The 1,096,211-nt window shown below is 44.7% G+C and overlaps 3 protein-coding genes, 2 long non-coding RNA genes and 3 pseudogenes across 21 annotated transcripts; 3 read left to right on the top strand and 5 right to left on the bottom strand.

Annotated features, from left to right (window-relative positions):
* Nucleotides 1–37,444: 37,444 nt before the first annotated feature.
* Nucleotides 37,445–295,949, top strand: DPF3 (double PHD fingers 3). Of its 5 annotated transcripts, none has more exons than XM_047862552.1 (11): nucleotides 37,445–37,477; nucleotides 148,525–148,685; nucleotides 168,809–168,916; nucleotides 186,510–186,637; nucleotides 193,853–193,948; nucleotides 202,282–202,360; nucleotides 222,689–222,826; nucleotides 240,365–240,493; nucleotides 284,756–284,868; nucleotides 294,987–295,068; nucleotides 295,596–295,949. In XM_047862552.1, the coding sequence occupies exons 1-11, from the start codon at nucleotides 37,446–37,448 to the stop codon at nucleotides 295,664–295,666; spliced, it is 1,137 nt and encodes a 378-aa protein (XP_047718508.1). In that variant the 5' UTR covers nucleotide 37,445; the 3' UTR covers nucleotides 295,667–295,949. The 5 variants fall into 5 exon arrangements, with proteins under 5 accessions (XP_047718508.1, XP_047718509.1, XP_047718512.1 ...); XM_047862556.1 differs by lacking the exon at nucleotides 37,445–37,477 and adding an exon at nucleotides 119,993–120,241; XM_047862554.1 differs by lacking the exon at nucleotides 37,445–37,477 and adding an exon at nucleotides 123,978–124,038.
* LOC125167817 (uncharacterized) lies at nucleotides 43,909–48,339 on the top strand. Its single transcript, XR_007152959.1, has 3 exons — nucleotides 43,909–44,029; nucleotides 45,212–45,303; nucleotides 48,221–48,339. It is a non-coding gene; the product is annotated as an uncharacterized LOC125167817 (long non-coding RNA).
* LOC125167818 (uncharacterized) lies at nucleotides 70,945–89,191 on the bottom strand. Its single transcript, XR_007152960.1, has 2 exons — nucleotides 89,047–89,191; nucleotides 70,945–71,280 (listed from the first exon to the last, which is right to left on the bottom strand). It is a non-coding gene; the product is annotated as an uncharacterized LOC125167818 (long non-coding RNA).
* Nucleotides 75,434–76,113, bottom strand: LOC125167816 (high mobility group protein B3-like; annotated as a pseudogene).
* Nucleotides 92,683–93,438, bottom strand: LOC125167815 (RNA-binding protein PNO1-like; annotated as a pseudogene).
* Nucleotides 295,950–319,638: 23,689 nt separating the features above from the next.
* Nucleotides 319,639–948,717, bottom strand: RGS6 (regulator of G protein signaling 6). 13 transcript variants are annotated; one of them, XM_047862129.1, is made up of 20 exons: nucleotides 948,526–948,711; nucleotides 946,272–946,543; nucleotides 894,173–894,276; nucleotides 532,143–532,242; nucleotides 451,594–451,644; nucleotides 448,162–448,268; nucleotides 446,903–446,954; nucleotides 441,430–441,494; nucleotides 436,742–436,818; nucleotides 434,265–434,346; nucleotides 432,662–432,727; nucleotides 430,875–430,973; nucleotides 429,685–429,746; nucleotides 414,369–414,479; nucleotides 401,820–401,945; nucleotides 393,914–394,100; nucleotides 378,510–378,599; nucleotides 374,671–374,724; nucleotides 362,553–362,619; nucleotides 349,953–353,495 (listed from the first exon to the last, which is right to left on the bottom strand). In XM_047862129.1, the coding sequence occupies exons 3-20, from the start codon at nucleotides 894,254–894,256 to the stop codon at nucleotides 353,329–353,331; spliced, it is 1,647 nt and encodes a 548-aa protein (XP_047718085.1). In that variant the 5' UTR covers nucleotides 894,257–894,276; nucleotides 946,272–946,543; nucleotides 948,526–948,711; the 3' UTR covers nucleotides 349,953–353,328. The 13 variants fall into 13 exon arrangements, with proteins under 13 accessions (XP_047718082.1, XP_047718080.1, XP_047718084.1 ...); XM_047862126.1 differs by lacking the exons at nucleotides 349,953–353,495; nucleotides 362,553–362,619 and adding an exon at nucleotides 319,639–319,743 and having other exon boundaries at nucleotides 432,653–432,727; XM_047862124.1 differs by lacking the exons at nucleotides 349,953–353,495; nucleotides 362,553–362,619 and adding an exon at nucleotides 340,446–340,542 and having other exon boundaries at nucleotides 432,653–432,727.
* On the top strand, nucleotides 863,458–863,940 carry LOC125167673 (60S ribosomal protein L21-like; annotated as a pseudogene).
* A 30,632-nt stretch (nucleotides 948,718–979,349) lies between the features above and the next one.
* On the bottom strand, nucleotides 979,350–980,333 carry LOC125167887 (glyceraldehyde-3-phosphate dehydrogenase-like). Its single transcript, XM_047862745.1, is given in 1 exon segment — nucleotides 979,350–980,333. A coding segment is annotated over 1 exon segment (984 nt).
* Nucleotides 980,334–1,096,211: the final 115,878 nt, after the last annotated feature.

The raw sequence follows: 1,096,211 nt of genomic DNA, 5'->3' as shown, positions 1-1,096,211 counted from the left end.
GAAGTTCCGAGGCGGCATCCTCGGAATAGGTGGGTACCTAACCCAGCCACGGGTACCTTGTCTCCCAGAAGCCGATGGGTCCAGCCCGGAGAAATCCTCTCGCCGCTCGGGACTACTACCTTCAAAGCTGAGACTTGGGGGGAGGAAAGATTTTGTTGAGGGAAGGGGAAAGGAGTCTCAGATGAGGGAGAAAAAGGAACGGGTGGTGACTTCTTGGGCAGTGACCTCAGGTGGCTGAGGCTGCTGTTCCTAGATGGCTCCAAGGTGCGGAGGAGCGTGGCCTGAACTGCCATTAGGAAGCTCGCTTCTAGTTCTAGTTCTGTTTTCCCGCTTTGCTGTGTGACCTAGGACGAGTCTTTTACCTTTTTGTGCCTGCATGAAACAATGAAGTTGATCTGCTGTTCCGATGTTCTCTCCAGCGCAAAGTTTGTTCATACCAATATTTCTAGAATGTTCTGTGTATGCTGTTTCTGTACCAGGTATCAACTGACAGCTATCAGAACTTCTAGAAACCTGTGATGGGCACTTGGCCAGAAAGGACGGTTCTGTGAGAAGATCTGGGTTCAAATAGGCCAGGCTTGAAAAAAGAAAAAGAAATTAAACAAATAGGTCAGGCTTGGTCGTTTTCCCTAGTAGGCCTGGCACACCGTGTGCCTTTTTAACCCAGGCCCCTATGTGTGGCTGGACCAATTAGGAAATGGGTTGTGTGGTTTATCAGTTGTATCTCTATGTGAAAGCATTTCAATCCATAATAAGGTAGAATTTCTGCTCTCAAGGAGTTTACAAACAAATGCAGGGTGTGGAGCAGGGGAGAGGTGGCGAGGGGAATGAGAAGTGAGTACAGTCACAATAAAGGACAGCTTTGTGAAGCTTGAGCGGCCCACAAGAGAAGGCAGAGAGAGAAATTCTAAACTGAACAAACAACCTGACTGGAAGCCTGTTCACGGAACAGGAATTCGTTTGGCTGCATGGGAGGGGAGTCTGGGAAGCAAAACCAGCCGGGTAGGTTGGGCCAAATGTTAGGGAACGGACCGGGCAGAGGGGTCCGAAGGTTTGAGAATGGGGCAGGTCAGGACAGATGCTGGGCTTCGGAGAGATCAGGGCAGCACAGCAGAAGAGACCGGAGAGGAAAAGATTGTGGACGTCGGTGGGGAGGCTCTTGAGGAGCTTTATTGCAGCAACAGTTCCTGCGAAAGGTAGTCAGGGCTGAGCCAGAGTGGTGGCAGCTGGGATGGAAAAGAGGGTAGATGGGAGACACATTTCCCAGTAGGAAGCATCTGCGAGGCCTGATGAATTCTGTGGGAGGAGTCAAGTGGGATTTCAAGCCCGAAGAGCTAGGGTTGCTGGAGGATGGCAGGAAGGAGTTGGCTTTGGGGCCGGAGCTGAGTGAATGGCAGCCAGCCGGCCAGAGGGCTGGTTCTGCCTTGGGGATCCGCTACAGGCGCACCACGGAAAGATCAAAGAACATTTGCAAATCAAGGCCAAGATCAAAGAACATTTGCAAATCAAGGCCGAAAGGGAGCTTGGTCTTGGGCAAGTCATTTGGCTGTCTGTGAACCTCAGTTACCTCACAAAGTGACGATGATCCCTTACTGAAGAGGGTTATTATGAGGAGTAGATGTGGTGACTGCTTGGCCTACGTGCCCATGGATTGAGCACCCTCGGTTCTGAGGAAGGCTGGGTATCTGGATGGTGCATATTTACCATCAAAAGTAAAAACAATTCCTTTTTTTTTCTTTTTCCATTTTATCTCCAGTATTTGAAGCCAAGGCAGGCACAAGTTTTTCTCTGAAATGGCATCTAAAAGGAATAGCATTTGGGGCGCCTGGGTGGCTTGGTCAGTTAAGCGTCCGACTTCGGCTCAGGTCATGATCTCACGGTCCGTGAGTTCGAGCCCCACATCGGGCTCTGTGCTGACAGCTCAGAGCCTGGAGCCTGCTTCGGATTCTGTGTCTCCCTCGCTCTCTGCCCCTCCCCCACTCATGCCGTGTCTCTCAGAAATAAATAAATGTTAAAAAAATTAAAAAAAAAATAACATTAAATTTGACATTAAAAGAAGAAACATACTTATATAGTCCTTGTCATGCCACATATTTTCTAAGCCCTTTCCATAGATTCATTCTTTTCATTACAACAACCCTGTGGGGTAGGTACGATTAATATCACTAGTTCACTGATCAACTGAGTCATAGAGAGGTTAAGTAACTTGCTCAAGGTCACACAGTAAGTGGCAGAGCCAGGATTTAAACTCAGGCAGTCTGGTTTCAGAGTTAGTGCTCTGGAACTATTTCAAAACTATTGAAAGTTACAGCACTCCAGTTTGATGTAAAATACGTATAATTCCTATTACAGAGAAGTGATTTTCTTAATAAAGTACTACAAATAAACTCAATGGAAAAAATGAGCAGTGGGGTGCCTGGGTGGCTGAGCTGGTTAAGTATCCAACTCTTGATTTCAGCTTAGGTCATGATCTTACGGTTTGGGAGATTGAGCCCCAAGTCGGCTCTTCAGTGGAGCCTGCTTAATATTCTCTCTCTCTCCCTCTCTCTCTGTCTCTCTCTGTCTCTCTCTCTCTGCCCCTCCCCTGATTGGTCTCTCTCTCTCTGCCCCTCTCCTGACTGCTCTCCCTCTCTCTGTCCCTCCCCTGTTGCTCTCTCTCTTTCCCTACCTCTCTGTCAAAATAAATAGATAAGTTAAAAAAAAAAAAAAAGAACAGTGGCCATATACAGAAAAGGAAGAAAACATGAAAGGATCCTCAGTGTCACTCAATATAAGGAAAATGTAGTTTAAAACTCCTCTGACATAACCTTTTCATAACCAGATTGGCAAAATCCAGAAGTTAATGCTCAGTGAGGCTCTCCTACAACCTCTAAGGGAGACAATTTGGCAACATATCAGTATTCTCAAAATAAAAAATGCATATACCTTTGACCCAGCAATTGCACTGCTGAGAATTGATCCAAAGAATATATTTGCTTATGTGCAAAATGACTTAGGTACATGGAATATTGTGTAATAGCAAAAGTTTGGAAGGCATCTTAATGTCTTTTAGTAGGAGACTAGTTAAATAAATGATGGTGCATTCATAGTGGAATACTATGCACTAAAAAAATAAAAAGAAAGGTTCTTTTATATACTGACATAAAATTACCCCCAGGGTAGGGACGCCTGAGTGGCTTAGTCGGTTCAGTGTCTGAGTCTTGATTTCTGCTCAGGTCATGATCTCACAGTTCGTGGGTCGAAGCCCCTGCCCACTGTCAATGCAGAGTCTGCTTGGGATTCTGTCTCTCTGTGCCTGCCTTGCTTGTTCTGTCTCACAAAATAAATAAATAGGGGCGCCTGGGTGGCGCAGTCGGTTAAGCGTCCGACTTCAGCCAGGTCACGATCTCGCAGTCCGTGAGTTCGAGCCTCGCGTCAGGCTCTGGGCTGATGGCTCAGAGCCTGGAGCCTGTTTCCGATTCTGTGTCTCCCTCCTCTCTGCCCCTCCCCCGTTCATGCTCTGTCTCTCTCTGTCCCAAAAATAAATAAACGTTGAAAAAATTTTTTTAAAAGAAATAAAGAAATAAAGAAATAAAGAAATAAACTTAAAAAAAAAATACCCCCAAGATAGATACTTGGTGAAAAAAGCAAGGTGAAGAACAGTATGTAAAGTATTATATACAGTTAAAAATGTGTATGTGTGTATGCATGTATATCTCCCTGGAATGATAGATAGGAAACTGATACCACTTACCTCTAGGGAGGGGACCTGGATGGTTAGGAGACAGGGATGACCAAAAGTCTCATTGTGCCTTTTGAATTTTGATCATATGAATATAGTGCCTATTAAAATATAAAATTTATGGGGCACTTGGGTGACTGAGTCAGTTAAGCATCTGCCTCTTGATTTCGACTCAGGTCATGATCCCACGGTTGGTGAAATCGAGCCACATGTCAGGCTCTGTGCTGACAGTACAGAGCCTGCTTGGGATTCTCTTTCTCCCTCTCCCTCTGCCCCTCCCCAGCTCACACACGTGTGCTTCTTCTCTCTCTCAAAATTAATAAATAAACATTTAAAAAATATATAAAATTTAAGTGTTAAATGAACATTACGTACAGCAACCAACTGCCAAAGTTACTAATTTTAAGAAGTGATATGTAGGGGCGCCTGGGTGGCTGAGCGACCTGTCATGATCTCAGGGTCATGGGATTGAGCCCTGGGTCGGGCTTTGCACTGAGCATGGGATTCCCCCACCCTTCTCTCTTTGCTCCTCTCCCCTGCTTGCTCTCTTAAAAAAAATGTAAATGCCTTGCTTAAAGGAACTAGCATACCCGTCAAATCCCATCATGGACACACTAATGGAAAATATAATCAATACAGGAGAAACAGAAATTAACACATCAATCAAGTGATAGCAGTCCACCACAAGCACAGAAAAAGTATCCTTGTAGTCAGAATTTGTCAATATTTATTCAGTAGTTTATATTTATTCAGTGTTTATTCACTGGAAATCTGCATCCAGAGTAACTCTCCAGTCCTTTCCCTAATGTGAATTACATTTTCTACAAGACTCTCCAACCCTCTTTGTACCATTATATTCACCAAACTGCTGATGACTGCTTCTACTACCCAGGAAACATGATTCTAGAAGGGAGGGAGCTTTGGGTAATGGGCAAGAATATTCTAGATACGAGGAAGTTACATATCCCAGTAATAATAAAAAATTGGTATTCTATGTGCTTGGATGGACTGAAGCAGTTTCTAAGGATCTGGTCCAAGTAACTGATAATATCAAACGTTGGAACCCCCAAACTCAAGGACAAGACTCGTGGTGCTTCTAAAATGTCATTCTTAGCTAGTGAACAGCTTGACCAATTCAACAATAATACACACTTGATGAAAAAATTTAAGAAACAGAAAAGCACAAAGTTTAAAAAAAAAAAAAAAGCCCCAAATGACCTATGATAAATCCATTCCTTGAAAAAAAACGACGGTTAATATTTTGATATCTTTATTTCTAAGCATGCGTTTGTTGAAGTTGTTTAATAGTTCATTAATTTGTTCAAATATTTATTGAGTACTGGGAATGCTATGCCTGTTCTAGGTAATGGGGATGTAGTTGTATTTTTTTAATAATTAAAAACTTCTTTTTGAAACAGTCATGAACTAATAGAAAATTCCAACTATAATACAGAGAAATTTCCCACTGGAATATTCTTAGTTTGTATGTTCTATAGTATAACCAATATGTATATATTAAAATATGTATATATTGGTTATACTGTAACCACAATTTAACCATCAAAATCAGGGAATTAATATTTTTATACTGCTACCATCCAATTCTTGGCCCCACTCAAGAATCACCCATTGTCCCAATAATTTTCTTTATGGCAAAAGGATCCAGTTCAGAATCACATGCTGTATTTAGTTATGTCTCAAATCTCCTTTGGTCTAGAACAATTCCCCAATCTTTAATTTTCATGACCTTGATGCTTTTGATGATTGCAGACCAGTTAATTTGTAGAATGTCCCTCAATTTGGGCCCTCATTTTGGGTGTGTCTTATGTTTTCCAGGCTTAGATTCAGACTGTATCTTCAACAAGGAAAGCATAGAGGTGACACTGTATTCTCATTGCATCCTGTAAGGTGGGACATAATTTTGATTTGTCCCATTATGGATGATGTTAACTTTCACTTCTTGATTAAAGTAATGTCAGACAGGCTTCTCTAATGTAAAGTTAATCTCTTTTTGAAATTAAAATTTATTTTAGGGACACCTAAAGTCAGTTCAATGTCCTACTTTGGCTTAGGTCATGATCTCCGCGGTCCATGAGTTCAAGCCTCACGTCAGGCTCTATGGTGACAGCTCAGAGCCTGGAGCCTGCTTCGGATTTTGTGTTTCCCTCTCTCTCTGCCCCTTCCCTGCTCACACTCCGTCTCTCTCTCTCTCTCTCAAAAATAAATAAACATTAAAAAAAAATTAGGGGCACCTGGGTTGCTCAGTTGGTTAAGCATCCAACTTTGGCTTAGGTCATGATCTCCCGGTCCGTGAGTTCGAGTCCCACATCAGGCATTGTGCTGACAGCTTGAGAGCCTGGAGCTTGCCTCAAATTCTGTGTCTCCCTCTCTCTCTGCCCCTTGCCCTGCTTGTACTCTGTATCTGTCTCTGTCAACAATTAATAAACATTAAAAAAATAAAATTAAAGGTTATTTTAAATTTTGAAATAATTATAGACTCACAGGAAGTTGCAAAAATAATATAAAGAAGTCCCTGTACCCTTCATATAATTTCCCCAATGGTAACATCTTACTGACATAACCATAGTACAAGGTTACTTTTTTTTTTTTTTTGTAATTTGGTATTTGTGAGTCTATGTAAATGTCCTATTCTTTATCAAGCATTCAATTAATTAATCTATTTTAATTAATGGACTCAGAGTTTCCTAACATTACTTCGTGGGTTAAATCCATTCTCATCATTACTTATTTTTATGCTAAAATAGTCCCAGTTTGGTAGTAGAAGCTATTCAAACTGACCTCTGTGTCCTTTTGACATGTCCTCATTATTCTTTGGTCACTCTTTTCTGGCAAAAGATGTTGCAGGCTCGTCTGATACTTTTCCCTGCCCCAGGCCTAAAATGAGTTATTTCTCTAAGAAGTCCTAGGACCATTTAGTGGACAGTGTTATTTAGAAGCCAAGATCTGAGTGCTATGCATACTTGTTGTTATAAGGGTGTCCCTGTTGTAGGGCCCACTCAGGGTCACAGTTGGGAATATACACCCACGCACTTCCACACACAATGCACACACAAACACACACACATTTGTGTCTGTATTTACTTGCATATCTATGTATCTATCTATCTATCTATCTATCTATCTGTCTATCTATCTACCTATGTCGAAAACCATGAACTAACATGAGTACCTCCAACTCCAGTCCGTCATCGCAGGGCTCATACAAGTTTTCTCCCTTTCCATATTTGTATCTTCTTCTCTAACAGTGAATTATCTTTAACTTACTTACTTATTTGATCAATTCTTCTGGATATAGCCACACATACAGGATTCTGTGCCACCATTCCTTTCCCAGTGCCGATGCCCTCCTAACCCCACACAGGCTCTGAGAACCCGTGCTGGGCCTTACTCTCCACCCCCCACCAAGGAGGATGCCTTCCTCACTCTTGGGCTCCAACATTCCATGTGGGGATATAGTTTTGGACAGACAAAAATCCTTGCTTTCAAGGAGCTTACATTCTAATGGTGGGGCAGGAGGAACAAAGACATAAAGATAAAACAGGTAATGGTAAGTGCAATGAAAGAATAAAACAGGATAAAGTGATAAGAAGGGACTGGGGCGCTACTGTGGATTGGTGATGTGTGGGTTATTCTCTTTATGTACCATTCTCCAGCGTTATTTGCCCTGCTCCATGCATACCTACACAATGCATTAATTTGGCTTCTCTACTGCCTGCTTTCTGATGGAGTTCAACCAGTAGGAGATAGGTGGGTGAAGGAGAGAGAAATCTCCCTGCTTTGGGATGTATTTTCCAGCAGTGGCCCCTCCTTGGGCTTCAGCTCTCACTAGGCTCCAGAAATTGCATATCTTCTTCTTGTCCTTTCAAGCCCTCTGGTAGTAATAGCTTCTCACTGTTGCTAGTGGGTGGGTGCCCCAATGGTCTTGTTTCTCTTTACCCTGCTTCCACGTTTGTTAATATTTCCATCATTCAAGTCTCTTGAACCCTCTGAGCTAGATGGTATTTCAGGAAAGGGCTCTTTAAGAAAATGACGCTTTTTGTTTAAACAATTTTTGTGAGCTATTTTTTTTCAGGTCAGTGTATATTCTTACACAATATGATTTTCAAAAACTCACTCTGATCACTTAAAAAAGGAAAACGTTAACCAGGCTTGTCTTTCTGGAATTGAGTGCAGAATGGATTCATTTCTTGTCCTGCCCCAGACCTGAGGGCTAAGTAGCTTGTGCTGTGTTTTAAAGGGGGTGGCATTGATGGGGCGTCTGGGTGGCTCAGTCGTTTGAGCGTCCAACTTCAGCTCAGGTCATGATCTCACCGTCTTGTGAGTTTGGGCCCCGTGTTGGGCTCTGTGCTGACAGCTCAGAGCCTGGAGTCTGTTTCGGATTCTGTGTCTCCCTCTCTCTCGGACCCTCCCCAGCTCACGCTCTGTCTTTCTGTCTCTGAAAAATGAATAAACCTTAAAAAAAATTTTAAAAAAAGGGGTGGCATTGAGGAGGACACTTGTTGAGATGAGCACTGGGTATTGTATGTAAGTGATGAATCATGGGAATCTACTCCCGAAGCCAAGAGCACACTGTGTCCATTGTATGTTAGCTAATTTGACAATAAATTATATTTTAAAAATAATAAAAATAAAACCTTCAAAAAAAAAATAAAGTGGGTGGTCTGCATACTGTCGTGACTCTACCCCCCACCTCCCCAGGCATCCAGTTTATCCAAGTAATTCCATTTTGGGCTTTTTTCCCATACGGACTGTATTTCCTTCATGAAGCTTCATCCTCAGCTGTGCATTTCTCTACTCTCCTCCCCCCAGGGAGGGATCTCAGTCATTAGGAGTCGATGGAGCCCTTTTTTGGAAACACAAGCCGTTGCTTACTTTTTCCACCTTCTTTTATTACCCTGTCTACTTGTGCCAAGAATTGTGCTTCCATCTAGAGGATTCTTCAAATAGTTTCTAAAACTCCTCTCCCGCCCTGCTAAGCATTTGCAAGCCTGGGGTCTTCCCAGGGTGGCCTGGGTTGGAGAATGAGAAGGGACCTTCGGGAAGAGTATTCTGTGCCATAGCTTCTATCAGCATCGCTCATTTCCTCGGCAAGCTGGAAGGATATTAAAAGGATGCACGTTGTTTCCCATGACTGGCTTTATCAGTGACAACAGCTTTGTAGACATAAGAAAATATAGACTGAGAGAAGGGAAAAAAGATCCTGCAGAGTAAGAGCAAGAAAAAAAAAATCGAGGCATGCCTTTGTTCCAAACTGCATTCCTGGTTTCTTCTGCACTTGAATTTGTGTTTAACACTGATGGAGGGATTGCCTTCAGGGGATGTGAGGAAGGGAGTAGGGGAGAACTGGCTTCAGTGTAGCCTTAGGAGACTATAGGAAGACTCAAAGCAGCAGAACCGGTTTCATCAAGAAACCTGTGCATGCATGTGCCTGGAGTGGCTTTTAAAAAATCAGATGGTCATGTTGTTCCCATCCTCAGGAGAAGACATAAGGGACTGGATTAGCTTTTGTTTGTTTTCCGGGATCATGCATGTAGAAAATCAGATAACCCAAGAGGGCTAAAGTAAGGGACCTCTTCAGCCTCCATTTCTCAGATGAATCCATACCGAAAGCCACAGGCTTTCGCAAAATTAAGTTCTTCTTTGTTCTGTGCCTTACTTGACTGCCTAGACCCCACCTTTCCAGATTAGAAAAGTATTACACTATGGATAAGTGTGACAACATACTTGAAGGTGTTTTGTGTATTGGAAGGAAGATGCTTTATGAATGCTGCCTATTATTATTAGCCATCACTTGAAATACAGCCTAGAGGTTAAGACTGTGTGCTATGGAACCAGCTGGCTTGCGTCCAAATTCCTGTTCCATTAACAATTTAGCTGTGGGACCCTAGGCATGTCTCTCTGAGCCTCAGCTTCCCCAACTGAAAAAGGAGGATATCAAAGATATCTACTTCAGTGTGAGGATTAAATGCACTTGTATCATACAAAGCACTTAGAACAGCGCCTGACCCACAATGAGCACTTGAGAGCTCAGTGAAACGTAATGCAAACCCTACCCTCACCCCCCCAACCAAAAAACTCTTCTACACAGTGGGGATCTCAGCAGCTTAGCTGGATCTCCTTGAGAAAAAGGCGGGAAGGCAAAGGAGAATTGCTGAGGGAGATTGTCCAGGGATCTGTCTTCCCAGTCTGAGGCATGGGTGTGATTTCCTACCCGCTCCCCCTTCCAGAGGCGCAGCTCCTGCCTCCAAGGCTCAGTGTCAGCCACGGTGGGCTTCTGCTGCAACAGCTTCAACCACTTCATCTTGCAAAATAAGCTTCTCTTTCTATAAATTGCTTCTTCTCACCTCGCCTCCGTGGGCATTGTCTAATGGTGGGGTTGGCTCATTTTCTGGAACCGAATAAACATTTGTTCCCTCCAGCCCTACGGTGATAGTGCCACTATTAATGAGCTTGCAACGTTGCCCATTGCTTCAGGAGCCATTAGGGAAGCCCTAATAGAGTTCTGTTTATTGCCAGGGGAAGGGTGAGCGGCAGAGAAAGCACAGCTGGGGCTTCCAGCCCCCAGCAGGTCGTGCGGTGCAGGCAGCCAGAGCAATCACTCTTAGACTTGTGAAGTCAGGACATAAATTCCAAGAGGAATAAAAATGAGTGAGATAAGGGAACTGGGGTCTGCGATTTAGAGTCATTTTTCAGGTTTCCGAAATTTTGAGTAAGTTAAGGTAATATGGTAGCACAAATGAAAGCGCACTGCCTAAAGGAGTAGCAACCTGAGCGATGCCCTATTAAGGGACAAGCTCTGAGTTGGTTTCCTTGTCTGAGACTGCACTCTCCGGTGCTCCATAAATATGCATTGTAGGCGCTGTGGATTGGCTGAGCCGTCGGAGAGATCTTCAGAATGAATAGGGCCCTTCACGGTGCAGTCTACACAGAATATATGTTGTGACAAAAATCCATTGGTTCCCTCACTAAACCAGCCTCTACAAACACGGAGATTGTGCACGGCTAGTTGGTTGGCAGAGAATGCTGGATTTATATGAGCAAGAGATTGCTACAGAAATAGGCGCTTCTCAGAATTCACTTAAGGCAGGCTGGACCCTCCAGCACAAAGCATTTGTAGGTGCTGGTTTTACATGGGGATGTCTTTGGCTGGATGGGCTGAGATTTGCAGATAAATGAAAGTCCTAGACCTGCTTCTTTGTGCAAAGCCCCGGAGTCCCAATCAGGCTAGCACAAGCCAAAGTAGGTGTTGGTGGAAGAATTCTGGGGGTGGGTCGTGGTATCTATGGGAAGGAGGCACTGGAATTAGAAACTGGAATGTCGGGAACCCAGGTGACTTTCTCTCTACCTCTTGAGAGCTCTGTCATCTCTCAGCTCTGCTACTCTCTGCAATCTCATTGTTCTTGACACAAATCTCTGCAGGCTCATGCCCATTCTGATGAGCTGTAAAATAAAATATAAAAGGTCTAATAAGGTTTTAGAAATGGGTAGATGTAACTTAAAATCATAGGAAAAGAGGCCTCAAAAAAAAAAAAAAAAGCAGACCCCCAGAGTTTAAGCTTCTCTTTCTATAAAAGTTTAAGGAAAATGAAGAAAGATTTGATCTCCTCACTGTCACCTGGCATCATCAGCACCCAAGAGAGAGGAAACGTCCAGGTCCCCGGATTATAATAACACCACAGTGGAGGGAACCAGGACTGTCAGACCACCCTGAGGGAGGTGCCAGGTAGGAACCTGGGTAGCGTCAGGAGCGGGACCAGAAGGAAGAGAGGCTTTTATACTGTATAACTATCAAGCCAGGTCTGTGTGCTTGAGGCCTTTTTGATTTCTGCAGGTCTGTCCTGCTGACTCAGGTCTAGGCAACATATATAATAAATTGGACACATCCTTGCAGCCTCATCCAGCCTCATCTGTTCTTCTAGTTGACATTGATGCCCAGAGAAAGCTGGCCTGGAAAAGGTAAAAATATCTTGCAAGAATAAAGGCGAGATTTAGTCCAAAAGTCAGTGGGTTAGACTAAGCAAGGTAAACATCCACATGATGAGGACGTCAGTGGCCTCAGGTGGCAAAGCCTGAGTGGAGCGAGGAGGGCACCAGTACGGGGGAGAGGGTACAGCAGAGGCTGGGATGGTCCATCATGGGGAACCAGCCTAGGTAGGGTGAGGTGGGCCATATACATGGGGGAGCCATGTTAGTGATGTTAGTGGCAGCAGGGTCAGCCCAGTATGGGGTGTTGGAGCCTGAGTGGGGTAGGGAGGATAGCTTCTTGGCTGAGGGGTGGGCTGGGAGTATGTGAGGGGCAGTGATAGGAGACTGATTACATATTGGGTGGAAGAGGGCGGGAGGAAGGGCAATTGATTTGCATTAGTTTGCTATGGCTGCCATAACAAAATGCTACAGACAGGGTAGCTTTAAACAACAGAAATTTATTTCTCACAGTTCTAGGGTCTAGAAGTCCAAGATTAAAGCGTTGGCAGGGTTAGTTTCTCCTGAGGCTTCTCTCCTTAGCTTGCAGATGGCTACCCTCTCACTGTGTCCTCATACGGTCTTTCCTCTGGGCACATTCTTGGTGTTTCTCTGTGTGTCCAAATTTCCTCTTTTTAATTTTTAAAATTTTTTTTGAGAGAGAGAGGGAAAGAGAGGCAGAGGGAGAGGGAGAGAATCTTAAGCAAGCTCGGTGCCCAGCGAGGAGCCTGACATGGGGGCTCAATCCCACGACCGTGAGATCATGGCCTGAGCTGAAATCAAGAATTGGATGCTTAACCGACTGAGCCACCCAGGTGCCCTCAAATTTCCTCTTATAGGGACCCCAGTCAGGTTGGATTAGGGGCCACTCTAATGGCCTCATTTTCACTTAATCACCTCATTAAAGGCTCTCTATCCCTAAATACAGTCACATTCTACTGAGCTACTGGAGGGGTCAGGACTTTAACATATGGATTTTGGGGAGACAGTTCAGCCCATAACTTTATCAAAAAAAGAAAGAAAGAAAGAAAGAAAGAAAGAAAGAAAGAAAAATAGGAGACAGCATTCTCACTGTCAAGGAAGGAAGCTAGCAATACAGAAAGATAGAAAACTAGATTGGAATTGAGGTATTAAAGTGAATCATGATTTTCAATAGAAAGAAAAACCAATACATATGTAAATGCGTGTGTGTGTGTGTGTGTGTGTGTGTGTGTGTGTGTGTGTATTCCCTAGCTTTGACTACTGACAGTGCCCAGGAGCAGCAACAACTTAATAACAATAAGCATACCTGAAGTTCAGATCTTGGCTCTTAAATACTATTTTCTAGTAAAAGGGACCAATTTTTTTTTTTTAATTTAATTTTTTAGAAATGGCTGACTCCAGGGTTAGGGCAGAGAACGTCTGAGATGAGTCTAGAATATTCAATTCGAAGGGGCTCCTCTTGGCCAAATCTGGGACTAACTTGGATGCCCAAATAAATGATGGTATTAATGGATTCTAAACCCACTGAGTAAGTAGGAATCATTGGGTCCATACTGATATAACTAACTAAGTGAATAAGCAAATGAAGAGAGAAGAAAAGTTTTTCTTACAGGACAGTGCCAATGAGTAGAGATGATGGAGTCAGAAAATCACGATTTGGCAACCGTCATCATCGTAATTAATTCAGCAAAGAAATATTAATGGATGATGGAAACAAAGGGCAAATGTTTGATGAGGTGAGGACAAATATACAATATTAAGATGGTTCCTAAAAATACTTATTAATGACCAGGAGAGAAAGAGTAATTATACAGTAGAGAAATCTGGCAGGTACCACCTTAATCAAGTAACCAGAGTTAATATCACCAGTAATGACACACATCTCGATTGGGTACCATCTGATAGGCAACAAGAAGAAAATAGCATCACTTTTGTGGTACTCCTGCCAAAAACACGGAATCTGAATCTAACCATGAGGGAATATCAGGCAAACCCATATCGAGGGACAGTCTACATTTTACAAAATAATTGTCCTGTAATCTTCAAAAAGTTCAGGGTCCTGGAAGACAAGGGGAGTCTGAGGAGCTATTCCAGATTGCAGAAGACTAAAGAGACTGACAATTTAATGCAACATGTCATCTGATTTGCATCTTCTAGTTTTCCAGAGGATATTATTGGAACAATTGGCAAAACTTGAGTGGTTCTCTAGATTAGATGGTGGTAATGGAGAATGTTAATTTCTTGATTTTCATGTTTGTATTTTGATTATGTAGGAGAATGTCCTTGTTGGTAAGGATTATGCATTAAAGTGTTTAAGTGTGAATAGGGCATCATGTCGGCCACTTATTTCCAAATGGTTCAAGAAAACAAGAGTTTTTTCATTCTAGTTTTGTAAACTTATCTATGTTTACAGTTCTTTCTTTTTTTAAGTTTATTTATTTATTTTGAGAGAGAGAGAGAGAGAGAGAGAGAGAGCGCACAAGCTGGGGAGGGGCAGGGAGAGAGGGAGAGAGAGAGAATCAGGTTCTACACTAACAGTGAAGGGCCTAGGACCAGTCGTGGGCTTTGAACCCATGACCTGGGAGATCATGCCCGGAGCCAAAACCAAGAGTTGACTGCTTAAGCAACTGAGCCACCCAGGCACCCCTATTTACAATAATTTCTAACTTACAAAATATCTGGACAAGAAAATGGGGATAAAATTAAAACAAATCTCTTCTCTCTCTTTCTTTCTTTTTTGATAAACAAAAACTGAGAGAGTTTATTATCCATGGACTCACTAAGGGAAATTCTAAAGCACGTTTTATTTTTTTAGACAAAATGAAAATGATCTCATGTGAAAGGTTTGAAATAAAGGAAGGAATAAAGAAAAGGGCGAATAAATGGGTAATCTAGAAAAACATGAACTGTAGAGTTTTAATGTCGTTTTCTTAAAATTTATTTTTGAGAGAGAGTGCATGTGCGTGCATGTGAGCAGGGAAGGGGAAGACAGAGACAGGAAGACAGAGGATCCCAAGCAGGCTCTGCCCTTACGGCAGAACACCTGATGTGGGGCTTACACCCAGGAACTGTAAGATCATGACCTGAGCCGAAGTTGGATGCTTAACTGACTGAGCCACCCAGGTGCCCGAGTTTTAAAATAAAACACAGTTTGGAGCACCTGGGTGGCTTAGTCGATAAAGCATGCTACTCTTGATCTTGGGGTTGTGAGTTCAAGACGTACGTTGGGTGTGGAGATTACTTAAAAATAAAAAGTTAAAAAAACCCACATGTCAATAATAACATATAAGTTGGGTGAAATATTGAATTTTCTGGGAAAAATATAGATATAATGATTATATTAGATTTTGACAAGTCAAGATGCATATTGTAATTTAATTCTAATACTGATTATATTAGATTTTGACAAGTCAAGATGCATATTGTAATTTTTAATGTGTAGCACGCTAAAAGTAAAAGAATAGAAAAATAATATATAACCTTAAAGAAAAATAATATATAACCTTAAAGAATAGAAAAATAATATATACCTTAAATAATAGTATATAACCTGCTCCTTACACTCTTAAAGAGTGTAAGAAAATTAAATGATAAGAAATGCTCAGTCAGTCCAGAAGAAGGAAAAAAAGAAAAAAGAACACACACACACACACACACACACATATATGGAACATATAATTTCACTCAGATGTGGAATTTGAGAAACAAAACAAATGAGAGACAAAAACCGAAAGAAAAAAAAGACAAATAAAAAAACCAGAGTCTTAACTATAGAGAACAAACTAATGGTTACTAGAGGGGATGTGGGTAGAGGATGGGTGAAATCAGTGATGGGGATTAAGAGTACTCTTATCGTGGGGCCCCTGAGTGGCTCAGTTAAGTGTCTGACTTCAGCTCAGGTCTTGATCTCGCGGTTCTTGAATTCAAGTCCTGCATCAGGCTCTGTGCTAACAGCTCAGAGCCTGGGACCTGCTTCAAATTCTGTGTCTCCCTCTCTCTCTGTCCCTTCCCCGCTTGCACACACACTCTATCTCTCTTTCTCTCAAAAATAAAAAAATTTGAAAAAAGAGTGCTCTTATCGTAATGAGCACTGCCTAATGTATAGAATTGTCAAATCATTATATTGTACACCTGAAATTAATATAACCCTGTATGTTAATTATACTGGAGTTAAATAAAAAAAGAAGAAAGTACATAACAGTAATATAATAAATAGATGTTAATCCAAATATATCAGAATTTACATTAACTGTATATGGACTAAGTGCTTAGGTTAAAAGACAATGATTAGTGGACCAGATAAAAAAAAAAACAAAATGAAACCCAACTATCTGCTACTTATAAGAGACACATCTAAAACATAAGGATACAAAAGGTTTGAGAGTTGGAGGAGAGTAAAAACCCCATGTGAGCTAGTAGAGATACTTGTGTGGGTGTGTTTATATAGAAAAAAATGGATTTTAAGACAAAAACCGTAACTAGAAATAAAATACTTTGTAATGATTACCAGAGTTATGTGATTCGATTTACCAGAGTAATTGATGAATCTACCTTTGAATCACCTGATAATTAAGGCGTAGAATGTATAAAACAAAAATGGAGAGAACTACAAAGAGAAATGGGCAAAACCAAAATAATTGGCTACTTTATTTTTAAAAAATGTTTATTTATTTTGAGAGAGAAAGACAGAGGGAGTGTGTGGGAGGGCCAGAGAGAGAGAGAGAGAGAGAGAGAGAATCCCAAGAAGGCTCTGTGCTATCAGCACAGAGCTCAATACGGGGCTCCATCCCATGAACTTCAAGACCATGACCTGAGCCAATATCAAGAGTTGTCGCTCAACTGACTGAGCCACCCAGGCGCCCCAATAATTGGCCATTTTAATATATGGATCTCAATAACTCATAGGATAAGCAGACAAACTTTGGCCAGCACGTGGAAAATTTGAACAACATGATGAGCAAATGTAATTTACTGGGCATATTAGTAAATAAACCACTACATCCAATGACTGCAGAATACATATTCTTTTCATATTCATATTCTTTACTATTTATAAAACTTGGGTATATATTTGGCTATAAAGCAGTTCTTGACAAACTTCAAATGGTTGGAAAAATAGAGGCAATTACACCAGAAATCAATAACAAAAGATCACTAGAAAATAAATCTCCTTGCGTATGTAATTGCATTCGTTACCTTTAGTTGGGGTATCCTGTAAATAAACAACCTCAGACTCTGCTTGCCCTACAACAATTTATTTCTCATTCATGTTAATGTTGTCCCTGTTACAGCTCTGCTCCAAGCCTTAGGTTTGCTTCGTGTCTCTTTTCTGTATCTTTTTATTCTAGTAACAGGAAGGAAGGACAACCTCCCTGTGTGACTTGACTTTCTTGTGGCTGAAGTCACTAGCCAAGCCACACAATCAAACTCTGCTGTAATGTAGCATATACATCTCCCTAGGCTTACGGTGAGGGTATGTCCCAACAAACCCATTGTAAGTTGAAAACTCATTTAACCTACTGAACATCAGAGCTCAGCCTAGCCTACCTTACATGTGCTCAGAATACTTCGTTAGCGCACAATTGGGCAAAATCATCCAACACAAAGCCAACTTCATAATGAAGTGTTAAATATCTCATGTAATTTATTGAATGTGGTACTGGAAGTGGCGAACAGAATGGTCATATGGGTTCAGAATGGTTGTTGGCATATCAGTTGTTTACCCTCGTGACCATGGTTGTCTGGAAGCTGAGGCTGGTTGCCGTTGCCCAGCACCATGAGAGAGCATCCTACACATATTGCTAACTTGGGAAAAGATAAAAATTCAAAATTTGAAGTATAGTTTCTAGTGAATGTGTGTGACTTTTGCACTACTGTAAAGTAAAAAAAATGTAAGTCTAACCATCGTAAGTCAGGAATGGTCTGTACGTCTGCTCAGATGTACAGTAGATGTACATCTGTTGGCCCAAGAAAGCCACATGCTCAAGTCTAAAGTCACTGGGCAAGTATTATCCTACTACAGGTTAGGAAAGAGTAAGTAATTGAGAAAAAGAATGTATCTATAACTTAAATGAAAAGTACGTTTTAAAATATGGGTTAGGAAGAAATTACAGTGGACATTAGATTCAAAAATTGAATTAATAATGTAAAAAACAAACACATTAAAATCCCAGGATGCAGCTAAAGCAGCTTTTAGAGGAAAATTTATACTTAAGTGTTAAAAATGAAGAAAGATGGAAAATTAGTAGGATAAGCATTCATCTCAAGAAGTGAGAAAAAGAGCCACCCTACAGTGGTTGTGTCTTAGGAGGGCTGCTGAATGGCCAGAGGACAAGACCAGGAAGAATTACTTTCTACTGGAATTTTTTTTTTTTTTTACCTTTTAAGTTTCATATCATATGCAGTTATTTATCTTTAGAAAAATGTAGTGTTGAATGTGGTTTATAATGATGTATCCATTTCTTGTATACATTTGGTTTGAGGGGCTTGAAAAGGGGGAAAAAAAAAGAAAGCAAAAATAGACTAGTTTAGAAATGAGAGGGAAAACATGATCATAGTACCAAACAGAAAAAGATTAAGGACTTTTGATAGACTGCAACATATAACTCTATGGCAGCAAATTGGAAGTCCCAGAGAAAATGGGTGATATCTTACTAAACTACTATCAAATTTGACCCAAGAAGAAATGAAAAAGCAGAACAGATGACTTACCATAGAAGAAATCAGAAAGATGATTCAAAATCTACCATTAAAAAAGAGGACCAGGTAGACTCAAAGCTGATTTTTATCTCACCTTTAGAGAATGGATGATTCTAAAGTTATTTAATATATTCCAAGCTGCAGGAAAAAATCAAAACCCTTCAAATTGTTTTACAACCAGCATCATTTTACAACCCAAACCTAATAAAGGTAGTACAAAAGAAAATTACAGACCAATCTCACTAATGAATGTATATTTGCAGGGACTCTAAATAAGAAATCAGCAAGTAGAATCTAGCAAAAAGAACCTAGTTTATCAAGGATACGCACACATACATAAACAAACAAAACAACAACAAGACAATGAAAGTACCAACCCCTGATATACCAGGACCAGGAAGGCTTTCTTGAGGTGATTCAGTATCAGGACTTTTCAATAAAATTCATGATTTAGATAATAGGAAAAACTATGTAATCCTATAATAGATGCTAAAAATGCATTTGATAAAATTGATTTCATTCCTAATAAAAACCCTAAGAAAATAGTAAGAGTGAAACAAATATGTCAAAGGCTATGTACCAAAAACTAAAAGCAAATAATGTCCTATATGGTGAAATGTGGAAATAATTTCCATTAAAATCACTATTATAATTTGACTGACAAATTGGACAACAGCAGAAAAACTATCGTTGTTTTCCTGATGATATGATTACATACCTAGAAAAACTGACAGCCTCTATTAAAAAAAAAGGTACAAGAATTAATAAGATAATTTGGTAACGGGAATGGAATTTAAGTAAGTTTAAAGATCAGGGTGCTTGGCTGGCTCAGTTGGTAGAGCAAGTGACTCTTAATCTCAGGGTTTGTGAGTTAGAACCCTATGTTGTGGGTAGAGATTACTTAAAAGTAAAATCTTAAGGGGTGCCTGGGTGGCTCAGTCGGTTAAGCGTCCGACTTCGGCTCAGGTCACGATCTCGCGGTCCGTGGGTTCGAGCCCCGCGTCGGGCTCTGGGCTGATGGCTCAGAGCCTGGAGCCTGCTTCCGATTCTGTGTCTCCCTCTCTCTCTGCCCCTCCCCCGTTCATGCTCTGTCTCTCTCTGTCTCAAAAATAAATAAACTTAAAAAAAAATTAAAAAAAAATAAAATCTTAAAAAAAAGTGGAACTGGAAAAAGAGTATTGCATTTGTAACAATGATAAAAATAATGAAATACTTAGATATAAATTTAACAAGACACGGAACTTATATAAAGAAAACTACAAAATATTATAAAAACACAAATGAAGATCTGAATAAATGCAAAGTCCTGTCATGTTCTTGGATATGGAGGTAATATTTAAAATTTCAATTCTCCACAAAATAATACGTACATTTAATACAATTCCACTTAGGATGCTCATAGGTTTTTTTCTGAATGAGATAAAATAATCTTCAACTTTATACAAAGAATAACTGACATACCATGGGAGAAAAGAATATCAGGTATAAGAACTTATTGGTGTAGGCATTGATATTGGTCTAGGAATCATTAGAAGAGTGGAAGAAAATTGAGATTCCAGAACTGGACCATATGAGAGATTAATATATAATAAAGGAAGTATTTGAATTCAGTAGAGAGAGGATGAAACACTTTTTTTTTTAAAGTAGGCTCCACACCCACCATGGAACTCAATGCCAGACTCGAACTCATGACCCTGAGGTCAAGGCCTGAGGTGAGATCAACACCTGAGCTGAGATTAAGAGTCGGACGCTTGACAGACTGAGCCACCCAGATGCCCCAGAGGTTGAAATACTTGTAATTTATTTATTTATTTTAAGTGTATTTATTTATTTTGAGAGAGAGAGTGAGCATGAGTGGGGTGAGGGGCAGAGAGAGAGGGAGAGAATCCCAAGCAGGCTCCGTGCTATCAGCGCAGAGCCCGACGTGGGGCTGGAGCCCAAGAACCGTGAGATCATGACCTGAGCCTAAAATAAGAGTCTGTTGTTTAACCAACTGAGCCACCCAGGAACCCCGGATGAAATACTTTTTAAAATGATGTGGGTTTGGGGCACCTGAGTGGCTCAGTCTGTGGAGTATGTGCCTCTTCATCTCCTGTACCCTGTCCAAGCCCCATGCTTGGCATACGGTTTACTTAAGAAAAAAAAAATCTTATAAATAAATAAAATGATGTGAGTTCAATTGGTTATTTGCTGGAAGAAAGTAAATTTGGATTCCTATCTTACTTCATATGCATAAGTCAATTACCGACGGAAGAAAAGATAATTGTAAAAAATAAAATATATATGTTACAAGATAATTTAGAAGACTACATGTGTTTTCTAAGGGTGGAAGAGGTCTTTTTAAATAAGACTGGAAGCCCAGAGGTTATAAAGGAAAAGATAAATATATCTGATTTGAAGATGGAAGAAATCAGGGCCACCTTCAGCTCAGGTCACGATCTCCCAGTGCGAGAGTTTGAGCCCAGCATTGGGCTCACTGCTGTCAGTGCAGAGTCTGCTTTGGATCTTCTGTACCCGTTCTCTCTGCCCTCCCCCATGCGCACTCTCTCTCTCAAAAATAAGTAAATATTAAAAAAAATTAAAAGGAAATAAAAAGAGGAAAAAAAATTTCATATCCTAAATGGTGCTGTAAGTAAAGTTAAGGGACAAATAAGGGAAATGGTTAGTCAAAGAATTAATTTCTATAAAATTATCCTTACAAATTTCAAGAAAAATATTAAATAATGCCATAGAAAAATGGGCAATTGGTTATAAAGAGAAAATTCACAGAAGAGCAAGTCCAAATATCCTGCCGTACAACTGCCACACAGAAAGATCCTCCAGTTTCTTGAGGTCAGGACAGGGCCGTTGGCAGCACCTTCCTATAAACTAGAAAAGGTCCTTCCTCTGCACTGAACGCAGCCAGGATGCTTGGTTTTGCAAGCCATTTGAGGGCTGGATCTCAGCCCCAACGAACTATGCACATATTGCACAATGCATGCCATAGTTCAGATTCGGAGAAATGCAAGTTCATGACGAAATATTGCTTTATACGCATCACACTGGCAAAAACTTAAAAAGAGCCGTAATACCTGTTGCCAACAGGGTTGTGGGGGGAAGTGTGCTCTCACATATTGGAGTTGTAAAGCGTTTCAGCCTTTTTGGAAGGCAATCTGGCACTATCTATTAAAATTAAAAATACATATTCCCCTTGACCCTAGAATCCTACTCCTAGGAATCTATTCCATAAAAATAAAAGTGCTCATTTGTAAGGACATGTGTGCAAGAATGTTTATTGCAGGACTGTTTGTAGCTGCCAAGAACTGGAAACATGGTGTATGGCCATTAATCAGGGAATGGCTGAAAAATTAAAATATATTACTCCATAGAATATTACATGGCTATTAAATGAAATGAATTATAGCCTTACCAGATGTCTGAGAGAGATTTCCATGAGATATTGGTGAGTCAGAAAAGCAAGATGCAAAATGAGTGTCATATGATTCCGTTATGGTAAAAAGCAGAACAAAAAGCCTCCCTATATATGTGGGTGTCTATGAATATGTATATGTATATGCATATGTGTATGTATATGTGTATGATAACAAAGGGAAATCTACATGGACACACTCTAGTTAATGTTAGGGGGAGAGAGGAAAAGAAGAGAAGAGTTGCCCATGATAAAAACAGCAGGTGTGATATAATCCCATTCATGTAAGATTGTGGAAATATCTGTGCCTAAGTGTGTGTGACTATGTGTGTACATAGTGTTACCGGTTAGGATGGTGAGATTTCAGGAGACTTTCATTTTCACGACTGTTTCTTTGTGTACTGTTCTGATTCTTTAAAATGGACATGTATTATTTTTATATCCAGGAAGAAGATGAACTCATTTTCATTTTGAAAATGAAATAACAGCAAAAACCAAATAAACCCCAAACTCCTAATACTAATATGCCTCAGTAATACACACATTCTTATTTATAGCTGGCTCGAGGGGACTCAACTTGAAAAAGCGATGCAAAAGAATGAACCAAGTGATTGTCTGTTGGTCTGAAGTATTACCCTCATCACAAATTACGGGGCAGTTGGGAAAACGCTTAAAGTCGCACATATATATGTTACGGCACATCTCTTTGATGGTTTCACTGTGTCAGCAGAATTATTTGCTGCCTTTTGTAAACTTTTACAAACTTTTAGTAGACGTTTGGTATTTTGGTGTTTGGTTTTTCTCTATAGGAGGACATGGTGTGGATGGGAGGGCCACGGGAGGGGAAAGAGCAGTTTAAATAAGAGGTGGGCAGGCCTCTCCAGCAGCTGGGGGCACTGGCTTAGTGTTGCCCGCTGCCTCGAAGGGTATGGTTTTAGCCATTTGAGAAGGAGGTCTCCTCCTTCCTTTTCAGATGGCTAATGAAAATAGCATTATGTGATATTATAAACCCAGCTTTTGGGGGTGAAATTCATTTTTGCATTTTGGACTTGAGAGGAGACTTATTTGCACTGGAGTTTAGAGAATAGGAAATGGGTGTTGACCTAGTTTTAAGTCGAGTCTGCTAGTTAGTATGGGTTCGCTTCTACCCAATCGTTCCTTTACAAACCGAGAAAGTGAGGGCAATCTTTCCTGCCTGTAAAATGGGGGTGCTGAGAGTACGTTTAAATGGGCTAAGATGGAGAAAATGCTTTAGAACGGTGCCTGCTCTTGGGAAGTGCTATCTAAGTGTTGCTTTTATTATTATTATCACTATTACTGTCATTAATCTTTTCTCATCGGTTGGGCTCGACTGCTTACATAGAAAGCACTTGTTTTGTTTTGGGAATGGCTTATAATATAAGGCATTGATGTGGTGTAAGATTCTGACATGCTGTGTGAATTACTTTGTGTATGATACTTCACCCAACACTGTGAACCTGAGGGCACTGTATTCTATTTTGACGGTAGAATTAAATCAACAGTCACTTATAGTCACCTTCTAATGACACTTAGTGATTTAATAGGATATTAACAATACTTCTGATTTAAAAAAAATTTTTTTTTAACGTTTATTTATTTTTGAGACAGAGAGAGACAGAGCATGAATGGTGGAAGGGCAGGGAAAGAGGGAGACACAGAATCGGGAGCAGGCTCCAGGCTCTGAGCCATCAGCCCAGAGCCTGATGCGGGGCTCGAACTCACGGACCGCGAGATCGTGACCCGGGTGAAGTCGGACGCTTAACCGACTGAGCCACCCAGGCGCGCCAACAATACTTTTGATTTTTAAAAACAAACATGTTTTTCTATAAAATCAGGTGTTGCTCATTCTCGGCTTGGGACAGGACACAGAGAAAGTACAGCTTTATTGGGATATCCAGCAGTTTTCGCCAAGGATGTCTTTTCCTAATAATTAAAAAAAGAACCCTTTAAAGCATCATGTGATGAGGATGAGTTAAGGAGTTTTGCTTTTGGGGTTGGTGTTTCGTTTCATCTTGTTAAAATGTCCCACCACCTATATGACCTCTATAGCTCTGACGGCAGAGTCTTCGAATGCCATACTCTTTCTATCTCCTTCGCCCTCCCTGAGTTCTGGATAAGCTATTTTGACCCACCCACTGGGAGAGCACTCCTGGTGTGGGAAGGTCAGGAGCCCTGAAAAGAAGGTTGGAGAAGAGAAGGCCTCATTCCTCTGCATTAGCTGTGAGCCAGAAAAAGAACCCCCCTGCAGGGCTCCCACATTTGAAAAGCACCCTGGTGCCTAATGACAATTGTATGAGTGCAGAGCGGATGCTGGAGGACTCTGCCCCTCTCTGACCTCGTTCCTTGTAGTCCTTACTTAAAATAGTAACCAGTTAAATGTGGTGGCCAGTGGTAGCCTGAATTTTTACTCCCAATGCTCACCTGTCTGCCTCACTTTTGGAAATGTCGAGTAAGTGCCAGCCTCTTTGGCACCCTCTCCTAAGGGATTTTATCTGGGGAACAGGTATTTATACCCCCTTCCCGGGACACCGTGTGCCCTTGAGGCACTTAAGGCATCTGGTCTCCCTTTATCCTCTTGGTCCTGGAAAGCACATTGGGGATGATCATTTGAGTTTTCGTAGCCTGTGCTCTGGGCACCTCTCACCAGAGTGTCTGAGGCATAAATCTGTCTGTGACTTCTAGGCCAAATATTCATCGGAAGCATCAATGGTCATTAGGTAGGGCTTTTGGGGATTTTCCAAAAGGCAGGGCAGGCTTGGTCTGTAAAACAGCATCTCAGGCAGTTCTGCGTGGATGTTCCATTTCAAGTAATCGACCATTCAGGGGACATAAATACAGGCTGTAGATACAATATGTAGGTATAATAGGCTGCCATTCGCCTAGGAAGAAACAGAAGGTGTTGCAGATTTTGTAAGCGAAGAAAATAGCATGGTGCCATATCATCCATTTGCATTGGAATTGTACAGGGCATGTCTTTCCAAGTAGGGAGAATGCAGGTCCCAATAACATTGCTGCCTTTCCCAGAAATCCAGGCACTTTGATCAAAGTGGATCGTTGCATGCTAGGGCCTTTTTTTTTTTTTTTAAACCTCTCTTAAGACTTGCAATCCTTTTGGGCTACATTGGCATAGCCTGGGAAATAGTTGCTGCACATTATGTCGAATATACTGAATATAACTAACTGCATAACAATAACAAAAGAAACTGGACTGGCAAGCAACTTGAGGTAAGTCTGGGTGGTTAATTTTTTCTTCTCCTCTCAGTGTAATAACAGATCTGATGCCAAAACAGCTTTGGCTATAGAACTGAGCATGTTTTTTCCACCTGACTCAGCATGGGTGATAAATAAATCAAGTACGTTTTACTGCTCTAACAGTATGTGGGATCATGGGTAATCTTTTCTCAGAGGCAAACCATGTTCCCCACTCTGCAGATGGACTCACCAGAGCTTAGAGAGGAAAGGACGACTTGTTTTTATGACAAGCGCATTTTGGTTGACCCAGTGGAGCAGTTTCCTTAATTTCAACCAGGTGACCCAGCTGTACTTCTTACTCAACTGTATCACTCAGAAAGTATCCTAAAATCAAACAGTCAAGTTTTCCATTGCTGCATCAGTTAGACAGGTGGTGTATTCATTACATGTGAATGCCCTGGTGTGGCATTAATCCAGGACTCTTTGCCATGGACCTAATGCCATTCACTCATTCAGCAAAATCTTGTGAATTCTACTATGTTCCAGAACATCACGAAAAAAGGACTCAATTGTGTCATACTGTTGCGTTTTCATTTTTTTTTTTCTTTGCCTTCGAGGTATCCATGTGAACATTGCTGTGTTTGGCAGTTTCTTCCAGAGCTGGAACCCTGCAGGGTTTCCCTGTTTTATGGCTTTCGAAGGTGCCTTCTCCGCTGGCTGACGCTAGAGGGCGGCCAATTGCCAGTAACAAATTTGGGTACTTAGATTTTGCGCACTATTTCAAGACTTTGGTTTTACTCTTTTCAGTAAAGAACCGTTGCATGACGCCATTCTCCTCCTAATGGGATGTCAAATGAAGGAGAGATTCTAACGTGGACTAGACGTTCGTTTCCTTAAAATCCGGACTTTGGGAATATCCCTGTTAACAGTGAATAATTTGTTAGTAACGGCACACCCTGAATATGACATTTAATCACATCCTGTTGCTGTCTACCATACCCCACGTCTAGTTCCATGATATTCCAAAAAGAAATTCTTGAAGGGATGGACTCCTGTATAAATTCAAAGAATTTACCGACGGGCCAATTCGGCTCTCATTTTGCTATTTCATCCAATGCCCTTTCCCCTTGGGTACAGGCAAGGGGCCTCCCATTTTGGCCCAGGATTTTCTGGCTTCAGCTGATTTAACGGAGCACATTCTCCTAACTCCGGACTCCACCTAACTCCTCCATTCCAGATCTTCTGTTCTTTCCTTTTTTGTACCTCTTAAGCACCAACCAGTACTCAGTCTTCCATCCTCTATCTCGGGAGAAGGGAGGAGTATTTCTCAAGTGCTCACTATGTGTCAGTTGCTTTTCCTTTATGTCACTTGCACTGTCACATCTATTCCTCACAACAACCCTTAAAAGCTGGTACCAATCTCCCCGTTTTGCAGATGAATAAACTGAGGATCAGGATTAATGGGGGGGGATGGTGTACTTTGTAAATAGTCAGGCCAGGATCCAGTTCTGAGATTTTCTGATTTGCTTTGTTCTGTACTGCCCTTCTTACTCAGACCTTCATCCTCTTTGGTATTGTCATCAGTTTCCGCTTGTATCGTTCCTTGTCCTTGTCATGCCCTTGTCCTTGTCATGCTCCTTGGGTTTACCATGGGAAAGTGTAACCAAAATTCACAATGCATGATAAAAACTAGCTAACGGCAATATAAACATGAAAATGGACCTCAATTTGGATGATATTGCCTCTCCTACCCCCATTATATTTCAGAATTAAAAAGAAGCCAAAGTTGAGATAAGAGTCGCTTTGGTCCTTAGGTAAAGCAGTTTCTCTGTTCAGCCCTTTTATTATGAGAGTTCACTTTAGGAATCACCCCAGAGTGGCGAATATGCAAGATTAAAACACTTAGCTTTGACTTTATCGAAAGACTTCCTAGAAACCCGAAGGCTTTCAGAATCTCTGTCAATGAGCTCATTTGTTTGGTCATAGTTACAGCTTTCACATTTTGAGTTTTTCAGGGCAAGGAATTTCTGTGTTACTTGGTATGAAACAAGAGGCTAACATGAATATAGAATCACCAAGTTGGAAATTGAATTTCCTCCTGTAGTCTAGGATTTCAACCTGTCTCCTGCAGTCCTCAAGGAGAAAATGACCGTAGAAATGTCTGGATTAGCAAGTTAGCTTGGCATTTATTATGAGTGGAGATATTTCAAAAACAGCTTTATTAAGATATAGTTTACATACCATACAATTCACCCATTCAAGGTGTATGACTGAGCGGGTTTTAGTACATTGACAGCTTATGTGCAGTCATCCCCACAGTCAGTTCTGGAATACATTCTGGTCCAGAAGAATTCCTGGACCTTTTAGCTGTCACCTCCTTTCTCCCTATACCTACCCTCACATCCAGCCCTAAGTAGCCACTAATCTACTTTCTGTCTCTATGGATTTCCCTATTCTGGATTTTATTAAGCTTTATTAAGATATAGTTTACATACCATACAATTCACCCATTCAAGGTGTATGACTGAGCGGGTTTTAGTACATTGACAGCTTATGTGCAGTCATCCCCACAGTCAGTTCTGGAATACATTCTGGTCCAGAAGAATTCCTGGACCTTTTAGCTGTCACCTCCTTTCTCCCTATACCTACCCTCACATCCAGCCCTAAGTAGCCACTAATCTACTTTCTGTCTCTATGGATTTCCCTATTCTGGATTTTCACAGGAATAGAATAATATAGTAGGTGGCCTTTTGTGTCTGGCTTTTTTTGTTGTTGTTGCTTAATGTGGTATTTTCAGGATTCATGTACGTTGTGGCACCTATCTGTCCTTCGTCCTTTTTTATGGCCGAATAATAGTCTATGGTCTGCATATACCACATTTGCCTATTTGTCCATTCATCTGTTGATGGATATTTAAGTGTTTCCACTTTTGGCTATTAGGAATAAGGCCACTGTGAACATTCACGTACAAATTTCTGTGTGGACATATGTTTTTACTTTTCTTAGATATATACCTGGGAGTGGAATTGCTGGGTCATGTCGTAACTTAGGCTTAATTGTTTGCAGAATTGCCAGATTATTTTCCAAAGCAGTTGGACTATTTTATAATCCCACCGGCACTGGGTGAAGGTTCTGATTTCTCCACATCCTCGTCAACACTTGGTGTCACTTGCCTTTTTGATTCTAGTCATCCTAGTGAGTGTGAAGTAGAGGGTTTTTTTTTAAAATCACTATGTAGTTATTTATGTTTTTATTTATTCTTTCACCTACCACTTATTAACCATCTGCTAGGCCCTGGGCCAGGCTGAGGAGATTTAAAGTTACCACACCTGCCTTCCACATTTCGTGGGATAGGGAGATGGACAATGAGAGACACTAAAATATAAGTATTTCTCCCTCTCTTATCTATTTTACTCATCATCTCAGCCACTTCTCCTTTGGCAACCACCAGTTTATTCTCCATATGTATTAGTCTATGTCCGTTCATTTGTTTTGTTTTTTAGATTCCGCGTATGAGTGAAATCATAGAGTATTTGTCTTTATCTGTCTGGCTTATTTCTCTTAGCATAATACCCTCCAGGTCCATCCATGTTGTTGCAAATAGCAAGATCTTGTTCTTTTTTTTTTTATGGCTCAGTAATATTCCATGGCGTATATGTGTGTGTGTGTGTGTGTGTGTGTGTGTGTGTGTACCACATCTTCCTTATCCATTCATCTATTGATGGGCACTTGGGCTGCTTCCATATCCTGGCTATTGTAAACAGTGCTGCAGTAAACATAGGGGTGGCGTGTATCTTTTTCAAATTAGTGTTTTCATTTTCTTTGGGTAAATACCAGTAATGGAATTACTAGATCATATGGTATTACTATTTTTAATTTTTTGAGGAACGAAGTATTTTAATATAGCTGTGGATAAAACTCTGCGAAAGCCAAAAGTAGTAAGTGACTAATTTGAGATCCATTTAATCTGCATAGGTTCACATTCAAGCTATGGAATAGATGAGGTTAAAATATTTAATATCAGCTTTATGAAAAGCCATTCTAGAAACATGATGGCTTTCAGAGTCATCGTTATTGAGCCCACTCGTGTCTAGAAAATAGCCCTGTTTTTCAGAATTGTCACTGAGTTCCAACTATTACAATATGGCGATGATACAAATTTTTGCCTGTTGAACAGGGATAAAATAAGTTGATTGGTGAGAACAGAGGACGAGAACATATGGTGACTTTGGGAATCCAGGTACCAAAATAAATTTCATTTCTTGCCTAGACCTTAATAATCCCGTTTCATTGGATTTGTACTTTACTTCTTTTACCAGAACCAACTGCATCCATTTCGTCTCCTCTCCTCGACTCCTCCAGAAGTCTGCCTCACTCATTTCCTTGCTCGGTTCCTCTATCACTGTTTTCTTTGAGGTCTTAGACCCTCCTGGGCTGTGCCTCTGTCTCAGAATCCAAAGCTGCATTGGAGAAGTTGTCATCAGGGTGCCTGCCCCGGTAGGCTTAGGTGTATTTAAATTGCTCGGGGCCCTCTGTGGACCTCAGGAACATTTTCTCACCACCTCCCTCTGCCCTCTTGAGTAGAACAAACACAGAGTTGTCCTTTTGCAGCTAGGCAGACCAGAGTTCACCACCTAGAGTTGTCAGAGAATAGAAAACACCTGCTGCATGCAATTCAGCAGGACTCAGTCCCCCTCTTTGCCAGAATGTGGGACATTTTAGGTCCCGTGGCTTCTGTCCATCTGTCCTGCTTGTGGACACCTATTTTTATATGGTGGTGTAAATATCTGAACAACCAGACTTAACGCGTTCTCCTGCACTTGGCTTTCAGACTTCGCCTGGATGAGCCCTGCCTAATGACAGAGTAGAAGCCTGAGGTCACATACATGTTGTGAGTGAGAGAGACAGGTGCCTTGGAAGTGTCACCATACTTAAAGAAATACCCTACAGACAGGGCTTTTGGGGGGCTCATGGGGCAGCCACTTTTGCAGATGAAAAGAAGTTTCTTTTCCCAGGATACGCCTAAGGGGGTTACTTTATTTCTTTACACGTGGACTCAGTCTTAAGAGAAATTGGTTCATGTATGTCTTGGTCCAAACGTGGTTCCAGTCCCTCCCCATGGTGGTGGAAATTTTTTCCCCCTTTGCTCCATGCTGTCCTTCTCTGTGGGAGGACCTTGCCTGTTGCTTTGATTTAAGAGGCAGTAGCTGCCAGGCAATGAAGCAGCTATGAAGGCAGCCCTGCCCTTCCTGTCTGGTTGGCGCCAGAATTTCAGATCCGGTGTCCATGTAGGTGGGACATGGGGGGACTTGGATTGGCAGGTAGAGGAGGGTATAAGAGAGAGGAGTTAGCTATCATAGAAAAATAGACACGTCAAGAGCTCTATAACCAGTGGCTCTACCAGGAAGAAGAACCGAGGCGCACTTACAATTGTCTAGCATTAGCGAGGGAGAAAAGGGAGCTGGGCTGGTGCTCAGAGTAGACTGTGATTACTCTGTGTGATCTGAGTGGAGAAAGCTTCTGTATCAAAATATCTCATTCGCTGTCTTTCCTGGTGCATGAGATTCTAATCAAGTCATTGCTTCTGTGTGCCTGTGCGTGTGTGTGTGTGTGTGTATGTGTGCGCATGCACGTGTGTGTATACCATGTGTCTCATGACGTCTTGATCCCCTCCTTGTGAAGGTTTCGGGGTGTCCTAGAGTCCCCTATTAAGATGCAACTACCCGGGAGGGAGAGTCCTTTAAGCCGATTCAGAGCATGCCCTGAAAGAAAGGGGGGGATTAGGAGGAAGGGATTTGGAAGAGGCCCTTGATACAAGGTGGAATCCATTCAGCTCAAGGAAAGAGCCAGAGGAGGGGGGCTTGAGAGAATCCCAGCCTAGGTCACTGTTCTGCCAGGGGAAGAGATTTATATCAATTTCAGGGGGCAATTAGGGGATGGGGGACTAAGGTATTCTAGTAAGGCAAGCCCCCCTCCCACAATGGAACGTCTCAATGCTTCATTGGCCTCCAGTCTTCGGGCCTTGGCTTTGACTTCATGTTTCTCTGGGCAACTGGAGCTGACTGGTGTCCTTTCCCAGAAGCCAGAAACCTGGCATTATCCTGGGCCCTCCACCTCCCTCAAGCCCACAGCGTGCCTGCCACCAAGTCCTGCACTTTCTACTTCCTTAGAAATCCCTGATCCTGCCCCTCATCTTCACCCCCATGCCACAGCTGCTTAACAGGTTCCCAGGCCTCCAGCTCAGCTTCCCTCCAATTTATGGTCACACTGCTGAAGAAAAGCGCTTTCTAAAAAGGCAGCCTCTTCATTTCCACCTCTAGCTTAAGATCTTTCAGTGTTGCCTGATTGCCTTCCAGATCAAACTCTGCACGTCTTAGCATTGGCACCCACTGCTTGTCTCTCCAGCTTTTTCTGTCTCACCCATACCCCTGCAACTACCTGCCTACCAAAGGGATCCCCTGAAATCATGATGCTCTCTCTCACTTCCCCGAGGGCTTTTATACACGCTGCCGCTTCCGTGGGGACATCTTTCCTCCTACAGGGCATTCAGGACTCAGCTCAGGCATCACCTCTATGAAGACAACCCTGACCTTCCTGTCTGGTCAGTGTGCGTCATCCAATCCCACAGTGCCCCCTGTTCCTCTGCTTCATGGCTCTGCATTCTCCCTCCCTCACCTTTAAAGGTGGGAACTGTCTTCGGTCTCTCTGTATCCCAAGGTCCAGCATAGAGGAGGCAGGGTGGCACAGGGCAGGGAACTTGCAGATATTTGCTGTATGAATTAGTTGTCCTTAGGTTATGGTTTGGGTCTGAAAAGCCTTTCATTCCTTGGCTCATTTCTAACGTCTACCCAACCAAGGCCCAAATTAAATGTGACCATCTCCACGAAGCCTTTCCCTCCCCTGCAATGTTGGAGGTACTCTCTCCCTCCACTAAGGTTCTTTGATATATATCACTTCTCCCCTGTTTTAGACCAATTTGTGAAAATCTCGATACCACGAGACCTTGAAAACCCAAAGAAGTGAATACACTCAATAAACACCCAAGGATGCATCCACTGGGATTATGGGCACCGTGCCAGGAAAAGGAGAGCCTGGTTGGGCAGGCTGCTTTTCCCTTTTAAGTCACATCAAGTAATTACTCTGCTTGCTTGTAGGGTTGGGCCTACTATCTTTATTCTGTCTCCAGATGGATGGGAATTGCTTTTTGCGGGTTTTTTCCCTGTCTGGTTTATTTTTATTTCGCCACCTGTGCCTAGCACAATGCCTCCCTCAAAGAGAGCCTCCAATGGATGAGTGAATGAATGAACTGAATTAGTGGGAAGCAGCAAGCATTGGTTTCTACTTTGGCTTTACTCTGAAACAAGAGCTTTCAGAGGTCTGGCCCTAGGAGCATCTCACACACCCAGAACTTGACTTTTTTCCTTCTGTGCTTTGAGATGTTGTGAAGGGAGTAAGACCTTCCCACCCACATTCCCAAGCGGAGAGAAAACCAGATGATAGTTCTGATACCCCCTTTTCAGCTTGGTGTCTAGAACATACCAGAGCTAGCTCTGGATCTCAGGGAACCGGCATGGCCCATCGACCGCCAAGGCCATGACTGATTGTTCTGCAGATGAATGAATAGAGGGATTGATGGTGAGTTTATTCTTATTTTTTAAGCTCTCACAGGACTTTAAACTCCTCAGCTCCTGGAGACTGTTAGGTACTGCATTTATTTTGGATAGCTTTTGTGGCACACTTCCTCTTTCAAACGAACTCTTTGGCTCTTGGTGATTTCTGCATCTTCTTCCCTTCTCTCTCTTATTTTGATGTGCTTAAAAAAAGTCAGCTGCAAAGGCCAAGACTTGTTACAGAAATGCCATTCTTCCCTGCTTCTGCATGGGCATCTCCTCACAGTTTTGGCTCGTTGTCTGCTGAAACAGCCCTCAAACTTTTTAAGAGAAAATGGATTTGGGTGCCCCTTGCGGTTTGGGTCCTTGGGTCCTTGGCCACACCCCCAAATATTCCTTTGGATGGTGGCGCTGAACACATACTTGAGCTGGGCCAAGGAGTTTTGCTAACTGATGTTAAGGCTGAATTTGAGAACAGGCTCCACAAGATGGATTGACATGATTGAGAAAGCCTTCCTCCTCCTTTCCCTGGTCACACACACTGTCTAGAGCAATGCTATACAATAGAAATACAACACCAGCCACGTAAGTAATTTTAGATTTCCTAATAGCCACATTTAAAAAGTAAAAAGAAACAGGTGAGATTAGCTTTAATAACATTTTTTACTTAACCTAGTAAATCCAAAAAAATGTCATTTTAATGTATAATCAATACGAAAATCATTAATGAGCTATTTTACATTCTTTTTTTTTTTTGTACTATTTAATCTGGTATGTACTTAACAGTTACCACCCATCTCCATTTGGACTAGCCACATTTCAAGTGCTTTGTAGCTACATGCGACTCATGGCTCCCATGTTGGATAGCATAGCTCTTGACTCTCCAGGTGGGGTGGAGATTGGTTATTCCAGGCCCACTCTGACCTCCAAATTAAGCTACCCAACCAGCTAAATCGAGATGAAAGAGGTGGGCAACTATACTAAAAAAAGAACAAAAGAAAAAAAGAAAAAAAGAAAAAAAGAAAAAAAAGAAATTAGAAAGAAAGAAATAGAAAGGGATGGGGGAAGATGGAGTGTATTTAAATCTATATGGATAGAGAATATCTATATCTATATTTCTATAGAATATCTATAGCGCTTTAGAGATGGGATTTTCAAGGTGTCTTGATAGCACCATCAGCAAGAAGACATTTTGGGGGCTTCCGTAGTTATATGACTCCTAACTGAAGTAGTCCTATTATTTTGTTATGAAAGTTGTTCTTTGCTTATTTTTCTTGAGTTAGTGAATTTAAAATTTTTTTTTTCAACGTTTATTTATTTTTGGGACAGAGAGAGACAGAGCATGAACAGGGGAGGGGCAGAGAGAGAGGGAGACACAGAATCGGAAACAGGCTCCAGGCTCCGAGCCGTCGGCCCGGAGCCCGATGCGGGGCTCGAACTCACGGACCGCGAGATCGTGACCTGGCTGAAGTCGGACGCTTAACCGACTGCGCCACCCAGGCGCCCCGAGTTAGTGAATTTAAAAAACTAAACTTGATAGACATTTTACCTTTTGTTGTGTCTTTTTATTCAGACTCCCTACATTCCATATGCCATCAGGAAATAATTAAACATCTCTATAAAAAATAATAATCAGCATGAATTGAGAGCTTGCTATGTGCCAGGCACTTGACATATGTCCTGAAAAAGAGCCGTGTGAAGTAGGTTCCATTATTATTGACATTTTTCAGATGAGGAAACTGAAACATTCAAGTTGCTAAGTAAACTTGCCCAAGATGACCCAGCTACAAGTGGATTCCAAGGCCCACACTTCTTTGCAAAATTAATGTAAAACTTAACATTCTCCAAAATTGTTCAAGATTCCAGTCTCCTTTAAACATGCCCGTTTTAAGGGGCATCTGGGTAGCTCAGTCGGTTAAGCGTCCGACTTCGGCTCAGGTCATGGTCCCCCAGTTCATGGGTTCGAGCCCCACATCAGGCTCTCTGCTGACCACTCAGAGCCTGGAGCCTGCTTCGGATTCTGTGTCTTCCTCTCTCTCTGCCTCTCTCCTGCTCACATTCTGTCTGTCTCTGTCTCAAAAATAAATGAACACTAAAAAAAATAAATAAATAAAAACAAACATGTCCACTTTAAGCTTCCTTGCTTTTGAGCATTCTGCCTTTTTGTGGGATGGAATCAGTACATTTTAAGACCTATTTGGAAAATCTGGCCTCACTGAATGATCAGGCCATTTGCAAAGTGATAGAACCCACTTTATTGTAGAAAATAATCTTGATCTATAATATAAAAACCAAAGTTAAAATAATAACTCTTATATGTCTTAGAATTATAAAAGGTGAATTCACAACAATTCTGTTTATTCAAAAGTTACTCCACTGATAGACTTAAAAAGACATTCCATTAGATTATAAAAAGCAAGGCTATCCTACTTTAAAAATATCTTGTTTTGGGGTGCCTTTGTGGCTCAGTCGGTTGAGCATTGGACTTCGGCTCAGGTCATGATCTCCCGGTTCATGGGTTCAAGCCCCATGTGGGGCTCTGTGCTGACAGTTCAGAGCCTGGAGCCTACTTCGGATTCTGTGTCTCCCTCTCTCTTTTTCCCCCTCCCCCGTTCATGCTTTGTCTCTCTTTCTCTCTCTCTCTCTCTCTCTCAAAAATACATCAACATTAAACACAAAATTAAAAAAAATCCTGTCTTTATTTTTTTGCAATTTAATCATTATAAAATGCAACTTAAGTGTTTAAGTTCTGAGTTAAAATTTCTCAAAGTGAAGACAGATCTGACCTGCCATTTTCAGCTGTGCCAGGTAGTTAGGAATTATGCTGGTTTCTGCACCTGGGCCTTAACACAGTAAATGATTATACATGCTGAGAGTCTATATATTTTTTTAATTTGTAATATAAATTTGTTTTCCCTCTCTTATAAAATTGTAAGCCTCATGCACGGCAGGTTCTACATTTCCTGCTTCCTTTATCATATATTAAGTATATGATATTAATATGATAATATATTAATATATTAATAAATATATTAAATATATATATTAAAATACGCTGTTGTCTTCCAATCTGAATTGCTGCGGATTTGATATCTCAAAGAGGATGGTGGGAGTTCTGGCTGATACTTCAAACTCATCATAGTTCTTGGGGCAGGTTGAATACAGTGTTTGCTTTTTAAGGTTGTCAAACCCCATTCCAGGCCAACAACTAGCTTTTGAACGAGTCCCTTGACAAATCAGTAAGAAAGGGATTTTTCAAACTTTAATTTTAGAAAAATGGGTAACTTTTTTCAAATGGCAAGATGCTATGCAAAGGAGTTACAAAGCAATCTATAGGACTTGACTATGCTATTAAGTAGGCAGAAAAAAGGAGTTAAAAATTTCAAGCCTTACAAACATACCCAGTCAGCCCTGTTCTGTTTTTCTGTAACTCTAATAGTGTATGGAATTGAACTCTGAAAGTTCTGGAACTTTATCTATCTATCTATCTATCTATCTATCTATTTATTTATTGCCACTGAGAAAGGAAGTGAGAGGGCACAGCCCTGAAGAACTGGCAGTTTGGCATCTCCTCTCCCCCTTTTACCCCTCCTCCTCTATTTTAGGTATTTGACCTGATTAAACAACTTTGGGATGTTAGCCAGATTTCTGTATGCTAACGAGGCCCCTATTCATGATTTAGCGGGTTTTCATCCACCGGGAGCTTCCCGGATGCCCAGTGGAAGCCTGGCTTCACAGAAGTCTCCCAATTTTGTCGGGGGTTCGCCAGTGAGAAGTTCACAATGACCTGGGGGCAGACACGACTCTGAACGCCTCGGGTCATACCGGATTTTTCATTGGCAATTTTTTTCCACTTTGTATCTAAGGAGTGAAAGGTGACGCCAGAATCGCGTGTGCTACTCCCCGAAAGAGTCTCTGGCAACACCTTCTGTCTAGTTACTCTTTCCTAGTAGCAGGAAGCGTTTCCAAAAGTTTCCTTAAACCTCCTCTATTCCTAAGCCTAAAGGTCAGAGCGCCAGCTCCCACTTGGCTCCCCAGCCGTCCGAAATCTGATCGTTTCAGAAGTTTCTGATGTTTGTAGATTAAAAGAGGTGGTAGTGGGGAACCGCGCAGAGTGACCACCGCGCATTACGTAACGGAAGCCCTGGCTGTAGGAGGGAGCGAGCCTGACATTGAGACATTCCAGGAGGAGGGGAGTTGCTGTCCTGGAGTCGCCAGGAACGGCGGCAGCAGTTCCAAGAAACCAAGAGAGAAAGGTGGCCGAGATAAAGAAAACACTACGGGAATGAGAATGTTAACAAGCCTTAGGACCCAGAGCATTAGCAGACGGCTGGGCACGTGTAGTAATTTGTTAGACGAAACGGCAGCCTTCCAACTTTTGCAGGGGAACAAGGAGATTTGCCCTTTGGGGGATTAAAAACGTTACAGCAAAGCCAAAAGCTAATGAATGGGGTTCAGTGGTTTGTTGGCAGTACTTAAATATTTCTGTCCAGGAGCGCAAACTCTCTGCAATTCTTTAGAAAGTAGGGACTCAAACCAAACTAGAACACTCTCCGGTGCTTCTCCACTTTCCCAAATCCAAACAGGAGCTGCTCGAGCGGTACTGCCCCTTTAAGACCTGCTTGCTCTCGGGCTCTACAAAAGGGAGTGACCTCTGGGCTTTGACAGCTCCCCTAATAACTACCAACGTGCAGGCCCCGCCCACCTGGCAACCAGCAGCGCCAATTGGCCAGCGGGCCGGTATCCCGTGCTCTGATTGGCTCGCCGCTTCCCCTGAGCGAACCTTTAGAACTCTGAGACAGACAATATTCTGTTACATTGTAGCAAAATGGCGACTGTCATTCACAACCCCCTGAAAGCGTAAGTAAGACTAAAAAATGTACATATTCCGCCTGGTTTCAATATGAAAAAAAAGGCGCCTTCCGCGTGCTGAGCGCTGCCAATGCACTGCGCTTGCAGGCGCCTGCAGCCGCGGCGGGGCTTCTCTTTTCTTTCAGCTCTTACTTCTTCATCTTCTTTTTTTTTCCCCCAACGCGCAGAAATGTCAAGAGATGCAATTAACAAGAAGAAAATTGTTACATTTGTGTTCTGCTTAATTGGAGGACTGGCCGAGAGGGGTTAGCGGCAGAGGAGCCAGGCGCTCGAGTGCTGTACAGGGGGGTCGTGGGCAGCTCGGGGACAGCACAGTCCCCCGAGTGCCCGGCCTCGCGGGGCGGCGAGCGCGGCGCGGGGGGCGGCCGAGCTGGGGGCGAGCGCCGGGCAGGGGCCGCCTGGGTGCACTTGGCTGAGCCCCGCGGCTCCTGAGTCCGCAGCCCCTGCCCGGCTGCTTGGTCCGCCGGGGCGAGCGGACCGTGGCAGCTCTGGAGTTTGCAGGGCGCTCTACGCCTTCCGATCGCTTGCGGGGAGTTTGTGCAAACCTTCCGGAGTTGGGAGGACCGCAGGGGGAGCAGTGGGTCCCGGGAGCCCTGGGGCCCAGGTGGTTGCCCGGGGCTTTCCTGCTGGGGCAGCCCCCGGAGCGTGACGGCGCTCCGGGCGGTCACCGGTGTGTCTGTGTGTGTTTGTGGGCGAACTGGCTGTAGTAAATTAAGGACTCGGGTTAACTTGGGGTTGATTTGGAGGCAGGGAAGCTGCAGGTCTTATGAATGGTGTTCTCGCCTCCGCTGGGTGAAAAGCCGAGGCGGGTATAGAGGCAGCTTGGGGCTCCCCGCCTGAGCCGGCGGCTTCTGCTCCCGGCCAGAGCGAGGGGCAGGTGCCTCTGGCCGCCGCCGGGAGACTTTGAGCGGACGCCCAGATCCCGGACGCAGGGGGGCGGGCTGGGCGAGGACATGCGGGGACCAGTCCCTGGGTCCGACAGCCAATTCCTGCCTGCCTTCCTTCCCCCTCCTTTTCATCCTGGCTTCCTTCCTTCCTTCCCTCCTTCCTTCCAGTCGGTGGAACTGTTAAGCCGCCAAGTCCGATCGCGATCGCGGAGTCGGGGGAGGCTTCGGAAAACTAGCGTCGCTCTAAAAGGGGTGCTATTGGCGATGATGTTGGCAGAGGAGATCTCCCTCCCGATCGCTGCGCGACGTGGGTCGGGGTCCGCGCCGCTGGGACCCGGACTTCCCAGCTGGGCTGGTAGCCGCGGGCGAAGGGAGTGGGGGGGGGGGGGAAGGCGCGAGTGGGGGGCGTTTCATGCAGAATTCTCCCGGGTGTGTGGCCGATGCCAGTCCAGGTTCTTTCAACTCAGCGCACCGCGTTGGCACCCCAGGCTCCTCCTGGAGTTGAAAAGCAGATTCGCACTGGTGGTGGTGGGGGGCGTAGGGGGGTTCCCTACGCGAAGGAACGCGGGACGAGAATCGGAAGTGTTTGCACCAGCTTATCTCCCCTCACTAACAGGGAAAAAGGTAGTAATGTCCTCCGTATCGGAGTTTTAAATATACATATATATATTAAAGCTGCAGTTAAGAGGGTACTGGAAGCTGATGTTGATCACAGAGCAGCTCCCGGCTTTAGTTCTCGCTCGCAAGCTCGGATACACTGCACTTGAACGCCACGGCGTTTCGTCCAAGAAAGAAAATGTTTTATGGCAGAATAAATGGGCGTAACTTCGCCGCATCCTCGCTCCCGGTGGCTCGCGAAGGCACACCGCTGATGCTGTGAGTTTCTACTGAACCCACAGCTGATTTGCAGTTTCCCCATTTCCCCCCGAAATCACACAGGCGGGCTGATGCCACCTGGTAAACTCAAGTGAGAGGAATCTATTTCACATGTGCGCCAGGTTTATTTCCTGCTGGGAAAGCGGTACCCTCGTTACCCTGGAGCCCGCTCACGCGCGGGCAGGCGCAGTATCTCTACGCTCCAGGGTTTCCCGGCTCGCTCCAGCTTTTTTGTTTGTTTGTTTTTTGAACTGCAGAAGGGTGCCTTTTTGGCAAGGTTGTCTGGGGTGGGGTGGGGTTAGAGGTGGAGGAAGGGACAGAGAAGCGGGCTGGTTAGTGGAATTAGTTCTTAATTATTATACTTGTACTTTGTGTAGAGACAGTTGCAATGAGATGTTTTGTAATTCTGTGTCACCACACACACACACACACACACACACACACACACACACACACATACACACACACGCACGCTCGCGCTAGCGTGCACACAACACCCCTGCCTGCTTTTTCTAGGTGGAAGTTGAGTGGTCATTTTTAATTAGCCCCTCCTTTTTGTATCTCGACCCCTTTCCCTGGAGGTAAGGAGGTGTAAACAATACCCCCCCCCCCCCCCCCCCCCCGCCCCCAGCCGAGCTTTCTGCACTCCGGACGGTTTTTGAACTCCTATGGCAGGAGCACACACGTTGTTATTGGGAGACCCACACCATCTGTCTTTATTTTTAAAAACAACTTGTTTAATAAAACATCTTTTATATTTCATTTGTTTTTAAAAGTTGCTGATCGGGAAACAATACACACGTAAATAAATTATGCATGGGATAAATTAGAACAAAGCGCAGAAACACATCCAGCTAAAGGGATGGTTGGTGGCGTTGGGAGGAGGGGAGTAGGGAGAATGGTTTGGAGAGCTAGGTTTTTATCCTCTTGTGTCCCTCCTCACAATGAAACGGAGCTGAACGACATTAGCATTTTCTCTGTGTGCGTCCCAGGCTCTCTCTCTTTCCTAAAAAAAAAAAAAAAAAGAAAAAAAAAGAAGAAGGAAAAAAAAAAAGCCAACAACACCGACGCCTTCTACAGAAACTGGTCACACAAAGGTTTCCTCTAGGATTGGGGAATAAAGTGGTGGTAGGTTAATGTGCTGGGGAGAAACAAGCTTAGGTTTCATGCAACACCTCTGTAGGGCTCTGTCTACCCTGAGTATGGACCATTCTTCATTATACTGGCTTTTTCCATGTGGGACATTCAATAATTCAATAGCTTGGGTAACTGGATGGCACAATTTGAATCTCATTGCTTTGGGGTCTTCCTTAGGGTCCCTAGCTCCTAGAGCCACATCTCCTCTCTTAGCAGTTTGGCTTTTTTCCTCCCTCTTTGATCTTCCCTCAACTCCCTTTCTTATTCCTCCTCCTTGTACCCTTCACCCCCTTCCTCTCTGAAGCTGACAGCCTGGCTTCTCTCTGTTGGCGCCTTTAACATCTTATTACTGCCCAACAGGGTGTTAGAGGCAGAAACAGGAGCCGCCTGGACTGATCAGATCACAAAGAGGACACGGCAGGTGGCCCCACAACCAAGCGGTCACATCTGGACAAATAGAATTTAAAAGCACTGATAGATTTGTATGATGTGTAAATGGGTAGTACATGTTATTTAATTTAGCAGCTACATTGTCTGAGCCTAGATGTGCGAGTAACCCTCATTTCTTACATGTACAAGCAAGATAAGGGCCATGTAGTCAAGTAAACCCACGCAGGTAACATAACTATGAATTTGATAAAGGTCTGTGTGTAAGTCGGTCACATAATATATCCTGGTTGATTTCTGCATATCTGGGAAACAATGCTTTTCATATAAATTCTAATCTTACTTCATATTCTAGTTCAGGTAAGCCACCCTCCCCCAAATCTGCTATCAACACTTTAAACAACTTACTCTTTTATTAAGTTATCAAAACCCTGGTTTGTATGCACTTAACTGGGAATGTCTGCCACCTTCTGCCAGACTTGATTATGCACATATGTATCTATTATTATAACTGCCTGCTTAGAAAAGAATAACTGTTATTATTATTTAATTATTCTGTCTAAACCAATAGGGCTTTTCCTCAACTATTTGTTTAAAAAGAATGAGACCAGTAAACTGTTTTTGTCATGCTTATAACTGTGAACATACAGATAGATAATTGTATTGAAACTTTCTTTTGTAAGGAGTTCCCCTTGCTTGGAGGTGTGTGTTTATATTTCTGTTTTTTTATTAAGGACACAATTCTGAGAGAAGTAAATACATACTTACTTAGCCAAGGTCAAACAGCAGGTCATGTGTGTAGACGGACTTCAAATCTTCATCTCTTTATACAGCCTGTGATCTGGATACACTGTATTCTAATCTAAAGTGGTTTCAGTGCCTGTGAAAGTTGTGTAATTGTGGCCACTTATAAGCCAGACCTCACTCTTGCTGTGGCACTCAGTTTAGATATCAGAGAAGAGAGGGTGGGGGGAGTTGCATTCCTGGTTCTAATCTCCTCTTAGCTCTTTCTGTTGGAGTGGGGCAACGTGGGTGGGTAGGTACTAAGTGGGGAATATGGAGGTTGGGACTTTGTGAACTTGTAGCCTTTTATGGACATTATTTTAGCCCCTTATGAAAAAGGACCCTCAGATATTTTAAGCCAACAAATATCTAAGAACCACCTTCTCCATCTGCTTCTGGTTGCCCATCAAAAAAAAAAAAAAAAAAAGCCCTGAATTCCCCAAACTTTATTAGCACATTATTTTTCATCAGGAAGAATGTCTGGTTTTGATGAGATACCCATAAAGGATATTAATTTCTGCAAGAACCCATGTAGAGGCATTGTCACAGGGTAAACCTTTGAAAATTATCTGGCTTGCAGACTACCTTGGGGACATCCAGAGATGGCTGGGAGGTTGGGAGCTGCTTAGATCCTTAGGTGGGCTGGGATTCAGAGGCCACTTAATTGGAGACTTCTCTGCTTCCTCTGTCTTTTTGCAATCATGCAGGTAGCTGGAATTTGGATGCATCTGAGAAAGACCATAATGTCTAAAGCTGTTTCAGAGCCATCTGCTCAGATCAATGCAAAACATAAAATGCTACGGTCAGCATGCTTTGTTTTGCACCAACAACAGAAAGGAAACTGAGGCTGATGTTTCTGTTTTCAAAGAGAGGCCATGCTGATTATAGTGGTGGTGGGGGCTGGGTCATAAAAAGGCACCAGAATCCAGGTCTGTTTATTGTCCCACCCTCAGCAAAGTAACTTTTGTGGTTTTTGAGTGTTCTGAAAGTCAGTAGAAGACAGAAACGTAGCCAAATGTGGCAAGCCCCTGGCCAAGAAATGCCACAACCACTGACATAGTTTTTGTGAAGCCACCGTTTTCCAGCTGGGGCCTTTGTAAGCATGACCCTCGCTTTAGATAATCTTCAAATATGCAGGTATGTAACAAGGAAAGATAAAGCGGCCTGGGGGTGGGGTGGGGTGGGGTGGGGTGGGGTGGGCTGGGGTGGCAGGAAGGGAAAGGAGTAGGTGAGTGGATAAAACTGCTGTGTGGTCTGAACTCTGAAAAGATTATTGTTTAACAGTGAGAGAGGCTGATATGATGATCTGTTGCCAGTTCCAAAGTTTTCTTTAGTTGTCTGAGTGACTGGGGAGAGATGAGGTGTTGTGGTGTTTTTGTAATTTGTTTTTCTTATTGGTCCGGTTACTAGTGTTTCACAGTCTGTCAAACCATATGGATGAATGGAGCTAGCATCGTAAAACTGTCACCCAAGGAAGGTTTTTGAAGCCTGTGATTTGCATCAGAGTTTTAAAAGCAGTGGTTAGAAGAAGGTGTTGGGTGGGGGTGGGTGGGAAAAGAGGGGCAGACCGTGTTGGGAATTTCTAGGTCGTGTTTGTGAATAGGAGTAGAGTGGGGGGTGGCGAGGGAAGAGGGAAGCCTGGAGAGGGCTGAGAGGGGCCGTGTTTGGAAGCAGGGAGGGGCGAGGGGATTAGACTCAGAGTGCCTAATAATGGGGTTCAAATAGCCCACAGTGAGTCCTCCCTCCCCGCCCCTGCCTTGGTTGTGAGCCTGAGAAACAATGATGACACATGTCTAATCCCCCGTTTGCACCCTCTTCTCCCCTCTCTGAATCCGGAGACTGGTCATCTCAGGTTGCTGTGAAATGAGCACGTTTCTGTTATTCACTTCGAAAACCTGCTGTTCGTATTCATTGTGAGCCGACGGCCCACCAGAAGAGGTTTTGCAGTTGCCTTCCACCTGTTCTCAGTGGGGCCGCGTCTCAAACTCTGTTCCTTTTCCACGTTCATTTCTCACCACTGGCTGGTCTTTGTAGCTGTGGGGACTTCAGGGCAGTGGAAGAGAAACAGCTCTGAGAGAGGAATCCAGCGCCTGGAGCTCTGCTCTCAGTTTACCACCAACTTGCTACTCAGTCTTGGACACAGAACTTCTCTGAGCTGCAAATCCCTTGTCATTAAGATGAGGGCGATGCACCTTGATTGCCCAAATTCCTTTCAGTTAAAAGCTTGGTGGCTCTCACTATGGTCAGTTAGGACAGGGAGAACAGTTAGGGGCCAGAGTTCCAATTCTTCCTTGTTTTCAAAGTGCATTTCTAAAGGGGATTTGTTAAGACTGGGAGACTCTTCATTAGTTTCATCTTCTCGGGTCCAGTCCTGCCACATGGAGCTACCCCTTGGGATTCTAACCAGGATGGCACTCCTCTCCCTTCTCAGGGCCTAAAGCTGAGGACCAGGTGATGGGCCATTTAGAAGGTGGGCTTTTCTTCTGATTCTCCCCTCCTTAGCACCCTGACCAGAGGATGGAGAAAGGGGAGAGAAGGGGGAAGACTAGTTGGCTTATTTTGCTGTTCATTAAGTACTCAGATCAAGTTTTTGGTGGTGGAAAAGACTGGAATTGCTGAGAACATCAATCTTTTTTCTCCTTTCTTTTCTTTAAATGTGTGGAGGGAGAGGGGGAAACCAAACAAAAGATTTTTCTCCTCTGGATTTCATTTATCCACAATCTCTCTGGACCTGTCCTCTCCTCCCCTATGACACCCATCCCAATTAACATGGAAATAAAGTGCTTACTTCATTTCCATTTGGGCAGCTGCAGATACCAGTCGGATTAGAGAGTTGAAGAAGTGGACCTGTACTGATGTCTCACTGAGCTTCCTCTAGCATACCCCGTGTCACTGCTGAGGGAATGGAGGTGATTAGCAGATATACACAGGCCTGCTGTACCCAAGTGGGTATTAGCAGCGTCTAAATTAGAATTCACTGCCTCTCCTTCAGTGACATGCCTCCAGAATATCCCAGATTCCTCTGAGGGTGTTATTATCAGGCTTTCCTTTGATTGGAAACTCCCTTGGCAATTATTTTCTCCAAGCCTAAATGAGGAAGAGGGGGTTGCAAAACCCATCAGAGAATTCATAGAAGCCAAAATTGCGATTCTTAGGCAAAATGAAAGAAAAACCAAAATGGTCACCCTGACCTCCAGCAGACAGAGGCAGCCCCTTAATTTTTTTCTAATTGTGGTCAAATATACATAACATGTATATTTAACATTCGTAACTCGTAAATGTGCCATTCTAGCCGTTTTAAAGTGTGCAATTCAGTGGCATTAAGTAAATTCATAATGTTGTGCAACCATTGATACTAACCATCTCCAGAATTTTTCATCATCCCAAGCAGAAGCTGTGTACCTATTAAACAATAACTCCCATCTCCTCCCCCCCCCCCCCCCCCCCCGCCCCAGTCCCTGGTAACAACGATTCTGCTTTCTGTCTCTATGAATTTCCCTATTCTGAGCACCTCATGTAAGTGGAATCATACAATATTTGTCCTTTTGTGACTGGTTTATTTCACTTAACATAATGTCCTCAGGGTTCATCTATGTTGTAGCCTGTGCCAGAATTTCCTTCCTTTTAATGGCTGAATAATATTCCATTGTAGGTACATACCACATTTTGTTTATCTACTCATCCAGTGAGGGACCCTCAGGCTATGTGCATCTTTAAGCCATCATGAGTAATGCTGATATGAAGGTGGGTGTATAGGTAGCTGTCTGAATCCCTGCTTTCAATTCTCTTGGGGATACGCCTAGGCCCCTTCATTTTTAGACTCTTTAAAATTCAGGGACTACATTTTTAAATGGTAAACCCCCGCCTTATAAACTTAGGGAAAAATGCTAATAGTATCGTGAAGTTCAACCTCCTTATCCTCGCCCCCCCTGTAGGAATAGCATTATTTTTGGGGGGGGGGTGCTTAAATCCTCTGAGAACCCAAAGACTCACTTCTTTCATCCCCAGCCACAAGGATCACCGTCCCCTTGTCTCCACCCCCCCTTGGGGGCATGTGGGGCGTCAGGCAGGGTTTGGGTTTGTGGGAGCAAAGAGCTGTAGTTCCCTGGTGAGTCTTGGACTGAAGGTTTGGTTTGTTTCCTGGGCAGGATGGAGGTTTCATCCTGGCAACAGGGGGCCAAGGGGGATGGGACAGCTTAAAAGGCAAAAGTTAGTAAATCAGACCTATCATTTCCTTCAGTGAGAAAACCCTGTGGCTCCTTTCTCCTCCTTTCCCCTGCGCCCAGCTCTGCTTAGCCCCCAAGGTGCCTGAATGAAATAATGGATGTGAAAACATTTCCAAAGGCGTAAAGTGCAAATGGGAGGTGTTACTGGGAGAACACAGTTTCCATTAGCTGACTGAGGCCTTCTCAGAGTCAACAATACCTCACATATTGAACATTATTTTAATATATTAAAGCTAAAATAAATGAAATGAGTATGGCATTACACATCAAGCCTAATCATTGCTTCTCAGGAAATGCAAAGCCTCACTCATCCAGCTGTGTGTAAATAGCCCTAGGATCTCATTGGGATTTTTCCCATTGTCTGGGTTTGAAATAGGTGAGAATATGAGCTCAGGGGAAGCCCTCATTTCATTTCCCCGTTGTCAGCCCTGAACTGAGTCCACCTGCAAAATCAGAGGAAACAGAAGCTCAGAGGACAGAGGAGAGTGCTTTCCTGGAACTTTGGCATTGGTCATCTTGCCATCTCTGATTCCCCCTTCTATTAAGACGACTCTGGGAAGAGAGGAGCAGTGGTGGAGGGGCTGGAGCTTCTATCTGCTGGTCATCGAGGAGGTTGTGCTGTTGACACAGGAGATCAGTTGCCCGAATTGATTCTGTAGACTATGGAGCGCATCGTGGCGGGGCTCAAAACTCAAGAGACTTCCATCTTGATTGCCAGCCTTCAGATACAAGCTTGCTGCAACCCTACAACATTCCTTTACTTTATAAAAGCAAATTAAGTGAAAAACGTCATCTGGACTTCCATTATCCTCAAATAACAACTCTTTACTTGTCTTTGTTTGCTGCCAGTTGAGCTCAGTGAGAACTGTCTCACCCTCTTTGGGGCTTTCTTCATCCTGTGCTGGCCAGCACTGATTGCCAGGCTGTCCCTCAGAACTAACTAAGCAGCAGATAGCCCCCCTCCCTGCATCTAGGAGCCTTCACTCCAAGGAAGGCCTCCAGTCTGTTTCTCCTTCCAGGCTGTGGTTCTTTGGCAGGACAAAGTAAGTGCCTGTGAGCCAGGAGGCTGACTGCTCCCCTAGGCTTCTCCTAGGGAAACCACTGTCCATTGGGGGGGTGGGGCGGGGAGGCAATGTGGTGCTGGGATGGGGGAGGGCAGGGTGGATGGGGTAGTGGGAGTGGAGAGAATATATTCTCTCCTGCTAATTATTTTCCCTGAGGACTTAGCCAATGCAGAACCATCTATTATCGTGGGAGCGCTCTATGGTGGTTCTGCCTGTGATGAATGCTAAGTGGAAACAAGCAAGAAAAATTAACAGGCGGCTGCTTCTGTCCACCTAATTAAAATGCATATCCAAATGCATAATTCCTTATGTTTCCCCATGCACACACTCCCCTTCCAATCCCAATTCTATGGAGGAGAAAAAACACTTTTCCCCAATCATTTCTCTTGATTATATTTCCATCAAGGAAGAGCTGGAGGGTTCCCTTAGAATAGAGAAGGGCAGTTCTTGTAACACTTTGAAAATTGCTGGTTTTTTACTTAGATTGAGCCCAAAAATTCTGAGCTGTTTTTGGTTTTAAATGAAGAACAAAAACTTTATCGGGCTGCAGAAAAAAGGGGGAAGGAAGGAAGTAGAGAAAGAAAGGGGTGGGGGGGAAGAAAGCAAGCAAGAAAAAAGAAAGTTCTCACCATTTTTGTTGACATTTTAGTTTTGTGCTAAGAGTCTTTTTTTCTCCTCCTCCTCCTCCTCCTTTTCTTCTTCTTTTTTGGTACTAAAAGTCAGCAAGGTCTTTTCTATCTCTCCTCTCTCTATTCCTTTCTCTGACTTTGCACCACCTCCCTCAGCCCCCCTAAACAAACAGGGTTTTTGTAGAGAGATTTGAGAAGACGCATCTACCTGTGCAGATCAGGTAGAGAACAAAAAGCAAAAGCCTCTGCATTTGGGGCAAGATCAGAGATGCTGACATCACAGTTCCAAGTAGGTTTTGAATCAAACAAGCAATACCTCTTCATCCCTATCTTCCTCCCTCTTGGTTCACTGATCGTATTCTCCCCATCGAAGAACAAGTTTATTCAGTGGCCATAAAATATTTAATAGACAGGAAACTTAAGTTGCTGTGTTCAATTTGACGTCACTGCTGTTTCTGCAGCAGTCCCCCTCCCGGGTAGCCCCCCACCCCCCAAGCCCCTTGACTGCCCTCCACAGCAGCCCCAGCTGTTGATTTATCAGGGCCGGCTGGCTCAGCAGTGCATGGAGATTGCTTTTAATTAACTCTCTTCATTTTTCCCAATCTTCAGGGAGCAGCAGCCCTTTAATGATTTTAATATTTTATCTGGATTTATATCCGCTTTATTTGTTGTTGTTTGACTTCCGCATTTGTTCTTCCCGAATCTCTTCCAGACTGATGGATTTATTTGCCCCTTCCCACAGCCCCCAAGACCTTTCTGGAGGAGAGACGACGACGGGTTCTGAAGAAGGCCCCGTCTTCCCGAGCTTTCTACACCTGCGCGGGGGAGAGGTGCGGGCGTTGTTGGCCTGTGTGATGGTTTGGGTGAGAACCTTTGTCTTAGGAATCCCAGGCTCACCTGAATCCGCTGCAGGAATTTCTGAGCTTCCCAATAAAAAGAAAACAAATCCGAATTTGAGAAAGTAAGATCTCCTTGGCTCTCTCGTGCTTGCTATCTCTGTAAGGGAGGGAGCCGCCTTGGAGAGTTGGGTAAAAACTGCTTCCTGGGGTCCCCAGTTAGCTGTAGTTGGAGGCCTGGTGATGACTTTAGGGCAGTGCTGGATATAGGTGCGAGTCAGATCTTGTGCCATTTTCTGTGTCTGTAGATACGGCCGGGAAGAGGGAAGAATAGGTCTGGTCTGAAAGAGGACGTTCAGGGGCGCCAATTGCCTTCTCAGGCCGCCTTCTCCCTCACCCCTCAGTTCCGTGTTCTTGTGCCCACTTCCCAATGTGGGAAAACACACCGCCCGTTTGCGCACCTTCCCCGCTCTGCCTTCCAGCCTCCTTTTGGCTGCAAGGTCTACACCTTCCCCCAGCAGTCCCGGAGAGACCGGGCGGAGAGACTTGCATGGGGGCTCTTTTTCAGAACCAGCTTGTCCGCAAAAATGCCTTTTTGGCATCTCGGTTTGGCGATGTGTCTTCAGGGTCACCTGTTGCTAGGCAACTACCAACTAAAGTTTGAGCCTGATCTGGGGATTGCAGTAAATTGCCCTGGGTGACTTGTATTCTCATTTAGGGACCTGGCTTTGTAATCCTGGCTTCAGGAATAGGAGGTTGAGAAGACATATTTCCACATGTCTTTACGGAAAGAGGCATTGGCTTTTAAAATCTAGCCAGTGCCTGGCACACAGTCAGTACACAGATATTTGTTTTGGTGATGAAAATTGTGATTTCTTCCTATCTCCTTGCCCTCATCCTTTTAGCTCTGCTCGTTCTGAAAACCATGACGTCAGATTACTAAACTATATGTGGGATGCAGACACAGCAAACAATGGCTTCTACACCACGGTGTGGTGTTCAGGCTTCTCAGTGTGCTTCTTCACCTTTCCTTGGTGACTAAAGACCCTTCTGAATCCTATGAAAGTTGTGGATTGTCTTCCCAGAAAAAAACGCACGTAGGTGTGAACATCTGCAAGTCGGGTCCACAGATTTTGAGGAGCCCGTCAGTGGATGCCCCAGACGCCCATGGGCTCCAGGTTAGGGACCTCAGAATGTGGAGTGAGGGTGAACTTGTGAGTTCTGATGTGGGTTCTGTATCCCCCTCAGAGAGATGGCGCCCCTCAGACTCCCCTACAGTCTCACCGAACTGCTGTGGCTCCTCCAGCCCCACCTTGCCCCATGTGCACTCCATGAACACCTGCCTGCTGAACCCCTGGGTACTTCGGAGGCCCCCCCCTCTCTCCAGTGAAGTTCTTGCGGACCCTCAGGTAGAATTGACCACACCTGCCTCAGCCCCATCGTCCCAAGCACACTCTTCTTTCATGGCCGTGGAAATTCTTGACTCTCGTTAGTTGGAATAAGGCCCTGGAAGGCTGGGATGGTGGTTGCTTGTACCTTTCTCATCCCAGGATCTAGCAGAGCAGGCATTTAATAAATATGTGTGGAATAACGAAGTAAATGAAACCTGCAAGCAGACAGTGCTCTTCCTCCCTAATTCGCTTCCGGCCCTTCAGAGTTGACGTGTTTCTCATTCTCTCCCTTGACTGCAGGCATTTGGAGAAGGCAGCAGAATTCCTTTCCCCAAATTCTTCAGTTTCAGGAGTTGGGAAACAGGCACAAGCTTGGCCTCGCTTGAGTGTGGAATGTACGGCCATGACAAATGTCAGTGTCATTTATTCTAGCCTCTTGTTTCTTTACCACTTCATTTTTGTGGCTCTAAGACCCTCTTTGGTCTTGGGAAGTAAAGACAAGTCTTTTTACTTCGCTCTCTCTCCTTCAGGGACTAAGTAACCCAGGGCTGGTGAATAGCCACTGATAACTCAGCCACATTTTTCTTGGGTGTCTACTATGTGTTCAGCGATGTATGGGATTTCCTTTAGCCTTATTTATACCTGAGGACTTTTCGTGAGTTTTTAAGATAGAGAGCAGAAGGCGAGAGTGCTATAATGATTTAACCCAACACCGGGACATGTCCTATTGAGTTCTGGAGATAGCTATGGCTCAGTCACTGTTTTCAGATATATATCCTTTGAGACAATGCCTTTTGTGTACGTTCATAGTACCAACCACGACATAGATATGACTTTCCCTATGACTCATTGTCCCAACTGTGTTCAATGCAGATAGATTCGCTTGACAGTGAGACAAAAAAAAATGATGTCCTGGGGATCATGCGGGGGCCTTCATTTTTCATACTGAGAGAGAGAAAAATATCACTGTAACTTTTATATACCCTCTTACTGCTTCAAATCATTATATCCTCCACGCTTCAAATCATTCATTGTTGGGGCCATTTGGAAGAAAGTACCACCCGGGAGAGGGCTGGTTCTGGGTCAGGAGTAAGGTGAAGACCAGAGGTGGTGATGGGCTACTCGAGTCACGTTTTAATTCCGATTCTGATCCATTAGACATCCCTCAATGCGGAGAGCAGGAGAAAATGCTGATGGTGCACAAAATATAGGTTGCAGGAGCAGAGTTGTACAAAAGTGTTTGTCAACTCGGAAAGGTCATACTGCACTAGCACTTACTCTCAAAGTAACTGTCCCTCGGTCCCTGTGTGCGGCCCCACAGTACAGAGGGCACACCCGGGGCCGTCAGGTTGCGGGTGCTCATTTCCTTTCTGGGCAGCCATCCCAGTATAACAGATACTTATACATATTCTGTCCTCATTTTATCTAATTACACACATCTCTGGGGGATGGGGAACAGGTTTGGATCATTCAGTTTTAGGTCAGTTATGCACAGGGTAGCTGAGATGAACACTAATCTATAGAGTTCTGTGAAATCGGGAAAGTTCCCATAGTTCCCTGGTCCAAAGCACACCAGGGGGCATTGTTTGCCATCTCAGGGCCCTAGATCCCAGTCAGCATCAGAGGAGGGATGGAGCCTGGCTGGGTCGTGGGGCTGAACCTTCCGAGACCCAGCTAGCTCTTGCTACCCTTTGAGCAGTAGGGATTCTTGCTCTATTATTTGGTGACCTGCCAAACGGAGGGGACCCAACAGTGTGGGTCCTTCTTCTGGCAATCATTTGCCACCCGGTACCCAATACCTGCCTGGAATGGGTTCAGTTTCCTGAGAAATACAGAACAAAAGGTGCTCTGACTGATGCAACAATCTTTATTATTGCCCAGTGTTGCCTGGAGTTTCTGTCTCCTTTTCAACCCAGATGAACTGGTCTGGACAATATAAAAGCCCTGAAATGTCCCCACCTTTCTCCAAGACCCAGATCGGGCAGACTCGGGCCACTTCCTGGCATCTCTCCTCCAGGCTGTATTGTAGCTTTTGAAATCCCCAGGAAAGAAAAGCCCACTGGTTACCCTTTTATTTTCCTTTGGCTTTCTACTTCTTATTTCATTTCTTGACTCAGACCTCATCCTCCCCAGCGTTCTCTGAGCCCCAAAGAGAGGAATAATCCACGCAACGCCTAATATCAAGGTTTGCATCTCCAGCCCAGGCTTCCTTCTGACCTCTTGTCTCCCTCGTCCTTGCCCTGTTGACATCTTTTCCCTCGCCTTCTGCATTGCACCTTGATCAAAAAGCACTGAAGGGGCATAAAAAGAAGGGAAGAGTTTTTGCTCTGTCACCAGGAGGGCACACTCAGTCTCGTGAATGTGGGAGCGGGCAGGGGGAAGGAGGAAAAGGTCAAAGCTTGCACACAGCAAACCGGGTGAGAAGAAACACGGGGTGTGAGGTTACTCTGCACTAAATGAGCGGTCCAGCCCCTGAGGGGTCTGTGAAATCAGAAAAGAGAAAGAGCGTCCTGTGGTTGGGGTGTCAGAGAAGGTTTCAGGGAGGAGGTGGCTTTGAGCTGAGTATGGAAGGACAGTGGATCTGGTCAGGCTCAGAGGAGCAGTGGAGGGTGAGGTGGAGAAAGACAGGCACGAAAGGAAAGTGAACGGAGATCCGGGAAGTGTTTGAGTAATTCCTTAGAGAATCCCCTTCCTCTCTCCGGGAAGAAAGGCCAGGTGGGCAGGCATGTGTGGAAGGGAGCAAGTGGGTCTGTTTGGCTGGTTGGGAGTGGGAAGGTGGTCCCTGAACTCGCCCGGGGCCACGTTGTTCTGAGTGGAGTCCCATTTTGGCAGCCAATTCTTGGGAAGTACTTGGAAACTTTGGAGGCCAAGGGGGCCTCCAGGGGGAGGCTGGGTTGTCCTCCTGAGTCCCTCAGCAGGAAGCATCGCCCACCTCCAGGGGCCCCCTGGCTAAAGTTGAACTGAATCCTCCTTCTTGGTTTCCTTGGTAATACGATCTGGGTCCTTTTCAGGGTACTTCCCCGAGGGGTGGGGTGCCGAGGGCACACTGGGGGGCCTTCACTGGTGTGAGCCCCCTATTTTGTCAGGCATAGGACTGCCCTGGCCCACTCGTGGGCAGATTTGCTTAGTAGGGCAGGATTGTAGGGGGAAGCCTGTCCAAGTGGTAGATCTGAAACTCTCTCCCCCTTTGCATCCTTCAATCACCATGCCCTTTCTTTCAAAACAACAATGATAACCCATAAATGGCATAAATACAATATACAAATCCAGTCGAGGGAGGAAAACATAAATGCTGACCCTCGTAGCGCAGTCAAAGCCCCGTGCCTCGAGGATTAGTTTCGTGGTTCAAATCGGGGGAGGGAGACTGCAGGTCTCTAAGACAGTGTTTCCTTCTGGGAGGACTGAGGGAGTTTGTTCTGCAGATGGTGCTTCCCCATGGCCACCCAGGCACACGGGCACCCCTGTTACCCATTCAAGTGCCCACCTACATGTTGCCTACTCCCCCCTGCAGGAAGGCCTGGGGCCCAGGGAGCTAGCTTTCAGGGGGAGGCGGGGCGTCAAGCCCAGTCGTCGAGGTTCCTTAGAGCCTTGGGCTCTGACAGCTCACACACTCTGTCCCAGGGAGAAGCAGTGTGGCAAGCAGGGGCTATGTGGCCTATACCTTGAATGCAGGCTCTGGAGCTAGAGAGTCGGGGTTCAAATCCAAGGCCTGCAGGCAGGATTCCTAACCCCTCTGTGCCTCGGTTTCCTCATCTGTGAAGTAGGAATGATAGTTTCTGTCTTCAGAACGTTGTTGGAAGAATTGAATAGGTTAATATATGTCAAGGGCTTAGGAGAGTTGGCACGGGGCGCCTGGGTGGCTCAGTCAGTTAAGTGTCCGACTTCGGCTCAGGTCATGATCTCATGGTCCGTGGGTTCAAGCCCCATGTCGGGCTCTGTGCTGACAGCTTGGAGCCTGGAGCCTGCTTCAGATTCTGTCTCACTCTCTCTCTGCCCCTCTCCTGCTCACACTCTATTTCTCTCTCTCTCAAAAGTAAATAAATAAACATTAAAAAAAAAAGAAGGAGAAGAGTTGGCACACATTTACCTTCTAACTGGATGTTCACAGGGACCCTGTTTTTCTTTAAAATTTTTTTAAAAAAATGTTTATTTATTTTTGAGAGAGAGAGAGACAGAGCGTGATCAGAGAGAGGGAGACAGAGAATCCGAAGCAGGCTCCAGGCTCTGAGCTGTCAGCACAGAGCCCGACACAGGGCTCAAACCCATGAGCTGTGAGATCGTGACCTGAGCCGAAGTCAGACGCTTAACCGATTCAGCCACCCAGGCGTCCCTGCAGGGACCCTGTTTTCCTATCCATAAAATGGAAAGATGTACTAGCTGATTTTTTCTCCCCACATTGACATCTTAAGGAAAATGAGATAATAAGTAAGAGAGCCTCTGATTTCCTTAGAACAAAGAAGTTCTAGAACTCTATGGCATTATGATTATTATTTTTTACTATTAGAAGAAATGTGCTAGGAGACTTGGAGACAGGTTTATCTATAGGATGTCTTGCCCAGGAGTTCGGATTATTGCATGCTACTTACTCGGTGCTGCTATTGGGTCCTTCTGAGAAAGAAAAAGAATGTCCCAGATGCTGCAGAACAACACACAGGGGTGAACTGACTCTGACGTGACTGGTGACTGAACTCCTGGTTTCCAGCCTCTGCTGCCTCCTCCAAGGGGGAGGAAGGTGCTTCCTTCCTGGGTGAGCTCCGCCCCTTCCACAGCTGGAAGAGGGCTTGAAAGTCCTTCGGACCAAAGTGGGTGGCGTTAAGAGTTGGTCTGTGCACTCTTGCCGGGGTGGGCACCTTTCACTTCTGTGGCCCTTCCGTCCCGGTGGGTGCGTGTATGCATGTTCCTAGCACACGCTTTTGGTAGGCAGCACTCTGTACTTGACAAGCTGGCATTCCACACTCCAGATCTTCCAAACACCAGACCCCTATGTTATTTTTAACTGTCCAAAGTTTTTTCCACGTGGTGTAATTGATGGGACTCAGTGGCCTAGTGAGAACCTAAACTTCAGCTCATTTTGCAGCCCTTGAATGGGCTGGGTCTGATGACCCAGCAGAAAACCACCCTGTTTTCTGAATTGACTGTTCTAAATCTTCCCGCCTGCCCTACCTACCCCCCCCCCCCCCCCCACCTTCGTCTCTGGGGAAAAGAAGCGTGCACAAAGATAACCTGAGCTCGCCTGTTTCTGTGGCTCCAGATAGGAGGGAGGAAGATCGTTTCTGTCTGTGACCTTCTCCTCCCTGCTCTGAGTCCTGCTACTGAGGGACAAAGATACATTTGCAGGGAGATGACAGGAAGGGCACTGAGAAGGTTGGTCCTCAGTCATTTCTGGCCTCTTTTCCAGCCCCCACGTTCCCTGAGGGGTAAGTCACATTCTCATCATCCTCTGGGGACAGTCCTGGACAGATGCTTTTTTTTTTTTTTTTTTTTTTAAGAGAGCCTGAGATCTTGTGTCTGGTGACCGCTGTTCTTGTGATAATGGAGAAGATTCTCAGTCACCCACGTCCAGGAGAAAGTGCACCATTTCACTCTGGCCTGTCATTTACGTCACGAAGTCTCCAGCTTGTGTCTTTTTTTTTTTTTTTTTTAATGTTTTTTATTTATTTTGAGAGAGAGGGAGAGAGAATCCCAGTCAGGCTCTGTGCTGTCTTGTGCAGAGCCAGATGGAAGGATTGATCTCACAAACCGTAAGATCATGACCTGAACTGAAATCAAGTTGGTTGCCTAACTGACTGAGCCACCCAGGCACCCCTCCAGCTTATACCTTGTTTCTCTGTGTTATTCACAAGTCTCTCCAGACCACAGTGCACTTGGCATTTTTCTTACAGTAGTAGAACAAGTATAATGTACCACTTATTATGGCACTGGATATACAATGACATGCATATCCGATATGGACCCTATCTTTACAAAGCTTATAGTCCAGTTGGGGAGATGGGCACTAATCATATACATATATAAATAAAATTTGGATCTATGTTTTGTTGTAAAGCCGGGAGAACGGAGGAGAGTATGGAAGGGAACACTGTTCTGGTCTAGTGTATTGAGGGAAAGTTTCCTTGAAGAGGCAACATTTTATCCCAGGCAGAGAAATGGCACACGCAAAGGTCCTGTGGCACATTAGAAGGAGCAGGGAAGGCTGTTGTGCCTGGAGAGCCAGAGAAGGAGAGAAAATAGAGCTCATGGTATGGTAAGAATTCAGGAGGGGCCAGAACACAAAGGACTTGATGGGAATTTTAGAGATGTGTATTTTTCCCTATGAGCAGTGCAGTTACAGAAGTTTTAAGTTGGGAAGTGGCTTAATCCAGTTCACGTTCTAAAAATTTCCCCCTGGAAATACAGGGAGGTTTAGCATGATGCCCTGGGAAGGACGGGACAGGTGAGTTCTGAGGAGACTTTTCTGGGCAAAATTTAGAAAATAAAAATAAGATATGAGCATGTACATGAAGGACAGGGCATGAGCCGGAAAAGGCTGGGACAATGGAGTTTCCCCTTTAACTGCTTTCCTCCTTCGTATCATTCCCAGTCCCATTTGGTAGTTTAAAGACACTGACACCCCATCCCCTACCCTGGACGTTTTTGATTCTCTGGAGAGATTGATTTTCTTCCCAAGTAGCATCTGCAGCACTTTGGTCCCCTCTGCTGTCCCTGCTGCTTCTTCCAGACTGTTCCTTTGGGCCTCTCAAGGTGTGGACTATCTACACGAGGCACACCTGTGTGACTGATGAGGTGGCAGACTTCTGGGCCTCCTCTTAGACCCACCAAACCAGAATCTCGGTGGTAAGGCTGTGCACTCTCTTATGCCTCCTAAAGCTTGAGAACCACTGTTCTTGTAGCCCTGCACCTGCAACAACAAACGTAATGATGCTTTAACTGTGTGTGTGTGGGGTTACATGTGGACCAAGTGCTTTGGAGGCACAGATGGTCTTCTTTAGGCCTGGCAACAATGCACTCCAGCAGACAAGGATCTGGTAGCCGTCCTTTCCTAGCTGATGCGGTTACACAGTGACGGAGCTGGTGCCTGCAGGAGGCTCAGCGCTGCACGGCTGCCCCCAAACATCGCACTGTGCCTTTGTTTCTTCACGCCTCTGTTTTGTTTTGTTGTGTTTGTTTTTTGAGAGACAGAGAGAGTGGGTGCAAGTGAGCAAGGGGCAGAGAGAGAGAGAGGGGGATAGAGAGAGAGAGAGAGAGAGAGAGAGAGAGAGAGAGAGAGAGAGAATCCCTGGAGGGAAAGAGAGAGATGGGGGAGAGAGAGAGGGAGAGAGAGAGAAAAGGGGGCTAACCCGAAGTGGGGCTTATGCACACCCAGAGCAGGGCTTGAACTCACAGACCATGAGATCATGACCTGGGCCGAAGTCAGATGCTTAGCAACTGAGCCACCCAGGCCCTCATGCCTCTGTTTACAAGGTGAGGTGAATCCTTGTAATTTCCAGATGTAGTTCCTTTAAAAAAAAAGATTCAGTACCTTTTTGGGGGGAGGAGGTGGTTCATGAGATCCATCTAGAAAGTGAGTATCTAGTTAGTACATGAAAGGGTGGAATTAGGTGGGTTTAAATTATTTTAGCTTTTTAGTATGGAAGATAGCAAACCTACATGAAAGTAAACAGAATAGTATAAAGAACATAAATCCGTCACCCAAGTTCAACAGTCGTAACGGGGACAGGGAGTGGGCATCTTTTCAATGGTTCAGTCAGGCTTTGCCCTGTGACGTTCTCATTTTTATGTCCATTGAATGAAATGCCTGGTGGAGCCTGGGTGGCTCAGTCAGTTGAGTGTTGACTTTGGCTCAGGTCACGATCTCACAGTTCATGAGTTCGAGGCCCGCATCGGGTTCTGTGCTGACAGCTCAGAGCCTGGAGCCTGCTTCAGAGTCTGTGTTTCCCCCCTCTCTCTCTGCCCCTCTCCTGCTCTGCTCTCTCCCTCTCTCTCTCTCTCTCTCTCTCTCAAAAAATAAACATTGAATGAAATGCCTGATAAGAGAATGGGCAGAAGGATCAGACAAGATTGTAAAGTACCCCTACCAGCTAATGACCAGAGAGGGAGAAAGCTCTTTTGACTCAATTTGTCCCTTAACAGTACAGCTCATAGGCAAGGCTAGAGCTTGGAACTGCAGACCTAGGAAATACCTTGGAGATCACTGGTGGTCTCCCTTACTGTCGAGACATGGTGGCAGAGGCCTGGCAAGGTCTGGGATAGTGGTCAGGCCTCACACAGCTAGGAAAAGCACAGAACTGGGCTTGAAACCCAGGTCCTCCAGCCCTTCCTCCCTTATACCTGCCTCCCTTAAAATAAGTTTTTTTGGGGCGCCTGGGTGGCTTGGTCGGTTAAGCGTCCAACTTTGGCTCAGGTCATGATCTCACGGCCCGTGAGTTTGAGCCCCATGTCAGGCTCTGTGCTGACCGCTCAGAGCCTGGAGCCTGTTTCAGATTCTGTGTCTCCCTCTGTCTCTGCGCCTCCCCTGTTCATGCTCTGTCTCTCTCTGTCTCAAAAATAAATAAACGTTGAAAAAAAAAATTAAAAAAAAATAAGTTTTTTTTCCTCATTTATTAAAAAATTTTTTTTCAAATTTAGATATATTTAGCCTATAATGTATTAATTTCAATATATTAATTAATATATAATTAATTATGTATATAATAATTTCATTATAACATAGTGATTCGATATTTATATGTATTGCAAAATGATCACCGAAATAAGTCTGACATCACCACACATACTTAAAAGATTTTTTTTCTTGTGATGAGAGCTTTTAAAATCTCTCTTAGTAACTTGCAAATACACCATTATTAACTATAGTCACCATGCTATACCTTCTATCACCAGGACTTATTTATAACTAGAAGTTTGTACCTTTTGGACACCTTCACCTATTACCCTCCACTACCCTCTGCCTCTGGCAACCACCAATCTGTTCTCTCATTCCACGTATAAGTGAGATCACACAGTATTTGTCTTTCTCAGTCTGACTTACTTCATTTAGCATAATGCCCTTGAGGTCCATCCATGTGGCAAATGGCAGGATTTCCTTCTTTTTTATGGAGGAGTAATACTCCTTTGTGTGTGTATGTACAGACCACATTTTTGTTATCCATTCATCCATTGATAAACACTTATGTTGTTTCCATGTTTTGGCTATTGTAAATAATGCTGCAGTGGATGGGAGCGTGCAGTTAGTATTTTCATTTGCTTTGGATAAATACCCAGATGTGGCATTGCTGGACCATAGACTAGTTCTATTTTTTCATATATATATTATATATATAAAAATATATAAGTATATATAAATCTATATAAATATATAAATATATACATATATAAATATATATAAATATACATATATTTAATATATAAATATATAAAAATATATAAAATATACATATTTATTTATTTTATTTATAAATATATAAAAATATATAATATATAAATATATATTTAATATATATGTTATATATAAAATATATAATTATATATATATACACACATATATATGTGTGTGTGTGTGTGTGTGTATATATATATATATATATATATATATATATTTAATTTTATTTATTTATTTTGAGAGAGAGAGAGAGAGAGGGCGAGAGAGAGAATCCCAAGCAGGCTCCACACGGCCCAGAGCCCAATGCAGGGCTCCGTCCCACAAACTGTGAGATCATGACCTGAGCCGAAATCAAGAGTGGGACCACTCAACCAACTGAGCCACCCAGGCACCCCTAGGGTAGTTCTATTTAAAATTTTCTCAGAAACCTCTACTCTGTTTTCCACAGTGGCTGCACCAGTTTACATTCCCCCAACAGTGCACACGGGTTCCCTTTTCTCCACCTCCTCACCAACACTTATTTTGATACCTAGCCATTCTAACAGGCCTGAGGTGGTAGCTCATTGTACTCTAGTGTTTGTTTTTGTTTTCGCCCTGATGTTTTCCGGCATGAAGCCACGGGAGACAGAACCCCTATGAAAAGCTGTCCAGAGTCCTGATGGTTGAAATACCAGTATTTGGCTACCTCAAACCTTGGCTTCCTCCTTGTGAAAAAGACCCTTAGTGTAGCCTGGAGTTCTCCTGGTCTAGCTAGAAAATAATATATCTGTAAAATGAGTACTGGAGGAAGTGAGGGGACTGCGTGTGCATTCTCCCTTGGCTTTGCCTTCGCTAGAAGTCTAGAAGCTCTAAGGCAAAGTATGACAAGATAGTGGGAACCACGGGGAAGGAAGGTAGAAGAGAAGGAAGAAATCCGTTTCACCGGGCAGCTTCATGGAGGAGGCGAGGCTGAAGGAGGCCTTGATGGGTGGGGGGAATCTAGGGAGCTGAGGAGAGAGAAGCCTTCCCTTTAAGAGGGGAATCAACCTCTTAGCATGGCACATCAACCAAGAAGTATTTAGCACCTCCCGAAGTGGAAGGCTCTGTGCTTCACGCTGAAGAGGATATTGAAAAGCAGAACAATTTCTGTTCTTCAGGAACTTCCTGTCTAGCTGAGGGACGAGACCTATGTTGAATATTAATATAAGTTGAAGACTCTAAGACTCTGAGATGCAAGTTAACTTTTAAGGTAAGCCTAAAGAAGAGCGCACCGGAAACCGAGAGACGAGGTCCAAAGGAGAACACGGTAACCATGCCAAGGGCCGCGGACCCAGTGTCTTCTGTGTATGTGGCCGTGAGCTAGCTGCTACAATAACCGCATCATTACAAAGCAGCCTTTTTTTTTTTTTTAATTCTTTTTTTTTTTTTTTTTTTTTTATTTTGGGGACAGAGACAGAGCATGAATGGGGGAGGGGCAGAGAGAGAGGGAGACACAGAATCGGAAACAGGCTCCAGGCTCTGAGCCATCAGCCCAGAGCCCAACACGGGGCTCGAACTCACGGACCGCGAGATTGTGACCCGAGCTGAAGTTGGACGCCCAACCGACTGAGCCACCTAGGCGCCCCCACAAAGCAGCCTTTTAAAGTAATAATTACACTAGTTCTAGCTTCCATCTTGAACACCTACACTCTGCTCAGCAGTCTTGTGCTGTGTGGTGCACACACATTAATTCATTTAATCCTCCCGGGAAGCAGATAATGTTAGTTTATAGAGGAGAAAACTCTAAAGACTTTAAGCAACTTGCCTAAGACTCCGAGGCACAAACCTGGGTCTGTCCATGCAAAGCAGGTAGGGGTTCAAAAAGGCACAGTGTACGTGGCTGGGTAGCTGGGAGAGAGAAGGCTGGACAGGCAGTGAAGCACCTGGTATAAATATCAGTGTGAAAACTTTGGCGCTGATCCTGTAGGTGCTGGGGAGTTACTTAAGGTATGGCAGGATGGACGTTGAGGGTGATTAATTTGCAGGGTGGCTTGAGTGAGAGGCCGTGGCAGGAACACAGACCAAAGCAACTGGGGTCTGTGGTGGTGGGGGTGGGGGGTGGTGGCGGTGGGAATGTGCCTGGTCAAAGCACGTAATGAAAACCCTCACAGCCCATCAAACTTAATTAAAGTCAAATAAACACTTCGGCAAACCCATCTCACCCCAAGTAGGGATAGAGATTCCAGATCACTCCTAGGGCCTTAATGCTGGTTTCAATATAGCTGCAGGGACATAAAGCTTCATCGATATATAATATTTGTAAAATATGCGTACGCTCTGCATCGATAGGCTCCCTTACACATTTACGGTTTCAGCCCTCAGCTAGGTCCTCGGTTTCCCATGATAACCTCTTTTCTGAGCCTTTTTCATTTCTTCTCTTCGACACTTGTTCCAGTGTTTTCCATTTACCTGAAAACCCACTCCATCCTCTCGCTCTGAACAGATGATTTCACCACTGACTTCTTTAAGAAAATCGAAGCCATGAAGCAAGGAACTTCCTTGTCATTCCTGCCCCCTGCCTCCTTGTGGCAAAAGCCGCTTCTTCAGAGGGGCCTCCTCTGAGCACTGCACTTGATGCTGTCCCTGCAATAGTTGCCCTGGTGTATTACCCTGGTATATGTTTTTCATAGTGCATGCAACCATCAGAAATTATCTTTACGTATTTGTTTGTTCACCTGTCTTTAGTGTGCCCTTCCCCTTGGAATGTAAGTTCTGTGAGAGCACAGGCCTTGCCTGTCTTGGCCACTGTAATATCCACGGTGCCTAGTATATAGTAAGTGCGTGGGACATGGAAGATGCTTAAAATAGAAAGAATGAGCAAATTCCCATGGCTTCAGCCAGTGCTCACAATTCAATCTTCTTTCCTCCTGACTATCCTATTGCCTACTCCATTTCTCCTGGGTATTCTCTTTCAAACTTATATCCTAAGTGAATTCTTCTTCTTTCCCCAAAGCTGCTTATTCTCCTCAGGGTTCACTATTATTTGAGTAAAAATCTCAGAGTCATCTTTGGCTCCTGTCTCTCTTCACCCCTACTTTGTCCCTGAGTCCTGTTAACTTGACCTTGGCAGTGTCTCTGGACTCTGTCTCCTCCTCCATTTACCTAGGCAATATTAGTGCTCATAAGGACACAGGCAGGAGCTTCCCAATTGACTTTCCAGCTGCAGTCTGTCCCCATGTCAGGCTATCCTTGCCCACAGGGAGGGCTCTGCATAGTTCGGTTCCTTTATACCACTAGTGGCTCCTAATGATTATAGGATCCATCCATGTACCCATCCATCCATCCACCCATCTACCCACCCACCCTCCCATCCATCTGTTCATCCACCTATCCACCCACCCACCCTCCCATCCATTTGTCCATCCATCCACCCACCCATCCATCCATCCACCCATCCACCCATCTGTCCATCTGTATGTTCATCCACCTATCCACCCATTCATCCATCCATTCATCCATCCATCCATCAGTTATTTACTGAGTACCAACTCTATGCAGCTCTGTGAGAGGTGCTAGGATAGAGAATGGAGAAGACAATGCTTGCTTTCATATAAGTTTTCAGTCTTACAGGTGGGGACAGATAAAAATAGTCAAAAATCATTCAAGTGTTACAGGTGCTTTTTATTCATTCATCAAATATTTATTGAACTCCCACCATGTGCCACACACTGTAGGTGTTGGGGACACAGCAGTCAACAAAACAAAGTCCTTACCCTTGTGGGACTCACATTCTAGTGGACAAACGCACAGGTATAAATGCTATGGTGAGAATGAAGTGAGGTAAAGGGTATACCTGTGTGAGTTTGCCCCCTTGCACGCTTGTTCAGAGATGACTTCAGTCAAGGTGACAATTGAGCAGAAACCTGCAGGACTGAAGGGAGTGGCACTTGCAGGTGTCTGGGGGAAAAGAAAAGCATTCTAAGCAGAGGGAACAGCCAACACCCTGTGCTGATGCCCTGGGCTGGGGATGTGCTTTGAGGAGTGTGTACACAAAGCAGGGAAGGAATCCATTCTGCCTGGAGGGACTGGGGACACTCCTTGGAGGAGGCTGCCAAACTACCTAGCCTGACGTTCACAATTCAGCTCATTCTGACATTGATCCGTGGACTCGGCTTGAATCATGCCAGAACGGGGACTTCCAACCTCCTGGCCTTTGCTTCTGTGACATTCTCTGCCAGGACTTCCCCTCTGACCCCCACACCTCTGCCTGATGACCCTCTCTAGTTTCCACTTGCCCTTCAAGGTCTGCGCCTCCTTCAGGCAGAACCACTGCCTGTGGCTCCCATAGTGCTTTGTTTATGCTTGCAGAGCCCATACATAGCAAGGGCACTTCTGGTGAGCTGTGTCTATGCCAGTCACCTCCACCTGCTTAGAGCTCCTCACTGCCTCCAGCACTTTGGTCTCCAGCACTCTGCACTGTGTGAGGCACACAGTAGGTGGTCTAATGCATATCCAAATTTCACTGGAAAGGAACCCATTTTATTACCAGACCACTCTATATAGACATGTAGGCAGACATACATAAACTTTTTCTACATATCAGCTGCTTTTTTCCCCCTGCAGTACCTAATGAAAGCAACAGGGTCATGAAATTAATTTGTCACTCTGGTGCCAGCTTCACTCAGCTGACTCATGGCCTGGGATGGGATTTTAAACATGTGTTTCTCATCTACGTGCTAATTTCTCTTTTCCTTGTCGGTCATTTCTCTTACCCTCCAATTTGTGGGTAGTAACTGCCTTCGGGTCTGTGACACCTGAACTTCCTCCTACATCCTCTGAATGGATGCTTTCCAGCTTTGGGCTGAGAAGGAGGCAGGTGGACCCTGACTTAGGAAGGGCGAGAGGGAGTAAAAATGAAATGAGATTTCCTTCCCTGTCGAAATGCATTAGAGCATATTTGTTTGAGAAAGGCCTGAAGTCTATCTATATTTTGTTATGAATTGAATCATACGTCTTTCAGAGGATTCTGTGATCTTCCCTCCGTAATGGAGAGATAAGAATATTTCCATGTATCCTGAGATTGTTAATGCAAATATTTATTGAGCACTCAGTACTATTTTGGGTGATGGACATAAAGCAATGAGCAAAATGGGTGAAATCCTTGCCTTCCTAGAGCTTACATTCTAGTGGGGCATACAGATGGTGGCCTAAGTAAGTAAATAAATGAGGTGGTGGCTGGGCGCCTGAGTGGCTCAGTTGGTTGAGTGTCCAACTCTTGATTTTGGCTCAGGTCATGATCTCATGGTTCGTGAGTTCGAGCCCCACATCATGCTCTGCACTGACAGTGTAGAGACTGCTAGAGATTCTCCCCCTCTCTTTCTTTCTCTGCCTCTCCCCACTCTTTCTCTCTCTCTCTCAAAAATAATTAAACATTAAAAAAAATGAGATGGTGGTAAATGAAGGCAACCAAAGCAGGGAGTTGGGACAGGGGATGTTGGGGGAAGACCAGTTTAAAATAAGGTGGCCACTGAAAAGTGTCATTTGAGGGTCATCTGGGAGAAGCAGATTCAAGGCAGAGGGAGTAGCAAGTGCGAATCATGGGTGATGTTTTGAAGGGTGGCAAGAAGGCCAGTGTGGCTGGAGCAGGGCAAGACAGAGGGAGAGTCATATGAGGACTTTGGCTTCTCTTTGGTATTGGGAACCCACTGGAGGATGTTTATAGTGTCACCCTGGCTACTGAGTTGAGAGTAAATGGAGAAAAGCAGGGGCCAAATAGGGGACAAGTAAGGAGGCAGTGGGTGGGAGCAGGGTGGTAATTGTAAAGGTTGTGGGAAGTGACTGGATTTTGAATACATTTCATAGATAAGGATGACAGCATTTGCAAAGAAATTGGAAGTAGGGTCTGACAACAAGAGGCATCATGGGTGACTCTAAGGTTTTTGGCTCGAACATGTAGAAGAATGGGATTGTTAAGATGGTGAGAGAGTGGAGGCGGGTGTGTGTGGGCTCAGTTTTGCCCTTGGTTGGCTTGAGATGCTGATTTGACATCCAGGTAGAAATGTCCGATAGGCCGGGGCATTGTTGGGCCTGCGCCTGTTGGACCTCCATCCAGGTAGGAGATTAGGAAACTGTCTAGAGGGTCTTGTTGGGACCTGGATGGCAAACTGGTTGATCCATAGGCACAGGGAACTATCTCTGGGCTGTGCCATTGAGTTTAAAATAATAAAAAAAAAATCATTTAAAAAAGCATGTTTGGATTCAATTCAAGAAATATTTACTAGCATCAACTATATGCCAGGCAACATGGTAGGTGCTGGTTGTAATACAAGAGTCGGACTGAGATGGTTTTTGCCCTTTGGAGCTTAGAGTCAATGGAGAAAACTGTGTAAAGCACGCATTTTTATTAGAACAATGGTAAATCCACAACTAATATGAGAATAGATCCTATATCTTGATGAATAAATTAAAACACTTACTCATGACACTCTATTTCCATTGTCATGATAAAGCAAGAAAATTGGAAAATGTAGTTTTCCAAATGGAACTTTTTTTGCTTAGAAATTTGATTTGGAAGTCCTTGTGACCAAGTGCAGGTATAAGTGACCGCTGAACAATGCTAAACATTTTCCCATGACCAAGCACTTACATAGGAGGCCCGTGGTTATATAGATTATATAAGTCATCCCTGGCAGGGAAGTTTTGTTTTTAAAAACTGCTACACTCATGCATGCTATTCAAGTTTTACTTATTTTAACCTCAAAAGTGGATGAGAAACTTTTGCCAAAGTGGCAGCAAAGGTTACAAAAATTCTGATACGAATATGACACCGGTGGGCCTGGAACATTGTGGCCTGGTTGCCCTATTGTCTGACATCATTTACTCACCTGGTAGTCTTTACCATTTTGTGTCCCATGAACTGGGAAATTGGATTGGGGTAGGGAGTTGGGTGGTTTTCTCTGTCTTGGCATCAGATCATGTCTTTCCTTATTTTGGACAATATCCCAGGTGATTCAGGGATGTCTTGGAAAATGTACTCCTGACCCTAAGTCTTGGAGGGTTGGGAAGGATACATCTAAAGTGGCTCCTTGTCTAGCATGAAAACTCTGTGAAGGTGTCAATTTTGTCTTGTTTACCACTCATTCTCCAGCACCTGACTCAATGCCTGGCACAAAGTGGGTGATTGACAAGTATTTGTTGAATGAATAAATGAAAGGTGCCTCCCACCCCACCGGTCAAGCTGTTCTGTCTCTAGAGCGAACAGAATCTGATAGTAGTTGACTTTGAACAGTGGTGTGTGGGAGTATTTCTCAGGCCCATACCTTCTGTCCTCTGGCAAGGGTAAGGTCAGATAGAATGGCCTGGGCACCTGAATATACCAACAGACTTGATGGGTGATTCTAGAAGGTTTTGGGGAATGGTGTGGGGGTGGAAGGAAGCCACAGAGGACAAACGAAGTTAGACTATGATAGTCAAAGGGAAGAGTTAGCCAAAGATGGGGAAATGCTCAGGCAAAAAGGTTGCCAGCTGGGGGCTTATCTTAGCTTTTGGGAAATATCCCTACCCTTCCACACCAGGATTTATTTATTTTGAAATAAATCCCAGACATCATTTATTTTATCTGTAAAAATTTCAGTATGTACCTGTAAAAATAAAGATTCTTTTAGAAAATACAGTTACAATCTCATCCGAGTTAAAAAAATTTTTTTTAATGTTTATTTATTTTTGAGAGAAAGAGAGACAGAGCCTGAGCAGGGGAGGGGCAGAGAAAGAAGGAGACACAGAATCTGAAGCAGGCTCCAGGCTCTGAGCTGTCAGCACGGAGCCCAATGCGGGGCTTGAACCCAGGAACCCGAGATCATGACCTGAGCTGAAGTTGGACGCTTAACTGACTGAGCCACCCAGGCACCCCAACAATTTATTAATATTATAAAATATCCAGTTAGTGATGAAATACATTTCTTTCTTTATACACACACACACACACACACACACACACACACACTTATATATTATTGTTTTAGCAGTATTTAAAAAATGACTTCATTGGTTTAATGGAAATGTATATTTGTTACTAAAAATTCAAGCAACACAAAAAAATAACAAGGTGAGAGCAAAAATGGACCAAATCCATTAGATGAACTTCATTTCAGATACCTTTCCATGCGTATGTTCACACAGAACAAAGAGAAGATGGGTATAAATGCTGTCACAAATACTTCTTTATATTAAAAGAATTGCTAAGTGTTATTTTAGAGCTGAAAGGGCACCTAAGACTTTTACATAGCAGATCCCTGGAGGGCAGGGCCATTCCTCAGTTGTGTTTATACACCCACCTCCCCATCTTTGTGCCCCAGGTGGTCCATAACTATGGTTTGAATGGAAGGGGTCCTTAAGAAATCACTCAGCTGTCTTGTGGAATAGGATGGCCCATGAGTTGAAATCACTTGCTGAGGTCCGACAGCTAGTGAGGGCACATGTTGGGCTGGGCATCCTGTTTCCTTGCTCTTTCTCCAGCCTGGGATTGAGCTGTGGAGCAAAGTGGGGCCATGCACCAGCTTGGAGTCAGACGCCCCTGGGCTTGGTTCCGCTCTGGATCTTTTCCCATGACTTAGTTGCGGTGTGATGTCTCTTACCCACGCAGCTTTCCTACCTCAGAGGGCTGTTACGAAGAGTCAGTGAGATAATGCTTAAAAAGCTTATGGCATAGTTCCTGGCGTGTACCAGGTGCCAAACAAACATTAACTGTGGTTGTTATCATTATTCGTGTCGTAACGGCAGCAGCAGTACTAATAGCATGATTCTTTTCTTATTCTGCTGGAAATGTCAACTGGAACTCAAAGGAAGCCCAACCCTCCCCCTCTTCCCTTCCCCCTCCGCTCAGGTTCAGATGGAACCCAGTTTATAACTTTGACTTTCGCTTCATTCCTGCCATTGGGAAGGAGAGATTATTACATGTGGGAATCCTTTTCCTGTATTGCGCCAGTTTCTGGTTGGCGGATTATGTTTAGTGGTCAAGGTTCATGTGTCTTCTGCCTATACGTAGTTCAGCGGTGCTGCCTTAACAAGAGCTTTGCAAATAATTATTCTAAGCTCTTCAAATAGAAACCTCGGGCAAAGGGCTGGGTGCAAGACGTCTGGCCTTCGGTCTGCTGAGTTAGCAGCTCTTTCAGGGCCCTCCTCCAGGCCCTGGGTCTGTCAGGTCACTAATGGAATCTGCTGGAAGCAAATTAACTCACGAAAAAAGGGCTAACAAATCACTCCAGCTGTTGGTGTCTGCCCCAGGATGGCTGGCACTCTCCTGTCCACACGTAAGTCCTCACCCCACATTTCATGGCTCTCTTGGGGAGCCCCACTTTCTCTTACATGGTTAGTGAGGAGCATAAAGGCTGCCCCGGAATCTCAGCCCCCCACAGCATAGCTATGGCCTGTGCACGTGAGAAGGCCATCTGTGCAGCCCGACATGCCCTCCTGTGTGGGCGGCTTGCGAGCTGGCTCCATGTATTATTCACACTTCTGGGTTCGGGTTGGCTTAACCATTTGCTCCAAGTCGAGGCTGGGAAAAGGGGGGCAGGTGGGGAGAAAACAGATATGCTCTTAAGCCTGGGCTTAGTCTCTTCTTCCCTGGTCAAACGTGTGCTCTTTCGAAAACATTATCTCCTATGGGGTGGGATCCAGGCTCCACATGGGTCTGCCCGGTCCCCCTGCATTCCTCAACTGTAGCTTCCCTCCCCAGCGTCCCTCAAAGCTTGGGGGCCTTCACAAAGCAGACTGGAAGTGGCCAGTCTACCACCGTGAGCCTCCTTCTTCCCCTCCTTCCTCACCCCTCTTGGCTCCCCCAAAGTTGCCTCATGGATCCCTGAGTAAATTGAGGATGTTCTGGGAAGTGTGTGTGTGTGTGTGTGTGTGTGTGTGTGTGTGTGTGTGTCCATCCTGCTGGCTGTAACAGGAGTGATAAGAGAAGATGGAAAGATGCTCTCCTGCCCCAGAGAGGGGGAGTCCGGGGAGAGGGTTTCGTGGAGCTGGAGAACCACCAGCAGCATCCTGTGATACCTGCAGAAGAGAATTGGAGTAATGGAACTGGGCTGTGGTGGTAACTGGGGATGTATCTGGGATGGAAGGAGCCCTAGACATCCTCTCCCTGTGCCATAGGTGGAGAAAGTTAAGAGGAGTCATGCCGTGCCCGAGGCCGTCACATTGAGATGAGCTATGTGAAGCCCCAAAGAACAGGCCAGGCCATAAAAGCCACTCATTACTATCTTCTGTCTTTCCTTCCAATTCACTCTGCTCTTTAGTAGCAGTGGGTGATCTAGACTCTAGAACGTAAGACTCCTGACATTGCCTAAGAATAGAATTTACACCTGGGTGCTGGTGATTTGGGGCTCCTGCTAATAGTTCATGCCTTAAACCATTAAAAGTTCCTGAGGTAGGACCCCCCCCCCCCCCCCCTCCCCGGCCCAGCAGCTGTTGGTGTCTTGGTTCACTCCTTGGTGCTATCTTTTCTCCTCGCCTAGGGACCAAGGGTTGTGGGTGTTTGCTCTGGACCACAGTTACACATGGGTTATATAGAGTCCATTGCCTCCCCTGCCCACCCCCTACTGTGCCTTGCCCAGCAGGACTCTGAGAATGTCTTAGTTAAAAGTCTCCCTGCAAACTGTAGAAACCTGTAGAAGCAGGGTGAGCCTAAGGAGAAGGTTCGTGGCTGTTATGGAGGAGGCCTGAGTGTTGTGTCTCCCAGGTGGCCAAGTCTTGTAGGCACAACCTAGAGAGGTCTTCACAGACCAGAATCACTGGAATGCATTTCAGTGTGTTGAACAGGGCAATGCTCCTTCTACAAACCATGCTGCCCTGGTCAGGTCACCAGTCTGTGCCTCAGTTGCTTTTTCTATAAAATGGGGCTAATAATAATAATAGTGACCCATTATCTCACCAGGGGTAATGATGAGATGCCGCATGTGAAATCTCTTGAGAAAGAAGGCAGAGGGTGGGCTCAGTTCCTACTTCCCTCATTTGTATTATTATTATTATTATTATTATTAGGTCACGGCAAATAAACCATTTGAAATTTATCTCATTCATCTCAGATAAAAAGGTAGAGAGGTAAGTATCTATCATCTTTGCTTAATAAATCAGAGCCATCGTCACTGGGGAAGTCAGAGCTGGAGCTGGCAGAAGCTGGGCCTTGGGCCTCCCAGTTTGGTCCGCCTGCCTCTCCTGCCCATTACTTTTTTATATTCCATATCAAAGTCTCCATCGTTCTTTCAAGTCCTGTGTAGCCTGGGCTCTGATCATCCGGGGACTGCACAATTCTTACTAATATCAAAGGGGAGGGTTTTCTTAGCCTGCTTCCCTTCGTTTCTACGTCAGTGTCAGGATGGAGAGGGCAATAGTGGCATTGGAAGGACATCTGTGCCCCAAAAGAAATGCATCTTGGTCCATTGCAAATTGGGGTTCCCCCTGGTGACTTTAAAGACAGTGAGGAGTGAAGTGTGACTGGTAACTGATTCGCTACAGAACTTCTGTGACTGGGAGCTTTCATTTCCGGGTCAGGATGGAATATGGACAATTAGACCCCGCTGCCTGTCTCTGCCAAATACCCAGAGTCCAAAAGACCCAGAACGTGTATTTTCCTGCATTTCGGATCCCCGATCACTGATTTGCTGAGAGCAACTGTATCTAATTTTATTCATGCAAAAAGCAGGTGTCGGTGAAAAATCCTGTAAACGAATCGGATATTCCTATTGGCCTCATCACTCCAACGCTGTTTTTCCCCCCCCCCCCACTTCTTTGCTAATTACTTTGCAACTGGTGGGGGCTCTTTGAGTAACCTCAAATTCTCTGTTTCTCAAGCTTCCAACTGAAATATTCTCTAGATAAACACTTCAATGATGGAAGCGGTTGGTGTCACTGGAAAAGCCCATTCTTTAAGAGAAGAAGATGATCTTAATAATTGGAGGGACTCCAGCCTATTGGCTGGTTCTGTGAATTCATGTGTGCTGGCCAGTGATAGGGACGGTGGAGTGGGAACGGGAGCCGGGTCGCACTAGTGCAGAACGGCAGCCTTTCAGCAGCGTTTCTCAGGCTTTGCTTAAGCCAGTCAGGTCAAGAAGCCTGAATCATTCTCCTGGTCTTGAAGCTCTGTTTCTGACTTAGTTTTGCCTGATGCGGCTTCAGACTCCTCTGCGAAGTAGGTTGCAAGGAATTGTCCTTTCTCAGCGTGGTGCGTTCTGGATGAAATGACCTGAGTGTTAACAGTATTACGATGAGAGTTTGTCATTTTTCGCTAAAAGACAACAAGATGTTTCCAAAATCTACCGGCTTACTTTGCATAGGCATCGGGACAAAATGCCACACTTGGGGAAAAATAAAGGATCTGAAGGTAACTTTTTCATTTTATAATTTTAAACATTTAAAAAGTCACATGCTGGGGGCGCCTGGGTGGCGCAGTCGGTTGAGCGTCCGACTTCAGCCAGGTCACGATCTCGCGGTCCGTGAGTTCCAGCCCCGCGTCAGGCTCTGGGCTGATGGCTCAGAGCCTGGAGCCTGTTTCCGATTCTGTGTCTCCTTCTCTCTCTGCCCCTCCCCCGTTCATGCTCTGTCTCTCTCTGTCCCAAAAAATAAATAAACGTTGAAAAAAAAAAATTAAAAAAAAAAAAAGAAAAAAAAAGTCACATGCTGGTTGTAAAAAAAATGCATAGAAGAAGTGCATAAAACAAGACAAAAAAGAACAACAAAAAAAGACTTCTTCTCTGATTGCCCATTTTGCTCCCTACTGTTAAGGACATGGTTGTTTTTGTTTTGTTTTGTTCTTTGTTTTGTTTTTTGGTTTTTTTGGCATATCCTTCCAGATATTTTCCTTTTTTAAAATTTTTCTTTCTTTCTTTATTAAAATTAAAAAAATTTTTAAAATTTATTTTTGAGAAAGAGAGAGAGAGAGAGAGAGAGCATGAGCAGGGGAGGAGCAGAGAGAGAGAGGGAGACACAGAATCCAAAGCAGGCTCCAGGCTCTGGGCTGTCAACACAGAGCCCGATATGGGGCTTGAAATCATGGACCGCAAGATCGTGACCTGAGCCGAAGTCAGATGCTTAACCGACTGAGCCACCCAGGTGCCCCTAGTTTTATTTAAATCCAAGTTAGTTAACATATAGTGTAATAATGGTTTCAGGAGTAGAATTTAGTGAGTAATCACTTCCAGATATTTTCTATGGTTTTGAAGGCATATGTATATGTATATATATATATATATATATATATATATATATATATATATATGCGTGGCTATGCTAGAGTGGGTGTTAGGTAATTGAATTAAGAAAGAAAAATTCAGTCGTAGGGTAATTTCCTTTATTTCTTTGACTAAATGATAAATTGAGAGAAAACTCATTCAGACCCTTTAGGAAAATCCTTCCTACAAACATTTAAATATCTCTAATCAGCCTATAATTTGCACATAGCCTGGGCTTTCTTTAGGCAAACAGTGTGTAGTGTGTGGCAAAGAAAGTTAATCTAAATTTTTAACAAAGTGCCAGCCGACCATGGGAATCAGCGTGTAAGGTAGTAACACTGACTGCATGTGGAGAAGAGATTGTGGGGTGTTTTTTTTAATAACGTCTGATCAGTGGCATACAATTTCTCCAGGTATCTCAGAGCAACAGGTTAAAGGTCGAATAAATGTGTAACGTGAGAATGTGTGACGTTTATTGCCAGGCACAGCGACTGGCGGTGATCCTTAAGAGTGTGAGGTGCAGGAAGCTCTGCATGGGTTCTCTTGAGATGGAAAGACCAGCCAGGCAGGGCATCCCCTGTGTTTATACATACTCCCCTCCCCTGTCAAGAAGGGGGGAGGGTGGGGTTACCGAAACAGGCTCACTATGGCAAATTGGATTCCGATTTCGGTTTTTCCTCCTCCCACAGACTTAGTGGTCATTAGGCTGAAGAAGGTCCCATAATCTGAACTCGTTCTCTGGTTCCCCGGACTGGTGCGCACATAGGACTCTGGCTGTGTTTCACTTTGCAGCCTGTTCTGGGATGAAGCAGCAGGAGCCTTGAGGGGCACCCTCCAAAGCAGCTTCTCTGTCGCCTCCTTTGCCCCAGTTCTGTGGGTCCATTCTTCTCCCGCAACTTGACTCTCTCTGGAGAACCGGATCTGGGGCTCGGAGCCCAGTGCTCTGTTTTCTCCTCTGCCCTCCCTTCAACTACCTGCGGCATCTCTTAGCTTCCACATCCTCAAAAGGGATAATGTTCTCCTTGAAAGCGTCTTTTGAGGATTAATTGATGTTTGCTCTATGCTTTGAAGAGAGAATCCTATCAAGTCTCTGCTGTCCTCAAAGCTGGTCCCAGTTCCAGCCGGTGCCAGGCCTGGCCAATCCGGACGCAGCACGAGCAGGCCTCTCATTGGCCGCCTTTCTGGGGCATACCCTTGGGCTGCTCATCTCCCTCAGTAGAAGGGCGACTGCCCACATAGGAGGCACAGACCCTCACGTGGACGTTTTGTACGTTGCGTGTTTTTTGCTTGGAGAAAGGGTATTTGCATCCCTTGGGAAGTTAGTTTGTGGCTGTCTGTGACATTTTCTCATTTGGAAATTGTTCTTTTCTCTTTCTCTCTTTTTAATTTTTATTTATTTTATTAAAACAATTTTTTTTTAACGTTTATTTATTTTTGAGACAGAGAGAGACAGAGCATGAACGGGGGAGGGTCAGAGAGAGGGAGACACAGAATCTGAAACAGGCTCCAGGCTCTGAGCTGTCAACACAGAGCCCGACGCGGGGCTCGAACTCACGGACCGCGAGATCATGACCTGAGCCGGAGATCATGACCTGAGCCGAAGTCGGCCGCTTAACCGACTGAGCCACCCAGGCACCCCTCTCTCTCTTTTTTAAAGCTTTGTAAGTGTAAGAGTAGTTAGAGTCTGCCACCTCTCAAGGAAGTCCCTTTGCCAGGCCATTTATATGGTAATTGTGTGTGATTTGGGGAGGAAAAGGATGTTACCTGCTTCATGATAAGCACTTTCATGTCTGTGAATTCTTTTTTTTTTTTTTTAAATGTAATACTGTTTATTTAACTTCAAAAACATTTCGGCATTCTAAATTTTTTTTTTTTTTCAACGTTTATTTATTTTCGGGACAGAGAGAGACAGAGCATGAACGGGGGAGGGGCAGAGAGAGAGGGAGACACAGAATCGGAAACAGGCTCCAGGCTCTGAGCCATCAGCCCAGAGCCCGACGCGGGGCTCGAACTCCCGGACCGCGAGATCGTGACCTGGCTGAAGTCGGACGCTTAACCGACTGCGCCACCCAGGCACCCCAACGGCATTCTAAACATACAGAAAAATAACAGAACGTTGCAAATTGTGTTTAGTATAGAAGGTTCTTTGAACTTTCATCGATGCAGTGGCTCTTTGCTTTGCTGACCGTGAAGAGCTCTACAGTTTGTTTCAAAGCAAACAGGTTAAAGCTACCGCACTTAACTAAAAAAGATGCAAACACTTCTCATGCCAGCTGACTGTCTTCCCCCACCGCTGCCCCTTTTCCACAGCTAAGAACGGCAGCAGAATGCTAGGTCACTATATGCAGAAACAAGACAAGCTGAAGCTAAACAGATGCCCACTGCAGTGTCCACAGGCCCAGCCTCACAGTGCACGCCCTGAGCTACAGCCCCTCCAAAAGGCATATTCCCCCACAGCCTCAAGCCAAGCAAGGAGCATGAAGACTGTGTCTCAGTGGTTTTGTCCTTTTTTTTTTTTTTTTTTTACAAACTGTAGATATGTACAGTTGAGAACTCAGGATTTCTAGCCCATAACCATAGAGTTGACACCACCTTACAAATTCAAAGGGGAAAATGCCAGAAACATCTCTAAAAGCCTTGTCACACCAACAGCAAAGTGCACAGAGTGCGGAGAACACGGGAGCCTTCTCATTTTAAAAATGTTTGGAGAGGGGCACCTGGGTGGCTCAGTCGGTTAAGCGGCCGACTTCGGCTCAGGTCATGATCTCGCGGTCCGTGAGTTCGAGCCCCGCGTCGGGCTCTGTGCTGACAGCTCGGAGCCTGGAGCCTGTTTCCGATTCTGTGTCTCCCTCTCTGCCCCTCCCCCGTTCATGCTGTCTCTCTCTGTCTCAAAAATAAATAAATGTTAAAAAAAAATTATAAAAAAAATAAAATAAAAATGTTTGGACATACGTACAACTCTGATACGTTTCAGGGTGCTCCGGACCCCCATGGCCGCTTCATGTAAACCACTGACAATTTCTAGAGCACTTTGAAGAGACTACAATATGACCGTGACCCAGCTGTGTAATTAAACTTAACGAGGGCAACAGACCCGCCTCGAATAAGAGAGGTGTCAATGACAGTGCTCCCTACTCTAAGGAGACAGATAAACAGGTTTTTTTTTTTTTATTCCTCCTCTTCCTCCTCCTCCTCCTCCTCCCCTTCCTCCTCATTTTCTTCATCTTCCTCTTCCACCTTTTTCCGGGCAACTTTTGCAGGACGCTTTTGCGCCATCAAACTTTCCTTTAGACTTACACTCAACGACATCCTTCTCGTGCTTCTCCTTTAGCTCCACCGCCTTGTTGTCGTAAGGCTGCTTTTCACTGTCACTTAAGTTATCCCACATCTCATCCAGCTTCGTTGCCACATCTCCAACGGAGATACCAGGGTTTGTAGATTTGATCTTGGGGCGGAATTCTGAACAGGGCAGGAAGAATCCAGACGGTGGCCTTTTGGGGGCGGTAGGGTCCTTCTTCATCTTGCCTCCCTTAGCTGGTCCATAATCCTTCATTTCCCGATCATAGCGCACTTTGTCTGCCTTTGCCATTTCATCAAATTTAGATTTCTCTTTCTCAGACATTGTCTTCCACCTCTCAGAGCACTTCTGGGAAAATTCTGCAAAATTGACAGGGACCTCTGGGTTTTTCTTCTTATGTTCCTCTCTGCACGTCTACACAAAGACGGCATAAGCAGACATCTTGCCCTGTGGTTTCTTGGGATCACCTTTAGCCATCCTGACCGTATTGTTCGCTAGTCTGGGCAGTGCAAGGCATGATGCACGGCTCTGCGTTCTCCAGCCTCGCCTTAGCTGCCTTCACGAGAGCCGCCTTATCCGCGAATTCTTTATTAAAATTGTTTAATCAAAGAAATGGGAAGCTGCAACCTCCTTATTGGAAGGATCTAGAAATGCAGTGTGAGTTAAGAACCTGAGGGTTCTAGGGAGAAGGTGGTTGAGAAAAAGGAAGAAGGAAGGTTTTTTTTTTTTTTTTTAATTTTTTTAACATTTTATTTATTTTTGAGACAGAGAGAGACAGAGCATGAATGGGGGAGGGGCAGAGAGAGAGGGAGACACAGAATCGGAAGCAGGCTCCAGGCTCTGAGCCATCAGCCCAGAGCCTGACGCGGGGCTCGAACTCACGGACCGCGAGATCGTGACCTGAGCTGAAGTCGGCCACTTAACCGATTGAGCCACCCAGGCGCCCCAGGAAGGTTTGTTTTAAGCCCAGAACAAACAGGGAATTCAAACAACGTAAGTCAAAGACACCTTAGTTGTCTTATCATCAAGGAGGACGAGGCTGGAGGGCAAAGCCAGCCAAGCACACTTGGGTCCTCTTCTGTGTCCTCAGATGGGCGTCAGGACATGGCAGGGGATTGAGGACCTGCTGCTGACTCTTCCAATGGGGCATTTCAAGGGGAGCCTTCATTTCCTGTCATTCCCCTCTAGCACCTGATCCCCATAAAGTGTCTCAGGCTCTTAGGGGCTTGTTTTAAGCACTGGTCTTTTTAATAGAAACCACTGCTTGCCTGTTTTAAATAATATTTCTGGCTTCTTGCAAAATCGAAGATCTGGCAACCCTGACCCTTCACCCCATCAAGGCAAGCACCAGCCGCTGCTGTCCCCTTTGATGGGGCAGTGGAACAGAACAGACGCTGTCTGGTTCACCGACTGGGGCACATGCTGACTTCTGACCTGTCTGGGAAATTAGTGAGGGGATGGAGTGTTAGTCCAGAAGCATACGCTGAGCACAGACATGTACACACCTATGCACACACTCATCACCAGGATTCAGGCCCAGAGGGGATTACTCAAAGAAAGGTCACCTCTTGGCAGGTTCAGGGTGTATAATCCGCATGACAGATTTGAGAGAAGTTAGTCTTCGTGAGAGGAGAAGAATCAGATGATCATGGCACACAGTGCAAGAGATGCTTGTGTGTGTGGAAAAAAGAAAGGGCTGGGGTGCCTGGGTGGCTCAGTTAAGTGTCTGACTCTTGGTTTTGGCTCAGGTCATGATCTCATAGTTTGTGAGATTGAGCCCTGCGTTGGAGTCTGTGCTGACAACGTGGAGCCTGTTTGAAATTCTCTCTCTCTCTCTCTCTCTCTCTCTCTCTCTCTCTCTCCCTCCCTCCCCCCCCTCTGTGTCCCCTGATCGTATGCTGTCTTTCAAAATAAATAAAACTTAAAAAAAATTGAGAAAAAAGAAAGTGCCTTTCTCTGGCATACCTATGTGTTTGGAGCAGCAGTGTGGAAGAGTGTGGTGACTAGGCAAAAGCAGGGACAACACCTGCTTGAACACCTGTGATGCTCTGGACAGGGCCTGGGGCACCCAGGAGCTTGGTTGGTATGGTCTGATGAGAGCCAGCCATAGATTTGTGGGTGCACTCAACCTGGAAGGACAATTTCAAGACCTGGAAGAATAATTTCTCTTCTCCCTTTCTCAGTGTGCTCATCAGCCGAATGGAGACACTACAACAGGCACTGCCAAATCAAGTGCCTATAGGGGCCAGGCCTGCTGTGTCAGTGAGTGAAGGGATGTCTGGATGGGAAACGTAGAATAAGGAGTGAAGAAGATGGTGGTGAGCTAGAAGTTCATGCCCATCCAGCGGATGTCCAAATTCAGCCCCAGCTATTTGTCACATGGGAAGGTGATTCCAGTGTCGCCAAGACTCCTCACTTTTTTTTTTAAATTTTTTTTCAACATTTTTATTTATTTTTGGGACAGAGAGAGACAGAGCATGAACGGGGGAGGGGCAGAGAGAGAGGGAGACACAGAATCGGAAACAGGCTCCAGGCTCCGAGCCATCAGCCCAGAGCCCGACGCGGGGCTCGAACTCCCGGACCGCGAGATCGTGACCTGAGCTGAAGTCGGACGCTTAACCGACTGCGCCACCCAGGCGCCCCAAGACTCCTCACTTTTTAAGAGAGGCTCTAAATCTGAATTTTTTATGTGAACCCTAACAACTTTTGATGTAATGAATTCAATTTTCAAAAAGCAGAGTGCAGCCAAACAAAGCATACTTGGGGGCCATATTTGGCCTGTAGGTCCTAGGTTTGCAACCTCTGGGATGAAGCCTGCTCGGTGTCTCCCTACTTGACTACTGACTCTACTTTGCCGAGCTTGTGGTATGAGGAGGAGGGAACTGTTGTAGGTGAAGAATGAAAGTGAGGACAGAGTTGGGGTGGAGGTGAGAAGTGAAGCTTGGACCACACCATTACCAGGCTGGGTAGGCAGATCTGCACCTGCTGGCTTCAGTGAGGACTGTTGCAAGGCCAGGCAAGAATTGTGCATGGAAGCAGGTGGGAGGGCCAATCCAGGTGAGGTGGCTGAGGGAAAGGGCATAAGCTGTGGGTGGCAGTGGTAGGGGCGGCAGGGTGTGGAGGTCAAGAGGCAGTGAGGACAGCCCAGGAGAGAGCAAGAAGGAGCTCGGTGGACCAGGGGGCTCAGACTGTTTGCCTTCTGCTCTGTGCTGGCGTGGGGTGGGGGGTGGGGGTGGTGTGTGCAGCTCCTCACCAGCCACGCCCAGGGGAAAAGTGTCACAGCCACACTGGGCGCTCTGTGCATTGCGCATCTATTCAGAAAAGCACGATCCTCGGTCCAGCCTTCCAAACTTGGAACCATAGCTGGGAATATAAGCCTGTCATACATGAAGAGGCAGAGTAGCATGATGGGTGAGAAGAGAATAAGTTTAGGTCTCCTACAACTTGAGTTTGAAGTTGACCTTTGTCATTTGTTAGCCACGTGGCCCGGGCAAGTTAGTGAACTTCTTTTTGAGCCCGGTTTCCTCATTTGGGAACAATAATAGTTCCTGCCTTGTCGGGTTGTCAGGAGGATTAAATGCAAACAAATGCCTTAATGTGTGTGAAGTGCTTAGCATGGGACCTGGCACAAAGTAAGTGCTCAAATTGAGCTTATTATTATTATGAGACAAGCAGTGACCCCAGCTAACTTGTGGTTAAGCACAAAATCCTTCATCTCAGCAGAGAGTCGACAACAGATGCAGTAAAAGTTCACTCCTCCCCTACTGCAAATGCTTCCCTACACACAGACTCTCTGGCCTGAGCTCCTACTTGCCAGAAAAGCAGGAGATATCGTACCTACCTGGATAAGGGTCATCTACAGAGCTTAGCTAAGTCTGTCTGGGCCCAGTATCACCTGGTTTACATAACGGTGTTTTCACTCATGTAACAAATATTTGTTGAGTAACCACTATGTTCCTAGTGCTAAGAAAGGGTTTTGGGGGTGTTGAGTAGAATAAGATGAGTTGGGCCTTAAGGTACTGAATCTAACATAGAGAGTATGCTGCCGTAACACAGATCTCCAAAGAGAATGGCTAAATAAGACAGAGGTTTATTTCTGTCTTATGTAAACCCTAGGGCAAGCACACCAAACGGGCAAAGTAGGTACATGAAATCATTCACGGACCCTGGTTATTTACTGTTTCGCATCTCTAAGTCTGTGTTTCAGGATGTGGGTAGGTAGGAGGTGATGAAATCCAAGGCCAGCAGCTTGCACTTAAGGAGCTTCCACTCACAACCCATTGGTCGGAGCTTGGTCATGTGGCTGCAAGGGATGCTGGGAAATGTAGTCTGGAGCAGACGGCCATGTGCTTAGGCAAAACTTGGGACTGGAGGTTATTATAAGAAGGCAGAAGGGAGAATGAATACTGGAGGGAAGTTAGCAATGTATGATTCAGGGAGATAGGGAGACAAATGAACGCTCCTAACAGTTAAGTGAATGCTCCTCTCATTAGCATCAGCTGTAATCCTTGAGTCGAAAACTATGTTGTGGCTCTCATTGGAGTTTGGGATTTGAACTCACACTTCTGGTTTAAAATCCCAGTTCTATCAGTTACCACAGCATTGCGCAGCATTGGTGGTATAGTGGTGAGCATAGCTGCCTTCCATGTACCCCAGGGTTGGTATAAGAATGAAATAAGTCAACCCATGTGATGCTTTTAGGATATGGTCTGAGCCAGAGTCAATGCTCAGGAAGTGTTAAGCTATTACTGCCAGGGAGTGAGAATGTGTCAAGAAGGTCAGTGACTCAAGGATAGCTCGTGGACTGGCTATATCTCTCAGTTTTATAGCTTCCTATAGGCCTCCAGATGCAACCTTGGGCCTTGAACCCTGGCCCTTCTCGTCACTGAGAATGTTAATGAAGACAGACAAGGCTATCTGAATGGGCTGGTGTTTTGAAAAAATAGAATCAGTTTGTGTTGGCCTGGGCTGGACCTAAGAGATGACCTTAGATAGGGTATTTCAAGGTCAGCTTTCTATAGCTTGAGTAAGAGCAGGTGAATTTAGTACATGGTCTACAGACCTCTGTGGGAAGAGTAAGACCCCTTCTTGTTGGGTGTGTCTCCAGGTAAAAAGCTGTAGAAATTATAAATAAATTATAGATAAATAAACAGTGTGCAGTGAGGCCTCACAGGGGCTGGAGAGTCCTTTGCCCTTGAAGAGGACCCTGGTGGCCTGTCTAGAGAAAAGTGGAAAAGCCACCCCCGCCTGGGTTCTGCACTGGCAGGAGTTGGGGTGTCCTCTTACTGGGAGCTGGTGTTCTATGATATGCAGAGGGTATTGTTTTCCATCTCCTGCAGGTGTCATGTGGAGAGAGAACCTTCCTAGCTTCAGAACAAGAGACGTAACTTGCCTTGGCAACTCACACGGTGGGTAGATTTTAGCAGAAAAATAAAGATATTGGACAATGGGTTTCCACCGGTTTTCGGCACTGTCTCATTTTCAGAGGTCCGAGGAGCTTTCATGCTCTTTTCATCCCCAGCTTTTGGAATCAGACCACACACTACTCTGGTAGAAAGTAGCATCTCACAATGGGCACCATTTTTGACTCCCTAAAAGCATCTAATTGACTCCCAGGAAATGGGGTGGACCTAGAGAAGGGAGTACATGTTGGAAGACTCCTAAGTGCTTAGGACCCCACCTGTGCTTGTGGAGAAGCTGGCAGAGGTGGGCCAGCACTGTGAGTGGGGCATCTAAGGTCCTGGGTAGGAGCTAGCCTCACGGGTAAGGAGGCAGGTGGTCATATTCCTCCTGCCTGGCTCTCGTAACCTTAGCTGACCTCTTGGTCTTGACTTCTTGGTGTCATGGAGATCCTACAGCTGGCTAGCCTGGCTCTGTAGGTGGCCATGTCCTGGGGTTTTCACTCACATTTTCTCCAGCTCTGTGAACCTCGTGTCTTCTCTCTCATCAGTTCCCAACTGGGCCTTCACTCTTCACCACTGGGATCGATCTTTTATTCTTCTTTCCTTAAGGAAAGCTTGTTAATAAGGTGGGGACGATAGTGAGAGCTGATTAAACCAGGGTCTCTAGTTCTGGAGGCCTCAGCTGAAACTGTGATGTCATCTCTGCATGAGATTATATACGTAATCACCAGGATGTACATCACAAGGGATCACATGTATCTTCTGTGCCTAGATCATACCATCCGTGGCATCCGGGCACTACGAATTTATATTAAGAGTAGTAAATCCTGTAATTCTTTTGAGATCATAGTAATTTTACATCATATTTGGGTTTGTGTGTGCATGTGCGGGAAAAGTGTGAATTTGTGAAGTGTGCGTGTTTAAAATGTGCCATACATGGGGCGCCTGGGTGGCTCAGTCGGTTAAGTGTCCGACTTCAGCTCAGGTCACGATCTCGCGGTCCATGAGTTTGAGCCCTGCGTCGGGCTCTGGGCTGATGGCTCAGAGCCTGGAGCCTGCTTCCGATTCTGTGTCTCCCTCTCTCTCTGTCCCTCCCCCATTCATGCTCTGTCTCTCTCTCTGTCTCAAAAATAAATAAACGTTAAAATGTGCCATACATGTTGTAGTCCTGCCTTGAATTTCTTATTTATTTATTTATTTATTTATTTATTTATTTATGTTTTTTTAAAATTAATTTATTTTTGAGACAGAGAGAGACAGAGCATGAGCAGTGGAGGGGCAGAGAGAGAGAGGGAGACACAGAATCCGAAGCAGGCTCCAGGCTCTGAGCGGTCAGCACAGAACCCGACGCAGGGCTCCAACTCATGAACCACGAGATTGTGACCTGACCGAAGTTGGACGGTTAACTGACTGAGCCACCCAGGCACCCCTCCTCATTTTTTTTTTTAATGTTTATTTATTTTTGAGTTTTGAGAGGGACAGAGAGACAGAGCACGATCAGAGAGGGGGCAGAGAGAGAGACACACACAGAATCTGAAGCAGGCTCCAGGCTCTGAGCTGTCAGCACAGAGCCCGACGTGGGGCTGGAACCCACGAACCGTGAGATCATGACCCGAGCCGAAGTTGGACGCCCAACCAACTGAGCCACCGAGGCGCCCCGAATTTCTTCATTTTTTAATCACCTGGGTACCTGGCGGGGGGAGTCTCTCTTCCTCTGAGAGGCCCTGTATGTATGCCTGCTAGATCAGGGGTGAACAACCCTTTTTACACAAGAGGGCAGTTCAGGAAAAATAAACAAATGTGCTTACAGGTCTTCTTTGCCTTTTAATCAACTTGATGAAAGCTTTATTGAGTCTCAGGACTCAGGGGTGGGTGGGGCATCAAGGAATGTGTATTCTTACAACTTACTCTAATGGGTAGCATAGTATCAGTGAGAAAAAGGACACTGCTTTGGGAGTCCTTGAAAACTAAATATCCAGGTGTTTGGAGACAGTTTTCCAACTTTTCATTGTGAAATTAAATGGCTAGATGCCTGTGTGATCCTTGTCACTGCCTGGACTAACTCCATAACCCTCGGACTAGTGTTTTCTGTATCTCAGTATCTCTCCTGCTCGGCACAGTGCACAGTAGGGGCTTAATAAGTGCTTATTAGGAAGCAATAGGGTATGATGGTTAAGAACACCGACTTTCGATAGACTGCCTACTTCTGTCACTTACTAGCTGTGTGACTTTTGGCAAGTTTCTTAACCTCTCCGGGCCTCAGTCTCAGTCTGTAAGTTGGGAATACATAAACCCCTACCTCACAGATGGGGACTGAATGAATTAATACATGTGAGCACTTCTAGCAATGCCTAGCCTATATAAACCCGCTTAAGTGTTAGCCATTGTTACAAATATTGTTATTGAGCTGAGAAGAGACCCAAGTTTGCCTGTGGTGCTAGAGCTTTATAGAGCATCTCTTTCCATCTCTAGCTTCCGCTTCCTTCCCATTGATGGGATTTTCACTCTAGTCTCTGTGAAAATAGATTCGATTTCCATATAAAATAACTAGGCCTTTTCCCTCATTCCAAACTTTTTTTTGTTTTTTTTAAGGGCAGAAAAGCGAAAACCAAAACCCTGAGTATTTTTGAAGCAAATGTGGGTCCATCTGTAACAGCGCATTGGATTAATAACCTGAGTGGAGGCTGCACGTCTAGATTTGGTGAAACTGCTCTTTTCCAAAGAAAGTGCCAGGTTCTCTGTTCGCCTTTCATCTCCTCTCACAGAATGCCCGTCTTGCACACTCAGCTAATCTGTCTGGTTTTCGCATCGACAGGAGAGCTCCCGGGAACGATACACGCCAGATACGATCTGGCTCCAGGAGCCTTGTCTGCCTGATTACTTTATTCATAATCACCTTTAAGTTTTGCTCATTGACTGATTTTTTTTAAAGTTTTAAATATTGAAGTGTAGCGTATGCAGAGGAAGGTGCACGGTGTATTCAGCCGAATACATTTCAACAAGTTGAATTTCTTTGTGTCCTCAACACCCAGATTAAGAAACAACAGGACAGAAACCCAGCTGTGCCCCTTCCAGTTACAACCTCACCCCTTACCCAGCCCCGCCAAGGGTAACTATCCCAGCTCTAACCCCATTGGATGGAATCTTCTACTATGTCCGCTTCTGCGTCTGGATTTCCCCCTTCAACACTGTGAGATTCGTCCATAGTGTTGACTGTAGTATTAGGCTGTTTGTTCTTAGTGCTGTGTAGTCCTTCAGGTAAATAGACCATTTCTTTGCCTCTTCTACCCTTTTTTAAAACATTTTTTAAACGTTTATTTATTTTTGAGAGACAGAGTGTGAGCGGGGGAGGGGCAGAGAGAGAAGGATACACAGCATCTGAAGCAGGCTCCAGGCTCTGAGCTGTGACGTGGGGCTTGAACCCGTGAACCGTGATCGCGAGCTCATGACCTGAGTCGAAGTCGGACACATAGCCGACTGAGCCACCCAGGCGCCCCATGCCTGTTCTACTCTTGAGGGACACATGGCAGTCCCTAGTTGGAGACTTCTATGAATTTCACAGTGAGGAATATGCTGGCACATGTCTTTTGGGGGCCTGAAGTGCACACACCTGCCGGTGGGACCTCCAGGTCAGAGGGTGGGTGTGTATTCAGGAAATGCTGCCACACGCTCTTCCGGGGAAGGGGTGCCAATCCTCTGCTTGATTTTGATGAAGAAAATGATTCCATATTCACATCTGATTTGGGTTTTAAGGCAGAATAACACTGTACTCATTCTGTCATTTTGCCATTCCTGTATTTCTCCCTTCTCATGCGTGTGGACTGTGTGGTCACTGGGCAAATTCACTTGAGTTGCTGGAACCGCCTCTTTTGGGGAGCCTCTTGAAATGCTACCGGAGTAGTGCTACCTGAAATGGAAGGTTTAGGACTCCTCCCCCACCCCCCAAAACGTCTGCTTTATTTTCAAGAACAGCAAATACTAATTGCCACATCCTTTGCAAAAAAGAATCATCTCCTACCCTCCCAATACTCCTCACACCCTTTATTGAATGAGATGTAGAGTTTAGGGAAGTTTTGAGTGAATATCAAACATCAGTGAGATTACTGATTTCCCAAAATTTGCTCGCTGGGTCGTTCCTCCCATAACTTCAATTACAGTTGCCCTTCTTTGGAATTCGACAAAGCTGGGCAAATAGAGAGTCAAAAGTCCCTTGGTCTAGCTCTGACTTCTGTTTGTAAACAGCCACGGTGCAAGGTGCTTCAGCAATGCAGAGGGACAGGAGGCCTTCCCGTCCAGCCCCCGAAACCTTATAAATAGGGACCTCTGAATCTTAGTGGGAATTCAAAAATTTTTAAAAATGTTTATATTTATTTTTGAGACAGAGAGAGACAGAGCATGAGCAGGGGAGGGGCAGAGAGAGAGAAGGAGACACAGAATCCGAAGCAGGATCCAGGCTCTGAGCTGTCAGCACAGAGCCTGACGTAGGGCTCGAACCCATAAACGGTGAGATCATGACCTGAGCCGAAGTCGGATGCTCAACCAACTGAGCCACCCAGGCACCCCTGAATCTTAGAGGGAATTTAATCAAATCTGTTCGTTTTGGCTTGCCCTCCCTTCTGTGACCCCCAAACAACAAGCTAGAAACAACATCCCATAGAATAACACCAAAAATATTACTTCACACACCGCTTCCTCATAAAAATCACTCACAAAAGTGCTCTCAGATCCTGTAGCACCAGGCTGTTATTATTTTATTTTACAGATGGGAAAATTAAAATCTGCAGAGTTGACTTGACACTGTAGAATCCTGGAAGAACTGGTGGTTGGAGGCCAGTTCCTTGCCTGGGATATGCCCTTCTAGAAGCAGGGGGTCTTTGCGAAGAGGAGTTTTAAGGATGAGTGGCTACATTGGGAGCTCATCATGAGGTCCTTTTGATGGGTGACTTTCACATCCTGGAGCTTGTCTGGTTAGAAAGTGGTCTTCGAGGGGCACCTGAGTGGCTCAGTGGGTTAAGCATCTGATTTTGTTTTTTTGTCATGATCTCACGGTTCATGAGTTTGAGCCCCACGTCAAGCTCTGTGGTGACAGCTTGGAGTCTGGAGCCTGCTTTGGATTCTGTGTCTCCCTCTCTCTCTAGCCCTCACCGCTCACACTCTGTTTCTATCTCTCTCTCTCAAAAATAAATAAACATGAACAAACAATTTAAAAAAAGAAAGTGGTTTTTGGTGAGGATGGATGTACAAGGAATCCATTACTGGCTTGTTAGTAGCAGCCAAGAATTGAAACTCAATGAGTGCCTATGTCAGTAGGGAAATGGCCCAGTAGCTATGGTACCTTCACACCTTGGATCATTACAGAACCATTAAAAGATTTTGGGAAAGTATGGCAGAATAGATAAAGGGGAGAAGAATGTATATGATCTATAATTCTATTTTTTTAAACAAACAATAACCACCCCCCCTCAACCCACTATGAGTGTGTGTGTGTGTGTGTGTGTGTGTGTGTGTGTGTGTGTGTGTCTGAAGTTACATGAGTCTGGGGAAAAATGCAGAAGGACACACTAAAATGTTACCATGGGCTACCCGGGGAAAGCGGGCTGAGGATGGGGGGGTGCTGATGTGGGAGAACAACGTATAGCAAAATGACATGTGATAAAATGCCATTTGAATACATTATAGATGCATGTATATGTATACAAATGCATAAAAGGTACATGCAAAAATTTACAAGTCAAACAAAAGAGTTGCTCTAGTAAGAACAGGGCTGTGAACCCTATATGGGTCAGTTAGCTTGGCAAGGGCCGGAGCTCCGTTCTGTGGCTGAAGGCTTTACCCCCAGGCCAGTTGTGTTGAAAGTGAAGGACCTTGGTCAGAAGAGGATCCAAGAACACGTGTGGGAGTCTGAGCACAGACACACTGCTGCCTTTGGTAAATCGGTAATCATAGCTACCGTCTTGATGTGCTTAGAATGTACTGGCATTTTCATACTTTCTTGAAGTTAGGTATTTTCATCCCCATTTCAAGATGAGGACACCTGAGGGGCAGGCAGCTGAAGGCCGCATCGTGAGTGGGTGTTGCTGAGGTTTAAGCCCAGCTCTGATTCCAGAACTTCTGCTTTTCAGATTCCCTTGCAGCTTGGGGTTTAGTGGGGGTGATCAGGCTGGCTTGCTTTTTTTTTTTTTAAATTTTTTTTTCAACGTTTATTTATTTTTGGGACAGAGAGAGACAGAGCATGAACGGGCGAGGGGCAGAGAGAGAGGGAGACACAGAATCGGAAACAGGCTCCAGGCTCTGAGCCATCAGCCCAGAGCCAGACGCGGGGCTCGAACTCACGGACCGCGAGATCGTGACCTGGCTGAAGTCGGACGCTTAACCGACTGCGCCACCCAGGCGCCCCCAGGCTGGCCTGCTTTGATCCACTCTGAGATTTCTGTGAGGTCCTCTCTCGCAGGGGTGGGTCCTAAAATGTAGCTTTTGCTGTTAAAACCAACCAAGCCACGGTCTAGTGAATGTTTCCTGTGCGTTCTCGTTGGCCTGGTTTTGGATGGCAAGGCTTCATAACCTGGGTGAGGGAGAGTAGCCTGTTCGGGCCTCTGTTCCCAAGGGAGCAGGGCTGCATGGAAAAGTAGGGCATGTGGACACCTACCTCAGGACAGGTGAAAGGCAGACTGACTTGTTAAAAAGGAGGATAGTTTCACCACTTCTGACATCTGGCCCCTGAACAGTCTCGGCGGCCAGTTTGGGAGCAAAGATTCGGGCTTTCGTGGGGAATCTCTCTCCCGCCTCTCCTTGCCATCCCCCCCCCCCCCCCCCCCGGCCCCACTAAACACACAAAAAACTAACAGTTGTGGCTGGTTTGGCGGCCTGGTAGTGTGACTTCCACCCAAAGCGCCGAGGGCTTGTGCTGTTGCCAAGGTGCCCCCAAATGAGTATTTAAGATAAAAATCTCATCTCTGCCAATGGATGTCACCTGTGACTCCCTTCTCTTTTCTTGGCCTTGGTTTCCTCATTCACAAAATGGGGATCGGATTTTTCTCTTGCTTCTGATTAAATGAATAGGTGCTTCTGGTTAAACGATCAGAAGCACGTTGTGTATTTAGAAAGACAACACCAGTTCTGTGTGTTGGGTTTTGGCTGCAGACCACGGCGCTGCTGATACCAATAGTCATTGCTATTTTTATGGAACAAGTCTGGATATTTCTAGTGCAGCAGGACCGCTGTTTTCTACAGGGTGCTGTGTCTTCACAGTGACGTCTGTGACTTCCAGGAGCAGGGCCATGGCATAAAGGTGAACTTGGCCGCAGAGGGTGAGCAGGCCGCAGGGAAGGCCTTCCCTGGGCCCTCCTGCCCACGGTCTGAGGCAGGTGGCTGCCATTCCTCTGGTGAGGTTGCAGCAGCTGGAACTGGAGACACCGCCCTCTGCCTTCCTTCCCTGTCTGCGGTAGCCCCGCAGGGCCTGGGAGGGGAAGACAGAATGAGGAGGAAGCAGGCGGCAGGCTGTTGCCTTCACCTGAGGATTTGGGGCAAGGCCTGCCCATGCCCGCACTTTCACTCTCTGCCCACAGGTTGTAGACTGAGCCTCATGGCCAAGGACAAATAGTCTGGTCTTTCAGAGCCACAGTTTTCCTCTATTTAGTGGAGCAAAATCCTTTTGAATGAGCCTGTGTAGATGTCGTGATTGTGAACAGTGATCTTGTTACTATTTCTTAAAGGCTGGGACTGGGCCTCCAGTACCCAGCACGGAGCCTGGTGCACAGTCGGAACCCAGAGGAATGCTTTCCGTTGACATAGAGCTCCTGGAGATACATGGCTGGACGGTGCGAGATGTTACTATTGAGGAAATAATTTTCTCCCTTCCTTTGCTTTCCTCTGTGCATGATACAGTGTGGGATTTGTGCACCTTTTCCTCTATCCTTATTCTTCTTTGCATTTATTTTACTTAAGAAGTGATTTTCTTCTGACAAATTAAATACAGCTGATAGGACCTAACCATATGTCCCTCTCCTGTTTGCAGTTTTGAGTGAAGAAGGTAAAATACTGTGCCCTCCTTACTTCTGCTTAAAGTATAGGGATAGACTAACCTGCATCCTGGAAGCTGCTCCCAGCGTTTTTTTTCCCCATCAGGACTATGTGGTGTTGCCTGAGGTCCCCAGACAGAGTGGTTTCCCTGGGTCTAGATAGCATGAGGACTGGAGTTGGGCTCCCAGTGGGCTCCCAGGCACTGGAGAGTAGGGTATCCTTTGGAGAAAAGGGGGAAAAAATCCACGCAAATGGAATGATAAAGGAATGACATCACGGTAGGCATAGCAACGGCAGGGTAATCATAATCTCCACACAAGGTGGTCAGAACCCCAAGGGAAAGCCTAGTTTCATTGTGTTCCTTTTCCCATCGGAGAGGCAGGAGCAGGGAGGCGTGGAGGAGGGGTTGCTTATCCAATGGCTAGAGCAGTCCCAAGGTTTTGCTGTTCACTCCAGATCTGCCTCCCCGCTCTGACAGTCTCTCTGGAGTAGGGGTGTGCCCCCTTGAAGCATTTGCATTCTGTTACCTTGTTATCTACGGTGGCCCTTGGAATTTGGCTGGAGAAGGGGAACAAAAAGAGAGGGATGCGTGTCAGTGGAGAAAGGAGAGAGATGAAATTATCCTCAGGAAAATTTTATGGAACCCTGGAGCTTCCTCCTCGGGTTCTCCTGCCCACAGGCGTGGAGCTAGTCTGATAAACGCACACACGGTCCATCTCCTGTCCTTTACTTGCTTCTTCAGGCCTTGACTTCTGCCGCAGATGGTGTTGAGCTGGGTGTAAACCATATAAATTGTGATAATTTCAAAGTCACTTGTGTCCAAAGCCCAAAGCGATTTAGAGTAACCTCCTGAGGCACCGTGTGGATAAAGCAGCTACCTACATGGTGAGCGCTGACACCCTGGGACAGCTTGGGATGTTGTCTCGGGAGGTCATCTTGAACACAGTGCAAGGGTTGTAGGTGTCAAAGAGTTGAATAAGGGGCATGAGCTGGGAGACTGCTGTTCTGGGGCTTTGGGGTACTCTGGGTCCAGAAATCATTTCTCCTTTCCTGTCATTGTTGGATAACTATAACAGGTCATGCCTGGTTGTGGTTTCTCTGTAGGTCAAATCATGGTTGCCTGGTTGTGTCCCTGTCACCCTGACATTTAGAAATCTTAAAAGTGGGTGAGGCAACCCTACCGAGGCATGGATGGCTATCATGAGCTAAATGAACCATCTCTGCTCTTCAGCAGAACAACTCATCCCCAACCTATGGATATTATACACACACACACACACACACACACACACACACACACACACACACATATAATTTAAATTGGACTTTTAAAGATATTTAAGAGTCTCTTGGGAAGCACGCCCTTTGGCTTCTTTGGTTAGAATATCTGGAATTTTCTTTTCTTTGTGTAGAATATCTGGGCAAGCTGGAGAAATTGCTTACCCAGCTGTTCTTGGCTATGGGTAATTTTGTAAAGTGAACTTACTTAATTTTTTTTATTGAGATAAGATTCATGTAACATAAAGTTCACCATTTCAACTGTGTACAATTCACTGATTTTTAGTTTTAGAGCACACGAGTCAATGGTTTTAGTAAACCTGCAGTGTGGTGCAATCATCACTACTACCTAATTCCAGAACGTTTTCGGCACCCCAGAAAGAGATTTTGCACTCATTACGTAGCCACTTCTCATTCCTTTCCCCCCTCTCCCCAGCCTCCGGCATCCACAAGTCTTCCTTCAATCTCTATGGATTTCCCTATTTTGATTATGTCCTATAAATGAAATTAGACAATATATGTGGACTTTTGTGTCTGGATTCTTCAACTTACCATGTTTTCAGTGTCCAACCACATAGTAGCATATATCAAGACTGCATTTTTTTTTAAGTGGCAGAATCCTATTCCATTAGGTGGTATACTACATTTTATTTATCTACCCATCAGTTGATAGACATTTGGGTTATTTCCACTTTTTCGCTATTACGAGTAATGCTAACATGCACATTCAAATACAAGTCTTTGTGTGAACATATGTTTTCAGTTTTTTTGACCATACACCTAGGATTGAAACTGCTGGGTCATATGACAACTGTATCTTTAATTTTTGGAGGAACTACCACTGTTTTCCACAGCGGCTGCACATTTTACATTCTTACCAGCATCGTGCGCGGGGCCAGTTTCTCCACTTCTTTGCTGACACTTGTGATTATCTGTTTTTCTGATTCTAGCCATGCTGGTGGGTGTGATGTGGTATCTCACGGTGGTTTCGATTTGCATTTCTCTAATGGCTAATAACGCTGAGCATCTTTTCATGTGTTTTTTGACCACTTGTGTATTTTGTTTGGAGAAATGTCTACTCACATCCTTTGCCTGTGTTTTAATTGAGTTGTTTGTCTTTTTTGTTTTTAAGAAGAGAGTTTGTTTTAATATGTTATTGTTACTTCCTCTACGCTAGCTGGTCGTTGTTGTTACTTCCTCTACGCTAGCATGGTGTGACCAGCCTGTGGAGATGGAGGGGTAGAATGGATCACTTAAAAGCAGGCTGGGGTCTCTGCCTTTTAGGCCACTCCTCAGTGTTCTTGGGGAGGACTCCTCTTCCTTACCTGCCCTTAGCAGCTTTCTCCCCCAGAGTTTCTGTTCTTGAACCAATTCTTACTTGTTGTCAATTTCTTCCCAGTTGACCTCATCCACACCCATGGCGTCCACCACCGTATATGTGATGATTACTCTCAAATGCGTATATCCAGTTTGGACTTCTCTCTGGAGCTCCACACCTGCCTATCTAGGTGGAACTTCAGCGTGTTCAAAACCTACTACATTTCTCTTCTCCTGGGTTCCCCGTCTGGATGACTGGCAGCATCATTTACCAGGTCAAAAAAGCTGGAGGTGTCTTGGAATGCTTCTTCTCTATCTAGGGCACATCCGCCCTCTTCCTGTCAAGTTCTGTGCATTGGCTGTCTTTAGCAGCTCTCTCTAACTTGTCCTCCATTCTTCATTCCATACTGACTGCCTTAGGTCAGGTCTTTGTCATTCCAACTAGACTCCCTAGTTTTGAATTACTTCCATCTATCCATCCTCTGCTGGAATGATCCAGTTATATTCCTCCCATCTCAAAGTGGTTCCTTATTGCCTGAAGGATAAACTTCCTCCTCTTTTGTCGAGTGTTCAGACCCTCTTGGGTCTGATCTCTACTTGTCTTCCCAACTTCATATTCCCCTGCTCATTCTCCCGTCATTTCTTATTTTATTTTAATTAATTAATTATTTTATCTATTTATTTATTTTTGTGGGGTGATTCCTTTAATTATACTCCATAGACAAGAAATGTTTATAAATTTATAAGAAGTTACAAATTTATAAATAAGTTGATAAATTCATACAGGACTGTTTCAACCAGAAGTTTCCCTCCCATAAGAGTTATAAACTATGCAAATCTTTTATTTAAAATGAAGTGATAAATTACAGTTAATGTGTAAGTATAGTGTGCCACATTCAGATGTGGAAATTATCCTCAAAGTCGCTGTGTGTGACTTTTACCAAACCTTTCCTCTCTGTTTATGCTTCTGGCTGAGAACAGAAGTGATGGAGCCTTAAAGTGACTGGAATACTTTTCACATGGTTTCTTGTGACCACAGGTTGGGAGGGAAGGCTTTTTCTCTAGAGTCCAAAGACAAGATAAAAAAGTCTCTTGATTTGAAATCAGAAACGATCTGCTTCTCTGCTAGCCACAGCTCGGATATTGCCATAAACCTTTGAGGGAGGATTTCCCAGGATGACGTTGCAAATGGCGGTTCTTGCCATCTTCATGTTTTGGAAAGAGCCAAGGATGTGAACTTACAGCCAAAACCATCCATGTCCGTGTCACATTCTCTATGGTGAATTTGGTTTTTCCTCCTTTACCAGCAATTCTTCCTATCCCTCTTGACAGGTGGTCTCCCTAGAGCCCCCTTTAGGGGCTTCACATCTGTGATTTCAAAGGACTCTAGGAAGAGGTCATCCAACCTAATGAGGGCAAGGGCATCCTCTACCTGAAACCCAAGAATAAAGGCTTTCACAAAACCAGCTGCTTTTGTCAGAGCACTAACATCTTTGGTTTCTTTACAAGTCCTGATCTCTACATTCCTCGATTTTAAGTTAAAGCGCATCTGGAGTGCCAAACATTCTACAATAGGAGTAAATATCTTCATCCAGTTTTCTTTTAATAGCATGTATCTGTTAGCTGGGACTGGAATTTTCCTTGTTTTCTTCTTTTCCACTCAGGAATCCGTCCCTGGCGAGGGGTGGGAAAATGGGCCTCTTTGTGGGGCGGGCCTCCTCTGTGTCCCTGTGGGCCATGTCCCTGCCCTCCCCCCACTCGGACAGCTGCTCAGCCTGGTTTCTTTATCCGCCAGCCACCTCATGGGTGACTTGGGTGAAGCCGTTCTTGGCCCCTGCACTCTGGGCCTCCATCTCCGTTTCTATCCCCAGGAATCTCCCCTCATCTCTTATTTTAGCCATAGGAATTCTTTCAGGTTTCTTGAATGGTCTGTGTTACCTCAAATCTCCAAGCTTTGACTGCCATGCTACTGGCATGACATTTTTTTTAATGTTTATTTATTTATTTATTTATTAAAAAAATTTTTTTTTCAACGTTTATTTATTTTTGGGACAGAGAGAGACAGAGCATGAACGGGGGTGGGGCAGAGAGAGAGGGAGACACAGAATCGGAAACTGGCTCCAGGCTCCGAGCCATCAGCCCAGAGCCCGTCGCGGGGCTCGAACTCACAGACTGCGAGATCGTGACCTGGCTGAAGTCGGACGCTTAACCCACTGCGCCACCCAGGCGCCCCGATTTATTTATTTTTGAGAGAGAGAGAGAGAGAGAGAGAGAGAGCGAGCGCATGAGTAGCAGGGGGAGGAGGGGCAGAGAGAGAGGAGAGAGAGAATCCCAAGCAGACTCTGTGCTACCAGCCAGTCAGGAGCCCGACGTGGGGCTTTATCTCACGAACTGTAAGATCATGACCTGAGCAGAAATCAGGAGTCGGATGCTTAACCAACTGAGCCACCCAGGCGTCCCACTGGCATGAATTTTATCTGTGTGGCCAAGGATAGATTTTCAGGGCTAGATTATGGATCCAATATGGCGCCAATTAAATACTACTGTAGATAGAGAACATGGCAGACTGTGGTTTGGATGTGGATTTTGATTCAATAACTTATTTATATGAAAGGATTTCCAAACTGAATGGAAATTAAACTGCATTTAATTGATTTTGTGAGCCACCTGTACTGCAAAGGTGATGGATTTTTGGGGAAAGATTCTGACATTTGTCCCATCCATAGCCTGTTGTTACTTTTGTTACTTTCTGAATCAAGAACACCAGGATACATGATGTGACAAGTATATGTGTATTTTGGGAGCTAATGGGACAAAATATTTGAAATCAGATTGGATTCCAAGGTTGCCATAGCTACTGGCTACTATGAACACCAGCATCACATATTTGTTTGGAACCCTACATCTCTAACTTCTGCAATGTCTTTTTTTTTTTTTTTTTTTTTTTCCTGAGGGTGTTAGTCCTCAGATAAAGAAACTGAGTGAAACTGAAGGAATGATTCCTTCTGAATCCCTTTCTGGTCCCTTCTGGTTCCTTTCCGAATTTTTAACAACAATTTAATTTAGTTTAGATTATTCTTTAGTGCTTTCTCACTCTCCCTCAAATTTTTACTTAGAAAAATTTCAAGTCTTCCGAAACGTTGCAAGAATGGTACAATGAACACCCCTGTAGTCTTTACTCAGAGCCACCATTTGCACATTTCCCCCAAATGGTCTTTACGATCCTCTTTGTATTTTGGTTATAGTATCAGATAGTCTGAAGAAGACCAATGATGCTTGCCGGGGTAGAGAAGTTAGTTGCTGGATCCTCCTGTGGAACTAATTTATTCTCTCTCAGTTTCCAAATGGATGGAGAAGCCATAGATCAATGGCCCCTTCTGAGAACTTGTTAATCCTCTCCTCATGTGAAGCTGTGAATGTGATCATTTATTTTTTCAGGAAGAGTGAGATTTGGTTCATAATACACCATCCTCTTCTGGGGATGTTTCTGAGCTTCTGGCAAAGCTCAGTGCTACAACTGAAGCCTTGAACTCTTGGCTCAGCGCTGCCACTGAGTGGGGCCCCCGTGGATGGTCTTGAGCAAGTTCCTTTCTCACTGTGAGCCTCAGTTTCCCCATCTATAGAATGAGAGCTTGGATCACCTGCTTTTTTAAGTCCCCGCCCTGCCCCATGCTCACGTCCTATGCCCCTGTGATGGTCAGAAAAATTCAGTCCTTCGGGAAATTGCCAAAGATACTTACTGTGCTTGTGAGATGAACTCCAGAATTTATTGCTGGCTGGGCTTCAGCCAGGAGCATGTCTGGTTTATAATGAGGAGTGTTTCTCCCCTTGTAAGAGCCACCAGTGCTCTGTCTGCCTGCTGAGGTGGGAGGTGGGCTTGGTGGGGATGCAGGAAGCAGCAGGAACTCTGACCCTTTTGTTGGAGCCTCTCCACCTCCTTTCCTTTGAGGTTGTCTGTTTGTTTAATTTGTCATTTGCCTTGCTTCCCACGCCCTTTTATAGCTACTTTTGTTCAAGGATATGGCCATCTCCTTTTTCTGTCCTTGGCCTACCTCCAGGTTAAATATCTAGGGAGGATAGCAGCCACCTGAAGATGTGATGACATGGGTGGTGTTAGTGGTGGGCCTCAACAAGGCTGTGCTCTCATTGGTGGGGTAAGAGCTGTTCCAAGTGCAGGTAGTTGGGTGGTGGATTGATATTGCTCTTGCTAGAGAATTCCACAAAGTCCCCCCCGCCCCAATTCCTCCCACACTTCCCCCCCCCCCCCCCCCCCCACCGCCATAGAGCCCCAGGCAGAGGTCCTGGACTGGCCAGACTTTCTTTTATGTATTTAATCCCCATGGGTACGATTTGGGAAAGTTCTGGTAAAGGAGAAAAGGACTTAGATGTGGCAGGGTTGAAGACAGGAGCTGGTGGGAACAGGGTGATTTAGGGTTCATTTATTCATTCATTCAATAAATGTTTATTGAAGACCTACTGTGTTATGTGTGGGTCCATTTATCCAGACAGTCTTAAATCTGGGTAGCCATTGTTAATGTGTTATGTGTTTAGAAGTGTTAGAAATAATATTATTAATGGTCATTCTTCCTCTCCCGGCCATCATGTGCCAGGCATGTTGCTAAGTGGGTTGTATCTATTCCATCCAATCCTGCCAACCACTCTGACGAGGAAGATGCTGCAGGAGAGGAAAGGGAGGTTTAGAGCAATCAGTTGGTCAAGGTCAGGCGACAACGACAACAGGAAGGAGGAATAATTGGGATTTGAATTCAAGTGTGATTTCAAATCCCACCCTCTTAGCCTCTGTGCCTTTGGTTTATGGATGGATGCCTGTCTGTGCTAAAGTTTTCACTGGTTTAAAAGGTAAGGACAATAGAACTACATTTTTAGTAAGGCTTTATTTAATTCAGTGGTTCTCAACTGAGATGATTTTGCCCCTGGGGGTGTTTGGCAATGCCTGGAGACATTGTTTGGTTGTCACAACTTGGGAGGGGCTACTGGTATGTTATGAATAGCAGCCAGAGATGCTGCTAAATGCCCCAAGGTGCACAGGACAGCCCCCCCATTCTTCTCCCTTCATCCCCATAGCAAAGATTTATTGGCCTAAAGTGTCCATGGTGCTAAGGTTGAGGAACTCTGATTTAATTTGAAGGATTAGCCTTAATCTTATATTATTCTGACTTTTTGGATACGTATGAAATGTTTTTTAAGAAACAAAGTAGTAGATGGCAGTTAATAGATGGCAGTTGGGTTTTAGATTGTCCTTATTTGGCAAAATAAAAAAAAAATTGGCAAGACCGTGTTGATACCTCTAATTTTTGTTGTAACAAATTTCCTGGACTGTGAAATCCAGACATCTAGGAATTATTTGATCTAGGAATTGTGTTTTAAAAATACTTTGTTTGTTAAGAATTGATGAAAGAAAGTGTCTTGTGTCACAAGTAAGACAATGCTTAAGGTGCCCTTGGGCTCCTGGGATGTGATTTAATAACAAACATTCATTGACCACTTAGTGCCTAGTATGTGCCAGGCCCTATGAGAGGTCAAAAGACATTTTGACCTGTTGAGTTTATGGTCTTCCTAGGACAAAAAGTGTACACGCGTGAAAAAGCAGGGAACAAAAAGTGAGACTGGCAAATGATGGCCAAGTTTAATCACAGGTTGATACTAACATGGCAAACCAAGGGGTTTCTACTGGAAAGAATTTTAGGTTCCTGGCTTCAATCCACTATCCAGTAATTTATGTGACCTTAGACAAGGCCCTTAATTTCTCTGCCTCTTGCTTTCTTATTGGTTTCCTGTCTTGGATGTGGGCCCCTCAAGCCCGAAGGTTGACACCTCCTTTCCTTCCTACCTTCAATGGGGAACCCAGTCCTGTTGATTCTGTTTAGGGACTGTCTCTAGAGTCTGCCCAGTCTCTTCCTATTCCAGTGTATTCTTCACCCAGAAGCTGGAATAATCTTGCCAAAACATAAATCTGATCATGTCACCTGCCTCTGCTTGAAACCTTCAGTGGTTTCCTCATTGCCCACGGGATAAAGTCCAAACTCCTTGGCAAGGCTTTCTTGGCTCCATGGTCTGGGCCCAGCCAACCTCTTCAGTCTCCTTTCTCATCCTTTGCCCTTCACCACCCCTCACCCCTTCCGTGGTCTGGAAATGCCAGACAGCTCATTCTTCTCTGAGCACAAATTGCTGACCCATCCCTCTCTTTTCCACCTGGCAAAAATCACAGTAGTCTTTTTTTTTTTTTAAGTTTATTTATTTATTTTGAGAGAGAGAGAGAGGGAGAGAGTGTGAGCAGGAGAGGGGCAGAGAGAGAAGAAGAGAGAGAGAAAGAATCCCAAGTAGGCTCTGCACTATCAGCGTGGAAGCCCCATGCAGGGCTTGATCTCATGAACTGTGAAATCAAGAGGTGGACACTTAACCGACTGAGCCACCCAGGTGCCTCTCACAGTAGTCTTTTAAGGTTTGTCTCCATCATTTCCTCTGGAAGCTGCTCCAGATCCTGGAGGCGGAGTGCATTTCCCTGTCTCTCTCCCTCACTGGACTGTGACCCATTTGAAGGCAATGCTTGCATTTGTCTTGTTCTGGCTAGAAAACGTGATACCCAGCATGGTCATGGCACATGGTAGGTGTTCAACGATTCTTTTTAAAAATTTTTTAATGTTTATTCATTTCTAAGGAGGGGGGAGGGGCAGAGAGAGAGGGAGACACAGAATCCGAAGCAGGCTCCAGGCTGTGAGCTGTTAGCACAGAGCCCGATGTGGGGCTCGAACTCATGAACCATGAGATCATGACCTGAGCCGAAGCTGGATGCTCAACTGACTGAGCCACCAGGGTGCCCCTCAACCATTCTTGAGTAGGAAACAAATGGATAAAGGCGGAGTATTTAACATGGAGATGATAGTGTTTTGCCTTTGTTTACCAACCAAGGTTGCTGGTGGCATGAACATAAAAGTAATGTTTATTGAAGAGCTGAAAAATGAGAGGCTACATGCATGCAAAACATGTATTTGTCACTGTTTTCGAAAGGAGAGAATGTTAGCTTTTAAAGCACAGGTGAAAAAGCCTTAGAATTTCCTTCATTCGATCACCAATCACCGTTAGCATGCATGCATGTGTGTTTATGCACGTATATGCGGTATTGCTAAGCGTAAAGGGTTACATGGTTGTCAGGTACCGGGAATTGGTATATCAAATAGAAAACTCCAGATGGCTAGAATTTTGTGCAATTCAGCAAAAATGTGCCTTGTTGATACAGGAGCATACGTGCCTTGAATTGTGACTCAGTGGCCTGGACCTGCCTGGGGACTTCTAGTGACAACTTGTCCTTTGCTTTCCCAGAACTAGGGCTGAGCTTGGAGCAGGGGCAGGAAGGAGGGGCTTGGTTTCCTTTTTCTTTTCTGTCCCATTTTCTTTCTCCTCTTTCTGATCCCCCTGTTGTTTTCAATAAGGTCTGCCCCAGTCACCCACATTGAACGTGATACGTCAAAGCCAGAAGCAAAACCATGAACGGAAAGGTCTGGGCTTGTGTAACTCTTTGCACATACTATCCTACTAACTTTTATTGTCCATATCTGTGGATATGCCTTATTCCCGGCACCACTTCCCAGACTGTAATTCCACTGAGGGCAGGTATTTGGAATCTCTGTATACTTTTGGACCTGTACAGGTGCCTTGCCCTATAGGAGTGCGTGAATGTTTGCCGAATGAATGAATGAGCTCACCACATAAGAACAGAGTTTACCTCTTGTGCCAGTTCCTTAGTATACCATGTCTCTTGTTTTCGTTTGTTTGTTTGTTTTTGTATTTTCCAAGAGGAGTCTTCTTCCTTCTACCCAGATCAGGATAGAGGCAATTTTCTTTGACCTTCCTTTGGGAACCATCACTGTCACCCACAGGGTTGATTCTCTTTCACAAACCACCTCAGCTCTCAGAGGCTTTGCGTTTCAGGGCTGGATCCCTCCATTTCCCAGACTCTTGAAGGTGGCCCTGCCTCAGAGCAGGGGGAGCTGGGAGTCGTCAGGGTGCAGGGAGGAAGCCTAAAGGATTAATTGGTTCAACTTTATTACAAAGGCTGGTCCTATTGTTTACAGGCCATTAAAAACCGTGATCATCTTCCCAGGCTGGGGCAGACAGCAGCTAGCTGCTTTGATGCATGTCGGAGAGAGATAAGGAACATTTATCCCTTGTTTTGACTTCAGGATTTCTTTTTGGTTTATTATTTGACTCACTATTCAACTTTCTCTCCAAATGTCCCTGGTCTCAGACAACTTTTTCAAGTTGTTGGCAGGGAGGGTTCAGATTAGGATCCTATAATTTTGGAGTTGAAAGAGACCGGGATAAATGGCTATCCCTAACCTACCCCCGCCCTCTCCCCACACCCCTGGTTCCCTATCAACCCCCTCCCCCCCTTCCTGGACACACCAGCTTCTCAAGTAATTTGCACTTACTGATCCCTGAGCAGGGCAGACTTTTCTCATGACCTTCAGCGGATCCTCCCCCTTCCAGGATGGCATCTGCTCTGCCGAGATGACTTTTTGAGCTCTCCCCAACCCCAAATTCCCAGCTCCCCCACACTGAGCATTCCCAGAGTATTGTGTACATAGACAATTGGGTTGACTTACCATCCTCTGTGATAGGTGTATCTAGGCTTTTCCCGGATGGGCTGGGCAGAACCCTTGAGGGCCCTCACCCACATCCTAGACAATCTGTGTCCCCCAGGGACCTTCTTGAGGGCCTGACTTTCCATCTGGACAGGTACAGGCATTGGGATGTAGGCTGCAGCCCCCCTGCCGTGGTCAGGTTTTTCCGTAGCGATCCTGTGGGATTTTCTATGTCCTGGACCTGCAAAGAAGCCTCATACTGAAGCCTAGATACCGACACTTACTTTTTAGCTGCTTGATTGAAGGGTTCCAGTGTGCTCTGCAAGAGAGTCACCAACCAGCTTGGCAGACACTGGGCACGCACACGTTTGTTGAACAAATGAATGAATGGATGTAGGGAAGAGAAATGCCGGCCGCTGCCAGTCACTCCTTAGGGGTCTGTGTATGCAATAAATATCTATTGAGTGGCTGCTCTGGAGAAGTGGGTGCTAGGGGTCAAAAAGATGTGTAAGACCCAGTTCTTGGCATTTGAGAGCATACACCTAGAGGGGTGTGAGACTAATTATAAGACAAGACGGGCAAGTAAACCTGGAAATAGAGAGATGAGTTCTTGTTGAAGGAGCATAAAAGACAGTGGGTTACTTTGGAACGAGGGGATCAGGGGAGCGGGGGAAGGAGATGGCTTTTAAGGATTTCAGTGAACAGGGAAGAGAGAGGAAGGGAGATTCAGATTGGTGAACAGCAAGGACAAAAGTTTTGAGACCTGAAATTGTCCTCAGCTCACCACAGACCAGTCCTGGCAGCCCCGGATCCAAAGCCACATCTCTCGGCGGCCGGGGTGGCTCCAAATCCATCTTAGACAACACCAAATAATCCCAGGAATTTTTTCCAGGCGTCTGACCCTGGGGCAAAACTCGGGGCAGACATTCCTTTCCTCCAGACTTTGCTGGGGCCCTGTGTTGCTGGATTTTGCTCTTTGGAGGGTGCATAGGAGAACATTCAGAGATATCCTAGCGTTGGTGACGGTGGATAAGCATCTAGGACCAGATCCCTCAGTTTCCATAAGACTTTTCTTTGTCCCTCCCCCAGCTGTCCTCCTCAGAGCCACCCCTTCTGAGGGTTTGCTCATGCTGTTCCCTTTCCTCCGAGGCCTTCCTCCCATATCTGTTTGTCCACGTGTGTCTGCCCTTCCCCAAAGGCCCAGCCTCCTCCTGGAAGGAAACACACCTTTTCTGAGCTCCCAAAGCAAATCCCTGGGCTGAGGGCAGGGCCGGAGATCGGCCCCTCCCTGTCTCTCAAATGCTGGCAGTCCCAGAGATAAAGGAAAGAAAGGAGCTTCCTACTCCCGGTTTTATTGCAAACAAGTATCCAGGGTCAACGTGATTTTCACACATTAAAGACTCCTACCAACCCCCCCCAGTTTTTCATGTTCTCAAGCTGCTTAGTTATGTTCCAGGGAGAGGGAGGCAGCCAAAAAGGAGAATTCTTAATCTTGGGGAGAGGACCGAGTGCAGAAATGTCTTGGAAATGGAAGAGTCCCTTGGCTCCTTGCTCCGGCAGCACTACAGCCCATATATAACCGTGGGTGAGCTCCCCCTCTCCGTGCAGCTTATCTCTGCCTCACATTCACAGACTCACCAGCCTGGAGTCTCTCTGGATGTTGGCCAAGCCAGTTGGGAATGCATAATAGCTGAGATACGGGATGGGGCGAGCCCGCCATGTCCTTGCACGCTGCCGTGAAGGTCTTCCTTCTCCCCTTCTTTCCCCCCTTCTAGCCTCCTCTGTCATTGGGAGGTAATCTTTGTGGTCCCACTTCCCTAGTATTTGAAAGAAGGGAGATCCAGATTCCATGTTTGCAGGTGGCTGTGCTGGTAACTATGGACACCCTGGGGAATGGGAGGGAGGTTTGGGTGAGCAGATTTAGACCAAATGGAGTTTAGCTAGCTGCCATTTTGAAACCTCAGCTGAAGGGTCTTGTGAGCTGAAAACCTTCCCTGTAAGCCCTCCCTCCACCCCAATCCCCTGAGCTCATTTGGGTTTTATGACCAAGATTTTGTCCTTCTGTTTTGCTTTGTGGTAGAAATAGGGATGAGGACAAGAAAGACCTCTGGAAAGGATTCTAGCCTGATGGGGGCAAGAACTCCTGGGAACTTTGGTGAGGTGTTGGTAGGGATCTGGGCCCTGCCCTGGAGGTGTGGTGGGTGCAGGATTCTCCTGTTAGTGCACCTGCTCTGGGAGAGCCTCTGTTTTGGGTGCACAGCTAGGTGCCCCTGGAATCCCTGAGTGGGCACAGTTGCGAAAGCTATCGCTTCCTTTCTAAAGATGTCTTGGGTACTGACAGAATGGATACTTTCCGTTCCATAGACAAACTAGAATTACCAGGGTTTTTTTCTGGTATATTCTTTTCTTTCAGTGCCTTTAATTCATTCAACATTATTCTGGGCAAGTGTCTGTTTCCCCTAGGTGAGTGGTGCAGGATTGATGCATGGGATTGTAATAAAGTCAGATGCTTCTGTTGTTTTATATTTATAAATTAAGTTGTGTTTGTGTGCGTGCATGTGTGTGTGTGTGTGTGTGTGAGAGAGAGAGAGAGAGAGAGAGAGAGAGAGAGAGGCATTTACTCCAGAGCTAAAGGATGGGAGTGGGGTTAGGTGATACCTTGGTTATGGGAGAAGATGCTGATGATGTTTGTTTCTAGGATGGTTGGGTTGATCTTTATGAACCTTGCCACTTTTTGTTTGATTTCATGTTGATATTCATCCCTGTATTAGTCTGCTCAGGTTGCTGTGATACAGGATTGAGTGTCTTAAGCAACAGAAACTTATTGCCTCACAGGCTGAAGGCCAGAAGTCCAAGACCAAGGTGTTGGCAGGATTCGTTCTTTCTGAGAGCCCTGAGGGAGAGGGCTCTTAGCTTCTGGTGGTTTGCTGGCAGTCTTTGGTGTCCCTTGGCTTTTAGAAGCATCACCTCCATCTCTGCCTTCATCTTCACATGGTGTTCTCTCTGTGTGCACGCCTCTGTGTCCAAATTTCCTCTTTTTATGAGAACACTAGACATGCTGGATTAGAGCCCATCCTAATTACCTCATCTTAACTAATTACATCTGCAGTGACCCTATTTCCAACTAAGATCACATTGTGAGATATGAGATCCTGGGGCTTAGGGCTTCAACATATGCATTTTAGGGGAAGCAATTCAACCCATAACGCTCCCCTTCCTTCTTTTAAATAAAGTGTGTGTGTGGTTTTTTTCTTTTCTTTCTTTCTTTTTTTATGTTTATTTTTGAAGGAGAGAGAGAGACAGAGCATGAACTGGGGAGGGGCAGAGAGAGAGGGAGACACAGAATCCGAAGTGGGCTCCAGACACTGAGCTGTTAGCACAGAGCCTGACACGGAGCTCGAACTCACAAGCTGCGAGATCATGACCTGAGCCGAAGTTGGACGCCTAACCAACTGAGCCACCTAGGCATCTTTCCTTTTTCTTTCTTTTTTTTGAAAAAGACCTCAATAGATGGGAATGCAAGTTGGTGCAGCCACTCTGGAAAACAGTATGGAGATCCCTCAAAAAACTAAAAATAGAACTACCCTATGACCCAGCAATTGCACTAGTAGGCATTTATCCACGGGACACAGGTGTGCTGTTTCAAAGGGACACATGCACCCCCATGTTTATAGCAGCACTATCAACAATGGCCAAAGTTTGGAAAGAGCCCAAATGTCCATCGATGGATGAATGGATAAAGAAGATGTGGTGTATATATATACAATGGAGTATTACTTGGCAATCAAAAAGAATGAAATCTTGCCATTTGGAACTACGTGGATGGAACTGGAGGGTATTATGCTAAGTGAAATTAGTCAGACAAAGACAAAAATCATATGACTTCATTCATATGAGGACTTTAAGAGACAAAACAGATGAACATAAGGGAAGGGAAAAAAAATAATCTAAAAACAGGGAGGGGGACAAAACAGAAGAGACTCATAAATATGGAGAACAAACTGAGGGTTGCTGGAGGGGTTGTGGGAGGGGGAATGGGCTAAATGGGTAAGGGGCACTAAGGAATCTACTCCTGAAATCATTGTTGCACTATATGCTAATTTGGATGTAAATTTTAAAAAATAAAAAATAAAATTGAAAAAAAAGTTAAAAAAAAAAAGACCTCGATATAATAAAAAATTCAAAAATTACAGCAGAGTACACCAGGAAAGTAGATCTAAGCCTCGTTCCTATTCCTATTCCCCATCCTTAGACCGTAGTTCTCTAGTACAGAGCCAACCGCTGTTGTCATTTTGTTTTTTCCCTCTATCTTTCTGGAGATGTCTATGAGCATAAATTTATATCTATCCTCCCCCATGTCATTTCAAATAATTTTTTTTGTGAGATAAATAGCATTTCAAATAGCATTTCAAATAGTTGTATTCCAAATGCCCTGTTCTATAACTTGCCTCTTAAATTTAATGGTCCATCTTGAGATTATTCCATAGCAATAGCTGTATGTCTGTCTTATTTGTTTTTTAACAGATGCATAGTATTTCATTGTGTGGATTTACCATGATACATTTAACTTTACCTCTTCTGATGGACATTTAGCTCATTTCTGATCTTTGCTGAATGAAAAAAAATTTATATATGTTTCTCTAGCCATCAGTGTAAGTCATCTATACATCTCACTCCTTAAAGTTCTTATATAGTATAGAAATTGAGTACATTTAAAAAGTTTATTTGTTTATTTTGAGAGAGAGTGAGCAGAGTGGGAGAGGGGCAGAGAGAGGGAGAAAGAATCCCAAGCAGGCTTTGCGCCGTCAGCATGGAGCCTGATGCGGGGCTCAAACTCACGAACCACAAGATCATGACCTGAGCCAAAAATCAAAAGTCAGATGCTTAACCAGCTGAGCCACACAGGTACCCCTAAATTGAGTACATTTAAGAAATATTTGTTAAGTTCCTATCGTCAACAAATATTTGATATTTTGTTACATTGATGTATCCATATTTACTCAGCCCAATGACTTGCTCTAAGTCATGAATGAAAATTCTTGCATGTAGCTCTCTAATTTTTTAAAAAAGTGTTTATTTTGAGAGAGAGAGAGAAGAGAGAGTGTGCACATACGCATGAATGGGGGGGGGGGCAAAGAGAGGGGGAGAGAGAATCCCAAGCAGGCTCCATGCTGTCAGTGCAGAGCCTGACATGGGGCTCGATCCCATGAACCGTGAGATGGCGACCTGAGCCAAAATCGAGAGCTGGATGCTTAACTGACTGAGCCACCTAGGTGTCCCTGTAGATGTCTGATTTTGATTGCTCATCTTTGATTATTCTTTAGGCTAGGTTTCTAAAAGTGTGTCTAGTAACCTGGAAATTGTTAAGGCTCTGGATCTTTTTTGCCAAATTGTGTTCCAGAAACGTACCAATTTATATCTTTGCCAGCAGAGTGACCATCTTGCCCTACTAGCATTATTACTAAAACAAACAAAAGACTGCTAATTTGGTAGGTGGACTATGGTAATTCATCGGTTTAATTTTTTTATTTGCTTATTAGCTATTCTTATTTCCTCTTTTGTGGCTTGTTTGTGTCCTTTGGCCTTTAATCTATTAACGTCTTAACACTTTTTCTATCAGTTTGTATGTTGTCTTTATGTATTAAGGATATTGATTTGTCATAGTTGTCATATATTTGGCAAACCTGATTCTCACAGTTTGTGGTTTGACTTTTAAAAAGTTCTTTTTAAACCAACTTAATTGTGGTGTAATTTACATACAATCAAGTGCACTCCTTTTAAAGTATATACGTCTATGAATGTTGACAAATGTATATATCCATGTAACTGTAACCACAATAGAATATTTCTGTTATTCCCCAAAAGTTCCCTTGTGTCTCTCTGGAGCTCACCCCATTTTTGGTCCCAGGTTTTTGCCACTATAGATTAGTTTTGCTGGCTCTAAAATTTCATATGAATAGAATCATATGATATGACCTTAAAAAAAAAAAGATGTATCCGTAGTATTGTATATAGTAGTAGTTTGTTCCTTTTTATTGCTAAGAATATTGCATTATATGGATATACCACAATTTTTATCCATTTACCAATTGATGGACAATTGGGTTGCTTTTATTTTATTTTATTTTTTATTATTAAAAAAATTCTTTTTAATGTTTATTAATTTTTGAGACAGAGAGAGACAGAGCATGAACGGGGGAGGGTCAGAGAGAGGGAGACACAGAATCTGAAGCAGGCTCCAGGCTCTGAGCTGTCAGCACAGAGCCCGACGTGGGGCTCGAACTCACAGACCGCGAGATCATGACCTGAGCTGAAGTTGGACGCTTAACCGACTGAGCCACCCAGGCACCCCACTGGGTTGCTTTTAGTTTGGGGCTATAATGAGTGAAGCTGCTATGAGCATCTGTGTATAAGTCTTTTGTGGACCTATTTTCTCCTCATTTCTCTTGGGTGGATGTTTAGAAATGAAACTGCTCAGTCATATGTCAAGTCCATGTTCTTTTATAAGCAACTGTCATACTCTTTCCGAAAATGGTTGTACCATTTTACTTTTCCATCAACTTTGTATGGACAATTTGGTTGCTATGTATCTTCACCAGCATTTGATATTATTAATTTTTAAATTTTAGCCATTTTAGTGGGTGTGAGTAGTAACTCATTGTAGTTTTGCATTTTCCTGATGACTAATGATATTGAACATACTTTCATGTACTTATCAACTTCTGTGTTTGTGAAGAGTCGGTTCAAATCTTTGCCCAATTGGGAAAAGGGTTGTCTTCTTATTCCTGAGTTGCTAAGGTTCTTTATAGATCCTGGATATAGGTCTTTTGTCACATATATGTGGTATGAACACTTTCAGTTGTGACTTGCCTATTCATCTTCTTAACAGTGTTTTTGTTTTTATTTTTTATTTTTTTAAATAGATTTTTTATTTTATTTATTTATTTTTTTAGAGAGACAGTGTGTGCACGCAGGGGAGGGGCAGAGGGAAAAGGAGAGAGAGAGAGAATCTCAAGTGGCCTCTGGGCTGAGCACGGGGCTCATTCCCACCACCGTGAGATTATGACCTAAACCGAAATCAAGAGTCGGAAGCTTGATCGACTGAGCCATCCAGGCACCCCTTGTTTTTGTTTTTAAGTTGTGATAAAATATATATAAAAGTTGCTTTTTTTTTTTGAGAGTGAGCGTGAGTGGGGGAGAGGGGCAAAGGGAGAGAATCCTAAGCAGGGTCCATCCTCAGCATGAGAGAAAGAGAGAGGGCGACAGGGGATCTGAAGCGGGCTCTGCACTGTCAGCACAGAGCCTGTTGTGGGGCTTGAACCCGCCAACCGGGAGATCATGACCTGAGCTGAAATCAAGAGTCGGACGCTCAACCAACTGAGCTACCCTGGCGCCCCATCTGGGGAAGATTTTGATTTTGGCCTTGCCTCACTTGCTGTGTGAAGGTGGTCAGTCTGTGCCCACCTCCAGGACCTCAACTTTCTTCTCTGCTGAATGGGCCTGGTAATATCTGTACCCTTAGCCTCACACAACAGGGAAGGCCAAATAAAATAAGCTAAGTCAAGGAGCGCTGGCAAATATAAAGCAGGACGCAAATATCAATCTTATGAAGGTTATAATTTCATCAAACTGGGGGTGGGAATCTGCTGGCCCAGGGCGGGGCAGTGGGGATGGTCATGCAAACTCCACAGGCTGAGCTGCTGAAGAGAAGAGAGGCTGTCGCTGGTGGAGTGGGGTGGGAGTTCAGGGCCTCTGAGCAACATGGCAGAGATGCCCATCCAACCTCCAGGGCTGGAGGCCTTCAAGGTCAAAGTGGGAAAGTCCAAGGGCCCACATGCACTGGGAAAAAGTCTGTGTTTAGATTCAGAGGCGTTGGGTTTGAATGTGACTTTCGCCACGTCCAAAACCTGGGGTGAGACACTTAATCTCTTTGAATCTTGGTCTCCTTATCTTTGCAATGTCACGTTATACACCCTGGAAATATGGAACTCCTTAGAAGTTCAAACTTGCTATGTCTCTGTGCCTTTGGTCAAACTCCTCCTTCAAGCAGGGCTGGCTTTGAGGAAGGGACAAGAGCCAAGGAATGCAGGGGGGCTCTGGAAGCTGAAAAAGATAAGGAAACAGGTTTTCCCCTCAGAGCTTCCAGAAGGAGCAAGTCCTGCTGGTGACAGCTTAACATTAGCCCTAGTGAAACTGATTTTGGGCTTCTGATCTCCAGAACCACAAGATACATTTGTGATGTCTTCAGCCACTAAGTGTGTGGTAATTTGTTAACAGCAGCAATAGGAAACTAACGCAACTCACTTAAGATTCACTCATGTTGTTGCATGTATGGCTGCATATATCACAACTTGCTTACCCATTTCCCAGTTGGTGAACATTTGGGTTGTTTCCAGGTTTTGGCCGTAACGAGTAAAGGATTATGATCTGAACGTTCATGGATATAGGTCTTCGTGTGGACATATGTTTTCATTTCTCTTGGGCCAGTGCCTAGGAGTAGGATTGCTAGGTCACAAATGTATATTTAACTTTGTAAGAAACTGCCAAACTGCTTTCCAAAGTGGGTGTACCCTTTAGCATTTCCATCAGTGGTGCCTGAGAGTTCCAGTTTATTCTATATCCTTGCCAGTGCTTGGCATTGTCATTCTTTTTAATTTTAGCCATCATAATAGATGTTTAGTGGTATCTCATTGTGATTTTAATTGCATTTTCCTGATGACTAATGATGTTGAACCTTTTTTTCACAGGCGTTTTGGCCCATCTGTATTACTTCTTTTGTGAAATGTCTGTTCAGTGCTTTTAGCCATGAAAAAAAATGGGGTCATTTGTCTTCTCATTATTGAGTTTTAAGAGTTCTTTATATATTCTGACTACATGTCCTTTATCAGATATATGTTTTGCCAATATTTTCCCCCAGTCTGTGGCTCATGTTTCTATTTTCATGTTAGTGCCTTTCAAAGAACAGATATTTTAAATTTTGATCCAGTCCAATATATGAATCAATTTTTTGCTTTTATGGTTTGAGCTCTCTGTGGCGTAAGTAACCTTTGCTTAACCCAAGTTCATAAAGATTTTCTTCCAATTGTTATCGAAGTCTTACAGTTTTAGCTCTTACATTTAACTGCATGATCCATTTTGAGTTAATTTTTTGATAGGGTGTGAGGTAAGGGTTAAGGTTTTTAAAATTAAAAAAAAAATTTTTTTTTAAATGTCTTTGGCTGTTTTTGGTATCAGGGTAATGCTGGCCTCACAACATGAATTAGCCTCGTGCTAGGTACTGCAGGGAATATAAAGGTAAGATCCAACCCTGGCTGGAATCACACACAAGCCCAGTGGGATAAAGGCAGAGTTTGACAAGCTCCCTAAGAGTAAAGACGAACGGCTGTTGGCATCCAGAGAAAGAAAGAGTCACGGGCAGCCTTAGAAGAGGTTTCCTGAGGGCAAGGACACTAAAGAAGGGCTTTAGTAGGGCTGCAACATTGCCCAGCTCTGGGGGCACCATTCACATGCTGGTCTGTTGAATGCGGCTCCCTTCAGGGCGTAGGGAATGGAACGCAGATGGCACCCACCTGGAGTTGTACAACATAGTGACCCTGTTCAAATAAGTCTAGAGCTCAGAGACTATCAGCTGGTGGAGGTGGGGGAAGGTGGGAGGGGCAGGGAACGATGTTCTAGGTTGGAGGGGGTTCTATTAAACTCATGACTTGTTTTATATAAGCATGCCTTTGTCTCCCCAACTTAAAAAATGTTTTTTAATGTTTATTTATTTTTGAGAGAGAGAGAGAGAGAGAGAGAGAGAGAGAGAGAGAGCGCACAAGCAGGGGATGGGCAGATAGAGAGGGAGACACAGAATCTGAAGCAGGCTCCAGGCTCCAAGCTGTCAACACAGAGCCTGAAGCGGGGCTCGAACTCACCAACTGTGAAATCATGACCTGAGCTGAAGTCGGACCCTTAACTGCCTGAGCCACCCAGGCACCCCAGTCTCCCCAACTTTTAAACTCCCACTAATCTGCATCCTCCTTGCATTGGATGTGGTGCTGGAGGGCCCAGAGAGGAAGGTGGGAAGGAAGAGGGCCAGCCCTCAGGGAGTGCCCCCCTGACCCCCCACCCCGTGCTTGGCACCCTGTATACATGATGTCAATAATCGTCCCACCGACTCTACAACCTTGGCTTCCTTCTCGCCACTTATGCAGATTGAAAAATGAGACTCATAAAGGTGAAATGCCTTGTCCAGGGGCAGCTTCCTGGAGCATCGGAGCTGAGGTTGCTGCTGGCCCCCTGGGGCCTCAGCAGCTTTCTCCCCTCTGCTCCAGGAAAACTTAATTTCTGAGGAAGGCGGCACCTAGAAAGAATGGGTGCCGGGGTCGGGGTGGAGGGAGGTCAGGACTAGATATTTGTGAGGGCATTAGTTCTGATTTAGCGGACACGCTCTCAGCACTGTGGGCCGGGCTGTGGCTGACCGGCTGCGTGGTCAGGGTTTGCAAAGCTTCCAAAGATCCTTTTGCTAGAAGGGCTTTAAAAGCTGCAAGCTCTCAGCAGTTTCTATCAGCTGGGATTTTTTTTTTCCCCTCCAGACTGAATCCTGTCAGGGTTTTACTGGCTTATATGTTCCCAGAACGACCCTACATCTCCCTCACCTGAGCAGCACTGCTCTGTCACCCACACCATTTCCTGTCACCACATGGCTCCGGAAAGAATTCTTCCCTAGGCCCATCTTTTGGCCCCCAACCTCCCCTCTTCACTCTTTCAACCCCGCCCCCCTGGTTTCTCCAGGAAGTGCAAAGTGGAGCCCATCCCGGACGAAGGAATACCATTTTGATCCCAGATGTGGGGGTTTGTTCTCATTCCTGGTCTCCTATTTTGAACCATTTTCAAAGCTCCTGAAAAACAAGGATACTATGGAGAGGCTCATGCTGTGTCTGGGAAATGGGAGGCACCGTGTAGAAAGTTCCTGATGTCCCGCCAGCCTGTTGATTCCCATCCCCTGGACCACTCCGAGTGCCCTTGTCCTCAGACCCCTCTCAGGGAGGCCTGCCTTTGGTGTCTTGTCCTGTTTGGTCACTAGGGGCCCTGCCCCTGCCAACTCAGAGGCAAACAGAGATAGGGCCATGCCCTGGCCGCCCAGCCTCGTGGACAGCATTATACGCTGCTCTGCGTCAGCAGAAAAAGTATCCACCATAACTTGCATTCTAGAGGGCCCTCTCCCCCATCGCCCCGGGGGTTCCTGTCCCCAGCCTGCAAGGCCTCTGTGCCTGGCCAGCCTCGCCCACCAGGCCAGCAGCACTCCAGGAATCCTGACAAGTGCCGCGGGGGTGGCTCTCGGTGACTTCATGGGCGCTGTTCTGGGCTGCTTCTCCTTGCCTCCACCTCCTTCGGGGACTCACTTTCTGAGGATGACGCCCGCGAGCCTCTCCCAGCTACCAAAATACCAGCCCTGCCTCCTGGCCCTGCCAGAAAATGCTTAGCACATTAGCAGGTTTAGCGGCCACAGTTGTAGTCATTTAGGAGGCCACAGAGGCACATGGATCTCATTCTGGGGTTCTTTCCAGCTGCTCGCTATTTTGACAACACTGGGTGGCACCGTTACCAGGAACCTGGACTGCCTGTGAGAATGAGGGCATTCGGGGCGTGGGGGTGGAGGTGAGGAGAAGCCCAGGAAGGTGGTAGGGACAGCAGCAGTGGTGAGTCAGGGGCTGGGAGAAAGGAGGGTGGAGGGTGCCAGTCTCTGCTTTCCCTGGCCGGCCTCCCTTCTTGCCTTCTGGAGCTTTCTTGGGCCAGATTTTGGATACTTGCAGCCGATTTCCAGTTGTCTCAGTGCAGGGGCTTTTGCTTGCAGAAGAGGCAAGAGGCTCCAAACTGCCAGAGAGGCAGTAAGACAGAGATCACAGAGCCACCCACCCAGCAAACATCTTCCCACACTCAGAAGCGCTTGCTGCAGCCGCTTGCCTGCCACTTGGCGGCTGAGGGCTCTGGGCCCAGTCACCGCCTCTCCCTCTGCAGAATGGGAATCACAGGACCCAGCCCCACCTCAGCCTGAGGTTAGACGATGCACGGGAAAGTGTTTTGTAAAATGTAAAGTGATAGACATTTGCCTACCTGTGTGCAGGAGGACTGTGTTTTGTTGATTTTTGAATTCTTCCACGATGTGTGGTTTGTTGGATAGAAAAGTAAATATGAGGGGCGCCTGGGTGGCTTAGTGTGTTAAGCGTCCGACCCTTGATTTTGGCTCAGGTCATGACCTCTTGTTCATGAGATCGAGCCCCGCATCTGGCTCTGCACTGGGTGTGGAGCCTGCTTGGGATTCTCTCTCTCCCTCCCGCTCTCCCTCTCCCCTGCTAGTGTGCGCTCACTCTTAAAAAAAAAAAAAAAAAGTAAATATGGTGACTTTCTGGAAGTTTCTGATTTTCTCATTGGTGATCAATGTGGTGAAGACAAGTAAGGCTGTGGGCGTATTGGATTGTTAGGGCTGCTGTAATAAAGTACAGACTGGGTGGTTTATTTTTATTTTTATTTATTTTATTTTTCTTTAAAAAGCTTTTTAAATTTTTTTTTTTTTTTTTTTTTTTTTTTTAGAGAGAAAGAGAGACAGAGCATGAGCAGGGGAGGGGCAGAGAGGGAGGGAGACACAGAATCTGAAGCAGGCTCCAGGCCTCTGAGCTGTCAGCACAGAGCCCGATGCGGGGCTCAAACTCACGAACAGTGAGATCATGACCTGAGCCGAAGCTGGATGCTTAACTGACTGAGCCACTCAGGTGGCCCTGGGTGGTTTAAGTAACAGAAATTCACTGTTTCAGTTCCGGAGGCTGGAAGTCAGGATCAAGGTGTTCGCAGGGTTCTTTCTTTCTGAGGGCTGTGAGGGAGAATTTGTGCTGGACCTCTTCTTAGCTTCTGGTGGTTTGCTGGCAGTTTTTGGTGTTCCTGGGCTTTTAGAAGCATCGTCCCAAGCTTCTTCATCTTCAAATGGTATTCTCCTTGTGTGCGTGCCTCTGTGTCCGATCATCCCCTTTTTATAAGCACACCAGTCATATTTGATTAGGGCCTTCCCCACGATCTCACTATAACTAATTATGTGTGCAACGGCCCTATTTTCATATATGGTGGGGAGGGGTCTTCTGAGCCTAGGGGCCAGCTCTAGGATAGGGAAGGCCACGGCGGTATGCCAGACCTGGCTGGGAAGCGAGAGTTCTTTTGATGCAGATGAGGACCCTATTTCTACTACCATTCCTGGATTTCGGGGAGAGATCTTTGTTCCTAGAGTTAAGTCTGTTTTTTTCCCTTCTGAGTAGCTTCTGTTTTGTTGTTATTGTTTATTTATTTTGAGAGAGAGATAGAGTGTGAGCAGGGGAGGGGCAGAGAGAGAGAGAGAGACAGAAAGAGAGAGAAAATCCCAAACAGGCTCCATGCCGACCTGCGGCTTGATCCCGTGACCATGAGATCATGACCTGAGCCGAGATCAAGAGTCAGATGCTCAACCTACTGAGCCACCCAGGCGCCCCTGAGTAGCTCCTGTGAAGCAGAGTCACTCCATGTGTGTTTTAGACCCCAATGCAGTACCCATTCTTTAAAAAAAAAAAAATTTTTTTTTAACATTTATTTATTTTTGAGAAGAGAGAGACAGAGCATGAGCGGGGGAAGAGAGAGAAAGAGGGAGACACAGAATCCGAAGTAGGCTCCAGGCTCTGAGCTGTCAGCACAGAGCCCGACGCGGGGCTCGAACTCCCAGACGGGAGATCGTGACCTGAGCCAAAGTCGGACGCTTAACCGACTGAGCCACCCAGGCGCCCCTGCAGCACCCATTCTTACTCTTCGTACCGTCTTCCACGCGTGACCTGCCTCCTTTATAACTCTGAAGCTTGGAGACACTGTTGCCAATGCACGAGGCCACTGGGGTAAATATGTTTCACCTTCTCCTGTTCTTCCCTGCTCCTTTGCCATCCTTTTTGTCCGGCATCCTCATCTCCTTCCAGACCATATCTCTGATGGGAGGACCACCCCATGCTATGTGTGCCCCTCTCTGCCCTGAGTTCTTTTTTTATTTTTTAATGTTTATTTATTTTTGAGAGAGAGAGAGAGAGAGAGCGAGCGAGAGAGACAGAGCATGAGTAGGGAGACAGAGAGAGAGGGAGACACAGAACCCGAAGCAGGATCGAGGCTCTGGGCCATCAGCACAGAGCCCGATTGGGGGGGGGGGGCATGAGATCATGAGTTGAGCTGAAATCGGACACTCGGTGGCCTGAGCCCCCCAGGCGCCCCTCTGCCCTGAGTTCTTGCACAACAGCTAGCGTGTTCTGAGTTGGCCAGATCCAGACCGAGTGTGTTCCTGGACCACAGTGTTGGTGCTGGTCATGGGGGGGGGGGGGGGGGCGCAAGGAGACCTTGGTAACCCCGCCTTCTGTATTAGAGGCTTCCCTGCCGCCCACTGGCATCATTCACATCCTCCCCACCATGTGCTCCAGTCCAGGAAGGGGCTGATGTGGAAGAACCCACTTATAGAAGTCACCCCCTGGATAATAAGCAGCAGTCTGCCGAATTCTTACCGCGCAGCGGGATTGATGCTTTTCTCACTTGCTCCTCCCACTAATCCTGAGAAGCAGGTACTCATTTGCATCATCCTCATTTTGTGGATGGACAGTTGAGGTTTTGAAAGGAAATGAAGGACAGCAAATGCTCTAAGTCACTTAGCTGGTGAGGCTCCACCTCTGGAAGCTCAAATCCCTTTCTCTCCTCACTGGGCGCCTTCGAGGGAGGGTGGTAGCCTGCTTGCATCAGAATTACCAGCTGCTGAGTGGAAAGTCAGACTCCTGGTCTCCACCCTGATCTACTGAACCAGGAGAGAGTGGGGTGGAGCCGGGGATCTACATTCCAAAGGAGCGCCCCGGTGACGGTGACTCTCGCACACAACCCCCCTTCCCCAGTGCTTATTCCCTGGTTCCCAGGCAGGCTGAGAACCTGCCCTTCTCCCAGATGGGTTTCTGAAATGTGGGGGAACCCACCCTTACAAAGCCTCCCCATGCCCTCCTCTTCTCCCTGGCCTAGAGTGGCCCCAAAAGCTCTGGGGGAGGCAGCAAATGGGCTGCACGTGGGTGGGGAGAGGGTGGCTTGTGTGGACCACATTGACCTGTGGCTTCTTATCCTTTCTGTGGTTCCTGTGTCCTTCCCACTCCTCCCCTAATGTGCCTCTGCCCAGGGTCCTTGCAGGAGGAACCAGGACTGGTGTCATCAGTCAATGGCCAGTGCTGGGCGGGACTGAGCCCTGTTTGGTGACGATGTTAAGTTTCCCCGTGACTGAAAGGGAGTCGGTATTGCCAGGTGAAATCTTAGCATGAGCCCCGCAGAATATGGGGCCTCTGTTTAGAACCACGCATCCTTTCCCTGCCTTGTCTTCCTCTGCACTCACTCTGCCTACCTCATGTTCTTCACTCTCCTGTCCATTCCGGCAACTTAAAGTAAACAATCCAAAGGAAGAAGTTCTGTTGTCCTATTTACTGATCGGCGACAATGGCTTGCCCACCCCTCACCTTAAGTCAGTTCGTATGGAGCCCCCGTCACGTCTCTTTTCCTGACATACGCAAGCATATCATGCAGGGTGTGGTCCTCACAGCCTCTTAGGAGTCATAGGATATTGGGGCTAGAGTGTCAGCCTCACGAAGGCAGGAACCTGCTGTATACCCACTGTCTAGAAGGGTGTTGGCATGTAGTAGGTGCTCAGTGAACATTTCTTGACTGAATGAACATTAGAGCTGAAAGGCACTGCTAAGTTAAGCTTGCCCAGAAGGACAAGGGGAGCAAACAGAGGCTCAGAGAGGTGAAATCGCCTGGCTGAGTTTGCACTGCAAGTAGATGGTGTGGTTGGGGTTAGAACCTACATCAACAGGATTATTCCTGAACTCCCAAGAATGTTAAAGTCTAAGTCATGGCTTTTGAAATGTCCATCTTATAAGCCCAGAGACCTCTGGCTGGTTTCTTGGTGGGAGAAGGTGTTTGGACCCCTCTCTTTTTCTTCGTCCAGGATCTCAGGGATCCCGACAGAACCAACAGGTTGTTCCCTCCCCCCCACCTCAGCAGCCCCGAAAATGCTAGCTTTGGTTTTTCAGGCTGACAGTCTAAACGCTACCTCATCCTAAAAGTAAATGGTGAACTATTTTCATACAGTCTTAAAATTTTAATTTGGAAAACTCCTGTCCTTAGAATGCAAAATTCACCAGGCATTTTATATCCCATAGGCTGAGCGACCTACTAGAAGCTTCTTGCCAGTCCCTCTTGTGAGCACCCCTTGTGGAAAAGGACTAGGGGATTTGACCAGCATCGCGACTTACTCTTTGAGTCAAAATGTCTTGTGGCCTAAAAATGTTCACTCGGGGGCACCTGGTTGGGTTAGTTGGTTAAGGGTCCAACTTCCACTCAGGTCATGATCTCGCGTTTCATGAGTTGGAGCCCTGTGTCGGGCCCTGTGCTAACAGCTCAGAACCTGAAGCCTGCTTCAGATTCTGTGTCTCCCTCCCTCTCTCTGCCCCTCCCCCACTCACGCTCTGGCTCTCTCTCTCTCTCTCTCTCTCTCTCTCTCAAAAATAAATATTAAAAAAAATACAATGTTCACTCAGTTCAGGGTTCTTTTTCTCTCCCTCCTCCCCCCTTACCCCCTTCACAAAGTGGGGCATTTTGATGCTATAGTGGTGGGTGGGGATGAAAACTTAAAATAATTAATGTGAGCCTCAGTCAGCCCTCAATTTCACCTCACTTGTGCACCATCCAATGTTGACCTCTACTCCATTTCTGACCTCCCTGCTTTAAGACCCTTCATCCAACTTCGGTCCTCTGTTCCTGGACGTTACCCCATGCCTAACTCTCACGGCATCCCTAACCCCATCTCTGAGCTTGTCCTCTCCCATCCCTGAGGTTAGGGTTGGGTGACCGCAGGGAGAGAGGGAGAAATACCTGTTTCTCACATGACGTTGTATTTAAAAAAAGTTTTTTTAGGGGTACCTGGGTGGCTCAGTCGGTTAAGCGTCCGACTTTGGCTCAGGTCATGATCTCACGGTCCGTGAGTTTGAGCCCCGCGTCGGGCTCTGTGCTGACCACTCAGAGCCTGGAGCCTGTTTCAGATTCTGTGTCTCCCTCTCTCTCTGACCCTCCCCCGTTCATGCTCTGTCTCTCTCTGTCTCAAAAATAAATAAATGTTAAAAAAAAAATTAAAAAAAATTTTTTTTAAGTTTATTTACTTATTTTTGAGAGAGAGACAGAGAAAGCAAGAGGGGGAGGGGCCGAGAGAGAATCCCAAGCAGGCTGTGCACTGTCAGCATGGAACCTGATATGGGGCTTGAACTCACAAACTGTGAGATCACGACCTGAGACGAAACCAAGAATCGGATGCTTAACCAACTGAGCCGCCCAGGTGCCCCGACCTCATATATTTTAAAAGCTGAAAGTTCATTTATTTTCAATGTTTATTTATTTATTTTGGGGGGGGGCAGGCAGAGAGAGAGGGAGAGAGAATCCCAAATAGGCTCCGTGCCTTCCGTGCAGTGCCCTGTACCCTGCTCGATCTCACAGAACGTGAGGTCATGACCCGAGCCGAAATCAAGAGTCAGATGCTTGGCTGACTGAGCCACTCACGTGCCCCTAAAAGCTGACAGTTTCGTGGTTTGTTGCTGAGGCATTGTCAAAGGGCAGTTCCATCAAAAGCAGCCAATTCATGGGGCGCCTGGGTGGCGCAGTCGGTTGAGCGTCCGACTTCAGCCAGGTCACGATCTCGTGGTCCGTGAGTTCGAGCCCCGCGTCAGGCTCTGGGCTGATGGCTCAGAGCCTGGAGCCTGTTTCCAATTCTGTGTCTCCCTCTCTCTCTGCCCCTCCCCCGTTTATGCTCTCTCTCTCTCTGTCCCAAAAATAAATAAACGTTGAAAAAAAAAATTAAAAAAAAAAAGCAGCCAATTCAAAAGGGCTGTATCAAAGTCGTGTGGGAGTCAATATCATGCACCCTTTCTAACCTGTGAGTGACAATCATCATGATAAAGAAGGATATATGGACGCTCTGCTAACATATTAAGCACAGCGCTAGGCACTTCCCCTAGTGGCTGTTTGTCAAATCTTAACAGCAGTCCTAGGAGACACGTACTTTAATCTTTATTTTATTGATGAGAAAGCAGGGACAAATATCTTAAGGAGCTTGCCCCAGGGCCGGCAGTAAGGAAGGAAGGCAATTACAGAATTACTAAGTGGCATAGACCCATTAAATTTGTATCCTGAATAGGTGAAGTGTTTGCTTTGGGGTCCTGCCTGGATGTTTCAGTGTGGTGTCATGGTGGCCTCTGAAGTGCCCAAGGTCAGAGAACACTCAGTGTCTTGACCCTCCCACAGGCCATGCCCTCCCACAGGCCATGCCAGAAATAAACCTGAAGAGTTTTCCAAAGGTGCCATCCTGAGGAATGGTGTCGAGATGAGATCTGATGCCGGATTTCTCCTGCTCTTGCTGCCTTTCAACAAACATTTAAGCCTTTGGCAGTTATGGGGACGGAAAAGAGACCAGTCTATTCCACGCCCTCCCGGAGCTCCCAGCATAGAGGCAGGTGCAGTTATCTCTGTGATAAGGTGCACAGCAAAACACTGAGGGAGAGGGGGCAGTGAGCAGAGGACTCTGGGGAGGAATGACTCACAAAATCATGTCACAGTTCAGGAGTCATTTGGTGGTACTTCCGTCCCTGGTTTTCCACACTTCCAGAAGAGTGGCGGTTGCAAGAATAGGCTGTCTTCTTCTCCAGGGGGAGAATTAGTACAATGTAAGATGTTTTTCCAAAGTTTGCAGGACTGGGCTGTGTGGCTGCAGGAGGTAACGAGTGTGGACACACTTTGAGTCCTTTAAAGCCCTTTGGCTGATGCAGCGCAAGCCATCGTTAGTAGCTGTGCAGAGATGAGTGGAAGGCGAGGAGCAGCTCCTGTTACTGTCCTCCCCGCCCCCCACCCCCACCACTGGGCACCGGGATGGGGGGGACACTCGCTGAGGGAGCCAAAGGAATGAGGGAAATCAAGGTTCTGGGAGTTTCAAAGAATATGTGGCTTCTATCATCAAATGGTGGTCGAGCAGCACGATGCCCAAGAAGTGGCTTTTGGATTTGGCAAGAAAAGGAGGAAATGAGTCCCTAAGAACCAGTGGCTTCTGAGGAAGGACGGTTAATGGTTTCTAAATGGAATGGACAGACGAACATACGCTATATGGGAGGAGCTTTTCAGTAAACGTAAGGAAGGAGGTCGGATCATTGCTAGAAGGGTCCTTTGACGATTGACGGCCTTCTCATGCCATCCCTGCGTTAGTGTGGGGAGAAGGTGAAAGAAGGGAAGGCCTGAGGTGAAAAAAAGAAAGGAGGGTTGACTGGGTCCAGAAGAGGCAGAGCACATGGGGCTGTGGTTCAGGAGGAAGGCTCCCCCTGAAAGAGAAGAGAGACCTTTGCGTCGAAACTAGGGATGTGTTTGAAAAACAAACCATCAGTTTTCCACCCCTTTGCTTTCGCCAGGACACACGAAGATGACCCTGTGTGCCCCATGCCGGCAGCTTCTGCTCCTTTGGCTCAGAGAGTTCTGGCTCCACCTCTGTTTCAGGAGTGGCAGGTCCTCTCCCTCTTCAGTGATGGCCTGTGGAGATGGCCTTCGTCAGTGCGGCCCCACGCCAGTCTGGGGCTGCACCTTGAATTTGGAAGCATGAGTGTGTGTGTGTGTGTGTGTGTGTGTGTGGGTGTGCATCTCCAGGGCTGGCCGGCACTCTCAGGAAACCGAGGCTCTGAGCAGAAAGTGACCGTCTTTGTTAATTTTCCTCAGTTGCTGGCTTGATGGCTCCTCGCACGCGGCAGAGATGGGGCACGCAGTTCTTGAATAAACCACAGAAGCATCTAGTTATGGTAGAGAGAGGGGGATCTCAGATATTCTCGTTATATTTTTGGTCCCTGTCTTTTCCAGGACACCACCCGGGACTCTGTGTGTCTTACACCCACGTCCCTGGATACTCGTTTTGTTGCCGTGGTGGAAAGGAATCTCTGTTAATGGAAGACTCACTGGGTGGACTCAGACCCAGGTACCTCTGAGGGCGGCCTGTGGGTCACAGCCTATAGCCTTGGCACCTGCTCCCGCCCTTCACTTCCTTTACTCTCTGCCTCCTTTTGAAAAAAAAAAAAAAACCAACCAAAAACACAACAAAAAACCTCCCAACCCCTGCCCCCAGTACTCTACCAATTCCAGTGAAAGAAGGCCTTGTGCTTAAATAATCACGTGGAAAGAAAAAAAAAAAAATCCCACCCTCATATAAATGTGAAAGGGTACTGGCTCCGGACGGCTTTCAGTCTTTATTTAAATTAGGGATTTTGGTGGATTGTTGTTGTTTTGTTGTTGTTTTTGTGGGATGGTATCCAGTATCCCAATGTTCATGTAATGCCTTGACTTCACTATCGCTTCTCCTAGGATAATTATAGGTTGGCATAATGTGCCTATTGTTCTGTTCCACAAAGCAGCACTGTCATCCAATGATGGGATGGGGGTGGGGGGGGTGGGAAGGGGGTGCAGTGTGGATCTGGAAGGAGGATCTTTGTGTTTGTGTGAGTGTGTATGTCCTGGACAGCCATGCTGCATCTTCAAGTATTTCTCTTGTTCCTTCTTTGGATCCGTCCCCACCTAGGCGCTTTTGCCCTAGTTTTTTGTCCCTCGTGTTCCTGGTTTTGGCTTCTCGGCACACTTCCCTCCTGGGGTTATCACCCGGTGCTGGGCACAGGCTGAGGACTTCAACCTGGGCTAAGGTGTTGAAGAAAGCGTTTGAAATTCTTGCAGGGAAGTTACTTGCCCGAATAGGACAGGCTCAAGGGCCTCTGGTATTGCAGATGACCCCAGATGTCATTCAGGCCAGCCCTCTTCACGGGACATGTTTGTGTTTTTCTCATTTGAGTTGTTCAGGACCTTTTGCACTACAAACTCATGATGCTTTTTGGGATATATCGGATAACGTAGACAGTCATTCATGCATCGAACAAAAGCTCATCGAGTGCTCGCCATGAGTCTGGGTCCCGGACTGGATGGTGGGTATATGGTGACGAGAGAAAAAGGGCACCAGCCCAGCCCTCATGGCACTTCCACTCCAGGTGCCCAGGGAGGCAGGTAAAAGAACGGCAGGTGTTGTTAAGGAACCCAGAGCTGGAGGATATGCTGGGCTTCTCTCTTATATAGCCAGGATTTAGAACTAGAAGTTCATGACCCATGTGGCAGCCTTTGCCAGGTGATACCTTTTTTTTTTTTTTTAAATGAGATGTCTCAGACTGAGGTCTCCCCTAGAGACTTATACGGCAGTACCTATTACATTTCTCTCCTTCTCTCCCCATTCCCCCTCTTGCCAGACCTTCTGCTCTGGAGCCAGTAGCTCTGTGTAGAAATGTTTTTGACTCCAGCCATAAGCAGTTCTTTGACCAAGCACCGTTGGCATCCAATTGGGAACTGCCTATGTTACCATGAGCCTTGGAAGCCATGGCCTTCATCGCTCACCCTGAAAGAGGCAAAGGCAGACATTTTTGAGGCCAGGGGACACAAGGGCCACTGGGCTGAGGTTCTGTGACCACAAGCTTAGAAGGAGAGCATTTTTCTATTCTCGGAAGGGAATTGCTCAGTTTCGCTACCTGGAAAGGCAAATGTTTTATACTAAAAATGAAAAGAAAAATTTTTTAACCGTTTCTTTTTGAGAGAGGCAGAGTGTGAGCAGAAGAGCAGCAGAGAGAGAGGAGAAGACACAGAATCTGAAGCAGGCTCCAGGCTCTGAGCTGTCAGCACAGAGCCGGACGCGGGGCTTGAACTCATGAACTGTGAGATCATGACCTGAGTTGAAGTCGGCCGCTTAACTGACTGAGCCACCCACGTGCCTCTAAAAATGGATATTCTTGATCTAGCACTCAAATTATTTTATCCTTATTTTATCTGGTGGCTTTACTGCATGGGGTGGGTGGAAAGGTGGGCAGTGGGCAGGGACCCTGAACCTCCACGGGGCTGATGATGGCAGGATGTGGACGTGGGAGCACCGAGGTCCTGAAGGATAATGCGACAGCTGTCCCTGACCACGGTATCAAACTGAGACAGGTCAGGAGATGAGAAATGGAAGATCTGGCCATTTGTGGTCTTTGGAGAAATCACCTCGGAGGAATAGCACTCCCATGAGCCCAGAGAAAAGGAGGGTTTGTAACCTTGCTCCTCACCAGTTATATCCGAAAATACATTCTTCAAAATAAACAAATGCATCCCCTTTGTATATATTTTAACAGAATCCAAATTCTTTCCTCCTGGTAAGATAAAAAATAAACACCCAGGGCTGAAGATACATGTATTCGGGGACAATCAGAAATGTGGAGGCATCTGGGTGGTTCAGTTGGTTAGGCGTCCGACTCTCGATTTCAGCTCAGGGCATGGTCTCGTGGTTTCGTGAGATCGAGCCCCACCTAGGGCTCTATGCTGACAGCGCGGAGCCTGCTTCTGATTCTCTTTCTCCGACCCTCCCCCACTTATGCGCTCTCTCTCCTTCCCTCCCTCCCTCTCTCAAAATAAATAAACTTTAAAAATTTTGAAAAAAAGTGGGTCTCAGCCTTTGCGCTGCTTGGGGGCATGTGACCTGACATGTGGAACCTCAGCAGAGGTTCAGGGCTCAGCATCTTCACTTCCGCTCCCAGGAGCTGATTCTGAACGTGAATATCTACGTGCCTCTCCCAAAGCGTGGTGTCGAAACGCTGGGCAGCCCCTTGATGATTGGCTAATCCGGCAACCCAGAGCTCACACAACCTTTGAGCTGTGAGGGGGTCTCACTTTGCAGATGAGGAAACTGAAGCCCAGAAAATCAGTGGTGGGCTTCAAGGCCAAAGCTGCAGAGCCGGACGAGAACCCAGGACTCTCGACTCCAGGTTGTATACAGTTTCCTATGTCTGTCCCCTCACGGGTCTTGTTGCCTCTCTCAAATATAAGCATGTTGAGGGGAGAGACCCTGTGTCAGTCTTCTGCAGTATCGTGTCTTTTGTGGTGTTCCAGGGGCTGATGGAACCCCTGGAGAGACCCCATCAGAGGGAACCCCAGCGAGAGACCATTTGCTCGCTGGTTCTCACGTTTGTTGGTGCCTTCTTTTTAAAAAGAATTTTTTTTTAATGTTTATTTTTGAGGGAGAAGGAGACAGAATGTGAGCAGGGGAGAGGCAGGGAGAGAAAGAGGGAGATAGAGAATCCAAAGCAGACTCCAGGCTCTGAGCTGTCAGCACAGAGCCCGACACGGGGCTTGAACTCATGAACCGCGAGATCATGACCCGAGCTGAAGGCGGACGCTTAGCCAGCTGAGCCACCCAGGCACCCCTGTTGGTGCCTGCTTTGCTCCTCGGTGGGAGTCTGTTTTTCCATGGCTCGTCCCACGCTTGTGTTTCCTCAGTTCTGGGACTGAGTCACCTGGAAAGTGGATGCCAGGCAGGAAGGGTATCCACCATGAAGGATTATTCCTGAGGAAGCTAGTACTTCTTACCCCCTCAGCAGCTACCCTTCTTTTATGGCCTTGGAGTATTTGTGCGTGCCGCTCTGTTTTCTCCCACTGTTCTATGCATTCATTTCCTGGCAGTACGGATAGATGAGATGCAGAACCCTCACATCATGTGTTTCGTGCCTCACGCTTGGGGTGACATACCCAGCATGAACAGGCCTGGTCCAGGTGCCACTCAGCACGAGTGCTGCTTTCCTGGTCTGACCCAGGAAAAGAGGGATTCTTACGCTTGGAACTCTGTGATGACTTCACAAAGACAATGAAAGGGGAATACGGTTCACAGTGGAGCGAACGAACACTGTCTAGTTTCTGAAGCAAGCAGTTGCCTGAACCGTGAGCACACCCCCCCCCCCCCACAGTGACTAGTTCACAGCGTGGTTCTATGTGAATCACCAACTACCTCCCCAAAGTCGTGCCGACGCCTCCAGCCCGGTGGCTGAGGCTCTGAGCTCCACTGTTGCTGTCTTCCTATTGTTTTCTCAGTTCTTTGAGCCACCTGGTGGCCCTCCTTGGTCACCCTAGACCCCTCACATCCTTGTTTCAAGGCAAGAGCCTCGTGGATACATCTGTGGACACTGCCGATCATTACCCCAAGTCCAGGCACCAAAACACTGCCTGCATTCTTTGTAGTTGTTTCTGTTTCTGTGGCTGGTGTCCAGATCCAGGTAGATGCTGGGGACTGAAGGGGAGGGAGGCTACTTCCTCAGGCCAGGTTTTCTTCTGAGGCAGCTGCCTGTGAATGCAGGAATGGCTTCTCCTTGTGCTGCACTGTTGGTGGGAGTGCGGGAACCATCTTGGCTTGGGAGGGAGGAGGGCAACTATGGGATGAATGCTACCCAGAGAGTCATCCCCCGTTATTCCAGAGACGAAAGCCACACGGAAGTAAGTCTGTGGCTATTTGCTTTCCTGTGTTATCAAATGGTCCCCGACTGCATTTCATTGTTTGTGTTGTGCCTATGTGTGTGCAGGCTCGACGTGCAAATACATAACCACTTGGTGCCCGCCCATCCACTCATCCATCTACAGGTTTATGCATTGAATGATCAAACGGTCCATTTATCCATCCATCCATCCTTTCAGCCATCCATTTATAAGGGATGATAAATTGATATACTTAAAGGGACCAGGCAGGTAAAGTAAATGAGGAAAATGCACTTGATGGGAGGCAATAGGGAATGGTGGGGACTATGGTAAGCCACAGGGTGCAGTTCGCTGAGATGCCATCTCCAATATTCCCTGACTGACCCCCACTCAGGTTGGATATGCGGCACCTGATGACCACGAACCCATATTTATCTCAAAAGCATCCGGGTAGCATTTGAGAAACCCAGAGGTGTGTGTGTGTGCGGGGGGGGGCGGGGGGCAGCTCTTCTTCAGCCTTGTGGAGGATTTGTTGGTAAAATCAAACTCTGGAATGTGCATCAGTCAGGGCTTTTTCAGGTTGCAAATGGCAAGAAACCCAACCCACGCTGCTGGAGCACAGAGAGGAATGTATGGGCTCGTGTAGCTTCAAGTTCAGGAGTGCATCTGCTTCACCTGGGACTGGGTCTGGGGGCTCAACAAGGTCATTTGAACTCCCTCCGTCTCCCCCTTCCTCTCAGTTCTGCTCCCCTCTACACTGGCCTCCTTTGCAGACAGGCCTGCTGCCTGGGTGTCTCCCAACAGCTTTCAGGTAAACATTTTTATCAGCTTTGCCACACTGGGAGAAAGAGAGCACCTCTTGGCCACAGAAACTCTAGGATTGACCTGAATTGGCCTCACTCAGGCCTGGGGAGGTGGTTTTCTCCCGCGGCACAAGCCTGTCTCTAAAGTTGCAGGATGGAGTGGGACTGATTTTACTCAACTGGTGGTGGGGGAGAGGGGGCGGGGGAGAGGAAAATGGAGGTATTGTCACCGTAGTGACAGCTCGGCAGGCAGACAAACCTGTGACCTCCACAGGGGGATGGGCTGGTGTTCACAATCGCACTGGAAAGCAAGACCCAGGCCACTGAGCGTGACCAGGGCTGCCCCCCTGCCTTTCTGCCCTACCTCCCAGTTTGAGTAGCCGCGGCCCCTGACGTCTGACCAGCTTCCACCGTGCCCAGGATGAGGGGAGCACCGTGCTGGGTGGGCAGAGAGAGCCTTGCACTGCCTCCTACATACTCCTGAGATGCTTGGGGAGAAAGAAGTCTCATGCTCAGTCCAGAACGGAGACGTTCAAAGATTTTGCTGTTTGGGGAGAGGACAGTAACCCAAGAGGGTTCTGAAGTGCCCAGAGCCCTGCGTGAACTTCCCGCCAGGTTGTGCTGCTGTAGGAGGAGGGGCCCAGATAAAGGGTTCCCTTTCAGCTTTGCCGACTTGGACTCAGAGCTCAGCTGCACGGATCCCATGACTTGGCCCAAGGCGGGAACTGAGGCCCCGGAAGAGCCATACTTCCAGTTTGGAGCCTCTGACTTCCCACCCTGAAGGAGAGAAGCACTGGGCTTTATTGCTTGCAGCCGGCAGCCCCCTGGTGTGGCCTAGTGGGGACCCAGAGTTCTCCATTGGAACTTTGGTCCCAGAGAGTAAATCAGGCAGATCAGGTCTGACCTCAGTCACGTGTATTCCTTAGTGCCAGAAATACCAGCTCTCTTAGGATTGAGCAACCGTTTTTTCCTCACCATCAAGGATGATTTTTAACTGTTTCCTCCCTTGGATTTTTGTTGTTGTTGAAAATATCTACCAGAGAGCAGAACGTTAAAAGGAAGATAGAAAAAGGGGCAAATGAAGGGCGTAAAAGGATGTATTTATAAAACCACTAGAAGCTGTCTGTAAGTACAGCTCATTTCCCTATAGGGAACGTAGAATCCCTGATGGCGGAGAGCATCCAAGAACCTTCACCCCCTATCTCATTTGCTAGAACAACCCAGTGAGGTTGACAGGGAAGGGCCATTTTCTTTTCATGTATGTCTCCCAGATGTAGACACGGTCTTTGAGAGCGATTTTTCTGCCTCCTATCCATGTGCCATGCTTAGTCCTATCTCCTGCATGCCTTCCTTGTCACTCCTCCACCTCACCGTACCCCCATGGGAAGATCTGCCCTCTCTGCTCCCTCCCTCTCTCTAATTCTCCTTACCTTCCAGATTCCACCTTTCTAAAACCTTCCAGAGTGATTCCCGACGCCACTGGCCTCTCAATTCTTTTTATCAGCAACAGTGCTTGTAGATTGCATTTATTACAGCGTACTTGAGTTAGGGCAGAAGACGCAAAAAACAGCCCTGCCCTCCAGAGGCCTACATTCTAGGAAAATGGGAAGGAGAAGACCCGGCTCACAGAGTTGTTGTCATGATTAAATGGATTATTATACATGCAATGCTTAGCATAGTGCCTGAGACACAGAGTGCCCCATAAATCCAACATGCTCAGGGTTGTATGTGATATTTAATCCATGCAACTGTTGTGAGAGGCTGATTTTCCTGTGTCCTTTTGCAGATAAAGAAGGGGATGTTCAGATATGTTATGCAATTTTCCCACAGTCACATAGCTAATTAGCAGGAGATCTGAGATCCAAATTCTAAAACTCTCTCTCTTTTTTTAACCTCACCTGAGATACTTCGGTGATAAAAGCAAATGACGCACAATGTTGTCCTAAGATAAAAATCCTTGTTCCTTTGGTGACTGCCTCAGTTCGCCCATCTACTAAATGGGAAAGTAGAAAGGCTCGTGTTGGGAATTGTTGACTATAGCCCGTAGCCCAGAGTGATCACAATTCAGTTAAAAATAACCCATGGTTTGCAGGAGAAGCCAGGTAGGCGAATGGAGCCTGGGTTTGTGGAAGATTGCTTGGGTCTCATACCTGTCTTCTTTCTGCAGAAAGTAAACTGAGATCCCCATCTCTGGACCATGTCTGGCCTAGGAAATTCTGATCATAAATCCAGATCTTTGGGTATCTCTGTGGGGGCCGCTCAGGCCTCGGCACGAGAAGGTCGGTCTGCATTGGGCTGAGGTGGCCCCTCTGATTTCTGGGGCCTGGCAGGAATTTGCTAGTATTTGCTGACTGACAAGTAGTTCATATCAAGCTGGTTTATTTAGTCACAGGGCTACCAGAACTCGTGGACAGCTCGTTGGTGGCCATGTGCGAAGCATTGATGGTGTGCCTGGCGTGGAGTGAAGGATTCTGGGTGAATTTTTTTCTTTATTCCTCATGACACAAGGACACTGCAAAGGTAGTATTTCAGTTGGGGAAATAGAAGTTCACCCAGACATGTCTCTTAGGCACCATACACTTTGTACTTAAATTAGATTTTTGCTGCCAAGTAGGATGTTTTTGGTATTCTTGAGCTCAGGGCAGAACCTTATTTCCTCCAATCCCTCACCGTTGCTGTAACAATTCTCGAGTGCATTTTTCAGCAGAACCCACCTTAGGAACCCCTCTAAGATGTCTGTGTCCTAATCCCTGGAGTCTGTGAAAACATTACCTTACAAGGAAAGGGACTTCGCAGATATGATTGAATCAAGGACTTGGAGGTGGGGAGATTATCTTGGAGTATATGGGTGGGCCCAATATAGTCACAGGGGGCCTTATACGAGGGAGTCTGGAAGGTCAGAGTCAGAGGCAGCCATACGACAATGGACGCAGAAGTCTAAGTGACACAGTGGAGGTGAGGGAATTCCACAAAGCAAGGAATGTATGCAGCCTCCAGAAGCTGGAAAAGAAGAAAAACCCATTCTCCCCCAGAGCTTCCGGAAGGAAAGCATCCCCGCCAACACCTTGATTTTAACCCTCTGCAACTCATTTTGGGCTTCTGACCTCCAGAACTATAAGATGGTAAGTTTGTGTTGTTTTAAACCATCAGGTTTGTGGTAATTTGTTAACAGCAGCAATACGAGACCAACACAACCGCCTTTCCACATGTCCTGTTGGAATATTCTAAAGTTCCAGCTAAGACTCCTCTTCCTTCGTGACCCGGTGCCCTTTAAACAAAGGGGGCAGGTGCCCTCTACCCACTCTCGGGCAGATCTCTGCTGGAGTTAGGTTTCTGCGGGTGGGGGTGGTTTTGTACTGAATCATCAACACACTCATGATTGTGCTTCTGACCACTGACCCTGCTGGCTAGACAGCTGACTGGTGGTGGTGGTGGGGCAATCTGAGCCGATGGCATTGAGCCGTTTTAGTTTTTGATACACTCTGCTCTGTCTCTGTGGACAGAGAAGCCCGTGGAACAGACGATACTATCTGGGAGTTAACTCGGGAGCCGTGTTTTCCCACCACTGATGGTAGCAGCCAGTGGAAGGTGGGAGCCCATGTCAGAGTAACAACAGCTACTGTTGACTGATCACTCACAGTGAGGTTATATCATCAGTTCTCAGTGATCCGAGGAGGAGGGTCCTATAATCACCCCCGCTTTGCAGATGAGGGAAGTGAACCTCAGAGAGGTCCACAGATGGCACAGCAAGTGAACGAGGGGCCAGGATTCAAACCCAGCACCCTTGCCGCTCCCTTAAATGGTGTGCTGCCTCTCACGTGTGCGCTACGGCCCGGATGAGGTGCTTTTTAAACGTCTGCTGGCTAAGTGAACGAATGACTGTCGCTCAGGCCAGGAGCACCTTTATGCACCCCACCCAGAGGCAGCAGGGTAGACAGAGGGGCTACCAGAAAACCCAGCTGGACAGCAAGGAATTTACTCCTGCAGGTACAAAGATAGCGTGGAGCTGGCTATCTCACTTAGCATCTCCCATCTGGACTTGTGGGGAGGCCCAGCTAAATTCTTGTTGAATTTGGCGGTGCCTTCTATCCAGCGGAGCCCCAGGCGCCGAGCAGGAGGTAGGGATGGTGATCTCTGGAGATCTCCCTTTCCCCTGGGGCTTCCCACCCCCCCACCTTTGGATGCTCCACATGGCCCAGCTGGTGATCCAGCGTGGGCGATGGGTGCAGGCTTGATAATTTCCTTTCTTCCCTCCCTGAACACGGATGAGAGAGAAGGGGAGGAGGGGCGTGGTGATAGACATACACTTAGTGTGAAGCGGCAGGGGTCCCCTATGGCCTTTGCCTGTCTAGAAATTACCAGTGTCCCTAATATATGGCAGCTTGTGCAGATGCTTCTTCCCTTTTGCTTTCTTTTGTGTCTTGCTTTTGTGAGAGAGGCGAGAATTTACCACTGATGAGCCTCATGCTATGTAATGAATAGAAGGCTAGTGACCCCAGCTGTCTCCCCCTCCCACCATCCCCAGGAACGTCTTGTCAGCCTTGGCGGTCTTTGCCTGGCCGGTTCCTACGGGCTGCTGCAGCTTTGTTAAATTGCCCCACGGCTCTTGTCTGACACTTTTGGTTTCCTTCTTCTTCAGATCCCTCTCAAGTTATTACTTCATTTGTAGCGGTGGTCAGAGCAAGGAAATTCTATTGATTTTCCTTCTTTTGTTCTCAGTTTCTCCATATATTAATTGGGTCTAATCATGTTCGCCAACCTCCTATCTTTAGGGGAGATTCAGTTTTTGGTGTTTAAGGGGAGGGATAGACAGTGTTTTTGCCTGGAGCGAGAGTACTCAGATTCCAGGACTGCACAGATTTTAGGACGGAACTCAGTTTTGTATTTCAGCAGTATTTTGTTTTCGTCTTTGTTTTATTTTAAAGGTCACTGTCTGTTCTGGGTGTTTCCCGGTCCATGCAACGCCGTAAGAAGCCATTCACCTAGAGGTGTCACATCAGTGATTTAAGATTTGGAGGGGCTGGGGGGAGAGGAGGTTCAGGACAGCTCTGGAGATTTGGGCCCCATCTCATGCTGGGGCACTGGAAGCGGCCTCTGCTAATTGGACCTTGTCCTGTCAGGACACATCAGACAGGGCCACGGCGACACCCGAGCTTGGTGGGGGTGGGATGGTCTGCAGTAGCAGGTGTCACTGCTGCCGGGTCCTGGGAGTGCTTTGTTACTCTGGGGAGCGCGAGCCGGCCAGCAGTCACGTGGGCCGAGGTCAGGGGGCTGTGCAGAGCCGGGTTCTCCAGGAGCCCAGGAGGGCCAGTACTGAAGTGAAGGCTGTTTGGGGCTGGGTGGTGCCAGAGCTGGTGTGTGTGTGTGTGTGTGTGTGTGTGTGTGTGTGTGTCCCTACGAGTGACGATGTTTGCCTTCAAGAATACTCCTAACACTAAAGAAAAAAAAAACAAAAAAAACACAAAAAACTCTTAACACGAGAAATTTGTTTTTTTTTTTTCTTTCTTTTTCTATCGCCTTCCAACAAAAGACAAAACAAAACCCCTGAGTCCTTGAATTGTGTTAAGGGGATCATAAATTTTGGCTGTAGGGAGCACTCGAGGAAGCGCAGCTCAGCTCCAGGTCCTGAAGCAGGAAGCCTTCCTCCCTTTTTGTCGCTGCCTGGTCCCTCTGCCCTGCCCTTCAGAGTTTCCTTGTGACTGTACCGGGCTAGGGCCTGCGGGCGTGTTTTGTTGACATGCTGGTGTGCGCCCAAGGACAGGCGCATGGCTCCCTGCTGGCTGTGCAGGAAGGAGCAGTGGGGGCATGTTCCAGGCCCCTGGGCCTGGCGGTGACTGCTGTGGCCAAGTGACGCCGTGTGCCCCTGGGACGGAGTGACTGTAGGCGGCACGGGGCCCTCCACACTCTTTTTCCTACCCCACACCCCATCCGCATGACCCTCTTCCGGTCACGGCTGGCCTGTGTCTCTGAGCTGCCTGCCTAGGTTTGAGCACGTGGCCCTCCTACAGAAGGAAGGGATTGGCCCTCGGGCAGTGTGGACCGGTGGGAGAAGAAGTCTGTGGATTTGGGCCGAGCTGTGCTCTAATCCCAGCTCTGCCGCTGAGCAGCTCTGTGGCGTTGGTTAAACTCCCTGTCCTCTCTGAGCCTTAGTTTCCTCATCTGTTAATGTAAACCGCGAGTACGGTACCCGCCACAGGGCAGTTGCTTGACAAATTGTACGACGATTATCGAAGCCGCGAGGTCGGCTTTGTTTGCGCTAACAGCACACCGCCTGTGAAGTCCTCCCAACACCCCTGCACAGGACAAGCCTGATCCTAGCAAAGGGGGCCCCCGCCTTGGACCTGATGACCTCTGCTGTCATTCTAGTCACGGGTGGACAGCTTCTTGTGTACTTGTAGGGCTTCCCTGGTGCTCCCTTCTTTCCCCGGCTAGCAAAGGGGCTAGTGGAGCCCAGGGAAATGGTGCAGGCTGCCAGGGCAGTCCTTCAAGCCAGCAAATCAACATTTATTTATAGGTCTTGGAGGGAGACAACAGTGCAGGCAGTGGAGAAGGGCCTGACCGAGGCAGCTGCAGGGGGCAGGGGGCAGGGGGCAATGACAGTGGTGGGGGGGCCGGAGGAGGCAGAGAGGCCAGGTGGCATTTGTGTGGTGGAGAGCCAGAGTTCCGGCAGAAAGTGGAAGATTCCAACAGAGTAAACTGAGGTGTGTGTAATAAGATGGCTATTTATGAAAGTGTGGGCAGGGGAATGTACGAGGTGAGATAGCGCAGTACCCTGGGGGCTAGGTCAAGGGGAGAGGGGAGCCGTTATGGAGAGGGCTTCCTGACGGGAGCTGTGACCTTCAGTAGACCCGGCGAGGGAAGCGGCTGGGGGAGTAAATGCCCCATCTTGTTCTCTTCCCTCCCTCTGACCTGCTGCTGGCATTCACCGTTGACCCGGGCTGCAGAAGCAGAGGGAAGATGGCAAGCGGCTGACCCTGTGGGACATGCTCCTGGGGGCACAGAGCTGGGAGAAGGGTGGTGCAGAGAGAGAGCCTGGAAGGGCCAGCGGAAAGAGAATTGGCACAGAGAAGCAAGGGCTAGGGGAGAAGGAAGGCGGGGGATATTTAGGGGTACATGGGTGAAGAGAGTTGAGTTACCCAGGGGACCCAGCCAGAGGCTCTGTGGCAGAATGATTAATATCACGGCCTTGAGGAGGCAGACAGAATGGGGACTGATTTTACCCCACTTCTGTGTGGTCTTGGGCCGGCTGTTTCACCTCTCTAGGCCTGTTTCCTCATTTGTTTCACCTCTCTAGGCCTGTTTCCTCATCTGTGACGTGGGGATGATAAAGATACTATTTTCTACCTTGTAGTGGGGTGCCACGAAATACTAAAATACGCTGCAGGATGCCTGGGACACTGGAACTGGGTAAGTGGAGATAGGGCAGATAGAGGGCTTTGACAGAGGTCCAGCTGAGCAGGCCACGAGTATTGTGTAAGGCCCAGTGGGGGATATTGTGTATCCGACGACTGTATGTCAGGTACCCCTAGTCACTGGGAATGCAGAGGTGAACAAACTAGACCAGTCTGTCTCCCAGGGAGCTTCTGTATCTAGTGTGGAGAGACAGATAGTAAGTAAAGATTAATAAAATGAGTTTTGGGGTTGGCAAAGTGCTAAAAAGACCAGAAACCAGGGGGGTGGGGGGGTAGGTAAAGAAAGAGCAAAACTGTACAGAAGGGGTTTGGGGAAGACCTCAAGGAGGCAAGGGAGTGCAGAGCTCACAGAGAAGAAGCAGTGCTCTGTAGAGATGAGGGGAATGTTCCTGGACAGGGCCCTGCGGGTGCCAAGGCCCTGAGGCTGGTGTTTCTGGGGCAGAGAGGTGGCTTGGGATAATAGCAGCTGCCCCTACGTGGACATGAGGACTAAGTGGAAAGTTCTTAGCCCGTGACTGGCCCCTAGCTATGCATGCTCAGGGACCCCGAGTTGTTGGCTGGTATTATTATTACTTTAACAAAAATTATTCTTTTAGGGGCAGCTGGGTGGCTCAGTCGGTTAAGCGTCCGACTTTGGCTCAGGTCACGATCTTGCGGTTCGTGGGTTCGAGCCCCGCGACGGGCTCTGTGCTGATACCTCAGAGCCTGGAACCTACTTCGGATTCTGTGTCTCCCTCTCTCTGCCCCTCCCCTGCTCACGTTCTGTCTCTTTCCCTCTCTCTCAAAAGTAAATAGACATTCAAAAAAATTCTTCTTTTAGAACAGCGTGGCATAAATAAGTGGGTAGGTGTGGTATAAGATGTTCCAGGGGATCAGCAGACATTTACTGCCAAGGTGGTGCCGACTGTAGTGTTGAAGAGTCCAGGCTCTGAGATGAGAACGCCTGGTTCAACTCCTGACTTGACTGCTCCCCACGTGGCCCTGGGCCTCCGACTGGAGCTGAGTGTCCTCCTCTCTGTCAGGGGGGAACAGTAACAGCGTCTCTCTCATGGGGTTGCTGCAAAGATGAAGTGCATTATTCTTTCTAAGGCACTTAAAAGGGAGCCTGGCCCACAGCAGAGGCTAGCTGGTCGTACTGTCATTGCTGAGGCTCAGGGGTAGCCCCGCTGCCGGAACCGGCAGCCAAGGGCTCTGTCTGCAAGGAGCTCACGGTTGGGTCCGAGACATGTGTTCAAAGAGATCCCGACCACCGAGGGCGGCATATGATGGTTATTGAGTAAGCGGCCCGACCGTTATTGGCCCTCCTCAAGGGCTGGAGGAGGGAAGGGAAGGCTCTGAGGAGGGCTGTGGAGACAAGAAAATGAAATTAATGCTAACTAGATCTGATAGCATCAGGTGAAGACGAAAGCGATCATATCGGTGCTTCTGCCCTTCCCACGTAGCCTTTTACAGCCATGTGCACATCCCCAGGCCGGGCCCCCTTACTTCTCATATCTGTCAGTTAGGGAGAGCCCCCCAAGTCCCTCTGTCAGCTCCTAGGGGCCCTTAAATCTACTGCAAGTGGTTGGCACTCTTCTACCCTCGGCTTCTTCTAGGCCAGAGAGAAAAGGAGAGGTTAGAGGTCAGAGCACAGGAGCTGGGGAGCTGGGAGGACGAGGTGGATGGCAGGGTGGATGGAATTAACCAGAACCCTGTGTGTCTGGCAACTGGCAGATTCTTGTGGTAAGATAAGTGGAACCCTCTGCAAGGTAATTATTAGAGAGCATAAATTCCCCAGATAACCTGTCCTCAGAAGAGATATTGATGGCTGTGGGGCATGTGCTGGAGGCTGCCCTCCCTCCACTGATATTGACTCCTGTCCCCCACCTCTTCCTTCCCCCTCCTTTTCCTTCTTTGTTGCCTTTCCTCTGATCAGCTGCCCGTCCGGCCTTCCTCCCCTGCAGGCCTTGGCCTACAGCTCAAGTTGGCTCTTCTGGACCCTTCTTTTCACTCACTTCTTGGCTCTCTAAGTGATGGAGGTCCCAGAGCATAGCACGCCCCCCTGCACCCTTACAGTTCAGCAGGATTGGTGGGAGAGGCACAGAGGTGCAGCCCCTGTGGGGAAGAGTTTCAAAGAACGGGAGGAAGCCCCCAGCTTCTCCTGGGTCCAGGTCCTCAGAATGAGCGCTTACTGAGTGCTGTTGGGTCAGCGTCAGGCTCCGTGAAGGGCCAGGCCCGTACCTGGTCCCAGAGATGAAGAGGAGGAAGGTCAAGTGCTCAGCACAGCAGGCAGGTAGTAGGCACCTGTTGGCACCTCTCCCGCTCACCGCCCTTTCCAAAGCCCCCTCTTTGCCCCAAGCCTGTGGGCCTCCCAGGGAGCTCGCACTTTGGCTGACATTCTCTAAGTATTTGTTTAACAACCATAAAAAGAGGCAGAAGGCCTGATGGGGCACAGCTAGAGAAGGAGGGCAGGTCTCTCCTGTGTTGACCTGAGTTACTCAGTTCTGGCCCCAGACCTGTGCCCTAACTCTTGACCCAACTGGATGTGGCTTCTTAGAAGCCCATTTACTGCGTTCGCTGACCATGTTTGGGGGGGCGGGGCTCTTACCTCTCTCTGACCCCCAACAGCTTATCAGTAGAGTGACCTTATCATTTATCAGCCAAGCAAGGGCATTTTTGAGAGGCAAAGCAGGAGTTATTAATAATGATGCCTGCACCTTGATGTGAACTGGGACTGTTCCATGCAAAACGGGTGCTATTTATCAAAGTTCTCTGCCTGAGATAATGCTGATAAATATAAGCTTCTCTAGCTTCCATAATTCTGATGATGGTTTAATCCTGGTGATATTGGATCCTTGGGTGCTGTGTGGCTGCCTTGCCTCACCCGTTAATATGACTCTGTGCATATTTCCATCATTTGGAACATGTGAAGATAATTCTCTAGAGACATTTGACAGGTGGAGCCTGGGGCCCAGAGGGGTGGAGAGACCTGCTGAAGATCCACAGTGACCAAGTTCCGACTTCGACCTGGCACTGAGGTCTATCCTTGATTCCCACATGGGTCTCTCAGGGGCCAAGCCCCATCTCTCCACTCCAGGACACGGTAGCATGTCCTTACCCAAACAGCAAGGGCTGGGATGCATCTGTGAGCCTTATGCTGCCTCTTGGGTACATTCTGGAGGGGAGAGAGAGGATGAGGGAGGCAGGGGGGCAAAAGTCTGAACAAGACCCTCTCCTGTGCCTCGTGGTTCCTCATAATGTTACTTGGAATGAGAGGCCAAGGAGGGTTTAGGCACCATCCTGTTTGACAGGGAGCACCCCAGGGAGGGGACAGTGCTCTCAATGTCCCCATTTTCACTCAACAGGAGGCAATGAGGCCTCTGCAACTGTAGGAAGCACGTTTCGCCCATTGGCCAACAGCGTTTTCTAATAAAAAAGGGCTTTCGAGAGAGGCTAGAAAAAGAAGTAATTTCCAGTGATGAGTTTTGCATGCTGTAGTTAACAATAATTATTAAATAGGTAGGGTGAGCTAGTGCTTGTTTTCCTTATTGTTAACTGTATTTATGGGTTTTTATTAAGTTGTACCAAGCTGGGATAATTGGGAAATGCTCCACTTGAGCTGTGGGACTCTCGGCCTCCCGTTCTATTTTCTTTCCTTCCAAGGGCGGAGTCTTTTCATCATTTGAGACTTAGGTTGTAAACCAGGAGTTGGCAAACTTTTTTTTCTGTAAAGGTCCAGAAGGCTTCGCAGGCCACGCAGTCACTGTTGGAACTCCTCAGTGCTACCACTGCGGTGCGAAAGCAGCCCAGACCACACGTGAATGAATGCGCATGGCTGTCTTCCAGTGAAACTTTATTTATAGGAATTTGTGGGGGCTACATTTGGCCCAGGGGCTGTCATTTGCAAGCCCCTGCTGTAAACAGTGGAGAATTCCTGGAACTCGGAGCCTGGACAGTGAGGATCTAATCTCAGCCCTGCCCCGGTGTGACTGGAGGAAATTACTTCACCTCTCTGGTTATTGGTTTTCCTTGCAGTACAACAAACGCATCACATTAGACAATCTTGAGCACTCCGGGATTCTTATGGTAATCTGGCATTTTCCTTTGTGTCCCTTCAGTCAATGTTCAGAGAGCCACAGGGCCTCTCAAAGCCCATTACCCCTTGTTCACCTTCGGGATGGATTTGGTTTCTAAACCACAAAATAACGTTTTGTATTTCTCTGATGGTATCTTTTCAGGCAGCTCCATAACCAACCTACTTCTTGAGTTACTAAGAGGTGGCTCTGTGACAGGCTCTGTGACTAACAGTGCTTCTGGGACTGTTTGGCAGTTTGGGAAACCGAGGCACAAAAAAAGAAAAATGGCTAAGGCTGCCTAGCAAATTTGGTGATGCTCTTAGAGAAACCTGGTGCCTCCAAAAAAGTAAGGGTTGTTTAGGCTATTCCAGTTCTGGAGGCTCAATCTTGGTGAAGGGGCAGCAGTTACCATGAGAGGCTGCTGGGGTCGTGGCCAAGAACAGGGTTCTGGACTGAAATTGCCTGGGCTTAGGTCTTCGCAGCAGCCCCGAACACCCTAGGCAAATCACTGAAAACTCTCTGTGCCTCAGTTTCCTAATCTGTGAAATCAGGGGGAATAATCAGAGGGGGTTGTGTGGGGACGAAACGAGATCATCTGTCAGGTGCTTAGAACAGTACCTGGCACACATAGTAAATGCTCAATAAATGGCAGCCAGGCCACTGTTATTTTTGTTATCACCATCTTGTCACCCTTCTATAAATATGTCGAGGATGTTTCTTCCTCATTTTGATATTCGACTCTTCTTCAACTTTTGGATTGGAGATGTGGGCTGATCTGTATGTCAAGTGACTCTCGGTGAGGTGGAAGGATTGGGGGAAGAAGACAGGGAAGGGGGGAAGGTGCGGGGAGGGAGGGAGGGAACTTGGAAATAGCTCCACGAGGAAAGGAGGGTCAGATTTTAAATACAGTCACATCCCCTTATATTGTTGGGCCGGGAAGAAAAATAGACTTCCCTTCAGCAGCACGGAGGTTCTGGTATCTTTCGTTCTTATCCCAGGACGTAGAGGTTATGAGGGCAGCTTTAGGTATTTCTAGGGTGACTTACCTTTTGGTTTTGGCTTTGTTAGTTTCCCAGAATATTTCAGTCTTCCCTACCAGGGGACTTAAATTTGGCAACATGACCAGCCTCTTGGTCAACCTGGCTTTGTTCTGTCCTTGTTAAAAGGTTTACAAGCGTGTGGCTCAAAAACCAGCAGGCCTGAGGCAGTTTTCTCAGAGGGCCACCAGGAGAAATTGGGGTGACTCTCAACCTTGTGGCAGGTTAAATGAGACTCAGTGCTTCTTTGTTTGGCTTGATGTCCCTTAGAAGGGCGGCCTGGAGATCATTTGGTCTGCAGGGCGTTTGCTTCTGCCGGCTGATTTTAACCAACTCTGACAGGAGGGCAGAGGCCCCCAAGCAAGGTCAGGACCACAAATCCCATCCCAGCAGGTGCATGATGGGGAGACAGCGCCCTCCGGATGACCTTCAAGTTCCCATTGATTTCCCGTCAAGCAATGCTTCCCCACCCCCCATCCTGCTCCTGTCCCTGCCTCTACCCGTAGGCTCGGGGCTCTGGAAAGAGACATGGATCAGTTCTCTGGGAAAGAACATGCAGAGGAGGTTAATTTAGAGACACGTCCTTTCAGGAAACTGGAGTAGGTACTTTGGGGACCATCTTCTGGCACTGCTAGTTTACAGTGCCGGCATGAGGCCTGGAATGTTCTTTTTGGGCATGGACAAGAAGGACTGATGTCATGAAGGGCATCATTTAGCCTCTTGGCCACACTTCTCTCCGGGTTTGATAGCGTGCAGGTGGCATTGTTGGGTCATGAGCAGGATTCAAGCACGGACAGCAGAATGGGCTCCTAAGCCACTGATGACTGTGTTGGGCAGGGAGGATCAGAAGTGAGAAGGTCGTGGGTGGTGTTGCTCTCATTCCCTGTGCTGGGGGCCTCCCCCTAGGACTGACCTTCTTGTCTTCTGGAAGGCCTGTCTTCCATACCATTCAAGTTGTCTGTTGTAGGTAGCCTGGATCTTTCACTTACTTTGTGTGGTGTTATATGTTGAGCGATTCCCTATGTGCCAGACCCTGTGTTAGGTTCAGAGAGTGGTAGACAAGAGAAATAACGACGCTGCTCTCATGGAATTCATAATGTAGAGACAATCAGCAGGCAAAGAAAAAACAGAAAAAGTTTGATAGCGGTATGATGGAAAAAAAACCAAAACTAAACCAAAATAGAATGAGACATAGCAAGGACTGGGGCAGGAGTGGAGTAAGGTCGGCTGCCTTAGGGTCGGTCAAAGAAGACTCTTCTGGGGAGAAGCCAGCCATGAGAAGACCTGGGGGAACTGTATACCAGAAAGAGGGAATAGCATATGCAAAGGTCCTGAGGTGAGATGATTCTGGCATATTAGAGGGACATAGAGAAGTGTAGTGAGGATGAAGTTGAGTAGGTAAGGGGGGCAGGAGACAGGGGAAGTAGGAAAGGTGGGCATAGCCAGACAGTCTGGGGGCCTATAGCTACGGGAAGGAGTTTGGATTTTATTTTGAGTGCGGTGAAAGCCATTGGGGGGATTTAAGGAGGAGAATGTCAGGATCTGATTTCCATTTTAAAAAGATCACTTGGACTGCTGCGTTGAGAATTGACTACAGAGGATGTGTTCTTTGTGGCTGTGTTTTAAATGCCAGGCCAATATTCTTTTTATCAGGGAGGGCAATCTTGAGGCCCTTGTATTCCAGCAGCGAAGATGGGGTTGAGGATGTGTTTGTCCAAGAATTGTCTCTAATCAATGGTCTGCTTCTACCGGCAGGCACACCCAGGGGACAACATATTGGTGCCCAGCTCATAGCTGGGGTTTCAGAGAGGACTCAGTCTGTGAACCAGGGAAACTAAAAATCCGTTCTCAATCAGTGAAGTTTCTGTGATGTGTGTGTGTTTTCTTTCTAGGTGTGCTTCACCCTAAGATAAAGCAGTCTCTCTCTTTTTTTTTTTTTCCCCCACTTTTGAAAGTTGGTTGCATTCTACACGTACACATTTATTTTGTCATGTCTGGCTGCCATTTGAAAGGCAAACCTTGGATACAAGAAAAGCTACAGTCTTCTTCCTCCCCGGAGCATCCTCCTTTCCTGACCAACCCCCCCGCCGCCCCCACACCCCCATTATTTACTGGAAGGAATCATCCTTTTTCCCTCCTGTCTCCAGTCTCTTGTCCTTGGCGGCCCCTTGACTTCGACCCTGAGTTGTGTATGTCATCAGAACACCCAGTGGCAGCTCGGAAATCATGGCCAGGTTCAATATAAATTCCGTCTTGCTTAGGCAGCTTTGCATAATAAGTCCCTGAAAAGTCTTCACCGGAGTAGATGCCGGAAAAGGGATTTATTGGGTCTAGCAGGCCTGAACATCAGACTGCATGGCATTTAAGTCATGAGAGGAGTTTCAGGGTTCAAATTCTTCATCTGACTCGGCTTTCGTGAAGCAATACCCTGGCCCCCAAGGTGCCTTTCCGGCGATGTGTTGAAGGTCAGAGTTATTGCTAGAGTGACCACTCAGAGAATGTCAGGATCTTCTCCATACATTTGCCTTAAAGCAGGCCTCGTGGTTGTTTTGTTAGGGATGAGGGCTTCTGTGGGACTAGCCTGCAACAGGGCAGTGCTGCTAGGTTGATCCACGCCAGCTGCCAGAGAAAAAATTTCAGGAGCAAACCCAGCTGAGTTAAAGTCGGTTAACTGGGCTCTCCTGCTCTGCCCTTAGAACATGGCCAAAGAACATCACAAGGCTCTCTTGTCCAAAGCAAGGCTCCCTTGCTTTGGAGGTTGGTGAGCCATCCTTAGGCCAGTGAGTCTCATATTTCTCAGAATCACCGGAAAGGGGGGGGGGGTGTCTGTCAAAAATACGGATGTCTGGATCACATGCCAGACCTCCAGAATCAGGATTTCACAGCCTCCCCCACCCCCACTAGTTCTGACACAAACCAAAGTTTGAAAGCCACTCCCTAGAAGATTCTTCTGGAGAGTGAGGTGATGGCATTCTTGATAAGCACCAAAGGCTCATTTCCTGCACCAGCCGAGGAAGAGTTCATCCTCTTGGGGTGGTCTGTTGACAGCCCAGTGTTCAGGGAGCTTGTGAAGTTCAGAGAAGGGGGAGAGGAGTTCTTTGTCTTGCAGAGAGTCATGAATATCATAGATGGAGAAATGAAAATCTTGAGAGCTGAGGTGATTTTTTCTTTTTATGGGATGACTGGGAAACTTCAGTAAGATTTGAACCTGTAGGATATCTGTTTTCAGTTGCCTAAGCCTGGACTCTGGAGAAGCCAGATAACTTCAGGCTCACCTCATTTGCATATGGAGAAAGAATGTCCCAAGTATCTCTCAGCTGTGAAGCTTCCATTAGGATGGCCTGACGTTTCTTTTTTTTTTTTAATCTTATTTTTTATTTTTTTTAAATGTACATCCAAATTAGTTAGCATATAGTGCAACAATGATTTCAGGAGTAGATTCCTTAGTGCCCCTGACCCATTTAGCCCATCCCCCCTCCCACAACCCCTCTAGTAACCCTCAGTTTGTTCTCCATATTTATGAGTCTCCTCTGTTTTGTCCCCCTCCCTGTTTTTATATTATTTTTGTTTCCCTTCCCCTATGTTCATCTGTTTTGGCACTTAAAGTCCTCATATGAGTGAAGTCATATGATTTTTGTCTTTGTCTGACTAATTTCACTTAGCATAATACCCTCCAGTTCCATCCACGTAGTTGCAAATGGCAAGATTTCATTCTTTTTGATTGCCGAGTAATATTCCATTGTGTGTGTGGAATATATATATTTTTCCATACTTTGCATACTTTCCATACTTTGGCTATCGTTGATAGTGCTGCTATAAACATGGGGGTGCATGTGTCCCTTCAAAACAGCACACCTGTATCCCTTGGATAAATGTCTAGTAGTGCAATTGCTGGGTCATAGGGAGGCTGCACCAGCTTGCATTCCCAAGGATGGCCTGACATTTCAGTCAAGGCTTATCACACGCTTCTGCAGTCCCAGCACTGTGCTTGGTTGGGTAGCATGGAAATATATAACTCTTAGTTCCTGTCTTCAAGAGTCTTATGATCTAGTTGGGTGGAGAGACATAAGGGGGATGGTACGGACTGGCCAAACATGGCTGAGACTCAGGGAGTCCTGAGAAGGCAGAGAGCAAACACTGTTGGCAGGGGTCACTGGAGAGGCTTCCTGGAAGAGGCAGGCTTTCAGCCAGCCCTTGAACAGATTAAGATTAGCCAGGCTAGGGGCAAGAGACAAGAATTATAGGTGGGAGGAAAGACCTGAGTAAAGTATTTTGTTGGGGTCCAGGGGTAGAGCTGTCTGATTCATATATACAGGAAGGTCAGATGAGGATTCATTCATTCATTCATTCATCATTCAACCCAACATGGCAAGCTCTGTGTTGGGCTTGGGGATAGAGCAGCAAATGAGCCAGGCGCTGTTTCTGTTCTTGGGGTAGGCTTTGGACTGCTGGGGTCATCATGCAATGGCTACTCAGCTCTCCTGGTTGCCTGAGGTTTTGGGACAGAGGCTTGGGTTGGCACTTGCCAGCCTCAAAGACACTGCAGCAGTGAGTGTGGCGTGCGTATGTCGTGTGGAGGGCATCAGCCAGCTGAAGAAGATGGTGTGTCACACAGGGGCAGAAGATGCTGCTCTTTGGGGGAAGGAGAAGGGAACCACCATTGACGAAAGGCATTTCCCTCCATGCGTCAGACGTTTTCTGTCATTTAGTTCTCTCACAGACCTGAGGTTGGCGTTGTGGTTAAGTAGAGCTGAGGCTTGGGGAGGGTAACTGACTTGGTCTGAGGTTGTAGCCAGTCAGCCATGGAGCTGGATTCAGATCTGCCTGATTCCAAGTCTCTGTTCTTTCTGTTGCACCCCAATCCCTCGGCTCTCCAAGGGCCCTGTCGTCCTCCAGAGGAGTTTGGGCACCAGTGGGAGCCATCTTGGCTTCCATCCTGAGGAATGAAAGACAAAAAACTGAGCTCCAGGGATATTCCTTTTTGTCAGGATGGGTGGGAGAAGAGCTGCAGTAACTATAGTCGGGGGCTGCTGCAATGACCCAGGAGCCCAGGGACAATGACTCAATGGGAGTGGTTGCAGACATTCTCTCAACATTTTTTGGAAGTTGTGAGTAGACAGCCATGCAATCGAAATCACCAACGTATGCGTGCAACAAACTCTGAAGACTGTCCTAATATAAACATCTACCATAGGTATATGAGTTGTTGTTGAAAGCAATTCATCTGTGTGCTGGGCTCTGTGCTGGACACTGGGGATAAGTCAGGAAAACAGTGGGCTTGCAGGGTTACCGGGTTACACTGCCCCAGGGGGTGCCGTTCACATTGAAGTTTACATGAATGGTGCCCCTGGGCAGGTGGCTACGTGCAGCGGCCCCGCAGATGGTCTCTGCCCTCAGAGAGTTCACAGTCTTGTAAAGAAGACAAATATTAAACATTGAATGGAATTGAAACTAACGTTATGAATGGTATTATTATTGCCATCTTTGTTGGGAGAGGGCAGAATGAGGGAAGAAGAGGACTGGAATGTTGCTCTCACCATTCTCTGCAGGCCTTTCCTATTTTATTTTATTAGTTGGTTTTTTTTTTTTTAACGTCTATTCATTTTTGAGAGACAGAGACAGAGCGCAAGTGGGGGAGGGGCAGAGAGAGAGGGCGACACAGAATCTGAAGCAGGCTCCAGGTTCTGAGCTGTCTGCACAGAACCTGACCTGGGGCTCAAACTCATGAACCGCGGGATCAATGACCTGAGCCGAAGTCGGACGCTTAACTGACTGAGCCACCCAGGGGTTCCAGGCCTTTCCTCTTTTAAATATCAGAAACACTGCCTTAGCTTGGGCTGCTAGAGCAGGATGCCATAGACTGAGTGGCTTAAACAACAGATACTTATTTTCCACAGTTCTGGAGGCCGGGAAGTCTGAGATAAGGGTGTATTCTTGCTGTGTGCTCACATGGCAGAGAGAGAAAGAGGAAGAGAGAGGTCTTTCTCCTGTCCCTTCTTATATAGGGGCACTAATCCTATCATGAGGACGCTGTCCTCATGACCTAATTACCTCCCCAAGGCCCTGTATCCAGATACTAGAACATTGTGTATGTGTGTGTGTGTGTGTGTGTGTGTGTGTGTGTGTGTGTGTGGAGGGGGGGTGGGTGTTAGGGCTTCAACACATGGATTTCAGGGGAAACAGTTCAGTCCGCAGTAAACCCTAACCCTGGCTTTCTTTGAAGGGCAGCTTTAGGAAGAGTGTAACTCTGAGGAAAATGAAAAGGTTCCTCCACCTTGCCAAATATTGCCCCCTGCTTGCTAGTTATAAAATGCTATGTAAATGGGAACCGGCTTTCTGCGGTGCAGTTAGAGTTAAATATATTTAAATGCAAACGGGAGGAAGTTAGCATATCGGTGTAGATGCGTCTTAATGTGTATTTGTGGGTGGTGGTGGCAGTGTGGGCAGCTGGGTGAGACAGCAGGAAATCCAGGTGCCCACAGAGAACAGGAGGGGCCGATGGGGGGAAGGAGGGGCCAGAAATCCTGCCACAGGCTAGGGCTTCTTGTTGTCTCTGCTTATCTCTGTTTATGTGCACAAATAGCAATGATGGGCCAAGGTCCTGTTTTTACTGTCAAAGGGGACTGGTGGACGGCATCAGGGATGGAAAGAGGGTGACACCCTGAGAAATGCAAGAACCCAGTGCCAGATGGGATGAAGGAAAGGGGAAGACCAAGGACACCTTGCTAGGGAGGGAAGAGCAGTGTTCTCTCACTGTCGTCTCCCCACACACCCTCCCAACCCAGAAGAATGGCGACTCTGGGGAGGGAGCAGGCTTCTGGTAGGAGATGAGGAATGTGCTTTTGGACACGTGTTTGGGGTATGACAGGACACCTGTTCTTGGGTCAGAACACAGGAGCAGAGGGACAGTGAAGAGGGAGGGGCCCCAGGTATCTGCGTTGGACGGTTGGACTTAGGAGTCAGCTCAGGGCAGTGGACACGGAATCTAAGAGAATGGGCACGGTCTTGAGAGAGAGAGAAAGACAAAGGTGGAGGCATGAGGGAGAAAAGGAGCAGAGGGTCTGTGATGGGCTCTGAAAATCACATTTGGAGCCTGGTTGACAGTTATTTTGGAGAAGTCTTATTTTGACCCCTCTGAATCCTGATTGGTTCCCTGGAATCCAGTTTTCCACAGATATGCTCAAGGAGGGTCACTGGAAAGCTCTGAGGGCTGAAGCTCCCTCACTCCAGATGTGATCGCTAAGGGATCTCCCCCCTCCCAGCGGCCCCCGGAACTGGGCAGTCAGCACTCCCTCAAGCCATAGGCCATGGGGGGCTCCTGCTCTGGCGGAGAGCCTAGCAATTTGTTCCTCTTGCCTTTCCTGCTTCTGATTGCAGCCTTGGGTAGCCCGAAGTAGGCTGTTGATGAGAACATCATTCTATTCTGCCTTGTGCCAGCTTCTTCCAGCCCAAGACATCTATCATCCCGTGGCAATCCGGCCCCCTTGGTTTGATGCAGACAGGTGATGGCTGAGGCTGGGCTGTGCCTGACCCAGCCTGGGGCACGCTCCACAAAATGAGTCATTCCCTGCCAGCCTTTCCCTGCTCCCTCTGCCCCTCACAACTTGAATGCAAATGTCACCCCTGGGATCCTATCATCGAGGGATTTTTTTTTTTTAAAGAAATCCCATATTGAAAAGGACATTTGTCCTCTCTCCTGTTTAAATTGCTTTCCACGGGTTAGGGAGACCTGGCCATCGATTTTCTTCTAGAGAGCAGAACGAGCCCTGTGAAGATTTTGGCTAATTAACTTTTGGAGAGGCGCTGCTTGAATTTATCAAAAAGGTTGAAGTCTCTTTTCTCCTCCCACATCTTGAAAAAGGCTTTAAACTTTTGTTTCCAAATCTCTGCCAATGCCTGGACTGTTTAAAAGTGAGTTCCCTGGAGACAGTGGCAGAGAGGGTGTTAGATGTCACATTTTTGCAGGTCCAGCCTGTAATACAGTTGTTCCAGTCCGAAGAAGGTTTTTTTTTCTGTTTACATAAGAGAGGTATCGTTCACACCAAGATTACGTTTAAAAATACACATTCCCCCCCCCCCCCCCCCCCCCAGCATGCCTGTTACTAATAGCATTGCATGTTACGGAAAGTGGAAAATATTTAAGATGAAATTAATTTTCACCCAGCGCACCACTTTGTTTGACTTTCTCGTTCCATTTGGTGTGGGGCACGGACTTGGCCAAACTCACTTTCCCTTCCAGCAACTTCATTTTCTTGTTCCTCTCTTTGGGATTGGAGTTGTTGGAAGCCAGTAATGAGCATATCGGGAAAAGTCTAATTTGAGATCCCTCTGTAGTTTCCTTTTCTATTGGCTTCCAGAGTTTGTTTTGAAAACGGAAACCTTCCTGTCGCCAGCTGATGAGTTGTAGTGTGCCATCTTCTTTTTTCTTATGGCTTCTCCTACAGCAGAATTTTTGGAGTTGGAATAGTTAACATCTATTTTGGCCATCTGTCAAAAGATCGTGGGAAACCAGATGACTGTTTCTCACATCGGACACCTCTCTGTTATGTGTTCTTGTCAGTTCTCATCAACTGATTGCTGTTGCTCATCAACTGGTTGGTTGGTTGCTGTTTCATGAAGAAGCTGGAGCATCTAGGACACTCTGGACAGGCTGTGTGTCATCTTACCTGGGCTGAGCTGCCTGTGAAAGTTCTGGCACACTGGACTATGTCGCCTTAGCAGTGGAGGCATTTAAGCTGGTGGGACACAGATGTGAACGCTTTGTAGGAAATGGTTCTTTATTTTTGATCAATCTCATGATCCTTGTTACCATCTTTGATTACATCAGCTCAAGTTCTGTTTTATAGCATTTTAATGGGCTTCCACCCCCCCCAATTCATTTCCAGCTGTGTGGCTATTATAATTTGATTACAGTTTGGTTTTGCAACTGCTAGGATACTTTCTGAGCACATTATGCCTTCCTTGTGAAACTGAAGATGTTCAGAAGGGGAAAAGGAGCAAGGGGACTTTTTTTTAAGGAGTTATGTCAATAAGTAATTTCCAAGAGATGCCTCAGAAGCTTCAATGGTTGTATCTTCCCAGAATAAGAAATTTGCTTTAAACTCTTGGTGGACCCTGACCCACTGACTTTTTTAAAAAGCACTATAGAAAAATCCCTCTAAAATTTTGCTTTCTTTAGTTCTCTAAATATTTTTGTTAAGAAATATACTATTCTCAACTTAGAGACTTTCTCACCCCGATTTTGGCCTCTTCAAGTCTATGTAGAACCAAAACAAAGGGACATTCATAATGTTTCTTCAAAATGAGCTACCTGGTTCTCCCTTCTGGCCCTGTAATCCCTCAGGCTCCCCCCTTCCTGCCTTTCCCTCCCCTCCCCACAAAGAAGTACAAGTCTACCTGGCAAGGTTATGTTATTACATTTGTATTTCCTTGAGCCATTTATTAACCTCCCACATGTGCCTGTCTTTGATTTGGTAGGTATTTGATCTCACTGATTTTTTTTTTTTTTTAATATTTGATCAGTTTTACCAATGTTATATTTTTGGTCTTTGAAAAGGGTATTATCTTAAAATTAGCAGCATCACCACGTGTCCAAGGATACTAAAGATTCAGTAACATAAAATTTGCTGGGCTTAGATCACCACTCCAACAAACCAGAAAGGTCTTTCTCTTTGTGTTTTAGATTTCAGGGATTGAATTATCTTGACTTCAAAATGCAACTATTATACATCCTTCCTTTACTTTCAGTTAGGAAGTTATTTTTTCTTTATTTTTCTATTTTTATTTTCTTTATTTTTTATTTTCTTTATTATTTATTAAAAAAAATTTTTTTATGTTTATTTATTTTTAAGAATGAGAGAGACAGAGAGTGAGCATGGGAGGGGAAGAGAGAGAGGGAGACACAGAATCTGAAGGAGGCTTCAGGCTCCAAGCTGTCAGCACAGAGCCTGTTGCGGGGCTCGAACTTACGGAACATGAGATCATGACCTGAGCTGAAGTCGGACGTCTATCCGACTGAACCACCCAGGCGCCCCAGAAGTTATTTTTTAAGTGTGTGGTTTTAAAAGACTGGTTCGTGCCCCTTTTCGCCTCCTTTCCCCATGATAGCTTTACTTTTATGGGATATTTCCTCTGTCCTGCTAGTCTGTGTTTATGTGGGGTGTTTCTCTCTGATTGCAATGGAAATCTGTGCATCCATGCTTTGGGGTTTGGGTTCACTCTAGAGTGCCTTTGCTGGCAATTACTGAGAACAAAGTGTGGTTAATGTAGGATCTTAATAAGGGGGCTCTAGAAGCCTGAGGTCCTGGTAGATCTCATGTAGAAGATTGTTCTAGAACCACCTCTAGAGGTGGGACCTCATGCTTCCTGGAGTGGGAACTTGTTACTTTTACTAGTGGTTTATCTAGGGGCCCTAGGCTCTTGGTTACAGGGGATTCTAAATTCCCTGGTGATTTTGGCATGGGAAATAGAACCTGGTTGAGACCTGACACCAAGTTGGATTCCTCCCCTCCCTTGGTACTCATTCATTGCCTTGGTCTCCAGATACGCAAAATCTTCCCAGGGAGGTAGGTGGGTACCATCACTTATCCTCTGGGTGTGTTTCTGTTTTCCCTGGCCTCATTCCTCCTCTGTCTCTCTCCCCTGCTGATAGACTCGGGGACCAGTTCTACAAGGAGGCCATCGAGCACTGCCGAAGCTATAACTCGAGGCTGTGCGCAGAGCGCAGCGTGCGTCTCCCTTTCCTGGACTCGCAGACCGGTGTGGCCCAGAACAACTGCTACATCTGGATGGAGAAGAGGCACCGTGGCCCAGGTAAGCCACGCCACCCTGGACATGTTCTGGCTTCCAGTCTGGAGGGAGGGAGGACCAGCCATTGGGAATCTCCTCAGTGATGCTGGGGAAAGGCAAGCTGTACAGCAGGCTGGGAAACTCTCATGAAACTCCACTGATTTATAGCTCTCGGCACATGTCCCAAGGATGATGGAGGGGAGGGGCAATGGAGCCTTGTTGGCAGGGGTGGGGAGGGGAGGGGGACAGAGTGAAAGAACTCAGGATTTAGCCCCCAAAAGGGAAGGTTGAGGGCATGGCATCCACCTCATCCTTTGCCCTTTCTGTAGTTCAGTGGTTATTAGCTGGAAATCTATAGTCAGATCTGGGTTGGAGGCTTGGCTTTATCATCAAACCAAGATCTCTCCCTCAGGTTCCTCACCTGCGAAATGGGAGTAATAATAGTTTTCACTTTAGAATTTTGTCAGGATTGCATGGAAATATTCAGAAAAAATGTATGAGTCAGCACCTAGTAACTATGTGCTCCCAAAATGCTGGCTATTATCGTTGATATTCCTACTATTATTATCATGACACTAGTCTTCTAGGCTCCAGAGAACACCGTAAAGACCAATAGGTGGAGATTAGGGACGCAACCAATGGAATGCAGTTTTCTGGCTCTCTATGGGTCTATTTTAGAAAGTTTTTATGATGAAAAATTTCAAACCCGTACAAAAGTGGAGAGAATAGTAAAATGAATGTCCATGTATTTATCACCCAGTGTCAACAATGATCAACTCATGGCCAGTCTTGTTTCATTTATACTCACCTCCCACTTTCCTCCTTGACCCTAGGTTATTTGGAAGCAAATCCAAGGCAACATGTTATTTCATCTGTAAATTTTTCAGTATGTATCTCTAAATGGTAAGGACATAAGCAGACATGCCCACGATGGCTATCAAAGCTTCAAGGTAGCAATTAGACCTTAACAGAATCACATATTGGTTCAACATTTATTTCCCCCTGGTAGTTGAAATCAGAATCCAAAGAGGAATCCTATGTTGCAATTGGCTGAGGTATTTCTTAAGTCTCTTTAAATCTGTAGGTCTTGGCGTGTGTTTGTCTGTCTGTCTCTCTTTCTCTCCCCCTTGGATGTTGTTTATGGAAGAAACTGAGTTGTTTGCGCTGTAGGGTTTCCAGAGTCCAGATTTTCTGATTGCATCCCCATGGTGTTATTCTTGGGAATTGGTTGTTAAGACTAGAGACCTGAGCAGATTCAGGTTCAGCTTTTTGGGGCAAGAACAACTCCTAAGTGGTGGTGTGTTATTTCCATCAGGAGGCTCATGGTATCTGGTTATCTCTCTTCTATTAAAAATTTTTTTTTAAATGTTTATTTCTTTTTGAGAGAGAGAGAGAGAGAGAGAGAGAGAGAGAGAGAGAGAGATCGATCAGGGAAGGGGCAGAGAGAAAGGGAGATACAGAATCCGAAGCAGGCTCCAGGCTCTGAGCTGTCAGCACAGAGCCTGACGCAGGGCTTGAACTCACGAACTGTGAGATCATGACCTGAGCTGAAGTCCGATGCCTGAGCAACTGAGTCACCCAGGCACCCCAAGTTACCTCTCTTTTATTGATGTTAACAGCCCTTGATGGTAGTTGCCTAGATCCTTTATTCTGTTAAGGGCTGCAAAAAACGTGACATTTAATTCAAGGCTGTCACTAATTCTTCATTTATTAGCTCTGTAACCTCTATAAAGTGAAATATCTCCTCATTAAAATTTTGGTTATTGTGAGGTATAGTTCACATATGACAGGCAGGATAAATAATTTTGCCCCTTTATTTATCAGTTTATTTTATTTTATTTTTCATCAGTATAAGTATACTCTAATCTCCATCCCTTGTTTCACCCCTCTCCCTTCCACCCAACCTCCCCTTTGCTAACCATCAGTTTGTGCTCTATAGTTGAGACTCTGTTTTTTGGTTTCTCTCTCTCTTTCTCTCTTTTTCTTTGTTTGTTTGCTTTGTTTCTTAAATTTCACATGGGTGAGATCATATGATATTTGTCTTTCTCTGACTAACTTATTTTGCTTGGCGTTATACTCTCCAGCTCTATCCATGTTGTTGCAAATGGGAAGATTTCATTCTTTTTTATGGCCGAATAATATTCCATTGTGTATATATACCACAACATCTGTACTCATTCACCTACTGATGGACCCTTGGGCTGCTTCCGTAATTTGACTATTGTAAATAATGTGTTCACCAGTTTTCAAAATAAAGAGTAGGTTCCCTAGTATTTACCAAAAGTGATTAATAAAGTTACTATTTTGTTGAGTGCCATCATGATTTCACAGATTTAAACACCATGGATACATTTTAACCCATTGGAGCTATTATTCTTATTGATGCTTAAATTGTCCCATTTTTGGCCCATAGGGGTTTGGGCCAGTGCTGGTGTTCTGAAAGAACCCCAGTAGTTTGTGATGGCTTCCTTGGTATCCTAATATTAAGACAAATGTTTTAGGCTTATTTGTACATTTCCTGCCCAGACCTGGAATTAGCTATTTCTATAAGAAATCCTGTTGCCTTTTTGTAGGAAATGTTATTTGAAGACCAAAATCTGATGGTACTTATTGTTCCTGGGTTGATTGTTGTTTCTAGAACTTTTCAGTGAGTGGATCTAAGAAATATGATTTCTTTTTTTTTTTAAGAGAAAATACATTATGAACTTCTATTTCCCATTCAATTCAATTTTACACAGTTTTTCTGAACTGTCTTAATTGTCTCTCCTTTCTCCAACTCTAAAAAAATCCTGGCTCTTAATGATGCTGACATAATTATTTATTTGCTTCCCCCTGCCCCCCACATACATATGAGTATCAAATAAAATTAGACTTCCAAAGATACAATTACTGAACATATTTAAGGTTTTTCTTCTTCTTCTTTTATTTTTTTGCAATTCTTTTTGTCCTTAGGGCATTGTCTATTAAGGATGTAGAGTGAAATTACTGTGCTTTAAGGTCACTTGAAATACTTCCTCTGAGTGGTTGTGCCACTAACTGAATACACAGTTGGATTTGTTTCATTTTGCTTTCACTTATTAGGTATTATTTTTTTCAAATTTCATATAATTTGTTTGTATTTTTAAAATTAGTTTTTATTTTGAAATAATTACAGATCCACAGGAAGTTGCACACATAGTACAGAGGAATCCCCCAAATCCTCCACCCAATTTCTCCCAGTGGATACATCTTATGTAATCAGAGCACAATCTGGAAACCAGAAAGTTGACATTGGTAAAATGTGTGTGTGTAGTTCTATGCCATTTTATCACATATAGATTTGTGGAACCAGCACTATAATCAAGATATAAAACTATTCCATCACCACAAAGATCTCCCTCATACTATCCCCTTATAATCATACTCACCAGCCCCTCTCATTATTTCAATACCTTTACCCTCCGCCATGTATAACACAATGTCTTAAACATTTCCTCTGCACACATTGGAAAACCATCTCAGACAGTATTATAATTTTTGCTTCACTCCTGAAATGAATATTATACTACAGGTTAACTAACTAGAATTAAAAAAAAAAACCTGAAATAAAAAAAATTTTTTTGCTTCAACTATCAAACTATTAACTTAGAGAACTGAAGTGTCTATTATATTTACTCATATTTTTACTCTTTAATTGTTCCTTTTTCCCTCTTGATGTTCCAAGATGCCTTCTTTTATAATTTCTTTCTGATTAAGTATTTCTTTAGCCATTCTTTTAAAGTAGGTCTACTGGTAATAACTTCTCATAAGTTTTCTTTCTTCTGGGAATGCCTAGATTTTTTCCTTCGTTCCTAAAGGATATTTTTGCTGGATATAAAGTTCTGGGTTGATAAATCCTTTTATTTTAGCAATTGAAAAATGTTTTGCATCTCTTTTTGGTGTGTGATGAGGTTTGTGAGGAGACATTTGCTGTCATTCTTTTCTTTTATAAGTGAGGTGTTGGGGAACCTGAGTGGTTCAATTGGTTGAGCATCTGACTTTGGTTCAGGTCATGATCTTGTGATTCATGAGTTTGAGTCCCACATCAGGCTTACTGTTGTCAGCACAGAGCCTGCTTCAGATCCTCCGTCTTACTGTCTCTCTGCCCCTTCCTTGCTTGCTGTCTCTCTCTCAAAAATAAACATTCGTAAGTGAGGTGTCATTTCTGTCTCACTACTTTCAAGACTTTTTTTTGTCTTTAGTTTTCAAAAATCTGATTTTGATATGTTTTGCTGTGGATTTGTTTGGGTTTACCTGTTTTGGAATTCACTCAGCTTCTGGAATCTGTAGGTTTATATCTTTTGCCAAATTTAGGAAAATTTCAGCTATTATTTTTTTGAATACATGTTCAGCCCCACTCTCTTTCCCTTATCCTTCTGGGACTCTGCTAACACAAATTTTAGATTTTTTGCTATAGCCCATAAGTCCCTCAGGCTCTGGGTCTTTCTGTTTGTTTGTTTTTGTTTTTTTCTCTCTGTTGCTCAGATTGGGTTATTTTTATTTTTCTCTCTTCCAGTTCACTACTTCTTTCTTCTATTCTCTGCATTTGTTGTGTTGTTTTATTGTGTTTTTAACTTTTACAATTTCTGTTTGGTTCTTCTTTATATCTTCCATTGCCTTGCTGAGACTTTGTATTTTTTCATTTTTTTTTAATTAAAAAAAATTTTTTTTTCAACGTTTATTTATTTCTGGGACAGAGAGAGACAAAGCATGAACGGGGGAGGGGCAGAGAGAGAGGGAGACACAGAATCGGAAACAGGCTCCAGGCTCTGAGCCATCAGCCCAGAGCCCGACGCGGGGCTTGAACTCCCAGACCGCGAGATCGTGACCTGGCTGAAGTCGGACGCTTAACCGACTGCGCCACCCAGGCGCCCCTGTATTTTTTCATTTTTCCAAGTATTTGTGATTATTTGTTGAAACATGTTTATGATGCCTCCTTCAAAATCCTTGTCAGATAATTCTAATATTTGCATTGATATCTATTGTCTTTTTTACTCATTCAAATTGAGATTTTCCTGGTTCTTCATATGAATGATTTTGATTGACTAGGGGAATTGTTTTTGTATTGTTAAATTTTGATAGTCCTTTATATATTCTAGATTCAAGATGTTTATTTGATATATACTTTGCAAATATTTTCTCCCAGTTTTTGTCTTATATTTTCATTATCTTTTTTTTTTTAAGTTTATTTATTTTGAGAGAGAGTGACAGAGAGCAAGAGTTGGGGAGGGATAGAGAGGGAGAGACAATACAAAGCAGGCTCCATGCTGTCAGTGCAGAGCCCAATGAGGGGCTTGAACTCACAAACCATGAGATCATGACCTGAGCTGAAATCGAGAGTCTGACACTTAACTGACTGAGCCACCCTGGTGCCCCTATTTCATTATCTTAATAGTGTCTTTCAAAGAGCAGACATTTTATATTTTGATTAAGTCCAATTTATCAATTTGTTATTTAATGAATTGAGATTTTGTTGTTCTGTGTAAGAAATTGTTGCTTAATCCAATGTCAAGTAATGTATTTTTTTTTCCTAGAAGTTTAATAATTATAGGTTTTATACTTAGGTCTATGATCCATTTTGAATTAATTTTAAAATATGGTTTGAGGTACAGATTAAAGTTTATATTTTTGCAGATAGAAATCCAATTGTTCCAGCATAATTTGTTGAAAAGATTAGCCTTTCTCAACTGAATTGCTTTTGTACCTTTGTCAAAAATTAAATGTTCACATGTATGTAGTTCTATTTCTGGATGTTCAATTTTGTTTCATGGGTTTATCTGTTTTCACACTAATATCATACTGTCTTGATTCTTGTATTTTTGCAGTGCATTTTGAAATCAAGTAGTGTTAGTCCTCTAATCTGTTTTTCTTTTTCTAAGTTATTTTGGCTATTTTAGTCCTTTGCATTTCCATATGAATTTTATAGTCTGTCGAGTTTTACAAAAACTCTGCTGGGATTTTGATTGGGATTATGTGGAATCTATGGATCAATTTTGTGGAAAATTAACAACTCTCAATACTGAGTCTTCCAATCCCTGAATATAATATCTCTCCATTTGTTATCTTTAATTTTTCCCATTGATGATTTTTAGTTTTTGTGTACAGATATTTCATACTTTTTTCAGATTTATCTCTAAGTACTTAACATTTTTGATACTATTGTAAATGGACTTTTTAAAAATTTAGTTTCTGATTATTCGTCATTAGTTTACAGAAATACAGAAATATGTATCTTCATTCTGTATCCTCAAACTTTGTTTTACTCATTTATTCTAATAGCTTTCTGTAGATGCTACAGCATTTCAGCATTTTCTACAGTTGATTGTTGTTAGTGAAAAAGAAAACTTTTCTTTCCTTTTTTTTTTTTAAGTTTATTTATTTATTTTGAGAGAGAAGGGGAGAGAGAGAGAGAGCGGGAGAGGGTCAGAGAGAGAGGGAGAGAGACTCCTAAGCAGGCTTTACGCTGTTAGTGCAGAGCCCAATACAGGGCTCAACCTCACAAACAGTGAGATAATGACCTGGGCCACAGCCAAGAGTTGGGTGCTTAACTGACTAAGCCACCCAGGTGTCCCAACTTTTCTTGTCAGTATGGATGACTTTTATTTATTTTCCTCATCTGTTGCACTGAGTAGAATGGCCACTGAAATATTAAGAAAAAGTGGTTAGAGTGGACATCCTTATGATATTCCTGATCTTAAGGAAAAAACATTCATTTTTTTCATTTTTAAATATGATGTTAGCTGTGGGCATTTTGTAGTTGATTTTTATTAGCAACTTCCTTCTAGTTTGAGAATTTTAAATCAGGAACTGATGTTGGATTTTATTAGCTGATTTTTCTGAGTCTATTGAGATGATCATGTGATTTTTCTTTTGTGGTTTGTTAACATGAGGAGTTACATTGATATTTGAATGTTAAGCTAACATTGCATTCTGAGGATAAATCCCACTTTGTCATGATATATTATCCTTTTTATATATCATCAGATTCACTTTGCTAAAGTTTTATTAGAGGTTTTACATCCATGTTTATGAGCAATATTTGTCTATAGTTTTCTTTCCTTGTGTTTGTGTCTGGTTTGGTCTCAGGGTGAGGTTGGCCTCTTATAATGAGTTGGGAAGTATTCCTTCCTTTTCAGTTTTCTGGAAGAGTTTATGCAGAATTGGTATTTTTTTCCTTAAATGTTTTGTAACATTTACTAGTGAATTTCTCTGGGCCTGGCAATTTCTTTGTAGGAACATTTTTAACTACAAATTTGATTTCTTTAATAGATACTCAGGTTATTCATTTCATATTGAGTGAATCTTGGTAGTTTGTAACTTCAAGGAATTTTTCCATTTCAGATAAGTTGGTCAAAATTGGTTGCACAAAGTTGTTTATAACATTGGTTCATTATCCTTTTAATATCTGTAGAATCTTGTGACATATTCTCTTCTATTTTTTTAATTGGCAATTTGAATTTTCTTTTTCACCTGATCAGTCTACCTGGAGGCTTATAAATTTTATTGATATCAAAGAAATACCTTGTGATATAATATTTTTTCCTTTTTTTCCCTATTTTATGGTTTCTGTGTTGATATTTATTTTTCCTTTCTTTTTCTTACTTTGGATTTAATTTACTCTTCTATTTCTTCTATTATTTCTTAAGGTAGAAATTGAGGTCATTGATTTGAGATTTCTCTTCTTTTTCTCCTATAGGTGTTTTCTAATGTAGTTTATCCCCAAATATAAGTACTGTTTTAGCCTCATTTCACCAATGTTTGTATTGTATTTTCATTGTCATTCAAATACAAGTATTTTCTAATTTGTCTTTTGAGTTCTTCTTTTACCTATGGATTATTTAAGAGTGTGTTATTTCCAAACATTTGGAGGATTTTCCAAATGTATGCCTGTTACTTGTTTCTAATTCTATATAGGCAGAAATACTTTGTATGACTTGAATCCTTTAAAATTTACTGAGACTTATATGGTTCAGAATATGGCCCATCTTGGATAAATTTTCTCTTTGGCCTGGAAAAGAATGTGTATTTTCTTGTTGGTGGTTGGAATGTTCTAGAAATATCAATTAAGTCAAGTTGGTTGATAGTATTGCTCAAATCTTCATCATTACTAATTTTTCCATTTATTTTTTCTATGAATTATCGAGAGAGAATTGAAATTTCTGACTATAATTGTGAATTTGTCTATCTTTACAATTTTATTAGGTCTTGCTTCATATGTTTTGAAGCTGTGTTATTAAGGGCATACACATTTAAGATTGTTATGTCCTCTTGGTAAATTGATCCATTATCATTATGTAATAACTTTATCTCTACTAATATTCTTTACTATGAAATCTGCTTCCTGTGACATTAATGTAACCACTCCAGCTTTCTTTTGATTAATGTTATCATTGTGTATCTTTCTCCATTCCTTTACTTTTACATATTTGGATTTGATGTTAAAAGTAGGTATTTTTTGTAGGCACATATAGTTGTGTCTTGCTTTTTAAATGCAATCGGACTGGGGCGCCTGGGTGGCGCAGTCGGTTAAGCGTCCGACTTCAGCCAGGTCACGATCTCGCGGTCCGGGAGTTTGAGCCCCGCGTCGGGCTCTGGGCTGATGGCTCGGAGCCTGGAGCCTGTTTCCGATTCTGTGTCTCCCTCTCTCTCTGCCCCTCCCCCGTTCATGCTCTGTCTCTCTCTGTCCCAAAAATAAATAAAAAAACGTTGAAAAAAATTAAAAAAAAATAAATAAATGCAATCGGACAGTGTGTTTTTAAAATTGAGGTATTTAGACTATTTACATTTAATGTGATTATTATTATAATTAGGTTTAAACCCATCATTTTGCTATGTGTTTCCTATTTATCCATCTGTTTGTTCCCTTTTCCCTCATTTTCTTCCTTTTGGGGGTTAAATTTTTTATGATTCCATTTTATTTCCTTTGTTGGCTTAATAACTCTTTGTTTTGTTATTTTGGTGATTGCTTAATGTTTGTAGTCTGCATCTTTAATTACAGTTTGCTTTCAGGTGATATTTTACTACTTCATGAATAGTATAAAAACTCTACAACAGTATCCAGTAAACAGAATAATGCCATACAAAGACATCCAGACCTGGAACCATAGAAATGCTACCTGACATGGCAAAAGGAATTTTGGTGATGTGATTAAGTTAAGGACTTTTAGATGGGGAGATTATTATTATTTGGATGGTCTCAATGTAATCATAAGGTCTTTATAAAGGGAAGGAAGCAGGTCAGAGTCAGAGCAGGAGGTGTGACAACAGAGGTCAAAGTGATGCCATTGAGGAAGAAGCCATAAATGAGCCAAAGGATGTGGGTGGCCTCTAGAAGCCAGAGAAGGCAAAAAAGTAGATTCTCCTCCAGAATCTCCAAAAGAAATGAAACCTTGCTGAAGCCTTGGTTTTAGCTAAGTGAGACTGAGTTTAGACTTCTGACCTCTAGAATTGTGAGGCAGCAAATTCATGTTGTGTTAAACCTCTGAGTTTGTGGCACTTCATTATAGCAGCAATAGGAAACTGATACAAGTATACTTGCATCTTTCCCCAATTTACCTTTGTGCAATTGGTGTCATATATTTTATTTTTACATATGGTATAAACCTTTTACTACATTGTCATTATCTTTGTTTAGTTAATCATCTTACAAAATTTTTTTAAATGTTTATTTATTTTTGAGAGAGAGAGAGAGAGAGAGAGAGAGAGAGAGAGGGCAGGGGAGGGGCAGAAAGAGAGGGAGACACAGAATCCGAAGCAGGCTTCAGGCTCTGAGCTGTCAGCACAGAGCCTGATGAGGTGCTTGAACTCACAGACTGTGAGATCATGACATGAGTCGAAGTTGGATGCTTAACTGACTGAGCCAGACAGGCACCCTTAGTTAATCATCTTTTAAAGAGTTTTCAAGAATAAGAAAAAAACATCTTACATAATTACTCATGTACTAAACCATTCCTGATGCTTTTCATTTGATAGTATATATCCATATTTAGATCTGGTATCACTTTCCTTCTGCCTAAAGGACTTCCTTTAATATTTCTTGTAGTGTGGGTCTGCTGATGATTAATTCTTTCAACTTCTGTATGTATTGGAATATCTTTAGTTTGCTTTAGTTTTTTGAGAGAGATTTTTGCAGAATATAGAATTTAGGTCGACAAGTTTTTTTTCCCTTTCAGTCCTGTAATGATATTGAACCACTGTTTTTTTTGTTTGTTTGTTTGTTTTTGTTTTTGCATTGTTTCTGATGAGAAATCACTCTTATCTTTGGTCCTCTCTATATAATATGGCTCCCTTCTCTGGCTACGTTTAATATTTTACCTTTATCACTTTTTTTCCTTCTGAGTGGCTACAAAGACTTTATGAAATTATTAAAAATTTTGACATTTAAATATTCACATGTGTGTATTAAATGGCTATATAGAATATCACTCTTTTTGGGCAGTTTTGATTATGATGTGCTTTGTTACAGTTTTATTCATGTTTCTTGTGCTTAGTTTTATTGAGCTTCTTGGATCTGCATGTTTGTGGTTTCCATCAAATTTTGAAAATTTCTGGCCATTATTTCTACAAATATTTTTTCTTCCCCTTCTCCTCTTTGGGGACTCCAAGTACACATATTATTAGGTTGCTTGAAGTTTTCCCACAGCTCATTATGCTGTTCTTCTAAAAATTTCTTTTTCCCAGGGGTTTCATTTGGGGTAGTTTCTGTTGTTGCATTTTCAAGTGGACTAATTTTTTCTTCTGCAGTATCTAATCTGACATTAATCCCATTCAGTATTTTTTATCTCACACATTGTACTTTTCATTTCTAGATGTTAAATTTGAATCTTTAGAAGAATCGATTTTTTTGCTTCACTTTTGAACATATGGAATACAAATGATAACTTAATGTCTTAATGTTCTTGCTGCTAATTATAATGTCAGTTTCAATTCTGGGTTGGTTTTAATTGGTTGGTTCCCCTGCCCCCCTCATAATAGGTCATATATTTCTGCTTCTTTATATATGCCTTGTAATTTTGGATTGGATGCCAGACATCATGAATTTTACCTTGTAGGTGCTGTATATATTACTTATTCCTATAACTATTCTAGAGCTTTATTTTGGGACGGTTAAGTTACTTGGAAACAGTGTGTGATCTTTAGGTGATACTGGAGCAGTGCTTAGTCTAGGGCTAATAATTTCCTGTCAGAGAGGTAAGACCCTTTTCTGTACTCTACCCAGTACTCCATGAATCATGAGGCTTTCCTAACATGCTGGTGGGGACAGACTGTTCCCAGCCCCTTTGCACACCAGGCACTCATATCTGTTCCTACTGGCTGGTTCTTTCCTCAACATTGAAAAGTTTCTTCATAAGCACTGATTAATACGGAGCTGAATACTCTAAGGGGGTCTCTGTGGACCTCCGAAGCGCTTTTTCTGTGTAACGCTCTTCTTTTACAATTCTGTTTCTTGAATTCTAGTCACCTTGGTCTCCTCAGACTCTCATCTCTTTCTTTTCACTCAGTCTCAGAAAGTCTGTGGGTTTCCACCCATGTTTCTCTTCCCTGTGCTGCAATCTGGAAGCTCTCTTGAGGTAGTAAGCTGGGGCAGTCCTAGGGCTTATCTTGTTCATGTCCAGACAGTTGGGCACGTTCAAGGTGGTATGGCTGTAGACTTACCTTGTTCATTTCCAGTGCTTCAGGCATCACTGTCCTCCATTTCTTGATGTCCTGTGTCTTGAGAACTTTTATTTCATATTTTATCTGTCTTTTGGTTTCTTGTAAAAGAGTAAATATGATCCTTGATACTCCCATCTAGCCAGAAGCAGATGTTTGCTTTTTTAATTTAACCATATGAAATATTCACATGGTTCTAAAGTCATATCTATAAAGCATGGTATAGTCAGAGAATGTCTTGTTCTGTCTCTGTCCCTTTCCTGTTTCTATAGGCAACTTTCTCCTCTTCTCCTTGTTACTAATACTTTGTTTTTGCTCTCTGTAAGTTTCTACCAAGCCTTTGGTTTATCTTTCCACTAAAAGAAAAACCATATGTGAACACACAACATATATATTTATGTACATATGTATATGGGTGTATCCCCATTTGTTGGATAAATTATAGTATATGATACACACTATTCTCCACCTTGTTTTTTTCACTTAATAGTGTACTCCATTATAGTGTGTACTTCCCTCCCTCTATGTGTCAATTGCTTCATAATAGTCCATTGTGTGCATATGTTATGGTTTATTCAATCAGTTTCCTATGATGGACATTGGATTATTTCCAGGCTTTTTCTAGTATTAAAAATGCTACAACGGGGGCGCCTGGGTGGCGCAGTCGGTTAAGCATCCGACTTCAGCCAGGTCACGATCTCGCGGTCCGTGAGTTCGAGCCCCGCGTCTGGCTCTGGGCTGATGGCTGAGAGCCTGGAGCCTGTTTCCGATTCTGTGTCTCCCTCTCTCTCTGCCCCTCCCCCGTTCATGCTCTGTCTCTCTCTGTCCCAAAAATAAAATAAACGTTGAAAAAAAAATTTAAAAAAATGCTACAACGAATACATATTTTTATATTTTTGCATATTAATCTGTGATGCAGATTCCTAGAAGTGGAATTGCTGGGTCAAAGGGCAAATACATATGCACTTTTGCTAGATATGCCAAATTTCCCTCCATAGGGTTGAACTATTTTGCATTCTTATCAGTGGTGGATGAGATTGGTAGGCATATTTCTAACAACACAAAATTTCAATAGCACCATAGACTGCTTCATGGAAGGGTGAGGACTAGAATTATTGAAACAAAGGCCATGGTGGAGGCTCTTGTCAGGGATATTGGGGACGCAATTCTTGTATCAGGTAAGAGTTAGACCCAATAACATGTAAGCTCACATTATAATGTGATTATTCTTGAAAAATTTTTTTCTGATGAATTTAGAAAGTATGTAGTGGTTGTTTTTCTGATTTTCCACACGTTTTATGTGCCTCTCAATGATACTTTTATATTATTAGGATGCATTTCTCCATGAGCAATTTTACTTGGTGATATGGAAGTAGAGGGAAAATAAATTCCACAAGAAATGTCTTGATGGGGGTGGGTGGGAGGGCTGGGGGATATTTTCCTGATAGTTTTAGTGTGGGGAGCTTCTTTCTCAAGGGAAGGACTTTGGATTTCAACCCTACTGTGTGTGGATCAGTAATGGGATGGCTTGGTGGGGTTAGGTTAGTGGAGAGGTCTTGAATGTGGGCTGTGGACTAGATTACCCTTTGAATTGTGTGACCCTATGCCAGTTACTTAAACACTGTTAGCCTCACTGTCCTTGTCCTTTAAATGTCTCATAGGGTAGTTGTTATTGTAAGTAACAGTGAGTGTGAGATACTAGTCTAGGACAGAGTAAGAGCTCAGTAAATGTTAGCTTTGTTACTGTGTCGGTTTTTGAGTGTGATGGGACCAGTGAGGGGCTTGGGAACTCCTGAGCCAGAAGGGGCTGGCAGCATCCTGGATTTGAGGCTTACCTCACCAGTCTTGGCCCATGGGACATTAGAATTGAATAGTAGAGAGGGAGAGAAGCTCATGGAGAAGAAGGGGCAGGGTTCTGGGAGAGGATGGTTGGGGAGCTGGATAGAGAGCTGTGCTGAGTGCTAGGGTATGGTGCCTAGTGCCCAGGACTCCAGGCTATCGGGGAGAAGAAAAGACACTGTGGCCTGGGATGGTTCAAGGGGCTTCACTGAACAGGTGGTCCACAAAGTCAGGACAGCTTTTAAATAAGCCAAGGACCAGGAAATATTATGGGTCTAAGTGCTTACGAAATACATCTTGTCTACTCCTCAAGCCCTACCTAGGGACTTATTACTCATCCCTCCAGTTCTGTAGAGGTGGTCCAATTGGTGTTTTCAATCACAAACATTAGTGGAACACCTGTTATGTCCTGGGCCCTGGGAATATAAATATGAGTAAGAGTTGATCTAGTACAAATTTCCTTATGTAGGAGTTTTTCGAACTGCAATTGCCTTGGTGTATTTCTGATATTCTGGTTTAGTAGGATTGGACCAGAGCCCAGGCACCAGCCCTTTTCAATAAATACTTATACAGTTCTGATGCCCAGTTTTGATGAAGAACCCCTGACTTGTGTCATTATCTCTTTATAAATATGGAGGCTGTTGGTGACCCATTGTGGAGGCACCTGTGGGAGCAGCATGCGGAGGAGCTCTTTAATGGCAGTGATGGTCTGAAGAGCAGCCTGCTGTTCCATCCCTTTCCTGTCCAGTAGGGGGTAGGCAAGGGGGAGATGAAAAAGGGAAGCAGTGTTTGGATTCTTACTTTGGAGCCTTAAATCCTGTTACCCCAATCTGAGTGGGTGTGACCACTGCCTCTTTTCTCTAACTCCCATGCCCTCTAGTTCCTTGGCCTCTCAGTTGGCTGTCCTTCAAACCCAAGTGGGTGGATGGGATGGATGGCTTGGATACAGGTGACACCTGTCCACTCTGGGGACAGAGGGTGAACAAGTTGGCATAAATATAGGAAGTCTTTGATTCAAAATAAGGGTGAGGCAAAACTGTTTATCACAGTAAGAGTTGATCAACCACAGGAAGTCTGTCTTGTGAAGGAGTGAGGTTTCCATTGCAGGGAGGGTTCAATGGTGGCTGCTGATCCCCCTCTCTGAGAGGCTTCAGGGAGAGCCCTTCTCTGGGTGAACTGCCACTGCTCAACTCTGGTTGGGGGACGAAGGCATTACTCCAGTTCTTTTCTTCTTTTCAAACCCTGTTTCTATCCCCTGTCACCTTTACTTCCTTTCTATCTCATTTCATCTTCTGAATTCTTTTAAAAAGTTAAAAAATTTTTTTAATGTTTATTTTTGAGAGAGAGAGAGCGAGAGCGCAAGCCTAAGCATAAGTGGGGGAGGGGCAGAGAGAGAGGGAGACACAGAACCTGAAGCAGGCTCCAGGCTCTGAGCTGTCAGCACAGAGCCTGACTCAAGGCTTGAACCCATGAACCACGAGATCATGACTTGAGCTGAAGTGGGATGCTTAACTGATTGAGCCACCCAGGCGCCCTTCTTTTAAAAATTAAAAAAAAAAGTTTATTATTTATTTTGAAAGAGAGAAAGAGCATGGGAGAGGGGCAGGGGGGGAGGAGAGAATCCTAAGCAGGCTGTGCACTGCCAGCACAGATCCTGATGCGGGGCTCAATCCCATGTATCGTTGAGATCACCACTTCAGCCAAAACCAAGAGTTAGATGCTCAACCAACTGAGCCACCCAGGCGCCCCCATCTGGGTTCTTAATAGCTCATGCCATGTCTGTCAGGGATAATGATACTTAGGGTCCACCTGCTGACTTGATCGATGCTGGTAACAAGTGACTTGTCTGGAATCTGCTGGCCATACAGGCATCAAACCCATCCTGCTGATTTTTTTCTATGGAGACAGTTCTCCCTCCAGCAAGTGTGTGAGTTTGTGAGTGTGTGTGTGTGTGTGTGTGTGTGTGTGTGTGTGTGTGTGTGAGAGAGAGAGAGAGAGAGAGAGAGAGAGAGAGAGAGAGAGATACTTGTGCTTGTACATGAGTATGAGTGTTGTAACTGGAGTTGCAGCTCAAAGGAAAAGAAAAGCAGTTTGCTCAGTGGGGTATGTGAATGGAGGGGTAGCTGTGGCCTTGGTTACCAGGGAAGACTAGTCGGCCCTCTTGTCTCCTGCCTCCTTTCCCCCCTCCTCCATATTCCCCGTAGCCCCAGGCTCACTCCTTCAGGTTAATTTCCCTGGCTGCAGCTGTGACTCCCTCCTCCTCCTCCCCTTTCCCTCCCCTCTCCGTCTACCACACACACAGGCTTTGAGTTATGTGCCTCCTGTTCTAATGAGATAAACAACATAACTCTCACGGGGCTGTGCTCGTCCCTCTATAAGTGGAACTCCAGGGCTGAATGCATTGGCCCTATAAAGGCACCCTGGTGCTTGTCAGCCTAGGGAGGAGGGCAAGGAAGGGGGGCTAGAGCCTCGAGAGAGTTCTTGGGGTCATTTGCTTGTTGAGATGAGGTGGAGTCAAAGCAGACATCAAAGAGAGGCCTATTTCTACCCTCATGGCTAGAGGAGCAAAGAGCAGCATGGGCACGTGGGGTGGGGGCCTTGTCATGCCACATGGCCATAGAGTCCAGATTCGTCTATGTCCGCTAACTCATGATAATTAATAACTGACGTTTGCACAAGGCTTCATGGTTATAAAGAGCTTCTTCTTGAATATAAGCGAATGCCTACAACAGCCCCTGTAAGGTAGGTACTATTAACACTCTTGTCTAATGGGCAAGGAGACAGGGTCAGAAATGTGTGGTAATATTTCCAAGGTTACAGGATTGGTGGTAGGAGGACTCATGCTCTTCCTCTGCATCACAGGGCTTCTGTAATCCATCAGAGAAAGTTAAAGAATGAAATAAAAATAGTCCCATCTTCTGGCCATTCGGACTACTTAATCCCAGGAGAGTGAGTGGGTCTGCAGCTATAAATGGAGGGGCCCGAGGCTGCCTTGGTGTTGCTGACCAACACGTGCAGTGACCACAGTCTCAGGGAGGGCATAGGCCCTTGGGCAAGTGTTGACAATTTTGACCTCTTGTCATTTAGATCTTTTGAGAGTGCTGGTCTGGACCAGTCCCTTCTTACTCACCTGCTTTTGGTCAGGTTGGAAATACTTTGAAGCAGCCTGTGGGGCAAGAAGGAGCCTAAGGCATAGAGACTGCCATCTTGGGGTGGATTCTGTGCTCACTTCTGAGCCTGCCTCTGGGGTCCCTCTTGGATGGTTTGAATGTGGGTGGATGAGTCTCCTGGAACCAGGGATAGTAGGTCATTCACTTTCTGCATTTCTGAATCTGATTCAGTTCTGGTTAAATTTATTGGTAAGTACTTCTTGAGGTGCCTACCGGGTACTGTGCTAAGTACTGGGGATACCAGAGATGGGCACGGTTCCTGTCATTCTGGATTTTATAAAACGAGTAGGGGAGACATTCTAGTAAGCAGGCAATTAATGACAACGCCTTGGGGGAAACACTGGGAACCTTGAGACACTTTAGAGAAGGCCATTTAACCAGTTTTGGTATATCAGAGAGAACATCTAGGCAGTAACTAGATGATGCTTAGACATCCAGAGGTCCTTGGTCAGACACTGGAACAATCTATAAGGTTCTTGAAAAAATAGTTGGCCCAATTCCCCCACCCACTTAAATTCAGATTGGGTAGGTCTGGCATGAATTTTTGGTCTTGAGGTTATTAAGAAGTTCTCCAGGTAAGGGCACCTGGGTGGCTCAGTTGGTTAAGCATCCAGCTGTTGGTTTTCACTTAGGTCACGATCTCGCGGTTTCATGGGTGTGTTTGAGCCCCATGTCGGGCTCTGTGCTGGCAGCATGGATCCTGCTTGGGATCCTCTCTCTCCCTCTCTCTCTGCCCCTCCCCCATCGCACTATTTCTCAAAATAAATACATAAACTTAAGGAAAATTAAAAAAAAGAAGTTCTCCTTGTAATTTTTGGGTTCAATCTGGATTAAGAATCACTAACCCAATGTTATATTTAAGTGATGGATCACTAAATTCTATTCCTGAAATCATTACTACACTTTGTTAACTAACTTGGATTTAGATAAAAAAATAAATTAATTTAAAAAATATACTAAGAACAGAATCTCAATACATTTAATTTGTGCTTAATACTTATATTATGTAGATATAATACTGAACATAACTGAATAATAAGCTGCTATAATTATAATTGATTTCTGTGTTCTTTTTTATTATTATTTTATTGAGGTATAACTGATAAATAGAATTGTAAGATAGTTAAAGTGTAAAAAAAAAAAAAAGAATCACTAACCCAAGATGAGTAGGGATTGGTGGGACCTGTTTATGGGATGCAGAGTACTGGGTCAGCCTTTGTACTTGGCCTTTGTTGGGATCATGGGGAATACCAGGCCTTAGAGGTGGCTCAAACTTTGGGAAGACATCAGAATCAATGCAGCCATACAGCAGTTCTAGGGTCAGAAGTGATAGGATCATGGAGTGAATCACATCAAAAACATTGAACTATTCCCAGTGATGCCTTCCCTCAAAGAGAGGTCAAAACTGGACATTCCATGGGAGGGAGAGCAGCCTTACTGTGATTCATTTAATCTTCTCTAAATCAACCACAAGTCTAGTCCTCAGAGAACGGGGAGCTCAGAGCTTCTGGATCCTCCCACTGTGCAGAAGCTATGAAGCTATCAACAAAATTAAGTATTGGGATGACTCTTGGACACCACAAGTCCTTAGCTCATGACACCAGAGATTTTTCTGGAGCCTCTAGGCTCTATGACCCTTGATGGTTTCTGAGAACCAAAATGGGGAGGGGTAGGGACCTTCAGCTGCTTCACAGACTTACAACCTGTGGGAACAGCTGTGCAATTAAAAATGAAACTTAGCACACAAAGAGAATTTGAAAATTTTGGTTCCTTTAGTACTGGAATAGTTGTCTCTGCTTTGGAACCCAAACAAATGAATGGGTAGAGATGACTAGTAAAAATGAGAAATGAATAAATGGATATATAGCAATGAAAGTTTTGTAGATTTTCTCTACAAATGGTCCCCAAATGGCAGACAGCAGATGGAAATAGGGTCCTGCTATCTTCTAAGCCCCATGGTCCTAGGTCTAGGAAATGACCTCCTCACATAGGTCTGACAGTTGTCACAGGCCACATTTATCTACAGAAGACTGAGTTGTGACTAATTAAATGAAGCTGGAATGTATTCATTCACTCACTCATTCATTCATTCAGCGAATATTTAGTTTGATTCTTCTATGTGTCAGGCACAGGTCTAGTTCTGGGGATTCTGATGAAAATAAGACAAAGTCCCTGTTGTCACCAGGCTTTTTACTCTAGCAGGAGTGGACTTCTTGACTTGCTGGTTTCTTTTGGGTGTATCAGGCAGTTTTTTAAGTCTGCACATTGCCTAACTAGTCTTTTTTAAAATTTTTTTTTTTTTTCAATGTTTACTTATTTTTGGGACAGAGAGAGACAGAGCATGAACGGGGGAGGGGCAGAGAGAGAGGGAGACACAGAATCGGAAACAGGCTCCAGGCTCTGAGCCATCAGCCCAGAGCCCGACGCGGGGCTCGAACTCACGGACTGCGAGATCGTGACCTGGCTGAAGTCGGACGCTTAACCGACTGCGCCACCCAGGCGCCCCTGCCTAACTAGTCTTAAGCCCTCCTCCCCCTCCTCCCAACCTCCACCCCCTGTCTTTTTTTTTTTTTTTTTGGAATAGACCGTTGTCTACTGTGGAAAGTCCACATTCCTCCAACGCCTCTGGCTACCACACTATGTGCCACAGGAGCCATAAGACTGTGGTCTGATAAGCAGGGAGGATCCTCATGGGGTGGTTGGTATGACAGATGATGCTGGTGTGGAACTTCGTTGCCAGAGTTCAAATCTAAATGGAGACTCTTGAGAGACAGTATGGTTAGTATATAAGCCCAGCCACTGGACTCTTGTCCATTTCTTCCTGTAAGGCCCAGGCAAGTGGGCAGGGTTGCACATGTATCCGGGCTCTGCAGGAATGAGTCCAGAGCATGGTCACCAGAGTAGGCTTATATTCTGATGGGGGTTGCTTAGGGCTCCCATTGGCTTTAGCAAGCTGCCAGCAGCTAACAGTGGGTGGAGAAAGCCAGTAGGTAGGAAATCTGGCTCCTTGATCCTGTTTCCTTGAAATGCTTCTCAATCCAGGCTGTCGATAGGTAGGCAGATTGACTTCTGCTGCTTTGCCTTGAAGGGAACCTCCTTAACTTGGACCTGGAGAGAGGAGCAGTTGATGGGTAATACCGAGGGGTCCACTGCCTTGGAAACACTGCAGTGCAGTTAAATCTGGAAAGGTCCCTCTGATCTCCCAGACCAGGAGATCTGAACTGTCTTAGTCATGGTGATGGCGTAGGCTTACTGAGACAGCATGGTGGAGTAGACAGAGCAAGGGTCCTGGGGTCAGATGACTTAATACTGCTTGTGCTCTACCATCAACCAGCTGTGTGACCTTAAGTCACTTTACCTTTCTGGGCTTCAGTTTCCTTTCACTGTGAGGGAGAGGGTCAGACAAGGAATTTTCCAAGGCCCCTTCTAGCCTGGAGCCCTTAACCTTTATGCTGTCTCTATCCACAGGCCTCGCTCCGGGCCAGCTATACACATACCCTGCTCGTTGCTGGCGTAAGAAGAGACGATTGCACCCACCTGAGGATCCAAAGCTTCGGCTGCTGGAAATAAAACCTGGTCAGTGCCCTCTGAAGCTTGGTTGGGCCCATGGTGGGAGAGGTGGGAGAAGGCTGGGCTGGCCCAGGACAAGTTTGCTTTGCTCCTTTGTCTATAGAACTGGGTTCTCTGGGAGACTGAACCTGCCCCGTGGTGCCCAAAGGTGTTCCTCTGTGCCTTCTCTCATGTGTAAACATGTGTATGTGTTCACCTGAGTGTCTCTTTCCTGTGGTGTCTTGTGCCTTCTCTTTCCTCTTGTCTCCCTCTTGTCGCTCCTTGGAGTAAAGCAAGCCGGCAAGGGTGGGAACAGACCCACGAGGAATGCCTTTCCAGACTAGAGCCGAAGGAGCTATAGCTCCTTTGGGTTGTGTGACACTTCTTGTGGCCTCAAGTGAAGAAACCTTGTTCTAGCTTCTGTGTTTCTAAGGAGGGCATACCCCCCGCCCCCTTAATGTGAATGAACTTCAGGAGCTTCTTACCCAAGAAGGGCCACTTGCTGAAAATAGAACCCATCTTGGGCATGGAAATGGAAGAGTCTGAGTTCAAAATTTGCCTCTCGGTGATTGCTTGTGGCCACGCAGAAGGAATTGGTTAGTTTTCTTGACTACTGATCTGTTATAACCCTTCTGACTAGACGGCCATCTTCAAAAAAAATTTTTTTTAATGTTTATTTGTTTTTGAGAGAAAGAGAGAGAGACAGAGACAGAGTGTGAGCAGGGAAGGGGCAGAGACAGAGGGAGACACAGAATCTGAAGCAGGCTCCAGGCTCTGAGTTGTCAGCACAGAGCCCAATGCGGGGCTTGAACCCGCGGACCGCAAGATCATGACATGAGCTGAAGTTGGATGCTTAAGCGACTGAGCCACCCAGGCGCCCCTAGATGGCCATCTTCAGACCTGGGTCTGAGTTGCAGAAAGGCCAAGTGATTGCCTTGGGTCTTCAGCCTTAAAGGAACCTCTGGTTTTGGAGGTGCAAGGGCTGCAAAGTGTCTCAGGCTGGTGTGAACAATGCTGTTCAGTGGAACAAAGGCACAGCTGGCATTTCCCCTCACCAAATAATACAGACCTGGCTGCCTTAGGTTACTAGGCTGCCCAAGGTTACTTCACTCCTGCCTTTCCACACTGACGTCTGAGGCTGTGTTTTCTCTGCAAAATCTCTATTTACAGTTGCTTGGGATGCTTTCGCTCCCGGTTCTATGGTTAAGCCTGTATTGATTGTTTATTTTAACCCAGATTTCATTCTTGGAGAAGTTTTATTTGTTAGAGATGGGGGTGGGGTGGGGACTAGGGTTTTCAGTGAGCTCCATCCAAGATTTCAGTGGCCCTGCAGAATTTACAGACCCTTGCAGACACTTCAGGGTGATGACTGAGGTCGTTCCAAACTTCCCGAGGTGCAGGTTGTAGGAGAGCCAAGTCTCCCCCAGCGGTATAATCTAATGGAAAGATAACGCAAGCCACATGTATCATTGTATACTTTCTAGTAGCCACACTGAACAAAGGAGAGAGAAACAGGTGAAGTTAATTTTAAGTATGGATTATATTCAACCTAAGATGGCCATAATATTATCATTTTAGCATGTAATCAATGTAGAAATTATGAGTCAAGACATTTTACATTTTTTTCTTGTTTTTTTTTTTTTTTAACTCCAGTGTTATATTTTACATGTTTAGCGCATCGCGTTGCAGACTAGCCACATTTCAAGCGCTCGGTTATCACACGTGGCTGGTTGTGCCCATATTGGTTGGAGTGGTTCTAGAACTACACTCACAGTGCGCTCTTGATCGGCAGCACAGCATCCCCAGGGAGGTTGGGACAGATGTCGAATCTTGGGCCTCACCCCAGACCTGCTAAATCAGAATCTGCATTTTACCACCTCCCCAGGACTGCATTCCCACAAGGCACACTGAAGTTTGGGTAACAGTGGTTTTAAAGTGCTTTAAAGGTGGCCAGACCACAGGTTGGCATGGCATGACTTCACATCGTCCGTGTTTCTTTATTAAACCTGAATAATTGTTGATATGAGCAATTTATTGTGGAGGTGGGGACGTCCTCCTTCTTTGTTCCAGAATCATCCATCCTGTTCTTCTGGAAGTGCCATGGATGAGTGAGGTGATAATCCCTGACTCGGTCCTTGCCTGGACCAATTGAATTCTACCCCACTCAGAGCTTTGCAGTAGGTGCTGCAGCCAGCGGCTGAGTACGTGCTGGGTTGGCTGTGCAGATTTTGAAGGGAGGGTGTTATTTAGGTGTCCTGTCACCAGCTGGATGTGTCTCCATGTTGGAGTATGTGGACCCTCTGGGTATATTTCCCCATCAGTTAATCAGAGGTACCAGGTTTTTGAGATTCTTTAAGAGATTTTCTATGCACGCACCAAGAAGTACATCCATATGACCTTTTCCTCGTCTTTTGACCCAGCACGGCCACCTTGCATTTTGCCCATTCCATTTAAAAATGTGCCTCAGGCATTGGCCATATCAACATATAAGGAATTTCCTCATTCCATTTTTACAGTTACACAATATTCCATTGTATGAATATACCACAGCTATTTTAACCAGGCCCTCTCAGTTTTTGTTTCTAATTTTCCCAATTTAATCGGAGATGTGGTGAGCATTTTCATGTTCATATATGAATTCATATTAAATTTCGTATGTGAGGCTATCTCCTGTGTAATTTGTTAGTTTAAAAGATTTTATTACAAATACTTGACATTAATTTTTAATTGTTAGTCTTTACTCTTAACATTTGTATAGAAAGTCTTTCTTAAGACCACTTTGTGTTAGACTAATTGGATTGTCTTTTATGGGACCAAAGATATTTTGTGCTATAAAATAACTCAGACAGCACTAACTCCAATTGCCTATTTTGAGAGGTCCAGGCAGGTTAGGAGATGTACTCAAAGTCACACAGCAATTCCTGTGGGAATATGCATAGAATCCACATTGGTTGATTTCTCTGTTCAGTGCTTTTTTTCTGCTTCTTCATGCCCTCAGAGGTATACTAACTTAAAATTCCCTTAAAAATTTTATTTTATGATTATGAAACTAACATATAAGTGATTAAAATGTATCAGAGATAGTTGGAATTCTCCTTTAGTAATTAATGTCAGATGCACAAATCAAACTAGCCTAGGGAAAAAAATAGGGAAGTTGGTTCATATAACGGTAAATCTCAGAGTTGGGCTGGTTTCAGGCATAGCTGTATCCAGGGGCTCAAACATTGAAGCGAGGGCTCTGTGTCTCTTTCCACCTCTAACTCTCGTCTCCTTGTGGGGGAGACAAGGTGGCCATCAGCAGCCCCAGGCCCAGCACTCATTACACTCAGCAGAAAGCAGTCCCCTTCGAGAGCTGTGGCAGAGAAGTGGCGGGAAGGACTGATTAGCTGGCTGAGTTTATGTCTGCCCTACCAATCACTGCCACCCAGGGGATGGAGAACCCTGATTGAATCATCATCGTCATTATCATAACCAGTGTCTGAACAGCACACTGTAATTTACAAAGCCCTTTACAAAGCATTTTCATTTATAGCATTTCCTTTGGTCCCTACCAGAGCCCTGGGAGATGGAGAAGGAAGGAAGGGATAAAAGTGGAATAAGCCTACTTTATATGTTAGGGAAATCAGGCTGTGGGCAGAGCCAAGGAAGGTTTACTGTGCTGCTCACATATCTGGGAACTGACAGTCTCATTGTTGGTGAGACTGAGTAAGAAGTTATTTTATGAGTGTCTGGCCCTTTTGTCTACAGACATTTACTTTGAGCACACTGGCCTCCCAGTGGCTGACTGTGGAGCAGCTGGCATCACAGCTGGCTTTGGACTTGTCCCATCCTTGGGCCTGCCATGACCTGTAGGGGGTGGGAAAAGGAAGAATCCTAGGGCTGGTGGTTTGCTGGGGCCAAGTACCCACCAGTGCCTCATGTCCTCATGTCTGTCTACGATTATTTGTAAGATTTCCTTGGGCTCTGCCCTCATGCTTGGGGCAGCGGCTGAGGTGGCTGTTCCAGATCTCAGGGTGGTGAAGGCCCAGAGCCCAAGTCAGCTAGGGTCCGATGGGAGGGCCCTCTCTGGAAAAAGTGAGCACCAGCTTGTTGAGGATGTGCCCTCGGAGGCGTAACCATATCCCGATGTGGCAAAAGATCCTAAGTAAGTTGGGCTCACCCAGGGCAGGCTCATTCTCCCGTGCCAGAATCCAGGCTGGCAGTAAACATCCAGGCCTGGAATAAATAACTTTTCGAATGACAGAGCTCTTTCTCAGATGAACTGGTTTCTCCTCTTTGGGGGATCAGATCTACTGCTAAGCCAGCTAAAAACAAAAACCCCAATGCCTTGGGCCAAAAGTGTGTCATTTCCATATACTGTTCTGAGTCCCGACTCCTGGGGCCCGGCTTTCAGGCTGTACCACCACACCAGCCTGCCACCACAGGTTGTGAATGAAGATGCCAGGAGAGTGCCTGAGAGTAGGTGATAAGGAACCTAAGCCTCGGACCTCAAAGCATCAGGGTCCATCTAGAGAATGCTAAGCAGCGTGTATCATTCTCTTCCTAGAGGCGGCTCCCATTTGAAATGGAATTTTTCACACAAGCCAAAATGTCAGAAAAGGGCCTTCATCCAGGGCCTCAGCTAGCCTGGATGGCATCTTTGTGCAGCAGTAGAAGACGCCCCCTCTGGGCGGACATTTATAAAAAATGATGTCCCTTTTGGTGGGTTAGTAGAGCTCAAGCTGGATCTCAGCCACTCTCTGTCTGTCCCCTTGGCAGGTCCCCACCTTTCAGCGGCTCTGCCTCATCGTTTATAAAATGCAGTTTCCAGCTGAGAGGACTCTTTCCCTTTTATTTGGATATCATGTCTTCCCCAGCACCGGGTCAACTTGGACAATATTTTAAAATGACTGTCTCTTATTTTTACTCCTTTTGATTTGGGTTCAAAGAGAATGAGGTGTTTGGGCAGGTAGTTTTGAAGGTGGCTCAGAGTAGAGTCATGGTCAGAGTCCCCGGACCATTTGCCGCAAATTCCTAGAAGGTGAGGACAGTCAGGTGGGGTGAACGAAGGCCCACCTTCCCAGAGACAGAGGAGAAGCTGAAGGAAACAGAGATGGGGAGAAAGGCTAGGGATTGCCTCTCTTCGACACACTGTAGTGGAATTAGGTATAACCTTGTTGAAGGTCAATGCTTAGTACCTATCAGTATTTAAAACGCCCATGCCCTTTGACCTAGAAATTCTGCTGCTAGGAATTCATCCTATAAATAAATAGATACTCCCAGTGTGTAAGGTCACCCATTGTGACATTGTTCATAACAGCAACAACAATGACCACAAAGAATGGGAACAACCAGAAGGTCCATTGATAGTGGACTAGTTAAATATATGGTACATTCATAAAATGCAATACTATTTTGCCTTTTAAAGAAAGGAGTAGGAAAAAAATGGAAGGATGTCGAAGATATACTACTAAGTGGAAAAAGAAAAGCAAATTGCACAACATTATGTGTAATCCTTTTTGGGCAAACCTTGCTGAAAATCGATAATCAATTTGTCCAACCTGAGCTGAATCTCTTTAAATTTATGGAAACTAGAAGACTAAGTTTATGTTGAAAGAAAACCAATGAATGAACCAATCAATCCTTGGCACCCCTCCACCACCCAGCCCCCGTGATGCCATCCTCTCGTCTCTCTTCCCTCCCAATCTCCTGCTGTGAGTCTCCTGAGGTCCCCTTGACAAGCTCCAGGAACGTGGTTATGTCTGTGACACTTGGAGCCTCCCTTGGGCTCCACCGTCAGCACCCTCATTTCCTTGGGGGAGAGGGAGAGGAGTTCCCCTGATTTGTCAGAGATGGGGGCACTGGCCCGGAGCAGAATTGTCTCAAGGCACGAGTTTTCCTTCCATGTCAGTCCCCCCTATGGATAATGAGGAGATGCCACAAGCAATTTATCATGCCAACACCCAGCTTGTACCTCTTGTCTTCCTTTGTGTCTCTGCCTGAATCCTGCCAGCGGTGGGCAGCTTTCAGTAACAGAGGCCATCAGGTAAGAGTTGTCCTTGACCTCAGGTCTGCAGAGCTGAGAGCTCTGTCAGGAAACCAGGTCGGGGCAAGGGGGGAGGGTATAGATCCCAGAATCTTGAGGGCCCCTGGAGAAGGTCTGAGGACAGGGCTATAGAACCACCTACCTGTGGTTCAGCAACCCCCCCCCCCCCCCCCCCCCCCCGCCAAAGCACAGAGCTCATCTGGGCTGAGGCCACATCTCAGGACAGGGAGTGGGGAGGTGATCATGGCTGCCGCTCAGTCACTGTTCAGAGTGAAGTTACACACTGTTGGGCACACTCATCCTGCTGCTCTCATCCCATCTCCCACGGTGTGAATATGCCATCCTGCCTGTGTTTCTTTACTACTTGCTGAAAATAAAAATGTGTCTGTGTGCGGGTGGGATGGGGCTGAGAGTGGGGGAGAGCTCTCTGGGACTTGAAAACATTCTGTGTCCCTGGACCTATGTGTTTCTCACGCCTAACATCACCCCTCCAATCTGTCTTGAATAAATATCTTGCAACCTCCTACTTGCCTGGGCGTCTGAAGGACAACACATACAACATTATTTCTCTCCGCTGACTGACAATGGAGTTCAGTGTTCCCTGCAGCTTGCACTTGGCTGCAGAGGCGAATGCAAGGTGTTTCAAGGCGCAGCCATCACAATTCGTGCAACATGAGGACTGGAGCAGAGGCCTGGTGCCAGAGAGGGGCCTCCCCTGGACCATTTCCCCAAGAATGGAGCTCTGTCCTTGCGAAGGGGGAGCCGAGCTGGCAGGAGAGAAAGGTGGATAGTAAATATCCACCAGAAGGCCCTGAAGCAGGGCAGATGTTGGGCAAAAGCCAGCTGATTAAAAAAGAGGCCTTTAACTCCATTTTGTGTGTGTGTGTGTGTGTGTGTGTGTGTGTGTGTGTGTGTGTTTGAATGAAGAAAAGAAAAAGGCTGGGAACAAACTTTTACTTGTGTTTCTCTGGATTAAATGCTTGGATGGTCTGCTTAGATCAATTTAGCATCTTCCAACCCCAGACCTCTTGGTCCCCCTGGTCTAGGGCAGATTTTACCTTCGTTTCAGAGGTTGGGGAACTGTGGCACTGAATCAGGAAGTTAATTTCCCAGGGGGTATCAGCGGTGAAGCCAGGGAGAGAACCCTAAGGGGGAGCCTGTTGGAACTGGTGCCATGTCGCTCCAGGACCCAGCACACACATTCATGGCGGTGTCCTCAGACCAAGAGTTCTTTTCCGCCAGATGTTCATTCTGCTCCCGGAATGTACCTGAGGCCTTGTAAATCCCTTCTGCTTCAGGATACTTGGGGAACAACACGGCTCTCTGCCACCCTTGCCAAATTCCAAGGGTGATGGGAGGGAAGGCAGCCAGGAATAATAGGGTGTTCTGGTTATTTCTCCTGTGTGCGTGTGTGTGTGTGTGTGTGTGTGTGTGTGTGCGTGTGTGTGTGTGTGTTTTGCCTTTGGCAGCCACTCAATGACTGGGGATGAATGACCAGGATAGTCATCACCACACGTTGTTGGGGGAACATGAGCGGAAGGGCAGGAACCCTGGGGGGATGGTAGCCCCGGGTGCCTCAAAGAAGAGGGTGTCCTAGCAGACCAACAAGCAAGTCACAGAGATCCTCAGGAAGGTGCTCCCAAGTGGGGGCCGTCCAGGCAACGGGGCTTGAGTCCCGCCTTCTTGGGCAGGGGTTGGGGGGGGGGGGCTTCGCCTGCCTAGGGTGCTGTCCCTGCCACACTGAACCGCCAGAACTCTCCAGATGGGAGCAGGCTGCGGCCAACTTCCCCAGCTTTTGCAAATCCTGCATCTTAATTAGTTTCCTACTGCTTCTGTACATGGCCCACATTTTAATAGTCTCCAGGCTTCTTCCACCATTTGCTCTCTGATGTTCGGTGTGATTTCTCTTCTCCTCGAGACAGTCCCCCTGATTCCTCCAGCACCCTCCCGGTCCGGGAACAACTTAAGGAGCGCCGATGTGCCAAGCATGTAGCCCGAGATTGATGAGCCTGTCAGCTGGCTCCCTCTGCCCCTCGCCCTCCCTCCTTCCCGGGTGCTCCTCACGGGGATGAGCCAGGCAGGGGTGGGCGAGATGGGAGGCGAAGGAAGGGACCCGTGGAGCCCCCGGCCAGGTGTGAGCCAGTGGACACCGTGACCTTCTCCTGGCCCGCAGAGGAGTCTGGCTGTGTCCTTCCAAGGGAGAAGGACGCTCCGGCTCCCACCCACATCTGTCAGTGCTTATCTGGCTCCGCACGGGGGGTGCCTGAGCTTGGTACAGCTGGGAGAATGGATGCCTTCAAGTGCATCAGGGGGAAATGACCAGTCATTTATCTCCTTCCTGCGGTGTCAGAGCCCGCAGCCATCCATCCTGGAGGCTTGCAACGGCAGCTTCTTCAGCCTGCGTTGGCCTCAGGAGCAGGAGAGCCGGGGAGAGGTGGGCAGGCCGCTGCGGACCCCATACTCCTGTTGCCTTCCTGGCCGTCTGGGGGACCAAGCCTGGGCCATCTCAGCACTGCTTGCCTTCTGCAGGGCTGTGGGAGCTGGGTCCGGCAGCGGACATGGGTGGCAGCTGGGAGTGGGCTGGATGGTGTGCAGAGCTGCTGTTGACTTTCCACGGTCACCTTTGCCATCCCGCCCCGCAGAACCGTGTTCAGAGCATGGGTCATAGGGCCGAGGAGCCGCCCTGTGTCGCATTGCCCATTCACTGGGGTCTCTCCCCGCCAGAAGGTACACGCTTTGAGGGCAGGCACCCACCCGTTTCTTCATCTGCGTTCCTAGCGCCCAGCACCAGGCTTGGCACATAGCAGGTGGACGGGAAAGATTTATTCAAGGGATAGAAGAAAGAAAGGTGCCCAATGTTTGATCTTGATCTCGGAGAACATGGTTTATCTCTTGGCACCCCCATTTCACAGATGAGGAACACCGACCAGACAGAACCCCGTGGCAGCTGACCTGGGCTTCCCTTCCAGATCCTGGCCTGGCACGTGGGGCTTTTGCCATCTTGCCTCCCTTTGATTTTAGGCCGTAGGGGCCTTCGCTATGCCCTACAGCTGTGCTCTGCAGGATAAAAGACACCAAACAGAGATCCCAAGGCCTGGGTTCAAGTCCAGACCCCTCTAACTACTGGCTGTGTGATTTGGGGCAGTTACCTAAGGACTCTGGCCTTCGTTCTTCGTCTGTGAAATGCACACCATGGTGGCTGTTCAGCTCACGTCACAGCACTGTTCTGAGAGTCACGAGGGAGGGTGGGCCTGGAAGGCTTCCACTGCAATGCCATCTGGGCTGCATTGCTGGGTGGGCCGAGGGGGTGCTCCGCTAACACTGTGTCTGTCTCTAGCCTGTTGCGGGAGTCACTGCCCAGCTCAAAGAGTGTGTGCTGTCTGGCCTGGAATGGGACTGCATTCTGCCTTTGAGCCTTTTAAAAAGCCCCAAGTCTGGTACCTTCTACACTGAGGTACCCAAGCTTGCAAAACTTGCCTCTTATGTCCCAGAACTCTGGCATCCGTTGCCCAGGGCACAGAGGTCAACTTGGAAGGCTTCCTCCCTGCTTTTACTGACACCTGTCATCCCATGGTGTGCTAGGCCAGGCCTGTCTGACTGGCTCTTTTCTCTCCTGTCCATGGCCTAGGCTGGTCTACCTTCTTCTGGAAAGCCATTCCTCTGTGAATTTGCCCTGGTGTGGGTGGCACCATACTTTGGCCGCTCAGAACTGGCCACCTGGCCTCTGCACCTGCACTCTATCCTGGTTCACTGTGTGAGGATGCTCCCTACTCAGGGGTCAGGGGACTGCTCCCAAAATGTCCTGCCCCCTGGATGTATCTAGAAACCGGGATGTAAGTGCCATGAAGACAGGGCTCGTTTGTGCCATTCTCCTGAGCACCAGGATCATTGGCGAGGACCCACGCATATTGCAGTAACTCCCAACTGGTGTCCACACTCTGCCTTTCCTCCTTCAGTTATTTTCAAAGTGATCATCTTAAGATACAGGCATCATCATGGTGCTCTTTGCTCAAAACTTCCAATGGCTTCTGATCACACTCAGAGTGGAAGCCAGCCTCCTCTCAGTGGCCTGCATGGCCCTTCAAGGCCCCTGTAACTCTGAACTGGTCTCCTACTCTGCCTCCTGGCTCACCGTCCTCCAGGCAGATGGGCCCCAGCCTCAGGGCCATTGCACTGATGGCTCGTGTGCCTGGAACATGCTTTCTTAGATATTGGTGTGCCCCCTTTCCCCTCCTCAGGTTTGTGTTTTCCTAGCCACATTTCAGGGTGTAATCACCCTCCTACTTCCTCGGGTACTCCAATGTCCCCTCCTTTACTCTGTTTTTCTCCAAAGCACTGGTCACCATCTGTTGTGCTATAGGCCTCACTCATTTATTTTGGGTAATTGCTCTCTGCACCCTCCCCCCACAACTAGAATATAGTTTCTATGAGGGCAGGACTTTCCCTCTCTTGTTCACAGCTGTGTCCTCAGCCCTTAGAATAGAACCTGGTACACAGTAAGTGTTTAGGAATGATTCGTCCAACAAATGAATAGGGCAGGGCATTTTCCATGTGGTTCTGCTGCGATTTCCAAATCTGCAGGACAGTGCCTGCCCTGGAACTGAAGCAAGGCTGGCATCTCGTCTTTGAGCTCTGTCTCATCTCAACCTCCTCTGTCCTCAGCACTGCTCTGGACTTGGCCTCTTTGCTTCTTTCTCCCTAGGCCCATGCCCAGGCTGGGGGAAACGCTGCCACACCGCCTCCAATGGTCTGAGAGTGTCAGAGAGTGAGGGGTGTGCCGGCAGGTGCCGCCACCCTGGAGGTGAAAGGAAGGCACTCACATTGGTTAGCATCATGCCCCTTGGGCAGACGCCCTGCGTCCCTTGCCTCCTTTGGCCCCAGAGCAACACCGGGAAGTGGGCTTTGATCCCCTAGTTTTACAGATAAGGAGATCAAAGCCCAGTGCGTGGTTTAGGGTCCTAGAGCTGAGATTTCACTCCTGAGCAGCCTCTTGCGCTCTCTGGTTGTCTGTATGCCCTTGTACTGTCTCAGCGCTCCCTGTGCCTGCCACCATCCTTCCCCCCTGCCCCCTCAGGCATTGACCTGGTCTGCCAGCCACTGGTGAGCTTCCTTTGGCAGTGTGGGCGTTCTTCTGTGTCTCAGGGGTGGGGAAATGCTCATCTGAGGTACTCACCCCTGAGTGGTGTGTACGAGGGCCCATCCTTGCCATGTTGGCTTGGGGGTGAGTGGGTAGGCACACCAGAGAGGGGAGACAGAGGCCATATGGGGAGGCCAGCAGCCTTCCTGTTGTATGGATATCCTGGGATTCTAAAACAGGTGGTAGTGAGGGCCTGCAGGGTGCAGCCTGGGTGATGGGTCCTCAACGTGAACCTCACCCATTTTGAGCTTTATGAATCACAACACGGGGAGTCAAATGCAGCCAAGAAAATGGCGCCCCTGAGGAGTGAGCAGATGGATTCCCGGGAAATCAGGGCTTCGGTGTGCCCCCCACCCCAATCTCTTCTCCTGTGTGGTGAGAGATAACACTATCCACCCCCCCCTTCTTTCTCCCCATGAGTCAGAGATTCTGATGGGGATGAATGAGATAATGATTCTTAAGCTCCTTGCTTCTCGGTGTAAGTTGATGTATAAATCCAAGGAAATATGATGAGCTTAACTCCTTAAAATAATAAGCACTCAGAAGAGAAAACTGCACATTTGTATGTTTAAAGAAAAACTAGAGGCAGGTAACAAAAAAAAAAAAAAATCTGAGCCCTCCTGATGTAGCCGAGGATTGTGTGCCGTTGTCTGTGGGGGTTTCTCCCTCCCTTTCGCACCATTACTCTGTCTCCAGGCCCCTGCGTCAGAGAGAGCCCGTGATGGATGGACGGATGGATGTGCCTTGTCGGGGTGTTTCACCACTATTTCCCTTGGGGCAGTCTGTCTGTTGGCAGAGCACAGCCTCCCGGAAGATGGTATCTCGTGCAAACTCGACAGCTAACAGACAGCTCCTCTCTTTGTGTATTTCCCCAAAGAAGAACTGTCTTAATCTGTTTTTTATATGGCATATTTTATTATAATCCATATATGACTTGCAGGTTCCCAGTCCTCCACCCTGAGCCAAAAAATGCATGAGGAGTCAGAGACTCTGTGAGCCTGTGACATCCAGGCGTTTGCATTTTTAAATGGCCTGGGATTTAATTACTCACTGTGCTCCCATGTTGCACTTTCGGGTTCATCTCGCCCGCATCCTGTTAATGAGCTCGGTGGCTCCAACAACCCAGTGGAAGCTTTGCTCTCAGTGTGTTGGGTGGCAGGCTTGGGGCACCTGTGTCAAAAGCCTGTGGCTTTGATTTCCACCCGAGAGGATGGCTGCCCTGTCCACAGCCCTGGATAGAAGCCACTTCTCTGGCAATTTTTTTTTTTTTTTTGCTTTTATTTGTGCATTTTTCTTTCTTTTCTTTTTTCTTCCTTCTTTTCTTTTTCTTTTCTTTTCTTTTCTTTTCTTTTCTTTTCTTTTCTTTTCTTTTCTTAAAGACTTCCTGTGCTTCAATCCTTGTTTGTCTAAGAGGTTTTTTTCTTATTTGGAAACCGATTTGCTTCGGTTTGCACAGAAGCTGTCTCTGGTGTGATGGATCGTGCTGGAAGTCACCCAAGGAGTATCTCTGTTCCCAATTAGAAGTGGAGGCAGCGCTGCTTACGGGGGCCCAGGGAGGCGGCTGGCTTGGGTGACAGCTGCTGCCGCTCTGGAGAGAGTAACGATCCGTGGGTTTATATCCTTGTGTATAAAATCAGGCTAATTTAAAGATGAATTATGTGTGGGTTTTGGACCGTTTCTTTACGTGTTACATGTGTGATGGCTCTCGTCAGGTTATGTGATCCCCAAATTTGTGCGAGGTCAAAATGAATATGCTCATAAAGAATTACTAAGTCCTATCTCTAGATGGAGTGTATTAGAATAAAACAATCAATGAAATCCCTGAGGGCTCAATAGGGAGCATGTCTAGGATGTACGTTGTGCAAGAGCTTGGACCTGTTACCTTGTTTTTCCCTTCACTCTGGGACCTCCTGTGGTCAGGAGCCAGGGAATGTACCCTCTGCCAGTTTGTTGGGAGGGCACTGGTTGGCCTGTCATTCTGACCTTGCAAGCCTTACCCAGAGTGCTTTGAAACCGGGGTTTGCCAGTGGTCAGCTAGAACGCTGGCCTGGAATGGTGCTCAGCTGGGTATGAAGAAGGCCGCATTAAGAGCCATACTTAATGTCCTTCCATGTTTTTGGGAAACGAAATCATAGCCCATGTTCCTTTTAATGCTATAAACTGTCAACCTGCACGAATATGGTAGCCACTAACCACACGTAGCTACGAAACCCTTGAAATATGGCTAATCTGAATTGAGATGTGCTGTTAGGTATAATATTAACACCAGACTTTGAAGACTCAACACAAATCAAAGAGTGCGGAAGATTGAATTACTATTTTTTTTTTTATATTTGTTACACACTGAAATGATAATGTTTTGGATGTAGTGGGTTAGAGAAAATATATTGAAATTAGTTGCACCTGTTGCTTTTTGCTTTCTAAACTGTGGCTGCTGGAAAGCCTAAAATTTTGTAAGTAGCTTGCATTTTGCTTCGGTTGGACATTAAAATCAGGATTATTCTAACTTTGATGACAGTTACTTGGAGCATTTACAGGGCCCTTGGACCATCCCACGTTCTTTACATATACAATCGAATTTGGAATGATAAGTTTTGAATAGAAAAACCAAAATCAAAACAAGAATTGATAAGCCTCATTTTCCACTCTGTTTCCACGCTGGGTTTTTTGTGGCTCTTTCAGAGTTTCCTTAGGCAGTGTATTACCTTGTTTAATTTTCACACCAACCCTATGAAGTACTGTGATCATCCTTATTTAACACATAAGGAAACAGAGACTCGGAGGTCTGAGTCATTAGCCTGTGGTCCCTCAGCTAATACAAGGCAGGGCGGGAGCTTGACGACAGGGCCATCTGAATGCAGAACTTCTGTGTGCCAATCAAATATTTGGTAATTAGGCAAGGATGATGCCACTAGGTTTCTCCGTGACCCTGGGAAGGGCTCTTTATATTTCTGTGCTACGCTTTCCTCCCGAGGGATTGGCTGCTAAAGGCTATTGGAAGTCCCTTCTGGCTCTTTGCATTTAGGGAGCCCATTTCACTGTTCCCAATTTGGTTCTCTTTTTGCTCTTGGTTCTTTTACCGTGCCCATCTGGTAAATGACCAGAGGACCAAGAGAGTAGACTGAACTATGGAAAAATAGGATGGAGGAGTATTTAGCAGGGGAGGAAGAGGGAGAAGGAGAAGGAGGAAGAGAAGGAAGTTCACAATGGATGGAAAGTTCCGTGTGGGGTCAGTATTGTTGCAGAAGGGGTGAATACCACATGGGAATGTTCATATAGAGCAGAGCCCAGAATCATGACACAGACCTGCCCTCAGCTTCAGCAATGATCTGCCTTTTATTTCGAAATATGAAAACTATGGAGAGAGTTTAGAGATGTAGTGGAAATGCACAAAGGTTTGGAAAAGGGCTCTTCGAGGAAGAACCAAAGAGAGACAAGGTGACGTCTGTACAAGCTAGAGAGTATGTGAATGGATTCTGGAGGCAGATTGGGGTCCAGGCTGGGCTTTGCCCCTTAATAACTATGTGACACTAAACAGGTTCTGTACCTCCCTAAGCTGCAGCGTCCTCATCTGTGAAATGGGATAGTAATTGTGCTCACCTCTTGGGTGGGGGTGGGGGTTAAACAATACATAGCAATAACAGTTGCCACAGTTTGAATGTTTACTATGCACCAAGCACTCTGCATGTACACAAACATATCAACGCCCACTGAGGCTCATCCTGGGCCTGCAGAATGCTAAATAGGATACATACAGTGGGGCTCTCTTCATGATCTCCGTGGCCTCTAGGAAGGATCCTTCGGCTGCATTCGTATTCTGCTGTGTGGCTTTCTGTGAAGTTACTTAACTTCTCTGAGCCTCAGGTCACTTGTTTATAAAATGAGATGATTAAAGCAGATGATCTGTAAGGCTTTTTTTTCAGCTCTAAAATGCTGTGCAATTCTGGAAATAGGATTTGTTTGGTGCTGAGGAGGCTAAGGGGGATACTAAAATAGGAACTTCAAATATATATATATGATTATGATAAATTCGAAGGATGGTGACCAGCTGTTCTCTTTTCAGCGAGGACAGGACATGGGGCAACATGCTTTCATTGTTTTGTATCAGACGTTTGGAAACCTTTTTTTGACTTGGGAGGAAGAGTAGGCTCTGGAGTTTCACGCCCTGAACTCATTAAAGCAGACAGTGGACTGTTTCTCTGACGTTCAACTTTACCATAACTTCCTCACGTAGGCCTTCCCTGACCCCCTGATCGAAAGTAAACCCCGCCCCCCCCCCCAGTGTTCTTCCTTCACATTTCCCTCTGTTGTTTCCCCCTATTGCACTTATGACAATTTGTAATTGCGTATTTATTTTGCATGCCGTGTTTAGTGTCTCCTTAGATTGTGAACCACCCAAAAGCCAGGGCCGTGTGCATTTGGTAAACCTCCCGCGGGCCTAGTGGTAACACCGTGGTTCTTTGTAAATATTTGTTGAATGAATAGGGATATGGATGACTTTCAGAGGTGGTTGATTTGGTGGTAGTACTTCTTGATGGAGGTGGACCCTTTGCTTGCCTTTTTTGGTAAGAAAAATCCCAAAGATCTTATCTCTCCAGGAACTCTAGATGCTGTTTCTCCTTCCCACCATTTTCTCCCGGGGGGTTGGTTTTTTCAGTTTTGCTGGGATACCGTAGTGCCTCTTTCTCGTGGACTGGTCAGCCTACATCTGGTTCTGAGGAGATGGAAGGGGGTGGGTAGAGTTCCATCTGAGTCAGAATAAAGCCCAGCAGAGGAGGACTTGATTGTGCTGTTATTTCCATTTTCTCCCCCCGATCCACTCTTCATCCTGGGGCACTGACCTTTAGCCTCCTTTATCCTGGGAAACTGACCTTGGTATGCCGCATCACTGAGGCTCCCTTGCCTTCTGGCGTCTAGTTGAGGTTGGCCAATGGGAGGGCAGAGGAGGAAGACAAGGATGAAAGAGAGAGGTTGGACTTGGTTCTTTTGCCCATGAGCTCACTGAGGCTGCGAGTCACAGATCTGTCGAGATTCTTGCAAAGGCTCTCCCTCTGTCCCTCCATGAATAGCAGCGGTAATGGCTCCCCACTGGGATGCTTCACCCTTCCATGTTGTTCCCTTGCTCCTGCCCACACCTCTGTCAATAGTTCCTACACTAAACTCTCAATTCCCCCTACACCTAGGCCATTTGTTCCCCCTGACTATTTTCTCGGGCACCCATCCCTCATATTCCTGTATTCATCTTACCTGATAACAGGAGAGGAGCCAAGCCTCTAATTGCCATGGGGGTATGAGATACAGAATTAGAGGAGATTGGATGAATGTTTTGTAGCAAATCAAAATATGATCACCTATACCTGAGGTTTCGGTTTTTAATTTAACAAAAACAAAACCAAAAATCTTCCTTTGGGTTAAGAGTTTGGGGGACATCTTGAGAAAGGAATTCAGCTTCTTTCTCTTGGTCTCTTCCACACGTAGGGCTGACTCTGGCTGCCACTGCTCAGCGGGCCCTATGACCTCAAGCCCTAGGTAGCCAATCAAACTGTGACATCTTCAGAAAAAGTGCCCTGGTGTGCAGGCACTGCGGCCTCCAGCCATTGATCTGGGGTCTGTTAGGTATCTGTGCTCCCTCTTCTCTTCCCTTGGCTTTAGTGGTCTTTGTATCCCTTGATGAGAACAGCCTCTCTGAGGTTGAAACAGCTTCTTTTTTAAAATTAAAAAAAATATTTTAAAATTTTATTTCAGAGAGAGCACATGTGGGGGAGAGAAGTGGAGGGAGGGAGAAAGAGAGAGAGAGAGAGAGAGAGAGAGAGAGAATCTTAAGCAGGTTCTACACTAAGTCAGTGTGGTGTCTGACTCAGAGCTCAATCCCATGACCCTGGGATCATGACCTGAGCCGAAATCAAGAGTCAGATGCTCAACTGACTGAGCCACCCAGGCGTCCCAGAGTAGCTTCTCGTGGAGCAACCTGGAGCTGGGCAGGCAAGGTGGCTGAGGGGAGGTCATGGAGTTGCCAGACAAGACTTGGGGTAGAGGGAGAGAACGGTAAGACTTGAGGCTAATGTTGGTGTATTGCTGTAGAGTTTTCAAAGCACTTCAAGGTAAAGCAACATATTTATGTCCCACAAAACAGCCCTGTGGGGTACTGGGCATTGTTACCCTCACTCTCTAGATGCACCTTGCCCATAGTCACTGTCCATCTGGAACCGTTTCTGTGCTGCCTCTGCTGTCTGTGAGGGTATCGGCAGGGTTGGAATCTGTCTCTGGGACTGTGAACAGGAGATGAAAAAGCCGGACCCAACTCCGGTGTTCCTGTTCCACCCAGAGGAGAGAGCGCAGGCTGTCTCTAGCCCTACCCAGAGCTTCTGGTTCCTGCGTGCCCTCAGGGCCACCCGCTGTCCCTCCTGTCCCTCCTGCTTCTAATGACCTGACCCTGCTTCTCTGTCCTTACTTTTCAGAAGTGGAGCTGCCCCTGAAAAAGGATGGCTTCACCTCAGAAAGCACCACACTGGAAGCCTTGCTCCGTGGTGAGGGTGTTGAGAAGAAGGTGGATGCCAGAGAGGAGGAGAGCATTCAGGAAATACAGGTATTTCGGTGCCCGCTGTGGAGAGTGTGTCCAGAGCGTCACCATCGTGCTTCCAGAACTCTGGCACCGGCTGGGGGTCCTCCTCCCAAACTGCCCCATGGCATTGCTGCTGGGAGACTCGCAAATTCTTTTCTAAAAAGTTTTTTTTTAACATTTTATTTATTTTTGAGACAGAGAGAGACAGAGCATGAATGGGGGAGGGGCAGAGAGAGAGGGAGACACAGAATCGGAAGCAGGCTCCAGGCTCTGAGCCATCAGCCCAGAGCCCAACGCAGGGCTCGAACTCACGGACTGCGAGATCATGACCTGAGCTGAAGTCGGCCGCTTAACTGACTGAGCCACCCAGGCGCCCCTCGCAAATTCTTTTCTAATTTAACCTGTCCCTCATCCCCCAGAAGAAGTCATTATTCCTCTCCCTTCGTGTCTACTCAAAATATATTTTTTGCTTGCTGTGTGCCAGGCGCCGTGCTGGGTCCTGGGGACACGATGGTGAACCAGATAGAGGGAGTCCTCGCCCCTGGGGAGCAAACAGTCCATAGTTCAGTCTTGAAACCTCAGGGGTTGTCTACACCAGCTTGTCTTGAGTGAGCCCTTGCCCTCCGCTGCCACTTGCTCACACCCTGTACTCAGCTCTAGTCCACAGCACCCTCTCCTCCTTCAAGGCCAGTGTAGGAGTCACCCTTCAGGCAGGGCTGGTGGGTCCTCTCCCTCCCTGTTTGTTTAGCACCCTCTGTTCCCAGCACTATGGGGCTCTTCCTACTCAAGATTATAATGGTACACTCTCACCATTTCTCATTTATCTGCCTTGAATCTCTGGTCTTGAATACAATGGTTGGCACAGAATATTTTAGTAATATTAATTAATATAAATATTAAACAATAGCATTAATCATGAAATATAATTCAATTATTAAAATCAAATGACATTTATATTAAATGTATATTTTATTATACTTTATATTTTATGTGACACATATTATATATCATACTACATATTTATTAATTGTATATCTAATTTAATGTTTAGTATTTGCATAGTCATTCATTGAAGTTATAATTAAAGCATTAACAGTTAAAGTTTTGGTTTGCTCCCTAAGTACCAGCAAGTCAGGGCGTTCCACTGAGTCAGGGACCATGCTGTTGTGTTCACCGTTGTCCCGTTGGGGACTTGCACGTGCCCGGCAGTCAAATCTCAATAAAGATGTAGAACGAAGCAGTGAATTGGCCTCCTTCTCTGCCATCCCATGTTCAGATGAATGGTCAGGTCTTCTCCATGTCACAACGTGGCTTCTATTGGCTGCCTCCTCTCCTCCTGAGAGTTACAGCCCTAGTAAAAATCCTTAATAGCCGTAACCTCCATGCATCTAATGCCCCTTGGAGTCGTCCGTCACACCCAACGGTCAGTTCATTGGGAATCCTGTGAGCTGTGCCCACAACCCAAATCCAGAGCACAGACTCTTCTTAACAGGTCCCTTTGCTACTGCCCTGGTTCCGGCTGCTGTCATCTCTGGTCTGAAAGGCTCCAATTATTTTCTATTAAAAAAATATCTTTTTAATGTTTGTTTATTTTTGAGAGAGTGACAAAGTGTGAGCAGGGAGGGGCAGAGAGAGAGAGAGAGAGAGAGGGAGACACAGAATCTGAAGCAGGCTCCAGGCTCTGAGCTGTCAGCGCAGAGCCCGATGCGGGGCTTGAACTCATGACCCGTGAGGTCATGACCTGAACCCAAGTTGGACGCTCAACCAACCGAGCCACCCGGGTGCCCCTGCAGTTGCTTTCTAAGTGACGCCCTTGCTAGTGGCTGAGGGGAAACCCTTTAATACCTAAGCTGGATCCTGTTGTTACTGGGCCTGCAAACTTGCACAGGCTCCTGTTGTCCCAGAATAAAAAGTCAAGGCCCCTTACCTCTCCGACTCGGTTGCTTCGCCTTTTCCTTGCTCACTCTGCTGCAGGCACACTGGTGTCTTTTTGCTCCTTCTAGAACACACCAGGCACTCTCTTGCCTCGGGGTTTTTGGTCGGCCCATTTCCTCTGCCTGCAGAGTCCTCTCCCCAGACCTCAGCTGGGCCCTCACCCTCCCCTTCTTCACTTTGTGCTCCTGTCTCTTCTCTATGAAGTTTACCCCAATCACTGTGTGTGCTACCACATCCTGTGTCCTCCCTGCCCCCCAGCGCCCCCGATTCCCTTACTCTGCTTTCTTTTGCTTCTTCTTTTTTTCTTCCCATAGCTTTGATCGCTATCTAACATACTTCGTAATTTGCTGATTTGTTATGTATTGTTTATTTTCTGTTTTCTTCCAATAGAATGTAAACTCAAGGGTGGGATTCTTTGTGTGTCTTGTTCACTAATATATCTGAAGCATGCAAACGGTGCCTAGCACGTAGTAGGTACACAATAAGTAATCTCTTGAACGGATGTGCAAGTGAACAGATTCCTGGGAGTCACCCCATCCCCCGTCCTTCCCCTCTCTAACATGTCCTACTTTGCTAGCTGATCTTTCATGCCGAAAGAAAGCTCAGCTTGTGCCAAGCCCTTGTTTAAAAAACTTAGCTGAAACACTTGTTTCCTACTAGGTCAGTCCAAAATGATGCGTCTGATCTTCTTGGGGCTCCTCTCTCTGCTCCTAACCTAGTTTTCAGGCTTATTTCCCCTCACTCCTGAGCTCCTCTCTTCTTCAGTCTTCTTCCCTCTGTGCCTGTGGTCATGCTGTATCCTTTATGTGGTGAATTTTTTCTTCTACTCTATGTGTACAAATTCCACCCATCAGTTAGGCTCAGCCCCAATACCACCTACCTCATGAAGCCTTTCTTGATCGCCCCACAGCCAGAGGGATCTCTTCTTGTCACTGACATTTAGGGTGCCTAGTCCTTTCTTGTTTGTTTTTTTTCCCTATTCATGTATTCCCCTCTTTCCCCCAGATTTTGGACTTTCAGGTCTTTGAAGTTAAGGTCTGTCACATCTGTATTGTGCAGTTAGCGTTAATTTCACAGACTCAGTGGAAGGGACAGAGCCATTGCCCAGAAGCCCTGATGCTCTAGTGATAGGTAGTCTCACCCTTTCAAGCTGGTTCGGGTTCTTCTCAGACAGCCTTGGGCCAGTATATGGGTCATCACTGTGGAATTATCATCATCACTAACATCTCCTACGTAAATGGAATGTCTGATATGTGCAGAGGTGGGCTGCCATTTACTGTGCTAGAAGCCAAAACCAGGACCATGAGCCAAATGAGTTTACACGTTCTTATTGGCTTTGGTTAGTAAAATAAGGCACATATGTAGTATATAGACTGTATTTGTTCCATTTTTTAAATTCATTCATTCCACCAAAGTTTATCGAGTGCCTCCTCTAAGCAGGCACTGTGCTAGGTTCTGGGGAGACAGAGAAGCCAAGAGAGACCAGTCCCATCTGTTCACCTTTATATTCTAGTATGATATATAGACAGAAAACACATAAACAAAGGCAATAATTGCGTTTCAGGATAAATGACCATGAAAAGAACAGAGTCTGAAGATTCAATATGAGAGGAGGGACAGACTCTAGGTAGTGTCCTCTGGGAGATAAGAGACTTAACCTCAGTCCTAAGGGATGGCAAGGAGCAAGTGAAGTGAGGCTGTGGGGAGGAGCTTTCTGGGTAGAGGAACGGTGTGTGTGAAGGCCTCGAGATGGGTCTGAGCTTGTAGTTTTGAAAGGACAGACAGAAGATGCAGAACTCATAGAACCCAACAACAACAACAACAACAAAACCCCCAAACAATTCAATTACAAAATGGTCAGAGGACCTGAACAGATATTTTGCCAAAGAAGACATAGAGATGGCCAACTGAATGGATAAAGAAGATGTGGTATATATACACAATGGAATACTACTCCGCTCTGAAAAAGAATGGAATCTTACCATTTGTGACAACACGGATGGAGCTTGAGGACATTATGCTAAGTGAAATAAATCAGAGAAAGACAAATACCACACGATTTCCCTTATATGTGGAATCTAAAAGACAGAACAAACAAAACCGAACCAGACTTATAGATACAGAGAATAGATTTGTGGTTGCCAGAGAATGTCAGATCATGATGTTGTTCACCTGAAACTGATGTAATATTGTAGGTCAAGAAATAAAAAGAAAAACGGGAAAAAAAATTTCGACAGAAGGCCTGTGTGGCTTAGAGGACCGTGCCGGTGGGGGGAAGGGCCTAGAATGGAGTAGGGGGGGCCGGCAGGGTCAAACCACTCTGGCTTCTCAGGACATGATTTCATGGGAGTGAAAAAGGAAGCCATTTTAACCAGGGGAGCGAATATGTGTTTCTTCAAGATCCCTCTGGCTACTGCCTGGAAAGGAGACTGGACACGGGGCCGGTTGGGGGGGGGGGGAGAGAAATCAGTTAGGAGGCTTTGCAGTGTTCCAGGCCAGAGATAATGGAGTCTTTAAAAGGCATTCCTTCTTCTTTTTTAAACACAACCACAAACCATTGTTATCATCACCGTAAAGACTGTTTAGAGTAACAGGGAGAAAAGTTATTTTAAAATGTGTTTATTTTCCAGATAATGTCCTTGGACAGAGAATGCAAGTATGTTAGTGGGGGATCAGCTGCATCTAAGTTGGATCCTGGCCCTCGACTCCTCTGCACAGGACGCCCCCTCTGCTTCCTGAGACCTGAATGCGAGCTTTGTTTGTTAGGGACTCCTGGCTCCTCCCTAGTTATGCAGAGAGGCTTCTGGGTGTCAGGGCCACATTGCAGGAAATGCAAACACACTGGGGTGGCTGCTGTCACATCTGAAGCCTGGGGCACAGCATAGGGGTTCTCAAGACACGGAGAGACCAATGGGAAGAGGGAGGGAGAAGTCATTTTACTTCCGGACATCGAGGCCAGGCGGCACTCCTGGAGACTAACTCAGCAGCCTTCAACCAGTGTTTTATCTTCCAACCCTGAGTCCATATTGCAGGTCATAAATCCCTTCATAATAAAAAATGAGAGTGGAGTCATATTGTACAAGATGCCAGAGGCAATGACCTTTAAATATGAGGCACTCGGAACTCACCATGATTAAATGACTTCAAGACCCGGAAGTTGGCAGGACAGCTGTTTGAACAGCAACAACAGTCATAACAACAACACCTGATATTTACACTGCATCTTTTCACCAAAGTCTGCAGAGCATTTGACTTGTCATTGTCTTGCTTGACTTTCACTTGTGTTCCCACTGATGGTTCAGGGAGCCAAGATGCAGAGAGCCTAGGAGGCTTGCTGGGAGCTGGGCTGATGTTTTCTAGTTATGGGCCACAGGGCGTGTCTAGCAGACAGAGCTGCTTCTCTGTTGGATGGCTGTGGTTGGCCTTGAGAACCCCCATGTGCTGTCAGCTGATGGCTTCCCAAGTAAGCCCAGTAGAGAAGCCGGAGAATTTACTAGATCTGTTTTGATCTAGTAAATGGAGGTATATTATGTAGACCTTATGTGAACCCCTGTGGTTGGGAGAGAACTCCAACATGAAGGCAGTGGGAGAAGGTACCTGGAAACTCACTCCTGGGCTTCCTGCTTGGAAGACAGGCCAGAGGTGTTGTCCAGGAGGCTACCTGAACAGTGATGGTGAGACCACATGTTAGTGCAGTGTGTGCTGCTTGTAAGCCTTTTCATAGCTTGTGTGATTATCATGCCATCACAAGCATGGATGGATGCTGTTATCATGTATAATATGGTACCTGCCTTTTTTCTAGCTTCATCTCATACGAGTCTCTCTCTGAGTCACTGAGCTCTAGTCACACTTGCCTCTTTCTGCAACGTGGACAAGCCAAATTCCTCTTCCTCCCTCAGGGAGTTTGCTCATGATGTTCCCTCTGCCCAGAATACTTTCCCTCCCACCCTGCCCTCCATCCCCATTCCCCAGTCTAGTCTTTGCTCATCCTTTACATCTCAACTCTCTTAGGTCACTTCCTCAGGAAAGCCTCTCCTGACCCTCAGATTAGGTAAAATTCCCTCTAACAGCCTCTCCTAGCAGCTTGCACCTGCCCATCACTGCATTTATGGCAGTAGTAACTATATGGTTGTGGTTTTTATTTAAATCTGTTTTCCCTTCACTGTACTGTGGAATCTTTTTAGGGCCAGGCCTGACTGTAGTCATTCTGTGGCTTGTCTAGCATGTAGTACAGCCATGTAGTCAGCACTAGACACATGTTTGTTGATTGAATGAATAAATGAATTCCTATTTTATAATTGGGGAAACTGAGGCACGAAGACATGATGACTCACCCAAAGTCACACAGTGAGTCCATAAAGAAGCTCCTAGGGCCCCAGACATGGAGTCCAGTGAGCTCCGTCCCCCTTTCACTTTGGGGAGCTGGGTCCTCTGCCACAGTCTTTCATTTCTCCCCCAAATCTAGAAGTACACACCTTACCTGTCCTCCCCACTCCCAAAGGGAATGAAGTGTTCATGTCCCTGCAGGAAGGGTCTACATAATATACCTCAATCTTCAGGCATAGGGCTGAGAAATGAACAGAAAACTCTGGGCTGATGAACCTGACTTGACTTTGGTCTTGGATTCACTGTACGACTTTGGGCAATCAAAACTGCTTTTAGCCTCAGTTTATTCACCTGTAAAATGGGAATTGGATTCTCTGCTGCTATGTGACTCACAGGGCTATTGGAGAGTGATAATTAAATTCATGATCTTTAAGCTTTCGTTACAAGTAATGTGCTGTAATGAAAACCCATTTTTCTTAAAAAAAAAAACAATGGACGATTAAGAACAACACATTAATGTCAAATTCTGGTCAGATGAACAGGAAGTTACTTGTTTTCATCAAACAGGGCAGGGTTCCAGAATGGCAGAGAAAGAAGGAACATATTTTCATATTTAGGAACAAAGGAAAATTACATTAAAAAAGTTAAGTTTTGAAAAACATCTTGGGTCCACATAGAGAAGTGCCTCTACCAGAGTATTCTCTTTTTAGAAAATGTTTCTTGGGTAAAAATAGTTGAAAAAAGTCAGTGTTCTGGGAGGATTGGGCTGGAAGGGGCCCAAGGGTTTGAGAGAGTTGTTACCGCCAAGAGCTCAGACTCTGGGCAGCATCTCGGAGGCCCTGCTTCCCAAGCAATGGCAGCGTCTTGTTTTGTTAAAACATAACAACAAAACAGACCCCCCCCCCAAATCACCCCCGGATGGCTTTCTCCTTTGCATTTTATTTCTCAACTCTTTTGTTTATTTTCTTGTCTTTTCAGAGGGTTTTGGAAAATGATGAAAATGTAGAAGAAGGAAATGAAGAAGAAGATTTAGAAGAGGATATTCCCAAGCGAAAGAATAGGACCAGAGGACGGGTAAGCTGGAGACGCCATGATGGAGGGAAGAGATAAGGGAGACTGAGGGTGGAAGCACAACTGGTCCCCAGACCCAAAGTCCCACTTCAAGCAGACAAAGCTCATGTACACAGCCTCCCTTGATGAATACTCAGAGAAGAAAATGCCAGAAGAGCTCTGACCCCTGGTGATAGCCTGTAAGAGTTCATCCCTTACAGGAGGGAGAGGAAGTGGGAGAAGGTAACCTGAGGGGACAGTGAGGGTCCTGGGAGGGTTGGGGTGGGGTCTAGAGGATGAGGAGAAAGTGACTTTTGGACCCATTACTTGGTCTTAAAAGAAGGCTGAATTTTCCTATCCCTGGGACTGCCCCAGAGTGACAAGGTCAGGACACCTGCTTTGGGGTATATTTCACTAGGTGGAGAGTAGAATCATGCTGGGAAAGCGTGGGGGCCATGAATGGTTTCCAAATGGGTGGGGCATGGGCTTTTGGTGTGGGCCTGGGATGTGGCAAGAGGAGGCCAGGAGCCTGGGAAATGGGCAGATGAAAAATCCAAGGTGGAAGGTATAAACCTATGGGAGTGGTCCTTGAGGGGAGGGACCCAAGCCTGAATGGTGCTCTCAGACATAAAGGTTGCTTCTCCAGAGTGCTCGTATCCAAGCCCAGTAAGCTTTTGGTAGTCATCCTCAGGGGTCTGCAAGGGCATCTGAAAATAACCAGGTGACAAGGGACCTCCAAGGATAAGCTTTCTTTCCATCTAGAGAATTGGTCTTTAGTCTTCTGGCTCCTTCAGTCTCTGGACAGGATCCTTACCCCTCCCATGGATAAGAGGCTAGTCCTGGGTGCCCTGTGGGTTTGGGTCCCATGATAATTATGGCAAGCCTCTCTATTCCCGTGCTTCTTGTGCTTTAGTATACATCAAGATCACCAGGGGCGCCTATTGCAATGCACATTCCCAGGACCCTACTCCCAGAAGTTCTGATTTAGGACGTCTAGGGCAGGGCCTGGAAAGCTGTATTATAAGCAAGTTCCTAGGTGAATGGTGCAAGCAGTCCAGTTTTGCCCACGTTGAGCTCAGATGCTCTGACTTGCTGATGGGGCTGGAATTTCTCAGGCTGGGCAGGGCAACCCTGTCATGCGTCACGCCTTTTATAGTCGCCAGCCAGCTTCAGTAATGAACTTGTTTTATTTGTTCTTTACTCCCATTTGTTGTTGGTTTATATATTTATTTAATTTTTGGAAGAATATGTGAAAGGAAGTCATAGGCATTTTGTCATTTAACCTGCACATACCTCAGAGTATAACTCTAACAAATATCATTATTATACCCAGTACAAATAACAACTACTCTAATATCTACTATCTAGTCCCTGATGATTTCCTCAAAAGTGCCTTTTTACAGTTGGTTTGTTTGAAACATAAGCCTCTTTTGTTCCATACCTCTTCCTTGCTCTACCCCACCACACACATACATATTTTTTTCTTCTCCACATCATTTATTTGTTGAAAAACTTGGGTGGTTCGTCTTGTAGAATTTCCCACATTCTAGGTTTGGCAGATTGGTGGTATTTAATGTATCCTCTTTATTTTCTGAAAACTGGTGGTTTGATTAGAGACCTGATTAGATTCAAGGTGTTTGTGTATGTGTAAGGTTTTTTTTGGTGGGGCAAGAATCTTCCCTGTGCTTCTTACTGCATTACATGAGGAGGTACATGTTGTCCAGCTGTTCTGCCCTTGGGGGAAAATGGATCAGTGGATTTGGGTATTGTCAGCCTGATCTCTCCTTAAAAGGTTCCCCATCAGGTTTCCATCTGGTTGCTTCAGCAGCCATGGGTAAACTTGCCTAGACCCATGACTTCACTGGGGGCTACAAAATAGTGAATACCCAATTCCGTCATTGGAGGAGGCTTTAGGATTTCTGGGCCTTTTGCAAACTCCAAGAGTTGTGTGCCTCCAGGCTTGCTTCTATCCCTTCCCTCACCCCAAACCAAAGTTCCTTGAGTAGATTGTAGAGAGTGGTCCTCTTCATGTTTTCTCTATTCCCAAGCTAAATCTAGATGATTGAACTCAAAAGTGCATGGATATGAGCTGGGTGTCTCGTCTGTAAGAACACAGCAGTGACAGCAGCAGTCACTGTGTACTCACCGTGTACTTTCTGGACACTGGGCCATGTGATGAGGCTCTTTACAATGAAAACTTAGAATACTGCCAGTTCCAAGTAAAATGTGCTGTAAATGTCAAATATGCCCCAGATTTTGAACATTTAGTAGGAAAGAATGCAAAGCATCTCATGAATATTTTTCTATTAATATGATAATAGTTTGGATATCGTGGATTAAATAAAATATGTTAGTAACATTAATTGTACCTGTTTTTCTTTTTACTCTTTTTGAAAAATGTGGTTACTAGAAAATTTGAAATGACGTGTGTGGCTCATGTTATATTTCTATTGGCCAACACTTCTTTCGTTCCCATAAATTGGTATTATTACTCTCAGAGAGATTAAGTAACTTGCTCAAGGTCGTCTAATCTAGTAAAAAAGAAGTCAGGAGGTGCCTGGGTGGCTCGGTTGGTTGAGCGTCTTGACTCTTGATTTCAGTTCAGGTCATGGTCCTAGGGTTGTGGGATCAAGCCCTGCATTGGGCTCCTCACTGAGCATGGAGCCTGCTTGAGATTCTCTCTCTGTCTCTCTGTCTCTCCCTCTCTCCCTCCCTCTACCCCTCTCCCCTGCTTGCGCACACTCTCTCTCTAAAAAAAAAAATAATAATAAGATTTAAAAAAATGAATTTAAAAAAAGTCAGGATTCGAACACAGGTCTGTGCTTTTGCCACTGAGTCATGCCTGGCCCCGTGCCCATAATATGGCCAAAGACCAGCATGTTGAATGAATGACTGAATGATGAGAAAGAAAGAAAAGCTATATTTCAACTTTGTGGGAGTTGAGAGAAGGCTTGAACACAGTAAGGGAGCTGGATGGGGCCTGGACTAACTCCAGGCCTACTTGATGCTAGCCACGGGGCCGCTGAAGGGCTCTATGTTGTGCAGTGACACTGTGCACCTGTCACCCATGGTGGAAGCCATGCGATGACCCAGAAGAGTGTGGGTGAACCTGCCTATGCTGGAATAAAAGTGTGAAGCTGCCTCACCCACAGCCTCAGTTAAACTACCCTTTTAAGTGGCATATTCAAGCTGCTGCTGGTTCCTAGAGAGCATTTCTGTTGTGAGGACTGACAGGCAGCAAGGCCATACACACACTCAATGTGTGGCTCCTGGACTGCAGCCTCAGGATCACCTGGGAGCTTGTCAAACATGCCAGACCCTGGACTCCACCCTAGATGGACCAAATTAGAGCCTGCACTTTGACAAGATCCCCAGGTGCTCTGTGTGCCCACTGAGGAAGCCAAGGGTAAGGTAGTGATTATAAGGACAGCCTCTGCCTTGTTTGAACCAGGAGTTCAAATCCCAGCTCCACCATTTATTTACTAGACATTGGGTGAAGTAATGTTAACCTCATCATCTTGATAAAATTATGTAAGCACTCTGGGCCTCAGTTTTTCATAATTAAAATGTGAGTAATAATACACAGCCGATTCTGAGTGCTTAATAAAGGCTAGACATTGTTCAGAGGGTGTAAAGGAACAACTCTTGGAGCTTTGACAATGGAGATACCCTGAGGGGTGAGGGAAATTCAGGCCCAACAATTAATGACTGTGTCTATGGTAACTTTAGCCCAAGAAATCCAGGCTCTTTAAAATTCATGAAATTGCTGGAAGGCATCCATGTGAGTATTATCAATCAGTCAATCAATCAATCAGTAACCATGTATTGATGCACAGTGGTGCAGTCCAATGTTTCTCAAACTGTAATGTGCATACGAAGCACATGGTGATCTTGTTAAAGTGCAAATTCTAACACAGTGGGTCTGGGGGGTCGGGGGGGAGAGCTGAGATTTTGAGATTTTGCCTGGTTAACAAGCTCCCAGGTGATGCCAGCTCTGCTGGTCTGAGGGCCACACTTTAAACAGCAAGGATGTGGAGCTGTGGTTCTCAGAGTTTTTGGTTTTGTTTTGTTTTGTTTTTGCAGGGGCGTTTCTCAGGAATTCTTTACTGAAAAATTACTGAGAGCCCCCCAAAGCTATTGTTCTGGTGGTTTATAACCAGTGATACTTACCATACTAGAAATTAAGGCAGAAAAAAATGTTAACCTTCAGAATACACCAGCACACGGAGTGATGACATTATCATGTCAGGTAGCCTCAGGAAAACTCTCACCGTGCACTTCTGAGAGAATTGAGAGTGTAAAGTTTCAAGTAACATTCCAGTGCTATTTGGTACTGTTACGAAAATAGTTTTGATAGCAGAAAGGGTCTCAAAGATCCCAGGGAACCCTGGACCATCACTTGAGAACAACTCTTACAGAGGAACTAGCTCTCTGAGCGTGTGCTAGTCGAGGGTCTTTTAATTGCAAGAAACGCAACAGCTTGGGCAAAAATGTGGAGTATTTGAAAAGCTGCTGGGTCATTGCCGCAAATATGAGCAATCTTTGAAGATGCAACCCTTAGGAAGGGCAAGAAAATGGCAGGGACTTAGGACTGGGAAAGAATAAGGAACCCAGGCAGTGGGTGGCCTCTGCTTCTTTATTTTTCTACCAAAAGACGATTTCCTGCTTCTCTGTGTGCATGGCTTCCTAGCTCCTGAATAGATGGGTTGCCAGTTCAAGTGTGTGTGCTCACCGCTGGAGTCATTTTCCCAGCTCCAAATCCTTTATAGGTAGAATCTGATTGGCCCAGCTTAGGTCATGTGACTCCTGAGCCAGCCAATCAACTGTGGCCAGTGGGGCTGGGCTATGTGGTAAATCATGGCTGTCGTGGCTTACCAGTATCTGAATGATGAGGAGTGGAATGGGGTGGACAGATCTCAGAGAGGGAGGACTGGTTTCTTTTGGACAGTCAGCTTTAAAAGTTTAGAGAATAGAGTCTGGAAGCCTAGGTCCTGCTCCTTCTACTGACCCTGTGACTGTGGACGAATCATAAACCCTTTTAGAGATGGTTTCATCGAGTGCCAAATGGGAATAATGTTACCCTCTGTAACTCACGGTGTATTGTAGGAATGAATTGAACTTAATACATGTGCAAGAGCTTTGGATGCTGTGTCCCCAGCATAGATCTAAGTGTTGGGGGCTCATAATAACGTATGAAATGCCGTCTTTGCTTTTAAGGACCTCGGGATTAAATTGAGGAGAAAATACTAATAGCCATGATACAATTAGAAAACAGCAGGCTTCTGCCTGTGCACTAACGAAATGCAATAAAAGTTCGGAGGAGAGAGAAGAGATCAGCTTGGGCAAGAAGGGGAAATAATTTATCGAGCACTTCCTGTGGACGGGGCGCTATCCCCTGTGGTTTCACACGCTCTTGGCGCAAACGCTCTCAGCAACTCTGCAGTAAAGGTGTTTCTGTGCCCATTTTACAGTTGAGAAAGTTAAAATTTAGAGAAGTAACTTGTCTAAAGACACATGGCTGGTGTTTAAACCTATGCCTGTCTGACTTTAAACGCTGATGCTCTTTTTACTCCTCAATTTGGCAGGAGGAAGGTTCTTGGAGGAGTGGATGTTAGTGGGGCTAAAGCATGGACCAGTGTGGGTGGCAGAGCAGAGGCTGGTCCCTGACAGGGATCAATAAAAACAAAGACAAGGACATAGCATGAGCATGAGGTGAACCTGATGGATTTAGCACCAGGTTGCTGTTGGATGTGTCAGTGGTCTTTAGATGGCAATGAATGAATGAATAAATGACTATGGGCTCTGTCATTTACTCCTTTTGTCTAACTGGTCTGGGGGTCATGCATTTGGATTGGGAAGGGCAGTGCAGAGGTAGGACCCCAGCTGGTGGGTTCTTGGAGCAGTTCAGGGGTCCGTTGATGAGCTCCTGGATTAAAATGTGGAATAGAAGGGAAATGCAAAGCCCAAGATGGCCTTGGAGGGAAGAAACCGTAGCACTTGGGTAGAAAGAATGAAGGAGAAGGACTGAAGATGATTGACTCGCTGACTGACTGATTGATTCAGCAAAGGTTTATTAAGTGCGCCTTAAGTGGCTGGCCCTGTGCCAGGTTCTGAGTATAGCGTGGCCCACATAGATGTGTTTTCTATATTCTTGTTGGGGAGACGGAATAATATAATGTCAGACGGTGCTAAGTGCTGAGACCAAACAAAGCAGGGCAGGGAGAGGAGAACTATGGAGTAGGGTGTGAGTGGATATAGGTTGGTCAGGGAGGGCTTCTCTGAGGACGTGACCCCTGAAAAAGACCAGCAGGATTCTGAGTTTCCAAGTTTGGGCCATTCCAGGAGACTCTAGGAGTAACGCTGCCACAGGAAGAGTTCCCTGCACGTGCCCATTTTGCAGTTGAGGAAACCAAGGTACAAGGACAGTGTGGAAGTGACCTCGCTGGTCAGCCTTGCAGAGTGAAACCCGACCCTGGCTTTCAGTGGGCCCCCTCCCCCTCCTGCTGGCCGTCCCCCAGGAGTGCGCACTGTCCTATCTCCTCCTCTTCTCCCAGGCGGTATTTTTAGTCTCTCAGAGCCCCTTCCCCGCGTCTGCTGCTGGCTTGTCATTCTGCTTCACTTGCTTTCACCTGCTCCAGGCGGCTGTGACAGGGCTGCGGGCTGCACACGTCAAGCTGTCCCTGGCTTCACCGTGGGGGCATGGGGGGGGGGTGGCGGTGAGGGCAGCTGAGGGTGACCAGCCTCCGTGTCGTCGTCCTGGGCAGGCAGGGAGGCCTGTCAGTGCCTGGGGGTGACCGCAGCACCTCACAGCTCCCTCTTCAGGTCAACTCTGAGTGATGAGGGCCAGGGGAGGGGGGCTGCTGGCTGTCGCCCGGCCTTGTGCCCGGATGGGGGGTGGGGAGGCAGAGAGGCAAAGCGGTGGGAGGGAGGGAAGGAGGGGGGTGGAATTCTGTAATTTGTTTTGGAGAGAGACAAGCTGAGGCGATGGTGGAGGTGGTAGCTTAGCAGGTGGTGTTGACTGTGAAGTGTGTGTGTTTTTTGAGAGTGTGTGAACATCACAGGCCTGGGGTACAGGCCTTTCCGTTGTGAAATCCCCAGTGAGTGAGAGAGTGTGCGTGCCTGTGTGTGTGTGTGTGTGTGTGTGTGTGTGTGTGTGTGTGTGTCAGCCACAGGCCTTTTGACCCTGAAATCTCCAGGGCCACTTGTCCAGGCCCAGCCCAGGGGACTGCCCCGTTTCCCCCCCCCCCCGCCCCGACCCCAGGTGGCTGCCATGTTTTATTTCTCATCTGCTGCGTCTCCTTCTCTGTCCCCAAAGACCCCAGCAGGCCCTTTCCCTGGTTGGGCGTTTACTGCTACTCATTACCAGAGAATGACCCGGAGGAGGCCAGGGTGCTACCCACGTGACCATGTGGGACTTATAAAGGTTTAAAAATAAACCTTGCCGCGTTCTGTAGCCACCGTCCTGGGGCTGCAGAGTTGCCAGCACCCTCTTGGCTGCTCTCCTCTATCTTTGGAGGTAGAGCTCAGCCCAGCCCCACCCCTGGGTACGCCGACCCTTTCTGGAGGTACACGCAGGGTGGTGGTATCGGGAGTCCAGCCCCAGGAGACTGTGAGGCGTCAAGGTCTCTGTCACTGGCTGGACCGAGGCAGACCACACAGGGAGGCCTCAGCTGAAGCTCACCCCCACAGGGTAGGCCGAGCAGGCCAGAGGGAGCTCTGCGCCATGCCCGGGCTCACGCCCTAGGCCCAGATGCCAGGGCTGGCTGGCTCTTAAGAGACTTGCAGGGGACAGCGTGCGCCTGGGGTGATGACTGCGGGCACACGGCCTCTGCTCCCGATCTGCCGTCATCCGGTCAGCTGAGGGGAGCGGCGTGGGCATCTCCATGTGGGGTCGACGAAGCTAGAAAGCTAAGCGGTTGGAGGAGGGGGTCCTTGTGGCAACAGTAGAGTAGGGGGATCGGGCAGATGTAGGCTTTGCAGTCAGACTGTCGTTTCCGGCCTGGCTCCACACTTGGTAGCTGAGTGACCCTGGGCAAGCTACTTAACGGGCTGCTGCCTCGGCCTCCCGATCTGTAAGACGGAGGTCACAGTAGGACCTCTCTTGGAGTTGTGAACATTTAATGAGATGATACGCGTGACTAGCTGAGTGTTCTGGGGCAAGTTACCTGGGCCTCTCTGGGCCTCAAGTTTCCTGGCCTGTAAAATGGGGTCGGTATTGGTTCAAATGTTGTGAGGAAGATTGAATGAGGAGATGTAGGTGCGATGCCCAGGGCCTCACAGAGTGTGTGCTCAGGAGCTGTTGTAACCATTACGATAACAAGCCTCCTGGTTCCGCCCCCCCCCCCTTGTCTCCCCAGGCCCGTGGCTCTACAGGTGGCAGGAGGAGGCACGACGCCGCCTCTCAGGAAGACCATGACAAACCTTACGTCTGTGACAGTAAGTATGGCAGATGCCGCCTTCCTGCCCCTGCCCCCAGCACCCCCTTCCCTGTGCTTCCCTGGCTGTCCGCCCCCAGCCTCGGCCTCACTGGCTCCTCCTCTTGGGCCTGCACCCCAGCTCGCATGCCTGCCCTGTCAGCAAAGTCACCACCTCCCGCTGCTGCCACCCGCCCGCCCAGGTGTTTGTGCATGAGGGACAAGCAAGTCAGGGAGGCCTCCTGCCTTTGATGCTGGCCCCCTTTCTCTGGCAGTGCCTCCTTGGTGGCTTTCTTCTGGCGCTCTCTCTCTCTCTCTCTCTCTCTCTCTCTCTCTCTCTCTCAGTCTCTTGGTCTCCTGAAGATTCATCCTCTTTCTTTCTCTGTTTCAGAGACTTACAAACAAAAGCATAACTCAAAGCCCTCCACCAAGGTACTTGGCTCCTCTGGCTTTTCATGTTTCCCTTTAATTTCCTTCTCCCTCTCCCGTCCTAGGTAGGGCGAGTTATGAATCTTTCTCTGACGACGACTTAGCTTAATAAATGGCCCTCGATCCATCTCCAGCCTTTCTTGCTTGCTTCAGAGGTGTCTCTTGGACAAGGACGGCCCAGCTCCTGGGTTTAGGGGGCGCAGACAGGGCTGGATTGGGGCTGAGGGAGAGCGGGAGCAGGGGCGGCGGGTGTGCCTCCAGAAACCTTCAGCCTTCGGAGGGATGGCCGTCAGCTCGAGAGCCGTTCTCTTTCTCACCCACCAGCGCGCTGGGGGGTGGGTTTAAGATCCTTGCCCTACTTTTCTTCTCACCGGATGGGGTCCCATCCCTCCTTCCACAACAAGGACAGCCCTCGAAGCCACACTCTCTGACCATCTTCCCCTCCTGTCTTCTCCCCTCCGAGGATGCAGAGCGGTGCCACAGGGGAAGGGCTGCGAGGTGGCTCAGGCAGGGCCCTGGCACGGTGGGTCTTCCAAGGCCGTCCTGCAGTGTCCGCCGTCTCCGTGGAAGCAGAGGGCGAACGGGGGCGAGGGGGCTCAGGGAGCACCTCGGGGGTGGTGTCCTTTTCCTCCCTCTTCACTGGCCTCTTTTGATTTCAAAAAGTTGTTCTGTGCCCGGTGGGGTGACAGCTGGTTGGAGAACATTTTGCTAGAAGAACTCAAACTCCATGACCCCCATTTGGCTGCTTAATACACCGTGCAGATGGCATTCCTGAGACAACTCCTGCAGGTAACATGTCCCTCCCAAAGTGGTTTCTGGTCCAGGATGAGGAGGGAGCAGGGCATGGGGTCTGATGTCTCATGACAGTATCAGGAGGTGCCTGCTTTGGCCTGGGTCTTGCCTCCCAGAAGGGGCTCTGTTTTGTTCTGCTGCATAAAAGCCCGAGCAGGTGAGCCCTGTGGGAAGGGTCCTTCCGACCCTCGTGGAGCAGGCTTCCCAGCTGTGTCTGGCTGGAGCAGCCCAGCTCTCAAGAATGCCAGCAGCTGCTCTGGGATTGGGGCATTGCCATTTGATTCCTCTCTTCCAAAGCTTTATTTTTGTCATGTGATTGTCTGCTCCCGTAGATGGCGGGGTTACTTTTTGCTTTATCTCTTTCGGCTTTCATTGGATTCTCAGCCAGTAGTCCCCTGTATTCGCAGACACACCCCGTGTGCCCTTCCTCACCCACCTCTCGGTTTCTCTCTTCACTCTTTGTCTGCCGCCTGCCTCCTGACAGGTCACCTCCGCAGAGCTACCTTGTGGGTGTCCCTCTCGTGCCTGGCTCCCCTCTTTCTGGGTGAGGTGCTTGCATCCTGCCCGTCCCCCCCCATCCCCACCCCCCACCCCCCCAGCTCCTGTGGCTGTGATTAGGGACTCTCTTGTCATTCGCTGTTTCTCCTGTTCCCATCTCCACAGTCTCTTCCTCCTTCTGCTTACCCTGTGATGCTTGGGAGGTCTAAACGGAGGCCTGACGTTGGCTTTCTGGAAGTCTCAGCAGCTGATTCCTTGGCTCTGCCCACACAGGTGCTGCCTCCCTTTTCCTCCCTCAACGGACCAACGTCCACTGTAGATTGCCCTTCTCTCTTCTGGCCCTCTTAGGAAATTGTGTGGCAGCTTGGTGATTAATAGACTTTATTTTTATCTGGTGCCCTTCAGACAAGTGATCCTTTGGGATAGGAATGACCTTTAGAGAGGTCACGAGGCCCACCCTCTACCCCCGAACTGAGCAAGGAATGCTTTTAATAATCTCTAATGCATCCTAAGTAGAGAGGTGTCTGGTCACCTCCTTGAGTGTCCCCAGGGATGGTGTTACGATAAGCTACCCTTTCTTCCATGATTCCAACTGTGCTCTGAATGATTGTTTTTCCTTAATAGGAGCTAAATTTTTTTTACTCCTATAGGCTCCCTTATCTTTTGTGCATCTTTTCCCAACAAAGGGGCACACTGAGCATTTTGTCTATTCTGGAGGCTCTTTTAACATCCCCTTGTCTTTTTGGTTTATCTGGGGTCACATCCCATAACCTCTGTGATGGCCTGCTTTAAATTCCTTCCCAGATTTACATTTAAGCTCAGGGTTCCCACTGGAAGTAACACCAAGGCCAAGCGGCTCAGAGAGTAACAGACACATTTCCTTGTTTATTTTACACACCGGCTCTTAATACAGTTCTCTTAATGTGTAGAGAACAGAAGTACTCGGCTGCCCCATTGCCACACGACTTCCCATGCAGTGTCTGTCCTGACCCCTGTGCTAATGCCTCTCCAGGTGCGTGCTCTTTTCTACTTAATGCATCCGATTAGTCCTTCTTCCATAAATCACTCTACATTTAGCCCTATTGGGTCTCAATAAAGAGATACAATAATATGTGACTTCATTACACAAGATTTGATAAAGGCAAATTTAAAGACATTGCCCCGTGGTTGAATTCCATTCTTCACAGATTCGCCATCCCTGCCACTTTTGTGTTGTCTGTGGGGATTTGCGTGAGCTGGCCTCCATCTTTCGAATTATTTATGAAGATATTAGGCCACCTTGTACCCCACCACCTCTTTCTGGGTTTATGTGGGGGTAGTAGGAGCTATCTTTCAGATGTGATTACCTTTAACCTTGAATGGTTTATATTCCTAAACGTAGTCGTCCTGTTATGTTCCTGGTCCAAGTATCCCTTTCCCGACGCGTGGTTGAAATGTTATCTGAGCTGCTAACTTCAGGTGATAGATAGTTTGCCTGTTCCTTTCATTCAGCCATTGAATTTATTCCATCTCAGAGAAATACTCAATCATCTGAACATAATTTATTTTTTACCCAATCCGTGGCATGTGTGTATGTGAATACTTCATTTTCTAGCAAGTAACCAATCCCTATTAATTATCCTGAAAGTTTACCAAGCTTAAGGATTGTAGTTCTGTTTCTTCCCTTTCAGTGTCTTGCCAAAGAAAAGTGTTCATTACTCACAAACAGAGCAACTGAATATGACTTTGTGGGGAAGGCTGTCAGTGTTTGTCAAAGCATGGACCTGGGCCATTTGCACAGAGAGAACCTAGACACTTATTAAAATGTGATTCCCGGGCCTCATACCAGACCCCCTCCATCAGAACCATGGGGAGCAGACCCTAGAACCTGCATTTTTTTGACAGCTTCTCAGGGGATATTTCTGAATATTGACTTTTGACAGTGACTGGTCTACTTCATTCAAATTCAAATTTGGCCTCTGTTCAGCTCTTTTATTATTCCCTGCTTTTTGCATCTGAAAGTTCTAGAGTCTTCAGGAATTCTCCAGGTCAAGTGCCATAGGCTCACTTCACTGTTGTAGTTGGTCTCTTTAGAATCTTTCCTTTCCTGTTTTTATTCCGCGCCCCCCCCCCCCCCCCGCATTGATCTAAAACTCAGCAGTCCCATATAAAGCTCAGCAATCCAGCACTTGGCTTTAATTTACTTAATAGCTTTAAATCCTAACAGTATCATTAGCCCCCTTTTAGAGGTGCAATGATGACTGGAGACAGACATATGAAAGCAATCCTTGGGTCGGGCTACCGGGATGTTCTAAATGTTTATCTCTTCTCTCCCCAACTGCTCCCTACCCTGAATTTTCTGTTAGCATCACTGGAGCTGACTCCAGATGAGACCCACTTTTCCATTGTCTATGTTCAAGAAACCTCATAGGAGAGAAGATGGTGGCAATGGGACGATATTCAGGGGGAGAGAGGGAGACCATTTGTCTCTAAGCATCAGCCATTTAGGGAGGAGCAAAGCACCCATTTACCCCTTTGCTGGGCACAGTGGAAGCAAGCTGTGAAGTTTTTTTTTCCCCCAGTTTTTAAAATATTTTTTTAAAAAATTAACTTTATTTTACTGCGGTAAGAATACTTAACATCTATCCTCTTAATAAATTATTAAGTGTACAATATATATTGCTGAGTCTAGGTATAATGTTGTACAGCGGATCTGAAAGGCTTATTCATCATGCTTGACTGAAACTTCATGCCCATTGGTTAGCAATTCCCTAACTCCCCTTCTGCACCAGCCCCTGGCAACCATCATTCCACTCTTTGATGCTATGAATTGGACTGTTTTGGATACCTCGTGTAAGTGGAATCAGGCAGTATTTGTCTTGCTGTGACTGGCTTATTTCCCTTAGCATAATGTCCTCAAGATGCATTCATGTTATGGCATATTGAGGGATTTCCTCTTTTTTCAAGATGAATACTATTCCATTGTGTGTATCTACCAAATTTTCTTTATCAGTTCATCTGTTAATGGACATTTAGGTTATTTTCACATCTTGGCCATTGTGAATGGTGCTGCAGTCAACATAGGGGTGCTAATATTTGAGATCCTGATTTCAGTTCTTTTGGATGAATACCCAGAAGTGGGGTTGCTGGATCCTGTGGTAATTCTGTTTTTGCTCTTTTTGAGGAACCTTAATACTTATTTTCCAGAGCAGCTGCACCATTTTGCATTCCCACCAGCCGTATACAAGGGTTCCAGTTTCTCCACATCCTTGCCAACACCTACTTTTGTCCCCAGTTTTTCTGATCACCGTGTTAACTCCTGCTAATGGTGCTTACAGTGTGTAGGGCATTGTGCTAAGCTCGTTACATATGTTGTCTCTAGAAATCCTCACAGTAACCTTGAGAGGGAGGGACAGTTGACCTTGATCTGCTCTGAAGAAGCTGGGGCTCAGAGAGGTGAAGGGACTTGTCCAAGGTCGCCCAGCTGGTTCATGCTGAAGCTGGTTCGTGAATCCTGGCTTCTTCAGCTCCGGAGCTGACATACCCCAGGACACCCCCACACAAAGTGCTGGTGAAATATGCTCTCCTGACCCTGGAGTTTGGCTCTCCTGAGAGTTGAGGAGAAAACCTGTTTTAAAAGTGAATTAATGATCACACACATTTATGAGGTCAAGCCATGTCCACTGTTAACAGATGGCTTCTAGGTGTCAGTCTGGCAAGCTGGAATCAGGTAGTCATGATAATTGATGTAGAATGGAATAGATTATATACTTTTAAGCCTTTTACATTTGAATCTATTAAAATACCCCCCCCACACACACACACAAACTGGGGACTTAGGGTGGATTAGTGACAAAAAGCAAATAGACATGATCAAAGCCCTCGTGGGAGCCTGACTCACCTCTGAGTCACATCAGGTATTCACACCTCAGGAATGGGTGCTCTCAACTCAGCCTCCCTATCAGTAAAGACTTTGTTCTCTACCACCCTCACCCCACAGACATGTATTTTTGATTGTGCAGCCCATGACCGAAAACATGGCCACTCCACAGTGTTGCCTCCCTTCTAGAAAGTCAGCGGGGGATGTCCAGTTGGGGCAGTGTCAGCATAGGGTTCGGGTCCCTTCCTCCTCTTCTTGATGGTGGAATAGTGGAGGGGGAAGGGTATGGAGCTAAAAGCAAAGAGTCTGGGGATCTGGTCCTGGTGTCAGCCTTCAGCAGCTAGGACATCACTTTCCTGATCCGTCAACGCGGGGGCCCCTTTCTTGAGTCTCCAGACTTGCCCACACAGTGGGCTCCTTCCTTCCCAGGCAGTGACCTCACAAGGAGGCTCTTCGTCCTGGAGACGATGTTGGACTGCCATGCACAGGCTGAGGGGGTGTGTGGGACGGGTGGACTGGTGTCTGAGGCAGACACAGCTTGTGCCCAAGGTAGTCCCAGAAAATCTGCTTGACCTCAGCCTTCTAAAATTACTCTGGATTCCCCCATACCTGAGTGTACACTGAGAACCAGATGACTCTTGCAGTCTTATTAAAAAAAAATTTTTTTTTGAGGGCATTAAGGCCCTACATTCTCTAAGGCTCATGTGCTTTTAGCTTGGAGCTGCAGTGGAAAAGCCAATAACGCGGCCTTCAGGCTGGCTGCCCTTGTCACTGAAGGGAAGCCGGGCTCATCACTCAGTTGTCCGCACTATTATCTTGCAGGTCTTTGCATGGGGTGCGGCAGGGGAGGGTGGGAAGGGCTCTGTGCCCCAGAAACTTGATTTGTGGAGCAGGGCCTGTGGCATGGGATTGATCCCTGGAGACTGAGTGCATTCGTTACGGCAAAGCTGGGCCTGTTTAAATATTTAAATGCCATCGTGTCGCGGACACAGGTTGCAGAGAGTCCCAGCAGAGCAGGCCACAGGCAGGGCTGAAGAGAAGCTGCAGTTTCTCTCTGCCCCCTTCACACCTGCATTTCTCTTCTTCCTTTGCTCCCACTGCCTGCCCTCCCCTCCCCAGGCCGCACCTCTGGAGCTTTCAACCATTTGGTTTGCCTTTTTGGGGGTGTAACCCACACCCTCTGGAATTATTTTCTCCTCCAGCCAGAGCTGGTTCTCAGCTAGCTGTTGCTTAATGAAAACTTTGTGGCAAACAGTTCCTCCCAAGATGTGGCTGACCAACAACAGGATAGAAATTAACGTTTGTAGAAGTTTTTTTTTTTTTAATATTTTTTTTTCCTACGGAAATAGAATATATACTCATTGCAGAAAAATCAGAAATTGCAGATAATCATAAAGGAAAAATAAACATCACTCATAGTCTTACTCCTGAGAGATAGCTTACATTCTAGTTTTGTATACTATTTGAGGATTGTGTCTCTGTCTCTGTTCCTCTCCCTCTACACACACACACACACACACACACACACACACACACAAATGTGCACACACACACTCATGTGCACACACTAAATGAGACATACCATTTTAACCCATCCCCCCACTCAACAATACATGAAAAGCATCATTCCAGGTCAATAAAGACATTTTTATGACATTTTAGGGCTATATGGTGTTCCATTACGTGGACATGCCCCAGTTTGCTCAATCAGTGTTCCACTTGTTGGACATTTAGACAGTTTAAAGTTTGTTCGCTATCGAAAACAATATTGCAGCTATATCTTCACATACGCTTTCATTATTTCGTAGAAGTAGAATTGTGAGGTCAGAGGGCCTGGTGCAAAGCCTTTGATTTCTCTTACTTCAAGTCATGGTGGGGGGTAAGGAAAGTAGGCAGCAAGGTCAGGGCCGTCCAGGTTAGAGAGAGCTGGGTGAGGAGGAACGTGCACTGACTTTGGAGTGAGAAAAAGCCGAGGTCAAATTGTGGTTCTGCTGCTTGTTAGCTTGTTATCTGGGACTTTCTGAGAAAAATTCATTTTGCTGCTGGGAGCCTCCGTGTCCTCAGCTGTGGAGTGGGGATAATACTGGTTGGGAAAGGTATATGTGATACTGTGCATAAAAATGCACATGATATGTTCTGAAGGAAGGTTTCTTCCTCCTTTGCCTGTTCCTTATTTCCTCTATCTCCAATAGAGTTGGAAAGATAAGGCTGATATCATAGAGATAACCCCCCATCAGGAAAATTTCATTGAGTAGGTTGAGAGCACTGTCAGAATTCAGGGGAGGGAGTGGCCAGGGGGTGGGAGCTGGTATGTCAGAGGGTGTCTCCCTAGGATGCCCAGCAGATCTGTAGTGAATGAGTATTGACTTGATTTTGTTCTCTAGGGATGGAGGGGTATGTGTGGGAGTTGGTAGGTGGGTGGGCTGGGGGAGGTAATCAGTAAGAGCAGAAGTTTGTTGACTTATGTTATGGGCCTGGAATGTTCTATGGGTTTTATCTATATTAATTCTTTAACCCTCAAAAAAGTGCCGTGAGACAGATAGTATGATCATCTCCATCCTACAGATAAGGAAACTGGGGAGAAGAGAGGTTAATTAAGTTTCCTGAGGTCACATAGCAAATAAATGGCAGAGCCAGGATTTGATCTCAGTCAGCAATGCCTCCCTCCCTCCCCTGCAATGTCTCCTCACCTCCTGCATCACTCACTTGTTCTTAGAATCTACCTTACCGTGTACATACCTTTGTGTAGGCCACCTGTCCCGTTGGATGATAGCAATCTTTCTGTCTGTCTGTCTGTTCTTCAGGCTGGAAAGGGAGCCTTCAGAGGGCAGGAACTATGCTACATTCATCCTCCATCCCAGCCCCAGCACAGTGGTTGCTCCCAAAATGTTGATGAACGTGGGAGGCATGTAGCACGACAAGAGGGAGACCAGCTTGGCCAGAGCCGAGCATTTGGGTAGGGAGATTGGGGGGCACAGTGTTGGACAAGGGTACTGGGAATGCCAGACTGATTTGCTTAGAGGTTGGCCTGAATAGTCAGTGGTGAACATGATGATCCAGACACATCTCTGGAAAGGTTAATCTGGAGAAGTAGGTGTTCAGGGGAGAGAGCCTAAATGAAGCTTGACGGCTGAGAAGGAGATAGGAGAAGACATGAAGTCTGGGTGATGATGACCGCAGGAGCAAAGTAGGCAGGGCAAACGAGCAGGGCTTTATGGATGAAAAACCTACAGAACCTGGCAGAGGACAGATAAGATGTGGGGCACAGGGGAGAGGGAGGCGGCAACGATGACTCTTGAAGTCTTGAGCTTGGGTCGTATAGGCATGAGGGAGGCTTAACTAGAATGTGCCAGAGGAGGAGGTAATTTTGGAGAGTGATGGAACTTTGACATCGGAGATTGTAGAAATAGGACATGTGGGCAGAAATGTTTAACACATGCTAATGGACATTTGTTTCCCTGAAAGAAGTGGGGCACTTACACCAAGATTGTAGGTGGAAGGGTGCCTACCTCAGGTAAGGGTCAGTGAGACATACTGGATGGGTCGGGACTCAGAAATAAAGACTGCTCTGGGGTGCCTGGGTGGCTCAGTCAGTTAAGCATCTGACTTCGGCTCAGGTCACGATCTCGCGGTCCGTGAGTTCGAGCCCCGCGTCGGGCTCTGTGCTGACAGCTCGGAGCCTGGAGCCCGCTTCGGATTCTGTGTCTCCCTCTCTCTCTGCCCCTCCCCCTGTTCATGCTCTGTCTCTCTCTGTCTCAAAAATAAATAAACATTAAAAAAATTGAAAAAAAAAAAAAAGAAATAAAGCCCGCTCTGAATCCGAGGTGGCATTTATGTCAGAGATTCACCCAGAGATCCCGAGGGAGAGCACACTAGCCAGATTCCCAAATGTTGGGGGGATGCCATGCTTTATGGTAATATGTCTATAATTTTTTTTAACCTTTCTTTATTTTCCCCAGAAATGTTGACAATTATATTTATTACTTAAACGTTTACTGTATGATTAAAAGAAGACTTATATTTTGCCCTTTAAGTACATTAAGGATATGCTAGTGTAGGACTCACTAGAATAAGAAATGAAGATACGGCCTCTACAAGGGGCACCAGAAGATGGTTCTTGAATCAGAAGTCTAGGACTTGAACCTGTGGCCTCGGGCAGATCCCAAAACCTCTCTGAGCTTTACTTTCTTCTCCTGTCAAGTGAGGACAATGAGATTCACCTTAGAGGGTTTCCAAGAGGGTTAAATGAGACTACGCATAAAAACAATTAGCTCACTGTCGGTTTCATACTTGTGCTCAATACTTACCTTCTTTATGCCAAGCCAAGAAAGGGTACTTATCTCACACCGAACTTGGGTCCCCAGTTCTGGTCTGTGCACCGGCTGTCAGAGTTGGCAGGGACCAGAGAAGCCAGGGAGCATAGCTAATGGTGGATATTGGTTTATGTGCCAGTCACTTTATATAGGGATGAGCTCATTCAGTTCTCAGAGCACCCATCTGAGATGCGAACTCTTATCATCCCCATTTTCCAGACAAGCAGACTGAGGTTTGCAGAGATGAAGTACCCTGCCCAAGGTCACACAGACAATGAGCTGACCCAGGAAGGCAGGCCCCACACTTTCCCAGAACTCTGTTACCCTGCTTCTCAGCAGGGCAGGAAAGAGTCCCACTAACACATTTAATGCATTGATTTTGGGAGTCTCTGCATTCTCTGCTGGGGATCCGAAATCAGGTTATATAGTATTTAGAGATGAAAGGCTTGTTGCTTTATCTCTGTTCTTCCTGTTTTTTAAAAGCCGGAGTCACATTCATATACCGCAAATTCCTAAAATAAGCAGAATGCCCTCCGTCCGTGGAGACACAGGACTTGCGAATCACTGGCATTTGGTAGATCCTGGCTCTGGGCTCCTTCCTAATACATGGGTCAGTGCCAGGCCCCAAGGAATGTGGCTTTGAAAAATCAGGATGCTACATCCCACCCCTATCCCATCCCCCTGTGTTTCTATCCGGAAGAATTCAGTTTAAAATAAGCACCAAGTGTGGCCTCGAAGAAGAAATGAAGCCACAGGAAGGCAGCTGCTGACCTGGCTTGGTAGGGGAAGGAGAGGGGTGGAGGCAGCCCTGGGTGGATCCTTAGGCTGCAGCCTATGCTGGTTTTGTATCGGAGTTGAGGGACTCATTGCTTCAGGAGGCCTACAGGCCTCAGAGAGCCCAGAGCAAACAGAATCATGAAGTGCTAGAATCAAAAGACTTCCAGATCATCTGATTCAACTGTCCTGTGTTACAGATGGGGAAACAAAGGCCCAGAAAAGTATGGAATTTGTCCAAGGGTGCACAGGGGGTTAGTAGGAGAGCCAGGGCCTGACCCCAGGCCTGCCGAGGGCCACCCACACTGCTGGCCTCAGGTCTTCTGGGAGAGGAGGAGTGGCCCCCCTGGACCTGCCCAAGAGGAGCTTCTTGGTGCCTACACGTTGCAGGACCTGGACTATTCCTACCATTTGAGCTCAGTGGAGCCATCACTGGCTCTTAGAGTAAGGCCTAGGCATTTAACATAGAGGAGGGGCACCTGGGTGGCTCAGTTGTTTAAGTGTCCAACTTCGGCTCAGGTCATGATCTCACAGGTGATGGGTTGGAGCCCTGCGTCAGGCTCTGTGCTGATGCCTCGGAGCCTGGAGCCCGCTTCCGATGCTGTGTCTCCCTCTTTCTCTGCTCCTCCCCTGCTCGTGCTCTATCTCTCAAAAATGAATAAACATTAAAAAAAAAAAAACCCTCATGCAGTGTTAGAGTAAATTAAACGTGTACTTAAAAAAAAAAAAAGTCACAGGGTCATCGACTTGCATGAGTATGCAAGTCTGATGTGGTGGCTTTTTGAAGTATCCCTGAGTTTTGTCCCAAGCCAAGGCATGGCAGGGCTTTTCCCACTTGGAGCTTCTCCCCACCCTGGGAATTGGTTGTAGGTGTTCCTCCATCCCCCAGATGGTTCTGCAGAGGGAAGTCAGGAAGGTGCAGGGAGCCCCAAACATCTATGGACCAGTCTGGTAGGGTAGGAATCTCCTGTCAAAATGGCCTCCTTTTTGTATGTGTCCTGGGCCCAATGGGACATAGGATTCTACTCAGAAGGACCGAATGGAAGAGAACTGGACGGCGGAATGATTAAGGAGGTGTGGGCAGGATAGAAGTGCTGACAAAGGGGAGGCGGAGCCCTTCTATCTGGGGTGCCAAGGAGCAGGGGGAGGACACGCGGTGCCCAAGAGAGGGGGGAGTACCTGTGCCAGCACGCTGCCCAGGCAGGGACGGCAGGGCACAAACCCCCATCTTCCTTCTTCTCACCCTCTGTCCTCTTGCCAGTGCCTCCCGCTGGCCAAATGCCACGAGAAGCAGAGGGCAAGAGGCCATAGAAGTCAGCCCCAGGCACTGGGAGGGGCGTCGAATGGAGAATCACTAGTGCACCTTTCAGTCATGTGCTTCAAAGTCAGGCAGACCTGAGTTCAAATCCTGGCTCTGCCATTTAGGGAGTTGCTTCGATGCCCTAAGACCCCGTTTCCTCATCTGTAAAGTGGGGATGACAGTCCTTATCCTGTGAGCTGCTATGAGATTCAATGTAGGGCTGTGTGCCTACCTCGCGGTCTGGAAGTGTGATGCTTTGGAGGCATGGGCGGAAGACGGGCACTGCTGGGTCGATTTTACAGATGAGGGAGTCGGGCTGCAGCGAGAGGGAAGTAGCATGCTCGCGTTGTTTGAAAGTGCCACTGGGCAGAACTGGGAATGAGATGCGGCCCGGTGACTCCCAAGGCCCAGGCTTTGTCTCTTGGACGCTCATCCCGTAATTGCTTTCAGTCGCTGCTTTCAGTCTCTCGGAAACCACTGGCTCAGATACCCACTGCGTGCTCCAAGTTGGGCTGATGAAAATGTGCCAGAGTCATTAAGTTATCAGTGGGGAAGGCGGCTGCTTCTCCCCTGCAGGAAGGCTTCTGCTGTCTGCTGCAGCCGGCTTTGTTCACACAAACTGCCCCTGATTCTTACCCCCCCCACCCCCCGCCTCCTCCTCTGCCTCCTTGCCCCACCCTACTCCCCCAGATAAGGAGTGAGTGGGGTAGGATTGGGGGGGGGGTGTGCTGCAAATATTTCAGGGCAACACTGAAGGTATTCATAACTCCAGACAGGAGGTCCTACCTGGAGACTCCAGCTCTGGATCGGGAAGTGGGCACACGCTATTTCTGCAGCTTGACAGATGGATCCGCCCCAGGGGAAGGAGAGGGAGGAAGGCAAGCTGGACCTTCCTTATTGTCACAGCCGGTCCTCTCCACGAGCGCCGTGCCAGGAACACAAATCCAGGTGCATGCTTGCCAAGGTGAAAAGAAGGGCCTCAGGTTGTGCCCATGCAGGGTTGGCTGGTCCCTGGGGCGAGGGATTCAGAGGCGCGTGACGCAAAGGAGAGGGCCCTGGGGAAGGAGACTGGGGCGGGGGTGGGGGGGGGGATGGGGGCACAGCCCTCCCTGAATGCTTCAGCAGTCTTAGGGCTCGCTCTGATTCCGCACGGCAGAGAATTCCAGAGTGAGATTGCCGAGGAGGTAAAGGAGAGCAGATGGTTCTAAGACTTTATTTTCAGAGGGTATTTTCCCCACCCTCTTTTTCTTGCAACTCCATCACCCCTGACTTCAGAGGAGAAATGACTAGATACTCCCCCCCCCCCTCCCCTTTTGGGTTTCTTCCCTCTGCCGATCCGCTTTGATGGCAGTAGTGATAACAGCCGACAATGGCTGACACTTGCTATGAGCCAGGCACGGTTTTAAATGTATTCTTTCATGAAACCTCACAATGTGAAGCAGATGTGCTGTTGCGATCATCCCCATTTTCCACAGAGGGTGCTGAGGCAGAGAGGTTTGGCATCTCACCCCAGATCACACAGGCGGTTGGTAGCAGACGAGGCAGGGATTTGAATCCAGGCAGTTCAGATCCAGGGTGTCCTCTCACCCACCACAGAGAAACCATCTCTCTGAAGGCAGGCCCGGCCCAGAAGTAGGGCCAGAGGAGTGGGTGGCACAGAAATGACCGTGGCTGCGTGGTTAACTTCTCTGGCCAGACTTCCTGTGTTACCCCAGAGGGGCCTTTTACTGCCACTGCAGGGCTGCTAGGGTCCTGTGTTCCACCCCACAGCTCCTGTCCTATCAGGGCTGTTGGGTTGGTTGTTTGGAGCAACTTAGTCCCTGATCTCTGGAGGCCAGCCCTAGGTTTCCAGGACCAGGTACGCAACTTATGGGGCCCAGTGCAAGATGAAAAGGAGGGGCCCTTTGTTCCATGCCTATTTACAATTTCAAGATGGTGACAGCAAAGGATTAGCCCAAGTGTGGGGCCCTTCTGAGCACGGACCCTGTCTGAACGCACAGGTCACACGCCCATGAAGCCGGTCCATCAGTGTTTGGAGCAGCAGGGACATAGAATAGAATAGGGCTGGGTTTTCCTTTTCTTCTAATCCAGTCAAAGTAGGATTTCCAAGGCATTTCTTTCCATCAAAACGTAGCAGTTTGATCCAGATACAATTCCACCAAAATAAATCTCAGAACTCTTTTGTCCCTAGGATGAAGTCATTCAGTGGCCTGGCACTTGGGTTAGAAGCTTCGTTTTGGGGTCAGGCATCTTGCTGTATTATCTCCAATCCCTCCTAACCCTGCCTTTTAGACTCCCCCTCACTCCTGCCCCCTTCCCGTTGGCCTGCGAGGCTGTTCTGGGATCTGCCCTGGTAGAGAACAAGCCCCAGTCAGCCTCCCTGACCCACAGTCCCATCCGCCCCCCAGCCTCACTGGTGGAGCCACGCCGGAAGGAATGGTCTATCAGCCCTGTCACCCCACCCCGTTCCTCAGGAGCATCCTAGGCCTCTGCAGTCTTGTCTTGTCCTCCATGAAGCTGAGGATTCCCTTCTCAGGAGGCTGAGGTGGCCTCCTGGCTCTCAAATCCAGTGGTCTCTTTTCAGTCCCCATCTTTCTTGACCCTTCTTAGGCGCTTGACTTTATCCTGGCTCTGCCTCTGTGCCCAAGGCCACTCATCTGTAAAATGGGGACTTGGGTTGCCGTGAGCAAATTTGCCTGAAGCACGAGAGCAAGCCTGGCCCATGGCACACAGTCAGTGGCTGTGAGCCGTGGCTGTGACTGGTGGTATCAGTGGTCCTGTCATCTGGAAAGCCTACCTCTTTAAAAAAAATTCTGGCATAATTTACATACGGCGTTACAATTAGTTTCAGGTGTACAATATAGTGATTCAACAATTCTGTATATTACCCAGTGCTAATCCTGATAAGTGAAGTCTTGATGCCCGTCATCTATTTCACCCATCCCCCCACCCACCTGCCCTCTGATAACCATCACTTTGTTCTCTATAGTTGAGTCTATTTTTTAATTTGTTCCTTCTGTTTTGTTTCTTAAATTCCACACTTGAGTGAAATCATATGGTAGTTGTCTTTCTCCGACTGACATTTCATTTATTGTACCCTCTAAATTAATCCATGTTGCTGTAAATGACAAGATTTCATTCTTTTTTTATGGCTGAGTAATATTCCATTGTATCTATATATGCCACATCTTTCTTATCCAGTTATCTATTGATGGATACTCGGAAACCCTACCTCTTTGGCTTGTGTTGCTCCTTCAGGGCTGAATCTTTCTTAAAAAAAAAGTTTTGGGGCGCCTGGGTGGCTTGGTCGGTTAAGCGTCCGACTTCGGCTCAGGTCACGATCTCGCGGTCGGTGGGTTCGAGCCCCGCGTCGGGCTCTGAGCTGACAGCTCAGAGCCTGGAGCCTGTTTCAGATTCTGTGTCTCCCTCTCTCTGTGACCCTCCCCCGTTCATGCTCTGTCTCTCTCTGTCTCAAAAATAAATAAACGTTAAAAAAAAAAAAAAAGAATGGAAGATCTCCATTCTTTAAAAAAAAAAAAAAAAGTTTCTCCTTCTCCACCAGATCCTTAAGATGCTGGTGTTTTCTGAGTTCTTTCCTCTGTCCACACCTTTCTTCTCTCTCTGCACGATCTCTCCTCCTCTCCATATCCCTCACTTCCACCCTGACACCTCCCCCATCCACATCTCTTTTCCCAGTTCAGGGTGTTCAGGGCAACCCCAGACTGAACTCATCCTCTTCCTTCTTTAAATCTTGTTTTCCTCCTCATCCTTCCATCCAGTTGCCCAGTAGAAACCTGGGTGTTTTTGTTGCTTCCCTAACTGGCACCAAGTGCCAGCCGTGAGTTGCCCCGTGCTGGTCACTGGGGATGCGGCAGTGTGCAAACACGGGAGGGCCCGCTATGCTTGCTGCTGGTGGGAGACACACATACCGATCCATGATTCGTCCTAGGAAGGTAACAAACTGGGATCCTAATTTTGATTGGAAAGACTTCCCTGGGGAAGGACATTTCAACTGAGATCTGAAGAATGATGAAGCATCATTAGGCAGATCGGGGCTGGGGAGCATTGTAGGCAAAGTGAAGAGCTTGTCCAAGGGCTTTCTGGTGAAAAGAAAAACGTTTAAGGAGTAGAAAGGCAATGGGAAGAAGGGCAGAGAAGGTGGTGGAACGTTGTGCCGGGTGAGGCTGGGGAGCCAGACGGGGGCTGGATGGTGCATGGCCAGGAAGGTGGGGGGTTACTATCAGTCTTTCTAGGCTCCCCCTTGCAGCTTATACCCACCCCTTTTCACCAGATTCCTTCTCTTTAACCCCTCTCCCATCCTGAAATCCTCATCGTTCACACGTAGGAAATTAAAATAGCCTCTTGCCACCTTCAAATCCATCTTCTGTACTGTAGTCTTAAGTGGGATTTCCAAAATGTAAATCTGAGTAAGTCGGTCCTCAGGCTACAATCCTCCCCTGGCTCCCTATTTTCAGGACCAAGTCCTGCCCCGCTTTCTGGCTTGTTAGCTCCCTCACGCCACCCCTCCCTCCACCTTCCTGCGGGCTGTTCCCAAGGTTCGGCAGCCTGCGCTTGGGTGCCTGAGTGCCCTTGCCTCCTTTGTCTGTATGGTGATACTCTGCTACCTTGCAGGCCACAGCTCACCCACCGCCTCCAGGAAGCCAACCCTCCACTCCGAGGCCGCTGTGCTGGCCCCGCCTCCTGCCCGCGCGCATGCGCACACTACATTTGTTCCACCTCCCTCTTTGCATGTGGATGTGTACATCTTCTCTGCCAGACTTTGAACTCCTGGAGGGTGGGGACTGTGGCTCCTTTACCTTTGTCCTTCTCATGCCACAGGGCTGGACACATATTGGATGCTAAATACACGTTGTCTTGAAGACCTGGTGATGAAGGAATACCATGGTATAAGCAGGTGGTGAAAAATGACACTCCATCAGGAGAGCCCTGTGTATAGGGACGAGGGTTAGGAGGCCAGGTTTCCATGATCTCCACGTACTGTCTGGTTCTGTTTCTTCTAATGACCAAGCGCAAGTCTCACTGTCCCCGCCTGCCACTTCTATCCATTCCAAAGGGCAGGTGCACCAGGGTGGGCAGAGTCAAGCCTAAATATAGTCAATCTTCTAGCAGAGTGGATCTTAGACTATAGAGTGTACCAGAATCACCCGGAGCGCTTGTTGAAGCAGAGATTTCTGGCTGCACCCCCAGAGTTTCTGATTCAGTAGGTCTGGGGTGGAGCCCAAGAATATGCATCTCTAACAACTTCCCAGGTGATGCTGATGGTGCTGGTCTGGGGACTACTCCTTGAGAATTTCTTTTCTAGCAAAAGGATTTGCTATAAAAATAATTACTCTCTATGGTGCTGGGAAAGGAGATACAGGAAGCTTTTTGCTTGGGTTTGGTTCTATAGGTTTAAAGACCTATTAGTATGAGATTAATGTGGATAGGTGGATCAGATTCTACACGCTTCCCTCCTCCCCCATCTCCTGGCTTTCCCACAAAGTGTTTCCGTGTTCATTCATCAGCTATTCAACGAATATGTTTTGAAGGTGTAATACATGCACGGCAACATACGAGGCGGAGTTGTTGCTATTAAGATGAAATTAGTATGAAACCGTCCTGAAGAGAAGTCCTCTGGTATAGACGTAACTATAATTCAAGAGACCAAAGAAGAAATGCCCACTCAGATGGGTAGTTCTTTGCCCAATCAGCGGAATTGTCCCAGGCATCTAGTTTTAGTGGGAATAAAACAATTTTATAGTGAGACCACATGACTGTGAAGATCCTGAAATTCTGGGGGCACCTGAGTGGTTCAGTCGGTTAAGCGTCTGACTTCAGCTCAGGTCATGATCTCATATGGGCTTGAGCCCCATGTCGGGCTCTGTACTGACAACTCAGAGCCTCTGGAGCCTGCTTCAGGTTTTGCGTCTCCCTTTCTCTCTGTCCCTCCTGGGCTCGTGCTCTGTCTCTCTCTCTCAAACATAAATTAACGTTAAAAAAAAAAAAAAGATCCTGAAATTCTGTGATTAAGGAAGACAGTGATAATTGACACAACATGGCACAAATGCTGTGGAATTTGTAGCAAGGAGTCCCCAGAGTCAGCTGAGGCCTCCTCATGTAAATACTGATACTATTGTCCTTGTTTTTAATAAACATTTATTCTTCACCAACAGTGCTTGGTTACTTAGTGGATTTCTATCCGATGACCCCATAATTTGCTGTTTATTGACCTCAGATCATTGAAAAGGTTAAATACAAAAAGCCACAAGCAGGCCCAGAGTGCGCCTCGGGGCCTCTTTAGGTCCCATTGCCTGTGTCAAATGGAATTGAGATGTGTGGTGCCATTTTATTTTATTTTTTTTTGAAATATTTACGAGATGGGGCGCCTGGGTGGCGCAGTCGGTTAAGCGTCCGACTTCAGCCAGGTCACGATCTCGCGGTCCGGGAGTTCGAGCCCCGCGTCAGGCTCTGGGCTGATGGCTCAGAGCCTGGAGCCTGTTTCCGATTCTGTGTCTCCCTCTCTCTCTGCCCCTCCCCCATTCATGCTCTGTCTCTCTCTGTCCCAAAAATAAATAAACGTTGAAAAAAAAAAATTAAAAAAAAAAAAAAAGAAATATTTACGAGAGACAGAGAGGTGGGGGGGAGGGAGAGGGAGAATGTAACTAGCCAGTTGTAGCACTTGAATTTATAGTTAGGTCACCATATAATACAGGTCACCAACTTGAATTTCAGACTCTCACCTTTTTAAGAAAGTCCAACCAATTGCTGAATTCCATTGTATGAGGTTAAGGGTCAAAGTCCCTCTTTTAGGAGGGTCGAGCACTTAAGATGTGGCAGACCAAGCCGAAGCCCCTAGCCCCTCACTACCATTTACTGAGCATCTGTTATGTGCTGGATACTGAGTGAGATACTTTACATACATTATTTATAATCCTTCAAGGTAAGTAGTACTATTATCATTTTCAGATAAGAAAAAAGGCACAGAGAGATTATGTATCTTGTCCAATTTCACACAGCAAAAAACCTCAATTCATTTTTGGAAGTCAGCATAACCATAAAATTGAAACACGGTAGAAGATAGGTCAAAAATTATAGATCTCATCTCGTCTGAGTATAGATCAAAAATGCAAGATTAGAAAATAGAACGCAGCGGTATATCAAATAGATAATACACTCTCATTCTAGGAATACAAGAATGGTTCAATAATAGGAAACATTAGGAAATCAACATAATTCACCATATCAACAAACTGAAGGAGAGTCGTATACTAGTAGATGCTGAAAGGGTGGCTGATCAAATTCTCCTGTAATAAAACTCTAAAACAGGAATAAGAGGAACTACCTAAATTTGATAAAGACTAAAAATTGGCCACATGTATCATTGTAAACAGTGAACCACTAAATCCAACTTTGTTAAAAGTGGCGGTGGTCTATTCTTAAGTTATTTAGCTGGACTTCTGCTTCTCAAGTGTTGGGCAGCCAACCAATGGAAGTGCACCTCTCTTCTTCTGGGCCCCACGATGCCGTATTTATGTTGCGTGGTGCCTTTGTCTCAGACTGTCCATGTGAGAGGTAGTGCTTGCGAGGACGCATTCCTAGATTTTGGGGCCCAGAGACTTCCTGGGGCTTCAAGAGCACAAGCTCTCAGATGCCACCTCTACCAATGATGCCTTGGCCTTGTGGTTTTCATGGCGGAAGTGGAATGTGGTTTTCGGGCACAAAATCACTGCACGACACATCAAAAATATCCATATAAAGCTTTTGTACTTTACAGAGTTTGCCACAGCGTAGTGGAAGGAACACTGCATGGGAATCCAGGAGACCTGGGTTTCTAGTGGCTCTGCCGCAACCAGTTATACGTTCCCAGCCAAATCATTTAGTCTTGCTGGGCTCACTTGACTCATCTGTGCCATGGGATGCTGGACTGGATGGACTACCAGTGCTCTTTGACCTCAAAGTTATAATAATCATAACCCTTACCATGTGCCTGGCACTGTTGTAAGTGTTCTGCATAGAGGTTAACTCATCACAGCAACTCTATGAGTTCAGTACCGTTATGATTCCCATTTTGCCTCGGAAGAAACTGAGGCACAGAGAACGTAAATGACTTGACCAGGGTCTCACAGATAGGAAATGATGGAGCTCTTAAATAGTTCAACTTCCATCCTTTACTTTTCTGGTTTTTCTTTACCTGGGCCCATGTTGTTCATTGTGGTGTTTGTTTTGTCCAGCGGAGTTAAGGTTGTTGAGGGTGGGAGACGCTTTTTAAGGGAAACCCAGCTCTGGGGTAGATGGATGGGAGTCACTGCCTGGGAGAATGATGGCGATGGCTGCAGAGGTTGCTAATATTTGCCCTTTTCCCTCTTCTCCTCTTTTCCTGTCTAGTCTGTGGCAAGCGCTACAAGAACCGGCCAGGACTCAGCTACCACTACGCTCACACTCACCTGGCCAGTGAGGAGGGGGACGAGGCTCAAGACCAGGAGACCCGGTCCCCGCCTAACCACAGAAATGAGAACCACAGACGTGAGTTCCCAGTTGTTGCCTGGGGTAGTGATGAAGTGGGGTGGGGCAGTGATGAATTGGGTGGGCAGGGCTGTAGAGTGTTCTCTTCACCTCTGGTATCTTTGGTGGCACCCACTGATTGGTTTCAGTGTCCTGTGGTGACTTGGCTGTTTTAGCCCAGCCCCAGCTACCCCATGGGTCATCTAAGCCCCAGGTTTAGAGTAAGCTGGGCCGGATGACGCACCCAGTTCTGTTCCCAGAGGAAGGAGATGAGCGTTAAGGTACAAGGGAAACATCCTCACCTGGCCATTGTCAAATGCCAGACCTATCCCTCTTTTCCCTCAGCTCCAGAAGTTTCGCTCACAGATACCACCCTGACTTGGGCATAGCCCTTGGGTATGTCAATTCAGATGGACATTCTAAACGTCTCCTTGGCCACCAAGAGATGTGGGATAGTCTTGATTTATTGCCTTGGCTGTTATAAGGGTCACAATTTTGGTTCAGGGCTCTCCTGTCTTAGAAAAATAGGACCCTTGAGTCTGTATGCCTTCCTTGAGCACTCCATTAGGACGCATAATCTGGGGACACTTGTCAAAAACTCAAAATGGGGTGGCATGATGGAATCTTTAGGACTTGCTTCAAGTTATGGGTCATTCTAAGATCATTAGGTGAAGAATAATTGTGGACATGCCATGTATTTTGTATTTTGTTCACAAGATTTTGTGGTAGGTGGTCTTAAAGTGAACAATTCAATGTAATTAAAGGGATCAGACCTTTAAAAATATTCAGACTCTAGGATCTGAGGGTGACTCCTGTGCATTTTAGTCAATCAACTTAGTCAACAGATGTCCATCAGCTGCCTTCACCAAATATTTGAAATAATTAACATACTTTGGCCAAGACCTTTCTTTGGATTCATGTTGGTTTTGCCTAACCCTCACCCTCCTTTCTTCCTGTAACATGGCCTTCTGTATTAGTTTGCTCAGGCTGCCATAACAAAATACCACAGACTGGGTGGCTTAAGGAACAGAAATTAATTTTCTCGCTCTTCTGGAGGCTGCAAGTCCCAGATCAACGTGTCATCAGGACTGAGTGAGATACTTTACATACATAGGCCTCTCTCCTTGGCTTGCAAGTGTCTGCCCTCTCGCCCCCTCTTCACGTGGTGGCCCCTCTGTGTTCCTGTACCCCTGCTGTCTCTTTGTGTGCCCAAATTTCTTCTTGTAAGGATACCAGTCAGATTGAATTAGGGCCCACCCTAACTTGATCACCTCTTTAAAGGCCCTCTCCTTGAATATAGTCCTATTCTGAGGCATGAGGAGGTGGGAGTTAGGGCTTCAACAGATGCATTTTGGGGGACCCAATTCAGCCCGTATGCCTTCTTTAATTCTTACTCATTTGCAAGATTCAAGTCTTTCATGCATGTGACCGACCTTTATTTTCTTACCTGCTGTTGTCATCTGGATAGAACCTGGAAAACCCAGCATGAGTGTCTGACAGAGCGTCTCCCTTTGCCAGCTTCTGAGTAATGCTTAGCTCTCTCTCTCTCTCTCTCTGTCTCTCTCTCGCTCTCTCCTCCCCAGGGAGAGGTTCCCTTGGTCCAGTCACACTCATCTTTCAGAAAGGAACATGCACAGGGCAGCTGGCATTTGCGTCTCCCCGTCTCTCCTCTTATCCCTTCTCTGATCTAAGTGGCCCAGGAGTACCTATTGTCTCCTACCGCAAGGAGGCCAAGAATGAGCTCTTTCGATTTGGGTCACTATCTGGAAAGTATTTATTAGCCACAGTTGCTCTCTCTGAAGTATTTGTTAACTTGGTATTATTTCCCACTCCCCCCAGCGCTGGCTTATCTTCTTGACATCCCTTCTCAAATGTCAAGCCATTTTGTCCTTGTGTTGTGGTTTTTTACTCACGCTCTAGGGTTCGGAATGCTTCTCTTTCGTCTGTGTCCCTTTTGTGTGTGTGTGTGCATGGTGATGGCAACAGCGGAGGAAGGTTCCTCTTGGTCCCCCCAGGTACGCTGCAGGCCCTGAGTGGATCAAGGAAATCTCTTCCTTAGCCGTCCCTGCCATCTCCCCAATGCCCCCACTTGCTCGCTGTTGACTTCCAAGATGGGCACTGCCATAGTTTCCTCTGTCCACCAGGATCTCCTCGTGTACTCTTGTGAGTCAGTGTCTTCTGTCTCCTCCTGTCCTCTCTGAGAGGCCAGATGGCCATGCTTGGTCAGGAAGCTGAGTCTTTCCTCCTCCTAGATGGAGATGTGTCCACAATCTGGCTGTGTGTTCTCTCTGTGGGCTTGTCAGTGAGCCTCTTGGCTCTAACTCCCATCTGCCCTTCTCCTTGACACCTGCAGGTGACAAACTGAGTCCTTCAAAAAGAGTCATCTGACTACCCAAGGATTTTAAGCTGCATAAAAAAGAGTAGCTGTCCCTAGGCTCATCTGGGGCCTCCTTACACGAGGAAGGTTCCAGAACCTTCACAAACACCTTTTCAACAACATCTCTTCACAATGCCTCTGAGAATTCTGTGATTAAATCCAGTTTTGCTAGCGAGGAGGAGGAGGGTGTGGTGGGAAGGCCCCTACTGTCCACAGAAGCCACCCCTTCCCTCTTCCCCAATTTCTCTGAAGAAATCTAAGAGGCAGCAGCTCTTCCCAGGTTCTTTGCACCACGCACGCCACCAATCTGTTTGCTGCTCCGAGTGTCTGCTCTGTTCCCTCCCACATTCCCCTGGTGAGCAGCCCCCCAACCACTTTCCCGTGAGCACTAATTGCCAGCATCGTTAATACCCAGTCATTAGCTGCTCCCACTGTTTGGGGGTGGGGGTGGGCTCCCATCCATCCTGCCCCTAAATGCCACCGGGGCTGTGTGGTGAATTGAACGTGACAGCGTCTGAGGTCTCAGCTTTGTGATCCTCCCTTGGCGAGGCTTTTGGGGTGGGGGAGGGAGGCAGGAGAGTTTAATCCAAGAGGCTAATCTCCAGATCCCCCAGGAAAAGTTCTGGATGCCAGCGAAGTGGGAATGCTGACTTTTCCCTCTTTAGCAGAACTGCAGGGTGGCCCAGCTGCTTGTGAGCACACACAGGCCTGTGGGGAAAACAGCCCTACAGACTCCGGAGTTTTCTGTGGCATGGGCATCTGCGTTTGTACCACCTGCAGCGGTGGAGACCTTTTGACTTTGGTCCACCTGCCGTCCCTTGCCGTACCCCCTGACTGTGTCTCCAGCCAAGCCATTGCTCATGCCTGTGCCTGCCGCTGCTGAAAGGGCAGAGCAGAGTGCTGGAGCCAGCACTGACATCCTCTCACCCCCCCAGCCCCCAGCTGCCCTGTGCTGCCAGCTCAGCAATTGACTGCCCCCCCCCCCCCCCCGGCTGATGTTCTCTCGCCTTTGTTCCTCTCCTAGCCGCTCATTTTCTCCTGAGTATACACTTCTTGTCTCTTCTCTAGGTTTGTCCCCTTTCCTTCATGCCTTTGCCTCTCTGCCCCAACTATAGGTAGCCCTGAGATGCTTGGAGCTCCAACATTCACCTTGGCACGTAGTGCTTTTCTTTTCTTTTTTTTTTTTTTTAAATTTTTTTTTTCAACGTTTATTTATTTTTGGGACAGAGAGAGACAGACCATGAACGGGGGAGGGGCAGAGAGAGAGGGAGACACAGAATCGGAAGCAGGCTCCAGGCTCTGAGCCATCAGCCCAGAGCCCGACGCGGGGCTCGAACTCACGGACCGCAAGATCGTGACCTGGCTGAAGTCGGACGCTTAACCGACTGCGCCACCCAGGCGCCCCACGTAGTACTTTTCTGTTGGGGTCTTCCCCGCCTAAGCGGCCCCCCTTCCCCTCCCCATGTGAGGCTGGATTCTTCTTTCTTCTTGCATTTCTTTGATCACCCCCGTCTGCTTTCTAAAACCGAGATCACTGTGTGTATGTATGTGTGTGTGCACATATGTGCATGTACACACACACACACACAGACTACATGTATATGAGTACAAGGAGGGAGTGCTTGAGCAGGTTGGGATTCCACGTGGTGCCACTCAGAAGCGTTCTTTTGTGGGGGCGCCTGGGTGGCTCAGTGAGTTAAGTGTCCGACTCTTGATTTTGGCTCAGGTCATGATCTCGCAGTTTGTGAGTTCAAGCCCCATATCGGGCTCTGTGCTGACAGCATGGAGCCCACTTGGGATTCTCTTTCTCCTTCTCTCTCTGCCCTCCCCCACTCATGCTCTCTTTCTCTCAAAATAAATAAATAAACTTAAAAAAAAAAAGAGAGAAGCATTCTCTTTTGACTTGTGAAAGGTACCTGGGTCAACAGCCCCAATGGGGCCAGGGTAGCAGAGAGCACTGGATTAGAATTCAAAACTCTTTTGACCCATGCTCACAATATCAAAACTCTTCTTGACTCTCCTTTTATCTTCTATGCAGAGTGAGAATCTACTAAAGATGATGTTTTCAAGGTACTTTTCTGTGAGGTGGGGTGGGGGTGGGCATTTATGAGGCTCTGGATTCGAATGGAAACGCCGTAAATAACTACATTCCGTCTAATACATTCTTCTGTCTGTCCATCCATCCATCCATCCATCTATCCATCTATTCATTGGTTTAGTATCGCTGTGCTAAATACTGTCTTAATCCTTGTCCTCGAGAGCTCACAGTCTTGTGCAGGAGTGTGTAATGGAGTACATATAGAATTGTGAAGGGCAGAGGGTCAAGGGCACAGTACACTTTCTACCCCTTACGCCAGTGGTGCTCCAGGTGTGGCATCAGCATCACCTGGGAACTTGTTGGAAATTCAGATTCTTGACTCCAGGAGACCTGAAATAGAGACTCTGAGGGTGGGGCTCATGATCTGTGTTTTGGAGAGCCCTCCAGGGCATTCTGGTGCCCACAAAAGCTTGAGAACCACTGCATTAGGGGCTTTGCAAAGGCTTGGCTGAGAAGGTCACATTCAAGTTAGCTCTGGAAGAATGAAGAGGAATTTCCCGGGCTGGGGAGAGGGCTTCCCAGGTAGAGGCAAAGGCAGGGGGGCATGAAATAGCATGATGCCTCAGACAAGGGGTAGTAGTCTGCTCTGACAGTGGCATTGGAAGAACGGTGGGAAAGTGAGCGGGAGCCACCGTTGGACGTGACTTCTATGCCACGCTGTGTAGCTGTCATCCTGTATGAAAAGGAGAGCCACAGTAGCAATTACTAGAAGGCAAGGACAAATGATTTATAAAAAAATTTTGTTTGGCATATTATTAATTGTCACATGGAACATCTCTTTTACCTAATAGTGTAAATGAGTATAAAATGTTCTCTATGCCATACTTGGAGCTCCTAAGAGGAAAGTGCTTTTTAAAATATGGATCTATAAAATTTATTTCAAGCCTGTTTCTCAGGTCCGCGGAATGGAAGTTGGGTTGTCCTGGGTCCTTGGAGGTCTCAGTCTTCTGCATAATGATGGTGTGCCTGGCACATAGCTGGGCTTTCAGTATCCGTCAAGAACAGAAAAAGCCCCACCCTAGCGCGCCTTTGGAGGGCATGTTGTACCGTGCAGAACTGGAAGAGGAGAGCTGAGTTGATTAAGGGTAATGTCGGCTGATTAGATAATCTGAAAATTAGTCTGATAATGTGCAAATTACCTAAAAGAAGCATATGATGTCATTGCTACACTGATGGGAAAGATCTAACAGATGTTAGTCTCCTGACATTTCTGTCCTCTAGCATATGGCCCGAGGGCAACGAGTAGAGCTTTAAGAGAGAGAGGGAAAATTACCTTCGACACAAGCGTGAGGATTTTGGATCACTCTGAAGGTGCCTGCAAAACCACGAAGCACACACAACCCACCACATACCCAACCTTGATGCAGGAAATTCAGCCTTTGTTACAGGGGAGAGAGAGGAAAGATCAGAAACAGGGCTCTGTCGGGAAGAGGGAGCCACTTTTCACTTCCTGAAGAGCAAATTTGGAAACTAACAACAGGTGTTCTGTAGGTGAATTATTATTTGACGGAACAGTTCGTAGATTATGAAGTGAAAAGAAACCTGAGGGGTTGCTCTGGCCTTGAGGGTATACTTGGAGTTAAGTTTTCAGACCTGCAGTCTGGGAGAATGGAAATGGGATTGGCCAGGCTAGGGGGTGTGAGTCATGGCCCTGCCCCTCTGCCATCTTGTGTGTGTGTGACTGTGGCTCAGTTCCTCACACTTCTTTGCTCCTTTGTTGCCTCCTCTGTGAGATGGAGAGAATAACCAAAGTGACCTCATGGGGTTGCGTGAGTCTGCAGTGCGATGATGTGGGTGTTGGGCACCATATGCCTGCACATTGTGAATGCTTCTATCCCATCTCTGTGCCGTTCGGACCGACAGAACACATCCATGACCACAGATGGCTAATCTGAGTCGGGGCCTGTCTGTGGCTGTGTGATGCCAGGACGCTAACTGCCTGTAGGGTTCTCGGTGGCATTGGCGGAGCTATCAGAGCCCGGCCGGGCCCTGGCGCCCCCTCCCCGGCCCCTGCCCCTTGCTAAACCTTAGCTGTAGGACACCAGTCCTTCAGCACAGGCTAAACGTGAGCATTTATTGAGTGCTTACTGAGCCTGTGACCACTTGTGGGGCTACGTTGAATCAGGCCTCTAAAAAAGCGAAAACATGCCGTCTTCGCCCTAGGACAATTTCTGGTTTAATTGGGGAAATAAGATGGATGCAAGAAACCCAGCGGGAGGAAGCTGTGGAACGAAATCTGGCCAAGTGTAGCATCCCTGTGTTTGCCGTCCCATTTCCCCAGGACAGGGTCTCTACCCACCAACTTGCCTTTCTGTGAGCCTCTTTCATTTCTCTCACACTTTGGGCCTACTTACCTAGAACGTTCAGGTAAGGAGTTGAAGGAGTCCCCTGTCCTGAGTCATGACAATGACAATAATACTTGCTGACATCCCTTGAATGTGTCAGACACCGTGCTAGGCGTGCCACGTTCGTCTCAGTCATTCCTCACAGCAACCTGTGAGGTAGCTGCTGTGTGTCCCCTAGAGGACACCAAGGCACAGACTCCACCTGATGTGCTCAGGGACTCGGAGCGTGAATGCGAATTCTCCGGTCACGTGTCACCTCTTGGGAAAGTTTACTGATGTAGGCCTTTGATTTTTTTCCCCTTCCTTTATCAGAAGCTAAATTATTTCACATAGGAGAAGAAAGAGGGGGAAGAAATGACAGAATACCTAATAGGTGCCAGGTCCTTCACGCGCATTGTCTCGTGTAAAGTTCGTAGTCCGTGAGGCACATTCTATTACTCTCATTTTGCACAGGAGGAAACTGAGGCTCAGCAAGGATGAGTATCTTGCCCCGGGTCACACGGTGAGCAAGATGGAAAGCTGAGATGTGAGTGTGCTTGAGTTGGACACCTTTCAATTAAGTCAAGACATTGGAACCCCAAGTGACGGATCCTAATCCCAAAGATGAGATCTTTGTCACAGTTCTAGCAACGTCCCTCAATTTTCACCTGTAGGCCAATCGTGAAGTGCATCATATCCAACAGTGGCTTTTCAAAAGAAACAGATGTATTAATGGGTACTCATCTTAGACTGCCTAACAAAATACCATAGGTGGCTTCAACAATAGGGATTTACTTCTCATAGTCTTGAAGACTGGAAATCCAATATAAAAGTGCTGGCAGTGTCAGTGTTGGGTGAGGACTCTCCTCTTGGGTTGGAGATGGACATCTTCTTACTGTGTCCTTTCATGGCTTTTCCTTGATACATGTCAGGAGAGAGAAGCAAGCTCTCTAGTATCTCTTCTTATAAGGCCGCTAATCCCACTATCCTCATGACCTCATCTAAACCTAATCACCTCCCCAAGGCCCAACCTCCAAATACCATCATGTTGAGGTTAGGGTTTCAACATATGCATTTGGGGGGAGACACAATTCAGTCCCTAATAGGCACATTTAATCTTTAACACTAACTTTAGCTGTTTGTGGTATTATAGGAACCCCCCCATTACAAATTCTGCTTGCGATTTTAATTCGTAAATGAGTCTTACTCTAGAAAAAAAAATCATACATCACTTAGTTCAGTAATTTTCTTGCATCTTTCTCTCATTTGTGTCTCATGCTCTTTTCTAGCTCTTCTATCTATCTATCTATCTATCTATCTATCTATCTATCTCTTTCTGATGTCGTTCTTTAAAAAAACTAATGCTGTGCCTAAGGTAGAAATCCTAGGATTCATCCTTGGCTTTGTTTTCCTTCACAACTGTATCAGCTTCCCCTCCAAAAGGTATTCCACATCTGTCTTCCTTTCTCCATCTCCTGGCCTCCACCAGCTCCCTCTTGGATCACTGCACCTTCTTTATTGGCCTCTCAGTCTGTTTTTACCTCTTATAGTCTATTCTCTATGGAGTGGCCAAAGTGATCTTTTTTTTTTTAATGTTTATTTATTTTTAAGGGAGAGAGAGAGAGAGACAGAGTGCAAGTGGGGGGAGGGGCAGGGAGAGAGAGGGACACAGAATCGGAAGCAGACTCCGGGCTCTGAGCTGCCAGCACAGAGCCTGACGCGGGGCTCAAACCCATGAACCATGAGATCATGACCTGAGACGAAGTTGGACGCTTAACTGACTGAGCCACTCAGGCACCCCAAAAGTGATCTTTTAAAAAAATTTTTTTAAGTTTATTTTTGAGAGAGAGATAGACAGACAGACTGCAACCAAGGGAGGGACAGAGAGAGAGGGAGACACAGAATCTGAAGCAGTTCCAGGCTCTGAGCTGTCAGCCCAGAGCCCGACGTGGGGCTCAAACCCACAGACTGTGAGATTATGACCTGAGCAGAAGTCGGACACTCAACCAACTGAGCCACCCGGGTGCCCCAAAGTGATCTTTTTAAAGCATAAAATAGACTATGCCATATTCCACTCTCAAAACTTAAATCACACTTGAATATGATCCAGATCGCACCTTGAGGGCCTGCATTTTTGCTTCTCACAGTGCAATCAGCAGCTTCAACATCAGCTAGGACTCAGGTGACCAACTCATCCAGGTTTGCCCAGGACATTTCCACTTTTAGACTGAAAGTCTGTGCCCTGGGAACCCCTCCGTGCCAGGCAAACCTAGACTGTAGGCTACCTTGTGGGGGAGCTGGTAAGAAATATGGAATCTTAGGCTCCAAGCCAGACCTATGAATCCTAATCTGCATTTTACCGAGATTCCCTAAATGGTTTGTTTGCATGGCACTCAAATTTGAGAATCCTTGCCCTCCAGGGCCTGCCAACCTCTGGGCCTTGGGCCTGCCAAGCTCTGACATGACTTCCCACGGGGGTATGGTTTTTGAGCCCATCGTAGATCAGTAGCAGGCGGGCTTGAGCCGCACTGCCCGGGTACAGAGCCAGTGGGGCCACTTACTAACACATGACCTTAGGCCACGTAGCTTCCTTGTGCCCCAAGTATCATGATGTAAAATGAAACATTAATGCATCTACCTCTTAGGGCCATGCGAAGATTAAATAAGACAATTCGTATGAAGTGCAGTATTAACAGAAAATGTATGTGACACACGTGTGGTGTTAGAGCAGTGGTTCTCAAGCTTGAGCACGTCAGAATCACCTGTTCCTTAAAAAAGAGACTGCTGGATCCTACCGCACAATTTCGGAACCAGTGGGTCTGACGTAGGGGCCTAGAATTTGCATTTTTAACAAGTTCCCAGATGAACCGCTGCCTTAGAGAAATCCACTTTTTGGAGACTGATGTTCAGTCTATTTTATCTTGTCGATTCACTCAGATGACTAGCCAGGAACCAGGTTGCACTATTAAATCCACGGGATAAACTTGGTTTTCACTCTTTTCCTAAGGCTCCGGCCTACCCATGGCAAACATGTCTGTGGCTCCCAGCACCTGCTTCCTGGCCTGCTTTCTGGGTGTGTCCCCCTTCGGGGCCCTCATCCCTGGGCTGGGCTGCTCTTTGGCTCTGTAGTCTCTTGACTCGGTTGTAATCCTCAGGTCTTACGCTTGAGACGCATCCTTTTCCTTTCCCTGAGTACTGTGTTTCAGTCTCGAGAACCTAGAAAATGCTGGTCGACTGTGGGCAGCTGGGGTTGACATGTACCTGCGCCCCCTGGAGGTGGTGCGGAAGAGGTGTGGAGAGAGGCAAGGCTGGAGCAAGAGAGGAAGGGGGCTGGCTGAATTCTAATATCACAATAATAATATCCTGACAACTTAAACGGACGAGGCTTATCCTGCTCTAAAGCACCGAGATGTCCTGCAATTCTCTGAGGGGAAGGACACCACTTCATTCAGAGCCCTGTTGACATAGTTAACTCCCAGATTAAACGTTTTTCCCTTCAACTGACTCATTTGGTGGCAATAACAAGTTGCTACGCCAGGGCATGAGCTGACCCATATGACCTTCCACTGAAAAATTGAAATATCTCCTTGTGCTTTCCCTAATCAGCACCGAGAAAAGTAATCAGCTTTGCTTGGTCTTTTCCTCGCTTTTCCGAAGCATCAGTGACAGACTCAAAGTTGCCAGCCTGAGGCTGCAGCACAAAGGACGTTACTGATGGGTCATGTGACCATCTGGCCCCAGAATGGGTGATGTGGTATCCAAATTCCTGGCGAACTGCAACTCTAAGCAAATACGTCTGTCAGGATGGAGACATAGATGTGAGCAGACATGTTTTCTGTTTTTACGGCACAGTGTTTAGGGGTAAATATTATCAAGGTGTGTGTCTAATGGTCTGAGTTTTGCACTCCATAAAGATGGAGGAAAAGAAGGTAGACGCAAGGAAAGGTGAGGTGACTGACACCACACTTAAAACTTTGATCAAGATCCTGCAGCCATCCAATCGCAGAGTAAGATGGCCTATTTTCTCTCTAGCTGCCGCAGGGCCCCTGGTGAGAGACCAAACATGGGGCTCAAGGGGCTGTGGGACCAACGGAGTCTGGGAGTTCTTAAGTCCTTCCTTCCTGGTTTTCCAAGAAATGCCTCAAGGAAAGGGTTCCCGAGGGAGGGCGGGTCCAGTGGCTTTCTCCATCACAGCTTTATACTCTCTGATGGGCCTGCCTGTTACTTCTACTGCTCCCTCTTTCTGTCCCCGTTATGAACAGGACTGACACTGGCAGTGCCTTAGAATGGTCACTTGGTCCTCAGGGGACACTTGACATCCACTCCACTCCTCGTCTTTGCCTCCCCTCTGCCTGAGTTTTTTCTATGTCCAAAAAGCCTCTGTGAAGATCGTCTATCCCTTTCGTTAAGTATTTGTTGCCAGTGCTGGGTCAGTCGCTGTGCTGGGTGCTGGGGATTCCGCGATTAAAGACCCCGCTCAGGGAGCTCACGATGAACAGGGAGAGAGACATGGCCACAAGCAGAGCACATGAGGAGATGCTGAGCTCCCCTGGTTTGGAACACCTCACTTTTCTGATCCTTCCTTCACTCTCTCATGATCATCAAATCATAGGCCGAAAAGGGGCCTTACAATGCCAGCTAGTATATTCTCTTGCCTCTAGAAGGGCATGCACTCAACCCCTGGCCCAGGGAAATCTTCCCGCGGGCGGAGGCCTCTACTGCGCCTTTGTTCAACTGGCTTCGCTTCCAGCTTTCTTGCGGCACGCACTGCCATTTCAGCTCATTCTTCCTCGTGTTGCCCTGAACAACATGGACTGTGGCGATTGAGGCCCGTCCATAAACGTGGAGACTCACTGAATCAGCCCTTGGCCTTCGTTTCTCCCGGCGGACTAATCTCAGTGCCTGGAATCACTCTGCATTAGCAGCACTGTCTCCTTAATCCTTACCATACATTCACTTTGTCCTCGGTGCTAGGTGGCAAAATGGCCTGTGAGGGAGAGCGAGTTCTCTGCGGTTGAGGACTCTCGTGGCCTAACGGGCGTGTGGGGGAGTGGACCCCGGAGTCCGTTTCGCTGCCAGGCTCCCCAGGCCCCTTGCCTTTCCACGTTCAGGGAGGAAGGCGTCGTTCGTCTTCCTTCTGGAGCCCTGGGGTGGGGCCCGAGTTGCTGTTTGTAGCCAAGAAGAACCGGCCTGAATGGAATCCCAACATTTTTATTCCTTGGATCTGTAGGATTTATTTTTTCATCAGTTCTCGGGAAGCAGTGAAAAAAGGTGTCAGGCCTTGGGGATAATTTATATGAGTAAACACGTAAGGAGTAGGGTGAGCAAGAGCATGAGAATTAAGGCCATTTATCCAGGCTTTGAGACTCTGTTTGCCCTCTGGTCCAGCCTTCCCCACAGTCTTTATCTTGCTACTTTAACCCTCTCCTTGCTCTGCTCTGTGTGGGCCCGCGCAGATCTCTGTGCAGCTGCCCCAGCGGCCACCCGCTCCCTGCCCCTCCCACGGCCCTCATTAAAGGCTGGGTACAAGGTAGCAGGATGTGGCAGTGGCCTCCAGCTGAGGCCTGCTCGCTGATTCTGAAGGGAAGGCACGTTGGCTTACACCCTCCCTCCTCGCCTTCCCTTCCTCCCCTAGCCCGGCCTGTCCCGTGTGTCCTGTGTGGCCAGCCTGGGGCTGCCTTTCTGCTCTCCCTCTTTCCTCTCCCCTTTTCTTTACTCCGTCCTCTGAAGATGCGCTCTGCACAGCCAAGTGGCACCGGCTAGGATGCTTTACACTTGAGAGATGAAGTAATAACAGGTGGCAAGACCAGAGGCTGCCAGAGCCCAGGATTCTGGTTGCCATGGAAACAGGTCAGCCCTGCGGAGGGATGGGAACTGTCAGCCGTGGAGGGCGGTGGGGGAGCAAGTGAGAGGGGCGAGGCACAGCTCCTCCTGGAGGGCTCTTCTCACTGCCCCTCAGGCTCCCCAAGGGCCACACACCCAACTAGCAGGCCCTGGAAGACATGGTCCCTGGGCTGCCGCTGGGTCGTGGGCACAGAGCACGGCCGCGTGCGTGTGCACACCAGGCCCTGGCAGGCCGGCTGAGCTTCTGCTCAGGATGTGAAGTCACGCTTTTGTGGATGTGCCACAGAGGAGCCTCAACTCCTGGCTTGCTTCCTATTTCCCTAGGACATTTGGGACACAGCTTTGGTCTTGGTAGAACCAGCTGAGGGGATGTTGCTGGTGGCCAGGCCGTCCCCGCCACTCTTTCTTTTCATGAGGGGCAGGCACGTCAGAGCAGCAATCAGACCGAAAGGGGTGAAGACAGCCCCGTGTGGGTGGGAGTTTTAGGGAAGATCCGGGGCCTTGTTTGCCATAGACACGTGGCCTGATCAGAGTGAAAAAGAAATCCCGTAGTGTACACTGAGACCTTTCCAGAATGACTGCTCACCCTTTACCAGGCGTGGCGGGGAGACTATTTGGGGCTTGGCTTTTCCTTTCTTTTGGTTTGATTGGAATGCTCCCTCCCATCTTCTGTTGTTTGTGTGTGTGTGTATTTTCGTGAACTTTGTTCTTGATTTCCATTTTTTTCCCCCTTTGAGATTTTTAGAGTTATCTCCCCCAGGTAAATTCCTAAACTCTTCGGGCTCACTTTATTTTCTTGGCAGCTCCCTCGTATCTCTTATATGATCTCAGCCCGTGAACATTAATCAATGAAAAACCAAATCCATCTTTACGGACGTTGCCATTGAGATACCACTTGGGTCTTTGCCCTCCTGTTGTCTTATTCTATAAAGTGGGACTCGATTTCCCAGAGGCAGAAGCAGAATCTCTATTTAAATCCCTCTCACCAGGTCTGGGTGAGCTTCCTATTATTTATAGTAAAATCCTTTTTATAATGATCTCATACACGGTACCAGGAAATTGCTCATGGCTGGGTCAGGCCATAGGCCAGTACAGCTGTGGTGTAAGCTTTACTTGAAAAAATTCCTTCCAGAGCTTCTGGAATTCTCTGGAGAAGTGTTTTCACAGAGTATGTGACAATAAACAGGATCACCCAGCGTGGATTACCGTGGTAGGGACATCAAATTTAAGTTCAAAGGGAATTTCTGCTTTTATCAGGCCGATCTCAATAATTTTTGTCCCTTTGGGCTTCCTAATTGACATATGGGTGAATCAAGTTGACTCGAAAGAGATTTATGAAATATTTTATATGCGAGGTATGGCCAGGAAGTGTTTGCCTCTGGACTTTCCAGGAGGCAGAGAGTCTCTGGGGACATAGACAGCTCAGGGGTGAATCTCCCCTCCTGCACTTTGGAACGGGCCTGAAGCCAGCCCCTTAATCTCTCTGAGTCCCAGTTACCTCATCTGTCAAATAATCTCCACTTCACAAAGTTTTTGTGAGAATCAATGAAACAATGTATGTAAAGCATCCAGCATAAGATCTGTCACAGTTTTGAAGCGTAGTACATGTCTGCTTCTTTTTCTTTTCAAGAAGCCATTGAACAAGAGGGAGCCTGAGTGGGTAGCAACCGGGTGTCCCCTTCTCAAGAGACAATGAATCACAGTCTTCTACTTTTTTTGTATGTTTGTGAACAGGATGCTGTTTCTCCTACCATAGTAGGGCTACAGTGTTATTCTTCCAGCAGCCCAGGGCCCTCAGCCACCCACTCTGGTTTACTCCGGGAGCTAGACCTGATGCCAGGCCAGATGACTGACCAATCCATCTAGACATGGACCAGCACTTCTCTCTGAGGATTTGGGAAATAAACCATGTAGTGAATGATATTCTGAGCGACAGATAACTCTGCCACAGGGCGAGCAAACACAGTGCTCTGTCCCCACTAGGAGGATGTCCCAGGGGTGTCACTGGGCTGTCTACTCACATCTCTGCCATCCTTTTCTAAGCCATTCATCCTACACATTGTGGTTAACCATTTCCTGCACGCAGGCCATGTAGGTGTTCCGGTGATGAGTTAGACATGGTGCCCGACCTGGAGGAGTAGATCGTTTAGTACAGGTCGATGAGGCCGGAGTACATGTGTATAAACAAGAGAAGGGTCATAAAAGTGATGTCAACAGAGTGCCCTCCCAAGGCCTGACTGGCCATTTTGGCTGGGGAGTTGGGAGAACTTTATGGGAAAAATCACCCTGAAACCAATTCTAAATACCAAAAACTATAAGAGGACCAGAGGCAAAAGCTATTGATTAGTTTATCCCACACCATTATACCAAGATGAAAGGAAGTTCTGAATTCACTATTATGAGAAGAGAGTAGGATTTTGCCGAAAATGAAGTCTTATATTCACTGTCACTTTGTATACTGGGTCAATGCTAGACTAAAATGATACCTTTCCCCTCCCCCCCAGCCCTGACATGTCATAGCTACACACAGCGGGGCCTACAACGGGGGTCTTAGCACCTTCTTCACCCCCTTGACCAGGCACTCTGTATGGCCAGCAACCAACACAAATATATGTGGGGATCCTGCTCTGATCCAGTCTTCTCAGAAACTCCTCTTCATTAGATAAATGCTGTTCCTTTGGCTTTTTTACACAGGACCAATTTCTCTATCACTATCTGCTTTGCTCTACTAGATCATTTCTGAATTTTTAATTCTTGCAGTATTAGAGTTCCTGATTCGATGAGGGCATCCAATGGTCTGTTGGTGATGAAGATTGTAAAGAATTACCTGGGAGTTCTTATAGTCTATATTCTACTTCATCCTCATAAATCGCAAGGCATACAGTGTGTTGGAGAAAACCAGATTCTTTGGTTGCTTTAAGATTTTGTGAAAAGAGAGAAAATCTGACACAATAGAAAGTCCTTAAGAGTACAGGAGAGACAGATGGTGAGGATGTGGTTCCTGAGACTTTTAGTGGGATGATCTACGTGGAATTCTTTGATCGCTTTTCATGCGGGAAGCTACCTGAGTTATGACTGGCATGGTCACATTTTGTGTCTAGTTCATATCAATGACGAAAGTTAGCTTTGGTTTACACTCAGCCCCTTAATTTCATATACCCCACTTCTTCCTGTTCACTTTTGGATTGATTTTTAGGATAGTCTATAATGGGAAAACCCTGAGTTTATTTGCTTCATAGACATGCTTGGATTTTCTTAAGGGAGTTCTAAACATGGTGAAGGTGGCAAAGAAGAGAGAAAGAAGAAAGGAGCTTCTTTCTGGACTTGGACAATGAAAATTGTAGAGTAACATTTTTGCGAGATTTTTGGAGATTATTTGCAAAACCGTTCTGTGTGACATGTCATGTCTTTAAGACACAGTCCTTGATGAAGACACTCAACAGGCCACGGGGGTGGCCAACTCCTCTGCCTGTCCCCAACAGCCAACACGTTTTTGCAGAGAATTGGCTGCCTCCCTAAAGATGAAAATCAATGACTTAGAAACTGATTAAACAATCCAAATAGCAACTGATAAATGGATTAACTCTCTATAATGTAATTCTGCAAGCTTTTGTCTTTCTGCCTTCCCAGGTAAGTTTTTCTATTCCTGGAGGCAAAGCAGAGGCATGGAGGAAGCGAAGGCCAGAGGGAATCATATTAAAGTGGGTGAATCCGTTTATCACTTACTGTCTGGATGGTATTTCTGCTCACATATCTGCTTCCTTTTACAGATTTGTACCCTACGGGACCCTGATTAATGTTAGCCAGTAAATAATGAAAGATAGCAGCAGACATTGGGTATAGTGAGGAAGAAGATACCCCTGTGGTTTAGGCTGATCCCATAAACAGACAGACTTTTCTTCTTAGTTGCAAACAGGGAGTGTTAACGTGACAAAAAAAAATCTCCACAACGAGGATCGAAAACCAGGAGAATGGAGGCATTTCTCTCCATGCAAAGAAACCTGTCCAAGCCTTTTCAGCCATCTCCTAGGAACTGAGAATGATTTCAGTGCTTGACAATAGGTGCCGTTCTCGCAAGCTTTGTTTTTAAGATCATGTCCTAAGATTTTTCTTTGCCTTTGAATGAGGACCTTCAGCAAGGGCGGCTTATGAAGATCTTAAGCCTCAAGACGCGCTCACTAACTCACCATTCAACCTATCTTTGGCATGAGGCGAGGCTAAGTGTCCGGTTCTATTTCTAGGTGCTTGAAGTCTGCCGATGAACTAGTCCTGAGTTTTCTCCATGACAATGAGTCTGGACTTTAGGGAGATGAGGCCGAGTAAGAGTGGACCCTTGTGTACCTGCCAAGATGTTCATCAGAGTGCCCAGAAGCATCCTCAGTGTCCTTCCTGGAAGGAGATTTCCTTCTTTGTTTTTTTCTTTTCAGGGACAGAAGGAATATCTCCTGAATAAGAGCATCTTTCCCAAGGGCAAGGCCTAGGCATTGGCCATTCTCTCCCTCTCATCCCACCAATGTTTATGGTTGCTACCTGCTGTTTGAGCCTAAGCCCTGAGGGCTGATTGTTCAGTGATGAGAGAAGTTTACTTGACTAGTAGGCCTTCTAGATGCTTTGCTCATCCAGGGAATGCCATCAGAGGAGCAAGGGTAGTTTCTGTAAAAACACAGAGATGGGTTTTGCAAATATTGCAAAAATCAAACTAAACCCTGGATGGCTTGCAAGGTATTAGAACTGTTGAACTGAAGAGGATCAAAAAGAAAACTTTGCCCAATTTAATCGCTTCGTTGTAACAAGGCCTCATATCCTAGACTTGATATTCTTTCCGGAGCAGATTCTGTCACGCCATGGGAGAAGAGGGGCCAGTAGAAGCTCATGGCAGTCAAAAATCGGATTTTTTTTTTTTAATGTTTCTATAGCCCAGAAAGGACCGGATGGGACAGTCATTCCCAACAACTACTGTGACTTCTGCTTGGGGGGCTCTAACATGAACAAGAAGAGCGGGCGGCCTGAGGAGCTGGTATCCTGTGCGGACTGTGGACGCTCTGGTGAGTGTGGCCCCTACCTGCATCTGTGCCCATAGACCAGGACCACTTGCACCCCTCTGCTGTCTTGTGTGGGAGTTGAAGGCTCGCGTGGAGAAGTGACGGTGGTGATTTTGAGTGGAGAGGAGTTTTCAGGTCATTTTCATATTTTTCTTCTTTGAGTTTTAAGAACCAAAATGATGCCCTGAGATGGAGCAAAGAGGGAAAGGAGTCTTTGGCTTGTGTCTGGCCTTTCCACGAGGTGGCTGTTTCTTTGTGTGTGTTGTGGACAGCAGGGAGGTAGTGTCCGGGAAAGACACAGAGGCACGGGGCCACATGCCTCCTTGTGTCGGATGATGCGCACATAACGAGAAGATGCATTTGTTCTGTGGAAATGCCGGGGGCGAACTGGAAGAGCGTGGAAGCATGACCATAGGGAGAGCAGCCACATCTTGAATTGCGGGAGTCTGAGACCCCTGGGCTCATGGGCAGCTGCGTAAATACCACCTCCATTGGCCACTCATCCCATTTTCTCATATAAAATAGACAAAAGAGACCCTGATAGATCAAGGGAGCAAAAGGACAGGTATTCTCAGGGCTAATCTGGAATCGATTTGGCGTGTTTTGAAATTTTCATCTTTAACCTCTCCAAAGACTAAAATGACCAAAAAGGACAATGGTCTTACCCTTTCATTCTCAACATGAGTTCAGGTCTTCAAGTTTTGTTCGAGTTGTTGTGTTTTTCAATTCTAACCAAACCATTATTTTTGGCTGGTCATGATTGGTTGGTGCTACCTATTTTTCATATTGTTTTGTGTCCCAGCTGAGCCAAAGCACAAGGCAGGGTGGAGAAAAGATCTCAGATTCATCTTTAGTCTGATCCATTGCTGACTAGTAGGCGAAATACAGTTCAGTTGGGTGGTTCGTGCTAGCAGTGAGAAGTCATTGCTCCTTTCCATATTCCTCCCCAGGGTCTTTCCTGCTCCGAGTCCCAAGGGAAGTACTGAGAAGACCACACCTGGGTTTACTGCAACAACTCAGTTCTTCCCTTGCTTGCTTGCAAACCTTTTATATTTGGGTTTTGGGTTGTTTAGGGATCCAGACTGACTTGAGTAGCAAATCAGTAATTGAAAAAGGACCATGGTTTCCATTGCACATACCCTCATGGAACTCTTAAGGACCCGACAGGGTGGCCTGTCTGTGTTCTTTTGTTTTCCAAACCTAATACCTAATGTTGAACTTTTTACTCTACCGTTGCCAGCTTAGAAGAGAGGGCTGTTATGACACTGGACTCTGGGTTTTAAATACTCAAAAGAAAACGAATAGTTTTAGAAATACTTAAAGAAAACGCAACAAGCGAAATGCAGTTCAGTGTTTTTTAAAAGCAAATGATCAGACAGACTCTCTATTGCCAGGAGCAAAGTCACCTGGCAGAGTGATAGGCAGAATGTGACGGACTGTTACGCGTCTGGGGTGCATTAGAGAGGGAGGCTTCAGAATTCTCACTGCAAACTACTATAATTTTCCCCGTTCCTTTCCTACAAAAGATGGGGTACTTGAATCTGATCCGTGGGGGACCAAAAGTGGGCAGCCGGTATTGTCTGTCCAAAGCCTCTCTCCTCACAGCCTTTATTCAGTTTTTTCTTCCCAGGATCTGTCTGCTATGTGACTCAGGGGGCCATTTGGTACCAGCCTAGGTGTTCTCATTGCATTTGCCAATTTTGGTGGATGATTTAGTCAAGGTCTGACTCTGATGTTCCTGAAATAGTCAATACCTTGGGAGTAAACAGGTGGCGTTAGCCCATGAGATACGCTTGTTAAGGCAGGTGGGCGAATACTTCTCTAGGGCCTCCTTGGAGTCCTTCCAAGGAAGACTGTGAAGCTCAGAAAAACTCTTCCCCTTCCCATCTACTCCACTACCTCTGTTTCCTGGGGAGAAAGTGAGATTCCTGAAATTGACACCATCAGTGAAACATCGTGACCTCATTTGGGGGCAGTCCTGGGGCCCATTTACAAGGGGAATAAGTTTAAACCTGAGTTTTATAGATTTCAGGATACTGTATTTTATTAGGCTTTACAAACCTCTATTTCCTGCTTTTTTAGTGCTCTGAGGCAGATTTGACAACTCTGGACTTTCTGGAGTAACTAAGACCTGGGCATGTTTAGCGGCTGGAGTATGTGTGTTTACCCGCACGCGTGCACGTGTGGGCACACAGCTGTATATGTGCATGCTCACGGATGCAGGTGCAGATCACAGAAATTTCCTCCAGTCGTTAAGGAAAATGAGAGACTTTCTTACTACCTACCACTTATCAGACTTTCCAACTTCTTCGTGCTTTCAGGGCAAATGAACTACATGGTGTAAGGGCAGAATTGAAAGGGTGCGGAAACAATGGGATTAGAAGCGGGTAAAAATAAAAATAAAATAAAAATAAAAATAAAAATAACCACCTCGAATGGGTTATCTGACAGTAATACCTTTGTAAAGCTGACTGTCAAAGTGAAGGACACACAATGTTCAAAGAGAAACACCAACCGAAAACACCAAAGAAATACCAACCAGGCTTAAACACCACCAAGGAAACTCATTGTCTGGGGCGGGGTTGAGCGAGCGTGCATGCATATGTGTGCATACAGAAGAGGAGAAAGAAAGACCACGGTTGAATCTGTCGCTGTCAGAGCTGTGGACGTATATATTCTGGTAGAGATGATGCTTTTCTGGGAGGGGGAGGAATCCTTTTCCCTGGAAACGCTGGCTTTGTCCCGTTACCCTAAATCCCTATCACCAGGTGATACACCCAGCTAATCCCTCCTGGTGTGAAATGGTTTATGATCTTGCTATTAAGAGTAACATTGTAAGAATGTAATAAGAGTATTAATGATGCTGTCTGTTGCTTAACCCATGTGCTGATATATTCATCATACATGTCAGCTCATTTGGGAGGAGAAGGCAGGAAGGAGGAGGCAGCGGCCGCAGCACGCACCACGGAGGACTTATTCGGTTCCACATCAGAAAGTGACACGTCAACTTTCCACGGCTTTGATGAGGACGATTTGGAAGAGCCTCGCTCCTGCCGAGGACGCCGCAGTGGCCGGGGTTCACCCACAGCAGATAAAAAGGGCAGTTGCTAAACCCACGGACCAGACTCTCTGGGCGACTAGCCGCCACCCTCTGACTTTGGTCGTTATGCTGGGTCTGATATATATTTTTTTTCAATGAAAGTCAACTTTAGGTTTTCCCTCCATCCTTGCTTTCTCCTGTCTCCTTCCTCGCATCCTTTCCCCCTTCCCCTCTGTTCTGGGTATGTACAACCGAAGCACAAACTACTGAAACAAAGCAGAACAAAAGAGCAGGATAACAGTCCTTCAGAGAGATGGCATCATGAAGTACTGTTTATTTTCCATAGAAATGGGAAGTTAGGTGGATTGTCTCTCTTTGGGGGGGAGGGGATCTTTCTGACACGAGCAGAGTCGATTTCCTCAGTTTTCCCATTTATTGGCAAAATGAAGAGAGGAGGAACATTGGGTTTGGAAACAAAGAACGAATAACATTAAAAATTATTATTTATGTATTCTAGCTATTATTAGAAATGGACCTTTTTTTGAGAGAGAGAGAGAGAGAGAGAGAGAGAGAGAGCGAAGGGAAATCAAAGCAATTGAAGTGATATCCTGCTTGGGAGAGAGCCGCTGGGGGAGGGGTTGATTCAAGGACACCTAGTCAGGAGGATTTCCTCGCCTGCAGATGATGGCACTTTCTGTACCCCACGGAGTGTGTGGCTCCCTACGGCAGACCCCCTCCCCATTTCTGCTCCCTGACCTTTCCATCTTCCTCCCTGCTTGCGAGAAAATGTCAGCAGCTCCTGGGAAGTCTGGGCCTCCGCGTGTGGCCTCCCTCCAGCGCCTCCTGGGCTCCTCCCCTCCACCAGCATAGCCGCTGTGGTGTTGTTGCTGGGTTTTTCCTCACTTTCCTCCTGGCGAAGAGCAATTTCCAAATGCAGGAATGGAATATAAACAGAAAGTCATGGACTCAGCGGTGACAAAGCAACCCGAGGCCGCGCTCATGGAAGAAAGAATGATACCTCACAGTATATTTCCCTCTCCCCTTGGCCCCTGTTTACAAACATAAATTCCCGTTGGATGATCAAGTCTCCCGTGTCTCTTCTTCTATTTTTTTTTTATAGTGCCCTCCAGGCACTTTGTTTTATGTTTCCAATAGCACCTCCTGAAATAAACCAAAGCAACACTTGCTCAAGGTCCCTGGGGCGATGGAGAAGACCATCCACCTTGTCGGCAGTCCCAAGAACGAACAGCTGTGCAGTCCTAGTCAAAAGGTATGTCTTAGCCGGCCTGTCTTACAGTGAGGGCAAAACCATCATAGTTGGTTTTTTTTTGTTTGTTTTTTGTTTGATCGTTTTTTTTTTTTTTTCCCCTTCTTTCTTTCCTTTTCCTCCCCCCGGCTTGTCTTTTGTTTTTCTGGGTTCCCATCGCCATGTTAGCGTGGGTGTGGCTACCGGCGTGTCCTCCGCCTGGCCCTCTGCTTTCTGTGTGTGCATGCTTACCCACGTGGGCCCGGGCCTCTTGTGGGAACTGAGGCTTGCTTGGACGATGGGATGGGCCCTGTACGGAGAATGGTGGGCTCCTGGCTTCTGGCTTCAACCATCAGAGAAAATGGCTGGGGGAAGTGCTTGGCTAAGTCTGCCTCCTTTGGCTGCACCTGGCAGGTGGAGTCCAGGGATCGGAGGTCGGAGCTGGCTGCTGTACTCGGGTGGAATGAAGCGAGTACGGCCATACGGGGTCTGCATGTCCAGGGTGCTATTCCTTGCTCCACTTTCCCATTTTACAGCCAAGGGGATGAGTCCAAATTAAAGAGGATCTCTGATTAGGAAAATACTCAGCTGAGCTGATCTGAAGATTCTGAACTTCTTCGGATCAGTGTGGTCAGGGTCTCCAGCCTCCATGGGAGCACAGGTCCAGAGACATGGGCACTGCCATTTGGCTTGGGTTGGGAGATCCAAGTAGCTGCCCAGGCAACAGGCTGCTTGCAAGGGTTTGGGAAGATCTGCTCTGACAATCCGGGCTTTGCAAATCTTTCTGAATTAGACCTCTCATTAAAATAACAAACCAACCGAACAAAAGCAAAGACTAAGCAAAGAAACCCACAAATGGACTCTTTGTGCTTCCCTGGTAGCCTGAGACGGAAGGGATTCCTACTTTTCTCCTGCTTGAAATGTGTAAGAGCTGACCTGGGCATTTGCTCTCAGTTGTGAGAGGACAGAACAACCTCACCCACTTTGGGGGTGTTCTGCCTCATCTGCGTGTGGCCCTGTTCCTAGCAAATACGGAAGAAACCTCCTGTGCTGTAATATTCCTGCATGCTCACGTGTGTGAAAAAGCCCAGGTAGTTGGTTCCAGTTGGTTTCTGCTGAGGATGCAGCCTGCTCTTCCTGTCATTCTCCTCCTTGTCATCTGTTCTGTGACTTTGACTTAGCTGTTGGATTCATAGCATTGTAACTTGCTCTCATTGATGAAGTGTGAGCTTCCAAGTTAATAAAAATATGTCCAACCGATCTATACTATCATCTGAAATCCGTATAGTTGTTTGTAGTCCTAAAATTTTCAATGACAGCTTGCCTTTGAACTGGAAGTTAAAAAAAAAAAAATCGACTAAATTTAAATTACAAAAAGCCACCTAGTTTCGGAGTTCTAGCTTGGGGCTCGGAAGGAGAACCAAAATGAACTGTCTACACAAGGCAAACTCCCATGGAAAGATTTATCCAAGGATGGCTATTGCTTATCTATTTTAATTTTACTAGCAGAGCTTGGGCTTCAGTTTCTCCTTTTGGGGGTAGTAGATGTCCTCATCTTTCTCGTTTGGTGTGGCCAGCCAAGCGTAGTAATGTGTCGTAGCATTGCCTGAGCTTCTTGTCTCACCTTGCTTATAGTATCTTCCAACAGACTCAGTCAGAATTTACATCCTTTAAAAAAACAAAAAGGAACTGGAGGGCACTTTGAAGATGACCCAGTTCAAGTTTTCCACTTTTCAGTTGAGAAAGATCAATCCAGAGAGGTTGAGTGAGGTTTGAGAGAGTGGCATGAACGTGGCTTTGAAGACAAATGTCTTAAGGTGAAGGAAGGAAACTCAGAGGAGGCACAGGAGGCGGGGAGCTGGCTGTCATGGGTTTCCAAATGCCTTGATGGTTGATGTTATACTCTCTCCCCTTTTCTCTACATAATGATGGCCAATATTTATGTATCAGGCATTTTCTGAGTGTTTTCTTTAGGATAGTTCATTTAATCCTCATGATTACCCCAGGAAGTAGGTGCTTGTCTTAGCCCCAGTTTACAGATACGGAAACTGAGGCTTAGTAATAAGGTTAAGAAATGTACCTAAGCCCTCACAGATAATAAGGAGCCAGATTTCGATCCCTGGCAACCTGACTCCAGGACCTGTATTCCTTTACCCTTGTTCTGTGCTGCCACTTGCACATTCCTATGTATGGAATATAGGAATATAGATAGGTTAATATTTTTTTATTTATAATTTTTGAAGTTTGAATATCGTTATTTTATTTTTTTATTAAAAATTTTTTTAAATGTTTTACTTATTCTTGGGAGAGAGAGAGAGACAGAGCATGAGCGAGGGAGGGGCCGAGAGAGAGAGGGACACAGAATCCGAAGCAGACTCCAGGCTCTGAGCTGTCAGCACAGAGCCTGACGTGGGGCTCGAACTCACGAGCCGCGAGATCATGACCTGAGCTGAAGTCAGACGCTCAACCGACTGAGCCACCGAGGCGCCCTCATTAGTTTATTTTAAAATGGAGACACGGACATCATGAAAGCTTTCAGAACTTCAGTGGAATGGGCAGCTTCACGTGATGCCATTTAAGTAGTTATTTATTTCAATCTGCATACTTTCCAACAATGTCATCCACTGTCTCTAAATAAAAAATAATCCTTCTCATCTAGAGCTACTCTGGTGCTTCTGTATTCTGGGAGAAGAAGTTTATTTCCAACTTTTATGCTAACTGGGTGAATCTCTCAACCCTTTCCTTTAGAGCCTGATCCAATAGCTCCTACAGTTGCTTGTAATCCTTTTCCTTGAGCTTTTTCTGGAACTATAATGCCTCCTTTGATTATGGTTTAATTGGCTCTTCTTTCAACTAATACTCCTTTTCCAACGAATACTTCCTCAAAGAGGGGAAGATATAGATAGATGGATGGCTGATGGATAGATAGATAGATAGATAGATAGATAGATAGATAGATAGATATCCCTCACTTTTTCTCAGGTCCAACCAAAGAAAGGGATGTTTGTAATGAATACAGTTTTAAAAGATAACCTTATTAAAAGCAATTTCAAGCCTGAAGAGTAGACAATTAGACCACCCAAAGTACAATTCCAGTTAAAATTCTGTGCAGAATGTCACAGAGAACTCATCTTCAAAACCATCATTTCTAGACATTCCCTCTTGATGCCTATTAGGAATGAAGTCCCCCGTGTGTGTGTGTGTGTGTGTGTGTGTGTGTGTGTGTGTGTGACCTCAGGAGTTGCAAGAGCTGTGTGAGCAGTGAACACATCTATTGTTTTGTTGTTGCTTTTGTTAAATGTGTAGCACTGCTCAAGTTCCATATAAAAAAAAAAATAGTCATCAAGATGAAAACGATCTGACTAGTTTCCTTTGTCCTCAGCTCAGGAAAGCACCACCCAGAATGCTTCAGAAGTGTCACCTAATTTTTTTAGTCTTAACCCAAAGATAGGAGAACCAAAGATATAGAGCTTTCTAAATTTCTTACAACCTTCAAATCCCCTGGGGAGAACTGTTGATGTAAAAGTGAGGACTCTTGCTGTCTGTCTGATGTTTTTTCCCGCCTAGAACAATCTAATCCTTTATTTCTGTTACTGAGACTGTAGAAATCGGGTTCTGTATTCTGTAACCCAGGGAGTGAGAAATATGCATTTAATTTTTTAAAGGTACTTTAAAGTCAGTAATGCAACTTGCTACTGGTATTTTAGAGAGAAGGATTTAATAAAAATATGATGTTCACATCAATTGTACCCCTTTAAACCTTCCTGCTTACTGTGCATCCCTCTCTGCACCTAATGGGCTGCAGCCTGCGATTGCCTTTATATAGCACTTGAGGGAACACAAGATCATTACTCGGGGAGAGAACTAAAAGCTGTTTGGAGGTACTCACTTCATGGTGGAATAAAATTAATTAATATTATCCCAATATGCCTCCTGTTACATCTGATGAATATGATCTTGAACTTGTACTTAAAAGTTTGAACAGGCTCATATATTAGGAATTTTTCCACAGGAGATGTGGTTTAGCCTTCGGAAGTGAAGTTAATTGTGTTGTATACTTTTGGAGGGAGGCATTTTTGATCTAGTGAGTAGAAACCTAGAGTAGAAATAAAAAGTTCTGGGTTCTGGACTCAGTCCCTGTGTGAGTTTGTTGCCATGAATCTCTGCATCAATTTCTCTATCCTAAGCACATGGATTTTTTTTTTTTACCCTATCATAATATATAACCAATATTATCTCATGATGATTCTTAAAGCAATCCTGTGGGGTAGGATAGATGTCATTCATTCTCATTTTACTGATGCGGAAACAGACTGATCACGTTAGGTGACTGTCTGAAGTTCCAGGCTCAGGAAACGGTGTTTGAGTCTCCTAATAATCTTTCCACAGTCTACACTGACTTCTCCGTTGGTCATAGTTTGAAGATTTCTTGAGTAAAAGGAGTCAAGGGCTTTTGAGGTCTTTTCATTCAAGACCTTATTGGGTTGAAAGGAGGTATTCGATGCTGTAAAAATAAAATAAAACAAAACCCAACCTATGATCACATCAGAACCCTGCTGAAAAGTAGCAGTATTGAAGTCTTTATGAACTTTCCCAAGGAACTAAGGTTGAGTTTCGTACGTGGTCAATGTTTTGATGGTGACACCAGGGTGGGGGTGAGGGTGGAAGTGATGAGGTGGAGGGAATGAACACTTCACATGCCTGAGTGCCTCTAACACTAAAGAATTGAATTATATGGTACTGTGGTGCTTAATAAAAGTGATTTCTGACCATTTTCTCAAAATAACAGTACAGGAAAAACCATTCTGCTTGATTGATTTACAAAACAGCTGAGAATGATGGAAGGTCCCCTTCAGAACTGAGTTATTAGCTAAAAGCTTTGGCAGTTAGGTTTACAAAGTATCTCAATACTGACCCTCAACCAATGAGTAAGACTTAAACATTTTTAAATTTTGAAATAATCTCAGATTTTACAGAGAAACTCACACAAATGATACAAAGAATTTCTATGTACTCTGTACTTAGATTCTTCAGATAATCTCAGTACCATGATCACGATCAGGAAATTAACGTTGATGCAATGCCTCACAATCTACAGGCCTTATACAGATTCTTCCAGTAGTCACACCGATGTCTTCTTTCTAGTCCAGGATTCATCTAGGATCACATGTCGTATTTAGTTGTCTTGTCCTCTTAACGCCCTTTAATCTGTAGTCATTAGTTCCATAGTCTTTCCTTATCTTTCATACCTTGATGCTTTTTGAAGACTACTGGGTAATCAATTTATAGAAGCCCTTCACTTCAAGTTTGTGTACTGTTTTCTAAGAGTTACAGTCAGGTTATGAATTCGGGTGAGAGTGCCACAGAAATGATGTTGCATCCTTCTCAGGGCCTCCTATCAGGGGGTATATGATTGATGTCTCCCACTATTGGTGATTCAGACCTTTGTCCTTTCAGCTCAGGTTCAGAATACCATGTTTATGCACTTGGGATGCGAATACTTTCTTTCATATATACCTTTGTTTATTTAACAACTAGAGACTGAATAGCATCAGTACGTGTACAACTGTTCAGCCCTGTGAAGGATAGGATGAAATTAAACATGGGGCCAATAGAATTGGTGTCCACTGGATTTTTGGCAATCTAGTTGGGCAGACTAGATATTTGCAAGTAGTTAAAAATGTATAAGAGCATCATGGGGTGATATGTAATTATTTTTGCTGGGGACCACCGTGGTCAGGGAGATTTTCTTGGACAAAGTCATCCAGATCAATTAAGAGCTCCAGATTGGCTAGTGCTATTTACTGTGTTGGCAAGAATGTCTGTTGTCAGAGAGAATGGAGATGGAGCCGAATAAAAGGCAAAGCTGGGGTCCCCACCCAAACCATGTAAGATGGTGAAAATCATAATGCGAACATATGCTTCGGTATCGTTCTGTAGTATTTTGTTCATGCTACTAGTTTAGCGCTTATTATAACATGACTGTTTGTAGTCTTTCTCATCAAACAGATGATGTGTTCCTTGAGGGCAAAGATGATGTCATTCGTGTCCCTCAGACAGTGCCTGACACCATTGTGCCATAATTATTTGTTGAAATAAACTGAACACTGAGCAATGCTTCTGAGCTGATTAGTGGAAGGATTTAGTGTCTCATTCCATACATAGGGGATGCTCAATAAATACTGTGGACAGAAATGTTAGAGAGGTCCTATCTGGACACAGCATCCATTGGTCAAGTCAGAGGGGGTAGAAGAGATCCAGGAGCCAGTAAAGGAGCGGTGGGGGGTTAGGAGGAAGAATGAGGGTGTGAGGACCAGAGTCGGGGGGGGGGGGAGGAAGTTGAGGACATGTGGAGGGATGGAAAAGTAGCCTCCTTGATGGGGATTGAGGTGCAGCGGGACATTTTCAACGGCCTGCAGTTGGCCCAGCCAGAGGAAATGAAGGAGAAAATGGATGTTAGGAGCACAAAGTTGGGAACCAACCAGCTATTTTCCATAATAGCTATTTTGTTCCTTAAATGGAACAAAAGAAGAAAAGTGTGTGTGTGTGTGTGTGTGTGTGTGTTGGGGGGCCAAGGATGAAAATTTGAGGAAACTGGAGGGTCATGAAGGTATGATTATGAGACAGACTCAGTAGAAGAGTGGTAGGTGATATCTGACTGGAGGGGTCGGGGGCACTGGGAGAGGGACAGAAACACTCCTGGCAGGGAGTGAAAATTTGGGTGCCCAACAAGAGTACACTTGGCAGGCATCTGTGGGGGCTCCGAAGGCCAACTAATTTTATCAGAGGAGCGAAGGGGCTAGAGGCAGGTGGGACAGCGAAGAGATGAGCACTAGTGATGAGGACTGGGTCTGGGAAAGGACACCAAGAAAGCACATCTGAGAGGTGAGACAGTGGAAGGGCATGGGATGGGATGGAGGGGAAGGAAATAGGAGAAGAGGTCAGGGGAGGGCTTGGTGGTGGGTAGAAATGAGGCTCTTCTCAGCCACCCCTTGAAAACATAAGTATACAGATAGAGTCTCAGTTTTGGAAGTGCTTCTATACCAGTCCTGTGCCCCTGACCAGTGAGTAAGGCCTTAGGTACTACAAAGAAAGATGGGGGATGGAGGGGTTCAGCCTGGAGGAGGCTGAGCCACTCATTTGGTTTTGAGGTTTGTTCCCTGCTGCCTTGGCCGTTTTCCAGTTGGGCCCCTCCTTCCTTTCCTCTCTCCCTTGCCACCCAGCCCAACGTGACACGGGCACTGTTTAGGGGCACGCATCTCTGCCTTCAAGGACTGCTTCTGGGGTGAAATGTGATAATACTTGGTTTTATTGCTTCCTCCTTTGTGCAGACTACTCCATTCCAAAGCCTAAAATAACTTAGCAGATTTCATTTCAGCTAGAAGCCAAATCCATTCCTGGTTGGTACTCATCCTGGCTAAAGGACCCACCAGGATTGAACTGCCACCAGGTTCCAAGGCTGACAGTTGGGATCACTGGGCTAGTTGAGGACTGGAATGGATCTTTTGGCTTGGTTCTCTCCCTGAGTAATTCTGACACCCTGGAATCACTTGGGGTTGGAGGTGAGGGTGTGTGCGTGAAGCAGTGTCCTTTGGGCCTGAGGCCAAATGGGGCATCGGTTGGGGTTTTTGTAATTGCCACTCGTCCTACACCATAGAACAACTCATTTCCACTTAGGTGACAGGCAGACAGATTGCATCGTAACGGTCCTTCTGGGGCATTTTAACAGTGAAAAGATTCAGCTTCCAAGTAGAGGAGAAAAAAATGATAGATTTTGCCAGCATCCGGTTTTGTCTACTACACCACCTAGGATTTGAAAATCCAGCTGTGTCCCCTCTGTTTCTTGTGTCAGTTGGTTGCCCAAGTGCAGCTGACTTGCCCTATTTCTGGCTGATCTCGTGCTGCTGATGCTCAGGGCACAGGAGACACGAGCCAGATTCTCCTTGCACATAGCCATGGTCTCATTAGCATGGCCGTAGGTAGTATGTTCTCTTTCTTTCTTCTTTTGTTTTTCTTTTCAGTTCATTTCATTTCCACCACCCCCTTCATTTTAATCTTTCCTTTTTTTAGGTAGTTGTCCTGTGCTGTTGTTTTTTGTTTTATCTTTCGTTGCCTTTCCCTCTGCAGTCAACTCTATGACCTGGGGACTCCGGCATCCTTCAAGCAAGCCATTTCTGAAGAAGGTGAAAAGGAGCCACGTTGATTTGCGCCTCCTCCTCCTTGTCCTCCTCCTCCTCTTCCTCTTCCCTTGCCCGGCCCCCTCCTGCGCGTGTGTTTCAGCCAACACAGGAGCCTGGATTGTGGAAAAGCCTCCAGCGCAACTCAGCTCAGCTCAGCTCAGAGAAGTCTTGGGAATGGCCTAAGTGTGTGCAATAAGAAGATATATTTTTTTTTCCTTTTTAAAATCCTTCATTACATTTTCTTTAAGTGTCTCTGAGAAAGTACCCAGGTCAGACTGGAAGTGCTCTACCATAGAAATAACTGAACATGAACAAACTGACGGAAAAAAAAAAGAGTTAACTATTTTATTTATTTCAATATTTAAAAGAAAAAAGTGCTGGCGTGGCACAGTATTTTTGTTTAAAGTACCTTCTACTTCAAAAGTTAAAAGCAATTTTGTGAAGACACGAAATCAAAAGAGTTACTTAATGTTAAATAAAGACTTCATATTAACGCTAAGGAAAAAGACCCCACATTTTTAATGAGAAAATAAAGATCAACTCTGCTCTCTCGGGCTTTTAAAAAAAGCCATTCATGTATGTGCTTTAGGTATTTTTATTTCTGCCAGTTGGATGTGGTAAGTGAGGAGTGATTGGTTTTTTTCTTCTTCAAAATTCTGTTGGAGGCATTGGTGATGTTACATGGTTATGTGTTAAGACGTGACAGAAATAAATTAGCCACAAAGGCTATCAGCAGTCTCTCCCTACTCCCCAGAAAACTCCCTCCCCCCCCCCAATAGGCAAACCCCATTCATCTGGATGTCAAGAAACAGCTCGACTCCTGGTTGTCATGTCTGACGAGGCCTAGTTCAGAAAAGAATTCCATCTAGTGACTAACTGTATCTCTGCGAGTTCAACATTTTCAAACACAGACAGCTTTGTTTAAAATAATGCAGCGAAGAAAGAGGAAAAAAAAAGACAACAAAATAAGCATCAGCTGAGATGATACTAATTTGGTCACCTAACAACTTCCAGAGGAGACTTCTACTGAGCAGGCTTTGGGGTGGCCTAAGGTTCTAGAGTGTCCCCAAGGGCAAGGAAGGCCAACGTGAATGAAGGAAACCTCAAATTCAGCTGCTGGTGGGGGTAAAGGAGAAAGACACGTGTTCTAACATGTCCTTTTATGGTCGTGTGGGTAGAAGTGAACGTGCTGGCCTATGTAATTCAACACGGTGTCTGTGGCCTGGCGAAGGAGCTCGGTTGATCGGCAGGGCCACTCGATTCTATTCCAGCTCTTCTCCGTGTCCATGCTCTTGAGTGTCCCCCACTTGTAAGTGGAGTCCCAATAATGAATGCATAGTCTAACGCTGGATGTTCTCATCAGCAGCAGTCCTTGAGTGCCAGTGTTACCGAAATGGTTCTTAGCCTGAGAATCTCTCTTTTGCCTTTGAAAGGGGAGACTGGATGGGCACAGACCTCCTGCTAGCCCTTTCAGCTTTCTCATTCAAGGCCAGTCCTGGGGTGGAGGGCGGGAGATCACCAAGAGTGTCTTTGTATCATTTTGTAGCCCTTTTCTGTGACGTTTTCTGATAGAAAAGGTCCCTTTTCAAAATGCTAATAATTATAATAATAACCCACTCTCCAACCAACTCCCACAAGTTACAATGTGTAGAATTGTGATAAAGCTTTGCATAATGTAGGGTTTGTATCAAATTTGTGTAAGTTTCTGTTAAATAAAAGTCTGTTTCCAATGCTCCCATAGCATCTCTGTAAATTTTCCTTTACCAACCTCATCCTACTTGAGTTTGACTTTCATGCCGTCTTGAAAGGATTCTGCCCACTTGCACGTTCAAGGTGTGTTGGACCTTTTCTGTTTTATTTAGCGAACAGTGCCCAGCGTTGGTGCCGGTATCTGCTCTGAGTCCATAGTTGCTGTCGCCCACCCACCATCACTGCAGCCATTGTCACCCTCTCCATGGAGAGCCTGTTTATGTGTATAGACTTGATATACCTGTCCAATGTTGCCATTATCTCTATGCCAAGAGTAGTTTGGCATAAGAATGTGAGACTTAGTGTGTGTTTGGAAAAATCTGGGGGTTAATATTTCCATTGTGTGAAAGGTGCTCTTAGTATAGCGTCCCCAAGCGGCCAGTTGGTACGGCTATAAACCAGACCCTATGATAGGTTTCTTCTTGTGTATGGAAGTGATTACTGTTCTCATATGGGTGCTCTAGGTCAGGTGGAACCAGACTGGCCTTTCAGGCCATGTCTTGCCCTCTGAGCATTGTCACACCGTGATATTTATTATGGACTTATAAGTTTCCCTAACAGTAAAAAGCAACTGCCCCCCCCACCCCCCGCCAATATACCCTCCTTAAGCTTTTGTTTTCTTTTTGTTGTGGTAAAATATGCATTACATAAAATTTACCATTTTAGCGGGCAGTGGCATTGAGTGCATTCACACTGTTGCACAGCCCACCTCCATCCGCTCCAGAACTTTTTCATCTCCTGTTGAAACTCTGTTGCCATTAAACAGAACTCCTCACCTCCTCCTCTTAGCCCCGGGCAACCACTATTCTACTTTGTCTTTATGAATTTGGCTACTGGCGATACCTCAGATGAGTGGAATCGTATAGTGTTTGTCCTTTTGTGACTGCCTTATTTCTCTTTGCATACTGTCTTCAAGGTGTGTCTATATTGTAGCAGGTGTCAGAATTTCATTCCTTTTGAAGGCTGAGTGATATTCCCTGGTGTGCACATACCACATTTTGTTTATCCATGCATCTGTTGATAGACACTTGGTGTAAATAGAAGTTTTGCACATTTATTAAGTATCACCCACTTCCTGAAGTGACTTAAATTTGAGACACTAGATCCAATTCAGAGGTCACCAAGGGGATTAAATATCTTCTCAGGAGGGAAATGATTGCACCCAAAATCTCCCTTCTGATTTACGCCCTCCAAAAGGGTGCCTTGATTCTGATGGGCAAACATTCTCTCCGTAAGCTGTGTCTTACCTTATGACATACCTACCTCTTTGTAGGTATTGTCTTTTGGCTGCTTGTAGGGATAAGTTGTCTAGCATACGGATGTAGTATCAGTGTAAATTAACTAAGGGATGGAGGAGACCCAGCAGAATCAAATGTCTTTACTGGTAGCTCATGAGGGAAGGGACTGCCTTTTTCAAATGACGGTGAATTGTTGGCAAAGCATGCATGTGCTTGATGTCTGTAGATGGTCACTGATCAAGAGGGAGGGGAAAAATATACATGTGAACTAAAGAATGACAAAGAGAAAAGTCACTTTCCTCATCCGTTTGGAAACATATCAGTTCATATAAAAGGTTAGCTCTGGCGTCAAACTTGAGATGCCTACGGAGCAGGTATCTTTAATGAGTGACGATTAACAGTGCCAGGGGGAGGAGGCAGCCCTTGATGCTCAGCCTTGGGACACAGGGAGACACCAGGGAGTCGTAGGGAGTGTATAGAGCCAGACAACATCTGTGCTCTGAGTGGGACAGCCACTACCAGCTCAGGCGGTGCTGCTTGAGGGCTTAGGGTTCTCAGGTGCCCACGTTTTTCAAGACGGACCAAAACTTCAAAAATTTTGGTGAGATCTCCCCAAAATGTTGGTCATAAATTGAAAACACTGAAAATCAATTTTGTGTGGACGAAACTAAATGTGAGTGTGTGCCAGATGCCCTTTGACGACTTTGGGACAGCCTTCCCTGAGGGCTCCAGTCTGGGTAAGGTTGAAGGATGAAATGCCTTGACCAAATTCCTTCACTTCCTCTATGGATGTGTCTAATGGTAATCTGACTTAGAATTGTTATGTGCTGGGGATGGGTCCCTGGGTTGGTCTCTGGATGGAGCTAGGTCGTTATTGAGCACATTAGGGATACAGGATGCAGTTTAGTACAAGACGTTCCCCCATCCAGTCCCCTTCCCTCTGCACGTAAATGAAAGAGCATCTCTCTAAAACCCTGGGCGGGGCTATACAGTTTAAAGCTATGGTTTTTTTGTTCTCTATTTTTCTTGTACTTTGTTCTTATTGCTGACCAGTCATCTATTATATCACATTCCTTTTACCCGTCTTGTCTTTTCTAAGATTTCTAAATTATTCCATGTGACAAGAACTCAATTCAAGTTTTATTGTCTTCCCCAAAGAGCAAATTTAGAAATTCCTTTAATTAAAAAAAGTATATATGTATGTATATTTAAAAAGTATATAAATAAATATATATTTTACAAAGTGTTCTCTGAAATGAGATGCACAGAAGATTAGAAGATGTAAAATACTTAAAATAAATCTAAATAAAAATTCTGGAGGGATATGCATATTTATATTATATTTTATATATAAAATTTTATATTTTATATGAAGATATATATGTCACTCCAGAATCTTTGTTATTTAAATTTGTCTTAAGTATTTCACATCTTAGATGCATCTGCACAGAATTCATGCAAAGTACATGTAAAAGGTAGTCTTTTGGGTCAGGGTTGTTTTCTTGCTTTATTTTCTTTGGTTCAGGTGAGGAGAAGGCTATTCTGAATAAGCAATTTGTTTTCCTTCCGTCTTATAATGGGGACTCTGTAAACTTTTCCTGTAAAGGTCCAGATAGTAAATATTTCAGGCTTTGCAGGCCAGACATCCGTTGCGACTATTCAGCTCTGGGGTTGTAGCATGAAAGTAGCCACAGACAATATATAAATGAGTGGGCATGATCGTATTCCCATAAAACTTTATTTACAGAAATAGGCAGCTAGCTGGCCAGATTTGGCCCAGGGGCCAGAGTTTGCTGATCCTGAATTAGAAATACAGAGTATTATACTGTTACAGTGGGGAGTGCTGGTAGTGATATTTAAGACCTTTATAAGTGGCAGGACTAAGAGAAGAATTTCACATCACCAGGTGAAGGGCCAGAGGTACATTTCATGGTTAGTAATGAAAGCCATATTGAGGCCTATATGGATAAGTGTTTTGATCCAAAAAATTCCACCACAAGGTGTTAGAAAGCTATTAGGTTTTCTCGTTTGGGTGCCGAGTCCAAACTACAATAGTACGGTGCTTACCGAAAGTACCTATAAATAATCCAGCCAGTCGACATGCTAGCCATACATAATGGTGACTCTTGGAGGCATAATGACTAACATCATTCATCTCTACCAACTTAAGTATGAAAAAAGACCAACTTTAAAATAGTTGAGTTCATGCAAATGGCTCCTGTGGGCTAAGTGAACATCGACTATAGTTTCTGTGGGAGATAAATGCTAAAGGACATTTAGCAGAGCCCAACTTGGGAGGTGTGGGGTTGTTGCAGTTAAAGAAATGGTCTCTTTCTGATTCCCCAATAGCTGTGGCTCCCTGAAATTGTTAGTTATGAGGTATTGAGGATGTTGCTGAGGTGCATTTCATCCTGAGAGCCCAGTTGTTTGTGGTCATATTCAGAATTAGAACACGGAGTCTCCAACTCAGTATCTCACATCCTAAAAGAACTGACAAATGATTGTCTTCCTTAGATGGTAATGAAGATTCCTGATACCAGACCTACTGCTGAATTAAAATCCTCTTACAAGTTGAGTATGGGATGAACCTGACAGGTAGCCCGTGAGCTGGTCATGCTAGGTGGCAGCTGCCTTGCCAAACTCATCAAAGAGATGCTCTTTAGCCGTTGTGAGAGGCCACTGCATTGCTTTGAGAGAATGAGTAACTTTTCAGATCTCAGGGTGTGTTTTACTGGTGCCTATTGCTAAGTTCCCTGAGTTACTTCCTAGTTTTCTTAACAGGGTGAGGGGGTGAGATCAATATGTTGTATGTCGGCTCTGTTTGCTCCAAGCTCCACCCCGTGATCGTAACTGAAGTCACCCAGTTGTCAGCTTTTCGGCATTGACTAGAAGGAGAAAGATTCTAGTTAGAAAACCCTATGTTTTGTATTCTACATGAATATGGTGTTAGAAGCACAATCCCTCGGTTACCTGGTCTTTCCTTACACCAGAATAGGAAATGCTTTGGTGTGAGGTGGTTAACAGTGGGGATCAATGGTTTTGTACCCACCTGACTGATATAATTATGGTGACTGTGCTATCAGTGATCACCTGGCAAGACACAATCATAGCTGAGATGGATCTGGAAGCCGTAGTGGAACACTAGCTGAAGGAGCAGCGTGCTGTTTATTTTTAAGTTAGCACGATGCCAAGCTGGGTTATATTGGGTATAACGTGCAAGGCCTGGAAAGCATTTCTTCACCTCTATTTAATATTTGACACCACTGTGTTTGAAATAGCTGAAAATAACTGGAAAACCCAAAAAGTACAGAGAAGAATATTAGCAATAATTAAAAGGATGAACAATAATAAGCCCTATAAGAAAGGGCAAAGGATTTGGGATTAACTTGGGCAAGAGAATTGGGGTCACTTAATAACTGTCATATGCATCATTGAGAAAAAGACACTGATCTTTTTGGCTTCTCGAGAGGACGGGAGAAGTTGGGGCTTGGAACAGACTGACAAATAGTTCTTTTGACAGCAAGAATTTTTGACTATTGACGCTGATGTGACCTCACTGATAGCCAAATACTTCTGCGCAGAGTTAGGGGCGTGGGCTAGATGACCTCTCAGGGTCTCGTCAAGCTTGGCAATGCTTTGAATTGTAGCTGGGTAACCTGAAAGAGTTAGTGCCTAACTCACCACCAGGGAGTGGGGAGGCGTGGCGAGAATTGGTCTTATGGATGCGTGTTGTGATCATTAACCAAAATTACATTTCTAGGCTTGTTCCTATGCATACTGAAGCAATGCCCCAAGGCCTTATGGGGACTTCCATTGTTTGGGTAATGTGAGACGCCAGCTGGAAAGTGAATGCAAGAGACATTTTCCTCCAGAGAATTGTCAAAAATGTGAAAGACGAACAGTGAGAAGCAACTGGAAAGGACAGTAAGGCCAAAAGGCCACGAGGGAAAATGGTTCTGCTGAAAACTCCAAGTTCCTTTATGGTTCTCATCTCCTTGGATTTCACCATGTCCAACATCATCCTTGGTGCATGGATTTCGTACTTGCTCCCAGGACCCGGATATTATTCTCAACTTGATTTTGGTTGAACGGCCTCACTAATATTCATGGTTGTCTACTCCCCTCTCCCCAACTCAGTAGGTAGGGGAAGGAAGGTTTTATTAAAAGACAAAGTTAATTTTATATTTATATGTATAAAACAAAAATTCTGCTTGGGAAAACCTGTGGTCAGGATTCTTTCCACGTAACTTAGAAAAAAAACTCCTATAGTTTTGCTCTGTGTTTGATTTAAAGAAGTAGGAAGGATTGTACTGTATTTGTAGTATGTGAAATCAACTTTCTGAGGACCTGAAATGTAAAAGAGGTTGGGAATGGAGAGAGCTTGCATAAGAAGGGGTGAAGGAATGGTGTGATGAGTTGCTAGCGTGAACGCTTATGCTAAAATTTCTCCTTGACTTGAGTTATGGGTTCAAAGAGACTGGCAGTTTGTAATTCTGAAAAGTTTTTTAGTTAAAATAGATTGTTTTCCCTCTGTAGACATCAACCTTTTGTCCGTAATTGAAAAAATAGATCAATATGTTTTGACCACATACTGGTGTTTTGTATAATGACCCTCCAGTTATTGGTTTGCTTTATGCTTCTGATCAATTAATCAAACATTTATTGAATGTCTTCCATGTTGCAGTACTGTGTTAGGTTTTGCAGGGCATAAAAGACAAACAAAGGGGAATTGAAACAAACTTTTGGGGACACTTTCTTTTCTTTTTTTATCACGTTTATTTTTGAAGAAGAGAGAGAGAGTGTGCATAAGCGGGCGAGGGGCATAGAGAGGGGGACAGAGCATCCACAGCGGGCTCTGTGCTGACAGCAGCGAGCCTGATGTGGGGCTTGAACTTGCGAACTGTGAGATTGTGACCTGAGTTGAACTTGGATGCTCAACCAGTTGAGCCACCCAGGTGCCCCTTGGGGATACTTTCTATGTGCTAGTCACTGATAGGCTTCTTATAGATGTTAGCTTGTGAAGGCTGTATACCCACCTTCTCAGGTTCAGATTACTATTCCTGTTTCACAGACATGGAAATTGAGGCTCAGGGAGATTGAGTTGACAGTGGTAGTAGTCATAGCTGGTAATGTCTGAGTTTTCCAATCGAAGATTGTTTTGCTCAGACCCTCTCCACTGTGGAAATTCTCTTTTCTGTTCATAAAGAAGGGAGACAGGTGGCTAGCATATTATTCAAGACAAGTGCCAAGTTGGTACAAAATGTGGGTGCCACCCGGGCTGAGCGAAGGGAGTTTCCAGCTCAGGTTGGAATAGCGAGGGGGGTCTGCACTGAATGGAGAGCGCAGTTGGGCTGCAGTTGGGGTGAGCAAAGAGAAGACAGGCCACCGAGAGTGGGAAATACCTGAACAAAAGCTCTGAGGTGTGAGCAGCACAGTGGGGCTGCAGGCAGTGTGAGATGAACCTGAATGGAGTGGGGGAAGATCCCAGGCTGTGGCGAGAAGTCAGAGGATGCAAACAGCATTCACCATCATGGTGGGGCCTGATCAACAATGCAGGAAATAGGAACAGGAGGAAGCCAGCGCATCTTGGGCCCTTGAGCAGGATGAATATAATGTTTAGGACGGCTGTGTGAGGGCAGCCCAGCTATGCACGTGAAGAAGTTTGGGTTTATATACTCTTCCCTACCAGGCCGCCTCGGCCTGTGTCATGACTGTGGGATCCTAGCCCCTGTGAGGGAAAAAAAGTGGTCAGGATTCCTTCTGAAGGACTTGTGACAGAACCCCGGTGTATCCTGTCTTCTGTGTGATGCGTGTCCAACTGATGAAATGTTCACCTCGCTAAGTGTCACGTGATTCGGTGGGTCTGTCCCACCAAGGATTATTCTGAAACCAGAGAAAGTGCTCTTCTACCCCTTCCTGGTTTGTAACACCGTTGGGGAGGAGTATGGGATATCCTGAGAGGCCGGTTGGCCCCAGAGAGCTTTGTATCTAAGAGATCGATTGAAAGAAACTTGGGATCAAATCTCTGATTGTCCTTTTAGTCGAGTTGGAGAGAGACTTTATTTGAAAAAGTGTCCTTTAGATCTATAGGTCACTGAACGTGGTTGAGGAGAGTTGAGGAAAGAAGGCTCCGGTTCTGGCCGTTGCCTTGGTTTGGGTGCGGAAGCACCTTCTGGCACCATTGCCTGGCTGCCCTTAGCCGCTTTACCTGTGGAGGAATCGAGAAGTCCTAAGATCGCAATTCCTGGGACCTCGCTTTCCCTTCTACCTCCTGTGCTCATGTCTCCCCACTTCATCTTGTCCGTGGGTTCTTTGCTGGCCCTCGGGACTGAAAGACGTGCAGCCGTGTGTGAGGAACATGGATTGTGAGTCCAAGGAGTGGGGCCGTCTCTGGGTGGCCAAGAATGGTTGGCGCTTCCTGATGTGCTAAATAACAGCCACATTTTCAAGGTAATCTTCCCAGCAGCCTTGTCAGGGGCTACTGTCCCACTTAGCAGATGAGCGGGCCAAAACTCAGAAGGGTTGGGACTTGGTCAAAGCTACACGGAAGTGGCGGGACCGGGACTAGACTCTGGATCTTTAGTGTGTTTGCCTTTGCTTATTATTTGCCTGTAATGCTCAGTGGCACTTGTCTTGGCTTAGGCGTGCCCCGACGTGGCAGAGCCCTGGACTGAAAAGGTCATCTGACAGCACAGAATTGAAACCCACAATAGAGTAATATCCATCTTCCCTCTGAGAAAAGCAAAGGCAATAGGAAGCCAGCTTCTAGATCCACCCCTCTTTCCCCCTGCTACCTCCCTACTCCACCCCCGCTGACATTTATGCAGCACCTGGGCCTCATACAGCACTGTCTCACCAAACCCTTTCAAAATCTCTCTTTCCTTCATCTGCCTTTACACCGTAATGTTGATGCAAATCTGGTTCAGCCAACGCGCTGGGGCCGAGTGTTAAATGCTTCCCTCGCAATGTTCTGTGTCTGGTTCATGCATCCACCTAGATCACCTACATGCTAGCTTGAAATTTAACTGTGTGCCCTGCAGAAAGCACCCCAGGCCTGCCTCTAACGGCACATTAGGTCTATCACAGGCAGCCCTCAGAGTTGATTTTGCCCTACAGAGGTTGAGAAGGTTGGCTTCAAAAAAGAAGTCCCTGCCTGGTGATTGGCGCAGAGCGAGATCTTCTGAGACAGCAACTTGCCCTTCCTGCTCCCTCTCCATTAATTCCAGGAAACTCTGCAGCTCACTCTCCCCTGCCCCCATCCTCTGGTCTCTCTGCTGTGCTAATCACAGCTCATTTCTGCTGCATGCCTCATTTGGGGGAAGAGCACTCTAGGGCTCCCGAAATGTGAAGAGGGAAATTAAGGACGGTTGGTCAAATGAGTCAGTCCATTGCCAATGGGACAGCCATCCTCCTCCCCGGGAGGGCCCTGTGCCTCTTTCCAGGGCTTACGGGGAGGGTGTTTACTCTTGGGCTTTTCCTGTGGACCAGATGGGGTTTTGTATTCTAAGGGAGAGAAGGAGAATGAGGTTCATTGAGGAGCTACACGCCGTCATGGGTCCTCTGATCTCATCACCTCCTCTAACAATCCTGGGATGTTGGGCCCATTTTGGAGCTGGGGGAATGAGGAGGACAGATGTCGGGTAGTGACCTGCCCGAAACCAGGCAGATGTACATGTCTACTTGACTTCAACGGCCGGTGCACGTTCGTTCCTTTCTAACCATTGTCCAGGGAAGACGGCCCTTCTGAATTCTCCCTCTCATTTCTCAAACCAAGGGCTCTGGGCTTCTCCTCCTTCTTGTTTCCTCTCCCCCAACCTCCTCTGTGACACTTTACTTTTTCTGTAGTAGCAAGCGTCCTGCCGGGCAAGGACAGGGGATTCTCTGGGGAGAATCCATCCTGGCCATGAGTCCTGTTACCCACTGGCTGGTCAGCACTGTGGATTTAGCCAGTATGCTAATGAATCTAGGTTTCCCAGAAAGGGCTGACTGGGTCATTGCAAAGAGCCAGCTGTCCTGGCCAGGCTCCCCCATGCCAGGAAGCTCTGAAGGACCACTTAGGTGGCTGTGGGCCTGTCAGGAGGAAAGCAAAGAGCTCCGTCTCAATCCCAGGCAGGGGACTAGTCCTTTCTCTGTACTTCTTTCCTTCCCATTACCTCATTTTAAGGCCTCAGGCGTCATTTGGTTGATCTGCTTCAAAAGAGATTCATTCTCCATCTTTGTAAAAAAGGGATTCAACTTGATATTAGTCGGATGAACTCCAAAGTTCCAGGATGCCATGTTGGTGAGAATGCAACATTAAAAACCAAACCTGTTTTCCCCCTGTTTTCTTGCCTTATTCCTATTGTCCAGAGGAATGTTTCTTAGAAGGGTCCTTTTTCTGTGAAAGCCTTTAGAGCTCTCCCTTCTGGAAACTTCTCCTTCCCAGGAGGCTGTGGAAAAGGGAGCTGGATGCGGAATGGACAGTACCCAGGAATACTTTGGCCCCAGGGTTTTGATGTGCATTCATCCTTCCGGAAGGCAGGGTCAGGGAGGAGTCAGCTGGCGAGGCCCCAGGGGTTTTGCTGTGGTAGCTGAACAGGAGCAAGGGCAGCTCAGGAGCAGGACGCCATGATTCCAGACCACCTGAGTTACACTCCCAGGAGCCAGTCCATGCCGTGGAAGGACTTAGGAGACGTGGGGCAACATTCTAGCCTTGCTGCCACCTTGCCCTGTGGCCCTGGGCCAGTCACTTCACCTTTGGAGGGCTCAGTTTCCTCAGGTGTTTAAAGAAGGGGTTGGACCAGGTATTCCAAGCCTCACTCTGGTGCTGACAGAAGCTCTGAGTAGACCGAGTGAGGAACCCGTGATCGAGTTAACTTGTCTGAGAAAGTGCTCTGCATTTTAACTGCGGCTTTTTGGAAGTCAAGTTTTTAAGCCACGAGGGTCACTTCAGTGGTGGAAGTTTCAGGCACCGTTCCAGGGGTTTGTGGAAGGGAGATGGCAGTTTATATCTTACCCTGCCCCCCATCACTGGTCATGTCATGAAGCAGAGGCCACTTCTGTCCACTCTGCCCACCCATGCCTGCGAATCCCTGCCTCATCCACCTCTTCCCCTGCTTGCAGAGACAGGTGGAGAAAGCTGGGTTGGGGCGAGACTGGGCATCTTCTGTGTGGTTCCGGGGCACTTGTGGGGTGCATGCTTGCAGAGAGGCGTTGATGTCGCCCAGCTCTGGCCTTCCAGAGGTCAGGCTCTGTCCCACAGGAGACTGTGTTGGGCCTGAGTGCCACCCTGTCCTCGGCTATTGAGTGCAGAGAAGAGGCCTCAGAGTGGATCCAATAGAGGAGGAAACAGACACCCAAGAGTCATTGCCAAGATTTCAGTGCTCCCTAGGGGCCGTGCAGGCCTGAGGCTCTGGACTTCCACTCGAGTGCTCTCTTCTTCGGGCCTCCTCCTGTAACTACACTGCCTCTGCCCAGGCTCTGTTCTTCCCCTTTTAGTTTTAGGGAGATAATTAACTTCTTTGCCTCTAAGCTCTTCCAGTTGCTCACCTTTAACTCTGTGAGGCCGGGGTTTGGAGGTGGCCTTGACCCGATTTTGCCCTGGGGTAATTCAGGAATGCTTTTAATCCAGGACCCTGGATTAGCTGTGGGGGCTGGGATGACAGGTTCCCCCAAATGCTCAGATTCACCTGGAGTGTGGACAGGGGACAGGGGTCGTGGAGAGGAAGCAGGACCTTAAGCGCAGGAGGGCAGCCCTCTGACTTGGGAAGCGACTGGATGGTCAGAGGTCCAGTGCTCCGTGAGAGTGGCCCACCAGCCCCTCAGTCTCCTTGGGACAGGAGAAGGGTCCTTCTCCAGGTCTGTCTCCTGAGGCTGAGTGGTGTGGTATTTGCCTGCATGGGTGTTGGGATAAGATATGCCTGTGCGTCTTTCCTCTGCCAACCCTTTGCTAGGACGTCTTGAGTCGATGACTTCCCTACTCTGAAAATGGGGACAGTGACACCTGGGTCACAGGTTCTTTCAAGCATTGAATGAGGACATGTGTTCAAAGCGTCTAGCACTCAGGAAGCACCTTGATAAGTGGGAACTGTTATTAGTAATAGTGCTAAATACTCTTTAGGGCGGACTCAGAGAATTGAGTTTCTACATCTTGTTAAGAATTCATCCAGAATTCTGGCTGTGTCTCCTGAATAAGGAAGAACCCAAATCTTTTTTCTGCGTTCTTATTTTCATTCTCTTACCCATTCCTTCCTTTGTCTTCTGCGTCTTTCTTTGTCTCCCCCACTCCTCCCACCCTGTGTCCTTCCCCCCAGATTTACCAATTCTTCCTCTTCTCGCGTTATCTCTCCTCTCTGTTCTCATGATTCTGGAACTTGTGAGGATCTCTTTTCTTTACTTATTTGTGATCCAAAATGCATCCCAGGAGTTCTGAAAGTTGGTGCTTTCTGCTTTTCTGCTTGCTATGAGTTGAACCTCCCAGCTCCATGCAGATACTACATCTCCTCCAACTGCAGGCTCCCCTGCTGGCTTCAGGGTCCCCACCACCCCTCGAGATAGGGATTCACTATCTTGGATCTTTTTTTACTTTTAGTCTTTGAGTTCCCAACCACCATGGCAGGTGAATGTATGGGTCTGGAACTCAGGGGACGGGTCTGTGCTGGAGGGATCAGTTTGGGAGTGTCAAGTGTGTGGATGACATGTGGGGGAAGTGAGTCTAACCAGATAGAAAGAGGAGTCTGGAATCAGAGAGAAGTGAAGATTCCAGCAAAGGAGACTGAGAAGGGACAGCTGGGCATGTGGGAGGAAGACAGGAGACTACAGAAAGGGGATGGAGGGCAATGCCCTTTCAAGGAGTTGGGCTGAAAAGAGGAGCAGAAATTGGGTCATTGATGGAGGAGATAATCAAGAAGGGTCTCTTTGAAAAATGGGAGCTCTTACAGTGTATTTGTATGCCAGCAGAACTGTTGACCAGAGAGAGAAATTGATGCCAGAGGAATTAATAGCAGGAACAGAGTTCTCAGGGAAGTGTGAGAGGTTTGGGATCTGGGTACAAGTAGGGGATTGGCCTTGGGTAGGAGCCGGGAGAGTTTGTTTCCAGTATAGGAGGGTGACAAGCATAGGGGCGCAGGTGCAGAGGGCTGGGGGGATTTGCATGGAGAAAATGAAATAGTTTTATTCTGACCACTAATGTGTGTTCTTAACTAAATAAGGAGAGTGGGAGGAGGTGAATAAGCTATGGGGGATTGGAGAAAATGGAGAGGTGTGGGAGAGGGGTTTGATCAGCAAAATATAGGGTACTACCAAGATTTGTGGTCACCATTTCAATGGAGGCTGATCAGCACAGTGGCTTTGGGTACAGGCACAGACTAGGAGAGGGTTGGGCTTAACTGGAGTTGAGGTGAGTAGGACAGAGAGGAAGGGGTCAGCAGATAATATGCAGAGGTGTGATTCTAAGAATGGATGTGGAGTCTATGGATATGGGTGCGTGAGAGGTAACACAGAAAGAGTGGTATGTGTTAAGGAGTAGCGGTTGGAGCTTCCAATGAGATTAAAGAATTACTGGTGGACCCAGTAAGTCAGAGCCAACCTGGCTATGACTAACTGCCCCCTTTGGATTTGGGCTCAGATGTTTTCCTCTTAAAATAGTTAAAAGACACAAAAACAGAAAATGGTGGAAAGCGATGCTTATTCTGGGGCTAATTCATTCATCATTGAAAGAGTGCACTTTAATTAGGCTTCAAAGATATTCAGTGGCTCATAACAACACAATGGAAATGATGCCTTAACTCTTTCCTGCCCCCGCCAGATCAGTCCCACTAACGCTGGGGTGGGCATTTGTGTTTGTTCTTATTGATACAAGGGAAATATTCTAAGTGCTTTGTTGTCCAAAAAGGCCTTATCTTGGAAAGAGAGCATATGTTGCCTGTCTGAGGCCCCTGAGAGGAAGTGAGGGCCTCCTGTTTATGCATGGGACCCACAGGTCTCTGGCAAACAGAACCGCTATCAGGAAGATGTAGCTTATGTCTGGACACTGGCCAATATGAATTGATGTCTTTTGCATCCAACAATCACAGGACTGTCTGAAACACTTAAGAGTATGTCGACAGTAGGCTGAGGTTGAGAGGAATATGGAATTTCTGGGAATGAGAATAGAGGCTGTTGGTTGGTGCCAAAACAAAGCAGAAGAGTGGCAAAACCTTGCTTTTTCCTTTCTTTGAAAAAGTGTTTTCCAGTTTAACAAAGCAGTAACACACACCCTGTCAGCAGGATCCTCACAATAGAAGGATGAGGTGGGCAGGAAATGTTCTGGAGTCTCATTTGACCAAGGCAGACTCAGAGCAGCTGGTGGACTTGCCCGTGGTCTCGAATGCCTACATGGTGGCATAGCTTGCTGATATGCAGGAGCCTTGAGGAGAGTCTAGGAGGCAGGGGGTCCCCAAGTGTGGCTCAAGGATCCCTGCCCCTGTCAGGATCTGCATCACCCCTGGCGCTCCTAATGGGCTCTAAAGTTCAGGATCACCAGAATGGCATTGCTGTGGAGTGGAGAAATGGGAAGACCAGAGCCTGATATTTCCTCTCTGAGCTCCTTGTTCTCCAAAGGAAAAGGAGAGCCTCCCTCTCGAGGCAAGGAGAGTGAGAAAGGTGGCTGTTTGGGAAGTGCGGTGAAGGGAGAGAACAGAGAAGGGGTTGGGAGATTAGGTAGAGTATGCGGCAGTAGGTAGGAACCGGAACAAAGGAACCTGATTTGATTAGCCCATGTGGGCCTTCAGCCACAAAGCAACATTAGACTTGCCATTCCTGTTCCAGCCTTGGGGCTCTGCCTCTGACTGTGGCTGTGAGGGCCTGCCATGGGAGGTCATGGGCATCTTTCCTGTTGTCACTCAAAGGTGGAATAATGTGGGTGCCGAGAGCTTGCTCTGGCTACGGTCTGGCAGTTGCCTCAGCCTCTTGGCACTTTGGTTTCCTTGTCTGCATGGGTCTTTACTGAAGTGGGGCTGGCCTTGAAGGATGAATGGAAGTTCTAAGGGTAGGCAAAAGGTGGAGGTGTTATTTCATTGATTCTTTTATTCGTATATGAATTGACAGTTTCCCTCATTCGATGAGAGTTGATTTGGTGGAGAGGCAGGGAGGGAAGTCAGATTAGAGAGAATGAAGACTGAGTGGGTATCCCAGAAAGGAAAGGAGTGGATTTAGGACAGTGCATCTCAAAATTCACTGTGCACATGAGTCACCCGGGGATTTTGTTAAAATGCAGATTTAAGGTTGTAGGTCAAGAGTGGGTGTTTCTAACAAGTTCCCAGGTGATGCTTGGGCTTCTGGTTCATGGACTGTGCTTTATGTGGCTAGAGTGTAGACCGTCTGCTCGACAGGTTTGGCTGTGAATGGGAGCTGAAGGATAGGAGAGAGAGACCTTTGTGTGCAAAAGTGTGAAGTGCAAAAGGAGCAGGTTTTGGAGGAGGAGGGTGGGGTGGGGAGAGGGAGGAATTCAAGTGCTTCTCTGTGTGGCTGTTGCATAGGGTGTAGTGGTAGTTGGTCAGTGGTCATGAAAGAAGATGAATCTTAAAAAGGCAGTGGTGACCAGAGAGCAAAGAGGCTTGTAATGCTAGGGAGCTTACTTTCTGCCGCAGGCAATGAGAGACAGAGGAATTACTTAAGAAGGGGTTGGTCAGTACCTCATAACTGATGGCGTAGTTTTAAAAAAATATTAACCACTATTTAAAAAAAATGTCTTTAGAAAGGGTCTTTCAGATCATCTTCTGTGAAAACAGAAGTATGTGACTGTGGGAATACTGTCTGTTAGTCCAACCACAAAACAAGGCCACTGTTCGGTTGGCAGTCCTAGTTGTTTGGATAAGGGTCTCTGACCCACAGAAAGGGAAACAGGAGTTAAATATTTGGCGAACTGCTTGAGGTTTGAATCCTTAATTCTCACAGGAGGCTTTTAACCTATTAAGCTTAACATCTTCCAGCTCAGGGATAGCAACTATTTTCTTTCTATGCGAAAACTCAGGTTGGTAACGGTTGCTTGGAGTGCTGGGTTCAGAAGGACCCAAAGGTCTCAGCCATGAGGATTGGAAGAGAATGTCGAATTGATTAGTGATGTCTGCCATGAGTATGGGATGGAAAACTGGCATATACGACACATGTTTAGTTATCTCTGAAGGGAGGTTAGGTTTCTGGTGACATATTCCTAATTCTCTCACACCAATCCTTCAGGTGAACCAGGGCCATTTCAGAGATACTCTCTTCGTTTCCCTGGTTATGAAATGGAGTAGACCATCACTTACCCAGAAAGGCTTTGTGAATCTTCAGACAGTTGTGAGGCAAGTGTGTACATTTACAAACTATCAGGAAAGGCTCTCCTTCTGCGGTACTCTAACATCGATGGGTGTTATTGTACTGAATAAACTACTTGTCTTAGAGAATCATTTCTATTAAATCTGAAGACAGATGCTGGTAACTGAAAATAGCCATTGATTTGCTTTCTCTTGTACTATCTAAACTCCCTAATTTATCTGGAGGAAAAAATAAAGCCCGTGTAAAATCAACTCCTCCAGCTTTCTAAGTAAACAGTGAGATCAATCTTATTCATGAATTTGTTGGATAAATGTTTATTTGATTATAAGGAAAGGCAGATTAATCTTAGATGAGATTTTGGCTGGTGCCAAATGATCTGGGAGCTGGACTGAGTGACCACAGATGCAGGACTAGTGCCGAGCTGGTGGTGCTTTTGTGCTGGCAGTTGGAAGCAAATGCCGAGTTAATACAAGGCTGGACCGTGCTGGGTTTTGACGTAATCCCATGGATCCCACGGATATTTCTCCTTTGAGCAGTGTCTGTTCAGTGTGATTTTTGTTTCCTTCTTGTTGAGAGCGTCGAAGGACATCAGGGACCTCAGGGGCTCAAGGAGTTTGGGTAGGAGGCTTCATGGGTGGCTGGTTGTCACCATCATCATCCTCATTTTCCTTTCTCCTGTCATCTTGATTTGGAAAGTGAATTAGTGACTCGGGGAAATTGGAGGGGGAAGGGGGAAGAGGATTGGCAGGAGTTGGTGAGCCTTTGTTGGGGTTCAGAGTAGAGGATAAGGGTTTTAGGCATCATGACTGCAATACAGTCTAGTGAATGCAAGAAGGGGGGGGCCCTTCTGTATGTTCTTTTGTTCCTCTTCTAAATAAAGTGAATAAGGAACACTCCTGTCCTTTCTTGGCTTGACAGTGTAATGGAGGTGTCTGGGCCTGTTGTGAAATTGGCTCTGGTTGCCGGATGTCTTTTTGTGTTTCTCTCAGAGGCTCCACTGGGAGAGCTGATGATGGGCAATCCACTTAGGGTAGCTCTAGGGAGGACTTGAACACCCGGTTCCATGCAGGAATAACTGGCCAGCAGGATTGAGTGGGCTGATGAGGTGAGAAGAGGGGAATGGCCCCTTCCCTCTCTAGCCTTTGGCAGAGGAGCTGTAGCTAGTGATGTCAGGGACCTCTGTTGAGATTCTTAGGTGCCAAAGCCCAGTAATGCCACCAGAGGCTGCTGGCCTACCTCTGGTAGCCTCCAGGGTCCCTTTGAATGGGCTGGACTGGCTTGCTCCCGGGCGATTCTTCCCCAGGGATTTCTGGGATTTGTCACTGTGAGATGGTGAGGTTTTGATGCCTTTTCTTGTGTGAGGAAGCCCAGCTTTCTGAGAGATTTTTCTCAAGGCATGGAACATTGAGGGCCAAAAAGGCTTTAGGGGACAGCTGGACCACCTTTGGGTGGTACAAACTGACAAAACTGAGGCACAGAGAAATTCAGTGACCAACAGTGCCTTAGTGAACTTCTTGTGAATAAAAGGGGAAAATGCTATTATATTTAGCAACTTAAGGAACCTGAAATGGAGTTGGGCAGCTGCATGTGGGTCAGCTATCTTGGAACACCATGTAGTGAGAGACCATGGGGTGAGGTAAAGGGTCCAAAGGACTCGAGTGTGGAAATGTGGATTCTAGCCCTGTATCCGCTGCTTGCTTGTTGCCAGAACCATTTTGAACTGCGGCTTCCTTGCCTGTAAATCAGAAATATTTAGATCTGACCTGCCCACCTCACAGGATTGTTGTCCCCCCAGTAATGAAATCAATAATTTCATCCAATGAAACCAGTGACTAGAAAGATGCTTACTTGACAATATTAGGAGTAATGATCATGAAGATATCCAAGAATTGCTTGCTTTAGGTCAAAATACTGGCTGTAGGTTGTTGTTCTGCTCATATCAGTTTGTTGAAGTTCCAGGAAATCCCTGACTTGCTAGCAGGGAGGACTTGTTCCAGGGAAGCTGAACAGAAATGTTGTTGGAGGTGAGATAGACTCAGGAAAGTGGAAGGAAGGTGCAGCAAGGGGAGGGGGAGACAGGGGAGGGGAGGGCAAGAACAGAGGCCAAAGGCAGCAGCTTGGATGGTAGAGAAGGGCCCTCTGGCCCACACTGTGCCAACAGGTTGGACTCAGGAAGGCTTTGGGTGTGTTTCTGTTGCATTGTGAGGTTTCACACCTATTCACTTCCTTTTCTAGTCACCCCCACGTCACCCTTTAAATTATCTTAGTTTCCACTCTTAGCTCTTTTAAAGATGATTTCTTTAAAAAGTAATAGCCCTCCATGGAGGAGAAATTAGATAAAATCCCAAACCCCACTTATGCCTTCATTATTTAGCCCAGCACTGGCCCTCACTGTGGCTGGGATCCTTACTCAGCAGGAGTCTTGTCAAATGTCTGGCTTTTCTAGAGCCTTCCCACCAGACCCCTTACTGATCCTCCTTTGCCAGTGTATTAGTTATCTATTGCTGTGTAACAAATTACTCCCAAACTCAGCAGCTTAGAGCAACAAACATTTATTATCTTATAGTTTCTGGGGTCAGGAATCTGGGAATGACTTAGCTGGGTGGTTTTGGCACATGTTCTCTCATGAGGTGGTAGGCAAGATGTTGGATGGGACTGCAGTCATCTCGAGGGTTGACTAGGGCTGAAGGAGTCACTTCTACGCTTGTTCACGTGTTGTTGACGGGCCTCCATTCATCTCAGGCTGTTAGATTGAGGGCCTCAGTTCTCTGCTGGCTGTTGGCTTGAGGCCACTCTCAGTTCTTTGCCATGTAGGTGTTTCCATTGGGCACCTGGTAATGTAGCAGCTGACTTTCTCCAGAGTGAGGGTAGGGAAGGAGGCAGGGAGGGAGGGTGGAGGAGAGGGAGGAAGAGATCAAAATGGAAACTTGAGTTACCTTTTTATAATATAGACTCCACAATTACATATTGTTACTTCCTCTTTTACTGTTATTTCTTAAAACAGCTCATTAAGTCTAGCCCACATTCAATGTTTGGAGACTAGCTTCCAACTCTTGAAAAGAGGAGGATTAAAGAATTTGTGGACATTTTATAAAAGCACCACAGTCACCAACATTGCTGCCTGGTGATCATTTCCATCCTCCCCTCTCCTCACCATTCAGTCTGCTGCTCTCCTGTCTGTGCCAACAACTTCCCTCCTGGATCTGGGAATTCCTGGAGAATATGCAGATCCACCTGACCAGACTCTGGGCTGTGGGAGAAGCCTCCACCAGGACCTGCTCCAGACTTGCAGGCAGGGATCTGAAACTGGAGACTGAAGAGCTTCAGTCCAAGGGTAGAGAGAAAGAACTGGCTTCCAGAGACTTGATGCATCTCTGGGGACAGGATGGAAACTGATCCTGGTAGGCTCTAACTTTGGCCGTGGAATCTCTGTCAAAAACTGACCCCTGCTATCAATGAATGGAAGCAGATACAGACAGTATTCCTGAGACTATTTCATATGGCATTTCCAAGCTTGAGAGTGAAGGACAAAGCCTGTCGAAGGAGAAGCATGTTGCAAGAGAATCTTCTCGTGAATTCTTCCCTCTACAATGCTGAAAACATCCAGCCATCCAGAGAGGCGTGAGGGTGCACTACTACCAGAGACCACTTTGTCCAGTGATCAATGGCTTGTTCTTTTCAGTTCTTATCTTCCCTCCTCTCTCACTTGATGGTGTGGCCATCCTTTCCTTTTCCTTGGATGCCTTGAAGGACTCTCTCCAGGCTCTCCTGGCCCTTTTGTGACAACGTAGTCTCTTTCTCACTGAGTTCTCTTGTCGATGCCCTGTGATGCCTTCAGTTCCAGTGGTTACTCTCCCCGCTCTTCCCTCTGTGGTCTCTACCCAAGTATCTCACCAAGTTCCAGGGCTCCATCTACCGCCCCTACCTGATGATTTATAAATCTACATCTTCAGCCTGTCCTCTCTCTTGAACATAGACCCATATTTTCTCACTGACACTGGATATCTTCACCAAATGTCTCACTTGCACAAGTGCCACGTGCCAAAACTGAATCTATATTACTCTTTGCAAGCCCTCCATACCCATCTCAGCTAACAGTGTGGCCCATCCACTCTTCAGCCCAATCTAGGAATCTTGGTGTCATCTTTGAGTCCCTCCTCTTGCTCACACCTGTATCCAGGTAAGAATCAGGTTCTGTTGACCAGTTCTACCCCTCAAATGTTTCCCTGATTTATTCCTGCAGTTATAAAGCTGGTCTTGGACTAGTGCCCCCACTCTGGAACCTAAGCTCAACATTAGTAGAACTTTTGTCTGTGTAACTCATTGCTTAGCACTCTCCACAGCGCCTGGCACATCACAAGTGCTCAATAAAAATTTGTAGAATAAGTGGTATTGTAACTGATCATCTTGCCCCAGCCATCTCCGCTAATCTACCCTTTGTCCTGCCACCAGAGTCATCTCTCCAAAGCATGCATGTAAGCAAATCAGGTCCTTGCTTAAAAATCTCTGAGGGTTCCTCAGTGCCTACAGAGTCAAATTCAGATCTCCATGCCTGCATAAGGGACCCTTGACAATCTTTCTTCTTACCTTTTTAGCATTATCTTCTGCCACTTGCCTTTTCTCCTGTTCTCTTTGAGATACGCTGTTTTGCTTAAGTGGACCATGCACCTTAAACTCTGTAATGCTCTTTTCTCTCTCTCTCTTTTTTCCCACTTAGCAAATAATTCTTCATCCTTCAAGGCCCAGATCAAATGCTACCTCCTCTCAGGCTTTTCCCAAGCCCCCCCCCCCCTTATTTATTGCTTCTCCATCTATAATCACTTTATTCATTCCCTTTTATAGTACTAGGTATATTGTATTATAGTCATTAAAAAAAATACGACCTATAATAGTTATTTGTTGCTGTATAACAAATTACTCCAAAACCTAATAGCTTAAACCATAAGCATTTATTACCTCATACTTTCTGTGGACAGGAACATACATGGTTTAGCTGGGTGCCTCTGGATCAAGGTCTCCCATGAAGTGGCAGTCAACTTATCATTTAGGGCTGTGATCTCATCTGAAGGCTCTACAGGAGAGGTTCTAATTCTAAACTCACTTACATGGTTATGGCAGGATTCATTGCCTCCAAGACTGTTGGACTGAGGCCTCCCTTTATTTGTTGCAATATAGACCTCTCTATAGATCATCTCACAACACAACAGCTGGCTTCCCTTAGAGCGGTTTGTGAGAAAACATAAGAGAGTATGCCAAAGATGCAAGCCAGTCTTTTTATTACTCAATATTAGAAGGGACATCCCATCACTTCTCATATTCTACTTGATAGAGATGATTCAGTAAGTCCAGCCCACACTCAAGAGGAGAGAATTATATAAGCTTATAAATACCAGGAAGGGGGGGTGGTTAGTGGCCATCTTACAGGCTGCCTATCACACCTCCTAAACTTGAGCTGCTCGAGGCAGGACCCATGTGTCATTTGTTTTTGAAACTTTATCACTTATTACAGTTCCTAGCAGTTTGTAGGTGCTCAGTGAATTTGGTCAAATTAGATAGAATTATTTTTCTGTAAGAACCTGATCACAAGCAATAAACTGCAGCCAGAAGAACCCTCAAAAATAGACTAAAAGTGATTTAAAAATCAAACGTAAAACAAAGTGTCACAGGCATAGTATCACTCCTCTGCTTCCAGGCACTTCTATGATTTCTTCCCAGTGTCACATAGAAAAGGATAAAAAAAAAAAAACAAGAAAGTATGTTTTTTCTTTTGACTTGGTACAACTCAAATATTTTTGAAAGAAATAAATTAGAATACCATCTCATAGGTTCTCAGACAACTCAAGAACTTAGACCACCCATGAATCCATCTTCTAATTCATGGAATATTGACAGCCAGAGGATACAGGTAATGAAATATTGATGAATAACTGCTCTTTTCCAACAGCTACCCATCAGTTATGCCACAAAACCCTCAAGAAGGAAGGACAGGGATTACAGAGTCTCTAACATGAGCAACAGTTTTTTCTTCAGGCTCACGTTTCCAAGGAAAACCCAGAGCCTTTAGCCAACACCCATGACTGGATGCTCTTAATGTCCAGAGAGGCCCTAAATGCACAGCCACTGTCAGGGATTCACATCTGATATTGATGTTTGGCTCTGAACAATGATTCAGTCTGGCCTCCACACACTGTTGTGGAGCAAACATTACTGGCAGATGGTTGCCTACAATCTACACTTCCAGCTAAAGTTTTGAAAGTCAAATCAGCCTGAATTGCTTCATTCCAGTGGTTACCTTTCCCTCTCCTTCCAACAAAATCCCTTTAATATTTTACTCTGTGGTCTCTCCCCGAATATTTCACCAAGTGCCAAGGTTTCATCTACCACCCAAACTGGATTATATCTAAATCTACATCTCCAGCCTGTCCTCTCTCCTGAATATGTGTTGGTGACCCTCTTCTTCCACTGCCGGCCTTGCAATACCTGCCCACTGTCACATGACCAGCTCGACCCAGATCCAATATTCTTCACGGATGAAAACTTTCCCAAGGCCTCTGTCTGCAGATTCATTGACAGCACATCTGAAGAGGTCCAACTTATTGCATGGGGATAGGTGGTGTGGTCGATGGAAGTGCTTTAGGTTTCTAGATTTCTTTTGCTTTCTGTCATGGTATTGGACTAATACTGGGATAGCCCAGTGGAAAAGTTGACAGGAATCTAGCAGCACTAACTGCTTGTTTTAATTTCCTTCTTAGTTCCTGTTTTCCCTTTGAGTTTTAGCTGGCAACTTTAGAAGCTTTGTTTATCCCACCAACCAGATGGGCAATTTGGGATTAATGATATCTCTAAAAATACTGTTTGTGAGTGGCATAGGCACAGAGCTACAGCTTTATGGATAGCAGGTTTTTATCCTTTCATTTAATGTATTGGAAAACTAGTGCTCAGAGAGGCAAAATGACTTGTCCAAGGGACAAGTGCTCAGATGCTGCAATATATCTCAAATTGTGGTACTTGCTCCATGAGGGCAGGGTTTGGTTTTTCTCTCTGCTGTATCCCCAACGCCTAGAAGAGTGCCCACCACATTCATTTATTCAACAATACTATCGAGGGAATGAGTGAATGGATAAATTATCCTTGGTCCTCACCTGCAGTGACTCATTAGGGATGCTGGGATCATTACCATGGCTCTTGACTTCTTTCTAATGCTGTGCCTTGGTCCTCACCTGGGCCAGTCAGGTAAGTTATATAAGTCCAGGTCAAGGCTGACTTGTTCCATTATTTCACTCAAAGACGATCAACCACATGCCTTCAGGTTTATAGATGAGACTCTATCTTGGACCATTCTTTTTTTTTTTTTTTTTAGTTTATTTATTTATTTATTTTGAGAGAGAGAGAGAGAGTGAGAGTGAGCAGGGGAAGGTCAGAGAGACAAGGAGAGAGAGAATCCCAAGCAGGCTCTCAGCTGTCAGCACTGAGCCTGATGAGGGGCTTAAACTCATGATGAGGAGCCAAAGTCAAGAGTCAGTTGCTTAACAGACTGAGCCACCCAGGTGCCCTGTCTTGAACTATTCTTGACCATGAAAACTTGGAGGGGGGTAGGATTTCTAGGGCACTTTGAGAATGATGCCACAAGCCCTTAGCTGTTTAGCCCACTAAATGTGCCTCTAATGCTTTTGCATGAATATGCTTTATATAGTTATTGATAATAATGACCAGTGTAACAATGTCTGTGCTTTGCCTTGCACAAGACATCTGGGTGCCCTAGAGTTTGGCAGCTTTGAGGGAGGATGAGCAGACCTCTATGACTAGTTGAACCTGCTGCACAGTGAAGTGTTGCCCAAGCAAAAGGCAGCTATGGCTCATACCGTCATTTATTTTTAATGCGTGTTTGTCTGTTTGGTCTTTACCCGTTCTACTCTCCTTCTCTTCTTTGTCTTTTTGAAGTACATTAAAAATGATGAGGAAAAAAGGGAGCCACACGGGTGCCTCTGGAATGCTATCGTGTCATTGATTTGTGGATGTCTTAGCGTTAGAAGTAACGCTGGGGCAGATGAGAGTTGAACCTGCAGACCACTACAGAAGGTTTACAAAGCAGGGCCTGGGAAATAAGCTATGTGAAGAAGCAGTGCCTGGTTAACATACTTGTCATAATATGTGTGTGCAGGGGTTGAATTCTCGATTGCTCAGAATTGGCTCTCCCCTTTACAGACGAAGTATAATGATTCAGAGCCTCATTCCCTCTACCTGACAAGCTGAGTCTCAGAGTGGAGGGGGGTGGAAAGGAGAGAGTGAGAGAAATAGAGGGAGGGGGAGACAGAGACAGAGACAGAGAGAGACAGACAGGAGTAAGGGAGAGAGAATAAGTGAGAATGAATGGATCTGATTGAATGAGAGGCTTCCCAGAGTGAGCTAGTAATATTTTTTTCTCCTCAAATTACTCTTTAGCATGGATGATTCCAATTTGACTGCACTTTGCATAATTCTTCAGCTAAAGCTTCTTACATATTTTTGCAATATGTAAATATTAGAAACTTTATGTGTGTATGAATATAGGAAACTGTTAGAAATTTGAGCCAAATTATTTTTTAATGAATGCCCATGGAGACCTGATTTTGGTGCTATTTCAGACTGGAATTGATCCTACATATTTTATATAATGTAATTTCTATAAACTAAGCATCAGACCAATGAGTGCAATTTGAGGCTTGCACTTACTTGCCTGGAAATCATGGATATTTAGGTTTTTCTTTCCTGAGAAATTGGTTTTTAAGAGATCAACACTGATAAATAAGGAAATAAAATATAATTAGGTGTTTATAATTTCACAATGAATAAATAATAGACTATGCTAGTTCCACAGTTATTTGTATCTGTTTTATTTATATTTTTAGCACATCGCTAGCAAGATAATGCTGTGGGTTTTTTTTTTCTGGAGCTGTCATTTAATCAGCAATGTGGCTTAGCCTAGTCCAAATTCAATATTGGTGATGGTGAAGTAAAAAACTCTCTTTATAAGGGCCATAATATAAGAGATATGTGTCACAGCACTTTGTCCAGCTTTGCCCAGGGTTTGTTGAAAATGAACTGTGTTTTTCTCACTGTGCTGCATATCTGTAGAGTGATATTGATTGGTTAATGACTTCTGGTAACTTCTAAGTCACAGTTGTAATGTGAGCTTAATCAACAAGGTATACTTAGATATTTTCGTCTCTGAAAGGTTGGAAATACCCATGTGTGTGGGCAGTTGCATATGAGCGTGTGTAGGAAGAGATGTGAGTGTGAAACTGGTTTTTGCCTGGATATTTATCTGTGTGCCTTCTCACTCAAATACCATGAAATCCCGTTTGCTGTCCCCGGAACATTCTCCGTAGCTAGTCCAGGGGTTCTGAGAAGTCATGAGCTGTGTTCTTCGAGTGGCGAGGGAGTTGTCACTGCTTTCAGATGCCAGCCCTCTCTTTTTTTTCACTGAGCTCGGTAGGTTATGGTGCATTCACCTTAGTCTCATTCACTCTCTTAGTCTCTTCTTTTCTGAGAAGCTTCTTAAATCCTACTGGTTTCCCTTTTCTTCCTACCTTCTGCGATAGCACCCTGGAGCCAAATTCCTATTGTCTGAAAACACTGTTCCGAAGTTAGGTTTCTAGCACGTGGTGACCATGTGTTAAATTTTTTTCAACTTTTACAGAGGATGGAGGTCAATTTTGGAAGGAGGTAGAGCTGGATTAGGAATGCGTCTTCACACCAAGTCACTATAGGACCAACTAAATAAGCAGGCAGAAGATTTACTGAGCCCTCCCGATGGAAGAAATTTGGTGGAACACTCAGGAAGGGCTTGGTTTCTAATGATCTGGCTGGGATGAGTCATTCACACTGCAGCACTTTCTAAATTCATTTTGGTCATTGGAATCTTATAAATGTCCTGTTGATTCATCTCGCCCACAGAGACCTGGGAAGGGTTGTTTCCCCTTCACTCCATAGGGCTATTTAAATAGCAATACAGGTATTCCTTGCCTTAAGGAGGCTGGAGATAAGAAAAACTAAATTTCCAAGCAAATGACTTACAGAATGATAGTTAACTTTACAAAAGAGTTGAAATGGGCATCTTTAAGTAGCAAGTGACTATAAGTAAAAAATTTTTTTACACCAATGTGTCTCTTTTTTCTACCCTTGAATTGGAAGACTATATCTACTGTCTTACTTCCAAGGATTTTAGAAAGTAGTTCTGGGCAAAAATGAGGAGTTTTCGGACTCAAACTCAGGAATGGGTTACTAGCATTTTCCTTAGAAACTTTTTCCTTTGTCCAACAGTATGCATTATTTCAGTCATTTCTATGGTAGATAAGAATTTGTATTCTTACAGTTTTATCTAGCAAATGATTTTTCCAGTTATTAGAGACAGGCAACAGGCAGTCAACCTGTTGTGACAACACAGAGGATTTAGTTTTAGACATAATTTTTGCACCTGCTAATGGCTGCTTGTGTGACTTAACTTCTTGTGCCTCACCCTCCCCAGCTAAGACGTTGCATTCTCTACTTTCCTCTTGATCTTCAGTGATGCCTTGAATTTTGAGCTGACAGAGCTCTGTAGCTAGTGCTGAGGCTAATCCTACTTCTGCATTTTACTGGGGATGTTAGGAGTCGGGGGTAGGCTGTGTGAGCTTTGTTCCCTTTGGGGACCCTGATGACTTTCTCAAGACAGAAACACAGAAAAAGCCCATAGGATATTTTCAGAGACTTCCAACAGGAGTTTCCAGAAACCACTTGCTACTGTTCACTGGTCCAAAGCTATTCCAGAAAATGTCTTCAGAGCTTGGCACAGTGGTCTAAGAGAACTTGAATATAGAATTAGCTCTTAATAAATATTTGTGGAATGTTGTTGGCACAAAGCACACATGCCACCCTCCATCCCTACCCACAGAGGCAGCCCCACATGCACATTTGGCTACTGAATTCCATGTCATGTTCTGGAATGTGCTGACCTTCCTTCCTAGGGAAGATGACACTCCTGGAGTGTTACTATTAGTAGGGCAGCTTTTGCTCTGATCTGTCAACACTCCCTCACTCTGGGTCTTTATTAAGCAATGATAAACCAAGAACCTGTGGAAGTCAACACAACTGACCACCCTTTCTCCTTGAAATCTCTTCTTTTGTCTGCTCTGACCCCATGCTTGCATAGTTTGTATCTACCTCCCTGGCCATCCTTCCCAGTCTCCTCTCTTGGTTCTTTCTTTTCATTGTTAAATAGTTGAGTTCTCTATGTGCAGTCCTAGACCTTTTTCTCTCCCCTCTGTTCTCTCCTCATCCTTTCTCCTCCCTTTGCCCTTCTCTTCGATGACTTCATTAATTCTCATGGTTTCGATGACCACCTATTTAGCAACGGCTCCTAAATTTATATGTCTAGTCCATGTTTCTCTCTTGAGTTATAAATCCATATATTTGACTCTCCACTTGACATTTCTACCGGAAGGCTCCCAAACTTCCCAAGTTCAACATGCCCCAGACAGAGAGAAGCCCTCTCTCCCTGCTCTGCATCAAGTCCTTCTATGCTTATTACAGTCTTTCTCGTCTGAGTAAAGCTATTGCATAACCCACCCAGGTTCTTAGATCCAGAACCTTGAGAATATTCTCATCATCTCTTTCTCCCCACACTCCCAACATTCAAACAGTTGTTGAGTCCTATCAGTGATTTCTTTAATACTCTGAAATCTCCACCTTAGCTTAACCATCCTTGTCTCTCTCCCAGTAGCTTCTGACTGGCTTCCTGGCAGCAATTTCTCCCTTTCCCCCTGTTCCCCAACACATTCTTTTCTTAGACAGCAGCTTCTTCCTTCCTACCTTCCTTTTTGATGATTTGAATCTTTATTTGTGCTTTCCTTATTTAAAAATATCCTTTCAACTTTCTATTTTGAAATGATGATAGCTTCTTAGAAAGTTACAAAAATATATTACACAGAGGTCCCATGCACCCTTTGCTCTGTTTCTCCCCATGGTACCGGCTTACATAACTGTAGTACACTCTCAAAGCCAGGCAACCAACATCGATGCAATTATTCACATTTTACTGGTTTTACAGGCATACACATGCATGAGTACTCATGTGTGTATATGTACGGCTCTATGCAATCTTCCACATATGTAATCGCCACCACCATCAAGGTACAGACTGCTTCATCACCCCAAAGGTCTCTCATGCTAAAGAATGCTCCTTTAAAACACAGTGTGATCCAGTCAACGCCTTGCTTAAAACCCTTTAATGATTTTCAAGCCCCGAATCCTTAAATAAGGGCTCTAGGTCCCTGTGTAATCTGGCTCCAGGTACCCCTCTAGGTGCCTCTCACCCTCCCTCCTCCAAACCAGCTAAGTCCTCTTTATCTGTCAGGTATCAGCTTAAAGATCTTGCTTGGATGGTTTCCTTGACATCTCTGACTAGGTGAGGTTCTACTGTGCTTTGTTTCATTATGATTTTCCTTCATGGAACCTATCACACAACGGTAAGTGTGCATGTAGCTTATTAATTTGAGTTCTCTCTGGCTGCATTAGAAGGGTTTGGGGTGCCTTGCTCACCACTGTATCTTTTTTTGTCTAATGCAATGAGTGGCCTAGCAGGTGCTCAGGGAATGCCTGTTAAGTTAATGAACAATTATCTCAAGACAGCTGGTTGTGGCTGGGATGAAGCCACAGAACTGGGCAAAATCGACTTGCATATATGGGTATCTGCTCCATGGACTCATCTTCAACCTACCCAAGGGTGCCCTGTCTGAGATCCTGGACATCCACAGCCCATACCACTCAGAACCTCAAGCTGGTGTTTTCTCTCTCATTCCCACCCCAGTATTCTTTCTGGGAGATTGGAATTGAGAACAACCCTGTGTCATTCTTAGACAGATCTTTGAGATGTTTTCAAGAATATCAGCTGGATATTCATCTGGGCTTGTTTCTCTCTGGGTCATTGCCATGGTGGCACTTTGAGAGCCTTATTAATTCAGAGCTGTGGGAACTTCTAAGTTGGATGGCACCTGGTGAGTCCTTGAAAAGCTTTTAGATCTGCCCTCTCTCGATGCTTCTGTGTGTTCCTTGCTAAGTGTCCCCTGTGCTCCGCACTGATGAGTCATTTCCATCCCCACTCTTATTCTCTCAGAGAGGACTCCATGAGATTTATATTTGTGGACGCTCATATTTGAAGGATCCTTATGTTGACTGAATAGACAGCATGTTCCCGAATGACCACAATGTAACCAGCCCTCTGAATATTTGGAAGGGAGGAAATGGGGACCTCCTGCTGGGATGTGGCTTTGCCAAGGGGTGGTGCTACCATGTGGGGTCCTGACTATCTGTGGAGGGTACTAGGTTGGTAGGACTGGCTCTAACTGGTGTCCCCTCTCTTTAGTATTCTTCTTTGGGAGAACACGTTCCCTTACAAGCAAGAAGCAATGCAATACACTATGTGGTGGGTTTGGTGGAGCTGGGGGCTCTGGAAAAGGGTGAACCCCCAGCAGAGCTCCCAGTTCTTTTGTGACAGAGTCAGTCATGGACATTGCCTTGGGTGCTGTGGGCAGATTCCTGCAAAACCTGGGAACATCACCCAAGTTTCTCTTCCCTGCCAAGTAGAAGGCCAAGAGTCTTCACATTCTATGGCTCATAGCTGCTCTCTCAGGGCTGGCATCTCTCTTTTGGGTGTGCCATGGCTGCAAAGAGAGTCCAGCCCTTCATGCCAAGCCTTGGATGATGGGCCACTGGGACTGTGTGCTCTTAGGTCACAGCTTAATGTCCATCCCCAATTAGTGTCCGCCCCTGATTTGCTAATGGTTTGGCTAACATGATACTTGGGATAGAGAAGAGTAAGGACCAGTGGATAGACCTGGTCATTGTGATGCTATGGTACACTTTTTTGCCCTGCCTGCCAGGCCACTCTCCTCCGTGGTTCCTGTTACCGTGCAGGGCGTGAACTTCTACTAGTGTCCTGGGTGTGGGCATGGATTCTTTACATAGCAGTGCAGTGCTATTTCACAGAGCCCCTGGACTCTGCCCTGGGAAAGCTCACACGCTCCTTCTGACCTACTCCCTGTGCCTGGAGGCAGTGTGAATGTGGACAACTGTGCAGGTTGGAAGGCCTAGCTCCAAACAGCTCTTATGTGTTGCTCCTGTCACGGTTGATGCTGAGGTTTGGGTCGAAATGCTGGTGACTTTCATGGTGCTGCCTTGTACAGTACACTCCACAATTTCCCTTCTCTTCCTCTCTGATCGCCACTTTCTGTCCTCATCGACCGGTTACACCTTCAAGGGGACGCGACTCTTAGGGCAAGAGGACGTGGATGGCATCTATCCCCGGTAACAGGGTTAATGCCAATATCTCTCTTGGGCCTTGATCTGATGTAACTGCAGGTGGCTGTGAGGGGTGTGGGTAGGGACCCAGTTTTCCCCCAGCCTGTGTTACCTGCCCTTCCTCTAAGTTGGGCATAAATGTGTTTTTGGTTAAAGTGATGTTGAGGGGTGACAGGTCAGATCCTGTGGCCCTTATGCTGCCATTTCTGCTTCTTGCAGGTCACCCAACCTGCCTGCAGTTCACCCTGAACATGACCGAGGCCGTCAAGACCTACAAGTGGCAGTGCATAGAGTGCAAATCCTGCATCCTTTGTGGGACCTCGGAGAATGATGTGAGTTTGGGACTTCCCTTGCAGGAGGGAGAAATCCAAGGGTCTGGGAATCCTTAGAGGGGTGGAAAAGGAGGAAGGAATCTTGTCACTGGGCTCCTGGGGAAAATGTCAGAACCCCTCCTTGCCCAACAGGGACCTTGGGTGCTCTCTGTGCCTGTGGAGGGAGGTGTAGGAGGTGACAGCCAGAGGCTACCTCACTGCCACTTTCCCTTGAGGGTTCAGTGACAGACAGTGGTGCCCACTGCTTATGGTTGGGTTGTGCCTGACCATTTACACCATGTTCCAGAGTACGTGATCTCATTGGGTCTAAACGTTAACTCTAATAAATGCAGAATTAAAAAAAAACACACTTTTTGTTACAGACGATTTCAAACTTATACAAAGGTACAGAAAATAATGAAACTGATAGACCCTACCACCAGCTTCAACTATGATCAATATCCTCCCACATCCTCCCACATAATCCCGGTCATAATATCACTTTGCCTGTAAATATTTCATGTTTCCCCAAAAGATAAGGACTTACTTTTTAACAAGAGTGACAAAAATGTTGACATAACTAAAAAAGAATCAATAATTCCTTAATATAACCAAACATCCAGTTAACATTCCTATTGCCGCAATTGTCTTGAGTGTTGCCTTGCCTTAAACTGTCTTAAATGTTTTTTTATTGTAGCTTGTTTATTTGAATTGGGATCCAGATAAGGCTCATACATTGCAATTAGTTGATATGTCTTTAAAGTTTCTTTTAGCATGTATGTTTCCCCTCCATTTTGCTCTCTTTTTTCCCCCTTGAATTTTTGTTTAAGAAATCAGTTCATTTGTTCAGCCGAGTTTCCCAGGACTGTATTTTTACTGACTACATCCCTATACTGGTGTTTGACATTTCCCTCTGTCTCTTATATCTCTTGTATATTGGTGCTTAGAACTAGAATCCTCATCAAATTCAGGGTCTTTCTCTCTGGCTCTAATATTAAAAAATATATATGATAATATAGTATATATGGGAATTGATTATACATATATATATATGTATATATATATTCATACACACACACACACACACACACATATATATCTCAAGACTACTTCATAAGTAGTGTGTATTCTTTTATCAGGAAGTATTTAATGCCTGGTATATTTCTTTTTGTGAATGTAGAAGCTATTGATGATCTTCAACTTGATTGATTATTTTTTAAATGTTTATTATTTTTGAGAGAGATAGTGGAGTGAGCAAGCACAAGCGGGGAAGGGGCAGAGAGAGAGGGAGAGAGGGAATCCCAAGCAGGCTCTACACTGTCAGCGCAGAGCCTGACATGGGGCTTGAACCCATGAACCGTGAGACCATGACCTGAGCCAAAATCAAGAGTCAGACACCCAACCACTGAGCCACTCAGGTGCCCCTAGACTGACTGTGTCATTAGAGGTTGCAAAATAGTGATATTCTTATTTTATAATTTCTTCTTTGTTTACTAGCTGGAGTAGAATTACTGCAAAGTAGAATTTCTGCAAAGAGAAACTTTTCCAACCTTATATTTGGTTACTCTCAAGTTTAGATTATATAGAAAAGGTAGGATAAATGCTTGGTTCTTTCCCTTTATTTATCAGTTTTCAAAATCACAAGGTAGTTTCAACACCTATTCGTGATTTAAAAAAAAAACACTCAACAAATCAGGAATTGTGGGATATTTCTTTTTTTTTTTTAATTTTTTTTAACGTTTATTTATTTTTGAAACAGAGAGAGACACAGCATGAACGGGGGAGGGGCAGAGAGAGAGGGAAACACAGAATTGGAAGCAGGATCCAGGCTCTGAGCCATCAGCCCAGAGCCCGACGCGGGGCTCGAACTCGCGGACCCGAGATCGTGACCTGAGCCAAAGTCGGACGCTTAACCGACTAAGCCACCCAGGCGCCCCTGTGGGATATTTCTTAATATGATAAACTTGTTATACCTTAGAACTAAATCCATTATTTTATTTAATGGGGAAACACTAGAGGCATTTCTACTAAGATCAGGAACCAAGTAAGGATGCCCACTATTTCCATGACTATTTGCCATCATGCTAGAGATATTAACTAATGTGATTAGACAAGAGAAATCAACTACTGGTATAAGAATGGTAACAAAGTAGCAAAACTCTAATTCACAAACTAGAATAGTATATCTGGAAAACCCTAGAGAAGCAATGATAAAGTTACCTCAAACATTAAAGGTAGCAGGATGTTATCTGCTGATAAAATTACCACACAAAAATTAATAGCCTTCACATGCACAAATAACAGCCAGTTAGGATACAATAGTACAGCAATCCCATTTACAATAGCAATAAAGAAGAAATACTTAGAAATAAGCTTAACGATAATGTGTAAATCCCATATAAAGGGAAAAAAAAGGTTTTTTTGAAAAAACAAAAACAGGTTTGAAACACTTTTGAAAAATCCCAGAAGTAGACTTGAGCAAATGGAAAGACATTTTTGCGATCTTGGATAGAATGATTCAACATTAGAAAGATGTCAGTTCTTCCTGAGTTTACAAATTTAATTCAAACCCAATAAAAATACCAAACAAGCTCTTCTGTGGAATTAGACAAATTGATACTAAAGTTCATGTGGAAAAATAAATATGCAAGAATAGTCAAGAAAACACTGAAAACAACAAATTATGAGTGGAGACTAGCCCTATCAGTTATTATGTATTTACTATAAAGCCTCTGGTTAAAACAGTATAGACAAATAGACCAATGGAATAGAAAAGAAACCCATAGATTGACCCAGCTATCTATGGACCTTTGGTATTAGGATAAAGGTTGCCTCTAATTACATTTTCATAAATGGTGCTGACACAATAGGGTAATCATTTTGTAAAAGATAAAATTAGGTCCATATCTCACATAATATATAAGAACAGTCTGTAAATGGACTGGGGATCTAAATATAAAAAATAAAACCATGTTAGTATTAGAAGAAAACATCGGTGAATTCCTCTTTAGTCTAAATATAAGGAAAGATTTTCTGTGACTCAATTAAGAAGCAATAAAAGAAAATACTGACAGATTTGGCTACAGAAAAACTTGCATAGTAGGGTTGCCTGGGTGGCTCAGTCGGTTAGGCGTCTGACTCTTGATTTTGGCTCAGGTCATAATCTAACTGTTCGTGCGTTTGAGCCCTGCATCAGGCTCTGTGCTGACAGTGCAGAGCCTGCCTGGAATTCTCTTTCTTCCAACCTCTGCCCCTCCGATGCTCCTGTTCTAAATCCCTTTGTCTCTCTCTGTCTCTCTCAAAATGAATAAACATTAAAAAATTTGCATAGTAAAAAACCATGATAAAGTAAAAAGACAGCTAACAAACTGGGAGGATATATTTGCAGCATATGCCACAAATAAAGAGCTAATACCCCTAACATATAAAGAACTCTTAACATTTGAGGGACAAGGGACCAGAGACCTGACAGAAAATGGGAGGTGGAGGGGGTGGGCTAGATGGGTGATGGGCATTAAGGAGGGCACTTGTTAGGATGACCACTGGGTGTTCCATGTCAGTGATGAATCACTAAGTTCTACTCCTGAAACCAATACTACACTGTATGTTAAACTCGAATTTAAATAAATAAATTAAAAACAAAGACAATGGGTAAAAACATGAAAGAAGAGTCACAAAAGATGTAAAAATAGACCTGAAACATTTGAAAAAAAAATGTCTGAACACACTCATAATTTAAAAAATTCAAATGAAAAAAAGACTGGGATACTATTTCTTACCTGTCAAACTGGGAAGAAAGAGTCTGAGAATACATTCTGTTGATGAAGCTGTGGGGAAATTGGCACCCTCATACATTGTCAGTGGGAGTACAAAGTGGCACCACTCTTTTGTAGGGACATTTAGCAATGCCTGCCTAACACAACCACTACGCACTTACCTTTTGACCCAGCAATCTCATCTTTAGGAATCTACCATGAAGGTATACTTATAACACTATGAAAATACATGTGCGTAAGGTTATTCATGGGTGCATTGTTTATAGTGATAAAATATTGGAAATGACCTAAATGTTCACATGCAGAAGGATGATTGAATAAATGATGGCATAGCCATCACTGGAATACTTGCAGCTATAAAGAAAAATGAGGCAGATTTTTATAAATTGATTTGGAATTTCTACGTTTAGTATCATTAAATGAAAAAATCGACGTCAACACAATATCTGTATCCATAGTATGCTGCCATTCTTATAAGAAAGGCATAGGAAAAAATATATATATCTGTTTGCTTGTATAAAAGAAATACAGGAAGGATAAACAAGAAACTAAAGAGACCAGTTACCTACAGCAGTGGGAGGGGATGGGGCAGAAAGAACAGGGAAATAGGGGTTGGATAGCACTTCTCTGAGAATGCCTTTTTGTATAGCGCTGACACTTAGGACCAAGGTAATGTTGTACATACCCTATTACAGGAAAATACTAAAATCAACCAGGATGTTGGGGGGGGGGGTGGGCACTGAAGCTGGAACATGAACAGTAGCAAATGAACCTAATGTAAATAGATAGCATCACCATCCTGAAGGGTGGGGAAGCAAAGAACTAACTTTAGTAACTTGAGAAAGCAGTACACGACTATGTGTTTTAAGGCTAAAGGTAGAAAGACTATATAAATATCATACCCTAGTTAGTAAATTTGTTTCTTACAGGCATATAAGTTAGTCATTCTGAAACTACCTTATGTGTGTACAGGTCCGAACCAATAAGTATATATTGTGGTAATGAGAGCCAGTTTTCTCCATGTCACAGAAAGAAGAGTCAAAGAGGGAAGGCTAGACTGAATCCTGTGGTGTTGGGGGTGGAATAGGGGTGTTAGGATAAATTTATGATTTTTGATATAACATATTGTGTATCTATATGCTTATATATTTTATATAAGATGTGTGTGTATAGTTCTCTACATGTATACATGTATATCTATATGTAATAGTAGATAGATACAGAAATAAATACAGGTGTGCGCACGTGTACCTACACATACATTTACTTCCTAATTCTATTCTCTGGGAGAGCCTAGAAGCAATGACAACACAGAAGCGATGAGGATCCATGGTACCCAGATACTGGTTTCTAAATACCATTCTCCAGTAAAAGGAATTAGGAACCCTTGGACAAATGGCTGATCCTAGGGCTGGAGATACGAGAAAAGTCTGGAGCATCCTGTGGTACTAGAAAGTAGGGAAGTGCTCAAAAATTGATAAAGCATGCCTAAAGGACACAGGAACTAACTTGAAGGAACTCCTAATGGCAAATCTGGGATAATTTGAGCAACAAAGTCAATAATGATAGTGTTGCATTAAAATCCAAAGAACAAAATCCATACTGCTCTTTAAAAATTTGAATAAATAAATAGGGAAGAGTTAAACTCTTTCTCAGCGTAGAATTCCAATTAATAAGTGTAGAGGGAAGAGGGAAATCACCAATAGGCGAACATCACTGTTTTGGGTTGTTGTAGGCAAGAACAATCAATTGGTGCCAATTGGTGAGATTATTTGCATAATCTCAAAGTATCTCCCCAACCAGATTACTTATTAATACATTACAAATGGAAAAATTATAACTTTATAGTAAAAACTGGCAGACACTGCCTAAACTATTTGATCAGAATAACATTACTCATAATAAGACATATTGGTATTAATGCCCTGATATGATGCACTAAGAAGGGCACCACATCTCTTTTGTAGTATTCTTGCCCAAAGTGCACACCCTCAATCTTCTCATGAAAAAAGATCAGACAAACTCAAATTGAGTGACATTCTACAAAATCACTGGCCTAGATTCTTCAAAAGTATCAAGGTCATGAAAGACAAACCGAGAAGCTGTCACAGATTCAAGGACACTAAGAATACAGGACAACTAAATACAATGTGAGATCCTGGATTGGATGTTGGGAAAAGAGACAGAAGTGGGAAAACTGGTGAATTTCAAATGAGGCTTGCAGATTAGTCAATAGTATTATGTCAATGGTAATATCCTGCTTTTCATGATCGTCCTATCATAATGTAAGATGTCAACACTAAGGGAAGCTGAGTAAAGTGGGTACAGAAACTCTCTGTACCGTTCTGCAACTTTCTCTACGACTAAAATTATATCAAGATAATAAACCAAAAAATAAAGGGATGTTTCCCTAGCTTCTTCCAAAGGTGACAAGGTTTTGGTTTTGTTTTTTTTTTTTTATAAATAGTATCTTTATGAACCCAAGGATTTAAATATATCTCATTTGTTTCAATCCATTACAGTTAAAATTGTCCTATATTTGACCAGCGAGAATGTAATCAGGTTGGATCTTGAGTCCTTTAGACATGACCCCAATAGTATTTGATGGTTTCCTTGCTTTCCAATATGTGAAGTTATTTATACATTTCATGCCCTGGACCTGGAACCAGCCATTTCTTCAAGGACCTCTGGTTCATTTCAGTGGGCAATGATCTTTAGAGAACATAATAGGGGTACTAGGGGTGCTAATTTTTACCTCATTTGTCATTGTTTTGGGGCATTTTAAATGGATACAGCTAGAAAATATGTTTTTGTTTGTTTTAAAGACAAAATGCTGAATTTGTATGGATACTTGAATTTTTACGGATACTTCTAATTCATACTCAGGAATAACTATAGGGTTTTTACTTAACTTCATTGATCTTACCTCTGTATTTTCTTTCAAGCATGTCAAAATTCTTCTCAATAACAACATAATCATTCATTTGATACGTACAAGTTTCAGAATATTAATTCCACTATTACCACCAAAAATATGATTGCTGAAAGGAAATATATTTTTATATATACACATACACACACTTATTTTTGTTTAAAACTAAGATGATGACTAAGGATGTACAGTCAAACTACTTGATTTAGAGTCACTTGAAATAGTTACTTTCTGTGTGGTTTTGCCATCAACTCATACATAATTAGATTCACTTGTTTCATTTTTCTTTTATTTTTAGAGGAATTACAGTGTGAATTTTGTTTTGTGACTATGCAAAATATTTACTGGTTCCAGAATCGAGTCTATTAAAACAAACAGGATATTCAAGTAAATCTGTCTGCTATTCCTGCTCTTTCACACTATTCCCTCACTCTGCTCATAGGTGGCAGTTTAAAAAAATTATGGCTTATCTTTCCTTTCTACTTAAATATAACATTATATGTATATATGTATGAAGTTGTAAGAATTCATGTGTATGAACCCATACTTATAATGAATCCAGAAAAAAAATGCATTTTCTTGGAAAATAGTAACAAACACACCTGTTTTCCTCACCTTGCTTTTTTACTGGATATCTTTGAGATTACTCCACCACAGTATTTAGACATAATCTTCATTTCTTCCTGCAGCTGCATAGTTCTTCATTAGTTAATTCAAACAGTCTCTTGTTGATAGACATTTGGGTTAGTTCTGGTCTTTGGCTTTACCAACAGTGTTAATACCGAGGTTTCTCATTGCTTGTAGGAGAGGAATCAAGGGTGAGGCTGCTTGGGCAGTAGGGTACCTCTCACATAGTCAGGGATTTGCCATGCACATTCCAGACTAGGGTTCCCATTCTACTGGAACTATAGCCATTGTACTGGAACTGGTTCTCTGGTACTTGGGAGTAAGAGGTTCTTAAATTATGTTTTTCATGGGGGTTACCATGAGCTGGCCGATCTGGGTGGACCTGACAAGCAGTTATCCTGAAAAGCACATGGAAAAGAAGAGAATGTGGTACTAGACAATAATCAACCCATGAAAAATGTATTTAAATCTAGAGACACCTGGTTTCCCTTTGGGAAAGTCTAATCCACTGTATTCTACCTTCTTGTATTTCTTGTGTCAGCGCTATAGTAGGAGTCATGTGTCTTAAAGACTTTAGTAATACTGTTTCTGACAAGTCTCTCCCTATTTTCTGTCCCCATCCTAACTTGTTCCTCCTTGTATGATTCCTAAATCATATTGTCATATAGCTTACTTCAGCTCCAAAACAGTGGTGTACATTTTTTGGAGTAAACCACGCCATCCTGGTTTTCATCCTAACTCTCTGACTGCTGCCTTAGTCTCTTTTCTCTCTGCTTGTCCCTTACAGTTGGTATTCCCAAGGGTCTGTTTCTGGCCTTTATCTCAGTAACCTTTTTTGAGTCCTTGATATTTCAGAAAATTCAATGACAGCTATGGACTTACTCTTTTCTCCGAAAAATGTACATTTGTGCATATAATTTCAAATTTGTTCATATAATTTCAAGAAATTAATGGACATCCCTCCGTGAGTTCAAGTTCAAGGACATCTGTAACATATCACGGGCTTCCTGTCTTACGACCTCCATTGTCCTCTTAATCACCAATGTCTCCCAAATCCATATCTCATGATCGGGCATCTTTCCTGCTGTCCAGCTGCCTCCAGGGCATCTCCATTGCATGATCTGTGGACGTATATAACATATCTCTGGCTGAGGTTGCCTTCTATGTCCCACGTCTCTACTCTTCCGCCCATGTCTCAATGGGTGGTTGTATCATCTGGCTTGCCGACCAAGCCACAACCCAGTAATGTTCTTGATTTCTTCTTTATCGTTTTCTACATCTAATCAATAACTTTCAAATGGGAACAGGACCCTTACCTTTTCCCCATGCCACAACCCTAGTTCAGAGTTCACCTCTCACCTGGATGGTGGTAGTGCATCCTAAGTGGCCTTTCAGCCTGCAGAACCAACCTCCTTCCACCCAGGTATCTATTCTTACACAGCAGCTTGTGAGATCTTTCTAAATTCCATGTGTGACCAGTCACTCCTCTGTTGCTAACTCTTCAAAAGCTTCCCATTGCACCACTGAAAGGTGTTAGTATGATTTAAAAGAGAAAAAAAAAAGTCTTTCATGATATCCCCTGCCTTATTGCTTGCTCACAGGGGTTTCCAAGTTCAATATCTACTTTTTCCAGGATCTCCATACTGAGGGGTGCCAGGGTGAGATTTGATACAAAACTTAGTTTTGCAAACGTCTTATAAGGCATCCAAGCAGGTCCAAAGAATAGAGCAGAGCTGAACCTGGATAATGGGGACCAGATCACAAACACATCTCTACTGTGTGCCAGTTCTGAAGGAGATGTGGAGATGAGTTCAGACAAGGTTCTGCCCCAAGGGCCTGACGATCTGTAAAGGAGAGGACAAAGGAGGCACATTCCAAAAGGAACTATTCCAGAAAACAATTGTGTGTACATGTCTACTCTACATCTGGCTTTGTGGCCTAAGGCAAAATGCAATTAAATGTCAGAGGGAACTGTGGGGATGCAAGAGGCGAGAGAGAACTTCCATTGGATGTAGATTAGTGACATCTCTGTAGAACAGAAGAGCTGGAAGACTGGAGGTGTGTAGGGAATGGTCCAGAAGAGCAGGGGTCAGGGGCTGGGAGAGTGTCCAGGAACAGGAGCAAAGGTGTATACTGTGTCTTTGGAAGTTAAACACAGCGCTAGAGGGTCCTGTTCTCACCTGGGCTCCAGCCTCCAGCCCCTGACGAGGCATTTGGGATCTGGAAGGTGGCATCACATCACATGCATTTCTCTATATTGGCATAATGAAATCCTGCAAAGGTTCTGAGGTGTCATAGATGTTACCATCAAGTATGGTTGTTGCCCATTTCACAGATGGAAAGGGTAAGGTTAAGAGGAATTCAATTAAAATTTTCAAACGCTTAAAGTTCTTTCTATGCACTAGGCAGTCACCATGGGGAACACAGAAATGCAGTAAAGTGTTTTTCTGCCTTATGGAGACAGGGTTACTGGCTACAGGAGTTCAGAAGAATAAGGAATCTCTTTAAGCTTGAATGTGAGGTGGTAGTCAAGGAAGGCTTCTTGGAGGAGGTATGATTTGAGCAGAACCCTAAAGTGGGGGTAGGGTTTGCATAGTTGGGGAGGCAGAGGAGGAGTTTCCAGGTATGGGCAGAGCACAAAGCATATTCAGGGGACAGGGAAGACTTCAAACGGGGCCTGGAAAGGGGCATTCAGGAAGGTGGATCCACACAGAATCGGCTGGAGGAGCAGGTGGGGGCCGGACGCTGGCCCTAAATAATTCACGCTCTCTCTCTTCCTCTCCACCTTTTCTGTACTCCGCCAGGACCAGCTACTCTTCTGCGATGACTGTGACCGTGGCTATCACATGTACTGTTTAAATCCCCCGGTGGCTGAGCCCCCAGAAGGTAATGATGATGAGGTCGACAGTAGCCCCAACAGCTACTCCTACCGCTTCCTGAGCCCTCACTATGGTGCAGGCCTGTGCTGAGGCCTTTCCGTATCTTGTCTCATTTAATGGTCACGATCCTTTGAAGTAGGTACGGCCACGGCCATTGTACAGATGAGGACACCGAGGCATGGTTCCACCCCCCAGAAATGACAACTTGGGGGCCAAGGAGACGTTTCCTGGACATGTGGCAGAAGTGGTGGGGGAGGAAGCCTCCCCGGGGAACTGGCCTAGACCTGGTGGCTGCCAAGGAATGAGGGGCTTTACAGCAGTTCAGCTGATCGCCTCCGAGCACCTAACTTTTCTGAGCGGCACTTACCCTCTGCCGAGCTGCAGGCTCCGGCGCATTTTCAGGCCGGGGACTCAGTCTCTCAGCTGTGAAAGTCAAAAGAGAAACGGGGCTTGCGGCTTGCGGGAGTTAGGGCCAAGGGGCGGGGCTTGAGGGTGCGAGAGTGGCTGCTGGTAACGCCATCTTGTTTCTTGCAGGAAGCTGGAGCTGCCACCTGTGCTGGGAACTGCTCAAAGAAAAGGCCTCAGCCTTTGGCTGCCAAGCCTAGGGCCCCAGGTTGCTGGAGAGGCTGAGGCGGAGCCCAGCTCAAACCAGATCAAGCCCCCGCTCCCATGTATCCAGACAGACCAACTGTAAGGAAAACCTGTGGTCACAGAGGGCATGGCCACGTGGAACCAAGAGGGTGAGGTGTCTGCTTACCTCCTACACACAGGTTCCGGTACTTCAGCCGTTCCCTCCTTGTTCCTACCAGAAGGATCTTGCACTTTTGAAGAACACCCCTAGCCCCGGCCCTGTGGAACCCCCTCACATTTACCCCAGCACTGAGGCCCTCTCACTGGCTCCCATTTTAAGGGAAGCTTGTTTTGTGACCACCTATCAGGCATTCACGTGTAGTTTGGTGTTTTCTATCTATTGTGTTCCAAGAAATCTTCACACAGTCTCCCGCCTCCTGCTTCGGCTCTTCATCCTGAACTCAGCAGAGGAACAAAGGGCTGTGGAGAAGTTGTTATTTATTACAAGCCTCCCTGGAAACTTCTAGACTCAGAGTCGGGAGGCCATCTTGACGATGAAAATCCTTTTTTGTTCCTTGGTCTCTGTGAAGAAAAAAAGCAGTTTTTTGGACCCCCAGCAGATACCTAGTGGTGTCTACAGCCAGGGTGGTCTCTTGATGGGGCTGGGGGGTGGGGAGGGTAATAGAAGTGCTGAGGAGTGGGCAGACACATTGGGAGGAAAATTCTGAGGCCCCGCCACAGCCCGTCAGTATTTGTTATCCATCGGGAGTGGCTTTGCAAAGGATCAGGCTTTGCAGTTCCTTGACCTTCTCAAGGGCATCCTTGAGGTGAGACAAGCCACAGCCAATGGCAGGGGACATGCTAAGGCTCTGCCTCCCAGCCAGCCTGGGTCTGGAGCTTTCCCTGGGACTAAAGAGCCAGGAAAGTGTGTGCGGGCTGCCCAGAATCTAAACATTGATACAAAGGACTGCAGCTCTGAGCAACCTTTCAGTATTGATGTGACACCACGAATTCCTTTTCCCAAGTAATTTCTTCCTTCCACCCAGTGTATGTTTGCTACTATCTCCTGATACCCGACTCTGGAGATTTCAGGATGGGGAAGAGATGATTGTCACCTAAAACAAATAACCGGGTCGGGTGTGGGGGGGGTGGGGATGTGATTATTTATGATCACGGTGGCAATGATGCAGAATCCTCAGCTCGAGGGCTGCTCTTGTCCCCAAAGCTCCCCGGTACATGCTGGACTCTGGCTTTTTTTTTTTTTTTTTTTTTTAAATGTTTTGAGAAGAAAGAGGTGGGAGGCTGAGCTTCCGAGAAATCTGTGTTGGAAGTCAGCCCCGAGGGCTGGAGCGGATCGGGCTGTCTTTGAATCTCGGTAGCAGTGGCAACGGCAGCAGCACACAATAACTGACACATTTCTGGAAAAATCATTTGCCCAAAGGGCAGGTCTCGGTGAGTGGGACCCTCGCGCATGCTCGGCTTCCCTGAAATCAGCCCCATCTCTGTGGTCCGGCTGCGTACAACAAAGGCCGAGGTTATTTTTAGTCCTTCAGCTCCTGAAGAAGGCCCTGGAGACTTGGGCTAGTTGGGCCACTTCTGCCCGGCAGAAGTGTTCGCTCCTCGACTTGGCAAGAGCCTCCCTCCCGGGCTAATTGCTTTTGGCCAGTGGACCCGGACAGCCTGGCAGAGTGACCTGTGGCAGGAGATGGGGGTCACTCTCCTGCAGGGGCCCGTGGTCTCCGAGTGAGCTCTGTGTATACATAATGATCTTGTTTAAAGGGTCCTGTCCAGATGGGATTTGCATCTTCCTCATAAGATACTTCCTTCCCCCTGCTGTTTGGCGAACCTGTTTTTGGATGCTGGAGGTCCAGGGAGGGTTTCGAAAGCTGCTGTGTTTTCCCGTCATCTGTTACCCAGACGGGTCACACCAGAGGGGCAGATGTCCTCGCCCGACTGCTCCGGCTCTCTGTCCTCCCACAAAAGCCAAAGTGGGGTGTCCTCAAAAGCTGACGATTGGTTTTGAAAATCACTTTGACTTAATTTTAGACAAAAAAGTTACCAGAATGTTCCCAAATGCCGCAGTGGCTTTCATGTTTAAAAAGGAAGTCCGAAACCCAAAAGTGTGGCCCTGCTACTTGACAGGTCCTCTTTGGAGTAGGTGCGCACATGTTCCCCACCTCAACACAGATGATGGGGTGGCCCTGTTCTACCTCCAGCCCCACCTGCTGCCCACGGAAGCTATGAGGAGGAATTGAATCTTGCAAGGCCAGGTGCTATAATCCTGCAGTGGAGGGACCGGGGAGTGCTCAGAGCTCTAGAAAGGACATTAGGAGGGTCCAGGGTTCCCTTCCCAGTTTCACGCCCTCTAGGCTGGGTCCAACCTTGTCCTCTTTGGAGATCTCAGTTTCCCCATCTGGAAAGTGGGGACAGCAAAGCCAGCTCGTGGGATGGCACTTCCAGGGTACTGCAAGAAGACAGAATCTCCAGAGTCACATTTATCACTTGCTGTATTGAAACAGAGAAAGTGGTGGTAAACTTCAAATTGGTCTTTCTTTGAGCCCCAGAGGACGAGCTAGAATCATGGGATACACGTTGATGATCAGGGTTTTAGTTTTGTCTTTGCTACTCAGTAGCTGTGTGGCCTTGGGCAAGTCACTTAACGTCTCTGAACCTGTTTGCTCACCTATGAAAAAGAGATAATAATACTTTCCCTGCCTGTTCCACAGTGACAACGGGAGACCTAAAAGGCATAATGTTATATAGATAACCACTGGAAAGCAGCGCTTTCCAAGGAGGGATCCGAAATGACTTGTATGCCCCCTTCTCGTGTGAATTAGCCAAGGTTAGATGCCTTCTCAGAATCTCCCTTTTGACCAAAATGGGTTTATATTTTAGGGGCTAGGCTGCCTGTGGTCAGGGCCAGTCGGCCGAAGCTGTGACAAGGAAACCGGGACCGTGCGTGGGTCTCCTGTTGGTGGGGGTGAGGGATTTACCCTGGGGTTGGGGATTTCAGAATGAAGATACTTGAGATACTCCTTTCTTCAAGATCATCGTGGCCTAGAACGGGGCGCCGACTTCGGGAGAGGGCCGTAATTCAGTTCCGTGTGGCATTCGCTTAAAAACTGGTTTAAAGCCCAGCTCTGCTACTTTCTAGCTGGTTGACCTTGGGCAAGTGACTTTGCCCTTCTGAGGTTCATTTTCCACATCTGGGAGGTAGGGAGATGTGGCCTATCCAGCACGGCTGTTGCAGGGATTAGCAGTTTTGCTGGCGAAGATCCTGGCTCGGGGCCTGGCACGATGGAGGCCCCCATTCTGTGGCATCTCGTCACTGGGTATACAGGCCACCAAGGGGAGATAATGATGCTCTTGGCTGTCGGCCAGATCCCTGGAACAGCCCGAGTGCCTTTGCTCCACTTCACCCTGATACCGTGGCTCTAGCTGGCCAGAGAGGAGGTGAGGCTACACGATCCAAGCCGGAAGTTGAAACCCTGTGTTTCTGAAACACTGCTTATTGGGCCTGCAGCAAATCCAGCGCGGGCAACGGCGATGAGGAAATCCAGACAAGGCCTCTGTTAGGAGATTTACATCCTGATTTCCTTCTCACCCCCCCCCCCCCCCCACCACGGACTCAGAGCACCTGGAGCAGGATCCCAAGGCCTCCTGTCATTGCTCCAGGGCCAGGTGGGAAGTCCAGGCAGGCGGTGAGGAGCGGTGGCTTCCCAGGGGGGTCAGCTCAGACGTGTGGCTGGAAGTATGGTGTGTGAGCCGTGGGTGAGAAGGAGGGAGGCCAGATTCCTCCCGAGCTGGAGAAGATAACAGGTTTTAAGGTTGGGGGAGGGTTTGGATTTCACAGTGATGGTTTCATGATACCCTGGAGAGTTACACTCATGGTGCATTTTAGGCGTTGTGCTTTGAACACAGCACGAGATTCCTTTCGGCCCTCCCCTTTAAAAGTTCAGATATTTTAAGAAAGAAAAATGGGATGATTATTATTACTCTTCCTATTGGGGGCAAGTTTAGGAGACAGACCTGTGCTCTTCAAGAAAGACTGCCGGCAACTTCAGGCTTTAGACTCAGAGAAGAGGGGCCCCTGGTTTGCTCTCTGAGTCTGTGTTTGGGGGGGGGGGGGTGCAGGGAGGCCCAGGGACCACCTTTCCTGTCCCTGGGCCGGTTCTCAGCCTGTTACCAATGGGAGGACCCAGGCCCTCCCCTGCTGCCCACCACAGGCCCCTCCCTCCTCAGGATGTGCCTATGTCACACCCCAAGGAAATGGTGGCTCCCTGGGCCAGAGTCATGCTCACACTCCCAGGGAAGATGCCCAATGTGCCACACCGGGCTCCTTATCGGAGCTGTGCATTGGCGTCTCCTGTGGTGGGTTCGTATCCCTGTAGTGGTGTCACCTGTAGAGAGGGAGGGGGGAAGGGGGCCTAGAGGAAGGAGGTAGGGAGGGTCAAAGGTCTTTCAGGTTCGGCAAAGCACAATGAAGGGAGGGGAGGGTCCTTGAGGAGGGGACCAGAAACCTGATTTCCACTTAGAAGTCCCGGAGCTAAATGACTAGAGGGTGTGGGCCGGGGAGGCCCGAGTGCTGCCACCAGCTCGGGTGCCTTGAATGTGGGAGGACGAATGGAGCCCTTAGACACACGGACCGGGGGGGCTTCCTCTGAGCATCTCAGCAGCTGCTCCTGGGAAGGCCTGGCCCCCTCTCCATGCTCCTAGCCCAGGTGCCCCAAAGGAAGCACCTCAGGAGGCGGGGATGGGGAGGGGTCTGGGCCTTGCCTGGGCCTCATCCAGCTGGTCTCCCAGAATGAACAGGGGGCTCCCCGTGGGAGGGAAAAGATCTGGAAGTCGGTGGGTTCCCAGGGAAGGCTCTCTCTGGGCTCTGAGCGAGCCCTGGCTGTGTGTCCCCGCAGACAGCTGAGACCTGAGGTGACTCCCCAGGGTCCTGGGTGGCTGTGCTGCGGTGGGGACAACAGGAGTCAGAGGGTACAGGAATGCCCCTCGGTCAGTCTCTGTGTTCCCAGCTGCCTCCCTTTCTTTGCTCCGGTGCCTTGAAAGAGGGTCACTCCAGGGTTTCCCCCTCTTTGGCCCCACCAAGAGAAGGAAACATTTGTGCTGATGGTGACATTTCCCAGGGCAGGCCAGAGGAAGGCAGGAACCGGGACTGGCTGGCAGCCAGAACCCTCTTCGGCAGAGATATAAATACTAATAATGACCTCTAGCCCAGGCAGCGAGCAAAGTGGCCATTCAGGACGGCACCGACCCAGTCTGGCACATAAACACTGCTGGGGTGGGAAGAGGAGAGTGGGTGAACGGTCCCTGTAGGACACGGGGGAGGCCCTTGAGCCCCTCTATTTTCCCTCAGCAACATCCCCACGTTATATTTATGCCACTGCGTCCTGTCTGGCTGCCTCTCTGCATCTCTATTATTTCTATCAATGTTATTAATATTGATGATGAAAACAGGGACACACAAAAAACACACACCCTCCCTTAACAAACTAAAAGTGAACCTATGTGTGGCTCCAGGACAAGAGGGAGAACCTGTTTGTCCAAGGACGGGGGGAGGGGGCGCTCTTTCCCTGAGGTCCAGCCAGGCCCACCCCTGCTTCCGGCCCCTGCACACTGCAGGGGGTGAGTCTTGTTCTTGGAGGGTCACTGGCCCATGGACTCTTTTCCCTCTTCCCTCACTCACCTCTGCTTCTCTGGGGGACACGTTTGGCAATGGTTGTGGACTCCTTTCTGCTTTCTGTCAAAGGGATGCACAGATTTTATGGGCTGGAGTTGGGATTGTGGTTCTTATTGACTTTGCCCTTCCATGTTTACTCCCCCCACCCCACCGCACCCCAGACCTTGGTTCTCCTCTTGCAGGGCCTGCCTCCTCCCTTCCTGCCCTTGCCCCTCCCTGCCCTCCTGCCAAGCTAGATGCTGAAGGGTAGGATGGTGGCGGGAAGAAGAAGAAAATATACCCCCTGCACATTTTCAACATGTAGTTGAAAAGGCCTAAATTAGGTACTGGGGGGGGGGGGGGAGGAAAGACACATTGCGAGATAATATGTGAGTGAGAGCATGAAAATACAGCACGGTTATCTCGGAGCGGAGGAGGTGGCAGAGCAGGTGGCGGGAGAGGCGGGGTAGGGAGGCAGAGAGCCCTGGCTTCCCGACGCATCTGGTCCATCAGTGTGCCATTTGGGAAAGCAGGGAAGTCACGCCGTGGCAGTAAATGGTCAGATGCCCAGGGAGCCTTTGTGCCTCTGGCTGGGAAGAGGACGGATGTCCATTCTGGCTGCTCGTCGTTTATCTGCCGCGTTTGCCCAGGGGGCATTCGTGCTCGGATGGAAGATGTGCACATTTCTTGCCCACCGTGAGGGATTGCCAGGCAGGCTGGTACGGGCTGAGACACTTGGCAGGGCACCCGTTCTGTGCAGGGCGGCCCACAAAGCCCTAGAGCGGCTGGGAAAAAACGAACCACATCCTGGCCCAGGCTTCGACCTGCTTTTCAGCTCTAAAATCACACTCGGTCTCAGCCCTCTGACCACACGCCAGGTAGCGTACCATCAGGGAAGGTGTGCGCGTATCTAGGTCTCTTTCCTTGTGTTCATGCATATTCATCCACAGAAGAGGAGCAGGCTAAGTGTTCAGTTGTTCCCACCTTCCGGGAGTTTGGGCGAGGCGGGGCGGGGGAGGGGAAGAACACGGTCGACCTCAGCCTAGTTGCCAATGTCCGTCTGCCCAAGCACTGGCTGCTGCCCTTGGAAGGTGACCCTGAGCCTCCGTGATGATGAAGGCACCTGGGTTGGCGTGTGCCGAGCGGCCAGAGGACCGGAGGCCGTGCCTCCAAATGCTGCCTTGGCCTCCTGGGGTGGCGGGCAGGGAGGTGCAATTGGCAGGGCCCGATGAGAGCTGGATAGTGACACTCACAACAGCCTTGCCCAGTCCCCACTGGAAAGAGCGGGGGGGGGGGGCATGGTGGGAGGAGGGCCTCACGCTCAGACCGGGTGGACGCCCACGGAGACCCCCGCCAGCCTGTCTCGGCCTCCTGTGCGGTTCTGGCATGGCAGCGGGAGGCAGGCGTCGGGGAGAGGCCCGGCGTTGGAGGCGTTTCCAGGAAACCCCCTCTGCCCACCTTTGGCCAGGTGCTCATCGGCTCCTGACTTCGTGCTTCACTGGACTCCCTGTTGTCTGAATTGACAGCATCAGGAATACACCATTTGTTCCACCCCCCCCTTTCCTCTGCACATGTGACAGCCCGATTTCAGCTGCTCACCGTTATTCCCCGAAGCAGCCGCACTCAGCTCGCTTTCAAGCTGGATGCCCGGGCTTGGGCGAAGGCACGTTATCTGCCCTCGCGTGGGCCTTAGCGCAGAGCTGGCCTAACGCAGCCTTTGGCCTCTCTGCTGGAGACACCCTGAGAAGGCTCTTTGGGGTCCCTGGCCAGCACACGGCTGTGAGCGGGCAGAATTTTGGGACCTCTGGCTTCCGTGATGCCTGGCTGTGAGACTGGTTTTGAAGCATTTGAGAACCTGAAATACTCTCTGGGGTCTGACCCACTGCCCACGTGAAAGCCGGTGGTTCTTTTGAACCGGGCCTCCTTTGAATGACCCGGATTCCCCCCCGGTCTCCCATGCTGGTGGCAGCAGAGTGGGGTGGGTCCTCTGACTTGGATCCGATCCGGGCCAGACTGGCCGCACCGCACTCAGGCAGAGGCCTCAGACTCTGAGCCCACTGGCCCCCTCAGCTGCATGCGGGATGGACCTGGGAGTGAGAGAGCTCTGCTGGCCCTGCGGGCTGAGCTCGGAGAGGGTCTTCCCTCCCACCTCCACGCGAGTGGACTCTCAGGCTGCGAACACAGTCTGCTCACACGCCCTCTCAGCCGGATGCGGACACCCTGGGCCAATCAGGAAATGGACACCTGAAGGAGAGACTGGCCGGTCCGCGTCACACGGTGCAATGGTGCAAGAGCCCGTCCTCAAGTAGGTCTGCCCCCCCTGCCGCCGCCCTCCCACGACGTGTTTGGGCTGAGGGCGATCTTAAAGCCCGGTTTTGCGAACATTCCCTTTTGAGAGCCAAGAGATGGAGCATCTCTGCCCAGAAGCCAAGAGAAATGGCTTTTCCTCTTCCAGTCGCCTGATGCCCCACCGTGTTCCTCGCCAGGAGGAGGCTGGTTCTGGTGGCTGGGGTGGGGGCTGCCCCCGCATATGAACCCCTCGAGTTCCGGGTGGGCTGGGGTAGAAAGGGTGAAGGGGTCCCTTAGGAGGAGGTGCCTGCCCGAGTGCCGTGTGAGGAAGCTCATGCCTGTGCGGGTTCTGGGAAGGGCGTGGAAGCCGTCTGGTTGACTCAGAGTTGGAGAGGTCTGGGAAGGGGGTCAGTTTAAGTCCTCACTGCGCTGTCTCAGCTGGTGAGTAGACCCCGGGTGCCTCGCAGCCTCAGGAATTTATTGCCCCCAGGCTGCTTTGGCTGTATTTGCAAAGGGTACCCCTGGAAATGCGCCGGCAATCTCCTATTGCTGTATCTCCGTGTACGTCTCTGGACGTGAAGACGTGATGCAAACCTGAGGTCACCTTCTCCCAGGTGGGGGCACAAGAGAGGAAAGCCCCTTTCCACGGTGCACCCCCATCATTCCAACGTGCTTTCTTGTCTCTTGTACTCTCGCACCGCTCCCTACCTCAGCTCTTTCTGAAACTCGTAGCCATCAAAGAACAGCCGAGAGAGCTGGCCTTGGTGAGCTCTAATGAGATGCCTGCTAATGAGGGTCTTCCTTTTATGCTCCCTTGGACTCCCTCCCCCCGCCCCCCCACCCCCGGACCTAAGGTTCCAGCATCACATTACCTTCCGCTGACTGGACAACTGAGGGGCTTTTCCTTGAGCTGCTTGGGTGCTTCGGAAAGTGTCCAGGACTGAGGCTGGCACAGTTTCCGTGAGGTTAGAGAGAAGGGCTACCGGCTTAGGAAGTCGGATGTAATGGTCTGAGCGAGAGATCCCCACTGGCTCCTCTGAAAAGCAACCGCGGCAACAGACACATGAACTCTCCCACGCCCACCCCCTGACCCTTTCGGGTGTGACGCAATGTAGTGTCAGTGTGTAGGGGTGTGTGTGCCGCTCTTCTCCTGTCTTCTGGGGTGCTCCTTTCCCCTGAGTGTCAAGTCCCCCCCTCTTCCGTGGCTCCCGAAGTGAAGAGTGCTGTGGTGTTTCTGCCCTCTCTTAGGGATGTATCGGGATCCCTCGTGTCTCGGTATTGGAGGTGAGGCCGTGCCACGCCTCCCACTGTCCTCAGGGGACGCGCAGGCTCTGTGACTTCCCAGACAGCTGGTGTATGTGACAGTCTCCAGGAGGATCTCCAGGTTGCAAACAGCCCACATCCCGATTTAGGCTCGCAGGAGGCAGAGGGGACTGCTTTGCTCAGGAAGGCTGCCTGGAGGGGCTCTCAGTGAACCAGGGCCCCTCCGTCTCTCCCTGCCTTTGCTTCTGTCCTGACCAGGTTCTGGGAGGAGGGCCTTGGAGAGGTCACCACCCGGAGCCAGCATAACGTGGGCATCAAGCAGTCTTGGGGACCCTGGACGTCCCAGTCCCTCTGCGGAGCCCTTGCACGTTCACAAAAACTGAGTCACAGCCCCGTCCCTTCTTTGCTGTGGTTAGTATCTTGTTCTGTGGTTGGTTAGCAGTGTTGATGACCTACATAGCGAATCTTTTTTGTCTGCAATTTAGAGAATGTGTAAACAAATAAAAGGCTTTGAAACTCTTGGGAACGTTTGGTTATTTCCCCCCTCCCACCGCTAACCCAGTCGTCAACAAATCCACTGGAAACGTACAGATCCTGTGGGAGTGGGGCCCTTTCACACCGGGGTATACAGTGGGAAGACATATGTACGTGTGTGTGCGTGTGCTTGTGTGCACGTGCACGTATGTCAGGCTGCAGGGAAAGCCTGATGCCTACGTGTTTGCAAGGAGACCCCAGGAGCAACACGGGCCACGTCTCGGTTGTTGCTGGTGATGGAATTCTGACCCCCACAAGCTCCGGGGAAGCCTCGGTCCCCGCAGCTTTCGTGGGCATAGCAGACAAACACAACCTACAGCTTCACCTGAGAAGACCCCTCTGAGAGGCCCGGGCATCGGGAGAGAACCCCCTGGAACTTCCGGGGGAGTGGGGTTGGACGATTCACAGATGACTCAGGGCTGAGGTAAGGGGACGTGGTGGGGGAAAGAGAGACCTCAGGCTCAGGACCATCTAGAAGAGCCAGGCGAGTCACCACCCCTCCCCTCTCAGGTCAGAAACGGCCTTCCATAAAAGGCAGTGGGATGGCCTCCCTGAGCCAGGAGCAAGAGGGCCTGTAGAAGACACATCTGCCCTGAGACCCTCCGGAGCTTAGCAACCACCTTAAAGGAGCAGCGGGACCCCCGACCCACACGGCCAGTGGTTTCCTGAGGCCTCGAGCCAGGAGTCAGTCTTCCGAAACCACATTTAAGAAAAATCAGCAAATAAAGCCTGTCCCATGGGGCAGGCGTGTGCAGCCGAGAAGACAAGGCCCCACCCCTCACAGGGCTTGCAAGCCAGACAAGTAATAACATGCGAACTGGGGGCAGTTGGGAAATGGGGGCGCTGGAACCCAAGCAGGGACTTCTGTCTCAGTCGGTCAGTGGGCTTTTAGTTGGAATTGGCTGGGGGCTTTCCAGTAGGACATGGCTGGCCATGGGGCTGGGTAGGCACTCCCCTGTTCTCCGATAAGTGTGGGTGTTAGTGCAGAGGTCCCCGCGTGCCTTCAGCCTCTCCTCTCCAAGCTTAACATGGGGCGGTTACTTGTGGCACGGGGGCCAGTGATGTGGCTGCAGACGAGCGCCAGCCAGCAGGTCGTCGAGGCATCTCTGCCGAGCGATGTCCCCACGCGGGGGCCAGAGCGGAAAGGTAGACCCTTCGCCCAGAGTGAGACGTTGCACCATTCATGCCAGCAGCGGGGGGCAGGGTATAGGCTCATGACAAAGTCCAGCAGGAGAAGGCACAGGCAGCCAGGCACAGGCCTTTCGTCTGCAGGGACGGGGGTGAGGTTTCCACTTTGACCCCAGCTTTGCATCCCGGTTGCTGAGCGAGGCGCGTGGTCAGCTGGGCCTGGGAGAGTTCTCTAATACAGCCCGGAGACTGATGTAGCTCTAGGGAGTCACAGGGATAGTGGAGGGAGGGGGAAAGTGGAGGGACCCTCCTTGTGTTCAAGCCAAGTCAGAGCAGAGTGGATTTCCTCGGTTCTTTCCTCGGCGGGGGAGGACAAAGCATGGGACGGGGGTGGGATGGGGTAGGGGATTAAGAAGAAGGGATCAAGGGGAGAACACCCCATGTTAGAGAGAGCCTAAGGGTGTGGCATTGTGGGAGAGACATATGTGGTTTCCCCTTCTTGGAGCAGAGAGGACACTGGGAGAGGAGTCAGCAGCTCTAGGTCCTGCCTTGTCTAGTTGGGTGACGTTTGACTTGTGTAGACCCAGGCATGAACTTCTATAAACTCGGGCAGGTTCGGGTAAGGAGCCACCTTCCGGATCAGGTGGATATGCACACGTGCACCCATATCCATCCTTCGCCCCCACAGCTTAGGCCCACCTGCCTGGGTCCCAGGTCCTCTGGGGTGCCTGGCAAAGCCTATCTCCACGCAGTCCCGCGGAACGGCAGGCTTCATGCCGGACACAATGAAGCCAGAGGGTTACGTTCCACAACACTCGTTTTCCAGGTGAATTCTGCAGAGGCCTAGGCTTCCGGGAGGGTCTTTGGGGGTGTCGTGGGCCCTCGGAGGGCAGGGGTGGGAAAAAAAACCTTTCTGAGTCCCAGCCTTCAACTCAAGCCGTTGACCAGCACAACTGATTTCATCTATTTCGTATGTTGCTGGTTGTGCTGCTTTAAAAAATCCCCAAATTTGAAGGCATCTTTGGGGCTATCTGGTAGGGGCCCGAAGGGTGTCCCCTGAGGCTGCAGCAGGCAGTGTGATGACAGGAGGCCGTCGTGGAACCGTGACCCTTGGCCAAGTACAGTTAGATAGGGTCTCTGCTCCCAGCTTTCCCCAAAGGGGGCCTGACTGCCCCCCCTCCCCCAACCGGGGGCTTCTCCTTTGGGTTCCTCTTAAGCGGAAGCAGAGGAACATCCGTGTCAGGACCAGGAGGCTTCACCTCCTCCTCTCTTGGGGGTCCCCGCTGCCTGCAGCAGCCACTGCCCTCCCTTCCCCCCCACTCCCCACCCCGCCCTGGCCTACCTGGTGCTCTGCTTTCTGCTGTCACCTCCTTTCCTAAGCCCCAGCCCGTGAGTGCTTTCGCAGGGGCCAGAACAACAGTGTGCTCCCCAGGCGGGTGGGTTGAGAATGTTCGGGCTAAACTTGAGGTAATTAGCATTGTTAATGCTCGTTCTGTGATATCACAGCTGTGAGCCTCATTAAAGTGCTCTCCTGGGGGAGGCGAGCCGAGATTCAGGTGTCAGCTCTGCTCTGCACAGCGCCCGCCTGCCATCGCCAAGCCTCATTCGGGGGCCCGTTGGCTCCCAGCCCTCCTGGCCCCCCCACCTCCCTCTCTGCTGGCATCTGGGCCCCCCCCCCTCAGCTGGGCCTGGCTCCTCCCGTCTCTCCCTGCGGAAAGCTTCTCCCTTCCCCCCAAGGGAAGGAAGGGGAGCACCAGGGAGCAGGGGACCGCTGCTGTCCTCTCAGCTTTGAAAGCAAGAGTGCTCCCCTGGCAGGCGGCAGGGAACCGAGCCGGTCCTCCCCGCACTGGGCACTGGGGCTTTTTATCCAGGGCTGATCCTTCCTCCTCTTTCCACCTTCGCAGAGAAAACCCAGAGTCTGACGCCCGCCCCTCCCCTCCTGTCGAGGCCCCTCCTCGGAAAGAAACCCGAGTCCCTCCGGTTTTAATTTCTGAGATTCCTGATGGCTGGGAAGGGAGGCAGGGGACAGACTATTTGCCAAACAGAGAAATATGAAACGCTCTTCCACCCCCTTGAAACCTTGAGGAAAATAATGCTAGACCCACCAGGGACTAAACACAGGCTCAACCCCAAACAGAGGCAAAACACAACTCCAGAGAGCCTCCCCCGGCGTCTCGGGGTGCTGAGGAGGGCTGGGCGGTCGCTCCTTTCTGCTCCCCTTCCTCCCCTGGGTCCTCTGTGTCCGCAGAGGGGCTCGGAGGGGTCATCTAAGACATTTTTAATGAGCATAACTTTACCATCTCTTAGGAGCTATAGGCTTGAAGGATACAGAGTTCCATAGCAACGTTAGGACCTCTCGGTGGGAACAAGGGGTCAGCTGAGGGGACTAACACGTACACAAGTGACTTGAATTCAGGATGAGGTGACAGGTATGGTCCTGAATGTATACTGTGGGGGAGAACATACTCAGAAGAGCTAGGCTCCTTGGAGCAGAACACCCAGGGATGCGTGGGACTTCCACAGCAGGGATGTGCGATTCGGGAGCGGCTTTCCAAGCAGCGAGGGAAATGAGAACAAAGGCCTCCTTTAACCTAGGGACGCTGGGCTGGCCTGGGACCGCTGTCTTAGGCACTGGGATCCAGACTGCCTCCCAGATCTGGGGTAAACTCTTCCACAGGGCCCTACTTACCATCATGGCTGCACAGAGGACCTCTTCTGAAGCTGAGAGCTGGTTGCTGGAGGCTCTCAGAGTTCGTAACCTGTAGGAGATGAGCCTGCGGTTTTTCGGCAACTGTCCTGCCATTTTGTTTGACGTGTGGGCTTGGATCCTTGCACCCCTCACTCCTTCTCCACACGCTTTGCACATCCTCTCAAAGGACAGCTCCTTGAGCCGTTCTCAGCCCTTGGGCCTCAGTCTGGCTCCTTTTTAGGGTGGTTTTCACAATCTTCATTTCACACAACTACTCAGAACTTCTCCAACCCTCCATTCTGTCTTTTGTCAATGTGTCTGAGTTGTGTTCTGTCTAGAAGGCCACCATCCACGCTCCATGCTCCCACCCTCTTGTGCTTCTATTCCCTCCACCTACAGCTTTAAGGCTCAACTCAGCCCTCTCTCCTCATGGAAACTTTTCTGACTTGCCCAAGGAGGAGCTGCTATGGAGACCCCATTATGTTTGGTACATATCTCTTTCATAGTACCTGGCACTCCCTGCTCCATTCGCCAGCTTTCGTGCTGGCCTCCCCCATGAGACTGAGCTCTTGGAGGGCATAGACTATGCCTTGTTCACTGTTGGATCCCAGCTTCCCTGTACATGTTTAATAATCGGATGGATGGATGGATGATGGTTGGATAGATGGATGGATGCGTATATGAGTGAGTGGTTGAATGAATGAATGAATGAATGAACAAATTAGAGGAAACAGGTGGGATGTAGAGCACAGTCTGCCTTACAGAAATAGGTCTTTCCCCCCCTGGGGCAAGGCCCTGGCCAAATCAGCAGCAGGTCCTACACTATGGGTCCTGGCCCCTGTGGGGGAGGTGGCTCTGTTAGGTGGGAAGGACTGGGTGGCCAGGCCTTTACCCATCTGTCTCTGCTGGATTACTACAGCCCACTTAAAATCTGAATCCTTCAGGTACCATTGCCTTAGTAACAGGATCTCTATGAAGTGGGCCACCCTGTGTTCTTAAACGAAATCCACTCTGCACTTAAAGAAATAGTAAATTATGAAAATGATTTCCACGCCTCTCTGGGGCACAAAGGCCCGCATTCTCCTCAAAGAGCTCATAAAGGACCCTGAAAAAAATACATTATTAGATGAGTCCCTAAACAGACAACCAGAGGCTAAAGCCATTTGTAAAGAGCACCTAAAAGTACAGGGTTTAAAACTGGTGGTTTATAAGTATGTTTTGATTTTAAAGGGCTAGGTAAGAATCTAGGCCCATCTTCTTCCAACCAGGATCTAACTTTGGAGGGGAGGAAATGAAGCCTCTGGGGTGATCTTTCAGTTGTGCTTTTGTTGTGCCATAAAATCATTAGCTTTCCTCTAGTTACGCCATTTAAAGAATATACATCGTACTCCTGTATGCTTTTCATTATGTCTTGAGGCCAAAATTATTGCCCGTGGGAATACAGTTCCAATAATGGAAGACAGTTAGAAAATACATTTCAATTATAAATGTCACCGGACTCTCACACTTAGGGACCTATTTGTTGACTGGAAGAAAAAAACACCGGGAAAACTCATCCCGGTCTCAGTGCACGCTGTGAGGCTGCTGGTGGAGGGGGCTTTGGGGCCCTGAGAAGGCTTGGGGGGAGGACTAGAGCTGCCCTTCATGGTGACTATTGGTCAGCATGCTACATGACTTCCGGGAGCCTCCGCTGCCTCATCTGTAACACAAGGAAAAGGGGACCCATTTTGCAGAGTAGCTGTGAAGATTCAAGGCAGTCCCACGGGTATAGTCCTGGCACATACGGTTGGTTCTCCCTCGGTCTCCTCCTACCACCCTCTCTCCCACCATTTAATGGCAGATGTGACAATAGCTTCGATCTAGAAGAAAGGGTGAGTAGTAAGATCCTGCCCTCAAGACAGGATGAGTTCCCTTGAGACCTTCAGGCACCGTAGGGCCAAGGAAAGTATGGCAGTTGGGAATCAGAGAGACGTGGCTTTGCCTCTTCATCTCTCAATAGAGATAATTACATCTGCCTTATACCTTGCCTCTGTAGGAAGGTTGAGACAACTCAGGTAAAGCTCTTGGCCCTGTACCTGGCGCATGATAGGTGTCCACTAAATAGCTGTATGGCCTTAGGTTGTTGAGTTCATCCTCAGAAACGAGGGGAACAGGGGCACCTGGGTGACTCAGTCAGTTGAGTGACTCTTGGTTTCAGCTCAGGTCATGATCTCATGGTTGTGAGTTTGAGCCCTGTGTTGGGCCCTGCACTGAGCATGAAGCCTGCTTCGGATTCTCTCTCTCTCTCTCTCTCTCTCTCCCACTCTCTCTCTCTCTCTCTCTCCATCCCTCTCCCCGGCTCCTGCTCTCTCTCAAATAATAAATAAATAAATACATAAAAAAGAAATGAAGGGAACATGGCAAAGGTCACAACAGCTGTCAGATAACGAGAGTTCAGCGGGGAAAGCACTTCCAACTGGAGAGAAAGCTAGGAAGGCTTCAGAGAGGAGGTGGCATTTTGGCTAATTTAGACATTAGGTGATGGCAGGAGCTGGGAGAGAGAGACAATTCCAGGCACACGTGTGGAGGCCAGAAAATGTGGCTAGTAGTAGTTCAGACTGGCCAGTGTGGACAGGAGTTTCAGGAGCTGAGGCAGAAATGCCTGGGGCTGGGGTCTGACCTGGAAAGCCTTCAGTGAGGGGACAGAGTTGGGAACTTCCCGGGGAGAGCTGCGAAAGGTTCCTGAGTAGGGGAGGTGTTATGAACTGTGCTGAGCAGGCTGGCTCTGAGGACCAGGGCCCTGTCTCGTAGGGCCTGCTGATAATTTCAGGAGGACAGGCTGGCTGGGCCAAGGCCAGGTGCCCAGGGTGTGTGGGCAGGTGCACTACAGACTGCAGCTCCCAGGCCAGGGGCTTTGGGGCTGAGAAGGGGGACCGGAGGCTGCAACCTCTTTGCTCTCTACCCTGTCCACTGAGGGACGCACTTCCCTCTTCACTTCCTTCCCAGGGGAGGGGGTGGGGTGTGTGCTGGGGCCCAACCCTCCTGTGACTCGTCTGGCATTTCCAGTCCAGGGCATGAAGGGGGGTGCAGCTAGCATGGAGTGGAGGAGCTGAGCCCAGGGGCCTAGACTAGAACTTGAGCAGAGACAAGACCCCTGGAGAGCCTTTCTCTAGTCCATGGACGGGCTTCCACCTGGTCCATAAAATTTTATGTGGGGTGTGTGTGTGTGTGTGTGTGCGCGTGCGCCTGGCTCTCTTCAGATTCTCAAAGGGATCTGTGACATCCCCAAAGTTGAAATACCTCCTTGTCAGTATAATCCCTTCATTTTCCAAACGAAGAAACTAAGGCCTGGAGAAGGAGAATGACTCACTGAGCCCCACAACTAGTTAACCCGCATCCAGAGCAAACTACCTTTTCTTCTGAAAAGGATGTCTTGTCAGGAGAGCAGGGGTGCTGGGAGCTGGCCCAGGACTGGAAACAGAGAGGAGAGAGGGACTGGGGGAGGGGAGGAAAGGAAAGCCCAGAATTGCCCAGGGATTAACCATCTGTGTGTTCTGTAGGGGCTGGTCCCCCCAGGATACCTGATCCCCTTCTCCAGGTATTGTTCAAGTACTTTCCCAGGGATGGACTGGGCTGGGCTGGCAAGTGGGGTGGGGCAGAAGGGGGAAGGAAGAGGGAGAGATAGCAGGGAAAGAGAGAGAGAGAGAGAGAGAGCGCAGGGGTAAGCCTCGGGACCTAGGTGGGCCAGCCCTCCTTGGCTGCCCTCAGAGGGGAGTCCGCTAGGCACAGGTAGTCCTCCCAAGGCCTTGGGGCCCAGATGGATGTGGAGGGAGGCTGAGAGCCTCCAGCAGGATTTTCCTCAGGGCAGATCCACAAATACGAACTTGAGGGCTGAGTGTCTGTTAACCCACAGGTTTGTGGCTGCCCTTGGGTCTTTCCAATAGTTTAAAATCCTTTTTCATGGGGCACCTGGGTGGCTCAGTCAGTTAAGCTTCTGACTCTTGGTTTTGGCTCAGGTCATGATCTCATGGCTCATGGATTTGAGCCCAGCATTGGGCTTAGGCCTGTCAGTATGGAGCCTTCTTGGGATTCTGTCTGTCTCTCTCTGTCCCTCCCCCCCGCTCTCTCTCAAGATAAGTAAATAAAGGAAACTGAAAAAAAAAATTGTTTTTCGTTCCCCCCAGCCCCGCCTTACCCACTCCTCAGCAGCCATTCCTGGCTTTGAAATCATAGACCTGGCAGCAGGAAGGGACCTTAGGGACCAGTGAGCCTCGTGGTTTTCAAAATGTACCGTGATGAGCCTCAGGGGCTCTACAAGATGAACAGGTGGCGGAAAGGCTGACAGACACCCCCTCCCCTCCCAGGGCTGTGGCAACCAGGCCGCACAGCTTGACTGCTTGGCAGTCCATCTAAGATGTCGCTGTGGAAGGGGTTCTTTGGCTAAAGGCATGACTCTAGGCTTCCTGCCTCACCTTCAAATGTATAGAAGGAGAAACTGAGGCTGAGACTTGCTCGGGGTGATAGGGAGTCCAGTGGCTGAGCTGGGTTTCAGGTCAGGCTCCCCAACCCCCAGGCCAATTGCCTAGTCTCTTCTTTCTCCCCAGGCTCAATGAGGGAAGGGAAGGCCTTGCAGAGACGGATGGGCGGTGCCGAGGCCAGGGAAAGGGAGATGTGGGAGCCCCAGAAAGGTGCAGCTCCTCAAAGCATGGGGAAGTCCTCCCCACGGCCCTCCTGCTAGAATCCTGGATCTTGGGCCTGGCCTTCTGTTCCTGCCCAGCAGGGAAACAGCTGCCGGGTGGGGTGAGGGGCGGCCCGGGCGAGGGAGACCCCAGTTTCACACTCTGGGGGCTTAAGCTCTTTGCTCCTCCAGCACAGGGGTGTTGGGATGACTCCGTGTCAGCTGGGTAGGCGACTCTGGCGAGCCCGTCTCTCTCTTTCTTCCAAGGCTGAGTAGACAGCTGGAAGCAGGCCCCAGCCGCAGAGCGGAGCGCTCCAAGTAGAGGTGGCTTCTGGACAGCTGTGGAAGGCCTCATTTGCATACATGCAAATGAGGGCCTGGCTCCTCTCTTTCCCAGCATCATCCAGGCAGACCCAGGTGCTGTTGGAAGACTCCCAGATCCCGCATCAAAATTAGCCTCTTGAATGGGTTTTCGGGTCTCCCGGTGTGAGATTTCCTTTGAACTCCTTCCCAAACCCTGGGAACCTTCCAGTCCCCAAGTCTACCTCCCCTCCAGTCATATTAGCTCCTCAAACCCTAGGAGTTAGAGCAGAAGGCAAAGATTTGGAGGCAGCCAGGGGCAGAGGGCAGGGTTCCACCCAAGCAGCCAAGAGGCTCTAGGCACTTGTCCTGGCTCTGCCACTGTTTCAGTGTTACCCAGGGTGAACCACCTAACCTCTTGGAACCACAGTGTCCCCAGCGGGTAAACAAGACAGGGGCTGAAGGTCCCTTCTAGCTCCAACAGTCTGCCAATGTTTGTGAACACCCGTGCATTAAAACTCTGTGTTTGTAAATAACAGCTATCAATTCAAGGCCACTAAATTGAAACAGGGGGATGAGGACACAAGGGTGTCTCAAAAGGGCAACAGGGTGGGTTCAGAAGGGGAGGGCGGAGAGCTGTCTGGACCCTCCATCTCTTCTTTCAGCTCCTTTCTGGGCAACTGCTTTAATCCTCTCTCTCTTAAGACGTATTTCTCTGTTCTTCTGTGCACACAGTAAAAAACGAACGTCCTACGACACCAAGTCCAGGGAAAGCGACCCACAGAGACTGAGACAAATGTCTCACAGGGGTCTGGTTTCAGATTCCTGGTAGAGAACACCTATTTGGCTTGGCTTGAGTCAGGTGATCACCGCTGGTCCAATCGGCCATGGTCAGGAGGTCAGGGGCAGAGAAAAGAAACATGGCTGCCTGAAGCCCATAGTCTGACACCAGGGGAAGGTTTCCAGGTCCTGGGAAGACACCCAAGGAGGGTCTGCTACATCCTACATAGTGTAAGGTGCTGCATTATGGTGCGGGCTACAGAGCCTTTACAATGAGATAGACACTGGGCTAACATATTTTATACAAGATTCAACAAACCAATGAATTAGATGCTACTATTAACACATCTAATCCTTATAACTCTCCCTCGAGGTGGGTTCCATTATTCTACCCACTTTATAGATGGGGAACCCGAGGGCTGGTGAGGTGAAGGGACTTGTCTAAGGTCAAGCAGCTAATACCCAGCTGAGCTGAGATTCTTATCTGAGTCTCTCTGAGCATCAGATTTATCTTCTCTAAAGTAGTAACTTCTATTTAGTAGGACTCTTGTGAAGAATAAGTGATGGAAGGCATGGCAAGTGTTTAGCAGAGTGCTTGGCATGTAGTAACCACTTATTTAGGATGAAGTGGCCCTTTGGTCTATACTTGAAGCCCTTTAGGAACTGGAAATGCAGTATCTTCCTTCAATAGAAGGCAGTTTTCCTAGGCACTCCTGACTATTGAAAAGGTCTTATTTCCTGAACTTTTAGACGGGACTGAAATTGGACTCTCAGTAACTTCTAGCTACTGGTCCTAACCCTACCAGTTAGCGACTGCAGTAGGCAGAATCTTGGCACCTGAAAGATGTCCACGTCCTTGTCCTCAGCATATGTTATGTTGCCTGACAAGGGGGCATTAAGGTTGCAGACGGAATCAAGGTTGCTAATCAGCTGACCTTAAAATAGGGAGATTCATCTGGATTATACAGATGGGTCCAACATAATCACAAGGGTCCTTTAAGATAGAGGAAGGAGACAGAAGAGTCAGCTTCAGAGTCAGGTGATGTGACAAGGTCTAGACCCACCATTGTTGGCTTTGAGGATGGAGGAAGGGGCCTTGAATCAAGGAATATGACAGCCTCTAGAAACCAGAAAAGGCAAGACAGCAGATCCTCTCCTAGGCACTATGTTTGTGATAGCAATGATTAAAAAAAAAACCCAAAAAAAACACCTAATATAGAGCCATTCCAAGCAAATCAGATGCTTCAAACCAGTATTCGTTTCCTTTGAGTCTCTTTTCCAGACTGTATAACCCCGGTTCCTTTGAGTGTTCCTCACACGCACGTTTTAAAGAGTGCAAACCATGTAAGAACTAAGAAGAGACCCTTATATTTAGCATTATTGGCTCATTGGTGACTTTCCATAGTGGTAAACAACCCGCGCGGCACAGAATGGATGAAGTGTAGGCTGCAAGGGTTTGCAGTGATGGCCGTGGTCATGGGGAAGAGTAAATGCGGGCATAATTTATCACGTCTCAACCCTTCTCAACACCCTGCTAAATATCAGAGTAACCTTTAAAGAAGGCAGAGACCATCAATTAAATAAACAGATGCCTTGATGGAGAATAGAAGTGTAAACACAGGCACCATTTCATAGTTTACTGATGGCAAATCAGCCTTGTTCGCTAGGTAGGCTGTTCTCCATCTGCACAAAAGAAAAAGGAGGAAATCCATCAGAACAGGGTGAGGACCTTCATGAAGCCTGCTAGACAACAAAACAGATTACAGAAAAAGGTTTGACATCTTCTTCCTGGGGTTACGATTTTTTTAAAATGAGAAGTTGCCTATGAATTTGTCTGGAATGATTCAGGCAATGCCTTTGGAGATGCAGGAGGATGGTTCACACCACCTTTCAAGTCCAGCATCCAAAGGTTGTGATTTACGTCTGCACCTTCCCATTCATGATTAAACCATATACACAGGTTACTTAATATAGCTAGAAAAATACACTGAACCATAGTTCCAATGACCTGAGGATGTGTATGACATATTCAGCAAAACTGGGCCAGGGATTAATATTGCTAAGGTCAGTGTGGTCATTTTGGGCACACAGCGGGTAATCTTTCATGAAGGTTCACCACTCCTTGGTATCTTAGTTCATCTGTAATGGCCTGGCAGAGAGAGATGGTTATTAGCAAATAAAATGCACTTAGAGTCCCCCCATGAATCATTTATGGGCGATACCATGCTTAGCAAAGACCATGAAAATACGGCTGTTAAGGGCAACTCAGTCACTATTTCTGGATGGCTTTCAAGCATGACTACTGACCAGAGATATGGGCCTGGCCACGCTGGAAAGATTTAAGCCTTCAGGTGGAAGATGTATGGACAGAGGCGAGCTCCAGAGGGCAGCCAAGTCACCGTGTGGTGATACCCATACTGTGAGGGCTTCCTCGCATGAGAAGGTACCCCTTACCTTCCCTTCATACTCCCACTACAGGCCAGAGGAGGAGAGGTCAGCTGAAGAGGCAATTAATTCAACGGAACTGAGGTTTGGGCAATTAACTTCTTTTTTTTTTTTTTTTTTTAATTTTTTTTCAACATTTATTTATTTTTGGGACAGAGAGAGACAGAGCACGAACGGGGGAGGGGCAGAGAGAGAGGGAGACACAGAATCGGAAACAGGTTCCAGGCTCTGAGCCATCAGCCCAGAGCCCGACGCGGGGCTCGAACTCACGGACCGCGAGATCGTGACCTGGCTGAAGTCCGACGCTTAACCGACTGCGCCACCCAGGCGCCCCAGGGCAATTAACTTCTAAATACGCAAGCAGTTCAGGAGAGGGAGAAGGTGGTTCCCTCCTAGCACAGCTGGTGAAAGACCGTGTGATGTTATCATGGATTTTGGGTAACCAGCGAAAGTTTTTTAATCCCCACTCTGCCCACACTCAGAACAGCAGAGCTGTGATAGCCTAACGAGGGGGGCCCCGGGAGCCGAAGAAGGAGAGAACTGGTGCTCTGCGGGTCAACTATAAATAGAACTTAAGATCTTTCTAGAAGGCTGGGGGAAGCAATCAGCTAACTAAAGAACTGTGCAGGAGTTTGCCCAAGGGTGCAGTTTGACCTAGGCTTTTTGTTTCCTCTGCAGTCGATAAGTGAGGGGAAATGTCTTTGCTTCTTGCAGGTGTGTCTGAATCATAGCAGACCTCCTGCTGGAGACGTGGCATGCTAGAGAGGAAATGCAGGCTTTCACACGGGGCAGGAGGACCTTGTTCTGAATCTTTGCTCCACTCTGTTTGAGTGGTTGGATCGTAAATAAGTCATTTACCTGCTCTGGGCTCCTCTGTAAAGTAAGGGTCAAAATACTCACCTTACAAAATCCTACCCTGTTAGGAGGATTAATAGATGGTTAACAAACATGCACAATTTTCTAGGGCTGCAGGGAGATAAACTACTGGCCCGGGCAGTTAGAAGATTTTGGTTCTTGGGCCACGTGGGTGGCTTAGTCTGTTAAGTGTTGGACTTCGGCTCGGGTCATGATCTTTCCGTTTGTGAATTCGAACCCTTCATCGGGCTCTCTGCTCTCAGTGCAGAGCCCGCTTCGGATCCTCTGTCTCCCTCTCTCTCTGCTCCTCCCCTGCTCTCCCAAAAATAAATAAATATTTTTTTTTTTTTGTAAAAAAGAAGGTTTTGGTTCGGGTTCCACCTTCACTACCAGCCCTTTCCCTTACAATAGAACAATATCCGCTGTGTGACTCAGCTTCCCTGGCCCTTCTTCTGGAAGTTCTGGTTCAGACGAGGTAGGGTGGGCCTAGGAATTTGTTTCTGGTCACCAGAGAGGTTTGAGAAACGCTGGATTAGATTACTGTCTTCTGAACATCTCAGATCGTAAGGGTTATAGGGTAGAGGTAAAAATACAGACTTCCAGCACCTCTAGCAAAGAGAGCTAGACAGTTGCATTTTTAAGCAGCACATCAGGTGATTCATATGAACAGGAATGTTTGGCCAAAGCTAATCGAAGTGATCTTTAGGGTCAAAGTCTATGACTGTCTGCTCTGAGCTGATGTTCAGCTAAGATGCACAGGTGTGGCCGTATTGTGTATCAAAATAGGAAACTCTTCTACCCGGTTGGCAAACGGCTGCTTCCTGCACCTCTCTCTAGTATCCTGACCCAGGGCCCTCTTCCCTGAGGACCCCCTCCAACCTCTGCGCATTCCAGTCACTAAAGGGTTGACACCTGTTACACAAGGGAGTCACATTGCCCTGGACCAGCATCTCTCCTGACCGATGGGGAGGAGGTATGGGTGGCGGGGGGGGGGGGGGGGGGGGGGTGGTATGTGGGCCACAACAGGTGTAAAATATTTCAATGTTACTCCTGCTTACTCCCATTAAAGCAGCAATCAAATCCCAGGCAGCCAAACGTTGTGGCAGGAGGCAGAAACCAAGAACGACTTACGAATCTCCTTTCTCCAGCTTTGATTTGGTCTTAGTAGCTAGCTCTTTTTTTTTTTTTTTTTTTTTTTTTTTTGGTGGTGGTGGTACAACTTATACCTTCGGAATGTCTGTTAGACTCTCGATTGCAAGGAGCGCCCTCCCCCACCCCCCCACCTCAGCTCACCTCAATATGGCAGAAGATCATTTCCTGGCAACGATGCCGCCACCGGGGATCACAGCCTCTACGAGGTCCCCATTACCATCCACTGCCCTCTGTTCAACTCTGCCCAGGTCTTGGGGACTGGAATATCAGCAAGCCACTCACTGCAGTCACAGCCTGGAGGTTCAGCACAGCACATACACCCTGCCCCGCTGCCAGCGCTTCTTGGATGTTAACTCTGGGTAAAAATGTTAACACAAATCCTTTTAGAACTTTCTTTTTTTTAAAAAAAAAAAAGGTCTCTGGCATAAAAACGCTTGTATTCTGTCAAGGTATTTATTGTGAAGGTACCTGGAACACACAGTGGCAGGAGGCAGCGTAACTTTACAAGTTAAAAGAACAGACTCCAGGGGCGCCTGGGTGGCTCAGTCGGTTAAGCGTCCGACTTCAGCTCAGGTCACGATCTCGCGGTCCGTGAGTTCGAGCCCCGTGTCAGGCTCTGGGCTGATGGCTCAGAGCCTGGAGCCTGCTTCCGATTCTGTGTCTCCCTCTCTCTCTGCGCCCCCCCCCCCCCCCGTTCATGCTCTGTCTCTCTCTCTGTCTCAAAAATAAATAAACATTAAAAAAAAAATTAAAAAAAAAAAAAGAACAGACTCCCAAATCAGGCTGTTGGGCTCGAATCCAGCACTCACGACCTGGAGCAAACTGTTGTTAGCCTTTCTCAGCCTTTGTTTTCTCATCTGTAAAATTTGAGGAGAGGACTGCATTAATCTCATAGGTGCTTTGTGAGAGCTACGTGAGATTTTGTAAGCAAAGCATGGAGAACAGTGTCTGGATAGAAAGAGCTCAGTAATAAACATTTCCTGAAGGCGAACTTTTCCTATAAAGAGCAAGATTGAAAATATTCCAGGCTTTATGGGTTCTGTGGTCTCTGTTACAGCTACTCAACTTCGTCGCTGTGATGTGAAAGCAGCCATGGATGATATTGTTAAGGAATGGGCGTGGCTGTGTTGCAATAAAACTTTATTTACAATAGCAAGTGGCAGGCTGCATTTGACCCATGGGCCATACTTTGCTGACGCTTGTGTTAAAGGAAGACAGGTATCTCATGGGAAGGCAAAACGACTAAATCACCAGGCTTCCTGGATATTAGAATAGTTCAGGAACTGGAAGGCTCTCTAGTTCCTGTGAGTCCCTTTAAAACTGTGTGAGCCAATTTCTTATAATAAATCTCTCTCTCTCTCTCCATACGTATATATATGATCTCCCATTGGTCTGTCTCTCTGGGGAATAAATCTCTCTCCCCCCCCCCCCCTCCATACATATATATAATCTCCCATTGGTTCTGTCTCTCTGGGGAACCCTGACTGATACAAGATCCCTTCCTGGGTCTGTGGCCATATATAGGCTGGAGGCCTTGGGTCAGTCGGCACAGTGGTTGGGGATGAGGCATCAGGTGTCTAGGATCTGCTTCTCTTAGCAAAGGGCTATGGGAGGGAGTCCCTTGGAAGCACCTGAATTCTGGGGTTTGGCTCACCGAGCCCACTGTCTTCCTGTACTGGTTTTCTGGCATCATTCATAGAACTATCAGCCAAGCATCCCGTAGCTCCTGGCATTGTTTGCTCATTAAAGCCACAACCTAAACATGTAACAATATAGAGCGGCAGCCTAGTGCGGTGGAAGGCAGGTGGGCCCTACAAACAAGACAATGACCGAGAGCAACTCACGTAACTTCTACGAGTCCCAGTGTCTCCTCTGCAAAATGGGGATAATGGTGTTTTCTCTTGTGACGGTGGCAAAAATGAAATGAGACGACCTGCATAAAAGTTACTGGTACGTGTGAAGTGCTCACCAAGACATTAGTTTCCTTCTCTCCTTCTCCCCTCCCCACCCCTGTCCTGAATCATAATTCCATCCGTGGTTATTTCCTTTTGGTGCTGCTGGTAGAGCTGGTAGAACTTTCTGGACCTCCTGTTTTGGTACTGCAGAATGTCCAGGTCCCGAAAACAGTAATGGCGGCCTTACCCCTTCTGTTGCAGGGTGTCTCGCATTCGCAATGCTCCCTTGCTTTCCTTAGGACTGCCTCTTTCATCCCTTGGGATATTTGCACTAGTCAGCCTATGGCTCTATCTAAAGGACTGGAACTGGGTTCAGCTGTGGGGAGAGAGTGCTCTTTGGTTTTGGAGAGCCGTGGATTCCGTGGCAGAGGGCATGATGTGGATTTGGAGCAATGAGAACCCCTGACAAGGAAGTAGAAGGCAATGTTATTTTCATTTCCCTTGTCTTTGTCAAAGGTATTCGTGGAGTAAAGTTCTTCCTTCTCACTGGATGGAAATTCAGGCCGTTCCCTGTCTTTTCAGCTCCTTCTTAGACAATAAAAGTCCTGCAGTCAGGCTAAGTCACCAGACACGGTCTCAACCCAGGAATCAGAATGCCCAGACCCTTGCAATACCAACTGTGCAACTCCTCAGCGTGGCTACTGCAGGCAGGAAGCCTGTGGTTGGTGAAGGGATGACGACAGTAGGCTTCTTTCTTCTCTCCCAGTTCCTTCTCCTGGGCAGCCATTCTCCTCCAGCTCATTACAACACTTCTCACACTCATAGGAACTGGAGATCATTTCAGGTTTTCCTTACTGAGGATTGTTAACCCCTCAAGGAGGCCTTCTTGGACAGGGGCCAACCTGACCACGCCTGTTCTCTCTTGCATCATTGGCTTGCAACCGGTCTAAGGGAAGCACTCAGGTGTCCCTGCCCAGGCGTACCATGGGATTTGTAGGTCAGTCTCTAGGATGCGGAAATATCTGCTTCCATCCCTGTTGGGAGAAGCCCAGCCAGCCCATCTCTCCCTGCCTTTTAGATTTCCAGTCTGGAATCCAACATGGATCCACTGTATCACTCCAGTGCCAGGGGACATGACCCAAGATTTCTGAAGCCCCTTTCATGAGATTTGAGAAGAGAAAGAGGCACCTCCGATCCTCCCTCTTGGAAGGGTTGAGGCTTACAGCACATCGGTGTGTGTGTGTGTGTATATATATATATATATATATATATATATATAATTTTTTTTTCCCAAAGAAATCTTCTCTACAAATCCTTTCCCTTAATCTCTAAGAGCCAGACCATTTCATACCCTCACTGTGAGTGTCAGTGAGAAGTTCAAGTTTGGTAACAAGTTTTAGGATCTTACCTTGAAAATTTGCATCTTCTTCCGGGCACCACATTAGAATGCCGTGTCTATTGTGTCGTGGGGCCTCAGGCCAAACTTTCCATGTAACATCTTGTTATATTTACTTTGGTCGCCATGCAATTGCAGGCGGAGATGGGGCGGCCAAGGAACTTCCAATGCTTGAAATACAGATCACCACGCGTCCATGTCGATGCCATGCGTTTCTTGTTGTCTTGTTGTTGACAGTCACTTGGGAATGAGCAAATTTGGCTGGAATCACCGGCGAGTCTTGTGGATGCACTTGGCCGGAGAATGCACGGTGTACTTCTCAGCCTTCCCTTGGAGAGCATTTTCAGAGAGAGCTCAGGGTGCTCTATACTTCTTTTCCTTCTTATTGGCTTCTTCGCTTCTCCGTAGGAAGACTGATTAAGCTTAGCTCCCCTGGAGTCAAGTGTGGTTGGGTGGTCAAGAATCCCCAGTGTTTGTTGCTTTCCATCCTTGTCTCAGAGGACTCTTACCTCCTGGGGCTGGGGAAGAGCAGGGGAACTGGCTTCCCAGGGCCTCTGTTGGTTCTCTCTGGCAGAAGGGGAACTGGGCATTGGGAGGGGAAGCAGGCAGGGAAAGGAGAGGCTGCCATTGAGGATTCCACCAAGGATTTCCAAGGTGGGGCTGGCCTAGAAAGCATACCCACCCCTTCGGCCTAGATGTACCCATTCACTATAGCTCCGGGCACGTTTTCCCTCCGTTTGACATGTGGCTGTTTCTTCTCTTCTGCAGACTGGTCTGCCACATGGCAAGATCAGAGTGGGCCAGCACCCTCCACTTCCTGCGCCCACACAGCCTCCCCTGCAGGTCACTGGGTGCAGTGGGCACCATGTAAACGCTGAGCTGCTAAAGTCCAATGGCTCAATTAGAATCAGAAACGAGAGAACCTCATTTACATTTAGTTCTGTTAATGCCACAAGTGCTCACTGAGGGCTTTCTAGGTGTCAGCACCAGACAGAGGCATTACATAATTATTTTGGTCTGAAGCCAATGGAAAGATGAAATTGAGTTCTCTAGCCAAACCTGGTTTAACATGCTTACTATGAAAAAAGTAGATTGGGGGGAAAAAAAGGAAAGATAAGATGAAAAAAGAATCACCCATAAGCCTACCATCCCGATAATCACTGTCACTATTTTCTTAAATCTATTTTCATGCGTATTGTTGTAAATAATTGAATTTATTTTTATGTTCAATTTTGTTTCCTTCGCTTCATTTCCAGTATCTTGTAAAACTGGTTTCTAAACATTGTTTTGATTTTTTATATAGCATTGTTTTGTTTATAAATTAATGGGTGCTCATTATAGGACATTTGGAAAAATGGAAGGGTGTAAAGAAGAGACTAAATAGCACAAAACAGCTTCCACCCAGACATAGGTACTATATTTCCTTCAAGTCTTTTCTTTCTATGAATTTATTTCTGTGTGTTTTAGAATATTGGCAACTGTACGCTGTTTACAGTTCTTTTGAGTGTTTTTTTTGGGGGGGGGTGCCTGGGTGGCTCGGTCAGACTCAGTGTCCATCTTTGGCTCAGGTCATGATCTCATGGTTCGTGAGTTCGAGCCCTGCGTCGGACTCTCTGCTGTCCGCGCAGAGCCCGCTTCGGATCCTCTGTACCTCTCCCTCACGGCCTCTCCCCTGCTTGTGCTCTCTCTCTCTCTCTCTCTGTCTCTCACAAATAAAGAAACATTAAGAAGATTTATGAAGTAATATGTGCCCATGATCAAATAGGAATGGTAAGTATAGGAGTTTAGGATAAAGGGCAGCTCCGTTGTCTACCTCCTCCCATCCCTAGTCCTGATCTTCAGAGGCAGCTGCTTTTAGCCCTTCTGGTATTTTCTTCTGGTGGTTATGTCAGCCTGCATCTCTAGTTGCCAGGGGTCCACCACTATTTCCTGCTTATCAGTGTTAGACATTATCCCTTAGACTTCCTGTTCTCATGATGTGGCTTCTCTGTCCCCATCTCCTTCACCGTGATAATTCCCCTGCTGGTTACTTTTTGCTACATCTTTTTAATCTTGCTCTATCAACCTTACCCAGTTATTTTTGACTGTTCGTTTACTACGGGGAGGATAATAACCCTCCCCACCACCTGCCCTTTCTCAGGTTCCCTCCCCGTATTCCATGGATCAGCTTCAGTCTCCAGTCTTTTGGCTTTTTCAGTGTCAGGATTTACATGGTGCTCTACATTGAACGATTAAGTTCTCCATCTTCCCTGTAGGTTCTTCTGGAAAACTGAGAATCAGTAAACAGTGTTTGTGTCGCTGAGGCTGTGTCACTATGGTTCACCGCAGGCTCCACGGGGCATTTGCTGCTTGAATGGCTCGGTTTTGCCTAGGTCTCCCTAGTCTGTTTGCTTTATCTTTAGCAAATTCTCTATTTCACCCCAAGTGTTCCATCCAACCAGGTAACCCAGGAAGTATGTTGTTTTCCAGAGGTCTTGTCTTGCTCTGATCTACACTGCCTGCCTCAAGCCTGCTGCACAGTCCCGGCTGAGAATCCCTCTCTTTTCCATATCTTTCTCATGGATGCCATGTTTTCCTTCATCTAGGTTTCTGTTTAGTTGCAGTCCATAAAGTAACTTCCAGAAGCTTGGTGTGAACCAGGTAAATTTTTTGAGTCCTTGAATATTCCACCGTAACACTCCCGCGGTGTTTCTGTCAGGTACAGAATTTGAGATTCAGGGCAATTCACTCTGAGAACGTTGAAATTCCGAAACCTCAGGCCATCCTGATTCCAATTCCCTTGCAGATGGCTTATTTTTTACACCCTGGAAAGTTTCAGGTTTTTATCTTCATCCCCAGGATTCTGAAATTTTCAGTCATGTGCCAAACACAGGTCATTTTTCAGTTACTGTGCTGGGCATTTGAGGGTCCTTTTGTTCTGGAAGCTTACGTCCTTCAGCTCTGGAAAAATTTGTTGTGCTATGTCTTTGATAATTTCTTCTCTGGGTTTTCTGTGTTCTCCCTGGAACCCTAATGTTTGAATATGGAGTTTCTGGATTGAGTCTTGATTTCCTTATCTTTTCTGTCCTCTAAAATTTTGATTTACTTTCGGGGTGCCTGGGTGGCTCAGTCAATTAAACTGAACCGACTTCAGTTCAGGTCTGATCTTGTGGTTCAAGCCCCACGTCAGGCTCTGTGCTGACAGATCAGAGCCTGGAGTCTGCTTCGGATTCTGTGTCTCCCCCTCTCTCTGCCCCTCCCCATTCATACACTGTCTTTTTCTCTCAAAAATAAATAATAGACATTAAAAGAACAATGAAAAAAAGTAAACATTAAAGAATGTTGATATACTTGGAGAGTTCCTATGATTTGGGTCTTTTATATTGATACATCTGTGTGTGTGCATGTTTAAGAGTGGAACACACACGAGGTGCCTGGGTGGCTCAGTCGGGCTCAGGTCATGATCTCGCGGTTTGTGACTTTGAGACCCGCGTTGGGCTCTGTGCTGACAGCTCAGAGCCTGGAGCCTGCCTTGGATTCTGTGTCTCCCTCTCTCTCTGTCCCTCCCCTATTCGTACTCTCTCTCTCTCAAAAATAAATAAACATTAAAAAAAAAAAGAGGGGAACACACTGGTGTCTTATCAGGGGTGGTTTAAGGGGCACTTGACAGCTTTCTGTGCCAAAGCATGGCAGGGTATGGGAATAGACTGTCCCACCTACAGATAGTCAATGAGTTCTTCTGCGGTCACTTCCTAGCCTCACCCCTGCCCTGATTTCACACTGACACTGCTGAGTGCCCAGGCTTCTTCCTTTTTGGTCGAATCACCCAGCGAATGTGCTCTAGGTTGGGGGACTCATCACCCCACTGGCTCAGTTACCACCAGTCCATCCAATGTCCAGCTTGGCCACGTCTTTTGAAGTTGGGCCCCCTACTCGCTCTTTTTTTCTTTACTATCATTTAGTGGGATCTCAAAGAGAGGTGCATGTAGTTAATGTGCCTTTTTTTTACTGGAATTCTCTATAACCTATTTTTAAGCAAAAAAGCTTTATCGAGATAAAATAAAATAAAATAAAATACGCTCCTTTTAGGTGTACAGCTCACCAAGTCTGAACAAACCCATGACAGTCAAGATGTAGTGCGTTTCCATCTCCAGAAACTTCCTTTGTTTCTCTTCCCTGCCAATCCTGACACCCCCCTCCTTACCCAACCCCGAGGAACTTCTAGTTTTGCCTGTTGTGGGTTTTTATATACACGGAACACACAGCATGTGCACTCCGGGTCTGGCTTCTTTTTCCTGGCATAACATTTTCGAGTTTCTTCCAGCTTGTTGTATAAATCACTAGTCTGTTCTTTTTATTGCCGAGCAATATTCTGGTATATAAAGGAGCCACGGTTTGTTTGTTCATTCGCCTGTCGGTGGGCATTTGGGTGGCTTTCCATTTTGATGAAGCGATGACGAGTCTTCACATTCAAGGGTTTTTTTTTGTGAACCTACACTTTTATTTCTCTTGGTGAAATACCTAGGAGCGGGGTTGCTGGGTTATGCGGTAAGTGTATGTTTCACCTTACGAGAAGCTGCCAAACTATTCTCTAGGGCGGTTGGACTATTTTAAACTCTCGCCAGCTGTAAATGAGAGTTCTACTGACTCCACGCCTTTGCAAAACTTAGTACTCCCTTTTGTGGTTGTAGACATGCTGATGGGGATGTAGAACAGTCTCACTGGTTTAACTGGGATTTCGCTGATGCCTGCTGCCCCGGATCATCTGTTCATGTGCTTCTTGGTCATTTGCATGCTTTTCTGGGGTGGAGCGTCTTCAAATCTTCAGCCCCCTTTAATTGGGTGATGGTCTTATTTAGTTGGAAAGTGGTTTTACATTTTGGAGTCAGGTCTCGGGTCAGGTAGTCCCTCTATCTTTTTGAACCCTGGGCTTCCCCCTTTCATGTTGTATTATAAGAAGTTCTTTGTGTAATTCCTTTGAAAACATGATATTTTATTTTATTTTATTTTATTTTATTTTATTTTATTTTTAATTTTTTTTTAACATTTATTTATTTTTGAGACAGAGAGAGACAGAGCATGAACGGGGGAGGGGCAGAGAGAGAGGGAGACACAGAATCGGAAGCAGGCTCCAGGCTCTGAGCTGTCAGCCCAGAGCCCGATGCGGGGCTTGAACTCACGGACTGCGAGATCATGACCTGAGCTGAAGTCAAACGCTTAACTGACTGAGCCACCCAGGCGCCCCGAAAACATGATATTTTAACATTTCTCGCTATTCTGCTGCGCACATGTACCATTATTTCTATAACAGGTTTTGCTGTTGTTCAACATTTTGCTTTACGATTGGTTTACCAACAGCCCAATGCATGTCCTCCAGCGGAAACCTGGTTTGTTCCTTAAGATAGATTCCTAGAAGCAAAGTAGCAAGGTCAAAGGTTAGAGCATATTAAGGGCTTTTGATATAAACTGCCAGATTGCTTCCCAAAAAGTTGGTACTAATTTAAAGTGTCGCTGGTAGAAGATAAGACCCCACCTTACACCACTGTTGCCAGCCCTGGGTATCCTTATTTGAAAAGAATTTGCGAAATTTTTTTTTTTAAAGTTTTAATGTTTATTTATTTTACAGAGAAAGAGAGACAGAGCACAAGCGGGGAGGGGCAGAGAAGGGGACACAGAATCCGAAGCGGGCTCCAGGCTCCGAGCTGTCAGCACAGAGCCCGACGCGGGGCTCGAACTCACAGACTGCAAGATCATGACCTGAGCCGAAGTCGGACGCTAAACCGACTGAGCCACTCAGGCTCCCCTCCCCCCCATTTCTTTCTGTGACTAGGAAGGTATGGATGGAGGGGTGGTGGCTTCCAACACTGAGGGGATCCCAAAGAAGGAGGACAAAAGCTAGCCTTCGGGGAGTTAAATTGTAACTTTGTTGCCTAATGGAGCACAGCAGTGATACGCAAGGTCACCAGACAGGGTCAAAATGGCTCCCAGGCCAGCAAGTTTTGATAGCAACCTCAACAAAAGAATTGCCAGGCCTAAATAATAAGTTTGTCTCTCAGGAGCGGGGTGCAATGCTCAGTAATCAAAATGAGTGTGAAAATGCCCCCACGCCTGTGGGGGAAAAAGAAAGTCACACGAGTTGTAATCCTTAAATTTCACTGGATCTTGCCACAATCTGGTCATGAAGAATAACCCCTGGAATATTTTGAACCCAGGAGTGCCTCACTCACTCTCCCAATAAGCACTCTAGTACAGAGGTGGGAGTCCTCAGGGGTGTCTCCCATGCTGGCCAACCATAGTCCTTGCCCGGTCCTTCTGGGAGTCCCAAGGGCATGTCCCCCACGTACGCTTCAAAAAAATTTTTTTTTAAATTTTTTATTTATTTTGGGGAGACAGAGAGACAGAGTGCGAGCAGGGGAGGGGCAGAGAGAGCGGAGACACAGAATCTGAAGCAGGCTCCGGGCTCCGAGCTGTCAGCGCAGACCCTGGCATGGGGCTCGAACCCACGAGCTGTGAGATCATGACCCGAGCTGAAGTCAGACGCTTAATCGACTGAGCCACCCAGGCGCCCCCCCGTGTACTCTTGACAACACTTACGAGGGTCCCTGAGAAGCTCCATACATGAGCCCGCAAACAAGTCTTCCCCCCATATCTCTGGGAACTCCCAGGGGCCCACAGATAAAAGTGCCCCCAATATTATCAGGTCCCCAAATAGTGTCTCACACCTGCACCTCTACATGTTCTTCTGCCCAAATATTCCCAGGGAACCCAGAGAGAGTTGCACCTGAGTTCACCAACAAGCCCCCTCCCACCCCCCGCTTTTGCAGAGCAACCAGTGCCCCAGCATGGGGCTCCCCTGGTTCTAGAGCTTCCCTCTGGTTATCTGACTGGGCACTTCCAGCTCTTGGTGGCTGATGATGCCCCCTCTCATTGAAGCCTTTGGGATGCCATAGCTGCAGAATAATTTGGGGCAAACTGGAGTAGATATTATCTTCCTCCTCTGTTAGAGAGAGAGTGGCCAAGCAGGGCTGGTTGTGACTCAGTGCAAGGAGTCTCGAAGGTCAGAGAATGTGGAGATTGGAAGACCTTTCTGGCCGAAGAGCCACATGTCCAAAGGAACACTTAAGGAACGTAGGACTCATGCAGAAAGGCTGACACATAGAGTCCGGGGGAGAGGGTGAGGAGAGGTAAGGACAGAGGCATCAACGGGATCAGGTCACGGAGGGTCTGAAATTCTGTGATCTGAAATTTAGATTTCATCCTGAAGAGAATTCAGATTTCATTCGGAAGATAGCTTCTGGAGCGTTTTAAACAGTAGAGTCAGTGGGCTCAGATTTGCGTCTTAGAAAAATGTGGCAGCAGTGTGGCAACTGTGTGGAGTATAGAGGGGGCCAGGGAGAAACAGGTTGAAGGCCTAGTCCGGATGAGAAATTTTGAGGCTTGAACTAGTGCAAGGAGGAAGGGGAGGATAGGATGGAGGGGGGAGAGGTATAAAAGTTAGACCACCCCCCCCCCCAACCCCTAAGACAGGTCTCATCTCTCGTGGGATGGCGGGAATGAAGCAAAGGGAAAAGAAGAGGCTTTGATGCGTCACCCTGGATCCCTCAGGGCTGAAGGACTTACCCCGCCAGCCCCTAGGAGAATTGCCCTCAGCTGAAGACAGTTATCTTGTCCAAGATCATACCACCATCAGTGACAGGTCCACATCAGGGTACAAAATCTACATCCCAGGCCCTCGTCCCACCTTGAGACAACTCTGAGGGCCACACGAATTCAGAGCTCCCTCAGGGTCTGGCTGAAGCCTTAGCTGACACTTCGCTGCAGCTCGACGTCTTCCTTTTCCAATCCCGCTTTGCCTCCCTTCCTTTCCACAGGTGGGCACCCCAAGAGTGCTTTCTAGCACATCTCCCGACGCCAATCTTCATCTAAGAGGCTGCTTTATGGGAAACCCAAACCTGCAGCCGATGACGTCCAACCCGTTGGCTTGTGAGCGGTGTGGATGGCCACGTCATTCACCGATAGGTAGCATGAGGAAAGAGGAGGTGATTTGGGAGGGAGACCATGAGTCCACCTTTGGAAAAACGGAGCTTGAACTTCCTGAGACTTCAGGGAGTGGGACTACATTTCAAAATCAACGTGCAGGCTGCAAGTGTAAATTTGGGAGTCGTTAGCGTTCTGGGGTTAGCCGAGCATCAATCTGTCTCACTCGGGCTTTTGCACTCGCTATTCCCTTGATGCCTGTGTGGTTGCTGGTTTCTTCTCATTCAGAGAATGAGATGTCAGATGTCAGCTTTTCCAAGAGGACTCCTTAGTCACCCAGTCTGAAGTGGCACCCCCTTCTTTGTTACCACCTCACTCTAGTTTACCTTTTTTGCATAGCTTTTAGTACGACCTGACATATTCTTATTTGTATCTCTGTCCTTCCCCCACTGGAATGTAAGTCTTTAAAATGGAGGGTCCTTACGGAAGTTGCTCACTATTCTGTCCCTAGCATCCAGAGCAAGGCCTGGCACATGGTAGACGTTCAATAAACATTGAATAATTGGCTGAATGAATCTGTTCTTTGTCTGCTGTAGACATTTACTAGATGGAACTTGCTAGACTGCACACCCTCAGATATTGCATCAGCTGGAATTAAATCTGAAGTCCCCGCACTCTTTGTCTCCAAGTTTCTGGCATTCTCTGTAAGAAAGCCTTCCCGAAATATGGCCATTTATTCATGTGAATCCAGACCATCCTTTCCTTGGCCACCAGTTCATGTCACCTCTTGGATGATGATTCTTTCTCATTTTGTTTTCCCCTGCACCAGTGGCTTGATTGGTGGTGATTAGCAGAGGGTGGTCCATTTATGGGAAACACCTGCTTCCCACCTGTGTCCCCCATGAGCAGTCAGCTTTGGACCCAGTGCAGGAAGCTGGTGGGTGTCCTTCATAGCTGAGTGGGCTTCCAGAATTTTCTCCAGGAGTCAGATCCAAACTGGCACCATATGGGTAACCATCTGTACGTCATTTTGCCAGCATCGCATCAAACACATCTGCCAGCTTGTGAAAGAGACCTGGAGAGGGCTGGGGGCACCAAGGAGGATTGACAGAAAAACTGGCCCAAGAAGAAGGCTGAGCTAGACAGAGCAGTTTCCACTTTGTGAATCAGGTTGTGATTCAATTGGCCTCCATTCACTTGTTCCTGGCACCTGCAAACACCAGCTCAGAAGGTGGTGTTCTTTCACTGCTCCCATCAGCCCACTCTGAAGAGAGTGGACAAGTGTGTCAAAGGTTATTTTACCTAACCCAGGGTGGGAAAGCACATCCTGGTGCATCAAAGTTCCCCTGGTAGGGGTACCTACACAGGACGGCGACCATGCTCCTCGTCCTGGCATTACAGCCAAGTCCTTCATCCAGCACCTAGGCAGGCTACACTATGGGTTAATTACCAAATGTTGTTCCTTGGGTCAATGATAAGACTCGAAGAACCAAGAGTCAGCACATTTGATTGGACGAGAGTAGGTGGATTACTCCAGTCCGAAGTGCAGGGGCGCCTGGGTGGCTCAGTCGGTTGAGTGTCCGACTTCGGCTCAGGTCACCATCTCAGGGTTTGTGAGTTCGAGCCCCGCATCGGGCTCTGTGCTGACAGCTCAGAGCCTGGAGCCTGCTTCGGATTCTGTGTCTCCCTCTCTCTCTGCCCCTCCCCTGCTCAGGCCCCTCCCCCCCCGACCCCGAAAAATAAACATTAAAACAACAAAGTGCAGAGAAACCTCAGGTGAAGCTGAAGGTACTCCATTCTGAAACATTCCTTAGTTCTGCATGTGTGATTTGCACACGTGGTTCTGTTATCTCAATTCCCAGTTACTCAACAAGCTATTGTCCCATTGGGTCATTGGGTGCTTTGCAACCTCCTCCGTTCTTCTTTTGTTCATGCATTCAGCCATTTGATACTTTTAAAATTCTTTTTAAGTGTTAGGTGCTGTAATAGGCATAGGGGACCCAAAGTTGACTACGACAGCATCCTTGCCTCAAAGGAGCCCGGAAGGGCAGGTGTACAGATAATATACTGCAATAAGCCCACAAAAGGGGGCCCTTAACTCAAACGTGGGGAAAAGAGGGATCAGAGGCTTCTGGAGAGGGGTGGAACCCAAGCCAAGCTCCAAAGGGGGAATGGGATTTAGTGAGTAGGGAGAAGGGAAACATCCCAGGCACAGGGTGCGACATGTGTGAAGCCGGTAAGTGAGGGACCGCAGAGCTCCCAGGATGCTGTGAGCCGTGCCAGTGCGGCCGCAGCACAGGCTCAAGAAGGCGAGGGGCCAGACGAGGCATTTGGACACCATCCTAAGGACAATGGGTGCTCTCAAAAGATCGATCGGAAATGTCAGAGGGTCAGACCTGAAATCTGCCAGAGACGATTCCGGCTGAATTGCAGGAGGGGCGCTGGGTGGGGCTGTAGCCGTAGGAGCCGGAAACAACGGCAGGGGAGGGGGGAGGGAGAGAGTCACTGAAGAGACACAAAAACAGAATTTACAACTAATTGGTCGTGGAGGGGCTGGGGGAGAGAAGGAGACTCCTGCGTTAGGCTTGAAGAAATGGACGGATGAAGTGCCCTGAACAGTGACAAGGTGCCTCAAGGAGGAGCAGGCGGGAACACCTCTTCCTCAGCCTCAGAAAGAGGCCCGGATCTGCTCAGTGGCTAAGGAGGTGGGCAAGAGGCTTCCTCTACGTGGACTCAGAAGACCCTTCTCTCATCAAGAAGCTGCTCTTAGAAATGAATCCCCTGGGGAAGCCTGAAGTGGCTGGGACGGCCGCCCTGGGCATGGGGCACTAGACGACACTGCCCACACTGGGGTGCAGGATAAGGCCACTGTCTGTGAACTAAAAGGAAGTATTTATGAGTCAACTGGGTCTCTGGACCAGGACCGGGAGTATGAGAAGGGGACTTGTGGCTTGCGCTTCCTCACATGAAGCAGGTGGAACAGGGAGAGGGCAGGGCTTTGGCTGTCACGCCCAGATCCCTTTTTCGGGCCAAGGAAGAGGCTAGTTCTGACTGTGGTGAGCTGGAGACCCGAGTCCTGGCTCCTTGGTCCTTTACGACGCCGACGAGCTACTTGAACGAGATCACATGCGTAGATTATACCAACACAGACTCTGCTTTCTCTGGAAAGCAATTTCAAAACCACTTCATTCTCCACCTGCATTTGGCTAATGGCCTGATTATAGCCACACTAATAACCTTCAAACACTCTCAGGAGCGGCCTTGGCTCTGAAAGGTACCGCCTCCCTTCCTCCTTGCCCTATTTCATGCTTCTCTGGGACTGCAGTGACAACAGCTGTTTATTTCTCCCAGGGCCCGAGTTACTTGGAGGAGAGGCAGATGGCTGTGGGCTAATTCCTGAAGTGCACTTCTGGGGACCATCAGCCCCGGCTCCCAGGCTGACATCCCACACGGGGCTACAGGTCAGAACATGAACAATCGCCATGAATATGGATGCCGAGGGTGGAGGCTGATTGCTTCTGTCCTGCCGGGCAAAACTGTCAACCTGGGCGGGGATGACATTTTTGCTGAGATACAGGGTCAGGGGGAAGGGCTGTCCCCTCCCTGAGCCCCAAGGCAAAACGTTTCAAGATTTAGGATGCTGGCCTCCCAGGGAAAGGTGTCGCTGTCAGGAGAGGCAGCGCAGAGAGGGTTTTGCGTCTGCCGGACAGTCTTTCCATTCAGTTCTTTTCTCTCGCCCTCACAGCACCCAGTTATGAGCCTGGATGGTTGGGGTTGCAGGAGGGGCTTTGTGATGGCCAAGAATCTGGATGGATGAGCATCAAGTTATCTTGAAGAAATGGACGGATGAAGTGCCCTGAACAGCGACAAGGTGCCTCAAGGAGGAGCAGGCGGGAACACCTCTTCCTCAGCCTTTTCTAATTCTAAGGAACTAGGTGTCCTCGTTCAGGAGTCGGCTGACAGTGTTCTTTGTCTCCCTTTTTATCGTCCAGTTCCCACCCAGCCTCCATTGTTCAGCTCATGCCCCACCCAGCCGTCCCTTGAATCCGTCCCTGATGACTCCAGTCCACAGCGAGCTGACCTTCACGGTCTCAAGGGCTGGGTCACGGCTACCACCTGCAGCTGGGCACTTCATTACATGCTGCCTGCTTGCTCTTCCTCTGCATAGTCTCATCTGTGCCCCGAGACTGTGAGTACTCTGTGCTCAGAGACATTGCTGGGTCTCCTGTGGCCCTTGGTTCGTGCCGAGCGACCACCGTTCTAAGGGATAAGTCTCTAGGACATCAGCGCGGCTGGTCATCGTCACTGGATATCATTGCCCTGGGGCTGTGGGAATGCCTGTCCCCAGAGAGACTCCACTGAAGACGGGTCCATATGCTTCCCTGTCATGTCTCTGGACATCAGGGCTGGACGTTTCCTCCTCTTCCTGCCCTCCCTAGCCCCTGAGTAGGTCTGTAGGAAGGGGGATGCCTTCTGAATTGGGTTTGTTACTTGGATGACTGGCTTCCCACCTGGTCTGCTGGAGATGATGCATGTGGAACGTGCAGTGATGGCCAGGGACAACGATTACCTGTTTCAGAGGCCCTGACCACTCCGGGGGCCTGTGCTTTTGCCCGGGTCATTTCCTTTCCTGAAAGATCCCTCGGCATCCCTTTCATCAGTGTCCACTTGACAGATGCCTATTTGCCCCCTAAGCCTCAGTGCAAATGTTACCAGTGTTCTGTGGTTTCTTCAACCTCCGGCCCCCGGAATTCCAAACTATTTTGCCATTCCTTTCCCCTGAGCACTTTTCACGTGAAGCCATGCTCATGTATGCACCTGTGCCCCCGGAAGACTCCTGGGATCTCTTCAAGGGCACAGACTCTGCCTCGGACACCTTGCTAACCTTGACACTAGCCTGACACGTCATGAGGGCGTGATAAGCACTGTGGGATGGAGCTGAGTGAATTCTGATGGCAACAGGGAGATGCCGAGGTTGTTTTTAAGCTGGAAATGGGTATATTTCGATAGTGGTGGAGGCTTTTGGCCAGAGACAGGGATGTTACTGCAAACAGTCAAGGTCAGAGGCAGAGGCAGTAAGAATGGAGCAGAGCAGAACTGGCAGGATTCGATATCCAGTGGGGCTGGAGGCTGAAGGGGGGATCAGTTAAGGTTGGCTGCAGGCTGTTGGGAGGTGGGGCCATGGGGTATCACCAAGGGAGGCAGTCATTTGGGGGGGGGGCGGAGGAGGAGGACACGGCTGTGTCCCTGAAGCTTAGTGATGCTCTTCCCAAGCCAAAGAAAAACTCAAAAAGCATTCCCCCCCCAAAAAAAAATTAGTAAAATATGGATCTCTCAAATGAACGGAATGAAGTTCTGTTTGTGTTCTGGGTTGAAGAGAGCAATAGACTGGCCCTGAGTCAGAATCCAGGTGTCAGGTGTAGCTAATAGCAACCGCTTACTGTGAGAGCTAAGGCAGTGAAGAGGTCAAGAGTTCCAACCCCCGGAGGGACGGGAGGGGCTTTTATCCTGTGCCGATTCCCAGACCACTCATAAAGCCTCTGCACTTGCCTTGAAGGTGACACACTCTGGCTTCTTCCTCCATTTAGAGTGAGGTGTGATTCGTGTTTTGAAAGCAATGTCTGTTACGGGGGCTGATGGCCTGAGTTAGATAGCCACTAATCTGAGTTGTTCCCGTGTCCCTCAGATCTGGAAATAGCATCTCAGTGACATGAGGAAGTGGCTTCTCCAGTGGGGACTGTGCTGCTGGGCTTCTTCCAAGGACACTGGGAAATGGAATTCACCTTCCAGACTTGAGCGGAAGGTGGTGCTTCGGGGGCGCCCGGGGGGCTCAGTCGGTTGAGCGTCCGACTTCGGCTCAGGTCACCATCTCAGGGTTTGTGAGTTCGAGCCCCGCGTCGGACTCTGGGCTGGCAGCTCGGAGCCTGGAGCCTGCTTCGGATTCTGTGTCTCCCTCTCTCTCTGCCCCTCCCCTGCTCTCACTCTGTCTGTCTGTCTGTCTCTCTCTCAAAAACGACTAAAACATTAAGAAAATTTAAAAAAAAAGAAGAAGAAAGAAAAGAAGGTGTTACTTCAGAGGGCACATGTACCTGGAGCTCTAGTGTCACGGTCCAGGCAGCTACAAGGTGTGAGAACACAGCTCCTCGGGTGTGTTTTTATTATGTACACGGGCAACCTAACCCAGCTTTTTTAAAATTATAATGACGTTTTCTGGGGACATTTCAGCTATTGCCTGGACATGATATGAAAGGGAGCTGCACTAAATGTGTGTGCTTCTCAGAGGCAGGGTACAAAGGGGTCAATCATGGAGGTAGGAAGGGTGGAAGAGAGGTAAGAGGTAAGTGCTAGAAGCTGGTGAATGCTACGGGAATGTAGAACCCTGGCCATGTTTACATGCAGAGAACTCTGTTTCTTCTGGAAGAGATTTTGCTCAGATGTCCAGCATTTAGGCACAGGAGACCACCCCTAACAGATGGCAGTTCAAACTTTCAGTGTATTCGCTCAGAAAAATTTCGTATAGATATGAATTTCATATGCGTCTGAATATGGAATTCTGGGCAAGAGAAAATTACCGATGGCTTTGGTACCACTCCTGAGTCAGAGACAGTGTAGGGCTCTGTTGTTAGTATCAACAAAATCCCCGCCTGTTTCAGCCCCCGTGATGGGAACATCAGTGCCGATATGCATGAAGATGACTTTAATAAACAAAATGGGGGTTCAGCCTCGTGAGCCTGGGGGCCCTCTGCCAGCAGCCTGACTCTTCAGATGGCACCAACAGTTCCAGAAATAAGAGGGAAGAGTTCTCGGCAGCAGAGGTCAATGCTGTCAGGTGAATTAATTTCACCTGAAAGACATACATAAGGCATCTCAGAGCCTCGGGCTCTCATACCGGGTCCCAGACTTAGAATTTGGTGTAAATTTATATTACTCGTGAAATTTGCAGGGGTTTAGAGCTCCTCTGAAGATCGTTTATTCTTCCCAAGGGATAGTGGACAGCAAGTCAGGAGCACTGAGGGCCTGGAAGAAGGCACTTGGATCCACCATGCTGAGAACCCCAGGTTGACAGATTCCTACTCTCCAAGGCTGTCTGTGTCCTGGGACCACAGCCTGGCTCACACAACTGCACCATATCGCAAAGCTGTCTTGTTGTGGATACTCGTTTTGTTGACATTTCTGCAAACAGTTCTGTTCCGAATGGTTAGAACCAACCAAAGTGTTTATACTTCAAGGTGCAGAAGACATTCTACGAAATTACAGATCTGTCCTAACCTATCGGCTGCTTTAATGGTGCACTGAAGGAATGACCTTACTGTGTTGGAAACCTGGGTCCTTCTGCTATAAATCAGCATCATTTATTCTATTTCTATTACAGATTCCAGGATGATGCTGTTTGCTGAAGGCCCTGTATGCGCTTTTTGGGGAGAGAACCACGGGATCTTTCTTTGCTCTCAGGAACTCCGTATACGGTGGGCCCCATGTGTATAGGTGCCCTCCTTTATGTGCCCAGAGACATATCTACACTGGCTTAAAAGGGCCTGGAGGAAATGCCTTAAAAAGGAAAACTGGGAGAATAAAATGTGTATTGCTTTTGTGGAAAGGAAAGCAAAAAGGTGATAGAGCCACGAACAAAGGAGAATCCTTCCTCAGCCGTGTTCATGGAGACTGGAACTTGGTAAGAGGCCTTGAACCCCGCAGAGGGGTCTGCTGACTAAAAAATTACAGGGATACCGTCATCAGACTGTTTTCCTGAGAGGCAGTCCCACCAGATGGCCCTGGAAGACCAGGAGGGAGAGCTTCCAGCCATCCTAGATCACTTTCCCAGAGAGGAACAGGGTAGATGGAAATGAGGTCTGAGAGCAGAACTCATCCAGCCTGGGGCTGAGCACCACACACAGCCTTGGCTTCCAAATGGGACTGGCTTTTATTTCCAGAAGTGATGGAGGTGGGGGAGAAAGGGTCATCCCACATGTACTGCTGAGGGCAATCTGGATGAGTCTGGAGGCAGGCATGTCCATCTCTCACTGGCCCTCTTCAGGCCACTGACTGAGGAGCTCTGCCCAGGAGCCCTTCTCCATCTGAAGGTAGGTCAGCTGGTAGTCTGCCCCTCCTCAGCCTCAGTGGCCCCATCTGCGAACCTCCAGATCACCTCTCCATATTCCCCTAGGATAAGGACTCTGGTCCCCACCTCCTAGGCTCTGCCTCTGTTCTGTCTTCCGCTGTCATCCCAAGTGGCCTCAACATCCACTGGGATGACCCCTTACCTCCTCCACTTTGACCTGCCTGCTCCTCGCCAGCTCTACTACCCCGATGGCCAGACCCCAAATCCTCCCCCTCTGAAATACGAAACGTGAAACGCCCTTTTGAACACCTCTTGTCTTTTCCCCTCCCTCACTGCCTTCGCTCTCAGGAAGCCCTCTCCTAGCCAGCCAGCTCTGTTCTCATGCCCCTTTGGACTCGGTCTCCTGGCCCCATGGCATTCCTTCATCCTGACTTGAGTCCCCTGAAACATCTTTCACTCATCTCTCCCTGTCCAACCCCCACACTCACTGAGTTACCACGGGGCTTCCTATTCTCCCATGGCATCTCGTGAGTCTGTCCCCTCTCTCCACCTTCACTGCAGGCCCTACCCTGGTTTGAGCCCATCATGACGTCTCTCTTTGGTCTGTAGCTCTGACCTTTCTTCTTCTTTCACCCTCTTCATGTTCCACTCGCCGGGTTCACTCACTGCGCCCTAAACAGGCCAGAAATTTTCATGCCTCTCTTCCTCTCTCCTTCCCATGTAGAATTAGTTTGCCTTTGCCACATGCGTTTTATGTGTACCTGTGCCCCTCTTGCCCTGGGTCCCAGTTGGTTGGTTACACACATCTGCATCTTCTACTAGAAGGTGTGGTCTCTGAGGACAAGGGCCACTTTTACTGAACTGTGTAAGCTCAGCAGGCAGCACAACACCTGTCACGTGGCCAATTTTAATAGATACTTCTAGACTTAAATTTCCCTCGATAGGCCTTCCATTAGAACTGCCCACTGGGTCATTTGTCAGGTCAGCTAGCAAATCCTGCCTCATTCCCATCTACTCCTGCCTTCTGCCAGTTCCTTCTTCCTCTGTGGGGCCAGCTGCTGGGTGGTCTTTGCTATTCTGCCATAGCAGGAGGCTACACCGTGGAGGGGTGGGAGGGGAAGCAGGGACTGGGGAATAGCACAGAACACTGTGTGAGTGAACTGGCATAAGTTCTGTGGGCTTGCCAGCTGGCACCATGTGGGAGAGCCAAAGGGAAAGTTGGTTTTCTCCAGCCCAAAGCTCAGACTCCTGAGTGCAGTCACGAGTCTTAGCGCTAAAGGCTTAGGAGTGAGAAGTGTCAAGGTCACCTCTGCTTCATGCCTGACCAGGAAGGGGCCTTGTGTGTGTGTGTGTGTGTGTGTGTGTGTATTGCCAGCTACTGGGTGTGTCCAGAGAGTTCATAACATGCCTCCCCAGCAGAGCTAGAGGAAGAGCCACTGATCCAATTTGTAATTTGTCATTTGGTTTGATCCCAACGTTTTCCTTTTATTCCTGACTTGATAGATTCATCTTCAGGCTCAGTGGGTTCATGTTGGCAAAGTCTTGTACTCAAGCATTTGATACTCAATAGATTGGCTCCCAGTCATGTGCGCGTGCATGTGTACATGGAGCATCCTTAACCCCTAAGCGAGGGACCTTTTTTCCAGAAGGGGAACCCAGGATTGGTCGCTTTGTGAGGGTGACAAGCAGAGAACCAGTGCAGGGGGGTGGAATTGATTTAAAAAATTCTGGGTGTAGGCAGACTGCAACGAACAGGACTTTACCCTCCGTCTTTGGTTGGAGAAGTGGATAGGAGTTATATGCCTTTTCTGAACTTCAATCAAACCCTCTTCCCATACAGTTCTCAGCCTGAAAGAAAACATAGGAAACATCTAGTTCAGTGGATCACATCTGACTGTGTATTGGAGTTGCCTAAGATTACATTTGCCCCTGTTTTATCAAGATGTAATTAACCTATCACATTGTATTTGTTTAAGGTATACAACATAATGATTTGATGGATGTATTTATTGTGAAATGATCACCATTTTAGTTACTGTCTTAGCAACTTTCAAATAGACAGTACAGGATCGTTAACTATAGTCTCCATGCTGTGTGTTAGATCCCCAGAATTTACTTTTCCTATAACTGGAAGTTTGTACCTTTTGCCCATCTTTATCCATTTCTCCCATATCCCACCCCTGCTTCTGGCAACCACCAACCTGTTCTCAGTTTCTGTGAGTTTGGCTTTTTTTAGATTCCACATATAAGTGAGATCATACAGTATTTGCCCTTTCTGTCTATTTTGTCTTCAACATCCATTCATGTTGTCTCAAATGGGAGTATTTAAAAAAATTTTTTTAAATGTTTATTTACTTTCGAGGGAGACAGCGACAGAATGCGAGTGAGTTAGGGGCAGAGAGAGAGGGAGACACAGATCCGAAGCAGGATCCAGGCTCCGAGCTGTCAGCACAGAGCCCGACGCGGGGTTCGAACCCGCAAGCCGTGAGATCATGACCTGAGCTGTAGTCGGACGCTCAACCAACAGAGCCACCCAGGCGCCCTTTTTTTTCTCTTTTACGGCTGAATAATATTTTACATGTACTTTCTTTTCTTTCTTCTTTTTTTTTAATCAGAAAAGACAGTTTATTTCGCACTGGTGCTGGCCCAGCAGAGTCACCTCCAAAAGCTGAGCCTATATGTATTTTCTTTATTGTGTTATTATTATGATTTATTATATATGTTTTCTTTCTTTTCACATTTTCTTTATCCGTTCATCTGTTAATGAACATGTAGGTTGTTTCCGTGTCTTAGCTATTGTTAATGCTGCAGTGAACATGAAGGTGCAAATGTCTCTTCAAGACAATGATTTTGTTTCCTTTGGATCTATATACCCTGAAGTGGAATTCCTGGATCATGTAGGAGTTCTATTTTCCATTTTTTAAAAATCTTCTTTTAAGTTTATTTTGAGGGAGGGAGAGAGATCAAGGGCGCACACGAGTGGGGGAGGGCAGAGAGAGGTGGAGAAAGAGAGAATATCAAGCAGGCTCCCTGCAGTCAGCACAGAGCCCAACTGGGGGCTCAGGCTTACAACTCAAAAGATTTCTGAGCTGAAATCAAGAGTTGGACCCTTAAGTGGCTGAGCCACCCAGATGCCTCTCTCTTTTCAACTTTTTAAGATACACCAGTACTGTTTTCCAAAGTGGCTGCACCAGTTTGCTTTCCCACCAACAGTGCACGAGGGTTCCCTTTTTCCACATCTTCACCAACATTTGTTATTTTTTATCTTCTGGATGTTAGCCATTCTGACAGGAGTCAGCTGATATCTCAGGGTGGTTCTGATCTGCATTTCCCTGATTAGTGATGTGGAACCCCTCTTCATGTACTTGTTGGCCATTTGTACGTCTTCTTTGAAAAAAAAAATGTCTGTTCAGTTGCTCTGTCCATTTTTCAATTGGATTGTTTGGTTTTTGTGTTGTTGTTATTGAGTTGTAGGAGTTCTTTATATATTTTGGCTACTAACCTCTTCTCAGATTTGTGATTTGTGACTATCTTCTCCCATTCGGAAGGTTATCTTTTTCATTTTGTTGATGGTTTCCTCTGCTGTGCAGATAGGATTACTTACTAAAAATGGAGATCCCTGCATAGTCCTTCTCAAACCTTCTGATTTGGAACCTGTGGAGGTGAGGCTTGGCATTCTTTTTTTTTAACATTTGCCCCAGATGGCCTGGGGTACCATGAGCTGCCTAAGGCCACACAGCTAATGGTGGCAGCTCCAGAACTAGAACCTCAGTCTTCTGACTCCATCCGGGGCATTTCTCTTACAGCTTGAATGTCCCTAGGGCTTAAAGCTTTGGGAAACAAGGCTCACATTGGATGAGGGAGAGTGTGTTGAGTGGCTCTCTTATCCAGCAGACCACTAATCCACATAATTTAATTAGTTCCTTACAAGGTGGGGCTCGAGGACTTGCATTCCCAGGGCAGGCAGAGACAGTTGAAACAGACCACTTGCTCTGGGATGACCTGGCACCTGCTGACCCTGTCTTTGCCACTAGATAGGATTTCAAAGTTCTCTGTGTCTACCTCCGCCCACACTCTCTGGGGACCAGCTCTTCTCTTGGCGACTTAGAAAAACAGGCTTGGATTTCCCTCTGGCCTATAGTGATCTCGCCTCCCTCTCTTCTTCCCTTCCTCCTTCCTTTCCTCTTCCTCTTTGTCCTTCTTCTTCCTTCCCTCCTCTCCCCCTCCCCGCTCTCCGTTATTAGAATACGATTCACATACCATACAACTCACTCATTTAAAGCATACAAGTCAATGGTTTTTAGTATATTCGTAGAGTAGTGCAACATCACCACAATCAATTTTAGAACATTTTCATCACCCCTGAAAGAAATTCCATCACATTCCACTCTAAGCAATGACTTTTCTGCCCCCTCTTCTGCCCCACTCTACCTAGCCCCGAGCAATCACTAATCCACTTCCTGTGTCTATAGATTGGCCTTTTCTGATCATTGCAAATAAACGGAATCATACAATATATGGTCCTTTGTGACTAGCTTCTTTCACTTAGTGTGTTTTCGAGGCCCATCTATGTTGTACCATGTATCAGTATTTCATTCCTCTTTATGGCCATTCCATTGTATGGATATATCATATTTTGCTTATGCATTTATCAATTGACAGAATCTGGATTATTTCCCTTTTTTGGTTATTGTGAATAATGCCATAAATATTAGTGTCCAAATTTTTGTATGGTCATATGTTTTCATTTTTTTCTGGGTGTATACCTAAGAGGGGGATGGCAGGGTCACATGGCAATTCTATGTTTAACCTTTTGAAGAAATGCCAAACTGTTTCCCAAAGTGGCTGCACCATTTTACATCCCCACCAGCAGTGTATGAGAGCTCTAATTTACCCACATCCTCATGAACACTTATTATCTGTCTCTTTGTGGATAGCCTACCTAGTGGGTGTGAGGTGGTATCTCATTATGTTTTTGACTTGCATTTCCCTGATGGCTAATGATGTTGAGTATCTTTTCACGTGCCTGCTGACCATTTTTTTCTTTGAAGAAATGTCTACACAAATCCTTTGCCCATCTTTTAATTGTGTTGTCTTTTTATTATTGAGTTTTAAGAGATATATAATGTAGATATAAGTACCTGTCAGTTGCATAATTCTCAAATATTTTCTCCCAGCCTAGGGATTATTTTTTTCACTTTCTTTTTTTTTTAATTTTTTAATTTTTTAATTTTATTTTATTTAAAAAAAATTTTTTTTTTCAACATTTATTTATTTTTGGGACAGAGAGAGACAGAGCATGAACGGGGGAGGGGCAGAGAGAGAGGGAGACACAGAATCGGAAACAGGCTCCAGGCTCTGAGCCATCAGCCCAGAGCCTGACGCGGGGCTCGAACTCACGGACCGTGAGATCGTGACCTGGCTGAAGTCGGACGCTTAACCGACTGCGCCACCCAGGCACCCCTTTTTTTCACTTTCTTAATGGTATTCCTTGAAGCACAGTTTTTATTTATTTATTTATTTATTTTTTAAATGTTTATTATTTTCAAAGAGAGAGATAGAGTGAGCAGGGGAGGGGCAGAGAGAGAGAGATACACACAGAATCCGAAACAGGCTTCAGACTCTGAGGTGTCAGCACAGAACCTGATGTGGGGCTCAAACTCATGAACTGTGAGATCACGACCTCAGCCGAAGTCAGATGCTTAACCAACTGAGTCAGCCAGGTGCCCCTGAAGCACAGAAGTTTTTAATTTTGATGAAGTCAAATTTACCTAGTTGTTTTTGTTGGTATTTTTGGTGTTATATATAAGAAACTATTGCCTAATCCAAGGTCATGAAAATTTATCTCTATATTTTCTTCTAAGAATTTTATAGTATTAGTATCTTTTATCCATTTTGAATTAATTTTTGTATGGTGTGAGGTAGGGTCCAACTTCATTTTTTCAACTTTATTTAGTTGTTCCAGCACCATTTGTTGGAAAGACGATTCTTTTCCCCACTGAGTTCTTTTGGCACTCTTGTTAAAAATAAATTGACCATAAATGTATGGATTTACTTTTAGACTCTTAATTCCATTCCATTGACCTATATGTCTATCCTTACACCCGTACCATACTGCATCGATTACCGTAGCTTTATAGTAAGTTTTAAAAGTGGGTCCATCCACTTTCTATGTCTACCTTCCAGCACACACAGTAAAGGCCAGGATGTGGCCTGAGTGCAAGGGCTGAGTAGAGGGGTTGAGGGAGAGGTAGGTCTGTGGGACTCAGAGGCCTAGTCTTTTAACCCTTGTCCTGCCATAGCCCTGTGTAACCTTATGTGAGTTACTTCATATTTCCGTATGTTACTTCTCTGTTTCCTATTCTTAGAATGAAGATTCTGGGCTAGTTGACTATTAAATGAATTTTTAATTCTAATAGTCTGGAGGCATGGGAGACTCAGTTTCTATAGGCAAATTCTATCACAGGACCCCTGACTTTATGGCAAAGCATTTGTCAGTCTTTCACTCACTTGGAACTTAGGTATGAGACAGGAAATATACAAGATGATTCCGGATTATCTTGCCATATTGGCCTGCGTTTCATGGCTGCACCATTCTGCCCATTCCACCCTACCCTGGATCTCCATGTCCGTGGGGTCTGGTCCAGCTTCCAGGTAGCTTTGATCACTTCATTATTCTGTGTTAATCTCTTTGGGAAAGGACTGGGAAAGGCCCAGAGTCATTGGGAGTGGTCTACACAGCACTACTTGCTAACTGAATAAAGATTCAGTCTGATATGCACGATTGCTTCCCTTTGCTTGCAAGTCAGTAGTTTCTGGTAGATGAATAATCATGCATTTTCTTCAGTGTACGGGTTGTCATCATGTATTTTCTCAAACAGCAGCTCGTGGATTTTGGAGGCTTAAAAAAACGACTTCTTACTGAAGAAGCCGTGGCCAATGAGCCTGTGGGGCAGGTGGTAGTGGGGACCTGAATTCCGGGCCCTGCTCCTGTGTCTCCTCTCTGTCTCCCTACTCTGGGCCTGTTTCCTTTTTAAAAAAAAATTTTTTTTTTACATTTATTTATTTTTGAGAGACCGAGAGAGATAGAGCACAAGGTGGGGAGAGGCAGAGAGAGAGAGAGAGGGAGGCACAGAATCCAAAGTAGGCTCCAGGCTCTGAGCTGTCAGCACAGAGCCCGACGCGGGGCTCGAACCCAGGAACCCTGAGATCATGACCTGAGCTGAAGTCAGACGCCCAACTGACTGAGCCACCCAGGCGCTCGGCCTGTTTCTTTATGTTTAAAAACAAAACACGGAGGAATGTTCTACTGATATATGCAACGATGTGTGTTGTGCTAAGTGAGAGAAGCTAGATCCAAAAGGCCACACACTGTATAATTTCCATTATGTGGCTCTCTGAAAAAGGCGAAAACAGATCAATAGTGGCCAGGAGCAAGTGGGTGGGGAGAACGGATCAACCATAAAGAGCCACAAGGGCACTTTTGGGGGTGAATTACTCCCTATCTTGATTTTTGGTGGTGGTGACATCACTGTGTAAGTTGCTCAAAATGGAAAACACTGTATCTAAAAGAGTGAATTTTACTGCATGTAAGATTATACTTCAATAAACACAAAAATGTGAAATACACTCACACACTAGTTAGCACATGTGTGCACGTGCGCACGCACACACACACACACACTCACGCTCACATTCACTATTTAACTAGAAAATCTCTAAGATCCCTGCAAGTGCCAGGATTCACTGGTTCTCCCCTGGGGGGACAGTCACGGGCAGGGCGACAGGCAGCGATACCCAGGGCCTCATCTCATTTTGAAACTTCCCTTCCCTGATTCTTCCTACCCTTCCCCAACTCAGAATAATCTTTCTGTGATGTCGTGTGCAAAGGAGGAAAAACAGGCTTCATGCGTGTGGTTCGCCATTTTAGGAACAAGGCCGCTCCCTCCACAGCCATGCATGTGCCCGCTGAACCTCCTCGGAAGACAGGCCTTGCCCACAGCCGCTCATCCCAGCTCTGCCGTCTGAATCGTTGGCCTGGAATGGACTATTTCTGAATAAGAGCCCAGAATCCAAATCCCAGTGAAACAGCCACAGAGGCCTGTCAGAAGAATGGGAATCTAGATAGAGAACATGGAATCCTACTTCCATTTTCCAGCCAGCGTCTGAAGGAGCAGCCCTCTAGCCTTCTGCTCTGCAATTTACTAAGGCCTAACACAAGACTGTTGAGACCATCCAGGTGACACAGAGTCAGGGAACCGGGCCCTCGCTGGGAAGAAGACAGCAAGGGGCTTGACACAGGCAGAGGCTGCTACCTGCACCCACAAAGAAACCGCAGCCAGCCTCCCCGCTGGCAGGAAGAGCCAACGCTCAGGGGCCAGGCCACTGCGAAAGCTGCCGGGTGGGGATCTACAAAGGCCCTCCACCTTCACCGCCTCCCAGTGCCGAGACCAGCCCCATTTCATGAACACTTACTATGTGCCAGGCAGAGGCCAAGCCCTCTGTATTCATTCACAACAACTGTAAGATTTTAAAATTCTAATCTTTGTTTTACAAACAAGGAAACTAAGTGAAGAGGTGGGACTCAGCCTGTGCAATCAGGGGCCGTTCCTTTCTTTTGTCTGCTGCTGAGATAGGCTAGACCTAGCTAGGCTAGCTCCAAGGCTCCGAGGGGCCTGAGCCCGTGCTCTAAGGCAGCAAAAGCAAACGGAGAGTGCTGTTCTAGATGGAGCTCATGTAGAGCTCCCCCCGCTCCACCCTCCTGAGCCCATTTAGAACAAGCCAGACCCAGGGCACCTGGACGGCTCAGTCGGTTAAGCATCCAGCTTCGATTCAGGTCATGATCTCACAGCTCATGTGTTTGAGCCCTGCGTCGGGCTCTGTGTTGACAGCTCAGAGCCTGAAGCCTGTTTCGGATTCTGTGTCTCTTTCTCTCTGTCCCTCCCCTGCTTGCACTCTGTCTCTGTCTCTGTCTCTGTCTCTCTCTCTCAAAATAAATAAACATTAAGAAGAAGAAGAACAAGCCCGACCCTGTAGCTTCTCCTTGGCCAGGGAGTCCTTCCCCCCAGTATAGAGAGTCAGGGACAGATCCTGTGATCCCACTGTGCGTGCCGAAGGGCTGGGTATAGGGAAGGGGCCCAGCTGCGTGCACTGGAGGGTCAGGCTGCGTGCACTGGAGGTCCCAGGAACGGAAGCCAGGAGTTCATGTGGGCACTTCTTTTTTTTTTTTTTTTAATGTTTATTTTTGAGAGAGACAGAAACAGAATGCGAGTGGGTTGGGACAGAGAGGGAGGCACAGAATCCGAAGCAGGCTCCAGGCTCCAAGCTGACAGCACAGAGCCTGACGCGGGGCTCGAACTCATGAGCTGCGAGATCATGACCTGAGCTGAAGTCGGACGCTCAACCGACTGAGCCACACAGGCGCCCCTCATGTGGGCACTTCTGCTCAGGAAGGCAGATGGAGGGAAAGCGTGCCACCAGTGCTCTGTGGCCAGCAGGGGGCATGCCCCTCAGAGGGGATCCTGCTTGCTTGTCCAAGCCACACAGCCTGGAGGCTGCCACATCCCAGAAAAGGTCCTAAGACATGCATTGGAAGCTGGGACTAGTGAGCAATTGGAAGCTGGCACCAAGGAAGGGGTAGCCTCATGCCCTTTGTGCCAGAAGTCCCTGGGGAAGATTCCCAGGTGGGCACAGCTCTTAGTGTTATAAATGGCAGTCCCAATCCCCACCTGTCCCCTGGACCTGAGCACATCTCTGCTCCTGGTGGTCAGCAGGATACCCGGGCAGTGACAGCTTGTTAGAGGACGATTCTGGAAATAAGCCAGGTGGCTCTGCTGGGTAGGAGAAGTTCCGGGTTCCCTCGAGGTGGTGGCCTTGATCAAGGAGGACAGAGAAGGAAGGCTCTTCTGTGGCGGCCGAGACCCGACAGCAGGGTACGCCACAGACTTGACAATTCAGGCACCGTGGCAGGTGTGGACTTGGTCTTGACCGTGTGGGGCAGGAAGTCCTGCTCTGGGAGGTGGGCCCGGGGTTGGGAGACAAACTGGTTTCCATGCAGGTGTGACTAAAGGCACAATCCTCTAAGATCATTGCTCCTTCCGGGAGCAAAGGTTCTGCCACTGAAGGGAGCTGCGAGCACCGCGGCTCCTTTTTACCTCGTTCTTGCCTTTTGTCAACCTGACTTCCGGGCTCTCAGAGCCCCACTGCTTCGGCGTTAGTGGGAGATGCGATTGTCTGTGGCTCAGGAAACCAAGGTTCTCTATGAGGAGCACCATCTGTATGCAGCAGACTTCAACCTTGGGACTTTACTTAAGGGCATCATAGCGGCGTCTGGCCACTGCTGACGTTTTTTCAGGCCCCTGGGTTTTGTGGCTGAGCACAAACAAGGGGACACAGAGGCCACGCAGCCAAGGAGAACTTGGCAGGGTCGGGGCTCTAGCCTTCCAGTGACACCATTGTCCCAACCTACCAGGATGAGTCCCACACCCCAGAGATCTGGCTTTCCCGAGCTTTTCTGCTGGGCAGTGAGGGGGAACCAGACCGTGTGTATGTGTGTGTGTGTGTGTGTGTGTGTGTGATATTAATGGGGCTGGGTGTGGGTGGGGAAAGAGGTGAGGTGGTACCTTTTTTTATTTCTAGCAGTAAAGCCTGCCCAATAACCCCCCAGACCAAGGAGCCACACAGAATTAGCTGGATTATAGTGGGTTCAAGTCATTTATTTTTAGACTGTACCAGCATGTTTGGGTCTGGGGTCCAATCCCCAAATTCCAGAAAAATAAACTAATGAGAACCACATGCACTATGAGAAGGCCATTCCGACATGTCTGTGATCATGCTGTGATTGGGCATAGAATATAGACCAGGAGTCCTCCCTGAACAGCTGACGGTAGCTGGCTCTGAGCCCTCCTTGGGACTGGGGAGAGGGCCAAGACCGGATCATTTGGACCCTGTCCCTTTAAGGCCCCGAGCCCCTTATTGCTACATTTGCTACGTTGCTACTTGATGGCCTCCGGGCCTTGCCCAGGGGAGGCCTTATCACTGGGTGGTACTAATGAGTAGGCTGCTGGCATTTGCCCTTCCCATTGTTACAACAGCACAGAACTCTTTTCAGAGGGTCCCAGGGTGAGTTATCAGGGATTCAGCTGACCACTATTCAACTATGCCGCACATGGTCCTTGCTCCATTCTCAGCTTGGCCAGCCCTGTTGGAGGCTGGTGGCCCATTATGTTGCCCCAACCCCAGGGCTTTCCAGCTCCTGGACCTTGTTGGAACACCCCCCCCCCCCCCAGCACACTCTGCAAGGTCCAAAGACCAACAGCCCGCTAACCTTTCCAGCACAGGGGCAAGGCTTCTTAGTGGTGGCTTTCGAAGCCCATGCATTTGGAGCACAATGGGAGGGGCACATTTTAGGAGAAACATCAACTTCCACAAACAGCAAAAAGGCCTGATGGTGGCAGGCTCCTGGTTCAATGTCCTGTTGGTGAGGTAGTTTAAACACACCAGCAATCCTGCCAGGAAGAACCCCCCCCCCGCCCCGCCCGCCGCCGGAGCATGTCCCCACATGTTCACTGGTCTACGCAACAACTCAGAGTTGTGAGAGGGGCCTCTGGGGTGCTGGCCTGTACCTGACCTCTAGGCCTTGGTGGGCCTGGAGCCCCTCTCAGCTGATGGCACCGTTGGGCTGGGCCCCACCGTGTTCCTGGGGTACAGCGGCACCGGACAGAACAGGACATCACTTTCTGCAAGGGAAGGAGCCCTCTCCCCACCGCTGCTTGGGCCAGGCCCTCTGGGTGCTGCTGGGCATTTACATGCACCAACCTCCAAGTTTTCTTCTTCCCTTGAGGCAAAGGTGATCTCAGTCAGATGTCCAGTGCCTGGGACCTGTGCGTCTGACGCTGCTGGGTGGGTGGTCACTTCTGTGGCTGCCCTGAAGCTTTGACTATGGGGCTGCCAACAGGATATTTGTCCAGTGAGCCCTCAATAAGAAGAGTCGCAGGTCCAGAGACTCTGCCCAGCAGGAGAGCTAAGGAAGCTTCTGGAAGCAGGGAGACCTGTTTTGCTACAAAACTGCCTTCAGAAGTCTAATCTGGTTTGAAGTTTTGGCTGTGTAGACCAGGCCAATGGGGAACCCGCCAAGACCGTATTTTCGAAGTGTGCTTGCATTCGAAGGTCTGCACAGTAGATGACCTTGGACTGGCCAGCTGGGTGGAGCCACCCCATCCTCCCACCCGTGTTGCTTGGTTTGATCTACTGGGGAGCACACGATGGTCACGGGACCGAGTATGCCTGGTTGGGAGGTGGGGTGAGGGGACTTATTGCTCTGGGTTTGAACGTACCTCTATTGAATCTGCTGCCTGCCCCCAGAACAGGTCCCCAGAGGTGTTTGGAAACCTTCAGCCTGCACCATCTCGGGGGTGCAGTCCATCTGGCTCCGGGTGGGACCTCCAGGGTTGGCCAAGTCTCAGCCAGCATCGCTCAGGAGCAGTGGCCAGGGGGACTGGGGAAGCCAAACTCGCTCTGTCCACAGCCCATGGGGGAGTGCAGGGGGCAGTCAGGCCTTTGCCCTGGGTAACTGAGGGCACAGAGGTGCTGCTGTTCTGGAACTTCCTTTGTCCACATACCCTGTGCCTTGATGTCAACACAGCTTGGGGACCCCTGACAGGGAGGAGCTTCTTTGGGGCAATACTGGGTGCAGAAAAACTTGAACTGCATTTTGGTTCTGAAAAAGGAGTCCTGTGTGAAAAGCAAGGAGATTTAAAAAAAAAAAAAAAAAAGGCAGAACAAGGAGAAGAGTCAAAAAACCCCATAACATGGGATAGGGCTTCATTTCGTTCGTGTACTCATCACATAGTTTCTGAGTATCTTCCTAGGGCCACAGTCTGTGCTGAGGTTGTGTGACATCAGGGTGTGGGAGTGCCTGACAAGAGTCCGGGTCTATCCACCGCTGGAGACAACCTGAGGACCCAACACATGTCCTCTCCCTAATATCTACTCTACCTGGAAGACAGAGCAACTACCGCCAGTGGGGGAAACTGAGGCATAGTGGTCACAAACCCGCAAGGGTACAGCCATAGCCAAGTTTCCTAATGGCCCTGCTGTGGGGGATGGAAGGCTGGTGCCGTGGGGACAGGGCCCTGTGGAGTCAGACACATGACCGCACTGATGTGGGGCTGCAAAGATGGTCATGGAAGCACCCAGGAGGCGGGGTCTGCAAACAAGCTTGAGACTTTGGTCACCAGCTGGTGAATTTGCCTACGTAAGTAAAGAAACACCAAGTGATCGCTTTTTGTTTGTTTGTTTGTTTTGCTTCTGTGTTTGCTGTTTATACACTCCCCAGGGAAAAATTTCACCTATGGCCAAAAATAGATCGAAGGATAGTTCTAGCAGGTGGAGCGAGTGTCTGAATTCAAAAACATGTTGCTCAATACCGCTGTCTGAGGGCTCACGGGAGTCACAAGGATGACAACAATAATCGCGAGAGTAATAGCTACCGTTTGCTAAGCACCTACTACGCGTCAGGCACCTGACTCGGCGATGTACATGTATTACGTCACAGCCAACTGGCAGATAGTCGTTTTGACATACACACGAAGGGAGTGCAAGTGGGTTTTTTTGCAGGTTTTTGCAGGTTTTTCTTTGTGTCTGCTTTCCCCCTTGATGGTCCACTTCGTTTAGGGACCACTTTGCTGGGCTGGCAGAGAACCATTTGGTCCTGGCCTAGGCCCTCTGGAGCCAACTCAGACCCAACTTCAGACACAAGTGAGACCTGGCCCTCCCTGCAGGGGCTCGGCCATGCCTATGCCCCAGCCACCTCCCCCAACCCCGGGGGAAGGGGGCTGCCGGAGGGGAGGATCCCAGTGCCCCCGAGTTCACGGCCATGTTTATTTTGAGTAAAACACGAGGGAACAAACCAAGGAGAAGGGGCGAAACCAGAATAAATTCGGAAATAATAAATGTTTCCAAAGATGGTCAGAACCTCCACGGCTGTTAAACCACGAGCTCTTTCCCGCACACCGGTGCTTCCTGTGGTGTCGGACCCTGGAGGCACTTGACGGGACCAGGGGGCAGCCCCACGCCCCGTGGGGACCCCCCCCCCCCCGGAAAGTCGGCCTGCAGGGGGCTGAAAGAACCTGGAGGTGGAGCGGTCGGCGGGGTTGCTCAGCGGTGTGGCCTCCACCGGCCCGTTGCACGAGGGTCCTTGCACAGATGGGGGCCAGGGCGGGGCCAGAAAGGGGGCCGTTGGGACGCAGCGGCTGTCGCTCTAGGGGGCGCTGTGGGCGCACTGGCCGCGGTGCGGAGGTGGGGGGTGGGGGGGGTAATACTGGGGGTGCTCGGGGCCTGCCGGTGGCTCTTGCATCTGCCGGAAGGCGTGGTCCCCCAGACAGAAGGAAGAGTGGCGATAATAAGGATATGACCTCAAGTGAGAGTCACGACAGGAGCCCCGCCAGGTGTTGTGCCCCGAACGAGTTAGGGCCAAGGGCCTCCTCGAGAATGGGGTGTCGGCGCACAGCTGTACAAGGAAGAGAGGGTTGTAAACAGGGGCCTCTGCAGGGCCGACCCCGGGCTCTGTGGACTTTTTCTGCATGGTGTCCCCGGGCACCCACCGAGTCTCCCCTCTGCCGCCCGTCATCTCCCTCACTCCTTCTCTTTCACAGTGACCAGATCTCCCCGTAGGGAAACTCTGTCCGCGGATGTGGAGCGCCGCCGCCTGCCCGTGGGGTCGTCGGGCCCGGGCCCTGCGGCGGGGACCGTCAGGAGGACTGCATCAGGCCGGTGAGGCGCTTGCCCGCCAGCGACTTTCCCTGCAGAGACAGGCGACAGAGTTGGCACGCACAGGTGCACACACAAACACACACACACACAGACAGGGACAGAGACAGAGAGCCAGACAGGTGAATTAATTGTTGCCAGAGCCATGGAGGCCGAATGACTTAGCTACGGGACCCTGTTGATCTCTGGGTTTGGGAGCCTTGACCCCAGCACTTGGAACAGGCAGGGCTCTGGGGCAGGTTGGGGGGCCAAGGTGTGTTGCTGGTCCTTTGGGGGGTGTGGGAATCTTACCCCAAACCAGGCATTTTAACTCTTAGGTAGAGTGTCTCTTAATGCTTATGGGCCCGTCCTGAACTTGATTTTATTCAAGTAAGGGAGGAAAAAGTAGACTGGGGAGTGGGAAGATGACGGAGGTGGGTTGACCTAAGTAGGTGATGGTTAAGGATCTGGGTGATTAGAAGCTAAGGAATGAACTAGTCTTAAGAAGGCAGAAGACTTAGGATCCTTTCTGAAAGGCGGCAGTGAGCCCTCCTTGGGAGAGGCTCTGGGTTGTCTTGATGACCGGTTCTGGGACTGTGGAAATACAGGGGCATTTGCCAAGGCTGGGAGCCAGGCCGGTGAGCTGAGGCTGCTGCAGGACCCAGGCCAGTGCACTCCTGTCGTGTCCTATGTTCCTGGCTCTCCGTCTGTGGTACCCAGGGGCTGAACTTGACCCCACATCAGGATGTCTACAAACCCTGCACTTGTAACCCACGTAGCAGTTCTCAAAAATGAAAAAATTGACCTGGCTGGTAAGGCCTGGTGCATGAGGCACGGAGATCCTGAGAGAGATCAATTCCTCTATTGCTCCCGGGGGGGTGGTGGCCGAGGAGCGTCCAGTGTGGGATTGGGCACCGAGAGGATGGATGAGGAGGAGGATGGGTAAGTCTCAGTCATTCTGCTTATTTTCTTTGACACACTCTGTGCCCATTCCCTGCTCACCCTTTTAAGAAATCCATAGTGGGGCACCTGGGTGGTTCAGTCGGTTAAGCGTCCGACTTCAGCCCAGGTCATGATATCACGGTTCGTGAGTTCGAGTCCCGCATCCAGCTCTCTGCTGTCAGTACAGAGCCCGCTTCGGATCCTCTGTCTCCCGCCCCTTTTTCTCTATCCCTCCCGCCCCCTCTCAACACTAAACATTTAAAAATAAAAAAGAGAAATCCATAGCATCGGGAAGGGGTCTAGACGAGTGTGTGGCTGGACCCAAGCGGACTGATCACTGTGTCTGAGAAAATACTCAAACCCCATGCTGTCATTGACATCGGGTCAGCAACACCCTTGCCATCTGCAAAGGCGAGCACATGGTCCTCATCAGCATGGGCTGTGCTGTTTGGTAGTGAGAGACTGCAAGGGCCAGCAGTTCCTCATGTTCATTTCCAAGTGGGGTGTCAGGGCTCGTCTTGTTTACTGGGTTTGGCTGTGTGCAAGCTGGATGTAATTAAAAAAAATTGATCAGGTTTGTGAAGCCTGGTAGAGTACTCAATCAACTGGCTGATTGATGAATTGATGGATAATGGGTACATCTAGTAAATGAACAAGGGCTGTGAGTTTGCTGGATGCAAGACAATGGGTCATCTGGCTTAGCTCTCCATTGAGGGACCTGCCAGCTTGACTTTGAGAATTCTGATGGCAGGCATGGGAGCTTGTCCAGAAATGGAATTGCCCTCAGGAGCTATTGGAAAGCTTGTATCTACATCCCCTTTTCTTTCACTCCTCACGTTCACTAGTGAGACGGAACTTCGTTTTTTCTCCCCTATTTTAAACACACACACACACACACACACGGGCACACACAGAATCTCCCCAACAGCGGCCTTATCTGGATCTTCAAATACACTAAACTTAGCCTGCAGCAGGATGCATTTATACCAGGGTAAGGATTTTTTAATCAGATTTTTTTTTTTTTTTTAATCCTAGAGTGTTGCAGTGCCAGTCTTTGCAAATCACTAAAAGTAAGGTGGCTACTTGTCTGGGTAAAGCGGGTAGGACAAGAGCTCACAGCTGGCGGAGGCTGACCTTCAAGGACTTGCCCCGGCCCTGATTCTAAGGCACACCCATGGCTGGTACTCTCCTTGACTGCCCTTTCTTAGACGGAGCTGGAGGCATTTGTCATCCTGTTGGTTCACCTGGGATTGTGCCTTCTGGATGCAGGCCTGAAGGCAGGAAGTGTGGGTATGTGCGCGAGGTCCTCTCGGGGGAAATGTGGAGCTGATGAGTTTAGGGGTCTCCTGGTCCGAGGGTTCTAATAAACCTCCCCCAAACCCTTTACCCACATCCATCCCTGCTCGTATGAAAGGCACCGAGGAATTTTGCTTGCCTCTTGGTGCTGTTTATTGCTGCAGTAACCTTGTACCGTATACTGGCTCCTCCCCCTCTCCTTCTGTCCCTTTTCCACCAGGGCAACAAATTACACGTTCTGTCACCAAATGTATATGTTCTGGTTTTGCCATACATGGTATTTGGGGGCTCTGATTTAGCTGGCGGATGTGAAAAAAAAAATGACTAAAGCTTCTGAATAACAGTGCACTGCCAGTGCCCATGTTAAAAGCCCAGAAACAAAGAGGGAGAGGTTTACCAGGCATCCAAACCCTCATTACAGCTACTTCCTCATTAGTGAGGTCATTTTGGCTGGAGAGGGGGCTGTAGGTTGAGGGAGGTTGGAGATTCTGTATCTGGAGAATTGTGTGACTGTCTGCTTTAGGTGCCTTTGGCCCGGAGGTCCCCCACCCTCTACCCCTCCCTGTTCTATAGAAAAGGCTGGGCCGGGCTTGGAGTCGCTAATTAATCTCTTCCTGCTTGAGCCCTGGAGCTCAGCCTCATGGCTCTGACTCCAAGGACCTGTGGCCTGCCGTCAATGCCTTCTCCTCCCTGCCCACCCCCCCCCCCCACCCCCAACTGCTTCCATATCTCAGGACTTCTGGGGCCAGCCTAGAGAACTTGCCCTGAGATTGTTCCCAGCCTCTCAGCAATCCAGGTGGCGTTCCTTGGCATTTTTATCTCCCTCCCCCCACCCCTGCACGCACACATTTTTCAAATGCCAGTTCTGATGCTAAAGGAGGTCGTGAGGTTTCGGGTCGGCTCAGGGGGTAGCTCAGTCCAACTGCAATCTGTCCGCTACCCAGTGACCTCTGGGGTGAGGCTGGAAGGTGGTTATTCATGCAGGACGCAGGCATGGCTAGCTGCCTGGCCTCGGGCTTTGGGGAAGAAATCCTGCAATCACACTGGCTCAGCAGCTGCCTCTCTTCTGAAGAGCCGAGGCTCCTGTAATTTTCAGGGATCAAAGTGAAATCTGACAGCAGAGGCTACCCGTGTTCAGAGATGAGCTGCCCCAAGGTCTATGCTGCTAGGGGCTTGCTGGGAGCCCCAGAGGTACCTGCTCTGTCCGGAGAGAAGAGATCTCTCGCCCTGCACCCTCTGGGGCTCTTTCCTCCCTCTTCTTCACCCCCAGCCCTGCCTCCGATTGGATGATTCTGTAGAAAACACTTAGGAAGGAGAGCAGTAACTCCCCCTCTGCCTAGCATCTTGCATAGTTACAGGGGAAGCCATTTTTTCAGGGTGTGAATGTGTGATGTTCCCCAGTGCCGGTCATTTGGGAACGGACCATGGTGCCAGGAAACTGCAGCCAGCTCAGCCTGAGGCCTTGGCGTAGCTGAGCGAAGCAGCTGAAGGTGGTTGAAAATGCTATTAGCAGGCAGCCTTTGTCCAAGTGAGAAAATATACAGTGATTAAGAACCAAACTGCAGAAGGTACATTCCAGAGACACCAAAGCTTTGCATACAGACAAAGTGCTTTTCACCTTCGAGACATTTGGCAAAGTTAATCCAATAGAATTAGAATCCTTCAATGTGATGGACTAGGTTCGCAAACGTCCACCCTCCACCCTGACTAATCATTTCAGCTCTGTGGCCATCTTGATGGCTAGAAGTCTGGAAGAAGGTGGTCATGAAATCTTTTGTTTCTAAAAGGAAACGCACAAAAGGAATGGCGCCCTTTTGTGCAGTGCTTTAAAGAAAATCAACATGCTGTTCGACATGCTGTGGCTCTGTGCATCGCACTTCCAGATATTAATCAACAAAACATGCACGATCCGGGTTACCAAGAGCTTTTGCCGCTTACTTACCTGGGCGACTGAGGCTAAACTCTTTGGCTGGGAAGAGGGCTGTGGCTCAGAGAGTAGCCCTGGGGGTCAGGTGGCATATTGGGGGGTAGCAGAGCCAAGCACTGGGGACTCGGGCAGGACCCTTTCCAATGCTAACGGAGTACGGACATCTGAGCTGCTGCTGAGACTCTCAAGCTGATTTGCCCAGATGACCTAAGACCAAAGTTACAGATCTCAAATCCCCTAAGCCTAAATCCACGTTACTATGGGGATAGAAATCAACTGTGGTTGCCTCTGGAGGAGAAGGATGGAATTGATTGGAAAGGGGCGTGAGGGAACTTTCCAGGGTCATGCGGTGTAGGTTATACTGGTGCATACCGTTGTTAAATTCATTGAACCACACATTTCAGATCTGTTCATTTTGCTATATGTAATTACACCTCAAAAGGAAACAGAAAAATTAGGGAAAAAATCCAGCTATCACATCTCTGCTTTGAAATTTCCCACTCCTTACTCCTTTCCAGTTGCTAGCCCTGTGACTTGGCCTTTGGGCTCAATCCAGTTCTCCCCACTCCCGGGTAGGAGAAACCTGGGTTCCTCTGCTAGAGAAACTAGAACTTGCAATAGAACCAATGTGGAACACTGTTTCTCGTCCAGTGATCCAGATGGATCACTTTGTTGTGACGCAGGCATTTTTCATCCTTGCTAATGAAAAGAGTGTTGATTGGGGCTCACCCGATGACCACAGTAGCCCTCTGTGGGAGGCTCCAGAGCTGTCCTCTCAAGGAGCCTGAGGGTCACCCGTGCGTAGATCATGCTCAGGTTCATAAATGATGAGTGTGTGCAATCATAGGCCTGGGCGGCCTTGCTGAGGAGAGCAGTCAGGAGCCTAAGAGCCAGGTGGGAAGGTAAGGGTCCGGGCTTGGGTTCGACGGGAGGAGAGAAGTCAAGAACCTGCCTGACTTCATCAGGTGACTCCCCTGGAGGCTGGCGCCCCTGGTGCCCCTTCTCCAACTGAGCAAAGCAAAAGGCATGATTTCCAAAGGGCATATGGGAATCCTGTAACATCTCCTTTCTCAGTGCTGTTTCAGACTGGGGAGAGAGTGCCACTTGCTTGGGGGTAGTTTAGGGGTCTTAGAAGCTGGCAGAGGATGGCAGCAGAATCCATACTCAATACAGAAGAGTTTCAAAGAGCTTTCCAACACTTCATCTCTCATCTCATCAAATGGCCCTCTGTTGAACTTCCGGGCAAGGGGAGTGGGGGCGGGGGCAGATGAAAGGGAAAAACCTGGTCTTGGGACTAGCCAAAGATCACACACTGCTAATCCGCAGCAGGGCTAGGCGGGAGCCGCACAGGCGGAGAGGGTGCTGCTGGCTTCCTCACTCTTCAGTCATGGGGGGCGGGTGCCTGTGGCAAGATCCATTCCCAGAGTCTGTATTGCGCCTGGGCCCTTGCAGAGCTTTCTGATCCCTCTCAGGAGCTGAACGGCACTTTATTTGGCTTTTTTTTTTTTTTAAATTTTTTTTTCAACGTTTTTAATTTATTTTTGGGACAGAGAGAGACAGAGCATGAACGGGGGAGGGGCAGAGAGAGAGGGAGACACAGAATCGGAAACAGGCTCCAGGCTCCGAGCCATCAGCCCAGAGCCTGACGCGGGGCTCGAACTCACGGACTGCGAGATCGTGACCTGGCTGAAGTCGGACGCTTTACCGACTGCGCCACCCAGGCGCCCCTTTATTTGGCTTTAAAATATTCGATTTGACTCTTAAGGATAAGATACCACAAATGTAAAACAACGCTCAAGTAAAAAAAAAAAAAAATGAAGAACTAGGGGAAAATGGAATGACTAATAAAAAGTTCACTGGCTAGAGAATTAATATCCATTCGTGTACCTTTAAACCTGTTACAGAATAAGGTAAAAAATACGATCATAGTAAAAATAATGGATTCTTTTGAAACAGCTCACTAACTTATGTACAGCGGTATAAACGACCAGATTTTTGCCATGTAGACGGTGGGTCTATGCAATCTACCGGTAGTCATGTCTTCTGAAAGCGATTCCTAGAAAATGTCACTGGGGCCGTTAGCAGGTTCAGACACCTTAACTCTAGCCTAGTGCTTTTTTTTTTTTCTTATTTATTTATTTTTTTTAATTTAGGAAAGGTGAGTTGCCAACGTTTCCAACTGCACTGAAAGAGAAAGGACCAACCTATTCCCCGATCTCCCAGGGGCATTCTCTTTGAATTTCTAATTCCTGCCCTGTGGAGTAGCATCAATATCCCAGGTACCTTCTCTTCCTAAGTGCCTTCCTCTTCAACTAGCCCGGACCTCGATGGCGACCCCATTCCCGGGGGTACAGGTTAGCTGCCGAGGACAGTGACAGCCACCAGTGGACTGCACGTTGAACAACGATTGTGTGCCAAACACACTAGGCATTTTATAGACACTTGTGCTAATGTCCACACCATCCTGGCCAGTTATGCATTACCTTAAAGTCTTAGGACGTCTTAGCTTAAAGTCTTAGGATATATCATCTCGGCATCGATGAAGAAACAGGCTCAAACAGAGCTTGAGTTCCTTGCCTGAGGGCATCGGCTAGTCAGTAGTAGAGCTAAGTGGGGTGGCCTTCATGAGCCATACGTTTTCTACTTGGTATGTGGCCATCCCTCTCAAGGAAGGAGGCAGATGGAAAGGCTCAGAGACGAACGGCTGGCTCCTCCATGCCCACCCACATTAGGCAATCTCTTTGGGCACCCCAGGGAGATTTCCTCAACCTCACTGAGAAAGAAGCTTCCTCTCCTGGAGGTGCTTGAGACCCATCTCAAGCATTTCTGTTCTGCCTGAGGTTCTTCCCCTCATCGCATCTGGGACTCCTGAGAAAGAAGACGCCACCTTCTGGCTGGCAAGCTTGGCAAAGTGAGACTGGCTAAGTGCACTGAGCTGGGGCACTTATCACCCCTGCCTGGTGCACATGGCTTTAGAGTGCACCTGCGGGACAGGCCGGCTGAAGCCACTACTGCTGTTTCTGCTCTTATGTTATTGGTGTCGATGCTTCTGGGGCCTCCATAGCACCTGTCCCAGGGAAGAGAGAAGCAGGTGTGGTGTTTACCTTTCTCAGGAGGGGGCAGGCAGAGCTGCCTTACTCCAATTAGAACCAATGCCAATTAGAACCCAGTCCCTAAATCAGGGTGTCCCAGCCAGGCTGGGGAAGCCCTCTGTGGGTGGTGTTCCTGGCCCTCTGACTCTGGCCTCCCATCATGCTCATCACTTACGGGACTCTTTGCAAGGGTTAGCCTCAGCCTGTTAATTTTGGTGGGTGGTGGAGACCTTCCCGCATGGTCCCCCAGCTGTGCAGGGACAAATCTGGAACCAGGCAGGCATGCCAGGAGTGACAAGGGGATAGCATCTGTGCCCTACTCTGGTGGCACGATGCCCAGATTCCCCAGCTTCCTTTCCAGGCTGTGCATTTCCACTTTCCCCGTGCTCTTCCTGTGCAGGGGAAATGTCCCCCTTTTCACATCGGACCTCTTAGCTCTCTTTCCTCCGGTTCTGACTGAATGACTCTGGCGCTCTTTCTATTCTCCGTGTGCAGGGAAGATCTCGGCGGATTCTCGAGTGGAGTGGAGGTGGGCATTCCGCTTGCAAGTCCCTTGGCAGTATGCCTTCCTGCAGCCCCTGCGATGCCCTCCTCTTCCCCGGTTCCTCCACCTCCTCCCCAAATGTACTTTGGGATCTTAGCTCTGGTTCGCTCCAAGTTAGGCAAAGGTCAAAAGACTCAAGGAAACAGGGACATGGCTGTGTTGCTATTGGGCAGCAACTTGATGTTTTTTTCCAAGTCGGACGTTCAAGTGACCCTTGACCGTGGCTCTAGGGGAGAGAGCCACTGAAGTTTCATGGAAGAGACAGCAGGAGGAATCATTTGCTTGGCAGTGTGGGACTCTTCCTGCAGAACCACGGGGACTCTAACTCCACCCCCCAAGGGCACCTCTCACCTCCTACAAACATGTTCACCCAAAACTCATCCGTAGGTTGGGGTCCTTGGTTCAGCCAGCTGCCAAAGCAGAGCCTAGAAGGCACAGGTCATCATCGTGAGGACTGCCCCCCCCCCCCCCACTGGGCCCAAAGCACAATCTTTCCATAAATGTCCACGTCCATTTGGACACAAATGCCAAGGCAGGCTTAGTTCTCGTTCCTCTCTTCCGCCAGAAATGCGCTTCAGTGGGTATTCACCACACATGTATTTCTAACCTGAAAAAGTGCAGCAGGGAATGGGCCAAGCGGCATTTTCAAGGGATCTCTAGATAGAAACTTGGGTCACTGAAAGTCCCATCCACTGAGAACCTTCTTCCTTCCCTACAGACCCTTTTTACAGGTTGTCACGATGCTATTGGTGCCCGTGGGACAGAGGACAGGCGGTTGCCCTGCCTTCTCCCGTGATGGCCCAGTAGGTAGACATGAGAGATTCTCCATGTTTCCGCAAGACTTGGCCCTGGGCCACAGAGGAAGGATTATGGAAGCTGTAACCGAGAGATGAAGCCTAAGGCTGCTGCTGTTGGATTTCAAAGCATCTTCAAAGGTAGTGAGCGTTTCTGTCCTGTTCTTCTAGGGGCCCAGGAGAAGCGAGTTACAGGGTCAGTACCTAAAGACATTATCTGCACATCGCCTCTGAGACAAGGGACTTCTCTTTGCATCACGTCTGGACCCCTGGCTCCTGGTCTCTTAGGAAGAAAAAAACCATGGGTGCAAAAAAAAAAAGGGGGGGGGGCAGAAACATGGGGACACCAAAAACTAGGCGCTGCTGACTGTTCCTGGGACGAGGGTGTGGGAACAAGAGTGATAGGCAGAGACAAGGCCACAGACAAACAGATCATCTCTTCTGGATTTTGGAGCACCTTCTGTGCAGAAGGATCCCCCAAAAAGTTAGAGAGTGCGGACGCCGGGATCACTCACCCACTGCTGGAAGGAAGCCACCTCGGGGGTGAAGTGCAGCGGCCATTCTGACTCTGCGCCAGCAGCACTAGGCAATTGTGTTTTTAGGAAGGGAAGTGAAGAATAACTTATCCAGCTGAAACCATGAACACCTGTGGCTTTAGGGGTGCCCCTGCCCAGACATGCACACAGCTGCGGGAGCATGCGATCCGCGCGCCAAGGCACATGCGAGTCTACAGCGTATGTTACTTGCGCACCATACGCTGAACACAGAGGCGCGGGTCAGGCAGGCAGCGCGTGCACCTGTGTGGACAGCTGTGCCCACGTTCACGTGCATGTTCACAGCACAGGCACGTACACAAGCATCTCAAGCAACCATGTGATCGGCTGCAGAGCTTTGTACGAGGCTCCGAAGGGGCCAATCTTGGACAAGCACTACAAACTTGAGGCATTTACCTTCAGATACACATATAAAACCTGAATTCTCCCCAGGAAAAAGCCATGTGTGTCAGTGGAAATGGCCCCTCTGCTTCTGTTTCTGCCAGTCCTACAAGCAGAAGCGTGGACCCCGGGGGTCTGGTTGAGGAGGGATTTCAAAGCATCCCCTGACACTTGCTTCTGACTCCTCCCACAACCCCACTCTGTAGTATGTGGCCACAAAATACAAGCTTTGGTTTATCCGGCAGGGGGAGCAACCAGACTTGGGGAGGTCATACTGCTCAGGGCGGCTCCAGGCAGGCAGACAGCAGAGAGGTGAGGGTTTCTGGGAATGAGGCTTCCTTCTTGGGGAGCGCTACATGTGGGCGGGGGGTGTGGGGGGGGGGGCTGGATTTCACGCTCTGCTCATGGGGAGAACTACTCCTCATCTGTGGCTGGAAGCAGAAGGTGTCTCAGACTTGTGCACCTCAGTAGAGGGGTGCACATGCCAGATCCTGACAACGTATGCGATATTTTCCAGGTGGCTGTCCCTACCGCCAGCACCATACAGCTCCCACAGCCTCCAGGGAGGTGCTTAGGGGCCCACAGGGCAGAAGCTGACCTGTCAGTCGCCTTGGTCCCTCCATTCCCAGGGAAAACATTGGCTCTGGATGTTAAAAATAAGCCAGTAGTAATAGCTACCATATCGAGTCATTCTAATGAGCTGGTCACTGTAATAACTAGATGTGCTTTGGACACACTGTCACATGTGAGATACACACGCACCTGTCCCCGACTGCAAATGAACATAATGATACCTACCTTGGAGAATATTGTTGGAAATTAAGTAAAGTAATAAAAGCTCAGCATGCGGCGGGGGGGGGGGGGGGGGGACAAACAACAACATAATAATGAAAATAATAATACAAACGGTTCTGCTTGAGCACGTATACTGCACTTGGCTAAGCACTCTGCTAAGTGTATTTTTTCCCCACTTAATTGTTTCTTTGTGTCTCCCTTTTACAGATGAGGAAACCAAGGCTTAGAGAAGCTGCTAATTGGTAGAGCTGGAGTAGAACCAAAGTCCCTCGCTGACCAAGCTCAGCATGGTGTGGACGCCCACAGTACGTGAGCCCCCAAGAAATGGCATCGACTACCATTATGCCTTCATTTAATGCCAGCATCCACCCTGTACGGTGGGTACGGCTGTGTTATACCCATCGGGCAAGCAAGGAGCTTCCCTGGGGTCTTATGCCAACATCAGGTGGACCGACAGGATCCAGCCAAGGCTGTCCATCTCGAACCCAGTCCACTTTTGTGCATTCTGCTGGGCACCGAAGGGACCTTGTTCTTGGGGCCAAACGAGCAGGTCGTCTTCAATAGGGGATGAGAGGGTAGCTGGGGGAAATGTCACTGCCAAGTTCCAACAACATTTGACCCTAGGTGGTGGGTGCTGCTCAGGCACGCCCCAAATGTGACCACCTGGCTGCTGGTGGGTGGGGAGCAGTCTAGACAGCTCCTGGCAGTGAGCCATGAGGAGCCTCCCAGAGCGCAGTCCCCATGGGGGCAAGGTGCACCTCACTGTGCATTTAGTTTTTCACGCAGTCCTGGGGAGTGTGGATAGGAAGAGGCCCCTGACACTAAAGCTGAGCAAAGATGCTGAAGGGCAGGTGGGGGACCCCAGCGGCCACCTCCCCACCACTCCTTCTTGGTGATCCTTCCCATTACATCCTACAGGTCTAGAAACAATTTAAGAAAAACTATCATTGAGACCTAGCGAATGACAGGCTTTGGAGCTGTGTCATTACCAAGGAAACCGCCATCAGGTACGTGATCGCTGGGATGCGATCACTCAACACACGCTAATGGTGGACTCTTTTTACATATTTAGAATAACGGATGCTCTGGAACCTTCTAGTATCATCCGGGACAGAAAATCCACCAGAATTTCCCTTCTACTTTCGCTATAGGTTGGACTGAGTTTTATATCGGCTGCTCTATCTCTACTTTCCAACTTAATCTGTTGTGATGTAAAGGCCAGGTCCTCTATCCATGCCTGATGGTCTGTCTTTTCCCATTAGGCGTGGGGGGTTCAGATGTACCCTGTTCTTGGTGCAAACGAGAAAGGCCAGGATCATGGCATGGAAACGTTCTCCAACCCTGTGAAAAAGCATGGATGCTTTCTGAATCCCCATACCTTTCTCTCCCCACCCCTTATAGCCAGGCACTGATGGTGCCTGCTAGAGTTTTAAAGGTCTGTCGGAGGGAACACAGGACCAATCAACTGTAACTGGGTTTTCTTTAGCTTAAAAAAAAAAAAAGTCTTATTAAAACTTTGCTGAGTTTACGGGGATCGCCATGTTTAATGAGAGGCCTCGAAGAATTTGAAAGCAAGAGATGAGGAGAGGAAAAAAGCCATAAGCTGTAATCACCATAATTATACAATCCCATGATGAGTTGGAAGCAGCCCCGGTGAAGCCTGAGAGAAGAGGGAGTGTCATCCTCGATCGTGCTGGTCTTCGGGACATCTGGGAGGAATGTGACACGAGAGCCCTTCCCTCCCCTGAGTTGGGCTGAAGATGAGTCCTCGAGGCAGAGCCCAGGAGGAGGGGGCCTCCGGAGGGCAGTTTCTCCTCGGTCTAAGGCCTCTGGGGGGCATGTTCTGCTCCTGGCCAGGCGGAGATAGAGTTGATGCCAGCCGCCCACCTGGAGTCTGTAACTGGCATTGTGGGAAGGGGCAACTGGCGTCCTCATCTTTCCTGCTTTCAAAAATCCACCCTTCCTGGCTGGGAATGATGACAGGCCCAGCTTTCTCCGACTCAGAGCCAGGGTGCCCCACGCACATGCCCACTCCGGCTGTGCTCAGCCTGATGGCACTACAGCCGCTCAGCTGCCCTGTGCCAGCGGGCCCCTGTGTCCTCTGCTCGCTGACCTCCTTTCAGGCATTGGGGGGAGAGAGCCCTGTTGCCAGAGCTCAGCTGCAGCCGCAGCAATTGGCTTAAAAAAAAAAGAAAAGAAAAGAAAAGAAAAGAAAAGAAAAGAAAAAACCACCAACAACAAAAGGCAAGGATGACACGTGAAGGGCAGTAATTCCGCTACTTGACAGTTTCCCCTGCTTCACCTGTGTCATCATCTGGCTTTTTCTCCCCCAAGGCAGAGGCTCACCTGACTCTTCCATCCCTCTCTCCCAGTCTCAGCCAACTCCCTTCATAGGATCCCCTCTCCTTTTCTAAGCCTCGTTTATAACCCACAGAATAAAATGGCAGTAGGATCCATGTAACAAATGTCTAATGCATCAGAGGATTCCAGCTACAAGATATGATAGAATCCAGTGCAGAAGCCTGCTCTACAATACCCTGGGCCGTTCAGCTTCTGAGCGTTTCCAGGGAGCTCAGTGATCCTCCAGGGGGTGTGTCCTGTTGTTGGGAAGTTAGTCTCCAGTAGACTGGCCCTCCCTGTATCTTCTACCCATTTGTTCTAGCTTTGTCTGGAACTACCCAGAAAGGTCTGCTTACTGCGAGACAAACACAAATACATCTCGCGATGGTGATCTAGCCTCCTGAGGGACTAGACCTCTTTATCCTACCTGACATACCTTCCCCAGTTATTCTCTACCGAATTTTCTCAAGATTGTTCAAGTTCCTGATAAAATGTGGGGGCTTAGAACCAAGACTCCATACAGTCTAGAGCAACATGAAAATCAGTGAGACACTTTTTTTTCGTCCTTTCACTTTAGTTATCACAGCCTAGAGTAGCTTTTCTTTTAAAAAAGGCAATCGTGTTTTGCTTTGGCTTATATTAAGCTTATAGCTAACTACAACCCCAGATTTTTTTTTTTTACTTGAATTACAGCAAAGTCTACAAATGTCATTCTGTAGTTATGAGACAGAATGATTTTTAACCTAAATTTTATCTGATTCAATTGTTTTTGACCCATCATCCCACCTGAAGGAGATACTTTTTGAAGGTAATTCCATTACCTCCCAAACGAACAACACCTCGTAGGCTGGGATCTCTGAACATGACTGACGTGTTTTTCTCTTCATCTGAGTCATCAAAAAGGATGTTGATAGGACCGGGCCATGTGGCCTACAACCAGAAACTGCCTTTCCGGTTGACACAGATCTATAGAACTCACCCTCTTACCAGCCATTAAAATGCCACGAATGTACTTGCTTTGCCTAATTATGGGCAAACACAGAGACAGTGCAGGTGGAGGCGGGGAGGGGCAGGAATGGATATTGTTTTCAACCTTACTGCATTACCAGCAGGTCACGAATAGATACTCTCTGGAGCAGGGGGTGTAGTTACGATAATCATCCTTCCGCAACCAGCCCGGCTGACAAGGGCAATGTGGAAAGTTCCTGCTGAATATTACGCCAGTGAGAACCATTTCTGCTGGGGGGCTGTGGTGCTCAGGTCGAAGGGATTTGGCCGTGATTAGGAAGAGTGCACGGATCACTACCAGCTGGTAGGGGTGGTCACACACTCCCAACCCAGCCTCGCCTTCCCGTCTGTGGGGGAGCCACCGAAGGCTCCTTCTCTCACTGGCCTTCAGGTGACATGGCCAAAGTGAAAATTCCCCTGCTCTGAGCCCTCCTCAGCCCCCCATGTGGTGTCCCACTTAGCTTTCTGCTTCATAGCAACATTTCACAGAGTGTTCCTGTGTAAAGCTTTACATCCCGCACCCTGTGCTCCTATGGAAGGGTTTCTATCCTGCCCTCCTTCCGCAATGCTGAGATTCCCAAACTTGACTTGAACCAAGGGTACTCACTTGCTGCTTGCTGTACAAAAGGGGAGACAGAGGAGCTCATTTTGGGGGAACGCTGTGGCGGTCTTACTTCTTTGCCTTCAAGGTCCTTAGACCTAGAGCTCTCTGACGTCTACTGTTCCAGCCTGGACACAGACACCCTTGGGTCTCTTCTCCCTGACCTTGACAGCTTTGTCCCCTCTCTAGGTTCCTGCTATTCCAAGGCCCAACACCTGGGGGTTTCTCTCTTTGCCCCCCTTGGCCCCCTGGCAGGACAGAGGTGGATTCCACCCTTTGAAGAAGTGGGTCTCCTGTCCCGCTGAGTGGTCTACCCTCCCCACTGATCATCCCACTGTGGTCACCTTCACCCCCTGCCTTCTCACTGGACAGATGGGAGCCCACGGCTGTTCTCATGTGGCTGCCGGGGGCGGGGGGGGGGGGCAGGTGCCAAAAGTCTGACTGTGTAAGTGACAAGGAACAGGCTGAAATCCCACAACCGCATCAGCTGCTTTTAAAGTGAGAGCTCCTTCTAGAAGGCCGTCTTTCCTGAGCGGGGGTTGAGAGGAAGGCTCTGCCATGGCAAAGGGCTGCAGGTCACTTCCCGAAATAGATTCCCGCCTGGCACACGCAGACACAGTTTGCCCCCAGCCTGCCTTGCGGGAGACTGGCAGGGTATGCGATTTGGATCTGAATCAGTGGCTGTAAACACACAGCTGTGCCTTTCTGCCTCAGAGGAGTTTGATTTTCACTTGACTGCTCGGCGCACTGGGGTCTGGAGAAGGCAAAAGAGGGCCTGGGTGGTGGGGAGGGAGGGCTGGCGAGAGGAGGCGGGAGAAGCTTTGCAGAGCACGTGCCCCATGCGTGGGGAGGCTGAGTCACGGCTGGGTTTTCTCTCCGAGGGGACACTCTGTGGGGGAGGGGTTTGGGGCTGCTTTGGGCTGACAGGTGGAACCATCAGCTGCAACAGCTGGGGGTTCCTCCTTCCGAGCCAGTGGCAGGGTGTAGGGCTCAGTTTCTCCAAACGGACAACGTCCGACTCTTTTTGGTGAATAAAAATCTTACTTCCCCGGAGTCTCAGAAGACCCGAGCCCATCTCCTGCCACGGGGAGTCACCTCTAGCCCTTTTCCTTTTCTGCCCCCCGGCAGCCAAGCTGATTCGGTTGTTGTCTTACAGTTTCTAATGGACTTTGATATTTGCATTTCAAGCTACAATACTGTAATAATAAATATGCTTTCTGAAGCTTTACTTGGAGCCAGGACGGAGAGAGGGGCGGAGGAGGCTTAATGACCACTGCCTATAACCAGTATAGCCTGGACTCTCAGAACCTCCTTTTGGTCACCTCTAAGAGAGGACAGAGAGCAGCAGGATGACGCTGAGGTCCCCGGATGCCCACACTGCCTTCTTTCCCATGCCCCACAGTGCATGGGGTGATGCCGCAGCACCCACATGGGAGCACACCCCCTGCCCGGCTGACCTCACCCCCCCACCTCCCGCACACACCCAGCTGGGCATCCTTCCAGAAGGGCAGGGACTCCAGAGCTGGCAGGGGTGACCCGCATGTGTTGCCCACCCTATTTCTGGTGACCCCTCCCTTCCTGCTCTCCAGGGGTCACACTGTGTGAGCGAGCCCTGGGGACTGGAGCAGGCCTATGACTTAGATAGCCGGTGGCACCCTTAGTTCTGCTAGTGCTTTATCCTCACATCCTTGCCCAGGGCTTTTAAGTCCAGATCCAACTCCATGCTCTCCATGGTTTCTGTCCCGGTCTCCAAGGCTCGCAGCCACTTTCCAAGCAGGAAGGCGACTCTTTGCTCATTCTGAGAGATGATGGGCACAATTCAGGAATCCTAGCCTAGAAAGAAGCACAGACCTATGGGCACTCCCAGCTGGAGCAGGCTGTAGAGATTATTTAGTCCAAGCTGTTGTACGTAGGAGGAAACCAGGGCTCAGAGAGGGCTGACCACTTGCCTGAGGCTGCACAGCTAGCATGCTGAAGCTAGGAGCAGGGTGCCGCTGCATGGGGGCTGCTGACGAGTTCCACCCGGTCCCGGAAGTCCTCACTGCTCAAGAGGGGCAGGTTTTAACGCTTTCCTTTCCAAATGCCACTATGCAAGTCCCCTTCCACGTCTAGGCGGGCTGCGGTTTCACTACAGCTGGGCCTCGGGGCACTGGCGTGGGAGAGGCGAGTGCAACAGTCTGACCCAGTGGTCCCAAAGGGGCTCAAGGACTGTTTGCAATCCAAACCAACCCCATGTAATGATTTTTAACCGGTAGTCCTTTGCTGGAGGCCCAAAAGGGTTTTTGGTTTTTTTTTTTTTTTGACTAAGGTCGAAGCCCTTCGAGGGGCTCTGCTGAATCTAGGTATTTGAGAACTCATTCCACCAGAGTGGGAGGCTGTTTCCCATGATACACTGCGGAGGCATTGGGTGGGGGGACCAGCCTCCTGGGGAGGGAGCTGACCCCCGCTCTGTTCCTGGAGCACCCTGGTTGTCTGCCGGCTGCCTCGCCTGCCAGGAGCCTCAGCCTTCCACTTCCTGATCGGGCCTGGAGCTGGGTGGGGGTTCTTCCTGCAGAGCTGCCTGTGAAGGAGTGGAGGTGGGCTGCTGACTTTTCCCCTCTCATTAGCTATTCTTTTGGCCAGGGAGGGAGGAAAGGCAGAGGGAGGGAGGGGAGGGGGAGGGCGGGTGACAGCTGGCTCCCAGGGCTTCCGGGTCTCTGACTTTCCGGCTGCATTCCTTGGCAGGCAGGCAGGAGGGAAACGCCTGTTTCGAGATGCCAGGCTCCCTCAGCTGCGGGGCCTGTGGCTTCAACTCTAAGGAGCACCTTGACAAAGCTCCATGGCCATGTTGTCTCAGGCGGGTGGACCCCTGGTCCTCAACTCCTCTCTCCTCTGTGGCCTCCAGTGCGTGCTCGGGCACCTGCAACCCCATTTCCCAGCTTTGGAGCCTGAGGCTACAGCCGAGGGAGCTGCGGCTTAGGTGAAAGCCTCAAGGGAGGCTGATGCCAGTGTCACTCGGGCTGCCATTTCCCCTGCCTCGAGTGCATCACCCCCCTGTGGCCTCTTCCATGGGACGGTAAGAAGGAAGAGGACCTTCTCTAGCTTCCCCTCCCCAGGCTGGAGTGCTCGCCAGGTGGCTTCGGCCACCACCCAGAGAGGGACAATCAGATGGCTGCTGCTGAGCCTTTGGCCAAAGGCGCGTTTGCATCTTCACACCCTCCTCCTATGCATCCCGGGGCCTGTGTGTCAGAGTCAGCCTAGCGGCAGGGCCTGAGGGGATGAGCGAGCCTAAGAGAGAGCAAGGGGACAGCGTGGGACTTTCGGCTCTGGCCACCCTCCCACCCTCCATGTCGTCTGTCAACAGCAAAACCAGGAGGATGGCGGAGAATGGCAGGAGGCCGGGCACTGGCATCTCCCTCCACAGAGAAGCCCCTGTTCCACCAGTGGGCAACACCGGGGCTCCGGCCGAGGACTGTGAGGAGGAGAGGGAAGGTGATGGAGAGACGGCCCACGATGATGCCAGATGCTTCCTACTGCATATTTTACAGCCGTTGTGAAAGGGAGCTTCCCAGTGCATAGGACTAGGGGAGACAGGCTCTGAATCCGTGTGTGGGCCGCCCCCTTGTGAGGCGGCCATGTGTTATAGTTCTCCAGCTGGGGCTCCTCGGATCAGACCCACCATGTACAGCGGTGTGGGTCATTCACTACACAAGGGCAGCTGAAGGTCGAGTAGGGGCTGAACTCCAGCCTGCGCTGTGCTTGTCCAGCTGGGCATCTGTGGGGCTTGGGCCCATCAGAGGAGTCCTGTTTTCTGTTTTGAATGAAGGTATAACATGGGCTAGTTGCACCATGCCATAGACTTTCAGCTATGTTTGGTCTTGAACCTGGGTCTTTCCCGTCAAATAAGCAGAGCTTCGTGAAGGCTCTGCAGCTCCAGTGAACCCAACTACGTGATGCTCGGCACAGCATATCCCCAGACATTGGCTTTGTATATTCAAGTTCTGGGTGACTCCGAATGAATTTCCATTGGAAGGAGAAGCTCCCACAGCACTGCCTCTATTGGGATTGCGAGGTATCTGCACCCAAACTAGTATGGCCCTAGCAGCTTCCATGAACCACATTAAACTACTCCCCAGGATCTCTTGTAAAAGGGGCCGTGTCTGGCCTTTAACAGATAATCCCTCCACGTCATAATACATCTTAAGACTTGGAAGGAACAATCTGCTTTCTCCAAAGCTTCTTTTACCAAGAAAAGAAAGGAAATTGACCATGGGAGACTATCTGACTGAACTACCCGACCACCTGGATTAACGTTTCTTGCCACCAATTAGTCCTAAATGGCAGCTGGCCTCATATCCTTGGTCCATGAACTGCCTACCTTCACTCCTTCATGTTTCATATTAATCCCATGACACGGAGGGCCTTTTTATACATATTTCCCAGCACCGTGAGAATGCTATTGAACTATCTTTCAACGAGTTTTATAGTTTGCAGTATACAGCAGATGACATATTCACATAGACCTTCTTTTAGAGAAATCTAGCATTTTATGTATATTATGTCCAGAAAAATGGCTCTCAGATTGCAAGGCATATTGGTTGGTTGGTTAATTCCATTTGATTGGAACACTGGGCTGTTCAGACCAAGTTCTTGGGTTCCAGCCTCACGTACTCTGAGGGTTGCCACTATTCTACAGCCATAGGCCATTTCCTCCAACACAGCCATATCTTGTGGGTGTGTGGTGTTGTCGCAGGAGTACTGGGAACACGGACGCATCCATGCAAATCCATTTCTGCCACTGGAACCAAGAGATTGGAAGGCACCACCCATTAGAGTCTTCATGAAAGGGAATCTAGAAACTTTTTGTTTGAAGTTTGGCCCTTCTATTATATAGATGCGAAAAATCTCAGGAGCTTGGAAGATTTTTTTTCTCCTTCAGCCAGCCTTGAAAACATCCCTGCACACTTGAGACGCTGGGAAGATGTCTGGTGCTTTCTCATTCCACATGCTTTGTTAACAGACTTTGGAGGACCACTGACCCAACGCTACTTCTGGGTTGAAGAGGCATCATTAAAAGCTCTTCACAGAGTTTCACTGAGATCATTCAGGCCTTTCCTGATACCCACTTCTCATAAAAAGCAGCCTGGAGATGTTTGAGCATCTTGTCTGGGTACCAGCCTTCCTCTCTCCCACCCTCGGCCCACAAGGTCAACGTGAAGGGCTTCCAGGGGGCTCTGAGAGTTCTGTTGCCCTGCGTTTGCATCTAGTGGTCCAGCTTGCCTCACGGTATACTCTGGGTTCTTCAACAAAGTTCTTAAACATCGTCTACACACAGCATGCAGTCCTCAAAACGAATAGGGAGGGACAGGTTCCCACCACTCTCCGCAGGGCCTCAGGGGTGGAGAAGCTCCAGAAGGCTTTGTCTCTGGCAGCCTGTGGCAGCTTGTTAGTGTGTGAAGCCACATAGCCGTGGCAAAGCAGCCGCCAAAGACACACGGGGGACCAGTAGGCCTTGCATTCTGCAAGTTCTGATTTCTCATGAGGAAAGCCCATAGAGAAGACCAAAGAAGGGATGAGCACCCATATTTTAATTGCCACCTACTACACTTATTGTGATGATCACATCTAGCAAATTCAAAATAATGTTTAAATTCCGTTAAAATGCATCTGGCTGTGACAGGCAGTTGACTCGGTTGCTTTCAGCCCAGAATTCTTACAATTTATGTTAAAAAGATGAAATAAAGATACTAATCACACGATAGTTAGGTTTACAAGGACTCTCCTCAACAGAGAAAGGGGAGTGGGGGAAAGGGCAAATCAGCATCAGTGGGTTTCTGTCCTTTGGGAAGGGAAGTGTGGCCAGTTCCACGCATGGCCTTCCTGTTCCCTGGCTGCCATTTTGGTTCCCACTGGCTTGATGTTAACAGCGCAGGCTGGGTCCCAGGAACTCAGCAGCTCATTGTGATGAGCAAGTGAATGCGTGAGAACGAGTCCTTCCTGTACAGTAAGCTCTACGCTCGAATCTTGGAGAGAATGGCATGAAAAGGAGAGATGGGTCTGTGCTGTTCTACAGACCACAGTACAGAACCTCTACTATGCACCATGGGGAAGACCTACTCGTTCAGCACTCTCGCCTGTTACCGTGGGGTTTCCTATATGCCACTCTTGCACTCTACAACCCTCGAATCTCGATGTGCATGGGAAATAGGCCACTTCCCTACAAGAAGAGTGAACTTGTAGCCCACCTGTACTCCCTCTATCAGAATCAGGACAAGGCCTTGCCCCTGGGAGCCCAGGCAGGGACTTGTTTCTTCCTCCACCCCTCGGTGGCTACTGCCCTCCTCTCCCTGTTACGCTACGCGGATGAGGCTGACAGGGGCTGTAACGGATGTCGGAACTCATGCAGAGGCCACTAACACACACGCCAGCTAGACTGCATCGCCAGAACCCATGCAGCACGGCCACCTTCTGCACACGCAAAAGCCGCCACACAGCAACATCAGCTCGCGACCTGCACCTGCGCGATTGCCAGAGTTCATTCACAGAGGGAAATTTGGAATTTTTTTTTTTTTTTTCAGGTGAGCTACGGCTCTGAGCCAATTTAGTTCGTGGTACAGTTCGATGGCCTTCTCCCTGGGCTGCTGCAGAAGATGCACAGGCCGAGCGGCCCCAAGGGCAGCACGGTCCCTCCTCCCCAAAGCCCTGAGCCGAATATCGAATGCAAGGCCCGAGGCAGGGCGGTCGTGTGTGCACCTTCTGCAGAGGGAGCCGCTTGGTCTCTCGCAAACCCATCCCTAGAAGAGAAGCTGCAGACGCTCGCAAAAGAAAAGGGGTGTATTGAGTGAGGAAAGCGCTAGACTCCCTCCCGCCTCGAAGGAAACGACGACGACAACAACAATAACAACCGAAGAAACAAAATAAAAAAAAAAAACAACCCAGAAGAAACGTTGAGGGAAGAAAACCAGCTGAACTTACCACACTGCGAGTGAACTTTTCTAAGGAGGTTCTACGACCTTGCTCACTTTCTGGCTTTAGGGGGAAAAAAAAAAAAAAAGGTAGGGAGAAAAATACAGAAAAAAAAAATCTTCAGCTTACACGTGGTTTCCAAATAGCAGCAGCGGCAGCTAACGAGCAAAAACAACAGCAAAACAGGGCGAAAAAATGGGAAAAGAGAAGCGGCCAGCGCTGTAGGTGAGTCGGTGGGAGAGACAGAAAACAAGCCTGCCGGAAATGGTGCTGCCTCTTGGAGCAGTTAGGAGAGAGGGGTGTTTGCTCCTCTAGGGGCCATCTGTCGCGCTGCAGGGCTCGGAGTGGGAGCCCCTGTGCCTTTGCACGGGGCCACGGTCAGCAGTTTGGAGCGGCCTGCTCCACTGGCTGTGCTCATGGGCGGGAGCTCCTGGTGTGTGTCCTTCAACCTGCAGGCAGACATCTAGGGCCCCAAGTGGGGACCCAGAACAGACTAGCTCTGAGGGCCGGGTGGTCTGTCGGGGATGCTGATGAGACATCAGGAAGTGGCCATGGGCAAGGTGAGGTCGTCAATTGCATCTACAGTCTGGGTTGGGATTCTGGGATTTTCCCACCCAGATGCAGCCAGAGAGTTTGCTAACTTTGGTGACTGCCTAGTGGCCCCCTGTTGACTTTCATTCTGTGTTCTTAGAGCAAGGAGTGTCTACGCATGCCCTTTTATTCGGCAAAGGGCCTTGGGCCTCAGAAGGAGTGTTTTGGACAGAAAATGCTCTCTCGGTACGCAGGCAGGTGACCCCTTCTAAGTTTTACACAGGACAGGCTAGGGGAGGCTCAAGGACCGCTGTGGAGAACTCTTAGCTAAGGAGCCAGTGACATGGACCAGAAGAGACAAAGCCCGTGAATGCTCCCCCAAGCCTAGTCACTCACTACCACAGAAGGAGAGGAGGCTTTGGTGGGCACCTGACCCTCTCCCTAAGTTTCTAGCTTTTCTGAGAGGTTTTGGGAGAGAATTACATCCCGAATCTTTGCTAGTTTATCCCAGAGCCCTGTTCCAGGGTCCTGAGCCCGAGGCTGGGAAATCTGGAGAGTACAATCACTCACATGGACACACATACACACACACACACACAGCAAATAATGGAAACTGGAGAGCTGCACAAGCAGCTGGGTGTCCGTGGGTCTCCAGTGTGCCAAAAGCAGAGGGGCAGGCAAAGGGCAGCCGCCTGTCTATGTGGACAAGGTCAGAGGGCTTCTTTGGCAGTCATGCCCCCGTCCCCTCAGCTGGCTGCCGGAAGACAGGATGTTGCAGAAGGAAAACACAACACACACACACACACACACACACACACACGACACCCCACGGTAGAGCCAGGCTGGTCTTTCTTTCTCCTTACACAAGGAGCCAAAGGGTACCATACCAAGTCTCGGCTCTGGGGACAGCAGGGCTCAGCTTCTATCGGTCGGCGGCCCGAGGTGCACACACTTGGCTTGGGTCAGGCTGCTCCTGAGCCCTGCAGCTAGCACGGTGTGCCTACCACTCCTGTCCTCTGGCTACTGGGCTGGTGTTTACAGAGGGTCGCCGTCAGCCTGACTCACTTGGGTTCCTGCCTTGCGTGAGCCCTCTGAGCTACCCTGGAAAATCATCATGGGTGCTTAATTGTCCCGGAGGAGCCCTCAAAACCCAGCTCACCTGCCCCTTGAGAACCTGGTTTGCCAGAGTGACTAACCTTATCTTTGACATCATTAGGACAGAGGGTGAACTAGGGATGAAGGCTCAGGAGGCTGTGGCTCCAAAAGCAGAAAAAGCGAGGCCCGTCCTCGTCCCCTCTCGTAGCTGGAGCTTGTGACTCTCACGTACCTTCATGATCTGGACCTTTATGTCACATGGAAAGCCCATCTCTGAAATCAAGGCACTCTAGGCCTACCTGAAAATGCTGAGTTACAAATCCAGTCCACACCTGGAGACTCTCAGGGAGAAATGGGAAAAAAAAGTAGGTTTTGTCACTATTTTTGGCAACAACTGACCCCTGGATATTGAGAGGGTGTTGGCATCGGTAAGAGCTTCTCTGCCGAAGAACGTCCTATAATCTGGGGGCTGGGAGGGTAATTCTAGTGAGTTTCATGCATAATGTTTCACAGAAAGCTGTGGGTTCCTCCCTCACTCAGTGACCTCCTCCGGGATCGGGAGGACTTGCAGGCACAGGAGTATCAGCTCCACTCCCTGAGCCCGGGGTGTGCTCTCCCCTTGAGTTCAAAGCCACAAGGAGACTGAGTGGCTCCTGGCTTCTCCTGGGTATGTAGACGGGCTCGGAGGGGCTGGACTGCTAGAGCCTCAGAACTTCTCCAGACTGTGATCAGTTCAGGGTCTGGAGCCACGAGAATGGGGAACGTTTGCTTCGACCATCTCCCATGAGATCTGGGCTGGAGACACCAGAAGTGTCCATAACCTTTCTTGAAAAAAATGGGCATCTGATGTTCCCCTCCATCAGAGCCCCCTCTACCTACATCCTCCTGTAAGGGAGCTGGCAAGAAGCCAGGCTTTCCATTTTCCATCACAGTAGTGACATTTGATGGACAGGGTGCAGGCAACCAATAAAGCTGGGTTTCTGACAACCTGGGCTTTCCAGAAGTCCTTTTTCCCTTCTCAGACTATCAGGGATTTTCTCAGGGCTATCTAACAGCAGGATAGCAGGATATAAATGCTCTTCTAGACTCTGGAGTTAAATGGTACCGACCAGATACGCAGACAGGATCCTGGCACATGAGGTCGACAGTACACAGAAAGAAGGGCCGCGTGGCTGGGGGGACGCGGCCTGACAGACAGTGTGGCGGTGGACAACCGCACGCTTAGGGACTGGGGCTGGCTGGCTGGGAGGGGAGAAGAGGGGTGCACATAGCTAGCGTGGCACGGAAGTGTGGATTTGAGTGCAAGGAGAGCCACACTTAACCACACGTGGGTCTCAGAGCACAGGTGGCCAAGTGCAGAGGGTTCGCAGGGATACTGGAATCCTGAGTCATCATCTCTCCTGCCTCCCCTTTCCCAGACCCCATGCCCCTCCCTGCTCTCCCTTCCTTCCTTCCCCAAATCCAGCTGAGTTCCTCCTGCTTCAGTTGCCCCTCGCCACTTACGTGCCGAGGGTCCCCGGGCACCCCCGCCCCCAACTCCAGACGTCAAGGTCTGCAGGGAACACGACTTGATTCCAAGGGGAGGAGGAATAAGAAGCTGGGGTGCACCTACTTTATGGCTAAAAGAAAAGGCAAATGCTGTGGGGTCGGGGAGGGAGGGGAAAGGGGTATCAGGGAGGGAATGATCCCAGGAATGACTTCCGGGACCAGACTGGGAACTGGAGGAGGGGCTCGGCACGTGTAAGATGTTCTACCCAGATGTTCTGCCCTGATCCTTGCCTCATCTTCATCCCTGAGTGGGTCAGGGAGATAAAATCTGTGGTGAGGGGGTTGGCTTTTGTAGTGAGGGTCTCTTTCTGGTTTCCTAAGGGACTCGTTGGGGTCACTGCTAGCCCTGAATCCTTGTGCCAAGCCACTGTGGACTCAGTATTTGGTTACGCTTCCTGCTGTGGGCAGAACACTTGCAGACCAAGGTGATGGGAACATGGAGACAGGAAGCCACACTGTGGACCTTGGTGGCGGCTGGGTGGGGGGGGGGGGGGGCGGTGCTGGGGCGGTGACAGTTCTGTCTTCCCTTAGAGAGGGAGCAGATAGAGAAGGGAAAGAAGAAAAGAGAAAATAAATAAAACCCAAGGGATGATCATCTCATTTCACGCCAGCAGCAAGCAGCAGGCAAGGGTCAACAGTTCTAAGAAAGGCAGGCCTGCCCTTCCCAATGATACCTTCTTCTTGGCCAGCAGCAAGTCCTGGTAGGCATTTGACCGGAGGAAGCGGGCATAGCTGTCACTCTTCATCAACTTGTAGATGTGTTCCTGGGAGGGGGAAGAAGTGGGAAGACGCAAGAAAGAACTATCAGCCACAACCCAACTGGCTAAGGGGAATCGCAACCCAACTGGCCACTGGTTTAGGAAAGAAACACACAGGCATGCTTCCGTGCATCTAGAAACACTTGCAATGTTTGTTTTGTTTTGCCCCACCCAGAAACACCAAACAAAATGTATTTTCTCTCTTAGCGCGAAACATCCTCAAGGGTCATGTCCCAAAGTCTTTGTAATTGGGCCTTGGTGCCATGTTGAGATGCAATATTGCTTAATGATTAAAACCACAGGCACAGCACTGAGAAGGACCGAGTACTGATACACCCAGCCACTTGGACGAATCTCAAGGGAATTATGATGAGCGACATCTCAAGGGAATCCCCAGAAGGTTACATACTGTACAATTCCATTTATATAACGTTCTTGAAATGACAAATTATAGAAACAGACAACAGATGAGTGCTTGCCAGGGGTTAAGGACGGGAGGGGGATGGGAGGGGAGGTTAGTGTTGTATGGAAACCGATTTGACAATAAATTATAAAAAAAATAAAAATTAAATTAAAAACATAAAGAAAGACAAAATGAAAGATTCTTGCAGTGATGAAATGCCTCTCTGTCCTACACACGTGATGGAGCTGTACAGAACTAAACACACACACACACACACACACGCAGATGCACATGAGTACAAGTAAAATTGGGAAATCTGATACTCAGTGGATGTAGCGATGTCAATATCATGGTTATGAAATCATACTATAGTTTTGCAGATGTTACCATTACGGGAAACTGGATAAATGCTACATCTCTGTATTACGTCTTATGACTGCATGTGAATCTAGCAGTATCTCAAAATAAAAAGCTTAATTAAAAGGGCCCCTCGGTGGCTCAGTCGGTTAAGCGTCCGACTTCGGCTCAGGTCAGGATCTCACAGTTCGTGGGTTGGAGCCCCATGTCGGGTTCTGGGCTGACAGCTCAGGGCCTGGAGCCTGCTTCAGATTCTGTGTCTCCCTCCCTCTCTGTCCCTCTCCCACTCACACTCTATCTATCTCTCAAAAATAAATAAACATTAAGAAAATGAAGAAAAGGCTGAATTAAAAAAAAAACATAGGCAATGATGCAATTAGGTCAGTTGTACATGTTAGGGTCACCATCCCATCCTGAAAGGGTGCCCTTGGCAACCATTTGTGGAGCACGTGAGCAAGTGCAGCGGGCCTAAGGCTTCTATCCAGGAGGGGCAGATGCTGTGGCGTAGTGTTCTCTCTTCTCCTGGGCTCCTCGAGGCATTTGCATTCTGGTCTTGGTGATGAATTCCACCCTTGACTTCCAGCTAATTCCTATAGTTTGTGGGCCCTTCCTAACAGATCTGTCCTCAACAAGGGCAGGAAAAGCCTGGTTCCTTAAAAGAGGGAGTTTGTTGATTGAAAAAGCGTTACTTATCAGTTGTGATGGAAAGTACCTCAGCAGGAGAGCCTGGCTGTCGCAAGAGAGGACCTATTAAGAGGGACAGTGGGCTTTAACTAGGGATGGTGGGATTGCCGGCAGAGGCTGGCTTGGCAGAGGATGCATCTTCCCTTATGTTCACTCACTGTTCATCCCGTGAAGCTGGACAAGGACCCCAGCACTTGAGGGAATGAAAAGCTGGTCAGTGAGGAGACAGTGCTCAGCTGAGAGGCTGGATTGGTCATTAAGGACCTCTTCCTTGGGTACTTGCCCTCCAGGGGAGGGTAGAGGAAGAGAGGTCTCCCCTTCGCTGGGGTGGGGGGAGCACATTGTAGAGATACCTGGCTAGGCTTCTATTGCACCCCAGAGGAACCTTTGACAACGGCAAGGGTTTGCTGGGAGCCTCTCCCTTCCCACTTCAAAAGAAAGTGAAAGTAGAAAGCAACAAATTCCTTGGCCACATCCTTTTCCTTTTCCATCTCATCTTCAGTTCAGGCACCTGCTTCATTCCTCCTGGAATGCCCCCACGTTTACAACAGCAGGGTGCAACCCAGCTGATGGGACGGCCCACTGCAAGGAGCCAAGCAAAACTCAACATTGGCTTGGATTTGAACCGACGTTGATAACCCAGACGTGTTGCGTTTAATACACTTAGTGAGAACATGCTTCACTGCCTGCAAATTTCAGACAAAAATCCGGCCCGCTCTAGTTTAAATTCCTTGAGGGTGGGAATAATATGTGTTTATCTCTTATTATATGGGTTCCGTGTTAGTGGAATCTACATTGTTTCCAGGGTCACTGAAGTGCTTGCCTGAGTTTAACACCCAGCAAGTTTGCAGGCTCCATATGTATTGTGGTTTATGGTCACATCAGTTTGTGCCCTCTGCATGGAAGGGGAGTGGGGCTCACACTCAGTTCAAAGGAATCCCATGTGTGAACATCTTGGGTCATCTCTAATGGCCTCAGAGCTAAGGCCAAAGCACTGCTTTGGTCTTTGTTTTCATACGTAGTCTCTTTAAGTTGTTCTAACGTTTAAATCTTAGGTACAGATGTGAATCCAGAGTAAAAATGACTCACTGTCTCCTTCTTGTCTCAGGCATCACTTCTGTCTGGCTGACAGAGCCAGGTGGCTCCTGAGTCATCAGGAGAGACCTATCACTCATGCCTGGGCCCTCTCCAAACCCCTCTCCAAGGTAACAGGTCCCTGCTTCTTATTCTGACTTCTCAGAGGAATATAAATCCCAGGTATATCTCACAAAACAGTCCCCACCCTCCACCCCCCTCCACTGCCCCAAGAGAGGTAAGGAAATCTCTCCTAGCCTGGCCCTTCTGGCTTTGGCAACACAGTTCTCCCCCGATCCAGCTAATTCCGCCAACCTCACTGTGGGATGGAAAAGCCTGGTCCGTTAAAAGAAGGAACCTGTCAATTAAAAAAAGAGCAGGATAAAGCGGATTCCCCAACATTTAGTCACAGAAATATTCAGCAAGTGTTTAACGAGAACCTACTAGGTGTAGGCACTCTGTCAGGCACTGAGGTTACAGCCTGCATAAGACAGATGAGGCCCCTGCTGTCGTGAAGCTTCAATTCTATTAGGTAAGATTGATGCGCGAAGGGGATAGACTCCTCCCCCCAAAGCAGTCTCAGGTCCAACCGCTAGTGAATTTTGCTTGGCTTCTTGCGGTGGGGCCCACTCCCATAAGTCACCTTTGTAGATCTGGGGGTGTATTTGAGCTATAAGCTACAAAGAAGAAGCATACGCACAGGGTGCTGTGAATGTTGTATATGGGATGGGTGGTCTACCCTGCCAGAGAGAGGGAAGCATCATCTAAACAACCACAGATCCTCATCAAGGTAGGAAGATGTGAGTGGACAGAGAGAAAAGTATCTCCCAGTTCCGTGGGGATGGAGGGTTGGTGAGTCTGGTCTTTCCGCTGCATACATGGTCAACCAGAGCAAGAAGGGGCAAGCAGGATGGAGTGGCCAACCGGGATGGTCTACTCTCCAGGGGCTCCATGTGGGTCAGAGGAGCAGTGTGGACACTGCTCTCATCTTCTCCATGTCACATGCCAACTGCAGAGCCAGAGCCAAGGTGGGGATGGTATGGGGAGAGGTAGAGAGTGAGGACATGACCTGTTGGGGGTGGGTTCAATAAGGCGGTCTTAATCTGTCAACGCCATCGCTAGCCCTTGGCCATCAGTAGGACAGTCTCAAATTACCCTGTGAGGGAACAACCACCAAAGTAACAACAGCAGATGCAAGGCACAGGTCTGAGAGAGACCATCTGATGATGTGTGCAGATCTCCCGTGTCCCCGGCAAGACCTCTGGAGGCTTCAGGCCTGGGCCTCTATTTCCCGCAGTCCAGAGATCCATGACTCTCCCCCACACTCCTCTGCTCCCCCAAGCCAAGAAATGGTGCCTTTGATGTGCCCAGTTTATGGAGCTCTGTTCCTTCCTCCTTGCCAGCTTTGTTGAAGAAGCACAAAGACAGTAAACAGGGGGTGGGTGAACGGAGAGCTGAGGTTTTTCTGGGAACGAGAATTAAGATAGGACTCAGGGTCTTTGGCCAGTTCCCAAATGCAATGAGTTTATCACTGCCAGGGACAGCAAGTGTACAAAGCTCTTGGCAGTGACCTCTCCTGATTTATGGGAGGTTCTGGTTTGTTTCCCCTGCTTTGCAGACAACCAGTCTTAAGGGAAACGTATATCTAGAATCTGCAAAGAGCAAGGGAGCTACTGGAAGAACCAGGGAGCCCCCACTGACAGAATTCCTCAGAGGCTAGAGAAAAATAAGTTTGATCTTCCCATTTCTTCTTTGCCTTTTCTTGTCTTATCTTCCCTTCCCATCCTCCCTCCTTCCCATCTTTTCTCTCTCCTTTCTTCCCTTCCCTCCTTCGTCATTTCTTTCCTCTCTTCCTTAGTTTTCCTCCTCCTCCCCCTCCTCCTCCTTCTTCCTTCCCCTTCCTTTCCTCAAAAAGAGATAGCTGAGTGGACCATGAACAAGCAGAACAACCAGGGTCCACATCTGCCTTCCCGCACAAGGGAAGGGTATCACCGACTCCAGGGAGGGTGAGGGTGGTTCTCCATAGGCTGAGCCACTGATGCTCTAGGGCCCTAAATCATACTGGACATCTTACCCACAGTTCTCTGTGGGGTTTGGGCATCACACCCCCAGAGCGGTTGACGGTTATTGTACCGGGATGTCACCTTGATGGGACACTCCACCCTCATTTCCCTTTCTGGGCCCAGCCCCAGGACGGAGAGCTCTGCTCATCTGGGATGCTAAGGCAGAAGCAAGACAACTGGGATCAGTAGGGTGCAAGACATGTGGGAGCTGGGAGGAGCGAGCGGTGCAAGCTGTCTCAAAACCACACCGGCTTCAAAGAATGTTTTGCTGTGATCGTCCTCATTTGGAAATCTCCTTTAATTTTAGGCAAAGCACAGTGACCCTCACGAGCACTGGGGAAGGTAATCGGACAAATGCCGGGAGCCTTGGGTTCCAGGCCTGCTGGAGCAGCTGAATTACTTGAGAGCACCCTCATATCCTCGTTGCTATGGGGTCCTAAACCAGCTACGGCCTCATTTCCCAGCCTTCGAACATCCTCCTGGAGTGGGAAACCACTCAGCTGGAGCATTGCACAGATGCCAAGAGCCCTTCTTGTGATTTTCAAGTGCCCTATTTTTCTTTTTGCAGATACATGTGCCTCATCTCTGCCCTTCACACCCAGGCTTCCCGGAACAACATCTAGACTTTGGGAACTGCTGGGTCCGTTGCAATCTGTTAGAGGAAATGAACCCGCGAGGCAGAATGTGATGTTGTTGTTCAGTGGTGGAAGCCAGAGACTAAGATTCAGGTCCTGACTCTGCTCTCCGGCCCTGCCGATCACATGATTAAATGCCCAAATAGCAGGGAGAGCACCACAAAAACTGTGCACATGTAAAGTAATAATAATAATTGGCCTTCGTGTTGTGACTGCCCTTGCTAGGGATGACACGGGGGTGAGACCAAAGACTGCAAGATCCCTGGGGTGGGAGGAAAGGTGAGGCAGAGCCCAGTTACATCATTTTATTTAGTTGCTATTGTTTGCTTTGAATCAGTGCTGAGACTGAAATAGCCCTACGTTATAGATAAGGAGACCGAAACTCTAAAAGGTTAAGTGACTGGCCCAAGTACAGAGCTAGGATTTGAACCCAGAACTGTGTGACCCCCCCCAAGCTCATGCTCTTCCCTGGCACCATGTTGCTTTTCATCATCCTTCAGCTGGGGTTTCCAGGGCGTCAGTGCTGCGTGGCTGGGACAAAAGAAGCCCTCAGTGTGTGGCCAGCAGAAACGTTAGGGGTCTCCTCTCGAGGCCTGAGCTGAGCCATCCTAGTAGTAGGTGAACCACCCTTTGGGAACCATTTACTACCTCCATCATCAGTGATGGTAACAGCTGGGTCACCCAGATCAACTGGCTCGGGTTTCTTACCTCACAGGCTGTGTACCACTTGCCATCTACACCAGAAGGAAGGGCCTGTTCTGACAAAGCTCTGGGGGCTGACTGAGCCCTTGGGCAGCCATAAGCAGCAAATGTGTAGCAAAGCAAGTCATTGAGCAGATCCCTTTCGAGAGACTCTTGAGTATCCTAAACCAAAAGCCTTCAGATCCTAGGCATGTTTAGAGGAGGCCTAGGGAAAATTAGCACTCGTTTAAACACTGGTCCTGCAGGAGGACAGAAGATAGGGTTGCACAGTGGTAAAGTCTTGATGTGGGTCCTAAATCAGTATCTGCTAAACAGTTATAGGAGAGACAACAGAAAGAATGACATGGCAATGATACCCACTTGCGTGAAAGGTGGTAGCTTGTCCTCACGGAGGCAGCTTTGGATGACCATCCTAGGGTCATATGGATCTTAAATGAGAAGCCCTCATTTGGGTTTCTTTGTCCTTCTAAGCAGAACAAGAGGATGCTTGTTTCTATGCAATGCAGCAGTCAAATCATAAGAGAATGTAAGAGTACATTCTCATTGGTCTTTACCCTACAAATCATCTGTATCAGCATGGTCGATTTGACCAAAAGGTGCAGTAATTTGATGCGGTTCAATTCCTATTCTTTACATAAGAGTAGCTTTGAAGCCATCTTTGTGTATTGCCTTTCACGTACCCAAATACCACGGGTATCAACTTAGACAAGTGTTTTCCTTTTCCTCTTCAAAGTCACGGGGTTTGGTGCAAGAAATCTATGAAGCATTGACAACGAAATTTTGGCATTTAGTTCTCTGGTGTCTTCTCTCCAGGAACTACTAGTCTGTGTGGTAATAAGCAGGACCAGATCACAAACAACGGATTTGTTCTTTTGGAAGATGTATCCCTCCCTCTGCTGTTCATCTTCCTAAAATAAAACCACCCACAGAATAAAATGAGTAACTCCTGGAGCCAGCAGTGCTGTGGCATTCTTTATTAAAATAGGTCTGGCATGGGAAGTCTACCAGGAAATGCCCTCCAATTGAGGATTAATATCAGGAAACTTGGCGCAGTCTTGTGATACAGGCACACAAAGCCACCCACCTCCACCACTAGGGCAAAGATGAACAGCCTTCACCAGGCTACAAAGGCTCCTATTTCTGAGTAATCTGGGACAAACGTAAATGTGTATTCCACTGGGCTCTGGCTTTTTTTTTTTAATATATGAAATTTATTGTCAAATTGGTTTCCATACAACACCCAGTGCTCATCCCAAAAGATGACCTCTTCAATGCCCATCACCTCCCCTCCCCTCCCTCCCACCCCCCATCAACCCTCAGTTTGTTCTCAGTTTTTAAGAGTTGGGCTCTGGCTTTTAAAAAAAGGAAATGTTAGAAGCCTTGCATTCCTTAATCAAGTTCCTTTTAAACATCTTCGTTGAGATAATAATAGAAACTTTTGACTAGAGGCTTCTTGTCTGCTTAAGGGAGGTATAGACTTGCTGGTATATTTCTCATCTCTTTCATTACTGGTCCTCATTTTGGTCTTGAGGTTGCTCTTTGATCATTCCATGCATGGATGATGGCCAGGTAGAGTTTCAGTAAGTTAGACTGAGGCTTACTTAGGGGAAGGGGCCCTCCTATGGATCTGTACATTCCCAGAGCCTAGAACACCTGACTCTTATTGGATATTCCAAGTTTTGCTGAATTGGCATATTGTAGAAATTTAATTTAACCGGTATTTATTGATCACCTACTATATGTGTCCCCCGAGGTTGTTTGGCAAGATTTTTCAAAGTGGAAAGCCACGGGACAAATTGTCCTCCCTTTGTCTTCACAGGTGCAGCTGAGAGTATTCTAATTTTGGACTGAGTTGTCAAGGAAATTTTTAAAAAACTGAACTGCATGCAGAGTCTCACTTTCGTGCCATGGGGACTTATGAAAGGTAAGAAGACCAAATTCCCACTCCCGTCAAAGAACTTGCAAATCCAGAGGTGCTGGAAGACCCAGAGGGGCCTCAGTGGGGCACTTCAGCAGCTGCTGTAGGTCAGGAAAGCAGCAGGGCTTGGACAGCTCTGAAGCCGACACAGAAACCTGAAGGTACTGGAGCCAAAGGATGGTTGGGTCTGCCCAGCTCAATAACCGTCAGTCCATTTGATGGACAGATTTCCAATCCAATCCAATCCAATCCAACCCAACCCAACCCAATCCAATCCAACCCAACCCAACCCAACCCAACCCAATCCAACCCAAACCAATCCAATCCGATCCAATCCAATCCAATCCAATCCAACCCAACCCAACCCAATCCAACCCAAACCAATCCAATCCGATCCAATCCAATCCAACCCAATCCCAATGAAGTGTTTTCTTAGGTCTGTTTTGTTTTGCTTGTAAAGAATGGTGTGCTTATAGACAAGCTCTGCCTAATGGCAAAGAGTCATCGGGGCCTCCTGCTTCCTTTGCAGTTTCCCTCGCTATAGAACTTCATAGCTCACAGGTCAAGGCCTCCCAACTGCAATGGGAGAATGTTCAAGAAACGGATGGATGGGGAGGCGGACACATGATTGAAGAGACCCAGTGACACAGTCCTGGGAATATCTGAGACTTTTTAAATTGAAGCCAGGCAGCCACTGTGCCAGCCAATTGATGTCCAACTCCCTCCTGCAGCCTGTGGGGAGGCTCTGGAAAGAGGTGAACTCCCAAAGAGGAAGTCTTAGGTTCTCAATACTTCTTGCGGTTTCATTTTCTCCTCCCAAAACCACCAGCAAAGCTTTAGACTACATGCCCCAAGATTCAGACCTCTCTTGCTCCAGCTCTCCCTGCCCACCATCCTCTGATGCCCTTTTTCTCTCAAAGCCTTCAAAGCTTTCCTACTACCTTCGGGGGTGAGAATTTTTGAATTCTTCCTGATGACACGTGAGCCCCCAGCATTTGGCTCCCACGTACTTTTTCTGCATTTTTCTCCTAAGAATTCCTTAGAAAAGTGGACATCTTGGGAGAAGTTTTCTTGATCCAAGAAAGCTTGGAATGATAAGACCTTGGGAATACTAGAGCCATTAACTTTTGTGAGTTCATGCACATAAATACATAGCACTTTTTACTTAAAAATTTTTCAGGGCCATTAGCTCATCTGGTTTCCCCCAAATCCTTAGACGGCTATGCAGAAGACATCATCCCCATTTTATAGGTAAGAAAACTAAGGCACGCCAGGTCAAGATCCTTGCCTGAGACCACATAGCAAGCGAGTGACAGTGCAGGTCCTCTGATGCCCATGGTTGAGGACAGAGAAGTCAATCCTTAGTGTAAAGAACTGAGTCCTTAAAAAAAAAAAATCATGGCCCATTTTCTTTTTTTTCTCCCCTCACAAAGCTAAATCTATGAAATTGGAACAACACAGCAAACAGCTGAGGGCTATGGTCACAGCCCACAGACCTTTATGGAAGATTTGGTCTTGGCCCAAATTTTCAAAAAAGCCAAATGGATCAGCAAAACACAAGTTGCAAATGCGGGACCCATGCTGACGGGGTGTCTTGTGAAATATTTCCACAGGAAGCAAACACAGGCAATTAACTTTGCTATAACAATGCATGTGGTCAGATAAAAAACAAAATCCTCAGGGAGAGCCTGTGCCCACCCCCAGTCCCCATTTCAAAGGAGTCCATGAATCTGGCTGAGACGTTATTCTGACTACTGACCCCTGATAGTAGGGCACATGCTCACATTTCATTGGCGTTCTGACCCCTGTAGGGGACTTATGAGAACGCTTGTGACCAGCTGAGGAAGCCACTCAGAGATCCTGATCCCAACTAGGGAGGATTTCAAAGGGCGTGGGTGTCATCATTCCCACTTTGCAGTTGGACAAAATGAGGAAAGCAAGCTTAAAAGACTTAAATATCTAGACATTTACAATCTTAGACAAAGCATGTGGCAGAAGCAGGATCAGAGCCTGCTTCCCGGCTGGGCCCTTCTTTAGAGACCAGAGTTTCCTGAGCTCTCAGCATGATACCCGAGCCCTGAGCACTAACAATCCAGGGGCCGTGGATCTGAGGGGCAGACACTTGGCCAACAAGTTGGGAGATATGAGTGGAAGTCCTGGGCGGTCATGGGCTGCTAAGGATTTGAACCTCTTTTCCTTACCTAGAAACTACTGCATCACCCCTGTGTAGCTGGTGAAGGCAGCAGTGTTGACCAGGAAGGGTACGCAGTGTGAGCATTTTGGGACTGGCTGACTTTTCCTCCGTCTGCTCTCTGACTTCCAGCCCCCACTGGGAAATATTTGCAGGTTGGTTTGGTGTGCTACAGATCCCATCTGACCTCTCTCCCATAGAAACAGAAGATTAACCCTCCCCACCCTTCTATTTTCTACCTTTCTGGGTTTCTTGAAGTGTTTCAATGATTTTCATGATATACTGTGTAGCACAGGGGTCTCAGACTCCAGCGTGTGGCTCACATCTGGCCTGCTATTTCTTTATGTGCTGTGAGCCAAGAATGGTCTTTACATTTTTAAATGGTCGAAAAAAATAAAAAGAATAATATTTCATGAAAAACTATATGAAATTGAACTTTCAGTGTCCATAAATAAGGTTTGTTTGGAACATAGACAAACCACTCCTTTATGCTGTTTACATTATAATGTTGTGACAGTATAGCTGTTTTTGTGTCGCAGAGTTGAGTAGTAGTGACACAGACCATATGACCCACAAAGCCTAAAATTTATCCTGTCTGGCCCTTTACAGAAGTTTAGTTTTTTGGTTTTTGTTTTAACCAACCCCTGGTTTAGCGTAAAAGGCTACAGAGTCACCCTATTTGCATAATCACCTAATACACACAAATTGAGGAGGAAGATACACTAAAATGGGGCTAACATTACATGCAATTATTTGAAAGTTTTTCACCAAACATGTTAAACCTAACAGTATCAAATACATTAATAGCATTAGGAAAATAAAATTGTAAGTATTTATCCAATCTTACCGTGGGCCAGATCATTTTACTTGTTGATGTGCTTCATTTTACCTGGTCCCCTTTCCACCCCCATGCGTAGGGACCACTATACCTCTGTTCTACAGATGAGGAAAGGAAGACTCAGGGAGTTTAAGTATTGCCCAAGGTCACGCTGCTAGTTAGAAGCACATTGTATGTCTATGGTGGAAATGCACTTAAGAAACAAACAGGTTGAAACAAGTTTGTTTAGGAAGAGTGTTTTATTTGAATTCCCAGGAGACCAATCCTAACAGTTAATGAGGAACTTAGAGAGGCTTTGAGTAGCCTGGTGTCCAGTCTGCCTCAACAGTGGGGTATAATGTTGGCGGAAGTACCTGAAAGATGGCAGAACACTGTACTAACGAAGGTTGTGTATTCAGAAACTGGTCAAGGCACAACCTGCTGACTTCCTAATATTTCCCATCAAATCTTTCTTAAGTTAGAAACCACATAAATGTCCAAAAGAGAGGACTGGTTGGCTAGACTATGGTGCTTCCACCCAAGGGAATACTACGCAGCAGTTAAAGAACCAGCGATCATGTTATTGCTGGTAGTTTTGGCACTGGGCTCTGAGACTGCTCTGTGGTAATGGAGGATACAGTGAATGAGTAATGATGTGAAGTACGAATGCTACCATCCTTGAGAGCCAGGATTCTCAGCATAGAGAAAGGAGGCACAAACATAAAAAGAAGAGGTTAAATAAAATCCCCTGTAATTTTCAATTTGGATAGAAAGAATCAGTATGAACTTATGATGTGTCTCTATCACAAACAACAACCGCTAATTTCCTAGCTCTGTCCACTGAAAAGGCCTAGAAATGATGACCAACACAGGAACAACGAGCACCTCCAATTGCCCAGATTATGGTCTCTAAAAACCATTTCCCAATAAGAGAAACTAGGGGTCCTTGGAGAAATGGCTGATTCCAGGCCTGGGGAAAGGCCTGAAACATCTTAGCCTCCTTGCTGTTTGGATGACATCAAAGACTACGAGGACTGTGTTAAAAGGAGCCACTGGCTAGAGGTGGCCCAATGCAAGCGTCAATAAAAATAATAAGCAAAATGGACTAAAACACATCAAATATGTTTAAACCTATGAGTTTACAAAGATACTGAAACCAAAACAAAAACCCTAACTGGTCACCATTAGAAGATGATAGAAACCACACATTATTTTGAAAACTAAAGAAAAAAGAGAAAGAATCACTTATCCTATCTTTCCTATATAAATTGTATTATTAGATAATCTAATAGTAGATGTATTTGATTATTTGTATTTCAGCTGATAAATCCAGAAAATGATAGGATTAGAAAATCACCATTTTGTAACCCCTAATTAACTCATGGGTCTAAGCAAAAAAATATCAATAGCTGCTAAAATCCAAAAAGAGAGAAAACTAGAACCTATGTGTCTTCTGACAAGAGAGGACAACATACTTTATGAAGTAGGTTTGCCCACAAGAATCAAATATAAACCCAACTAAATATCTAAATCAAACTACTAATTTATGGGAAATAGAGTAGAAGAACATGTTAAATAGCACCACCGGGCTGAAAAAAAAAATCCAGACTGTGGGAATCTCTACAGGACAAAGAATACAATTTCTTCATGAAATAAAATGTAAGAGGGCGGTGAGGGAGAAATAGGGATATAAAGGAAACCTGTAAATTAAAAGGCACTTGGAAGACATGTCAATCTATGGCAGTGTGTGGGCCTGATTTGGATTTGGATTTTAAAATAAGGTTAAAAAATGGCATTTATGCAACTGCTACAAATTTGAACACTTGCTTGACATTTAATGATATAAAGAGAGTGTTGCTAATTTTTAAGGTCTCAGATGTAATGTCTCAGATTTACTTTCAAAATCACCCAATGGTGGGGCGCCTGGGTGGCTCAGTCAGCTAAGCGTCCGACTTCAGCTCAGGTCATGATCTCACAGTTCATGGGTTTGAGCTCCGTGTCGGGCTCTGTGCTGACAGCTCAGAGCTTGGAGCCTGCTTCGGATCCTGTGTCTCCCTCTCTCTCTGCCCCTCCCTGGCTCTCTCTCTCTCTTTCAAAAATAAATAAACATTAAAAAAAATTAAAAATAAAAAAAAGATAAAAATAACCCAATGGTAGCTGAAAAAGTAGGTGTGGATACAAAATAAGATCAGTCCATGGGGCACCTGGGTGGCACAGTCGGTTAAGCGTCCGACTTCAGCCAGGTCACGATCTCGCGGTCCGTCAGTTCGAGCCCCGCGTCGGGCTCTGGGCTGATGGCTCAGAGCCTGGAGCCTGTTTCCGATTCTGTGTCTCCCTCTCTCTCTGCCCCTCCCCCGTTCATACTCTGTCTCTCTCTGTCCCAAAAATAAATAAAAACGTTGGAAAAAAAAATTCAAAAAAGATCAGTCCTGTATTGATGATTGCTCAGGCTGGATGAGAATCCATAATGGTTTGTTGTCCTGCTCTTTCCACTTTTCCACATGTTTACACGCTTCCATAATAAAAGATTAAAATAAATCCTTCCTGATGTCATGCTCAGAGTGATAATAGTAGATGGGGTGCATCATGGTTCTGACAAGTATCCCTAGTCTTATATTTCATGAATAATGGAGAGTTGAGCTGTGTGTTTCAGATCATTCATGTGAAGAGATTCTCTATCACCTAAGGAACTTCTCCATCACTTAAGGAACTTCTCCATCACCCAAAGAGCTTTCCTATAACCTGAGGAGCTTCTCCATCACCCAGGGAGTTTCTCCATCACCCATGGAACTTCTCCATCACCCATGGAATTTCTCCATCACTCAAGGAGCTTTCCTATAACCTGAGGAGCTTCTCCATCACCCAGGGAGTTTCTCCATAACCCATGGAACTTCTCCATCACCCATGGAATTTCTCCATCACTCAAGGAGCTTTCCTATAACCTGAGGAGCTTCTCCATCACCCAGGGAGTTTCTCCATAACCCATGGAACTTCTCCATCACCCATGGAATTTCTCCATCACTCAAGGAGCTTCTCTATCATCCAAGGAGCTCTTCTCTATCATCCAAGGAGCTTTTCTATCACCCAAGGAGCTTTTCTATCACCTAAGGAGCTTCTCTATCACCCATGGAGCTTTTCTATCACCTAAGGAGCTTCTCTATCACCCAAGGAACTTCCCTATCACCCAAGGGGCTTCTCCATCACTATCCTTACCAGGATACATCAGTATGTGCTTGAGACACATACCAAAAAAAAAAAAAAAACAAAGATTTATCATGACTTAAATATTTTGCTTTGAAGCTGCAAAGAAGGTGAGGGACTTGAACTTTCATAAAGCAATAACATTGAACCAAATCTGCCTGGGACCAGCATTTAATGGAGCTCATGGCCAGGGGAAGAGAAAGACAGTTACAGTGTTGAGCTTGGGAAGGTGTTTCCATTCTGAAGTCCTGAGCAAATGACCAGGCAAATCTGGATGACAAGGGACACTGGTTGTGTTCCCATGCTATTATTTGCATCAGGACCACTGAGTTTCCTAAATTAGACAATAATGTCTGTAGGAAAGCAAACTATGCAAATTCTCTATGTGGGGACCCCACAGGTGAGAGAAGTGAAGAGGGCTGAGGAGACAAGAGTGAAACCTTAAGCCCCACCACCAGGTGTAGGATGGATGAGAGGGAATCACAGTGAGGGGCCAGGAAGTAGAAAACTGACCATATGCTTATCTTTAGAAACAGTACCTTCCAGCCTTCAAGGTAAAGCTTGCTATTTAGAGTGGCTTCTGTTTCTTTCGCCAGCCTCCCCAAAACCTGTGCCCGATTGTGGCATCTAGGGACAGGAGTCCTTCCCGTGGGCTTCCTTAGACCCGGGAGCTCACCCCTTTGGGGCACTTCCCACATTGGTAACATTCCCCGTTTTCTTGTCTTTCTCCCCGACTAGCCCGTAATTTCCTTGAGGACAGGAGCTTTTGCCCTTCTTTATGCTATCTTATCACATAGCACAGGGCCTGGGATGCAGAGGTGCTCCCTAAATAGTAACTGCAGAGTTGGAAATCACTATGGAAGCAGTGTAGGGTGGTAGTATAAGTGTGGGCTTCACAGTTAGATGTGGGCTTGACTCACAGCCCTGGCAGCTGACTACACCCACTGTGCTGATGCTGTGTTATGGTTTCCAGATCCCCCCACGGACTTACTATAGGACTTACGATTTCGTAAAAACACTTTGAGATTCTCCCGGATAAGGTAACACCTGTAACTAAATGTCTATCTCTATGGAACGTAACTAATCTAGGAAGACAATCCGAGGAAGAATTTCACTACACACCTACCTGGAATGGTTTCCTCTGATGGCCTTACACACCATAAAACCTGAAATTCTAGCTACCCACAATGCCTTGGACCTATATTAAAGGGTGGGGTGGCGGAGTGGACAAATGAACATCTTTTGAGTGGAAAGCATGCACGCAGATACACAAACCTGGGCATCTTCGAATGTGTATCTCCCTCCGTCTTTGACATTTTGACTGGTTATCTCATAGCTGTGAGAGTCCAGGTTGATCGCACTTGGTGCCCCTGGAGCCAGAAACTCTTGCCAGATTTCTTCCACCCTCTTGGCCACATCCTGCAGGGGCTGTTTCTTGAGATCTTGGACAGCCAACCAGAACCTGATGTGGAAGCATAAAGAAAGTCAGTTCCAGGGGGCTCAGCATCTGGACTTTGCTGGATGTGGTCCCAGAACTGACATCCCACGAAACTCATTCTGCTGTATCGCCCAGCCTTCCCTGCTGCCACTACCTAGGTAACAAAGACAATGGGGACGGCTGAAAATTCAAAGGGTGCTCCGTTATTGCGGAGAACAGAAAAGAAGTGCACATTAGAAAATCATTGTGCTTCTGGTTACCAAAAAGAGGTTTCTTTCCCTTTACACCAAGGTTTCTCGGCCTCAGCACTATTTCCATTTTGGGCCCAATAATTCTTTGTTGTGGGGCTGCCCTGTGCATTGTAGGATGCTGAACAGCAACCTTGGCTTCTACCCCCCAGATGCCAGTGGCAACCCCTCCCCACGTTGTGACAGCCAAAACTGTTTCCACATATTACCAAACATCCCCTGGGAGGTTAAATCACCCCTGGTTGAGAGCCAGCACTCTATATAGGTGCCCTGACACAGACAAGGTGACTTCCCTTATTATATCTGCTTGGGATCAGTTAGCAGCATCAAAAGAAAGGAAATCCCAAGAGGCAGATAGAATCTTAGGATCATAAAGAAGACCTGAGCTGGAAGGCTCCCGCTATTCATGTTAAAGATGGAAAAAGAGCCAGTTTGCGAGGTCAGTGTCCAGCATGGTGCTTAGCATATAGTAGGTGCTCAGTAAATGGCTGTTGGATTGAAGATGGGCTCATCAGAAACATAGCTGAAGAGGCACACGTGGGGAACCTCTATAGCAAAAGAGTCTCCAGGGAGCACTGGAAAGAAAAACCTCTCGCTCGCTTCCATACGTGCCTTTCATGAATTTCTCAGCATCAGCATGGCAGTGGCCATTGGAAGTGCTGGGTGTGAGCTCTTTTCTGCTGAGAGCCGCAGCAAACAGGACCAAGCTCGGACAACAGCTCCCGGTTGTAAGGATGGTTCCCAAGGCAGCCCTGGGGAGGGCTTGCAGCAGTACCCAGATCTGGGTAGCACACTTTGTGCCTTGTGAATAGGACGGGCCAGTGTCCCCATCAGTGAGACTTGAGGACAGGCCCTGGGCTATGTGGTTCCCACAGCCACAGGAATCACACGTACTCAAGTCAATGAAAGGGCAGGGACAGGAGAAGCTGAACCACGGCATGGTGGAAAGTGTATTCAATCTGTCATGGAATTGCACCCAAAGTAAGACGTACTTGTTTTTTCCTTTTTGTTTTGTTTCGTTTTGTTTTTTTTTAAAGGTTAAGCGTGTTTTTCTAGTTCTCTTCATAGAATTGTCTTTGGAGCCAAGTGCATGGCCCAAAGGCACCACTTAGTGGCCAACTGTGGTAATACAGCCCCATTTCCCCAAGGACAGGTGTGTGCAAGGGTCAGGGCGGAGTCCAACTCTTCCCCTGCTTTGCCATTTGGGATTCTAATAATCTCTTCAAAGAAGACCCTCATGGTTTCCTTGTTGGTCCTGAAGAGCGAGAGGCAGGGAAGGAGGCTTAGTGACCTCAGTCGACTAGAAGATCAGAAGACACAGTTCTGTCCTCATCTTGACTATGCCGCTGTCTTGGAATTGTGCCTTTCCAGGCATCTCTTTCCTCATCTGTACAATGGGTATGGAGTGGGCGGCGAGATATGTGATGTGGGTCTGAAGAACTTCCCAACCAGGTGCAACTGAAATGCTTTCAGGTCCCGGGGGGGTGGGAGCCGCGGAGGGGTCAGGGCGGTGGCCACAGGTTCAGTGCTGGGCTTTCTCCTCGGGAGGCCGGGCAGAAGTTGCCAGGGGCTCTTGCTGCTGCCATCCGTCATCGCCTGGCCCTCCGCACCGGCCACCTTTCTTTCTGCCACGGTTCTGCAGCTCACGTCCTCTGGCTACTGGGGAGGGAACAGTGAGCGTTCTCTGAGCTGAGTGCGAAGGGGCGGAGGGGGAGTTTTAATGGGACCGCAAACCTGCTTGGTTGCTCAGGGGGCCCCGGAGACCCCACTGGGGAGCGGGGCTCTTCTACGTCCCAGCCCTGCGGCTCAGGTTCCTTAGGCGTCTCCAGCCCACCCTCCAGGACTGCCATGGAATGAAAAGAGGTGGCCGGAACACTTACAGATGAAAATGGTCATCTGGTGATGACAGTGCCCATAGGTTTTCTTCGTCTGCTGGGCAGTGTTTGATGGGCGGGTGAGATTGAGGAAACCCAGCTCTGAAGAAGGAAGCTGCTGTGGGTTTTTCAAAGGACTCGAAGGAGTGCTAGCGGGTGAATCTTTTGCAGCCATTTGCTAGGGCTGAGTCCTGGCTCCCTCAGGGAGTCGCCTCTGGGCTGATTTCCCACCCCCCCCCCCCCCCCGCCACCCCCAACCCCTGCTGCTGGAGACAGCTTCTCTGGGCCAGCATCATTCCCAGCCCTCCCAGACTCTGCAGTCTCTCACACACATGGATGGTACCCAGGCAATTTGCTGCTCCCTCAATCAATGTCACGTGGGGGCGTCACCTTCTGTCACCTTCTGTCCCTTGTTCCAATCTGCTCTGAGGAGGAGCTCTCAAGCTCCGGGAAGGCCCTGAGGACCCAGCAGCTTCTGAGCCCTGCAGGCTCCTGTGGTTCCTGAGGCCTCAGGGTCCCTCTGGCAGGATGCTTTGGGAGCCACATTATTGCACATCCCTCACCTGGGTCTAGAGAAGGTCTAAAGTGGATGTAAATGGAGATTCCAGAGTCAAATGTAACCAACTTTTACACAAACAGTTAAAAGGTTCCCTTTGTCATAAACCAAGATTTTTTTTTTTTTTTTTTTTTTAAAGTAGGAGAAGAGACAACAGGCTAGAAGGTGAGGAGGAGGAGATGGCATTCCCTTAGCCAGCAGTGTTCCCTGCTGCACTCACGGGGACCCTCTCAGCCTTCTGTCTGCTTTGGAGGTGACCTGCCTTACCCTTCTCAGGTGACGGCCAAAGTGCTGTCACAACAGCATCCCGACATCCATACGTGTTTACCGTCCCTGGCTCCAAGGAACCTCTGTGTCGATTTGAAATTCAGAGCAGGCTCGGGTTTGCGTTTGCCATCTGCGAGCCCACAGGCCCTGGGGCCCTGGCTGCCCGGCCACACGCCCCTCGCCGGGGCCACGGAGCTCCCCGCCACACGCCTACTGCGGATGCGAGGCCCACGGAGGCCCGTGCGGCTTCCGCCTCATCAAAAGCCCGCAGGTAGCGCCCCTCCTTGAGGACACCAGCCGGGAGGAAGATGCCAACATCTTGCATTAAGCCTCTACGGCTTGCAGCAGAAGGGCTGTCCTGACAGGCAGGCCGCAAGGACTTGCTGGTATTAGGGAGACCATCTGTCCTGCTCCGCTGGAGTCGTCAGAGCGTGGGGAGGCAGCCCGTGTGTCGGCATGTGATCCGTGTCGATGGCTCAGGAATGCGGGCAGACACCAGCCTTTGTGGGGAGGCAGCCTGGGCTCGGCCGCCACAGGGCCCGGCAGCCGTGGGTGGGACTTGGGGGGCAGTCCCGGGCTGCCCCAGGTGGCCTCCTCTGTCGTCAGGACCATGGTGCTGGCGGGGAGTGGGGTTTTTCTCCTCGAGGCCGGCCGGAAGCAGGAAAACCACGCAGCTGTCCGCATTCTCCATCTTGCCAGGGCGTCTGGGCAGCCCCTCAGGTCTCAGTTTACCTATTTTTTTTTTTCATAAAGTAGGATTCTCACGGCTTAGAAAAATCTAGCTTTTAGTTTGTTCCCGGAGGAAAGCAAACTCTATGCCAAAGGAAGGCTTTCTGTGCCCTCTGCTGGTCAACAGAGACTCAGGAACAATGGATGCAACTTGACTTGGTTCCCCAGTTGGGCAGAAATCCCTTGGGGCCTACAAACGGCCACCTCCACCAGCACCACCGCAGCTGAGTTATGTTCACTGGGCAGTGGCTGAGGTGCCCCAGATTATTATGGCGATATGTGAGTCACCCCTGTTCCGATTAATCATGTGTTTGGTTAGTGGTGAGTCCTTCTGGGTCTCGTGAACCTTCCCAGGTCCTCCCAGGACCCGGGGCCATGGCTGGCGATGGGAGCTCTCCAGGCAAACCTGGAGACTCCCCTGTGCTCTCTTTAATTGCTTCTCCCTTCAGCTGACACTGTGTGGAACGGGGATAATCAATCTGCAGGTTAGAAGAACAACCACGTTCTCTCAGGAGATGTTACAGCTCATAAAAAATGTACGGGGAACGCTCTTTGCTGTGGGTTTTGAGTTTTAACTCTTGCCCTGCCGTGCGGCAGAGGGTGTCGAGCCAGGGAGGACACAGGTTTGCGAAGAGGGGATGGGGAGGGGGCAAAAGTGGACAAGGGGCTCCTGTCACCCTTCTGGGAAAATGCACAGAGAAGGGAGAAGGACGACGAAGTCAGATAATGCACTCCAAGTGATTGCTTCAGAGCCCCGAGGCCCTGGCCTCGTGGATGGGAGCCCGCGTGCATTCCACAGGCCCCGAGCAAGCAGCTGTCTCCAGGGGCCCACCCTGTCTGAATGGAGCCCCGGGCTCAGCGCAGGGTGCCCCAGAGAGCACACATTCTCACTCCGCACTGGCTGCAGCAAAATGCACTGGCCGTGCCCCCTCCGGGCCCTGATGATGAAGCCCCTCCCTCATCTCACCAAAAAAAAAAAAAAAAAAAAAAAAAAAAAAAGATATAAAGGGACTTGAACTTACATCACATTATCACAGACATCATTTTTCCTTAAAGGATCCGGGGTGACATTGTGAGAGTGATTTCTACGTCTCTTTGGGGCTCCTCTGTTCTGCACCCTGAAGTTCTGGTACCGATTCAACCACTTGCCTACTTAACTGGCACTCCAGGTGCCGGGCCAAAATGTGATGATCTAAGCACCCCTCTAGCTAGAGAGATGCCGGGGAGCACAGGTAGACAAAATGCAGATGCCCTTTGCAATGTATCCAGTCGAGTTCTGGTTGGTCTCTTTGCCTCGCATCCTCTGACGCCTGTTGCCCGGGCTGTTTGATCGATCCTGGGGTGAAGAGATGACCCCCCCAAGGTGGCCAACACAACGGGCTGGCAGGATCTCTGAGTTATGCCCCTTATGCAGCTCTAGGGGGCCCCGTTCACATGGCTGGGGGTGCATCTGCAGGGTGCCATGGCTGTGCTGGACAGCTGTGAGTCCTTGGGCCCTGGGTCATGGTGGGTGCGAAGCCAAAATCTGTGGCCCAAAGGGGAGGGGAGAAACCACCTGGTTATGGATGACCGAAGAGTCCTAAGTAGTTGTGTGATTTCAAACTGAACTTTCCTCCATACATCCAATTATGCTGAATATCATAAAAGTGGAACTTGGGCCTCCAGAGAGGATTTTATAAGCTCTTGGGCTGTACTTTTTATCTCCGGCTGTTCTATTTTCTTTATCCTCTCTCCTGTCATGGATCAGAGGGGACCCTCTTTAAGTGTGGATTTATGCATTCATGCTGGGGGTGTAGATTAGTCACCGGCACACTCAAAAGCCCCCCCCCCCCCCCCCCCCAGTCTTTCACCTAGGGTTGAATGCAGCCTCCTGGCCCAGGGGGAAAGGAGCTGGCGGAGGCGTGAGAGGTAACGGCAGGATGAGGTGCTGAGCACCTGCCGGGGACACGCTCCTCCATGTACTCCTGGCCCTAAATGTAATGCGTTTTCGTTACACTAGTCTGAACTGATATGTGGCCCTGGCTACACTCAGACTGGGCAGGAGGTGCTGAGCCAGTAGATGCTCCCGCTCAGAATGGCCAGGACGTTCTGTGGTCGTTCTTCCAAGTCTCCGTAATGGTGCAGGTGGCAGGGGGTCATAAGGCCACTCATGGGCTAAGAAATAGGTAAAGGAGACCTCTATACCATTTTATGTTGGGGACCTGCGTGGGACAGAGATGACAAAGAGAAATAGTCTCCCAGGGGTGGTTCATGGGGACCAAGCTCCGGGTGGGTCCTGGGGCTGAGCCAGGGCACAGAGAGGCTGTCTGAGGGCACCATGCTGGCCATAGAGGGCGTGGCTTCCTAATCAGGACCCACCTCCATTTATGGCCTGGGAGGCTGGTCTGAACCCACCGTAATGAGGACTTTTAGAAGTCAAGCTTTCTGTTCCAAATGCTTGACTAGGAATTGAAGCGAAGCTCTGAGGTGTGTTTAGAATAATGCCTCAGCATAAGGAAAGAAATCCTGTGTCCTGACCTAGAATCAGATATGCAGCCTTAGTCTGTTTTTACAACAGGCACCTGGCCGCCTAGAAAGGCATAGATACATACAGTTAACTGGCATCTGTGTGACATGGGAGACTCCCACGGCCACACCTTTGCTCGTTGGGTCTTCCTGTGTAGAATACTCTCCTTCCTTCTTTTTTGTCTATCAGTATCCTGTGTGTTTTTCAAAGACCAGCTTATGATTGGCCTACTCTGGCTTACATTCATTCCTCCCTTTTTTGAAAAAAACACTTCCAAAACAGTTCTTAGTGTTTATTCTCATTTACAGTCATTTAATGATTTAATAGTCTCTTGTGCTTTTTCGTCAAGGGCCTACAAGATCCCTGCGGGTGAGGATCATGCATCTTGACTTTTCTGCATTCCCCCGGCAGACTCTCGCAGGGCTTGATACAGCATACGTGTGGGATAAAGACTGCATGGTTGATTTATGGGGCTGATATGGTCTCTACTACCAAATAAATAACATGGACTTTGCACATTAACCCTGGAGCGAGCAGTCCTTTGCCCACAGTAGCTCAAGGACTTTTTAAAGTTAAAAAATAAGAAAAAAAATTAATAAAACCACCCTTGCTAGAAAATAGCAACGCTTGGAAGATGGGAATTAACCTAGCATATAAAAAAGAGGCTGGTGCCAAGAGAAAAACCCTGAGATGTCCATCTGAGAAGCCACCAGTTTGCTAATATCACTCAGGGGTCTTACACCAGTCACCTTTTCCATAGGCTTCTGTGTCTACATCTGATACAGCAGAAGCCTGAATAAACCACAAGTTCCCAGACTTTTCATGACAACAAACCCTTTCCCTTTGAATGCTCTCCCTTCCCCCCCCCCCTCCATGGACCTCATGTTTTGAAAGTTTTGGTTTTTTTCTTCCACTGAACAGCTATGATTAATACATCAATACATTTCCCCTCATCTTGCTTGATTAGCCGGAGACCAACGGAAATGATCAGATGTTCTCACTGGTGGCAGGTGACCAGAGCAAACATGACATGGAGTTGATAGAATTCCCCCCCAAAAGGAAAAGCATATTTTAATTAGTTTTTACAGATATGTCGCCAGGTATTGAGTGGTATTTACTTTGGCTTTTTGAAGTTCTGAAGTGAGCTCAGGGATGTCGCTTGTTTTCCGGTTAGCTTGTCGAGTATTCAGGACCCCAGACTGAGAAGTTTTGAAGGAGAGGTTCTCTGAGGTGCCTTTCCACTCTGAAGCTCCACGGTTTTCTGGTTTTAGTTAACGCACGGTGTCATAAAACCCATTTGATCATTTACTTATTATTGCGGGCATGTTTCCGATAACTTGAACAAATGTTTGCATTTAAAGAACAAAAATGTTGGTTTTGGAAAGTGCTAGCATGGTGATACCAAAGTGACGCATCAAGCTTGTCCTTCTCCATTTCAACCTTAGACAGATTAGCTGGACTTTGAGTTTGAACCATCACATTTCATTGAGAAAGGGAGGCAGAAAGAGAGACTGATTCTGCAAATTTCTTTGTACACACCGCGCCCAACTTCGAGAGAGTTACCTGAGGTTTTCGGAGCTGAATTCGGACTCCAGGAATCTTAGGAACTGGTCCCGCCCCACCTGGTCCTTCAATACCTCGTCGAAAGAGAAGCCCCATCTCTTGACTCGCTGCTGGCTGGGCTCTTTGCTTTTGGGGAGAACAAAGGTTTAAAAAATGATCAATGCCAGGCAAATACCTGTGTCCTGTTCCCTCTAACAACTCAAATCTGTTTTGCTGACACATGGCGAAGGGCGATGTCTCAAATTTAAGTGATAGATTCTCTAAAACCTGTACAAAGTCCGGTTGCAGACTTTTACTCAACATCAGCCAACAGTAGAATGTCTCTTGAGAGAAGGCATTTGAAAGGGGCAACATTTAGGTGAGGCTCACCAGGATATCCGCCAAGGGGCTCCTGCCTGCAGGAAATGAAACAACCCCATTTATTTGGCTTCTCTGGACCATGGCGGTCAGAGCCCAACTCTCAACTCCACCATTTTTAGTCTTATTTAGATCCAAGTGACATACCCTTGGTCAGAAATGCATCGGGATAAACCCTCATCACTTGCCTGGAAGCAGAATGTTGTGTTCATTTAACAACCACCTGCTTCGTGTTTATTGATGTTTTGGGCATTGTTTCGAGCGTCTTAACTCTGCTAACTCACAGAGTCCTCACTACTGCTCTGTGACAAATGTACTGGTACTGTCCCCATTATACAGATAGAGAAACTGAGGTCTAGCGGTCATTTGCCCAGGGACACACACTAGGAAGTGATGGAGTCAAGATGAGTCTGGATGGTGTGGCTCCAGAGTGCAGCTCTTAACCTCGCTGTGCTGACTCACGCCCATGTGACCCTCCTCAAACCACGTGATCTTCCTCAGACCATTTCCTTCAGCTCTGTCTTTCCATTTGCAGTTCACTTGTGTATTTATCCGCCTGACCCTTCAGGCAGCAATAGGGTCCTAGTTCGCAAGCCGCGTGCTAAAACCGCCCACGCAAGGAGCGGTCTGTGGGCCAGCAGTGGAATCTCAGGCCGCACCTCCAGGCGTGTGGATTCAGAATCCCCAGCCCAACAAGATCTCTGGGTGATTTAAGCGCTCATTCAACTTTAAGGAGCAGGGCACCTGGGCGGCTCCCTCAGTTGAGCGTCCAACTTCAGCTCAGGTCATGATCTTGCAGTTCATGAGTTCGAGCCCCACATCCGGCTCGCTGATGTCCGCACAGACCCTGCTACGGATCCTCTGTCTCCCCCTCTGTCTCTGCTCCTCTCCCACTCACACATGCTCTCTCTCTCTCTCTCTCTTCCTCTCAAAAATAAAAATTAAAAAAAACACCAAACTTTGAGGAGTATTGATCTAGCGAACTGAATTTTAAATTATATTTCAAATTTAAATCATTAAAGTTCACACTTCAGTGGCCACTTGTAGCTATGACTACTGTATCGGAGGGTGTAGCTCTGGACCGAAGTGATTCAAGCCCAACCCTTCTATTTCTGCACTGCTGGGCATAATCACCAGCAGGAGCATCTTCCAACTCTGAGATTGTATGCTTGGGGCTTGGGAGAATCTTGTGCACAACTCTGTACCGCCAGGCTTAGCCCAGCAGGGTCACAGTGGAAGGACCAAGCCCATCCGGTCAAGCCTGGGGACTTCTGTGAAACATCTCTTCCAAAGTTCCAGGCCGGGCCTTTTACAACAAGACAAGAAGACAGAGCCTGGATTGTCTCGAACTCAAGCCACAGAACCCATCACACTTGCTAGCTTGCCAGGGGACAGAAACTACTGTTTATGGAGAAGTCCCCTGAGGTTGAGGCTAGCAGCAGATGTGAGTCTCAGAGAACCGAGGCACGTTGCCTCTTTCTGCCGGGGTCCTGCTGTGAGCTGGAACGGGCTCCACCATTTGCTCTTTGCCTGCCAAACTTGTAGCGCTGGTGGAAGCTTCACCCTGATGGAAAGCTGTTCCCCAGGAGCTGGGTGTAGAAAGTCACTCCATTTTTGTAGTGACTGCCTCATGTATACACATGGCTAGTGTCACCATTTTCTGGTACCCAAGCAGCGGGTCCACATTCATCCTACCAGGTTACTTGGTGGTATCATGGGTGGGAGAAAGGTCGTTTTGGGGGCAGGCTAGGAAGCTTGGACTGTCATGTTAGATGCGTCATCAGAGACATAGGACAGAGATGAGGACATCCAGAGAGCTGCAAGGTCAGACTTCAGCAGAAATAAGGTGGTCTATAGAGAGGGCACCCGAATACCGTAGTTTCCTAGGGTGGCCATAAGAAAGTACCAATAAACTGGGTGCCTTAAAATAACAGAAATTTAGGGGCGCCTGGGTGGCGCAGTCGGTTAAGCGTCCGACTTCAGCCAGGTCACGATCTCGCGGTCCGTGAGTTGGAGCCCTGCGTCAGGCTCTGGGCTGATGGCTCGGAGCCTGGAGCCTGTTTCCGATTCTGTGTCTCCCTCTCTCTCTGCCCCTCCCCCGTTCATGCTCTGTCTCTCTCTGTCCCAAAAATAAATAAACGTTGAAAAAAAAAATAACAGAAATTTATTCTCTCATACTTCTGGAGGCTCGGAGTCTAAAATCAAAGGTGTTGGCAGGGTCAGGCTTTCTCTCTGACGGCTCTAGAGGAGAATTTGTTTCGTGCTTTTCTCTCAGCTTCTTTTTTTTTTTTTTTTTTTTTTTTTTTTTTTTTTTAATTTTTTTTTTTTCAACGTTTGTTTATTTTTGGGACAGAGAGAGACAGAGCATGAACGGGGGAGGGGCAGAGAGAGAGGGAGACACAGAATCGGAAACAGGCTCCAGGCTCTGAGCCATCAGCCCAGAGCCTGACGCGGGGCTCGAACTCACGGACCGCGAGATCATGACCTGGCTGAAGTCGGACGCTTAACCGACTGCGCCACCCAGGTGCCCCTTTTCTCTCAGCTTCTGATGTTGCCAGAAACACTTGGGGATTCTTGCCTCCGTCACTCCAATCGCTGCCTCCGTCTTCTCGTGGTCTCCCTGTGTGTTTATCTTCACGTGGCATGCACTCTGTGCATGTGTGTCTGTGTCTGTTTTCTCTTGCTGTAAAGATACCAGGCATCCTGGATTAGGAGCCCACCTACTCCAGTTTGAGCTCCTTTTAACTGCCTGCATCTGAAATAGCCTTATTTTCAAATAAAATCATATTCGGAGGTTCTGGGACGGGTATGCATTTTGGGGTGACAGTATTCAACATCTGGGTTCCCTCAACTATCCATTATTCACAATCCTCCTTCTGCATGTGGAGGCTCCACATCTGCTCCTTTCTCCCCTAGTACATGTGGTTATTGGGATCTGTTCTATTAAGAGCTTCTTGGCTCAGCTTCTTTCAATGTGTGTTTCTTGCATCACTTGGGTATTTCCAAGCATCATCCTCTTTAAGGTTCAAGATCAGATTCGAACATGTTGCTACCACTGAATGGGCTCTAGTTATAAAATAATTTTGAAAATTGGAACATCTCCAGGTGACTGGAAAAATAGCTTTCCCTCGGCCCACCTCAAACGAGTAATTCATGGAACTCACAGCCCCTTTGTTTCCAACCATTGTTTTGAGATGCTTCCTTATGACATACATTTGCATCATCATTTAGCCTTTCAAGGGTATGTCACTGTGTCTCCAGCTACCTTGTGAGCCCTTTGAGGGCAGAGACCATGTCTCCTGCATCTTTGTATTCACCCATAGCATTTTCACACAGCAAGTGTTCAACACTACGTGGAAATCAATAAGAAAATGTGTATAGTGATGTGAGTGATGTGTCCTTATCCTGATGGGATTTTCTAATTGCTAGCTGGATGTCTTTTCTTTAATTGGTGATCTGTGCCCACTGATTCTTACCAAATTCTTAACATCCCACTGGGCAGCCCAAACCAATACAGAGCAAAGACAGGTGGCTCTCCAAGGGAGTCCATCTTTCATTCCAGCTGATCGCCCAACCTAAGAGCATGGTAGAGATCTCCCACATTGAGAACGAGAAAGCCAGGTTCAGAGGAAGCAGCCATCTACATTCAATCTCAATATATGCCAGGGAGGTGGATATTTGTATTTAGGTGTCCAGCGATCAAGAGAGGTTAGATTTCCCAAAGCCACACAGTCTGGAATCGGTACATGGGCCTTCCTGTTTCCAAAGCCTGTTCTTTTTTTCCTACTACCTTGCCTTCCACTACATTTCCCTCATTTGAGGTCTAAACTAAGATTTGGGGAAATACATAAGCCATCTTGAAAAGACTTTTGAGTCTTTAGAAAAATTACGAAACAAAGGACAGTTCCTTAAAGAGCAAATATCCAAGGATGCCATTTTAGGGCCAAGGCTATTGGAAGAGTGATGGCAATTTTATTTTATGCTCCTAGAGCAGCCTGAGGGTCCTGAGTACTCTGATGGGGAGTGGTCCAGGTATGTATTATTCTGTGACAAGTCATCCTAAAACTCTGGCTTAAAACAGTGATTGATTATTCTTTCTCCCTGTCCCCTGGGTTGACTGGGGTTCAGCCAGGTGATTTGCACGTGGGGTCTCTCAAGTAGTTATAGTTGGAAGTTGGGGGTGGGGTCATTGAAAGGCTCAATTGGGCTGCACATTCAAGATAACTCATCACATGGCAGTTGATACTGGTTGTTGGCTAGGAGCTCAGCTGGGGCTGTTGATGACATGACCTCTTCAATGGCCTGGCATTCTCACAGCATGGCCAATGGGTTCTAAGAAGGAGTATCTCAGGAGCAAATGTTTTGAATGACTGTGATAGGAGACACGGAGCTACTTTATGACCTGTTCTCAGAATGTTACTTCTGCCACACTCTATTGGTCAAATTAGGCACCAACACCAGCCCAGGTGAAAAAGTAGGGACCTATCCCATCTTGATGTAAGAAGTGACCCATGCATAAGATGAAGAAAGGCATGGATGGGGCCATATTTGGAGGCTGGCCACCACGGAGAAGAAACTTGACTAATACCCTGGACTAATAGTTCTATCAGACTTGCTGGGCACAGGAAGCTTGGGGACAGTTGCTGCTACTCAGCAGGTCAGGCAGGCTGGTAGTGGATACTATGGCCAAGCAGGATAAACCAGTTTCCTTGTAGCTCTTCACTCATGCCCAGCAGAGAGAGAAAGCTAAACCGATGCGGAGAGAGTGAATTATGAACCACAATTCTGGCAATGCCACGTTTTTGTTAGATCCACTATCTGGTTAATGACATGACCAGAAATATTTCTGAGAGACCTCCCTGAGACACTCTCCTGATGGTATTTAGACTATAGAGTTCTCGGGGCACCTGGGTGGTTCAGTTGGTTAAGCGTCCGACTTTGGCTCAGGTCATGATCTCTCAGTTTGTGAGTTTGAGCCCCGCATTGGGATCTGTGCTGATGGCTCAGAGCCTGGAGCCTGCCTCTGATTCTGTGTCTCCCTCTCTCTCTGCCCCTCCCCCTCTTATGCTCTGTCTCTTTCTCTCTCTCTCAAAAATAAATAAACATTAAAAAAAAATTAGACTACAGGGTTCTCTCCAACTGCAACCCGGCAACTTTTGGCTGATTTTTCCTCCATGATGAGCCCTGGCTACCACTCTTTTCTTTAAACTTGATTTCTCAGAATTTCCATCAGATGGACTTGAGGTGTAGCTTGCTCATCCTTAAAAGGGTAGTCTTTAATTGCCCTCTGAATAGATGCTTTCTCATCCTTGGATTTCTAGATCTAATAGCTTGCCTGAGAAGGAAAAAGGATTAAAGCACAATTTTCTATTATTCATGCCCTATCCTACATCATCTTGCCCCTTATTTTGTTAAGTCCTGTTGCTGTCTTCCACTGGGCCGTCTGTAACCTCCACTTGGCAGAGACAGTATGCTGAACTCTGTAGAATGCAGACTTTGTCTGTCCTGGATACTGTAATGAGCCTGCCTGCAGCCCTTTGCCCAGGCCCAGTGGAAATCAAAGCCTGCCTCAGACTAACTTGAGCTCCCAAGGAGAGTCCTGCTTTCTTACCTGCTGCCTTCACTCTTCCATAAGCCTCTACCCATCTTCACCCCAAAACTCCTTCCCATGAGATGTTCGGGGGGGTAGAAGCCTTTGCTGAGATTCAAGGGTCTTGAGAAGGGGGTACATATTGCACCAGCCAGCAGCAGACATTAAAAAACATCACATACTTGATATTCCTTGGACGCTGTGGTCTTAGGGCTCTTCCTGGCCCTGCACAGAGGCCTGGTCTCTCCCATCACTCTACGCTTCCCTGCTTTTCACTGTGCTTAGGTCTCCCCTCTCAGGAACAAAAAATACAACAAATACGTTCTTCTCATTGCCTTAAGTCACAAGCCCTGCCCCTTGTTGTTTGAGTCTCTGCCAACAACTCTGCCCTCAGAGCCTGATTTTATGCCCAAATGACTTATCAATGTCCTTTGCCAGAGGAGAAGGAATCCTCGGTCTGGGAGATGGGAGGGCATGTTTAAGGCACCTTGCTACATTTGAGTCTTGACAGAACTTCTTATTTGGAATTGAGCACACAGTAAGTTCTCAATTCATATTTATTGAATTAAGCTGAAACTGAGAAAAAAATGACCTTTGATTATTCTACGGGTTATCTTAAGGCTTTGTGTCATGAGCAGGAACCATCTCTAGGCTGAAGCAGGAGGTTGGCACTGATCCCAGACTCTGTGCTTCCCCAAAGGTAGGTTCCTAACCACTGCCTGCATCTATCTGAGTGGGTAGGAATGTCCTGCTGGGATAAGAAAGGGCCTCACAGCTTCCCTTTGTTTTCACTTGTATCTAAATCACTTGACTCTGCTTGAATGTACACAGAATGCCTTAGGTGTCTTAGGCATTCTGATTAGAGTAGAAACCTAAGCGATAAGACCAGAACCAGAGTACTAGTTGTAGGAGCAGATAGCATTCCCTTGGGGACAAAGTGCTGACAGGGTGGGATAAACTAACAGGTCAGGTGACCACCACTTCCCCGAATGATCACATACTTTGTTGCTGTCTTTACAGAAAGAAGGGGGAAATCCCAGTGTCCTTATGGTGAATTATGTTTATGTACCTACCTCCCCAATTCCCAAATACCAATGAAATGATCAGAGAAATAGTCACTCCTTCATCTGTCTTCCATCCAACTTCTGTGTTTTGGATGCCTACTATGTGTCAGACATAGTCCTAGTTAAGTCCTAACTAGAAAGAGAACCAGGGGGAGGATGTGGTGGAGAAGAGCTGGATGGATGGGGTGATCACTCGGGGTGACTGATCACAGAAGACCTTTCTGATGAAGGGACACCCATGCTGACTGAGAAGTGAAACCAGCCATGAGAGGTTCTGAGGAAGTGGTCCAGGCAGAAGGGACAGGCAAGAGTCTGGAGTTCAGTAAAATATAATTAAAAAGAAAACAAACAAATCCGCAGTATGTAGAGGCACAGACGTTGGCTATCAGCGGGTGATAAAACTGAGGAATTTTTGGAAGGTATGAAGCAGATGGACTGAACTGGTGTCACCTGATTGGGAACCACTTACGATGCCAGGGCCATCTGAAAAGAAATTAGCTACATCCCCAACAGACGCCTGGGAAACCCCCAAGCTCTGAGCAGCAGGACTGGAAGCAGAGGCAGCTGGTGGGCACTGGCCAGGGGACTTAGGGAAGACACTCAGAAATATGGAACAAAGGGTCCCTATGGAGGAGAGGGTCTCCTCAGCACATGGGGAGTATTTCCTGGCCGGGTCTTAATATGGGTAACAAAACCAGAGAGTAGTGCCTCTGTAATTGAGGGGCGAAGAGCTAAGAATAGAGGGAAAAAGCATCTCAGCAAAGCAGGGAGACTTCTAAAGACACTCCTGCTTTCCCCCTACTTTTCATTGGCCTCTGCAATCTAACCGGATTGTTCCCTAAGACCCCTCAGCAGAAGGGAGAAGAGTGGACCTACTGGGAACACCATGGAGAGGAAACTGCAGAATTTCAGAAACGCCATCAGGATCTGAGACAGAGCGGAGCACCTGGCTTGTGCAGATGTCACGCTAAGGGAAATTGGAGCTTTACCACCCGTGTCGCTCTGAGAGGGGACCCGGTCTTTCAGTCTGCTCTTGGCCCACATGGCCAGGGCTCAGAGGGGTCCGTGGTGACTGACCTACGGCTCCTCACTAACACTCTCAGGTGAAGCCCTATAGTCATGTGAACTGCTCAGAGGAGAGCCTGCAGGGGGTGGGTGGGGCGGGGGGGGGGGTGGAGCGAGGTGGGGACTCACCACACGGGACTTCCACCACACGGGAAGTTCTCAAACTGCTGGGCCACAGAATCGTCTAGAACACTTGCTAAAAATAAACCCAGAACCACCCTGGGGCATCTGTCTTCTTAATGAGCATTCCAGGTGCTTCTGCTATACCCTGTGCTTTGAGAACCACCGACCCCACAGCTGCCGAGGAAGTCCTCACCAGCTACTATCTGGTCTGTCTGGATCAGGGCTACACTTTAGAATCACTCGGACACATTAAAAACAAACAACAAACCAATGCCCCACTGCCGGAAATTAATTGGGTTCGGGAGGGGATTGGGCAATGTGGTTTTTGTTTGTTTGTTTTGTTTTGTTTTGAAACAAACTCTCCAGGTGTTTTTACTATATGGCCAGAGTTGATAGGCAACTCTGGTTTTCACTTAGGAAAACCAGCAGTCCCCCAAATTTCTGGGTATATGAAAAGACAGACTGATCTGCTCTGAACAGTTAGAGTCACAGTGATGGATTGTGTGATAAATAACCACCCCCCCCCCCCCCCCCCCCCCGTGAAACAGACTAAGTGTCAGAAATAGAGGGGAAGTATGAAACCAACCAACCAACCAACCAACCAACAAAACAAAACCCAAACCAGTATCACACCCTCAGGGGGATTTAAGAGGATAAATATCAAAAGAATAGAATAGGTATTAAGAAACAGGAGTCCAAGAAGTATTAAGAATTCTTGGAAATGGAAAGCATGATCGTCAACTAGCTCTCCCAAGACTCAGGAGGAAAAGACAAACTCATTAAAGTATAAAACCACAGAACGGACACCCTGAAAACCAAACTGGTGGCTCTGAAGAGTAATTCAAGGAATTCTACCCTTGAACATAGACTAGAAAGACTACAGGATGGGAGTTGTAGAAGGGAAAAAATAAAGAGATATGGCTGCCCCATCTCAGAGGCTCAGAATTTCTACAAAAGGATTTCCTGGAAAGAGAGGATAGGACAGAAAAGAGAGTAGTGATTAAAAAATAAATAAATAAAAGGAGAGAAAATACCTTGAGTTAAAAAAAGACTAGAAGAGGGGCGCCTGGGTGGCGCAGTCGGTGAAGCGTCCGACTTCAGCCAGGTCACGATCTCGCGGACCGTGAGTTCGAGCCCCGCGTCGGGCTCTGGGCTGATGGCTCGGAGCCTGGAGCCTGTTTCCGATTCTGTGTCTCCCTCTCTCTCTGCCCCTCCCCCGTTCATGCTCTGTCTCTCTCTGTCCCAAAAATAAATAAACGTTGAAAAAAAAAAAAAAAAAGACTAGAAGAGATTAGAATTAGAATTTCTGGCAGTGGATCAGATTAGAAGGGGTGACCTAGGGCACGTCAGAACTATTAGAAAGAAGATACTCAACTACAAACTTCTTTTAACGCTGACAGCGAAATAAATGTCAGTCACAAAATGTTTGTTTACAATGTATCAGGTTAAGACACCTATCAAGAAGAATGGGATTTGGAAGAGGCAAAGGGAAATTTATTTTTTTTTAATTAAAAAAAATTAATTTTTATTTTTGAGAGAGAGATAGAGCATGAGTGGGGGGGGGGGGGAGGCGGCCAGAGAGAGAGGAGACACAAAATCCTAAGCAGGTTCTTGGCTCTGAGCTGTCAGAACAGAGCCCAAAGCAGGGCTCGAACCCACGAACCCTGAGATCATGACCTGACCCGAAGCCAGACCCTTAACCGACTGAACCACCCAGGCGCCCCTTCTATTTTTTACTTTACACACTTTAATGTTATTTGTATGAATTGATGCCATTTTTAATTAAAAATTTAAAAGTAAATATGACTGGAGTAGAAACTAGAGTGACAAAAGCTAACACAAAATTTGATTCATAAAGCAAAAATCAGGGAAGAGGAAAAGAAACAAAAAGAACAAGATCCAGAAAGCATAAAATATCAGGTAAAAGATCAAATATATATGATCCAAGCAAATGTAATCATTTGATATCCCAATGTCCAAAGCAAAACACAGAGACAAGTGAGCACAGAACCCAAAACAGTCAAGTCACAAGAGGAAAATGAATACCAAATGACCATGAGACAGGATTCGCAAAGAAATGAAAAAGCAATGAGATTTTTATTTTAGCTTAACACACTTGCAAAGGTGACAAAGATTGATAATGCCTGGGATGGTGAGGAGGTGGGAAGTGGACACTTTTAAGCTCTGGGCATGGGAAAGGTTTGTTAGAATTTTGCTCGAGAGGAATTCGGCTGCGTGAACTAAAACCAAAATATATCTTCCGGTCCTAGCAGTTTCACTCCTGGAAATTTATCCTAAAGTAATAATTGGACTTGTGTGTGAGGATGTTCCTTGCATCGTTGTTTACAGCAGCAAAAAAAAAAAAAAAAAAAAGATAATAACTTTAATATTTATGACCTAGGGGTTGGTTAAATACATTACACTCTACTCATACAAGGGCGCACTCACTATGTAGTTATTAAAGAGTATAAGGTGGAGTTATATGCATTTACAGAGAAAGATCACCATGATATATTCATTTAAAAATTATGGGACAATGTACATGTAATGAATCCATTTATGCAAAAGAATATGATACTATATATACATAAAAATCTAAATCAAAGGTTTCAGACCCTAAATCAAAGGTTTCCAAACTTCCTGAGTCCATGGCACTTTTAGTGTGTCAGCAACTTTTTCACGGTGCCCCTGGGCCAAACAAAAAAAAGTACGTAACAGCTTTGTTTATTAAACAGTCAGGTCCAAAGGACTTAATATATATTTATGTCCTAAAAACTTAGTAGCTGTAAAGTACCTATACATTGAAAGAAAAAATAATGTTTTCTTAAACAACCACAATTCTTAAATAGCCACAATGTGTGCCTGATGGACACTGCACGTTATCTCAAACTCTGGAATCCGACTGGACCCCACCATACTCATTTTCTGTTCCATTTTGGTTTTTTGCAAAGTACTTGCTTTTTATCGTAGCAACTGCCCTGACAACCCAGATTTGCAAAGATACGACAGCGCTGAAAGGAATGTAATGTGAAATGTTGGAAATGGCGAAGTACCTTCAGTTGGTGCTTTATGCAGCATCTGACACAAGTCAAACGCCACAGCGCTTCCCTCAAAGATCCAGAATATCCCGGGCTAACCCTGTGAATTCCCTGCCATGGCGCAGTTTGGGAACCACGGCATCAGACTATAAACAAAGACTCTTTCTGGACAATGCGATTGGATCGGAGGGAGAGAGAACTTTCTTCGTTATGCACATCTGAATAGTTGGGGCTTTTTATAATAAGCAAAATATGAAAGTAATAAGAGACTTTTGTTACTTTTTTGTAAGTTTTTTTTTTTTTCATTTCAAGAAAAGAAGGCGGGAAAAGGGCAAGAGTGAAAGCGAATGAGGGAGATGCAAAGAAATGAAAAATGAAATAAAAAGTCTGCTAGCCGAGGGGCGGAGGCTGCACAGGCACCCCCACACCGAACGTGTGCGTGTTTCCCTCTGTGATTGTGACGCTGGTCCAAGTCCCTCCGGGCTTCGGCTCCTCGGCTGTTAAAGTACAGGCACCAGCCTCCCTCACGGGCAGAGGGTTACTTCCGGTTACTCCTGAAGAGCAGAGCGATGAAAACCACAGCTCTCGAGCTGGGTTCTAACCCTAACTCTGCTACCCGCTCGCTGTGGGTCCTCGAGCAAGTTCATGAACTCCTCTGTGCCTCAGTTTCCTCATCTGTTCAATGATGAGAATAATAATGTTCACCGGTCGTGGGGACTCCACGTGGGACACTTACTCAGTGGCCAGGGTCAAGTAGGCGCTACCTATTATTATTAGTGTTGTTTCTGCACATACATAAACAAATTGGCCCACAGAATTTTTTTCCCTCCAGCAATGAGAACTAGGAAATGTGAAGGACTGTCCCTGTTATCATGGCATCCAAAGGGTCAGAGAAAGGTCAGAGGAAGCCACTAAAGGGTCAGAGAAAGGTCAGAGGAAGCCACTTAAGGGTCAGAGAAAGGTCAGAGGAAGCCACTTAAGGGTCAGAGAAAGGTCAGAGGAAGCCACTAAAAGGTCAGAGAAAGGTCAGAGGAAGCCACTAAAGGGTCAGAGAAAGGTCAGAGGAAGCCACTAAAGGGTCAGAGAAAGGTCAGAGGAAGCCACTAAGGATCCACGTACAAACCAAAGGTATAGGGGGGTAGAACCACGTCTGAGCTTAACGTAGTCAGGAGGTAACTTGAGGGGTTTCTGTTCTAGTGATAAAAAGCGTCAAATTAAGGTAGGAAATAATGTAATTTCACCATCTCATGAATTTTCCCCCACATCTCTTTCTTTCTCGAACATTGAAACATTTTTTTTTTTTTTTTTTTACCTCATCTCTATGTCCCATAAAGTGATATCGTCGCTGATCCAGGGATTGGACGGCTCGGCCGGCGTGATCAATGGATCGTATTCCACATACTGTTCTGTGTAAGCAATTAAGCTGCAGGAGGGAAGCAAAGCAAAGTACGCCACTGTTTTCCATAAAAACTTGCATTTTTACACAAACGTTGTAACTGTCTTTATAGGATTCCAAGTTAAAGGGAAAATGACAAATCGAGCTGTTTCTATTTATGCTTGTTCTCTTCTCATGAGGAACGTATTGTTTTTTGCATTCCTGCTGTCGTACGTACACATTTTATATCTTTTCCCCACGTTACTCTTTACCTGGACCCTGGTGCACCCCTCGCTGGTGGCGCTAGCCTGACTGATACACAGGTCCAAACCTGCGTGTGTATCACCCTCTCACGGAGACTAGGGATCTCGGGGCATCTGGGTCACACCAAGGACACTCAAATCCGTCCAGGCTGCCAGTCAAGGGTTCCCAACTGGGAGACTTCCGTACGACAAAGACTAAAATCCTGACGGACCATAAGGAGGTAATGCATTATAGGCATTATATCCACAAAGCAGCTTAGTTTTTCCGGTTCTACTGTAAACGGCCACGTTATCTTTTCGAATGAAATTTTCATTGCATCAAAAGGCATGTGGTTAAAACAATAAAATAGTACAAAATGATTTCACACACACAACAACACACACTGTCTGCTCACAGAGACCTCTGCTTTCTACCCTTCTGTTTCCTTTAGCATTTACCTGTGTATTTCTAAATTGTGTTTTTATAGTTGTTCTTGATTGTCAATTTTTTTATTTAAAACTTTTTTTAAGTTTATTTATTTTTTTAGAGAGATACAGAGACAGCATGAGCGAGGGAGGGGCAGAGAGAGAGAGAGGGAGAAGAGAGAGAATCCTAAGTAGGCTCTGCACCGTCAGCACAGAGCCCTACGCGGGGCTCGAACTCTCGAAACTGTGAGATCATGACCTGAGCTGAAACCGAGAATCGGGTGCGTCACCGACTGAGCCACCCAGCTGCCCCTTGATTATCAATTTTAGATGAGGATTCAACTCTCTTCGCCAGTCCCCGACTCCCCCCACCACTTCCTCCCACGATCCTCCTAAGAGACGTATAATAATTTTTGTGAAATCAATCGTCAGTGTCCACATTATTAAACTAGATATAAATTGTTTCCTGCTAAGTAGAATACCACCCTTTCCAAATGTTGTAACAAATCTATAAAACACCTAGCAACAAATTTTCCACGTATATTTTGTTTATTTATTTTGAAAGAGAGAGAGAGTGACAATGAGTGGGGGAGGAGCAGAGAGAGAGGGGGGACAGAAGATCTGAAGCAGCTTCTATGCTGACAGCAGAGATCCCGACGTGGGGCTCAGACTCACAAACCATGAGATCGTGACCTGAGCCGAAGTCAGACACTCAACCGACTGAGCCACCCAGGTGCCCCCAGTTTTCCCACATCTTAAACACCTTAGCCAATTCTTGTTCAGTTCTGTCTCCCCGTCTCCCGGAGGTCCTCTCTCCAAAGTCTGGAGTCCTCTTTCTCCAGTCTGGACTGTTTGCTCTATACACTCGATGTAAAATCACCCTCCTGGGACGTCCCTGACTTCTGTCTGCGCTTTGCTTCCTGGACTTTACGTCCGTCTACTGGTTTTACTCTCTGGTTGTGCTGAGATACTCCTTTAGTGGTTTCCTAAGAAAGGATGCAGAGAAGCTAACTATTTCAAGTCCTGGCAGGTCTAAAAATATTTTTATTTTATCTTTGTACTTGGCAGATAGTGCTGGACCTAGAACCCCAGGTTAAAAATCATTTTCCTTCAGAATTCTGAAGGCGTTGCTCTACTGTGTTTTTGGCATCCAGTGTTACTGCTGAGAAGTGTGGATCCAGTTTGATTCTTGTTCTTTTGCTTAGTTCCTTTCCTCTCTGGAAACAGCATCTTCTCTTTATTGCTACAGTGCCCTGAAATTTCACCCTGGCTTTTGCTGGTGTTTTTTATTTACTGTGCTTGGTACCACGTGCAATGGATAAAAAAAATATTTCCCAGAAGTCTTATTTCTTTGTTAATTTCATACCCTCATTTCTTCTGTTTCCTCTTTCTATAATTCTCTCTAGTTGAATATTGGACCTTCTGGATTGATAATCTAATTTTCCTAAATTTGCCCTGCCGTTTTTCATCTTTTTGTCTTTTTAGTTTGATGGTTCTTTCCATCTTGTTATTTATTTACTTTTTAAAAATTTGGGCTATCACTTTCTTTTTTCTTTTTATATTTATTATTTTTGAGAGACAGAGAGAGACAGAGCACTAGTCAGGGAGGGATAGAGAGAGAGGGAAACACAGAATCCAAAGCAGGCTCCAGGCTCTAATCTGTCAGCACAGAGCCCGACGTGGGGCTCAAACTCACAAACCACGAGATCATGACCTGAGCTGGAGTTGGACGCTTAACTGACTGAGCCACCCAGGCGCCCCTGGGCTGTCACTTTCTTAAGCTTCCAGAGCTCACTTTTATTTATCACAGGATCTAGTTTTTGATTTATGCATAAAATATTCTGATATCTGACATTAATATTTCTGAGGATATTAATTATGTATTTTTATTTTCTGTTTCTTGAATAGTTTTTGGTTCCTCCAAGTCCGTTTTGCTCTTTGTTTGCCTCATACTCCCTCACATTGGGGTTTCCCTTGAGTGTCTGGAAAATCTCTGGGCATCCACTTGTGTTTAAGAGTGAGATACTAAAACCTGCTTGGAGGCTCAGTGTGTGTGTGGATAGGGCTTCGTTGACAGATCATGGGCAGTTCACCAGTCTTTTCACTAGAGCTCCCAATGAGGGATTTGGGGCCTTTTCTTTGGGGACATTGATTTTTCTCTAGAGCAACGGTGAGTAAACATTTTCTGTAAGACAAAGCAAATATTTTAGGTTTTACAGGCCAGATGGGTCCATTACAACTCCTCAGCTCTTCTGTTGCAGTAAAAAGCAGTCATCGATAATTCAGGAACGAATGCATGTGACCGTATTCCAATAAAACTTTATTTGTGAAAACAGTAGCGTGCAGTAGATGTGGCCCACAGGTTGTAGTTTTCTAATCTTTTGCCTGTGGGTGTATACTTCTGGCTCCTGGAGGGTGAAGAACTAGGCAGAGGACGGTTGGAGGGTTCCACTGTTCAGTATGTAGATCTTCCATTAATTCACTTGTTTTCAGTGGGCCCTTTACGATGTGATGTGCCTGAATTCTGAGCTGATGTGATTCAATTTCTTTAGAGAGTAAGCTGCCCATCTCCTGTGGTGGTAGCAAGTGGGAGAGATGGTCTCCTAGTGGGGCAGGGATCTAGGGATCCAAAGATCCAGAGACAGGCTTTACCCATTTCTCTGGGTTAGCCCCATGCTTCATTTTTTCCTTCCATGGTCTCCAGTGACTTCAAGAGCCAAGACCAGACTTATAGGGCAATCGGGTTCACTTTGTTATAATACTCACACTCTGAACACGTAGGTTATGATGTTCTTCACTCTGTCCCCAGCCACCTTCTTTTTTTTTTTTTTTTAGTAAATTTTGGAATATTTCAGGAATACAGAAAGGTCTTCTAACTAGCCAATTACAAGCGAGCTGTTGAAGGGATCTTTGTTAAGTTCGCCATGGTACGCAATGGCCTTGTGGAGCACTCAGGACCATTGGATAAAAAATGGAAAAGCATTTCAAAAGAATCTTCTAAATCTTCTGCAAATGTAGGTTATGTGATTGCAACCAGCATGTGCAGTGGAGGCACGTTATCCTTGTAGGAGTACAAGGTAGGCCTTGTGCCCAGGCAAGCCTTCATCCTAAGGCCCTAGGGCGGCACTGTGGCAGGAAAGGTCACACTACAAGTCGGTGCTGTGACAGCTCCACAGGGAGTTGTCCCTTGGTCCCCTGAGCTAGTTCCTTTCTTTCTGAAAGAGATGGGTTGCACATTAAGGTACATATTAGTTTCCCGGGGCTGCTGTAACAAATGCCCACAAACTTGGTGGCTTGAAATGACAGGAGTCTTTCTTACTTCTGGAGTTTAGAAGTCTGCAGTCAAGGTATCAGCAAGTCTATGCTCCCTCTGGAGGCTCAAGAGGAGTAATCCTTCCTTGCCTCTTTGAGTGGTTCCAGGCACTCCTTGGCTTGTGGACGTCTAACTCCAATCTCTGCCTCTGTCCTCACATGACTTTTCCTCTGTGTCTGGGTCTTCTCCCCTTCTCTTCCTTACTTGTCCTTGGGTTTAGGGCCCACTGGGATAATCCAGGATGATTTCATCTCCAGATCCTTAATTTACATTTGCAAAGGCTCGTCCCACATAAGTCATGTTCACGGCTTCCGTGGATGAGGACTTGCACATACCCTTTTGGGGGCCACTGTTCAACCCACTGCAGGGAACATGAAGGAATCTAGGCATGAGGATGGAAAGGGCACACTTGGCCACCTGACTCCTTCGCACCAGCAGCTGGTAACCTCGGTCCTGTTTGAGGGACAACGGTCCATGTGAGATGTGTCTGAGTCATGATGAGGCATCGGGGGCTTTCCTGATTATGACATATTTGGGCATCCACAGCATTCTCAGAATTTGAGATGGTGGGTGTAGTCTATGGGCCTCTCTTCAGCGGTGACCCCTTTGCCCTCCCAGCATGTCTGCCCCCTGGCCTTTTCAATGACCTCAGCCTCTGGTGGCCCCGATCTCAAATCAAAGACAACTACCTGAGCAGCCCAAGACAAAGGTGGTGGTTGTGGGGGGTCTTCTAACTAGCTAATTACAAGTTTTGGGGGATTTTATTTTTAAACCAGAAATGGATTTCCCTCAAGTAACACATAGGGATGGAAAAACAAAATTTCCTCCCCTCCCTTCCTTACTCTTGCTCTGATTTCTGTGAGACAGGGTGGAGGTTTTACCAGCCACCTCTCTAGCTTGTTTTATTTGACTGTCCACATGGCCACACCTATGACCTGCGAAGGCAGGTCGAAGGGGACGTGTCACACCTAGGTTCCCAGATGAAGCTCAGCAGAAGTGCCTGGGGCCAGGAGAAGCAAGGGAGGCTCAGGAGAGGCTGGGGTGAGAATTCTGAGGACCTAGGCACTCGTGGAGCCTGCCTGTTGGTGGCCTGTTATTGCAGGAAGGCTGTCTGCTGACCAGCCTGAGGCAGCAGGACCCCACAAGGCCAGAGAGCAGCCAGGAGGAAGCGAGTGGTAATGAAACACAGGCCCACAGTCAAGTCTCTTTTAGGGAAATCTGGGGATATCTTCAGAGTGTGGAGGAGAGGTGGTGAGATTTAACGGTGATGTTGGTTCAAGAGAAGTGGTTGAGAGCCCAAGGAGGGATGTGTAACCACGCAAGTTAAGAGCACGAGACACGACTATGTAACAGGCATTAAGTGTGAATGAAGTTGGGGGCACCAGGGCGGCTCAGTCGGTTAAGGGTCCAACTTCAGCTCAGGTCTGGATCTCACGGTTCATGAGTTCGGGCCCTGCATTGGGGTCTCTGCTGTCAGCATGGAGCCTGATTCAGATCCCCTGTCCCCCTCTCTCTCTGTCCCTCCCCTGCTCTCTCTCTCTCTCAAAATCAAACATTTTATTAAAAAAGTGTGAATGAAGTTGTTCCAAGGGCCTAGCCCCACACTGTGCCTTCTCAGAGCACAGGGTTTGAACAGGACCCTGGATATAAGTGGAAGAACACGAGAAGAGAGGGGTAAGAACTTCCTACAGAAATGCCCGGACAATCTGCACTGAGGCCAGAGAGCTCAGATCTGCACGATCACTAATCAGTTCCCCAGCCCCAGTGATGGGCAGCATTGGCCAGCAGGGGAATTTGTTGTATTAGAAGAGGAACGGCTGTTTTGTTAAATTATAGCTGCATAAATAAAATCGGTCGGAAGCTTTGTAAAGAGAACCGTAAAAGTTGGTCATGTGCATTTTAAACGTTATATTATATTGGTAGAAGTGGGATGTACTGACTGAATCATCAGAATTAGACAGAATTAGACAGGGCTCTACGAGGACCTTCTGATCAGTGAGAGACTCAGAAATTTTTAAAGGCATTTTAGAAAGGAAGATCTTGAGATTCTAAGAGAAAGGGAGAGATTGGATGGTATATGAATTTCTAACAGTTGCTGTAACAAACTGCTACATACTTAGTGGCTTAAAAAAAGCACAAATGTGGGGTTTCTGGGTGGCTCAGTCTATTGAGTGTCTGACTCCTGATTTGGGTTCGGGTCATGATCTGAAGGTTTGTGAGATTGAGCCCCACGTCAGGCCCTGTACTGACAGTGCGGAGCCTGCTTGGGATTCTCTCTCTATCCCCCTCTCTCTGCTTCTCCCCCACTCATGCTTTCTCTCTCAAAATAAATAAACTAAAAAGATAAAAATAAAGCGCAAATGTATTCTCTTATACTTCTAAGGATCGGAAGTCTGAAATGGACATTGCTGGGCTAAAATTAAGGTGTCAGCAGGACCATGTTCCTTCTGGAGGCTTGAGGAGAGAATCCATTTCCTTGCCTTTTCCCCCTGGTAGGGGCGTCCCACACTCCTTGACTCCTGGTCCCCTTCCCTCTTCAAATCCAGCAATGCCTGGCCAAGGCTGGCTCACGTTGTATCACTCTGACACTGACCCTTCTGCTTCCGTTGTCTACAACAAGGGCTATTACACTGGCCCCCCTGGATAATCCAGGGTAATCCCCTTATGTTAGGTCAACTGATTAGTCACCTTAATTTCATCTGCAAACGTAATCCCTCTTTGCCATGTAACCTAACATAGTTACAGGTTTTGGGGATTAGGACGTGGCCATCTTTGAGGAACCATTATTCTGTCTTCCACAGGTGTAATTTGAGAGGAACTTGTGCAGAAGGTTGAAAATGAAGTCATCTAACAGAGGGTGTGGTGGTAGGTAAACGGTGTATCTGAGGCTTGCGTGGACTTTTTAGGAATGGCACCAACGTGTTTTATGGCGCTGTCACTGATACAACCTATGCAAATAAACTCCGCATTCATGAATCTATGCTTGCTCGCTTGTCCCGTTTGCCATCATGGCTGCATGGGAGACAGGAGAGAGCAAAGTGCCTTCTCTTGGAGGTTCCTGTGAGCGGCTTTGGCTCTTAGTAGTCTGTTGCCTTAACTCCTCTCCTAGCTCTTGTGGGGGTTGATCCTTCTCAGGGAGAGTGGCAAAGAGGGTTAACTCCATCATTGCGGTGGCAGAGGATGGAGAGGAGGTGGGAGAACACCCCACACCAGGAAGAGACGGAAGAGGGTCTCTTCCCTATGCTTCTCAACACCACGAGACTGGCCAGAAACAGCCCAAGGAGTGCGTGCGAGCAAGCACTGCTCATCTGGTCCCTGCTGCCTCTCATCCGGGTCGGACGTGCCTTATGCTTAGGAGCTAATTCTCCTAAAGTGAGATACAGCAGAAAGAAACAAAGGGTTGGCTACACAGGATAAAAACTGAGCTTCACGCAGAGAGAATAAAAGGCCTCAGGATCTGCACGTAGGTCATGCAACGTCATTTCTCAGGTGTGAAAAGAGGTACAAATGGAGGCAGAAGTGGCTTCCAGGAATGCAGTGAGTGGACTTGGTTGTGTTGACCCTTGTGCTGTGCCTCTTGGGGTGTGAGTAAAGGAGCTGGGAATCCTGGGCGGTGAGAAGCCCTCCAGAATGGGCAAACTAGCACAGAAGACATCTCTGGGGTCTTGCTCAGTTCTCCTCACCTCCTGGAAATTGCACCCCAACGTGCGCCCAGCGCTGCGTTAGGGGGTTCCATGTACTAACAAACCCTGCTCCTGGCTACGGTTGATCTGTCCAGGAATGGACACCTTGCTGACCGACGCTGGGTTAATCCTTCTCCAGCTTCCGTGGTAGAAACCACAGTTACAAAGTTCAGGGGCTGGAGGCAGTGCTGTTTCTGAACACTGTCTGTGATGAAAGAGGAGGAGGCCAATGTGGAAAGTGGAACAGGACAAGAGACGAAGAAGGGGTCTCGGGAGTGTTCAAGGCCCTGGTTGCAGCTACTCTAGAGCCTAGTGGCATTGCCGGCCTTCCCAGAGCTCAACTCTGCAGCTCCTCCTTGTATTCTGTGGGTCAGCACCTGCTCCTTTTATTTATTATTTTTTTAAATTTTTTTTTAACGTTTATTTATTTTTGAGACAGAGAGAGACAGAGCATGAACGGGGGAGGGGCAGAGAGAGAGGGAGACACAGAATCGGAAACAGGCTCCAGGCTCTGAGCCATCAGCACAGAGCCCGACGTGGGGCTCGAACTCACGGACCGCGAGATCGTGACCTGAGCTGAAGTTGGACGCTTAGCCCACTGAGCCACCCAGGCGCCCCAGCACATGCTCCTTTTAGCTGAACTGGGTTCAAGCTGGGGTTCTATTGCCTGACAACAGAGCAATACAACCGAAATATAGGATGAAGGCGATGGGAATGTGAAGGGGAGTTCACGGAGGCAGCCCTTTGTAGCGTTAGCCAGAGAGGCTTCCTCTCCCCCGAACGTGCACTTCCTTGCAGCGCACAGATAAGATACCAGAGTATCGTGGAGACACATGAAGACCATGAAACGGGTGAGCAGGCAACGAGGGAGGTCGCAGTGGTTGATACGAAGTACTATTTGGGTCCGAAGTCATTATCAGTGACTACAGGAAGATTTGAGATAGGACAGGAAAAGCACAGAGAGAGAACAGAGAGGCATGGAAAGAGCTTTGCAGACAGCTGGCACGTAATAGCACACAGGCAACGATGTCCACAGATTGCTGGGTGTGGGTGGCACCAAAGCAGAATTGGTGGCATCGAACAGACTACATTGTGTCCCCCACCCCCCGATTTCACATGTTAAAGCTTTACCCCTGCAATGTGACTGTCTTTAAGGAGATAATTAAGATTAAGGTCATGGGGTGGGGCCCTGATTTGGTAGAACTTTCTTCCTAAAGAGAGGAAGAGACACCGGAGTTCTCTCTCCTCTGCGTGTGTGCGCACAGAGGAAAGGCCATGTGAGGACACAGCAAGGAGGGGGCTGTCTGCAAGCCAGGAAGAGAGGCTCCACCAGGAACCAGCCTTGCTGGCACCTTGACCATGGACTTCAGACCTCTATAAACCCATATACTCAGTCTGTGGTATTTTGTTATGGCTACCTGAGCTGACTCATACGGGAGGAAATGGAAAAAATAAAATAAATACAGGAAATCCAGAGGAAGTCCATTAGGACAATTACTTCTCATTGAGCCGTTTTAATATCCTTGTCCCCTTATCTCTGCCTCCAGTATATGGTGTTGTTATTTTCAAATGCCAAATTCTCACATCGTTAGAAGGTGCTGACACACCAGCCATTAGCAAACGTGCTATCCACCGTCATCAGGTGCTTTGAACTGGTTCTTGGGTGAAATATGGGGCTGGCTGATTTATCCCCATATGCCTTTCCATTTTCTTGTAGAAAGCAGCAGAAATTCACCAACTAGCCACTAAGGGTAGAGCCCATGGTTAGTCGTTCAGTCAACATTATTCAGCGCCTACTAGTGCTGTGAAATAGTGAACAGCTTCCTGGATCACAGGATGATGCTCACACTGATCTAATAGCAAAGTTACGGCTTCTAACTACTTTAACCAATCATGGTTATTACATATACATACATACGTGCGTGTGTGTGTGTGCACGCGTACATAGGGGGCTTATATATATGACATATACATGTTCTATGTATTACAGTTGACTCTTAAACAACATGGGGGTTAGGGGCATTAAACACCCGTGCAAGTCAAAAATCCATGCAATTCTGAACTCCTCCAAAACTGAACTACTAATAGCCTACTGTTGACCAAAGCCTCACTGATAACATAAACAATGCATATTTGTATATGTATTATGTACTATATTCTTAAATAAAGTAAGCTAGAGAAAAGAAAATGTTATTAAAAATATATTTATTTTAAGAGAGAGAGAGAGAGAAAGGGGAGGAGCAGAGAGAGAGAGAGAGAGAGGAAGAGAGAGAATCTCAAGTAGGCTCTGCACCATCAATGCAGAGCCTGATGTGGGGCTCGATCCCACGAACTGTGAGATCATGACCTGAGCTGAAATCAAGGGTTGGACACTCAACTGACTGAGCCACCCAGGTGGCCCAGAAAAGAAAACGTTACTAAGAAACTCATAAGGATGAGAAAAGACTTTGACAGTACTGTACTACATTTATTGAAAAAAATTCTTGTATAAGGAGGTCAAACTCCTGTTGTTCAAGGGGTCAACTGTGTATATATATATATATATATATATATATATATAGCTGTTATTAATATAGATTGCTAATGAGGTTCTCCTTTTGATAAACCTAGAGAGGAGAGAAATAACAAAAGCAAATTTAGCAAACTTTTAGTCCAACCACTTAAAAAAAACCTGAGAGAAAAGTTTTAGAATTCATCCTTTCTCCCTTAACAAAAAAATAAAGACATAATTTTGCCCTATATTGTATAGAATATAACAAAAAAGATAAGACAGGTGAGTTGGGGGAAGAAGAGATGCCGTCTGTAATGGGTAGAGGGGTGCCTGGAAGGGATCCCCAGAATGATGCACAGATATGGAGTGTGGTTCACAGAGCAGGTAGGAGAGAAGATGGACCCACCAAGTCCAGGGAGATAGGCAGTGAGGGATGGCCAGCAGCTCTGGGACAAGAAGGCACAGAGTGGAAAGCATTATGGGACAGTGACCATCATTCCTATTTTCCAGATTTCGCCCTGGTGATCATGTTGCCTCTGATCTTTTTTTTTCCCTGTCACCTAAGGTGGGCTGGGAGAAAGGAAAAGCAAGGATTCGCAGGGTGTCTGGAATCACACAAAAGCAAAGTTGTAATGACCTCTTTGGCCCCTTTTTTCCTTCCCTGAAACAGTCATTAGACATTAAGTTCATGGACTTCTATCACCCTAGCAGGTTTTTAAAACCCGTCAGCCAGCCCCTTGCTGTCTTATCTCATTTCATTAATTACATTTCATGATCATGGAGGGTCGGGAGGCAGAGAAGGAACCAGCATCCAATTTCAGAGAGCAGCCACGATCCCGAGATGGGCAAGCAAGATGATGGTAGAAAATCAATCCAGCAGTCAGCTGTGCTGCACAAATGGCTCCCAGGGATAGGGCAAGGACAGCCAAGCACACGAGCAGATACAAGACGAGACAAGTCGCTCTCTCCGTGTGGGGCAGGGTGGTGTGGTTCCTGCAGTGCCTGGCCAAGCTCAGTGCCACTGTGAGTGAGGGGACGTCTCTGGGGGAAACCCTAAGAAACACAGACAACTTGGAGTTAAAATGTATGGAGTTTTGCATTCCCAGATCGGTTTGTCAAGTGCCGGCCGTAAGGCTTGGGTGAATAAAATAGGGGCTCCCTTGAGGATTCTGGCAAAGGACAGGAAGACCTCATTTACTTGGCACCTTCAACCACTGAGGGATCATGGGTGAGATATGTGACCAAAAGGGGCTCTGAGCAGAGTCTACAATGACACAAACTCTGTTCCTCAAGGCTTATCACCTGAATTCGGGAGAGCCCATCTCTCAGAAAAGACTCTTTACTCCTGCTTTAGAATCAAGGCTAAGGAGCTTGGTCATTTGGTTTCCTGGTATGGTAGATCAATTTAAGAAGAGTCTTATTTCTCCAGCCCTTGAATTTGGGCCGGGCTTGTGACATGTGGTAGCCAGGAAAACATAGCAGAAGTGACAGAGTGCCAGTTCCAAGCCTCAAGAGGCTTCGCTTGCTTCCGCTCTCTCTTACGGAACCCTGCTATTCCCATGTGAACAAGGTCAAAGTAGCTGGAGAATGAGAGAACCCATGAAGGAGAGCCCGGTTGTCCCAGCTGAGGTCATCCTAAACCAGCTGAAGCCGAACATCTGAGAGCCCAGCCAAGGTCACAGAGCTGCCTACCCAGTCCACGGCCGCACACAGACACAAGTGAGAGCCCAACAGGGCCAGCTGGCGCATGAACACGTGAGCAGTAGTAAATGCCTGTTGTCTGAAGCCACTAGGTTTTGAGGTTGGGTTGTCCCTCAGTGATATCTGACTGAAACACCTGGTCTGCTACAGATTGTTGACCGGACACAAGAAAACAAACCAACAGCGAAAAAGCAGAAACAGAGACTCAAAGGATGTAATGGACCGGGGCTGTTTAGAAAAAGGGGAGCACTTTGTGGCACGTCATAAGACCTTGATCACTGGTGGTTTTAAACCACAGTATAGAAGTCATCCAGGAAAGTTCACTGAAATATAGTGTCCTTTCTTTTAATGTTTTATTTATTTTTGAGAGAGAGAGAGAGAGTGCAAGCAGGGGAGGGGCAGAGAGAGAGACACACACAGAATCCGAAGCAGGCTCCAGAGTCTGAGCCGTCAGCACAGAGCCCGACGTGGGTCTTGAACCCACGAACTGTGAGATCATGATCCGAGCTGAAGTCGGACGCCTAACCTATTGAGCCATTCAGGGGCCCCTTATTATTATTTTTTTAAGTTTATTTATTTATACATATAGAGAGAGACAGCGCATGCTTGCACATGAGGTGGGGGTATCGGGCAGAGAGAGAGGGAGAGAGAGAGTCCCAGGCAGGCTCCATGCTCATTGAGGAGCCTGACTTGGGGCTTGATCTCATGGTCCTGAGATCACGACCTGAGCCCAAATCAAGAGTCGGATGCTTCACTGACTGAGCCATCCAGGCGCCCCTCTTGATTTTTTTAGAACTGGGCCTTCACCATCCCCAGCCCTTAGGCCTCTCCCCACCATCAGCTCTCAGGGACCCGGGTGAAAAATGGCGTGGGCCTGTTCTCAGGGGGACGGGTCCTCTGCCTGACGGCTTCTGACTAATTACACCCATCATCTGCCGCAGGGCCCGGGAAACCAGACCCCCGAGGGACCGGGGACGTGTGCGCCCACCTGACACAGCTCAGCTTTCACCTTCGGTAAGCAGAGCAGTCGTGCCCAAGGCCAGCTGCCAGCACCACCTCCCTGTCCCCACCCCCGCAGAGCCTCTGACAGGCCAAGGCTCCAGGCTGCTTTATCTCCTGCTAACACCCGTCTCCTCTCCCTCCTCCACTCTATCTGGGAGTTTCCTTGCGGTTCTAATGAAAAACCCTTGTGTCACATTGAGAAGTTGCCCGTTATTGCTGCTGGGAATCAAATCCAGTCTCTGCTGGGCGGAGACTCCTGAAGCTTCAAGCTGGGAATGGGGAGGGGCTGGTGGGAATCATCTCTCTGGGGCCAGGGGAGCAGCCTCTCTGGCATAATGAGATGCTGCTAGGTGGGGTGCTTCCTGACGGGCTGCAAACAAACAAACAAGAGTTCCTGCCAGGTTCCCCGGGCCACCTGGACTGTCTCCCGCCCTGGCCTCAGGCCCCAGCACACCTGCCAGGAGTCAGTGGGCCTCCCTCAGGCTGACCGGTTCTGGCTCTTTCCCCATATCCCCAGAGATCAGACACAGCTGGGTGCCCCTTGTCCTGGGAGCTCCCAGATCATTCTGAGTGCTGGGTAAGGGCTTCCCCAAATCCTTGGAGACCTGATCAGCCCACTTGCAGATTATTCAAAATACAGGCTCCGTGGATTTACCTGGACCCACTGAATTTGGTTGATTCCCCAGATCTAGGGTTTGGGAAACCCCATCCTTAACTCCTCCCCACCTGGAATGTCCTGCTCAAGACCACTGACCTGAATAACTTGACCCAAGGAGAGATGCTCCCCTTCCCCCACCCTCACATGCTCTCCCTGGACCACAAACTCTCACGTGCCCTTCGAAGGCCAGGCATTACTAGCACTGATCCTCTCGGCAACACAAGGACAGGCATTCCTGTCCCTCTTTCACAGAGAGAGAAGCTCGGAGTCCCTGACAGGCTATGGCACCAATGGAGTCAAGATCATCACGGGCATTCTCTGGGACAAAGGCAACCACAGTGAGACCTGAAAAGCAATTTTAGAGCCTGGTACATGGGAAGCCCCATGTCACAACAGTGTGTGTGTGTGGGGGGGGGGGGATGGAGGGTGGGGGGAGATGGTTCCGTGGCCGCACAGAGTTAGCTGCAGATATGGCTCCACAGCAATCGGTGTCTAAGTGTAAACTGAGTTCCAGCCACCGGCCACCTTCCGAAGCACTTGCATTAGGGGAAACGGGAATCTCAGTGATGCTTACGGGGGCGATTTTGCCTCCCCTGGTCCTGCCCTGGGAACATCTGGTGATGTCCGAAGACATTTTTGTTGTCACCATGGTGAGGTGGGTTTTGGCATCTGGTAGGTAGAAGTCAGGGATGCTGCTAAATAGTCTAAAATGCACAGGACTGCCCCAAATGTCAATAGCCACAGTACCAAGAAGTCCCAGAATAGATAGGAGGGGCCATCGGAGATGTGGGCCCAAATCCAGGGTGTTCATTCAGATTTTGGTTTTGGGAGTGGGATTTTCTTAGCCTCGATTTGTTGCTATTTATCTGGAAAGAAGATGCAGGCCCACCCCAGGGGCCAGCAGAGAAAGGCCAGCAGGTTGGACGCATGGCCAGACCCCTGTGTGAGCTGGGCTTAAAGGACCTACTTTACTCTGATATCCAATAAATGCTAAGACCCACAGCTTAAGCCGTTGATCCCTCAGACGCTGGCCATCGCTTAAACGGCAGCATATGGATGAACAAACGTGCGGTTTGGGACTGTCTGATCAGATTTATTCCAGGACAGATTCCCCAGGTGGTCTCTCCTCGGCACTGAGATTTCGAAAAACAGCCCATTTAGTTGACAAAATGGAGTCTCCCGTGAGTTAACAGAGTGGGAGTGGAACCAGCTACCGGTGCAGATTGTAGCACAAATGCTCCTGAGGAAGCCAGGCTGGAGGTGCCAAATATTTTCTTTACAGTTGATTTGATGCAGTTCTGTGGTTGATGGTGTGTAGAGGCAGAACGCCTCCTGACGGCCGGGCCCCCTCCTGTTTGCGCGGCCAGCACCTCAAAGGGCATACGTAATTTCTTTCCCCCTATAAAGGGAATCTGGGCGTGTTATGGCCGAAAAGGGAGCAATTCCATTTGAATTAATCAAGGGTCTGAAGGCAAAAGTACGTTGCGTGGCTTTTAAGGACATTGTTCCTAGATTGACAAGGTCCCGTGGCCACCCCCTGAAAAGCTTTCGCAACAGAACATTTCCTGACATCACTCAAGGGAGGTCTGCTATCTTAGCTGTGCTTGCACGAGGCCTGTGGTTTTCTCACTCATCGGTTTAAGAAATGACTACGGTCTGCCTTTTGGCACGCCCCCATAACATTTCTCCTTTGTTGAATTAGAAGGAAGCAGTAATATGATGGAGGGGGAAACATACCTTTCAGCCACTTTGGACATTTTTAAACAATGTCTGTCAATCTGTGCGCTCAAAAATGTTATCTGGGGAAAGACAGAACAGAGGTGTTAGGGCCACACTCGATTTTTTCCCCTTCACCCCATGAACCCCAGCCTTGTATTTCCGTCCAGATGCAAGCACCTCCTCTGGCCAGCCTTGGCCAACCCTTCAGCCTTGTATTCCAACGACCGTGTGCCCTTTTGGGAATTCCCACCACACTCGGGAATCACAGTCTACAATTTACCTATGTCAGTATTCTCCTGTGCTGTGTTGTAGCCTACGTCTCGACTTCCAAAGGCGATCGCAAACTTAAAGGCGGTGGCGTATACGTCCCGCAAAACTTTGCAACGCTTACAGGAGCCGTCAATATCCACTTGGACTAATTTCTGGTGATTTCCCTCTGCACACCCTTCACACCCGCATCACACCCACATGCTTGGTGCACTTTAGACTAGAGTCATCAATACATCTGTTTCCTCCCCTGGACTCCCCAACATAAACTTGTCAAGGGCTGGCACCTAATAGTTCATGCCTTTGGATTGCCCCCAGAAGTCAGTAAAGCATAATGTGAAGAGCAGACCCTAAAGTTCCTTCCTTACCAGCGAACCCTAGAAAGGAGTCGTGTAATTAGCCATTGTCTGCCGACCTGGGTTGACCAGTTAGCTTCCCATCATGAAGGGAGACAACATGCAACCAAATAATGCTAACTCGGCCCCAGGAACAGAGCTTTCTTGCTTTATAAGCTTGCCTTTTGCATCACAGCAATAAAGTCGGTGGCTCCTAGCTGGCTTACTCTGCAAGTGCATCACAATTGTAAGGACTCTGTGACACCAGTCCCTCCCCCACTGCGGCCCCCACAACATTCTGTGGGAACCCCGACCAGAGCAGTCACCCCCAAGGCATTGGGGTAATTCCTTCATGCCCTTCTCTAATAACTACTGGGGGGACTCTGCCCTTCTCTAATAACTACTGGGGGGACCCGGTGGAGAATTTTTCCTCTCAGGCTTCCACGGTTGTTCACACTCAGCACTCAGGAGTTCAAGTCATTCACAGCTGGGTTCCACTGTGGTTTCCAGGGACTCAAAGCTCACTCAGCCTTCAGAGGTGAGCATTCAAAGGGCTTTCAAACTGGCCATGTCTCCTCCTGGGAGTGTGGGAGTCCATTCATTCACCTGTTTCCGGATGTCCTCTTTTGTAGTTTTCCTGATTGGCTGACTGGGTATGTGCACGGGGCTTTGCGACTGGGACTCTTCAGTCACACCATACACTGACTAGAGAAGAAGGAAGAATATAGAATCACGCACCCACAGAGTTGCAGGGGGCCTTAAAGGCAGGCAGTGCAAGCACTCATTTGATGTTTCCAATATCCTCTGTGACATCCTGACAGTAAGTGGTCAGCCTCTGCTTAAATGTCTACAGTGAGGGGAACTCTTCCTCTTGAAGCAGCTTTGTCCTATCTTTGGGTTACCACTATTAGACAATCTTTCCTCTCACTAAGCTGAAACGGTCTCCTTGAATATCAGTGTTTCTCCAAATACGGTCCATAGACCGTCTGCAAAGAATCATCTGGGAGTTCTTGGTGAAGACGAACACTGAGCCCCACCCCAGACCTACTGAATCAGAGTCTTTGTGGGTGGGGCTCCTGAATCTGCACTTTTATCAAATGGCCCAAGTGATTCTGAGGCATAAGAAAGTTCAAGAACCACTATTGAAAGTTATGCACACGACATGCTCATCCAATATAAATTTGAGGTGGCAAAGTTTCAGATTTTCTTCCTTTTCAGCCAAAGAGCTTTCTGGCCTCAGTTTCTCCACGTTGCTATGGCTGCTGATTAAGCCATTCCTTGTGCTAGAGACAGATGAAAAACAACCTTTGCTTTGGGAATGAAACAAAACCCAGAAGGGTATGCAACGTATAGCTGAAATCTATAAAATCAAGAAGGGCTCAGATAGAGTGGAGGTGAGCTCCATGAAATTCTGGAATAGTAGAATTAGGGGGCCTTTAAAGATGAAATGAGGATGTCTTAAGAGTAACACTATAAAATATCATAATACAATACAAGATAGCATAATCATCTCAGTAAAGAATAAAATATGTAAGTAGATTCGAGAAGTTGATATATATGTCATGGGGTGTGTGTGTGTGTGTGTGTGTGTGTATGTGTGTGTGTGTGTGTGTGTGTGTGTGTGTGTGTATGTGTGTGTGTGCGTGCGTATATGAAAATGGAAGGATTGGAAATAGGAAAGAAATAGGAATGTCCGGGGGCACATCTCTAACTTTTTGAAGTTAATATTTTGGAGGACAGACAGGTTCTCCTCCAATATGGTCCTGGGTGCCGTTGTGAGATGGGGATATAGCCGTCGTGGGGCAGACGGAGTATGTCACCCCTGGGTAGGCCACGGCTACTGCCCCTTCCAGGATCGTGAAACACAAACGATCATCGGCCCATTCACAGTTGAGCAAGATGGTGTTTCGAGTTTGAGTGATCTAGCCATATAAAAGCCTTTCAAAGTACTAAGCTCACCTTTACCGGTGGGATTTTGATACTTTTTAGTTTCTTTTCCTCCCCAGAGCCAACTGCTACTTACCCTGCAGACCTCAGCGCACCTGAGCCTGCTTTGGAAGCCCTCCGGAAGCCCCCAGCCCGGGGCCCCCCTCCCCGCCCTCCTGTACCGTCCTGTATTTCCCTAGTGCAGCCTTCCTGGTACTGTTGCCTGTTGGCGTGTGCTGGCCATGGGCTTCGTGAGGACTTGTCACTGTATTACAGCAGCAAGAAGGGTGCCAGGTACGTATCAGCCACCCCACAAATATTTGCAGAATGAATGAATGAAATGGTTTCACAGGACAGAGTGGGGTAGAATTAACACATAGCAAATTACTGCTTGAACAGTACCAGAAATGGAAGGGCTATTTGCATCAAGAATTTTTAATTCAGCTAAACTAGCGAACCTTCTTAACCTTTTGCGGGTTCTTCAGACGCCGGCATTTTCTGATATCCATTTCTGTTGTGTTCACACAGCCTGGCTGAGAAAAAAAAAAAAAAAAAAAAGAAAACCGTATAAATTACCCGGTGAAAATCACACATTCCAATGTGACCCAAGTGACACCGTGAGACCCAATCTTTGTCTTTCCCATTACAGATAATACATGATTGTCTCCATTTTGCCACTTACAGTTTCTCTTACAAAGACGTCTCATCTTTAATACGTGTTCCTCCACAAGTTCTCACGTGAAATAATACAAGCCTGCCTCACGCTGTCTAGGGATGACATGGAAAGGACAGAGTGTACCGTTTATAAGAGTAAACAGGTTATTCAGAAGGGCCAGATAGTTTCAGCCACAGCCTTTGTCGCTACACGTAGCTAACCATCTAAAAACAATCCAATACCACGATGGGGAATTGTTATTATCATTATTATTATTATTTTGGTTTTGCTTCTAACCAGCTCTCTTAGGAAGGGCTGCCATGGTATCCTCACTCTGGTTCCTTTTCATGAGGGAAATGCAAGCTTTGTTTTAATAACAGGAAATCAGAACTGCATCGAGCCTCATTATTCACGGATCTGGTCTTTGTGAATGCACCTACGAGCTATCATTTACTTCGAACCCCCAAATCGGTATTGGTGGTGCATTCGTCATTCTTTGTGGACCTGTGCACAGTGGCAAAAACTGTGAGACGTGTGCACGTTCCCGGCGAGGCTGAATTAGCCGACGCTCTGCCTTCTTGTTTCATCTCCTACTGTAAACAAATGTCCTTTTCAAGGCCTCTTTGGTACCACCTTTTCCATGTGTCCGTGCTTTTCGTTGGTGGTTTTGCTGTTTCAAGTGGCCCCCGAACGTGGGGCTGAAGTGCTGTCTAGTGTTCCTACGCGCGACAAGGCGTGAGGTGCCTGGCAGAGACAACAGGTGTGTCAGGTAAGCTTCCTTCCGGCGTGAGCTATAGCGCTGTTGGCCATGAGTTCGATATTAATCAACGGTATATATGGAATAAGCTGTCTTTAAACAGAAGCAGAATTGAGCCGTGGTTACGTATTGGTCACCTGAAGAAAATGCTGTGACCAGGGGATCACAGGAACCTAACCCTGTATTTCTCCCAGGAAAATGGCTCAGCATTCGCTAATTCAGCGGAGCTGGCAACTTCATAGAACGTGATTACCGTGAATACCGAGAATGGGCCGCATTTGGAGATTATTCTAAGTTTTGGGGTCGAATGACAGTAGAAATGGAAACTGCTTATTTTGTAAGCAGTAAACCTCCGGGGTCCAGAGGTCCCCAGGGGCACTTCCCACAGCGCCCCTTTTCCAAGTTCATGTTGTCATGGATGAATAGTTTTTAAAAGCTGGAACTGAGATACATTCCAGACCATCTACCGAGGTTATGCTGACTGAATGGGAAAACCAATTTCACAAAGTTTAGCAATTTCCTTTAGTTTTAAGAATGAGACACCTGGTGGCTAAAGATAGTCTTTTCTTTCAAGTGAAGGAAGAGGGAAAAGTAACAAAACAAAACAAAACAAAAAAACCCAACCAGAAACGTAGAGAACCAAGCAGAGCTTTCTCACCACTGGCCTGTGCACATCCCAAAAGGCCCGTTCTTGACTATCCAAAATTTTCCTTTCTGTCTTGTCCTTTTTCCGATCTATCCTGAAAGAGCAAAGAAAAGAAATCAGAGGCTCCTGTTTCTAGGAGCTTGGTGAACACAGAGCTCTTGGCACCTGTGTGACCCCTGCTCTCTGCACAGCTGTCAACCAGGGGCGGACGGTTCCCTCAAGGAAACCTCAAGAAGCCCACACATGGGAAGAGGACTTGTTTTCGCCTAGACTGCGAATCATCAGAGAGGTGGAATCAGCATGGCAGACCCAAGGAAAGAACCAGAATCCGGCTGTCCATTTGAGTGATTAAGACAGATTATTCGGAACTGAATTTTCTGTGGGCTTGCCCCCACCCCTGTCACCGTGGATGCTGCATATTCAAATTATAGTAAAGGATATGGGCTTGTGGTGTTCCAGCCTCAAATTTGAAAGTTTGCTTTAGATTCCGAGTCAATAGAGGTGTCTTCAAAATGCTGCAATTACGTGTTTTAAAAGTCACTGAGACCATCTGGCTTTCTAAAAGCAGAGTCATAGCCTTAGCATGTGACAAGATCCAGAGGGCAAATATCACTGGCCTCAGCTCGGGGAGGCACACATTGCAAGAGGGAAATCACAGGTGACAAAGATGGGTTCTTTATGTTCTGATCAGAACACAGATAAGAGGTTTTTCTTTCTTCTTTTTTTTTTTTTTCTTAAGCCTGTATTACTTCATAGTGCCTCTCTAAGTAAAAAATAACAGATTAATTGTCGTGTAACTTCTGGTTCTTGGCTCTCTTGGGAACACTTTAGTTGACTGATCTGAAATAAACCATAATCATCCTGTGATTTTTGTGATAATTACTGGGTACTTCAATGGCCCACAATTATAAAGTAGTCGGGAGTTAATCGGAAAAGCTAATCGAGAAATACCATATATGTACAAAGTGACGATTTCCCCTCCTTTTTTAACACACGATGCCGTGTGATCCTGAAAGTGCAAATTAGTGCTCCTCTTTGGTTCCCAGTGGCTTCTGGGTCCACAGGCTCAATTCTGCCTCCTTCCCACCCTCTTACTTGCTCTTTCCTCGGGGGCCACCATGGCTGCAGAGTCACAGCTCAGCATCCGGTGCCTGGTGCCCACCTCCTCCTAGGCTGCCGGCAGCACCGGGGTGTTCTGCAGGCGTGTGAGTTCATGGGCAGAGGGGAAAGCTAGAGAGTGCAGAGGGAGGGCGAGAGCAATGGCACCGTGCCGGCCACTGGACTCAAAGACGTCGGGTCATTTCCAACTACGACCACACCTGTGATCAAGGCTCACCCGCACAGCCGGGAACCAGCCCAGGTGATGGGGCTGCAACAGTGCCCATGGAGTGCGGAAGGGGTCCTCTGAGGACCCACGGGGGGCTGCTCAGGGAGAAGGTGCTTGCCTTGGCCTAGCTCAGGGTCCCTTTCTCATCCCCCTCCTCCATCTCTTAACACTCCCTGCAAAATCAGAGACCATTGCTGGAAAGGGCCAGAAAGAACCCAACCTGAGCAGGTTCATTTCCCAGGACTGAAAGGATCTGGTTGACAAGAATGTTTGTCGGCAGGGGGACATTTAATGCCCACTTCTCATGTTTCCTTAGAGGGGAAGGGATTTCCACTCTACTCCCTGGGAGGGACACATGTGGGGAAAACACTCCAGCTAGTCTCTCATCTCTTGTACTCCGGGGGAGAAAGAGGGCCTTAACTTTACTGGCCGATCTGAAAGAAGAAACTGAGAAAGCTCAGGTCGGTCCTTGCCAGGCCCTATGTTCTGGCACTCTGTTCACTCCGCACGCAGTGAACTTATAGGGGTCGACTCTGAGCTGGGGTGGGGGGTTCTGCAGATATCCAGCTCTGCCCAGCATGGGTGAGTTTAATTCCAGGGTCAAGAGCTGTAGTCACAGATCCAAAGTCATGCCCTATAAACTGGCTTGTATCAGTAATAATCCTAACACGTTGGCCTCCAATGTCTGACTTCTGTGCCTTATTTTTGATTGGTTCTGGACCCCTCCCCTGGGGGAAAGGGGAGAAGGGTTGGCCTCCCTAAAACTCCAACATGATTTCCTCTGAAGACAAAGTCTCCAGACCTACAGGAAAAGTGGGTCTGATGTTTTTCAGCCCCTAAGCACAGAAGAATAATTGGAACTCTCTTCAGGAAATAGGGACATCTTCTAACCAGAGTTCTACGCTGGGGAGCAAGCCCATTGTTTGCCAGAACACACACTTTTGAAATTATTTCAGAGTGCCATTGATGACAAAGATGAAATTTATCCATCTTGACCTTGATTTCTACTCTGCTGCCCTCATGTGAGATGATAGCGTCTGACCACAGCTGGCTGGCCATGGAAGGATGCCCCGCCTTGGTAATACCAATCTCACACCACCTCCATAGTCCAGAGAGGTTTTTTTTTTTTCACTTTCCCAGGGTCTCTGTCAAGTTCACCTACTTCACTTGTGCTTCTGCTTGCATAAAGATGAATTCCCACTTCCTTGCGAAGGCCCTCTGGAGTCTTGCTAAGTTTTCCTAATGAGAAATGAAAATCAACGAGAAGGCATTAATCCTTGTAAGTTTGCACATCAACACCTATGCTTATTACAAAGCAGTCATCTATCTTGGTTACTCCCAACAGAGCGGCAGAGCCCCCACTTTAAATCCACTGGATGTGAACCCAATGTGATTTTGCACCAGACCCTGCTGTACAGAGTAGGACAATTAATATTCATTTACACCCCCATTAAATCTGAAGTCTCTGTGGTTCACCTGATTCCTCTTCTCTTGTGTGTTTTACAAGAACACAACTCACATAGCGCCTGTCATCAAGGCCACTGAAGACAGGAAGAAGGCTTTGTGGCTATTCACGCCACATTTGGGGAAGGGACGAGGGGACTCTTTGCAGCCTATTGGACATCTGCATGAGGAGAACCAAGAATGGATTTCTCAGGACTTGTCTTCCAGCAAACGGGTCCAGGAAGGTGGCAAGAAATGAGAATCCTGATGACCTGGCACTCATGCCTTTGAGAGTTTGGGGTCAAAAGCGAGAAAAAAGGGAGTGTCTATATTTGCGATGTTTGTGAAGGAAAAGCCAAAACCAGGAAGAAAGAAAAGGCATCTAGGGTTGCCTTTAGAGGAAGAGGGGAGAAGCCTTTTCTCTAAGTCTGTAGGCTTACCTGGTGGCACAAAAGGACAGTGAGGAGGGGGTGTTTGACAGGTCCCCTAATGAGCCACCTAATTCTGATGGAATGCAAGGGTAGAGCCCACATTATGCTATGTATTTTCATAGAGCTCATGCCAACGCTAATTGATTACCCTCATTAGTGGATTATTAATATAAAAAGAGCTTCAGTTGAAGATCAACACACCTAAACTCAGTTGTTACCAAGGCTCAGTGTACAAGTACCTCAAAATAACTGTTCCTTTGATTTTCCCACTGTTCATAGGAAGCAAAGGCCGTGATGCCTAAACGTCAATTAGGGAGCAGTGACATAAATTATGACACAGTCATGCCATGGAATACTAGGCAGCCATTAATGGGGCACCTGGGTGGCTCAGTTGGTTGAGAGTCCGACTTCAGCTCAGACCATGATCTCACCATCTGTGAGTTCGGGCCCCGTGTCGGCCTCTGTGCTGACAGCTCCGAGCCTGGAGCCTGCTTCGGATTCTGTGTCCCCCTCTCTCTCTGCCCCTCCCCCGCTCACGCTCTGTCTTTCTGTCTCTGAAGAATGAATAAACCTTAAAAAAATTAAAAAATAAATAAAAAATAAAAACAATAACGTGGGCGCCTGAGTGGCTCAGTCGGTGAAGTGTCCGACTTTGGCTCAGGTCACGATCTCATGGTTCAAGAGTTCAAACCCTGCGTCGGGCTCTGTGCTGACATCTTGGAGCCTGGAGCCTGCTTCAGCGTCTGTCACCCCATCCACTGCTCACTCTCTCTCTCTCTCTCTTTCAAAAATAAACAAATAAAAATAAAAACAATAACGTGGATATTATTACTGATAATAGAAAGGCTCTCAACATACTACAGTATATGATCAGGGAAAGAAGCAGCTTACTGAACAATGTTCAGGGTATGATTCAGATATTTTTTTTTAAAGAAAAAAATGCATGTGCAGAAAAAAAGATAGGGGAGAAGGATTGCAGTTTCTTTCCTCTCCTTTCTTTGCTGTTTGAATTTGGGTTTTACAGAGAATATGCCATCAGAAAAAAAATGAATAAAATTACTGAATTTTGAAAAGAAATTCTTTTAAAAAAATATCTAACCACTTTTAGGCAGAAATTCAACCCGAAAGAACATCTTAATGCCATATTCTTTACAAATACCAAAGTAGAACATTCTATGGCAGGAGACAAGGCAATTGGATAAAATATATCAGGAGTTGATGCTGTCTCGTTTCTGTTTTTCTAAACATGGAAAACATGGACAATTTTCTTTTTTTTTCTAAAACATGGAAAGTACAGGGGAGAGAGACAGAGGGTGGAGGGGCCCCCTGTTTCTGCAGGCTGGGTCTTTCCGGTAGGTTGTGTTAGGGAAGGGATGTAGCGCCTCACAGTGGGTGCCCAAAAATAGGCCAGTGGTCTTCTGAGAGAGGGGTGACAGCTGACACGTGAGGGGACAGGAACAGGATGCTCAGATCCACAGAACAGCCACTGTCGGGTTTGCTTGGGAAGATCATGATGTTCCTACCTATTTATGTTTTTTTTTAAGTTTATTTTTGAGAGAGAGAGAGGGAGAGGGAGAGAGAGAGAGAGCGAGAGAGAGAGAGAGAGAGAATCCCAAACAGTCTCCACATTCAGTGCCGAGCCCAATGTGGGGCTCGACCTCACAAACTGTGAGATCATGACCTGAGCTGAAATCAGGAGTTGGATGCTTAACCAACTGAACCACCCAGGCACCACCCCCCCTCGCCACAACATATTTATGTTTAATGGCTCTCGCTGATAAGCACACTTTGGCCAGGTCCCGAGGCCCTGGGTCAACTCCTGCACTGTGTTCTCCAGTACTGTTTCCCCATTGGCTTGTGCACAGGTACCCAAGAGCGACAAGGTCTGATGCAGAGGGCCTCACGCTTGTGGGAGACTGAGACGGTGCAAGAGGGACATTTCGAAAGAAGACTCTGGAAGTCCTGTTAACGCTGGTTTATGGGGGAAGGACTCCTCACTGCTCCACTGCTGCTCCTCCCCACCCCCCACCCCCCCAGCCCTTCAGTCACTTGATGGCTCAGGAACTCCCTTGCCTTCTGGAGGGCACGTGAAAATCTGGGCAGTTCCCCAGATTCTCTGTGACGCGCAATAAAGTTTGGTTTGGGGGGAGAGATCCTGTAACCATAAATTTGCAATATTTAAAATAGTATCTGAGTCGTCAAGTTCTCTGTGCCTTGGCTGTCTTAAATGGGAATGGGCACGCATGCGGCAGGGCCTCTGAATTTTGCAGGGGTCACATCTTGTGAAGGAAGGTGGTGCAGAAGGAAAACTGGGAGAGAACACCCTTTCCATCTGACACGTATCTTATCTTCCGGGTTGAACTTGGTCCTTAGATTCTACATCTACTGCCAAGCACAAGGGAGGTGGGTTTGGTGATGCCATTACAAAATTATCACATAGTAAGTTTAAAAAATTCTCATATTATGAACCCGCCCCCCTCTTTTTCCTCTCGGTGCACACTTCTATGCATTTTAACACACGTATGGATCAGATTCTCAGAACCCCCACCACGATCGGGATACAGAATAGTTCCATCACCCCCAGAAAACTCTCTGTGTTATCTCTTTAGAGCCACATCTTACCCGCCCCCCCCCCCGTAACTTCTAGCAATCAGTGATCTGTTTTCCTTCATGATAGTTTTGTATTTATGAGAATGTCATAGAAATGGAATCGCACAGTTTGTAATCCTTTGAGACTGGCTTCTTTCACTCAGTGTGAGGTCTCAGAGACACATCCAAGTGGTTGTGTGGACCAACAATCACTCCTTTTCACCACAGAGAAGAATTCCACTGTTGGGACGTAATGATGTTTCTTTAGCCATTCACCTCTTCTAACTTTTTTTAAAATGCTTATTTATTTTTGAGACAGAGAGAGAGAGAGAGTGCGAGAGAGAGAGCACATGCACAAATAGGTGAGGGGCAGAGAGGTGGGCGGGGGGGGGGGGCGGGCAGAGGATCCGAAGCAGGCTGTGTGCTGAAAGCAGAAAGCCCGTTCGGGCCTCGAACTCACGAACTGTGAGATCATGACCTGAACTGAAGTCAGATGCTTAACCGACTGAGCCGCCCAGGCGCCCCTAGCCATTCGCCTCTTAAAGTGCACTTGGGTTGTTTTCAGGTTTTGCTCATCACAAACAGGGGTGCTGTCAGCAGGGTTAGGGTGTGAACGGAAGTTCTGATTTCTCTGGGGTGCCTACCTAGGAGTAGAACTGCTTGGGTGTGTGGCAAGTATATGTTTACTTTTGTAAGAAACTGCCAGACCATTTTCCAGGGTGGCTGTGCCATTTTGCATTCCCTCTTGGCATTATCAGTACTTTTCATTTTAGCCACTCTACCCCCAGAAGTCTCCCCAGGGAGTTAATCTTTGTTTCCCTAATGGCTGATGCTGTTGAACATCTCTCTTTTTTTTTTTTTTAATTTTTTTTTTCAACGTTTTATTTTATTTTTGGGACAGAGAGAGACAGAGCATGAACGGGCGAGGGGCAGAGAGAGAGGGAGACACAGAATCGGAAACAGGCTCCAGGCTCTGAGCCATCAGCCCAGAGCCCGACGCGGGGCTCGAACTCACGGACCGCGAGATCGTGACCTGGCTGAAGTCGGACGCTTAACCGACTGCGCCACCCAGGCGCCCCTGTTGAACATCTCTTAATGTGCTTATTTGTCATCCTACGTCCTCTCTGGTGAAGTGTCTGTTCAAGTCCTTTGCCCATTTTTGAGCTGTTTGTTTTCTTATGGCTGAGTTTTGAGAGCTCTTTATATAAAGGTGCAATTTTATTGCATGGGTAGAGGAGGTGAGAACAAGGAGGGGAAATAAAAGACACTTCCTTTCCACCGCCTGAAAGGAACAAGGGAGAGAAAAAAGGAGAGAGAAGCAGAAACAGAGCTGCAGATAGGGTTTTACTCTCCTCCCACACCTAAGCTACAAAACAACCATACTTACTGCTTCATAGTCTGCCAGTTCCAGCCTCGCTTTATTCTGCATTGTCCTCTTACAGAGATAGATGGCTGAGGGAAGAAGAGAAATTACAACACGTGCAGACCCAGCAGTGTGGTGGCGTCACAGATCCACCCATCTGTCTGTCCATCCGCTCATCCACCCAGCCATCCAGCCAGCCCTCCCTGTGAGTCTGGTGCTGCACTGAGCCGAACATCCTTCCATGTGGAAGCCATGATGCCTACCCTCCAAGAATCTTCCTTAAAGGTCAGGATTGGAGGAGGACTCCATCTTCTAGTCCTGACTGCTCCCTTTCACCCTCCTCATTCTGTTCACCCAAGCATCCTCCACCAGGGTCATCTTTCACAAATAAGATCATGTTACCTTCCTGCCTATACTCCCTGCATTGCTTCCTCAGTGACCTCAGAAGAGTAGTCAGGCTCCGTAGGGTGGTGTGCTTGGTTCTTTAAGCTCCAGTCTCCTTACCTTGCCAACCTCTTCCCTCCCAGCCTCCCTTGGGCATGTGAGGCTACCAAACCCTTCAGTTCTACTCCTCTGCCCACGTGTTCTCCACATGGAAGATCTGGCAACCTTCTACTAATCTTGGAAGACCCAGCTCAGTGTTCCCAATAGCGTCTACTCATCCTCACCCATGGAACTTAATTCCAGTGCACTGTAATCATGGATTTACCAGACTGTCCCCAGCTCTAGGCGGAGAGCTCCTCAAGGGCAGAAGCTGTGTCCTACTCAGCTTGAATCCCTGCACCTAGCACCAGGGCCGGCCTACCAGGTGGAATGAATAAACAGTGGAAATGGTGGACATCTTGGGTCTCTCTTCCCAAGCTAAAGAAGGGTTCTTGGCCCTCAGTTGCCAGAGGATTCCTTCTCACATATGCCTTCATCACTTCCTCTCCATAGCCCTGCTTCTTCAATATCTCCCTCCTTCTCCAGTGCCAAGTAGAATGATCCAGGGAAGACAATAGATGAATGGTATGAGTGACCAATAGGATGGCCAGGAGACAGGGTCAGAGAGGACCTGTGGCTGGCCTGTGGTTTGAAAACTTAGTTATACTAGGAGAGCTAGTTAACTCCTTGCTGGATCAACAAACCTCCTCCATGTGGCCTGAAAAATTTGCCTATGGCAGCTTACAAGACGCTGGAACCTCATGGCTGGCAGCCTGCTCTGGTATGCTCACATTTCTGCTCACATCAGTTGAGCTGTATGTGGATGAGAGTCAGTTGTGCTTGTTCACAAGTCTGTTTATGTCAGGCACACTTGTTATTCTAATAATGTAATTTCACCAAATATTACATTTCACTGATGAAATTAGTGTGAAAAGAGAGAGTTGTTTCTATGAGGACCCAGTTGAATGGTTTGGAACAACTTGATAACGAAGAGTGGGCTAAGACAATTGCTAATGAGTTTGGTAGAGGTGAAATAACTGAAAAAAAAAAAGGGGGAAAATAATACGAATATGAAAGGGGTCAACATACAGGTTACTTCCAAAGTGTTTTCAAATTCTTGATGCATTTCAAAGGTGCTCAAACTGGATGGTTTGTTTTGAGTGTGGTTGAATTAAGAAAGAAACTCAAATTATTAGGGCCCATAATCAAAGAGAGTCTTTGGTCCCATCTCAAAAAGCCATCGAATGATTGTTCTTTTGTATAGCTTATGTTGACAGGAAGTGATCAGGTAAGGATGTATCTCTTTCTCATAATTCTCTGTTGACTATCTTTTGCAAAGAGCCAGGCAGGTACAGCTCTCCATTATGTCTGATGAAGGGGCGTCTGCTCTATTATAAGATACCTCCTTCGGTCTCCTGGACCACCATTTAGGCAGCCTATGGAATTGGGAGCCACCTAAAGAGGAAGCCTGACATATCACCAGCCCCACCACGCTGGTCTCCTGACTCAGGAGCAGCACAGCTCAGTGGAGGCGAAAGCTGTTTTGAACACTGCTGTCGCAGACGGTATGTTGCAGACGGTACTGCTAAATGTAAAACCCAGGAAAATGCAACCCAAGTTGGGCTACGGGCTTTATTTAAGCAGAAGCATCCTGAGACATTTCTAGCACATCCGGGTCAGAATGGGCCAGCTAGGTTGTGAAGTAAAACACCACACGTGGAATGCAGAGCTGGTACCATTCCTGATGACCGCGAGCTACACGGTCACCTGACTTCAGCTTGCTCCCTCTGTGGCCAATGCCACATGGCAGGGGGTCTGTTCACCCCACCTAGGGAGGTAGAATGTAGCTGTTGAGTGGAACTTTTCTTGGCATAGAACCTGGGGCTTGTCTGCACTGACTAGAGTGCCTTCAACAGTGCTTGCTGTGACGCCTGACCAATCAAATGACCACAGACAATGACAGCCAGTCCTACTACTGGGCATCTGGGGGACTTGCTTTAAGCTCACATGTTGGTTTTATCTGGGTATTTAATTCCTCATTGAGAAATCGTTGTCTCCTTGCCCTCACACCTGGCAACCCCACCGCCTGGCACATCACTCGGATGACCCGCTGCCATCTCAAGCTCACCGCATCTCACCACGATATAAATAGAAAACACAAAAAATGTTATGAAGTGAATGGATTCCTATACTCTATGTGCAACTAGGCAGTAAAAAAAAAAAATAATAATAATAATGACCTCATCCTATTTCAATGTATTTAAAGAACTGACTCCCTCTTCAAACTTTGTCTTTACGAGTGATGTTGTTTACCTCAACCTCTTAAACCAGGGAACCATATTTCTCTGTTTTCCTCATACCCTTGAACTGCTTTTTAGTACACTGGGATTTTAGCACTGTAAGTCACCCGGGGGGCCATTCAGTACAGGCCCCTCGTTGCCAGCTGGGAAAACCAAAGGCCCAGAGAGGTGAAGTGAGTGACCCATCGGCCAGTTAGTGGTGGGGGTGGAATGAGAACCAAGGCCTAGTTCAGAGCTGTTTCCATTATGACATTTGCTACGTCATCTACTCATTCATTCATTCATTCATTCATCCAGGTATGTCCTGTGATTATCCTCAGTTTACGGACGACGGAAACGTTTCCAGGTCATTCCCCATCGTTGGGACTCCCTGAAGCTGCTGCGTCCATTCTCAATGTCTCTCCTTGACTCTGACAGCTTTTTTTATAAACCTGTCCCTCCCCAAACTATTCAGCCTTCTCAGTCATTCGTCACCAACGGGAAACCTGTGAATACTCAGATCAGACTCCTCACCACCCTCTTCCTCCCCATCACGCTGCCTCCCCCAGCCTGGAATGCTTGGATCGTAGGACTGTGACTTAACCAAATCTGTGTCAAAGCAACGGACACAGAGTGGGTGGTCAGTAAAGGTATGTGGAATGAATGAAAGTGTCTGATTCTTCATCAATCCAAATTATACCTATCCTGAGTCCTTAGCTTTGGTTTTACATCCTCTCTGGCAAGATGGCCCCCGCAGAACTGATATTGTGAAACATTACCTTAGTGATAATAACACTAACCACCACCATGGTTTTTTTTATTGGTTCCTTTCTGTGGGGCCACACACCAAACCTTACAGGCATTTCATTTCATCTTAATAAAACAACACTAGGAAAGGAGTACTATTATTCTTCTAATTTTCACAGGAAATTTCTGAGGCACAGAGAGGTTAAATAACTTGCCAAGATCACACAGCTAGTGGAACCAGTTGATCTTGGAGCCGCTGTGCTGAGATCTCTCTTGGTAAAAACTTTGATTTTCTGACTGAACTGCTTTGTAAATGCTGGTGAGTACTTTTGGAGCCCGCACCTTGACTTCTCCATCCGATTTGCCGAAGTCGAGGCACAGGAATTCAAAATAATTTTGCCTTAATGAAAGCCTGATATAAAATTGTTATTCCTACCCTTGTTTGTGCCACTCTACTCAAATTATGACGTGGAGAATCCCTCTAGAGAAAGGGAACCAGTGCCCTGGGGTGTATGGTGTGAGATGGCCTAACCTTTATGGGCTCATGTTCAAGTAAATATTTTCATCTTACTGGAGTCTAGTTATCTGGTCTTGCCATCCTCCTCCCCTCTCTGCAGCCTGTAAAAATATCATTTTTTACATTCACAAGGGCACCCGGCTGCTGCATGGAACTGAGCCACGGTTACTCAAGTTCCGAGTTGGGCTTTTGTGAGCGGCGTTTCAGCCCCAGAAGAACCAATTTTGTGAATAGCCAAATGTAGCTCTGATTCTGAGTTGGAAGCCTTGCTTATCCACTTATCACATGGTTTAGAGCACAGCCCAGTTCCAGAGGGACCCCGCAGTGGTGCCCTGCAGACAGCTGCAGAGACCATCAGAGGGCCCTGCCCCCTGCATAAGGGCCGTCCTCCGGACCTGGAAACACAACGACTGTAGCCTCCTTGGGCAATGCCTTGTCTGCACCCCGTCCTCGGCATTGCTCCCCACCTGCTGGCGTTGGGAGTGATCCAGACAGGGTAGCTTATCACAAGGTCTCCCGGACAGGCTTCCCTGATCACTGCCCAGCTGCCCATGCCCCTCCCTTCTGTGCAGCTGCCTCTGTCTCCCCGTGCAAGCAACCCTGCAAAGAGCTTGGGGAGAAGCTGGGATCTCACCAAGTGCCCCAGGCCCAAGGAGAGCCACTGTGGACTGCCTCAGCAGCTCCGTCAGTCAGCATGGGCCTTGAAGCCACTCGGATCTGAGTTCCAATGCTGATGCTTCTACTATCTGTCAATCGCCTTTAATAAAGAACCAGAACTGTCAGCAACTATTTGCTGAGTGCCAGCAAAACTGTGCTATGCACTGGGGAATATGAGAATGAGCAAGCAGGACCAGTCCCTGGCTTCATGGAGCTTACGACTGACTGGGCATCCAGAGAAGTAGAATACGACATGCTATGTGTGAGGTTGTGGCCTCTCTGAGCCTCAGGTTCTTCATCTGGAGTATGGGGACAAGGTAACTTCTGTAGACAAAATAACTTCTGTCCTGCCTGGACAGAGGTAACTCCCTGCCTGCCAAACTCCCAACCTCACCCACTCCTAATTTCCTAGTCCAGGTAACTTCTGCACACTCCTCCCTGGTCTAGCTTCTTTTCCGCCTAACTTCTCTAGCTATCAAAAACACCAATGAATTATTCATAACTCTTAACAAGTCTGTGAGAATAGAAAGAGCTGGGGTGGGGGTGGGGGTGGACCCTTGATCCAGCCCTCCCTGAAACCTTGCCCCAGAAGGGAGTGGTCAGCGGTCACTATCTTGGTTCTCCCTGGCTCCACAAAAGGAGCATACTGGCCAGCTTGATGGAACGTTCCTTCCCTTCCCCTGTTCCCCTCCAAAGGCTGCATCTCTCAGTGTGCTCTGCCTTTCTTCATTATGTGGAACAGGGAGCTTATTACATGTCAACGCTCGGAAAAGGACTGAGCAGGATAACGACCCCTCCTCTCTGTGCGGCAGTCACCCAGACACCAAGCGTTTGTCGTCCACGCTCCCAGGAGTGACGCCTCTTCACTGCTCACCGTAGTCGGTGTTTTCAGGCTCCCAGCAGTTTGAAGGCCAAAAGTACGGGGCCTGCGCAAAAGAGCACAGATGTCAGGACTCAGAGGCACACCGGGACTTGCCTTCCTCTGCCTGGGGCCTGGGTCCACCCTCTCCTGCGTCCAGGGAGGACCCCTCCCCGTGACAGGCTCTGCCCCGGCTCCTTTGTGCTGATGCCAACCCCCCAACTCTCTCCTGGTCTTAATACAGCAGAGGCCGTCAACATTTCAATCTGGGTATTGAGAAATGACATCTAAGGTAAGCAAAAGAAATGCGAAAATGAGAAACTTCGTTAACAGGGCAAGTATGTCTTATCCCAAGACAATAGACGTCTAATGCCAAAGTCAGGCTGGCACAGTTTCCCGGGGAACACAAGCTCCAAGTTCCTTTTCTCCCTTTGAAGTATGTATCCCTAACACCGACATGTGGAAACTCTAACCCACAGGGTGGCTGCACTTGGAGTAAGGAAGTAATTAGGGTTCCGTGAGGTCACAGGGTGGGGCCCTGATCCCATAGGATTGGTGTCCTTATCAGAGGAAACACCAGAGAGCTTGCTTTCTCTCTCCACCACGTGAGAAGCGGCTGTCTGAAAGCCTGGGTGAGCCCTCTCACCACTGACCTAACCTGCTGCAACCTGGACCCTGGACTTCCTGCCTGCAGTGCTGTGAGAAATTTCTACACTGGTGGTGTAAGCCACCCAGTCTTTGGTATTTTGCTATAGTAGCTAGAGCAGACTAAAATGCCCTTTGACCCTGTCTAAAAAACTCCACTCCATTGGTGTTGACCTTGACACAGCCTCTTATCCTCTGGCCCATTTCCCTCTAGAACAGGACTTGAGAAAAGGAGTGGGAGGGGTTAGGTAGTGGACAGAAACTTCAGACCAGGAAGGCAGCATGACAGAGTAGGAAGATCAAGGACTTTGCCATCAGGCTGACCGACACTCAAATCAAGGCCACCTCCTAGATTTATTAGACCTCGGAGCACCTCAGTGTTCTCATCTGTCAAATGGATGATATATATAACCCTAAAAGTTTGTTCTTCAGATTGAATGAGGAGATATGTGTAAAAGGTGCCCCCTCCCAACAACAACAAATGGCCCAGATAAAAGCTTGTTTGGCCTTCCCAGTGTTGGGGGGAGGTAAAGGTTGCTCCCTTAAATACCCTCAGTTTTGTAGGTAGTTTTAATCTGAGATCATATAATAAGAGAACATTCTTCAGGAGGAGGAGCTGGCAGGCCTACCTGGAAACGGTAGAAGGTGCCGTCATCCTTCATGGTGAGAACGTGGTCCGAGATTGGAAAGATGTAGCCCTGGGCAGCTATAAGGCTTCCCACGTGTATTGCTTCAACTGCATGGACAGGGCATGAGAGAGAGGAGTGTTTAGTAAGCTGTCAGAACGCAGGGCTCCTTAGCTGGAATGTCAGTCAGGAGGGCAGAAGGGCAACCGGAAGCCAACTGTCATCACCCCCAGATAGCTGCATGATTGATCGGCTGATTGACTGATAGCCTTTGATATAAATAAATGCACTGGGCCGGAGGTGGGGGTTGGGGCATCAGTGGCTAGGAAGGGCCAACATGTGTCTGGGGTGGCCCAGACATTTGGACCATTTGGACCAACATTTGGATCCCAGCTCTGAGAGTCTGACATCGCTTGACTTTCCCCAAGACTTGCGGAAGAAAGTAGCTTCATGGTCAAGAGCATGGGCTTTGGTATAGACACATGCTTCATGTAAAAGGGCTTAGCAGTGCCTGGTGCTCGGTAGGTTTCGGCAGCCCTGATTCATGTGCCTGTTTCATCATGTTTATCAGCCCCAGCAAAATGAGCATGCAGTCTCACTGCCCATGGCATTCCCCGATATGACAGTCCTACTGGAGGGAGGACAGCATTACCCTTCTCTAATGCACAGAGAGTAAAACCTCACTTTCTTAGAAAATTGGAGGAAGGGTAGGTAATGCAGTGGGCAGTAGCAGATGGAGGCCAACCTGACAGAAGTGTTTATGTTTTTGCCACAATCAGCCCATTGTTTCATTACTCAGCACCAGCCATAAATAGATTCTCGTAGGTAAGAATTTGTGTCTATTCGGAGCAGAGCTGAGAACGAAAAATAACAAATCCAAATGGTTCCACCATGCGTGATAATCCTCCACCAATATAAAAGTACTCTTACTGCTAAAAACAAATTTTTGGATGTGAAAGTGATTGATACGCTTAAGGAGTCTCCAGGAATGATTAATTTCATAAGCTCTGAATTTTTTTATTTTATTTTATTTTTTATTTTTTTATTTTATTTTATTTTATTTTTTTATTTTTTCAACGTTTATTTATTTTTGGGACAGAGAGAGACAGAGCATGAACGGGGGAGGGGCAGAGAGAGAGGGAGACACAGAATCGGAAACAGGCTCCAGGCTCTGAGCCATCAGCCCAGAGCCCGACGCGGGGCTCGAACTCACGGACCGCGAGATCGTGACCTGGCTGAAGTCGGACGCTTAACCGACTGTGCCACCCAGGCGCCCCCTGAATTTTTTTTTTAAAGCAACTTGTTTTGTCTTGCAAACTTCTCAAGAGGTTGTATCTAATCCAAGTGTTTTACTTATGTAGAACTCCTCTCTTTTGGAAATAACTGGTGGAGTCAGAATGAATGAAGTCGGATGTTATTTGCTCACTGATGACCAGTTTGCTTTTTAAAGTCTAGATGCTTCGAGAATCATGGGGACGGCAAAAAAGCAGAGTTTCGTCACTGGCAGCTGCTCCTTCCCCAGGGAGGAAAGAACACAATCCAGTAAGAGGGTGACTTTCATGTCCCCGACCTAGGAGCTGGAACTCTCACTTCATCCTTTGTGGTTCTGTTTAGCTATATGGCAGGTGGGGAGGGAGGGTGAGGGGAGGGGCAGATGTTGGATGTGCCTGGCTTCCCAGGGCCTTGCTTTGTCTCATTTCTACCCTTGTATTCCCAGCTGGTGAGTTGTTCTTAACTCTTCCTGCTCAACCATTTCTCAGAAGCCTAAATGGTTCCCAACACCTTGATGTCCTCTCAAGGCCATCGGAGTGTAAGAGACCTTCATAGACATGATCTTGCTTATTTACGAGCTTTCAGGGAAAGCTCCTCATACCAGGGCCAGAGGACTTCTGAAGCCTATTCTCCTCCCACACTACTACTACCGCTACTAATGATAATAATACGTCTTAGAAATACAGTGAGTATTTTAGAAGGGGTAAGAAAACAGTGCTATTGGTAGAGAAAAGACTACCCCGAAGAATGGTACTCCTTCGGTTAAGCATTATAACAAAAGAAGCATTGACTTTAAGTATGTGCCACTGAACTGGTAGAAATGCATTCAGCCCAGTTTTTACAAGCGGACGATCAGAAGTCCAGGCTGCATGAGGGAAATGCATGGGGCAGTTAATCTGGGTTCTAGCCTTAAAAGGATTTGAATTCGCAGGTTCCCTCCTGTGGATTAAGAGCTTGAGCAGAATTACGAATTTTCACTTGTCACGGAAGTTGCCATTAATCATGATGGTGAAAAAGGCTAGTGTCCCTCCCACGAATGACCCACTTCTTTTCTGGCACTCGGATTTCTGGCGACTACATTTAATTGAACTCTGTGTAAATTGTATTGTTTCGTAGTCAATAGCCTCTTAGGAGCATCAGATTAAAATATAGGAATTCCTGAGCTGACTTCGTGACCACAGCAAGGAATCACAGCTGAAAGTCGGACACCTAGAAAGGGCACTAACAAAAATCTTTAGAACGCATAGCAATTGGAAGCCATTTAATTAAGGGCAGATAGGTCTACTCCCCAAGAACATAAGAATACATGAATGGATATTGGATATTGATAAATATGACCTTCAGGCATCAAGGATACTCAGTAAAACAGGAAGTGTACTATAAACTCCAAAACGCATTAACAAAAACACACAGATCCTAAGGTTGGCTTATCTGGAATTTTCACTTTTCTGAAACCCCTCATTCTCTAATTAGGCTGGGAAAATAAATTTTACTACTGATTTTCTGGTGGGAGGACAGATTCGGAAACTGTTTTATTGGCCAGAATTCTGTTGTTGTCTTTCTGGTGAGGTTTTCCTAATTGAAATGCACAATTAAGGCTCGGGAAAAAAAAAATCATTCTTTCACTTCTTGCAGAAGGAGGAAACAGAAGGAGTCTTAGCAAATAATTAAACATCTTAATTGTGGATCAGGCAATCTGATTTTAAGAGCTGGCTCTATAAAGATAGGTATTCAGTCGAGAAAATAAATTAATTTTATTTGCAAATAGAGTGACTCCACATCTTGGGATTCACATTTATTATTATTATTATGATTATTATTTTAATGTTTATTTATTTTTGAGAGAGAGAGAGAGAGAGAGAGGGCAAGAGAGAGAGAGAGAGCGCGCATGCACAAGGGAGGGGCAGAGAGAGAGGGAGACACAGAATCTGAAGCAGGCTCCAGGCTCTGAGCTGTCAGTCCAGAGTCCAATAAAGGGTTCAAACTCACGAACTACAAGATCATGACCTGAACCGAAGTTGGATGTCTAACTTCCTGAGCCACTCAGGTGCCCCAAGACTCACATTTATAAGCCCAGTTCTCAGGAGAATGGGAGAATCTGGTTTGGAACTTGTTTATGGGATGTTTTTCAATACCACGGAGGATAAAATTGGAGTCAAATACCTGGGTCCTCGATGGAGAGGTTCTTCATAAGCCATTGCACAATGTCAGTACCTGAAATGATAAAGCAATTTGAACTGAAGACATCACGAATGCTTAACTCTGTGGCAGAAGAAACATGTTTACCTAAGAATCCCCAAATTCCAATTAGCACACACCCAGAGAGCTGGATAATATTGACAATTTTCCATCCTAATTAACCATGTCTATCCATTGGGATGCTTCCATAGTCACAATCTCACTCTTTTCAAAAAAATCCATTTTTGATGACTCAGGATGATCTTGTGTCCACACTTCTAGGGAGTATCTACAGGAAACTTCCTGCAAATATAGATTTTAATGATTTCCCTGAGACAGGTTAGGTGAAATTATACTATATCTGAACCCCAGGATATTTCCTGAAGGAGGAGGCCTCTTCAGCTCCCTACCCTAACTGACAAGGCCTGACTAACACAGGTGACCTTACAGTTTCTTAACAACAACAACAACAACAACAAATCTCTAATTTTTTCATTGGGCCCATTTTAAATGAAAATGCTCCTATTGAGTTCTTACAATGGAATATGGCTATAAATGACATACACCACTTCTAGGCCTGGACCATAAAAACTCCCATGGGACCCACCACACCCTTTCCTTCCCTATCTGCTGGCTGAATGTAGAGAACCCCAAGAACACAGGGGAAGGCAGAGCCACAATGTGGGAGGAGCCTGGGATCCTGAACAGTCATAAAAATTGATGCCTATTTTGGGCTCTGACTTGATTAAAAAATAAACTTTATTGTTTTAAGCCACAGAAGTTGGGATTTATTCGTTTTGACATCAAGTTCTACCTTAACTAATATAAAATCTTGAGTTGGAAGGGACTTTTAAAGCATGTCTACTCCAACCCTAGCCAATATAGGAGCCCCATCTGTAATACTCTGGACAAGAGGTACCATAATCTCCACTTGGAAAAACCCTAGTACCTGGGAATTACAGATTCCCTCCTAGTCAGCCTGTCCCAGTGAAATCATCTTTGATTTTTCAGAACAGAAATCTGACCCTCTGTGAAGTCCTCTCTTTGGACTTAGTTTTGCCCTCTGATGATAGAAAAACAAACCCAGACTTCTTGCTCTGGAGAGAGTCTGTCCGATATACTATCAACATTCTTCTTGAGGTTTTCCCCCTCGAGGTGACACATGCCTGGGCCCCTCAGCTATTTTCTCCCATGACATGACCTAGAGACCCTCGCCGTTTTAGTCAGAATTCTCTGAATATGTTTCCTTTTGTTTGCCTCCCTTTGAAAATGTCGCACCTAGAGCCAACGTGGGAGTAGGGGAGTCCAAATTTCTGGAAGGTTCTGGACTTCTGGTCAATTCACCTTTGTCACTCAACCATCTCACTTTAAACCAGGGCTGATCTTCAAACGTGGTTTGTCACCTCAGGATGGAATGTTTGATGGAAAGCAGCCTGCAAAGGGCAACATTTCTGGATGTCTGAGTCCTGTTGTGCGTGGGTCTGAGGCTTGGTCTGCCCATAGCTCTCCTGGAATAGATTCCTAGATGAAAACCTGGAGAACTAGCAGAGGTCTTTGAGGAGCATTTCCTTTCCCCAGAAATAAAGTTTCCCAGAAATCTGACTGGTTGCCAGAGGTGAGAACAGCACAGGCCTGTTTCTCTCTGGCTCTCTGGAGAGGGTATGGAACCTTGCACCGTAGACAACCAGGGCCCCATCCTACTATTTCTGTGCTCCCCCTAGACCAGCCTCCACTGGCTCAGCCCTGCAAGGTGCCCCCGTTTCAACCTCAAAAGCAGAACTTCAAAGCTTCTCCCCGCTCTTGCTCCCGGATGGCATCTAGGAGCTAAACTTTGGATCAAAACCACTCCTGTTCATTCCCATTCTTTGAGAGAAAGGAGAGTTACGTCTGTGTGTGCTTGTGCATGTGTGTCCGTCTCTTCCAAATGATACAAGTTCAACATTTGTCCTAGGACATGAAGAACAAAGCAGAAATCAAATAAGAACTGTAATCCCAAGTTGGGGGTGGGGGAGAGACTCTAACCTGTTTTTTCCTCAAAAGAAAAATAGTTCTTTTTTGTGGGTTGCCTGGAAACGGATAGGTTTCCAGCATCAGCAACAGCTCTCCCCCGGGCAGGCGGATTATCTTTCTGCTGAGCTTGCTGAACCATTATTTATCACCTGCCAAGATTGATTACTCACCCTGGGACAATGACAGCCCTTCCTTTCCCCTGTTAATTACTGTCATCATTAATATCCATGTCACTAATTAGTATTCATTCACATTGAAACTCCTTCCTCGCTATCATATCCGTTCCCCCCTCCACCCCAGCCGAGACTTCAGCACTATTGTCTAGATTTCTACCCTCTTTTGCTTTCACGCGCTCAGTGTCTGGCCTAATTGTTCTCCCCAGTCCACCAGGCCCTGGTTTGCATTCACGGAGCCGAAGGATCCCCTTTTAAGCACTTTGTTTTTGGTAAAGACGGGAAAGTCACAAAAGCCTCTTTCCTTTTCACCTAGCAATGTGGCGGACCACAGACCTGGGTTTCTTGTCCCTGGTGCAGCCACCGTAACAGTCGGGGTCTTCATCTGGGGACTGAGGTGACTGTACTCAAAGCTCTGGTGAGGGCCGAGCTGCGCCCCTGCCTGTCCTGGGTCACTGCCTGCCTCACCCGCTGCAGACTTGCACGAAGGCCCTCAGCAAGCATAACAACGTGTAGGGGTTGAGGACGCTCCCCCCCTCCTTCTCTTGGGCATGGGCTGCTTTAGGCTTCCTTGGACTAACCCAGGAGGGGCCAGCCTCCAGCCTCGTGGCTGGAAGCAAATGGTCCATGTTGAGCCCCAGGAACAAGTAAGGGAGGGAAATCTGTCATAATATTATGTCCTTTAAAAGACCTATAATTATTACACTGGAACCAGGCGAGAATAGTTCAAATGTCCGTCAGGAGAAATCATTTTTCCTTTTTTCTCTTTCCTTTCTTCCTTTTTTCCTCCAGCCCCCAATCATTCTTTCCTTCCTATTCTGAAAAGAATTTGAAGCAGCTTATTTTTCTGTTCTCTCTCAAATTAATTGTTGCCCTTTGTTACCACTGTCGGATTCTGGTTCTTATTTTGGTCAAGATACCCCGCCAAGGACTTAAAGCCAAAATAAAAACTTTAGGAACAAATGCGGAATAGTTACTCTTTATTCCCAAAGGTTCTAAAACACTTGGCTGAAAGTTTTCTTTTTGAGGCTAATATGTCAACATATATGTCAGGAATATCCATGAAATACATCAGAGGGCACCCGAAACTGTTCTCCACAGCATGCGTGGTTTGTTAGTATATTTAAGTATATATTTATCAGATGTAGGTATGCTTTATGTTTCTATATGTGCTGTAGGTATGTATTCCAATTATGTCTTTTATATAACATTATGTGTATTGGAAGGGTGTTTGGACACAACTCAAAACTTCTCTAGTAGGGGACTGAATAATTAATTATGGCTCATCCATACAATACATATCTATTGAACACCTAGTGTATTAAATGAAAAAGCATATCAAGAACAGTGCGTATTGTAAAATGACATTTTTACAATAGAAAATATGTATTTGCATTTGTGTTCTATTAATTACACACGTGTAGATATATACAGATACCGAGAAGAGAAGCCCTGGAAGAATGTTTATTTTTGAGAGAGAGAACGTGAGCGACGGAGAGGCAGAGAGAGAGGTAGACTCTATGCAGATAGCAGAGAGCCCGATGCGGGGCTCGAACTCAGGAACCGTGAGATCACGACCTGAGCGAAAGTTGGATGCTTCACTGACTGAGCCACCCAGGAGACCCTGGCAGAATATTCAAACTGTTAACTTTAGGTTATCCTGGAGAGAGTGGAGGGTCCAATGATGGAAAATTTCTATTTTTTACATTTCCTTATTATTTGGAATTCATTGAACGTTAATATATTGCTTTATATAGTGCTTTTTTTTTTTTTTTTTTAATTTTTTTTCAACGTTTTTTATTTATTTTTTGGGGACAGAGAGAGACAGAACATGAACGGGGGAGGGTCAGAGAGAGAGGGAGACACAGAACCGGAAACAGGCTCCAGGCTCCGAGCCATCAGCCCAGAGCCCGACGCGGGGCTCGAACTCACGGACCGCAAGATCGTGACCTGGCTGAAGTCGGACGCTTAACCGACTGCGCCACCCAGGCGCCCCTATATAGTGCTTTTTAAATATACGGCTTTTTAAAAGTGAAAAACACTTTTCATTGTAAAGAGCAGAAAGGGAGGCGATGACCTCCTCCAGAGACTGCAGTGGAGAGGCTGGGGGATCAGGTTGCAGACACACAGCGGAGAGGGTAAGGGGAGCTCTGAACCCTTCTGCTGCCCCCAGGCCCTGGCCGTGGGCATTTTCTGCTCCCCAGTGAAGGGGCAGAGAAAAATGAGGCATGACTCACAAAACTGCCTCTCTCCAGAGGAGTAAAGAATTGGGAGGCTCGCTCCTAAGCCTCAAGCTCGTCACTCCCTCTGGACATTGGGCCAACCCCAAAGCTTTTTGTAGACTCTAACAGGGCTGCTCACCATAGTCCTAGACTAAAGGTGATCATCTGTACCCCTCGGTACAAACTAGATTCGAGCAAGCTGGTGAGATCTTCCAATATTTTAGGGGGTTCTCTTTCCGGTTTGGGGGAGATCCTTATTACAGAAGGGTTGTATTCTGAACTTTGTCCTCATGTGTTTTTTTTTTATTTTTTTTTTTTTAAATTTTTTTTTTTCAACGTTTATTTATTTTTGGGACAGAGAGAGACAGAGCATGAACGGGGGAGGGGCAGAGAGAGAGGGAGACACAGAATCGGAAACAGGCTCCAGGCTCCGAGCCATCAGCCCAGAGCCTGACGCGGGGCTCGAACTCACGGACCGCGAGATCGTGACCTGGCTGAAGTCGGACACTTAACCGACTGCGCCACCCAGGCGCCCCTTGTGTTTTTTTTTTAAAAAATGTTTTTTAATGTTTATTTATTTTTGAGAGAGAGAGAGAGAGACAGAGAATGAGTGGGGGAGGAGCAGAGAGAGAGACACACACAGAATCCAAAGCAGGCTCCAGGCTCTGAGTCATCAGCACAGATCCCAACTCAGGGCTCGAACCCACGAACCGTGAGATCATCACCTACTGAGCCACCCAGGTGCCCCTGTCCTCATGTGTTTTAAGTGCCCCCAAAGATTGAGGAATACCTGGAACTTCCTGCCGGATAAGTCAGAACCTAAGGGGATCCTACTCTGAAACGCTTTCCCCCATTCTTCCCAAAGTATTGTATCAACCTTAGCCCAAATTAGATTATGCAAACTTGATAAAAGACTGGTTCCAGTCACCTGCAAATTTCAAGTTATGTGAAACTTGGTAGCTTATAAATCATAGTACTGATGACCGAAGCAATCGATAACTTACTTGTCAGTCCTCACCACTGGGGAAAGACACCTTCATTTGAGTAAACTGTTCCTGGAGCCCAACAAAAGATAAGACGGTTCCTGCCGTGAGTGACCTCCTGGTCCTCCGCAGTCAAGGTTATGACTCAGCCCACCCTGGGATTCTCACACACCTGCCAAGGTCTCTGCTACACCTGTGAGTGAGGAGGGCAGCTTCGTGCCGCTTTATCACGTAGGTGCCATAGGCAGGCCAACATTCCTGAAGGAGGGAGACATTCCCCAGGGTCCATCGTGCACCAGGCCCGAGGTGGGCACTTGACCCTGTAATCACATATCATCCTGACAATAATTGTGTATAGTATAATAACTAGTATACCCATTTTAAGGATGAGGCCCAGAGAGGCCCAAGGCCACATACCTATAAGAGCCAAGCCTGGAATCCAGGCAAACTCATGCCAGATACTATGTCCACCACATCCTCTCTTATTGCTGAATAACTTTCCAAACGGTACTCAGAAGAATAACTGGAAAAGTGATACTCTGTGCTTATTTTTCCCCCTGAAGCAGGGACATTAATTTAGTAGTAATAATAATTACTACCAATATTAGCTAGTGAGCTAATAATTCATTGAGCACTTTCTATATTGCAGGCAGCGGAATGACCCTACGATACTAGTCGCATGGGGGCGCCTGGGTGGCTCAGTCGGTCAAGTGTCCGACTTTAGCTCAGGTCACAATCTCACGGTTTGCGTGTTCGAGCCCCGCATCGGGGTCTGTGCTGACAGCTCAGAGCCTGGAGTCTGCTTTGGATTCTGTGTCTCCCTCTCTCCTTGTCCCTCCCCTGCTCATGCTCTCTCTCTCTCTCTCTCTCTGTCTGTCTCTCAAAAATAAACTTAAAAAAATTTTTTTTTAAATCTCATGATGTAAGTAGATTATTAGCATCTTTATTTTGCAGATGAATGGAAGGACATTCTAAGTAGGGCAGTCTTTATAGTTTTAGACCTTTCTTTTTTTTTAGTTAAAAAAAAATCCCACAAAATGCAACAGTTAGCTGGCAGAGAAAGCTGACCTTACTTAAGAGGAGATGTTAAACTTTAGGATTTCAGAGGGTGAACACACTGAATAGTGGCAGGAAGACAGGAGGAGACTCAGGAGGGAGCACTGTGTGCCAGGACAACTCTAATGGCATTTTGAGGAGTCGTGTTTGGTCAATGGGCTTGACTTTTTCCAAGGAACGCCATGACAAAATTTCACAGACATATGCTTGTTAACCAAGCCTAGGAACCAATAGAACACAGCGTTTATAAAGTCAGACTTGAGTTCAGCTCATGCTGTGTCACTTACAGACTGTGGGGCCCCGGGCAGGTCCCTGAACCACCCTCCACCCCAACCTCCATGTCTTCATTGGGTTGATGGGGGTGAAATACTGCCTACTCAGAGGGTACCGTAAGTGCATGTATTCAAAACCTGGCCCGTGGTTTTGCTGGAATGGTCTGTTGATCATCAGCTCACCCACCTGCTCTGTGCCTTCATTGCCTGAGATGGAAACGGAAACAATAACCGATCCGCTGCAGAGGCCCTAGGGGTTAAAGGGAGTTCTGCACGTGCCATGCCCGCGCAGTGCCCGCTACAGAATACGCATTAGCGCACATTAGCTGCGGACAGAGTCTGCATTTTTAGGGACCTTGTATTGGAGCCAAGAGTCTAATCAAGTCATCTGTATGCCTGGAAGAAGCAACAGCAACTTGGAATTTTTGTGTGATTTGCCTGCCTTTTTGCCTTAGAGAACCTCAAGATGTCTTCTGATGCTTTTACGAAGGGGTCTGCTGATGGACAGCTTGTCAGATGGGAGGGGCAACGAACAAGGCAGTTGCAGCAGGTAAGCTCTAGGAGCCCGACTTCCGTGGCCCCATTTCTGGCCCTGGTCCTCCAGTAAGTGGACTTCTGGGCACGGTGGGTGGTAGGTAGAGCGGGTGCCCTCAATGCACGGCCATTCGGTCCAGCATAACAAGCCGTGTGCGCCAGTCCCTCACGTCCCAACATCCTCTTCCTCTCCCTCTTCTCCTCTTCGGCCTCATGGACTGCTTCTCCACTCCCAGAATGCACCACGCTCCATCCCGCTGCAGGACATTTGCATAAGCGATTTCTGAGCCAGTGATGTTCCCTCCTTTCTCTGCTCCACTGTCTCTAGCTGACTCTGGCATGTCCTTTGGTTCTAACTTCCTCAGGAAAGCCTTCACAGATCTCCAAACCACGTCGCGTCCTTTGGCTGTCCCTTGCAGAGAATGGGGTTCCTTCTTTTCGGAGCACTTCTCTCCATTTGGAATTAGATATCCACGATGTGATTGTTGGATCAACGTCTGCCTCCCCCTCTGTATTGGTTTCCTGGGGCTTCTGTAACAAAGGCCCACAAACTGAGCGGTTCAAACAGCAGAAATTTATTGGCTCACAGTTCTGGAGGCCAGAGGCCTGAGAAGGCGGGGTTGGCAGTGGGGGTTCATCTGAGGGCGGTGGGGGAGAATGGGCTCTGGGCCTCTCTCCTCACGTCTGCAGGTCTGCTGGTCTTTGGTGTTTGGGGGCCTGCAAATGCATCAGCCCGATCTCTCCATGAGCACCCATCAGAGAGCATTAGAAATGTTCTGGCGGCAGCTGAGTGTTCCGAGGAGGCTCGGAGGGGACTCTGTGGCTGGAAGGCATCTGGGCCGTATTGCCTTCCAGTGTTGTCTAATGGTCATCTCATTTGTGCGAATTTGAATCTGAAACGTGGTTCATGGACACGTGAACTTATATTTAAGTTAATCTGTGCGGCCGATGCTTTCTTGAGATGAGGTACCTTCATCTTCGCGTGGCTCTCTCCCTGCACGTGTGCCTCTTTGTCCAACTTTTCCTTTCTAGAGGGACACCTGTCATAGTGGATTAGAACCCACCCTCACTAATTCACGTTAACTCATTACATCTGAAATAACCCTGTGTCCAAGCAAGGTCACGCTCCAAGGTAGTGCAGGTTAAAACTTCAACATCCAAACTTTTGGGAAGACACAGTTCCGCTCCTAACACTCGCTAAACCATCAATCTGAGACGGCAGGACTCTGTCACACTGTCCTGTCTCTGGTACCGTGCAAACACCTGGCCTGGAGCTGGGCTTTAATACATGCTCATCGAGCGACAGTTACATTCAAATATACATCCTACAGTATGTATCCACCCACAGGTACATATTCACTACATTGTAAATTTTTCTCTCAATTTTTGTGGCCCAGGAAACCTCATCACACACCAGCACCAACCGTGTGTGTGTGTAGGGGTGGGGGGGGGGAATGCATTTTGCAGCCACTGCTTTACATGAAAGTTTCGAGGGTTTTCATCCATTGACACTGTTATCTTTCGAAACTCCTGTCTTCTCTTGTCTAAAGAAAGCTAACCTGATGAAAGCTTTAAAAAAATATTAGGCAGCAATCCAAAGCTGCCTTCTTTTCTTTATGCGACCCTGGCTGTCACTGGAAGAGGACGGTGAGTGCAGGAAAGGCAAAGTCTCCCACCCTCTTCTGTGGGGCTCACCGCCACTGTCCCCCGCCAGTTCTCCACCGGTCCCTCTGCTCACTCCACTGGCTTCCAGACTGCACAGTTCCAACTGCCTTTCGCTGGCTTTGATCCAGCGTGTGATCCTCCCTTCTTCACAGGGAGGCTTCTGCAGTCTGACTCGGTTTCGGACAGGTTGGAGGAATTCAGTCCAGACACACCAAGCAAAATTTTGAACCCAGTGATCCCCAAGCATCACCACTGTATCCCCTCCTAAACCACAGCCTCTGGGAGCCACCTCCCTGGGGCGTCCTTCCAGGCCAGGCAAATCGGCTTGCTGACCATGCCTGTGACAACCGTGCCCCTCGGCGACCCAGGGCCTATGTGGCAGGAAAGACGACTGGCTGCTGGGAACCCCTTGGTGGGCCTTCCCCTCCCCCTCCCTGCCCCCGCGCACCCCCCACTGCAGCCCAGCCTCCCCACTCAGATTCTGCGTTTCCCCATTCTCTGAAATTTAAAGCTTCCCTGTGCATTATGAAAAATAATAGGGGGCAGGAGACCAGGCGAGGTTATTACCAACTCATAAATCAACCAGGAGGCTCTGAGGGTTGCGGTGAGGTGTCTGAGATGGGCCCCCTGGTTTGTTATCTCACCCAAGCCCCCACGATTGATTCATAACCTCATAACCCTCCTGCGTCCCAATCCTGGGCCTTATATCTAATTGTCAGCAGCCAAGGACATGATTTGCAAGAGGATGCGGTGGCGGCAGCCGTGGGGGTGGAGGAGAGATTAGTTTTGTCAATCAAAAGCGTCCAGGGGAGGTGGGGAGCGCCCAGGACTTAGCTTCACAATCAGCTTATTAAATAGAAGGCTGAACATGGCTACGCTGACTGGGCCTCTTGCAGGGGCCTGGAGGACAAGGCCACTGGGGTGTAGCCTCTGTTCTCTGGGCCCACATTCCTCTCAACCCGAAGGCAGGAATGAGGGGCAAACAGACCCGCGGCTCCAGGGGAGAAGCAAGCTAGTGGAGGCATTCAGCCGCACCCATCAGAGAGTGTTATAAACGTCCTGGGGGCTGCTGAGCGTTCTGGGGAGGCCTGGAGGGGCCCCTGTGGCTGGAAGGCATCTGGGCCCTATTGGCTTCCAGTGTTGTCTAACGGTCACCTCATTTGTGTGAATTTGAATCTGAAACGTGGTTCACGGACATGCGAATTTACATTTAAGTTAATCCGTGCGGCTGAGGCTTTCTTGAGGGGAGCAGGAAAGGAGAGCCTTTATGAGGCCCCGGCCTGCAGGCTGCAGTCACTTACCAGGAATTTGATCCGTCCATCCGCACTATGATAGCAATTACACGGATCCAATGGCACAGCTTTAAGGTTTCAAGTCTGCAAAGTACCCTGGACATCTGCCACCACCTTGGGGCGGGCGAGGCGTGCACAGCAGGGCGTGTGAGCAAGCCGGGGTTGAAGCAGAGTCTGGGACACACCGGTTTGTGAGCAAAGATTTTACAGTTTTGCACTAATTCCGGCTCCAGTCCCTTGGAACCTGCCTCTGGGCTCTATCAGAGAATAGCTCTGGCGTGGTGGGGCGAGCTTTTGTAATCAGACAGACCCAGCTCAGGGCCTGGCTCTGCCCCTTGCTAGAGGATCCCCTGGGATGAGTCACCCCACCACTCGGAGCCCCAGTTTACCCACCTGCAAAATGGGGTCAAGCACAGGATCCACCTAACAGCCTGTTACGATGGTTAAAATGAGGACGCAGAATAGACACCAACCGGCCCTACATCTCGCCTACAACCAACACAGACCTCTCCATCTGCGCGAACGGAAGTCCGGAGCTGGTCCCCCACGGAAAGATCCCCAGCCTGGGACCAAGCCCCTTCTCCTGCCCCTCCCCAGGCCTAGGCCACAGGCCTTCCAGAGAGTTCGTGGCTTGTTCTTACGTGGCTCTTCCAAGCTCCTCTCTTTTATTCAGATGGATGAGGCCATCCTCTCAACCTTGGTCTGGGGTCTTCTCTATCAGGGGGGGATATACTTCCAGGTCCGCTCCTCGTTCTTGAGGCGAAGCAGCACGAGGACCCCTCGGAGACCTGTACCCCAGCTCCAGCCAGGCTCTCGCCTGGCGTCCCCCACAGGAGCAGCTAGGAGCCAAGTGGCCTGGGTGTGAATCCGGCTTCCCCCTGCCACCAGCTCGGTGGCCTTGGGGATGTGCCTCGCCCTTCGTAAGCTTCAGTTTCTATGAGATACGATAAAAAGCTCGGTCTGAGAGGGTAGACGTGAGCTTGGAAAAGCTTCCGCCCCGAGTCCTTCAACACACAGCAAAGGATGGGCAAATGTTGGCTTTACTGGTAGGATGACTGCCGTTACTGTGACTGGAACATTTCGCTCATTTCCCTGCAGCGATGAATAAAATGGCTGTCCTCCAGCAAGAAGGGGGACCAGTGTGCTGCAAGGACTGTGACTGGAGGATCGTGGGGTGCCCTGGGGCCACAGACAGGTGTGTGCCATTCCAGAGCTGACCCGCTGTCAGGAAGCAGGTGTTCGGGAACAGCAGGCAACAGTGGGAAGAGGCTGGCGGAGGGGGAGCCCTGGATGTAAAGCCAAGGGCTCCACCACGGCAGCCCGAAGCAAACCACACTAACGGCACCCAGGGCATACCTAACATTTGCACCGAGGTCAAGGTGGAGTAACAGCAAGTCTCTGTGGAAGGGAAGAGTCACGGGAGGGCAAAGAGTCAAGAGCACGCTCTGGCATCATCTACGCGCAAAGCACTGTGGCCAGACGCCGAGGGCCGTGATTCGGGCGCGACTCAGAGAAAGAACCGGGCTTACGAGCTAAAGGGAAATGATCTCAGAGTTGCTGAGGAATGATCTCATGTGTTCCCAGCAACGGGATGCCGGCCTTCCCCTCTCTTCTGCTCTCAGCCTGAGCCTCATGGCCTCTGCCAGCACTACCGTGAACGCTCCGGGTCAGTCCGCAGCCCCTACAACTGCACTGCCGGTGCGGTCCCCCCAAACCCAGAGGAAGAGCGGCGTGCCCCCAGTTGTTTCCCTGCCTCCTCCTCTTTCAGCGGAGGGCCGGTGGCTTTGGGTTTTCTCGGAACTGCTGCCATCTCGCCTCCCCAGGACCCCTCCCCTTTGACTCTACCTGGATTGACAGCCTGGAGCGCCGAGGGCAGAGAGCTGGGTTGTCGGAGGGTGGCAGGGTGTTGACGCAAAACAGAAGCAGTGGCAGGAACGATAGGGGCTGATCAGAGGCTTATGTGTCCTGACCTTGCTGAGGACTGGCCTGGGCCCTGGATAACCAGGAGGCCGGCAGAATGGCACTCACGGCCTGGCCATCGGTGAGAATACCATATGGTTTCACTCATATGTGGAACCTGAGCAACAAAACAGGTGAACATACGGAAGGGGGAGGGGAGAGGAGAGAGGGAAACAAGCCACAAGAGCCTCTTCATGTTAGAGAGCAGACTGAGGGTGGATGGAGGCAGGTGGGTGGGGGATGGGCTAGCTGGGCGATGGGTACTAAGGAGGGTACTTGTTACGATGAGCACTGGGTGTTGTATGTGAGTGATGAACCACTGAATTCTACTCCCGAAACCAATATAGCACTGTATGTTAACTAACTAGAATTTATTTATTTATTTATTTTTTTATAAATTTTTTTTTTCAACGTTTATTTATTTTTGGGACAGAGAGAGACAGAGCATGAACGGGGGAAGGGCAGAGAGAGAGGGAGACACAGAATCGGAAGCAGGCTCCAGGCTCCGAGCCATCAGCCCAGAGCCCGACGCGGGGCTCGAACTCACGGACCGCGAGACCGTGACCTGGCTGAAGTCGGACGCTTAACCGACTGCGCCACCCAGGCGCCCCTAGAATTTAAATAAATAAATACAGGGGCACCTGGGTGGCTTAGTCGGTTAAGCGTCCGACTTCAGCTCAGGTCACGATCTCACGGTCCGTGAGTTCGAGCCCCGCGTCGGGCTCTGGGCTGATGGCTCGGAGCCTGGAGCCTGCTTCCGATTCTGTGTCTCCCTCTCTCTCTGCTCCTCCCCCGTTCATGCTCTGTCTCTCTCTGTCTCAAAAATAAAATAAACGTTAAATAAATAAATAAATAAATAAATACAGACACCAGGGCGGGGTGCCTGGGTGGCTCAGTCGGTTAAGCATCTGACTTCGGCTCTGGTCATGAGCTCGCGGTCTATGAGTTCGAGCCCCATGTTGGGATCGCTGCTGACAGCTCAGAGCCTGGAGCCTGCTTTGGATTCCGTGTGTGTGTCGCTCTCTCCCCCTCCCCTGCTCAAGCTCTGTCTCTCTTTTTCTCTCTCAAAAATAAACAGACATTAAAAAAAAAAAAAAAAAGACACCAGGGCCCTGCCCAGAGGGGAGCTGGCAGCAGCCAAGCCATGCCACCTGCCTTCCCCACCCCACTCTTTCCTCCTGAAATCCCTAACTCTTTTTCTTCTTCTTCGGGCAGGCAGGTAAGGGGCCTGGGTCTGGCTTTGGAAGATTTGAGGGGAAAATGAAGCCAGCCGTCTGAGGTGGAGGAGAGTTTTGAGAGTCCACAGTTCGGATCTCCCTACCTGCCTTTTCTGGTTTCCGTAGGTCAGGTTCTAAGATCAATAACATAGGCACATGTGGGGACAGGGAAGGACCCTGAGGGAGAGGACGGAGGTCCCTGGGGCTTGCAGGGGCTGGCTCCCTCTTCATGACCTCAGTCTCTCATTCCAGCTCCCTCCCTCCCCACCCCCCCCACCTGCTCCCAGAGATTGCACTTCCCCTATTAGCACGGATGCTGTGCACGCACATGTGTCCACAGCCGTCCACACCATACCCACACGTGGAGCCGACACACATTCACACATGCCCTCGCACGCACACACACGCACCCTCTCATATTTCACAGCCATCTCATTGCTTCCGTAATATGTTCCCAACCCTACAGTCCTGACAAATGACCAAGAGAAGTTGAGGCTAGAACAGATTTCGAGGAGGGAGCTGCTTTTATATGTTAGAAACCTAAGTAATACGGAGGAGAGGCCAGATCTCAGCACCACTCATATGATCAGCGGCCGTGAGTCCCCTTTTAAGCTTCTAGATGATTTCGGACCTCCGCGGTTTAAGGAGTGGTCTTGGAGCTGAGGGTAGCGTGTTGGGATATCAGACGGGAAAAGGAAGGCCAGAAAGAAAAGCAAAATGGCCACCATCGCCAGCAGGCACGTCTACGGTCGAAAGGATGGTCATGTTTACGCTGTGCCAACGAGGTCCTGGAGGGGAGCAGGGGACCCCCCGGGAACCCCACAGTTACGGGGCATGCAGTGAACGTGGTGTAGACAAAGGTACAGCTGGGTTCAGGGATGGCGAAGCGGTCTGGGGCCAGAGCACCAGCTGGAGAAGTTTCCTCCATGAGGCCCAATGCAACAGGAAGATAGAGGAGTTACCTAGAGGAGGTGGTTGCTGTTGGAGACAGTGGCCGGACAGGAGCCATGGCCGTTGATTATTTATTGGTTCAAATGTTTATTTATTTTTGAGAGAGAGAGAGAGCACGCAAGCAGGGAAGGGGCAGAGAGAGAGAGAGAGGGGGATTCGTAGCAGGCTCTGGGCTGACAGGAGCGAGTCCGATGTGGGGCTTGAACTCACGAACTGCGAGATCACGACCTGAGCTGAAGTCGGATGCTCACCTGACTGAGCCGCCCAGGCATCCCTGGGAACCATGACCTTTAGGAGAATATAGCCACTCTCAGACCAAGGTCTATAAGGGAACAAATGCTGTGACCTCTCCTTCTGTGCACTGATGTCCTGCTGGTGTCACCCAAGGGATGAATCAATCCATCGTAGCCAGGGGGCAAGGGAGCACATCGAGGCAGCCCACAGTGACAGCCTCTGAGGATGCAGAGCTGGGCGAGAAGGGCAGTGGGTGGCTCTGGAAGGACCCAGGAAGACGATCCAGCACAGAAGCGGAGGGGAGAAAGCATTTATGATACAGGCCTGTCCGTAATGTGTTGTTCAGGCGCGTTAATTATTCAGCACGCTTTACTTTAGCGGAAGTCAGGGCTGGGGGGTTTTGCTCCGCTGTCCTGGTTCCCCCAATACTGACACTTCTCGGCTGGGAGGAGACGTAGCGCTCACCAGGCTACACACATACCAGCCCTTACGTCACCGTCACAGTGCACCTGAGCCTTTGCTCAGATGCTCCCATTTCACAGCTGGGGCCTAATGGTCTCCTCCTCTATTCATTCTAAAGAGCATCTGTTGAGCCCCTGCTGTCTTCCTCTGAAGGCGTGACTGTCTCCCCCAAGCTCATACCCTCACAGACATGTCCGACCATCAAGGAGCGAGCCCCACAAAGACAAGAGCGGACCTGTGTAATTAGATGAAATGGAGCGAGGGGGGCGAGCGTGACCGCGGGGCGACCGTGGGGAGACTGGGAAGTAAGCAGGATGGCATGAGCCCCGCAGGCTGGAGCAGCAGGAAGGACAGGTTGTGTGAGTATTTGGAGGAAGGGCAGTGGTGCAGAGAACCGCCCCCGGGGTGGGACCATACAGAGGGCAGGCGTGTGGGACTGGAGATAGGAGGCTGGAGACCCAGACCGGGCTGGAGCTGAGACCAAAGAGGAAGGGGCCACCGCACCTCGGGAAGCCTGTGGACGGCCCTGGGGTATGTTTTCATTTATTTTATGTATTTATTTAAATTTTTTTTTATTCGAGTGCAGTTGATACACGTTACGTTCGTTGTACAATATGGTGATTCGACGGGTGTACAGGTGATGCTATGCTCACCACAAATGTAGCTACTCCTGCCAGCATACAACATAATTGCAGTGCCACTGACTATATTCCCTCGGCCGTGCCTTATATCCCTGTGACATCTTCCTCCCGTAACCGCAAGCCTGTATCTCCCGCGAAGAGCATGGAGGTTCCTCAAAAAGTTAAAAATAGAAATATCACATGATCCGATAATTCTCCTGCTGGGTATTTACCCCAAGAAAACAAAACTACTTACTTGAAAAGGTACACGTACCCCTACGTTTGTCGCGGTGTTATTTACAACAGCCAAGATACGGAAGTGTCTGTCCATAAACAAACAGATAAGGAAGATGTGTGTGTATACAATGGAATATTGCACGGCTGTGAAAAAGGATGCGCTCTTGTCTTGGGTATTTTTCCAAGGTGGCTTTGGCTGCTAGGAGGGGGAGGGATTATAGAATGACAGGAGCAGAAGCAGGGAGACCAGCTGGTAGCCATTTTCAGTAGGCTGGGGGAATCCAACCCCAGCTGGGCTCCACCGTGGCAGTGGGATGAGAGAAGCAGGTGGGGTTCCAGTCTACCTTGGAGGCAGGGCCCCTGGTCCTCTCTAATGGACGGGACATGGAGTCGGAGAGCAAGAGGAGTCAGGACTGACTCTCAGGTTTCCAGCTTAACTAATTGCATGCACGGCGGAATTTAGACTAACTGAGACACAGAAGCAGGTTGGGGAGGAAGCCTGGGATCATCTGTTGGCCGTGTCTTGTCTCAGATTTATATTCTAGGAGCCATCTGAGTGGAGATGTCAAGTTGGTTGTTGGACAAATGAGTCTGGATTTTCAGGGGGAGAGCAGGCTGGTGATACTCTTTGGGAGTGATTGGTGTGTAGGAATTCACCTTAAGCAGGGAGTCCGGATGAGGTCACCCGTGGAGGAAATGCAGATGAGAAGCACATTGGAACGATGCCCTTGGCTTTCGAATGGTGCAGCTGGCAGGGGACGTGAGCCTGTCCTTCCTCAATCTGAAATGCCTTCCATTACTCTGAATGCCCAGGCTTCGCTCTTCTGTGACTTAGCCTGTGATCACTGCACTCCATTCCCTTTCTGGGGAGATGACAGGAGAAACGAGCTCTGACACCAGACCCTCTCTGCCAGCCTCCGTCAGAACCCGCAGTCAGAGCCACCTCTCTTGCTCATGCTCGATGCAGGGAAAACTGCACCCTTTACCACCATTTTACGGCCCCTGACAGTTCTGTCTGGTGATCAAGCCAAAGAGACAGTTAAGGATTTCTGTGCTCTCTTCTGATTTGCAACAAGTTTACACTTGTTTTCTGACTTTTCTAACACTCTCTTTTCAGACTCTCTGAAAGCATCTTGTGCGACTCTGGAGCTGGCCTGTGGCCACGCACTGCTGTGTGAGCCCTGCCTCCGAGAGGACACCGTCACCTGGCCCAGAGGTGACTGCAAGCTCCAGACCCTGCCTGTGTCAGAAGACTTTGGGGTGGAATGGTGTCAGAAGCCAGGCGTCTTTCTAACGTGCAAGCCTCCTTTCATACCCATCAACTCCAGGCAGAGAGAAGCTGGCTTTTGTTTAGAGAAGATGCTGAGAAGATTCCCAAGGGGAGAAACTCTGCAACTAACTAGGAAAGAATAAGTATCAAACCGATCCTGAGTATATTCTTCCTAACACCATTTCCTCATCAGCTCTCCTGCCCCAAGTGCTGGCTGCTTCCAAAATGGAATAGATTTCAGGTGGTGAATAATTAAAGATATTGCTAGAATTAATAAGGAGAATACAACAGGATCCAAGTGATGACTGGGGAGAGCTCTATGAGGAGCCCTTGGTCAGGGATAGCTGCTGTAAGTGATCATAGAATTGAGCTTATGATTCCTGGAAATAAAAGGATAAAGTCAACGGCACTCATTTCTTGGCCTGTCTTCTCCATCGGTGCATCTGAGGGTCCTGAAGGAGAGACGCCCCCGTCTCCTCAGCTCGGCCCCCCTGGCTCATTGCCCAGAGCACATCACGGATTTTCAATAAACATCCGAAGAATATTTCACAGAATGTTGGCCAAAATCGATGATTTGCCTTTTGGCATAGCTAGCTAATCACTGTGCTGTTTTTTCTTCCGGATGTTGGTTTTGATAGAGTTGGTCACTTCTTAGGGCCACTTCTGAACCTTGATAGTAAGGCGGGCCAGATCTTTGGTGTGGAAAGCTACCTTGCTGTTTGCTATTGCAGATTATGTGTATGTTGAAGAGGGGGCCAACGCAAGGTCCTATTTCGAGTTATTCGGGACTAGCCCATCCTTGACCACCCTGATTCTGCTGGTGCTATTATCATAAAAAATGGCTAAAGCTCTGAAAGAATTGTTAAAAGCCTTGATTAATATTGAGGTTATGCGGCTCAGCCTACAGGCAGAACTAAAGGCCGGTGTCTGATCAATACATGATTACAACGCTGTCTACTTTTCTAAAACATTTTCTCAGCAGTGGTTGTACCCATGCTAGGGTAGTAGATTGAGAGAACCAGGCCTGATATGTATTAAGTAGACACTTGTGTATAGTTTTGAGGGATTGAGATTAGGGTCAGCTGCACATTCTAGAAAAAGAATAACACAAACAAAATGACAGTGACTTAACCAAGACAGAAGTATATTTGATAGAAGAGGTCTGGACGTGTGGTTCCATGGATCGTCAGGAATCCATGCCTTAACGTTTCTCTTCCGCCCTCCCAGTGCTTGGCTTCCAACCCCAAAGCCACTTCCTGGTTCAAAATGTCTGCCAAAGTATCAGGCATCACATCCCAGCTTCAGGCAGGAGGAAGAAGGAAGAACATAAGAACTAAAAAGTGCCTGTCCCGGTTGAGACGCCTCCCTTCAAGCACATTTTCCGGGAGTCCCTTACTCTATTTACACATTGTGAAACACAGAGTAACAGCTCCAAAGATGCCCATGTCTGAACCCCTGGAGCTGTGACTATCTACCTTACGTGGCAAAACGGACTTTGCAGATGTGATTAAACTAAGGCTCTCAAGATGGCGATTCCTGGACTATCCAGGGGGGACCAATGTAATCACAAGGATCTTTATAAGACAGGTAGGGGTGTCACAGAGAGGGGAGATGTGATGACAGAAGCAAAGGGGTGTGTGTGTGTGTGAGAGAGAGAGAGAGAGAGAGAGAGAGAAAGAGAATGAGAGAGAGAGAGAGGAGGGAATGCTAGATAGCTGCCAACTTTGAAGATAGAGGAAAAGACTATGAACCAAGGAATGCAGAAAGCCCCCGAACGCTGGAAAAGGTGAGGAAACACATTTTCCCTTAGAGTGTCCAGAAGGAACAGAGTTCTGCCAATAGCTCAGTGTTAGCCCTCGAAGACCCACGTCAGACTTCTAACCTCTGGAACTGTAATACGTCTGTGTCGTATGAAGCCACTGACTTTTCGGTAACGTATCGCAACTCCAAAAGGAAACCGTCCGCATCTTGGGCCAGAACTCGGTCACCGACTACATCTCGCTCTAAGCGAAGCCGGGAAATAGTCTTTGACTCTGGGCAACAGTGTGCTGAGCCACAAATGGGGCTTTCTTACCAAGGAGGGAAGGAAACATGGGTGCTGGGGTCAGGAACAGCAGACATCCAGGTGGGGCTGTTACACAAACAGAAGGCTCTCTACGTGTAGGAGACGAGAAAAGCATTCTTCTCGAAACAGAACTGGCAACACTTCCAATCTATATCGAGGTAATATACCTAAGAAGGTAGCATAGAACCTGGAGAAGCATTGTGGCAACCGATGAAGAAAAGGGCTCCAGTAATTCAAAGAACACTTTCTATTATGCCTGTTTTAGCCGAAATCATCAGAGGTGCCGATGGCCTGTAGGGTTGTCTGAGCCCAGCTGGGAAGTCTGTAGCCTATAACAGGGCTTTGAATTTGAGAGAAATAGCTCACGCAGTTATCAGCGAGACTTTGGGTCTCCAAAATTTCTCTTGTTAACGTCAGGCCATGAGTAACCCTAGCTCAAAATCAACTTCCTCTCGTGTCCCAGCGAGCTACAGGCGCTGACACAGAAATTACAGGTAGGTCACCAAAAAGTACGTGGAAAATATAGTTGGTACATCCCAGATGCTCGGGAGATTTCTTTTTTGAATGACAGAAGGAGTAGGTGGGCAGGAGAGTAAACATGCCCTGAGTGGATTTCAGGATGATCTCATTCTCTCAGTCAACAGGAGAGCCTCCTAGGTCTTGGGACTAAGTTAACTACTGGGTCCCAAGCCTGATAAGACGTTCCTATGCTCCAGGGGCTCACAATCCCAGGGGGATGATGGACAAGTAAACAAACTGTTGTTCTTCCACACACTGAGTGCTTTGACAGATACATTTGCAGGAAGCTAGGAACACGGAAACGGCACTTACATCAGCCCTGGCTGCTGGGAACCCTTTGCTGGAGGAGGTGGTGCTTAAACGGAATCTTTTTTTTTTTTTTTTTTTTAATTTTTTAAGATGTTTTATTTTATTTTTGACAGAGAGAGAGAGATAGAGCGTGAGCAGGGTGGGGGCAGAGAGAGAGGGAGACACAGAATCCGAAGCAGGCTCCAGGCTCTGAGCTCTCAGCACAGATCCTGACGCGGGGCCTGAACTCACAGACCGCGAGATCATGACCTGAGCGTAAGTTGGACGCTCAACCGACTGAGCCACCCAGGCGCCCCTGAACTGAATCTTAAAGGACAAGTTGGAACGAGCTAGTGGGGGGATGGCATTCCAGCATCACGCCCAAAGCCACAGCATCAGCAAACATTGGAAGAGTGCTTGCTATAGGTCAGGGACTGCTCCAAGCACTTCACATAAATGAACTCATTTATATGCAAAGTAGCCCCATGAAGCAGGTACTGTCATTATCCCCGTTTTTTTTTTTTTTTTTTTTTTACAGATGGAGAAAGGGAGGCAGAGAGAGGTTAGGTAACTTGCTGAGGTCACATGGTCTGTGAAGCCGGGGTTTGAACGTAGGCACTTTGGGACCGGCATCCATGCCTAGAGTCAATCATTTGCATGGCTCTAGGGAAAGGGGGAAGAGTAGTGGAGGGCGTGAAGAAGGAGGCAAACGAAGCCAGAACTTGAAAGCCACAGTGAAGCATTATGGATGAGCTTCTTCTAAATCCTACTTAAGAAACAGAGGTACTTTAACCAGGGAGAGATGAAGACTTCTCCTCCCGGAGGAAGTGGGGGGGCCAGGAGCAAGGACCAGATGGGATCCTCGGGATGCCTGATGAGGCTCCTGCACTGAGGGACGAAGAGAGTTTTCTGACGCAGACTGAAGATTATAAATATGTCTGGTCAAGGCAACGATGCCAGCTCTCTTCCATGATCTTTACTCTTTACTTTTCTCTCATGCCTGGTAGCCATGAAGCCAGCTCAGAGGTCCCATCGCCTGTGACATGTCTTTACCCCTGGGAGGTGAGGGCAGAGGCTCTCCCTGTCTCTTTAAATGACATCTCTCACTCCCTTCGATCATGTAGTTGCCAGAACAGGAGCTGCCATTGGTGAAGACTGGGAAACCAGACTTGAGATGAGGCAACTGAATGATGTCCACCAGGATCACTAAGGCCAAGTGCAAGAGCAAACCAGAGGCAGACAGAAGAGATAATCTGAAACCACTAAAAATGGGGAAATTCAGAACACAGTGATAAGAAGCAGAGTGGATGTCATGATTAACCAGCATTCAGGAGTCAAAGATCACAGAGAAATGGGAGGCCCAGACACAGCATCAGCCTGGCAACAATTCAGGGGAGTAGAGATGCCAGAATCACAGCAGAGGGTGCTGAAGACATAAATTAAAAATTCAGGGGGCGCCTGGGTGGCTCAGTCGGTTGGGCATCTGACTTCGGCTCAGGCCATGATCTCACGTTCAGGAGTTCGAGCCCCACGTCGGGCTCTGTGCTGACGGCTCAGAGCCTGGAGCCTCCTTCGGATTCTGTGTCTCCCTCTCTCTCTGCCCCTCCCCTGCTCATGCTTTGTCTTTCTCTCTCAAAAAAATAAAAGTTAAAAAAATTAAAGAAAAAAATTCAGAAGCATGGCTATGACAATCCCTGCGACCCTACTCCCTTCCTGAACCCTCTCTTGCAAGTAGAGAAGCAACAGCCTTGATTACAAAGAGATGAAACAGTGGCGTGATTATTAAGATTGCAGATTTGGGGGGCCTATCCCCAAAGGGCATGTGGCAAACCCTGACATCTGCATTTAAAAAATTCCCTGGGGTGATTGTGGCACAGATGGTCCACGGTCCACTCTAAAGATTCGGACTGCTGCAAAAAATCGGGTGCCTCCTCTACGTGAAAGATCCTTGTTTCCATGCTTCCCAATCAGATCCCAACACATGTGGGCTTTTCCTCGTAAGTCCTTGTTACAGCACCCAGTATCCGTGTGTAGTGTAAATGCTTAAAAAGCGTTTGCCTCACGCACGAGCGTGTACATCATTCGGGCTGTCACCAGGACCTCCGAACGCCTCGCCTCCAATCAGATGAAAGAGGACAACCAGCAGGGCAGGAATTAAGCAGGGCAGAACAAAGGAACGTATCTTTTTGACTACATGCTGTTCTCTGGGACCTGCAGACCACCGACACTAGGTGTCGCAGGGTTGTAAAGCCGTGGTCCCACCTTTAAGAAGCATACCTAAGGGTGACCAGCATGGGGGGAGAAAAGATCAAACAAATGATGGAGAAAAGCACAAAGTCAGAGACTACATACACTATGCCTAACTGCACACTGACCCCCGGTCGGGAGAGAAAAAAGGCTGCTGGCCCTCAGAGTAGTTCGAGAAGGGAGTGAGGGAGGTGCATGCCAGGGCTCTCGGAGGGGACTAAGTAATTCAGAGAAGGTGGCAATTTTGCTGGGAAAGGCCGAGGGCACCTCAGCTGGAGACCTTGGTTGGCGTGCCCAAGCCAAGAGCCGTACGGAAAATAAAAGTGAGATGTGCCTTTCCTATCTTTCCCCCTCATCTGCCTGCGGAGGAGGGTTCTAGCTTGGCCCCCGTCTTTTCCCCCAGCCTCCACCCTCCTTCCGGGTCCTTGCAAAGCCACCTCATTCCTGGGCTGTTGCCAACATGCATGGGGAGACAGTGGGAGAGAAACACCAAGAGGCAAGGTTAAGTAAGTGCTGGTAGGTTTTTGTGGTTTGTTTCGTTTAGGGTGGATGTGATGGAGAGGAGATTACAGGGGAGGGTGCCAGCTCGCGAGAGAAGTAGAAGAGGGAGAAAAGAAAGGGCTCTTTGATTTTTTAAAAAACAGTTTGAATGTTGATTTATTTTTGAGAGAGAGGGGTGGCTGAGCAGAGAGAAGGAGACAGAGGACCCAAAGGAGGGTCCGTGCTGACAGCAGAGAGCCCAACGCAGGGCTTGAACTCACCAACCATGAGACCATGACCTGAGCCGAAGTCGGATGCTTAACTGACTGAGCCACCCAGGCTCTTCTAAAGACATGGACTCTTGTAAAGAAGTGCTGTCTGGGTCCATGGATCCCCTTCATGAAGCTTGGGAATTGCATGTACTTAGCATTTCCTTTAGGTTACGTGGATGGTTGCCTTTTAACACTGCTCTGATCTTTTTTCTTTCATACGACATGTTGTGTAACCAGCCACCTCTGCTTCGTGTGGGGGTCCACCCGGACGCCAGATGAGCGCATTCTAACAACTTCCCCGAAGTCATAGTATAGAAGTTATGGAAGTAATAAATTCCCTGGAGTTATGAAGCTCCCATCAATCCCCATCCCCAAGTTCCCTCTTTCGGGACCAGCTTCAACAGGTGGCCCCGAGTCTTTCCAGCACCCTCCTTCACAGACTTCTCCAAACCCCTCGGCTGGCAAACAGCCCGGCTCTCAAGAGCCAGACGACAACCTCAGCAGAAGGCAGGGATTGGTTAACCAGTCACTGGCTCCCTTTTGTTTCCCAAGGATACACCTGGGGCCTTCAACATGGACTTACCCTGCCACACTCAGCGTCAGCCCGCACACATAGGGATCCCCGATGTTTCTCAACGTGTGGTCCCAGCATGAGTATCACCTGGGAGCGCGTTAGAAATGCACATTCTCAGGAGCACACCGTCTTATGGAACCACAAACGCCAGCCATCTGTGTTCCAATAAGGCCTAGTCAAGCTAACAACCACCGATCTTGGAAAACATTTGGCAAGAGTGGACTCCTTTTTACCAAGGCCATTGCCGTCCTTGTTTCTAAAGGGTTGAAAGTGGCCCATGTTGTGCCTCTTGGGTTTTCCACTTTCAGGTCAGAGATGAGATCTTACTGCAGCAAAAGTGCACTTCAGCTGTTAACGTGGAGTTTAATGAGTGGCTCTAGGAGCCATCACGAGTGGACAACGGGAGTTACTTGACCACTGACAGAAGGAATTCTGCAGGGAATGCCTGCAGGTCTCAGGAAGAGACTGATCCAGAGAGAGCCAAGAATGCTCGGGGGCCCCTCCTTTGCCGTCCATTGCTTCCAACATTAGGCGAGGGCTGGTCGCTAACAAATTCTGCTAGGGTTCGCTCAGGAATAGTACCATTCCAAGTGAGGCTGCATCTTCCAGAGAGAGATAAATTCTCCCATCTAGCCATACATCCACCCGTCTGTTCATCCATACAGCTATCCATCCATCTATCCATCCATCCATCATCCATCCATCCATCCATCCATCCGTCCATCCATCCATCCTTTCTTTTATCTAACTAACCCACAGATATGTATTGGATTCCCTGTAACTTGAGCTAGTAGAAATGTTGGGACCAGTTAATTCTCCCTCCTCCTTAGTCAGTGAGTAAAGCCCAAGTGCCTCTGGTGCCCCATTATTTCTGTCTCATCTTGTTGCTTTGAGCGTCCTCGTCCCTTAATAGGCCCCCTCCTCCCCATGCACACATCTGGAACCTCCCTTCTCCAGCTCTATTGGTGAAAAAGCCTTCATCTAAGCACAGAAGGAACCCCTACCTCCTCGTCTTCACTCACTCCCCTGCAGCTGTTCTCAGTGCCTTTGTTCTGGTGCCACTCCCCCCCTCACCTAATTTGGGGTTAGGAGAGAAAGTAGGCATCTTCCTTGCGCTCTGACTTCCTTTAGAACATTTCTTCTTTTTCTTATGTAACAATTCCTCATTACTTGAGGCTTGCATATTCTACTAGCTTTCTGCCTATTTTTGTTAATTCCTCCTCATTCGTGAAAGACTCTGACACTGTTTTATTTCCCACCCCAAATCCTGCTGTTACCGTTGGTGACAATGTTGTCCACCCGGAGGACCCATTTAATATGTTGGCTTCTCCCCAGTGACCTTCGAATTCCAATCACATCCCTCTTCCTGTCTGTGATTCCTGTCTGACTCTGCTAGAGTCAGAGCTGAGCAGAGTGACCAGGTTCTGGCCCCCAGAATTTAGAAAGCACAATATAATGATTTTTAAAGGTCGTGCAAATACTTTAAACATTTCAGTTCTCCAAGCGCATTCCAACGCTCCAGCCATACCCTATTTTTAATGGTAAAGTTCAGGACTTTCCGCAGGGCATACAAAAAGCCACGCCCATCCCACAGCCTCTCCCTGCCCACTCCCTGGGCCTTTGCACATGCTGGTCCTTTGCTCACCGCTCCTGGCCTATCACCAACCCCTCCTTCAAGGCCCTGCTCAGATGTTACCGCCTCCCCCTCTCCGCACTCCGTGTGGTCCCACAGCCGACACACGTGCGTCCCCATCAAACTGCCTGTCACACTGCATTGCGGTTGCCTGCCCAGGGATCAGTTCCTTACGTGTAAGCCAGCTGCCACCCTTGCCTTCCTGTGGCTGCTTCCCCACATAGCAGAAAGAGCCACCAAAGATGCCAATCAGGGCAGAGCCCCTCGAAACCCTGAAATGGCCGAAGTCCTTACAAGTCCCCGCAAGGCTCTCCACCATCTGACCACGCTCCCCACTCAGCTTTTTCCCCCAGAAGCCACAGGGCCAATTCTCAGTCACCTCACCGAGGCTTCTCTGACCACACTAGTAACACAGCAAACTGTCTCCTGCTCTCCTGCTCTTACTTTCCCTGTCCTACTTCTTAGAGTTTCAAAAGCACTTACTCCCTTTCACATACGAATCACTGTTTCTTACTGTCTAGTGTCTGTACTCCCCACCGAAATACAAGCTCCACTGGGGCAAGGACCTTTATCCATTTTGTCACAGATGCATCCCAAGCCCCTGGGAAAAGGTCCAGCACATGGTGGGTACTTGATAAAATGAGTCTTTTTTTTTTTTTTTACACAGAATTACTTTTTCTTAAAAAATTTTTTTATTAATGTTTATTTATTATTGAGAGAAGAGAGAGACAGAGCATGAGCATGGGAGAGGCAGAGAGAGGGGGAGACACAGAATCCGAGGCAGGCTCCAGGCTCTGAGCTGTCAGCGCAGAGCCTGATGCGGGGCTTGAACTCACAAATCACGAGGTCACGACCTGAGCTGAAGTCGGACGCCCAACCGACTGAGCCACCCGGGCGCCCCATATACAGAATTACTTTTGAAAGACCAATGCAGTTCCCAGATGCGCCCGCTATACAAAACTTCCCCCAAACACCGTCGCTTATTTTTTTTAAGTTTACTTATTGATCGTGATAGACAGAGAGAGTCAGTGGGGAAGGGGCAGAGAGGGAGGGAGAGAGAGGATTCCAAGGAGGCTCCACATGGTCAGCACGGAGTCTGACGCAGGGCTCAAACTAATGGACCGTGAGATCCTGACCTGAGTCGGATGCTTAACCGACCGAGCCACCCAGGTGCCCCCATCGTCACTTACTTTGCTCAGGGATCTGCCAGCTGGGCAGCTTGATGGGGCACCTCACCTCACTCTGTGCAGCATCATCTGAGATGGGCTGGCTGGGGGCCGGTGGACCCACTTTCCAGATGCCCCACGGCCAGCACGGTAGCTCTTGCTGATGGCTGGGAGCTCGGCCGGGGTGTCAGCGGGGGCCCCTCCTTTCCACGTGGGCCTCTCTGTGGGCCGCTTGGCCTTTATCACTGCTCAGTGGCTGGATTCCAAGAGAGCATCGCAGGAGCACCTGACATTTTTACGACCCAGCCTTGGCTGGCAGGAAGTAATGTATGCGATGAAGCATTACTTCAGCTAGACCCTGTTGGCTCCACCTTTGGGGATGGAAGAGTGACAAAGTTCTAGAAGAGGATGTGGGACAGGAGATGGCACTCCACACAGCTTTGGAAATACAACCTGCCACACGGGGCTGGCGCCAAAGTCTCATTACCCCGTGTCAACCATGTTGAAAGGGCACTTACGAAGGACTGGGGCAAATTGTAAACCTCCGGGAATGTGACAGGACACATGAAGGCATGTTAATAAAGTTAGAGTTCATTATGCCAAACTGAAGTGGACGAAGCAGAGGGTTTGGACTAAAAGGGTGCTTGAATCCCAAATTTGCTTGCTGTGTATAACCCTGAAAAAGTCACTTAATGTCTCTGAACCTCAGCTTCCCCATCTATAAAATGGGAATAATAAACCTACCCAGTTTGCTTGGCACTATTCACCTGGGATAATGCCCGGGTAAGTGTTCCCAGACCACAAAACAGTTTGCTCTGCGCTTTTGCGACAACGGTCTAACGGTCATTTGGAGTTTTACTCTGAAGCGACATACCGCGGGAGAAGGCTCATCGGCTGAGCTGTGGATGTGACGCCCCTGACCTTATGGCCAGGCCTGCTATCGATTCACTGTGAGATACTGCACAAGTCATTAACTTTTCTGAGCCTCAGGTTTATCACGACACAGAGGAATAATGCCACCGCCCTGCTTAACTCTGAGAATTATGGGAAAGACTTGATATAGGTGAACTCTGAGGCATAGGGTGAAGACAATAATATGGGTTAGGTCACTTGGCAGTAATTATATTGTTACCTGAGCATGCATTATTTTCTATTTTAGAAGAATTAATTTTTTGTCAATACCTAAGTAACAGATTTTATGGTTTTTTTTTTTTAATTTTTTTTTCAACGTTTTTAATTTATTTTTGGGACAGAGAGAGACAGAGCATGAACGGGGGAGGGGCAGAGAGAGAGGGAGACACAGAATCGGAAACAGGCTCCAGGCTCCGAGCCATCAGCCCAGAGCCTGACGCGGGGCTCGAACTCCCGGACCGCGAGATCGTGACCTGACTGAAGTCGGATGCTTAACCGACTGCGCCACCCAGGCGCCCCAGATTTTATGTTTTAAAAATGTTTATTTATTCAGAAAGTGTGCATGAGTGAGAGGGGGAGGGGGTGGGGAGAGAGAGGAAGAGAGAACTTCAAGCAGGCTCCATGCTGTCAGCGCAGAGGTTGGGGATCATGGTCTGAGTTGATATTAAGAGGTGGCTGCTTAATAGACTGAGCCACCCAAGTGTCCCTAAAAGATTTTATTTTAATAAAAACTTTAGAAAATACAGCTAAGCAAAAAGAAGACACTAACAATCACATAACTTCTGGGGCGCTGGGTGGCTCAGTGAGTTAAGCATCCAACTCTTGATTTCAGCTCAGGTCATGATCTCACAATTCATGAGATTGAGCCCCAAGTCGGGCTCTGTGCTGACAGTTTGGAACCTGCTTGTGATTCTCTCTCTCCCTTCCCCTCTCTCTGTCCCTCCCCCACTCATGCTTTCTCTCTCTCTCTCTCTCTCTGTCTCAAAATAAATAAATAAACATTAAAAAAAATCACATCATTTCCCCCTCAGATTTTCTCTCTCACTTCCTCTTCTTTTCAAAAAATAACCTTTTTTTTTTTTTTTAATGTAGCTCCTATAGTTAAAGAAGTAGTTTTCCACTTTGTTTGCAATGATACTACAACAATCAACAGTTGTAAGTTGTTGTATCTCCTATGATTTCCTTCAGATGAATCTCTGGAAGTGAAACTTCTGGGTTATTTTCAAGGCTTTAGAACCTGCTGCACCGAATCCCCCTTTGTCTGGAAGGGCACACTCATGCTTCCTCCCTGGACCCTACACAGCACTGAAATTTGCATTCTTGTCTATCATTGCTAGTCCGACTGGGAGGCAATGGCGGCCCATTTAAGAAAAGAACTCTAGGGGCACCTGGGTGGCTCAGGCAGTTAAGCATCCGACTCTTGATCTCAGCTCAGGTCACGGTCTCACGGTTCGTGGGTTCGAGCCCCACGTCGGGCTCTGTGCCGACAGCTCAGACCCTGGAGCCTGCTTTGGATTCTGTGCCTCCCTCTCTCTGTGCCCCTCCCCTGCTCACGCTCTGTCTCTCTCGTGAAAATAAACGAACATTTAAAAAAAAAAAGGGAAGAACTCTGTTCTTAGAGGTGAGATGCAAATGTTTCTACTACATTTATTGACCATTTGCATTTCTTCTACTGGGGTACCCCTCTTTTTATATCGATTAATAGGAACTCATTAAGTATTAAGGATATAACAGTTGATCTGAAATTTGTGCTGTACGATGTCCCCCCTTCTATTTGTTACTTACACTTAAGATGCCTTTAGAGGCAGAGTTTTTAACTATTTTATGTTCAAATCCATCAACTCTTTCTTCTATGGTTTGTGCCTCTGTGGCTCTACCTACAGTATTGTGAAGGCTTTTTAGGGGATGGGCTTTTATGAGTTTTGGTTGTTGAATTCATTTATTCATTCATTCAACAAATACTTACTGACTGCTTCCTATGTGCCAGGCACTGGATGGAGTATTATCTAAGGCGTAGAACTGAGCTCAGGATGAGAACATTGATCCCTGAAGGGTTTAGAAATTGAAATGAACACAAACCCAAAACACATTCCACTCTATTGAAAGACCAGCTGCACAGAAGGCTTCGGCCCAGGGGGTTTGGTGATGCCACCCAGAACTCAAATTCTGTGGTCTTGGGCCTTTTATTTTATTATTTTTTAAAAAAACTTTCCTCCCCAATAGCATCATTTTTTCACTCTTGGTTTTATTTATTTATTTTTTTCATGTTCTATTTATTTTTGAGAGAGAGAGACAGAGTGTGAACAGGGGAGGGGCAGAGAGAGAGGGAGACACAGAATCTGAAGCAGGCTCCAGGCTCTGAGCTGTCAGCACAGAGCTTGATGCGGGGCTTGAACTCATGAACCATGAGATCATGACCTGAGCCGAAGATGGACACTTACCTGACTGAGCCGCTCAGGGGCCCCTCAGGGTATTTTCCAATGACTAAAATGGATATGGGCATGACGATGCTAAGGAAATGGCAACATTAACAGCCATGGATGGGAAGGGTTGAAATGAATCTAGGGAAAAGTATCTAAGGAAGTTTGTTCTACATCAGCCCAAAAGGAATCATCGTCAATGACATAATGTTCCATTTCATTAGTCAGTTAAATGCAGATATTATCTATCCCCCTGAGACTCCTTTCAGAATCTTTCTGAATCACAATAATCATAAGCAAGGGAAGAATTGCCCTTTGTTTGAGGGTTTTCACTGAGTGGGGCCCATAAGCAAGGAAATACTATCTTGGGGTCACTGTCCCTTAGCCGGACCTCATCAATTCGAGGAAAGTTATAACATCCTTGGTTTTCCAATCGCAACCTGAACAAACCTCTGCCTATTTATTCATTATACTTTGCTTCTTTTTATCCCACATGTTTCTTTTGAAGTGAAACACTAAATCCCCAGAAAACTCCCCCCCCCCCAAATTAGGTGTTCTGCAAGAGATGAAAAGGCTCAGCCCATAACACGTGGGACATTCCAGCAAAGGCTGGAAGAGGACACGATGCTTGGCCTTCTCTCATTACCCTGGGAGAGGAGACGTGGGCTTGTCGAGGTCCAGGTAGAGCACCAGGCCTCACCAGGAAAACCCCCAAGCAGGTGGCCGCCCAAGGGGACCCTCCCACCTCCATTCACTGTCACCAACTCATGCCTGAAATGCTACCTGTATGGCTTCGCTGCCTGAGTAAATGTCCCCACGTGAGGAGGGGACATTTTTTGCCCCTCATGACCCTCACCTAGCCCTGAAAGAATGAATGGGACAGTGGGCAGCCACCCTGACTCATGACCTCTATGTGATCAACGACTGTGTAATGAATACATTGTTGATCGTTATTTCTAACTCACCTCATGTCTTAGGATTAGGCGCCAGCCACTGGGTTTTGAGAGGAGAAAGCCAGCCTGTGGCTCTTCGGCATGTGCAGGAGGGACGGATAAATACTCCACGGGGGAGATACAGGTGGCAAAGGAAAGGCCCTTTAAAGAGGACCCGTTTCTGGCTATTTCATGATCTTGTCTATAGCCGGCTCTGACACCGGGGGTTCGTAAAAGAATCTATCCAAAGTTGTGATCCTCATTCCAACACTGCCGAAGGACCATCTTCTGAAGGCCAGAAGTTCACAAAGTGCCAGTAGAACAGGTTCTTCCTGGAGGCTGTGAAGGAGAAACTGTTTGGTACTTCTCTCCTGGCCCCTAGTGGGTCCTGGCAATCCTTGTCGTTTCTCGGCCGGTAGGCGCTTCATTGCGATCTGTGCCTGTTTGGATGGCAAACCCCTCCGTGGGGACACCCGTTTCCTTGTCCCTTTGATACCCCTCACCCCACCCTCTATGGGCACACACTTCCTGTCTCTTGGGCTGGCTCATTGACATTGGGCCTGAGATCCCCCGGAAAAAGAGAGACTCCTTTATTTCTCCCGCTCCTCTCCAGCCGGGGCCACGTCCCCATCTCATTTCTCTAGATTTGGTTTCCCCAAGGATGAAGACACCCACAAGAATGAACGAGGCTGCCTCGCCCCTTTGTTATAAGAAATAATAAAGACGCTGCGTCCATTTAGGTTATTATTTATTTATTTCTATCGTAGATCTAAAGGTGCGCATCGTAGGCACGACGATTCAGGAATTCATCCTCAGGTCCAGTTTAGCCCTTGAAATAACTCTGTGAGGTCAGCAGGGGGCACTCTTTCCGCTTTTCCGGTGGGGACCCTGGCGCCCCATGTGCCCTGTGGCAGCCCACAAGTCAAGGTGCAGTGGCCTCCAAGAGAGGAGAAGGGGGGAGCTGTAGGCAGGGTGCGGGTGTCAGGGGTGTGCTGTCCGCAGAGAACTTAAGAATGACAAGAGAGGTGGGTGATGAATGCCTTCCCGCTTAGCACCCCAACGATGCTGGGAACAGAATCCAGTCTTGGGGTTTCGAGTCCTGGGCTTGTCCTTCTCTACCTCAGCTCCTCAGAGGTCAGGGCACAGTGGTTTTGGGAGCTTCTGGAGGGGCATCCCAGACACTCACAGTTAGGAGAAACTAGATCCTTTTTTCTCAAGAGAGCATGGAGGGCCCGCGTGAGGTAGGGAGGCAGCCATGGAAAGCATCACGTTAGAGCTAGGAATTCTGAATTTTGGTGACACCAATTTACTTCTCTGTTGCTATGCAGCCATCGATTTTAGTTTAAAATACAAGCTATTCTACTTCCCATCATTTTTATTACCAAATGTTACCCTACCCCGTCTGCTCCCTGGCTCGCAGCCCTGCCGGGCCACTCCTCCTCCCTCCTGATCTTCACTCCGTCCCTGCAATCCCACGCCTTCCACTCAGCCCACACTTTCCAACCCTGGAAATGATTGCAAGCAACCCATGCCGCTGGCCGCCCTTTTCCTGCTTTCACAGGCAAGAAGAGATGCTAAGTTTTAAGACACAATATCAGTACAGTAAAACTTAACTGCGCTCATCTTTTTGGCAGAAACCAGCCTGTCGGCTTAATGCAGAAATTATTTTGGGGTGAATGCATGTCCTTGCCTGAGGCCGCCCGGCATTTCCTTCCAGCCTGGAGTTTGCAAGCTCTCCTGGGGTGCAATAAACAGTATCACCACACGGGAGCGCTGTTGCCCTTGAAAGCCACAACGCTTCCACCGAGAGCAGCTCCAGGTAGGAAAAAACTGCCAGGATCCACGACTGCGATACTGATTTCTTATTTCTTCTAAAATGACAATCACCGGTGCTCTGAATAACTGCTTCGTTTCTTAGTTCCAGAGGTGGCGTCTGAAGTCTGTCTGATGTCATTTACAGCATTTTCCAGTGGCAAATAATGAAGGCCAAGGGAAACCTGCTTGCAGCCAAAGTCACGTGCGAAGGTTCTTCAGGAGTTTAAAGGTGTCCCGGACTTTCAGGCTATACGGATTAAACGAACCTGTGAAATGCTGCGGTCCAAGAGAGAAGAGGGGGGGAAAAACGAGTAGGCAGGATAGAAGAGTTTTAGATTCATCAAAGGACAGTAAAGGGGAAGCAGAGGTAGCCGGAGCAAGCCTCGGCCACTACGGAGCAGTGGTGGCAGCTTATTACAGGAGTGCACCTCAGCCAGCGGTCCCAGAACTTAGGGGACTGCAGACTGGAGGCCGCGCTTCTCCAAAGTGCCTGCAGCCACCTCGATCCCCCAGATCCTCGGCTTCTCCAAGCATATAGTGGGTGCTTAGCCTTGCCTGCAGACAGGGACGGTCCTTAGCTAATACTAACTCCAGAGGCGGGCTGTGTATTTGGAGAACCTCACAGAGAGCAGGTTGCAAAAAGTTGAGCTTTCCTGGCAATGCGAGATCCCTGACACTCACCCCTTTGCACCTGGGGAGGAGTACAAAGAAAATCGGGGCAAGCCGATCGGTGTGAGATTTGGTTCTGCCACAAACTAATGAATGCGTTGTACAAGCCGCTTATGCTAAGTCTTGGGTCTGTCATCTGTAAACGGAGGGGCTTGGGTAAGCTGCCTGCTGAGTCTGTTCTGATTGGGACGCACATCTCTCCTCCCCCCACCCTGCCCACCGGGGACAGCCTTCCTGGTCTTTCAGGCCATGTCTCTGTCTTGTACCCTCAGGTGGCCAGATTGGACCATTTGCCGCACCCTGAACCAAACCCCCCTTTCCTCCTTGTGTTTCATGCCCTCTGCTCCATCTCAAGTTTTACTCCTATTTCAAGTCCCAGCACAAAGACTACTTCCTCTGGGAAGCCTTCCCTGACTCCATAGGTGCGAAGAGTATCCCTATCCTTCGTGAATTTGCCGCACTTAATCCATACTTCCCTTTTAGCAGCTACCGTTTTCTCTCTTGTGTTATAATGACTATCTGGAACCTTTTTGTGCCCACTGGGTCTGCAGGGCCATGGTTTCCATCTAACCTGCCTATCCCAGAGGATCCAGTCCTGGGGCCAGCACACGCAGGGACCAAGGAGGTGGCTGATGTCATCAACAATCACGTGCACACACACATCGTATTTTGTGTAACGGATTTGAGTTCGACTTAAACACTCTGATGTTCGGCTGACGGGACTTGGTCCCTGGTGCCCTCACGCTGTCCGTCTCCTGCACATAGGCCGGCTTGTAGATGGTCAGTGCGGGGACTTGGAGCCAGACTGCCCAAGTTCATAGCCTGGCTCTGCCACTTGCAAGCTGCCTGAACTTGGGGAAGCCATGAGCTTTCTCTGTGGGTCTGCTGCCTCACCCATAGGGTGAAGGTAATGACAGCAGCCACTTCTCACGGGAGCCGGGAGGATAAAATGCCTTGTCAGAGTGACTTGAACTCAGGTCCGGGAACATCCGTGGCATCACTTCTTTGTTCTAAGGTGAGAAGGTGTGTACCTGCCAGAGCCTCATTTCCAGCTTCCTAAACCCACCAGATAATGGAGCCCCTAGAAACCTCTCATGGGCTGCCCTTTGTAAGATAACACCTTAGTGACCCTCAGCCCTGGCCTCCTGCCGCATCCCTCACCCAGAAACCCCAGACTGGCTGATTCCCTTGCCCCCACCTGGCTCACCTGCCCAGATATCCAGGAAAAAAAAAAAGTCATGCATTTGAAAAAGTACCCAATCAAAGCAAGCTTTCCATAATGCTAGCTTTGACTAGTATTTTTATCCTTACTAATTACAACGCTAGCACCTCAGGACCTCTTGCCAGTTAGCAGTATCTTTCTTTCATGGTTAACCCCCACCCCCCAACGCCTTGCGTTTGCCCCTATGCCTGTTCACGTCTCTGGCTAGTTTTACCAGCATCCTCTGCAACGAGCTGGGAAATGCCATCTAAGGCAGCCTGCACCCTGGGTGGGCTCCAGCATCCTCGGAGTGCATGCAAAACAGATCAACCGGCTATCATTCCAGCCTGCCACCAGCCATTTGCTAAACTGCACAACTTGATAACGGCAAGTGTCCCGCACCCCCCTCCCACATCCACCCAGGCGCCAGCCTTTCTTCTTATCTCTGTGGTGTTATGGCTGTAATTCACCTGACCCACTGTGACGTGCGTCCTCCCAGCAGATCTGTGCTTTTATCTGCTAGGATTCAAGGATAGAGGAAGACAGGAAAGGGCATGAAGAGAGGCGAGAAAGGACAACGTGACAGAGCAAGTGTGCTTCGAGTCACCTTCCATGAGGGGAGGTCTGGAACGTTCTCTCGGGCTCAGAGCTCAGCCACGTGGGTGCCTCCCTATCCTTGGGCCCAGTCTGTATCCTAGCTGCACCACGATTTCAGAAAAAGACACAGCAAAAACAAAAAAAAAGCCCCCAAACCACCTTTTCCTATCTTCATGATCCTATTCTAACCTTTTTTACCTACTTCCAATTCCATTTCTTGACAAAGAAGATTATTTTGAATTTAGACACTCCCCAATGCACTGGCCCCTGTCAGCTGTTGGCGGAAGGCAGGAACGGGTGAGCGAGAATAAATGAAGCACCAACACCCCCCCCCCCCAGTCTGACCAGCTGATGTGGGGCTTGAACTCGCAAACTGTGAGATCATGACTTGAGCTGAAGTTGGCCGCTTAACCGAGCCACCCAGGTGTCCCAATCTTTCCTGTTCTTTCTGAGCCTGGTGCTTACCACCAGGCGCAGTTCAGCTGGCAGGGCGCATTCCTGGAAGCAGGACGCTGGCTTCCTGCAGTCCATTTCTTCCCTTTATGCAGGGGTCACAATCAGGTGCCACAGCGTCATACCTGAAGGCGTAGGTCCCTTGGCCCTCCCCTGTGGCGGCAGTAGCAATGACAGTAATTGTAGAAGAAGTCATGACGCTGGCAGCCAAGGGTCACCGAATGTTTACCGTGTGCCAGCACCTTCTGTGTCCCCTTGAAGCTACCGAGCCCTCACGCTAGGGGGCGCGTCCTCTCTCATCAGACCCATTTTGCGGTGGAAGCGAGGAGAAAGTAAACATCTGCGCAGCTGATGCCCGCGGCAGGATTGGCCCCTGGTTGTAAGCATCCTCTCTAACTGGCCCCGAAAGCTCAAAGAAAGAAATGCTTGCTTCGTCCTGAGCCGGAGTGTGGACGACCAGCTTCCTGTTAGCGGCGGGCAGCTACCGATTCGGTTATGTGGGCGCTAGTGCCCAAGGTCAGGTTCGGGTGCCGCTTCCTTACAGCTGACCCGTGGAGTTCTGCCAGAGGCCTACACGGAATGACTCTGCTTGACTTTTTTTTTTTTTGTGGGGATCCCCTTCTACTTAGGGGTTCACTTGAACTGGAAACACACTGAGGAATTAAAGACCATCAACTTCAGTTACAAATCTGATACTTCATGAGTTTGAGGCTTAAAATGCAGTTCTGGAATATTTGTGAAACTTCTCGCATTCAGGGCTGAGAGCAGGTGATAACAAGAAAAGAAAACCAGCCTGAACGTTTGTGGTAGGAATATTCAGATCAATGTTTACCGAAAGTGAGCAATGATCCAGAGCTCTGTTAAAGAACATGTTCTTGTGGTGTTCCGGTATTTACGTTATTTTTACTTCAATGTTATAAACATTAAACTAGGAATCAACTTTTTATGCTTTTAGTTCTCACATAAGCCATGCGGCCAACGAATGCACAAATAAAAACAGAGACACTGAAGAGTAAAATTCAAATTACGAAGCATTAATTGGAGAAGCTCGGTGGGTTAAGTGTCTGACTCTCGATTTCAGTTCAGGTCACGATCTTGCCGTCATGAGATCAAGCTCCGTATTGGGCTCTACGCTGAGCATGGAGCCTGCTTGAGATTCTCTCTCCCTCTGCCCCTCCCCCACTAGTGCTCACATGCGTGCGCTCTCTCTCTCTCTCTCAAAAAAAAAAAAAAAGAAGCATTAATCCATGTGATGGATGTCACCTTGCTGACACTAAATTGTCACTTTTGTGCTTCTTAGGTTAAACCATACGCAGTTGCTGTTTTTGTAGGTCATGAATGACAGTGGCGGAAAGAGTAATTTACGTGGTACATTTTTGTTAACTTCAGTCTTCTGACTATGAACAAGGTGGACCCCTCACTGGAGTCTCTATTATTATTCTCGTTATCATTAATACTTTTAAAACAATGTACTAGCTCTTACAGAATCACTCCAAGTGTACCCTGTGATACATGGCTTAAAAACTTAAACAAAAAATAGCAGTTAGTTTCCTCAAAATAAGAGCCATTTTGTATTTTCTGAATTGTTATGTTGCAAGATGGAACCCAAGGAAGACATCTGCTAGCATGGTAAGCCAGGTACAATGGCACAGGGCAGGCACCCTGTGATGTCTCAGTTCCCCCATCATTTTTATCTTTCCAAATTACTACAAAACTTGTTTGTACATTCTGCCACGGCTTCATTTAGCAGAAATGTGTCAGTGACCTAATATGCCCTCTTCTGTCCTTTATCATTAGGCGGTGACACTTCCAAGTGGTGTGTGACTGATGTACTATGTCTTTTCTGTGATGCCAAATCGATTTATTAACTACTCTAAGAGTCTAAGTTCTCGTTCTAGAAACATGTCATTCCAGTGCGGACTCTCATGGCAAAAGAGAGGGTTTGCTTTTGCACCTGGTGATAGATTCCAACTAAGTACAACACGAGTCCGAGACCGATGCTGTCAACCAAATGACAGGCAGCTATGGCTTGCAAACATTTAAAGTTAAATGATGTTATTATAGTGTCTGGGTCACGGGCACTGAAATCTCGTGGCAGTACTTTGTCACAAGGCGGCCGTGTACATTCTATATACACGTAATATCGTAAGCATTGAAAAGATTACCATCAAAATCGAAAACATTTAAAACATCAAAAGACAAAACTGTGAACAGGAGCTGAATTTCCAAGTGCTCAAGTCATCTGAGAACCGACAGGGATCTCTAGATCTTAGTGCAAGTCAGTCTTGTGCCATCACAACAGAAGGGACCCTCAACCTTTCCTTTAAAGAGTAAGAGTTATTTGTGCATTAATGCGCACGAGTCAGCTTATTAAAACTTGATCAAAACGCAGCTGTTTGGGAGCATACCTTTTGCAGAAAGCAGGAGCCAATTACCCCAATGACTCCACGCCATGGAGTAGAGAGGAAGGCTACCTGAGAGCAGAAAGCAAAGCAAACCCTGAGGTTTCATCGTTGGCTGTTCTCTTTCTCATGTAGGGTCCCTTTCCTACACTGCTCACCTTCCCTGTTTTACGCAGATCCCAACAAATGCGGTAAGAAAGCACGAGTTAAGAAGACAAGATGGTGATGGTGCTCTTGATCTGTTGGGAGGCCATGGGGCGGCCCTGCCATCACAGCAATGAGCCATTTCCCCAGAGCTTCCACCCCACCACAAGGGTGGCAGCCTTGTGCGGGGGGGTTTTCATGCCTCCGCGTCGGAAAGGTCATAGCGTCTGTGTTTCACACTAGGTCAGATTCTAGAAGGAGGGAATGTTTCCTGACCGAGGGGGCTTTAACAGAGGGCTATTCCAGCTCAGTGCCCGGAATAACACTGACTTCATTGGGGTGAAAGGGTCAGTGAAGGAACACGGCACTCATTTGAGGGATGGGGAATAGCAGATCCCGAGTCCTAGAGGGAAACAAAGCTTTCCACAGACATCAGCCAATACAGACTCATTACTGCAAGATGGTTCTTTGAACAAACACACGATCAAAGCCTAAAGAGGGTTTTGGAGAAAACAAAGTAAGCACCCTAACACACAGGCAGCTTGAAGTGATGCTGCATGGGATATGTAGGGGGGAACTCAGATTACTCCCGAACTATCTGTGCTCTGCCACAAGGGTTAAAGATGGTCACCAGTTTTTAAGAGAGAAGGACCTTGGGACTTACTATTAGAACATACAATACAATATGTCATGACACAATACAAATCCACATAACTAATTACTACTTATTAGTAACAATGTCTACAATATGTCATGACACAATACAAATCCACAAAATTAATTACTAACAATTAGTAACAATGTCAGTGTAACTAAAGAAAATTGTGCAGTTGACCCTTGAACCGCACAGGTTGGTACTACACCGGTCCACTTATATGCAGATTTTTTCCTCAATATATACAGTATAGTAAATGTGATTTCTCTTCCTTATGGTTTTCTTAACATTTTCTTTTCTCTAGCTTACTTTGTTGTAAGAATATAGTCTATAATACATATGACATACAAACTATGTGTCAATTGACTGTTTATATTATCGGTAAGGCTTTCGGTCAACGGTAGGCTATTAGTAGTTGAGCTTTGGGGAGTCAAAGGTCATACGCAGATTCTCAGCTGCATCGGGGTGGGGGTAAGGAGGTTGGTGTCCCAACCTCTGCATTGTTCAAGGTCGACTGTCTGTAGTTTTCCTTATCAAATGTGGCTTTAGGGATTCTCATGAGTTGTTTTCATCAAGTCTGAGTTAATGTTACACGCAGGACCTGAATAGCAATGCACCACGCCAACTAGGAAATCAAGACTGGATGCCCACGGTGGGCAAATCCAAGAGCCCAGGGCGGGCTGCTGCTCTCCCTGCACTCTTCTTACCAAGTACAGCCTGAAGGAGGCTGATTTCCCGGAATCTATTACCTGTAACCAACCTTGATGGGGAGGCTGCCTTGTAAGTCTTGGCCCTGAAGCACACTGACATAATGGCCCACGAACTACAAGGGGAGAACAGAGATGACCAAACACAAAGACAGTACAAAAATGGAGGCGTTTGCTACGGATGGGCCAGGGACACCCTCCTCCTGCCCCACCCCCAGCCTATATTCCCTTCCTAAATACTTGACCGCCTCTGTGTAGTCCCAGGCCCCGGGACTCTACCCACACACAACAACTGCCTCTGCTGTGACTTCCCAGCACTGAACGTGCAGACGGCACCGTGAGTGCTCAGGGGACGATTTGCTAAGGAGCGCTTTCCTTTTCAGTCCGGAACCTTTTGCCCGGGCTCTTGGATAGCATTTCAACACCCCCTTATACTTCCTCCAATTTATTGGCTACCGTGCCATTAGAGTCTGGACTCAGACATCCCCAGCCCCTTGAGGACACCTTGAAAGGAGAGGGCCTCGCTATAATAAGAAAACAGCAGACCTGAGACACGAAGGCGGCACTCTGATTTTCAAAAGAGGCTATGAGGCAGTGACCGCAGTCAGAAGTGAGAGCTGCTTACACGTCAGGAAGTGGGAAACGAGATCCCAAGCACGGAAGGAAGTCCCTGGCAGTGGTCCCTTCAGCTAAGGTGGGGGGGGGGGGGCAGGCGCAGAGACCCAGGGTAAGTGGTGAGGTCTGTGCCTCGACTGCCGGGAACGAGCTCGCGTGTGGTGACGTGAGGCTGCATGGGTGACAGGTGGCAGCCATGGCCACACGTGTACACGTCTGTGTGGGTGTGCATGTACAAACACTGCCTACGTCACTGCACAACCTGTCTAGGCTCCCGACAACCAGGCTGGGTGGGCAGGTGAGGCTCAGGTGACTGCCCGAGGTGACACAAGTCAGTCATCAGTGGGGCCGGCCTCTGAACGCGGCTCTTCTAAAAATGAGTTCTTTACTCCTTGCTTTGTTAAAAATGTCCCTTCTAGAGTTTCAATAGCCTAACAAACGTAAGGGATTACTACCGTTGTTTTTTTTTTAATTTTTTTTTCAACGTTTTTTATTTATTTTTGGGACAGAGACAGATAGAGCATGAACGGAGGAGGGGCAGAGAGAGAGGGAGACACAGAATCGGAAACAGGCTCCAGGCTCTGAGCCATCAGCCCAGAGCCTGACGCGGGGCTCGAACTCACGGACCGCGAGATCGTGACCTGGCTGAAGTCGGACGCTTAACCGACTGCGCCACCCAGGCGCCCCACTACCGTTGTTTAGTGGCCATTTTGGGTCGGTCTGTTATGTTGCTCGGGGCAGACCAACTGGTCACCTTTTCGGGCAGAAGAAGGGGTGAACCTGTTGTGAAGAGGTCCTTTTCTTTCTCTTTTCCGCACTGCCTTCCGCTGTCCTGGGCGAGGTGCAGGCTCCACTTGATCTTAGCCAAAAGGCCGAGAAGCGATTGCAGGCTCATGAAGGAGCGGGTTGGGGAAGGCAGGGAGGAACTTGCAGGAGCAAAGCCCAGCCTCTCAGACAGGTGTCCCCCAGCCCTGTCCTCACGTTCTCGCTCCAGTGACCCCCATCTCAAAATGCGGCTGCTTCTGTTTGAAACACCTCTGATTGTCAAGGATTCCCCCCCCCCCCCCCCCCGCCCTTACACTGGTCTTTAAATCAGTCTCCCTGTAACCTCATCTCGCTTAGCAATGCCTTCTTCAACTTCTTGCGAATCTCTTTGAGTGTTTCTCTCCTCCGGGGGCCCCACTTTCTTGCGTGTTCCTTCATGCTGACGAAGGATCCAGCCTCATCACCTTGTGAGTCACTCTCCCAGTGAGAAACTGAGATTTGTCATCGTTCTCTGAGAGTGGGTGCCTTCCCTTGTGGATAGCACTTCTGGTATGCTCTCGCCGTGTCACGTCTCCGAATTTAGACACTATACTTCCACCTGTGGCAGTGACTGCATGGGCAGCCCTGTCATCGAGCCTTCACTTTGGCCCTTTTTTAGTACAGGGACAGACAAATTAGCTCTACAAACCGTACAATTCTACTCCATCACATTTCATTTCATTTGGTCCATCAGTTGAGAACTTTTTCTTTTTAAAGTTTATTTATTTAAATTCAGTGTGTGTGTGTGTGTGTGTGTGTGTGTGTGTGTGTGTGTGAGCAGGGGAGGGACAGAGAGACAGGGAGAGAGAGAGAATCCCAATAGGCTCCATGCTGTCAGCACAGAGCCTGAGGCGGAGTTCAAATTCACAAACCATGAGATCATGACCTGAGCCAAAACCAAGAGCTGGACACTTATTCTGACTGAGCCACTCAGGTGCCTCAAGGTCTTTTAAAATGTTTTCATTTGGCCTTTTTTTGCCATGCTCGCTGTGTGGGGGCCACACAGAGCATCCCAAGGCATGTGATGTCTCTGCATTCCTGGGGACAGCTCACACAGTATGCTGTTGGCAGTAGAGGGAAAGATGACCTCAGAATTTCCCTCAGGGGTGAAGGGGCATTCACAGGAGGCTGGAATCTCAAGTTCAGAGGCAGCACTAGTCCAAGAGAGAAGGACCATCCCAGCTCCGGTTCCCTCCAGAGGATATCAGACAAACTTCATCAAACACCTTCCCTCAAGCTTCTGTCAGTATTTTTCCATCCATCCAGAATTTCTGCCCCTCCCATGGCATTGCACCCTGAGGCGTCTTAAGGGAGTTGCTCAGAATAGCGTTTCATTCCCAGGTTTGAATCAGTCATAACTTTGATAGGAACACACCTCCTGTCTTCATTCAAGTCCTTCACCAAAACTTGAACAGGAGTGGGTCACCGAGGGTCCCGTGCTCTCTCTCCTCTGTGCTATGTCAGCATCACTGCTGATCAACACTCACTGTGTAGAACTGTTTGGCCAGGGGTAAATGCAACCTTACTCTACACCAGTATTACCCCAGCAGTATTCCCACCCCAAGTGTGAGAGGCGCCATCAAACATCTTCCAGAAGTGAAGGTACCTGAGACCTTTAACGTTCCTTTTAATTGCAGTAAGTTTATTATCTATTCAATAATTATCAATTCAATAATGTATTATCTTGACCCTTTCTGGAACTAGAACATAATTTTTCCCCAACATTCTCAGATAAAATTCACATAGGCCCACAGGCTGAACTGCTTTAAAGTAATTTAGTACTTGGTTTACTGTCTTGACTATTTGGTGTCAGTCCCGTTTGCTTATTTCTCTCCAGTTAGACCGCGGTCTTTGAGAGGAAGGATAAACATGGAGAAGGTACTGAATTCATCTGCTTACTTACTGTCAAGTACTGTAATAACTCAACTTCTTTAAGTAGTGAGTAGTTCTGTCCCCTCTTTGTCCTTTCTTGCTGAACATCTTGTTTCAGCAAGATGTCTTGGGACATCTTGTTTGTCCCTCAAGAAACACCACCCCAGACAGGCTGTCCTGGATGGACGGGATCAGTGGGTCCCTTTGCCCTCTGGCTTCCGTTGGGTTCAGCCAATCTGAGGTAGCAGCACTCAAGGGAGGAGGGAGAAGAGAAAGACACTGGGGTCAGCTCACCCTGCGTGATTCCTTGGGTTGGCTGGGGTCCACCACTGAGAGCCACTGCTTCTGTCTTGTGTCCCCTCCCAGTTATTCTCAGGTTCTGACTTGCCCCTTCTTTTGTTACTTTCTGTACTCTACCCATACCTTTAAAAAGTCTTGTTAGTAAACTATCTTCAAATATCATCAGTGAGCCCTCTGTTTCCTCTTGAGACCTTCACTCATCCTTCTCGGGGCTCCCAATTTTTTTTTTTTTTTGTCACTGTTGACCTCGGGATGTTTCCCAAGACTCCAACCTTTCTCACTGTTAGCCTGTCTGAATATTATTCTTTCAGCTTTGGATACTTTATGTTTTTCTCCTTAGCCTCCTTGCTTTGTTATGTGCATCCTTTCAATACCTAAGCCCTACAGAAAGCTTCCTACATTTTTTTAAATGTATTTAGATCCTTTCCTTTCTCATTAGAATCACTTGAAAATCCCAAACTGCCACAGAACTGCAAGGTTGGAAGGGTCCTCTGAGGCCACCTAGTCCAGCCCTCCCCACTGAGCACCCTCTCGCTCGAGCAACATCTCACAGACATAAAATCATTTGCGAATTTTGCTCTTTATCTCTGGCAATGCAGTAGTTGTGTGATACCCTCACAAGTGGTGAGATGTGTTGCGACAATGGGTCCTGTGAACCTAGCCAGTTCCCAAAGGTCCTCCCCTCTGCCGTGAAGCCCTTCAGGAGAACAGGCCAGGGCTGGGAACACTTAGAAGAGACAGAGTAGCAATTATTCTTTAGGACTGGATCCAACATGAAGCAGACAAGGAAAATTTAGTTAACCTACCTCTTCTACCCCTACTCCAGGAAACACATTATGGTTTGATCTTATATCAGGGATTCGCGTTCGTAACGGTACTTCCAAGTAAAGAGTAAACATAGGATAGCAAAGGCCAATCATAACTATTCTCTAACTTAGCGACACTTAATAAAATGAACAATTACAACATCAAAATAGTGAAAACCAAATAAAAGCCAAAAAGGGAAAGAGACCTAATAACACCAATGCCACACGTGTGTAAAGCTGCAGTCAAAGACATTCTGCAAGGAGGCAGTGGAGAGAGGCTCAGACTATAACCGCTGCCCTCACCCTGGTCCTTGTTCCTCAAAAGCAAACATGGGAGGAAGCATAATGGGGAAACTTTGCTGGTGAATCTGGAAAGGAGAGAGCTTTTTCCTTCTTTTAAAATTTTTTTTTAAAGTTTATTTATTTTGAGAGAGAGAGAGAGAGAGGCAGAGAGAGAAGGAGAGAGAGAATCCCAAGCAGGCTCTGCACGGCCAGCACAGAACCCAACACAGGGCTTGATCCCACGAACCAAGAGATCATGACCTGAGCCAAAACTGAGAGTTGGAGACTTAACTGACTTGAGCCAGCCAGGTACCTCAGTTTTTCCTTCTTCTAAAGAGGCAGAATGGAGAAGGAGGTGGGGAGAAATGAAGGTAAGAAGATAAGTCGAGGATGGGCTGACTTTCACTGATGGAGGTGAATTTAAAGGACCCTCCTATGGCCATCCCTCTCGCCTGCCAGCCCTCTACTTAGATTAGATATATGCACTGAACGAATTCAATTGTAGAAACAACACGGGGCAATTGTGAGGCTTAGTGAACCGAATCAGCACAATGGCAAAATTGTCATTTATTTTTTTCTCTGTTAAAATGCAAGAAGTCATAACAGGTGAGACTTTGGTCTGGTCTGTCTGCAGCTTATAGCCACAGGCCCAGCGCCCTGAAAGTACTTTGCACAAAGCTGACCTTCAGTTAACGTGTGTTGAGTGAAAGAATCAGAATGAACTGAAAAAATTAGGAGGTGGGGGAGAGAAAAAAAATGGGAAGATGTTTTAATATTTATTTTTCAGAGCAGGGAGTGGATCGATACTATATAAAACTGAACCATATAGTCAATACAAATATGACTACAATCATTTTCATAATCTCTTTTGTGAAGGCATCTTTAAGGAAATAACGTGTTAGGTGGTAAACATTTACATGATGTTTGGAATTCCCAGTGTTACTTCAGTTTCTTACTCCTGTGTGTAAGTAAAATTGACCTAAATATATATTTTTTAATTAAATTTTTTAAAATTTTATTTATTGTTGAGAGAGACAGAGTGCAAACAGGGGATGGGCGGGGGGGGGGGGACACAGAATTGAAGCAGGCTCCAGGCTCTCAGCTGTCAGCACAGAGCCCAACACGGGGCGCGAACCCACAAACCGTGAGATCATGGCCTGAGCCAAAGTCAGATGTTTAACTGACTGAGCCACCCAGGCGCCCCTGTATTTTTTAATTTTAAAAGGGTGTTAGAGTGTGACCCCCATTATACAGTTTGTCTGTCTAGACAGCTTCTCTCTCAGACGCATATTCTTTGAAAGAATCTAAACTGATGTCCACCTGATATCCCACATTGTTATTTTTGGATGGTGCAATCTGGAAGATTATTTTCCTTTTTTTTTTCTTTGTACTTGTCCACGACTCTTGAATTCTTTGAAATGAGAATGTGCGGTTTTTATAGAAACAATATTACAATTGTTCTTTAAAATTGTATAAAAATAGCCACCATCTGTCATCATACAACATATTGTGGTGAGCACTGAATAATGTATAGACTTGTCAAATCACTACGTTATTATAGACCTGAAACTGATATAACATGGCAGGTCAATTATACACGAGTTAAAAAAAAATGGCAGATATTTACATCATAAATGTGAACATCATAAATATTCCCTACCCACTAGAATTTTTTAATAACGTTAAAAATGTGATTGATACTTAAGATAGTGTTAAATACAGAAGATAATAAAAGTAGATATTGGTACATCATGTGATTGCCACAGACTGAAAGTGTCTGATCATTTGATTTTGTTTCTATTAAAAAATAATTAATGATGATTATGAGGGCAGACTGCAGGTTGGATGTTGCTCAGCTCATTTACAAGAGTTGTTTTAATCCAATTTGCCATTTCCTTCTCTCTATTGGTTTTCTTTTTAAAGCGGACTGTTACAGAGGCTCCTGGCTCTATTCTAGGCTGAGCATGTGACCATATGCCAGTGAAGATGGTTTCATTTTTAGGAGACCTATTATTGGCTATTAAGGCTCTCCTGAAATTGCTAGAATCATTCCGAAATGCATTCCGTGGAACAACATATTCCTAGACTCACCTACTTTCTGTTTCTCACGCTGTGGACAAGGTAAGCTAAGGCAGACCTTTGGGAAGCACATGTTTGTCTACACGCTTCAGGAGTTTGAGTGAATGAGTTACCCATCTCGTTGTCTTCTATAAATAACATTTTCAGAAACACATTCTCAGAGAATGCAATTTCAATTTAGGTTTCTTAGTCTCAACGGGGGATACCGTAGGATACACAGTGGAAAGTGCCCGAGTTGAAGAGTGAGGACACCGGGGTCCCATCCTAGGGCACAGTCAACTTCTCCGTGGCTGAGCTTCACTACCTAGAAACAGGAGAGTTAGGCTAGATCCCTGGTTCTCAACCCTGGCTCCGCACCAGCATCACCTTGGGGCCTCTACAAACTAGTGATGCCCCGTCCTCACCCCAAGCTGTGGGGGACTTGGATCTGGCCAGACTGTAAAGCTTTGCAGGTGATTCCACGACACAGCCAATCTGAAGGGCCGCTGAGCTACTTGATGCCACAAATAAGACAGAATGTCTCATTATAGGCACAGGCCTGGTTCCCCAACACTGGCAAAAGTGGGGGGCCAAACTGTATCAGACCCTCTTGTGCATGGCTCGGAGATCCGCGGGTAGGAGGAGACAAAAACATCCTATGTAAGCAGACATACCAGAGATGTAATGACATCAGACTCTTCGTTCCACTGACATGCCATGCAGGGGTCAGCACTGTCTTTGGAAGCCTGCCACCCTTTACCTGACTTGGCCATTAAGAGAGCCTCCTTTCCCTCCACTTGTCCTACTTGTGACGGTGGAGGTTTGCATCACTGCCAAAGGGACTTGTAATGTTATTAGCCGCTGCTTCCCTCCCTTCGCCTGTTGGCAGCTCATCCGGGAATTCCGAACCTGTCCCCAGTGCGACTTTTTGCACAGTGGAGAGGTTATGTCTCTGAAAGTGCACACTGACCAGGGAGACCTGGGTGGGAGTAGCCAGAGAGGAATGTGGAAGGCTTTGCACACTCATTGCCTACACTGTGTCCAGGCTGCCTGGGTAGCTTTGTAAAGCGTCAACTTGGCTAGGCTGAACCCCTCTTCCCCAGGTTCCCTTTCCCCACTGTTTCCGGTGAGGGTGGGCCACCAGGGATATTCCTTGTGGGAATGGAGAGCGGAAGTGAGCACAACTCACGCCATGTCCCTTATCGGAGGGCTCCCCTCCTTGGGGCAGGGCAGCAGCCAGACCTGCGACTGTCCCACCTCTCCCTGGATTTTCCTTCAGCTTCTCTGACTCCTGGGTGCATGTTGGTCTCTGTGATGAGGGAGCCAGCACGTGCTGCAGGACTACATCCTCAAGGGAGGCGGTGAGAATTGACATGGGTCTCCGTCAATCCTCACGGGTTCCCGCGTGGGTGTGGTTCCTGACTTGTGCTCCCTCTCCTTACCTTACAGCATCTTCCATTGCTGGCTGCCTATCCTCCGGACTCTGAGCTTCCACATTGGAGGATCAGAGGTTAGGACAACAGCCTTACAGAGGCTGCACAACCAACGACTACAATTGCATAATGTCCAGCCCCTGTAACAAATACATACATTCATACCTATACTTGTAATGACGTTCCTTACACCAACCTGTCTGTCATACTTCAGCTCAAGGTCAGCCTACTCAAATTCTGTGCTGATCTCTTACATCACTGTGCACCTCTCCTTTGAGTGTCCCCACTCATGCCTGCTCATTCTTGCCTAACATTTGTGTCCTCCATCCGATTCTAAGCTCCAGGGGGGCAGAGAGGGCTGTCTGTTTTCGCTTTCCATTGTATTTTCCCTGTACCCGGTACCTTGCTTGGCACACAACTAACCTTTCTTCTTGGCACAAGAAATATGGGTGGGATAAATGAATAAATAAACGATGCTAGACAGATGAAGGAGAGGAAGGAGGAGGAGCAAGGAATCACCGAGGGGATAAAGTGTGAGGTTCAGCCAAGGCTTGGAGCCCAGCCAGGCTCAGAGGTCCATCGAGGCCAATCACTGTGCGGGGGGTGGGGGGAGCCGATCCCGACAGCACGCAGTTAGGTGCCGCGTTTCTCTCCAACAAGAGATTAGGAATTGGTTACTCGTATAAGATGAATGCTTGTGAACTAGACAGATTTCCCTTTTTCACGGCCAATTTTTGCTAATGATTTTTCAAAGTCATGACAGCTGATACTCTTAACTATTGAAGCAATCACAATACAGTGTTCAACTTTTTTTTTTTTTGAAGTTTGAATTTCTTGAAAGTAAAAGTGGAATTTGGAAATGTATCATTCCCTTCAGAATAAATTAGTGAGTGTCTGTGGAAGAAAAAAAAAAACAATTAACACATTCATGGATTGTGGGTACGTTTTTACCGTTCTTTCCAACAGCAATTTATGTAAGGAAAGCTTTCTGTCCTGATTTTAGTGGATTTATCCATGTGTTTGCATTTGCCAACGTGTTTGAATTTCACAATTTCTGCTTCCAGCCTAGCACAACACCCCCTTTAACTCTGGACACAACCCTGGAGCATGAAGTCTGACTGGAAGGTTCTAGAAGATTAGTGCTTATCTATGGCCCCCAAAGGAAGGAGCCAGCAACCTGGGAGGGTCATGGCTCTAGATCTCAGGCCTGGAAAAAGAGCCAGGAAAGCTGGTTTTAGTTTTTGATTCCACCACTAATGAGCCATGAGACCTTGGAGAGCTCACTTAACCCACATCTCTGACTCTGTACTCCCTTGTCTGCCTGTGAAATGAGTCAGTTGGAGCAGAGGATCACAGAGGACCGTCAAACTCTGGTATCTTCTGATTCTAAGGTTTACCCTTTCTGGCAGAAATCATGGTAAATGGCTCTTATTAGACAGATACAATGACTTTCAGGAAGATTGGCGTAAGAGCTAAATTTAGGAAATTAACTACTCAATACCAGCTCTGCTCGGTTTTTCCCTTAAAACAATTTACCTCTGAACATTTCCCACATAAACATTTTAAATTGAAGGATCACTTTTTTTTTGTATGAAAAGTATCCCATAATTTCATTCCATATGAAAATTATGGTTTATAATTAAAATTTTTGATAATAGTCCCAATGTTTTCCTTTTTTCCCCCTATTAAACCTTCTCATCAGGTCCATACTTAGGAATTTTCCAGGCCCCACCAGAGCTGATGTGAAAGCCTTCACTTTCAACTAAAACTATGGCTCCTCACACTCTTCTCTTTTATTTGGCATTCATCTATTTTAAGGACCCATTTGTTTTTTTGAAGATTTTTTTTTTTTTTTGCAGTTTTCCTACACTTTGCTGTTCCTACCATCTGTTGTTGAGTCTTTAACTACACAAGACTGTTTACTCAGCATGTGCTCTCCTTGGACCTTAACTTTACATTCTATGACTTTTATTGTTAATTTGAGGATGTGCAATGGGATCAGAAACATCTATTGAACTTAATTCGATAGACTCATTTGATTAACGTGATTCCAAGATTTTGATTCCCATGGGATACACTTTGACATCGTTAATTTACACAAAGTATGCAAACTTGAATATAAGCTATCCCAACAGTTGTATTGTGGGATATATATTTTTTTTTTCTCTGAGTCTTCAAAAACAGCTTGTGTCTAAATGACTAAAAAAACAAACTAACCAGCCATAATTTTTGGTGGATCCGGGGAAGTAAACAATTATACCACTGAGGATGTTCTTGCACGTGACAGTTAGTTTCCAAATATTTCCTAGACCACACGTCGAGCCTTGGGGATCTGGTGGTGAGACACGGGTGACACTCTCTTACTCTTGGAAGCTGGCGAAGCCTTTGTAAAGTTCCTCTGGCATTGTCGGGTAATATTTCGATAAATTAATTCAGGTGATTTTCCCCCACCACACTTCCGCCACCCAGTGTGTGCCCTGCCTTTTGCCCCAGGAAGCAGCCAGGGAGATCGCCCTGTCTTGGGAGGAAATGACCAAACACAGCAGGAGTCGGTCCCGCGTCTGGGTCTGGAAAGCCCACTTGAGCTTTCAGGGCCTCCCCAGGAAAAGCAGTCTTTGGGATAGAATGGTGACAAAGGAGGGAAGGAAAGCAAGCCGAAGGGCCAGGCACCCCTGAAGGGGCCTGGGTACTCGGCCGCACAGTTGATAGAACAAAGATCTGGGCATCTGGGATACAGGGGATCTGGCATCTGGGATACAGCCTTGCACCTCCCAAGGGAAACACGGGGAGTCTGCAAGGCCCCACAGCCCTGCCTCCCAGCCCCACAACTGGTATTTGATATTCCCAGCATGGTGAAGGAGGACAAATAACGTGTCTAGCAGATGGGCCTGACGTGCCCAGCAGTGTTTCCCATAGCCAAGAGGGGGTAAACTGAGTATTTTTACGTGCTTCTGAAAAAAAGCACTGGGAAAGCACGTGAAAAACAGGGAGAACACAGCGACACGACTACTGACACGAATACTAGGAAACGGAACGGAGCTCTCACGGTAGGACAGACGCAGTTTTAACTATTTTTACATAGTAACGCATTTAATCCCCCCAGCACCTCTGTGGAGTAGGAACTACTTGGCGCACGTCCACAGTTGGCTCCGTGAACGGTAGGCCCGTTCTCTCTACATCCACGATGCCCCAAGGACTTGAACCAGCCGCCTTCCTCCGAGTTCGTTGGAGATCACAAATGGGGCCTGGTATTTGCTGTTCACATAGACAATGGCTCTAAGAGGCCAGAACATGCTGGGATTCAAAAACGATGCCACAGATGAAGGGTCACTCTACAGTTTAGGGTTTTAAAGTAGGCCAACTGTGAGACAAAAATGAAGTTCCTTTTCTCATTACGCATGTTAGGGCAGGGGCAGCAGGTGGAGGAAACAGGGCCACACAACGAGATGCTCCATGAGAGGCAGAGCCCCATCAGGGCAGCCCGAATCTGAGCTGCTTCTCTGATTTATATTGCTCTGGCCCTTTGCTCGCTGATGTCGCTCATGTACAAATGCTTCCCGACCCTCTGAGAAAATCCCCCAACTATTGCTTACTACAGAAGCGGGTTGGCATCCGATAGAATTCTGCAAGCATTTTCAGGTGGGAGGAAGCGGGACAAAAAGATGAGGGATGCCATAAGGGCAGGGACTAGGAACAGACAGGAGAGCCCTGCTGCTGGAGACGCCAGTCCTCTCCCTTTGGTCCACAGGGACCAACCACTCTCCAAGGAGGAGGAGAAGCGCTTATCCAACAGCACAAAGTTCCTCAGCTTTGCTAAGCCCTCTGGCAAGAGTGAGTTCTCTCTCGGAACGTTCCAGAGGAGCTGCTCAGTGGCAAATTGAAAGGTCAGCTTGGGAGAGCTTTTCTCTACCTTTATTTATTCCGGACTGAAAATAGATTTTGGCCATGTCTACAAATTAAAGTGCAGTTCAGGATATATGCCACCGTCTCCACTCGTCCCACTGAAATTCTTGAAAACTTTTTTTTAAAGTTTGTTCGTTTGTTTGTTTAGAGTCAATGAGCTGGAGAGGGGCAGAGAAAGAGGGGGACAGGGGACCTGAAGGGGCGTCTCTGCCGACAGCAGAGAGCCTGCCTGATGCAGGGCTGGAACTCACAAACCATGAGATCCTGACCATGAGCCAAAGTCAGATGCTTAACTGACTAAGCCCCGCAGGTGCCCCCCCACTGAAATTCTTTGTTCAGCATTACATTGAAGATCAAAGCCAGCCGTAAAAATGTGAGAGAGGAGGTGAAGCCATGCCCAAGGCTGGCTGGGTGAGAATCTCAGCCCCACTGCTAAACAATCCCTGGGGGGATGGGGGCCGGCAGGGTCAGTCAGCTGCACCTTCCTCAGAAGAGCCCCACGTAGCAAAGCTTCACTTCATTGTTTGGACCATTAAATAAGAAAACATATATTAAGTCTGGTGAACCAGGAGCAAACAGACTCCCAATAACACAGCTCCTTACTATGTGATTTAAGGAATACATCCCAATTGCCTGAACCTTCTGTCTCAAGAATTCTTTTGCAAGCAACCCTGAAGAGATTGGCTTCTGAACACCCCCCCCCCCCCCACTCCGGCAACGTGTGCACATTGTCTGCGAACACTGTTGGACAGCGGCAGCCTTGAACTTTTCTTCCTCATGTCATCTCTGAAAGAGGACTGAGAACTTAGGAACCCCCGTACATATTTTAACATAACATCTAAACATTTAAAGGGATCTTGGGGGCACCTGGGTGGTTCAGTCCATTGAGCGTCTGACTTCAGCTCAGGTCATGATCTCATAGCTCGTGGGTTCGAGCCCCCCGTAGGGCTCTGTGCTGACAATTCAAAGCCTGGAGCCTGCTTCGGATTCTGTGTCTCCCTCTCTCTCTGCCCCTCCCCTGCTCATGCTCTGTCTCCTTCTCTCTCAAAAATATACATTAAAAAAAATTTTTTTAAAGGATCTTGAATGGCTGCGAGGATGTAGTTTCAGGTGCGGTGTATATGACACCCAAGCTTTAAATATATTTTTGACAGAACCTCAGACTCGAATCATGCATCTTAGGAAAAGGGACTGTCATAGAACCAAAATGGCCAGCAGGGCTCCTTCTCCCGCAGACCAAGTTTGGGGAAATATGTTGAAGCTGAAGGTTCCTTTAAAAACATCCAAACCATGTCCCCTCCAGTTAGAAGACTCCTCTTCCACCTGCCCTTAGCTCTAGATTTCCCAATGACACTCTGGGGAACTAAAAGGAAAAGATAATTCCAGGGCACATCTATGCATCTGACAGTTGGGACAGGTCATTTTTAACACCCTCTCCTTACTGACAATAACCAATAAGTGAATTTTGATAAAACAGAAACATCCACCAAAAAAAAAAAAATAACCCCACAATTTAGGTAGTTACTAAATCATACCACTAAGTAACAATGTCATTTTCTTGATGTTTTTTTTCTTACTTTTAAATCCAAAAAATGGCCAAAAAGAGGCCATTTCACTTTTAAGGCTATTTCTAAAATTCAGTAAGTATTTCGTGCATAGATTGAACTTACATTTACCAAACAGAAATATTACACCTTGCACTTTTCACTGTTTTCAATTTCAAACACAAAATTTAAATTCAAGTATAAACTGCAAAGGGTCACACAGAATGACAGAATTGAAACAGCTTAAGTCCGTCTCATTGTGCTATCAGTGTTTACTTCAATCTATTAAAACTATTTAAATGGTGCCATAGAAGTTTCAGACATGAACTGTGGCTAATTCCAAACTGTTCTGCACTTACTCTTAAAATGAGTGCACGCTCTGCTAATTGTGTTGGGAGTTCTGAATAACTATTGGTTTTCTGATTAACTTCCACCTAGAATAGGAGGTTATTAAGGATAGGTAATTAAAATATACTAATTTAAAGCTTACATATACAACATTATATCTCAATAGTAACTATAGCAATTAAGAACTCTTAAGCCAACTCAATAATTTTAGGGAGAGGAGTATTTTAACACCAACTTTATTTAGACATGTATGGTGGTAACATAATGACTTTCATTGCCTTTTACTATTTTAAAATTCTCTACAGACAACGTCTCCCCCACTCCTCGTCCTTAATGTCTGCATTTGAAGTGGAGACTCCTACAGCCCAGCCCTGGGTTCTCCACTAGAGGATAGATGACCGTCCTCAGGAAAGAATAAACTAGAAAGAACTAGGAGAGAGAACTATGTACTGAAGATGAAGTTCTCTGCTTTTTACCTTCACAGTTTTGATTACATCTGGACATGTGATCCATTAAGGGAGGGTGTCAGCTCCATGCAGGAAATGTCGCCTGGTTGAGACTGTTAATCAGCAGAATAGGTGATAATTGAATAATAACCAGGGAGCAGTCAGATGGATCATGTTACAGGTTTGTTTACAGAAACTTGACAGTGTGGGTTAAACACACAACACCCAAAGTAAGACAGCCTGTCTGAAAATACACAAGCTTGAATGTTTTTCCGTGGTCTCCTGTCTGCTAAAAGCCCGAAGTTAGATTTACGAGGCTGGGTATAATCCAAAAGCACAGCAGGGTCAAGTTCATCTTCCAAAAGTAAATGCATTTGTTTATCTCCATCTTGTGATATGCTTTTATTTTATATTTCTTTAAAATCTCAACCTCAATCTCTCTCTCTCTCTTTCTCACTCATCCACACACATCCACATCCACTAGTGCATGTATGCACGATTTTTACATGGTTGTGTATATATATATATATATATATATATGTATATATGTATATATGTATATATGTATATGTACATATATGTATATATATGTATATACATATATAGTTGTATATACATATATATATGTATACATATATACATTTGTAAACTCCTAAACAATACATCACCAATATATACATAAAAGGACTGACAATTAGTGGATAAATGAATAAAGATGTGGTTTATATACACAATGGAATATTATTTGGCCATAAAAAAGAAGGGAATCTTGTCATTTGCAACAACATGGATGGACCTACAGGGCACTATACTAAGTGATGTAAGTGATGGAAATGGAGAAAGACAAATACCATATGATCTCTCTTACATGTGGATTCTGAAAAGCAAGCAAGCAAACAAAAAAGCTGAATTCACAGATACAGACAAAATCTTGGCAGTTGCCAGAGGTGGTGGGTAAGGGGTTTGCAAAATGCGTACAGAAGGTCAAAAGGTACAAACTTCCAGTTATAAGTAAATAAGTCAGGGGATGTCATGTACAGCATGGTGACTGTAGTTCACAATACGGCATTATATATTTGAAAAGTTGCTGAGAGCGTAGATCTTAAAAGCCCTCATCACAAGAAAGAGAGTATAACTCTATGTGGTGATGGACGTTAACTAGACTCACTGTGGTGATCATTTCACAATATGTACAAATATCATATCATTTTGCTGTACACCTGAAACTAATATCATGTCACGTGTCAATGATATCTCAAAAATATATACACACATACACATAGAAAGTATAAAGTATAGACATACTTAGAGTATAGATTTCACCATTTAACTCTAAACGACGCTAATGTTAAATACATGGTGGTAATTGATCACCAATGGACCCATTACCCAATAAAAGCAAGACCGTGATACCAGTCCCTTTGTGACCCCCTGTGTCTCCATCCCTAGTATTTTACCCCCTCTATAAGAGGCAGTCCCTCTCTTCCAGTTTCTATTTTCTTACCCCACAAAAACTATGATTTTTTCCCCTTTTTCAGTGTTTCTAGGTTTAGTTTCTATTATTTTGTTTACGATTTTCTCCCTCTGTGTTCACGAAAGAAATTGGGCTATAATTTCCCTTTGTCATACTGGCACTGTCTGGTTTTGATAGCAAATTTGAATTAATCCTATATAATGAAGTGAGAAATTATCTTTTTTCTATTGTTTCAAAGAGTTTGTGTAAGATTGAATTTTTGTGTTTCTTGAATGTCTGCAGAACCTATAAGTAAGAACCTGGAACTAGTAGTATTTGTAGGGATTTAAAAATTTTTTTTGCTGTTTATTTTTGAGAGAGAGAGAGAGAGAGAGAGAGAGAGATTGAGAGCAGGGGAGGGGGAGAGAGAGAGGGAGACACAGAATCCAAAGCAGGTTCCAGGCTCTGAGCTGTCAGCACAGAGCCCGACACAGAGCTCCAACTCACGGACTGTGAGATCATGACCTGAGCCGGAGTTGGACACTTAACTGACTGAGCCACTCAGGCGCCCCTCCCTATGGGGATATTTTAAAACATTCATTAAAAGTTCTGGAAATATTCATAAAATTTTGTTGAGTCATTTTTTGTAATTTATCATTTTCTAAAAATTTGCTCACTTTACAGAAATTCTCAGTTTGGGGTGTAAAGCTGTTTAATATACACTCTGAACATCTTTTAATCTCTTCTACATCTGTGTTACATGTCCTTTTCATTCTGATATTTATTCGTTCTGATACACATCTTTCTGTTTCTCTCAAATTAATCTTACCTAAGGTTTGTCAACGTGGCCAATTGTTTCAAAGACAATTTGGCTCTTATTGATCTATTTTTCTGTTCTGTCAATTTATTGTCTTTACTTTGTCTACTTACTGGTTTATTCTGTTGTTTTTATACTTCTCAAATTAGAAGCATAGTTCATTTGTTCTCAGCAATTAATTTCCCTCTAAGTACCACTTTATCCAGATTCTACAAGTTTTGAAATGAAGTCTTAAATTTTTGTTTAGTTTTAAGTATTTACTAATTTCTATCGTAATTTTTCTCTGATCTGAGGTATTGAGAAGTATGCTTTACATTTCCAATCTTATTTGTTCCTTTTCCTTCTTCTTCTTCTTCTTCTTCTTCTTCTCCTTCTTCTCCTTCTCCTTCTCCTTCTCCTTCTCCTTCTCCTTCTCCTTCTCCTCCTCCTTCTTCCTCTTCCTCTTCCTCTTCTATTATTATTATTATTATTATTATTACTATTACCACAAGGTTAGTTGTATTGCTGTAGGATAATATGGTCTATACAACACCAAATCTTTAAAATTTGTTGAGACTTGTTTCATGGTTTCTAGAAATTTTAATACACATTGTGGTAGGTAGAAGAATGGCCTCCAAAGATATCCACATACTTTTCCTGAAAACTGTGAATATATTACCTTATGTGATAAAAGTGATTTGGCAAATGTAATTAAGGATCTTGAGATGGGGGAGATTATCCTGGATTATCTGGGTGGGCCCAACATAGTTACAAGGGTTCTTTGTAGAGGAGGGAGACACTGAGGCAGAAGACTCTGTGTTGAAGCCATACAGCCCAAGAAAGGCTCAGCCAGGCGTTGCTGGACTTAAAGATGGAGGGTGTCATGAGGCAAGGAATGTGGGCAGCTTCTAGAAGATGGAAAAGACAAGAAACATATTCTCCCCTAGAGCTTCTAGAAGGAACACAGTCCTACCAATACCTTAATTTTAGCCCTATTAAGATCCATTTCAGACTTCTGACACTTGGAACTGCAAGATAATAAATTTGTATTGATTAGCTACTCTTTGTGGTAATCTGTTACAGCAGCAATGGGAAACTAACACAACATATAAATGTTAAAGTCTACACAGGGCTATCCAACTGACATTTCTTCAATTATGGGAATGTTCTATTTCTGTCCTGACCAGTGTGGTAGCCACTACCCACAGGTGGCTATTGAGTACTTGGAATGAAACTAGTACAACTAAGGAACTGAATTTTTATATTTTGTTTAATTTTGATTTTAAAAGCCTTATGTGGCTAATAGCTACCATCGTGGACAGTACCAGTCTAGAACTATTAAGTATCTTTATCCTGTTTCCAAGCAATACAGGACCTTTATACTGTTAACTGATCGACTCCCTCTCAATTATTTTCCAGTATTTAGGAATACTTTTTTTTATTCATCCCTCACACTGGAGATTATGGGTTTTGCTTTATGTAGCCCATGTTTGTCTCAAATTAACCCGTACTTAAATCATGTTCCTTACTTAACCATTCTCAGACTTCCCCTGGGATAATTTTCCTTCTTCCTGAAATATGTTCTATAGAAATTCCCTTGGTAAATGTATGTTAATAATACAGTTCCTTCAGTTTTTATGAGATAGTTCTACTCTTGTTGAAAAATAATTTCATGCATGCAGAACTTTAAGGTGGTTGTTACTTTCTCTAAATATTTTGAAGATTTCCCTTCATTGCCAGCTAGTTCCCATTTTGACACATGGGAAGTCACTGCACAAGAGGTCCTCTTTTAGATGAGCAATCTGTCTTTTCTCTCTAGTTGTTTTCTTTTTTGTTTTGTTTTCTTTTCTAGTTGTTTTTCTTTTGTTTTCCAGTTTTTTTCTTTTTTCTTAGTTTCTTTTCTTTTTTGGTGTGTGTTCCTGAAATTTGATGTCAGTGTAGCTAGATACAGATTTACTTTCATTTATCTTGCTTGGAATTTGAATTTTGGAATTTGAGGGTTGACTCTTTTAATCAACTTTGGAAAACGATCAGTGATTATACCTTTAAATCAAAAAGGAAATAATAAAATGGGGATGAGTTATCCTTCCTATTTTCTCTCATTTCCTTCTCAAAATTTGTTAGAATTTCTCACTTTTTTCTCTGAGTCTTTAACTTCTTTTTCATATTATTTATATTTTTGCTTTCCCATACTGCATTCTGAGCACTTTCATCCACTCAACCTTCTAGCTTGCTATTTTTCTTTTTAGCTATGCCAAATCTGCTGTTTAACATTTCAATTTTCTAACTTCAACCATTATGTTTTTTGTCTCTAGAGATTCTATTTGACTCTTTATCAAAGCTTCTAGTGTTTTTTTGAGAGTACATGATCTTCAGTCCTCCAAAATACTTCCAATACCATCTCATGTCTTTAAAAATATTAGGTTAACTAATATTTAACTTATAGGTGTCATATGTAAGAGAGGAATCACTAGGTTCTACTCCTGAGGTCAAGACTACACCGTATGTTAACTAATGTAATTTAAATTAAAAAAATATATATATATTAGGTTAGGGCGCCTGGGTGGCTTAGTCAGTTAAGCATCTGACTTTGGCTCAGGTCATGATCTCACGGTTCGTGGGTTCGAGCCCTGTATTGGGCTCTGTGCTGATAGTGTGGAGCCTGCTTCAGATCCTCTGTCCCCTTCTCTCTCTGCCCCTCCCCAGCTCGTGCTGTCTCTCTCTCTCCCTCAAAAATAAATAAATAACTTAAAAAAAAAATATTAGGTTAAACATATGAGATTGCAGATATTTGACCAGTTTTGAGCTACAAAAATGGCAATTTCTTATGTTCTGACCTAATAATTATTCTATGTTCATATACGATAAATCCAGCACCCACAATCTTTATTCTATGTTTGTGCTTTCTCTGACCTTCACTTGTTGGTTTGTTTTCTTACATTTCTAGTGGTTTTTTTTTTCTGGGAATTTTTGACGTCCATATTTAAAGTGTGTTCTTCCGTAGAGGAGGTGTGTTTGCTGGGTAGCTGGAGGCAGTACTGAAATGGAGAAATTTTATATTTTTTGCTTGGTGCCTGTTGGTCCCAGGGAGTTTGGTGACACACAACAGCAAGAGGAGACTTAGAATCTGGAATTATGAATTAGCTGGGGAGGTACTTTTTGCCCTTTCTATTACTCTAATAATAACCCAGGCTAAAATGATTATTCCCATCATCTCCTTTTCTGAGGCTCATTTTTTTTTTCTGGTTCACCCAATGATGACACTGCCCCTCAGGAATCTATGAAGATACCGTCTCCCTACTCAATTTTGCTTCTTGACACCCACATGCATGGCTCTTAAAATCCAGGCTCTGGACTACGCAGGATTAACAGATGTCCTCTAAAAAAAGGCTGATCTAATACTCATTAACTTTTCTGGATTCTCACTTTCTCTGGATTTCTCATCTTTAGAGCTGATGGCCTCTAAAGATTTCCTTTTCGTTCTCACCAGTTCTGTGTTCTGCATCAAACAGTACTCTTTTGACATCGAGTTGGCTATATGGTCAGAGACAGAAGTCCCAGCTTCCTTTTGTCATTCAGTATTATATACAGTTTATTGAACAATATGAATGAAATGAGGTACAAACATGAAATGATTTTGCTTTTCCTGATCACCGTCCTAAAACATGAAAAGTCAGATCTCCGCTGCCCTTGTTTAATGACTTCTTGGGCAGAGCCTTTAGCTTTCTGACTCCTTGCGATCAGTTCTATTTAAAATTTAAATCCCAATTCACTCTTCTTTCTTTCTTTTCTACCAGCCTTGTCCAGAGGGTCTTGTAGTGGAAGAGGGTAAGTTCTGCTCCTCTATTTCTCCTCTCTCCATCTCTTTTTCAATTTCCATGGAGATCCTTCCTTGAGCCTCCAAGGGCCACAGGGATCCTGGGGGTCAGAGGTCAGAGTTCCCTATTTTTCTGTTCAGGTATCATACCACGCTGTGGGCCCTGATTGCCTGCTGCGGTGATGGATTGCCCCATCCAGCCTCTTTGGTTCAAGAAACAGACATTCTTGGTTTACATACAGCCACAAACTCAGAAAGGAACCTGCCAAGCTTCCCATGAACTCTTCCATATTTTCCTTCTTGGTGGCAGAAGCAGGAGAGAACCATGGGTTCAACAGCTCAGCAAGAATCTAGTTAGGGAGAGAACTAAATATGTCCTTTCTTGTGGCACCCCCTAATCATCACCAGTGATTTTCTTGGAGCCCTCCTTACTTGGTTTAAAGGGAGGAAATACTTGGATTTAGGAAGTGTCGTTTAGGAAAATCTATAAATAGTGACTCTGGAGAGTGCCTTCTAAGGACTTTCCAACCCACCTTCCATTCCAGCAGTTTGCTCGTATGTATCAGGATAAAAGTGGGAGTGTTTTAGACAATAGTGATAGTCAACAATATTAGCTATGATGAGCTCAATAAACGTTGCTGCCATCGTTAATTCTTAGGAAAATAATGCTCCAGGGACATGTTACCTGAAGGTAGAACTCTGAAGGTAGAACTCTTCAGAGGATCCTAGTCAATGATAGTGTTCTTGGGTCTAGAAAATGATGTCTTAGAACCATTAACTAGGTAAAGTATTAGTATCTGATTTTATATAAAAATAACTTCAAATTTCCTCTGAGTGCAAGTGAGGCAAGAGTTAGGCTTTCTTTGCACAAAACATATTAAAGTGAATATGTTTAAGGGGGGAAAAATAGCCTTCGGAAATGACATAATGACAACTTCTAAATTTGGCTCTAAATTTTAAAATATGGAACACATGCCATAATGGCTTTAATATGCCAGTAACAATGTTTTGTGTTTCCATAAATTAAAGCTTTATTGGGTACCATTGTTCTCAGTAGAATAGAATGACAAAATCAACTACACAAGTTGCTAAGCTGCAAACAAATGGTCTCTATGTTCACCATCTTTACATAGGCTTCCTACCAGCAACACATCTAGCCATCACAGGGTTTGCTTTTCTGTCTTTGGATTCAGTGAAATCAACAGTTATTGTTGCTAGCCCAACACCCTTTGTTACAGGAGATGGTGTCCACAGCGGTTTCCCGATTCTTTCTTTAGAAAAGAAACCAGTGACCCTGGATCAGTTACAATAAATGCGGACTCATTCTCTTCTTACATTTTATCTCACTCTGAGACAGACTTTTTAATAGAAGTGTTTAAAAAAATTTTTTTAGAGAACACATTAGAAGGTTGTGTGGTATAGTTTCGCTTTTAATAAATGAGCTATCTTTTTCTGCTTTCATTCCACTTAGCATTTCTTCTCAAAGGAAAAAAATCAAACAAGGAAAAATTTGAAAAAGATGAATTAATGTGACATTTAGAGTAAGATTTTAATGGCACAAAAGCCAAGAATACCAGTTATGCTTTTTGCTTTCACAATTATAACTTGACAGGATTTCAGGATGTTGTTACTAAAATGAACTTCATCAGAAGAAAGTTAAAATGCATACATTTAAAGGAAATGTGTTAGTAGAGTTATATTTGTTAAGGCAAACACAGCTTAGTCAATATTTAATTAAGCATTGTCCTTTTCAGAGTTGGCCAGGCCCCTGAGAGGCTACACCCTTATTTCAATCAGTATTGGCTATGCTACAAATGTTTTTTGAAATCCTCTTTGGAAATAAACTCATGAACAAGTTTATAAGGACAACAAGAAACCCAACTTCATTTATTCAGAGTCAGATCTTATTTAAACCAAAATTGCATTGGCAATTAGCATTCCCCAGACCTTATTCATCAAACTGACTTGAAATTGCTTTTTATAATAAAGAACAAAAGAGAAACTATTTCTTATTGTGAAACATTACACACCCAACACAGTTTAAATTGAAAGAAAACATTCATGTCACCATTAACTGAGGTTTAAAAATTTTTTGTAACATTCCCAAGATGTATGGTCTCAATTGTAATGCACTCCCTGTCCCTTAGTAGTAAATGGTAGTTACTTCCATGCTTTTCTTATTATTTTTACCACCTCTTCTATATTCCTCAATACTATTGTTCCATGTTTGTTTCTTGAATTTTATATAAATGAGACTGTACTGCATATATCTTTTTGTGTCTGCTATTTTTTTTCTCAATGTCTTGTTTATGAGCTACACCCAAGTCAAGTAAGTGTAGGCCAAGGATAGCCTCTATGTATATTTGTCAATAGAGTTGCATAGGAATACAGCCAGCCCTACTCATTTGCATATTCTCTATGGCTTCTTTTGCATTACAATAGCAGAGTCCTAATAATTGCAAGGAAGACTGCTAAGCCTAAAGGATTTGCCACCTGGCGGTTTACAAGGAAAAATTTGCCAACTCCTGACAGATAAGACTGCTTGATTCAAATTGGCTAATATTTTGTTTTAACATTTTGCATGTGTTTTCATGAGAGACATTGGGCTATAGTTTTCTTGTAATGTCTTAGTCTGTTTTTGGTACCGGAATAATCTTGGCTTCAGAAAATGAGCTGGGAAGTGCTCTCACTTTCTCAATGTAGAACTGGTATTTCTTCCTTTAAATCTTTGATTCAATTTCCCTAGGAAGTCAATTGACCTATTTTTGTCTGTGGGGACATTTTCAACTTTTAATTCAATTCTTTTAAACAGGAAATGTTCTATTCAACTTTAAGATTCTTCGTATGTCAGATTTGGTAATTTGTGTGTCAAGGAATTTTTACTTTTTATCTAAGCTGTTACATTTGTTGGAATAAGGATAATTTTGCTATGTACAGGATTTTAGATGAACGATTACTTGCCTTCAGTTTATGGTCTTTCAGTTTTCACTGTTCCTCCAGAAAAACTAGCTGTTGGTCTAATTGTTGCTTTTTTACAGTTAGATCTGATTTTTTTTTCTCTTGCTGTCCTTACAGTTTGTATCTTTGTCTTTGGTTTTCTGTAGTTTTCCTATAATTTATCTAGCTGTAATTTTTTTTTTTTTGTAGGCTTCCTGACTTTGTGGGCTAGTGGTTTTTATTATTAATTTTGGAAAGATTTTCAGTCAACTCTACAAATATTGTTTCTGCCTCATTCCCTCTCTTTTCTACATAGAAGACTCCATTAAACGAAACACGTTTCACTTTCTCATATATTCTATACCTTTCGCCCTTTCTTCTCAAATCTTTTTCCTCTTCATTTTTTTTTCTAAACGACCATCTAGTCCAGTGATTTTCTTTTCAGCCACATTTAATAGGCTATTAAACCCATACACTCCCTTCTTAATCCTGGTTATTAAGTTTATCCAGTTCTAGAATTTCCATTAAAAAATGTTCTATAAGTTTTTTGGTTTTTTATGGTCTGCAGTTCTTTGCTGAAATTTTCTTCTTTGCTCTCCATCTTCTTGAACACAGCCATGGCAATCCTTTTAGTGTCAGATCATTTCAGTCTGGAGCTCCTTTGAGTTTGTTTCCATCATCTGTTGTTTCTATAAGCTTTCATTCATGTTACCATGTCCCCTTATGTTTGGAAAGTCATTGGTAGAAATAATTGGAGGACTAGAATAAAATTCTCTGCTTCTTCCAGTGCCGAAGGGCCCTAACAACCTGGGATCACTTTGAACCAACGTCAAGAAGTTAGATTTTTGTGGTCTGTGTCAGCTACTGGGAGCTGGTCCTCACTCTGTGTGGAGATTGAGTATTTTTACTTCACTTTTAGCCTTTCAGAGTCTTGATCCAAAGAGTGGAGAATTTACCAGAATCCCCATCTTCAGTGGTCTTTCAGCTCCAATTTTAGTTATCCTCCTCCCATTATATTATCAAAAGCACTTCTCAGCTTTCCAGTTGCCTCTTTGGATTGTCAAATTTCCCCATGGTGTAAATAGTCCCCCAAGCCAGGATGATATCTATGGATTTTCACATTATCATGAATCTTGGCTCAGTAATTCTTCATTCTCTTGTTAACTCTCCAATAACATCAAGTTTATTTTTTCCCCTGGATTTTAGAGCTGCTCTCAGCTAGACAGTTGGTCTGAGTAGACTAGTTCCCTATTCTCCAAAGCAGAAAACTGAGCATCTATTTTGACAATATATATGTATGTGTGTGCATATGGATATGGATACAGATTTGTGGCTTTGCTTCTGTTGAGGATATTTAAGCAAATTCTAGAAGCTCTATAACCTCTTATCAGAGAGAAATTCTGGAAATAATGAAAGCAATGGCAGCATTCTTAAAATAAATATGCTACTTCTCAAGGTGACTATTTGAAGGGAATAATACGTACACATGTATAAATTCTGACATACTAATTAAAAAATAAATGATATTTATATACTAATAATGGATTGAATAGAATTCACCACAAATACAGGAATAATAGCAATATTCAGGATATATAAAATGTATCTACATTGAGAAAGAACAAATAAAATTTGTATTATAGCATTATGAAGTAATTTAAGCTAACTACTCATTGAGTAATTATACAATATAGGTACATGTCAGTGCAATTTCTTTTCAGGATGAATATTATAATTTATATTTTCCATTAAACTTTGAAAAAATACTTATAGACTTTTGCCTTTTTTTCAATCAAGAACATCACAATCTTCTTTTTTTAATTTTTTTTTACTGTTTTTATTTATTTTTGAGAGACAGAGAGAGACAGAGTGTGAGCAGAGGACGGGCAGAGAGAGAGAGAAAGACACAGAATCTGAAGAGGCTCCAGGCTCTGAGCTGTCAGCACAGAGCCCGACGTGGGGCTTGAACTCACAAGCCATGAGATCATGACCTGAGCCGAAGTCAGATGCTTAACCGACTGAGCCACCCAGGCGCCCCTAGAACATCACAATCTTCTAAGACATCGCTTACTCTGTCATTTTTTTCATGCTACAATGTGTTTAGTGCAATCTGGGCCCTGTATTAGTTCTTCATGGCTGCTGTAATAAACCACTGCAAACTGTGTAGCTTAAAACAACAGAAATTTCTTCTATTATGGTTCTGGGGGCCAGATGTCTGAAACCAGTTTCACTAGGCCAAAACACAAGGGGTTAGTAGGGTCACACCACCTCTGGAGGCTCTAAGGGAGATTTTGGTGGTGGCTGCCACATTCCATGGCTTGTAGTCACGTCACTCCAACCTCTAACTCTGTGATCACATGACCTCCTCTTTTGTCTGTATCAAATCTTTCTCTGACTCTCTTCTACAAGGATACATGTGAGTGCATTCAGGGCTCACTCACATAATCTGGGATCATCTCCCCATCTCAAGATCCTTGACTTAATCACATATGCAAAGACCCTTTATCACCATAAAGTAACATTTGCAGGTTTCAAGAATTAGGGACTGATATCTTTGGAAGCTACTATTCAGCCTCCTATAGCACCCAACAAATTGTCTCTAAGTCATTTTTTTAGTTCCTCTTCCTCTCAGTGATTTAGGAGCAGAAGGAGAGTAACAAAGACCAAGAATGTTGATTAATTTTGGGGTAACTCTCAGGTTTTCTAACCAGATTCTCTTACTTTATCATCTGGAAGCACCACAGTTTAAGAGAAAACTGATGGTCTAGATTAACCCAGGGTTAGATTCAGTCAGAACATCAAAAGAACTAAGTGGAAAGCAGTAACTTCATACAGGCCTTCATACGCAAAGTCGACATGGACCACATTATTTAATCTAAACTTATCAATTAACAGATGAGGAAACTGAGGCCCAAAGAGGGTCAAAGGTCACACATTTACCAGTGCATGTCACTGAAGCAGTTTACATCTCCAGGCTCTATCACCCAAACTCTATTGCCAAGAACTCATAAGGAAAACACTTTAAAATGTCTATGTCAACATAGAGCCATTAAAAATAAATTTGTGAACTACAAAAAGAGATAGATGTGTACACATGAAGAAACGTGTTGAGATAAGCAGAATAAAACTATGTGTATATATACCCAGCATATCGTCTGAAAATTATTTGTATAATAAAAATTCCTAAGGAAGAGCTAGGTGGATGTATTTTTAATCAAATTCATTCCTCTATTCTTTGTGATACAGAATGTAAGAATTAGGACTAATGGATTGAAGCTATGGGGAGGTTGGTAAGTTTCCATCCATTATAAGGAAGAAGTTTGTCCTAAAAGCCAAAGTTGTCTAAAGATGAAATGAGAGATGATGACATTCATCATTGCTGGTTATTAAAGCAGAGGCTGGAGAGTACTTGCCAGGAATGTGGTGCTTGTACTGATTCCCAAATTCGGACAGGTTGTATTAGATAATCTGGGAAGACGTTAAAAATAGACCCCAGACCCCTGGGGAGGCCCTGGAATCTGTACTTTTTAACAAGTTACCCAAGTGATTCTCATGTTCAGGGGGAATGCATCCGTCATCTAAACTATTCCAATTCAAGAGTCTATAACTTTTTGCATGAAGTAATGGAAGCAGCATTGCAAAGGTAGCATGAAATCCAGATTCTATCTTGGTTCAGTCCCTAACAAGCTGTGTGATTTCTGAGCACATTACATCATGTCTCTGGGACTCAATTTTCCTATCTGCAAGAATAAGTGAGACTAGATGAATCTTATGGCTCTTGCATGCTAGGAAATTGTGTTCTGAGGGTGGGCTGGAAGAAAATAATCTTTAAAGTCCCTGGAAAATTCCTCATGACATTTAGGTGACAGAGAATTATCCTGGAATGACTGTCTATGACAGCTGGGCAAGGCCGTGCAATCTGGCTAGTTTCCTGGAGTTGGCAGGCATTCGGCCCAGGATGTGTCTGTCACATGCAGGGCAAGTGGGGAGTAGATAGAACTGGCAGGCTGGAAGTTGGAAACTCAGAAACCTCACCATCTTAGCTCCAACATCTTTGTTAGATACCTACTATTCAAAAAGGAGGACCCAAGGGGCACCTAGGTGGCTCAGTCGGTTAAGCATCTGACATCAGCTCAGGTCACGATCTCACGGCTCATGAGTTCAAACCCTGCATCGGGCTCTGTGCTGACAGCTCAGAGCCTGGAGCCTGCTTCAGATTCTGTGTCTCCCTCTCTCTCTGCCCCTCCCCTGCTCATGCTCACTCAAAAATAAAATAAAACATTAAAAAATTAAAAAACAGGGGCGCCTGGGTGGCGCAGTCGGTTAAGCGTCCGACTTCAGCCAGGTCACGATCTCGCGGTCCGTGAGTTCGAGCCCCGCGTCAGGCTCTGGGCTGATGGCTCAGAGCCTGGAGCCTGTTTCCAATTCTGTGTCTCCCTCTCTCTCTGCCCCTCCCCTGTTCATGCTCTGTCTCTCTCTGTCCCAAAAATAAATAAACATTGAAAAAAAAATTTAAAAAAAAAAAAAATTAAAAAACAAACAAACAAAAAAACAAAATGGGAGGACCCAAGGACACTGATCTGTTGTCCTAAAGAGGGAGTGGTTAAGGTGATCATGAGGTGCCTTTTCTGGGTGCAATTTGCTCAGAAATACCAAGTCTCTGGAGGGTGAGATAGGTTGGCATAGATTTTCATTTCTTATGAATAAGCCTTGCCCCCAAAAGCCAATGAGCCTTGGCTTTTGATCTTGGGTTCTTTTTACTCCTTGTTCACTACTTCTTCTCTCTCCTATTTTCTATCTGTGTTCCCTGAAGGTCATTTATTTCTAAGCCTTGTATCTTTTAGTTCTTAATTTTTCACTTCTTAGGGAGAGGCCGTATTCTAATGGGTATCTCTTATGTTTGCTCTTTTTCTCCTAACCATATTCATTCCCTTTCTCAGGACATTTACTCTTTGGGGTAACCTTCCCAAACCCAAGATGTCTAACCCACAGACATGGGCACCCCTTCACTCGCTTCATTCTAGCAACATCTATGAATTTGCCCATGAGTTTTAATCTGAGAAGTGAAGATAATTTTTTCACATTGGCAGGAAAATTTCAAACTCAAAATCATAGAATACGGGGATGTGTTATATCAGGCTGGGTAGGTGACGGATTGGTATAGAGCTTATTCATGAAGATGTATAAATCTTAGAATTGCATCATAAGCCCAAAACCCCTTGCCACTTAGGATATGATGATTCATAAATCCATATATCCTATGAAAAACATTCCCCAGGACTTCAGTTCCTCACTTCCAACTGTCTCCTGGATAATACAGCCTAAATGTCCCTTCAAAACCTCTAACTCAACGTGACTAAGATTGATCCTGTGTCTTTGCTCCCAAATCTGAAACTTCCTCAAGTCTTTATGCTGGGTAAAAGTGCCACCTTTACCATCCTATCCTGATATGGTCAGGCCAATAAAAGTCTTTTATTTTTATTAAATGCCTTTATTTTAGAGGGAGCATATCTCAACATAATAAAGGCCATATATGGAAAACCCACAGATAACATCATACTCAGTGGTGAAAAACTGAGGGCTTTCCCCTTAAGATCCAGGAACAAGACAAGGATGTCCACTCTCACCATTTTTATTCAACTTAGTACTGGAAGCCGTAGCCACAGCAACCAGACAGAAAAAGGAATTAAAAGGCGTCCAAATTGATAAAGAAGAAGTAAAACTTTCACTATTTGCAGATGACATGATACTATATATATATAACCCTAAAGACCCCACCAAAAAACTAATCAATGAATTCAATCAGGTCACAGGATACAAAATCAATATACAAAAATCCATTGCATTTCTATATTCTAATAATGGAGCAGCAGAAAGAGAAATTAAGAAAAACAATCCTACTCACAACTGCACCAAAAATAATAAAATACCTAGGAATAAACTTAATCAAGGAGGTGAAAGACTTGTACTCTGAAAACCATAAAACTATGATGAAAGAAGTAAAGACGACATAAACAAATGGAAAGATATTCCATGCTCATGGATTGGAAAAACAAATATTGTTAAAATGTCCATACTACCCAAAGCAATCTATAGATATAACGCAATACCTATCAAAATGCCAACAGCATTTTTCACAGAACTAGAACAAACAACCCTAAAATTTGTATGGAACTACAAAAGACCCTAAACAGTCTAAGCAATCTTGAAAAGGAAGAACAAAACTGGAGGTATCACAAACTCAGATTTCAAGTTATACTGCAAAGCTGTAGTAATCAACAATGTTTACAACAATGTTGTAAAAAACAATGTTTTTGTGCCATGTAGATCGACAGAACAGGACAGAGAGCCCAGAAATAAACCCAGAATTATATGGTCAATTAATCTTCAGCAAACGAGGCAAGAATATTCAATGGGAAAAAGATAGTCCCTTCGACAAATTATACTGGGAAAACTGTGGACAGCTACATGCAAAAGAATGAAATTGGAACACTTGCTTACACCACACACAAACATAAACTCAAAATGGATTGAGTACCTAAATGTGAGACCTGAACCCATAAAAATCCTAGAAGAGAGCACAGGCAGTAATGTCTCTGACATCAGACATAGCAACATTTTTCTGGATATGTCTCCTGAACAGAAAAAATTAACAGAAAAAAAATTCTTCACAGAAAAAAATTCTTCACAGAAAAAAAATTAACAAAACTAAAGGACAAACCTACTGAATAGGAGAAGATATTTGCAAATGACATATCCAATAATAGGTTAATATCCAAAAAATATAAAGAACATATCCAATTCAGCACAAAACAAGAAATAATCCAGTTAAAAGTGGGCAGAAGACATGAACAGACATTTCTCCAAAGAAGGCATACAGATGGCCAACAGACACATGAAAGGATGTTCAATGTCACTTATCATCAGGGATATGCAAGTCGAAACCACGATGAGATAGCACCTTACACCTGTCAGAATGGCTAAAATACAAAACACAAGAAACAAGTGTTGGCAAGGATGTGAAGAAAAAGGAACCCTCTTGCACTGTTGGTGGGATTGCAAACTGGTGTAGCCACTCTGGAAAACAGTACTGGAGTTTCCTCAAAAAATTAAAAAAAGAATTAAAATATGATCCAGTAATCACACTACTGAGCATGTACCCAAAGAATACAAAAACATGAATTCAAAGGGATATATGTACTCCCATGTTTATCACAGCATTATTTACAATAGACAAATTAAGGAAGTAGTTCAAGTGTCCACCAATAGATAAATGGATAAAGAAGATGTGGTATGGGGCGCCTGGGTGGCTCAGTCGGTTAAGGGTCTGACTTCGGCTCAAGTCATGATCTCACAGTCCATGAGTTCGAGCCCTGCGTTGGGCTCTGTGCTGACAGCTCAGAGCCTGGAGCCTGCTTCAGATTCTGTGTCTCCCTCTCTCTCTGACCCTTCCCCGTTCATGCTCTGTCTCTCTCTGTCTCAAAAATGAATAAACATTAAAAAAAAATTTAAAAAAAGATGTGGTACATATATACAATGGAATATTATTCAGCCATAAAAGAGAATGAAGTCTTGTCATTTGCAATGACATGGATGGATCTAGAGAGTATAGTGCTAAGCAAAATAAGTCAGAGAAAGACAAATACCATATGATTTCATTCAGATGTAGAAATTAAGAAACAAAACAAATTAAAAAATGGGGGGAAAAGAGACAAACCCCCCAAACAGACTCTTAACTACAAAGAACAAACAGATGGCTACAGGGGGTGGGGGAAGGGTGGAATAGGTGAAGGGGACTGAGACCACACTTACTTTGATGAGCTCTGAAAATGTATGGAATTGTTGAATCACTATATTCTATACCTCAAACTAATATAACACTGTGTGTTAACTACATTGGAATTTAAAAATCATTATATCTATTTTTATTAAATAATTATTATTAATAAAGATCTGACCAATAAGGTTAGAACATATATTTCAAGGCTAGAAGAAAAGGAACAGAGTAACATGACAGGAAAAGGTTTTACTTTCAGCATAAATGATCCAAATAGGTACTTTTTCTCCAGGCTCTCTATGGGTCCTGCATAAGTTAACCAGATAAATCTGATTTGTTAGATGGAAGGTCAAGAAATGCCTGTCCCCTCTTGTGTCACCAATTCCAACTGATAGACACCAACACATTAGGAAAGTTGTACCATAAAGCCTACTTCAAAGGGGCTCCTCTGAAAGAAATAACATCCACTCAACTCTGACCTTTTTTTGTCACTGGGTGTCAGGGACCCCTTTAATGACACCTGTGAATTGTAGAAAGCTTTCTTTATTTCGATGTTCAGCTTTTATATCTTCCCATAACCCACACCCTTATTCTTCACAAATTCTTTTTGTTAGTCTATGTACTAGGTCTGTATATTTTCCTTTATTCCAATGTTGATTTAAAAAAAAAAATACATTCTTTATGTGGGGCCTTTTCCTTATATTCTAGAACCTTCAGTTTGGAGTTTCTCATCCAGACTCACTCATTTGATTTATTACAAACATACATATCTGCATATTCCTGTATATTAGTATTAAATTTTTTTTAATGTTTTTATTTTTGAGAGAGAGAGACAGAACACGAGCAGGGAAGGGTCAGAAAGAGGGAGACGTAGAACCCGAAGCAGGCTCCAGGCTCTGAGCTGTCAGCACAGAGCCCAACGTGGGGCTCACACCCACGAACTGTGAGATCATGACGTGAACTGAAGTTGGATGCTCAACTGACTAAGCCACCCAGGTGCCCCTCCTGTGTATTAGTTTCTTTACTCGGTGTAGGTCACTAACAGTTGTTTCTTATTTATCTTTGATATGACTTGGTAAGTTGGTAAGATTCTCAACTCAGGGTAGTTGTTGGACAGCACAGAGATGGTCCTTCTAGCAGGGATACTTTCAGATTAATGTTATTCTCATCTTTGGTTTTCACCATGCTTCTGAGAAAGTGGCAATGAGTAGCTTTCTAGAACTTCTTTAGTGATGGTGTCTTGGATGCACTGAGACACACCTTACATACCCCTCATCAATATGGCACCTGGGAGGAATCTCATACTTCCCAACTTCACCAGAGGACTCTCATTATTGTGATATTTGTCTCCATCTTCATGCCTTCTCTCATTGTAGTCACTGTTTTATTCAGGTGGTAGCCACATGTAAGTATGGACAGCTGGTTGTCCAGCAATGCAAGAGATAGAAACACTGCGTTGGTCACACAAGACTCATTTCATCCATCATTTAAAATGTTTACCTTCTAATCTTTGCACAGAAAATGGGGTCCTCCTGATACAGAAGAGAGAAAGCTACTCCCAGCTGTTATTCATGAAGGGGAATCTCCAATGTTGGTGACAAAACTCCCAAAATGTGTGAAAGGGTATCTGCTGGTTTGTGATGGGTGATTGGCTATTTCACTAAAGGTTAGAAAGATTGATGGAGGCTGATGCCTGGGGGGTGGGGGGGGGAAGTTGCCATATGGGGTGATTACTGTTCTGTACACACAATATCCATTGGCACAGTAATAGAGTGGCCATATATTTGTGGATTTCCACCTTGGATTTGGTACCCGAAGGTCTCAGCGATCTAGATTTTCTTTGGATGTAGCTCTCTACTCTAGTACCTGTAACTTTAGGAAGGTGAAGAGGCATAATGTGTTCCGAAAATATCATTCCAGGTTCTTCTCTAGAGATGGTTGGTGGAGGTAAACAGCTTGGGATTCTGTGTTGGTGCTAGCACTCTGGGTATGGGTTTAAACATGTTGCTCATAGGATTGGCTACAGCTGTGGCTCCATCCAACAACCTTACAGCTAAATTCTGTTTCAGTCTGTGGCTGCTGAATACCCACTGGTGCAGACTTAAGTTCTTCTGTGTTTTTTGACATTGCCAAATGAGGTTCCTGTATTCCAATTGCTAGCCGTTCTCTGTGTCACAGCAGGTGCTGGCTGAATATCATGTTTGAGATTTTGAACAGGTTGAGCATGAGATTTACCTTTTGTCCTGGAGTTTAACTGGTGTTAGGGACAACCTCAACTCCAGCCTGAGGTGTGCTGGGAGTGTGGGACCCAATGGTGCTCAACAGTAGGCACTGAGTTAGTGATTTGTCCATGCAGTGGTGGTTAAGGAGAAGGTGAGTATGTTGGCCAAATGCATTCTAACTAGATAGAACTACCAGTGTCTGAGCCTCTTGAGGACTCTATCATATAAATTGAGTTGTTTTTTTTAATTTTTTTTAGCTTTTCCCACTGACTAGTGATGGTTGCTTCAGAGCTGTGCCAGCTACCATGTGCCCGTCTGCTTTTCAGATCTCTGAACTTTGTTGTTACTGTCTGCGTTGGGAAACATTTCTCCACGAGTCTCTCACATATGTGCACATCTGGAGAGCGGGGCATTGATTGTTTTTGCATTGGATTATCTTTTCAAGGATATTTAATCCAAGGATGTTCACTTTTCACATTGGATTGTTACCATAATGTCCTCCAACTTTGGGATTGCATCTTTAAAACTCCTTTATTTTGATTTTTGTGGGGTTTCAAAAGAGAAAAAGATGAATGTATTCAATCCATCATGTAAACTGGGATCCTATTTTGAATGAGTTCCCCTTTGCCCCGCACCTAGTCACCAAGTCCTATCAATTCTATATTCTATCTTTCCTTCAGGTGTCTTGAATCTTATAGTTACTATTCTTTCACAGGTAGGCCCTGGAGGCAGAGGTCCTGCTACTGACTAGCTGTGTAACCTTGGAAAAGTAACTTAGGCTCTTGAAGTAGCAGGTTACTCACCTGTAAAATGGAGATAATAACAGTTCCTACCTTATAGGATTTTCATGAAGATTGAATGAGATGTGGCTCTAAAGCTGTGGTTCCAGCTGATACTGTGGCTGTTCTTTTTTTTTTTTTTTAATTAAAAAAAATTTTTTTTAACATTTATTTATTTTTTTTGGGACAGAGAGAGACAGAGCATGAACTGGGGAGGGACAGAGAGAGAGGGAGAGACAGAATCGGAAGCAGGCTCCAGGCTCTGAGCCATCAGCCCAGAGCCTGATGCGGGGCTCGAACTCACGGACCGTGAGATCGTGACCTGAGCTGAAGTCAGACGCTTAACCAACTGAGCCACCCAGGTGCCCCAACTGTGGCTGTTCTTAACACAGCCCTTCTTATTTCCTGCTTAGACTCCTCCATCTAAAGATTCACTAACTAGTCTTTACACTCCCTGTTTCTTCCTGCTTCTAACACATGGATGTGATGTCCTTCTTATTTAAAACCATTGCCTTTGGGATAAAGTCTATAAGTCAAGTTCATTTATAATCCATTATTAAGATTAAGTCTCACATCCGTTTAATTCCTCTGGGTGTTCTGCCAATGTGCTCTTCTCTTCAAACACATACACACATAAGTGTGTTTTAAATTACAACCACATGGGATGCCTAGGTGGCTCAGTCGGTTAAGCTCAGGTCGTGATCTCATGGTTCATGAGTTCGAGCCCCACGTTGGGCTCTGTGCTGGCAGCTCAGAGCCTGGAGCCTGCTTCAGATTCTGTGTCTCCCTCTCTCTCTCTCTGCCCCTCCCCTGCTCATGCTCTGTCTCTCTCTCTCAAAAATAAATAAACATTAAAAAAATAATAAAAAAATAAATTACAACCACATAAGCAAGCTCATCTTTGCTGCAACCTGGCATAGTTTTCATGCATTTGGGCCATGAAAATTCTATTTTTTCTGCCCAGAATGACCTTCCTCCGTTTTCAACTTATGTTTAAGATCCAGTTCCAAAATTATTTCATGTGGTGGATCATTATAACAATGACCTCCAAAGAGTCATGTCTCCCTATGTCAATGTGGCATTCTACTCCTACACCAGAAGGTAGAGTTGGTTTCCCCATCCTCCTCAATCTAGGCTGGTCTTGTGATGTGCTTTGAAGAACAGATTGTGTGTACTTGACATTGCATAAGTTCTGGAGCTTATACCTTAAGAAACCTTGCAGTTTTCTCCCTTGGAACTCTGAGACCATCAGGCTGTGAAGAAGCCCAGTCTAACTTACTGGGGGAGGGATACAAGGTGATATGGAAGAGAACTGAAGTGCCATCTAAGAGTAAGCACCACTACCAAACAAATGAGTAAGGCCATCGTAGACCTCTAGTCTCAATTGAACCATCAGATGACTAGGGCTTCATGGGTGAGAACAGCAGGAGAACCACCTGGATTGCCAATTCAAACAATCCTGATCATGAGAAATAAAAAAATCATTATGACTTGTGATGGTTATGTAGCAATAAAAACTGATATACATCCATTGGGGCACCTGGGTGGCTCAGTTGGTTAAGCGTCCAACTTCGGCTCAGGTCATGATCTCACGGTTCGTGGGTTCAAGCCCCGTGTAGGCCTCTGTGCTGACAGCTCAGAGCCTGGAGCCTGCTTTGGATTCTGTGTCTCCCTCTGTCTCTGCCCCTCCCCTGCTTGTGCTCAATCTCTCTCTTTCAAGAATAAACATTGAAAAAAATGACATACATCCTTAGAGAAATGTTCTAGACTTACCCAAGGAAAACTCACAATTCTTTCCTCTGGGCTTTGTTCATTTTGCTATTAGAATCCATAGCTCATATAATTATTGGTCTACCTGTGTCTGTTTCTCTCACTAGATTAACAGCTTTCGAAAAGCAGAGATCAGGTTTTCATTTATTTTTACACGTCCTGTGACTACTCCAGTGCCTGGTACATAGCAATAATGGACATTAATTACCCAGGTCATGTATGCATCATTTCCTGAAATGCTTTTCCTTGCCCTCTGGAGCTCATGGTCAGTCCTAAATAAAATTTTTCACATCCTCATCCTTTTCAGTTAATTTTCCTTTCATCTTTTTCTTCCTCAGTGGCTCCGGTTCCCTGTGGCTCTCTGAGGTGGTGGCTATTTTCTCTCCCATGCTCTACACACCATGGCATTTGAAGGCAGGTAAGTGACCCTCTAACTTCTCATGTCTTCTTTCCCCACCTCTTCTCCAAAAAAACGTTTAGCTTTGACTCTCATGACATCAGATTAAATCATCTATTCCTCTTGTTGTGAAGTCATCTACTGATGCCTAGGCCTCTGTCTCTTATTCCATGAAGATTTTAACCACAGACTCACAATCACTGCCTCTAACTATCCCCCAGTCATGATTTCAATACCCACATAGCCCAGTTTCCCCAAATCATGGCCCCTTGGTTCCTTGACCTCCTCTCTTCTAGTGATCTTGTCCTCTATTCTATCTCAGTCACTTATTCCCATAATCCCAATTTCAAACATTCTGCTAGGGATGTCTGGGTGGCTCAGTTGGTTAAGCTTCCAACTTTGGCTCAGGTCATGATCTCACAGTTTGTGAGTTTGAGCCCTGCGTCGGGCTCTGTGCTGACAGCTCGGAGCCCGGAGCCTGCTCCAAATTCTGTGTTTCCCTCTCTCTCTGCCCCTCCCCACTCCCTCCCTCTCCCTCTCTTTCTCTCTCTCTCTCTCTCTCAAAAATAAATAATAAACATAAAAAAATCTAAAAAACCTAGAAGAATGCCCTTAAAAAAAATTCGGCTATCCAAACACCATCCCCTACATTTCCAGCTCTCTTACTTTGGCCTCCAACTCCAAAACTCCTTTCCACTAGACCTACAGTTTATGGTCATGACTACTCTCCACTATTCCTCACCCATCTCATGTTTCACTTCCATCCTTGCTCAGTTAAAATTTAATGGTCAATCATTTCAGTTACTCTCTTGCCTTTCCCTTGATTTATCATACTCTTCATACTTGCGAGAGCCTTAATTAAGTCCACCTTTCTACCTGATACACGTCCAAACCCAGAGAGCTAAATGTGGCTGGAGAAATTGCCTCTCTTTAAGTTCATAAATATTAATAATCTCAAGAGGGTCCTTAATGCTACCTCACAGTCAAAACTCTATTTCCTTAGTCCAGTCAATCTCTTTAGACCCCTAGATGACTATTGCATGGCTTCTGATCTCTTCTCAAACCTAATATCTCTACCTTCTTTCCTTTTCATGTTACTAAGAAAATAGAAGCAGTGAAAAGAAAACTACTACAAGCTCCCCCCTCCCGCCATCATGCTTATTTGTACCTCTGTGCATCTACTGCACCTCCATTTGTCTTCCTATGAATGAATTGTACATGTTTTTAGCTAGAGCTCCCCAATTGCCTTGCATTACATTCAATCTCTTACCTGCTCAATGATATCATTTCTTGAAATTTTCCTCCATCTCCTGCACCATTTTTCTCCCCCTATTGAGTCATTGCCATTAATCATACAAGCATACTGTCACTTTCATATTATTTAAAAACCTACGTGTCCTGACTTCATTCACCCGTCTAGATCCTCCTGCATTTCTTCCTTTTAAGGAGAACTCCTTCAAAGATTAATTATACTCACTACCTCAAATATTTCTCCTCCCATTCTGACTTGAACCCACTCCAATAAGGCTTTTTGCCATTCTCCCCTGCCAAATGCTTCATGGAATATGCACTTATCAAGGTCAGCAGTTGAATTCAATTGTCGCTAAATGCAATGGTTGATTCTCAGTCCTTATCTTACATGACTACCAGCAGCTTTTGGCATATTCTTTCCTGAAGCACTTTCTAGAAAATCTGGCTTCCAAGAGACCATGTCCTCCTGATGTTCCTCTTTGTCTCCAGCTGCTCCTTTTCACTTTCTTTTGCTGATTTCTTTGTCTCTCCATAACCCTCATATGTTAGAATATCCCAAGTTGTAGGACTTGGACTGTTTTCTGTTTACATTCAATCCCTTGGTGTGAGGTCATTAATCCCATGGCTTTAAATATCACTTATATTCTAATGACTTATGTGCCCAGTTCAGGATCTCCGTTAAATTCTAGATCCACACACCCAAGTGCCTACTTGTCATCTCCAGTTGAATGTCTAGTAGGTCCCTAAAACTTAGCATGTCTAAAATGGACCTTTTAATTTCTTACACTTCAGCTAAACAAAGAAACAAACCCCCTTCCCCACTCACAGTCTTCCTCGTCGAAATTAATGCCAACTCCATTTTTCCAGTTGCTTGAAACCAAAAGCGCAGAGTCATCATTGATTCCTTTCTTTCTCTCATATCCTACATCCAATCTTTCCCCAAATACTGTTTATTCTGCCCTCAAACTTGAATTGGAATCTGATCACTTCACACATCTCCCATGCTGATAGCCTAGGCTGACTACCACTTTTGCCACAGTCTCCTGACTCCCCAGGGTATGCAGAATGCAATATAATGATCTTGTGTCAGAACATGACAGCTCATGTTTAAAGTTCTCCAGTGGCCTTATAGTGACCAAGAGGTTGCATGATCATGGTCACCATTATCACTTTGACTTCATCCCTATTGCCCTTTCATTTTTTCACTCTACTCTGGGTCCCTTTTCTTAGTTCCTCTGTATGCAAGAACACACTCGCCTTAGAGACTTAGCACTTGCTTTCTGGAATGCTCTTTCCCTCAATATTCGCATGACTCAATCCTTCATCTCCCCTCCATCTTTACCCAAATGTTACCTTCTCAGGGAATTCTTCTTTGGCCACCTGTTTCAGAGTTGTGATTCCATCATCCACCTTTCATACTTTATTTTTCTCTTTGACCTTTATCATTACCTAAAATTCTACGGGTTTTTCTTATTTATTTTGTTGTCTCCTCCACTAGAATCTAAAATTCCATGAGAACAGAAAATTTTAGCTGTTTCATTTATTTCTGAATTCCCACTGGCCAGCAATATTTAGAATAGCAAACACCCAAGAAATGTGTGTGGAATGAGTGACCAAGTATATTGGAGAAAGAACCAGATGGAAATTCAAGAAATAAAAAAATAAAATAATTGAAAGTAAACACCTAAAATCTAGATTAAAGAGAAAAACATTTTTCAGAGAACACTACGATATCAACAAAAGAAATATACTCCATGATTCATCTTAGGAATCTAACATAAATTTGATACCCAAAGCAGCAAGAAGGGTAAGTGAGAAAAGCAATAAACACATCGTCCTGTGAAAATTGATTAAAAATCCTAAACAACATTTTATCAAACAAAATCCAGAAGTGTATGAAAAAATAATATATCATAGCCAATATTATAATTCCATTTAGAAAAATTTCAAAATTAGAGCATACTAACAATACAATCAACCTTCATTATCCAGATCTATTTGGTACCTGAGTTTAAACAGTGACAGTCTGAATAATGAGTTAGGATACTTATGCGTGCCTCAGTTGAGTATATTTATTTTTTAAGGTAACATACACATATTGACTCTGTGTGTGTGTGTATGCTGTGTGTATGCTGTTCTATGAATTTGACCTATGTATAGATTAATGTCACCACCACCACCACAATCAGGATACAGGATACTTCCACTGTAACCTTATAAAATTCCTTTGTGTGATCCCTTTATAATTATACCCTTCCCCAGTTCTTAATCCTTGTCAACCACTGATCTATCTGTTCTCTGTCACTGTAGTTTTGGAATTTTTTAGAATGTCATGTAAATGGAATCCTACAGGATGTAATCTTTTGAGACTGGCTTCTTCCCCTCAGGAAAATAACTTTGAGGTTTATCTAAGTTGGTGCGTGTATCAACAGTTCACTCCTTTCTATTGATGAATGTGGGTGTGCCACAGTTTGTTTCTTTCTTCACCCACCAAAGGACATTTGGGTTGTGTATGGGCTTTGGAGATCACAAATAAAGTTATTATAAATACTTAATGAGTTTTCGTCTGAGTGCACGTTTTTGTTTCTCTTGTATAAATACCAAGGAGTGGGATTGCTGGGTCATAGGGTAAGCATTTGTTTAGTATTATAAGAAATGTCCAGAGTTTTTACCTTCCCACCAGCAATGTGTGAGCGTTCCAGTTGCTCCATAGCCTCACCAGCCCTTGGTGTTGTCAGGATTTTTTATCTTAATTATTTTATAAGTATGTAGTAGAAACTGAAGCCTTCTGGCTCCCCAAATTTGGAAAGCGAATAACTAGATTTTGATGATGAGAGAACTCTCTAAAATTTTATCTTAATTTATTTGGTTGTTTGTTTAGATACAATACAAGCCTATGTGGTGAAATTATGAAGAAAGGCAACAAACTGATCAGGATAAGAGTAGATAGAGGTTACCTACTGTGGGAAGGGAGGCAGATGTCATCCATTAGGCCCATAAGGGGCCTAAGATACTGGTGATGTGTTACTTAGGAAGCAGGCTGGTAGACACATGTGGCCTATTTTAGTATTATACTTGAAACTATACCCATGTGTTTGATATACTTCATAATTAATTTTTGAAGAAATGTCCAAGCAGACAAAACACACCAAATCCCCAAAGTAATGCAGAAAAAATATTCTAAAACCACTTCTTCCAAGAGTTCAAGTACAGTCAGTTGAAAAACTTAAAAATAAAAGCATTTGGTAGAATTTGAACAGAAGACTTTCTTAAAGCTTATTTAAATCTAAAATCATTTCTTTAATACGCCTGTGCTTATGTACATCTCATAGGCTAAATTGCTGATGGGCTATTCAGGTCAGTAATGAGCTTCTTTCCAGAAGCCTCAACCTATACACGGAAGGGTGGTCATGGCAAAACCATCCTTAACCATTGGCAAAGAGCAGCTTCTTCTGGAAACCATGACCACAACTCGACTTTGTCTAAGAAGCACATTGAATGTATCATCTTTGCTATTCACAAATCTTTAGACACACCCCAGGTCACAATCAGCACTACACAACTCTTCAGTGGCCTTTTCCTACTGCCACCAACACCTTGTAAGGAGAAAGTTTACCTGTAACGACACTGGGAATTTTGGAGAGAAAGCTCTTGACTGTTCTGATGGGCACACCCCCTGTCTTGTCATCTTGCATCTTTGTGATGATGTCTTCAATCTGAAAGAGAATAAGGAAGTGTCATTTTCTCCCATAAAGTAATGATAAATGATACCTTTATTAACAGCCATAATGAACATGTATGAACATGAATGCCAACAATAGACATAAAAAAACAGCCTCCACCTAGGCAGTCAATAAACATAATAGCAGGATCTGCAATAAACCAAGCACTGGGGATGGGATGAGGCCATGAGGTTATATACAAGAACATAAAACGTGGTCTATAAGAACAGACTCTGAGATCAAGAAGGTAAGGAGGGAGAAATATTAGGATTCCTAATGAGATCCACCATGTAATTCAATATGTCTGCAATGATTCCTCCTCTTTCCCAAATTGGGTTTATACATAGCCTGGACAATATGAACCATCTGGTCTTTGGGACCAGTGCAGGAGCCAGCCAGAGTCACACAGGAGAAAAGATAAAGACATGGAAAGTTCTGATTCAGAGAAGTCGGAGGACAGGTTTCAGTGGTTGTTTGTGGTGGTGTGAGGGTGGTCACCTTAAGCCAGGACTAAAGTGGAACAAAAGACAGAATCCTTTCCTTTTGGACCAAATAAGTCACATTGTCAAAAGAAATACCACGGTGGGCTGTGGCTTGAAGTCAGTTAGATTTTATTAATAAAACAAGTTGCTATGTACATATATTGAAAACAGAACAGAGAGAGGAGACGGACTATTAAGGATTTAGGTGCCTAAATTGGGAAACCAATTTGTAGCTAAGAATTTACAAGTCAGATGTAATTTCCTGGGCAGAAAGCTTCAGAACAGGATACAGAACAATCTGTGACAAGGACATAGATCTTATTGTTTGAGGAGGTGGGGGTAGGGAGCGACTGGAATAGGGGAGAAGAGGAGGTTTAGTTTTATTACACATCTTATTTCCCTAAGCAAAAGAATATCTGTGAAACGGATTCTCAGAGTGCTTCTATCAAAGATGCATAAAATTTTAAGTCTAGAGATTTAAAACTATAGCCCATCTAGTCTAACATACTGGCAATTGCAGGTTGAGGTTGACTTTCTCAAAGTCATATGGCAACTTGTTTGATAGACATAAATAACTTGTTAAAAATAAATAATGAGGTTAGGATACAGAATAACTTGATAATAATATATAATAGCTAAAATATATAAAGAATTTATTATGTGCCAGGTGTTATTCTAAGTATCATACAATATTATCCTATTTAATGTTTATGATTACTTAATAATATCTAGATTCCACTGTTATCCTCATTTTTCAGATAAAAAGATCTAGTGAGGTGTATCAACCAGGGTAGACCAGATTAAGTTATTGTAACAAATAACCGTCAAATTCCCAATGGCTTAGTACAGCCATGTTTATTTCTCTCTCATGGCTCAAGTCTATCACAGGTCACCAGGGGGACTCTGCCTATTGTAGTTACTAGGCTGATGGAATGGCTACCATCTTGAATGTTGCTCGTCATTGTGCTAAAGGGACAAGAGAGAATTCTGGAGAATCTGGTATTGGTTATTAAATGCTATAGCCAAGAAGTTACATATGACACCTTTGCTCAGAATTCTTTGACCAGATCTAGTTACACAGCACCACCCACCCACAAAGAAGCCAGGGTTCCAGTCTTCTTGGTGCCAAGAGGGGAGGGGAACTGACCATCTATGAACAGTGTCAGTGACCGCCACAGAAGTTAAGCAACCTTGCCAAGGTCACACAGCTACCCATTTGTGGATCTGAGTTTAAATGTAGCCACAGACCTTAGATCTCAGGCTTCTTACCCCTGGGCTGCTCTGCCACCCAATAAGATTCCCATAAAAGCAGCCGAGCAGGGAGACCATTTTCCTTTGGATATTTCTGGGTTTTCCTGAGAAGTACTGATAATGAGAAAGAATCTTAAGTTCCTGGCCCTTTAGGGAGTGGATGAATATATCATGCTAAAAATAAAGGTAAGTCTCTGAAGACCTATTAAATGACAGGAAAAGAAAAATTTTCATCCACATTCCTGGTAATAGTTTCAGCTAGTGCCCTGCCTTGCTGCCCCTAAACTCAACCCAATGATTCAGAGTAGTCTGAGTATTCCTTACTGATAGCCAAGGAGAGTTATTCCTAGGAAAAATGGTCATGTTTTCAAGGTAATCTATGCTTTTGATCTAGTGTGCTATCTGAAGCCAGAAGTATCAGTTACACTGATGCTTTTAATAAAATGGACTCAAAATCATTGGGAATTGGAGGGAAGCCAATATTTCAATCAGTTAGATACCTGACTTGTCATTAGATGATAACAATTTCCAGTCTCTGCTGATGTGGGCTGGATTTAAAGACTGGCTATGCAGAGGAAGCCTCCACGATTCGTTAGTCATTGCACCACACCACTGAATCTTAAAAGGATGTATTTATTAAAGAAGACTTCTCTTTTCATGTGGGCTCACTATGTGCCAAGAGGTATATTCTTTATCAGAGGTTACAGCTAGGTCAAAAGGATAACCCCCTTAAGTGACCAGAAAGGGAATTACACTGCAGCAATAGTTTACAACACCAGATGGGTGAAAGAATGTTCATTGGTCCCCTGTTCTTGAATCCTCCATAGTATGAATATATACCCAAGTCCTTGCCCTGGCCTCATCATGATGAGCAGGGAGTCTGCCCCTTGACTTTTAGGCTTGGGCCATGTGACTCGCCTGGCAAATGGGAGGATATTGAACATGATGTGAGCAGAGGCTTTCAATGCACCTCCATGGTCATGCTCAGCCTCTTCTCTTGCCCTCCTATATCAGATAGCTGCTGTTCCAAGGAGGGTGAGACACATCTGGAGCAGAAGGGACCCAACACATAGCTAGACAGGTCAAACCTCAGTTGACCTGCACACCCACGAGCTTATTGTTGTATGTCCCTGAGTTTGGGTGGTTTGCTATGCAGAAGAATTATGGCTCTAGCTTACTGATACAACAGGGCTCTAAAATAAATGCACCTATCAAAAATTGCTGAAGCCACACAAATACTTAATAATAAGAATCAATGAGTCCTGGAGGTCGGGTATCCTAAAATCCAATGCTTTTTAAGAATCTAGAAATCCCAATTACACCACCTACCATTTTCTTAAAAATTCTTAGGGCCTTATACTCCTCTGTAGCCCATTCTGTTGTTGTGTCAGGAAAATCTGTGATAGCTGAGGTTGATTCCAGAGCACGGTCCATTGCAACATCAGCTAATAATACTGCTTTTGAATATATATATATATATATATATATATATATATATATATATATATATGTTGCTGTTGTTGTCATAGTTTCTGGTAAAATGCTAAGAGTACAGACCTACCAAAAAATCAAAAGTGGGCTCCAGGAGCTTATATAAATTATAATGGCACACATTTTCAGAAGACCTGAAGAACACCTACATATGATCAACACTGTCCTCGGTATTATTTTGAATAGATTGACTAATATATTTCTCAGTCCTGCAAGTTACTCAGTAAATATGTTGAAATTGAGGCTTAGAGAGGTTAAGTGATTTTCCCAAGGACAGCTAGTAAGTGGCAAAGCCCAAATCTTTGTCCAAGTCTTCCTGACCCTAATGCCCAAGCTCGATCAAATCCAAGATTCATCTTATTTTCAGTGTCTGCTGACAGGGCTCCTGAGTTACAAGGCACTTAATACTGTTTGCATCGAAGGGGAAGTTCAGCCCAGCCCTAAGGGGGTGGAGAAGGAAACAGAGAAATCGATCCAGATAATCAGATTATCAACCATCTCAGGATTTATTTCCGTCCAATGACTGCTGATGCTTTGCTGCTCGGTGTTTTCTCTCTTTGTCCCGGAGTCTTGGCACGATTTATCCTCTACTGGTAGATCACAGCTCCTGGGCTGCGAATGGGGAGATGGGAAGGTATATACTTATATTTCCTTGACTATTCAGTCCCGTCTAACTTTTGACACTTTTTGTTCCTGGAAAAGGACAACATCAATTCGCTGACATCCTTTAACATGAAGCTCTGTGTCATTAGGGAGAATGTTCCCCTGTGGCAATCAATAAGAGGTTGGCTCATATTTGACAGCAAGTGATGCAAAAAACCTACTTGGCAAGCTCAGCCGGTTCTGCATGGATGAGTCACAATGACCAGGACGCCCTTCTGCAAAGGCGCTCAAAACTCAGCACTGGCATGCAGGTAGAACATTCTTCCAAAGAGCAGAGAAAATGGAAACCACTACACCACAGGGTGGGTTTCCTCTGAACTGAGGAATGTTATGGGACAGGAATGTTATAATTCACGGAAATAGCTGTGGGGTGTAAGAGAGGAGTGAGGAGAAGCAAAATCATCTCTTCACAAACGGAGGCCCCAGAAGGACAGTGGGAAGAACACTGGTCTGAGGCCCGTGACAAGTGCTAGCCTTAGCCTCACTGATTTGCTGTGTTGGCCCTGGACAAGTGATTTAACCTCTCTGGACTTCACTGCCCTCATCTACAGTGATAGGCCTGGTTGCTAAACTGAGACTTCTAGTCCCAGAACACAAGAGACTTCTCTGACTTGACCAATGCAAAGCAGTGTCTGCAAGAAAAGGACAGGACAGGCAGTCAGTCCTCTCTGGCTTCCCGTTCTCCACGAGGCCCGTCTGCCAGGCCGCCCCATGCAGAATGCTTCTCTGTGCTGAGGTGCAAAGTAGGGTGCTGAGCGGGACTGGGGAGTTTTGATGTTTTCAGAAATCGTTTTGGACAAACGGCATCAGAAGCCAGATACAGTCATGATCCAAAGAGGCCCCGATGCTGCTCCTTATTGATCAGTTCCATGCCTGCCCTTCTCTGCTTATATAGATGGCGCTCCTGACAGAAATGACCAGAGGACAGTATTACTTTTGTTTGTGTAAATGAACGATCTAGTGAACGAATTTATTTAGCTCCTCCAATGTTTCCTCGGTGGAAAATTAAAAACCTTCGAGAACAGGCAAACTATGTTGCCATTTAAAAAACAAAAACAAAAGACAAACAAACAAACAAAATCCACAACAACTTTAACACAGAAAGTATGCCTCAGGCATGAGGTCTTTTCTACTGAAGCATTTCATCTTGACTTTGCCATCAATTGCCTGTTTCTAGCTTCTAAAGCCTGTCACTTCGACTCCCGCATTTCATTAAAGACGCCTTCTGTTCTGGTGTCCGGGAATGAGTGAAAATGACTCTTTGGACACATCTTATCAGCCCAGAGGCAGGAGTCAGAGCTGGCAAATGATAATCATATTTCTTAATCCAAAATGTGTATCCTTCACTGAGCATGCTCTGTCCCATATGTGTTCCCTAAGATCAGGCTAGGTCTCATTTTTATTTTTAAAAACATAGCACACTGCTATTCTCTACTTAAATGTACTCAGCTTCCCTTACTGGTTTAGTGGATATTTATTGAGCACCTACAAAGTGCCAGGTAGTTTTAGTTTCTACGGTTACAAAAGTGGGTAAAAGACAGTCTGTTCCCTTCCATAAGGGACTAATACGTTTCAGAAAGACTCAGGCCTCGAGACTCAAAGTTAAGGTTGTGACAGCAGAACCAAGTGTGGGCTCCCAACAAGCTTCACACGGAAACACTAAGGAATAGTATTTTCAGAGGTCTTCAAAAGGGGACCTCCCCTCCCTTTTTTGCTATCCTGTTCAAAGGACTGTGATTTCAGTGGCAGGAGGGGAGGCTGGAGATTCCTTGTGTTAGCTACAACAATGATTGAAATACCTGTTAGTCTGTTTTCAGTTCAACTGACTTTTGAATCACTGTATCAGTCTAAAATGCTTTTGCTAGAAAGCAAAAACAAAAACCAAAAAAAGTCCAACCTCTAAACACGGGGGATTATTTTTCCTACATGACAAGCAATGCGTACGTGGCAGGCATGCAGTTCTATGTGAATGTCCATCTTGGCCTTTCCCTTGTGGTTGCCAGAGAGCTGCCCCTGCTCAAGGCATCGCTTCCACGTTGCAGAATAAGAAGAAAGGCGGGAAGAAGGGTGGGGGTGTTGGTACGGCTGTACTTGTTCCTTTTATCCAATAAGCATATACTTTCCCAGAAGATGCCAACAGATCTCTGCTCTAGTCTCACTGGCCAGAGCAGGGTCTCATGGCTACATGTGGTTGCAAAGGGCGCTGGGCAGAGGGTAGTTTATCTAGCCTCTATATCACATGGAGGCGTGGGAAGAGGGGAATGAAAATGTGGCTGACTTTGTCTGGCAGAAAGTTCCTGTATTAAAGAACATTCATTAAGGATGGCTGGGCAGGCCTGGATTTCTCCCTGATCTGTTCTCCAGGCCGCAGCCTGTGATACTCGTGAAGGAAAACTTCATCATTTAACTCCCCTACTTAGAATCTGTCTATGGTTTCTAGTGATTACTCTGTTATAGGCTCTTATAGGATCCTCTGTCTTTTGTCTATATTGGTTATCACTTTAACTTGTACTTGCATTTTCCATTACACTTTCTCATCATTTAACCCTAATAGTAGGTGCTCAGTAAATATATATTGAAAGAATAATTGAATGAATGAATTAATGACATGAGTGCTATAATTCTTTTTTTAGTTGAAGAATAATTGACGTACATTGTCCTACAGTTTTAGGTGTGCAACACAGTAATTCAATATGTATATACATTACAAAATGGTCACCACAGTAGGGTCTAGGTACTATTTGTCACCACACCAAGTTGTTACAATATTATTGACTATATTCCCTATGCTGTACATTACATCCCCTCATCTTATTTATTTTATAACTAGAAGATTGTACCTCTTAATCACCTTTGCCTATTTCCCACCTTTCCCCCCCCCCCTCCCCGCACCTCTCTCCCCTCGGGCAGCCACCAGTTTGTTCTCTATATCTCTAAGTTTGTTTTCATTTGTCTTGCTGGCTCTTTTGGTCTGTTTTACACATATCAGTGAAGTCATATGGTATTTGTCTTTCTCTGTCTTATTTCATTTGGCACAATACCCTCAAGGTCTACCCATGTTGTTGCAGAAGGCAAGATGGCAAGATTTCATTCTGTTTTCATGGCTGAGTAATATTCCATCATATATATATATATATATATATATATATATATATATATATATATATAACACATTCTTCTTGGGGTGCCTGGGTGACTCAGTTGGTTAAGTGTCTGACTCTTGATTCTGGCTCAGGTCTCGATCTCACGTTTTGTGAGATTCAGCCCTGCACTGGGCTCTATGCTGACAGTGCGAAGGCTGCTTCAGATTCTCTCTCTCCCTCTCTCTCTCCCTGCCCCTCCCTTGTTCTCTCTCTCTCTCTCTCTCTCACACACACACACACACACACACACATACACACACTAAATAAATAAATTAATCTTTATCCATTCACTTATCTTTTTTTAGAATTAAAAAAATTTTTTTTAATATTTATTTTTTACTTATATTTGAGAGAGAGAGAGAGAGAGAGAGAGATGGAGCGTGAGCAGGGGAGGGGCAGAGAGAGAGACAGAATCCGAAGCAGGCTCCAGGCTCCGAGTTGCAAGCTGTTAGCACAGAGCCCGAGGCGGGGCTCGAATCCATGAGCACTGAGATCATGACCTGAGCTGAAGTCGAATGCTCAACTGACTGAGCCGCCCAGGAGCCACTATCCGTTCACTTACTGATGGACATTGAAATTCCTTCCGTATCATGAGTGCTATATTCTTAAAGAACTTTATTTTGGATTCCAGCATCAAATGTGATGCTTGATATATTAGCATGTATATTAATAATTATTATTAATATGTATTAATTATAATTATATTATAAAATTATATAATTATTATTAATATGTATCAATATATCATTAATGTTTGTATATTACATATGACATATTAATACATATTATGCATATTATATAATATACCCATATATGATATATGATATATATATGATCAAATATAATATATATTCATATATATTCATTATGTGTATATGTGTATATATGAATATATATAAATACATATATATTAGGGTTTAGGGGTGGTATATCTTCACTTTAAAGTAAACTTGGTATTTACATTTTTAAAGATCATTCTGCTTTGGAAATGGATTAAATGAACAGAAATCTCAAGATTCCGTGAACCTTAGCAACGTGTTCAAGGAATTGCTTCATAGGCACCCAAGGATCAGTTGAGCTTGGAGAAGTTCCCCAATGTACTGTGCCCGACGTTACCCAGGGGCAATGCCAGGGTAGAGGGATAGGCAGTGTTACTTGTTTAGCCTCCTGGAGGCTTACTTTTATGGCTTTAAGCATTACTATATGCAGTGCTTCATAAATTACTTCTATGGAAAGCATTTTCCCCCATTTAATTGAAGAGAAAAACGGAAAAGGATGACATTCTAGGTCAGTGAACAAACGGGTTGATGACATTTTAGGGGAAATGACTTTCCCCTGAGCTTGGCTGGAAGAGCAAAGCTTTAGAAGGCATAGTGTCTCTTGTAAAAGGATCTATTGTTTGCTTGGAAATATGAGTGGAGCAGGTCCTCCGGGTGAGCCATGGAATAAGGAATCTCCAACTGCAGAACACCAGCTACAGTGCAAATGAGGAAAATGGACCCTGATCTATGAAACATTCTAGCAATGTGAGAGGACCTAACATCTCTATTATAATCTTCTCAAATTGCCCTAATTTGTGTGTCATCTGCTTCTTATTTTCCTCCCTTTATAGAGAAACACACTGATACTTAGGGACAGCAAATTGTCCAAGGCCAAATGGGGCTGTTGAATAATGAGATTACTGGTACTGAACTCGGGCAGTCTTGCTTCCGAGCTGGCTCTCTGGATCACCACGCCAGCAGTCAGGGCAGCTCCCAAGCAGACCCCGGTTCACCTACGGCTTTAGCAGAGCAGAAGGTGCAGAGGATGGGACAACATCCTATGCTTAAAAGTTTAGTACATAGTGTGGAAGGCAGAAAAAACTGATCCCCTCAAAAGGTATCTACATCCTGATTGGTGGAACCTGTGAATACGTTACCTTACATGGCAAAAGAGACCCTGGAGATGTGATTAAAGTTAAGGACCTTGAGATGCAGTGGTTATCCTGGGTTATGCAGGTGGGCTCAGTCTAATCACATGAGTTCTTGAAAGATGAGGACCCTTCCCAGCTATCGTCACTTAGAGAGAGACGTAACCATAGAATAAAAGGTCAGAGAGATGAGACTCTGTTGGCTTTAAAGATGAAAGGAGGGACTACAAGCCAAGGAAAGTGAACTTCAGATGTTGGAAAAAGCAAGGAAACAGATTGTCTGCTAGAGCCTTCAAAAGGTATATAGTCCAGCCAAAGCCTTGATTTTAGCCCAGGGACACCCATTCTAGACTTCTGATGACCAGAACTGTATGATCATAAATTTATCTGTGTTAAGCCATTGAGGTAATCTGTTACAGCAACAAGAGAAAACTAATACACACAGTGACCCCCTTGCTCATGAATCAATGTTTGGAAATCAGTATTCTGCATTGTTTCCAAAACATATCAGTATTTTCTCCTCCCGGGGAGGAAGTAGATGGGATTTTCCCACATTCCACTGCTCTCTGTCCCTTTTTTGACAGTCAGACCAGTGGTCAAGCGGCAATTGTGATGGTCTGCTTGGGGGAAGATGTCAGGGTTGAGGACGGCGAAAACATCTGTCCATAACCTGAAGTAATTGCTTCCGTGACATTTTAAACGCTTCAGTTTCTGGTCTACCAGGGACCAATTAGATGGGTGGCTCAGAGGTTACTTCCAAGGGCTTCTTAAATGGGTCACAGTAGCCCATTAATTAATGCCAACACCACGTTCTACACATGGAAAAATAAATACGATTTTTATGTCCCATCTCAGATTTAATCTCATCACGTTCTTCAGCCTGGCCCACCAAAGGGAACTAGCCCACAAGGAACACCACGTGGCCACACAGCCCAAATAAATAGGTAAGCAGGATACAACACTCCAAATTCGAACATGCACCTTTTCATATTATGTTTCTATAGAAAGATTCTAGCTTTAACACGTATATCACCTTCCTCTTGGATGGAGAAAAAGCCTCACAATATCTTTGTTTCCAAAGAGAAACTGGCCCATCCAGTGTCCTGGAACATCACTACAAATTTTTTTCCTCCTGGAGAGGAGCAAGGAACATAAGATCTGTCCTCCCCTCTGACCCCACGGACATCCCGGACTCTGCAATCACTCATTCTTTCTGGCTCACTTCCTTCCTGACTCTACCTCAACACCTTCCCCTACTCCAAACTGAACAACTGAACTGGCAACTGGAGTGAATTTAAGGGCTTGGAATGATTTATGTAAATTTTCTCCTCCTCGGGGTGCCTGGGTGGCGCAGTCCGTTAAGCGTCCGACTTCAGCCAGGTCACGATCTCGCGGTCCGTGAGTTCGAGCCCCACGTCGGGCTCTGGGCTGATGGCTCAGAGCCTGGAGCCTGTTTCCGATTCTGTGTCTCCCTCTCTCTCTGCCCCTCACCCGTTCATGCTCTGTCTCTCTCTGTCCCACAAATAAATAAACGTTGAAAAAAAAAATTAAAAAAAAAATTTTCTCCTCCTCAAAAGCCTGCTGTGGCTCCCTACTGCTACAAAATAAATGCCAGGTTTCCTACTATGGAATTCAAGGCCCTCTATGATTTGGCGTCAAACTACCTTGCCAGCATCAGCTCCCAGAATGCTTTGTGTTTCAGGACACGCCCATCTTCCTTCGAACAACACCCTCTTGTGCTCCATCCCGGCTCATGACCTGCTTCACCTAGCCACTGCAGACCCATCTGGATCCTAGTCAAAGGTGTTCAGGCCCCGCCCCAAAGCCCCTCCTCCAGGGAATGGCCCTTGATGTTTCCAGTACGTGCACACATATATAAGTTGCCTATAATTTTTACTTCCTTCTTCCATTCCAAGGGTGTGAAGCAAGAGCCAGGACGTGTCTGCTTTGCTCAGGACCACCTGCAGCCTGTGCTCAGAAGATCCCGAGGTGGCAACTTCTTGGTTGTAAACGCGTCCTTGTAGTTGGCAATGTCACCACCCTTGGCTCTCCAGGGCCCATCCTGCCCAGCTCTCCTCGGCTCAGTGATGGTGATTCTGTGTAGTGTGGTTTCATCTGCACCTTCCAGCCTGTCCCGAGAGGTGCACCCCTCACTGTTTTCTTGGATCACAGCCTCACCGCACTTGACTGTGCCATTTGCTCTTCCTGCGCCGTTCCCTTTGGTTGGTTATGCCATTCTTCATGTCTGACGCCCCTAACTGTTCCCGTGAGCACAAAAGTCACCCCTGATGGAGGAGACTGAGACGAATCACAGTGTGGGGGGAGGGGGGCCCAAAGAAGGAAAATCAGGTTAAACAGTCCTAAAGGGGAAATAAGAGGTGAATCATCACTTAACTCAAGTATATTTGAATGTTCACTAGGTGCTAGGTGCTGGGAAACCAGACAGGCAGGTCTTCCCTTTGTGCTCACCTTTTAGGGGGAGGCCCTTCGAGGATGTTCAATGAGCCTAAGGAAGAGGGGCACAGTCCCCAAGGGGGCCTTCCAGGAGACGGTACAGTAACACCACTGACTTCAGGTGATTCCTGCCTCTAATCCCGAGGAAGCTCCTGAGCCTGTAGCATCCTGGGGTCCTACTGGACCCCGGGGGGCAGGGCCCTGGACAACCCTGAATTGTGTTGCCAGAGGGACAGCAGCAAGGATTCCATTTTGGGTTTCACGTCTCATGCCTCTCCTGCTCGTAACCAATGCTGCTTCTGAACATGCCAGCCCTGCGTCTGATGTTTTCTGGAACACATTATCTAAGGGATGCTGGAGTCCCCTTCCAGGGCTGTAACTGATTGCCCAGAGGTTGTGGTCCCACCTGCAGAGTTTGGCTCTTTCCCCTCACTACCCTCCTGTGCCATAAAACACCCTGAGCCCCTTTCCACTTCTTATGTGAAGGAAGAACGTGCCCTCCCCCGCCCCCCGACCTGGTCTTTCTGAACTGGCTAGTCTCTCACTTTCATTCCAGCCACCAAGGGATTAAACAGAATAGACCAAGGAACGATGGGTCATTTTTCTCATCTTCTTAGGCTTGATAATATTTCCCCAAATTTCTTTAAATCCATGAATTACTTTGTTTTAAAGACCAGCAATTTATTTCTAAAATTTAAATGAGTATGTAGGCAAAGCTCTTAGAGCACAGTGCCCGGCACAGAGATAGTTGTTCCTGATAAATGCTCATCTCTCCTCCTTCAGAATAGATCGTAATTTCTTCTTACATCTGACGCAAGGGAGTAACCACAGAAGATTCTACTGCTCCCTTCAGAGGGCCAGGGTTGGGCCCTTCTTTTGTGTCATTGCCTCAGAGGACAGCACCTGCTACCAGAGAGCCACGATTTCCAAAAGGTGTCCCTAAAGTCACTTCCCACTGGATGGGACCCACTTTGCATAGGTTTCCAACTACAGGGAAAATGATTATTTCATTGCCCAACTCCGCATTACCCCACAGCTTTTCAAAGCAGCCTGGTTTTTGTTTTTTTGTTTTTTTTGTTTGGCCTTAAATCCCAAGCCCCACCGCCAGGCAGGATAAAGCAGCAGAACTGTCCAGTCCAGAGACAGCGCCTTGCCAAAGGGAGGCCTAGGACCTGCCTAAAGGAAAGACAAGCTTTGCAAGCCCAGGAAAAGGTGTTCCCTTTAATTTCCAAGTCCTTTGCCTACCGCTCCTGAGATCACAGATTAAAAGAACAACTTATTTTTCATCCCCAAGATAATGAGAGGGAAGACAGTATCTATTTCCCTGATTTAATTCTGATTTTACTCTAAGGAGCCTGAGCAACTCTGGGAAGCATTCGATGGATTGCCAGCTGCACACTGCAAACGGGGATAAATACCAAGATCTGAAAATACACCCGGCAACGGCACCCGTTCTCCCTTGGGAGAATGGCAGGGTCATTTGCCATGACTTCTGTTAATCACCCAGATTAAGTGGCTGGCGTCCTCACTTTGTTTTTAGTCTCCCAGTAGCTCTCCTGCCTCAGGAGGACAAGCGGCAGGTGGGGCACGGGAGCCACAGGGGTGAGGGTGTGTGGGGGGGGTGCCCAGCCCCACCTATGGGCGGGGGGGGGGGGAAGGGGGGGGAGTTGGACAGGTGGGTGGAGCGAACGTGGCCAGGCTGGGCTCCAGTCAGGAGGCCAGGTCGCCTAAGGTTTCGTGTTATGTGAATGTTGCTGCCTGCCCCACAGGGTCCTCGGGAGGCACGGCGGAGAAAAAGATCTTAACGCAGAACAGCCGGTACCCATTCTCCATCGAAAAGAAACTTCTTCCCCTATTTGTGGGTTGCGGAGCTGCGCGGAGCCAGGAGGTGGAGAGGAGGGACACGTATCAAGAAACTACTGGGTTTGAAACACCGACTGCCCACAACAATATGGAAGGGAGTGGATTTTGCCCCCCACTTGAGGAGCAGGGCTTTCGCAGGGCCTAAACCACCTGGGGAGGGGTGTCGACCCCACCTGGTGGGGGAGGGGCCGGTTTCAGAGCCCACTCACAGCAGAAAAGACCTGAGTCTCAGATGTGACTTCCATGGGTGGCTTTACTGCTTGACAGGAGCTCCCTGTCGCGCTGGGAACATTCTTAGCACGCCTCATTGCGACTCCCCTTGTGATGGCTGAACTGTGTCTGCCCCCAATTCTTAGAGTCCCCCAGTGCCTCAGCACGGGGCCTCGTTTGGAGATAGGGTCTTTCTAGAGCGAATCATGTTAAAATGAGGTCCTTAAGCTGGGTCCTAATCCAATCCGCTTTATAAAAAGGGGATATTTGTCCCCAGAGATGTGTAAAGAGGGAAGATGGGAAGACACAGGGAGAGGACAGCATCCACAAGCAAAGGAGAGAAGCCTGGGACAGATCCATCCATCACAGCCCCTGGCTGTCACCAACTTGACCCCGAATTGGAGACTCCAGAAGTTTGAGTCAAAATATTGATGTTGTTTAGGCCACCCAGCCTGCAATACTTTCTTACAGCAGCCCTAGCGAACTGGTACATTCCTCCTGACTCTGCAGACCACAGACTTTAATTTTTTCCAGTTATTTCTGTTCAGCATGTGATGAAAATAATTTCCTCTCCCTTCTCTTCCCCTCCCAGGCTCCCGTTCCCCAAACACACACACACGCACACGCGCGCGCGCGCACACACACACACACACACACACACACACACTCCCAGGAGATGATGACTAATTATTTTCAGATTAGACAGTGTTCCACGTGCCAAATGAACTAATTTGACATCTTGTGTATTGTCTGGTTCCCTGGAAGCCACACAGCATACTACCTCGAAGCTCTCGCTTTCTGAAAGCCAAGACTATGTCTAAGATTAGGGCTGAGAATGAATGCCAGATTCACAGACCAGATTCACAACTATGAGGGTCAGGAAGACACTGTTTTCCAGAATCAGGAGTGAGGGGTGTCATGATTAGAGTTGGTCTTTCGTTTGTTCTAAAACTAAAGGAATATATATATAAACTCCCACACTTAGGGCACAGACACATATCCACATTTGTGTGGATAAAACACCACACAAATGGTTTGAGACATTAATGACTTAGCAGCCCAAATGTAAGATATTTTGCTGTTGAGTCAACTGAAAACTTACAATATAATGTGGCAGCAAGCAAACCCCAAAAGATCAATTTGATCTTAGGATGCATTAATAGAAACATAGTGCCCTTAATGAGGGAGGTGATAGGGCCCTCATCTCTGTACTGAGGAGGCTGCACTTAAAATGCCAAGTTCCCTTCTGGCACCAGACTTAAGAGGACACCCATGAACTGCAGCCAACATAAAAGTAAGTGACCTAGATCTTCATGACAGCATTAAATGGCAAGGGTAGAAGTTGGCGGGGCAGTGATTAGTCCCTCATCCCAAGTATCTACCAACTTAAATAAAATCAAGTAAAAAGTGTGCTTGGTCTGCAAATGCAGCCCCCCGGCGAGGACTGCAGCCCTTGGCAGAATCTTTCTGTGTAGAGATTCTGGACCTGCCACTGTCCAGCTCTTGAAGTACTTCTTGAGCCAAGGCATGGCCCCTAGGAGTCACTTTTGCCCCTTAAAATGCAACGAAGTCAGCTTGGAAGAGAAACTTGTTAGCCCATTAGCCTAGTCCTCCCTGGGGTGAGTGGGTCCATTCAAGGTGTGAATTCTCTCCAGGGAACTCAGGGAAGAAGACCCCCTAGGAGATAGGAGACAGTGGGAAGTGGAGGGAGAGGTGGGGGTGGAGGGGGGAGTCTGAGACTTGAATTCTAAGGGGGGAGGGCCCAGGTGGGGGCTTCAGGCAGAAGGGGTGTGGGTGGAGTGGGGATAGAAGGGCCTCTCTAGAGCCCTGGGGGCGGGGTGAGGGGTGGGGGCGGGACAAAGTGTCGGGGGGGGGGGGGGAGATGTTGAATGGGGTGAAGGTGTCCTGTCCGTATGCCCCCAGAGTGGCTTTTCTGCCTGTGGTCCTTACTCTTGCTTTGTCACAAGGGAATCACTTCCCCTCTGCAGCTCTCAGTCTCCTCCTGAGTGAATTGGACCGGCTCCATCATGGAACACATTTTTGCAGCATATGCTTAAGACACAATTTCCCTCATTTCTCTGAAATCCCAGTGCCTCAGTGGGTGCTATTCGGGTTTCTGGGTGCTTCCAGGTCCATCCAGACCAGCCTGCCTCATCCCTCCTGCCGTCAAGGTAATGATGGCTCTGGTGGGAGGGGTGGAGAAGTGAGAAGGAAGAAGTGCTCCCTGACTTGCCTACCCTGTGAGCCACCTGCCCTGCCTCTTCCCCAGGTCAGTGTAGGGTTCAAATGAGACATATATAGAAGCCCCTTCAAGAGCTGGGAGGGGCCACACTTGGCCTGCTGCCCCTGGGGTGTGGGGGGGCTCCGCATGAGCCTCAGGGGGGTGGGTTCTGGCCTAGTTGGGGGCTTTCCAGGACTGAGCCTTATGGAGAAGGACACATCATCCAAAATATAAGTGGGTTCCCTCAAAATGTCCCTTTTGTCCCCAAGGGGCCTCCTTTGGCTCAGACATTCTCCCTGGCTGTTCTGGAGCCTGGGGAATTGGGAGGCAGAGGGTTTAGGAGCGGGATTGGTGAGGTGGAGGGAAGCCACACAACCTGTGTTTGCAATAATGTGTGTGCCGCGGAGAGAGGAAACTTCCATTTGATAATAACTTCTGACAGATAAAAAGCCTTTGCCAACAAGTAGGTCATTTTGGGATGCAGAGATTTGATGGGAATAGAAATTTGATGTGTGTGCGCGTGCCCTTGACTGTGTGTGAACTTGTTACCTTGCAGCGCCGGTGGGCATTTAGATTTCAGTGGCTTGGCCGTGAGGGAACAAGAGCCCTTGGGGAATGTGATGGCTAGGGGCATACCTCCTTGAGGTCACTGGGCCCATCGGGAAGGGCCCTTTCCCGACATCTGCGCTCCACGGGGGAGCAGTTGGGTTTGAGCCCTGAACACCAGCAGAAGGAACATTGCACAAATCTAGCACCGCAGCGAGTGGCTGGGAGAAACAGGATTTTGACAGTGGAGATTGTTGATGGGGTGCAACACAGCAGTGGGGACTATGTCCAGGGGACAGAAAGAAGCCAAGGGGCTGCCTAGAATTCTGAGCATTTGCAGAAGCAGGCGTGACCGTGATCCCCATCCGAGTGGGAGACAAGAGCATTTCCGGATGACACACCAGTTAGGTCCCCTCCCCTCCCTTATCTCTCCCCAAGCTGGCTGTCCTGCCCTGTGGCTCAGGCAGGAGCTGACTGCATTCTCAAGTGCGTGTTCAGAGTTGAAAAAGCTCAGACAAAGCATCAACAGAGACCTTTACTTGACTCGATTTCATAATAAGTTTCTTCCTAAATCACCATTTGCTGCAACCAGATTACTGTGCATCCTCGGAGGATGTCCCATTCCCAAGGGGGACGGAGAGGGTGGGGGTGGGTCTGGGGCCTGAGACCCACAGTGGGGTGGTGCCCCACCGTGGACCAAGAGGCGCACAGAACTCAGCCTTGCCTCTAACGAGCTGCATTACCATGGGCGAGTCCCTAACACCTCTGTGCCCCAGTTTCCCGTTGCAAATGAAAGGGTTTCAATGGTTTCTAAAATCTGCTCCAGTTCCCACAATCTCTACGATTCTGTCCTCCAAATATACAGCTTGTCGTGGCTCCTCAGGACATTCAGGAGATGCCATGTTCCCTGGAGAAGGTCCCCCCCCCCTCTCGACCCCCATGCCCCTGTCTCCTGCCATGGCCTCTCCCGTTCCTCCACAGGAGAGGCTGGTTTCCAGCACTAGGCAGGGAGGCGTGCCAGCGTTCTGGGGTTCCAAATCGGGATGTCCGGTGTTGCTGTCTCCCCACATTCTCCTGGGGGTGGATCGGTAATGAAGGTGATATTTTGATGTTCCTGTGCCTCATTCTCCCCTCTCTCTCATTGCGTCCAAACTCAGATGGGAACCGGGCGTGTTATTACATGGACTCTCTAACTCCCGGCAGTAACCCTGAGGTTCCTAGCGTGAGGGCGAACCCGCCACGTGGGAGGAAACGGTGCCAACTCTCTCTTTTTTGGCGAAGCTTTAAGGGCTCTGCAAAACCCCACTGTAGTTTGCGAGCCATCTGGAGCCTGCAGGAGCTAAGTTCAAGTTGTTCTCAAGGAGACCTGCTGCTGGCAACGACCCACAGTGTCTGGCAGACGGTTTCCTCAGCCAAGTAGAAGCTCGGGGCCTGCAAACAGCACCTCCAAAGTAACTCGGGCTGAACCGTGTCTAGCCGGACACGGAGCCAAGAGTCCTTTTCGTTAAATAATTCACAAGCCACCCCCGGGTATGTGAACACAGCTCTGGCTAATGTGGGCCGACAGGTGATTTCATGCATCATTTAACTCTTTGCATTGCAGGGGAATGCAGCAGAGATGAGATAATCGGAATAATTTCACATTTGTAAACAGCTTTTTTTTTTCTTGAAGGAACAAAATATTGCAAACATGAAGTGTAAAAGAAGCCTTCATCTGGATAGGCCACGGAGAAAAACAAAATTGGGCATTTGTTAGAATAATTAATGGGACAAACCCCTTCCTCTATGGGGAGCGAGTGGTCTTCCAGAGAGGTTCTCAAGGGCGGTGGGAGGTGCTGCTTGCACTTGGCTCTAAAGAAAGTGCAGTGAAAGTCAAGTTGAGAGGAGGGGAGAGAGGGAGAGGAAGAGGGAGAGCGAGCGAGCGAGAGAGAGAGAGAGAGAGAGAGAGAGAATGAGAACAAAAGAAAAGGGCAGTACACCCTTGACTTTGGCGCTTTGGTCTGAAAGGAACATTGAAGCCCCAAGGCCAGGCAGTCCTTCCCTGACACCAAGAGGAAATGGTACTCTTGAGACTGCCCTCCCTGGACAATCATCTCCAACAGCATTTCATCCTGTGCAACCCTCTCCAATAACAGCTTCTCTGGGCAGTCCCATCTTGCAAAGCATTGGAGGTGAACGCACCCTGCGAGAACACGCAGCCTCGTATTTATTCCCAGATGGCGAATGAAATCTGAGCGCCCGGTCATGTCTCTGACAAACTGCTACCCTTGGTACAGAAGGTTTTCAAACTCTGTGGGCAAACAGCTCTATCTTTTTATTTTTTTTTAAGTTTGTTTGATTTATTTTGAGGGAAGGGTGGGTGGGGGGCGGGAAGGGGAGAGAGAGAGAGGGAGAGAGAGAGAGAATCCCAAGCAGGTTCTGCACTGCCAGCACGGAGCCCGAGGTGGGGCTCGACCCCCCCACTGCAAACGGTGAGATTGTGACCTCAGCCAGATCCAGAGTCTGACACTTAGCCGACTGAGCCACGCAGGCGCCCCAAACAGCTCCATCTTCTAGAACAATAAGGTGATGCTGGGTGTGGGGGTGCTTCAGCACAGCGAGCCAGGGCAGGTGCAATGGGAAAAGTCTCCTGAGCCTTCTGTGACTAGCACAATCCTGGGCCGCTGGGTTGCCTTGATCACGCCGCTCTGCAGACTGACCCTCCGGATGGGCTCCGTTGCAAAGCCCTTGTTTGCCCGGCCCGGGAGCCCCGTCTGCATCATCTGCGATAAACAGATAAACTGGGTGGGGTAGCTTTGCTCCCAAGGTACCCCCTGCAGACCCCTGGGCTTGGGAAAGAGGGCTCACCGACAGAAACTCGCATCTTGTCTGGGAACATGGGCCACGGCCAAAAACTCTTAAAATGTCATCTGCGTCTGGCCAGGGGTCTCTAGGCCCCGTGCAAGGCTGCCGTGAGAGGGTTTGGAACTCTTTCTGACGAGCGTGCGATTTGAAGCCCCGTGGGTCTGAAATGAAGTATCCGTTCATTAGCACAGAGTTTAAAATCCTGCTTAGCTGAGGTATAGGAACAGTGAATGTTCTTGTCGATGAGTCAAACTCAGAGAGAGACGTGGCCAAGGCCTTGATTTTTCAACCCGCCAACAGCCTCCCTGGCGTGGGCAGGGGAGGGCACGCTGAGAGGGTATTTATCCGCCTCGAGCGCTCCCTTTCCCCCAGGTCCCCCGAGTGTTCGAGGCGCTGCTACCCTAGGGGGCTCACGCAGGCTCGCAAGCACTTCTCCTTTATTTACAGCCTACTCTTCACAGCGGAGGGGTGCAGGAGGGTACACGCAAATCACAGACATGCCAACGGAAGACAAGGACTTGCAAAATCTGCTCTTCGGCGGAAGCGTCGCTCCTTCTGTGGGGCCTCCCTAACAGCCACTGGCTGTGTGTTACACACACGTGGTGGGCGTTTAATACACGCATTCAATGCATTCGTTGTCCTGCACAAAGCCCGATGGGGGAGAAGTGGACTGGAAGGTTTAAAACCACCATCCTGGGCTGGAGTCCCAGGGGCAGACCCTGGCAAGGCTCCCCAGGTTGTAGAGAAACATTTGTACCTACAGTGTCAGCCCCTCCCTTACCCTGTGCACCTGCTGTGTCTGGTAACGTGGAGAACACAAAACGTGTGTGATACCATCAAAGAGTTAATAGTTCACCCCAGGGGAATCTTTATTCCACTCAGAAGTTTGGTGTGGTGGATCTCAAAATTCATTGATCTCAATGAATTCATCTCAATCTGATCTCAAAACTCATTGTGTAGAGAAGGGCAGTGAGTTGTGTAGTCCGAAGTGGTGAGCCGAAATGCTGCCCTGTGACACCCTCCCAGAGCAGCTCTTAAGACCCCATTTAGGGGACAGTCCTGCATGCCCCTTCCTCCTCAGTTTGGCAAGTTCCTTCCTTCTTTGTTCTACAGGCACCCATTGCCCTCATGCTGGTCTCCACCTGCCCCATAAGATTCCCCACTTGGGCTCTGCTTTACAAAAAGCACTTCCACACCATAGGTTTTTCCAACCTGCTAGTGACATGTAAATGAACCTATCCCGGGGCACCTGGGTGGCTCAGTCCGTTAAGCATACAACATCTGCTCAGGTCATGATCTTGCGGTTTGTGGGTTTGAGCCCTGCGTCGGGCCCTGTGCTGACAGCTCAGAGGCTGGAGACTGCTTCGGATTCTGTGTCTCCCTCTCTCTCTGCCCCTCCCCTGCTCACACTCTGCCTCTCTCTCTCTGTCTCTCTCAAAAATAGATAAACATTTGTATTTCCCTGATGATGAGTGACGTTGAGCATCGTTTCATGGTACAGACTCTCTGGAAAACAGTGTGGAGGTTCCTCAAAAAATTGAAAATAGATCTACCCTATGATCCAGCAATAGCACTGCTGGGAATTTACCCAAGGGATACAGGAATGCTGATGCATAGGGGCACATGCACCCCAATGTTTATAGCAGCGCTGTCAACAATAGCCAAATTATAGGAAGAGCCTAAATGTCCATCAACTGATGAATGGATAAAAAAGATGTGGCTTATATCTACAATGGAATACTACTTGGCAATGAGAAAGAATGAAATCTGACCATTTGCAGCAACGTGGATAGAACTGGAGGGTATTATGCTAAGTGAAGTAAGTCAGTCAGAGAAAGACAGATACCATATGTTTTCACTCATATGTGGATCTTGAGACACTTAGCAGAAGACCGTGGGGAGAAAGGAAGAGGGGGAAAAAAAAGGTTACAAACGGAGAGGGAGGGAGGCAAACCATAAGAGATTCTTAAATCCTGAGAACAAACTGAAGGTTGATGGGGGGTGGGGGAGAGGGGAAAGTGGGTGATGGGCATTGAGGAGGGCTCTTGTTAGGATGAGCACTGGGTGTTGTATGGAAGCTAATTTGAGAATATGATATTAAAAAATAAATATTAAATAAATAAACAAACATTAAAAAAATGACAATGGGGGGCGCCTGGGTGGCGCAGTCGGTTAAGCGTCCGACTTCAGCCAGGTCACGATCTCGCGGTCCGGGAGTTCGAGCCCCGCGTCAGGCTCTGGGCTGATGGCTCAGAGCCTGGAGCCTGTTTCCGATTCTGTGTCTCCCTCTCTCTCTGCCCCTCCCCCGTTCATGCTCTGTCTCTCTCTGTCCCAAAAATAAATAAAAACGTTGAGAAAAAAAAAATTAAAAAAAAAATGACAATGGTTTTTAAATGAACCTATCCTGGGCTCCATAATTCCAGAACTGTCTTCTTTGTCCTAAAATGGAAAAAAACTGTGTGTTGCTAATTCGTTGGTACTTGCCTTCCTTGTAAAAGAATTCCGACAGGACTTTCTGGACACGTAACACCAGTTTAAGCCTATGTGGGAGAGCACTCCCTTGGGGATGCCCCGGGGTTTCCACAAACACTTCCTCTGAGCAGGCAGTGCTGCGTCCACAGGCACACTGCCCTCCACACCTGCAGTGCTGGGGTCCCAAGACATGGGGCAGGGGGGAGGGGTTGGAGGTCTGCCCTGGTTTACGGCTTCTCACCAAATTACCATTAATGGTAGGAAGCACCTCGGAGTGTGTGTGTGTGTGTGTGTGTGTGTGTGTGTGTGTGAGCATGCGCACATGACTGTATGTATGTATGCGTGTCTGTGCACACACGTGTGTGTGTGTGCATATAAGGGAGTGAGTGAGCAAGCAAGAGAGTTTTCAGTAAAGGTTTTCAACAGCTAAAATAACAGAGAAGTGGCGGTGTGCGAGTGCAGGGGCTAGCTTACATTTTCCTCAGTCAAGTCAGATTCTAACATGCCGTGTCCGAGTCGAAAAGTTTCAAGTGTCTCTACTGTTTGTGACTTCTCACATCTCACCCACTTTCTTGTTCCCAACAGCCCTCAGACCTTCCCGTGCACCCCATTGATTTCAAGTGTGTAGGGCTGGCCCTCACAACGCTGCTTTTTTTCTCTTCCTTGGTATTTCATCTACAGTCAGTCATCGTGGCTACCAGCTCACTGGTGATCCCTCTGTAACCGTCAGGCTTACCCTCTTTACTTCCTACCACCGAATGGCTTTTGCTCAAGTTATTAGAGTCAGTGTTTCATCTGTCCATTTGTAAGGACTTTGAAGGCAGGGACCGTTTCTTGCTCTTTGCACACGTGTTTAATACTCTTCCAAAAATATGTATTGAGAGCCTAGTGTGGATTGCATGCTTGTCTAGAGTGACTTTATTTAATCCCAGTAGCACCTCTGCAGGGTATTCTATTTTAAAGGGATGCTATGGAAGGGCACAGAAGTGAACCACATGACTGTTATGTGGCAGTCAGGAGTGACAGAGGCAGGGTTTGGATCCAGGTGTCTGAGATCCAAGGCCAGGACATAGTTGTGCTTTGTCAGCTTTAGTCCTTTTCATTTTATTCTAGTTGTGCCAAGGACTAGGTAACACCTAGACGTGGCTCTTGAAATAAAAAGGGTTATTTTCCACCAGGGAAAGTAGTATGCCTGACTGGCAACGTATACTGCTCTCCCCGTTAGTTAATTATGCACAGGGAAGCCAGATGTTTAAGTCATTAGTGTATTACAAAGAAAATTAAAAACACAGTAAAGCACAACCATGCACCTTACTAGGTTGTGATAGTTAGATGAAACTTCCTTTAATTATTGGGTAAAACGTGGGTAGCATTTACTAAGCAATTACATGGAATTGCCAGGCACTGTGCAGGTTGCTTTTTCATGATTATCTCATGTAGCTGTGATCACAGCCTGAGAGGGGCCATTATGATCGTTCCTGGTTCATAGAGAGGGAGAATGGGGTACAGTTTGCTCAAAGGGAGATGTAGGATTTGCATTGGGATCTAAATTAATTTAAAATTGATTAACTTTTTTGTCTTTAAATTTTTTTTTAAGTTTATTTCTTTTGAAAGCGAGAAAGTAAGCAGGGGAGGGGCAGAGAGAGAGAAGGAGAGAGAATTGCAAGCAGGCTCCAGTGTAGAGCCTGACGTGGGGCTCAATCCCATGAACCGTGAGATGGTGACCTGAGCTGAAATCCAGAGTCAGACGCTTAACCTACTGAGCCACTCAGCTGCCCCGGAACTGGATTAACTTTTGCTTAGGTAACACATACACATGATACCAAATTTAACAGATAAAGGGGCACATTGAAAACTCTACTTCTCACTGCCCATCCTAGGCTCTCAAGTCCCCTCTCAAGAGGCATCCACTGTCATCAGGTTCATGAGGATATGGTCAGTGATATTCCATTCATATGTAAGCATGCACTTTCTGTATAATAGTCCTGATTACTATCTGCATTATTTTACAGTGATGATAGCATACTCTACAGTACTTTTAGCAATTTGTTTTCTTAGAGGTCATATCGTTACAGGACATATCCCTTCATATACATTTAATAGATGTTTGCAATAATGCATCTATATTGATCACCAGTTTATAATCTTTTGCTCTTACAAACACTGTGGCAATAAATATTCCTATACATACATAATTTCACACAACTGCATGTACACACAATGGCATACAAATGCATGTGTAGGATAAATTCCTAGAAATTGAATTTCTGAGTCTGAAGATTATGTTTTGATAAACACTGGCAATTTGTTCTGAATAAATCTTGTAATAATTCATGGTACCACCAGAGATCTATGTGAGTACTACTTGATTTCCTTATAATGTTGCCAAAATGAGAAATTAAATTTTTTGACCCTTGTCAATGTGAAATCTGGTAGGTTTTTGAAAATCAGTATCTCGGGGCACCTGGGTGGCTCAGTTGGTTAAGTATCTGACTTTGGCTCAGGTCATGATCTCACAGTTCATGAGTTTAAGCCCCATGTTGGGCTCTGTGCTGACAGTTCAGAGCCTAGAGCCTGCTTGGGATTCTGTGTCTCCCTCTGTCTCTGACCCTCCCCAGCTCATGCTCTCTCAAAAATAACAAATAAAACATTAAAAGAAAGAAAGTATCTCTCAGTAGTCTTAATGTATATTTCTTTCATTTTGAGTGAGAATAGGTATTTTTTCCATTGTTTGCATCATGAGTATCTTTTCAGGATTTTCATTTGTAATTTCCATTGTTTTTAAATAAACAGTTTTATTGAGGTATAATTGACAGATAAAAAACTAGACGTATTTAATATATCCACAATTTGGTGAATTTGGAGATATGCATACATCCGAGAAACCATCATCATATCATTATCGGGGTAATACACATCCCAAACTTGGCCTCCTGCTCCTTTCTCATCCTGTGTGTGTGTGTGTGTGTGTGTGTGTGTGTGTGTGTGTGTGTGTAGTAAGAACATTTTAATGTGAGATTAAAAAAAAAATTATTTATTTGAATAGTCTCTGCACCCAACGTGGGGCTCAAGCTCACGACCCCAAGATCAAGAGTTGCCTGCTATATTGACTGAGCCATGCAAGAGCCCCTAATATGAGATCTCTTAACAAGTGTTAAGTGTATGATACTGAGCTGTTAACTATCATTTTTTAATGTTAAGAAGAGAAGTTCTTTGTCCACAAATTATTTTTATCAGTATGTTATTTTTCTTTTTCTTTTGTTTATGGTGCTTTCCGCAATGCGACATATTCTTTTATAGCAAATAGAATTTATCAATATTTTAATTTATAACTTTTGCATTTTGAATCAAAAATAGAAAGTTCTTTCCCACATCAGGCTCAGAAAAATTCTCTATATCTTTCTAGTTCCTTATGGTTTTATTTTTTGTCTTTAAACCTTTGAGTATTCTGGCATTTATTTTAGTGTGAGTTTTGAGGATGAAATTCAGGGTTCTCTTGAAAATGGAATCCTTTTTCTTCCCCTTTGGGAAGAAAGGTACCAGTGATTTCAATAGCATTATGAATGTACCTTTTTTCCATTTATCATATGTGCTCTAGTCTACTTCTAAACACTCTTCCTTTTTAAAAAAATTATTTATTTATTTTGGGGGGGTCAGGGAGAGGCAGAAAGAGAGTGGGCAGAGGGAGAGAGGATCCTCAGCAGGTTCCCAACTGTTAACACAGAGCCCGATGTGGGGCTCAAACTTACAAACTGTGAGATCATGACCTGAACCAAAATCAAGAGTTGGACGCTTAACCGACTAAGCCACCCAGGTGCCCCGAAACTCTCTTCCGTTGAACTTCCTGGCTATTCAGGTGTGGTGCTGTATTTCTCTCTCTCTCTTTATATATATATATATATATATATATATATATATATATATATATATATATGTATATATATATATGTGTGTGTGTGTGTGTATATATATACATATATATACATATATATGTATGCGTGTATACATATGTATATGTACACATATGTGTACATACATATATGTGTATATATATATATATATATATATATATATATCTTTCCATTATATCTAACTTCTTTCATTTTAAAACATATTTTAGTATCTGATAAGGCCAATCCTCTCTCAATTTTGTCGGAAATTTTTGGGTTGTGCTTGCTTATATTTATTTGAGCTTTGGAATCATCCTGTCTACCTCTAAGAACACCTGCTGGTGTTTGGTTGCATTGAATTACATTTTTAGTTAAGACATCTTTATATTAAACAGGGCGTCCCTTTCCATTTGTTTAAATCATCTTTTATATTCTCAGTAGCATTAAAAAGTTTTCTTTGTATAAACTTGGCGCATTTCTTGTTAAATTTATTTCCACTGTAAGTGGGATTTTTTCAGTTACATTTTCTAACCAATTTTTGTTTGTACATGGAAAGTTATTAAGGACCATTTTTGTACTTCATCTCCTTAATAAATGTTTTTTAAATTTTTTCTTCGTGTTTTACAATATATAATCATATCATCTGCATGTCACAATAATTTTAATTATTGGTTCTAATATCTATGCTAATTTCTTTTTCTATTTTACTTGGGCTGGCTAGGATCTCTGGAGTAATGTTAACAAATACTGTTGAGTAAGGTATACTTTCTTGGAGCTGACATTAATGGAACTGTTTCTTCTCTTCCTCCAGTAAGTATAGTAGCAGCTCTGGGACATATGTTATTAAGTATGTGTGAGTGTGTGTCTGTGTGTATAATGATGTATTTTAGCATGAGTTTTTCATCAAGAATAAAGCATACATTTTATCAAATGCCTCTTCAGTTATCTATAGAGAAGACAAAAATGATTTTTTTTTTTAGTTTATTTATCTTGAGAAAGAGACAGAGAGAGAGCCAGCAGGGAGGGGCAGGGAGAGAGGGACAGAGGGAGAGAGAATCCCAAGCAGGCTCTGCACCATCAGTGAAGAGCCTGATGTGGGCCTTGAACCCACAAACCATGAGATCATGACCTGAGCTGAAACCAAGAGTCAGATGCTTAACCGACTGAGTCACCTCAGATGCCCCCCAAATGATTCTTAATTTTGGCAATGTTATATGAATTAAATTAACATGGTTCTGGATTTTGAAACCTCCTTATATTTTTGAATTAATAAATCCACTTGGTTGTAGTGAGTTCTGTCTTGGTGAGCACTTGGATTTATTTGGTAACATTTTAATTAGGTTATTTTGTATTCCTATTCATAAGCAATACTGGTTTTTTACTTTGCTTTTTTGTACTCTTTTTATCAGGATGTGCTTGATGTATGCTAGCTTTAGAAAAAGAATTTGGAAGCTGTATCTTTCTATATGCTCTGGAAGAGTTTAATTTGGGGTCTACCTTTTCCTTAGAGGTTTGGTAGAAGTAATTTGTGAAACATTCTGGGCTTAGTGCTCTCTTTGGAGAGGTTTATTTTTTGCCCATGTTCTGTGTTTTTTCTAGGCTAATTAGTTTAGATTTTTTTCTATTGGGGTCACACTTGATATTTATATTTTCTTAGTAAATGATTTATTTCGATCCACCTTGGCTAGTTTACTAGGGATTATCTTTTTTCCCCTAAAGAAACAACTTATTTGTTGGTTAATAAACCAACTGGTTTATTTGTCCTTTTTTCAGTTATTGTTTTCTGACTTTATCATTATTACTATCTTTCTTAGGTTAGTTTTTTTTTTTTCTTATTTTTAGCTTCGTGAGCATAAGACAATGAATTTATTTCCTTTCAATTTTGTTACTTTGAGTACTTGCATCTACGAATTTCCCCTTGAGCAACTGCTTTAGCTAATTCCATAGGATATGCAATGTGGTTATAACCACTATTGGTCATTATTTTTATTGGAATATAGTTGACATACCATGTTACATTAGTCTCAGGCGTACAGCATAGTGATTTGACAAGTCTATGCTATGCTCACCAGAATTGTAGCCACCATCTGTTGTCATACAACGCTGTCACAATACCACTGACTACATTCCCTAGGCTGTACCTATTATCCACGTGAATTATTCATTCCATAACTGGAAGCCTGTACCTCTCTCTCCCCTTCATCTGTTTTGCCCATTCCCCTACTCCCTCCCCTTGGGAAATCATCAATTTGTTTTCTGTATTTATGGGTCTGTTTCTGCTTTTTTAAAAAAATTGTTCATTTGTTTTATTTTTTAGATTTCACATACAAGTGTAATCATATGGTATTTGTCTTTCTCTCTGACTTATTCTGACATAGCATAGTACCCTCTAGGTCTATCCATGTTGTTGCAAATGTCAAAAAAAATTCTCATTCTTTTTTATGGTTGAGCAATATTCCACTGTAGCTACATACCACATCCTCTTGATATATTCATCTATTAATCCACAGGCTGCTTTCATACTTTTGCTATTGTGAATAATGATTCAATAAACATAGGGGTGCATATATATTTTTGAATTAGTGTTTTCATTTTCTCTGAGTAAATACCCAGTCTACTGTTAGTCATTTTGAATATTATGTAATTTCAGATTGATTCTTTTTGACTCATACTGATTAAAGGATAATATCTATTCCATTCCTTATTTGGAGAGTTTATTTAGATTGTCTATGTGGTCTAAAATGCAGTCAGTTTTGGAAATATGTTTTGGACATCTAAAGAAAAAAGATATACTCTTTAGTTTTAGGGATAGAGTTTGATAAATATAACTTGGCTAATTATATTATTTAGGTCATCTGTATCATTACATTCTTTGGTTCACTTCATCTGTTAAGCCTCCTATAACCAAGTGTTTCTATTTTTCCTTGTATTTTCTGTAGTTTTTGCTTAATGACATTTTATACTCTATCAGTTGGTGCAGAAATACCTATAACTATTAGATCATTGTGGAGGACACACTTCATCATACAAAGTATCTTTATTTTTCTTGCTTAATGATTTTTGCTCTAAATTCAATCTTGTTTTATACTTAAGATCATGGCCTCTGATTTTATTTTTGTTGGTATTTGATGTTATTTCTTTGTCAATCCTTCTGTTTTCAAGTTTCTGAGTCACTAGGCTTTAGATATATATGTGGTAAATAGCATATGGTTAAGGTTTACTTTATTACTCAGTTTTAGATGCTTTTCCTTTTAATATGTGAGTTTAGTCCACTTATACTTATTGCTATGACAGAACTGTTTGTTTATAATTCACAGTATTTTGTGTCGTGTTTATGTTTCTATTGCTTTTTTTAATATTATACTCTTCAGTCATATTTTCCTTGTTTTGTTTTTGTGAGCATTCCTTATACTATTTGGGCAGGTTTGTATTATGATTACTTCTTTCAGTGATCACCTTTATAAATTTAAATTATTTAAATCCTCTTTCTTGAAACACTGACATTTAACTTCCCACTATGAATAATAAAAATTGTTCTTCTGCATTTATTTTTCCTTCTGAATTTCATTAAAAAGTATATATATGTAGGGGTGCCTGGGTGGCCCAGTTGGTTAAGCATCCGACTTCAGCTCAGGTCATGAACTTGTGGTTTGTGAGTTCAAGCCCCGTGTTGGGCTCTGTGCTGACAGCTTAGAGCCTACAGCCTGCTTCAGATTTTGTGTCTCCTCCACTCTCTCTGTTCTTCCCCCCTCTTGCTCTTTCTCTCTCTCTCAAAAATAATAAAGATTAAAAAAATTAAAAAAAAAATATGTAATACACATGTAATTATGTATATACCTAAAGCTAATGTACTGATATACTCTTAAAGTTTTTACCTTTGTATATTTAAATATACTTACTTATCAAGTCCTTGATTTTTTTTTAAGTTTATTTATTTTTGAGGCACAGAGAGACAGAGCATGAACGGGGGAGGGGCAGAGAGAGAGGGAGACACAGAATCGGAAGCAGACTCCAGGCTCTGAGCCATCAGCCCAGAGCCCGACGCAGGGCTCGAACTCATGGACTGTGAGATCGTGACCCGAGCCGAAGTCGGACGCTCAACCGACTGAGCCACCCAGGCACCCCCTCAAGTCCTTGATTTACCACATTTAAACGACATCCTTTGGAGGCACCTACGTGGGTCATTTGGTTGTGTCTGACTCTTGATTTTGGCTTAGGTCATGATCCCAGGGTCCTGGGATCAAGCCCCATTTCTGGCTCCATGCTGAGTGTGGAGCCTGCTTAAAATTCTCTCTCTCTCTCTTTCTCTCTCTGCCTCTCTCCCTTGCTGGCTCACTCTCTCAGATAAAAACAAAATATAAATTAAAAAAATTTAGGGGTGTCTGTATGACTCTGTTGGTTAAGCATCTGACTCTTGATTTCAGCTCAGGTCATGATCTCATGGTTAGTGAATTCAAGCCCCTGTGTTGGGCTCTGTGCTGACAGATGACAGTGTGGAGCATGCTTGGGATTTTCTCTCTGCCCCTTCCCTGTTCATGCATGCACACGCGTACACATGCTCTCTCTCAAAATAAAGAAACTTAAAAAAATTTAAATGAGATTCTTTGATCTTCAACTAGAAATGATGAGAAAATCAACATACACCAACTTCTACCTTCTCTGTCTTTAATATTATATTAATTTTAATATTTATATACATTCAGAGCTTATACTCTTTTCTGTAACCAAAATTTCCATATTTATTTTAGACTTAGTCTAAATGCTAAGTGGGTTTAGTGTTCACTGGAATTTTTTTTTGTTTTGTTTTGTTTTGTCAGGAATTATCCATTCATCTCTTAGTTAAAGTCTTTCCTTTAATAGTTTCTTTTAATAGTTTTTAAAGCATGACTCATGGGAGTTATCTACTCTGGGTCCTTAAATGTTGGGTAAGTTTTATCTACTGCTTTTATTTTTAATGACAGTTTGGCTGTGCATAAAATTCTTATTAGGCCACACGCTTTTTTTCTTCTTTAACTGAGGGCTTTATAGGCATTATCACTACTATCTTTTGATATTTCTATAAGGAACCCTTGGGCTAAACTGACTTTTAAAAATCTCTGGTTTTATATAGGTTACCCGATATTCCTGCTGGCTTGACTAAATGACTATTTCTTACCTCTGAAGTTTATTGATACTCCTAAAATATAGCACAGTGTTGATGGCTCTTCAGCAATTTTTTTTTCTGAAACATGGTAGATCCTTTCAATCTATAAATTCTGGTCATCTTTTATTTTTTTAAAGTTGTGTGGAATTATATCTTTGGTTGTTTGTATTCTATTTGTTTAGTTCTCTTCTTCAGAGACATTTTGCTATCTGTGGGGTCTTCTTTGTCACCCAATTACCACTTTATCTCTAATCCCCCTTTAAACTGTTATTTCCATTTTATTTGTTTTGTTTTGAAAATTCCACCCTTCAGATCCCCTATTCTATTTTCAGCAGTGTCTATTTTATTTTGTGCTGCTTTAAAATCATCTTCATTTCTGTGATGATTTTCCTCCTTCACTTCTTTGGTGAGCTATATCATCTGTTTCTTTCCCTCTCATTTCACTGTATCATCCCTGGCCACTTTTCATCTCTGTTTTGAGCTCTTTGGGGGTTTCTTTAAATTTTCGAGTTCATGGTCATCTTACTTTTTCATTTCATAGAGCACGTTCGTATCTATCACTTGTTTTCCGTTTCTTTTTCTCCTTTTCGATTGTGCTATCTTTGTATCAGCCTGTAGGATGCTCTAGTATCCTGTGCTGCTTTGTTTTTTATTGTCACTCTTCACGAGAGAATTCTTTTTAATCCAGATAGTTGGAAAAAATGTATGTGGGTTGGGAGGGAGGACGTTGTTGTGACTTGGTAAAACTTTGCCTTGATTCACTATGAAATCTTATTACAAATGCTTGTGTGTTTATGAGCTATTTTAGCCATTGCTTCTTTTCAGCCAACAGGGTGCAGCAATGCTTTACCAACAGACTGTCCTATATACACAGCATAACTGTGCATTTCCCTTTTCAGCTTCACCTGCTACCACATGGTGCCAGGTAGAGTCAAGAATGCTTGTGCTTTCAGGTTTGCAATACTCTTGCCATTTGTCAAAGGGTTGCTGGTTTGATTGTTCAGGGTAGGTCTACTCTGGAGTGCCAATTTTGGAGACGTGTTTTCTGCTCGGTTTGTCAAAAGCTACAGCCTGCATTTGTTCCTTGGCATTTGGCCAGCCCTCTGTCATATACTGTGTTTCATGGATACAGAATCTCCCAGCTGTTTTGAAAACGGAATTTATACTTTTTGCTCTTGTTTTTCTGTTTTATGATTTTCAACAGGAAAATGGGAAGAGCTTTTTTTCTGATGACATCTTAAAATTTAAAGTGCACCATGCTGTTTTTACTCCTCCAAAATTTACAGCAGACTCACACAGGCCTTCTTTTCAGTTTAGCAGTTAGAATAGCTGTTTTATAAATAAACACAACACAGGGCACTGGAGTAAAAAGAAACGAAATCAAGTACTGAACCTTGAGGCCTAGGAATGTCAGGAGGCAGTTGGCGAGGATAATTAGGTAGAGTAGCTATGGCCTTTGACAATGGAAATAGAGAGTAGGGAAAATACACACGTTGTCCCCATTCAAAAGGCCCCAAAGAAACTTCTCTAGGATGAGAAATCATTGACCTTTAAGTAATAACTGACTTAATTATGGAAGGATACTAATGTTAGATTAAGTTAGAAAGGAACCATAACAGATTAATCCAGAGAGAGAGAATTAGAACATTTTTACTTAGGCTATATATTTTATAAATGTTCCCCTAATCTGCAAGTCTTGAATAATTCTGTTAGTAGTAGTAGTCGTCACAATAATACCACCTACTGAGTGCTTATGATGTGCCCAGTTCAGTGCCAAGTACCCCCCCAAATCCCTATGAGGTAGGACTATTATTATCCCCAATCATCCATGAGGCATCTGAGACTTAACAATCTTAACTAACTAGCTCAAGATCACATAATCAATAAGTGCTATTAAATCTTTTACTCTAATCAGTATAAGACATCAGTTATTTAATTAATTCTATCATTTTAATGGAAGCACATTCTAATTCTTAGAGCAACATTGTGTGTGTGTGTGTGTGTGTGTGTGTGTGTGTGTGTGTGTATCATCACATTTCTCAATTACCTATACCTAGGGAACAACTTCTATACTAGGAGCTACCAGATGGTCACTTTGAGGAAGCAGACACAATTTTACTGATTTGACTATGTATATGGCTATGGGGGATGGGGAGGTGGGCAGGGAAACAGAACACCAATCAACGGCCTCTTGAATACAGTAAGAGATTATGATTTTTCTTGGTAAACAAGAAATGTGGCATCAGGCAGACTAGGGCTAGTGCAACTGGTCAATATCATTGAGGAACTGGGCTTCTTGCTATACTAACCTTAATTGTGCAGCTTCCCTTCTCAAGGTCAGGAGTGGCTGAAAGAGACTTTACCTTTTTGGGAGGAGGAATGCCCTCCCCAGAGAATTCTGCTTACACATCATTGGACAGAATCATGTCTACCGGCTACCCTAAGCTAACCCACAGGAAGGCTGAGAATTTGAGGTTTCTGGCCTCGGCGGTGGAAATAGACAAGATAGAAGGGGTTGTGATGAGGGTTAAGTGGGCCAATCTGTTGGGTGTGCCACACTGCCTGGGAAAAACTCACTTTCATGAATAAGTGGTGGAAGAACTTTACTCCTTCCTCGTTGAGGTGTTGAGACTCAACACATGACCTCTGCCAATCTTAGTTGTTCATCTGGAAAAACACAGCTAAGAACTGCACAGGGCTGGGTGAGAATGTAAGGACCCGATGCTTATAAAATTGCCTAACCTGGTGCCTAGCACATAAATGGTAGTTCTTAAACATACCGCTAGGTTTAACGCAGTCCAATCTGCCAAAACTCTTAATTAACTTAGGAGTATCAAACACTCTTGCTACAAGGAAAAGATTCCCCAGAAAATGCTAGGTGATTTATTTTGTCAACATTAAATTACAGTTCTCTCCAGGGAAGCTATTATTCAGTTCACCTTACACAGATTTCATGATTTATTCAATGCTTCAACTACAACTAAACATTCAGCAGGTGCTATACTTCTAATTTACTGCCGGAAGCATTTAGAGAAAACACAACAAAAATTCCTCAAACAACATTCTCCAGCTAAAAAGGAAGAAGCTGATGATAATGCTATTCCAAATATCTCCAACAGAAACATATTTACATCTCCAGATTCTGTTATTTCTCTACCTTGGACTGAATTACTCAGATCAGCTTTTCTGCTTCAGTAACTGCATGTGGTGATTACAGTGGAGAAATTCCAGCTTGGCTTTTGTTTCTACTCTCTCAAGCTGATATTTATGTATGTTTATGACTCTGGTCTTGTTTAGGAAAGTGAGTTTAACAATTTACTAAGGGCATCTAAATATGATCTTCATATGTAAATAGCTCCTACCAAAAAACAAGTCAGTTGTGACTTGAAGCAGGGTGGGAGGAGGGGCAGCTGAAGCCTGGAAATTCTAGGGCACAGAGCCTAAAGCAATGTTTCACACAGTTTCTCTTATGTGTTCCAAATATAATACAACTAGTTTCACGAAACTTCAAACACACAGAATTTCTCACGTAAGGAAAAAATTCTCTATAAACCGTCTATCTCTCAGTTTTATATAATTTGGAGGAGGTTCTCTGGGGAGGCTTAAAGCAAGGCATAGTAAATGTATTCCCTGTGTTAAAATTTCCATAATGTGGAGGGAGTGACTTCTGTCTGCTTGTCTCAGCAGGAAGTGGCCAAGCTGGATGGTGTTGAACACATTGTAAAAAGAAGAGCAATGTGGCAGTGGTAAAATCACTAGACTCAGGAATGAAGGATTTGGGTTCAGTCTCTGTTCCTGCCACTTGTTATCTGTGTCACTACGGCCTACGCGCTGTTGTGTGCTTTACCCGAGAGGTGTCTCAACACCCTTCTCTCTCACCATCAGTATAAAGGCTGGAAAAGCGAAACACCCTCTTTCTTAGCATTTTTATGTGGCCAAGACTTCCATGGGACATGGTTCTGGCCAATGAGACACGAGCAAAGTCTGCAAGCCGGGGGGTGCCCGAAGAAGTTTAACTTTCATGAGAAAAGACATCAATATGGCTGACACCGCTCCTTTTCACATTTCTTCTTCTGACCACGTGATGCCTGGAGCCAAAGCAGCCATCTTGTGACCTTGAAGGAAAGGCCAAGAGAAGAGCAGAAAGGAAACAAGGCGTCTGTGAGTTGCCCAACCCCTGAGGCCACAGTCTGCCTCCGAGCCTCTTATTAGGAGGACCTCCCCTCCCCAAATACAGAAATTCAGGTTTTCTGCTACTTGCAGCCAAACATTCCCAATGGACACAGTAACTATGGAAAATTACTTTATCTTCTCCTCTATAACATGAACATGTGAGTAGCATACCGAAACTCACAGATACTGTGATTTCTGCAAACTAATACATAACAAAATCCTCTGTTGATTATAATGTTCAGAGGCAAAAGACCATGACCTCAGAAAGGGTTTGGTTGTTTTGATTTCAAGGAAAGGGCTGAAAGTTGGGAAGAAAGTATAGGTGACTTTATAATGAATCAGCCTTTGTTGTGCTTGGACGTATGGTAGCAAAATGATATCCTTTGGAAAGTGCAGGCTTTTACCTTCTTCTAATACCTTCATTTTCCTTTGTTTTTCTTTTTTTCCTTTGTTGTAGTTTACCTTCTCTATCCTTTCTCCCTCCTCCCGGTCCCATATACATACACTCTAGCCCTTTATTTTGCATCATGATGCTGTTAGTTCCTTATTTTCTTGGACTGTCTTTGAAAGACCTTGGGAAATATAGACACAGAGACAGGAGGATTCTAGATATAAACTATCCTCTCAATCCTACCACCTGACTCCCTGATTTCAGGACAAAAGGGAAGAGGCAGTTTAATCATCAGAGGGAACCTCAACCTAAGAGACTTGTAAAAGAAATTGCAGTAGGATATAAGTTAGGAATATAAATCTATAAAGGAAAGAAAAGAGAAAAGAAGTGAGGAAAAGAAAGAAAAGCAATCAGTCTTTACTGAGTATCTACTGGGTGGCAGTCTGCCACTGGGCCAGGAACTGTGGCCAGGGCTAGCTTTATGGTGTGACTTGCCCTTTGCCCTGCACTCGACCTCAGAAGGGCCCTACACTTGGCTTAATGCTCTGCTGTTGCCATCTTGATGTTCTTAATCATGTTTGAACAAGGGACCCTGCATTTTCTTTTGTACTGCACCCTGAAAGATAACTAGTCTCTCCTGACGGTGGCATTGTGTCATTTGAACCCATAACTTCCCCGTGAGGGAGACAGTCTAACATAATCCCCTAGATGAAGAAAGAGAGGCACAAGGCATTAAAGAAGGCTGCCCAAGATCACACCCAGCAAGCAAGAAGCAGAGCTAGAATTCTAAATCAAGTTGCTGCAGCTCCAAGGTCATGTCGGCTCCAAGGTCATTTCTTGTTGATTGGTGCCTCATTCCCTTCCATTGAACAGCTAAACTCTGCAAATGTTTGGGAAGGAGGAATGTAAACTTCCAGAAGGGCAGAAGTCTCCAAAGCCAAAAACTATTAGCACCAAAGTGACCTTTGGGGCCCATTAAGATCTTTTGCTTTTTATGGGAGAAGGGTAATGGAGGAGATTGGGAGGTAACACCCCCACTGCTTGGTCCTCCAGCTGCCATCCATAGGGTGCTTTTTATGTGTCAGGGTCTCTGCTAAGCCCTTGACATTCAATCCTCCTAACTGCCTTTTTTGCAGCAGAAGTGTAATTGATTACTCCCTTGACACACAAGGAAACACTATGTAAACATTTTAGAATTTTGCAAACACTTTCCCATCTGTGATTTCACTTTATCCCTACTACCCTGGTACAGGGCGGCTGGGGCAGGTATTGTTAGCATCATTTGGCAAATCAAGAAATTAATTCCTGGAAAGATTCCGACCCTTGCGTGAAGAAACACACTCTTAGTGGGCAGAGCTAACACCGGAATCTGACCCTCTCATCTCAGATGGATTCTTCTCCCACTAAAACACACCAAGATGAAAAGGCAAAAACAAAACAAAACAAAACACAAAACCCACAAAAGCTTAGTTAGCCACTTCATAGCTTTCCTCACTAATGTTTCTTGGCAAAATGATGAGTGATAATAGAACCACGTGAAAATGTATTCCAGAGTTTTCAACGGGTGTGTTTATCTCAAAGCCATGGAACAATTTGCCAGGGAAAATCGAGGCTGGGTCCCCCCAAAATATTTTCTCTTTCAACCGAGAAACCTATAAGCTTCTGTGGAAGCTTATTAATGAACACTAGCACGCATACCTGCTACAGTAACTCCGCGGGAGCCATCACGAGCAGACTGAACCTGACTCCAGGCTGCCCCCAGGAGCTGGTGCACTTCTACAGGCATCACACGCTACCCAAGAACAGTTGCTTCTTTTTTCAATTACCAGAAATCCTAGGGCTGGAGTTTTCTGCTGGGGCCTCTTTAGAATACTGCCTAAAGAAAATGAAGCCATTGATCTTGACCCTCGTAATCTTTTGATTTAGCGAGGGAACCGGGAGCAGAGTTCTTTGCAATTTCCTACTGCATCGCTGAAAGTCATTCTTCCTTCTCCCATCAGAAGTGATACCTTCCATTGCCATGGCTCCAAAACCAAACCGTAATTCAATACGCAAATTCTGTATGTAAATTAGTTGTGCATATCAGCGATGGTTATATAACCCAACAGCAATCTTTTGGAGGGACAGTGACAGAGCACTTGGAAGATGTGGTATATCCCAGAGACACTTTTCATCATCATCATTAGAAGCAAAGAGGAAGAGGAAAGAGACAGACCACATAATGATACAAGGGGAGTTGCCAGATCACCAGGAAATGTCTATCTTGGGCTTGGCTGTAATAAGTTTATGCTAGATTTATCTGAGTGAAAAAACTAACAGAATATCTGTAATGTTTTTTCCCTTATTTATTTTTTTTTAAAGCCTTTCTTGACCTTCAGTAGCAGGATTACCCCACTTTGATGTGAGTGCATTAAACATTAACGATCGTACCATGCTAGACTTCCGGACCAAATCTTATTAGCATTTAGTTCTGACAGGAGTTCTTGGTGGTGAATTATTTAAAAATTATAAGAGTCTGAGGTTGTGTGATAAAAATCACATAGCCACACAATGGAGATTACTAAAGGTCTTTGAAGATGTGAACTAGACAGGACCAGTAGTACACGAGGCTCTTAGTTTCTCTTTTGTTTTCATTAAAATATTTTGTGAAGCAAAGGACTGTTCGTTTTTGACACAATTCTGAGCAACACTTGGAAAGCTTTAGGTGCATTGTCCCTTGTCGGAGGGTAGGGCTAGAACTATGGTCTTCCTTTCTCTCCTCATTCCTTAGCTGGAGTGATCACACAAATCACTCCCTTACTTTCTAGAATAATCCGAAGACAAGGTCGCCTGGTGTCTGGAACACAGTAGAGTCCTGTGTGGTTGTTTTTTATTTTATTTTATTTTTTCAAGAAGAATACTTGTTTCGATTTTTTGGAACCGGAAAGTAGAGATCTGATTGTCTTTTGCCAACATCACCCCGGTCCTTGTGAATTCTGACTCCTCGAATGGGAAATCTGACTATGGTGGAAGAAGCCAGAGTCAAATGGGACCCTGGAAGGGTCCGGCCTGCTAATGCTCCCGGAAGCGGCAGCCTGTGTCATGGGAAGCCTCAGGAGAGACTGGCTGTGGACGTGTGGACGGAGCTCAATATGTGTAAATGACGCATACAAACGTGAAGGGAGACAGGTCCCCGCGGTGTGGCTCCCGGCTTCTCTGTGGAGACGGCTTCTCTCCTCCAGCAGAGAATCTTCAGAAAGGGCACTCACTCTGTGGAAATTATTCACCCTGTTGCATCTTGTCAAAACCTGGCTGAATAAGAAGGGGGAACAAAGGGAATGTTTCCTGCACTGCTTGTCCCCGAGCACTAAGCTAACAACACACCCTAGCCTCTCTTGTCCTGACCAAGTAGAAGGAAAGGAAAGCTCTCTGAGGAGTGCGCAGCTGATGAGTCAGAATAAAGGTCAAGAGCCTAGGAATCAGCCCATTCTAGAAAGATGAACATCAGTACTTTATACTCAGGGGTCTCTTAAAATGAACAGTTTAACCTTTTACTTCCTAGAGAACAGAGGAGAGGAACAAACCCTCCCTCATACTGGCTGGGCCACCGCCCCCGCCTTATCTCCAGTGCCAGGGGTCCGCTCTGGCAGCCAGGAGGCCCTGGTAACCTTGGAGCAGCAGTCTTGGACCCCCCACTAGGTCCTGCACCTGTCTCCGCTCAGCGGTGCACAAGGGCTTCGGGAACACTGGGGCGGAGAAGGGGCCGGAGGTCATCAATATTGCATGACCGACGTGTGGGGAAGAGCTGGCGGAGAGGAAAGGATGGGGAAGCAGGGCAGAAGTTGTCTTCCGAAAGGCCCACACAGGCGGCGCGTACCCGCAAATCTCAGTTCATACCAATGTTGAGCGGGGGAGAAAGAGATGATGATAACGAAAGGTCGGGACCAACTATGGTCACGGTCCCCAGAACATGTCTCCGACCACAAAGCCAGTTTTTGAACGAGGTCCTGACAATACCCTCTGGCCAGTGGCAGAAATGGTGATGCGGGTGGCCCGCAGCTGTGAGCGCTCTCCTCCACGGGCTATGACCAGAGATTCGAGGGACCGGGTACGTGGCCACCATCACCAGTGCTTTTTCCTGAGCTTGAAAGAAAGAACCTCTTCAACAGAACGCGCAGCTTAAAAGGAGCCGCTGCTGCTTTCAGTGCGTGTGCTCTTTCACTCAAATGCCTGAATGAATAATAAAGCCATATTTATCAACTAAGCAACCTAAGCTTCACGATATTGCACGAGGGCCAGGATGCGGGAGCTTTTCTTAAACCAGGGCAAACGCACAAGCTGCCGGCTTCAACCATATCGAAAAATTAGAAAGCCTGTAGTGCAAGTCAGTCCATGGTCCAGCTCCTGTTGAGACCTGAGCGTGCTTGCTCATTCACTCACCCATGGGCGAGTTATTCATGGAACAGAAACTGATGAGCTACGCAGGTGCCAGCTGCTGTGCTACCTTTTAGGACCCAAATCTCGGGTTCTTAGACGAGATACACTTTCTTCCTATTATGGGTTGTAACCTGAGGAGTCAGGCCCCCACACCCACGTCCCTGGCCTCCCCCCCCCCCCCACTCAGGCCTCTGCGGACGTGGATAGGGAGGTGCTAGTGGGCTGATAACAGGTGCCCCCAAACAGCTTCCGCGGCACATAAAAGGTGTTCGTTCATGTGGACTCGCAAAGGGTGTGTAGGTAAATCATGGGTGTGAGGGGAACAGTGAAGTGAACACAATATGTGGAGACGCTAGACATAGGAATTTAAAATCTAGGGGCCATTCCTTACCAAGTAAAACCAACTGCATGTCCTGAAGAGACTAAACACTGATACGCAGTAATACTAAATAATAGTCACTCTACGATCCCTAGGGAGATAGGCTTTTTAGAGAAAAAGATTCTGAGGATAAACCTAAAAGGCGTGAAGTGACTTGATGATTTGTATCATTTTGTCGAGATTCAGAGAACTGACCGACCTCCAAAGGTTCCAAGCTCTCTGGCTACAAGAGAGGCTACTTCCTCTCTGTTGTATTCCCTCCCTAAGAAATGAAAGGGAAGGTTGTTTGGCTGGTGCTGAACACGTGTATGTTTGTATTTTGTCTTCTGGGTTTGTATTTATTACTTGTGCCTCAGCGCTCTGTATGAGAATCCTGCATTTTATTTGAGCAGATGTTTATCTAAAGTTTATTGGAGCAGATCTTCATACTAATGAGTTACCAATTAACTGAGCAGCACAGTGTTGAGCACTTGCTGCGTGCGAGCCAGAATTCTGAGCACGGCCGGATGATTAGTCAGAGACCCTGCCTTCCCTGAGCTTACGGCATTTTAGAGGACTACAATAATGAAGACACAAGTAACTCTAAAACAGGTTAAAAAGTAGGAAGGGGCACAGGGGAGGTAAAGATGAAGTTTAGAGGAGAAAAAGACAATTGCTGCTTGAGATGATCAAAAAGGGCTTTGGAAGAAGGTGGATTTGAGCTGAGTCTTGAATGACAGGTGGATTTGCTACATCCTGGTGCCTGGAATATAGCGGAGACTTGGTTAATATTTGGTGTGGGAAAACCACAGAAATTAAAGTCAAGAATAAGATAAAGACACCCTTTGTCTTTTACTTAGTGTTGCTCTGAAGGCCAACCCAAAACAGACAAGAGAGAGAAATAAGAACTATAAAGACAGCATGAATGAGTAAAATCATCATTAGTTAGAGATATGACTACATATCTGGAAAACTATTATAAATACTAAAAAATTCAACTAGATGGCTGGGGGATGTTCATATCTAGAAATCACTGGCCTTAATATTAACAAATTGTAACTAGTTAGAAAATCTCAAAGGAGGTAAAGACTACTACATAAATATCTAGGAATAAATGTATAAGAAATGCGCAAGATCTATACAAACTAAACATTTAAAATACCTTTCAGGGATATAAAGGCCATTAAAGAGATAAAATGTGCATCACATCCTTCGATTGGAAAGCTCAGCATCTTAAAGATTCAATTCTCCTTAAGTTAGTAAATAAATGTCAAATAATCCCAATAATATAGCAACAGAATTTTTTTATGGAGTTGTAGACAAGGTGATTCCAAAAGTTCATATGGAAAACAGAATTAAGAATAAGAAAAAGAATAAAATTGCAAAATATAACAGATATTCAAACGTTTTAAATATATAATAATTAAAATATATAACAATAAAAATAATTCTTGTATCAATATACAAGGAAACAGATAGATTCATGGAACAGATCATATACCAAAAACAATCTCTTATTATTTGATAAAGGTGGTATAGAAAAGATGAGTTATTCTCAAATAGGTAGTCAACTGAAAAAATTAAAGTTTTGGGTTTTTAAAAAAGTTTTATTTTATTTATTTTGAGAGAGAGAGAGAGAGAGAGAGAGAGAGAGAGAGAGAGCAGGGGAGAGACTGGGAGAGAGGGAGAGAGAGAATCCCAAGCAGTCTCCACGCTGTCAGTGCAAAGCCCACGTGGGGCTTTATCCTGCAAACTGTGAGATTATGACCTGAGCTGAAATCACGAGTCAGATGTTTAACTGACTGAGCCACCTAGGCACCCCTTTATCTTTATCTTATCTTTATCTTATGCATTATATCAGTCTAGATTCCAGATGAAACAAAGATTTAAATGTAATCACTAAACCGTTACAATCCAGACAAAAACATCCAGAGAATTTCTTTATAACAACTACAGAGAAAGAAGACTTCTCTGTGTATAACCCCAAAACCAGACCCACAAAAGATAACTTGGACAATGCAAAAAGAAATAAAAATCTGGTCAGCAAAACGTCCTATAAATGAAGTCAAATGATAAATGACCAGTTTTCAATTCCTAATTATAGAAAAAGGGCTAATTTACTTACATAGAAAAACTTCCTAAAGTCAATAAGAAAAAGACCAGAAATACAAATGACTCTTTAGTATATGGAAAGATACCTCACTTTTTTTTTTTCAAGTTTATTATTTTGTTTTCCGTGATCTCCACACCCAACATGGGGCTCAAACTCACAACTCCAAGATCAAGAGTCACAGGCCCTACTGCCTGAGCCAGCCAGGTGCCCCTAGACACCCTCTCTTCTAATAAGAAGAAGTTAACTAAAACACAGCAACTTGACATTTTTCACCCATCATCTTGGCCAAGATCAGCAAGTTTAACCTGCTGGGTTGATAAGGTTGTGAGGACTAAGTTTTCAGACATGGCCTATGAGAGTCAAATCAATAAATATTCTATGGACAGAAATCTGGTAATGTTTATCGAAAATTTAAATGTGCATAGTCTTTGATCCAGACTTTAGCTTTCTTAGAATTTACTCCTTTAGATGTTCAAGAAAATTCACTATGGTATTGCTGTGATACCAGAAATTGGAAACTAAACGTCTACCAATAGAGAATAGCATCAGTAAATTAGTTTGTATTTGTCCTGTGAAATTCTTTGCAGCTGTCTAAAAGAATAAGTCATTGCCATGTGTGCTAATGTAGAATTGTTCTAATTGTCTCCGATTTACCCAGTTGGTAAGGGAGGGATCCCCTGCCATAAATAGTAGGAGATGGCTGAAAGACACAAGGCCTGACACCAGACAAATGAGATAGATGGCAATTTATTAGTTACAGACTCACAGCTTGGGGGAGAAGGACCCTGCATGTCATGCTGGGCCACACAGGTGCTATGCTCCAAGGCAGAGAGAACCAGTAGGTGCTACAGGAGACAGGCTTTATAGCAACAAAAGGAAGAGGTATCCTCTTGTCTCTAGGAGAAGGATGTAATTGGCTTTGTAAGCTTATTCTAAAATTTATACAGAAAAGGACCCAGAATTGACACAACGTTCCAGAAATAAAAGAACAAAGTTGAAGGACTTACTCTACCTGAATTCTAAATTTATTATGAAAACCACAGAAATCAAGAGGATGAAACTGGCATAAGGAAAGTGAAATAGAGGCGGCGTCTGAATGGCTCAGTTGGTTAAGTGTCCGACTTCGGCTCAGGTCATGATCTCGCAGTTTGTGGGTTCGAGCCCCGCCTTGGGCTCTGTGCTGACAGCTTGGAGCGTGAAGCCTGCTTCAGATCCCTGTCTCTCTCTCTCTCTCTCTCTCTCTCTCTGCTTCTCCCCCACTCACATGCTGTCTCTCTTTCAAAAAAAAAACATTAAAAAAAGTGAAATAGAATAACAGAATGAAATCAAAAAGCCTACATGTACATCCACACAGTCAAATTAATTTCAACAAAGGCACCAAAACTTTTTCAATGGAAAAAGGAAAAGTCTTCAACAAATAGTGCTGGAATGACTGGATATCCATATGGAAAAAGCAAAGAACTTTGAGTCCAACTCAATATCATACATAAAAAGTAATTCTAGATGGATTATAGACATAAATGTGTAAGTTAAAACTATAAATCTAGAAGAAAATATAAAAGAATATCTTTGTGACTTTGGGAAAAGCAAGATTTCTTAAAACACAGAAAGCAATAACTATAAAAGAAGAATATTTATAAACTGAACTTTAAAACTTAAAACTGCTCATCAAAAGATACCCTCAATAAAATAAGCAAACCATAGGTTGGGAGAAAATATTTGCCAGGTATATATATCTGATAAAGACCTTGTATCCAGAACCTCTATAGTTTAATAATAAAAAGGCAACATAATTTTTTTAAAGACCAAGAAATCAGACAGAAAGTTCACAAAAGATCGACAAAGGGCCAATAATTACTTGAGAAGGCAATCAACATCATTAGTTACAGGGGAATACAAATTAAAACTACAGCGAGATACTACCATATATCCACTTAAATGGCTAAGTTGAAAAGGCTGATAGTATCCAGGATTGGCAAGGATGTGCAACAATCAGAGTACTCATACATTGCTACTGAGTGTGTAAAATGGACAACCATTTTGGAAAACTCTTAGGTTTTTACTTCTTAATTAATTTTTTGTATTTGAGTCGAGTTGACACACAGTGTTACATTGGTTTCAGGTGTGCAACAGAGTGATTCAACTTCCCTATATGTTGTGTTACGCTCACCACAAGGGTAACACCATCTTTTTGGACGATTTTTTAAAAAGAGAACATACTTCAAAAAATTAAAAATAGATCTACCCTGTGACCCAGTAATCGCACTGCTAGGAATTTACCCAAGGGATACAGGAGTGCTGATGCAAAGGGGCACTTGTACCCCAATGTTTGTAGCAGCACTTTCAATAATAGCCAAATTATGGAAAGAGCCTAAATGTCCATCAACTAATGAATGGATAAAGAAATTGTGGTTTACATACACAATGGAATACTACGTGGCAATGAGAAAGAATGAAATATGGCCTTTTGTGGCAATGTGGATGGAACTGGAGAGTGTTATGCTAAGTGAAATAAGCCATACAGAGGAAGACAGATACCATATATTTTCACTCTTATGTGGATCCTGAGAAACTTAACAGAAGACCATGGGGGAGGGGAAGGAAAAAAAAAGAGGTTAGAGAGGGAGGGAGCCAAACCATAAGATACTCTTAAAAACTAAGAACAAACAGAGTTGATGGGGGGTGGGAGGGAGGAGACAGTGGGTGATGGGTATTGAGGAGGACACCTGTTGGGATGAGCATTGGGTGGTGTATGGAAACCAATTTGACAATAAATTTCATATTTAAAAAAAGAGAACATACTTTGTGACTCAGCAAGTCTACTCTTAGGTACTATTCAACAGAAATGAAGACATATGTCCACAAAAAGCCTTGAACAAGAATTTTTACAGCATCTTTGTTGTCCTAACCAAATACCAGAAACGTTCTAGGTGTCCATCCACAGAAGAATGGATAGACTATGGTATATCCAGTCACAAGGTAGCACACTACTCAGACATAAAAAGGAATGAATATTGACATACATGTCAACATGGTTGAATCCCAAATATATATATTTTTTTCTCATAAAAGATTTTATGTTTAAGCAATCTCTACACCCATCACGGGGCTCGAACTCATGACCCTGAGATCAAGTTGCATGCTCTTTTCACTGAGACAGCCAGGTGCCCCTAATCTCAAAAATGTCATGCTAAGAGATAAAAGCCAGACACGAAAGAGTACATATACAGTGTGATTTCATTTATATGAAGTTCGAATAGGAAAACTGATTACGGTGATAGACATCACATTTGGGGTTTCTTCCAAGTCTGTGTGTGGGGGGGTATCTTTTGGGGGTGTGGGAAGTGAATGAGAGAATTTTCTTGGGTGATAGAAATTTTGTCGATTTTGATAGAGCTGTGGGTTACCCAAGTATATGCATTTGTCAACACAACTCGGATGGTGCACTTAAAAGCTATGCATTTCACTATATGTAAATGTATTTCAATACACAAATAGCTGAAAAAATTTCCATCCAGATGTTTATATGCACAACTGACATGCAGTTCCATTCACATGTGAGTGAAGTTTCCTTCACTCAGTTTTTATTTACTTCCTTTTCCTTGGTTGCTTAGGTCCAATAGTGTCAAATACCAATATTATATTAAACCTTGCAATTATATTATTAATCTCTATAAGATATTCTAAATATATATGCGGTAAAGAAGTTTACAGAGGGGGAATTTGAAAGGAAAAGATGTTTTCTACTACTAGAAGCTGGGAGACAATGGTATTAACCTAAATGTTTTCATTTCTTTGTGCAGAGTGACATGGGAAGCTTCCACCTGGCTACCTGGAGGAGTGTCGGCAGCCTCCCTGGGGCAGACAGGAGGCCAAGGAGGGAAATGAGCAATGAGGGGCTGTCTTCTTTCTCCAGTTGTCCCACAGCTCTCTCCTTTCCAGTTGCAGGTACTGGAGCTCCATACAAGATCTTATTTGAGAAAAGAATTCTGGTGTTAAAATCCAAAAAATCCTGCCTTGTTTCCTCCTACTTTAAATATTCTACAATATTTAAAGATGGAGATGGGTGGGCTGGATCACAATTTTTGAACAAGAACAAACTTTTTAAAGGGACTATGGTTTTGGTGGTACCCACTAACAAGATGCCTGTCTTAGTCCCTTCAGGCTGCTATAACAAAATATCAGTTTAATAATAAACTGGGTGGCTATAAACAGCAGACATTTATTTCACATGGTTCTAGAGACTGGGAAGTCCAAGATCAAGGTGCTGGCAGATTTGATGTCTGGTGAGAGCTCGCTTCCTGGTTCACTGATGGCCATCTTTTCTCTATGACCTTACATGGCAGAAGGGGGAAGGAAGCTAGTCCGGCTGATGAGGGTGTCACTCTCCTGACCTAATCACTTCCCAAAGGCCCCACCTCCTAATACCAGCAACTTAGGGGTTAGGTTTCAACATATGAATTTGGGGCAGGGGGACACAAATAATAAGATCACAGCAATTCCTAATCAAATGAATCACTTTCTTCAGAGTTCCCCTAGCCTGGGGTACCTGCCCAGTCTACAGCTCCTTTGGAATTGTTCGCACCGTCCCCTTCCAGTACCCAGGTGCGGGCCAAGGAAGCCATGTTTGAGCCACGTGACTCTGTTCATTTCGGTAAGTCAACTGGATCAAAGGCTGACCTTAATCCTAATCCAGGAGAATGAGGTCCCCTCCCTCCAAGCTGGGGTTGGGGCAACAAGCAGTAGATCAGTGGGGTGGTTAGAGATGCAAATACCCAAGATGAAGCATGGAGCCAGGGCTGGGGCAGACCATGTGTACATAGAAATGGGTAAGAAAATGGTGAAATAAAGACAGGCAAGGATAAGGAGGGGCATGTGTCGTTCTGTGAGGGTGAACACTTCCTGCGTCCTACACCCATAGCCTGCTGTGTTTAATTTTCTGTCCCTCCAGTCTCTGTAGTCCCTCCATCAATGTGGGGGAACAAATGGGTTTCTACACCTTGCAGCCAAATGGTCCTAACAATGGCGCCCATTCATTTACCATTTGTACGGTGTTTGTGTCTAAAAAGCGTGATATGGATACTAAAACAGACGTAGTGAGATCCTACTTTTGAAAATAAAGCCCACCAAAGAATGCAAAGTACTCAGCACCACTGAGCACATTTAGCACCATTTTTTGCTAATTAGATATCATGGTTAATTTTATGGGTCAACCTGACTGGGCCATGAAGTGCCCAGAAATCTGGAGAAACATTACCCTGGGAGGGTCTGGGAGGGTGTTTCTGGATGAGTAACACTTGACTCAGTAAACTGAGTAAAGCAGATGGCCCTCCCCAAAGTAGGTGGCCCTCAACCAATCACCTGCAGGCCTGATAGAACAGAAAGACTGGTGTCCCTATCAGTGAGAGGGAGTCTTTCCTGCTTTCAAACTCAAAACAAAACACTGGCTCCTCCTGGGTCTCAGGCCTGCTAGCCTTCCGACTGGAACAGAAACGTCAGCTCTCCTGGTTCTTAGGCTTTTGGACTTGGCTGGGAGCTCCAGCTTGCCACCTCACATTGCAGACCCTGGGACTTGCTCACCTCTATAATTGTGTGAGTCAGCTACTTACAATAAATCTCCTTTTGCCTTTTAAAAAATTTTTAAAGTTTATATATTTTGAGAGAGAGAGAGAGAGTGAGCATGAGTGGGGGAGGGGCAGAGAGCGAGGGAGAGAGAATTGCAAGCAAGCTCTGTGCCATCAGTGCAGAGCCCCACGTCGGGCTTGAACCCAGAACCGTGAGATCACAACGTGAGCCAAGATCAAGAGTCAGATGCTCAACTGACCGCGCCACCCAGGCGCCCTTCCATTTCTGTTTGCACACATTTTATTGGTTCTCTTTTGCTGGAGGACCCTAACTAATACATGAGGGCAGGTGCTCCTTCTGGCTGGACACAGCCTAGAAGCAGGCTCGTACGAATTCCAAGTGCCCCTTGTGGGCAGGAGGTGGGGACAGGCACAGCCTATTTAAATTTCAGGTCCCACTCACCCCCTTGGCTGGCACTGCCACGCAGGGGCCCGGCCTGCATCTATCAGTAATGGTCCTACAGCAGCTGAGCCTGGTGGTTGGCAAACGAGGGCTTCTGAGTCAAATCCAGGCTGCCACCTGTTTTTATAAGTAAGTTTTTTGGAACACAGCCATGCCCATGTGTTTCCTATTGTCTGTGGTTGCTTTTGCGCTACAACAGCAGAGTTGAGTAGCTACGACAGAGACGGTATGACTCACAAACTGAAAATGCTTACTTACCTCGTCCTTTACAGAAAAGTTCACAGACCCTTGGCTTAGCCCATGTGTGACGTTCATTTTCCTTAGGTCTGTTCCTAAATAATGAAACGAGCTCACCACTGGGTTCAGAGTATACAACTCAACTGTTGGAATTGAATAGGGACTTGGACCACTTGGTTGACATTGACTTATACAAGCGGTGCAATGCTGGGACCCCAGAGGAGTTCACTTTCACCCCAAAAGGTTGAGGAGTATGTTCTCTGGCAGGGTAAATCAGGTCTATTGATTATAAGAATCTGTGCAATTATGTTTCTGTTTAAGGGGTGGGGAGAGAGAATAAAAACCAAAATTCTAGCCCATCAGAAGAAACTTTCAAAGCCTTACCCCAATCACAGTGTGAGGAACATGTGTATCAGTTCCATAGCTTTCGTAAATAGGCCTCCTCTGTTGCTTGACTATTTTTCTGTGCTGCCTCAGTACATGCAGCGGAATCGTGATTAATAACAGGAGATAAAAACACAATTTTCTTGAATTTGGTGCATGATAATGGCTTAGAATGAACTAAAATAGATGAATGGGGGGGGGGTTGATGGAAATATCTGGTAAGAAAATACCTGTTTAATGTAACCATATGCAGGTTTTGTTTAGAGTTTAAGAGGGGTAAAAGAAACTAATAAGCCCAGGATGATTTTGTGTGTGTGTGTGTGTGTGTGTGTGTGCATGCGCACGCAAAAGATGAGTTAAAGAAGGATGAAATTCTGATCTGTGCCACAATAAAAGAGCACCAGAAAAAAAACAGTATGCTAAGGATACGAAGGAGCATTTCATAGAAGACTGAAAGCTGTCAGCAAAGTAATGTGTTCAGAAAATGCTGCACTGTTCCTCATTCAACAGCCCATGTCAAGGTTCCTGTGTCATGTCGTCCAGGACGGTTCTGGGCCTCTCTTCCCAGTTCAGGATTTGAAGTGAGATCTTCACAAAGACATCTCCCCCCAGGGTTACAGTCCCTCCATCCAGTGGAAAGGGTTGGCTCACTTCCACGCTCTTAAGAAGCTACAAATCGGCAATACATTGCTTATGTCAAGAAAGCTTTGTGATCTTCCTGCCCATCCCGCAGAAGGAATCCTGAACAAAAGGAGGATGGAGGGAAGAAAGGTCGGCAGGGTACTGTAGTTTTGGAGATAACCTGTAGAGGGCACCGTTAAAACAGTCTGATGGGAAAATGTAAGTAAACTGAACAGAGACAGGACAAGAAACGTTTGTTTTATTACCAGGACCAGTTCCTTCCCCTCTGGTCTGCAGATAGGGATACTTCTAAGTACATGGGGTTCCTCGGCCATTTTTAAGTCCACTGTCCTACCTGTCCTGGCTCGGCCTTCATTCTGTCAGCCCAGAGTCTCAACTTGTCCCCTGTCCCTGGCAGTGGGAGATGGTGGCTGTCACTCCTCCTCTGTGCACATGGTCAGGGAGAGTGAAGTGTTGTGACATCTGAGATGCAGGGTCCAGACACTGTGCCAGAGGAGAGAGGAGCAAAACCGATGACAGTCGGAGGTGGCCATCCAGAGGTCAAATCGGTGCTTGTGGCTCGAGTATAAATTTACTAAATACAACGCTTGAGGCCCTGGTAGGGATTAACTTTATTCCATGCTGCCAGGGAAAACCAATAAACTGAGGAAAGCGGGCTCCACAGCTGGCGGCTGTCTGCCCACGGCCTCTTTGGCCCAGGCCGTCTGAGTCATGCCACTCTGCAGCGGTGGGTTGAATCAAGTGACTGTGCTCATGTCTCCTAGACCCGGCTTCCTCTGCAATGGGCTCCATAATAACACTGGATTTTGGAAAACACACTGGCACGTGTAGACATATACACACGTATATGCACATACATATATGCACACACCAACGTGCATGCGTGCTTGCAGCTGCACCTTCGCGCACAACTATTTCAGAGGTAAGACAAAGAATCACTTTGGGGCCTTAGATGAAAGTCATTGAAAAGTGATCAGCTCCTAAAGTTCAAAAAAAAAAAAAAAAGGCATCTACCATCTAGGCTTCCTTTTGCCGCTTTCTGTCATGCGCATCCCTGGCCCCGCCCACGTGAGCCCTCAGTACTGCTGGGAACTCGGCAATGACCCCCCCCCCACTCCCACCCCTGCGGTGCTGAAGTGCTGAGTCCTAAAAGGAAACCTTTCTTACAGCAAGACGTCGGTCTGCCCTGCCCTTCGCATCTTTACAAGCGCTAGTCTGCGGCACCTGCCCAGCTCGTACCTTTCTAGCTCATCAGGAAGGTGGGCCTGCGCTTCTCAATTCAACAAAGACTTTTCAACACCGGCTTTATCCCAAGAACTCTCCTAGGTACTGTGAGGTTCCAGAGATGAATAAGACACAAACCAGACCTTGAAGACTTTCAACTGGGACGGGAATAAAAGCCATACAAACTACTGTGACACAAAGGAGAACAAATGTGGGCTTCCGTGCTGGTGTAAGAGGAGTGAAGAACAAGTCCCTCTTACCAGGGAGTGCGCGAGGTGCGTTTGAGCCATAGAGAATGGATGGAGTTTCCTTAGGGGAGGAAGAGGGAAGGGGTAGCCTGGCTGAAGGGATGGGAGGACATCACCCGCGGGTCGTTTGCATCTGTTCGCTCTGGCTTGCCTATCAGGCTCATGGAAGGACACAGGGTGGACAGAAACCCAGAGGGGGCAGGGAGAACACCATACGCAGGGCTTGAACTTACTAATGCAGGGAAGGAGGGGATGAAAACCGGAGGCTGAGAGATCAGCTAGAAGGATCTCGCTGCCACCTGACCAGGGCAGACAGGGACAGGGGCAGCGAGAGCTGGAGGTCCCGGCAGGAGGGCAGAGGGGCAGAGCTGACAGGCAGGGTGGTCATCAAGGGAGAGGCAAAAACAGGGAGCAAAATTCACCCCAACTGCTTTACAGTATCTTCTGCCTTGAGATGCCTGCTCCCCAGAGTCTGCAGAATGAAAGCACCTTCCGAATTTGAAAGATTCAAACCTTCCTCCCCTTTGTGCATGTTAGCTAGCTGTAAACAGTTCAGCCCAGCCGGAAAGCTTTCGCTGGCGGGAGTAGCTGCTTTAATTAACTAGTGTGAGGATCTGCTGACCTTCGAGAAACCTGGATGTTTCCTGTAAGACCCCTGTGAGGACCGGTTTCTAGCTATGCCTAGTTCCCCCCTTGCTTCTGCGGCCACAGAAGCAACACTGATGTGTCGATCAGCACTTCAACCCCCACCCGGTTGCCAACCAGAAGGGATGTTGTCAGTCCAAGAAGTTTTTGAAGTCCGAGACTCAATAAAGGATCCGTTGAAAGGGGCTTCCAAAACACCTTCACCTGGGCTGTAGAGAGGAACAGAGCTGGGGAAGAGGAAGGTGCTTGGAAGGTCGGAAGGAAACCTCACCACCAGCCACACTGGACGCTAAGGAAGGTGCAGGGAGGCACATGGGAAGGGAGAGGGCAGCTGGAGAGCTGCCTGTAAAGCTTGTGGGTGCACCAGGGAGGGGAGGTGGGAATGATGTCATCTTCTCGAGAATGGACCCCAACGGGGAACGGGGTACCTGTGACAGACGGGGTGTAACTCTCCAGCTCTGGGGTCAGGCCCAGCAGCCTTGACGGCTGAGGCAGAATTCTTAGCAAGGAGTCATTTCTCCTTTGTCCTTTTGTTTTATGAGATTGATCTTCCTCGGGTCTCTCTGTTCCCTCTCTCTTATTCGTGGTTCCCCACACCGCGAGGAAAAGTTCACTCTTTTTCTGAATGAAAAGTGGTATTTGGCTTAATGGTGAAGAGTGAACGCATTTTAAGTGCCAATTTTCTTCATGCTAATTTTTCCCGTTGTGTAGCCAATCTGAGGAGTGACAGGGAACACAACAGTTCTGACAAGGAGTAACCAATAACTTTCAGCAAATCCATTAATTAGGGTCATGTTTACACTTCTTGTCATCAACTAAACATCTGCCTGAATAGGTTTTCTTGGTATACGAAGTCATAACCATCTGTCCACATGAGATAATGTCTCTACTTCAGTTTTGTAAGTGTGTGAGAACTGCAGGCTTACGTTTTCTGTTGGAAAGGGCGCTCTGATCGCGTAAAGAACGCGGGGTATCGGACTGAGTCTCACCTTTGACCCCTGGTAGCAGAGAGGTCTCGGGCAAGTGACCTTTGCTTCAGCATTTGTAAAAGGGAAGTGACAACTACGTCCCAAGATGAAGTGAGTGTATAACTTCTATGATATTGGGCATTGAGCAATTAAACCATAATGTCCCTAGGAGTTTTTGCTGGCAGGGGTGGGGGTGAGGGTGGAGAATACTGCTTAGCTGTGCAACCCAGGAAGCAGCGTGGCATTCATGCTTCGTGAAGTGGGTAATTCATCTATAGACTGGGTCCTAAGCAATACAGGGCTCATCCAGGTCATAATCTCACCGTTCGTGGGTTGGAGTCCCACATGAGGACTGTTGGCATCCTGACAACAGGTTTTCAACACCACAGCAACAAAAGAGAAAATGCTAAGTAAGCCCATGGGGAGAACACGGGAGCCAAAGAAAACACGGAGGGACAGCATACAGGTTAGGAGATCTGGAATCAGTCATCACTTTCCACTTAACCGACTGAGCCACCCAGGCGCCCCTTAGTCATCACTTTCCAGATCAAGCCGGTGGAAAGCAATCCCAGACAGTGAAGGAGAGACAGAAATGGAGATCCACACTTGACTAAAAATGATTCCCAGGGCTGGTGATGAAGGGTTAACACCAATTCCCTGGTAGGGAGAGTTTAAAGACTGCCATCAGAAAACTATGTGAGAAATCTATGACAAAAGGACACGGACGCAGTGCCTTCAAGGAGCCGACTTTTTGCCAAGCACTCTTGCCGACACTTCTTCAAACCGCCAGCCTTCTAAAGTGCCTGGCCCTCTTTCTCCCGAGCCTCACTTCATTCTCTAAATCTCCTTGGCCAGCACCCCGACTGCCATCCATCATTACACGTTAGACTTGTGCCTTCAGCTCAATGCGCAAGCCAGTCTCCCCGGATCATGAGGCTGACTTCCCTCCAGCCTGCAATTTCAGCTTTGCGCTTTGACTTGGCAAACTCTGGAAGATCACTGGGATTGTTCCTCTTCCATCCCAACCAGACCACTATGACCTTCTCCTCTGCTCATTACCCCTAGTGGGGAGGCACCCCTGCCCCCAGCCAACCTACTGTAAGATGGGCGGCTGCACCTGGGCAAATGTGAAGTCTATTTTTAGCAGTGGATTCCTTTTATTCCTTAGTATTATGGAATGATTCTCAGTATTATGGCATTACTTAAGAAGCCATGAAATAATAAAAGAGTCTTACAAGAATGGAGTCTTGTAGTACTTTTTCATTTCATTTTGTTTTTTTAATGTTTATTTTTGAGAGAGAGAGAGAGAGAGAGAGAGAGAGAGAGAATGTGTGTGTGTGGGCAGGGGAGGGGCAGAGAGAGAGGGAGACACAGAATCCGAAGGAGGCTCCAGGCTCTGAGCTGTCAGCACAGAGCCTGACATGAGGCTCGAACTCATGAACCGTGAGATCACGGCCTGAGCTGAAGCCAGACCCTTAACCGACTGAGCCACCCAGGTGCCCCATCCTTTTTAAAGAACAGTTTTTGACTTATAAAATTATACATACATGATATTTCTGTTACCTGACCAGCTAAAGGGAAATTTTGGCTCATGTCTTAAACCAAGGGAAGCAGGGACACCTGCAGAGCAGAGGGCCATCGTGGCCTATGTTTACCGTCCTATCAGCTCCTCTCTTAGAAACATGCTACAGACTTAGAAATCCCAACTCTGTTAAAGCCACATATTAAGGGCTTTTTGAAAACTTGGGCATTTCAAATGGTTTAAGGAACACTGTTACCTGAAAAGGGTAACACATTGACTATTTGTCACAGTGACCTAAAAACTCATCAGTGCTAATCTACTGGTATCCTATCACCAACCAGTGGAAAGGTCATATGAAGGTCAAGTATGTTTGATGGAGAGAAGTGACCGGGGGCCTGTACGGCCACCATAGACTTCTCTCATGGATGCCGCAAACCCGAGGTCTACACCAGAGCCAGGATCATGGTAGTTCTTTACTTTTACTGATGTTCCAGAAGTTCCACATTTTCAGTTGTCAGTTTCAAGTCTGGACTGCATGAATGAACTAGCCCACAATAACCTTTGAAAAGAGTTCAAGGTCTAGAAGTGCCCTGTAAGTGATGATAACTTTATAGCAGCCACAGTGATTAAACACACACACACACACACACACACACACACACACACACACACACACACACACGAGATCATTTCAATCTTGCTTAAAATCTTCCAGGGGCTTCCCCTGCACTTGTAGAAGATTCTAATCCTTCAGTATGGGCTACAAGGCAGGATCTGGATCTTCTCTACCTTTCCAGATGCATGGATTACCATGTCTCACTTGCTCATCAACCTCCAGGCACTCTTCATCTTGTTCCTCAAGCACTCCAAGCCCCTTCTCTTGCCTCAGGGCCTTTGCTCTTGCATTCTCTCTCCCACAGTGCTTCCTCCAGATTTTTGCATATCTGCCTTCTCACAGCTCTGCCTGACCAACCTGTACAAAGAGGCCTCCTCCCCCAGTCACTTGACCCTACCATTCTTCTTATTTTCATTATTGTATTTATTACTCCAGTGATAGAAACTCAGTATTATTAGAATTCATGAAATAAATGTGATTAGTTCCTGGTGGTTTCTCTTGTCCTAAGAATCCTGTTTTACTTCTCAGGTTTAGCTGGCTATATATGACTTACTTTCTGCATTAATACACCAATAAACTATCTCTGTATTAATAGCAACCAATAACTTTCAGCAAATCCATTGGGGTCATGTTGATACTTCTTGTTATCAACTAAACATCTGCCTAAATCGATTTTCTTAGTATATAAAGCCATAACCATCTGTCTACATGAGATACTGTGATCTACTTCAGTGTCATAAGTATGTGGGAACTGCACGCTTATGATTTCTGTCAGAAGAGGGATTTGACTATGCAAAGAGTACCGAACATGGAGTCAGAAGACCTGGGCTGGGTCTCACCTCTGATACTTGGTCATAGAGAGGTCTTCGGCAAGTGACTTCTGTTTCAGCATTTGTAAAAGGAAATTAAGAACGATGTCCCAGGATGCAAGTGAATGTATAATCTGATACTGGGCACTGAGTGATTAAATAAATTATTATTTATTTGCTTTTATCTATCTCTTATCACGAAACTGTGAGCTCTAGGAGTACAAGGATATGGTCTCTCTCTTCATTACTGTGTCTGCGGTGTGGGTGATGGTGCCTGGCATAGAGTTGGCACTGTGACTGCTGAGTAACTACATTAGCCGTTGGCTTTCACAATTGTCCTGGGAGATAAATGCATCATCCCCATTTCACATGTGGGAAGCCGGAGGTTATAAAAGGCTGGCCGGTACGGCAAAGGGGATACTTGTCTCCAACGTGCACATTCTTTGTACCGTGATGTGATGGTTAATTTTATGGCTCAAGTTGACTGGGCCATGGAGTACCCAGATGTTTATTCAAACATTATTCTGGGTATTTCTGTGAGGGTATTTTTGGATAAGATTAAACTGACAGATCCGAGTAGAGCAAGTTGCCCTCTCTAATGCGGGTGGGTCTTGTCTAACCACTTGAAGGCTTAACTAGAACAAAAAGACTGATGGTCTCTTAAATAAGAAGTAATTCCTCCTGCCTGACTGCCTTTGAGATAGGACGTTGTTGTTGTTGTTGTTGTTGTTGTTGTTGTTGTTGTTTTCCCCTGCCTTCAGACTTGAACTGAAACATTGGCTCTTCCTGGGTCCTGATCCTGCCAGTCATTGGCTCTCCTGAGTCTCCTGCTTGCTGACTCATACTGCAGATCTCAAGACTTGTCAGACTCCTTAACTGCATGAGCCAATTCCTTATAACCTCTCTCTCTCTCTCTACACACACACACACACACACACACGCACGCACGCACGCACACACACACACACACACACACACACTTTCATCTTTGCCCCTCATTGCTCCTTCTCATGTTTTTAACTCTGATCCAACACCCTGTCACCGTGGCACCTGAATCTGCACCACTGTTCACGGGTCCACTTTTTCATCAACAAAGATCCTTTGATCCTTTATAGATCTGTTCCTGGGCCATTAACTGTTCATCTAAGTCTGCTAATGGTTCCCATCTCCCCTGACCCAAGACGTAATTTCTCTTTAGAGACTCTGGTGGCTTTGTAACGTGCCAGCTTGGGTAAGCTCAACTACATTTCCCAGAATTCCCTGCTCCATATACTTCTGACTAGAACGGGCCACGAGAGACCTTCACGTGTGGAATTCAGAGGGAAGAAGTGAAGCAGCACTTCACTAATACATCTTATATATCCATCAATGGTACAAAAATTCCTCCTCCTGTTTCAAGGTTGATTTCCTCTTTCACTATTAGTCAGAGAAAACTCTCTGCTTTTAAAGGCTCCATGTGATTAGGTCAGGCCCACCGAAATTATCTCCTTGCCATAAAGTCTGTGCCATATCACATACTTAATCATAGCAGTAACATCCATCATATTCATAGGCCCAGAGATTACAAGGGCAGGTACACCCTTGGGGGCCCTCTTAGACTTCTGCCTACCACTGTGCCCTTATTAAACTCATAATAATCTGGAAACCTACAGGCTAGACTCACCCTTGGCATTGTTCCTGGTATATGAGGTAGTTAATTGCTTTCACTTACAGGACTGCTTTTCCATCTTCTACCTTCTATTTGGGCAAACAACATTCACATTCTCACTTGTGATTAGGTAACACAGATTAAGGCACTACAGAAATGACAGATTTCTCTTTTCCTTTAACATTTTTTTAACATTTATTTATTTTTGAGAGTCAGAGAGAGACAGATCATGAGCAGGGGAGGGCAGAGAAAGAAGGAGACACAGAACCCGAAGCAGGATCCAGGCTCTGAGCTGTCAGCACAGAGCCTCACGCGGGGCTCGAACTCATGAACTGCGAGATCATGACCTGAGCTGAAGTCGGAAGCTTAACTGACTGAGCCACTTAGGTGCCCCGCCCCCCCCCGCCCCCCCCCGCCCCGCTTTTTAAATGTTCCTTTAAAATTTTTAATTATTATGTCATTTAATCACAAAATTAATGTATGCTTATTAAAGACATGCTTAGAAAATCAGACAGAAGTAGGAATCCGACCCTGCAAATTTACCATCACACAAGAGAAACAAACATTTTGTTCATTGCAATATGAAAGCAAAATACTAGAGCAGACAAGTTGACCTGCCCGAGGTTGACGCTACAGTGCTTTGTGACATTTGCTGGAACCAGGGTGGCGGGTGAGGGTAACTTTTCTGTTGAAGGAAATGAATGTGCTCTTGTTAATTAGCCCATAAAGGGATGCATTCTGAGGTGGGGAACAAGGTAAACCCCAGTTTTCTGTGGCTGCCATAACAAATCATCACACACTTAATGGCTGCAAGTTACATAAATTCATTCTCCTGCAGTTTTGGAGGTCAGAAGTCTAAAATGGGTGGCAGGGCTGTGTCCATTCGGGAGGTTCCAGACAAAAATTCACTTCCTTCTTTTTCTCAGCTTTGAAAGGCTTTCTGCATTCTTTGGCTTGCAGCCCCCCCCCCGCCCCCCCCCGCCTTCCCTTCTTTAGAGCCAGTGGTAGCACCACTCTGGCCTCGGACCCTCTGTTATCCCCTTACTGATGACATGGTGCCCATGCAGATAATCTGGGGCAACCTTCCTAACTGAAGATCTTAACTTACTTACATATGCAAAGCCCTTTTTGCCAAGTGAGGAAATATATACTCAGGTTCTGGGCGTTCAGACATGGACGTCTTTGAGACCATTATTTTGCCTTCCATGGAAGCCTTGGGCCTGAAGAGACCAGATGCCTGTAGCCTTAGGTTCAGTCCTGGAGGCAGTGGAAAGTCTGGAGCAGTGCCGGTGGTGGGGGCTGAGCTGCCCTTAATCATATGGTCACCAATGCAGGGAGCAGAACCCCCAAGCCTCGGATGCAGCCTCGGTTTGAGGGTTCACGGACATGCCCCTGACTTCCAATTACCCCACTGGGTGGTGAGATGAGTCAGACTAATAGACTCAAGAAGAGCATGATCCTCCTTTGTAGGTCTGTGGGGAAAGATGTTTCTGGACCCACTGTGGACTGGTGCTAGAACCGCCCCTGCTCCATTGTCTTGGCCACTGAGGGTTTGCCTGAGGGAAGTGACTCTGGTACACGCCTAACTGGCGGTGGCATGGGAAGCAATGACCACCCGCCCCAGGTCTCCAGGAGCAATCTGGACATTACCACCAACTGTGTGGATAGTCCGAGTCCGATCTTAGCACTGTTCCATGGTGAGGAAACATCACTGTTCAGCAGCAGTAAATGTTTCCAAATCGTCTGCATAGTTGAGCAGAGAATACCTGTGCTTCTGCAGCCAGGCACATTTCCATATACACTCCTGATGAAATTCCACATCTATCTGCATGTACCGGGGTCAATACATCTTTCCGACAACCCTTTTCTAAAATCCGTTCAAGGTTCTCTTTAAGCTGAATCAACGATAGCTTTCACAAATGGATGCAACTCCATGCACCTGCCGCTCTTAATGTTTTCAGGTCTGCCTGCAGCCACCCAAAGCTGTTCTCTGAGCAACTACAAAGGTGACATTTCCTAGGTGTTCTTTATGCCGGCTCTGGGGGATAAAGGTTACCAGGAGAGATTATACTGGAGGCAGTAGAAGCCAGGAAGTGAAACGAACACCCATAAGGCAGGAATGTTTATCAGTTGCTGGTGACCATATTTCCTCACACCTTTTATTACTTTAAATCTTAATAGGGCCCTTGCACTATTCAACAGCTTATCGATGCTGGCTGCACAGTGTCGTTTATTTCCTGTGTATATACCACTTGCTGTTCCTGCCGTCTATCCTCACGCTGTGTTAGCTGTTGACCTAATTTAATGCTAGGTTGGAAACTTGCCTCTCCGTTGTGATTAAAGGGGAAAAGGGAGAGAAGAAGAGGTGATCCAGTTACTTGCATATGTATGGTTCTTTGATTAAAGGGAAAAAGGTAGTGAGGGAGGAGGTTGTCTGAGGGAGGAGGCTATCTAATGACCCACATACATATTATTTCTTTAGGTTCAGGTTTCTTACCCGTAATACAAGCTTTGAAAGGCTGACTCAACCTTCTCAAGTCACTCTGAAATGCTCACTTTCAATTATATGTGACCTCACACATCTCTAAGTCGATTTTCTTAATGCCGTGTCTCAACCATAGAGCCATGATTTTATCTCCAATCCACCTGATTCACTGGCATTGCTCTTTTGGCATAATTTCCAATTTAGGGGAAAAGAAAGACTGTGGGTGGCTACCATGCGTTACAGTCATCGGGGCAGGATGACGGGATGGATCCTGGAGGGGTACAGACACTGAGTTCTATAGAGATAGACTTTTGTATACTATTCTAGCATTTTGATGCTCTAATGATGGCAGTGCATTTCCAACAGGAAACTTCTGGCCATTCTCATTTTCCTAGTGAAGAGCCGTGGAGAGCTAGAAATGGAAAGGGGACTTGAGAACGTCTGATCCACTACCTTTATTTTATAGAGGACAAAATGGGAGCCTGGAGAAGTCCAATGATTTGCCTACAGTAACTACGCAGCTTGTTGTCAGAAGAGAAACTAAAATCCATGTCTTCTGATGACCAGGCAAGTGCTGCTTCCTTATAATATGCTGTTGGCCCCTTTGCCCTTGTATGAGTAACCTCAGATGTGTCAGGTACGGTGAGATGAGACCACACTTGGCAAAGGCCAGGCAACCCTCCTCTCTCCTGAGCCCAGAGTGCGTATCCCTAGCTGTTACCCAACTGATCACAGTTGTTGGTTTGGAAGGTAGATGAGTTTGTGGTAGACAAAACAATGCTCCACCCCCACCAAATATGGCCATGTCCTAATCCCTAGAACCTAGGAACACGTTAGGTCACATGGCAAAAGGGAATTAAGGTTGCAGATAGAATTAAGATTGCTAGTCAGCTGTCCTTAAAATAGGGAGATTATCCTGGATTATCCAGGTGAGCCCAGTGTAATTACACGAGTCCTTAAAAGTGGAAGGAGGCAAAAAAAAAAAGGTCAGAATGATACCATGTGACAAGTACTCAACTCACTGCTGCTGGCTCTTGACCCAGTGAGATCCAGGGTAGACTGGTACAAAGTTGGAATGACGCCACACAAATCCATCACATGTTAAAACTCTGTGCTCTTACGTGGAAGGAGTGGCGTATTTCTGCAACCAGATCCTTGGCTGTTGACAAGGTGTGAACCAGGCGCCTGCCATGGAAACAAGGGGCACGGACACACTAGTGTCTCACTGTCTCCATCGCGCCACATTTCCTTTTCCTGACCTTCTGGACACATTGCTGAAGCTCCTTCTCTTGTGCTGTTGTCACCCTGAATGAAAGGCACAGGTTTCCCAGCCACAACTTTTCCATCCAAGAACCGGTATAATGCTTGGCACATAGGAGGTGTTCTGTAAACCCTTGTAGAACTGAAATGCACGCCTCGATAGGATGCCCTGTGTCTTTTTTTTTTTTACAGTTCTCGAACAAACAAGCAAACAAACACAACCGCACACAGAACAGAAACACGAGGATCTTGCCTCACGTTAGGTGTCTTTACAGTTTCTTGTGGCCGATGAGGGCTGGGTCAGGTGTGCCTGAACGGAAGGTAAAAATCATAAAGTTCTTGAACGACTCGTCTTTCCCAGCAGCCCAGCAACAAATGAAGATGTATTTGCAGGCCTGGCTGATAGGCAGTGTTGGAAGTCCAAACTATTGTTGCTGCAGTGGAACAGCTTGTCATAGCAGCCTAATTTATTCTCTTTCTCTGAAAGCCTGGCACCAGCTCTGCAGCTGAAACTGCTTTTGTTTAAGACTCAACGATCGCCGCCAACCAAGCCAAAATGTGTAGTCGCTGCGCGCGTCTGGTTGCATGCTAATTATGGCGGTGTCCTCTGGTGACATCTGAAAGACTGCCCAGTTGACAACGAACACCACGTCATCGTCTTGGCCACTTGTCCTCTCCCACCCTTTCCCATTGGCAGTTCCTGCGATTTTGCCATTTCATTTCCTCTTTTTCTTCCTGCCCGAGAGGATTCCATTTGTTCTGGCTGTCACCCAGTCTCCTTTTCCACGGACCAACACTGTGGGCACGAACCTCGTTGCAGATGATGGCTGGGTGTGGAAAAGTTGCAAGTGAGCTGACATCTTGCACATTTAAGTGCGTTTTGAAGGCGAAGAGGAGCCTGTGGCCTAAGGGGACCAGATCTAAATTGTCTGCATTCCTCTGTGCCTCCTCTTCTAGCCCCTCCTCCAGAAAGCTCTCGCAAATGTTCCCCTTTCACAGCACCTCCCTTGCAACGTTTTTGGCACAGGTGTTATATACCGTTATAAATTCTGGCTTGTTGTTTTCTCCTTTCCCCAAAATGTAAACTTCCTGAGGGCAGGACATGTATCTTTCATCTTTTTACCCTCTAATATCCTTAGAGAATAGTTTACACAGCAGGGACAAAGCCCGTACTGATGCATGAAATTAAAGGTATGCAGCACTTCGTTGAGATAAAATGTTGGGGGGTTGGTGAACAGGGAAACAGAGAGGCAGTGCTGAAGCATGAACCCTTCTCAACGTGTGTTTTCTCTATCAAATTAAGGAAGTGCTCCTTTGGAGGGAGAAAATATTCTGTCCTGTCATGTAATATCATACATAGGATCATATTATAATAACATGCATTCATTTCACATCTCACACATAAAGGGAAATGAACCAGTTCTTACTAAAATGTGGTGACTGTGACATTGAAACACACCTGACTCTCTTCACATTAAAAATCGTAACAGAGGGGCGCCTGGGTGGCTCAGTCGGTTAAGCGTCCGACTTCGGCTCAGGTCATGATCTCGCGGTCCGTGAGTTCGAGCCTCGCGTCGGGCTCTGTGCTGACCGCTCAGAGCCTGGAGCCTGTTTCAGATTCTGTGCCTCCCTCTCTCTGACCCTCCCCCATTCATGCTCTGTCTCTCTCTGTCTCAAAAATAAATAAACGTTAAAAAAAATTAAAAAAAAATCGTAACAGAATCACAGTAATTAGAGGTCCATCAAGATTTAAAACATTTTTCAATATTTCAAATACCTCAATCTCTTTGATGCTGCAGATTTGGGACACTGAAAGGTATTTCCCATACACACTTTCCTCTAATAAGCAATAGCCCACCAATGTTGATCAGGCCACCGTGATACCTTAACACTCATGCCTTCATTTAAGGTGGTGTTGGAACTTATAACCTCACACCAACCCACCAACCCTAAGACTCCCAGCATGAAGATTTTTCAGTATATTTCTGATATTTCTTGCTAGCCTGTAATGCTGATCTCTGTGTGAAGTTAACTTTACCAAACAGAAGTATCTATTGATCAGGGTGACTGTGGATGCAGACATAGGTGCACAGAACCGTAGCGACCTCTGATGTTGGCAACAGGGACTATTCTCTTAGAGCTAGTTTCTCAAGCAATAGAATTCACACTGAGGGTGAGCTCCGCACTCAGTGAATTTGGTCTTCAGTTGTGTCAACAAAGCATATAGAATGCAACTGAGTACAGGGTGTGACATCGAGGAATGCGAGGAAATAAAAAAAATCAAGAGAAAGAAAATGTCGTTCTGGTTGTCAGAGAGCTTGAGCCTTTGATACACATTAAGAAACACGTGTCACAAACGAGGCATCAGACTGTTCCATTTAACTCTACAGATCGAAGGAGATCATTTTTCATGTGAAAGAAGAGTAATGATTATCTACTCAACTTGCATATTTTATAGACAGGAAAGCTGAGGACCAAAGAGATGACATCTGTAGCCCAAGGGCACCCCAAATCTGGAAAACGCATCCTCTAGAACCCAGAGAAAACTCTGTATCAAGAAATCAGTCAAGTCCAGATGGATTTCAGAAATCAGGGTTGATTTCCTCTTCTGTACATGCATTCTTCAGCTATTTCCTGAAATGAGGTGTTTTCTATCAATGTAAGTATATAAAAATTAACCAGCAGCATGGTGGGCTTTTGGAAAGAGCAGAGAGGCTTGGATTTCAGGTCCTAAGACTGAATAATTCCTTCATTCACTCATTAAAGTTTGTTGAGCATCTACTATGTTGCAGGCACGGGGCGAGGGCCTAGGGACCCAGCACCGAAAGACACAGACAGAAGTAATACCCTCACGCAGCTTCCATTCCAGCAGGAGACAGACAATAAACAAATGCATGAGGAAAATACTCAGTAGGCAGGTTATGAATAGTGCTATGAAGAACACTCAAGCAGGTACCAGGACCCAGGAATTCTGGGTGTGGGGAAAGGAGTGGGAAAGGTTTTTACATGGGATAGTCTTTGAAACAGTATCATTTCAGCAACGGCACAAAGAAGGTTAGGGACTAAATCACGCAGTTCCCTGCGATAAGAGTGTTCCAGGCAGAGGGAATGACAAGTGCAAAGGCCCTGATGATTCAAGAGGCAGCAAGGAAACCAGGGTAACTGAAGTGGAGTGAGCAAGTGTGGACAATAATGGCAGATAAGGCCAGAGGGATAATGGGGGTCAGGAGGCAGATTGCAGTCCCTGTACTGACTTTTGCTTTATTAGGAATGAAATGGGATTTCCCTTCAAGAGTTCTGTCTGATGTATCTGCCTGTGTGCCGGGAACTGACTCTCGGGGGGCACGGGCAGAAGCAGAGAGACCAGGGAGAAGGACATTGCATTGGTCATGGTGGCCTGGAAGAGGGCAGAAGTGACAGAGGTGATAGATTCTGGGTCTGCAGGGGTTCAGTACTGGACTAAAAGAAGGATGCAAGAGAAATACAGGAGAAAGAGAGTCCCAGCAAGGTGTTTAACATGAGCATCTGGAAAGATGACCTTGCCACTTACCAAAACGGAGAAGGCTGAAGAAGCGTGTATTGTGACAGGAAGACCAGGTACACTTACCAACTGTATATCACTGGGCAAACCACTCAGCCTCTCTGAGTCTCACCTTCCCCCTCTGTATTCAGTAATGTCTATTTCCTTTCCAGAATTGCTGTAAGAGTCAACTGGGAAACGTGCAAGGTGCCATCTTTCCTGGCATAAAGCATGGGACACCAAAGGCTGTTGTAGCCTGTAGGGAGAGATTCTGGCATGGCTTCTCTGCAGACCCATGTCCCCTCTCCTGACCATTCATTCTTCCTTACTCCAAATCTTTCTCTTTCTGAGCCAAGGGTAAATGAATAACGGTTGCAAAGTCTATTAGAAGTCACAAGCAACTTATAGGAACTGGTGAATGAAATCCTATTTCAGGTGAAAGTGACTGAAAAATCATATGCTACAGAGCCTGTGTCAAGCACACGGATGCAACCTCATTCTCCTTGATTTGTAATGGAGAGTGGGAGGAAGTAAGAACAATATCGTGGGGTATGCTATTCCATTTCCCTCAGGTGGAAACCACCCATGACAGAAAGTTCATTGCCTATCAAACCGGCGGGGAGGTTGTTAAAAATTGCTATGGAATTTAAAAGAAAAAAAATAGCACATAAGAGGGAAAGAGGAGCACAGAAAACTCCCAATACCATATCTTTGGAAAAAACTCACTTTCAGGCACCAGCCTGTCGTTCTTATAGTAATAAGAGAGGGCCTCCCTGGGGATTAGAAGAGTTCCAGAAAGGTGAGCTCACCAGGAACTGGGGTGGGCTATTTCGAACGAGTGTCTTCTCTGATGTCCCGGATACAAGAATAAGAGTCTACAAGGCAAGCCTAAATGCCAGCAAATTTCAGTTTATAAAACATAAATACTTTAATAACCACTTGTAAAATAATTAGGGGGAAATTATCACTCCTGAAAGTGAAGTCAGATCTTTCTGATAAATGGTGAAGAGTGTATGCGAGTGTGTGGATATGTATGTCACTGAATCATCAGTGGCTCTGGAAACTAAGATAATGACAGAAATAATCATATTCCATGCTTCAGGGTAGAAATTAATTGGCTATGGAGAGAAAAAATACTTTTTTTTTTTTTTTGCTTATATTAAGAATCACTAATCTACGTGGGCTGAAAGAAGAGATTCAAATGTTAGGAATATTCTAACAACAGAAGGCTTGCTTTCTTCTTCTAGTCCAAGTAATTAGTTTCTTCTCTGACTTTTAGTACGTCATTTGCACCGGGGAGTTGGAATGACAAAAAATATATGTGTCACCATGGTTTGCATTTTTCTCTTTTGTCACATCAGCACCCAGTCATCTCATGGGCTGTATAAAAATAGGAAGCACACTGGATCTGGCCTGTGGGCCACAGTTGGCTGGCCCCTGATCTAAAGTACTATGACCTGGGGGGTAAATGAGTCTTCATGCAGACAGACAGTGAGGACTGCTCTCTGGCTCAGCCTGGATGTGGTTAAGTCCTGGGTAGAAAGAGCAGTGCCTCGTCTCCCCCAACCTGCTATACCTGGGAAGAAATCCAGAAATGACTGTCAGCCTTGTTCTGAGCCCTATGCTATGAGATTAGAAGAACTACCCCCAAATTGCTCCACAAAGCCCTGACATCTATTGGAGAAAGTGATCAGAGGCAGACATTTTCTCTCTTCTAACTCTTTTCATTTCAATGAATATTTCTTGAATCCTGCCCTACGTACCAAAAACTTATGAGACCATCTAATTCGGAGAAAGCAGCACAGTATTGAAAAAGGTTGGATAATGTAGAGGGCAAGTGTGGTCGACTAAAGATGGCAGGCAACTGTGTTTTTACCATCCGGTAAGAGGTGGGGTCTAGTTTCTCGTCCTTAAAAACCGGGAGGGCTTTGTAACTGCTTGACCATTAGAATATGGCAGAAGTGACTCTGGTCCCAGGCTTAGGAGACCTGTAGTTTCCACTTCCTTTCTGTGGAAATTGTCACCCTTGGGAAAGCCACTTGCCATGCAAACAGTCTGAGGCTACCAAGTGTAGGCGTAGGTGTTCGAATGGGCATTCCACCTGAGCACACCTTCCAGCCATCCCCACCAAGGCACCAGGCATGTGAATGCAGTTGTCTAGAATTCTCCAGATCACCTATCTGCCAACCGAAGCCACTGACCGACCTCAATTGCTGCTACAAGGTGCAAAACAATCTCCTAGATGGGCTCTGCAAGAATTCCTGATCCACAAAACCATAAGAAAGGATAGGATGAAATGTTAACTATTTTAAGCCATTAAATGTGGGGGTAGTTTGTTGCCTAGCGTAGATAAGTAGAAGAGATGTACTCCCCTCAACCCCCTACCCCCCCCCCCCAAGATGGTAAGACTAAAATTCAGATAACCAAAAGGTCAATGCGGGCTGGACTCATTAAGGAAAGGTGTAGGAAGGAGAGAAACTGGAGGCTGGGTCAAACAGGAAAGGGAGGCTTTGTACAGGCAAATAGTTCCCAAAAGGCTTTCTCTGCCCACTGGTACCCTGACCAGCATCCAACTGGCAATGTTCCATTTGAACCACCAGGCCTGTGGCTGAACCAGGGGGCAGATTCCCCATGAAGTGGGGACAGAGACACAGGCTCAGTGCGCTCAGACCAGACATGCTTCTCTGCTGAGACTTCCTTGGCTTGCCAGATTTCTGATGATGCCTCATTTATGCAAGGATGCCAAGTCTTGTGCCACTATCCTAACCAACCATGTTTTTGTTTGTTTGTTTATTTTATTAAACAAAATTTTTTTAGTGTTTATTTATTTTTGAGAGAGAGAGAGAGAGCGAGCGAGCAGGGTAGGGGCAGAGAGACAGAGAGAGAGGGAGACACAGAATCTGAAGCAGGCTCCAGGCTCTGAGCTGTCAGCACACAGCCTGACGCGGGGTTCGAACTCACGAACCGTGAGATCATGACCTGAGCCGAAGTCAGACGCCCAACCGACTGAGCCACCCAGGTGTCCCAGCAACCATGTTTTTAAAACACCACCGATTTTGCCAACCCCAAAGTGTTTTCCAGATTAGGACATACCACACGCACTTGGCCAACCCCCAAGTCCTCATATAGAGTATTTGAAAAGTAAATTCCCATAGTCCTAGTAAGACAGATACCCCTAATCCCATTCTCACGCACTGATGGCAGCATGTATGTGTTCATCATGCGGATTTACGATAGGATTCTCTAAGCCCTTCTTCCAGCTCCCTCCTGGCAGGCATCAGGGTGAGGTGCATCAAATCCATCCATGACAGTTGCCAAGAACCAGAATGTAGTGTTGAGAAGTTCTTAAAAACATGATATGTTGAAATACATCAAAGACTCTTCGAGCTGACAGATGGGACAACTGAGACATCGTGATGGTAAATGGTTGACACAAGCTGGCAGGAACACGAACAAAAGTAGAACTGATTCTGCCCTTTGCATCTCCCTGGTAGAGACCAAATGTTGCAAAACTTGAAAATTCTCTTGAACTTCACGGTTCCAAGTGGTAAACTAATTTAGCTTTGGATGCTTGAATTGCTTTCACTCCTGGTAAGAGTGCTCTCTAATTTCTGTGCTCAAAGACAAAAGATTTGGAAAATCTTTTTGTGAAAACCCCAGAAGGGTTGAAGAAGAGAGTCAGGAACTAGTTTCGTGTTGACCTCATTTCACTTGGTAATAACATTTTTGGTGAGAATGCTTTCCTCTCCCCTGGATAGTAGGATGAACTTTAAAGACGTGAATCAATAAAAACTTTTAATCTCAGGTTTTGTGGCTTTCTAACTTCTTGCCCACCAGGAACCTCTCAAAGTGAAGACACTGGCCCGAAGTCTGTGCTTCTTTATAGTTATGTACCCACACAGATACACTTACATACTTTAAATATTGGAAAATCCTGCTTTAAGTGCAGTAGTTAAGTCAAAATGTTTCTTAAGTTTTTTTTAATGTCTATTTTTGAGAGATAGAGGGAGAGAGAGAGAAAGTGGGGGAAGAGCAGAGAGAGAGGGAGACACAGAACCTGAAGCAGGTTCCAGGCTCTGAGCTGTCAGCACAAAGCCTGATGAGGAGCTCGAACTCACTCACTGCAAGATCATGACCTGAGCTGAAGTCAGACCCTTAACTGACTGAGCCACCCAGGTGCCCCATAAATGTTTCTTAAGTTTTAAATTTCACAGATACAAGTCATAGTGAGTGAGACTCAACAAAGCATTCATGAGCACCTACCATACACAAGCCAGTATTGGTCCAGGATCCCTTATTCACAAATCTGAAATACAAAGAGCCCTGAAAACAAATCTCTTGTAACTTACTTGGTGACCATGCCTGACCTGACCTGACTGATGTAAGGCCACTATAGACTTCCTCCTTTATTCCCACCTAGTGTCAACATTCACTGTTGCCCTGCAGAAGTGTTAAGGAGCTGGGTTTCTGGCTGCTACCCCAGACCCTGCTGGGAATGTCAGTATCCAGTATACGTACAGCGTGGTCCTTCTAAAATTGGAAATATTCTCAGCCCGAGAATTTTGGATGAGGCATCAGACACCTGAACCCACAGGTGTGGGCTGACTGGGTGTGCAGAAGGGAGCAGAGAAGGGAAAGTTTGAGGAGCAGGGCAGAGATTAAGGTCATCTGTAGAGAGCCTGCGCATAGCGAAGAAGCCACAGCCAAATCTGCCGATGGTGACAAGGTCAGGCGGCCTGAAGGGTCTGCAGAGAGATACCTGCAAAGGTCAACATGGTACCAACCGGCTTTCCAAAAGACCCTAATGACCTTAAAATAGAATCTCTCCGAGTATGATACAGATGAACTTGAACCTTCTCTGAACCATTACTTATAAAATTATAGAAGTTACAAAGTACAAAGAAATGGTCTCATCTCAGGAACTTAGAAGGGGAAGACTGTGGCACATCTTAAAGTTCAATCTGCCCAGAGTCTTCTGTTTGAGAGTAGGTCCTTCCCCATCTGCTGGGGCTGCCAGCCCATAACTGCAAGTGTCCAGGCCGCCAGAAAGTATCCCCACCGCACACAGGGGCAATCAGAGTTGACCCTTGGGAGAGAGTGTCTCTCCTGTTAGAGTCGCAAATGCCAATCCAGAACCAGGTCACCCTGGAGCCCCAAGTCATCAATGCCACCAAGGGAGAGGACCCATCTGAAGAAGAAGCCAAACACAGCGGGAAAGGGGACAGAGAGACCTGATGATGTGAACCCCTGGATCCAGCTGTGGCTAACATATTTGACCCCCTACCACCTGCTGTGTGAGCCAAAAGATGTCCAGTTTTGCTTCGGCTTATTTGAGCTGGGTTTCAGTCACTTGTGAAAGAAATTCTGCAGGCAATTGGCTCTAAAAATCTTCCAAATTTGGAAATTAAATATGTTTTTTTCAGAAATGTCAACTTTAAGAAAACTTTAAAATAATTTCTTCCTTCCTCCCCGTTAGGGACTGAAATACGTCTTTTCGTATTTTGAATTCATAGATTGAAGCCCTAATCCTCAATGGGACTATTTGGTGACAGGGCCTTTAGGGAGGTAATTAAGGTTAAATGAGGTCACAGGGTGGAGCCCTGATTCAGTAATGCTAGTGTCCTTACAAGAAGAGGAAGAGAGCTCAACTCTCTCTCTCTCTCTCTCTCTCTCTCTCTCTCTCTCTCTCTCTCTCTCCTTGTACAGAGAAGAGGCCATGTGAGGACACAGCATGAAGGTGGCCATGTACAAGCCAAGAAGGATACATCACCAGAAACCAACCCTGATGGCACCTTGATCTTGGACTCCCAGACTGCAGAACTGTGAGGAAATAAATGTCTATTGTTTAGTTATGGCCACCTGAGCAGCCTCCCGATGACACACTCCCTGTGAAGTTTCTGAGGGAGCCAACAGAAGGTGTCCCACTGTGAGGCTCACCCTCAGTCCTGCTTTCTCCACCGCCAACACCCTTCAAAAGGAAACGCCATCATGAGGATAAGCCGAACCTAGAGCCTGCCTTCCCCAAAGTGGAAATGCTAGCAGGCACAAGTGACTCTAACATAATAAAGGAAGCAAGCTAAGAGACGTGAGGTTAATTTTTTCATGTTTTCTTCAAAAGTTACAGTGATTTAATAACCTCACTTGAAATCACCATGATTGAGGCTCAAAATCGAAATATCGTTTTAAATGCATTATGTCTCATGACTCGAAACAAACCTCCAGAATAAATTCACCTTTGACACTAATTAATGAAGACAATTTGTTTTATTCAACTGTAAGAAGCAATGTTTTCAAGTAAAGCTTAGAAGAGGATGATTTTGATTTTTTTGGCTACAGAGACTTCGGTTTTAGACAAGAAAAACCCAAACAAGCTTGTTATAAGACACAGAAGATGGTAAGAGAAGAGGCGTCCTTATTTGGAAAGGATTCATTTTAGAATCTCATCAAATGTTCTATGGGGTATTCTCATCGGTACTCTATGGGGTTGGTAACTGGCTTATTGAATGACAGGGACTTAAGGATATGGTTTCGTTTTTCTCTCATCACTATGTGACATATTTTGTTGACTCTCCCTTCCCCATGGCTAGACAGATTCTCAGGAAGACCTTGCAGATTTTCAATCACTTTCATTTGTAGGAACAGTCTTATTTGTGGAAATTAGGATTCATTCATTTGTAAAAATTTCTTTTAATGTTTATTTATTTTTGAGAGAGAGAGAGAGAGACAGACAGAGCGTGAGTTGGGGAGGGGCAGAGAGAGAGGAGCGAGACACAGAATCTGAAGCAGGTTCCAAGCTGTCAGTGCAGAGCCAGACATGGGGCTTTAAACTCGCTAACTGTGACATCATGACCTGAGCCGAAGTTGGATGCTGAACCGACTGAGCCACCCAGGCGCTCCGCGATTCCTTCATTTATTAAAGGTCTAGTGATCTCATATCAAAATTTCAATCTCCACTGATTCAAAGCTTCTCTCCTTCTGCCCCATCTTGTGTGACCCGCAGTGACCTTTCCTTTTGCTCACTGCTCCTCACTATCACCCGGCTGCTCGTTGCTCCTCTAGGGTCAACACAAGGAGAGAGACATCAGTGGAGTGGGGGCTATCTTTCTACATCAGCTTGTGCTGTTTGCAATTGTCTCTTGGCTGTCAAAGTTGGCTGTGTGAGGCACTCACGTGCTGGAACTTTCATGGGAAACTTACATTTGTAGATTCTTCAGAGCCCCACAGAGGACTGCCCACGCCTAGTGCCCTACTATGGTTGAACAACCATTTGACCTGCCTTTTATGAGCCATCTCCCCAACCCCATTTGTGCATGCGCACACACACACACACACACACACACACACACACACACAATCTCCTACATCAGCATGCACCATGCATATCACAGTCTGGGTCCACTGCCTGGGCCAACTCACCCCAAAAGTTCTACTTCTCAGGCAAGGAACTAGCAGTAACTGCTCAAACTCTCTACCTGTCCAGTGTTCTGGACTCAAGGAGAACACACATTTTTTTTTTTTTTCTGTGCCAAATGGAAGCTGAGCTTGCCACTACTGACACCTGTCTCCTTGCCTCATTTTCATGGGCTGCTTTAGCAACCTCCCAGCTACCAAATTCTCTATGTGGGAAGCAGGCACCTGGCTCTATATTTACAACCCCCCGCCCCCTTGTCTTCACTGTGCTCCACTCTGCCCAGCTGGAGGCAGCTCAGCAGGTATCTGCCTGGGGAGTGGAATTGTTGCCGCTGGAGCCATGACCCCAGTCTCCAGATTAGAGAACCTCCCCCTTAGTGTGCCACTCCTCTCTCCATGGCAACGGGAGGGAAATGCCCCGCCCTCTTTACAAAGCCCACAGCTCCTTACAGAGATGGGTGTCTATAATCTCTGTGTGAGTCACTGGTCCTCTCTAATGCAGCTAGAGCTGAGATAGGACTGGTAGCCACTGGACTGGTTTTGACATCTTGTATGAAACACTCCACGGCCAGGTCTAGCACCCCATTTTAGAACATTAGATAATTATCACTCGTTTTCAACTTTGGAGTATGAATACCTTCTGATAAGTAAAACTATCCCATTCAACATCCTCATTTCAAACTATGTTGCTGGAAAATTAGCTACTCGGTGTTGAAAACACGTTACCAAACTCAACGAGCCAGAAGTGCACCTTGACTAAAACACCAGGCTTACGGGGATTTTTATCCAACAGGAATGACCTGTCCTCTAACAGGAATGACCCTGTAAGAGAGCACAAGAGGGGCGCCTGGGTGGCTCAGTCGGTTAGGCATCGGACTTTGGCTCAGGTCACGATCTCGCGGTATGTGAGTTCGAGCCCCATGTCGGGCTTTGTGCTGACAGCTCAGAGCCTGGAGCCTGTTTCAGATTCTGTGTCTCCCTTTCTCTCTAACCCTCCCCCATTCATGCTCTGTCTCTCTCTGTCTCAAAAACAAATAAACGTCAAAAAAATTAAAAAAAAATAAAAGAGCACAATAATACTACTTTGTACATGTAAAGGCCTACATAAAACATGCCTTTGCTGTAATACTGTTTTCTACAGCTATGTAAATATTTAAGTGAAATATTCTTTTTTTTTAAGTTTATTTATTTTGAGAAAGGGTACACGAGCAGGGGATGGGCAGAGAGAGAGAGAATCCAAAGCAGGCTCCATGCTGTCGTCATGAGCTCGATCTCACACACCGTGAGATCATGACCTGAGCCAAAATCAAGAGTCATACGTTTTACTGACTGAGCCACCCAGGCACCCCTTAAGTGAGGTATTCTTAAATTTTTATTTGACTTAAAAACAAATGGGACAGGGGCGCCTAGGTGGCGCAGTCGGTTAAGCGTCCGACTTCAGCCAGGTCACGATCTCGCGGTCCATGAGTTCGAGCCCCGCGTCAGGCTCTGGGCTGATGGCTCAGAGCCTGGAGCCTGTTTCCGATTCTGTGTCTCCCTCTCTCTCTGCCCCTCCCCCGTTCATGCTCTGTCTCTCTCTGTCCCAAAAATAAATAAACGTTGAAAAAAAAAAAAACAAATGGGACAGACGCCCTGGGTGAGCTACTTGCTAGAAGCAGAGTACTTCGGGAAATTTACCTCTTTGTTGAAGTTGTTTTAATTAGCTATTTCAAATTCTTGTTCATTACGTTTTTTTTCTTTAACCATCAGTGACCTGATTTCAGAGGACTAACAATGAAAATATTCTACACTTCTGTTGTATTACAATGTTGCATAACATGCCGTCATTTCCAGATATATTTTCTTAATCAATCTTCTCAGGGATAAGATAATTGCTAAGCCTACAACAAGGATGTTATAAAATGAGTCCCGAAATCAGATGCCTAAATTACCAAGCAGGTAATGTAAAGTAGGGAGCAACAGTAGGGAATAGTGGGGACTGTGGTAAACTTGAAATCACACGCTACAGGGGCACCTGAGTGGCTCCATTGGCTAAGCGTCCAACTTTGACTCAGGTCGTGATCTCCAGGTTTGTGAGTTCCAGCCCCGTGTCAGGCTCTGTGCTGACAGCTCAGAGCCTGGAGCCTGCCTCGGATTCTGTGTCTCCCTCTCTCTCTACCCCTCCCCCGCTCATACTCTGTCTCTTTCTCTGTCTCTCTTTCTCAAAAATAAGTAAATGTTAAAAAAAAAATTTAAAAAAAAGAAAGAAATCACATGCTACATGAAACGGAGTACTGCTATTCAGGGCCAACTAAGTTGGACATGTAGTTCCAAAGTTATCTGATTGTCTGATTTTTTTTTAAGAAAATGTAAAATTTCATTTACAGTGAAATCTACTAACATTTTATTGAATCGAATTGATTTTGAATCAAATTGGTACTGAATCAAAAACATTTTTTAAAGTTTATTTATTTTGAGAGATAGAGTGAGCAGGGGAGGGGCAGCGCGGGAGGGGGAGAGAATCCCAAGCAGGCTCCACATTGTCAGCGTAGAGCCCAACGCAGGGCTTGATCTCACAAGCTGTGAGATCACGACCTGAGCTGAAATCAAGAGCCAGACGCTGAAATCAAGAGTTGGACGCTTAACCGACTGAGCCCCCCAGGCGCCCCCTGAATCAAGATTTTTAAACATCAAGCCAAAACAAAACAAAACCCCCACAAATGCTGACATCTGTAGGCTGCTAGTTTGTGACCTCATCTGCTCCGGCTCCACGTCAAAGGCTCTACTGACTATTCCAAACAATACAACCACCCAGCAGAGGTCTCAAACTCAGGTGTAACCCAGGCATCGGGAGCGTAGGAGCGGGAGAAGGCATTGCCCAAAGCCACTGCATTGTGAAGGGGAACGGTTCCCGAGAGCACAGTGTGGTCACAAGACAATGGTGCCCCCTAAAGCGGTTCAGTGTTTGCAGCAAGCCCCTTCTGAAGGCGTTAAAATGCCCTGTGTAACAACTACGACAAATTAATGGCCAGACCTTGTTTGAGAACCAAGCTATAGAATCAGGCCAAACATAGCATGTGGGCACATCGTAGCAGGGCAACCCAAACGAGCCTTGTGAAAATAAAGTGGGATGTCCTCAAAACTCCTTCGCTGTCTCTAAAACTGGGGCCATGGGGCAGCTTTAGGGTGAATGAACACAAAGAAGTCCTTTGCACTTTTCTGTAACCAAATCCCCAGAGAGTGTTCCAAAATGAATCAGCTGTGTACAAAACTCTGTTCTTTGCCTCGAATTGAATTACAGTGTGGTCCCACTGTATTTGGATTAAATTATAACTGTCTAAGAGCACAGGATGTTCCCAGTCTTAAGGTATTAGTTGTTCAAATTCAGTATTGTTCTTACTCTTTGTTTCTTTCCTCGTAAACAATGCTTGAGCTGTGTTTTTCAAACCTTTGAAGCAGTAAACCTCTTTTTTCCAAATACTGCGTGCACCCCCAGTACTTTGTGGCTGGGTGATTACTGGGAACGGGGCTTGGGGGCTGGCCCCGGGTGGGCTGTCCTTCTTGGACCAGAGCTGTTGTAAAGACAGCCTGACCCCTCCACTCTCTCCTCCAGGGTGGCCAACCCTCAGGGCTACTCAGCTATTGTCTCATTAATGAGTCTGCCTCAAAGTGATCCAGATGCTTAGCGGGACCTCTAAAGTAATTTAGAAGAATCCTAGGGTTCCACAGAACACAGTTCAAAAACTATTCCTTTCAGGACATGTTGTCGGTCTAATAACTACCTGGGTGAAAATCCATGAGGGGCATTACAGCGTCACTGAACAAATAAAAAATATAGTGCCAGCTAATTCTGGTTTCCATGGCGACTTTTTTTTTAAGTTTATTTATTTTGAGAGAAAGAGAGCGAGAGCGAGAGCGAGAGAGATAATCCCAAGCAGGCACATAGCCCATCATGGGGCTTGATCCCATGAACCGTAAGATCATGACTTGAGCCAAAACCAGGAGTCAGACGCTCAACCGACCAAGCCAGCCAGGCACCCCTCCACAGCAACTTCTAACACTACTGGCAAAACTCCCACTGAAGTAGAAAACATCATCATGTGAACATTTTTAAGATGTAGTTCTCTTGCTGGTGTCAGCTCATCTCTGTGACACCTCTTGGGGGTACACGCTTATGTTACGGAGTACTGTTACAGACCTTGCCCCAAGCCCAACACCAATAAGTTGACAGCTGCCTGTAGTTGTTGGTGCTGTTCAAATGAAATTCTAAAACGGAATAAAGCATAGCACGATACTGTTTACGAAAATGAAGTGGTGTACTATTTAAATTGGAAAACATTTAATATTTGTCAAAAGATGTTGTATGTTTCCAAAGTCACAAAAGAAATTGCAAAGAAAAGCTACCAAAAAAAAAGGAGAAACATTTTACTGACATAAGAACCAGGAAAAAATATACATGTTTGAATCAGATTTGCCTTGTAAATTATTAAGTTATTTCTATCCCTAGTAAATGTGTGCAACTAATTCTATTTAATAAGGAAGGGTAGAGAATGTGAACTGGGAATAAAAGTTATACAAATAAGGAAAAATTCTCTTTTATATATAGTATATATGATAGTTATTTCAAACATAAAGGACTATGGATATTTTAGAACAGAAAATCAGCTTCTTTGAAGGCTTCACTAAAAAATATCAGCTGAATAAAGAATGTGAGTACCCCCTTCTTCTTCTGGCCTAAGATGTCCATGTGTCTCTGTCCATCTCTGGGAACCAATGAGGAAATAAATTCAGAACCTCTATCTAGGGGCACCTGGGTGGCTCAGTCAGCTAAGCGTCTGAGTCTCAGTTTCGGCTCACATTATGATCGCACAGTTGTGAGACTGAGCCTCGTGGCAGGCTCCACCCTGGGTGTAGAGCCTGCTTGGGATTCTCTCTCTCTCCCTCTCTCTCTCTGTCCCTCCCCTGCTCATGTGTGCATACGCTCTCTCTCGAAAAATAAATAAATAAATAAAACTCTTGGGACACCTGGATGGCTCAGTTGGTTAAGCATCCAACTTTGGCTCAGGTCATGATCTCACAGTTCGTGGGTTTGAGCCCCAAGTCGGGCTCTGTGCTCACAGCAGCTCTGAGCCTGGAGCCTGCTTCAGATTCCGTGTTTCCCTTTCTCTCTGCCCCTTCCCTGCTCACACTCTGTCTCTCTCTCTCTTTCAAAAATACATAAACACTAAAAAAGCAAAAAAAAAAAAAAAAAATTAAAACTCTCACCTAAAAGAAAAAAAAGAAACTCCTTCTAAACAAACACAGATTTCAGTCAAATACCCACTAATTACACTCTTACTAGATGTAACAAAACAGTATGGAGTGACTGTGGCAGGACCCCAGAATTATGGTGTCTCTTCTACTTGTATTATAGTGTGTGTATGTGTGTGTGTGTGTGTGTGTGTGTGTGCGCGCGCGCGCGCGCGCGCATGTATGTGTGCTCTGTCTTGACCCAGTTTTGAGGCCCAGGCTAATGACCAGTCAGTTCCCATTCTTGAGTCTCCAGGTAAGTCCACACCCCCAACCACCTCCGCTATGGGGCTCTTACATCATGGGCCACCGTGCCTCCGCCCTAATCACCCTGGGCCAAGTACCAGACATCAGAATAGCCCCTTTGCCCCAGAGTCTGCTGAAATTATTGAAATTCGTGAGTCCTACACCTCTTTGCTCTGCGTTATCTTTCTCTTCCTGTGGAAACCACAATGAACAGGCTTGCCCACTCTTCCCTACCCCACTCTGCTTGGTGATCAACCCTGGAGCTTCCCCCGAGTGGCTCTATGTGGTATGCTCTGTTCTCCCTAGGGAGCTGTAACAAAACTGTAAATCTCCAGTTTCTCTCTCTTGATCTGCATCTGGCCTCACTATACCCCACCCAAGGTAATATGATTAAAACACTAATCTATTACCTTTCACTAAAAGCAAAAACTCTTAAGACTAGCCGTAGGTGATGCTGTGGGGAATGTCCGAAAAGTGTGAGCCACGGTCACGGTGCCCACAAGCCCAGACCCACAGTGAGTGATTGGTGCACGGGGACTGGGTGTTCTCTGGGCCACAAAGGGATTTTACCTTTCACTCTGTTCCTCCACCCAGGACTTGTAGTTTGAGACACACAGAGATTGCTGCTTCCCTCTGATTTGTTCGCCCGTGGGCATAACGAAGGGAAGCAAAGAGCCCCTGGTGAACTGGGAATTCTCCGGAAATAACAGTGGAGATCACAGAGTAGGTGCAAAGGGGTTTCTGGCAAGCTCAAGTTGGATAACCATTTAAGGCTGCTGGTTGACATGTTACACAGAGAAGCAATTAACTGGACCTGGGAGAAGGACAGGGCCTGTGGAAAGGACAGCTCTCCTGTATGTACTGCAAGAATCAGACGGGACTCTACACGAAAAGGGATAGCACAAAGGAAGCCACAGGTCTGAGCAGACCATCACACGATTAGCCTGGACTTGATGGTGTTGGAGAACTATGCTTCTGGGTATGTAATGTGACGACTTTCGTGAACTCGTGGTTTTGTCACCAACCAGGAGTTTGATAATTGACCTTTACACGCCAGAGAAAAAGTATGACAGTCTCTAATTTGTGCTTTTCTAAAGACTGGCCTTGTGAATCAAACTGCTAACAGATTTTAGCTATCGCAAATCGGACTTAAAAATGTCTTCAGATGAGTCTATACTTAAGAGCTCATTCAAGTAATTGGACTCTTTGTAAAATATTTGTGGTTGTTTGGCTCAATAGAACAATCCTCCCCCTACACTCAAAACCTCATTTAAGTGCATTCTATCGTTATGATCAACAAGTCAAACGCTATAAAGAAGTCAATCATGTGGAATGCCACATAGGATCCACTGGAATGGCAGTGAGCGGGAGTCCTCGAAAACATAATGCTAGATAGACCTGTATCTGTAAATATAGGCTAGGTGATGCTCTGGCCACAAATGCCCCCCAAATTTTGAAGTGGGTTAAAACAATGAGGTTGGCTTCTAAGAGTCATTCTACATACCTCTCATGGGTTGGCTGGCACTCAGCTTTCTAATATTCTTTCTCAAGGCTCAGGCTGACAGAGAAGATGCTTCACGAACTAGTTCTTAAAATGGCTTCCATTCTACTAGCCAAAGCAGGTGTCACATCCAACTTCACGGACCATATCCAACCTCAAGGAGGGAGGGAAATAAAAGTCTACTGCAGGGGCTGTGGCAACCTACAGCCACCCGTGTTTGTAAACAAAGGGTTTAAAAAAATTTTTTTTATGTTTATTTACTTTTGAGACAGAGACAGAGACAGAGAGAGAGAGAGAGAGAGAGAGAGAGATGGAGAGCGAGTGGGGGAGGGGCAGAAAGAGAGGGAGACACAGAATCCGAAGCAGGCTCCAGGCTTGAACTGATAGCACAGAGCCCGACGTGGGGCTCGAACCCACAAACCACAACATCGTGACCTTGAGCCGCAGTCGGACGCTCAACTGACTGAGTCACCCAGGCGCCCCGTAAATAAAGTTTTGTTATAACACAGCCACACCCGTTTGGTTACTTACGTCTGTGGCTACGTTTGCCACAGAGTTAAGTTGTTATGACAGAAACTGTATGCGGTCCACAGACTGAAATGGCTGCTATCTGGTCCTCTAAGAGCAAAATTGTGGCCCTCTTGCCCACTGTAGTAATTAGCTCTCACTAGGTTATGCTGCAGTAACCAACGTCCTATTACACGGTTTACCAAAACAAAGATTTCTCTCTCATTCACATTACATGTCAGTGTGGGCAGGCTGTGACTCTGATTCGGGTCTTCTTTACAGGCTGGTATAGTATTCCCTATTACAATACGCCATTTGCATGACAGAGGTAAAATAATATAGCTTAATCCCACGATGGCTCTTTAAAAAAAATTTTTTTTAATGTTTATTTTTGAGAGAGAGATACAGCGTGAGTCGGGGAGGTGCAGAGAGAAGAGAGAGATACAGAATCCGAAGCAGGCTCTAGGCTGTCAGCACAGAGCCCCATGCGGGGATCAAACGCACAAACTGTGAGATCATGACCTGCACCGAAGTTAGATGCTTAACCGACTGAGCCACCCATGTGCCCCACCACAATGGCTCTTAAAGCTTAAGCGTAGATGTGCATAGTTATATCAGCTTGGCTCACATTTTATTGGCCAGAGAAAGTAATACAGCCCAGCTGGACACCACTGGATATAGAAGTGTACTTCCCACCACAAGGAGGCGCTGTCAGTTACCTGCCTACTACAGGCACAGGTAATACTCTTACAAAGAAGGAACAGTGATCAGGAACAATAACACAATTAACCATCCCTACATGTGAGAGTTTGTGCCAGCAATGGCTGGCACAAGACATTAAGAAGTCACTGTGCTAAAGTCAAGTCAGTGCTGTGAAAAAACCCAGGACCAAGAGTTAATAAGCAGTGGATCTAGAATAAATCATCATCTTGCTGTGAACGTCAGAGTTCTCTTCTATAAAAAGAGGCGATGGGGGCATTGGTGGTTTCAACCTTTTTGTGTCAGTGTATTTTAAGGATCACCTGCTTCCCCTCCTCCCCCCCCCCCCCCGTGACTATTGCTCTATTTTGTGTAACTACAGACTAAGAAAATGAATTTGGAGGTGCCTAGGTGGCTCAGTCAGGTAAGTGTCTGACTCTCAGTTTCAGTTCAGGTCACGATCTTATGGTTTGTGAGTTCGAGCCCTCCATTGGGCTCTGCACGGACAGTGTGGAGCCTGCCTGGGATTCTGTCTCCCTCTCCCTCTGCCTCTCACCTGCTCTCTCTCTCTCTCTCTCTCTCAAGTAAATATATAAACATTAAAAGAAAAGAAAATGAGTTTAGCTAAAACCGTTATAGTCATTCACAAACCAGTGCTTACTATATCTAAAGGTAATGTTGAAGCAATTGTGAATGACAGGGCTTCTCTCCTGGGATGGCAAATTACCACTTGAGCCGATTTGTACAGGCTAACAGGGAGATGAGAGCAGACATGCTGGCTCTATTCTAGAATTACAAACACCCAGATTTATCCCACAGATAGATGCAATGGGATTGGCACTCAAATCACTAGATGACAATTATCTGTTAATTTGTGGGTCTCTGTGGCTTGGGGCTATCTCGTTCAGTACATAGTTGATATTCATTGAATATTTTTGAACTAATTGATGAAAAGAATAATGTGCTCCATATGCATTCTAGTAATTTTTAACACAGGTAAATTCATCCTGTAGTGTAAAAACTCGTCTGACACGTTCCTTCTCGTTTAATTCAGAGTTTTCATTCCAGTGACATTGCTTATCCAGGGAGTAAACTACATTTGAGTAATTGAACAAAATTCTCTCTACCTTCAACAAGTTTCCCATTGGGGCTTACAATCAGCCTATAAGGTTATAAATTTGTGTTATAATTTGTGTATAAATATAAGTGTACGAATATTTGTGTACAAATATAAATATGTTTGTGTATAAATATAATTTGTGTATAAATTTAAGGTTCTGTGTCAAAGAGGACTTCAGTTCAAATTTCTGGGCAGGTCCTAGCCCTGAATAAAGGCTAAATGAATAAAGGATTGAATCCATACACTTAAAAACTATGATCTTTGTTTGGTTATCTGCTCACATATTTGGCTATGTCATCAGTTCCTAATCCTTATTAGGCATCAGAATCACCTTTCCCCTACAAGATTCTGATTCAATTGCCCAGATATAAGCATTGTGCTTTACAAACTAATAGGTGATTCTAAGTGTGTCCAAGGTCAAAACCCACTAGCCTATTTCAATAACTATTATTTCACCAAGATTTAATGAGTTTCATTTTGAGTGCCAGAATATTTCCTCCTATCTTCTTAGATCCTGGGAATTTCCTTTATTATCATAGTCATACCACACCACTTAGACTGTTTTTCTTTGGAGAATCTTACCAATGTTTTCATACTGGTAATCCCCCAATTTCATCCCCCAATTTACAAAGTCCACTTCCTTGTAAATTCAAGGCAGGGGGTTCCAGGAGAATATCCGCAATGAGAACTTGTGGGAAAGGTTGCAAGGATGGTGAAACAGAAGGCAACTATTTTTTGATAGTTGCTTACCCTTTCACTTGGCTGAATGGGTTAGCCCACCCCTCTCTGCTCCATAAATCCAAAAGGCCATCAAAAACACAATTGCAAACTGATCCTTCATTCCATTCATGTTGCAAAGTGAATATAAATGTCAGACAGATCACCCCCTCATTGGGTTTCATTAGGAGCTAGGTTTTATCGGGATAAAATTCCTGAGTTAGAGCTGAAAACCTGGCTTCAGAGAGAAAGCAAGAGAGAGTTGATCAGCATGGCGGAGAGGAGGTGGAAGAAGGTCCTAGCAAGTTCAGGAAGGCACAGTTGAGCACAGTTGCCTTAAGACATCGATTCTCAAACTTTTTGGTCCTCAGACTTATTGAGGACCCCAAAGAGCTTTTGTTTGTGTGGGTTATATCCAGTGCTACTTGCTAGATTCAAAATTAAAACCAAGGAATTAAAAGTATATTTATTCATTTATTAAAAGTTAACAACAAACCATTGCATGTTAACAAATAGAATACTTTCATGAATAAGAACCGTTTTCCCCCCAAAAGTTTAGTGAAAAGGGTGGCACTGTTTTACGTTCTTTGCAAATCTCTTTACTTCCTACCTTAATGCGCCACAATTGGCTTTTCATATGTGCTTCCACACTGAATCTAGTGAGCTATCACTTGTCATGTGGCATCTGGAAAACTCCAGAATGCACGTGTGAGAGGGAAATGAAAGAGGCAAATGATGTCCAGGTGATGTTATGGAAATCATTTGACCTCGTGGAACCCCTGAAAAGATCTCTGGGACTCCTGGAGATCCCTGGATCATACTTTGAAAACTGCTGGTCGAAAATAGGGGATGCAAATAAAGATGACCTAGCTGAGAGTCTGCAGGCATCTTTTCAATTCATCTTTTCCTCTTCAGTGCTCTAAAAGTACCTCTTTGGGGGGGATAAAGCCAGAAATTAACTCTCGCTATTGATTCCCCTTCTCTCCCTGCACGTGCCTTTAGGATGAATGTCTGCAGCAGGCTCTGTTGCCTTGAAGATAAGCAGCTGCGTTTGGTCATCCAAATCAAAGTTTCAGAAAAAGATGACAGACAGTGATCACATAAAGTTGTGAGAGCTCTTACAATGGCGTTCTCGAGGGTAGAGGAGTTGCTCTGGAAGGATACGTTGGTGCTATGGAGCACCTATCTCTGTCAATCAGATACTTCCAGTCACTGTGCTTGGGGGACGCAGAAGAGTCGACTTGAGGCATAACCCAGGCTTTCAGGCAGCTCAGATTCCATTTCAGAAAAGAACGTATTAGAAAAAAAATCTAAGCTGGCATACAGCTACATGCTACATCTTGTGGGATGCTATAATGTGTTAGGGAAATTCAGAGAAGGAAGCAAGGAGGTGGACTAATCAGGGCAAGTCTTCACAGAAGTACAGTTCTTCTAGGTGTTTACAGAAGCACGGGAATGCGGAAGGAAAGAGTGGGGAGAACATGGGACAATAGGATCACAGAGTGATCACAGAGTGGGTCATTAAAGACCTCCGTCCTCTACACTACAAAATTAGCTTCAGAAATGATCTTAAAATAAAACAAATAATAACAAAGGCCAGAAAACAAATGAAAACATAAAAAAATGATCTTTTATTATATTTTGTGTATATAGAATTAGGCCGGTTATTAATTACTGTAATATAAAAAAGGAGAAAAGTAATGGATTAATAATTTTTAATTATAAGAAAGTATTTTTTTTAAGGCACATAAAAGAAACACTTTCAAAGGAGTAAACTCCACAAGGTTCAGAGAAAGATTTATACATAGAACTGCAGTTAAGCAAGCCTTGCTTTTTTATCCTTACAATTCTTTTTTTTTTTTTTTTTAATTTTTTTTTCAACGTTTATTTATTTTTGGAACAGAGAGAGACAGAGCATGAACGGGAAGGGGCAGAGAGAGAGGGAGACACAGAATCGGAAACAGGCTCCAGGCTCCGAGCCATCAGCCCAGAGCCCGACGCGGGGCTCGAACTCACCGACCGCGAGATCGTGATCTGGCTGAAGTCGGACGCTTAACCGACTGCGCCACCCAGGCGCCCCATATCCTTACAATTCTTGTGTTGCCATTGTTTATTTTGAATCTACTTTTAAACACAGGAATATGTAATATCTCAGGGCCTAGAGACACAAACTGTGCTGGAAACAACCTCAAATAATTCCAGTCCTTATGAACTTATACTTTGTATTAGTCAGGGTTCTCCGGAGAAACAGAGCCAACTGGGAGACATGATATATGTATGTATGGATGGATGGATGGATGGACAGACATATAGATGATAGATAGATAGATAGATAGACAGATAGATAATGAAATTACAGAGGCTAAGAAGTCCATCTACAAGCTGGAGGCCCAGAAAAACCAGAAATATTAATCCATTCCAAGTCTGAAAGCCTGAGAAACAGGGGGGCCAAGGATGTAAACCCCAGTCTGAAGGCAGGAGATGAAATGAGATGTTCCAGGTCGCTCCGCAAGGCAGAAAACAAGGGTGAATTCCTTCTTCCTCTGACTTTTGTTCTATGCAGGCCCTCACTGGACTGGATGATGCCCACCCACATTTTGGAAGGGCAAACTGCTTTACTGAGTTTACCAATTCAAATGCTAATGTCATCTGGACACACACACAAACCCAGAAATAGTGTTTAAATGGGGCACCCCATGGCCAGTCAAGTTGACTCCTGAAATTCACCATCACACAGTTGATTGTGTGTAACTGAGTCCACGTGTGTAGGAAGTCAACATGTATATCTGAGAGTTCTCTAAATTAACTTCCAAAGAGAATACAATATTTCTTAAAGGGCAAGTCATAAAGGTGCCAGTTTATTATTTGTTTCTTTTTCTTTTTTTAAGTTTTCATTTAAATCCCAGTTAGTTGGGGTGCCTGGGTGGCTCAGTCGGTTGGGTGTCCGACTTTGGCTCAGGTCATGATCTTGCGGTCCGTGAGTTCGAGCCCCGCGTCAGGCTCCGTGCTGACGGCTCAGAGCCTGGAGCCTGTTTCAGATTCTGTGTCTCGCTCTCTCTCTGACCCTCCCCCATTCATGCTCTGTCTCTCTCTGTCTCAAAAATAAATAAGCATTAAAAATTGAAAAAAAATTTTAAAAAATCCCAGTTAGTTAACATACAGTGATACTTTATTATTATTATTATTATTATTATTATTATTAATACTAAACAATCATTGTACCAGTTGTCTAGAACTCAGACCAACAAAAGAATTTTCTGGAGAGGAGTACTGTGTCACTGACATACTTTAGAATTGCCAGAACCTAGTAACACTAAAAAGCAGATCAACTTTTAGTCAGTTTTATTATTGCTTTAGCATTTTCCACAGGCAACTTACCCGTTACAGCCTGCCCCTGGGGCTGATGGCACTCATGGCCTCACCTTGGTTCACCTTGGACATGGCAGGGGGAGTATGAGTGTGGGGTGCAGGGATGGTGGGAGCTTGCTTTAGGCCCCATACCAGCTCTCTCTCCATCTGAAAGAGGGCTTCATCTACCTCTATTTTGACCTCACTCTGTACTTTCATACTGATTAACTTCTTCCTTCTGGCTTGTCTCCTTAACTCTGGCAAAAGACACGGTGCAAGGCATCCTGGGATGGGAATCAGAACTACTGTCTCCAGCAATAAGGGCTGCCCTGAGCCACCGAGACCTGGTATAACTGACCCTGAGACAATGATGACCCGACCTTTGCTGCCCATCTGCACGTACCCGTCACCCTTTGTCCCACACTTTCCTTACATAAACCTGGATGTATTTTCGGCACTTTGGCACAACTTTTGAGATGCTAGTCTGCTGTCTTCCTGGTGTTGGACCCACTGAAATAAATTCCTTTCTTGTTTCACCTCTACTCATCCCTCTTCTTTTGGACTTTGTCAGCGGCTGCTGAACCAGACCTGGTGTATTCGGGGCCTTGGAGCCAGGCACCCTTGGGCCCAGGTTAGACATCTTTTTTCCCCCTTCAGTTACTCTGTGACTCTAATTGGTTTCCTGGGGTGTGAAGGAGGGAGCCAGCAGCTGGTGGAGGGAGTCTGACTGTTCCTGGAGCAACTTCCCCGTGGAGCTCCACGGGATGACACTATGAGATCATGTACAGCCAGTCCGCTTCTCCTTGAGAGACAGGGATAGGTGGAGGCACAGGCTAGGGAATGGACAGGATCATAAAGCAGTGGGAGCTATTATCCCCCTGGTAGCAGTTTTCTCGGTGAAGTAGGAAGTGCGGGTTGTTCGCTTAGACAGAGGTAGGTAAGGCTTGACACTTGAGGAAAGTAATGAAAGTCCGAAGCAGAAAATCTCCAAAATTAAAAACAAAAATTTAGACAAGTAATAAACAAAAGCACGGAGTGGGGACTGGGAATTCTCCCGGAGGTCCTACTGATGGATGACCTTCCCTGCTCGGTGTTTCTAGCTCTGTTGTGCTCCCTGCGCTACCACGATGAAGTCATTCGTGTCTCTTAGAGATCACGCAGGGTCTTTGGAGTCTCAGGTTGGCTCCGTGTGTGGAGCTGCTCCCAGGGTAGACTACAGGGATTTTTCCAACTTGCTAAATATATCTGCTATTTCTATCTTCTATATATAATTAGAGTCACTGATTCAGGCCAACAAAAATATTGAGGAATAAGATTCAAAGTAAAGCTCTAACAAACCTTTGGAGAGCAACATTTCTGGTCCCTGAGCTCCAAGGCTGTTATTTCTCTAACAGAGCGAATTGCATTCCCTTTATAGCTTCCTCATAGCTCTGGAAACTTAAAAGTCGCTTTGTCCCAGACTGAAGAGCTGAATCAGTCACACCAGATGCCAGGGTTATGAAAGTAGAGGGAGAAAACCGTACATTTCCCAAAGGAAATGTTTAAACGCCCCCCTCCCCAAATAAAATAAAAGGAAGCAAGGTGGTTCACTGCAAGCAGCACATTTAACTTTGATATTAAATCTAAAGGAAGGGGAAGGGGTTTATCTGTTCTCCAACTCACTCAGGTGATTTCCGCAGGAAGGATTTGCCAAAGTATCTGGGAAGAATTGGAAGGCAATGAATGTAAGTGACAAGTATGCAATGGAAAGCCTAAAATGAATCTCATTGTCATGTATAATGAGCCTTGGTGTTGAGGTATGTAACCCATTTTCTTACTTGTCATGCCTTTCAATTAAGTCTCTGACACTGCATTATCCACAAAGCTGCTAGTGGATGTGCAAATCAAGGGTGGCTGCAAAAGTCAAGATTCAGGGAACTGAGATTTGCCTGAATAATATCTGTAGAACAAACTGTTTCCTAGGAGGATAGCAAAACAAGAAGAAATTGATCTAAATTTCCCGTCTCTGGCATTTGTGACTATCTCAAAGAGCGTAACTCAGAAGTTTTAAACATATCTCATGACTATAACCTAAAATAAATGAACTCCAAGTAATACCGTATCAAGGAGTATGTTAAAAGCTCTTTGTAAGCCACAGCTACTATCTTTCCCCCCTCCCCCAACACATTAGAGTCAGTTTCCGTATCCAAGCAAATATCTTGGTATCTATGAAAAAAAAAAGTATCCTTGCAGGGGGTCGGTGGGGGGTGGTGCCTAAGTGGCTCAGTCAGTTAAGCCTCCAACTCTTGATTTCAGCTCAGGTCATGATCTCACAGTTCATGAGATAGAGCCACGCTGTCAGCACTGAGCTTGCTAGGGATTCTTTCTCTCCCTCTCTCTCTGCCCCTCCTGTTCTCATGCTCTCTCCCAGTTTCAAAAGAAACTTAAAAAAAAAAAAAGATCTTTGGAACTTTTCTTTTGTTTCCCCTTTTATTCTGCATCATTCCTCACTGGCAATTTTTCCAGTTAAAAATGGAAGGAAACACCATTACTACTAATCCTCAGGATAATTCATGATAGGAAATCTATTTCTCGTTCAGCACATCTATTTATGATATTAAAAAAATCGAGTGTAGGGACTCACTCAGACCCCCAGTGTTGGTAAAAGATTATTTTTAAGTGAAAACATTCCAGCTACAGAAGATACAGAAGGAAATCTTATCTGAACTTCCTTTATCTGACTAAAGCAGAGCCCCTCAAACATACAACTGCCATTAACCTCCTTCCAAGGTTTCCTGCAAATTCGACTCCCATGGAGACTGACTGCTCACTGCATCGAAATGCCAATAGAATCTTCCATATTTTCCCACTGAAACCCTAACACCCCCCAACCCCACTCCCCTGCCCTTTGTCAAGTTGATATATAAACCTTTACCTCTGGCTAAAGTAACTAATTACTGAGTGGCTCTCATACGCTTGTATAAATAACCTTTGTATTTTCCTCTTGCCAATCTGGGTATTGTTAATTTGCAGCATGTCAACCATTGGATCCAATTTGAAAATGAAAAGATTTTTTTTCCCAACAAAAGCAACATGAAGCTTTGAAAATAGGTCATTATTTGATATTCCAGCATATTTCCTTCATCAAGTTTCTAAATTAAAAATTATTAAGTTAGAAAGTGAATGTTATTATTAGATATATGGTACAGTGAGCCAGGCACTCTGAAATGCTTCCAGCGGATTCGGAATTGGTACAGTTCTTGGAATTTTTAAATATGTATCATTAATGTTCACATCTTTAGGAAAAAAAATTCCTTTCTAGGCATCTAAGGAGATAATTGGAGTCCCTCTCAAATATCTATTTAAAGGGCTGCTCAGGGTGCTTGGGTGGCTCAGTCAGTTAAGCGTCAGACTCTTGATTTCAGCTCAGGCCCTGAACTAACAGTCTGTAGGTTCAAGCCCCACATCAGGCTGTGTGCTGACAGCATGGTCCCTGTTTGGGATTCTCTGTCACCCTCTCTTTCTGCCTCTCCCCCCTAACATGCTTTCTCTCTCTTTCTCTCTCTCTCAAAAATAAATAAAATAAACATTAAAAAAAATAAAGGGCTGGGGCGCCTGGGTGGCTCAGTCAGTTAAGCATCCAACTTTGGCTCATAATCTCATGGCTCATGGGTTTGAGCCCTGCATCCGGCTCTGTGCTGACAGCTCTGAGCCTGGAGCCTGCTTTGGATTCTGTGTCTCCCTCTCTCTTCGCCCTCCCCCACTCATGCTCTCTCTCTCTCTCTCAAAAATAAACATTAAAATAAATAAATAAATAAATAAATAAATAAATAAATAAATAAATAAAATAAAGGCTGCTCAGTACAATATATATTTTCATAAGAAAAAAATTACAAACAATATAATGTCTAATAATAAATACTTAAATAAAAAGGGGGGAAATAAAGTTATAAAACTGTGTGATCTAAATTATGTTTGATAGATATGCTTAGAAAGGTATCTAGAAGAAAATATATCAAAATGCTAATAGTTGTTTTCTCCAACCTGGAGAACCGTGGGTGTTTTTTTTTTTTTCTAGATAGAGCAAAAAACAAAAACCAAGCTATAGGTAAAATAACCAATTTGTTCTATGATTACGTAGGGGCCCAGTTGGGCAAACACTGTCTGGAGAGTTGGACCAAAGGACAGGGAAGGGTTTAAAGCTTTCAAAAATAAAACAATAAAGGGGCGTTTCAGTTGGTTAAACGTCCAACCGGCTGAGATCATGATCTCACGATTAGTCAGTTCGAGCCCCACACTGGGCTCTCTGCTGTCAGCACAGAGCCTGCTTTGGATCCTCTGTCCCTCTCTCTCTGCCCCTCCCCTGCTCTCTCTTTCTCTCTCACTTAAAAATAAGTAAACTCTGGAAAACAGTATGTAGGTACCTCAAAAAATTAAAAATAGAACTACCCTACGACCGAGCAATTGCACTACTAGGCATTTATTCACGGGATACAGGTATGCTCTTTCGAAGGGACACATGCACCCCAATGTTTATAGCAGCACTATCAACAATAGCCCAAGTATGGAAAGAGCCCAAATGTCCATCGATGGATGAATGGATAAAGAAAATATATATACACACACACACACACACACACATATATATATACACATATATGTACATGTATATACACATATATACACATGTATATATATATACATATAATACATATATAATACATATACATATATATACATATTTATATACACACATATATATGTGTATGTATATATATATATATTCACATACACACACACACACACACACACAATGGAGTATTACTCGGCAATCAAAAAGAATGAAATATTGCCATTTGCAAATACATGGATGGAACTGCAGGGTATTATGTTATGTGAAATTACTCAGTCAGAGAAAGACAATTATCATATGCCTTCACTCATATAAGGACTTTAAGAGACAAAACAGATGACCATAAGGGAAGGGAAACAAAAATAATATAGAAACAGGGAGGGGGACAAAACATAAGAGACTCATAAATATGAGAACAAACAGAGGGTTAATGGAGGGGGTGTGGGAGGGGGGAATGGGCTAAATGGGTCAGGAGCATTAAGGAATCTACTCCTGAAATCATTGTTGCACTATATGCTAACTAATTTGGATGTAAATTTAAAAAAAAATTTTTAAAATAAGTAAACACTTAAAAAAATAAACAAGTCAATAAAGCATACAGTACTGTTGACTAAAGGGAGGAGAGTGGTCCTTGTCAACATACACACAGACTTGTTTCCATTTGTATTTGTCCAGCCCGATTTGAGTTCAGTATACAAAATCCCATGCTAGACCTCTTGTAAAGGTCTACTATTTACAATTTACTATTACATATCTACTATTATGCCTTCCCTTGTAAAGGCATAATTTTAATTGTTGGAATTAGCTACAAGTTATCACGGAATGGGTGAACAGCGAACTACTAAACTTAATAGCCAATACTTAAACTTAATATTTAAATGTTGTAGAAACTTCTGCTACCAACAACAAAGATAACATTCATAACATAACGCTCAAACCGTCACACAAGCTCTCAAATTTAGAAAGTGCTCAAAATAAAATCCCCAAACTCTTAATATCTATTGATAAGGACACTTACACATTTATTTATAATTTTAACATACGACTTTAAAAGAATCCCCTGGGGAACTGCCTTCCACTACAAATTGATACTGACATAATTAATAACAATAGCAGAGCCAGGAACTAATAATGAGGCTGTAAACTTAATTAACAGCAATAGTTACCAAGCGAGTGGTACTTTCATAGCCTGAAGAGTCAGTTGAAAGCATTATATTGCTGCTCGGCTTCTGTGCTGTTTGCCCCAGAGTCAACCAGCTCTCTCTCCAAATGAAAGACTTCTGGTAGCCAAGAGCCATAATCAGAGCTGCATTTCAACATTAGACTTGCATTTAAAAATCCCCCAGGAATGAATTTCAGTAAATCCTTAACTCACACTGGTTTGCTGTCAATGAGGGTGGGAGGGGATGAGCAAGATAGCATTGGGGCTGAAGCTCTAAACCACATTAAGTCTAGAGGCAGAAACTCATACCAGTATGAAGGATTCCCTCTGTTAAAAAAGAGACAAGACGCCCAAAATGGAGTCACCCGTGCTAAGCCCATGTTACTAAACCGAGACTTACTCCCTAACCTAATTGCAGTTCCAGCTTCTCCCAGGGATGTAATCTTAACCAGTCAGTCTGGAATTACCTGGTCAGCACTAGTGAGGCTATTTTCCTGGTAGACACCCCTGTCTTCCCCTTGCCTGAAGCAATCCACTTTTTGCTGATAGCTTCCTGTCCTGCTGCCTTGTGCCTATAAAAGTCTTCCATTTTGTATAGCTCCTCTCTATCGGCTAGACAGGATGCTGCACAATTCATGAAACATTGAATAAAGCCAAGCAGATTTTTCAAAGTTACACAATTGAATTTTATTTTTTTTAAAACCTCAGATGGAAAAAAAATCAAGATGCTGCAGAAATGCCAGTATTACATGGACATTCCAGTGGGGTTGGAGGACTGGGAGGATGGGGGCGGGGGGTGGTGGGGGGAGGATGTATGGACTCTTATATCTCTCCGGCATGATCTGTATTTTGCATTGAAATACTTTAACGTCAATAATGAGCCTTATGTGTGGGTGGTGGAGTCATGTTTAAGCCATCCCTGAAGCATTATTAGTTAATATGTCAAGTATCCTAAGTAGAAATATGTAGACAGTGGTGTTGGCAAGTCTCTGGAAGATTTCCATCGGGGTTCATGCTCCCTGAGGTGGAGCACAATAGCTTCAAACACTCCTCTCTGAATCTGCACCGGAAAGTTCATTGGTTGGCATAAAGGGACATTGGAAATCAGTTTCCAATGGTGAAAGGAGGAATATGAATGATGTGTGAATTGGCTAGAAACTTCAAGGTTTGCACGAATCGGGTGTCAAGCCTGGCTAGCCTAATGACCTCACACTTTCAGAGGAGGACAGACTAGAACTCATCTGGTCCTCTGTCCTGAATAGGAAGCTATCTGACTGTTTCCCCAAGAGAGGTGCTCACTGGGGTGCCTGAAAGGACAGAGGGAAGAATCCTTGAGATTGCAGAACAGGTTGTTTGAGTGCTTCTGAATCTGCTTGCTAAGAAGTGTTTGTGTGTCCTGTAGAATCAGGTCTGAGGCTGCTTTTCATTGTTCCAGACCCGCTGGTAGAGAGATAGTAGAGAGGGGCTTTGGGTGCTCGTGGCTGACTTCTCTCATTGGAGGTAACTGACAGCCCCCAACAAGAGCTACCAGATTGGCCTAGGCCACTTCTCAACATCCCCACTCCCCAGCACCTCCCTCAATCCCCCTCACACAGTGAAGGCCTAGCAGTGGGTAAACAAGATAATGTAGAAGAGAAAAACAGTCCATAAATTCTGGTGACCAGGAGCTTAAATTGTAATAGCCATTAGTTTTCTGCTTTGCCAGAGTATAAACCAGAAACTATTAAAGGCCATAACCATGGTGCGGGGCAAATGCTTCAGAGAAGGAAGGGTAGGATGTGAAGAAGGAATACCTTCAGTTTGGTACTGTGATAGTAGTCAAAAGAGCACTGTATTAGGAGTCAGAAAATCTTGGTTCTAAGTTACTATGACAGTTAGCAAGTGACTTAACTTCTCAGCTTCCTTTTGTGGATCTCCTTTGTCTCTTTAGCGGGTAGTTGTGAAGATCAGATGAGGGCAGATGAGGAAGAAAATATCTGGTGTGCTGCAAAACCCAATACATCATGTAGGTTTTGTGCCAGGTAAATAAATATTAATTAACTATCTACTATATATAGACCCTGGCTACTATGTATAGACCCTATGCACCAGGCTACATAATCCAGGAACTTCAAGAGTAAATAAAAAGCGTATACTGACAAAATGACTTGTATAAGAATGTTCATAGCAGCTTTATTCATAATAGCCTCCAAGACTGGAAACAGCCTAGGGGACCATCAACAGGGAAATGGCTAAACAAATAGTGCTATATCGATGCAAAGGAATGCTAGTCAGTACTCAAAAAGACAATGATTACGGATGTATTGGGGGGACAAAAGGATGAATCTTAAAAATATGCTGAATGAAAAGCTTATGCCAAATAGTATATACTATATCTATTTAGCCCAAACAGTATACTACAGGATTCTAGAAGTGTATGAAGTTCTAGAAGAGGCTAACCGAACCCATGAGAAAAACCCAACCAGTGGTTACCTATGTGCAATTGCCATTATATAGGTATACGCACTTGTCAAAACTCACTGAATGGAAAACTTTAATTTTGTGTACGTCACCAAATACATTTTATAAATGTACAAAATAAAATTTATAAAATTTGAAATTTAAATTGCATTAAATTTAGTTTTAAATTTCAAATTTTATAAATTTCATCTTAAAAAACCCTTATTGTTCTAGAACAATATTGAATTCTAGTTGATAATATGCACACGGAAGTATTTACTGGTAAAGTGTATTGGTTTCTGCAACTTACTTTTTTTTTAAATATAATTTATTGTCAGATTGGTTTCCATACAACACCCAGTGCTCATCCCAACAAGGGGCCTCCTCAATGCCCATCACCCACTTTCCACTCCCCCCATCCATCAAGCCTCACTTTGTCCTCTGTATCTGAGAGTCTCCTATGGTTTGCCTCCCTCCCTCTCTGATTGTAATTTTTCCCCCTTCCCCTCCCCACTGGTCTTCTGTTAAGTTTCTCAAGATCCTCATATGAGTGAAAACATATGGTATCTGTCTTTCTCTGGCTGATTTATTTCACTTAGCATAATACCCTCCTCTCTTGCATTGTTGGTGGGAAGGCAAACTGGTGCGGCCACTCTGGAAAACAGTGTGGAGGTTCCTCAAAAAATTAAAAGTAGAACTATCCTATGACCCTGCAACCTATTTTTAAAAGCATCAAAAATAACATGGAGAGAGGCATAGGTCTATTAACAGTGATAAAGCAATTATAGCAAAATGTTAGTTGTAAAATATGGCAAGTACATGGGTATTCCCTGTACAATTCCTCTGGACTTTCTATTTGTTTGAAAATTATCCCAATAAAATTGGAAAGGCCCCTGACCACTCTCCCCTCCCTTTCACTTTACTGTGTAATTTGGAGATATAAAGAAAATGAACGTGTGATAAACACAGCTGCTGGGAGAACGCATTTTTCAATGCATCATGTAAACTGCATTGTCTATAAATCTTGCTTGCTTTCTTTAATTATTGAAGAAGGTACAAAATCCTCTCACAGTAAGTAGCTCCATTTGATTTGGAACAAGATCTTGTTTTAATGGCCTTGAAGAAGGCTCAGAGAAAAGAATTCCACTTTCTAACACAATACACATAGGACGATTTCCAGAATGTATGTATCTCTGTCTCAGAGGTGCCTGTGACATGCACTACGGGGCACATAAGTTAAAACTGTGTCGGTTATTCACAGAATAAAATATGCAGAATAGTATGGATGTCCATCAACCATCTATTAACAGCTAGCAAATTAGCAGACTACAGTGGGGCCATATAACCACATTTTGGGTTTGGGATTGCAAAAAGGCAACTCTAAGCTGGTTTATTTTCTTTTAGATATTAAGGTCTGACATGCAGGGGCCTGCTACCAGGTAAATGGTGTGTCCTTTGGAGGTGAGCCTACACATGAAGATGCATGAAAGAAAATTGATAACGGAAAAATTACAAATGATTCATCTGGTTCCAGGGTTCCATTTATAAAAATAGTAAGAGCAGGACAAGTTGCTTCCTTCTGTAGCGTCAAGGTTATTTCAATCACACAGAGAGAGGCCTTCAACATTCTTGTGTTGCTATGTCACCAGCTTCGGTCTCCACTCAGCCAGGCTGGTTCTTTAAGAAGAGAGAGGGACGCACATCCCCCCAGAAATGCCCTGAATCTTCACTTGATTTTCATTTGGGCCCAGACACCGTCAGGTTTCCCTCTGTTCCTTGGCCTCACCAAACTGAGTCTGGGCGTGGGAGCCTGATAGACCTAGGACCGAGTGTGTGATCACTCATCCATCCAATGTACATATATGCTGCACCTGTCTCAGGTGCTGGGGATACGGTAGTGAATAAAATAAAGACCCTGCTCTCCCAAAGCTTACATCCTAATGAGAGAAGTCAACAACAAACAACAGCTGAGTGAATACTAGGTTGGATGGTAACAGGAGCTTGGATAAAAAAATCAAGTGGCAGCGTGACCCCATTTATTCAAGTAAAATGGAGAGATTGATATCCTCTCTCATTGGGAGATGGGGTTGACCATACAGCGCCTCCCCATTTTTTCATACCCTTCTCCCCAAATTTGGAAATGGAATAAGATTTCCCTGAAGAACGTACAGTCAAAAGACAGAAATGATGGATTGAAACAGTGATATGCAAAGACAACACAGAAAGGGAAACTTACTCTCAAAGTGAGACTACAACTTGATTGAAGGCCTGGCATTGAACATCTAAAGAAAGGACACAGCAGCCCAATCGGGTGACTGTCAGTGTTGGAGTCACTGCAAGCTGAACGAGAGAGGCTAGGGCCATTGGAGTCCCCCACCCAGCCCCGTGGCATCCAGCCTCACAGCAGGCAGGGCAGCATCAGAGCCTAGACTCTCACAGGTCTGTGACCCAGCCAGTAAGATCCTCTACCTCATCCAGCCTGCTCTGCTTCAACGCATAAGGAACCGGATGATCCCAAATTATGTTCTCATCGTTGCCCTCAAAGAGACGGCCCTGATCAAAGAATACATGTATCTGGTTCACAGAATAATGACTGCGAGATAACTGGCTGGCATTCCTGTTTTTATACATCAGTCCCTTAGGAGTCAGGAGAGTGCATCTCCTAGACCCTCATTCACTCCTGGTTATACAATCCGAATTCGAACCTACACAGCTGAGATCCAGATCTTGGAAAATGGTGACCGCTCTGAGATCCAGTCATTGTGTCGGGTCTCGTCAGGGGGCCAGCCTATCTTAACTGTTTGCCTTCCTCAGAGTGGGAGAACTGGAATGGAATGACTGGAAAAATTACAGGCAATGTGTGCTAAGTGCTTATAAGAATGTGGAGCATAGTAGGTACTCAATAAAAGACATAAGCCATAAAGCGCTATAAGGATTCAGCTCTCACATCTTTAGGCAGTGAACTTGGCTGTCAACCCTCCCACAGACATGCCTCTCCATCCCCTTAACCAACCCTAAGCACAGCCACCACTCCTGAATGTTGTGGTTGGAATCTCCCTGTACCATGGACTGCCAGCCACCGCGCTCTCCACACCATCACCGCAGAAAGCCATGGTCTGGAGACAGGGCTTGCCCTCCAGAGAGCGTAGTTTAGCTGATGCTCATACCATAGGCAGATATGATCTTGACACAGTGCCCCTGGTATATGCCTTTATCTTCCGTGTGTCTCATGCAAGCCTTCTACTTTGTCCCTTTACAACCTGTGAAGCCACAGAGGTAGGCACCGTGCTGTTCCCCCACTCCCACTGAAGGTTAGCACAAAACCGGCTTTGCCAAACACGCACTGAAAAACAGCTTACTGAAAATAGTATTGTAAGCATCATGGTAATGGCAAGTACACAAGGATCAACCTGGATCCTCTGATGTGGATCTGAACTTAAGGGACAAGTCACATGCAGAAGTTGTGAAAGTTGATCTCCGTTCATTTTTCATACTGTTTCCACACTTATAAACAGTTTTAAAGTTCTACAAGCCCCGCATTCCATAAATAATGTACCTCCCTGTGACATGACTGCACTCTATCCCACCGGAAGAAAATATCGAGGTGGCATTTGCAAGCCAGGAAACCACATATGTTCAAGGTCAAGTGGAAAATAAAGGTTATCCGCTTGAGCCCCCATTATCTACATTTCTTCCAAGTAGTTGTCTACTTTACTGCTTTGACACCTTCAGTGAGAGGGGACTCATTCCTCCGTAAATCCAGGGAAGAGATGCCTACATTGAAAACGGAAAGTTCTGGCCCCTGAAGTGTGATAGTCTGAAGAATCTGACTTCTGTGGACAGACACCTCTTCGACCCGATCTCTCTCTGCCAGTTCTATCTGGTTTGGATTCACACCTTCACACCCTTCTAGGCGACGGCTCATTCAGGAGTGAAGCATCCTGGGAGCCGCCTAGTTACTCCTCACACCCCGCGGACCACACCCACTCACAGCTCACGGGCACCTATACTCTGTTTGGTGTCCCAGGAAGCGTCTGGCTTAGGCTTGCCAGGACCTGTAAGTTCTGTTACCATGTCTGGTCTCCTCAGCTCTCATGCCAGCAAGTTGTTCCTTCCAGGCCTCTCTGCACTTCCTCCCCATTTGGTCCTTTCCTCCTCGACTGACCTCCCTCAGGCACGATTTTCCCCACTGTGCCTGCTCAGTCTCTTGGTTCATGGTCAAAGTCCTCGGCATTCTTACCCCTTTCTCAGGACAGTTCCTCCCCCTTTGGGCCTCAACCCAGACGTGCCTCTTCCCTATGGACACGACTTCCATGTCAGACCTCTCAGGTGGAAGCCGCCCATTCTCCTGCTTTCCAGGTGATGTAGGGGCAGAGGCAAGATAAGTTGTCTTAGTTCTTACTATACTATTTCCTGACCCACAGTCTTCCAGTCTACTTAAATAGAAAACTGAATGGAGAAAGGAAGAGAATGAGTTGTACAGATACTAGGAAGAGAACGTTCCAAGGAAAAACAGCAGTGAGTGCAAAGGCCCTGAGGCGGGATCCTGACATCAATCTAAATCCTTTTCATACCCTTTTACAGCTGTTTCCTACCACCTTCTTACTCATACTCCCTCACTCATGAAGAACGTCAGAGCCTAAATCACAGTCCTTCTTCCTACCCCTAATCCTACCCTATCCTGTGCCATCTTGAACAAGTTCATGTCGGTGTAGAAACCTCCCCCAGAAATGCTGTTCTAGGTTCCGGGACCACCTTGATCCTTGCCAACAGGCCACTCTGGCAATGCATTCCCATAGCCATACCTTGGCCTTGTTAATGCCTAATAATGCTTTCAAATCACAAATTCTTCTTGCTTGGATTATGGAAAGATCTTCCTTACTGGTCTTTTTCTTCTACCTTTGTCTTCCTTTTGTGAATTCCTCATGTTGTCTCCAAAAGGACTCTCATGAGAGGTAACTCAGATCATGTTACTTCGCTGCTCAAAACTCTCCATTGGATTGGCCGAGGATAAACTCCAGAGAATTTATAATAACCGACCACACACAACCTCATCTGGCCCCTTGCCACCAGGTTGAGTTCAACTCCCACCATTCTCCTCCAGGGAAGAACAGGCTCCTGCCTCAGGCCATTTGCACCACCACTGTATTTTCCTGGAATACTTTCTCCCCACATTCTTTCAGGTTCCTATGTAAATGTCAATTTATCAGAAGGCTTTCCTTCTGACTCTATCATCCCACCCCAGCCCTCCTGGCCCCATCTTCTATTGCCTAACTCAACTCTACTTTTCTTCCCAGCACTCTTACCATGGGGCTGATTGCTGCTTGGTTTTTTGAAGTTATTTGCTTATTACCTGGTGCCGCCTGCCACCAATAGAACATAAACCACATGAGGGCAGTGACTTCTGTTCATCAACAGCACCTCCAAACAGTGCCTGGCTCATAAACGGTACTTATTCAGTAATTATTGGATGAATAAAGAAACTCCAATATCCCACGCCTACCTCACATTCTTACTTCCACCAAACCTACTCTTTGACTTTATGGAAGCTGTCAATTCCTTGACAGTTAAATGAAACCACAACAATGATGACAACTGAAGATTAATGTGGTGCTTAGTTCGGTGCCCAACAGAAGTATTTTTCGTGCATTATTTATTTTAACCTATGTGGTTGATATTCCCATAATTTCCGCTTTACAGCTGGGGAACGGATTTCTCAGTCCAGCCTGGACTGGAAGGACAATGCTCATCTAGTCTTTAGCGGCAGTTTCCCTCACGTCTCCCCTCGGCCTCCAGTGTCCCCACCCTGAAAATCCCCTCCATTTTTATCAGCGTAGCAGTTCATTTTCTCTGCTCCTGCCTGCTCGATACTTAGCTCTGTTGGACGGAAGAGGGGACGAAAATGCAGATTGGTCCCTAGAGTTTATGGTCTCTGTGGGATGCATGGTTTTACGTGTCAGCTCGGGTAGGCTCCGGTAGCCGGTTATTTAATCAAATACTAACCTAGGTGTGGCTGTAATGGTATTTTGCCAATGTGGTTAACATCCGTAATCAGTTGACTTTAAGTAAAGGAGCTTTTTCTCCATAATGTTCGTGGGCCTCATCCGATCAGCAGGAAGGTTTAAAGGCAAAACTGAGGTTTTTCCGAGGAGGAAGAAAATCCGCCCTAAGACTAACATTGATTCCTGTCTGGAAGTTTTTATACTATAGGCCTATCCTACAGATTTCAGATATACCAGTTTCCACAGCTGCATAGGCCCTCTCCTTGAAATAAATTTCTTTATTTCACACACACACACACACACACACACACACACACACACCCCGACCCTATTGGTTCTGTTTCTCTGGAGAACCCTAATAGAATTTCCAATCTTCATTGGGCCTCCACTCTCTCTTAGCAGCTCTTTTTATCATCGCTGGTCACCCACACTTTTCATCCCTCAACTAGTTCTTCTAGCTCCCCACTCTGTCCTACTCTCTCGTAAAGCTGACTTTATTTTTTACTTCACAAAGACAATTAAGGCTATTAGGTCTGAGCTTCAAATTCTAACCTCACATGTATTAAAGTCTCTCTGCCTGCAGCCTTTTTTTCTCTCGAAGGGACATCCACAGGTACTGTGTGACATAACTTCTCTCCTCACCACAGGAAGGGATGACCAATCCAAATGAAACTACATCAATTGTCTACTTTGGTAGACTAGAAAATGCTATTTCCCTCTTTTGGAAGAATCGTTTCTCCCTTTCCATTTGGCTCTGTCAAGGTTGCTAACTTGATACTCCAATTCCAGGACCATCAGATGATAAGTAGCTCAGGTTGAGTCCTTCGTAATATTCTACAAGTCCCTGAACAAGTGATTGGCCTATGAGATTGGCATAGGATGCGAACTGGGCCAAACAGAGCCCTTCCCAGTGGGGTTTTGTACTGAATGGTGGAGGGCCAAGTCTTATTTCTTAGTCATCACTCTGAGTTGTAAGGACATGAGTTCAGATCTATGAATGGCCATATAAAGCATACCATGAAGAGCATAGGTCAACAGATGGGTAAAAGGGAGGAAAGAGAGTCTTGATCCTATTGTTTGAGTCTCCGAAATCTCTGAGCAGGGCTCTATCCCTGGACTTCCCAGTGAGCCAATATACTTAGGATTCTTAAATTAATTTAATCTGGGCATCTGTCACTTGCATACCAAAGTCTTGATTACTTTAGGAACAGATTTTCCAGAAATTTCAAACTAGAAACCTAAAAGACTCTCAGTCATCTGGGGAGAGCTAGGGCAAGAATCAATGACATGTCACATGTTTAACAATGTGGCAAAGAGCACTGCTGAATCTGCAGTCCCTACAAGCAGACACTGGAGGGTGACTCTGTGGGGCCACCAGCCTTCAGTGAACATCTCCAGGCTTGAGGGAATCAGATGGACGCCGGACACCTAGTGACCACCAGTGACATGATTTTCCACACCAAAGTCAAGATCTGCTCCACCAGAGAAGAAAGGGGACAGGGGCTGGCAATTAGAGCCATTGGATGGGGGAGGGGATGGGAACAAGGCGTGGGAACTGTTTAAGAATCAGCATTGAAGTATATGGATGTTTTAACTCAGAATTGCTGGTGGATCATAAAATGTTGAGAAGAGCTTGTTTCACTCTACTTTCCCAAGATGTTACCATTGGGGGAAACTGGGTTAGGGGTATTTGTATTGTTTTCTACAAAGGTATCTACAATGACCTCACGCAGCGGGGGACATGCAAACAAGGAGGAATTGTAATGGAAGAAACGTGGAAAGGGCAGAAAAACACCTGATATTTCCATCTTAATTTAATGGCCCCATCTAGAGTCTTCAGTCTGTCTTGTCCTTTTACTCTGCCTACCCTCTTTGCTCTGTTCCTAATACTGTCAGTCTCACTTCTCACACCTGCCTGAACTCAGCCCTCCCACAACTACTGCCACATTCACTGCCTTTGTTCAAGTTCATCCTTCTACCACTCACAGGGTTGCAACAACGTCTTTGTTGAGCTTCCCTGCTCTGACCTCACCTCACTCTGTTTCTTCTAAACACCAGACTTAATCTGCTCAAAACCCATTTTATCAGCTCACACTTCTGACTAAAATCCCCCAGTGGCTCCCTACTACCAAGATGATAAAAGCATTTGCCAACATGGCAAGCCAGTCTTTGTGTATTTATATTAATTCTTCCTGGTATTTGATGTGTTCTTTCCTCCTGGGAAAGACTATCCCGCAAGATTCAGTTTGAGTGCCCCTTGCGTTGTTAAATTTTCCTGGCACCCTCATACAAAATTAGGTGCCCTCTCTAATCTCTGGACACTTTTGTTTTTGTGCGTTTTGGTGCATGAACTTCTTTTCCCCCGTCCCCAGTCAAGTGCCTGGAACACAGTTGGTGCTAATGAATAGTTTTCTCGAATGGCTAGTGCTGGGAGGAGGCTCCAAAACCTTTACGATCACCATCACCCAAATGGTGCTGACCACCTTCCCCTGCTCTTTGCTTTTATTCTAACGTTACATATACTGGGATAGTTTTCTAATCTGCAGGCATCTAATTTTATTATGAAAATAAAAAGAGAAATAAGATTCACTATATGTAAATTTCCCTTTCTGTGAAATCTGATTGAACACGTGCATTCTAATATTAAGGCACACACAACATCTTCCTATTTTCGGTCCCTTTACAAACATTATTGCAAGGATCAATTCCTTTGAAAGAAATGCTGTATGTCTAATGGGGGGCAATAGATGAAGGGTGTCCTGCTTATTGGGTGTCCTGTCCAGCGGTAATTCTCAAACTTTAAAGCATATAAAAATTAACTGGGGATCTTGCTAATATAATATCAAGATTTTGATTCAGGAGGTGTGAGTGAATCCACGGTTCTACTCCTCTAACAATGTCCCAGGTGATGCTCACGCCACTGGCCCATAGACCGCATTTTGGTGGTGAGGCTTTATAGGGCTTATGATAAAGTGGCAGCTCTGGGGTCCCCAAACATGATCATCAAGCCACAGGCAGTAGAAAAGTGTCTCTTTTTGCCCAGAGACCCACACAGATATACCCAGTTACGTGCCATCATTCAGCTAGTTAGAAGACAGAAGAAATCATATTCTTAGTCTGGTATACTTTGATATAATCTAAATTCTAAAACTACCATCTGATATAAGATGCTAAACAAGAATATACCAATTAAAACGGCCCTTTCTTTAAAAACACTGGTTTTGAAGACCAACTTATAACTGGCTTTAGGAACTGCTAACTGCCTAGTTAAAAATGATTTTGGTGGCACCTCCAGTTAGCTTTCCTTTGAAATTTCAGAGACGGAGGCTGATTACTTTCTCGAGGTGGGTGGGCCTTGGTTATAGATTTGGGTTTTTATTTATTCTTAGTTTCCCAGAATAAAGTGAAAATTACATCCAAACACCCTTGACTCTGAGGAATTTGCTTTTAAGCGAGAAAACTGAACTCTACAAAGCACTTGTTTTTTTCAGAGACCTTAAGATTGGTCATGACAGCAGCAAGAATCCCAAATGTTAATGGCCGTAAGCACAGAACGACATTAGAAAATCAAACGTAGGGAATGAGCCTAAGCATCCATTCATGGGCACTTAGTTAAATGAAGTATACGCATGCCAGCCACCAATAAACATGACACAATGGATGTATTTTACTGATATAGATATTTAAGATCTATTAAGTAAAGAGATCAGATTTGATTACATTTAGTATGATCCTATTTCAGCGAAAAAGTATAAAATGTATGCTAGAGGAATGCACTCTAAATGATTAATATTGGGTGTTTTTGATAGTGGTGTTACAGAATATTTTTCTTTTTTCCAAAGTCAACAGTTTAAAAAAATCTAATTCATAATGGACCTACTTCCACAGAAGCCTAAACTCTAAGAGTACAGAGTCCAAGTGCTAGAAAATAGCATCTTTGTTTATTGTGGGAATATAAATATAGAGCCTCAACCTGACCAATATAGAGCTTAATGTTATCAGTGGAGAGAAGAAAACGCAGCGAGCCTGCCTTTAATTATGATTCCCACCAGGTCCTAACGAGCCAATAGGGGGGGAAATCAGAGACTTGCCGCCCAAGATGGGTAAACCTCTAATATTAGGGGGAAGCAAATACTTTTTGTGGCAATTCTGACAGATTTGAAGGTCTGGGTCAAGGCCTTGAGGGATGCTGAATTCCTCAGGCTTGCTATCAGCCATTTGTTCCACACAAACCATGCCCTTTTCCTCCCTACTTTAGTTGTGTGATAGGTGTGGCTACTTGAGTTTATAGAGCAACTTGTGGAAGACTTATAGGTCAGAGGTTCTTAATCTGGCCTCCATGGATCAGATCAGAGAAGGCCTATGAATTGCCCCAGAGATTAAATATAAAACGTTATGCGTTTATGTACACATATGATTTGTGGAAATCAGAATCCATGCTTTTCCTCAGATTCCCAAAGGATAAAGTACCTTAGAAAGTGTCAGGAATTACTGATGTGCAACTTTTCACAAGCAGGAGAAAAAAAATTTCAGCACATCCATGTTTCTTATATGTATAATAAAATACACAAAAATTATTTTATGTAGCCAAGTGAAACACCCATTACTAAACAAGACCACAAAGAACAGGAAAAGAAAGCCCAAAACCTCTAAAGGACCAAAAAAATCCATTCTCTTGTTACCTGTTGCAAATTGGACCACTGCCCTCTGAAAAATTTACCTCAGTTGTTTGGGGCAAAAATTTCTTTCTTTCTTTCTTCCTTTCTTTCTTTCTTTCCTATTTTCTTCCTTCCTTCCTTCCTTCCTTCCTTCCTTCCTTCCTTCCTCTTCCTTTCCTCTCCTTTCCTTTTTTTTTTTTTTTTAATGTTTATCCACTTCTGAGAAAGAGAGAATGAGACAGAGCACGAGTGGGGGAGGGGCCGAGAGAGAGGGAGACACAGAATACGAAGAAGTCTCCAGGCTCTGAGCTGTCAGCACAGTGCCTGATGTGGGGCTCCAACCAACGAACTGGGAGATCATGACCTGAGCCGAAGTCAGATGCTTAACCGAATGAGTCACCCAGCCGCCCCAAGGGCAAATATTTCTATAATAAATCCAAGTCAAATGTCTCCCCAAAATGCTCTGATGTCTTTACCACATCTAAATTCCTTTTCTGTCTCTTCTTGCAGGCATCTTCTTCTGTGGTGTTTCTCAAACTTCAGTTTGGCCAGAATAATCGGCAAGGTTTATTAACCACACGGATTGATTCCTGGGCCCTAACCCCAGAGGTTTAGAGTGTGGCCCAAGAGGTGACTTTTTTGTTTCTTAATAAGCTTCCCAAATGATTCTGGGGTAGGTGGTCTTCCCACCCCATGTGGAGTAGAACTGGCCAAATAGAAACCCTGCTTTCCATTGCAAAATCCCCCATCTGGATGGCTTGAAGCAATTACCCCTTCCCTCAGGTATAAACTACCTTCCTTCCTGACTCTTGAAGGTCTGGTCTTCTATACCAGCTATTTCTATTACCAGACTGGGGGGGGGGGGGGTATCACCTTGTCCCAGCTGTTCCGAACTTCCCCGGCTGTATCTGCACAAATGGCTTTTAAATGGGCTACACCACCCTGAACCACAAGCAGTATGTGTTTTCATCAGAGACATCACTTAACACACTCATTAGAAGTTGAACACAGATTTCTTATCACGGACAGGGACTAATGACTATAATGAATGCACACTTTAATTCAGTCTAATGGAGGTGACAATCAGAGGTGTGATCAAGACACAACTAATGAATCTGCTAATTGAGCACCACTGCTACATTTTGGTTGGGTTTTAAATCATTACAAGAATATCCTTAAGAGAGTGAGTTGTGTGCACGATGTTAAAACCGGAAGCCAGGTTTCTGTGTTGTTCCGTTACTGCCTTCCCTAGGAAAAACTGGGAAGAATACCGCAGAATATTTCCTTTTATGTTTGATAGCCTGATCATTTGTTTCCCAAGCTCATAGTGAAGACTAATGAGAAAATTTCGTCAACAAATTTGAACTCTTGAAGGGGAAGTCTTTATAGAATTCTAAGGAGTTGTAATTAGCAGGCAGTTAAACCTCATTAATTTGGATTCCACAAACACAAAATTTGTTATAATTTGTTCAAAAAAACCACAATAAAGTTGGTCTTTGTGATATAAAGGCCTTTTGAAGTAAATTAATGAGATAAGTAAAACTGCTCAGGAAACATTTAATCATAATGATTACTCAGTTTTGGAGCAGAAACGAAACTTGAAGATCATTCAACTGAGGGGATTTATTCTCAGTTGCACCCACAGTAAACGAAATCAGCACTTAGGGATCCTCTCCTCCAGTCCAGAACTCTCACCATCCTAGTTATTATTATTGGTAATACTTCTATTGATCAGATGTATATCTTATTTCACTCAGTAAATATCAACCAGTTACCTATAGCCCGCATTTTTTTTTTTTTTTGGCCAGAGTATTTGGTAGCAGGCATAAGGGTTACACAATCAATCTGACTTTTCTTCTTTGCAAATTTCACCCTCCCTTTCTACAAGTAATAACCCTGGTTGCATTGGTCACATAACCCTTAAACTTAACTGCAACTCACCAAAGTGATTCCATTTTACGGTAGTGAAGGCTCTCGAATCATGTTGACTTTATAAAGATACGAGTTAGATCTGTCTCACACTGCACTGTATCTCGGGTTCTCCTGGAGACGTGGCAAGTGTTATTGCCATGGCCTTTCACAAGGAAAATGTAACACTCATGGCACTCATGACAGTTTCCAGAGTTCAAGTAGATGCTAAGAAGTGTAGCAGAGGGTATTCCCCAGAAGGCAAGTGGGCTGGATGCCAGGATGGCTCATAAGGCATCATTTATCTGGAGGATTCCCTGGTCTGGGAAATCACATTAACTAAGTTCAGACCAAGGAATCTTTTTGTAAATATATTAACTAAACTGGGGCCGAGAGAGAGGGAGACACAGAATACGAAGAAGTCTCCAGGCTCTGAGCTGTCAGCACAGTGCCTGATGTGGGGCTGTGACTTTAATAGTGCCTGTGACTTTAATATATATTATACGGGAGTCAAATCTAACCAGCAGATTGCTCAGTGATCATGGAAGCAGAAGGAGAGTAATTAGCAATAAATGTTAATGGCATGTCCACAATAGAGACGGAGTGGACATGTTTACGTGCCTGCTTCACATCTACCCCTCCTTTTCTTCTTCTTGTCAGCACTCTACCACATGGATCTGTAAACAAGTATGTTTAATGGGATTGACCCCATCTCTAAGGGAGGGATCCTACTGGCCTAAACCAATTAGCACACAGCATTTCTCTTGCTAAAGTAATTGGGTACAAAGTTGGTATGAAATCAAAACTGGCCCAATCAGTGAAGTTCAAGAATTTTTACTTTTTTTTATGGAGGAAATAGACGCTTTCCATCTACCACATTACCTGTTCATGATGGTGTGAGGCTGCCTATAAAAGTAAATTCAACGAAACAATTATTTAGTATATGTGCTGCCGAAGCGAGCACTCAGCTAAACAATTATTTAAATAAATTAGGTTTCTTCCTCCCTTCTCTGCCCCTCCATCAATAAAAAGAAAAGTAGCAGCAGGTAGCCACTGTCGTTTGTTCAGAGTCTTAAAAAGGTCAGACCTGAGGTCTTAACAAGCGTCCTGGATTTTCCCTCATGAGCACAAGATGACTTCTACAGTTTCAGAAATTACTGCCATTTTTAGACAGTAGGATAGAAGAAGGTGCAAGAAGAAAGAACAGCACTTTGGGAAGCAAAACTTTTAAAGAAATAATCAGCAGACTTACACTTGTGTCTCATTGGCTATGTCACATGGCATTCCCTAGATACTAGGAAGTTTGGAAAATGTAGTATTTTAGCTGATTCATTGCAAAAACAGATGTTCATGTTAGTTAGGAAGAAAATTAAAATGTGTAATGGATAAATAACACCATGCAGATCTTTGTGAATATAAATTGAAAAATCTTGTGAATTCTTTTGACATGTAAAAAATTACAATAGGAATAAAAATAGAAGGAATATTTTTTCTTCCAAGATATGACATTTTGATTAGCTTTGTGTGATATCCTGGGATCTGATTTCGCATAGAGAAATGGAAGCAATGAAGAGGGGGGTCATAGGAGTGGATTATGAGGAATCAGCACCCTCTTATATGGTCTTCAGGTATGAGTAATCTCTGAGTCAATGAATCCTCCCAAATGTCTCCATTTCACTTCTCAGGGTTCCATCTTTCCCTCTCAGTGCCCCAATTCTCACTTAACAGACCTAGAAAGTCTGTGAGTTCAGCCTATGCTGTAATTCAACAAGGCAAAGGATCAGAACATTTGACATGCCTGTGTCTATAAGAGATGATATTCTTTTAGGCCAAGTATAGAAAATTCACTTGTCTTCTGAGCCCACAATGAAGCAAGAATTGAAAACCTCGAGCCTGTTCTCTTTCTATTTGTTTAAGTTCTCTAGCGCAATTACACAAAGCCAGTGGAACCACATTTCTCTGAAAGATTATATGGGAGCAGCCACTTGAGCCCACCCGTCTTGCCTTCAAAAGGCACTGCACTCCCATTAGCCACAGCCAATGTACAAGAAATATTTCACTGCATATGCCCTCAGACCCAGCTACATTAAATAACGAATTCCAGATTCCTATTTCCTTGCCGGTGTGCTACATGAAAACATTTCAGGCACCAATTACTTTACTCAGTTGCAAAAACAGAATCTACTTTAACCAGGCTAAGTTGAAAGACATTAATACAAGATAGTAGGCAGCTCACAGAATTGCTCGAGGGCCTGGAAATAGGCTTGGGTGGTGCAGATCCAGAAACAACTCACATAGGAAAAAAACATTCAACCAAATCACACACTGACATGGATCCTCGTATGTGACACTAACACCCCTTAGTTCTAGATCCTAGAGGCTCTGCCAAGCACCACAGAAGAGCCATACCAATGTGGAAGTATGTCTACCCTAGCCGTCATGAGTACTGAAAAAGAATATAGAGCCCTCATTGTTGCTGTTGGTAAATACCTTATGAACATGAAGAAAACCAACATTAGGTTAAAGCTGATATTGAAGAAGGCCGAACGCAAACAGAAAGAAACTGGGTCTTCGAAATACCATTGAGCTACTAGATCAAAGCAACCTAAGAACCCATTCCACCTTGGGTTTCCAGGGAGGTGAGTGAGTGGATTTGTTATTAGCTATGCCATTTTAATTTGGCTAACATGAGGTCTTAATTGACGTAAGGGACACACTTACCGTGTAGACATAAAGATTGTGTCTTTGAGCTAGTGTGGTTCTTTTTCCTGCATAGTGCTTGAATGGGTACTTCTAACTTGTAGCTTATCAGGTTTCTGTTTCGCGGACTGGCTGATCTCAATGATGCAATGCTAATTCAAGATTTAACTATAACTTATATCCTAAAAATATAGAATGAAAATCTGAAGTCTAGATAATCTTGGAAATATAAGAAGATAAAAGTCCTTAAATCACAAAGGGCAGAGACGTACTTGGTTATGAAAGAATATGACAAAGATATTCAAACTAAAAATAAGATAAGCAATAGAGTGGAAAAACATCTGCATAACAAATGAACAAGGGTTGATATCCCTAAGACGCAACATTTCTACAAATTGATTAAAATAAAATAAATAAGCCACTTAGTAGTATAAGAGGCAAAGTACACGAACAGGTAAGGGGTCAAAGATTGCACTCACGTGTACAATAAATGCAAGAAAATACTCTCAACCTCACCAGTAGTTAAGGACAAGAAAATAATTTCCGCAAAAATTTCACAAATATTTAAAAAATGAGAACATTCCCTGAAGATGACAGATAATGAGCATGACAAACATTTCTGGTGGGAATACAGTCAATCCTCATTATGTGTGGATTTTGTATTTACAAATTCACCTACTCCTTGAAGTTTATTTGTAACCTCAACAGCAATGTCCTTTTTGCCATCTATTTAGTGCACATTTTCTGCATTTATTTTTGGTGATTTTGTTGTTTTAAATGGCCCCCAAGCATAGTGCTGAAGTGCTGTCCAGTGTTCCTAAGCACAAGAAGGATGTGATATGTTTTCAGAGAAAATATGTTTGTTGGACAAACTTTGTCCAGGCTTGAATTATAGTGCCGTTGGTTGTGAGTTCAATATAAATGAATCAATAACACATAATAAATATGCTGTCTTTATCAGAGACATACATAGCATAAGGTTATGTGGTGACTGGTTGATGAAAATGTTGGAACCAGAAGCTCATAGGAACCTAACCTTGTATTTCCTCTAATGATTTAGTATTCACTACTGTAGTGTTCACAATGACTTTCTAGGACAAAACTAAGTGGAATCCGAATCAGCCATAATTTGCTTCAAGCTTTTAAGAAAGTAATATTATAATACTATGTTATATTACTACATATTAATATTATATTAGTGTATTAGTATTATAATACTAACAATGAATACAGCTTTTGACCCAGAAGTACCATTTCTGCAACTCTATTCCCCCCCAATAAAAGCAATGTTTATAATGGCAATAAAACATGTAACAACATTAGGAAGTTATCCGACTATTCATTGATGGGGAAATGCTTGACTATCTGAACATATCCAGGGGCACCTGGGTGGCTTAGTCGGTTAAGCATCTGACTTCGGCTCAGGTCATGATCTCATGATTTCTCAGTTTGAACCCTGTGTGGGGCTCTGTGCTGACAGCTTAGAGCCTGGAACCTGCTTCAGATTCTGTGTCTCCCTCTCTCTATGCCCCTCCCCCACTCACTCTCACACACACACTCTCTCTCTCTCAAATAAATAAACATTAAAAAAATTAAAAAAAATTGAACAGATCTGTGCCATGGGAAATTATACAAGTTTAAGGAATTAATGTACTATATAATAAAGAAACTATATATATATATATATATATATATATATATATATATATACACATAAACTTTAAAGAAATTCAAAGTTTTTTTTTCAACTTTCCCTTATGTTACTGGTTAACTATTGTGGCAATATTTGGCCTTTGATGGAGTTTATCATCCATTAAACTTCATTTCCAAGCAAACTGACATACATATTTGTGTCTACATGTACATACGTGTATATGTATGTGTGCGTATACATACAAACATATATATGCATACTTTTTTTAAACCTGGAGAGCTTTCTATGATGACTTGAGAAATACAAATTTCAAAACAGTGTGTGTAATATGACCCAGTTTATAAAAAGAGACAACAGAAGCAAAAATCAAAACCGTCCAATGACTGTGTACATGTTTCAGTGGGTAGCACAGAGTGGGTAAGGGACGATGCTCACTCAGCGAATACTGTTACCTCAGGGGACAAGAAACAGAGGAGTTGGGTACGATTCACTTTTCTTTCAATCCCAGTTGCATTCTCAGTTACAATGAACACATTTTTATTCTTTTTTAAATTGAGGAGAAAATATAAAAAAAGAACATTCATGGGGATACGAATAAACAAAGTACAGATTCTTTGACCCCACGCCAAATCCCCAGTGTTTGTGCCATGAAGCCCCAGAATCTGCATTTTCAGAAGCACCTCAGGAGATTCTTAGGCGGGCTGGTGGTCTTCTTACCACACTGAGAAACCCAGCGCTGGCCTGACAATGCCCTTTGCATCCAGACAGCCTTCCCAAGGGAACACCACCGATGAGGTTGTTACAACTAAATGCAGCCATTACCCAGTTCTACTTCCATGAGGTAGCGATGGGAGCTTTGGGTGTTCTCAAACTTTTCAACCATGCGTTGCCAGAAGCTCTGTTTCTTTCCCACCACAGATGGCTAATGGCATCTGTTGTGTGTGGGTTTACCTCAGGGAGCACCTTGATTTTCTTTACCTTCAAGATGTTAGGGGAGGGGTATGCTGCCGGCTCTTGAACCAACAATTTTGTTTTTTGTTTTTTTTTTCATGAGATCCATCTCCATTAGGAGAAGCCACCATTGCTAAACGGTGAGACGCCCATCCCCCGTGTGCCTATTTCCATTGCTGAAGGAAGGACTTGGCTATCTTTACCACAAAGTCAAAGTGCTTTCTTTCTTTTCTACATCGGTAAAGGAAATGATTCTTCCCTCCAAAAACAAATATATTCTCAGTTTATGTGATTATCAGAGAGAATTGTGACCTTGTTGTCCAATGTAAAAATCATGTGTTTCACGAAAGGCACAGAAAGGCACAGAAAGAGGGAAGTAAAGCGAAAAAGCAACAGATAAGCAATAACCGGGGGGTGGGGGGGTGGAGGGGGGGAGAGGGGAGGGGAGAGGGGGGATTACGCCTGATTAGCTCTTCCATATTATTTTTACAAGCTCACTATTTCAATGCAACTGTTCCTAGTCAGCAAGCGTCACATGGAACTTACTTTAGTTACTGTCTCCTTAGCACAAAATTGTGAGACCTGCACTTTAATGTGCACGTGTTCATATTTTCCTTTATGTGTTAGTGAAATGATCTTTAAATATCTTATTACATTTCACATTTAAAGAGCCTGGAAAGAAATTTACCCTATATGTTAGAATTCTGCTCTCCCCTCAATGACAAGATTGATAACTCCTTGTGGTGGGGCTATGCCTTACATTTGTTTTGTTGTGTCGGCAGTAGTGATTAGGAGGAGTTAGGATAAATGGCAAAGGCTGCATGCTTTGAATACATCTGTGGTTTCTTCATAATATACATGACATCTTTGCATTTATAGAGAGCATGATCTGACAGCTAAAATACTGGACAGCATCCAGCAAGGCTGGTTAGACCAAAGGCTGCCTGTACGTTGCTCTGGGTGAGGCACGTGCCTTACCAAGGGAGTCTCTGAGCTTGTCACTCAATCTCTCTGAAATCAAAACGCCACCTCGGTGGAATAAACTACATTTTTAGTCCATGGAATTCTCAAAGCAGAATTTGGCTACACTGCATAAGGTAAAATGTACGCTTAGGCGCACTGTTTATCACGAAATCTTTCGATGATAGAATGGATATTGAGTGGAATACAATACTCTTTCAGTATCTAAGGTACTTTGTGTCCTCCGGAAGCTAAGGAAGAACTCCAGAAGAACTGGGAAGTTGAGGGAGGAACGCAAGTATTCCCTCTCTTTCTATCCCCGGCTCTGTCAGGAAAGCAGTAGCCTGCTGGTACTCAGAAATAGACACAGCCCCAAAGAGGCAAGGGACAGAATAGAGATCATGCCTCTGATTGGCTGGATGTTGGGAACGCTTTCATACATGCTTGAAGAAGAAGGTTGGCTAGAAAAGGAAGAAGAGATTAGTGGCCTCTGGTGCTGAAAGCAATGGAGGCGACAAGTTGCAGAGAGTCTGACAGTGAAATGAACAACAAAGAGCAGAATTGGAACTCTCCTCTGGTCTTTGTCATTTTCACTACAGAAAGGGTTTCATGGTGTACTGGTGACAGCCCTAGACTAGAAGGTAGAATAACTTAGTCCAGTTGTGGCTCCATATCTTACAAGTCAGGTGATATTCTACACAAATCACAATTTCTCAAATCTCGTTTTTTCTATCTGTAAAATGGGAATAATTTTGCTATCCCATTGCTCTTAACGCCTCACGGCAGCATGGTTTTCTTCTACCTTTACCTGTTTCTTTCCTTACCTGCTTTCTGAAAAAGGACCGTACCTACATGTTCTTCTGGACATTATAGGCATAATTAAATGATTATGCAATCAATTGCTCCTTAATTTTTTTTTTCCTGCTAACATTTGCATGTGTCAGGGGTAAAAATAAGATGGCAGCCAGATGCCTGGATTATAGCTCAGCCTTTCAGAAAAGTTAGCGCACATCTGATTCTTATGGCTTTCTAAATGTTATAGCTTGAGACATATATAAACACACATATACATATATGTTTATTTACTTATGTGAATATATATAAAATATGAACCCATATTTAGAAATTAACCACAAGGTATACAGATATAGATATATCTGTGCGTAGGTACATGTGAACTCAATGATTATTTTAACAGTGGTTTGTTTTGTTTCCAGCCAAGCAAAAGGTCTCCACGGTACCCTACCCAGAGGAGCTCAATGTGAACTCAAAAATACGTGAAAGAAAAGTTGCTGCTCTACCCTCCAAAACAAGATGGCTCCAGCACTGATGCCAGATGAGCCGATACCCCACCCAGAATTAGCTTTACCATCAACAACCACCTCTTGAGCACAACACCATGACTTAACAGTCTTAAGCAGGAAGACAGGTCACCAAGAAAAAGTCATGTTCAATATGTTCAGTGCTAAATAATAAAATAGTGTCAAATTAAACAAATCCAGACTTAGATAAGGAGAGACTTTACTTAAAAAGAGGATTTCAGAAGAGAAGGGGAGCTAGTGCAATAGGGACAATGCTCTGGCCATAAGATCTCTAAGCCTCTGCTTAATCAAAAGTCAGGCAGAAAGGGCTTCCTTTTCGATAGGGAGGAATAAACAAGGCTAGGAGGAGCGAGTGTGGGGGCGGGGGGGGGGGGTAAGCAGGTGGCATGATCTGACAGTTGAGCAGGAAAGATTTTCTCTGCAGCCAGCAGATTCTCAGGAAGCACCATTAAGGAGGGATTATTCCTTGTTCCAATGCTTGCTGAACCTCAGGGGTGAGTAGAGGCCTCTGGGCTTAACTGAAGTTTGGTCAAGCCAAATTAGCAGGCATTTCGTCCAGGTTGACCAGCTGGGGCACATTCACAAATCATTTATGAGTCACATGGGGGAGATGACTCTGCAGTAAGCTATTTCCCAGTACACAAAAGGATGGGGACATTTCTTAGTCATCACTGTTTTCCAGAATCACAGGGCTCAGGTGAAGTTCAACCCTGTCAACAGTGAAAGGAAAAATTCCACTTAACCCCAAAACTGCTGATATTTATGAATAAAGCCCCATCTACCTGGAACCATTTGCCATCTATACTCAAGACAACGGCAGCTGCTAATGTATTTATGGTTTTGATGCCAATCTCAAAGTCTGCCCTCACACATTGTTACTCAAGATGTTGTGAGTGAAATTTGATGATGATACAAAGGTCTTGGGGAAGAAGAGCTTACTTTCCCATTTGGATAGTGCTGTTTTCCAGGGTGTTAAGTAGGACCCTGGGGCCAGCTTGGGTGGACAACATAATAGACTGAGTGCAATCTGAGATGGGCAAGAGAAGAGTATGTGACTTAACCTCATGTATAGTGTGGCTTTTTAGGGCATCTCTCTTGACCCATTCCAGAAGCTCGTGGGAGTAACATCAAAGAGGCATGCACAGAAAGTCTTGAGTAGCCACCCCGCCTATTTCATAGCTTCTAAGGGAGGATATACAGAAGTGGTTCTAAGAATTGGGAAACAACCCAAAATGCTGGCAAGACTATTTTTCCCCCAAGAAGAAACCTACTTAACAACAGGCCTAACAAGCCTAAAGGAAGCCTTTAGTGTTAACACAACAAACTATAAAATAATCCAGGGGAATGCTGGTCTCACTAGCTCTGGCCTTCTGTCTACTCCTATCTGCTTTACTCCTTTACCCAGGTAATGGGATACCGTGAGGTCTTAAACCTGATAGGCGAAGCTTTCAAAAAGAATACGTGGTCAAGTACCTTTGCACAGTCCTACAAAAGGGGTTATATTGTGGGCTTATGTCCAATAAAAGTACTAGAGAATCAGTCCCAGATGCTACATGCTAATTTGGAGTTTTTCCTGATTTTCCAAAATTAAGAACAGTGACAAACACGTACTGAGAAACAAACATTGATAGAGCATTAAGAGGAGAGATGTCAGAGAGAGCAAGAACACAAAACTGTAATAATTTATTAAATCTCTGATGTTTCACTGGAGAATTTCCAAATGTAATATGCCTGCCAATTTTTGAAAAAAATCTCCACCGTATCCAGCCAATCCAGCCACAGCATCGATTCACAGCTCCCACTGACACAAACACTACCTTCATGGTTCCACATAAATCACAACACAATCCGCCTCCAGGTTCCCCATTCCCCTCCTCTCTGATGAAACTGTTGGCAGCCAACTCAGGCAATCGGTAAGGTCAGCTTGGCTGAACTGGGTCTTTGATTAGGTTATCGATAGGAATATGAGACTAGACAGCTAATCACAGGTACTCAGTATAATTAGCATTGTTGTCTCCCTGAAGCATTGACCAGCGGTTCATGCCTTAGAAGTCTTGGTGGAGAGCCCTCAGGATGGATGTAAAAGGAATGGTGTGCGACTGAAGTGTCAGGAGGGTGCTGTCCATTGGTCACAGCTATTTGAGTTTTACTTTTTAAATTCTGGCCTTCCCCAGGCATGCTAAGATCTATGGCCCTAGGTATTCTTCCCACCTAATGTGTTGGTTCTCCATTAGTTTCTTTGGTGAGAGCTTTCACTATGTGCAAGTCCAGCTTGAGGTAAAACCTAGCTGTCTGACCACCCACCTCTCAACTTATTCACCTGTAATGAACTCGGTGGCCAGGTCTAGTTTTTATTTTAATATTGTACGCCCTCACCACCTGCTTCTTTCCTTACTTTCCAAGGCTTGGTGAAATGCTTAAGATAACTGAATTCCTTTGGCTCAAAGAAGGTGCAAATGGCAACTCACTGCTCTCTAACTTCCAAACTTCAGGCTAATTTGGTGAACCTATGGGTTTTCTAAATCCAGAGGCCATCTTGAAAATAGAGTCTTTTCCAGGTGAACCTTGAACCTTGAACATCTTTTCTAAGATGATTCTTGGGTTTGGGCTCACTGTGGATCTTAGGAACTTCATATCATCTATTGTATTGTACCATCCCTCTTGGCTATCCAACTTTCCCCTTCTGGCTGAATTCTTCCCACCAGCTTTTAAACCTTAAACCTGTTCAAATATCTCCCCTCCAAAATAAATATTTTCTAGTCCTCACAACCCCATATTCCTCTACGTCCTGGCTGATCGCTCCTTTCACAGCCAATCTGAAGGACGTGTCTATCTACATCTCAATTTCCTTTTCTTCCACTCACCTCTCTCACCTGTCAATTTGACTTCAAGCCCCAGAACTCCTCTAAAACAATGCTTATAAAGGTCACTAATAACTTTCTCTAAATCCAGACTATACTTTTCAGTCTTCTTTATTCCTGATATTTTAGTAGCACTTGACACTTTTGACCACTTCTTCCTCCTTGAAACACTACCCTTGGCTTCTGTGACACCTCAATATCCAGGGTTTCCTTTATCTTTCCAGCCCTTGAAAACTTGCAAGATTGGTCTGTTGATATTATCTCTAAATAACTCCAGGCTGTGGCCAAGATTAGTGTCAGTGGCCTCTTCTGCTCACATAGATTTATCTCAATTTCTTGGATATGTTAGGCATTTTCTTAGGAATTTAGGCTCCTTCAAATTCAAAAGCAAAAAATAATAGAGAGGGCTCTGATTTTGACCAAGGATGAAAAATGTGACATTAGTCATTTTTCAATTGGTATTTTGTTATTAAATATATTGATTGGTGATATGAATACATACAGATAGAGGTTTATTCATCTTTACCCTTAATCACTTAAAGAACACTTTTTGGAAGCTATCCCTTTATAAGATGGTGAAAAATGATAAAACAAACTGGCAGGCAAAGGACAGTAGGAAAGGAGAGTCAATAGCTTTAGGAGAGTTCTAAGATGGGGTACTTGGGGATTCAAGACAGCATGGAGAAAGGAAAAAGCAGAAGACAAGTAGATCAATCCTAAAGGGATATTCTGCTAATGTTAGTCTCATATGCTAGATTAGAGGATCCAATGACTTGGAAGTCTCCCCCACCCACCCCAAGATCATTCTCATGGAGGCAGAGTTTAAATAGCATTGAATCTATTCTTAGGGCAAATACTTGAACTGGCAAGGACTCAAAACTCAAATTCTTCTTTCCTTCAAGTCACGTAAAAATTATTTCCCTCCAAGATTTTCCACCTCAAAGTACACATAAGATGGTATTATGTGTTCTTCCCTGATTAGGCACAAATAGGTATTAAACTTAGGGCAAATTTGAGGATAAACTAAAGATATGTGGGGCCCAAACCATGTGAGAACAGCAACCTGGTCTAGAATACTATAAATTTACCTTTCTGACATCGAGCAAAATGGCACTACACACAGTTTACTATTTCCCATTCTTTTCTGAATAACTTGCTTCTTTTGGCCTATGAACAATGTGCTTGGTCTGCCTATGGCTCTCACTAACATGTAAATCTTTAACCCACATGCAGATCAACCACATTCTTCAACACTTTTCTAGATGAATTTCCCATCCGCAAAATTCCCACTGCAAATGGAAAAAAGCAATTCAAGGACAACTCAGCTTGATTATCAGCTCCTTGTAGACAAGAGAGCCACTGGGTCCTAGGTATCTTTGTATTCCATAGAATTTGGTCCATAGAGGGATGCTCTTTAAGTATTTACTGAATAAATACAGCAATAACCAATTTCAATAATTCTTTTTTCAATAATTCTTAACAAGCATTATACAGGTAACTGAATGACTAATAACTACATTTACTTGGTTAATATACTTCTTTAGATTGCTTTCTAAAGACTAATTACACAAGCCAGAGTTGGGCCATACTACAATCTTCATTCTTATACTCTGAAAAATGAACTGAAAACAATATGTAATGTACAGCATGAGGAATATAGTCAATAATATTGTAATAACTTTATATGGGGACAGATGGTAACTAGACTTATCATGGGGATCATTTCATAATGTATGCAAATATCGAATCACTGTGATGTACACCTGAAATCAACAGGACGTTAATATGCCACTACATACGCACAGCCTATAGACGGAGGACAAGCATTAGAGTTTAGATGTTATTACTGCGTGCTCCTTGAGCACAAAAAACCTTCCAGAGTGAAGGCTATTCAGTACTTCTCTCCTGGTCACCTGCCCCCAGACTGAATGTCACCAAGTAGGGGACAACAAACTGGCAGCCTGGAGAGGGGAGACGGTTTCCTGTGACTTGCAAACTAGCCTGTAGGTAGACAACTGCATCACTTCCCTCAGGAATGAAGAAGTGGAGTACAAGCACCTCCCTTTTTGTGTCTTAAGGGAATTCTGCATTGAAATATTCATAACTGAAGTGACATATTTTAATAAAATTATTCCTTTCAAAAACAATGGTAGTAGTTTATAAAACTTCCACCTTGAACTCAAAAGGCTCAAAGGATTGCTTCCTTTTTAAGTACAGAATTTGCATGTGTTTTATCTGCTTTTCATTTTTCTTATTAGACGCCCGAAGATAGCTCATATTTCGTTCTTATTTAATCAGCCACTTGCCAAGTGATTATTTCATTATTTCATATTATTTCATTGATAGATAAAATCTCTCCCCGATCATGGGAGACCAGGTAGGGAAGAAAAGCAAATTAGTCTTTTCGATTAAATGATACAATGCAATATAAAGTATTGTACAGTATTGTCCCCTTGTCCCCAGTTTCACTTGCTGTGGTTTCAGTTACCCACAGTCAACTGTGGTCCAGAGGCAGATGACCCTTCTTCTTCTAATGTATTGTCAGAAGGTGGCAGTAGCCTAATGCTGTCCCAATGCCTACGTCATTCACCTCCCTTTGTCTCCTCAGGTAGGCATTTTATCATCTCACATCGCAAGAAGAGGAAAGGTGAGGACAGTGCAATAAGATATTTTGAGAGAGAGACTACGTTCATATAACTTTTATTACAGTATAATGTTATAGTTCTTTTTAGTCATTGTTACTAATCTCTTACTGTGCCTAATTTATAAATTAAACTTTATCACAGGTATGCATATATAAGGAAAATCACAGTATGTATAGGATCCAGTGCTGTCTAATTTCAGATCCACTAAGGGTCTTGGAAGGTAGCCCCCATGGATAAGAGAGGACCACTGTATACGTTACCTAGTTCCTAACAGGCATTCATTCAATGATGTTAATTCCTTCCCCCATCTTACTATGTCTTCCTGAAGAATCGGTAGAATTTTAGACTTGGATAAGCCAGAAGCACTGAACAGGTTATGTTGAAACACTGAAACAATATGTTGAAATAGCTTCTGGGGGATTTTATTCACTCAAGACATAGCATCTAATATAGTCCAGTAGTGTCTTGGGAGCTGGAGGTACAGAGATGAAGATGACCCAGGTCCTTTCCTCACAGATCTTAAACCTAATGAGGAGGAAAGACCAAGAGACAGAATATTGCACTAAGATATGATATTGGTTAGACACAGGATACACATCTTGAAACTCTGGATCACAAGTGACAGAAAACCCAACCCTTAGTGGTTTAAGCAAAAAAAAAAAAAAAAAAAAAAAGGAACATTCTGGCTCAAATGACTAAAGAGTGGAGGGAAGCGTTGGTCATGCACGGCTTCATGAAAGGGCCCCATGCAGGGTCACCAGCACATTCTTTCTTTCTCTTGGGTCTGCTTCACTTGCTTCTGTGTGGGCTCCATACTCAGAGATGCTCCCACCCGTAATCTCTTGGCTATAGCAGCAATGAGCCTGGCATACATCATGCCCAAGCCTAGAGAAAGAGAGAGTTTCTCTCCCTCAAAATCAAGTTGTGTGTCCTTTCCTGGGCCCATCACACAATGTAAAAGGAGGAAATTAAATGATCGCTTTAGCTAATCCTTAAATCGACCTGGAGAGCAGAAGGCAAAATCAATCTCAACCCAACAAAATGAGTAGAAGAGCAACTGAAGCCACAAACACACTGAACTCTTACTCTGCACCAGGCACTTCTAAGCCACTGAGATGCATTCATTCACTGGGTCCAGTTAGCAATCTTAGGAGGCAGATACTATTATTATCCTATTCAGAGATAATGAGCTTGAAGCAGAGACTGCTTAATAACCTTGCTCTGGGTCTCCACACAGGATGAACGATTTTTCCAGGAAAAGGCAGAGTGCCTGTTGGGTGCTAAGAACAAGATCCTCCCAGAACTAAGCATAAGCTCGGGACACTATGGGAATCAGAGAAGTGGTTGAATTTGAAATGGAGGAATAGAGGTGGAAATATGAAGGAGGAGAGGAAGCCAGGGTGAGGTGGGAGGCTGACAGGAATAGGAGGTAAAGGTATTGACCAAAGATATGCTGGAGGATAAGCATGAGCCGGAAAATGACAGACCTTGTAATCTAGATGAGGAGGGTAGAATTTTATCTTGAGGGCAACAGGCGGCCATGCAGGATTTTAGTTAAGACACTGACAGAGCTTAAGTACAGACTGTGGATAGTGTGGACGTAGGGATAGATGGGACTGAGTGCAAGGAATCCGGTAACAGGTTCTTGCATTAAAAGTTTACCTTGCCTCATTTCTAATTCCTCGTTTCCAACAATCTCATGTACCTGAAAACCACACTATTATAGCCATTAGACATAATTGATTACCTACTGACATATAAACATGTTTATTATGAATAATTGCATTTATCCTGTTTTCAATCATATATTTTTGAACTAAAATAAGTAGCTTAACGGTAGTCTATATGAAATAATTACATTTTTGAAGTGTTTATTTATTTATTTTGAGACAGATGGAGAGAGTGTGAGCTGGGGGAGAGGCAGAGAGACAGGGAGAGAGAGAACCTCAAGCAGGCTCCGTGCTGTCAGTGCAGAGCCTGATGTGGGACTGGATCCCATGAACCGCGAGATCACGACCTGAGCTAAAATTAAGAGTGGGATACTCAACCAGCGACTGGGCCACTCAGGTACCCTTAAAATAATTACATTAAAAAAAGGTTCACGTGTGGAAAAAGATATGGAAGATTAATTAATGTAATTGCATCTGGGTGAAGGACTATCCTTGTTCCATTATGGTTACTGCATAAGCAATGGTTACTGCTTAAAAATATACATATGTTACTTCTGTAATAAGTTTAAAAAGAAATGTATGTAATTATAAAAAATTCAAACAATATGCAAGTGTAACACAGTAAAGTGGGAAATAACCCTCCTATCCATTAGAAAACTCTTAGAGGAAGAATGCCACTGGTAACAGTTTGGTGTGTATCCTTCCAAATACCTATGTGAGTAGACATATAATAATATACACATATATTATACATATATAACTTATATATACAGGAAAACCTTGGTTTGCGAGCATAATTTGTCCAGAAACATGCTTGTATATCAAAGTATATCGAAGCACTTGAATATCAAAGTGAATTTCAAGAACCACTGGCTCCGTTGTGATCATGTGATGTTTGGCTTCACGTGCTACTTGTATTGCAAGATAGCGCTCGTTTATCAAGTTAAGATTTATTACAAATGTTTGTCTTATGGGAACAAGTTACCTGCAATCCAAGGTTCTACTGTATATAAAATTTCCTAAAGAAGGGGTCATCCTGAAATACTGTTCCATCACTTACTTCATCCAGGTAACAAAATACTATGTCCATCTTTTCATGTGTGGATATATAAATCTGCCCCATTATTTTAACAGACTCATGGTTTACTCCACACTGTAATTGATTTATCTAGTCTAACATTGATGAACATTTGAGATTTTTCTCATTTTTTCTTATTACAAACAATACTGCAATGAAACTCTTTGTGTATATACCTTTTTGTAGATGTGCAAGGATGGTTTACATTAATTTTTAAAAGGAGAATTCCTGGGTCAGGAGGACATATATTTTAAATTCTGATTTACAAATTGACTCCCTAGAGAAGAGCCCAGTTTATACTCCCAGCAGCAAATAATTTATGACTGTTTCATCATATTCTCAACAACCCTAGAGGTTAACAATTTAATTTTGGTCAGTGGGCAAACAACAGCATCTCTTTCTGCAGAAACACTTTGGGAAACAGTGTTCCGTAATTATTTTTGGTTTTGAGCATTAGCCAATAAACTATTTTTATTTCAAATAATCCTCAATAATCTTTCCAAAATGGTCATCACTGGAAGCCTTTGTACAGAATATAAATTCACTTCTTTGACTTAAAAGTACAATCAACTGAATTAATTTTCAGCTGATCACTTATGGATCCAAATTGACAGTCTCCTGTAGGACTATGGAAGGGAAAGTACAAAGATGTGGCTGGAATGTATGGTGACCCCGGAACACATCTGGAAGCTGGTGTTTAGAATAAAACCCTGACTTGGGTAGGACTGGCCTGTGAGAGAGGACAAGAACAGATTTTGTATATTGCCATTTTGGAAATTTGTAAAGAATAGTTTTAAAAGCAGTCTGCTTATTCATTATATAACCCCATGCACAGAGCTCCAGAGGAGCTGTTTCTTATTCACCGCAAAGGACAGCTCATCAGAGAAGAGAGGAGATGCATTAAAGAGATGTTTGGAAATTTGCATGGAAGAAAGAGAGCAACCATAATGGAACAAGGATAGCGTCTTGGTGGTGAATATGAGCAACTGAGGTAGGTTGTGGACCAATCCCTAGAGGTGGTTTGATGCGAACATAGGAGCTAAGCATTGTCCAATACAGGCTTCCTCTTTATAGGAATCTCTGCTTCATATAAAGATTAGATTATGAATATTTAGGAAATGTATTCTGGATCTCCACGGTTCTGCCTCTGCTTCTGTCCTATGTGTTCATGCTGCCAAGAGTCCAAAGATGTGACAGTTACAGAAGCATCATGGAGAATTCAAGAGTTTGTACAGGAAGATAGAGTCCAGCGTGTTTCAACTTCACGGCTCAGGGCCATGCATTTTATCTCATGTTGGGGAGTAGAAAGTTGGGTGGTGTTCCCCTTGGATATGAGCATGGTTCTACAAGGTAGATATTTTACAGAGGATGTAACTGAGGCTCAGCGAGGTCAGTAACTCACCTGAGATCAGAAGGTTTAATGGTAGTCAGCCTCTAGGACTGCCCCAAGGATGTCCACCCTCCTGGTATTCTCACCCTGTGTAATCCTATCCATAAGTGTGGGCTGGATTTAGTGCCTTGCTTCCAAGAAACAGAACAGAATGATGGTATGTCACTCTTGAGATTAGGTTAAAAAGACACTGCAGCTTTAAGTTCTGTGTGGGGTGATGAAGAAATTTTGGAAACAGATAGTGGTGGGGACTGCACAACACTGTGAATGTACTAAATGCCACTGAATTGTACATTTAAAAATGGTTAAAACAGGAAATTTTATGACATATATATACGTGTGTGTGTGTGTGTGTGTGTACAGCCACAATGAAAACTTTTGCAAAAACAAAACAAAACAAAACAGAAATATGTAGCTTCTGTCTTGGGAGTCCCTCTGAGATTCCTCTTTCTGGGGGAAGCCAGCTGCCATGTTGTGAGCAGCATTTTGGAGAGGCCCAGGTGGCAAGGAACAGCGATTAAGGATCTGAAGCTTGCCAACAGCCACGTAAGTAAAGTTGAAACAGGTCCTCCTTCAGCCAGACCTTGAGCTGACTGTGGCTTTGGGAAAGACCCAGAAGCAGAGGTACCCAGCGAAGCCAAAACCAGCTTGCTAGCCCACAGAGGCAGTGACGTAGTCACTTAAGCTGCTACATTTGAGGGTAACTTGTTCTGCAGTAATAGATAACTGACAACTACTAAATGGCAAAGTGGAATTTAAACTCGGTTTGCCGGTCTCCACTCTGAGGTCTTAATTATTCCATTAATTTATGCATTCACTCAAATATGTTTTTGTGCCTATGAACCTGATATACACCATGCTAGAGACAATACCTGGAGTGATTTACTGAGAGTCTACTTTTTCTAAACAAACAGGATCCATTCTACATAAGCTCTGACTTCACATCACGGGACCAATTTGCCGGTTAAGCAGAAGTGGGCAATTGCAGCCAAGCATGTTTCCATCTCCTACCCCTCTTACCACATGCCTGCTCTCCCTGCTTCCTTCCTTCCAGGGCTCCGCTTCTCTAGTCCCTGTGAAGAAATGGCCTCTCCGGCCTGCAACAAACCTGGAGGCAAAGACACTGTGCAGGGACCCCTGGGTACTGGCCGTGCTCCTGCTCCCAGGAGAGGAGCCTTGCTCATTCTGACTTTGGCTACAGAATTGGGAGAGTTGGTTGTTATAAAATGTTCTGTGAAACACAGGGCACAGTTTGGTTGTGTAAGTTCTCCCCAAAGCCTCTGCAATAAAGGCCTATAGAATGGGTAAGAATTGAGCTTCCCAGATGCAGAGAGAGGCCCTCTTGTAGGATGGACTCTGCAGGCCTGCTAGAGAATCTGGAGGGCAAGGGAAACTTCACTGAAATATACCACATGTGCTCTTACTCTGTGTAGACACCTCCCTCCCAAAGAGATTTCTGTGCCCTCAGCCAAATGATTTGGCTTTTCCTCTAATCATGCACTGGGGATGCTGCCTCTCTCTTTCCTTCTCACCTCATCACCAGATTTGGGTATTATCCTTCTGCTGGTGAAGATCTCTTGCTTCACAAATGTATTGAGTAGTCTCTAATTTGTACAAAGAGACACACACATCAAAACAATAGAGACTTGAAGTACACAAGTGCTAAAGGTTCCTCAGAACTAACCATGTTAACACTTGCCATGGAAGAGGTGGATATTTGATTTTGATTTACGCCCAAACCTGCCTAGCTTTTTAACCACTGTGAAAATGTACTACTGTGCCAGTTCCTAAGTTGTTTTACCAGCCAGAGGTGCTCACCCTGGCTGACTTAATCCTCAGAGGGTGAACAATGCCAGTGTGATCGGGAATGACCCAAGTTGGCTAAGATAGCTCTAGTGTCTTCCATTATTTTGGTTACTCCCACAAAAATTCATTTGTTTAAGCAATGTATACTCAGCAGTAAATGTCTCCTTTTAGGGACTGTCCTTACATCATAGCACACTCCCCTAGTCCTTTGATGATTCCCCTCGTCATGTCCAAGTGGGAAGTCATCCCCAGTCAGGTGTTTTCAAATAGCATTTGAGTCTTCTGCTTTTTGTGTTAGTCTTAGGTGGTTCTATAAAGAAGCCAACTTCATTGAAAGAATTGTTTTTAAGTCTTGTATCCCCCTGAAGATTTGGGGATCTGAGGTAAGAAAGGCACACACTCCGATCTTCACAGCAAACTCAGGATTAGGTGCACTGGACCATGCAATCATCGAGGGGGACTTGCGCCATTTCTAGGGACATCCCTGTCCCCACCCTCTCACCTTGGGCCATTCCCATCTTACCAACCTCCCCCAACACCTCTAAGGGGGTCAAAATTTTTTTTTAATGTTCATTTATTTATGTTGACACACAGAGAGAGAAAACGCACATGCATGTGAGCCAGGGAGGGGCAGAGAGAGAGAGAGAGAGAGAGAGAGAGAGAGAGAGGGAGGGAGGGAATCCCAAGTAGGCTCCATGCTCAGCACAGAGCCAGAAGCGTAGTTCCATCTCACAACCTCGATGCCATGACCTGAGCCGACATCAAGAGCTGGATGCTTAACGAACTGAGGCACCCAGGTGCCCCTAAGTTGGTCAAATCTTTAAGGGAGGCCAACACTGCTTACTCCCCAGTAGGGATAAAAGCTTCAAGTGCAAATACCCTCAGAGGAAACAAGAAGTGGACAAAATTAATTTGAATGGAGATGGGAGTGTGGCCGCAGAGCCTTCGGTGATGTGTCTGAGAGGCAAGGAGTCGAAGAGCACTGTGTCCCAAAGGTAGTGAGAGAGAGTCGGGGTAGAGGTGGGACAGGAAGGGCCGACAAGTGAAAACACGAGCATCTAACTCACAGCTCAGCTCAGGTGAGCTCTACCAGGTAGGGTTCAAGGATTAAAACGACATCGCGCCAGTCTCCAGTTTCCGATTTTAAGGCAGTAACAATGGATGTTCGAAACAGACTAGATTCCCTCATAGAAAAATCAAAGAATATTACACAAAGCAACAATCACCTAGAATTTCCTAATTGTAAAAGCAGAAGAGATTAGGTCACTTTCGAGAATCAAATAACTGAAATGTATATAAGCCGAAAGCACAGGGCAGAAAAGATCGTTATTTCGAACGCATATGCGAGGGGTCTGCCAGATAGCAATGATTTTAGGCTTTGTGGGCCATTAGTCTCTGTCACAGCTAATGGCCTACATTATTGTAGTGTGAAAGCGGTCAGCTGTAGGCGATCTATAAACAAATAGGGGCGGCCGAGTTTCCATAAAACTTTATTGACAAAAATGGTCTGTGGGCCAAATTTGGTCCACAGGCTATACAGTCTACTGACCTCAGGTTAAACATACTACATCAGGTTAAACAGAAGATAAATCTTTTCGCCCCTCAGACCTTGTATATCATAACATCTTACAACGGATTAGGTTCTAAAGCTAGCAAGACAATAGTCAGAATTACCTCTTAGATTTTAGAATCGCCTGTGGGAACAGCCACCTACTGAGGGAAGAACGCATCACATCTCCCATACCCAGTTCCTTCTCAGTAATTCACTCTGACAGCAGAGAAGCTCATGGCATTGGAATTCTCTCTCGTGCCAACGGTTTCTCACAACTTAAATGCAAATGTGACAGGAAGTCAGTGCATGCAACAACCTTGAATAATGTATGGGCTCCTTTTAAAGGAAAGAGACAATCTCCTGTGTCTCCAGCATTGTTTTAGAATACTTTGGTGCCACATTGCTTAAGTATGTATAAAACTAACACAACTCAATGCAAAGTGTTTTGCTTATCGTTCTCATGCAATTCTGAAACCAAGAGGAATGTAAAAATTAAATATGAAACTAGCAATAGTCAACTGCATTCAAATAATGCAATGGATGGGGGTGTTCTTGCTGCAATGAAATCAGTGCTTCCAGTATAAATATGTCACTAACTGCCACAGCCCCGAACCATAAAACATCACAGTGCCATCAGTGGGCCTTCACCCAGAGCATGACAGCATCTGCAACTCAATTTCCCTCCTTTTTCCTGCTCACTGGCCAGGAAAGTGCCATACCCTCTCAGGGAAACAAACAAAGTCCCTGAAATTCAGCAGCAGGTGATACAAATGTATGCATATTCACTGTTTTCAAAGGGAACCCAAAGGCCCCTGAGGATGTGCCTGAACGCCCCAGTGTGAAGACTATTGCTTGGCACTGGGTTACTGAAGCCTAGTCATGTTTCTGGAGGGATTTCTGTAGAAATTCCTAGAAACCCCTCTAGTGTTTATTATTTTCACTCTTCAGGAGACACTGGGCATTTACTTTGTTCTTTCCTTCTACACTGATCACTGGCTCCTTGAGACGAAAGCCCAAGTCAGGTGGACTGCTCTCTGGAGGCTCAGGTTCTAACCTGAGCAAGACTTCAAGAAAATCACTGATCTTCCCCAAGCCTCGGTTTCCCATCTGTGGAGTAGGGGACTACACTCCACAACTACAGAACATCACAGCAACTAAGACCCTAGAGATCATTGAATCCATCATCCTTATTTTTTGTACATTAACTTATTTGAATGCCTGCTCTGGACCTTGTGCAAAGTTATCGTTTATATTATACCATGGAGGTATAATAGCAAACATGACAAAGTACCTGCTCTCATGGAGCCTGAATTACAGTGGGGGGGGGGGGCTGACATAAGTTAGCAAGCAATTAAAATATAATAGTAAAAATTGTATATATATAAAATAAACATAGTGACATTTGCTACTGTATTTTAATTGCTTATGTGTGTAAAGAGACAAATAAAATTGCTATGACTACTTTAGGAGCGCTGGTGGGCCCCTGACCCCAGCCTAGGGGACCGAGGCAGGCTTCCAGAACATCACTCGCTAGTGAGTCCTGAAGGACCTCAGCGCTATGGAGACACAAGACAGCAAGGTGTGGTAGGGAGTGAGACCCTCTGGGGACCACATGCCCTCAGTTCTGAAGGACACCAACTCACCTCCAGTTGATGGTGGCCAAATGGAAATTGGGGCCCTGATGTGCCACACCTTCTGATTTTTTTTTTTTAAAAAGAGAAACAGGATTATTTGGGTTTTAAAAATAAAAATGACAGATTTTAAAAATGTGGCACTTAATGTTAATTTAAAAAGTACCATTAGGGGCGCCTGGGTGGCGCAATCGGTTAAGCGTCCGACTTTAGCCAGGTCACGATCTTGCGGTCCGTGAGTTCGAGCCCCGCGTCAGGCTCTGGGCTGATGGCTCAGAGCCTGGAGCCTGCTTCCGATTCTGTGTCTCCCTCTCTCTCTGCCCCTCCCCCGTTCATGCTCTGTCTCTCTCTGTCCCAAAAATGAATAAACGTTGAAAAAAAAAATTAAAAAAAAAAAAAGTACCATTAAAGAAAGCCCTCCCCCAGCCTTTATGTTGCCCCCTTGTACTTTCTGCTCTTTGCCCACCGTTCTGCTGGGCCCTTTTGCATTTTCAGGGTTCTGCCCATGTGCCCACTGCAGGACCGGGAGCCTGGCAGACAGGCAGAGACAGGTATCTTTAGTGAGGTTGGAGGTAGGCACTCTGGCATGGGTATGTGCACTAAGCAGTCAGAGAATGTTTGGGGTTTAGGGAACTAGAGAGGGGGATCCTGAGCATTCCTTCCAATTCAACCACTTTTCTTTACTTCTCACATGGCGCCAACAGGAGACCAGGATGCACCTGCATGAATTACAGCAATTTAGGTGTCTGGGGAATTTATGGATCTCAAAAGCATTTACCGAATTCAGCTTCAGGTTTCCCCCCAACACTTAGTATTGAGCAGCTATATTGGCCTTGGGGGAGTTTCATTTCATATCAGAAGAGACAGTTTTCAGGAGGACAGAGCCCAGGGTGGGGAAAGAGAGACCCAAGTCATAGTTCCCAAGTGGAAAAATAAACTGATGTGCACTTGACAAATGCATGAAGACCGGTACCCAACTATTTGAAAAGGAAAGTTGCCGTGGTGTTTTGGTAAAACATCACTACAGAGAATGATAATTCCGTGGCGCACCTATTGTCCCCTTTTCCTGTTTTTAATCCATTAGGCAAAGAACATCTGAAGAGTAATGGGGAGACAGAATCCGATGTCCAGGATGCCCCTTCAGGGTTGGGTTTCTGGGAGGAGAGGGGGAGCTGTAATACAGTGGTGGAGACTCTTGGCCCTGCTCCCTCCTGCATCCCAGCAACTCTGGGGGTGGCTCAGCACCCCTCCTCCTACCCCACAGGAAGCAGGCGATAGCATTAATCAGCCACTGCCTAATTACCAGCTAACTAATTTGTGAGGAGGGGAGCTCCCAGGTCCCTGCTGTGTCTTAATAATTAATCCATAAACTGGCTAATCTCGTAGCCCCTTCCCTTGATCTCCCAACAAAAATCCACAGGGCTCTGTCCCTGTCACACAAGAGAGAAACCCAAGAGTTGTCTTCAGTCTTTCCTCTCTCAATATCCACCCTAATCACCTACCAAATGCTGTCAAATCTGCCATCTCGATGCCTTTCCTATCTTCACCCCTTTACGTTCTCGCTGTTTCTCCTTTGGAACACTAGGTTCCCATCTCTTGGAACCTCGCAGGACCTCCCATCTCTTGCCTCTGCCAGTGAAATAGTCTTCCTACCAAGACTCCCTGCCTATTCCCCATCCTTCCCCCTTTCCACCATGCCCTCCCTTCCGTTCCCTAAAGTATCTACAAGACACAGGCTAAGGCGTGTCATTTCCCTGCTTAAAAACCAGTGTTTTAGGTTGAGGGTTTAGGTTGTATGTGGCATCCAGAGGTCTCCCATGATTTCAATCAGTGGCACTGCCTTGGAAAATAAGCAATACCACCCAACACCAAGGGCTCAGTCCTAGTGAGCACACACTGAGAGCACTAGATTCCATGACTCTACACACCACAGTGAAATGGTGGCCACGGGGTAAGGTGATTCCTTGCTGCCCCAGAAGTAGCCTGGAAGAAAGATCTTGTTCACTTCCCCAACCTACCACTGTCTTCTTGAATGCCTTGGGTACAGTCAACTGCTCTCTCCCTCTTCACTCCAGCTTCCAGTTCTCTTCTTGCACCCCCTCGTCTTTCTCCCAAAGCTCCTTCATTTTTTTTGTTTTGTTTGTTTTTTCTAATTCCTCTCTTCTTTCCTCCCCTTGAAGGACCCAGGGCCCTTGGCCCTCTTTTTCAGCCTCTACACTCATGCCCTTGGTGATCTTACCTTGCGCCTTTCTGAGGGGTGCACTGTTTATGGGGGGGAAGAAGGTGGCCTCTCATTAGAGGGAGCAATTGCTACCTTTCACCACAGCGGGGTTCAGGCAGAAGTGCAAACAGCAGCCAAGGGCTTCCGCCGTGGCCACAAGGAACCCCTCAGACCTAGTGTTCCATCCTTATACTGATGAATACTTCAGTCTGTGCTGAACTGCCATGAAGGTTTGTCAAGTGAACAAGTCTAATAGGAGACAGTCTCTCTGTGGAAGCCGATTAACTTGAAAGCTAATAAGAGAGCCAGTTCCAATTAAGTTCTTCACGGTGAAGAGGACGAAGTCAACCAAAGAGGACAAAGTCAACATGAGAGAACGGAAAAGAGAGAGAAGACTATCGTCTACAAGGAGACACCTTTCATTGCTTTTTATTTATTTATTTTCCAGCTTTTTATTCGCTGTGGAGCTTCTACCAAACATTCAGCCTTGAAGCCCAGAGGTGTGTAAATGGGATGTTTTAAGGGATTACCAGGGGTGGGAGGTCTAGAAATTGGCATGGCATTCGTGTCAGGAAAAGGCTCCTAATCTCCTTTGTCCTTTTGCTAGTAAGGGAAAGAAGAACCTCCCTCAGTACCTCCTCTTGACAGAGGGAGCCGAGGACAGCAGACCAAGGTGCCCACCCAGAGTCGTAACACCCACGCTGCAGTTCTCAGCTGTGCTACAGGCTCCTGGGGAAGTCAGTTAACTTCTCTGCGACTCATTTTCGTCATCTGTAGAGCGATGGCTTCATTTTTCTTTTCACCATCGTAATCCCTCCTCCACAGGATTTGTTGGAGGCAGAGAAGCAGAGATAATGGTACATTCTAGTCTACCTGTCATCTGCTATGAAGATGAGAAAAAATCCCACAAATGGTGGACCAGGTGAGATGTTGCTCCCACCACCAGGAAAACAACCATTTGAAGTCCCCAGACCCAATATCAAGGGGGTACATCAGAAGCACATTAGACAAACCCCCATCAATTGTTTATTAATTGTCGAGGTGGGAGCCGCTGTGCTAAGAGAGGTATAAAGGAGTCAGTCCTACTCTCAGGGAACTTACAGTCAGCGGAGGAGTTAGACGTCAATAAGTAAAACACCCCAGTGCGTGTCTCCTTGGCCAGCACTCTCAAGGAAGGGCAGTCACCTCCTGGAGGACATACACTAGAGGCACCTGACCATGAGAAGGAACACTTGGGTGAGTTCTACATGGTGAGCAGGGGCAATCCCAGGGAGGGATGCAAAAAGGGAACAACCCATGCAAAGGCTTAGAGCGGAGGAAGCATCACGGTTCCAAAAAGGAAAGTAGCCACAAAGGTCAGTGTGGATGGAGTTTAACATGGCAGGTAGAAGGATGTGATGAGGCGGCCTCCCAGAGACATGAAGAGTGTGGGTCAAGACCTCATTTATAAATACAGATATGAGCCATAGTTTGCCTATCAGATTTTTTAGAAAATAGTGCATTAAATATTTTTTATCTTGATCACTGACTTTTGGTACGCCCTTTCTATTTGTGTCCTAGTCCCGGCTCCTTAACCCTCATGAAGAGGGTTGGAGAGCCATGAAGGGCTTTAAGCAAGGGAGTCACCGTTTAAAGTTTCCCCCCTTGGGGCACCTGGGTGGCTCAGTCAGTTAAGGTCTGACTTCGGCTTAGGTCACGATCTCACAGCTCGTGAGTTCGAGCCCCACGTCAGGCTCTGTGCTGACAGCTCAGAGCCCGGAGCCTGCTTCAGATTCTGTGTTTTCCTCTCTCTCTGCCCCTCCCCTGCTCACATTCTGTCTCTCTCTTTCAAAAATAAATAAATATTAAAAAATTTTTAAAGTTTCCCCCCTTTAAAAGACACTACAGAATTCAGTTAGAATAATATTGATGAGATACTTTTTTAAATAGAGTAGTGAGGAAGGCATTCTATGGAAAATGGAACCCATTATGAAAATAAACATATTGCTAGGAAGGAGGGAGAAATCTATTTCTACCTGAAACCCAGTATAGTTTGACAAGTTCACTATATGGGACAACCAGCATTTCTAATCTCTAGGACTTACAGAGATTTCAAAAGGACTAATGTAAGGATTGAACAGCTAAACACACACACACACAAAACCCAAAACCAAACAAAATGTGCAAACAGGAATTTCTGCACATTAGCAAGGTAAACCATTCTTTGATGGGCTGCACAGGCTGGCGGAAAGCTGGGATCACATTAACAGTAATAAACTATAATAAATACTTAAAATAGTAATAAACCATATAACTCCACTTCTCAGATGAGCACACATCACCCCTAGATACTGCTCCATATACTTCTAGAAGTCTCTGGGCTCCTCCCACATACATGCCCCAACACCTCTCATCTCAGGAAGCCCCATATGGGTGCCCAGACCCTGCCCCAGTGCACCCAGTGGAGAGTTGGGGTCTGGAACATTACCCCAGGGACTCTCCACTGTAGCTGTTGGGCAGTTGGTCTGGGGGCCTCTTCCTCTGCCAAAGCCACCTCAGGTAATCCTAGGAGTGGCTGGAATGCCAGAGCAAGCAACAGCTGTCTCCCACTACCTTCCACACATGCGAGTTCCAAGATGTCTTCCTCCTTATTCCCCACTTGAGTCACGGAATCGAACCATGGGAAAAGAGTCCTTTCCCATATGGAAAGAAGAGTGACTGAACACTGCAATTGTCAGTAGAGTGCAATGAAGTAGAGCATTTTATTTACCAGGGTGAGAGAACAACAGCTTCTTCCAGAGAGTTCTGTGTACTGCCCTCCCTAGGGAAAGACAATCAATGAGGAGACACAAGGCTGCTAGGCTTAGGCAGCCTAGATATGCCCAGGGTGATGAGAGAGCAGGAGCAGGAGCGGGTACTCATGGGCACCCCCCTAACAAGGCAAAGGATACACAGGGTGGGTCGGTAAGGGAGACCAGAAGTTTGAGTAAGCAGCAAGTTACCCAAGGCTAAGGGACATCCCTGAATCTTGGGCACGTCTCAACCATACACTACTCATCTCTTCTTAGGAAAAGCAATAATATAAATGTAAATGGGAAGGTAGGTAGGTAGGTAAGTGAGTGAGTAAATAAATAAATAAAAATACTAAGGGAGTGGTCAACACGAATAAATCCAGCCCCGAGTCAGTAAATGAGGAGTTGGCAAGTCAAACCATAAGAAAAAAAAGGATGTTATATAAAAAGGGCAAAAAAAAAAAAAAATCTGAGTGTTAGAATAAGAATCTAGATGCCATGGTTGTTATAACCATGGGTAAAAGTTGAGCAATCATCTACAGGATTATTAGCTCAAGGCAGAGATCTTCTATTTTGTCCTGGTTCCATGACCAATGACCACTGCAAATCTATTAAGGGCTAGCATGTACTCACTGCTAGGCCTGCATATCAAGTTCTTATTAATGAAAATCACTTATTCCACAAGGATCAAGGCCCTGTCTTGGCAGTGAGCTTCCAGTGGCATCCTCAAGGTATAGCTCCTTCTCCAAACTTTATGCCTGAATCTCTCATATATTATATATATATAGTCTCACTACCCACTAGTCTCTTCCTTCACAGCACTTATCAACACAGTAATTATATGTTAATTCGTACGATTATTCATCACAATCTCTCCCTTCCCCTCCAGACTGTAAACTTCAGAAGACATGGAAAATCTTGTTTTGCTACTCTTGCTGGTGTTACTACCAGCCAGCATGAGACCTGACACATACTAGAAGTTTTGTGGAAGGAACAGAGTAACAAAGGCACTGCCCACTTGGGTGTTGAGACATTTTGTTTGGAATTGTACTTTAATTGTAAATGAAGTTTTATTGGAACACAGCCACGCTCTTTTGTTTAGGTATCATCCACAACTACTTTCTCGCCACAATGCAGAGTTGAGCAGTTGCGACAGAGACCGTATGGCCCACAAAGTCTAATGTGGTTACTATCTGGCCATTTACAGACAAAGGTTGCCAACCCCTGTATTAGACCATGGCTTTCACTAAGGTTAGAATTACTCTTCCTTTGTATTTCCAGAACCTTTTCCCACTGAATAACGCCCCAGACCCTCTGGCTTAAAAAACAGGTTTTCACTAGAGATAAAAAGATTGCATAGGAAATTTCTCTGTTCAGTAAAAGCCTTCTCTCTACTGCTGACTTGTTTTTTTTTATAATTAATCACAGAATTTTAAGACTTGTTGGAATCGTGAGGGATTAATCAGCCTCAAACTAGAAAAAGACTGATCTGAAGTCATCCCAGGAACAAAGTTTTCAATACTTTCCTTCCATAAGACCAGGGAAACGAAGGCTGTTTATAACACAGAAAGGAGCACATGACAGAACAGTAAGTTAAAAGCATTATTTGAAATTGCATGCATTGTAACAAGTTGTATAAAAATGTGAATACAGAGAAACCAAGACCGAAAGGAATGCTCAAAATAAAGCCAGGTGTTGGTGTAAAATATTGGAATTATCAGTAATTTGTTTTCTTTCTCCACGTGTCAACCTCTACCGATGATGATGACAATGGCAGCCATGCCAGGAACCTTGAAGTCAACAGGCATTACCTCATGTGGTCCTCATGGCAACCCCAAAGCCAGGCACAGTCAACTCTTGTTACTTCTAACTACGTTCTACAAAGCTTCTGTGAATATTGAACCACTGCTCCTAGGAGAAACACAGGGTAAGATTCCTACAAACCTTTGGTCACATATTCATCAACCAATCAACACAAAAAGTTTGTTTGTGTCTTTCTGTTTAAAGACCTTGTTTAATACATTTTGTTGACTTGGTAACATTGAACTGGCAGCCAGTAGCACTGTAACTCACGCCTTGACCAAGTTTGTCTAACACACGTATTTTTTCCGTGAGTCATGTCACACAGCCTTCTTGCACTTGGGAGCACGACAGAGCACTTCAGCACTGTGATTCAAGGCCATTTTGAACAATGAAATCACCAACAAAAAGCACAAAAGATGCAAAAAAAAAAAAATGTGACACCAAATAGAGGGAGAAGAAGATACCTTGTTTACAGCATGAGAGGTGAAACAAGGAGCCTGAGGTTTTGGTTCAAATGTGTTATATTTTCCCCCCATTTTATAGATGGGAAATCTCTGAAGAAAGGAAGAAGGAAAAGGTAACAGGAGTGGTGGTAGGGGAGGGAAGGAAACGAGAAGGCTTACAAGATCCCCACTTTTTAAGGGAACATTAGTGGATGTTTAAAATCAGGAAGGCCTTCCGAATGTTGAACTTTGACTAAAATTTCAAGCCTGGTCTTTGTTTTGTCTACTGTTGAGACAGAAAAAGGCTGCCTATCTCTGTGCAGGAACAGGCACTCAAGTCCATTGCCAATTTTGAAGGAATCTCATTTGCGGAACCAAGGTGTATTTTTATGGCAGAATTAATGACCAACTAGTACCAATAGACCACCCAGGTGCCCTAAGCTTTTATGGCAGTAGATTTAGCACAGCACAGTTGTAGCCACATGATAGAGACATCTCTGGAAAATGTCATTGTGCCAACCAAGTTTTGTGTTTGCAATTGCGCACAGCAGTGTGGTTTCCCAATGTATTTAAGACATGTTCAGCAGGATTCTGCCAGGCAAAGTTCATTTATTTAGGACCAAGTTTCTTAATGTCAATTGCATATTTAAAAAAAAAATCAATACATATATTTGAATAAGCCAGGACCTTTGCTTAGACAAATCAAGACCATAAAGCAATAATGATGGCTTTACATCTTCCAGGCTCTTTAGAGCTTTTTGAGGGCTTTTCTATTCATTCTCTTTTTTCTTGAGGCATTTGCTGTGGTTACCGTGCAGAAAATCCAAATGGCCATTATTTGACATTTTCCATTCAGGGAGAAACTGACCCTTCCACCTGAACGTGTATGATCATTACATCAGCCTTTCTGCATCTGAACACAGTCCTCTCCAGGGCTCAAAAGGAGTTCTGTTGCCCTAGAGACAAACATTATTCCCATGCATTTATGCAATCAGATCCCACAACTGCTTCCACTGACTCACTGAAGCTGGGACACATGTATTCAGCATCTATTTAAATAGCACTTATTGCCATAGTAGCTAGGCACTTGGACAAGTCTGCTATTTTTGCAAGAAAATAGAAAAACAATGTAGAGAAATAAAAAGTGGTCGGCGCTAAGGCCTATCAGTGATCGTCTTCCTTGGCAAGTAGAGCAGGAGGGTTAGAATCAGGTCAAACTGTCCCCAGTAAAAGGCGTCAGTCGTCTGGAATGTTTTTGTTATTCTGGACAGAAATAGGTCACCTTAGCGCACTCAAAGTTGGCCAATTAAAGTTCTTGTGAAGAAAGAAAGAAAGAAAGAAAGCAAGCAAGCAAGCAAGCAAGCAAGCAGGTGTTTAGCAGAAGACCTCTCCCCTCCGAAAGGAGGCAAAAGTCCTGGAGAAGATAAACAAATCAAAGCCTTTTACAGGAAATCTACCTCCTTCAACCCAGGGCAACCTGTAGGCTCATATTAGAGTGCTGATGACGTACTATACGGTTCTTCTACAGACACTGGCTGTATTTCATCTGCACTAATGCTCAGCAAAATGCACTCCAAAAGAATACAGGGCAGGATAGCAGACAGCTTTTGTCTCCCCTGGGGATTCTTGGGCTTCATCTTGGCTCAGTGAGAGAGAAATGGGATCAGATGGTGACATCTGCTTTGGTCCATGAAAGAGCAAGGGCAGTGGGCTTGGCCAACAGCTCCAGTCACAGGATCTGGAGGCAAAAGTATCAGACTCAGCTCACTGGCACCACCTTACCAGTTTGCCTAAAGGCCAATCCCCTCTTAGAGACTCATTTTTACCATTGATATAAGAGATAATAATGACCCTGATGGGATTGTTTGGAAGATCAACCACATAATGCTTGAAAAGTGGTCAATACATCTGGGTACAGGTGCTAATTGAATTGTAATGATTCATAATTACCACCATCTCTTTCATGTAGAGCATTTATATCTACTTGATAACCCCGCCCAAATAATTCACACTAGACACCAGTCAGCCACATCCTACTCTCCTCGTGTAGTATTGTCCTTTGTGGTATTAAATACTGACCGAAATAATGAGTGTGTTATTGAGAGGACTTGGGTGTAATTATGATGGTTTTCAAGAGTTTTCTATGAAGTGATTTTAAGAAGATTGGATGTGGCAAAAATGAAGCGTTATCACTTACAGAAACGCTCGGAGGGGCAAACAAATGTAGACACATTTAACAAAACTCTTTGCCTGTGCAAACAATACTTTATGCCAGTAGGAGGAAAGTAGGTGTCTTCGTGTGCTTAGGTGGAGGGTAAGCTTTGCCAAATGACAGAAAAGCAAATCTGACATTTTTTTGTATCTACTCCGTAAGAAACCCAAGACTAATGATGTAAAGGAATATACACTAGTTCTTCTCTCCTGCCGGTTGTTTTAAACAAGTATCAGTGATCCCCATGGAAATGGTCATCGTTTATCTGTAGCTATTCCATAATGAGTACAAAATATATTCAGAGAAAGCATAAATGAACTATAAACTCAGTAACTAGTAACAAGGATACCATTCCGATGGTTTCCCTTAAGTGATTTGTCGGATTGGGTTGTTTGTATGTATGTATTTAAAATACTTTTGTTATATGAAGAAGTAATTGCTAAATACCGCTGTTTTTACCGCTTTACTAAATATCTTGTAGAAGGTGTTTCTAAGCCTCATAGACTCTTTCTGTAAATTATGTCACTTATTTAGTCGGTACATATTTGTGGAAAGCACTGTTAAAGAATAAAAAGATGAACGAGGTCCAATTCCTGCCCATAAGAAGCTTGTGGAGAAACATCTGACCAGTGCCTGGAAGAATGTGTAAGATGGGGATACACAGAGACAAGACATAGGGGCAGTAAGTTTGCTTTTAAGTAGAAAATTCCTATCAGAGGCAAACCTCTGACTCTAATGTTACAGAAACTACAGAGGGCGCAAACTGAAATACTTTACATGTGTGGACTGTTAATGAACAACCCCCTAAGTGGCATCTCATTAGGCTTTCATGCATCGATCATCTAGAATATTTGCCCAGACTTGAGCCAACAGAAGTATACCTTCCAAAATGAAGACCCTTCACTCCCAACACTTACCATATCTCTCAATCCCCAAGGCAGACACAGTCACGTGGAGGCAGCTCAGATTCACAGAGGAAGGAAAAAGCATTCTTCACATCTAATTTGAGATGTGAGCACATTTGCTTTGGTATTTCTTTTCTTCTTTGGTTTTAAACTTCTCTGCAATCTCTTTCCCTACTTGCTACCTGTCCCCGATCCTGTTTTCAGGTTTCATGTATTATTTATGTCCTTTAAACTACACTGTCTCCTCACCCCCCCCAACCCTATTGTAAATTGATGTGAATATATGTGCCACATTGGAACTGTGTGTCTTGCCTTGGGGTTAAAGATTAATAATTGTTCTTAGTGAATGAATGATAAAACCACTACGGAACCAGGCAGATATAAAACTATACCTGCATATGCCTATATTATTATGATAATTTGTAGACCTATAATACAAGGAATTAGCCAGACCCAGAGTCCATTAATCATATAAATTATACAAGAGGCTACACTGCGTGTTGGGTGTACCTGCAGGAGAGATGTATGGATGTGAACGTAAAAGATAAAAGAGGTTCGTGGGGACAGAGGCAATTCAACCAGGTCTGACAGTACAGTGAGATTACCTAAGCCAGGCTTTCTTTGTCCCAGCAGAAATGGAGCACTGCCATTGAATACTTCATGTCTTATAGTATTTAGCTTGACCTCATTCTAAAGTGGCATAAAGTAAGGCTATCCCATCAGATCGAATAGAAGGGGATTCTTAAACTTGTAACTAATGGCATATCTGAAGGCTAGGAAGAATGTTATTTCCAAAACCACAGCCACAGAAGCAACCACCTCTGCCCCGCATGGTCTCCATCAAATGCTATAGGGACTTTACCACGTGGTCAGAGAAGGTACTAGCTTAGGGTGGGCCCATGGGAAGTGGACTAACCCTGCATTATTCTTTCTCTCACGTATATCATGTACAAGAGGCTGTATGAAAAAGAACTCATCAATGACAACAACACTAGATGTCTTTCTTCTAAGTGCTTCAGAATACATTTTGTAAAGTACTGCTAAATCTTGTCCATTCCAACATTTAACTAAAAACAGTCATTGGCAGTTTTCCCTAGGATGGATTTTCCTTCTCACACACTAGTAAATTGCTGCTGACCTTATCTAAAATAGTGGGTGCACTTCTGTGATTTATTCCTTGCTTCTTTGAAAACATCATCCATATTTTAATTTGCTCTCATCTGGACCAGGTTTCCACTTGACTTTCAATGTGGATGGATGTTTCTGTCAGCATTTTCCCAGAATAGCCCACCCACCATCTCTCTCTCTCACTGAATTAAAAAGCCCACAGTGCTGTTGGGCTGCACCCCCAGCACCAACCTAGCATTTTAAAACTTGGAAGATTTTTTTTTGAGTTAATAAGCTATACATTTTCTAAAGAAAAAAAAATTAGGGAAAAACTTAACCCTGATATCATTATGGAAAGAACAATTTTCATTTCTGAATTGTTGCAAAAATCCAAACTGAACCATAATGCAAAACAAGAAGCAGAAAGCAACAGATCTCACTAATTTCCCTTCTCCTTTTTTTGTTGTAAATTGGTCACTTAGTAATCTGGGAGTACACACACATTCATCACTAACAATCATTCCTATTGCTGCCTCTGTATATTCATATACTAAAGACAAATTGTTGGAAACCCAGATTAATTGTAACGTGAGCTGCTCTTACACCCTGTATCAGGCACAGAAAAGGCACTCAAATGCTGGTTAGAAAAAAAAAAAAGCCTCATACTGTTGGTAGGACTACCCAAGAACCAGCTTGCTTGTACTCAAGGTTAGCAAGAACCTGATGATTTTATCACATTGTTGAGATATCTTCCAAATATGGCTGACGTGGTCTCCACTCCACACGATGCAGACTATATATAGTGTACTATGCTGAAGGAATCCACTCAGTCCTACAACATCACATTCTATGGCACACACAGGTTTCCCGAATCCCCACACATGGAGACGCAAATCCCGGTGGTGTCAGTTCGGCTTTTTGTTCTTCAAAGGCAGACATATTTAGGTAACAAGAAATTTGCTCCCTTGAAGAGCTCTGAATGATGGCAAAAATGAGTGTCCTGTCAGCGCCTTATGGTCACGAAAGATCTGTCTTTGAACACTGTCTGTACAGCAATTGTAAGGGTCTGGATGAAAACGTCAGGTAACAGAGCCTTACCCATCCCGGTGGCATAACCAGTTATTTCATCCGCTACTCGCCTAGTCACGAAGGGCAAGGATGGGACATCCCATTCCTCATTCTGAACTAAGCAAAATTTCCAACAATAGCTTTCTCATATGTAAATTATTATTAAATGGAGACCAAAAAGAAAGCAGAGTATTTTTAATTACATTGCACAGTAGAGACACCGAAGGCATGCATTACAATGTCAACTCTCCTTCCCTTGACCAGACTTTCCAGGATTAAGAGAGCACCTGAGTACAAATATAGGTAGAGAATTATAAGACAGGAGGTTCTTATACCCTGGCGATCAAGATACACGGGGTGAAAGTTCAATTTTTAACATTGATGACAAACCTAAATACGCCTCAGAGAAAGGCTTTCTTTGGGGTATTTCTGAGATCGTGTCCCATGATAGCCAACTGAGTCCACAAAGACCTGAGCCTGAGGTTGTCTCAAGAGAAGAAAGGTTACGGATCATAAAGGCGAAGATCAAGTTGCTGCTAACTGTCTTTTATAAAGGTTAGAGTGAGCCACTCAACAACGGCATCCACTCTATTCAATTAAACATCAAACGTCTTTTACATTCAATCCTAACAACAGCTACTATACTGGAAGTCCCTTTGTCTCATCCAACTCAAGCGTTTCGGTGCTAAGATTGCACTTACTGGGGAACATATGTGTTACTTAAGTGCTGCAACCAACATGGCGGCTCAAATGGAAGCACAGGTGTAATGCACTAAAGTTTCGAAAGGCTGCAGCAGTTCCTGCCACTTTCAGGCATCGCATAAATAAAACGGGCAAGAAATGAACTTGTGTTATAATTCTCCCACCAGTAAATGCACAAACTTCCTTTTTAACCTCCTATTCATTTGCTGCCTCTGAAAATCCAAATCATTATCAGGAGATGATCTGCAAGAGAACCAACATAGACAGCACCTGACCCGTCAGAATAAATAGGTAAAAAAAACTGTGCTCTTCTGACCGTGATGCCGAATTGACATCAGTCCTTAGGTAGCAGTGGTTCATGAACTTTAACGGGCATTAGAATAATCTGGTGGGTCTGTGAAAACACTGATGACTGGCCTCCCTCCGTGTTTGATTCAGTAGGTCCAGGGTAGAGCCCAAGAATTTGCACTTCTAACAAATTCCTGGGTGAAGTCATCCTGTTGGTTCAGGGACCAAACTTTGAGAATCACTGTTATGCTAGAGGATTCAATTCACAAATAGCCTAAAAGAACACCCTCTTCAAATATGGCGTTAACAGAACAGAGGAGGAAGGGGACATCTAGGTCATGCAGAATTGGTGCTGGCAGGGGCCAGTGCAAATAGTCGGCTGAATACACCCTGCTTCTTTTAGGAGCAGAGACATGCTTTGTGTGCAGCAGGGGCTCAGAAAAGGCTTGCCTTTCCTGTGCCTGCCAGGGGGCTATGTTACAGCTAATCACCGGTGCTGCCGTCTATACCTGTCGGGAATACCTACTAGTTCAATCAACGGCAGACCCACCATGTGCCAGGCACTATTATAAACTGAGCAGTACTTGCCAGCCCAGGGTGGCTGGGCAGAAATTATTGAAACATGAAATCTAGCCTTATAGCCCTCCTTAACCAGGCCAGATGGATTTGAGGGATCCCAGTAGGCCCCCCACACCTGGGGCCAACATTCAGATGCAGGTTAAGCATACATTTTAGCCCCTGGAGAATAGCAAAGCAGATAACTTGCATAACAGGAAAAAAAGGTCTCTGTGTGCAATATTTTTGAAAAATCTGTTCCAATGCTAGGGCTCATTTATCTTTTTTTCATTTCTCAAAGCAGTATCTTATTTTTCCAAGAAATAGTCTTGGGCCAGTTTTCTATTTTATAATTTTCTGATTATTTTTATGATTTTCACCAGATGAGAACTATGTGCTGGATTCCACATGACAAAATGTGGTGTATAAATGTTTAAAGACTATATTTACTGATATTTATACTTAACGGAGGGGCTTTCCCCCAGATCATACAGTATCAATTCTTTCTTGATCTATCACGGCACTGCTGCAAGTGCAGGACTATTTTAAGTCTTAAATGTTGACTATTTGTAGTAATTATGAAGACTTCTCCCCTTTAAAATACTCCGTGGTATTGCCTGAGATGTTCACTATCAACATCCTGTCTTGTTGCATATTCCTGCAATTTAGATATTGTGTCACCAGGTGGCAGCCTTGAGCGGGGCTCTTGGCAAAAAGTGCTTTCCATTTTCACTTTATTCAGTCTGAAAGATTTGTATATACTGGATATCAGACTAAGAACCCGTTATAGAAAGATGGACTGATATGGCCCTTATTTAACACAAATATACATATATTTTTAAATAGCTAAACTTCAGGGGCACCTGGGTAGCTCGGGCCGTTCGTTAGGCTTCCAACTCTTGATTTTGGCTCAGGTCATAATCTCACAGTTCCGTGAGTTTGAGCCCTGCATCAGGCTCTGCACTGACAGTGAGGAGCCTGCTTGGGACTCTCCCTCTCTCTCTGCCTCTCTCCCGCTCGCGCAGTCTCTGTCTCTCTCAAAATAAATAAATAAACTTAAAAAATAAAATTAATAGCTAAATTTCAACAAACAATAAACACAAGATGTAAATATATTTTAATGAAGCTCTTGAAAGAAAGAAGAAACTAGAATTTAGTGAGATCTAGAACTTCTCAGGTAGGGGGAGGGGGGTCAGGAATAAATTGTCTCTGGCGATGTGTCCATTCCAAGGACCAGGGTAGTTTTAGGAGAAAAGGAGTTTCCCTCCTGCAGGTCGGGCTCTTTAGGTGGAGGAAGCATCCTGAGATACCACAAATGTGGGCTCCATCCAGCAGGTTGTGAATTAGTAGCCCCCAAGAGCCCCATCTTATTTCTCCAGGGCATTTGGTGGCAGTGTCATTTCACAGCTGCTCCCGAGCATCAGAAGGACTGGGGCTGAACTGTTTTTTCCCCAATTGCAGCTGAAAGGCTGGGGAAGAAGCAACAGAGGTCAGGAGTGTCCTCTGGGGACTGCTGATTTTGGGGGGTGATTTGGCCCAAGTGGAGAAAGGAAAGTGAGGTCCATGCCATGTCTGGGAGTAAGCCAGGGCAGGGCAGCCAAGGCCATAGACAAATATCAAGAAGGGTGTCACGGCTCAGTGTGGCTCAGAGATGGCTGTAGTGGCCACACCTGGAGTTACTTTGTGAACGGGTAAATGAATGGAAGAAAATGGTCCACCTACCTATGTCAGCCCTCAGACATGGTTTCAGTGAGGGCATCAGAATAGCCAGCAGACCAGCCAGGAGCAGTGGCTCAATCAGTGGGAGATGGGGCAGAAATGGACCGGCATATGTGGGGTACAGCATTCCCTGGGGGAACAAGAGGAGGCTCAGGTGCTTCCCATGAAGGACGAATGGCACCCATAGCTGGACTGGTCTAAGCCAAGGAATGACATTCTCATATTCTTTTAACATCCAGTGGCGGATGTTAAAACAACAGAAGGAGACAACAGCAGGCTTTTCCTGTAATTTCCATGTGATTTTCTCCTACACTTGAATTGATCATTCATAACAAAGCTGCTATTCACATAATGATGATGAGAGCTCAAAGATCATTGAGAAATCACCCCGAACAGCCTTTTTATTTTATAAGTGAGAAAGTAGAACTGAAAGATCCTGTGATATGTCCAAGGTCGATTACTTTATGTTGTGCTAGTAGACAAAACTAGAAAGACGAAACTCTTCCAGTTTCTTAAGTCTACCCATCTGGCCCTTTCACTCAGCATTCTCTAAGTCCAGACACAGCAAAAAGTGATTCCTAATGAGTCTTCTTGAGTCCCTAGCATCAGGCATCCTCTGGGGTCTTCAAAGTACTTGCTTCCCTACCCCGTACAAGCCATCCACTCACCCTACTCACACCGGCCTTTTCAACCCCTCTGCTTTCAGACACCCTGTTTGCTACCTTTGTCCTGGACAGAAGAATCAAACAAACCTGGTGTAAAGCTACCCCTAGACCTACCTCACAACACATCATCCCAATCTCAGACACGTATCTAGGAGAAACGAGTGCCTTTGTCCACCAGAAGGCATGCACACGGGGAGGTAGGTACACAGTAGTTTCATTCAAAAGCACTCGAAGCTGGAAACAACTCAAATTCCCATCAACAAGTGAGTGAATAAACAAATTGTGGTTTATTTATACTCTGGAGTGATATACAGCACTTAAAAATGAAAAAGAAAAAAAAAACATTACCCATAAGTACAATGTGGAAAAATCTCATAAACATTACGTTGAGGGGAAGAAGCCACACCCAAAAGAGGGCATATTATATGACTTCATTCATGTTAAGTTAAAAAATAAAAACAGGTAAAATTCATCAGTGGTGACAGAAGTCAGAATAATGGTTATCTTGGGGAGGCAGTGACCGAAAAGGAGCACAAAGGGTCCATCTTGGGGGGTGGAATGTTCTCTACTTGACCCAAGTGCAGGGTGTGTGTGTGTGTGTGTGTGTGTGTGTGTGTGTGTGTGTGTGTAAAAGTTCACAGAGACAGATAAGATTAATGCTCCTTATATTTTCAGCCTCTTCTCCTTTAAAATACTTTCTTAGTTAATTTTCAGGCAGATGCAACTGGTTTAACTCATCACTGTTCACAGCCCTAAGTTGGCTCTTTCCCAGCCTCCTCCCCTACTTTCTAGCATCTGTATTCCCAGAAGGCTTCAGGCTTGCTCTTTGCTCTTCCTTGGCATCAAAGACAGAGAAGGGGCTGGTAGGCGGGTAAAGGCATGTCAGTGGAAACAGGACACAGTGCAGCTGGTTCACGGTCACATCCTCAACCAGCTCTGTGTGCTGACTGGAACTCTCACCCTTCTGGTGGCATCCATTTCTGTGGTCTTTCCCCCTTGCTCTGAGGTCACAAGAGTAGGTCTTGTGCTTTCAGCCCCTACCCTCAGCAAACCTAAGTGGAGGAGCAGAATGCCATTCTCCCCTTCTTGCAGAGACTTCCAAAGTGCATGGAGAAGCATGCCCTAGGTCATCTCTCTCTATGGGGGTGGGTGGTGGCAGGGAGAAGGGACAATGCATCACATTCTTGAATTACACAATTATGGTTCTCCAAAATGCATGCTCCATCACTACCCAACCAAACTGCTTGAAAACAACCGACTTATCTTGCTGATATGTGACACCAAACAAATTCTACTCATTCTGAGGTGTGGATTAGAAGATCTGCACAGTGACTTGGGGCTCCACATGAGATTTGTCCCTTGGAATTTATTGGCCTTGTTTGCAATAGAAAGTTCCCTCCACAGGATTCCATGTCCTTCCAACTTCTGGGAGGGGGTAGAGGAGCCACGTTAGTGGTAACCTGGGGGAGCAAGGAGGGGCGTCTCTTAGTGATGCTAATGGCATCGAGATACAGACACAGTCATCCAAGCCCCATGGGCTGAGAGCTCGTTCATTACAAGATTAAGGAACAACGGGGACCAGAACTGCCCATTTTCCTAGGCCAGTCTACTCCACTCCTTATCCTCCATGGATCATTCCAGAAAGCATCCCCTCTGCTTCCCCCTTGGCACTACCATAGAAGTTCAGTTGACACGTAAGAAGCATGCACCAGCCACCAGGCACTAGACTGGCAACCCAGTGATGTGTCAGCACAGTCCCTCCCCTCGAGGAACCTCTGACCCAGCCTCACTGACCACGGCACTCATCTGACAATGCCTTGTTTCATCCCAAACCGCTGTCATCCAGGATAGCTTCTGGTTTGTTAAGCCAATATCCAGGCTTCTCCATACTACTCAAACTTGCTTGAGAGAGGGAATGTGTCTTACCTCATCTTTGCATTTCCCACGGGGCCAGCCCAGCCCCATTCCTAGATCACAATATATACTGAATAAAGTTATGTTGAATGAATTAATACATGTATGCATGAATGAAGCAAGTCATGATAGATATGAGAGGTTACGAGCATGCTACTTTGCTTCTAGTGGGAAAAGAAAGTTGATTATTGGCATAGAGGTCATGAGACATGACTAACTGAAAATTCTAGAATTAATAGTGTTTAGACATACCCTCTTTGTATCCCTTCTTGCTTCCTCTTTCTTGTGCGAGAGTGTTTAACCAGACTATGAGTTCCAGGTGCACGGTATGAAAATGACAAAGAGAATGAGAGAATTATCCGGGGTTCTAAGAGGGTTGAGAGGGTGATTTGGGGGAGTGGGTGGTAAGGAGAGAGACTCCTGGTCAAAACAGGGAAGTTGCCAGAAAAGCATGTAATAATTATACACACCAGCCACGAGTAACAAAAAAAAAAGTTCTGCTTCCTGAATGGCCATTCCATGACACATGTTATGGTGCCTCTCCCACATTTGGAAGAGCTCCCAAGCAGGGTCTAGCAAATAGTCCATACACCCTGACCATCCACTTAAGGCCTGGCTACATACTGGGACCCAGAGTGGGGTTTCCAGGGACCCTCAAGCATTGGATGATAGGGGACATCCCAGGGAGTTGTTTTGTTTGTTTGTTTTTTCTTCCTGAAATCCCCTCTTCTCAAGCTTACCCCTGAAAACATCCTGGAATTTTTCTGCCACTTGGCTTGGAGCCTCAAAAGACTGTTTCCAAGAATCACAGGAGACCAGGGCATTTGGGTCTGTACTCAGCAGTCCTGCGTGGTGCTGCCATAGTCGGGAGCCCTTGGGGCTGAAGCATGTCTCCAGGGAGAAGCCCCTGTGCCGGCCCTCTCTCCCGCACAGCTGGGGAGGCAAAGGGGCCCGCTGGTGTGCCCCACGCAGAGTAAGAGGCTGTGGCCCTACAGACCTGGAAGGGTATTTCCTCACACAGGTGACCTGAGCATCCTCTCAAAGTACTTTGTGGATGGGGAACTCCAACAGCTGAGGGTCAGCTATCAAGAGGAAATGAAAGGGAGAAATATGACATGTGTCTGAAAAGGAAGTAAGTCTTTCATCTTCTTTTGGAGCCACAGCCAAACAAAGTTTCCATTTATTCCATTGAGAGGAAGGGGCAGGAGGTGCTGATCTGTTATTTTGATCCCCAGAATCTTGGGTCATGCAGTATGTTTAAATAAAATCCATGAGGCAGGCCCGAAGCCCGGAGGACCAGCTCCTATTGGGATCTCCAGCACCCATTCAAGGTAGGAGGTTAATGGAGAAGAACAGAGAAATGTGTCACATCACTGTGTCTCTCTTCCCGAACGTGCATTTCATTGGTGGGTATTCTTGTTAAGTGGAAACATGAAGACAGCATTCTGGTGCCAATAACTCTGGGGCTCAACAAAAAACAACTCTGTCACCAAGACAGGCTATGGCATAGGCTCTCCTGGGCCAGAAAGAGGCATCTCAGATGAGAGGAGTTTACCTTTCCATGCCTAGTTCAGGAAGACCACTGGACCCCCGAGCATGGCTCCCAAGCAAGATTTCTCTGCTTGGCATTATTGACATTCTGAGGCCAATAATTCTTTGTTGGGGGAGGCTGTCCCATACGATGTAGGATATTAGCCATACGTTCAGTCCCTACCCACGAGATACCAGCAGCACTGCCTCCCCCAGGTGTGACAACAGAAATTGCCAAGGGTTCCTAGAAGGTCCACACTGCCCCTAATTAGCAGTCACTGCTTGAGAGCAAGAAAAGCCTCAGATAAGGAGAGATCCAGGAAAAGGCAAAACAGCTCTCTGCCAAAATGTCACTGTAGCTTAGCTGACTTCATTTTTCTTTAGAAGTACTTTCTGCCACCTGACAAATGATACATTTATTTTCTCTCTGCCACTAGATGGCCAGGTCCTCAAGTGGAGTGACTCTGTCTGGGTCACTGCTGTCATGCCAGTGCCTGACACACAGCTGGTGCTCAATAAATAGCCACTGAGCATGTGGAAGGGATTCTAGGACATTCCAGATCTAATGCCAAGCTGCTAACTTTTCATGTACATAAAAAAAACCTAAAGTTGTGAGAGGTTTTTTGTTTTTGCTTTTTATTTTAGAGAAAGAGAGCATAAGCTGAGGAGAGGGGGAGAGAAAGAAACAAAGAGAGAGAGAGAGAGAGAGAGAGAGAGAGAGAGAGAGAGAATCTTAAGTAGGGTCCATGCTCAGGGGGAGCCCAACATGTGGATCTCACAACCCTGGGATCATGACCTGAGCCAAAATCAAGAGGTGGACACTCAACCAACTGAGCCACCCAGGCGTCCCAAAAAACTAAAGTTTGAAAGTCACAATTGGTCGCTGCAAAAGGGGGTCAACAGGACACTGCCTGAGTTAGATCCATAAATGCTGTGGAGTTCACGTTCGCAAACTGTAGGTTATACTCCATTTGTAGGTAATACAGTCAGTTTTGTGGGTCACAAGTGGCACAATGGAGAACAATGGAACAGAATACAACACATCAAAGCACATCACATACACGAAGAGTGTTGCGTGAAACTTTTATATACGTGTGTGTGTATATAATACATGATATCCAATATTATATAGACAGCATATATGTATAAATGCATGCGTTCTCAATGGTATATAAATAAACTTTAGAAACCACGACGTAATTTTTATAGTCCCCTAAACAGTAACTAAATACCATTCGCTGAGCCTCAAGGGTGCTGTAAGGATAAGATAACATTTGTAAAATACACTGGCTTCTTCCCCTGGAAGGCATTGCTAGCTTACACAGAAGAACTATGACATCATCTCAAAAGGACTGCTGAGTGAGGTTCTATGGAAATCTGAAAGAGTTCAAACACATCTTAAATCATCACAGTTCTTGATTTTTGCAAACTAGCAGAGCCCATTAAGAAGGGAATGAAATGGATTTCCTTGGAAGCTCCACCCTGCCCACGAGTCATTTTCATATCCCTGAGCAATCTGAATCTTTGTGAAACTTCCAAATTTCCGTGAGTTCACCAGAATCACAAGATGCAAAGCCTCAGGGAATGACCACGAGTCTTAGGCAAGCACATCAACTCCAGAGCAGAGGAACTTGACTAAGAGGCCAGCTCCTGAAGCCAGATGACTTGGGTTGGAATCCTAGGAGACGCTGGGCAGGTTACTTAACTTCCCTGCGCCTGTTTCCTTCTCGGCAAAAGGGTACAATAATGGTACCCATCTCGTGGAGTTGTTGGGAGGATGAAATGCAAAAAGGCACATAAAGCACTTGTTAATAATTCAGATTTCAATATGAAAGGTCAGGCTAATTGAACTCGCATCTTATGATTGCTAGTGTTTCCTCTCCTCCACCATTAAGGATAGTAACAGGAAAGTCAAGATGTGCTGCTATCAGGCTGTAAAGTCTTGCAACACAAACCAGAGGACATGGGTGTCCTTCTCCTGCTTCAGGCTTTCTTTTGAGGTGCCTGGGTGGCTCAGTTGGGTAAGCATCCGACTTCGGTTCTGTGACAGTGCAGAACCTGCTTGACATTCTCTCCCCTTCCTCTCTCTGCCCCTCCCTGACTTGCACTTCCTCTCTCACACAACAGAAATAAACTTAAAAAAAAAAAAGACAGCTTTCTCTTAAAAAAAAAAAGAAAAAAAACCCTCAGCACATATAACCCCAAGATATTTTAGGGGAGAAGTGACGGAAAGCTAAAATTTGGTAAAACCTCCATCACAGTGGCACCTAATCTCTTCAACACCTTGATGGATCCCTGTGTATGGAAACATTTGTCTATTGCTAGGATAGCCCAAGTGCGAAAAGCTTCAAAGAATCTTCTTTTCTCTACCACTAAGCTCGCAGTTCTTGCATATTACACTTTTCTGCCGGAGTTTTTGCAGTAAATGGAAGTGGTCATTCCTCTCTACAAGGATGGGCTGGAAAAGAAGAGAAGCCAAAGCGATTTGTGTATTCATGTGTGCACGTGCATGCTTGTGCATGTGTGCATGCACGTGTGCACATGTCCTTTAAAGCAGCTTCTTTTTGCTTTTCCTTGTAGCATGTGTGTGTGTGTGTGTGTGTGTGTGTGTGTGGCAGCGTGTATACATGCATACATGTATATAAGTGCAAGCGTGTGTATATGTGTTTAATGAAAATGATGAGATTTGGATGTGCTGGTTCTTTGATAATTTAGTATGTAATAATGTAAGCCAATAAGAAAATACTGCCTTGATTTCTTCATTTAAAATGTATAAAGATAGGTAATTCTGGGGCGCCTGGGTGGCGCAGTCGGTTAAGCGTCCGACCTCAGCCAGGTCACGATCTCGCGGTCCGTGAGTTCGAGCCCCGCGTCGGGCTCTGGGCTGGTGGCTCGGAGCCTGGAGCCTGTTTCCGATTCTGTGTCTCCCTCTCTCTCTGCCCCTCCCCCGTTCATGCTCTGTCTCTCTCTGTCCCAAAAATAAATAAAAACGTTGAAAAAATTTAAAAAAAAAAAAAAAAAAAAAAAAAAAAGATAGGTAATTCTGATGAAGGTTTTAAAATAGTGTCTCTGCCTAATCCAACACAGACGGCTACTCAAATATACTCAGATACACACATACACATCCAATAAACTCATCCATCTTGGGAATACCTTGCATCTCCAGATCTATAGGGGACAAAAAAAAAATCAGTAAATCTCTTATTAATGCTTTACAAGCTGGTTTTTGAAGGCTGTCCTATACCTATTATAGATAGATAGAACAGATTATTTTTATACTAAATATAATTTATTGTCAGATTGGTTTCCATACAACACCCAGTGCTCATCCCAACGGGTGCCCTCCTATAACAGATTATTTTTGATTGGATTATTCTCTATACCAAGAATGAATGAACATATTCATATACATATTATTGTATTCCTTATGATAATAAAGACATAACCTATTTTAACTTGTATAATTAAGCTATAGAAATCAACGTTGGCCTAAGGATATTAAAGAGAGTCCAGTGAAAAAAGATAACAGAGTTAAGAGAAATGAAAATTTATGTTCTTGCCTCTGAATCTTCCTATAATTTGGCTTCCATGGGGATTTTGTAAATGAGTGACCTCCTCATCCATTATGGAAACAGAGACAATTTTCACCCCTTTGGGGCTACTAGGAAGTTAAGGAGGCAGCTGAAAAAATAAAAGGATAGAAAGATGGGGGGAAAGAGGGAACTTTACAAGATATATATAGGGCAAATGCGAATTTGCCAGTGTTTTGTAATTTTGGTGATTTCTAAAAAACTATCCACAAGGTTTCACTAATATCACTTATAAGGTCTACTTTAGTCTTTATTAAATAATTTGGACAATGGAGGTATATAATGAGACCATTCTGGCAGGCAGAGAGTATTCGTAAGAAGGGAATACATTACAGGTACACAGTTCTTCAAATACTTTGTGAATATATTAGCCAGAGAAGGCTAGCCCCAAATCTCAGTGACTTACTACTAATAAACTTTTATTTCTATCACGTGGACCATCTAAGGTCACTATTCCTAGGGGAGGCTCTCCTGGGTGGCTCTCCTCTCAGCCACCAGAAGGGACCCAGACTCCCTAGGGCAGTGTTTCTCAAATGTGCATGTGTATAGGTATCGCCTGAAAAGTGTTAAAATGCACATTCTGAATCTCTCCCCTGGATACTCCGCATCCACAGGCAGAGGAAGAAAAGAATAAAGAGTAAATGACAATGTGGGCAGGAATACATCACCCCAGCCAACATCTCTGAGCCAGTCTGAGTCATTCGGCCACACCTCATTGCAAGGGAGGCCAGGTAATATAATCCAGCTATGTGTTCAGGAGGAAAAACAGTTTTATTAAGAGCTAGCCACCCTCTACTCCAATAAGAAATAAAGCAACGAGCTGAAGAGATTTCAAACATCTAAATTATTAATACTTCCTCCTTATAAACGCAGGTCAGATGGCAAAAGGCACAAGCCCCCTAAATAAGCCATTGTTTCTGTTGAAACCCTAAACCCATAGTCTAAAGCGTTCATTGTAAATTCTTAAAGCTGTCGCAAAGCAATATACCATAAACTTGAATTTCTTATGTAAGTCATCAAGGACTGTCTACAGTTTTCTTTCTCTGGAGATTGGAGAAGCAAATCTTCTTCTTAGACAGTACCTGTATCCTAATTCCACAGTTTATGTTAACCCTTAACACACACAGCAAAATGTTTGCCTCTTGAATCCAAAAAGGCATTCCTGATCCTTCTGTCATCATTCTACTAGAAGAATCCATTCAGAAAGATAAATGTATTCCCCAAACTAAAAGGAGAAGGAGAGAGGAGGCTCTGTGCCTGCAGAAAAATTGTTCAGTGATTCGATTCTGTCTTATCCAAAGAATGACGGCATCTCAAAGATAATGGTCAAAACACAACAATTTTGCTTCCTGCGCCTGGTACGTGTGTGTTCAGAAGTGGTTGTGATGGGGAGGTGGGGGTGCAAAGGTGACCTTCTCACCTCAGTGAGCACAGGGGAGTGAGATTTAGAGGTCATTTAGCCAGGAGAGGGTGGAAAGGCATATTAATTATGAACATCACCTTAAAGCAAAACCACAAGGGGCCTCTGCCCAGGAGCCTATGATTTAGAGGGCTCTGTGGTGACTCTCCCTCCCCACAGGACAAGAAGCCCTAGGTACCAAGGGGATGTGCCCGAGCAGACCCGATTGCCTCCTACTAGACCAGCAGTGCCCGACAGAAACATTAGGGCAGCCACAAACGCGAGCTACCTACATATTTTCAAGTTGTTAGTAGTCACATTAGAAAGCAAAAAAGACACCAGTAAAACTAATTTTAATAATAGATTTTATTTAACCCAATATATCCAAAATATGATTATTTCAATATGTAGTCACTAATAAAAAATATTCACTTCACTTCTCATATCAGGTCTTCAAACTCCAGTGTGTGCTTCACGTTTACAGCACATGCCAAGGAGTGCTCAGTGGGCACAATGTGGCCACGCTGTCTCACAGCACAGTTCTAGAACATGCTGCCGGCAGGATCCCATGTCCACTCTCAGGGCCTGGGAAAGCCTCTGCTGAGCCCACACTCCAAGGTCTGAGGGGGACCAAAGAGCAGTAGTCTGAGGGGTGTGTGGGTGGAGCCTCGATGTAGAGGCTGGGTGGGCCCCCTGAATATGTGTCCTGCACTTCAGAATGAGGGGTGTGGCAGGGATGGAGAAGGGAAGGAAGCAGGAGGCAGGATAGAAGCTGGCTCTCCCCACATCCCACCACGCGGAGGCACAGGCCCCGAAAGTATCCAAAAGTTCAGGGGCGCCTGGGTGGCTCAGTCGGTCAAGCGTCTGACTTCTGCTCAGATCATGATCTCATGGTTCGTGGATTCGAGCCCTGCATAGGGTTCTGTGCTGACAGCTCAGGGCCTGGAGCCTGTTTCAGATTCTGTGTCTCCCTCTCTCTCTGCCCTGCCCCCACTCACACCCTGTCTCTGTCTCTCAAAAATGAATGAATGTTAAAAAAAAAAAAATAGTGGGTGATGGGCATTGAGGAGGGCACCTGTTGGGATGAGCACTGGGTGTTGTATGGAAACCAACTGGACAATAAATTTCATATAAAAAAAATAATAAAAAAATTAAACTAACTAAATAAATAAACATCAAAATTAAAAAATAATAAAATAAAGTGCCCAAGAATTCTAAACTCAAACCTGGCCTACAGGTCTTTCTAAAAGCACAATTGTCAAGGTTGGAAGATAGAATACATTTATTTTGCTGGCTTGATTTTATATCTTTTAAATATTTAGCCATTTGGTATTTGCTCTTCTGCTGATATTTTGAACCAGTCTCATAATATTAAGGGAGAGGGAGCTGCTTTAAAAGCTGAAAAATCAGGAACAGTAGCAGCTTGAACTGGTAACAAAACCTGCCATCACCCAGGGCACAGGGAAAGAACCTCATTCTCCAATTTCAGAACAAGGTAGTAGATTACCTGGGATGATTTGTGAGGCTCTGAGAGCTCCCTATATGACGATGGACCTCTCTCCTATGTCCTGCACTTCCCCCGGTCAGAACTGGGCCTCTGTGCTTTCTTGTTTGCAATGGGCCCCAATAGATAAATGCATGAGGTTTCAGATGAGTCCGTGTCCTCAGGTTTAGGGCTAAAGATATTGCTGGACATGTTTATATCATGGAAAGAAACCACTGCAGTTCAAACTATGCCTCTGCTCCTTTGTTTTGTTCACTCCTATGTCCCCAGCAACTAGATCAGGACCTGGCATGTAGCAGGTGGTCTGTATATATATATTTTTAAAATAAATTGTCCTTTATATGAAAAGCTATAAATCACATGGACTGCTAGTCCCTCTGATAGAGCTTAGACCCTAGCATAGGAAATATTGGCTGCATTCTCTTTCTGTGCATTACAAATACTATATATTAGCTGTTATTATTAACTATTAATAAGAGCTAATAGCATGCGCTGACAGGTGTACCAATTATTGTTATTAAAATATGTCTTCAATGATTAGTAAATAGAATTACCCAGGAACCTCTAGCTCTACCACTCAGATCCCCTCCCCAAAATCCCCACCAGAAATCTCCCCACTATTCAGCAACTGATGGGTTAATGCCAGGCACAGCTAGTATCTTCCAGGCAGAGGTCCAATAGGGCCAGAGTCATTGATCAACCACCTCACTGTATAGGCTCCTACCCCTAGCTGGTTAGTATTAGCTACTGTGTTTTACATACTCTGACCCATTTCTCCTGGTGATAAAGTTTTAGTTTACCTACAATACAGAAACGGTCCTGCCTCATGTTGGCTATTAATTAAATTTCTAGAATAAGGATTCTTTTTACCACCAATATACCCTAAAGTTTTGTTAGTTATAATCACGGATGGGGTAAGGAATTAAAGCAAGAAGATCAAAGTTATCATCTGGCATACAGCGGATCTTCCTCTGGAGAGTACTGTTAATGCAGAAGTACAAACGATGTTAAGATTCAGTGTGCAAATAGTGTAGAGGACAGAGTCTAGGATGGCCCCCAATGATCCCCACCTCTTAATATTCATGTGCCTGTGTAATCCCCTCCCCTTGAGTATAGGTAGGACTTGTGATTTGCTTCTAACCAATGGAATATGACAAAGGCGATGAGAATGTCATCCTTTTTTTTTTTTTTTTAATTTTTTTTTCAACGTTTTTTATTTATTTTGGGACAGAGAGAGACAGAGCATGAACGGGGGAGGGGCAGAGAGAGAGGGAGACACAGAATCAGAAACAGGCTCCAGGCTCCGAGCCATCAGCCCAGAGCCCGACGCGGGGCTCGAACTCACGGACCGCGAGATCGTGACCTGGCTGAAGTCGGACGCTTAACCGACTGCGCCACCCAGGCGCCCCGAGAATGTCATCCTTCTATTACATTATGCAGAGCTCTAAGTCCCATCTTGCTGGAAGATTCTTTTCCTTGCTGGCTTTGATGAAGCAAACTTCCATGATGGGAAGGCCCGTTTGGCAAGGAACTGAGGGGGTCCCCTGGCCCACAGGCAACAGGGACCTGACAGACCTCAGTCCTACAGCCCTATGGGAGCAGAATCCTGTTAGCCCCTACGTAAATGAGCTTCCATATGGACCCTTCCTTAGTGGAATTTGCAGATAGAACCCCAGTTTGGCAATGCCTCATGGGAGTTCCTAAAGCAGAAGACTCAGTTAAGCCAGGCCCAGATTCCTGGCCAACAGATTCTACCAGATCACAAACATGCGTTGTTTTAAGCACCTACATTTGTGGTAATTTATTACACAGAAATAGCTAGTTATACACATGTATTTGGTTGAAATGTACAAATACACAAGTATACACATATATACATGTATACATTATTTGCATACGAGTATAAATTTTTTAGATGAATAAACTCTTAACAGGTGTTACCTGTTGAATCACGCTCAGATTCAGGGGAGAGAAGGAAGATTTTACTTTGCTTGTATAGCCTTTTGTATTACTGTAGTTTTGTTACTGTGATCTCATTTTTATAAATTAAAAAAAAAAATCTAACTTAAAGGTACGCTAGATTTGAAACCATTTTGTTCCAAATAATATAATCCGTCTGAGAAAATATTTTTATTCTTAAAACTCCAATCTTGTATTTCTAACTAGGATAGGATTATTAAGTCAGTAAAACAGGAACCCACTAGTTCTGATGTGCTAGCTTTGCAAGAAAGGGACCATCAAAGGGCTAGCCTTGCTAACCACACAGGCAGGACCTCAGGTGCACAGGGGAAGGGGTGTGCCTTATTAGAGATCTCCAGCTGTGTTGGGGAGGGGGTGCTGTGGTTCACTTCTTGCTTTTTCAGAGGATGCTTGCAATTCCACTTGACCCCTCTGAGCTTCCCCTTAAGACAAGGAGCAGAAACGGGGTGCCCACAGAGCAAGTCTTAGACCAAGAGCATCTGTTAGCAGCCCACCTGGCTGGATGCCGAAAGCTGAGGACGGGGAGTGCAGGGTGGCACAGTGGGGTCCGTTACTATCTTCTCTTTTTGGCCACTACCCCCAGTAAACAAACACTTTCCCTTAAAAATATTCTCCCTTTGGGGCGCCTGGGTGGCTCCGTCAGTTAAGCGCCTGACTTCGGCTCACGTCATGATCTAGTGGTTTGTGAGTTTGAGCCCCATGTCAGACTCTGTGCCCACAGCTCAGAGCCTGGAGCCTGCTTCGGATTCTGTGTCTCCCTCTCTCTCTGCTCCTTCCCTACTCACGTTGTCTCTCTCTCTCCAAAATAAATAAACATTAAACAAGTACTTATTTTTTTTAATTTTTAAAAATGTTTTTATTTATTTATTTATTTTTTTTTTGAGAGAGAGACAGAGTGAGAGTGGGGGGAGGGACAGAGAGAGAGGGAGACGCAGATTTTGAAGCAGGCTCCAGGCTCTAAGATGTCAGCACAGAGCCTGACACGGGGCTCAAACTCACGGACCGTGAGATCATGACCTGAGCTGAAGTTGGACACTTAACTGAGCCACCCAGGCGTCCCTAGACAAATATTTAAAAAATATCTCCCCTTAAAAATGACTTGTCCATTTGAAATGTGCTAGTGAACTGGTAAGGAGTGAAAATAAATTACTGAATCTAAAGCAGTGCCCAACATTTAAAACAACATCTAGCAAAAACCTACACGCAAGGATTTGATGAAAGGAATGGATAATGATTAAATTAGTCCAGCTACCAGCCCTCAAAAATCACCACCAAAGGGGCTTCCCCCAGAGTGGATCAGTCAGTTAAGCATAGGACTCTTGATTTCGGCTCAGGCCACGATCTTACAGTTCATGAGTTCAAGCCCTATGTCAGGCTCTGTGCTAAACAGCAGGGAGCCGGCTTGGGATCCTCTCTCTCCCTGCCCCTACTCACTCATGCTTTCCCTCTAAACAAACAAACAAACTTTAAAAAAGCACGACAAAAATTAGGTAGAGAGAACATTCACAATAAATTAAGAATGTCTGAGAAGGAAGAAAATAGAACTGTGGAGTCTGGGGTGTGACTAGTGCCCTCCAACAACTGTGTTCTATCTGCTGAAATCAATAGGTCTATAAAAAGTACATTTTTCCCTTATAGCTTTTCAGATCATGAAATAGAACCCCTTCTACCCATCATTTTTCACCTCAAGGCTTAAGAATGGCTCCCATGCTTCCTTACTTCAGTTTCTCAAACTTCCCTCCATCTTTGGTCCATTTCTGAGACCTATCACAGACAGGCTCCAATAAGACACCCAGTGTCACCATATCGTGAGATCTTCCCCACCCTGAAAATTCCTGAATTGGTGTGAAGCAGTATAATCCCCTATTCCCTATTCTCTTGCACTGAAAATTTGCTCGTCTGTATTCAGGATTACCAGAGGGAAAATAGGTACGTCGAGAAAGAGGCTTGCAAACATCCACTTATGTACATGTCTTTGAAAGTAAGAAATATAGTAAAAGAAACACAGAATTACAACAGAAGGGCTGAGTCTGAAGGCAGGAAGGTAATGCAAGTAGCAGAGAAGAGGAACTTATCTAACCAGTAAAAAAACCATCAAGGTATGGTGGGGTCTGTCTCTTTGTCTGTCTCTGTCTGTCTGTCTCTGTGTGCCCCTCTCTCTCTCCCTCTCTGTCTCAAAAGTGGGGATAGAAGGAGGGGTGGTTTGAAGGGACTGGCTTAGGGAAGGCAAATTTTCAAACATTCAGATTAGGATCTCTTAGAGTATGTTCCCTATGGAGATTGGACAAATTCAGTAATACAGAGAGTTCATAAAAAAGGGGTTGTCTAGAATGTGCGACAAATCTATATCCGTGCATTATTACACTCAGCATAGCAGGAATCTCCTGAAAGGGTTTTAACTTCCAAAATAACAGCATGTCAACAGAGAACGGGCCCTTTGTGGATTAGCGCTGGGGAACACATAAGGCACAGGCACCGTGCAGAATGATTCTGAGCAACAGCCTCACCAGGAAGAGCCAGTCCTGGCGGCTGGCTGCCTGGTCTCCGCACACTCATGGCACATCCCAACACAGTTGCTCTTTTCAGCGGTATTTTCAGAAAACGCAGGGCTGGCATTTGTAAACATGTTGCTTGGGTGGAAAGATGCCCATGCACAGAGCAAGCTGTAAAAATCCGTGCGGTACGTTTTGCCAGACCACAACAAATAAAAGCAGGGCCCCCGAGGAAACCCAGCGACACGGTTTTAAATTCCGAGCTAAGAGAAAGCTATCAGATATAAGACATGACGTCCTGCAGCTGGGGCGGTGGGGACCACACTGCTCGTGACAGGTGAGGCCGGATTAAAGACACTGCTTCTGTGTGCCATCCTTCCTCTTGATGATGCAGCCACTGGACAGCTTTATTCCTCCATCACACTCTATTCCTTGCACATAAATCCACCTGCTGGGTCCACGTGCCCCAGAGAGTCTTCCTTACATCCCCAGGCTGAAGCTTGTACGCGTGATGTTTCCTTGCCTGGGTCTGACTCGTGTTCCAGGCTTGGTGAACAACCCGGCGTGAGCCCTGCCTTCTCCGCTTTTCTATCCCTGGTGTGGCTCTTGCCTCCTCGTTGGAACTCGTGAAGCAGTCGTCAAGCAACCGCGGAAGCAGCGCCCCTTAGACAGAAGAGGTGGACCTGTAACGCACCCCCCACCTTCCTGGTCCCACCCAGCCCCGTGGTGGCTGGTGCCGTGTCACCTTCAGAGGTCTGCAAACTGACCCTGGATTTGTGAGCAGAAAATAACTGACAGCAGTCACAGTCAAATACCACCTGGTCAGGCCTGTTGAAAAATAGCCAGAGACATGCTACCTGTGCTCAAATTGTAGAATAAAACACAGTTATAAATTTGAGTGCCATTATTTATTCAAAATGCAGCTGGGCTACTCAACAGTTACCACCATTCCTCTCAAGATGGACTATAAAACGGAAGGCAGGGAAGGGAAAGGGAGAGGAGGGGAAGCAGGATGAAGAGGGGAGGGTTAGGGCATGAAAGTTCCCAACGCTGACAAAAGAACACTGAGCACATAGCTGCACCACACGCTTCACAGTGATGAGCTACTCGCTCAGGCTTCCGGAGGTTCGCTCTCCTCATCTCTAAGATGGAAAAGGCTTGTGTTGAGCATTGGATAAGATGATCCGCCTGAGATGTGTGGCACAGAGATGCTCTCCAACCCTGTATTCAGGTCTTCCCCCTGCCAGTCCCCCCCACCCCAGCCCCCCAGTGGCTGGCCAGGCAGAGGCTGCTATGCGCATCAGAGAGCAGCCCAATGAAATATTCCATCTGAGCTGTACTCGATACACAGAACAAAACAAACAACCTGCAGATCAAACACTTCATTTTCTTTTTACTTCCACAGAGTAGCACAGCTCTGAACCCCTGCGCCTGGAAGGCAGATAACCGGATACCCCCTTCCCCCTCCTGTCTCGTGGGTTCTCTTTTACTCTCTTTTTTTTTTAATTTTTTTTAACACTTGTTTATTTTTTGAGAGACAGAGCATGAGCAGGGGAGGGGCAGAGAGAGAGGGAGACACAGAATCCGAAGCAGGCTCCAGGCTCTAAGCTGTCAGCACAGAGCCCGACGCGGGGCTTGAACTCATGAGCCGTGAGATCGTGACCTGAGCTGAAGTCAGACGCTCAGCCAACTAAGCCACCCAGGCGCCCCTCTCTTTTACTCTCTTAAGAAAATCCTTTTACATAAAAGAGTACAAAATACTACAAACTAAAAGGCAGGCTGTAGACAGGGAGGGTCGGCAGACCCTGGGAGAGCATGGATCTGTCAATCATTTTTTTTTTCTTTCCTAAAACCTTCTTAGATGACGAACCACCTGCACATGGGATGTTTTCATCTTCTTGACCTCCTCCTTCTCCCACCTTCCTCCTGCCATCGCCCCTGGGAAAAGGTGAAGAATCCCTGTTTCCAAGGACACTTGAACAGACACATTCTCTCCCTATCCTCAAAGCTTCTACAACTGCAGAACCCGAGCGTCTGGGGCCTGGCTTTCTCCCAAGATCTCCAATTTTCTAGGCGTTACTATGAATGCATGTATTGATCATGGTCTGAAGCAAACACTCACTAATCTCACTTTCTTGTAGGAGTCCAGTGCCCTCCTCACAGTGTCTGTCACCTGTTGGCTTTGATCTGCTAGTCCCACGGAGTGTCATTTTTGCATTTCCCTTCCTGGGTGAAGCTCTTCTGCCCCTCATACTGTCTCTAATAAGGAAACCATGAGAGTTTTAATTTCCCAGAGACAGGTTCTAGTCTGCATCGCAGTCTTCTATGAAGGTTTGGGGGAGTGCAATGGGGGGAAGTTGCACACTAGCCAAGTCCCACAGTCCCAGCTGCTCCGGCTCCTGGCTTGGTGACCATCTCCTGGCTGGGCTGAACCCTTCAGGAACCCCCGCTCCAGACCCTCATTTCTCATCACGCCTCACTCCCTCTTCTCTCTGCTTCCCACAACTCATAAGCTTCCCCTGATTGCACCTTGCAGAGTAATTCTGCAGCACGTCTACTCACAAGCGTCCTGCTAGACAACTCAATGGAAACAGAGGCAGGCCAGCCTCCACCACGTTTGCATTCTGAAAAGACCATCGCAGGTATTTTCATCCATAAAGAGTTGAAATAAACTCAACCCTTCCCTCGCATGGGAAATAGAAGGGCAATCGTTTCTTTTTTTCCACATAGATGGGTTCGCCCCGCCCCGCCTTTCTACTATATTAATTAGGCTTTTCATGCTAGTCAATGTAAATTAACAATGCCAAGTGCATACAAGTGCCAATTATGGACAATATCATGAAGTTTTGATTCCTGAAATCTTGATAAAGAATTCACATCACTCAAATGTTCAAAGCAGCATTCTGCTCTGCTATGAATCTTGCCTTTGACTATATTATAAAAACACAGTGGGATACATGAGAGAAAGAACAAAAGAAATGAAATTACTTGAAGTCAAATACCCTGGCTAGAATCTTTCCCTTCCCATGGGTTTCCCATAGAACTTAAAGAACAAGAGGAAAACAGAGAAAACACAAGCACCATAATACAGTATAAGAAAGGACTCACATTTAGTTTTTCCCAATCACTATCTGGCATGCTAGTTCATAGATATGGTCAAATGGTTTAATTCAAGCAAGGCTGTCCATAAACAAAATTCTACAACAAAGGCATCATTACTCGGCACTCCTGTAGTTTTGCTAATTGTTGAGGTTGGAGGAGAAGGACCCAGAATGATGTCCAGAAACTTCGTGGGCATAGAATATTTCACTAGTGACTTCACCATGGGGTCTATTTTGAGACCCCTAACTCATGGCACCCGTGTGGGAGACCCCACTTGGTCTCCTCCAAGACCGGCTCTGGGGTCAGAACTGAGACATTCGAGCAAATCTGGGCACACAGAATGACACCAGGGATATGTATGCACAAAGGTCAGGCCACGTGAGGACATAGTGAGAAGGCAGTCATCTGTGAGCCAAGGAGAGAGGCTGAAAAACTCATAGATTCTTTCATAGTCCACTGTGATATAATAATTCCATGAAATAAGAAAAGGTCTGTGTCCATTCCCATCAGCCTGTGGAGGCTGGAAGTCCAAGGTCAAAGTGTGGGCAGCTTTGGTTTCTTTTGAAGCCAAGGCCTCCCTTTGGCTTACAGTTAGCTCCCTTCTGTGTCTTCACGTGGCCTTGTCTTTGTGGGTACACAACCCTGGTGCCATTACATGTGCCCAAATTTCTTCTTCTTATAAGGATACCAGTCAGATTGGATTAGGGCCTGCCCTGACTTACTCACCTCTTTAAAGGCCCTATCTCCAAGTACAGTCACATTCTGGGGTACTAGGGGGTTAGGGCTTCAACATGTGAATTTGGAAGGGAACACAAATCAGCCCATCATAGTAGTCAAGGTCAGTAATTTACTAACAGAATGGAGTCTTTCTCTGCCTAACACCACCTCTGTCCATTCCTACCACATGCAATTCAATAAGAGGAATCATTTGTGAAACAAATGGCAGCCCAGCCCTAGGGTATCTGATCACTCCTTTATGTATTTATTAGCTTCTGAATTTACAGGCTGCTTTGATGATGAGGGGAAAAATAAATAGCTATAATTCTGCCTTTATCAAAGCACACTGGGTTTGTTAAAATAACTTCCATGTTTGCACCTGAATTCAATGGGCTTCAAGGCACAATATAGGCATTTCCAGTTGCCCAGGGAGGCAGCTTAGTTACATCTAAGCTTTGGACGACATTTACCATTTACTGAACATCTGCTATTTCCCAGGCATTACTGAGCTCTCTGGTGCAAAGTTAAATACCTCTTAGTGTTCACCCATGAGTTGGCTCATAGCCTAACGGGTAAAAGACACATGCGTAAATAACTACAATGTAATAAAAAGTAATTTTATAAAACAGTTTAAATGGATTAAAAAAAATTTAAGTCGGCCAGATTGGTCAATTTCACAGACATCTGCCAAGTTCCAAGTTGGGAATACACAGACATGTCAACGGTGCCCTCTGCCAACCCTGCTTCATCACTAAGAGACTAGCGACTTCTCCCTATTAATTTTTGGTGTCCATGCTTGGGGACGAAATAAGGACAGTGGTGATGAGCACACTTTGGAGAATAGGGAGGAACTTACTTCAGCTCAACGTGCCAAGTATACCAGTGGGAGTTCTGGAAAAAAAAAATCCCAGGCTCTACATTGAGCACTGGAATCATAAAATGCACACATGGGGGTCACCTGGCCGAGCCAGCATAGGACTGGGAAATCTGAGTCAGCTGAATGCTACAAATCTGATGGAGGAGATCATCACATGCAAAGATTGCCTTTAGCAGCAACAGCCAGAAAGGGTTCAAAGTATGACCACCTGGACAGTGTCGGAACCGGTGAAGCACTGACCAAGAGGCAAAGTTCTCTGAAATCTTTCTCACCCGATATTTGCTCCTTCCATCACTTTTCTCCTCAGAATGCCTCTCTCCTAGGAGATTACACCCTTGCTCCGCCCTGAGGTCATCCTGCAGGAGCCCACACTCTGGCCTCACCTTCCCAGGGAAAAGCTCGTCATTTTGGAGTTCTATTTCTTTTCCAAAAGGCATCATCAATAATGAGGTGGAATTTGGGAACACTGCCACATGCCCTGGAATGGCTCTCGTGATATCTTACAGCCTCAGTCTCTTTATCTGTGAAGTGGGACTAATTACTCTCACTCCACAGGGTTGTTTCAAGAGGGAAGAGAAAACACACAGGGGTGTGCTTCATAATTCATAAAACATTGTAAGAACAACAATAATCATACTATCAGCTAACTTTGATTGAAAGCTGACTATAGACAAGGCCCTTTATATGTATTAGTTCATTTATCTTCTAAACAACCATTGACCCAGGTGCTACTATTATGCCCATTGCTCAGATGAAGACAAAAATCACAGGGAGAATAGTAATTTGCTTAAGGTCACACAGAGAAAAAGGCAGAGCTGGGATTCAAACCCAGGCAGACTAGCTCCAGAGCCCTTACTATGTCCCACAATGTCATAGTATGGATAGTCTACATATTCTGTACTGTATCACACAGCTTAGACTCCCTACCTAATGCTCACACATTAGCACTTGTTCATAATTTGGGAAACAAATTTGTCAGGTAGTTAATTGACTGCTATTATTACTCTTATGCAAAAGGAGTATATGCGTATGAAAATTATCTTAGCAAACTTCTTTATTAAACTTAATGATTGGGGAAAAAGACACCAAGAGAGGATGAACATAATTTGGGGCAGATGGTAGGTTGAGTAGGGGGAGTTGTTGGGTCTTTAAATACCCCTTAAAATAGCCTGTAATTACCTAAGCATAAGACCCTAAAAGAGAAGCCTCCAAGAAGATTGGTTTTTATAGGCTGAGTTGCGTGCCTCCAAAATTAATATGTTGAAGTCCTAATCACCAGAGCCTTGACATGTGACCATATCTGGAGATAAGGTCTTTATAGAGGTAATTAAATTAAAATGAGGTCATTAGGATGGACCTTACTCCAATAGGAATGATGTCCTTGTAAGAAGAGGAAATTTGGACACAGAAACACATGGAGGGAAGACGATGAAAAGACAGCCATCCACAAGCCAAGGAGAAAGACCTGGAACAGACCATCCCCTCATGGTCCTTGGAAGAAACCAACATTGCCAGTGCCTTGTCTTGGACTTCTAGCTTCCATTTCCTCTTTGCAACAAGCCAGCAGTTAAATATCATTATCTCCTACCTACACATGACAGCCTAGTGTACATTCCTCAAGTTTTCTTTCAGCGTGTTGCCCACCTGTCCACACACATCCAGTAGCTCCCCACTGTCTCAAGGAAAAAGGTCCAATTCCTTCCCAGCAGTCCTGAAAATGTCTGTCACTTGTGAGCCACCGCTCAGAAAACATACTCTTGCAGAAGCACACAGCCACAGCACGGTGGGAAGAGAAAGCTGGGACTCACCTCCCAGAACAGGGAGGATGCTCTACACCTATGCATACCACCTGTGCTGCTAGGGGACAAGAAGTCAGACTGTCTACATGAGAGACTTTCCCCAGTTTCGAGTGAGTAACAGATACACATGCCTGGGAATCGAAAGATTCTTAGACTTCTAGTGCTGCAAAGCCTGAGCTACATACCCATTTCCAGTGGCCAGATAGCCAGCTTCCCCACATAGAATCCTTTGCTTCCAGCTGCTAGGAGTCCACTTGAGGGTGAATATTGAATGCCTTAGTACAGTGCTTAGTTCATTCGCATTTTTGTTCCTACCTATGCAGTGCTCAAACGATCCTTTCTCCTAAGGAATCCAGAGAGATCTTTAGACACATTACCTAATTCACCACTTCCCAATGAGAGCTGAAGGGCGTCATCCACGTGGTTTGGGAGATGAAATGACTTGCACAAGAAGACACAGCAAAGAATATCTTCACCTTTCCAGCCAGTCCTACTGACTGCCCTGATAATTACAACAGACTCAGAGCCAGCCTTTCTATCCAGACCTCCCTGTTCCATGTCCATCAGTCTCTGATTGCCTCTGTCTTGGTTGACATAAGACCTCCAGCCTTTGTTTTCCTACAGGCTCAGCCTTGAGCCTGGAGATAAATGAGGAACCCCATCACCCAGCCAGCAAGCGGGCTGCATGGTCAGCCTTGCTGTCCCTGCAAGTGGCAAGCCCGATGTGAACATGACAATCAGGTTGCAGCCTTTTCTTTTAACTATAGCTTCTGGACACAGCCCAGACTGCTGGCCCTTTGTCTGATTCCTTATTTGACCTCTTCCTGCTGGAACTGTAGATCCCATCTTATTTGCTAGGGAACTGTCAATCTGCTCAGTCCCTGCCATCAATCTAGTCCTTCTCAGCCATGTCCTGGCCCTGCGTACTCATCAACCTAATGAATAAACATTCCTGCTGAAACTCCTGCTATCACCAAATTAGATCTTGAGGGTCAAATGCGGTCACATGTCCCAACTGTTTCTAACCCCTCTTGGCCACCACCATTTGGATCTCCTTTGTTGAGGCACAGTCCCCTCGGGCACTGGTTCACAATCCTGCCCGCAAACTGGGATTAATCGTGGGGATTATAAGATTCCTGAAGCCCAGGCTGCATCCTAGACCAATTACATCAGAACTTCTAGGAGTGGGATCCAGGCATCAGAATTTTTTTTAAGTTTGTTTTTACTTATTTTGAGAGAGAGAGAGAGAGAGAGAGAGAGAGAGCGAGCGAGCAGGGGAGGGCAGAGAGAGAGAGGGAGACAGAATCCCAAGCAGGCTCAGCACTATCAGCACAGAACCCGATGCCCGGCTCGATCTCACAAACTGTGAGATCATGACCTGAACTGAAATCAAGAATTGGACGATTAACCAACTGAGCCACCTGGGCGCCCCAAGCATCAGAAGCTTTTTAAAGGTCTCAGGTGATTCTGATGTGCAGTCAAGTCTGAGAACAACTATTCTCACTCCTTCCCTGGTTGAACGTCATCTCTTCACTGACATAGAGCGGAGGTCCTGGCATAACAAAGGGCTGCACCTAGATAGGTAATGACAGCACCACAAAATAATGCCAAACCGAGAAAATGAAGATGAAGGGGTTCCCCAGCCACCTCGGTAGATGTGATGATTTGAATGGCTGATATTAAAAGGGGATATTGCCAATTGTTAGGCATTTGCTACTGCACCATAGAAAATGGGTCAGAGATTCATGTTACAGTGAAAAAAGGGCATGGAGTGAGTCATAATTGGTAACCAAAAAGCCTATTATAAAGTTCAGTAATCCAAACCACTAATGATTAAGGTTGGAAACCACAGTAAACCTCCATCAGGGCCCAGCTCACTGCCATAGGTTTCACGACACCCTATGGATCGTCCTTTCTCCCAAAATGACACAATTGCACTCACTGAGTAACCACACACAATATTACTAATCAGCAACGTGGGTGGTTTGTTCTGGAAGGCATATCCTGGGTGGGAGGTTGAGTTAGCTGACCTTTAAGATCCTCTTTAGTGTAGGCAAGTCTTTGATTCCAGGTGACAAGCCCTGAGGGTTCTAGAGAATGGTAGGAAGGAAGTGACCTGTTGCTTGCCTGGGCCACTGCTGTGCTCTGCAGAGCTAAACCAAGCCAGGAGGAAAAGAACGTCCTAGTGTTCAGACAATGTCATAGGTTGGATTTGTCATTGCTGCAAGACCTGAGCTAACTGGAGACAATCATCCCAGCTCCAGAAAGCTGGGGGTGTGTCTCAAAGTGACAGCCAGGAGGGCTGTGTGGGTGAGTGGGGCCCCTGCACTCTGGAGGGAATAATTCGTTTCTCTGCCTTGTTTACCAGCTTCCCAGAAAGCCAACAATGAAGCCTACAGAGCAAACCATGTAGCACGAGAAATATTTACTCCACTCCGGATCACCTACACAGAGAGGGCCAAATTCTCTCAGAGTTTTTATTACTTCCCACTACCGAATGTTATATTGCCTCTTCTAGACTTGCAGAGCACGGGGGAGTGTTTTTCTTAGCATGCTGCTTGGTAACATGGCCATGCCCTTGTACCTCATCAAGGTCTCCTGTGACGACCAGCCTCACTGGGGAATGGCCACAAAGAAGGGATATGGAGCCTTCCCACTTACTAGGAAATGAGAGCAAACAACCTAACAGTGGGAGAGAGAGGCACTTGCAAACAAACAAACAAATAAATAAATAAATACATAAAGTAGTCAGGAGGAATACTTAGTATCATTTATCTATTTAGAAAGGGAAAATTTGGCAACTTGAGTTAGCTGGAGCTAACAGGAAATTAATTAAAGATCATTTTTGTGAGGTTAGAGTGGGAGAGAGCCAAAGCAGAAGAGACTCTTAAAAACTGAGAACAAACTGAGGGTTGATGGGGGGTGGGAGGGAGGGGAGGGTGGGTGATGGGCCTTGAGGAGGGCACCTTTTGGGATGAGCGCTGGGTGTTGTATGGAAACCAATTTGACAATAAATTTCATATATTGAAAAAAAATAAAAATAAAAAAAGATCATTTTTGTGTCTGTTGGCTGGAGCCTGATGTCAAGGCCAGTCAAACATCTGACCCCCATACAGCCTGGTTAGCACCATGCAGGGCGATCAAACTGTGTGACCATAAACCACTCCCCTCCCCCCCATCAAGGGGTCCTCCAATGTCTCGTTGATAACAAGAGGGATAGACTGCGAAGACAGCCGTCTGTGCTTCTCAAAAGTAAGTCAGTATTCATCCAAATATGGGCCCCAGTGGGAGCAAGGCAAACTGTCTTCCCTCCCACCACTGGCTTTACCCCGTTTTATGCGAGTGGCCCTCCTGATCGGTTGCTTTGAGCTCATGGTCTCCAGGGAGTGCCGGGATGGAAGGCTGAGTGGCCCTGTAACCCATCCTACACCAGAGGTTTCTAAACCAGGCTGCAAAAAGAACCCTCGGGGGCTGATTCAGGGGGACCATCTGAGCTTCAACAAGATGCAAGTCTTCTGAACAGAGTTCTACTGGCCGTGGGGGTCTGATGACTTTCTCCCTGTTTGGGACTGCCCTGCTCATTTCAGCACCTTTTACAGCTCTAGCTCCCTCCTCTAAAATGCCAGTAAGAGTTCCCCAGTCATTCAAGAAAATCACTATGCCCTGTTCTGTTCTGAAAGACCTGAGGAAAGGGTAACAACAATGTCCCTCACAGAGAATCCCTGAAGGGACATCCCTGCTCGTATAGGTCTTATCTGTTTATGCTTTCTGCTAAGACTTCCTTCAAACAAGTGTTGATGGTTTACAAAATGGTTGTATGCTGGCCACTGCTCCACAGGAAGCCTGAAACCCCATCACAGAGCTGATTCCAGGTGGCCCCCGGCAGCTGCTCCAATATGGCAGCTGCTGTCATTGTTCCAGTGATTTGGAATGTACCGCCCTCAGAAATGAGCCAATGTCATCCCCAGACCATTCATAAGAAAGCTCCACTTAATACTGCATTGAAATTCATCTCCCTGTGACTTCCACCTGCTGGGCCTCAGTCTGACCTTGAAAGGCCACAAAGTATGAATTTGTTACCTCTTCCACATAGCTGCCCTATAAATATTTGAAGAAAGCTGCCTTATCTCTCCCAATTTAGCAAGCAGCCCGATTCAACTCTTCTTCTACAGTTTTATCATTTTTAGATCACTTACTGTGTCTCAGTCACTTTACTGATGTGATCTTTGATGATCACAAAACCCCATCAGGTAAGCTTCTTACCCCAAAGTGATGGAAGAGGCTAAGCAGTCAGCTTGACTCTACACAAGAGTAAAGGGCAGAGTCCATACTGACTTGATTTTGAGGCCACCCTCCTTTTACTACAAGCCTGCGGTTCCCACACCTGACTCCCAGAGTACCCTGGGAAGGCTTATTTTAAAAATAGAAACACATAGATTCTAAAAGATGTAATGAACCAGAACTAGACGATTCTGATAGAACTGATTCAGAGACCAGCATTTAAAAACTGCTGCCTCGTGTCATATTTAACCTCCTCAACTTCTGATTTCCCTTTCTAGGGGGACAGATTTTATTTTTTACAAATCAGCACGTGATTACAATGTGTTGTCCAAGTGTGTCTGGATCAGTACACTCCAGAATAGATTCACTCCCTCTCTCACTCTGAGCTGCTGTGCCCAACAGTGGGAACTGAGTTCACATCCCGCCACCCATGAGAGTGGGGAAAACCCCACCCAAACACACAGCCACCACCTATCTTGCCACTGCTGGAGATTCAACATGGCAACTCACCTCTGATTTCGTCCCTGGGGCTTCTTTTCCCCATGGTAGTCTTCGTGGAGCGCATCTCTTGAAGGCAATTAAAATTACACAGTGCCCTGATTTCAATCCTCCTGTAACCATGCAGAATATTTTCCACTTTTAAAAAAATTAAGTTTTAATTAAGTTTTTTTTTTCATCAAAACACCAGTCCTGCTGATAATGTCAGGAAGGTCTGAGAAAGTAATTACGCGCACAATCTGTTTTTGACACACTTCATTCTCCATTGGGACATTTCTTCTGTCTCCTTTACTTCATTAAAAATCCCCCGTTGCCATAGGAAGGCTTACTTTCTTCCTTATTTACCATAATAGAGATAAAGAACCAGGTTCCCTCCTTCTGTACACAGCAGCAACCCCTCCTGCATGGAATGAACCCTGTTAGCCATCAGGTTACACAAGGGAGTGTTCATTCTATACTTCCCTTTGTTGTGACCATCCACCAGTGTAGATAACGTGCCAGCCCCAAGTTCTGTGAGCGCACTTTGGTGGAGCCCATGACCTATTCCTCTTACCCCTTTCCCAGTCTGATATATTTACCCATTATACTAAGGAAAGAAATATGCTAGACTCTGATTTTCTGAAGGTAGCAGTGATAAAAATGATACACAATTGTCAACAGACTCAAAATGGTTTCTGTTGTGCATCTGGAAAACCAACACCCATATTTTCTATGCCTGGCTTAAATTTCTTATATCACTTTCCTCGGGCTGCCGTTGCAAATTGCCACAAACTGGGCAGCTTAAGAAAAAAGAAAAAGAAAAAATGAAAATGCAAAAAAAAAAAACCCAAACCAAACAAAAACAAACAAAAAAACCACAAATAAAAAAATTGAAAAGTAAAAAGAACTTTAAAAAAAAGGAAAAAAAAAGAAAAAAACAAAACAAAACACACACACACACACACACACACACACACACACACACACCACAAACCAACCCAGAAATTTATTCTCTCAGTTCTGGAGGCCAGAAGTCTGAAATCAAGGTGTTCATAGGGGTTATGCCTCCTCCAGAGACCCAAGGGCAAAATCCTTCCTTGTCTCCTGTGGTTTTGGTGGTTCCTGGCAATTCTTGGTTTATAGATACATAACTCCTACTTCTGTCTCCATCTTCTCATGGCCTTCTTCCCTCTTGTCTGTGTGCTCTCCTTTTCATGTAGGGGCAGCAGTCATTGGATTTAGGGCCCACTAAAACCCATGATGATTTCACCACGAGGTCCTTAACTAATTTTATCCCAAAGATCCTATTTCCAAATAAGGTGACATCCTCAGGTTCTGAATGGAAATGAATTTGGAGAGACATTATTCAACCCACTACACCCATCCTGATCCAGGCCATTTGAGGTAGTCCAATAGTGACCTGGAGGGATTTGAAGCCACGATGAGGAACAGAAAGACCAAGATTCCCACAGTTAATCCACTAAAGGATAAAGGAGAAACACCTCCTAATGGACCCCCCCCCCCCGGCATACTTTTTTTTTGACTCACATTTCCAACTGGCATTAGGGAAACCACAAAGCCCAAATAAAATGATTTGAAGATGTGAGCAGTTTAAATTTGGAGACACGGGCAGGATCCAAAATTTGTAGACCAGAACTAATTGGCATGAATCATTTTATCATCAAGTAGAATTATTCCTAATCTATGCCAGTCAGCCACTGAACTGTTACATCACCTTTTGATCTTTATTTAATAAACATAAACTTGTATTCTACTCTGACCATTTGTCTCAGGGTCCAACACAATGGGTTTGCAGAAATTTAGGCTCTACTATGATTTGGTCCCAAATTTTCTTTTAATCTGTATTTGCCACTACTCATGGCCCTTCATGAATTCTTGAATTTAGTCAGCAGCACTTCTATTGAGCACAATTTCTACTTTTTGCTTCAACCTGTTCCCTTCTTCTGGAATGCTTTTTGCTTTCTTCTCCTAACCTCTTACCCCCTGTGGTGGTTTTAAGACAGATTTACAAATTCTTCAGTACTCCTCCCCTCAAAAGGTAGACTAAGTTTTCTCCTCTGAAACATGGCCTGGCTTAGGGAGACACTTCCACTAAATAAAATGCAGTGGGAAGAGAAGTGATGCTGCATGACTTCCGAGGCTAGGTCATGGAAGATGATGGAACCTCTGCCTGACTCTTGCTCTACTCACATGACAGTCACCCTCAGGCAAGAATCCCAACAGCTGCATGGAAAAGTCATGTGTAGGTGTTTTGGCCCCAGCCCCAGCTAAGGTTCCAGCCAACAGCTAGCATCAACTGCCATGCATAGAAGCGAGCCATCTTTCTGACGATTCCAGCCTTCTGCGTTCAGGCCACCCCCATTGACACCGAGGGAAGCAGAGACCAGCTATTCACCCCAATGCCGACCAAAATTGCAGATTCATGAGCAAAATAAATGCTGCTTTGAACCATAACTGTTGGGTGTTTGTTATGCAATAGAGATAACTAGACCGCTCTACCTCTAGCCATCTTAAATTTTTAAACATCCATTCGTTTTTTTAAGACCATGTAACAATAGCTTACTCTTACAACGCTATGTAACAGTTCCAACTCCACGTATCTGAAGTAAAACTCAGCTTTTCCCTCAAATCTTATTTTATCCTAGCTTTCTACCTAAGTTAATGGTACCATCGCTCACCCTACTAAGCTAGCTAGAAACAGGGATCATGCCAACACCCATCTCCCAGACCATATTCAATAAATACCAAGTTCTATTGCTTCTGCCTCTTCCACATCTCTAGAATCCATCCATGGCTCCCTTCTCCATGATGTGTACCTGAGTTACTGTCACCTTCCGCCTGTGCCCAACAGTGTTCTGAGTGGTCTTGCAACCGCTTCTAATGGTTCTAGAGTGATCTTTGTAAATAACAAAACATGTTCCATCCATTTTACATTCTTAAAACCATTCAAAAGTTTCCCACTGTTCCTAGGATAAAACCTCCAATTCTTAAAATGGTTATCAGGTCCTACATGGTCTTGCACCCACCTCCCAGTCCAGACTCGTCTCACCCTGGGCTCTCCCTTGTTCTCTGGGCTCCAGTGCCATGACCCTACACACTGTGCTTCTCTCCCTCACCACTGAGCACCAGCATCAGCAGCTGCCTCTACCTGCAATACGGTTCTGCATCCCATCCCTTACTAAGTTAATCTCTCCTTGTCCTTCAGTCTTCTCTTAAATATTGCTTACTCATAGAAGCCCTTTGCTCCTAGATAATGTGATTCTTTTATTTTACAGCTCATATCACACACTGTAGTTGTATGTGTATATACGTGTGTGATTTTTGATTTAAAGGTGTCTCCTGTACTAAACTCAACTCCAGGAGGGCGGGAATAATATCTTTTGCTTTCCACCATTCCTAGTTCTTAGCCACATCATGTGTGCACAACAAATATTTGCTGAGTGAATGAACCACTTCTCCTCTACCTCAAATCTAGCACAATACCTTGCTCCGAATAGATTTCCAATAAATTATGAATGAATGAAGAATGCTATTTCAAGTCATTCCAAAGCATTCTTGCATCATAAAAGGCTGAAAAGAGCAAAAGTAAAAACTCAAAGCTCAAAAATACATCCATCTTCCAACTGTTAATCTGTGAGTTCAAAAAAGAGAATGTTCTGCGGGTGTGGCAAGGTCCACTGGAGGAAAGGAGCTTAAAAACAGATGATGTAACTCTGTAAACTTTCCCTTAAGGGCCTAATAGCTTTAGATTTTTTGTCAGTTATGACTCCCAAACCTTGGTTAAGTGGGCAGTAATGGAAATAACACCACGTAGAAAGAAATGGAAAGAGAGTAGTCTCATGATCTACGCAATTGAGACCAATTTATTATGGTTGTAACTTTTCTCTAATTTTTTTTAAGGTAGTTGATACACAATGTTATATTAGTTTCAGGTTGACAACATAGTGATTGGACAAGTTTATATATTTGCTATGCTCACAAGTGTAGCAACCATCTGTCACCACACCTTGCTATCACAATATCAGTGACTATATTCCTTATGCTGTGCCTTTTATTCTCATGACTTCTTCATTCCATATGGAAGCCTGGATCTCCCTCTCACCTTCAGTAATTTGGCCCAACCTCCCTGCCTCTGGCAACCATCAGCAATTTTTCTCTAATTTTTGTAGGCAAAGGTTTTCTAGACAAATACACCAAGAAGCATGATGGTTTTCTAAAAATACAATGGCCAGGGGCACCTGCACCTGCATGGCTCAGTCAGTTAAGTATCCGACTTCGGCTCAGGTCATGATCTCACCATTTGTGAGTTCGAGCCCCGCATCGGGCTCTGTACTAACAGCTCAGAGCCTGAAGCCTGCTTCGGATTCTGTGTCTCCCTCTCTCCCCCACTCACACTCTGTCTCTCTCTCTCAAAAATAAATAAACATGAAAACAAATTTAAACACATAATGGCCAAATGATCTGATCAGGGGGCATCATTGGCTCAAGATTCAGAAAAAATTTCCCTGTTCTGCCAATGTCTCACTGATGATTTTGAGATTCTCCAAAGATGAATCCAGTTGTTTCTACCATTTCTTTTGTCTTCCTTACCTCACATCCCTAAAAGTCTTGTGACTGAGATGCCACTTACTAATCTGATATTAACTTGGTTCTAATCTGATGACAATAAATATTACTGACATTAAACATGGATTTTATTAAGCACTATCTTTCCTGTGTTACTTTGGTTACATACATTGTTGAGAGAAAAGTGTGACTTAAAAATCTAAATAAACCTTCCAAAAAAAAAAAACCCTAAATAAGTTAGATAGCTGAAATACAATATCAAAACTATTAGATATTGGACCTTAAAGAGATGTTTTGATAGGAGAAAAGTCTATGAAAGGCTGAATTTTCCCTTAGCTCGAAACCACTGTCCATTTTGCTGAAGGGTTCATTGCTTTCACCTTGACATTAATTGCTCCCCAAAAGTCATTAATTGTTGGCAAATGGGCCATTTCAGAACTGATAACCTGCAATGCTCATAACCTTTCATTTCCAACGTGAACAGTAAAAGACCAGTAGTCTCTCATGCACAACTCTGCAACAGACATTAATGTCATTTAATCAACAACCAATCAAATAAAAGGCAAATGGAGGGCAGGGAGGAATAAACAAAGCCAGGAGAAAGTTTTCTTCTTTATCCAGGCCTCTCTTTCTTTGCCCTCATGTATGTCATTATGGTCTTCAAGAACTTTCCCTACTACCCACTTCTCACCCAATGGCCCCTGATGTCAGCAGGAGCTTTGCACTGAGAAGTGGGAAAGAAGGATTCCTGCAAATGCAACTCATTTATGTTGATTAGTATCCATCTGGGATTGTGTTTGGCTCTTATTTTAGAGTGACAGCCTTCAAGGTTCCACAAGGGTCTCTTGTGGTCGTAAATTAAAGGCTCCCTTAATTCACCTGCCCCAGCACCTGCCCTCAACTGTCGCTACTAAATAAAGCCTTACCTGGGAAAGGAAAGGAATGGAATCATCTTTGAACATTAAATGGAAATTGATTACTGAGGCAACAAAATGTGGACCGGGCTACATTGTGAGACCATAGCTACAAACACGAGTCCATGAAGAGCTGGACCACAGGGCCCTACCTAACCATCAGCAAGGGGCTGATGGCTCCGCTGGAAGAAAGAACACCTCTCCTCAAGCCAGCCAAAATGCCACTGTCCTTAATTCCCTCTGATTTACATCAGAGAAATGCATGAACCAGATGGAGGTGATCTCAGAGACCCATGGGACTTCCTTTGAGTGATTTTCATGCAGGCCTAGTGAAGCAATGACGCAGAAAAGGGGACTGCATCAGTATATTTATTTTAATCACTGAAAAGTTTTCATTTATAATTCATAGGTACTCAGGCTGCTTGGGATGCCTTATTAAAAAGGATGTCATTTTTTTTTTTACCTCTTTGTGACCACAGGAAAGAGAAACCTCTCAAATGTGGTATAAGAATAAATTGTTACCAAAATAGAAGCCGGTGCCCACTAATTACAGTGCTATCCAACCAGCATTTATAAAATCATCATCATCACCATATGAAGACAGGAACATGTAATTTAGGTTTAAGCTAGTACAATTAACAGGTTTCTAAAAACTCAGCACCATAACAGTAACTATCTGATGACTGCTAAATATACCAATTCTCTCGCAGAAAGTCCTGGCTGAGTGGCCCCTCAAAGTACAGTTCAAGAGGGGAACACTGGGGGAGAAAAAGTTATTTCAATATATACTAAATGGAGGTGACACTGTTAACAAGCATTTTATTTAGGATCCAGTATGGTCCTAGATACCTTGGGAGATTTTTTTAGTGTAAAATATATACTCTAGGAATGTAATTTGATGAGGAGCCATATGGAGCATGGTACTGGAAGTTACTTCCAGCACTGAAGTTTACCATGAGTCCCAAGGTCCTACGCAGGACATACAGAGATGTAGGACACACAAAGATGGCAGGGTTGACGCCACATGCTGGAAGAACCCAGGTCCACAGCCAACAAGAATTGATGGCTCGTAGAGGCACACCTTTAGGACATCTTTGGAGAGTATGAGAAGTCGCTTGGAGTCAAGGCCTTTGACCTTGTGCCCCTCCTCACTGCCCAGTAGAGGACAAGCTCGAGGAGAACCATGGATGACAATGGAGACCTAGCAGACACGTCTGTCTGCAGCTTTCAGGAGCCTATGATATTACCTAGAGATCAACTCCTGCAAAGAGGGGTGGAAACTCAGAGTTCTCCCTACAGGCTCACTGGGGCAGTGTGACTGGCCCCTGACCAGGGAGAGGGTTGAGGACCGTCAGAGGCTGATGGACGCAGCAGCTCTGGTGCTACAGACCAAGGACAGAGACAACCTTGGGGGAACTGAGGAGCCATATTCCTAAACGGGGTCCTCAGGGTGATGGAATCTACATGAAGATTCCAGAGTCACAGATGAGTCAGCAAAATGAGGATCGGGGCACTAAAGACATGTGTTGACACTCTTCAGTTGGGTGTTGTTCCCTTCCTGTGCCACGTCATGGTCTACTGACTGAGGGAATAGCTCCAGAAACTCTAGGCGAGGGCTGTGATCAACCATACAGACTCAGAATACACCCTGGTCTCTGCACATTTGCTTATGATGTGAAGAGAGAATGGCAGGTCTTTGCCCCACAGCACTTATCATCTGCATATAACAGTAAATGATAAAGCAATGTTCAAATATAGTTTGTTATGTCTTGACAAGAACCATTGCACTTTTTACACAGCAAGAGTTAGAATGGTCAAATAACCTCTCTCAAGTTAAAGGAAAGGCGGCTGGAGTCTAGTTCATGCCTATGAATGAAAGATAAAGACAGATCTGCCAGCAGCCTACTGCAAAGGGCCTCAAAATCCTATGCCTGGCTCACTCCTCAACCCAGGCTCAGGGTCCAGCCTGCTCAGAAGCCCAGCTGAAAATCCTCAGATGAAGACAAGAAGCCAGCACTTACAGCCATTCTGGAAAGGGGCACATCCAAATGTGATCTCAGATGCTGGTTACCAGCTGGTTAATATATTAAGGGTGCTTCATTACAGGGGCGAGTTTTGAGATACACTGCTTTAATTCTGAAACAGGCTTATGTTGACATTTCTAATGATGCTTTTGGAAATCCTGTCTTCCCTTTTTACTGTAAAAATCCTAGTCATTAGCTCCTTCCCTCCCCACTACCTAAGCCTATAAAAATGGGGGAAACAGTCTGGTGCACCAGGCTATGGAAACAGTGTTCTGCCATCATTCTGCTGCTATTATCAGCTCCCCACCAATTAGCATCTTGTGTCAATTCCATGTCATAAATGCGGCATTAACTACATTTTCTTAGAAAAATGTGCCAGTCATGTCCCACCCAGGGCTTGGTGAGAAAGCACTAATTAAAATGATTATAAAGCCTTTTTAAACTTATAAGAAGATTTGATGTATAAGAGCTGAAATGATAGTAGGGTATAGTTCCTTTTCTGCCTACAAAACATCTTACCCAGCACTCAAGTAAATGTGAATCTGATTTGCTTTTCAAGAAACTGTTATGGCTGCTGGTACCCATGAAGTGTCGCTCTACCTTGTGCAAAGACCATGCCCCTTCTAGGGGGAGCAGCTTTGCACGGAGGTTGGATGGTCACTGGTAAATAATCACATGGGCCAAATCCATAGAGAAATGTCAGGACCTTTTTGACTAGCGATTGATGAGAGAATTTCTAATCTTTACTTTGGAATGACTTGGTGGCATTTACAACTCTAAATGGTTTCCTTAACGAGTCCCATCGAAGTGAAATAACTGCGAGTCAAATGGAGAAAAAAAACTTGACCATTTTTTATGGGATTTTTAAAATTTATTATTTAAATATGTAAGTGTACGCACAGAATACCAAGTGGTGGGGGAAAAAATCTGCCTAAGAAATGTGAAGTAACTTCATAATGAATGTTAAAGATCTAAGTGTTTGGGTTTCCAATACCTTATTCAATATGTGTATCCTCTTTGATGCTTTATTTTCTCCTTGCCATGAATATCCCTAGTTCCTTTTGTTGAATGAATAGGCAGAAAACATAAACAAACAAATAAACCTGCGGAGCTTCGCTAAAAGTCTACCCATTAAGAGCTTTATTTCCTTATAGTTTAATGCTCGGTGCCAACACAGTATTTCTTTTCCTTTGTTTTCTGCTTATTAAAATCAAGCCAAAATAATCATGCTTTCCCACCTGGAACAAGTTTTCACCATAAAAAGTGAAATTAACAGTGATCCATATGGGCTACGGATGTCTCTAAACTGCCTGAGCAGAAGGTAATTCATGCCAGGTGAGTAAGCAAAGCCACACAGTATTCTGTGACAGAATTATACAAGGTCATTGGTTGTGAGCCACAGGAGTTCAGTCTGGCTACCTTAAGCAGAAAAGGAATGCGTTGGAAGAACGCTGAAGAAAAGACAACTGATGGAAGTGTTAGAAAACCAGGCAGAAACTCAGGTCGGCTACTCCAGGAACTAGCCACACAAGGTCTGGCGGACAGTGGCGGCACCCTGGACTCCGTGCTGCTTCTCTCACTGCCTGTCAACACCGCTGCCTTAGAATCTTGCTCGGGTGCCCTTTGATCTCTGCGGCACATGCCCCAGCTCCAAAGTGCAGAAGAAGAGTACCAACTGGCGAAGCCCAAGTCATGACATACCCCTGATCTAGCTGCCAGGGGGCAGAGAGATGGAGTATCTGGCCATTTCGGTGCACGAAATAGAAGGACTCTCCCTCCAAAAAAGAAAAACACAGGTAAAGACCCACTGCAGTGAAGTACGTTTCTAGCAGGAAGGATGCAAATGTAATTCTACCACAGGAAGAGTGATGAGGACATTATCCCTTCCCTTTGGTGTACTCATAATGTCCATTTTGGGGATGCTGCTAGAAAGGCATCAAACTTCTCTCTCCCCATGGAGGTCTCGGTCCATTTTGCACTTGCATTCTAGTTTTCCATAACAGATGACAGAACTTACCTTTTCGTTCAGGGCATCTAGCAGACCCTTGGCATCTGAGAATTCCATACCTGTGGTTCCTATGCTTAGAGTATAAAGTTTATACTCGTGTTAATACCTACCATACAGTGCTGTAGAAAGTATCTTATGACACAACATGTGTAAGGCCCCTGGCAAAAATGGGAATAAAACCACTGAGGAAATCCAGCTCAACCTCCAGTGGTTCCAACCCAGTTAGTGGTGTTTGAGAATCTGGGGGTCCTCTCAAGTTTCGGCGTGCCCCCTCACTAATGTCCGTGAGCTGTGGCAACCCAAATGCATTTTCTTGTATTGAAAAGCATGCAGGGTTGGAGGTGAACAGATAAAGGGCACTAAATCAGGGGTTGGAACGTGACGAGAGCAGTAACATTCTAAGGGATCCTCTTTCCATTTCCCTTGGATATTACATGGGGTAATATCTTTCAAGGAACCAGGTTATCAAGTTAGCATGTAAGGAAAGCAATTACATTAATGTAAACGAATGTTTGTATGGTAATCACTGAAGTGACAATTTGATGGGCAGCATGTTCCAATTCACAGAGCAAAACATGTTCAAAGGTTGCTATCCTAAAGAAGCTTGACAAGTTTCTTTACTTCCTGTCTCCGTTATCCTCGAGGTAAAAAATATCTTACTGAACACCTAACATAAACGATATATTCACTCTACAGTGGGGATACAAGGTCAGTTCCTTCTTTGTAGTTACCAATGCAGAGACTGCTTCTCCCTTGGGGGATAGCGGGTACGTGAATTACATCCACCCGGAGTACAATACAATTCCCCGGGAGAAAGGTTGTGCCAACCGACTGCAGCTGGGATATGGGCAGACAAGCTCACGCAGGCAAGGGAGGAAGCAGCTCCAGCAAAGCAGCATTTAGAGAAGGGAAATGAATGCCAGAAAAATGGTGCAATGAATTTCCTTGCATTCAACCTCAAAAACACACCACTATCCAAATTAAGATGCTCAGGAACAATAAGAAAGTTGAGATCATGCAAAAATGTTCTAGCTAGGTGTTTCCTTGATTCCTCCTCCTCTTTCTATTTCAATAGTAGGGTGAAGCCTCAACACTTAAGACATCCTACTATTCAGGAAAATAGATGTGTTATTTATAATAACCCTCCTAAAATGGCACCATATAACCATCTGTTATGAACCCTTGCAGTCCTGCATGCTCTACTCTTCTCTGAATATCAATATCGCAAAAGCCACCCACCCGTCCACCCACCCCCCAAAAAATATCGGGGGAAGTGGAGGAAAGAGAAGTTTGGCAGGAAAAAAAGTATTAGGCTGCTCAGAATGCATTTATGTTAACTATTTCCCACCTCTTTCTCATGTCATAAACACCTTTCAAAGTGAGGACAAACTTATTATATTAAATACAAAAGATATTCCAGAAAGTGGCAGATACAGAACAAGGGAAAGGGGGAACTCAGATAAGTTTAGAGCTGGAAGGGAGCTTGCTGAGAATCCCATCCTCACACTTCACAGCTGAGAAAACTGAGGCCCACATCTTTAGGTGAACCCCACAGCGGCAGCAAATGAGAGTCTGGGCCAGGTCTAGAATCAAGTGAATCTCCTGCCCCACAGGCCAGAAAGTTCTTCGAGACACCGAAGTCCCATGAAGCTTATCATAAGAAGAAGTACTTAAGGCCAAAGTTTTTGTGACATTGTGTTAAATGCCATAAAGAGAACTACAAGACTTTGATCCTGCCCTAGTTGTTGGCAAGGTCAAGGGATAAGAGAGTAACTCAATCACGGCACATGTACGAGAAACACAGGCAAAAAGGTTAAACTATTTTAAAAATATGTGGGAAGCATATTAAATGGCACATTCATGCTACAATTTCTGACCCAGAGATTTAATTAACGACTAAGTTGGTGCACATGGAACCAGGGAAAATTGAAATGCGTCTGTTGGATTAACTCTGAAGCCCCAACACTGACGTATTAGCCTATAATTCCAGGCAATCCTAGAACAACTATGTGTGGTCTTTATGGAAAGGAGTTAATACCATTTCTAGTGGATGGAGCATTAGTCACTGTAGATGAGAAGAGACTTCAGGATAAAGCAGAGACAATAACTTAGTGGATGTGGGAGGGGATAAAACGGGTAAACGAATAGATATAAGACGATATCTGAAGAACTGTAATGTAGCTGTGTAGCAAGTTGTATGGGGTAGGGATGAGGGAGTGACCAAACCCAAAGAAGAGTTTGGTCAGACTTCCTGGAGATGGTGGCCTCTGGGATGGATCTTGAAAACTGACTAGGATTTTATTGTACAATTTGAAAGCTTACTGCGTAATTACAACTCAAACTTCCATGGAGCCCAGCCCAAAGGCGAGCCCATAGTAAGCACCAAAATTAATTAACACTATCAAATCTATAAAATAGGTTTACTTTTCCTTAACGTTCATCAAGAAAGTAGAGGTAAGAGTTGAAATAATGAAAAAGGGGACGCATCAACCCTTGAACCCAAAATGCTCTTCTCTATTCCACTCACCAGAACTGCCCCTTAAATTATTCAGTCTATCTTAATTAACTCCCCAGAGGATTATCTTCAAGGCACTGTTAGTTGGTTGTTGCCTGAGGCCAAACTCCAAGCTAGTTCTGGGATGTGGGAGGGATACAAAAGTTTCTTTGCTCTTGAGGATTTCAGTTACACAGCAAGAAAAAAGGGGATGAAATGATCTCATAAAGATTACAGTTGAACCCAAAGGGGCATATGGAACTTCGTATTATAGGTTGCCATTGGCAGCTTACCAGACAATATCCCTTACAAAACAAAACTCTAGTTGTAGAGCATTAAGATTTTTAAATATCTGAATGGAGAAAATAACATTCTCCCCAGGACAAAGTGATGATTTTTTTTTTTTTAATGCTTCTGATATAGACTGGGAAATCCTAAAAAGAGAAGACTCCAGCAAGAGATCCCAGAGGAACCTCCAAACTAGACCCAGTGAGACAATGATGCCAAAAAGCCACAGTCAAACCCTAAAATAGCTTTTGGCAAGATTGCATTGAAAAAAACATTTGAGGAGACAGAATAAGATGATTGGGGGGCGGGGGTAGGAATCTGGCCCAAGAGAATAGTCTGTGAGCAAAAGAAAACAAACAGGCAAAAACTAGGTCTGAGTCAGGCTTGTGAGAAAAGAACACAAGGGTGAGGAGGGAAATGATGGAGACAGTCAAGTTGAAGGGGAGCAGCATAGTCTGAGCTCTCCTCAATTCAGGGCCTCGTGGGCATGAGAGCTGAGGGGGTTAAGGAGTAGTTGCCAAAGGAGCCACAGCTAAAAACCAGAGCCTAACACTGAGGCCTGTCAGTGGGGCTTTCCCATCACCACCCTCTTCCCCCTGACACATCAATTCAATAGCTTTTCCTGATAAACCCATGCATGTGTCTGGCATGCACACATAAGCCACAGCTTATGCAGCCTGCTCTGGTGGCAATGGGGACAAAACATTTTCCAAGCTGTTAAAAAGAAAACCACAGGCCCAAAATAGTGTCACATAGGCCAGGTCACCAAACCGGGACTCAATGCCCAACATAACTACAGTTCTAACTTCCCCCAGAAATGTAGTCTTGGCTGGATAGTCAGGAATTTTCTGATCAGCATCTGTAAGTTAATCTGTCACATGGGCCCTCTCCATCCCCCAAAAGTTAAGGGAATCCACATAGTAAGATCTCCTGCCCTTCTGCCAAGGTCAAACTATCCTTTCTTTTCTTTTGCTAAGAACTTATTGTACCACCCTCCTTCCTATAAAAACCTTCCATGCGTACAACTCCTCAGAGCCCCCTCTATGTGCTAGATGGAGACTGACTGATTCATGAATTGGTTAATAAAGCCAACTGGATCTTTAAAATTACGTAATTGAATTTTTATTATTTAACAGATTTGGTGGCAGTGCTGGGATCTGAAGCGAACTTCCAATGGCATCCGAGGACAGGAAATCCAAGTGTGGTACCCCATGAACCGTCTGGGTTTACTGTCTTTCTCACTGTTTCCGAAGCCTGAAGCCCCTCTCAGTTCTGAGCTCCACTCCTGTTGGGTACAAGGTCTCCATCTAATTGGCTTTCCTTTACAGGGGTGGTCAGCCTGAGCTGGCAGACAATTATGCTTGGAGCCCAACTGGGCAGGCAATTCTGCCCAGAACCCAGCTGAGTGGGTAGTTTTGCCCGGGGCCCAACTGAGCTGGCAGAAGGGTCTTCCCAGAGCTCAAGCCTGTAGCCTTTCAGACCACAGTTCCCCAGAGGGAAAACCCTAGACCTTAGTTCTATCCCTGGATTCCACACTGGGAACTGCTGGCAGCAGCTGTCTTTCTCCATTTTGTTTGGAATCAGTCCACAGTCCCCATCCCTTGGGGTTTGCTGGTTTAATCACTTGCCCAGTCCACAGGAATTGGTGGTAGTGCACACAGGGCCTTCTTGTGGCCAGGAGTCAGTAACATCCCTTGGCTACCGCAGAGATGTTAAGGTGCACATGTTTGTCTGTCTTGTTTTGTGCAGTAAAAGTTATTGCCAAGGGAATCCTCGGAAGCCAGAAACCTGCAAAGATTGGTGGGCACAGGCCGAGCATTTCAAGGCTGTTAGGGCATTCACCACTTCAAGAAGACTCTCATGATAGGATAAATTGGTCATGCAATGAGTTAGATTGATCCTGGGTCACTCCCAACCTCAAGAAAGCTTTCATGCAATGAGGGACACTGTAAAACACAAACTATCCCCAACCCAGCAGCGTGTCCCTTTCAGGTATCAGTTTGACTCTGAGAAACTCAAAGACTTAGCTGCTGGGATCCTTAAATTCTAAAGATTCAAGTGCACTACCTTCAGGCACACCTGCTTATTTTATGTCTAAGAATTATAGTCCTGAAAGTTGCAGGTACCTTGGGGGGGTGGGGGTGGGGAGGAACAGCAAAATTGTAATAAGCTTGTTTTGTGTCCTGAAGAATTTGGTTTGGCAATTGTCAGGCTGGGGGACCCAAAATAAGGCCAGACAGAAATGTGAGTTGCACCCCTCCGTAGATGGATGTGGCTGGAAAGAAATATGGGTTAATTCCATTTGCAGCTAGGGACCTACCAAACTGCTGCCAGCCCACAGGGGAACTTCAACTCACAAATACAATGGCCATTATGTGGAATGTTCCAATTAGACAAGATGGTTCATTTAAGAAGTACACTTAAAAGCAAGGGTTCCCAAATTAAACAAAATGGGATGCCTACTTTAATTGGCAAGCCGAAGCCCGCAAAAGGTCTCAGGATTCCAAGGTAGTTTCATTGAAAGACTTACTGCAAAAGGCTGATGAAAAATTAAAGATGTGAGAGAGACCTAAAACAAAAGACTGTAAGACTCACCTAACTCCCACGGCTCCCTTCTATCCTCCTTTGAGAACTCATTCTAGTCTGAATTGTTTTTCCACTCTGAAGAGACTACACAATCATAAACAAAAGTCTGCTGAGTTAATGGCCTTACGGACACCCCTATACCTACCTCAGGAGGAGGGTTCCCTTACGGACCCCTCCCAGAGTTGACAAAACTGAGGGATTGTCTGGTAAACTGCATGCTGTTCCTTTAAACAGCCAAGGAGAAACTCTGGTAGATACCAGCCTGCAGGAGGGATCCTAGAAAAACTGGCAGAAGCCAGGGGAGGGTGAAAATTTCACCAGATTCTGTTCTTCTCTGTCTCTGTCTGTGGTGCCCAGTCAAGAAAGGAAAATGAAATTTCACATTGTTCCTTCCTTTCCACATCTAAGCCCATAGGTCATTCACTGATCCTCTCCCTCCTGGGGACAGCTATTGCCTTCTTGTTTGTCTCAATTTGCATAACTAGGCTTGGCTTTCTGCCTGCCTGGGACACATGGGTTGTTGGTTCTTTCTTTTGGCTATATCTTCAGGAATGACTCTGGATCTTGAGAAGGTAGTATCCCTTGCACACTCTTTGGGGACATCTGTTACACCCAAGGCAGGTAATTCAATACTGCCAGAAATACTTAAAATTAGAACTATGTGCCCTGAGGGAAAGAAGCCAATTGAGAATAGTGTAGTTGGAAGCATAGACCAACATATGATGTCATTTAAGTTACAACCCAAGTCTTTGAGGAATCAAAATAATAGTCCTTATCTTACAAAACTTTACAAAACTAGAAATGCAGCTATAGAGGCAATTCAAAATTCACCTATTCCTCTACTACTCCCCAAACTTCCCATTTATCTCAAACGGCTGGCTTGTAAATTATTGGCTCTGGGAAACCAAAGTCCACCTTGGGGGGAACTTGCAGTCTTTCTTTGTCCCTTAAAGTTTTAAATCTTATGTCTTTGAAATGTAAGCGTAGCCCACAATCATCTGAGACTGAAGGAGAAAGAAAGAAAAAGAAGCAAGCAGTCTTTTTAAAACACAAATTGCTAGGGGCGCCTGGCTGGCTTAGTGGGTGCAGTGTGCCACTCTTGATTTCAGGGTTGTGAGTTCAAGTCCCACCTTGGGTGTGAAGATTACTTAAAAATAAGGAATCTTAAAAAATAAAATAAAATACAAACTGCCAAAAGAGTTCTATAGCACAGCCTCCTTAAGATTAATTCCAGGAACAAATACAAATCTTAAAAATCTTCTCCTCAAACATTAGTAAACTACAGGGTCTTTGCATTGGTCTCTGTGTGTGTGTGTGTGTGTCCACATGTATATGCTGTAGGTGTGAGATATTTTTCTACCTCTGGACGGTACTGCTAAAATTAATTTGTAAAAGAGCTCTATTTAGTTATTTTGAAGGCAAGCACTTGTAAGGATTAGGCATTCTAAAATTCTCAGAAAGATAGAAACTAACACAAATGTTTTTTCAAGTTCACACGATCTGGGAAAATATTTGGTTTTTGGTTTAATTAGACATGTCTTTAGAGTTATCAACATTAAAATTACAACTTTTATTCTGCCTGGGTTTACTTAAAGTCAAGTGAGTTGATGTTATCTGTTACAAAATGTTCTTTAAAACTAGCTTGGGAGAATGACTGATGTCTCATTACATTTTTATGGGCGATTCAAGCAGAATTGTTAAGAACAAGTAAATCGAATAGATGTAAAGAAAATTTTAAATTTTAGGCAAACTTTTAAATAGTCTCCCAAGGGGCGCCTGGGTGGTGCAGTCGGTTAAGCGTCCGACTTCAGCCAGGTCACGATCTCGCGGTCCGTGAGTTTGAGCCCCGCGTCAGGCTCTGGGCTGATGGCTCAGAGCCTGGAGCCTGTTTCCGATTCTGTGTCTCCCTCTCTCTCTGCCCTTCCCCCGTTCATGCTCTGTCTCTCTCTGTCCCAAAAATAAAAATAAATGTTGAAAAAAATAAATAGTCTCCCAAATCTTTTTGGCAACCTAAAACCTCAAAGTTTTGCTGAGTTCGGTGAAATGATAAGTTAAATTCATTTACTACTTAGATCATTTCCAAATAAGATAAAATCCCAAAGTATTAATTACTGAACATAGGTGTCTCTACTTTGGCTTCTTATTACAGAGAAAGTAAAAGATATTTGGATGTGTTTGCGCTACGCTGGAAAATTAAAAAGGTACATGCTGGTATATCAGTTCACAATTGCTTGCTACTTGGTTTTCACTAGAAATTAAAGTTTCTAAGCATTAAAAAAAAAAACCTCTAACATATGTAATTAAAGCCACTAAGGAGAGTGGAAAAGGAATCTTGGGGAAAAAAATTTAATATGTGATTAGCTGACTCTCATGAAAAGCCAAACAGCAACAGAATCTGTAAAGGTCATGGCACATGTGGATAAAGTCCATTCTGCTTCTACAAAAATGACCCCTTATTGCCAGACTTTTGCCGTCACGATGTCCTTGCAACATGGTGACAGTTGGCTCCCAGATCAGAAACATCAAAACGGTAAAATAATGACTGTAAATTCAATGAATGGCCATGGTTATGGGAAACCCAAGGTGGGCCCTTGGTTCTTCCCAGCTCCCTGGAAAACCCCATGTTTCCATTTTTACATTCCTCCACCCCACTACAGGGCATTTAAGATGTCTCAAATTACTAACAGACATTGGTGGGGAGACTTGCACAAAATTGCAAAAAATAGTCACCAGCAATGTGTAACTAGTCAAGTCCATAATCCTGGAAAAATTACTTTTGTCCCCAGAGGCCTCAGACCTCCTGTCCCTGGATCCTTAGAACACCAACAACTCGACTTCATTCAGATGCCACTTAGTGAGGGTTGTCACAGTGTTTTGAAATGTTATCAGACGAAGAGAGTGTTGGAGCTCCACTGGAAGGGCCCTTATCAAGTGCTCCTGACCACTGACACTTCTTCAAAACTAGAAGACGCTGGAGACCTTTGAATCAAATTGATGAGGAAGATAAGTAGCTGACATCAAGGTTGATTACTTCTGCCCAAGACAACAGATAAAGACTTCATACTTTAACTGAACATGAAACCTTTTCTCTTTCTTTTCCTTTCCTTTACTCTGGCATTAGCCTGGAAAGATAATGTCCTCATCTATATCTCCCAGGCCCTTGCTGGGGGGTGGGGGGGGGGTGGGCGCAAATTCCAGAATTTAGAACAACCTTTTATTTCAGGCTACAAGAAAACCTAACTGTGGCCCTAACTTTTCACAAGCAAAACAAGACATATCATTGGCCGACTCCCCTGAATTTACATTATTGAATTAGAAAGTACCTACCAGGAGGCTTTCATGATTCAGGATTCACTCCTTTTGATAGGTCTCTATTTCTTTGTTTTGGAATAAATGTAAATAAGGCCCGATGAGGAATTTCTCCTTAATTCCTGAAATTGTTGCAGAATCCACTGCTAAAGCAATAATAACCCAACAAAGATCCTTAGACTCTCTGGCAAAAATTGTTCTTGATAATAGGAGAGCCCTTGAGTATCTTTTAGCTGAGCAAGGAGGTGTCTGTACTGTAGTTAATACCACCTGCTATACCTGGATCAACACATCTGGGGAAGGTGAAACTAATTTATATAAAAGCATGGAGCAAGCCAGTTAGGCTGAAAGGGTAATTCCTTCAACAGGGTCTTTCTTTGATTGGTTTGGGTCTTGGAGACCATGGCTCTGAAGTGCACTCCAAACACTGGGAATTATCTTGCTTTTAGTATTCATAATAATCTCCCTGGTACATTGTATTCTCTCCAAACATTTAAATGCATGTTTGTAGCCACGAACCACCAAGCAAATGATCTCCCTAAGAACGGAATGTCAAAAAAGGAACAAGAAAAATTACCAACTTAAAGAATGTGAACCCAAAGCCATGACCTATGAAGATCCCAGAAGTTAAGCAAAAATATCATGACCTCTGGATCGCAAAGAACAACAAAAACTATGAGAACTTCTCAACAGTAGCTGAGAGTGGAGCTAATGTCTTAAATTTTGATCACATCTCTCAATTAAGCTGGGAGTCTGATGAAAAGAAAGGAATTGTTAAAAAGAAAACCACAGGCCCAAAATGGCATCACATAGGCCAGGTCACCAAACCAGGACTCAATACCTAATCTAACTGCCATTTCAACCTTCTGCAGAAATGTAGTTTTAACTGCTCAGTCACGAATTTTCTGATCAGCATCAGTGAGGAATCTGTCACGTGGGCTTTCTCTATCCCCCCCCAAAAGAAGATTAAATAATCCACCTAATAATACCCCTGCCCTTTCCCCTCAGGGAAGGTGGCCCTGCCTGAAACAATCTTTTCTTTTGCTAAGAACTTACCCTCCCACCCTCCTTCCTATAAATTTTGTACAACTCCTTGGGGCTTTCCTCTACTTGCTAGATGGGATGCTGCCCGATTTGTGAATCATGCTTATCAAAGTCACTTAGATCTGTAAAGTGTATGGGTTGAATTTTTATTATTTAACAAAGTACATGACAGGAAAACAGTCACTCTTAAAATTCCATCTATTTTGGGTAAAGTGATAGGCCAGCTTGAGTCTGTGGAGAACCAGCATGGTGGGCTAAAGGTAGCCACAAATCCTTTGTCATTACCCTTGTAATACGATAAAAAATACATGTTGCCTTTGCCTTTGTCCCCATTTCTAGTTCCTGCCACAGAGCTTTAAAAACCCTTGAAATTTCCTGAATAATAGGAGTGCTTTTTTGTTATTCATAATGAATCCCTCTGGACTATACCTGAGTTTATGCTATCATGGTAACTCAAGGTGGTCCCTTAGATAGTTTCAAAACAGGGGTTGGCCACACACAGCAGTACAGGGCTAGAACTTTCAACCCCCTCCCCCTACCTCTGGGGAGGGGGAGGGGATGGAGTTCAACCACCAATGACCAATGATTTAATAAATCATTCCTAGTCAACACAACCTCCATAAACACTCTTGAACAATGGGGTTTGGGGAGCTTCCTGATCGGTGAGCATATTGATGTACCTAGGGGATGGTATACCCTAACTCCAAGGGGACAGAGGCTCCTGCACTCAGGATCCTTCTGCACCACCCCCCCCCATGCCCCACTTCATCTGGTTGTTCATTTGTGTCCTTTATAACAAAGTGTAATCTTAAATATAGCATTTTCCTGAGTTTTCTGAGTGAATAACTAAAGCTGAGGTAGAGTTGGGGGAACCTCCTAATTTACAATTGGCTGGACAGAAATGTGGATGACTTGGGAATACCCTCACTTGTGGCCGGTATCTGAAGTGGGAGGCACTTTTGTGGGACTGAGCCCTTAACCTGTGGGGTCTGTGCTAACTCTAGGTGGTTAGTGTCAGAATTGAGTGAATTGTAAAACATCCAGTGTCGGATGACTGGATGGAAACCATGTTGTAAAAACATCCAGTGTTGGAGACTTGATGGAAAACCACGGTGGAGCCCCATCAAAAGGTGGGATTTATTACCCCTCCTTTTAATTTTTTTTTTTTCCAACGTTTATTTATTTTTGGGACAGAGAGAGACAGAGCATGAATGGGGGAGGGGCAGAGAGAGAGGGAGACACAGAATCGGAAACAGGCTCCAGGCTCCGAGCCATCAGCCCAGAGCCCGACGCGGGGCTCGAACTCACGGACCGCGAGATCGTGACCTGGCTGAAGTCGGACGCTTAACCGACTGCGCCACCCAGGCGCCCCTACCCCTCCTTTTAAATCTGAGCTGGCTCCCATGACTGTTTAACTAAAAGAAGGCAGAGGAAGTGGCTTATTGACGTTTCCAGGCCTGAGCCTTTGAAAAACCTGAAAGCTTCCACCTTGGACTTTCTGAGAGCCCTGGGCCACCAAGTTAGATGTTCAGGTACTTTGCTGGAAAGGCCATAGAAAGAGGAAAGGCCCTGAGGCCACCTGGAGAGAAAGGGGGCCTGACATCCCTGTAGCCAATTGGAAATTCCAGAAACTCCATCCCAGCTGCTATCCAACTGCAAGAGAAATGTCAAGGACAACCAGAGGAACTGTCCAGGTGCATCCAGTGAATCCCCAGAACTACTTTCATAAGCCACTAAGTTTTGGATAAGTTTGTTATGCAGCCATAGACACTTGATTTAAACACCACCATCAGGATAAGGTGGGTAGGAACTGTCTGAGAAAAGTGTCTTTAATGGCAACATCAGAAATTGTAGTTTGGTCATCCATACGTTTATTTATGCATTAAACAAATATTTATTGAATGCTTCCATTGGGCTGGACTCCAACTAGGTACTGGGAATACAGATGAAAGCGAATTCTTGCCTTTTTTTTTTTAATTTTTTTTTCAACGTTTATTTATTTTTTTGGGGACAGAGAGAGACAGAGCATGAACGGGGGAGGGGCAGAGAGAGAGGGAGACACAGAATCGGAAACAGGCTCCAGGCTCTGAGCCATCAGCCCAGAGCCCGACGCGGGGCTCGAACTCACGGACCGCGAGATCATGACCTGGCTGAAGTCAGATGCTTAACCGACTGCGCCACCCAGGCGCCCCGGGAATTCTTGCCTTTAAAGAGCTTCCGGCCTCATCAATTCATTCACTTTTTTCTTTAGCAAAGCTGTCAACTTTATTGGGAGGGAGAGAGAGAATCCTAAGCAGGCTCCACACTGTTAGCACAGAGCCTGACGTGGGGCCCGATCTCATGAACCTTGAGACCATGACCTGAGTCAAAATCAAAAGTTGGATGCTTAACCCACTGAGCCACCCAAGCACCCCAACAAAGCTGTCAACTTTTATCCTCCAGGACTATTTCCTTCTTTAAATTCCCCATTTTCTAGGGCAAGCAAGAGTCAACTCACTTCCCTATCTCCACAAAGTTTTCCTAGACCAATCTGGTCTCTCTATTTCAGTTTCTCCAATTGTAAAATATAGCCCAAAGAGGACTAACAATATTTCCAAGAGACTGTTAGGAGATCAAAGCAGAAAGCTTTTTTAAAACTCCAAGCCTTTCAGGAAAAAGTTATGAAGCAGATGACATTTTATTGTCCGTTCCAACGTGTTTTTCCTAGAGAAATTTTGTGAATTATATTAAAAACAACATCACAAATGACCATTGCCAGAAGCACCTGCTGGGCAGATAAGATGCCGGTTATTCTGTTTCTCTGTCCCTGTCAGGGCTAACATGGAGCACGAACACACGTACACATATACTCTGTGGGATCCAAGGGGAAGCAGACTGGATCCTTCCAGTTCCTACCAATATAACCACGTTTCTGAGTGTCCCTCAACTGATAACCGGCCGGCCGTCAATATGCTGTACATTTCACAGACTGTGCCTGTGCTGGCACTTCTGTTCATTATGGAATGTTTATTTAATTAAGCCTTTTCATCAGAGACCTCCAAGCACATAAGGGTGGTTAGTGTTTTTTAAACATCCAACAATTGGGGTTGGCAGCAAAAAAGAAACCCAATCATGTGCTATCACATTGCCAGAAACACAATGAGATATGTGAGCAACACTTAACAAAAGTAAATTGTTTATAGTGTGTTCTGAGCAATCATTCAGATTGAGAACATGGGCACAACGTAACTATACTAAACAACATAACTATAGGTAAATTCTCTTGATGGACCTTGGCCAATACTAAAGTTGAGCTTGATTGAATATCAAAAATAAACGACATTAGGAGTGCCTGGGTGGCTCAGTCAGTTAAGCGTCCGACTTCGGCTCTAGTCATGATCATGCGGTTTGTGAGCTCAGGCCCTGCGTTGGGCTCTGTGTTGACAGCTCAGAACCTGGAGCCTGCTTCAGATTCTGTGTCTCCCTCTCTCTCTGTCCCTCCCCCACTTGTACTATGTCTCAAAAATAAATAAACTTAAAAAAATTTTTTTTAACTACATTAATGAAATCAAACTACTTTGAGCTAGACTGTCATAGTTCATAACATTTGTTTTAGTCCTAATTGACTCTAAGCCTTTAATCTTACTCTCCTCAGCCCAATAAATACTCTGTAATAAGATGGAGTCATAAACATCACTATAAGTATGTTTCTTAAAAGTCCTGCTTGCTTTTGTATAATAGGCAAAAGCTGGAAATAGCCCAGATGTCCTTCAGTAGGTGAATGGTTGGTTAAATAGCTGTGATACAACCACACCATGGAATATAGCTCAGAGATAAACAAGAAATGAATGATTGATCCATGCAACTCCGATGAATCATGAGGCAACTGTGCTCAGGGAAAAAAAAGACTACCCTACAAGATTACATACTACATGATTTCATTCTTGAAATGACAACTTCTAGAAACAGAGAATAGATTAGTAGTTGTTAGAGGTCAGGAGAAAGGCCCCAAGCTCCATGAAGACAGAAGCACCTTTGTTTGGGACTTTGCCCTATGTATCTCTTCATCTGGCTATTGATTCATATCTTTCATTGTATTTTTTAATAAACTGGTAAAGGTAAGTGTTTCCCTGAGTTCTGTGAGCCTCTCTAGCAAATTAATCAAACCTGAGGAGGTCACCGGAACCTCTCACCCGTAGCTGGTTGGTCAGAAGCACAAGTAACAGCCTAGGGCTTGCGACTGGCCTCTGAAGTGGAGGGTAGGACACAGTCTTGTAGAACTGAACTCTTAATCTGTGGAATTTGATGCTGTCTCCATGTAGATAGTGCCAGGAGGAGTTGAACTATAGGATATAGGAGTTGAATTATAGAATTGCCCAGTGTGGGGGAAACTTTCACACATCTGGTGACCAGAAGTGTCAGGAGTGAAGTGTTCTGTGCGAGGAGTAAAGAAGACTCACAAGGAAGAAACAGTAGGGAAGAACTAGGTTGTTCCCAACAAAGGGAGGGAGCTATAGAAGGGCAGCTCACAGGAGGCTTGTTTCAATGGAATTGTTATAGGGGCGCCTGGGTGGCTCAGTCGGTTAAGCGTCCAACTTCAGCTTGGGTCCTGATCTCATGGTTCGTGAGTTTGAGCCCGCATCCAGCTCTCTGCTGTCAGCACAGAGCCCGCTTCAGATCCTCTGTCTCCCTCCTTCCCTTTCTCTGCCCCTCCCCCCTCTCAAAAATAAACAAACACATAAAAAATGGAACTGTTCTGTATTAATGTCAATAACCTGGCTGCGATATCATGCTATAGTTTTATAAGATGTTACCAGAGGGTGGGGAGGAAGAACAAGGGAAAGAGAAATACAGGATCTCTTTGTATTATTTTTCACAACTGCATGTGACTCTACAATAACGTCAAAATTTAACCATGTTTTACAGTTATGGCCAATTATGTCCTATGCTGGAACTCGGCGAAAATTTTGACATGAATACTCTTTTTTCATTACCTTACATTTTTAAACCTTTAATATGTTCTACTAGAAAACACTGTCGATTCCCAAAATAATGAAACCCAGTTTAAGAATTATGACTTGTTTTTACTATTTTTTTAAAAGTTTACTTATTTATTTTGAGAGGGAGCGAGCGAGAGAGAGAACATGGGCAGGGAAGGGACAGACAGAGAGGGAGAGAGAAATCCCAGGCACCCCCACGACTTGTTTTTAAATCACAGTTTAAGAAAAAACTTAACAACTAAATATTAAAATGTACTCAGGCTGTACTTAGAGGATATAAATCTCATAATTTTAAAAATTAAAGATGCATTAGTGTAATAAATAAAATGTTCCTTTACATACTAATTTCAAAGTAAAGCCAACAATTCTAACATTTTTTTGTAATACTGTCATTTTCATTCACCATTCTAAAGGTGGCTTAATAGGTTTATATCCAAGGTATTTTTTTTCCTGTTTTTATTACTTTCACTATAATCACTTTAATCTTTATTTAAAGAGGTTTTTTTTTTTTCCCCAACGTTTATTTATTTTTAGGACAGAGAGAGACAGAGCATGAACGGGGGAGGGGCAGAGAGAGAGGGAGACACAGAATCGGAAACAGGCTCCAGGCTCTGAGCCATCAGCCCAGAGCCCGACGCGGGGCTCGAACTCACGGACCGCAAGATCGTGACCTGGCTGAAGTCGGATGCTTAACCGACTGCGCCACCCAGGCGCCCCTAATCACTTTAATCTTTAATCACACTTTCGGGGGGCCTGGGTGGCGCAGTCGGTTAAGCATCCAACTCTTGGTTTTGGCTCAGGTCATGATCTTAGGGTTTGTGGGTTCGAGCCCCCACGTACGGCTCTGCCCTGACAGCTTGGAGCCTGCTTAGAATTCTGTCTCACTCTCTCTGCTCCTCCTCCACTCGCTCTCTCTCTGTCTCTCTCTCTCTCAAAAACAATAAACAAATATTTAATCTTTAATCATATTTTCAAGACCCTCACCTAGGCAGGCCCCAGAGTTCGTGGCAGTCTCCTTAACTAGGAAAATGCAAAAGAATAGGGCATTCTGATAAGACAATTTTAATACTGTTCTGTTGACTTGGGAACTTTTTAATAAAAGTTAAAAAAAAAAAAGCAAGCATCAGCTTTTTCTCTCCTAAGTACTGCATAATCCACGAATGCACCTCCTACCTCATGACCCCCCTCTACCCACTCACTGTGGGATGGGCTAACGCCGAGAGACAGGATGAGAAAAAATGTGGTGTGGCGTCAGAAGTGGGGGCTTAAATGGAGTAATGGGGGGAATCGTTATGTGCATTTCTTAGCCATTTAAAAGGCAGGCAAGCAGAAACTGTGTTTTCCTTATTGATTCAGCCCCATTAGCCCATCCAAGTCAAATGTCCTCCTAATCAAGACAGCCTCACGGAATTGGCCACATAGAGTCAGCCGCTTCCAACGCCCGGATTTAAAGATCACCACGTGCAAAACGGAGAACGCAGGTGCTTCTATTTTCTGAGGAAGAATCACCTAAATCACGTCCACCCAAAAGGCCTGAGTGCATTCAAAGGCATCACCTGAGCAAATACACAAGGAGACAAAAATGCTCCCGATGCCCCAGGACTAACCAGCAGGACGCAAAGCCATCACTGTCAACACTATGTGAGCAGGGGGACCCCCCCCCCCCCCACCAAGAAGGCGAAGGCACAAGACAGCTATGACCGGACACGGCGCATCTGATTGCATAGCTTCCGTGCTCTGGATCCAGCGCCTGGAGACGGGAATGTTCCCGTGTGCCTACGATCCACACGACCACACAGCGGCCTTCTCCCTCACCTGACAGGCTGCCAGAGGCTGGCCACTTCACTGCACGGCGATCCCGGCTAGGAGGTCAGCCAACCCCACCAAGGCAACCCCTCTCTGGCACACCGGCCACAAATCTCTACTAACTGCAGACAAATGAACATGTGAGGAAAATGAGGACTTCTCTCTGAAGGGGAAACTAAAAGAAAGAGTCTCACCCCAAACCTCCAAAAAGTGTATCAGACGTCTCTGGATCCCATTTGTTCACTATACTTACTGGGCAGAAGATTAGCTATTATATTTTTTAGTTTAAATTTAAAATTTTTTTTTTCAACGTTTATTTATTTTTGGGACAGAGAGAGACAGAGCATGAACGGGGGAGGGGCAGAGAGAGAGGGAGACACAGAATCGGAAACAGGCTCCAGGCTCTGAGCCATCAGCCCAGAGCCCGACGCGGGGCTCGAACTCACGGACCGCGAGATCGTGACCTGGCTGAGGTCGGACGCTTAACCGACTGCGCCACCCAGGCGCCCCTAAATTTCAATTAACATACACGGGTTTCAGGAGTAGAATTCAGTGATTCATCATTTACATACGACACCCAGTGCTCATCCCAACAAGTGCCCTCCAGGGTGCCCACCTCCTTCCATCAACCCACGGTTTTTCCTCTACCGTTAAGAGCCTCTTGTGGAACAAAATCACATAGTATGTGTCCTTCTCTGATTGACTTATTTCGCTTAGCTTAATACATTCTAGCTCCATCCATGTCATTGCAAATGGCAAGATTTCATTCTTTCCCGATGGTTGAGTTATATTCCATTGTGTGTGTGTGTGCATGTGTGCATCACACCTTCTTTATCCATTCATCAGTCAGTGGACATTTGGGTTCTCACCATGGTGTGCTAGTAGTGATAATGCTGCTATAAACATTGGGGTGCACGTACCCCTTTGAAGCTATATTTTTGTATCCTTTGGGTAAATACCTAGTAGTGTCATTGCTGGATCATAGGATAGTTCTATTTTGAACGTTCTGAGGAACTTCCGTGCTATTCTCCAGAGTGGCTGCACCGGTTTGCATTCCGACCAACAGTGCAAGAGGGTTCCCCTTTCTCCTCATCCTCACCAACATCTGTTGTTTCTTGTGTTGTAAACGTTAGCCACTCTGAAAGGCGTGAGGTGGTATCTCATTGTGGTTTTGATTTGCATTTCCCTGACGATGAGCGATGTTGAGCATCTTGTCATGTGTCTGTAAGCCATCTGGATGTCTCCTTTGGAAAACTGTCTATTGTACTTGGAAGGGGGATGAAGGGGACCTGCGCAGCTGGGAGAGGAAAGGAGGCAATCGGCACAGGCTTGGCACTCACCTTTGCAATTCTGCCAACCCAAATCTACTACATAAAACCGGTGATTTAGCATTTTTATGGCACAACTGAGCTGGCATAAAGTACACAGTCATCACCCTGCCAGCAGGTTACCACAGTCTAGGAGAGCTCTGTTCAGCACCTGGGGGGTGGTACAATCTCCTTTTTGATGCCGCCCTTTGAATCTAGGCATTGCTAGCCTTCCCCGGGTGTTATGAGTGACTGGGCTTCGGGCCGCCAGCAAAGACTGTCCTCTCTGGCTATTTGGAAAGAAAAGGTGGAACTCTAACTCTATTACAAACTGTTGTAACTCTGTTACAAACTCTTTCTAACTCTATTTACAAACTGTAAAGTCTATTACAACTGGAGGAGGTTCACATATTTTATATTTGTTGACTAGCAAAAGAGAACCCTTTAAAATGATTATCATGAAAAATGTCAACTGGTGTCTCTCCATTATATACAACGGCCTCATTCTGGTCCCCAGTGCTGCCACCTTCCCTTCTCACATCATTTTGTCTGACTTTTGGCCTTTACATTAATTAGTGCTGGATAAAAGCATGGGGGGCAGGTGAGGATAAAAAGCTTCAGTCTGAATTGAGTCCTTAATTTCCAACATCTGTGTCACTGAATCATCCCAGACACTTTTATGTAAACAGAACAAAAAAAAAAAAAAAAGGAGCTCTGTCTATAGTAAAAGTTATTAAGGAAAGATAAACAATTTATAATTCAAAAATTATACAAAAGAAAATTATCTCTGGATTTCTGCAGCTATAATAATGTTCAGTTACTGCCAATACTTTGCTATTTTAAAGAACCCAGGTTTGTTTTTCCCCCAGCAATGAATTGCTTAAAACCTAGGGTAAACTGTTTATAGATTAAATTCTATTCAAATGCCTAGGATACACTATTTGTAGGCATCCTATGGTGATTTTTCTTGTACACTGAAGAATCCTATTGCCAAGCTCTTAATTTAAATATAGATTTTCATATAATGAGTCTTTACCTACAATCACAGGCTCGTTCGTTGCTATGCTTTTTCTGTGTGTCACGTTCATTATGAAGAAGAAACTTTGATTAAGCCTCTCCTTGCCTGTAGTGGTTTGCGGCAAACCTTACAAAGCACGTTGAATTGATGAGATCCCTGCGAGTTTATGAGATGAAAAATGCAGCTGCAGACACAGAGACATTTTTATAACTAATATTGAGACTTCCCATGAAATAAACAGCATAATAAAGCAAAGGAGACTGTAGCAGCAAAGACATTCAATGCTTGTTTTGTGATGATACCGTAGTAGGTGAAAGAACCTAGTTCCACACTCATGCTGCAGGACACGACAAAGATTGTGTTACTTTGCTTCCATTTCAGATCTTAATTAGTGTTTCCGTCAGTAGTTTAAAGGGAAGTTTTAAGTGGTTACTATAGACTGTGCCTCTGTATATTCTGTTACTTATTGGTATTTTGGGATCATTTCAGTCATTATCCAGAGTAATCCAGCTCTGGTCAGTTGGGGATAAAGTCAGTCCTCGAGTAGACCGGGGACCGGGGACGTTTGTTACAGAGTCAAGAAGAGGGGGCATTTCCATGTTTTTCATCTGAAGCTTCAGAACGTTTTTCCAAGTTTAGAGGAATATTATTTCTCACTAAACATGCACCATCCTTGTTCTACATAAGGTGTTTTGTGAAAGATTTTGTACAAGTCAAATTTTTGAAAATCGCACTGTTTAAAATTCAATGTTGGGTCTGTTATTTTGGGGAACCCTCTTATTAGCTTTTGAGCATTACAAATACTTTCTCATCACAGGAACAGAAGGTGGCTCCTAATATACCTGATTCTAAGTTTGATTTTGGCCACAGGTTTCCCAAGTACCGGCTATGACTTGCATTATGATCACGTCATGTATGACTATGCTCTGTGTTTAGTCCACGCATTGAAATAAAACATGTGGAAATTGAGGCAGAGACTATCTGAGAAACTGAGTCCTCTTAGGGAAACAAGAAGCATTTCAATCCACACTCAGAGTTTAAAGCCATTTTTCACAGTATCTACCAATTACATCAAATAAGACAAAAAGAGAGAGGGAGGCAAACCATAAGAGACTCTTAAATACAGAGAGCAAACTGAGGGTTGCTGGAAGGGTGTTGGGTGGGGGGATGGTCTGGATGGGGGATGGGCATTAAGGAGGGCACTTGCTGGGATGAGCACCGGGTGTTCTATGTAAGTGATGAATCACTGAATTCTACTCCTCAAATTATTATTATACTATATGTTAACTAAATTGGATTTAAATAAAATTTAAAATTAAGGAAAAATCAAATCTTGCCTCTTCTACTTTAGATCAGTTCTTTCCTACATGATAAGCTGTTGAGTATTGCAGGTTTAAGCCAAGAAAAATAGATATGTTATAGTAAAAAAGAACCCCAACCCTATGATCATAATTTTTTTTTCTTTTCAAATTTTTACTTAATTTCTAGTTAGGTAATATACAGTGCAATATTGGTTTCAGGACTAGAATTTAGTGATTCATCACTTACATACAACACCCAGTGCTCATCCCAACAAGTGCCCCCCTTGATAACGATCACCCATCTAGGCCATCCCCCACTCACCTTCTTCCATCAATCTTCATTTTATTCTCTATGGTTAACAGTCTCTTGTGGTTTGTTTCCCTCTCCGTATGTTCATCTGTTTTGTTTCTTAAATTCCACATATGAGTGAAATCATATGGTATTTGTCTTTCTCTGACTGACTTATTTAGCTTAGCATAAATACATTCTAGTTCCAACCGTGTCATTGCAAATGACAAGATTTCATTCTTTTCAACAGCTGAATAATATTTTTATATACATACATACATACATACATACACATACATACATACCCCACACTTTCTTTATTCATCAGTAGTAGATATTTGAGCTCTCTCCACAGTTTGGCTATTGTTGATAATGCTGCTATAAATATTGGGGTGCATAAACCCCTTTGAATCTGTAGTTCTATATCCTTTGGGTAAATACCTAGCAGTGCAATTACTGGCTCATAGGGTTTTTATTTTTAACTTTCTGAGGACCTTCCATACTATTCTCCAGAGTAGCTGGACCAGTTTGCATGCCCACCAACAGTGCAAGAGGGTTCCCCTTGCTCCACACATGATCGTAAGTTTTGAGATCTAGAATGAGTCTTAGCATTTTAAAGATGAGTGATTTATAAGTGGCTTGCCCTCGGTCACAGAGTTAATTAGTAACCTAACTGAAAATGTTTGGTCTTTCACTTCAGTCCATTTTTTTCTACATTTCAATTTTTACCGTAAACCAAAGAAAGATTCTTGTGAAGTGTACAGAGTGACCATAAAGAAAGTAGAACCTGGAGTGCTGGCCTAACTCAGTTTCAGGACAGAAGGTGAAACTATGATTCATCACAAACAGAGTGATGTCCCTGTACTGATTGAAGAGCCGAAGCCCTGGACCAAGATTCCTAGAGAACTGGTGACAAGGGGAAATCAATTTTACCAGGGAAAGGCAGGAACATTTAATAAAGCCCAAGAAAACTAGAAAGGAAACATCCTGGATTTGAATGTGGCTCCAAAACATACTTGTTGTGTGGCGTTGGGTGAGTAAATTTAATCTGAGTTCATTTCCCACCCCCCTAGACCTCTTTTAAGCAAAGCAGGCAGATCTGTGCCAAGGACCCCTGTTGTCCTGGCTACAGATGAAGGGATGAGACACCCAAAGCTAAGTTAAGGCAACACTGGCTTAAAAGACGGACGGATTCAAACTCAGCCAAAGGTGATTCCAATTTGGCTGATGGCTACCTGACTCAGTCAGACATCTCTGCCCCTCTAATTAAGCAGCTGGACTTCAATGCCCAGAGAATCAAGAGTGGTAACAGAAGCCGAGAGACTCATCACAACATTGGAACGTATTGGCCCCGACCCCGAGTGAGCAATTTCATGATGTTGTTGACCTCTTATTACAATAAAGTATATTCTAGGTGAGGATATCTCAACCTTAGCACCCTTGCCATTTGGGGCTGGGTACCTTTTTTATTGTGGAGAGCTGTCCTGTGCACTATAGAATGATTAGCAGCACCCCTGGCTTCTACCCACTAAATGCTAGGTACCCCCTGCCCCTAGGTCCCGGCATTGAAAAACGGGTCCAGACATTGCAAAATGTTCCCTGGAGCAACGGGGGAAAATAGCTCCCAGTTAAGATCCATCTTTCCAGATTAAGGCACTGTTGTGGGTACTGGGAACACAAAGACAAAGACACAGTCCCAGTACTTGAAACGTTCTCCGTAGACTGAGGAATACAGGCATACGTGTGACCCTTCAGATGGGCAACGCACCCTCGGCACACTCCAGGCAGAGACTATGAGCAAAAGCCGCAGGAGGATAAAAGAGCTAGACCCTCCTGTAGATCAGTCATTAAGTCAAGGGTGCTGCTCTGCCGTCCAGTGCTTCCACGAGAAAGAAGGTTATGAACTCCCACTACCTCCCCCCTTCTCCTGGAATGATACTCTTAACATACAGGCCAAACAACATAGCAGCGTGTGGCACTCCACTGGTGACCACTAAATGGAGTGGAACTACAGTTCAACTCATCTGTGCAGGTGAGCCTCTAGGCTATGCAACAACAGGTGTATCTCGAGAGCTGACATTCCACCAGTGAGTGTTCACAGGTTTACAACGGAAGCCACCAGTGTCTTCTCCCTTGCCGTATTTCCATCTAGCATTAACATGGCTAAGTCACACAAGGCCCCCATGGCTATGGAATAGAGCACTGTTTCTCAATGAGTCGGCAATACAAATACACGAAGCACAGTGTGTGAAAAGTGCGGCTGTGTTTGCCAGTTTTGGCCTCCCTGTAGGAAAATTAAAAAAAAATTTTTTTTTCAACGTTTTTTATTTATTTTGGGGACAGAGAGAGACAGAGCATGAACGGGGGAGGGGCAGAGAGAGAGGGAGACACAGAATCGGAAACAGGCTCCAGGCTCCGAGCCATCAGCCCAGAGCCTGATGCGGGGCTCGAACTCACGGACCGCGAGATCGTGACCTGGCTGAAGTCGGACGCTTAACCGACTGCGCCACCCAGGCGCCCCCAAAAAAATTTTTTTTAATGTTTATTCATTTTTGAGAGACAGAACACGAGCGGGGAAGGGGCAGAGAGAGGGAGACACAGAATGTGAAACAGGCCCCAGGCTCTGCGCCAATGGCCAATGTGGGGCTCGAACCCACGAACTGTTGAGCCCATGACCTGAGCCGAAGTCGGACGCTCAACCGACTGAGCCACCCAGGCACCCCATTACTGTAGGAAGATTTTAGAAGCTGATTCAGAAGCTCTACAGCACTGTAGATTTATTCTCTACAAGTTAATTAATTCTACAAGTTAGCATTTCTCAGCAGCAGTGAAGTTTTTGAGCTAGTGGGGGTAGTTTCAGGTGGTAGTGAGTCAGCGTTGATGCTGTGTTGGTCAATGGGATGCATGAGTCTGAGGGAGAAGATATGACGACAAGTACCAGACCAGGAATCCAGAAAACCTAATATCCAGTCCCCAGTCTTCCTCATAACTGGCTATGGGAACTGGGCAACTTTCTGTCTGAGGACGTCGGTAACTCAGCTTCTATAAGTTAAAGTATAACGTACGCGGGAGAATGTGTACATCTTCGGTGTTTCGTTTGATGAGTCTTGACAACTGAACAGACAGATGTAATCACTACACAAAACAAGATACAGAACATTTCCAACTCCCCAGAAGGCTCCCTTGTACCCCTTTCGAGTCTGCCCTCCTCCCTGCTGCCCAGGCAACCACTTTCGAGTTTCTTTCCCCATACGTTCTTTTTAAGAGGTCTTGGATGTCACATAAATGGAATCAGAGAATGTGTATTCTTTGATGTCACGCATGGTTCTCTCGCTTAATGTTTCTGAAATTCATCCATGTTGTTATGCGTGTCTGGAGGGCGCTCCTTTCCGCTATGGCATAGTATTCTCCACTGTGTGAGGACCCCACAGTTTGTTTATCTATGCTTCCATTGATAGATATTTGGGTTCGGTCGAGTTTCCAGCTATTATAAATAAAGCTGCTAGTAACATTGCCATACACATCTTTTTGTAAACATGTTGTCATTTCTCTTGAGGAACTTCATCTTTAAAATGGCACGACTGTGAGCTTTCTCTGCAGGTAGCTTGGGGATTGCCGGAGGGGCAAAGGGAGGAGAAATGAGCAAATGTAGGACTCTTCCCATAATGTTTCCAGCAGAACTGCTCTTCATTCTGTCTTATAGATGAGACATTTGCTAAGATGTCATTTGAAGGAAGGGTTGCCCACCGTATCTGAAAACCACTTCATGAGGTACTTACTAATGTCCCTTCTAGCTCTAAGAATCTATGGTTCTTTAACGGTTTCAAGGAAAATATGTCATAGTTTATACTTAAATTATGTCTTCTAAATGCTCCATGATCATCTCCTATTCAAATTCTTCTAACGGATCCTGCATTGCATGGAAAATACAATACAAATTCATCAGCAAGACCTTTACAATTGCTCTCGAAGTCAGTTTGGATCTTTCTGAAAGACCATTTCCAATACTTCTGCTTTCCTCACTGCTGGAATCACAGGAATCTATTGTCCTCACAAAACAAAGCTGGCAACACCCAGCTCTGTGCCTTACCCTAGCTATCTCTGCCACCGGAATATTCTTATTGACCCCACCTGCCAAGGTCCCATTGAAATCTACACTCTTCTACCAACCTGGGATATTTTCCCAGGCCCACGAGAACACACGTGTTATCCGGGCATGTAGTATCATAGCTACATGTGCATGGACCTATACGCTCACTTCTAAATTGCAAGAGCCAGAGACAGTCAGTCTCCCCCTTTCCCTCTCTCCTTTGATTCACATACAGCATCAAGAAAAGTCCTTTTTCATACAATGCTAAAATCAATACTGGCTGAATGTGATTTGTGAGCATGTGTATGACTGTTATTTTCCTAAAGTGAAAATGCAGGCTGTTCACAGAAAGAGCAAAACCTAAAGAACATCCGTGGAACCTTCACTCACACGCTTGCCTTTTGCCCAATGACCTTTCAAATGCATGGTCAATTTTGTAAATCTTGCCTCCCACAAAACTACCACTGGTACAAATGGCCTATAGAAAACTACTGCTGATTTTCTTTCAGGACAACCGGGGTGTGATTTCCTGTCAAAACCCAATAATATCTACCAGGAAAAAAAAAATGCTTCTTAAGTGCCTCCAGTGCTCGTTTTTGCCCATGGTCTAAGGCAACTGCTATCTGGCATGGTGTTAAAAGCTCCGTCTGACTCCTATTTAGTGATTCTTCACCTCAAATGTTTCCTTCCTTAGCTTCAGATGCTGTTCCTTCCCTTCCTTTTTACATCCACTCAGGAAAACTGAAAGAAAGGCATTTGTATTCTTTAAAGTACCCCTTGAAATCAATCTCATTGCTCTTTAGAATTAGTTTGCATCGACCATATATCCTCCAACTTTTATGTGTCCTGGAAACCTTACAACATAACAGAAAAATAGATAATATCCATCAAGAAAACATGCACTGAAGCAAGAGAATGGATTAATGACTTTTGGAAGATTCCACTGAAATCTATGCCAAATAAGAAAATCTGGAAAAGAAGTAAGCTGTAGAGAAACATTCTGGAGGATCGATTTTTTCCCCAAGTAACTCTTTAAGTGCCAAAACCATTCCATTTTTAAAATCATTTTAAATTAAAGAGTAACTAAAAAGTAAAACATTTTCCTGCATTGCTTAGCAGGCAATGCTAAAAAGAAATTAACCTTGTCTCGAGGTCTCATAGTCTTTATTAGGAAATCATTGCCATGCTGGCTTGTCACACAACGAATGCCTCACGAGAACTTAGGTATTGTGGTGTCTGCAGCTACTGACCTTGGACTGACCACAGGAAGACGTTTTTGAATCCCGGGTCTACTGTCACAGGCTTTCAGAGGCCATATCTCGCCACTGCCTCTAGCTGGGTTCTTCTTGCTGGCTACTTTTCTGCCTCCACTCAGACAACCAAGTATATTCCAAATGGTGTCCAAAATGAAAGTAAACCATTTTCCCAGGAAAAACAGAATGCCTCCTCTATGGGTCAAGAGCGTGAATGCTCATGCTTGTGTAATTCAAATATAAGTGGGGGCCTGAAACCAGTAAAGAGTAAAACCTCGTGAAGCCATGGGGTATGTGTGGGAAGGGAGGGGAGTAGATGGCACTAAGCCCAAAGGCTTTCTGATCAAAATGAAACTAGTATCATGGGCAGTAGTCAGGCAGGAGACTTTCGTACTTCACCCAAACTCGAAATCTATGGAGTTCCCTCCACTACAGCCTTAGTGAGAAGTTGATGTTCTCCAAAGGCTACAGAAGGTATGTTTTTAAAAGGGGGGTGAGCATGGGGCCTGGCACTTGTAGGAAGGGCCAGAAACCGAAGTAGCCAGCATTTAAGAAATGTCAATGATGAAAGTGGCCATATTCTCAAATCCAATTTCAATCACTGTCAGACACAGAGACCCAAAACTACCATTAGCTGATCAGTCTGGTAGATGGAAATAGGCAGCTGTAAGGGTTACTATGGATCCCCACAGGTCACTGGGCAGAGGAAGCAGAGCGCCCAGCATTGCAGGACAGTAAGGCATCTGTCAACCCACCTGATAGCAGCCAGCATGGTCCTTTTAAGGAATAATTCTCGTCGCTCCCCCGATCAAACCTCTCCCATGACTTCCCAGACTAGCCAGGGTTAAATGCAGGCTCCAAGCCATGATTCCTGTAACAAAACCACCCAGGTTGAGGCCCCACCCTCTCCCCATGTTGCACATGCTCCAAGTCCCATGGCATTTCTGCTCTCTAAAATCCCAAGCTTGCTCTGACCTAGGACCTAGGTGCTGGCTCTTCCTTCTGCCACAAGTACTTTGACCTCCAATCTCTGAAGAGCAACCTGCATCTCAAATGCCAATCCTTCACAAGGAGGCCTTTCTTAATTACCCTGAACATGATCATGTGCCCCCTCAGTGACACCTATTAGCGCCCAAAAGTATGTCGATGGGACTTACTGCCTAAAACGGTACCTCTCAACTGGGGGTGACTTTGCCCTCCAGGGGGCAACTGGCAATGTCTAAAGACATTTTTGGTTGTCTCCACTGGGAGACGAGTGAGGAAAGACTACTAGCATCCAGTGGGTAAGAGGCCAGCAATGCTGTTAGACATTCTACAATGCACAGAACAATCCCCGCAGCCAGGAAGTATCCAGCCAGGAACATCAACAGTGTCTTGGCTGAGCCACCCTGGAATGGAATGTAAACTGCTTAGGGCTGATACTGGTCCATTAACTGCTGTATCCTCTGTGGCTTTAGTACTACCTGACACACAGTAGGTGTTCAACCAATATTTGTTAGCCTACTAAGCTACTCTCATTCCTGGGTTTCACTGATGAGGACTGTGCATGATATTGCTAGACCATATTATATCAATAGCTGTATATTATTTGTAGCCTATATGTGTGCATAATATTCATATCCATTTATGTTTATGTATCTCCACAGGAGATACAAGTATAGGGTGCCACACTCGGTTATTCTCAAATAATCTTTTGGACGTCATAACAAATTCAAGAGTGAAAAGATCCTTAACAGGCAATCGAGAACTGATGTTCGCACCTAAGCACCTAGCACCCAAATTGGGCAAACGAGGTAAATAGTGGCCCCTGTAAGATGGTGAACCAACAGGGATTATTTCAGTCTGGGTGGGCCACATGTGAAAAATGGGCTTAGCAAGACCAAGAGCGGTAGGTTTACGTCGCGCTAACCAGCTAAGCTGGAACTCTGTTTCCCATGCTTCCGTCCCCTGCGCTCCTCTGGGTTAGCACGGACCCCAGGAAGCATGCGGGTGAGACGGAAAGAAGGAAGTGGAGGAACAGCTGTGGTCTCTCTGCATCTGCAAGGCTGGTGCGGGGTGTCAGGTGCTTCCGCAACTCTGTGTGTCTTCATTTACTGCTGGCCACTTCGTTGTCAAGAGTCAGCAAATGGACCTGTCCAGCCCTTTCTGGAATGCCTCCTTCACCGTCTCTGACTCCTGGTCAGGTGCATGCTCAGTTCCATGATGAAGGTCAGTCGGTGGCTCCTGGAATTCGACCCCATCATGGACGCGATTTGATGGCAGCGAGAGACCAACGTGGGTTGCAGTCCACGAATGTGGATGCCAGCTTGTCCTCACGGGTTCCACTTCATCTCTCCCTCCTCAAGGTCACATCCATCTTTCCTCCTCACTGCCTGCCCTAGTGATGCCTGGCACCAGATGTCACAACCTTCCATTGACTGTTTAACCAGATCCCACAACTACCTGGGTGGAATCCAGATGATAAATCTTAGTGGCTCCGCTTTTCTGATCAAACCCTGACTGAGACACTTGAGATGACGCTTGGGGGGCCTTCCCACATCCCTCCTATTCCGAGACCTGCTCCATGTTGACAAGATAGCCACATAACTGAGGTTCAGGTGGATGGGATCTTATTAGAAGGAAATGGATTTTAGCATGTGGATACACTCAGCATTGACTGCCAATAATTAGGAAAGGACTCACTAAATCACATAAAGTGGCCATGCTTACATAGTGCCTATGGCTATGATTCTTTCCATCCTTTTAAATGTCATTGGAATCGATTTTGACTAAACAGACCCGGATGCGTGGCTTTTCGTATCACCTAATGATTTTGTTTCCCTTTATCAAGATCACTTGTGTCACAACATGATCGCCCTCCCACTCGGATGTTTGGTGAGGACACCTTGCATACGTGACTTGCAACATTTGGCAATTGCCACCCATGCGGTTACACGTACTGGGAACGAGAGCAGTGGGTAAGATGGGAGACTCTGTGTGCCCCAATATTCCGGAAATCATTTTCATTCTGAGCCTGTAACTCTGCACATTTAGATATTTCGCATTTGTCTTTACAACCTCCTCATGGAGTCTATTTTAATAAATATTCTGCTTGGTAACTCCCGCACTGTTTTTTCAATGATGAAATAGAATGCTGCTGGCGTGCTGTACTCCAGGGCGGATGGCTCATCATTTGGCCTCTTATCGACTTTTTTTTTTTTTTTTGAACATTACAAGATGACAGAATTAAATGACCTTAGCAGAATCTGACAGTTTATGAAGGCAAATTAGCCAGACTGGGGTCAGAAGGTACAAACCACCTAGGAAAGGCTTTCGGCAGGTAAAGGCTTAGAGCTCAGAGGTGCAGCTGACACTGACAATCAAGGAGCTGGTGGCGGGAGAGAGCTCTGTAGCCCAACCTAATATAAATGCTGGGGGACAGCAGGGAGAGAAGGGGGAGCAAAGCACAGAATAAAGCTTTCAGCTAAAACAAGGATGGAAGCTGATGAGGTTGGTAGGCAGAGGCACGTATCTTGTACCCTTATACATGCACACGCGTACGCGTGCACACACGTGCGCACACACACACACACACACACACACACACACACACACACACACTTAAACATCACCCCACCTGAGCAAGCAGTGAAAAGATGGGATGCGGTAGGGGTTCCATGGTGTAATGGTGAGCACTCTGGACTCTGAACAGACGAGGATGACCACAGCCCAAACTGGCCACCACTAACAAGCAACACTCCTTGGGCCTGATTATCTCTGAGTACAGAGCTCCTGTCCTTCACTAGACACAGCCACCTTCCCCGGAGGCCATGGGTATATGTGGCTTGAAGAACTTTAACAGCCTTCAAATTCAGACCGTGCAGTGATATCCCAATTTTTGAAAGTAGTCGTGATAGACTGCATTATTGGCCCCAACTTTTCATGCCTCTCTGCATCCGTGACCTTGCCGCAGGCCCCATAAATAGGCAGCGAACCGTCCTGCCCTCTGACTTCGGCCTTGGCTCTGTGACTTGCTTTGGGAGCAAGAGTAGGCCACTTCCAGGCCCAAGCCAAGAAACTGTGAAAAGCATGCCCTGGCTAGCACACTGGTCCCACAGATCCAGCCCAGCTGACCCGTACACTCGCAGGAAGAAGCAGGGAGCCCCACTGCTGCTGCCAGAGTTATGGCAGCCAGCAGAGCCCAGCTGAGCCCCCGCCAGCCCGCCCATGCATGCACAATAAGAACTACGTTTGGTAGTGTTTACACAGAAAGAGCAAACTGTTAAAATGCCAGCACCTTTCTATAAAAGAAAACCTCACGCAGACCCCTACGAATCAGTCAGATAAAGTGGATCAGTTCTATTTAAGGCAGGCTGTAGGTCCTTGAGTCCCCTCGTCCCCCCTCATCATGATAGGTATCTGAGGCACCTCCACACCCCACAGTGTGAGAGTAATGACTCTAACAGAAAGAGCACTGGATCAGAAAATGGAAGCCCTGAGTCTGAATCCACCCTATGCCACTCAACCACCTTTGAGATTCAGTTCCGCGAGGAAAAGGGGGATAATAATCTATGATGCTTCGTCACCCAATCCCTGAAGTTGATTACATGAGGATGTGTGCACAAATACAGGGTACACTGATAGAGGGTATCACGGCCACCATCACACCCCCTCCCACCATAATCGTCCACATGGTAGGGTGAACTTGTCAGAGCCACGCCCTTGACCATGACTGAAGCAAGAAGCAAGAAGCAAGAAGCAAGAAGTGGGTATATTCGGGGGTTGACAGGGGATTCGCTGGTAGTTGCCAACCGTCACTCCCAAGATCCCTACTAACTTCAAATGAAAAGTGGGACAACACATAACAATTATTTTCTACACCTCGTTTTGAGTGTATGACAAAGTGTTCTTTGTTTGAGTGCATAGATCTAAAGTGTCCTTGTCCCTGTGTGTGTTTTCTTATGCTCAAGGCAGCTGCAAATGATCTACAGAGCTTGGGCTTCAGTGAAGAAGAGTGACACACACCGATGAGGGGCTCCCTGTCTGGAGCTGTTCTCAGATGTCAAGCGTCCATTTGTGCCAACAGGCACTAAAGCAGAGCAGACAAGACCAGGGCTTCAAAAACAGAGGAGTCTGAGTGAGGGCTGGAGCTACTTACTAGTTGTGCAACCTGGATGGCAAGTCTCTTACTTTCTGTGAACTTCACTCTCTTCATCTGAAAATGGTGATTATTTTATTTATGCATAGGATTGTTGGGAAGATTAACTGAAATAATGTCTTTAAAGTGATTGGTGCAGCTCCTAAGACCCCAATAAACAATAACTGTTGTAATTATCAAAGGATGATGGACTATTTTACACCCATCATTCTGCCCTCAGAGGGCCATTATGATGGCTATGACATGACAGGCCTTCTCATTAACAGCCTGGGCCTTGGAGATTGATGAATGAAGCTTAGAATCCTGCGCTGCTGCCACTCGGCTGCTAGGTGACCTTGCACAGAGTGCAGAACCTCTTAGTCCCTGGAGTAGAAGCCAGGTCCCTGCCCTTGAAGACTTGACAGCCAGCCTGGTAGGGGGCATTCATCAAGGCAGATGATCGTCACCACCACCGATGGGCAACACGAAAGAAACGCAAGCACAAGTGTTACCGGAACAAAGAGGGGGCCGCTGACTAGCAGCCACGATGGATGTTGGAGCGGGCGGATGTGAGGCTGCCGGGAAGGCCTCTTGGCCCATCTGCGTCTGGGAGCGCGAACACTCCTCGCCAATCAACGTGGTAAATGCCACCATCTGCCCAGCGTGACAAGTATCATCAGAATAAACTTCGAGCATTTTACAGCCATATTTCTCTAAGACCCGGAGCTCTGCCAGTGGATTCTGGCCTCCAAGAGGGATTATACCAAAGAGACAAATAGCACGGTAGCCAAGGAGGAGGGCAAAACCAAGAAACTGCCTGCAGAGAGTGACCCATCCAGCTCTCTCGATGTTTGTAGTTAAGAAACATCCAGACATGAATTAAAATCCACCTGCCACCAGCTGAAGTCTGCCAATTTTTACGGGCATAAAATGATTTAGGCAAATAGTCTGTCTGCTCCTCTGAGGCTCCCTTTTTGAGCCCATCCTGAATGGCTATTTGAAGCTCCCTTGAGCTACGCACCCCCCCATGGGTACTGCTGGCCACACGCATACAAATGGGGTCTTCCTCGGGTTTCTTGATCTGTGGAGGCAGTGAACTCTGTCAGGAAAAGGCATTTGATCCAAACCCTGTTGGGGGTGTGGTGAATAATATATAATGGCAATGCTCTAGAAATTTTCACATGCTTATGTGGCTCTGTTACTCAAGCTATATTTTAAAGAGATAAAGGTGGACAGGACAGACCCATCCTGCCTTCCCAGGTGAGACTGCTATTTGATTTGTAACGTAGAAGTGGCAAATGACATAGAAACACTGTGAATCCTCCTGGGAGGTCTACTAATTTTACATTAGTTACCACTTCCCTTCCACATGGAACGGCCATTCACCAGTTAAATTTGTTTCTGATCATTCTGGAAGGATAACAGCAAGAACATCCCTCTATCCCGAGACAGTATCTGTCAGCACTTTAGCGCCTTTTTTTTTTTTTTCCATGTAAGGAGAGTTGGAAGTAATTTACTTTAGCTAAACAGAATTGATTTCTTTTTACAGTAACTGTGGAAAAGAAAATGTTACTCAGTAAAAGCAAAGGGGGCAGAGAGAGGCAGAGTGGAAGGAAGACAAGGATTACAGACCATTACAAACCTAGGTCCTCTTCTCAAAGAGCTCAGTGAGGCAAAATTAGAGTCTCCAAGTCAGACAGGAGTTTGGGTTTGATTTGGGGAACAATGAGAAGGCATCATGGGTGCTAGATAGGAAGGTGACCTAGAGAAAGAAGTGTCTTAGGGCCTGAGTTGGTTAATGTCTTCAATGGATTTGAGAAAGATAAAGGTCAAGACGAGGAGACAAGTGAGGAAGCCAATGGACATGAAGAGCCCCTGAAAAGATGAAGGCTTGGCAAAGCATGGGCCTCCTGCCCCCCAGCCTCACACAGTCCTTGGGACGATTATCTGGGCCAATGGACATAAAGGATCAGACAAAAAGCTCTTTCGCCCTAAACATTTCTGTTTTAGTTACCGCTTTTCTACAACCAGAGGTATCCAAAGTAACAGATTATAAAGAGTCCAGGTAGAAGTTTTACACAGAGAATGGCACGAAGATGCCCAGGTTGGCGTGAGTAAGGAAGATACACCGGTCTACACTCTGATTGCCAAAGAACTGGCTGCCAAGGATGGAGAGAGATGGAAAGGGGGAAGGCTGGAAAACAGACATAGCCGCTACAAGACCCATGAGACCAGACAGACTTACTCTCAAGATAATCATTCAGGGTACTCTCTCATCCACTCTCCGTGTGCGTCTGTGTGCAGTGGGGCAGAGACGGGGCGGGGGGGGTTGTCCCTGGGGTGCACAGACCATGGTGGCCACAGTGATGAAGAGAAGCTGCTCTCTGCTGCCCAGAACACCAAGAAGAAGAGGGTGTCTATTTTCATGGACCCACAGTTCATTCGCAGGGTAGTTTTGGACAACACACTTACTCTAAGTTGTATTAGGATTCCTCCTGGATAAACTAGGGATGATGACAGTACTTTGCCAGATGGTGAGCAGTAAATAAGAACGTGAGTGCCAGGGTGCCTGGGTGGCTCAGTCAGCTGACTCTTGATTTCAATTCAGGTCATGATCTCACGATCGTGAGATTGAGCCCCATGTGAGCTCCACACTGGGCATGGAGTCTGCTTAAGGTTCTCTCTCCCCCTCTCTCTCTGCTCCACCCCTGCTCCCCTGCACACACACACACTCTCTCTCAAAAAAAAAAAAAACACGCGTGGCAAGAAGCCAACGAGGCCTAGAAAACAGCACAGCAAGCTGCTCGCTGAATAATGACAGCTATGTGAACAGAACAATGCCACAGTGATAGCTATGACCCTGATTTCTTCTTTATAATGTATTTTTTAATTTTTATTTTTGGTAACCCTGATTTTTAAGGAAGGAGAATTCACAATATTCTTCAAAAAAAAAAAAAAAACAAAAACAGCATACAGTCCACGTCAGCCAGTTTTATTTTCGGCTAATAAATCCATCTTCTTAATACTTGGTGGTGAGGTAAACTGTGGTGACGGAAGGAATCTTGGATCAGAGCCAAGCAAACGCAGGCCTGAGGTCTGATTCTCAAAGCACCTATGTGATATGGGGCCAGTCCCTTCCCTTCACCCCATGGGCCGCTAGCAGACAGCCGCAGGGCGAGGCAGGCAGGGCGGGCAAGAGCCAGCACACTTCTAACCACTTAACATAGTCTGCTGCAAGAAACTAGACGGGTGTCTCCGCTTGATGAAGAAATAGAAAAGGCGGAGGCCATGAAAGGAAGACTAACCTGTGTTGATTAACCCCCTGCGGCCTCCATTGTACCTTCCTGTTCCGTATTGTCATCTTCATCCGAGTTTGCTCTGTAGCTGGGCGAGACAGAATCAGCTCACCCATCTCTGAATTATAATCCATTACATTTTAGAAGCCAATTCTTTCCCTTCCCTCTTACAATTGTGTTTGAAAACATTTTGCCCCAGCTCTAAAAATGCAGAGTCTCTCAAGTTCTGAAGTCCAAAGTGCTATATTCATCATTTTAACAACAGACAAGTTCTGAGGTGGTGGTGGTGATAGCTACATAGTGGGGTTTTGTTTGTTGTTTGTTTGTTTGTTTTCTGTTTTTGTTTTGGTTTTGGTTTGGGTGGGGGGGGGGTAGGTCTCCTGGAATCCCCACATATAAACATACAGCGTTGAAATAGAAAAATAAAAAATATGTAAGTAACATTTACAACAAACCTAGGTGATAAGATAACCTTCTCCCCAAACACCAAAATTCAAGCAGGTAAGGATAAACCACCAGCAAATACACAAATAGCCAACTCCTGCTGTCAAGACAGAGCCTCCCATTGGAGAGAAACTCCTGAGAGAAAAATCGAAATTGAGCAAAACAGGAATAACAAAACTGAGAAAACAGAAGATTCAGCGAACAGTGGGGAAGGAAAACAAAAGTAGGAAATTTCAGTAAGAAGTAAGTAAGTACGACAGTAAGTTTTGTTTGTTTTTAGACACTACATGACTTGAAGAGGGGGTTCTGGGAAGTTAGAAAAAAGTATCTCAACCAAGTCTCTTGCTGAAACTTCAGGAAAATGAGCAACAGAGAAGCACTGAGATCAAATTCTACCCAATATTACTATAAGAACAAGAGAGAAAGGAATAAAATACCACCTCTACAGGTTAATAAAAGCACACCCAAGAAAACAGTCTCAAAAATCAGATTAAACCTGGGGCGCCTGGGTGGCTCAGTCGGTTAAGCGTCCGACTTCGGCTCAGGTCACGAACTCACGGTCCCTGAGTTCGAGCCCCGCGTCGGGCTCTGGGCTGACAGCTTGGAGCCTGCTTCCGATTCTGTGTCTCCCTCTCTCTCTGCCCCTCCCCCGTTCATGCTCTGTCTCTGTCTCAAAAATAAATAAACGTTAAAAAAAATTTTTTTAAAAATCAGATTAAAACTGTAATATACAATTTCCCAATGTGCCAAAGGACGCTGAGAAAACATGCTGGATGTGAAGAAACCAGAATAGATAAACTAAAAAAACATCCGAAATGAGGTGACAGAACTTGAGGGAGTTAGAAATTTTAGAAATAAAATCTTAACTAGAAGGAACGTAAGAGTGAATGAAAATAATAAGAATACCTTCAGATAAATAGAAGGAGAAAATGGAAAGTTTCACATCAAAAAAAAAAAAAAAAATGAAGAAAGTGTTACCAGGAAAAGTGACAAACTTTGAAGACAAGCAAATAAGATGCAACATAATAAAATAATAGGAGACCCTGAAAGGGGGGAAAAAATCTGGAACGAAGGAACATAACAAATACCAAAATAAATAAATAAAAATTAAAATAAAAAAAATTTAATAAAGAAAACTTTCCTTAAAAAAAAAGAAACCAGAAAACTTTCCTAAAATAGAACAATTTGTAAATTGCATGTTAACATATAATTTAAAAAGAAACTAGCTATGTGAGAATAATCACCCAGAACCACCAACACCAAGACATACACTGGTAAAATGTTAAGACTTTAAAGGAAAAAGCGAAACAAAACAAAACAACTGGGCAAACTCTAGGCAAAAAGAGAATATGACCGACAAGAGAAAGAAAACTGGATTATCAGAATTTACAGCAATGTTTTATGCCATAAGATAATTGAGGAACATATTTAGATATTCAAAGAAACAAAATCTGAGCCAAGGATTTTATGTCTAGCAAAACTGAACCATAACCCCTTTCCTAAGGAATCTACTAGAGAATGAGTTTCAGACAACCAAAGGACTAGGATACAGAGATGATGTAAGCATTACATATATAAAACTAAGAATTAACATTAAACAGAGGTTAAATGCTGAAGAGTATAGCATGGACTAAAAATTAGCTAATAACACAGATTTGGTGTAACCATAAAGAATTAGGGGAAAATCAAAATAACACATGCATAAAAAATTCTCAACTCTTTTTAGTGATCATAGTTGGTGGTGATAGTAATAATAGTATATGTATAATGTGGAATAGAGCAAATGGGTAATTATGAAATATTCTAGGGGCGCCTGGGTGGCTCAGTCAGTTGAACATCCGACTTTGGCTCAGGTCATGATCTTGCAGTTTGCGAGTTCAGGCCCCACGTCGGGCTCTGAGCTGACAGCTCGGAGTCTGGAGCCTGCTTCGGATTCTGTGTGTGTGTGTGTGTGTGTGTGTGTGTGTGTGTGTCTGCCCCTCTACCTCTCACACCCTTTCTGTCTCCTTCAGAAGTAAATAAACATTAAAAAAAGAAAGAAAGAAAGAAAAAAGAAATATTCTAAGCTAGCATCTTCTGTGTCCTTGAGAACCAAGATTCTTACAGTGGAAGAAATGAGATATGGACGCCATATAGAATAAGTTAAGTGGGGGCACTTGAGTGGCTCAGTTGGTTCGGCTCAGGTCATGATCTCATGGTTTGTGAGTTCGAGTCCCGCATCACACTCAGTGCTGTCAGCGCAGAGCCCGTTTTGGGAGACAGAGAGCTCCTCTCTGTCTGCCCTTCCCCTGTTCGTTCTCTCTCTCAAAAATAAACACTAAAGAAAGAGAGAGAAGAAGTTAAGTAAAAACTCTGTAGTCCTCAATTGTAAACTTTAGAATAAGTTTGTGAAGTATTTTCACTTTATTTATATTTAAATACATATTTAATTATAATATATATAAATCCACTATATCTATATGTAGGTATAGAAAAAGACATGTAGATATAAATATTTCCTAGCTCTGTCATGGAAAAGATGCAGAAAAAAAATAAAAGACAAAGCCAGTAGCCATGAGTGCCTAGTTTGTGGTTTTATTTATCTTATTCCTATTAAAAGGGAGGTTTCTTGGAGAAATGCCTGATTGCTGATCTAGGATAAGAAACGTACAAGATGAACATGAAGAAAAAAAAAGGAAGAAGTCAGAGAACAAGTCACATCAAGAGGAATCAGGAAGCAAGCAGAAGAAGCTCCCATTGGCCAAAGGTAAGGGCAGTTTGAGCTTTAATAAGGGTAAGGTTGCCAACGTTTGACAGTCTTCCAACATGTTCAAATCTAGTAGTTCATAATGACATTTTAATAAATAACTGCTTATTTTCTGAACATCACAGGGAAACAATTCATCATTTTGAAAACTAGGTAAATAAAAAGAAAAGGAGCCTTTGATCTGCTTTTCATGTATGAATCTATCACTGGGGAGCCATATAGTGATACACATTTATTCTACATAAATTATTCCAGCTAATAAGTAAAAGTGAAAATGAAATGACAGAATATTGCCAATATACACCTCCCAATAGATCCAAGTATCGAACGGTTATGCTTGATAACATCAAAAAACTGTAAAGCTACATATCCTATGCCTCGTCATGAAAGAACTCAGTACCACCTACAGTCCTGGCAAAAGGATCAAGCTTGGGTTTGATAAAGCCTCTATATCTAGCTGCCAATATGCAGGAAATGTAGAGGATCACATGGAACTATGCCATGAGTATACTACCAGCAAAATCTACCCTCTAGGAAGTCCAACAAGCCAAACAATCTAGGGTCTTTAATAGATACACTGTATGAGAAAGAAAGTGACAGTGCTGAGGGGGCTGCACATGGAAAGACAAATTTACTATCAACAGGAAAGACTAAACTATAGTATCTGGGGTTGTGCATTTCAATAAAAAAAAACTAGAAAGAGACAAGGAACAATTACTGAGAAACTCAAGAGAGTGTTTTTTTCAGGAGGAAGGAAGGAGCTGTGGTTGGGAAGAGGGACATAGAGGGGTTTCTGAGTTAACTGGAAAGTTCTATTTCTTGACCTACAAGGTAGTTAGAAAAATGTCCACCTAATTCACTAAACTAGTGGTTCTCAAGCGCACGCATGAGAATCTTCTGGAGGGTCATTAAAACAGAGATCTCATCTCCATAGTTTATGATTTTAAAGTCTACATAGAAGCTCAAACGTTTGTATTTCTACCAAGTTCTAAGACAATGCTGGTGCTGCTAATGTGGAGACCACACTTCAGGAATCATTGCAGTAAGCTATCCTTGCATTGTCTGGGGTTTTTTTTGTTTGTTTTTGTTTTTGTTTTGAGTGTGTGTCTTATTTTTCAATAAGAAGATTGGATGGATGGATGGATGGATGGATGGATGGATGGATGGGCGGGCAGCAGGTAGGCAGGCTAGATGGGTGGGTGGAAAGATAGGCAGAGACAAACAATTAGGAAAAAAATCATATCAAACCATGGGAAGATTGCCTTACCACTCATATGCTATCTACCTGGTCTCTCTCTACCTGCTATCTGCCTGGTTCAATGATGTGCTATACAAAGTATCCCTATGTTTGCTAGGTATCCCACCGTGACCTCTAGAGCTTTTTGTCCCAATCATTATCTGACAGCTTCTCAAGCCAAAAGAGGAACTGGAATGTACTGGGAGCCCATGTCAAAGACAACTTATAATGGTCTACTGATAAAGTTGGGCACTGTTTTGTTTTTCCCCATAGAAAAGATATTTTATGCACAAAGCCAATGCCTTGGTATCTGTCTACAATCTTGCACTTTTCTTTAATTGAAGACAAATTCACCCTACTGCCTCTCCAGAAGACTACTGTAGGACTGTTTAGAAAAGATAAATCTGGTCCCACAAATTACCCACTAAATATCTACAAGCATTTCTTATCTTCTCAAAGAGAATCCTCAGAACAAAATAAAAAGCAAAGTGCATCTCAGGGCCAAGAATAAAAGTGTGGTGTGAGTTCAAATATCAGAGACTGAGCTTCAGTCAGTCAAGTTTGGGGAATATTTCCTAGAAAGAAAAAAGAAAAAAAAAAGTAGTAAATAAAGTAATGTGTCCTGAAATATGAAAGAGGGCAAAACTCCTAGAATTTTAAGAAAATCAAACCTTAGTTATGCAAATAGCAAAGGGCACTCACAAGATTTATCTAGCTAATAAATTCAGTTCCACAACTGTTTATATGCCCACTGTGTGAAAGTACAAAAACGAATAGAACATAATCCTTGCCCTCAGGACATTAAAATTGAAAAAGGGAGCTCTTGTTAACTCTAAGACCAGGAAAAATGTAAGTGGTGAATAAGGTACAAAAAATTTTTGCCTGGGTAAAAAGGGAGAGAGGTGATTTATTAGAGGCAAAACCACAGTTGGCCTGTCCCGCTGGCAGAGGAGTCATCTGCGAGTTATATCTGGAAAGTCCAGAGAGGACTTCATCCAATCGTCATTCCTCATATATTACTGGTGATGCCTGACATTCAGTACGTGCAGCTTCACACCTAGTGTCAGGATCTGATTCCTACAGGGCCTCTATAATACTCTAATAACCTAGCTGCCTTTTATGTTTTAGTGGTTATTCTGACACTGGGAACCATGAACATATCCACCGACATGTGTATTTTCTACTGACCAACGTTTGCGTATTTAGCTGAAATAATAACCTAAAAGGATTCATAGAGGCACAATCAGATCCGTGCACTCAAAGCAGTCCTTGCGTCAACAGCATGAACATAAACCTGAAAATCTATTTGAAATGCAGAATCTCAGGCCCCATCCCCGTCTGCATTTTACCAAGATCCTCAGGTGATTCACGGGCACGTTAAAATTAAAAAAAAAATTTTGGGGGGCACCTGGGTGGCGCAGTCGGTTAAGCGTCTGACTTCAGCCAGGTCACGATCTCCCGGTCCGGGAGTTCAAGCCCCGCGTCAGGCTCTGGGCTGATGGCTCAGAGCCTGGAGCCTGTTTCCGATTCTGTGTCTCCCTCTCTCTCTGCCCCTCGCCCGTTCATGCTCTGTCTCTCTCTGTCCCAAAAATAAATAAACGTTGAAAAAAAAAATTAAAAAAAAAAATTTTTTTTTAATGTTTATTTATTTTTGTGAGACAGAGACAGAGTACGAGCGGGGGAGGGACAGAGAGAGAGGGAGACACAGAATCCGAAGCAGGCTCCAGGCTCCGAGCTGTCAGCACAGAACCCAACACGGGGCTCTCGCTCACAGACCGTGAGATCATGACCTGAGCCGAAGTCAGACACCTGACCGACTGAGCCACTCAGGCGCCCCTGCACACGAAAATTTTACAGGCACTAAATTATATAACCATCTTATAATCAAGCAGTGCTAGATGACTTCAGCCTTCATATTTGTGTTTATAATCAAGCCAGCATACACCAAGGAGTGCCACGCTAATTACCGCAGGCCAAAGAGAGGTGGACGGAGGTGCAATTGATGTCTTGGTGCTTTCTTGCCAAACAAAGGAGGAATAATGTCACAGCACACTGTGAAATGGAAGGGCTTACAGTCATCTTCGCAGAGGAAACTGTGGGAAAATGAAGGCGTCAAAGGCCATGGTGGTTTGGAGCCAGGATGTCATTTTAGTAAAAATAACATCATCTGTCATGTTAGGTCAAGGCCGTTAGTTTGAAATCCCCAACGTTTTCTTGCCTTTAATTTTTAAATCTGTTCTACTAAAATGTAATTTTTTTTTCAACGTTTATTTATTTTTGGGACAGAGAGAGACAGAGCATGAACGGGGGAGGGGCAGAGAGAGAGGGAGACACAGAATCGGAAACAGGCTCCAGGCTCTGAGCCATCAGCCCAGAGCCCGACGCGGGGCTCGAACTCATGGACCGCGAGATCGTGACCTGGCTGAAGTCGGACGCCCAACCGACTGTGCCACCCAGGCGCCCCTAAAATGTAATTTTTAATTTTTTTTTAAATTTTATAGATGCATAAAGGCTACAGGCAAGCACAATTAGTCTATCCATGGCTTTCGTTATTCGCAAATAGTCAAGTAACATTATAATAAAAAGGTAACACCACACCCATACTCACAAGACAGCTCTCCTGTAAAGGGACATATCTCTCACATTTAGTAAACACTACAATGGTAAAAATAAAGGATGGGCATTAGTTTTGACAGAAGAAAGGAAAAAAGCATGAAAACACAGGATCCTGGGGACCCCCAACAGCACCACCTCGAGGGGCCTCTGAGAGGCCAAAGAAAGGTCTCTATCACCGCACACACCCTTGTTTTAGATGGCAGAGGACATCAGCCCGTAAGTAGCATTCTCAGGGCCTGAAAAGTCACTGCTATTCCTCCCACATCATTTTAAAAAACTAAACAAAAGATTAAAAGACATTTAATAAGCTCCTGGGGAAACATCTAGAAATAACAATCATCATCATAACAAAATAGTAATTACTATATGTCAGGTATTTTCCCAAGCACTTTACTTACATTAACTCATTTAACTCTGTTAATAATCTACGACAAAGTCGTGGCTTTGGTAGACTATGAAAAAGGCCACTGTCCTTCACTCAGACGTAGAGTCTGTTTCTCCACCTTTTGAATCTGCTGGTCTTAATGACTTGCTTTCACCAATGGAATACGGTGGAAGCGAGGATGTACAATTTCTGAGTCTAGGCTTCAAGTGGCCTTGCAAGCTTCTAGTACCTTGTTAAGAATACTATGTCCACGATGCAAACAAACCCAGGCCTATTTAGTTCAATCTAAAAAAGAAAAAAGGGGCGCCTGGGTGGCACAGTCGGTTGAGCGTCCGACTTCAGCCAGGTCACGATCTCGCGGTCCGGGAGTTCGAGCCCCGCGTCAGGCTCTGGGCTGATGGCTCAGAGCCTGGAGCCTGTTTCCGATTCTGTGTCTCCCTCTCTCTCTGCCCCTCCCCCGTTCATGCTCTGTCTCTCTCTGTCCCAAAAATAAATAAACGTTGGAAAAAAAAAATTTTTTTTTTAAAAAGAAAAAAGAAAAAAAATCACACTTTGATTTTCTTTCCCCCCTTGATGGGCACGATGTAATTCTGATTTTTCTATCATTTTTCTATTTTGTAATTTTTTATTTAAGGGAAAAGTTGTTCTGTACTATTATTCTTCCTAAATTGTTGTATATACAGAAATATATAAATTCAAGAAAGCAAGAAAGAGCTAGAAGTTAGCTTGATGATAGCTACTACTGGGGGGCGGGGGGGAAAGGAGACACGACGAAACATGTTGCTTTCCTTCTGTGTTTTCAAGAACTTCACTAAAATTGCACAAAAGGGATATAGTCGCATCGATAAGACAGGAAAACTATTCGTTTAAAAATCACTTCAGGGGCACCTGGGTGGCTCAGTTGGTTAAGCGTCAGACTCTTGATGTTGGTTCAGATCATGATCTCATGGTTCATGGGTTCCAGCCCCGCATTGGACTCTGTGCTGACAGTGCGGAGCCTGCGTGGGATTCTCTCTTTCCCTCTCTCTTTGCCCCTCCCACTCTTGCTCTCTCTGTCTCTCTCAAAATAAATAAACCTTAAAAATTCTTTTTGAATAATTTCAAAGTGTTAAGGTTTTTTGGCTTTTCTTCCAAAGTTCTACTTAAATACAGAGCATGCCACATTTGACACTCACATATGCTCATATTACAGTTTAGAGATGTGCTTAAAGATGATTTCTATAGGAAAGGATAGCACTGGGACCACTGTCATGCAGTTGTGAACGGGCCTCACTCACAGACACGCAAGGAAGATAGTACAAGCGCTAAGAAAGGGCTCTTTCCTAAGTCTTAACTAATGAAGCTATCAAATTCTGAAGATATTTTGTACACAGTGTGCAACTCGGAGCAGCAAGCCAAATCTTTGGTTCTTCTTCTGAAACTTACGGCAATCTTGTAGTCTAGATTTTCTAGAATATTTCCAATTTTAAATGTTCTGTTCCACTGTCAAACCAGGGGCCCTGAGGTTTTAGTTCAGGGTTTCCTAGATTTGTGACTTCGTGAACAAGGAAACTTCCAGGGGGAAAATACAGCGATTGGGGGACTGACATGAGATTGCCAACTTTCAGCCAATGAAGTTATTTTGTAAATAATGAACAAGTTTTTAAAAGCTAACTGTATTTCTGTATACTCAAGTTGTATAAGCTTGAATAAATTACTTCATGTATCTAAGCCTCCATGCATTCATCTATAAAATGGGAAGAGTAATGTCTCCTCCTCAAGTTTGAAAGTACTTACCAGAACATCTGACACTGTAAGCGCTCAACAAAGGGATCCGTGACTACTACAATGATGATCCCTACCATCGCTTCCATAAAAAACTAATGAGTCCAAAGACAATGAATCCTAGCCGGAACCAAAGGGAAAAGTGAGGGGTCCTCACAAGACCAATGGGCAGAGCAGTCTTAATGCATCTGGCTCACCTTTCACTAGGGCATCAACAGCTCCCAGGGAGAGCAACCCCAGACCTACTAAGCCTTAATGAAATGGAAGAAAGGGCCTCCAAAGAAAGGAAAAAAGCAGTAGTTCCCTTGGCAAACCAGCCGTGACAGGATGGGATTCAGATACGGGACACAAATACCACGGCAAAGCTCACGCTCCCAATTCAGTAGGCCACCGGTGTCTGTCCTTTGCCCATGTCTGCAGCCCTTTTGTATTCATCTCCTGGGCCCTTGATTCAAGTTACACACCTCACTGACTCAACTATAACATTATCTCCCAGATAAAAGTCCATTAACTCTGCTCACACATCATGCTGAGGCTTCTGCGTCCGCATCTATCATGCACTTACCACAGTGTTACTGTCCGGTGTTTGTATTTATGTCATTTTCGTGGTTAAGGAGATTTCAAATTCATCATACAATCGGGCTTGGTATGGTAATAATCACTTTACATCCATAATCTCACACCCAACGCATTACAAACATTCAGCTGTATTTCCTGTCCGTCTTTTTCTCCCTTTTGCCTTTTTACGTGGTTTCGGTTCACATATGCACGTAGTTTCAAGGGTACAATTGCTACTATACTTTTCAATCATTTGAGCATTTTTCAAATTACTTCACCGTCTTCCAAGATCATCATTTAATTGCTGTGTAACTTTCCACCAAGGAAATGCTTTTAATTTACTTAAGTATAGCTCTCCTGAGGGACATGCAGAGCATCCCCATCTCTGGCTATTATAAGTAGAACTAAAATGAATAATTTCCATGCATATGGATTTCTCCATATTTTGAAATACTTCCTAAAATTAGATTCCCAGGAATCGCATTACTAGCTCAAGAGAAAGGGGCACTGTGATGGCTTTAGACATATATTATCTGATCGTGTTTGACAAGAAGATAGATGTTTCTTGTGCGTAAGAATCTATTTGCATCTCAGCCATTTTCCAAGTAGCTCATTCTGTCCACTCTCAGTTACATACCTCCTCACTCATTCCTCCCACTCTTGTTGCCCTGCTGTCTACAGCACCACCTGCGGACAGTCTGTCCTTTATGAACACTGATTGTCCACAGACACCCTGAACATCTTGCCTTGGTCCAGGGCCCCCTGAAAACGTTGTCCCTTAGGTGTTCCTTGGGGTCTCCTTTTCTCTTCAGGGAACTTCCTCAGGGATGGGTTGCTAAAATACGCCTACAACCCAATGCACTAATGTGTTTTAAGTGCCAACGTCTTTGAAGTTCACAATAGTTTGATTTGTCCATTGGATCATATGAAAATCATATACCTCCCTAATGCTTAAATATTTTCTAATACTAATAATGTACAAGAGGACCCATTTGATTACAGTTCTGCCAGCATTAGGAATCATTTGTTCTGCTTGTGTTTTTGAGCATATTATTGATGAAAAATGATGTTGTGCACTACAATGTCAAGTTTTTAAAAAGCGATTTTTGGGGCGCCTGGGTGGCTCAGTCGGTTGAGCGTTCTGACTTCGGCTAAGGTCATGATTTCACAGCTCGTGAGTTCGAGCCCCACGTCGGGCTCTGTGCTAACAGCTCAGAGCCTGGAGCCTGCTTCTGCTTCTGTGTCTCCCTCTCTCTCTGCCCCTAACCCACTCACATTCTGTCTCTGTCTCTCTCAAAAATAAATAAACATTAAAAAATAAATTAAAAAAATAAAAAATAAATAAAAAAAATAAAAAGTGATTTTTTTAAACATGTCTACCTGCCTCCACTAAACAACTCAGTCTCCTGAGAGAAGAAACGACTATATTTCTCTCTTGTAACATTAGCGCTCAAAGATCTTGCCAGAGATGCAAAAGGGAGGGAAAAGAGAAAAGAAGAGGGGAAAGGAGAAGAAGAGAAAGAAAGGGAGCAAAGGAAGTAGGAGAAGCTGGACAAGAGGAAAGGGAAGAACAATCAAGAACTAGAGTCACTAGCATCTGGGGACTCTGTCCTACAAGTAGGTGGCTTCAGAGACAAGATTCAAAGACACAATCAAAGGGCATCTGGGTGGCTCAGTCAGTTCAGCATCTGACTCTTCATCTCAGCTCAGGTCATGATCTCATGGTTCATGAGACTGACCCCTGCATCTGGCTCTGTGCTAACAGCATGGAGCCTGCTTGGAATTCTCTCTCTCTCTCTCTCTCTCTCTCGCTCTCTCTCTCTCTCTGTCTCATCTCTCTGTCTCTGTCTCTGTCTCTCTCTCCCCCACTCCCTCTCTCTTTTTGTCTGTTCCATGCATGCACTCTCACTCTCTCAAAATAAATAAACTTAAAAAAAAAAAGACACAATCAAGACTAAAGATATAACTCAATCCACCACTCTACAAGTATTTCTCCACCAATTCCTCTTTTAGATTCATGCAAAAAAAAAAAAAGGTAGTGGCTTCTGAGGGTCAATTAGATTGAATACTTTAAATATCAGGACTTCCCCCGGCCCTATGGTGTAACTTTCTTCAGAGCAGACTGTTGTTTAACAACAAGACAGATTTGACCTCAGCAGACTCATCTGTATGTTCTTCCACTTTTGTCATGAACTAGCACTGTGAACAAGCAACAGGAACAAAACTAGGTGTCTGTATCTGAGAGCACATGTAACTGAACACAAAGCAGCCATTTAAAGAAGATCATATTACTGTCCTGGAAATCAACCTTAAAGGTATGTAACTCCCTTCGCCTGTGCCTCAGCTCAAAGGCTGGTTAGCCCACCTCCTCGCCGGGTGAACCTGGTACTTAAGCTCTCAGCTTCTCATCTGAGAAATGAGGATAGAGGATGATCTATAAAATGAGGACAATAAAAGCTCCAATCTCACAGAGAGCTGTTGTGAGCTTGACAAGTTAATATACGCTCACAACAGTAACTAGTATATAGTAAGTGCTCAATAAAAGGGGAGTGATTATGATTGTTGTAAAAGAAGCCAACTGCTGAAAAACCATGCAATTCTAAGGGACGCGCAGAGGTCCTAGATCTTTTCAAATGTGTACGATAAGAAAGAAGTCCATACATCAACTGCTCGTATGCATTCAGCAGTACAACAGCACATATAATAGGCATTTTCTAGAATGGTTTGTCTAAGAAGCAAGAAGGTAATGCAAATGAAAGGAGAGAGAGTGCAGGATGAGAGAAAGGAAGCTCCTCTTCTGTCTGAACGGAGCAGTCACCACTTAGAAGCACTTACCGCTGATTGGGAATCGAGGTCCCATTTAACCAAATCTTCCAAATTTTCCAGAGACACAAGAACTCTATATTCTTATGTAGTTTCCAGACCATTAAATGTTGGCAACTATTTCGATGGTCTCTAAAAGCCTTGTTTTGTGTCAGTCAAAACTCTGACAATCTGTCCTCTTTCAGCTTGGAGAAAAACCATGTCCCTAAACCAGGGTCCCCAGCCCCGTCCCTTCCGAGAACCGGTTCCCGCTACATTCCCACTACGCGGGGGTGCGAAGAGCGTTAGTGCTCAGCAAATACCCACGCGCTGCGTTGGCTCTAGGCAGTCAATGGCAGCTCCAGCGAGGGCCTGCTGCATACACACTACTTACCCATCTTCGGGGGACACAGAAAAAGTAAGAGTGAGAACTTACCTTTCACTGAAGAGGCCAGACACATGTAAGCGAAGGGCCAGCAAGCATTACATTGTACATAGCTGTCCAATTGTGTGGTGCCCACTGGAGGCACCACGGGGCTGTGGGACAGCGGTCCTGAACCAGACCAGGAGGATGGGGGAGGCTGTGGAGAAGACAGAGAGGTACACTCCGGGTAACAGAGGCAAAATGAGCGGCAGCACGGCTGTCTCAGGTTATTGTAACATTTCTCCCATCCTTAATGTTGGAAAGTTTGTATGGTCCAGTTGTTTTTAGTGGTTTTTTTGTTTTGGTCAGGGAAACATAAAAGCCACCCCTAACATATTACCATGAAAATGAGCTGTATGTTGGTAGCGTTGACTAATAAATTCTGCTTTCAAACATTTTCTGAGCCTCTGAACACTCTCTGTGGCTTGGTTGGCGGGGTAGGCCAAGAGGTGGCCCCTGACCATAAGAAGCCACAGTCCCGTGAGGGAGCTGACTCTAAGGAGACAAGATGGCAGGCCTGCGGAGCACCGTGTCCAGGGAGTTGAGGTGCCGTCACACGCAAGCCACCAGCTGGGCTGCATCTGGGGGTGAGTAGGCGTCGGCTAAGCAGACAACGGGGAGGAGGGGTGTTCCAGGTAGCAGCAGCAACACAGGCCAAGGCGTAGAATGGTGAAAGCCGGTAGTTTATAGCAGCAAAGATACCCACCCTCTTTTCCACCTCTTCATTCTTGGTCTGTCTGCTAATTACGGCCTTCCTGTGTCTCAGCAAGACAGGAATCTCTGAAGATCCTTAAAGATTCTGAAAACTTGCCCTAGTGTTGCCGTTCATTCACAGGAAAAGGCAGCAAAGATGAAAAACCACCAAAGGCCAACGTAAAGAGAATGACTTGCGGTGCCTTTGGTATATGCAGATGCATTTAACTGGGTCTCTGCAGTCTGGGCACGGGGGTGAGGCTGTCAATAAAATCAACTCTGACCTCATTTATTTGGGGATAGATGATTCTCTGCTTGGCCTCTAATACAAGAGGAGATGCTCACATATAAAGAATAGAAATCGCACAACACAGCTCAGGGTGGGTTTGGATTTGAGCTTAGGGTTGTCGTACGTGTTGCATTTTGTTTTTACAACTATTAGCGTTAAAAGGAGTTTTTTAAGTTAATATTGACCTATTTTGCTCAGAAGGGGAAAGTTAAAAGTTATAAAGTTACAAAGCTAAAGATTTCTACTTACAACCACCATTGTCATGTTTCAAAACACCATGAAAAGGGTACTCTAGGAGTACTAGGGGAGTAACTTTTAGCATCCTGGGTCCATTGCCTGTTATGTGGAGCAGCATTTTCACCCTTTTCTTCTCTTTCTGACTGGCTTCTGGTGGCCCCTGAATCTCCACGGGGAGTAAAGGAAGGAGATTGTGGTAGTTTGTTCCACAGATGGTCCCCCGGGGACCATGCCTCCTGCCCCGCTTTGTCTGGGCTGTCCTGCATAGCCAGTGGAAGGTGGACGCTACAGGACTTCTCAGCCTAAATCAAAAAAGCCTTGCAGTATCTTGGGATGTTCAGCTTCAGAACCCAGCCACCAGCCTAGGAGAAGTGCACACCACATGGGGAGGCCACACGCCAGAATCCAAGCTGAGATCAACGGCCAGGCATGTGATGAGCCATCTTGGATGTGTCTAGCTCAGCAAGTGTTCAGATGACTCCAGCCCCAGTTGCCATTTGAGAGCAAGAGTATGAGACCCCCCCCCCCTGCCAAGCAGGACAAGCTAGCTGAGTGCAGCCAACCCCCAGAACGGTGGCTTATTGCACAGCAAGGTAGAACCAGAAGACAGAAGTCAACAGAAGAAAAAGGAAAACCTGAAATTAAAAGTCTTTTCTACCTGTGACAATATGGTAAATGATATTGAACTATGTGCCTCAATTGCTTTTTTAAATTTGAGCGTAGTTATTAATTATCGCACTCCCTTTCCCTAGCGATCACCTGAAGACAACCAAGGCATAAAAATATGCATTTTCTGGGAATAGACACAGACTTAACATGCCTCATGTCATGTGTCGATGTATTTTTCTTAATTATCTTCAAGGTTCACTTTTTAGGCTAGAAAAACAAAAGCAAAATCTTCAGAAACAAAGCAAGATTAGCTAGTCTCCACCAAAATCCTTTACGTAGTAAGGTCAGCAATCATATACGTTGATATGGGCAGTGTACCAGAATTTCCTATCTTTCCAGTTTAACTATGAAACTGGCATGACATTAGAAATGTAATAGTTTTCCACGTTCAGGGTAAGTGCATTCATTTTTATATCTGATGCTTAGTAGCAAAACTCTCGTGTGCCATATATGATAGACTGATGATTGCCAATTCGTTGCCCCATCAGCATCCATTCCCTTGTGATCCTTGTTAGCGCCCTCCACTTTGTTTGAAACCTTATGTGTCAGCTAAATACCCAACTTACAGAGGTATCCTTGAAACTGGACACTATCACAGCCATTTAGAATTAAGAGCAAGACTGCTGGGGAGTTCCGATGAAACTTTTGCTGTCCTGATAAAAGGAGAGAGCTGTGGCTAGCACACCACTTCACGTCTCCCTTCTAGAATGTGCACATGATGTCTGCAGTCCCAGCAGCAGCCATTTTGCCACCATGAGGCAATAAGCATAAGGATGAATACTAACACATGAGGAAGAGCAGAGCGGAAAACACAAAATCATCACGATTTCTGACAGAATTGCCAAACAGCTGAACAAAACCTAAAAAGTGCCTCTGGCTAGATTTGTTGTGTGAGAAAAATACCCCAATTATTAAAACCACCATTGATTCAGCTTTTATCACCTACTGCCAAATGCATTTCTGTGTGATGGTGCTAAATTATTCATTAAAACCAAACGACTACAATTGAGTTCAATGCTACCTGCTCAAATATAATTTCTCTTCAGACTATACTATGGTCCACATGGTTGATGAGGTACGTTTTGCCCACCTCAGCCACTCATTTAGATAACTGACATTGCAGCACTGAGAACTCGTCCTTTATGTAGTACTCTGCCATGAAGAGCCAACTACTCAGACTGACGATCGAAAAAACATCAGATAAAAGAGCATTCGATTTTCAAAAGCACAGCGCAACGAGCACAGTGATTTGTGGGAGGCCTTTTTCTTTCTGTTTCTTTCTTTCTTCCCTTTTTTTTTTTTTTGCTTGATTGTTGTGTAATAGCAGTAATATTCCTGCCTTTGGAATATACTTGCAGAAACAACTGTTGTGGTTATCAAACATCTCAGCTTTGCTTTAGCATTTAATCACCCACAAAACCCTATTTATTGTCTCTCTACTCCTCCATGGTTATCAGAATCCCATAATTAAGGCATAATGAAAGTAAACAGTGTCACAGAAAACTAGATGATGTCTTTAAAAGGAGAGTAGTTAAGGCAAGACAAATGTTCCTAAAGATAGCAGTAGAGCGAAGTGGGATTGCTAAGGAGCTGTGTGTGTGTGTGTGTGTGTGTGTGTGTGTGTGTGTGTGTGTTGGTGGTGATTAAAAAGAATCATCATCTAAGTGAAGTATTTAGGGAATAAATTGCCTCTTGATGGATAATAAATTAATCTGAAGAATTCATAGTGAATTCAAATAATGAAATCAAATTAGTACAGCAAGACCCCTAAACCAACACACAAACCCCAAGAAAAGGAAGGCCGCTCATCTCTGAAAAGCTAAACTCGGGGTGACCAACAGCTTATCAATATGTTGTCTTGCCTCCAAGATTTATGCCTTAGCTACTTCTAAAATGATTTGGTGTGCAAGAGATGGCATATGAAATTAGAAGAAAACCTTCCCTTAATGTTTATTCGTTTATTTATTTATTTATTTATTTATTTTGAGAAAGAGAGAGAAGAGAGCCAGGGATGGGGGCACAGAAAGAGACGGAGAAAGAAGTCCCAAGCAGGCTCCACACTGCTGCCCAACATGGGGCTCGAGCTCACAAACCACGAGATCATGACCTGAGCCAAAACCAAGAGGCAGACACATAACCGACTGCCCCAGAAAACCTTTCATTCATAAAGTCAAAATATAAATATAGTACAAGTCACTGGGATGAGCCAGGTACTACAGCTGGGCACTACGTTTAGATGGGAGATTCCTGGTAGCTGCAGCAAAAAGGGAAACCTCTTGCTTTACATTGCTTCCATTATTAGATAAAAGGAAGCACATATATTCAATAGGAGAGCGGCTTTGTCCTGGCAGGAAATTCTTTTGGTAATTTACGATACAGGAAATATGAAGGCTCATCATCTCTCAATAACGTTCATCTTTTTTCATGGGATACAACACAATTCATTGTTCCACATTTTTAGAATGCATCTGTATAGTACATACGTATCTTTAATTACTTCGTTAATGTCTGTCATCCCAAATCGACTGTAAACACCACGAGGAGGGAGGAATTATTTCTGTTTTCTTCCAGAACCTGGCTCAGTGTCTGACTCATTTTAGATTTCTAATCAATATTTATTGAATAAGTGAACAAGCTCTTTGGTCAAAGACAAAATTTCAAACCTAGAACTCCCCTTTCCATAACTGCAAGGTACAACAGTCATACAAAATACTCACGCATAAAGTGCTACGTAAAGCCTGTCTGCTCAGCACTGTTTACAATAACCATGGCGGTGACCAAGAGAATAAAACCCAAAGGTCCACCAAAAAGAGAGAGGATTCATACAACAAATCTGATTTAGAAATTAAAATAAATAAATTGGAGCAATGTAGATTTTTTTAGTATGTTACTTGAAAAAAAGCAAACTACAAAATGAGGCTTACAGAGTAACATTCGTATCCCTTTAAAATATGGAACACACGGGGCACCTGGGTGGCTCAGTCGGTTGAGTGTCCGACTTCAGCTCAGGTCATGATCTCACAGTTCGTGGGTTCGAGCCCCGCGTCGGGCTCTGTGCTGACAGCTCGGAGCCTGGAGCCTGCTTCAGATTCTGTGTCTCCTTCTCCCTCTTCCCCTTCCCTACTCATGCTCTGTTTCTCAAAAATGAATAAATGTTAAAAAATAATAAATAAGGAAAGTAAAATATGGAACACAACACTATATATAGTTATTTCAAAGTAGGCATGGGACAAAAACACCAAATCTAAGGTACTGGTCTGTGTTTCTTTTTTTTTTTTTTAATTTTTTTTTCAACGTTTTTTATTTATTTTTGGGACAGAGAGAGACAGAGCATGAACGGGGGAGAGGCAAAGAGAGAGGGAGACACAGAATCGGAAACAGGCTCCAGGCTCCGAGCCATCAGCCCAGAGCCTGACGCGGGGCTCGAACTCACGGACTGTGAGATCGTGACCTGGCTGAAGTCGGACGCTTAACCGACTGCACCACCCAGGCGCCCCATTGGTCTGTGTTTCGAGAGGGAAGGAATATGGGATCGAGAAGGATACACATGGGGCTTCAATCCTGTCTGAGGCTGAATGGTGGTTATATAACTATTCTCCACCCCCCAACCCCCGCACCCATAGGCGTGCATACATGTGTGCACATGCACACACATGCACACCTTTTTTGAATGCCTGGAGTATTTCATAAGGAAAAACAAGAGAAGTCTGAGACAAGCCATAGACAAGAGGACCCTAATGAGACTTGGAGACATGATAGCTAAGTGTAACATGGTAACCTGGGTGGGGTCCTAGGGTAGAACAAGACGTTAGGTAAAAACTAAGGGCGATGAAAAAAAGTATAGACTTCAGTTGATAATATGTCAATATGGGTCCATTAACCATAACAAATGTATTATTCTAATATAAGATATTAATAATAGCTGGAAAACAAAATCTGCAATAATAAAATAAAATAAACAATAATAAAATCATATCTAAAAAACTGGATACACAGTATTATGAGACCTCTCTGAACTACCTTCACTATTCTTTGGTGAATCGAAAACCGTTTCAAAGTAAGTTTATGTTTTAAAAAGGAAACACCGCAAAAATATTTATGAAGTGGTCCTTTCCTATAGCAATCCTTCAACAAAAGCATAAGCTGTACTGCTTAGGAAAGGCCTTCCTCTAGTCCAAGTGTTATGATTTTTGATGATTCAACTTAACAGAAGAGAGTTTAGAGAAGAGTAAGTTAATACATTCCTTAGACTGCTGTTATTTCCCTTAAATATCAGATGGCTCAGGCTTGCCTTTTGTAAGAGCTGAATAGCAGAGAAACATGGTCTTGTCCCCAAGAAACGAGTCCATCTGAGAACAGGGGCCTAGGGCAAACAGCTTACTACCTGGCTTGGCCACTTTCTACCTCAACTTCTCTCCTGGCAATGTATCTGTCTTGCTTGTTTAGGCCATTTGCATAGGTAAGTGAAGCCAGACTATTTCCATCTTTTTTAAAGGAAAAGAGTAAATAAGTTTCCATGGCAGGTACAGGTACACCACGTGGATTCCAAGGAATTGCAAGGAACTGCATTCCTTGCAACCTCAGATGAGGTGACACTCACAGAAATGGAGATCCACAGAGAAGCTCCTGTGGCCTCCTTACTTAAGGATGAGTTAAGCAGGCTCCGGGGACTTGAAGTGATTTGGTCAAGGCCCCCTCAGTCCACTGTGCCCCTTCAAGAGCTAAGAGCACTGAATACCCCCCTCATGTGACCAAGGGAAAACAGGACCTCAGCAGTGACCAGGCTCCTCTGCTCACAGGGGAGGGTGCTGGCCAGGGCAAGGCTGACACAACAGGGAAAGGCCCATGGGCTTTGAGTGAGAGCAAGCAAGGGAGAGAAGGCCAGGAGTCTGAGAGGCAGGGAGGGCAGAGCAGGACTCTGGGGAAGCGGCCAGTGGAAAGTCCCCTTCTGGTGCCAGAGTGGCTGGAGAGCCTGTTCACACTGGTATTGACATTCCTGCCCCCCTACATTTTAAATGCTTATGTTACCCCCTCTCCCTCGTCTTTAGTGAAGCCCGCCACACTCCCAAATGCTCACTTGGGAGGGTTCTGCTGGGTGGAAATCACTGAGGCAGGACTCCTGGGCCCAGATGACCAAGAGGAAGTAGGGCCCCGGAAATGAGAAATACTGGGCAGGGAGGAGGACTCTCGAGGAGTGTGGCACTGGAGGCACGAGTCAATTCTTTGTAGATGTCAAGGGCATGGACATCAGCGAGGCCAACCCGGGTCTGGCTAATGCTCCCTTCCACCAAGTACACCAGCCTGGAAGTCTCCAAAAAGAGAACTTTGTGGCAACTTCCCTACCTTCCCATTAACCTTCTCCAGGAAGACCTACGGTGTTCGCTGGTCCACACACGGACTTCATCATTTACAGGATAGCTGCCTATAAAGATCATTTAACTTTGCCAGCAAGAGAAATATGAAGGCACCGTAAATCCAAAGGAGTTTGGGTTTTATTTCTATCCACTACTGAAGGCTTTTAAAGAATTTTTGTTGTGGTGGTGGTATGTTGGAAAAGGAGGGCTCAAGAAAGAAGCTAGAAGCAACTAGAGGAAGAAAATCCCGTGAAGAGAAACCACCAGGTCTTTAGGGGGAGACTCAAGATACCGGTGTCAGCTTCACTGAGGAAAGGAGGTTGTTCTCGAAGGAATTCTTAAACATGTCAAATGTCAAAAAGAACTTAAGGTGAAGTGTGAGAAATATCTATTAGATTTTTCCAGTAGGGAGACACCGATGACCCTGCCAAAGCAGTATTCATTGGCCAAATATAGTTGCACAAGTTGTTGACTGAACAAGAACATCAGCCTGCGTTGTGCTCATCCCCTCGGAGAAGGGATGCATTTTCCCTAACTGGGGCAAAGACAACAAACATGCTTGTGAAATAACTGGTGTCTACACAGAGCGGAGTAGGCAAAGCCCTATCAGAGAAAGAGGGTACGTTCTAGGGTCAAAGCTCAGTCCTCCTCTTGGGCAGAACTTCACCCTTACAGAAAGAAGGACTGTCACTGTGAAGGGAAGAGATGAATTAAAGGAGAGGGATTAGAAGAACAAAGGGAGAGAGTGGCAGGGGGGAAAGGGACTGTGGTGGAGTCTGGGTTCTGGCTCCAATTGCTAGGAAAACTTAACTGCTTACTCTGTTAATTCTTATGTTTGTAGAGCTCGCGTAGTTTTCACAAAGCTGTCTCCCATAGTATCGGACCTTTAAGTCACCCTGGGAGAGAGGAAATGCCGCATTGTCATCTCCCTTCCATGCCTGAGGAAGTCAATACGTGAAGAGTACAATTCCAAGTGACGGAGCCGGGGAGCGTATGCTGTAATAGACAAAGGATGCACCTTGCCTGTAAATCCAGGTGCCGGCCCAGCACGGTCCCTTAGGAACAAGTTGCACCAAACCATGGAGGCTCTGTTTGCACAACTGTCCTATGGAACACAGGAGTTCTTCCTTACACAGAAATGAGGGTGGACCGAGATGTACACACACACTGATGTCAGAGCCTAATACATAAACTTTCTCTCCCTCTGTTCTCCACTTAGAACTCATATTCAGATTATCAGACTCTAGGTCAACAACCAGAACCTTATTCTCAAATCTCTGTAAGCTCTGGTTTAATGAGAACCCAAGAGTTACAGTGTAGAAATTGAGTTCCCTGGGGTGCCTGGGTGGCTCAGTCAGTTGGGGGTCCATCTCTTGATTTCAGCTCGGGTCATGATCTCACGGTTTGTGAGTTCGAGCCCCAAGTCAGCTTAGCACAGAGTCTGCTTGGGATTCTCTCTCTCTCCTTCTCTCTGCCCCTCCCCTGCGTGGGTGTGCATGTGCACACGTAATATGCTCTGTCTCGAAATAAATAAATAAACTTTAAAAAAAGAATTAAAGAACAAGACATTAAATTCCTTAAAGAATTTATACTATTAGTAAAACTGGATGTGTTGCATTTACCTAACATTTTACAACATTCCCTACTAAAAGTATCAGTGAGCTATAAGGCCGCTTCTGCTCTCCCTGCCCGGCAGCCTCCTTCCCTGGGGAATTAGAGCCCTGCTGTGGGGATTGCAGTTGGCGAAGGGAGAAGGAAGGACTGTCCCATGCAAACCCAAGGAGCTCCCACCCGCACTGATCTGTGAGTTGCTTTCAAAAAAAAAAAAAGAAGCAGCAGCTCCAGATGTGGCCAGGGAAGGAGGCTGGGAAATGACATGAGAATCTTCCTCCCTGCTTTATGCCACGGAGTTATCCCTCCAAGGAATGCAAAAAGCATTCGCATAAAAAAAAATACATGAAATGATTTCATTACCTGCTTCTAGTAAACATTTTTTTCCCCACTAAAACATTTCCATCAAAAGATCAGGAAACAGGGCCAGGCAAGTTGCTTTTTAAATTCAACAGTGATTCCTCAGCTAAGAAAAAACAAATTGGATAGAGCAGATAATCTTCAAATCCCTAACAGAAAACACCTAGCGTAGACTAATTAACCCGGTTTCGATCACCAGGAAACTAATGTATAACGTGTAGGAATATAAACTCAGATCATCTGACGTTGGCCTAATTCTTTCAGCAAAACGTAAATGTATATCAGCGGGTCACAACATTATTTAGTGTTGTTCCGGCCGTGTGCGCTTATTTCCTATCCCTTGTAATGTTATTCCAGAAAAATCAGAAGGCTTCTCCCATGTTCACTAGACGCGGTCTGATTTGGTTACGCATGCGGTAGACCCACAGAGCAGTAGGTAAGTTTCTATCTTCAGTCCTGCTTTCGTTTCCTGGACACTTTCTATGTGCCAGGCACTGTCCGAGGCACTGGGAACCCAATGGCAATCCTATTAACATTCCAGTTCTCCTCGTGGAAATTAATTCTCCCTGGGGCACACGGGACCAGGATAACATCAGCGAGTAGTAAATGCAATGAAGAGAACACAAACGTACAATGAGATAGTATCCCTCGAGGTGGGGCTGGGGCTGCTTTAGGCCAGGGGCTAGGGAAGACCCACTGTGGCATGATGGAAATACAACAGCTGCGCAAAGATCCAGAGCAGGAACGTTTTAGCAGAGGGAACAGCATGTGCAAAGGCCTTGAGGAGAGAAGGAGCTCAGGGCCACTGCAGAACAGAAAGAAGGCCCGGGTACTGAGAACACAGAACGAGGGGCGAAGCGGCGCGAGGTGGGGACCACAGGCAGGGGCCAGACTGCAGTGAGCCCGGGAGCACGTGATAAAAATGCAGATGTTATTCTAAGGGCAGTGGGCAACCACTGGAGAGTTTTTTAAGCGAGAGAATGATCTGGTCTCATTTAAGCCTTCAACTGATCACTCTGGCTGAAGACAGAAATGGGCTAGGAAGGCACAAGAGGTGAGGGTTTCGGGGAGGGGGGAGTCGGGAGCAAAGAGACCTCACCGTTGTCCAGACAAAAGATAAGGGTGACAATGTCAGTAACTGTAAGTGAAATTATTTAAATGAATCATTTCAAATGAAATCCCTCTTCTGTTTCACCAAGGAGAGCGGAAGCCTTAATGGAAACGTCGTGATATGTGGTAAACGCTGAGCTGACATCTGCCAGGACCCGAAGCAGGCGAAGGAAAAAGCGTGCATAGTCGAGGAGCTGGTCACTCCGAAATACATTTATGTGCTCATGGGAAATGGGAATGCGTTGCAGCTGGCAGTTTCATTGTTGATTCAAGTGAATGGCACCCACATTTATTTCTTATGAGCACAACGTGTCCCAAAGATCGCTGGTGAGCAAAGGACGCCACGGAATCAAAACTCTGCCACCAAAGGCAGCTGGCGACACAGAGGCAAGGGGCAACAGCCTTTATTTTTAAAAACAAAGTTCCATCTTCAGTGCACAGAAAGAGATGGTCCAAAAAGATTCTGGTCTTTTGGTCTTCTCTTTGCTGAGCCCAAAGCACTAATTCTCGCTCGCTCCCCGGCCTTTATCTTGTGGCTCACCCACTCCCACCTGGCCCGTAGCGGTTCCAAGATTTCTCTGACCTTCATTTCTTTCATTAGTAGCTAGAAGTCAGTTGGCTTTGACAAAGACTATCTCCTTATCAAGACTTAGACTCCTCTGAGTCCTCTTTTGGAAGAGGCATTGCTCTTGGATTCTGTCCTCGGCCTGCTTATTCCGGTTTTAGCAAGAATACTCTGAGACCATTTAGTGAAAAATCTCCCACCTCTGGTATCTAATCACCCTTGATATCTGACCAAATTCCTTATCTCCCACTTTCGAGTTTGGCCCAATCTGCCTTCCCCAAGAATCCTCCTTGCCCCTGATGTTTGTTTGCCCTTCCTCATTTTCTGTCCACTCACCCTCACCCTGCTCCTTGGCTATAAATCACCACTTGGCCTTGCCATAATCAGAGCTGGGCCTGGTATCTCTCCCCTATTGCAAAATTCTGCTGTAGTAGCCCCTCCTTGAATAAAGCCCTCCTTATCATCTTTAACAAGTGACTGAATAATTTTTTCTTTAACTGTTCCCTTAAGATTATAGTCACAGATACAAACAGGGAATAGCAGAAACTTTAAAAATCCCAAATCTGGGGTGCCTGGGTGGCTCAGTCAGTTGAGCATCTGACTTCAGCTCAGGTCAGGATCTCACAGTTTGTGGGTTCAAGCCCCACGTCGGGCTCTGTGCTGACAGCTCGGAGCCTGGAGCCTGCTTTGGATTCTGTGTCTCCCTCTCTCTCTGCCCCTGTCCCGCTCGTGCTCTGTCTCTCAAAAATAAATAAAAATGTCAAAATTTTTTTTTTGTTAAATCCCAAATCTGGAAGGGATGAGCTCATCCAGGTGACTTGCTTGAAAAGATCTTGCGTGATCAGAACAAGTTATTCATAATCAGGAGAAATGATCCTCCTTGGTCCACATGGGGCCTTCAAAACATTTAGTTTTAATAATATAATGAAGAACCATGAGCCCATGACTTAACCCAAAAATGAGAACAAACCAATAGTTACTCATATGCTCACCCCATACCTGCTGTAACCACTATTCTGATTTGTGCATTCCTTTCCTTCTTAAAAAAGTGTGGGAGGGGTGTTGTCGAAGTTTTCATATTTCTGAGTTCTATGGAAAAGGCATACACATTGTATTCTTCTGGAACTTTCTTTTTCATTCAGTCATCACTAAAATTTATCTGTGTTGAGTGTATCTCTATTCAAGTTTCACATCTTCATAATATTCCATTGAGTTCCATTTTTTTTTTTTAATGCATTTCATCTCGGGGCATCTGGGTGGCTCAGTCAGTTGGGCATCTGGCTCTTGATTTTAGTTCAGGTCATGATCTCACAATTTGCGAGATGGAATCCCTCACTGGGCTCCGTGCTGACAGCGCAGAGCCTGCTTGGGATTCTCTCTCTCCCTCTCTCTCTGCCCTTCTCCTGCTTGTGCTCTCTCTTTCTCTCAAAATAAGCTTTAAAAAAATATGCTAAATAAATAAGTAAATAAATGCATTTCATCTTACCTGATGAAGAAGGCAAAATACTCACAATAAAATATTCCAAGTCTCCCTAATTCACCATTTTAGAAGTATGGTCCTAAGAACACATGATAGTAAATGCCTCAGGGGAAATCGGGTTTAGGTATTTCCTGGTCAGGACAATTAAGTGTTCAGGAGAGCCTTGCTCATTAGCTACAAATATTCAGGCATTATTTAGTTCACTGATTTAGCTGATTAAATCAAAAAGAAAACTTTTAGTTTTAACTTCCAGTTAGAAAACTTATATTTATTATTCTATGCTTTTAAGAAGCAGTTCACAAGATTTTTTTTAGATATTGCTTTTTAAAGTTTATTTATTTATTTTGAGAGAGAGAGAGAGAGAGCACGCAGGTATACACGTGTGTTATCAGCATGGAGCCTGATGTGGGGCTTGAACTCAAGAACCATGAGATCATGACCTGAAACCAAGAGTCAGATGCTTAACCAGCTGAGCTACCCAGGCACCCGAACAGTTGAAGAGATTTTATTCTGCTCTTTAATTGCAGAGGAATGGGTCAACTTCAGATATGTCAGAGCATGCCTTGAAACAAGCCCCATAAATCTCCTGGTCAGCCTTCAGGTATAGATTTTTTTGAGGGGAAAAAATTAAATATGCTAATACTTATAAAGTGTAGGAGGGTGAAGACAGAAGTTGTAGGAGCACATAAGAAAGGGAGAGCCCTTAATAGCAAGAAAAGTATTTCTGGGAACACTGTCACAGTTACTAAGTAGAAAAATATCCAGCCTGAAGTAAAATATCTGTACAGCTTCCCTTGGAGGTCAGGGCTCAAGGCATGAATGCAAAGGGAAGAATCCCAACAACCAGGTTGTCATCAATTAAAAATAAGAAAGCCAAACACTAGGGGAGAAAAACTCTGATGCCTTTAGGACAAGGGAGGGCACAGGTGTCCTGCGGCAAATGTCTCTGAAGCCTGGGACATTTTAGGAAAACTGCTTTGACCTCCATAGTATCTTAGCAGTAGAGAGCAGGAGGCAGGAACCGGTCAGCCCTGATACTTTTCTGGGTGTGCACACAGCTTAACTTGAGTCTTCTCTAAGACGGTAATCATTCAGTGTATTTTATTTCCAAGATTAAAAAAAAAAAATGACTTTAGTACGTCTCTAAGACAAAAGGACAGAAATAAACATCAGTCTCGGCATTAGATTCAAGAAAGGAAGGACAAAAGGAAATATAAGAGAGCCCAAGGAAGACAAACTTCTCTCATTTCTTGTGCCATGAAGCAAAGACAACATGCGTTGAGTCAAGAAAGTTCCTTCTCACGAGGATCATTTTAACCCTTCTGTTGCTTGTTCTCTTCCTATTAAAGCATAGCCCCACTGTCTGCACTCTTGGAAATAATCTGTTTGCTGAAACAGTGGTGGACCAGGAGAGCCCCTGGACAGGAATCTGGTCTCATATGCAGGCCTGGTACGCAGCGCTTCTAGACGCAGCCAGACAGCCCTGGGTTGGAATCACTGCTTTACCAAATAATACTGGAGACACTGGGCCAGGTACTCCATCTCTCTGGGCCACAATTTCCTCACACACAAATTAAGGTAATGATAATCACCTGATGGGGTTAAAATAAAATTTCTCAGTGGCTATTGTGCAGAAGGCACTCCATAAGCGTGAACTTTCTCTTTTGCGTTCTCGATCCCCTCTCCTCATGCCCTACTGTTCCGATGGGAATCACCCTAAGTCATTCTACATATCTAGAGTCTCCACCATGTTCCGTGAGCAAGAAAGTTACTCCGAATCAAGTACATTATAGGTAACCAGCATACATCCATGCTGATAGCGAACATAATACTACCCAAGGTGGGGGGCTCCTTATGTATCAGATTTCCCCTGGAAACAAATTAGGGGTGTGGCCAGGGCATTTGAGGTTAAATATCAAGTGCACAAACATATGATCCTTCCAGAAAGGCTGTCCACCTGGTCAAATACTTAAATATTTTACTACTTAGTTTATTATTTCCCAACAACTTAGGCTTCAGGGAGTCAAGCAGCCACAATGCCATACAAATTAACTTTGGTCTCTGTTTTTATATATGTGCAACTTTCAGCAGAAAAATCAATAAATGAGCTTTGACCAGATATATGCAGGCTTGAGAGATTTCAGCTGATAGACTTCCCCTGGATTGTTAAAAATAATAAAGGCACAAGCAAATGCTCAGTGTAGCTACCATCATAATCATGTAATCTCTTGAACTGAGAAAACTATCTACTTTCTATCTGAGGCAAGGGGAATTACAGGACCTGTGTGATTTCATAATTCAACTTTTTAATTTTTGCAGATGAAAGACCCAACGCTGAAAAAATTTCTCAAAGCAGTCGAGCTAGGACTTGTAGAAGACCCTTAACTGCTGAATGCAGAAGTTCTAGTCTATTACTAATTCCAAAACCACAGTTTTGAGGGGGGTGGGGGAATGCAAGGGTCCACGCAATGTGGGATTCCATCACATGGCTCCGGCTCTTTTTGGCAATGAGAATTTTCACCAATTCTCAACCCTGATGCTTGGAGGTAAAGGTACTGGTGAACATCTCTGTTCACTAGTATAAAGACCTCCCCTCTGTCTTCCAGACTACCTCAATCCCTAGGTAGATTTCCTCACTCAGAAATAAGAAATATAAAAGGCAAATGGCATTTCTCATTTTTGAGGACATTGTTACATCTGGAGCTGAGGATCCAGGTGTATTCACACCTATGAATTGTTTTACCCACAATGTGACCACATGAGGGCCTGGTCCGAGGTAAAGCTGAATAGCCCCTGAGTACACTCATTGTGCAGAGCACTGAGTAATAGATAAAGTAGCCTAATCACTATATTGTATCCCTGAAACGAATATAACACTGCATGTTAACTATACAGGAATTTAAAAAAAAAAAAAAAAGCTAAGTAGCCCTTGTTATTGGAGAGGAATGGTTTTGTTTCTTTTTTTTCTTTTAATTCTTTTTTTTTTTTTTTTTTTTTTTTTAGTATTTATTCAATTTTGAAAGACGAAGAGAGACAGAGCACAAGCAGAGGTAGGGCAGAGAGAGAGGGAGGCATAGGATCCAAAGCAGGCTCCAGATTCTGAGCTGTCAGTACAGAGCCTGACGTGGAGCTTGAACTCACAGACTGAGAGATCATGACCTGAACCAAAGCTGGACGCTTAACCGACTGAGCCACCCAGGTGCCCCCAGTTTTATTTCTTTTTATCCCAACTGGAGATGGGGTTGTCTGTAACCTGTAGCCCAAGCATCCTGATACAACACTCCTACTGTGTTGTGTATTATAAGTATTTATAAAACAATATTGAGACCAAGGATTCATTTCATTGAAAGTGTAAAATATGCATTTTATGCCCCCTGAGACTTCTTTCTGCTGTTACTGGCATTCCTTCTATCTCATCTTCTGTAATTCACAAATAACAGTCTAAGTACAATGAAGAAATGATTGAATGGCTCAAACTCTAGGCTTCTAGATAGTATTTTAATATATGCTATACTTTCAAAAAATATTTGAAACAAATATGACAAAAGGTTAACAGTTAACTCTTGCCTGGGCTAAATGAGAACCTACCACAGTATTTTCTATACTGTTACGAGTGGGTTTTTTTGTTTTATTTTGGAAAAACCATGTAGACAAATAAAAGGAGAAAATCAGGTGTGGCAGTAATTTTTTAAAGTAGAAGAAAGCTTTCCTGATGTTAAAACTTCAGTTTTCAGATTGAAAAGTTTTACTGAGTCAAAGACAGACTTGCTTTTCAGAATAAAAAACAAAAACGAAAACAAAATGCTTAGATATCCTAGTAAGGCTTGATAGAAGAAGAAGAAGAAGAAGAAGAAGAAGAAGAAGAAGAAGAAGAAGGAGGAGGAGGAGGAGGAGGAGGAGGAGAAGGCGGTAACAACACCTGGACATATTTTGGAGAAATTTCTTCAAAGATAAAGGGGAAAATCCTGCGATCTTCCTGAAGTCAGAACAAGTAACTTAAAAAGGAAAACTAATTCATCTAACATCAAACTTCTCATCTGCAACACTGGATGGCGGAAAATGAAGCAGTGTTTTCACACCTGTGGAGGAGAAGAAGGGCACTCCAAGACCACACAGCTGAGGGAAAAAGATACTTTTAGAAATAAACTCAAAAAAGGATACCAACAGTGGGCTCTAAGAAACCATCCCAATAAAAAAATTAAAAGATCTCAAGAGTTAGATTATGAGTGCAAAAATAGGTTAAATATATGATAATGTAGTCAAATCAACTAGAGAATGTAAATGTGACTAATGATGTGTTTAAAAGGCTTCGATTCTTTAAACAACAGAAGCATGCTGTAAAAAAATTACAAAGTTAACGGCATCTTTTTTTTTTCTTAAGTAAGCTCCATGCCCAGCGTGGGGCTCAAACTCATGACCCTGAGATCAAGAGTCACACGCTCCACCAACTGAGCCAGGCTCATGCCCCAAATGTTAACAGTTATCTTAAAACTAATATTCTAAATTAATTCAACTAGCTGCAGAATTTTTAAGGAAGAAATAAGGACAAAAAATAAGGACCTAGGAGCCTCCTAAATGCTCAACTTCAATAGCAGAAGAGTGTGTGGATTAGGAGCATGATAATAAACACTTGAGTTGAGGGAGGGAGGAGAGGGAGGGCGTCTAGGAAGGTCTTTAACTTTGGTATATCAGGGGAAAGATACAGTTTGATATACTGCTATTGAAAACAGGAAGTGGAGCATTGCCCTAAACAGATACATTGAATTACCAAATTACTAGGGGTAAAGGAGATTTACAACCACTGGTAAAAACAGTAAAAGCATACAAGGAGAACAGAGAAAATACAATTTAAAATAATGAGTAGAAGGTGGAAGAAATAAAGTCAAAGACATAAGCTACAACCACGCTGGGCAGATGAAGTTGGAGGTGTGGATCCAGAAAGGTAAGGAAGGGAAGGTCAAGTGCAGCATCAGCCTGGGCACTGGTGCCAGGGGAGAGGAATCTCAGTGCACAGCAATTTGAGAATGTTGATACCATTGTTGAAAATTGGAAAGAGCTTAGGGGGATAAAGACCGATAATGCCTACGTCCTAGCTAGATTGGAAGACGATACTACAAAGATGCAGATTCTCTTGTCAGTTAGCTTAAATTTAATACAACAAGCACCAATGGAATCTTTCTTGGAACATTACAAAATGTTTAATACTCATTTAAAAGAATAAGCACTCAAGAATAGACTGGAAAAAATTTTTAAGAGTAACAGGTGTGTTTGCTTACATATGGTTACATGGCTTTTTACATAGATATAAATATGTATCCTGCTGTACCCACAATAGTCAGAAACAGACAAGCAGATAAAGCAAGAATTCAAGGGCTTCAAAGCAGACCATTATTCAGGAGCACTTAGTAAACATTAAAAGTGGAATTTCAAGGGGTGCCTGGGTGGCTCAGTTGGTTAAGTTTCTGACTTCAGCTCAGGTAATGATCTCGTGGTTCATGAGTTTGAGCCACCCCCCCACCCCCCACATCTGGCTCTGTGCTGACAGCTCAGAACCTGGAGCCTGCTTTGGATTCTGTGTCTCCCTCTCTCTCTGCCTCTCCCCCCACTCACACTCTGTCTCTGTCTCTGTCTCTCTCTCAAAAATAAATAAAAACATTAAAAGAAAAATTTTAAAGTGAAAGTGGAACTTCAAAATCACCACCCAGTAGTTTTACAACTTTGGGGTGGGAAGGGGCTTTTTTTGCATGTAGTCAAAGCCAGAAACAATAAAGAAAAAACTAAAAGATATGATTACATAAAACTTAACATTTCAGAAGAAAGAAAATCACTAGACTGAGGCTAAGCAACTAACAGGAAACTAGAGAGAATATTTGTACTATGTAAAATGGGCAAAGATTAAGGTTCTTTCTATATACAGAGCCATTACAAACCAATAAGAAAACTAATTCAATGGAAAAGTAAGCAAAAATATGAAGAGGAAATTCATACACAAGAATGATATGGAAAGATACTCAATTTTACCAGTAAATAATCATAAATCAATATATTTTCATTAATCTTAATTACAAAGTTTTTTGAAAGGATTGTGAATAACCAGGGTTGGCAAGACTCTGGGAAATTGTAATGCCTTGTTTGCATGAATGTAAATTGGTACAATGTTCTGTCGGATAATTCGGAGATACATACATGTGTGGGTACACATATATATTCATATACATACACACATATATTCATATATACACACATATATGAATATATATATTCATATATTGTATACGCACACATCTGTTACATATAGACATCTTTTAATCCAGCAATCCTCCACCTACAAACCAGTCCCAAGTAAAAGGATATTCATTGTAGTGTTAACCAGACTATTGAAAAATTGAAAATCAACTTTACACAGTTGATTATTTAAGTGCAGGATGGCCATACAATGGAATGCTATGTAACTATTAAAAACTATTTTGATGTAGTTACAAGGACATAGAAAGAAACAAGATATCCATAAAGAGAGAAGAAGTAAACAGACCAAAGCATCAAGTGTAACTTGACCCACTGCCACTGTTGTTGAATGGTCAGTACGGATCCGCAGAGAAATTCGTACTAAAACTATACCGAAGAGGAGAATGAACTTGGATTAATAAACGGAAGAATAACATTAATAAGCTCAGCAATAAGTCCAGAGTAAGAATGACAAAACAAGAACAGAAGAAAGGTATGGTTACAGAGTATTTCATCCCTTTCACCCTGTGGGGAGCAGAATAGGAACACAGCCATACTAAGGTGCCCGTGGCCGTTGCACAGCAAACCGTCACCCCAGCTCGCCGGGCACTGGCCTATTCTCCTCTAGGAAGGGAATTATAAAACGAAGGAGCAAAATGCAAATGCTTTGAAGACAGAAGGAAATTCATACATGTTCTGGCCAGGACCTCTTGGAGAGAAGGTCTGGGTAGGAGTTTGGGAGCGTGTTTTCCTTCAAAAAGGAGAAAGTCTTAGCATTTGAAGAAGACTTGGAGGAATGCACCAAGGAATATACCAAAATTAACTTGAGCCCCGTGTTGGGAGGAAGCACCTGCACTGCTGTCTGATGACCTAAATGAACTGGTGTGGGATTGAAACAATTGTGGCAGCCTATGAATACACAGAGAAAACGTCTGCAAGAAATTTGTAAGAGTAAAGAACAAAATGTTAACAATACTTACTGCTAATAGGTGGGGGATCACAGGTTAATTTCTCTTCTGGTTAGATATCTTTATCTCTTTAACAGTGAACATGCATTATGTTTATAATAAAAAGCAATCCATTCTACTTTCTGGGAGAGAAATGATGGGCTAGATTATATGAAAACCAAAATGTACAAGAGCTGTTTGGGTTCCACCTTCATCTTACGTCTGTTCATATCCTCAGACATGGTGTGTGTATGTGTACATATTTGTCTTCCTAGACTATAAAATCCTTAGGGGCAAGGCTGTATCATATTATTTTGTTGGGTACACAAATAATGAATAAATACATGAATTAATGAGTTAATGAAAATGATGCTTTACAAGGAGAGCAAAGAAATTAAATAATATTTCATAAGTGCTCTGATTAATATGATGTCACAAGTCCTGGTCTACTTTTAAAATTCTGTGTGAAAAAGAGTTGATTTTCTTGATAATGATATCTAATTGGAGAGGTCAAACTGAGATAAATAATCAGATATTATATTTGCACATGCCTTTACCCAAAAAATAAATGAAACCATATCCAGTACAGAAGTAGAGCTGGAAAGGTGCCTAGGTGCCTCAGTTGGTTAAGCATCTGACTCTTGATTTCAGCTTGGGCCATAATCTCACAGTTTCGTGAGTTCGAGCCCCACATCCGGCTCCATGCTGACAATACAGAGCCTGCTTGGGATTCTGTGTCTCTCCCTTTCTCTCTGCCCCTCCCCAACAGGTGCCATCTCTGTCTCTCTCAAAATAAATAAGCTTAAAAAAAAAAAAAGTAAAGCCTTAAAGGAACATGGCAGATTTCTCCATAAGACCATGAACAAAACATTATTCACATTACAAAAGATCTTTTATTAAAATATTTCTTTAAAAAGGTAGTTCAGGGGTGCCTGGGTGGCTCAGTTGGTTAAGCGTCTGGCTTCGGCTCAGGTCATGATCTCACGGCCCGTGAGTTCAAGTCCCGTGTCGGGCTCTGTGCTGACAGCTCAGAGCCTGGAGCCTGTTTCAGATTCTGTGTCTCCCTCTCTCTCTGCCCCTCCCCTGCTCATGCTCTGCCTCTCTCTGTCTCAAAAATAAATAAAAACATTAAAAAAAATTAAAAATTTAAAAAAAATAAAAATAAAAAAAATAAAAAGGTAGTTCATTGGGGTGCCTGAGTGGCTCAGTCCATTAAACATCCAACTTCTGATCTCAGCTTAGATCTTGATCTCAGTGTGGTGACTTCAAGCCCTACATTAGGCTCCACACTTGAGGGTGAAGCCTACTTTAAACAAACAAACAAACAAACAAATAAAGGTAGTTCATTTAAAAGTTTGTTTCCACATCAGTAAGAAGAGATGCTAAATACAGGACCTAAAAAAGGGGCATTGCCAGTTGAAAATGAACCAAAAATAGGAATACAGTTTCTCTGAAATTATCAAGTAATTTAATGGGAAAATAACGTGACTTACAAATGCACTATCTGCTGATGACTGTCTTACTGTTCACTCAAGGGAGAGTAAAAATGTAAAACCAAGAACACAAAACATTTAAACCACCTTGTAGAGGATGGGTGACACAGGAAAACAAGAAAAAGTATAGAATACATAGATCCTTAGAAAAACAGGCTCTACACTGGTACAGCTTCAGAAAAAATCAGATATTTATGTTAATGAAGCTTTTCTCTAAGATTCTGGATATTGTCATCAACAGTGGCATATGATAAATTATTTTGAAGGCACTAATTTCCAGCTTAAGGAAAAGCTCCCTGTTAGGCTTTCCTCTCTTTGTTAGGAACTGGGGCTCTTTCTCTAGGCTACCCGCAAGCTGTCAATCTTTTCTCTGCAAATACCTTGATTTAATTTTTTCAGTCTTCTGGAAACAAACACCTTAAATGATTCCGGCAGATACTGCCTAAACTTAGAGGGTTATTAGGACAAACTTTTAAATAAAACTATGGAACAAACCAAAAAAATTAAGCAAAACTGATCAAATACCAAAGTTAGGTTGGTACTACCCAAAACAAGATTTAAATTCTTAACCTCACATGGGCTTCTGAGACAGAAAATATCTAGTTATAGTAATAATTTTTATCAATAGTATATTTAAAATAGCAACAATGAGGGGTGCCTGGGTGGCTCGGTCGGTTAAGCATCCCGTTTTCGGCTCAGGCCGTGCGTGATCTCACAGCTCATGGATTTGAGCTCTGCACGCATGGGCTCTGTGATGAAAGCCAGGGGCCTGGAGCCTGCTTCAGATTCTATGTCTCCCTCTCCCTCCCCTTCCCCCCCTTGCGCCCCTGCTTTCTCTCGAAAATAAACATTAAAAAAAATTTTTTTTAAATAAATAAACAAAATAGCAACAATGTTTGTTTTGTGCCATCCACTAGTCCGTGCATGTTGCATTGGACAGTGCATTGGATAGTAGGTACCACTGTCATCATCCCCGTCTTACAGATGAAGAAACTGAGCCACGCTGACATTGTGACATTTGCCTAAAGTCATACATCTAGTGAGTGACAGAGTCAGGATCTGAACCCAGTAAGTCTAAATGTGGCTCCCATGTAAATTAACTACTGTTGAGTAGTCCTCAATCTGGTCCGCACAGTAGAGGCGCTTGGGGAGCTTTTAAAACTCCTGATGCCCCAGGCTGCATCCAGACCAAAGATATCAGTTTTGGGGGGTGACTTCCAGGCTGCAGCAATTTTAAAGCTCCCCAGGCAGGTCTGAGGCACAGCCAAATACGAGATCCACAGCAGGATGCCATGCTGCTGTAATGGTTACAAGGCTAACTGGAAGTCTAAGGTGATGCTGCTTAAGCTATTTTGACATGGAAATTAACATCCATTAACTTCATTTGTAAAATACAGATTAAGTTGCTAATGAAGGGAGGATGAGTTACTACCTGAAAGGATTACACACCACTGCTTTCTCAAGAAGACAAGCTTCTTTCTCCTCATTTAAAACACGTCAAGATGCCCAGACCTATGTTTACTTCCCCCCCAAAGGGGGATGGAGGTTAAAGGAGGATGTGTGAATATGGGCTGATGGGTTACAATAGCACTCGAAGGAACCGTCACCCTGACACCATTCTCTCTTTAAAATACTTCTTACCAAAAATAAGATAGAAACAGAGAGGGAGACAAACCACAAGAGACTCTTAAATGCAGAGAACAAACTGAGGGTTGCTGGTGGGGTGCTGTGTGGGGGGATGGGATAGGTGGGTGATGGGTACTAAGGAGGGCGCTTGTTGGGATGAGCACTGGGTGTTGTATGTAACTGACGAATCACTGGGTTCTACTCCTGAAACCCATACTACACTGTATGTTAACTAACGTGGATTTAAATTTAAAAAATAAAATATATAAAATGCCTCTTACGTCTCCTGCTCTTTACATCTGTGTGCCTGTATATGGATACACGTACACATATGGTCCCATATCTACCTACATGGACATGCAGGCTCACATATACACCTATACGCACACGTATATGTGTGCGTGATCCCTGCAAAGTAAGTGTGACTCCTATAAAGTAAGCTGAGCACTGAAGCTGGCTTTTGCCTGGAGGTCAGGAGTCTACCTTGAGTACAGGAGCCTTGGCCTCAGGCCCAGCAGGAAGGACCAGAGCAAACAAGGAAGTCGCTCAAGTCCATCCTGCGGTGCCTTTACCGAGCCGCATGGCTACATGCACAGGAGATCCTCCCCACCACCAGCAGAACCACAAACAGTCCATTTAACTATGCTCGTGGACGAGTACAAGGAAACTTTCCTGTCCCTAATTTTAACCAAGGATGGAAGGAGGAAAAAAATCAATCCTAGATATTCATTGCAACCAACCAAACCCATGCAAGTTTGCGGCACAAACTCATACAACAGGCAGGGTCCCCAAAACCCTGAAGCAGAACACTTAAGGTCAAGGGTCATTCATAGTTGGTAATACTTCAGGCACATGGCAGATGCTACCTCACACAATTTCTGGAAGAATTCATCTGTAACCTACATCTGGAAAAACTCTCACCCCAAGTTACGAGAAAAAGGAGTAGGTCAAAGTTGAAAAGGAATCAACTAATTGGTTAATACACACACACACACACACACGTACAAAGCTAGGAAACAAGACACATGAGTAACAGACAACAGAACCGGACTCATAAAGACTTCAGATACTGGAATTAAGAAATTCAGAACGAAATACCATCCTTCTTATGTTCAAGCAGTAAGAAAAGAAATTTGAAAATGTGGTCAGAAAAAATACTATCATAAAAAAACTGGATATTAAAATAGGGTGTCGGGATGACTCAGTCCATTGAGCGCGTCCAACTCTCAATTTCAGCTCAGGTCATGATCCCAAGGATCTCAAGGATCAAGCCCCAAGTCTGGCTCTGCGCTGAGCATGGAGACTGCTTAAGATTATTTTTCTGTCTCTCTCTCTCTCTCCCTCTGCCCATGCTATCTTAAAAAAGACAAAAAAGCTTTAAAAAACTAAATGGGTTCTGGAAATAAAAAATATTGAAATTGAAATAGAAGCAAAATAGATACATTTAACAGCAGATTAGAATAAGGGCAAAATAAAGACATTTTCAAACAAAGATGGAAATTTTTGTCACCAAGAGGTCCTCACTGGAAGAAAGTCTACAGAATTTAAGTAGAATAAAAGTGATCCCAGAGGAAGATCTAAAATGCAAAGATACAAGCAAAGCATGTGGGCAAATATGTGGATAAATGTAAATAAGCACCCTCTTTAAAACAATAACAAACTCTTACGTGATTAATAATTTTTACAATAGACCAAATACACAATAACAACAGCATGCAACAGAAGAGGGTAATAGGAGCTAAGTGTTCGAAGGTATGACTTGGGAGGAGGAAAGAGATTAGCTAAATTTAGACTTTTGTAAGTGTATATGGTCAAATTCCTTGGGTTCCTGTTACAATATGGAAACAGAATATACAACAAACTAGCAGAGGAAGGAATTGAGATGAGAAAAATTATCAATCCAGAAAAATACAAGAGAAAAGAAACATGGCAGAATAAAGTACAAAACGAAAGAAACAAATCCCAATGTGTCAAGAGTTACAATAAATGTAAATAGATGAATTAGATGATCCAGTTAAAAGCCAAATGTTTTCATTTTTCTAAGAGACAATAAAAGACGGAGGAAATACTGACTATAAAAGTTGGTTATGTTAGAGTCATCTGGATGGGGCTTACAGAGAAGGGGGATGCCATGGGACCGGCAAGGGACACACACAACTTCATTCTCCAAGGGGTTGGAAAGGTCAAATATGCCCACGTGGGCCTTTGTCCTGTCAAACTTGAATTCTAAATTAAATCCCATACAACACTAGATCGGTGCTTCTTGATCTTTAGTATACACACAAATCACCTGAGGGTTTATAAAAATGCAGATTCAGCAGGGCTGGGGAGGGGCCTGTGATTTTGCATTTCCAGCAAGCTCCCAGGTAACGCTGAGGCTGTTGGCTCTGGACCCCACTGTGAGTAGCAAAATATTAGTTATGGTAAACACAGACTTCATTTTTTTGTTGTTGTTTTTACAAATAAACTAATAATAAATAAGGTAGATATAATCCAGAGAAGAGCAAGAGAGGCCCACAATCTAACTGCAAGTCCAAATTTCAAAAGCTTAAAAACAAAGTTTTGTTTGCTTGGTTTCTTGGTTGTTTTAAGTTTGATGCCAAGACTCAATAGGATGCAAAACTGTTACTTGAACAGATGTGAGGTGACTGTATCTCTATTCCACTTCCTGTGAATATTCACTTTCACCTGAGAAGTCCCTAGTGTGTTTGATTAACAAACGCCACGTCAGACCGTAAGAAAACCCAAAAACTCTTGAATTCCAAAATACATCCGTCCTGGAGGTTTTGGTAAGTGATTGTGGATCTGTAGTGTATATTTCATTCTTTGGCTAATTGGAGATTTTGTGGTCTTTACAAGAACATTTGTCTCTAATGTCTAAGTTAGAACACTGGGAGAGAAAAAATATATAATTATTCGGTAATATAATAATTATTCAGTCTCAAAACTGTTTTTTCAGGAAATTAAGCACTTAAATAAAATCCCAAGTCAATACTCCCTTGGGGTTTTATTTTTGTTACCTGAAGACAAGATAACACTGACCTAACTTCAGCTTTTAAGTGGATAGCCATCGAGTATTTTCTGGGCAAATCTATCTCCTAGGATATGCCACTCTCTGAGATAGATGCAAATTAGCTTAAAACCAACTTAAAAAAAAAAACTATTGATGAGATTAAATAAAATGTATTTATATAAAACATGATTCCTATAAAAGTGCTCTTATCTTGTGAAGACACAGTCTCAGTGAAACCCAAATTGCCAATGGCAGAGCTTGAAGTAGTAACATATGGGTCTATATATAGACCTAAAAATCTTTAGAAAAATCTTTGGCCCCATACAGGATTTAGCCCAACTGTTATCGACCTTTGATTCTCAAAGCATGGTACGTGGGGAGACAGCAAAGTTAAAATCTCCGGTGACCTGTCCCCTCTCACAGTCAAGCCACATTCCTTCGGAGATTAAAAGTACTTCGAAGGCAGCAATAAAGGGGTCACCTCGGGCATTGCTGTATTTGTTCCTTTTGAGATCCCCATGCATTTTATGGAGGACTTTTAAACTTCACCTGCACAGAAAGACAATGGACTCCCCCATCATTTGCAGTAGATGCTGACCTCAGTCCATAAAGTAAACAGTTATCATGTTGGTCAACAGGTAAGGGCATGATGATGAGGTCCACTTTCAAAAGCCATGTAAGGCACCAATGCCTTCCACACTGTTCTTTTTCAAATAGTCACTCAATAACCTTCAGTATAGTGGAGAGGTTCTGTCAAAGCCTTGAAAAGAAACATCCTGATGATCCCAGTGACTTTTGATGGTTTGTTGGTTTAGGGACAAGAAAAATCTGGCAATAGAAAGATCATCTTATTTTATTTCACTTTATTTCATTTCATTTTTTTTTTTAACATTTGTTTATTTTTGAGAGAGACAGAGACAGAGTGTGAGTGGGGTAGGGCAGAGAGAGAGGGAGACACAGAATCTGAAGCAAGCTCCAGGCTCTGAGCCACCAGCACAGAGCCTGATACAGGGCTTGAACTCATGAACGGGGTGGGAGATCATGACCTGACCCGAAGTCAGACGCTTCACTGACTGAGCCACCCAGGTGCCCCTAGAAAGGTCATTTTAAAAGGGATAACTTCTACTGGGAAGTCAAGGATGGGTAAATTAAACAGTGACTGAACCTCACTTTAACACTACCAAATTAACCAACACTCATATTAAGACTTAAGATATTGTACACCATCAGTTCACCCCAAACATATATTACTGTAAGCATCAATCTAAAATTATTTCAAAAACTAGTTATTGCCAATAGTTCTGGGATGAAGCCCCCAATAGATCCACAAATCTTGACCTATAAACTATTTCATAAAAACCAGTAATGCAGGGAAAAAATAAAATCTGTAGCCCTAATCCCCCTCAAAACAAAAACAACAAAAACAAAAGAATAAAGTAAATAGGAAGTTGGAAGCCAAAATAAAAACCAGTGCTAGAGAATAAGATAACATTTTCCAAGTGTGCCAGCTGGATATTTAATAAAAGTGGTAATTATCATCTTTCAGTTTCAATTCAGAAGGCTCTCCTTCTAGAAAACATATGTTAAGCACTGGTAAAACTTCCCCTTAAAACACAATGTGTGTGAGAATGCTTACGGTAGGTTTTCAGTAAATATAAAATAAATCTGACTATTGCAATATTATAGTCAACAATGCCCAAGATACTGTAAAATGAAATGATGACAAGATTCACCTGTGATATGAAGTAGATTTACATATTTAACAAATTTTACGATTGCCATACCGTTGATGGGGGACCTTATTATATTTCCAAAGCAAGTTTTTTTATTCACTGAGGCTTCACAAGATAAAGATACTGACAAAGCTGCAGGGGAGGGCTCTTTGTGTGCGTATTACTTAACAACCAAATAGATGACATCCGTCCACTGATCTCTCATTTGTGACCCACCGAAGCTTCTATTGTTGTGCCAACCAAGACCTTATCTTCCAATTTTATCTCCTCAGGTGAGGCTTGGTAGCCCCACTGATAACGGCATCTCTGCAGCTCTAGCCTGTCAGTTAAACAGCCACAAAGCAGTGAAATCCCGTGGAGTTGAACAATCACGAAGTATTCAGTTCTGCCTTCTCGCTCATCTCCTTTTATGGGTGAAGACACAGAAATAGTTGCCTAATTTTACTTACTTGCCCAAGAATATCAGGGTGAACATCCTGGTACAAAATGAGTTGAAGTCATATTTGAAAAATGCCTTTTTCCCCAGCCATGCAGCAGAGTAAGTAATTTTACACTGTCTCTTTTTGAGATTAATCTTGAGGAACACTGCCAACTTTTATTTCGGAGGTATTTCCAGCTCGTTCCTTCCAGTGCCCCAACTTCAACAATTTGACATCTGTGGCCCCTGAATCCATTGACTGGACCATCTCTTCATGGTCAATCACCTGCCTCACGGTTCCGCCTTCCTTGTCATCCAGTCTGACCCCTTGAGCTTCATAATGATCACTCCCTTGCATTTGTCCCCAGTCCATCTCTGTCTCTCCTGTCCCATATCATTCGGTTGGCAAAGCTATAACCCTGGTTAAATACAATTATCCTTGGATTCTCTCCCTACATCACAGAAACTGACCCAATCTAGAGAAAATAAACAACTGTCCTGGCTGATGTTGCTTTAAAGATAGGACGCTAATCTCAAAGGCTTTCAGCTCTGCTCAACAATCTTACCACACACTTCCCTGGCCAACTTATACTCCCACGGCTAGAAAACTATTTTATACTTCCTCATACTCATCGGATGATCTTGATTCTCATTTTTTCTTAGAAAATAGGAGCAAGCAAAAGAAAACAGAGCCCATTCCTATAACTATGCAGGCTCACCTATCTGTGCCTGTCCAAATCTAGAACATGCACCGCCTTAACTCCAGATAAAGTGGCCAGTCCACCACTTGATACACTAGGTCTCATTCCCTCTTACCCTACTTACAGAGACCCTCTTTATCTTTATCTCTAATAAGTCCCAACAGTTTTCAAACATAGTAACTCCCACTTAACAAAAATAAGCTAAATAGTTCTGACCTCACATCCTAGATAGTTCTTCTCCCTCACACTTGCCCCCATAGCAAAAATCTCTCAAGAACTATGTATCCGTCTTCATTTGCTCATCGTTCGGTCTCACCTAAAGCAATTACAATCCAGCATTGCCCGCACCCAGCTAGTGGCACTCATATTGTCAACAGCACCATGATCTCATGCTGTTACATCCAGCGTTCACATCCATGGTCAAGGTCTTTGATCTCTCAGTAGCATTCTCATGGTTCTTCATTCCTCCTTCATTCTTGGCACTCTCTTCTTGAAGCTTTCAGACACTTCACCTGCCTATGTGTCCTCCCACCGTCAATTCCTTCTCAGTCCCCTTCACTGGTTCCTCTTCAGCTCCTCAACCTCTAAATGTTGGGAACACCCCAGGATTCAGTCCTCAGGCAACCTCTCTTGGCTCCCAACACTAACTCCCTTAGGGATCTTATCCAACCTCATGGATTTAAACTCACCTGCTGGTTGCACATCCAATTTTACCTCTCTAGCCATAACCTCTCCCCTAACTCCAGGCTCATACATGCAATGGCCACCTTCTCTTGAATAGGGAATAGCCTCTCAAATGGTTTTCTCATCTAAGAAAATGGCACCACCATTCAGCCAGATGGTCAGGCCAAAGTCCACATCCAGTTAGCAAATTCTAATGGCAATACTTTCAAAATATATTCTGAATCATACCACTTCTCACACGCATCACTTACCAACTGCGTACAAGCCCCATCATCTCCCACCTGAACTCGTGTGTAAGCCTCCTAACCCATCTTCCCCTTTTGTTCTCTGGCCCTCTACAGACTGTTCTGGGGTCATCATCCAGTTAAAACAAAGAAGATCATGGCTCTCCCACATTCAAAAACCCTGATGGTTTTCCATCAGATGTGGTAAAAATCCAAAGGCCCTATTATCTGACTGTTGTCTACCTCTTTGGCTTTTTCTCCGCCCAGTTTCTCCATTGCTTACCCCCCTCCAGCAACACTGGCCTCCTAATTGTTCTCTAAATACCTTATGATGTCCCTGCCTCAGGACAATTGCTATTCCTGTTGCCTGAAGTATTCTTCACATGGGTTTATTCCCCCTCACTTTCTTTAATTTCTTGTTTAAATGCTTCCTTGCACCTTGCCATTCTCTATCCCATCTCCCTGCTTTGTCTTCATAGCACTCATTCACCAATGCCATGTTGTATCTTTGTTTACTTGTTGATTACCCAATTCCCACACAAAAATGGAAAATTTATGAAGCTAGAGACTCTGTCTTGTTCTTCATTGTACCAACGGCAGCTAGAGCTGAACCTGGTTCATACCAGATGTCCAATAAATGTTTGCTGAGTGAATTACCAATTTAAGCAAGGAATGAATTACCAGTTTAACCTATATTAGCTATGAGTATGTACAATCAGGCAGGCTGTCCCCACATACCAAAAAGATAAAGCACAATTTTGATTAATAGATGCCATGGGGCGGCTGGGTGGCTCAGTCGGTTAAGCATCCAACTCCTGATTTCAACTCAGCTCATGATCTCACGGTTCATGAGATCAAACCTCTAGTTGGGCTCTGTGCTAGCAGCATGGAGCCTGCTTGGGATTCTCTCTCTCTCCCTCTGTTTCTGCCTCTCCCCTGGGCACTCTCTCTCTCAAAATAAATATATAAACATTTTTTAAAAATTTAAAAATAGATGCCATCAAAACAAATCTGTATTGTTTCAAGGAATTTCATTCCATTTCCTTACATCCTAAGATGTAAGGTACAAAGAACAATGGAGACTTAACTCATAATTGGTCTTCTTACCCCCAGTTTCAGAGTAAAGATATCATGGGTCCACTGGCTACTCAATAGTAAATTTTAATCCTCTGCATAGGTAGTTTGATCAATTGTGATCTACAAGTCCCATAAAAAAAAAGTTATTTTCCCAGTCGATATTAGAATCTCAGAAATATGCTCACAAGCTCAATCTTATAATCAGCTTCTCTATTGCTCAGTAATAAATGTGGCTAAATAAGGGATACAGCCAAGTGCCTAGTTCATTCTTCATTATGTAAATGCATGTTCTCTGCCCACTTAGACCTCAAGCCCCCTGCATATAAGGGACCCCCCCCCAGTAATAACAAGGATAGCTTAGGTTACACTAGGTACTCCAAGTCATATTTCCTTATCCTCCCCCAAAATGGCAACAAAAGAATACTGCTCAAGATACATATCTAATACAGGTTGACTACAATTCAGTTTATCATAGTCAATTAGGGATGCAGAAAGATAGAGTCTCCATCTCAATGCTTGCTTTCAGGGTCACTATGACAATGGGATAGAATGTGGTGGCTCACGTACAAGTTCTTAAAGCCTCCAACACTTTACTCACATTGCAATGGCCAAAGCAAGTCACATGGCTCTTCCCTAGCTTTAGAGGAAGAGAGGAGGTGAAATCCTACAGTTTGACAGAATATTTGCAACCTTCATGACTGCACATATCCCTTACAAAGCCCTACATAACAACTTACATAATAGTAGGTAAAGACATTCCTATTGACCCACAGTCACATGTGTGAACACACAAATGGCCTTCAACAGAGAGCCCTAACCCCTGGTGGCAAAATCCCTGGAAAGAAGAAAGGAAGGAAGGAAAGAACTCATGTTTCAAAAATAAAAAGCAAAATTAAGCAATACTGAACACTGTTTAATTAAAATTAAATTTAAATAAAAGCAAAATTAAACATTCCCTAGGCTTTTCACAACAACATCCAAAAGCTTCCATCACCAATGCATAAACTTTATTTGAGAATAAGATACCAATAAACAAAACTCTGCTGATGCTTCCTTGGTGATGTTTCTAATTTCGTGGGCACTTGATGTAAGATCTTTGTTGGCTATAATCCAAGTTTAGCTGCACCCTATCTATTTAGATAAAAATGAGCTCTGACCTCAGATGATTTCAAATTCAGCTGAAAATGATCCAGAAGCCAAAGAAACAAGATAAGATTAATGAATAGCTAAAAAGTGTTGGTGTCCACGCAGAGATTTGTATATGACAGACTACATACGCTTTGTAAGACAATGACAGATTTGACAGATGGATAAAAGCAGAGACATATCTGCAGTATTCCAGTCTTTTACAGTTCAGGTTACATAAAAGCATATACCATAGTAAAAAGGTTGGGTCGGGGGAGACCGAAATTCTAAATATAAAGATGATAAACAATTATGGAAATGAAGAGTAAACAAATGAATGCTTGCAAGGAAATTATTTACATACCAAATAACTATTATAAAGCTTTCATGTTATACAAAAATCTATGGACATCAATGCCTGCCTAACTTCTTGATTCATAGAAAAGAAGATTTAAGTCATCAAAAACCTAATGAAAAGGGGTTTGCTGACTGGTCCCCCTTCGTGTATCTGGCCCAGTACTCTCTCGCAGCATAGGATGTTGGTGGACAGAGAAGAGAAAATTCTCAATGCATCCGAACACCATGCTTCTTCCATCATGGAGACCTGTTTACAGTGTGTAATTTAGGCAAATAAGGAAGTAGGCAGCTGAACACACACACTCAGGCAGAGGTGTCTCAGTCTGCTCTGGCAACCAGACAATATTCCACAGACTGGGGGGCTTAACAACAGAAATATATTTTCTCACAGTTGTGGAGGTTGGAAAGGTCAAGGTCTATAGGGTTCAGTTTTTGGTGAGAGCCCTCTTGCTGGCTTGCAGATGGCCACCTTCTTGCCGAGTCCTCACACGGCCTTTCCTCTGTACTCAAATGGAGATCGATCGGTCCCAATCTCTCTCTCTCTCTCCCTCTCTCTCTCCCCCCTCTAACTAAGGCCATTAATCCCACCATTAGGGCACCACCCTCATGACCTGATCTAACCCTAATCACCTCCCAAAGGCTCCACCTCCAAATATCATCACATTGGGGATTAGAGTTTCAACATAACAGTTGGGTGGGGGCGAGGCACATGCAAATATTCAGGCCATAATAAGAGGTAACACTCCATGACCGGTGACAATGAAATATGGACTCTTCTCAGAAGCATGGGTTCAAAACATAGTTCCAGGTACCTAACAATATGGCACCTTGTTTTAAGTGCCAATGTATTTCCAGTTAAATGAGAGTGCACAAGTAAGAAAGAAAGACCTCATTCAGCTTCTGAGTGAACCAACACATGACATGTTCTATCAGACTCTCCCAAACAATGTCCCCGCTCTTCTTCCAGGGTAAGCCCTTCTAACTGCATTAGAAGAATTTTAAATGATGGAACAGGCACATACATTCAAAGCTTCCAAACAAAGGCATTATAAAAGCTGAAAACTCGCCATCCTGCTCTGGTTCCCAAGGTCCCTGAGAAGAGAATATTGAGAATTAATCCAGTTGTGAACTGATAATTAACTACTTGGTAGATGCTAGTCACTGAGTTAATTGTTTTTTTTAGATGCAGTCTAATGTAATATGGACAACAATCCATTTTACAGATAAAGCAACTAAGTCTCAGAAATGTTAGATAATTGGTAAGTCATCACCCAGGAAAATGTGAAAATCAAGTCTCCGACAATGGGCTTTTTATCCATGAAACCATCTTTGGACTGGGAAATAATCTGTTGGACCACTAATTAGCTATGGGACGACAAGCAAGTGATGTAACCTCTTTGCAATTCAGTTTCTTCATCTATAAAATGAAAGAGTGAGGCTGTGTGGTCCCTAATCAGGTTTTCCTTCCTCGAATGTAATGTTAACTTTTAAGCAACACGTGGCCAGAAACAAAAACAAAAGATACTTTTTATAAAAACCTATCTCACAGAGGCTGTTAAAAAGAATGAAGGGCTAAAAAAAAAAAAAAATGCTTTCGATGGAAGACCATGTGATTGTAGAGTTTCTTCATCATAGTTTCATCACCAAGTAAGCACTCCCCAATTCCAACCAGCTCTCTTAGAATATTTACCACCGAGGGCACTAGGCAGAGAGTGAGTTTGAGCGTAGACTCCCATTGAAAGAAAACCACTTCAAAATATATGCCCGGTTGGCAGCTATTTCATGGCATCAGCTTCAAAGGAAATTTTCTGACGACGGGTATTCTAGCACAAGTTTTTAAGACCCTTGTTGAAGCCTTGGCACATCTCAGGAAACCGGACTGATTACAGCCGCGCCTTCCGCAGGTCGATGTCTGTGCTCTGGAAATACTCGCATGGAAGATGACGAGCAAAACTAAGTCATGAACTGACAGTGCGACAACCGGCCTCCCTCCTAGACCAGGATAGACAAACGTCTTCATCCCGGCAGAGTTCACGGCAGCCATTCACAGATGCCTTTCTTGCCTCGTGACATCCAAGGGAGGTCTGATCCTGCAGGAGAATTCAATGAAGAGGTCAACACACCCTTCAAGAGCCTTGGAGAGAGGGTATGGCGCTAAGTCAGCCTTAACTGCCAACCCAGATGGAAATTCTGCAAAGAATACAACTCTGACTCTCTGAACATACTGAGAACCTGGAGAGATCACGGGTGACAGGGCGATTTCTTGAACAGCCGGCCTTATACCATCCGTGAGCATCAAGGAGAAGCGCGAGATGACCCTCAAAAGGTCCCTGGAAGGAAGCATTTTGGAAGACGTTCAAAAAGTCGCTGCAATTCGAGTCTGCTAGTTTGATAATGAGTTAAAATGAGAACACTTAAGGGAGGAGGGGATGATAGTGAAGCAAAGCTTCCTAAAGTAGCTCGGCAGCGACTATTTGCACGGCAAACGGCCTCGGCAGACCAACACACTCGGCCTGTTGCCAAGAGAACCGGTGGCTCTTCTGGAGCGAATGTTCAGGAAAGACCCACGTGAGAGCCAGGCAAGCGCACAACCACAGACCCTCGACACCCTTCTTGAGGCAGCTGCAGATACCCACGGCCGTTCCACTTCGACGTGTCACACGGCGTGGACGGAAATGTACCCGCGACAACAAACATTCCTGGGAGGACTGCCTTCGCCTACACAAGATAGCTGGTACAATACCAACAGCCATGTTGGCATCGCATTTATTACAGGGAACACGAGAAGGACATTCTTGAGAAGGTAATTCTTGAGAGTGACTGGGAGGCTTTCATGCCAAAATATGGAAGCAAACATCCTCATGGTGTTTCCTTGACCAGCTACCATCTGCTCACAAATGGAATGGAAACTTCAAAGCATATTGTGTTTCGTGTAGACATATGCAGCTGTATGATAGATGGGTGCAGACGAAGTACAACATGAACATAATTTAAAATGCACGGGCCGGGGCGCCTGGGTGGCGCAGTAGGTTAAGCATCCGACTTCAGCCAGGTCACGATCTCGCAGTCCGGGAGTTCGAGCCCCGCGTCGGGCTCTGGGCTGATGGCTCGGAGCCTGGAGCCTGTTTCCGATTCTGTGTCTCCCTCTCTCTCTGCCCCTCCCCCGTTCATGCTCTGTCTCTCTCTGTCCCAAAAATAAATAAAAAACGTTGAAAAAATAAAATGCACGGGCCAAAGGCCCAGATTTCAGGGTAAAGTCCTAATTTGGGAGGGGTGGGCGAAAGCATGCATTGAATATAAGTTTTAAAAAGCATGCAGAAATACTTCCATCCATTTGTACATTTGTTTAGAAATAATTCTTAAAGTTGCACAGGAGTCATCGTCAACAAAAGGTATCGTTTCAGGGCCAGATAAGAACAAAAAATATAGCACTTTTGATTTTTTTTGCAAGTCTAGCTTTTAGTAATGAAAAATTCTCTATGTGAAGTTTTCTCAGGAAAATTAATCACCCCAAAATCAAGAGTTCTGAGCCAAGGGCAGACAAGTAAACATTTTTAGTCCTATCTTTCATTATCTATGAGGTAGGTTGTACCAGAGAAAGTTATTTATACATAAATAAAGCTCAACACTTTTACTATACAAAGAGCCAAATACATTAAGTCATGAACACCCCTTGACAATTAGGACACAGACCCACCAAATTACACATGAATTGCTTTGACTGCCCAACAACTGCCTTGCCCTTTATCTGGAACACATTCCCTCCTTCTACAGGAAAACTGCTCCTTTCTCCACTCCCACCACGAGACTGACAATCATTTCCACCACCTTCTACACCCAGAAAGCATGTAACCAAAGCCAGGCCACAGCCTTCCCAAGGTGTCCATTCTGGAGCACTCACCCTCCAGTGAAGCTGTGAAGAACAAGCAAGTATCCTTACCAAAAGCCACATCTGCCACCAGCTGGGAGAAGCCAGGCACAGAAAGACATCATCGCAGGGAGCGTGAGGGGCTTGGGACCCTGACTGCCCAGAGGTCCCTGAACCCCAGCTGCACCCCTGCCCTGTTCTTTGTTACACAACCCACTAAATCCCCTCTTGCCTGCTCGGCTTAGTGTTCTCTCCCTTGCAACTCAAAGTGTCCCAAGTAATCAAAACCCCGGAGTAAATAAATGCAAGTCTATAGGAACATATTTGCTTTTAGTTATAAACCTCCGGAATGAGTCACATAGGGCAGCCCAGAACCATGTCTAGAATACAGCGAACCATGTCTAGAATACAGGAATGAGGTGGATTTGGGTGGAATGCTGAAGGGTTTTAGTGGTTGTTTTTGTTGTTTTGGTGGAGACAGAGAGTCATCCCCAGATGAGGAAAGAACACAAGTGTAGGGAAGACAGCACACAGTCTAAACTCTGGCAGACGTCCCCCACGTTCTGGGGGCCTTGTTGGAAGCTCACCATGAAAAGGAGTAAGAATAAACAGAGCAAAGGCTTGACCGCCAGGTAGCTGTGTGACCCAATGCAGTTTTCTTAACTTCTCTGAGCATCATGTTCCGTCATCTGTAAATGAAAATACGGTCTACGCTGCAAGACTACGAGGAGGCAGCTTTTCTCCAAGGATGCTCCTGGCACCTGCTTCATAATCACCTGATATGCTTGTTAGAATATAGATTCAAGGGCTTTGACCCAAAGCGTGCACTGTAAAAAACAAATGAAATACTTCCCAGGTGATTATTATGCACGCTAAACTTTGAGATTCATAGTGGTAAGCACAACATAAGTACCAAGCATAATGTTGGCCCATTATAACTTCCAGTGAATGCCCACTCTGAACTTCTACCAATGACACACATGCACAAAATCCCTCAAAGCTTGCTGGACTCGAAATCAGAGGCAAGAGAATTCTCCAAATCAATGCAAAATGTATACTTTAGAAAAGAGAAAAAAAAATTCACAGTATCAGGCTACCCTGAGCTTATACTTGCTTATCAAGATCTCTATAACTTAAAGCAGTGAATCTCAACCTTGACTGTACATTAGAATCACCTGGGAAGCTTTCAAAACCTCCCCACATTCAAAGCTGCACCCCAGACAAATAAATCAGTCTCTGGAGACAGGGCTCTAGGCATCAGCATTGAAAAGTTTTTCCAAAGCGATTTCACGGTATAGGCAAGGTTTTAATATTTTTAGCAAGTATAGAAAAAGAATGTCACCTACATAGAGTAACAATGTATGAGGATAATGGGGATAAAAACCTGGGTGCCATTACATGAAGCAGGCACAAACATTTCATTGTTTTCTAGCTCATAGACAGAAAGGAAGCCAAATCTTATTCTCCATCTTTTTCTCTACACGATAGACAAAATACTTAAAAGTACATCGGTAGATTTATACCCACAAATTGGCAAAAAATAAATTAAGTCTGAAAATACAGAGGGTCTGTGAAGACACAGATTAACAGAGTATTTTCTGCACTGCTGATGGGAGCATAAGCAGATACAACCACTTTGGAAAGCACATCATCTTGTAAAGCTGAACGATCTCACATCCTGCAACACAGCCCGTGGCTACTGTTCCACCTTGAGATCCGCGCACAAGAGAGACCTCAGCACCCATGCACCAGAGAGCAGCCCTGCTCATAAAAGCAAAACCTGGAAACATCTTGAATGACCAATGGCAGGAGTATGGACAGATCACAGTATAAATTATACTATAACTTATGGATGAATCTCAGTAACACACGGTTGAGTGAAAAGCAAGCTTTTAGGAGATTATATGAACCAGGGATGATAGCTCTTCATAAAGTTCAAAGACAGGCAAATTGAAACAAGGTAGCACTTAAACATACATGTAGATAAAGACGGCTACAGGAAGAGAAGGGCAAGTAATGTTCAGAATAGTGTTTATCTAGGGTGGAAGAGAGATGGAGAGGCTTAGGAATAAAAGAATTACAGAGATTGATGTAGCAAATTACATTCGGATTCTTGGATTAGACCATGTTTCCCAGTTGTCAGTATAAAAATAAGTAAAATAGGGGTGCCCGGGTGGCTCAGTCGGTTAAGCATCTGACTTTTGATTTCAGCTCAGGTCATGATCTCACCGTTCTTGAGCTCGAACCCCACGTCTGGCTCTGCTCTGACAGCACAGAGCTTGCTCGGGATTCTCGGTCTCCCTCCCTCTCTGCCACCACGTGCATGCGCACGCTCGCTCAAAAATAAATAAACATTAAAAAAAATAAAAGGCGGCCACTCGTGGACAGTTGGTGGTATGTCATGAACCGACAATTAGGATTATTCTAATTCTGTGCGCTAGAGTCCAAAGAACGGAAGAAAAAGGAAAGTCTATAAGAAAAGACACTAGACCCCAATACCGTTGAGAAGGAAATTCAAGGGACTTTGGTATTCTAATTAAAGTCAAATACTAATAAGCTAGGATCATTCCAGCTCCTAGGTTCTACCTCCTTTTGGAAGCAAGGATCTCAAAGTTGTCCGGCCACGGTACAGAACTGTCATCTCAGAGCGTGGTGGCCCCTTCACCTTGTGGCCAGAGGTGGCTCTGCTGACGCTAACTGAAAACTGTCAGGAAGGAAGAAAAGAAAAATCTGCCAAATAATAGCAAAATCAGACAAAAACCCACAAAATTCCCACTTCTTGTGTGACAAGTCCCAGTCTCTTAAGGGTTATAGTCCTCATAATTCAATATGAAGTTAATTGTGATTTAATCTCTGACACAGCAGGAATCCTTAAGTGTGATGTCTAATATCTAGCATTTACTGTTGTTCGGAGAGGGAAGGGTTACTCTTTCACGATCCCCTCACCCAAAAGATAAGTGACAACGGTTATGGAAATTTTTATTCTCTTCTTCCCTCTACTCGTGTGAGGTAAAATTTATCTGAACCATTTTGTCTTATCTCAATTTCTTCCTTTTAAAACCAAGTGACAGGCTCAGTTCTTTTCCATTAGAAACTACAGAAAATACGTTTTGACTTTCAGGACGCATTTGAATACACAAGCGTAAGGTCAGCAATTCTGACAGGCAGCAGTCGGATGGAGGACAGATTTGTTTAGCATTTGAGTCAGCAGGTCTTTTTAAGATCAATTTCATAGAAGGATTTTGCAGAGAATATTTCTCCTACACAACAAGGGTCTTACTAATTTGAAGACCATGTTCCAGTTTTGCCAAAAATAAATTCTTTAAAGTCCTACTTTGTATGATGTAAAATGAAAACAGAAAATTGGGTTTGCTTGCAGAATCATAATGGCCCTTAGCGGTGGTTCTCAAACTCTGGCATGCCCACAAATTTCCCGGAGACCATGGGAACACAAATTCCCAAGTATTCACCCCAGAGCTACTGAATCAGAAACTGGGCAATAGGACCAGGAATATGCATTCTTGAGAACCACTCTGGGCCATTCTGACGTAGGAGACTGCTGAAGCACACTTGGTAGAAAATGCTGTTTTATAATTACAATAAAAATCTGAACAAACTTATGTGTTCTGTCCTTGACATCAGGTGCACTGAAAAAACTTACAGCGGTCTGAAACTGCATCTGCTGAACTTCATCAGTAAGTTTTAAAAGATACTCTTGTGGCCTTTGAGAATGAACGTACATTCAAAAAACATCTCTGCTTTCTTACCTATAAAGCCTGAAAACAACTTTTTTCAACGTATCTATGTATGTATGTATGTATGTATGTATTCTGAGAGAGAGAAAGAGCACACACATGCGTGAGCAGGGAAGGCGCAGAAAGAGGGAGAAAGAGAATCCCAAGCAGGCTCCACGCTTTCACTGCAGAGCCCGTCACGGGGCTCGATCTCATGACCATGAGATCATGACCTGAGCCAAAACCAAGAGACGGACAACTCTCTTAATCAACTGGGCCCCCGATAACAATTTTGAAAGGACCAAACAAGAGCAATAATGCAGTGTTGAGGTAGCTTTAATCACGTGAAAATGCTACTTTCCTTGGCTCTCCTGATGTTTTCATTTAAGTAAATCATTGCCAAATAATGGCAGGTAAAAATCCTGTAAGAAAAACTCCCCACGTGAGGAGCCCCCTGAAATCATGATAGATTGAGACACCTAAACAGGTATGGCTCAGATCACTGAGAAGCCACGTGTACTACCTGATAGACACCAAGTCCGTCCAGAAAGAGCCTTCTCATCACTGCAGCCAGACATTGGGGAGTAATCATTCACTAGTTTGTCTGCATCGATTTCATGAGTGTTTCAATTCAGTACATTATGTTTAAAGGAGGTGGGGGTTGAGGGTAAGGAAATGCTATCACATTTGTTCATTCTGGTTGTCCATTAGTAGGTTCCTTTAAAGGTTTTTGATTAAACAGCACATTAACACGTACTACGCTAAATACCAAATGTGCTAAAAATATCTGCTGTCTAAAGATTGTGATAAGATCACAATGCTGATGATTAAGAGGTATATACAGGAAGCTTTTCTAAAAAAAATAAAATAAAATAAAATGTGCTCTTCTGGCCGACATGTAGATTTTTCTTCCAAGTATCTGATGCTATAAAAGGTTTTCCTGATGCTCAAAGCACATCTTTCTTAGTCCCCTGGCTGCCTCCTCTCTACCTGACATTTGCACAGGTACCTAGCAGATCTCCTTCTGCTTTTAACCTGAGTTTCCATTAGAAGAAATAAACCATGACACTGACATTTCTGTATTGACTATGGGGTGCCTGGGTGGCTCAGTTGGTTAAGCGTCCAACTTCAGCTCAGGTCATGATCTCACAGTTCATGGGTTGGAGCCCCACGTCGGGCTCTCTGCTGACAGCTCAGAGCCTGGAGTCTGCCTCAGATTCTGTCTCTCCTCTCTCTCTCTCTCTCTCTCTCTCTCTTCACGTCCCTTGCTCATGTTCTGTCTCTCTCTCTCTCTCTCAAAAATAAATAAATTAAAAAATTAATAAAATAAAAATAAAATAAAATTTCTGTATTGACTAGAACCAATAGAAGCAGGAAGGGTGTTAGGGTTGGACGCAGAAGAATAAAGGTCAATAGAATCGCCTTTGGTTGGGTCACTGTTTTACTGACTTGGGAAAATCAGCAGTATTCTCAGGAACTTAGTGATAAGGACAGAATTTACAGCTCACATACTAAAAATCATGACCGTATCTCCTGATAATACCTTTATCTCCAAGTTTTCAATTTTATGGAATTTTACCATGAGGAAATGTCACAGAAATAAAACTTTTTATTCCCTCTCCTAGAAAGTGACAGAAACCTATGGTCAGAATAAACTGTACCTTTCCACTGACCCCAAGCCCAAGAGCCGTGCCTTTCAAGACTTCTTTGGAGAGGTGGACTTTTTAAAAAGTATATTCTGTACTGTATTCCTTAATTCTTTTCTCTCCTAATAGCTTCTGCTTTTCCAATTATAGGGCTGATTTTCCATGTGTAAAGATCCATGATAGTAATTTCATGGTGGGCCGTAACCTTCACCATTACAAAATATCCCCTCTAGGGGCACTTGGGTTAAGTTTCCGACTTTGGGTCAGGTCATGATCTCACAGCTTGTGAGTTCGAGACCCACGTTGTACTCTGTGCTGACAGCTGAGAGCCTGGAGCCTGCTTCCGATTCTGTGTCTATGTCTCTCTCTGCCCCTCCCCCACTTGTTTTCTCTCTCTCTCTCTCTCTCTCTCTCTCTCTCTCAAAAGTAAATAAACATTAAAAGAAATTAAAAAAAAAAAAACCCAAAAAACAAAATATGCCCTTTCTTCCACTTAATGCTTTTTTCCTTGAATTTGTCCCAGGCTAATATTTCCAGCTCTGTGTTCTTTTTTTGCTTGTACTTGCCTAGAATTGGTGACTGTTCATTGTCAGACTTGGTGCCATTTTGTGCTGGCACTTCTCTTGTAAACAACATGGAGGCAGATTGTGCTGTTTTGTTGCATTGGAGATTCTAATAGAGAAATATAATGAAGTTTTACAGTGTAACTGCTTACCATAGTTTCTTATAGATCATGTGTTCAGCTTTTTTTATTTCAAAAGATACACATGGATATTTAAAAACAAAATTAGGGGCGCCTGGGTGGCGCAGTCGGTTAAGCATCCGACTTCAGCCAGGTCACGATCTCGCGGTCCATGAGTTCGAGCCCCGCGTCAGGCTCTGGGCTGATGGCTCAGAGCCTGGAGCCTGTTTCCCATTCTGTGTCTCCCTCTTTCTCTGCCCCTCCCCCATTCATGCTCTGTCTCTCTCTGTCCCAAAAAAAATAAATGTTGAAAAAAAATAAAAACAAAATAAAAACAAAATTAAACGAAGACACGGAGAGAAAAGTATAAGCTTGCCTTGCTCCCACATGCCTCTAAAACTTGAAGCAATTTACATTGATCCCCTACTTTGAGAGAAAAAGATTTTAGGATACAGTCTCCTTCCCTTTTGTCTCCGTATATATAAAATTTTATTGGTACATAATTGTGTGTACCTAAATCTCTATTCCTCTTTTTTATCAGGATTAAAGAGTACCATTCAACTGCCATTATGAAGTAGGAGAAAACATATGCCCTTATGCTTCACTCCACCTTCTAGTCCCTTCTAATTCCTTGCATTTTTTCACCTTGACTGTTAGTTCACAATGTCAAGTCTTACATTTCCATTTTGTTCAGTAAATGTAACTTACCTTTCTTGCATAACATATAGGTTAATTCTGAAAATTGAAAGCTGACAGGTTTCTAACATTATGACTAAGTAAATATTTGTATTCAGTGCAGATCCAGATAGTGAGACCTGACCAGGCAAAGGAGATGTTATCCTCTGTCACTATACCAGTTCCAAGTATCAAGTTCAAATGTATTCTTTTTTCTTATACATCAGTTACTCAGAATTCTGTCACATGTTAGTTTACTTCATAGTTGAATGGGATTTCCTTTGCAAATTTTTGTCTTCCCAAGAATTTCTAACTCTTTCCTCTTGCTGACAGAATTAACATGTCTTTACTCCAAAGTCAGAGGACAATCATTTTTACATAGGCCTACCATTTGGATTCTTGTGTGTGTGCATGTGTGTGTGTGTGTGTGTCACTCGTTTGTGTTTATTTGTGCTTGTTACATTTTCTTTATATATATATATATATATATATATACACACATATATATATATGTATATATATATATGTATATATATATATGTATATATATATATAAATTTTTTTAATGTTTACTTATTTTTTTGAGAGACACACACACACACACAGACAGAGCACAAGCAGGGGAGGGCCAGAAAGAGAGGGAGACACAGAATCTGAAGCAGGTTCCAGGCTCCGAGCCATCAGCACGAACTGTGAGATCATGAACTGAGCCAAAGCTGGACGCTTAACCGACTGAGTCACCCAGGCACCTCTGCTTGTTATGTTTTCTTAAGTTGCTTTTTTTTTTTTTATTGCTTTTTTGATGCATAAAATCTTCAGAAGAAATTGGAGAGACTATACAGGGCAGGTAAAATTGGCACTCCTTTCCTGCCTGCAAAACAGGGATCGGTCAACAGGAGGTTTCCCTCTCAGGTTTTCAAGAGCAGAAACCCATCAGCAAACAGGGCAGAAGAGTGCAAGAGGACAAAGCTCAGAGACAAAGCTCCAATTATGTTTAGTTGTGACACCAAGGGGATTCTAGGGGCCAGTGCTGTAGCCAGTCCCTCTGTGCGGGCTGCTGTCACATCTATTTGCTTCCGGCTTACTGCTCCTGACTCACCCACTCCTTTGCTTCCTACTGTCACAGAGAAGCTATAAGCATAAAGGTAGGCATCATAAGAGACTTAACATTTTGCTGAGTTTTTCCAATATCCTGACCTGTGGTTTGAAGCCCCGCCTTCATTTTGAACCTAATGCCCTTATGAAAAGAATAAAGCTGGGACCAGTGGTGCAGGCAACTCTTCTGTGTTCCAAAAGGTGACAGTTTCCAAATGAGTACTCCTTCAGCTTGTCATGTCCCATTTCCATATTTCTCCTGCTCTCCCAGTGCCTCCTTTCTTGGGGGTTTTCAAAGGTTTTGTTGGGAAAATGGTTCTACTTCTTTCTAAAAATGAGTCAGGAAGGCAGGAGTTACAACCTTCTCTCTGTCTCGGAATTAGAACTACCACCGACAAATGCACACTTAGAAAAACATCTTTCACTCTTAATCTGTTTTTTTACTCTCTACTTTCCAATTGAGAAAATAAAATCCTAGCTTGCTATTGTGGCCATAATTTCGAATCTCTGTGAACTAACTCTGTGCAATTATTTACAAATCACCATCATAATCAAAGTAGCATTAGTCCCTCAATATTCAATGAATAGGGAGCGTAGAATGCATAGAACTTGTGAGGCAGATGGAGTTGGACCTTATCTCTGGGTGGTGGGATTACAGGTTTTTAGTTAATTGTGTTGTTTTTTTTTTTTTTTGCTCTTCTCTCTTTTTCTTAAAAAGAATCCTACAATTGCCACGTATTGTTGGTGAAATTAAAAAGTTTAACAAAATAGGAATGTTGATGGTTTTGTCTATTATTTTAGAGATGGAGTAAACAATTTTATATCTCTATTTTTCTGCTTCAGAGGGGACAAAAAAAGCCTGCAAAAAGGAAAGAGTATAACAAAGGGCAGACTATACTGAGAGCAGGCCAACCTAGTATTACCCGTGAGAGCCACTCCGAAGAGCACTGATTGCCCCAAAACTTGCAAATACTTGATGGAAAGTGGTATGACCACAAATCTCCATGCTGATTCCAAAGAAAAATCAGCCCAGAAAGGTCCCTCCTTTCTTACTGATACATGATTTCACCCTTTTCCTGTTACCCTGTACAGGGAGACAGAGAGGTGCCCAGGAAAACAGGTGCTTTCCACTAAAAAGGTAGGAGAAGAAGGCCGTAGGCACTCCCGTCTGCCAGAGCTGTGACACCTGGTGCCATGGGTTAAGGGCCTCACGAAGTCAGATGATCCTAGGATAGACTAAGAAAAAAAATCTGTGGCTCTGAAGCTTGCTGGAAAATCAAGGTTAAAGTGCCATTTGGCAACTCTGTTACAGTGAAAACATTTAAAGATGGGTAATGATAATTTACCTGTCATTTACCCTAGGACACGGGTGTGATCTGTTCTGAAAAACCCGAATCCACATTCTCTTCGGTTCAGTTTGCTTTGCCTGGAGGAGCTGTTCTTCCAGGTGCCATGTAACAGCGTAACTCAACACTGGCCTAATGCGCATGAGCCAACGCCCCAACCTGAAGTTTGCAAACTCAGACCATGATGGAAAGGCAACAGTCAAATATCATATTTGGAAGAAGCCTATGAATCATTGTCACTGCCACATCTGTTAGGCATTATCTTGAGTAACCCCAGACCCAGGCTCCTATAGGAAATGAATCTCTACTCTGTGCCTCAGTCAGTACTTACCTCTCCTTTGCCTCGTTCCCACAGTGGTCACTTGCCTGGCTAACTAACCTGATGAAGTATGTCTGTGTCATGGAGTTAATCAGTGTCAGTGGCGAGAAGAGGACTTGTGACCAGCTCCACTGATTAGTTGCTTGACCTTCAGTGTCTTCATGTGCAAAAGGGGGTGATACCTCCCAAGTTTATTGTGAGGATTAAACAAAGTAAGGTACATAAAGCCCCTCGCACGGGGCCGGGCACACACTAAGTCCTCACTAAATAATAGCCATGTTTGTTGACTCCATTACCCTCTCCAGAAACAACACAGCTTGATCAGCGATGTCTATGGTTTAACAATATAAGGCAGCTAGCACGAAATTCCAGATACCACGTTTGCCAGAGTAGAATATCTCTGGAGCAGCCACAACTCTTGGTGTACATTATATTACATACAGTGAACAGCTGCCTACTCAGATCACTACTAGAAGTGACATTTGGTGTGGAAAGCACCTAGTGTAAACAAAATGGGAATTTACTATTTGAGCATTAGTCCTGGTGCACATTTCAGCCTATAGGTCATCTACCAAAATCAGAGGACCATAAGACCAGGTGAATAAAGGTATTATTATGTAGAGTCAATTTTTTATTACTTGTTAATGTTAGAAGGCCGTGAGTTGTTCAATATGGCTGAAAACGAGTATGACTTCAATTGAGAGAGATACATTTCTTGCCATGTCTGAACTCAAAGAGCCCTTTCCTAGGTGATATTTGTCCTAGAATCCCCCTGTAAACCGCCAGAAAGTCTTGAAATGATGATAATATCTGAAAAGCATCATCATTTAAGGATATTTCTAATGTCATCATAACTCCTTTGAGTAGGGGATGAGATGAGAAAAATCAGTAGGGAGAAGAATGAAGGAGAAAGGAGTAACTATACCCAAACACACCCATACACACACACACACACACACACACACACACACACACACACACTAAACCACAGACTGGAGCCTTTCAATCCTCTCTTCTACATCAACCCAAATAAGTTACTTACTTTAAAATTAAAACACTTTGGGGCACCTGGGTGGTTCAGTCGATTAAGCATCTGACTTCAGCTCAGGTCATAATCTCACAGTCCGTGAGTTAGAGCCCCGTGTTGGGCTCTGTGCTGACAGCTCAGAGCCTGGAGCCTGCTTCGGATTCTGTGTCTCCCTCTCTCTCTCTGACCCTTTCCCTCTCTCTCTCTCTCTCTCTCTCTCTCTCTAACAATAAATAAACATTAAAATTTTTTTAAAAAATTAAAAAAAAAACACTTAGCATTGGATCCTAGACTAGCTAAGTGCTATCTTCATCATGTCAACAAATGCTACATAATTAGATAATTAATTTTAGAAACAAGTGTTTCAGGTTGCCAAATATAAGGTTAAAAATAGGTACTGGACATGGGGATTTTAAAAGCAATTAAAATAGAATAAGATGAGAGATGTGTACATGTGTCATGTCCAAAAGTCCAAAAGTGAGATGTCAACATTACAGCCATGGTCAGGTATGAAAAACAAAATTCAAGGAGTAAATCTGTCCCTAATACTAGCCTGGCAATTTAAAGCGGGGGGGGGGGGGGGGGGGGGAGATACACTCAGGGTAAAATACTGACTATAACACTTTGACCTCCATAACCAAGAATGGATATTGTCAATGAGACTCTGGAGCATAAAAAGAGAGACCAAAGACTTTCAAGACCTTCACCACTACCTAACTCTTTGAGGAAGAGTTTACATTCCTCAGTATCCCTCCAACACACAAGCAGACACACACATCACACATTCTAAGATATGCCCTAGAACCATGGTTACCATAGATTGAGAGAGCAGCATTGGCTTTGATTCTTAGAGCAGCAAGACCTCTGAGAACACATCAAGGTGCTACTTGGCTCTGGTGTGAGCCTTCTCTGCCAGCTTGCTTCTAATTTGGTTTCTACTCATCTAGTCTCTCTCAACTCAAGCTATAGGACCATGATAAAATATAAATGTAGGTGATGCCAAGAAATTATGGATATATAATAGCCTCCAGCCCTGTGATAGTGCAAAGTTAGCAAAAGTCAACCAGGGATAGTAGAGTAGAAGCCAAAGAAATCATGAAAGAGTGGAACAGGAAGGCAAAGATTCCAAAAATAAGCACAACATAAAACATAAAATAAGAAAAAAAGAGGATCTTGGGCAGGGAGTCTGTATTTGAGAGGAGAAGTAACTGAAGTGGATCAGAACTACCATGAGTAGTGCCCCTTGGAGCTGGACAGTATGGCAGCCCCGAATGGAATCCATAAGAGTGAAAGAACAGAATGCCAGTCTGTTTTAAGAGAAAATCTAGAGTCTAAGATACACACAGCCAGGCAGATAAGACTTGGTGAGACCAAATTTTCTAGAGTCAGAGCCTGGGATATACCAGCTTGGCCATGTAACATCCTGAGAAGTTTTATCTTTGGCCTCCCTACACACTCCCCTGTCTTTGTGCAGGTGGCATTCCCCATCTGGATTGAATTTCCTTCAGAGATCATGACCCGGGCCAAAATCAAGAGTCGGATGCTTAACCGACTGGGCCACCCAGGTGCCCTGGCATTTGACAATTTATTGAGACCAATGGTGTTCTGGCACCGTTGTAGCCTCTGGAGAGGCAGTGAGGATAAGACAAAGTTCTTGCCTTACGGAGCAATAAACACACCCATAAAATAGCATCAATAGTGATAAACATCAGGAAAAGAAATAAAGCCAGGTGAGGAAATTGACAGTGATGGAAGAGGGGTTGTTGGGGAGCAGGGGGAAGGTCGAAGAAAGCTTTTGAATAAAATGGTCAGAAAAGGCCTCTCTTAGGAGATGACATTTGAGCAGTCACTAAAGAAATAAGAGACAAGTCCAAAAATAAATATGGAGAAAAGCATTAATCACAAGATTTCTTCTTAGGGAGATTTAATGTATTTGTTGAGAAGAAATTTAAGCCAGTTTGAAGTACCAGATGGGGCCTCCAAAGGACTGACTCAGATGGAAAGGAACTGATTTGCTTCTGAAGCATAGTGGGAAGAAGAGAGATAAGAAAGGAGGGACACCAGCAGTAGGGACTATGACCCTCTGTGTGACCTCACCCTTAGCTTCCACTCAAGTCTCAGAACCCGTGAAATGGTTGGTAGGCACACGGAAAATCACAAACAGCCCACATGGTTGTAAGAGCCCCAGAGTCAGGCAGACCCTGCCTGAGAGTAAGTGCAGGCAGGTGGGCAGCAGGTTAGAGAAGGCAGGCATGTGAAACACTGACAACCCAGAAGTAGGTCTAGAGACAAAATAAAAGACCAGAAAATAGCAATAGAAGCTGGGAGGAGGGTCAGTGGAAAGTCACCACTGCCCAGCAGCTCCTACGAGGATAATTCCTAATCTAAACCAAATCACTGTATCTGCTTAACAGTTTGTGAGAGTATACAACCCTGAGTTAGTCTTAGCTAGCTATGATTCAACTGTTCATTGTGTACCAGAGACTTCTCATGGCGTACCATCGAACTTTGACGACAAATAGTAAGTTGCAACCATTGTGCACCTCCAAGGCACTTTACATATATCACCTCTAATCTACGTAAAATTCCTTTAAGGTTCTAAGAAAAATGGGGTTGTAAGAAGTTAAGCAAATTCCCCAAGATTACACAAAATTAAAATTCAGAACTTTCTAAATCCAAAACCATGATCTTTATTCAACACTGAGCCACTTCCCAAAGCAAGTCGTCTGGTCCAGAACTGAAATGCCAGACAAGGGCCAAAATTCCCCCAAGGATCCTGAAAGTAAGTATAATCAGGGTTTGGGGGAGAGAAGCAAAGTCTGGAGAAAATTAAGGTGGACAGAACCCCAGGCATGGTTCCCCATGAAATATTGCTCTATCTATTCTCTACCCCAAAGACGACAATGACCACCACCACCACCCTGGTCCTATCTGTGTCTCTGACTTCCTTTTCCTCCATCCTCCCGTTCAATTGCTATCCCCCAAATGATCCTCCATTGGTCTTTTTTCTCTCCCTCCAACGTGTCCGATGATTTCCTTTGCCTTTGATGTTACTTCTGCAAGGAACAATCTTCCCCCCCAAATCTTGAGTAACGCAAATCTCCTTTCCGTTATCCAAGTGACTCACAGTAGCTCCTCTGGGTGACCTTCCCCAGTGACCACTCTTAAGGAGCACTAGTCCCAAGTCATTCCCTGCTACATTACCCCTTTATTGCCTGCTTATCTTTCATTAAAATCATCTCTTTGCTTATTTCTCCCACCCATCCCCTCCCCCCCCCACCAGACACAAACCAGAATATGTGCTTCAGAAATCCACTAAAATGTATCACTTTCCACTCTCACCCCAATAGCTGGCATAATGACTGGACCAGGATAAATACTCAACCTCTACGGGACTCTTATGCTCCCCGACAAGTTGGATAAATATGTCAAATCTGCAATAAACTCATCTGGCAAAGAAAATGTCTCCAAAAAGTCAAGTTTTTTGTTAAATTTAATTTTAAAGGATAATAGAATACCCAGTGCCCAGATATTAGTTTCTAATACTATTCTCCAATAAAAAGAGCCCAAATTCCTCAGAGAAATGGTAAATTTATAGCTGACAGAAAATGTACAGATGAGCATGAATATCTTCTGATGCAGGAAAGTAAGAAAGTGCTCAAGAGACACACACACACGATAGGGGTTTGCCAAAGGGACACAGGGGCCAACTGCAAGAATGGCCAAAGTTGGAATAATTGGAGCAAAATAAAGCAGTGTAGGGTTATAAACCAAATATAAAATCAATATTCATGAGTCTATACTGACATAAATATATGATTAAGTAAATAAATAAATGGGGGAGAAGAGACAAATCTCTCATGCAGAAGAATTCCAATTAAGTTATGCAGCTATTTTGCCCTCAAGGAGAGGAAATGTAACTCCCCACTCCTTAAGTGTGGGCTGCACATAGTGACTTCCTTTGAAGCAAGATTGTATGGAAAGGTGGGGATAAAGAGTAACTTCACAGTGGAGAATCTGACAAACACTATCTTAGCCAGGCGATCAAGTTAACATCAACAGTGATAAATCATGTTAATAGCATGTACACTCGATATAATGTGATGAAAATGGCACTCAACCTCTGTGGTCTTCTTTCACAAAAACCCAAAGCCCCAGTTACTCATGAGAAAATCATCAGACAAACCCAAGTGAGAAACATTCCACAAAATATCTGAGTACCGCTCCTCAAAAACAAAGTCTGAGAAGATGTCATAGCCAAGAGGAGCCTCAGGAGACATAACTTACTCAATATAATGTGTTCGCCTAGATGGGATCCTAGAACTTAAAGGGGGCATTGGGAGAAGACTAAGAAAATCCGAATAAACTGTGGGCTTTAGCGACTAGCAACGTATTGATATTGGTTCATGAGTTGGGACAAATGTACCATACTAATATAAGACATCAATAATAAGGAAAGTTGGGTGTGGGGTATATAAAAATTCTTTGTACTCTCTTTAAAATTTTTCTGTGTATCTAAACATGTTCTAAAATAAAGTTTAATGTTTAGAAACACTTTGGAGATTTTTATAACTTGACTTATTAATGCCATGATAATTATTCCCATATTAATTTATAAGCTTAGTATATAACTCTAACCAGAATCCCACTCGGATTGTTTCGGGGAGGGATGGGTTTAGGGAGATAACAAAAATAACCACATTCATCTGGATGAATACTTGCTGGAGAACGGAAGATTTAAAAGACAGTTAGGGGAATATTTGCCATGCATCATAATAAAATGTACCACGAAGAACAAAAAATTAAGATAGTATGGCTCAAGTACAGAAGAAGGACTAAACAAGTTGGATAGTACTGAAAAGAATACCAAAGCAAGTGAAAGAAAATGTATGTGTATTTAACATGATAAAGAAAGCATCATAAATCACTGGGAGAGAGATGGATTACTTAACTGGTAATTTGTGGGAAAATTCAGAATACTCTCTACCTCATATACTAAACATTTTATGAAGTTCAAAGGAAAAAAAGTAAACCTCTAAAATACAGAGTTCTGGTTTTAGCTCTGATTTGTAAGGAACCTGGAAGTCACCACTCCCATCTTTCCAACAGGAAGTGTTCAACGACTTTTCTCGGATCTGTCAAAGAACTGAGCTTTCAGGGCCAACTGCCAACCCCAAATCTGCAGAGACGGGTGAATTCAACGCATCACATGGAAGATACGCTTACCTGAAGCAGAAGCTGTTAGAGCCATAAACTAGTAAGAACACTTAAATGATAGTTCTCCCTAATGCTGGAAGCTGAATGGGGACAAACGTGGGAATGAGAAATTCCTAAAGGCTGCAGGCTTGAAGGGACCCTCACACTTTCCTAGGTTTTACCTACCTCCAAGATCTCCAAAGACCCCCCTCATGGCTCTGGCAGAGAGAGAAGAGTAACCATATGCGTCAACAGAGAGAGAAGAACTGTATGATAGACTGTGTGCCTTAAACGACAGAAATTTATTTTCTCACAGTTCTGGAGGCTGGAATTCAAGATCAGATGCTAGCATTGTCATGCTCTCCTAAGGCCCTCTTCCCAGCTTGCAGATGACTACCATCTTGCTGTGTGTTTGCATGACTTTTCCCTGGTATGTGCACATAGAAAGAGAGTCAGACAGACAAAGAGAGCAGGAAAAAACTCTCTGATGTCTCTTCCTGGAAGGGCACTAATCCTATCTGAGCAGAGCCCCACCCTGAAAACCTCATCTAACCTTAATCACCTTCCCAAGGTCCCAGCTGGAAATAATACCACGTTGGCAGCTAGGGCTTCAACATACGATTTTTTTTTTTTTTTTAATGCCAATGTAGTTAACATACAGTGTGATAATGCTAAGCAAAGTAAGCCAGAGAAAAACAAATATATGATTGTACTCATACGTGGAATTTAAGAAACAAATGAACAAAGAAAAAAAAAAAAAAGAAAGAAGCAAATCAAAAACTGTATGAATTTTGAGGGACACAAACATTAGGTCCTTATCAGTAACCATTGTGAAATATGCCCAAAGCATTCTCAGTAAGAAAGGCATACTCTCCAAGAGAAAAGACTTTACCATAGCCTTATTCCACCTAGGAGAATGACCTTTCTCCCACTCCAATACCTTTAGCCTTCTTGCCTCATCTAAAGAAGCTTTAAAAAAAAAAAAAAAAAAAGCTAAGAAATACCTGTAAACATCACAGAATGCTTCCCTTTCCCCACACTTTAGCACGAAACTTTACCAGTATAATAACAGATTACAGCTGAAAAGGATGCCAAATATAGACTCTATCTGAGGAGTTTTTAGGCAATGCCAAAGACAAAAGGAGAGACAAAACTAAGGACAGTAGAGGAATTTTAAGCCTCTAGCACCTACAGCTATAGCAAACATTAAACACTGCCCAGCTTCTAGCCAGATTACCATAAAGCATCACACTAAAGGCCTACTACCCAGTCCATTATGTTCAGTTTTCAATAAAAATTACCAGGTATGCTAAAGGGCAAGAAAAAAAAAACAGTCTGTAAAGACAAAGCAATCATCAGAACCAGACTGAGATATAATATAGATGTTGCAATTTTCAGACAAAAAATTTAAAAATAACTATGATTAATATGCTAAGGGCACTAATGGGAAAAGCGGACAGTATACAAGGACAAATAGGTAAGATCAGTGGAGAGATGGGCACTAAGAAAGAATCAGAAGGAAATGAAAGAGATCAAATACACTGTAATAGAAATGAAGAAATGCCATTGATGGGCTCCTAAGAGACCAACCACAGCTGAGAAAGGAATCAGAGAGCTTCAAGATAGGTCAATGGCCATTTCCCAAATAGAAATGCAGAGATGGAGAGAGAAAGAGAGAGGGATGAAGATGATAAGAAGAACAGAGGAGGAAAAGAAAGAAGGGGAAACCATACAAGAGCTGTGGAGAAATTTCAAAGGTATAACATGTTTAACTGGGAAACCAGAAAGGGAAGAAAGAGAGGACAAAGTAAAGAAATATTTGAAGTATTAATGACTGAGAATTTTCTAAAATTAATCACAGACACCAAAACACTATCTAGGAAGCTTAGAGAACACTGACAGGATAAATGTCAGAAAGTCTACATCTAGTCTATCATGTTCAAACTACCAAAAACCAAAGTTAAACAGAAACTCTTGAAAGAAACCATGGGGAAAGGAATCATCTTACCTATAGAAAAACATGAATAAGAGTGACATTGGAATTCTTGCCAGAATCCATGCAAGAAGAAGAGAGTGGAGTGAAATATTTAAAGCGTTAAGGGAGAAAAGAAAAGCCCACCAAGTTAGAATTCTATATTCAACAAAATTATCCTTCAAAGTATTGAAAAAATACTTCAAAGTATTGAAAAAATAAAGACTTTCTCAAAAAGAAATTGAGGGAACTCATTCCTAGCAGACCTGTCCTGCAAAAAATGTCAAAGAAGCTCTTCAAAAACAAGTTCTTCAAAAGAAGGTCAGTGGGGCACCTGAGTGGCTCAGTTGGTTAAGCGTCTGACTTTGGCTCAGGTCATGATCTCATGGTCCATGAATTCGAGCCCCACACTGGGCTCTGTGCTGACAGCTCAGAGCCTGTAGCCTGCTTGGGATTCTGTGTCTCCCCCTCTCTCTGACCCTTCCCCGCTCATGTTCTATCTCTCTCTGTCTCAAAAATAAATAAAACATTAAAAAAAATTTTTTTAAGGTCAGAAACGTGTATATATATATATATATATTTATATATATATATATATATATATATATATATATAAAACTTAAAAGGAAATCTACTGGAGATATATCTAATATCCGGTTGGGACATGGGACAAAGGAAGAAAATCAGTAAAGGAAAGTTGTGTAAATGTGATTAAATAAAGGGTTCAACATGACAGAACATGAGATAAAATTATAAGCCATATATGTGATAAATCAAGAAAAAATATTTACCAGAAATCTAAGAAAATATTAATACCCTAACACATAAAGAGCAAAAACTAAAAGAAAAATTTCTAGTATTTCATAGAAATACAGGGGCAAAAAGGATAAGAATAAACCATCCATAAAAACATAACCATTAAGAAATAATCAAAGAGCAGAAATAAAATGCAATATAATTTCATTATCAAATTAGCATAAAAATGTTTAAATACTAATGAAGAAAAAGAGTAATGTAACAGATATGGTCCACTTTTTCAAAAGCAGTTGGCAAATAGTGTAAAACCATTCACATCGATACCCTTCCTTGACCTAGGAATCTCATTTCCAGCAATCTACTTGAAGTTAATAGCATATTTCAAAAGCATATCAAATATTTCTACAAAGATGATCGTATTTATATTAAGCTCCCAAAATAGATATGAGGTATGGTAATATAGTTAAATAAGGTACAACAAAGTCATATTTTAGAATATGTGGCTATTGAAAAATCAGCAAATGCTTAACATGAAAAAAAGTTCATTAAGTAAAATTTGGTGATCAGAAAGTGGACAGAACTGTGTACGGAAAACATTGAAATATCTATAATTTTCAACACATTATTCAGGTACATGCAAAATATAAAAGAAATATTCTAAAATGTTAAGTCATGACTCAGAATTAATGGGTCACAGATGATTTTAATAGAATAATTTTTAAATTATGAACCTAATGAATGCTTATAATAATATATGTAATATGTATTACATTAGCAAAGGTACATATATACAAGCATTTGTTAGGTTCACAGTTTTAAAAATACCAAAATTACTAAAGGGAATTTCTTCACTATTGAAACCCTGAGACTAGGCAGGAAATAAGTAAAAGTCCTTTATGGTTGCCACAATATGCTGTTATAATCTCTACTCTAGAACCATTTCATAAGGTGACAGTGGTTCTACTATTAGTTACAGAAACAGACATGGAACCTTATCTGCTGACTCCCAATACAATGGCCTTTTCACTCCCCTCCACTAAAAGGTATAAAATTTGATCTTCCTGAGAGGTGACATCAGCAAGATGGCAGAATAAGAAGCTCCAGATATCATTCCCCCCTTAGGCACTGATTTATTAATGGTCCAGAAAGCTTTTATGAGAACCCCAGAAATCAGTTAAGAAGTCAGAGTTCCCAGGGGCGCCTGGGTGGCGCAGTCGGTTGAGCGTCCGACTTCAGCCAGGTGACGATCTCGCGGTCCGGGAGTTTGAGCCCCACGTCAGGCTCTGGGCTGATGGCTCAGAGCCTGGAGCCTGTTTCTGATTCTGTGTCTCCCTCTCTGCCCCTCCCCCGTTCATGCTCTGTCTCTCTCTGCCCCAAAAATAAATAAACGTTGAAAAAAAAAAAATTAAAAAAAAAAAAAGTCAGAGTTCCCAGGCAAAGCACAAAGCCAAGAACAATCACATTGAAACTGGTAAAAAAAATGACATTGCATTTCAACCTTGATAGGCACAGCTTAGTGTGATTGAGAAAAAAACACCCAACTTGCAACTTCTCCATTGGGAAGGAAAGAGAAAAGCATAATGTATGTCCGATATTCCAACTTTTCAAGGGGCTGCCTAACACAGAGGGCCTGACTCAGAGCACTGGTGGGGAACTGGCATAATCAGAATGCCTGAGGGCCACTGAGAACAAAGGAGACCTTGGTGGCTTGTTGCTGCACCAATGAACTATAGTACTGCAGAGACACCAGACGAGGTAAGTGATAATGATTTCTGAAAAAGGAAGTCAGCAAACCTCTCTGATTGGGAAATTATACACACAAGCCCAGAGAAGATAATTCTTAGAAAAGGCCGGAGAGGTCTCCAGTTTCTCTCACCAGGCTGACCAATGAGTGGTCTTCCTCTATATGAAACCAGTCCATAAAGACTAAGAGAGGTGACTGTCCTTTTAAGTGGCCAAATTCTAGCAAAAATAAAAAGGCATAAAAAGAAATAGAGAAACATGGCCCAATCAAAGGAACAAAACAAAACTCCAGAACTGAACTTAAAGAAATGGAAATCTATTAATTAACTGAAAAAGAATTCAAATTATCTCATTGAAGAAGTTCAGTAAGTTAAAGGAACACAGATAGACAACCAAAGAATATCAGAAAATCAGTGAATGAACATAATGAGGATATCAACACAGAGACAAAAACTACTAAAAAGAACCGAAAAGAAATCCTGGAGCTGAAGAATGAAACTGAATTGAAAAATTCACTAGAAAAGTTCAACAACAAACTTGATAAAACATAAAAAAAAAAAAAAAAAAAAAATCAGTGAACTTGAAGGCAGGTCATTTGCAATTATCCAGTAGGAGCACCAAAAAGAAAACAAAATGAAGAAAAGTGAAGATAGCTTAAGGGACTCATGGGACACTACCGGAGGAACCAAGATACAACATTATGGGAGTCCCTGAAGGAGATGATAAGAGAATTTATTTGAAGAAATAATGGCCATAAACTTCCTGAACTAGGAAGGAAACAGACAACCAAATTCAAGAAGCTCAATGAATTCCTACTAAGATGAGCCTAAAGAATCCATGCTGAGACATCAGAGACAAAGACAGACCCTTGAAAATTCATCACATACAAGGAAGCTCCTATGAGATTATCAATGGATTTCGTAGCAGACATTATAGGGAAGAAGACAGTAGGATAATCAAAGTGCTGGGGGAAAAAATAAATTGCCAACTGAGAACACTGTATCTGGTAAAACTGCTGTTCAAAAATGAAGGAGAAATAAATATTTTCCCAGATAACAAAAGCTGAAGAAGTTCATCACTAGACCTGCCTTGTAAGAAATACTAAAAGGAACCCATAACCAGTAAAGAAATAAAATTAGTAATCAAAAATCTCCCAAAAGACAAGAGTCCAGGGCCAGATGGCTTTCTAAGGGAATTCTACCAAACATTTAAGGAAGAGTTAACACCTATTCTCTTGAAGCTGTTCCAAAAAATAGAAATGGAAGGAAAACTTCCAAACTCTTTTTATGAAGCCAGCATTACCTTGATTCCAAAACCAGACAGAGACCCCACTAAAAAGGAGAACTATAGACCAATTTCCCTGATGAACATGGATGCAAAAATCCTCAACAAGATATTAGCCAACCAGATCCAACAATACATTAAAAAAATTATTCACCATGACCAAATGGGATTTATACCTGGGATGCATGGCTGGATCAATATCCACAAGACAATTAACATGATTCATCACATCAATAAAAGAAAGGACAAGAACCATATGATCCTCTCAATAGATGCAGAGAAAGCACTGGACAAAATACAGCATCCTTTCTTGATAAAAACCCTCAAGAAAGTAGGGATAGAAGGATCATACCTCGAGATCATAAAAGCCATATATGAATGACCCAGGGCTAGTATCATTCTCAATGGGGAAAAACTGAGAGCTTTCCCCCTAAGGTCAGGAACAAGAAAGGGATGTCCATTCTTGCCACTGTTATTCAACACAGTATTGGAAGTCTTAGCCTCTGCAATCAGACAACACAAAGAAATAAAAGGCATTTAAATTGGCCAGGAGGAAGTCAAACTGTCTTCACAGGTGACATGATACTTTATATGGAAAACCCAAAAGATTCCACCAAAAAACTGCTAGAACTGATTCATGAATTCAGCGAAGTTGCAGGATATAAAATCAATGCACAGAAATTGGTTGCATTCCTATTCACCAACAATGAAGAAACTGAAAGAGAAATCAAGGAATTGATCCCATTTACAGTTGCACCAAAAACCGTATAATACCTAGGAATAAATCTAACCAAAGAGGTGAAAAATCTATACACTGAAAACTATAGAAAGCTTATGAAAGAAATTGAAGAAGACATTAAAAAATGGAAAAAGATTCCATGATCCTGGATAGGAAGAACAAATATTGTTAAAATGTCAATACTACCCAAAGCAATCTACATACTCAATGCAATCCCTATCAAAGTAACATCAGCATTCTTCAAAGAGCTAGAACAAATAATCCTAAAATTTGTATGGAACCATAAAAGACCCTGAATAGCCAAAGCAATCTTGAAGAACCCAGAAATGGACCCACAAACATATGGCCAACTAATCTTTGACAAAGCAGGAAAGAATATCCAATGGAATAAAGACAGTCTCTTCAGCAAGTGGTGCTGGGAAAACTGGACAGCGACATGCAGAAAAATGAACCTGGACCACTTTCTGACACCATACACAAAAATAAACTCAAAATGGATAGAAGACCTCAATGTAAGACAGGAAGCCATCAAAATCCTCAAGGAGAAAGCAGGTAAAAACCTCTTTGATCTTGCCTGCAGCAACTTCTTACTCAACACGTCTCCAGAGGCAAGGGAAACAAAACCAAAAATGAACTACTGGGACCTCATCAAAATAAAAAGCTTCTCCACAGCGAAGGAAACAATCAGCAAAACTCAAAGGCAACCGACAGAATGGGAGAAGATATTTGCAAACAATATATCAGATAAAACGTTAGTATCCAAAATCTATAAAGAACTTATCAAACTCAACACCCAAAAAACAATCCAGTGAAGAAATGGGCAAAAGACATAAATAGGCACTTCTCCAAAGAAGACATCCAGATGGCCAAACGACACATGAAAAGATGCTCAACATCACTCATCATCAGGGAAATACAAATCAAAACCACAATGAGATACCTCCTTACATGTGTCAGAATGGCTAACATTAACAACTCAGGTAACAACAGATGTTGGTGAGGATGCAGAGAAAGAGGATCTCTTTTGCATTGTTGGTGGCAATGCAAGCTGGTGCAGCCACTCTGGAAAACAGTATGGAGGTTCCTCAAAAAATTAAAAATAGAACTACCCTACGACCCAGCATTTGCATTACTAGGTATTTATCCAAGGGATACAGGTATGCTGTTTCGAAGGGGCACCAATATTTATAGCAGCACTATCAACAATAGCCAAAGTATGGAAAGAGCCCAAATGTCCATTGATGGATGAATGGATAAAGAAGATATGGTATGTGTACACAATGGAGTATTACTTGGGCATCAAAAAGAATGAAATCTTGCCATTTGCAACTACATGGATGGAACTGGAAGGTATTACGCTAAGTGAAATTAGTCAGAGAAAGACAAATATCATATGACTTCACTCACATGAGGACTTTAAGAGACAAGACAGATGAACATAAGGTAAGGGAAACAAAAATAATATAAAAACAGGGAGGCAGACAAAACATAAGAGACTCTTAAATATGGAGAACAAACAGAGGGTTACTGGAAGGGTTGTGGGAGGGGGGATGGGCTAAATGGGTAAGGGGCATTAAGGAATCTACTTCTGAAATCATTGTTGCACCATATGCTAACTAATTTGGATGTAAATTAAAAAAAATAAAATTAAAAATAAAAAATAAATTAAAAAATTATTTAAAAAAGAAGAAATACTAAAAGGAGTCATTCACGTTCAAATGCAAGGACACTAGACAGCAACTTGAAAGCATACAAAAATATAAAGCTCTCTATTAAAGATAAATATATAAACCAATACAGAATCCTGTAATACTGTAATGGTAGTAAATCATTTTAAAGGTGAAAGTATAAAGAAGAACTATAAAACTATTAATGGATACAAAATATTAAAAATAGGTAAATTTGGGGGTACCTGGGTGGCTCGGTCAGTTAAGTGCCGGACTCTGATTTTAGCTCAGGTTATGATCCCAGGGTTTGTGAGTTTGAGCCCCACGTTGGGCTCTGTGTCTCTGCACTGAGAGTGTGGAGCCTGCTTGGGATTCTCCCTCTCTTCCTGTCTCTCTGTTCTTCCCCTATTTGTGTGCACTCTCTCTCTCTCTCTCTCTCAAAATAAATTTTTAAAAAAGATGTAAATTTTGACATGAATAACATAAGTTGGGAGGGAGGATGTAAAGGAGTAGAGTTTCTCTATGTGATTTAAGTTAAACTGTTATCAGTTTAGAAAATATTGTTGTAACTATAAAATGTTTTATGGAGTCCCATGGTATCACAAATAAAATATCTATAAATGGATTAAATTCCCTAACCAAAAGACATAATGTGGCTGAATGGATTAAAAGACAAGATCCAATTATATTCTATCTGTAAGAGATTCACTTTAGATATAAGGACACCCATGGGCTAAAAGTGAAAGGATAGAAGAAGATATTTTGTGCAAATGGTAACCAAAAGAGAGTAGTCATATTTATATCAAATAAGAGTCAAAAAATGTCACAAGACATAGAAGAATATTATATAATGATAAAAGTGTCCATTCACCAGGAGATATAACATATATATATGCACCTAATATCAGAGCACCCAAATATAGAAGCAAACATTGACGGAATTACAAGGGAAAAATAGACAGTAACATAATAATAGCAGATTTCGGTATTGCATTTTCAATAACATATAGAACAACAAAAAAAGTAAATAAGGAAATAGAGGACTCAAAACACTATAGAGGAAAAGGACATAATTAAACCTATACAGAACAGTCCACCCAACAATGATGGAATACACATTCTTCTCAAGCACACACAGAACATTCTCCGGGATAGATCATATGTTAGGTCAGAAACAAGTCTTAAATTTAAGAAGGGTGAAACCATATCAAGTATCTTTCCTGACCACAACAGTATGAAACTAGAAATTAACAGCAAAAGGAAAACTGGAAAGTTACCAAATATGTGGAAATTAAACAACCCGCTCTTGAACAGCAAGGGCTCAAAACAGAAATCACAGGAAAATTTAGAAACTATCTCGATACAAATGAAAATGAAAACATAACATCCCAAAACTTATAGGATGCTGCAGTAGCAGTAGTAGTAGTAAGAGGAAATTTTATAGTAGTAAATGTCTACATTAAAAAGGAAGAAAGATCTCAAATCAACAATGGAACTTCACACTTTAAGGAACTAGAAAAAGAACAAACTAAACCCAAAGTTAGCAAAGGAAGAGAGTAAAGATTAGCATAGAAATAAATGAAATAGAGAACAGAAAAACAATAGGATAAGTTGAAAAAACTACAAGTTGGTTCTTTGAAGAGAATCAACAAAATCGACCAAATTTTATCTAGAATAAGAAAAAAAGAGAAGAACAAAATAACAAAAATTAGAAATGAGAGAGAAGACATTGCAACTGATGCCACAGAAATTAAAAGATTCATGAGGGACTACTATGAACAATTACATACAAACAAGTTGGATAATGTAGAAGAAATGTTTAAACTCCTATAAACATACAACTTGCCAAGACTGAATCGTGAAGAAATATAAAATATGAACAGACTTATGTAACTAGTAAGGAAGTTGAATCAGTGATCAAAAACCTTCCAACAAAGAAAAGCCCAAGTCCAGATGGTATTCACTTGAGCATTCTACCAAAAGTCTATTTTTTAACCTGTTTATTTATTTATTTTGAGAGACAGAGAGCACATGCAAACATGGGAGGGGCAGAAAGACAGGAAGAGAGAGAATCCCAAGCAGGCTCCATGTTGTCAGCACAGAGCCCGACTTAGGGCTCGATCTTACACACTCTGAGATCATGACCTGAGCTGAAATCAAGAATTGGATGCTTAACTAACTGAGCCACCCAGGTGCCCCTTTTTTAACGTTTTTTTTTTTCTACCCAAGTTTAAAGAATTTTGCCAATCCTTCCCAAATTCCTCCAAAAATGAAGAGGGAACACTTCCAAATTCATTTTATGAGGCCCATTATCCTGATACCAAAACCAGATAAGGACACTACAAAAGAAAAAAAGAAAAAAAAAAAGAACAGCCGACCAATATCCTTGATGAATATTGATGAAAAATTCTCAACAAAATACTAGCAAACAGAATTCAGCAGCATGTTAAAAGGATGATACACCATGATAGTGGGATTTATTCCTGGAATGCAAGGGTAGTTCAACATGTGAAAAATCAGTCAATGTCACATTAATAGAATAAAGGATACAAACCACATGATCATCTCAATTGATGCAAAGAAAGCTTTTAACAAAATTCAACACATTTTAATGGTAAAAATACACAACAAACTAGAAATAGAAGAAAATTATCTCAACATAATAAAGGCCATATATTAAAAGCTCACAGCAAACATCATACTCAGTGGTGAGAAAGTGAAAGTTTTTCCTCTAAGTACAAGAACAACTCAAGGGTGCCCACTTTCACAACTTCTACTTAGTATAGTACTGGAAGTGTTAGCCAGAGCAATTAGGCAAGAAAAAGACATAAATGACACCCAGATTAGAAAGGAAAAAGTAAAATGACCTCTCTTCACTGAAGGCACAACACAGAAAACTAAAAATTCCTTGGGGAAAAAAACAAAACAAAACAAAAAACCTGTTCCAGTAAATAAATTAAGCAAAGTTGCAGAATACAAAATCAACATGCAAAAATCAGTTGTGTTTTTGTATACAAACAATAAACAACTAAAAGGAAATTAAGGAATTAAATTAAAAGGAAATGGAAATTAAGAAAACAATCCCATTTATAATAGCATTGAAGCAATAAAATACTTAGGAATAAACTTAACAAAGGAGGCAAAAAATTTATAAATTGAAATCCATAAAACATTGCTGAAAGAAATTAAAGACAATGCAAATAATGAGAAGACATCTCATATTCATGAATTGGAAGACAATATTACCGAAATGTCTATACTACCCAAAGAGATCTATAAATTCACAGGGATCTCTATCAAAACCCCAGTGGCAATTTTTGCAGATACAGAAAAAACAATCCTAAAATTCATATGGAATTGCAAAGGACCTGAAATAGCCAAAACAATCTTGAGAAAGAAAAACATATCTGGAAGTTTCATATATCCTGATTTCAAAACATATAACAAAGCTACAGCAATCAAAACAATACGATACTGGCATACAGACGGACATATAGACCAATGTAACAGAATTGAGAGGCCAGAAAGAAACCCTCAAGTATATAGTCAGATGATTTTAAACAAGGGTTCCATGAGGACACAAAGGGGAGAGAATAGTCTCTCCAACACATGGTACTGGGAAAACTGTATATCCACATACAAAAGAATGAAATTGGACCCTTATCTTACAACATATATAATAATTAACTAAGAGTGGATGAAAGACCTAAATGTAAGGCCTGAAACTATACAAATCTAAGAAAAAAATATAGGAGAAATCTTCATGACATTGGATTTGGAAATGCTTTCTCAGATATAAAACCAGAATCATATACCACGAAAACTAACATAGACAAATAGGACTACATCAAAGTTAAAAACTGTGCAGCAAATTAAACAATCAACAGAGTCAAAAGGCAATCTACCAAATGGGAGGAAATATTTACTAACTATGTATCTGGTAAGAGATTAATATCTGTAATACATAAAGAACTCCTAAAACTCGACAACAAAGAAACAAAGAAACTCAGTTAAAAATGGGTAAGAAACTTGAAACAGACATTTCTCCAAAGAAAATATACACATGGCCAACAAACATGAAAAGATCCTCAGCATCCTAATATCAGGGAAATGAAAATCGAAATCACAATGAGGTATTAATCCATGCCCAGTAGGATGGCAGCTATCAGAAAGAAAGAGGGAAAGAGAGAGAGAGAGAGAAGGAGAGAGGGAGGGATGGAGGGAGAGATGGAAGAAGAACAAGCATTGGCAAAGATGTGGAGATATTGGAACCCTTGCTCACTGTTAGTAGGAATGTAAAATGATGCAGCTACTATGGAAAACAGCATTCACGTTCCTCAAAAAATTAAAAATAGAATTACCATATGATCTAGCAATCACACCTCCATATACTTTGGATATGTATGCAAAATAATTGAAAACAGGATCTTGAAGAGAATCTGCACACATATTCATTACAAATCATTCACAATAGCTGAGAGGTAAAAGTAAAAAAAAAAAGTCTATCAATGGATGAATGGATAAGTAAAATGTGATTCATATACACAATGGAATATTATTCAGCCTTAAGAAAGAAGAAAAAAACTGTCATATGCTATAATGTGGATGAACCTTGAGAACATTATGCTAAGTGAAATATGCCAATCACAAAAAGACAAATTGAATGATTCTACTTATATGAGATATCAAAGGTAGTCAAACTCTTAGCAACAAAGTAGAATGGGAGTTGTCAGGGGCTTTAAGCAGGGGAACAAGGGTTCAACAAGTATAGTTTTAATTGTTTGAAATGAAAAAGTTCTAGAGATCTGTTGCATAATAATGTGCACATGGTTAATACTATTGTACAGTAAACCTTAAAATCATTGAGATGATAAATTTTGGTATGTGCTTTTTACCGTATTTTTTAAATGTATGAAAAATACCTAATCTTAGTGGTAATCAAAGACATACCAAATAAAATGCTGAGGTACTATTCTGCCTTTCCATTTAGCAAAGAAAAAAAAATAACCAGTGATAGCAGGTTATAACAGGTAGTAAACTGACTTTTTGGAAAGTAATTTGGCAATACACAGGAAAAACCTTAACAATAGCTTTACCACCCTCTCACAATTTGCTCTTTCCTTCATTAACATATACTTAGCATTTATGATGTTCCATCTAGAGGGCACGGCACTGAAAAAAGAGGCACGGTCCTTATATGAAACTTGTAGTGTGGTGGCAGATATTAAATGCTACAAACTATATAGCGAGAACTTAATCTACTCTATAATTTATAAGGATTAGTAAAGTGCCCAGAAGAAGGGGTGGGGATGTGGTGACTGCACCAAAATGTTCATTTCAGCATGATTAATAAAGTATTGAAATTGGAAACATAAACAGAAGGGCTAACTCTGCAAGCTCTTGCATAGACGTCCATTGTGAAACTATCCCAATTATTTAAAAAAATGTTTTCAATGGCCATCTGAGGTAGTCATTAGAACTGTTGCCAAACAGTCCAATTCTCTTCCTTCCTTCCTCTCCTTTCCTACCTTCTTTGAAGTTAGCACGGACATGTGACTTGAATTGATCAATGAAATGTAAGCAAGTGATGTTTCCCTTCTAGGAAGACTTAAAAAAAAATTTTTTTTAAATGTTTATTTATTTTTGAGAGAGAGAGAGAGACAGAGTGTGAGCAGGGAAGGGACAGAGAGAGGGAGAGACAGAATCTGAAGCAGGCTCCAGGCTCTGAGCCATCAGCACAGATCTCGACACGGGGCTCAAACTCATGTACTGCGAGATCATGACCTGAGCCGAAGTCAGTCGTTTAACCGACTGAGGCACCCAGATGCCCCTAGGAAGACTTTAAAAGCCAGAACAGGGTGCCCGTATTTTCTTATTCTGCTTTAGTGATTGTGAATGCTTGTGTCTAAGTAGTGCTTCCATCAGCATCAGTATGGATCCCTGAATCTGAATGAGCACTTTCCCTGTCAATCTACATTAGACACATAACATGAGCAAAAAATAAATCTTTGCTGTGTTAAGTCACTAAGATTTGAGGAATTATATTACCACAGGATCTAGACTGATATAGTGCCTCTACTCTCTGGGGAAAATGCTAATTACATTAAATGGTATAAAAGAATACAATAAAAATTGTATACTCTATGAGTGTACTTTTACTTTACAAGAACCTTATCTCTAGAAAAAAGACTAAAAAGTACACACACCTAAATATTGATAATGATTGTCTTTTTATGGATATGTGGGGGATTTTTCCTACCTCTTTTTAGCATGCATTCATAGATTATCTTTTTTTTTTTTTTTTTTTTTTTTTTGAGACAGAGAGAGACAGAGCATGAACGGGGAGGGTCAGAGAGAGGGAGACACAGAATCTGAAACAGGCTCCAGGTTCTGAACTGTCAACACAGAGCCCGACGCGGGGCTCGAGCTCACGGACCTCGAGATCATGACCTGAGCCGAAGACGGCTGCTTAACCGACTGAGCCACCCAGGCGCCCCCATAGATTATCTTTAATGGGTAAAATAACAGTTCTTATCAAGCACAGAAGTCACAATAAGAAATGTTCAGAAGGGAACTCTATCATTTAATATTTGCAAACTAAAAGTTTTCCAGAAAGAAGGGATTCTCTCTTCACATAAACATGCTCCCCCGAAAAGTGGGATCTACTTGGCCAATGTTTCAAACTATTCAGTATATAGTTATGCTTATCCACAAACTTGCAACCTAACACTATGTGTGTTATATCTTGTATTAAGTAAGCTCAAACCTTAAAAAAATTTTGTTGCTAAGGGTCTTATTTCTTTTCCTTTCTAGATTCCCAGTTCAATACCTAGTTCTATTCAGGTCCCCAAATCCGTATCAGGTACAAATCAATCCAGTTAAATATTGCTTTATTTAAAGAACATCATTGACCTGTTTTACTCAGAAATAAGCTAAGTCACTGGTCAGGAAAAAGTGACTTTACTTTTGGCTGTACAGCCTATTCCCCAGGGAACTTGATTTCTACTGCAATCTCCCCATCCCTTTTACTGTGAAGATAATGATATTGCTAACACAAGATATTTCCAATTAACTTAAAATGGCTTAAAATATTTACGGTCCACTGATTTTACATAATGGCATGTAGTTTACATCATGGTTGAAAGGTCTCTTTAGAGGCAGTAAAAAGCCTACATCTTTATTTTTAAAAAAAACCAGCTACGATTATGAAACATTTTGTAGTAATCATGAAATGTTATCATTTTTTCCTAACAATAAGAAACTCTTGATCACGAAAGCATACGACATAAAGCATAAACCCATACCATAATCAACCACATTCGTGACACGATCAACAATGATATCACGTGACATCTACTTTTCTTTGGTATTTGCACGACATATTTTTCCATCTTTTTATTTTTCAAACTTTTATTTCCTTATCTTCTAAATATGTCTCCCGAAAGGTTTTAAAATCCATCTGATAGCCTTTGTTTTGCAAATACATTTACCCCATACGTATATAATGTAGTTACTGAAGCATTTGGGTTTATAGCTACCCGTATGTGTACTTTTGTCCCAATGTTCAAATTTTCCTCTTCTTTCATTAGCATTGGCTCATGTTTAATTATTTTATTTTTAACCTGTTAGCATGGAAATTACACACTCTTTTACTATTCTTCTAGGGGTTATTCTAACGATTACAAAATGTGTCATTAGCTTATCAAAGGACTAATATTTGCCTGATACTTCTATTTTGTCCCAGAAAATGCAGAAAACTTTGGACGTCTTATCTTTTAACCTCTCTTAGAACAATGAGGGAGCAACAGACAGGACAAAGAACTAAAGGAAGAGAAAAGGCTGAATGTGTTACCTGGAGCTCAGACTCCTATTCAACCTTTGAGAGCAGATTGCTGGTCTCCTCGAGGGAAAAAATACATTCCATCACTACTTACGCAAATACCCTAGTTTAAACATGATACCCAGCATTCACTTTCAGTTCTATAATGAGCTGGTTCTCATCACAGAAAGAATAAAACATTTGACCTTCTTCTCTCCACCTTGAGACCCAACAACATTCTTTTCCCATCCATGCCCCTCCCTCTACCCACAGAAAGGGAGAGAAATGCTTGTCATCCATGAAGGTAGGGAACACTTCCATGAGGACTGCACTGGAGCTTATCACAGCATACTAGTCAGCAGGAAGCAGGAAACGCATTTCCAACCACATCTGCAGTTTGGTTCAGTTCCTGCTCCTATAGCAAAGGAGAGCTCTTATGAGTGCTCGATGCAGACTGTGCAGAGGAAGAGCCTCTCTAAGGATACAACTTTGGAAACCAGTATAAGCCTTGGAAACCTTCACAGTAGTTCACATCACTGAGCATCAGATGGACTCGGGACCTCCATGACCAAGAAACCCAGGAACGGAATCACATGCAGAGCATGTAGAGCCTGATATGTTAAAACACAGGGATGGCTCCAATTTTCTTACATGGCAGGATAAATGTATGTCAATAATCCACAAGGTCACTGTTACACAACTTCCAGCAAGACTTGAAGTCTTTGGCGGACGGGGGTTATACTGTTGCTGCTACATTTGAAACTATACTGTGGGGCTCCATAACCAAGACCCAGCTAGTGGTCACTGCAAGAGGGATCATGAAAAACTGGTTCCTGATACAGGTGGCACTGAGACTTAAAACCAATGCCCACATCCAATACGTGTTATCCATCCATTGTTGACTATTCCCAATGATAGGAGATTCTTAATAAAATATAATCCTGCCTCACTTATCAATGGAACGCAAATAATAAGAGTCCATATTATGCTAGAAAGCAGCTAATGGGTCACAGAAATCTTGGGTTTCATCATTCCAACCCATTTATATCATATTTCAATTACAACTTGACCTATAGATGAGGAACTGTCAGAAAGACTTCAAGAAGACTACCTAGTTTGTTGATTCACCAGACAACCAAAAGCAACAAAGAAAAGAGAAGGTCAACCCATGTTGATTCTTCAACTAGATCTTCTGAAAATTTCACCAGAGCCACAAAGCCAAACAAGCACTAAGTCTTCGCTAGATACTTCAGCTACCCACATTGAATCCCCCTATGACTCCCATATCCATTTCAGACACGTTACAATAGAGCACAGATACCACCTCAGGATGGGGGTCTCTCTGCGCTAATTAAAACAGTAACAACAACAACACTACATTAACAACGTATAACAGAAGGATGGATGTCCTTTGAAACTATATTATGAGGGTATTTCTTTAGAGATTTATTCATGGCACTTTGCAGGGAAGCAATGGCAGTGATGTTATTATGACAAACATTAAAGTCACTATCCACAGCATTTAATATGTTTAAATAAATTCTCCTTTCAGAAATAACTATAAGATGTATTAGCTAAGAAGGGAGAATGATAAAGGGCTCTGAGCATCTACAAGTTCCTTGCTCGTCTTATTTCCTGCTACTCAAAGTAACTGGGACTCAGGAATTCAGCAAACAACTGGCAATCTAGGGAGGGAGTGTCCACAAACAATGCTGCGATTCAAATATGAATACGCAAAACACATCTCCAAGCGTCCAAGGTAGTTTAGAGGTGTGTCTGAAAGGATGGGTTTAGAAGTCGTGACTGACGGAAAGGAGAATGATTTCCAGCCACATCTGAGCTAATGCTTCCGGAAGAGCAAAACAGCCAGGACTCAGAGAGCAGCCTGCCTCCCCACACAAAGCTGTGTGGCTGGCCTTGTCATTGCACAGCGTAAATCCAATGTCAATGTCGGCAAGAGCCAGCAGCACAAACATGCAGTTGCCCAGTGCAGCGCTGGTCCCCGGATGAAAACAGTGAGCATGTATGGTATTCATATCCTAAAGCAGTTTCAATCGTGTTTCATGAATTAACTAACAAAAACATTCCCAACAGAAGATGGTCAGGTGATCTTGCTGAAGAAACACCTGTGTAAAAAGTAAAAATGGAGCATATTTCAGTCTTTGATCGGCATCTATCCCCTTCTGTAAGAACAGTATCAGAATAAATCATGATGGCAAAATACAGACATTGAGCTCTATGTGTAATGACTAAAGAAAACTGGCTAATATATTTAGGAGGAGACCAAGCCCAACTCTTGGGAAGGCTTCATAGTCTTTTGGAACCCTATGTCACCCCTCTGTCTGAGACAGTACAGCAGCTTTATAATGAAGTGAACAACTTCTCAGAGCTGCAGTTTTTAACATCACTGATTGCCTGTCCCCGGGCGACATCTACGGTAGTAAATGCACCTTGTTTATGGGACTCCCAGTTGGAGAGAGTGACAGGTTCAGCTGCATGCTGTGGAGGGTACGATGACTCACACGTTCAATGGCACAATAAACACTACTGTCGACCTAAAGGATCTTTGACCCTGACTTCAAAATGTGTTTGTGAGTATGCCTGTGTACACGTATACACAAGCATGTGCACATCATTTTGAAAGCAGGGAACATGGTCCATTCCTGGGTAGTCTCCGGCCTTCCAGATACACCTGGAGCAAAATCCAAACCCCCACAGCTCTGAAGAATCAGCCTCCACCCATTTCCTCTCCAGCCCCATCTTCTACTCCCTCCCCTCCCTACACAGGCATCCTCTGTACCGCAATACCTCTTCCTACTTTCTAGAAGCTCTAGTGTAGATCTGCACATGTCTGGATACCTCTCTGGTCATTCTAGTCTCTCTGTAAATATTTTACCTAGGTTCTTCTGAGCTCCCCATCTAAAACAGTTCCCTACCTGTCATGTTCCAGCCTCTCACCTGCGCTGTTTTCTCTGTAGCGAGACACTATCTGCCCTGGCGTAACTTGTTTGTTTTGTCAAAGGACACTGAGAACACCACTCAGTATCTGAAATCAAATACAAGACTGAATTTATTGTTCACTATAATACAGATGAGCAATTCTGGCCAAAAGGTGCCTCCAAGCAAAACAGGGCTGATCTCATCGAAGCCTTTGGAAAATGTGGAGCTCGATGACTGGCCGATGTTCAGAGGCATATGTGGGCTAACATCAGGTAGGTGCTCAGCTAAGGCTCTGATTGATTGGCTGGCGCTCAGAGGCAGGGGTTCTGGAGAGTACCCACCCTTAACTGGTTGACTTTCAGAAATGAGGAACTGACACCGGTTTGTTTTAAAGCCAGTTCCAACCAAGACAAGCTGGTGTTGACCAAATGAGCAGATTTAAAATTGGTTCTGATGGCTACCTGTCACCATGGCTACAGAACAATCAGGCTTTTCCTAAGTTTGTGGGAAACGTGATTTTATGATTCTCTAAAGGTAACCTCCACGTGATCAGGCTTGTCTGTTTTATTCATCCAATATCCCAGTACCTACTACAACACCTGGCACATTCACTGTTGGACGAATAAATGAATGTTTTGGGGGCAGGATCACGAATAATAAGCACTTTTATTTTAAGGTTTGCTCTTTATTCTCAGAGCATACTATAGCAGTAAAGAGCATGGCTTTATAAATCATACAGTCCTGGCTCTGAACTTTGACTCTGCCATTAACTGGCTTATGACCTTCCTGAATCTCAATTTCATTATTTGAAAGAAGGGTGGGGGAAAAGAACACCAGTATCTACCTCCCAAGGTCTCTGAGGATTATATAAATAATGCCCAGTTTCTAGCATGTTAAGTGTTCGAAAATATGAATCATGTATATTACTCCTTGCCTCCAAGGCTTTCTGAAAGGCTCAGAGAAAACATTTCAGATCACAAAACCCAGGACACTCTCGTCTGGCCCTATGGAAAGGCACAGAGCGAGGTCTGAAATAAGATACTCCAAGAGGCCCTCCTGACCCCACATCCTCTCTCATCCCCTCTCCTCCAACTCCCCCAACAGCAGCCCCCCATTACTGCCCAGATTTTCACCTCCCTTCATCCCCGCTCTCGCAGGCCAATCACTCCTGATATTCCCAGCACTAACATCTCCCAAGCCTGCAGCTACGTTAACTGAGTTAAATCATTTTCTCCCCAAAGAAACATTATTTAGCAAGTGCACTATGTTGATCTATTTATTTGACTATCCCCGTCCAACTCACTGCAGCTTATCATATAGCAGAAACCTGACACAGTGAGACAAAGGGTAAGTTTTAAAGGGACACTCAGACACTGAATTGGACTTATTGGGGCAGAGGATGCTACAGGCTTTGAGGTTCAAGGTAAAGTCCATCTACTCCGTTGCTTTGCCCAAATCCAGTCTCAGCAAAAGTGATAGTATTCTAGGTCTTCATAAGATTTAACGTTCTCTCTCTCTTTCTCCTCCTTCCTTCTTCCTTCCTTCCTTCTCTCTCTCTCTGTCTCTGTCTCTCTGTCTGTCTCTATCTCTGTCTCTGTCTCTGTCTCTCTCTCTTTCTCTCTCTCTCTCTCTCTCTCTCTCTCTCTCTCTCACACACACACACACACACACACACACACACACACACAGCACTTCACTCAGCAGCACTGTCCCCAGCTCTTGCCAATCAAAATCTCTTGTACCTTTAATTAGGCTTATAGGCACAAAGGAGCCTCAGGCTAACTATTCCTTTGGAACTGCCTGAAAACTGACAAGAACCGAGTGTATCTGCTCATACTGACAGTGAACTATACTCCCTCTACAAGACACTGTTTCACATCATCTGGATTTTGTTACAGCATTATTGTTCCTGGATCTCATTAATCCAGATACATTAAACTGTGCCCTGTGTGAAATGTAATAAAGACCACAGTAAGGCCTGTGGGGAGATGGCCCTGGGTTTGAATCTTCTCTGTCCCACTTACTAGCTGTGCCATTCTGGGAAAGTTGCCTAAGCCCGCTGAGCCGATGTATGCCCCCATCATGTGAAACTGTTCCGAGGATTCCAACATGTAAGCCATAGGCACAGAGCAGGTACTCATCAGGTAGCAGCTTAAAATAGGCAGGGGGACCCAACACTCCACAGGCTGCCAGAGCTGGGTATAATGACTTTGGGAAAGAATTTCAGAGAAGATACAGGATCAATGGGAGTATGTGTTCTCTTGGAAAACAGGGGATAGTCAGGAACAGTGGGAACCCACTTGATTCGGCACAGGCCCGGAATAGAACTGGTTTCCCATCCCATGGTGGAGACATAAAACCTTCTGAAGGATTCTTATGGGTCCCCTGTGGAATTGACCCAAGTAAAGAAAGTCAGTGCTAGCCACATATTTGACCTCTGTATGCACATTCAACGTCAGGAATAAGAAAGTGTGGTAGGGGCGCCAGGGTGGCTCAGTTGATTAAGTGTCCCACTCTTGATTTTGGCTCACGGCATGATCTCACAGTTCCTGAGTTTGAGACCCACGTGGGGCTCTTTGCCATGTGTGGAGCCTGCTTGGGATTTCCCCCTCTCTCTGCCCCTCTTCCTCTCCTTCTCATGCTCATTTTCTCCCTCTGAATAAATAAATAAACAAATTTAAAAAAAAAAAAAGAAAAAGAAAGTGTGGAGAATTGCTGGAGGGCACGCGTTCTAGTGAGGGTTCTGGGAAAGACCTAAGGCTTCTCTCAAGTTAGCCATTGAAAGTCACAATTTCATTTGCTCCTGTTCTCCCGAAGGCACCACCTGGTGGCTGCTACCAGAAACGACAGTGCAGAATTCGCCTCTCAACCTCTTCCGGCAACCCATTCGTTATTTTTTTCTTTATTAGTCCAGCAAATACTTACTGAGTCCTTATTAGGTGCCAGACAAGTGCTAAGCGCTGGATATAGAAAGCAGAATAAGATTCAGTGGCGGCTCTCAGTGAGCTCATGGTCAAGACAACTGCTGAGTAATGGAGTTGCATGTAGCCAGAAGAGTAAAGATCAAGATCCTGCTCTCACTTGGACCAAGTCTGGCCCTCCAGCCTCCCTCACCTCAGGAGAATTATCTGCCAATCAATGGCACTCCTCTTCTGGAGCGTACCAAGGCCTTTCTATCTCATCCCTCCTGCCTCTATTATCCTTTACACCTGCACCAGACGGAGCCTCATTCCATGTTCAAAATGAAATGTCCTGCCCCATCTTCCCCTGAGGAAGGCTTGGATTTGGGAGGGAATGCTGTTCGTTTTCTTGTTTTGTAAGGTTGAACTGCTTCCCGTGACTCATCCTGCCCCGGAATGTTTCCGTTTTCATTCCTACCCTTCCCTTTCTCCCTTTCCTTCTGCTAAGGAACGGACAAGTGAAAGACAATGGATGAAGAACTAAAAGGAACGTTCCAGTCCTGCTTTTCTCCCAGCTGCATCCCCTGACATTTTAAGCAGACATTTTCAGAACCCTTATTTCAGAATTTCCTGTGGCACGTTCTAGTGAACATCTCGTTTTAATCCCTTGAGGATAAATTTGATTTCGGGAAATAGTCAAATTTTAAATGGAGTCCCTACTGATGACTCAGACAGGTGACTGAACAGGGTTCATGGCATCATGAGTCCAAAAATGAGTCGTAGCTATTAAAGAAGGAAATTGACTTTCTTGGGTAGCTGGAAGGCAATTTAGAAAGGGAGCTCCTCCAAATGTATTTTGAGCTCTGAGAAGCTTTAGTGAAATAAGTATATATCTCCCAAGGCCCTTACTTAGAAAAGTTATACTCATTTTAGATGCGTACGTTTTCTCAGTATTTTAGGATCACATGTGAAACAGTCCTAAGGAAATCAAGGGGGAAGGCAGGTTGGGGTGATCAGGACTGGGAGAGCTACAGGTGCTCGGGGGATGTCCCGGCACATCCTCTGAAGTGAGGCTTGGCCTACAACAGGCGGGACACCCCTTCTCACTGAGCGGAGGCTGGAGATAAAGATGGGTACAGGTGAGAGGTGAGAGGAGGTAAGTCCGAGCTGGGGCACGATGAGAGAGTGAGTTTACACAGACGGAATGAAAAAGTGCTCCCCTTGTGAGCATAGGTAAAGCTGCATTTACCTACACGACACATTTGTATATGCCCAGCAAAGGCTGTCACTGGAGGGAACGCAGATGTAAAACTGGAAGACAGGTGGAGGAGGGCCCAGTTACGACAGGCTTTGAACGCTATCCCAAAATGTTTGGACACTTCCCCACGGACGCCGGGAAGCATGAAAGAATTCTGAGCAAAGGAGTTAAGAGATCGAGGTGGGGTCTTGATCACATGTAACAGCAGGGTGGGGGCAGCCCAGGCTCAAGATTGGGAGAGGCCCGTGGATTTGGTCAGATAGGAGTTCAGATCCTGGTTTCACCACTTGCTGGATCAGTAAGCAACTGTGGGAAGGTCTGCTTCTCCATCTGCAGAATGAGAACAATGCCAGCATCGTAAAGTCCTTGTGAGGATCCCATATCCGGCACTGAGTCGGCATTCCAACGGTGGCTTATGTCCTCCAGCATGTTGCTGGTAATAGGTCAGGAGAAGACAGAGCCTTACCAGCCAAGGACGATCACTTAGGACGCGGTAACCGTGATTCCGAAACGCAAAGGCAACGTGCTCAACCAAGCAATGGTGTCCCTCCCACAAAGGCAGTGGAAGTGAAGCATTTGCTGCCACACGTATTTCAAAGACAGACAAAGAGGTCTGGTGATTAGATAAAGAAAGAGGAGGGAAGGGCCAGGTTCAGACCTAGAGCCTGGGTGCTGGGAGAATGTGGTGCCACCAGCAGAGACAGGGAGGGAATGGTGGGGTTCCACGTCGGACAGGCTCTGTCTGGGCAAGATGCAGAGTGGAGCTCTGAAGCAACCTGGATTTGTTCCTTCAATCCTTTGGAGACTCTGCTCTTCCCAAATATGCCCCCAGCGCAGAAGCTTTCCCGAACCAGCCCGACATGCACAGTCACTCTCCACCCTGCTCCTTCAGAGCACACTGAACTATCCAATACAGTGCATGTTTGTTTCTTGTCTGGCTACCTGCTCAATAAAACATGCTCCAAGAGGGACAGGGTTCATTTTGTTTTGCTCCACCTCCCCGTGGTGACACAGTCTCTTGTAGTTAAAACAGTGCCTGGCACAGAGTAGACGGTCTATATATAATAGTTGTTGTTATTAATGTGTTTTCTAAAGTGCCTGGCATATAAAACACCTTCAATAAGATTAGCATTTATTGGTGACTATCTCCAAAAAAAACTGTAAAAAGAGAAAGGCAGAGGGGAAGTACTATACCTTGGAGAAATCACACTTACTCACCAGAAAGAGGAAGAATTAATAGAGCCGGCCACTGGGGTTATAGATTGGACAGGTTAGGCCTATTAGAGGGCAAAGAAGAGAGGGGAGATCTGCCCCCGGGAGGCCACATCTCAGACCATGTAACCATAGGCTACTGCTGAAAACAGAAAAGGGAGGCAAAATTAGTTCCTCCTGGGACAGGTCAGCAACTATGAAAGGGGAAGAATGAGTATTTTTTGGCAACAGAAAAGCAAGGCGCTTAGGCTGAGCAGATTTCTGACTATAAGAAACTGACCTGCAATGGCCTCTTTGGCCCCATCCTGCCCTTTTCTCTTGTCAAATCGTTTGGAAATCCAGATTCTGGCAGAGTTCACAAGAGCTCACTTTGCTGGGAGACCAAACATCAAGCTAATTAGCAGATTCGTAATTGACTGCTCCAGATACACAGGATTGCAAGATCAGCTCCTCTAACAAATATGCCTATTATGCATTGAGAAAATTTTTGGCAAAGTCATGAACACAAGTTCACAGTGAAACAGGTCTATGCTGCTGGCGGAACAGAAGTTCCACCATTTCTCAGCCTCTCCTAGATAATAGATCAGGGCTCACAGAAGCCACAACTGCTCAAGCATCTCCTCCCAAATAGCATCGGGTAACACGCAATATTCCACAATACTTTTACAAGCACTGAGCCAAAATTCCCAAGGCTGTCTTTGGATCCAAACTAAAATGCTGCTAAATTAGGTGGTGAACAAGGGTGAGCGGAGGTGAAAGGCCCTGGAGTCCATCCTCAAGCCATTAAGTGAGATTATAATGTCAGCCATGTGCAACATCCTAATCACAAAAATCTAATGACCGCTGACTCCGTCTTTATAGAGGCTTTGACTTCTGAAAATGAATAAGTAAACCAAGAGGAGATTAAAAAAAAAATAACCCACCTCTCTGCAACCTTTCAGAAATCACAGGCATGACAACATATCCTTAAAACATGTCTTAGTCGACCTGGAAGAAATATTTCTCCAAAATCTTACCAACATGGGGAATGCCAGGTCTTTATTCCCTGAGGTTCTATTATGCTGAGAAGGAAGAGTATCCCTGTTCCTTCCTCAACTGCTGAAAACTCCTAAAAAAAACTGCTTCAAAATCATTTAAATCTACCTAAAATTGCAAATTCTCACCAATGCAATCATGATTCTATTCTAGAATTACCAGATAAGGTGACTGCATCAATATCTCAGGACTATTGGCTAAAAAATAGTGCCCACCTTTATGATAGTCACTTTGAGAAGGAGCACAGTTAATACCCAGTGCTACCACTGTTCAGGCCATTTAAGAAGAAAGAATGTCTGGGGTGCCTGAGTGGCTCAGTTGGTTAAGTGTCTGACTCTTGGTTTCAGCTCAGGTTGTGATCTCATGGTTCACAGGTTTTGAGCCCCACATCAGGCTCTGCACTGACAGTGCGGAGCCTGCTTGGGATTCTCTCTCTCTTTCCCTCTCTCCCTCCCTCTCTCTTTCTTTCTCTCTGACCCTCCCCAACCTGTGCTCTCTCTCTCTCTCTCTCAAAATAAACAAATAAAAACTTAAAAAAAAAAAAAGAGGAAGGAATGTCTGATAAAGCTGAGTTCCTAGCTTTGGTGCTGCCTCTGACAAACTGCTGGGCCAGTTACTTAACTTTTCCACTTAAAAACAGCTATGAGGTCTCTGTAAGAATTATATGAGCTGATAGCAAAGGACTCTGCATGCTGCCTGGCTCCTGGTTAGTTCCTTTAGGGATCCAATTTTTGAGTTTTGCTTTTTGTTTTATTGGATTTCACTTTGCTTTTTTTTTTTTTTTTTTTTTTTTTTTGAATGATGAAATTGCATTTAGGGGGCAGCCTCTCATTCCAGCAAGATGGTAACCTAAGATGACACAGTCTCATGTTCCTGCCACGAGCACCTAGAAATATCCGTTCCTTCTTAAATGCATAGTTGAACCTGCAGTAAAGAAGGGGAAATGAGCAGGTGTCAGAAACGAAGCAGCAACTGAAAATCAGAAGCAAGCAGAGGAATCAACTGGGCAGCTGCCTTGAGGGGCCAGGGCCGTCATGGGGAAGAAGATGGAGTAGAACAAGTAGTGAGCCAGGAACAGTAAGGGTTTAGATTTCAACTAGCACATTGGGACCAGAAACAAAGCCCAAAGGGCCTGCCGAAGGTAGGCCTGCTGCCCTGAAGGAGGCCCCTCAAAGCACTGCAACCACCGGGGGAAAAAGGGCTCAAGAGCATTCTCCCACCAACTCAGATCACCTGTAATCTCTATTTAACGTTACAAAAGGAGAACAAAAAGCTCCCTGCAAAATTTAAACCCTAGATCTCTGCTTCTGGGGTACAATTTTAGGCGACCTGCACGCTCCACAAATGCCCAACATGAGAAGTTCACATAAAAATTGGTCCTGGGACAATGAGAGGTATGGGAAAACTAGAGCAAAACTCCCACGACCCATGCTTCAGGCAACTCCCATGGAAAACTCGGGCCCACTAAGCTCACAAGTTACAAAAACACATTAAGCAAGAGGATTCTAAGCCCCAAGAACTGGAAATAGAATAATCTAAAAGACAATAGAATTAAGTATATTTAATAGGAGAGAAGAACAAATCTCATATGCTAAAAACACATTTGAACACATTGAACATTCATTCATGATTTTTTTTAAATAATGAAACAGGGCGCCTGGGTGGCGCAGTCGGTTGAGCGTCCGACTTCAGCCAGGTCACGATCTCGCGGTCCGGGAGTTCGAGCCCCGCGTCGGGCTCTGGGCTGATGGCTCGGAGCCTGGAGCCTGTTTCCGATTCGTGTCTCCCTCTCTCTCTGCCCCTCCCCCGTTCATGCTCTGTCTCTCTCTGTCCCAAAAATAAATAAACGTTGAAAAAAAATTTTTTTAAATAAAAAATAAAATAAAAATAAATAAATAAATAACGAAACAAACAAGAAAACATTTCTTATAAGTCTAAGAATAGAAGGACATTTTCTTAACCCAGTAAGGGGTACACATCAACCAACCTACAGGCACATCATTCTTAATGGCACAGCATTACAAGCTCTCCTTTTAAAGTCAGGAATAAGAAGGTTCTATCATGCCTCAGGAAATTTTATGTAATAGGCCTAATAACAAATACTTCAGGCTTTGCAAACTAGAAATCTGCTGTCCAAACTAGTCAATTCTGCCACTGTAATGCAAAATGAGCCGTAGACAGTATGAGTGTGAGTGTGTTTTGATAAAACTTTATTTACAAAGGCAGTATAGTGGAAATTGAGGCCAGTACCGTAATACAAGAAAAATAAGTGTAAGCCACTGTAATATTGCAATGCAATAAGAAATTTAGATTTGGTCTTTGCCTCTGGTTCCTAGCACAGAGCTCCTAAAACCCCAGGAATTTGTAAGAGGAGTGTCTTTTGTTATTCATAATCAGTCCCTTTCAACCACACCTGAATTTATGCTAATGAAATGACTCCTGAGAATTGTGACTGGTTACCAGTAGGGAGGGGAGAAGGGCCAGCGATTGAGTTCAAACACCAATTGCCAATGATTTAATCCATCATGCTTATGTAATGGAACTTCCAGAAAAACCCAAAATGATGGAGTTTGGAGACCTTCTGGGTTGGTGAATACATAGAGGTGCCAGGAGAGTGGTGCATCTGGACAGGGCATGGGAGCTCCACTACCCCCATCCCTATACCTTGCCCTGTGTATGCATCTCTTCCATTTGGCTGTTCCTGAGTTGTATCCTTTATAATAAGCCAGCAAAAGTGAAGTGAAGCACTTTTCTGAGTTCTATGGGCCATTCTACCAAATTATCAAACCTGAGGAAGAGGTCATAGGTGCCCCCAATGTATAGTCAGTCAGAAGTATGGGAAACCCAGACTTGTGATTGGTATCTGAAGTGGGGAGTGTCTTGTGGGACTGAACTCATTAACCTGTGGGCTGTGCACTAACTCCAGGAAGTTCATGCCAGAAATGAACTAAATTGTTGGACACCCAGTTTGTGTCTGCAAAAAATTGGAGAGTGTAATGTGGGAAAAACCCACACGTTTGGTGTCAGAAATGTTCCAAGTAGAGACATAGTTTAGTCATGCAACTTCGGGGGGGAAAAAAAATCTGTCATTATCAAAGATTATGTATCTGTCTGTATAGGAAATGTAAGAGTATCTATAGTAAAACATGAAAATTAATGAGAATTCAGCAAGGTATACAAAAACAAATAATGTCCCTATACACCAGCAATAACAGGAAGAGATAATAAAAAAGACGCCGTTAACAACGGCAACGTAGACCGTGGGAAACTTAGGAAGACATTTAACAAAGATACATAAGAAGTATGGCAAAAAATTATGAAATTCTACCTAAAGGCATAAAAAAAAGAACTTCATAGACAACTATTCCATATTTGTGGATGAGAAGATTCAGTATCATCTGAGGGTAAATTCTCACCATATATCTGTAAACTCTCAGTAATTCCAACAAAAGCAAAATGAGGCTTCTACAGTCCACAAATATATTTGAACGTGTAAAGAGCCTGGCGTAGTAAAGCAGCACTAAAGGTGAAACTGAACCTAGGCCTATAAGCCTAAAGTAATTAAAGAGAGGCTGGGCCACCTTGGACAAACACACCCTAACAAAGAACACAAAGCCATGGAACACATCCTCACACCATAAGGGACTGTGGTAAGTGACAGCCCTGAAAAGATTCGGTATATGGAACGGAGACAACTGGTCACCCGTATGGAAAGAGATTAAAGTAGATTCCAGCATCACACCAATATACAAAAATTAATTCGAAGTCACTTAAAGCATTACATTTCAAAACTTTTAAAAGAAGGTTTAGAAACAATTTTTCTGACATTAGGGAAAAGGAGGATTTCATCAACAACACACAAAAACAGCATAGACTATAGTAAAGAAATTAATATACTGTATTCAAACTTAGCACTGCTTTAAAATAAATGACATCATTAAAAAGTGGAAACATAAACCACAGACTAGGAGAAGATATTTCTAGCCCAACACACTGACCAAGAATTAATATCTAGACTATAAATGATTCTTATAAATCATTAATAAAAAGGCCAGCGGCAGTAGAAAAATTGTCAATGGCTCTGAACGGACAATTCACAAAAGAGGAAACTTGTGCGGCCACTAAACAGATGACAAGATGCTCTATCACACTAGTGAGCAGAGAAGTGCAAACTAAAATGAGGAGGTACAATCCCATGACAATCCAATAGGCAAAAATTTGATCTCTGATAAATCAAGATGTGGGGAACCGGTAACTACAAATGGGAACATAATTACAACTGCTCTGGAGAGCGGCTTGGAAACATCCACGGAATTGATGATGTTCATCTCCTGGAACCTAGCAATTTCTCCTCCAGGTACTTGCTTTAGACAATCCCCAGCACGTATTCCTAAGCAGCGATGCACACAGAGGATCACTGCGTCACTACCCGCAACAGCAAAAAGGCGGAATCACCTTCACCTTCTCTTAGGGCAGTGGACGAATAAGCCGATTTATTCGTATAAAGCAATTAAAACAAGTTACCAAGGACACATCTCAAAAACAATGTCAGAGGGACACACACAGTAAAATGCAATTTGTGTACATTTTAAAGCACTCCCTCCAAAAGGCATAAACATACCCAGGAAAGACGCAAAGCAACTCTGGCAGAGGTGTGACTGTGGAGGGAAGGAGGAAGGTAGGCAATGGGCCTGAGGAAGGGTAGTGTTTCAGGAGTACCTAAAATATCTTCTTCCAGAGAAAGAACAGGGGAGGAGAGAAAGATGAAAGAACATATGCCAACAAAGACTGTAAAATGTTAGCATCTGTTTAACGTCCGTGCTAGGAGCATGCCTGTCATATAGGGTCCCGTAGTGTTCTCTCTAGGCTTGAAGTATTTATAAATTGAAACATGATTTTAGAAAAAGAAATCATGGGAGAGCCGAGGTGGCTCAGTCAGCTGAGCGTCTGATTCTTGGTTTTCAGCCCAGGTCATGATCTCACGATTTCATGGGTTTGAGCCCCACATCGGGCTCTGTGCTTGGGCACAGAGCCGCGCGGGATTCTCTCTCTCCCTCTCTCTGCCCCTCCCCACTCACACTGTCTCTCTCAAAACAAATATATAAACTTTTTTTTTTAAGAGAAATAAAAAGAAATCATGTTTGGAAAAAACACGTAAGTGTCATGACATAATTGTAAGATGTCTAAAATCCTCCTTTGCCTTAGACAGAACCAGTACTCTCTGCCCTCATCATTCACTTCGGCTGCCGGACTCGATGCCAATGGCTCTTTCCCTTTTTCCCAAAATCAAAGCTTCCCAAAAAGAATGAATATTTGTCAAACTCAAAAATATTCAGACGAATGTGAATATTTCATATTCATAGCTCTGAAGGCCACGTAAAAAGGATTCCAGAAAGCAATAGCAACATCAATGGAAGCATCAAAGGACTGCATCTATTCCAAGGTCACTACTTTGAAGAGAGTAAAATTCATTTATACTGTAAGTCTGATTTTTTTTTTTTAATTCAGCAGCAACTAAGTCATTCCTCTGATGACTGTCAATGTTATCCCATGTGGGAGTCAACACACTGCACCGAGAATGTTCTAGGAGGGGCTGCTAGTGCCAGTGTTACAAACGACACCACGTCCTCACAAGAAGTATGTGATTCAACACAAGGCTCGCACAGTGGTTGTAAATTATTGCGGATCTTCACCTCAACCAAAGGGGATTTACCTAGGTATTTTGCTCAGAAAATGGGAAACATGTTAATCAAACACTGAACCCCATGGGTCAACAGAAAGGAAACGCTATTTTCACGGTGAGATCAGATCCAGCAGGTGCACTAAGGACAGAGCACACACGAGGGAACAGCAGAGGAATCAGAGAACCTGACCAGCATAGAGTGAAGCATTCACCAGAAGCAACAGCCGCCTGCATCATTTCTGAATCTGCTCACTCTCAAATCCTATAATAATCAGAAGAAAAGCCTGAAAGCCTCCAGCCCACTCTGCAGACAAGAATTCCACTGTCAATTGTTAGTTAATTATACAAAGCCTTCATTATGTTTACAACATACATTGCAATACATTCAATGAAGCATTGACATGTTTATTCATGAATGTTTATTTATTTCACAAATATTTATTGAGTGCCTACTATGGCCAAAGGCTAGACGGATGTAAAAATGATGAAAGAATACAGCCACATCTCTGCCCTCATCAAGTGTCTGGAAATGAACCACATTGCTCCCCCTACTAAATGACAAATTTCTTCTAACAAGACTTTAATTCCCCTTTCATTTGTCACCGTATGAATCTACCTACAAAAGGGTTCCTATTAAGCCTTCAAATCTACGAGGTTACACACCCTGTCCCTACAAAGTACGACAGATTGGGATTGCTGTGTTCCTGGTTCTCACCTAGTAGAACTGATACAATGAAATCATTAATATGTAATTCATCTTACTGAAGAATATAACCACGCTTTATGTTACAGGAGCTACTTGACAATTAACTTGGCTTACCTGACAGCGGCCATATGCTAGCAAAACTGGCCAAAAAGTACCGTTCTCTCACTCTATGCCAACCACTATTAAGTATTTTCCACTTATTAACTCATTTAATCGCCTCTGCAACCCAGCAACATGGTATTATTTTTATCCCCAATATACAGATACAATATACGTACACACATGAGGGAAAATGAGGCACACAAAGACAACGTGCCCCAAGTCACACAGCCAGTAAGTGGTTGAGGTACAATTAAAATTCCCGCCCAAACTCTTCACCACTACACAAAATTGCCACAGAGACAGACACAAAAGATGTCAGTAAAACCACAACTCATAAAGAAACATACAAATCTTGGGGATTTCTCCTAAAGAAAGAACACAGGTATATGAGACACGGTTAATAGCATCTGTCTTATAGAACTGTTCAAATAGCAAAAAGAGGAGGAAAAAAAATGGAAGGGCCTAAAAATCCAACAGCACAGGAATTAGGGTATCTAAGTAAATTATCTCTATACCTTCATAAAATAAAGCCATTAAAATATATGGAAAAAGAGTGTTTAGTATCAAAAGAAACATTTGTGGGGGCGCCTGGGTGGCGCAGTCGGTTAAGCGTCCGACTTCAGCTCAGGTCATGATCTCGCGGTCCGTGAGTTCGAGCCCCGCGTCGGGCTCTGGGCTGATGGCTCAGAGCCTGGAGCCTGTTTCCGATTCTGTGTCTCCCTCTCTCTCTGCCCCTCCCCCGTTCATGCTCTGTCTCTCTCTGTCTCAAAAATAAATAAACGTTAAAAAAAAATTAAAAAAAAAAAAAAAAGAAACATTTGTGGGGCCCCTGGGTGGCTCGGTTGGTTAAGCATCTGACTTCAGCTCAGGTTATGATTTCTCCATTCCTGAGTTCGAGCCCCGCGTCGGGCTCTGTGCTGACAGCTCAGAGCCTGGAGCCTGTTTCGGATTCTGTGTCCCCCTCTCTCTCTGCCCCTCCCCCACTTGCACTCTGTCTTTCCCTCAAAAATAAATAAACCCTTTAAAAAATAAAAAAGAAACATTCATGACATTCTTCAGAGTACAAAGTACAAAATTTACAAAAATAAAATAACATGATCTTTCCTTTTTAAAAGAAAACCATATCAGTATTCATAGAAAACTAGCTGAAAAGAACAGATAATAAAATTTTAATCGCCACACAAGTTGTCGTATTATAGGTGATTTTAATTTATTAACCTTTGCTTGTCTATTTAAAAGTTTTTCTCTACAAAGCAAAAGCCCATCTAATAATTAAATGACAGGTGTCAGTCGGGGCACCTGGGTGGCTCAGTCGGTTAAGTGTCCGACTTCAGCTCAGGTCGTGATCTTGCAGTTCATGGGTTCGAGCCCCACGTCGGGCTCTGTGCTGACAGCTTGGAACCTGGAGCCTGTTTCTGATTCTGTGCCTTCCTCTCTCTCTGCCCCTCCCCTGCTGGGTCTGTCTCTCTCTGTCTCTCAAAAATGAATAAACATTAAAAAAAGAGGAAGAAGAAATGACAGGTGTCAGTCAATAACTTACATCCAAAATTAATATCAAACAAGTGCCTGCTTTGCCACCATATATACAAAATTAATATCAAAGACTATTTATAAAATGCCTACAGATACATAATTGTTATTGACCCCTAATAAATCTTTGGACTGTGTACCCCAGTCTTTTAAGATTTTGAGCACGTACTTCCAATATGTCAAAATCTCATTATTTTGGAGGTGCCTAGGTGGCTCAGTCACTTGAGTGCCCGATTTCAGCTCAGGTCACGATCTTGTGGTTCATGAGTTTGAGCCCCATGTCAGGCTCTCTCCTACTGGTGTGGATCCTCTGTTTCCCTCTTTCTCTGTCTCTCCCCTGCTCATGCTCTCTCTCAAAAATAAATAAAACGTTTATAATTTGCTGTTGTTGTTTTGAAAATACATACACTCTCTAACTTTATGAACATTTAAAATTTCCATGAAAATTGTAATCTTAAAAGACAGTGTTTTAGTGGGTAAGAGTTTCAGCCAGGGAAGATGAAAAAGCTCCGGAGATGGAGGGTGGCAATGGGTGCACAGCAACGTGAATAACGCCACAGAACTGAACACTCGAAATGGTTACGATGGTCAATTTTATGTTACATCTATTTTACCACCATAAAAAAATCAGTAGGAAAAAAGTTAAAACTAAAGTAAATAGTAATTCCAATTCTAGTATCTTAGTTTCATATCCTAAGAGATTATCATTCTGTAAACTCACAGAGCATAAACCCTGTGTGTCCTCAGAAGACTGGAAACAGGGGCGCCTGGGTGGCGCAGTCGGTTAAGCGTCCGACTTCAGCCAGGTCACGATCTCCCGGTCCGTGAGTTCGAGCCCCGCGTCAGGCTCTGGGCTGATGGCTCAGAGCCTGGAGCCTGTTTCCGATTCTGTGTCTCCCTCTCTCTCTGCCCCTCCCCCGTTCATGCTCTGTCTCTGTCTGTCCCAAAAATAAATAAAAAACGTTGAAAAAAAATTAAAAAAAAAAAAAAAGAAGACTGGAAACAAAGCACAATGTAACGTGGAAGAAAGTGGGTGCCCTCGCTGGGAAAGCACGAAAGCCTTCAGGGAAAACACCACAAACTTGAGATGAAGCTTAAAGATGAGGAGGACTTCAACAGGCAAAAATGATGTGCATGTACGTGTTTCTTAACAATAGTAATCTCCTCCAACTTCTTGTTTTTTTGTTTGATCTCCAGAATTGCCTACGAAGCTGATTTCTACTCACATAACCTAATTCATGGGAGCACGATGAGCAAAACAGAGGTAGGAAAGCCAGGGCAGCTATGAGGGTACAGTGTGCATAGAGGAGGAGGAGGAGAGAGACATTTACCCTTTATTTGTCAGAACCAGACGATTTCCGGATGGTGCCATGATGGGTTGAATATTCACTTTTGAAGGAACCGTTGGGCCCAAGTGTATGGGACTGAACATAGGACAAAGGCAGGAGCTAGGAGACAGTAAAGGTGGAACTGGAATACGGAGGAAATGATATATAAGTAGTTCTGATAAGACTTGAGGATTATTTGGACACAAGGGTCGAAGAGAAGGACAAAAGTTGATCCCTATCCTAGAATCAGATGAAAAACAGAGGGGTCATACGGAGCTATTTGGGGGGAAGGAAAATGAAAATTCTGGTTTCAGTTAGAATTTGATGGTATCAAGATACAGGTAGGTTGATATGTTCACCTTCTGGTGGAAATATGAGGCTTGAAATGTAGAATTTTGCAGTCATATCCAAATGAAATAAACAAGACCGTCAGTCAACAGTGCCTAGATGGCACATTCAGATGTAATGGCCTCATACTCTATGTAAATAACTGAACCCCTGAGAATTAAAAATCCTGGGAAGGGAACAGACCTTTTGTAAGTGGACCATTTGTTTCAGAAACCAATTTCTTTCAGCTTGGGTAAGTCTTAATTAATTGTTCCGTTAGCCAATAATCAGAAATCTAGCTATAAAAGATAGAAGGGGTACGAAGGCAAAAAAAAAAAAATGTCATATATCAAATAAAAAAGAAAAGGCAGTTGTTAAGAAAGTAACAACGACAGTAATAAGTGCTTCAATAAGGTAAACAATCTGTTTTGGGGGTAGAAGGGGTAGAGGGCTAATAGACATGGTCATTAAAATACCTTGGAGGGGAATTTCGGATGGAAAGGGTACCAGTAGGTTTTAAGTGTTAAGCAGTAAGTGAATGATGAGGAAGTGAGGCAGCCAGCAAAAATGACTAATCTTGAGAAGCTTGGCAACAAAATAAAGGAAGTACATAGAATTATAACTCCAAGAGAAAGCAGGCAAAGAAAAGGATGGTTGTTCTATTTGGAGTTAGAGAAACCTGAGCATCCTTATTGAAACTGGTAAGAAGAGGAAGAAAGAAAATGCAAGAATAAAAAGCAGAATAATAGATAAAAAATAATGTTCAAGAAGAAGGAGGAAAGATTATAGAGAGGACCCTTTAGAAAGAAGGACAGATGACTTTTTGATAAGAGGGAAAGTACTGGGGTGCCTGCGTGGCTCAGTTGATTAAGCATTTGACTCTTGATTTCAGCTCAGGTCATGATCTCACGGTTCTGTGAAATTGAGTCCCACACTGGGCTCCGTGCTGATAGTGCAGAGCCTGAGATTCTCTCTCTCTCTCTGCCCCTCCCCAGCTTACACTCTCTCTCTCAGAATAAATAAATGCACTTAAAAAAAAATGGAAAGTGGGGCGCCTGGGTGGCGCAGTCGGTTAAGCGTCCGACTTCAGCCAGGTCACGATCTCGCGGTCCGGGAGTTCGAGCCCCGCGTCAGGCTCTGGGCTGATGGCTCAGAGCCTGGAGCCTGTTTCCGATTCTGTGTCTCCCTCTCTCTCTGCCCCTCCCCCGTTCATGCTCTGTCTCTCTCTGTCCCAAAAATAAATAAACGTTGAAAAAAAAATCAAAAAAAAAATTGAAAGTAATTTTTTAATTAAGAAAAAAGAGATCAAATCAGAGATCTATTAGATCACCTTGAGATTGTCAGGGAAATAAGAATCAAGGTCATCTGCTAAGACTTGAATAGACTTGAAGGGAGGGAAAATATTTTGTTAAGTACTAACAGGTATGTCACAGAAGTCAACATGGGATGAGTGTGTGTGTGTGTATGTGTGTGTGTGTGTGTGTGTGTGTGCATAGACACCTACCCTTTGATTAAAATATGACAAATCTCTTTCAGAAACTGTGAATAACCCCAGGAAGTCTATTTCTAGTATATATCTTGGTTTTTCTTCTGCATTAAAGTTATCTTAGCCTGGGGGCACCTGAGTGGCCCAGTGGGTTAAGCCTCCAACTCTTGATTTTGTCTCAGGTCATGATCCCGTGGTCATGAGATCAAGCCCCATGTCAGACTCTGTGCTGACAGTGCGGAGCCTGCTTGGGGTTCTCTCTCTCCCTCTCTCTCTTTCTCTGACCCTCCCTCGCCCACACTCTCTTTCTGTCTACATAAATAGATAAACATTAAAAAAAAGTTATTCAAACGGTCGCTATCTTTGTATATAAGTCTATTTCAAGATAGTGTACAGAGGAGGAGACAATGTAAAACAAAAACATTCATTTGTCAAAGCAATCATATGACAGAGTAAGAGGCAGGACTCAAGAGAGAAATATTAATATATTATAAGGCCCTGAAACACTCAGTAATTAATTTTTCAGCAGGAAGACAGTTTTATTCCAATGGTAAGAACAGTTGTCATTGCCAAGGCATAGGAGAGAAAGAAAAAAAAGAAATCAAGGAAACTCGGATGTGAGTAACAGAGAAGCATGGTCATACACTAATTCCTGTACACATGAACCTCATCCAAAAAGGAAGATGGCAGGATCTGATAACTGTAAGGCAGGCTGCTGCCACTGGAACTGGTTCTTCCAGACAAAAGAAAGGGAAGGTAAGCCAGCCTCATAATATCAAGTGAGGATTTAGATTTCTACTGCAAAGGCACCAGATGGACCATAAAATTCTTCAACGGCAGAAATATCAATTCACTCAACAAATATTTAACACCTATGTTCTAGACACTAAGCTAAATGTTGAGGAGAGAGAAACAACTGGCTTCCTGTATAGTTATCTGTTGCTCCAAAGCTCAGTGCCTTAAAATAATAAACAATTGTTATCTCAGTTTCTGAGTAGGTGGTTCTTGCCCTGGGTCTTTGTGTTGGGCATCCCCGAGAACACCTCCAGATCCAGTGATCACTAGGAGGATTCACATACATATAGTAATACTCATGGCTTTGATTACAGCAAAAGGATATAAAGCAAAATTCAGTACAGGGAAAATTTGCATAGAATGAAGTCCATAGGAAACTAGGCACAAGCTTCCAAGAGTCCTCTCCCCATGGAATCACACAGGACAAGCTTAATTCCTCTAGCATCACATTGTGACAACAATTTGTGAAATGTCGTCTACCAGTCTACCAAGGAAGCTCATCAGAGACTCAATGTCCAACGTTTTTACTGGTGGCTGCTCTTATAGGCACCCTCTGCCTAGCACATACTAAATTCCAGCCTTCCAGATAAAAGCAGGTGCTCCCCATAAATGCTATTGTTTGCACAGTTTAGCCAATGTCAACCATTCATCATTAGAGAATGGTGGGAACCTCCCCTAAATCCAAGTTTCCAGATGGCAGCCAAGAGCCAATCTTGGAAGCAGACCTTTCTAAGGATAGCAGTCTAGGGTCTGCTGTGTTAATTCCTCTCTACACTGTGTCTCATGAAGTTGCAGTCAAGCTGTCTACTGGGGCTCCACAATCTGAAGCCTTGTTGGGGCCAGAGGGTACACTTATAACAAAATTCACTCACATGGCAATAGGCCGGAAGCTCTTCACCAGTGGATGTCTCCACAAGGCTGCCTGAATATCCTCAACATGATGTGCCCCAGAGTGAGGGATCCAAGACAACAAGAGAATGACAGCATCCCCAAAACGGAAGATACCATCTTTAATAAACTTATCTCAAAGTGACATACCATCCCTTCTGCTATTGGGCACAAAGACCAACCCTACTACAAAATGGGAAGGGGAAGGAATTAACAACTCTGAATGCCAGGAGTCAGAGATTAATAGGGGCTATCTTAGAGGCTGGCTACCACAGTCACCCTCAGGCTCCCAATGATTCCCATCGGTCCTACCTGTAGTATACACTAACCCCTCCAACAGTCGCTAAAAGTCCCACCGAATACTGGCGTCAGCTCCCAGTCCAGACTCTCACCCTCTAAATAAAGTCTAGTCATGGGTGAGGATCCTTGAGTGTAGTCCCTGACATTCGGCCCACTGAGTACGGTTCCTAAGTACTCCTAAGTTCCTGAGTACGGTTGTCTAAGATGTGTGCAACCAAAGCAACCGGTTATCTGTCTCCACACATTCAGCATACAATGGCGGGGCAAACAGAGGATAATGGCTATAAACCCTTGCCCACAAAGGAGGAAATGGGAAGCATGTAGGGCTAGCAATTCTGAAATCCTGGAAAGTACATGTTGTGAGTTCTTTGCTGAGGTCTGGGAATAATTCTCCACTCTTAACTCCACCCTCTGGACTCTTGGTTTGGGCTTCCCTGCAGTCCTTCCATTTTCATGAAAGGCAACAAGTATTTGCAGCTGAGTATTTTTCTCTGCCTGCTTCCTACTTCTTGATACTCGGGGGTCAAAGTCCTCTTTTCATTTTGTACTATGTGACTTTCATTTCAAGCTGAGGGTGCCTCTTCAAGTGTAATGCTCTTAAAAACTTTGAAGGTCTTCTGTGAGTCCTTTTAGGCTTCATTCCATTAGACAAAAGCCACACCCACAAATCTCTTTGCAATGGGTCCTTCCTCACCTTGGGCTTTTGCTGAGGTACAATGTCCTTGAGCTTCCAAGAAGCCCTACCATTGACCAAGAGGGTCTAGAAAGGAAACTGTATCCCTTTAGAGGGTCTTTTGGCTGACTGCACAGTTCTCTGAAGCACCATCTTTGATTTTTGAGATCTTTTTTAAATTTTTTTAATGTTTTTTATTTTTGAGAGAGTGAGAGAGAGAGAGAGAGCACAAACAGGGAAGGGGCAGAGAGAAAGGGAGGCACAGAATCCGAAGCAGACTCCAGGCTCTGAGCTTTCAGCACAGAGCCCAATGTGGGGCTCGATCTCACAAATTATGAAATCATTAGCCAAGCCAAAGTTCAATGCTTAACCAACTAAGCCACCCAGTCACCCTGATTTTTGAGATCTTGAAAAGATTTTACAGTCACACCCCTGGCTTCATGTTTGGAACTTGTTTTCCTAAAAGTGCCCCCTAATTTGATCTTTGCTCAGAAGCCATTTCTTAATTTAATATCACGTGGCATCTGAAGAGGCTGGAAATCTTCAAAAACAGCAAGTCCTGGCTCTTTTTGTTCACTAGTTCTGCCTTCAGTTTGTCTTACAATTTTCCTATAAGCAACAAGGGGGAAGAAATGGAAGAAACAATACTATTTAGAAATCTCCAGTTCATTAGGTACATTTTCTACTTCCCATATTACTGCAGATGACAGTATTGCTCATTTTTTTGCCACTGCATAATAAGGACTCTGCCTTTTCCAGTTTCCAATCTGATTCTGCTCGTTTTCCTTTAAGCCTTCACCGGTGGTCTCCTCAAAGTCCTAACTTCTGTGAACAGTGTACTCGAGGCACTTGAAGCGTTCGCCAACACGTCCCTCAAAATCCTTACAGCTTTCCCACCGTGCACTGCCTAGTTCCAAAGCCACTACCATATTTTTGGTTTTTTGTTATATCAGTACCCTCCCCGCCCCCCTTCTGGTACCAAATTCTTACTAGTTATTGATTGATCCATAATAAGTTACTTCAAAGCACTTAAAACAACTAGTATGTATTGTCTCACGTAGTTTCCAAGCATTAGAAATTGGGAGGCGTTTAGAAGGGTGGTTTTGGCTCAGGGTCTCCTGTGAGGTTGAAACCAAGCTGACAGCAGGGCCCGTAACATCTGAAGGCTCAACAAGGGGAAGACGTGCTTCTAAGCTCATTCGCATGTTTGCGGACCAGCCTCCGTTTCCAACTAGCTGTCGCCACATGCACCTCTCTCCACAAATTGCTAGTCTTCACAACATGGCAGCTGGTTTTCCATAGAGCGAGTGATTTAAGAGAAAGAACCCAAGATAGAAACCCCAGTCTTTTATAACTTAATCTGGGAAATGACATGTCATCACTTCTGTTATAATTTCTTTGTCAAGGGCATGAATACCAAGAGGTAAGGATCACTGAGGACCCATCTTGGTGGGCGGCTACCCACCCATTTCCTATCTGGAGGTCTTCATGGGATGACAGCCATCAACTACTTACAACAAAATTTAATGAGGGCCATAATAAACACATGGAAAAGTCAGCACCAGTTTGCCCTGAGGGATCCAAGAAGACAGGACAGGGGGAGGTGATGTTTCATTCAGGGCCTAGAGGAATGAATGAGATTTGTCAGATGCATGGAAGCTTTCCAAGCATTTCTCTTCCTGCATATCCTACCTGCCTGGTAAATTTGATAACCTCAAAGCTCTCCCTAAGAGCAAATATAGAATGACTTAATTTAATATCAATATTTTTAGGGGACACATCACCATTTAACAGATGAAGCAGAAGGTATAATGGTAGATGATGGATGCTAGGCTTGCAAATGGCTCATCTAAAGGTTGAATTTACTTAAGGGGGAAAAAAAGATGAATAAAGTAAAAACACACAGTTTGATAACAAACGTGCAAGTCATAATAAATGCCCTTAATCTTGTAAAGCACACAACCATGCCACATGTAATAGTGATTATTGGGAGAAAGAAATCCTAACCCAAGGACCCTTTCCAAAGAAACAGATGTAGGCGCTATTTAAAGGGTGGATGGAAAACGAGGCCAAGCAAGTATGCTGAAATACTAAAAGCTCCCCTTTTTTTATTTCCCGTTGAAAGAGTGATACAATCATTTAAAATTTTGTGAAGTATAGAGGCACCTGGGTGGCGCGGTCAGTTAAGCGTCTGACTCTTGGTTTCAGCTCGGGTCACTGATCTCACTGCTTCCTGAGTTCCAGCCCCACAGCAGGCTCTACTCTGGCAGCACAGAGCCTGCTTGGGATTTTCTCTCTCCCTCTCTTTCTGCCCCTCCTCCACTCTCATTATCTCTGTCTCTCTCAAAATAAATACGTAAACTTCAAAAAGAAGAAAATGAGAATTTGTGAAGTATAAGTAAGCATAAGAAAGGAAAATCACCGATGACCCCCAATCTTAGGAATAACCACTAATTAGATTATAGACCGTTCCCTCTCAGACAGCTGGGGACACATGGAGATGAACACACACACAGACACACACAAGCACGTATGGATGGAGGTGTGCGTGTGTTAATTTTGGAACCACGTCACTTTTGGAAATGGCTGTTTTTCCTGAATATAAAATTAACACAAAAATCAATATATGCATAATGTTGTTCTTTTTTTTTTAAAGTCGAAGCATTATAGAGCGTTATGGGCTAGAAAGTAAAATTCACCTGTAATTCTTCTCAGGGGAAGAAACACTGTTTACTCTTAACGTCGGGTATTTTTCTTACAGGCATTTTCAACGCAAATATGATTTTAATGCAGAAATCGGCTCATGCTGTTTTCCTTACCGCTTCTCTCGTTTAAAAATACGCGATGGCTATCTTCCTCTGTTAATACGTGCACGCTACATCATTTTTTTAACGACTACATAATCCCCCAATACGTATGTACCATGAGCTATCTAACCAACACCCTACTCGCGAGACGCTGTTCTGCTCCCGATCTCCCGCCGTGGCCAATCACACCTTTACGCACACATCTTTACACACCAGTCTCCTCAGGAGAAACCTCTGGGAATTAGAGTTGATTCACCTTAAGAATCACATATTCCACCATAAATGCTGCACCAGTGCACACACACCAAGAGTGTAAAACTGTCTCCAGCCACCACCTTCACCATTACCGAGTGCTATAAGCAAACACAGTTGTAATTTTCATGTCTTCAGACGCAAAAGGCAATCGATGCGTTAAGACACTATATCCTCAAATGTTTAAGTTATCTGAACTTCTTCGTAAATTATGCATTCTTGTCTTATGCCAAATTTTCTTGTCAGTGTTCACTGGGTTTGTATTGATTTGTAAGTCCCCTCCCAACCACTCAAATGCACCTCCAGTTATATTTATATTTATATTATATTTATATTTATATTTATATTTATATTTACATACATTTTTTTAAAGCCCAGCAGCAAGGTCTTACCAGCAGAACCTAAATGAGAACTCACTGAGCTAGTAAGTGGTTGAGCCACATGCGAATCTTCCTGACTCCAAAATGCAGGTTCTTCCCACAGTGGTGGCACTGCGCCAACCGGCCACCTCCTCAGGACTGAAAGCAGGCAGTCCCAGACTTGCTCACTACAGTCACCGGGCAGCTCTTAGAACTCCTGCTGCCCTCTGGTCCCCCCATGTCAATTAAACCAGGCATGGCATTTACTGAGGATGCCCACATGACTCCAAAGGACAGCCACATTCGGATGCGTTGGCTGAAGATTTCGTCCCCCAGCTGCCAAGAACACTGCTGGCTCATAGCTCTCCACTGTCAGCTCTCTCCCCAGGTCCCCTGGTTGAAGGAGTAACTTACTTAGCCCCGGCTCAGGTATCCCCCAGGGCCTGTGACATCTGATGACTGGAGGAAAAAAGGTATAGAGACGCATCCTTGATGCCCAGGTCCAGAGTCCCCAGTTCCAGAGCCCCGGGGGGTTGGGATAGGCCTTCTGGCTGCAGTGGAGCCCGCGTTCTCCCGCTGCCCAGTCCCACCCCCTCACTTCCCCCCAAGTGTGGACCCTGAGAGATGCTCCCATGATGTCCTGCCTACTCATCCCAGAGGCTGCTTCCCGAGGGCACCCAGCCTGTGTCACGTACCATATGGAACTTCCCGCAAAGAATAAACAGAATCTTCCTCAAAGGCTTTGCCCACATATGAAGGTAGCAATCAAAGCACATTCAAAAATCCTTTCAGGTGGAGTTATTGTTAAATGAGTACGGTGTTTCTGTCTGAGGCGATAAAAAAGACTTTGGAAATAGTGGTGACAGTTGCACAAAACTGTGGCATTTTATGTTTTATGTCTTTGGCCATAACTTTAAAAAATTAAGAATGTACTGCTTGGGATTCTCTCTCCCTCTCTCTCTCCCTCTGCCCCTTCCCTACTGCTCACTCTCTCTCTTTCGAAATAAACAAATAAACTTAGAAAAAATTGATAATGTAGCATGCCACACACCATTGAACGGTATACCTTGAATGTGTGAATTGTTGGTATATGAGTTATATTTCAAAAAGCTGCTAAAAAACCCTTTTGGTGCAATGTAAGGACGTGGTAGTCAACGAATGAGAATAATAATAGCCTCAGCCCTGTTAATCTGTAGAACAATGACAATAATTTGAAGCCCTCATCAAAGGGTTTTGTCTCACTCGTTGTCTCATTCCCTAAAATATAGGAACAAAATGCTTATTGATTTGTACTTTACCTATCTTTGGTCAGCAGTAATTCGGGATTTATACGCTGAGTGGTATGGGGAAAAGAATAAGCAGTTTCTTGGGCCAGCTCCCAAGGCTAAGGATATTTAAAGACCACTCGAGGGCTAAGATATTGGCAACGTCACTAAATTCAGTCTTGCAGCAGTACAAGCATTCAATTTAACTGGAGCACAAGCTCACACGTACAGAAAACCACCACGAAGCTAGATAACGGACCTGTTTCTAGAGAGAAGCAAAACAGGCTTGTTTATGGAAAACGCGAGTGTGCCAAAGGCAGCAGTGTCCAGAAGATAAAAAATGCAAATACCCATCTCCCCAGAAACACAGTCTACCGCCAGCCGCTCCTCCAGCATTTGTAACGTACTTCACATCTGCAAACTCCTCCATAATCACTATCATTAGCCATCCCCAAGGAGCCCAGAAACTTCCACTTTTTGAAAGATTGGCCAGCCTCTTATCTCAATGCATACCTTTCCTTAACAAGAGCCCTCCATTCAATAAAGGCCAAACCTCCGAGAAGGGGAGCTGTCACTCCAAGGCTGTGGTTTCTGCCCCTAGCCCTCCACAATCAACGTACTACCAGAAACCAACCTGATGGTGTACAAAGCTTATTCACTGAAGTGCTTAAGAACGAAAGAAAACACTCCTGTCAAAAATGACACCCAAAGCACCATGGGAATAAAACGGGATAAATTTAGAGCTAGAGGAACTTGAGCTTTAGCCTTGAATCTGCTGCTGGCATCCCATGCGACTCTGATCCAATTAACTAACCACTCTGAATCTCAGTTCCTTTATCTGTAAGATGGGCTTAATGATAATACTGCCTATCTCACAGATTGTTGTGGGGTCGAATGAAATGACTGGATATCCAAACACTTCAAAAACTGAAGTTCTACACAATGGGAAGGAGGACTAGACCACTTCCGGTCGCTAAACAGCTCCAGAGAAACACAGCTTAGGGCCTCTGAGAATAACATAGTGGTTTAAATATAAGAGTAAGGAAGTGAATTTGACTGAGAGAAGAATATTAATCCAAGTTACATCTCGATGCATCCATTTCATAACCGACTTGAGACCAAGCTGATTATGTTGTGGAAGCCACTAACCAAGGTGTGAAAGGAAATAAGAGTTAGAATTAAAAAAAGAGCCTCAGGGTGCCTGGGTGGCTCAGTCAGTTAAGCATCCAACCCTTCATCTCACCTCACAGCTGTGAGTTCAAGCCCCACATTGGGCTCCACGCCCAATTTTTCAAAAAAAGAAAAAAATATATAAAAGAGGGGCGCCTGGGTGGCGCAGTCGGTTAAGCATCCGACTTCAGCCAGGTCACGATCTCGCGGTCCGTGAGTTCGAGCCCCGCGTCAGGCTCTGGGCGGATGGCTTGGAGCCTGGAGCCTGTTTCCGATTCTGTGTCTCCCTCTCTCTCTGCCCCGCCCCTGTTCATGCTCTGTCTCTCTCTGTCCCAAAAATAAATAAACGTTGAAAAAAAATAAAAATATATATATATATAAAAGAAAGAATCTTAATTTAGAGAAATAAAATCATTTCCATCTGACCCTAGAGTTTGTTTGCTTTGTTGTCATTGTAGTGTATGTTGCTTTTGCTTATTGTCATAAAAAGCACTGGTGTAAGATACTCCATTCCTTCTGGAGCTTAGCCATACCTACTTTCTTTTCTAGAAAAGATCCTGAAGAGAACGAAATTTTCACTGCACAGCAATTCTCTAGTAGATTTTAAAGGAATCCAGTGAGGTAAGGCAAAAATCATCAGCACACTGATTTCATATTCCGTAAATGTATAACCTCTGAAATTTCAGAGTCAGGGACTTATTTTTTCCCCACTGAACGAAGACTTAGATTGGGACTCATGCGTGTTCCAAATTTAGCTGAGCCTCCACGGCTGGAAGCGGTTGCTTAACCACCGCACACATTTGTGTATTACCTCACAGGTTGCCAGGAGAGGCCGTCGGCGGAACCAAACAGCAAAGTCAAGTCAGACACGAACAGCTGGCCAAAAAACAGATCCTGGAATCAAGAGAGAATAGATGGTGTTCTTCCTTTGACCCCCTTTCCTTTAGGAACTCCTGGTCGGGAAGGGGGGAGAAATCAGGATACGTTCGGATGAGGGAAGTCATTTATGATATTTAGGCACTGAAGAATTAACCAACTTTAACACAAATAAATTTTAGTCTCCCATCTTCTCTCCTCTTTCCTTCCAATATCGAATTCCTCGAGGGAACAGTCCACAACTTCTTCCTCCGTTTACTTACCATACACTAAACAGCTCTCTCAGAGTTCACCCACCACAACTGTGTCATCACCAAGTCAAGTGGCCTTTCATGAACATTTCTCGTCCTCCTTGTGGCATGCAACACTACTGGCCATTCCCTTTTCTGGAAATAGCTCCTCCCCTGACTCCTCTGATAATACTCAACCTGGCACTCCACCTATTTTCCCTACTCCATTGCCTCTCCTGGCTCTTGATGACCTAAGACCCCTGGTTTCTGCCTTGGGTATTCCCTACCACCCACAACCATCAGAGACATGAGCTTTTCTGTGGCTCTCTGTCCAGCTGTATGTGACAACACCCAACCACCTCTCTCTTGAAAATGAAGCCCATATCTCTAATTGCCTGCCCCGTATTTCCATTTCTCCCACTCATTACCTAATATCCAAGATGGAACCCACCATATTTCCTACACAAACAACATCCTATTCCTGACTAACTTTTGTTCTTCTCATTTTTCAATATCAAAGCCATCCTTCCAACCCACCTACATTTATAAATTTCCAAGTGTCATGAATGGCTCAAGAAGTCCCTCATATCCACTGCTTCCTTTGCATGAAAAGATACTGCAATCACTTCCTATGTGAATTCTTGTTGGCTGGTAGCTTTTGAGTCAAAAACTTCTGTACCACAATACCACCAGATCATTCTTCCTGTAGTAATGTGTGTGTATCACAGCCCTGTTCAAAAATTGCCAGGGTTTCTGCTTTTTAAATCCAGATTTTTAATCCTATCATCCAAGGTTTCCCATAATCCAGCCTTCCTCTCTCAAAACCCAGAAGGATGCAGTGTTCAGATGGGTTTGGATTCCAGCTGTTTTCGTAAACTTGCCTTGAAGTTTCCCACGTCACTTTAAATGCTTTTTTGTGCCCCACCTGCCCCTTACTATCTCTACCTATTAAAGTTATACCTTTTTTCAACACCTAGCTCAAATAACTTTTTTTTTTTATTTCTTCTGTCAAAGAGAAGAGTGTTTGACATGCCTACAAGGCATTGCAATTCTTGGGGCCTTTACCATGGTCTGTGAATTGGACACTTTATCTCCTCTTTAGATCACAAGTCTCTCAAAGAGATGGGCTCAGCATCAAGGTTTGCTGAAAATAGCATGAACTTTGAAACCAAAATAATGAGGGTATGTTTTCACTTATACTGGCTAAATGGCTCTAAATCGCTTACACTGGCTAAATGGTTTAGTTCCCTCATCTGTAAAATGAACCCATTATAATTATGGTGAATTGATTTGCTTACCTCAGGGGTGGGCAAACTATGGCCCATAGGCCAAATCCAGCCCACTACCTATTTTTATAAATAAAGTTTTATTAGAACACAACCATGCTCATTCTTACATATGCTTACTATGGCTGCTTTTGCACTGCAATAGTAAAGCTGGGTAGCTACAATACAGACGACGTATTTTAAGACTAAAATATTTGCAATCTGTACCTTGGGGGTGGGGGTGGGGAAGCTCTTCCTTACCTCCATTTCACTCTCTTTTTTAGGTGGAGAGGTAGAATAAAGATATTTTCCAGACCTCCCTGAATCTAGGGGTGCAGGGGTTAACTGGGTTCCACTAATTATATACATCCATGCAAGGAGGTGTAGGTAGGTAAGATGGGGGTGATCTTCTGGCTCCTTGACTGCTCACTGCCATAAAGGAAAGTCATGGAAACATAAGACTTTTGAACCCCAGCAGTGTCCCAGGGCCCCTCTCCAGCTTTCTGAGGGTCAAAAAGCAGCTGCAGCAATGGCAGCAGCCACAGGGACTTTCTGATCCCAGCTTGCCAATACCAGGACGGCAACTGCAAGGGTGCCTTCTGACCTTGGTCCCATATTGTTCTGGAAATTTTTCCCCTGAGGCTCACCCTTCCGGTGATTTTGTAAGCACCCGATTCTCTGTATTAAATCCCTTCTTGTTTGAAAATTTATAGCCAAGTTTCTGTGTCTTGTACTGAACTCTGACACAGAGCCAAATGATAAATATCTAGTTGAGTTATTGAGACATGAAATGACAGTGTCTGTAAAAGCACTTTATAAACAGTCAAGCTAATGTTTTCTGTAAATCTTCATCTCATTCCCCACATACCACCCCACACCACAGATTCAGCACAGTGCCCCCATCCCCCAAATGCTCCACAGCTCTCTTCCTCCTACTTCTGCTTGAGCAATCCCACCTCTCCTCTAGTTCCAGTGGCCCTAAGGATCAAGAGTTAACTTATTCGGAAAGGTTAATACAAAGCTAACTCTCCAGAACAATGCACATGCATTAAAACTCCAATGTAACTTCCAAGGTTCATGGGCCTTCTGAATGTTACCAATGGACCTGCTAGGTTATAAAGCCCTGATCTTCTATGCTAATGAGCATCTGAACCTGTATATCAAGCCAGATCCATCTCCTGAGGTTAAGCCTGATGTATGCACCTGCCCACTGAACCTCCTGTAGGCAACTCAAGCTCGGTGTGTCCACATGTGGTTTTATCTCCCCCACTTCTACTCTTCCTCTGTTGTTTATGAAGTAAGTGAATGATGCTAGCATCCTTTAAAGATGCAGTGCCGGGCACCTGGGTGGCTCGGTTGGTTGGGCGTCCGACTTTGGCTTGGGTCACGATCTCGTGGTTTGTGGGTTCGAGCCCTGCATCGGGCTCTGTGCTGACAGTTCAGAGCCTGGAGCATGCTTCGGATTCTGTGTCTCCCTCTCTCTCTGCCTCTCCCCTGCTCACACTCTGTCTCTCGCTCTCTCTCTCTCTCTCAAAAATAAATAAACATTAAAAAAAATTCTTTAAAGGTGCAGTGCTATTCCTTCCTTCCTTCTCTAGACACAGTTGCCAGGACTTGACAATTCTACATCCCTAGTTGCTTTGGAATCTATCCACATCCCCATCTCCACTGTCAGTAATTTGTCCAGCCGCCTCCATCTCCAATCAAGATTGCTACAGAAGCCCTCGAATCGGCCTCTCTGCTTCTACTCTGTCCTCTCCAATCCAATCCCTTTCCTGCACCTTAAACATACGTGTCAAATCCAACCAGTCTTTCTTGTTTAAATATTTAATAATTCTGTGTCGTTTTCACCATCAGCCTTTCCCATGCCTCTTGAATTGCCTCTATACCACCCTACTGTAGGAGCAAACGTTTCCAGAACCAGTCTTTGTCCTTCCCAAGGAGTACATGCCACCCCCTCCCCATGATGTCCTTTCTCACCATTTTATTTCCTACTGCTACTCTTCTATCCCACCTACACACACACACACACACACACACACACACACACACACACACGCTTTCCTCCTGGCTAACACCTCATCCTTCAGTTCTCAGCTTAGACACTATTTAATTGCCTTATTTACCAAATGTTAATTGAGCCTCTACCATACGCCAACCACTGGGCTAGTCCTGGAGATACAGCAATAAAAAGACAGTCACAATCCTTATCTTCACAAAAGTCAATCTTATAGGGCATTAGATAAAAAAATGACAAGTATGATGGTCTCCTCGTTGCCCCCCTGCTGAGTCAGGATTCCTCCACTCTGGGATACTGTAACCCACATCTGTGACTACCCCCCAACCCCAACACCACTATTCGCTCATCCGTCAATCCCAAGGACCACATTATAAACTCCTTACAGGCAGGACTGTGTCTCACTTATCATTTCATTTATCGTTAACACCTTGTACCATATGTATCTGACACTCAGGAATTGCTTAATAAATCCCTACAGTTTATGGGAATTCAATCAGTAAATATCAGCTGAATGAATCTGCTCAGCTTAGGAGTGGCCCAATAAGGGGATATGTTGCAAACGATTGGGTTTGGGGTTCTCGCTGTTGGCTTACCTGGGCTTTGCCAATGCCTCAAATCATAGTTAACTTGCTTCTAACCAACACTGGACTTGCTGTCTGCATTTCATGTTAAGCAGCTATTCCCAGCAGCCTTTCTTGCCTCCAGGATAAATACCTGTGTGCTCAACAGTGTACCTCATTAGAGGCACCCCCTGGCGACTCCGGAGGCCTCGGGAGGCCAGTCACCAAGCTGTGCCCTTGGTCACTAGAACCTAAGCAACATCGAAGGCAGATAAGCACAGGGGACTCAGCAGCCAGGAGAGGCCCAGGAGCTCAGCCACTTTAGATCCCAGAAGCTGTGCTCCAAATTCCCTGCTAGGCCAGCCCTGAGTCTGTGTGTATAAATTACCACATTTCTTAATGTGTGTGAAACTGGTGAGGAACAGGGGGAAAGCAAAGAAAAACTGAAGGGTGACTATGCTCTCCTTTATGAAAAATAATAAGGCTGTTTGGATAAATGCCAATAAGAGTTTCTTGCATATATAACAATACAATTAAATGATCATTTATGAAGCACCTGCTATGTGCCAGGTTCTAACCTCCTGATGTGCATGAAGTCATTTAATTCTCTCAACACCCCTATGAAGTGACCTCTATTACCATCTCATTTACAGATTAGTAAACAGAGGCCCTGTTTAAGGAGCCTCTCCGTGGCTGCCTCCCAGCCGGTGACAGAGCAGGATACAAACCATCAGTCTGACTCAGTCCAGGATCAGAAAGTCTACGCTTAGAGCCCTGTGAGGAAAGAGGCAGTGTTCTCACTTCATCCCGCCAGAGTCCCAGTCCCCAACGCAGACAAGGCTCAGGCATGGTGCTATCAGGCAGGACTGAGAACACATTCTCTGCGTTAAGGGTCTGCCCCTCCGTCTGTCCAATTATTGCCATCAGTATGAGGATCTGATGTTGCCAGATCTTCCTATTTTTCAAAAAATGGAAGAAATCTAGACTTTTTAAATTGGGGATAAGAAAAGGGAGGGCTCACAGAGGCTTTAGCCAGAGGGACTGACAGGAACATGGTAATAATAACTGAGAGAGGCTTAGGAGGGAGGAAGAGGGTTAAAGAGCACCCAAGGGCACCTGGGTGGCTCAGTCGGTTAAATGTCTGACTTCAGTTCAAGTAATGATCTCATGGTTCATGGGTTAGAGCCCCACATTGGGTTCTGTGCTGACAGCTCAGAACCTGGAGCCTGCTTTGGATTCTGTGTCTCCCTCTCTCTCTGCCCTCCCCCACCTCCCTCCCTCCCTCCCTCTCTCTCTCTCTCTCAGAAATAAACATTAAAAACAAAACAAAACAAAAGATGAAAGACTGTCCAGTTCTAACATGCTGAGTTTCCAGTGCTAAAGATGCTCTGAGGGACATAAGAACTCAGTCTAGAGCCAAGGACCAGGGGTGCAAATAATAGAGAAGGTTCTGGTTACTTTGTTATCAGGCTACCCTACCTCAGCCCTCAGCTCTACCAAGAAAACGATTATTTAAAATACTCCATTCTTGTTTGTTCTGAGGATGGTGAAAATGCAGGCTGGTAGGAGTTTCTTGGTGCTGCCACAACAAAGTACTACAACTGAGAGGTTTGAACAACACAAATGGACTGTCTCACAGTTCTGGAGGCTACAAGTCTGAGATGAAGGTGCCATCAGGGTATTGCTCTCTCTTAACGCTCCAGAAAGAAATGTGTTTCAGTCTCCCCCCCAGTCTGACAGATCCTTAGCTATGGCAGAACTCCAATCTTTACATGGTGTTCTCTTTGTGTGTGTCTGTGTCCAAATCTCTCTTTTTGTAAGGACATCAGTCATATTGAAATAAGGGCCACCTTACTCTAGTATGACCTAATCTTAACTAATTATACCTGCAATGACTCCACTTCCAAATAAGATCACCATTTGAGGTAAAGGTGGTAAGGGCTTCAATACAGTTGGGGGGTGGGGAGACAAAATTCAATCTATATCAAAGCTCTAAATGGAGGTTTCCTTTCTTCTAGAGTCAGGATCCACAGCAACAGGATTAAGGCATCTAAGAGACTTTATGTCTATCTCTACCTCAATAAAAGAATGGGATACATTAAAAACAAAAAAAGAACAGGATTAAGGCATGCCACTTTTTAATGTTTATTTATTTATTTTGAGAGAGAGAGAGAGAGAGAGAGAGAGAGAGAGAGAGAGAAAGGCAGAGGCAGAAAGAGAGGGAGAGAAAGAATCCAAAGCAGGCTCCATGCTCAGTGCAGAGCCCAATGTGGGACTCAATCTCACAACCATGAGATCATGACCTGAGTTGAAACCAAGGGTCAGATGCTCAACCGACTGAGCCACCCAGGTTTCCCAACGTGTCATTTTCATCTATGGAAAATCACTATATTCAAGGAACCATGCAAGTCCTACAGGGAATACAAAAATGAAGTAGATCCAATTCTCAAGGGTCTTCCAATGAAGCTAGATGGAGAAGACACACACAAAAGCTGTCCAACAAATAAGTAGGTTATAGTTGACTTGAAAGTAATATAATTATCAGGGCCCCTAGGTGGCTCAGTTGGTTAAGCATCCAACTTCAGCTTAGGTCATGATCCCATAGCTCATGAGTTCGAGCCCCACATCAGGACTGTGTTGACAGCTCAGAGCCTGGAGCCTGCTTCAGATTCTGTGTCTCCCTCTCTCTCTGCTCCTTCTCCATTCATGCTCTGTCTCTCTTTCTCTCTCTTAAAAATAAATAAACACAGCTTCCTTTCAGCCGGAACCGCCATCTTCCGTAATTCGCCAAAATGACCAACACAAAGGGAAAGAAGAGAGATACTCGCTATATGTTCTCTAGGCCTTTTAGAAAACATGGAGTTGTTCCTTTGGCAACATACATGTGAATCTACAAGAAAGGTGATATTGTGGACATCAAGGGAATGGGCACTGTTCAAAAAGGAATGCCCCACAAATGTTACCACAGCAAAACTGGAAGAGTCTACAATGTTACCCAGCATGCTGTTGGCATTGTTGTAAACAAACAAATTAAGGGCAAGATTCTTGCTAAGAGAATTAATGTACGTATCGAACACATTAAGCACTCAAAGAGCCGAGACAGCTTCCTGAAGAGTGTGAAGGAAAATGATCAGAAAAAGAAGGAAGCCAAGGAGAAAGGTACTTGGGTTCAATTGAAGCACCAGCCTGCTCCACCCAGAGAAGCACACTTTGTGAGAACCAATGGAAAGGAGCCTAAGCTGTTGGAACCCATTCCCTATGAATTTATGGCGTGATAAATGTAAAAAAAATAAAAGATGTCAAGACTGTAAAAAATAATAATAATAAATAAATAAATGAACACAAAAAAATTGTTTTAAAAGAAAGCAATATAGGGGTGCCTAGGTGGCTCAGTCAGTTGGGCGTCTGACTTCAGCTCAGGTCATGATCTCACAGTGGGGGGGTTTGAACCCTGAATCAGGCTCTGTTCTGACAGCTCAGAGCCTGGAGCCTGTTTCTGACTCTGTGTCTCCCTCTCTCTCTGCCCCTCCCCCACTCATGCTCTGTTTCTCTCCATCTCTCAGTAAATGAATAAATGTTAAAAAAATGTGTTTTTAAAGAAAGTAATAGAAATATCATCAGAAGCAAATGGCGGTGGAGGGAGTCACTTCTGTCCTTAAAAATTAGGAACTGATCTTTAGGTAGAACTTTTATCTCAGTATTGAGAACAGTCCAGAATTCTGACAGATGAAGACTTAGGGTTGAGGCCGAGAAACTGAAGACATTTCAAGAACATAAAACAGGTTAAACAAAGGAGAGAGAAAGCTCAAGCTGTGTTTGGATTGGGTCTGTTTGCCCAGAGAACTGGGTATGTATTATGGAATCATGTGATACAAGACTAAAATTAGTTTGGCGTCATCTGGTTGAACGCTTAAATGACAGAAAAGGGAATTTTACATGTAAATTGGTAGGCACTTGGGAGTAATGTGGGTGGCCAAAAGAAGTAGTTTCTCTGCTAATAGCTGAACACTTCCCAAATCTTGGGAGAGATCAAGACATCCAGGTACATGAAGCTCATCTCATGGGTCCTCAATAACACTTGACCCAACGATGACTTCACTAAAACAAGTTACAATAAAACTATCAAAAATCATAGACAAAGAAACAATTTTGAAAGCAGCAAGAGAAAGAAATGTGTTATATACAAGAGAATGCTTATAAAGCTATCAGCTGATTTCTTGGCAGAAATCTTGCAGGCTCAGAAAGAACAGGATAATATATTCAAAGTGCTAGAAGAAAAAACTGCCAACCCAGAATACTTTACCCATCAAAGATGCCCTTTGAAAATGAAGGTTAATAGAGAACTTCCCAGACAAACAAAAGCTGAGGAGTTTATCACCACTAAACATACCTTACAAGAAACACTAAAGAGAGTCCTCAAGTAGAAATGAAAGGATATTAATAGCATAAAAAATCTGAAAGTATATAATTCACTGGTAAAAGTAGGTATATAATCAAATTCAGAAAACCCTAATACTGTAAAGGTAGTGTTTAAATCACTTAACTCTGGTATAAAGGAAAAAAAACTTTTAAGAAAAAATGACTTAAAATAACTATAGGTACAGGGTACCTGGCTGGCTCAGTCAGTAGAGCACACAACTCTTGATCTCAGGGTGGTAAGTTCGAGCCCCACGTTGGGCATAGAGATTACTTAAGAAAATAAAAAATCTTAAAAAAAAAACAACTATAGGTACAATAATTTTTTAATGGATACATGATATAAAAAGATGTAGGTTGTGCTATCAAAAACATAAAAGGGGGAGGGGCACCTGGGTGGCTCAGTCAGTTAAGAGTCTGACTTCAGGGGCGCCTGGGTGGCGCAGTCGGTTGAGCGTCCGACTTCAGCCAGGTCACGATCTCGCGGTCCGGGAGTTCGAGCCCCGCGTCAGGCTCTGGGCTGATGGCTCGGAGCCTGGAGCCTGTTTCCGATTCTGTGCCTCCCTCTCTCTCTGTCCCTCCCCCGTTCATGCTCTGTCTCTCTCTGTCCCAAAAATAAATAAAAAACGTTGAAAAAATTTTTAAAAAAAAAAAGAGTCTGACTTCAGCTCAGGTCATGATCTCATCATTCATGAGTTTGAGCCCCACATCAGGCTCTGTGCTGACAGTTCAGAGCCTGGAGTCTGCTCCGGATTCTGTGTCTCCCTCTCTCTCTGTTCCTCTCCTGCTCATGCTCTCGCTCTCTCTCTTTCTCTCTCTCTCTCTCTCAAAAATAAATAAACATTAAAATTTAAAAAAAAAACATAAAAGGGGGAAGTAAAAGGTAAGGTTTTTGTACGCAAAGTTATCATCCTCAAATAGACTGTTATATTTTACATAAGTCTCATAATAACCTCAAGTCAAAAAACTATACTACATATACAAAAAAGAAAGAGAAACAAACTTAAGCATACACTATAGAAAATCAAATCACAAAAGAAGATAGCAAGAGAGGAAGAATGAAACAAAGGAACTACAAAATAGCCAAAACACGATTACAAGATGGTAACAGTAAGTCCTTATCTATCAATAGTTACATTGAGTGTAAATGAATTAAATTCTCTAATCAAAAGTCATAGAGTAGCTGAATGGATTAACAACAACAACAACAACAACAACAACAAAAGCCCAATTATATCCTGCCTACCAGAGACTCACTTCAACTTTAAGAACATATATTGTTGAAAGTGAAGGGATGGGAACAAATATTCCATGCAAATGGAAAACAAAAGGGAGCAGGGGTAACTGTACTTACACCAGACCAAATAGACTTCAAGTCAAAAACCATAACAAAAGAAAGTTATTATATAATGATAAAGGGGTTAATTCATCAAGAAGATATAACAGTTGTAATATATATGCACCCAACAATGAACACATGAATATATTAAGCAAATACTAACAGATCTGAAAGAAGTAATAGACAACAATATGAAAATACCAAGGGACTTCATACTCCACTTTCAACAATAAATAGATCACCCAGACAGAACTCAATAAGGAAACACTGAACTTAAAGTTTACTTTAGACAAAACAGACCTATATCTAATAGATATAAAGAACATTCCATCCAAGAGCAGCAGAATACGCATTCTTCTCAACTGCACACAGAACTTTCTCTAGGACAGATCATATACTAGTATACAACCAAGGCTTTAAAAAATTTAGTAAGATTAAAATGAAATCAATTATCTATTCCAACCACAATGGTATGAAACTAGAAATCAATAACAGGAGGAAAGCTGGAAAATTCATAAATGCAAAAATTAAACAACGCACTTCTGAATGGCCAATGGATCATTAAAGAAATAAAAGGAAATCCAAAAATATCTTGAAGCACCCAAAAATGGAAACAACATATCAAAACCTATAGCTTGCAGCAAAAGCAGTTTTAAGAGGAAAGTTTATAGCAATAAACCTACATTAAAAGAAACAAGGAAGATTTGAAACAATCTAATTTTACACCTCAAGGAAATAAAAAAAAGAAGAACTAATCCCAAAATGAGCACAAGGAAGGAATAAAGATTAGAGTGGAGGTAAATGAAACAGAGACTAGAAAAATAATAGAAAAGGTAAACAAAATTAGAAGCTGATTTGTTGAAAAAATAAAATTGACAAAGCTTTAGCAAGACTAAGAAGAAAGAACTCAAGCAAATAATATCAGAAATGAAAGAAGGGAAATAATAACTGATACCACAGAAATGAAAAGATCATAAAAGACTACTATGAATAATTATACACCAACAAGTTGGATAACCTAGAAGTAATGGATAAATTCACATACACGTACAACATACCAAGACTGAATCATAAAGAAATAGAAAATCTGAAGAGACCAAAAAATGAGTCATGAGATTAAATCATTAATCAAAAATCTCACAACAGGAGTGCTTGGGTAGCTCAGTCAGTTTGGTGTCCAACTCCTGATTTTGGCTCAAGTCCTGGTCTCATGGTCATGGGTTTGAGCCCCATGTTGGGCTCCATGATGAGCATGGAGCTGCTTGGGATTCTCTCTCTCCCTCTCTCTCTGCCCCTCCCCACCTCAAAATAAATAAATAAACTTTTTTTTTTAAGCTCATGACAAAGAAAATCACAGGACCACTGGTTTCACTGGTGGATTCAAACAAACATTTAAAGAATTAACACCAATCCTTCTCAAACTCTTTCAAAAAATTGAGGAAGAAGGGACACTCCCAAACTCATTTCAGAGGCCAGAATTATCCTGATATCAAAGGTACACAAAGCTACTGCAAGAAAAGAAAAACTGCAAGCCAATAACCCTTTTGAATATAGATGCAAAAATCCTTAACAAAACACTAGCAAACCAAATCCAACAGCACATTAAAAGTATCACATACCATGATAAAGTGCGACTTATCCCTGGGATGCAAGGAAGTTCAGTGTATGCAAATCAATACATATGATACAACACACTAATGAAATGAAGGACAAAATCATATGATCATTTCTATAGCTGCAGAATAAAACACTTGACAAAATTCAACATCCATTCATTATAAAAACTCACAACAAATTAGGTATAAAAGGAATGTACCTCAACCTAAGAAAAGTCATATATAACAAGACCACAGCTGACATATTCAACAGTGAAAAGCTGAAAGCGTTCCTTCTAGAATCAGAAACAAGACAATGCCCACTCTCCACCACTTCTATTCAACATAATACTGGTGGCACTAGCCTAAATAATTAGGCAAAGGAAAAAAGAGAAAGAAAGAAAGAAAGAAAGAAGAGAAAAGGAAAGGAGAAAGACAGACATATTAGAAAGGTGGAAGTAAGGGGCATCTGGGTGGCTCAATCAGTCAAGTGTCTGACTTTGGCTCAGGTCATGACCTCATGGTTCGTGGGTTCAAGCCCCGTGTCAGATTCTGTGCTGACAGCTTGGAGCCTGCTTCGAATTCTGTCTCTCTCTCTCTCTCTCTCTCTCTCTCTCTCGCTCTCACTCTCGCTCTCTCTGCCCCTCCCCTGCTCATGCTCTGTCTTCCTCTCTCTCAAATATGGATAATAAAACATTTAAAAAAATTTTTTTAAAGATAGAAGTAAAATCGCCTCTGTTTGCAAATGACATAATCCTAATGTGTGTGTGTGTGTGTGTGTGTGTGTGTGTGTGTGTGTATAAAACAAACAAACCTCTAGACTCAACCAAAAAAAACTTAGCATAAATGAATTCGGTAAAGTTGCAGAATACAAAATCAACATACAAAAATCAGTTGCATTTCTATACACTAAAAATGAACTTTTTGAAAGAGAGATAAAGAAAAAACTTCCATTTACAATAGAATGAAGGAAGGAAGGAATACATTTAACCAAGAACATGAAAGACCTATACACTGAATACTATAAGACACTGATGAAAGAAACTGAAAAAGACACAAATAAGTGGAAAGATATCACATGTTTATGGATTGAAAGAATTAATATTATTAAAATATCCATACTACCCAAAGTAATGTACAAAGTCAACACAATCCCTATCAAAAGTCCAATGGCATTTTTCATAGAGATAGAAAAAAATCTCAAAATTCATATGGAATCACAAAAGATTCAGAATATTCAAAGTAATTTTAAGAAAAAAGAATAAAGCTGGCGGCAGCACAACTCCTCATTGCAAACTAAATCACAAATCTATAGTAATCAAAACAGTATGATACTGGGCTAAAAACAGACACAGAGACCAATAGAACAGAATAGAGAACCCAGAAATAAATCCACAGATATATGGTCAAGTAATCTTTGATAAGAAACACAAGAACACACAATGGAGAAAGCATAGTTTCTTCAATAAACAGTGTTAGAAACACTGTAATCCACATCCAAAGAATGAGATGGGAGCCCTATCTTACACCTCTCACAGAAATTAACTGGAAATGGATTAAAGACCTAAATGTAGCAATCCCTATCAAAAACAGCACCAGCATTCTTCAAAGAGCTAGAACGAACAATCCTAAAATGGGTATGGAACCAGAAAAGACCCCAAATAGCCTAAGCAATCTTGAAAAAGAAAACCAAGGCTGGAGGCATCACAATTCCAGACTTCAAGATATATTACAAAGCTGTAATCATCAAGACAATAAGGTACTGGCACAAAAACAGACACTTAGATCAATGAAACAGAATAGAGAACCCAGAAATGGACCCACAAATGTATGGCCAACTAATCTTTGACAAAGCAGGAAAGAATATCCAATGGAATGAAGACAGTCTCTTCAGCAAGTGGTGCTGGGAAAACTGGACAGCGACATGCAGGAGAATGAACCTGGACCACTTTCTGACACCATACACAAAAATAAACTCAAAATGGATGAAAGACCTCAATGTAACACAGGATACCATCAAAATCCTAGAGGAGGAAGCAGGCAAAAACCTCTTTGACCTCAGCCGCAGCAACTTCTTACTCAACACGTCTTCGGAGGCAAGGGAAACGAAAGCAAAAATGAACTGTTGGGACCTCATCAAGACAAAAAGTTTCTGCACAGTAAAGGAAACAATTAGCAAAACTAAAAGGCAATAGAATGGGAGAAGATATTTGCAAATGACATATCAGACAAAGGGTTAGTATCCAAAGTCTATAAAGAACTTATCAAACTGAACATCCAAAAAACAAAACTCAACACCCAAATAATCCAGTGAAGAAATGGACAAAAGATAGGAATAGACACTTTTCCAAAAAAGACATCCAGATGGCTAACATGAAAAAATGCTCAACATCACTCATCATCAGGGAAATACAAATCAAAACCATAATGAGATACTACTTCACACCTGTCAGAATGGCTAAATTAACAACTCAGGCAACAACAGATGTTGGCGAGGATGCGGAGAAAGAGGATCTCTTTTGCATTGTTGGTGGCAATGCAAGCTGGTGCAGCCACTCCGGAAAACAGTACGGAGGTTCCTCAAAAAATTAAAAATAGAACTACCATACAATCCAGCAATTGCACTACTAGGTATTTATCCAAAGAATACAGGTGTGCTGTTTCAAAGGGGCACATGCACCCCAATGTTTATAGCAGCACTATGTACAGCAGCCAAAGTATGGAAAGAGCCCAAATGTCCATCAACTGATGAATGGATAAAGATGTGGTATAGGGGCGCCTGGGTGGCTCAGTCGGTTGAGCGTCCGACTTCGGCTCAGGTCACGATCTCGCAGCTCGTGAGAGCCCCGTGACGGGCTCTGTGCTGATGGCTTGGAGCCTGGAGCCTGCTTCAGATTCTGTGTCTCCCTCTCTCTCTGCCCCAACCCACTCGCATTCTGTCTCTGTCTCTTTCAAAAATAAACATTTAAAAAAAAAAAGAAGACATGGTGTATATATATACAATGGAATATTACTTGGCAATCAAAAAGATTTAAATCTTGGAGCACCTGGATGGCTCAGTCGGTTAAGCGTCCAACTTCAGCTCAGGTCATGATCTCGCAGTTTGTGGGTTCGAGCCCCGCATCAGGCTCTGTGCTGACATCTTGGAGCCTGGAGCCTGCTTCAGATTCTGTGTCTCCCTCTCTCTGCTCCTCCCCTGCTCGCACTCTCTCACTCTCTCAAAAATAAACATTAAAAAAATTGTTTTAAAGGAATGAAATCTTGCCGTTTGCAACAATGTGGATGGAACTAGAGTGTATTATGCTAAGTGAAGTTAGTCAGTCAGAGAAAGACAAATATGTCTTCACTCATATGTGGAATTTAAGATACAAAGCAGGTGAACATTAGGAAAGGGAAGCAAAACTAAGATAAAAACAGGGAGGGAGGACAAAACATAAGAGACTCAAATAACAGAGAAAAAACTGAGGGGTTTGGGATGGAGGGATGGGCTAAATGGGCTATGAGCATTGAGGAGGGCACTTGTTGGGATGAGTACTGGGTGTTATAGGTAGGGGATGAATCACTGGATTCTACGCCTGAAATCATTATTACACTATACACTAACTAACTTGAATGTGAATTAAAATTAAATAAATAAATACTTAAATGTAAAATGTGAAACTGTAAAACTCCTAAAAGAAAACATAGGCTAAAAGCTCTTTAAGGTTGGTCTGGACAATGATTTTTTGACGTGACACCAAAAGCACAATCAACGAGATAAAAAATTAACAAGTGGGACTACAACAAGCCAAAAACCTTCTGCACAGCAAGGGAAACAATCAACAAAATGAAAAGGCAACCTACAGAAGAAGAGGACTCATTCATAAACTATATCTCATAAGGGGTTATATCTAAAATTTATAAGGGACTCATACAACTCAGTAGCAAAAATAATGACAATCCAACCTAAAAATAGGCAAAGGACCTAAGTAAACATTTTTCCAAAGAAGACATTCAAATGGCCAAAAGGTACATGAAAAGATTCTCAACATCACTAATCATGCAAATCAAAACCAGAATAAGATGTCACCTCACACCTGTTAGAATGGCTATTAACAAAAGAAATAACAAGAGTTAGTGAGGATGTGGGAAAAAGAGAATCCTTTCATTTCTGAAGGAAATTAAATCAGTATCTCAAAGACTTCCTTTCACTTCCAGAGATACATCAGTATCTCTGCACTTCCTCGTTCACTGCAACACTATTTACAATATCCAAGACACAAAAGCAATCTAAGTGTCAATTGATGGAGGAATAAAGTGACACACACACACACACACACACACAATTTTGTCAATTATACTTCAATAAAGTTGGAAGGAAAAAAATGGTTCTTCTTTTCTAGTGCCTAGGGAGTCTTACAACTCTGCTTTTCCCCATCAGATGTCCTCTTCCAATTCGACGGTCCTCAAGAGAAACCTGAGATAGACTGTATTGGAGCAGCTACCCTTTGGGCTCTTTGAATCTAATTAAGCATCCTAACTCTGATCTTTACAAGAGCATGGGTTCTGAATCCTGGGTCAGATTCATGGCCCATTGATCCTAGGGTTATTAGAGTCTAGCAGTGCTGTCTCCACCTTTGACAATCAAGATTATCTGCCACACATGTGCACACAAGTAAGCACATACCCCAACATCTTTCTGTAATAAGCCTGTAAGTCTCTGACGGTAGAGCATCAGGGTCAAAGTCAAGCTCACTCCTACTTAGCAGCTCTAAAGTCCGGGGTAAGCCACCTAGGTTTTTGGTCTGTTTCTTCATGTATAAAACAGGGATAATAACAATATCTATGACTTAGCATTATAGTGAAGATCAAATTAAATAATAGAAAGAATTTAGCGTTGTGGCTGGAATATAGTAAGTGATCAGGAGATAGTAACTATCTACTATTAACTACAACTATGATATTAAGTATCTATAGTTAATTTCACTATTTTTATTACTATTATTATTATACAATTATTGTTCTACCACCCATTAATTCATCTAGACTCTCCATGAATACACTGGATAACAAATTCCATCCAAAAACCACTCCCTAAAAAATATTTTATAAAGGTATATGTTGTCCATGGCAGCTAAGATGTGTTGCCATGACCACGGCAAAGCAGTAGTTCCAATTAAAGAACTCAAATCCTAGTGACTTAAGAAGATGTGAACTAAAGGGACAAGTTCCTCAGCAGGAATAAGTTCTGTCTTACCTTACAGGGTTTTTTGTTGTTTTTGTTTGTTTGTTTAATTTCAGAAGTCTAGTGCTTTATGTTAAAGCCAAATACTTTTTCTGCTTAACTCTCTTTAATTGTAAAGACAATAGCTTTTTCAAGTAAATGGGCCATTTTCATAACAAGCCATGTAACATCAACTAAAACACCAGAGGAATTCCTTACATGAAAGGCTCCAATAAATCAATAGAAAAAGACAACTGCTCTAATAGAATAATGAGGAAAGGACATGAATGAGAAATTCACCTAATAAGAAACATAAATTAGAAATATGCACAAGGGAAATGTTCATCCATATTTATAATTTTTAATATGATATAAAACAATGAAGTATTCTTGCTAAGGTTTTAAAAAGTCCCTGATACAGGTAGGCGTGTTAGGCACACAGTGCTGTTATATACCCCCAAGAAATAGGATCTGGCCACACATATCAACCTGGAAACACAGATCAAAAGCCTTAAGATGCACTTGTTATTCTAATTCTAGGGATTTATCCCAAGGAAATAATCACCAATGTGTATAAAAATATAAGGAGTACTTAAAAGCATGGCTTCTAAATCTCAAAACAAATTAAGTTTTGCCTTTTCTACTTAACAGCCATCTAACCTTAGGCAAATTACCTACCTGTTTTTTATCTGAGTTTCCTCGTCTGTTAAATAGAAAGAATAATATCTACATTTCACAGAGCTATGGGCAGGAAAAGTGAGAAAGGAAATAGAACAAGCCTTTCAATATGTGAAACACAGTATAAAGCCTCCAGCAATATTAGCTATTATTCTGATTGGTTAAGTAAATCATGATATACTGATAAAGTAGAATACTGTTGAGCCATTAAAAATGGTATTCTAGAGCAAGCATAAGCAAGCCATGGCCCAGCCATGAGTCAAACCTGGCCAACCGCGTGATTTGAAAATAAAGTTTTATTGGAACAAAGCAACACTCATTCATTTACATATCACAACACAACGGCAGAGTTAAGTAGTTTAAAAAGAAACAGCACGGGCGCCTGGGTGGCTCAGTCGGTTAAGCGGCCGACTTTGGCTCAGGTCATGATCTCGCGGTCCATGAGTTCAAGCCCCGCATCGGGCTCTGTGCTGACAGCTCAGAGCCTGGAGCCTGTTTCGGATTCTGTGTCTCCCTCTCTCTGACCCTCCCCCGTTCATGCTCTGTCTTTCTCTGTCTCAAAAATAAATAAACGTTAAAAAAAAAAAAATTAAAAAAAAAAAAAAAGAAACAGCAAGCCCCACAAGGCCTCAAATATTTACTATCTGGCCCTTTACAAAGAAAGTTTGTTGACACCTGATCTAGAGAAATATCTGCCATCATGGGAACACGTTCTCAACCCAGTCAGTAAAAAGAAGTTTTCCAACAGCAAGTGCAAGTCTACATTTTTGTTGAAATATGTACATAGGAAAATAAAAAAGGATGGAACAAGGTATTTAAAAAAAATTTTTTGTTAACGTTTATTTCGTTTTGAGAGAGAGTGAGTGAGAGGGAGAGCGAGAGCGGGGGAGGGGCAGAGAGAGGGAGACACAGGCCCCAGGCTCTGAGGTGTCAGCACAGAGCCCAATGTGGAGCTCGAACCCACGAACTGCGAGATCATGACCTGAGCCAAAGTCGGACACCCAACCAACTGAGCCACCCAGGTGTCCCTGGAACTAGGTAATTTGAAAAGTTAACTATAGCTCTGTGAGCAAGATAGGTTATACATTTTATTTCCTTCTTTGTGTTTGTCTATAATTTCTAACTTTGTCTATAGTAAACATGAATCATTTCTGCAATAAGAAAAAAAATTTAAAGACACTAGGAAGGAAAGAAGCTGTTTTAATTTTGACATAGAAAGAGGACAAGGAACTCATTGAATAGTAAAACAAGATGGAAAGATATTTTTAATTGGTGAGAGAAATATGGGTTTGTATTCTTGTCTTCATTTCTTCGCGTTCTTGTTCACAGATAGGAATATGAGAAGTTGGGGGTGAGGGAAGAAAGAAAGCAAGGAGGAAAATGTGACAGCAGAATTGTTACATGATGTGGACAGCAGCCAAGCTCAATAATTCCTAAGATAAATAAGTTTGCAAAGCTCGGAGAGACGCTACCAATCTTTGCACCAAAAATGGAGTTGCACGGTCTACCCAGCGCAAAGAGAAGTCGTGTGGTAGCAAATCTCATCCGGGAAAGGTAATGGGATATGTTTCAGGAATGCGTATCAAGAGGTCTGCCCACCATTTATTTATTGCCTACCGGGTGCCACGCATTTACAACATTGTAGGGAGGCAAACACAAAAGGTAACACATACAAAAATAAAAATATTTACGTGGCATAGAGGCATAGAGTTTTGTCAAAGAGAATCATGTTCGGTTTGTACTCAGACGCTCGCTGGATGAATGATGTGACACCAGCCACTGAATTCTAGCGGGAGCACGGTCTCAGGCAGGCCAACAGGAGTTACAGTCTACCTGTTGAGTCTGCAGTGAGGAGGACTCAAACAGAGACATCCTTTAAGCAGCTGGATATAGGCATGTGGAGGTTGGAGAGGGGAGAGCTTTTGCGGAATCCCCAAGTCAGCATACACAGAGCGCGAGGTTGCTCCCAGATGGCATGGAGAAGAGAAGGGGGCCAAGGAGTCACAGGGTGGGCAGAGGAGGAGACTCCAGGGCTGAAGACTGAGAAGGAGTGTGCGGGGATCGGGGCAAAACCAGGACAGAGTGCTTGTTGAATGTGCTGAAGAACAATCTCTGCTATTTAAAATTGGCTTAAAATGAGCTCTTTTAATAACTTGTGCAGCTGTGAGGCACAGTTGTGATTAATGGTATATTCCTACGTCCCAAAGGACACAAACCTTCCGTGACAGTGCATTTTCCCACAATTTTTAAGTCTTCTTGTGAGCAGAATGCATGCCTTATACCTTTCCTGATTTGGAGCCACGTGGCAAAAGGAACACGAATGGAAATCCAGTTTGGGTTTGGTCTGGTTTGGCTTGGGGCTGAAACACAAGCCACGGATGCGTTAATGAGGAAGGGAAAGAGACTGTACTCGACACAACAACAGTTTGAGAGTAAAGCCAAAAAATACCCGGGATGCAAAACTGGTCTTTGGAGGTCGGCCGGTGACCACCATTAGGATGAACCCAAGCTCCATATGCCTAAACTGTATGTAGCACAGTCCTCTGCCACGACTGGTTTAGATGCCATGGCTCGGTGGCTGGAGGCCTGGCCTCACGGAGAAGCTGTGGGAAGTAGTGTGTAGGACGCCAGACCCTGAGGTCAGAAGGTCTGGCTCAGCCACCAGAGGCTAGTTGACCCTACACCAGCCTCAGTTTCCTCATCTTACAAAGTTTAGATGAATAGTATCTCAGGACTTCCGCACACATGACACGAGGGATATGGACTGCGGTGAGCAACTATAGAATGGAAATTAAGATTTTCCCCCAAATTTATTGAGGTATAAGTGGCACATAAAATTGTACCTATACAAAGCGCACAAAGCGCACGTGATTTGATATACATATATGTTATGAAATACTTGTCACAACAAAGTTAATTAACACACCCATCACCTCACATAGTTACCTCTGTGTGTGTGTGTGTGTGTGTGTGTGTGTGTGTGTGTGTGTGGTGAAAACACTTAAGAGGTACTTTTTTAGCAAATTTCAAGTAAAATATAGCGTTATTAACTATAGTCACCATGCTGTGCACTAGCTCTCCTTCAGGACTCATTCATCTTTTTTTTTTTTAATTTTTTTTTCAACGTTTATTTATTTTTGGGACAGAGAGAGACAGAGCATGAACGGGGGAGGGGCAGAGAGAGAGGGCGACATAGAATCGGAAACAGGCTCCAGGCTCTGAGCCATCAGCCCAGAGCCTGACACGGGGCTCGAACTCACGGACCGCGAGATCGTGACCTGAGCTGAGGTCGGACGCTTAACTGATTGCGCCACCCAGGCGCCCCAGGACTCATTCATCTTATAACAGAAGGTTTGTACCCTTTGACCAACATCTCCCCGTTTCCTCCACCTCCAGCCCCCACCACCATCTACTCTCTGGTTCTATGCGTTCATTTTTATTTTGTTTAAACTCCATATATAAATGAAGCCATACAGTATTCGTCTTTCTCCATCAGGCTTATTTCACTCAGTGCAACGTCCTGCAGGTTCCGCTGTGTGATCACAAATGACAGGGTTTTCTTCTTTTTTTTTTATGACTGAATCCTATTCCATTGTATCTACACACCAAATTTTCTTTCTCCATTCATCCACTGACAAACATTTAGGTTGTGTCCATAGCTTGGCTTTTGGGAATGCAAATCAAGGCCACCATGATAGGTCACCTCACGCCGTTAGAATGGCCATCATGAAAAAGACAAGAAATAACAAGCGTTGGTGAGGATGAGAAGAAAAGGGAATCCTTATTCACTCTTGGTCAGAATGTACGTTAGTACAGCCACTGAGGAAAACGGTATGGAGGTTCAGAAAACACCAGAACTACCGCACGATCCAGCAATCCCACGTCTGGGTATACTGCCAAAGGAAAGGAAATCAGTATCTCAAAACGATGTCTGCGCCCTGCCTGCTGCAGCATATTCGCAACAGTCAAGACATCGACACAACCTAAGTGATGGAAGTTAACGCCATCACTGAGTACTATAACTCAGTGATTACAGCAGTTTGCTTATGAGGTCGTGCTAGCCCTGCTATCAGAGGGAAAAGACCAGAACTAAGCAGCTCCCCCAGTGGCTGGCCTGCTCCTTCTGGGTCTTGTGAAAAGAGCCTGGCCTACGAAGAAGTGGCCTCGGGCTCACAGCAGCCTTCAGGCACAGGCATACCCACTACGAGCCCCCTTCTTCATAGGGGAATGGCACCTGGTGGGAATGGCACCCAGTGATCCTGCAGAGGTGTTGTCGGTGTGAGCCGTCATGTGCCAAGGCACTAGCCCAATGCCTGGACAAAGTGGGTCTTGGAAAAATGAGAGCCATTTGGACATTGCATCTGAAACGTAGGTAGCTGGCACTTGTCCTACTGGGATATTTCAGAACACACAGCCCAACGCTTCCAGCAGCCCAATATGCCATTCTTCATTAAAAAAAAAAAAAACCAACAACCAACCAAACAGAATCTCTTCAATAAAGTACTGGAATAAACTCTGTGACCCCCTCAGCAAAGGAGAGATACTATTCCAGGAGTGAATGGCAGGATTTGTGTCTTATTTAGAGCATACGAATGTACCTGGTTTCCGGGTTATCGTGTATACCCGTTTTCCAGCCAGACTCCCCACGGGTTCCTAGAAATGAGTTTCCACTGGGCGGAATCACCGGGTCTTGGTTCCTATGGAAATATTGTCCCAACAAGGACATTTGCAGAGGCTTTTTCAGTCTCTTCCAAATCCCCAAAAGCAGAGGCTGCAAACTTCTCTATAAAAGGCCAGTTAGTAAATATTTTAGGCTTTGTCAGGCATATGGTCAATCTCTTGCCACAACCGCTCGACTCCTCTGTGGTAGCCACAGATACCTGATAAATGAATAGCACGGATGTGTTTCCATCAGTCTTGTGGTACAAACCCTGAAATCTGAATTTTACGTGATTTTCACACATCATGGAATATTGCTTCTTTTTAAATTTTTTCCCAACCATTTTAAAACGTAAAAACTACCCTTAGTCCAAGGGCTCTGCAAGAACTGACATGAGGATGGGTTAGGCCCAAGGGCAAGTAGTTCGCTATCCCCTGTCCTAAAATTGTAGCATGTCACTGGCCACAGGAGATCTTGCTTCCAACTACCGACCTCTCCTTCCCCAGAAGGCAGTGAAGTTAGTGATAGTAATCATTCCTTTTAGGAAGAAAAGCTCACTCCAATCCCTTGCTGACGGTTAGGCTTTATCATCTGTTCTCTTGACTAGCTCCTTGGAGGGGCTCATCTGCCTTGAATCATTTTAACGTCCAGGGTCGTGCTGTTGCTTGGTGGTTTTACAGGCAACATTATCACCTGTGCACCTTTTGTCTGCCATTATGTGTCATGACTCCTCACCAGAACATGAAAAATGGTGAAAAGAGAGGCCTCGGGAGAGTCAACAAGCAGACTGGCACATTCCTTTAGCCTTCAGGCTAAGGAGAGTGCATTTTGCCAGTGCTCTCCTACTGCTTGAAAAAAAAGAATGCAAGGTCATGGTCTCCTACTGTACTCTCCAGCCAGCCATGAAGACAGTGTTGATTAACTGCATTGCTCAGTACCACAATTTTTATATATTCTAAAATCTAAAATAACTGGAGATGAACAGTCCCATAAGAAAGAAAGCCACTCCGTAGGAGGCTCTAGTAAAGGAGGTTTTCCTTCATTTATTTAGAATGCATCTGTTTGGTCATTTCTCCTCAATACCCTAAGAAGAGCCTAATATAAGTACCCAGTAAGGAAGGAAGGAAGGTCTTTAAGACACCTTCCCCGCCCCCATCCTCACTGCCAGCCACTGAAAGGTTCCTCTTTCCTGTCTTCAAAGGGACATTAGCAAATACAAACGGACATCTTAGATTTAATTTAGGTTGCTACATATCTACCATCCCAAACACTAGAAGGAAAACCAATCCTTCAGCACATCCTCTCTGTAGCTATGAAAAACAGATAAAATTCCAAAATTATTTTTCCTTCCCTTTTCTAAGTAGTAGGCAGAATACCTCCCCCCACCAAGATGTCCACATCCTAACTCCCAAAACCTGTGAATATGCTGCCTTACACAGCAAAAGGGACTTTGCAAGCATGATTAAGTTAAGGATTTCAAGATGGGGAAGTTACCCTGGATTACATGGAGGGGTGGGGGGAATCCATGGAACCACAGGTTCCTATAAGAAGGATGCAAGAGGGGCAGAGTCAGAGAAGGAGGCACGATGGCCAAAGGAGGTCAGAGCGAGGCAAGGTCATGAGTTGAGGAATGGGGCCAGCCTCTTGGAAAAGGAAGGAAATGCGTTCTCCCCTAGAGCTTCCGGAAGCAATACAGTCCTGCCTAATCATTCTAGACTTCTGACCTCCAGAACCATGAGAGGACAAATTTGTTTTGTTTTAAGCCCTAATTTCGTGGTAATTTGTTACAGCAGCCATAGGAAACTAATACGGCAGCTGCTAAAAATGTCTCCGATAAAATGTAGTTTCTTACAAGTCAGCCACTTTATCTTAGTACACTTAACCCCGAAGAATGAAAGGAAACTTGTACTCCTCTCTCGAGCAGGGTCCCTAAACTCCAGAACTACCGAGCGCTTAAATAAAATGTGATCTAAAAGGGAAGGTTGAAAGGGTGAGTGGGCAGCGAGAGAACACTGCAGTCATATACAAACAGCATTATCCAAGAGGGCTGCAAAGGATGAGATAGAAATGGAATGTGCCTTATTTATAGCAAAGCCTGCCTCCCCTCGCAAGTGTGTGACAGAAGAGCTGTTTTAAAAGTTTTATTCTTCAAACTTGGCTGCAGAACTTGGCTGCATCTCAGAACTGTGCTTTTGTATTTAGCTTTAAAATGTAAGAACCAACCCCATGGTTAAACTGGAGGCAGAGGTGGTGCAGGCAGGAAAAATGCTGGGGGAGCGGGGAATGGAAAGAGGTTGAAATGTTATTCTTATTTAGTTAGTTGCTTAAGAAAAACAAATAGAGAATAAAATAGCAAAAGGCTTGGAAAGGTTCCAAGTTGCAATTTTCTAATACCCAGGCGTTGAGGCTCTCAAGATAAGGGGAGTGCTGCAAAGCTAGTTAGACATTAGGATGGGCATCTGGTCTCGAGGTAGAGAGGGAATAATACTCCAGCCCTAATTACTGGAGATCCCCTTGCCCTCTTTCTTAAGCTCAGTGAAAGCTGACAACAACCCAGAGAAGGCCAGCCTATAGATGCAGAAACTAATACTGACCTTCTGGTAAACAATATGTGTCAGGAGACACGACACAGGTCATACCCTCTGACTTAGAAATTCTAAATTTTGCTGTTAACAATAAGGAACTGAATAAGTAAATTATGGTACATTATCTACTTGGAATATAATACAATCTTCAAAACTATGACTATGATGACAACTGTGGCACGGATTAATGCTTAGGCAATGGTAGGAAAACATAAAATAGTGTATACATTACGATTACCCACTAGGCTAATATATATTTCTTTTATTTTTTTAATTATTTATTTTATTTTTATAATTAACATGGATTATATTAGTTTCAGGCATGCAATAGAGTTATTCGACAATTCTATACATTTCTCAGTGCTCAGTAAGTGTATTCTTAATCCCCTTTATCTGTTTCACCCATCCCCCACCCACCTCCCCTGTCAACCACCAGTTTGTTCTCTGTATTTACGAGCTGGGGGGCGGGGGGGGGGGGTGTTTAGGGGCACCTGGGTGGCTCAGTCAGTTAAGCATCTGACTCTTGGTTTCATCTCAGGTCATGATCTCATGGTTCGTGCGTTCGAGCCCCACGTTGGGTTCTACGCTGGCAATGCAGAGCCTACTTGGGATTCTCTCTCCCCCTCCCCCTCTCGTGTCATCTCTCTCTCAAAATAAATAAATAAATAAATAATTTTTTTTAAAGACTGGGTTTTTGGGGCACCTGGGTGGCTTAGTTGGTTAAGCATCTGACTTTGGCTCAGATCATGGTATCGCAGTTTGGGAGTTCGAGCCCCGCGTCGGGCTCTGTGCTGACAGCTCGGAGCCTGGAGCCTGCTTCAGATTCTGTGTCTCCCTCTCTCTCTGCCCCTCCCCCACTCACGCTCTGTGTCTCTCAAAAATAAATATATATTAAAATTTTTTTTTAAAGAGTGGGGTTTTTTGTCTGGCTCTTTGTTTATTTGTTTCTTAAATTCCACATATGAGTGAAATCACATGGTATCTGTGTTATTTCCTTAGCGTTATACCATCTAGGTCCATCCACGTTGTTGCAAATAGTAAGATTTTATTCTTTTTCATGGCTGGTAATATATTTCTTTATCCATTCATCAATGGATGGACTCTTGGGTTGCTTCCATATCTTGGTTATTACAAACAATGCTACAATAAACACAGGAGTACATATATTGTTTCAAACTAGTGTTAATTTTCTTTGGGTAAATACCCAGCAGAGGAATTACTATATCGTATGGTAACTCAATTTTTAATTATCTGAGGAACTTCCATACTGTTTTCCACAGCGCCTGCACCAATTTACATTCCCACCATTTTTCTCCACATCCTCGCCAATGTTTGTTGTTTCTTGTATTTTTTGAGTCTAGCCATTCTGTCGGATGTAAAGTGATACCTCATTGTGGTTTTAATTTGCATTTCCCTGATGATTAGTGACGTTAATCACCTTTTTATGTTTCCGTTGGCCATCTGTATGTCTTTGGAAAATGTCTATTCAGGCCCTCTGCCCATCTTTTGATTGGATTATTTGGAGGTTTTTTTGTTGTGCTGTATGACTTCTACATATATTTTGGATAACAACCCCGTATAGAATGTATCATTTGCAAATATCTTCTCCCATTCAGTAGGTTGCCTTTTTGTTTTGTTGGTGGTTTCCTTCATTGTGCAAAAGCCTTTTATTTGGGTATAGTCCCAATAGTTTAATTTTGCTTTTTTTTCCCTTGCCTGAGGAAACATTTCTAGAAAAATGTTTCTACAACTGCTGTCAAGGAAGTTACTATCTATGTTTTCTCCTAGGATTCCCATGGTTTCAGGTATCACATGTAGTCTTTAATCCATTTTGAGTTTATTTTTGTGTGTGGTGTGAGAAAGTGGTCCAGTTTCATTCTTCTGCATGTAGCTGTCCAGTTCTCCCAGCACCATATACTGAAGAGACTGTCTTCCCCGTTGTATATTCTTGCTCCCTTTGTTATAGACCTTTGTTATGTTAATTGACCATCTAATTGTGGGTTTATTTCTGGGTTTTCCATCCTGCTCTAGTGATCTCTGTGTCTATTTTGTGCCAGTACCATACACTTTTGATTACTACAGCTTTATAGTGTATTTCAAAATCTGGGATTGTGATACCTCCAGCTTTGTTCTTCTTTCTAGCCCTGATAAATATATATATACATATAAAGCCCTGATATATATAGCCTGATTATTTATATATATATCAGGGCTTTATATGTGTGTGTGTATATACACACATATATATATATATACACACACACACACACATATATACATATATATACATATATATATATATGTATATATGTATATGTATATGTGTGTGTATATATATATATATATATATATATATATATATAGCCCATATATATATATATATAAAGACTGGAAGGAAATAGACCAAAATGTTAACTGTGTACATTTGCATGGTAGGAATAAATGAGATTTTTTTTTAGTTCATATATTCTTTTGAAAATGAATTATTACTCTTAAAATGGAAAACAAGGAATTTTTAAAAGGAAAGAAAGAAAGTTGGCAGAAAGCTCAGCTGTACCAATATTTTACCATGTGAGTTTCAGAACTAGAAATGTTTAGTGATTTCTTGCCTCAGGTTCTCCATATGAAGAATAAGGCTGTTATTACATGAGGCATACCTCCTAGATTTAGTGCTATAAAATACACTGCCTCCTAAATACATCCAGGTTTTCTTATCACCAAACCTTGCTTACACAACCCCATCACCTAGAATCATTTCTTGGCTTTTCCTACAGAATTAAATTCTCCCCTTTCTTACAGATGCAATTCAAACCATTTCTCCTGAAATTCCTTCCTCCTCTGTAAGCCCACCCTGTCAATACCAACCTTCCTATAATTAACTACAAACAACTTTGAGATTTCCTTTGTTTTTTTTTTTTAACATAATTCAATTTATTTGAAAAAAAATTACAGACTTTAGAATAAAGCAAACCCAGACTCAAAACTCAATACCAGTTATCTACTCCTTCTGATCCTGTTTTCTTGTATGTCATACAGGCTGACCGCCATTTGCCTAACAAGCTATTCTGCTGATCGCATGATTCAATGTATGCACAGCACCCAGCACTGTATTTGGTATCGAGTGGGGAGCCAATAAATCCTTATTATCTTCCTTAATCTTGCACCAGCAGACTTGCGCTCAAGAAAATACTAAAGGTAGTTCTCCAGACCAAAGAAAAAAGGTCCCAGAGGTAAGCACAGAGATGTAGAAAATAAAAAAATGAAAACAATATTTATTTTTTTAATGTTTATTTATTTATTTTGAAGAAGACAGAGAGCATGGGGGGCAGTGGGGGGCAGAGAGAGAGGGAAAGAGAATCTCAAGCAGGCTGTGCTCTATCAGTGCAGAGCTAGATGTGGGGCTTGATCCCACGAACTGTGAGGTCATGACCTGAGACGAAATCAAAAGTTGGATGCTTAACCAACTGAGCCACCTAGGCGCCCCAACAATAATTTTTTAGTAAATCTACATAACCATTATGTTTAGCAAATAAAACAAAAATGTTATAAAACAAAAATGGCAAAGTCTTGTAGGTTTTTTAAAATACCGACTATTCAATCATACCATAACCCCGGGTGTCAGTAACCATCTTCCTTTCAAGAAAATTAGTAGATATACCAGAACAGGGACCCAGTAACCTAACTGGTGGGTTACCCCAAATATAAATCCTATACCCCCCGTGAGTATTTAATTCATTTTCTTTTATTTTTTATTATTTTTTTTAATGTTTATTTATTTTTGAGACAGAGAGAGACAGAGCATGAACGGGGGAGGGGCAGAGAGAGAGGGAGACACAGAATCCGAAGCAGGCCCCAGGCTCCGAGCCATCAGCACAGAGCCCGACGCGGGGCTCGAACTCACGGACCGTGAGATCATGACCTCAGCCGAAGTCAGACGCTCAACTGACTGAGCCACCCAGGCGCCCCTTTAATTCATTTTCAACAGATATTTGATTGATTTATATCTTTTGATGTTATTCACCACAGAGGTGTGAATATTCTCTTGGAGTGAGTGTATGTCTAAGTCTATACTTATATCTTTGTATATTTTTTCCATTCCCTTATTGTAATACATTTTTAGAAGTGCGGATGTGAATCAAAAGACTTTTCCAATTTCAGTTTTGATTTATATTGGCAAACAGATTTTTTAAAAAACAATCCACCTATCCCACAATGAGTGAAACACTTCGTTATTTTCCCTTCACGGGTATCTGTTAGATTCTAGTATTTCTTGTTCAAAATCCCGAGAACGGGGACTGAACCCTATGGCCGTGCAAGCTCGCTGTACTGTAAGGGATACTACAAAGACGTGTCGATAGTGAAGGTAATAAACTGCCAAAATGTAAAATCTTAGACTCCTTGAAATGAAATGCGGGGGAAAAACTGGAAAAATGAAATGAGGCCTTGAACACACCAAAGGCTTTCCAAATTAGAAAGTTATACTCGTGGAAACACATCATGTTAAACCACACGAGCTATTCTCGACACTAAAAATACCAGCCCTTTCATCTGCGGACACTGATACCACTAGCCCGGGACTTGCCCACACTCCTGTCTCCTGCCAACCAAGGGAATGTGATGGGGTGCTTTTCCTCTGGCAAGTCCAATCCTAGGGGAAAAGGAAAACAGAACAGTTGTTTCCTAAGGCAATAAAAAACCTTCGAGCTCTTTAACGAAAGGAATCTTAAAATGCAGATTGAACAATTCAATTAGTTACCCAGAATACTCTCTGAAGTTAGTCCTTGGGTAATTTATTTAATGTTAAAAGAAAAAAAGAAAAGAAGCCCTAAATGTTCAAGAGCAAAAAGCATTTGCTTGAAACATCCTGATTTACCTGACTTTTTAAAATTTTGCTTGGGTTAACTTTTTAAGGAAAACGTGAAAGAAAACAAAGAGGCTATGAAACAGTAAACAGGTAAGGAAACGTGGATGTCTTTATTCTAGATTATGAAAGCCCTGGCATGTGAGAACTGACAGTACTTTTGAGATCACCCAGCCTAGCTCACCGCTCACTTCAAACGGCAGAGCTCGACTTAAAACAGAAGCAACTCACGCGTGGCCAAAATGAGCTAGTGGTGTGGCCACAATCAATGCCCAGACACCCTGGTCTAGTTACATACTCTTTGTGTGACACTTGACTTCTCTACACACAAGGAGAAGAAGGGCAGGCAATCCAGCTCTACAGTTACTTGGTTCAAAATTCTGTTGGTTCCAAGAGACCTTCCGCCATTTCCCAGGTACAGCCTGGTGAAAAGATACCTCCTTATTCCCCTCAAATCCACCCTACATCTTAGCAGTCACCAAATCCTGTTGATTCTACCTCCTAAACATCTCTCAAACATACCACTCATCTACATCACCACTGCCATGATATGGCCACCAGTTTTCCCTCACCTGGATTCCTGTAAACTCACGAAACCATTCGACCTACTAATTTTACCATTTCGCTTACACCCTCTCTGCATAAGTGCATTCTCCACATTGACCATATGACTTCCCCGCTTCAAACTTTTTTGCGGTGAATTTCCTTATGAAGAAAAACAAGGTCTCAGTGGTTTTCCTCTGCTTTGGGGTTAATACCTGTGTGAGTCAGAGCTTTATCAGGAAACAGATGGCACACATAGGACAATTCAAGAAAGGTTTATTTCAAAAAGGACCAAGTATCAAGAAGTGGCAGAGTACAGGAGAACCATAAGGAAACACTCGGAACCTCTGAGTTGTGCAAAACCCCTCACCTAGCAGTGGACCCACTGACCTGCTCCTTCCTAACAGAAGGCATATAGGAAGTCATGTGCAAGGCTGGGTTATAAAAGAGTGAGACTCCCACTACCAACCCCCTTTCTTACTCTTCTTCCTTGCTCACTCTGTCAAAACGAGCTTCCATGTTGTGAGCTGTCCCGTGGAGAAACACATGCAGCAAGAAACTGACAGTGGAGGAACGGAGGAATGGAGGCCATCGCCCCACAGCACTCAAGGAACTGAACCCACCCAGCAACCACAGGAGTGAGCTTGAAGTGAGCCTCGCCCCAGGTGAGCCTTCAGATGAAACTGCAATCCCAACCAATGTCTTGACTGTCGTCTTTTGAGAGACACTGACCCAGAGGACCCACCTTAGATTAATGACCCATGGAAACTGTGACATAATAAACAACATGGTAAAGCCAATTAACCCCATTACATTTTGGGGTAATTGGTTATACAGCAATGGAAGACTATACAAACTGGAGCTACCCAAATGCCCAAAAAGATGAGGAAAGGAAAAGGGTATCAGGACCCAGGGGAGAACAGCCTGCCCTGGGAGGAACAACGACCTTCAGTAAAGCGACACAGGTAGTGCAAAACTCTAGAGGGAGCCAGGGGAAGAAATATCTGGCTTTGCTCTTCTTCCTTCCTTTCGTCTCTCCCCAGGCTTCTACTGAGCCAATCTGATTCAAAGCCAGAGATTCCAGGATCCCTGCAGATGTAGTCTACCTCCTGGGGCAGAGAGCAGTATGGAGGGGGTAGAACATGGGCATGCAGGCACAAAAGGAAGATTCCCGCATGATGTCCTAAATCTTCGGCATGATGTATAAGGCCCTTTGTGATCCAGTCCTAATCTCCCCAGCTAGCTTTATTTCTCAGCCCCCATCACATAAACCCCGCTCCAAGAGAACAGCCACTTGAAGTTCCCAGAACTCAGTTTATAACATCACAACTCTGTCCCTTTCCATGTGGTAGTCCTTATGCCTCCTACGCTTTTTCTCCCCTTCTCTGCCAGGTTAATTCCTATTCATCTTTCATGAATTAAGGCAGGTGCCAAATCCCCTGGGCTGTCTTCTATGACATCATCATCCTCTCTCTCTCTTTTTTGTTTTACTGTTTATTTTTGAAAGAGAGAGACAGAGCGTGAGCAGGGGAGGGGCAGAGAGAGGGAGACAGAACCTGAAGCAGGCTCCAGGCTCTGAGCAGTCAGCACAGAGCCTAAGGCAGGGCTCAAACTCACGAACCGTGAGATCATGACCTGAGCCAAAGTCAGATGCTTGACCAACTGAGCCACCCAGGCGCCCCCATCCTCTCTCTTGATAGGGATCTCATGACCCTTCGACCTCCTTCATCATTCCTCGGCTCACCTCTACCGATGGCCTCTTGCGATTGTCTAGTTACCCGTCTCTGCTCCATTAGCCCACGGGTTTTTTTCAGGGCACAGACCTTATCTTGCATTCCTAGCACCCAACGGTGTCTGGCACACAAATGATACTCGATACATATTTGCTGATTAGATGGTTTCTAGTCCTTACTGTGCCTTGGTCACCAGAATCTGTAGGTTCCCTGACTCTCGGCTGCGCTGGCCACCACGACTGCCTTCTGTGAATTCCAAAACAGTGTCCTATTCCCGGCGTGCTCATCAGGCTTGCCTCTTCCAAGCTAAATGTTTTCCCCTTCTTGCTGCATCCCACTGCCTGTGTAACTAAAATAGGACCACGTTGACTTTTTGGACATGTGCCTAAAGCAGCTTCTGCCCAGGGCTTCCAGGGTCCTAGAACATTAGGGGAAGTGACCTTGGAGTATCAGGTCAACACAAAGGCAAGACCCAAATTCCAGCAGAAAAGGAGTAAATCAGTAGAAACTAACAAGTGAAGGAAGCCAGCAATGACAGACAAGCACACTGGCGTTTTCCTCTTTCTCTAAAACTTCTAATTCATCCCTAACGCTATATATTACTGACAATATCCAGTGCTGCTGACACTGTTCCTGCTGTCTGTCTAACATACAATCAATACTGCCAAATGATAATTATACAAATGTCTTAAATGTTACTAGCAAGCCAAAGAAACAAGTCACCACCAAGAAGATACTTTTAACTGTTGAATGTTAAATCATTGCAACTAGAATTTTTCTTCTGATGCCTAACGACATTAGGTTTTATCCCCGTCCAATTTCAGTCACATAGGACTGTTTGAAATATTTCTAGAAAAGTTCTAAAGACCCTTACACGTGTCTACGGTCTCACAACATTGTTTTGTTGTGAATTAGAGCAGAGAAGTGAATTAATCTATGATTAAAAACTTACAGAATGAACCTTTTAAATCATTGCAGAAAAGTATGTTTACGATATTTAGTCCAATCCCCTCAGTTTACAGAAGAGGAAACGAAGCCAAAGTAAATATTTTATTTATTATGTTGGTGGGTTGGTAGGCACACGGGGTTCATTTTATCATGCTTCTTTCTACTTTATGTGGACACTGAACGTATTCTTTTTGTGTAAGGAGGATTTTGTGGTTGGGAAGGAAGGAGGAAAAAAAGTAGAGAAGAGGAAGTCAAAATGAGAAACAGAGCTGGGAAAATGAAGTTCCCCATCCAGAGAACCAAAGCAGTACGTGTCGGAGCTAGGGCCGGATAACCAGAGCTCTCTGCTCCCTGTTTGGCATCTTCCATCACACCATCCCATCTCCTGACCCAAGTCTGGGTCAAGTTAAGCCACAATTTTCTCCGTCCAACTACAATCTAATTGCTCAGAGTTCTACCAAATCAAATCACCAGTCCAGTTGGAAATTTCTCAAGAGACATTATTAACACCACTCAGAGAACCAAACAAAATCAGAAAGCAACCTACTTGTACTCAAAAGAATTCTGGGTTTATTTATTTATTTATTTTTTTTTTCAACGTTGATTTATTTTTGGGACAGAGAGAGACAGAGCATGAACGGGCGAGGGGCAGAGAGAGAGGGAGACACAGAAACGGAAACAGGCTCCAGGCTCTGAGCCATCAGCCCAGAGCCTGACGCGGGGCTCGAACTCACGGACGGCGAGATCGTGACCTGGCTGAAGTCGGACGCTTAACCGACTGCGCCACCCAGGCGCCCCAAAATTCTGGGTTTAGAAAAGAAAGTAAACATTTTCGAAAATCTTTAACCAAGAAGCAAGAGCGCCAGCAAGTAGAATGAAGCTTTCGCATTACAAATGTTCAAAGTCAACCCAAGTCAAATCTCTCAGACTAAGCATGAAAAGCAAAGATCCGCCGCACGGTACTTTCACTTATTTAACTTATCCAGTGTCTGCTGAACCCCAACAATGTGGCAATGGTAGTTGATAACATGGTGGTGGAAGGGACGCCGAAGGGGGCAGTTAGGCCACCTGGACCCAATCACTGGGAGACTGCTGAGTAACTTCATGCAAGTTACGCACCTTCTCCATACTTTACTTTGCTCCTCTGAAGGGGTTACTAAAATCCCTTACATGTAACTCCATGACAGAAGCCTGGTTCTTCTACATCTGAGAGATCTATAAATAATTATAAAATCAAAAACCCACTTCAAAACATTAACTTTCCCATTACGGTGCTACGTGTACTCTACCTGGACATTGTAAAACATACTGAATAAGTGCTTCGAGCCCAGATTCTCCTGAGAAAGAGTTTAAAACTCAGGTTCCCAAGACCCAGCTCAGACATATGAAACAAAAATGCCTTGGGGAGGGAGGGATGGAGGATCTCTTGAGGATCAATATTGTTATAAAACACACCTAAATGATCTGACATCCAGCCAGGTTCAAATACCATCCCTACGTTGGGCAATTCAATGACCCAGGATCTTTTGGATCCAAGAATATTAAAAAAAGGTGAACAGGGTCTGGGTGCCTTAATGAATAATTAAGGTTTTCTTTTAAATAGATTTTTAATGTGACCAATACATTTTTCATATACACCTCCAATCCAAAATGTGAATGTGAAGGATGGAAAAACTAAATGAGAAAGTCTGTTCAACTCAATAAATAAATCATGCCTTGGGAAAGTACAACTTCTCAGAGTTAATGACACAGAAAACATGAAAAGAAAGTGAAGAGTATTCTGAAGGTGTAGGCCTGAGAAACCCACCCATCATTACTGATATGTCAGAAGGTTACCACCCTAAATGGCATGTAAAAGTCACAACAACGTTGTGGACATAATCATCCCACTTACAACTCGGAAGTTCACCCAAAAGCTCCATTTCTCTAGATCTGGCTTTTTAAATGTCAGCATGTGAATCAACACAACACAATGCAAGCAAAAACGTCACACTAAAAACATCTGACATGAGTAAGAAACAACCAGAGAAAGACAACAAAAAGGAAGGTACTATTTGCATAATTTTTGATGTAAATTTTTGTCGTGGACCTCTAAGAAAAGGCTTGGTTTTAGAGCTTACAACTTGAAAAAAAAAAACACTATAAAAGACGACTTCCATAGTACGTATATGTCTTAAATTGACCTTGGTTGCAAGGTTTAATCTTTACTGACACCTTGAGGATAGTGTCCTACAATATTGGTTGTATTGGTTGTAGCCAACGGCTGGTCTATAGCACTGCGAGTAGAGAACTAGGTAAATATCCCATGACTGAAACGTAACCATGGCTTAAATTAGTCAAATTAACTAGGTTTAAATGATTCCAGGTCCTAGACCCATACTAAGCAATGCCTTCTTTCTTCCTAATAGATTGAACAGACGTAATATCCCTTTTATAGCAATTAACTGTTATGACAAATAACATGAACACATAAATATCCCACATGCAAATTTGTCAAAAGGAAGCAAGATATGTTTCCAGTATAGAAACCAAGAGGCTAGTCGTCATATCTTTGAAGAACTATGGTAATTGACAGCTTTGTATCTAAATTAAACCAAGAGTCCCCTGCTACCACCTAAAAAGTAAAAATCAAGTTTGCACAAACCTGTAGGAAGTTTTCCTTTCAACATAATCCCAAATATTCTAGTAGAAAGGTGTTTGCATTGCATGACCTTTACATTTCTTACCAACCTTTAATAACCCATTAGTTTACAATCTCCTGAATAATACAAAAATATCTGTATTGTTTTCCTGTGTCTTAAAAAGGCAACTCACTGTATGAGCATACTTAAGTCAACGTATTAATAGTACCAATATTTAAACATCTTATAATTTATCTCCTTTCTCCAAATGACACTGTTTTTATAACACCCTAAAGAAAAAAAAAAGATTTCATTAAGTTCCTCATTTACTTTATCTAAATGAATCTTCACAATAACCCCATGAGGTACTGTCCTTCCCCTCCCCCCCCCCCGTTTTATTTTTCTTTTTAAAAATGAAGAAACTGAGGCTCACAGAATTAATAACTAACTCAAGGTCACATCACTAGGAAGTGGTAGCATCGCAATAATTTTAACCTAGGTCTGATTCCAAAGCTCAGGTTCCTATGATCTTGGCTTAGGGTTTCCCTGGCGTGGGATGGGTTAAGACGGTAATGAGGAATACACATCTTTGTATTATTCTGTATGCCTCACCAATTTGTTAGCCGTGTGAATCTCTTTTTTCTTTATTACACTTTAATAGGCTTCTCTGTTAGAGATGGGTTATCTAAGCATTCTCTTACAAAGCAAAGGATGAAGGAATTTGATACTCAAAGCGAGATTAGTTTTGAGTTCTATTTTTATAAGGAAAGAGAAAAATTCACCACATTGATCATCCAGGAATATCTAGTTCAACCTTGCCCATATGATTAGCAGAGATCAAACACACAGTCTTGCAGAAGACACAGAACCCAGCAGACAACTCAAATATTTAGTGAAGTGAATGAACATCAACCAATTTTCCTTATTAATAACGTAATCTAGTTAGATCAAATTTTCCCACACATGCAAGCATTAAACGTGTAGTAATGAGCAGTTATTCCCTCAAATTCAACATGTGCACGAATAAAACTTATGTGCCATATCTCCTTCCTTGAAAACATCCTTCCAAATGTCCCTATTTGAATTAATAGCATCAGTGTCTTGCCAGTGTAACCCAAAGCGGCTATGTAACAGCCACCTTTGATTCTCTATTCCCTCCTAATTCTACATCCATTCAGTTTCCAAGACATTTTTAATTTAGACTCTTTAATTCCTTTGCTCAGTCCCACTCAATTCTGAGGGGCATTTCCCCTGCTAGATTAGTATCCTCCTTCTTTCTCACAGATACAGAAATACCACCACCACCCCCTCCCCCATTAAGCCTCCAGTCTACCTTCACTACAATGCGTCTGGCACAGTGGGGCAAGACTCATAATCCCAAAGGGAAATGTTGATTTTGCAACTCCCGGCACAAAAGTTTTTCATGACTAAATTGTCTGTGATTCAACATTCCAAAATCTGGCTCCATCCAAACTGTCTTCCCAAAATCTGACCTCCATTACTCCATGTAACTCACCTATGCCCAAGCTCACTAGTTCTGGTTGCTGTTCACTTTCTCCAGCCCTTTGCCTTTGCTTAATGCATCTCGCCACCGGAATGTTGTTCTTTCCACTTTCCACATAAAGCAGTCCTACCCATCCTTTAAAATGTGAATTCAAAGACCACTCCACCAGTCCACACCTGGCCTCTGAGCCTGGAAGTAATCACTCCCTCCTCTGATTTCATATAATACCGTATTTGCACTTCTCTTTTGGAAATTAACACTTAGACTATTACAGACTCTGCATTTGTGTACATCTCTTGTCTTCACCAACCACAGACATCTAATTCATGCATACCTCTGTATCTCCCACGGCATCTAGACCAGATCTTATACATACTATGGGTTCAAAAACAATCAGTTGATAAATGTTACACAAAGGCCTTGACACTGAAGGAGAATACGTCTCCATCTGCACTGCTTAGGCAATCTCTGCGTTTAAAGAAAACCAAAGCGGGGGAGCCTGGCTGGCTCAGTCTGTAGAGCATGCGACCCTTTATCTCAGGGTTGTACGTGCAAGCCCCACGTTGGGTGGAGAGATTACTTAAAAACAAAATCTTTAAAGAAAATCAAATCGTATTTTTCAAGTGTTCAATATCAAGTATGACAAAACCTAACTTCTTTGAGTTTTAGAATTGGAAAATCAGAGGACATGAGAAGAAAATGATACTCATTTATCAGTTTAAGCAGAAAACATTTGTCAAGCTGTCAACCATCAGTCAACCCTGCACGGAACACAAACACATACACAAGCAGCACCCCCAGCGTTCAATAAGAGGCCTTACTTTGCGGTAGACTATCATGTTTGGAGAACTGTCCTCTGGGTCAGCAATCCCCACTGCTCTTTGATCCCCAGATCCCTGAGCCATCCCGGATGTCTTCACTCACACTGCAAAAATAAATGAATAGACCGTTAAGACATGAAAAAATTATACAAAGAAAGTCCTGCCATGCAAGGAAGCATCTTTTGGCAGGTGATATGAAAATAAAACATGATAAATTTCTCATTTTTCCACATTAATTTAAGCAGTATCTTAAAAAAATATCTAGGGGATAACTGGGGTCTTGATCCACATACATTCTCCTAATCCCAAAGCAACATGTTCTTTATTTTCAGCCCAGAATCATGTACCCTAGAGGTGAGCTTATGCCGTCTTAAATAATCTCCTGAGGACAGATGAAGCCAATCATTGTGATGTTGATTTAGTCTCACCAAAGCTCACTTCTTGATTAATTCTATGCACTCAAATCTGAATATTTTACTAGGGAAATGCAGATCAAAACCACAAGGAAAGACCACTTCATACCCACTAGGACGGTCGGTCATACTAAAAGAGAAAAACCTCAAATAACAAGGGTGGCAAAGGATGTGGGGAAATCTGAACACTTGTACCTTGTTGATAGGAATGTAAAATGGTTCAGTTGCTATGAAAAAAGTTTGGTGGTTCCTCAAAAGTTAAACATAGAATTACCATGTAACTTGAAAATTCAACTATACCCCCAAAGAACTGAAAACAAGTATTCCAACAAATATTTGAACATAAATGTTCCCAGTAGCACTATTCACAATAGCCAAAAAATGGAAACAGCTCAGTGTCCATCCATCGGTGGATAAACCAAATATCGTCTCTCCCTACAATGGAATAAAGTTCATCCGTAAAAAGTTATAAAGTGCTGATACATGCTACAACACAGATTGGTCTTGAAAACATTATGCTTAGTGAAAGAAGCCAAACACAAAGGTCACTGCAATGGACTGGACGTTTATGTTCCAACAAAATCCGTATGTTGAAATCCTAACCGCTGGCTTGATGGTATTAGGAGGTAGGGCCTTTGGGAGCTGACTAGTGCCCTTATAAAAAAGACGCCCAGAGAGCTCCCTCCCACCATATAAGGACACGGCAAGAATAAAGTCATCCATGAACCAGGAAACAGACTCTCACCACACACCAAATCTTTTGAAGCCTTGATCTCCAGAACTGTGAGAAATAAATTTCTGTTGTTTATAAGCCAGCCAATCTAGGATATTCTGTCATAGCAGCCTGAACAGACGAAGGCAGTCACACATCGTAGGATTCCATTTATGTTAAATGTCTAGAATAGGTAAATCTATCGAGACAGGAAGCAGACAGGTAGTTTCCAACAGCTGGGCAGAGGATGGAATGGGGCCACTGCTTAATGGACTTGGGATCCCCTCTGAGATAACGAAGCATTTTGGAACTAGATAAAGGCGATGGATGCAGACCATTGTGAATGTATTAAATGCTACTGAAATGTACGCTTCGAAGTCGTTAATTTTAGGTTGTGTGAATTTTACCTCAATTAAGTAGAATGAATATTTTTTAATTTGACCTTTTTAAAAAGCCTCAAAAGATAACAGTGACAACATATGGAATTTTTGGGTAAAGAAGTTCAGTTCTTGGTATCACACTATATTTGCTGTGTGACTTTGCACAAGTTAAATAACCTATTGGGTTCTCTTTGTTAACTTCCTTTTAAAACAAAATGTTGAATGCCTGCTGTGTACCCAGAACCACACCAAGGCATCTCTCTCTACACTGCTCTCATCAGTAAAATGTGAATTCTACTGAGTATTCACAGGTAAGGGTCTAATAAACTGAGTGTAAAGGTATCATATAAAGCCATAAAAGTCCTATACAAATGTTATCTCTAAGCTAAGAGCCTGCCTGGGTTATTTGCACAAAATCCATAGGCTTTTCATCAAAGAAACTTTTACAAATACCACACTTGACAGAAAAGGCCATTTCAATTTAAAATAAAAGCTCAGGAAATATTTTATTATAAAATAAGTTGGTACCAAAGGTCATTCCATAAAAACAAATTTGGGCAGAAGATGGGGAAGAGATAGGAATTTGTCATTTGTGCTAAGAATTTAAATGCCCAAAGTATACCGTTTGAATGTTGCGTGCTTTCTTTGTCATTTGTGAATTAAGACGCATTTTAAAAGTTAGATTACATGAAGAGATAAAGAACGTGCTCTTACCTCTATGTCCTGTAATATCAGGGTTTCTGTGAATATAGTGTTACATGGAAAAGCTAATTATTAATTCCAATCAGTGGCTTTTAAAGTTAAATGAATAACACGCTGTTTTATTTTTAATGAACAGCTACTTATTTGCCTACTCCTTTGCCTCAATACGGAATACGACAGAGCATGAAAAACAAAAACTGAGTCCATTTATGTATGCTCATTTATCTATGCAACAGAGGCATTTTGGGTCTCTGGCTTTATTTTTAAATGAACACTTGACTTTAATGACCATATTATCTCCCACCATAATAATCACCATATTATCTCCCTTGTTGTTATAACAACAAGGTTGGGAATGACCTAAAAATCCTGTTAGCCCTGCCTTCGCCTCTTCCTGGCCAATTCCCCCAACACACACACACACGCACACGCACGCACAGAAACATTTCTAGTGTTATAATAGGCTGATGGTCCAGGACTAGGACTTTAGACTACCAAGTGCAGGCAGACAAGTCTCCCTATTAGGAATTTCAGTGAATCTAGTATATAGTAGAAAAACTTCTATTTTTGGTTCCTCTGGCAGCTCAATGTCATTCAACTTTTCTGTGTCTAGAAAGAATCATTGCTAAAATAATGATATAACCACTTTCAAGCCCATGCGTCAACAGATGTTAGACAAATGGGATGCAAAACCTACACAGGTAAGGATGTTCTAATTACATTCATTGACTAGGAAGGTAGGGCTCGTGACATTAAAGGGCTAGATTCTCATTCATTACAATATATGAAATATTTATTAGTTTCTTAAGTTTACTTATTTATTTTTTGAGAGAGAGAATGAGACAGCATGAGCAGGGGAGGGGCAGAGAGAGAGGAAGGGAGAGAATCCCAAGCAGGCTCCACACTGTCAGCACAGAGCCCGACATGGGGCTAGAACCCACAAAACATGAGATCATCACCTGAGCTGAAATCAAGCAGACACTTAACCAACTGAGCCACCTAAGCACCCCTAAAATATTTATTTTTAAATGAAATATGATAGAAATGAAATAGGAATAGTTTAAATTTCATGGTAGTGAAAACCAAAAACTTCATCTTATTTATGCTACATGTATATGTGCACACAGTAAACAATTCAGGGCCTTTTATTTTAATATTTAAAGAATGTGAATGTTTTTCAGTACAAAACTACATTTCACAAAACTACAAAACTACACAAAACTACATTTCAGTAGAAAGAAACACAAAACTACATTTCAGTAGAAAGGAAACACATGAATGATATTCTTTTCCTAAAATGGCTTACAGCTAACCAAGGGAGAAGCTAAAAACGTGTTCAGGGCTTGATTTTTGAAAACTCCGAGAAGAGACAGACAGGTAGCACAGTGGTTACAAGCTGGAGTCTGTTATCAGACAGATCCACATCCAAAATTAGTTTGCACCACTTCCAAGCTGCGTGATCTGGAACAAGTTACTTCACCTCCCTGTGCCTGTGTTTCCTTATCTGTCACTATAGTCCCAGCATAGCGGAAAGCCTTCTGAACTGGGTGGCCTGAGTCTCCTACCTTGTGTGCAATTGACTAGCTGTCAGAACCAGGTCAAGTCACAACTTCCCCGGACCCCAAGTGGACAATAGCTGTAAAACCCCACATCTCCAGTGTTCCTTCCAGCTCTGCCCTGGAACCTCAAAACTTTCCTTCAAATGCTCATCAGAATGTTCCATACCACCTCTCTTTATCCTAGCCCATGTCCTCCATTTATGGCATCACTCATGCTGAGCTTGTCAAGGAATCACCAAACTGCTGGAGTGAAGCATCCTCTCCCAGACTCAGCATCCCCAACCTTGAAGCGATTTCTGTAATACCACCACCCACCACCAGGGGCAGTGGGACTCAACATTTCTTCTTGGAGCAACCCCCCCTGAGCATCCACTCAGAAGGTGGGCTGGAGATATGAAGATATGGTAGGCCCTGGAGATATAAAGATAAATCAGACACAGATGATCTCATTAAAGTGTTGAGAGTCCAGGAAGAGTGACAGACATGTCCACAGAAACAGGATGTCATAATGTGTGGGTATTTGGTTATGCCGGTGCAGGGCAGAAGCTGGCAGCTGAGATGACAGCGAAGGATGAAGAGGAGTCTGGGGGAAGCAGAAGAGGCCATTCCATCCTAGGGGCCAACACAGGCATCAAGCATGGCCACGTGAAGCCCCAGAAGCTGTAGGCACCCAAAAGAAAAAAAAAAAAACCATGAGGACTGATCTGATCTCAAGGAGATTAAATGGGACAAACGTGGAGTGAGAAATAACAGGGCTTTGCACCTCTCTTTGTTTACTTGTTTATCAGGAATCTCCTCTACTAAAGCCAGTTCTGCTTGGGCAGAGTCTTTGTTGGTGGGGTTCATCCTGCACCTAGAACAAGGTGTGGCACAACTTGTAGGTACTCAGATATTTTTGAATGAATGATGGAATTGATAAGATTCGACCAAGATGCAGCGCACTCCTTCTGGAATACCCATCCAGATAACAAGCCACTGAGACTGCCCCACAAAGAAGGCTCTTTCTTGCAAAGACCTATGGACAGAATCACACTTTTCCCCAGAATTTATTGATATGGGCCAGCCCTGAACTCAGGAATCCACTTTTGGAATCCATGAGCAATTTAGATAAGAAGGAACATGTGGGAGGATGGAAAGTATAGTGAGGAGACACCTTGTCAATAACAGAACAATTGAGTATCTATGACTCAAACTGATTAGTAAATCTTCTGCAAGTTGGGACTGCAATTTACTCCAAACTTCTATTTCAGCTGTAGCTTGCAGTTACAACAAATGCCAGCTGTTTTCCTTTGTAATGCCAGCCTCTCTGGAGCAGCCAAGACTAGGGTCCAGCAGATAACAATGCTGAGCCCAGCAGGTAGAAAGACCTCCATGATGTGGAAAAGGAAGTGGCTTTGAAGTCAGACAGGAAATAGCATCTCAGCTCTGGCCACACCAAGACTGCCTTGGCAACTGAGTACCTCCCCCCACCTTCCCCCACCTTCCAGCTCTTCACCTGGAAGGTGAGAGTCCTCTACTTTGCAGAGTTGCTTTTGAAGAGGAAATCAAATAGGGCATGCAAATTCCCTAGCGTGGAATGAACGCAGCAACTGGCCAGCAGTCTGGTTTCCAGCCACTATTTGGCCAAGTGAAATTCCCAGGCCATCAGCATCAGAATCATTGGAGAAACGCTTCCCCCCACCTCAGGGATTCTGAGATGGAGCCATCAGCTATTTAACAAGCTTCTCGGGTGATCCTGACGTACACCTAAGAGGCAGACCACTGCAGTGACACTCCAATGCCACCGAGATCACTGTCACATGAAGCTAAAATCCTTAAACATCCTGCCTGCCCTTCTTTGTGTCTAGCCCTCAAAACCCTATTCAGGGAAATATCTTGCCAGAGAGGTAATCAAAGCCTGACTGTAACAGTCTGAATATCTGTGCTACCAAATAAGAATTTCTGTTGATGTTATTTCCTCTCCTCCTATTGTATCAACCTCACACTGTTTGCTTCGGCCCATTAAAACCCAATGGATTTTTTTTTTTCTGACATCAGCAATGTTAAGCACTTTGGGGAGAAAAAAACTTTACAAGAAGTGTGCTAGCTCAGTAGTACAAGCTTGTTTATATAGCTCTAATCTGACTGAGAGGGCAGGAACCTCCAGGGGGGAGAAGAAAGAACAACGGTTCTGAAGAACAAATACTTCTTTCGGTTATAGTGGTCTGCCAACGTGACACTTCCTATACAGACGAACTCAAAGTCTAGCTGCTCAGTGACAGAGCGAGAGACGCCAAAGATCTTAAAGCAAGATGCGAGAGCTCAATCCTTAGGGGCCAATTTTGGTGGCAATGCTGGGCACCCAGGATATAATCGCTTGATCATCTCAGGACTTTGGTTAGCATTTGGCGGTTCCCGAAAGCTGGTCCAAGGAATTGAACCAGACCAGCAGCCTCAGAAGCACCTGGGCTTGACTCTAAAGATCCATGTTCCTGGGTCCCAGGTGTCAGAAATTCTGATCTGGTGGGCCTACGGTGGCCCCTGGAGATTTATCATTTAAACAGTCCCCAGGTGATGTGAAAGCCCAGTCAGGTCTGGAAACCACTGCCCTAGATTCCATGGAGCCTGCCTTCTCTTCACCTAACCCCTTCACCCCATCCCATGCTGCCTACTGTCTGGGCAGCCATGCGGAGGTGGGGCTCGACTCCCTTGTATTAAGGAAGAGACTGCACTGAAAAGAGCAAGGGTCCTGGAGTCAAAGAACAGGCTCCCAATCCTGGCCACGCCACTTAGTGCTGTGTGGCCACAAACAACTTAGTGCTATGCTTACTTAGCCTCTCTGAGCCTTGGTCTCCTCATCTATAAAACGGAGTAAATGCTGATCACCGGTATCAGGGGTTCTCAGCCTTGCCTGCTCCTTAGACTCACCCGAGCAATGCGCCACAGCAACTCTTAACAGGTGGCTGTTATTATCCCCATTCTACAGATGAGAAAACTGAGGCCCAAAGTTGCCAAAAGTAAAATAGCTTGTCAACCAAGAAACTAAAATCCAAACCCAGGACCGATTCCAGGGCCCACACTTTCCGACGTGGTCTCCAGTGACATCACCTATAGAAAGAATTTAAGACATAATTTTGTGAATATACGAAATTTAAGTATATATTTAAATATAAAGTAGTTAGCACCTATATATCGCATAGGAAGTACCTCGTAGTAGGTACTTCTGGTACATAGCTCAACTGGTACTTAGTAGGTCCTCAACTGATTTGTGGTTCCTACCTTCTACTTCCTAGTGCATCAGCGAAGCTGACTTCCCCCTACCAACCCAACCTTAAGACACACAAAATAAATATAATCCTCTTTAAGTTGCCACAGCTGCCTTACAGCCTAAACAAATTTTTGTTCAAGCTGCTTATAAAGATAAATATTTTCGCATTCCTTATATTAAGCAAAAGTCCCAAAAAATTAAGCTGGGAGGGAGAAGCAGAAAGTTTTTCATATAACAGGATGTGCTTGGCCTTGTGATGTGGCTCACGGTCCTATTGCTGCAATCACTGCTCAAAGTTCAGGTCCACCCAGGCATCCTCTCTCACCAGGGCTCTGGCCCCCACACTGCTCTGGACACCCCCAGACCCTGCCAACTCCCCATCTACCCTCCCTGCCTTTCTAACTCTTTTTGGGCATAAACAGTATGCCCACTATGTCCTCCCACCTTGTCGTTGAACTTTGACCTTCAGTGACCTTCATGGAAACCCGGCTTCCCCCAAGGACGTCCCCTCCCCTGGAGCCCAGTTGTTCTCACCCCAGGTATCTCGAACCAGGAAGTAAGGTAAGCATCGTCCCGGCTCCACATTGCTGCTTCAAGTGATTTCCCTCCTGCCTTCCTACACAAATCCCTGCTCTCGTGACACTCAGACCATCTAGCTGCGCCACTTTCTACCCAATCTCACTACTGTATCCTGCCTCCCTCCTGTTAAGCCTTCCCATTTCCCGAGGACTCCTGCTTCTAGTTCTCAGAGGTTTTCTTCTCCATCCCTCACTCCTTCATCCATCTCAGTGACGTGAACATCAGAATCAAAGACCTATCTGGAAAGCCGGTTCCTCCATCCTTCTATTTCCCCACCTGAACCCTCTTCCTACAACGCTCTTCCTTGGCCACCGTCTCCCACGGCCATGTGCTGAACCCCATCATCAGTGTGACTGGACCACCTCACACCCCAGTTCACTTACCAGTTCTCTCCAGCTCACTTACTCTACATTCACTGCACACATTTTTCAAGCTTATTTAGACATTTAGTCCATGGGACTCACAAGCCTTTTACTCCTCCTCCTCGCTCTGCCTTCACGTTTTTCTCTCACTGGTCCTTTCATTCCACTCACAGTCACACCCTTGCAAATACCCTTAACTGCCCCACTCTGCTCTTTCTGTGGCAGATTTCCAGGCAAAACTCCAACGTTGATGGAACCAGAATACCCACCACACAATATCCATATAATATCTGAAGACCCAAGCTCACACCCAAGCAGGTATGCTCTTTGTGGCGGGAATGAGAAAGAAATCACAAAACCAGACCGACTGGCTGTATTTTAAATGCATGAGCACAAGCTTCAAATTTCATCAACACTGCCCATCAAATCTAGACGTTTTCCTACCAAGTTTGCTCTCTGTTTGTCTCAAGTGGCCATCCCATACCTTATCTTTGTTCAAGCTGCACACACTGTTGATCGGCTCACTTCAAAATTCTTTGAAGAAATGGAAGCCAGCAGAAGGCAAATCTCTCAACTTCGGGCACCCTCGCCTAACCCACCATGTTCTTTGTCTTCTCTCCTGCTGCAATAGAGGACGTGTTGCTGTATTTACTAGATTGAAGTCACTCCACTCTTGCTTTTGATTGGAAGATGACAGCACATACCTCCTTACTCATCGCCTACCACCACACGGGTGAATGGGGCTCCAGTATAACAACAGATTACAGCTCAAACACCTCCAAGACACAAACTCTCTGAAGACTCATTTGAAGTCAAGAGAGGAGACAAAAACCAGAACACGAGGGGAATCTGAAGTTTCTAGCAGCTACAGCTGTAGCAAACATTAAACACAGCTCAACTCTTGGCCAATTTAAATAAAATCTCACACTCAAGGTCCAGTTACCTTAATTCCCATTACCAGATATACCATGTTTGGCTTTTGACAAAACAATTACAAGGCACACACAAGGCAAGAAAAGACACAGTCTGAAAGGACAACCAATCATCAGAACCAGATTCAGGACACAGATGTTGAAGTTACCAGACAAGAAATTTTTTAAAACTATGATTAAGTATGTTGCGGGTTCTAATAGACAATGTAGGTAGTAATGAAAGCAGAGAGATGGAAACTCTTTAGGAAAAAAAAGGTAAATGTCAGAAGTCAAAAACATGTAACAAATGAAAAATGCCTTTTAAGGGCTCGTTGGGTCAACTCAAAATGGACAAGGAAAGAATCAGTGAGCCTGAAGGTCAATAGAGACCCCAAACGGAAATACAAATCAAAACCACGAGGAGATACCACCTCACAGTGTCAGAATGACTAAAATTAACAACACAAGAAACAACAGGTGTTGACAAGGATGCAAAGAAAGGAGAACCCTCTTGCACCGTTGGTGGGAATGCAAACTGGTATAGCCACTCTGGAGAACAGAACGGAGGTTCCTCAAACAACTAAAAATAGAACTTCCCTACAATCCGGCAACTGTAGTATCAGGTATTCACCCAAAGGATACAAAAATACAGATTTGAGGGGCGCCTGGGTGGATTGGTCGGTTAAGCGTCTGACTTCGGCTCAGGTCATGATCTCACGGTCCGTGAGTTCGAGCCCCGCCTTGGGCTCTGTGCTGACAGCTCAGAGCCTGGAGCCTGTTTCAGATTCTGTGTCTCCCTCTCTCTCTGCCCCTCCCCTGTTCATGCTCTGTCTCTCTCTGTCTCAAAAATAAATGTTAAAAAAATTTTTTTTAAAAAAAATACAGATTTGAAAAGGTACCTGCACCCCAATGTTTGTAGCAACATTATTAACAATAGTCAAACTATGGAAAGAGGCCAAATGTCCATTGACTGATGAACAGATGAAGAAGAGGTAATATATATATACAATGGAATATTACTCAGCCATCAAAAGCAATGCAATCTTACCATTTGCAATGATGTAGACAGAGTTCAGCAGAGTGTATTATGCTAAGCGAAATAAATCAATCAGAGAAAGACAAATATATGATTTCACTTACAGGTGGAATTTAAGAAACAAAACAGATGAACATACGGGAAGGAGGGGGGTAGTGAAGAGACGGAAACAAACCACAAGAGAACAAACTGAGAGTTGACGGAGGGAGGTGGGTAGGAGATGGGCTAGATGGGTGATGGGTATTAAGGAGGGCACTTGTTGGGATGAGCATTGGGTGTTGTATATAAGTGATGAATCACTGAATTCTCCTTCTGAAACTACTGCATATTAGCTATTTAAAATTTAAATTAAAAAAATAGAAACCCCAAACTGAAAAAACAGAGAGAGAAGAATAAATCTTTACAAACTGAGACAAAACGTCCAGGAACTATGATACGATATCAAAAGGTATAATATAAGTGTAATTAGAATACCAGGAGAAGAAAGAGAAAGGAGAAGAAATATTTGGAGGAATAACTGAGAACATTCCAAGGTCAGATACACACCAAACCACAAATCTAGAAAGATCAGATAACTCCAATCACTGTAAATTAAAAATATATATATAACACCAAGGCACATCATATTTAAACTGCAAAAAATCAAAGACAGAGAAAAGCTCTCAAAAGACATCGCAGGGGAAAAAAAAAAATCTTACCTACAAAAAAACAAGAATAAGAATTATAGACATCTTCTGAACAGAAACCATGCAAAAACAAGAGAGTGAAGTGAAATACTTAAAATATTGACAGAAAAAACATCAAACTAGAATTCTACATCTAGTGAGATTCTTCTTCAAAACGAAGGGCAAATAAACTTGCTTAGACAAATAAATAATAAGTAAGTTTATCGCTAGCAGATTTGCCCTTCAGGAAATGCTAGAAGTTCTTCAGACAGAGGAAATTACTAGTGTCAGAAACTCGGATCTACAAAATGAAGAGCAAGCCTCAGAGAAGAAATAAAAGGAAAATAAAATATTTTATTTTCTTATTCTGAATTGATTTAAGAGAAAGGAATAAGGCTCTCTTGAACAATGTGCATGGGACAGGAAAAAAAAAAATTTTTTTCAAAGATTAGGAAGATCAAGGCCTAACACAGAGCTCCGGAATAGCCTTTACCAACCAAGTTCCAAGATCGGCAAGCTGGGGTCCAGGGGACAAATCTAGCCTGCTGCCTATTTTTGTATGGTCTGTGGACTAAAAATGGTTTTACTTCTTATGCGTCTGTTTTGTTCTTTTTGTTTGTTTTTACACTTTTAGATGGTGGGGGAAAAAGTTAAAAGAAGAATGATATTTTATGACACATGAAAACTGTATAAAATCAAATCTCTGTGCCCAGAAATAAAGTTTTATAAATAAACACCTTTGTTTACTTACTGTCTGTGCTGCTTTTGCACTACAACAGCAGAGACCCAGTAGCTGCAAGAGAGACCATACGGCCCACAAAGCTCAAAGTATTTACTATTTGCTCCTTTTCATAAAAAAAATTTCCTGTTCCCTGAGCAATCCCAACCACTTAATTTTTCCGAGGATGAACCCAAAGTCTGAGAGATCAAATTATATTCTCACGTCATCTTGCCGGTTAGTAACAGAGCCAGCATTAAAATTTAGGTCTTCCGGTTCCAAATGTCTTTCCTCCCACGTGAGAGGACTCACATTTTATTAGTATGAGTCCTAAGATCATACAGGGTCTAATACTCCTGACTATAGGGACTGCAGAAGCAACTCCTGTTATTCTCTGATTCCACATGATAAAGACTGTATCACCGCTGGGGAAGAGGTAGGAGTGACAGAGAAGCTTTGCCAATTGTTATACACAGAAGGGAATGACTAAGAGATAAAGAGGAGGGCGTGTTCCCTGGGGACCCAAAAAGAAAGGCACTCCTATTGGCTTTTTTTTTTTTTTTAAAGAATGTCAGTTATATTCCTTGAGATTTTGTTGTTTTCTTTCTTCTTCTTCTTTTTTTAAGAACAGGTAAAACCAGAGTCTTTTTACCCTAAAACCAGGCATTTAAATATCAAGTGCATCTCTTCTAGGACTCCATAATATATACATTATGCATACTCCATAATGCATACAGTGCTAGAGACCGCAAGACTTAACAAACAAAAATATCTATTCACGAAGTTCATCAGGCAGGAGCAATATAGGTCAAAGAAATAACAGTTGAATAGGATTCTGAGGGTTCGTTACACTTTCACTCATATTTGATGGGCGACAAAAATAGTACAATTAGCAGGTACCACTTCCTACAAAGAGGGTCTGCCTTGTAACAGAACAACCCTCAAGAACTAGAAAAGCCAGATACAATTGGAAAAAGGAGTGCTCCTAAGGACACAGGATGACCTTAGGGTGTCCAATGAGGACATAGGAGACCAAGATCCAAAAGAAAAGGGAAGTGCAGAGCTGAGCCGGACATTCCATTCAACTATTCTGTAAGCATCTAGTCAAATTCAACATCTACTCGCAAAACTACTCTTAGCCAATTCTGAACGTAAAGGAACATGCTTAATCTGATAAAGGATATTTACAAAACATAGCAACCATAATATTTAATAGTCACACTTTGAAAACTTACCCACTGAGATTAGAAATGAGACAAGGTTGCCTGCCATGACCACTTCTATTCTTTGTTACAGTAGAGGTCTAAGCCAACGCAACAGGCAAGAAAAAGAAATAAAAAGAAAGGAAGCAAAGGGAGACTGCAAAGGACGAAGTAAAACTATTTCTCAGGTCATTTGATTGTGTACATGGAAAAGCTATAATAATCTACATGGAACTATTAGAATTAATAAATGAACCTAGGAAAGTCACTGGACTCAATGTCAACAAATAAAAATCAACTATATTTCTGTATATCCACAGACCAACAACCAGAAAACATGTTTAAAATGATATCACTTATAATAGCATCAGCTGACTTCAAATACTAGAAACAGCATATAGTATATAGAAGAAAGAGGTGCAATACCTTTACCACATGGAAAGATACAAAACACTAACAGAGACAACACCTTAAATAAATAAAGGGGACATACCGTATTTCAAAAAAAATTTTTTTAACATTTATTCATTTTTGAGAGACAGAGTACGAGTGGGGGAGGGGCAGAGAGACAGAGGGAGACACAGAATCTGAAACAGGCTCCAGGCTCTGAGCTGTCAGCACAAAGCCCGACGTGGGGCTCGAACTCACAGACCCAGAGATCAGGAACTGAGCCGAAGTCAGACGCTTAACACACTGTCACCCAGGCACCCCAAGGGATATACCATATTAATGAATAGAAAGAGTCAACATTTTAAAGACATTAGTTTACTCCCTAAATTGGGCTAGAGATTTAATGCAGTCCCAATTCAAAATCCCATCAAAAGAGGATTTTTAAAATTTATACAGTAATGTAAATGTCTAAGAATAACCAAGCTATTCTTAAATAACTGGACATACACTATCAGATATGGACTTATTATTAAGCTATATTAAGACAGGGCGGGATCAGTATAAGAGCCAAAAAGAACAAGAGAAGGGACTAGAAAGCAGACAGGGCAATAGGCAGGGCAGGGGTTAATCGGATATACATATGGAAAACAAAATAAATATGGATCTCTTTTTTATGCCATAAATAAAAAAATCAACCTCGGCTGGATCTTCAACCTACATATAAAGGCATAACAACAGGGCTTCTGCAAAGTGGAAAAATAACTTCACAACCTTAGGATGAGCAAAAATTTCTTCAGCAGCCACAGAAAACGTAACCATAAAGGAAGAGGTTAACAGATTGGATTACATTTAAAGCAAGATCTCCAGGGGCGCCTGGGTGGCTCAGTCAGGTCACACTTTGGCTCAGGTCATGATCTCGCGGTTTGTGGGTTTGACCCCCGCGTCGGGCTCTGTGCTGACAGCTAGGAGCCTGGAGCCTGCTTCCGATTCTGTGTCTCCCTCTCTCTCTGCCCCTGCCCCACTCATGCTCTGTCTCTCTCTCTCAAAAAATAAACATTAAAAAAAATTTTTTTAAATAAATAAAGCAAGATCTCCTATTCATCAAAAGAGAGTTAAATAGCAAGCCACAGAATGGGAAAAAATATTTTAAATACCTATGACTGGGAAAAACACTTGCATTCAAATTTGTTTAAAAAAAAAAAAAAACAGGGGCGCCTGGGTGGCTCAGTCAGTTGAGCCTCCGACTTCAGCTCAGGTCATGATCTCACGGTCTGTGAGTTCGAGCCCCACGTCAGGCTCTGTGCTGGCAGCTTGGAGCCTGGAACCTGCTTCATATTCTGTGCCTCCCTCTCTCTCTGCCCCTCCCCTGCTCATGCGCTCTCTCTCTCTCTCTTTCTCTCTCAAAATAAATAAAAATATTTAAAAAAAAATTTTAATAAATAAAAAAAAAATGTTTTAAAAACCTCCTACGAATCAATAAGAAAAAGACAATCCAATCTTAAAATAGACAATCAACTTGAACAGCGACTACAAGACATTAAGTGAAAGTGACAAAAATAAAATTATAAAGGCACAACAAGAGCAAATCAAAACCACAATGAGACACCACTGCACACCCACCATAAAAGCTAAAATTAAAAAGTCCAACAATCCCAAGTGCTGACACGTATGTAGAGAAACTTAAACACTCATCAAGTGACAGGAGGAATAGAAAGTGTTACAACCACTTAGGAAAACTCTGTAAGAATCTACTAAAGTTGGACATATGTATCCCGTGCCCCAGCAAACCAGCCTTCCATGTACATCCAACAGAAATGCATTCATCTGTGCACCAACACACACACACGCACAAAACCGTTTACGGCAGCATTATTCCTCACAGCCCTAAACTGCAACTGTCCCAAATGCCTGTCAACAAACAGCAGATGAATAGACAATTTGTAAGATATTACAAAGTGATTGGCTACCCAGCAATAAAAAGTAGACTGCTCCATACCACAACACAGATGGCTCAAACCATGCTGTGCGTAAGAAGCCACAAAAAAGGCGGTATGTATACCTGTGTATAATTCCGTATATATTTCATACGTTTCAAGATGTGGAACACCATGGTATTAGGAATCAGGTTAGCAGTTACCCCTAGGGAATGTGGGGGTGCAGTTACTGGGAGGTGCATGGGGTCGTTTCTGGGGAGACTGGTAACATTCTATCTCTTGATCTGGGAGTGATAATGCGGAGGTATTTACTGCTCGAAAATTTATCGAGCAATGATTTGCGTACTCTTCTGTGAGTATCTTATCGTCTAAAATTGTATGTTTAAAAAAGGACAGCGCAAATATTCTGGGGGAAGGATACAGCATCTGTTCTCAAGGTGGCACTGACCCGTCTCAGGTACAGCCATGCACATATAACTGCAGGGCTGTAGGTGATGTCATGTCACCACTGTATACATTCACTCTGGCCTTTGTGCGGCAGCTACAGAACAGAAGCGGTAATCCTTGAATGAGGAAGCTGGTATAGAAAGGAAACGAGATTAGAAACAAACAGTTGAGGGGCACCTGGGTGGCTCAGTAGGTTAAGTGTTTTACTTCAGCTCAGGTCACGATCTCGTGGTTCCTGGGTTTGAGCCCTGCATCGGGTTCTCTGCTGACAGCTCACAACCTAGAGCCTGCTTCAGATTCGGTGTTTTTCTCTCTCTACCCCTCCCCTCTTCACACTCTGTCTCTATCCCTCTCTCTCTCAAAAATAAGCAAACATTAAAAAAAAAAAGAAACACACGATTGAGGAAATCTTTCGCGTTATCCAAAAAAACCTTTATTTTGGATAATGAAAAATTTCCAACTCTTATAAAGTATCTCAGAGCTCTCAAACAGTGGCCGAAACACTCTGCATTTATTCTACTGCCCAACAAATGAAACCCAAAGTTCTTCAGCCAGGTTAGAAGACTGAGGCAGCTACTTCTGGTTGCCCTGTATATTTTTTGCTATCAAATTTCCTTCTTCTGTTAGGGAAGGGTGGGCCCGTGGACTACTCTGGCCAGAGGATGCTGTATGACGGGACATGCTGATTAGATCAAGCTGCACCACTGGGACTGATCTGGGGCTTTCCCTGAGGCTGAGAGAAGGGCATTGGAAGAACGAAGACCCTGTTCCCTGTGAGGGGCAGTGTGAAAAGGATGTGAGGGGAGGGATATTCGTGACCATCTTCTTTTTCTCTAGTGTCACCAAAGGAGGAAGTCAAGACAATGAAGTATCAAGTTAAGAATGCTGACGGCATTATTTAAATCTCTGGATCCAGCCAGGCCTGAATTCCCAGATGTAGAAGTCACATAGGTTCCTCTTCTTGAGTTGGCTTAAATTTGCTTTAATTCAGTTCTTTGGGTTTTTTTCTTTTTCTATATGCCAGAAAGCCCTGCATCTCCATTATCATCACCACCGCTATATGCGTGTGGCATTCGAGTCCCTAATAGACTGGCCCCAATTTGAATTTCTAGTCTTGTCAATCACTGTCCATCTTCCATGGCCAACAACATGTCCAAACGCAACCCCAAGTAACTTATCCCAACCAAGGATTCCCAATAAGCAAAATTCAACTTAAGCCAATCTACTTCCAAATATGTCGTTCATAGCCAACAGGTCATTCCCCGTTAAGGATAATTAAAAAGACAAGAAACTGGGGCTTAGACACAGATTTTTTTTAAGTGAGGGAGGGAGGTTGTAAGGCAGATGGCAGGCAGGGGAAGTGGTTTTTGCAGAGAAGCTTTTGAAAGCTACAGGAAGCCAAAGAAATGAAAACCTGGAATTGACAGCATATGCTTTGGCATGAAGCTTGATACCCTACGCATAGGGGTGAGACATCTGAGAGCTTCCTAATCAGTTATGCCAAGCAAGTTAAATAAGGTTTATCCCAAGATTCATCCACTTTACCCTTGAGCCACAGGAAGCTACTGGAGTCCGCGGTCAAGCTGGCAGTCAGAAAGTCTAAAAGGCACTGAATGTCTAGACAGAGAGCCTGACACAGTACAGGAAAAGGCCCATTTGCATGGGAACCGTGCATGGCTCTAATAAAGCAAACCGTCTTACAAGCGTTTCACTGCCGAGGAGTGATCTCCTGGAAAATGGCAACAACTAGAAACTCGCTGTGGCACAACCTCTGTTACCAACCTAAGGTGAGGAAAATGTCACTCACAATCTACTTTGTTTTCTCTTTGTACTTTTGGTACATGTAAATATTTATTTTAAACGGTTTCACTTACTACCTAGATGTCCCCTGTCTCTGCTGCCCCTCAAGTTTTAAGTTCACCAACATAGACTTCCTGCCTGAAAGGTTTTTAAGGATCTGATTCTCAATAGAGGGACATTCTTTGCACACTTTGTCACCCCTGTACTTTTACTTAACTGAAATGCCTCAAGCACACCCTGGCCACCTCTGGCCCCTGCTCCCATCTCTGCAGGTCCCAAAGCCATTGGTTGTCAAATGTCCAATTTGTCCACTCAACATCTTCAATGAAATCTCTCCATAGTCTCTCCCCTATCCCATTTATGTGTGCTTATCTTAACACATCCTGTTTCTCCTCCCCCTCCCCACAGAATTTTAAACTTCTTGGTAACAAGAGCCATACCTGATTAATTATCATCTAGAAAAAGGTGTTCATTAGTGGGACGTATTGCGGATGAGGACAAGCCAGGCGAAAAGCAGGGAAAAACGGCAAGGACCTTAGACAAACCATGACCTGGGGAAGGAACCCCCCTCCCTGCCCAACTAAGAACTGACTAAACCAGAGACATCCAGGAACAATCTCTCCGTCGGTAATGCCCTCAGCAATCACAATTTCTCAGCCTTATTCTGCACTTGGGGAGAATGCAGATCAATGGTGTTAAGCTACTTTGCCCAATGTCACAGACCCCGGGGTCCCAGCAGAAGTCAGCAGCCAAGCTCCTAAACTATGTGCCATTCTAAAAGTTAAAGTGCCTTCCTCTAAAAAAAAAAAAAAAAAAAAAAATCTAAAATATAATCAATAAATTTATTCTTTGTGAATGCATCCTTTCTATTTTGACCAGCTGCTGAATCAGTCTTTGTTTTAGGATGTACGGTCAGCAAAATAATATAATGGCATCTTCCTGCTTGGTTTGGAATCTGAACACAGTAGCACTTACGTAGCAGCTTGAGGGAAAAAGACATTGGACATTTTTTTTAAGCTGTTGTCTTTCTTCTAGAGAGGTCACACATATAAAAAACAAAGCCAGCTCAAACAAGTGTCTTGCTTGGATTGAGCAATGTACATCTACACAATATTTTTCTAATTAAAATTGGTTGCTAATGATTAAAAATGGATGGCGACAACAGGGCTTTCTGAGAAGAACATAGACTTTGCTTTAACACAGTCCTCACCTGTCCCTGATGGCTTCCCAACCCTGGGGTTCAGGGTCATTCATTCATCATCATACATGGGTGGCTTATCTTGCTTTTAGCAAAAACTCCTGGTACCCATGAATTTGGTACCCATGTTTCTATCAAAAATGGGTCAGAGGGCCCCACGTTTCAAGAAAAAAATGGGTTCTTACTCTGAAGAACAATAATTGCTTTACTAAGCCGTTATCAATACCTCCACCTGCAAAGCTCGCTGTTGTCTTTTTTCTTCACTTATGAAATTTCTACCGATTTCTCAAAGCCTGTCTCTACCAGGTCTGATGCTACAAGGCTCTCTCTCCACACTGAACTGCACTTACTGTCTTTGTCATCTATTTGCTACCTAATCTGACTTACAAAATTCCATGCATTTTTTCCCTAAACTGTCACTTAACATCCTTCATTGTTAATTTTCTATTTATTGCTAATATCTCTCCATGACAACTGAAGTGATCTCGAGGGTAGGGTCTCTGTCTATCCCCCATTTTGTGATACATCAGACTCAAGACTCTGTGATCAGGCAAGATTTAAATCTAAATCCCTCAGTTTCTCTCTACTCAATAACTACCTGACTTACGGCTTACGGCTAAACCTCTGCTTCAGCCACAGTCTTCTCATCTATAAAATGGGAGTAATTACACCTAATTCTTTTTAAAAGGCTGTGATCTACAAAAAAGCTTTACAAGTGCTGAACAATATCACTTCACTCTTTCATGACAGATCCATAGCTTTGTAGGCTTGGCAACTTTTTATTTAGGAAAAAAACAAGTGCTTTCTCAAGCACTGACTATGTGTGTGGTCTGGTGCTGGGTACAGGATAAAATCATGGTTAAAACAAACAAACAAACAAACAAACAAACAGGGGCACCCGGGTGGCTCAGTTGGTTACCCGGTTAAGCGTTCGGCTCTTGATCGCAGCTCAGAGCATGATCTCATGGTTTGTGAGATCGAGCCCCGCATTGGGCTCTACACTGACGGCACAGAGCCTGCTTGGGATTCCCTCTCTTCCTCTCTCTCTGCCACTCCCCCATTCGTTCTCTCTCTCTTTCTCTCTCTGAAAATAAATAAATTTTTTAAGAAGCCCACAGGCAGAGGGAGAGACAAATACTAGTGCATAATTACAAACCAGGAAGAGGGCCTCAGTATATCACAAATCCAAGGTGACCTAGGCAGGCAAAATCAAGTAAACAATAAGAATGGGGTACTTTGCATCCACACCTGCCCCAGCCCATGTACCTGCACCCAGACCAGTCGATCTCTCTCTGTCAATACTAGTTCATCCTCCCTCCCATTTTCACCCACCGGAGCTGCCACTCTACAAGCCAGTAACTCAGCAAACGTTCACCCAACTCCTAGCCTGCCAAACACGGTAAGAGATCCCGAAGGTACAGAGGAAAAACACTGCACAGCCTTGCTTCGAGTATGGGTCACAAGCCGCCCTAAGAGACAGCCATGTAGCAGCAGCCCCTATTTTTCACCTCTCTTCCTGCTAATGATTAATGGCCTTTAGGCCCAAGGAAACAGACCCATCTTTGGCTACTGCAGAGGAAGATCCTTCCCACCCCACCCTCTCCACCTAGTGTCTGGGCCACCTATTTTCTACGAACCTTCTCAAATCCACTTTTAGCACTCTGGAGCAGGATTCTCCAAGGGACTTGGGAGTCCCTCAAATGCTAGGCTGATATAAGCAAGTCCTCACAGACTCACTTTGGAGGAGGTCATCGAGAGGACAGGACCACCGGGTGACCTGAGAGGGGGACGTGGGCACTCAGAGGCTCCTCATCCCCTCTCCAGTCCTTGGCATGTCTGCTCTGCCCATGGTTCCCAAAGTGGGAGCCACCTCCAAGGGCATAACCCTGGGAGAATCAGGCGCTGCTGAGCTCCATCCGGACTAAACACATACCTGAACGCCATTAAGGTTCCTAGAAAACCCCTACGATCCTGGCAGGCAATTCAAGGCGGAGATTTTTATTTTGAGCGAAAGACAGAGTGCTGGTGGGGGAGGGGCAGAGAAGGAGGGAGAGGGAGAATCCCAAGCAGGCTGCGCTGTGAGATCACGACCTGAGCCGAAATCAAGAGTGGACGCTTCACCACTTAACCGACTGAGCCACCCAGGTGCCACACGGAGAGGGCTATTTATCTTGCAGCTGCTCCGGACAAAGCTCCTATGTAAGTTTCCTTGCTAATTAACGCTGCCACCTACCAACCTGGAGTGAATGCTTCCCTGGGTCTCTTTGCCCTCCTGCACCCAGGTGGGTTTCAGATTACTGGGAAACTTCCAGGGCTGCAAACCAACAACTCGTAATCAAAATTATTAGAAAACAGACAATTGGTGTGACAGGGTCCGCCTTCTTGGGTCACTGTGCCTCCTCCGTGCAGCATGCTAGGCAAGTTGTCATTTTCTCCCAGCTACTGATCCTTCAAGGGGCATTCTGTTATTCCTATTTTACAGATGGGGAAATTGAGGTTCAGAAACACAATCAACGGGGTTTTAAATTGCCTGTTGTCCTACTTTAAGGGCCACGGGTCACAGGTCTCTGTCAGGGCTCAGGGCTGGCCAGGTCTCAGTACAGGTGCCTGAGGCACTTCAGAGTGAGGGCTGCCTCTGCTAGTTCCTGCTCAAGCCGGTTCAGGCATAGCTCACCTCGAAGGGCTTTGCTAGAGGTGTGCATCACCCCAGGCATGAAAATAGCTTCTTGGGTGGGGCAGGTACTAGGCTAAGAGAATTCTACCCTGCAAAAACTTACAGGTTGGCTTTTTCCTTTAAAGGTTTTACCTAAGTACTTAGAAAAGCCAAGAAAGTGGGTCTCCACCACAACGCATTTGTGAACATCTACTTTGTCCAGATTCAAATAGTTACATTTTCAGTTCCCATCCATAAAAATGGAGGTTTTCTGTACCCTATGTTTCTAACGCCTAGGGGGGGGGATTAATTCTCTAGTCACGAAGTAGCCACACCAGGATGACCAAAAGTTGTGACTGGGGTATTTCAGCTCCCTGCAATCTCCCGGCCATCAAATGGATTCACTCCGTGTCCATAGAGGAATGTGGTAAAGAACACCCTTTCCTGTCAGGCAGGCCTGGATCTGATTTCTCGTGATGCCACTGATCGGTTTTGGGGACTCCCACAGGTTAATGTTTTCTCCAAGCTTAGGTCCCCATTTTGCGATGTTCTAATGAGCATTGTTCTACCTTTTGGCCGGGGGTTGGAGGGAGGAGTCTAGGCCACTGTTTCCTTGACCTGCTTTGGTAGCTGGGAGAGTTCATAGTGAATCCAGACACATACACACCCTTTTTGGAACGTATATGTGGTAGAAAACGAAATGCCTCTTATAGGTCTCCGGAAGGCAGCAGTGAAGCATGCATGAGCCTTCCAGTTTGTAACATTTCAAGCAGGTACTCTGAGCTGTTATTTAAGGTAACTCATTAGGTTTAATGTTCATTTTAACAACCTACTTGTAAGCGCTTTTGCTTCCCTTGCAGTTTGAAGAACTGGGTTTCATGACTGATTAGGACTCTTACTACAGACTTAATGGCTCCAGACTCTGGATGGTTATCTTTTTTATCTTGACTACTGGAGAAAGTTTTTCCCACGGAGAAAACCGACGCTTACAGTGAACCTCCTGGCGGGACACTAGGGCAGATGGATGCAAAGAAAAGAGGGCAGGGATTCTGCCCTCAAGGAGCACAGCATCTAGTTCTGGGTGTGGTCCCCAGATCAGTGCAGGCAGCAGTATCTGGGCACTTGTTACAAATGAAAATTCTCAGGCCCCATCCCAGACCCACTACATCAGAAACTCTGGGGTTGACCCCCGAGCCACCTGTGTTTGAAAAAGCCCACTTCAAACAACTATCATCCTCATCACATGTCAAAACAACAAATATGTTAGTTTACTAACTAAAGCTGAAAGTTCCATTTATCTTTTGAAGCAGAGGCCCAGAGGCCACAGGCCACATGAGGTGGAGAAAATGAAACCAGAACTCAGGTATCCGTCCCTCCGCATGCACACCCCACCCTACACAAGGCCAAGGTTCTTTTTCTTTTCTGATGCTTTAATCCCTAAATCTTATGTGAAGTCCCAAGTACTACCAAACCAAAGTAAAAACCTTCATTTTTCAAAGAAAACGGAAAAACAGAGGAACTACTCTCTTTGAAAATAAGAACCACTAACAAAAATTTAAATCTCCTCTATCAAAATCATCCAGTAAACTAGTAGTAATTTACTAAACCTTTAGCACATCCAAGTTCCATTTACAAGATTTGAAAATTTGGGAGGCTGGGGGAGAGAAGTATAAAAACACAGTGAATGGGGGTGCCTGGGTGGCTCAGCTGGTTGGGTGTCCAACTCGATTTCTGCTCAGATCATGATCCCAAGGTCATGGGATAAAGCCCCATGCTGGACTCCATGCTGAGTGTGGAGCCTACTCAAGATTCTCTCTCTGGGGTGCCCTGGGGGGCTTGGTCGGTTAAGCGTCCAACTTCCACTCAGGTCATGATCTCACAGTTTGTTGGTTCAAGCCCCGTGTCAGGCTCTGTCAGCACGGAGGCAGCTTCAGATTCTGTGTCTCCCTCTCTCTCTCTGCCCCTCCCCTGCTTGTGCTCTGTCTCTCTCTCAAAAATAAATAAACATTAAAAAAACTTTTTTTTTAAAATTCTTTCTCACTCTGCTCCTCCCCCCATCGCAATCGCTTGTTCTCTCTAAAATAAGAAAAAAATTTTAATTAAAAATTTAAAAAATACAATTAATAATGTGATCAGAATCAAATCTGGAGGAATATACAGCATGCAGAAATGTCAACTGTGGTTCACCATCCATGGGAGAATTACAAATCTTTTTTCTTTGTATTTTCTTGAATCTTTTCCCAATGGTTATATATTACTTTGGTAATCAAGGAAGAAAGGTAAAACTTGTCTTTCAAATGTTACCTCCAAATCACTCAACACGAAGGTTTATTTTGTAATTCCCTTTCTCTCCATACAGCAGGATACTGTGTGTGTGTAGTAATTATTTATATCATGCCATATGTTGCAATGAGATGAAATTCAGGAAATATCTTCCTTCTAGCTGGCACTGAAAAGGAAGAGGTTAAATGCTTTCCTAGGTTCAAAGCACTGTGAATTAAGCCAACTGTGAAGCTAAGGAAACATTTATTGAAATCTCTAAGAGCATCCTTTTTGAAAAACGTTGATATGACACATAGCTCCTTACTCATATCGCCCTGATGTTTAACCCTTAGCACAAAACAGAATGTTCAGCAATTCCTGGCAAAGTCTTAGGAGTGCAGGGGACAAAATGCATGGGAGAATATCAGAGAAATAAGAAACAGAAGGTTCCTACTTTCACATCAAATTCTGTCCCTGTGGGAAAAAAGACATCCAAAATTACTGGCAAATTTCACTGTCCCCAATACCCTTTAATTTTTTTTTCCTTTCTCAAGAAATGTTTGCTCATTGAAAAAATATCTATGTTGGTTACTTTTAATCAATGAATCATAAAAAAAAAATAGATAAATAAGGATTGTCTCATTTAAAGAGACATTTCTGCCGCAAAAGCACTGCTGTAATGTTTCACTTGATAAGACAGATTTATCGCTTGAAGAAGAACTAGCACTGTTTTACTAAAACTCTCAGCAAAATAAAATTCACTGTTAATTAAAGTCTCTTAAAGGAGACATGGAAGTAAAGTTAACCAATGCGATGGCAACGGAAAGGGAAATACTGGGGCACCTGGGTAGCTCAGTCGGTAAAGCATCTGACTTCAGCTCAGGTCAGGATCTCAAGATTTGTGGGTGGGAGCCTTGCGTTGGGCTCTGGGCTGACAGTGTGGAGCCTGGAGCCTGCTTTGGATTCTGTGTCTCCCTCTCTCTCCGCCCCTCCCCTGCTCGCTCGCTCTCTCTCTCAAAAATAAACAAACATTAAAGAAATTAAAAAACAAAAAGGAAATCCTAGTGGCCACCTTTTGTACCAAAATACCCACAATAGCTGATATTTCTAGAATTTACAGATGCCTTCAGGAAAGAATGAGTTATGGGGGGGGGGGGGGAATACATACATATATATATAATATATATATTGTATTATACATATATAATATATATTATATTGTAAATACATAATATATTATATTATACATATAATGTAATATATACTATACATATAATGTAATATATACTATATTATACATATAATGTAATATATATTATACATATATATAATATATATATAATACCTCAACATTTATAGTATCTAAGATCACCATACTTATGCAACAATTTGGCTCGACGGTACCATCAGGGAACTCAGAAAGAACTTCTTATCTTGGGTTTGGCTGCTTAGCATGCAAGCTTTCACTTACGGAAGCGCATCCCCAAAGAGCCTCAAATGTCCCTCAGTCCTCTGCTTACTTTCTGTCACAGAGCAGTCTCAGCCATTGCAAAATTAACAAATTAATAAGACTAAGAACACATCATGATAAAGAATGTACAGCTTACAGAAAGTTTCTCCAACCCCCAGGTCCCACTCCCTGGAATTACCCATCCGCCTATGAAAAGTGATCTAGAGAAGCCTTGCTGTTAACATAGGAAGCCAAACCTATTAACAGTGTCCCTTCAAGCACTTTCTGACACAACATACACAAACTTGCGGCTCCGTCTGTAACTCCATCCGGACACTTAGAAGCCTGGTTCTTCGTCTTCCATCTCTCATCCCCTTCTGGTGAGAAAAGGGTCCAATGTTGGGCTTGGTCTAAGACTGCTTATTTTTGCAGTTTTACTTTGGGGTTGCTAAAAGGTATCGATTACAAACTACCTGCGGATCCAGCTTCTAAGCATTGATAAATGCTGAGGGAACAATCCCAAGCCAACAACAAGCCCCAAAATATCTTCAATTTGTAAGGCCGAAATGCCACTCCTCCCAACAAGAGAGAAACAAATCACGTTCCTGCTCCATCAAATTAAAAACGAATAACAAAATAAAATTAAGAAGCATCTTTCATTCTGAACAAAATTAAATTTTCTGGGTCACTTTTTTCCGTCTCGCCGGGCCACGTTTACAGCCTGACGGTGACGGTAAACACGAGCTGTTCACGCCAACAGTTTAGCGGTCGCCCTCTGAGAGCCAATACCTACCTACCGTTCTCTTTCCTGCCGCAGTTCCCGAAGAACAGACCCCCGCCCCCACCCCTGCCCTCCCCACCTCACCACTCGCTTGCGCTCCTTCTGGCAAACCGCAAAAGGGCGAGGTTTATCACAGAAAAAGTTAATGAACGCCTGCTTCTGGGGTAAAGGTGCCCCACCTGCGATCACAGCATCGGAAGACTGGAAGTACCTAAGAGCACGTACCCTCTGCTCGCTGGCCCCAGTCACTGAGCGCTTCGCACCCAGAAACCCAGGAACATGATTTATATGCAGACCTGCACCCATCCCACACAAGTCCGCACGCCAGCTTGCCTAACCACTTATGTAAGCTCGTGCCTCTACAGTCCCAAACTGCACACACACGCACAGCCCGACACCTGTCACGCATCCGAAATGGACAGCATCCACACCCAGGAGATGAAATGAAATCAACACATATGAAGGTGGGGGGGGGGGGGGGAGGGTGTCTACCGTTTTAAAACCTCTTTTCCCCCAATTGTTTCCTGCCCGTTTTTGTCACAACTACAATTACCTTAGCAACCAAAGAATTGCACTGACTCCCCCTCCGGCTTCTGAATTTCTCCTAAAGCCAAGCTTGCGCCAGGTTCATGGTAAAGCTAGAGAAGCCCGGAAAACGAGGCACCGGCAGCCCCTGGGGGGCGGAGGGGACGTCGGAGGCGGTCTCCCCGCTGCTCTCCGGCGACCCGCCTTGTCTTTGCGAGTTGCCGCGGTGGCGAGCGCGGGGTTTAGGGAGCGGAGAGCGAAGCCCGGGGCCGGCCAGGAGGCGCGGCGGGTCGCATGGTGCCGGGGCGCGGGGCGCTCGGGATCTCCGGCGCTCGCCCCTCGCCCGCCCCAGGCCGACGGGGTCCGCGGAGGTCGGTCCGCCCCCTCGGCGCCCACCAGCTCCCGCAGCTGGGGGATGCCGGCGCCGGGCGGAGCTCTCGCTGCGAGCAGGGCCGGGCGCAGGAGCTGCCCCAACTCCCGGAGCCGCTCAGCTCAGCTCCGCCGCTCGCGAACCGCCGCAGCGGCGCCCGCTGTCGGGTGTCGGGCAGAGTTGCAGCCCCGCGCCGCGCGCACCTGGGCGCCGGCACCTGGGCCTGGAGCGGAGTGGCGCGGGGCGGGGCGGGGCGGGGCGGGGCCGGGAGGTCCCCGGGGCGGGGCCGGGCGGGGCCGGGCGGGGCCCAGGCACCTGCGCGCGTCCCCCGGGCGCCGCCTCTCGGCTCACCTGTTCCTGTGCGCCTCGGACGGTGCAGACTGGGATTTGCCCGAGGAAGGGAAAGCCTAGAAATTCCTGGCACTTTATCTGCTGCCGAGAAAACTGGCAGACTGGCTCGGCGATGCGGAGGCTCCTTCTGTCAGTCCCGAGAGCTGGCCGCGTCTGGAAACTTCAGCGGCGTCAGGGTTGTCTTAGGGATTCCTGATCCGGAGTGGTTTGCCCGGTAGCTTTCAGTCTCTCGCTGACGTGTAGCTGGCGCCCTCTAAATTAAAATGGGCCACAGCGATCGTCAGGGATATTGTGACTAACCTCGTCATTTTAATCGATTCAACATTTACACCACATGCTGTGTTTGGAGTATTTTATGATCATTCGTATCTGGAACACCACGAAAGAATTTTCAAGAGAAATTAACTCTGCAGACGTTCTTGGGGAAAAGAGGAAGAGGTTGAAGATAGAAAATGAGAAAGGGTAACTTGAACTGAAGACATTCTTTAATGTGGGATCTTTGAAATTGGATATTTGGTTAAAAACTCAGGAAACTGCAGGTGAAAATAGAACAACATTGTTGGTACTGGATGGTCACCATGGAGCAGTGTGCAATGTCAATGTAACCAATATCAAGAATAATTTATTCTTGAATTGTGTAGTGTTACCAGGAAAACAAAAACTCGAAATAAAATATCTAAAGATTTCTAAAGATGGGTCACAGGTTGAACTTTAATGTCTCCTTCCCAAGACAAATCTCCTTTCCCACCATTCTATATTGACTAATGGACATATTCGTTCTTTCATCCAATTAACAATAATTAGCACCTACCCTGTGTTAGACCCTCTGCCAAGCACTAGAAATTGATAAAATAACGGTCCCAGCCCTCAGACCCTTCTGCTTAATGGGGACGTACCCAAGCAGGTATATGTATTACCTGGGGCTAAGTCACAAAAGTGGTGCCACCAAAACCTGGAAGAAAGCCTGCAACCAAAGGAAACCACACTTAACCTAATGAGTAAAATGTAATTTCATTAGATGCCCCAGTTATTTCATTTGTTAAAATATGAAAATTTTCTGTTCCCAGATTTATTTGGTGTAAGCATCTTCGTGGAGCTGGCTGCAGCTGTTTGGAACAGGTAGAGGATGGGCTTCTTACTGAGAGACGGGGGATGGGAAGGGGGTCTTCCTTTTAAGGGGAGCCCTGCATTTCTGAGACCAGCAGCTTCTTGAGGGTCAGGCATTGGGGAACAACCATCTGGAAGTATAAGCAGTGAGCTTCAGGTGCATCTGAAGAAAAGTCTTCAAATATAACAAAATACTTAAGAACAAAATACTTAAGAATAAATTTAACCAAGGAGGTGAAAGATCCATATACTGACAATGACAAGACATTGGTGAAAGAAATTGAAGAAGACACAAATAAATGGAAAGATATCCCACGTTCATAGATTGGAAGAATTAATACTGTTAAAGTATCCGTGCTGCCCAAAGCCATTTACAGATTCAACATAATCTGTGTCAAAATTCCAATGACATTTTTCACAGAAACGGGGGGGGGGGGGGAATCCTAAAATGTATACGGTACCACAAAAGACCCTAAATAGCCAAAACAGTCTAAAGCAAGAAAAGCAAAGCTAAAGGCATGACACTACCTGATTTCAAATTTCAAACTATATTACAAAGCTATAGTAATCGAAACAGTATGGTATTAGCATAAAAACAGGCACATAGACCAAGGGAGTGCCCAGAAATAAATCCACATGTAAACAGTGGATGAATATTTGACAAGGGAGCTAAGAATTAACTGATGTTAGGAGAACTGGATATTCACATGCAAAATAATGAAACTCGATCCCTATCTTACACAACTCACAAAAATTAACTCCAAATGGATTAAAGACTTAAGCGTAAGACCCAAAACTGTAAAACTACTAGAAGAAAACAGAGGAAAGTCTCTTTGACATTGGTCTTGGCAACAATTTTTTGGATATGACTCCAAAAACACAAGCAACACAAGTAAAAATAAACAAGTGGGACTATATCAAACTAAATAGCTTCTGCACAGCAAAGGCAACAGTCAGCAAATTGAAAAGGCAACTTATAGAATGGGAGAAAATATTTTCAAGCCATCTATCTGATAAGGAGTTAATATCTGATGAGAAGTATAAGAATTCATACAACTCAATAGAAAAACAAAAACAGGTAAAAAATGGGTGAGGGACTTGAATAGACATTTTTTCCGAAGAAGGCATACAGATGGCCAACAGGCACGTGAAGAAATGCTCAATATCACTAATCATTAAGGAAATGCAAATTAAAACCACAATGAGATGTTACTTCACACTTGTTACAATGGCTATTTTTGAAAGAGACAAGAGACAAGTATTAGTGAGAAAGTAGAGAAAAGGGAACCCTTGTATACTGCTGATGGGAATGTAGATTGGTGCAGCCACTATGGAAAACACTATGGAGTTTCCTCAAAAAATTAAAAATAGAACTACCAAATAATCCAGCAATTCCACTTTTGGTCATATATCCCCCCCAAAAAAGTGAAAACACTAACTCAAAAAGCTATATGCACTCCCATGTTCATTGCAACATTTTCTACAATAGCCAAGACATGGAAACAACCTGATTATCCATTGACACATGAATGGATCTCACACACGCAAATACACACACTTACTATTATTACCAAAATTTTTATCAAAATTCCAATGGCATTTTTCACAGAACGAGCCATTATTTAGCCATACAAAAAGAAGGAAATCCTGCCATCTGCAACAATATGGATGGACCTTGAGGACACTATGCTCAGTGAGATAAATCAGAGAAAAACAGTGTATGAGCTCACTGTGAAATCTAAAAAAGCTGAATTCATAGAAATATAGAATGGTAGTTTCCAAGAGATTGGAAAAATGAGGAGATGTTGATCAAAGGGTACAAACCTAGTTATAAGATGCATGAGTTTTAGGGATCTAATGTACAGCACGATGACTATAGTTAACAATACTGTATTATGCTCGAAAGTTGTTAGAGTAAATTTTAATTGTCATCTAAACACACACACACACAAAGTGGTAATTTTGTGATGGGATGAAGTGTTAACTAACCTTACTGTGGTAATCATTTTGCAATATACACATGTATCAAATCATCACATAGTACACCTTGAACTTCATGGTATATATCAGTAAAGCTGATTATTATATATAATCAGATATTTTCATATGTATTTACTTATATTCAATAAATTTTAATTTACAATTCAATAAAATTTATGCATATTTATTTATGTATTATGTATTATATATTATACATATAATATTTATACATATTTACTTATATTCAAAATAAATTTGAATTTGCAATTCAATAAAATAATTACATATGTATACATGTATGTGTATATATTTTATACACATAGACATACTACATATTTTTATTATATATATAACTTATATGTAATTTTAATATAACATATATTTATATTATAAATATTATATATATATGTAATGATAAAAATAATTAACATCATAGAGACAGGCCATACTTTTTGCTACCATGGCCAACAGATTGGTTTACATACCAGGAATTGAACATACAAGTAAATATATTAAGGATATTGGTTGGCAGTTTTGTCACTGTTGGAGAAGGGAATTACAGATATAAAAAGAGGAAAGATTAGAATAAACCCAGTGATGTGGCTTGAAATTAAAGAAGATGGTATGAAATGAATTCTACTTTACACAGATGAAAAGATAGAAAAATATATGAATATGTGCATATATATGTTGGTATGTTTCCTAGTTCCATTCACTGAGAGAGTCTAAATGCAATAGTACCCCAGTAGCCATGAACACACCTAATACTCAGACTTTGGTTTTTAAATACCATTCTCCACCAAAGAGAACTATGGCTCCATGGTGTAGTGGGTAAAACCAGAGTAATCTGTTGTGCAAGGAAAATGAAACGGTACTTAAAGAATTATGGAGATACGTTCAAAGAATATAGGATCTAAAGGGGTCTCTATCAGCCAAATCTAGGACAGTTTAAGCATCAAAATAAATAATGACCGCAACAAGTTGTAACCTTTGAGTAAAATAGAGATGAGTCCATGCTGATAGAAAGAAATAAAGGAGAAAGGAAAGTTCTACTAGTAGAATACAACTAATAGAAGAAGGAAGAAAGATAGAATGTAGAAAATCACGATGTTACAACCATCATTTTGATTGACTCAAGCCAGAATCAACAATGGATGCTAAAATTTGTGAGTAAAAGTTTGATGAGGAATGAGATACTTACAGTGTCTCAAAGTATGTCCCTAAAAATAGTCATTAATTCTCATCAACAGACCATTAATTATTAATTAACAAGGACAGCACACTTACTAATTAACATTACAACTGGAATATTTGGGAGATACCATCTTAATCAACTGGCAAAAGTTTACATAAACAAAAACCAGTAATGGAAAAAACCAACCTCATGTTGCCTCCTGACAGAATACAGTGAAAAGAACACAGTAGTACTTCTTTTGCATAAATATAAAAGTCATGAGGAAACATCAGACAAATGCAAATTGAGAGAAATTCAAGTAACTGGCATGTATCCTTCAAAAATGTCAAGGCTATGAAAGTAAAAATTGTTGCAGATTAGAAGTCACTAGAGAGACAAGACAACTAAATGCAAGAGGTGATCTTTAATAGGATCCAAGGCCTATAAATGACAGTAATGGCATAATTGGTGAAATTTCAGTGGATTTTATTAGATTACATTGGATCAGTGTTATTCTCCTGATGTGAGATTGTGCTGTGGTTATTTAGGAATGTCTTTGCTGGTAGAAACTACACACCGATGTATGACAGGGTAAGGAGGCTTCATATCTGCAGCTTACTCTCAGATGATTCAGAAGTGTTAACAACTTGAAGAATATAAGGCAGTTCTTTGAACTATTTTTGGCAACTTTTGTGTAATTTAAAATGATTTAAAAACAAAAATTTCCAAAATGTATCAAGATATAATTGTTCTCCTTAACAAAAAAACAAAAACAATAAAATAACAACAGAAAATCATCTGCACTTTCAAAAGCGTTCACTGTGGGTTTTAAGACTCAGCTCACTGTTAGCTGTACTGAAAATATGATTTGATCTACTATTTTTGTGAATATATACAATAATGGGATTCGGCCCAACATTTCATTCATTCGCTCAGCAATCATTTATGAAGGCCATGCTGTGTACAAGAATCTTTCCCCCAAACTCCTCTAAAGGATAAAATAAAATACATTTATAGGTAAACTCCTAAATCTTTTGATGACCTCGTTACCCAGTGAGGAGTTGCAGGGAAGTATGCAATAGAATTGATCGTGGTGTAGCTCTCAAACTGGGTGACAAAGTGAACAGAACAAAAACAAGCTGGCAATTTAGTTGCGATGACTACACTGGCAGGTGACGATGGGAAAATATGGTTGGTTAGTGTCAGTGCATTTGGTGCGTGTGTGCGTGGCAGTCGATTTGCAGAGGAGATGAGACTTGGCACCCTGTGGCCTACTTCCTAGGACTGTGACTTTGTGACAGTTGACAGCTCATGATGCTTTTCCTCAGACCCCCACATTTTCTCTTCCTCACTCTTAATGTAGTCTTTTCTTTTCCTGAGAATTAAGGGCTATTTACTTTGCACTTTGACAATAAAAGGAAAAAAGATTCTGGATAAATTTTGCCTCCTGTTCAATCTTGACAGAAAATTAATTTCCTGGCTATTTTTAAAAGGGTCTTTCTCAAGGGGTGGCTTGAAGGCCACAGTATCCATATTGCCTGAGGCATTTATGAAACTTAGCAATACAGATTCTTTTTTTTTTATTTTTGTTTATTTTTTTTTTAATTTACATCCAAGTTAGCATATAGTGTAACAATGATTTCAGGAGTAGATTCCTTAATGCCCCTTACCCATTTAGCCCATCCCTCCTCCCACAACCCCTCCAGTAACCCTCTGTTTGTTCTCCGTATTTAAGAGTCTCTTTGTCCCCCTCCCTGTTTTTATATTATTTTTGCTTCCCTTCCCTATGTTTGTCTGTTTTGTCTCTTCAAGTCCTCATATGAGTGAAGTCATATGGTATTTGTCTTTCTCTGACTGACTAATTTCACTTAGCATAATACCCTCCAGTTCCATCCACGTAGTTGTAAATGATTTCATTCTTTTTGACTGTCGAGTAATACTCCATTGTATATATGTACCACATCTTCTTTATCCATTCATCCATCGATGGACATTTGGGCTCTTTCCATACTTTGGCTATTGTTGATAGTGCTGCTATAAACATGGGGGTGCATGTGTCCCTTTGAAACAGCGTACCTGTATCCCTTGGATAAATACATAGTAGTGCAATTGCTGGGTTGGAGAGTAGTTCTATTTTTAAGTTTTTGAGGAACCTCCATACTGTTTTCCAGAGTGGCTGTACCAGTTTGCATTCCCACCAGCAGTGCAAACGACATCCTTTCTCTGCTGTTGCCTGAGTTGTTAATGTTAGTTATTCTGACAGGTATAAGGTGGTATCTCATTGTGGTTTTTTTTTAATTTTTTTTAATGTTTTTACTTTATTTTTGAGACAGAGAGAGACAGAGCATGAGTGGGGGAGAGTCAGAGAGAGAGGGAGACACAGAATCCAAAGCAGGCTCCAGGCTCTGAGCTGTCAGCACAGAGCCCGACGCGGGGCTCGAACTCACAGACAGTGAGATCGTGACCTGGGCCGAAGTCGGAAGCTCTACCGACTGAGCCACCCAGGCGCCCCTCTCATTGTGGTTTTGATTTGTATTTCCCTGATGATGAGTGATGTTGAGCATCTTTTCATGTGTCGGTTGGCCATCTGGAGGTCTTCTTTGGAGAAGTGTCTATTCATGTCTTTTGCTCATTTCTTCACTGGATTATTTGTTTTCTGGGTGTTGAGTTTGATAAGTTCTTAATAGATTTTGGATACTGACCCTTTATCTGATATGTTGCTTGCAAATATCTTCTCCCATTCCGTCGGTTGCCTTTTAGTTTTGTTGACTGTTTCCTTCACTATGCATAAGCTTTTTATTTTGATGAGGTCCCAATAGTTCATTTTTGCTTTCGTTTCCCTTGCCTCCGGAGACGTGTTGAGTAAGAAGTTGCTGCGGCCAAGGTCAAAGAGGTTTTTGCCTGCTTTCTCCTCAAGGATTTTGATGGCTTCCTGTCTTACATTTAGGTCTTTCATCCATTTTGAGTTTATTTTTAAGAAAGTGGTGCAGGTTCGTTCTTCGGCATGTCACTGTCCGGTTTTCCCAGCACCACTTGCTGAAGAGACAGCAATAAAGATTCTTGAACCCCACCTCAGACCTCAGTTGAAATTTCTAGCGAGGGGACCAGGGAATCTGCTTTTGAGCAAAAATTTGCATTGGTTTGCAAATTGTCCTCTATAAATGGAGGGCAAGGCGACCAAGAAAAGAGACAGACATTCTAGATTTGTAGGTGACAATTTTAATAAGCAAGGGAACTCACATACAAGGCTTGTCTTGAGCAGCCAGCCACAAGATGAGTAGATCTCCACACCCACCTGCCAGAATCTTAAAGTTCATGCAGAGGCCTCAACAGGGTCCAGTCCACATATCGAGTTCAGATGGTCTCAACCACACATTACTCTCACAAAGCTACATCCTTTAAATGGCTCCTAGTGCAGGAACAGTGGGCAAAACATACATTCCGAACATACTGGAGGAATGAGAGGCCTCCAGTTGCCCAGATCCAGCTCGAGGGTCGACCAGTGGTCATGTATTCTCAGTTACCTCCTCTGACAGTTTGTGACTGACCCACAGCCTATGGGATGCTTCTTTCATAGAATGCCCAGCATTTTTCTTATTACTAATTGCATAGTCTCTTTCTCAGGAAAAGGCCATGCAATTCATGATGATAGTTTAGCACTTAATCCGCAATTTTAAAAATTGTGTGTCTGGGGATGGATGTGTTTATGTCATGATGCTGGAATGGTGATGTCTGAAACTCAGAAGTAGTGTTTGGTCAGAGTGGAATGTGGATTTACAAAGGCCCCATGCTTAATAATAGGGATGCAGGGAGGTGTATATATATAACCAATACACATGGGAGAAAATTTACATCAACGACAAGTTTTTTAAAACCTACGACAGCTCCCAAAATAACCATGGGATTCTGTTCACACCAATTGTTTGGACCAAGCGTCCTCATCAGATCACCTCATAGACGTTATTTCAGACACTACCATCCAGAGGTTGTGGTCAGAATTGTCACAGAATAGGCAGCTGCTCATGTGATAGGACTTGAAATCTTAGACAGGTCCCCTCAACTAAAAATATCTATTCTTCACCCTTCCCCCAATCCTCTGCTGCTAGGTGCTGGGATTCCCAGCTTATCAAATTCAGTTACAGGCATGTTTGTTTAGGTAAATGGTAAATGGTAAGGCAGGTACTTCAATAAGAAGGCTCCTTTATTGAGGCAAAATCTGTCAGTTACAAACTCTATCAAAAGTCCCAGTCACCTAAGACCACAGGTAACCCCCAAAAGCAAGAACATTGAAATTGAACACATAGCAACCTCTGTAAAACATAGCAAAGCCTTCTTCTTAAGGAGAACCTTATTTTAATCCAAAGGCCTTTTGCAGGTGTTCAAGAACCAGAGCGCAGCTCAAAGGGTATCCTCAGCCCTCTTCAGAATCTTGTGTTTGCCAACTCCTCATTGACATTCTAAAGAACATAGAAATGAAATTGGGCCATTTTCCAAACCAAAGCCTGGACAGGTGGCCCTGTTTCTCAAGATAACAGAACTGTATCCTCTGCTCAAAATGAATTTTCCTGCAATAAATGTTGTCCCTTTTCCCACCATCCCCCAAGACCCAGCAGTAGTTTTCTCTTTAATCTCTAGAACATTTTAATCACCCCCTCAAAAGTTCCTTCTTTCTCCTTTGTAGCCAGTCACCTCCCTTTACCCCTAGTAGGCAGCCACTGGTCTGTTTTCTATCCCTATGGTTTTGCCTTTTCCATAATGTCATATAAACAAAATCATATAGTACACAGTCATCCTGTGTCAGGCTTCTTGTCATGCCTTTGAGATCCATCCGTGATGGTGCATGTAGCAAGAGTCCATTCATTTTTACTGCCAAGTGGTGTTTTCATTGTATGGATATACCACATTTTGTTTATCCATACCAGCTGTTCTTTTGATAAGTATCACGCTTCTGATATGCTATTCTCCCAGGAGGCCATGACCCACTTGAACTTTACTGATAGATAGAACATAAAAATAGACCGTAACAGACACGGTTGTCTACCAAACCCATTCCCAAGCCATACCCATCCTTGACCCCTCCTCTACTCTCTCCTTCTTCTTTGCTGACTTCCCCACCCCCCTTCTGGCAGCTATAACTAAGAAGACCTAAGACCACTTCCACCAGAGTGGATCTTTATTAGACTAAACTACTCATGCTAGTTGCATTTCTGTGGCTGTGTTGTAGAGTTATGACCAATGAGACTTGATGGATAATCTGCTGGGGGCTTCTGCGGTACTTTGGGGGATCGGGGCTACGGACGTAAAAATAGGTGGAATTTAGGGGCACCTGGGTGGCTTAGTCCATTAAGGAACCGACTCTTGATTTCTGATCAGGGGTGAGGTCACCATCTCACAGTTGGTGAGTTCCAGGCTGTGTTCCAGAGTGTCGGGCTCGGTGCTGACTGAGGCAGCCTGAGCCTGCTTGGGATTTTCTGTCTCACTGTCTCTCGGCCCTTCCCCCTGCCCCTGCGTGCATGCACTTGCTCTCTCTTTCTCAAAAATAAATAAATAGGGGCGCCTGGGTGGCGCAGTCGGTTAAGCGTCCGACTTCAGCCAGGTCACGATCTCGCGGTCTGTGAGTTCGAGCCCCGCGTCGGGCTCTGGGCTGATGGCTCGGAGCCTGGAGCCTGTTTCCGATTCTGTGTCTCCCTCTCTCTCTGCCCTTCCCCCGTTCATGCTCTGTCTCTCTCTGTCCCAAAAATAAATAAATGTTAAAAAAAAAAAAAAAAGCTAAAAAAAATAAATAAATAAACAGTTTTTTTTAAATAGGTGGAATTTAAAGTCATGGAACCTCGAGAATTTCCTGTAGCAGTGACAGCGTCTGCAGACAGCAAAGCAGGTTCAAGATTGGAAGACTTCGCCAAGCACGTGGTTTGTGTTAATTACACATACTCATACACACGCACATGTCCTGATACAAACCCATGGGCCTTCCCCTCCCCCTGAAAATCACTGTTCTAGTCTTTCTTATGAGGCTTCCAGCTGGAGCACCAGGAACTAAGGGATTTTAACCTGCATCTGAGTGAGATATAAGTGTGTCCGTTGGTATTTACTTGCTCGTATTTAATATACATCCAAGCAAGTAATTAGCATTTAAAATACCCTGACCAGAAACGCTATTCTAAGAGCGGTTGCCCCAAGTTGATCTGTTCTCCATTCATGAGAACGATTTATAAGAAATATCTCAGAGTTCTTTTCAATTAACTCAAAATGCCTTCTTACTCCTATTTCTCTCCATTCTGACCTCCTTGCCTGAGGAAGTCTCCATGTCCCCCCCTTTCTCTGCAGTAGACCTCAGCTGCATCGTGCACACTCAACCATCAGCCCTCCTCACCAGCCCCCACCCTCGGTGGTTCCGTGCTGGGGTTTGTCTTCCATACCGACCTTCGCCACACTGTTGATATCTCAACTTTCCTTATTTATAAGGAGCATGCTTCCCGCACAGCAAACTGGGACCACAACGGTAACTAAAGGTAATTCCCAAATTTCTTTTGGTCTGGATGATAATGCTGCTGAGCTGCCTTGGGCATGTTAACCACCAGCACAGATCAATCAGCACCTCAGCCTCCCGTTCTCCTCAGCCCTAGGGGCGACAGATTGCAAAGCCCTTGGTCTGAACTATCAGGTTTTCCTAAACCTAGAACAATTAATTCATCCTGTTCATGCAAAGCTGCGCTACCTGTGCCATATTTCTGGCCTTGCTACGTACTTTGAGTCCCACTGATTTCACCCATGAAAAATATTTCTGATGTGCATTGTGCTAATGAACAAATCCTCTGGTGTTGATGGGATATGGATAACTGAAGCCATGTTTAGCTTACTGTGTTTAGTAAGCCCACCCCCTCACACACACGAGCTTCAGATGAGAGTCTCTAGAAACTCCCTAACTACTCCTAGAATTAGGCACTCCTGACTAGGATACTTCAAATATTAACTAACTGCCTGCTTATCTGTTCACTAAACTTCACTAACGCATGTACATCTTGGTGGCATGCAGGTTAAAACTCGGGTTTCTCATCCCCCAAATTCTGTTGAATCAGAAACATACAATGGGGCTAAAAAACAGTGAGGTACCACGCACTCTGATTAATTCGGGTGGTTCAGATACAGCTTAGAGTTCGAGGACTCCCGTCCTAGAGAGGAGGCGGAGAGGGCCTGCCCTCGCCCATGCATGCACTCACTCTAGAAAAATCGGGACAAGCGAAGGGAAGAACCAGCCCTCATTCTTCTCTGCTTCTGAGGCTCAGCTGTGAAGTTGGGAGCAACTCTGGAGGATTTACAAGCCACAGATGACAGAATCCACTCCGTATCTGGAGTTCCCCAAGCTTCTCTGGGAGCACGACCACAAAGGAAATGGGTCCTTGTCTCTTTCCTATTTATCCCAGCACTGGGGTGGGTCACGTGTAATTTTGTTAGGAACCTCCTTTTCTGGGGAAAAGAAAAATTGTTCTTTAACCAAGAAGAGGAGAAGAAATGGAATACTCTATTTTATATATTTTTTAATGTTTATTAATTTTTGGGAGAGAGAGACAGAATGAGAGTAGGGGAGGGGCAGAGAGAGAGAGGGAGACACAGAATCCAAAGCAGGCTCCAGGCTCTGAGCTGTCAGCACAGAGCCTGACGCGGGGTTCGAACTCACAAGACGTGAGATCATGACCTGAGCCGAAGTTGGCCACTTAACCGACTGAGCCACCCAGGTGCCCCAGAATTTGAATACTTTAAATGTAACTGTCTAGAAGCCAGAGCTGTCCTGTACCTCAGGTAGGTTTCAAACAAACTTTTATCATAGTAACCCAACCCCGTTCCCACTTACCATGTATAATATTTGCCTTTTGTTTAAATATATATCTTAAAATGCAATAAAATCATATTATCTCTAAGAAATAGAACAATTGGCTAAAATGAAGATTAAAAACTAATCCCCAGGGAAATTAGTAGCATGCTTAGTTTTGAGATGATAGGTTGTTTAATAGAATTGCATACCAGGAATGAAAACTATTTTACGTAATGGAAAAAGATCAAGGTTTAAGAAAATATACACACATAAATATTTATCCCGAGAGAGTATTTTTAAGTAGGAGATTTTTTTTAACTACTATATCAAACTCAAATGGGAACACAAAATTATTTTGGGTAAACCAGTTCTGTTTGTATCTCTTTCCTCGCAATTAAAAAGTAAAAGATTTTGGCAGTGAAACCCCATCCCAATAAACTATGCATTTTCTTTCTCTTGGGAGACCTCTAAAATCAGGGGAAATTAAGAGAAGGAATCTATTAGCTAATCCTTTCATGGGATCAGGGCTCAGCAACTGATTTAGTGTCGCAAATGGAAAAAATGGAAACAAGCCTGTAAACGGTGAGTGCAGCCTCATTTTTTAATTGCACTGTGTTGGTAAACACGAGACGGGTTTCCCAAATGGGAGAGAGTCAAGCTGCAAAATCTAAGAACCACACCACACAGCGTTCAGTTAAAGCGTTTTCCAAGTTGGCCTTCTATGAGAGAGGCTGGAATTGACAAGAAGACACCTGACCTTAGAAGTCCCGCGTGCTAACATCTGCAGTGAGGCTGCAGCTTATTCTGCAGATGAGGAAACGGGTCCAGAGAGAAGCAAGAAGCACTGAGCAAACATTACAGCTGGAACAGAACTCAGCTCTCCCGGTTCCTGCCCTGCTTTCTTCCTCATGGCGCTTTTCAGAGTTTTTGCACTTGTTTGATTGGTATTGCTTTTTTAGCTGAAGAACACTCAGAACTAACATAATAATAGAAGGAACAGCTGGGCCACATGGGGGTCTGCTGCCCAGGCCATGACTTCTACTGACCATGAGGGCTCCCGGGGTCACAGGTAGAAACCACTGTGGTTTCCATTTCTCCCAAATCCCTGTTGCTTGACCTTGGTGAAGTCTAATCATTCAGTACTTCTGTCCCCATTTGGAGAGTGGTGCTGAAAATCTCTTCCCTGCCAAGCTGCTATAATGTATTCTTTTTTTAATGCATTTTTTGAAGTTTATTTATTGAGGGAGCGAGCACACGCCCGCAAGTTGGGGAGGGGCAGAGAAGAGAGGGAGGGGACAGAGGAGAGAGGATCCCAAGCAGGCTCCACATTATCCACGTGGAGCCTGATGCAGGGCTTGAACTCACAAACCATGAGATCATGACCTGAGTCGAAATCAAGGGCCGGACACTTAACAGACTGAGCCACCCAGATGCCCATATAATGTATACTTTTGAAAGCAGAGGCAGGAGAAGAGGGTGTGTGACATCAACCCAGCACCCTCTCTGTGATGAGGCCTATCACTTGGACTATGTGACCCCCAACACAGGCGAGGGGTGCTCTGACAGCATCAGGGTCTACTTGCCCACAACCCCACATCTCCACACATCAAAGCTGGCAGGACAATCCGATACGTGTCTAAGGCCATTTGTAGCACTGAAGATTGTCGTGATGCCAGAAGCATTGGTAATTAGCTCTAAACTACTTGAAGATTCATCCTGGCTCTGGATGTTAGGCCTGACCCAGGGGCATACCTCCCAACCTGACCACCTAGGGCATCCTATTTCTGGATTGGCTGGAACCTGACCCTGGGCTTTCTTGCCGCCTATTTTCACCATTTTCCTGCCTGGAGGGGACAACTGAACTGAGATTCCTCCGCTTAATCCCCTGCACACGCTTCAGGCATGGGTTCTCAATGGTACTCACCTAAAAATAAGCTGGGATGCTTCTCGAAATGCCTGTCCCCAGATCCTGATTCAGTGGCTTTAGTGGCTATGTCCTGAGAATCTGCATTTTAACAAACAGCGTGACTGTGGATCACTGGTCCTCCCTCTTTGCCCTGCCCTGCTGACCCAAGACACAGACCAGCCTCCTGACCGGGCCGGCAGGTGCCTCCATGGCCATCCTGCCAGGCTTGTCCCAGCCTTCGACACCTTAATTACCTAGTTCCTTCAGGGGCCTGCTCTGCGAGGTCCATGAGAGACCCCACACCACAGCGGTGCTGTGTCTAAATGTGTGGGCCTATTACCAGAGAACAGGCTCCAAACTCAGGTTCAGCTGCTCACCACTCAAAAATCGATATTCAAAGGACAAGTGGTGGTGGGAAAGGAAAGTTTGCTTTATGCAGGAAGCTGGCAACCTAGGAAGATGGCTGGCGAATGCCTCAAAGACCCTCTTCCTCATCCTGGGGGGAAACCAGAGGGCTTTAAAGATGAAGGGTGGGAACAGGGAGGGGGGCTACGTGCAAGAGAAGCGGGTGCCCAGGTGGTTAGTCACACGTCGCCATGACCCATGACCCGGAACAGACTTGCCCGCATCAGCAGCAGCTGTTTTTGAATTGTAGTCAGGCTTTATCTTCTGGGAAAGTTGAGTCCTTCACGCCTCAAGGCCAGTGGCCTGCAAATCTCAAAGAAAGTCAGTTAGTTCTGCTACAGATCAAGAACCGATCTGCTACAGATCAGAAAGCAACGAGCGGGTAAGCTTGAAGCAAGTTAACCCTTAAGACCGGTTGGAGTGCTGTTATAGGATCAGCCTCCGGAGAATTCCTACAACATGGCTGTCTCCCAGGCCTGCGACAATACACTTGAAATCAGGCTAATTTTCTTCCCAGTGCTCAAAACACAAAGGATTCGTTTCCCCCTCCTTTCTTGAGCAATCAAACTTGTTTGCCTTGAGGAAAACTCAGAGGCCTATTTACCAGAAATTTCTTGAGGGCAGCTTCCTCCCTCTGCAGGGCCCTTTAAGTGGCTAATGGAAAACTCAATCAACAAGAAAGATTTCTTGGCCCATGTCACTGGAAGGTCCAGAGCCGGGTCAGGCCTCAGGCCTGGCTTGATTCAGTTTCTTTCCATCTGCTTTTGTTTTGTTTTGTTTTCAGTGTCTCTGCTTGACCTTCCATGGTGTGAGCAGCACTGAACACACACCCACACACCGCAGAAGGAGACAGAATGTGCCTGCTGTGACATTCTAAGCAACCAAATCTTGAGATTCACCCTGATTGGACTCTGCCCATCACATGTCTGCCCCTGAACCAATGATGGCAGACGTGCTGACTGCTTCAATCCCACCCGAAAGTCAAGAGTGGCATCAGATTCTCCCAGTAGGACAGGCTATACGGGAGGGTGGACACAGGTCCTATTAGGGTGGACGAAGGGAGGAATGAGGTTCTGGGTAGTCTCATAACAATGGCCGAAACAGCTACAGCTGGCTCACAATTCACACAAGGGATTCACAGGTATCTCTCTGACTAAAAGCAGCAGAAACCAGGTACAAAACAAGTCTTTGGTGGTTAATCCGGTACACATGAATACAAGTGAAGGTGCCGTGAGGGGTAATAGAAGACCAGGGCTTCTTCCATCAAACGAGGAAAGGGTGTAAACCTCACATTTCTCTCCTCTACTAACTTATCTCCTCCAAGTTGAATCCCCAGGTTGTCCTCAGATAAAAGTCGCTTCACGTTTAATTGCTCTTACTCCTCAAGTAACTTTGTATCAATTTTAAAATCTGACAGGGAGCTACTCTTAAAGGCGTGGTACCTGTTTTCTTTGTGAGCATAAAGATATGTTCAAGCAGAAGAACAAATACAAGTGAAACATTTTTAACTCTAAAAACACTAGCGCGCATGTCTAGATTCTTTTTTTTTTTCCTGTGAAGACATTGGTATCACATTGTGTTTTAAAATACAACACCTGTTTTATAATCGGGGCCTTAGGGACCCAGAAACAAAAAGAATTGATTCTTTTGAGAGAAACCAACTGGTAAAAGGAAAGAAACACTTGTCAGCTAGGAGGCACCTGAGTGAGTGAAGGCTCAAAGCCAAGCTAGAAGAGAAAAAAAATATATATGATTAGTTAGGATTCCCAGAGTGGAAAACAAGCTCACCAGAGCCCATGAAAAATCTCCAAGAAGCAAAAAGATAAGAAAAGTGGAGTTGGTCCTTGTGTGGGTTTTCTTACATTCTTCCCCTCCACCCCCTAGCCCATAGAAGGTAGTCCCGAAGGATCGTAGGAACCCAACTCCCATTGCCAACGACTGACTTAGGAAAGGATAAATATGGACCATGGCTGACAAAGAACCTCTCCTAGCTTCTCCGAAGAAACACAGGAATAGACAATCCCCCTTCTTCCCCTGGGCCTAGAACTTGGCAGTCAACTGGCCTGAGGACCAAACCCACCCACAAGGAGAATGGGACGGGAGAGACTCAGAGAAGGACAGCCAGGGTATGTGTACCACCGGGGGGCCTGCCCCACTCTGTTATCCCTGTTACACAAGGTAATAAACCTCCCTCTGCTGAGCCAACAGGAGTCAGGACTTGGAATTACTTGCCGCAGAAAGCTTTCTCACCGACACAGTGGTGTTTTGGTAACCATACGTTCTAATAGTTCAATTCAAGCAGGTAAACTTGAAAATCCATTTTAATTATTGGTATAGGATGTTTGGGGCTGCAAATCATATCATGCATAGGTGACAGGCTCTAACCAGTAAGGCTATTTCTTTATCTTTACCTAACAGGAAATAAGTAGGTAGATACTTCCAGGCCATCCATCTAATTAGACTCAAAATCTGTCATCCCCGGAGAGTAATGTCAAAAAGCAGGTAAGGAGACATGGAACTTTTTTTCCCGATGTCTCTGCTTTGTTCAACAAAGAAAATTGCTGAAGCCTCTGACCATGCTTCCTTAAGTCTCATTGGCCAGAACCGGGTAGATTACATGACCACCTTCCCTGTAAGAAAGTTCCTGGTGGTGGCTTCCAGCATCTCATGGAGCTGGCTCTGCCAGAAAGGCAGATATAGGAGGAGAATGACATCGGGGTAGGAGGCCCTGTCTACTTAGCCAAGTCCCCCAGCCCAACTTCCTCCAACCCAAGGTCTCTGAAGGAAGAATTTCATACTCTTCTAGCACAAAGTGTATAATAATGGATCAGTTTAGTTCCAAATATTATACACTTAACGAATAGCTGGATATCAAATTCTTAGAAACATCTGTGTTGTTCATTGTGTGATAGGCCAACAGCAGAGAGAGCAGGGAAGGAAGAAGCTCTCACTTTGCTGGTGAATCACTACAAAGCTCTCTTTCTGGAGGACACCTGGCTGGCTCAGTCAGTTGAGCATCCAACTCTTGATTTCAGCTCAGGTCATGACCTTGCAGTTCATGGGATTGAGCCCCACATCAGGCTCTGCACCGTCAGAACAGACACAAAGACAAATGGAACAGAATAGAGAACCCAGAGGGGCACCTGGGTGGTTCAGTCCCTTAAGTATCCAATTTCGGCTCAGGTCATGATCTCATGGTTCATGAGTTCAAGCCCCACATCAGGCTCTGTGCCGACAGCTCAGAGCCTGGAGTCTGTTTCGGATTCTGTGTCTCCCTCTCTCTCTGCCTCTCTCCCACTTGTGCTCTCTCTCTTTCTCTCTCAAAAATAAATAAAAACATTAAAATAAATTAAAAAAAGAATAGAGAACCCAGAAATGGACACACAAACGTATCGCCAACTAATCTTTGACAAAGCAGGAAAGAATATCCAATGGAATAAAGACAGTCTCTTCAGCAAGTGATGCTGGGAAAACTGGACAGCGACGTGCAGAAGAATGAACCTGGACCGCTTTCTTACACCATACACAAAAATAAACTCAAAATGGATGACAGACCTAAATGTAAGACAGGAAGCCATCAAAATCCTAGAGGAGAAAACAAGCAACAACCTCTTTGACCTCTGTTGCAGCAAATTCCTGCTAGACATGCCTCCAGAGACAAGGGAAACAAAAGCAAAAAATGAACTATTGAGACCTCATTGAGATAAAAAGCTTCTGCACAGTGAAGGAAACAAGCAACAAAACTAAAAGGCAACTGACGGAATGGGAGAAGATATTTGCAAATGACATATCAGATAAAGGGTTAGTATCCAAAAATCTATAAATAACTTACCAAACTTGGGGCACCTGGGTGGCTCAGTCAGTTAAGCATCCGACTTTGGCTCAGGTCATGACCTCACAGTTTGTGAGTTCAAACCCCACATCAGGCTCTGTGCTGACAGCTGAGAGCCTGGAATCTGTTTCAGATTCTGTGACTCCCTCTCTCTCTGACCCTTCCCCAGTCACACTCTGTCTCTGTATGTCTCTCTCTCAAGAATAAATAAACATTAAAAATTTTTTTTAAAAAAAAGGAACTTACCAACTCAACACCCAAAAAACAAATAATCCCATGAAGAAATGAGCAAAAGACATGAAAAGATGCTCAACATCACTCATCATCAGGGAAGTACCAATCAAAACCAATATGAGATACTACCTAACACCTGTCAAAATGGCTAAAATTAACAACTGAGGAAACGACAGGTGTTGGTAAGGTTGCAGAGAAAGGGCAACCCTCTTACACTACTGGTGGGAATGCAAACTGGTGCAGCCACTTTACAAAACAGTATGGAGTTTCCTCGAAAAATTAAAAATAGAGCTATCCTATGACCCAGCAATTGCACTACTAGGTATTTATCCAAAGGATACAAAAATGCTGATTCAAAGGGTAACATGCACCCCAATGATTATAACAGAACAATCAGCAATATCCAAATTATGGAAAGAGCCCAAATGTCCATTGACTGACAAATGAATAAAGAAGTTGTGGTATATATATACAACGGAATATTACTCAGCAATTAGAAAGAATGAAATCTTGCCATATGCAACAATGTGCATGGAACTTAGAGATTATGCTAAGTGAAATAAGTCAGAGAAAGAAAAATATCGTATGATTTCACTCAGACGTGGAATTTAAGAAACAAAACAGATGAACATAGGGGAAGGGAAGGAAAAACAAGATAAAGAGAGAGAAGGAGGAAAACCGTAAGAGATTCTTAAATACAGAGAACAAACTGAGGGTTGCTGGAGGGGTCTTGGGTTGGCGGATGGGCTAAATGGGTGATGGACATTAGGGAGAGCACTTGTTGGGATGAGCACTGGGTGTCATATGTAAGTGACGAGTCACTAAATTCTACTTTTGAAATCATTAGTTTTTATTAATTTTTTTAAATGTTTATTTTTGAGAGAGAGAGATAGAGCGTGAGCAAGGGAGGGGCAGAGAGAGAGGGAGACACAGAATCCAAGGCAGGCTCCAGGCTCTGAGCCATCAGCACAGAACCTGATACGGGGCTCAAACCCACGAACTGTGAGATCACGACCTGAGCCGAAGTCGGATGCTCACCAACTGAGCCACCCAGGTGCCCCACGAAATCATTATTAAAAAACAAAAAAACAGGGGCGCCTGGGTGGCTCAGTCGGTTGAGTGTCTGACTTCGGCTCAGGTCGTGATCTCACAGCCTGTGAGTTCAAGCCCCATGTCAGGCTCCGTGCTGACAGCTCGGACAGAGCCTGGAGCCCGCTTTGGATTCTGTGTCTCCCCCTCTCTCTGCCCCTCCCCTGCTCACGCTCTGTCTCTCTCTGTCTCTCAAAAATAAACAAACATTGAAGAAAAACTAGATGAGACCACCCAAGCACAGTGCTTATTAGCAGGTAGTAAGTGCTCCAAGAATGACTGGCACCCGTGTGAGGTTGGAATCGTGACCTCCAGCGGTGGACTGTATCTGGGGGTTTCTGAGAACTGATTTGTAGATTGGCAGGAATTTTGTAAGCTAGCTGTGAAATGGTTGTTAGCTTGATGGTGAATAGTGACACTACGGAAATCAGCAAGTACTACAAAGCAGAGCTTTCCTTTTTCCTGGTGAGCCAGTTGTAGAACATGTACAGTGCACCACTGATTAGCTCCATTTGCTAGACGAGATTCAGAAAGGTTAAGTAATTTACCCAAAGCTACACAGCATGTAAAGGGCAGAAATGCGATATGAACTCAGTTATCTATCACTTCCGACCTGACCCGTTTCTCCTCTTTTGCAAGTCAATGTAAAATATTGTGCAATTACTCTTCCATTAAGCAGCTACTTAACGTGTATGTGCAGAGCACTGTTCTAGGAGCTGCAGGGCCTACATACATACACTACCCTCATCATCACATTAAAATTAAACCTTCAGAACCTTTTAATTCAACCCACTTGTCTGTCACTGCACTGTCACCACCGAAGGACGCTCTCTACTCAAGAGTTGGATGAAATCGTAAGGCTGGTGAACTCTCTTGGAGTGGGCTCCCCCTAACCTCCCCCTGCAGCCCCACTGCAGGGGGAATCTCCTTCCCCCTTCCAGACGTGTCCAGGTCCAAGTGTAGCCACATCCTTAAAAAAAACCCTGCTTACCAGGGCGCCTGGGTGGCTCAGTCGGTTAAGCGTCCAACTTCGGCTCAGGTCATGATCTCGCAGTTCGTGAGTTCGAGCCCCACGTCGGGCTCTGTGCTGACAGCTCTGAGCCTGGAGCCTGCTTTGGATTCTTTGTCTCCCTCTCTCTCTGACCCTCCCCTTGCACTCTGTCTCTCTCTCAAAAATAAATAAACTTAAAAAAAAAACCCTGTTTATCATATGTTAAGATATGACTCTCTCCTTGGATTTTTTGCATTTTCAGAGAATAATCTTCCTGAGAAAAAAGCCCATGTGATGAGGTAAACTGGTTGCAAAATTACCCATGGGCCATTACAAACTAGGTAATTATTTCCTTTCCTTTCTGCTTCTCCACCCAAATGGAGCACAGCTTTTGATGTTCTCCCAAGCTTTGGTCATTCTAATACTGCCTTTCTATTTTTTCCATACTCTCTCTCCTGTTTCTTTTAATAAATAATTTTTCCTTAAATCAGCTCACTTTTCCCCCTCAAATGAATTTTATTTTATGTTATTTTTTAAGTAGGCTCCATGCCCAGAGTGGAGCCCAACACAGGACCTGACCTCACGACTGTGGGATCAAGACCTAAGCTGAGATCAAGAGTCAGACTTAACCAACTTAACCAACTTAACCAACTGAGCCACCCAGGTGCCCCTCCTCCCTCAAATTTATTTTAACAGAAAGTGTTGTGCCACTGCCTCAAATAGAAAAGTATATGGGGCGCCTGGGTGGCGCAGTCGGTTAAGCGTCCGACTTCAGCCAGGTCACGATCTCGCACTCCGTGAGTTCGAGCCCCGCGTCGGGCTCTGGGCTGATGGCTCAGAGCCTGGAGCCTGTTTCCGATTCTGTGTCTCCCTCTCTCTCTGCCCCTCCCCTGTTCATGCTCTGTCTCTCTCTGTCCCAAAAATAAATAAACGTTGAAAAAAAAAAATTTAAAAAAAAAAGAAAAGTATAATGACTTGCCAAAGATAATGATAGTCATCAAATAAACACACAACTATTAAAATAGAAGAGTATTCAGATGTTTAACTCCAGCCATCCTCTCACACACCACCAGTGGGATGTCGCTCTAAGAGGCAGCTTTTCTCTCCTCCCAGGAGGTGAGTTAACATTTAAAATACCCTGACCAGAAACGCTATTCTAAGAGTGGTTGCCCCAAGTTGATCTTTTCTCCATTCATGAGAACAATTTATAAGAAATATCTCAGAGTTCTTTTCAATTAACTCAAAATGCCTTCTTATTCCTATTTCTCTCCATTCTGACCTCCTTGCCTGAGGAAGTCTCCATGTCCCCCCCTTTCTCTGCAGTAGACCTCAGCTGCATCGTGCACACTCAACCATCAGCCCTCCTCACCAGCCCCCACCCTCGGTGGTTCCGTGCTGGGGTTTGTCTTCCATACCGACCTTCGCCACACTGTTGATATCTCAACTTTCCTTATTTATAAGGAGCATGCTTCCCGCACAGCAAACTGGGACCACAACGGTAACTAAAGGTAATTCCCAAATTTCTTTTGGTCTGGATGATAATGCTGCTGAGCTGCCTTGGGCATGTTAACCACCAGCACAGATCAATCAGCACCTCAGCCTCCCGTTCTCCTCAGCCCTAGGGGCGACAGATTGCAAAGCCCTTGGTCGGGACTAGCAAGTTAGTGATGGGGTTTCCTAAACCTAGGACAATTAGGTTACCCTGTTCATGCAAGGATGGTTAGTTACCTATGTGTTGGGAACGTCATCGGAAGGACATGACCGCCAATTGGAGGTTCCTCACTCCTTCCTCTGTCCTGGGAATGTGCATCCTGCTTGCCTTTCCCACTCCCAGAGGCTACTTCAAGGACGTAGCCTTAAGATAGTGATATGGTATTGAGAACACCTGCCCAGTAGATGTGACTGAACCCAGTGAAGGCCCCTTTGTAACATTTTAAGATTGGGTGGGCAGGTGCAGGGATCCATTTGTCTCACATGTAAGCTTCCGTCGCTGTTATTGAGATTGCCACCCACCTACCCGTGATGGCCTGCCTCTTTCTTTGGTCTCTCCCTCCCTTCTGAGTACAGAGGCCAGTTTCAGATTTTACCAGGAAAGCTCCCAAGACGGTTGCAAACCAACACTGTGTAAATGTCGCTCACTCCACTCGTGAGTGGACATACGTGTCTTAAACCTCACTCGTGAAAAATAGGCTTTGTATGTGATCCAACAGGAATCCTCATTATGGCTGACGATGGATGTTTTGCCCAACCTAGCAAGTGGGAATGGAAAAATGACTTCATAAGATTTAGGAAAAAAACGAAGAGATGTAGTGTCCGGTGAATTGGCACGTCGCAAAGCAAAGTGATACCTTTCGTCTCATAGAAATTAGGCCATCTTGGCCAAAGGATAAGCAGTAATGTTGTCAATTCTGTAGAGACGTCTCTGCTGTGTGCTCTGTCATGATGCAAAGGAGTCACATACTCTGCCCATTTATGAGCTAAATGTGCTGATGACTCTGCTTTTTACACCTTGCGCTTCCTTGGAGACAGAAATATTTACATTTGTGAAGACATTTAGGAAGTGCTTTCACATATTTTTTTTTTCTTTTCTTTTCCTCAAGACCTGAAATCAAGCCAGAGCGGGCCATACGTCTTAGGGACAAAGAGACACCAGAAATGGTGAGAAGTCGAAACAGGGTCATAGGAACAGAGCTAGGAAAAGAACTCAGGTGTCAGGGCTCCATACCCGATCGCTTTGCCATGCAGGCCCCAAGGGGTCCAGTTCCAAAAGAAATGCATATTTCCCCAGATTGCTTCTTTCCTGCTGGGTCCCCACGGTGAGAATGGCACCACTACCCAATCAGCAAGCTGGCAACCTTGACCCCTTCCTAGGCATCTCCTGTTCTCATCAGCCCATCCTTCACACTGACTCTCGAAGCTGTCCCTACTCTCTCTCTCTCTCTCACCACTGCTGCCCTCATCGTCTCTCTCCCGGACCCTTAGAATAGTGTTTTAATGGGTCTCTGCCTATGGCTTGGGAACTTGTCCCTATCCAATTATCCACCACGCGAGCACCTGAGTGAGCTTCCAGCATGCAGCTCTGGACATAGCTCCCATTTGCGTTGAAGTCTCTAACAGTTCCTTCTTGAATAGAGAAGTACGACCGCTGGAGTCAACCACTCTGTTTCTCTTTCTCTCTCTCTTACACACACACACACACACACACACACACACACACAGGCAACTGTAGGTTCCACCCCTACTAAATTGCATTCAGTTTTCTGAATATGCCAGAAAATCTTATAACTCTGTTTATAGTCCCTGGGAGGACATTCCATCCCCACTGGGCCACCCCCCCCTAACCAACGCTGGCTTAGATATCAAGTTACATCCCTTAGGAAGTTCTGCCTGATCCAACAGAACTGACACTACCCATCCTGAGGCACATTGTACCCTGGACATACTTTGGAGGTCCACAATGCCTTACCGGGCCCACCCATTTACGTTCCGTCTCCAGCAAAACCTGAGCTCCTAGAGGATAGAGAAATATCTTAATGGCCTTTGTATGTTCAATGCCTAGCATGGAGGAAACACATCATGCATTTTTTAACACAAAATGCATTATAAATAAGTGAATTAATACATTTCTGTATCAAATAATGATTACTCCCCAAGTAGATCTTCTTTTGTATGTTAGATAAGGTTGAAGAACTTCAGGGAGCACTCAAAACTTCATCCAGGGGCGCCTGGGTGGCTCAGTCCATTAAGGGTCTGACTTCAACTCGGGTCATGATCTCACAGTTTGTGAGTTTGAGCCCCATGTTAGGCTCCCTGCTGTCAGTGTAGAGCCCACTTCAGATACTCTGTCTCCCTTTCGCTCTGCTCCTCTCCCCTCATTCCCTCTTTTTCTCTCCTTCCCACCCCCCTCAGAAATAAACATTTAAAAAAACTTTGTCCAGTAAATTTGTCCTGTAAGTGGGTAAACCTCTTCTTCAAGGAAAACAAATAGACCATAAAGGACCAAACCCTCAACTTTTTCTCTTGACCTTCACCCACCAACTGCCAACCAACTCTAAGGATTTTCTTGGCCTATTGGTCAAGGGTAGCTTTTGACCCAATCATGTACTTCCCCAATTTGCTCTTTCTTACTTAGGTCATGGTTTCTCTTTCCTTAGTGAATTATTGATTCTAGATGAAGGGAATAGCTTGCACATACTGTCTACAAGGAGTAACAGGGACATTGATTTGGCCACGCTTAGGGTTTTATTTTAGGAAGCTATGGGAAACCAGGCGGGGTAGGTAAGGCCAGATGTGAACAACAGTATGTTAGCATTGCACGAGAGCTTAGAATCTGGCTTGTCTAGAGTTTCCTAGAGTGGGGTCTACACATATCATCATGGAGGAGTGTAGGTTGATTTCACATAGATATATGCAAAAAAAACCCATTTTATTTTAATTATGTGCTTATTTATGTGTATTAGAAATAAGGTTATCATCACTTTAGTTCCATAATTTCACATATATTATTGCCAAGACTTTGTTGTTGTTTTTTTTTAAAAACTTAAGTAAACAAATGAATCAATTTAGAAGAAAAAATGTTTAAAAAAATAACAACATGGCGAATATTATGAAGGCAACACCCAAATGACTGAGGCTGGGGAAGTGCTGAGCTAGTATAACACCTCTTCACGTCTCATGTGGGGAAATCCAGACCCAAAGAAGCTAAATAACATGTCCCAGGTCAAGCAGGTGGAAGGCCTGCCACACCAATCCAAAGACCAGCTCAGCCATCATTCAGACACTGACTATACCAGGTAAACTTGTTGAATAAAAAATGTTTTTGTTGTTATCAAATGAAAATATTAAAAAATAATTTTAACTCTGGGAATGACTTGAGGATAGGGAGGGAAGGTGGGAAAGAAAGAGGAGCAAATCCACCTACATCACCGCAGCCTGGCCCCAGAGTGGACCTTCCGTACCGCTCTTCCTGCAAAGACGATGCGAAACCCCAACACTGGAAACTCTTGCTAGAAGATTTCCTGAAATGATCACTCATTCCGCGCTGTCCTCTCTGTTCCACTTCATCACGCTCAAAGTTCTGCCGGCTGGGATTTTTGCTGTCTTGGCAAACATGGTGATGGTGTCAAACCTAATGTTTGCTAAATTTTTGCAGAAATGCTGAGAAGACTTCCGTGGGGGCCTATTGTCAATTATCTGGAAAAAGAGAAGTTTGCCGACATTAGAAACAAGAACTGTGTGGGGTTAGGCTCTGGGTTTTAATGAGAAGAATTCAAATTAGAATGTTGGCTATTTCCTATAGCTTGCTAAAAATAACCTGGGTGCCTGCTTCCTTCCCTCACGCTTCATTTTCGGTGCCTGCTCATGCTGAAGAGGCAGGAGGGCTGGAAAATGCTCCTTGGGATCTTGCACCAGTGCTCGAAAGATCTGTGCTTCAGATCAATGTAATTTAGCTTTGACGTGCTCTCTCGTGCACCAACGGGCATGTTCCTTTGGGCTCCTGTCAGATTTACCCTTGAGGAAGCTTGAAGGTGATAAGGGGACCACACACACCACGCCCTGTTGATCTTCCCTCTTCAATGTCTCTTTCCATCACTGCCACCAGCTTAGCCCAATCATTCCTTGCCTGGGATGCTACAAGACCCTCTGCCTGCTCTTTCTACGTTGAATCTACCCTCTCCCCACCCAGTCACACAGCAACCAGAACAATCTTTTCCAACACAAAGCTGAACACGTCCCCCACCACTATCATGACCGCTATCACCAATTAAAACTATTCAATGGCTTCCCATTGCTTGTCTGATAAATATTAGAATCCTTGACGTGGTCTACAAGCAAGGTCCTCCCTGATCTGTGCCCTGGAATCTCTCCAACCTCAGCCCCTCTCCCCTTCACTCTCCCTGATCCAATGCAGAGTCCTTACTCCTTGTGCTTCACCAGGTCCCCACAGGGCCCCCAGCTCATTCCCTCCCCTTCCTTCTTTATCGACTTAATTCTTGCTCATCATTCAGGCCTCAACCCAGTCATCACTTTTTTAGGAAAGCTTTTTATGACCCTTTAGACGAGGTCAAATCCTTTCTCATATTGCCTCTCCTAGCCCCATGGAGATCTCTCCTTACCAGCACTCGTCACCACTTCCTTTGCACATTTATTTAATGATTAATTGGTTACTAGTGTTACCCCTCTTGATGATAGCCCCACGAAAACGGGAACCACATCTGTTTGCCCATCCTTGTATCTTCCATATCTAATATCATGCCTGGAACACAAGAAACACTCAGTATTTCTTGAAGGAAATAAACATCAATCCCCTGAAAGACCCAAGCCTCCCTCTCTTGCACAGGTCCTTTCCAAGAGAAAGTATTACTGCATTCAACTGCAGCACTTTCTCTACCTTGATCGACACCATAAACTCTCATTTCCCGTCCTTACTGTCCTTACCTTAGTCCTCCTGATGGGATACGTTCTGTAGACGATAGACTGGGGGAAGGAGGTTCCCTGAATTTCCCTGAAGTGCTAGGAATACATTAGTATTGTGCTTTTTCATCATAAACCAGTCTGACTTCTGCCTGGATCTTCCAAAGGAATTGTCCCTACATAAACCACAGTGCCTCTCTCAGTTTCTTGATTCAAATGGAAGGTCTCATACGTCATTTTCCCTATTAAGTTAAAAAATACATATTTTTCTAACATCTCTGCAAACGAAGTCTTAGACACTCACTTGTATTGTGGAGGAAGTTTAGAGAGTGAGGGCAGAGAGGGAAAATTAATGGCATCAAGGCAGGTGACTCAAAGGTTTCTAAATGAAGTTTTTTTTTTTTTAAGTCTATTTATTTTGAGAGAGAGAGAGAGAGCAAGTGGGGAAGGGGCAGAGAGAGGGAGAGACGGAATCCCAAGCAGGCTCCGCACTGTCAGCGCAAAGCCCAATGCGGGGCTTGAACTCATGAACTGTGAGATCATGACCTGAGCTGAGATCAAGAGTCAAACGTTTAACCAACTGAGCCACCCAGGCACCCCTGAAGCTTTAAGGAATCTGTCTCCATGGGGGATCAGGGGAGACAGGAATGGTGAGACAAGCAGCCGGACCTTCAAGGCAAAGGAAGGTTAAAAAAAGCTGATGTAAAAGGGGAGATGTCCTCTCTCGTCCACTCTGCCCCACCCACAGCTCTCTGACCTACCGTGGACCGGTCCTGTGGTTTGGAGTCAGGTGGTCCTGAGGGCCCCCAATGGCACCCTGCTCACCATCTTTCCTGGAGGATCAGCATTCAGCTTCTGGTGCTTTGGAAATCCAGCTCAGCCCACGATGAGGGAGTTATTATTGGCACATTCTTGAATTTTATCAGTGTTTTTAAACAGTGATCACTGTGTGACATACAGAAGTCCAAGAAAAGGCTGTGAGCACTGGGAGATTAATCTGCTTGCTCTGGGCCAGCTTCCACATGCCAAATGTTTGGGTCAGGGTCAGACCAAGGCTGCAGATGGTCACCGGCAGAGAGCTACTATTTTGGGGGCACAGGTCATGGGAAAGGCTTACAGTTCAAAGTTGGCTTCTATGTCTGTCCCATGACTTTTCCTTCAGCCTCATGTATCACAGTCATCAGCAATCCATCAAATTTGAGGAAATCCTTGTTGCTTAAAGACCCTGATATTAGACTGCTATAGAAGCCCACAGGATTGAGGAGAAGGCGGGCAACCTCAGACCTCTCCTGCCTCCCATAGAAGGGGAAAGAAAAAGGGAAATATTTAAATATCATGTTATGTTCTATCTAGCTATATATTTTTCAGTCTCAGATTTGAGCTGAGTTTTAGGAATTCTGTGTCCCTTTGAAAAACTACAGCTGCGAAGAATACAGAAGATCACATTAGTGTATCTTGTTAGAAGATATAAGTTCAGATTTCGTTCTTTTCCTGTTTTAAAATTTTTTAAAAAGTTTATTTATTTATTTTAGGAGGGGAGGGGTGGAGAGAAAATTCCAAGCAGGCTTCTTGCTGACACAGCGCAGAGCCCAATGTGGGGCTCGAACCCGTGAACCACGAGATCATGGCCCCAGCCAACATCAAGGGTCAGATGATTATTTTTTATCCTAATGTTTATTTATTTTTGAGACAGAGACAGAGCACAAGCCAGGGAGGGACAGAGAGAGAAGGAGACACAGAATCAGAAGCAGTCTCCAGGCTCTGGGCTGTCAGCACAGAGCCCGATGTGGGGCTCAAACCCACGAACTGTGAAATCATGACCTGAGCCAAAGTCAGATGCCTAACTGACTGAGCCACCCAGGTGCCCCAGGAGTCAGACATTTAACTGACTGAGCCATCCAGACACCCCTAAGTTCATATTTCCAAAGGGCAAAGATCTGACTTTTGAGATGGTTCATCCAGGAAAATTTTCCTAGCTAAGTGGATGACAGGGAAAGCTCAGGGTCATGCTAGCCAATGAGAAGTCCGTGTAGTTCTATTGTTTCTCATTTACAGTCTATCCATAGATGGGAAGAGAAACTGATCAAGGGTGAGAGTGACCTATGGGTTTTGGGGGAAAAGCAGAAAGGACCCTTGTCTAATGTTAGGACTCTATTTTTCAAACTTTAGATCAGTATCACCTGGGAGCATTTTTAAAGTGCAGATCCTCAGATTTCCATGGCATGTGGCCCAGCCATCTGCACTTTCAGTGGGCATTACATGTAATTCCAAAGCAGCCTGAGGAAAAGCCATGCTAGGAAAGCTAAAATCACAATAGGGGTGGGAGGAGAAAGGAGAAAGGTATCTAGAATTCACCATCATTGTTAAAAAGCCCAGGGATGAAAGGCAAATATTAAATATAAATCCAGGAAAAATTCGGGATATTGGAAAGGTGAGTTCCATTCAGACATCAGACAAGACCAGAGTTAGCTTACCCGTAAGTGAGAGCAGCTGCAAATTTGTAAATTAGGTACCAAGTTTGGGTTGTTAAGTGAGAGAAAACCCAACGCAAATTGGCTTAAGCAAAAACTCAAGAACCTATTGGCTCACGTCAATGGAAAGTACAGTGGTAAAAGTGGTCTCCAAGGTTTTCAGGGGCTCAAACATCATTGAAACTCAGTCTCTCTGCCTTTGCCTCTTGAATGTTACATTTCTTCCATCTTGGTTACCCTTTTCTCCTCTCGTGGAAAAGATATCTGCCTGAAGTTCTGACCGTTCATACTTGATTCCAGGTCTGGAACCAAAGGAGAAAAGGAGAGAAAAGAGAACTCCTTTGTCCAGGTTATTCCATTAAAAAAAAAAAAAAAAAAAAATCCCAGGATTATCTCTGATTGGATTAGCTTGGGTCACATGACTACTTCTCACTGATTAGGGATTCAAATACAATGTTGCTAAGATCTGGATGATTTTCCTACCCCTAGATCTGGAGATTATTTTCCTATCCCTAGATCTGGTGAAGGGATAACCCGACCCCATGGATTAAAAGTACAGTGGGATGGGGATATAATTTCCTAAGAAAAAAAACCCAAGATCTCCTTCCTAGAAAAAGACGAAATAGATTCTGGGTAGCAGAAACCATGATTGTCTGCTACAGTGGCTGAGAAATATTTTTGTTTAATTACACAAAAAAGTCGTGTTGACCTTAAAAATAAATCTGCCAGTTATCTTACAGCCAACAAGAGGAGATTATTTGGAGAATAGCAAAGAATTGTAGTCCAGGACAAGTAAGTTACTGCAAAACCACGGACAAGTCCCGCTGAGCAAAGAAGCACACCCCTTTATAGAGAATGAAACAGGGAATTGGGGATGGCTGTCACAAACACAAAGTCCATTAGAGGAAATTAGGAGTTGGAAGTATAATTGCTTCTCATTGGCAAGTTGTGACAGTCTTCCATTGGCTGGGCTATTGCCAGGGAAGGAGGTAAGTCTTTCTTCTTCCTGCTGGAATAGTAAAGTAGTAGCCACATCCCACTCTTCCTGGTCTAGGAGTGACCTGGAGTGCTAGGGTGTAAGAGCTCCCCCTGCCGGCCTCCAGCTTCATTCTAAAGGAGTTTTGTTTTATTAATTTCCACAATATCTATCAGTTAATATTCACTTATTTTAATATTAAGTATCGAGTTCTACATTTCAATGTGGGTATTATACTATTGTAATAGCCTGTTTGTTTCTAATTTTCCCAGTGGATCATAACCCCATGAGGGCAGAGACTGTATTGATCTTGTTTATCCATGTGTAGACAAGGAGTCTTTACAGTAGGATGTGCAAAAAAGTATGGTACACGAAGACAATGGTAGAACTTCTACTCATTTTTCTTACCTAATTTCTGGGAGAATAAAAAGAAGCTTTATTAACATTTAGCGTGTGGCTATGTGGATTGGCAATGATACACTCATTATGTTCAGCCGTGGTAATGGTAACAAGGGATCCTAAGAGACGAGAACTCCACTTGTTCATTCACTCCTCCGGCTCCTGGCCTCCCACCCAGCACCATTCAGACTCGCTGCCTGATGCTATGATTTGTCTGACTGACCCTAGGACCTCTCTCTCAGGAGGTACCTTCATCCAAGTGGGACACTCACTTTCTATCTGATCCCAGCAAACTGGATGTCAGATGTAGTATAATCTGTCAATTCCTAGTGATCATGATCTAGCGCCTTACTATTAATGAACGCAACCTTTCCAAATGTAGGTTGGAAAATAGGCTGACCTCAGTCAGCCAACTGGGCTTTGTCAAACACCTAGTATACCAGGAAGAGGGAGATAAAGATATTCATAAGGGAAAGGCCTTTCCCTCAAGGAGCTCAACTAGGAAAAGAAGTCAGGTAATTATAGAGGTGACTGCCATTTAGAGAGGCAAGGATGACCACTGCACATGCTTTCTTCAAAAGGCATCATTTCCCTAAGGCAGTCTTATTTTTTTTTCATGTTTATTTATTTTTGAGAGAGAGAGAGAGAAAGAGAGAGGTGGGGGGAAGGACAGAGAGAGAGGGAGACACAGAATCTGAAGCAGGCTCCAGGCTCTGAGCTATCAGCACAGAGCCCGACTCGGGGCTCGAACCCACGAGCTAATGGTGAGATCATGACCCGAGCTGAAGTCGGACTTAACCGACTGAGCCACCCAGGCGCCCCTCCCTAATGCAGTTTTAAAGGAAGCGCCGCTGTTGACAGGAGCGGGTCTTCCTTCACCCCAGATTCCTGGAGTTCTTTTCAATACAGTGTTGGAATTAACCCTGCCATGCCTAGACCCAGGCCAGTATATCTTTTGTAGGTAGAAACAAAGGAGAAAGGATTCCGACCTGGCTGCTCCAGTGAGTCAGGATATCAGCCTGTCAACAAAAATCTAAGAAGCAAACATTAGACTCCTAGATTAGGAAGCAGGCACATCACCTCCCAGGGCTCATTCCAATAAGGTAAACAGACTGGCTGCATTATCTGTCAATCTGCAATGGTTGCAGGCCAACATCGCCAATGCCCAATTTTATGTTCCATTAAGATTTCAATTAATCTCTTCCTCATTTAGTCTCGGAGAGGGATTGATCTGCCTTTAAATAAATACCACACAATCTTTCACTTGCAAAAGGCACATAAGCTTATATATTTGATTTATGTTCTTTCTCATGTCCAGAAACAGCATCTATTCTTTCTCTATCTACATCGACTTTGCCAGAAATTGTAGTTCCAAGAGTTTTCCTCTCTGTTCCTAGGAAGAGAATTTCTCTGTGTCTGAATCTTATATTTCCCAACAGTTTCACACCTCTTTGTGAGTATACAGACTTTTAAAAACTGTACTGATTAAGTAAAATGTTTCAAAAGGTACCCAAAGTTCTCTTTGAGGTACCCAAGTCTCCACATCTAACAGGAACAAAAGGTTTTGCTTTTTCTTTAAACCCAATAAGATATGCTGCCACCCAAGTCGCCGTGAAGAGTGAGCTACCAAAAGAACCTTTGGTAAATTTTTTGTCTACAAAATGAGTGGGGCAATTCATGTTTTTCCACAGCCTGCGTCTCTCTGAATAAAAAGAACAACATCTAAGAGGAGAAAATAGGTTATTCGTGTCCCATAGTTGAATCATTTAGATGTTTTTTTTTTAATTTTTTTTTTCAACGTTTATTTATTTTTGGGACAGAGAGAGACAGAGCATGAACAGGGGAGGGGCAGAGAGAGAGGGAGACACAGAATCGGAAACAGGCTCCAGGCTCTGAGCCATCAGCCCAGAGCCTGACGCGGGGCTCGAACTCACGGACCGCGAGATCGTGACCTGGCTGAAGTCGGACGCTTAACCGACTGCGCCACCCAGGCGCCCCCATTTAGATGTTTTTTTGATGTAAGTAACAGAAAACGCCACTCAATGGCTAAACAATAAAGGGCTTTCATCCACCATGCAACAAGAAGTCCTAAAGCACTTTGGTTTTCAGTTGTCCAACTATGTCATCAAGAACCAGATTCTTTTCTCCTCAGAATGTAAACTCTGTCTCAAGCTTGACACGTTATGATAGAAAGATGGCTGCAGCAACCTCAAGCATCACTTCCTCACATATCAATACCCAAAAGCTGTGAGACAGAATGTTCCATCCAGAAGCCCTGCAAAAAGGCTTTCCTCACATTTCATTGACCAGAATTGATGACACACCCATTTCTAAACCAATCACTGGCCTGGAAATTGGTATTATCAAGATCCAATCCCCTAAAACATCCATATGACCAATAAATGTACAAACTTAGATTTCTGTTAGCAGGGAGGAATGGCTGTTATGTAGGCAATCCACAGCTTTTGTGCACAAGACCAACCGACAGATGAGGAGGTGGGAGTGGGATGGGGATTGACCCAAGCAGCTTTGAGGAAGCTCACTTTATGTTAGCCTGAGCTTTCAACCGCTGGAGCCATTCCATTAGCTCCAGTGACAACAACTGAATATATTGTCTCTAAGATATCTTTGTTAAGACGTGTATATATTAATTGGCAAGAAGAATGATCAATAGGTAACCTATGTCTATTGGCACGTAGACGAGAATTCATTGGTCAGATTAACTATAAGTCAGATTGGAAACAACATTAATAACTGGGTTAGACATTTTCACATGTTTACCATGTGCTGGCAATGTATGAAATGCTTTACATGGTTTATAGATTTTAGAGATGAAAATTGCAGCCATCTTTCTAGCCAACTGTAAGATGATCACTTACATCTTACATCTTTAAAAAGTTAAAGATTATATTCTGGGCTGCCCTCCTTAATGGGTGCTAAACTGTTCCAGATTTTATACGTTTCACATCCAGGAGAGAAAATTTTGTTTCCTAGAATTCCCAGCAAAAGTTTCAAGTTACCAGTTGGTTGGATCACCTGTGAGTCAAACCCTGTGGCTGAAAGAACACATGTTAATTGCGCTAAAGCTGGGTTGCTTGAACCAATCACAACAGCAAAGGAAAATGAGGTTACCCGGATTGGCTCAAACCACACAGTGCCCATCCCTAAACCTGAGGGGTTGGGGCAATTCCATCTAAACAACATAGTTGTTACTTACTGTGGAGGAGTTAAAGTCAATGTTGGAGAGACACCCACAGGTTCTTAACAGTGTTTTCTGGCAGTGGGAAAGTGGGGGAAATTTGCAAAAGGGATCCAGTTTACAAAAGTATTCACTCAGACTGGTGAAACCCTACTGATACTCCAGGGAGGAAAAAGTAGCTCTGATGAAGAATTTTCTTAGTAAAGTTTATAAAGAAATGGGTAAGTACAAATTCACACTTGAAAAGTTTGCTTCTGGACGGGTTTTACATTTTTAAAGTTGCTTTCGTGCATCTATTTGTCATTTATTTCTTATTTTTTCTATGGTCAACTTGTATGATTTTTTTTAAACATTTAAAGGCCACTTTTTTTTTAAGGGGAGAGGGGGCTTTATTGACAGGTACTTGGAAAGCCAGCCCAGAGGACATCACCAGATATTTTCCCCATCGCTTAAAAGGAATTGTATTTAAAACAATAATATTGGGGTCATTCTTAACTTTAGAGAAGAATTCATCACAGGATGCATGCATTGAAATGTGTTATTATCAGTAAAAGTGTTCCATATTTTTAGGAACATTTCTATTGAATATACGATGTGAATTTCATAGGATACCCTATCTCACAGATGCTAAAGGTTTCAGACTCCGCTGAATATATTTCCACTAGATTGAACTAAACACTGGTGACCAATGATCATTTGAAAGAGAGAAATTTCGATAACCTTCCAAAAGATGAAGGCTTTATATTATATGCCAAGCCCCTGGTTGTTCCTTTGAGAAAAAATTTTTTTAATGATCCTTACTCTTTTGAAAGAAGTCCTCCCTTACTGAAAAAAAAAATTTTTTAATGAAAACTAACAGCAGGTGTACAGGAACAGCATCAGGTGTCCCTCTAGTTCCCAACTGCCTTCTTTCACGTTCCCAGCCCTATTAGGCACTTCACAGTGTGTCTGATTCAAACTTTAGCGAGTAAATCTAGGTGGCTAAACTTTATAATCACCACATTGTGGAGAAGGAAATTACAGCTTTGAGAGATTAAGCAACTCGCTAGGACTTCTCAACTCCTAAGTACAGCCAACATCCAAACCTAATTTTTCCCTATTCCAGAACCCACACTCTCGCCGCTTCAACCATGCTGCCTTGCTGACAGATAATCAGAGTTTTCATTTACTCCATCATGTAGTAAATAATCACTGAGCACCTATTACTTGCCTGTAGCTCCACGTAGGCCGTGTAGAGAGACATAGCCGTTGGCCTTCATGGATTATGGTCACTGGGTAGAATGACAGATCAACAAACTCATAGGTAACTATGAACGGCTATAAGTACAATGAGGGGGAAAAAAAAAAAACCAGAATGTGAAATATAAAGATTTAGAAAGTTTACCTAATCCTTCGCAAGTATGAGATATCAAGAAGGAAATCTCTTCCTCATAGCCACCACCCCTTGTAGGTAGATGAAGCAGTAAGCCTCCTACTAGGTCGTGATTTATAATAAAAGCTGGGTCAGACCAATCTCTGCTACGCACACTGAGAAAGAAAATTGTCCCTGAACTGAAGCAGGACTTTGTGGTCTGAAGTGATTAGCTGCTACTTTGGAGAGGTAATTACTGTTCCTGATAAATCACAGAGGCTATTTTCTGATAGACTTCAATGAGCTCAAGAGTCCTTTCTAGCAAATTTACTGTCCTGGATCTTCTGTTGGCCCCTCCAGCTCCACTCCACACCTTTCCCCACCCTCCTGGGCCCTGGAAGCTAGCCTGCCCAGACTGCATTCCTGGGCTCCCTGGCCTTGCAGTTTAGGTCGAGTCTTGCCCGGTGAGAAGCACCAGCAGGAGACTGGAAGACAGAAAGGGCAGCGGAATGGGGTTGGGTTATACATGCCTTGATTCCCTCCCTGCAGAGATGCTGTGGGTGGGCTATGCCCCTGCATGGGAAGCCTCTGCTCCTGGCAGAAAGCACCTCATGGGTAGCCTCTGTCTTCAGGTCTACCCTTCCCTGGCCCCTTCAGTCCCAGGAGCAGTAATGGCTCCCTGAGGACCTCCGAGGACCACATCATCCCTCCTCAGCCTCCGCAAACCCTGCACACGCCCTAACACACAATCTCCCTTCCAGTGTCTTCGCATTACCCATTTTGAGCGAGCCATTTGCTTTCCACCGAGACTTCGACTAAACCATCCACTGTCAGCTTCAGGAACTGTTTAGCAACCTGTGACCAGTCTCCCAGGGTATCTCGTGATCTTTATCTAACCATCCTTTTAAAAAATCATACGAATAGCGAACATCGAAGCAATTTTTTTTGTCCCTACAAAGTATGTATCAAGTAAGAAATATTGAAGTTAGCGTGCTCAGAAGCCTCTTTCCCGCAGCAAGTTTGAAAAATACCTTTGATATACGCGTGCAACGCAGTTAGTTTGCCTGAGACGCTACTTTAACAATATAAGCACAAGAATAGTCATACATCCTATCCTGTGCGCTCGATGAGGTCCCAGGTTTCTGCCCTTTTGGGTGCCGAGAAAGCTTCTTTCATGTAAAGTGTACTCAAAGTAAATGTGAATATGCTAGCAGCAGACTCAGCTGCCAAGCCAAAGCAGGGTCATAGAAATGCTCCAATCAGCATCTGAGCACCTGACAACTTTGGAACTGGAATCCTAGAGAGAAGGCCTTGGCCTCGCTAGATCCTTATACTCTATTTAACAGCAGACGCGCCCAGACAACACTTCCGGCAAATCCACGCGTTTGAAGACCCCTCATTCCATCAGCGCCCAAAGTCTGACACCCACTACGCAGATCAGAGACAAGGAAGGTGCTGAAGTCTATCTCTGGAGTATAGACTTGATTTAGGGCTTTCAAATGCTAATCAACCATCCCTCTGCTGTATAATTTCTGATTAGAGTACTTTCAAATATTAACTAACTGCCTCTGAAGTGCAGATAAAAACCGACTAATGCAGATTTTACAGTGTCTGCGCAGGAATGTTTTAAAGTCCATTACAAACGATATAGCAAATAAATACCCTTGGGCAGAGCACTGCCTCCCATGATGCTGGCTCCAGCCACTTCATCTGCACGTAGAGCACATTCTGTTATCCTGTCACGCTATTTCTGAAAGACAAAACTGTATACAAAACAAAACATTCACACAAAATCATCGTGAAAAGCCACAAAATGCCCTTGTGCTGTAGAAACCATTTTATATTTGTAGATTCCCTGACAACCCAACGTCTTATAAAACCTACACTGAATTTCTAAGGAAGTAGCCATAGTTTATTGCATAACCCTATTGGCATCTCAGTGACACGCCATTCTTTCTAAATGTACCATTGCCTTTTGCTCCAGAGGAACAGTTTAAACAGTTTGCAAATCGAAGTCCCGGCCCTCAGAAGCCCTCAGTGTGAAACGCTCAGGTTGTACTGTGACATTTGCCCTTCCCTGACACCTCTAGGGTGATTATAGGAAGGCGGTACCCATCTGGCTGAAGATTATTGGCAATTACCCAGTTTTTAGAGCAGGGCAGCGTCTATTTTTACAGGGCTTATTGGTGGCTAATTGCTTGAGATGTTTGATAGAACACAATTGCTCAGGCATTCAACCAGCTCTCAGTAGCTTTCCTTTTCTGATGTGGGCCCAACCCATTACAATTGTTTCCAAAGGACCGTCCATGATATTTTATCATGAGGGAATTTCATTGTATTGTTTGCAATAGAGGGGCAATTAGATCCTGCTAAGATGAAAACCACAGACTCTTCACTGAAACAATTACTTCAGTGTGTCATAATAAGATTCCTGTGTAATGTAGTCATTTGAAAGACAGTTCAAAAACCAAGCCATTATATTAAAATCTCTGCTCCGGAACAAATACAAAAATAAAATTTTACGGCCAACATTTTACGCGCAAGTTAGGACTCCCTTAACTGGTTAAGACCAAATCAGCTAGAAAGTGCTCTAAGAAAAGGATGAGATGCTTCCTTCAGGTGATTTAGCCAAGTAGATAGAAAGATCCGCAGGGGCACCTGGGTGACTCAGTCAGTTAATCGGTGATCTCACGGTTTGTGGGTTTGAGCCCCCATCAGGCTCTGTGCTGACAGCTCAGAGCCTGGGCCTGCTTCAGATTCTGTGTGTGTGTCTCTTGCTCTCTGCCCCTCCCCCACTCACACCCTGTCTCTGTCTCTTGAAAAAATGAAGAAACGTTAAAAAAAATTTTTTTTTAAAGAAAGAAATGGGAAAATATGACAAGGAGGCTCTGGGAAGAAGCTGGACAAGACGATCTGCTAAGTGGGTACCAGGATACTAACTGAGTTAGACGTGAACTTGATAGGAATCCCCAGAAAGGTGCTCGGGGAGACCTTAAGGCTGTCTACATAGGACTATAGCAGCATTCTTGATTTTGTTTTCATGGCTGCAAATTATGTGATGCTCCTCTCGTCAAAGGTGGGGCCTCTGCCTCCTCTCCTTGGGTGTGTGTGGGGGGGGGTGGGGTGCTGACTGCTTCAACCAATACCGGCACTGTGTGGTTGGCCTGGAAACAGCCAGATAGCTTCTACCTGGTTCTGCTGGGGTGTTTGCTCCAAGGGAAGCCAGCTGCCATGAAGGAAACCTGACTATTCTGGGACTGTCCCACTGGAGAGGCCAGAGTGTATTCACTCTTGCCAGCCAACAGGGAGCGTCAGTGGCCAGCCGTGTGACAAGCCATCCTGGACATCCATCCAGTCAAGTTGAACTTTCAAATGATTGCAACCACGGTAGACATCTGACAGCAATTCCGTGAGAAACACCAAGTGAGAACTACCCAGCCAAGCCCTTTGGAATTTCTGCCCCTGGAATAATTCGTCTTATAGCAATGGTAACCAGGACAAGGACCGATTCATTGTCCTACAAGACCTGGGTGTGAATGTTACAAACGAGAATATTCTGTGAATTGCCTTAGGCAAACAAAAAAAGTGGACTTGTTGTGTGGTTCTGGCAATCTGTCCTAACAAGTTTGGAGCCTTCTTTTCTTTCCAGATCTAGAAAAGTGCTCCTGTCCTCCAGACATCAAGTAAAATTGAAGTAAATTACCCCTTAATTCTGGAATCAATTTTTTCTTTCTTTGATTTTACTGGAAGTTCCTCTGAGTAGTAACGTATTTTCTCTAAACATATAGATTTGAGATGGAAAGAAAATTTTTACTTGAAGATAATGTTCTGTTTTTAAGCCCAAATTGAATCAAATCCTCCTTAGTTGCTCCTGCACTAAGTCTTTTCCACCAATAACAGTTCTATTCTTAAAGGTTTTACTAGCTCTGAATCGAGTTCTGTTGTGACTCATGTGGTGTGTGGGCAGCAACTAAAGACTTTCTAGAAGGGTAAGTTACTACAGGAAAAACATCCCAAATGCTTTTGAAAAGTACGTTGTAACAGTTATAAAACACCCGCGGCACAATCTGCAGACAGCCCTAGAATTAACCGCACGGAAGATTAGCAGCAGGTACGTGATTAGAAAAGGAATAAACTGGAAAATAACCTTTCATAGAGTGGGTTTGAACAAAGGTCTTACGCTCACCAAAGGTCTTACGCTCACATCTGACAGTTGGCCTAACAGGAAGACAGGTGCCACAGAATTGTGCGGGGTTGAAAGGAAACCTGGAGTACAGAGCCATAAAATCAGAGTAAGTTCCTCAAGGCAGACCTCTCCTGCGCTGATGAAGCCGCCCACGGAGCGTTTGAAGGACTCCACGTGAATCAGGGCTGACCAGATCTTTGGTCTGTTCAGAGCGGAAGCTTGGCAAAACAACAACGTAGAAAAATCATTTTCATTTCCCCCATGCTTTTCCTTCCTGCAATTCACACCCCCTGAAATACACGACCCCCCGGACCCACCCCACTTAACCATCCTCTTTGGCCAAGTGGGTATGACCTATTTGGTTAAGGGTCCTTTTTAAGGGATGGTTTCCATGATGGGACGTTTTCCAACTTCCTCCTCCCGACCCATCAAAAGTTGTCCTCCAACGTCCCGTTCTTAGAATGCTAAAATCCCTCAGCAACTCTCCATTGCCTTTAGGGAAATGATCCAAATTCCACATCTTAGTATTTAAGAATATCCACAATTTAAGATCCAACCCATCTTACGGCGGTTTCTCGATCTTTCCTTCAGACAAAGGTAGATACTCATCGTTTCTTTCTGCTGTTGTTCACCACGTACTTTCCAACAACCGTATCTTTGTGCCTTCCCTCAACACAGAATGCCCTCCTCCTAGTCCAAACATACCTAACCCCTGTATGTATGCAGAGGTATTCCAGATACTTACTATAGTACCCAGTAGTTCAAGATTTATCCTTTCTTTCAAGGTCCAGATCAAACCTGACCACCTCCATGAAGCAGTCTCCTCTCCCGGCAAACCCTAATTGTATCCTCTGAATTCTCAATCACTCACCCGGCACTTAGCACATGCTGTGTTGTAATGTTATTTGTGTATTTATATTTTTCTTTCTCAGTGTGGGGCAGTGAAAATAGCACATGTCTCTGGTGTCTCTGATGCACTATTCTCTACACTCAACCTGTACCAGATGACAATAATGCTTCAGTCAAAGATGATCTATATCAAAAACTCCTAGGTACTCCCACTAGGGAGGTAATAAGCTAAGTCCTGTTGTTCTGGTTGCTCCAACAATACAGGAACTCTTAGGAATATGTCTAAGGCTATATCTCGTTCATCCCCTTGGCAGCCAAATGGCCGGGGGAAAGAAATGACTCGGCTGACGCTTCAGACCAGAGTAGGTCTTTTGGAACCTGTAAGTCCCATCGCAGCCTGGATATTCTTGTATTCAGGACAGGAACCTGTGCGTTTTCTCAAATTCCTTTGACCACCTCCTTCTTTTTCTCTCTTGATTGGCTTCCTACCTATAGCAAGTCACTCTTCCACTTGCGGACTTAAGAACATTGTATTGCAGAGCGTGGAATCTGGCCAATCTGAGTGGCGGTTGAGGGGCCAGCTCATGCTTCGTGCATGGTGAACCTTAATCAATGAGAACTACAATACAAAAGGGACGAAGACAGATAAAGTCTCCCTCCTCTTTTTTGCCTGTTAGCTACTCCAGGGTATGGTTTCCCTTTAAAACCCTCCCAGGAGAAGTCCTGGATGCTGACTGAACACATCTGCTGAGTCCCTTGTGTCGAGCTGTGTCCCTTGTCTCTTTGTAGCTCATTGAAGCGGTGACAAGTACGGTAATGTATTGCATTGCATCGCATCCCGTCTTCCTTGCTTCATTTCTTTTTTGTTTACTCTTCCTGCTTTGGGGTTGCACCTCCCTTAAAAAAAAGGGTTAGCACTTTAATCCTTGCCTTAGGCTCTGCTTCCTGGAGCGCCCAGGCTAAGATAGGTCGCTTTATTAATCATCACATTTTACTATTGAGACTTGGAGCTCCGCTTCGCAGAACGGAATACAAGTAAAAGCCTTCCTGTAGTATCCAGTAGTTCAATTCTTACCCAGCAGTTTCATGACTTATCCACTAGTTCAACACTTGAGCTCCTATCTGCCCATTTCATTTCATTCATTTCTTTCTGGAATCTTCATCCTCTTATGGACTTCAAATCTTACCAATGCACAAAAAGCCAGACCTGGACATTCCGGAATCACTAATGGAATCAAGATACCCCCTTGAGGCTAGGGGACCTCACAAGTAGGAGAGGTTGTTGTTGTCTGCTAAGATCCATTCTCCTCTCCTTACTTAGTTATATAGTTTCAGTGGGGTACATACTGTATTAAGACTACATTTCCCAGTATCCCTTGCATCCGGGGAGTCACATGACCGCTTCTGGCCAATGAGATATGAGCAGAAGTGATGTGTGTGCCATTTCCAGCCCTTGCTTTTACAAATTTGGCACATACACCTCTGGACTTTTCCCCTCCCTTCTGGTCAAGATGTAAAGATAACTGAGTGGCCTTCTTACCCTGGGATGGAAGCCACAAGGTGAAAATGACAGCTGTTCAAATAGCCCTGGACAGCTTACTCTGGCATGTTACACAGAAGGGAAGCAAATTTCCATCTTGCTCAAGACACTGTATTTTGGGGTCTCTCTTAGTGTATTATTCTAACCTTTTTCCTGTTTAATATAACACACACCAGATACTGGTTGCTGCTGCCACTAACCAGGTGCGTTGTTGGGCAACGACATATCACTTCTTCTGCTGCTGATGCTTGAGTCTGTTGTTTCCAGCTGCTGAAACCCCAGCATCCTAAAGATGTGGTCTCCTGACGGAGCCAAGCAGGCGCCCCTGACAATGTGTCCTCCTGTGTGACTCACTAAGTTCTTGTTTCCAGTCACTAACTCACAGTGAGGCCATCTGAACAAGCTTGGGAGGGAATGAGCACTCTGTGGAAGACTGCTAATTGCTCGTTGTTTACCCAGTATTTATTCTCCTCTTTTCCTTTGGTAGTAGAAACCATTTTGTAATGGAGTAGCATCTGCCATTCTCTCTCACCCAGATACAGCTTCTGCCCAAAGTCAAGAAGCTATAGTTCCCCAGCTCCTTGCATCTGACAATGACCACATGACCCAGTTTTGGAAGAAGTCTCTGGTGACTTCAAGAAAGATTCTAATTTCCCAAGAGAGGCACCTCCCTTTCCGCCTTATCGCTTCCTTTTTTCTTCGTAATGGATGGAAAGTGAATATGGGACCCGAGTTGGAGCAGCCCTTTTGCAGCCTTGAGGAGTAAAGTCTGATGCTAGTGATGGCAGAGCAGAAGGAGAGAAAGATCCTGAAACACTGACGACATCATGGAGCCACTGCACCAGCCTTGGGCTGCCCAACCACCCTGTTTCTGCAGGAGGAAAAGTAAATCCCAATTTGGTTACATTTCCATCATAGAGATTCCATTATATGCAAGCAAAAGCAACTTCTAATGGACAATGGCCTGCCAGAAACCCTGGGCTTCTTTCAGGAATTTGTCAAGCTATACCCAGCGGCCTTCATGTTTTACAATTGTTTTCCCCCAAAACAAAATTAAAGTTCCATCTTCCAAAAAACACAGTACCCTGGAATTACTTGTTTATTGCTTGTATTTCCTACTAGACTCTAAGCCCCATGAGGCAGGAGCCATGTTGGTCTTGTTCATTGTCTTATCCTCAATGCCTACCACTCTGCCTGGCGTATGTCTCCAAATATACTTTACATGGAACAATGACTCAATAAAAGAATTTCAACCCATTAGTATCTCCTTATTTAAATTACTCATTGTTGAAATGCAACTCCTTCACACATTTATTCATCCATTCATTTAGCCAACATTAATTGATGTGATGTGCACAGTGATACATGCATAAGGCAAAGTCACTGCAGTTTAATTTCTCTCAGGAGGGACAGACCATCAACTCTTACACAGAAAAAGAAAAGTTTCAGATAGTGGATGAGAGTGGTAGATAGTGGAGCTACTTTACCTGGGGTATTCCGGGAAGGCCATATTGAAGCACAATTCACTGTTACCGACATGGCTTACACCTTAATCACTTCAACCTCAACAGCGAATGAATTGTTTTCTAATGACTAGTAAGGGATGAAGTGGCCAATTTCCCTTCCTTGAATTTAGGATCACATGCATTTCTGAAGAAAGTGAAAGGCAGAGACAGAGAAACAGAGGAGAAAGAAAGAGAAAGAAAGAAAGAAAGAAAGAAAGAGAGAGAAAGAGAAAGAGAGAGAAAGAGAGGGAGAAAGAGAAACAGAGGGATAAAGAGGGAGTAGGAGGGAAAGAAGGAAGGAGTTTTATCCAACTCTTAAGCACAAGTCCTCCTCTGTGGCCAAAGAGAGATGTTCTACGGGTGAAAAACAAGGCCAAAGGGGAGGGTCTTCTGTGCAAGCAGCTGGCACCAGAAACAATAGTTAATATCCCACAAGAACAGCTTTGAACTCCTCTGTGTTCAAAGGAATGTACTGTATTATTAATGTTGCAGCCCTTGTTTGTGTTTCAAACCCTTCAAAAGCCTCAATTATTATTCCTCCTCAAATCCCCCTTGAATCCTACTGACCCCCCAAGGGAGCCCTCATGAAATCTGGGGAGAACCACCACGGCTTTCCTCATGTGCTCTGCCCTCTTTCCACCACTTGAGCTCCCAAAACAGTAAGCTGCCTCTTCTAGAATTTGCTCTTGTAGGAACTGCAGTGAAGAGTACTTTTAATTTCCAAAATCCAGAGATGGCTGTCATATTTCCTCGCTCAGGCATTCCAGAAATCAGTGTCACACGTCTTTAGCATGGACTGAGTTAGTCTGGCAACTTTATTTGGGGGGGGGGGGGGGGAGGGAATGAACTTGGTCATGTTAGTAAAGTAGAAACGTTTGTTTTCTTCAATTTGTTTACAGTGTCAAAATTATTTCTTCCAACAGGCGAGTTAGAAGAAGGGCCAGGGTCGAGGGGTGTCAAGGGGGTTGAGTGAAGTTGCCTGAGCCCAGTTGAGGATTGTATTGAGGGAGGGAGATGACACTGGAGAGTTTCTTGACTGGCCACGTGTCCGTTTCCCCAGGATGGGAATAGCAGGGCAGGGCCAGGCGAGTGAGGTGGTTAGGACACACAAAGTGAGGAGGCATCACTCTAGGGTGCTGACCTGTCCTTGCACCTCCCTGGCCCTGTGTGTCCAGACACCCCTGCCTCTAGCTCGTAATTCTGGCTCCGGGGAGTTGAGTCCTTATCAGGGCTACAAGAAAGTGAGCAGATCCAGGCACAGATTCTTTCAGTCATGACAAATGGTGACGAAAAGGTGGAAAACAGGATTGGTGAACAGTCAACAGCTGTGCCAACTCAAAGGATGACCATAGGGGAAGGGAAGGAAAAATAAGATGAAAACAGAGAGGGAGGCAAACCATAAGACTATGAAATACAGAGAACAAAAGGGTTGCTGGAGGGGAGGTGGGTAGGGGGATGGGTTGCATGGTCGATGGGCATCAAGGAGGGCACTTTTCGGGATGAGCACTGGGTGTCATCATACGTAAGAGATCGATCACTGGGTTCTACTCCTGAAGCCAAGCCTACAATGTGTGTTAACTCACTTGAGTTAAAACAATAATAACAAAAAAAGAATAGACCTTATTCTCTGGCTGAGAAGGACAAAATACAGCTTGGCTTAGAAGAGAGAGGGCCCCTTTCCCAAGGCAAGAGGAGAGCTGGTTCTAAAATCTCAACATATCACTTTGACCCCCTCCTGCTCACTCACGATCTTCTCTCTTTTCCACACCCTGCCCTGCCCATCACCAAACTAACATGATACACAAACCTAAGTCATAAAATGAACTAGGGGAGGGAAATATGTCTGATCTGTTGAAAGAGAAAGCAGGATTCTCGGCAGAAATGAAGACTCCAGTCAAGAATAAGGATTTGGGGGCGTCTGGGTGGCTCAGTTGGTTAAGTGTCTGACTTCGACTCAGGTCATGATCTCGCGGTCCGTGAGTTCGAGCCCCGCGTCCGGCTCTGTGCTGACAGCTCGGAGCCTGGAGCCTGCTTCGGATTCTGTGTCTCCCTCTCTCTCCCCCTCCCGTTTGTGTGTGTACACACTCTCTCTCTCTTTGAAAAACAAACATTAAAAACAAGAAAAAGAAAAGGGAAAGAATAAGGGTTCTTGGGGCACCTGGGTGGCTCAGTTGGTTCAGCATCTGACTCTTGGTTTTGGCTCAGGTCATGATCTCCCAGTTTTGTGAGTTCAAGCCCTGCATCGGGTTCTGCACTGGCAGCATGTAGCCTGCTTGGGATTCTCCCTCCCTCTCTCTCTCTCTCTGCCCCTTCCCTGTTCATGCTGTCTCTGTCTCTTTCAAGTAAATAAATAAAACTTAAAAAAAAAAAAATAAGTGTTCTTGACGCAAAAGCCTCCAATCCCCAAACAACCACGTCCTGGTGGGGTTCTCAGGTCCTCATGCTCTGGAGCTTGAAGACGTTGCACTTTCTTCTTTACCTCTTCATGTAAGGATTGGTGTTTCTCCCACTAGATTGTAATCTCCTCGAGGTCAGAGACCATTTCCCCTTTGCCCACATTCCCTCGAGACACAGCAGAGTCCCTGACACGTGGGAAGTGCTGTGGGACTCCCTCTCAGTGGTGGGACACAACACAGTGACACGAGGGAGGACGGAAGGCAGAACTCTGTTTACAGGCTGACCATACACGGGGCTGCACCCAGGGACGGGGACAGGGCGGCAGGAGCTGGAACTGTAGGGCGCAGCTTGTGAATGGCGAGTGGGGTAGGCTTAGCTAGGTTTCTCAGGCTCTCCGTGGATCGGTCACCTTGAATCATTTTGCGGGCTCCAGGGCATAGGGGCTTCCCTAGCTGCCAGGTACCTGGCCTGAGGGCAATGTGACAGGGACACAGCACCCTGGAGTCCGGGAACCCCTAAGGGAAGTGGTTGGAGGTGTGGATTTAATCAGCTGCTCGGAAGGGGTTGCTGACCGGCCGCTAGCTAGAGCCTCAATACTGGCTGAAGATAGCATTTAAAATAAAATAAAATAAAATAAAATAAAATAAAATAAAATAAAATAAAATAAAAATTATATTACAGGTGCTTAGGAAACATCTGCTGAAACATTGCATGGGTTTATAAAGCCTGAAATTCCTTTATTTGAGCTTTCTCCGAGCTTACTTAGGTCCCAGCTGGGAAGCCTAAAATGTAGATGTCCCTGATAGAGGGAAACTGCCTCAAACTGAGCCGAGGAGAAAAGTAAAAACTCAGGGGCTCCTGGGTGGTGCTCAGTCGGTTAAGCGTCTGACTCTTGGTTCCTGGGTTCAAGCCCCAAGTCGGGATCTGCACTGGCAGTGTGGAGCCTGCTTGCGATTCTCTCCCTCCCTCTCTCTCTCTGCCCCTTCCCTTGCCTCCTTCCCTTCCCTCTTTCCCTTCCTTCTTTTCCTCTCTCTCTCTCTCTCTCTCTGCCCCTCCTCCGCTCACTCACTCTCTCTCAAAGCAAATAAAATTAAAGAAAAAGAAAAATAAAAGCTCCGGTAAGAGCCTGAACAAGAAGATGTCTCCAATGTGTCATTAGCACACGAGCAAGGGTTTCTTGGCTGTTTTGCCCAAGGCCAACTCTGGCCTCAAGAAGGGCAGTTTAGGGGCAACATCTGGTAGATGAAGAGACAAGCAAGTCCACAGAACAAACACTGTTGTGGACTCTTGGGGAAGCAGGGCAAGATGGACCAAGAAGCAAAAACCGTCCTTATTAAAACGATACAGACTTTCTATTTCTTTCCCTGCCTCCGGTAGACCTGCTAAAATATCTTCCAACGCGTTAACTGTAACCTTTGAGTTAACTTTCTTTCCTCCTGGGCAGTAATCATGTGCACTGCACCTGGACAAGAATCCCTTGGAACGCTCCTGGCTGCTTATTCTTACCCTGCACCCTCCACCTTTACGGAGTCGTAAAGTAACTGCGTCGAGCAGAACCAGGAAATCAAACCACGGCAAACACCCCTGGAAAATCAGAGCACCCTGACACAGGACAGACACGTTGAACAGAACCCAGCCCTACACGGGATGCACATCCAGTGCACATCCAAATGTGCCTACTTCCAAATTGTGGATAATTCTTCATGACGAACCACATCTTTTTTTTTTTTTAATTTTTTTTTTTCAATATTTTTGGGACAGAGAGAGACAGAGCATGAACGGGGGAGGGGCAGAGAGAGAGGGAGACACAGAATCGGAAACAGGCTCCAGGCTCTGAGCCATCAGCCCAGAGCCCGACGCGGGGCTCGAACTCACGGACCGCGAGATTGTGACCTGGCTGAAGTCGGACGCTTAACCGACTGCGCCACCCAGGCGCCCCCGAACCACATCTTTTTAAAAGTGCTGTTCAGAAAGCAGGACTCAAACAGAGATCTGTCCAATGTTCCTAGCAGCCTTATTCATAATAGCCAAGAGGGGGAAGCAGCCTAATGTCCAGCAACAGATGAAGGGGTAAACAAAATGCGATACAATCCCACAGTGGAACGTTACTCGGCCATAAAAAGGAAGGGAATTCTGACACAGGCTACCACCTGGATGAACCTTGAGGACATTTTGCTACGAGAGTGAGCCAGGCACAAAGTGGGGTCACTGCATGATCCCACTTATACGAGGTACCTAGAGGAGTCAAGCGCACAGAGACGGAAAGTGGGAGAGCGGTCCCCAGATGCAGAGGAAGTAATGCGGAATTCGTGTTTAATGGACACAGAGTTTGTCCGAGGTGACGAAAACGTTCTGGACATGGCCAGTCGCGACGCTCGCGTGCCAACGTGAATGTATTTAATGTACATTTAATGTACATATATGAATGTATTTAATTACACGCTTAAAACTGGTTAAAATTTTATGTTGTGGCTATCTTAGCACCATAAAAAGGAAGGGGGAATGAAAGAAGGAAGGAAGGACGGAAGGAAGGGAGGGAAGGAGAGAAGGAAGCACTCCAATTGCTGGGTTCACTTTTAGTTTGGGGGGATTGTGATTTGGTCTGCCTCTCCGTGTCAGGCTGTGTGCTAAGCACCTGTCCGCTAACCTTCACTCCGCTGTGAGGAGTTATCCCACTTGCCTTCTAGAGGAGAATACAGACGTTCAGAGAGGTTAAGTCAGTTCCCTTTAATCACCCAGCAGAGCTGGCTCTGTCTCCATTAAAGCCTGTGCTTTCCACCGGTCCTCTTTACTGACTCTTCCTCCTCTTTCCGGTCAAATCTTTCACTCCCGAATAAAACAAAGTTCAGAATTGGCTGTTAGATGTCCACACTCTTTCATTTTTGTGTTTTCCAAGAGGGGGAACGAAGATAGCTTTCTCCCATAAACGCACAGTGAGTTTTTCCCCTGTGAGGTCTTACAGCTCAGGGGCTCTAGTCTTGTTTTTTTTTTTTTCTCCCTTTTCCTAAGCCTCACACTCAGCAGACCGCCGGGCTGAGAACCCAGACGAGGGGTCGGTGGAGGCCAGAAAAGAGAATGGGCCGTGAAGTGGACGACATCCAGAAACACAATCAAAAATGTCACCTGTCCGGTAAGACAGCACAACACGAGCCACAGACCAGAGTCTTGGTGGGACTCGAAGAAATAGAATTCTAAGTCAACACCCCTAAAAAAAAAAAGGAAGCTATGGCAAGGATAAAACAAACGGATGATTTAAAAAAACAAAACGAAACAGAAAAAAACCCACCTCATTTCTATGAGGGTTTGGAATAGATGTTCTACATTTAGGCATAATAATCACTTCAATTTTGCTAGCTTCTACCCAATCGCAGCATTTGATTAAAAACTCCCTTTAAGGGGCGCCTGGGTGGCGCAGTCGGTTGGGCGTCCGACTTCAGCCAGGTCACGATCTCGCGGTCCGGGAGTTCGAGCCCCGCGTCGGGCTCTGGGCTGATGGCTCGGAGCCTGGAGCCTGTTTCCGATTCTGTGTCTCCCTCTTTCTCTGCCCCTCCCCCGTTCATGCTCTGTCTCTCTCTGTCCCAAAATAAATAAACGTTGAAAAAAAAATTAAAAAAAAAAAAAAAACTCCCTTTAAGACCTAGAAAGTCCCCGGGCTTCCAGACTGGGGAAATAAATGGTTTGACACCCTTTAGACCAGGCTAGGCCCCCAGGGGGGGGAAAAGCACTTGACCGGGCTGGAGGAGACAGGACTCACTCCCTTCCCCGCCCTGATTAGAGAATCCTTCCAGCCGCCGGGATGGGGCTAGTGCAATCCTGGGAAGGTGTGCACCCCTCGGGCAGGAGGGTGGGATTGTCAGTGGGAGAAGGAAGCCCTGAGTCACCGAATTGGTTCTTCTTTTATCCGATCTCGTGGGAGGAAGTGTGGAACACTGCTCAGTTCTCAGCTCCTCTTAGAGTAACAGGAGCTAAGTGGCTAAGGAGAGGGGGTGGTATTGTGTTCACTTGTAAATAGAACCGCATAAACCTCAGCCTCAGCCAGAGCCAGAGTCCTGCTGGGCGGCGGCCCACGGCTGCTCCCCGCAGAGCTGTGAAGGGGGGGATGCCTGCCCTGTGGCTCTGCTCGCCTCCCCTCTCTCCTCTCTGAGCTGACACCTGGGTCACAGGAGCCTTCGCGTGGGCAGGTCCACAGGTCGCCAGGAGTAGAGATGGATGTTGAGAGGAGTCCACAGAGGTGATCTTTGGGGAGTGGGCTTCTTGAGAATCAGCTCTCAAAAGAGAAACGCGTCGAACTCTAAAGACCTACCTTGGGATACGCCGTGAATGGTCTGAAAGAAGAATCGTCAAATACGGAGGCCAAAGGAAGGAACCCAAAAGTCACTCAGGGACTAGCACAAAAGGGAGTTTGGTGTCTCTGGGGGGTGGGGTGGGGAGGGGGGGAGTTTGGCTCCTATCAACCACACGCCTATGGTCTGTGCCAGCCTCCAATCTGTGTGAGTGGAAGATTCTGGGGGAAATGTCCCGGTGGGGGATTTTCCCCTCGAGTCATTGTGTGGACAGTGCGGGTCTGGTCCAACCATTCGAACTACCCTGAACTCACCAAATAGCTCCTCGCCCATAAACAGCACAGGCATTGGGACCAGGGTCTCCGTGGAGGGAGCTTTACCTGGGCTGTGCCGTTCTGACCCAGAAGTCCCCTGGAAGGCAGCGGAGGTGGTAAGCAGCTGATGAGACTTTCAGCACTCCCACCTCGCTACTGCCACCATCACCTCCTCCCAGGGGGACTCGGGAACCACCTCTGCCATCCCCGGAGGCTCAAGCATAAAACCATGTCTGCCTTCCTTACAGAGTGAGCCAGGGTGGGAGGTCTGAAGCCTCCTACTGAGGCTCCCTTCTCAAGTGCAGCCCTTAGCTGGGTGATCTCAGTGGGTAGTCCTGGCCCCCTGGACTTCTGGTTAGCGTCACTGCCCCCCGGGGGGTTTTCCTCCGGATGCTCCGTGCCAGGACTCCAGGGGGCCTGCAGGAACTGGACAATGACAGCGGCCAAGCCCCACATCCTCAGAATCATTTCCTCTGGGGACTCTGGGCAGCCTGCGTGTGCTTCCCCGGACACCACACCGATATCAAAGAGGCGGTGGCTCACTCCTCGCTCAGTGAGGAAGGCGCACACCCACCCAGTTCGCTCTGGGTGAATTCCCAGATTCCCCGGACTTCGGTAGCCACAGCTCTTTAGCTATGTCTTTGGTTACCTGGATAGTGCTCAGGGGCCCTCTGCAAACATCACCCCTCGCCCCTGAACAGCCTTGGGCGCCTCCTGGGGAGACAATGATGTCAGTTTGCTTTACTAACCCTGAAGACTCTTCCATTCTGTCTTCCTCCCACGCTGGAGGTGAATCAGACTCATGTCATTGGTATCCTGGCTCTACTCAGCTTTCTGGAGCCTAGTTGCAAGGGGACTGATGGTTGAATGGGAAGAAGAAGAACAAGAACAAGAACAAGAAGAACAAGAAGGGGAGGAGGAGGAGGGGGGGAGGAGGAGGGGGGAGGAGGAGGAGGGAGGAGGAGGAGGAGGGAGGAGGAGGAGGAAGAAGAAGAAGGGGGAGGAGAGAGGAGGAAGAGGGAGGAGGGAGGAGGAAGAGGGAGGAGGAGGAGGAAGAAGAAGAAGAAAGAAGAAGAAGAAGGGGGAGGAGGGAGGAGGAGGAGGAGGAGGGGGAGGAGGAGAGGGGAGGAGGAGGAGGGAGGAGGGAGGAGGAGGGAGGAGGGAGGAGGAGGGAGGAGGAGGGAGGAGGAGGAGGGAGGAGGAGGAGGGAGGAGGAGGAGGGGGGAGGAGGAGGAAGAAGAAGAAGAAGAAGGGGGAGGAGAGAGGAGGAAGAGGGAGGAGGGAGGAGGAAGAGGGAGGAGGAGGGAGGAGGAGGGAGGAGGGAGGAGGAGGGAGGAGGAGGAGGGAGAAGGAGGGAGGAGGAGGAGGGAGGAGGAGGAGGGGGAGGAGGAGGGGGAGGAGGAGGAAGAAGAAGAAGAAGAAGGGGGAGGAGAGAGGAGGAAGAGGGAGGAGGAGGAGGGAGGAGGAGGAGGAAGAAGAAGAAGGGGGAGGAGACAGGAGGAAGAGGGAGGAGGGAGGAGGAAGAGGGAGGAGGAGGAGGAAGAAGAAGAAGAAAGAAGAAGAAGAAGGGGGAGGAGGGAGGAGGAGGAGGGAGAAGGAGGAGGAGGAGGGAGGAGGAGGAGGGGGGAGGAGGAGGGAGGAGGAGGAGGAGGAGGGGGAGGAGGAGGGAGGAGGAGGAGGGAGGAGGAGGAGGGAGGAAGAGGAGGGGGGAGGAGGGAGGAGGAGGAGGGAGGAGGAGGAGGGGGGAGGAGGAAGAGGGAAGAGGAGGAGGAAGAGGGAGGAGGAGGAGGAAGAAGAAGAAGGGGGAGGAGGGAGGAGGAGGAGGAGGAGGAAGAAGAAGAAGAAGAAAGCTGAAGATTAGTAGAGATGGTTTTGCCTTTTGTTGTACAGGATCGGATACTGTGTCCTTGCAAAAGGAATCAGCTGAGTGGAGCCCAAGGACCTCGGCGTGGAATTTATTCTTTTGGTAAACTACACCGTGTTAAGCTTTGGGATGCTCAAGTGGCGTGGGGGGTTTTATCTAAAGGTTTCGCCTCATTGTGTTAGCAGGCATCCCAGAGCTGGAACAGGTTTTCTCTCTTTCAAAATGGGTAGTTTGCTTTTAATTCAGCACATTGAAGGACGTCATTTTCCTTTGTCGGGAAAGCTTGTCAGGTTCGGTTTTAGTCTCGGCAGTGACTATAGCAACAATGTCTAGAGAGAGGTTTTGTTTCCCCAGTGACTGTCATTCAACCTGACTCTATCTGCGAAGCGAAGGACAGTCTCCCTTCATCTGCTCGGAGGAGGAGGGCCCCCCGGTACTGTCGTCCAGCCCCGCAGTCACGCTGAGGCTGGGGCCGGAGAGCGGTTCCACTTGGCCGTCGCCTGCAGACACGTGGACCCCTGGCATGGTGCAGACCCGCAGCCTGCTTGCTTGCCTCTAGCTGGAGGCATCCCCAGCGCTCACTCGGAAGCCGATTCCCAAGGCGAATCCGAATCCGGCAGAGGAATCGGGGAAGCAACACCTTGAAAATCAAGGCAGGTTTGCACACCTGTCCCAGCCCCAGTTCCCCCAGAAGCACGCGGCCCGAGGCGGAGGCTTCTGGGCGACTCCTTATCTAAGATGACAATCCCAGGGAAGTCGGAGTGAGGAGGACAGGGGCCAGCAGGAGAGGGAGGAATGCCGGTGGCAGGCATGACTGCTCAATCTCCAACACTTGCTTTCTGAGAGGTGCTGTCCCTGGAGGAGAGGGGAATGTACCTACAGATCCCATCTCTCAGGGCTCGGAGGGCTGCTCACGGGGCATGAGCCCCCACACTTCTGGGCTGCAGACCCAGCAGATCTCACAGCAGAGCCAGGCTCCCGCCGCAGGTGCTGCCCCGGGGCAGGAGTTAGAAGGAGAGCAGGACAACAAAGGGCTAGGGGACTGTGGAATTGTGCCCTCCTGAAAGTGACTGGTGTCCTTGAGAAAATGCTTGCCGCAGCAGTCAGGTGGTCAGAGGTCCCAGGGGCAGGTGAGATCAAGAGAATGGGAAATGGTTCACAAAATGTATGTGACACGATATACCACAAGGTGCCTTTCTAGACCTTTCTTCTACCCCTGCCCTGTGTGACCTCTTCATCACAAGGGCCTGTCAAGACCTCAGGAGGGTGCGCCGTGGGGTTTGAAACAGGATGGTCAGCGGGGCGGTTTTTCTGAAAAGGATGAGAATTGGTTAAAAGCTGGGGGGGGGGGGGAGTCCCACATTGGAGTGTAAGCGCGAAATGAATCTGCCTTCCCTACCGGCTCTCTGCCACCCTCTGCCGCAGAGGAGTGAGCTTCCCTAATGCCATTCCAACCTCAGCCCACCGCTCTTCAATTATTTCCAGTTATCAGAGTCCTCTGATTTGAGTCCTTTCGCTCAGTCCTGTTTATTGGAATCTTTCCATTTCAAAATCAGATCAAAGCTCCCCATTCCCACTACCCCCCACCAAGCCCAGGCTAAATTGGAGTATGATGGGGGCATGGTGGGCCCTCCCTGACTCCTCCCCTGCTTCCCTCCTGTGCTCTCCCCTCTAGTGTTAGGGTGGGAGGAAAGAGCAGGGGAATGGACAGTCTCCATAAAGGCCTAGCGGACACACGACCCTTTCCACGGTTTGTTATAATTAGTGTTCTAGGTGTTTTCTGTGGTCTGGATATGGATGGTTGATGTTCTCAACAGGCTTCATTGATGTGCGACTCCATTTCCCAAGGTGTGTGGGGTCCCTCAAGACGAGTGACCCCATCTTTAGGATGACCCCCCCCCACCCCCGGGAGCAGTCTAGGCTATACTTCAGGGAGGCCTAGGCTCTTTGCTTCTTGCTATGATGGACCCCAGTGAGCCCTATGCCCACTTCATCAATTCAAGAAGGACTAGAATCCTGGGATCTGTCAGCTTAAGTGGAATCTATTTCCTGTACCTCTGGGAATGGAAAATTTAAAGGGATGGTCCCTGTTCCTGCCTGGCTTAGGCATCTGTCTTCCTGAATTCTTCCGGGGTGCTTTCTCCAGGCCCAGCCAGAAGATGAGATGTCAGCCCGCCCTTCTCGAAGGTACTCCCAAGCCGTACAGATGAATTTCTCCGGGTCCAGCTCCTTCTCCCTGTCTTGGAGCTTCCTCCCCATCCCCGTGAAAGAAAAGATGAGACATAGTTGTTCTTTGTCCTATTCTCCTACTTAGAAGACCATTTGTCTCCGTCCAAGTCCTATATTGGGAGGTAGAATGCGAGTGTAGGGTGGGGTCAGAGGGATTCTGCGAGATTGGAGTTGGTGGTGGAATAGGATCTGTCCGTTGCCCCTCAGTGAGTCATTTTGGAAGGTTGCCATTCCCAACAGCTGGCCATTCTCTGCCCTTACAATGTGGGGAAACTTGAGGTTTTGTTTCCAGGAGTAACGTTAGTTATCATTTCCAACCAATCTGAGAAAAAACTCCCACTTGGTACTTATCTTCATCCTGCTACATAAAGGTCCCCAGTTGCTGACTTTTTTAAAAAAAATAATATTAGCAATTCTAATGCCTTTTGGGGGTGATTTTACAAGCTCTATGAATTCCTGTCTGTCTTTCGAAATATCTTCATGTTCTGGCCAGGGAGGTTTGCTACTTTTTCCTTTATTGTTTAGTTTATATTCAGTCAATTTTCCCTGGTCTTAACTGTTGGCAGGTCAGGCATCACATCCCAGTTCAGGCAGGACAGAAGAAGGGAAGGGCAAAGACCATAGACAGTGAGACGTTTTTAAGGAGATGTTCTGGAAGGATCACATGGTCCTTCTGCTAAGGTCAGAACCCAGTCCCAAGCCCCATCCAGCCACAGAAGAGAGGCACCCCCCCTGACCGAGAGCACCTCAGATGCCATCACGGTGATGTAGGCAACAAGTCTCCATCCCTAAAGCAAGAAAATTCCAGATCATTCTCTTCTATAGTTTATTTTATTAAGAATGTTTCTCAAATTATTATTATTAACATTATCATTATTATTTTTTTAGAGAGAGAGAGAAAGTGCAAGTTGGGGCAAGGGGCAGAGCAAGAGAGAGAGAGAGAGAGAGAGAGAGAGAGAGAAAATCTCAAGCAGACCCCATGCCGAGCACAGAGCCCAATGCAGGGCTCGATCCCACGACCGTGAGATCATGACCTGAGCCAAAATTAAGAGTTGGATGCTTAACTGACTGAGCCACCCATGTGCCCCTCAAATTATTTTTACCAAAAAAACAATGGATCTTTGTTAAAAGGCAAAAATAGACAAACCAAAGGTAACTATAAAGAACCCCCGTGTAAGTACACCCATCAGAAACAATCACCAAGGTATACATCCTCCAGATTTTTTCCTGTGTGTGTCTATATGTCTTTACTATAAGAATGGGCTACACATCTGTAACTCTTGATCAACAGGGTTATCAAGACTGAATCTTGATAAATAGCTAATCTGGGGGCAATAGATGAGGATTTTCATATTTCTTTAAAACACACCACCATTTATTGGAGCAGTCCACTTATTGTTGGACATGGAGGTTATCTCAACTAACATTCTTTTGCTAATCACTTCGAATGTTTCCAATTTTTCACTATCATACACAGTGCAGGGCTGGAATCATTGTTCGAAAATTAAGTCCTAAGTATCCAGTGAATAAGGGGGAGGGGGAACTCCCTGTACTTAAAAAAGGAAGGCGAGGAGAGACCCCAAAATGCTCAAGAAATGTATTGAGGGTGGCAAAACCTCTCTCCCAGTCCGCCAAAATGACTGACACATGAAAACTCAATGACTGAGAAGCGTTCGTTTTGACCAAAATTTTCTTCTTGGCCAACTTACGTTTGACCGAATTGCTTTGCTGAAACTGCTTTCACCTGGAGCTGAGTTAAATAATTAAACCCTCCTGGAAGGCATTAAAGGCTACCCACTTAACCTGCAGCCTCTTCTTCAGGGAAGTATTTAGATGAAGTTGGTAGAATGCACTAGAGTCCTTTCAAGCAGAAAAGAGAAGTAGACTTTTAAGACCTAACTTTTTATTTCCCTGTCCCTGGAGATTTGCTCAGACAAAATTCCAAAAAGCTTAGAGCACCTTTTCAGAATATTTAATTAGAGATATTCTGACATTCATCACATATAACGAAAGGATGCCCAGCAGCCCCACCCATCCCAGATTCATTAGAAACGAAGAGGCTTGTAGCATTCGCTTCTTTTCATTCCTGTGCCAGGAAGAGAAAAGGAATCATTGCTTTTCTTCAGCTTTTATTAGGATTTCTCCAAAGTGGAAGTAAATGTAAGTTCCCATGCTGGTGTAAACAGATTCCTTTCTCCAAGGGGCTCTTTCCTCATGAGGCACTAAAATAACATGATAGCCTGGCTCCTTTGTCCTTTTCTGCCTTTACCCCATTAACTCCAGCAATAGGACCCCTTACAGAAGTAACCAGAAGTCAGTGTTGGGAAGTAAATGGGCAACTCTGAGCCCAGCACAGTCCACCTACCCAGGATCCCTCAGAAAATGGGTTCTGCAGAAAGCCTATTGCCATGAAGTTCTGAAATGCCACCCTTTGAGAGAGAGAGAGAGAGAGAGGGAGGGAGGGAGGGAGGGAGAGAGCATGCAAGTAGGGAAGGGGCAGCAAGAGAGGGAGAAAGAGAATCCTAAGCAGACCCTGCATTGTCAGCACAGAGCCCAGTGTGGGCTCAAACTCACAAACCATGAGATCATGATCTGAGCCAAAATCAAGAGTCAGACGCCTAACCAGCTGAGCCACCCAGGCTCCCTGAGAGGGCACCCTTTTAAGAGTCAACATTTTTGTTTTCGTTTTAGTCATTTGTGATGCGAATCTTCTCCAAAATACATTTTATAGTTTCTGGCTTTTGGAGCAGAATATTTAGAATGTAATTAGGGCTTTTCTTGATGGGGTCACTTTATGGTAGATCGTTTAAAACTTTTATTGGGAGCCAATATTTGTTCCGGGCACTATGCCAAAAGGATACGAACATGAATAGGACACAAACCCCATAGCAAAGACTTCACAGTCTAGTGGGAGAGACAGAGGACGAATCAACTCCTCACAAAACATCCTGATAATTAAATGGCTTGTGAAAAGCGTTGAGAACACAGAAAGTAGCATCTAATTCTTCCCGACTTTCAGAAAGGGAAGTGTTGAGAGAGAAATCACTGTCAAAGATGAAGTCAGAAATGCTTCAGTTCCCAAATGGTGCCAATGAGGGAAGATTCCAGGCAAAAGGAAACAACTTGCATTGTGTATCTTGAGATCGAACACCCCTGATAAGCCTTTATTCCATTATGGGTATACACTTGAAAACATATGACCTAAAATACAAATAACTTAAAATAGTACAATAGCTAAAAACTCCACCGTGCATATCAATGGTCCCTTGATATCCCAGCTGAGTAATTGCTTCAAGAGAGCTTTCCTTCTTCTCAACTCCTAACTACCGTGCACACCCACTCGGAAGGGAGCAAACGCTTCAACTTTAACAGGTGGGAATAATTAAGTAATTCTAGAATTCATGTTTCATATTCAGAAAAATAGAAACTGAAATGGGGGAGAGAAAAGGAAAACTTGAAGGGCATGAATCCCCTAGGACATTTCCCACCTGGCTGGGAAATACGGAAAGATTTGAATTCTTTTTTTACTGTTTGTTCATTTTTGAGAGAGAGAGAGAGAGAGAGAGAGAGAGAGAGTGCAAGCAGAGAAGGGGCAGAGAGAGAGGGAGACACAGAATCCGAAGCAGGCTCCAAGCTCTGAGCTGTCAGCACAGAGCCCAACACAGGGCTCAAACCCACAAACCGTGAGATCATGACCTGAGCCAAAGCTGGATGTTTAACCGACTGAGTCACCCAGGCGCCCTGAAATACTTAAGGATTTGAAGCATAACTTGGTTTGCATTTTTTTGGCTGGGTACAATATACTTTATTGATGGCACATGAAAAGGTAGGTCTCCCCAAGCCTCTCCACTTCTTCAGGGCGTCTGGGATGGAAACTGTGGAGGTTGGGAGAGTCTCAGTGTGTTGGGGGATGAGTTGAAGCAAGGGATCCCAGGCAGCCGAGGGCCTCCCTCTTCCTCTTCCTCTTCCTCTTCCTCTTCCTCTTCCTCTTCCTCTTGCTGGGGCTGGTGGTCCAGGGGCTCTTAGTCTTTGGAGGTCATGTGAGCCATAAGGTCCACTACCTGGTTGCTATGGCCAACTTCACTGCCATACCAGGAAATGAACTTGACAAAGCGGTCATTGAGAGCAATGCCAGCCCCAGCATCGATGGTAGAAGAGTGCGTGTCAATGTTAAAGTAGCAGGAGGGAAGCTGGTCCTCAGGGTAGCCCAGGATGCCCTTGAGGGGGCCCTTCAATGCCTGCTTCCCCACCTACTTGGAAGCTTTCTCCAGGCGGCAGGTCAAATCCACAACTGACATGTTGAGAGTAGGGACATGGAAGGCCATGCCTGTGAGCTTTCCATTCAGCTCAGGGACAACCTTTCCTACAGTCTTGGTAGCACCAGTAGAAGCAGGGATGATGTTCTGTGCAGCCCCTCGGCCGTCATTCCACAGATTCCCAGAGGGGCCATCCATGGTCTTCCGGGTGGCAGGGATGCTATGAACTGTGATCATCAGTCCCTCCATGATGCCAAAGTTGTCATGGGTGACCTTGGCCAGAGGGGCCGAGCAGTTGGTGATGCAGGAGGCATTGCTGACAATCTCAAGGGAGTTGTCATACTTCTCAGGATTCGCACCCATCACAAACATGGGAGCATCGGCAGAAGGGGCAGAGGTGATGATCCTCTCGGCCCCACCCTTCACATGAACCCCAGCCTTGTCCATGGTAGTGAAGAGCTCAGTGGACTCCACAACATACTCAGCACCAGCGTCACCCCATTTGATGTTGGTGAGATCTCGCTTCTGGAAGGCGGAGATGGGCTTTCCACTGATGACAAGTTTCCCGTTCTCAGCCTTGACTGTGCCATGGAATTTGCCATGAGTGGAATCATACTGGAACATGTAAACCATGTGGTTGAGGTCAGTGAAGGGGTCATTGATGGCAACAATAACCACTTTGCCAGAGTTAAAGCAGCCCTGGTGACCAGGCACCCAACAGCCAAATCCGTTGACTCCGCCCTTCACCATCATGTCTCAGGGACGCTGCTGGCACTATACCAGAAGCATCTGTCTGTCCAAGAGGCAGGAGCGGAGGGCTTGCTTTACATTTTTAAATGATCTCTCTGGCAACACCAGTGTGGATGCGTTAAGGAGAAGTGAGGCTGAGCCACAGAGACTGGGTTAAGTAACTGCTGTAATCGTCCCACCAAGAAATAAGAAGAGTCTATACCTGGGCAACAGCAGTGGCAATGGATTACTATTTCCAGTCAAGAGCAAGGATTTAGGAATTAAAACCACTTCATCTATAATTCTGTAAACACTGAGCCACTGGGCCCACACCTGAAGCGTGTAGAGCCGCTTGTCCTAAACTAACTGAATGGCCCCCATCTGTTGAGGGTACCAACAAGTATGACTGCTTATTTTTAATCATGCTTTTGCCCTTGAGGCTCAGCAGTGCTCCTCAAAAAAGAAAAGTGGACGGAATCACTGATGGCTCTTCTGTCTGCTTATATGTGCTGTTTCTCACAGTGCTCTCAGTTGGGACCTGTCTTCGTTGGGGTTTCCTCAGAAGCAGACCCTAAGACAAGGATTCTAGGACAAGCCGTTCTTGGGCAGCGGGGAGGCAAAGGGAACACCGGTAGGAGCTAAGAGTATGTTATTAAGGCAACTACGACATGGATGCTTGTTGCTCACCGCTGCTGAGAAAACTCGGCAGCGAGCGTGAAGGACGTGCCTCAGTGACCCCACACAAGAGGGCATTTAGACACCAATTCACACACGCCGTTGGTTGAGCGCGGTTCCTGGGGAGAATTAACTCCCTTGCACTTCTGGCCTGCCATGCAAGCAGCAAAGTGAGCTCCAGTAGCAAGAGAAGATCCTCAGGCATGGAAATGCAAGTGCTACCTATAAGAAATCTTGAAGGGGGGGGGGGCACAGGTGAGTGGTAAAAGTGAGGGCACAGGGGCCAGAAATTGACAGTGACTGCTGCCGCGTCTAGGGGGTTCCATTTAGAGAGGGCTGAAAGTCTGTACGTTTCATGATCGTTATCCTCATGGCCGCCACATTTGATCACTTTAGAGTTCCCCAGATTCGCCCCGAGCTCTGTGGCCTCTCAGTGCCTTCCACTGCTGTCCTCAAACGCCAAATAAATGCAGGTCGTGATGGTTAATTTTCCATGTCAACCTGACTGGCTAGGAGGTGACAGATGACTGGTAAAACCTTTCTGTGTGTGTCCGGGAGGGTGTTGGTGGAAGAGATTAGCATTTGAATTGGTGGGTTGAATAAAGAAGCTCGCCTCACTGATGCAGGTGGGCATCATCAAATCGGTTGAGGGCCTGAATAGAACAAAACAGTGGAGGAGGGGTGAATTTGGTCTCCGCCTGGGCCAGGACGTCCATCTTCTGCCCTCGGACAACAGCGTTCCTGGTTTTCAGGCTTTCAGACCTGGACTGAACTATGCCACCACCTTTCCTTGCTCTCCAGCTTCCAGATGGCAGGTCATAGGACTTCTTGGCCTCCTTAATCACGTGAGTGAATTCCTAGTCTATCTTTTCCCTGCTTCCCTAAATAACAAAACTCTGATTTTATCCTGGGCTGCAATGGGCCCAGCTAAAAGACTATGTCTCCCAACCTCCCTCGCAGATTGGTATAGCCGTGTGACTAAGGTCTGGCCAGTGAGAGGAAGTATATAAGGAACCTCAAAGAAAACTTCGTAAAAGGACTTGACTCAGCTGGAAGGTGCACCCTTTTGCAAATCCTCCCCATTCCCTTGGAAATGTAAACATATCTTCCTCATTCCCTTGGAAAGTTAAACATATGGTTGGAGATCGTCAACTACAGCCAGTGAGGTGTAGGCCATACGCCAAGGATGGAAGAGAAGAAAAGTAGAGGGTTGAGTCCCTATTCTGTTTAAGCCACTGTGGTCAAAACAGTTCCTGGCTGGAATGCAGATGTGTTCTAATTAGGTTAGAATGACTCCTACTCTGCCCCCCCCTTGTCTTGCCCTACACATTAAAGAAATGACTGTTTCGGGGATGAATCAAACATCTACTTTTAAAATTCTCTAGTATTCTGTAATTAAAGATTGCGTATTCGATCTTTAGTATTCAAGATTGAGTTTTGACCCAAGATTCCAGCATTGGTAGCAATTAAATTAAATACAGATGAATCTCTCCTTAGTCCTTTCCAAAATAACTGCTCCGTAAAGATCAGAGCTAAAATGATCTCGTGGGGCCAAAAAATTCAAACCCCTGATTCTTAGAGTTTTCAGAAATTATTTCAGAAAAGTAAATGTCTATTATTATTAAAGACCCAAATGTTATTTTATTTTTTAAGTTAACACGTGAGGCAAAGGTCTGTGGATTTTAACACACGTATTGATTAATGTTAACTACCACACAGTCAGGATAAGGAATAGTCTCTTACCAAAAAGGTGTCCCCCGTTATGTCTGTAATCACACCTTCCCATCACCCCTAATCTATTCTCTTTTTTTATACTTTGGTCTTCTTGGGGCCCCTGGGTGGCTCTGTTGGTTAAGCGTCCGACTTTGACTCAGGTCATGATTTCACAGTCCATGAGTTCGAGCCCCGCATCAGGCTCTGTGCTGACAGCTGAGACTGGAGCCTGTTTCAGATTCTGTGTCTCCCTCTCTCTTTGACCCTCCCCCGTTCGTGCTCTGTCTCTGTCTCAAAAATAAATAAACGTTAAAAAAAAATTTTAAATAGATTATACTTTAGTCTTCTCAAGAACGTCACATAAATGGAATAATACTGTGTATAACCTTTTAGAATAATGCCTTGAAGAATATCCAGTTGTTGCGTGTATCAGCAGTTCAGTCCTTTCTATTGGTGTATAAAATTTCATTGTACAGATGAGCCAGTTTGTTTTTTATTCCCTTTTGATGGATATTTGGGTTGTGTCTAGTTTGGGTAGATTTTCAACAGAGTTGCACGAACCAAAGTTTTTATTGTTCTAGGGTAAATACACGGGACTGAGATGGTTAGATCAATCCTGCCCTTCTTGTTATGTTTTGAAAGCTTTTTATAAACTCTGCATACAAGACCTCTGATATGCGACTTACAAATATTTTTTCCCAGTGTGTACTATGTATTTTCATTCTCTTAACAACATTTTTATCAGAGCAAAGTTTTTTTATTTTGTCAGAGTCTAATTTACCAATATTTTCTATTGTGAGTCATGTTTTTGTTGTCCTAAAGAATTCTTTACCTAGTCCATGGGGCGCCTGGGTGGCTCAGTTGGTTAAGTGGCCGACTTCAGGTCAGGTCATGATCTCGAGGTTCATGAGTTCAAGCCCTGCCTCAGGCTCTGCGCTGACAGCTCCGAGCCTGGAGCCTGCTTCGGATTCTGTCTCCCTCTCTCTCCACCCCTCCCCTGCTTGTACTCGTCTCTCTCTCAAAAATAAATATGAAAAAAAAATTTTTTTTAAAGAATTATTTGCCTAATCCCGATCATGAAGATTTTTCCCTATGTTTGGCTGTAAAAGTTTTATAGTTCTTTGTTTTACATTTAGATCTGTGATCGATTTGAATTCATTTGTGTATTGGTGTGAAGTTTAGGTTTTCGTTTTTTTTAATACGTGGGTGTCCACTTGTTCTAACACTATTTGTTGAAAAGATAACCCTGTCTCCATTGAATTGCCTTTGAACCTCTGTCAAAAATCACTTGGCCATATTCGTGTGGGTCAATTTCTGGTGTCTCTATCCTGCTGAATGTTCTATTGTTTGTTCCATCATCAATACCACACTGTCTTGGTTTCTGCACTGTACAGAAAGTCTTCAAATTGTATCGTGGGATTCCTCAAATTTATTTTATTATTTTATTTTATTTTATTTTATTTTATTTTATTATTTTTTTATTTTATTTTTATTTTATTTTATTTTATTATTTTATTTTATTTTATTATTTTATTTTATTATTTTATTTTATTTTATTATTGTATTTTATTTTATTATTTTATGTTATTATTTTATTTTATTTTATTATTTTATTTTATTTTTTTGCAAAATTGTTTGGTTATTCTAGTTCCCTTGCCATTGCAAATAAGTTTTAGAGTAAGCTTGACCACATCTATAAAAAAGCTCTTCTGATATTTGTATTGCAATTATGTTAAATTTGTAGATCAACTTAGGGGGGAACTGACATTTTTACTATGTTGAGACTTTCAACTCATGAACAAGATGTATATCTGTCTTTTTTTTAAGTCTGATTTCTTTCATGAGTTTGTAAGTTAGTACACAGAACCTATACATGTTTGGTTAGAGTTATACCTCAGTGTTTCTTTTTCTCTCTCTTTTTTTGTTATGGGGGAGGGGACCACTGTATTTGTATTAAAATTTAGGTTCCAACTGTTCATTACCAGTATATAAAAATAAAACTGAATTGTCAACAGACTTTGCACCTGCTGTGTCAATGAGCTCACTTAGATTTCTTGGGATTTTCTTAATGATGTCATCTGTGAATAAGGATACTTTCATTTCTTCCTTTCCAAAATATATGCCTTTTTTTTCCCCTTGCCTTATTGCATTAGCTAGAACTCAGTACCATGTTGGTTCGGGGTGAGGAGAGTGGACATCCAGTCTTATTCCTGACGTTAGAAGAAAAACATTGTGGAATGCCTGGGTGGCTCAGCCAGTTAAGCATCCAACTCTTGAGTTTTGCTCAAGTCAGGATCTCACAGTTTGTGAGTTCGAGCCCCACATCGGGGTCTGTGCTGACAGTGCAGAGCCTGCTTGGGATTCTCTCTCTCCCTCTCTCCCTGTTCCTGACTCACTCTTGTTTTCTCTCTCTCTCAAAATAAATAAATAAACTTTAAAAACAAAGAAGAAGAAGAAAAACTCTGCACCTTTAAGTATGATGTTAGCTGTAGATTTTTTGTAGATGCTTTCTATGAGGTCGAGAGTGTTGCCTTCTATTTCTGGTTCACCAAAAGTTTTTTATCATGGTTAAATGTTGAATTGTGTCAAAAGTTTTTTTTTTTCTGCAGCAATTAGTATGATCAAGTGGTTTTTCCTCTTTAAATTATTACTATTGATGGCTATTTACATATACATTTTTGCTATTACATTGATTGCTATTTAAAAATTGAGCTAGCCTTCTTGCATTCCCAGGATAAAACCCACTTGGTCATAGCGAAGTAGATACACAGGTAGGTGGATGGATGGATGAATGGGTGGATGGACAGATACACAGAATGTGCTAGATTCAATCTGCTAATGTATCTTTGCGAATTTTGGTACCTATGTTCATGAAGGATATTGGCCTGTGGTTTTCTTTTCTTGTAATCTCTTGTCTGGTTTTGTATCAGAGTAATTAAGTAATCCCATGAGTTGGGAAGTGTTTCATTCTATTCTGTTTTCTGGAAGAGATTGTATACAATTGGTGCTATTCCTTCTTCTATTTAGATCTGGGGGTCACAGAAATGACTCCATACCCTCCCTGGTGAATTGAGTTGCACGCCCAGTCCCTTCCCTCTCCCTGGTCCATGTCAAATATGTCACAAGCGTCACAGCCATGACACCTGAAATCAAATAAAAGTAGAAAGGATGGGCTTTCAGAAATACATCCCAGAACATGTCCACAAGTAGAGCGCTGGAAAAATTAGGGGAATGAGAATAAAAAGGAGGGCATCGGTTCCAGGGGGAGCTTTATGAATCCTCATCCGCACAACATGACAGGGTTTTACGTCTCTATATTTCCACACGTGCCATCTTCGAGGGTCCATGGTGCTTTGTAAACAGCAGACATTAAAAATTTTTAAACAGAAGGTACATTTACCCATTACATAGTTGAAATCAAGAGCCAGATCTCTGCCTGAAAACTTCAGTAGATAGAGTTGCAACCAAGACCCTCCGCTGTGGTTGGAAAGCTTAAACTCTGGCACACACAATGTGGCAGGGGCCAGCAGGGGGCAGCAGCTTGGCAGGACCCCATTGGCAGGCGTGGGTATTTGGGGAGGCCGATGAAACTCTGCCATCAGACTTTTGTGCTCTGCTCTTGAAAGGGTTTAATTATGAGCTGGAGCATCACATTACAATCAACATGGGGAATTTTTTATTGCGAAAATTTTCACACACGTGGGCACATGCGCACGCACACATACACACATAGAAGTAGAAGAATCTAGTAAGCCCATATGTCCAGTCTTCAGATCATCGTTTGTCAGTATTCTGCAACACTTTCTAACCCGTACTATTTTCTTTCTTATTTCAGAGACAATTAGAGTTTTAAACTCTGGAATGTGTGTTCTTCAAAGGTGAGATTCAGTGGGTAGTCCAATCCTGGTATAGTCTGACACTGCCATTAAGGACCTAAGCCTCCTCCTACCTTTCTTCCCTGACACCCTTAGGTTGTAGGATAATCCTCATGATGGCAAGATGGCTACTGCACCTCCAGGATCACGTCAACATTCCAGGCAGGAAGAAGATCCAGGTTAAGAGGCACATGCTAAAGGTCACATTTTGCATTAGAAATGAAAACAGGGTACCAGGGAGAGCAGTCAAATTTGAGAGCCAAAAATAAGCTTTCCAAGCTAAGAAAGAAGGGAGAATACTAAGAAGTCCAGTTCAGAAAAAATGCAACATTATTGATCAGGTTTTATAGCTTCCAATGAGACCAAGTTTTTATTTATATCTTAAAAATTCTTTTAGTTTATTTATTTCTTTTGAGAGAGAGAGAAAGAGAGAAACCCAGGAAGGGGCAGAGAGAAGGGGAGAGAATCCCAAGCAGGCTCTGCACGTGGAGTTCATACTCTCAAAACCATGGGATCCCTACCCAAGCTGAAACCAAGAGTCGGACACTTAAGCAGCTGAGCCACCCAGGTGCCCTGAGACCAAGTTTTAGACACATAATCTCCTTAAGTCTTCACAACAACCCCAGTGAGTCGCTGAAATAAATTAACAGGTGATGAAATGAAGCCTCAAGAGACCTAGTAGCTTTCTCAAGTCTACAGAGCTGCAAAATGGTAACTCCAAAGCCAGCCCCTTTACTCTGGTCTCATTTCCTTTTCATTGATCCTCCCAGAGATGTGGTAAATGTCCCCACAGGATGAAAAATCTATAATCTTCACCATCGACAGTCACTGGATACATGATTTCAAAATGCACAAAATGCACATTCTTCTCATGGCCCTTGCACAACGCTGCCCACCAAGCCACAGGCCTGGCTGTGCCCGGGGCGGGGGGGGGGGCGTCCTCTGGGCACCGCTCTGTGCTGCCTCTGGGCAGCGGCCCCACCCCTGGGCCCAAACGCATCGGCTTAAAGAAATGGAGTAAAACCTCCGCAGAGCCGTGTTTCTCTGCTTTTTCTAGCAAAAGAAAATGCACACAGATCCATTGGGCTCAACGTGACCTTCAGTCAAGGGCTTCTGAATTGTCTTCAAAGGAGGAAAATAGCGCTTTGTGCATCACTCTCAGGATAGTTTAATCGTGAACTGAACTTCACATAAAGGCAAAGGTAAGAGATTTGATGAATTCCAAAATTCTTTTTTAACTTTTTATTATGAGTGTTGTCAAAAGTACACACAAGAGGGGAGAATCATATAATGAACCTCATGTGCCCATCCCCTGATTCAATAATTACCCTTGGCTCTCCTTTCGTCATACGTTCCTTTTTTATCTGCTTCCTCTCTGGAGAATATGTTTTCAAGCCAGTTCCTGTCATCAGGTCATTTTTCCCCTAAGTCTTTCCATATGTATCTTTAATACGTACAGACTTTTTTTTTTTTACATTTTTTTAATGTTTATTTATTTTTGAGAGAGAGCGACAGAATGTGAGCAGGGGAGGGGCAGAGAGAGAGGGAGACACAGAACTGATGGGAGCTGTCAGCACAGAGCCCAATGCGGGGCTCAAACCCACGAACCACAAGATCATGACCTGAGCCAAAGTTGGATGCTTAACCTACTGAGCCACCCAGGCACCACGATACAGACATTTCCTTATATAAACACAGAACCATCATCACAGCCAATGGTATTAACACCTACTCTGTATTCGGATTTTCAATTGTCTCAAAAATGTCTTTTTAGAAATAATGTTTTAAAATTTCTTTCTTTTGAGAGAGACGGAGACAGCACTACTTGGGGGGGGGGGGACGCGCAGATGCGGGGCTCGAACCCACAAAGCCGTGAGATCATGACCTGAGCTGAAGCCAAGAGTCAGACGCTCAACAGACTGAGCCATCCAGGCACCCCCAAAAATGTCTTTTGATAATCGGTTTCTTCAAAACAGGATCTAAACAAAATCAAACCACTGCATTTGACTGTTATGTTCCTTAAATCTCTTCTACCCTGAGTTAACATCTTAACAAAGCCCCAACACCTTCAGTTCTTCAAGTATGCCCTCTCCTGCCTCCAGACCTTTCTACTTGCCGTTCTTTCTGCCTGAAAGATGTCCCCAGGCCCCTATGTCACCTGGAAACAATCTACTTGTCTTTCAGCTTTCAGATCGCATGTTCTTCCTTCTATGAAGGGTCTCCTACCAGACCTTCTGTTATTAAACACAGACTCTGATTCCACAGTTCTGGGGCAGAGTATGAGGTTCTGCATTTCTAACAAGCTCCGTGGTGTTGTCAGGGTTGCTGGTCTGAGGACTGTACTTTGAGTAGCGAGGGGCTAGAATATTCCCCACATTATCATAGCACTTACCATATTATATTTTAATGGCCTCCTGGAGCTTTTGGACCACATCCGGATCCTTTCGTTTGTCTCGTATGGGACTGCTTTTGAGCCAGAACAGCCAAGTGCAAAAGCTGTGAGAGAGACCGTATCTCTCACAAAACCTAAAATATTTGCCTCTGGCCCTTCACGGACAATGTTGGCTGACCTTGCTCTAGGCTGTATTGCAAACAAGATAGTTTTTTCAGTAGCGTGTCTCAGAACCCAGTCCGGGGCTTTGTACGTAGAGGTTACCCAATAAGTACTTAATAGATGATGAATAATGACGTCATTATTATGTCATCATTATTACTGTAGGCCAGGCACTGTAGTAAACGCTTTGCGCACAGCATCTCCAATTCCCCCACTAACCCTCTGTGGAAGAGTGTTCTCATGTTTCAGATGAAGAAACGGAGGCTTAGAGGTTCCTGTCCTGCCCAAGTTTAGAGTGCAACAAACCCACGTAATCTGACTCCACTCCTCTTTATTTTTTTTTTTCAACATTTATTTATTTTCGGAACAGAGAGAGACAGAGCATGAACGGGGGAGGGGCAGAGAGAGAGGGAGACACAGAATCGGAAACAGGCTCCAGGCTCCGAGCCATCAGCCCAGAGCCTGACATGGGGCTCGAACTCCCGGACCGCGAGATCGTGACCTGGCTGAAGTCGGACGCTTAACCGACTGCACCACCCAGGCGCCCCACTCCACTCCTCTTTAAAGAAAGTGTTGAAAAAGGTAGCTATGGAAAGCCAGACAGAAGCTGTGTTTCCTGGCCCCATTTGGGGCAGCCTCACCCATTGTCTCCAGGAAAATGGCTACCAGTGGGTCTAGGCCAAAAATGCAAAACATTCTTAGTGTTAAATCCAAGAGTGCTAGGTCAGTTGAACATATACAGCAAACAAAAGCACGTTTTTTGTAGTAATTCTAACCAATTATAATGGGCCCCTGCGTCACTTCTGAGTCCAAAGCAGGACTTCTGAGAACAGAAGGCGTTATTCATCATCTGTTAAGTACTTATTGGGTAACTTCTACGTACAAAGCCCCGGACTGGGTTCTGAGACACGCTACTGAAAAAACTATCTTGTTTGCAATACAGCCTAGAGCAAGGTCAGCCAACATTGTCCGTGAAGGGCCAGAGGCAAATATTTTAGGTTTTGTGAGAGATACGGTCTCTCTCACAGCTTTTGCACTTGGCTGTTATAGCTTAAAAGCAGTCCCATACGAGACAAACTTCTGAGAACAGCACTTGGAACTAACTGTATATTACCTGGGAGCACCTTTCCTTCGGTAGCTCTTTCCTCCCCCCACCCCGGCCTTCCCCCACTATAGCACCCTACATAGCCCTAGCCCCTTTAAGCACTTAATAAGTGATGGCCTACACAGCAGGATTAAACAGATGAAATCTGTTAACCACGAGAAACCCTGACCTACGTGCTCCATTACTTAGCACCAGGAGTCCCATCAGATAGACAGGTGACAATTAGTTTAGCCCTTATTATTACTTTGTTAAAAGTCAGTGGGTGTTGAAATGACTTAGCCAGTGCTTTATGGATATAGTAATCATTCCGGATATAAAATGTCCATGTCTTGTGTTCCAACGTAGAAAGAGAAATTGAGAGACAGAAAGAATGAGGGAGGAGAGAGAGAAACACAGAGAATGTGGGCGGGGGGGGGGGGGGGGGGGCAGGTGGGGAAAGGCCCAGAAGCAGTGGTGAGAATTGGTGGAGGTCGGGGGGAGCCCCTTTGATTGTGATTCTAGTTTATATACTGATTACTATATTTGTTAAGAGCTTTTGGATCCTCTGGGAAAAAGAAACTAAAGTAACATTTAAGAAACTCTCAAGTCCTACTGATTACCATCATTAAAGAGATTTCAAGGGACAAAAATTTCTCCTATTCTTCATCTGCAGAAAAACCCTGACAATGAGTCTCAAAAAACCCCTTTAAGTAAAGTATTTTCTTGCTCTTGTAGAGAAATCTGTCTGTGGCTCTAAATATTCATCTCAATCAGAAACCCAAGGTTTGATAAATGAAGAAGTTGAGGTCTTGAGATAATCCTGTGTAGGGACCTCCTTATAATTAAACTTAACACTGACCACTCTATTCCATAGGGACTCGGTGAGGAGGTAAGCATGATGACCTAATTCTATAGGTAAAAAAAAAGAACCCCTTGTACTTTCATTTCCAGACAGGATAGAATAACAGCCAAAAAAGTAAACAAAATAACAATTTTCTGTATATCATAAAATAAGGGACAGTCATCCCAAGAGACAGCGAGCCCTACGATAGTCCTTGCTTATTGTCCTGAAAGTTTCCAAGCTGTGGTGCATGGAGGAGAAACCTAAGCAGAACCCAGCAGCATGACTCCAGATTTGAAGAGACAGAGCAGAGGTGCACCTGGGTGGCTCCATCAGATAAGCATCCGGGCTCTTGGTTTCAGGTCAGGTCATGATCTCATGGTTCCATGAGTTTGAGCCCTCAGTCGGGTTCTGTGCTGATAGTGCAGAACTGCTTAGGATTCTTTCTCTCCCTCTTTCTCTGCCTCTCTCCTTCTCTCAAAATAAATAAATACACCTAAACATAGCAGAGTCTGGTAGAGACCAAAGTAGTCAGGGCTGGCGGGACAGAGTACCAAAGGAAGAGCTCTGCACAGAGCAAGAATCCTGGAGATCTGCGGAGGATCTGCTCTGAGTACTCTTCAACATACTGATCATCACATTCATGGGAGGAGATTACCCAAGGCCACGGAAAGGACCACACTAAAAGACAAGATAGGGGAGTGGAAAACGTCAGAATTGGCAAGAAAATGGGTTGACTACTCAGAAGGGTCTTGGCACCTTCTGGTACCACCAAAAGAATCTTAAAAGCAAAACCTTGGGGTGCCTGGGTGGTTCAGTCGGTTAAGCGTCCGACTTCGGCTCAGGTCATGATCTCGTGGTCTGTGGGTTCGAGCCCCGCGTCAGGCTCTGTGCTGACAGCTCAGAGCCTGGAGCCTGTTTCAGATTCTGTGCCCCCCTCTTTCTCTGACCCTCCCCTGTTCATGCTCTCTCTCTGTCTCAAAAATAAATGTTAAAAAATTTAAAAAAAAAAACCTTGAAGGATCAAACTATTTCTAAGTAGCTTAATTGTATCTCAGAACTAAATTTAGGATATTAAATAAATAAATAAGTAAATAAATAAATAAATAAATAAATAAATAAATTTAGGATATTTTTTGGAAGAGAAAAATATTTCACACTCAATGTAAAGTTCACAATTTGTAGCATCCAACCAAAACTTACCAGCTATCAAAAGAAGCAGGAAAACATGACCCATAATAATAATTAATCAAAACTGACACAGATGTAAGAATTAACCAACAAAAATATTAACAATAGTCATTATAGCTACATCCCATGTTAAAAAAAAAAAGGAGACTCATGGAGGAATAAAATGACCCAAATTGAACTTCTCTTTTTTTTAAGTTTATTTATTTATTTTGAGAGAGAGGTAAAGAGAGAATCCCAAGCAGTTCCACACTGTCAGCATAGAGCCCAATGCAAGGCTTGATCTCACAAACCACAAGATCATGACCTGAGCTGAAAACAAGTTGGTCACTTAACCGACTGACCCATCCAGGCATCCCCCAAATTGAACGTCTGTACATAAAAACTATCATGTCTGATGTTAAAAAAAGAAAAAGAAAGAAAAAAGAAAAAAATTGGATGGGATTAATGTCAGATTAGTCATTTCAGAAGAAAAGATCAGTAAACTTGAAGACATAACAATAGAAACTACCAAATGAAATAGAGAAAAAATAAATATTTAAAAATGAGCTGAGACAACGTTAAGTGTCCTAATAAAAATGTAATTAAAGTCAAAAGGTGAATATTATCAGACTGATGCAGAAAAACAAGACGCAACTAACTATATGCTCCTTATAATGAACACTCATTCACTATAAAAACATAAATAAGTTAGTAAAAGAATAGAAAAATGTATATAATGCTAATCAAAAAAAAGCTGGAGTGACTACATTAATACCAGTAATATTCAGAGCAAAGCATATTATCAGTGGTGAAGAGGTCATTTTTTAATGACAGATTAATTCATCAAGATGATATAACAATAAAAAGGGTTTATGCATCTAATAATAGAGCTTCAATGTCTATTAAATAAACGTTGATAGAACTTCAAAGAGACACAGACAAATCTGTAACCATACTCAGAAATTTTCATGCCTCTTTCTTGATAACCAATAGAGATAAAAATCAGTAAAAGTAGAAAAGGCTTAAACAACACCAATTGAGCAGCTAGACCTAAACTGACACTGCACCCAACAATAGCAGAATTCACATCTTTTTCAAGTACACAGGAAAAATTTACCCTGAGAAACCAAATTTGGGGTCATAAAATGTGTCTCAATAAATTTAAAAGGATTGATGGGGTCTGGCAGGGGGAAGTGGGTGATGGGCATTGAGGAGGGTACTTGTTAGGATGAGCACTGGGTGTTGTATGTAAGTGTTGAACGATGGGAATCTCCTTCTGAAGCCAAGAGCACGCTGTATACACTGTATGTTAGCTAGCTCGACAATAAATTATATAAACACAAAAAAGGATTCAGGTCATGTAAGGAATATTCTCTGACAGCAGAATTACATTACCAAGGTCTCTGGAAAATCTCCAGTTATTTGAAAATGAAATAACGTGCTTCTAAATAATCCGTGAATCAGAGAAGTAACCAAAAGGAAATTTAGAAAGTATTTTCACCTGAACAAAAATGAAAATACAGCATATCCACATGTAAGGAATGCGACAAAACCATTTCTTGGGAGAAATTTATAACTTTTTATCTTTAAGATAGTTGACACACAATGTTGCATGAATTTCAGGTATATTACATTTGATTCACCTTCCTTTTATGTTAGGATTTGTTCACCACAAGTGGAGCTACAATCTGTCACCATGCAATGCTATTACATTGCCACTGACTGTATTCCCTGTGCTGTGCCTTTTATTTCCATGATTTATTTATTCCATAATGGAAATCTATATCTCCTATTGCCCTTCCCTCATTTTGCCCACCCCCACCCCCTTATCTTTAAATGCTTCTATTAGGAAAAAACACAGGTATCCTACCAATGACCTCAGTGTTCACCTTAAGAAACTAGAAAAAGAAGGGCAGAAGAAATGAAACAATAATGGTTAAAACAAAAGTCAGTGAACTAGAGAGCAGAAACACAACAGAGAGAAATCAGTAAAATTAAAAGCTAATTCTGTAAGATGGTCAATAAAATTGATAAATATCGAGCCAGACTAATCAGGAAGAGAAAAGAAAAAATAAACACACATAAATGACCAAAATCAAAAATGAGAATGGCTACTTCACTATAAATTCTACAGATACTAAACAAATAATAATGAAATATGGTGAACAACTTTATGATAATAAATTTGGCAATTTAGGTGAAATGGACCAAATATACTTAAAATGAAATAGACAAATTGAATAACTCTGCATCTAAAAAGAACTTGAGGGGTGCCTAGGTGGCTCAGTCAGTTAAGCATCCAACTGTTGATTTCAGCTCAGGTCATGATCCCAGGGTCATGGGATTGAGCCCAAGTCAGGCTCTGTGCTGGGTGTGGAGCCTGCTTAAGATTCTCTCGCTCTGACCCTCCCCAATTCACGTTCTCTCTCTCTCTCTCTCCCTCCCTCCCTCTCTCTCTCTCTCTCCCCCCTCCCTCCCTCCCTCTCCCTCTCCCTCTCTGTCTCAAAATAAGTAAATGAATAAATAAATAACTTTAAAAAGTAGTTTAAAACTTTCACACAAAGAAAACCCCAGGCCCAGATAGCTTTACTGATGAGTTCTACTAAATATTTAAGGAAGAAATAATACCAATGCTACACAAACTCTTCTATAAAATTGAAGGGGAAGGAATACATCCCAATCCATTCTATAAGTTTCAGTATTATTCTGATGCCAAAACCCAGACAGATTACAGTAAAAGAAAAACTAAAGATCAAAAATCCCTCATGAACACATATGCAAACATTCTCAACAAAATTTGATCAAACTGAATCCAACAATGTATAAAAAGTACAATAACAGTAGAAAAATCAATCGATGTGGATCACCCGTTAACAAACTTTCTAAGTTATTTAAGAAGAAAAACCATATGATCATTTTACTAGATCCGGGAAAAGCATTGACAAAGTTCAGTATCCGTTCCTGTAAAAAACAAAACAACAACAACAACAACAACAAACATGAAAAACCTCAGCAGACTGAGAACAGAGGGAACTTTCTCAACGAATATCAATAATTTAGAAAACCTTCCTACTAACATAATACTTAGAGGGAAAACAGTCAGTCTTTCACCATTAATACCTAGAACAAGACAATGATGTCTGCTCTCACCAATTCTATTCAACATTGTACTTGAGGTTCTGGTCAGTACAGCAAGAGAATAAGAAATAAAAGCACCCAGACTGGAAAGAAAGAAAGTTGTCTTTACTTGTAGACATTTGGTATAGTTATTTAGAAAATTTGTTGGAATCTATCTTTTAAGGCTCGTAGAATTAAGTGAATTTAGCAGTGTTGCAGTATATAGAGAGATCAATATTAAAAATCAGTAATATTTCTATTTACTAGCAACAAACCAAAAATTGAAATTTCTTAAAATGAGCATCTACAGTAGTGTTAACCATGAAACGCATAGGAGTAAATCTGACAAAGCATGTTTAAAACATGGGCATTGAAAGCTACAAAAATAGCTCAGGAAAATTAAAGAAGTCCTAAATGAACAGAGATATATGCCTTGTTCGTGGGTTGAAAGACCAAAATTGTTTAAATGTCAGGTTTCCCCCCAAATTGTTCTATAGATTCGATGAAATCCCTGTCCAAATCTCAGCAGGTTTTTTTTGTAGAAATTCACAAGGCAATTTTAAATTTCGTGGGTAAATGTAAAGGATCTAGGCTAGCCAAAAGTAACTTTGAGAGAGCTAAATCTGGAAGGGTAACACCGTCTGATTTAGAGACATGTTATAAAACTACAATAACCAAGACAATATGGCCTTGACATAAAAATTAAAAAATAAATGAATGGCACAAAAAGAGTCCAGAAATAGGCCCACACATATGTGAACAACTGTGTTTTGACAAAGTTGCAAAGACAATTCGGTGGAGAGCAGACAGTCCCCAAATGGTATTGGAGAGTGCCTGGGTGGCTAAGTCCATTAAGCGTCCAACTTCAGCTCAGGTCATGTTCAACTCACGGTTCATGAGTTCAAGCCCTGCTTCAGGCTCTGTGCTGACAACACAGAGCCCACTTCAGATCCTCTGTCCCCCTCTCTCTCTGCCCCTCCCCACTTGTCTGTGCATGCATGCGCTTTCTCTAAATGAATAATAAATAAATAAATAAATAAATAAATAAATAAATAAATAAAAACATTTTTAAAAAAGAACAAAAGACAACTGGAAGACTGAGGAAAGCATGTGCAAAGCATATATATGATAAAGGGCTTCTACTCTGTATGTATGAAGAACGCTTAACATTCAAAACCATGAAAACAGCCCCATTTTTTGGTAGTGGACAAAGGATTTGAATAGACACATCACCAAAGAAGGTGTGTGGATGGCAAATAAATGCATGAAACGATGCTCAGCATCATCAGCCATTAGGGAATACTAATTAAAACCACAAGGAAATACTATCACACACTCGTTCAAATGGGTAAAATAAAAAAGCGTGACCATGCCAAATGCTGGTGAGGAAGCCGAAAAACAAGAACTCTCATACACTGCAGGTGGGAATGCAAAATGGTAAATCAGTTTGTCAGTTTCTTCAAAAGTTAACTCCTACCATATGACCCATCCACTCCAATCCTTGGTCTTTACCCAAAAGAACTAAATGCAACCAAAGTCCATACAGAGACTTACACAAACTTCTCCATGAATGTTCGTGGCAGTTTTGTTTGTAACAGCCCCAAACTGGAAACAATCCAAATGGGCGACGAGCAAATGAAGCAACAAATTGTGGCATATCCATCCAATGGAATGAAAAAGTAATAAATTATTATTAATACATTCAACATGGAGGAATCTCAAAATAATTATGCCAGCTGAAAGAAAAACATACATGATTCCATTTATATAAAATTCAAGAAAATGTGAAGTCATCTGTAGTGAAAGATCAATAGTTGCCTAGGAGAGGGTGAGAAGGGGCAGAAGGAAGAATTTACAAAGAGAGACAAAGAGACTTTTGGGATTGGCGGGTATGTTCATTATCTTGATTGGCGTAAAAGCTCACAGGTGGATTTCTATATCGACACAGTTCATTGGACACATTAAATATGTACGATTTATTGTATACCAATTATGCCTCAATAAAACTCTCTTTTTAAAAAGATCTCTTATTTCAAATGAATAGGGGTAGGATAGAGGAAGGTGTAGGTCACTAAGCAAAGCAGAACGAAAAAGAAAATCTCGTCCCTGGAAACAGTGTGAACAGGAAGCAATCTCTTTGTGAAGCTTTCCTGCCTGCCTGCATAGGACTCTTCCTCCTTCCATGGCATTCCCTGGAGGTCCTGCTGAGCTGGCATCCAGGGTTTGTCATCCCATTCCCAAGAAGGATCACCCTGGCAGCGACTTCTTCTCTTGGTTTCTCTCTTCCTTTTCCTCTTTATGGAGCCTATGTCAGTTTGGGAAGGAGATGATTTACGAATTCACATAAAATTGTGGGGGGTGAGGGGGAATCAAACAAGTGAACATGAAAAGCAGCTCACCATGCTGTCTCCTTCAGCTCCACCCACTCAACATGCAGTTAATGTTTGCATTTTAAAAGAGGCAATGGCTTTTATCCAAAATAAACAAATATTGCGAGGAACTAGAGACAGCATCAAGGTTTCAGGGACTGGCTGACATCTGTTTCATAGTTGAAATCAATCTCTGTAGAAATAATATCCCCTATGCCCTCTGCTCATTGGTTAAAACAAATTTATTTAGAGTCTGAAGAAAAGGGATTATTTCACAGCTTTGGCTGCTTTTTCTTCTCATAAAAATGCATGACTTTGTAGGTTCCAGATGGGACGGGAATCTATGAGGTCAAAATACCAGAAAAAATGCTTCTCTCACTTTTATAAAAGCAAAATTCCCAGAAGTCTCATCTCCTAAGGGTTGGTCCCAAGAGAATGCTGAACTAATTTTCAGATCATGAATTATGTCCTGGGTATAAGCCCTATAGAGTGCACGAAGTGTTTATATGATATTGCAAATTCTCAGAGGCCATGGGTCTAGAGAGAGGACTGTTTTTTAAAGATGTCAGTTTTACTTTGGGCCTTAAAAAATATTTACTGTAGGAATGTTATGTGTCAAACCCTTTACTAACTAATAGGGACCAACTTGTGAATAAGATTTACCTTCCCTGGCCTTATTGAGCTTAAAGTCTACAAAGGAAGACATACCTCCAACAAGCAGTTCCAAGCATGATAAGTGTTAGAGATTGTTGTGGGCAGGTAAGCCTGGAGAATCTAACCCAGGAGCACTAGAGAAGGCTTCCTGGAGGAGGTAATGTTTGAGACTTAAAGGATGATGAGACAAAGAGAGGGAAAGAGAATTTCAGGCCAAGAGTCCAGGATATGTCATGTTCTTGGAGGAGGAGAAAGCACATTATACCAGAAAATCTTAGAGATGGGCAGTATGAATGAAGTGCACCAAGGGAGAAAGTAAATCAAAATGAGGCTGGGGAGATGGACAGAAGATAAATCTTTTTTTTTAATGTTTATTTATTTTTGAGAAAGAGAGAGAGACAGAGTGAGAGCAGGGGAGGGGCAGAGAGAGAGGGAGACATAGAATCTGAAGCAGGCTCCAGGCTCTGAGCTGACAGCACAGAGCCCAACACAGGGCTTGAACTTACGGACCATGAGATCATGACCTGAGCTTAAGTCAGACGCTTAACTGACTGAGCCACCCAAATGCCCCACAGGAGATAAATCTTACATGAACAGGTAAAGATTTTTGGTCTTCAGCCAAAGCACCATGACAAGCCATTAAAAGGATTTGAGCAGTCAGGCGTCATGATCAGATGTGTGTATCACATTCAGAACCTTACAGTTAACCTGAGATCACTCTATCGCTGTATGTCCATAGTGGGTGAGTTGGATCCCTGAACATCATACCGCCTGGGCTCACATTCTGCCTCTGTCCTTTACTAGCTCTACAAGTAATCTAACTTCTCTGAGCCTCCGTTTCCAATCTACAAAAGAGAGTAAAAAAGGGGGGTGCATCTGGCTGGCTTTGTCGGTAAAAGATCCAACTCTTGGTCTAAGGATCATGAGTTCAAGCCTCACATTGGGTTTAGAGATTACTTTTAAAAAAGAGAGAAAATAATAATGTTCTCCTCCTATAGAGCTGTTACAAATATTAAATCTGTTGGTACATGTAAAGTATTTGAAATTGTGCTTGCCGTATAGAAAAGGTTCATAAAATTATTTCCACTTGTATTTTTATGACTCTTAGGAATCTCACATATGTCTGCAAGTTCTACTCTATTCCCCTAGAAGCTATTTATCTTTTAGATTTCTCCGTCTCTTAGCTTTGTTCATCTCAAAAAAAAAAAAAAAAAATTGGCACCTACCATTTGTAGAATCCCAAATAACTACATCATTAGTATAAGGGTAGCCATGTCTGCCCCCACACAATCAGGAGACTATAAGGAAAATTAATTGTCTTGAACCTTGGTACGATGTAGAGGGAAGAAAAAAATCACGAGGACTATGATGAGAGATAAAGAAGGACATTTTATAAAGATAAAAGGATGAGTTCATCAGGAAGACATAATGATCCCAAATTGTTATATATCTCATATTACAGTTTCAAAATACCGGAAACAAATTTGACAGAACTAACAGGAGAAATAGACAAACTCGGAAATTTTAACACTTCTCTTTCAATGCTAGACCAAGTAGATTTTTTTCAATCAATAAGAATACAGAAAAAATGAACACTATCAAGTGATTCAATCTAATTGACATTTCTAGAAGCCAACAACCAAAAAATGGTGGAATATTCTCTTAAGTGCACATAGAACATCCTCCACAATAGACCCCTGCTGGGCCATCTCAAAAATATTCAAAAATATTCAAAATATTGAAAGCATGCAGAGTATATGTTCAGACCATGACAAAGTTCAATGAGAAATCAATAACTAAGGTATTCATAAAAGCTGCACATTCTAAAAATTATACAACGTACTCCTAATGACCCATGTGTCAAAGAAGCAGTCATAAAAAAACTAGAAAACAGTTTAAATATGATCCTCAAAATACAACAGATGTGTAAGATTCATCACTGCTTAGAGGATGATTTATAAATGCTGATCTTAATAAAAAGGAAGGCTTAAAACAATGATCTAGATTAATAGCTAGACAAAGAACAGCAAATTAAACACAAAGCAAGTAAAAGGAAAAAAATGATAAAGGTAAGAACAGTAATTTCAAAATGGAAAATAGAGAAACAGCAATACAATTTTTTTTAAGTCAAACTTGCAGGGCACCTGGGTGGCTCAGTTGGTGAAGCATCCGACTCTTGATTTCAGCTCAGGTCATGATCTCATGGGTCATGAGATCAAGCCCTGCATCGGGTTCTGCACTGACAACACGGAGCCTGCTTGGGATTCTCTATTCCCTCTCTCTTTGTCCCACCCTCACTCGTGCTCCTGTGCTCTCTCTCAAAATAAATAAATAAACTTAAAAAATAATAAAAGCCAAAATTGCTTCTTTGAAAATTTAATAAAATTGGTAAACACTGACAAGACTGAATTTTTAAAAAGAGAGAAAAAATGGGGCGCCTGGGTGGCTCAGTCGGTTGAGCGTCCGGCTTCGGCTCAGGTCATGATCTCGCAGTCTGTGGGTTCGAGCCCCGCGTCGGGCTCTGTGCTGACAGCTCAGAGCCTGGAGCCTGCCTCGGATTCTGTGTCCCCCTCTCTCTCTGCCCCTCCCCCACTCATGCTCTGTTTCTGTCTCAGAAATAAATGAACATTAAAAAAAATTTTTTTTAAAAAAGAGAAAAAAAACCCTCAAAATTCCAGTATCAGAAGGTAACTACAAATGTTCCATACAGTAAAAGGATAAACGATACTACAAACCTCTTTATGCCAATAATACAAGTTACCAAAGATGAAAAAGGAGATAGAAAATCTGTTAACCTGAATTTGTAAATAACCTTTCCACAAAGAAAACTTCACACCTAGACGGATTTCGTGATGAATTCTAGCAAACATTTAAGGAAGAAATAATTCCAATGTTAAAAAAGAACTCTTTCAAATAACAGAAGAAACATTTCCCAATCAATTTTTATGAGGCCCGCTTAGCTATAACAAAACTGCAAAGATATTAAAACAAAAAGAAATTACAGAGCACTATCACTCAGGAACATAAGCTTTAAAATCCGTAATAAAATGCAAAATGAATCCATCAATATATTAAAATGCTAATCCACCATGAACAAGTGGTCTTTAACCCAGAATAATTTGATGGAATCTTTTAAAACAAAGTCAATATGACTTATCGAATTAACAGAATAAAAGAAAAAAAACATATAATCATCTCAGAGGGAAAAAAAAAACATTTGACAAATTTTAACACACATTTATGATAACTTTCAGCAAACCAGGAAAAATGGAAACTTCCTCAGTCTTATAGAGGGAATTTACAAAACATTGGCAGAAGTGATGGTTACAGACAATATGAATGTACTTTATGCCAACAAACTGGACACTTAAAAATGGGTAAAATGGTAGTTTGCATCAGAATCCCTATGTGGGCTCTGCTCTTAAGGAACCCAACCTAAAAACGCTGTCACATCACAGTCATAGACTTTAAGACAGAAATGCTAACTAGAGATAAAGAGGGTCACTTCATAATTTGTAGAGAAGATTCTATTTACCAGGAAGCTCTAAAAACGTTAAATTTGCAGGGTGCCTGGGTGGCTCAGTTGGTTAAGCGTCTGACCCTTGATTTTGGCTCAGGTCATGACCTCACAGTTCGTGGGTTCAAGCCCTGCATCGAGCTGCGCGCTGACAGGGGTAGCCTGCTCTCCCTCTCTCTCTGCCCGTCCCCCTCAAAATAAATAAATAAACATTTTAAAAAAGAAAATAAAAACATTACATTTTTATGCATCCAAATAAGGGAAAAATTGACAGAACTATAAGAAATATACCAACCCATTACCCCAATGATTGATAAAAACAAGCAGTAAAGATATAGAAGATTTGAACAACACATTTAAGTTGGCCAGTCATTCAGTTTCCATTTTTGCTTCATGCGAAACATTTGGAACAACATTTGGACCACTGCTTTGTCTCAAAACAGGCTTGAATCCCACAAAGTATGTTTCCAGGTTCCTTTGGCAGTTAGCTTCAGTTTATATTCTGCCAGTGGGAGGTACTGGTCAGAGATCATAAGGCAGGAGGAAAAGGGAAGGCCTTTTTTGTTCTCTTTCTGTTTTTGATGACAACTCTATTAGCGGCAATCCATGTCACTGCTGGATGCTGGGCTCCATCATCTATCGCTGTGCAGGCTCCTACCTGTGCAAAGCAACAGCAGTGATCCTAATGGCAGTAGTGGGTCCTTTAGCATCCTCAGATGTACAGGGATACTGGGCTTTTGGACAAAGTCATCTTTACTAAGCTCCAATGCTCCACCCTTCCTTCCTTCCTTCCTTCCTTCCATCCTTCCATCCTTCCTTCCTTCCTCCCTTCCTTCCTTCCTCCTTTCCTTCCTTCCTCCTTTCCTTCCTTCCTTCCTTCCTTCCTCCCTTCCTTCCTTTTTTCCTTCCTTCCTTCCTTCCTTTTTTCCTTCCTCCCTTTTTTCCTTCCTTCTTTCTGTCTTTCTGTCTATCTGTCTGTTTGCTCTTCTAAAAAATTTGTAACCAATATCCTGTATTAAATTCTCTCTGAAATACCTAGAATGGTTTCCAACTTTCCTGAGCGGATACTGACTGATACACCAAAACACTGTCACACCGCACTCAACCCTGCAGAATATACTGCCTTTTTAAACACATGTGGAATATTTCACCGGATCATCAGTAATTGAAATCATACAGAAAAGGTTCTCTGATTACAACGCAATAAAACTAGAAACAAATTGTAAAGTAGAACCAGAAAAAAATGTGATAACAAAGAAACTAAAGAAGTAACAGCTACTATGTAACAGCTTATACTTACATTGCTCTTTACTGTGTGCCAGGCTCTACTTAATCTGTACAAAAATCCATTCAAGATAGACATCATTCTTATTTTCTACATTTCCCCCAAAGAAACCAGTGCTCCCGAGGAGTGATTTACCCAAACTCACACAGCTGGCAGTGCTGGATTCAATCAGTAAAACCATAGATTCCACACTTGTAATCCAAATGCTGGACTGTTTCCCATCATAAAGGAAGTTAGAACTATTTCAAGATGAATGATCATAAAAATAACAGTACATATTACAACTTAAGAAATAAAATAAAACAGACTTACAAGGATATTTATAACCTTACATGCTTACGTGTATATATATGAAAAGAAACAAGGCTGGAAATTATTGAGCTATAGGTAGAAAATGAGGTAAATATTTAGAAATAGGCTAGCAAGATCACATCAAAGGCAAAGGATGGAGGAAAATAATAAAAATAAATACAGAAAATAATGAAATGGCAAATAGAGAAAATCAAAACCAAAAGCTGATTTCTTAAAAACTCATAAAATTGAAAAAAGAAAATCTCTGGAAAGACTCCTAAGAAAAGTAATAAAAAGCAAAACAAACAATACTAGGAATAAAAAGGAAAACATCCAGATGATGCAGCCATTAAAAATAAAAAATGAGATATACAACTTTGTGCCTATACAAATTTGGAAATTTAGATGAGATGGGTAAATACTTAAGGTAACTTACCAGAAATGATGCAAGAGAAAATAGAAAATCTGAATGCCCTCAAACCATTAAGGAAATTTAATCAACTTTTTAAAATCCCATAAAGAAAACTTGAGCCCCAGATGGCTTCCTAACTCATTCTACCAAACAAATTTAAATACACATAAAATAGTCTTATGCAAGCTGTTACCAAGTATAGGAAAAGAGAGATCACTCCCCTATTTGTATTATAAGGCAACATAATCTTGAACCCAAAATATGACAAGTAAAACACAAGAAAGGAAAATTCTAAATCACTATTTCTCATGAGCATAGTTGGGGGGTGGGAATTAAGCAAAATATTAGCAAACCAAATCCATCAAAGTTAGAAAAACAAGACGCTGTCCTAAGCAAGTTTGGTTTATCCCAGGAATGCAATTCTGAATTCCCACTTACTTTCTTTCAGCACCTTAAGATGCTCCTCCTCGGGGCGCCAGGGTGGCTCAGTCGGTTAAGCTGCCGACTTCAGCTGAGGTCATGATCTCACGGTCTGTGAGTTCGAGCCCCGCGTCAGGCTCTGTGCTGACAGCTCAGAGCCTGGAGCCTGTTTCAGATTCTGTGTCTCCCTCTCTCTGACCCTCCCCTGTTCATGCTCTGTCTCTCTGTGTCTCAAAAATAAATAAATGTTAAAAAAAAATTAAAAAAAAAAAGATGCTCCTCCTCTTCTTCCTGGCATCTGTGAGTCCTGATGAAAAACCCGTAGTCCCTCAAAATGTTTCCCACTATAAGCAATGTGTCGTTTTTTTCTGGCTACTTTTAAGATTTTTTTTTTTCACTTGTCTTCAGTCTCCAGCAGTTTTTTATTATGATGTAGCTGGACATAGATTTCTTAACGTTTATCTTGTTTGAGGTTGGCTGAGCTTCTTGAATCTGTAGATTGATGTCTTCAGAGACGTTTGGGAAGCTCTCAGCACTATTTCTTCAAATATTTTTTTCTGTGACTTACGCTTGCTTCTTATGTTCTAGGACCCTGTTAGACCTTTTGGTATTGTCCCATAAGTCCCCAAGGCTCTGTTATTTTTTTTTCCCAATCTTTTTCTATCTGTAATTTATGTTGGATAATTGTTATTATTCTATCTAAGTTCACTTAGATAGCAAGTTCACTAATGCTTACCTTGGTCACGTCCACTTTGCTGTGGAGTTCACCCAGTGACATTTTTATTTCACTTATTGTATCTTTAGTTCTAAAACATCCATTTTTTTCTTATATCTTCTGTTTCTTCTCTGAGTCCATCTTTCCATTCCCTAAAAAAAAAAAAAAAAAAAAAAAAAAGTCATTCTTACTTTTCACAGCAACTTGTAACTGCTACTCTGAAGTCTTTGATAATCTCAACATCTATGTCATTTCAGGATTAGGGTCTGTTGATTGTCTTTTTCCATACACATTGAGATTTTTCTGATTGTTAGCATGCCAAATCATTTTGTATTGTATTCTGGACATTTTTAATACTATGTTATGAGACTCCATGTCTTGTTTAAATACCATCAACAACATTGGTATTTTTGTGTCGCCAGGATATAGATCTGTTTGGGTTCAGGTATCAAGTGCTGACCAGTCTTCTGTAGAATGTAATGCCGTTGTTCTGTTTTCAAAGTCTTTGCGTTGTTATTTATATCTGTCAGTTACGACTGCCACCCATGGCTAGTCTGGGACTTAGGTGGTGGCCTGCCCAGTAACCCGTTCTTCATGTCTAGGGTATGCTATCAGGGTCAGGTCCTTGTATGCACAACTTGAGGGTGAAGCCAGGAGCTTTATGGGACTTTTTTCCCAAGTTCTCCCACCCCGGTCACATTTCTGGTACTTTCTGCTTTCCAGCTGCTCCTCTTTATGGTCTGCAGTCCAGAAAACTGGGGCTTTTTTTATTCTCCTCTGCTGCATATTTCCCGAAACTGCACCTATAACAGAAGTTAAGTAGCAGAAAGTCAGAGAGACAGAACAAAATGCAAGTTTACTTACACTTTTGGTACCACAGCTCCTTTGATCAGAGAGGAAAGTTTCCCTGTTTCCGTTTTAGGTACTTGCAGGTTCCACTGCTGCCACTGTCACTGTTCTTACCACCACTGTCACGGGATTGCTCTGGGGCTAGAGCACAAGAGAATGGAGAAAACAAAGAAGGTTTCTCAATATGTTAGGAATCCCCTTTACTGCTCTTCAAGCCAGAACTAAAGGGCTTCTACTGGAGTCCTCATGTCCATGCGTTGGTGTCTACTTTCTGGCTTCAGGGCACCTTGAGTCCTGGCTGGGGGATAACAGAAGAAAAGGGGGGGAAATTCATCACTGATAGGGTGATTCTTGGAATTCTGGTCTTCTTCCCCAATCTTCCTGCTATCATTTACTTTTGAGAGTCCTCACATATCAGTTCCAAGCACTCCATCCTCTGGGAGTGATAAGAGCTTACCAGCAACTCGAACTCTGGCCATCTCGCTCTTTGTCATCGTCAAGACCAAGATCCTTGCCAACATTCCAGTTTTTATGTCTTCATCCCAGTCGATAAGAAGGAGGAAGAGACAAAGAATGCATACCCTCACTGTAAGGACACTTACTAGAATCTCACACAACCTTGTCTTATTTTCAGAACTTTGCCACGAAGCCTCGGCAAACAGCAGAGTGGGTTTTATTCTAGATAATCATTTGCCTACTTGAGAAATGGCAGCTGTGTTAATAAGAAAGAAGAGAATTAATATATAGGGGATAAGTGGCAGCCTGTCACCAGTGTCTTTTCCAATTTCTTGCCCAATCCTTCTCTCTTAAAAACACCTCAAGTGTGCACAGCACTGAAATAAGTCTTAATGTGTTATAGAAGATGGAGGATTCTTGTAGAACAATCTAGACTGCTCTGCATTTTCCACTCCCTACCGTAGCCTGTGAGGGATGTCAGAGCAACGGAGACTTATGAGTCAGAGCAGAGGGTGATTTTTGCCACTTCTCCCAGAAATCCCCCGTAGGCTTCACTCTCTCTGTACGTCTCGTTGAATTTCACCTGAGTCTGATCAGAAGAAGTTGGCACATGCTGACCCTTTGACCACTCTTTTTTTTTTTCTTTTATTTCCTTGCAATCTCTATCCCTGGTTTTCTACCTTCCCGAGAGCCTCATCCTGAACTCATTGGCCAGCTTCTTGGCAGTCTGCTGGCTCTCAGGAGGCTTGGGAAGAACGTGGAGTTACTCTGATTCTTTTCAGTAAGAACGAGTAAGATGTATTTATTGTAAGATCAAAGAAAGGAGTTGATAGGAAGAAAGAGTGTAAAGAATAATTTAAAACCAAAGGGGAAAAAATAAGAGATTCTTCATGAGAACAATTAAGCTATTGATTTAGGCAGACATTCTTCCAAAAAGATATTTCAGCCTCTGGCACTCACTTGGGTGTGTGTGTGTGTGTGTGTGTGTGTGTGTGTGTGTGTGTGTATGTGTGTGTGTGTAGTTTAATATGTTTTATTAGTTAGAAGTGTAACCTCCTTAAGTTTGGCCCTGGGCTACTTCTGGCCTCCTCCATTAAGATCTCTGATAGTATACAATTGCCAACATGCACAAATCAATCGTCACACTTTCTTCCTCTTCCCATAATCTGGAGCTTAGTTTTGTAAGCTCCGCATTATTCATCATATTTCATTTATACCAAGCTTCCCTCCCTGCCATAGCTGGACTCTTTTTGAGGCCCGGGAGTTTGCATATCATTCCTTGAAGACAGGCTGGCTGTGTCTCAGAGGGTAAAGCTTCCCTGCATTCGTCTGAGCCCTTCATCTCCTAGGAAGCCAGTCCTGGTCCACTGGCCCAACCTACACTTTCTAGAATTCAATTTTGAAAATCTCTGTAGCACTAATTCCCAGCCTTAGCTGCACATTACAGTCACCTGAGGCTGGTGTAATTGTTGAGTCAGAAACTGTTACGTTGGAACTTAGGAAACAGGATCCAGGTGTTCGCATTTTTTTTTTTTGGCAGTTTTAGTGAGGTATGATTGACACATGAAAACTATATATTTAAGGTTTCTGAGATGTTTTGATATGCATATACATTGTCACGTGGTTTCCGCAAAAGTCAGATAATGTACTCATCCCCTCACATAGATATCTTTGTTGTTGTTGTTGTTGTTTTAGTGAGAACACTTACGGTCTACTGTCAGTCAAGTACATAATACATTATTATTAGCTATAGTCATTATGTTGTGTGTTATATATCCAGAACTTAATTCATTCATCACCTGAAATTTTATACCCTTTGCCAAACATCTCCCCTTTTCCCCTACCCTGGTAACACATATAAGTGGGATAATGCAGCACCTGTCTTTCTCTGTTTGGCTCATTTCACATAGCAAAATATCCTCCTGGTTCACCCATTTTGTTGTACATCACGGGATTTCCTCTTTTATAGGACTCGATAATATTCCACTGTGGGTAGGTAGATCTATCCGTATCACATTTTCTTTATCCATTCATCTGTCAATAAACACTTCGCTTGTCTCCATATTGTCTTGGCTACTGTGAATTTAATACTGCAACAAACATGAGAGTTTGGCTATGTCTTTGAGGTAGTGATTTTATTTCTTCTGGATATATACCCAGAAGTGGGATTGCTGGATCATATGGCCGTTCCATTTTTAATTTTTCAAAAACCCTTCATACCGTTTTCCCTAGTGATTCTATCAATTTACGTGTCCACCAATGGTACACAAGGATTCTCTTCTCTCCACATCCTCGCTGATGCTTGTCTTTTGACTTTTTCATAATAACCATCCTACCAAGTATAGGTGATATCTCATTGTGGTTTTGATTTGCATTTTCCCTGATGATTAGTGATATTGAGCATGTTTTCATACACCTGTCCTATGTCTTTTCTTCGGAAAAATATCTATGAAGGTGCTTCCCCCATTTTTAAATGGCTTATTTGGAATTTTTTGCTATTGAGTTGTATGAGTTCCTTATGTGTTTTGGATAGTAATCCCTTATCAGATATATGGTTTCCATAAGTTGCCTTTCATTTTGTTGATTGTTACTTTCACTGGTGGGTTTTCTTCATTCTTTTTCATTCTTTGCCCCTTTTGTTCCTCTAACTGGATAATTTAAAAAAAATTTTTTTTACATTTATTTATTTTTGAGAGACAGCATGAGCAGGGGAGGGGCAGAGAGAGAGGAAGACACAGAATCAGAAGCAGGTTTCCGGCTCCGAGCTGTCAGCACAGACCCCGATGCGGGGCTCAAACCCACGAACCGTGAGATCATGACCTGAGCCGAAGTCGGACGCTCAACCGACTGAGCCACCCAGGCGCCCCTAACTGGATAATCTTAAACTAATCTCTTAGTTTTTTCAGATTCCTTCTTTGGCTTGATCAAGGCTTCTATTGGTGCCCTTTAGGGTACTTTTTATTTCACTCATTGTACCCTTCAGATCTAGAAATTCTGTTTTGTTCTACTTTACGATTTCGATTTCTTTGTTGAACTTACCACTCTGTTTATAGATCATTGTCCTGATTTTGTTGAGTTGCCTGTCTGTGTTATAGCTCACTGAGTTTTATTTAAATAATTATTTTGAATTATTTGTCCAGCAAGTTATAGATCTCCATTTCTTTGGAGTCAGTTACCGTAGAATTACTGTGTTCTTTGGGAGTCTCCTGGTTCCTTGATGTTTCATGTTTCTGTAGCCTTATGCTGATGTCTCTGCGTTCAATATAGCAGTCATGTCTTCTAGACTTTATAAACTGGTTTCAGTGGGGAAAGACCTTTACCTATGGATTGGGTGTGGCCATTTCTGCTCCAAGGAGGGCACAGTGGTATAGTCTTGTGCTTCTGCATCAGCTGAGGCCAGTGTTTGCAAGGATTGCAAGGGTCCTCAGCAGCCAACCCTGTAGGTGACCATAGCAACGGTAAGAGTTCTTGAGGTCTTTGATGGCAAAGGGTTCTGGGCTCTTCCTGATCTCTTTTTCTCCCACAGGGGAATTTGTGGCCAAGGGAATCCCTCTGGCACTAGTTCTGGCTTTTGAGTGTGTTCCCAGTGGTGGTGGCACTGGTGTCCGATATACAGACACCCGTCAGGCAGTCATGGAGCCATTGTCTAGAGCACAGACACATGCAAAGTTACAGTTGGTCCAGGTCTTCCCGCAGGTAGCTCCAGTGCCCTTGGGTGGGCACTTCCAGAGTAGCTGCAGAGCCAATGTCCTAAGCACTGGTGTGTGCAGAGTAACCATGGCTCTGGGGTTCAGGATGTAAATGTGCCCATTGAGGTGGTGGCCCAGTGCCGTAGACACAGGTACTCTCAGAGTGACGATGGAGCCAGGGTCCTAAGTGGGGGTACGAGCAAAGTGATTATGGCTCCAGAGTTCAGGGTGCTGGCACACCTGTGGCTCTAGTTTCCCCAGTGTGGGCACACACGGAGGAGTCACAAAGCTGGAGTCCAGAACTAACTCAAGTCACAGGTTAGCCCACAGTGACAGCGGGTCTGGTAAATAAGGACAGGTGCACACAGAGAAGCCATGGCCCTTGGGTCCAGTGCATATGCAGAGCTGGTTGGAAGGATGTCAGCCCCGCGTCCAGGATGGCACAATAGCAGCTCATTCTTGGGGCAAGGAAATGGTAGCATCTCCCTCTCAAAGGGGTCCATAAGCAATTATAATTGTTGGTTATGTGGTTAAGGTGTAGGTGTCTTCTTTGGAGAAGACCATTGGGGTCCATACCAACAAACACTATGGGGTCCTCTGCTGTGACAGCTACAGGAAGTCTGTGGCTATCTCAGGGGCTGTTGAGGTACTCAATGACAAAGAGAGCCAGGGTCCATCATGAGCAGGCCACTAGGAAATGCAGTAGCACCTATGACACTGAAACCCTATTCTTCTATGTTCCTAACCATTTCCAGATATTTAAGCTATGCAGACCTCCTGAGCAACCCTTTCTATATAGTTATTCTCCATTTTTTGTTATTGTTGATGTTCCACTGTGTTGCTGCAAGTTCCTAGTTGGATTTGAGCCCTCCAAGGGCTATTTTTGTTCATGGATAGCTGTCTGATTGTTGTTTTATATCGGATGCAAAGACTGGTATCTTCTATTCCACCATCTTGCTGATGACTTTTTTCCAGGTATTAGTGATTTTTAGGTTCCTAGGCAATAGTGGTCTGGTGGTAATGTTTAACAACCAGTTCTCCAAAAGACAAAAATCTGTATTGGTATACCTATAAAAGCTTATTATAAATGTTAGTAATATAAAGGATGTATAGTTCACAATGTAGCTATAAAAATAAAACATAATACCCTTTGTTGTAAATTCCACTTAGCCAATTAATTCCCACAGAATGCTTTCATTGATTTTTAGTGAATTCTTAGATTCCCAGTTAACACATGGTTGCAGTTGAAAAATGAATGTAGTTCAGACACGAATGTTGGTTGATATTTTTATTTGTTAATAAGGAAAATGAAAGTGAAATGCAAAAAAATGTCAGAATTTTACTTGATTGTCAAAACATGAGAGACTTTCAATGCCGGAGGTATATTTCCTCAACTTTTTGTGTTATTCACAATGTAATGGTTACAAACAGGACATATTTTAACTTGATATCTTTCTTGCTTCTTGAGGTGGGCCCGTATTGCTATAAACTTCCCTATTAGGACTGCCTTGCTATATCCCAAAGGCTTTGGACCATTGTGTTTTCATTTTCATTTGTTTTCATGTATTTTTTAATTTCTTTTTTTATTTCCTTTCCATTGACTCTTTAATAGAATGTTCTTTAACCTCCATGTACTTGTGGTCTTTCCAAGTTTTTCTTGTACTTGATTTCCAGTGTCATAGCATTTTGGTCAGAAAAGCTATTTCAATTTTTTTTGTATCTGTTGAGGCTTCTTTTGTGGGCTAACATGGGATCAATTCTGGAGAATGTTCCATGTGCCCTTGAAAAGAGTATGTAGGGGCGCCTGGGTGGCTCAGTCGGTTGGGCGTCCGACTTCAGCTCAGGTCACGATCTCGCGGTCCATGAGTTCGAGCCCCGCGTCGGGCTCTGGGCTGATGGCTCAGAGCCTGGAGTCTGCTTCTTGTTCTGTGTCTCCCTCTCTCTCTGCCCCCTTCCCCGTTCATGCTCTGTCTCTCTCTGTCTCAAAAATAAATAAACGTTTAAAAAAATAAAAAAAAAAAAAGAAAGAAAAGAGTATGTATTCCCGTTTTGGGATGGAATGTTCTGAATATATCCATTAAATCCATCTGATCCAGTGTGTCATTCTAAGCCATTGTTTCCTTGCTGATTTTCCACTTAGATGATCTGTCCATTGATGTAAGTAGGGTGGTAATGTCCCCTACTATCATTGTGTTATTATCAATTAGTTCCTTTAAGTTTGTTATTAACTCTTTTAGGTATTTGGGTGCTTTCATGTTGGGAGCATAAATATTTACAATTATTAGATCTTGTTGTATAGACCCTTTTATTATGATATAGAGCCCTTCTTCACTGCTTATTAGAGTCTTTGGCTTAAAGTCTAAGTTGTCTGATGTAAGTATGGCTACTCTGGCTTTCTTTTGACATCCATTTGCACGACAGATGGTTCTCCAATCCCTCACCTTCGATCTTCAGGTGTCTTTAGGCCTAAAATGAGTCTCTTATAGGCAGCATATGGATGCGTCTTGGTTTTTTCTCCATTCTGATACCCTATGTCTTTTAATTGGAGCATTTAGTCCATTTACATTCCAAGTAATTATTGATACATATGTATTTATTGCCATTTTATTACTTGTTTTAGGACATACTTGTAAGTTTAGTCTGCATTGTTGACATTTTTCTATCATCTTTTTAAGTGTAGATAATCAACAAGACAATAGATCAAGCCCTAATTGCAGTATTTGCCAGTTTGGATAGCGTAAACACTCCCACAATTTTTAGCTAGCGATGTGCCATCACTGAGCCCTGGAGTTGGGAAGACAATGAACGGGTATATACCATTATATAGCATTTCCACTATGCAAATACAACAGATGCAAAAAACCTTGAGAGTACAGATAAGAGTAAAATAATTAGGAAGTGTTAAGTGTTGTTTTTAATATAACTTAGTTAACTATACCTTTGTATAATTAATTTTTAATAATAGGTATATTCAACTACTGGTTCACAAAATTTCCGAAAATTTCAGAATTCTTTTTTATGAGCTGGTATACACCAGCTCCAAAACATACTTCTCCCAGACGGGTCCAATCAGTGAGCAGTCAGGATTGCAAACCCCACCATAGGGGAAAGCAGACCTGATTCTGTTACTCTGAGGCCAGAAGGCACAGAGTGATCCCATGGCTTCCTCAACTGCTGGTTAGAGGGTAGGTATAAAAGAGAATTGCCTTTATTTTGGACATTTGGTACCAGCGGTGAAAGTGTCCAGATCCGTCTGCTCCCTTGGATGCAAGAGGAAGGCATGGCTCACCAGGAGCCCGAGAAACCAGCCTGCTAGCAGAGCAAGCCGTGACACCATCACAAGGGGGCCCCGTCCATGTCAACTTAAAAAATAACTCCTTGGTCTTGTCCTTTCTCCCAGAGGAAGCGGTCACCCCCTCCACAGACGTCTATTTTCTTAATATTGGGCATCATGAAGAGCACCAGGCACAGGGTCCATAAAACTGTGTTCCAGGCCACAGTCATTTCTCACCATTATATTGGGCAACTTAACCCCACAGCGTCCCTATTTCTTTGTCCATCTACACTGAAGGATAACACCTGCTCTGTCTGCTTCTCTGACTCAAAATAAGGCCGATTTGCAAGTAATTTACAAATAGTACAAAACTCAACATCTCTGTAAGGTGGCGCGACTATCACTGGGTCTTCTCATCATTATTGAGGGGCAGATTCACCTAGTAGTTAAATGTGGGCTTTGTTAATTTTTCTTCTTTTTGTGTTTTGCCGTTATTTATTTGTTAAGTTTCCAACTGAAGGCCATTTGGGTTGCTTCTCTGGTCTTTTGTCTTACAAATAATACTGAAGTGTCTTTAGGTACATCTTTGCTTATATATATATATGCATATATATATATACATATATATACAATTATATATATATATAATTTTATATGTATAATTTTTTATATATTTATATTTTATGTATTTAAATATATGTGTATCTTAGATATATTTATATATATGAATATATATATGAATATATATATATTTTAGATATATTTTTATATATGAATATATATGTATTTAGATATATTTTTATATATGAATATATATATGTATTTTAAATATATATGTGAATATATATATGTATTTTAGATATATTTATATATATGAATATATATGTATTTTAGATATATATGGATATATTTATATATATGAATATATGTATTTTAGATATATATATGAATATATATGTATTTTAGATAATATATGAACATATGTATTTTAGATATTTATATATATATATATGAACATATATATATATATATATTCCAATAGGAATATACACTAAAAATCTTTGTAGGTACACCTGCCAAGTTGCCCTCCAAAGAAGTTGCACTAGTTTACATATTCTCCAACAGATATGCCACTGCTTGTTCCCTGCATTCCTTTTACTGCGATGTCCTTACAATTTTACACTCCATTCATGTCCTTTCAAGTTACTTGAATCAAGTTTTTGGTAGCTTACTTATTCATGCCCTTTGCTAATTTTTCTTTTGGATACTTGGGATTTCTCCTACGGTTTCATAATAGCATTTTATTTATTGTTAAAACTGACCCTTTGTTAAAGCGGATAAAAAAGCGTGGGCTTTGGAGGTAGATACAAGTTCAAATCTGGACTGTCTTTCACTTACTAGTCCCTACAAAATACTCAATAGGCTTTTGTTAAGCGATGTTCCTTTGGGCAACTTACACAACCTCTCGGAACCTTGGTTTCCTTGTTGTAAAATAGGGATGATGGGAGCCATCACCCAGGCTTTTTATGAGAATGAAATCATATGTAATATAAGGGACTTCATAAATGTTAACAGTGATGATGGTGACCCCTGCCTTTCTGAGCTTCCCTCGGGCCAGTCCAGAGTGAGTTTCTAGAACCAGCCTTTGTTTCTACAGCAGCCTCATGATCCAGAAACAAACCAGACCTTTTGCTTTTGACTTGTTGTCCCTCAAAGCCAGAATGGCCACAGGCTTCCCTCCCCACTGGGACTCCCTGGGGAATTACTGACCACAGATAAACAATTTCTGGTAAGTTCATCCTCCCGTAGCTCTGAAACCACTGCTTCACCATCCATTTCCTCATAATTTTCTGGTTGCAAATGCAAACCAGTTGTGCAAGTTCAATGCTGAGGCCCTTGCACTTTGAGATAATCTAGTCACTGAGACCACAGCCTGCTTCACCGTGCTCGTTGTTTGTCCTGTGGTTCTACTGTATCGACAATGTCAGGTTGCCTCTGCTCTTCCAGGCCTCTGAGAGTTTCATTAAAGCCTCTGTTTTGCTTCCAACCCCCACCCCCCCCTTGATTTTGTGTATGTCGTTTTGCTTTCCGTTTTTGTTTATTTGGAGTTTGTCTGTTATTGTTTCCTGCCTTTCCCCACTGGCACAATAACTGTGAGCCCCAAGCATTTAAAACACTATGCATCTCCTTGAACCGAAGATTTCAATCATGTTAGCGTAGGTCTCATCCACAGCAAAACTGGCCCCTGGAGGGTTGACGGGCTCTCTGGGCATCCCTCCAGGGAGGAAGCCTCAGCCACTTTGGTGCCCTTCTAGGATGAAACTCCCCTTTGTTGAGTCAAAGTCTGCCTTTCTATAACTTCAATCTGTGTGTTCTAGTTTTTCCCACAGTGACGACGCTGCCTCTTATAAGCTGGCATTTCCCAACATTTTCTGATGTGAAAAACTAGCTGCGGTTAAAAACCCAAATAAGTAAAAGGGCACCTGGGTGGCTCAGTTGAGTAAGCGTCTGACTCTTGATTTCGGCTCAGGTCATGATCTCACAGGTTAGTGAGTTCAAGTCCTGTGTCGGGCTCTGTGCTGACAGCACAGAGCCTGCTTGGGTCGCTCTCTCTCTCTCTTTCTCTTTCTCTCTCTCTCTCTCAAATAAGTAAATAAACATTTAAAAATGCAAATAAACAAAAAAATCCCAGATTCTCTAGTCCTACTCCATACCCAATGAATCAAAGATCAGGGAACAATCCGGGATTCCATATTTTCAAACAGTTCTTCCAGTGATTCTGATGATGAAAACCACTACAAGATTAAACTCTCTATATTTGAAGGCTATTAATTTCTACCCTCCAACTTTTCTCTTTTCCAAAGTGAAATATCCCTTATTCCTATAACCAACCCTTCCAAGAAACAGTCTCCAGACCTCCTTCCAACCTGCTTATTCTCTAGTGAAAACAACAGACCCTATCAATTTCCCTGTTGAAATAGGACACTCATATGTGAAAATAATCTTCATGTATTAATATATTTATTCTCTTAACAAATGCCCACTGATCACATATTGCCTTGCTTTAGGAGCCGAAGATAAACAGAGACAAGATAGTCATATTTCCTTCGCTGTCCTCCTAGAAGACAGAGTGAGAGAGAGAGCGAGAAAGGGAGGGAGGGAAGCAGGAAAAATAAGGAAAAGAAAAAAGGAAAGAGGGAAGAAAGGAAGGAGAGAGAGGGGGGAAAATGACAAATAATTACAAAATGCATAAAGCACTATAAAGAAGCATGTGTATGGGGCGCCTGGGTGGCGCAGTCGGTTGAGCGTCCGACTTCAGCCAGGTCACGATCTCGCGGTCCGGGAGTTCGAGCCCCGCGTCAGGCTCTGGGCTGATGGCTCGGAGCCTGGAGCCTGTTTCCGATTCTGTGTCTCCCTCTGTCTCTGCCCCTCCCCCGTTCATGCTCTGTCTCTCTCTGTCCCAAAAATAAAAAAATAAAAAAATAAAATAAAAAAAAAAAAGTTGAAGAAGCATGTGTAGAGAGGATATAATTTCCCTACGCTCTCTGAATTCCTAGCTGAGACTCCCACGATAAAAGACAGATTAACAAGAGAAAAACAAACAGAAGCTTATTAACATGTATACCTCATATACACACGGGAGAAACCTAGGAAAACTGAGTCACTCCCCAAAGCACTTCGATTTCAGGATTATACACCATTTTAATAGGGAAAGGGGGGCAGGGGGGATTTATAGGCCTTTTAGGGGAGAGTAAATGTTCTTAGGGAAGATGAATGGGGCTTTAAAAAAATAGGTGGGAGGTATGATGGTTGGTGACAAAGTTTTTCTGGGTGTGGGTATTGACCTCTAGTCTCCTCTCCTGTCATAACAGCCCATCTTCCCTGGTTAATGAAACTCTGGGGAAGGGGATTTATACAGGTGAGTTCCTTTTGGAGGATTGGTCTTTGGGCATATAGGGGAGTTCAGAGAAACCCTCGCCCTGCATTTGCTGGTTTTCAAGTGCCTACAGCTCAAAATAATCAAGATGCCAAAGGCACATATTTTGGGGTGGCAAAAGGGGCTGGAATAGGAGGGTCAGGGAAGGCAGCTCTGAAAATGTGTTATGTAAGCGCAGACCTATAAAATGAGAAGGAGCCAATGCAAAGAATGCTGAGGCCAGAGAGGGCAGGGCAAAGGGGTGTTTAATGGACAAAGACCCTTAGGTGAGCAAGAACCTGCTACCTTCTAAGAGCCCCAAGATAATCAGAGTGACTGGAGCAGAATGTGTGTGAGGGAGATTTAAGGTGAGTTTGGACAGCTGAACAGAGACTGGGCCTCCACGCAGGATTTATCAGTACAAAGGAATTTGGATTTATTCCACATGAAATGTGCAGCCCCAAAGAATTTCAGTCGGGGAATGGCAGGATTTGACTTTTCTTCTTTCAAGAAGGTCATTTTTTAGACTTTCTGATATAAACAGAGTATCCAAATCAGCATCTTGCCCTTCTCCTGGAAATGATACAGACGCAATAAAGAAAATGAAAAAGAACACCCACAAACTCAATTTCAGCAATAGTAGGAAACAAATATAATTCATAGCTTTCAAAATATGCTAAAAGATGCCCCAAAGCGGCTAAAGTCGGGCGGCGTGGGAAGGCAAGAAAGAGAACTGCGCGAAGTTTCGGCGGTATGATATCTACAAAAGTGCCATAAAATACTCTTGATGAAAGTGACAGGGGCTCACCCAAAGCGCAAAACTGTATCTGTTATTTACCACACAGGTATGGAAACTGAAATAAGCAGGGCTGGTGACGGGCGGACCTCCGGGGTCTGGCTGGCATCAGAGAAGCAGTAGGAATGGGACTACATGAAGAATCAGCAGCTGAGCCGTATTTGCAAAAGGCAGTCTCTGCAGCGGCAGATAGTAGAGAGTTTTTGAGTTATGAAGCCTTAAAAGTTACTTTCTGCCCTACCAAGGAAAATTCCTGCAACTAGCTTCCACAAAAATATAGCTGGCTCAAAGGTGAGTAATTACAGAGAGACTGACACGGCACTGATCCAAAGATACCATAAGGGGGAAAAAGGTAGAAAAGAGCAATAAAACGTACCAACAGATAAAACTGCTGTCAGAAAAATGTTACAATGAAATGGATGGCGATTGGGAGCAGATATTTTGCTAAGAGTTAAAATAACCTAATGAAGTCATTGCTTCTGCAAAGGAAAATCCACAAAGCACAAATGTAAGAAATCAAGGAGGAGATAGCAGCCTTCAGGAGGAGACAAAACCTGAGCTAGTATAAAAAAGAAAAAGATCAAAGGGGAAAAAAGAAAAAGCAAAATTTGGAAGGAGCAGAGGGAACATAGGCATTACAGGAAAATGTAAGAAGGGACACAGCGGATCGAAATAAAAACGAAGACTAAAACAAAATGGCAACAAAGGAATACCAAAAAGGGATTAGAGAAAACAGAGAATGGATGAAATAAACCCGATACGCCTTTCATCGAAAAGAAAGAAGAAGGGCGCCTGGCTGGCTCAGTCGGAAGAGCATGCAACTCTTGATCTCGGGGTCAAGAGTTCAAGCCCCACATGGGATGTAGAGATTACTTAACAATAAATAAATTTTAAAAAGAACGAAGAAGGTCAAGACAATGAAAGAGACGAACATTTAAAGCTAAAATTCAAGGGCTCTTTCCTGCATCTTATTTGTGTATTGCGATGGCACAGCACGTCAGGGACACTGTTATTCTTGTCACTGTAAAACCTATACAATAGGGGCGCCTGGGTGGCTCAGTCTGTTGAGAGTCCAGCTTCGGCTCAGGTCATGTTCTCACAGTCTGTGAGTTCGAGCCCCGCGTCGGGCTCTGTGCTGGCAGATCGGAGCCTGGAGCCTGCCTCAGGTTCTGTGTCCCTCTCTCTCTGCCCCTCCCACACTCATGCCCTGTCTCTCTCTGTCTCAGAAATAAATAAACATTTTTTAAAAATTAAAAAAAACTATACAATAAAAAAATGGGAGAGAGGGAGGGGAAGCTTATTAGGGATGGTAGAGTAAGTTCACAGATGACATCATCTATAAAAATGGGAGCCAGAGATACTATTTAAAGCTTAAATTAATGAGCAATCAAAGTATAAGTTACAGTCCCAAAGAAATACTAAGAAAGAGAACACTGTCAAAAATCAGGTAGTGGAGGAAAGAGGGGCCAGAAGTAAAAAGAAGGATGTTCACTTTATCATTTGTCTTAGTAAGGAATTAACAGATATTTTCTAAAGAAACAGAGGACTAAGGGCATTAAATGCAATTATATTATAAATTATTATCTATTAACAAACAAAAATAGATACCTTTCTAAATAGTAGAAGGACTGCCCAGAGACCCAATAAAAAGAAAAAAAGACCATATGGTTAAAACAACACAAAACAAGAACTTTTCTAAAAAAAATTTTTTAATGTTTATTTTTGAGAGAGAGACAGACAAACCATGAGTGGGGGAAGGGCAGAGAGCGAGGGAGACACAGAATCCGAAGCAGGCTCCAGGCTCTGATCCTCAGCACAGAGCCCTAAGCGGGGCTCAAACTCACGAACCGTGAGATCATGACCTGAGCCGAAGTGGGACGTTTACCCGACTGAGCCACCCAGGCGCCCCAGAACTTCTCCAAATTCAGAAAACATAATATAAATTAAAATGATAGCACTGAAACCAAATACATCTGTCCCATCAATTAATATAAGCGGCTTAACTTATCTATTAAAATAAGAAGGTTTTCAGATCAGATCACAAAGCAAAAACTACCTCTCGGCAACACAGACAGTCTACACCTGAAAAAAATATAAACGTAGACAGCGAAGTTGGAAACGGAAATTTGTGCTAAGACATACTAGACGAAAGCAAGCAAACAAAAAAGCAGAGGTCACGTGGTAGGGTCCCCCCCCCCCCAAGGAGAGAGAAAAAAAGGGAGAGAAAACTTCAAGGTAACCTGGCTATGCACCTACCCGACCATGACCTTGTAAACTGAGACGACTTAATCAACTGCATATGTATGTGCTACCATATATGGAAGACAAAGAAATAGAAAATGTATAAAAAAAACTGTGCATGTGACTTTCGGCACTCAGTTCTTTGGGTACAACCCAACTGAGCGGTGCGGGCACGAATAAAATTGCTTCTTAGAAATTAAAAAGCCTCGGTGTCACGACTCTCAGTGCAAGAATCCTGCTGCAGTCACAGTCTTAAATATAAGCTAAGCTAGAATTTTGGCCAAAAGCCATTTGGTGGAACAAAGAACAAATGAGATATAGAACACCTGAATAATTAATAGGGTCTGTCTAAATTGATTCGCATCAAACTGGATATCCTGGGGGCGCCTGGGTGGCGCAGTCGGTTAAGCGTCTGACTTCGGCTCAGGTCACGATCTCGCAGTCCCTGAGTTCGAGCCCCCTGTCGTGCTCTGGGCTGATGGCTCAGAGCCTGGAGCCTGTTTCCGATTCTGTGTCTCCCTCTGTCTCTGCCCCTCCCCCGTTCATGCTCTGTCTCTCTCTGTCCCAAAAATAAATAAAAAACGTTGAAAAAAAATTTTTTTTAAATAAAAAAAAACAAAAAACAAAAAAACAACTGGATATCCTATACCTTCTCTTCAAGCACCTATGGAACTTTGATAAAAACTGACCATATATGAAATCTGCGAAGAAAACCTTAGAAACCTTAGTGTTTCTAGTACAAAGAACACAGGCAACATGTTCTAATAAATAAATATTAGAAATTAATAATATTCTAATAAAATTAGACATGAAAAACCATCAGAAAACAAAGTTCCTTCCGTCTGCAAGTTTTAAACACTCTTAACCAACTTTAGGATCCAAAAGGAAATACAAACAGAAATGTTTAAGTTCCTAGAAGGGAAAAGAAAGAGTAACAAAGATGTATCGGAACCCACAGAAAACAACTAGTCACACTCAGAGGAATATATGGAACCTCAAAAATGCTTCAAAAGATCAACATGAAAGAAAAACAAGCATATGAATTAGGCATCTGACTCAAAAAGTCAAGAAGTAAATAAGAAAATAAGCTAGGGGTGCCTGGGTGGCTCAATCGGTTGAGCGTCCGACTTCAGCTCAGGTCACGATCTCACGGTCCGTGAGTTCAAGCCCCGCGTCGGACTCTGGGCTGATGGCCCGGAGCCTGGAGCCTGCTTCCGATTCTGTGTCTCCCTCTCTCTCTGCCCCTCCCCCATTCATGCTCTGTCTCTCTCTGTCCCCAAAATAAATAAACGTTAAAAAAAAAAATTAAAAAAAAAAAAGAAAAGAAGCTAAAAGAAGAAAGGAGAAATTAATACAGATAAATGCAGAAATTAATATGTTGGGGGAAAAACAGCAGAGGCAATAAAATCAAAAAGTAGAGTCTTCAAGAAGTAAAACATCAATAACCCATGTGGGGGACATGGAGATGTGCCACCCCAATTCTCTCTTCTTGAAAGACTTGTCCCTTCAGCTGTCAGCAAATTTGGGGATGGCCTCAGCTGCAGGGAGCCACCTCACTCGAGGGACACCTCTTCTGGAATGATCCATACCTACTATCTGTTCGAAGCAGGAATAGGGGCCTGGCCATCCAGCCCAATAGGGAACAACTCTGAAAGAATGTTCTAGCTCCAGAGCTGGCTAAGAAGTCAGCAGAGGTTGTCAGTAGACCTGCCTCACTTCTCCTTTGCCCCTTCCACTTCCTTCCCCTCCCTTCCATAGGTGTTGATCCCAGGGGCATTCCCTGATAAACATTTTTTTTTTAAGGAGAGTGTGGGTGGGGGAGGGGCAGAGAGAGAGGGAGAGAGAGAATCTCAAGCAGGCTCCATGCTGCTAGCACAGCCCGATGAGAGGCTTGAACTCACAAACAGTGAGATTGTGACCTGGGCCAAAATCAAGAGTCAGACTCATAACCAGCTGAGCCACCCAGGGGCCCCTCCCTGATAAACATCTTGTACCCTCAACTCTCCTCATATTTCACTACCCTGGGAATCCAACTCCCAACAAACCACTGGCAGCCCAGTCAGGAGAGAGAAGGCAAAAATACAAAGACACAGAAAGATAAACGGTAAGGGGACGATAACCATAGATACAGAGGAAATTAAGAGAATTACAACATGTCAATATGAATGAAATGGACAAATTTCTAGGAAAATATAACCAATGAAACCAACCCAGAAGGAAGAGAACAGGCTTATCACATAGGAAAAGGAGAGAAAGTTGTCAAAGAAGTGACCCCCCAAGATGGCATCAGAAAGTTCCACAGAGGAATTCTACCAAGCCCTCAAAGAACAGATCAGTCTAATGCAAACTGTTTCAGAGCATGCAAAAAGAAGGAAAATGCTCGAATGCCTTTTATGAAGTCAGTATAATAGTGATAAAACCTGTCAAAGCTTGTACAAAACAAACCAACTATAGATCAAGCTCATGTATGGGTATCTTTTGTGAATTTAACAGCTCATTTAAAACTAATACATCATGACCACGTGGAGTTTATTCCTGGAATTCCCATGTAATTCAATATTAAAGAAACTATTAAGATAATTTATCATATTAATAACTCTAAAGAGAAAGTCCTGTAATCATGTGAAGAGACCTGAAACAGCATTTGACAAAATCGATAAACCACCTTGGTCAAAACGCACAAAAAAGTAGCACTATATGGATCCTTCTCAACATGATGTATCTACTTCACGCCTGACGTGCGGTTAATAGGGAGCTAGGAGAGAGGCCGTCTCCCTAACGTCAAGAAATCAGTGTGCTCTCTTCCACCATTATTTAACATCAACCTGGAGGTACTAGCCAACACAGTCAGATGAGAGTAGGAAATTAAAAGTGTAAACAATTTAAAATGAGAGGCTAAAATTCTCATTATTTGAAGACATTACCCTTTATCGGCACAACCCATGAAAACCAGCTGAAAATTTACTGCCAGTGGTAAGAGTTCAGTGTCCTGGTGGGATACGAAATAAATATACAAAATCAGTAGTATTCAGGGTGCCTGGGTGGCCCAGTGAGTTGAGCCTCTGACTCTTGATTTCAGCTCAGGTTATGATCCCAGGGTTGGGATCAAGCCCCATGTTGGGCTCTGCACTGAGTGTAGAGCCTGCTTAAGATTCTCTCTCTCTCTCTGAACCCTCTCCCCACTCATGCGCGCGCTCTCTCTCTCTCTCTCTCTCTCTCTCTTAAAAAGAAATTTTAAAAAGAAACAAAATCAGCAACTAGTTAGTAGAGTGGGAAATTTTTAAATTTAAATAACAATAAGATAAACTATCAAACATGAAGCTTAACAAAAAGCGTACAAGGATATATGAAAGAAAATGTTTAAAGCTCCTGCGAGACCCAGAAGGAGATGTGACCAAGTAGCACAGAACCCCAAGGGTCAGCCCAGAAGCTCCTGCACTGGCCCATCCCCATGGTGTATTCGAAGTAGAACCAGGAACCCAGAGGCCTTCTCTTCCTGTATTTGGAACTTCTTCAGTCACGCTTGGTAAACTCATGGGGGATTGATTGCTCGGGGTGCTTCAGAGGTCAGGCAGAGAAGTGGGGCTCACCTAGGCCAGGCTGTGGTCAAAGACCCCACAGCAGAGGGCAGAGCCGGTGGCCCGTCAGCTCTCCGGGGGTGCAAGGAGAATAATCAGGCCCTGGGCACTAGGGAGAAAGCCCATCACCTTCTCCAGGCTTCAGCAGGGAAGGTGAAGGGGGCTAGGGTGGCAGCGAGTCCAAGGAAGGGGGACCTCACCGGAGCCGGCAGGACAGAGGGCAGGCCAGCCTGGCGGCCATGTGTTCCACACCCTCTCTGGGCCCCACTGTGCCGTGAAATGGGATAAAAAGAGCACCTCCCACGTGGGATTGTGAGGATGAAGGGGATGGGTTTAGAAGAGCTCCTGGCTCCGATGAGCATTACAAAGTATTCACTGTTACTACAACACAGACTGAAGACAGAGTGGAGGTGGAGAAGTCATCGAGCATGTTGTGAGTTGACTAAAACCTCTTGCAGCTGTGGCCATCGAGCCCTCCTTCCAGAGCTCTGGGAGCCATACCCTCTGCCTTGAAATTTTCTTCGGTGGAGACGTGAGGAGCACGGGGAGGTCAGGTATCCCTCAGCAGGCCACACCGGGGAAACCACATACGCCTCCTCCAGTCCATGTGCTGGGAGGTCAGTCACTGCCAAGGGGAAGAGGCAGGAACCCTCGGCCGTGGTCCCAGTTTATCTACTAGAGAATGACCAGGATCGAGGGGGTAAGTTCAACTGCAGGGAGCGCCTGACTTTTCCCCAGGGCTCCAGACCACACATCCTCCACCACCCCGACGTGATGGCTGGGGGTGCACCTGCTGAACGCGTCGAACATAAAGCTGTCGAAACAGACCCCCTTCCCCAGCCTGCTCCTCCGCAGAGCTTCCGCACGTAGAAAACAGCGTTTCCGTTCGCCTATGGGCCCAGCCCCCCACCTAGGAACCAACTTCCGCTTTCTCCCTCCTACACCCCCAACAACTCATCTGCGGGCACAATCACTTTGGTGTGCCTTCAGAATGCATCCTGACCTCAGTCTTTCACTTCTGTCACCTTGGCCATTCAAGCTGCCACAACTGCTCAGGCAGACCACTATGAAAGCCTTCCATCTAGCCTACCTCCACTCTTGACCCCCAGCAACCAGAGTGAGCCTTTTTCTTTTTGTCTTCCATGCTTTTTTTTTTTTTTTTTTTTTTTTTGAGAGAGAGTGGGTGGGGAGAGGGGCAGAGGGAGAGAGAGGGAGAATCCCAAGCAGGCTGCATGCTCAGCACAGAGACCGATGCAGGTTCCATCCCACAACCTTGGGATCCTTTAAACCATACATGAGGGGCGCCTGGGTGGCTCAGCTGGATGAGCGTCCAACTCTTGATCTTGGCTCAGGTCATGATCTCACGATTTGCTGACAGTGCAGAGCCTGCTTGGGATTCTCTCTCCCCCACTCTCCCTGCCCCTTCCCTGCTCATGCACACATGCGTGTGCACACAAACACACACTCTCTCTCTCAAAATAAATAAATAAATAAACGTTGAAAAAAATAAATAAAACCTACATGAGAACAAGCCATGAACCCCTGCTTAAACCTTCAATGGTCCCATCACCCTTAGACCATAACCCAAGGGGACAGGGGCCTTATTGGTCTTGTTCAGTTTAACCACATTACCTACAACAGTGCCTGGCTCGTTGTTGGAATTTAGTAAATATGATATTTGTTGAATGAACGAAGGAGGGAATGAAGGCATATATGGATGATTTGGAGTTCTTTACAAGCTCAATTTCTCTGTTTCACAAATGTGGCTAATATGGGCCAATGGGAATGTGGTCAAGTTCACACAGGGCTAGTGAATCTCTTGCGTCTTCTCTGGAACGAGCCTCTCAGTATCATTTAACCTATTGCAAATTATTCCGAATTCAGTATAAATTTTCAGATCATCTGACTGTCTCCATTAATAACCCATTTATGCCTGCATATGATGGCTCCAAACGTCTTTAGAGGCAATGTAGAGATATTAATTTTCAGCAGGGGCTGGTTATCACAAGGCTATTAAATTGCACACTCTGGAGTTGAGTCTAATAGCACGTGGTGGCCAGGGAGACAGGGGTGCTATGATGGAAGAGCATGGTCATTGCAGCCAGGCCAGCCTGGTTGTGAGCCCTGGCTGCAGCAGCTATCAACAGGACATTCAACTGCAAAGCCGCCATTCGAGCTTTGGGTCGAATGTGAAGTCTGCCATTTACTAGTGATGAAACCTTGGGCCAGCCATTTGGCCTCTCTGAACCTCAGCTTCCTTACATTTAAAATGGTGGGAATAATATAATCTACCCCATTTGAGAGTCAAATGAGATAGTACATACAAATCATTAGCAAAACTTGGGTCTTTTAAGGTGGTAAATGCTCGGGAAATATTGCCTCTTATTATAATAATCTTGGGCATAAGCCTTTGTGAGGATTAAATAAAATCACATGTAAAGTCTGTACTGTGTATATAGTAAATGTTCTCCCTTTCATTGCCAACCCCCCCTCTCTCCAACGGCCCATAGGGAGACAGAAAACCAAGGACAGCCATGCAATGTTAGAAAAGGAAAAATTGACTCTATGTGGACCCTAGTTAGGGGAAAAAATGTAAAGGAAGAGTTACAAGATTAAAAAAAAAAAAAAACAGTGAACAAATCCACAGGAAGGTTAGGCACTATTTGAAAAGCCTCTTACTGGAAACCCAGGAAAGAGTGTGCCAAAGACCAAAAATACCAGGCACTCGAAACCAGCAAAGTCCAAGAGAAGGCCACAATGAAAAGCATACTTTTCGAAAACTACAACGAGAACCCAGGTACCCCGAATGGGCCAGCCCACGAAACACAGCGGCTGAACGCGGCTCAACAGTGCACGTTTATTCAGTACCTACCAGGTAAACTGGGAACGGGACCAGAAAGACTTTAAAGAGCATTTTGCAAACAATAAACAAACAAACAAACAAACAAACCTCCTGGGTCAATAAGAACTCTTTCACTGCATCACAGGGAGGAAGTGATCATGGCTTCCTCAAGTTGGACAAAGAGGAAGCATCAGGGTACATGGCGTGGAGTCCTGCAAACAGGGCTGCCTCGGCGGACAGGGGGCTGGGGGCACAAGGGGACACACAGCACATCCGCCAGAGAGGCAATGTCTCTTCCTCGTCTTGGCGTCATAATATTTATAAACACAGATAGATTTACGTAAATATGATGGCTACAACTTTGTTCTTCTGCAACCTAAATAAACATCCCAGTAACTACTGAGCGGAGATGCCGGAAGTATACCTAAGAGGTCTGCAGCCCAGGGTTTTCAGGTTGCTGAAACTCGATGTAAAGTCAACAAGTGTATTTGTTAAGAGGTCAAGTTGCCCTTGTCACTTGAGGTCCTGAAGGAGCCCCCCTCTGGCTCTTCATTAAGTGGCTTTTTCCATGATAAAAGAGGACTACTAATGTTCCTTATGTTGCCAATTTTTGAGGCAGGTACATAGAGACTCTGGAATGACTCACTGTCCTCACAATCAGCTGCTTTTATCCAGTTCTCAAACTTCAGTTTTATTTGTGATCAAGTCAAGTGCAATTAACAATTTATTTTTGCCTGTGTTGAATGAGAACGTTCAATCTTGAAAAGAATATCTGCTGCAAAAAGGCAACTTTGTGAGTCACTTTTTATCGTCAAGGTCAACATTGAAATCATTCTCCTCTGCGTGCTTTTACCTCTGCCACAAGGTCTAACGTTTTCTCCACAAAGACAAACAACAGTTTAATTCTTTGCCTGAGAATTTTAATGAGCACCTTGTCCCAGCCGAGAGAGCACACAGCTCTGTGTGGCACAAGCTTTCAACTTTCTCTAAAGAAGTCAGTGTTCGGGGCGCCTGGCTGGCCCAGTCGGGTGAGCGACTGACTCTTGATTTCAGCTCAGGTCATGATCCTAGCATCATGGGATTGAGCCCTGGGTCCGGCTCCCTGCTAAGTGTGGAGCCTGCTTGGGATTCTCCCTCTGCCCCTGTCCCCACCTCACGCTCTCTTTCTCTCTCAAAAAAAAAAAAAAAGGAAAAAAAAGTCAGTGTTCAAAAATAGTTTATATACTATTTTTACCAGTGAGCAAAGTGAAAGCACTGATGCCCACGGAGAAGGTCAAGACTCAGACTCTATGACGGTCAATTTTATATGTCAACTTGATGGGGCTAAGGGATGCCCAGATAGCTGACAAAACATTATTTCTGGGTGTGTCTGTGAGGGTGTTTCCAGAAGATATTAATTAACATTTTCAATATGTAGATTGGGTAAAGAAAACATCCTCACCAAGGCAGGTGGACGCCCTTCAATCCACTGAAGGTCTGAAGAGCACAAAAAAAGCACAAGGAAAGAGGAGCTCGCTCTGTGCCTCAGCCAGGACATCAGCACTTTTGGTTCTTAGGCCTTTGGACTCAGGCCAGGATCTACATCCGCTCAGGACTTTGGGTTGGGACTGGAACTACACCATTGGCTTTCTGAGGCCTTCAGCTTACCGGCCACAGGTTGTGGGACTTCTCAACCTCCACAATCACCTGAACCAATTCCAAATAGTATCTCTTTGCATACGTCTGTGTATATATACCTTTGAGGTAAGGTGATCTAAATAATGTGGTGTGACTGTTGGTACATGGCCATGGCTTTGGTGTGGGCTGCTTCTGAGCATTGCCCACGTGCGTGCATGAGCCTATGCTTATGCTGCCTGGATGCATGCTCATTACCTCTTAGGTGCCCTCTTATAAAAACGATGGTACTTCCAAAACCATAACAAGTAAGCTGTGGGCAGTGTAGGATGCACTTAGATGCCTATTATAAACTTGGGCTTTAAAATTGCCAAGGTGCAAATGAGCATAAACTTTGATATGACAAAACTCTTGTGTGACAAAACTGATCCATAAAGAACCATTACTGCGGTGACATGTAAAAACCGATCATGCAATTTTTGAATGAGTTTCAGAAATTCTGTGGGCAACAAAAAGATGTCAGGGTGAGAAATAATACAACGGAAAGCAAATAAAAAGGGCTTAAAGCTTCTTTCAGGATTTCAGAATCACTTCATAGGGGACAACTTGGTCAAGACCCATGTTATAGATCTGACCGAATGTGTTTCGGCTGAAGAAGAGACAGCCAAGCTGAGATGATGCATTGTTACATGTGCCAAAGACACATCTGAGCTCTGATTGAGAGACTAAATTCAACCCCATTTTTGCTTCTGATTGGACTAAAACCATTAATGACTTTGACATGTCACTGTGTTTGGTTTGCTCCATTCTACGTGATGTATGGGTGAAAATGTTTTGATTTGCAAACTTCTTTTGGTCAAGTTAATGAAATTTTCAATGAGAAATGTGATGGATTAGGTAATGCTGTTTCTACTATTCATTATGGAGATTGATTATGGAGCCTCAAGACCACACCAAATCTACTGAATTATCATTTACTTCAGTTTGTTCTGAAGGTCCCTCATTGTCGTGTGGACACTAAAGCTTATACTTTAAGTGAGTTTTAACTATCTGTCCATGCTCCCAGTTGACAGTTACAAAATTAAATTTTAAAAATTATCCTACTTAAAAACAGAATGCTATTAAGATCCCTCTTCACTCCACCCCCACCAGACACACACACACACACACACACACACACACACACACACACAGGATTTTCCATACTTTTGTCTGGAAACACACAAGATGAGTCTCCTCGTAGGTTAATTTAGGAGGCAACTCAACCCATCTTTGGCTGGTGGAGCACCTAACCTGAACTGGATTAGAAAAGCGTGTCATATCCCATCTTCTTTCCATAACCAGGCTATTCCTCTGCCACTCCCACCTACTACACACTACTTAGAGTCAGCAAAGCAAACCCTCCATTACTGTCCTATTGAAACTCAAGTGACCAGTTTCCCAACACACAGCATATGGGGTCAGGACTTCTCTATTATATAGGAAGGAATGAATATCTCTAGGAGGGTTGGAAAACTACCAGAGAGGGAAGATTGGGAAGTGGCAGCGGGGTGTGTGTGTGAGAAAGAGAGACAGACAGAGACAGAGAAAAGCCAAGGGAAGGACGCAGAGGGGGTAGAGAGGGCAATGGAGCTGGCAGGAAAAAAACACTCTAAAGGACAAGAGCATCAGAGAGTAGTAAACAATGAGCTGCTGAAAGGAATGACAACTCCTAGACCTTGACTCTAGAGCTCTTTGGCATGCTTACCTGAACCCTTCAGAGAGGGAAGGCTTAACCATCCCGCCAAGTACAGCGTGCATCCTAGCTAAGAAGGAGAGGTAAGCTGGCCCTTAGCAGGTGGACTGCCGCCCTCCCCTGAGCCACTGGGGTGTGCTAGCCTTTCCCTGCAGCATCACAAAGTCTTCTAGTAACTCCCCTGCCTGAGTCCCTAAGGCTGGTTCCCCTGACCTCCCTTTGGTAAGGGCCCGTGGGGCCCTGCCTCACTGGTTACGAGTCTGTCTCTGCAGGAAGAAATACTTGTGGAAGGGATGGGGTACAAATCCCCACAGCCCTCACCATCCTCAAATACAGCCCCCTCACAGTCATCCCTGCTTTGTTTAAAATACACCTCTGTTTCTACGGAGCACGGCCTCCTCGCGACAACGGCCAACAGAAGTTGCTGTGGTTTTCAGAGCACTTTAACACATCTTTTGTTGGTCATCCCGTGAGGCAAGTATTAGCTGTAGTTCTGTGCTTTGGTTGAAGAGGCTCAGAGTCTGAGGGTGTAGGCAGCCTGGGAACCTGCCTTTGACTCTGAATTCAGTGTTCTTCTCATTTACACTGTACTGCCTCTAGGCCTTCTCTGACCTAAACCAGATTGCTGGACCTATATCCCTGACATTATTCCTCTTTCTTCCTCTCCCCCTGCTTTGAAATGTTTTCAGCCAGAGAAGCTATGTCAGTGGGTTTTGCAAAATGAAACAAACGAAAAGTTCGCTGAGCCTTTGCCAAACAAGGCCCTTGGAACCTAGCCATGTTTGAACCCTTCCCCAACCTTCTAAATATTAAAAAGAATGGAGTGTGCTGTTGACCAACGGAATCACAGCAGCGCTCTTTGTAGTCTTTTTTTTTTTTTTTTTTTTTTGGCACGATACTTCCAGAATTAGGCATCTGTCCGGTGAAGAGAATGCAGATGGGCACAAATGGATTTGCTTTGCCTCTATTTTACCGTTAACTATCTTTTGTTAACTGAAAATACCCCGGATGAAAACATAATTGGGGCATGCCCTCCAGAACTATTTTCCTTTGCTGAGCTCTCAAGAGCCCTTCCCTCCCTAATCAAAACAGTCATTCTATCTTATTAAACATAGATGTAAGGGAAGCAGCACGTCTTTTTCAATTCCGTCCCAGGGTAAAGTTTAAGGGAGAGTTTGGTATTTGGGTAAATATACAGAAGAATGGCACGAGCAAGGGTGGGGAGAGGGGAAAAAAAATAGAGAGGAAGAGAATACCAGGTTAGTACTCTGTTTATCTTGGGGTCATTTTATAACGCAAGATGAGTTAAGACCAGCCAGGACATCTATCGTAGAGATTTAGAGTCGGCAGGGACTCTAGAAATCATTCTCTCTGTCCCTTTCAGTCTCGTTTTCTAGATGAGGCAAGTGAGGGTCAGGGAGGTTGAGGGGAGTACTCAAGGTCACAGAGCAAGTTACAGAGCTAGAGTTAAGAACTGGGGCTGGTATGATTGTATCACAGCCCTGGGAAGCCTCAAAGGCTGTATCTTTCCTCAGTAGATAACCAGCTTCCCCAGGAGTCAGTCCTGGGATGTCAGGCTTCTGGGAGCCAAAGGCCAACTTCAGTTTATTTCAGAGACAAGAAACAAGGAAGTGGGCCAGAGTACTCCTACTTCAAATAAGCTACGTTTTTTGGTTTTGTGCCAATAAGAAGTTTCAAACTACCGTGCTCCTGAAGTCGCTGTGACTTCCTGCGAGTTTTGCCCTTGGTTGCTGTCTGGGCTCCCTTCTGGATTATGAGCCAAACTCAACTATCGCCAAGTATTTCCTGCCTCCATTTTCCATCCCCTCTCTCCATACCGCTACATCTGAACACATGTCCTTGTCTAAGTTAACCAGATAATTTAGAAGAGATAGGTCTGTTTCCTCTGCCTAACTGAAATTCCAGCTGTGAAACTGGCCCAAGGGTATACTTAAATTAAACTAAACGTAGTTTAACGTGAACATTAGAATTGTAACTTCTCATTCTGGCTATTCCCAACCACACAATACTTCCTGCCCTGGAACTTTGCGTATTATCACAGAAATGTGAAGTAAATGCAAGTCTATTGCATTTCATAAAGCGCCAAAGAACCTTGTTGTGAGTGTATCAAGATGTTGAAATGGCAGTCGGTCTAAGTTTTGGCTCAGCACCAAGATGTAACTAGCAAATAGATGCTCTGAAGGACTTGCTCAGGAATTGGTTAAAAACCCAGTTTGTACATATGGAATGCAGCTAAGTAGTGCTTCGGAGGAATTTCGTAGCTATAAACACCTACATTCTTCTTTTTAAGAAGAAAGAGTAGGGGTACCTCGGTGGCTCAGCTGGTTAAGCGTCCGACTTCGACTCAGGTCACGATCTCGAGATCCATGAGTTCGAGCCCCGCGTCGGGCTCTGGGCTGATGGCTCGGAGCCTGGAGCCTGCTTCCGATTCTGTGTCTCCCTCTCTCTCTGCCCCGCCCCCGTTCATGCTCTGTCTCTCTCTGTCTCAAAAATAAATAAACGTTAAAAAAAGAAGAAAGAGTAAAATAAATGTATATCAGTCCTACTGATACAAATAAGTTACTGAATACATTAATCAATGACAAATATCCTTAATAAATGACAAATCTCCTTAATCTCCATTAATAAATGACAAATGTAGAAAAAAATACAAGTAACGTATACAGACACTCCACTCTAGAAGGGATCATGTGCAGCCACTCCGGAGAACAGTATGGAGGTTCGTCAAAAAGTTAAAAACAGAGGTGCCTGGGTGGCTCAGTCAGTTAAGCATCCGACTTTGGCTCAGGTCATGATCTGGCAGTTTGTAGGTTCAAGCCCCATGTTGGACTATGTGCTGACAGTTCAGAGCCTGGAGCCTGCTTCAGATTCTGTGTCTCCCTCTCTCTCTGCCCCTCCCCTGCTCACACTCTGTCTTTGTCTCTCTCCAAAATAAATAAACATTTAAAAAATTTTTTAACTTAAAAATAGAACTACCCTATGATCCAGCAACTGCACTACTAGATATTTACCCAAAGGATACAAAAATACTAATTCGAAAGGATACATCCACCTGATTTTTTTTTTTAATGTTTATTTTTGAGAGACAGAGCATGAGCAGGGGAGGGGTAGAGAGAGAGAGAGGGAGACACAGAATCCAAAGGAGGCTTCAGGCTCTGAGCTGTCAGCACAGGGCTCAACACGGGGCTCCAACTCATGAACTGTGAGATCATGACCCGAGCTGAAGTCGGAAGCTCAATCGACTGAGCCACCCAGGTACCGCCATGCACCCCGACTTTATAGCAGCATTATCTACAATACCTGAATTATGGGAAAAGCCCAAGTGTCCATCAACTGATTAATGGATAAAGATGTGGTCTATATATGCAATGGAATATTACTCAGCCATAAAAAAGAATGAGATCTTGCCATTTGCAATGATGGAGATGGAGCTAAGGAGTATTATGCTAAGCGAAATCAGTCAGTCAGAGAAAGACAAATACCCTATGATTTCACTCCTATGTGGAATTTAAGAAACAAAATGGGGGGCGCCTGGGTGGCACAGTCGGTTAAGCATCCGACTTCAGGTCAGGTCACGATCTCACGGTCCGTGAGTTCCAGCCCCGCGTCGGGCTCTGGGCTGATGGCTCAGAGCCTGGAGCCTGCTTCCGATTCTGTGTCTCCCTCTCTCTCTGCCCCACCCCCGTTCATGCTCTGTCTCTCTCTGTCTCAAAAATAAATAAAACGTTAAAAAAAAAATTTTTAAGAAACAAAATGGTGACCATGGTGGTGGGGGAGGGGAAAGAGGCAAACCAAGAAACGGACCCTTAACTATAGAGAACAAACTGGTTGTTGCCCGAGGGAAGGTGGGGGGGGGGAGGGGATGGGTTAAATAGGCGCACTTGCTGTGAACAGCACTGGGTGCTGTAGGGAAGTGTTGAATCACCATATTGTATACCTGGAGTAAGATCGTACACCTGTATAGTAATATTACACCGTATGTTAAGTAACTGGAATTTAAATAAAAACTTGGGGAAAAAAATAAATAGAAGAGGGGGAGCATAAATCCCATTCCTGAAAGGTGGGTTATATATAGGGACTGTCTTCTAAAGAGTACCGTGTGGGAAGGAGGTAAACGAGTAACTTCACAGTGGGGAAATCTGCCTCATCCGGGTGATCAATATCAATAGTTATAAAGCATGAGAATAGTATATACTCTTAATTGGATATGGTGGAAATGACACTTTACCTCTGATTTGCCTCCTAAAAACCCATAGCCCAGTGTAGTCAAGAGAAAAACATGAGACAAGTTCCAACAGAGGGACATCCTACAATATGCCTGAACAGGATCCTCAAAATTGTCAAGATCACCACCAACAAGGAAAGTGTGAGAAACTGTCAGTTGCTAGGAGAGCCTAAGGAGACATGACAGATACAACGTAATATCCCAGATAGGATCCTAGAACATAAGGAGGACATTAGGTCAAGAGAGGGAGAGGACAATGGGGCGCCTGGGTGGCTCAGTCGGTTGAGCGTCCGACTTGGGCTCGGGTCATGATCTCATGGTTTGTGGGCTGGAGCCCCGCATCGGGCTCTGTGCTGACAGCTCAGAGCCTGGAGCCTGCTTCGGATTCTGTGTCTCCCTCTCTCTCTGCCCAACCCCCCCCTCCACACTCTGTCTCTCTTTTCTTCAAAAATAAATAAACATTAAAAAAAATTCAGAGAAGGAGAAGACAAGCCACAGCTGGGAGAAAATATCTGCAAAAGACATGTCTAATAAAGGACTATTATCCAAAGTTTTTACAAAGAACTCTTAAAACTCACCAATAAGAAAACAAACTACCCAATTAAAAACAGGGCCGGGGGCCACTTGACTGGCTCAATCAGAAGAGCATGCAACTCTTGATCTCGGGGTTGTGTGAGCCCCACATTGGGTGTAGAGATATAAACTTTAAAACAAAGCAAAAGTGGGCCAAAGATCTTAACAGCTACCTCAACAAAGGAGATATGCAGATTGCAAATAAGCAATGCAAGACGCTCCCATCATATGTCCTCAGGTAAATGCAAATTAAATCAGCAAAGAGATACCACTATATACCTATTAGAATGGCCAAAATCCAGAACACCGGCAACACCAAATGCTAGTGAGGCTCTGGAGCAGCAGGAACTCTCATTCATTGCTGGTCTGAAGGCAAAATGATACCACATTGGAGGACAATTTGGCTGTTTCTTACAAAACTAAACATGCTCTTACCATATGATCCAGCAATTACACTCCTTGATATTTACCAAAAGGAATGAAAAACTACGTGCAAAAAACTTAACAGATGTTTGCGGTAATTTTATTCATAACTGCCAAAACTTGGAGGCGACCAAGAGATCCTTCGGGCAAGATAAGTAAACTGTGGCACATTCAGGCAGTGGACTATCATTCAGCATCAAAAACAAGCTGTCAAGCCATGAAAAGACAGGGAGAAAACTTCAGTGCATCTTACTAAGTGAGAAGAAAACTCTCTGAAGGTCTACACACTGTATGATTCCAACTGTAGGACATTCTGGAAAAGGCAAAACTGCGGAGACATTAAAAAGTTCAGGGGTCACTGGATTTAGGAGTGAAGTGGGAACGAGGAATAGGCAGAACACAGAGCATTTTTAGAGTAGTGAAATTATCCTGTATGGCACTATTATGGTAGATAGATGTCATTATATGTTTGTCTAAACCCATATAATGTACAACACAAGAGTGAACCCTAACGCAAACAATGGACGTTAGGTGATTATGATGTGTCAATGCGGTTTCATCAATTGTAACAAATGTGCCACTCTGGTGGAGGATGTTGATAATGGAAGAGGCTGTCTGTGTGAGGGGAGGCAGTATATGGGAAATTTCTATATGTTCCTTTTAATTTTGCTGTGAACCTAAAACTGCTCTAAAACAAAGTAAGCCTTCTTTACAAATTTTTATGTTATTTTAATTTTTTAAATTTATTTATTTTGAGAGAGAGAGCGAGAACAGGGGAGGGACAGAGAAAGAGGGAGAAAGAGAGAGAGAATCCCAAGCAGCCTCTGCACTGTCAGCATGGAGTCCAATGGGGGGCTTGAACTCTGGACCCACGGGATCATGATCTGAGGTGAAACCAAGAGTCAGACACTTAACCAACTGAGCTACCCAGGCACCCCTTTACAAATTTTTAAGTAAAATAAAATTTAAATGTAAAGAGGACATTAGGTTGAAATTTCAAACATATAAATAAACTAAGAACATTATCAATACATTATTAATGTACAATTATTAATACATTATTAATGTACAATAATTAATAAATTATTAATGTACAATTATAAGGTACAATTATTGATACATTATTAATGATCCAATATCGATACATTATTAATTATGTATCATTACACTATATACATTATGGATCATTAATTATAACAAGTGTATTTTATTAATGTAAGATGTTAATAGGAAAACTAGGTGGAGATATTTGAGACACTTCTGTACTATCTGTTCAATTTTTCTATAAATATGGGACAGTTCTACAAATAAAGTTTATTTTACAAAAAAGAAAGATCTAAAAATCAATGACACCGCTTTCCTTCTCAAGACAATGGAAAAAGAAGAGCAGCTAAATGCAAAGTAAGCAGAAGGAAGAATATAGTAAAGATTCGAGCAGAAATAAACAAAAGAGAGAATAGAAAAGCAATAGTGAAAATCAATAAGCCCAAAACTTGGTTCTTTGAAAAGATCAACACAATTGCAAACCTTTCACTAGACTGGCATAGAAAAAAAAAAAAGAGAGAAGACTCTATTAAAATCAGGAATGAAGAGGAACGTTACTATGAACATTATAGAAGCAAAAAGGTTTATAAGAGAATATTATTAGCAACTGTCTACTAACAAATTAGATATCCTAGATCAAATAGGAAAATTTCTAGAAAGACATAAATTACTAAAACTTACTCAAGAAGAAACAAAATATGAATATAATATAAATAGACTTGAAACAAGTAAAGAGATTGAATTAGTAATAAAATTTTTAAAAACCTACCCACGAAGAAAATTCCAGGCTCAAATAGCCTCACCGCTGAATTCTATGAAACATTTAAGGAAAAATTAACACCAATACTTCTCAAACTCTTCCAAAATATAGAAGAGGAGAAATTACTTCCCAATCCATGCTTTGAGGCTAGTATTACCCAATATCAAAAGCAAATAAATACAGCACAAGAAACGACAGATCAATATCTCTTATAAATATGGACATAAAAACCCTCAAGAAAATATTACCAAACCAATCCAGCAGCATATAACAGATTATACGCTATGATCAAGTGTGATTTATCCCAGAAGTTCAAGGTTGGTTTAACATCCTAAAATCAGTTCACATACTACAACACGTCAATAGACTAAGGATAAACACTACATGATCATCTCAATAGATGCAGAATAAAAATTTGAATAAATTTAAAAACATTTCATGATAAACACGCTCAATAAACTGGAACTAGAAGGGAATTTCCTTAATCTGAAATATGGCATATGTGAAAAACCAATTGTTCACATCTCACTGAAGGGTGAAAAACTGAATGCTTTCCTCCTAAAATGAGGAACAAAATAAGAATGTCCTTTTTTGCCACTTGTATTCAACATTGTACCACAGGTTATAACCAGAGCAATTATGCAAGAAAAATAAATAAAAGGAATCCATGTTGGAAAGAAATAGGTAAAACTATCTCTATGTGGACATGAGATGGCCTTGTGTATAGAAAACCATAAAGAATTCACTAAAAAAAAAAAAAACTATTAGAATTAATAAATACATTCAGCAAAGCTGCAGGATATAAGATCAATATATAAAAACCAATTTCTATTTCTAGGGACACCTGGGTGACTTAGGAAGTTAAACATCCAACTCTCGATTTTGGCTCAGGTCATGATCTCAGAGTTCACGAGTTTGAGCCCTGCATTGGCTCTGTACTGACAGCATGGAGCCTGCTTGTGATTCTCTCTCTCTCTCTCTCTCTCTCTCTCTCTCTCTCTCTCTGCCCCTCTCCTGCTCGTGCTCTATCTCTCTCTCCCTCAAAATGAATAAACATTAAACACAATTTTTTTAACAGAAGAGATAAACACAAGAGTGTACCCCAATACATAAACATTTTTTTAAAAAATCAGTTTATATTTCTGTACACTTGCATTGAACAATCCAAAAATAAAATTAAAAATACAATTCCATTTGCAATAGCATCAAAAAGAATAAAATACCTAGGGGCGCCTGGGTGGCTCAGTCTGTTGAGCGTCCGACTTCAGCTCAGATCATGATCTCACAGCTCATGGGTTCAAGCCCTGCGTGGGGCTGTGCTGACAGCTCAGAGCCTGGAGCCTGCTTCAGATTCTGTGTGTGGCTCTCTCTCTGCCCTTCCCCTGCTCACACTCTGTTTCTCTCTCAAAAATAAATAAACATTAAAAAAAAAAAAAGAATAAAATACCTAGGAATAAATTTCACAAAAAGGCTGCAAAATTTATACTCTTAAAACAACAAAATATTATTGAAAGAAATTCAAAGAAGACCTAAATAAATGGGAAGACTTCCCATGTTCAAGGATCATAAGACTTAATATTGTTCAGATGACAGTGCTTCCCAAATTGATCTACAAATTCAGTGCAATCCTTATCAAAATCCCAGCTGGCTTTTTTTTTTTTTTTTTGCATAAATTGGCAAGCTGATCCTAAAATTTGTGTGGAAACTTGAGACACCCAGAATAGACAAGACAATCTTGAAAAAGAAGAATAACTATGGAAGTTTCCTAATTTGGAAATTTTACTATGACGCTACAGTAAGCAAGACAGTCAAGTACTGACATAAAATAGACATAGAAGTCAACAGAACAGAATTGAAAAATATACCATTACATTCACAATCAATTGATTTTAACCAAGGGTACCAAGATAATTCAATGAGTAAAGAACAATCCTTTCAATAAATGTTACTGAGACAACTAGATATCCACATACAAAGTTAATAATTTGGACCCCTACCTCACACCATATACAAAAATTAACTCCAAATTCAACATAGACCTCATTCAGATAGCTAAAACTAAAATTCTTAGAAGAAAACATAGATATAGATCTCCATGACCTTTTATTAGGCAATGACTTCTTAGATATGACACCAAAGGCACAAGTAACAAAAGGAAAAAATAAATATGCTGGACATCATCCAAATTTAAAACTTCTTTGCATCAAAGGACACAATCAAGAAATGAAAAAACAACACACAGAATGGGAGAATTTTTTTTGCAAATTATGTATCTGATAAAGGATTTTACCCAGAATATAGAAAGACCTCTTACAACACAGTTGTAAAGGAATAAATAATATAGGCAAAGAATGTGAAAAGATCCCTCTCTATACAATGGAATGTTATGTGGCAATAAAAAGGAATGGAGTACTGATTCAACGTTTTATTTATTTTGGGGACAGAGAGAGACAGAGCATGAATGGGGGAGGGGCAGAGAGAGAGGGAGACACAGAATCGGAAACAGGCTCCAGGCTCTGAGCCATCAGCCCAGAGCCCGACGCGGGGCTCGAACTCACGGACCGCGAGATCGTGACCTGGCTGAAGTCGGACGCTTAACCGACTGCGCCACCCAGGCGCCCCCTGATTCATACTACAACAGAGATGAACACATTATGTTAATTATAGAAAGCCCATCACAAAAGACCTCACATTAGATGATTCCATTTATACGAAGTGTTCAAAATAGGCAAATCCAGAAGGACAGAAAGTAAATTAGTGCTGATCTAGGGCTAAGAGGTATGGGGAATGACTGCTAATGGGTATGGGATATCTTTGGGACTGATCAAAATGTCCTAAAACTGATTGTGGTGATGGTTACACAACTCTATGAATACACTAAAAATTAATGAATTTTATACTTCACAAAATGTAATGCTTATTTATTTTTGAGAGAGAGAGAGATAGAGAGAAGCAGAAAACGAGCGGGGAAGGGGCAGAGAGAGCCAGAGACACAGAATCTGAAGCTGCCTCCGGGTTCTGAGCTGTCAGCACAGAGCCCGAAGTGGGGCTCGAACTCATGAGCTGTGAGATCATGACCTGAGCAGAAGTAGGACACTTAACCGACTGAGCCACCCAGGCGCCCCATAGTTTACACTTCAAATGAGCGGAGTGTATTGTATGCAGATTATATTTAAATAATGCTGTTATTTAAAAAAAAAAAAAAAAAAGTTTTGCAATCCTTACCAGACAACTGCCTTCCAGTCTAAGAATTTGTAGAGATAGAGACAGTTGTTAAGAGACAGAAGACGGTAAGAGGGATTTCTCCTAGGGGGGTAAAGTAGGGCTGCCTTTCCTTCACTTCAAGATTGGTGAGAGGGACCACTTTAGAAATTTGATGTGAATCCCCGGGGCATACAGTGATGTATGCCTGGAAGAGGTGCCTTAAAGGCAGGAGCTGGTGGCATCGAGGAAGGGCTGTGGCTGGGCTATAACTATTCTCCACCAACAGTGGGTCTAAGGCACCTGCTTTCTGGGAGAGGTATGGGCACCTGACAGTCGCTCAAGTGTGTTTAGTGACCCTGCCAAAGAGCTACATAGAGGGGTAGAAGTGTCCTGTGGGGTGTCCAAAGACTAAGGGAGAAGTCATGAGTGTATACAGACAGTAGGTGCACCTGCAGCAAAGGGGCCACCCGTGAAAAGTCATCTTTAAACAACTGTTGAGCCTACCCTCAAACCCAGTGTCAGCCAGGGCTGGGATTAGAGTAAGGGGACCGTGGAGGATCTTCGGGTGGGCACAAATTTTGAGGGGCCACCAAAAACTCAGTAATCAAGATGAATAATATGTTGATACAACATTTCTAAAACCCAAGATCAAGGTTAAAGCATCCATGATGCACACAAAAAAATTTTTTGTGAATAAAGGAAAGATGTATATCCTCTGTATACATTTTTAATGTGCCTTTTTAATGGTAAGGGTTTTTTTCCAGAACATTAGCATAGTTGCAAAAATGTTGAAAAATTGAAGTGTATTGAAGCCACATTACTTTGCATTTTAATATTTTATTTATATCCCAAACAGATTTACTGTCATTTTAATCTCCTGGCTTTGTGGACATAAAGTTATCGATAATATTTTCAAAATCAACTTCTTTGCTTATGTCATTTTCAACTGAGAGAAGTGCTGTGTTTGACAATTTCTCTTGTCTAAGGGACCGTTTGAAATAATTTTTTAATTGATTTAAACCCATCCTGTCTTTATTTAAAAATTTGGCATTTTATTCATCAGAGATTTTTGCATCAGTTCTTCAGAATCTTCCATTAAATAGTATTTATATTTATTATTAATTTGGAAGGGCCCTTAAATTTTATGTCCTAATCCCAGCCCTAATGCCAGCCATGTCCATACCTGTCAGGCAAGACCTCTCCTAACACCTTACCTCTCTTCCCTCTTCCCTGCTTCGCCCTGGAATTATCAGAGATGCTGGTTAGCAAACTGAGGAAGGAGGGTGGGGAGCATTGGCGTAAGTGCTACATTGGGAGAATGTAGAAAGGGGCCTTGGAGAACCCATCAGGCCCCTTTTTCCTAAGGCAGAGCTGAGTTCGAGGAGGAAAGAAACTGTAACTCTAAACATAGTTGGAGTTTTGATGGTTTCATGGAACCAAATATCCTAATTACTGAGATGAGACTGATTTTGTGACTTGAGGTGACCAGAAGATTTTTTTTTCTTATTTGTAAGCGACCAAGACAATCTGGAACCTGCCTTAGGTCTCGGGGAGAGTCAGGTAAAAAGCTATACAGAGCAGATGTGAGCCAGGACCTGGGGGTAGGAGCTCCAGGAAGGTTGTTTGGGGGTGTACCTTAGCAGTCAATCCTTTTTGTTCATTGCATTGGCAATAGTTATCCATAAATAAGTTTCATATATGAGAGAGGACATGATCATAATGACTTCCCAGCACTTTGATATTTCCATGCTTCTCCAGACCCTGAATTTAAGTAGATCAGACTCATCATCTGAAAAAATATGCCTCTTCTTCGGCACGATTTCCACCACTGCAAGAAAACATTTTCTTTCCTTTCCCCTTTGAAATGAGTGATCCACAACCCTATTTCTGCCCATCCAAGATGCTGCAATATTTATTTCTTCTTCCAACTTTTTAATCAAAGCTAAGAACATGGCCTATTCTAAACCAACAATATCCTTTTAATAGAATGAATTTTAAAATCAAGAAATCCTACCAACTACTCTTTCCTCCTCTCAATTACAGTGTTTCCTTTTCAATCTCATTCAACGTTGTCCTGGTTTTAATATCTTCCCTTTTCAACTCTATTCCACCATAATTTCCTAAGGGAGTGTTGAGTCTTCTGTGTGACATATCTCTATTAGCTTCTATCGCCAAGAACACTTCTAATGCAATAACCCAATTATTTCAAGGGAGATTGGAAAAGCAAAGGTACGAGTGAAGACAATTATGTTTGTGTAAAGTGGGGTTAGTACAATTGGATTGAAAGTTTCATGAGAAAAGAGCGTTCACTTAGCTCAGATTTTAGGGAGCATGAGAAGTAGAAACGAAAGTGTGTGAGGTTCATGGAGGGTATTATGCTAAGTGAAATAAGTCAGTCAGAGAAAGACAGATATCATATGTTTTCACTCATATGTGGAAATTGAGAAGCTTAACAGAAGACCATGGAGGAAGGGAAGGGGGGAAAAAACAGTTTCAAACAGAGAGGGAGGGAGGCAAACCATGAGAGACGCTTAAATACAGAGAAAAAACTGAGGGTTGAGAGAGGGGAAAATGGGTGATGGGCACCGAGGAGGGCACCTGTTGGGATGAGCCCTGGGTGTTGTATGTAAGCGATGAATCATGGGAATCTACCCCCGAAACCAAGAGCACACTGTATATTAGCTAACTTGATAATAAATTATACATATAAAAAATAATAAAATCTTAAAAATTATAAAAAACTAAAGTTTGCGAGGTTCACCCACCTTCCATGCTATGAGTGGGTTCAGTAGGTTACAGCACGTTGACACCCATTATTGTCAGAGCACCAAATGTAAGGATCCAGTCCCAAGCACAGGCGGGTGCATACTCACGCGCCAACAAGAACCCCAAGTCAATGCACAACTTTGCATGGTAGAAACATAGGAGTAGTCTTTGTTTTTGCATAGAAATATACTCTCTTTTGTATCTTGAAACACACAACTCCCTTGTCTTTTACTTTTCAATCTTGATACAATTCTGCTGCTGCTTTGTCATGCTACTATAAGAAAAAGGGGTGCCTGGGTGGCTCAGTCGGTTAAGGTTCCAACTTCAGCTCAGGTCATGATCTCACATCTTGTGGGTTCGAGCCCCATGTCGGGCTCTGGGCGGACAGCTCAGAGCCTGGAGCCTGCGTGGGATTCTGTGTCTCCCTCTCTCTCTGCCCCCGCTCATGCTCTCTTTCTTTCAAAAATAGTAAAGAAACTGTTTAAACTTTTTTTTAAAAAGGAAAAAGAACAGAGCGAAAGTGAGGATGAATAGCAATCCACAATGTCGGGTAGAATTGAGGAACAATAGGAACTGCGAAGGTCTGGAGAGTACAAGCCCCATCTAGTGGGGATAGCATTGTCACCATGTGGGAACACTGATTGTATAGACAGGTATTCGTATTGTTGAGAAATTCAGACATTTATCTGCTACCCTCCTACTCTCAAATGCTGGTTCTTTTGGGGCACCTGGGTGGCTCAGTGGGTTACGCGTCCAACTTCGGCTCAGGTCATGATCTCATGATTTGTCAGCTGGAGGCCGGAGTGGGGCTCTGTCCTGACAGCTCAGAGCCTGGAGCCTGCTTCAGATTCTGTGTCTCCCTCTCCGTCTGCCCCTCCCCCGCTCACACTCTGTCTCTCTCTCTCTCTCTCAGAATTGAATAAACATTAAAAAAAAATTTTTAATGTTGGTTTTTTGTTTTTGTTTTTTTTTTTTTTTGAACACCATATGGGCCAATACTGATGGACTAAATTAACCCCATCTACAGGCTGGGTTTTACCAAAGTAGCACAACTTTACAACGTCTGCTGCACACACTCAGAAATTTTGTCAAGTTCAGCTGAGTATTTTTGTAAACAAACAAAGTAGCTAAAGGAACTTCTGTTTCATTTTGTCACGTGAAGGAGTACACGTATATATGAACGCACCATCTCTGAGCCTTGTTTCAGCATTCATCCCCAGCTGCCCTGTACCAGGAGTACGCTCATGAGAGAAGCAGCTCAATTGCAAATCGACACCTGTAATTCAAGATGAGTTTTGATCACGGATTCTTATTCGAAACCGTCTTTGTTTTCTCTGTTTACAGCATCTTAATACATGGAATAGATGACTCCCGAGCAAAAGCCATTTGGACTTGCTATTGTATCTGAGTTTCTATTTCTCTGAAGTGTAATTTGCAATCACTTCGGAGCTCCCAGGACTCTTCTAAGTAAAATTTGGGCGCAGCACATAACTTATTTTATTTTATTTTATTTTATTTTATTTTATTTTATTAACACCCAAACATACCCTCCAACTTTTATATTCATATGAAGTGTTAAGAGACACCAGAAATTTCATTACCTTAAAAATCTTTTTACTGAAGGGGCGCCTGGGTGGCTCGGTCGGTTAAGTGTCCAACTTCGGCTCAGGTCATGATCTCACGGTCCGTGAGTTCGAGCCCCGCATCGGGCTCTGTGCTGACAGCTCAGAGCCTGGAGCCTGCTTCAGATTCTGTGTCTCCCTCTCTCTCTGCCCCTCCCCTGCTCACGCTCTGTCTCTCTCTGTCTCAAAAATAAATTTAAAAAATTAAAAAAATATATTTTTATTGAAATTTCTCCCATGTAAGAACACTGCTGTAAAAAAAGAAAGAAAGAAAGAAAGAAAGAAAGAAAGAAAGAAAAACTGCCATAATAAGGCTGCTGTATGCAACTGGGGAACTATCCCCCTAGGGAGAATTGGGCCCTGTCTCAGAGATCTAGAACGCAATCAGCATTTGGGGGATATTTTTCCCCGGAAAGAGGGAGGAGAAGGCTGCAGTTGCCAGGCACTGCCCAGAGACCATCATGTCAACAGAGAAAGCTGTGTGCTAGAAAGAACTCCGGGGTATCATTGGATTATGTGACCACAGAACTGGACAGAGCTCTGAGATATCCAAACAAAGTGAGATGTCACTTAAATATCTGTAAGAGTTGTGGCCTGGGCCACAGGTACAAGGGGAAATCTTCAGACTATAACCAGGCAGGAAATAGATTAGCAGAATCCAAGGAGTGAGAAGGGAGTGGAGATTTAAGTCAAAAGACTTGTATATCCTTTTAAACCAGAGGAACTGGGCTGTAAGACATGCTATTAGTAACACTTTTAAGAGGGTTCAAGATGTAGTGTGCATCCTGGGATGACTCCCCTAAGGGCTGAAGCTCGCGACTGGTCATCACGGCCATGTTCTTCATGGTCCTCTGCAAGCAACTTCAGTTCTTGAGATGACAGCCTCAACCTAGGGGTGGACTAATGGCCGCTTTTTCCTCCGAGGAAGAGCCAACTCTGTAGAATTGATGCTTTCTTATTAATTTTAAGAACAGATTTTATGAACAGTGGGACAGTCTGTATGTATTGGATGTGTAAGATGTTTAAAATGTCTGGGGCCCCTGGGTGGCTCGGTCAGTGAAGCATCCGACTTTGGCTCAGGTTGTGATCTCACGGTTCGTGAGTTCGAGCCCCATATCAGGCTCTGTGCTGACAGCTCGCTAATAATTCTACTAAGTTTATTAGATTTGTTAGCGTTAAGTACTTGGGAAAATTGTTTATTAGTTCAGACATTTATAACCTTTAAAAATGAAAATGGAACGTATGACCTTTATAAACACGGTTTAAGAGATTTTAAGAGAATTTGATTAACTGGATTAAATAAGGCTGTTTAATAAATAAAAATATAAGACATAAATTGTAAAAGTTTAGAGAAAAACTATGTTTTTGAATCTGTGACATTAATAAATCAACTATTTTACCCCCATCCCCCCGCTCCCCACCCCCAAATAGCCCCAAATAGCCCTCAAGGACAACAGAATCATTGCTCTGGCACAGTGGAAGACCTTCAGGAAGATCTAACCCTAACATTTCTTCATCATTGGCTGTGTGACCTTGGGTAAGTCGCTCTGTCTCTCTTGTCGTTAAATTTGGTCCTCATTTAGGAAATGAGGAAGGGGCGCCTGGGTGGCTCAGTCGGTTAAGCATCTGACTTCAGCTCAGGTCATGATCAGTGGTCTGTGAGTTCGAGCCCCGCGTCGGGCTCTGGGCTGACAGCTGAGCCTGGAGCCTGCTTCCGATTCTGTGTTTCCCTCTCTCTCTGACCCTCCCCCATTCATGCTCTGTCTTTCTCTGTCTCAAAAATAAATAAACCTTAAAAAATTTTTTTTAAAAAAAGCAATAAGGAAGATGGCCTACCCAGTTTCTAAAATCCCTTCCAGATCTAATATTCTAGAATTCTAAGACTATTCATTCCATTTGCAAGCCACTTTGACCAAGCCATTTGCAAGCCATTCCATTTGCAAGCCATATTGTGGAGTTTTCCTGATGCTCAGGAAGGCTGCCACACCTTGATAACATCCTGCTAGGCTGTTCTCCAGGGACTCTTCATCTATGGCTTCTGATACCATTCCATTTACCTGTTTATTTTTAAACCTTAGGAAAATGATTCCTTTTTCAAACCCAGGTAGGACAATAGGACAAACCATAAAAATGGAAAGCCCCAGGATCTCCAAAACATTCTGACTGTTTTTCATCATATCTTGATCTAGACATTTTGGATCTTAGAGTCAGCTGTTTATGCCACATTGTCTACACAATGTGGAAATACCAGGTCACGGAAGTCAATTCTATTCTCACATCAGTCAGATCAAAGACATTGAACAAGACCAACAGTTTAACAAGATTCTGTCTTACAGGTGAAGCAACCAGTCACTTGTCTTTAAGGCCAGTGCAAAGCTGAGCCGGCTCTTCGAAAGGGTAGGATTGACAAGCAAAATTAGGATGTTGGAAAGGTTGTTCCCATATGATGGTGGCATTTCCCACTTCCTTTGGGGGGTCTCTCTCAAATCCCTCCTTGGCATTCTCTTTCCCCTCTGTGAGTCCCTTCACCTGTGTTCCTGTCTCATTGTATTTACTCTGGGTCAGTTCTCAGTACCACCACGTGTGAACTCTGTGAACAACTGATTAGATTGCGTACCACCTATCTGTGGGCTGCACATCCCCTTGGAGATGTACAGTGACCCTTTGTGTAACATTGGACAAATTCCTAACTTCTCTGAGCTCCAATTTCTTCTTTGGTCAAAAGGGGCAATAATCCCTACTTCATACGATAGCTTGTGAAGATATAATTGAAAATTTGTAAAGTACTTAGCATGGGGCCTAGTAGCATGTCAGCACTCAGAAAGTGAAATCTCTTTTTAACAGTTCTTACTGATAACTCTTGAATTGGAAAGACTTTAAACACATATGTGGAATTTCCATAAGGAAAAACAGCTGCTACCTTCCACGTTGCCTCCTAAAACATCATTGTGTGAGAAGGAGCTGAGTCATGAGAACCTAGTTAAACACTGAGTTTGATAGATGGGGACCCATAGTGCCTCTCTGGAGAGTGGAGATGGGGTCATTCTGACGCAGGCTGGCTGGGTCCACAGGACCAGCCAAGAGGGTGTTTGGCTTCACACTGGATAGAAATCAAACGTGAGCAGGAGGAAGTGAGATCAGAGCTTATTGAAGACATAGAGAGTGCAGGTGCATACAGAGTATCCAGGAGATTCCGAAAGAAAAGAAGAATTAAGTCTTGTCTTTTCTTGGAGTCCAGGATTTCTAGTGAGGACTGTGATCTGGTGTACGTGTCCTCTCAGGCATCCAGGAATCGGTCAAAACATGGATGAGTGCTCAGGTGTCCTCCATGAGTCACTTATGCCCCTGGAGTCAGGGGTCTTGGAAAACCTATGTGACCACCCCACATGATCACTCCTTAGCTATCATCCATTGTGTTGCAAGACTCCAAAGAACTCATTAACTCTTGAAATCATAAACTCTTGACCTTTACAAGGAGGGCACACATTATTTGTACCATAAGCCCTGAAGCAGGTTGGGAGTGCAGGTCCTAGCAAGAGTAGAAACAGGAAAAGGAACAACAAAAACAACAAAAAGCAGTTTTCCATAGGATCCCTTCAATTTCCCTGCCTCAATTTGATCTTGATTAGCCACAGTTTTCTTAACCATAAAAAATAGAAATAATTATAACGTTGGTTTTGTCGAACTGGCCTGAAGAGTAAACATGACAATTACATAAAATGTCTCCCCACAGAGCCTGATAGACTGAAGTTTGTTCCTTCCATGAGAAGCGTCTGTGGTGCTGAGAATATACGCTCCTTGACTTCCCTCTTCTTGGGTAGGGCAGCCCTGGTGTCCAGCTCAGTGCTTGGTTCAGTGTAGGAATTCAGTCAACGTTTCCTAAATGAATGGATGTCATTAATATCGTTGTTGTTTCCTTTGGGAAATTAAACAAGAAAACTCAATTCCTAATGGATAAGCATGTATATCCACACGGACAAAATGCTCCTGGACCCTTAGGTAAAAGCAGGGGATTGGTAAAATCTAACTGGGGCAGAGAATGCAGTCCCAGAAGATGTAGAGAAAGGTGGAGCCTTAACTGGCAAACCCCATAATGTAAGACCACCAACCTTAATGAAACCTGTGGTCTTAATGAAACCCGTGATGTTGAGGCGAAGGTCACGGTGTATCGGACCAGAGGAGACTTCAGCCCTTCCTGGCAGATGCGTGCCTGCGGGATGGAAACAGATTCTTCGGCTTTTATGGTGCAAAGACACTAACCAAAGAGGTCAAACAACTGACTCCTTTGCCCTGAAACTGGCTCTCAAGGCAGCATTCTGGTTATAATTTAATTCGCGGTTGCAAATGAGAAGTGTGTGGGCATGTTTGGCTTGCACGGTGATTTTTAAGACTTTTTAAACTTAGTTGCTAATATTGGTGAACAGAAAATTTCTCATCTAAATCTAGATCTCCAACTTCTGAAAAATGAGAAACTCTGGACACACCAAACTCTGAACAGCAACACTTGGGTAGAGATCACATTGGGGCTGTTTCCCCCAAGAGGTTCCGCCTCAGCTGGTACCAACTATGCTCTGAACATCGCTCTTCAACTTACCAATTATCTTCGTGAATTCCTCAAAGCCCGAGGAACCACCTGCCACATGATGTCTGAAGGGCAGGGGCATCATTCACCAGCTGAGTTGCAAATGAGGCATTGACCCAGTTAATCTGTGAACCTACTGCAGATGCTGGAAAAAGCTTTGTTTACGACTGCCCTTGAAGGACACAGCCTTGAATGTCACCTAATTGTCTTGCGCATCACAAAAGCCAATGGAAAATTGCTCTTGACAGACTCATTCCTTCTTGGTTTCCTTGCCATCTCTTTGTGGCTTCCTTCATTAGCTCCTTTCCTCTCAGAAAAAGCCCGTGACCTTGGAGGCTTTTGTGCTTCCCTTCTGAATCTGTGTCGCCCCTATAATGGAATGAAGGTGTCTTCCTGCTACCCCAGGATCTATAGGCAAACAGAGACCACAGATGCCCTCTCAGTTTGCAGCCCATCCTTCTCAGTTTCATCTCAGCAGGAAAGGGGTCTTTGCAACCCACACTTCTTTTCCCCTTTCTCACATCAGAGCAAAAGCAAACAATAATTTAAATAGCATCTTTTTATAATAAGAAAAACCTTCAGCTTTCAACACAACCAGAAAGGAAGCCATTTGTCGCCTGGAATGAGCCGTCAGCAGGCACTTGGCATTGCTTCCCCACTGGGGGTGATGGATATGCACTGAGCCATCTGTACGCCGCCATCCGTTTTCATGACCAACGCTAGGCATTTGCAAGTCACATTAGGAGGATAAGTTATGGTCCGATGTTAAAACTAACAAGTATAAGTATGGGCAAAACCCTCAGGTTCGTTACTGTCACTCCAATCACCACGGTAACCAGTCTAGACATCCACACGCTTTCACATGCAAAATACCTCGGTCACTTTTCTTGTTCTTTACAGTAAGGAAATAGGTATTGAAAAACACATGCTCCCCTTTGCGAAGGTGTAGAAAATAACCCTGTTTTGAATTCTACACACCGGAGGCAGGATGACGGCAGTGTCTACTGCTATGTTAATGGATTCTTCTGGAAATGTCAAGGTTGATTATCCACCCAAGGTATGGTCCATAAATCCGCTCACCACCCATCTTTCCCCCCAGAGAACCCTAAGAATAAAAGAAGCTTGAGGAAAGCTGCTCTTGAGAGCCTGCGGGAACCATTACACTTTTGTTCCTAGGTCACTTAAGTTTCTATGGCTCACTTACTGAGTTGCCAACATTTATGGAGTCTATTCCTCAGAAATGCTTGGAACATAGCCACTGCCTTATCTACTCAGAAGCCTCAGGATCAAGAAGAATGATAGTTACGTCAAGGGGCCTGAAGTTAAAAGGAAGTTGGAACTTTTTTCTGAGCCCTCTGATCTTGAGATCCATAAAGAAGTTAAATGGTCACCATCCTGAAGATTAAGGGCTTAATGTCTTAGATTCCTGAAAATGAGATGTTCTCTTACATCTTTTCATACCTGAGATAAAACTCTCAACAGAGGTCATACGTGTTTCCCTTCTCTGCAAAATTATCGCACGGGATGTTTGATGGCTTAAAATTTCCAAAGACTTCACCTTTCCAGCTGGACGTGAGCATGATCACAGGATCCAAAACAAGGACGTGTGGGCAGAACAACTCCGATCTGATCACCACTTCCCAGGATGGAACGAGGAAACATTCCCTAAAGCCGGAAAGAGCTGGTTTGGTAGTACGACTTCAACTCTAGGGGTATAGCAGGTACTGAAAACAACGGAAACAAATGAACGACTGAAATAATAACTAAGGAAACTAGCAATCAAACAACAGGTAAACTTACGGAATTCCTAACCCCAAGAAGAGAGGTGGGCTGAAAGCCGTAAATCCCAAGAGTGTTCATCTTTTATGATGATGAACTCCTCCATTCAGACTTCCCCATAGATTAACCACCTTGGGCTTCTCACCATCCTCACTTCTGTGGCTCGCTGTGAGTCTGCCTCTTCCCCCCTTCTCTCTCACAGGAGAAAACTCACTTCTGAGCTGCCCGCCCTTGTCTCTGGGCTGAAGGGTTGCCAGGCAAGCCTTCCTTGCCCTGACACCATCCCGGTCTTAATCACCTCCACCCACACATTGGTGAGGCCCTCAGAACACCAGATGGATAAGGAGGCACCCCTTCTCTCTCCCCCTACAGCCCTAAACGTAAAGAGGTCTGTCCCCCGGCCTCAGCCCCCAGACAAGTGGGATGGGACAAGAGCTCAGGACCACATGCCAGCATCGTGGCTCTCATCTTCCTCCTCCACCCTTCTCATCCAGCACACCCTTTGGTCAAGTTTAGGGCAGGACAGCTGCCCATGACAGCATCAGGCTTCCTTCCCGGGCCTCTGGCGTATGGCACAAACTTTGACTTTGGTACTTAAAAGTTGGGTTTTCTCCCAGTGGGCGATATAAATGTCCATTTGGGAAGTCAAACCCCGAGAAACGTGTGGGTTTTTACTTTGCCCTTTGCCCTTCACTTTGACAGCTCTCCCCTGGTAACATAGTCTGACTGATGCTAGTGAAAGGGTAGGACCCCAGGGGGGTGGGGAAATGAAGAACATCACCCCACTGCACTGGCTTGTCAAGGAGCTTCCGGAGATCCAAGAATACAACGACACTACCCATACACCCATACAAAAGGCCTCTCTCCCCACTATTTCATTGCAACTAGCATGTTTCTCCCCACTGCCAGCATTCACTCTGCCTCATTCTTGTATCCGACTGCGAGACCCCCAATAGAGCGCACCTTCAGGGTGCTCTCTGGGCTCTGGGCCACTGTGTGCAAAGCTGGCCCCACACATATGATCTTTCCCTCCTCGGCTCCTGTTCCCAAGACACATGCTAGACCCCTCGCGTGTCCTGCTTCTCCACCTCTGCACCGGAGCCACAGCCCTGACTCTAGACAGATGACAGGCTGTTGGCATGGCCACCTTGCCTTGGTCCCGGCCCGGTGGATGCCTTTGATTTTCCCTCCTCTACTTCCTTTGTCACCATAGAACCTCCTCCCGACAGCTCACTTTGGATGAATTTCAAGCTCCAACTTTTTTTCAACAGGAACATCTGGCTTTCCTTTTCCTTCCTAGCATGAGGGTAAGTCAGGAGGTTTAGAACATGAACAGGAAGAAATTCAAAGATGTTGGGTCTGGCTACCAGGTGGCCCCCAAGTTTTCCTTCTGTAGAGAGAGAGTGCTCAAGCCTTTGGTCGGGGCTGGTCCTTTCAGGTCAACCATTTATTTTTCACACTTAGCTGAAGAAGCCACTGGGGGGGAAAGGGAGAGTTATAGCATCTGGTGCTGGTTTATGAAGAATCCTTTATGGTCTGATAACACTGTGATTATTTGGATTTACATTCTTTTTCCTTAACATAAGATTTGAACACACCAAAGTGAATGCGGATAAACACTGGTAATTATATGACCAAACGTCCAGCTCTGTAGGCTCGAGACGTCACATAATATCACTTGCAATGAAAGTTCTTATTTTCAGTGTCAAATACACATATGAGTGGAAGGAACTCATTTTTTTATTCATTTCTCTTTTATGTTATGACATTTTTTCCTCCACATGAAATTTAAAGGGTGTTGGCCTTTTCAGACAAAACTTTTCCCACTCGGGAGGACACCTAAAATAGGGGCTACTTACCAAGATAATCACCGCCTCTCAAAACTCTCTTTAAAGCAGTTTTAGTGCTCCAGTGCCTTCGGGTTATGAGTTGTTGAGGTTTGGTTTGGGTCTTGCGTCTCAATGATGGGTACCGAACTATTCCCTCCTGTCACCCAGGAGAATCATTCTCACTGGGCAAAAGTGAAGTCCGCTCCAAGGCCAGATCTGGACTTTCCCAGATTCATTACTACTGTGATGAATAACCCACTGGTTCCGGGGGCGTAATACATGTATCTGTTTAGGCGCAGGTAAGAATGAACCCGTATAAATAGTAAGGCTACGTGTGTCTATAAGGGGGGGGGGGGGGGTGTGTGTATCCTGCACGTGGAAATTGGCAATACGTAAGAAGCTTACTGGTGGGGGACTAAACCATGCAGCAAAGTATGCGTGCTGTGGTCCTGGTGTGGGTAGAGCAGATGCAACCCCAAGGCAGACATCTGGGGACAGAGTTGGGCCAGTGCCGGATTCTTCCCCGTGACAGCCAGGGAAAGAAGAGTTAATTATGAGGCTCAAGCCATTTGGAATCAATCCAAAAACAGATCTGGCCTCAGGTTAGGAAGCAAAGGAATGACAATTTAAGAGAGTCCAGATTTGTAAAGAAGCAGCGAGAAACCAGTTCCAGGTGTGACGCGTTTAGGGCAGTCTCCAAATGAATTCAAGAAGGGAGGAAATCCCCCCAAAAATTGTGTTTGCCTAGAACCGGCATCATCAAGAGGGAAGTGAGGCTGGTCAAGCCTCACAGGTGAAATGAAGGACCTCAGATAAGAAGTCAAACTTTTCCGTGAAGTTATCACCGTGTGGAAAACTGCACGGTCCCTGCCTGTGAGCCTTGTGTAACCCTCATAGTGCAGAATAAAGGATTTACTTAGCCTCTGGCCAGAGGGGTTGGATGGGCTGGAATGTGTCCATAGGCAAGAGACAAGGGAAGCATGGCGGTGTGGCTTAGAAGACAGAATGATTAGCTGACACAGGGCCTCATCCCGGTTCTGCCATGAACTAGCAGAGGACCTAAACATGTCATTCAAAGGCCTAATGTCAGTCTGCTCCTCTGGAGGACAGTCAGCCAGTCTGCTGGTCAGGCAGGTGACATGTATAATTGAGTGGCTACTCCAGGAGAGGCCCACATGCATTTTACAGCCTCGGGGGCAACTAGACAATCTCCAAATTCCCTTCCAGCTCTAAATTTTAACATGCTGCAGAGAAAAAAGCTCAGGCTTGGGATTTATTGCTGCAAAACAAACCCAGTTTGATTCCCAGTGCTGACAGTTACTAATTGTGAACTTGGGAAAGTACTTCACCTCCCTAAGACTCGGGGAGGTCTCTAAAATAGGCATAAAAAAAAGAAAAAAGGGGCGCCTGGGTGGCACAGTCTGTTAAGTGTCCGACTTCAGCCAGGTCACGATCTCGCGGTCCGTGAGTTCCAGCCCCGCGTCAGGCTCTGGGCTGATGGCTCAGAGCCTGGAGCCTGCTTCCGATTCTGTGTCTCCCTCTCTCTCTGCCCCTCCCCCGTTCATGCTGTCTCTCTCTGTCTTAAAAAAATAAAATAAAATAAAATAAAAAAATAAAATAAAATAGGCATGATCATAAGCCTCCCGTCAGTCCTTGTAAGAAACACATAAGGCAGTGGATCCCCTTCCATAGTTCAGTGTGGCTACAGGGAGGCTGCCATATTCCCAGGCCTCCTCAACCCCCGCCCCCCCCCTCACCAGCAGCCATGTCTGGCCCATGACTTGGTCTTACCAATTGAAAGAACAGAGGATGTGAGTTGCTTGCAGGCCAAGCTTTACCAGAACATTTCTGTTTTCATTTTTTGGTTTTTGGTTTTTGGTTTTTGGTTTTTTGGTTTTTTGGGTTTTTTTTTTTTTTGGTTTTTTTTGTTTTTTTTTTTTTTTGCTTTCTTCCATTTTCATTGAGGAACTGAGATGGAGATAGCCTGGATCCATTGCCCATGTATTTTTCCATGTGAACTTCATCACCAGCTTGCCCAATTCTCAATAATACCTACTTCATATTCCTTTTTAAAATCAGGATCGTGGCATAAAGTATCTTAGGCAAAATTGATATCTCTAATATTTGAATTTTCTTATCAGAATTATTTTAGATTTCCATTTATTTCAAGTCTTGTATACATCCCTATAGGGGAATTTTTAAGTTTCTTAACTTTATTCCTATGCATTTTGTCCTAGTCTGCTTGGGCAGTTACAACAAAATCCTATCAACTGGGTGGCTTAAAGGACAGACATTTACTTCTCACAGTTCTAGAGGCTGATAGTGGCTTAAACACGTAGGTGTTTTGTTTTGTTTTGTTTCTCATATAAGAAGGTTAGAAGCATGATTGACAACATTAGTGGAGAGGTTCCAGGATATTAAGACCAAGGTCTCCTCTATATTTGGCCTTTGCCTTTTGTGTCCAATGTGGTACTTTCAGCTCTAGCCATCAAGTCCACGCTCTAGGCAGGAAGAAGGGAGGGAAACTGCAGGAAGGGCCTCTCTCTAGGAAGCAAAGGGTTTCCCAGATACTGAGCAAGGTGGGGTTTATGGCTCATAAACCTGAAGTGGGTCCCATGGCTCGAACTTTATACAAGGGAAGTGAAGAAAACAGCTTTCTTTCAAGACAGCATTTCTCTCCCCCAAAATGAAGATTCTGCTAGAAAGAGAGTTGGAGGGAATGGGTAATGAATAAGCCACTAGAAGATTCTGCTACAATGGAAAATCAAATACATCACCCATCTCCATGATTCATTTGAAATTCTGAAAACCTCCACATGTCTGATGAAGTGTGACAGAGATTGGATCTCATCATCCATTGTCCCCTCCTCCTTGGAATCAGAACCTGGACTCGGGACCACCATGTATTTTTCCCACGCTCCTTTGTGCCTAGAGCGGCCATGTGACTAAGTTCTGGGCCGTGAGATGCAAGCAGGAAAGTTGTGTTGGACTTTCTGAAGGGCTCTTTTATTATATTTTTAAGTTTATTTCTTTATTTCAGTAATCTCTACACCCAATGTGGGGATCGAACTCACCACCCCGAGATCAAGAGTTGCATACTCCTCTGACTAAGCCAGCCAGGCACTCTGCTGAAGGACTCCTTTAAACAGAGAAGTCACCTTTTTGTCCTGGATACATATGGATGTATGGATATAATGCAGTCACACAGTGTGTGAGTTGCACCTCCTGCCACGTGAGTAACAACAATGACCACCATTCACTGAGGGCTTCCTACATGACCGGCCCTGTGTCTAGAATTAAAACATTGTCTCATTTAATACTGATAACAGCCTGTGAGGGAGGTGCTAACATAACAATCCACTTTTTAAGGATGAGGAAGCCGAGGTGTAGAGACTCTAAGTGATTTGCTCTGGACCAAATGGGAGAGCCAGGACTTGAACTCGGGCCATCTAACCCCATTGTTCGCTTTCTTTAACACCACACCACACCACTCACTGCCCCAGCCTTTCTCATAACCAGCAGAGGTGAGGTGGGAGAGTGGCGCAGGTATGCAATCTGTGGTCTGTGTGACATTCTGTGTGTCCTTCCATGTCTGTCCATTCATGTGCCCGGAGGCCTCTTCTGAACATCTATATCCTCTCACTGGCTGCGTTACCCTGGACAAGTTACTTAACCCTCGCCAAGTAGAGAGACTCTACATGATGGAGTGGTTGTGAGGACTTATGAGTTAATGTGTTTAAAGTCCTCATCTAGAGAGTGCTCAGTCTGGGTTGGCTATTACTGTGTTTGCCATTGTTGTTGTTTCCCAATGAAACAAAGCCCATGTGGGCATCACGCTTTCCCCAGTGTCAGTCAGGACTGACGATTGATCGATCGATCTATCTATCTATCTATCTATCTATATCATGGAATATTACTCAGCCATAAAAAAAGAATGAAATCTTACCATTCACCACAACATGGATGGGTCCAGAGAGTGTAATGCTAAGTAAACCAGTCTGAGAAAGACAAATAGCATATGATTTTACTCATGCGTAGAATTTAGGAAATCAAACAAATGAACAAAATTTTTAAAGGAGACAAGCCAAAAAAACAGACTCTTAACTCTAGAGGACAAACTGATGGCTACCAGTGGAGAGGTGGGCGGGGGGGATGAGGGAAATAGGGGAGGGGATTAAAGAGTGCATTTATCATGGTGAAGAAAGAAAAGAAAATGATAGGAAAAAAGAAAACTGGACAGGTTCTAGACAATTCACTTGACAGTAGGGGATCTTGATTAACCACCCACTCTATCACCTGCCTCTTGGTTTCCCTTAACTTCCCTAATGTGGCCCTTTCACGGCCTGTACATGAACACACTTCTCAGGACTCCTCCAGCCAGTGGTGGCGATGATGGTGGGAGCCCAATTCGCACTTCTGTTGTTGTTTCTCCACGAAATGACCCTGGTTGCTGCGTGTTAATGGATTTCAGATCTAATTGGTTAGGATGACCAAGCCATTTTGTCGGTGGCCTAGGAAGGACCTCTTCTGTTTCATTCTTCTTGTCCTTAGAGCTCAACATCTTTTTCAGAAAAGCAAAGTAGTAGAATTATGATCAGGCTTGTCTTCCATTATCGATGATCTCTCTTTAAGGCTTGAACCACTACTCTGTGGTTCCTGCGGTCCATGGGCATAAACCTCGGACCACGTGGTCACTGACAATCTCAGCTTGGCCAGTGGCCTGCCATTACCTCCCACACTCCCACCCAAAGCCACGTCTCCCACACCCAGAATGATCTATCTGACCCCTTCAACTTTTTCAAAAGGGCTATACGCAGAATAGGCTATATGTGCTCCATGTGGAAAGTTTCCTTCGTCGCCCTGCATTTTTATAAGGCAACCAGAGAGCGGTCTGAACGTGAACCCTAGCTGTTCAGGGGGACTGCAGACCAGCGCTGATAGCACCTGGAGACCTTGTGGAAAGTCAAGACCATGTGCATTCCCTTCCACTGGAGGACAGAAAGCCACTGATCCCAGACAGCTTGTTGCCAGGCAACCTGCAGAGAGCAAGCGGGGTCATCCAGTAGACCATCTTGTTTGTCCACAGGAGACGCTGAGCACTAGAAACATTATGCGTTGGGGACCACAGACCTGTGAGTATTGTGATACGGATTTTCAAAATCTACATTTTTAAATGGCAATCGAATAAAGACAACTCGATGCTTAGTCTGAATTTATAATTAGAAATGTGTACAGTTCGTCTCAATGTGCAATTTCTTTCCGAAGAGTCTTACCATTAAGTAGACTTTTCCTGTCAGATGGTTTCTCGTCTACGAAATTTTCTCAGAATACTACTGGTTTATTTTTTAACTCTGTGTTATGAAAAATTTCAAATATACACAAAAGTACAAGGAATAGTATAATGAACCCTCGTTACGAAGCACGCAACTTCTACAATTTTCAACGTATTGCCAATCTTGATTTATCCATACCACCATTCCTTCTACCTTGTTACTGGTTATTTCTCTTCAACAGTTTTACAATTTTCATTTCATTTGAAATTTCATTTCAACAGAGGTACAATTTTCATACCACAGAATTCACCCATTGTAAGTGTGCAAGTCAGTGCCTTTAAGTAAAGTTGTAGATCGGTGTAACCATCCGAACATCCAATTTTAAAATGTCTCCAACACCACAAAAGGTCACTCTTTCCACTTGTAGTCAATACCTCCTCCCACCTGCAGACCCAGGCCGACACTGATCTGTTTCCTGTCTCTACACATTTGCCTTACAAGTCTTTGTGTGGACATCATGCTTTCATTTCTCTTGAGTAAATACCTAGGAATGGAATTGATGGACCATATGGAACGTTTATTTGTTTAACTGTTTAGGAAATTACCAAAATGTTTTTCAAAATGGCCGTATCATTTTACATTCCCGCGGGCAGTGTATTAGGGTTCCAATGTCTCCACCTTCTCACCAGTGTGTGTTATTGTCTGGTTATTTCATTGTGGTTTTGACTTGCACTGCTCTAATGGCCACTCATGTTAAGCATCTTTTCACATGCTTATTGGCCATTTGTATGTTTTCTTTGGCGAAATACCTATTTAGATCCTTTGCCCATTTTTTAATTGGGTTATTATTGAGTTGTAAATGTTCTTTCCATATCCATTTTTCCATATATGTATTCCATATCATTCCACATGTCCATATTCTGGATATCAGTCTCTTACTCAATATATGAATTCCAAAAGTTTTCTCTCATTCTGTGGGTTCTCTTTTGACTTTCTTAATGGTATCTTTCGGTGCACAAAAAATCTTTTTAAATAAAAAACTGTTTAATGTTTATTTTTGAGAGACAGAGACTGAGTGCAAGCAGGGGAGGGGCAGAGAGAGAGGGAGACACAGAATCTGAAACAGGCTCCAGGCTCGAGCTGTCAGCACAGAGCCCAATGCAGAGCTTGAACCCATGAACCGTGAGATCATGACCTGAGCTGAAGTTAGACGCTTCACCGACTGAGCCACCCAGGCATCCCTGATGCACCAAGTTTTTAATTTTGGTGATGTCCAATATATATTTTTCTCCTATGCCTCCAGTATCATATCTAAGAAGCCATTGCCTGATGGGAGATGGTGAAGATTTATGCCTATGTTTTTGTCTAAGAGTATTATAGTTTCAGCTTTTCCATTTAGGTCTTACTCCTTTGGGAGTTAGTTTTTGTATATGGCATGAAGTAAGAGTCCAAAGTATTTATTTACATGTGGATATTCAGTTGTCCCGGTACCATTTATTGAAAAGATTATTCTTCATTCATTAATCTGTCTTGGAACCCTTGTCAAAAATCAGTTGATTAAAAAAGTGACAGTTCACCTCTAACTTTCATTCTGTTGACCTCTATGTCTATCTTTATCAGTACTTCACTGTCTTGATTACTATAGTTTTATAGTAAATTTTGAGATCAGTTGTTGTCAAACTTTGTTCTCTTTCAAGATTGTTTGATGATTCTGGGTCCCTTAGATTTCACTTTTTTTAATTTAAGTTTTAGTTCGTTAACATACAGTCCTATATTGGTTTTGGGAATAGAATTCAGTGATTAGTCACTTACATACAACACCTAGTGCTCATCCCAACAAATGCCCTCCTTAGTACCCATCACCCACCTAGCCCATCTCCCACCCACCTCCTTCCAGCAACCCATAGTTTTTTTCTATCATTAAGAGTCTCTTGTCGTTTGTTTCCCTCTCTTCTCTTCCCCCCCCATATGTTCATCTGTTTTATTTCTTAAATTCCACATATGAGTGAAATCGTATGGCATTTGTCTTTTTCTGATTAACTTATTTCACTTAGCATAATGCATTATAGCTCCATCTACATCATTGCAAATAGCAAGATTTCATTCTTTTTGATGGCTGAGTAATATTCTTTATGTATATACACACACACCATATCTTCTTTATCCATTCATCAGTCAATGACCATTTGGGCTCTCTCCATAGTTTGGCCATTGTCTATTGTCTATAATGTTGCTATAAACATTGGGATGCAGGTAACCCTTCGAAACTGTGTTTTTGTCTTCTGTGGGTAAATACCTAATAGTGCAATTGCAGGGTCATAGGGTAGTTCTATTTTTAGTTTTTTGAGGAGCCTCCATACTGTTCTCCGGAGTGGCTGTACCAGTTTGCATTCCCAACAGTACAAGAGGGCTCCCCTTTCTCCACATCCTCACCAATACCTATTGTTTCTTATGTTGTTAATTTTAGCCATTCTGACAGGTGGAAGGTGGTATCTCACTGTGGTTTTGATTTGCATTTCCCAGATGATGAGTGATATTGAGCATCTTTTCATGTGTCTGTTAGCCATCTGAAAGTCTTCTTTGGGAAAGTGTCTATTCATGTCTTCAGCCCATTTCTTAACTTGGTTATTTATTTTTGGGGTGTTGAATTTGTTAAGTTCTTTATAGATTTTGGATACTAACCCTTTATCTGATATGTCATTTGCAAATATCTTCTCCCATTCAGTATGCTGCCTTTTAGTTTTGTTGATTGTTTCTTTGCTGTGCAGGGGCTTTTTATCTTGATGAGGTCCCAAGAGTTCACGTTTACTTTTGTTTCCCTTACCTTCAGTGACATGTCTAGTAAAAAGTTGCTCTGGCAGAGATCAAAGAGATTGCTGCCTGTGTTCTCTAGAATTGTGATCATTTCCTGTCTCACATTTAGGTCTTTCATCCATTTTGAATTTATTGTTGTGTATGGTGTAAGAAAGTGGCCCAGTTTCATTCTTTTGCAGGTAGCTGTCCAGTTTTCCCAACACCATTTGTGGAAGAAACTGTCTTTTTCCCACTGGATATTCTTTCCTGCTTTGTCGAAGATTAGTTGACCATATAGTTGTGGGTCTATTTCTTGTTTTCTATCCTGTTCCATTGATCTATGTGTCTGTTTTTACGCCAGTACCATATTGTCTTGATGACCCAGCTTTGTAATACAGCTTGAAATCCAGCATCGTGATGCCTCCAGTTTTATTTTTCTTTTTCAGGATTGCTTTGGCTATTTGGGGTTCTTTTGTGGTTCCAAATAAATTTTAGGATTATTTGTTCTAGTTCTGTGAAAAATGGTGGTGGTGTTTTAATAGGGATTGCCCCATACAAGTTTTAGCATCAGCTTGTCAATTTCTACAAAGAAGCCAGCTGGGATTTTGATAGGGATTGCCCTGAATTTGTAGATCCGTTTGGGGAATATTGTCATCTAAATATAAAATCTCCTGATCCATGAACATGAAATGGCTTTCCATTTATTAGGTCTTCTTTTAATTTCTTTTAACAATGTATTGTAGTTTTCAGAGTGTATGTTTTGCACCCCTTTTCGAAATGTATTTCTAAGTTTTTTATTCTTTTTGATGCTATTGTAAATGGAATTGCACTATTAATTTTTTTAATTGTTTAGTGCAAGTATATAAAAATATAATTGACTTTTATATATTGATTTGTATCCTTCAACCTCGCTGAAATTGCTTATTAATTATGATAATATTTTAAGTAGATTCTTTACGGTTTTCTATATACAAAATCATGTCATCTACAAATAGAGATGGTTTTGCTTGTTTCTTTACAATCTGAATGTCTTTTATCTATTCTTCTTGCCTAACTCCTCTGGCTAGAAGCTCTGGTAGAATGTTGAATAGCAGTGGCAAGATAGGGCATTATTGTTTCGTTCCTCATCTTAGGGGGAAAGCATTGGGCCTTTTACCCTTGAGTAAGATTGGTTGCTGGATTGGCCAGATTCCATTCCAGATTCTCATTCCATCATGCCAAAAGTCCCAAGTAGCTCTTCTGTGTCCTTTGCATTATTACCATTTGAGTTTTAAGATCAGTTTGTCAATTTCTGCAGAAAAAGTACCTAGGATTTTAATAGGGATTGTGTTAAATCTGTACATCAAGTAGGTGGGTACTGTCATCCTAACAACATTAAGATTTCTGATCCATCAACACGGCACATGTTCGAAGGTGGGCATCTGTCCACTCTCTCAAGTATTAACCTCCAAATTCTTAGCACCATAAATAATGATCTAACAAACATCTTTATAAATAAAAATGTCTTCTTATGAGTCTTTTGGGAAAATTTTTTGGGAAAAATGTAACCAGGAGTAGAGTGCCTATACATCTGGTGTGAATACATTTAAATTTAACAAATAGCGGGGTGCCTGGGTGGTTCAGTCGGTTTAGCGTCCGACTTCGGCTCAGGTCAGGATCTCACAGTTTGAGTTCGAGCCCCATGTCGGGCTCTGTACCGACAGCTCAGAGCCTGGAGCCTGCTTTGGATTCTGTGTCTCCCTCGCTCTCTGCCCCTCCCCCACTCATGCTCTGTCTTTCTTTCTCTCTCTAAAATAAACAAATAAACACATAAACACATAAATTTAACAAGTAGTGCTAGATTGCTCAGAAAAATGGCTACACCAGTCTACCCTCCCACCAGCAGTGCATGAGTGTTTCCGTATTCCCCAAATCCATACCAATAATTGGCATTTTTAATCTTCCTAATTTTTGACACCTTATATATGTGAAATAATATCTTGTTATTGTTTTAAATTGCACGTATCTGGTAATTAATGAGTTTGAGACTTTTCACATGTTTGATGGCCTTTTGGGTTTTCTGTGTATAAATCATGTGCTCATGACTTTTTGCCCATTTTTCTATTGGGGTTTCTCCCATTGGGGGAGTTTATTGTATATTCTTGATCCTTGCTTTTCAGAAGCATTAGCATCAGCCAGAAGTTTGTTAGAAATGCAGAATTCAGAGCCCCACCCCAGACTTATTGAATTAGAAGCTGAAGTTTAACAAGATCTCCAAGGAATTCATATGCCTATTAAATTTTCAGAAGCAGTGTTCTAGATATTAATCCCTTTTCAGTTTTAGACATTACAGACATCTTCTCTCATTCTATCAAAATATATCCACAGTGTATTATTTTGAAAAGAAATACTTTATTTAAACAAATGTATACTATTTATTAATAGTATACATTTTTAAATAGTATACATATTTTTAAAAAAAATTTTTTTAACGTTTATTTATTTTTGAGACAGAGAGAGACAGAGCATGAACGGGGGGAGGGTCAGAGAGAGGGAGACACAGAATCCGAAACAGGCTCCAGGCTCCGAGCTGTCAGCATAGAGCCCGACGCGGGGCTCGAACTCACGGACCGCGAGATCGTGACCTGAGCCGAAGTCGGCCGCTTAATCGACTGAGCCACCCAGGCGCCCCTAAATAGTATACATATTTTAAATAGTATACATATTTTTAAATAGTATACATTTTTAGTATACATTTTAAAATAGTATACATATTTTAAATAGTATATATTTTTAAATCCTCATATATGTTTGTATCTCTCTTTATCAGCTTTCTTTTCTGTTCCAACCGTCCATTTGACTGTTCTGCTGATATCACTCTGTTTTGGGCTTGGCGCAGTTTTTATTATAATTCTCTGATGTGTCTAACATACGATAGGGCAAGCACCCCTCCTTATGCTTCTTTGTTAAAGTTGAAATTATCTTACCTAGTTGTAGATCGCCTTTTTTCCATATAAATTTTAGCATAAGCTTTTCAAAATCTCAAACAGGTTAAAACTGAGTCCTCGTTTTGACGACAGTAAATTTTTAGATAACTGAGGGAGGCGTTTGACATGTTTATATTAGTAGTATATTGCCCATGCTAAAACATGGGATATCTATCTTTCCATTTATCAGATCTTCCTCTACACCCTTTATAGAGGGCACAATATTTCATGGCGATTTATTTTTTTAATGTTTATTTATTTTTGAGAAAGAGAGAGAGAAAGTATGTGCACGAGTGGGAGAGGGGCAGAGAAAGAGGGAGAGAGAGAATCCCAAGCAGGCTCCACACTGTCAGTGCAGAGCCTGATGTGGGGCTCAAACTCTGCGGTGATTTAAAAATACATCCTCAGGGCTCCTCGGTGGCTCAGTTGGTTGAGCGTCCTTCTCCGGCTCAGGTCATGATCTCGCGGTCTATGAGTTCGAGCCCCGCGTCGGGCTCTGTGCTGACAGCTCAGAGCCTGGAGCCTGCTTCAGATTCTGTGTCTCCCTCTCTCTCTGCCCCACCTCTGCTCAGGCTCTGTCTCTCAAAACTAAATAAAAACGTTTAAAAAATTTAAAAAAATAATAATAAATAAAAATATGTCCACATGTTATTTGGTCCTCCTTTCTCCAAGAGGTGGAACATATTCCTGTCCTTTTGCCTGTAGGTTTGATGAGTCACGTTCACTTTTGGTGAAAGTAATGACGTGTGAGGCCAACTCTCCTTATATTTTCATAACTAAGAGGGACTCACGAGAGACCCTTAATAGGACACAGAGTGATTTCTCTAAATTAAATAAAAACGCATGAAGCTACACTTGTCAACAAATTGTAGGAAAAAAATCCAAAGAAAACAACAAACAAAAAAAAATCTTTTCAGTATAAATTCAACAGGGAAATAAAGTCTTGTACATTATTCTCTTGCTTTTCCTGCTTTGTGTAGGACGTTGTTGATAAGAAGTGCCTGCACAGGTCTTTCTTAAAATACATATAATCCAATTTGGGAGTGGAGTCAGCATCTGGATATATTTTGATGTTGGCTAAAACTTCCTAAGTGATTGCAAAGCTGACATTTCATCTCCCTAGTAATTAGTAAGACATGCCGTTAAAAACTGTTTTGCTTTACAAAATGAACCAAATTCCTTCTGTGTTAAATTCCCTCGGGGACTGGATTTTCATTCCTAAGCCAGCTCAGTCTGGGAAGGCTCATTGCTCAGCTCACGGCACCAAACTACATTGTTGTGCTGTATTTAAGATGTTTAAAGTAAATTAACTCCGAGTCACCACTAAGGGTGAGCTCATCAACAAATCAAGCGCAACAAATCCGATCTTTCTCCTGCAAGCAGTTCCAAGGTCGCCTTTTCCCTGCCCCTGCTCCCCTTCCCGCATGCCTATTATCTCTTTAAGAAGTGGAACCTCCTCCAGTGCCCAACTGTCACCTTCTCCTGTGCTCCTTGCCATACATCCCCCACCTCCACACGTACACCTCCCCCAGCACCTGAGCCAAGTGTGGGGTGATAGACACAGCAACCACCCAGCAGTGTAGACGACCACTGTGGCATGTCAGATAGCAGGAGAGGGAAAGATGGAGAGCCCTGAACTTGAAAATCACCGCAGTCACTTGATGCATGCACGAAGAAACCTCTATCTCGATAGCCTTTGTGGGCTGTGGTCCTGAGACTTTGGAAGATTATACTATACTCAAGATGTTCTATTTCGGAGAGCAGAAAAAATATATACAATAAAGTATAGATATCGGTATGTATTTACAAATGTATGGAAACATTTTTTCTTTCAAACGGGTAAAAAAAAAAATTAGACTTGACACTTCGAGAAGAAAATTTTGTCGTCTAAGAGTCATCCTTTCCAAATAGCCCATTCTTGGTTATGAGGTCACAGACCGAGTCGAGGACCCAAAGGAGGGCCTGCAGGACCAGCTAAGAAGGTCCTTGGCTTCACACGGGATAGAAATCAAACGTGAGCAGGAGGAAGCGAGATCAGGGGTTATTGAAGACACAGAGAGCACGGATGTTGACACAGCATCTAGGAGACTCAGAAAGGAAAAGAGAGAGTCTGGTCTCTGCTTGGAGTCTGGTGTGCGTGTCCTCTCAGGCATCCAGGAACCGGCCAAAACAAGGCCGGGTGCTCAGGTGTCCTCCAGAAGTCACTTCTGCCCTGGAGCCAGGGTCCTCGGTATCAGGAGTCAGTGGTCTCGGAAAACCTACCTGACCACGCCACCAAGTCACTCCTTAGATATCATCCATTGTGCTGCAAGACTCCAGAGAACTCATTACCTCCTTGACCTTTGCAAGGGGGACATATACGATCCGTACTATAAGGGGCGCGCAGAGGCTCAAGTGCTAACAAGAATAGAAGCAGGAACTGTTGGTGGGAACGTGAAGCGGGGCAGCCACTCTGGAGAACAGTATGGAGGCTCCTCAAATAAAAACAGAACTACCCTATGACCCAGCAATTGCACGATGAGGTATTTATCCAAAGGACACAAAAATGCAGTTTCGAAGGGGCACGTGCACCCCCCTGTTTAGAGCAGCGCTATCAACAATAGCCAAATTATGGAAAGAGCTCCAATGTCCATCGACTGATGAATGGATAAAGAAGATGTGGTATATACATACAATGGAATCTTAGCGATTAGAAAGAATGAAATGTTGCCATTTGCAACAATGTGGGTGGAACTAGCGTGTGTTACGCTAAGTGAAATAAGTCAGAGAAAGAAAAGTACCCTACGATTGTACTCATGTGTGGAATTTAAGAAACAAAACAGATGAGCATAGGGGAAGGGAAGCAAAAATAAGATAAAAACTGAGAGAGAGACAAACCGTAAATACGGAGCACAAACTGAGGGTTGCTGGAGGGGTGTTGGGCGGCGGAGGGGGGGGGGTGCGGGGGGGATGGTCTGGATGGGGGATGGGCATTAAGGAGGGCACTTGTTGCGATGAGCACTGGGTGTTCTATGAATCACTAAATTCCATTCCTGAAATCATTACTACACTACATGTTAACTCACTTGGATTAAAAAAAAAAAAAAAAAAGCAGGAAAAGGAGCAAAAACAGCATTTCTTCATGGGGTCCTCTCAGTGTTCCTCTCAATTACCCTGAACCTGATATTGAAAACAGCTGCAGAGAACGGGTTGTTAGCACTAGCGATTCTCACGTGGTGATATTTGCTGAATTCCAGAGTCCCGTCCTTAAACAAAACTTGAATACCTAGAATGTGCAGGATGCTGTCCGATGATACGAGGAAACAAAAACAGATCAGATATGGCACCTGCCTCCAAGAACCCAAGCCTGGTGCGGAAGACTTCTAGATGAAGAAGTAATTACTGCACAATGTGTTGCTATAATAAATTGCCTCAGAGCCAGAAAGGAAGAAGTTCATTCTGCTCCGAAGGGATGAGAAAGGCTTAAGAGAAGATGTAACTTTCCAGGTGTTTCTTACTGGGGTCTTACGGGTGATAATAAAGCTCGAGCTACCCGCTTGGAGTTTGAACCAATTAGGAAACATAGTAGGGAGTAAAATACGGCATGTAAAACTAGATTTGAGAATGAGGCTTGGGCCTGCAGACAAAAAAAACAACAAAAAAAAAAACACCACTCTCACCTTCTCTCATAGAGTCTAGACCTCAGGAACTGCACACACAAGGGGTTCGGGAGAAAACCCAGGGAGCATGGCGGACTCAGCCAGCAGCCGGCAGGGAGGCAGGTTGAATGCGAAGGGAAAGGAAGACCACGTACGGTAGGCGTTTTTAACACACCAGCCTCCCCAGAGAAATAGGTGGCAGTGAAGTGTCAGACTTCTCTGATTCTCCAGTCCCAAAAATGCTGCCTCTTTCCAGAAGGAGATAGAGCCAAGTGGAAGGGAGGGAACGGAGGCCTTTCTGCAACACTAGCCCCTCCTGAATGCAGCAGGAGCGCCCTCCCTGCAACCCAAGCATGAGGAGCGGTGGTGAGCGTCCGTGCTAACAGGTCTCGGAGGATCAACACATCTTCAACAGATTGCCCTCCAAGGAGGAAAACAAGAGCAAAGCAGGAAGATTTTCCGCGGATGCAGTGCCTTGGAAACAGGGCATGATCCGAGAGAGTTTCTTGGAATCCATCCATTCTCTAACCAAAGGTGGTTGATGCCCCTGAATAAATACTTGTATCGGTCCAAGTCCAAGCCCTTATTTGTTAATGTGCTCAATCCAGGCTCTAGAAACAGCACATTGGATTCATCCTACTTGGCGATCACTGAGCTTTCGGAATCTGTGGGGTGACGTCTTTCAGCAATTTGAGAAATTGGTCAGTCCTAATTCCCGTAAGTTTCCCTTCTTTTGTCTCTCTGTGCTCCTTCTGAGACTCTATCCCACGTGTCACACCATTGATGTTTCTTTTTCCGTATTTCTCTATGTCATTTGTTCTGAATTTTTTTTTAAATTTTTTTTTTAACGTTTATTTATTTTTGAGACAGAGAGAGACAGAGCATGAACAGGGGAGGGCCAGAGAGAGAGGGAGACACAGAATCCAAAACAGGGTCCAGGCTCTGAGCCATCAGCTTGACTCACGGACCATGAGATCATGACCTGAGCCGAAGTCGGACGCTTAACCGACTGAGCTACCCAGGCGCCCCTCTTCTGAATATTTTCTGAAGACCCATCTTCTAACTAGTTAGTAAACTGTGTTCACAACCTGCCATTAAACCCATTGACCTCCCCGTTTTAGTGTGTTTTGCCGTTCCAAAAGGCCCATTTGATTCTTTTTAAAGATTCTATTCCAAACATCTGGTGGCATTTTCCATTCGGTCACTTAACAGTTTTTAACTGCTAATATCTGGGCCACAGGTGGGTTTATTTCTATTGCCTTTTTTTTTTTTTTTTTTACTTTGTTACATGTGACATGATTTTTGCTCTTTAGGAAATTTTTATTGTCTGCCAGACATTTTGATAAAGACCTACAAAGGCTCCAGATAATGTTGTCTACCCTTTCGGCATCAGGCACCAGGCAGGAGACCCTTCTTCGGAGACCGAGCTGGATCAAGACGCGGATACAGTTTTGGTAAGAGTTATGGGAAGATGCCGTCTACCCTCAGCTTACCCCTGTTCCTGGGTATGGCTCCCCAGAGGTTTCAACTGGAGCCTGGCAGTTCTCTGTCCCCTTAACCCGGAAAGACTGCAGGAGATTCAGCCCTGCCTTCACAGGTTTTTCGCTTCGCTTTTTCGTACCTCGCCTCGCACAGATTCTAAATTCGGTGTGTGTCAGGAGGGAGCCCAGACATCTGCTTGAGGTCTCTCTGGTCCTCAGTCAGGTCACCCTGTCTCATAAATGTCCTAAGTTCTTTGTCCTCCAGCACCGGGCGTAGGGGCAAGCCTAGATTCCTAGGCTTTGGCAGCTTCCAGAAGAATCTGTAAGTAACCACAGCAGGTGAAAAGGACCCGTGGGACCTCAGGGCAGTACCCCCCTCTACAGCCTTTTAAAATTTCTCACTTAACTCTTTGGTCACCCATCCAGCCTCAGATTCAGAAGATGTTTAGGGAGGACCAGCCACGTGTTTGAGGCTCCTAAAAGCCCTGCTTTGGGCAGCTCAGCCCCACAGGATCTAGGGGATCTGCCACATTCTCTGCCCCTAGGGGGGCAGGTAGCCTCAGCCCAGACCACAATCAGTTCTCCCCTTTCTGAAATTTTAGTCCATTTATTCCTGCAGCTTCCTCGCCTCTTAGATGCCATTAAAAACAGGACTTTTGTAATTCACCAGGTTTTTTTTTTCTTTTAATGTTTATTTTTGAGAGAGAGAAAGCGTGAGTGGGGGAGGGGCAGAGAGAGAGGGAGACAGAGGATCTGAAACAGGCTCCTTTGTTGTCAGCACAGAGCCCCATGTGGGGCTGGAACCCACGACCAGGAGATCATGGCCTGAGCTGAAGTCAGACGCTTAACCAACTGAGCCACCCAGGCGCCCTAACTTATTGAGTTCTTTTCCTGCTTTTTGCAAGTGGGTGAGCGGGTCTGCCATGATCTACTGGAACCTGCTCAGGAGCAGAACTCAGCCTCACAGGTTTGCCCTTGGCTAAACCACTGCCCAGCCTGCACCTGCGCCCCAGATGTGCACTCTCCATTCTCTTCCTCTGCAGTGCTTTTGCATCAACTCTTCACTTCTACACACACTGATGGTGGGGCACTTGGGCGGTTCAGTTGGCTAAGTGTCTGACTTCAGTTCAAGTCATGATCTCACGGTTTGTGAGTTCGAGCCCCAGGGCAGGCTCTGTGCTGACAGCCCGGAGCCGGGCGCCTGCTTCGGATTCTGTGTCTCCCTCTCTCTCTGCCCCTCCTCTGCTCTGTCTCTCCCTCTCTCTCAAAAAAAAATTAAACACTTAAAAAATTAAAAACAAAAACACTGATGGCAAGCCCCGGTCATCAAGCTTCCGGCTCCCGATGGCTAGGGTCTCCCCTCTCCTGCAGCCCTGTGTCTGGTGGGACAGGGCTCCCAGGCTGAGCTGTGTGTGGGACCAGAAAGCCTCAGATGCTTCTCACACTCCCAGATCATCACACTGCTTGAAGGGGAGATGCATGGCTTTAGAAATGGGATAGAAAAGATACTTTAACAGCAAAGACTGCTTAGAAAAGATTTAAGCAAAGGGTTATGGTTTGAATTGGGGGCCTTACATATCTCAAGTGAATGAAAAGAGTTTGTGGAAAATTTTTTTTTATGTTTATGTACTTATTTTTGAGAGAGAGAGAGAGAGAAAGAAAGAGACAGAGAGTGAGATTGGGGGGGGGGGGGTGGGCAGAGAAAGAGGGAGACACAGAATCGGAAGCAGGCTCCAGGCTCTGAACTGTCACCCAGAGCCCGACACAGGGCTCGAACTCAGGAACCGTGAGATCATGACCTGAGCCGAAGTCGCATGCTTAACCAACTGAGCCACCCAGGGGCCCCCAAATATTTTTAAATTGGGAGATTTTAGTGCATGGGCATGCTCACACACACACACACACAAATCTAGATTTTTATTGTTTCTTTAGAAACCAAGTGACCTGGTAACGGGGCTCGGTCTCAGTGCAAATGCTGTCTTGAGACGAGATGTGCCTTCTCTAGCAGGTGACCTGGGGGAGGCCCCCGTCCAGCTAGGGCCCGAGGTGCGGTAAAAGGCCTGCTGCATCTAGGAGGGGTCCTTCTCGGGGTCCCGTAGGTGGAGAGTCGTCACTTGCCTCACCCTGGGAGTGAATGCCTCACCTTCCACCGAAGTGCCCCACTCTCCTCACCTGGCCACCTCCCTCAGTCAGGTAGCCCCCTGGCCCCCGTTGGGCATCGAGGAGGCTGAGGGAGCAGGCACCGGCCCTCACACACGTGCCTCTCTTGTCACAACACCAGGCACGGCAACTCAGAAAAGCTCATTCTGAGGACTCTTCCTCTTTCCTTCACTGCCGCTTGCATGGAGTGTTTAGATTAATTACAACTCCATCATCCGGTGGGAAAAAGCGGGTAGGTGCCCCTTCACGGTGTCGGGAGTCCCCACGCCGCTCAGCTGTGCCTCAAACAAGAAGCCAGTTGCTAGGAGACCAGCAGGCAAACTTCAAGAGGTGAGCGTTTTCTGCCTTTTCTCTCTGAAGTTCTCGGTCTAATCCCAGGCCAAGGTAGCCTGTCGGTACATGTAGAAAAACAGAACTGGAAACCCCCTCCCTTCCTCCTTCTCTCCCTCTCTCTTCCCCCTTTCATAACTCCAAAGGAGACTTTGCACGTATTATTAGAGAAATAACAAAACACTTTGTGATCACGCAGTAAAAGATATTCTCAGCTTCTTGAACGTTACCTATAACTGCAGTCTGCTTTCTTTAGGATATTGGCACGACAGACTGGCATAGGACCCCCTTTGAGCCCCCTTGTGAGGGCTTTTTTCTTTTTCTTTTCATGCTCCTTCTTTTTTTTTTATTAATTTTTTTTTTTAACGTTTATTTATTTTTGAGACAGAGAGAGGCAGAGCATGAACGGGGGAGGGTCAGAGAGAGAGGGAGACACAGAATCGGAAACAGGCTCCAGGCTCTGGGCCATCATCAGCCCAGAGCCCGACGCGGGGCTCGAACTCACGGACCGTGAGATGGTGACCTGAGCTGAAGTCGGACGTTCAACCGACTGAGCCACCCAGGCGCCCCAACATGCTCCTTCTTCTAGAAATATGAAGGTGACGGGCTGGACCCCAAAAAGAAACCTTCAAACTATCAAAGAACGGGGAAGTTCGCCTACGTTGAATTTTCAACGTCAGGGCTCAGCTTGGTTGGCCAGACAGCTTGGATCCCTTACGAGATGTGGGGATCCAGTTAAGTGAGAAAAGTCCCACATTTCACAACGAGAATTTGCAGCATCAGGAAGAGATTATCAAACCTAATGTGCCACAGGCAGGTCGAATTTTGTGCTCCCAGCGGCGGATGACAAACCGGGGCTTGAGAAATGGAGACTGGGGTCTCTAAGTTGGCATGAGCCCCTTAGCGCGGCATGCTTGTAAACAGGAACCCTGCCAGGCATCCGGAGTGGGGGATCCCGGGATGTTTTGCAGCATTTCCTAAATTTCTCCAGCTGGGACAGGCTGATCCCAGTATTATCCCAGACCCCGCCCTTTGTGCCTGAAAGAGCTAGAAGGATCAGAGGCACGGTCAGCCTCTGCAAAGGCTGATTAGAACCCATTAGCCAGATTTAGAGTAAGAAGAAAGAAATGTGACATTTACACACCACTTTGTTCAACAGAATCATAACCTACCACAGAAATAAGTGAATCCTGTCACTCTTCTCCACCCCACAATCTTTTAAGTTTTTTTTTAATGTTTATATCTGAGAGAGAGAGACAGAGTGTGAGTGGGGGAGGGCAGAGAGAGAGGGAGACACAGAATCCGAAACAGTCTCCAGGCTCTTAGCTGTCAGCACAGAGCCCGACGCGGGGCTCGAACCCACGAACCGTGAGATCATGACCTGAGCTGAAGTCAGATGCTTAACCGACTGAGCCCCCCCAGGCGTCCCTATCTGCTCCAGAATCTTGAAGAGAGGGGAGCTCATGGTCTGGAAAAGACTGGGCCCTGGGGCCTTGTTTACCAGACAACCCTTGGTGCTTCTGGAATTTACTGTAGGGGAAAAATGATCGGTGTTTCTGCATCTGGGTACTTAGCAGATCGCACTGGGGGAGAAACCGTGGCCAGAGAAACCAGCGCCTGGCAGTTCTCCCCAAGCTCAAGCCCCTCATCCCCACCCCTGCTCCCCAATCCTTTCCGCACTGGCTCACGTTTTGGAGGGAGGGAGGTTATCGGTGGCAGGAAATTTTGTCATTAGTCTGAAGAACGGAAAATGGAGCCATCAACACAGGCTTCTCTCCTCTGAACGCCTTCCAGGTTGAAGCAACGTCTTTATCATTTGCTCAGCGCTCTGAGCATCCCTTGGCTCTCAGGGATTCCCTCTTCACCCCTGGCCCCAGAAAAGTCCCTGAAAGTACCGCTCTGGGACTCACCTGACCCATGAGTGGGTCATGCCGGCCATTAGGTCAGACGCGAACAGGGCTCTGGGTCCAGCACAGGGCTTCTCGTGGTCCTGCGAGAGCCCCTGTTTCCAGCCAAGTTTTTGTGCCTGCAGATTTGCTCCTGGAATAGCTCTCCTCCACTTGAAGGCAAAGCTCACAAGTGGACAGCAGAGGGAGCCAGCAGCCTGCCGTTGGCACTCGGGCCGCGCTTCTGCAGCAACTCTTCCAAGGGCACGTTGGCTCATGCCCCCAAGGAACTGGGGCGCACGGAAAACACACTTCACTTAGGTGAATGGCTCCCACGGGCCCTCTGTGGCTTCCCTCCAGAACCAGGACCTGTGTCCCTCCACGTGTCAACCCGTCCTTCCCCCGTAGCCCTGTGCCTAATAAGCAGGCAGAAATACAGCTTTTGCCCGTTAAAGCTTGCACGTTCATTTCCAGTTCTCTCGCAGAAGACAGCCCTTCCCCTCTCCTGGCCCTTAAATGTTTGTCCCTTCCCACTGGCCCTCTTTGAATGGTTCATCTGTGGTCATGTGGAAAAGCATTAGAGAAACTCCCAGTTTCTCAGGGCCTTGCATGAATAAATGGTCTACGAGAAGCACCTTCTGGTCATGAAGCCAATCAACTCAGCCCAGTCTCCAGTGCCTGAGTTTTGAAAAGGCATTCAAGGGACGGACCCTGCGCTTTGCACTTTTCCTAAGGGGGCTGAGCCCAATCCGAGCAAACCTGGGGTGCCACCCCTCTTGAGCAAAATGTCAAGAGAAAAAGGAGCAGAGGCAGCGAGCGTCTGGCACCTGTGGGCTCGCCACAGATTCACGGGCAGGTGCTGGAGATTTCTTGCCATCAGCCCTGACTGCCTTCAGGAGAGCTCCCTCCCCTTCCTTCTCCTGCCCCCTTTCCGCTTCTCCTCCTCCTCCTCGCACACCACTCACCGGGTTATCTGCTCGTTTCCCAAGGCCCTCCTGTCACCTGCACCCTGATTCCCCTGCAGCATCACCAAGGCCTCAGTCACCCGACTGTCAACCTTGTCCGGAGACGCTACAGAGAACATCGACAGCGGGGCAGATGACACGACGCTTACTCGTCAAAGGAGTCAAAGTTGGTCTCTGTCGGCTCAGACGCAACGAGCCGAGAGCCTGAAGGCCCAGGAGAAGGCAATGGTGACCAGGAGGGAGCCCGGAAGGGTGAGTGTGGGTTTGGATTACGTGGAAGGTCTGTAACTAGCTGAACGATGCTTCCCAAGGAATTCTGTTTCAAAGCAAGGGGTCCCCGTCTGGATGGTCATGGGTCGTGGCCTCAGGCCCTGTCCTCGGCCATTCAGCAGCAGCGTCCTCCAGGAGGCATGTGAGTCACATTTACTGTGACACACTTTGAGGGGTAGCGGTTGTCCGAAACGAAAGAATCCACACTGTTGAAAGTACTCAACAGAGGGGCTCCTGGGTGGCTCAGTCAGTTAGGCATCTGACTCTGGATCTCAGCTCAGGACTTGATCTCAGGGTTGTGAGTTCAAGCCCTGTGTTGGGCGTGAAGTCTACTTAAAAAAAAAAAAAAATTTCAACAGACTGACACAGTCAAATCTAACAAGATGAAATCTCACGGAGATGAAGGTGAAGTTCTGAAGGCAGAAGGAATAGTTTAAAATACCATATGTGATAAAGCCTCAGGTGTTGGACTTGCTTTTGAGCTCATGGCAGATGGGGGGTGGGGGTGGGGAATGAGAACCACAGGCTGCATCGTGAGGGATACCGAGTCCAGAATTGTAGAGGTGGTTACCAGCGATGGAAGATTGTGTCCATTTCTGCCTAGCACCCTTAGAAGGGACCCCGGGCACACGGGTGACCAGGATGGGGAGGGGACTGAGGCCAAAGCCGGGAGGCAACTATGAGAAGCCCAAGGAAGCTTGGTCCAGGAGAAGGGGCAGGGATGTGGAAAGGCCTTGGGAAAGGGAGTGACACTCTTCTTGGGGCTTTCAGAGGCTAGAACCGGGCCCAACAGGCTGGGGGGCACATTGGCCCAAGGTATTGGGATCCCACAAACCCAGCTGAGTGACTCCGTGATCTCCCGGCCCCTCTGGGCCTCGGCTTTCTCAGCTGTAAAGCAAAGGTGCCAGTACCACCGAGCTCGAGAACCACCCCCAGGAATGGACAACCGCCACGAACTGCTTAACAGAGGCCAGAAACACTCTGAGTGCCTAACACCGCATACCTCTGCTTACTGTTTCGTAGCAGAGACACCGCGCTAAACCAAGTTTTGGTTTAAGCGTGAGCGAATCTCCGAGCACTTGGAGCTTCCCCTCCACAGAGGGCAACTTTGGCAGGTTACGGGCGTTCAGGTGGTAATAATACTGCAGACAGAGGGCTGATGAGATTGATTTCCTTTCCTTCGAGGGGGGAGTTTAGTGATGATGCACCCCCTGCCTCTGCGACAAGGACTGCGTTTGGCCGCTGTAGGATTACCCCACGCGGGCCCCCTTCCGCCAATCGAAGAGGAAGCGCGGAGAAGGCCGCACAGCTAGATGTGGGGAAGCTGTGCCTCACCTGGGGCAGTGGTTCACGTCACTGCCATGAAGCGGGGCTCCAGCTGTGAAGGCAGAGCCGGCTGGACGCAGCTGGGGTATGAAGAGCCACAGAGGGTATCAGGCCCTCCTCATCCGACAGCATCTGAAAGAGTCACAGGGACACCAGGAGACGCTCACCGCGCCCCCGCTGAGGGCTTTCCTTGGTTTTATTTCCTGCCGTTGCTTGTGGCCAGTTCTCTGGCAAGCTGAGGGTTTAGGCCAGCTGGCAGGCCGTGCAGCTGAGCACAAGGCTCACAGGAGGAAGATGTTTAGGGGATTAAGCTGACAGATCTCCCGCATTAAGCTCACCCAGGCTTGAGGCCCGGAAGGCCGGGAGGCCAGGCTGCCTCCCATACCTCTAGATGGCAGGCACAGGGTGTCACGGCCCCGCAAATTGCAGTTCTGGGCACATCACTTCCCTGGCAACGGAAGGGCTGCTGTCATTGGTGCTGAAGCAGCAACGAAATTCTCCTGCTCCGTGCCTCCAAGTGGACACCCTGCCTGTGCTGGCCGGGGCTGCCCTCACCGCTTCCTGCCAGCCGCCTTCTGAGTGCCCTGCTGCCCCTGTCCTCCTGGTAGGCTTTAGGTGGCCTTCTGGAGGCTTTAAGGGCTGCCCAGAATATATAGCAAAACCTGCATTCTCAGGAATGAGAGGTGAGGGCCTAGAGAGACCGCTCTTTCTCAGCCCTTCCGGTTTGGGGACCCTCTCGGGACCCACAGGGATTCTCAACCTTTGCCAGGGTTTAAGGGTGGAGTTCTTGGTCTTCGTGGGAAGAGGGCCTGGAGTGAAGGTTGATATCCTGTTCCTCTGCCGGCCTCTTCTGATGGCAAACCATGCCCCTCACACCAAGCTGGTGATAAAAATGCCTTTCCCTGATAACTGATGATGCCGAACACCATCAGTGTTTATTGGTCTTCTAGATACCCTCTTCTGTGAAATTCCTTTTCAGATCTTTGCCCATTTTGTCTGTATGTGGTCTGTCTTACTGATTTTTAGGAGTTCTGTATTCGGGATAGGAGCCCATTGTTGGATATATTTTTAAATATATTCTTCTCTGTGTCCTTTGATTAATAGAAGTTCTTGCTTTTGATGGGGTTCAGTCCTTTCCTTGTGACCCTATTAAAGAGACCTCTGTCTTTATCATAAAGATGTTCTTCGTGGTACAGTCCAGAATGTTTTTATTTAAGTTCATTTATTTATTTTGAGAGAGAGAGAGTGAGCATGAGCAGGGTAGTGACAGAGAGAGAGAGAGAGAGAGAGAGAGAGAGAGAGGAAGAGAGAGAATCCCATAGCAGGTTCTATACAGTCAGCACAGAGCCTGATATGGGGCTCGAACTCACGAATGGTGGATCGTGACCTCTGCCGAAATCAAGAGTCAGATGCTTAACTGACTGACGGAGCCACCCAGGTGCCCCCAGAATCTTTAGGTCTGTGTTTCAATACACAAGCCAGCTGGAATTGATGTTTAGGTAAGGTTGCAGGTGGGGGTTCAAGATCGCTTTCATCTGCGTGTAATATCACCTGTCTCAGCACCGGTAAGATTTGGGGCTTTTGGTTTTATTCATTTGCTTAGTTTTTAAGTAAGAAACGTTTCTATTTCAGAATAGTTTTTGACTTGCAGAAAAGTTACAAAGCCGTACAGAGAGTTCCCACGTCCCCTCACCAGTTTCCCCCATTGTTGTCCTCTGACGTTCCTGTTCCTGTTCCTGTGGTACATTTGTTGTAGCTTAGGAGTCAGTATTGGTGCATCGTTATGAAAAGTCCATACTTTATTCAGTTTAGGACCATTGGGTTTTGACGAACAAAGTGCTGTTGGCAAATGCTTTGAGACCCCATCCTGGTCACTAAACCTTCAGTGACAACGTCCATTGTAGTAAGAGCTAGCGTCTTTGGTCTCTGCCTAAACCGGAGAGCTCAGCAGGGCTCATGTGGTGTGAACTTAGGGCCCGTGAGATCATGAGGACAGAGGTGTGAAAATTCTACCGTTGAGGGGCCTCCAGCTTCATAGACCACCTGCACTCTCAGCCCCAGTGTTTTAAATTCTGAGTTTTAATGTGTGATGAGTAGCCTTCTCCCGGGGTCCTGTAGACTTTAGTTTTGTAATCTTTAGCCAAAGTTTAAGATACATGGATCTGTGCTGTGCATTACATTACACACCCAGGACTGTGCTGTACATTACACACCCAGGACTCTCTTATATGTGAATGTTTATACCTTTTGACCCATTTCCCCCATCCTCCACCCCCCAACCCCCCCCCCCCCCCCGGGCAAACCACCAATCTATTCTCTGTAAGTTCAGAATTTGGTAGGAGGGGGTGTTAGTTTTTTAATTTTTTTAGATTTCACATGTAAGGGAGATTATATAGGATTTGTCTTTCTCTAACTTATTTTACTCAGCATAATGCCCTCAAGGTCCATCCATGTTGTCACAAATGGCAAAATTTCCTTATTTTTATGGCTGCATGATATTCCTGTGTGTGTGTGTGCGCGCGCGCGCACACGCACCACATTTTCTTTATCCATTCATTCATTCATGGACCCTTAGGTTGCTTCCATGTCTTGGCTATAAATTATGCTGCCGTGAATGTGGGAGTCAAGTTACCTTTTTGAGTTCGTATTTGCATTTCCCTCAGAGAGAAACCCAGATGTAGAATTTCTGGATCATATGGTAGGGTTTTTTGTTGTGTGTTTTTTTTTTTTTCTTGAGAGAGTGAGAATATGTGCATAAGTGAGCAGGGGAGAGAGGCAGAGAGAGAAAGAGAGGGAATATCAATTTCAAGTAGGCTCCACACTCAACATGGATTCTGATGCAGAGTTCAATCTGATGACAAGGAGATCATGACCTGAGCTGAGAGTAAGCGTCAAAAGCTTAACCGACTGAGCCACTCAGGTGCTCCTGGCTCGTATGGTAGTTTTATTTTTAATTTTTGAGGACATCCATACTATTGCGCATGTAGTGACACCAATTTACATTCCCTCCAACAGCGCACCAAAGGTTTCCTTTTCTTTACATCCTCGCCAGCATGATTATTTCTTGCTTTTTTGATAATAGCCATTCTAACAGGTGCAAGGTAGTACCTCATTGTGGTTTTTATTTGCATTTCCCTGATGACCAGTGATGCTGAGCACCTTTTCATGTGTCTGTTGGCCATCTGTATATTGTCTTTGGGAAAATGTCTCTTCAGATCCTCTGCCCGGTTTTTAAATTGGTTTGGTTTTTTGCAGTTGAGTCATATGCATTCTATATATTTTTTGTTTATTGAACTTTTATCAGATATGATTTCCAAATATTTTCTCCAATTTGGTAAGTTGTCTTTTCATTTTCTTGATGGTTGTTTAGCTGTCCAGAAGCTTTTTAGTTTGATGTAATCCCACTTGTTTATTTTTGCTCTTGCTGTCAAATCTAAAACATCATTGCCATGACCAATGCAAAGGGGCTCATTGCCTATGTTTTCTTCCAGGAGTTTATGGTTCCAGGTTTTACATTTAGGTCTTTAATCCATTTTGAGTTAACTTCTGTGTATGGTGTGAGATAGGGGTTCAGTGTCATTCTTTTGCATGTGGCTCTCCAGTTTTCCCAGCATCATTTATTGAAGAGACTGTCCCTTTCACATTGTATATTCCTGGCTCCTTTATCATAAATTAGTTGACCACATATCTATGTGTGTGTTTCTGGGCTCTCTATTCTGTTCCATTTCTCTGTGTGTCTGTTTTTATGCCAATACTATACTGTTTTAATTATTATAGCTTTGTAATATAGTTTGGAATAGGGAGTTTAATGTCTCCAGCTTTGTTCTTTCTCAAGACAGCTTTGGCTACTCAGTTTTTTTGTGGTTCCATACACATGTTAGGATTGTTCCATTTCTCTGAAAAGTGCCATTAGAATTTGGATAGAGATTGTTTGAATCTGTAGATTGCTTTAGGTGGCATGGACATTTTAATAATATTCGATATCCATAGTTGATAAAATTTTATCAATAATTATTTTATCATTTTAACAATATTCTTCCATTCCTTGAGCATGGTATATTTTTTCCATCTGTGTCTTAAATTTCTTAATATCCTAAAGTTTTCAGTGTTCGAGTTTTTCACCTCCTTGGTTAAATTTATTCCTAGGTATTTTATTCCTTTTGATACAATTGTGGGTGAGATTGTTTTTGTAATTTCCCTTTCTGATAGTTTATTATTAGTGCAGAGAGTTTTACTTCTTCCTTTCCTATTTGGATGCATTTTATTTCTTTTTCTTGCCTGATTGCTCTGGCTAGGCCTCGCAATACTTTGTTGAACTTAAGTGACAAGAGCAGTCATCCTTGTTTTGTTCCTGATCTTAGAAGAAAAGCTTTCAGGTTTTCACCATTGAGTATGAAATTAGCTGTGGGCTTGTCACTTAAGGCCCTTATTATGTTGAGGTATGCTCCCTTTATGCCCACTTTGTTGAGAGTTTTTGTCATAAATTGATGTTGAATACTGTCAAATGCTTGTTCTGTATCTATTGAGAGGATGTATTTTTTTTTACCCTTCGTTTGTTAATCTGGTGTATTACATCGATTGGTTTTTGGATATCACACCATCCTTGCATCCCTGGAATAAATTCTACCTAATCATAGTATATGGTCCTTTTAATGTATTGTTGAATTTGGTTTGCTAATATTTTGTTGAGAATTTTTGCTTCTATGTTCATCAGGAATATTGGCCTATAATTTTCTTTTCTTGTGGCATCCTTGTCTGGTTTTGGTATCAGGGTGATACTGGCCTCATAAAATGAGTTTGAAAGCATTCCCTCTTCTATTTTTTGGAAGAGTTTGTAAAGGATTGGTATTAATTATTCTTTGAATGTCTGGTGGAATTTCCCAGTGAAGGCTTCTGGCCCTGGATTTTTGTTTGCTGGGGGCTTTGTGATGACAGATTCAACCTCCTTACTAGTAATCTGTTCAGATTTTCTCTTTCTTCATGATTCAATTTGGGTAGGTTATATAATTAGGAATTTTCCACTTCTTCTAGATTGTTCTATTTGGCATATAATTGTTCATAGTAGTCTCTTATGATCCTTTATATTTCTGTGATAGCAGTTGTAATGTTTCCTCTTTGATTTCTGATTTTATTGGAGCCCCCTCGGTTGATTTAGCTAAAGGTTTGTCCATTTTATTTATCTTTTCAAAGAACTAGCTCTTAGTTTCACTGATATTTTCTATAGTCTTTTTAGTCATTATTTCTGATCTGATCTTTATTTCCTTTCTTTTACTAACTTTAGGCTTTGTTTCTTTTCCCAGTTCCTTCTGGTATAAACTTAAGTTGTCTATTTGAGATCTCTCGTTTCTTGATACGTAGGCATTTGTAACTATAAACTTTCCCTCTTAGAACTACTTTTGCTGCATCATTTAAGTTTTGATATATTTCCATTTTTGTTTGTCTAAAGTATTTTTTTATTCCTTCTGTGACCTATTGGTTGTTCATTGGTTGTTGTTTACTTTCCATACATATGTGATTTTCCCAGTTTTTTTCTTGTAACTGATTTTTAGTTCTTTTTTTTTTTAATTTTTTTTCAATGTTTATTTTATTTTTGAGAAGGGGGGAGCAGAGAGAGAGGGAGACACAGTATCCAAAGCAGGCTCCAGGTTCTGAGCTCTCAGCACAGAGTCCAACGTGGGGCTTGAAATCACAAACTGTGAGATCATGACGTGAGCTGAAGTCAGTACTTAACCAACTGAGCCACCCAGGTGCCCCTTGATTTCTAGTTCTTACCATTGTGGTCATAAAAGAAGCTTCATATGATTTCAATCATCTTAAATTTATTAAGAATTGTTTTATGGCCTACCATATGATTTATCCTGGAGAACATTCCATGTGCACTTGGGAAGCATGTGTATTATGCTTTTGGATGGAATGTTCAGTATGTATTTATTAAGTCCATCTGATCTAACTTGTTTAAGGCTGATATTTCCTTATTGATTTTCTGTCTGGATGATCCATCCATTGATGTAAGTGGGGTATTAAAGTCCCCTGTTATTATTATATTGCTGTCTCTTTTCCCCCTTAAGGTTGTTTGTATTTGCTTTATCTGTTTAGGTGCTCCTATGTTATGTGCATAAATATACATGTTATATCCTCCCATTGGATTGATCCCTTTGTTATAATGTAGTGGCCTTCTCTGTCTCTTATTACAGTCTTTGTCTTAAAGTCTATTTTGTCTGATAGAAGTGTAGCTACCCCAGCTTTCTTTTGGTTTCCATCTGCAGGGAATGTATTTCCCTATCTCCTCATTTTCAGTCTGCACGTGTCCATATATCTGAAATGAATTGTAGGCAGCATATATATGGCTTACGGTTTTTTAAAACTTATTCAGCCACTATGTCTTTGGTTGGAAAATGTAGAATTACAATTTTTTTTTCAACGTTTATTTATTTTTGGGACAGAGAGAGACAGAGCATGAACGGGGGAGGGGCAGAGAGAGAGGGAGACACAGAATCGGAAACAGGCTCCAGGCTCTGAGCCATCAGCCCAGAGCCCGACGCGGGGCTCAAACTCCCGGACCGTGAGATCGTGACCTGGCTGAAGTCGGACGCTTAACCGACTGCGCCACGCAGGCGCCCCAAGAATTACAATTTTTAATAGCTATGTACTCATTGCCGTTTTGTTAATTGTTCTCTGGTTGTTTTGTAATCCCTCTGTTCCTTTCTTCTCTTGCTCTCTTTGTGATCCAGTTTATTTCAGTAGGGTGCTTAGAGTCTTTTCTCCTTATCTTTTGTGTGTCTACTACAGATTTATTGCTTTGTGGTTACCACAAGGCTTACATAAAAGAATGGATATTTATAACAGTATATTTCTAGTTGGTAACAACTTAAGTTGGAAAACATTCTAAAGCTCTACATTTTTACTCCCATCCCCAACATTTTTGTTTTTGATGTCACAATTTATATCTTTTTATCTTGTGTATCTCTTAACATATTATTGTAATTACAGTTATTTTTAGTCCTTTTGTCTTTTAATTTTCATACTCGCTTTGTAAATGATTAATGTACCATCTTTACAGTATTAGTTTATTCTGAATTTTACTGTATATTTACTTTTACCAGTGAGATAAATAGTTCCATATGTTTTCTTGTTACTAATTAGTACCCCTTTGTTTCGGTTTAAAATCCCTTTAAAATTTCTTACAAGGACAGTCTGATGGTGATGAGCTTCTTTAACTTGCTTGTCCAGAAAACTCTGTATCCCTCCTCCAATTCTGAAAGAAAACTTTTCTGGTTAGAGTATTCTTGGTTGGAAGGTTTTTTTTCTTTTAGCATTTTGAATATATCATGCACTCTCTTCTGACCTATAAAGTTTCTTCTGAAAAATCTGCTGATAGTCTTAGGAGGGTTCACTTGCATGGGACAAGTTGTTTTTTTTTTTTTTTTTTTTTTTTTCCTTTGCTGCTTTCAAGAATCTCTCCTTGCCTTGAACTTTTGGGACTCTTATTATAATGTGTGTTGGTGGAGTCTCTTTGAGTTCATCTTATTGGGGATTCTCCGATCTTCCTGGATCTGGATGTGTGTTTCTTTCCCTAGGTTAGAGAAATTTTTAGCCATTTTTTCTCCAAATTTTTCTGCCTCTTTCTCTCTCTTTGCCTTCTGGGACTCCCATAATGCCAATGTTGGCCCACTTGATATTGTCTATAGGTCCCTTAAACTATCTTAGATCTTTTTCATTCATTTTTCATTTTGCTGCTCTGATTGTGTGAGTTCCACTGCCTTGGCTTTATTTCTTCTGCTTCATCAAGTCGGACGTGGAACCCCTTTAGTGTATTTTTCAATTCCGTTATTGTATTCCTCAGCTCTGTGACTTCTATTTGGTACTTAAAATTTTTTTTTATTTGGTCTTTTCACTTTATTGAAATTTTCATTTTAATTCATTCTCCTCCCAAGCTCAGTGAGCGTCGTCATGACTAATATTTTGAACTCTTTATCAGGTAAAGCAATTATCTCCATTTCATTAAGATCTTTTTCTGAGGTTTCATTTTGCTCTTCCGTTTGAAAAACATTCATCTATTTTTCTTGACTCTCTGTTGGTGGTGATGGTGGTGGTGTTGGTGTGTGTGTTGCTTTTTATGCATTAGATAAAACAGCACTTCTCCCAGTCTTGAAGGAATGGTCTCATGGAGAGGATGAAGTTTATTGTTCAACCCTGCCTTAGCTCTTAATCACATCCACGTCTTTGTGATTGTCTGAGCAGCCAACTTTATTTTTAGTGGCTCCCAGTAGGTGAGGGTGTGCCAACACTCATCAGTGTCCCGAAGGGGAGGGTTTAAGTTAGCACCTAAATTCAGGCTGATTGGAAGCCAGACCCTTAGGCTGCAGCTTTTACAGATTTGCACCTAAATCCCTCTCTGGGGCTGGGGAAGATCAGGAATAGGCATCTCTCTCTGTCCCCGCTGTCCTGAGCCCTGGGATGATAGTCAGTAAACAGCTATTCCTTTCTTCGCTACCATCACACCAAAGTGAACACGAGTGTTGCTGGCCACCAGACTCGGGGGATCAAAGGATGTCTCCCGGGAGGCAAACGCAAAACCCAGGGCACTAGACTAAACACTGGGACACCAGACAGGTGCACAGGCTCCTCTCTGGGATACTGGTGCTCTGGAGCGTTGCAGAGGGAGAGTGGGAGGTGATGCCCAGAGAAGATGACAGTTGGCTTTTAGATGTGTGTTTAATTAGAAGTCTGACCCTTAGGGCAGAGCTATGAAGATAGGCTAAAGACTGGGAGTCTCTCTGTTGCCTGATCACTGTGCCCTAGAGATGGCAGCCGGTTAAACACTCTTTCTTCCTATGTCACAGTTCGGTGAAGCCCGTGAGCACAAGCCCTGTTGGCCAGCAGATCCAAGCGATTTAGAGGTGCCTCTTGGGTGGCAGCCACAAAAAGCAGTGTGCCAGATGAAAGTACAAGCTTCTTTCCGGGAGATACTGGCGAGAGGCAGAGAGAGAGGGCGAAATGGGGTCCACTGGCCCCCGCTTTCGGAAGGTATTCTCTTAGTAGTCCTTTACATTTTTTTTTTAAATATTCATTTATTTTTGAGACAGAGGGAGACAGAACACCAGCTGCAGAGGGGCAGAAAGAGAGGGAGACACAGAATCCGAAGCAGGATCCAGGCTCTGAGCTGTCAGCACAGAGCCCGGTGCGGGGGCTCGAACCCCCAAACCGTGAGGTCATGACCTGAGCTGAAGTGGGTCGCTCAACCGACTGAGCCACAGAGGCACCCCAAGTAACCCTTTAGATGTATGTTTAATTAGACACCTGGTCCTCAGACTAACACTTTAAGTTAAGCAAACAAGCCTCTGCCTCTACCCTGGGTTCTGGGGGGGGAGAGTCTGCACATGTGAGCCCTTTAAGAACTGTTTCTCAAAAAAAAAAAAATTAAGAAAAAATTAAAAAAAAAAAGAACTGTTTCTCTGTGGGGCACCTGGGCGGCTCGATGAGTTAAGCGACCCACTTCAGCTCAGGTCACGATCTCACTGTCCGTGGGTTCAGAGTCACATGGGTCTCTGTGCCGACAGCTCAGAGCCCAGAGCCTGCTTCGACCCTGTGTCTCCCTCTCTCTCTGCCCCTCCCTCACTCACACGCTGTCTCTCTCTCTCTCTCTCTCTCTCTCTCTCTCTCTCTCTCTCTCTCTCTCTCAAAAATAAATGGACACTTAAAAAATGAAAAACAACAAAAGAGAACTGTTTTTCTGTTTGCTATAGCCGTGTGGGTCTCACGGATGCATGCCCCGTTGGCTTCTAAGGTGGATATTTGGGGGCTTGACTCTCAGGGTGCAGATCTTAAAAGTTCAGGTGCTACAAGTGGGTATAAACCTTTTCCTCCTCATGCTTATGTGTTCTATGGTTTATGTGTTCTCTCCCAATTGTGGGTCACACATCAGAGGTGGGGTTTATGACGAGACTGTGTCTCAGCCTCTCCTTCCCACTTTGGGCAAATGAGGAAAAAACCCACATCAGTGTGTAAGAGTCACTTAGCTCGTTTGGGTTTTTTTTCCAGAGGAAATTGTTCCATATGTAGCTGTAGATTTAGTGTCTGTGGGAGGAGGTGAGTTCAGGATCCTCCCACAACACCATCTTGAACTAGAACCTCGTATTCTAGTCTCAGTGAAGATTCTGAGAGGGAATGATCACATGGGAACCAGAGAAGAGGCCAGCTATGGGAGATTCAAGATGATGCCTATTGACAAGCCCCTCCTTGGGAGGTGGGGTCTGTTTCCCCTCCCCTTAACTCTTGACTTGAAAAAACATGGGGAAGTGATAGATGGCATTTCTGGACCTAGTTTTTCAGAGGACTGGCAGCTTCCACGTTGGTCTCTTGGAGCCTTGAATATCACGTTAGAAGCCCAACTGCACCGTTAGAGCACATGGAAAGGGTCTGAGACCGTATAGAGGGGGGAAGGGGCACTGCTGAGGGGCCAAGAATGTGAGTAAAGCCATCTTGGGCCTCTAAACCAGCCCCGCTGAATGCCACTAAGTCACTGCAGTTAATACGGCATGGAGCGTAAGAATCACCCAGCTGAGCCCTGCCGAAATTCCTGTGGATTTTTCCACAGGCTTACACTGGTGATCTTGCAGATTTGGTTCCAGACCGCTGCCATAAAGCAAGTCACATGCATATAAAAGTTATGTTTGCCAGGAAAAGTTATATTTATACTACACCATAGTCTATTAAACGTGTAATAGCATTATGCCTAAAAAATACCACTGTATATACCTTAATTGAGAAATACTTTATTACTAAAAAATGCTAGCCATCATCCAAGCTTTCAGTGAGTTGTCCTCTCTTTGCTGGCGGAGGGTCGTGCCTCAGTGTGGATGGCTACTGAAGGATGAGGGCGATGGCTTGGGAATTTCCTAAAATCAGATCGCGGAAAAGTTTGCCACATCAGCGCACCCTTCCCTTCATCAACAATTTCTCTGTAGCATGTGATGCCGTTTGATAGCGTTTTACCAACAGCGGACCTTCTTTCAAAATTGGAGTCGTTCTCTCTGATCCTGCTGCTGCTTGGTCAGCTTAAGTTGATGCGCTGTTCTAAATCCTTTGCTGTCACTTCCACAGCCTTCGCAACATCTTCACCAGGAGTAGTTTCCATACCAAGAAACCCCTTTCTCTGCTCATCCGCTCGAGCTTTATCCTGAGATCATAGCAATTCAGTCCCGTCTTCAGGCTCCACTGCTATTTCTACCACCTCCGCAGTGACTTCCTCGACAGAGGTCTCGAACCCCTCCAAGTCATCCAGGAGAGTTGGAATCCACTTCCAACATCTGGTTAACGCTGATATTTTGACCTCTTCCTATGAATCATGAATGTTCTTTTTTTTTTTTTTGATTCCAGTGTAGTTGACATACAGTTAATTAGTTTCAAGCGTACGATATACCATTCACCAATTCTATGTTACTCATCGTGATTCGTGCTCATCATGAGTAGTGTACTCTTAATCCCCTTATTTCACTCATCCCTCCCACCTCCCTCCCCTCGGGTAACTACCACTTTGTTCTCTATATTTAAGAGTCTTTTGGGGCGCCTGGGTGGTGCAGTCGGTTAAGCGTCCGACTTCAGCCAGGTCACGATCTCGCGGTCCGTGAGTTCGAGCCCCGCGTCGGGCTCTGGGCTGATGGCTCGGAGCCTGGAGCCTGTTTCCTATTCTGTGTCTCCCTCTCTCTCTGCCCCTCCTCCGTTCATGCTCTGTCTCTCTCTGTCCCAAAAATAAATAAATGTTGAAAAAAAAAAAGTCTTTTTGTCTTTTTCTTTCTTTGTGCATTTGTTTTGTTTGTTAAATTCCACATATGAGTGAAATCATATTCACTGAGCATTATACCCATGTTGCAAATGGCAAGATTTCAGTCCCTTTTTTTTATGACTAATATTCCATTGTATGGAATCAATGGATCTTATCCATTCATCTATGAATGGACACTCGAGTTGTGTCAGTATCTTGCCTATTGTAAATAATGCTGCAGGTAAACGTGGGAGTGCATACATCTTTTTGAATTAGTGTTTTTGTTTTCTTTGGGTAAACACCCAGTAATGAAATTACTGGATCCTATGGCATTTCTATTTTTAATTTTTTGAGGAACCTCCATCCTGTTTTCCACAGGAATCATGAATGTCCCTAATGCCATATCGAATGGTAACTCCTTTCCAGAAGTTTTTCAATTTGCTTTGCCCAGATCCATCAGACGAGTTACTATCTATGGAATCACTATATCCTTATGAGATGTATTTCTTTAATAATAAGCCTTGAAAGTCAAAATTACTCCTTGATCCGTGGGCCGCAGAACAGATGTTGTGTTAGCAGACCTGAAAGCAACATTATCTCGTTCTAAATCTCCATCCGAGCCTCCTGGGTGGTCAGGTGTATTATTAATGAATGGGCAGCAATATTTTGAAAGGATTCTTTCTTTTCTGAGCACTGTCTCGACAGTGGGCTTAAAATACTCAGTGAACCATGTTGTCGACAGATGTGTGTCGTTAAGGCTTTCCTGTTTCATCCCTAGAGCATGGGCAGGGTAAATGTAGCATCGTTCCGAACGGCCCTGGGATTTTCGAATGGTCAGTGCACTCTGGCTTCAACGGAAAGTCACCAGCTGTCTTAGCCCCTATGAAGAGAATCGGCCTGGCCTTCGAAGCTTTGTAACCAGGCACTGACTTCTCTCTAGCTATGAAAGCCCTCGATGGCTGCTGCTTCCAATAGAAGGCTGTTTCGTCCACACTGCAAATCTGTTGGTCAGTGGAGCCACCTTCCTGAATCATCTTCGCTGGATCTTTGGGAGAACTTGCTGCAGCTTCTGCATCGGCACTTGCCGCCTCGCCTTGTGGTTTGGTGTTATGGCGGCAGTTTCCTTCCTTAAACCTCATGAACTGACTTCTGCTGGCTTCGGACTTTTCTGAAAGGTCTTCACCTCTCTCGGCCTTCACAGAATTGATGGGTCAGGGCCTTGCTCTGGATTAGGCTTTGGCTTAAGGGGATGTTGTGGCTGGTTTGATCTTCTGCGCAGACCATTCGAACTTTCTCCACATCAGCAAGAAGGCTGTGTCCCTTTCTAACTGTGTGTTCCCGGGAGCAGCACTTTTCATTTCCTTCACGAACGTTTTCCTTGAGTTCACGACTTGGCTAACCGTTTGGTGCGGGAGGCCTGGCTGTTGGCCTGTCTCAGCTTTCCACACGCCTTCCTCGCTAAGTTTAACCGTTCCTCGCTTTTGATTTAAAACGATTTAAAACCTGCGTCTTTTCCTTTTCCTTGCAAACTTAGAGGCCGTTGCAGGGTTGTGAATTGGCCTAGTTTCAGTATTTCTGTGTCTCAGGGAACATGGAAGCCGGAGAGAGATGGGGGACCGGCTGGTCAACGGAGCAGTCAGAACACACACGTTTGCTAAGTTTACCATCTTCTGGAGGCACAGTTTATGGCACCAAAAAGCAATTACCATAGTGACATCAATGATTACTGACCACAGATCAGCGTCATAAGCATAATAATAATGAAACCATTTGAAATATTGTGAGAATTACCAAAATGTGACAGAGAGACACGAAATGAGCAAATGCTACTGGAAAAATGGACTGGTAGACATGCTCAGTGCAGGGCTGCCGCCGACCTTTAGTTTGTTAAAAAAAAAAAAAAAAAAAAAAAAAAAACACACACACACAAAAAAAAAACAAACAAAAAACGATATCTGCAGAGTGCAATAAACAATAAAATGAGGTGTGCCTGTATAACAAAGTGGTAGTTGTGTTAAGTAAGTATGAAGAGGCCTAGATGGCCATTGAGAACCAGAACGCTGGATAGAGGAGGACGTCCTGACCGGCAACACTGCCCCCGCCCATCCCGGGTGCGCGGGTCAGGACACGGTCGGGCTTTTGCACGGGTTTACACTGGGAGCCGGGCTGGTTCTGTTTCTCTCAGTCCATTGCTTTAGCAAACGGACCGCGAGGACCTCGGGCACAGTTTTCTGATCGATGGCCTTCGAGGTATAAACCAGAAGCCTCTTTGTCTTTTGATGGCTGTAAACAGGGACCAATCTATGGCTCCTGTCTGCTCATTGATAAGGATACAGAACCGGAAGCAGGAGTATCACAGCAACATCAGCAGTGAGATCTGATTAGACCAGAGTGTAAAACTAATATTGTCGCTTAACCCTAAGGAGAGATGAGCATTCTGTACAACATTTAGACGTTGGTTTTGAAACAGATTTTAACTGACTTCAGATGCAAATGCCTCTCGGTTCAAAAAGGAGACCCTTGGTGTAGAGTCGGGTAAAGGATAACTCTACCCTTCTCTCCTGAGAATCCTGCCTGGCCAGCTGGGCTCAGCTGGCCATTCTCCCCTGGTGAGAAGTAGCAAAGTACTAGGTATCTCAAACCTGTGACACCGTGCCTTAACTTGCTGCTCCCTGCTGGCTCAGAAGAGCTGGCCAGGGACTTTTGAAAGCTTAGGGTGGGGAAAAAAAAAAAAAAAAGGGCTGGGGGAGAAAGTTTAGGGTGGAGTTTCTCAAAGAAGCTGATTCAGGAATCATCCATGTGTAAACACTTGGTATGCTTATTAAAATGAAGATTCTGGGGTGCCTGGGTGGTTCAGTCAGTTGAGTGTCTGACTTCGGCTCAGGTCATGATCTCGTGGTTCGTGAGTTTGGGCCCCACATGGGGCTCTGTGCTGACAGCTCAGAACCTGGAGCCTGCTTCAGATTCTGTCTCCCTCTCTCTGCCCCCACCCCCAACTTGCGCGTTGTCTCTCTCTCTCTCTCTCAAAAATAAACATTAAAAAAAACCTTTTTTTAAATGAAGATTCCACGGCTCCACCCCAGACCTATGAATACCAAACTCTCAGCCCATAGCCACAGAATAGGAATCCAACAACTTCTCCAGGTGGTGCTGATGTCTAGGAACCATTGACTCAGTCTTCTCAAAGATTCTTTTACTTCTAGCTTTGGCCCAGGATTGGACAGAGATGTTTTCTAGAGTTGAAATTTGCAGGGAGGACATCTATTTTGTATGAGAGAGATGTTGAAGCACTTCCGAGTCCCCTCTCTGTTAAGGGCCCCCCAAAGAGGTAGTTTCCTCTAATCTTCTGGCCTTTAGATACACTTTTACTTGTCTTCGATGGGCCCCAGCCCCACCCCATTTACGACCTGGTGACCATGATGCTCACTGGCTAGGTCCCTTCAGCAAGGATCTATGCGACCAAGCATAGGCCCCAGAGGACCAGGAGTCCTCTGGACCAGGACTGAGAAAATACAGATTAAATGAATATTGGGTCTGGAATCCACAGAGTGGATCTGAATCTTGGTTCTACCACTCACCAGCTATTCTAGTGTAATAAATGATTTGACCTCTCTAGGCCTCAGTCTTGTTTGGTAGAATAGGGACAATCCTAGCCCTACCTCACAGGGCCGTTGTGAGTACTCAATGGGCTAATGCACACGGAGCATTTGTGTCCTTAATTCATGTTACATGTGATTATATTATTGTGGGAAAGGGGCTGGAGTCCATGACGCAGGAGGAAAAGTTGAGAGAGTAGGGAGTTTTTGTCCCAAGGGAATAAATAACATTGAGAACACTTGATGTTTTCCAAAATACTGGTGGTTACTACTGGGGGAGAGAAATTCATGTTTGTGTAACTTGAAATGGTGGGGACTGGGAGTAGTTACAAAAACTAAAGGGAAATGGATTTTCCCTAAATAACTGGAGTGACTGAAAAGGGACACACAAAGGTACAGTGTGTTGCCCCAGGAAGTAGTGAGTTCCCCCTCACCGGATGTGCTCACGCTCAGGTGGCTGGACAACGAAAAGGAGATTCAACCCCGTCAGGGCTGGGAGGCAGAACTGCCTATCTTGAGAGGATGGTCTCCTTCCATCCCGAGTCTGTGGCTCATGACTCCAAGTTTATTTAAAGAAGGCAAGAGTCCACTAGAAAAGATGAAGGGATGGCATCTTCACAAAGCGGTTCCTACTCTAACTCCTAATTCTTGGCTTCCAGCCCAGGAAGCCACCCAGTCACCATTGATCAGCTATCTCAGGGACAAAATCTGTTTCCTACAACAGGCATCCATTGGTTCCATTTTTGCCTCTAGAACTACAGACATCAAGGCTGGTTGGTGGTTTCTCCTTCATACAATGACATGTCAAATACTTAAAAACGGTGGTCAGTAACTCCGTACCCCCTACCCCTCGTACCCTGCACCAGATCTTTTCTTTTTGGAGGTAGAATTGTCTATCCCCAGTGCCTGTAAATGATGTCCTCGCTTCTACTCCAGCTGGAATCTTTAGTATTAAGCTAGACTGCATTTACAGAGCATGTTGTAATAGGCATAGCCACATTGATTTGAAAGGTACCTATGTTGGGCGAGTTTATCTTTGTACCAACTAAAACCAAAGTTTGCTGAGCATATTCAGTGTTTTCAGATTGCAGAACAACATTTAAGCAGCCTACAAAAAGTAACTCTTTTCAAATACCCTTAAGCTCTTTAGAATAGTTACTAGGTCAAGTTACCACTCTGTCCTACCTCCCCACTAAGATAGGTGACTGAAAGGCCACCTCCAGGCACCTGTGTTAGTCACTCCTAGTTTGCTATTGGAACTTGAATATAACTCCTTTCTTAAGTGTCTTTTCTAAGAGTCTTTGCTCCCAGGAAGGTGAGGGTGGGGTGGGATAGGAGTGTGTGTGTATGATGGGGGCTGGGGCTGGTGAAGGATATGGCTCTCTTGGGTTTGGCAATAGGATCCAGAAGACTGCAACTTAAATGCCTATCTACCGGGCCAGTTACATAAATGTGGACAGTGAGCTGGGAGTGTGGAAGGCTGTAGGGGATGGAGGTGTCTGTGTTGACCTGGAGAGCCCACACCCTCCCAAACCATCTACACTTTTGCAAAGAAGCCTGGATTTTATCGGCGGATACCCTCTTGTGATGCTTTTCTTACAGGCTGAATTACAGAAATGCATAGGAGAGGTGTGGTTGGGTGGCCTCATTAGAGATCTGGGGGTGTGCTGACAAATGTATAACCCAAAAAAACCGCGTAGGGAGACAGGCTCATTTAAAATAACACAGCGCTTTGGTTAAGGAAAAGGAATCATAGATGCATCCCCGGAACATATGACGAGATGCCTTAAGGAAAGCATTTGTCTAAAGGTGCAGAGTAAGGTACCCAAAGCTTTAGGTTCTTTTGTTTGGGAGTTCATTCAGGTTGACAATGGGTCACAAGAGGTCCAAAGAGAAGGATGAAACGAGCTGCATATGTTTAAAGGCGGGGCTGTGCCTGGCAAAGGAGGGGTAAGGGAGCATAGCGAGAGGTGCTCATTTAGAGTTCAGCAATGGAAGGAAATGTGAGCTCTGCACACTCACAGGACTGAAGGCAGACTTGGCCAAAGGAGTGTTAAGGAGAAGGGAAGGGAAGGTGAAAGCTCTTGGGGGCGCATGAAGGCAAGACAGGAGGAAATGCTGCATTTGCAAGGCTGGAGGGCCGGGAGGGCGAGTCTGACCAGGTGCGGAGGGAAACCCAGGGAGAGGCAGGACATCTGTGGGAAGGAGCACGATGAAGGGTCAGCGCAGGAGCCAGTGCAAGCAAGGTTGCAATGATCATCTCAGGAAGGACCGCCAGGCTCTTCGAGTCTCCGAGCTACAGCTTTTCTAAAGGGTATGGAACCTAAGCAACCCTTCCCCTCCCCCCCCTTTCCGGGAAGAACTGGAGGAAATGGGCTGGTCTGCGGCGCAAGGATTTGGGTAAATGTTTCTGAACAGGTGGGGCAGGTATGAGGGCAGTCGAAAACTCGCTTGAGAACTTTGAGGTTGGGTAGGTTCTCGGAGATCGGGGTAAGCAGGCGGGGCTGAATTTGGAAGTCAGCGAGCGGAAGCCAGCACTCCCAGCTGGAACCACATCTCCCAGGTTTTGTATTCCCGTGTGGCCACACACTGTGGGCCTGACCCAGTACCCTTCCCTGGCTCTCCCCTGCCTTGCTCTCCTAGGTAGCACTGCCATCCGAATCGCCAGTCGCCCCAAGGTGACCAAGTTCACTCCTTGCTGACCTGGTAACTAGTTCCATCCCCTTAATGGGCATAAGGGCACTCCTGTACCATCCAGTTAACACAGGGATTTAAAAGTCAAATGGCAGAACGATTCATGCAACTTACTTTTATTTTTCAAAAAAAAATTTTTTTTTTAACGTTTATTTTTGAGACAGAGACAGAGCATGAACAGGGGAGGGGCAGAGAGAGAGGGAGACACAGAATCTGAAACAGGCTCCAGGCTCTGAGCTGTCAGCACAGAGCCTGACGTGGGGCTCGAACTCACGGACCGTGAGATCATGACTTGGGCTGAAGTCAGACGCATAACTGACCGAGCCACCCAGGCGCCCCTTAACTTACTAAGTTTTAATTTAAAAAATGGTCTTTAAACTCTCTTTAGCTATAGTTTAAGCCTGTTTCCCCTGCAAAGTGCTCTGTGGTTGGCTAACATATCAAAAAGAACACTCAGGTATATGGCGTAAGAGCCTTATACTGTAGCATCTGTTTCTTTTAACTATTAATGGATACGGATGTCCACCTGTTACCCCTATTCTTTGAAAGGCCTGCTTTTAAATCATCACCCGGGAACTTGGAGAAAATACACCACTGAGTACCCACCCCAGACCTGCTAACTCACGGATCCTGGGGATGCTGCCCTGTGACCTGTGTTTTAACAAAAACCTCCAGGTGATTCTGATGGAAGCTCAAATTCGAGAATCACCGTTCTAAGAGACACGGCAAAGGGTTGAAAGCACCTGATAGGAAACTGAGTGGGGGAAGCTCATCCTGGTTCTTCCATCCCACCCTGCTATTAACACCTCAGGATACTCTCCCAGAAAAACAACATCAGAACCTTAACATACTGGAGATGGAAGACAGGTTGTGTCTTCAAATTTGCCGGTCAATGGCTTTATTTAACAGGTGGTTCCATTTAATCCTTCAAACTACATCACACGGTTACTATTTTGGCAGATGAGGAACCCAGACTCAGAGATGAGGTTAACTTACCTACAGACACAGCTGCGGTGTAGCGGATGGGACTCGCGTCCCAGTCGAAGTCAAATGTTTGTCAGCGTGTGACAACTCCTTACAGATAGGTCGTTAGTGGCGTAATTCACACAGAGAGAGGTATCCAACATTCCCGTGGGATCATTCTTTTAGAGTAGCAGAGTTCGTGGTAAACAGCGCCTAGGTCTTCACTGGTCATGGGTTTCTGGCCCAGGTATGCCATCTTGCACTTTTCACGTCAACTTTGGTCACGCTGGGGAAGTGGCACCACAAAGCTTCTGGCAGGAATCTACGGTGAGACTACGGTTCGTTCTCATTCTGCATTTAACTAGAGAGAAATGGCCGAAGCGCACTGGGTCGATTTCCTTTGCCCTTGGACTATCGGTTGTATCCCCATCTGAGGAGTTAGTAATCCAACCCCACCCCATCTGTTGATCACAGGCAGCAGACAGGAAGCACAACCAAATGGCCCCGCCAGTCAGCTCATGCACGAAGACCCTCCCTCAACGCGGGCTAATGGCACCTTCTCCCGGGGACTCTCAACCCACGTCCAAGCCCTTCCCATCAGGTAAGAATCATGGTCTAAACAGACCCTTTTAGCTTGCGAATCAGAGTGTCTGGGGGCATCCAGTCTTACCCTGTCTTGTAATTCTAGAAATTGTAGAATTGTTGAACCAAATAAAAGGAAGGAACTCTGTCAGTTCTCAATTAGCTGCACCACTGGAGAGGAACAGTGATGTGGTAGATTTTAAAAATTTGGTTCCATTTGGCTTTGGAATGCATTATGATTTTTTCAGCAGATTAACTTTCCTAATTATATTTTGTACAGCCTGATATTAACAGGCATTTGTATTCCCGGAGCACACAACATCTAACACAGATTTGGGTGGTGTGGTCGAGGCCGCCCAAACATGTGCTGGTCTCGGGGAATGACAGTGTTGTCATGGAAAATCCACACATGGATAATGAAGAAGGAACTAATTAGAAAGTGCTCTGCAAATATTAAATTATAAGCAGAGAAGCCAAATCAGGAATTCTCTAACGACGAACAGAGAATAAAAAAGGTTATTAACATTCTAAGAGGGGCAGAAACTTGGAAGAATCATCCTTTAGTGTTAAGGGAGCCTGATGAAAACACTGGTTGCAAGGAGGGTCAACGGGTTACTGGGTGGTCTTTGAAATGCGAAAACCTCAAGCAATAATACCAAAGCGTTTTAAAAGAGCATTTAAAATGAATTTTATTGTTTGAAT

Source organism: Prionailurus viverrinus, chromosome B3, assembly GCF_022837055.1.
Source record: "Prionailurus viverrinus isolate Anna chromosome B3, UM_Priviv_1.0, whole genome shotgun sequence".
Lineage (NCBI taxonomy): Eukaryota > Metazoa > Chordata > Mammalia > Carnivora > Felidae > Prionailurus > Prionailurus viverrinus.
The sequence above is the reverse complement of the archived record's forward strand: the minus strand, read 5'-3'. Positions and strand labels throughout refer to the sequence as shown.

Excerpts from the sequence above, each read along its gene's own strand:
- DPF3 (XM_047862556.1), top strand. The coding sequence starts at position 120,000 with ATGGCTCCTCGCACGCGGCAGAGATGGGGCACGCAGTTCTTGAATAAA. Across the intron at positions 186,638-193,852 it reads AGAGCATTCAGGAAATACAG|AGGGTTTTGGAAAATGATGA; the intron begins GTATTTCGGTGC and ends TTGTCTTTTCAG. Across the intron at positions 295,069-295,595 it reads GGTGGCTGAGCCCCCAGAAG|GAAGCTGGAGCTGCCACCTG; the intron begins GTAATGATGATG and ends TGTTTCTTGCAG.
- RGS6 (XM_047862117.1), bottom strand. The coding sequence starts at position 894,256 with ATGGCTCAGGGATCTGGGGATCAAAGAGCAGTGGGGATTGCTGACCCA. Across the intron at positions 532,243-894,172 it reads ACATGATAGTCTACCGCAAA|ATTGAAGACATCATCACAAA; the intron begins GTAAGGCCTCTT and ends ATTCTCTTTCAG. Across the intron at positions 378,600-393,913 it reads ACACATTCGAAGATGCCCAG|GAACACATCTACAAGTTGAT; the intron begins GTTTGTGTATCT and ends TCCCCCTCCCAG.